Source organism: Rhinatrema bivittatum, chromosome 6, assembly GCF_901001135.1.
Source record: "Rhinatrema bivittatum chromosome 6, aRhiBiv1.1, whole genome shotgun sequence".
In the NCBI taxonomy this organism is placed as follows: Eukaryota; Metazoa; Chordata; class Amphibia; order Gymnophiona; family Rhinatrematidae; genus Rhinatrema; species Rhinatrema bivittatum.
Genome location: NC_042620.1, coordinates 246,342,248 through 247,165,994, shown reverse-complemented (window position 1 = coordinate 247,165,994; position 823,747 = coordinate 246,342,248). Strand labels below are relative to the sequence as shown.

General features: G+C 44.5%; 5 protein-coding genes and 1 pseudogene across 14 annotated transcripts in view; 2 read left to right on the top strand and 4 right to left on the bottom strand.

The window, feature by feature from the left end:
* Nucleotides 1-59,116: 59,116 nt before the first annotated feature.
* Nucleotides 59,117-272,578, bottom strand: LSS (lanosterol synthase). Of its 3 annotated transcripts, none has more exons than XM_029606733.1 (23): nt 272,356-272,577; nt 253,514-253,679; nt 240,539-240,599; nt 238,289-238,427; nt 236,771-236,879; nt 227,181-227,302; nt 203,131-203,227; nt 186,349-186,484; nt 180,726-180,834; nt 168,071-168,189; nt 167,735-167,832; nt 153,257-153,284; nt 152,269-152,325; nt 148,518-148,589; nt 146,755-146,805; nt 142,944-143,093; nt 120,763-120,859; nt 111,613-111,718; nt 107,780-107,845; nt 91,284-91,364; nt 81,539-81,709; nt 78,785-78,863; nt 59,117-60,261 (listed from the first exon to the last, which is right to left on the bottom strand). In XM_029606733.1, exons 2-23 carry the CDS (start codon nt 253,606-253,608, stop codon nt 60,124-60,126), a joined length of 2,181 nt encoding a protein of 726 aa, XP_029462593.1. In that variant the 5' UTR covers nt 253,609-253,679; nt 272,356-272,577; the 3' UTR covers nt 59,117-60,123. The 3 variants fall into 3 exon arrangements, 2 of the variants coding, with proteins under 2 accessions (XP_029462593.1, XP_029462592.1); XR_003857491.1 differs by lacking the exon at nt 240,539-240,599 and adding an exon at nt 75,327-75,419 and having other exon boundaries at nt 60,147-60,261; nt 272,356-272,578; XM_029606732.1 differs by lacking the exon at nt 240,539-240,599.
* Nucleotides 272,579-285,060: 12,482 nt separating this feature from the next.
* Nucleotides 285,061-533,212, bottom strand: MCM3AP (minichromosome maintenance complex component 3 associated protein). Of its 3 annotated transcripts, none has more exons than XM_029606724.1 (29): nt 533,096-533,212; nt 517,171-518,386; nt 499,084-499,307; nt 483,701-483,779; nt 480,726-480,867; nt 468,926-469,125; nt 467,510-467,649; nt 457,945-458,142; nt 445,009-445,277; nt 428,563-428,725; nt 428,200-428,360; nt 414,712-414,953; nt 414,022-414,317; nt 394,957-395,057; nt 394,471-394,602; nt 387,293-387,406; nt 376,296-376,448; nt 369,172-369,369; nt 368,890-368,958; nt 367,683-367,817; nt 358,336-358,489; nt 346,432-346,693; nt 314,063-314,160; nt 312,480-312,870; nt 311,897-312,154; nt 301,910-302,039; nt 299,066-299,275; nt 291,620-291,770; nt 285,061-287,897 (listed from the first exon to the last, which is right to left on the bottom strand). In XM_029606724.1, the coding sequence occupies exons 2-29, from the start codon at nt 518,381-518,383 to the stop codon at nt 287,739-287,741; spliced, it is 6,042 nt and encodes a 2,013-aa protein (XP_029462584.1). In that variant the 5' UTR covers nt 518,384-518,386; nt 533,096-533,212; the 3' UTR covers nt 285,061-287,738. The 3 variants fall into 3 exon arrangements, with proteins under 3 accessions (XP_029462584.1, XP_029462588.1, XP_029462587.1); XM_029606728.1 differs by having other exon boundaries at nt 291,665-291,770; XM_029606727.1 differs by having other exon boundaries at nt 517,171-518,383; nt 533,096-533,147.
* On the top strand, nt 533,152-597,819 carry YBEY (ybeY metalloendoribonuclease). Of its 3 annotated transcripts, none has more exons than XM_029606729.1 (6): nt 533,152-533,269; nt 557,724-557,965; nt 564,922-565,053; nt 579,930-579,998; nt 594,419-594,621; nt 597,684-597,819. In XM_029606729.1, the coding sequence occupies exons 2-5, from the start codon at nt 557,756-557,758 to the stop codon at nt 594,503-594,505; spliced, it is 498 nt and encodes a 165-aa protein (XP_029462589.1). In that variant the 5' UTR covers nt 533,152-533,269; nt 557,724-557,755; the 3' UTR covers nt 594,506-594,621; nt 597,684-597,819. The 3 variants fall into 3 exon arrangements, with proteins under 3 accessions (XP_029462589.1, XP_029462591.1, XP_029462590.1); XM_029606730.1 differs by lacking the exon at nt 533,152-533,269 and adding an exon at nt 553,457-553,493; XM_029606731.1 differs by lacking the exon at nt 597,684-597,819 and having other exon boundaries at nt 594,419-594,955.
* A 46,402-nt stretch (nt 597,820-644,221) lies between these two features.
* On the bottom strand, nt 644,222-655,234 carry LOC115094685 (annotated as a pseudogene).
* A 46,619-nt stretch (nt 655,235-701,853) lies between these two features.
* On the top strand, nt 701,854-707,011 carry LOC115094061 (type-2 angiotensin II receptor-like). The gene is made up of 2 exons (XM_029606723.1): nt 701,854-701,951; nt 704,138-707,011. Exon 2 carries the CDS (start codon nt 704,206-704,208, stop codon nt 705,325-705,327), a length of 1,122 nt encoding a protein of 373 aa, XP_029462583.1. The 5' UTR covers nt 701,854-701,951; nt 704,138-704,205; the 3' UTR covers nt 705,328-707,011.
* Nucleotides 707,012-754,978: 47,967 nt separating this feature from the next.
* LOC115094058 (sodium- and chloride-dependent neutral and basic amino acid transporter B(0+)-like) overlaps nt 754,979-823,747 on the bottom strand; it is a 271,756-nt gene continuing 202,987 nt past the window's right edge. For all 4 annotated transcript variants that reach the window (XM_029606716.1, XM_029606718.1, XM_029606719.1 and 1 more), the window contains 4 exons: nt 813,768-813,867; nt 799,584-799,693; nt 760,189-760,356; nt 754,979-755,314 (listed from right to left, as the gene is read on the bottom strand). In XM_029606716.1, coding sequence (XP_029462576.1) covers nt 755,072-755,314; nt 760,189-760,356; nt 799,584-799,693; nt 813,768-813,867 — 621 coding nt within the window. In that variant the 3' untranslated portion in view covers nt 754,979-755,071. The remainder of the gene's footprint in view (nt 755,315-760,188; nt 760,357-799,583; nt 799,694-813,767; nt 813,868-823,747) is intronic.

Genomic DNA, 823,747 nt, shown 5'->3' with positions numbered 1-823,747 from the left:
CACCCATTTAACACCCGTGACCAAAATAAACACGCTACAACTGTTATTTGGAATAAACAAAAAGGCCGCAGCTTTATTCCTTATACATTTGAATAAACTTTCTGGTATACCCGAGCCGATGTACTTCCCCCAACTGCCCGCCGTACCTAGCCAGGCGTTTTCTAGCCAGGGCCGCCAGGGTCCCGCCATGTGCTCTTTACGGCGCCAACGCCTTTTCCGCGCCTCCCCTGGCGCTGTCGGCTATCGCGCCGTCCGATGATGCCTCCGGCATCCCTTACCAAATATTCAACCGGCCCGGGTAACCGCCTACTTCAAACTGCGACAATAACCCTGCCCTTGTGTTCCTTGATTATGAATTTAGCTACACCTAATTTATTGATTTAAACTTCTTGTAGGGTGGGTGGGTGGGCTTTCGCCTTGCTCTGTCTCTCCTCTGAAAAAGGGCGGTCGCTGTTCGGCGATGCCCCTTTAAGGAGGCCATTGCGTCATCATCGGGCGCTATGGTCGCCCTCTGATGACGCCCTGTGCTCGCCCCCCATTCGCCCCGCCCTCTTGCTCCTTCGGACCGCCGCCCGCCTTGGGGTGGCGCGTCCGTTATTGTCGTGGGCTCGGCGATTCCGCCTGGGCCCACCTATTAACGTTAGCAGCCACCACTTCCTCGTTTTGCCTTGGCGTTCCTTTTCCGCCAACCCTCTTTTCCCGTTTTGTTTTCACCCATTTAACACCCGTGACCAAAATAAACACGCTACAACTGTTATTTGGAATAAACAAAAAGGCCGCAGCTTTATTCCTTATACATTTGAATAAACTTTCTGGTATACCCGAGCCGATGTACTTCCCCCAACTGCCCGCCGTACCTAGCCAGGCGTTTTCTAGCCAGGGCCGCCAGGGTCCCGCCATGTGCTCTTTACGGCGCCAACGCCTTTTCCGCGCCTCCCCTGGCGCTGTCGGCTATCGCGCCGTCCGATGATGCCTCCGGCATCCCTTACCAAATATTCAACCGGCCCGGGTAACCGCCATAACGTGAGGTAGGTGTAACCTTGCCTCGCGTTCCCCATTTAATTACTTAGCTGCGGCCTTTCCTAACTGTAAACCCACTACTTCTATGGCCTCTTGTAACATATTATTAAATATGTCATATCCTATGTCGGACAGGTGTATCCCGTCCTTTCTGTACAAACCCAGACACCCGTCTTCTGCCCATTGATGCCTAATCTGATGCCAACCTTTCGTATGTGCCCATGTTTCCATCTGCTTGTTAACTTTCTTTCTGCCTCTGTTCCATAATTTAGAGTCCTTCCATCTGGGCCTTGGAATGATTTCTGACCATACCAATGCGGTGTTCGGGAATATTTCCGATATTAAGACTAAGTCTCTCTGTATCGTTTGTATTAAACTTTTGCATGTCATTGAATTCAGGTCATTGCCCCCCAGGTGCAGGATTATCACCTCCGGAGCCGCCTTGTCTTCCTTCAGGCGCCGTAACCCGGGCAATAATTGCTTCCAATGCATGCCCGATTTTCCTTGCCAAGTGATGCTCCACCCTTGCGTTGCCAAACCGAGATGTTGCCCATACGGTCGTTCTAACGCTCTCTTAGCCGCCCATCTTACATATGAGTGGCCAATGATCCATGCTGACCGCTGTGCCCTCTGTTGTTCTGTAAAATAGAATCAATATTTTGGTTAATTCAGTGGGATGTGACCTTGTCCAGTCGTACGTATGTTTCTACTGCGTTCGATCTCCATCTTCCAATCCTTTTAATTGTTTCTTTGTCTAATCCCGCCTGCGCTGCACTTGTTGCAGCGCCGATTCGGAACGAATGGGAGCTAAACTTCCTGGTGTCCCACTCCAATTTGCTTGCCGCTGATTTTAATACTGCTATCAACTGAAATCTTGTTAGTGGCGATCCGTCGTGATGAATGAGTAAGTGTTTACCTCCTTCCGGGCGGGCGGTTAGAAATTCTTGTGCGTTAAAGATTGGGCATGTCTTACAGCCCGCTATTCTGTTGAGGTTTACTATCACGCCTTTCCCTTGCTGATCGGTCTTTGATCTGTTTATGGTAATGCTGAGGGTCTCCGATGTGCACTGGACATTCTTCTTCAGCAACCCATTCTCTCCCTCGTCTTTCTTGTTGCGGGCCACTAATTCGCTTATTCTGAACGCTCCGAAGAATGCCAACGAGAAAGCAAGCCTGAATAACTTGGTCTCGAAGTTAGATGCGCAGATTTCCGCTAGCGCTACCCATAGCGCTTTCAGCATGTTGTGTGTGATGGGGTGCCTCCCGTCCCTGCTTGGGCCGATCTTCCTTGCCCATCCCGTCAACATTTTTTTTATCAGGAATGATTTCGTGGGGTCGCCCCATCCGAAGGCTTTGAAAAAGAATGCTGTTCCGGCAAGACGCTTGATTATTGTGTTCCTGGATACGCCGTTGTCTTTTTCCGAGGCGATGAATTTAATGAGCAGCTCGTCTTTTGCCGGTCCATGTCTCCAGCCGTTTGTCCAAAGGAAACTGGATACTGCTTCGTAGCTCTTGCAATACGAGGTCCATGTCGCTGTTGCTATTGATCTTCGGAGCAGGTCTTTTGTTGTGGCAGACCAATTTGCCATAACCAATCCGGCATTGCTGTTGGAGATTCGTCTGCTGTAGGGACCTGCTTGTGAAATGAATTCCATTTAGCGCGGGATAACGCATCAGCCGCGCCGTTTAACACCCCTGGCACATGCCTAGCTCTTATGGTTATGTTGTGTTTCAGTGCCTGCAACACTATTTCCCTCAGTAAGTTAACCACTAGCGCGCATTTTGCTGATTGTGTATTCAGGACGTGAACGACCGCCTGGTTGTCACACCAGAATATAATGTGTCGGTTGCTTAGCTTCCTGCTCCACAGCACCAGCGTTACCCATATTGGGAAAAGCTCTAAGAATGTGATGTTTCTTGTTATGCCCTTCTCTTTCCATTCTTCCGGCCAAGGTTCTGCACACCATTCCCCCTGACACAGGGCACCGAAACCCCAGCCGCCCGACGCGTCTGTTTGTATGCTCAGGTCCCGATTGGATAGAGGAGCGTCTTGGACGACTGACACCCCGTTGTAGCTGTCCAGGAATGAGTTCCAAATTCTGAAGTCATCTCTAATTTCTTTTGAAACCCTCAGGTAATGATGCGGCTTCTTTATCCCTACGGTTGCTGCCGCTAGCCTTCTCATAAATGCTCTTCCCATGGGGATCACCCGGCATGCGAAGTTCAGGGTTCCCAAAATGGCTTGCGCATCCCTCAGCGTTATTTTCTTTGCGGATCCCGATTGCCGTATCAAGTCGCGCAGCTTCGCTACTTTATCTGCGGGTAGTTTCGCTATCATTCTGTTGGAATCTAATTCTATTCCTAAAAATGATATGGTTGTAGTCGGGCCTTCTGTCTTGTTATTGGCTAATGGCACTCCTAATTCGGCTGTGATTGACTGAAAGTGCGCTAGTAGGCTTCCGCATGATTTGGAATCTTGAGGGCCGACAAATAGAAAGTCGTCGAGGTAATGAATGATATTGCTTGATTCAGTTTTCTTTGCTACGACCCAATGTAGGAATGTGCTGAAAAGCTCGAAGTAAGCACATGATATGGAGCACCCCATGGGCATACATTTATCGAAATAGAAGTGATTGTTAAAGGTGAAACCGAGCAGTGGGAAGCTATCTGGGTGAACTGGAAGCAGCCTGAAGGCGGACTCTATGTCTGCCTTCGCCATCAGTGCTCCTTTTCCGCATGTCCGCAGCAGGGCCAGTGCCGAATCGAAGGATGCATATTGCACCGAACAATCCTCTTGCCGTAGGTGGTCGTTGACAGACCTTCCTGGAGGGAATGATAAATTTAATATGAGTCGATACTTTCCTTTTTCCTTCTTCGGGATAACGGCTAATGGCGATAGGAACATGAGCTGGAATGGTTGCCGCTTAAATGGACCTGCGATTCTCCCTAATTCCACTTCCGTTTGTAGCTTCTCCATTACGATGTCCTTGTGTCTCGTTGCCGATGGAGAGTTATTGGCGTTTTCTCCCTGTATTTGTCCTTGGAATGGAATAGCGAATCCTTCTTTGAATCCTTGCCAGATTTTATTTGCCTTGTCCTGGTTTGGGTACAACTGGAGCCAAGGTTTCAATGCCTCCAGTTGTATTGGTGAAGGTGCTTTCTCGAATTGTATCTTCTCATGCATTGGCCTTACTCCCCGGCGGTGCTTTTTTGTTGCATTTTATCATCGGGTGTGGGGCGGCGCAAATTGAGCACACGTGCTTGAATTTGCATTCCTGAAATGTACATACCGCTTTGTTGTACTTCCAACATGTGTTGTCTTGGGCGTGTGGCGGCTTCGTTGCGAATCTGTACGGGGAAGTTCTTCTAGAGTTCCTCGGTCTCGCTCCTGACTCTGCGGTTTTGCACGTCATATGCTGAATCCAAAGGCTAACATCTTGAGTTCCCCAAGTCATGTATCTGTTCTCCTCCATCTTGTCCCGAAACTGTTCATCGTAATTTAGCCACGACCATCCGCCGTGCTGCTGATATGCTCTGGAGATATTGACTGCGTAAGCCAGCATCGGTCCATATTGCGATGGGTCCTTTCTGCCGACTACGCTGGCCATGTATAGGAATGACGTGAGCCAATTAACTATTGTCTTCGGTACTCTCCTCTCCGTTTCTTTGTTGTGCATTGTTTTTGACTTTTTGCGCCCTTCGGCTTTCCGTCTCCCTAACAGTATGCTAAAGATATCAATGTATTTCTTCCTCTGTATCCTCTTTCTTAGACGCTTGGGCACATCCTCCCATAGCTCAGATAACGTCGTCAGCGCGGGTGGGCCTCTTGAGTCTTTGTTGTTCCATTTCTTGAGTTCTCGCTGAACGCTGCTCGCCTCGGAGGAGGATGAGCTAGAAGAGCTGGAGGAGCTGCTTGAGCTGGTGCTGTCCCTACGCTTGCGCTTTATTTTGTGGCTCTTCTTCCCTGAGCTGGAGCTATTCTGTGACCCTGTGCGCTCTACCCCGTCTATCGGAGCATTGAGCCCTGTGTCCCCTTCTTTACTCAAACACTTACCCTCTGTTCCTTCCTGTATTTGCGGTTGCCTTGCTCGACTAGTGGATGGTTCTTCGTCTTGGTCGCATTCGCTGCCCTGCGACCCTCCTCGTTCACCTTGCGGCGTTAGACCTCCGCCTCTAATGTAAGTCGCAGTCCTCGGGATCCTGTCGAGCCCTCCCGGGGCTGCGCTGTCCATCTTTGGTCCTGCTCGCAAGTCCTGTAAAGCAGGCCGTGAGTACTGCCGATATGTGCTTGGACCCCAATCTGAGTCCTTGTGCTGTGGTAATCGTCGTGGGGTTTGTGCCCGATCCCACTCGTCTGTGCGGACTTGTTGTTCGTACGTGTTTCCTTGAAGTTGCTCGTAGGGTGGTCTCGTCGTGAGGTTCCTACTTGGGTAAATAGCTTGATTTGTCCATGTTTGCCTCTCTCTTCCCTTGCTCCAGTTTGTCGCTCCTCCACGGATTTCTCTTAAACCGCCTTGGTACGTCCGGGGATAATCATCCTGATAGTGGCGCTCGTAATGGCTGAGGGAATCGCTCTCTTGGTAGTAATTATATTCTGGCGTGGTACTCTGCCAGTCTTCGCCTGTCCATCTGTCGTAGTTCGGGGAGCGGTCTCTATAACGTGGCTGAGTGATGTCCGGCTGTCTCATCAAATCCTGCTCCGTGTTGTGAGCGTTTGTGTTTGCGGATTCTTTCTCCACTGCCTCCACCGCTATCCCTTCGGTATTTACGTCTATATCTGGTTCTACCGTTGGGGGTGTCTCGATGACCGGGTCTCTGCCGTCCACTCTTCCGCTCCTTCCGCGCTCACCTCTTGTTCTCTTCCTGCCCCGGGTCTTCTGTTTCGTTGGCGGCTTGGGGGTCTTCGTTCCTCCTTCGCTGACTCCCTTTTTTGCCGCCTTGGATCGCGTCACTCTTTGAGATTGGGCCGAATTCTTGGGCCTCGATGACCGACCTGCATTTTTGCGGGGTGACATTCTTTGTCTATGAATGCTGCAAGAAATTGTGCTATTGTTAATATTGCTCCCGTAACCCTTCATACCTGAGCCCGGCTCTCCTTAATATATAACGAATAGCTCCCCTTGCCCCTTTTTTTTTTTTTTTTTTTTTTATATGCCGGAGTTGACCCTTAACCTTCTGGTCTCCTTGTTCGTAGCCCTCTGCTTGTTATCCCATCGAGCCGAACATGCTGACTCTTATGCTCCGTTGAATACCAAAGCGCGGCCTCTGCTTGCGCCTGGTACCATAGCTCTCTATTCCGAGCGCGGCCTCACCCCTCCGCTCTCCGCCCCCCTCAGCTCTTGTATTTGCTACCTCCCTCCTTCACTCTCCTAACGCCTCCCATCCCCCTCTTTGCACCGTGCCCCTCTTCCCCGGCGCAAGCATGCGGCACTTACCTTCGCCCCCCTCATTCAACCCGCAGGTCCACCAGGTCCGTCTCGCGGGGGGGGGGGGGGGGGGTGATGGGGCCCCCTGGGCTGTGATGGCATGATATACAAGGTGCCCACAACAATGCAATGTAAAAACATCCTGTATTTATTTCTTTATTTCTTTATTTTTTTTTTGCATAAAAGTATATACATTATTATTATTATATATATATATATATATATTTTTTTTTTTTGTCAACTTGCCTGCATTCACGTTGCTCGCGGGCGCGCGGGTGGGAGGTTGCCGGTGCGACCGCGGCCGCATTGTTGCTGGTAAGCACCGGCGGCCAGGACGACTGGGGGGCGGGGACCCGGGGAGCTCGGAATCTGGGACCCGAGTGGGGGTCGGGGCTGGCCGTCCTGCTGCCGTAGTCGGCGCGGCGAAGGGGCGGTAGCGCCTCGGCGGAGCGTGCCGGCAGATGGGGTAGGAAGTCGGCTTGAGGGCCTGGCTGTGCCGGCCACGCGGGGCCATCGCTTGCCCGGGGGTTGGCTGGTGGGTAGCAGGGGCGCGGGTTCCCCACGCGGCCGTGTTGGGGGGTTGCCGACCACGTGTAGTTACTCGTGCGGCGGGGTAGGGGGGGGGGGCGGGCGGGGCGGCAAGGTACCGTGCCGTTGGTGCAGCGGCAAGTTCCGGAGCAAGGTATTGCGGTCGGGAGAAGGTGGCTGGGCCGGCGAGGGGGGCTTGGTGGTGAAGCGTGCTTGGTGGGGTAGTGCCGCCATCATGGCCAACCTTCGCGTCTCGTTTGTGGATTGTAGGGCCGGGGAGGGGAAATCGACGGGGCGGCAACGGTAACGGCGCCTTCTGTTTGCAGCCTCATTCGTGCGGAATTGGCTGCGGGCTGGCAAGGAGTGCTAGGCGGTGCGGCGCGCTCCGGGTGGGGGCGGCAGCCATCGCGGCCCACTTCGGAGAGCCAGCCGGCCGGATTTCCAGCCATGCAGGAATTGGGGAGTGCAAATCGGTTATTTTCGGGAGGCATGCCGGCCTCGCGTAGCTGCCGGGGCTTACCCTTGCCTTCTGCCTTCCGCTCTTGATGTATGCTCCGTAATTCTGCTTTCGCCTTGCTCTGTCTCTCCTCTGAAAAAGGGCGGTCGCTGTTCGGCGATGCCCCTTTAAGGAGGCCATTGCGTCATCATCGGGCGCTATGGTCGCCCTCTGATGACGCCCTGTGCTCGCCCCCCATTCGCCCCGCCCTCTTGCTCCTTCGGACCGCCGCCCGCCTTGGGGTGGCGCGTCCGTTATTGTCGTGGGCTCGGCGATTCCGCCTGGGCCCACCTATTTAAAGGCCTGAGTGCATAAATCCCCGGGTTTATGCGCTGGCCGGGCCTTGCACGTGCTGCACGAATTTTCAAAGGGACCCAGCCACGCAATTGTACACTGTCCCGAGGAAACACCCTCCGGCAGCCAGCTGGTGCGCGTAAATTGCTTCTGCTCCCAAGGAGCAGTAAGTTAAAAAAATAAAAAATTAGGGGTAGCTATATAGATAGACATTAGGAGTCAGGGTGGAGAGGAGAAAGGGAAGGAAGGTTAGATAAGGGGGTAGGGAAGCGGACTGGGAAGGAACTCGGAGAGGCCCGATTGTTTCGCCACGCTTACTCTTACAAAATTCAGCCCCCCCCCCCCCCCCCACTGTGTGCGTCACTCGCACATGTGTGCATGGATTATAAAATCCGGTGCCTGTGCGTGCAGCCTATGAATTTTATAACATGCACGAGCCGGCGCGTGCATGTTATAAAATCGGCACATCCATGGGCATGCGCCCAGAACTGCTCAGACATGGACACGCATGCATGTTATAAAATATACCCCATGGGGCGGATTTTAAAATGTTTGTGCGTAAATCCAGGGGTTTCCGCGTGTGGCCAGGCCTTGCATGCACCGGGCGAATTTTCAAAGGGCCCTGCACACACATAAACTCCGGTACGCACACAAGTGCTGGGCCTTTTCAAAGAGGCAGAGCAGGGGGGTGGAGTCTCGGCGGGGAGGAGAGGGGCGGATTTGGCTCGGAGGCTGGCCAGGACAGTGGCCAGTAGCCGCTATCCCAGGAAAGTGCACCTACACAGAAACATAGAAATGACGGCAGAAGAAGACCAAACGGTCCATCCAGTCTGCCCAGCAAGCTTTCACACTTTTTTTTTTTCTCATACTTATCTGTTACTCTTGGCCCTTATTAGTAACTTTTTGGTTCTAGTTACCTTCCACCCCCACCATTGATGTAGAGAGCAGTGCTGGAGCTACATCTGTGCAGAGGTGCCATCGACGACAGGTGTTCCGCCTATCTTTAGCTGGTAGGTGTCTTGATAACGCTATATGGATGAGAAGCGCCATCGCTCTTCTCAGTGTCGACCAGCTTGAAAAGCGCAGGAAACGGTGAGCTCCCAGACTGCTCCTGGGAACAATACCGGTGAGGAGAGTAGTTGTGACTGGGCGAATCTCCGAATCGTCGTCGGGGTCTACGAAATTGAATAAGCATTCGGGAGACCTGTGTTCTGGTTTCCAGAGAAATTCTGGTCCCGTCAGCCACATCGTTTCCATTAAATGGGATGCTGGCACACTTCTTGTCGCGTGATCTGCTGGATTCTGATCGGTGGGCACATAATGCCATTGTTCTGGGTGCGTTGATTTGCGTATACGTTCAACTCTGTTGCTAACATACACGTGGAACCTTCTTGTCTGGTTGTAAATGTAACCTAGTACTACTTTGCTATCCGTGTAGAAGTGAATAGCGTCAATTTGCGTGTCTATCTTGGCTGTTATCAGCTCCATTATTTCCACTGCTAGCACTGCTCCACACAATTCTAGGTGTGGTATGGTGTGGTCGGGTTGTGGTGCTAATTTTGCCTTTATTAACTTAATCATTTCCTTTGCGGTAGGTAAGGACTTTAATCCGTCATCTACATAGAAGTCCTTCTCCACAAAGCGTCTGGCCTCTGTACCATACTCTTTTTCTCCTTCTTGGGCTGTCCTCCTGAGCCCGTATGTGGCTACTGCAGGCGATGGACTATTCTCTACCGAAAGGGTAGGTTTATCGTCATCCCTGGCAACTTGAAGCACTGGGTCCCCTAGATGTTCCTCTGCATCTGATGGGGGGGGGGGGGGGGGGGGGTGATCCGGCTGGTAGCTGAATTGAGATTTGGTCCTTCACAGCTTAGGATCTCCTTGGTGCTTAGGTGGTTAGGACACAGTTCTAATAGGGTAGGATTTCCATCCTCTGAGATATTCGTGGTGTATGTCTGAACGCTTGGTCCTTTTGTTCTCTTCAAGCCGACTTCGCCAACTATTACCCATCCCAAGGCGAGTCGGTATGCGTAGGGACCGGCTGTTGGGCCATCACGCGTCTCTAAGACCTTGGTCAGTGCTGGTGCGTCTCTGCCCAATAGCAGCAGGATCTCTGCTTCCGGGTCTAGTGGTGGGATCTGGTGCATTATGGACTTTAGATAAGGAAGGTGCCGAGTGGCTTCTGGTGTGGGAATCTCATCCCTGTTGTCAGGCATCTGGTTGCACTCGATGAGCGTAGGCAAGTTTGACTTGTAGCTGCCGTCCATCGCTTCTACCACGTATCCGCCTGCCCTCCTCCCTGTTACACGGGTGACTCCTGAGCAGGTTTTGAGGTTGTACGGAGTATAGTGGTGACGGATGTCAAACAAGTCGAAGAATTTCGGCCTTGCCAGGGATCTGTTGCTTTGCTCATCTATAATGACGTATATTTTGACTGCCTTCTCAGGTGACTCTTCGGGATACACTCTGGCCAAGCATATTTTTGTGCAGGGTTTCCCATCACTGTTCCTCCCACACACCTGTGTACATTTTGGGACCACTTCAGGTTCTGGCGTTTGTTCATCCTTCTCCTCCCCGCCGTGGTTTGAACTGGGGTGTGAAGTTCTTGAAGGATGAGGTTTTGCTTTATCAGGGTGCAGAGCGCTATTATGTCGGTCGCTCCCACACTCTGAACACTTGATGATTGTGTTACAGTCTTTAGCCATGTGGCTAGACGAAGAGCAGCACCTATAGCAAATTCTGTACTTTTTCAACAGTTCTTTGAGTTCTTTCAAGGGTTTCCCTTTGAACCCTCAGCACTTTCTGAGCAGGTGAGGTTTTTTGTGTATGGGGCACTGCCGTTCCGGATCCTCCACCTCACTCATTTCAGGAAGTTCATCTTGTGTAGATGTCTTGGGTGACACTTCCATTTTGTGCACCAAAATGGGCCTCCTGTTGCTGCCATACTTTTTGGCTGGCTTTTCATCCACTCGGTAGCTGATTCAGTGTGTCTCACGTGTGCTGAACTGGAAACTAGGGTCGTTCCTGTGCTTTTCCAATTCACGTACGAATTTTGTGAGGACATGGAACGGTGGGTGCCTGTTGTTGTCCTCTTTGTACTGTGCACCGTGAGATGCACATTTGTCTTGTATATCGCTTGGCAGTTTATTTATAATGGTGTTCATGCCCCGTGGTGTGTCTAAGATGCTGAGACTCGGGTAAATTAGTTCGGCTTTCACTGTCTCCACCTCTTGGAGAAGATCTCCCAATTCTAATAGCTTTCAGTTGTCTTTTCTGGATATTTCTGGAAAGTTTTCCAGTTCGTCGAACCATGCATTTTCTATGGTGACTGGGTTTCCATAGTATTACTCGAGTCTCTCCCACATTTCCTTTAATGCTGCAGAGAGATTCTTTAGGTGGGTGGTTCTCAATCTGCTCACATGTTCGGCCGATTCACTTCCTAACCATTTCATCATCAGGTTCACCTCTTCTGACGATCCCAACTTCATATCCTTCACAACATTTTGGAAACCAGCTTTCCATGTCCTGTAATCCTTGGGCTGATCGTTGAACACATAGAGGCTGGTGGTTATGAGTTCTCGGCAAGACATGTACCTTGATAAGTCTTCTCTTTCTGAAGGCTCCTCCTGAAAGGTGACGGGCCTCGCTGGATTGATATCCTGTGGTTGACTATGCACATCTCTCCTGCTGTGCGTTGGCTCGGGGTGTTCGGCTGGAACGTTTCCTGTGTGTGGCTGCCTTACATTTGCATGATTTAGAACCAGTGGACTGCTGCCATGAGGTTTGGTACTCATGGCCATTTGTGCTTCAGGTTTGATTTCTCTGTTTGAGGTCTCTATTTGTGAAGAGAGGTGTGCTCCTTCCCACTGCGGGGGTTGCTCCGGAGGAGGTGATGCATGGCGTGAGTTAGAGGGTGAGTTATGACGTACTCTAGCGTCCGTTGGACTGGTTCTTGTTGGGCCGTGCATTTGAGTAGGTCCTCCCCATTGTCCTGATCCGGGGGAGCATCCAGTACTTTAATTTGAACTTCAAGGGCTGCTGCTTCTCCCTTTTGCTGCAACAGGTCTAAGGCGATCTCTAGCTCAGCCTTTCTGCACTCCTCGGCGGCAGCTATGGCAGTAGCTGTGGCGGCAGCTGCTGTGGCGGCGGCTTACTGTTGTTCTTCTATTTTGAGCCCTTCTATCTTGGGGGCTGCTGCTTGTCCAGCATACTGTATGCGCGCTATAGCTGTTTGGGACTCTGCTCTCTTTTGGAGGATGATAGAGCTGAGTTGAGAGTGGCTTGAGTATCTTGACCCTTGTGACCTAACAGATCTTGATGTACACCTAGAGGTGTGAGAGTGCTGAGAGTTGGTCTCATCTATTATGTCACCTGCTTCTGCACTGTTAATAGTGTCTGTTACCATTCTCTGGCGTATTTGGTGTAAACTCTGTTGGCGGCCCTTTTCTTCAAGGCTTTCTGCAGTATTAATCCGTGTTAAGAACCCTAGATACTCTTCTGTGTTGAGCTGATACGTTTGAACATAAAGCCTCAGCTGCTCTATGTGATACTTAAGATTGGTGGGGTTTTCTAAAATCTTTTCTTTTTTCTTAGTAATGGTATGCCATTCCCTTTCTAGCTTATCTTCATACTTCAGCTTCTTTTCCTCATATCTCTGTGCAGCTCTCTCTGTAAGCGCACACAATCTCTTTGATTCCCTGCTTTCATCTTTCTCTTCCCTGCCTTCTTTCCCCTCTTGTGTGTCACTTTGTACTGTGATGGCTTTGACCAGCTGTTCTGCAGTTTCACCCATAATGCTCCCTGTAATTATGTCTGTTCCGGCTGATTTTCTCTTAATTGACACTACAAAAGTTTGTCTTGCTAGCCTGTCAGAGTGTAGTGAAGAGGGTGAGAAGTTTTAGCAGCGAAGTGTAACACAGGGATGTTTGGAAGGTTGGAATAACTTCTATCTTCCCTGCCTTCCTGCCGTTGCTTCTGTTCTCTCTAGTCCCTGTAACAGAAGGACTCGTGCTTTGGTTTCTATGGCAACTGACTGCTCTCTGCTTGTAGCAATTGCAAGGGGGAGGGGTGAGTTCCTCAGCTTAGAAACTTCCCACCTCGTCTCTGCTCACACAAAGCCAACGTTTCTTTACTGCTCCTATTCAATGTATACCTTCTGTGGCAGGCTGAAATCCCTTTTTCCTTCTACTGCACACAGGTTTTTGAAAGGCTTTCAGTTCAAAGTTTCACAGATTATACAAGTGAATTTAACTGAGTTCCTTCTTTGCTCTTCTTCAGGCAGCTTTTCTTTTGTTACCTTCTGTGTGATCTGTGCTTTATTTATAGATCACTGGCTGCCTTTCTCTGCAGCTCCCAATAATATGCTCCACTAAGGCAGACTAGCTTCCGCTTGTAACCCTCTTCAGAGAAACCAGCTTTTTACTGGTAACCCTTTGTAGAGAGCAGCTTTTTACTGGTAATCTTTTGTAGAGACCAGCTTTTTACTGTACAGTTCTCAACTGTACAGCATTTCACTGTACAGCTTTTCTACTGTTTTGTTTCACAGAAACTTTCCAAGTTCCCTCATTCAAAGTAGCTAACGTTCCACCCAATCAGTCCTCAAACAAAGATCTTTAAGTTTGAAATCTTTATTGTAAAGCTAATTTATAACTACTTACAAGGGTTGGTTTCAAACATCTGTGCCACTGGCAGAGATCCTTGTAGCTGGATGAAGGCAGGGGAAGGAAGGTGAAGATTCTTGGGGCACAGGGAAAGAAAACGTGGGGTTGAGGCTGATTAGTCTTATAAATAAGCGGTAAAAGGAACGTAAAAAGCTGTTCTGTAACAACGGTTACAGGCACGTAAGTCTGCTGCTGGCTTGGCTGGGACTAACCCACCATCATGGCAATGAATACCGGAGAGACTCTCCTAAGGCTGAGGTAAGGGAGAGAACCAATAGCAGAGAGCCCAGGACCCAGTGACTAAGGAGGGAACATGAAGGGAGGGGGCTTTTGTTAAAGGCATACTCCCTTTTAAAGGCAGGGCTTTCAGACTTCTCTGCTGGGTTACTGAAAGTGTCACATTACTAGGAAGGAGGGGCTGTGGTAAACACAGGTGAGCTGCACTATTTACAAACACAGACATGTACCCATTAATGGGGACAGAACACTGGGAATTATCAATCTGTTATTAGAGCTCTGTTGTTAAAGCTGAGAGATAGCAATCTGTTATTAACGGAGTTGCTGGATACAGCAAACTGTTATTATTTAGAATAGTTGTGGGTGGATCTCCTCTCGGGGGAGATCGGGAGAGGGAGAGGGACCACTGGTCAGGCTTAGTGTAGGAGACAGACACACACTAGTTCTTTTATTAGACAATATATTAAACCACCAGAGATGGCAGTAGTGAGCTGGAAGCACCCGGCTGGGCTGTAGCCCCTCAGGTACTGGAAGAGCGATCCCAAGGTGGCTGAGCTGTAGAGAAACTAAGAAAGTGAGTAGATAGGATATTCAGAGTTCTGGAACAAGTCCTTGATGCTAACACTCACACCATAGTCTCTTGAGGCAGCCCAAGAGTTGGAATGCAGTAGGCCCTCGAGGAGCGGGTACATGGTCCCAGGGAAAGCTCTGAGAGATAGATGGAAACTCACTAATGTTGTAAGCAGCGTTGACTTCATAGCAGAAGTGGTATTCAGGAGCGGGTCCGGGATGTGGGTCTTCGAGGAGCGAGTACCGGTTCCGGACTGCAACCTGAAAAGAAAGAGAGAGCAAGGTCCTCGAGGAGAGGGTACCTCTAGTGAAGTCTGAGGAGGCAGAGTAGCTAGGTTTGCGGAGAGCGAGTCCCATCCACAACGATACCAAGAGGTAGCAAATCCCATACCTTGCTAATTCGTCCTGTTAGCGAAAACTGAGACCTTAAATATCTGGAGCTGATGAAGTCATCTCAGGGGGATGCCCCTGAGGTTCGCGGCAATGCTGGTACATCAGTTGGGCCGCGCGCCCTTAAACATCTGGTCAACATGGTGGCTTGCAGCGTCGAGCAGATCTGGGGAAGCCGGAGGAGGATGGCCTGGAGATGCCGTAGCAGCTAGCCTTCCATCAACTCCGAAGGGAGTCGCCAACGAGGTAAGGTGGGCGGAGCAGAGACGTCGGACAGCGACGGACACAACATCTAGTAAGTGCCTTCTCAATAGCAGAGACCTTTGGGGATAAGAAAAATACTTATTGCACCTGAATGTAACTCACCTTGAGCTACCAATGGAAAGATGTTTAATAAATACACAACAAATAAAATAAAAAACTATGGGGATAATAGACTGGGTCTCCATGGTTCTTGAGCTTCTACATTATTCCTGTGTGAAACTGGGGATTATCTCAAAACTTGGACTTCTGCAAATGGGGAAAAACTTGGAAGCAACAAAGATCTCTTTTTCTCTCCTCCTACAGCACTGGTTTGCAGGAGGATGAATGTGTGCCACTAACCAAAGAGAAAAGAAGGAAAGGGGAAGAAAAATAGAGGGTGAGAAAGATAACAACTAACTCTGTATTCTGCATCAGCCTGGCATGCTTCAGAAGAAGTAAGGGGAGGGTAAACAACGGAAAAAAACTGATCTGACTTCTGTGGTCAGCCAGGCAATTTTTCAAGGGAGGGGAAAACAAACTGTTAGGAGTTAAGGGTGAATAAACTGTAGGGCAGAAGAAGGGCAAGGTCAAGCACACAAACACACAGTGAGTGCACACACACAACCTCTTCCAACAATCATGAAAGAAATAAAAATCAAGTGAACCTGATTTACAAAGGCTTCTCTTTCATTCTATGTCTATGGGGAAAATGTTTAGTAAATAAGGCCCTAAGAGTTAAAAAAAAAAAGGAGTGAGGTACTAAAACAGCAAAACACATATAAAACAAGGAGGGGAGAGTGTAAAGGAGCTTCCAAGGAAAGAAGACAAGAGAAACATCGTAAAATTTCCCTGCTTCCCTTATTCAAAAGGGGGAAGACATAGGGAAAGCAAAGGCACATTTCCAATGAAATTAACTAAGAAGGGGAATGGACCATAATCCACTGTCTCCCAGGGGAGGAGGGTGATCTGAAAATGTCTATGCTATTCCCAAAAAGGAGAAGAAAAAGTTAACCTTTGGCCTTACAGGTTTTGAGCGGAAATCGACCTAGCTATGAGCATTAACAGAGTTTTGAATGTATCTTTGTGTTGGGATTCTTCTTCATTGATTGATGTTCTCATTATCTTAATTGTGCATTTTTAAAAATTATTATTCCTCACCTCAAACTCTTGCTATGAGTGCAGGTAAGAAATTATTTTAAATAAATAAAACCAGTTATTGACCCAGGAGAAGCAGTGAAGATCAGCAGGGCAGGAAAAGCGGAATGGGAGGGGGAAGGGAAAATCAAAGACAGCCGATGAAATCTGAAAGATTTCTCTGCTATTTAGTTCCAAAAAGAGAGAAAGGCTGGAGGTATGGAGGGGAGGGGTTAGAGAAAGGACTCCTCTCCCCAGTAAAGTGGCTAAAGCCTGGACCAGTGAAGGAGCAGCAGGAAGAGCTCAACAACCTGCAAACTTTCTGGGGGGACATTGCACCAGATTCTGAATGTAGTTAAGGCTAGAACAAAGTGGGGAAGGCAGCCTTTGCCATCCATCAACATTTAGAAGTCCCCAAATCCTGTGGAGTGCCAACTGTAGGGTTGGGCAACTTCTTGTTCAACAGTACAGGTGGCACCTCACAGTCTAAAATGAATCCCTGTTAAAGGAGAAGACATATCCCACTCAAAGGATATGACAAGGAAAAGGAGAAAGACAAGTAACACAGATGGGGGCGGAATATTCATAATACAAAATCAAAAACAAGGGACAAAAAAAGGGGGCAGCAGGATGAGGAGGAGCCATAACCCTGGCAAAGTGAGGTTTCAGGGTTGCTCCTTCTTCCTCCTGTTGTAACCCTATGACTTGTGGCGCTAGGGCAGGGAGGTCTCATTATCCACATCAAGCATTCCCAGTGACCAAACAAAAAGGCCTCTGGGCCATTCCATACCAAGTGGACCAGGGGTCCACACTCAGCCTCCTCCAAATCGAACAAAAATGTGCACGGATGTTCTCTAGGGTCTCCCTTATTATGGGCCAGCAAAGTATGTGAAAAATGTTTAAAAAGAAATATAAGGCCTACTTTGACTCCTCTTTGCTGCTGACCTATATTTTGATTCAGGCTCTGACTGGACCAGTAGTTATGGGCCATGGCATATATGTATATGGGAGCAAAGATATAATTACTTAAAGACACAATTCACTTTTTAATGCAAATGTTTGCCAATTTTCAGGTGCAAATATCTTTTCTTTTTTATAACATTTGAAAGAGCATTTTTTTCTACAAAAGTCGCCCTGTTTCATTTTGGACTCAGTCTTGCTTTGATCAGAATTAAGACCCCAATGATATGCATTATTTGCATGCATGGGCACGGTATATTAAAAAGAGACATCTTTGGTGCCCTGCTGTGTAACATGCAAATGAGCTAGAGATGTGAAATTTTAAAGTGCGATGACTTTTTTTTTTTTAATTTATTTAACTCTTTTCTATACCGACATTCATGAAACATATCATATCGGTTTACATGGAACAGGGGTATTATAACATTAACATTAAGGAAGGAGATAAGTTACAATAAACAGGGGTTGTGGAACTTGGGTAACTGAATGGGCAGATGACAAAGGTTTAGCAAAATAAATTTAACAAGGTAACTATTAGTTGATCCCTGGATCACATATAGAGCACTCTATAAATATAGAAATTATATACACAGGAATAAGAGTGGCTATGATGCAATGCAATGGCAATACAGGAAGGGGATTAACAAATGGAAACGGTTGTGAGCGGCGCTGCAGAGAAAAAGTATAAAGTATAAGATAAAAGTATAAGATAAGAACTTACCAAAAGTGAGAGGGACTGATGAGGAGTACCTGTTATAGCCATAGATAATGGCAGCATTGAGAATTTGTGGGCATACATTTGTCACATATATGACAAAGAGTTGGTAGTGATCCCACAATCCATCCAAATGGCAGAAGGAAAAAAAAGACACCAGCAGGGGCTAGTAGGGTCTACATAGAGGAATCTCTACAAGGTCTGCAGGCTGAAGATGTTTTCCTGAGTTCTCAGGCATACAAATCCTATCTATTCTTTCCCAGTAGGAGTCTCAGTACCCCAGCAGAGACCTATTGCTTCCCCTGGTCTAGAAAAAGTCCAAGGTGGGCTGAGTGCAGTCAGCCTGTGCCACAGCTTGATAAACACCAACACCCTACCCCAGTAGGACACCAGACATATCTGCATTGGAAAGGTGGATACACAGATATTTCAGGGTCTCTGGAGTCCACAAAAAAATTACTAAACCTGCTTGTGAGCTCATCCACTAGCTGTGGGCCTACCAAAAGCCTAGCACATATGACCTAGTTTATTTTGACTGAAAGCATAGCTTAAAAGACCTGCTGGCAGGCCAGCACCCTCTCCAGATCAAGAGTCCTAAGCAATGAGGAGCAAATCATCTGCATAAGACAACGGGATGACACATAGTGGAAGTGTAGCTTAGTAGTTACAGCAGCAGGCTGCAAGCCAGGGTTCAAATCGTGTTCACATGTCTTGTGAACTTGGGTAAATCACTTCATTTACAATTATTTTATATTTCATATTTATTACTGAGGATTACATAAATACAAACCAATTCAAATAACATATTATACATATAAAAATAACATCAATTAAAAGCTTCCATAAACAATGTTTTTACCTTTTTCCTAAAACTCCAATAATCACTGTCACTCGGTATCTCACATGGTTAAGAGTTCCAAAGTTCTGGACCCAAAATTGAAAATGCCCTAGACCTCGTAATGGCCATGTGAACATCAGATAATGAAGGAACATTGAACAAATTCTGCAAAGCAGAACACTATACATTTCTTGTGCTCCCTTTGGAATGCGAACTCTGTCTCCAAGATGCTTGCCTTTATTCATGAACTATTTTATCTCTCGTTCTCTTCATCTCCTTGCCTTAACTGAAACCTGGCTTTCCCCTGAGGACACTGCTTCAGTTGCTGCTCTCTGTCATGTTGGTTATCTTTTCTACCACACACATTGCCCAGTAGGCCATTGTGATGGGGTTGGACTCCTGCTCACCCTCTCCGACTTATTAACTCCTCCTATTTATTAACTCCTTCTCTCACCTTCCTTTGAAGCCCATTCCATCCACTATACACACCACTACCTCTCTGGGTAGCAATCATCTATCGACCCCCCCCCCCCCCCCCCCCCCCCCGATAAATCTCCTTCCTCTTTCTCACTGATTTCAATTCCTGGCTTTCATTCTTCATTGACCCATCTTCCCCTTCCCTTATCCTTAGTGACTTCAACCTCTATTTTGATGACCCCACTAACTCTTATGCCTCATAACTCATTTTTTAGAACTTCTTCATTTGATCTCCAACTCTGCTCTATCACCCCTATTCTCCTGTATGGCTGCTGCCTTGACCTAGTCTTTTCTTTCAACTGCTGATGTGACATCCGAGAGACCCCCAGTGGAGTCTTCACCTGGAACCTCAGGTACTGTTGGGGAGGAGAACCCACTAAGGATACCCCCACTCACCTGGGACAGTTATCTTTCCAAACGCTGGAGGGTAAGCAAATATCAGGACCCAATGCTGATGGACACTTTCACAGAAAGAGAAAAAAAATTTATGGAAATAAACTAGTCTGGACTGGATGTAACTGGGAACAGCTTTGATGATGCAAATTGATTATTTTGAACTTGTTCCATCCATTTGCATCTGCTCTTAAGTAACATGAAACACATATGGAAGAGGTTCCACCAATACATAGAAACATAGAAATGACGGCAGAAAAGGACCAATCGGACCATCCAGTCTGCCCAGCAAGCTCCCACACTTATTTTCCCATACGTATCTGTTTCACCGACCACCGACCACCAATTTCCTCAGGATCCAGCATCGGATCCCCCAGACCCAGCATGGGATCCTGCACAGTACCCACAGAATCTGTCTGGATCCACTGGACGCCCCTGCATCTGCTCAGGATCATCTGTCCCATCTGAGGACATATCTTCCAACGTGGCTCATCCAAGATTCAACGAGCACAGGATCCCATCTGTATCCACAGGCTCCCAATCCCTATCCTTCTTGGTTGCCTGGGGCTTCATGGATAGTGGCCGCTTGGACCCTAACCCCTTTCTGGTTAAATAAGACTTATGAAGGAGTAGACCAAATCTGCGGGAAACCTTTACGGTCTGGGGAAACAAGTATGGGGGTAACTTGTTGATGCATCGGTTATAACCCTTAACCAATAAGCCTGTTACTTTGATGCAACGCCAACATTGCTTTCTGCTTCAACGGCAAAGTGTAATGGGGAATTGGATTCAAACATCAACCAATGAGGGCCCTGATTTTTACAGTGTTGGAAACGGTTAAGCATGGCAGTAATGGGAAACTGGATTCAAGCAGCAATCAGAGGGAAGGGCCACCTATGCAGAAGTAAAAACTGCAATCCATAAAAGAACAGGGTATGCTTCAGAAACCTACAGGCAACAGTTCCAAAGGGACATTCTACAGCCCACAGAAAGTCCCCAAAGCCTGTTCCAGTGATTGAAAGATGCTGGATATAAATGGCTGCAGCCAGAGATAAAGATCAGTCTTGGAGTAACCAACCAGGTGCTTCTGGGCTCAATTGGCCCATGCAAAATTGGGTCTTTTGGCATCCAGGACTCACTTTGGAAACATCATTAGAAGTGGCAGATGCCTTCCACCAGGCCCAATTAATGCCTGATGTAATCTGGAGGCTAGAAAGGCAACACCCCCACAGGCGACCTGGTGCAGAAATGAGAGAGGAGGTCCCCAGCAACTGACCTCAGAAATGGACAACCTGGGGCTTGGGCCCAGCCCACAGACCACAACCTCTCCCATTTGCTTTAACTGTGGAAGGAGAGGTCGCTTGGCCAGAGAGTGTCGATATGATTGAAGTGAAGTAATGGACATCAACATGATGACACAGCTGATGCTAGAGGCTATCGTGCACATGGACAAAGGAAAGTCTTCAAAGCAAGAATGATCTTCAAGTCAGAAAAAAACAAAAAAAGCAGTCTTGAAGGGACTCATTAAACCCATTAATAAAGGTTCAGATACTTTCTCCTTCTGTGCCCTTTATGTGAGGAATGGACATGATGAAGATCGCTGCCCGAATGGAAAAGCAGAAAGTGAAGAGCCCTTGGGAGGAATGGGTAAAGTTATTCAGGAATCCCCCTCACGGGCATGCTCTTTTTTGTAAGACAGAGGACCATATAGACAAAGAGTACATATGGCTTGAAGATATGGCATGGGAACACAAGCTGGCAGAACAGCGTAAGAAAGAGTAGAGCAGAGCCCTAGAATGAGAATGAAAAGTAGGAACAGGAATGGGTGAACACTTTCACAAAACTTCAAAACTGTAACTTGGTGGATATCCCACATCGGGAACTTAAGGAATTTGTGATCTATGTAGAGCTAGATGAAGATCCCGCTCAAGCTCTGGTAGTTTCAGGGTGTTGTAAAACACTTGTTTGTAAGGTCTCAATCAAAAGAGCGGAGATCAAGGAGAAGGCGGCAGCGAGGTTGATCTGTGTACGTGGCAAAAGATAGTAATACCCCACCACTCAATATCTAGGTTTAAACTCACTAAATGAAGAGTATTCTATTTATAAATAAATTGTTGTTCTTTTTATACTAATATTCTAGAGCAGTGGTTTTCAACCTTTTTTCTGTCAGGACACACCTGACAGATGTTTCTCACATGCGTGACATACCGAAAACATGACCGTCACAGAGCTAAATGTAAACATAAACTCTATATCCACAGGAACCCCCCTGACCCCCAACAATGGGAGCAGAGCAGAATTAGGGCATTCCCTGTACAACTCACCATACAAAAGAGATATTCTGACTCTGGTTTCATCTCAATAACAGCAACACTTCTGTCTACTGCCAGGCGCAATAGCCCTACATCTGAAAAGTCAGTAGTTTACCACCAATGCATGTCCTATTGACAAAACACAACAAATAAGTCTGATACAATACCTCACCCTCAGTCACACACACAGACCTGACTTTTACCAAATACAAAGAGTCTACAAATTACAAATATGGAGACAGAAAGTAAAAAGGAAACTCAAAAAAGCCACTCTGCATGCAGTGCAAAACTGGTGAAATGGAAACAGAAATATAGCACCTAACATAATCCCAGGATCTGCAATAACGCACACAAACTAATCTGCACAAAGTTACACCTGCTTTATGGCATGCAATCAAACAGTAACAACCCTATCTATGAAAAGGTAATACTACAAATATTTAACCAGGCCCTAAACACTAATACACTTGCTATTAGGAAACAGAACAAGCTAAGCAGTTATACATCCCTAAACAGAAACTACAAGCTTGCAGAGTGCCCTTACTTTGGTCACACATGCAAAACACAGACAGACCTTCACCAAATACAAAATGACCATAAAGTTAATGTTTTTGTTTTTTCATTGTTGCACCGCATACACTCAGAGTACGGCTTGTTGCTGTTTCCAATTCAGTTTTTGTCTGCACATTTTTATTGATACATTCCTCATGCATCATAAAACAATAAAATCAAGAAATATAAAATAATTGCAAAACTATATTAATAAACAGAATAAATGTTTTAAAACTCTAAAATTATTAAAAATTCTCCAAACACCAATAAATATTTCAAAACAGTAGACACATCACATAATTCCCAATAATTAAAATGGCCATCAATTAAGAAAAATAAAAGCCACTTTTACTTACCCTCACCAGCAATTCTCATATTTCCCTTGCCGGCCAATAGCACAGACCAGAAGCAGCAGGGGCTGCTGAAGCTCTGTCCTCATGGTCCTCTTCCTTAGGGCCCATGACCATCTCTCTCACATACACACCCACACTTGCACACCAATTAGATCCCCTGACCAGTCTCTCTCTCTCTCACACCAGTCACCTCCTGACCAGTTTCTCTCTCTCACTCACACACACACACACACACCAGTCACTTTTATCCAGTCTCTCTCTTTCTCTCACACACATACACACAACAGTCACATCTCTGACCAACCTCTCTCCCTCATCATACACACATCATCAGTCACCTTCTTGACCAGTCTCTCTCCCTCTCACATGCCAGTCATCTTTCTAACTAGTCTGTTTCTCTCACATACACCAGTCACCTCCCCAACCAGTTTCTCTCTTATGCATATATGCAGTCTTTCCACTACCATGCTGACTCACACACAGGCTTCTCACTCTCACATACACACCTGTTACATTCCCCAACCAATCTCTCAAATACATCACTTCCCTGACCAGACTCTCTCTCTCACACACACACATATGCTCTCTCTTACACTTACACACATGCACTCAGTCTCACACATGTGCTCTCACATACTCTCTCAATCACACACATGCTCTGTCTCTCATTTAGACACATACTCTCAATCATACTTGCACACACACATACACTCTCTCTTACTTACATATATATTCTCAATCACACACACATGCACTCTCTCATATGTACACACACACACACACACACAATGTTTGGCTCACACTCACTCATGATTCCTTCCCCTCCAGCATAAATGACAGCTGTAGCAGCCTCTTCCTTTAGCCCCAGCATCCATCAGCCGCAGGTGGCTAATGCTGCTCTGTCACCCATCACTGATCACCGGCTGTGCCGCATTTTGGTCTGAGCCCACGTTGCTGCTGCTACTTTATGTAGCATGGTCATCTCTTCTTCCTGCGTGCCCCACTACACATCACTTCCTCTTCCAGGCCATGATGGTGGGAAGAAGAAAGGACAATGCCACCATGTTGCCAACTTCCATTAACAGTGCTGCCATTCCTGCCCGTGCAGAACAGCAGCAGTGTTAGTAGAAGCATATCTGCGTCTTGCTGCAAAGGAGGAGAGGGAGGGAAGCGCAACTGGGGCAGAAGAACACTGGGAAGCCACAACACACCTGCTGGTGCTTGGCGACACACCGGTTGAGAATCTTTGTTGTAGAGATATCGCTACCACGTTATAATGTGACTTGACAAATAACAAAAAACTTTACACATGATAAGCACTCCTCCAATGTTCAACCCAGGGTGCATTCACTTTTTCAGTGTGGATGTGATTGGATAGATTGGCCGGCAAGGGAAATAGATTGGATGTAGCTTAAATGTTCCAATATATGCATGCAGACCAAGCGCTTTCTCTGGTCTATATATACCTTATTACAGGAACATGTAATAGTATAAAACTTATGACGTAAAACAATCAAAGCAACCAGGTAATTTGTGCTCTCGTCTCAAAGACGGAGCTTCAAACTGAGTGATTTCCAAAACATGTGAACAAATAGAAGAAGAACCACATTTATATTAGCCCCATGCCTCACAAAACACCCGTGGAGTCTGTGGTACTGCAGATGTCAACTGGTCCCTTAATGATCATTTTCTTTTAAAGCAAAAATTGGCAATTCTTTAAACACATGGTCACCTACTAATACTGTCCAATGTTCATGTATTATAGATCTTATTCTACCAGCATACCTAGAAAATGAGATGGCACATACAAAATGGGAAATTGATAGAAGTACACAATTCACCCCCTGCTTTATACAACATCAAATCCAAAAATGATACTGAATACTATTTAGAATGAAAATTAAATTTCAAGTTAATATCAACCTCATTGATGCATTCAACAAACTGATGTAAATGTTCAATAAATCCAGGCTATATACAAAATATATCATCAATAAATCTCTTCCAAACTACTATCTAATTCCAGAAGCTGACATTTATAAATATTGACATTGTAAGGGAAGTGGACCCTTGCTGCTATGGGGAGGTTGACGCAGTCTATGAAGTTAGCTTCATAGGCCTTACCTGACAGCTGGCGGGAGTTCTCTGGCAGAATACTGATCAATGGATTCACCTTTACCAGCCCCTTTCCCCATAGGCTGAGCCCTTGGGTTCCAGAGGCCTGCAGGACTTAGGTGAGAGTCTCTCAGAGAACAGGATAGGCAGTAATCCAGGACCAGGCAAGGGTCAAAAGCAAGCAAAGAGCAAGCAAGGTCAATGTCCAGGCAGGAGTTCAGAGGCAGCAACAGTCCAGAATAGTCAGTGTCCAGGCAGAAGGTAGGTGGCAGGCGGAAAAAAAAAGTAGTCCATGTCCAGGCAGGAGTCAGATCCAGAAATCAGTCTGTAGAGGAAGCAGGGACAAGCGAGAGGGCTGACACAGCAGGGCAGGCTGGAAGAGCAAGGCAAGACTGGGTAAGATGGGGCTGGACAGGAAATGGCAAGGTGTTATAATTAGTGAGGTTTTGGGTGGACCCTTGGACACTGTGGCAGCTGACCATGCCCACGGGGGGAAGTCCCGTGAGGGGCCACAGGTCAGACTCAGCTTAGGACACACAAACACAGCGATTGATCTTTTATTAGACAATGTGATGAAGCCACCAGGGGTGGCAGTAATGAGCAGCAGAAGTAGCCCGGCTGGGCTAGTATCCCTCAGGCACTGGAACAGCAACTCCTCCGGTAGCAGTGCTGTAGTGGAAAGAACTGAGAATAATGAGTACAGTGGAATATGCACAAAGCCCCAGTATGGAGAACCCCAGATAGGGAGAGCAGGCCCTCGAGGAGCAAGTACCTGATCCCTGAGAGTTGAGAGGCTTGAAGGTAATGTTCTCTCACAGCGGTTCCACGTAGGAGATGGCACTAGGGCTGGAACAGCGGCAGGCCCTCGAGGAACGAGTACCTGGTTCCAGGGAACAGCTTTGAGGTGAAGATGGTAGTACTCACTGATGTTGAAGATAGCAAATCCTTCCAGGCAGAAGAGAAGGTAGGAGCAGACAGCGAGTCAGGGAACATGGGCCATCAAGGAGTGAGCACCGATTTCCTGATAGCGACCTGAAAGCAAGTGAGGCCCCCGAGGAGCGGGTACCCCGTTAGCATTAAGAGTCCAATGGAAAATTGGAGAGGCAGAGTAGCTGGGTACGGAGAGTGAATCCCATCCGTAAGATTCCCCTTGCTAACTCAAAGGCTAGCAAACATCGTAGGCTTTAAATATCTGGGCAGCGTGACATCATCACAGGGGGACGCCCCTGAGGTTCGCGCCAAGTAGGAAATAAGAGTGAGAGCCACGTGGCGCGCGTGCCCTAAGGTACCAGCAGAGCATGGCAGGAGGCAGCGCCCAAGCCGGTCCGGGGATGCCGGAGAGGACGGCAGGCAGGCAGACGCCGCGGCAGCCAGACGTCAATCCATAGTGAGAGGAGGTGCAAAGAAAGAAAGGAAGGCGGAGTGAAGCCGTCAGGAAGGGACGGTTGCAACACAAGGCAAAGCTGGGCTGGGTGAGGGTGGCTGGAAAGGCAAGGCTGGATTGGACGAGGCAGGCTGGAGAGGCAAGCAAAAACAAGCAACACACACTACACAAGGTTGCAGGACCTGTTGCTGAGCTGAGGTACGCAAGTCTGCTGTGCCCTTTTATAGGTCTGCGAAGAATGGAGTCACTTTTGGATGCTGAGGCTTTTCCCACATGGGCCCTTTAAGGATAGTCGCATCTGGCACATGTGAACCTAAAGTGGTCTGAGGATGATGGCTCCAGTGGTGTCCTGCCGCACATGACAGGTCGGTGGCATGTGCAGCAAGACATAAGTAATACCGGTGGTCATCATGATCTTATAGATCTGTATAGACGTTTTTTGTTAACCGTCTTGATTTCTTTTTTGATGAAAGTCGGTATATAAAAACATGTAAATAAAAATAAATAAAATAAATAAAGAGTAAACCACAACAGTAATATAAATATGGTATGTAAAACCACACAAAATAAAAGATATACCAGACAATATTAAATTCATATTAAATAAATAAATACAACTAAATTTGCATTAATACACAATATTCCACAAAATATATTTTTGTATTTTATCATTATCAGTTTTTACAATCAAATTCAATAAAATACCAATACATTCATACACTATCCACACATTCACTACATTCATACATACCAGACATTGGGCCCTTGTTTCACTGAAAAATCAGCTTCTTCAGAGGACATTTAATACATGTTTAAATAATCCTCAATGAACCCAATTCAACAGGGTAAAACTGGGGGGGGGGGGGGGGGGGGGGGTGGCATAACCGGAGGGGCGGGGCGGTGTGACAGGGGGTGTCCGCACATGGCAGAAGGATTGCCTAAGGCATTGTAATACCTTTGCATGGCCCTGCATGCCATAGTTCAAGGACGGTGAGTCTGAGTCAGGGACTGGTACTGGGTATGGCAGAGGGAATTGCTGACTCATTCTTAATGGAAAAATGTAATATGCTACATGAGATTTACATGCAGATTATTATGGCTAATTGTCAGATGCATAAGATTAGAGTCTGGGTTTATACACTTGTTATTTTGTGCCTTTAAATAAGTAGTTATAAATATTGTGGTCTGACCAGGGTACCTATTTTCAAAGAACATGCAAAAAGCCTTGCTGCTGTGTTTTGCTTAGAGATGCTTGTAGCTGGCTATAAAATATGGTAGTATAGGGAATCGCAATAATCAATATGGCTGCTGATCAGGGAGTGAATGATAGTGACTAGATCATGGTTTGTTTTTTTTTAATGAAGTTGCATACATAGAGATATGAGGATAGGGAACCAAATTTTAGGTGACCCAATGTTTAGTAGCAGTATTATATGCACTGCCACATGGGAGATATAAGTTGTTTCCATCTGCCTCCTAGAACAGGTAGGGCTGGGGAGGTAGTGTTCACAGTCCTGGTGTGGTGAGATGGGCGGGAGGGTGTCTCAGCCATTGAACAGTGGAATGTCTAGTGCTAGAGTCAGGTTACACTAGTACACTACAGAGTGCCAGAAAATGCCACAGTCTGTTACTGCTTTGGCTGCACTAAATAGAAGGGTTATAAAATGGTGGTTGCAAATGAAAACTCATGCCAGTACAGAAAAGTTCTGAATTAAAAGCAGAAGTAGAAGCAAACTGTTAGACCAAAAACGAAAAAGTGACATCTTTGCAGTAATTAGGGGATGTCTACAGAAAAATCTGTGATCTTACAGAAATAACTAGGTGAATAAATATGAGAGGCTGAAGTAACTGGCAGAACTATGTGAACATCAGGAGAAATAATCTATGAAATGTATTCATAGATTAATTGGAGTATTTATCTGGTTAATACAGTATACATGAGACAAATTTCGAGTAGTAATATAAGTGCTTTACTAAGAAGAAAAACTAAAATTCTAGTATATTCAAAGCCTCTTACCCCTTTCAAATTGTGTTTTACCATGTATTGTTACCTCTAATGGTCTGTCATTAGACTCATAGATATTTAAAGGATATAGTTGATGAGGTTCTTGGATTTAAGTGATGATCTCTGTCTACAGAGAATGATATCCGGTTTGTTTTGGCCATCGAAAGCTAGAACCTGCTGGACAGTGATTGTTGTTTCCAGGTACAGTCTTGGGATGCAATTGATGGTCATGAGATGCTGTGATTGATGACCTTAAGACACAATGATAGTCTCCAGGAGCTGGTGCTGGGTTGAGATTAGCAATCTTGAGGTATAAGTGCTGGTTTCTTAGTGAAACAGTTCTAGCTGCTAACAAGAAAATAAACAAAACTAAGATCTTTTTGAGAGGTCCCTGGTTCCAAACTCTGGTCTTTTATTATTATTAGTTTCTTCAGATTTGTTTCTTTTCCATTACCACTTCTAGAAAACTAACCTTATTGCAGTTTCCCCCCCTTATTTTGAACTTCGGCTTACTGTCTCTGGTTCAACGAAGCCAATGCCTTTTCTCCTGGATTACTTTGTTTCTCTCTCTGTTCTTTCAGTTTCAGCTACTTCTCATTGTGTAAAGAGGGCACTCGATCCAATCCTTGCTCTCACTGCCTCAAAGCACTGGAGAAAACACAATGCTGCCTTCAAGAGCCGTATTCGATGCTTGATTGGCTGACAGAGGCATTTCAAGCCACCTCTACCAATCAGTGCCAAGTCAACAACCGGAAACATTCTGAGAGAACCCAACAGTCAAATCAGCGCAGCTTTACTGGCTGCTTGGCAGCGAGACTTCAGGAGGCGAGCCAGCCCTCAGAGCAGGAGAAGCAGTTTCTTGCCTCTTGCTAACAAACAGGGTTACAGGGCAGGAGAGATGTTTTCTTCCTCCTGACAGGTAGGCCCTTCTACATCGCCTCACAGTACCCTTGCAAAACAGAAAATTGTACTTTTTCACTCCCTGCTGACAGGCAATATTTGTACAGCCTTTTAGAGCAGCTTTTCAATGCAGGTTAGGCAATTTCATACTGTTTTCTGATAGACAGTCCCTCTACAGCCCTCATAGGCTGTTTTCTAGCCCAGCTTACAGGAAACCCTTCTACAGCCCTTAATGCAGTCTACATTTGTGATATTGACTTCAGGGAGATGGAGTGATGAAAAAAAAGGATAACATCAGTAAACCCCATTTGCAACCCTTCCAAATATTTGCTGAGAACAGTGAGAGCAATTTTCAAAATAATGCATTTTAATGCAAAGTTCTTGAAGCTTCACATTAATGTTTAATGGAAACATACACACATACTTTCCCTTTGAAAATTGCCAAAGGAAAAACTACCTGCACATTTTGACACCTCCTTTTTCTGTAATTACTTTTTCCAGCCAAAACAATCCTTGCCGTTTTGAAAATGCAAGGATTGTTATGGCTGGAAAACACTCACTGTTACCTCACCAGACCTAACCTCTCTCCAGGAATACATGAGTCTAAGAGCTGGCATAGAGGAAGGGAAATTTATGGACAGCATATTTTCCTGGGTACATAGCTTTTGAAAACTGCCCTCAGTATTTGCAACATAAATGCACCAAATACTACCAATGAGATAATTGAAAATATAATTAATGCTACAAGTTATTACATAATTTTTTTAAATTTATATTCCTCCTTTCATGAAACTTTAAAGTGGATCACATTGAGGTACTGTAGACATTTATCTATTCCTAGAATGATTATAATCTAATGGGGTCATTTATTAAACCACAACAGGCAGTTACTGCACGGTAAACCTCGTTTACCGTGCAGTAAATGCCTTGCAGTAGCGATAAAATACAGAATTCTCAATATCACACATTATTTTCCCCCAAATATCACTGAAATGGTAGAGCTGCTAAAGCAGCAAGCAATCCACCCTCTTCCACATTCCCAGATCAATAAGGACTACTATTCCCAATATTTCCTCATTCCCAAGAAGTCAGGAGGCCTTAGTCCCATTCTGGACTTGCATTCTCTTAACAAGTTTATCAAGAGACAAAAGTTCAAAATGACCTCTTTGAAATCAATCCTCCCTTTTCTGCAACCCAATGATTGGATGTGCTCTCTGGACCTGAAAGATGCATACACTCACATTCCCATCCACATGGCCTACTGGCAATACTTTTGTTTTGAGTTTGGGAATCAACACTACCAACATTTGGTCTGTCATCTGCCCCAAGAGTCTTCACAAAATGTCTTCCAGTAGTTGTAACTCACTTACGAAAATGGGGAATCAGAATTTTCCTGTTTCTCTACGACTGGCTCATTGTCTCTCCAAGCGCACAAACATTGCAGAATCAATTGATGGAGACAATTCAATGTTTAGAAGAACTGAGATTGGTCATAAACTATGAAAAATCCCATCTATATCCTTCCCAGACTCTTTTCATTGGAACAAGGATACACACCTCCAATGCAGGGTGCTCCTGCCAGACAACAGAGCTCAGACTCTATGTTTTCAGTACCTATTTTCTCAACAACAAACCTTTACTACAGTACGCCAAGTACTAGTCTTATTGGGACACATGGCAGCAATGATACATGTGGTCCCTCATACCCGTCTTCACATGAGGTGATTACAATAGGGCTTAAAGTCTCAATGGAATCAGCGCAAACAACCCATGTCAAAGAGGATTCACATAACAACCTCAATGAAAAGAGACATTTTGTGGTGACTAAAGCCTTCAGTGTTAACAAGAGGAGCGCTATTCAGGAACCCTCCTCGTCAATTGATAGTCACAACAGCTACTTCAACAAAAGGTTGGGGAGCCCATCTTCTTCATCTAAAGACACAAGGCTTATGGTCCCCAACAGAATGCCAGTTCCAGATAAACTTATTAGAATTGAAAGCAATAAAAAAATGTGATGTATACGTTCCAACCAACGCTTCACAGGAAGTCTGTAATGTCCACAAGGATAACCAAGTGGCCATGTTCTACATAAACAAAGAAGGAGGGTCAGGTTCCAGGATTCTCTGCAAGGAGGCAGTACAGATCTGCGAATGGGCAGAAGAGAATGGAATGATCCTTCAGGCATCTTATCTGCCAGGATTGGCAAATACAAAAGCAGAAAGATTCAGCAGAATCTTCCACCCACACAAGTAGTCCCTAAACCAAGTGATAGCAGAAGATCTTTTCAATCGCTGGGGAACTCTATGCATAGATCTTTTCACATCAGAAGACAACACAAACGATATATTTTTGCTCAATTCTTCCCAGCAAACAAAGAATATCCCATGATGCGTTCTAGATTCCCTGGTCAAGGGGACTATTGTATGCCTATCACCCAATTCCACTAATATCACGCACAATACAGACATGCATATCAGACAAGGCAGACATGATAGTTATTACTCCAATGTGGCCGAGGCAGCCATGGTATGCTTATCTAGTACATTTCTCCATTCAGCCACCAGTGTTTCTGGGAAACAGAGCCCAATTACTGACACAGGAGAACAGAAGTCTCATTCACCCAATGCACTCCTCCCTCCAACTAACAGCATGGAGATTGAGCGGGAAGTCCTAGGACATTTCTAGCTGCCACCCCATATCAATGACGTGTTAATAACATCTAGAAAACCATCCATCAGGAAGAATTACTCCTTCAAGTGGAAAAGATATTTCAATTGGTGCTGCCAGCAGGGAATTGACCCTTTCACTTGCTCCCCAAAGGATTTACTAGTGTACCTACACTCACTTTCCACCTCAGGCTTAGCAGCGACATCCATATGGATTCATCTAAGTGCTATAGCGGCTTATCACACCACAGAAGGAATTCCTCAATCTCTTCTAATCCTCTGATTTTATGATTTATGAGGGGTTTACAACACATTCACCCACCAGTACATAAACCTTCTGTACTGTGGGACATAAACATTGTTCTGGAAAGACTAATGAGGGCTCCCTTTGAACCCATGGAGTCCATATCCTTGAAACACCTCACTTGGAAGGTACTTTTCCTCATTGCGGCCACATCACCTAGGCAAGTAAGCGAAATTCAAGCCCTAGTGATCAATTATATGTACCTGCAGTTCCACCACCACAAGGTCTTATTGTGTATATACCCGTCCTTTTTACCAAAAGTGGTTTCAGCCTTCCATTTAAACAAGTCAATTTCATTACCCACATTCTTCCCTAAACCTCATGCAAATAAAAGACAAAAGACACTTCATACATACAAAAGAGCACTGGCATATTAAAAAAAAAGAACTCAATTAATTAGACGTACATCCCAACCTTTCTTCTCTTTTAATCCAAATGTCCCTGGGAAAGCAGTAAGGAGGAGGACACTATCAAATTGGATAACTCAATGCATCTGGTTCTGTTACTCATCACATTCAATGGTGCGCCACAATCCAGTTAAAGCACATCAGGTCAGAGCTACAGTGACTTCATTAGCACATTTGCATGATGTAACAATTCAAAAAATTTGCAAAGCAGTGACATAGTCATCAATTCATACTTTCAAATCCCATTAGTGTCTCCGTCAACAGTCAGCAGCTGACAGAGCATTGGGGTCAGCAGTATTACATCAGGTCCAACAGTAGTAATGGCTGTCCACAAATGACAGGTTGCTAATTATGACTAAAGTTGATAGACTAACACAAGCAACCTTCAGCTTGGGACTCCCAGACTGCATGGCTAAATAAATCTAATTATTGATGGAAAAAAAGCAAGTTTGCTTACCGTAAATGGTGTTTTCCATAGATAGCAAGATGATTTAGCCATGCATCCCTTCCCACCTCCCTGGACAGTCATAAGAACATGCTATACTGGGTCAGACCAAGGGTCCAACAGTGGCCAATTCAGAAACATAGAAACATAGAAATGACGGCAGAAGAAGACCAATCGGCCCATCCAGTCTGCCCAGCAAGCCTCACACTTCTTTCATAAGAACATAAGAAAATGCCATACTGGGTCAGACCAAGGGTCCATCAAGCCCAGCATCCTGTTTCCAACAGTGGCCAATCCAGGCCATAAGAACCTGGCAAGTACCCAAAAACTAAGTCTATTCCATGTAACCATTGCTAATGGCAGTGGCTATTCTCTAACTGTTTCTCTTGGCCCCTAGTAACCTTTGGTTCTATTTCCCTTTCACACCCACCATTAATGCAGAGAGCAGTGATGGAGCTGCATCCAAGTGAAATATCAAGCTTGATTAGTTAGGGGTAGTAGGGGTAGTAACCGCCGCAATAAGCAAGCTACACACCCATGCTTATTTGTTTTACCCAGACTATGTTATTCAGCCCTTATTGGTTGTTTTTCTTCTCCCCTGCCGTTGAAGCAGAGAGCTATGCTGGATAAGCGTGAAGTATTAGTTTTACTTCTCCCCTGCCATTGAAGCAGAGAGCTATGCTGGATATGCGTGAAGTATTAGTTTTACTTCTCCCCTGCCATTGTAGCAGAGAGCTATGCTGGATAAGCGTGAAGTATTAGTTTTACTTCTCCCCTGCCATTGAAGCAGAGAGCTATGCTGGATATGCGTGAAGTATTAGTTTTACTTCTCCCCTGCCGTTGAAGCAGGGAGCTATGCTGGATAGGGATGTGAATCGTTTTAGGACGATTAAAATTATCGTCCGATAATTTTAATATCGTCTTAAACCGTTATGGAACACAATACAATACAGATTCTAACGATTTATCGTTATAAATCGTTAGAATCGTGAGCCGGCACACTAAAACCCCCTAAAACCCACCCCCGACCCTTTAAATTAAATCCCCCACCCTCCCGAACCCCCCCCCCCAATAACTTAAATAACCTGCGGGTCCAGCGGCGGTCCGGAACGGCAGCGGTCCGGAACGGGCTCCTGCTCCTGAATCTTGTCGTCTTCAGCCGGCGCCATTTTCCAAAATGGCGCCGAAAAATGGCGGCGGCCATAGACGAAAAAGATTGGACGGCAGGAGGTCCTTCCGGACCCCCGCTGGACTTTTGGCAAGTCTCGTGGGGGTCAGGAGGCCCCCCACAAGCTGGCCAAAAGTTCCTGGAGGTCCAGCGGGGGTCAGGGAGCGATTTCCCGCCGCGAATCGTTTTCGTACGGAAAATGGCGCCGGCAGGAGATCGACTGCAGGAGGTCGTTCAGCGAGGGTTCCGGCGCCTCGCTGAACGACCTCCTGCAGTCGATCTCCTGCCGGCGCCATTTTCCGTACGAAAACGATTTGCGGCGGGAAATCGCTCCCTGACCCCCGCTGGACCTCCAGGAACTTTTGGCCAGCTTGTGGGGGGCCTCCTGACCCCCACGAGACTTGCCAAAAGTCCAGCGGGGGTCCGGAAGGACCTCCTGCCATCCAATCTTTTTCGTCTATGGCCGCCGCCATTTTTCGGCGCCATTTTGGAAAATGGCGCCGGCTGTAGACGACAAGATTCAGGAGCAGGAGCCCGTTCCGGACCGCTGCCGTTCCGGACCGCCACTGGACCCGCAGGTTATTTAAGTTATTTGGGGGGGGGTTCGGGAGGGTGGGGGATTTAATTTAAAGGGTCGGGGGTGGGTTTTAGGGGGTTTTAATGTGCCGATTTTTCGATTTTTCGATTTTTAACGATTTTTAACGATTTTTCACGATATTTTACCCCCCCAAACGGCAACAATACGATTCCCTCCCCCTCCCAGCCGAAATCGATCGTTAAGACGATCGAGGACACGATTCACATCCCTAATGCTGGATATGCGTGAACTATTAGTTTTACTTCTCCCTGCCGTTGAATCAGAGAGCTATGCTGTATATGCGTGAAGTATTGGTTTTTTCTTCTCCCCTGCTGTTGAAGCAGAGAGCTATGTTGGATATGTATTGAAAGTGAAGTATGCATTGAAAGCCACATTATCTATCAACAAATATTGAATAAGCCTACTTGAATAAGGTAGTACCTATAGCTTATGAACTCTTCGTTAATTTTACATACTCTTGCCCGCCCCTGTTTTTTTTTTTGTTTTTTGTTTTTTTAAATATGGAGATGGCAGGCCTCTATCCTTCCGCTCCGTGAAGGTGGAACACCAACCACTGGCCACTGGCATCCCGCTCCATGAATGCCTCTGTGGCTACTGCCGCTCCGTGCAGTATTTTGCTGCCTCCTCTTTATACACTTCCTCTAGACCTGATGGATCCACAATGTTTATCCCACGCCCCTTTGAAGACCTTCACAGTTTTGGACTTCACCACTTCCTCCGGAATCCTATAAGTACCTGGCAAGTACCCAAAAACTAAGTCTATCCTATGCTACTGATGCTAGTAATAGCAGTGGCTATTTTCTAAGTCAACTTGATAAATAGCAGGTAATGGACTTCTCCACCAAGAACTTATCCAAACCTTTTTTAAAGCCAGCTACACTAACTGCACTAACCACATCCCCTGGCAACAAATTCCAGCGTTTAATTGTGCATTGAGTAAAAAAGAACTTACTCTGATTAGTTTTAAATGTGCTACATGTTAACTTCATAGAGTGCCCACTAGTCCTTCTGTTGGAAAAGTAGACCCTTGAGCCAAGATGAGGTTGTTGCTACCTCCAGAGGACAGCCTCTGGAAGTCCTTGTCATCGGTGCGGCTTACTAGCAAAACAGGCATGATGTCAGGGACATATCTGAGAAATATAAGTGTTCTTGGTTGAACCAGGATTTTTATGGTATTTTAATTATTAATGTGGATGTATTGTGTGCATGAGCATCTGTATTATTGAGCCATTTAATCAATCTAATCATTGTTTTTAATTATTGCTTGATTATTTTTGTAATATAACTCAGTATGTATTTGTTTACAATAAAATGTAACATGTTGATAAATTGAATTTCATTTAACATATGATTTCTTTCTGTATACATATTTATATTTGGTGTTTGAAAAACACATCAAATAACATCCAATAATTAAAAAGAAGGATAAAAAATATTGTGCTCTCCATACCTGGGAATGTTCAATTTCCAGTCATCCTAAGATTGCCATAGAGACAGTGGATGCACAAACCTTCTCCTCCCTCCGTCCCACCCATATACACCTTGACAGAAGTAATCTTCTTTACTCACACACACAAAAACAGAAGCACGCTCGCTCTCTCTTTCTCACAGCCACAGACAGCCAGAAACATGCTCCATCTCTCCCTCACACACACAGACAGAAGCATGCTCACACACACACACACACACATAGAAGTACCCTCCCTTTCGCATATTGTTGCGATACCACTTGTGGGGCCATCCGTGAGCAGCTTCTCACCTCACTGGCCCAGCACCGCCTCTGCCACTCTTCATGATGTGCAGTGCCACCGATGCTTCCCATGGCATGGAAGCCACTGTCACCTTCCCTTTGTGGTTCTTGCCGCCGGAGTTCTTCCTGGCTGGGAGCCATAGCTGCTGCTTGTCTTCGTGGCCCAAGTGCCACCGATGCTGCTCCTATGCAGTTGAGTGCTGCCTCGCCGATGCTGTCTCTCTCCGCAGCAGAACCATCTCTCTTATTCTTGCAGCAGGGAGCCCCTGCCAACATCTTCTTTGCAGCAGGGACGCCGCTGATGCCGCCACTCCTGCCTTGTCATTGGCTTCTGCATAGGTGCATGCGCGCCTCTCTTTCAGATTTAAAGGACCCATAGCGGGAAAAGCCCCATAGCCCTTACAGATGATGTCATCACCTTGTCCTGCCTTCAGCCCTATAAAAAGGATTCTCTGTCAGTTCCTCTGGACTTTCACAAGGAGCGTACATGGTTGTCCATGGTGTATCTTTCTTCAAGGCCTTCCGTGGTCTTCTTCTGTCTAGATGGTCTCCATGTTCTTTGTTGGATGTCCTGGTCCCCTTGTTCCTGTTCCAAGTTTGGTTTCATGTTCTTGGTCTCCTTGTTGGAGCTCCTTCATGTTGCCTGTTTTATGGTCCTGGTCTCTCATCAGTGCTTCGTTCAGATCTCCTGAATCTTCACCTCATACCAGTCTTCAATCAAGTTCCTGATGTCCTGTCTCTGTTCCATGGTCATCTTTCCAGTGCCTTCCTCGTCCTTCCTCCAGGTGTGCCAGAGTCGTGGTCTGTGACCATTGTCCAGGGGGGCTGTGTAGGATGTTACCTGGCACAGGGCCTATTTCCAAGTCCATCTTTGCTGGATCAAGTCCTCAGAGTCCACCCTTGTTTTTAGAGTCCCAAGTTCCAAGTCAAGTCTCAAGTTCCTAGTCTTGTTCCGAGTTCTGGGCTCATGGAGCTTGTCCAGCCAGCGGATCTCTGTGCTCCTGGTTCCAAGTGATGTCCTGGTTCCTGTTCCCCTCCGAGTCTCTGTCCTGAGCCTGGCCTGCTCCCAGCATGGTCTGCGACCAACCTATGGCAGGTTGTGTAGGGCACGCAGTGGGACAGCGTGGTCCGCGACCGGCCCACGGAGCTGTGTAGGGCATGCTGTGGTGCAGTGCCTCGGGAAGCTGAACTTTTCCTGTACCTGAGCCTCCGTCCCAAGTTCCAAGTCTCCAGAGTCTCCGTCTCTAGTTCCAAGTCTCCAGAGTCTTTCAAGTCTTCGTCCGAGTTCCTTGTCAGCCATATCCCATCCTCAGCCTTCATCTGTCCTGATGCACAAGCCGTTCCCAAGCAGCAGATCTGAAAGGGCTATCAAGTGGCCGGAGGGCTACCCCAGAGACCAGCATTGCGTTGTTGGGTCTTTGTGCGTTCAGGCTCAGCGGAGGCCTGAGCGTGCCTTATTGCTGTTTCCAAGCTTCGTTCCAAGTTCCAAGCCCAGCCCGTGCCTGAATCGCTCATCTTTCACGGTGCCTTCCTTGAGCCTCGCCCTGAGGTTGTGCCGTGGTTCAAGGGCTCACTCTCTCGAGCAAGTGACCGCATTCCCCGTGCTCACAACACATGTAGACATCACATACACACAGAAGCACCCTCCCCCTCTCACATACACACCACACACAAGCACCTTCCCTCATTCACATATACACCACACATAAGCACCCTCCCCCTCTCACATAGACACCACACACACACACACACACCCTTTTTCTCTCATATACATACATATACACACACACACAGAGCACCCTCCCAATCTCAAATATGTAAACACACACTGGCCTCAGCCGAGCAGCTCCAATCATCAGCCCCGCTGGCCTGGTCTCTGGCAGTGGCCAGTGGCTCAGTCTGATATTGGCTGATGTTGGACACAGTGACTCCACGGGCATGGGCCACTGTGACCAACACCAACCACGTAATTGAGCCTACTGAAACCACCGGGGCATGACCAAAGCCCTAATAGGCCAATCCGCCCCTGCCCACATCCCTTGCATTTCAATTGCTTGGACATAAAGCACTACTCCTCCCCCTTTCCTGTCCTCTCTGTCCTTCCTTAAGTTATAGCCTGAGGTGGCTGTATCCCAGTCATGTGACTCTGTGAATTATGTTTCTGTAACAGCAACAATGTCCAAGTCCGTTTCCACCATTAAAGCCTGCAGGTCTGGGATTTTATTACCAGGACTACGAGCATTTGTGCTCATAGCTTTCCAGCTTCTCTCCTTCAGGTTACTACTTTCTCGGACTTCTTTTCTGCCTTATTTAGCTGACTTTTGTTATTTTCTTCACCCATTCCTTGGAGATGTCGAAGGTTACATTCCAATTTCCTTATGCCATCGCCATCCTGTAGTTTAAATGCCTTATGGCAGAGGATTTGACTTTATCACTTAGGATCTTTTTTCCTGCCACAGACAGATATAATGGAGTCAACAAAAGAGATAGATGTTGAATGTAAGCCATCTTTGATATAGAGCCTTTTACTATTCCATACATGGCCCCAGCCCCCAATATATCCAAAACTTTCTTCCTTACACCAAGTTGGAGCCATGCATTGACGTTATCTATATGACATAGATTCTTTTTCCCTTTTCCAAGAACAGGTAACACCTCTGAAAAGGCAATAGTCTTCCCCATGTGACTAATCTCCTACACCAGAGTCTGGAAATATCCCTGTACCACTTGGATATTGCTTTTAGCAAGGTTGTTGGTTCCCAGATGGATGATAATATCAAATTCAGAGTCCTTACTTTCTTCTTTGATTGTATTGACTATCTGATTAGCATTTCAAACCAGCCAATGATCCCGGAAGGTTTTTAAATATAGTGTTCCCCTCGAAAAGAGTTCCCAAATTAATGCCTCTGATGACAGTCACCTGGCACAATGAGCTTTTTCTTATGATTTTTGGTTATATTGTGGAATTTCTGTGTGCATTGAGTTTCTTCTTTCCTTTCAGATACCCTTCAATCTCCATTACTAGAGCTTCCTCTAGTAATGGAGAAGGTATTTTGTACTTGTGTCACTCACCTCCTCCGGCCCCTCTGAATTTTTCAGGCAATGATTTACTCTGTAAGCTTGGCTGCACCATTTTTGTACCCTGGATGGGTTTTCCTACAGCTTACTAAGGGAATGTTTTAGCTGCACAGGCCTGCTTGGGTCCTCCTCCTTCTCAGTTCTCCTGTCTTTCCGTAACTGAAATCTCAAGTCTTCCTAGATTGAATTTATCCCTTGTTCCTGAAACATCATAGGTCTTCCAAACTACTCACTTCCCTTTTTCTTTATATTGTCATGAGTGCGATGGTATTGCATCTGGGGTTCTTACTCAAAGCCATGGGGATTGACAATGACATGTGGCCTATTTTTCTCATCGTCTTGACCCTGAAGCACGGGCCTTTCCTGCCTGTCTGAAGGCTGTTGCAGCTGCAGCTAACCTTGTGAAGCGCTCACAACATTTTGTTTCTCATGCAGTTTCCTCTCTCCTGACCCATTAAAACAAAAAAAAGCCAAATATTTTCTCAAGTTCACCTCACAAGATACAAATTGCTCCTGACTGGCCAAGATAATTTGACTGTTCATCATTCACCCCCTTTGAACCTGGCCTCCCTTATTTCTCTATCAGAAGAGGGAGAGCCCCATGACTATGAGGTGGTTATTCACATTGATGCATGATTTCACCCTGACTTATGGGATATTCCCCAGACTAACAACTTGATTTTTTTTTAATTGATGGCTCCTGCTTCAGAGGCCCTAGCAGATCTTCACAGGTTGGGTATGTGGTGTGCTCTCCCTCTGAAGTCATCAAGGCAACCGGACTCCTATCACATTAGGTCTCAGCCCAGGTGGCAGAGCTGTTAACCTTAACTATGTATTTATTTTATTTAGAGCTTTTATATACCGGCATTCATGATACAATCATATCATGCCGGTTTACAGGTAACGGAAGTGTAGTAACCTTGAACATTTAACAAGTGGAGAGGAGCAAAAGTTACAATAAAACAGGGTTGCAGAACTGGGGGAGGAAGGACTTGTCTAGGGCTTGTCTGTGTGCTGCCTCCCAATCAGTAATTGTTTACACAGATTCACAGTATACTTTTAGCGTAGTTCACCATTTTGGAGCTATTTGGAAAAGTAGAGGATTCCTCACTTCCTCTGGCTCCCCCATCGAAGAAAAAGGTTTTTTTTTAATTCATACAAACACTGTTAGATTTCTTCTTTTTTCCTTTACAGACTGCAGTGGTGAAGTGTGCAACCCATTCCTCTGCAGATTCCTTTGAAGCTCGTGGATATGCTTTCACAGATGCTGTTGCTCGCCAAGTGGCCATCCAGGAGGCAGTCATACTAGCAAGCTTGGCCCCTGTTATATTCACACTCTGTTTCCTTTACAGATCTTAACACTGACCCAGATTTCATTAACAATCTCCTTGCTTTACCTGGGATGTGGTCCTGATGGAAAGCCAGTGGCCCCTGCATCTCTCTTGCCTTGTCTTGCTTGTGTTGTGCATGAGGGCAAGGGGGAGGCGATGCGAGAGATATCCCATTGAAGGATACCAGGCTTGGGGCGCATAGCGCTGTAAATTGTGCAAAGATGTAGTACGTGCACAATCCATAACACTAGTAAAAGCCTTTAGGTTGCCAACGCATCTGAATGTCCCTTGGGGAACTTTTGATAAGTTGCAGATGGATTTTTTTGGAGATACATTTTGCATGTTGTTTGTATTTTTACTGGTGGACTGAGAAGTTTCTTGTTGCTAAGAAACTGTTAACTGAAGTCATACCTTGTTTTGGGATCCCAGAGACATAGGAAAATGACAGGGATATGCATTGTGCAGGAAAGGTGATGCAAGAAATGGGAAAGGTTTTACGATAAAATTACATTTTCACACCAAACGCCCAGTCTTATTGAATGGTTAAAATTAAGTCCTGCAGAATAAGTTGGCCAAACTCCTCATCTCATTCATGAGACCTCCTTGAATTGGCCCTCTACTCTCCCACTTGTTGTCATGAGTCTGAGAAACATGTCATATCAAAAACATGGCTTTTTTGCCCCAAAAGATATTCATGGGCCGAACTATGCTTGTGCCTCTTATGCTCAGTTTAGTCTCCCAGTTGACATGGACTTTGCTCAAGATGAGCTAACATTTTTTTTCCTACTATAAAGAATTCCAGAAAAGAAAAACTGTTTACAGCCAGATAGGGTAGCTGTCAAACCGGTGCATGTGTGCACATTTGCATGCATACATCAGCCCACACAGGGACGTGGCCATTTTATAACATATGCATGCATGTTATAAAATAGCCTGCATATGTGCGCCGAATTTTAATTGGGTGCACACATGTGCGTGGAAATCCCACGCCTATTGCTTAAGTCGGGGGATTTTAAAAGGGGCACTTGCCGATGCCGTTCCCAGTTTTACCAGTTCATCCCCAGATTGCCCAGTGAAGGGACAGGTCCTCCAATCCCCCTGGTTTGATAACCTTTACTTCCCCCAATTAGCCCCGACCCTTAAAATCCGGCAGATCTATATAGTTTTTAAAGTTTTTTTTACTTGCACATCATCCATAGCAGAAGTAAATTTACTCAGCAGGAGACCTTGGCACATGCCAGATCATGTCAGTATTTACATGCACATCTCTGGTTCATGCCCCAAAACGTCCCTTTTTAAAAACGTTTGAGATGTGCATGCTGCTGGAGATACACATGTATCTCGGTGGCTTTTAAAATTCGCTTGGTGCATGCAACCCCGACTTCTTCCTACATCAACTAATTAATGCACGCAGCAGACTTTTAAAATTTGCCTCTATATAATTATTTATCCTAGCATGCTCTAGCATTATGTCATCTTTGGTTCACTTGCCTTATGTGAGTAAATGAGGAAGTTTCTTTTTCTAACTGCATATCCAGGGCCTTGTCAACCACAATGCCTCATCCCAGGTAGAATTTTAACCAGACAATCCCTCTAGATTACTGGTGTATATTTGCTTACTCTTTAGCTTACTTTGTCACAGGTCCTGCCTTAAGCTATATTGCCCAACTAAACAGAGCAGTCTCAAACCTTCTAACAACTGTCCTCATTACTAATAAAGGAATTCAAAGCTGGAATTCCTGAAATTTATGACACTGTCTTCAGAAAACATAGAGATATTACTATCAAAGCTCGATGCAAAAACAACAGACATTAGTGGCATCTTGTAGACTAAGATGGACGTTGCACTCTGTGTACATGTATGACATTGTCAAGGGCCGTGTTTTCTCTCAGCCAATAGGAGAGCACTAGTGCTTCCCTTGATTCAGGCTCGAACCAGTCTAGAGTGGTCGCATTAAGGGGGGGTCATTTATCAATGTGCTATATGGCATTTTTGCAGGCGAAAACACCTTTATCACATGCAAAAACACCATAACGCATGCTGCAATGCAAATTAGGAAAAGGGGAGAAGTTTGGGTTGGGATTTCTGGCCAAGTGGGCTGGCTTCACAATTTGTGAAGCCATATCGCACAGCTTTAATGTGGATTTTAACTACACCATTTTCATTTGCGTTAAGCCATGCGATGCTTTGATGGGCTCTCTACCTGGGTAACATCAATTTAGGTTGAGAGAACATTGAACAAATCTCATCTTTGGGTGAATTTCCTCACTCCGAAGGTCATCAAATCTTCACAAGAGACCACTGTTCTGTTCGTACGTCACACTCTGAATGTCAAAGTGGTCCCTAACCCCTACACTAATACCTAAACTTCACTTCGAGTAACTAGGGGGCCTCCTATAGAGGTATAAATACCTACCTAGTATGAGGGCCTTATAGCTAGGCTCTCTCTCTCTTGCTCTCTCCCCCCCACCGAAGGTAGCGCACTTTGCGATAAACAGCCTATTACCATAAAACACACCCCTTTTCCTATCGCATGTGATATTTAGTGCATTTTGATAAATCCAGGCCTAAGATAGGCTGAAGAGAATAAACTTGATGTGATAGAAGAAAACAAACTGCAGTTTTGAAATCAGCATGCCTATTTAAGTCTAAACAGCTGAAAAATCGAACTCAACAGGAATTGTGTTAAAAATTGTTCCCCAGTGTTGTTCAAGGAAATGTGTTAAGTTAAAGTCACCAGATGGAACATCAGGAATTACAGAGACATTATTTGATTTAGGAACATAAGACAAATAGTACATTTTAGAAAAATAAGGCAAGTGTTCATCGGCAATGCCTACATTTTCTTTCATAAATTTTACATGGCATCCATAGCAGAAGTAAAGTTACGTGGCAAGGGACTTTGGCACTTGCTGGGTTGCGTAAGTATTTATACGCACATCTCAGGATCATGCCGCAAACCACCCATGTGCTGCCCAGACCACACCCACACCCCACCTCTTTTTGAAAACTTTCATGAGTGAGCTGCAGCATTTATGCGTATATCTAGGTGTTTTATAAAATATGATTGGCACGCACAAGCCCAACTTATTTGTGCATCCCCCAGATTGATGCACACATCAGGCTTTTAAAATTCCCCCCTATCTGATTTATTGAGGTGTGAGCTTTTGAGGACAAGATTCAATATCATCAGACGCTTGTCCTTGAAAGTTCATACCTAATAAATCAGTTAATCTATAAAATGCCACCAGCCTCTTTCTTGCTACAGGTTTATTAGATTTGCTAGCAAAACGTTCCCAGCATTGCTCAGGTAGTCTGGTCTATAATAGCCTCTGGGTGTGAGTACCTCTGCCTGTGTGTGTGTGTGTGGGGGGGGGGGGGGGGGGGGCATGTGGCTCTGTGTGTGTCTGCAGGTGTGATCATGTGCCTGTGTGTATTTGGGAGATCCTTGAATGTGTAAGACTGTGTGTACGCCGGTGCCTGTGCCTGGGCATGTGACTCTACCTGTGCCTTATGTCTGTCCATGTGTATCTGCTTGCGCCTGCCTTTTTATGTGCCTATGCCTCTGTGTATGTGCCTGTGTGTGTGTCTGCACATGTGTGTGTAAGTGCCTGTGAAAGTGTCTTTGGGAGCTTGTGTGTATGCATGTGGGGAGCTGCCTCTGTGTATGTGTTTGTGCCTTTTTGGTATTTGTGTACCTGTGTGTGTGCCTGCGCCTGTATAAGTGTATTTGGGAGGCTATGTGTGTGCATGTGTGAGTATTTGGGAGCCTGTGTGCCTACCTATCTGCCTGTGCTTGTGTGTGTGAGCCTTTATGTGTATGCTCACACACACAAGCACAGTATTTGTGCACCTGTATGTGTGTGTGTGTGTTTCTGCCTGTGTATGTATGCTTTTTCCTGTGTGCGTATGTGTGTGCACTTGTGTGTGTGTGAGGAAGCCTGACAGAAAGGACTTTGTAAATGGAGCAGATTGTCTTTGCAAAATGCTTCTTCCACTGTTCCAAGTGCCAGCTGGTGGCCAAACACAGAAACAATAGTGTGACTAACTAACCAACATGACAAGTCTATTATATATATATATATATATATATATATAGATAGATAGATAGATAGATAGATAGATAGATATATCACCCTTTCACATAAGACTTTGGGTAGGTTTACAAAAAGCATTACAATTACATAATAAATTATCCATAGCATAAAGAAAAAACATAAGAACATAAAATTAAATACTAAAAAACAAAATAACAGAATCAAATCCATCTCAATCAGCTAACAGCAGCCAACTACTAAAGAAATTAAAAACAAATCCCAATTATAAAGCTTTTACTATCAAAAAAATATATCTACCTTGCTATTTAAAAACTAGAGTAAAAAAAAACAAACCAAGCTTTGCTATGTTTATGAAAACAAGTAATCTGTGATCACATGAATCTCATTGGGAATCAAATCCCACAGAACTGGTCCTCTAAATGAAAATGCCTTCTTCCAAGTTTCAACCAGCTTAATCTCTTTAAGTGAGGGAACATACCGTACAGTTTATTTTCTTGTGAAGATCATAAATTCCATTGGGGCTTTTATACTATGAGTCCAATATTCAGTGCCAGTTAGCCGGATAAGTCACCACTTATCCGGCTAAGTGGCAGTGGCTGAATATCCAGCTCCATTTAGCAATCAGTACTTAGCTGGATAAGTACTTAAAAGGCTAAGTACTTACCGGCTAAATGGTGGGTAAGAAATAGGCATTTTGGGGGGGAGTTACCTATCCACTTAACTTAGGGCTGGATTCATCATTCTTCGCAGAATGATGAATCCAGTGAAAACGGGGGGCGGGCCTGCGAAAGCCCGCAGCCTTCACTCCATGGTGGTGCGCTGGCTGCTGGCTTTTGCACCAAATAACGCCACCGGTGCAAAGGTGATGCTATTCGGCGCGTTACTATCGATGATAATGTTAGTTAGCCACCGCCGACTCCGCCCCTCCCCCTAATTTGCATTATATTGCATGCGATATGGCCTTATTGCGTGCATTAGGGCCCTAACGCACGCGATAAAGCTTTAGAAAATAACCCCCTTAATCAGATAAATGCCAATATTCAAACTTATCCAGTTAAGTTAACCAGATAAACTAGGCCTTCTCAATAAGATAAATAAGATGTATTCAGCTAAATAGCAATTTTTCCTAAGATACTTAGCAGCATAGCATAAATCTTATCCAGCTAACGTACTTATCCAGAGTTTTGTGAATATTGAGCCCTACAAGCCTAAAAAATACTTTGGGGCCCAACCATGCAATGCTTTAAAAACTAAACTAAGAATTTTAAAATCAATCCTCAGAGATAGCTTACATAGTGAACTCAATATTGGGGTGATATGTTCCCTAGATCTTAGCCAAAAAAGATGCATGCACAGCAGTGTTTTGGATGAGTTTAAGTCTATGGAGTTGGATCTTAGTCACACCAGTGTATTCAGCATTGAAATAATCAACTGGTAGCCAAGAGTAGTCAAATTGTCTTGGGGCAGAAAAAATTGAAGATTACAAATCTTTAAGAAATATACTCCTGGGGGAATTCTGCGCACAAAAATATAAAATTCTGCAAAATGTTGCATATTTTATATTGGTCAAAATAATAAATTAAAAATATAGGGGCAGATTTTATAAATCTGCGCATACGCGTACTTTTGTTCGCTCACCAGGCACATACCCCTTTGAAAATAATGCAGAAAAGTTATTACTCAAAGATGCAGAGTTTTAAATATTTTGAGCAGAATTCCCCTGAAAGTACACTGCAAGAGTGTCCCTTTCAACTCTCTCTTTACTCCACTGTAAGACTATCCCTTCTGACTTACTCCTTACTCTCCTTTCACTCTGCCCTCACAGGGCTCAACTACTTTGCTCTCCACTCTCTCCTATTCCCTTCTACATTCAACCCCTTCCACTCTATCTCCACCCACAGCCCTTCAATATGAGAGTTTCACCCCCTCTCATACAGCCCCTCACACAGGCTTCCTTTCTTTCTCACACACACACACACACAAACACACTCTTTCTCTCTGCCCCTCTCACACAGGCTCCCTGCCCACCCACACACACAGGCTCCCTCTCTCTCTCTTGTGCATATACTCACTTTCCCACAGGCTTCTTCTCTCTCCCACATACACATCCTCCCTCTCTTGTACACACACTTACCCACCCTCATACAGGCTACCTCTCTCTCTCTCACACACACACCCTCACATAGGCTCCCACCCTCACACACACACATTAACACACACCCAATCCCTCTCTCATACATACAGGCTTCTAATCTCTCACTCACATGCACACTCCCTCTCTCTCTATGGTACACACAAACACACTCAGCACACAGTATCACACTTCTCTCTCTCACAGGCTTTCTTGCCTCTCCTGTCTTCTTTGGCCATGAGAGGGATGGACCCTGCTCACAGCCCAGCAGCCTTCCTGTTCTAATGCCATGAGCAGGATGAACTCCACTCGCTGCCCGACGGCCTCATTCTTCTTCTGCCACGAGCGGGAAGGGCTCTGCTCATGGCCTGGCAGCTTCCTGTTTTTCTGCCGCTTATGGAATGGGCTCCAGATATGGTCGCGGACTTCCCTGGGCTTCTGCAGTGAGCAGGATGAGCTCCACTTACAGCCTACAGGCCTTTCTACATAACCTGCTCAAAAAATAAAAATATTGTGCAAATTCTGAACTCTGTAGTAGTGCAGAATTCCCCCAGGAGTAGAAATAAAAAACAGAACAATACCACCTTTGAAATTTAAGCTTGAAAGTCCAGCTCAGAATCTAACACCACTCCTAAAATCTGAATCTCTTGCTGTGAGTGGATTTTACTATCACACACTAGAATTAATGAAAATTTAGAGACTTCCTAATCTGTTTTAGATAGATTTACTTTTAATTTATTAATCTTTAACCATGATACAGCCTCTCACAATACCTGGTGTAATCTACCAACAGCATCCAGATAAAAAGATCCTAACACAATATAACAGAGGGTCATCTGCATTCATTTTAAGTTGTAAATAATTTCCTAATCAGTTTATATAAAGAGAGCATATAAACATTAAACAAAAAGAGGTGATAAAATTGAACCTTAAGATAACCTCTAATGCAATTTCCAAGGCTCTAAAAATGACGAACATGGTTATTTCCTTTGGAAGTTTTTGAATACAAGTACACTTAACATTTTATTAAGAATTCACAACAGTGTAGATTCTTTCATCCACTCAGCAATGGTCCTGCTACACCTTCAGATTTCAGGTCTAAGCATCAAATTGTCCATATATAGCCCAATTTTATAACATAGCACTTAAGGCTGAAGTCTAAATGTGCTAAATACAAGCGGGCTTCAGTCATAATATTCAAAGAGGTAGATTTTAAAAACATGCGCGCGTGTACTTTTGTTCTCGCACCAGGCGCGAACAAAAGTACGCTGGATTTTATAAGATACGCGCGTATCTTATAAAATCCGGGGTCAACGCGCGTATCTTATAAAATCCGGGGTCGGCGCGCGCAAGGGGGTGCACATTTGTGCAACTTGCACGCGCCGTTCCCTCCGAGGCCGCTCCGAAATCGGAGCGGCCTCGGAGGGAACTTTTTTCTACCCCGCGCACCTTCCCTTCCCTTCCCCTACCTAACCCACCCCCCCAGCCCTACCTAGACCCCCCCTACCTTTATCGGAGAAGTTACTACTGCCTCTGGGCAGTAGTAACTTACGCGCGCCGGCGCAGCAGCCTCTGACACAGGCCGCTGTGTCAGGGCACTCTGCCACTCCCCGGACCGCCCACACGCCCCTGATCCCTAACCGCACCCCCTGGCCACGCCCCCGACAGCCCCTTTTTGCAAGCCCCGGGGCTTGCACGCGCCGGCCATACGGCAAAACGATTCAACTGCAGGAGGTCGTTCCCGGACCCCCGCTGGACTTTTGGCAAGTCTTGTGGGGGTCAGGAGGCCCCACCAAGCTGGCCAAAAGTCCCTGGGGGTCCAGCGGGGGTCCGGGAACGACCTCCTGCAGTCGAATCGTGTTGCCATACGGCCGGCACCATTTTGCGCAAAATGGCACCGGCCATACGGCAAAACGATTCGAGTGCAGGAGGTCGCTCCCGGACCCCCGCTGGACTTTTGGCAAGTCTTGTGGGAGTCAGGAGGCCCCCCCAAGCTGGCCAAAAGTCCCTGGGGGTCCAGCGGGGTTCCGGGAGCGATCTCCTACGCTCCTGACGTCGGGGGACAAAAAACAAAATGGCGCCGGCGCTACCTTTGCCCTGTCATATGACAGGGCAAAGGTAGCGCCGGCGCCATTTCTACAACACACCGCAGGCCCGAGAGTAAAAGATCACACCGGGACCCCCGCTCTGGACCCCAGGTAATTTAAGGCATTTTGGGGGGGTTCGGGAGGGTGGGGGATTTATTTTAAAGGGTCGGGGTGGGTTTTAGGGTTGTTTTAGTGTGCCGGTTTTTCCGCCCTCCCCCTTCCCCTCCCTCCGATTTACGATTTTGACGATAAATCAGGGGAATTCCTATTGTATCGCGCTTCTAACGATTTTTGACGATTTAAAATATATCGGACGATATTTTAAATCGTCAAAAAACGATTCACATCCCTAATATGCAGTGCTGTTCAAAAATATATAGGGCAGTACCTTCTCAGTAGAGCTTATAGTCTAATCAAGACAAACATTCAGGGCCAAAGAGACTGGGAATTCCATTTATTAAGGGAATGGTTAATATCAGTAAGGCTGTGAGTGGTATAATCAGGATTAAGATTTAAAAACATCCTAAAAAATGTGAGAATTTAGACTAGATTTGAATAGGGTGAGAGGAAGAATGATGCACCAACTCAGGAAGTCTTTTCCAAGCATATGGTACAGTAAAGTAGAAAGCATGGAGTTGGGAGTTGGCAGTGGAGAAGGGCATAGCTAAGAGTGACTTGCCCATTGAGCAAAATTCATGAGGAGGTTTTAGATGGACAATAAATATTTTAATAAATAAATACAGATTTTAATTTATAGATTGATGCCAACTTGTGGTTGATTGTTATAGTTCCCTGTCTTTGTTATTATTTTAACCTGGGTGTCAGAAGTATCTGAATAAAGAGACACAAACTGTGAAATCAGATTAATTCATATACTACAATACTGTAAGATGGACTCAGGGGTGACATGAAAAGATAAGGTTACTCAAAAAAAAAAAAAAAAAAGATAAGGTTGGCATCTAAGGCACAACTACTACCAAGTGTCACCAGATTCTCATATCTTTGGAACGTTTTTGATATGCAGTGCAGCACCCATGGATGTACTCATGAGCTCGTTTGAGATAGTGAAAGCCAATCAGAAACCACTGCTCTCTGGTTCGACATATGAACACTTTGGGCTGGTCTAGTTCACCATTTCTACAGAGTTAACTCACATAAGAAATGCCATGCTAGTCGACCAACGTCCATCGAGCCTAGCATCCTGTCATTGACAGTGTACAGTCTAGGTAAAAAGTTCTCAGCAGATCCCATAAAGTAGATATCGTTCTTATTATTTACTCTCAAGGATCATGATGGCTTTCCCTTGTCTAATTTGTTAATAATATTATCCTCCAGGAACTTGTACAAACCTTTCAAATCCTGCTATGCTTGTCACCTTGACCATGTCGTCTGACAACAAATTCCACAGCTTAATTGTGCATTGAGTGAAAAAGTAATTTCTACAATATTTTTTAAATCTGCTGATTGTTAGTTTCATGGAGTGTCCCCTTATTTTAGTAGTAATTCAAAGGCTAATTAACCATCTTTTATTTATTTCAGCCCCTTATGATTTTAAATACTTCTATCATTGCTCTTCTCAGACATCTCTTCTTAAGGGAGCCATTCCATCTCATTTATCATTTTTATTGCTGTTCTCTACATCTTTTCAAGTTCTGCTATGTTGGTGGAGGAGAGTTTGATAGATTTGATAGATTGAGTACGGAGGGTTCCTTGTAGGGCTGGGCGGGTAGGTCTATTGGAAGTGCGGGGGAGGAGAGGGGGGTTGATCCATCATAAAGCCGAGTCCTAGGTTGCTGTTAGGGATATAAAAATCCCTAACAGCATTCGAGTAACAATTCAAATAGCTGACCTGTTACCTCCTCCTTCGAATTTGACTAAGAACGCTTTAAGAACGCTGGCTCCTGTACATTGTTGTTATTATATTATAGTTTTCGTATTTATACTTATTTATTTATTGTTATGCCTTTCAGTATTACCTATAGTTCCTGTTACGAAAAATGCATATGATACCCCTTTATTTTAGCCCCTTCCTTAAATCATTTCTAATTGTTATCACACCTTTCCCCTTTATTCTTCTCTTGTTACTTGTTTTCGATTGTTACTTGTAAGGGCCCTGCCCAAAAGTTGCGTGTTTAATTGTAAACCGATACGATGTGCGAACGGCTATCGGTATAGAAGAGACTTTAAATAAATAAAATAAATAAATGTTTTCATTGATATTTTCTGCTTTCCACATTTGAGGTTTTTTGCAAATGTGGGATTGACTATATAACATTCATTTGCCCTATTTATTTTTAGTTAGTAGGGGCCCAATATTCAGAGCTGGCCAGTTAAGTAATTTAGGGTCTGATTCACTAAGGCATTTCTTCCATTCTGTGTCTATGGGAAAATGCCAAAATGCCTTGATGAATCAGGCCCTTAGCTGGATACAACTTACCAGCTAATTTGCAAGGGATGTTCAGTGGCACACCTATGCTACTGAATATCTGCTTAAAATTCGCTACTTAACTAGATAAGTTATATCCGGCTAAATTAGACCTGCTCTACGGCAGGTCTAACTTATCCGGTTAACTTAACCAGCTAACAGCAAATATCGCTATTATCTGGATAAGCAGTGCTGCTCCAATCTGCCCACTGTCTGCTCACTAAGCCCTACTTATCTGGCTATTTTCTGTTTGAATATGGGGCCCAGGCACATTTAAAACAAATCAGAGAAAATATTGTCTCACTCAATTCACATTTAATTTCTGGAATTAATTGCTGGAAGATAAAGGTAGTTAGAATAGCTAGATTTAAAAAAAAAAAAAAAGGTTTGACCGAATTCCTGGAGGAAAAGTCCATAAATCAGGTAGACTTGGGGAAAACCACTGCTTATCCTTGGTTGTATGCAGCAAGTAAACTATCTATTAAATGGGATCCTGCCAGGTTTTTGTGACTTGGTTTGGCCATGTTGGAACCAGGAAACTTGGGCCTAGATTCATTTTGTGATAAATATAGCAAACATAGTGCCTGCGATAAAAAAAGGAGCATGGTTAGGGAAATTTTTCTGGTACCGCTTTGTATAGCTATTTCATCTCACCCGCAATATTTTCATATCACAAGCTGAGAAGTGCCCTGACAGGCTTTTATCGCATTTTGGGCTCCTGCTAGTGAGAGAGAGATGCTCACAAAAATGTGAACTATTTACCATATCACTGTAAGAGGGGGCACTAGTAACTTGGAGTGAGGTTTGTGGGGTGAGGTGGGTTCTGGGGGGCAATTTTACATGCACAGTCACGAACAACACAGTAATCATCAGGGAAGATTTAATCAGGCCAATACTGTAAAGTGCCCTCAGCTGAGCACACTGTTTTACCCGCAGTTAGACGCGCATTTTCTACGTGTGTCAACTACCCCTTATATAGTAAGGGGTTTAGCACGTCAAAAACGCATGTCTAACCCCCCACCACACACACACACACACTAATAACGCTCATCACATGCAAATGCAAGTTGATGAGACTATTAGTAATTCACCCAGGATACTGAAAAAAAATGTGTGGCTGATCCGCACATTTTATGCTTAGAATGCCTGCTCAAGGGCAGGCGTAAATTTCTGAGCTACCGAAAAAGTTTACAGAAAAGCAGAAAATACTGGCAAAGGGTGAATGTAGAGTTGAACCATATCTCAATTCACCCTTTGCCAATGGTCCAGGTTTTCAGACACCCTGAGTCAGCAGTCGTCATACCCAAGCACCCTGACCGCCCAGAAGAGGGCACTTTCCCAGAGCCTGAGCTCCCAAAAGAGAGCACTCTCTGAGAGCCTGACCACCCAGAAGAGGATGCTCTCTGAGAGCCCAATGGCCCAGAAGAGGGCATTGTCCCAGAGTTTGATCACCCAGAAGGGGGTGATGTTTCTGCTTCTAAGTGCCCAGTGGGAGGCACTACTGTTCCAACCTTAAAATGTCCTGAAAAGGGCACCATTCCAGATATCCAGTTTTCTAGCCAAGCCTCGCCGTGTCCATCCAGCCCAGCTTTGTCCTGCCATGTGCAAACTTGGAAATACTCTGGCCTTTCTTCCTGGCTCCGAGAAGACATTAACCATGTACCCCTAAAGCAAGTATCAGCTACTCATAGCCCCTGTGGAAATGGGAAACCCTGGAGGAGGGGATCTTAAAGGGGGGTATACTGTTAGGATGGGGCCTGCTATGCAGGCTGCTACCTTGCTGTCTCCTGCTAAGACACCCCCCTCACCAACAGAGGACTCTTATGAACACTGCTTCCAGCCATCAGAACCAGCTTCTCAGTGACAAACCTGAATCAGCTTGTGGTGCAGCTTTATTCCCAATAGGGAGCCTCAGCACGCTTGACTTCTACAAATTGCCAGGCTCCTCCTTCCTGCTTGCACCACATCTAGACCCAGCTCTATTTAGTCTTGCTTTGCCAGAACTTCCTCGCTGGTTCATTGTTTTAATCTTAGCTTTGTCCTGGCCTCTGTTCCTGTATCCTACAGGCCTTCCTACCTTGCCTTGTGGCCTTAGGGACTTCTTCCTCTCATCCTTACCCTGTGGTCTTCAGGCTTTCCTGCCTTGCCTTTGGCCTTAGGACCATCTTACTCTCAAACCTTGCCCTATGGCCTATGGGCCTTACTGCCATGCCTTGTATAAACCCTGTGGTATTTTGACCTCCTATCTAACTCTGAGACCTTCAGGCCTTCTGTGATATGTGTTGTCCAGTCCTTGTCTTGTCTGTGTTTTGTTCTCTCCTGGCTACATCTGGCCTTCATATCCAGCCCTGGCCTTCAGCCATGTATTACCTTGTATCCAGCCCTTGCCTCCAGTCCTGTACTTCTCTGGTATTCAGTCCTGTCTGTCCTTACCTCAGCCTCTAGTCCAGCCTTATCTGTTCTAGCTAAGTTCTATTGGCCCCCAGAATCTAAGGGCTCAATCTGCGGGAGAGGGGGCTGGCTAGGTAGAATACAGACCCAACTCAGGACTCCAAGATGGCTGCCGAGTGAGAAACGCTGTCTGAAGGCTTCCAATTCTTTTACCTTTTTCCTTTGTTTCTTCATACCAAAATGCCTCATGCCAAAAGGAAGGCAAGACTAAGAGGGATTACTTCAAGTTCTCCCTCTTTGGAGTCTTTTCAACCTTGTATTGAGGGCTTTCTCACAGCAAATCCAATAACTAGAAGTATTGGTTGCAACGGGGCCGATAGGGAGCAAACACTATCCCCTTTGACCCCTGACATCACATTGAGCCCGGCGCTCTGAACAAGCCTACCCCACCATACTATGAGAATATGGTAAACCCGCTGACTGCAACAACCTCCCCCGAGATGTATCGGGGAGATACAGAAGCAGAAATGCAGGGAGATTTTACAGTGAGGATCCTGGGGATTCAAGTTACCGATGGGGATGTACACAGGAGCGGTGAAGAAGGTGTGGGCCAAGACCTCCTCAGAGCAGCAGGCCCCATGGAAGTTTTTCCACCAACAAAAGGTATGGAGACTGGAGTAGGCACAACTTTGGGTGCAGGTGGAGCCCAGCCAAACGCTCTGGATATTGTAATTAATTTACAGTGTCCTACAGTAATGACACTTGACAGAATATGGACTGCCATAACATCTATAGAATCCTCTATTGTTTCATTATCTCAAGTTACTCTCGACACCAAGAATCAGGTATTAGCAAATGCAAATTTGATTTCTTCTTTTAATCTTAAAAGTAGATACTATGGAGCTGCATGTATCTGCTACTGAAAAAATACAACAAAACCTGGTTTAATCTGACCTAATTAATAATAAAAAACTGGAAAATATTTTGAGATCTCATAATCTAAGAATATTCAATTTTCCAGTAATAAATTTGATTTCCCCATTGGATCTCTTCAAAACATGTTTCCCAGGTGTTAAAGATACCAGAAACAGCAATGCCAGTGATTACGAAAGTTTACTATTTACCTCAAGCTGCTGAGAGTGGCAAGGATGCATCAAGGCAATTACTTTCGCTGGATGTTTCGGAGATCCTCGAAATGTCTCAAGAAATTGAGATTATAAGAAGAAGAGCACTTCTGGTCTCCTTCGCTTTTCTTATGGGGACTGGAATAATATCTTCAGGTTCTTTTTTCGTAACAGACAGTCTTTATTCTATAGACATAAGGTCTGGATTTATCCAGACCTTGCTAAAATTACCCAAACTTGGAGAAAACATTTTCTATCCATGTGTCTGGATGTACTCCAAAGAGGGGCACAATTTACTCTCCGATATCCATGCAAGTGTTGTGTAAGGTACCAAAATGTGAAATATGTCTTTTTTGAGCCTTTGCAACTCAGAGCATTTTTGGATACGCACACCTAAAGGCACCTTTAGCTTATTCAGTATAAGAGGGTGTTTGTCGTGAATCTCACTCAGCGTTCCTGTGTTTTTCTGCAAATTTTTGTTTCCTGACTGATATTCGCTCTTATTACGGAGTCCTCTCTTTTTCCTTTACTTTTGGTGCATGTGTACCTCGTAGCAGTATATTGTACTGTATTGCCTTAATTGTATTACCTGTTGTTGTACTGATATTTCTGTACAAGATGTTCTCTTGTGTTAACTTGAAAATTTTTGAAAATAAAAAATTAAAAAAAAAAAAAAAGACCCAGCTCTTGCCTTGTGGTCCTGGCCTGCTCCTGAGAAGGCATCCCTAAATTCCACTTGCTAGAACAGCAAGGCCAGAAGCTTTCCTCACTCACTCGCTTCTCCCTCCCTCTAAACCCAATCCTACTTCCTTCAGTCTTTCTTCACCCCCTCCTATCACTTCACTCACAGAGTGCCCACCTTTTTCATCTCACTCACATGTCATAGTCCCTCTGATTCCCTCACTCACACCCCGTGATATCTTTATGCCCCTTACTCTTTCCCCCTCTTCCTCCCACAACCTCTCTGATCTCTTCACTCACTTTTTTGCCTTCTCACATCTCAGTCATTCTCTTTTTCCCTCCTTCTAATCCCTTCACTGCCCCCCTATTCCCTCTCTTGGCCCTTTTCACCCTCACCAATGTGGTCACCAGCAGCAGAGGTGGCAGGGCTTGAGATTATAGCGTGATAAGCAGGAAGCCAACGCACCCAGGAATGGCAGAAGCAATAGGGCTGAATTAAGGAGCAGAGTGGATGTTCTCTTCTCTGTGTGCTCAAGGTTCACACCCCTCTCCTTCTCTTCCCTGTAGGCTGCCTGGAGGGGAGGAGAAGAACATCCCTGCTGCTCTGCCTCTTAAGCCTGAAAAGAAGTGCCGGAACTGAATTCCTGCTTGTTCCCCCACAAATTAAATCCTGATCTTATTACAGATAATACTGGCAGACCAAGGTCAGCATGGATACATATCAAGAGGGAGGTCAGTGAACCTCTTGATTTTTGGCTCCGTCTACTGGTCTGTGCAAACCCATTCACCTGGACTGGTCTAGCTGAACTCAAAGAAAGGAAATGATCAGATAACTATTTTCTCATTTTATTTTATTTTTTGCATCGAAAATGTTTTATCAGTTAAAAACTAAAAACAGAAGCCCTAATTATACAGCATATTATGGTTCACATTTTATTCAGGAAACTTGTGACTTCACAGATTTTGCAAACTCCCATCTCACTCACTTATACAAGTGTTTCTGAATTTTGCAAAATTCAAATTGGGTAATCACTGGAAATTGAACTCCAGTCTATATCATTACAAAATTTTCTATACATTTCTTAGGCAGGCTTGGCAGGCTTATGAACGAGATAACAGTGAGCTGAAGTCAATAGCGCAATTTTTGGGAAGCAGCAAAAACAGTTTTAAGAGGTCAGATTATCTCTTACAGGAAAAAAATGTCTGAGATTTTACAGTTTACATCATTATTACAACAGGCAAGGAGATAACATTATGCAGATGTCAGGGGAGTCTAAAATACTAATAATGGGGCTAAGAAAGAGACTTACTGATTTGATATACCAAAAACTACTACAAATGTTCATGTCCATAATTTTAAATTGTACAGCTGGGATATCAAAACTGGATGTCATGGTTTCACCTGCCATGCACCCTCACTGTGCTTTGTTCAGTCTGCTGTGACACCTCCCCACCAGCAGAGGTCACCAGTGAGCTCTGGCCCCAGCTGCCTGAGCAGTCTCCTCGCTGGCTGCCTGTAGTGTATCATCCTCTCCACTGGGGGGCCTCAGTGATCTTCAACCCCAGTGCCGCCAAAGCTCTTCCTCACTGCTCAACCCACACCCAGCTCTAGACCCATTTATCCCAGCCTTGCCAGAAACACCTTGTTGTTTCATAGAGTCACTATTGGCTCCTTGCCCTGGCCTCTGTCTCTGTTTCTAAGCCTTGTGGCCTCCAGTTCTCCTGTTCCTACCTCTGTGGCCTATCAAGTTCTTTCCGTGTCTAGTGGCCTTTGGGTTTCAGTGTTCCTTGTTCAGTGTTGTCTTGTCCAGCCCTTGTCCCACCTTGCCCAGTCTTGTTATTGTCTGGTCCTGTCCTAGTCCCTGTCTTGCCATTGTCTTGTCTGGACCTTGTTTTAATCTTTGTCCTGGGTTTGTCCCAAGAAGCAGCCTTGCTTCATATCAGCCCAGCCTATTTCCAGCCTTCAGCCTTCTACAGTTCAGTCCAGCCTTGCTCCTGCTTACCCAGCCATGCTCCAGACCAGCCCAGCCTGGTTCCAGCCTCCAACCTTGTACGATTCAGCACAGCCTTGCTCCTGCTTACCCAGCCATGTTCCAGACCAGCCCAGCCTAGCCTATTTCAAACTTCCAGCCTTGTACCAGTCTAGACAAGCCTTCTCCAGCTTCCAGTATGCACATCCACCAAAGCCAAGACCTGCCAGTCCCCAGAGTCCAAGGGCTCAACCTGAGGAGGAAGGGACTGGCTAGGCAGAAGATAATCCAAGCTCCAACCAGGCAGTCCTGCACTGCTCCTGAGGGGGTATTCCCTGTTCTCAGCTCAGCCCCCTATGACAATGGGAGGTTATTAGCAAAACTTGTTAAATCTGATACCTCAAAAAAAAACTCAAATTAGGGGAAAAAACAGGTAAAGTGAGTTAAACTCTGGCAGTTATAGCTAAGGCTTTTGTGGAGTATTAGAAAGAATTGTACTTGAAGAGTTCCTCAGATGTTTATGCCAGAGACTATTATTTTTAGGGATGTGAATAGTTTGACGATTTAAAATATCGTCTGCTATATTTTAAATAGTCAAAAATCGTTAGAGGCGATATACAATAGGAATTCCCCCGATTTATCGTCAAAAATCATAAATCGGGGGAAGGGGGAGGGCGGGAAAACCGGCACACTAAAACAACCCTAAAACCCACCCCGACCCTTTAAAATAAATCCCCCACCCTCCCGAACCCCCCCAAAATGTCTTAAATTACCTGGGGTCCAGTTGGGGGGTCCCGGTGTGATCTTCCACTCTCGGGCCACGGGTGCGTTAATAGAAATGGCGCCGGCACTACCTTTGCCCTGTCATATCACAGGGCAAAGGTAGCGCCGGCGCCATTTTGGTTCCTGTCCCCCGACGTCACGAGTGCAGGAGATCGCTCCCAGACCTCCGCTAGACCCCCAGGGACTTTTGGCCAGCTTGGGGGGGCCTCCTGACCCCCACAAGACTTGCCAAAAGTCCAGCGGGGGTCCAGAAGCGACCTCCTGCACTCGAATCGTATTGCCGTATTGCAAAATGGCCATATGACAGGGCAAAGGTAGTGCCGGCGCCATTTCTATTAACACCGCCGGCACCATTTCTATTAACACCGCCGGCACCATTTTGTTTTTTGTCCCCCGACGTCAGGAGCAGGGGTCCGGGAGCGATCTCCTACGCTCCTGACGTCGGGGGACAAAAAACAAAATGGCGCCGGCGCTACAGGGCAAAGGTAGCGCCAGCGCCATTTCTACAACGCACCGCAGGCCCGAGAGTAAAAGATCACACCGGGACCCCCGCTCTGGACCCCAGGTAATTTAAGGCATTTTGGGGGGGGTTCGGGAGGGTGGGGGATTTATTTTAAAGGGTCGGGGTGGGTTTTAGGGATATTTTAGTGTGCCGGTTTTCCCGCCCTCCCCTGATTTACGATTTACACGATATTTACAAAAACAAAACCGCGACGATCCGATTCCCTCCCCCCCCAGCCGAAATCGATCGTTAAGACGATCGATCACACGATTCACATCTCTACTGCATATGTTGAGCAGCCCTACAGAAGTGAAAAATAGTAGTAATATATCATTGCAGTGAAAGAAGGAATAACTGGGCAACATCTTCTCTAGTTTACATGGTAGCTTAGACTATAACAATATTTGTATGTAAACATGGAAGGGAGATTGTTGGTTGTATGGGATCCTGAATGCTCATTTAACCAGGGATAGGAAGAGGAAATAACTGGACAGCCTGGACAGGCCATGAACTACGATATTACTATGAGTAATACCAGTGTTGGTTCAGCCTGTTCCTTTTGAGGCAGAGCTACCTGGTCATCTTAGTTATCTAGTGAGTTTGCCTTTAGGAAGTGACGACAGGCGTTGTTTCTAGAATTCCAGATTTATATTGAAATGCGCTTGTGTAGAAACTGGTCCCAAAAGCACCAGCATCTATCTAACAGGAGAGGGGGCACAAGCCATGAAGTCCAGTCTTTCTCCTCTCTGCTCTGGGTATATATAAGAAAAAAACACATTTCAGTAGCATAAGAGATCATCTGTCCCTATCAGCCTAGAACGTCCCATTACTGCAGTGTCTATAAATTAGTATGATCATATTTGTTGTACTTTCTCAAGACATTTTAATGTTTTAAAAAATATTGATTTTGCTGCTCTGTTTTTAAGAGCCCACCCTCATTTACAAATATATTAAGGATCTTGATTGGTACAAGATTAACTTATAGTTCGTTTTTTTTAAGAGTATAGTATACCAGCACTGTACAGCTTCACACTTCTTATATTCTCGAAGATACCCATCAGAAGTACTCCTCCTTTCCAGCCTTGTTAATATGAAATGAAATGTGTGCTGACAGGATTAATGAAAATCAATAGTTTAATCTGTGGTATCTAGCATTCTGATGGAGGGATGGCATTTGAATTAACATCCATCCTATGCAGTCACTTGCAATTAACAGAAATGTCAGTTCTTCAGCTTGCAAGCAAGAGGGTTCTCAGCATGAAGGCGGGAGAAACGCCCTAGCACCCAGATGGGGAAGACATTTCGGTAGGACGCATAATTGATTGCACAACTCTTGTTAAACACGCCAGAAATGTTTTCCTAAGAGAGAAGAAAAAAGACAAGGAAAGAGAAACTTAAGACATGAGTTCAAACATGTGGTGCATGCAAAGCTTTCAACGATTCTACAACAGGAACTCAACCCTCTGGCAGAGTCTGCTGCCCCATGGTGGTTATATCCCTTATACTAAAAGCTCAAGCCTAGATTATCCTGAATGGCTTCCTGAGAGTTAATAGTTTCCCCTTCGTGACTAAGAGGCAAATTCTATTAATTTTATACTATGCTCTTGCCTAAACAGGAAGATCGCTGTCTCCTGTGTAACTGTGAAAAAAGAATCCTTCAACTTAAGGTGAACTTACTGCTTACCTTATAATGTCCTTTCTTTGAATACAGTCAGACCAGTCCAGATAAGTAGGTTATGCATGCCAACCAGTAGATGGAAAAAGAGAACAAAAGGCTCGCTGGTGTTACTCCTTACAATCCTTTGTACTGACATGAGCCTACCAGTATTCCTCTAACAATGTTAATATAACCATAACAGTGGTTATTATAATTTCATTTATCATTATCATGATTATCTTTAAATTAGTGCACTTCAGAAAAAATTAAGGAAGAAACAATGAATAAAGAATGTCCAATAGTAGCATAAGAAACCACTCACCTGTGGCAAAGCATAAGAAGCCATAACACTTTCCAATCCTGCTTATTTACCTACAAAAACATTTGCTGCAAAACAGAGTGAACAAAGATACTGAAGATAGCAGTAGCACAGGGAGAGTCCTGGACTGGTCTGACTGTATTCAAGGAAAAGAAATTATCAGGTAAGTAGTAATTTTACCTTCCTCTTCATCCAGTCACACCAGTGCACACAAGAGGGATATATCCAAGCTATTCCCTAATAGGGTGGGATGCTGCCCAAGACTGCCACAAAACTGCCAAAGAGACCTGATGTTACCCCTGCAACCTTGACAGCCAGGGATGCAGATTTCAAAGAAGAGACCAATTACAACTCTGCTCACAAAGAAACTTAAGCCCCTCATGGAACGACCCTGAATCTAGTTGAGCAATGGAGTACTAGAGGCCACATAAACTTCTGTAAACACCTCAAACAAAAGCACCACCATAACTCTAGTGCGCACCACACTTCTCCGCACTCCATTATACAGAATAAAAATTAGATCAGATCTCCCGAATAAAGCTAGAGATCCTGATATTTTGTAAAGGATGTCCTGTTACATTCAAGGATCAAAGCAGCATGCATTCTTCTGAAAGGGTTGACCTACTAAAGAAATTGTAGAAACTTGACTGGTTAAACAGGATTCTAAAACTGCTGTCGGTAGAAAGGAAGGAGCCATACAAAGTTGGACCCAATCCTTGAAAACCATAAGAAAGCATGTATTAGTAGGAGGAGTATCTTCAGATTATCCAGTTTAGTGGAAATAGCCTTAAAATGAGCTAACTGTGATTCCACCAAGAAGGACAAAACTAAATTTCTGGTCAAAGGCACAACTGGAATCCACAGTGGAAATCTAATATGCTTAGCACCTTACAAAATTCGAGAAACATCCAGATAGGAAGACAAGCCTGTCTTGCATATGCTGTCTATGTCAATACAGGGTTGCCCCAGCATCACCTTCATAGCCAATCCTCAAGAAAGGCATTCTTGCAAATATCCAGAATCAAGGGACCGATGCGTTTCCAGGAGCATCACACGCTCAGCACATCAATCCTCAAAAAACTCAATATGCACAGTGGCAAAGGAAATTTTTCTAATCTTCAGGAGTGTAGCCACCACAGCTTGAGAATCACCATTCCTCACTAAAGTGTTCCCTTTAAAGGGCCAAACCATAAAACAAAACAATCTGGGTACTAGCAAAACATTAGATCCTGGATTAGGAACACGTTATGAGGCAGAAACCCACAATTCCCTGGAAAACCAGTGTGGGAGAGGACTGAAAGTTGGTTTTGGAAAGAAAATGGCAATCCATCCCAAACCCAGCAACAAATGGACCACTCACTGAAGTGAAAAGCTCTCCTGAAATGACTTTACACTAATCAGTCAATCATTCAAAGAAGGATACAGCAAAAACCTTTCTTTGTGCAGTATTGTGGAGTGGAAGAGTGGCCTAGTGGTTAGAGAAGCAGGCTATGAACCAGGGAAATGAGAGTTCAAATCATAGTGCCACTGCTTGTGACCTTGGGCAAGTCACTTTACTTTCCATTGCCTCAGGTACAAATTTACTGGGAGATTTATAAAGCCGTGACAGGTCTATAACACGCAGTATAAGCTGGAAATCATGCGATATAGCCTTATCGTAATGATATTGCATGATAATTTGCATATTTGGGCCTAGATTCCCTCCCCTATTCCAATGAGCTGATTTGCATGCATGAAATTTGTATATCCATGCCAAGAAGCTCATGCGTAGGTAATTTTATGTAAATAAAATAATGTGGCTGTCTTAGAAATGAGTCAGCCAATGTATTTTAACTACAGCTTTCTGAAAAACATTAATCTAACGTGGGAGCATCGAGACCCTGATGCTCCCGTGTTAGATTTAAAGGGCCCATCTTCCTAAAAAATCAAAATTAGCCAAAAGTAAAAAGAAGTGAGTGGGGGGTCAAACTTGATCCCCTTCCTCAGCCCGGAGCTACAACTCGAGGCAGCCTCAACAACCTAAGAATAAAAATATAAGTAAATGTTCACGTGAGGATGGAGCCCCCCTAAATCCAATCACTATATATAACAATGCAGCCATAGGGTCCCCCTAACCCGCTTTTCAATAAAAAAAAATGGCTGATCGGTCTCTCCCCAGTACTTCAACTCCCCGATTTAAAAAAAATAGCCATGTTGGTTTATTGTGTGGACCCCCTTCCACCCCCAGACCTTCCACATGCACTAAAAAAATCGTTGGTGTATAGCAAGGACCTCCCCTCACATCTTATGGAAACATATAGAAATGACAGCAGAAGAAGACCAAACGGCCCATTCAGTCTGCCCAGCAAGTTTCGCACTTTTTTTTTCCTCATACTTATCTGTTACTCTTGGCTCTTAGTAACCTTTTGGTTCTATTTCCCTTCCACCCCCACCATTAATGTAGAGAGCAGTGTTGGAACTGCATCTAAGTGAAATATCTAGCTTAATTAGTTAGGGGTAGTAACCGCCGCAATAAGCAAGCTACACCCATGCTTATTTGTTTACCCAGACTATGTAATTCAGTCCTTGTTGGTTGTTGTCTCCATATAGATCCACTTTTCTTCATTTCCCCTGCCGTTGAAGCAGAGAGTTATGCTGGATATGCATGAAGTATCAGAGTTTCTTTCCCTGCCGTTGAAGCAGAGAGCTATGCTGGATATGTGTGAAGTATCAGTCTTTCTCCCCTGCCGTTGGAGCAGAGAGTTATGCTGGATATGCGTGAAGTATCAGTCTTTCTCCCCTGCCGTTGGAGCAGAGAGTTATGCTGGATATGCGTGAAGTATCAGTCTTTCTCCCCTGCCGTTGAAGCAGAGAGCTATGCTGGATATGTATTAAAAGTGAAGTATCTGGCTTATTTGGTTTGTGGTAGTAACCTCCGTAACAAGCAAGATACTCCCCGCTTTTCTGTGAATGCAAATCCTTATTTCCACATTTCCTCTTGCCGTTGAAGCTTAGAGCAAAGTTGGAGTCGCATTAACCGTGTGTTTATTTATTGAATAAGGGTATTATCTCCAGGAAGTAGCCGTCATTCCCGCGAGCCACCCACTTCATTTACGTCCTCTAGACTTTATGGATCCACAATGTTTATCCCACGCCCCTTTGAAGTCCTTCACAGTTCTGGTCTTCACCACTTCCTCCGGAAGGGCAATCCAGGCATCCACCACCCTCTCCATGAAGAAATACTTCCTGACATAAGTCTTCCTCCCTGGAGCTTCAAATCGTGACCCCTGGTTCTGCTGATTTTTTTCTGACGGAAAAGGTTTGCCATAGTCTTTGGATCATTAAAACCTTTCAAGTATCTGAAAGCCTGTATCATATCACCTCTGCTCCTCCTTTCCTCCAGGGTGTACATATTTAGATTCTTCAATCTCTCCTCATAAGTCATGAGTCATATTACCTCCAAAAGAAGAACGCCAGCAAGCAGAAGGTGCTGGGTGCCCTAGGCCCAAACGGCACCAGTCTCCAAAATGGCACTGATCTGACCTTGCCCCAGGTACATAACTGGGTCAGGGTCTAGGCACCGAACCTTGACCACATGGCTGTCATTTGGTGCCCAGCCTTTGCCCCAGTTATGTGACTGTGATAAAATCAGGTTGGCACCATTTTGAAAAATGGCACTAATTTGGCCTGGGGCTAGGGGGTGCCCAGGGCCCTTCCACTTGCTGGTATTCTTCTTTTGGAGGTAATGAGGAGGGGGAGGGTCCACACTATACACCAACAATTCTTTAGTGCACTCAGAAGGTCTGGAGGGGGGGGTCACACTATATACCATTGAGGTTATTTTGTGAAATAGGGGGAAGATGGCAGGGACCTGTCTGCTATATTATTTTATTGTAAGGGGTGGGGAGACCCTGTGGCCCCATTTTTATGCATGGTGATTGGGTTGGGGGGGGGGTTTGGAGCCACTTCAAGTGGTGGCTCTGGCTGAGGACGAGATCATGTTTGAAACCCCCACCCCCCCCCCCCCACTATTTCTTTTTACCTTTAACTACTTTTGGTTTCTTAGGAAGGTTGGCCCTTGCACCAGTAAAGTGCACGGTAAAGTGCAAGGCCGGGTTGTTTTGCCTTGTGGAATTTTACTCTGAGATAAAACAACGCGGTGATACAGCTGCAATTTTTTGGGAGAAGGGGCCCACTATAATGGTTACATCCCTTTGTGAGAGTTGGGCACCTCCTATGAAATATATATCAAGGCATACAGGTAGATTTTAAAAGCATTGTTCACGCAAAAACGGCCCCATACTTGCATATGTGGGCAGTGCGTGAGCAACCCAAATTTTACCAAGCCGGGAAGTACATGCATCAAGAATAAGGAGGCAGAAAAGGGGCGGGGAATGGGTGTTCCGGGATGGAATTTTGCAAAGGCTGAACATGGCAACGCGTGCCATGTTACCTGCATAACTGGTCCTGATGAGAGATAGAAAGCACCTCAGTTAGAGAGACAATCTCCCACTGTAAGAGGGGCACTTTCATTTCAGGGTGTTACAAAGGTCTTTAGACCCTTGTGCCCTGGGTAGACAGTGTATCACTGCTACCCTCCCCAAAAACCACCCTGCATTGAAAGTGCCCCTCTAACAGTGGTAGATATATAGAGTGTCAGATTGTCTCTCTAACAGAGGCACTCTCTCTCTCTCTTCCCCCTCCCAATATGGTCACTTGTGTGCATAAAGGTTGCACACATACGCATGGCAGGGATATTTTAAATGATACATGTCTACTTGCACGCACGATATAAAATTAAGTGTATCTTTGCTCATGTGCCCAATGTGCGCATTTATGGATGCACGCGTGCTCCTTTTAAAATTTACCTGTTAGTTAATCTAGATATTAAATTGTAAGACCTCTGGGGATAGGGAAATATCTACCATACATGAATAAAATATGCTTTGAAGTGCCGAAAAGCAGAATATAAATCAAAATCAATCAATAAAAAAATATTGTAGCCGATATCACCATCACCTTGGAGAAAGTTCTTGGTCTGTTGCTAGCCCAAAGGGTAACAGCTGAAACTGAAAATGGAAACCTAACATCACAAATCTGAGGAAATGCCAGTGATCCTTCCAGATTGGAAAATGAAAATAAATACCCGTTAGATCCAAAAAAGTCAGATTCTCCCTTTTGTGAACTGCACTGAGTACTGATCTTAAGGTTTCCATCATGAAGTGGGCTACCTTCAAGAAATCGGGAACCGCATCAGCTATAGGATGGGACAAAAGGAACCCCCCCCCCCCCCCCTTTAGGAACACCAAGGAAATAAAATAAATGGAGGAAATCTAGTAACGTCCTCATCCTTCCTGTAGAATTCGTGGACCCTTGGACCGATCGGAACCAGATGGTGAGCCGCTGAGTAGGGTGATAGCGGAGGTCCCGATCGGAAGGCGGCAAGGACGGAGCTGTGGGTGGCTGGAAGACGATCCTGGAAGGCCCTATGCGACCAAGGGCCGTGGCAAGGAAAGAAGGAACTGTGGAGCTGGTACAGTGGTGAGGTGGTCTTCGCCCTGGAAGCCGAGCCTCCCCCGAGAGGAGCTCGTAGGAGTTCGGCCGCTGGGACTTAGGAGATTCACCCTGGAAGCCGGCGCCCCCCCAGGAGGAGCCCGTAGGGACCCGGCCGCTGGGACTTAGGAGAGCCCACGGGGCGGAGTCAGACGGAGTCCAAGATTGTTGCTCACCAGGCCGGAGTCGTGTACCAGGGGATCGTCGCTTGCCAGTCCGGGATCAGAAGCCAAAGGATCGTTGTCAGCCAAACCGGGGTCCGAGAGCCAGGAGACGTCGTAAGCCAGTCCGAGGTCCAGAGCCAGAGGGAACACCGAAAGCCGTACCAGGGTCAGAAGCCAGGAGTAGTCGTAAGCCGGTCCAGAGTCAGAAGCCGAGAATCGTCGTATGCCAGATCAGGGTCAGGAAACACAGGAGATCAGAAGAACCAGGAAAATAGCAACTGAAGGCAGGGAACACCTGGGAACCTCGTTGCAAGGCAGGGAATGGCTGCAGCTGCAGGGCTTAAGTAGCCCTGCAGCGTCTGACGTCATCCAGGGCTGATTCGGCCTATTCGCGCGCTGGGCCCTTTAAGAGTAGGGCAGAGACGCGCGTGCGGGCCTAGGGGGGCGGAGCCAACCGCGGGGAACGCCGGCAGCGAGGGAGAGGCCGAGACGCGGTGCCTGAGGGCCCTGCAGGCCCGGGAGAGCTGGCCACACGTTGGGGACGCTGCAGTCGGGGTCCCTGCAGCCCCGGGGCATGGGGAACCGGATCGGGGCCGCGGCGAAGTAAGTGCCGATCCCGGGGCCGTCCCGGGATCGCAACACTTCCTGGCCTCCTGGAACGGGAAGCATAGCCTTCCATTCAAGGAGTTAATGAGAAACAATTCTACCGCCTATCTTTTCACAGTTGAACGATAAGGGAAGCCACAAAGGTGGCAGAATTAGAAGGGAATATAAGCATTTTTTTAATAATTTAAACGTTTATTATCTATCAGTAAGAATAATCCAAAAGAATTACACATCTAATATTCAGTTAGTGTTAAAAGTATGAACTACTCCAAATATATTGTTTTGCCCCCATGTACAAGGTTACTCTCCTCTCCCCTTATCCCTTTATGTTGCTAACACCTGACGATCTCTCCATGTCTCAAATGGTTGCCAGATTTTGTTAAAGAGCAGCAGTCTGTCCTTCTTGTTTGCTGTAAGCCTTTCCATATTGTATAGTTCACACAGATGTCAAAAACTATCTATGAAATCTGTAACCAACAGCTTCTTCCAATGTGCAGCTATAGCACACCTAGCTGCAATTATAACTTCTCATATCAACTGGTTCATCCCTGTTGATATAACGTCCATTGAAAAATTAAACAGATCTTCGGGGCCTAGTCTACTGTGACAGCTACCATTTGTTGAATTATTAGCTGAACTGCTTTCCAAAACTCAAGTTCATATATACATTTCCACTATATATGTCCCATGGATCCAACCCCACCCACACACACAGAACTCTTCTAACATTGATGCATAGAATTTGTGCAATCTAGATGGGGTGAGGTACCATCTGTAATAGACTTTGTAAACATTCTCTGTCAAATACACCAAACTAGAGGTACGAGCTAGCAACTTGAATGTCCTCCCAATCCTTTTTTCCATAAAGCAGTTGAAATCCCACTCCCAGGCCTCCTCATATTTAAGTTAGCTCTTAGGATAGGCCACCAAAGATTATACACTTTAAAGATAAATCATTTAAGCCCTGCCAGTTTTATACTAGGGATCTCAAAATTTGTTTTAGGAATTTTCAATTTATCTTTGCCCACCTCCCTTTCCATAAAATGCTTAACCTGGTAATAGGAAAAAAAATGTGTATCCCTGAGAGAAAATGTTTCTTTGAGAGCCATAAAACTAAACAACCCCCTTTCTGTAAAAAATACACCAAACAATACAATCCCTTTTTTGCCCATATTTGGAACGTCATTTCTATCAGCCTTGGAGGAAATCCTTATTATACCGAAGGGGAGTTACAGGTGATTATGCTCTCCATGACACCATTAATTTATATTGTGCATCCCATATCTTTAGTGAATGTCTAGTAAATGGATTTAAGGGAACACTCAAAGTTCTCATCCTTTTTGCAACTCAAGGAACAAAGGAAACTGAGGTTTCTCCCAGAAATACCTGTTCAATCCGCTCCCATTATTTTTTCTGACTTTTATATTGCCATTCTATTATCACTCACAACTGAGAAGCTAGAATTAGCGTAATTCCCAGCTTCCCCATTCCTTTAAGCCAGAAGAGAGTCAATCTGTGGACTCTAGGAGGCCTCTGTCTCCAAATAAACAGCAAGAACTTCTTCTGAACCAAATGTAATATCTGTCTGGGAACTTCTATGGGCAAAGACTGGAACAAGTAACACAACCGGGTTAAAATATTCATTTTAATCACTGTAATTCTCCTAAATCATGAAATGCTCTCTTTCATCCAATTTTGGAAATTCTCGAATATTTTGCTCAATAATGAAGGGAAATTCACCTTCTGTCTGCAACTACCTTCACCCCAAGATATTGAATGCTTTCACTTGCCCATCTGAATGGAAACGTATCCTTTAAAGCTTATAGCCTCTGCCCAGGTATATTAATATTCAAAATTATGATTTTAAAGCCAGAAACTCTGCCATATTGTTCAAACTCTAACATCAATGTCTTTAATGAGGTTTTAGGCTGTGAAATCAAGAATATCATACCATCCACATAGCGAGATATCTTAAACATCTCTCCACCCACTTTAATACCCATCACACCCTCGAGACTACAAATCCAGGCTGCAAAAGGAAAATTAGTTCTTACCTGATAATTTTCGTTCCTGTAGTACCAGGGATCAGTCCAGACACCTGGGTTGTGACTCCGCACCAGCAGATGGAGACAGAGCAAAACTCGTCGGGCTCCCTACATATAGTAAGGTGCCACCCACAGCCCCTCAGTCTTACATAATGTCAAAGCAAGAACTGCCCGACTCACTAATAAAAACGACCCTCAATTCAGGCCAATTCAACTACCCCCAGCTGGAACAGAACTGCCAGACCCAGAGGAGAACGGTATTACTCCAACGTGAGTAAATGAGAAACAAACTTGAATCCAACCGAGCGGACTCTGTGTCTTCAGCGCAAAATCAGAAACGTAAGGGCGGAAGCCTGGACTGATCCGTGATACTACAGGAACGAAAATTATCAGGTAAGAACTAATTTTCCTTTCCCTGTACGTACCCGGATCAGTCTAGACACCTGGGATGTACCAGAGCCAATTACCTAGGGTGGGAAGCAGAGAGTCCCGCTCGGATCACTCTCCCTCCAAACCCCCCAGAATCAGTCGCCTGGACATCAAGCCGATAATGTCTAGTAAACGTATGTAACGACTTCCAAGTCGCTGCCCTGCAGATCTCCTGCGGGGACACCTGAGAAACCTCTGCCCAAGAAGTGGCGTGTGACCGAGTAGAATGAGCCCTGAGGCCCTTCGGGGCCGTCTTGCCCCTCAACAGATACGCTGAACCAATAGCCTCCTTAAGCCACCTCGCTATCGTGGTTCGAGAAGCCGCAGCGCCCCTTCGGGAACCAGAATATAAAACAAAGAGGTGGTCGGAGACCCGAAAAGGATTCGTGACCTCCAGATAACGGAGAAGAACCCTACGAACGTCAAGCTTCCTCAGGTCTTTTGACTCCTCGTCCACACCCAAAAAGGCGGGGAGCTCAATAGACTGATTCAGGTGAAACGCCGAAACCACCTTCGGCAAAAAAGACGGGACCGTTCTCAACGACACCCCCGAATCGGAGATCCGCAAGAACGGTTCTCTGCACGACAAAGCTTGCAACTCCGAAACTCGCCGCGCCGACGCGATCGCAATCAGAAAAATTGTCTTCAAGGTTAGGTCCTTGACGGTCGCCTGCTTTAAAGGTTCAAACGGCGCTGCACATAGAGCTGAAAGAACCCAATTTAGATTCCAGGATGGACAAGGATTCCGTATCGGCGGGCGCAAATGCTTAGCTCCTCGCAGGAAGCGAGCCACATCCGGGTGGAGCGCTAACGACACCCCCTGAATCTTACCTCTGAGACAACCCAGAGCAGCCACCTAGACTCTAAGGGTACTATAGGACAACCTTTCGAGAGACCGTCCTGGAGAAAGGCAAGGACCTCAGGTACGGAGAACACGATCGGATTCACCTTGCGAGCAATGCACCAGTCCTCAAAAACTGTCAAAACCCGAACGTAAGCTAAGGACGTGGACTGTTTCCTAGCTCTCAGCAACGTGGCTACCACCGTATCAGAGTACCCCTTCGACTTCAGGCGTTTTCTCTCAAAAGCCAAGCCGCGAGACAAAAGTGATCCGCATCCTCCAAACAGACGGGACCTTGACAAAGAAGGATCGCCTCATCGCGGAACCGGAGGGGCGGCTCCACTGCCAGCTGTAGAAGATCCGCGAACCACGGGCGCTGTGGCCACTCCGGCGCCACCAAGATCACCGCCGACGGGTGCAGCTCTATCCGCCGAAGCACCTTGCCTATCAAGGGCCAAGGAGGGAACACATACAGCAACACGTCTGTGGGCCAGGGCAGTACAAGCGTATCGACGCCTTCTGCCCCTCGTTCCCTTCTCCGACTGAAGAACTGCGGAGCCTTCGCGTTCCGCGCAGTGGCCATCAGATCCATGTGTGGCCGTCCCCATCTGGAGCAGATGAGACTGTAAGCTACGTCCGGTAATTCCCATTCTCCTGGATCCAGACGATGTCGGCTGAGAAAATCCGTTTGGACGTTGTTGATTCCTGCTATGTGTGATGCCGCCAGGCTGCTGAGATTGCGTTCCACCCAGCGCATCAACCGGCTGGCCTCCTCCGCCACCTGTCGGCTCCTGGTTCCGCCCTGGTGATTGATATAGGCTACCGTAGTCGCATTGTCCAAGAGCACTCTGACCGCCCGCCCTTGAATCAGCGAGCAGAAGGCTTGCAACGCCAGCGACACCGCCCTGGTCTCCAAGCGATTGATGGACCATTGCAATTGCTCCCTGGACCACTGTCCTTGAACAGAGCACCCCCGACAGACCGCTCCCCAGCCAGAAAGACTGGCGTCCATTGTGACTACCGTCCAGTTGGGAATGAGCAGAGACACCCCGCCGGTCAGATGGTCGGACCGCAGCCACCACTGCAGGCTGGCCCTGGCCCGGTCCGTGAGGGGAAGGGGAAGATGAAATTCCTCCGATACCGGTTTCCAACGGGAGAGTAAAGCTGACTGCAATGGTCGTAGATGAGCAAAAGCCCAGGGGACTAAGGCCAGCGTGGATGCCATGGATCCCAGGACCATCAGATAATCGCAGACCAGCGGGCACCATAGCGACAGCAGGCGCCTCACCTGTCCCTGCAGCTTGGTTACTCTCTCTTGGGACAGGGAGACCCTGCTCCTCTCCGTGTCTAACAGCGCCCCCAGGTACTCCAACCTCTGGGTAGGCTCCAAACGACTCTTGGCGAGATTGATCACCCATCCGAGAGAACGCAAAAGCTGTAACACTCTGGCCACCGCCTGCCGACACGTGACCTCCGATTTGGCTCGGATAAGCCAATCGTCCAAGTAAGGGTGTACTAGTAGGCCCTCCCGTCTGAGTTGAGCCGCCACCACCACCATGACTTTGGTGAAAGTGCGCGGAGCCGTGGCGAGTCCGAAGGGAAGGGCTCTGAACTGATAGTGTCTGCCCATGATGCAGAACCGCAGGAATTTGTGATAGGACGGCTGAATTCCAATGTGCAAGTACGCCTCCGTCAGGTCCAGGGAGGCCAAAAACTCGCCCGGTCGTACCGCGGCCACCACCGAGCGAATTGTTTCCATCTTGAAGCGTGGCACGCGAAGACACCAGTTGACCCCTTTTAAATCTAAAATTGGTCGAAACGTTCCCTCCTTTTTTGGTACCACGAAGTAGATGGAGTACCTCCCCTTGCAACATTGCTTTGGGGGTACGGGAGTGATGGCGCCCAGGTCTTCCAGACGGCGCAAGGTCACTCTCACCGCCGAGCGCTTGTCGAACCCCTTGCAGGGTGAAACGAGGAACTTGTCCGCCGGCAGACATACAAAATCTAAGGTGTAGCCGTGACTTATCACGTTGAGGACCCACTGGTCCGATGTTATCTTGGTCCATTCCTTTACAAACAACGCCAGCCTTGCTCCCACGTTTGGCACGAGTTCCTGAGGCTGCCGCAAGGAATGGACCTTCCTCGTTTCATTGGGCCGCCTTGGCCCCCGAACCAGAAGAGGAACCACCTTGTCTTCCGAACTTCTTCCCACGAAAGGACTGAGACCACGAGGAAGACCTGGAGGACCCGGATCGATAGGAGGACCCGGATTCTTGACGACCTCTGCGGACGCTGACGTCTGTTCATCCGAAAACGAGACCTGGCGGAGAAGGAGACCCGGGGCCTGGGTCTGTCCTCAGGCAACTTAAACGCCCTGTTCTCCCCGAGGGACTGCATCAGGTCATCCAGCTGTTTTCCAAACAGCAACTTCCCCTTAAATGGCAACGAACCAAGGTGAGCCTTGGAGGATCCATCAGCCGCCCAGTTCCTAAGCCAGAGGAGACGGCGTGCGGATACCGCTGACACCATGGCCCTGGCCGACGTCCGTAACATATCATGCATCGCATCCGCGCCATATGCAATTACAGCTTCCAGGTGATCCGCCTGCTCTGACTCCCCTTCGGAGAGTCCTGTGTTTGCCTGGAGGTTCTGGGCCCAACGCAGCCCAGCTCGCAGCGCAAAGTTACCGCAAATGGCCGCCCGAACCCCCAGGGCGGAGACCTCAAAAACCTTCTTTAGCTGCACCGCCAGCTTCCTATCTTGAATATCCTTGAGCGCCGTGGCGCCTGTGACGGGAATCGTAGATATCTTCGTCACCGCCGACACTGCCGCATCCACCCTTGGGAGGCGAAGAAGTTCCAAGACCTCCTCTGGCAGTGGATACAGCTTGTCCATGGCTTTACTCAGCTTAAGGCCTAGCTCAGGGGTATCCTATTCTCTAAATAGGATATCAGACGCTGAGAAGTGAAAAGGGAAAGCCACCGGTGGCCCCGCAAGACCCAATAACACCGGGTCCATATTGGCCCCCTGCCGCGATTCCACCAGCGGGGCCTCCACTCCCAGCTCCCTGAGGATAGCCAGAATGAGGGGCGATAGCTCATCTCTCCTGAACAGACGGACCACCTTCGGGTCATCGCCATCTGCCGCCTGTGTCCCCTTGCTGGCGCCCGGCGGGACCGGCCCCTCCTCCTCGTGTCCCTCAGCCCCTCCTGGGGCCCCTGAGGATACCTCCCCTTCCTCTGAGGAGGTGGACTCTGTGTCCGAGTCCTGCGTAGCCCCCCGCAGCCGTTGCTTTTCCCTTGGTGGTTCCGTTTGAGACCGATCCCGAGCTGTCCTCTTCCGGGGCTGCGAGCAACTCGCTGAGCCTCCCGAAACCTGGGACTTCCCGGACTTCCTTGTTGCGGCGAAAGCGGGGGAGGCTGGCCGCCATTTTCGGCAGCCTTCCTCGTGGCGGCCCTGACTGATTCCAAAATGGCCGCCGTTCCCGCGCTCAGCGGGAACGGATCAGCCAGACTACCTTCGGCTTGCCCGGCGCGCGGCAGCGATCGTGGCGCCCTAGGGCGGCCCCTTCGACCCCCCTCCGAAGGTCCCTTGCCTCCGGAGACACAGTTCGCGCAAACGCCGTCACGCGCGGCGTGCAGTCCCCCTCGGCATCCCCGGCGGTATCCGGCAGAAGGAGAAGCCCAAAAATAAAGAAAACAAGCGCCCCCCCCCCGCCGCGAAGCCCCGAGCGAAACCGAGGGAGAGAGAGAGAGAGAAAAAAACCGGCGCCGCTGAAGAAAACAAAGTCCCCGGCCTTTTTTTTTTTTAAACTTTACCGCTGTCCCGGGTCCTGATCTTCTGCTCCAGCAGGGGTGAGTGAACCGGGCTCCCCAGTGTCACCCCCGACGCTGCTGCCTACCTTGGCCGGGTCCTCAACCCTCAGCAGCGGTCTCAACCAGGGGGGGATGGTCCTCTCAGAACCTTCCCAAACCCCCTGGGAGACTGGCACCAAGGGAGACTTTCTTCTTCTTTTTTTTTTTTTTTTTTAAACTACCCCTGACTAACTAAAAACCCGAACCAGGGATCCCAGAGACTGTGGGTGGACCTGCCCCATCTGCTGGAGACAGAGAAAGACTGAGGGGCTGTGGGTGGCACCTTACTATATGTAGGGAGCCAGACGAGTTTTGCTCTGTCTCCATCTGCTGGTGCGGAGTCACAACCCAGGTGTCTGGACTGATCCGGGTACGTACAGGGAAATGTACCATTGTCAGCACAAATAATAGCAGAAAGATACGGCACCCTTGCCTTTTATCTCTCCCCAGTTGAAAGCTAGCCATGTGCTCCCTGTTTACCCGCACTCGAGCCTCCAGTGCCTCAAACATCTTCCTTACCTGAGTACAGAAATTACTTCCCAGATCCACCTTCTGCAGTACACCAAATAAAAAGAATCAATGGAAATGATCAAACGCTTTTTCAGCATCAACCACTAAAAGCAGCAAGGGTTCTTTTGCCTTTTGTGCCAGCCATATCAAATTGAAGACCCATCTGATATTAGCTGTGTATCTACTCGGGATAAATCCAGTCTGGTCTTCGTGCACCAGTTCCGTGATCACCCTTACCAAATGAACAGCTAAAAATTTTGCTAACAATTTGATATCCACATTTAGCAGTGAGATCAGCTTATAAGAGGCACAGACAGTCTTATCCTTTCCCTTTTAAGGGAGGACCGCTACACCCATCGAATGTCATTAAAGGTGCCAAACCATCTCCTTCTCAATAAAGCATTAAACATGGCCCTTAAGGGGGCCGCTAGCAGACTTTAAGATGTTTAAAAATGTGCGCCATTTACCCATCTAATCGAGGCGCCTTGTCTGCCCTTCAGGCTTTTGATTGCTTGCAACACCTCCACTTCAGATATATCAAAGTCCAATCTCTATTGCTGCTGTAAAGAGAGTACAGGTAGGCTGATTTTTGCAACTAAGAAATGATATCTTCCTCCTTTATTTTATTCTCAGCAGTATATACTGTAGATCCTGGAAAAATTGGTGGAATTGTTCTCGAATTCCAATAGGATCAAGAATTCCCATCCCATCCCTCCATTTGATAACCACAATTTCAGTGTGTCTTATTTTTCTTTTTAGCTTATTCGCTAGCAGTTTGGAATTTATTCCCATGTTCAAAAAATATTTATTGCATTTGTTGCAACTGATAATATACAGAAACAGTGTACAAATTCTCAATGGACTTCACCTCACTCGTACCCCTTTCCAGATCATTTATAAATATATTAAAAAGCACAGGTCCAAGTACAGTTCCGTGAGGCACTCCACTGGTTATTTATTTTTATTTATACAGTTTTTATAAACTGTTGCACAGAAATGAGTTCTATCTCCACAGTTTACAATAATCACATTTTAAGAACATGATAAAAAGAGAAAAAAATACCAATATATCTTCAAATATCCAAGGAATAAAATTCTATGAACAACTTTCTAAAATAGGACTAAGATTAATATTAAAATAGATAAGAACAGATTAAAAGGGAAAGGGTAAATCATGTAAAAAACCTGGATTATGCTTCAGTGACCATTTCAAAAGTTTGTTTAAAAAGCCATGTTTTTAGATTTTTCCTGAATCTCTTTAAATTATCTTGTAGCCGTAGTTCTTGAGGCAACTTGTCCAGAGGGCCGGCCCGGCAATGGAAATTGCACGGGCCCTTACTTCGCTTAAATGTGCAGACCTTACTGTTAGGTTCTATCTTAGAAGTTACCACCCAGGAAAGGGATCTAGGTGTCATAGTGGCTAATACATTGAAATCTTCGGCCCAGTGTGCTATTCTGATCAAAAAAGCAAACAGAATGTTAGGAATTATTAAGATGGGAAAGGAAAATAAAACAGAGGATGTCATAATACCTCTGTATCGCTCTATGGTGAGAATGCACTTTGAATATTGTATGCAGGTCTGGTCACCGCATCTCAAAAAGAATATAGCTGCACTGTAGAAGGGCGACCAAAATTATAAGGGGCATGGAACAGCTGCCCTATGAGGAAAGCCTAAAGAAGTTAAGGCTGTTCAGTTTGATGAAGAGATGACTGAGGGGGGATATGACAGAAGTCTACAAAATCATGAAAGGATTTGAACAAGTTAATGTAAATTGGTTATTTACTCTCTCAGATAATAAAAGGACCAGGGGGCACTCCATGAAAGTAGCAAGTAGATCATTTATAACAAATCGAAGAAAATTCTCTCTCACTCAGCAATTAGTTAAGCTCTAGAATTCATTGCCAGAGGAATTGATTACAGCAGCTACTGTAACTGGGTTTAAAAAAGGTTTGGATACGTTTCTAGAGGATAAATCCATAAACTGCTATGATGGTAATTAATAAGCAATAGTTGCATGTGATCTACCTAATGTTTGGGTACTTGTCACTTGGATTGGCCACTGTTGGAAAAAGGATACTGGGCTTGATGGACTCTTGGTCTGACCCAGTATGGCCATATCTTATGTCCTTATGTAAATCTGAATACCTCCCTTGCTCCAACATCTCATCCACGCATTGAGCCTCTGGATCTCTGTCTGCCTCTAGGGTCTTGCTCGTAGAACAGGGAGCATTTCAGAAAATGCTACCTTGGAGGTTCTGAATTTCAGCTTTCTATCTAACAGCCTAAATTTAGCTTCCAGAACCTCTCTCCCACATTTTCCTATGTCATTGGTGCCCACATGTACCATGAAAGCTGCCTCCTCCACAGCACTGTTTATATTCCCATCTAGGTGAAGTGTGAGGACCACCACCTTTGCACCAGGTGCATGTTACCAGGTGATCCTCATGCCCACCAGCCACCCAGCTGTCTATATTCCTAATCACTGAATCATGAACTATGACAGCCGACCTTGCCCTTCCCCTCCTGGGCAATAGCCCTGGGCAATACATCCTCAGTGTGAGAGTACAATGTTCCACCTGGAGAGCAGGTCCTTGCTAAAGGATCATTTCCTGCTGTACCAGGTTGATGCTTTCCAGATCAGAGCCATTCCTCCTCCAAGGCAGCACCAGGGCTGCCAGACTGGAGTTGGGACTTGGCTACTATGTCCCTGAAGGTCTCATCTATATACCTCTCTGTCTTAGTTCCTCCAGGTCTGGCACTCTAGCATCCAGAAATTAGACTTGTTCTCCAAGAGACAGGAGCTCTTTGCACCGGGTGCACACATACAACCTCTCACCGGTGGGTAAAAAATCATACATACGACACTCGATGCAAAAGACTGGGAGGCCCTCCTCATGCTGCTGGACTGCTGCCTTCATCTTACATTTGTTCAGCTCCTAGTTAAGTTTTAGGTTGCTATGGGAGTAGGAATGCGTACAATTAGGTTCCTATAAATGCATTAGTGCATTCACTATTTATTTGGTAGTGATCTTAATAAGGCATGGAAAATTTCTGAATTTAAGTTATAAAGCTGATTATTATTATTTTTAAGTGTGAAAGTGTCAAAGGATGAGCTGGGGTGGGTGGGAGAGGGGTGGGAAAGTCAAACACAAAAAACCTCCTGATTTTTGCCTGCCCTCTGACTAGCTATTTAATACAGATATACAAACACACTAAAGAATATACCCCAATAGTTTACAACCCCCAAAACTTTTAAGTTCTAAAATTTCTGCAAGAAGTATTTACTGATTCTTTTCACTCACCAGCAAGGTGGTGATAAAATTTTAAGTGTGGTGGGACAGGTAAATAGGGAACAATTATTTACCCTATCAAATAGTAGTAAGACCAGGGGAAACTCCATGAAACTAACAGGTAGAATATTTTAAATAAATTGAACAAAATATTTTTTCACTCAGCGTACAATAAAGCTGTGGAATCTTTTGCTGGAAGATGTGGTGAAGGCATAACTAGGCTTAAAAGAGATTTGGACATGTTCCTTGAGAAAAAGGCCATAAACAATAATTAGCCAGGTGGATTCAAGGAAACCCACCACTTTTCCCTGGGAGTGACAATGAGGAATTGGATCTGCTCTATGCAATCTGCTCAGTTCTGCCTAATGACCTGGACTGGCCACTGACAGAGACAGGATGCTAGGCTTAATGGATTTTTGATCTGACCCAGCATGGCACATTTTTTATTGTTATTTCTCGTGGGGCAGGATTTGAGCGGCTAAGTAGCTGGAATTTTTTTTAGCAAGTGATGTCTGTAGTGAGAGTCCTGTGTACAGAGAAACCCTGAAGAGGTGTCTGGGATTCTAACAGCATTCAATGATCAATCTGTGAATAAGTTCCCTTAGGACATATCACCGATACCAGATCCTGTACCTGAGGCCAGTCTCCATTTGGTAGCTGCCTGTCAATCAGAACCCGAATTCCTCTTTCCAGCACATGAATATTGGGGAACCTGCAAAGAGATGGAAATGAAAATAATTCAAGACTTAAAATTAATTTCCCACTGCCTAGGAAACATGTTGAGAGAGTATCTTCTGAGGTCCGAGTTCTGGTACATTCAGTGCATATGACAAGAAATGGAGGATTCTGTAGGCAAAAAGTCCAAGACCAAGCTGTAGAACAGCAAGGATAATACTTTCCTGCTGCAATTCTGATGTGAGGTAAATATACAAGCATGCCCACATCATAAAAATTCCATTCTAGAAACACACCAGTACATCCACAGATACATACATTAACACAACCAGGACATCCCTTACATACATTATAATAACTCAGATATAAAGAAACCATAACAGTCCCACACACTGATATATTTCTGCTCACAGATACACTCACCATGGCATGCATCAACATCAAAGCACTCCCATAGTCACACAAATCATGACAATCTCATACAAATGGTGACACTTAATGATCACAATTAAGAATGCCAATGTGCCAGGTTCCTGAAGGAGCTGTAGTCTGTGGTCCCTGGCCAAGGATAGTAGCTACAATAGCTGAGCTAGGCAGGAGATGGGGAGGGGGAAAAATAAAAATGGGAAATAACACCTTTTCCATAGCGGGTCCTACATTATGGAACTCAATGCCCCCCGAACTACGCCAAGAACAATGTACAATAACCTTCAAAAGAAAACTAAAAACTTGGCTATTTAAACTGGCATATACATAACACCCCTTGCCACCCTTTCCCAAAAACATCCACTCTTCTCCCCCACCTCCAAAGAAACCCTGGACCCTAATCTATTTTAACTTTCAATTAAATTTTTTTAGAATATAGTTTCTATACAGAATCTTGTAAATAGTTATTTTTTCAATCATTTATCTAATCGCCCTACTTAAGGTCTATGGACTCTTTCTCTTCCTCTATTCTCCCATCTTGTTCCTTCTCCTCCCTGTTACATTGTAACTTTAATTTCCACTTTCCAAATTATGTTTATTAACCCTGTTATCTGTAAACCGATGTGATATGCAAATCATCAGCTCAGTGTGCTGCAGCAGTCAAAAAAGCAAACAGAATGTTAGGAATTATTAGGAAGGGAATGGTTAATAAAACAGAAAATGTCATAATGCCTCTATATCGCTCCATGGTGAGACCACACCTTGAATACTGTGTACAATTCTGGTCGCCGCATCTCAAAAAAGATATGGTTGCGATGGAGAAGGTACAGAGAAGGGCAACCAAAATGATAAAGGGGATGGCTTCCCTATGAGGATAGGCTGAAGAGATTAGGGCTGTTTAGCTTGGAGAAGAGACGGCTGAGGGGGGATATGATAGAAGTCTTTAAGATCATGAGAGGTCTTGAACGAGTAGATGTGACTCGGTTATTTTCACTTTCGAATAATAGAAGGACTAGGGGGCATTCCATGAAGTTAGCAAGTAGCACATTTAAGACTAATCGGAGAAAATTCTTTTTCACTCAGCGCACAATAAAGCTCTGGAATTTGTTGCCAGAGTATGTGGTTAGTGCAGTTAGTGTAGCTGGGTTCAAAAAAGGTTTGGATAAGTTCTTGGAGGAGAAGTCCATTAATGGCTATTAATCAATTTTACTTAGGGAATGGCCACTGCTATTAATTGCATCAGTAGCATGGGATCTTCTTAGTGTTTGGGTACTTGCCAGGTTCTTGTGGCCTGTTTTGGCCTCTGTTGGAAACAGGATGCTGGGCTTGATGGACCCTTGGTCTGACCCAGCATGGCAATTTCTTATGTTCTTATGCAAATGAATGTCGGTATATAAAAGGTCTTAAATAAAAATAAATAAATAACGCCAGTTAAGGTGGAGGCCATCCCATCAAAATAAGCTCCCCTTTAGCTCAGACTATTTCCTTATTTCTAACAAATCTAAAGCCCTCTTCCCTGCACCTTTGTCTCAGCCACATTTTTAGACTCGACCTCAGTTTGTCTCTGAGTTCCTGCATGTGTAACCAGGAATATTTCTGAGAATGCAATTCTGAATATTCTGGTTTTCAATTTCTTACCCAAGAGCCTAAATTTATTCTCTAGAAGCTCCCTTCTGCACATTCCTAAGTCTTTAGTACCCACATGTACCTTGACAGCCAGCTCCTCCCTAGCACTCTCTAAAATCGTATCTAGGTGGTGTGCGAGATCCACTACCTTTGCATCAGGCAGGCAAGTAACTAAATGATTCTCATGCCCACCAGTCTCTCAGTTATCTAATGATTTATCGCCATCTACAATGGCCGAACTAACCTTCCCTCCTGGGCACAGACTCCTAGAGACACATCTTCAGTGAAAGTATTAAGTATCACCAGGAGGGCAGTCCTAGCTATAGGATCACTTACTTCCACGTCAAGGTGATGGCCTCCTGCTCGTCCAATCCATAATCCTTTAACCAGTGACTACAGGATGGAATCTTAGGGTTTCAAAGGGCCTGTGCTGATGCAGATTATTTGTCTGGGTATGTTCCATTAAACTTCCAGATGCTTCCATCCATGATGGTATCTTCCCTTTTTCAGAGCTTGTATGGACTTTCCATACAATTATCTGCTAGGTTTACAGCTGGAATCATCCCTTGACTAATGGAAGGTTCCGAAGTTCTTAAGATGACTATGCAGCAAGCAACAGTATGGGAGCAATGTCTGAAATGTTTAAATTGTTTCACTTACCGTACAGCCATGAGACCCAGCAATGCCCAGCAGGTATTGTGTATTTGTGATGTCTTGCTCTGGACATATCTCCGCTGCTCACAGGATTCAAAGTTCTCACCCCATCCTCCATCCTTCATTTGTTTGGACAAAAGGAACTGACATGCTTTCACCACTTCCCCACATGCCACCCTGGAGAACAAACAATAAGAAAATACAAAGCATACTACTGACACAACTCGAAGTAACCACTGACTCCAGTGTATGCAAATCTATCTCATGCGTATTCATTGTGGATATCCTGAAAACAGACATGTTTGTGGCACTCAAGATCTGGAGTTGTCTACCTTTGGATTACATAATAGAAATCAACTATTGCTTTGGACAAACAGGTGCAAAATAAGCCCTCATTTAAATTTAAAAAGAAATAATAATCAATTACAGTATTCTTGATTACAAAATGGCCCATATATTTAGACATTATCCAGCTAAGAAAGTTAGCTGGATAAACATTTCTGGCTAAATTATCTGAGATGTTCAGTGGCACCGCTGCACAAACCCAGATAACTTATCTTGCTAATTTCTAAGTTAGACCTGCTTAATAGAAGGTCTAACTTATTTGGCTAACTTAGCCGGATAAGTCTGAATATCGTCACTTATCCAGGTAACCCCTAGATTCAACATTCTGCTATATTTATAGCAGAATGAAAAAGTGCTATAAAAAAAAGGGATGGAGCGATAGTGGGCAGCTGGCTGAATTGCAGCAGGGTGGTTTCACCCACCATAGTGTGGTCGCACCGCATACTATTGCCCCCATAGCACCTGGGAAAAGGTGTAGTTATTTCCCATGGTGCTGCTAGCGACAAATGTGAAAAACATTATCGCCCACAGTGCTGCTGGGAGATAACGCACCCAAACCCCACCCACATTCCTCCCCTTCCCTTAATTAGAACAACACTGCCGTGATGCGGCCAGTATCGCGTGCAGTAGGGCCTTATCATGTACGATAAGGATGTACCACACATGATACCAACACATCCCAGAATAAAGAATGATCCTGTAAGTTAGTCAGATTAGCAACCATGCCTCAGAACACCCTTGATCTATCTACCAGATAAATAGTTAGATGGATAACTATTTAGTTGGATAAATAGTTATCCGGCTAATTAGCAGCTGCTGAATGAGGCCCATTATTCAAATGCTGCCACTTAGCCAGAAAAGTCTGAATTGTGGCATTGAATATCATGCCCAAAGTATACAAAAAAAGTCAAGTAAATTTAAGAAATAATTGTTCTGACAACTTAAAAAAAAGGATGCAAATAGCAGTCCAGTAGTGACAATTGGTCTTTTGCACCAATTGCAATATGGAAAATGTTGGTCTTAACTGCTAATTTTCTTTCCTTGTGTCCTACCAGACCAGTCCAGATGCATGGGTTTTGTCCTCTGAACAGCAGATGGAGAAAGAGAATAACTAGAACAAAGCCTCAGCTCTCCGGTATTCCTGTATCAAAGCAACTAAGCATCTTTATCTTCCTTACTATGAGCGGAAGGGAATTGAATGCCAAAACCTTAGCCAACTCCTGATGAAGGAAATCCAACACCTGGGGAACATCTGTTGATAAAAGATCCAAGGAACACTGAAGGCACCACGCCTCAAAAAGCTTCCAGACTAACATAGGCCATAGAAGTAGCCGGTCGTCGCGCCTGAAGAAGAGTGGAAATGACCTGTTCTGAATATCCCCTCAATTGCAATCTTTGCCTCTCAAAAGCCAAGTCACGAGAGAGAAGGGATCCTCCCGATCCGAAAATATTGGCCCCTGCCGGAGCAGTCGCAGGACATGAGCCAGCTGTAGGGGACCTTCCAGAGTGATTCAAACCAGGTCCGCGAACCACAGGCGACGCGGCCACTCTGGAGCCACCAGCACTGCGCTGCCTGGATTTCGCTCTATAAGACGGAGAAGCCGACCAGAGGCCAGGGGGGGAAGGCATAGAGAAGAATTCCTGTGGGCCAAGGGCATCTAATCCTACCGAGCCCCACCTCTCGTCGGCGGCTGAAGAAGCACTCTGTCTTCGCATTGACCCGAGTAGCCATCAGATCCAACTGAGGCACGCCCCACCTGACACAAATGAGGTTCCAAGCTTCGGGAGACAGCTCCCACTCCCCCGGATTGAGTTGTTGCCTGCTGAGGAAATCCGCTTGAATATTTTCCACCCCGTGACATGCGACACGGCGATTCCTTTGAGGTGGTGCTCTGCCCAGGCAAACAAAAGCCTTGCTTCCAGCGCTACTGTGAGACTCCTTGTCCTGCCTTGTCGGTTGATGTAAGCCACCGTCGTCGCGTTGTCTGAGAACACTCAAACCATTCTGTTTTCGACTAGGGGCAGGAATGCTTGCAGGGCAAATCAGACCTCCCTCATCTCGAGGCAGTTGATGGACCAGGATCTCTCCATTGGGAGCCAGAGGCCTTGAGCAGACTTGTTTAAGCAAACCACTTCCCAGCCTGACAGGCTGGCGTCTGTGGAGATTACCACTCAGTTTGGCAGATCCAGATCCACCCCCTGCTCAAGGTTGCTACGTAAGAGCCACCACAACAGACTGACTCTGGATTCTGGGAGCAATGGCAACAGTAGGTGGAACTGTTCAGAGACCGGGCTCCACCTCGACAACAGCGCACCCTGCAACGGCCGCAAGTGAGCAAATGCCCACGGGACCAATTCAAAGATGGAGGCCATGGAACCCAGGACTTGTGATGCCAGACTGTAGGAGCCTCCCTCTGAAGGAGAGCCCTGACCTGATCCTGCAACTTCGTCACACAGTCCGATGCCAGGAAAACCTTGCCTCGAGAGGTATCGAAAAGCGCTCCCAAGTAAACCAGCGACTGAGTGGGCTCCAAGTGGCTTTTCTGCACATTTATGATCCTGCTGAGCGACTGTAAGGAGAACATCACCCTCTGGACTGAACTCACAGTCCTCCTTTGACTTCGCTCGAATCAACCAGTCGTCCAGGTACGGGTGAACTAGGACCCCTCCTTGCAAAGGAATGCCGCCATGACCACCATGACCTTGGTGAAAGTGTGTGGAGCCATCACCAGGCCAAAAGAAATGGCTTGAAACTGGAAATTTTGACCCAGGACCTTGAATCGCAGATAACGTTGGTAATGCTGCTGGATCGGGATGTGCAGATATGCCTCGGTGAGATCTAGTGATGCGAGGAACTCCTCTTTGTGCTCAGCGGCCACCACTGTCCTCAAGGCTTCCATGAGAAAATGGGGGATCCGAAAGCATGGGTTCAACTTCTGCAGATATAGAATGGGACGAAACGTGTCCTCATCCTTGGGAACCACGAAGTACACAGAGTACCAGCCCTGGCTCTGTTCTGCCAAGGGATCTAGGACAATGGCCCTTAGATCAAGAAGCCATTGCAGGATCCCCTGCACTGCCTCGCGCTTACTGCGTGATGCCACTCGGGACTCCACAAATGCCTCTCGAACCAGGCAGGAAAACGTGAGAGCGTAACTGTCCCTGACCATTTCCAAGACCCAGCGGTCCGAGGTAATCCTTACCCACTCCGCGTAAAAACTCAACAATCTGCCTCCTACAGTTTTGACGGCGGAATGGGAACCCGTGGCCTCATTGGGAGGGCTTTCCACTCCCTGCTCTGAGGCTTGCAGGGTCTCTTCCTGGACGGCATCCACTGCGAAAGGACTGCGTATGTCCCGAAGTCTGCTTGGGTGCACATGGAGACAAGTATCTGCTCGCCCGGAATCTGCATGAATCCCGAAAGCGAGCCTGAGGGGGAAACACTTTCCTTGAAGATCTTTTATCCTCTGGTAACCTGTTGCCTTTGGATTCTCCCAGTAGCTTGACTAATTGGTCCAGATCTTCTCCGAAAAGGAGCTTGCCTTTAAAGGGAAGGTTACAAAGCTGGGACTTGGAAGACAAATCCGCTGACCAATTCTGCAACGAAAGGAGGCACTATGCCGCCACCACGGTCACCATGCTATGGGCAGAGGTATGCACCAAATCATACAAGGCGTCTGCCACATATGCGATGCCCGCTTCCAGATGCGCAGCCTGCGCCAGGCCCGGTACTGGGAACGGCCTCCTGAACCCAACAGAGGCAAAGCCGCTGCATAAGGCTAGTGCAAACCACCGCCCGAAGACTCAGAGCGGTGACCTCAAAGACCCGTTTCAACTGGATCTCCAGCTTGCCGTCCTGTATGTTCTTCAAGGCGGCAGCCCCGGCCACGAGAATTGTGGTCTTAGTCACGGCAGAGACAGCCGTGTCTACCTTCGGGACCTTAAGGAGATTCAAGACATCCTGTGAAAAAGGATAGATCTTCACCATAGCTCTGCCCACATTTAAACCCACATCTGGGGCTTCCCACTCCCGGTTTACCAACTTGCAGATCTTCTTGGTAAAGGAAGGATATAGTCGGCCCTTGAAACCCATCCAGGACCGGGTTAACACCTTCGCTGTCAGACTCCTCTTGAGAGACCTTAAGCCCCAGATCCTCCAATACCTGGGAAATAAGGGGGCATAGCTCATCACACTTAAATGCACCACGCTGGGATCATCCCCAACCGAAGGACATTCGTCTGCATCTGGGTCGTCTTGTGGCTCATCACCCTGATCAACACCTGGTGCCAGGTCTGGCTGAACCCAAGAATCCGGGAGTCCACCCTGTGAGGTTAGCAGTCTAGCATCCACTGCCGGCCTATGCTGGTCCCCATGATGCTGCTGAGGTTCTGTGAGACCCACTAACACCCGCTTGGGAGGAAGCTCCGATGGGACCCCCTGATGAGCCGGTCTCTTAAAGGCCAAATGCTTCCTAGACAGGAAAGCCTGATGCAAAAGGAGGATAAACTCAGGGGAAAACTCCCCCGGGATCTCCTATCCCTCCGAAGGATGGTCTGGATCGGCGCACCCTCACCAAAAGAGCAATCCTGCTCCACAGGGGCTAAAACTGAGGGGGGAGGGGGGCCTCCTCCTCCAGCGACCCCCGCTGTGGAGGAGCCCCCCCCCCTTGCAGGAGGGGGCACAGGCCCCGCCAACCGAAAACCTGATTTTCCCGGCCTAAGGCCCGAGGAGGAACCCTCCTGGCCTGAACTGCAGCCCGGGAAAAGGGAAGCCGCATCCAATGCCTGCCCCAGCGTGCCACCCGGGCAGCAGGCTGACATTTTGGAGCGGGGCACCATTAGCGGTGCCCGCCCAGTCACGCAGACCGGGCATGAAAAAATCAGGCGCGTCGGGCCTAAAGCGCAGCTCCTAGAAGCAGAGAGGCGCAGAAAAAACAACCATCAAGGAGAAAACAGACTGCGCGCTGCGGCTGCCAACCCGCGCCAACAATTCCTTCTCCTTTCCCCGCCAAAGCGTCTGGAGTCCCGGGTTCCGAGAAATCTGCGCGGGAAGACCAGCTGCTGAAATCCCACTGGCCTGCCGGCAAGTGGACAAGTCCTGTCCCCAGTTTGAAGAAAACAATTTTTTTTTTTTTTTTTTTTAACTTTAAGGAGTCAGCCTTAGAGAAGCAGGGATCTGAAGGAGCAGCTTCGGTGTGTGAGGGAGCCAGGAACCCCTGGCTATCAAGCACACCGGCCTGTTGTGGACAAAGCCTCAGTCCAACCCCCTGGTCGCCCGGCTTCCGCTGAGGGATGGCCCACGACGGCGCTTAACACCTCAGGGAGCTAGCCTACCAACTATCTAAAATTCTACCTTTTTTTTAAACTAACAGACTGCAGGAGTGCACCTCTACCATCTGCTGGAGTCAGAGAAATACTGAGGGACTGGAGGTGGCACTCTCGTATATGTAGCAGTGCCCAAAGTTTTGCTCTCTGACTCCATCTGCTGGTAGGGATGCACAACCCACTGGTCTGGACTGATCTGGGTATGTTCAGGAACTGGGTTTTACACATGTAAATACACTTTACCTTGTAAGTGGGCTTTTGAAAATTGCTCCAATATATGCCATTGAATTGTCCATAGGATATTCACACGTAAGGATAAGGTGATACATGGTAGGGTGGGGTGCCACTATATGTTAAGGATGACTAAGTCAAGTAGGATACAAATTCAACAGGAAATAAACCGTGTTCTGGAATCTCTATGGATAGAAATTCCATGTGAAATGGGAAAGACTATAATTTCATCTGTCTGAGCAAGAGGATGGAATGGACCTTGAAATGCTAACAGAGATTATACAGGATAAAAATGTTGTCAACACAATATTAATGGGGGATTTCAATAACCTAGTTAGCAAAAATATGGTGGCAAAACAATAAAGGTACTATCCCCAAAGGATCATAATCTGTTAAATATTAGGGGTAAGTATATAGTCAATTTTCAAATGAATTTTAACCCATTAAAATATAAACATTTTTATTCAAACAATTTAATCATTAATTTCAATGTAAATATAATTACACACACATTTTATATAAACATTAAACACAGACCAATCTGCATCAAAATCACACAACAAATCCACATAATATATATTCAGAAATATTTTCAATGTTTTTACAAAAATCTCACAAAGAAATGAATCACACAGCCTACATACTCAAGCATACACTCACATATATCCACACACAGTCAACCATAAAAACACTTATTACAAATAAAAAAAAAATTAAATCCAAAATTTTTCAATCATGCAAAAAATCTCTATAGAGAACAATACTTTTGATTCGAAATGGTGCCACAGAGTCCTCATAGGTAACCAATATATCTCAAGAGGCAAATATATTTCCAATCTCTTGAAAATGAAGAATTAGCATTCTCTGAAATGCTCCCTGTTCTACGCACAGGTTCCTAAAGGCAAGCAGTGACAGTCCTATTGTATTCCTCCTGCAAAGATACTTAGCTGAATCTTACTTCCTGTGAACAAATCCTCTCCAAGATCCCAAATGAATACAAGTATCTAGACTTTTGTATAAATATACACTATAATCTGATAGATATTGTATTTGCAATAATAATAATAATAAAATATTAATCTAATTGGATGACTTTCTCATCCCCCAAGATTTGGTTTTATGATTTATTGTTGGCATTATTATTGAAAATTACTATAACAAAACTGGAATCAGAAGAATAAAAGAAAAAAGAAGGGGAGAGATAAAAAGGACAGAGACAAGAAGAGAAGATGAAGGGAGGAGAGGTAGAAAAACACTAAAGAAGAGAAAGATTAACATCAGAAAAACATATGGAAAGGGAAGTAGAGCTGTAGGAAGGAGCCTCAAGCGATGGATGAGATGATGGTGCAAGGAAGAGGGATTCAGGTCTGTAAGGAACTGGGGAACGTTTTGGGGAAGGGGGGAGTCTCTTCCGAAGGGATGGGCTCCACCTTAACCAGGGTGGAACCAGACTGCTGGCGCTAACCTTTAAAAGGAGCTAGAGCAGCTTTTAAACTAGAACAAAGGGGAAAGCCGACAGTCGATCAGCAGCGCATGGTTCAGAGGGGGTATCTTTGAAGGACGCTAATGAAGCAGGAGAGTTAGGGCATCCCGACAGAGAGGTTACAATAAAAGCAAAACTAGTCCATGTGCTGATAAATAATTACCTGAGCTAAGAGATTCCAAATTATCCCTGCAAACTAAAAAGCAGGCTTTTAATACAAACAAAAAACAGACTTTGAAATGTTTGTATGCCAATGCCAGAAGTCTAAGACGTAAGATGGGAGAGTTAGAGTGTATAGCAGTAGATGATGAGCTAGACTTAATTGGCATCTCAGAGGCATGACGCAAGGAGGACAACCAATGGGATAGTGCCTTACCAGGGTACAAAGTATATTGCAATGATAGGGAAGAACAACTCATGGTGATGGTGGGGAGGGGCAATTTATATTCAAGATGGCATAGAGTAACAAAATAAGGATCCTGCAAGAGACTAAATGCACAATCAAATCTTTATGGATAGAAATTCCATGTATGTCACAAGACTATGGTGATAGGAGTATACTACCATACAACTGGCCAAAATGGTGAGACAGATGATAAAATGTTAAGAGAAATTAGGGAAGATAACGAAATTGTAATGCAGTAAGAATAGGGAGATTTCAATAACCCCAATATTGACTGGGTAAATGTAACATCAGGACATGGTAGAGATAAAGATTCTGGATGGAATAAATGACAGCTTTATGGAGCAATTGATTCAGGAACCAACAAGAGAGGGAGTTATTCTAGATCTAATTCTTATTCTTAGTGGAGTGTAGGATTTGGAGAGAGAGGTACTGTGGTGGGGCCACTTGGCAACAGTGATCATAACATAATAAAATTTGAATTAATGACTGGAAGATGGACCATAAGTAAATCGACAGCCAATGAAACCCATATATTTAAAAAGGGTTCCAGGGGTGATCCAGGAAACTATAGACCAGTGAGCCTGACTTCAGTGCCGGGAAAAATAGTGGAAATTATTCTAAAGATCAAAATCACAGAGATTGTATTTGGATTTTTAGAAGGCATTTGACAAAGCTCCTCATGAGAGGCTTCTAAGGAAATTAAAAAGTCATGGGATAGGCGGTGTCCTTTTGTGGATTACCAACTGGTTGAAAGATAAGAAATAGAAAGCAGGATTAAATGGTCAAATTTCCCAGTGGATAAGGGTAAACAGTGGAGTGCCTCAAGGATCTGTACTTGGACCAGTGCTTTTCAATATATTTATAAATGATCTGTAAAGGAATACAAGTGAGGTAATCAAATTTGCAATTGATACTAAATTATTCAGAGTAGTTAAATCACAAGTCGATTGTGATAAATTGCAGGAGGACCTTGCAAGACTGGAAGACTGAGCATCCAAATGGCAGATGAAATTTAATGTGGACAAGTGCAAATGATGCATATAGGGAAAAATAACTCATGTTGTAGTTACAAGATGTTAGGTTCCATTTTAGGAGTTACCACCCAGGAAAAAGATCTGTATGTCATAACTGATTTTACATTAAAATCATCTGCTCAGTGTGCTGTGGTGGTCAAACAAGCAAACAGAATGTTAGGAATCATAAGGAAGGGAATAGCAAATAAAATGGAGGATGTCATAATGCCTCTATATCACTCAATGGTTAGACCACACCATGAATACTGTGTGCAATTCTGGTTGCTGCAACAAAAAAGATATAGTTGCACTGGAGAAAGTACAGAGAAGGGTGACCAAAATGATAAAGGGGATGGAATGGCTCCTCTGAGGGAAGGCTAAAGAGGTTAGGTCTGTTTAGCTTAGAAAAGAGATGGCTGAGGGAGATATGGTAGAGATCTACAAAATCATGAAAGGACTTGAAAGGGTAAATGTGAAACGATTATTTACTCTTTTGGATAATACAAGGACTAGGGGCACTCTATGAAGTTAGCAAGTAGCACATTTAAAACAAATCAGAGAAAATTATTTTTCACTCAATGGAATTTGTTGCCAGAAGATGTGGTTAAAGCAACTAGTGTAGCTGGGTTTAAAAAATAAGTTCCTGGAGAAGTCCATAAACTTCTATTAATCAATAGGAAATAGCCACTGCTTTTTGCCAGCATTCGTAGCAGGGGATCTGTTTAATGTTTGGATATTTGCCAGGTACTTGTGACTTGGATTGGTCACAGTTGGAGACAGGATATTTGACTTGATCAACCCTTGGCCTGATCCAGTATGGTATATCTGATGTTCTTAATTTCAGTGTTCCTGTGCCCTTTGCTGCTGACAAAATTTGGGTTGACAATTACTGATCTTGGGTTGCACTTGACTCTGTTTTTGGGCTTTGATTTACTCACTAAACCTTACCCATTTTGGTAGATGTGCCCCATACAGGCAAAAGCTTCCAGTCCAAACCATGTTCCATATGTGAAGCAAACACCCCAGCTCCTGAGGAAAAAAGGCAGAATAAGAAGTTATCAGGCAGGATTTAATAGCCTTTGATTCACAATCACTTTCAAATACATCACCCAGGAAACTGAACAACCCAGACTTGCACTCACTGTCCAGCAAAAGCAAATAAAGAAACAGAAATGACGGCAGAAAAGGATCAAATGATCCATCCAGTCTGCCCAGCAAGCTTATGCCAGTATCTGCTGCACTGTACAAGTTACCCTCATGCTTATCAGTTTCCTAGACTTAAACACTCAGGGGTAGTTATATCTATCTAACTGGCTTTGTAAGTTAGCTGGATAAAACTTGTATGGCTAACTTATACGGAATATTCAGCGACACAGATATGCCACTGAATATACACGGATAAATATTAACATTAGCCATATAAGCTTCTCTGGTTAACATTAGACCTGCTATGGGCAATGTCTAAATTATCCGATTAACTTAACTGGATAAGTGGATAACTGGATAAGCCAGATATTAAACGGCAGCCACTTAGCTGGATAAGTCAGACTTATCTGGCTAAGAGGCATTTGAATATGGACCCCACATTCTCTAAGATGGACACAGAGGGGTCCATATTCAAAGGGATACCATCCCTGAGCCAAGTGCTAAGCACACAAACAATGATTTATATGCGCACTGCGAGTGTGCTGCGTGTGTAGCTGCAATTCCATACTGCAAATGTTCTGTGTTAGGCTTCAATCCATTCTAGCTGCCACATTTAGTGTCCTGTTGTCAACACAAACTCTCCTCGACAAAGGACCTCTGTTTTGCCAAAGCTTGGCTTCATCAGGAGGAAGAAATGCAAAAAATTGTTCTCATACTTCCAACATACCTTCAGTGTTCAAACTATTATGGACTTCCTCATACCACAGCCAGATCACAGATATCAAAGATATTCTTCTAGAAGAAGACTCAGGTTGTTTGGGGTTTTTGTTTTTTTTTGGCTCACACACAGTGGACAGCTCTGGCCAGGAAGGCTGGGACATTTATTATTTTCTGTTTAAATTTATTTATTAAGAGGTATTTAACACAGTTGCTTTATACAGAATGATGGAAACATTCAATCAGTTTGACCCAATATCAGAATACCGAAACCTCTTGGGTATAATTAGATAGGAAGGAGAAGAAAGGGGGAAAAGAAGAAAAAAGGGAAATATAGAGAGGTAAAGAACAGAAGAAATAATAATACAAGAAAAGAAGGAGAAGAGAGAGGAGATATTAAGAGAGAGAATAGTGCAGCCGTAATAAGTATTAGGAAAACAAGCAATGTATGCTAGCCAATATATCAGAGAATGCCACCCAACTCGTGGATAAAGAGATAACAGTCATCAAGCGGCTTCCACACCCGGCTCCAGGAAGACATCCTACAAAATTTAAGGGCCATGGCTTTCTCATATTTGCTAAACAAGGAGACAGAGTTCCACCAGAGATGTTCAGAGAGCATATCACTGCATTTCCAGTTGGCGAGGATGTTGCGCAATGCCACAAGTAGAAGGAAGTCACGGAGCTTACAGGGAGCCAAAGGTAGGTCTATTGCCGGTTCCCCACCCCTTAAAATAATCAGAGAGTAGGTAAGAGGCTGGGAGAGTCACAGTATCTTAGAAGTAGTGGCCCAGATTTGAATCCAAAAATTCTGCACAAAGGGACAAAAATATAACATATGTGATAGGGTCCCTTTGTCTAAGTGGCATGACCAACAATCAAAAGATGTAAGTAGCCCAGCACAATGTAATTTCCATGGTGTCCATACTGCACGATGCAGGACAAAAAAGGATGTCTGGGTGAGACTGGAAGAAAGTGATATGCGGACTGATACTGTCCATAAGTGAGTCCAATTGAAAGACACATTTGCTATATTGAGATCCATGGACCAAATAGTGTGTAAGCCAAAAGCTGATTTAGTTGATATAGATAGTTTAAGGAGTTTATAAAAACGGGACGCTAGATGATCTTCACTTCCATAAGTGTGATATAATGAGAATACAAAAGGTATTTCGGGGGCAGTTAAGTCTGTCTCACATATAGTGCACAGTAAACTGCGTAGTTGTAGCCAGGCATAATATTGAGAGGTGGGCAGTGTGAAATGTTGCTGAAGTTGGTCAAAAGAAAGCAGCTTAGTAGTATGTAAAATTGAGGAGAGAAGCCAGATACCTTATCGCTGCCAAATAGGCCAGTTGAGTGGTTGACCCTTAATCCTAATCTGGGGATTGCGCCATGGGGGGGAAATTTTGATAGCAACCAAGGACGTCTAGTGGACGGGTGAAAGATATCGAATTCCGCAAAAGCTCTGGGTAAAGAGCGCAGAATTGGATTTGTGGCTGGGTGTGATGATAACGGGGCACCAGGAAAGTATTCTACTGGGGTCAGTTGTAGTAAAAAGCGCTCTATAAAATGCCATCTAGGGGGATCATAAGTAGGGAGAGGAGGTGCATAATAGTGGTAACCTTGTTGCAGTATAAAGGCTAAGTGGTATGAGTAAAAATCGGGGAAATTGACCCCACCGTGCTGGTTAACCCTTTTTAATTTAGACAGAGCGATACGAGGGGCTTTATTAAGCCATAGAAATCTAGTCAAGAGTTGGTCTATGTGTTTGTAAAAGTCCTTAGAGAAGAATATAGGGATCATGGCTAGTATGTTTGTGATCCTGGGTGCCAGTACCATTTTGATAGTATCTAGGCGTCCCAACCAGGAAAGGTGTGAGGGAGACCATTTTAATACTACATCTCTGATTTGTTGAAGTACATGAGATTCACATTGCCCTAAAGTATCGGAGGTATTCATTAGGAAGCGGATACCTAAATATTTGAGGCCTTCAGCAACTTTTCGTAGCGGGAATCGGGACAAATCAGTCAGGGAGCCTAAGGAGTTTAATGGGAGCATCTCAGTTTTGTGCCAGTTAATCTTATATCCAGACACCAAGGAGTAGGAAGAAATGACATTGAACAACGAGGAGAGGGAATGGTCAGGATTGAGCAAGAAGAGGACAACATCTGCGTATGCTGAGAGTTTGAAGGGCTCATTATTAATAGGTAACCCTATAATCGTATCCAGTTTGTCCGATAGCGAGCAATAGTGGTTCTAAGGCCAGGTTAAAAAGAAGAGGGGACAGCGGACACCCTTGCCACGTACCCCTCTGCAATTGAAATGGTGGAGAGGTACAATTGTTTACATACAGAAATGCTGTGGGAGAGGAATAAAGGAGCCGGATCCATGTGAGAAAAGTAGGACCGATACCAAACCATTTAAGTGCAGCTAAAAGGAAAGACCATTCGATGCAGTCGAAAACCTTTTCTGCATCTGGAGAGATAGCCACAGCTGGGGATTATAGAGTGGCTGCGTGTTCCATGACATGTAGGAAAAGGCGGGTATTATATGCAACCAATCGTCCTTTAATAAATCCAGATTGGTCGGAGTGGATAAGGGAGCATAATACATTAGAAAGTCTAGTGGCTAGAATTTTTGCAAGGATCTTATAATCAGTATTTAATAGAGAAATTGGTCTATAGTTAGAAATTTGGGTGGGGTCCCTTCCTGGTTTCACTATGCACGCCTCAGTGAAACTGGATGACCCAGAGGGGGAGGAAATAAGAAAAGAAAAATAGCCATGTAAATGTGGGAGTAAGTCCAACTTAAAAGCTTGATAGAAGTCAGAGGTGAATCCATCTGGACCTGGAGCCTTTCCGCCAGCCAGAGAAGAAATGGCTGAGGTGATCTCCGCCTTTGAAATAGGTTCGTCCAGAGCCGATGACTGGACATCATTGAGAGTAGGGTGGGCAAGCTGGGACAAAAATTGATGGATCTTATCCGAAGATTGATCTGACTCATACAGAGTTTCATAAAAAGAGTGAAAGGCTAGAAGAATGTCCATGTTCGTAACCAATGGAGACTAAATAGGTGACATCACCATAGCTATGCGCTTTTTTTCTTGCCCGTTTTTGAGGTATGTGGCTAGCAGATGACCACACTTATTGTTTTCAGCATAATATGCTTTTTTTTTTTTTTTAATTATTTGTTTATTAATTTTCACTTCAATATACAGCAGATCACGGAAAGAAAAAACAATCTTATACATTGCTATATAGATATAAAGGGGCGGATTTTCAGAGCCCTGCTAGCCTAAATCCGCCCGGATTTAGGCGAGCAGGGCCCTGCGCGCCGGTGCGCCTATGTTCAATAGGCCTACCGGCGCGCGCAGACCCCGGGACTCGCGTAAGTCCCGGGGTTTTCCGAGGGGGGGCGTGTCAAGGGGGCGGGCCCGATCCGCACGGCGTTTTCGGGGCGGGAAGTAGCGTTTCAGGGGCGGGCCTGGGGGCGTCGTTACGGCCCGGGGCAGTCCGGGGGCGTGGACGCGCCCTCCGGACCCGCCCCCAGGTCGCGTCCCGGCACGCTCGCGGCCCGCTGGCGCGCGGGGATTTACGTCTCCCTCCGGAGGCGTAAATCCCCCGACAAAGGTAAGGGGGGGGTTTAGACAGGGCCGGGCGGGTAGGTTAGGTAGGGGAAGGGAGGGGAAGGTGAAGGGAGGGCAAAGAAAGTTCCCTCCGAGGCCGCTCCGATTTCGGAGCGGCCTCGGAGGGAACTTTTGTTTGGTGCCTGATGCGCCAACAAAAGTACGCCAAATCGCGCTATTTGAAAATCTACCCCAAAGAGAACATACCAGGTTCCGTTATAAATTCGAAAAATAATAAGAAATATAAACAGGTAAATCAAGAATATGGAGAGACTTAGAAACCTCCAGAGAGCAGTATCATTTAAAGAAAATATAATATTCAATTTTTGTCCTGTCTCCCTCCCTTCTCTTTTCCAGTCCCAATAGAGGCTTATTAGGCTAGGGAGTCCAAATAGGATTTCAACTGAGCTGGTTAATTAAAAATATATTTCCTGGGTGGAGCCAAGATGGCGGCGGGACCCTAACACTGTGCTGCTCGGCATTTTTTGTTTTTTTGATAATTTCCTCTAAATAATCGAAATGCCGGCGAAAAGGAAGGGGAAAACAAAGACCTATCCCTCCGAATCCCCTACCTTAACCGGGCAGCCGACCATCAAGCAGTGTTTGGAGACAGCTATTAAGCAGGGGCCAGGAGGTCCGGCTGTCGAAGGTAACGGAGGAGAGTTACCTTCAACCTCGGAAGATGTTTCCCTGAGCCCAGACGTCAGACCTCCGCCGCAAGAGCGAGAATCCCAGCAGAAGTCAGCCAGCCAAAGCCCTGAAATGGTGACCTTGGATTTGGTTTTGGAGGGAGCAACTGCTGAGACTGATCCCGCTCTAAGAATGCTGGAATCCTCAACCGGAGAGAGAGATGGGTGTCCGGCGGAGGAAACATTAACATCTGCGAGCGGAGGAGAAGGTGAGACGCTGAAAATTCAGCCAGCCTTTGTTATGATTCCAAAACCAGCAAATGTTACCCTTGATTCTATTTGGGACGTGTTGAAGAACATGGGTAATGCTGTAAATGATTGTTCAATGAAAATAACAACTCTGTCTCAACAAATGGAAATAATTTCTAACAAAAATAATGTTCAAATAAAAGAAAATCAGGAAAAATTTGTGAAAATGGAGGAAGATATAAAGGTAATAAAAGAAGTGCAAAGTTCCCTTATTCAAGATGGAGACATCCTGAGTAAAAGGGTGGAATTCATAGAGAACAGACTGAGACATTTAAACCTGCGTTTCTTAAACTTTCCCAAAGTGGTGGGGGAATTACCCCGTGTTACGTTGAGGAGATATCTCCTAGAAAATTTAGAATTTGCCTCTGAACAAACCCCACCTATGGACAAGGTTTATTTTTTGCCAACTAACGCAAAGTCTCAAGTACAAATACAACCGATGGACCTTGAGAATCTCACAGATTACCTCGAATCATCCCATTACGAAATCATTGAAAGAGCTACACTGTTGGTTACTTTTCTGACTGAATTTGATCTTAGCTCAGTCATGAAGAAATACTTCAAAAAAGCGAATATCCCATTTATGGGACAGCCAATAAGAATATTCCCTGACTTATGTAAAATCACTCAACAGAGAAGGAAAGGCTTCTTAGCCCTGAGACAAGAAACCCTAAATATTGGGGCTTCCTTTTATTTAAGATATCCAGCTAAATGTTTAGTTAAAATAAGAGGAGATAATTTTGTCTTTACAGCCCCAGAACAGTTAAAAAAACTCATAGAATCAAGGAAACAGGGAACAGCAATTGGAATCAGTGAAAAGACATAAATAATTGGAATATAGCTATGTAACCCGCTAGGTTTTTTTTCCTATAATTGTTTCTTGTTTTATCTCCTTAAAAATTTCTCCACCCCCAAATGTTTTGGGGTCTAATGGATACTAAGATAAAAGTTATATGGTTTCTTTTTGAAATATGTTTTAGTTTCTTGTTAACATGTATATGTATCACGTTTCTCAAGCAAAGTTGTATCTTTGTGAAATTATTTGAAATTAATAAAATATATAAATTAAAAAATATATATATATATTTCCTCTCTTGATGTGAGGCAATGCAGCGACAGGGAAATCGTAATATAAATTTAACCCCTTTTTGTTGAGACAACCCTTTCATTGTTAAAAATTCCTCTCTCCTGAACTGTGTCTCCCTTGAGATATCGGGGAAAATTCTTATGTTCTGTCCATAGAACTTACTATTCTGTTTTCTAAAGTAAAATCTCATTAAAGATTCTTTTTCAGATAGGAAGGAAAGTTGTACAATAAGGGTGGCTCTGAGATTTATATTCATTTCGAAAGATTTCTCCAACAAGTCAGATAGGTTTAAATTTTCCTGAACGACATTTTCCTGATTCAATTTATCAATTTTCTGATTCTGCAATATATAATAGATCTTATCAATTACAGGTAGAGTTTCATTACTATAACCTAATATATTTACCAGATAACCTTTAAACAAGTCTTGTGCAGAAATTAAATGAGTTCTGGGAAAATTGAGTATCCTTAAATTATTCTGCCTTTTTTGATTTTCTATCATTTCCAATTTATTACTATGAATTTTCTCCGACTTGATTAAGTTAAGTTGAACCTTATCCAGTTCCTTCACCCTTTCCTCTACCTTTTCGATTTTAGTCTGAAATATCGTGTTCTTATTTAATACTTCTTTCAAAGTATTAGCAATATTATTTACTGATTTCTGTAATGTCACTAGCATTGTCCCAATCTCTTCAAGTGAAAATCCTCTTGGTGTAATTACTGTAACTTCAGTTATTCCTCCTCTTTGGGTATCCCCAATTCCTTCCTCTATTGGTGCCAATCCAGCAGCAATTTGATGAATTGGAGTACCATTCCCTTCCTTAAAGTCCATTTCTGGAACATTCAAGGAGGTACTTGTATTCCCATCAAAATCTTGCACTAAGGCAGATGAAAAATCTAATTTTATTTTGGGATCTTCTGAATAGGAGATCCCACCTTTATTGCCAGATGGTGGCTCTGGTGTTTCTGGCGCTCCAGGGGTTAATGATAGATCTTGGGTCAGATGGATCGCTCCCTGCTCTTGGTCAGTTCCATCAGCGATGCCTCCTGGAGTTTCTATGGGAGTTTTTGTGAAGCAGTCCTTAATTTTAGGTTGGTTGTCTAACAGTGGCGTTGAGGACAAATCCCGCAGCCTAGCCTTCCTCTTTGTGTGTGGCATAACAAAGAGGAAAGTTTGACCGCGGGCAAAATACAATCCTAAATATAGAAGAAATAAAGTTATTGACTCAAGTCTTGAAGAAACTTAACTTAGGGTCTTCACCACGGACAAATTCTTTAGTTTCGTCTCTCTCATAAACTTGTGGCTGCAGTGGAAACAGCAATCAGTCAAAGCTCCTAGCAAGGCCAAGCACGCCGAGCTAAGCCGAGCAAAGCCATGCACGCCCCTTAGGTGCGCGCGGCTTTGGCGGCGCGCCGGCGGCTGCAGTGCGCCGGTACAACGCCGATCTTATGGGCGTGAGCCCGGCTCTACCCCCGACGTCCTGACCTCACGAACAGTGTGTTATCAGGAAATTCTCCTCCGGTAAGAAAGAAAATGAGGCTGCTGCGGCTCAGGGCTCCAAAACGCCGATCTTGTGGGCATGAGCAAAGCAACAAAGTTAAAGGAAATTCTCCTCCTGTCTCCTCCGGTACGGAAAGGAAATGGCACTGCAGCCTAATATGCTTTAGTGTGATGAAGACCTAGATGAACTTGCACACTCAACTGTTGATTATATCTATACCGGGCTTTCAGAAGAAGAGTAAGAGAGGATGGTGTCAGTGAGGAAATATGAGCTTGTTTGAGTGTGTTGACTTCCTTCTGCAGTTCAAGTAGAGTAGCAGCCTGAGGCTTTTTGAGCTTGATGGTGTGGCTAATAATCACTCCCCTGATCGTGGCTTTGAAAGCATTCCAGACAGTGGCCGTAGAGACATCAAGAGTATCATTAAGCTGAAAATATTCTGTGAGGTGGGCCTGGAGATCTTTGATAAAGGAGGGATCAGCCAGAAGAGTAGGATTAAAATGCCATCTGTAATCAGACCAAACTGGAGAGAGGAGATGAAAAGAGAGTGTCACAGCTGCATTATCGGAAACCAGGATAGGGCAAATAGATGCTGACCGCACCGAGGGAACCGATTGTCTAGAGATGAGGAAATAGTCGATCCTGGAATATGATGAATGCAGGAAAGAATAAAAGGTGTAGTCCTTGTCCGTAGGATGGAGTAATCGCCAAGGATCTGAGAGTCCAAAGGAGTGGATCAGGTGTTGTAAGGCCTTACAGGAGTTAGAGATGTGAGGTCGTAGTGTAGTTCTTTTGTCCAAAAAGGGATCTAATGGTTGATTGAAGTCCCCACCAATAATGGTCGGAGAAGAGTCCAAAGCCAGCAAATGGGCAAACGTGGCGTGAAAAAAATCTGGATTTTCTGCATTAGGAGCGTATATATTAAGGAAAGTATATGGATGTTGAGCAATCTTAATTTGAGTCATGATTCATCGGCCATCCACATCAGCGACTTGATGCAAGATTTGAGCGTCTAAATGTTTATGAAGAAGTATAGCAACGCTGCGCTTCTTTTGCACCGCTGGGCTTTAAAGAACTTGTCCTACCCACTGCTGTTTTAATTTGAGCGATTCGGATGAAGAAAGGTGTGTCTCCTGTAAAAAAGCAACGTCCGTATGTAAGGAATGTAGATAGATCAGAATTTTCTTCCTCTTAATAGGGGTGTGAGAAGCCGTTGATGTTTAAGGATACGGTGGTAATGGTAGTGATAGAGGATGCCATGATAGAGATGAACTTCTGATTCAAGGGTGGCAGGTGATGGAGTCAGTACGAAGATAATACTTGGCTGCAGTAAAAAAAAAAAAGATGTGCACATTGCTGAAGATCTCGGTGGTGGCGAAGGAAAGAACAGGAGGAGAAAATAATAGTAAAAAGTTTATAAGCTCGGATGGAAAAAAAAACCAATTGCCATATCGGCTGTTAATACAGAAATGAGCCTCTTGTCTGGCCAGAGGCTACCATTCCCAATCCGCCTGACAGACTGTAGCAGGGATGATCATGTAAACCCTATATACAGTGAATACCAAATAGAAAAAGCAAACATCTGTCCAACTGGGATCCGCCTGTTGAGACCACCTCCCTTGCAATAACCTGCTGCAGGGAGGGATCAGGGGAATTAAGCAAAAAAGATACTAGTAAACAATACAACCATGCTAGGTGTAAATCGGAGTCTAGCCATCTGTTGACAGAATTTCTAGGGATTAGTACCTCTAGTAGTAAACGTCCAAGTCTATGAAACGGCTTCAGGTGACCATATTAGAAGCAGCTTCCTGGGTCTGCAGAAATTCCTCAAACGCCACAGGCTGATGAAAAATCTTAGTATGATTATGATACGTGATCTTTATTTGCGCCGGGTAGAGGAGGCCATATTGAATTCCCAGGAATAGCAAACGTGGACGCAAAGCCAAGAAACGTTTCTGTTTTGCGGCTGTGGTTTTAGCGAAATCCGGAACCAGAAGAATATTATGGCCCTGGAATTGTAATGGCGATTGGCTCTTAGCGGCAGCCAAAAGAAGGAGAACTTGAGGGTATCGGAGTTTTTGAAAATGAGAGACCATGGGTGGGGAGAGTCGCGTAGAGGCCTGGTCTGTACTCTATGCACTCTTTCAAGTTCGAAGGGACAATCGAATTTCCGGTATGCCTAAAAGACAGAGGTTGTTACGACAATTCCTGTTGGACAGGTCTTCGAGTTCCGATTGCAGATTTTCTAACTCACGACTAATTCGTGGCAGTGGTGCAGTCGCCAGCAGTAACGAGGAGGTTTGTGCCTCTACGTCATCCAGTCGGATCTGATAACTGGCCATTTGTTGTGTTATCGATTGCAGGTCACTCCGAATCACCAAAGTCGCATCTATATTCAGTTGGAGCATATCTTTAAGCTGTTTCAGCTCTAGGAGAACCAGATCTACCAACGCCATTGCTTTAGACGTAGAGGATTTCTCTGGGGTGGGTGGATCTTGCTTGGCCCATTTAGAGCCCGATGCATTTCCAGGATATTTGGGAAAAGTTTCAGGCAAATCGCAGCCAAAAACAGAGCGGGTTTCGGTGTTATTTCAGTGAGGTCTGGCAGAGCTCTCAGGTTAGGCAGCCATCTTGGTCGCTGCTCAAGAGCACCCCCCTCCCCGGGGCATTTATTATTTAATAAAATGCCAATAAGCTGTGCAAACATTGGCTGAACAGTATTTGTATGATTTTAAACGCCAAGGGGAGTGGGGAACCAGCTTGTTGTAAGTGAACACAGTACCTCTGGCAAAGTGATGTAGAATGTTGTATTGTATATGGTTTGGGAGTTAGTAATATGGGGGGGAGGGGTTGGAGTAAGAAGTGGGGTGATAGAGGTTGGGGAAAGGGACTAGGAAAAGTGGGGGCAAGTGGGAAACTACCATTACACTCTTTAAGGGCAGGAGGGGATGGGCTTCTCCCAGGACAAGCAGGATGGTAGTCCTCACATGTAGGTGACGTCAGCAGACTGAGCCCTATCACGGAAAACTTTTCTGTCAAAGTTTCTAGAACTTTTAACTGGCACATTGAGCATGCCATAATCCCTGTAGCCACAGGTGTCTCCTTTTTTCTGCGCTGCAGTTTGCCTCGTGGTTAGGAGCTCTGCGAGAATTTTCTCACCACTTTTCCTCACGGAAAAACTTAGTTTTCTTCACAAAAGGTTCCCTTAATAGGGGTCTCCCATCGCGACACCATTTTCTTGACGCTCGGTGAGAAATTTCCACCGTCTTTGGATGGTTCCTGCTACCTTCTCCTCGGTTCCCACAGGCCACCGACCGTTTTCGCGGCCCTCTTTTTCCGCCATGCTTCAGTTTTTTGTAAACCGGTGTGATGTGTGTCCACGAATATCGGTATAGTAAAAGTTCATAAATAAATAAATAAAATACCCAGAGTGTCCCAGCCTCTCTCCTTCTCCTGCTGCATACGGCTAAATTTCTGAGTCCAGCTCTATGGTGTTATAATCCATTGTTGGCTTCCTTTGCTGCACCACTTCTTCCCCGCTTCGGGTTTCTCCCACCGGGGCTGCGGTCCTCCAATCTCCAGAATCTCTCTCATGGCATGGCAGTGCCGGCCTGACTGGACATCCGAGGCTTAGTGATGTCTCTGGGGTCAGAGGGGATAGCGCACGCTCAGCTACTATCCCTTCAGCGACCAGCTCTCTCGGCATCGGGTGAGGAATTGCCGTGAAAAAACTACCAATGCGAGGTTGGTTGTTCTCTTTTGGAGTGGAGGTAAGATCCACTTCTCTCAACTTTGCCTTTCTCTTCGTATGTGGCATGGTTCTATGGGGAAAATAGGCGAATTGAACAATAATTTCAGGAACTTTTCACAGCATGTCTGTTCCGGCGGCTATCTTGTGGGCTCTCCATCCGTCACTTTCTGTGGTGTCATAAGAAGCCACGTGTAGCCATTGCAATTTTAATGAAGTAATGGGGAAGGTGGGATATGGACTTTCCAGTTTAAAAACTTATAATACGGCTCATTTACTTCATCATATGGGAGATTGGATCATGGCCTGAGATATAGTCTCCATGCTACTAGGTTGCCTGGGTCAGCCCAATACAGCAGAATGTTTTAATCATTCCCATAGTGCAGGCATGGAAATTGTTGTGCACAAAATTGAATATTAATAGTAAAGTGACACAGTTCTTGCCAATAATTGGGTATAGAGATTTTCCCCCAGGAAAAAGATCATATATCTTCTCTGAGTGGGAGGCTAAAAGGGTACAAACTATTTCAGATGTACGAGGCCCAGGTATAGCAATGTTGCCATTTACAGAGTTTCAAAAGCAATTTTCTAACTCCTCAAAACATTTTTTTTTGTCTACTTACAAATGAGGCACTATAACTCATCTTTGGATAAGAGGGAATTGCAAAAAGAGGGCAGAGAATTTTTATCAGATCTCTGACTTGGAAGATCCACCAAAAAGAAGTATTTCTTATTTATATAGGAATATGAAGAAAAAGGCAAGACAATTAGAGAGATGTCAGGTGGAGCTGGGGGTATCCGTGATAACTAGATTATCAAAAGTGCTTCTCGAGAATACATTCTCTAGCCATGAGTGTTGCTCTACGAGAAGTGTAATACAAATTTCATATGCGTTGTTTTTACTCTTAAAAATGTACTCACCGCACGAAATTGACCCCGATCAAATATTTGTAATAAGTGTCAGCAGATGGAGGGTACATTGGAGCATCAGTTTTGGACATGAGGAGTAGTCTAGTGGTTAGATCAGTGGGCTATGAATCAGGGAGACCAGGGTTCAAATCCCATTGCTGTTCCTTGTGATCTTGGACGTCACTTTACCCTCCATTGCCTCAGGTACAAACAGATTGTGAGCCCTCCGGGGACAGGGAATAATTACAATATCTCAATATAATCCACTTTGAAGTGCTAAAAAACAGAATATAAAAATCAGATAAAATAAATATCCAGCGCTGCAAATTTTTTGGAAGGCAAAATAAGCCTATATCCAACTGATCACAAAGGTAAAATAACCTTTGGAGGCCCGATTTTTCATTTTGACAACTGGGGGGAGGGAGGGGCACCGCACCATTCCTAGATCCATACATAAACTTTGGGGAAGGGGTTAGCCTGCAGATTGCAAGAGTACCCATCTCTTAAGTCCCCCTCCTGAGGCTTTATATTAGTGGGGGTACTAGCAACGAAAGTCCCTTTTCTTTATCTTGCACTGAGATGCTGAGCCCCTTTGTCCATCTGCAGGTTTCTTGATTCGGGTGGCAGCTTCCACCACCAACAATTGGTTTTTTCCCCATAGTTCATGCAATTCCTGGAACAAAAGCTGAGTCGCAGGTGAGGGAATGGTATCTTCTGGACTGTTTTGGTGGAGGACATTCCCTACCCATGAGGGTAGAGACGTCTGTCTTCTTTTTAGACTCTTGGCTGGCATAACTAGATGGGACTGTTGGATTCCTTTTATCTCTTCGTGTTTGCCTTGGATAAGTGATTCAAGTTTTTTCTTAGTGAGATTGATTTCTTTTCTCAATTTTTTTCGTTCGGCTCTCTCTTGTTCCAACTATTCTTGTAATTGTTTGTAGACAACTTTAAAGGTATTCTCCTGGAGGCAGTGTGGAGCAGTTTGAGTTCCTCTGGATTCCCTACAGAGAGTTGTAAGTGTTGGCAGAGTGGCGGCCACAGTTGCCGGGTGAGACAAACCTTCAGACGCCATGCAGAATCCAGAGGGTCCGGGTCCCCAATGGGTGGATTCCGATATGGACCACTTAAACTGTGGCTGATATTGCCGAAGCCAAGCCTAATATAATTGGGCTCACGGCTCTGGACAATACGTGGAAGCTAATGACCTCTGTGTGTGCGGGCTCAATACATAGTATGAGTGGTTTGGTGGACTGGTTCACCAGTCCTGGAAGAGGGTCTTCTTGTATGGATGAGAGTACCAGAGATGGAGTCAAAGGGACCATAGGAATTAGGAATCAACCAGCTCTTGCTGTATAAAGTCCCCCCCCCCCCCCATAGCTGGAGTCCACTAGGAACTGGATGGAGAAGCATAAGGAGGACTGTTCCAACATGACTGGCATGAGAAGCTGGGAAGGGGGGGTGTTGAGGTAGGCAGGTCTAGGGTCATCCACTCAGGCGCCTTCAGACATAGTAAAGTTCTCATTCTCCCCAGGCATTGAGACAAGAGGTGGCCTTGAGCCACACAACATAAGCAAAGGCCGCATTGTCTGCATCAATTCCTTTCTTTGGGATTCAGATGACATTGACTCAATTGCATGGGCTCTTCCTATGGAAGGGGCACTGGTGTATCAGGGTCAGGCATGAGTGAGGGTTGGAAGGGGGGCGTGCAGGGAATATTTTTACATGTCAGGTGGCTCTCTTGGGCTCTATTTTCCCTGTGAGGTCAATGAACACTTCCAGTGAGGGAGGCATGTCCGTAATGTTTGGTAATAGGCTTTGCAAGAATATGACAAGCAAGCTATCTCCCCACCAATTCAGCTCTTTTGCTAGGGTTCTAAATTCTATGGCAAACTCTGCCAAGGGTTCTGGAATCTTATCGGAGGTGGAGTAAGTCAAAGCCCACAGTAGTTGCATGACCAGGCGCTTCAAAGATTGTTTTAAACTGGTCTGTGAATTGCTGCAGATTGTGCAGTAAGGGATCTGCATGCTCCCAGTGTGGAGAGGCCCATGCAAGGGCTGATCCGTCCAATAACAAGAGCATATACATTGTCTTGGTCACATCAACAGGGAATAACGGGGCTTGTAGCGTGAAATGCATACAGCACTGATTTAGAAACCCCTTGCATTTCTTGGGGTCCCTGGCATACCAGGGCAGAGCCAGTAGCTGTTGCATGGGCAGTTGATTACTGGGGTTGGCGCTGGTACTGCTACTGGCAATGGCGAGGCAGCAGGTGCAGCCAGAGTGTCCAATTTTGCAGCAAGATGATTCATGCTTGTGACTACAAGCTCCAAAGCCACCTGTAGTGACTGTAATTTCTGGGCTAAGTCAGGAATAACCTATCATGTGGATAAGTCCACGCAATCCATGTCCTCGGCAATCTGTTCCAAGCATGGACCCTTAGGCTGAGGCAGGGTTGACACAACCTGCAGTGAGCAGCTCTGCAGATCTCTACCATCTGCAGGTGGACCCAGACGAGGCAGGCAGCAAACAAGAATATCCAGGAGCCGGGTAGTGGTCGGTGGCAGGCAGCAAACGAGAATGTCCAGGAATCAGGTCAAGGACAACACCAGGTATCCATCTGTAGGGTAGGAAGGATGGATAGGCAGGACAGGAAAGAAAGAAGCAGAACAAGCAGGCAAGGAACTCATGGAAGTACTGAAAATGAAGACAAAGACCATAGGAACTGGAAACAAAGGAACTGGGGAATCAAGACACAGGAACTGGAGAACGCTGAAGCAACTCACACTACTGGGCAGTAGAGAGACTTGTTACCAAGGTAAATTGTAGCTGCAGTGCTGCCCTCTTAGGACCTTAGATTGATATCATGAATAAGGTTCGCGATGTGTGTGTTGGGAGGGGGTGTTTCCATTGTGGTCTCTTTAGATTCTGGGCTGAGGCATGCGTACACCTAAGGAGCCCTGAGTTTTTCAGAAGTCAGCGTCAGCATCAGCCATGAAGAAATCAGTGGCAGCGTCCTGCCACATACATCAAGTGACTATCTCAAGTATGGCAGACTGGGCCGATGGCCTTCTGTGTGTGGAGGGAGACAGTGGCGGCGGCAACCGAAGACAGTGGGGGTCCAGCCAATAGGTGAGAGCAGTGGTTCATGGGGTTAGCCCACGGACTGCTGATTGTAACAGTTATATGGCGGTGTGAAGAACACACATCACCGGAGTGTTGCATTTTTGTATTATGTGATCAAAGGGTTAAAAATCAATAAAAAAGATTTGCACATAAAAAGAAGAGATGTTACTACAAACCTGTTAATCACATATTCAGTTTCCAAGGTCTCTCATTGTTCCAGCACATTCTATATTCGTGTTATTAGCATTACAAGTCAGAGTTCTCACATGTATCTTCTCTCAGCCTATAAGCTAGAGGTCCCCAAAGTTTTCAAGGGAAGGACCACACAATGCATTTCAAATTGCCAAGAGGGTCAGGGGAGAGGGTCCCACTCAGAGTTTGATGAGTGGGGGCTTAGGGGAGGAGAGTTGGAGTCAAGAATTATTTGTTTATTGTGGGAGTGATTTTATAATTTTGTTTATGTTGTGATGGAATCAGTATGGGGAAAGTGAATTTAATTTTATATGCAACATGCTTGATGTCGCTGATGTGAAGTGTGAGATCACATTTTATTAAATAAAATAAATACATTTCTCCTCTTATCATCAACATGCCTCAGCATATGTTGTTCCTTTATCAAGATCTACCATGCATCAATACAATAAAACTCACCCTTCCCATGATCCATCATTACGCTGTACCCTGCGGCAGTAATCAAGGCCCTTCTGTAGTGTTTCTCTAGACATGAAAGGAAATTCAGACAGTGATATTAGTGTGGCCTGTAGTGTGTGAATGGAAAATCTGAACAGTATATCACAAAATGAAACTAGTAAACTTAACATTCTGAAGACATCTGAAAGGTGGGAAAGAAAGGCAAAGTGTTACTAGCTGGGGATTTTAATCTGCTGGATGTGGATTGGAGTATCCCTATTGTGGAATCCTCAAGAAGTAGAGAGATAGTAGATGCCCTTCAAGGGGCTCAGCTAAAACAAATGATGATGGAAACCATGAGGAAGGGAGTGACACTCATCCTAGTACTTACCAATGGGGATAATATTTCTAATGTCCAAGTAGGTGCTCACTTGAGCACTAGTGAGCATCACCCAGTATGGTTCAATATCACAGTCAGGATAAAGAAAAGTCACACAAAGGTCCTAGTTTTGAATTTGAAAAGTACAGACTTTGGTAAAATGAGAGAGTACCTTGAAGAGGAACTAGAAACCTGGGAGATGGGTAAAGTGAAATGTGTGCCAAATTAAAAGGCACTATTTTAAAGGCAACAAATCTCTATGTAAGAAAAGTAAACAAGAGTAAAAGAAAAAAGAAATCTATCTGGTTCTCAAAGGAGTTGACTAAAAAAATAAAGGCAAAAGGAACAGCATTCAAGAAATACAACATTCCTAAAAAGAGGAACACAGAGAATACTTGGTGAAACTGAGGTAGACGAGGAAAGAAATTAGGAAAGCAAAAGGTCAAGTGGAAGAAAGAATTGTGAAAGAGGTAAAGTGTGGTGACAAAATATTTTTCATGTATATTAATGAAAGGAGGAAGACCCAAGGTGATATAATAAAACTGAAAGGAGACAAGGAGCAATGTGTTGAGAAAAATGATGAAATAGCAGAAATATTAAACAAATACTTCAGTAAAGACCCTGGAGAAGGACCATTGCTGGTTGACAAGAGCATGAATGGAAGTGGGGTAGCAATCCCATTTACAGAAGAGAAGGTATGAGAAGAGCTAGGAAAACAAAGTGGACAAGGCCATAGGGCCAGATGGGGTACATCCCAGGATGCTAAGGAAGCTCAGAGATGTGCTGGCGGATCCACTGAAAGACCTGTTCAATAGATCCCTGGAAATGGGAGTGATGCCACCAGTTTGGAGAAGAGCGGCTGTGGACCCGCTTCGCAAGGATGGTAGCAGAGAGGAGGCTGGAAACTACAGACCAGTTAGTCTCACCTTGGTAGTGAGAAAGTGAATGAAGACTCAGCTGAAGGAGAGGATAGTGAACTATCTACAATCAGGTGGGTTTCTGCACCCAATGCAGCATGGATTCACTAGGGGAAGATCCTTTCAGATAAATCTGATTGATTTTTTTGATTGGGTGACTAAGAGAACTGGATCAAGGAAGAACACCTGGATTTTAGCAAAGCTTTTGATACGGTCCCACATAGGAGGCTCATGAATAAAATGAGAAGCTTGGGTGTGGACGCCATGGTAGTGGAGTGGATTACTAATTGGTTGATTGACAGGCAATGTGTAATGGTAAATGGAACTCTCTCTGATAAGACAACAGTGTTACATGGAGTGCCTCAAGGATAGGTTTTGGGTCCAGTTCTGTTCAATATCTCCATGAGCAACACTGCAGAGAGATTAGAAGGAAAAAAGTTTGCCTTTTTGCAGATGATATTACGATCTGCAACAGAGAAGACACGCCTGGAGTAGTAGAGAGAATGAAAAGTGATTTAAGAAAGCTTGAGTGGTCGAAGATTTGGCAGCTGAGATTCAATGCCAAGAAGTGCAGAATTGTGCACCTGGAGTGCAGTAATCAAAAGAGCTGTATGTGATTGGGGGAGGTGGAAATTAAAGACTTAACGTGCACTGACCAGGAGAGGGACCTTAGGGTGACTGTCTAGCGATTTGAAGGCAGTGAAGCAATGTGACAAGATGGTACTAAAGCCAGAGAGAAGTATAACAAGCAAGATAAGAGAAGTGATAATGCCCTTGAACAAGTCCTTAGGGCTTAACCTGAGTACTGTGCTCACTTCTGGAGACCACATCTCAAAAAGGATAGAGACAGGATGGAAATGCTCCAGAGGAAGGGGACCAAAATGGTGTGGAGTCTATTTCAGAAGACCTAAGAGGAGAGAGGCTGAAGGATCGAAATATGTATATTGTGGAAGAGAGGGAGATATGATACGGACCTTCAGATACCTGACAGGTATTAACAATGCACAACCTTCAAACCTTTTCTGTTGGAAAGGAAACTGAAGAACTAGGGGGTCAAAAATGAAACGGGGGGGGGGGGGGGGGGGGGAGGAATGACTCTGAACCAATATTAGGAAATATTTCTTCTCAGAAAGGGCTGTGGATGCCTGGAATGCCCTCCCTGAAGAGGTGGTGAAGAAGAATGAATTCAAAAGGGCATGGGACAAACACTGCAGATCCCTAAAGGCTTGAGGATGAAAAAGAAGAAAGTGGTGGTGCAACATTTCTGCACGGGAGTAACTTGCACGGAGCAGCAGTTACTACCCTTAACAGAAAGCATTGAGGTAGCAGAGCGGAAATTCTACCATAAACAAATTTCTGGGAAGACTGGATGGCCCATATGATCTTCATCTGCCATCATTACTATGCTATTATGAATGTGGATGATATGGTGGAGTTCTCTTGAAGTTAGAACACAAGAAAGCTTGGTGTTGTCTAAAGTTCACCCAGTGGGGGAATCCTCTACATTTTCAAATGCATACAGCTTTTATTGTGAAGAACTCCTGTTGCCAAATATTAAGAGTATTTAAAGACTTATGCATCCCCTGACACGGTTCCGTGTTTGCCTGTAGGCTGAGTCGGGAGGGATGAAGACCAGCACAGTTGAAATTCTGTAAAAAGGGACAGGAGAATACAAAATAGTGAGACACTGAGGGCATTCCAAAAGTACAGCAAGAAAGGCGCATAAAACCTATATACCAGAAAACTCTCATGGCAGCAAATCAGGAGCATTTACAGAAGTGACTCTGAGATGTGCCTTATATCAACAAACAAATCCGGCTTTTTGTCCCTCTTTGAGAGGGACAAAGAGCAACACAGTGCTCTTTGTCCCTCTTTGAGAGGGACAAAGAGCACTGTGTTGCTCTTTGTCCCTCTCAACACAGCCTACGGGTGAAACATGGAACGTGTCGAGGAATGCACTAGTCTTTAAACACTTAATATTTGGCAACAAGAGTTCTTCACAATAAAAGCTGTATGCATTTGAAAATTTAGAGGATTCCCTACTCACTGTGTGGACTTTAAACAACCCCATGCTTTCTTGTATTCTACCTTGATATTCTCAAATGTGGTTTGATACTCTCTGTTTTAAGATGGAGTTTTCTTGAAAACATCTATACCAGCAAACTCTACATGAATGGCAGGCACATGTAACCATTACCAAAGTTCTTCAACATTAATATATCACAGCTCTCGACAACACACATATGCAAACATCCTCTTTTATTTGTGGCAGAGGAACAAGATGTTTTTAAAAGAACTGTGGTATATTAATAAATTAAACTAAACTGCTGTACACAGCAAGCTGCCACTCACTATCCAGCACTTTCAATGGAAAGCAGTCAGTACCTGTCTCCTGCTGTCCTCACATGCCAAATATGAGAAAAGCACTGTGTGAAATAAGCACTCGCTGCTGTCTCCTATCATCTTCATGTTTGATAAATAGGAGAAGAGATATATGAAGATAGTGGAGACAGTCCCTCAGTTCCTTGCACTCTCCCTGCATAGCAGATGAGTTTTACCTGATCTCCTGGGGTCTGTGCTCTGGGAAGCGGTCCTGGAAGTGCTTTAGCGCCTGCATCACTGCTGAAGTGCACTCCACGTATGTATAGTCAATCATTATATCTCCTGCAACAGAGAACATGGAACATTCACTAACAGTGCAGATATGCAGTTTAGTTTACACAAGGCTGGCATTGGCCCATTCCCATCCTTTCTATTATACCATTGCACTATGAGGGTAATTTTCAACCGTGTGTATGTCAGTATATAGGCACGCAGGTCAGGGGTATCTAAATTTGCACTTGTATTTCATAAACTGTGTGATGGCAGTCGCACAGTATTTAAAATATACGTTATCTCCATTTCCAAGCTTACAAGCATATGCTCAAACACACACACATGGGTTTTTCTCTACATGACAAAAAGAATGCATGCAGTTTCCACATTTACTGTTTTTGAACTGAAGGTGAGGGGACATTAATGGCAGCTGGGGCCCCAAAGCCTGACTTTATAGATGGAAACATGAACTGGCTTATTGTAGCCAAGGGGTAACCTATGCCAAAGAATTGCCCTGGACAGATAGGCCCAACAGGAGAGGTTCTAACCACCAAACTTCCTACTTCTGTGAGATAAATGGCTAGAGGGAAGTTTATGCAGAATCTACTCTGTAGGGACAGGAAAGGTGAATGGTAAAAAGAAAATTAGGTCTTACCTTCGATAATTTTCGTTCCTGTAGTACCAAGGATCAGTCCAGACTCCTGGGTTATGCCTCCGCACCAGCAGGTGGAAACAGAGCAAACCTTGACAAGCTCCGCTATATATATACCGGGGTGCCACCCACAGCCTGTCAGTATTACGCAATGTCAAAGCAGTGGAGATCCCCCATGTAAACTAACTATGTACAAGAAAATTAACCGGGGAACCCTCGGGTCACTTCTCCCAACAAGAACAGGACCCAAGCAACACGAACGGGAAAACGAACTGACAAGAAATGTCAAACAGCAAAAACTTTTCATCCGACACAGCGGACTCTCCGAACGTACTGCAGAAATGAAGCGGGACACTGGACTGATCCTTGGTACTACAGGAACGAAAATTATCGAAGGTAAGACCTAATTTTCTTTTCCCTGTACGTACCGGATCAGTCCAGACTCCTGGGATGTACCAGAGCTCACTACTTAGGGTGGGAAACGGAGAGGCCCGCTCTCAAGACGCCTGCCCCAAAATTTCCCTCTCTGGAATCCTGCACGTCCAAGCGATAATGGCGCGCAAAAGTGTGCAACGATTTCTAAGTTGCTGCCCTGCAGATCTCTAGCGGTGAGTTCCTATTATTGATTGTTCTCTGTAAAGTTACCATCCCCACATTCCCTACCTCTTTTTTCCCCCTGCTATTGATTGTTTATAGTTCTCTGTAAAACAAAGTCCATATTATCGCTTGTTCTCTTTTAAACTAGTTTACTGTTTAATGATTGTTCATTGTTCTCTGTAAAGCTTGTTAGCTGCATTTTGTTTACTGTGAACCGATGAGATGTTCCCAACGTTCGTCGGTATATAAAAGAATATAAATAATAATAATAATAATCTGTTGACACTCCGCCCAGGATGCCGCCTGTGAACGCGTGGAGTGTGCCTTGAGGCCCAAAAGGTGGAGGACGACCTCCCAAAAGATATGCAGAATTTATAGTTTCCTTCAACCAGCGCGATATGGACGTTTTAGACACCATATTGCCCCTTTTTGGGCCGTTCCAAAGAACGAAGAGATGATCCGACGTACGGAAAGCATTCGTGACCTCAAGGTAGCGTAAAAGAACCCTTCGCACGTCCAACTTCTTCAAGTCCCTGGAAGACTTATCCGATCGATTGAGATGAGAAAAAGCTGGAAGTTCTACCGACTGATTCAGATGAAAAGCCGAAACCACTTTGGGAAGGAAAGAAGGGACAGTCCTGAGAGAAACTCCAGGCTCAGAGATCCGTAGAAAAGGTTCCCTACAGGATAGAGCCTGAAGCTCCGAAACCCTTCTGGCGGAGGTGATCGCCACCAGGAATTCTGTTTTCAACGTGAGATCCTTCAAGGTGGCTCTCTTCAAAGGTTCAAAGGGGGGTTCACACAGGGCCCTGAGCACCAGATTTAAGTTCCAGGAAGGGCAAGGCGACACAATTGGAGGGCGCAAGTGCATCACTTCCTTCAGGAATTGAACCAGATCAGGAAGGGAAGCCAAAGACCCCCCGTCCACGGACCCCCGAAGGCAACCAAGAGCAGCTACTTGGACCCTCAGGGAACTACAGCACAGCCCCTTTGTCAGACCGTCCTGAAGAAATGCCAAGATATCAGGAATGGTAGCCCGGGTAGGTCGTACCGCCCGAGAGACACACCAGTATTCAAAGACCTTCCACACGCGCATATAGGACAGAGAAGTCGATACCTTGCGGGACCGTAAGAGGGTGCCTACCACCGCATCCAAATAACCTTTGCCTTTCAGACGGCACCTTTCAAAAGCCATGTCGTTAGACAAAAGCGATCTGCCTGCTCGAAACAGACTGGACCCTGATGCAGAAGATCCAGTATCGGCGGTAGACTGAGTGGCGCTTGCAAAGACAGATTGACCAGATCCGCAAACCACGGCCTTCGAGGCCACTCTGGAGCCACCAGGACAACCTCCGCGGGATGACTTTCCATGCGACGCAGAACTTTCCCAATGAGGGGCCACAGGGGAAAGACATACAGGAGTATTGACGTCGGCCAGGGAAGCGCCAAGGCGTCCACCCCTTCTGCCCCTGGTTCTTTGCGACGTGCGAAGAAGCGCGGCGCCTTGGCATTCCGAAAGGTCGCCATCAAGTCCATGGCCGGTCGCCCCCATCTGTCGCAGATGAGCTGAAACGCGTAGTGCACCAGTTCCCACTCTCCTGGATCGAGTTGGTGACGACTCAGAAAATCTGCCTGAATGTTGTCTACCCCTGTGATGTGAGATGCTGTGATGTGGAGAAGATGTCTCTCCGCCCACTGGATTAGTAGTCGAGCCTCTAAGGCCACTGGACGGCTCAGAGTCCCCCGCCAACGATTGATATAGGCCACGGTAGTCACGTTGTCTGACAAGATCCTGACCGATTTCCCTTAGACCAGGAGTAGGAAAGCCCGTAAGGCCAGATGTACCGCTCTGGTCTCCAAGCGATTTATCGACCAACGCGACTGTGTCGTGGACCAGCACCCCTGCACTGAGTGTTGCAAACAGACCGCCCCCCAGCCGGAGAGACTCGTGTCTGTGGGGACCACTGTCCATTCCGGGGCCACAAGTGAAACTCCCTGTAAGAGCTTGTCCATTCACAACCACCAACGCAGACTGGAACGCACTACCGCCGTCAGGAGTAACGGAAGCTGAAACTGTTCGGAGACCGGGCTCCAGCAGGAGAGCAACGCCGACTGCAAGGGATGCATGTGCGCAAAAGCCCACGGAACCAATCAACTGTAGGTAGTCCCAGGCCGTCGGCAGTTGCATCCGCAGAAGCACCTTGACCTGTCCTTGCAATTTGTGACAGCGGCCCAAGGAGAGAAAAACCCTGCCTTGCCAAGTGTCGAATAACGCTCCCAAAAATTCCAGTGATTGTGAGGGTTGGAGATGACTCTTGGTCGTATTGACCACCCAGCCGAGTGAGTTTAAGAGCTGTAGGATTCGCCGAACTACGGACCGGCAAGCTCCTCTGACTTGGCACGAATCAACCAGTCGTCCAGGTATGGATGGACTAAGAGACCCTCCCGGCGCAAGTGAGCAGCTACCACCACTAGAATCTTGGTGAAAGTTCTGGGAGCCGTCGCGAGGCTGAACGGCAACCTTGAAACTGATAGTGCTTCTCCAGCACAAAGAATCAGAGATATTTCTGATGCTCCTTCCAGATCCCGATGTGCAGATATGCCTCCGTGAGATCCAGAGAAGCCAGGAACTCCCCCGGCCGAACGGATGCGACCACGGATCTCAGGGTCTCCATGCGAAAACGTGGATTCCAGAGACAACGATTGACCTCCTTCAGATTGAGAACGGGACGGGATGAGCCTTCTTTCTTTGGCACGACGAAGTATATGGAGTAGTGTCCTCTTCGTTGTTCCAAGACGGGAACTGGGACGATAGCCCCCAGCTCCTCCAACCGGATCAATGTCTGACGAATCGCTTGCTGCATGTCCGCACGGGGAGGGAAAAAAACCTCGGGTGGGGAAGGCAAGCAAAATCTAAAGTGTAGCCATGTTTTATCACGGAAAGAACCCACTGATCTGTTGTGATTGCGGTCCAAGCCTCGTAAAAGAGGGACAGTCTGCCCCCTATCTTCGGGACCGAGGGATGGACCGGCCGGACATCATTGAGTCGACTTGCCACTCGGGGCGGTAGAGGAGGAGACAGGTCTGCCGAAGTGCCTTCCCCGAAAGGACGGAGACTGCAGTCTACCTCCACCCGAACGAAAAGAAGGGGAAGCAGAAGAGCTAGGATGAGAAGACTGGGACTTCCGGCTACTCCGATACCGGGAGCGAGAGGAGAAGGATCCCTTAGTCTGCGCCCTGTCCTCGGGGAGTCGATACCCCTTATTCTCGCCCAGCAGCTGTATCATGTCATCCAGTTCCTTACCAAAGAGTAGCTTGCCCTTGAAGGGGAGGGAGCCCAGACGAGACTTGGAGGCTCCGTCCGCTGACCAGTTCCTCAACCACAGGAGATGTCTGGCCGAGACGGCGGACACCATGGAACAAGACGAGGTTCTGAGAAGATCATGCAGGGCGTCCGCACTATAGGCTACCACAGCCTCCAGACGCCTCGCCTGCCTGGCTTCCTCTTCGGAGAGGCCCTCCAATGGAGACCAGCCCGTAAGGCAAAGTTACTACAGATCGCTGCCCGGGCCCCAAGAGCCCAGACTTCAAAAATCTTCTTCAACTGGATTTCTAACTTCCGATCCTGAAGATCCTTCAGCGCCGTGGTACCCGTAACCGGAATGGTCGTCCGCTTAGTCACCGCCAAAACTGCCGCATCCACCTTCGGTACCCTCAGGACCTCCAGCACTTCTTTCGGCAAGGGATACAGTTTATCCATAGCCTTCGTGACTTTCAAGCCCAGATCTGGGGTATCCCATTCTCTGAAGAGCAGATCAGTGGAGGAAAAATGAAAAGGAAAAGTCGTGGGGGGGACCACTCAGGCCCAACAACACTGGATCCATGGAACCGAGTCGAGACTCTTATTTATTTATTTATTTATAGTTTTTTTTTCTATACCGGGGTACGTAAATAACATCACCTCGGTTTACATTCAAACAGTAATTCAGCATTGCGCTTTACAATATAACAAGGTAACTAAACGAAAAAACAATACAGTATATAACTTTATATTAATAGAATATCAGCAATATATGAGAGATTGTGGCAGTTAGGAAGAGTAGTTGAGGATTCAGATCATTGATAGTAGGCTTTTTTAAATAGCCAGGTTTTAAGGTTTTGTTTAAATTTTTTGTGACAGAGTTCCTGGCGGAATTCAGAGGGCATGTGTTCCATATTGTTGATCCAGCAATGATGAAAGATCGTTCTTTTGTACTAGAGAGTTTAGTCAGATTGGGTGCTGGGATATTTAGCTTGGCTAAATTCTGGAATCTCGAAGACGTTTTGAATTGTAGTTGATCTGTAAACCAGAGCATTTCTCTGTTTTGAATGGCTTTGTGTATCAGCGACATAGATTTATAAATTATCCTGTAAGCCACAGGTAGCCAGTGCAAAGACTGAAGAGCTGGAGTGATGTGATCATGGCGGCTTGTGTCGGTGATAATGCGGGCAGCTGCATTTTGCAGCATTTGCAAAGGTTGAATGGTGGCTTTGGGTAAACCCAGTAACAGAGCATTGCAGTAATCAATCTTTGATAAAATAGTTGCTTGTAAAACTGTGCGGTATAATAGAGATTTAATCTGTTTAAGCGTAAATAGCTTAAAGAAACCATTTTTTACCGTATCCGCGATGAATTTTTTAAACGTGAGATTGCTGTCAATGATGATACCAAGGCTGCGTACTTGTTGTGAAATAGTGGAGTTGTTTTGAGCAATATCAGAGTTGATTAGTATTGTATTTTTTGGAGGTGAAATTATGATAAGTTCAGTTTTATTGGTATTTATAGCCAATTGGTTGTCTGTGAGGACTGTTTTAATTTCTAATAAAGCTACCTTCCAGGTACTCAGTGCATTTGTGATTGTGCTGGTTATAGGTATGAGTATTTGATCATCATCTGCGTAGATGAAGTGTTGAAGACCCAATTTAGAGAGTAGCCGGCATAGCGGTGTAAGGTAAACATTGAACAATGTGGAGGAGAGAGAAGATCCTTGGGGGACTCCTTGAGAGAGGTTTCTTGGCTTGGATTCACTTCGTCCACATCTAACGCTGTATGTTCTATTGCTCAGGAATGACTGAAACCATAGTAAAGCCGATCCCGAGATACCTATTTCAGATAGACGGGTAAATAAGAGTGTTGTGGTTTACCGTGTCGAAAGCAGCTGATATATCAAGAAGAGCGATGAGGTATGATTTGCCAGCATCTAAAGCTTTTAGTAGCACCTCAGAAAGTGATATCAAAAGTGTTTCCGTGCTGTGGTACTTTCTGAACCCATATTGAGACGGAAAGAGTATTTGATGATCATCTAAATAATCAGTTAGTTGTTTGTTGATGACTCTTTCCATAATCTTTGAGAGGAAGGGAAGGTTTGATACTGGACGAAAGTTTGCTAGATCAGATGAATCTAGGTTAGATTTTTTTATCATTGGAGTAATGATAGCATGTTTAAGTATAGAAGGAACTATGCCTGTGGTGATGGATTTGTTAAGAATCTTTGCAATAGGTTTTGCTATTGTAGAACGTATTGTAAGAAGAGTCTTAGTAGGTAATATGTCGGTGGGGTGGAAAGCTGGTTTCATTTTCTTTAGAATTGACTCAACTTCAATACCAGTAGTAATCTCAAGATTAGATAGCTTTGTTTCAAATTTATCTTGAGTGGCTGATGTAGCTTGGTTGGTGTGTAAAGGAGCAGGAAATGAATTAAATCGCGTTAAAATAGAATGTATTTTGTTATAAAAGAATGTAGCTAGTTCCTCACATTTTGAATCATCATTGTTGTTTAGATTGTTGTGAGTTGGAGCAGCAACAAGGCTTTTGACATAATTCTCTCTTCCGGAGACTCCGCTGAAAACGAGTTGCCGGAACGTACCGAATCTGTGCCGGTGTCCTGTCCTGTCCCCCGCCCCGAGGGCACTGCAGGGGAAGCCGATCTGGAAAATGGACGCTGAGGGGAAAGGGGGGGGGGGGAAATGGCGGCAAAATGGCCTGCGCTCCTTCTAGCTGACTTGGTACTCTGTGAGGATCGCGTTCCCACCGCGATTGACAAGGACGTCCTTCGCACCAAAACTCCCTGAATCGCCCCCGATGGTCCCTCGCCTCTCGCGGGATGGGCTGTGCTCAGCCTGCCTCCCAGGGGGCGAGTGCTCCCGGAACCGCAGGCCGCGCCACGTGGCATGCCTGCCCCTGCAAGAAGCGAAAAAAAAAGACTCAAAAACCCGCGAAAATGCTCACTGGGGGGGGGGGGGGGGGAAAGAGAAGTAAAAAATACACGCCGCTGCAGAGTCGGAGAATCGCCGCGAGGAAGAAAACTTTTTTTTTTTTTAACTTAATTGAATCAGGAAAAAGAAAACAGCCAGAACAAGAAGCCTATCTATCCTCTCACTAATCTAAACCTCTTTCCTTTAATATTATTCTATCCAGGCTGTGAGCTATGCACCCATACCACCTGCTGGAAACAGAGAAATACTGACAGGCTGTGGGTGGCACCCTGGCATATATAGCGGAGCTTGTCAAGTTTTGCTCTATTTCCACCTGCTGGTGCGGAGGCATAACCCAGGAGTCTGGACTGATCCGGTACATACAGGGAATGACCTGTTCTTCTATATTGCCAACTTGGCCGCTTCTCTCTGTTTATCCCCACCCCTTACCCTGTTTTATATACTTTCCATCTTTTTGTTGAATGTGAACCGGCATTATGTACCCACTAATGCTGGTATAGAAAAGTTCCTAAATAAATAAATAAAATGAATAATGGTGGCAAACTAAGTGGATTCTCTTCCATTCAACATGCTGTAGTACATAGAAGGTTCATCTCCGCTGAGATGCCATACTGGATAGCTATATTCACAGCAACTGCATGAGGTTCTTCTGTAAGAGCCTCCCCTTGATTTTGTCCAAACAGTAAAAGCTACTTTTCAAGATGCCAAAGGTGTGCTCATCAATGTACCTCCTCTCTGCTGGTGTGTTAGGGAGAGTGACAGGAATGAGAAGCCTTGACCAGCAGCCACACTCAGCATCACCTATATCACAGAGTCCACATCAGTCACACTGACACCTGCCATTCTCACCTATCACAATGGTAATAGCAGTGATGTTGGTTTTCGCCATGCAATACCATTAAGAACAGTTTTGCATCACACAACCAACCCAACTACATCATCTTAAACCATATAGCAAATGATATCAATGCTGTGCATCCACAGAACAGCAGCAACATCTAACATCTGTCTCAGAAATGTTGCTATGGTCACACGACCACCCACCCAAACAACTATCCTTTTTTTGGCTATGTAACTCTGTGCATGCTGGTTTATGTGTACAATATAAATAGTCATTTTGATAAGACCAAAAAACATGATCATGTAATAGAAGCCTTTCTCTAAAGATCATCTCCTTGTACTATATACAGAGCCATGAAAATACTATTTGCTAGCCAGTAGTCATTTTACTATTCCCTATCCCCATCATAGCAAGTCCTGTATAAACTGAGTAGGGACATTAAAATTCCCTTGTAGTGAATGACTACAGATAAGCAGTTTGTTTCTTCCTGACTGCAGCTCTTAACATAGACTTTACTATATGTACTTACATGCAATGTGTGAAATGCTAAAGAGAAGCAGCATTGGCAAAAACATCTATAGTGGTCAGTCACATGCACTGCAGCTAGCATACAAAGCCTTACATATAAGTGTAGGTGAACGGAACACTAGCTAACATGTGGTAATGCCACTAAGCAAGGTGAGCCTGACCTGTTTCAAGGCACTCAGAGTTTTAATCCCAATAGCATGGTGTGAGGGCCTATGGGAAAGAGGTGTTGCATATCCTTACCAAACACCTCTGAAGGGTTCAGGAGTTCTAGCAGGCGGCCTCCACGCTTGGTCTCGTATGTAGCAAATCCCCCATCAGAGTTCTTCATACTCAGTAACTGCAGGAAAGGAAAAAACAGGGGAGTCAGAGAGATGGCAAGTGGGACAAAGATACACGAGTTGAAGGTCTTAGTCTCTACCAGCTAAACTCCAGTAGTCTAGATTAGAGTCAAATGGCATTCCAATTACAGGGTAAGTTTACTTTACATCTCAGCAGCTTGTTTTCTGTACCTATGTGTTTCCTGTAGAGTTAGAGTTTTCTCAACATCCCTTGGAAAAAGTGATATATGGGATTCCATCCCATTCACCAGCGTCAATTAACCCTTCCCTGGAAGGGAATTTGTTTTTACTCTCAGATGCATCCCTTACCACATTAACAAAATCATACAGGTCCCCCCTTGGACACATCTCTTACCATATTAAGGGTAAATTTTCAGTAGCATACCTAATTGTAAACTTACATGTGTAATTTCAAACTCACAAAACAACCCTATTTTCATATACAAGATACACACATAAATTGAGTCTAAAAATCAAAATGCTAGTTGGTAGGGGTGGGCAACTCTGGTCCTTAACTGCCACAAGCAAGCCTGGATTTCAAGATATTCATAATAAATATGCATGAGATATATATATATATATATACACAATGGAAGGCAGTGCAGAAATCTAGCTCAGGCACATTTGTTGTGGATATGCCAAAAATCAGATCTGTTTGTGACTCGAGGACCATAGTTGGCCACCTATGGCAAAATATACATGAGTAAGAGTATCCATTAATGAAGTTGCTGGGCTTGGAGATAGCAACTCTGCTTTCTCCAAGGCTAAGCAGAATAACAATCCTCACACATGGGTGAATCCCTAGTTAAAGGCGGCCCTCCCCCAGCAAAAAAGGGGGAACAACATGATTGTCCTTCTGGATTAACACAATTTTGTTGGACATCCAATCTCTGAAAGCCCATAGTGCATACCGCATCATCCGGAGCTCGAGGAAATTGATTTGAGGCTGATGTTCCCTAGCAGACCAAAGTCCATGGGTGTTCAAGCCCATCTACATGCCCTTCCCATCCCAGGGTGGATGCATTCATTTTCAGAACAATTTGCCCTGAAGGAATTTGGAAGGAAACCACATGCACCAAATTAGAAATTTCTTGCCACCAGGACGATGATTTGTGGAGTAATGGAGTGACTTAGATGCAGTCCCAAAGATTCCGAGTGGCTGAAGCCACTGGGAACTCAGGGACCATTGGGTTCTTCTCATGAACAGGCGAGCCATAGGAGTAACATGCACAGTTGTGATCATGTGGCCCAACAACCTCAACATGTTCCAAGCTGATGTCCTGCTGGCTTGCTAGGGTCTCTACCATAATGGCCATCAGGGAGATAGTTCTCTGAGGTAGGAGGGCCTAGGCCGTGTCTAGCAGAGTTCAAATGAATTCCAATGGACGTGATTGGCTGAGATGGGATTTGGGGTAGTTAATAATGAACCCTAGTGACTCCAGCATCCAGATGCTAGAGCGTATAGACTCTTCGGCCCTTGCTTTGGGGGGGGGGGGGGGGTCTTGATTAGCCAATCATCAAGATAAGGAAACACTCCCAGTCTGTGAAGATGTGCTGCAACTACAGCCAAGCATTTTGTGAAGACCTGCGGAGCAGAAACTAGCCCAAACAGCATGATGTAGTACTAGAAGTGCTGGTTTCCCCCTACAAATCTGAGATACTTCAGGTGAAGAAGGAAGATCTTGATGAGAGTATAAGAATCTTTTAGACAGAGAGCATACCCAATCCCCCTTTTGTAGAAAATGGATCAAGGTGCCCAGGGAAATCATCTTGAACTTTTCTTTAAGAAACCTGTTCAAAGACTCTTAGGTCTAGGATGGGGTCCCCAGTTTTCTTTGAATCAGGACGTAATGGGAGAAGAATTCCCACCCTCTTTGCCCTGGTGCAATGGGCTCGACTGCCCTAGACATTAAGAGGGAGGAGAGCTCCTTGAGAAGTACCTCCTGGTGTGCTACGAGTCTCCAAAATGGAGGGTGATTTGAAGGGACAGCCAATAGGTTCAATCTGTATCCCTTCTCTAACTGTCAAGGACCTACATGTCAGAGGTTTCACTGAGCAGCTGCCTCATGTAGAACCATAGCCTGCCCCCAACAGGAGGGTCTCCCAACACAGGTACAGGGACAGTGGCTATGTTCTCTCTGGACAAGTCAAAATCCTGTTTCTGGAGTTGAAAGACGTCATCTGGGGTCTAGGGACCCTGTGTTGATTGGGGCAGCTACAAGGGGCTTGCTGTGATTGGGTCTGAGAAGGTGGAGAATAGTGTCTCTTCAGGCAGAAGAAAGATTTTCTCGGGCCTGATTTTAAAGTCCTCCTCGACAAGGAGGCTGAGTTCTGAAGGCTTGCAAAGAGCTGCTGAAGAGTCACACGGTAAATCGCACATCTGTGCCACCATATCCTTCACATGACCTCTGAAGAGATTCTCGCCTATGAACAGCACATCAGCAAGTTGTTTTTGCACTTCAGAGGCCTGCAACCAAGCGAGTCTGCGGGCACCTATCCCTGTAGCAGACTCTTAATGCCACTTCTAAAATATCATAGGTCAAATGGATCCCGTGTATTCCACACTCCAACCCTTATTTACCAGTGACTGGAGGATGTCTTGTTGCTGCTGAGGCAGCTGCTTGGCCACTTCTTGCACTCGCTTCAGAATGTCCCATATGTACTGGCTTATGAAGCGCTAGTGGGACGCTATGTGGGTAATGAGCATAGCTCCCTGAAAAACTTCCTCCCAAGAGTATCCAGGATCCTCAGATCCCTCCCCAGGAACACTGAGGAGTGGGGGTCTGAGGGACCTTGGCCTTCTTGAGAGTGGATTCAACTACTACTGATTGATCTGGTAGTTGTTGAATCTGGAGCCTTTTGGACAAAGTAAAATGGATCCTCATTTTTATTATTGGGAGCCACTGATATGGGGATTTCTCCCTCATCCTCATCGGTAATTCCATAAGGACCTTGTGCACGGAGACTACCACAATCTCCTTAGGAGGCTCCATGTACTGAAAGATATCCAGCATCTTGTGCCAGGAATCCTCCTCTGTCTGCAAATTAAATGGGATGGCTTCAGTCATCAATCTGAAAAACTCTGCAAAGGAGATTCTTCTGGATGAGACTTCCTTCTGCCAGTGAGAGGAGAGGGGAGGCCTTCCAATGCATCATCTTCTGAAGCTTCTGACAAGCCTCCTCCCTAGGTGTAAAGGGGTCCTCTTCACAGTCATCTACAGGGGACAGATCTCATGGCACTTGGTCCTCAGCCAGAAATCAGGTACCAGAGCAACTGGCTGGGTCGACCTGGACACCAAGGCATCCCCTGTCTTCAGAGGAGCTTCCTCCGAGAAACGGTGGATGACCACAGGACCAGTAGGTAGTTGCGCCGATGTCCTGCCGGGCATTGATGCCACAAAGCACACAGATGAGCGCTTGTAGGGAGCCAAGCAGAGGCTAGAGGAGTGATGGTGATGGTCCCAGTGATGGTGCCATCAGTCGTCCAACACTGAGACCCTGAGGCGCTTTCTCCATGGTGAGATGCACTTGTTTCTCCAGCTCCTCTTCAGAGTTCACCAATGCCAACACTGACTGAGAGACAGGAGGCATGGCCAGATCCTCTTTGGAACTGAAAAGATGATCGGTGGCTGACATCTGGACCAATGGAGGCCATAACAAATTCCTGGGAATTGTGGAGGATGAGCTGTCCTCACCACAGGATCACTTCAGGGTTTTCTTGGCAAGAGCTGGAGTATCCACATGCCTGGCACTGTGCATCGACAGGGACCGAGGATGATGCTTCTTCGGCTTCCCTTGGCACAATAAAGCTCTGGAATTTGTTGCCAGAGGATGTAGTTAGTGCAGTTAGTGTAGCTGGATTCAAAAAAGGTTTGGATAAGTTCTTGGAGGAGAAGTCCATTAACGGCTATTAATCAAGTTTACTTAGGGAATAGCCACTGCTATTAATTGCATCAGTAGCATGGGATCTTCTTCGTGTTTGGGTAATTGCCAGGTTCGGCCTCTGTTGGAAACAGGATGCTGGGCTTGATGGACCCTTTGTCTGACCCAGCATGGCAATTTCTTATGTTCTTATGAAGAATAGGACCCAATCCTGTTTTCGATCTGGAGGAATCAAGCAATGGCCCATCTCCAGAGTCCCTGAAGGCCATAATATTGATGACAATAGCAATCAGTGTGGCTCCAAGGTCCGTCAATGTCTCCAATGCCCATGGGCAGGTCTTCCAGTTTCCAAAGAGTTGTTCCATCTTCTCCAGACAGGCTCGGTGTCCTTTAGGGGTCATCTTGGCATATTTGTAGCAATTCTGGATGTTATGCGAGGCCACTAAGCAGAGGATATAAATATATCATGTGGATCTTTGATAGATATTGTCTTTGCATATTGAGGACAACCCTAGAACCTTGTGGATGTCACAAAAAAAGAAAAAAAAGGGACTCAAGATCAAAATTGATGGCAACGGCCATTATTGGGCCGCAGGCACCGAACGCACTGCCACCCCAGGGGTCTGAATGTGAAAAGAAACATTGAAAAAATGCCAAAAAACCTAGAGATAAATCAAAGGGAAAACTGAGGGATCCCGCATCAACAAAATGCGAATCCCATTGGTGGAAACTCTGAAAAAATGAGAACGAGAAAAAGATTTTAAAAAGTTTGAAAGACTCACAAACCACCGGGCTCTGCGGAAAAAGTAAGACTGAAGGGACCCTACGTGGATGCGTAGTAAAATGCATGCTTGGACATGCTCAGAGAGGCTCAGTCAAAGTTCTAGAAACTTTGATATAAGTTTTCTATGCTGAGATACATCGGGTGATGTCATCCATGTATGACGCCTGTCATCTTGTTTGCCCTCGGAAAATAGCTACTTTACTGCAAGGGTTCTCTATCCACAGAACTACTTTAAATTAGTTAGAACCTGATTTTAGAGCACATGTGGCTCTGTTGAGGTCTACACAACTTGCTGCTGGCCTTGCTGCTCAGATAAGTTAATAAATTCCAGAAACGTAGACAAATATTACTTTAACTTTTTGCTTTCAAATTCAGCCTATTCAATCTATACTGACTAATGTGTTAACTCTTTTTCTTGCAAATATCACCTAGGAATCTCTTGCTAGTCTTTTATTAACTTTGACAACATATTGCTTTCAAATTCTGCTGATTCAATTTGTGCTGGCCTGTGTGTTCATTTTTTTTTTTTTGTAAATATCTGTTTAGAATCTCTTGCTACTGTTTTATTATTAATTTGCTGAGATTTGAAAAGGATTTTGAAACTGAATTGAAACTGAGGGAGTTTCTTATCCCTCCCTTCCTACCCTCACACACTTGACTCTAGGGTCTACTCTTTCTAAATAAGTCTTACAAGATCATAGGTCTAAGATTGTCCACTCAAATTTAAGAATTAATTTAACAGATAGCAAATTAGTCACAATAATACAAGTGATCTTCATAGACATGTACACAATGATTTTTATTCAGTGTAACAACTAGAGGCTTAAGGCTTGTCCAATTTGCTTTCAGCTATCTGCAATAAAAAAAAAGAAGCTGATTCACTTGAAAAAGAAATTGTTTATGTTAAAAAAAACAAAACCAAAAAACCCTTAACTGTGCTGCATCCAGAATATCTTCCCTAACTCCCACAGAAGGTTAGAAAGCCATGGAGAAGTATTTACCTTCCATGAATCCTGCTACACCAGTCTATTCTTGTCCATACATGTGGGTTATGTCCTTCTACCAGTAGATGGAGGCAGAGCACAGTTTTCCTCTGTGATATCATCACCACTAGATAGAGGTGGTACAGCACAGAAAACAATCAGTATTCCTATGATAAAGCACTGAAACAAACTATATCATTTAAATTGAAAATAAACTTCAAATGTTTAGGATAGAAAATTGTCTTATACCAACCAGAACTGTGAAAAAAAAACCAGAACAACAAAGAGAAAGAAGGGAGACAACAGGCTGAAAACTAAAACCTTTTATTCTGAAATGTATATACATGCAGATGATAAAAGGTTCTCTGGTCTCATTTCTACCACTCAAAAGGCCCAACTTCCTGGGAGGGTCCTGACTAGTGTAGCAGGATTTATAGAAGAAAAACAGCAGGTAAAAATTTCTCATTCCATTCATCCTGCTACACCACTGTAATCCAGTCCATTCAGGAGAAAGTGCCAAACCCCCACTAACTACGGAAGAAGGAAGTAAGGTCGCTTTGAGAGCCTGAGTTCCATAAACTGCTTCCTCTTTAACAAGAGCATTCAGTCTGTAATGCTTTGGAAATAAATGTAAGGGTGATCATGAAGCCGCCTTGCAAATGTTCACCGGTGCAATAGCAACCACTTCCACTAGTAGAACGAGCTCAAATAATTTCAGGAGCCTGCTAGCCCTTAAGAAAATATGCTAAAGCAATTGTTTCCTTGATCCAACTACCTAGAGTAGGTTTAGAGGCCACCTCATCCTTATGCAGCCCTCCAAACAAGACAAACAATCTGTCTTACAAAAAGAATTAGTAACATCTAAACAGCTGATGAGCACCCGATAAATGTCCAGCAATCTCAAAGACTTATTACCTTTTTGATACTCTTCCTTCAAAAAAGCTGGCAGAGAATAAGGTATTTGAAAACAAACATCACTTTTGATAAAAATGAAGGTACAAGCTGAAAAGAGACAGAATTGGGCACTATGATTAAAAAGGGGTCCCTTGAAGACACAGCTTGATTCTCCTAAATACAGTGTGTTTCAGAGGCTCAAAGGGAAGCAAACCTAACACCTTAAGAACCAGACAGAGGTTCCACTAAGGACCCAAAGGCCTAAAGGAGGCCACAATTGTTTTTTACTCCCCGAGAAGAACTGGGTACATGTCCGGACAGGCTACCACTGAAATTCCATGAATCCTGTCCCTGTAACAAGAGACAGCCATGTCTTGAATTTTCAGAGTTCTTCAAGGCCAAGCCCTTTTCTAAACCTCTCTGAAGAAGGTTAAAATGAAAAGGATATCTGAATGCCAGGGAAAAACCAATCAATCCTTGAAGAACACTTCAGAAATGTGCCACACCTGAACAGAAGCCAGGGAATTTGAAGACTTACAGGTCTTTAGCTTCTTTTCCTCATGTGATCTTTCAAGAGACAAGCTGTAAGATAAAATGGTAGATGCAGGGGGTGGTTGATTTGGAGCCTTACTAGATCTGCTTACCATGGCCTCCTAGGCCAATCTAAAGCTATCAGAATAATACGATTGCTCTTCATCTCAGTTCTGTATAGGGTTTTGCAATCAGTGGCCAAAGAGGGAAGGCATAAAGAAGCTTGCCTTTTGGCCAAGGCTGAACTAGAGGGCCTATTCCTTTGGTGCAGGGCTCCCTGCAATGGCTAAAGAACTGAAAAACTGGCATTCCTGCGCGTTGCCATTAGATCAATGAAAGTTAAGTCCCACCTGAGTACTATCAATGAAAAGTCTCTTTGCTTAGATGCCATTCAGCTGGATCCAGAAGGTTCATGCTCAGATAACTGGCTTAAACATTCTTCTACTTGCAATATGAGCTACTGACAAGAACTGAAGATTTTGTTCTGCTCAAGGAAAGAAGATTCCTTCCCCTTCAACATTCTTAGACTTCTTGTGCTGTCTGTCTGTTCACATACGTCACTACTGTAGCATTGTTGCACTGACTGCTTTTCCCCTGATTAAGAGAAGAAAATGACACAGGGCTAGTCTTACTGCCCTGGTTCTAGTCTGTTGATGGACCAGGCTGCCTCTTCCAGAGACCAGAGCCCCTGGACCACCTGGTCCAGGACAATGAGTTCCCCAACCAGACAGACTTGCATCTTGAATCATTAGACTCATACACTGCAGATTACGAGGGACCATCCACCAAAGAAGTCGTCCATTCAACCTATTACCGGAAAAAGAAAGATGATCTTGCAATCCTGAGAATAGGGTGACCATTGAGATAGGAGAGAGAATTAAAGGGCTTCATATGAGCCCTGGCCCATGAAACTAGATCCGCGTGGCCTCCATGAAACTGAGTAGATGAAGAATCTCAAATTCTTAGCGCTTACAGAGCAGCAGACCTCCGCACCTACCAGATCAACTTATTCACTATGTCCGTTGTAAGGTATACCTGACCTAACTCTGTGTTGAAGTACATTCCCAAGTTTTCCAAGATTAATAAGGAATAAGTCTGATCTTTGCAAAACTGATCACCCCAGCTCAAACTTTCTAAAACTTGATTACCCTGACAGCATCTGAATACCTTTTTTGGAAAGACTTACCTCTGCTGAACCATAACACCCTCTCATCTTAAAATTGCTGCCAACCATTATCATGACTTTGTAAAATGTTGTGGAGTTTTATCAAATTAAATGGAAGAGCTATGACTGAAAATACTTCGTAGGAGCAAAATAGAGAACTTCTGCTCTTCTCACCTGATATGAAATTAGAATCTGACAGTCTAGAGGAAATAGATATATGTCCTATCATACTGTCACTAGAAAAGAGTGAGGAGTCTCCATCCTGAAATGAGAGATTCAGAGATTGCTTTTTACCCCCTTTAGAGCAGGATAGGTCTGTTGGCCTTTTTGGAGTACTACAAAATAAACTGAATACTGACCAAGACCTCCTCTGAATGGAGAACCGGAACTACAGCCTGCAACAGTTGAAGACATACCAGTGTATCACGGATCACCCTTTGGTGACTAAAGCACAGGGAGATACTATAAAAGTGTCGGACATGGGAGTGACTAGTTCCAAGGCGTAACTGAGGTGGAACCCAGTATTTGGGTCACTCTTGGTAAAACAATTGTAGGTGGGACCTCCTACCAGAAGAACCAAGGAATAACTTTGCCATGATCATTGAGAAGTCCAATTAGTCCCCAAAGAGGCAAGCTGAGTTAGGTCTCAACTTTCCAACACCACCCGAAAGAGCTGCCCTTTATCATAAGAACATATATTGCCATGCTGGGTCAGACCAAGGGTCCATCAAGCCCAGCATCCTGTTTCCAATAGAGGCCAAACCAAGCCACAAGAACCTGGCAAATACCCAAACACAAAGAAGATCCCATGCTACTGATGCATTAATAGCAGTGGCTATTCCCTAAGTCAAATTGATTAATAGCAGTTAATGGACTTCTCCTCCAAGAACTTAATCCAAACTTCTTTTTTTTTTTTAACCCAGCTACACTAACGGCACTAAGCACATCCTCGAGCAACAAATTCCAGAGCTTATTGTGCATTAGTGAAAAAAAGACTTTTCTTCTCCGATTAGTCCTTAATGTGCTACTTGCTAACTTCATAGAAATGGCCCCTAGTCCTTCTATTATTCAAAAGGTAAATAACCACTTCACACTACTCATTCAAGACCTCTATCCATATCCCCCCCTCAGCCGTCTCTTCCTCCAGTTGAAACAGCCTACCTTTTCAGCCTTTCTTCATAGGGGAGCTGTTTCATCCCTTTATCATTTTGGTTGTCCTTTCTCTATACCTTCTCCATCAGCACTATATCTTTTTTGAGATGCGGCGACCAGAATTGTACACAGTATTCAAGATGCGGACTCAACCATGGAGCGATACAGAGGCATTATGACATTTCCATTTATTAACCATTCCCTTCCTATAATTCCTAACATTCTGTTTGCTTTTTTGACTGCTGCAGCACACTGAGCTGACAATTTCAAAGTATTACCCACTATAATGCCTGAGGGACCTTCAGCAACTCCAAGGAGTCCTGCGGAAGCGGATATAGTTTTTCCATGGCCCTACTAACCCTCAGGCTGGCCTCTGGCATGTCCCATTCCTGAGTAAGCAGCTGCCGAAGCTTTGGATGAAAGGGAAAGGCTTTAGGTGGAGCCCTGAGCCCCACAAGAACCGGATCCCCTGGGGAAGGATCCGCCACGGGCTGCGGTGCCGGAATATCAAGCTCTTCCAGAACATGAGGTATTAGAGGGTCCAGCTCCTCCCTGCGAAACAATCGGAGCACCTGTGAGTCATCCCCTTCCACGAAAGAAGAATCTTCGACATCATCGTCCACAGTGTGGAAGGGTCTTGGGGCGCAGGATCCTGGGGAATAGCTGGTGGCGGAACCACCTGAACAGGAGCTAGACGGAGTACAGGTCCTTCTGCAGGCCTAGGGACCTTAGCCAGTGGGGACTGCTGGCCATCTAAATCTGCCTCCAAATAAGCTTTGTGTAGCAGTAAAATAAACTGCGAAGAGAAAGGATGCTGCCTCTTTAAGACCCCCCCCCCTGGGGGCAAGGCAGAAGGAGGCAGGGCTTCAGATTCCACTAGTACTGGTTTTTCGGGGCTTAAATTAGGAGGGGAAAGGGGCGGAGGAGGATCCCCTCCCCCCAGACATTGTGCAGCATCGGCGCCCGAGGAATTCAAAATGGCCGCCGTTCCCGCACTTAGCGGGGACAGGGCAGGCCGATGGAGAGGAGCTGTTTGAGCCCTGCCTGAGCCGCACGCACGCAGCAGAGATGCTCTTCTTCCTGAAACAGGCAGATCAGAAGGCCCTTCGCCCCCGAGGAGGCAACGATAACAGAGGCTGTCTCGGGAGAGCCACGCTGCTGGCTCTCCACACGCCGAACACTGCGATCCCCGCGGCATGGCAGACAAAAGGAGAGAGAGAGAAAAAAAAAAAATCAGTAAGTTTCTCTGGTGCCGGGTAGTGAGAACAGGCATTTTTTATTTTTTTTTTTTTACAAAAAATGGAGCCACTGCATCAGGGGAATGTACCTCCCTGGAATGTTACCAAAAATTAGCTCCCTTTAGAGGAATTAAGCATCTCTGGAATCGTAGGGGGGAGGGACCGGCCCACCGGTAAATCCCCCCTACCTGGGTATTAACAACTTCCTCTGGGTATCAAGGCTTGTGGGCACAGAGCCCACTGTTCTCATGTAATGGAAATAAAAAAAAAAAAAAGGATTTGTAAGTACTTACTAAGGTTGATCTAGTCAATGATCATCACGGATTAAGGAACCCCCTTGTTCTTAATAGAAACACACACTCAATTTTAGAAAGGATCAGGACCGCAGGGTACGTCTTCCTTCACCTGCTGGAGTCAGAGAAATACTGGGGGATCGCAGGTGGCACACTGCGTTTATCATAGGGTGACTTGAACTTTTTTTCTCTGACTCCACCTGCTGGAAGGGAGACACAACCCAGCAGTCTGGACTGATCCTGGTATGTACAGGGAACTGTGGTTGGGCCATAGAGGTGTCCTAAAGTTAGCCAGTTAGACATAACCGGATAACTTTAATATAGCCAGGTATATTCAGCGATGGAATATACCCTAATTAGCTGGAAATGTTTATTTGGCTAACTAGCCGAGCTGCATAAGAGCTGAAAATGGACCCCATAATGTCCAGGTAAGTGCCCACCTGAGCACCAGTGATCATCAGGCGGTATAGTTTGATATAACAGCCAAGAGGGAGAGAAATCACACAAAGATCGAGTCATGGATTTCAAAAACAGTCTGGTGGTAAAATGGCAACATACCTTGGGGAGGAGCTAGAAAATTAGACGGGTGAGTTGGAACAACAGTGTGCCAAATTAAAAGGAGCTATAATAAAGGCAACAAACCCCTCCCTCCTCCTCCTCTTCCTTCCCTCCATCTTTAGACGCCTTTATTTTATGTATATTTTGCTAGATTTAGTGTGGTAAGTCCGCTCTGTTAGAGAGGCTGCAGCTTTCCAGAATCTTACCTACACACATAGTGGGATTGCATGATTGTTGAAGCTTTCTAGGACCAGATTCAAAGTACTGTGTGGACTATTCCTAAATCAAATGCACAGCTTACTGCTGGTTTTATGCTTATTGGGAAAATGGGGTGATCAGAATTTTAACAAGCAAAGTTTCTTGTTTCACATTTGCTTCATGTAGAAACAAATTATTATAGCATATTATTGGAAATCCACCCCATTATTTATTCATTGGGAGACAGTTGTGGCAGATCATGAAAGAGGTAAAGCGAGGTGACAAAGCTTTTTCAGATATATCCTAGAAAGGAGGAAGGCCAGAGACAGCATTTGAAAAATTGAAAGGAGGCAAGGAGCAAGGTGTGAAGAAAGATGAGGAAACAGCAGGAATATTAAATACTTTGGCTCAGGGTTCACTAAAGAAGACCATGAAGGAGGACCATTCCTGATTGGCAAGAGTACAAATGATAGTGGGGAAGATACATCCCATTTAAAGAAAAGAGTGTTTGCTTTGCTAGCTCCACCTAAAGTCTACAAGGCTATGGGACTGGATGAGATATATCCCAGGATATTAAGGTAGCTCCGAGAAGTGCTAGCAAGTCCGCTAAAGGACCTATTTAATAGTACCTTGGAGACTGGAGTAGTGCCGCAGGATTGAAGAAGGGCATTTATAGAACCACTTCACAAAAGTGGTAGCAAAGAGGAGGCTGGGAAAATTAATGTGGAAATTGCTGAAGGAAAGGATAATGAATTTTCTACAATCCAATAGGCTGCAAAATCCAAGGCAACATGATTTTACCATAAGAAGGTGTGTCAAATGAATCTGATTTTTTTGATCAGGTTGACAAGATAATTAAACCAAGGAAGAGCACTTGATATGATTTACTTGGATTTCAGCAAGGCTTTTGATATGATCCCATATAGCAGGCTCATTAATAAAATGAGAAGTCTGGGAGTGGGTCCCTAAAGTGGTGAATGAATTACAAATTTTCTGACTGACAGACATCAGCAAGCAGGTAGTGGTAAATGGAACCTACTCTGATGAGAGAAGAGTGATAAGTGGCGCTCTTCAAGAATCAATACTGTTCAATATCTTTGTATTGTGGCAGGATTACATAGTAACGATGCCAGAAAAAGACGAAATGGTCCCCTTCTAGTCTGCCCAGCAGGTTTTATATGGTAGTAATTGCTGGTTCCATGTGTCTATTAAGGGTAGTAAATGTCTCTCCGGGCTGGTTAATCTCATGCTTTATGTTAAGGGTAGGAAATTTTACTATCAGACAATGCTGGTTGAATCTGCCTTGCTTTTGGACTTGGCCTTTAGAGCAGTCCTGTACTTTTTTCCCTGATCTCTGCATATCAGTGTCCCTGCCCATAAAAGTCAGGGTCCAGTATTGGCTCTTGTCTAAATCCAATTCTCCCTTTTCCCTCCACCATTGAACAGACAGCAATATTACAGTTACACCAAAAGTATCAGGCTAATCAGTTAATGGAGTAATCCTTATGACTTCCGATTAAGGTTAAGTAACTGCTGCTCCATGCAGGTTATTCCCATATACCCTTTTCTTCATTTCAAAAAAAAAAAAAAAAAAACCAGCCAGGAAGCAAAGAACACCAGAAATCTCACCCAGCACAAAGAAAAGAAGGATTTTGAGGTTTTTTCCCTCTCTTCTCCACTTCCTGAATCGCCAGGGCTAAGCTAAGCGCCCCCTTCAAACTTTACAAGGGGAGGCAAAGGAAATAAATTTAAAAGAATAACTTCTCCCTGGCGCCACGTGCCAAGTGGTAGCACTGCCTAAAGGAGCGCACCAAAGGAAGCAGGCCCCTTGACGCGCCCCTTAAGCAACACCTCATTCATTAAACATCAGGCTAACTTAACAATTTCACAATGCCACTTGGTGAACCAAATTTAAAAAATACCCATTGTATCTCACAATTATAACACGAAAACAGAGATAAAAATATAGATCACAAAATCTCAAAATCCCACCTATCCTATTTCTTATATAGCAAAATCTCACACTCATAACACTAATCCTAGAATGCACAATCCATTTTTTAAAAATTACCAATTCTCCCATGATCTCCTCATTGACTATCGCCCAGAAATTTGCTCCATCACAGAATACTGGCTCAAAGATTCTGATATAGTCCTGATAAATCAACTACCCCAAAACACTATATGACACCCACTCGCTACCCAGAAAAAAAAAAAAGAAAGGAGGCGGTCTTCTCTTCTTGCTCTAAAGAAATATAAATTCATTTTCATAATATCAAATCAATCCCCTTCACTCGAAATAGCCCTTTATAAATCAAAATACCTACAAATTATTCTACTATGCACCCCACCTGGCCTATTAGAACACAACCCATCACCGCTCATTGAAGCTATTACAAACATTAATATGAATAACCCAACAATAATTTTAGGAGACTTTAATTTACATGTTGATAAATCCACCCCCCCCCCCCATTCCAATTCTTGCCAACTTATTCTCATACTTTATTGGCTTCAAGCAAATAGTTAAATTACCAACACAAAAATCAGGACATACACTAGACCTTATCTTCATAAATGACAAGGTTGAAATAAAAAAACTACCTTCAGCAACAAATCTCCCATGGTCTGACCACAAACTTATCAAAACCAAACTTTTTTTAAGCACCTCACATCTTGAACATCACAACCAAGTCAAATGCATTGAATTTAATAAACCATGCTCCAGTGATGACTTAATTGAAATATTACCCAAATATTTAAATTTATTGGACAAATCTGATGTCAACTCTGCTGTGAATTCTTGGCTCACCATTACTACGGAAATAGCAAAGAACAAATGCCCAATTATGAAAAAATTAGTTAAACAATCATCTAAATACAAAGCACCATGGTACACAAGAACTTGAAAAAAAAATCAAGAAAATACTTAGATCAACTGAAAAAAAAATGGAGAAAAACCCAACAGATCAACTAAAAGGATAGATACAAAACCATTCTCTACATTTACAAAACAGATATCAACAAAGCCAAAAAAGATTTCTATGCTGAAAGAATACACAACTACCAATTTAATTCCAGAGAACTCTTCACTTACATCAAAGAACTTACTCAACATAACAAACCCCCTTTACCTAAAGACCAGCAATTAATTACATCTGATGATTTTGCCACTTTCTTCAGAGAGAAAATACTCAAATCTCATCATGAATATACCAACAGTTAATGAAGATACTACATCCCTTCCAAACATACCCAATACAAAATGGTCAGTTTTTGATACTACATCTTCTACTGAAGTTTAAAATATCATCCAAAAAATGAATCCCGCATCACATCCAATTGATGCCATCCCAATAAAAATACTCAAACTAACCTCCAACATCATCGCTAGGCCAACTGCAAATATAATAAATCTTTCATTAAATGAAGGTATTTTCCCTGACAAATTGAAATGTGCTGTGATTAAGCCAACGTCCAAGAAATCTCACCTGGATCAATCTGACATCACCAACTACAGACCTATTTCCAATCTCCCTTTCATAGCTAAAATACTTGAAAAAATTGTCAATCAACAACTTTCAGAACATTTAGAAAAACATAACGTACTTTTCCCGGCACAGCATGGATTTAGAAACACTCTTAGCACAGAAACTCTTAATATCTCTCTCCAACGAAATCTTAAGATGACTAGATAATGGCCAAAAATTCATCCTCATACTCCTTGATATATCGGCAGCATTTGATACCATAAACCTCAAGATCCTACTGAAAAGATTAAAGGAAATCGGTCTACGTGACATCACCATCAATTGGTTTTCTTCATACCTATCCAACAGGTCATACATGGTAAGAACTAATTACAAAGAATCTAGACCGATATCACTTCCACATGGAGTTCCCTCAAGGATCTTCACTATCATCTACGCTTTTCAACATTTATCTACTCTCAGATCTTGAATTATCTCATAGATTTATGCTGATGATGTTCAAATTCTTACCCCATTTAATGATAACCTAACAAGTACACTAAACCTTTGGAACACTCACCTCACTGCAACCCAACCCTTATTAGTACAAATGGCTCTCACTCTAAACCCCAATAAAACAGAAATTCTCTATAAATGCAACAAATCCTCACCTGTATTTGACCTCCAGCTTAACAATTACATAACTGACAAAATAATTATTCTCAATGTAAGAGACCTAGGAATTAATTTAGATTCTGAACTAAACTTTAAGAAACACATTAACAACAAATAAGAGAGGAATTCTATAAACTTCAAGTACTAAAAAGGATCAAACCTCTCCTTCACCATCAAGATTATTGTACACCCTTACAATCCCTTTTATTCTCCAAACTAGATTATTGCAATGCAATTCTCATTGGCTTACCCGCTTCTACAATCAAACCTCTTCAACTTCTCCAAAATGCTGCAGCAAGATCGATCAGCAACAGCAAGAGATCAGATCATATCACCCCAGTTCTCAAAGAACTGCACTGGCTCCCAATTATGTATAGAATTCAGTATAAAACTTTATCTCTTATTAATAAGGCCTTATACAACAATGAGATGAAATGGATGGATATGATACTTCATTTCAAAGTCCCAAAGAGAAATCTGCGCGCCACTAATACTGGACTCCTTGCAACCATCTCCCCAAAATTAACCCGCCTCAACTCAACAAGAGAACATGCTTTCTCATTGACTGGGCCTCTTTTATGGAACACCCTTCCCACTGAACTAAGAACTGAGCCATCATCACAAACATGGTTCTTTGAGAAAGCATACCCATCATAAGAAGGATCATCATCATCACCACCACTCTATTTAATGTTTTCAAATCATACTTTATTTCCCCTCCTCTTTAATTAATTCTCCCTCTATTTTTTTAATTTATCAACTTTCTACTATTTATCACAATATAACTTTTTCTTTTTTAATTTGTTATATGTAAACTGATGTGATAAGTTGAATGTCTGTATATAAAAATAAATAAATAAATAGATAAATAAATAAATAACTGCTAGGGATCTACAGTGGTTATCACATGCCTTCTTGAATTCATTTACTGTATTCATCCTCATCTCCTCCTTCGGAAGGGCATTCCAAGCATCTACCACCTTCTCCATGAAGAAATATTTCATGACATTGGATTTGAGTTGTCTCCTCTTGAGTTTCATTTTGTGATCTCTAGTTCTACTATTTCCTTTCCAACAGAAAAGGTTTGAAATTCTTGCATCATTAAAACATTTCCAGTATCTGAAGGACTGTATCATCATCTCCCCTGTACCTCCTCTCCTCCAGGATATACATAGTCAGATCCTTCAGCCTCTCTAGATAAGTCTAACGATAGAAACCCCACACCATTTTGGTCATCCTCCTCTGGACTGCCTCCATCCTGCCTCTATCCTTTTTGAGATATGGACTCCAGAACTGAACACCAAAGACTTGTACAAGGGCATTATCACCTCCTTTTCTTGCTGATTATTCCTCTCTCTATGCAGCCAGTATCCTTCTGGCTTTAGCTATCGCCTTGTCACATTGCTTTGCCGCCTTCAGATCTCCAGACACTATCCCATTCCATGCACATTAGTCTTTCACCCCTCCATCACAAACAGCTCTTTTAGATTACTGCAGTTCAGATGCATCACTCTGCACTTCTTGGCATTGAATCCCAGTTGCCAAATCATCAACTACTCTTCAAGCTTTCTTAAATCACTTTTTAATCTCTCTACTCCTTTGGACATGTCCACTCTGTTGCAGATCTAAGTATCATCCGCAAACAGACAAACTTTACCTTCTATCCCTTCTGCAATGTTGCTCAAAATATATTGAACAGAACCAGAACCAAAACCCATCCCTGGGGCACTTCACTTAACACTGTTCTCTCTTCAGAGAACATTTCATTTACCATGCCACACTGTCTCATGTCAGGCAAACATTTTGTAGTTCACTCCACTACCTTGACCATAATCAAAAGCTTTGCTGAAATCCAACCAAATCACATTGTGTGCTCTTCCTTGATCCAATTCTCTAGAAAGTAGTTTGTCTTTTTGCAGATGATACTAAAATCTGCAACAGAGCGGACACACCTGAAGGACTAAAGAAAATGAGAAGCAATCTAAATAAGCCAAGAAATGAAGAGTCATGCATTTGGGATGTGGCAAGCAAAGGAGCTATACGTGATGGGGTTTGAAAGACTGATGTCCCACGAACCAGAAGAGAGATGTCAGTGTTGATAGTGTTCCGATGATCTGAAGGTAGTAAGTGGTAAGGTGGTAGCTAAGGCCAGAGGGATGCTAGGCTGTATAAACAGAGGCATAACCAGCCAGAAAAAGGAGGTGATAATGCCCTGTACAGATCATTGGTGAGGCCTCACCAGGTGTATTATGTTCAGCTCTGTCACCAGGGTAGCAGCAATTCAGAGAAATACAATCAAAATGGTGTGAGATCTGCACCAGAAGACTTATGAAAGGAGATCAGAGGACTTATATTTGTATTTATTAACATTTCTTAACAGCTTCACGCATAAGCCCTGAGCAATATACAAAATGAACATACGTAATAAAACACCATAAATAAAACACAACATTACTTGACAGACAAAATATGAGACAACTAAATGCCCAGGATCCAACTTGAGAACCATATCTTAAAATTAGGACATGATTTTTTTTTTTTTTTTAATTCTTTATTTATGACTTTTCTAATACAATTTGTATCATAAAGTGAACAGGAAACATGTTGCATACTTTAGGAGAAAACAACATTAAGTAAAGCTTTCTAATACAATAGAATATTTTTACCTAAGTAGCAACCAATTCTCAAATAATAAACCAGTGAGAGGCAAACTTTCAAGGAGAATATAGGAAATTAATATTAGTTCAAGGCATTTACCTGAAATTAAAGAGCAGAATAATTACTTTATTCCCCTGAAAATACGGTATGCTCTGGGGAGCTATGAGTATCTATATAAAGCTTTAATTGCTCTGGGGAAAAAAATATAAACGTATCTGCATCCTTTTTAATAATGCATTTACACGGATATCTAAGGACAAAAGTTGCACCGAGAGAAATCACATTTTGTCTCATGCTCAGAAAGCCTTTCCGTCTTTCCTGAGTTATTTTAGAGACATCAGGGAACATACGAACCTTACTACCATGGAACAGCGTGTTTAAATTTTTGAAATACGCTACCATAAGCCTACTAACATCTTGTTCAACTATCAGTGATACATGCAATGTGGAAAAATCAATTATCTCAATAGCCGAAGATTCTAAAAAGTTTGTCAAATTTTGAAAATCCATAGAAGGAGATGCCTGTTCGTTTAAACGATTCTGACCCAAAAGGAAATAAACTTTATTTATTAATGGAAATTGCGATTCAGGCAGTAGAAGAACTTCGGCAAAATATCTTTTTAGTGTTATAATAGGCATCTCTCCCATTATTCTAGGAAACTTGATTAGTCTTAGATTCAAACGGCGGTTCCAGTTTTCCAATAATTCGAGTCTTCTAGAAAGAGCGGCTCTGTCTTGTAGGAGTAGCCAAATTAAAATCTTTGAGGTGATTTATTTCAGATTCGACCTTCACAACTGATGTTTGGAGTTGGGAAAGAGTGTCGTTCTGAGCATGAATTTTATTATTAACTTGGGAGGCAAAAGAGTCTAATTTTAGATTGCAATCTCGAACGGCAAGCGTTAGCCCCGCAGAGAGTTCCCATAGTGATTCAAGGGTGACGACCGCGGGCCTTACCAGAGGTTCAGGTCGTTCACCCGATGTCGAGGGGGGTCACTTCAGTGGAGTCTGATGGAATTACCGGTTCAGCGAGGTTCGGTAGCCCTTCCCGCGGTGAATCCTCTCCACTGCCTTCTTCCTCTAAACCAGCCGTCGCTTCTCCCAGCAACCCCGTCGCTGTGACCTCATCGGTCCGCGCTGGTTGCTGTGCTTCCGGGGTCGAGGCTCCTCTGGCTGCCGGCGGGCGAACTTCGGGGGGGCTGAGGGAAACCTCCGTCCCTGGTGAAAGCGCCTCTCCTCCCGGCGCTTTCGCAATGGGATTCACCCCCTCGAGATGTGCTGCTCCCTGGGCAAGGAACGTTGTTATTAAGGCCTGCTCCGATAGCTGGGAAGGTATAGAGGGGAACACCCTCACCCTCCCTTTTCTCTTCGGCGGCATTTGTTAAATTTTCCAAGTAAAACTGGAGCGGCTCAGTTCCGTGCACCCTTCAGGACGCCATCTTGCCTCCAGGACATGATTTTAATGAACGTTTGGTTCATCAGACAATATCTTAATGCTGATTTGAATGTTTGGAACAGTCCATATGTCTCAAGGTTGCAGGTATGGTATTCCACATCCTGAAAAGGCACAATCTCTAGCAGCTGACTGTCTCACTGCTCATTCTGTAGGCACTTCAAGACAACCCCTTTCTTGGGATCTGAGGTTTCTAGATGGTTGTTATATTCATAACAGAAAATTGATCCAAGGCAAAGAAGAAATGCTAGGGAGTTTATGGATAAGAATCAGTATCTTGGATTGAAACCTAAAGTGAACAGGTTGCCATTGAAGATGGAGGGTCTGGTTAGTGCGTGTAATACCACTGACCAGCCAAACTATAGAATTAAGAAGAAATTGAAGAGATTTTAAGGCTGAATCAGGGAGCCCAAGGTAGATCGCATTACAATAATCCAAGATGGATAGCACTGATGCTTGAACAACTAGTTTAAAATCATCTGGTTCTAAAAGCTTCTTCAGGCTATGGAGAACTAAGTTTGAAGAAGCCACTTCTAGTCATAGTCTTTATGTGATGGGTAAACGACAGCTTGGAGTCAAACCACACACCAAGGCGTTTGGCATAGGATGAGATGGGACAATTAAAGTTGTTCAAGACTATGTTGGAGGGAACATTAATACTATTGGAGCACTAGATAACTAGAAATTCTGATTTTGAGATATTTAAAGAAAGTTTGCTATGCTGCAGCCATTGTTTGATGGCTGTCAAACAGATACCAATAGTGTTCACTGTATCAGTCCAGATGGGGCTCATTTTGATGAAGAATTAAATATCGCCTGCAAAAGTTCTAAGTTCTATATCCTTCACAAAGGCTTGTCAGGATCTTACAAATTGAAGCCAGATAGATGTTAAACAGTGAGGATAGGGCGAGAATACAGCAGAGACTTATAAGAGGAGAAATAGAGGAGATATGATACAGACTTTCAAATACCTGAAAGGAATTAATGATACACAAAAATCAAATCTTTTCTGATGGAAAGGAAGCTGTAAAACTAGGGGTCATGATATGAAACTCCAAGGGTGAAGGCTCAGGAACAATCTCAGGAAATATTTCTTCACAGAAAAGACGGTGGGATGCATGGTATGCCCTTGTAGAAAAGGTAGTGAAGACAAGAATGGTAATGAATTCTAAAGGGCGTGGAACAACACAGAGGATCCCTAGAGGCTAGAGAATGGAAATGATTTGGGATACCTCTTACAAACCTAAAGTTTACATTTCTGCATGGGAGTACCTACATGGAGCAGCAGATACTACCCCTTAGCAGAAAGCATGGGGGTAGCCTGCTTTGAGCAGCAGTTACTACCCTTAACAGAAGGCAAAGGGTAGTAACTGCCTCCTGACCCCTCCTGACCCCCCTCCTGACCCCCCCAAGCTGGCCAAAAGTTGGGGTTTTTGGTCAACTTTTGGTCAGCTTGGGGGGCCTCCTGACCCCCCCAAGCTGGCCAAAAGTTCCGGTTGGGTCCAACGGGGGTCCCCGGAGCGACCTCCTGCCACATGACCTACCTGTCACATGGTAGGAGCACAAGATGGCGCCGGTGACCATGTGACAGGGGCTGACCAATGGCACCGGCAGCCCCTGTGACACAGGTTATCGGCGCCGTGAGGAAATCGCAAACGAGTGCAGGGATGGCTTCCTGACTCCCTGCTGGACCACCAGGGAGTTTTGGTAAGTCTTGGGGGGGGGATTAAGGAGGGTGGGGGGGTTTCAATTTTTATTTAGGGAACCGGGAAACGTATGGAATTCTCCATACTTCCATATTCAACGGAATTGACCCTCAATGACAACGTATCACAAACGCAACGAAAACTTTTTGTCTGCACATCCCTACTATTTACATGCATGGTTCTTGAAATCTGAATTTATGCATGTAAATCCTTAGCACATGCTCTGGAACATTTTTTTTGTGTGCACCCAGATATGTGTTATGAACTTCTGCATGTATTTTTAGTTGGATGAATATCCAATTAAACACGAACTCCTTATTTTACACACACAAGTCAAGACTAAGCTTTTGAAAATTCACCCCTAAAATCATCACATAACTGCTATGGGAAACATCTCTTAGCATTTTAAGAATGTCACATAGCCACATCTGAGGGTCTATCTTACCACATTAACAGCATCAAACAGTCGTTCCTTCGGAACAAGCTCTGTAATGAAAGAACATTTTTCCTGCAGCAGCATCAGAGACTTGAGTCCTTCAGCAGTGCAATCTGCCACAATCCAGCCACAGTCCCTGGTACTGAAAGGGAATCCACCCTAGGTGAGAAAGAGAGTGTCCCGGTTAATAGGGGAACACAAGTATTTGACCATGCCTATATTTCCCATGAAAATTAAAATAATGATTATTGTAAATTGTATGGGATCCAAGAAGTTGGATGATTGAAAAATAGAATAAATACATTTGTGAGATTTCTGATTTTTTAATTTTATTTTAAAATATTTCTATCCCATATTCTGTATTTTTTTACACCAGGTGATTTACAAAGTTGAAAACATTCTTAAGTTTGAATTTAAAACAAACTAAACAAAATAAATCAAACAGAGGTGTAAGGAGCTACACTATGCTAATCAGTGCTGACAAGAGGTAAATGTCTAGGTGGTTAGGTTGTATGCCTTTGTAAACAACTTGTTTTTAAAGCCTTTTTAAACATTTTTATACACGTCATGGAGGGCATCGAAAATAAAATTCTACAAAAGTGGACCTCAGACAGAGAAAGCTCTTTTTTGAGTAACGTCTAGCCTAGCAAAATTTTCATGGTTAGAAATTCTAGATTTTTTTGGTCGAAAACCTTAACTGTCTAGCAGGTTTGTAAAAGCGAAATGTCACATTGAGCCATACTGATGATTCTTTGTGAATAAAATTGTGAATGATGGCTAAAATTTTATACTGGATTCTATATGAAATTGGCAACCAATGAAGATCAAGTATGGCAGGAGTGACTCTATCCCTAAGTTTTGTTCCGGTGAGAATTCTTGCAGCCACATTCTAAATCATCTATAGAGGGCAAAGAGTTATTGCTGGAAGGCCAAGATACACAGAGTTGCAGTAATCCAATTGATTTCATATAAGGAACTATAGGACTAAACAAAAGTCTTTATGCTTGCGAAGGGGTTTTCATTTTTTTTTTTTTATCAGATGCAGTTTGTACATGGTTGAGGAAACTACTTTTGAGATGTGCTATTGCACTGATAAATTTGAATCAAACAAGACCCTAGGTTTCTTGATTGGTAAACAATTGGGATAGAGGTGCCCTGGAAAGTAATAGAAGTTAGGATATTAGTAAAAGGAGTTTTACTCTAGATAGTAACAACATTCACTTTTACTGATGTTAAGCTTGAGTTGGTTGTGTGCAAGCCAACGACTTACTGAATTCATGTACTGTGAGACAAAACCTAGGGTATTTATCCACTTAAGACTGTATGGGATGAAAAATTGTATATCATCTGAATACAATCTATAATTTACCCCCAGGAATGTCATATCTTATAAAATGGAATCATGTAGATGTTGAACAGAGCAGAAAACAAAGTGGATTTCTGCAGAATGCCTGATGAAATCTCTATCCAATTAAGGTTGTGCAGCCAATCCTAAACTGCTGAGATCAACTCGAAAAATATGAGGAAAACCATTTTAGTACCACATCATGTAAACTATTGATTTTAGTCTGGACAACGGAAATGAATAATCTAGGGTGTCAAATGCTGATATGTCGATCATTACCATGGTGTAATAAGTATTGTTGCCAAAGCCATGCACTATGGAGTCAAGTGAAGAGATAAGCAGAGCTTCAGTACTAAAGCCCTTTCTGAAGCTAAGCTAATGTTGATTGATTATTGTATTATCATCCAAGAAATCATATAGCTGATGCAACACTAATGATTCTAGTATTTTGGCCAAGGAAGGTAGGGATGATATCGGCTTAAAATTTGAGAAATCAGAAATATAGGAGTTGATTTTTTTTAGATATTGGCCTAACTGATGCTTGTTTCTGTTTGGCAGGTAGAGTACAGGTTAAGACAGATAAATTTACCATTTTTGCTAATTGTGAGGAAACGTCTTGTTTTAATAACGCAGTTGGACATGGATTTAGAGGAGGCTAAGAACTGTTCATCCTGGTAATGACCTGTTCTATAGTTTGTGCTGAGATGGGACTAAAGATGACCCACTGTGTGTCAAAACACTATTTCAATGGGAGCTGGGAGGTGTGAAAAAGTATTATTGATTTTTGTAGTTTATGAAAAATAAACCGCTATTTGGTTGCAATATTCAGTAGTGATAGTCGGATCGTTCCAAGTTTTCTGGATAGTAAGTGATTTCACAATATAAAATAATTCTGATGAATTATTTCCAGCAGCTGCAATTTGAGAAAGTAATGTCTTTTTTTTTTTTTGCAGTATCTATTTGCTTTCTGAAATTGTGAACATGTCAAGAAAGCGGTTTTTCTTTTTAAAATGTTTTTTTTCTGCCAGTGACGCTCTAAACGCCATAGTTTTTGTTTCATGGATCGCAAATGTGAGTTATACCAAGGCGTGTAATGTTTTCTGGTAATTCAGATAGAGTTTTTCTGGAGCTACTTGATTTAGTGCAGTACTTAATAAATTGTTCCATTCATTAACTGCTTGGCTAATGTAATTGGGAAACGATTTAAAAGCTGTAGTGTCTATATGACCTCTCTTCTAAATTTCAATTGGGGACTGTTTTGTCAGATATCTTGGTTCATTTTATAAACAATTTAGTGAAATCAAATAGTGATCTGACCAGGGAATAACTCGAATGTTTATGTCAACATTAGATTCAGACAGCAATAAGGGATTCATGAAACAAATTTAGGATGTAACCATGTTTGTGCATTGAAGCCTCAATATATTGTTGTCATCCTAAGCTTTCACAGAGCATAAAAAAGTAGTAGCTGAAGCAGAGAGGTTAAACGCAGGTTAAAATCGCCTGCATCAAGTCTTTCTTAAATTTACTGGTAAAGTTGAGAGAATTTCAATGAAGGGATAAGATCAGTTGATAAGAATCCAGGGGGCAATATATTAGGCAGAAATTGATAAGTTTCATAGTCATTAGTACTTCCTAATGAGAGGGTGTTTCAAGCTGGACTTTCCTGGGGTTTAGAGAATTTTTTGTGATTACTAATAATCCTCCCCCACGACTATTAAGACAAGATTGTGAGAAGGCATAGTAACCTTCTGGACATAATAGGTTTGCTAAGACTAGTGTCGGTTTCCAAAACCCATGACTCAGTGAAGTGCATCGACCCCTGATTTTATAACATGTGCCTGCACATATGTTTTCAAATCTGCCCCTATATGTCTCAATAAGGTGTGGGTAATTCATGATGTGAAAAAGATGATTTTTTATTTTTTTGTTAAAGTGGCACCTGCCTATAAATTAAAGGATGATCTAGGGGTGGGTGGGAGAGGGGTAGAAGGGTTGGGAAATACAAACACACTAACCTCTGCTCATTAGCTGCCTTACTATTAAAAGTACAAACACACTACATAATATACCACAATGGTTTAATTCTCCCAAATACTTAAAAAAAAAAATTTCCCAACCAAAAGCTACTGGCCCTTTTCTCTTTTAGGGGGTATTAAGACAAAAAAATGTATTAAGGCAAAATCAAACAATTTGATTTTAACAAAAATTGACTAATACCACATGGAAAAACTACAACTGAAGGGGCCCAGCACAACATCCATGATGTAGGATGGCACATATATGCTCAGTAGACTATGCCAAAAGCTTCTAGAAACTTTGAAGTAATCTTCATCTGTTAGGCTCTGTCTCACAGGTGATTGATTGACATCAATCACCTGTGAGAACTACATATCCTTCTTGTCCTTGGATAACCCCGCCCTCATGGTCATTAGTGAAGGACTCAATTCCCCCCCCCCCCCCCCACAGTTGTACCTTATTCATCTGACGATAATACTTCTTGTAGTCCATGGGGTTATCCAGAATCTGAAGAAGAGATAAAAGTAGGAAAAGTCAAAGTGGAAAGTTTGCAAAGAGAGCAAAAATACTCATCCTGTGAATTAGGTCAGAGAGCATAGGGAAACAGCTTGCCTACCTTGGGTGAAATCCCAGAGAGGGGTGAGGAAGACAGAGAAGGAATGAAAGAGAGTGAGGGTGGGGTAAGTGTGAGGAAGGTCTATATCAGAATGAATAGAGGGTGCAAGGTTTACGCTAGGATTGGAATGGTGAGTGGAAAAGAAGAAAGATAGGGCTGCATAGTGTTGAGCTGGGTGAAAGCAGAGTTGCTTACCTGTAACAGGTTTCCTCCTACGACAGCAGGATGCTAGTCCTCACAGATGAGTGACATCATCAGATGGAGCCCGGCACAGAAAACTTGTCAAAATTTCTAGAACTTTGACTGGCACACTGAGCATGCCCAGCATGCCACTATCCATGCGTTCACGCGGGGCCCCGTTTAGTCTCGTTACATAGAATTCACGAGTGAAGAAAAAATAAAATAAAGCACAGGAGAACCCAACTCCATGGGGTGGTGGGTGGATTTCCTGAGGACTAACATTCTGCTGTCCTAGGAGAACACCTGTTACAGGTAAGCAACTCAGTTTTCTCCTAAGACAAGCAGGATGGTAGTCCTCACAGATGTGTGAATACCAAGCTACAGGCTGTTCCCAGAAACATATATGACCAACCTGCACCGAAAACAGGTGCTAACGGGCACCAAACAACTGCAGTTAAAAAATGTTAAATTACCTGGTGGTCCAGTGGGGGGGGTCCCGGTGCGATCTCCCGCTCTCGGGCCATTGGCGCCATTTTGGTTGCCACTAATTAAAATGGCGCCGATGGCCCGATAAAAAAAAAACCACCTGACCATCTAAATCGACCCCCCTTAGCCTCCCCCACCCTCCCGACCCTTTTTTTTAGGGAGGCCCGCGCCGCTAAAAAAAACCAACCCACCTGACCCTTTAAATCGACCCCACCCTCCCGACCCCCTCAAAACCTTTTAAAGTTTACCTGGTGGTCCAGGGGGGCCTCGGGGAGAGATTTCCCATTCCCAGGCATCACCTGTTCTAAACAAAAATTGTGCCGATGCCCCTTTGACCTTACCATGTGACAGGGTATCCGTGCCATTGGCTGGCCCCGTCACATGGTAGGAGCACTGGATGGCCGGCGCCATCTTTACTCATCAGCCATAGGGGCTAATGAGTAAAGATGGCCGGCTCCTACCATGTGACAGGGGCCGGCCAATGGCACGGATACCCTGTCACATGGTAAGGGCAAAGGGGCATCGGCGGCATTTTTTTTTAGAACAGGTGATGCCTGGGAACGGGAAATCTCTCCCTGAGGCCCCCCTAGATCTCTCCTCTCCCCGAGGCCCGCCTGGACCACCAGGTAAATTTTAAAAGGTTTGGGGGGGGGGGGGGGGGCGGAGGTGGGGGTCGATTTAAAGGGGGGGGGGGGTTTTTTTTTTTTAGCGGCGCGGGCCCCCCCAAAAAAAAAAAAAAAAATTTGCGATGTGAATTGGAATCAGAAACGATTCCAATTCACATATCTTAACGATCAGATTCTCCCCCCCCCCCCCCACCAGCCGAATCTGATCGTTAAGACGATCTGGCACACGATTCACATCTCTATCAGAATTAGAAAAAAAGGGAATACAAGAGACAGCAATCCCATTTCTTACCCACTGTTTTGATTCTCACCTGTGTAATTCTTAAGAATGTGTGTGCACGTCTTAGACAGGGAACAAACTCCATGCAGCCCTGGGCTTCAGCCTGAGAAGAATATGGGAGGGAAAGAGAGGGAAAGAAAAAAAAAAAGCAGAAGAACATGGGAGGAAAGGCAATAGGGCAAAGAAAGGAGCAGAGAGAGAATGGAGGAATAGCAAGAGAGAGTACAGACAAAATTTAGGAAAGAGCAAGGTGAGGGGAAAAGGAAGGGAAGAGTGAGGAAGCATGGGATAGATGGGGCAGGGTAGGATAACAGAGAACAGAACAGGGCAGCAAGAGGAGAGAAGGAAGGATATGGAAGAGGAAGGACAAATTACTGAAATGCACATCATGTTTACTTCTAAGAAGTTACAATGTAACCAAACATATTTTTAAAAACCACAAAGATAATTAAATCTTAACCTCCTATTATCACATTGAAAGGGGGGGGGGGGGGGAAGAGCCTGCAGAGGTGCATAGTAAAGGCAGGGACTGGTGGGGATGTGCAGAGTAAGAGTAACATTGGAGCTTGCAGAGATTTTTGCCTTAACAGCATGAGTGTGAGGTATGGAGTCTGGAGACATCACAATCAGTACAGTACTGCTCTTAAAATGAAACCTAGTGACTACAACTAAGTTGTTTTCTAAAATCAGCCACTAGAGGGTAGAAACCAGAAGCAGGCAAAGGGATTACAAGAAACAACAATGAAGTCCTCATATAGTAAAATTCTTTGCTTCAGTCTTTACAAAGAAGGAGGATGAGGATATACTGAAATCTAAACCATTTTTTAGGTGATGACTCAGAGGAACTGCATGAAATCTGTATGAATCTGGAAAACATGCTAGAGCAAACTGACCAATTAAATAGTAGCAAATCGCTGCGATCTGATGGTATTCACCCAGAGTTCTAAAGGAACTCAAATATGAAAAAACAGACCCATTACTTGTCTGCAAACTACCTCCCAAATCTGCCTCTATATCTGAGCACTGCAGGAAGCAACATTTAACATCAGTTTTCAAAAATAGCTCCAGATGATACCCAAGCAACTACATATTAGTGAAGCTTGATATGTGTGCCTGGTAAAATAACGAAGGCTATAATAGGAACAAAATTACTGGTCATATGCATAAATATGACTTAATGGGAAAGAGCCAGTATGGATTTAAAAAAAGGGAAGTTGTGCTTTCCTAACCTATTCGCATTCTTTGAAGGAGTAAACAAGTGTGTGTGTGTGATGGGTGTGAGCCCTTTGTGTTGCGGCGTACTTGCCACAGCTCATAGGTGAACCTATGAGGCCTATACCGGCAGCTGGCAAACATGCCCTGTAGAGAGATAGTCTGGAGTTTCCCTATACCAGCCTTCTCCCCTGCAGGCTGAGCCCTTGGGTTCAGACTTAGATGGGTCCCTAGGGCGGAGAATAGAGCAAAAGTCTAATGGCATGCTGGGGATCAGGGCAGGCAGCAGATTAATGGAATAGGAGACAGACCAAGGTCAAGGTAGGCAATAGTGGTCAGTTCAAGGCAAGAGGTCAGCTTCAGGAGGCTGGCAATCATAGTCAGGTCCAGCTAAGAGGTCATGTCCAGAGGTCAGGCCACGGGTGGACACAGAAGACACCGAATGAAACAAACAGGACAAGGCAAGGCTGGACGAAGAAGTCTACACAAGGCGAGGCAAAGCTGGATGACAGGAATCAGGGATGCAGGATAACAGGAGCCAGGAGCTCAAAGCAATATACACTGCTAAGGCAGGAAACCAATTTCTGAAGCACTGCTGATAGTCTGCAGGCCCTTAATTATGGAGGAACAGGCGACACCATTGGAAGGTGCTAGATTTGGGTTTCCCACGCTGGGCCCTATAACTATAGGCGCACAGACGCCTAGAATGAGGCCAAGGAGGAGCAGGAACACGGTGGGCCTGGACACTGCATTGACGTGCACGTCACATTCCTAGTAGATTGGAGTGGTGTTCCTATTGCAGGCAGCTTTAAGTGGCATCGGGGATAAGTGAGAAAGCTCACAGGCCCTCCTTTGAGCCACACATCATAACAACGTGGATAAAGGAAAGCAAAATGATATGGTGCATCTGGATTTCCAGAAGGCGTTTGATAAACTCCCTCTTGAGCAGGATCGACAGGACCATTAGGCAGACTAGACGGCCGCCTAGGGCACTGGAAGTGGGCGGGGTACCGCAGGTCAATGCGAGGGCACTATTCTTTAAAATGGAAGGAGGCTGTAGAGGCAGGCGCTGCGGAGATGTGGATAAGATTGCATATGCAAACTGAGCGCTCGAGGCACGGTCTGTGCGATTTGGGGGGGTAGGTGAGAGACAGAGCGCGAGAGAGAGAAAATGTTACCGCCTAGAGCAGCTGGATACCCTTCCACTGGCACTGCTCATGAGACACTCCTTAGAAAATGAAAAAGCCATGGGATACAAGTATTGTCTAACTATGAAATGGTAACTGGTTAAAAGACAGGAAACAAAAACTTAATGATCATTTTTTCAAGAAGAGAAAAGTGAATAGTGGCATGACCCCATGAACTGGGACCAGTGTTTAACTTTTTCATTAACAAGCCAGAAAGGGGAGAGATGAATGAAATGATCAAATCTGCAGATGACAAAAATATTCAAGATATTTAAAACACAGGCAAATTAAGCGGAACTATCGAAGTACCTTGCAAGACTGGAAAACTGGGCATCTAAATGGCAGATTAAATTTAACATGGCCAAGTGCAAAGTGAAGTACATGGGGAAAAATAACCCTAATTTTATATACACCTTGATGGGTTCTGCTTCAGGAGTAGTCACCCAGGAACATGACCTTGGAGTCCTTGTGGACATTGCCATGAAATCCTCAACTCAGTGTGCAGCAGAGGTCAAAAAAGAAAACCGAATGCTAGGAATTATTAGGAAAGGAATGGTGAATACAATGGAGATCATCATAATTCCTCTGTACAGATCAATGGTACAGCTTCATTTTGAGTACTGTGTGCAATTCTGGTCACCCCATCTCAAAAATATAATAGAATTTAAAAAGGTACAGAGAAGGAGAACAAAAATTGTCAAGGGATTGGAATAGCTACCTTATAAATAAAGGCTAAACAGGTTAAGGGCTCTTCATCTTGGAGAAGAGATGATCACGGACAGATATGAATGAGGTCTTCAAAATCATGAGTAGCATGGAACAGCTACGTAGGGAATGGCTATTTACCCTTTTAAATTACTGTATGACTAGGGGACACTCCTCATAGCTAACAGGTAGCAGATTTAAAACAAATTGGATAAAGTATGTTTTCACTCAATGCACAATCAAGCTGTGGAATTTGTTGCTTGAGAATATGGTCAAGACAATTAGCATAGATAGATTTAAATAGGTTTTTGGAAAAATTCCTGGAAAACAAAAGTCTATAACTAGTTATTAATCAGGTGACTCAGGGAGATCCACTGCTTATCATAGGGAATGAGCAGCAAGAAATTGCATCAACTTTTTGGGACTGGCCACAGTTGGAGACAGGATACTGTGCCTGATGGAACTTGGCCTGAACCCGCATGGCACTTCTTATGTTCTTAAACACAGAGGGAATGTGAGCGATTCACATCAAGTTGTGTATGACAGCTCCATGATGACAGCCAATTAAGGAGGGGTTAGGACTGAGGCCATTCTCTGATAAGTGTCAGATAGTAAAAAATAAGGAGAAAAGATCTGTATAAAGATAGGCAGACAACAGAAGATAAGAAGGAAAAGTACCTCCAGAAAGGCTTGGACAGCAAATACTGTATCCCAGAGTTGTGATCCATTGGTGCCCTAAAAGAAATGAGCAAACAATTATCAGTAAATCTCTGCACTGCAAGCATACCCAATGACAATACACACAGTCAGACTTAATTAGATTTATCTTCATAACCAAGTGTAGTCACAGGAAGGTGGTATTGCAGATCAGGATTTAAGATTATGGTGACCATAGGCAGAATAGTAGGGGTGGGGGATTTACCCTTGGAAATTAAAGAGTAGTGGGTCAGTCCCAACAATACTCCATTGTCCAAAATCCACAGAAAAGGATCCTTGCACAATAAAGCCTGCAACTTCGAAATCAACTAAGCCAAACAAATTGCCACCAAAAAGTCCGTCTTCAAGGTAAGATCTTTCACCGATGCCCTCCTTAACAGCTAAAAAGGAGATTCACATAGAACCCGAAGTAATAAAGTTCCAGGAAGGACAGATCTGACAAACTGGCGGACATAAATACTGTGGTAAGATCACATTCTTCTCCCTTTGTTCAATATACATTTTTACTCCCCCAGCAATACAGAATGCCACTTGGCTGAGAACATCAATTTCTAGTATAGTGCTATCTATTTATTCCTATTCTGGATGGTGGCAGAAAGCACTGACCCATTCAGTGTGTGTTCTGCTCAACTTTATGGCTTAAGAGCATCACTATGTTTTTCTCCAAACTAAATGCCATCCTTCCCCCATCCCTCTAAGACATCTCAATTCCTGTGAGGAAAATTGTATCCTAAGCAGTGTTTAAAGCCCCAAATAGTGATATTCTCACTATTCTCACCTGGTTATTAATCTTCCTTTGACTTGTAGTTCAATGTTCTAATTCAGAAGCACTCCTCCTCACTAATCAAAGATATTTTTTAGAAATGTTTGCAAATTAAAATTAAGCAGAAGTTACTTCTCGTTCACTTGTACAACAGTGCCAACAAGAATAAGAGAAAACAAATAGTACCTGCATCTTCATGCCATCAAGGCCCATCCTGAAACAAAAGAAAAAAAAATGTTAAATTCAGGGACATAGAAGCATTAAGCAAAGAAACACAAATGCTGAACAGCAGAGCCACTGTAGCATTACTGCAGTTTGGTTGAGAGATCTCATCTGCTACTCTTATTGAGCAATTATATCAACAAAAGAGAACTCACAAATTCACAAAATACAATCTCAAATATATAATTTATTAATGAAACATATAAAATAGATCCTTTCTAGACAATAATTACTATCTAACAGTCATTCATCCATACCACAATCATATCACAATTACAACCATACCACACCTATAAAAACATCACGTTCATAATGTAAAAATCCCAACACCAATGTGTAACACTCATTTTTAAAGCACAATATCAAATATCTATTACAGTAACATCTGTTATAATTCTAATAACGTTTCACAATGTATAACAATGGCGATGTGATATATCTCTGTGTATGTTAGAACCTGATATTCTCAGGTTCCAGCATTACACACTATACTTTTCTGAATATTGCAACCAAAAACGGTGACATCGTCCGCTGGACCTGCCCGACAAGGACTCCTTGTTTCGCCCGATTCATCCGGGCTTCATCAGGGATATTTTCGTCACTGTCGTCTCAAATACAACCTATATTAAATACATCCATCAATATAGATAATAACCCACCATTGATACCTTTAAAACCCCCTTCTCTCCAAAATTTAAATATAGAAAGGATCTACCTTTACAAAGCCTTTTAAATTTTTTAGCGTTTAAGATGTGCAACCTCCGTTGCTGGATTAAAGTGCTTTATACTTCATTCGATTTTCCAAGTATAGGCAAAACGTTTCACAATTCAACATCATTTCGCTAATTCCAGGGACCAACCCTGTAACCAAAACATAGCGAAAAATACAATTTAATCCCAACTCCAAAATATCTGACTAAGGCGTTTTACCGACTGCATACTCACATTTCCTCCGGAACTGATGACATCACGTATAACGGCATGATGTAAAGCCATGAACCTAAACGTAAGTTTTATAATGCCACTCATTAAATCCTTAACTGAACTTATAATTAAACAATATTCTTGCACCAATCATGTGCTCACAAAAAAGCTTGCCATTCAATTGGACCATTAAGTCCATGGGGCACACTTGTCTGCCAATCAAAGATAAATCTTTGCTCTACCCTTCTCAGAACAGCAGCTAAATCACCTCCCCGCTGCAGCGTTACTCTTTTGATAACAAAAAATCGTAATTCATCAATCTCATGTTTAACATCTAACCAGTGTTTAACAAAAGGAGCATTTATTTTCTCCATTCTAATCCTGCTCTTATGTTCAATAATACGAAATTTTATGGAACGAATCGTTTGTCCTATATAAATTAAAGAGCAAGGACACAGAATTGCATATACCACGCCTGCTGAGTCACAAGTAAACTTATCTGGAAGAATGTATGGCCGTTTTAAATTAGGATGACAAAACTGTTGTATCTGTAAAACATGAGAACAAACTGAGCAACTTCCACACCTCAATTGACCCATCATATTTTCATCACTATCAGGAACATTAATAGGTGTCCTAAGATTGTCCCATAAATTCTTTCGTTTTTTAACAGCAAAAATTGGACTCTCTTCAAAAACTTTTAAAGGGGACAACACCTTCCAATGTTTTTTAATTACATCTCTAATTTTAGAAGACTTAGAGGAGAATGGAATAGAGCAAATAGTTCTGAATGGAGATTCTTTATGTGCTTTAATTAATAAATTATCTCTATTCGAGTACAGTGCTCTTTTATAAGCTTTTCTAATAACTGATTTGGAATATCCTCGAGCCGTAAATTTATCACTCAAAATTAAAGATTGTTGTTTGAAATCTTCTACAGAAGAACAAAGTCGTCTGTATCTCAAAAATTGTCCCGTAGGTATGTTATTCTTTAATTGTCTGGAATGAAAGCTGTCAGAATGCAACAGATTATTTTTATCTGTGGGTTTTCTAAATATTGTGGTTGCTAATTTATTTCCCACAATATATACCTTCATATCTAGAAAGCACTTTAATCCAGCAACGGAGGTTGCACATCTTAAACGCTAAAAAATTTAAAAGGCTTTGTAAAGGTAGATCCTTTCTATATTTAAATTTTGGAGAGAAGGGGGTTTTAAAGGTAACAATGGTGGGTTATTATCTATATTGATGGATGTATTTAATATAGGTTGTATTTGAGACGACAGTGACGAAAATATCCCTGATGAAACCCAGATGAATCGGGCGAAACAAGGAGTCCTTGTCGGGCAGGTCCAGCGGACGATGTCACCGTTTTTGGTTGCAATATTCAGAAAAGTATAGTGTGTAATGCTGGAACCTGAGAATATCAGGTTCTAACATACACAGAGATATATCACATCGCCATTGTTATACATTGTGAAACGTCATTAGAATTATAACAGATGTTACTGTAATAGATATTTGATATTGTGCTTTAAAAATGAGTGTTACACATTGGTGTTGGGATTTTTACATTATGAACGTGATGTTTTTATAGGTGTGGTATGGTTGTAATTGTGATATGATTGTGGTATGGATGAATGACTGTGTTAGATAGTAATTATTGTCTAGATAGGATCTATTTTATATGTTTCATTAATAAATTATATATTTGAGATTGTATTTTGTGAATTTGTGAGTTCTCTTTTGTTGATATAATTACTTGGTATAAGAGAACCATAGTATAAAATCACCCTCAGTGTAGTATACCTTACGGTTTCCAGGATTTGAGGGATCATGGATGATATGTATGCATATTCAGAACAGGCGGCATCAGAAATACTGGCGAGTTTTCATTTATTTGATTCCGGAACACATACTCCATCAAAAAGTAGCTGGGATAGCTACATTAACAATAAGCGTAAAGCCATTAGAATGGAGTTACATGCGGCAACGTTGGCGGAATACTGCCATATTAAACGCATACCACGTGGTCTGAGGTTAAACAAGGAACCTTCTCTATTTTCAGACAATGAACAATTTATTCATAGATGGAACGCCATCTTGAATAAGTGTTCCCACGACTTGATGGTGTTAATCGTGGAGACTACAACACAGCAAATAGAGATTCTTAATAAAGATATTGAGGCAGAATTATCTAAGTTACAGGAAGATGTCACTAATGGTATGATGGAAAGTCAGTTAAAGAATATCCAAGAACAACTGGATGAATATAGAAAAGAGACCAGAGAATTAAAAATTGAGAAATTTACTAGAGACGAGAAGGATTACACAGTGGGATACGTTTATCCGTGGATGAACGCAAATAGAAAACGTAGAGTTAAAAAACACGGAGATTTTTCTTCATCATCTGAAGATTCCACTGAAGAAAGGAGTGAGAATGTAAACAAAAAGAAAAAGGACAATAGACGGGTTGGTTTTCAGGCACCAGTGACAGATCAATTTGAAGGGGATCACACTTCTGTGACAGCTCCTTTAACATCTTCTTTTTTAGGATCCTGGGCTCGGGGAGGCAAAAATTTCAGGGGGTCAAGACCCCAAGTATTTCATCAAACCCCCTCCAATTACAATCTGCGCAGGTGACATTAAATAACTCGATTGTGTTTAATCTTTCCACCAAATTTTTGACAGACCCCATGATCTCTTTATTAAATAAAGGGTTTTCATTTGCTCCTTATGCTGTTTATGATGCGTTTCAGACTAGGGTAGAACTCCAAAAGTTCTTTAGAAGGTTACAAATCAGGGAGTTTTTTGGAGACACACAGTTTGATACAGGGGGGAATAAATTGTATAAACCATCATGGTGGATACCCCCGACACCCCCCAGTGCTTTGTTGCAAGCCTTCCAAACTTTGGTTTTGAGCGATCTTTCTATGTTAGAGCAATCTATTGAATTTCCCTCGTATAATCTTACTAAAGAGGAATGGCAGGCTTTAAAGATGTTACGTGATGATGATTCTATTATCATCACGTCTGCAGATAAGGGAGGCGGGGTGGTAGTCATGGATGAAGCTGACTACCACTCCGAGATTATGAGACAATTAAGAGATGAACAGTTCTACAGGGAATTGACTAATGATCCTACATCACAAATACATGAAAAAGTGGATAATCTTTTACAGGAAGCTTTTGATGGGAAACTTATTTCAAAGAAGGAATTTAACTTCTTGACGGTAACTCATCCAGTTATCCCACATTTTTTTATTCTTCCTAAGATACACAAGTCCCTTACGGTTCCCCCAGGAAGACCCATAGTGTCTGGCATCGGTTCAATTTTGGAACCGTTGGCCAAATACTTGGACAAAATATTACAACCCAAATTGCAATCCATACCTGCATACATTAGAGATTCAATAGATTTTCTTAATCATATAGACCAGCTTCCATCTTTTTCAGAGAATATTTTGTTGTCAACAGCAGATATCACAGCTCTCTATACAAATGTGCCACAGGATGCAGCATTAGAAATGATAAAGACAGTGTTGTCTACCATGGAGTTTTCAGACAGAAAATTACTATTTTTGATCAATATAACAGAACTGGTGTTAACTTGTAATTATTTTTCTTATAAACACCATTTTTTTCTACAGATATCAGGTATCCCCATGGGGTCTCCCATTGCACCTACGGTGGCTTGCTTATACGTCGCTGATTTTGAGAGTAAAATGGTTTACATGTCTTTTTGGTGGGAGAAAGTAGTGTGGTGGGCTAGATACATCGACGATGTTTTTCTGATTTGGAGGGGAACAATAGATGAGTTAAAGATTTTTTGGCAGGAGATCAATGGAGCGAATCCTCACTTGAAATTTACTTTCGATATTAATCCAAAATTGTTACCCTTTCTAGATATGAAGGTATATATTGTGGGAAATAAATTAGCAACCACAATATATAGAAAACCCACAGATAAAAATAATCTGTTGCATTCTGACAGCTTTCATTCCAGACAATTAAAGAATAACATACCTACGGGACAATTTTTGAGATACAGACGACTTTGTTCTTCTGTAGAAGATTTCAAACAACAATCTTTAATTTTGAGTGATAAATTTACGGCTCGAGGATATTCCAAATCAGTTATTAGAAAAGCTTATAAAAGAGCACTGTACTCGAATAGAGATAATTTATTAAAGCACATAAAGAATCTCCATTCAGAACTATTTGCTCTATTCCATTCTCCTCTAAGTCTTCTAAAATTAGAGATGTAATTAAAAAACATTGGAAGGTGTTGTCCCCTTTAAAAGTTTTTGAAGAGAGTCCAATTTTTGCTGTTAAAAAACGAAAGAATTTATGGGACAATCTTAGGACACCTATTAATGTTCCTGATAGTGATGAAAATATGATGGGTCAATTGAGGTGTGGAAGTTGCTCAGTTTGTTCTCATGTTTTACAGATACAACAGTTTTGTCATCCTAATTTAAAACGGCCATACATTCTTCCAGATAAGTTTACTTGTGACTCAGCAGGCGTGGTATATGCAATTCTGTGTCCTTGCTCTTTAATTTATATAGGACAAACGATTCGTTCCATAAAATTTCGTATTATTGAACATAAGAGCAGGATTAGAATGGAGAAAATAAATGCTCCTTTGGTTAAACACTGGTTAGATGTTAAACATGAGATTGATGAATTACGATTTTTTGTTATCAAAAGAGTAACGCTGCAGCGGGGAGGTGATTTAGCTGCTGTTCTGAGAAGGGTAGAGCAAAGATTTATCTTTGATTGGCAGACAAGTGTGCCCCATGGACTTAATGGTCCAATTGAATGGCAAGCTTTTTTGTGAGCACATGATTGGTGCAAGAATATTGTTTAATTATAAGTTCAGTTAAGGATTTAATGAGTGGCATTATAAAACTTACGTTTAGGTTCATGGCTTTACATCATGCCGTTATACGTGATGTCATCAGTTCCGGAGGAAATGTGAGTATGCAGTCGGTAAAACGCCTTAGTCAGATATTTTGGAGCTGGGATTAAATTGTATTTTTCGCTATGTTTTGGTTACAGGGTTGGTCCCTGGAATTAGCGAAATGATGTTGAATTGTGAAACGTTTTGCCTATACTTGGAAAATCGAATGAAGTATAAAGCACTTTAATCCAGCAACGGAGGTTGCACATCTTAAACACTAAAAAATTTAAAAGGCTTTGTAAAGGTAGATCCTTTCTATATTTAAATTTTGGAGAGAAGGGGGTTTTAAAGGTAACAATGGTGGGTTATTATCTATATTGATGGATGTATTTAATATAGGTTGTATTTGAGACGACAGTGACGAAAATATCCCTGATGAAGCCCGGATGAATCGGGCGAAACAAGGAGTCCTTGTCAGGCAGGTCCAGCGGACGATGTCACCGTTTTTGGTTGCAATATTCAGAAAAGTATAGTGTGTAATGCTGGAACCTGAGAATATCAGGTTCTAACATACACAGAGATATATCACATCGCCATTGTTATACATTGTGAAACGTTATTAGAATTATAACAGATGTTACTGTAATAGATATTTGATATTGTGCTTTAAAAATGAGTGTTACACATTGGTGTTGGGATTTTTACATTATGAACGTGATGTTTTTATAGGTGTGGTATGGTTGTAATTGTGATATGATTGTGGTATGGATGAATGACTGTGTTAGATAGTAATTATTGTCTAGATAGGATCTATTTTATATGTTTCATTAATAAATTATATATTTGAGATTGTATTTTGTGAATTTGTGAGTTCTCTTTTGTTGATATAATTACTTGGTATAAGAGAACCATAGTATAAAATCACCCTCAGTGTAGTATAACTCTTATTGAGCAAGCATTCGAGCATCTCCTCCAAAACCCATACCCTCCTTAACATCCTTCCCAGTTAATCCAGCCAGCAAGGGATAATCTGGCCAATATCCTCAAACCCCTCCCAGGTAATCTGGTGGCTCCCACCATCTAATTAGTAACCGAGGTTCTTGTTCTGCCTCCTGACAGTTATTGCTAGAGACTTCCACACATACACTAATCACATTGAGATCGATATTGAAAAGCCACTTAGATGAATAAAAGAAAATTATTCCTTACCTGCTAATTTTCATTCCTGTAGTACCAAGGATCAGTCCAGACAGTGGGTTATGTCCTCCGTCCAGCAGATGGAGTCAGAACAGACTTTGAAGGGTGTTAGCATATAAGCCAGTACACCTTCTGCAGCAGCTCAGTATAAAGTATATCAAAGCTCAACCACAACGCACTGAAGCAGCAGAATGGATCAAGTGTACTTAACCATAACAGGCACTAACCAACAATTCAAAAAGTAAGCCAACGAGTGGCAACAAGTGCAACTTGCAAAGAGCTGTGGACATAGAAGTGAAGAACGAAAAGGCACATCATTCTTCAGAAGAGCAAACCGAGCAGGGAAAGCCTAGAACCCAGAGAACCAAAGAGGTGGGCGTCTGGACTGATCCTTGGTACTACAGGAACGAAAATTAGCAGGTAAGGAATAATTTTCTTTTCCCTGTACGTACCAGGATCAGTCCAGATGGTGGGATGTACCCAAGCTTCCCTACTCTGGGTGGGCCCCTGAAAGCCCTGCTTGGAGAACCTGGTCGCCAAAGTGTCCAGAGGCTGGCGACGCCAGGTGTAGACGATAATGCCTCGTGAAAGTGTGCAGCGATTTCCAAGTCGCCGCTCGACAGATCTCCTGAGAGGATGCCCAGGATGCTGCTTGTGAACGAAGAGAATGAGCTATGACGCCTCGAGGGGGAATCCGCCACGCTCCTATGTAGGAGGACGAGATGGCGTCCTTTAGCCATCTCGCAATAGTCATCTTCAAGGCCTGGGAGCCTTTCCTCGGGCCCAACCAGAGAACAAACAAATGATCGGAGACCCGGAAATCGTTAGTGACCTCCAAGTAGCGGAGCAACGTGCGCTTGACATCTAGAAGATGGAGAGACCTTGGCTCGTTGGGTGAGAAGGACGGAAGCTCGACTGTTTGGTTCAAGTGGAAGGCCGATACTACCTTGGGCAAGAAGGAAGGAACAGTGCGGAGGGAGACCCCCGAGTCCGTGAATCGGAGATAGGGTCCCCTACAGGATAACGCTTGAAGTTCCGAAATGCGACGAGCGGAGCAGATGGCCACGAGAAAGACTGCCTTGAAGGTGAGATCCTTGATAGTTGAGTTGCGCTGAGGCTCGAAAGGAGGCCCTGACAGGTTTCGAAGCACCAAGTTGAGGTTCCAGGAGGGGCACGGATCCCTCACCGGAGGCCGCAAGGGCTTCACCCCCTTGAGGAACTGGACGATGTCCGGCTGAAGCAGAAGAGAAGGATGATCTCCATACTGTATGAGCGAACCAAGGGCAGCCACTTGGACTCGCAGAGAATTATAGGCAAGCCCCTTATCCAGGCCGTCCTGGAGAAACTGCAGGATATGAGGAACTGATGCCTTTGTGGGACGAGTGCCATGAGTGGAGCACCACAACTCAAAAACCTTCCAGACTCGCACATAAGCGACTGAAGTAGAAGTCTTCCGAGCCTTCAGCAGAGTCGAAACTACTGCCTCAGGGTATCCTCTGCGCCTGAGGCGGCACCGCTCAAAAGCCAAGCCGCAAGACAAAAGCGTTCTGCCTGCTCAAAAAATACCGGTCCCTGGTGGAGCAGATGAGGAAGATGTTCCAGCCGAAGCAGGCAGTCGATCGCTAGCTGTAGAAGATCCACAAACCAGGGTCGACGGGGCCACTCTGGAACCACCAGAAGAACCGGCCCCTGATGATGCTCTATTCTCCGTAGGATCCTGCCCACCAGCGGCCAGGGAGGGAAGACTTAGAGAAGAAGGTGGTGCGGCCACGGCAGGACTAGAGCATCTACCCCTTCCACGCCGCGCTCTCTTCTGTGGCTGAAGAAGCAGGGGGGCCTTTGTGTTGAGAGACGTTGCCATCAGGTCCAAGTGAGGCGACCCCCACTGATGGACGAGAAGCTGCATTGCTTCGTCGGAGAGAGACCATTCTCCTGGGTCTAGCTGTTGTAGACTCAGGTAGTCCGCCTGAATGTTGTCTACCCCCGCGATGTGTGAAGCCGCGAGGCGCGCTAGATGGATCTCTGCCCACTCCATCAGACGCGCTGTCTCGAGTGATACGTGTCGACTCCTCGTGCCTCCTTGGCGGTTGATGTACGCTACAGTGGTGGCATTGTCCGAGAGTATCCTTACCTCCCGATTCCGCACCAGAGGAAGGAAATATAGGAGCGCTAAGCGCACTGCTCTGGTTTCCAGGCGATTGATCGGCCACGACGCTTGTGTCTTCGTCCACGTCCCCTGCACCGCGCTCCGCTCGCATACTGCCCCCCATCCGGAGAGACTGGCATCGGTGGTGACCACCACCCAGTTGGGGACCTCGAAGGAGATGCCTCGGGCTAGATGCCTCGGGTCCAACCACCACTGCAGGCTTTCCTGGCAACCTGTGGGAGAGGGAGCACAATCTGATAATCCTGTGAGACTGGCTTCCAGTGAGATAGAGCCACCTGAAGAGGCCGGAGGTGTGCGAAAGCCCAGGGAACGAGGTCGATGGTGGAGGCCATGATGCCCAGGAGCTGGGTGCTGGTAATGCAGTAAAATGTCGTATTTGGTCCCATAAGGACTGGGCCTTGTCTGGACGTAAGAAGACCTTGCCCTAACGCGTATCGAACTGCGCTCCCAAGAAATTCAAGTGTTGGGAAGGAACGAGGGAGCTCTTGGCGAAATTCACGACCCAGCCCAGGAAACGGAGGAGTTGAACCACCCTGGAGACCGCCGACTGTCCTTGGGCAAACGACTTTGCACGTATCAGCCAGTCGTCTAAGTAGGGATGGACGAAAATGCTCTCTCTCCTCAGGGCTGCCGCCACTACCACCATGACCTTCGTGAACGTTCAAGGAGCGGTCGCCAGCCTGAAAGGGAGAGCCTGGAACTGGAAGTGTTGATCCAGGATATTGAAACGGAGAAACCGCCGGTGAGCCAGGAGAATGGGTATGTGGAGATAGGCCTCTGTCAAGTCCAGAGAGGTGAGGAACTCCCCCTGATGCACTGCCACGATGACTGAGCATAGTGTATCCATGCGGAACCGGAGGACCCGGAGAGACTTGTTGACCTTGAGATCCAGAATTGGGCGATAGGAGCCGTCCTTTTTGGGCACGACGAAGTAGATGGAATAATGGCCCAAGCCCACCTCGCCGAAGGGGACGTGAGCTATGGCCCCTATATTCTGCAACTGATCCAGAGTCTGTTGTACCGCCCGTTTCTTGAGGTCCAACCCGCAGGGGGAGAAGAGGAACCTATCCCTCGGAAGGGCGGCGGACAAACTCCAAGGCGTAGCCGTTCCTTAGAATATCGAGGACCCACTGGTCTGAGGTGATGTGAACCCACTCATCGTAGAAGTGCGAGAGTCATCCCCTGATCCTGGGGGTGGAGGAGTGGGTGAGCCTGGCATCATTGAGTGGGTTTGGGGGGGGTTTACCCTGACCTGACCCCTCCTGAGCGGGCCTGCGGCCATGAAAGGACCGGGTCCAGGACTGCGATCTGGAAGAGGGCGTCTGTGGTCCCATCTGCCTGTAACTCCGGTAGCGCCGCTGGGCCCTGGCCCGTGTCTGGGAAGAAGTAAAGGACCGGAAGGGACGCTGTCTATCCTCAGGCAAGCGGTGGACCGCGTTCTCCCCCAAGGACTTGATGATCTGGTCTAGATCCTCACCAAAAAGAAACTTGCCCTTAAAGAGGAGAGAGCCCAGGCTGGACTTGGAAGAAGCATCCGCCGCCCAGTTGCGGAGCCACAGGAGACGTCTCGCCGCAACTACCGAAACTATGGACCTTGCCAGTACTCTGAACAGGTCGTACAAGGCATCCACCCCGTACGCTATGGTGGACTCCAAACGATCAGCTTGGGTGGCTTCCTCGGGCGGCAGGTCTTGTGAAGTAAGAAGTTGCTGAACCCAGCGAAAACTTGCCCTCTGCGCGAGAGAGCTACACATGGCCGCGCGCATCCCTAGAGACGAGACTTCAAAAACTCTCGAGGAAGATTTCCAACTTGCGGTCCTGGATGTCCCGCAGCGCAGTGCCATCCGTAACGGGGATAGTTGTCCTCTTGGTGACTGCCGACACCGCCGAATCCACCTTCGGGACCTTAACTCCAGGAAATCCTCCGGGAGAGGATACAGCTTTTCCATCGCCCTGCTGACCTTCAAAGAGAATTCAGGGGTGTCCCATTCCCTAGCCCCAGGAGCTGTAAAAAGGTGGAATGCGTAGGAAACACCCGGGACAGAGGATGCAGGGCGGCCAGGACTGGATCCCCTTTCTTGGAGGATGAAAAGACGACCGGAGCAACAGGCACCGATGGATCTGGGGGAGGGTCCAGGTCCAGTTCCTCAAGGATCTGGGGGATCAGGTAGTCTAGTTCCTCCCTCCGGAAGATGCGGAGCGCTCGCGGGTCATCCCCATCCAGCTGAGCGTCTGAAATAGCAGTGTCCGGAAGGACCGGGGGATCACCCCCCTGGTCCAGGGAGGCGCCCGCCCCTCCAGGGGCAAAATGGACCCTGGAGGCCCCTCTGGGGGGCCCCGGTACCGCACTCGCTAAGTCAGGGTTTCCCTGCGGTGCAGCCATGAAGCACGGTGTTTTTGCGAGGGGTGGACCCGGAGGCGTCGCACTGGGGGCCTCCAGCCACTGTAAATAAAATAAATATGCGTTGTGCATAAGCACAATGAAGTCCGGCAAAAAAAAATCGGCATACCCACAGGGGGGGCCGAAAACGGGGGCAGCTGAGGGAACCTGGCTAGGGAGGGACTTTACCGGCGACAAAATCGGGGGAGAGGCACCGCGAGAATCCCTTCCCTCCTCCTCTGACACCGGAGAATCGATGTGCTGCGAATCCAAAATGGCCGCCATTCCCGCCAAAGGCTGGGAAGGCGGCCATTTTGGATCCGCGCCGGATGTGCGCGGATTTGCTCCTCAGCATGCACATCCGCGCCGCGCTGAGGAGCAAAAAGAAAATGTGCTTAAAGGCTCTGAGGTACCTTCCCCACCGGGGAGGCACCTTGCACAAATGCCCTCGCGCAAAATCCTCGACCCCGGCTCGCCACAGGCCAAACACCAGGACGGCTGTGGCATGATGGCCGCCGGGGGAGGAGATGAAAGGCCGCGGGGGGGCCCCGAGAGAACAGAGCAGTGCCACGGGGGGGGGGGGGCCCGAAAACAAGCCTGCACTGCCAGCAAGCGCCCTGGAACGGCAGCAGGGGAATCTCCCCTCCCTGCTGCAGCGGCCCCGGGGAAAATTTCGTCTTGGGGCCGCGGGGCAGACGTCGGCACCATGGGGAGAGGCTGGCACCACCAGCTTTCACCTATCCCACTAGAGAAAACAGGCGCTGCCTGAAGAACAAAAACTAAAAAATGAGACCAGAACAGAAGAAAATTAACAAACTTATCTCCAGAGGACAGATAAGGAGAAGGGAGGAGAGAGAGGCAGGTCAGCCTGCAAGCCACACCTCCCAATAATTGAACACTTTTTTTTTTTTTTTAAACTAACTTGATACAAACTGCAATAGAAGTAAAAGGAAAGAGAAGAAAAGAAAGAACTTAATCCTTCAACACACTGGGGAAGCAATGGGTTCCCCTACTCTCATCTGCTGGAGTCAGAAAGATACTGGCTTATATGCTAACACCCTTCGAAGTCTGTTCTGACTCCATCTGCTGGATGGGGGACATAATCCACCGTCTGGACTGATCCTGGTTCGTACAGGGAACTGAAAATTTATCCATCTAGAGGTTGATATTCAAAGTTGGCCGTTTAAGTAATTTAGCCAGAAATAACTTATCCAGCTAAGTTACAAGATAAATTGAGCAGCATGGCTAAGAAGCTATATATATATATATATATGTGGATATATAGAGATGTGCTTCGTTTTTTTCTACCGGGTCGTTTTTTTGACTTGGATACTTCGTGGTAAAATTCGGGTTTTCTCGTTTAGTTTTTCTGAAAAACGAAACGAGGAAACTCGAAACCGGGCCAAAAAACGAAGCGGGAAACGAAGCTTAAAAAAAAACCCACCCCAAGCATTTAAAATCATTTTCGTACATACATACAAACTCCCCCCACCATCCCGATCCCTCCCCAAGACTTACGAACATCCCTGATGGTCCAGCGGGGTCCCGGGTGCCATTTGTTCCTCCATGCCCATGTGCGCCATTGCCAGCCTTGCTCAAAATGGTGCCGAATAGCCTCTGAACTACCATGTCACAGGGGCTACCGGCGCCATTGGTCAGCCCCTGTCACATGGCCATCTGCGCCATCTTGTGCTCCTACCATGTGACAGGAGCTGACCAATGGCGCCGGTAGCCCCTGTGACATAGTATGTGCAAAGGCTTTCGGCGCCATTTTGATTACTGGCAGCCGACAACGAAATTGCTCCCGGACCCCCGCTGGACCCCCAGGGATTATTGGCAAGCCTTGGGGGGGGGGGGGGGTCAGGAGGGGGTCAGCGGGGGTCCGGGAGCGATTTCGTTGTCGGCTGCCAGTAATCAAAATGGCGCCGATAGCCTTTGCCCATACTATGTCACAGGGGCTTTCGGCGCCATTGGTCGGTTCTCCTACCATGTGACAGGGGCTGACCAATGGCGCTGGTAGCCCCTGTGACATAGTAGTTCAGAGGCTATTCGGCACCATTTTGAGCAAGGCTGGCAATGGCGCACATGGGCACGGAGGAACAAATGGCACCCGGGACCCCGCTGGACCACCAGGGATGTTCGTAAGTCTTGGGAGGGATCGGGATGGGGGGGGGGGGGGTTGTATTATAGTTAATCTAAATGTTTGGGGTGGTTTGGGGTGGTTTTTAATTTAAAAAAAAAAAAAAAAAAAAGTGCCCCTCTCCCCATGCAAACCCGAAAAACTAAATTTCCCCGAAGTTCGGAGAAAATCCTTTTTGGGTTTCGGGGCCCCCGAACCACTATGAATTAGGCAATTTCGTTGTAATTGCCTAATTCGTGATAAACGACTGCACATCTCTAATATATATATATCCACATAAAGCTGTAGAAATTATAACCAGCTAAGTTTAGACCTGCTCTATGGCTTGTCTAACTTAGCCGCATAACTTAATGTGGCTAAGACTAAATATCAGTAGTCACATAACATACGGCTAACTCGCTCCTCCCCAATCTGCCCACTACATGCCCACAAGTTATGCGGTAAACCTTTCTGTTGCAAAAGTGACTTATGTGGCTAAGCGGCAGCTGCTGAACGTATGTGCATATTCAACGGTCACTACTTAGTTGCATAAATTACACTTATCCAGCTAAATAGTGCTGAATGTACTTTGAATATTGACCTTCTAAATAGCAAACACAACATATTGAGAGACATTCTAGATAGAAAACTAGTTAAGTTTATCCGGCTAACTAGTTAAGCTGCTCAGCAGCTGAATATTGACCCTTAGATATCCAATAAAAACACTCCTTCTCTTCCCTCAAACTTACCAGAGGTAATCAGGGATTCTGGACACATGCTCCTGAAAAGCCAAGGAATCCGGTCCTTCCACATACCAGCGCACTAGCATGTTAATCGTTTTAGAAATCTGCACCAAAATAAGATACCATGCTGAACCTCTCAATTAAATATACCCAGCATGCAATGTTTGTGGTCTATCTCACCCCAAATCCTTCTACAAACCACATCCAGCTGGCACTATGCTCAGCCTGACCTCATTCCTTCTGTGAATCTTCCCCAACATGCACTACTCTGTCTTCACCCATTCCTCTGCATATCCTATTGAGTTTAGGTTCACTAGAAATGGTTGCAGGGAGCTGCCTTACTGGGCCAATGCTGATGCACTTTGTGAACCTGTCATCCGCCTTGATATGATCATACAGCTCATCCACAGCTCGTCGGCGCAGGCTGCCACTGTGACACTTCTCATACAGATTAAGCATTGCTGAAAATAAACACATACAATATCATTAAGATATATGTGAATGGCGATCCCAGTAACTGCCCTCCCCCACCTCCAGTGATAACTTGTAAATTGCCTCCCTGCTCCCCCTGCCCTGTACCTTAAGGGTTACCAACTATAACATAGTATATGATGGCAGAAATCAGTTGACCAGTTTGCCCATTTATTCCTGCCCATACTACCAAGGGTACAGTATATTCTCTCAGCACAGAACATAACCACTTGTAGGATATCACTCTTTAACCAAGACAGGTTTTTTTTTTAATCTTCCTCCCTTGTAACTCCACAGTCCTAAGTATCTAATCATGCAAAATCCCCTATTGATTTGCATCCAGTACCCTTCCTAAGTCTAACCACAAGTCCCACAATAATTGGTCACCAAAACCAGAATGTGTTTTGAATGAACATACAGCCTCCTAGGAACCTGTGTCCTATCCGAATAGCACTATCACCAAATGAAATCAAGGAGCACATAGAATGAAAAATAAATGGCTACATGAGAACCTGTAGTTTCACAAGAGCTAATTATTTCTGCACTGTTAATTAATTCTGTCATCACAGCCTGCCAGACAGACCAAGTTACATGAGCACTTGTTTTTTCACTAGGAAACACTAGTTGTTAATGAATTTGCAGTCTGACAGATATGCAGAGCCAACTGCTAATTAATACCTTTGCTTGCTCTTCACTTTTTTCAAATAAGGTTCACTGTGATTATCCTGTCCTCTCCTGAAATCCATTCCTGTTTTAGCAGCCAGTATCCTCTCTGGAAGGGCATTACATGCGTCTATTACCCTTTCCATGAAAAATATATTTCTCAATATTTGTCCTGAGTCTACCCCATTGGAAGCTCATATATCATGACTCTCTATTCTAGAACTTCCTTTCCATCGAAAAATGTTTGCTTCTTGTGCATTAATACATTTCAAATATTTGAATGTGTCTATCATATCTCCCCTTTCTCACTTCTCCTCTAGGGCAGTGGTTCTCAACCTTTTTTCGATCAGGACACACTGCTCATTACAATCTACGACAGAAATTAAAAAAAAAAAAAAAAAGGCCCTGTATTACTTTTATTGTTAAGAATGACATAAATGAAAAATAAGAATACTCTCTCTGAAAATAAATTATATAAACAATAAACCTCCCATACCAGAACAGCTCCAACCTCCAGCATTTAAACAGTAACCACCTTATCTAAAAAAATGCAACACTGAAAATATTACACTAGGCCTTAAAACTCCAATACTTCTGTTAGGAAAATGGAACAAGCCAGGCTACTACATGCAGCAGAATACCTCACCTCAATCACATATGGAGACCCTCACCTAACAAAGAATAAAGAGACCATAAAGCATAAACAGAAACATGCAGATAAAAACTGAACTGGAAACCACAACAAGCCAGAGTCTCTGGATGCAGTGCAACAAAGGAAAAAGAGAAATCGCCATTCCTCATAAAATAAAGCAAGAAATATAAAATCAATAGCAGTAAAACCCATTCTAATAAAGAACAGGTTATTTCGAAACAGCTGGTGAATGGAATATCCAAAAATTAAAAACTCATAAAAAATGTCTAGACACCAATAAAATATTTCAAAATAGCAGACACAAAGACCCAATAATTAAAAATAAGGATAAGAAAATGCTCTGCTCTCCATACCTGGAAACATTCGATTTCCAGGTACCCCGAGATTGTTGTGAATTTGGAGGGGGTTGCTTGCAACTTTCTCCTCTCTCTCAGTCACACACAAGCTCTCTCTCTCTGACACGGGCTCTCAATCACACAATTATACACATGCTCTCCCTTACACTTACATGGGCTCTCAATCAAACAATTAAAACATGCTCTCTCTCTCTTATATACACAGGCTCTTAATTATATATACACATGCTCTCTCTCACTTACACATACAGGTTCTCAATCATACTTACATACCGTATATACTCTCAATCATACAAACAGGCTCTCAATCACACACCATGCTGTCTCACACATACGATCTCAAACACATATGTTCGCTCATTCACTCACTCTCTCCCCACCAAACTAGCAGCACAAAAGCCTCCTCCTCTTCCAGCCCTTGCGGCCTCGAGAAAGGAGTCCCATTGGCCACAGGGGTCTGACGTTGCTCCTCGTTTTCCTCCGGGCCAACGCTGCTGATCTTCTTCAGGCCAACCCTGCACGCACTTTACCCAACATGGTCTCTTCTTCCACATGCGTGGCCGCTGCACTCCATTTCCTCTTCCGGGCCACAAGGGCGGGAAGAAGAGCCCATGATGGTGCCATTGACTCCAATTTTCCTGCCGCGTTCCATCCAGGCTATCAGCATTCTAAGCCTGGGCGGAGGGAGAGCTCCATTTCCTAGGGTAAGGGAAGCAGCTGGGCCAGCGGGGGACCGGGAAGTGTGGCAACACACCAGCATGTGCTTGGTGACACACTGGTTGAGAACCGCTGCTCTAGGGTATACCTATTTAGATCCCCAGATCTCGTCTCATAGGATTTCTAATGCAGACTAGGCAGCATTTTGATAGCCTTTGTCTGGACCACCACCACTATTGTCTATATCCTTGCAAAACTACAGCCTCCACGACTGAACACAATACCCCAAGTGTGGTCTCACCAGTAACCTGTACAATAGCATTATCTTCCTTTGTCTCCTGTTTTTCTCTCTCTTTATGCACCCTAGCATCCTGCCAGCTCTAGCCACTGCCTTGTCAAATGCTTTCACTACCTTGAAATAATCAGATATCACCCAAGATGGCTTTCCTGCTTTGTGGACATATCATGTACCACTTCCATGGATTATTTAGGAAGGATAACTTTATAAAAACATGGGGCATGGAGGCAGTGACATCGCACCAAATGGCAGCCTGATTTCTGAGCTCCCTGCCCGACTCATCTAAATCCCCACCATCTGCTGTGCTAATCTCTTATTTTCACATTTCTAAGAGTGATTAGTGTTGCACAAATCTTTAAGATGTCAAGCAAGAAGAAATCTGTTTACCTAAAACAATTTTCTTACTATGAAATCAGCATGGTGCCAGAGGGGATTCTGGAGGACACTTCAGAGCCTGACTGCAAAACATTCAATGCAGGCTGCAGGGTGGCTGATGATGCAGCACAAATGAATAGCATATACACTCTAATGCATACTGACTTTCAGGTATGGTTTTGGGACCTTAAAGCAGCTATGATCACTATTCAAAAGGAGATGTTGGACATGGTTTCTGAGCTACAGGGAGACTTGATGGAAATAGGCCTAAGAGTAGAGAAAAATGAAACATGGTTAGAAGACCATACAGCCTCTCTCAAGCAGTGTCACAAATCAATCACTGAGCTGGAGGAAGACAATTTTGAGATAAATCAGAAAATTGAGAACTTGAAGAATAGGTCCCAATGGTGTAATCTCAGATTTAGGGGAGTACTGCAGGGGCCCAAGTTCACAGACTGCAAATACATGGTGAAAAGTATCTTCAAAATAATCTTGTCTAATGCAGAAGAGGAGCCACAGGAGAATGAGACTATTATCGAAAAAGCTCATCGGTTGCTAGACAAAACATGGAGAAACATCCCATACGACATAATGACCTGCTTTCACAATTTTGCCATGAAAGACTAAGTATTCATTCTTTCTAGCATGCTTGGAACCATTCAATGGCAGGGCCACTCCTTGGAGATTTGCAATGACCTATTCTCAGCCACACTCCTTAGAAGGAGGGAACTAAAGGATATTGAGGCTGTTCTAAGGAAGGAAAATATCATTTGCCAGTGACTCTTTCCATTCAGATTGCTATCTACTAAAAGCGGCGTTTCCTCTAGAGTCAAGACTACAGCAGAAGCAGCAACAATGCTACGAGCTGCAGGTCTGGTGGTCAAATTGTCGGAGGGCATAGTTACTGCTGCTGCTAGTGCTCATAGCAAAGATGACCAACGGGTCTCCAATAAAGGTCTGAGGCTGAGGAGGCACTAGCAGCTCAGCATCTTTGAGGGATACAGCATCATGATTGAAAAAAAGTATTAGAGGGCAACAGTCAAGGCTTTAGATGATATAGCAATCTCTCAAGCGGTGTGAAATAACTTTTTTCTATATCTGCTGCAAATGTTACTGATGTCAGCTTTGGAGAAAGTTGGGGATTTATGTATGTTAAACCCTTGTGGCAATACATTTTTGTTCAGTATCTGGCAGGGTGGGCTTCAGTGTGATGACACCATTCCTCATGGAGAATGTGATATGGTATTTGGTTGGGCAGACCTGGATTGGACAGGGGGTAGAGAATTGGGGGGGGGGGGGGGGGGGAGGAAATGGATGGATAGAGTTCTGTTGCTGAAGGAGGCAAAGTGTGTCAAGTTAGGAAGGGGCGCCAGGTGGCTGGGTACACTGTAGGGCAGATTTTAAAAGGGTTTCGCGCGTAATATACACACATAACCCTTTTAAACCTGCTCCTGCGCGCGCTGAGCCTATTTTGCATAGGCCTGGCGACACGTGCAAGCCCTGGGAAGTGCGTATGTCCCGGGGCGGGACCGAGGCCTCCGGCACACTGGCCTGAGGGGGGGGGGGGGGGGGGGGGGGGGTGGGGGGGGGAGGTTTAGGTAGGGGTGGGGGGGGGGGGGCGAAAGGAAAGTTCCCTCAGGCTGCTCCGATTCGGAGCAGCCTGAGGGAACAGGGAAAGCCATCGGGGCTCCCCTAGGGCTCGGCGCATGCAAGGTGCACAAGTGTGCACCCCCTTGCGCACGCTGATCCCAGATTTTATAACATGCGCGTGGCTGCACGCCTATGTTATAAAATCAGGTGTACCTACTAAAATCTGGCCCTATGGGTTTGCCAGAGTGGAGCATTCATATGACTGTAATGGCTGTTTTTTCCACATTCTTTTAAAATGTCATGATGGGGAGGTTTAGAATTGTAGCCCTAAATGTTAAGGGATTGAATTCTCCTTTTAAGCAGCAATTAATGCTAAGAACATAAGAAGTTGCCATACTGGGTCAGACCAAGGGTTCATCAAGCCTAACATCCTGCTTTCAGCAGTGACCAATTCATGCCAGAAGCACCTGGCAAGTACCCAAACATTAAAACATATCCCATGCTACTAATGCCAGTCATAGCAGTGGCTATTCCCTAAGTCAATTTGATATATAGCAGTTTATGGACTTTTCCTCCAGGAACTTATCCTAACCTTTCTTAAACCCAGCTACACTAACTGTCCTAACCACATCTTCTAGCAATGAATTCCAGAACTTAATTGTAAACTGAGTGAAAAATAATTTTCTCCTATTTGTTTTAAATGTGCTACATTCTAACTTCATGGAGTGTCCCCTAGTCCTATTATCTGAAAGAGTATACAACTGATTCACATTTACCTATTTTAGTCCTCTCCTTTCTACACAAATGTTTTGCTTCCTATATGACTAAGAATAAATACTCCAGGATGGGCATTGTATTTTCTAAAGATATGAATGTGGACCTGAAAGTGGTGAGATGTGATGTGGAAGGCAGATTTTTCATTTGAATATGGGAATGAGATATACACTTTGGTTAATGTCTATGCTCCCATTACAGGTCAAGGATTCTTTTTGGATATGCTATCAGATGTACAGATGGCTATCTAATCGTAGTGTGGGGAATTTTAACATTATAAAAGATTCTTTTGTTGATAATTCCACTGGGAGAGAAGAGAGATCTAAATTTCATAGGACCCATCTTAAAAATGTTAGCAGCAATTGGAGTCTTGTAAATATCTGGAGGTTAATGAACTCCTCTTGTCGAGATTATGCCTTCTATTCAAAACCTCACAATTTATATTCATAAATTGATTACTTTTTGATAGATAAATCCCAGATTTCCAAAACTAAAGAGTGGGGAATTAACGAATTGACTTGGTCTGACCATGGACCTGTGTGGTTAGATCTTACTTGCTTAATAAATGATGGGGGTAGAAGATTTTGGAGATTGAGTGAGTTTGCAATAAGTTCTGCGACTTCCTGGTTTTGGAAATTCAGGAATACTTGTGAATCAATGAAACGAGAGAAATCTCACCCTAACACTTTGGGAGTGTTTGAAAGTTGCAGCGAGGGGCAAATTGATTTCTCAGGCTGTTTTCAAGAAAAGGGAAAGGAAAACCTCACACAGAGCTACTTCTAACTTTTGCCAAATTAGAAACATAACATAAGAGAGGGAGAATCCCAAAATACTAGCAGACTTAGAAAAAGCAAGACATAATTTGAAAGCTCTAGATTCAGATCAAGTTAACTTTTATTTGGATTTGGTAAAGTAAAAATTATTTGAATATGGAAGTAAGGCTAGGAAATTATTGGCAAGAAGATTAAAGAATAAATTTCTGCAGAATCAAATGCTTAAGGTGAAGGATTATGAGGGAAAAGTTTTCTGATAACTTGAATAGCAGGGCAAAATTTGCCCAATTTTATCAAGAGCTGTAGTCCCAGGACACTGCAATTAGTGATTATCTTGAGGGTGTATCCCTTCTCTCCTTACCTCCTGAAGGATAGGAGTGGTTAGAGAAATCACAGAAAGTGAGGGCCTCCAAGTTATTAAGGACTTGAAGGTTAGTAAATCACCTGGTTTAGATGGATTCTCTGCAAAGTTCTACAAGTTGTTTGCAGCACACTAGTTAGACCGTTTACTGTGATGTTTAATTTGCTTATCAAGGATGGTAAATTGGCCAAGCATTCTAACCTAGCTAGGATCAATCTCATTACTAAATATACTGTAGATTTAAAAATATTGGCCAATGTACTACCAATGTGGTTGAATTCTGTGTATATTTTAGTGCAAAAGGACCAGGCAGGTTTCGTACCTGGGCACTTAGCATATGATAATGGTCATAAGATCCTAAATTTGACTTGGTGGGTGAGGGTTAAGTTATTCATTTCGTGTTATTAACAGTGGATGCTGAAAAAGCCTTTGATAGAGTTAATTGGCAGTTTCTATTTAAAACTCTGGAAAAGATGCAGACTGGAGTGAAATTTCTTCAGTGGATCCACAAATTATATAGTAACCCTCTAGCATGCAGCAAGGTTAATGGGAAATATTCTCATAATTTTCAGATCAGTATGGGCACCAGACAGGGTTCCCTCTTATTTTCGCCCTAGTGTAACAACCACTAGCGGAACGGATATGTAGTCTACTGGAGATCAAGGGGTTAACAGTGGGGGTGGAGGAGTATAAGCTTTCATTATTTGCAGACAATCTGATGCAAATGCTATCTGACCCTGTTGGCTATTTAGGTGCTCTGCTGGTAGAGCTAAGGAAATATGGTTAAGTGTCAGATTTCAAAATGAACAAAGCTAAATCAGAAATTTTGAACCTCGCCCTATTAACAGAACAGGAAGCTCCTTCAAGAGATCAGTTTCACTTCAAATGGGACAAAAACTAGGTGAAGTATCTAGGTATGAACATTGGCTATTTTCATGAGCACTTGTATCAACTTAGCTATGATAAGATAAGCTATAGAGGAAAATAGATAAATAAATAAATGAGACAGCTACCCTCCGCGAGCAGCCCTCTCACCTCTACTGATCGCAGCGCTGCTTTTCCGCGGCAGGGAGCCGCTGAGACTGCCGCTCCCCCGGCCCGACTGCCAGCACTGCTGTTGCGCCTGACACCATCTTCATTGCGGCCTGTGCCACCGCAGTACCATTCTTGTGGCATGGTGCTGCCGCCGAGATCCTCTTTGAACGGCGGGGGAAGCCGCTGCCATTCCGATGTCTTCTTGCAGCCTGGAGGCTGCTCCTGACGCCTGTTTCTTTCCTGCGTGGCTGGGTGCCACTGAGGTCCTGCTCCTCTTCTGGCCTTCTTAGGCGCGTGCCTCTTCAGAGTATTTAAAGGGCCAGTAGCAGGAAGTATTCCTGGCCCCACCGGAATCCAGCTGGTCTTCATTTCCTGCTTCAGCCCTTAATATGGGCGCTGTCTGCCTTCATCCAGGGCCTTCGGATCGGATTCCACAGTTGTCTGTGCTCCGGGCCTGGTCCATATCCTCCGTGGTCTTCTTTTGTTTAGATGGCTTCGTGTTCAGTGTTTTCTTGTCCCTGGTTTCTGCCTCTGTTGGAGCTCCTTCGCTGCTTCCTGATGTCACATGCCTTGATGTTCTAGTTCCTGATTTTTCAAGGTCCCGCTCCTTCGTCGCCTGTTCCAAGTCGTCGTCTGAGTCTTCCTAGTGCTCAGAGTTCCTCCAAGCCCTCGTCTAAGTCTTCCAAGCGCTCAGAGTTCCTCCAAATCTCTTGACCTTCCAGCTCCTCGTGTCCTCCAGATGACCATCCCAAAGGTAGTTCCGTTCCGTCCAGTTCCTGGTCATTGGAGCCTCATCTGGCTGGGTTCCCTTCCTGTGCTTGTCCTGCTCTCCACGTGGTCCACGACCAGCCTTTCAGGTTGTGTAGGGTGCGCAGTGGGACAGCGTGATCTGTGTTGGTGGGCTGTGTAGGGCGCCCTGAGAGACAGTGCCAATGTCTGAACCTTCCCAGCTCCTTGTCTATGTCCAGAGTCTTCCAAGTTCTATGTCTGCATCCAGAGTCTTCCATGTTCCAAGGCCTCCGTCTGCCCTCGTCCTCTGTCCAGCCTGCCGCCTATTTCTGTTACCCAGTGGCAGGTCCGAAAGGGCTTGGAATGGTCGGAGGACTGTTCATTGATCAACATTGCATTGTTGGTCATCCTGGGGCATGCAGGTCCGATAGAGGGGTCAGACTTTCCGTCTCCTTGTCTTCGTTCCAGCCTTGTCCTGCTCCTTGTTACCCATGCTCACACCAGCTCACCTCCTGTGGTGTGTCTTGGCGCTCCTCCCTGAGTCGTGTCGTGGTCCAAGGGCTCACATCTCCCGTTCCAAAAATGACTGTGCCTCCGTGCTCACATCAGCATCCGAAGGCCACGCTCATAACAGAATCCGAAGGCCATGGTCACAACAACAGGTATAGATTATTATGGCTGTCAAGATGAACATTCTTCTCTGTTTATGCTACTTTTTTCAGACGCTTATTCCTAAAAAACAAGTGTTAAATCTGTGACAATGAAACATTTTCAGTTTTATTTTGAGGCAGTAGCTACCTCAGGTAGTTTGGCTGTTTTGTATCAAACAAAAAGTAGAGGGGTTTCAGGTTCTCTCTAATGTTCTATAGCTCCCAAATCAGAGATATAGCTGATTGGCACAGAGCACATGAGAAAAAAGTGGGCTCACATTGAACAAGAATGTGATACATGTGGGCACCAATGACATTGGAAAATGTGGGAGGAAGGTTCTGGAAGCCAAATTTAGGCTTTTAGATAGAAATCTGAAATCTTGAACCTCCAGGGTAGCGTTCTCTGAAATGCTCCCTGTTTCATATGCAGGGCCCCAGAGGCAGGCAGAGCTCCAGTCTCAATGCGTGGCTGAGACAATGGTGAAGGGAAGAGGGATTCAGTTTTGTAAGGAGATGGGCAACCTTTTGGGCAACAAGAGAATATTTTCTGAAAGGACAGGATCCAAATCTTACCTCATTTGTTTGGCTGTCCCACAGACACTGGTGGACTGGGGTGCATAAGTCACCTTATATAGATCTTACATTTTCTCTTTGGAGGAAGTGGAAAGCAGTCATGGTGGGTATATGTGATTTTCATCATAGGTCACCCTTTCAGTATAAAGCAGAGTCGCTTACCTATAATAGGTGTTCTTCGAGGACAGCAGGATGTCAGTCCTCATGATTTCCCTCCCACCACCCCTAGGAATTGGTTTCTCTTTGTATTACCTATATCATGGACTGAAGGGAAGGGCTCTGCCTAGGGGGCAGGGAAATGACTACAGCTGCACATGCTCAGTAGAGCATGTTGAAAACTCTAGAATCTTTGAGATCAAAGTTCCGTGACAGGCTGTGTGTGAGGCCTGATGTCCTGATTGTCCTCAGAGAACAAGGGCTTCCCCCTGGGAGCTTATTCCCAGGACTTTATTGGCTGGCATTACATGTTTGGACAGATTTGTGAAGGCAGAAGTGTGATTTCTTTTAATGCCTTGAAGAGGAGATTTTCTTTGGGTGGGAGGAATTGGTTCCTATATGTTCAAGGGTTGTCAATCGACCTTTGCAACGGAGAAGATTATGTTTCAAAGCTATTGTGATAAGGCTGACAAATTTACTGGAATCATTTCTAAAATATACACAAGGCTTAAATAAAGAGGTGAAGTAAAGCCTAGGCATATACTAGCTTGGAAGAAAGATTTGGGGGAGGTTATGGATGAGACATCTGGGACCATTGTTTGCAAGTAGATACTCTAGCTCCATGTGTTTGATAGAAAATGGGTGTAAAATGTTTTTCAGGTGGTACCTTACTCCTGAACGACAGCACAAATTGTATCCTGTTATTGATGATACAAGTGTAGATGTGGGGGAATAGGGTCATTTTTTCATACATGGTGGAGCTGCCCTGAGGAGTGCAAATTTTGGGAGGGAGTGAAGGATTGGGCCTCCACTATTCTTGGGGTCAATATTCAAAAAGAACCTAAATCATTTTTATTGAATTTCCCAGCTCACAATCTTGGTCTCTTGAGCAAAAACTATTTGACAGATAATGCTTGCTGCCCGATGTGAATTGGCTTTTGGTGGAAGAAGCAGGACACTCCTCCTTTGATGTCAGTTTGCTCCTGTAGAGGGTGAGTATATTATATGGGGAAGTTTACAGCTTATACAGAGGGATACAGTCCAGAGTTTCAGCATAATATGGCATTTCTATGTACAATGGATGACTAAAATGACAGATCCAGCACCTCAGAAGTAATCTATGGGAATGGGGGAGGGATGGGGCAAGTGGTGGGTTGAGGGGGGAGAGTGATGTATTATTGTAAATTGGGGTTAAAGTTCTGATCATTCCCTTTTGACTTTTGCATAATGTCATATGCTGGTTATACAGGCCAGAATTTGTTATATGTCGCCCAATAAAAATTTAGAATTATTAAAAAAAAAAAAAAAAAAAAAAAAGCATAGGGCATAGGGCATACATCCGCTTTGAAAATTAGCAGGACTATAAATATCTTAGCACAGCATAGTGTAACATCTCGGCTAGTCATGGGAAGGCCCCGCAACTGACCACAGCTACTATTGCCGCTGGGCCAGTCACAATGCATCTCCCCCTTAGACATGTGCACCCCTCCATTTTTAAAAGCCCCACAGCAGGAAAGTCTGGTTGGCACTCTCCGATGACATTTAAGCACCAACCATGCTCCAGCCCGGTGCCTCAACAGATTCTCCTGTCTTGCAATATGTGTTGCTACTTCCTGTGCCTTGTCTTGCTGTCCCTGTGCCTGCCTTGTTATCCTACTGTTTTGCCTTGTCCATGCCCTTGCCCTGCCTCCATTGTCTTGCTCTATTCACCTTGCCTTGTCCCTCAATGTCTTGCCTCTGTTTGTCTTGTCTGTCTGGCCTGATACTCTAGTTCTGACCTCTGAATTCTGACTTAATCTGCTCACTGTTTGCCCTAGCCTTTGGCCTGGACATGGATATTGTCTGCTCGCTGCCTGCCTAGAGCCTTGGCATGTACCCGGGTATCGATTGTTTGCTTCCTGCCCTGACGATTGCCCGTACCTGGCCTTTCTCTGACTGCTCCTTAAGGGACACTCGCCTAAGCCCTGCCAGCCCCCGGAACCCAAAGGCTCAACCTGCAGGGAAAAGGGCTGGTACAGGTGAAGTTCCAGCATGGGCTGCCAGTTGTCAGTGTGGGGCCTAGGAGGTTCATGTACTGGGCGGTGTCAATCACACCAAAACCAAGGGCTCACAACCGTGACACCATAGGTATGCACATTTACATCTGCTAGAGAGTATAACAATCCATGCAAACATTTATGTGCATATTTTTGAAAATTGAAAGTACATACATACATGATTTCCCGCCTTAACTCTGCCCCTTGGAATTGCCTATTTGCAATAAACATAAAGTACCCAGGAAATCCTTCCACGAGTTACTTTGACATGTTCAAACCCCCTGGAGTAATTTTAAAAAGCCCTTTTACGCACATAATTGCTTTTGAAAATTACCCCCAAAATGCATCTCTCTATATTTTTTAGTATTGAAATTTAGCTGCCAGTCGACTACTCCTCGAGTTTTATTAGGCTGCTTCTATGCCATCTATTTCCTCAGGCATGTCCTCCATGTTGCAGATCTAGCATCTCCATGAAAAGACAAAAAAAAAAAATGTTCTTCCTAACCTCTCTGCAAAACTTGCTCACAAAAAAAACTGAAACCCAACTGGCACTAGGATCAGCCCTGAGGAACTGCGTTGTCACCTTGCTTTCTTCAGAGTGCAATCAATTTACCACTAAGCTCTGTTGCCTGTCTCTCAACCTATTTTGGATCCAATCCACTGACTTGTTTTTCTGATAAAGCTGGGCCAGGCCTGGATTTACCCCCATTGAATGCATGACTGCAGCCTTGTTTTCCATAAAATAGCAGGACTAGAATTCTAGGCATTGAGTCAGCTGAACTCAGGACTGAGACTAGTTGGTATCCATAGTCCTACCCTGGCTCTTCATCCTCAGTATGACTCCTTACCATATGCCAGTGTCAGCAGCCAGCTGTGTGGTGTGTATATATCGCAGGCAGCAACATTATTCCTCTGAGCTGCCCAATCAATGGTGGAATAGTCTTGCACATACAGCTCCTGGACAGAGAAATAATAATTACACACGTCACAGACCAAAATGCATGACAGCAGTCATACACACTCAGCATGAAAAGCACCAAAATATGCAAGAAATATAGTGTGCAGCACATGAACAAAATATGGGATACACAGACACAAGCAGGAATTATGCAAAAGAACAACATATACATAAAACACAGGATACACAAACTATAAAAATGCAAAAGTGAATGAGGTTTATCATGAATGTGTTTAAAAGGAATAGAACAGGGGAATTTTTAAAAAAAATATTTATTTAATCTTATAAAGTTAAGCATAAGGTGGAAAAGTGGATAACTATAAAATCAACATAAGATTACAATCTGGGTGGTGAGGTGACCAGCCTCCACAATCTCCCCTAGGCTTCCATATCCACAGCCCCCAGTTTCCTGTGGCAGCTCAGGGAAGATTCTGGACCAAGAGCTCAGCATTCTACAACAAAGTTTCTCATATTCTGTGGCATTTATGTGATATATTTGCATATAGTAACATCTTTATAGTGATGCACATTTTTTTCATTCTAAAAGTAAGCAAGTTTTCAACCTTAATTGTGTATCTGTAAAATTTATTTTTGGATGGAGAGAAAAGAATATACGGTATCAGTGAGTGGTGGGGAAGTGGTAGTGGGGATCTTGGGGATGCAGGAGGAAGATCTCAAGATGGAAATAAGAATCGAGGACTAGATGTTGGGAGAGGAGAAAGAGGGATTAGGGATGAGAAAATGGAAAGGGAAAGAGAAGTAGAAGGATTGAGGATGGAGTATAGGGGGAAGAGTAGGCAGGAAAGTAATGCAATTGGATGGGGAAAAAGGAGGAGGAAGAGGAAGAGGAAGTTCTGGGATTGGTGGGAGGAGGAAGGATGTGGGAGGTAGAAGGACAGAGAAGAGATAGATAGGGTATAGGGGGTTATTCTAAGTATGAGGAGAGTAGGAAGCATCCGGATTTGGGGTTTCGTAACTCCTTGAGGACCTACATAAGAAGAGGTCACAACTCCTCTTTCTGGAACAAATCAGACAATTCTCGAGTCATCCCCTTCTGTGATCTGAATCTCCCCCAGGTCTGGCAAGCCCTTGACTGCATGTGGATCACCACCTGCCCCAGCATCCATAGGATCATCCCCAGTACCATCCCAAGGGTCAGGACCCAGATCCTCCTGTGGGACTTCCAAATCCTCCGAATCCCTGAGGTCCCCTCGTCCTCTCCCGAAGACATACATGACCTAGGCATTGGAGAAGGCCTCTAGCTCCTCCTCATGGAGCTGCCTTAACCCTCTTAGCGGGAGGTTGCAACTAGTGGGCTAGGGGGCTGCTTCTCTCCTGCTCCCCTCTTGGGCAAAAAGGCTTTATGAAGGAGCAGAACAAGCTCCAGTGAAAAACCGTCCATATCCATGGCTTTCTCATCCACTGCGTCCTCCTCAGACTCCCTCCCACTACCTTGATACTCTGATTTAGTCTGAACCATGGGAGCCAGCGGAGAGGAGTCCCTGGGCTCTCTGGATGCTGCCTGCTTCTTGCTATGTGAAACAGAAATGAATGCTGCCTCCTCGGCCCCACCGGAAGCCTCTGTAATGGACCCAGCTAGATTTAGTGACTCTTTGTGCTAGCTGCCTCAGTGGAGGTTCCTTCCCCTCCCAAGGCATAGGCAGTACAAAGTGCGGCTGCGTTGGGACAGCCACGTCCAATCCATAGGCCCAGCGGGCTCTCCCCCTTGCTCCTCAGCTGGTGCCATTACTGGTGTGCACGTGGCGCGATCAACTCAACTGCCATGATCCAAGAAGGCCTGCCGACAACGCAGGTCACTCACACTGAACTGTCCCAGTCCCCGGCGCTGACGAGGCCCCGGCGATTCCTTTTCCCATGGCACTAGCCACTCCGACCATAGACATACACCACCCGTTCTCACTTGTGCCTGCTTTCTCTTATTTTTCTTTTAAAGGCACAGCGCTCTAAAGAAAGGCACCACAGACACCAAACTACAGAAGAGCATATACTTCCCTGTTCCTGTGCTTGGCCAGTGGTGAGGGGGAGAAGACCTCGAAGGGAAAGAGGGAGCAGATCCCCTGGCTTTCAGTCCCTCCAGATGCTGAAGGCTAAGACAGTCCAGGGATAAGCAACCCCCCACTTGCCCAGCTCCACCTGAGGGATGGCCCATGAAGGTACCTAACACCTGGATTACACATGCAACTGAAGTTCTGCCTCTCTCGAAATATTCAATCTCTCTTTTTTTTTAAAAACTGTCACAGACTGCAGGGATAACACCCTCTACCATCTGCTGGAGACAAAGAAATACTGAGGGACTGCAAGTGGCACTCTCGGTTATGTAGCAGTGCCTGAAAAGTTTTATTCTCTGCCTCCATCTGCTGGCAGGGATGTAAAATCCACTTGTCTGGACTGATCTGGGGTATGAACAGGAAGACAGAATTGAAGAGGGAAGGATGGTGGGCTGGGCAAAAAGAAGGAATCAGAGGAGAAAGGCTCAAGAAAGAGAGGGGGAATGTGGAGAGAACTGAATGATGAAAACAGGCATTCGCATAAGCAGCAGTAATATAGATGTAAAACAGTAGTAAGACAGGCCAAGAGAAAATTTTAGTGGAGGAGTAACCTAGTGGTTAGAGCAGTGGGCTATGAACCAGGAGACCAGGGTTCAAGTCCCCCTGTCGCTCCTTGTGACCTTGGGCAAATCACTTTACCCTCCACTGCCTCAGGTACAATCTTAGGGGCCGATGCAATAAAAAGCACAGAAGGGGGGCACCATGCAATACCCAAATTGGGGGGTCGTGATCCCGCCGGGGTTACCGGCGTCTGTCTTCATAACTCGGCGGTCTGCCAAGATTTTTTTTTTTTTTTTTTACTTAAAAAAAAAGTACAGAAAAGCAGAAAAAACTGTCGCACTGTATTGCATCGGCCCCTTAGATTGTAAGCCCTCTGGGGATAGGGAAATACCTAAAGTACCTGAATGTAATCTGCTTTGAAGTGTTGAAAAAAATGTGAAAAGCAGAATATAAAAATATAAAATTTGAATCTAAATTTGAGAAGAATATTGCCAGAGAATCAAAAACTAACAATAAAATATTTGAAGCAAAAAGCCTGCGAGGGAGTCAGTTAGGCCACTAGATGACCAAGGGGCAGAAGGGGTGTTTAGGGAGGACAAGGACATAGCAGAAAAACTGAATAAATTCTTTGTCTTGATCTTTATTGAAGAGGATGCTGGGAATAAACCCATAACTGAAATATCATTTAATGGAGGAGATTCTGAGTAACTAAAACAAATATCTGATAATTAAGGTTGTAATCCTTACTGTACCTATATGTAATTTGCTTTGAGCATCAATGAAAAGGCATGAGCTAAATACATTTTTTAATTGTTTTATTGTGTAATATATCAGATTTACAGACTAAAGAACAACAAATCACCAGGACTCCATCTACCCCAAAATTCTAAAAGAACTAAAAAGGAAAATTAGTTTCTTACCTGATAATTTTTGTTCCTGTAGTACCAAGGATCAGTCCAGACTGCTGGGTTATGCCTCCCCTCCAGCAGTTGGAGTCAGAGAAAAGCTGAAAAGCACCCCCTAGATATACCGGTGTGCCACCTGCAATCCCTCAGTATAATCGATATCAAAGCAGAAGGAAGTAATCAAACACCTCCGCTGAATAAGCAACCTATTTAACTCAACCACTGACCAGATCAAATAGCAACATTGCTCTAAGGACTTAAAGAAGCCTGTCCCCCTATATAATATAATTTTTTTTTAATTTTATGATTTTATTAGATATTTTTGTTTATCATTGTTATTGACTCATGCGTTTATTATGTATGTTACTTATGTTAACCCGCATAGAAAGTTTGATATGCGGTATAAAGTACACAAAAAAAAAAATACTGAAATAAAAGAAAGCCGTTAAAACAGAATACTAGCACATAGCTCAACAAGCCACAAGACACACACCCCAATCTTATAGACTTCAGCTGCTCCACGGGTTCTAACCCAGCCCTGGAAGTACTCCACAATTTATTAGCATCTGATTTAGTAAAACGCTTCTCATCGGTTGATTCATATATAATCATGACATCATTAGTCACTATGGAACAGAGAAAAACATTGCATAATCAACCGATGAGAAGCGTTTTCCCCAAATCAGATGCTAATAAATTGTGGAGTACTTCCGGGGCTGAGTTAGAACCCGTGGAGCAGCTGACGTCTTTAAGGTTGGAGTGTGAGCTATGTGCTAGTATTCTGTTTTAACGGCTTTCTTTTATTTCAGTATTTGGTATCGTGCAAGAGTATCCCTTGACGCAGAGTTTTCATCTTGAAACACGGCGCATGTCAGGACTGTTGGGATTTGTTACACCAGATACATAAAGAAAAGCTAAGAAAAAAGAAAGGCCCAAAGATAAGTATTTGTTCTATTTAATTTTATTTGCAAAAGAAATACCAAAAAATATTCTTGAACTTCTGGACTGGTGATTATTGATAAAGCAATGAAGGCCTTTGTTGCCAGTAGTGCTTAGTATGATGGTCCTTTATTATACTTAAAGCGGGTACTCTTTTGTACTAATACAAACATTTTTGTGACTGTATTATTTTCGGTAAAAATCACTGTGTACGTTTTATGAATTGAAGATCCTGTAATCCCCAATAAATCTAATGGAAATAGAGGTATGTCTGTCCTACCTTGCTGCTGGTTCCCATGATTCCGTGGGTCACCCAGCAATTCCAAAGAGAGGACCAATATTCCCTCATTTTCCATGGGCAGTGGGCACAAAAAAAAGTTCTTGTGTGCAACAGTATAGAAATCTACATGCAGTGTTCTTTGAAACACCATTCGAGTTTCTTTTTCCTGTGCATGCTATGCTTTTCTATGTGCACAGGTATCTTACAGGGAACATTGGTGAGGGCCCAATTTTGCAGCCTTTACTGCAGCATAGGAAAATTGGTTCTTACCTGCTAATTTTCGTTCCTGTAGTACCACGGATCAGTCCAGACTGCTGGGTTTTGCCTCCCTTCCAGCAGATGGAGACAGAGAAAAAGCTTCAAGAGCACTCCCGTCTTAAGCCAGAGTGCTACCTGTGTCTCTTCAGTATTTCCCGTCTCCAGCAGATGAAGGTGGTGCAAAACCTGCGGTCCTGAACCAGTTTGGGTTAAAAAAAAAACAAAACCCAAAAGAAGCAGCTTTTCCTTCCTCCCAGGTGTCCTGCTGCTCTAAGACTGTTTTGGCTTTTTTTTAAACCCAATTGGTTCAGGACCGCAGGTTTTGCACCCCCTCCATCTGCTGGAGACAGAGAACTCTGGCTTAAGAGGGAGTGCTCTCGAAGTTTTTTTCTCTGTCTCCATCTGCTGGAAGGGAGGCAAAACCCAGCAGTCTGGACTGATCCAGGTACTTTCAGGAACACAGGAGACTGGGGACCCTGCTTATGTCTTTTCTTGGGGCATCAGGCCTTGGTGGCGTGTTTACCCTGCATTCCCCCAGGTTTGCCACTGAGAATTCCTCACCTGTCGGAGGCTACGAATAAGACTGTCTTCATCAGCTCTCAGTCGCGTAGCATAGCAGTAACTCATTGGCAAGTAAACCTGACGACAGTGACACCACAATGTAGAAGGGTGAGCAGGCATCCAGGCAGGAAAGAGCCTAGAAAGAACAACACTTCAAGTTATAAACATTAGTGCAATTAAGGACACATCCAGAAACAGAGATAGGGCAACAGCCAAAACTTATTTCATACACTGCTGCCAACATAATATAGGTAATTTTCAAAGAAACAGAGGGACCATGCACAAATAAGCATATATGCTAATTTATAAACTGACGGTATGCGCATATTTGCAGTATCCTGTTTAAACAAGAAAAAAAAGGGGCATTTAAGGGCTTTCTGGGGTGGGGGTTCAGAAGTACCCACAAAATTTGCTATTTTGTAAGTAGTAAATGTGCATACATTACCGAAAACATCTGAATACTTTTACATCTACTAATTCATCATTTATTTCTAAAATGTCTTTCCAGTCGAAGGAGTGTTACATAGAGAGTTGTAAACATAGTTATAAGAGACGTGGTCATTGTTAAAAAATACCATTCTAGAAGCACAGTCTAGATGTATTCCACACATTAAGAAAGGTGGAAAGAAGGCAAAACGATTCCTGGCATGGTTAAAAGGGGAGGTGAAAGAAGCTATTTTAGCCAAAAGATCTTCATTCAAAAATTGGAAGAAGGATCCAACAGAAGAAAATAGGATAAAACAAATGATGGCAAGTTAAATGTAAGACATTGATAAGTCAGGCTAAGAGAGAATTTGAAAAGAAGTTGGCTGTAGAGGCAAAAACTCACAGTAAAAACTTTTTAAAATATATCCAAAGCAGAAAGTCTGTGAGGGAGTCAGTTGGACCGTTAGATGATCGAGGGGTTAAAGGGGCACTTAGAGAAGATAAGGCCATCGCGGAAAGATTAAATGATTTCTTTGCTTCGGTGTTTACTGAAGAGGATGTTGGGGAGGTACCCGTAATGGAGAAGGTTTTCATGGGTAATGATTCAGATGGACTGAATCAAATCACGGTGAACCTAGAAGATGTGGTAGGCCTGATTGACAAACTGAAGAGTAGTAAATCACCTGGACCGGATGGTATACACCCCAGAGTTCTGAAGGAACTAAAAAATGAAATTTCAGACCTATTAGTAAAAATTTGTAACCTATCATTAAAATCAGCCATTGTACCTGAAGACTGGGGGATAGCAAATGTAACCCTAATATTTAAAAAGGGCTCCAGGGGCGATCCGGGAAACTACAGACCGGTTAGCCTGACTTCAGTGCCAGGAAAAATAATGGAAAGTGTTCTACACATCAAAATCACAGAACATATAGAAAGACATGGTTTAATGGAACAAAGTCAGCATGGCTTTACCCAGGGCAACTCTTGCCTCACAATCTGCTTCACTTTTTTGAAGGGGTTAATAAACATGTGGATAAAGGTGAACCGGTAGTTGTAGTATACTTGGATTTTCAGAAGGCGTTTGACAAATTTCCTCATGAGAGACTTCTAGGAAAAGTAAAAAGTCATGGGATAGGTGGTGATGTCCTTTCGTGGATTGCAAACTGGCTAAAAGAAAGGAAACAGAGTAGGATTAAATGGACAATTTTCTCAGTGGAAGGTAGTGGACAGTGGAGTGCCTCAGGGATCTGTATTGGGACCCTTCTTTTCAATATATTTATAAATGATCTGGAAAGAAATAAGACGAGTGAGATAATCAAATTTCAGATGACACAAAATTGTTCAGAGTAGTTAAATCCCAAGCAGATTGTGATAAATTGCAGGAAGACCTTGTGAGACTGGAAAATTGGGCATCCAAATGGCAGATGAAATTTAATGTGGATAAGTGCAAGGTGATGCATATAGAGAAAAATAACCTATGCTATAATTACACAATGTTGGGTTCCATATTAGGTGCTACAACTCAAGAAAGAGATCTAGGCGTCATAGTGGATAACACATTGAAATAGTCGGTTCAGTGTGCTGCGGCAGTCAAAAAAGCAAACAGAATGTTGGGAATTATTAGAAAGGAATGGTGAATAAAACGGAAAATGTCATAATACCTCTGTATCGCTCCATGGTGAGACTGCACCTAAATTTGTATACCCTGGAGGAGAAGAGGTGCAGGGGAGATATGATACAGATCTTCAGATACCTGAAAGGTTTTAATGAGGCACAACCGACAAACCTTCTCTGTTGGAAAGAAATCAGTAGAACTAGGGATCATGTAATGACACTCCAGGGAGGAAGACTCAAACCAACATCAGGAAATATTTCTTCACGGAGAGGGTGGTGAATGCCTGGAATGCCCTTCTGGAGGAGGTGGTGAAGGCAAAAACTGTGAAAGATTTCAAAGGGGCTTGGGATAAACACTGTGGATCCCTAAAGGCTAGAGGATGTAAATGAAAAAAAAAAAAAGTGCATGGGGGTAACACATACAACTTCTCCTAACTCAATTAGAAGAAATTAGTCTCTAAATTGATACTTAATGACCTAAACAATTACATTCTCAAATAAATTCCCACTTAGATATACTCAACCTAAAGTGAAGAACTATTGTTTATGCATACTCTTTGTAGTAAACTATGACTTTTACTCACCATGTCATCTACTATTCCTCTTTTAAGTACTGACTGAGTTATGAATGTATTGAACTGACCCATGAATGTATAGATCCATATTATGAATGTCTTATCAAACTATCGAATAACCATGATCTATGAATGTCTCTTTATTTAATTTATTTAAATGTTTTATATACTGTCATTCCATGTGAGAATCACTAGTTCATAACAGTTTACAGGTAAAACATTCATAAATTATAATGAATGTTACAAGGTGGTCAAACATTCATAATAAACAGAAGTAATACAATGGTTGACATATAACATGAAAACAAAGCTAGATTATAGGGGTTTGTGAGGGGGGTGTTATTGTTCAAAACTTATTTTGGTTGTCTGAATAATGGGGAACTGGGTGTTTCTGTCAAGTAGAAGGCATTTTTGAAAAGCCAAGTTTTTAAGTCACTCTTGAATTTCTTTTTGTCTGTTAATGTTCGAAGTTCCTCTGGCATGGAATTTCATAGTTTTGGGCCAGCAATTGATATCACTCTCTCTCTAATTTGTGAGAATTTCTTAAGTTCGGGATTTCTAGGAGGCCTTTGTTCTGTGATCTGAGAGTTTGCATGGGATTGTCTGGTTTAAATGTTATTCCCAGCAGATCGTTATTGTTAGTGTTAATGTTATTGAATATTATTGTTAGAACTTTATAATGTATTCTTGACACTACAGGACGCCAATGCAGAGCCATCTGTGTTGGGGTGATGTGGTCAAATTTCCTTCCTCCAGACAATAGTCTAGTTGTGGTTTTTTGCAGTAGTTGCAGAGGTTTTAAGTGACTAGCCGAAAGACCTAGAAGTAAGGAATTACAGAAATCCAGGTTTGAGAATAGAGAGATTGTAAAAAAACTGTTCTGAAACTTCTACTAAGCACAACAGATTTCAATCATCTCGATGTCCGCAGCTTATGGAAACCAGATCTAATCAGTTTATTTATGTGGGCTTTCACTGTCAAATTTTTATCGATTTGGACCCCTAGGTCTCTCACTTGTGTTTTTGGGGTTACTTGGCAACTTTCGAGATCTATCCCTGGGAGTATACATTTTGGTGGGTTGTGGCTCAACCAAATTATTTCAGTTTTTTGGGGGTTCATCAAGAGTTTCCACTGACCTAGTTTTTCTTTTATTTTAATCATATATTCAGAAATTAGTGGTGTTGTTTTTTCAAATGATTTTGTTAGAGGGATAAAGAATTGTAGATCATCCGCATATAGGAAGAAGTTTAATCCCAGGTCTGTTAGTAATTTGTATATGAGCAGCATGTAGATATGAAATAAAGTTGCTGATAGCAGTGATCCTTGCGGTATGCCTGTTGTGTTTTGGAAGGTGTCAGAGAAGTGATTGTCGAGTTTTACTTGAAATGATCTATCTGCGAGGAAAGAGGTAAACCATTTTAGCACATTGCCATCAATCCCGATGTTTTTCAACTGTTGGCATAGCAGGTTATGGTCAACAGTGTCGAAGGCAGCTGTTAAATCAAATCATGACCAGGCAGTATGATTCGTTTGAGTCAAAACCCGTAAAATAGGATCAGTTAAGGATTGAAGAAGTGTTTCTGTTGAGTGTTTTTTCCGGAATCCAAATTGGTTAGGATAAAGTGTCTTTTTGTCTTCAAGATGATTTTCTAATTGGTTAAGGACTACTTTTTCTAGTACTTTCGCAATGAAGGTTAAGTTGGAGATTGGTCGATAGTTATCCCAATCAGGTCTTCCAGATTTTTTTTTTTTAATTGGTTTTATAACTGCCTGTTTTAGAACTTGGGGCATATAACCTTCCGCAAGGGCGAGGTTGACTAGCACTGTGATTGTAGGGGTTATTGTCTGGTTTACTTGTTTCAGCAAGGTGGCTGGTATCGGGTCAAGGGGATGTGTAGCAGATTTAGTCTGGGTATAATTTTGCTTATCTTCAGTTTCAATACTCTATAAAATGATGGCCATTTATCTTCTGCAGACAGGTCTTCTGTTGCTATCAAAGGGTAGGAATAAGTGATTTGTTGTTTCAGCAACTTGATTTTTTCTGTTAGTGCTGTTGCGTAATCATTACATGATTTTGTAAAGTTAATGTTCATTGTAAAGAAGGGTCTTTAATTAGATTCTTAACTGTCTCAAATGAGTTTTAAGTTGAATATTACTCCATTTACCTGTTTTGAGTAATATTCTTTTTTTGATTTGTTCGTTTGTGTTTGGTATTGGGATAGGTATGATTTGTATCTTCTTAGTGATTCATCTGTAGGCTTTTTATCACCATCTTTTTTCTAGTTTTCTTAGTAGTTTTTTTTTTTTTTTGACTCCTTCAGTATTTCATTATACCAGGAGTTCATTTTTCTGATTTTCTTTACTTTTGTTTGTACTTTTTGTTTGGACTGGGCTATGTTCATCTGCAATTTCTTTGATTATATTTTCCCACAAATCAAATGCATAACAGCTGTTTAGGTTTAAATCATTAATTTTGATCTCTAATGCATTTGCTGGTGTTTCCATTTTTATTTTCTTTTTGAATGTTTGGGTGTTTTTCATTTCAGAGCTTTTCTTTATTTGTTTTTTGTATGATAGATCAGCTTTGATTAGATGGTGATTGGACTATGGGATTGTCTTGTGTTTAGTACTTATTTATTTATAAGCTTTTATATACCGATGTTCATGAAAAATCATATTGCATCGGTTTACATATAACTGAAGTTAGGATTACAAAAAACAGGGAGATTTTAACCGGGATAAACAACTACAGAGCGAGTCGACAAGCGGTGAGAGAAAAGGAGGAATAGCGGTGAAATATAAGTACAACATAACCAAAATATGAGTACAGAATGTAAATACATGAAGAGAATGAATAGTGATAAAAATATATGTATAAGTACAGCATAACCAAATAGAAATAAAGGTCCTTTAAACTGTATTAAGTGGGGCTGTGAGGTGTAAAGAGTCTGATAGCATACAGCAGGTCTTCAGGGAAACGCTTGGCTGAAGAGCCATGTCTTAAGTTTTTTTTCTGAACGTCCTTTGGCAGGTTTCTTGGTGAAGATCAGGTGGTAGAGCATTCCATTGGGTGGGCCCCGCCATGGAGAGGGCACGTTTTCTGAGAGAGGACTTGGCAGGGGGAGCATAGAGTGAACCTTTGTATACTGATCTTATAGGTCTGGCAGATGTATGATGCCGAAGAGGGATGATTAAATCAAGAGAGGTTTGCATGTGAATGGACTTGTGAATCAGCATTAGAGTTTTGTGAAGGATTCTGAATTTGATGGGGAGCCAGTGTAAATTTTTTAGAACAGGAGATATATGTTCTTCACTTTTGGGATTCGTCAGGATCCTTGCGGTAGAGTTCTGAAGCATCTGTAAGGGTTTGGTGGAAGAAGCAGGAAGGCCGAGTAGGAGGGAATTGCAATAGTCAATTTTTGAGAATATGATGGCTTGCAGAACCGAGTGGAAGTCATGTAGGTGCAGGAGGGGTTTAAGCTTTTTTAGGATTTGAAGTTTGTAAAAGCCTTCCTTTGTAGTATTGCTGATAAATGTTTTAGATGTAGCCTATTGTCAAGAGTGACTCAGAGGTCCCTCACATGGGTGATGGAGGATGGAAGTGGAGCAAGTAGGTTGCTGCAAGCTAGTTTATTATCGTTCTGTGAGATGATCAAGAGTTCGGTTTTTGATGTGTTGAACACTAGATTAAGGCTGGTTAATAGGAGGTTGATGGACTTTAGGTAACTGTTCCAGAAGTCGAGGGCTTTTGAAAGAGATGATTCGGTGACTGGAATGAGAATCTGGACGTCGTCCACGTAAATAAAGTGGGTTACCTTTAGATTTGAGAGGAATTGGCAGAGGGGGAGGAGATAAATGTTGAAAAGTGTAAGGGAGAGTGATGACCCTTGTGGGACTCCAAGTGTTGAACTAACTGGGTGAGATTCCTTGTTGCTTATTCTGACCTTGAATTTCCTATTGCAGAGAAAGGACTTAAACCAATTGAGGACAGATCCTGAGATGCCGATGTCAGAAAGATGATTGATTAGGATGGAGTGATTCACGGTGTCGAACGCCGCTGAGATATCAAGCAGTGCCAGGAGAAACATTTTTTTTTATCGAGGCCCAAGAGGATGTTATCTGTGAGAGAGATTAGAAGGGACTCAGTGTTCAGTGATTTAGGGAAACCGAATTGAGCTGGGGTGAGGATTTTGTGATCCTCAAGGTATTCAGAAAGCTGTTTGTTGATGATTCTCTCCATGAGTTTGGCAATGAAAGGGAGGTTGGCAATGGGTCGAAAGTTTGCCGGGTCAGTTGGATTCAGGTTGGGTTTCTTTAGCAGTGGTTTAATGGAGGCGAGTTTGAGAGAATCTGGAACTGAACCTTGAGATAGAGAACAATTGATAATCTCTGCGAGCGGCTTAGCAATTATATTAGGGATTTTGAGCAGTAGTTTGGAGGGAATAGAATCCGTTGGGTGATAGGCAGGTTTCATCTTTTTTAGTATGTTTTCTATTTTGAGGGGAGAAGTGGGATTGAAAGCATTGAAGTTGGCTTTCTGGGTAGAGGAATAAGGAGGAAGTGGTTGTGTCTTTAGGTGGCGAGCGGGGCTAAGAGGTTTAAGATTTTATTCTTGAAGAAGATAACCAGTTCTGAAGATTTGGATTGGGCTAGGTTGTCTGGGATGGTGGAAGAGGCTGGCTGAGTAAGATCCTTGACATAGGAGAACAGGGCCTTGGCGTCAAAGAAGAAGTGATGGATTTTGCGGGCGTAGAAGTCTCTCTTTGTACGGAGGATTGTATTTCTGTAATTGTGCATGGCTGCTTTATAGGTTGATAAAGAGGCTGTGGAGGGGTTCTTGCGCCATAGGTGTTCTTAAGAACATAAGAAAATGCCATACTGGGTCAGACCAAGGGTCCATCAAGCCCAGCATCCTGTTTCCAACAGTGGCCAATCCAGGCCATAAGAACCTGGCAAGTACCCATTCCATGTAACCATTGCTAATGGCAGTGGCTATTCTCTAAGGGGTAGATTTTCAGAGCCCTGCTCGCCTAAATCCGCCCAAAACCGGGCGGATTTAGGCGAGCAGGGCCCTGCGCGCCGGGAAGCCTATTTTACATAGGCCTCCCGGCGCGCGCAGAGCCCCGGGACTCGCGTAAGTCCCGGGGTTCTCGGAGGGGGGCGTGTCGGGGGCGGGCCCGGTCGTCGCGGCGTTCCGGGGGCGTGTCGGCAGCGTTTTGGGGGCGGGTACGGGGCGTGGCTACGGCCCGGGGGCGTGGCCGCGCCCTCCGTACCCGCCCCCAGGTCGCGGCCCGGCGCGCAGCAGGCCCGCTGGCGCGCGGGGATTTACGTCTCCCTCCGGGAGGCGTAAATCCCCCGACAAAGGTAAGGGGGGGGTGTAGACAGGGCCGGGCGGGTGGGTTAGGTAGGGGAAGGGAGGGGAAGGTGAGGGGAGGGCAAAGGAAAGTTCCCTCCAAGGCCGCTCCGATTTCGGAGCGGCCTTGGAGGGAACGGGGGGAGGCAGCGCGGCTCGGCGCGCGCAGGCTATACAAAATCGATAGCCTTGCGCGCGCCGATCCAGGATTTTAGTAGATACGCGCGACTACGCGCGTATCTACTAAAATCCAGCGTACTTTTGTTTGCGCCTGGAGCGCAAACAAAAGTAGGCTGTTCGCGCTCGTCTGAAAATCTACCCCTGTGTGAACTTAATAGCAGGTAATGGACTTCTCCACCAAGAACTTATCCAATCCTTTTTTAAACACAGCTATACTAACTGCACGAACCACATTCTCTGGCAACAAATTCCAGAGTTTAATTGTGCGTTGAGTAAAAAAGAACTTTCTCCGATTAGTTTTAAATGTGCCCCATGCTAACTTCATGGAGTGCCCCCTAGTCTTTCTACTATCCGAAAGAGTAAATAACCGATTCACATGTACCCGTTCTAGACCTCTCATGATTTTAAACACCTCTATCATATCCCCCCCCTCAGTCGTCTCTTCTCCAAGCTGAAAAGTCCTAACCTCTTTAGTCTTTCCTCATAGGGGAGTTGTTCCATTCCCCTTATCATTTTGGTAGCCCTTCTCTGTACCTTCTCCATCGCAATTATATCTTTTTTGAGATGCGGCGACCAGAATTGTACACAGTATTCAAGGTGCGGTCTCACCATGGAGCGATACAGAGGCATTATGACATTTTCCGTTTTATTCATCATTCCTTTTCTAATAATTCCCAACATTTTGTTTGCTTTTTTGACTGCCGCAGCACACTGCACCGACAATTTCAATGTGTTATCCACTATGACACCTAGATCTCTTTCTTGGGTTGTAGCACCTAATATGGAACCCAACATTGTGTAATTATAGCATGGGTTATTTTTTCCCTATATGCATCACCTTGCACTTATCCACATTAAATTTCATCTGCCATTTGGATGCCCAATTTTCCAGTCTCACAAGGTCTTCCTGCAATTTATCACAATCTGCTTGTGATTTAACTACTCTGAACAATTTTGTGTCATCTGCAAATTTGATTATCTCACTCGTCGTATTTCTTTCCAGATCATTTATAAATATATTGAACAGTAAGGGTCCCAATACAGATCCCTGAGGCACTCCACTGTCCACTCCCTTCCACTGAGAAAATTGCCCATTCAATCCTACTCTCTGTTTCCTGTCTTTTAGCCAGTTTGCAATCCACGAAAGGACATCGCCACCTATCCCATGACTTTTTACTTTTCCTAGAAGCCTCTCATGAGGAACTTTGTCAAACGCCTTCTGAAAATCCAAGTATACTATATCTACCGGTTCACCTTTATCCACATGTTTATTAACTCCTTCAAAAAAGTGAAGCAGATTTGTGAGGCAAGACTTGCCCTGGGTAAAGCCATGCTGACTTTGTTCCATTAAACCATGTCTTTCTATATGTTCTGTGATTTTGATGTTTAGAACACTTTCCACTATTTTTCCTGGCACTGAAGTCAGGCTAACCGGTCTGTAGTTTCCCGGATCGCCCCTGGAGCCCTTTTTAAATATTGGGGTTACATTTGCTATCCTCCAGTCTTCAGGTACAATGGATGATTTTAATGATAAGTTACAAATTTTTACTAATAGGTCTGAAATTTCATTTTTTAGTTCCTTCAGAACTCTGGGGTGTATACCATCCGGTTCAGGTGATTTACTACTCTTCAGTTTGTCAGTCAATCAGTTTGTCATAGTTCCTGTTTGAAATGTTTTAGTTCTGGTGTGAACCAAGTTTTTTATTCTTGATGGAGAGATTTAACTCTTTTTCCTTCAGAGGGCATAAATTATCTGCCACCTTTACTTATATTGTAGCAGTTGGGATTTGCAAATATGAGATCAAGTTTATTGCCAGCTTTGAGGGTGGCTTCAGAGACGTTTCTTGTGAGCCGTTGTGATCTTTATTAGGAATGACGGTATATAAAACGCTTAAATAAATGATTAAATAACCTTGCTGGTGTGGTGGTTACTACCCTTAACTGTTGATGGAACTCCATTATTGCTGTTTTTCCGGCAGGGGAGCAGAGAGGAAAAGGGGAATGAGATTCAGACAGCAACCAACAAGGACATTGGATTTTATGGTCTGGGAAAACAAATAAGCATGAGGGTAACTTGTTGGTGTGGCAGTTACTACCCTTAACCAATATGCCTGATACTTTGAATGCAATTCCAACATTGTTCTCTGCTTCAACAGCAAGAGATAAAGAAAAATTGGTTCTTACCAGCTAATTTTTGTTCCTGGAATACCACAGATCAGTCCAGACAAGTGGGTTTATACATCACTACCAGCAGATGGAGGCAGAGAACAAAACTTTGAGGCACTGCTACTTAACTGAAAGTGCCACCTGCAGTCCCTCAGTATTGACCTGAACCAAAGCCAAGATGAATAACTCCAAAACACCAGAATCTCCTCCCTTAAAAAATCTGGGTAATAAATTGGAACTCCCAATGAAGCTGACCCTTGAATTTCGAATCTCAAACAAAATGAGAACTATATTCAATTATCTTCTGCAGAACAAAATTAAACTCTACATAACCAGCAGCAGTCAGAATCAGGAAAGGTCTTTCGAAAAATAATTATAATCAGAATGGGCCAGGAGTCTGGACTGATCTGTGGTATTCCAGGAATGAAAATTAGCAGGTAAGAACCAATTTTCCTTTCCTGTTCATACCCCAGATCAGTCCAGACAAGTGGGATGTACCCAAGCCCTTTACCCTGGGTGGGATCCCAAAAGACCTGCATGCAGCACACTTTCCCCAAAAGTGCCCTCCTCCAGGGTCCTGACATCCAAATGGTAATGTTTGGTGAAAGTGTGCAAAGTGGACCACATTGCTGCCCAACAAATCTCCTGTGGTGACACCAACTGACGCTCCGCCCAGAAGGCTGCCTGTGCCCTAGTGGAATGTGCTTGCAATCCCTCAAGAATCGGCCAACCTTTACAAATATAGGCCGAACAATAGTCTCCTTCAACCTATGAGAAATTGCACTCTTAGATGCCTTGCCACCTTTCTTTGGTCCATTGCATAACAAAAAGATGGTCATAGGTCCAAAATTCATTAGTGACCTTGAGATATCTTAGCAGAACCAGAAGCACATCCAAAAGATAAAATTCATTCACACTGGGAGAATTGGACATTAGATGAGAAAATCCCAGCAACACAACTGTATGGCTAAGATGAAAGGCGGACACCACCTTGGGCAAAAAGGAAGGAACCACTCACAACGAGACTCCCTCATCGGAAATCCGCAAAAAGGGCTCCCTGCATGATAAGGCTTGGAGCTCAGAAATCCATCTACCCGAGCAAATTGCCACCCGAAAAACTGTCTTCAGAGTAAGATCCTTCAGTGAAGCTCTGCGTAATGGTTCAAAAGGAGAACCACATAGAACCCGCAGAACCAAATTAAGATTCAAGGATGAACAAAGTCTTCGGACTGGAGGACGCAAATGCTTTGCTCCCTTTAAAAAATGCAGTACATCCAGATGCGAAGCTAAGGGTCTTCCCTGCAACCTTCCTCTGAAACAGCCCAAGGCTGCAACTTGGGCTTGGAGCGAATTATAGGCCAAACATTTAAACAAGTCCTGTAAGAATGCCAAGACTTGGGCCGCACTAGCCTGTAAGAGCTCAGCATTATGGACTCCACACCAGGCCTCAAAAACTCTCCAAACTCTGATATAAGCCAAAGAAGTGAAGGATTTTCTAGCATGAAGCAGAATAGAAATCACCGGCTTGGAATATCCCTTCAAGCAAAAACATCGCTTTTCAAAAGCAAGCCGCTAGACAAAAGTGCCTGCAACAGGGGAACCACAAGATGGGTCCCCTGTTGCAGGCAGACCCTCCATGTGGCTTAATCGAATGGGCCCATCTATCGCCAGCTGTACCAGAACCACAAACCATGGACGACGCAGCCACTCTGGTGCTACCAGGATCACTCGGCCGTGATGTTGTTCAATGCGTCGTAGCATGGAGGGAAGACACACAGTAGAAGCATCTCTGGGAGTTCGATCCCTATGGAGTCGAACTCCCTTCGGCGACTGAAAACTTGGTTGCCTTGGCATTCTTTTTTGTTGCTATGAAGTAGAACTGGGGCTCTCCCCACCTACACCAAAGAAGGGTAAAGGTCTCCGCCGACAATTCCCATTCTCCTGGGTCCAGCCACTGCCTGCTGAGATAATCTGCCTGCACATTATCCACCCCTGCTACATGAGACGCTGTGAGAGCCATTAGATGAATTTCTGCCCAGGCAAAGCGCTCATGAACTTCTTGGGTCACCAGGCGACTCTTCGTTCCATCCAGTTGATTGATATAGGCCATCGTTGTTGCATTGTCCAAGAACACATGTAATGTCCATCCCTGAATCTGAGGGAGAAAGAACAGTGCTCTCTGAACCATCAAAGTTTCCAGATGGTTGATTGACCAGGATGCTTCCACCGGGGACCATTGCCCTTGGGTCGCTGAACCCCGACACACCGCTCCCCAACTGCTGAGACTGGCATCTGTGATGACTACCACCCAGTCCGGAACTTCCATATCCATTCCCTTCTCCAAACTGGACCTTAGATAGCCACCATGAGAGACTGGACCTGGCTTCCTCCTGAAGCAGTAACAGAAGCTAAAATTCCTCTGACACCGGATTCCAACGGGACAGGATAGCTTTCTGTAGTGGACACAAGTGTGCAAAAGCCCTTGGGACCAGATACAGCGTATAAGCTATGGACCCTAGAACCTGCAAATAATCCGAGACCTTGGGGACCCATATGTCCCGCAATCGCAGTACTTGCAACTGCAACTTCAGGATCCTCTCCGGGGTGAGAAACACCCTGCCTATCCGGGTGTCGAATCGTGCCCCCAGATAATACAAGGACTGGGATGGGATCATCTGGCCCTTCGCCACGTTTATCACCCAGCCCAGGGACTCCAGGAACTCCATCACTCACTGAATGGAGGCGAGACACTTCACCTCTGACTCCGCCTGTATTAGCAAATTGTCAAGATACAGGTGGACTAGTATCCCCTCCATTCTGAGAGTTGCCGCGACTACTACCATCACCTTTGTGAGCATCCTCGGTGCTGTAGCAAGCCTAAAAGGCAGAATTCGAAACTGAAAATGCTCTCCTAGTAGAGTGAAGCGCAGGAACGTCTGATGATCCACTCTGATAGGAATGTGGAGATATGCCTCCGTCAAATCGAGAGAGGTCAGAACTCTCCCTTGCATACCGCCACAATCACTAGCCGCAATGTTTCCATTCGAAAATGGACCCGCAATGCTGCATTGCCCTTTTGCAGATCCAGGATGGGGGCCGAAACGAGTCCTCCTTCTTGGGAACCACAAAGTACACGGAATACCTTCCCTGACCGTGTTCCCCTTGCAGTACCAGAAGAATGGCTTCCAATTGCTGCAGCCGAAACAGAGTGTCCCGCACTGCTGCCCATCTGGCGGGCGAGGCGCAATGGGACACCACGAAAGCATCCTTGAGAAAATTCTAATGCATAGTTATCTCATATTACTTCCAGCACCCACTGATCCGAAGTAATTCTGGTCCACTCTTCGTAGAAGCGGGATAACCTTCCTCCGACCGTCATGAGGGAAGTGTGGACCAGCCTGCCTTCATTGGGTGGACCTGACAGCTCTGGACCTGTCTGGAGCTGTCTCTGGCTGGCCTGTGGGTCCCCCGAAAGGACTGCTGCCATTCTGATACTTGCTTTTGTAAAGAACTGGACAAATTTCTGCTGGCACAAAATCTCCTCATCTCACAGAAGCAAGACCGTGGTGGAAAGACCTTCTTAGTGCACTTCTTATCCTCTGGCAACCTATTTCCCTTAGAGTCTGCCAGGTGCTTCATTAGCTTCTCCAGGTCTTCGCCAAACAATAACTGGCCCTTAAAAGGGAGATTAGCCAGCTGTGCCTTTGACCAAACATCCACCAACCAATTGCACAGCCACAGAAGTCTTCTTGCAGCTACTGCAGAGACCATATTCCTAGCCGAAGTACGGAGGATATCATACAGGGCATCCGCCACATAAGCCACACCCACTTCCAAGTGAGCATCCTGATCCGCCGCATGGACAGCTCCGGTCATTTCCTGTGCCTTCTGCACCCAGCACCGACAAGCCCTCTGCATAAGGCTAGCAAAGACTTCAGCCTTAAGGCTCAGAGCTGAGACCTCAAACAGCCTCTTCAACAGGATCTCCAGCTTTCAATGTTGAACATCCTTTAAAAGCCACTGACCTGTCACTAAAATGATTGTCTTCTTGGTCACTGCCAACACCGCTGTGTCCACCTTCAGCAATTTCCACTGCTCCAAAATGTTCTACGGCAGGGGGTATAATCTGGCCATAGCCCTGGCCATCCTCAATCCAGCCTCTGAGGAATCCCACTCCTGGTCAATCAACTTCTGCATCTGCTTCGGCAAGGGGGAATGTCCTCTGTGGTCCTCACAGTCTCTCCAACATCGGGTTTACCCCCCTCCTCCGTATCAAAGTCTTCTTGAGCCACCTTAATCCCCATTTCTTCCAGAACTTGAGGGATGAGAAGCTGCAATTTGTCATCCCCTTCTGCCAGAGGAACCTTGTCCGCATCCGGGTCCCCCAGCGGTCCAGTCCCTGAGTCTGTGCCTTGACCTGCAGCCTGGTCCATGGGCGGATCCTGCGGAGGCTTCTTAAGCCTGCCTTGGGCCGGCTGAGAGGCTGGATGCTTAGCCGCCAGCTCTTGCCTGGTGAGATAAGCCTCATACATAGCAAATTACAGTCTGAGGAAAATCCACCATGGTCCCCCTGATCCATGGCGCTGAACTCCTTTCCGTGCCCATTGGCACTTCATCACGCCCCCCTCCCTCCCCCCCAATGCCTGCAGCACAGGAGAACGTGGGGAAGGGGAGTCCCTGACTTCCCCATTCAATGTAGGGCTCCTGCCACATGGAGCTAAAATGGCTGCCGACTCCTAGCCCTCCCCCCCCCCCCCCCCGGGGCCTGCAGCACAAGTGCATGGCCTGCTCCTGGTTACCTGTGTGGAGGTTCCCACCCCTCTAGACACAGGGCTGGCAGAGAAGGGCCGCGCTGAGGCGAAGGCGCCTCCCCCTGCAGACCCGACAGGATTTCCCGTGCTCAGTTGTCATCAGCATGATGCGCACATGTGGCCTAGCCTGCAGCTAAAAATAAACCGGAAAGCAGGAGAAAAACAAAACACTGCAGTTGCACCGTTGTCCGGCTCTGGGTGCTGAACAGACAGCATGAGCCACACAAGCCTCTCCTTCCACCGATGAAGGGCCAACACAGCTGAGGGAGGGAAAAAACAGACACTGAAGGCCCAGACAGTCACCCAGGCTCCCCAGCCCCAAATAGGGTAAACAAAAGGATACTCTCCTGCTTCTGGGGCTCCAGGAAGCTGCAGCAGGCCAATTTAGGAAGACGACTCTCAGGGGGAGTGAGGGAACCTGGCTTTCCCTCCCCTTGGAATCAAGGGTTGAGCCTAGCCAGGGATATCCAATCCCCCGGTCACCCTGCTCGACCAGAGGGACGTCAACGAAGGCGCCTAACACCTCTGGGAGCTCCAGTCTTAACTACACTAATCTAAGTTTACTTTTTTTTTTTTTTTATCTAACAGACTGCAAGTTTGTACCTCTACCATCTGCTAGAGGCAGAGAAATACTGAGGGACTGCAGGTGGCACTCTCAGTTAAGTAGCAGTGCCTCAAAGCTTTGTTCTCTGTCTCCATCTGCTGGTAGGAATGCATAAACCCACTTGTCTGGTCGGATCTGGGGTATGAACAGGAACAGGGAATTGGACTCAGACAGCAACCAACAAGGGCCCAGACTTTGATGGTTTGGGAAACTAAATAAGGGGGCGACTTGTTTAACTTGCTGGACAGTCTGGATGGACCGCTTGGTCCTTTTCTGCCATCATTTTCTATGACTACATCTCCCAGAGGGCTAAGAGGCTGAGAAACCAAGAAGTTTCACAAGATTAGAGAGCAACCCAATATACAAAGCTGGTGGGAGAACCAGGAGGAGGACAGCAACAGAGGAAGCAGCTGGTAATGGATGGTAGAGCAAGATCCCCTTGGATTGCAGGGGGTGGAGTTGGAAAACACAGATATGTGAGTGGAAACATGAGTTTTTGGCTTTCCTCCAGAAAGAGAGGTGGCAATCCCCCTCAGCTCTGGAGAAGCACTGAGCTAGGGGAAGGGAATTTCAGAGTGTTTGTGATGGAGGTTGAACTCTGAAGTTAGGCACAGCCTAATTGAACTATATTGTGGAGGAAGCATTGTGCCAGCAAAGCTTTAGGGAACTGAGTTTAAAGCCTTTGCTGTTATAGCTGTAGTGCCGGGACGGGCACCGCCTCACTGGATTCTATTTGGGAAGTAGCTGTGCTGGGGTAAAACACAGCCTTACTGAACAGTTTTGCATTTAACCCATGTGTGTCAGGACTCATCTCTGCTTCAAGCCATATCCAGGTTTTGTGGGGTGCAGAGGAAGTGCAAGTAGCAGAATTCCACCCGGCGGGCACTTACACTATATTTTACATCACCCTTAACTCGTCTTGACATCTTGAAAGCTATTCACAGTCTTATTGAGATAGGCCAATAAAATATATCTTACTTGCAGCTATTTACTAGCATTTATTTATACTTCATCATGGGGGAGGGAAGGAGAAAAAAAGCTTCTACCTACCACATCTCCGGGAAAAGGGTGTTCATGCCCTCCCAGCTATAAACATTCAGAACTGCCAACCAAAATTTACCCCAGGATGGGATGCCAAGTGCGCCACCTAAGGAGAAAAGAAGGACATAGGGAATAAAACACCAGTGTTGGATCTACCCTAAAGGTAGTCTCCTGTCATGAGAATACTGCTGCATACATCACAATCAGATTTAATTCCTGGACCCCAGTTTCTGCTCCTCAGGCTGGTAGAAACTGGGAATATTGCAGAGGCAGTTCCTAGTGAAGAAGGCATCTCAAGCATCATACAACAGCAAATTCTACTCATGTGCTGCAGGTTGCATGTGCACCAAGTTACCAGAAGTGGACTGTGGTCCCCTGCAGAGGACAGTCATGGTGATGATAGGGAGAAAGTTGAGGCATAACTACAGAAAACCCTTTGTGGTTACAAATTAAGACCTTTGGCACTCCAGACTCTCCCCCTATTAAGCAGTAGTAAGCAGGGCTGGGCAGGTTCTGATTTTGCATCAACCTTAAGTGTGGAGGAATGAGATTAAGGCCAGAGAGCGATACAGAGCAGACCACAACATGGTGGTCTGAGTTCTCACAGCCAAATTAAGAGGGGATATTTTTCCTTAAAACAACCCAAAACTAATTATCAGATAGAGAAGGCTGACTACGCATACGTTTTATGCATGGACTTTGCACAAATTTTCAAAGAGAAAGTAGGCACATACTTTAACATTGAAAATTGCTGAGGTTACAAAGCACTAAGCACTTGCACCTGCTTTTTGTGCGGGTAGAATTTTGCTTAAAAAGTACACGGAATGATTTTAAAAAACAATTTAAGCACATATTTTTCATCAACTGATTAACCTACACCCCAGGGAACACTGCCTTTCAATGTGGTTTAAAATTTGCATTGTAGATATGGACTTCAATTTCAGTTTTTAGTTTATTTTTCCAAGGAATTTAACAATGTTTTAAACAAGAACAAATATTTACCTGGAAAAATGATGTCATGTTTTTCCATTGAATTCGCCTGTCATTGTTCTTGTTTTAATAAACTCTGATAAATTCCTGTGTAAAATAAAATAAAAATTGAAATCCAAGGTCCCTAACTGTAGAACATATGTACCTTTCACCACAAAGAGGATGAGCATTTTTCAGACAGTCGATTTTAACAGGTAAATCATTTTTGCTCAAGATAATGACTTCCAAAATTGCTCTCTCAATTCTATGTATCAATACAGACTCAAAGAAGAAAATCTTTATATCCTGTGACAATAATAACAGTCATACTGCGAGTGCCTTCGGGCAGAGCTAAACTGCTTCAGATGGCCTTGATACAAGTAGAATTGATCTCATAAATAAAATCTGTACTGAAGCAGGGCCAATAGTTAAGCTAGTAGAGAACAAAATTACATTTTCTGCTGCTTCCTAACACCATACACTCTATTATCTTGTTTACTTAGATTATCAGCCTGGCCTAGTTTTCTCTGAAACAGGGGTTCTTTTCAGCTTCAAAGTTTCACAGACCCCTAGACACTTATCTTTAATTTTGGCATGCCATGACAAAAGAAATAATGATGTGCACTCCAGAATCATTCCTAATTCCTAAATCTTTGATCTAAAATGAATACGTAAGGAGGACAATTTCCAAAGCTATTTAAAAATTACCCTCATAATTGAAGGTTGAAGCCATTATACCTTCCACTACAGCTGCAATGGGGAAAAGGAAGCAAATTCAAAAAAGTTAACAGGTTTGGCAACTCAGTGTGACCTGGCAGAAAATCTGTTTGCAGCATTCATAAAGAAATGTTCCATCTTCTTATTTTTCTTCCTCTTCTCTGTATATTTTCTAGTTCCGCTATATCTTTCTTGAGATGAGTTGATCAGAACTGCACATAGGGGCATGGTGATATTCACTTTTATTCTCCATTCCATTCCAAAAATTAACAACATTTTATTTACTTTTCTGATAGTTGCAGGACACTGAGTTGAGGATTTCAATGTATTGCCCACAATAACTCCAAGATCCTTTTCCTGTATGGTTCCTCCTAATACAGAGCCCAACATTGCATCTGCTATTTAGATGCCCAATTCCCAAGGTCCTTTTGCAGTTCGTGAAAGTCTGTATGTTTTAACTGCTTGAATATTTTTGGTTACTTCTTGTTCCCTCTTCCAGATTGTGAAACACTGGTCTCTGTACAGATCTCTGGGTACTCCACTATTTATATTTCTCCATTGGTAACTGTGAGGCAGTGCCCCTAGTATTCCCCTATTTACCTGTGCAGGACCGGGCTAGATGCCTGGTGCACCTTAAATGACTTAAGGAGAGTATGCTCTGTGGGTGGGACCCTGCGGGGCAGGTGGAGCTCACAGGGCATAACCAGAGACTGGAGAATAAGAGCTGGAATCTAGGAGGGGATAACAAGACTAGGCCAAGTTTCCAGGAGGAAGGAAGTTCCTGTCAGCACTGTCCAAAGACTGAGCTGAGATGAAGCAATACAATGTAAGTAAAGAATGTACATTGTCTGAGGAGAAGACAGTCTATGGATGGGCATATGTGAGGTTATAATGAAGAGATACTGTTTTAAGAAGGCTGGAATCAATCTAATTTGTCTCCAGGCTTGTGGAAATCACTGTTCATTCCCACAGTAAAATTAACCATTTAGTTCTATTCTTTGCTTATCTTTTAACTAATGTACAGTAAAACATTGCCTTTTATCAATAACTTTTTAGCTTGAGAAGTTTCTCATAAGGAACTTTATTAAACATCTTCTGAAAAAGCAAATAGCAAGTTTGCTTACTATAAATGGGGTTCTCCATAGACAGGAGGATTAATTAACCTTGAAATGCGGGTGACAACATCCGACCATGCCAAACAGACCCATCTAACTCAGTAAAGTTTACAACTGAGTATGCATGGGTGTTCCTGCATATGCACTGTCTCCTGAGCTCCTCAGTCAGGTGCAGAGCATAGCTTTAGCTAGGAAATTGACTCTTAGTGAGGTGAGTGGGTATTAAGCATAACTAATTCATGCTACTGTTTACGGTAAGCAAACTTGCTTTCTCTGTCAGCAAGCAGGACTGAATTAACCATGACATGTGGGGGAGACTCAAGCTGAGGGCTGCAGTGGAACACATACTGAAAAAGCAACCCGGACTCCCTGTGAAGAATGGACTACTGGCTGAACAAGCTGCTTACCAAAGTTAATGTCACTTCTGAAAAGATTGTTTACACAGTAATGACATGAAGGTATGAGCTGACAAACAAGTTAGAGTTTTGCAGATATCTTCAATGTACACGACTCTTTCGTAAATCACTAAAGTAGCCATGGCTTTTTCTTGATGAGCCTTGACAGTTCAGAATCTGGAGGTTGGCCAGAACATAGCAATATGTGATACAGTCTGTATCCAGTTGGTCAGTGTGCACTTGGCAACAGCTATTCCCAGCCTGTTAGGATCATAAGAGACAAAACTGAGAAGCTGACAATGTGACTGAGCTCTCCTTAGATAACAGGTCAAGACCCTTTTAAGCCTGGTTAATGGAGAGCCATCTTTCCTTTATGGAAAGAATGTGGTCAAAACAATGGCTTTACTCAAATGGAAAGCCAAAACCACTTTTGACAGAAACTTGGAGTAAGTGCAGAGCACCACTCTGTTGTGGAAAAGCTGTAGGTATGGGAGAGTAATGAACCAATGCTTGCAATATGCTGACTCTTCTAGCCGAAGTGATGGCAACACTAATTTCCAGATAAGAAACTTTAAGGAAGCTGACTCCAGCAGTTCAGAAGGCAACTTCATCAGTTGCACCAAGTCATTAAGATTCCATCAGGGCGGTTCTATCATTAGGTAGAATGAGACAGCTACTTTAGGCAGCAAGATTTTGAGGAGGCAAAACATGCCCCCCCCTCCCCCCCAAAACTCTTCTCTGGCATCTGCCTCACCTGGCTGCCAGACATATAGTTAAAGAGCCCCATGGCAGCACAAAGATGACATGACCGCAAGGTTCCCACTCCACCTCCCGCACCCCTGCCGTGCAGTCCAGAAGAGGACTCTTAGTGGTGCAAAAATGACATATCAAAGGAGTGGAAGGAAAGAAGAGACCCAATCCACCAGCAGAATATAATGGGAGGACCCACCTGAGGGTCGAAGAAGAGGCCCAGTGGCTGCCAGTAGTCCCAACTCGCCAGCAGCCAAAGAATAGCAAAGGCCCCCCACAGGCTGGTGGTGAAGCCCGCCCTGCTGACGGCCGAAGAATAGCAAAGTCCCTACAGGCCACTAGCGGAGCCCAACCTACTGGCAGTCAAAGAACAGGAAAAGCTCCACCAGCAGAATCCAACCCGCTGGCAGCCAACTGGCGGAGCCCAATGCCGGCTGCTTTATAATAGGAAAGGCCCTGCCAACAGCTGAAGAAGAGTTGAGGCATAAGAACATAAGTTGCCATACCGGGTCAGACCAAGGGTCCATCAAGCCCAGCATCCTGTTTCCAACATTGGCCAATCCAGGCTACATACCTGGCAAGTACCCAAAAACTAAGTCTATTCCATGTTACTAATACCAGTAATAGCAGTGGCTATTGCAGCCATCACCCTGAAGACTTGCAAATAGCCTCACTTAGTGGGAACCAGAAGATCCAACATCTGAAACTGCAGGAACAACTTGATTACTCTCTCATTCATAAGAAATGCCTGGCCACTCCATGTGTTATAGCGTGCCCCTAAGTATTCCAGGGACTTCATGGGCTGAAGTTTGCTTTTAGCAAGATTAATCATCCAGCCCAAGCCTTCTTATATAGTAACATAGTAATCACAGCAGAAAAGGATCAAATGGTTCATCCAGTCTGCCCAACAAGCTTCTTAATGGTAGTATCTGCCGGGCTGTTCAAATTACCCGATGTTTCTCTTAAAGGTAGTAACTGCTGCTGCTCCATGCAGTTACCCCCAAGACTTATGATAAGGGTAGAAATATTTACTTATTACTGGACACTCGAACCACTTTCTGATAAGACTTTGCCCAAATCAGCCAGTCATCCAGAGATGAGTGGACCATAATGCCTTCGTGCCTCTGCCACCACCACCATTTCCTGACAGGTATCAATGATGCACAAATTTCAAACCTTTTTCACTAGAAAGGAAAGAGTAGAACTAGGGGTCGTGATATGAAACTCTAGGGGGATGTCTAAGATCCCCCTAGAGTTTCCCACTCAGTTGTAAACTTTACTGAGTTAGATGGGTCTGTTTGGCATGGTCGGATGTTGTCACCCGCATTTCAAGGTTAATTAATCCTCCTGTCTATGGAGAACCCCATTTATAGTAAGCAAACTTGCTATTTGCTTTTTCAGAAGATGTTTAATAAAGTTCCTTATGAGAAACTTCTCAAGCTAAAAAGTTATTGATAAAAGGCAATGTTTTACTGTACATTAGTTAAAAGATAAGCAAAGAATAGAACTAAATGGTTAATTTTACTGTGGGAATGAACAGTGATTTCCACAAGCCTGGAGACAAATTAGATTGATTCCAGCCTTCTTAAAACAGTATCTCTTCATTATAACCTGAATGCCTGGAAAGCCCTCCCACAAGAGGTGGTGAAGACAAGAATAGTTAATGAATTAAAGAGAGCATGGGACAAATACTACAGATCCCTAAAGACTTAAAGAAAGGGATGGTATAACGTTTCTGCATGGGGGTAACTTGCATGGACCAGCAGTTCCTACTCTTAAAAGAATGTATGGCAGTAATCTGCACAGAGGAGCAGTTACTACAATAAGCAAATTGCTAGACAAACTAGATGGACCATTTGGACTTTTTCTGCTGTCATTATTATATTATGTTATAGGGATGTGCAGACAAAAAGTTTTCGTTGAATCGTTGATACGTTTTCATGGGGTGTCGATTTCGTTCAATATGAACTTATGGAGAATTCCATAAGTTGAGGATCTGTCCATATGTTGCCCGGTTCCCATTAAAGTCAATGGGGCAAGGATTTCCAGCCTATTTTTGGCTGCAGAATTGTGGTTTTCTTATCAATTGTCAAGAAACTTCTGGGGAGCAATCATCACAACAACAAAAGAGCTCCAAGGTACTTAGACTGTGGCAAAGTGGCACCTAAGTGGCATGAATAGCCTAAGGCACTGGAAAGGTGCAAAGGGGTACCAGAAGTTGCAAGAGTGCTTTAACAGAGGCACAAAGCAGCAGTGAGAATGTCAAAAACACACCACAGCTTCAAAACAGAGCACCGATAGCAGATGCATGAACCATCAAAGGCAGCACCACAGGCAAAGCGGCAAGACAAGTGGCATTGACATCCAACAGCACAATGAAGGGGGAACATAGCAAGCAGATAGACTAGCACCAACACACTGAGGAACCATGAGAGTGGCAAGAACACCACAAGGAGTTAAGTGAGTCATCTGGTGTAATGCAGCAAAGCAGAGTGGCAGAAAGCTGATAGGGGCAAGACAGGCTGGCAGAGTGGAGGTAGTCTGGTCTGGTCCCTGTGGTTTTGATAGGGGGAAAGACAGGCTGGCCCAGGAGAGAGTTCCCTTTCCTTTGTGCAGGGAAGGACTCCCTGGAACGGGTCCACCCCTAGAGTTGGGTGTACCCGTTGTTTACATTGGCGTCCAGTGAATATCGTTGGCGTCTAGTGAATTTCGACTGTACTTACGCACTTCAGCTGATGACAAAGGAAATGGAAGATCGCTCAGAAATAAGAATACTGCTACTCAAGTCAAAATCTGCAATATCAACCTATGTTGACTTTGTACCGTAGAGGTCAAACACTTCTAGGAACACAAGGCCTGGATGAACAGGCACAGCAGTCGAGGTCAAAGACTTTTAGGAACACAAGGCCTGGATGAACAGGCGCAGCAGTCGATGACAGAGGTCAATCCCACCTAGGGACACAGGCCTGGATGAACAGGCACATCATTCGAGGACAGAGGTCAATCCCACCTAGGGACACAAGGCCTGGATTAACAGGCGCAGCAATTGAGTTAAAACACTTTTAGGAACACAAGGCCTGGATGAACAGGCACATCATTCGAGGACAGAGGTCAATCCCACCTAGGGACACAGGGCCTGGATGAACAGGCACATCATTCGAGGACAGAGGTCAATCCCACCTAGGGACACAAGGCCTGGATGAACAGGCGCAGCAACTGAGTTAAAACACTTTTAAGAACACAAGGCCTGAACGAACAGGCACAGCGGTCAATCCCACCTAGGGACACAAGGCCTGGATGAACAGGCACATCATTCGAGGACAGAGGTCAATTCCACCTAGGGACACAAGGCCTGGATGAACAGGCACATCATTCGAGGACAGAGGTCAATCCCAGAGGCAGGACAGGGAGGAAGGGTTGGGGGGACAGGAGGAGGAGAGCAGCAAACCTTCCTCTCAGCAAAAAGGGAACCTTTTTTTTTTTTTAATGCCTGCTCTCCTGCTTGAACTCTACCAAATCCCTATTGGGTCTGGAAGCATGCCATCAGACTCATTACTGATTGTGACCAATGGCCTGGCCCATGGTCTGATTCATAGATCTACCGATCTGTTGTACCACCAGGTCCTACCATCTGCTAGAGGTAAAAAATACTGGATTCCTGCTGCACTGCAACACTACTAAGTAGTGGAGATGATGTCACGTGAAGAAAACAGTATTCTCTGCATCCATTTGAGTGGAGGCAGAGAAGTAGCCTAGGGAATGGAGGCGTAGCCTAGTGGTTAGAGCAGTGGGCTATAATCTGGGGAAGAGAGAGAGAGAGAGAGAGAAATTGTGTGTTGAGTGAAAAGGAAATTTATCTGATTAGTTTTAAATGTGCCACATGCTAACTTCATGGAGTGCCCCCTAGTCTTTCTACTATCCGAAAGAGTAAATAACTGATTCACATCTACCCGTTCTAGACCTCTCATGATTTTAAACACCTCTATCATATCCCCTCTCAGACGTCTCTTCTCCAAGCTGAAAAATCCTAACCTCTTTAGTCTTTCCTCATAGGGGAGCTGTTCCATTCCCTTTATCCTTTTGGTTGCTCTTCTCTGTACCTTCTCCATTGCAACTATATCATTTTTGAGATGCAGCAACCAGAATTGTAAACAGTATTCAAGGTGCGGTCTCACCACAGAGTGATACAGAGGCATTATGACATTTTCCGTTTTATTCATCATTCCCTTTCTAATAATTCCCAACATTGGTTGCTTTTTTGACTGCCGAGCACACTGAACCGATGATTTCAATGTCAGTTCAGTGACACCTAGATCTCTTCAATGACGATTTCAATGATGCCTAGATCTCTTTCTTGGGTGCTATCTCCTAACATGGAACCTAACATTGTGTAACTACAGCATGGGTTATTTTTCCCTATATGCATCACCTTGCACTTATGCACATTAAATTTCATCTGCCATTTTGATGCCCAATTTTCCAGTCTCACAAGGTCTTCCTGCAATTTAACACAATCTGCTTGAGATTTAACTACTCTGAACAATTTTGTATCATCTGCAAATTTGATTACCTCACTCGTCGTATTTCTTTCCAGATCATTTATAAATATATTGAAAAGTATGAGTCCCAATATAGATCCCTGAGGCACTCCACTGCCCACACTCCCTTCCATTGAGAAAATTGTCCATTTAATCCTACTCTCTGTTTCCTGTCTTTTAGCCAGTTTATAATCCTTGAAAGGACATCACCACCTATCCCATGACTTTTTACTTTTCCTAGAAGCCTCCCATGAGGAACTTTGTCAAACGCCTTCTGAAAATCCAAATACACTACATCTACCAGTTCACCTTTATCTACATGTTTATTAACTCCTTCAAAAAAGTAAAGCAGATTTGTGAGGCAAGACTTGCCTTGGGTAAAGCCATGCTGACTTTGTTCCATTAAACCATGTCTTTCTATATGTTCTGTGATTTTGATATTTATAACACTTTCCACTATTTTTTCTGGCACTGAAGTCAGGCTAACCAGTCTCTAGTTTCCAGATGTCCCCTGGAGCCCTTTTTAAATATTGGGGTTATTTTGGCTACTCTCCAGTCTTCAGGTACAATGGATGATTTTAATGATAGGTTACAAATTTTTACTAATAGGTCTGAAATTTCATTTTTTAGTTCCTTCAGAACCCTGGGGTGTATACCATCCGGTCCAGGTGATTTACTACTCTTCGGTTTGTCAATCAGGCCTACCACATCTTCTAGGTTCACCGTGATTTGGTTCAGTCCATCTGAATCATTACCCATGAAAACCTTCTCCACCTCCCCAACATCCTCTTCAATAAACACCGAAGCAAAGAAATCATGTAATCTTTCCTTGATGGCCTTATCTTCTCTAAGTGCCCCTTTAACCCCTCGATCATCTAACGGTCCAAGTGACTACCTCACATGCTTTCTGCTTTGGATATATTTAAAAATGTTTTTACTGTTAGTTTTTGCCTCTACGGCCAACTTCTTTTCAAATTCTCTCTTAGCCTGTCTTATCAATGTCTTACATTTAACTTGCCAACGCTTATTCATTATCCTAATTTCTTCTTTTGGATCCTTCTTCCAATTTTTGAATGAAGTTCTTTTGGCTAAAATAGCTTCTTTCACCTCCCCTTTTAACCATGCCGGTAATCATTATGCCTTCTTTCCACCTTTCTTAATGTGTGGATACAGCTAGACTGTGCTTCTAGGATGATTTTTTTTTTTTTTTTTAGCTGCTCCTTTCCGTATTTTTCTGTTTCTCATTTTATCAAAAAGTTTCCCTTTTGAAAGTTTAGTACGAGAGCCGTGGATTCGCTTATTGTCCCCCTTCCAGTCATTAATTCAAATGTGATCATATTATGATCACTATTGCCAAGCAGCCCCAGCACCATTACCTCTCTCACCAAATCCTGTGGTCCACTGAGAATTAGATCTAAAATTGCTCCCTCTCTTGTCGGTTCCTGAACCAATTGCTCCATAAAACTGTCATTTATTCCATCCAGGAACATTATCTCTGTAGCATGTACCAATGATACATTTACCCAGTCAATATTGGGGTAATTGAAATCTCCCATTATTACCACACTACCAATTTGGTTAGCTTCCCTAATTTCTCTTAGCATTTCACTGTCCGTCTCACCATCTTGACCAGGTGGACGGTAGTAAACTCCTATCACTATAGTCTTCTCCAACACACAAAGGATTTCTAGCCATAAAGATTCAATTGTGCATTTAGTCTCATGCAGGATGTTTATCCTGTTGGAGACTATGCCATCCCGGACATAAAGCGCTACGTTGCCTCCTGGGTGCTCCTCTCTGTCATTGCGATATAATTTGTACCCTGGTATAGCACTGTCCCATTGATTGTCTTCCTTCCACCATGTCTCTGAGATGCCAATTAAGTCTATGTCATCATTCACTGCTATACACTCTAGTTCTCCCATCTTACTTCTTAGACTTCTGGCATTAGCATACAAACATGTCACAGTTTGTTTTTTGTTTGTATTTTCATTCTGCTTTTTAATTGATAGGGATAAGTTAGAATTTTTTAGCTCAGGTGAGTTTTTAGTTACAAGCACTTGGACTACGTTTCTTATTATTGGAACCTCACTGTCGGGATGCCCTAATTCTAATGCATCATTAGTATCCTTTGAAGATACCTCCCGCCGAACCATGCGCTGCTGAGAGACTGTCGGCTTTCCCCTTTGTTCTAATTTAAAAGCTGCTCTCCTTTTTAAAGGTTAGTGCCTGAAAGTAATCAGCTTTGAAGTGCTGAAAAGCTGAATATAAAAATCTAAATTAAAAAAAAATATATTTGGTGATAGGGGAAAACCTGTATTGATATAGCAGGACAAGATGGAAACTTTTTTTTATTAGTGACAAGCAACAAACAAAAAATAAAAGCTACATAGTGTTACAACTTACAGTTCCCAGCAGTGTTCTCTTTCTTTAGGCTTCCTTTTCTACCTTGGGCCTCCTGTCCCCTCCTTAGCCTTCCTAAGGAACCTCCACCGAGGATCAGGATTCCCTGTGGTATTAGGTTTAATCTGGACTGGGCTAGTTCTCTGGATTCAGTCCTTTAAGGTGTTCCGGGGTTTTCTTCTTTATACTCCTTCACAGCCATATATATAAATAGAATTTCTTGCCCACAATACTTCAGTGAAACTAGTTGCATAAAATCACACTGAATAAAGTCAGAGCATAGAATCACTCTCCTAATGTAAATAAGTAATTAAGGCAGGGTGAGAAGATCTGTAATCTGGGAACAGCTTTAATTGTTTAGGTAATGCATTCCTTATTACTGGTATGTCATAGGAGAACATCTTCCACTTTGATCTAGTCAATCTTGTTTCCTTAACTAATTTAACTATTAATAGTACATTATTTGTTGATCTCAAGGCACAGTTGTGTTAATATCTTAATAAATAATATCCAAAGTAGGAATAAATTGCATTAGAAAAAGACTTAAATGCTATGTAGTTATAGCTTTAAAAATAATCTTATTTATTTATTGATCATTTTTGTATACCGACCTTCCTCACAAGATATCAGGTCGGTTAACAGAACAATAAATATTTATCAGTATCTAAAATACATCTAAATTTGTTAACAATAAAAATAAAATAAGGTAAAATAATATTAAAATCATGGCTAACAAAAAAATAAAACCAATTAACAGATAAAAACTAATCCAAATTAATACCTCATCCCCATTATTCATTTCTGTACATTATTACTTCAGCTAGTTCTATCATTGTGTATCCTTATTTCAACCTGTTTCCCCGGCTCTAAAAAAAACCCAAAAAACAATTGACCCTATCCTTCGTAATCCCCATAGTAGTTGGCTTATACCCTCTTCTTAATATCACTAGTACTCAAATGAAGTCAAACAACTTAATGGTATAAGACCAAGCTTAACTACTGACTCCGGGTACTTCATTGAATGCCTGTTCAAATAACCAGGTCTTTATAAGTTTTTTAAACTTCTGAATGCAAGATTCTGTTCTGATATCAAGCGGTAATGCTTTCCAGATTTTTGGGCCAGCCAGGGAGAGAGTCCTCTCTCTGACTGAGCTCAAATGAGCTAATTTAGGTGAGGGGATTGTAAGTAATGCTTTCCCCGAGGATCTTAGATTATGTGCCGGAGTATGTATGCGTAGGGATGCGTTTAACCATTCAGTATTACTACCATATACTGTTTTATGTGTTAACATTAGGCATTTATATTGAATCCTTGCATGTATTGGTAACCAATGCCGCTCTCTTAAGACGGGTGAAATATGATCATATTTTCTCTTATTGGTCAATAGCCGTGCTGCTGCATTCTGCAATAACTGTAAGGGTCGTAAAGTTGAATTTGGAACCCCCAACAGGAGAGCATTGCAATAATCCAATTTGGGTGAGTTAATTGCCTGTAGCACTGTACGGAAGTCTCCTGTGTGTAATAGGGGTCTTAATTTTTTTAGGATTTGCAATTTGTAAAAGCCATCTCTATTTATGGCTTTTATTGAAGCTTTCATATTTAATTCAGCGTCGAGGATGGGGCCTAGGTCTCTTACTTCGTACTTAATCTTATAGGATGGTTGCAGTGACTTAATTTCTATTTCTATTTTCTCAGTTACTTTATTGCTCATGTATAACATTTCTGTTTTTGAGCTATTTAATGACAGTGACATATGAGTCAAAAGTTGTTTTATTGATGTGAAATATACTTCCCATAACTTCAAAGTAGATTGAAGTGAATCGTTTATGGGTAGTAATATTTGTACATCATCCGCAAATAGATAGTGAACCAGTCCAGCTAAAAATCTACATAATGGAGCCATATATTAAAAAGAGTGGGAGACAGTGAGGAACCCTGAAAAACCCCGGTCTGAGTCTCCACAGTTTCCGATTCAATTATACCCAATTTTACTTTGAAAGATCTCTTGGTTAAAAATGATCTAATCCAGGCTAGTATTTTATCCTTCAATCCAATTTCTTGTAGTCTAACTATCAGGGCATCATGATTAATGGTATCAAACGCCGCTGATATATCCAGTAAAATTAATAAATATGATTTGTTCTGATCAAATCCTCTTTGGCTTGTATCAGTCAGAAAAATTAACAAAGTCTCTGTATTGTAGGATTTCCGAAATCCGAACTGTGAAGGGAAAAGCAATTGGTTTTCCTCAAGGTACTCCATCAACTGTCGATTTACCACTTTCTCCAAATAATTTGGCCACAAAAGGAAGTATTGAAATGGGACGATAATTTGCCATGACTTCAGGGTCAAGTTGCTTTTTCTTCAATATGGGCTTTACTATAGCGCATTTCAACAGATCTGGAAAAGTTCCCTCTTCTAGCGATATATTGATAATATCAGCCAGCAGTTTAGCTATGACATCTGGGACTGTTTTCAGAGCCTTTGTTGGAATGACATCCAGTGGGTGGTTGGCTGGATTAATCTTCTTTATCAAGTTACATATTTCTAAAGAGGATACCGTTTCAAAGGAAGACCAGACAGCTGATGGGTTACAAGGGAGCGATATATTTTAATTAGAATGATTTTTTTTTTTAATTCTTTTACTGTCTTCTGGACTTTATTTATGAAAAAGGATGCAAATTCATTAGCTTTATCTTTAGGATTTTCTAAAGAATACATATTACCTTTCGGTTTGGTAAGATCAGAGACATATGAAAATAATATCTTTGGATTGAATTGAAATTTGTGTATTTTTTCAGAATAAAAATTTCGTTTGGCAGTATTAATCTCCTTTCTATACTCATAAAGAACAGTTCTATAGTTTGATAATATATTAATGTTTTGCTTTTTTCACCAGATTCTAATTTTCGCAATCCTTGCTTCAAGGTTTTTAAATGAGGCGAAAACCATGGAGCTTTATATGTTTATTGGCAGGAGCTATCCATTTCTTTATAGTGGGACAGATTTTGTTGGCTACCTCTGGTGTGGATTCTATCCATGAACTAATTGCTAATGAAGTATTAGAGCAATCTAATTTTGCCATTGCTTCTGGCAAATTACTTAAAGGTTCCTCTGACGTACAAAGTTTTTTATATTCTATTTCTATTTTGTTAGTACCTTCTATTTTGGTCAGAGGGGTTTTGAAAATAATAGAAGCTGTAATAAGATAATGGTCTGACCATGGCACCGGTACACTCAATGGTTGGGCTTCGCTCTGAAGTGCATTATTTAAAAATAGCAAATCCAATGTGTGTCCTGCTTTATGTGTTGGAGTTTTTATAACTTGCGTGAATCCTAAGGCTTCCACTGAGTTTAAAAATAGCTACAGCTGGATGATAGTGATAGCTTGTCAATATGTAGGTTAAAATCCCCTATTAGAATAGTAGGGATTGCTTGATCAACTGAAGTGGCTAAAAATTAAATTATAGGAGAGCAATCAATGTATCTGTTTCAACCCAGACTCCGATAGCAGGCTGTTTGTATATAGGTTGAAACTAAGTGCATGATTAAAATGAAGTAGGAGATGCCTTGTTTCTACTATAGGCAAGAGAGTTCCAACTGCTCATCTGATAATACATGCTGGATCAAAATGATTGAGATAGGACAAAAAGAGAGGGTCTTAATTTTCACCAAATCTCAGCTCCACCTTTGACCTATACCCCTATTTCTGATTTTATTTCATCAATTTTTGAAAAACCAACGGTGGTAAAGTTAAATCTCACTTCACGGTATTGATGAGATTTCATTTTTTTACAATTCAATGTTTACCATTGTTTCTTTACTATGGACTACGTGCTCAGGCTGCAGCTGAAACAAGATGGCACCAATTCTTCTCAAAGGCTTTGTGTCAGGCTGCTGGGAGTGTTTTTGAAATTTCTGCAGTACAAACGTATGACCCATCTCTGCAAGTACCTCACTAGCACAACAAATCATATGAAGCTTTTCTAGCAGGCATGTTGAAATTTGCTCCCATGCTGAATCAGGATTTTACCATGTGAATCTGCTCAACACAGCAGCATCACAGGACTTTTGCTAGCTTTCTTAATCGGGGCGGTTCAAGGCAATCTGCTGCTTGAGACTAGGGATGAGTTGGTGCCCCCCCCCCCTTGCTCCACCCCCTTCCCTTTTCCACACATACACGCAAATACACTCATTCACTTCTCTCCCTTTTCCATACACACACACGCACCCATTCTCTCTTTCATAGAGACCCCTGCACACACTCACTCCCATACACCCTCTCAGACACTCCCACCCTCCCTATCTCTCTCTCACACACACATACACACACACCCTCTCATACACACTCACAAGCTGCAACCCTGCCCCTTAAGCTAGCTGCCACACAAACACGCACAAACTGTATTTCTCGGGATAGATTTTCAAAGGGGTACGCGCGTAGGATACACACGTACCCCCCGAAAACCTACCCCAAACCCCCCCTGCGCGCGCTGAGCCTATTTTGCATGGGCTCGGCGGCACGCACAAGCCCCGGGACGTGCGCAAGTCCCGGGGCTTGCATGGAGAGGCGTGCCGGGGGACATGTCGGGGGGCGTGGCAGTCGTGATGCGGCGTTTCGTGGGCGTGGCGCGGGTGATGCGACGTTTCAGGGGCGGTGCTGCGGGCGTGGTTTCGGCACGGGGGCGTGGCTGCACCCTCCAGAACAGCCCCTGGGTCGGGTGATGGCGCGCCAGCCGGCAGACGTAAATCTGGCAATAAAGGTAGGGGGGGTGGGTTAGGTAGGGGAAGGGAGGGGAGGGTGAAAGAAAGTTCCCTCCGAGGCCGCTCTGATTTTGGAGCGGCCTCGGAGGGAACGTAGGTAGGCTGCGCAGCTTGGCGCGTGCAGTCTGCCCAAAATCGGCAGCCTTGCGCGCGCCGATCCCGGATTTTAATGGATACGTGCGCTACGCACGTATCTATTGAAATCCCGCGCACTCTTGTTCGTGCCTGGTGCACGAACAAAAGTACGCGCTCGCACAAAATTATAAAATCTACCCCTTCTTGTTCTTCACCACCACCAGCTAGGGATACAGCGGCAGCCCGCAGATTTTTATATATTTATTTTTTTTTAATTTCTTCGATGCTTCCTCTCTCTTTCTTTGGTTGCTGCTTGCTTGGGCTACGGCAGCAGCCCGCAATATCTGAGATAGTTGCTTGTATGTTGTCTACTAGGGGTGTGCATTCGTTTTGAACTTAAATGTAAAACGCAACTTTTTTTTTTTTTTTTTAACTTAAAAAAAGTGATGAGGCGTATACAATCGGATTTCCAACTTATTCAACATAGCTATGTTGAATACGTTGGAAATCGCGATTGTTGATCTAAATAAAAATTTAAACCCCTCACCCTCCTTAATCCCCCCCCCCCAAGTCTTACCAAAACTCCCCAAGCTGGCCAAAAGTTCCATGACGTTATCAAATTTGCAGATGATACAAAATTATTCAGAGTAGTTAAATCACAAGCAGACTGTGATACATTACAGGAGGACCTTGCAAGACTGGAAGATTGGGCATCCAAATGGCAGATGAAATTTAATGTGGACAAGTGCAAGGTGTTGCATATAGGGAAAAATAACCCTAGCTGTAGTTACACGATGTTAGGTTCCATATTAGGAGCTACCACCCAAGAAAGAGATCTAGGCGTCATAGTAGATAATACATTGAAATCGTCAGCTCAGTGTGCTGCAGCAGTCAAAAAAGCAATAAAATGTTAGGAATTATTAGGAAGGGAATGGTTAATAAAACGGAAAATGTCATAATGCCTCTATATCGCTCCATGGTGAGACCACACCTTGAATACTGTGTACAATTCTGGTCGCCGTATCTCAAAAAAGATATAGTTGCAATGGAGAAGGTACAGAGAAGGGCAACCAAAATGATAAAGGGGATGGAACAGCTCCCCTATGAGGAAAGGCTGAAGAGGTTAGGGCTGTTCAGCTTGGAGAAGAGACGGCTGAGGGGGGATATCATAGAGGTCTTTAAGATCATGAGAGGTCTTGAACGAGTAGATGTGACTCGGTTATTTACACTTTCGAATAATAGAAGGACTAGGGGGCATTCCATGAAGTTAGCAAGTAGCACATTTAAGACTAATCGGAGAAAATTCTTTTTCACTCAACGCACAATAAATCTCTGGAATTTGTTGCCAGAGGATGTGGTTAGTGCAGTTAGTGTAGCTGGGTTCAAAAAAGGTTTGGATAAGTTCTTGGAAGAGAAGTCCATTAACTGCTATTAATCAAGTTTACTTAGGGAATAGTCACTGCTATTAATTGCATCAGTAGCATGGGATCTTCTAGGTGTTTGGGTAATTGCCAGGTTCTTGTGGCCTGGTTTGGCCTCTGTTGGAAACAGGATGCTGGGCTTGATGGACCCTTGGTCTGACCCAGCATGGCAATTTCTTATGTTCTTATGTTCTTATGAGGGTCCGGGAGCGGACGCGCAGGGAATCACGTGACGTCCGCGTCACTCCGACGTGACGCTGACGTCACGTGGTCCATCGCGGTTCCGCTCCCGGACCCCTCGTTGGACCCAAACGGCACTTTTGGCCAGCTTGGGGGGGGGCCTCCTGACCCCCCCAAGCTGGCCAAAAGTGCCTTTTGGGCCCAACGAGGGGTCCGGTAGCGGACCCGCGGGGAATCACGTGACGCCGCGTCACTCCGACGTGACGCCGACCTCACGTGCTCCTTGCAAAGGAGTTCAGAAATGGCGTCCTGACCCCGCTGGACCACCAGGGAGTTTTGGTAAGTCTTGGGGGGGGGGGGGGGGATTAAGGGGGGTGAGGGGTTTAAATTTTTATTTGCACATATGGACATAGACTCAACTTATGGAATTCTCCATATGTCCATATTGACCGCAAATGACCCCCCCTTTCGACTTATGAACTTAAACTTTTGGTCTGCACATCCCTATTGTCTACTCCTATGACTTGAGAGGCCATGATGCTCTGGAGATGAAGCTCCACCTTCACAAACGAGAGCTGGGCCTTTTGAGCCACAGAGGGACTCTTGGTTCCTCTTTGGTGGTTGATGTATGCTACCGTTGTTGCATTGTCCGAAAACCCTCACCATCTGACTGTAGACCAAAGGTAGAAATACCTGGAGAGCCCTGCACAACGCCCGTGTCTCCAACTGATTGATGTACCAGGTCTGCTCCAACACCGACCAAAGGCCCTGAGCCAACCTGCGTAGACACATCGCTCCCGAGACCCTGAGACTGACGTCCGTGGTGACCACCACCCACCCTGGGACTTCGAGGGGCATTCCTTTCTCCAAATAGCTCCTGACATCCACCACACTAGGCTGGACCTGCCTATCTCAGAAGAGGTAAGGGAAGAGAGTACTGTTCCAACAATGTGTTCCATTGGGATAATACCACCTTCTGCAGTGGGCACATAAGAGCGAACGCCCAAGGAACTAACTCCAACGTCGAGGCCATTGAGCCCAGGACCTGCAAGTAATCCCAGACCTTCAGTACAGGGAGGTGGAGCAAGCAAGATTTTTGATCCTGAAGCTTGACCACCCTGGCGGTTGTGAGGAACACTCTGCCCTGCTGAGAATCAAATCGGGCCCACAAAAACCCCAGGGACTGAGAAGGCACCAGGTGACTCTTTGCCAGATTGATGACCTGTTGTGAACCTGCTTCTCGCGGCAAGTCGGGCCACTGACGCCTTTCCCTCCGCAGCAGTCGTGCCACTGGGTTCGGGTTTCTCCCCAGCTGTCTCCTGCCCTGCGCAGCAGGGCCAAGCCGTCGGGAGCTCTCCTTCGCGGCTGGGATCGCCGCTGCTGCTCTTGCTCTCCCTGATGCGGCTGGAGCAACTCCTGGGGTCCTCACAGGCAAGGAAGCCATCCTTGCTGCTGCCGGGGTCCTCAGCCGGCAGGGAAGCCGTCCCTGCCAGTGCCTGCAGCCATCCTGCTTCAGTCTTCGCGGCATGGAGCCGCTCCTGCAGCCTGCCTTCCTCCAGTTACACGGCAGGGCAGCTCCACTACCTGCCTTACTCCATTCTGGGCCTTCCATGTGGCTAGGACACCACCAGAGGATCTTGCTCTCTTCTCCTAGATCTCCTAGGGCGCAAGCGCGTGCCTCTCTTCTCCTCTTCAAGGGCCAGCCAGGTGTGGGCCCCTGATGGCTCCTCCCTGGGCGTTGTCCCATTCAGCCCTACAAAAGGGCCCAGCGTTCATTCCAGAATTGCCTTCGCAAGGAGTTAGTTGCTCCTGGATGTTCCTGTCCTTCGCTCCAGGAGTCTCGCTGTTCCACCTCTTCTTCAACATCCTGTGTTCTTCGTTTCCTGTCGAAGCTCCATGTCTCGTCTTGAAGTCCGTGATCCAGTCCCAATGTCCGTCTCCTGATCCTGATGTCCTGAACCCCAGGTTCTTCATCACCACCTTTCCTGGCATGCCATGTCATGGTCCGTGACCAGACCCACGGGTGGGCTAAGTAGGGCGCTTCGTGGTACAATGCCTTCTTCACTACCGCAGCTCAAGCCTCTGGAGGGAAGCCCTTGCTTGAATCCAAGCTGTGTCTTGAACTTTGCTCACCCTCTGATACCTTGTGCTTGCACCATTCATGCCTAAGACTCTGTTTGAACCTGCTCCGTTGCAGCGTGGTCCACGACCAGCCACTGATGGCTGTGTAGGGCACTCCTCTGTGCAGGCCTCTCTAGTATCTTTGTCATGTTCCAGTATCACCTTCCATCTTCTCGCCTAGAGGCTAGAGTCCAGTGTGGTCTGCGACCAGTCCCGCGGGTAGACTGTGTAGGGCACGCTGTGTCGCAGTCTCAACCCAGTACTTTAACTTGACTCTCCTGAATACCTTGAACTTTGCTTGATTCTCCCGAATGCCTTGAACCTATCTCCGAGTACCTTGTTCCCGAGTCTTCGTCTGTGCATCCCAGTACCTAGTTCCTGAGTCTTCGTCTGAATCTCCATTTTCCGGTCTTCACCTCCCTGGCCTCCATCCAGCCTGCCGCTTCTTTCCATTACCCAGCGGCAGGTCCGAAAGGGCTTGGAACGGTCGGAGGACTGTTCAATAGACCACCATTGCATTGATGGTCTTCCTGAGGCGTGAAGGTCCGGAGGAGGGTCAGTATCTTCAGTCATCCTTGTTTTCGCTCCAGTCTTGTTTCTGCTCCAGATTCCATCAGTCTAACCCATGCTCGGGCATGCCTTGCCTGCCACGGCACCTCTTCAGAGTTCCTCTGGGGTCGAGTCATGGTCCAAGAACACACAATCCCCTGGAAAGCGGAACCGCTCTCCTAGTGCTTCCCAACAGATGTGAAGCCCTCTGAGCCTTCCCATGCTCAAGGCCTCCATATTCCTAACATGACCCAGCCCAGCGATTCCAGCAGAAACCTCACTCTGTGCACTGAATGCAAGCACTCCTCCTGCATCTTCGCCTAGATGAACCAGTCGTCTAGACAGGGGTGCACCAACACTCCCTCCCTTCTCAGGGCTACCGCTACCACCACCATCACCTTCGTGAAGGTTCAAGGAGCAGTGGCTAGCCCGAAGGGAGGGGCCTAAAATTGAAAATACCGATCCAGCACCTTGAACCCAAGAAACCTCTGGTGATCCTGCCGAATGGGGATGTGCAGGTAGGCCTTGGCGAGATCCAGAGATACCAAAAACGCTCCTTTTTGGACCACCAAAATCACGGTATGCAACGTCTTCATCTGGAAGTGCGGAACCCTTAAACTCGGATTCACCTTTTGCAGGTCCAATATGGGGCAAAAGGTGCCCTCCTTTTTTGGAACTACAAAATAAATGGAGTACCTTCCCTGCCGTTGTTTGGACAGCGAAACCGGGATTATAGCTTCTAGGCTTATCAATCTTTGGAGCGACTCCTCTATCGCCACATGCTTGTTTCGGGAAAGACAGTGAGATTCCAGAAAGATCTGCCTGAGCGGGCGAGAAAACTAAGGCATAACCCTCCCTGACTACCTCCAGAAACCACTGATTGGAGATTATCTTGGGCCACTTCTCATAAACGCAAGTCACCCTGCCTCCGATCGCTGTGAGGAATGGACCGGCCTGACTTCATTGGGAAGATTTGCTTACACCAGCTCCCTGAGCAGTCCCACCTCTAGAGGGCTTCCCTGAACTGACTGCCATCTATCCAAGAACTGCCTCAAAACTGAGGTCCCGGGGCCCCTCTGGAACGAAACCTCATCACGTGAAAACCCGGGCCGAGAGGAAAAGGACTTCTTCGCCGCTTTCTTATCCTCCAGTAGCCTGTCTTCTTTTGTTTTCCCCAGGGATTTCATAAGCTGATTGAGGTCCTCCCCAAACAGAAGTTTTCCTTTAAAAGGCAGGTTACATAACTGCGATTTGGACAACATATCTGCCGAGCAATTACGCAGCCACAAAAGCTGTCTCGCTGCCACCAATGAAACCATGCTCCACGCTGTGGTGTGTACTAGATCATACAAGGCATCCACCACATACGCGACTCCCGCCTTAAGACGAGCTGCTTGGGAAGGGGTTATCATTGCCGAGGACGTCTGCTCCTATGGCTTCTGGATCCAACATAAACAAGTGCACTGAATCAGGCTGGCGCAGACCGCCATGTGGAGACATAGTGCTGACACCTCAAACATCCACTTGAGTTGAACCTCAAATTTGTGGTCCTAAACATCTTTCAGAACAGCAGTGCTTGCTACTGGGATTGAGGTCTTTTTTTTGACTGCTGACTCTGTGGCATCCACCTTCGGTATTTTAAGGCAATCCAAATGCTCCTGCAGCAAGGGTTAAAGCTTCGCCATCGCTCTCTTCAAGCCAGTTTCCGGGGAGTCTCACTCCTGGTTAATCAGCTTCTGGAGCTTCTTCGGGTTGGGAAAGGCACTGGGTGGCCCCCGCAGATCATCTAAAACCAGAATGACACCCTCGCTATCCAATTCCTCCAGAGAGAGCTTCACACCCAATTCCTCCAAAACTTGGGGAATAAGAAGCCACAATTCTTCCCTCTTGAAAAAGTGGACCACCCTAGGTTCATCAGGTGCCTCAGTCATGACCTGATCTTCTCTAGGCCCATCGGGATCTGGGGGCTGAGTCTCTTCAGGGTCTGCATCCAGATCTGCCATCGGCAAGGAATCACCCTCATCCTGAGGGTCATCAGAGTCCTCAAGATCTTGTTGGTCAGGGTTAACGCACGCAGGGCAAAATCCCCAAGGCTGCACACCTGATCCTGAGGAACCTGCCAGGTTCTCCAGAGGCCTCTTGGCGGATCCAGAGGGTCAGTCCCTGAACCTCCGCTTTCAGACTTCCTGAGCCAGGAAAGCCTCGTGCATAAGGAAGATGAATTATAGAGAAAACCCCCTCGGGCCCCCCTCGGCCCTCTCCGGACTACTGGGGCCCGACTCAGCCTCCTCCTTCTCGCGCCACTGAGGAGCTGGGGAAGGTCCCCGGATCCCCAAGAAGACTGTGCTCCCTTACTCAGGCCCCCCTCCAGTGAAGGACCGGAGCCCTAGGGCTCCCCCGATGACAGAAAAGCCTTCCGAGGCTTAGGATTTTTTGCGGAGGAACCCTTCCCCCCCCCACTCCAAAATGCACAAACTGTGCAGAGGGAGAGGGAGTTTGACAAGCAGACCAAACGTCGAAGGCCCGAAAGGCCTCTACATGCGGCTTGACTGCCATCAGGTCGGTCTATTCCCGACTTCGAGGAGAGACAAGGGAATTCACTGGGGAAGGGGCCCACCAAGTGGCTGCCGCCGCAAGGCTGAGGGAGAGAGCGCACCTCAGCGAAGGTCCTGCTGGCGCACGAAAAAAATGGCCGTGGTGGGAAACACGCATGCGGACTGCCGCACTGAACAGGGCACCCCAAGAGATAAGTTCCCCCCGGCGACTCTCTTGCGCTTTGACTCCAGTCATCCTCCCCCTACACACCCTGGATATCTCCGAATCCAACCGCTGTCGGCACTGCCATGCAGGCCGCTTGTCAGGCTGCTCAGCACTAGCCTGCGAGAGGCTGCTCAAATTACTCAACTTTTTTTTTTTTTTTTAAACTTAACTACAAAAAGAACAAGGAGCAAAGAAAATCCCAGAGTGGAATACTTCTCTGAAGCCAGCCAAAGTGGACAGGAGAGGACTTCGGGAACCACTGAGGGAGACTGTTCCCTGATTATCAATGACCCCGGGGGTCTTGGGCTAAAACTGCCAGGGGTATTCACCCCCCCCCCCCCCCTCCCCGTTCACCCGGCTCAACCCGCGGGATGGCCCTCAACAGGAACCTGGCACCTCGGGAAGCACCAAATCTCCAGATCACTCAGGGCTGCAGGTTTACACCTCTACCAACTGCTGGAGGCAGAGAAATACTGAGGGCTTGCAGGTGACACTCTCAGATAAGTAGCAGTGTCCCAGTCCTCTGGCTCCATCTGCTGGTAGGGATGAATAAACCCACTTGCCTGGACTGATCTGGGTATGTTCAGGAACAAAGGGTGAGGCAGCTGTGGCAGGAAGATTTCAGGGGGCAATTTTGCCATCTCAAAATCTTGCCACTTGAAGTGGCCACCTCACCCTGCCTCATTTTAGAACCACCTCTGTTCCTAATACAAAAAACAGGTGATGCTGGTATTTTGGCAATTTCACCCACTTCTACCAGTGGAAGTAAAGGGCAGCTTTTCCTGTCAGTTGTGTAGAGCAAGGCATATGCAGAAACTAAATTAAAAATGGATGGGGAAACTCTACAGCATGACATTATCTAGCTGAATTCAAGCCCCAATATGGGAGGAATTTTTCATCTGAATTCACCATGACCTGTGCAAGCATGAAAGTGTCAGTTTTAATTTTCATTATTCATAAATACATTCCCTAAGTAATAAGACCCTGGAAGCATGGAAGAGAAGTTGTTTATTCCAGTGCTAACAGTCCACAAAATATAGAGAAACTGTGGAAAGGAAACTAAATCATTAAATTCCTGAGTAATATTTATTATTTCATGGAGGGGGGAGAAGGAGGTACTTCCTATGCTAACAATGAGTAAATACCTGCTTAGAGGGAAGACTTTACTTCAGTGCTTACAATCTGTGCAACACTGATACTCTAGTGGGGAAAAGATACCTCCAGTACAAAAACGTGATTGTATAATAATGAAGGGTTATCCTCCTGTATATTGCAGCCTTGTCCCTCTTCACTCCACTAACCTTTGTTATGAAGGTTATTTCGTGCTCGTACCAAGTCAGGGTCATCTGGATTCACTCCTAGGATCCGCATGGTAGTGTAATTAAGGGCTGTGCCAAATACCGTTGACTTGTCCTCAATATGCCTAAACACCAGAAAAAAACAAAAGCAGAGTGATGCATAAACAGTCAAGCAATACGAAGAGTGGAATAATAAAGCCATCAACCCCTGCCAGTCAACACCAAGAATGGAATGAGTGCCATCAATTTCAGCTGCCAGCACCAAGAGCAAAACAGTCTCCAGTTAATGCCAAGAGAGGAGGAAGAGAGCCAATGTCCACTGCCAACTATAAAAACATTATTTCACAGTGATCAATGCAGCATCTCTATTTTTACAAATACAAAGTCTCATAAAAGTAATGCTAACACACTACTACCATAATTGTTTTTGCACTCAGACTGCAATTTCCACTAGTGCTAAAAGAGAAATTTTTAAATTTTGTTTCAATGAATCCTGCTATACCAGTCCAGTCTAGATAAGTGGGTTATGTTCTCCTATGAGCAGATGGATACAGAGCACACAGTTTTCCTTTGTGATATCGTTGTCACTTCTTAGGGGTGCGTGGTACTGAGCGGTGATCCTCCAGGCCTGGAGACAAACTAGTCCGATTCCAGCCTTGCTTAAAACAGAATATCTTTATTACAGCTTCACACATGCACAACAGTAGACACTCTTCCCTTCAGAGCAGTGTATTCTCAGTCTTACAGTTCAGTACTGCTTCCCTCAGTACTCACAGCTCAGATGTGTCTCAGCTTAGTGTTTGGACAGTGTTATGTTACAGGAGCTGCCTTCCTCCTGGAGACCTGGGCCTGGTCTGGTTATCCCCACCTGGATCCCAGCTCTTATTCCCCAGTCACTGATTACACCCTCTGAGCCCCATCTGCCCTGCAGGATCCTACCTATAAAGCATACTCTCCTTAAGGAATTTAAGGTGGTCCAGGCCGGGCGTCATGGCTGCCAGCAGTGACAGGTTGTGACCCGGGCTGGGCCGACGGTTGCGGCAATGACACTCACCCTAGCGTCGGGCCTTACTGAAGCTCCTGCTGTGGCAGGCAACCTTCCTTCTGCCTTCCTCAGGGCTGCTGACACTGCCAAGCCCAGCCGCATGGTTCCTCTCGGCCGGGCTGGCTCTTCCCCCTCTGCCTTCACTAAGAGCCGTGCGTGCAGCTGAAGAAGATATTTAAAGGGCCATGACAGGAAATAGTCATGGCCCCTCCTGGAACTCCGCCTCCTGGTTCCTGTATTTAAGGCAAGGTCTAACACTCAGATCTTGCCTTGGTATTCAGATCCTGTACTCAATTCCGGTGTTCCGTGCTCCTGGATCTTCTCCTCGTTGGATCGACTCTTTGGCTCCTGACCCTTGGACCGGTGGTGGTGATCTCCTGGCTTGGACCTGGACTGGCTTTGGACCCTTCTCCCGTCTGCTCCTGGACCGGCTTTCAACCTCTCTCTGGACTTCGACCCTTGGAACGATTTTGGACTATCCCTCGACGTATACTCCCGAACTGTAGGGACGTGCAGCCAAAACGTTTTCGTTGCATTCGTGATACGTATTCGTGAGGGGTCAATTCCGTTTCATGCGGAAGTATGGAGAATTCCATAAGTTGTCGATCTGTAAATATGTTACTACGGCGAGTTAAATTAGTGTCCCAGCTAAAATTAAAATTAACTACAACCCCCCACCCTCCTGACCCCCCCAAGACTTACCAAAACTCCCTGGTGGTCCAGCGGGGAGTCAGGAAGCCATCCCTGCACTCGTTTGCCAGTTTCATCACGGCGTGTCACAGGGGCTACCGATGCCATTGGTCAGCCCCTGTCACATGGTCACCGGCGCCATCTTGTGCTCCTACCATGTGACAGGGGCTGACCAATGGCACCGGTAGCCCCTGTGACATAGTAAGGGCAAAGGCTATCGGCGCCATTTTGAGTCCTGGCATCGGATGGCAGGTCGCTCCGGGACCCCCGTTGGACCCACAGGGACGTTTGGCCAGCTTGGGGGGCCTCCTGACCCCCACAAGACTTGCCAAAAGTCCAGCGGGGGTCCGGGAGTGACCTCCTTCACGCTGGCCGTCTGATGCCAATACTCAAAATGGCGCCGATCGCCTTCAGTGAGGGCAAAGGCGATCGGCGCCATTTTGAGACTCAAAAATCGCCGTCCGATGCCAATACTCAAAATGGCGCCGATCGCCGTCATAGTGAGGGCAAAGGCGATCGGCGCCATTTTGAGTATTGGCAACGGACAGCCGGCATGAAGGAGGTCGCTCCCGGACCCCCGCTGGACTTTTGGCAAGTCTTGTGGGGGTCAGGAGGCCCCCCCAAGCTGGCCAAAAGTCCCTGTGGGTCCAACGGGGGTCCCGGAGCGACCTGCCGTCCGATGCCAGGACTCAAAATGGCGCCGATAGCCTTTGCCCATACTATGTCACAGGGGCTACCAGTGCCATTGGTCAGCCCTTGTCACATGGTAGGAACACAAGATGGCGCTGGTGACCATGTGACAGGGGCTGACCAATAGCACCGGTAGCCCCTGTGACATAGGCTATCGGTGCCGTGATGAAACCGGCTAACGAGTGCATCGATGGCTTCTAGTTTTGGTAAGTCTTGGGGGGTCAGGAGGGTAGGGGGTTTAAATTTTATTTAGGAGGCCGAATAAAACAGATATCTGTTAAATACGTGGGGGGTCGCGATGCGTTTCGCCTCCCCACGTATTTAACAGATAGGACAAAATAAGTTGCAGATTACAAATACGTGGAAAACGGATGCACATCCCTACCGAACTGTTCACGACCTGCTGGAGGCGCCAGCCATCTGGAACCCACAACCTGCAGGAGGCGCCTGCATCCAGACTATCTTCACTCTTCAGGGAGTCCTTTAAGTCCCAGCAGCCGTGTCCATACAGGCCCCTCCTTGGGGGATCACGCGCTTCCAGGGTGAAGTCTTCTTTGAAACACCTTCATCATCAGGCCTTGCCATCTGACAGTAGAGACCGAAGAGGGTTGACTTCCTTTTTGGTAGCGCTGACTCTACCTCTGAACAAGGGTCCACGTTCTAATTCATAACATCTAGTCTGATCCTGCACAGGTAAACAGGGGAACACTAGAGGCACTGACTCACAGGGTGTTGCAGCACAGAGGAAAAAACAGTATTCCTATGACAAAGCATGAAACAGATCATAAACATTGAAACTGATAAACTTCAAAAGTGTCAAAATGTTTATTCTGAAGCGAAGATCCTCTTACATCACACTACCTGTTTGCACCCTATGGAAAACAGGAACACATAACAGAAGGGAAGGCAGGAGTAAACAACTAAAGGCTAAGAAGAAAGATCTACCCCTCAGAAATACATATGTGCATATCAAATCACCTGACAACATGACTTTCTCCTTAATATGACCTGAGGAGGGTACTGGACTGGTGTAGTAGAATTCATGGAAAGAAAATTAACAGGTAACAATTTCTCCATCCATTTCATCCAGCTACAGCAATCCAATCTAGATAAGTGGGAAGTATGAATGCCCAACTAGCTTGGGAGAAAGGAAATAAGGGCCACCTTGAGAATGCTAGGTCTAAAGATGCATCCTCCTTAGCAAGCTCATCCAATCTGTAATTCTTAGCAAAAGATTACAAGGACAACTAAGTAGCCACCTTACAAATGTCCACTGGCACTGTAGAAATTGATTCCACCCAGAAAAAAAGATTGAGCCCTATTAAAATGGGAAGAATAATCTCGGAGGCCTGATAGCCTTAAAGCAAATATGCTGAAGATATTGTGCCCTTGATCCATCTTGCTAGAGTAACTTTAGAGATATCACTTCACTCGTATTCAGTCCTTCAAACAAAACAAATAGTCTGTCCACATTATGGAAAGAATTAGTAACTTCCAAATACATAATAGACATACATAAATCTCAAGGATTTGTTGCTGCCTAACACTCTTCTTTAAAGAAACCTGGCAAAGAAATAGACTGAGACAGAACACTGACATTACCTTCAGTAGGAAGGAAGGTACATAACAAAGAGATACTGAATCTGATGCAATGAAGGGATCCCTACAGGAAACAGCCTGTATCTCAGAAATATACCAAGTTGAACAGATTGAAGGCAGTTTTCCTGGTAGCAAAGATAGATATTTAACTGAAGCATGTTTCAAAGCCTGAAAGGAAAGGGATGCTAACACTTTCAGAAAGAAACTGAAATTCCAGTGAGGGACCATTGGCCTAAAATGAGGCTGCAGCCTCCTTACTCTGTGAAGAAAAAAAAGGGACATAACTGGATAGGAGGCTACCAAAATCTTGAATTCTGCCCCTGAAACAGGGGATAACGGCAATCTGAACTTTCAAGGAGTTCAAGGCCAGACTCTTCTCTAAGTCCTGCTAGGAGAAGGCTAAATACAAGGGATAACCAAATGTCAAGACACTGACCATTCTTTGTTTACAGCGCTTCTCAACCGGTGTGTCACCATACACTAGTGTGTCGCGTCTCCCGGTGTCCCACTACCCCGTTCTACTTTCCTTTTGCCAGCCCCCGCGGGCCAATTGGAAGCCTTCTTTCTTCCTACCCCCACTGCCCAATGGGAAGCCTCCTTCATTCTGCCTGCCCCCGCGCAGGCCAATCGGAAGCCTCCTCCCTACCAGTGGGAGTAGGAAGAAGGGAGGAAGCCTTTGATTGGCCAGTGAGGCAGGCATCAGAATGCCTGGGGGTGGGGTGGAATAGACTTTTTTGAACTCCGACAAAGCAAGGCTGCGTGGTGAAGAGGAAACCTGACCCCCGACGAAGCAAAGATGGATAACCATCTTTAAAGATGGCGCCGGCCATCCAGTGCTCCTACCATGTGACAGGGGCCGGCCAATGGCACGGATACCCTGTCACATGGTAAGGGCAAAGGGCCATCTGCGCCATCTTTATGAGTGGCAGCCGATGGCCCGAGAGTGGGAGATCGCTCCCCGTGCCCCCCCTGGACCACCAGGTAATTTTAAAAGGTTTTGGGGGGGCGGGGGGAGGTCGAGTGGGTGGGGAGACTGAGGGGGGGTCGGTTTAAAGGGTGGGGTGGTTTTTTGTTTTTTTTTTTTTTTTTTTTTTTTTTTTAATCGGGCCATCGGCGCCATTTATATTAGTGGCAGCCAAAATGGCGCCGATGGCCCTAGAGTGGGAGATTGCGCTGGGACACCCCCCCTCACTGGACCACCAGGTAATTTAACATTTTGGGGGGTTCGGGAGGGTAAGGGATTGGTTTTAAAGGGTCGGGGTGGGTTTAGGGGTTGTTTTGGTGTGCTGGTTTTCCCGCCCTCCCCCCAAATAATTCCCGTGCCCGATTTAACGATTTTTGACGATAAATCGGGGGAATTTGTATTGTATCGCCACTAATGATTTTTGACGATTTAAAAAATCTCTGACAATTTTTTTTAAATCGTCAAAAAACGATTCACATCCCTAGTATTCACACATCTAGTCATTAGGAGTTTAAAAGCTAAATGTTTATGAGATTATAACATTTCTTTACTTATGCACTGAAGCTAGAAATATGTAATCAAGTGCTCTTCTGCTAATAAAATAGATTAATGCTTCTAATTCTAATGATATATTTAATTAGTTTAATAATGGTTAAAGCAAAACAGAACACTCAGCTTGACTAAGCATATATGATGCAAATTATTTCTGAGGTCAATGAATTTTTATAGCTAAATTCTCCTGGCCATGTAACCTGACATATACACTGAATATTGGAAATGAGATTTTTAGTAAAAAAAAAATATGAGGCCATGTATCTGAGATAATATGATGACCTATATAGGAATAAAATCAGTACTTAAATCCTTAGATCACGAGTCCATGAATTGTCAATAAGAAAAAAGGTATATATACAATGAAGTGTAAGAGCTCAAGGCTGCTATACTATCCAAAGTATGTTATGCCTGAGATCCTGGCAACATTAACTCTATAGTAAGAAACTATCTTTTATTTTTTAATTATTTCTGTAACTATGACATAAATTGATCAATTAAATACTTTCATGTAAAATAAAAATCACTTTAAGAATATATCTCGGACTTCAGTTATTGAGTGGCTCTGATCTCATAAATATTTAACTCAGCTCAATATGATGCATCAACTCGAGCGCTGATGTGTTAAACCTATGTGACATGGTATTCTACGATAAAGCGAAAAATCTTTAAGAAAACTCCTTAAAGTTTCTCTTACTTAGAACTACCTATCAGATCAGAACCTAGACAATTTATTTAAATTTTTATTAGTCACCTGGTTCACAACACCATGACAATAAAACAATACAGAAAATTAATCAGCAAAACCAGTGAGGGCAAATGAACAGAATGTCATCACTACATCCAAAAAGCCTGCTGGAAGAGATGTCTTCAGCAAGGATTTGAATGTTTTAGTGCATGATGTGAGGCGAAGGTTCTTAGAAAGAGTATTCCAGAAGACTGTTGCAGCTACAGAAAAGGCCCATTCACGGGTTTCACCCAAATGCACCAAACAGACCGAGGGCACATCCAAAAGACCTCTCTGAAAAGACTGAAAATAAGGTGGTGGATTGTAAATCCTTACCATAGAGTTAGCCCAAGATAAAGAAACTAGGCCCAGAAACTTGCACATTAGTAAGGCCGTCATGTATTTGACCCGCCAGACAACTGGAAGCCAGTGTAAATCTGCAAGAACCGTAGTGATATTCCCAGATAGAATGGTCTGATATCAAATGGGCTGCAGTGATCTGTAATATCTGAAATTTTCATAAAGCATACTGTGTGGCAAATCAATATTCACCAAATTGCAGTAATCAAGCAACAGTAAAATAAGTGCCTGTATGATCGATCAAAAAACTCAGGTGCACCAAACAGTGATTTAAGACCGCGCAATATACATAACAAAGAAATTGGACTTAATCACAGATTTAATATGAGATCTGAAAGACAATTTAGCATTTACAATTACCTTAAACTTCTTAAATGAGTAGTCAACTTGAGCATGGTATTATTAATAAATATATTCATAGAAGAAGAGATAGACATTCTCCAAGAGAGGTGTTGGTGCTATTTTTGCAAGGTTTGAGGCTAAGTGGTTACATGCAAGCTATTGACTGCAGAAATACTGTCAGACTGAATCACTTCAGACCAAGATGATGTCAGAATAAAAAACTGTATGTCACTGGCATACATTCTATACCCAGCACATAAAGACTTGGCCAATCTGGAGCCACTAGGACTATGCACAGAATCCTTCCTGTCAATAGCCAAGGTAGGAATACATATAGTAACTATCTTCCTAAGAACATAAGACGTTGCTGATTAGGTGAGTCAGAGGGTCTATCATGCCCAGCATCCTGTTTCCAACAGGGGCCAATCCAGGTTACAATTACCTGCCAATTACCTATACATAGAAATAGATCCCATGCTATTAATACCAGTAATAGTAGTGGCTATTCCCTAAGTCAACTTGATCAATAATATGCTGAAATAGCCAAGGCTAAAACAGAACATCTATTCTTCTGATTCCACACTTCCTGTGATGACTGAAAAACAGACCAGAGTTGCAATCAGATTCATGTGAGGCATGTCCCACTGGAATACTATCTACTGAAAGGCATTTTGGCTGAGTTCTCATTTGCCTGGATGCAGGAGATTCCTATTCAGGAAAATTGACCTATACATTCTCCTAAACTGCAATATGAGCTGCTGTCAAGTGTTGCAGATTTTCCTCTCCAATATCCCTAGGCTTCTGTTACCTTCTTATCTGATTGCATATGCCACCACAATAGCATTGTTGGAGAGCATCCTGATCACCTTTATCCTGATTAAGGGAAGAAAATGACAAAGCTAGTCTTATTGTCCTGATGTCCAGTCTGTTGAGCACATTGCCCTGAAACTCCACCAGTGCTGAGAACAATGCCTCAACAATCCGGCAGTTGCAAACACTTAGCCTTTTCCCCCCTGAAGGCCAGCTATGTACCTGCCAGCCCAACAGCCAGCTGCTAAATCCTCTCTTCTTTTTTTTTTTTTTAAAGACACAGCAGCCAAAGTATAAACCCCCGCCAGAATAAATAAATACTTCCCTGCTGCTGGAGAAAACATTGGGGAAAAAGCCTTCAGAAGGAAAGAGGGAACCTAGACCTCTGGCTTTCAGACCCCTGAATGCTGCTGGCTAAAGCTGCTCAGCGATGGCCAACCTCCCACTTGCCTGGCTCAACCTGAGGGATGGTCCACAAAGCTACCTAACCCCTCAGGGAATGTCTCCTCAAACCTCCTTTGCTTCTCTCTAAATCTAATCTAAAACATTCTCTTTCTTTCTTTTTTTTTTTTTCAAACTCAGACTGCAGGTTTGCACCTTTACCATCTGCTGGAGACAGAGAAATACTGAGGGACTGCAGGTGGCACTCTTGGTTATGCAGCCGTAATTGAAAAGGTTTTATTCTCTGCCTCCATCTGCTGGTAGGGGTGAAAAACCCACTTGTCTGGATTGACCTGTGGCATGAACAGGAACTGATAGGGAGTCAATTTAGTGACTTGAGAAGAGGGGTTATATGGGTGCAGTGACTTTGGCAAAAGATAAGTCGCCCAGCTGAATTTTGGATAGATTGTAGTGGAGAGAGATGGTTCAACAGGAGACTTGAGAGGAGCAGGTTGAAATAGTCTAAACTGGAAGTTATGAGAAAGTAAATATGGGTTCTAATAGTGTATTCAGAGTGGAAGAGACAGATTGTGGTAATGTTAAGAAATGGCACAGTTTGCAGTGTTTGGATTTGTGTAGTGAAAGATAGGAGTTGAAGATGACTAAGATTACAGGTTGAGGAGACTGGGAGGACTACAATGTTGTCCACAGAAATAGAGAACAGAGCAAGAGGGTAAGAGGGCTTGAGGGAAAGATAAGGAACGGTCTTAGCCATGTTTAGTTTTAAGGTAGCGGTGGGACATCCAGGCATCAATGTCAGACAAGCAGACTGAGATCTGGGATCAGATTCCTAATGACATTTCTGGTATAGAGATAAATCTGGAAATTATTAGCATAAAGATGGTATTGAAAGCCATGAGAGGAAATAAGAGCACCAAGTGAATTAGTATACAGAAAGGAGATAAGAGGGCTCACAGCAAAACTCTGAGGCACACCAATTGATAGTGGAATGGCGGTAGGGGAAGATCTGCTAGAAGAAACACAAAGTGTGATGGGAGATGTAAGAAGAGAACCAAGATAAAACAGAGTCCTGAAATTCGACTGTAGACAGAGTATCAAGAAGCAAGTGAGGATGAAATGTATCAAAAGCAGCAGATAAATCAAGGAGTTTAAGGACAAAGTAAAGGCCTTTGGTTTTAGCTATAAACAGGTCATTGGAGACTGACAAGGGCTGTTTCCATGGGATATAGAGAGAGGGTGAAACCCCAATTGGAATGGATCAAGAATGGCTTGAGATGAAAGACCGCTAAGACAGCAGCAGTAAATGGCACATTCAAGTAGTTTGGAAGCAAAATAGAGGAGAGAGATGGGCTTGCTTTTGCTGACAAGGGATTAGAATGCATTGTTAATAGTCATCCTGTATCCATACTCACAATCCCCAGCCACCATCACTCAGCTGCACAGAGCGTAGGTAACGGATCATCTCCTTTTTGTAAGTCTCAGGTAGTGCGATCTTGGCAACATGACAGGTAATAAGGAGACCTGGGATACAAATAAGGTCCTCTTAATACAGACACAATACAGTACTTCAGTAATACCAATGTAACATCGGGTGTTGAGGTGGGAGTTGATCAGCAATCACAATATTATTCTGTTCTTGATGTCATGAAGCTAGAGAACAGATTGGGTTTCACAAGTTACTGGCACACAGCAATGAACAGGGCTTGTAAAACCCATTCACCTGGGGTAAGTGAATTTTATATGCTGCTGAGGGAGCAGTCAGAGCTCCATAAGGAAATGGTCACATCTTTCTTGGGATCCCATAGGGAGAAGCTCACATCTTCTGGGGCTTGGGAGGGGTTGAGTTGGGGGGGGGGGGGGGGGGGGAGATTGCAGAGCGATAGACAATTGCAGCTGGGTGAGGTGGAGAGTAGAGGAAGAGAGAAAGATGTACTCACCAGGGATAAAATGTACTCAGAGGTAGATTTTCCACTTTGCGCGCGTGTCTCCATGTGTGCACGCTTACTGGCGCGCACACACAGATGCGCAGATTTTTTCTACCATGCACGCATCGCCGCGCATGGTAGAAAATCCGTGGGCCACGCACACATGCTTGCCGGATTTTATAATCCACGCACATACGTGAGGGCGGCGCACGCGCAAGGAGGGGGAGGGACTTTAGCAATTTCCATGCAGTGATGCATTCCGGCCTTCCCCAGTTCCCTTCCAGTCCACTCCAATTAAGAAGCGGACTGGGAGGGAACTTCCCTACCCCCCTACCCATACTCCCGCCCCTCTTCCCCTCTCCTCCCCACCCCCTAAACCCTACCTTTTTTGGGTATTTTTGTTTTGAAACTTACTTCAGCTCCCGAGCTGAAGTAAGTTGTGCACGCCAGAGTCTCGAGGACAGTGAACAATAGCGCTGTCCCAGCCCACCCCCTGCCTTGAACCTGCCCCCCCAGCCCACCCCTTCGAAGAAGCCCGGCACTTGTGCGCATACCGGGTTTAACGCGCGTGGCCGGGCCCCTTCGAAAATTGCCACAGCCCGCGCAAGCCCCAGCCATGTGCATAAAGCCCAGATTTTACACGTGCAGGGCATTTAAAATCCGGGCTATATTGTACTCTTCTTCCCCCTCCAAAAACAAAACCCTAACAAATGTAGTTTTGTTGTTTTTAATTTGGTGGCCAGCAGCAGGGGTACATGGCACATACATTTCATCCTCTGAGAAATTTTTCAAACCCTGGCCATGAGCGTGTAACACAAATAGCATTCAACAGGGACTGAAAATACCAGAGAATGCAAGGGGCTGAATATATAAATAAGGCTAAGGGCCTAATTTTAAAGACTTTCCCCAAATCTTTACATTTTTGGTTGTGGAAAACCATTGCTGTTGAATAAGGACTTGAGGTCTACACAAGCTTCCTTTTATAGAGCCGAAAGTCTGATGTACCTGGCAGAAGAAAGAGAGGTCCTCCATAATCTCCAGCCCAGTGTCCATCCTCCGCCTGCAAGGCCGAATAAAACCTCATCCCCTTCAGTGCACACTCATGAGCTGTCAGTACAGAAGGACTGTCTGACAATATGGAACTCTGAGGAAGAAGCAATGCATGAAAAGCATGACAAGCAGCAAAGGCAAGCTAACGAATGCTACCCTCCATTAACCCCTTTCATGACCACATCCTATTCCCTGAATTCTCTTACGTGCTCCATACTTATTCTTCAGGGACTCCAAGAAATGCAGCTATCACAGTGCAGGGAATGAATGCATACCCTTCTTTGTACATATAAATGAAATCCTATATATTGCTAACCACAGAAGGGAGAGAGAATACAACATTTTCAGTTGTCATGGGAAACAAACTATGCAGGAACTTTAAACAAGGATGCCACAAGACTTTATGCCTTCCATCTTCCCCAGTTCAGGGATTATTCTGCAGTAGTGACAAATCTAAGATACCCCTTCAGTCTTGAGAGATCAGTGCATATGTAATCATGAAAGAAGAGGAAAAAAAAAAAGTATACGTTAAAAAAAATAACTTTATATACAAGCAATTCAATTCTATTGCATATTCTTCTATACCATATTTGTAACTGACTCTTCCTTTCAGAAGTTGCTTAATTCTATGCAATCCAGCATTACATAAGGTGCATGCCATTGATATCTGAAATTTGTGCAAAATATTATATTAGTCTTCCTGTTTTATTTGGATTTACAGTTATCTGTGGTTCACAGGAATTCTAAAGTGTTATAAATGAACAATGTTAGAAATGCATTCAACTATAGAATAGGTTAAAAATTACATAGAAAAATAGAAAATGAAGGCAGCTAAACCTCCCATTCCTGGTGCAACATCACAGGGTCTACTCAACCTCAGGCTTTACCTTCATATCCTCTCATCTACAAATCCTTTATTTTCATATTAAGAGAAAAAAAATAGATGTGTATCTTGAAACACAAAGTACCAGTAATAGTAATCACAGTCAGTCATCTTTCTTCTGGGAACGTAAAAGGCCTTTTAAAATTTACCTGGGGAGTGGGGGAAATGTGCACAAAGTATGCCCACTATAAAGAAGCATGTCAGGGAGATCTGGGGACAGGGACATGATTTATGGGCATGCTTTCAATTACCAAAAGTATGCACAGAAAAAGTTACTCCTGTACAGGTATAACTTTCTGCATGTATTTTGGCACCAGTTCCCATGGACATAAATCCACGTTGACATATCAGGCTAAAGTCTACAAATAAAAAGTATCGGCAGACTTTAGCCTGTGTGAGCTGTTTTGAAAACTAGCCTCTAAATTGTCTTGTTAAATTCTTCATGTTGGCTTTAGATGATTAAGTTAAATTATTTCTTATACTGTTTAAATTATATTTTCCCTTGTTTATGTGAACTTCTTTCCCTCTCAGGATATTCTTGATATTGTATTAAAATGCATATAAATAAACAAAAAAACTCAGCTAAGGGCATTAGATAGCTACAAAATAAATTACAGTGTAAAATAAAAAATGTCACTGACCAAAGACTCTTCCACTTGAAATAATCAAAAAGAAAAAACAAAAGATAAAAAGTATATTATTTAAAGGACCCAATTTAACTTGAATAATCTGTCACTGAACAATGCCTTTGCTCAAGCAATATTAAGCAAGGTGAAAAAAAAGAACAAGACCAGATACGAAAGATGTTACTGGTGTCTATACAGGTGCATATGTATGTGTGCTTTTAGAGATCCTTCTCTGGCAGTTCATGATAATTCAAAAATCCTGAAATAGGGATGTTTAGCTTTCATCACCTTGCCTTTATTGCTCACATAATTAAGAACCTTCACTCTTATAAATAAGAATCAAGCTTCTTCTCTTTTCCTGTCTCTATGGATGATACTCTCACCCTGTTCCCTTGGTCCATTAGCCTTGGGGTCATCTTTGATGCCTCTCTCCTCAATGTGTATCCAAAACACCTCTAAAACTATGTACCGGTAATTTCTTCCTCTTTAACACTGCTAAAACCCATCCCTTCCTTTCTGAATAAAACACTTTTCCATTCTCTTGTCATCTCCTATTTAGATAACTGCAATTAGCTTTTTGTGAGGCTCCCAGCGATACAGCTTTCTCCACTGTAATGTATTCAACATTCAGTTGCCCAAGTTCTCTTCCTTTAATGTCGTGATCATGTAAAGCAAGTTTGTTTAATAAAAACTTACATTTTGTTCAATAGGTGTCATATAGAGTGACAATAAGATGTTCGGAGCATCATATGCAAATCTGTAATAATCATACACTTTGAAAATCAGTCTATTTTCTTTATTCAAAAAATATAAAATGTTTACGTAAAGTCAATTAATCTTATTGAAATCAAATTACTCTTTAAAACTCAAAAGATATATATATATATATATATATATATATATATATATATATATATTTATATTTATATATATATATATATATTTTTTTTTTTTTCTGACCCAATAACTGAAGAAATGCCCAAAAGGTTTCATTCAATAGGCTAGAAAAAAGCCCCAGGTTGTCTAGCCTCTCCTCTCTGTGCTCCAATCCAGTGGGAGCACTGAGAGGAGAGAGGATCACTTTGCTGGTGGCTGAAAAGAATCAGTAAGTTTTGCTTTGGAAATTGTTTTTAAAATATTGGGGAGAAGTAAACTATTGGGGTATATTATTTAGTGTGTTTGTGCTTTTAATAGTCAGTAAGGCAGCTAATAAACAGAGGTTAGTGTGTTTATTTTTAAATAGTCAGACAGTTAGGCAGTTAATAAGCAGAAGTTTGTTTGTATTTCCCAGCCCACCCACCCCTAGCTCATCCTTTAATTTATAGGGAGGTGCTACTTTCACACTAAAAAACAAACTAAAAAAAAAATCTGCCCTTTTAACTTCACGAATTCCCCCCACCTTTTTGAGAGTTTGATCATTCCCCTGTAGGCCACTACCAGACAAATTAGGGTAGATTTTAAGACCTGTGCATGGGTGTACATGTGCGCGCGCTACCCGCATGTTATAAAATCAGGGGTTGGCGCGCACAAAGGGGTGCACACTAGTGCAGCTTGCGTACGCCGACATCCGCGGGCATCCCCCGTTCCCTTCCCTCTATACTAACTTTCCCACCCCTTCCCCTAACCTTTTCTCCCCTAGCCCTACTCTAACTCCCCCAAATTTTTATCAAACCTTTTGCGCCTGCCTGGAGGCAGGCACAGGTTGCGCGCACCGGCAGCCTGCCGGCATATGATCCTCAGACACAGCAGCAAATGGCCGCTGTGTCAGAGGTCTCTGAAACCTCTGAGACCTGAAACCTGAAAGTTGTGATTAGGCTGAGGGTGGGGGATGCTTCTCCCACTCCTGAGCTGCAGCTATTTTGGGTATATCACAGAAATGATTAAAAATGGTCAGAACTGTCAGAGATCAGATCTCTTCAAGCAACAGACTTCCCAAAGTGGCAGAGCCAAACAAATCCTTAGGCCCTTATCAACCATCATAAGGAATGTATGCTTTGCTTGACATACAATTGTATTAATTATTGTGACTGTTCTCTTTGTCAATTATAGCAATCAACCATTTTGTGTTATTTGAAACAACTCCCATTGTCTAATTAATTCTCATAAAAGCAAGTTTTCTTACCGTAAACAGTGTTTTCCTTAGATAGCAGGATGAATTAGCCATGCTTTCTGGGACATCCATTAGGCGTGGCCTTGAAGGAGCTTCCAAAAGATCATAGAGCTTTGTTCTGTGCGGCTGCACTGTCTTTCCCGCACGGTACCATTTTCTCTCAGTACATAAAGCCGACAGCATGAAAAAGGTGGTTTTTCTTTCTTTCTTTATTTTTTTACAAGGCTATCCAGGGAGGTTGGCAGGCTAGCATGGCTAATTCATCCTGCTATCTACGGAAAACACTGTTTACGGTAAGCAAATTGTTTTTTTTTCCCCCATCGATAAGCAGGCTGAATTAGCCATGTTTTCTGGAGTCCCCAGGTAATGATATATACAGTTGCAGACCAATGGTAGGGTCGGTGATGAGTCCGCAAGTTCAGCTTCTGCAGTGTTATGGTGTGGGAAGCCTTCAAAGCTTAATAAAGGAGTGGAAAACTGCCTTGCCCAGGGCTGCATCTGTAGAAGCCTGTTGATCCAGGCAGTAGAGCGATGTGAAGGTATGCAATGAAGACCAAGTGGTGGCTCTGCAAATGTCCGGTAATGGAACACCTTGAAGATGGGCTATCGATGTAACTAACTCTCACTTGGTGGGCCTTTGGATTACCTGTGAGGGCATCTGATCGTAAGGAGTAGCAGAAAACTATGCACTGAGATATCCAGTTAGACAAGGTCCATTTTGCCATGGGACAGCCTGGAGCGCTCGGGTTGAAGGACACAAAGAACTGTGACACTCTGTTGTCACATTGTGTGAGATGCTTGTAATAAGCTAGCGCATGTTTGCAGTCTAGTGTATGGAGAAATCTCTGTCGTTGGCATGCAGCTTCGGGAAAAAATGTTGGCAGGGTTATAGTTTGGTTGATGTGGAACGCAGAAACCACCTTTGGCAGGAAGGTGGGATGCATCCTTAGCATCACTTTGTCATGATGAAATTGCAGGTAGGACGAATAGTGAACTAAGACTTGTAGCTCACTAACCCGCTTGGCAGAGGTTATCGCCACCAGGAAAAGTACCTTCCATGAGAGGTATTTTATATGGCAGCTCTGTAAGGGCACTACCAGTTGGCCTAAGGCTTGAATCTCATTCATACACTTAAAAAAAAAACCAAACTCAAGACATGGCTTTTTGAACAGGCATTTTTACAATGAAGTCACTGCCCTTCCCCCTACCCTTCCCTCCCCCCCAATTTTAATTGTTAATTTTATTTCAGATAAGCTAGAACTTTGTTTGAAATTTTAGTGATCGTATTATTTAAAGTATCTTTTTTTTTTTTTTTTTTTTAAGTTGAAATATTTTTATTAAAGAATTATAGACAGTGCGTACAAATATACAGTCCCATGACATCAGATGTTAACATATACAGCACGTCAATTAAGAACAGCAACAAAGAAGAACATAAGAACAAAATTACAACATAATGAATCGCTGAGCGAAAAAAATCAAGAAGTAATGCAGGACACTAGGACTTATAAGTAACAGGGAGAGCGATAGAAAGAGGAGGAAAATAGAAGAGGGTAGGGAAAAAAAAATAGAAAAGAAAAGAAAAGAGAGAGTTTCGACCATCCTGAATTCCAACATTGACAGTGTGTGAACCAGATAAGCATATGAAAGAAGCATGAAAAGATTAGGAGGTGTAATTGTCAAGGGGTTTCCACATTCGATCCCAGGCAGCCAAGCGATTATATTTTAGAGCCATAGCCCTCTCATATTTGCTGTATATACAAACGGTGTTCCACCACAAAGCTTCCGATAGGAAGTCACTGCGTTTCCAGTTAGAGGTAATGGTGTGTAATCCTACAAGAAGGAGGAAATCAAGGAGCTTCCGATGCGGAAGTGGAAGGTCAATGTCTGGATGAGCCCCCCTTAGGATTACGAAATCATAAGTGATCACACAAGATATTGGAAGTATGGACGTTATTCTAGTCCAAACTTGTACCCAAAAGGTGTAGACAAACGGGCAAGTAAAAAGCATATGTTTTAAAGAGGCCTTCACAGTGGTGCATGACCAACATTTGTGGGAGGGTAGGAGTGATGCCCTATGGAGTTTCCAAGGAGTCCAGAGGGCTCTATGTATAATAAAAAAGGCTGACTGGGATAAACTGGTGGATAAGGAGATGCGTATGGATGTGGTCCAAACATGTTTCCATCCTGTAACGGAGGGTTGGACAGCTAACTCATCGGACCATGTGCGCTGAAGAGCTAAGGCAGGATTGGGGAGTGAGAGAGTACAGAGCAGTTTATACAGTTTAGAAGCCAGATGTCGATGAGTACCTACTTGAGCAAAGAAAGAAAGCAAATAAGGTAGTTGGTCCAGATACATGATGGATAAGTCAAGCTCTTTTAGGGCATCCCTAAGTTGTAACCAAGCATAATATTGACTAGAAGGAAGGTGAAATAGCGTTTGCAAGGAAGAAAAAGAAAGCACTCTACCATGGGAAACGATAGAGGAGAGGTACCAGATTCCTTTATCATACCAAACAGGCCAATTTACTGGCCGGCCAGCAACACGAATTCTATGTGTGTTCCAAATAGGAAGAAAGGTAGAATTCAACCAAGTGGGTTTATCTTTAGGGCATAACTGATCAAATTCCTTTAGGGCTTGATGTAGAGAAAGCAATATCCTGTTGTGGATACTGTGGGAAGAAAAATGCACACCAGGGAAGGCAAGAGTCGGAGTTGGACAAATAAGTGAGCGCTCAATAGCTAACCAGCGGGGCGTGTCAAATGGAGGATCCTCTGAGTTGAAGAAGTGGGAGCTTTGCTGCAAAATGAAAGCCAAGTGGTATTTGCGGAAGTCTGGAAAATTAACCCCTCCTCTATCTTTGGGAGCTTTTAATTTTCTAAGCGCAATCCTAGGAACTTTGTTCTGCCAAAGGAACTGGAGCAAAATACGGTCAATCTGCCTATAAAAATCCGTGGAAAAAAAAATAGGGAGCATGGCCAATTGAAAGGTAATTTGCGGGGCCAAGATCATTTTGATAGTGTCTAGGCGACCCCACCAGGATAGATGAAGGGGGGACCAACGGAGAGTTACATCTTTAAGATGTTGCAGGGTGGATTGCTCACAGGTACGGAGGGTTTCTTGAGGATCAGGAAAAAACCGGACGCCCAGATATTTCAAGCCTGACTTCGCCTGTTGTATGGAAAAAGAGGAGAAGTCCAGCGTGCGGGAAAGATTGTTCAAAGGCAGAAATTCCGTTTTGCTCCAGTTCACTTTGTAGCCAGATAAGGCAGAGTAAGAATCAATAAGCGAAAAGAGTTGAGGCAAGGAAGTCTCCGGATGAGTCAAAAAAAGTAACACATCATCTGCATACGCAGAAAGCTTGTATTCCCCATCACCAATAATAACACCAGAAATAAGAGAAGACTGACGAATAGCGATAAGTAATGGTTCCAAAGCCAGGTCAAATAAAAGGGGAGAAATAGGGCATCCCTGGCGAGTTCCTCTATGTAATAAGAACGATGGAGAAATTTGACTATTAACAAAGAGGGAAGCGAGAGGGGAATGATAAATTGAGCGAATCCACTTAGTGAAAACAGTACCAAAGCCGAATCTAGACATAGTTTCAAAGAGAAAAGGCCATTCAATACGATCGAATGCCTTTTCAGCGTCTAGTGAGACCGCAATGGCCGGGTCATGCGTGTCGTATAGGGATTCTTGGATGTGAAGCAGCATCCGGGTGTTATTAGCAATGAGCCGACCTTTAAGAAAACCTGATTGGTCCACATGGATAAGGGAACCAAGAACCTTAGAAAGACGGGTAGCTAGTAGTTTAGTGAAAATTTTGTAATCCACATTTAAAAGTGAAATGGGTCTATAATTAGCTGGGGAGGAAGGGTCTCGACCTGGCTTTGGAATTACCACAACCCTAGCATCAGTAAAAGACGAGGAGGCAAAGTTAACAGAGGAGAAAGACGAGTAAAAAGTTAACAGGTGCGGAGACAAAGTGTGTTGAAAAGCATGATAAAAGTCAGTGTTAAAGCCATCCGGGCCCGGAGCTTTTCCTAACGGTAAAGACATGATGGCAGCCGAGATTTCCTCCTTGCTGATCGGCGAGTCTAAAAGTTGGCGCTGTGCGTCAGTAAGTTTGGGGTGATCCAAGGCAGCAAAGAAAGAATCAAAGGCTTCTGGAGATGGATTCATTTCAGACTGGTAGAGCTGCGCATAAAAGTCTCGAAAAGACTGTAAAATCCCCTCATCAGTAGTGACGGCATCACCTGTAGGAGTAATAATCTTGGCCACTCGCGATCTTTCAGATTTCTTTTTTAGATATGAGGCCAGCATTCTACCACATTTATTGTTCTCTGCATAATACTGCGTCTTAGAATGAAAAAGATGGAGATGTATCTGCGAGCTGAGTCGCTTGTTGTAGTCATAGCGTGCCTTCAATAACTGTGTCAAAGAAGAAGCTGAAGGAGATTGTAAATGCAGATGCTCCAAGTGAGCGACAGTAGTTTGTAACTGTTGAAGAGCCTGTCTCTGGATACGTTTCTTGTAGGAAGAGTAGCTGATGATGTCGCCACGGATAGTAGCTTTATAGGCGTCCCAAAGTACGGTAGGTGAGGGAGCAGAGGCAGAGTTGGCCGCAAAGTATTGAGAAGTCTTTTCCTTAAGAAAGGTGAGAAATTCGGAGTCCGAAAGAAGAGAGGTATTAAACCTCCATTGTCGATCCATACGCAGTGGGGAGACAAGGCGGAGTTGAAGGGTAACCGCTGCATGGTCCGAAACGAGGATGGAGCATATTCCAGGATTACTAATATGTGGTAGAAGGGAGCTGGATGTGAGAAAGAAGTCCAGTCTAGAATAAGACGAATGCGGGGCAGAGTAAAACGTGAAGTCTTTATCAGTAGGGTGAGCAAGGCGCCAGGGGTCAAGAAGGCCGAGTTGCGAAATGAGACAGTTCAAAGTCAAAGTAGCCTTAGACTTCGTGTATCGGACCTCAGTCTTTTTATCCAGGAGAGGATCCAAGGGCTGGTTGAAGTCTCCTCCAATGATCAAGGGATACTGCTCTAAAGACAAAAGTCTCGCAAAAACATCCTGAAAAAAACCTGGATCATCCCCATTTGGAGCGTAGAGATTAAGGATAGTATAAAAACCATTTTGCAGCGTAAATTGTAATATATTCCATCGTCCTTCCACGTCCATTTCCTGATGCAAAGCAGATATGTCTAAGCGTTTATGAACCAAAATAGCAGTACCACGTTTCTTCTTATAAGCCGGGCTGAAGAAGACCTGACCAACCCATTGTTGTTTGAGCTTAAGAGATTCTGTGTTCGTTAAATGAGTTTCTTGTAATAAGGCAACGTCAGTGTTCAAGGTTTGTAGATAAGTTAAGATTTTCTTGCGTTTGATCGGGTGATTAAACCCATTGACATTCAGCGACACCATCGTGATGGAATTTATAGAGGATGCCATCGAGTAAGTTGAAGAGTAAAAAGTAGACGTAGGTAGTTGAACTGACATCTTGAAAGCTGACAATACGTTGAAATCCAAGGAGGTACAAGGAAAAAAGGAGAAAAAAGATAAGCTTGAAAAGAAGATGAGGAATAGTCCAGTGTCCTGGCGCCAGCAGTCCGCATATCAGCAAAAAGTGCAAAACAAGAGCACCAGACAGACACTAATAATAAGTGGCTGTCACTCATAGCAAGATTGGGGCCTCAAGGGGCCAGGGGCCGCCTAGAGCCACTCGGGAGTAAATGAACAGGTTACGTCCACGGGAATTTGCAGAGAAAAAATCAAAAATCAGAGGTTAACCCAAAGTTTTCAGGTAACCATGTCTTGTAAACCCTCCATAGATTGTAAGTATGCACCCAGATCATCCGGTGTGTGAAAAAGCTGTATATTGTTCCGGTGGGTAACTCGCATCATGGCAGGATATAGGAGCCCAAATTTAGCCCCAAGGGCATGAAGACGAGGCCTCAACGCCAGAAAAGCTTTGCGCTTGGCAGCGGTTGTCTTCGCCAAGTCCGGCACAAATAAAATATTTGATCCCTGCAACTGGAGGGGAGACTTGGATTTAGCCGCAGAGAAGATCTGAAGGACCTGCGGGTAGCGCAAAAGTTTGAAAATGATGGGTCGCGGGAGGGCCGAGGACCGGAGGGGACGCGATGGTACACGATGCGCCCTCTCAAATTCCAGTGGAGGAGTGAAGGTGAGTTGCAAAACCTCCGGGATTAGGTGAGACAGAAAGGCAAAAATATCTGTACCTTCCATTCCCTCGGGAACACCCAGGATACGGACGTTATTCCTCCTATTGCGATTGGAAAGGTCTTCAAAGTCGTGACGCAGGACTTCCAATTCCTTCTCCATTTTAGGTATGGACGCCGCGGTGACTAATAGTGAAGACACCTGAGTTTCAGCATCGTCTAGGCGGTGTGCAAGCTGGTCGAAACGGTTAGTAAGAGTCTGCAAGTCCGCTCTGATCGCGATGGTATTATCAGTATTGGTTTGCAGCATAGCCTTTAAAGTTTTAAGTTCCGCCAAGACGAGATCTGCAGACGCCATTTGCTTCGCAGGGACGGCCTTGTCTGGCGAGAGTGGATCGGACTTAGATCGTTTTGTACCCGCACCGGCCGCAAACGCCGCTTCAATTTTGCCTGGCTTGATTGTAGACATTGTTAGGACAGAGGCCAATAGACCAGGAAGGAAGGAGGGTGATTATAGTCGCAAAATTCCCTTCAATGAAGAGCTAAGTCTCCCGGAGCTCAGCGTTAGGCGGCCATCTTGGATTCCGCTCAAGAGCGCCCCCCCTATTTAAAGTATCTTAATATAATTTTAGAAATTGTTTTATTTGAATAATGTTTTATATTTGGGTTTGAATGTTTCATGATGTAAACCGATATGAAGTTTTTTTATGAATACTGGTATAAAAAAAAAAAAGAGTGTGTAAATAAATAAATAGGATTCAAACAGGGGTAGCATAGCTGTTCCAGGACTATATCTAGGTCCCACACCACCGGGGACTTAGCAACCGGAGAACATAATCTGAGGAGTCCTCTCATGAAACAAGCAACCAAGGGATGGTGAGAGACTGGTAGGCCATTGTGTGGAAGATAATAGGCTACAAATGCACTGTGATGGACTGAGGGATATCATCGCTAGTCCCGACTGAGAAAGCAAGTGAAGATATTGCAATAGCAACTGTGGTGAGCAGGAAAAGGGGTAGATGTCCCACCCTCTGCACCAGGTCCCATATCCAGTCCATTTGTTCTTATAGTACTTTCTGGTAGACAGCTTTTGAGAATTTCCCTTGGGATTTGCTAGTTATTCAATACCACCCTTTCAACTTCCAGGCAGTGAGGTATAGGGAAGTCTGTATAGGATGGAGAAGGGAGCCATCATCCTGGGTCAAAAGGTCCACTCTGTCTGGAAGAAGGAGGGGAGGTGCCACTGAAAGTCATATTAGGTATGCGTACCAGGGTTGTCTGGGCCACGCCGGGGCGATGAGAATAAGGTCCACCACATCCTCCACGCACTTCTGAATCGTCCTTGACAGAAGAGGAATCGGGGGATAAGTGTAAAATAGAACTCCTGTCCATGGAATGAGAAAGGCATCTGGAGCGAAGCTCTCTCTGCTTGGGTAGACAGAGCAGACGTTGTTCACCTTTCTGTTGACTACTGTCACGAAGAGGTCCATGCAGGGCACCCCCCACTCCTGGAATAGGCTGTAAGCTACTTCCTGGCGAAGAGCCCATTCATGAGGGTGAAAAACTCTGCTACTCCGAGTAGGTGAGTGGCTTGCAGGGAGATGGCTCGCCTCTCCACCCATTCCAAGATTGCCACAGCTTCTCGACAGAGGTTCAAGGAACCGGACCCTCCTTTGTTGATGTAGAACAACTGGATGCCCTTCTTCCTTAAGCGGGTGACTGCTATCGCCAGACACTTCGTCTGGGCACAGATGAAAGTCCAAAGGGTAGGATTTTGTATTGTAACGCCAGGACCCAGGATGCATCGGGATGTAGAAGTAAGCATTCTTTAGGTCCAGCGAGCACATCCAATCGTTGGGCTAAAGGAAAGGCAGGCTAGACCTGAGACACGGCATTTTGAATTTTTCTCTGTAAAAACTTGTTGAGGGACTGCAAGTCCAGGATAGGACAGAGTCCCCCATTTTTCTTGGGAATAAAACCCCTTGTTCCGCTCATGGATGGGCAACTTCTGGATGGAACAGTGTTGGAGGAGATTCCGAACTTCGGCCTGGAGCAGTCTAGTCTGGTGTTTGAACTCTGGACATCCCACCAGGTACGGAAGAGAAAGTTTGCTTTTGAAGTTGAGGGAGTAGTCTTCTTTGACAATGTGGAGCACCCAATGGTCGGAGCTGATCGCCACCCAAGAGCTATAGTAAAAGGATATTCTTCCCCCCATTGGTAGATGTGGCGGCAGCCCCGGCACACTCAAAAACCCTGCTGCCTTTTCGGCTTGGTGGGCTGAGGCAGGCATTGTTGTCACGGCGCCCGCAGCCTGCCCTGATTTGAAGACTGCTGTGGCGGATGTCTACTGGGCTGGTAGATGAGTGGGTAGTAGGTAGGGTACGGCCTGAACTGGCACCCATATGGATATGACTGCCAGTAACTGGACGGGTACCATCTGCTTGTACCTGTAGATGTGAGAGAAAGGACTGCCACGTTCTGCTCCTTCAACAAGGAGACCGTCTCCTGCAGCTTCTCCCCAAACAAGTTGTTTCCTTTGCATGAAAGGTCTGCAAGCTTTTCGTGGACATCGTTGAATATGGTACTGGCTCTCAGCCAAGCCAGTCATCGTGCTGCGATTCCTCCTGCCGACGTCCAGGCCGACGTGTCAAAGGCTTCGTAAATTGATCAAAGCAAACGTCTTAGGCCTTTCTCAAGATCAGTGAATGGCTACGGGGGAGTTTTGTCCGAGGCAGTGGGGATGATGTGGGGCTTTAAGGATTGTAGGCACTCATACAGATACTGAGTGATATAAAACTGGTGCTGCTGTATCTTCGCATTCAGCATGCTTGCCTGGTATGTCCTCTTCCCAAAGTCATCTAGATATTTACAGTCCTTGCCCGCTGGGGTGTTGGAGTGGAAGAGAGTCTTTTTGAAGCGCTTCATTGTGGCCTCCACAACCACCGAGGCACGGGGGAGCTGCACTGTATTTTAATAAGGGGACTGTCTCATTGGGAACTTCAGGTCGGTCTTTCTCGAGATGGGCTGAACAGAGAATGGGGGAATCCCAAGCCTTCGCCATTACTGCATCAAAAACCACATGGGACGGCAAGAGGAGGGCTCCGGCTGCCCCTCAGGTAGGGTCTGAGGGGATCCCTGTGGAGTAATCTGGGGAGGAAGGAGGGAAATCCTCTGGTGCAGAGTCTGGTTGAGGCATCGTAGGGGGATGCTAGTCGTGGTGCTCCCCGAGAGATGGTGAAAGAGAATTACTTGGTCTCAGAGGGTGGTCCGGAGGAGAGCCCGACAGACCCCCATCTGCCACCTCCCATGTGTGAAAAACCTGGGAGAGGATCTGGGATATCTAAGTCATGGCTTGTGACGCTAGTAAAGCTCTATCCAATTCCATATGTTTTCCCCTACCCTTGGTGGAAATTGCTGCCAAAAGGATGTCCGAAGGCAGACCATGGGCATAGTGCCCTGTGTGCTCTTTCAAGTTAAGAAGATTTGTGCCACTTTTGCAAGGGTTCTTGTAATTGAGGGGAAGCCCTCCTGCATGTGGAGATGGAGAATAGGTCTGAGAAAACTTGCTTGGATGAGCTCAAAGATAAATGCTCCGACAATGGCTCAACATCCAACATCTCCATCTCTAAACTTGGTGGAAGAACGTGTCGGTCTTCCAGTGGGTACCTTTTGTGGTGGCGAGACTCTAAGGCTTGGGGCGTCGGGAGCTTTGATGTTTGTGCGTCGAGTGCTGCTGGTTGCATCAAGCATTCCTCTTGAGTTGACTGCATCATGGTGTCATGCGTAGGGTGGGAAGAATGGCGTTGATGCGCAGACGTGTTGATAGCGCCCGACGCCTCCTTGCATCGATCATCCTTAGGCCTATGAAATTGCCTAATTTGTTGTGGTTCGGGGGACCCGAACCCCGAAACGGATTTTCCCCGAATTTCGGGGAAAATTCATTTTTCAGGTTAGGGTGGGGGGAGGGACACACTTATTAAAAAAAACAAACAAAAAAACAAAACAAAACACCTCAACCCTTCAATTTTAATTTATTACAACCCCCCTCCCCACCATCCCGATCCCTCCTCAATACTTACTAAAAGCGGTACCCCGCTGGTGGTCCAGCGGGGTACCACGAGTGATGTCTCCCTCTCGGGCCGTCAGGCCTACCACAAATCAAAATGGTGCCAGTGCCCTTTGCCCTTACTATGTCACAGGGGCTACCGGTGCCATGGGTCAGCCCCTGTCACATGGTAGAATCAATGGATGGCTGGTGCCATCTTGTGCTCCTACCATGTGACAGGGGCCGACCCATGGCACCAGTAGCCCCTGTCACATAGTAAGGGCAAAGGCTATCGACTCCATTTTGAATACTGGCAGCCGATGGCTCGAGTGCAGATCGCTCCAGGACCCCCGCTGGACAACCAGGGATTTTAGTAAGTCTTGGGGAGGGATTGTAATAAAGTAAAACTGAAGGGTTGGGGTGGTTTTTTTCCCAATTCGTTTTTCACGATCCGTGGGAAAACAAAATTTTTCAATGAAGCGCCCGAACCGAAATCCGACCCGACACGGAAACACTAAGCTCATCTCTATGATCCACAGTTTGGGAACCACTGAGTTATTCTTTTTCTTATTATTTATGTTCCACACTTCAAAGAAGATTACATTCAGGTACTATAGATATTTCCCTATCCCCAGAGGGCTTGCAATCTAAAGCAATGGAGGATGAAGTGACTTGCCTAAGAAGTGGAAGTGAGTTAGACTTAGGTACATGAGCAAAAAAAGGAATAATACAGAGAACATGCAACACCACCAAGAAAGACAAGAAATACAACTTGACAGATAAATCTGCAAGGCTAAAAACAGCAGGTGCATTCATTTACACGTGTATATATGTTGACTGCTTTCTGTGTTAAGGCACAGATTATATTCAAATATCTTCTTGAAAGTTTGACAACATAAATAGCAGAGAGATTTGGCTAAATATCTACTGTCATTTTGAGTTGTTAAATTAACTTATGGTTTGTATTGTTCTAAAGTTAATTTATAAGCATCTTAGATGTACTCTGCCTAGAACTTGAAATAGTGTGGATTATACATTTTTTTAATAAATAAAGATGTTCAGATTTCAGTTAAACCTGTTGTTTGGCTATTAATTGCCAAGAGGTGGTCAAAACCTCTGGACAAGCACTGACCCCTATATTAGTAGTGGTCAGAATCATTTTGCTTGCATCTATTATCAGCAAAAATAAAAAAAATGGTCCATGTGACCTCCTATGGAAGGGCTGAAATTGCTAACTGCTTAATATTCACAATGTCATCACAGGAGTGCTTCAGAGCAGAAAGTATAATATTTTGTTGCATGCAAGATTAATTTAAGGCCCATCACTTACAGTGTCCAACCCCAAGGAATGAACCTCCAGCACATTCTGGAACCGTGAAGCATCCTCATTCTCTTCATACTTCCAGGTCTGCCGCCCTTCATCATTGGTCAGTCGCCAGTGGGATAAATTGGTAGCAGGCTTTGTTTTATAAGGTCCACCTCTTCTCCGCAGATACCTGAGAGGTTGCAAGCACATGTTTTAAAAGGATTCACGCCTCCTCCTGGACCTCTTCCTATTTTTGACCCTTCTTCTCAGAACATGCTGGGGTTTCTAGTCATAAGAACATAAGAAATTGCCATGCTGGGTCAGACCAAGGGTCCATCAAGCCCAGCATCCTTTTTCGAACAGAGGCCAAACCAGGCTCAAGAACCTGGCAATGAATAGGACTACAAGCCCAAGAATTTCACTGGATGAAAGCAGTCTGTGAGCCAAGCATAGTCAGGTCAGCAGGTGGCACACTACTGAAAGGTACCTGGTAGCAAAGAGTTGCCAGAGAAACATACTGGCAGAACCCTTACAATCCTATAGAGTAATACTATCTTCTGTACCTGATAAAATAATCCAAACTGTTTAAGCCAAAATCAAGGTCACCTTCCCATAGGACAACAAAGCTCAGGGATACACTCTTTCTACAGCTGAAATCTTGAAACAGTGCCAGTATCATACACCATAGAGACATGAATCGCTGACAGGAAATAAAGACCAATTGGCCTAATCAGCCTACAGAGTTTTTCTGGCTCATACTACTAAGGATATCCCACCTGTGTGTCATAGACGTTTGCCCACTTTAGGATAGCAATTCTCCAGGTGATACAATGTCCTCTTGCACAGAAGTTGTCTCTCCCAGGGCTATGGCCCAAGAGGAAAGGATTAAGTCGACTAACATAGTTAGTAATTCAATTATTAGGAATGCAGATAACTGGGTGGCTGGTGGGCGCGATGATCGCCTAGTAACATGCCTGCCTGGCGCGAAGGTGGTGGAGCTCACACATCACTTATATATTAGCCAGTGCTGGGGAGAAGCCAACTGTCATGGTATGTGTGTACATCAATGACATAGGAAAATATGGGAGGGAAGTTCTGGAAGCCAAAATTAGGGTGTTAGGTAGAAAGCTGAAATCCAGAACCTCCAGGGTAGCATTCTCTGAAACGCTCCCTGTTCTACATGGAGGCCCCAAAGGAAGGCAGAATGGGAGGGCTGGCAGGTCTTGTACCTGACTGCCCTAAGTAATATGATCCCAGGCCTGCTTCGTCAGCAGGCCTGGTTGGTTGGGGGGGGGGGGGGGGGAGAATTTCTATGTTCTAACAGACTGGTTTTCCAGTCTGTTAGAACATGGTGTGGTTTGAATTCAAACCACTGGGGCTTTGGGAATTGATTGTTTCCCAGGGGGCCAGGTCGGTCGGGAGTGGGTGGAGTTTGGATAACTTTGGAGCTGTACGTGGCTGGGCGAGTTTCACTTACCTGTTGTCACGACCGGCTGCTGCATCAGCGGTGTCTTGTGCAGTGATTGAAGTTTCCGGTGTTGATGGATTCTGAGGAGGCTGCCATGGCATCAGAGGAGGTTCCAGAGGCGAGTGCCGGCAGGCAAGTGATTCCGGTGTTGGCTCCCGGGGCGGTCGTAAGGTGTCAGCAGATGTGGAGTCCAGCAGTGGTGTATATTCTCCCTCGGGCCTGAGCAGCTTGCCTGTGGTGAGCGTGCCGGGTGCAGAATTCTGTGCAGAGGGTGCGAGGCACAAGCTGAGCCTGCTCGAGCCACCTGCGGTGGAAGCTGGTCATATTTGGGGTGCCTTGGGAGGTCACGCTGCTTAGTCGCGGGCCACCGGTGCGGGAGAGTTTGTGCGATGCTGTTAGGGGGGCCTATTTCGAGCTCCATCATGCATTCCCTTTGCGTTTCCGGGCCTGTTCTCGTTTCTTCTCGCGATGCTCCCGTGTCTCCACTGCCTGCTTCAGCAGCCAAAGCTGTAAGTCAGCAAGAGCTGTCTGGTGCTGAAGCATCGGAGGCTGCTGTGGGCAGAGCGGGGGTTGCGAGCTTTGGCCTCAGAGGTGTATCAGCTCCTGGGGGCCTGGGTAGTGTCAGGCCTGAGTGGGGCGGGCTTAATCCACACCTAGAGTGGGGTGTGCCTGGCACCATTGGGGTTCAGCATCCCGGGGGGAGGCCTCTGCAGGTGATGAAAGGACTGGACCCTCCATGGGGCCTGGTTTTCCTGGTGGTTGGGGATGCAGCTGGGGGGGAATCCCCGCTAATTTTCAAGCTTCTTGGGATAACTGGGGGCCATTCTCTTCTGCTGGGGGGGGGGGGGGGTTACTCCTGCACCATGGCTGGGGCCTGGCCCACAAAGAGGTTTTTCTTCTCTGTGCATGGGAGGTTGGGGCAATTCACCAGGTTTCTGGCCTCCTTGCCTTGAGTTTAGCGGAGCTGCTTCCGGTTCTCCGGTGCAGAGTCCGTGGCAGTCTGGTGTGAGCTACCTGGTGTGTTGGGGACCTGGCTTGGATTTTCCTTGGAGTCTTGCTGGTTTACATGGGATGGCGGGGTCCTTTGGGACTGTTCCGGCTGCTCCTTTTCTTTCACAAGCACAACTGTCCCGAGAGCCCTTTGACAGTCCTGGTCCTTCTCAATATGAGGGAAGGCGGAAAGACCCAGCATCTCCAGCATCTAATGCGCCCCATCTGTTGACCTCACCTTCCGTCCTTTGTCTACGGTTGGTGGTTCATCTACCGGCAAGGGTGTGGTAGGGGTTGCTGCAGACGTAGGATATAAGTTGGTTGGTGCTTCAGAGGTGAAGAGCAGAGATAAGTCGAGAGGGAAAAAGGAAAGGGCTATGGCCAGCTCTTCTGATTCTTCCTCTTCTCTAGTACCTTCAGCAGGGGCGGTAGGAAAGGGACAGAGGGGCTCTGGCATATCTAACTTTTCCCGAATTGTAGGAAGATGCACCTAGGTCCCTCCAGAAGAAAATTAGGCAGCATAATATAATCGATATTTTTCAGCTGCTGGAGGGCCGTAGGGGGAAATAGAGGGAGAAAAGGAAGAAAGGGTGCATGGAGTGCTTTCCCAGTACTCGAAGGTTGTGCGCAATGTACTTAATTTGATTAGATCACTTTTGCGTTTGGCTAGTTTGGTCAGGCATCATTATCCATCATAGTATGGGCCCCTACTGGCTTATGCTGACACCATATTGGCCGCTAGTAAGGTGTATGAGGGGTGGTCGTGGCTTAATTACGATGAGTATTTCCAGAACCGTATAGAGGAGAACAAATTTATGTCATGGGGCACACAGGATGTGGGGCTGTGGTTGACCCAGATGAACTCCAAGGTCTCTTTTGCTTCTGGGAATAGCATAATCAGTGAACCAAGAGGATGGCCATTTCGTATAGCATTCACGCCAGGTGGTGCAGGATGAGCCGGGACTGTACTCCATGATATGTACTGGCAGTTCAATCATTCCACCCGCAACTTTCCAGACTGCAAATTCCGGCACGTATGCTCGGGTTGCGGAGCCGGTCATCCTGTCACCAAATACCCTAAGTGGTCTGGGGAGGCAGCCAGCAGAGGGACAGCCACTAAGGGTGCCTCTAAGTGAATCCTTTGGTCTGGTTCCTACACCTATTAGAGTTGTTGCTTTATTACCATGGCTGATGGTGTAGCTGAAGGCTGATATTGCTTTAATTTTGGTTCGTGGATTCAAGTTTGGTTTTCTGATTCCTTTTTTGGGGCTGGTCAGGGTTGGATGAGGGCGGAATTGTCCCTCCACTAAGAAGCTGATGCATGTTGTTAGGGACAAGCTGCATGTGGAGATTGAGCTAGGAAGGATCACCAGTCCTTTTGCGGAACCTCCATTTGATGGGATGGTCTTGACTCTCTTGTCAGTGGTGCCTAAGAAAAGTTTGCTTGACTCACAACCTTTCATTCCATGAAAGGTTGTGTGGCCCTATACTAAAATCCCTAGACTTTACATCCACTTCGGAAATAGAGTCTATCCTAAAAAAGATAAAACCAGCTTCTCACATAGCAGACACAATCCCCACCAAAACCCTTCTCTCCATCCCCACCTCCATTGGTAAATCCCTAGCTGACATAATAAATTGCTCGTTGTCATCTGGCAAAGTCCCAGACCCACTCAAATTAGCAGTCGTCAAACCCCTCCTCAAAAGACCCACCCTCAACCCTTCTGACCCAGCAAACTATCGGCCTATTTCCAACCTGCCTCTTATTGCCAAAGTACTCGAGAAGGTAGTCAATTCTCAAGTATCTGACTTCCTCGAAGACCACCACATTTTACATCCATCCCAATTTGGATTCCGTAAGGAGCGCAACACTGAAAATCTTCTGTTAGCAATCACCAACACCATCCTCATAGGCATGGACCAAGGGACCTCTTTTCTCCTCGCCATTCTTGATATTTCAGCTGCATTTGACACAGTCAATCACCAAATCCTTCTTTCCCTTCTAGCCGAAATAGGTATCACAGGCACTGCATTATCTTGGTTCTCCTCCTACCTCTCCCACAGAGAATACATAGTAAAAATTGACAAAGCTGAATCCTCCCGCATCTCTCTCACACAAGGAGTTCCCCAGGGGTCCTCACTCTCTTCTATCCTTTTCAATATTTATATACTGCCCCTGTGCCACCTGCTCTCCAACCTAGGATTGAACTTTTTCCTATACGCCGACGACGTTCAAATCCTCATACCCATACAAAATACACTAAAAGAAACCTTACAACTCTGGGACTCCTATCTTACATCTATCAATTCACTACTTTCCAACCTCCACCTTGCCCTTAATGCTTCTAAAACTGAGATACTCATAACTAATCAACCTGAACTCTCACCCCCTAATAACATATCCTCACCCCCCGATTCATCTCTGACTGTTAGAGACCTCGGTATCAAACTAGATCAGCGCCTCAGTTTCAAAGCTCATATTAAATCCCTTCTAAAGGGGGGCTTTTACAAACTCCACATCATGAAAAAGCTTAAACCACTTCTCCACACACAAGATTTCTGTCTAGTCTTGCAGACCACCATCCTCTCCAAAGTGGATTACTGCAATTCCCTCCTCCTTGGCCTTCCAGAGTCGACCATCAAACCCCTACAAATCCTACAAAACGCCATGGCGAGAATTTTAACGAACACCCGAAAAAGAGACCACATCACCCCTATACTTAAAGACCTCCACTGGCTACCTATCTCCTTCCGTATACAGTATAAAACCCTTACCATCCTTCACAATCTGCTCCACAAAACCAACCCTTGGCTCAAGGACCCGCCGCATTTCCGTAAAACTAACCGTCCCACCAGATCCTCCCACACAGGTACCCTACATACTCCCTCCCTTAAAATCGCTCATCTCACCTCCACGAGAGAAAGGGCATTTACCATAGCGGGCCCTACACTCTGGAACTCCCTCCCCACCTTTCTCCGCCTTGAACCCTGCCTGGCCACCTTCAAAAAAGGCATAAAAACTTGGCTTTTCAGAAAGGCCTATCCTGAAACCAATCAAACCTAGACACACCAACCTAGTCCCTCTCTCCTAGCCATAGTCTCCCCTCTCCCCCCCTGCCTACCCTCCCCTATCCTAAGGCAATACCTCATTGCCATCCCCCGCTTTCCCTTATAGTATCGTTCTGCAATTTCACAAATTTGTTCAGTTAAACAGAGATTATCAAAATTATTTTAGTTGCAACTATTGTATATAGATTTTTTGTAAATAAGTTCCTTTCTATTTTGACGGCTGTTTTTTCATGCTACCTATCATTTCTCTCTCTTCTCCTGTCTCCCTTCAGCCCTCTCCTTCTTCTGGCCTGCTCCCATCCCTTACCCCCTGTTCATTGTAATTTCCTCCTTTACTTGAGTTACTTGTAAACCGGCGTGATGTGCCATACGAACGTCGGTATATTAAAAAGTTGTTAAATAAATAAATAAATAAATAAAATTCCCAGAAGGCAATTCAGTTAATGATTTTATTCCATGTGACCTGTGTAATGTCAGATATGCTTCCTTTGATTCGGCAGTACAGAAGGTTCGGCGCTGTGGCAGGGGAGCTTTAATGGCTAAGGTGGACATCGAGTCTGCCTTCTGGCTATTGCCTGTTCACCCAGAGTTTTCCGTTGTTGGGTTTCTGTTTCGATGATGAATTTTATTTCGACAAATGTTTGCCTATGGGGTGTTCTATATTGCCTGTGCGTACTTGAGGCATTTAGTACATTTGTCCATTGGGTAGTTTCTGAGAAGGCGGGAACACAGAATGTTGTCCACTACTTGGACAACTTTCTGTTTGTTGGGAAGGAGTCTTAACAGGCCTGCGCTGAGGCATTAAAGTGCTTTCATGATATTGCCACTGAGTTTGGCATTCCTATTGCAGAAGGCAAGACGGAAGGGCCTTGCACTTGTTTAGAATTTCTGGAAATTGAGATAGAGTCAGTGGAAATGATCTCATATTTGCCTATTGAGAAGGTTGAGAGCTTGAGGGTTATGGTATGTAGGGCACTACTTTGCAGAAAATTGACCTTGCACCAATGCACTCCTTAATGGGTAGCCTGAATTTTGCATGTCATGTGATTTCAATGGGTTGGGCTTTCCTACGCAGGCTGTCCTTCGCTATGGCTGGTGTCAAAGAGGAGCAATCATCGCATACGGATTATGCAGCGGATGCGAGAGGATTTGTGAGTTTGAGTGGTTTATGTCTGACTGCAATGGTTGTCAGTTATGGCAATTGGAATCCCGATCCAACCATGAACTGGAGCTATTAACTGATGCTGCAGGCTTGACAGGTTTTGGGGCATACTCTCAGGGAGCCTGGTGCCTGCCTCAGTGGCCAGAGGATTGGAAATAGTCTGGAGTTACCAAAAACATCACCTTCTTGGAATTGTTCCCAATCGTAATTTCGGTCTTTATGTGGGGATCACATCTACGCGACAGGAAAGCAGTATTTTGGTACGACAACCTAGATGTTGTGGAGGTCATTAATAAGTGGTCTTCGAAATGTATGTTGGCTTCTGATTTGTTGCGAGAATTTTTGCTGCATTGTCTGGTACTGAATATTACTGTTTGGGCTCATCATGTGCCTGGGAGTATCTAATGTTTTGGCTGATTCTCTCTCTCATTGCAAGTGGGCCTTGTTTTGGAAGCTTGCTCTGGAGACGGATCAGGGCAGAGCATCAGTACTGCCTTTCCTATGGAATTTTGGTTCCCGGAAGCATGGAAGCTGCTCGGGACATCCCTAGCTCCTTCCACTTGAACCAACTATGTGAAGGGAGCAGACAAGGTGGTGTCATTCCTTGCTACCTTGGGGTGGCGGTGGGGCCTGTTCTGGACTTATATCTTTTGCAGTTTATCGAGCAAGCAAAGATGAACAGGATGTTGAAGGCTGCGGTTTCCCAGCAATTGTCTGGTTTCTCCTTTTTTATGCGGACCATTGAATGGGGTTTCCCATGGGTAGATTTTTGGTTCATCGCCTGTTATTGGGTTGGTCCCGGGAAGTAGTGCGGGAATCAGATGGATGGTTAACCATTATCCGTGACATTTTGCTTCAGTTATGGGATGTGTTATCAAGTATTTATGATTCTGAATATGAGCGTTGCCTGTTCCGCCTGGCATTTGTACTCACTTTTTTCGGTGCTTTCCGTATTATAGTGAGCTTGTTGCCAAGGCGACTAAAGGAGATTAGTCTTCTGGCCTGTTATCACAGCACGTTACTCTGATTCGTGATGCCATGATTATCTTCATTCCTAGATCGAAAACGGATCAGGAGGGTAGGGGCGCATTGGTGGTCCTCAGAGCAGGTCCCAGTTTGCGGACGTGTCCGGTGGATAATTCCATTGCGTTTAGGTGAGTTCGCTCTGTGGTGGTGGGGGGTGGGGGGGATCTTGTTTTTTTTGGTTCGCTGTGATTTACGGCACTAGACCAAGTACCAATTTACGTTCAGGATTGACTGCACTCGGGCTGGACGTCAGTCAGTTCGGGACTCATTCTTTTTGCATTGGAGCCGCAATGGCTGCGGCTTCCTTGGGTTTATTAGGGGGTATAATACAAAGAATTGGGTGGTGGAAATCTGATATCTTCGTGGGAGTATGTTCGTCCTGGGCCTGCCCACATGGAACACAGTTGAATTTGGGGTGGTATGGGGTTACTGTTTTTTGGATGGGTCATATGGGTATACACTGGGACGAGCTGATTCCTTGTTTGCCTCATGGATTTGTCAGTTTTGGACAACCACATGTTGTAATTATTCATCTTGGGGGTAACCACTGGGGTAAGATGTCTGGCCGTAAGTTTATCATTATGGTCAGAAAGGATTATCATTATGGTCAGAAAGGATTTGATTTGTTACCAGGTGCATCAATTTGTTTGCCTGATATAGTTCCAAGGCCTGCTGAGTTCAGTAAGAAAATATGGCGTAGATGCCAAGTTAAGGCCAATCAACAGATTGGTTCTTGGCTGGTCGCCATGGGGGGCTACCACATTAGGCATGACTGGTCCTGGGACCTAGGTGAGAGTTTATTTCGGGCCGATGGAGTCCATTTGTCCTTCATTGGACTGGACTTTTTTTTTTTTTTTTTTAATTTCCTTTCAGGAGGCTTTGGAAACTATCATTCATAGTGATCCTGGCCACATCTTTGGGGTCACAGGTAGTGGGTACCTGTGCCTGTGGCGGATAGCCCAAGCCGACTGGGGCTTCAGCCTGAAGTTTAACGGCTGACTGACTTGATGGTGGTCATGTCAGGAATTCCTGTGGGAACAACTGGGTGCAGTTGTACCACATTCGGCTCATTGCTGGTTAGTGGAGGGGGTCTACTTGCATGACTCCTTGCTGGAATGTGGCGGAGGTCATGGGTATCTTTATTGTCAGTGATGCCAATCAACAGGTTCGTGGGCTAGAGGTGCCCTTCTTGCTGGTCTGTGCCAGATGGTCATGCTTAGTTGGTTGTTTCTGGTGCGTGGCTCGGGCTCCTGGTTGTTCTTTGTAATAAAATTGCGGCCTGTTTGATCGCACTCTGTGTTCATTGCAATGCTTTGTGAAAGGGTGGGCGTGGGAGAAGCGGATGTCCTGGGTGTCTATATTACTCCAGAGTCTCAATGCATGGTTGAAATGATAGTGCAGGGAACAGGGACTCAGTTTTGTAAGGAACTGGGGAACCTTTTAGGGGAAGAGAAAGTATTTTCTAAAGGGACAGGTTCCACCTTAACCAGGATGGAACCAGGCTGCTGCACTAACCTTTAGAAAGGACACAGAACAATGGGGAAAGCAGACAGTCACTCAGCAGCACATGGTTCGGAAGGAGGTATCTTCAAAAGATACTTAATAAAACAGGTGAGTTAGGGCATTTCAACAGTGGAGGTCCAATAAAAGCAAAAGTAGTCCATGTGCCTATAAGTAAAATATTCTCTTAATTTTGTGGCTTTAGCAAAGTCTGGGGTGATATATGTTCCTTGTAAAGGCATTGCCTATTTGACAGCTAGGCTGTCACTGTTTAAAGTTATCTGTAAACCGATATGATGTCGGTATATAAAAATGTCTAAATAAATAAATAAAATTGTATTCCCTTGATATTGTATCAGCGATTTATGTTTCGCTGCTGTTAGGATGACGAGAGCTTGGGGATAACGCAGCACTTTAAAAATAAGAGGTTGAGGGTATTTCGAGTTGCATAGAGGCCTAGATGGAACACTGTGAGTTCTCTCTCGAAAGGGTGGTCAAATTTTACCTGCAGACACGTTGGGATCATGTTGACTAAGAATGTGATCGCATCAGAGCCCTCTGCCCCCTCAGGTATCCCAAGTACTCACAAATTGTTCTGACGACTGCGGTTAAAGAGGTCTTCCACCTCTTGTTGTAGCTGTTCCATGTCCCAGTTGATCCACGGCAATGTCGCAGTAGATAAAAGAAGGGACGAGGTCTGCGATTCCATGTCTTAGAGCCAACTTTGGAAACTTGTTATTTGTTGAGCCATGGTTTGTAGATCTCCATGAATCGCCGTTGTAATCTCAATATTATGTTGTATCATGTCTTTTAATTGTTTCAGCTTAATAAGAACTAGGTCCGCCGATGCCATATTTTTTATGAAGAAATTTTCACCCAGTGTGGGCGGATCTTGCTTTGCCCATTTTGAGTCTGATGCCGCCACGAAAGTGGCTTCTATCTTCCCCGCTTTAGGAGTAGACATCATCCAGAATAATTAATTTATGTCCTACACGAAGATTAGCAGAAATCAGAGTGGGTTTTCAGTTGCTATGAGTGGAATCTGACAGAGCCTCGGGATTAGGCAGCCATCTTTGTCACTGCGCAAGAGCACCCCCAGACGACAAATCTGATTGACTTTTTTGATTGGGTGACTAGGGAATTGGATCAAGAGAGCTCAATGTCATCTACTTGGATTTCAGCAACGCTTATGATATAGTCCCGCACAGGATGCTTGTGAATAAAATGAGAAGCTTAGGAGTGAGTGCCAAGGTGGTGTCCTGGATTGCAAAATGGTTGACGGATAGAAGACAATGTGTGATGGTAAATGGAACTTACTCTGAAGAGAAAGCAGTGTTAAGTGGAGTGCCGCAAGGATTGGTGTTGGGACCGGTCCTGTTCAATATCTTTGTGAACATTGCGGACGGGATAGAAGGTAAGGTTTGTCTTTTTGTGGATGATACTAAGATCTGCAACAGAGTGGACATGCCAGAAGGAGTGGAGAGAATGAGATGGGATTTAAGGAAGCTGGAAGAGTGGTCAAAGATATGACAGCTAAGATTCAATGCCAAGAAGTACAGAGTCATGCATATGGGGTGTGAAAATTTGAAAGAAATGTATTCGATGGGGGGTGAAGGGCTGGTGTGCTGGAGCAGGAGAGAGACCTTGGGGTGATAGTGTCTAATGATCTGAAGCTGGTGAATCAACGTGACAAGACGATAGCTAAAGCCAGAAGAATGCTGGGCTGCATAGAGAGAGGAATATCTAGTACGAGAAAGGAAGTGATGATCCTCTTGTACAGGCCTTGGTGAGGCCTCACCTGGAGTACTGTGTTCAGTTCTGGAGACCATATCTCCAAAGGGACAGAGACAGGATGGAGGTGGTCCAGAGAAGGGAGACCAAAAAAGTGGAGGGTCTACATAAAATGACTTATGAGGAGAGATTGAAGAACTTAAATATGTATACCCTGGAGGAGAGAAGGAGCAGGGGTGATATGATACAGACTTTGATACTTGAAAGGTTTTAATGATCCATGGTCAACACAAACATTTTCCGTTGGAAAAAAAAAAAAAATCAGTAGAACTAGGGGTCACGATTTGAAACTCCAGGGAGGAAGAACCAATATCAGGAAGTATTTCTTCATGGAGAGGGTGGTAGATGCCTAGAATGCCCTTCCGGAGGAAGTGGTGAAGACTAAAACTGAAGGAATTCAAAGGGGCATAGGATAAACACTGTGGATCCACAAAGGCTAGAGGATGGGAATGAAGAGAAGAGTCAAGGGGGTGCCTTGCTGAAATGGTGATGGCTACTACCTGTTGATTACTACCCTTACTCAATAAGCCTTCCCACGGTTAGTGCAACTCCAACATTGCTCTCTGTATCAACGACAAGGGGAAATGAGGAAAAGAGGATTTGCATTCAGACAGCAACCAACAAGGACTGAACTACACAGTCTGGGTAAACAAATAAGCGTGAGGGTAGCTTGCTTATTGTGGCTGTTACTACCCTAAACCAATTAAGCCTGATACTTCACTTTGAATGCATATACAGCATTGCTCTCTGTATCAACGGCAAGGGGAATTTTATTTATTTTATTTATTTGTTTTTCTATACCAATGTTCATCGGACATATCACACCGGTTTACAGTGTAACAGAGGAGTCTATTAGCATAAGTTTCTTGTTTTACAATGGAACATTGTGACATTTAAGATTAAACTTTACAACATATTGCATTGAGACTTTGTAGCATGCATAACAGTTGGTCTGTGGGGAGACATTCTGATACATATTAGAGATAGAGAAAATTGTTAAAACTTTCTCAAACAAGCAGTAGTGAAACCGCTACTCAAAAAACCCAATCTTGACCCCGCCACCTTGTCTAATTACAGACCGGTCTCCAACCTACCTCTCTTAGCTAAAGTCCTTGAAAAACTAGTTAACTCACGCCTCTCCGATCACCTTGAACAAAACAATATTCTTCCTGCCACCCAACATGGTTTCAGGAAGCATTTAAGTACTGAAACGTTGCTGCTCTCCCTACACGACACACTCAGAGGAACCGACTCGGGATCCTCTTATCTGATCGCCATGCTTGACATCTGGGCTGCGTTCGACACAGTCAATCATGATGTCCTCCTCAACATCCTCAGGAGTATTGGGATCACTGGCAATGCCCTCGCCTGGATACAATCGTAACTCCAAAATCGCTTTTTTACCGTCTTAGTGGATAATAATGAATCTGATCCCATCAGTCTTCCCCAAGGTGTGCCCCAAGGTTCTTCCCTCTCCTCTACCCTCTTTAATATATACATGATTCCCCTTACCACGCTTCTCACTAACCTTCACATCAAGCATTTCATTTATGCTGATGTTGTACAACTCATTTTCCCTTTCTCTGACTCTATCCAAACTGCTCTACAAAACTGGGAATCCTGCCTTTCCTCCATCAACCAACTCCTAAATGACATGTACCTAGCTCTAAATCCTAACAAGACCGAACTATTAATCATATCTAATAGGCAACCGCTCCCAGACATCCCACTTGCATACTCATCCACCACCTTCCCCTCGCACACTCGCAACTTAGGTGTCCTTATTGATAATCATCTCACCTTTAAACCTTTCATTAAATCCATCATAAAGGAGTGCTATTTTAAGCTACAAATGATAAAAAAAACTCAGACCTCTGCTACACTTCTCTGATTTCCGTACAGTTCTCCAGTCTATTATTTTGTCTAAAATAGACTACTGTAACGCGCTCTTTCTTGGCATCCCCACAACACACACCAAGCCTTTACAACTATTACAAAATGCCGCCACTCGGATACTGTCAAATACAAAAAAAAGAGACCATATCACTCCCACACTTATCGAACTACACTGGCTCCCAATACACTCACAAATTCTTTATAAAGCACTCTCCATCATACACAAAAGTCTGCTAAACTCCAACCTCAATTGGATCAACCCCCCCCTCCTCCCCCGCACCTCCAATAGACCCACCCGCCCAGCCCTCCAAGGAACCCTACGTGCCCAACCCATCAAATCTTTTAAACTCTCCTCCACTATAAGCAGAGCTTTTTCTCTCGCCGGCCCCACCATATGGAACTCCCTGCCTCATGATATACGCCTAGAGACATATACACCCACATTCAAAAAAAAACTGAAAACCTGGCTCTTTCAACAAGCCTACCCCATGTCACCCCCCACTACATAAAACTCCTCTGTAATTTATCCATCGATATATGACTAAAAATGCCTTATGTCCGCTGATTTTGTACTGTGCACATGGACATCTATGTTTATAGTTATAGTTTTTGTTGTATCTCATTGATTTATGGCTATTTGTGTGGCCTAGTCCACTCCCCCTGTTTAATGTATCTTATCTCGGTTATATGTAAGGGCTCCGCCCAAAAGTTAATTGTATTTTTTCTCTAATTTTTTCTATTTATATGTTATATGTAAGGGCCCCGCCCAAAAATTCTTGTTTATTGTGAACCGATGCGATGTGCGAACGGATATCGGTATAGAAGAGACGTTAAATAAATAAAATAAATATCGAGTGTAGTAAGACAGCATGGGTTTTTGGGGTTGATCGTAATGTGTGGTTATGCGGATCTGTTGTGGGTGTTGAGGAAGGAGGGTGGGAGGTGTGTGGGGGAGAGACTGTGTTCATGTGTTGGGTAGTGAGTGGTAGTTGGGTATGCTTTTTGGAAGAGCCATGTTTTTAGGTTCTTTTTGAATGATTGGGTTGTGGGGTTGAGCCTGAGTTGAGGTGGTAGGCTGTTCCAGAGTGTTCGACCTGCTACTGTTAGGGATCATTCCCTTGTTGAGGTCAGGTGGGCCATTCTTGGTGATGGAGTAGGAATGAGTCCAGTGTTAGTGAATCGGAGTGTTCTCTGGGTGGATTGAAAGTGAAAGGCAGGGCCTCAGCCAGTCAAAATTTTCAGTGTATAGTGCTTTGTGTATGAGTGTTAGCATTTGTATTGAATTCTTTGTGGGATGGGTAGCCAGTGCAGGTTTTTGAGGATTGGTGAGATGTGGTCAGATTTTTTGGTGTTTGAGAGTGATCTTGCTGCTGAATTTTGGATCAGTTGTAGTGGCCTGAGAAATTTGGATGGGAGGTCCAGGAGTAGGGCATTACAATAGTCGAGTTTGGAGAATAGCAGTGCTTGGAGTACTGTTCTGTAGTCTTGGGCGTAGAGAAGTGGTTTGATTTTTTGAGGATTTGCAGTTTGAAGAATCCGTCCTTTATTATTGAGCTTATATGATTCTTCATGTTGAGTTCACTGTCAAGGAGTACACAGAGATCTCTGGCTGAGGAGGATATTCTGTCATCTATTGCAGGTGCTGAGTTGCTGTCTTTTGTCTTGTTGTTAATGTGAAGTATTTCGGTTTTGTTGTGGTTGAGGGACATTTGAGGAAATGAGGATTTACATTCAGACAGGATTTACATTCAGACAACATCCAACAAGGCATTGATCTGTGCAGTCTGGGTAAACAAGCATCGGGGTAACTTGCTTGATGCGGCAGTTACTACCCTTAATCATTAAGCCTTATGATTTACCTTTGATGCAACTCCAATATTACTCTCTGCATCAATGGCAGGGGGTGGCAGGAAATTCAAATCAAACAGTAACCAACAAGGGCCCTGAACTTGGTGGTCGGTGAAACAGATAAGTATGGGAATATAAGTGTAGGAGCTTGCTAGGGAGACTGGATGGGCTGTTTGGTCTTTTTCTGCCGTCATTTCTATGTTTCTATGATAATATCCCTCATGTGAGGCTTCTAAGGAAATTAGAAAGTCATGGGATAGGAAGTAGTGTCCTTTTGTGGTTTGCAAACTGGCTAAAAGACAGGAATCAGAGTAGGATTAAATGGTCTGTTTTCACAGTAGAAAAAAGGTAAACAGTGAAGTGCCTCAGGGATCTGTACTTTGAATGGTGCTTTTTCATATATTTATAAATGAGCTGGAAAGCAGAATGAGTGAGGTGATCAAATGTGCAGATTACACAAAATTATGCAGAGTGGTTAAATCACAAGTGGATTGTTATCCAATACAGGAGGACCTTGCGAGACTGGAAGATTGGGCATCCATATAGTAGATTAAATTTAAATGTGAACAAGTGCAAGGTGATGCATACAGGGAAAAATAACCCATGCTACAGTTACACAATGTTAGGTTCCATATCAGAAGGTATCACCCAGGAAAAAGATCTGGGCATCATAGTTATTACACTGAAATTGTCACCTCAGTGTGCTGTGGAGATTAAAAATTCAAATAGAATGTTAGGAATTATTAGGAAGGGAATGGCGAATAAAACTGAGATGTATTTATTTTATTTAACATTTTTATATACTGACCTTCATGAAAAACATTCATATCAGATCGGTTTACATGTAACAAGGGGTATAACATAATCAACCATTTAACAAGAGGCGAAAGTTACATATAACAAGGATGTTTTAACTTGGAGGACCAGGTTAGCCGGAGATATAGGAAGCATAACTGAATAAAGTAGATAATGCAATAATATAAAGAAGAGAGGCATAAATATAATGCCAAAACTTGGAGGGGCGTTTAGTTAGATTGTCATAAAGCCGCTGTATCATTCCTTGGTAAGACTGCATCTTGAATAGTGTGTGCAATTCTGGTCCCTGCATCTCAAAAAAGATATAATTGCACTGGAGAAAGTACAGAGAAGGGCAATCAAAATGATAAATGACATGGAACGACTCCCCTATGAGGAAAGGCTAAAGAGGTTAGGGCTGTTCAGCTTGGAGAAGAGACAGCTGAGAGGGAATAAGATAAAGGTCTACAAAATAAGAACATACCATACTGGGTCAGACCAAGGATTCATCAAGCCCACCATCCTGTTTCCAACAGTAGCCAATCCAGGCCATAAGAACCTGGTAAGTACCCAAAAACTATTCCCGGCTACTGTTGCTAGTAATAGCAGTGGTTATTTTCTAAGTCAACTTAATTAATAGCAGGTAATGGACTTCTCCTCCAAGAACTTATCCAATCCTTTTTTAAACCCAGCTACACTAACCACATCCTTTGGCAACAAATTCCAGAGTTTAATTGTACATTGAGGGAAAAAAAGCTTTCTCCGATTAGTTTTAAATGTGCCACATGCTAACTTCATGGAGTGCCCCCAGTCTATTATCATTCACATTAACCCGTTCTAGACCTCTCATGATTTTAAATCATGAAAGGACTTGAATAGGTAAATGTGAATTGACGCCGATGGCCCTTTGCCCTACCATGTGACAGGGGCCGACCAATGGCACCGGTAGCCCCTGTGACATAGTAAGGGCAAAGGGCCATCGGCACCATTTGGATTACTGGCAGCCAACAGCCCAAGTGCAGGAGATTGCTCCCGGACCCCCGCTGGACCACCAGGGACTTTTGGCAGGTCTTTTGGGGGGGGGGGGGGGGGGGGGGTCAGGAGGGTTTAAATTTAAAGGGTTGGGATTTTATTTTTTTTCCCACAGAAAGAGAATGATTAAAGTTTTCTGATCTGGGGAGTGGACCGAAATGGCCTCCCCAGACCCAAAAACGAAATGGGAAAAAAAAAAAAATTATGCACTCCCCTAATTTGCTCCATAAGATGAACAGAGCCGGTTTAGCACACCATTTTTTTTTAAATTTCCCCCCTCTGAATCCTAGGTGCATCTTATGGTCAGGTGCGTCTTATGGAGCGAAAAATACAGTAGTTCCGATGGAGAAGGTACAGAGAAAGGTGACCAAAATGATAAAGGGGATGGAACTGCTCCCCTATGAGGAAAGACTGAAGAGGTTAGGCTGTTCAGCTTGGAGAAGAGACGGCTGAGGCAAGATATGATAGAGGTCTATAAAATGATGAGTGGAAAGAAATGAGTAAAAATGAATTAGTTGTTTACTCTTTCGAAAAGTGCAAAGACTAGGGAACACCCAATGAAATTATTAGGTAATACATTTAAAACTAATATGAGAAAAATTATTTTTTTGCTCAAGCTCTGGAATTTGTTGCCAGAGAATGTGGTGAAAGCTATTAGTGTAGCTGTGTTTAGAACAGGTTTGGACAAGTTCCTGAAGGAAAAGTCCATTAACCATTATTAAGGTAGAGTTGCAGAAATCCACTGCTTATTCTTGGATAAGCAGTTTGGGATCTATCTGCCCACTGGGATCCTGCCTGATACTTGTGACTTAAATTGGCCACTATTGAAAACAGGATACTGGACTTGATGGACCCTTGATCTGGCCCAGTATAGCATATCTTATATTCTTATGTTTGTGATTCAAGAAAGTCAAGACAATGAAGGTAGACAGCACAGTCAAGTAGTTTAGATGTAAATGGCAGGAGAGAAAGGATGATAGCATAACATATAGGGGTTATGCTATCATTTTTAACTCAAAAGAACAGTCTCAGTGGAAAGTCAGTGAGAATATGAGTCAAAAAAGTCAAATTGTGAAAAAGAAAATGTTTTCACTATGTTGCAGAATTGGCTACAGTTGTCTAGTGGAGCAGGCAGGAGACTACATCTTGAAACAAGCAAAAATAACATACCGGTCAGTTTATTAATCAAAGGTGAGACTTGAGGGGACAATCTGCTGTTCTTTCAGTCTAATAAGCTATATGATTTTTAAGCCACAGAACAGTACATACACACGTCCCCACACATTTCCACACACCCACACCCAATTAACATCAGAGGAACACTTTTACTCATAGACACACAGGGTATTGTGAAATACAGACTAAATAAAAGAAAATAAAGATAGAGATTGCCAGACCAATACAATCTGTCATTACACCACACTTGATCTCCAGTTTTACCTTTGCTAAGGATCTTCTGTGTTTGGCCCATGAATTCTAATAATGGTTTTACTCCTAACACCTTTTTTGGAAGGCAGTTCCATACATCTATCAACGTTTCCCTTCATTACAACAAGTCTACTTTTCAAACTTTGTACCAGGAGATATTTGAATATTTGTATTGTCCTCTCTTTTCTATCACACACCTGGAGACTTTCCCTACTGCGATTGAGAACCACATGTCCCAAAGAACAAGCCTAAAGGTACAAACAGGTGCATCGAAGCAGAGCCTAAGAGCAGCACATAGAGCTGCATACAATTGAGGCAGTATGGAAAGTTACCATATGGATATTCATTAAAGATTTCCTGACAACCTGAGCTGACAGATGTCCATGAGAACTGGAAGTTGCCTACCCTTGGACTTGCTCAGTCTCTACTTACAGATATGGCATTGCTATATGGTGGTGGCTTTTAACCCTATTTTGAAGGCATATAGGTTTTAGCCTATACATATGAATGATAAGCTTGCATATATTAAACAACCAATATATACTACATTCTCATGAATGTTTATTGTAGATATCCTGAAAACAGGACTGTATTAGAGGTCACCTGGAGAGGTTTGAGAACTGTCCTACATGGTGCAACACAACAAAGTAAAACAGATGCCAGCGAACAATGAAATGTGCAGTAGGGACTACATGTAATAGGGTGCATTATAACTGAGTAATGGAACACAGGTTTAAAGGTTCAATAAGACAACGAGGACTGTTAGCTCAAGTAGGTGACAGCTCTAATGCAAGAGACAGAAAGACATCACATTTCCCATTCACAGCTCGCACAATGGGGTTAGAGCAGCGGAGTACTCACGTTCCCTCTGCCATATCTTGGGTGCAAATATCCTCAGAGTGACGTGCAACACAACTAAACACGGTAACATCCGCCTACAATTCTTTTTAAATCCTTCCCTCCCAGAAGAGGTACAACCTCCCACGCACTGGATTCTGGAATTGGTAGTTCCTCTCCGGACCCACTTCTGTGCATAAAAAGAACGTAACTCCGTACGACGAAGTCATCCCAAACAGCAGCTGGCAATCATGCGATCTCTACGTCACAGTGGGCAGACATCAATATCCAATGAGCACACAAAGAGGCGGAGTCGACGTCTTTGCTGCGCTTAACCGAAAAGCAGGAAGAAATTTTTACAGTGTTGCCAACCTAGCTTATTTACCGCGAGATTGGGCTTCTTTTCCTAGTCATTCGCGTTTATTTTTCCGATTCGCTAGTTGCTTTTAATTGGGCTATTTTTTCTGCCAGTCGCGGTTTTTTTGGGCTTGTTGGGCGGGACTTGTGCTCTGATGTTACAGTGATTGGCTGCTGCTGCGATGAAGCCTGTCCATAGCAGGCACACCCTATCCCTATATTGCAGCAGTAAGCCAATCAGAGCAGGATTCAAATAGTGAGCTGCAAGCCTTGTTGATGGATACCTCAGGAGCACATTTTTGTTGGCAGACCTGGAACGGGAAGGCCAGCAGCAGGGCATTGGAGGGCAACAGCAAAGGAATCTTCAGACTATGCAGCTACAGCCAGTATCAGGAGGGGAGGAATTAGTATGTTGGGAGGGGGGAATGAGAGTGTGGGGGGCCAGAGATGTGCTGAGAGGGGAATGAATGAGAGTGTGGGGGGCCAGAGATGTGCTTGGAGGGGAGGGGGTGGGGCGAGGGGAATGAATGAGAGTGTGGGGGGCCAGAGATGTGCTTGGAGGGGAGGGGAGGGGAGGGGAGGGGAGGGGAGGGGGGAATGAATGAAAGTGTGGGGACCAGAGATGTGCTTGGAGGGGGTGGGGAGAGGGGAATGAGTGAGTGTGTGGGGGCCAGAGATGTGCTCTGAGGTGGGTGGGGAGAGGGGAGTGAGTGTGTGGGGGCCAGGGATGTGCTTGGGGGGGGGGGGGGGGAGAGGGGAATGAGTGAGTGTGTGGGGGCCAGGGATGTGCTCCGAGGGGGGTGGGGAGAGGGAAATGAGTGAGTGTGTGGGGGCCAGGGATGTGCTCGGAGGGGGGAATGAGTGTGAGGGGCTGGTATCTTTTATTTCTTAGTGCAGAGCTTTCCAAACTTTTCATGTTGGTGACACACTTTTTAGACAAACATAATTTCGGGACACAGTAATTCAGTCTACTAGCAAACCAGAGGTTAAAGGTTAAATGAACAAAATGTATTTCGACAATCTATGTATGTTTCCTTAAATATATACATAATAAAATGATTCACGACACAACCTATCTTGTGAAAACCTTTCATTTATATTAAAAATATATAATATTCCAAGATTAATGTTATTGTTATAATTTATGAATAACAATAATAAAACAAAGTTATTGTGTTATTCAATTTACCTCTTTAATGAGATATATGAGCTTGATGGGATGATCACAGCTTTTGAATATTTGGTGTTCATAAGAAAGTCCAAAGGGTCTTCTGCGTAATTTTAAAAAGCTGGCCAGTTTCACACTATAAAATTATTTGATAGCGTCATTCAACAAATTCTATATGGCTATGAGAGTGAAGTCTGGAATTTATAGGAAGGGACAGAATGTCAATATAAATCCTGCACCTCCAGTTCTGTAACTCTGTGCATCCACTGAAATTCCCCCAAACAATGGAGCTTGGATGTTTCCCTTACAGCTCATCATACTAAAAGATATTTTCAAATTCTGGTGTCACCTCACAGTAACAGCAGCACAAACAACTTCCACTGCCAGGCATATTGTGAACTAATACAAAACCTCGCAAAAAAGACACTCAAAATCTAAACTGCAATCCCATTGTAACACAACAGAAATAACACCAAGGACTCAAACAACAATAACCCTACCTGTGAAAAAGCAAGGGTAAATATTACACTGGGTCCTAGAATACCAATACACCACCTACTGAGGAAACAAAACAAACCAGATTGCCATAGATCCCTATTGCTAGCAGAATCTCTCACCATGGTCACACACACAAGGAGCAGAGACAGACCCTCACCAAATACAGAATACAAAATAAAGGAGCACAAATTAGACAAAAACTAACCAGACTCTGTGTATTACCAATGGAAAACCAGAACCACCATTCCTCATAAGACAAATAAAATCAAGAAACATAAAGCATCAGTTATAATAGTAAAACCATACTAATAAAAGAATATTTTAAAACTACTGATAAATAGAATTTCTATTAATTAAAATCATATACATTTTTTACAATTTCCCAAACACCAATAAAATATTTCAAAACAGCACATATATCAAATAACACCCAATAATTAAAACTAATAAGGATTTTAAAAAGCCCCTGCTGTCCATACGTGGGAGCTCTTGATTTCCAGTCACCCTGATATTGTCGAGGATTAAGAGGTTATCCTCTCTCTCTCACACATACTCACATGTCCATTCTCTCTCACGCATACACTGTCACATACATACACATTCATGCTCTTATACCCACCATAACCTCTCGCTCTCACAGACACTGACACACTCTCAGGCTCTAAGACACTCTCTCCCCCTCCACACACCCCCCCCACACAAACTCTTACTCCCCTGGATTTTCTCATACACACTCATGCTCTCACACTCTCTGGCTCCCTCACATACACACAAACACACACACCCAGGCAAGTTCCCAATCATTCTCACACAAACACACACACCCAGGCAAGCTCCCAGTCATTCGCACACACTGAAACTGACCCCCAGGCAGGCTCCCATTCATTTTCACACCACTCACTCACTATCCCCCAGGCATGCACACATTCATTCTCACACACACAGACCCCAGGCAGGCACCAATTCATTCTCACACACACACATACACCACACACAGGCAGGTACCTATTCTCACACATACAAACCCCAGGAAGACACCCATACATTCTCATACACAGACACACCCTCAGGCAGGCAACCATGCATTCACACACATACACCCCCAGGCAGACTCCCATTCATACAACTTGCACACACGAAAGGCAGACCCCTCTCTTTCTTTTGCCAGCAACCTCGGAGCCTCTCTCATTCCTCTGCTGCCACTGTCACTGCTGCCGCGGGGCTATTGGGGAGGCGCTGATTGCTGCTATTGGCACTGAAGCCCATTCTGCTGCCTCCTCTGTGCAGGCCCCGTGGGTTTCCACTTCCTCCATGTTGATCTCGTACATTGTAAGATCCGCATAGAGAAAGTGCTACTCTTGCACATTACCAAAGATTACATGTGCCAATCGGTAAAAAGTATTTTTTTTTTCTTTTACCTTTGCTGTCTGATCTTAGTTTTCTAATTGGTTGGTCACAGGCTTTTTTGTTCAACCTCCCCTTTCTTATTTTTTTGCCAATTCCTTTCATATTGTCTTTTTTTTTCTATTTCTTTTCTCTCCATCTATCTTCTTCCCTCATACAGTCAGGTTCTCATTCTCACATGCTTTCTCTCTCTCTCTCTCTCACACAGGCTCTCACTCACACATGCTCTCTCTCATACAATCATTCATACAGTCTCTCTCTTGCACATGCTGTCTGACTCTCACACACCCAGGCTCTCTCTCACTCCCACATGCTGTCTTGCTCAAGCACAGGCTCTCACTGTCACATGCTCTCTCTCATAAAATCATTCATACACACAGGCTCTCACTGTCACATGCTGTCTCTCTCACAGACACACAGGCTCTCACATGCTGTCTCTGCAAACATTCAGGTCCTCACTCCCATACACAATCTCTCAACTCATCTCATACACGCACAGACACACAATCTCTCAACTCATCTCATACAAGCACACAATCTCTCAACTCATCTCATACACGCACAGACACACAATCTCTCAACTCATCTCATACCCACATTCTACGGGCCCTCAGTCTCTCTCTTACCTCTGGGCCTCCTCTTCACGGGTCGCTGCAGGATGGGCTCTGCAGCGGCTCTGATCTTCACGAGCCGATCCGTGGCAGCGGCGGCCCTGATCTTCGCGTGCCAATCCACGGTGGGGACCCTGCGACCGGGCCTCCTCCTCCTCTTCTCAGTCCGCTGCTCCTCTTCTGCAAGCGGCAGATGCTCCACTTCCTTCCTGCCCGTGCGGCTCCGGCAACATTTGTCTTCCGGGGCCGCGTGGGCAGGAAGGAGGAGGAGCACCTGCACGTTTAGACGTGACTTTTTCTTCGGGCCGTGGTGACGTGAGCTTCACCAGGCCCTTCCGATCTTCCTGCTGTGCGTCCTCGGCACAGCCCAGCCCAGCCGAGCAAAACTTCACTGCTCAGCCGCCAGTGGGATGAGGTCCACCGGCGGCCGCATTGGCTCCCACTTGCCGGTGTGTCACGTGCACCGGGCTTGCGCGACACACCGGCACACTGCAGGCGACACACACTTTGGAAAGCTCTGTCCTAGTGTGTAGCAGATGGACTCAGGACCAATGGGTATAGTGTACTCCTGGTAGCAGTTGGAGACGGATCAGATTTCAATCTGACGTCAGCCCCTAGTACATATACCCCTGCAGGAAGTGCAGCTCCTCAGTATTTTCTGTCTCCAAAGCAGTTAGGGACTATCTGCATGCTCTCTGAGCGTTAGAACCAAAATTCAAGGAAAAACCCAAATTTAAGAAGAAAAGTTTACCTGAAGACTAGCCCCGCTCTCCTGCGGTGATACCCTCGGGTCCCTCCCTCAGTTGAGATTCCCGAGGTGATTTTCGTGGTCCCTTAGAGGTGAGCCTCGATCCGGTGGCCGAATCTCAGCAGGGACTTAGCCCCCGATTTCGGGCACGGCTGAGAGGCAGCGGGTGCATTCCTCGAGCGCGGTGGTGAAGGTATTTGCCCCTGCAGGCAGAGACCGCCCGGGACGAAACCGGGAAGCGCCGAAGACAAGGTAAGGTAGAAATCTTCTATGTAAACGGTCTCTGAGGATCGAAGAGGAGCACAGGCCGCCAATCGGAGCCAGTGCCGCCGGGTTGATCCGCCCTAGCAGGGCTAGGCCCCGGCTGTTCCCGAGGGTCTACCCACGTGGAGACCCTCCGATGAGGTCGCCATATTGCCCGCATGTTCGCCGTCGCCATCTTGACCCGACTCGCCTCGCCGTTCAACTCGAGCGCACAAATTGAGCTAGGTGCACAAGTCCCTTGTGTGCATAAACGTAGGCGCACATAATACCTCACGCGCATAAGTTGCGCGCACGGAACAAGGCGCATATCTGCGGCTAGGCGCACATCTCCACGCATATGAGGCGCACTGAAGCGCACAAGAGCTCACGCGGCCACAGTCATGGCACCTCCAGAGTCGGGCATAAAAGCGCAAGGCCTCTGCCAAGCATGCCACGTCAGAGCCGCACAGAGCGAGGAGGCAGACGCCCTGTGCGCACAGTTGGAGGAGGCCCTGGGAGATCGTCAGGGCCGTTCCCAGCCAGGGCCCAATGCTAGCTCTTCAGGGGGCACCCCGGACCTAGCAGGCCCCAGGGAGTCCACCCCGCACTCGGGGACCCCCAGAGAACCGGCGCCCCTCAACTTAGACCCAGCTTCGATATCCTGGGTGGAGCTGTTCAAGGGGATTCACGCCTTTGTCAGGATGCAAACTGAACCCCGGGAGGTCCAGCCTCCGGAGGACCCTCATGCCCAAGGACCCTTGAGGCCTAGTCACAGGTCCACACCGTCCAGAAGTTCCGCCTACGGGGACCCAGACCACTCTGAAGAGGAAATTGAGCCCCTGGAAGAAGGGGAACTCCCCCCAGGGACAGAGCTACACCGAACCATGAGACGCTTCTTCACAAAGGATGAGCTCCCGGACCTAGTATCCCAATGTCTAACGGAACTCGCTATCCCGGGCAAAGGGCCCTCACGGGAACATAGAATGAACCCCCTGCTGGAGGGCCTTCGTCAGACATCTCGCCATTTTCCTCTCTTAGAGGTGGCACAACAGCTAATTGACCTAGAGTGGAATGCTCTAGAGTCCTCATTCAAAGGGGGTCGAGCACTGTCGGCCATGTATCCCCTGGACCCAGTGACCAAAGAACTCCTGGCGTGCCCTAGCGCGGACGCCATGGTCTGCGCGGTCGCTAAGCGCACTACCATCCCAGTGGAGGGAGGAGCGGCGCCTAGAAGCCTTGCTAAAGCAGTCATTCAAGATTGCAGCTCTGTCCCTTCAGATTGCGGCCTGCTGCACCGTGGTGACGTGTGCCTGCCTATCTCAAGCCAGGAACAGCACCCCGGGAGAGGACATGGAATTAACTCTGTCCTTTCTCACCGATGCGGCTTCCGATCTAGTGCGTACAACAGCCAGAGGAGTCTCGTCCACTGTGGTAGCCAGAAGACAGCTCTGGCTCCGAAATTGGTCAGCGGACGCCTCTTCCAAGACGAGTCTAACAAAGATGCCCTTCAAAGGATCCCTCCTCTTCGGCAGCGAAATAGAGAAACTGGCCAACAAATGGGGTGACTCCCATTACCGCGCCTGCCGGAAGACAAGACGAAGAGAAACCAGCGTCCCTTCCACAGATCCGCCAGAGGCAGAAGCTCACAGCGCTTCAACCCTTTGAAAAGCAACTATCGAGCAGCCCGCCCTACGGGCAGGAACCAGTCCTTTTGGAACAAGCACACCAAGAGAGGAACCAGTGCGGGTGCAGGCTCCGGCCGCACCCCGCAATGAGAATCAGCCGACCCATCCAAGGGAAGATGCTATAGGGGCAGATTAGCCTTATTCTACCGCAGATGGGTCAAGATAACTACGGACAAATGGGTCCTGGCCATCATCCGGGAGGGGTACTACCTGGACTTCATTCGAACTCCCCCCGACAAATTCGTGGAATATCCCTGCCATGACCCCCTCAAGAGGGCGGCAGTGGAAGCTACACTGAACAGGATTCTGACCCTCGAGGCCATAACCCCGGTGCTTATATGGGAAATGAATACTGGACATTACTCCATTTACTTCATCGTACCCAAGAAAGAGGGCACATTCAGGTCCATCCTGGACCTCAAGTCTGTCAACTGCCACCTAAGGGTTCCCCGCTTCCACATGTAAACCTTACGATCCGTCATACGGGCAATACAACCAGGAGAGTTCCTCACATCCCTGGATCTGTCGGAGGCCTACTTACACATCGCAATGCATCAGGAACACCAGCGCTTCCTACGCTTCAAGGTCCTGAATCGTCACTATCAGTTCCGGGCACTACCCTTCGGGTTAGCCATAGCACTCCGGACGTTCACCAAGGTAATAGTAATAGTGGCGGCAACACTCAGGAAGGAGGGAATCCTCGTTCATCCCTACCTGGACGATTAGCTGATCAGGGCGAAGTCACCGGAGGAAAGCCACCAAGCAACCAGCAGAGTCATAGCACTACTGGAAAGCCTAGGATGGGTGGTCAACATAAACAAAAGCTCCCTGCAGCCCGCACAGTCGCTGGAATACCTAGGAGTCCAATTCGACACCAAGGAAGACAAGGTCAGCCTCACCCCTGTAAGGAGGTCAAAGCTGCGGGGCCGGCTTCAGACCTTGCTGAGCATTCCTCGTCCGACAGCATGGGATTACCTGCAAGTCCTCGGACTGATGGCGTCCATGCTGGAAGTAGTGCCATGGGCGCGAGCACACATGAGACCTCTACAGCACTCAGTTCTAACGCGGTGGAGTCCACGGTCCCAGAACTACACTGTACGCCTTCCACTCCCGGGCAGCGTCCGGACCCAGCTACGGTGGTGGTTGCAGAACAGCCACCTGAGCCGGGGATCAAGCCTATCCTCCCCAACCTGGACCCTGCTCACCACAGATGCCAGCTTACACTGATGGGAAGCACACTGCGAAGAGCTGACCGCCCAAGGGCAGTGGAACGCAGAAGAGGCGGGATGGAACATCAACCACCTAGAAGCGTGGGCAGCCAGATTAGCCTGCCTGCGGTTTGCCCACAGACTTCGAGGCAAAGCGGTCAGAGTGATGTCAGACAATGCCACGACGGTGGCCTACATCAACCGACAGGGCGGAACCAGAAGCCAACAGGTGTCCCTAGAAATAGACCTCCTGATGGCGTGGGCGGAAGCAAATCTCCAGGAGATCTCGGCCGTCCACATTGCTGGGAAAGACAACATCGCGGCAGACTTCCTCAGCAGAGAAAGTCTAAATCCAGGAGAATGGAAACTGTCATCCACAGCCTTCCAAATGATAGTGAATCGGTGGGGGATCCCAAACATGGACCTTCTGGCAAGCAGATCCAACGCTCAAGTACCCAGATACTTCAGCCGCAGACGGGACCCGCAGTCCCAGGGGATCGATGCCCTGGCCTCTGGGGACCCTTCTATACGCCTTCCCACCGTGGCCCTCGCTGGGTGCAATCATTCACAAGATACAGCGACACAGGGGACTAGTTCTCCTGGTGGCCCCGGATTGGCCAAGAAGACCCTGGTACGCAGACATGAGAAGACTGCTGGCAGGGAACCCACTACCCCTGCCGCTGCACAGAGACCTGCTCCAACAAGGTCCGATCCTTCACGAGGGCCCGACTCAATTCTCGCTTACGGTCTGGCCATTGAGAGGGCTCGACTGAGGAAGAGCGGATACTCGGGGGCAGTAATAGATACTCTCCTCCGGGCACGCAAGTTCTCCACATCTCTAACGTACATAAGGATTTGGAGAGTCTTCAAGGCCTGGTGCGAAGACCACAACGTCAAGCCACGCCCCTCCAGAGTTCCCGTGATCCTGGAATTCTTACAGAATGGGCTACAGAAGGGTCTATCCCTCAATTCCATCAAGGTACAGATAGCAGCATTGTCATGCTATGGCTCCAGGAGCGAGGGCAACAGCATAGCCTCGCACCCGGATGTATCACGCTTCCTGAAAGGAGTCAAACACATTCGCCGACCTCTAAGGTGGACGGTACCTCTGTGGAACATCAACCTCGTCTTGGAGTTCCTAGCAGGATCCACCTTCAGACCCCTCCGAGGCCTACCTCTCCGTCTGTTAACCTTAAAGACAGTGTTCTTGCTGGCCGTGTGTTCGGCCCGCCGCATCTCGGAGCTACAAGCACTGTCCTGCCATGAACCGTTCTTCAGATTCACCCCGGGGTCCATCCAACTACGCACAGTTCCCTCCTTCCTCCCCAAAGTGGTCTCACACTTCCACCTCAACCAAACTATCGCACTACCAACGATGGACGGCGTGAAGAACTCTAGAAAAGACCGTAGCCTACGTCACCTCGACATCGGCAGACTCCTAGCCAGATATTTGGAAAGGTCGGAACCGGTACGAAAGACAGACCACCTTTTCATCCTTCACAGCGGAAAGAGGCAAGGGGAAGCGGCCTCGCGGGCAACCATTGCCCGCTGGATCAAAGAAGTCATTAAGGCGGCCTACGTAGAAGCAGGAAAACCACCACCTCTACAAGTCAAGGCCCATTCAACCAGAGCCCAGGCGGTGTCCTGGGCAGAGACTAGAATGCTGTCACCTGCGGACATCTGCAGAGCGGCAACGTGATCCTCTATCCACACTTCTCCAGATTCTACCGTCTGGACATACAGGCTCAGGAGGACACGGCATTTGCAAGGACAATTCTAAGTGGACCACGGGCAGCCTCCCACCCGATTCGGGAGTAGCTTTTATAATTCCATTGGTCCTGAGTCCATCTGCTACACGCTAGGAAATGGAGAAATTACTTACCTGATAATTTCGTTTTCCTTAGTGTAGACAGATGGACTCAGCATCCCACCCTGGGCTGCCCTGAGGCATTGTGCCAATGAGTTACGGGTAAGCCATGTCTTTATTTACCTAAGATGTCCACCCTGCCTGGTGTCGACGCTTTCCGGTTGAGTACACTGGCGGTCTCCAGCTATAGTCAACCAATCAGTTCAAGTTAATCAAGTTTAATCGAGTTTAAACGTTCTAACAAGTTAGTTAAGTTAACCATAATATGAAGTTAATCAATCAGTCAGTCACATATATATATACACAACGCTTTTCAAGGAAGAATACTGAGGAGCTGCACTTCCTGCAGGGGTATGTGTTCTAGGGCAGTGATGGCTAACCTATGACACGCGTGTCGGAGGTGACACGCCGAGACTTTTTGCTGACACGCGCAGCGTTTCGTGGACTATCGGGAATTTTTTTTTTTTTTTAAATCGGCTGTGCCGACCCTTTAAAACTAGTTTTTTAGTATCCCCCCACCCTCCGGACCCCTCCACCCACCCCCAATGCCCCCGGGCGCAGCGACAGGCAGATAGGCAGGGCCGCGGCCCGAAGAAAAAGATCACATTTAAACGCGCTGATGCTCCTCCTCCTTCCTGCCTGTGCGGCCCCGGAAGTAAACGTTGCCGGAGCCACGTGGGCTGGAAGGAGGTGAAGCATCGGCGCATGCAGAAGAGGAGCAGTGCTTGCGTTTACGGGCAGCCGCGAATCCCAAGTCGCAGCGGCCCGAGAAGAGGAAGAAGCCTGGTAGCAGGGCTGCCGCAGAGCCCATCCTGCGGCGACCCGCGAAGAGGAGGCCCAGAGGTGAGAGAGAGGCTGAGGGTCTGTATAGGGTGTGTGTGTGCGTGTATGAGATGAGTTGAGAGATTGTGAGTGAGGACTTGAATGTTTGCAGAGACAGCATGTGAGAGTGAGAGCCTGTGCTTGAGCAAGACAGAGCCTGTGTGTATGAATAATTGTATGAGAGAGAGCCTGTGTGTGAGAGAGAAGAGCACGTGAGAATGAGAACCTGTGTGTTTGAGGGAAGAAGATGGAGAGAAAAGAAACAAAAAAGACAATATAAAAGGAATTGGCAAAAAAAATAAGAAAGGGAAGGTGGGGAAAGAAAGGAAAGGTGGGGAAAAAAGCCTGTGACCAACTAATTAGAAAATGAAGATCAGACAGCAAAGGTAAAAAACAAAATAAATTACTTTTTAGTGATTGGCACATGTAATCTTTGGGAATGTGCAAGAATAGCACTTTCTCTATGCAGATCTCAATGTACAAGATCAGCATGGAGAAAGTGGAAGCCCACGGGGCCTGCACAGAGGAGGCAGCAGGATGGGCTTCAGTGTCAGTAGCAGCAATCAGCACCTCCCCAATAGCCATGCGGCAGCAGAGGAATGAGAGAGGCTCCGAGGTTGCTGGCAAAAGAGAGGGGGGTCTGCCTTTAGTGTGTGCATGTGAATGAATGGGACTCTGCATGGGGGTGTATGTGTGCGAATGCATGGGTGCCTGCCTGGAGGATGGAGCGGGAGTGGTGTGCAAATGAATGGGAGCCTGCCTGGGGTTCAGTGTGTGTGTGTGTGAGGGAACCAGTGAGTGTGAGAGCATGAGTGTGTATGAGAAAATCCAGGGGAGTGAGAGTTTGGGGGGGGGGGGGGTGGAGGGGGAGAGAGTGTTTTAATTGAAGATTTAGCCAATGAAATTCAGCAAAAAAAAATTCACTAAGCAGGTATGGTAAATAATTGTTTTTGCTTTATTAATAAATACAGAACATTAAAATTATAACTTTGCTATTAATATTAGAGCTACAAATATCACAAAATTATGGATTTTTCTAGAAGTGACACACCACCCGAGTTATGCTCGGTTTTTTTATGAATTTTGACACAGAGCGCAAAAGGTTGGCCATCACTGTACTAGTGGCTGACGTCGGATTGAAATCTGATCCGTCTCCAGCTGCTAGCACTATACCCATTGGTCCTGAGTCCATCTGTCTACACTAAGGAAAACAAAATTATCAGGTAAGTAATTTCTCCAATTTGTTCTATTCCACTTGATTTCATCTATTTTTTTTTCTCATTTCTTCCCTGTAGCTGATCACCTTTTTTATCACTCAACGCACAATAAAGCTCTGGAATTTGTTGCCAGAGGAGGTGGTTAGTGCAGTTAGTGCACCTGGGATCAAAAAAGGATTGGATAAGTTCTTGGAGGAGAAGTCCATTAACGGCTATTAATCGAGTTTACTTAGGGAATAGCCACTGCTATTAATTGCATCAGTAGCATGGGTTCTTCTTAGTGTTTGGGTAATTGCCAGGTTCTTGTGGCCTGGTTTTTGGCCTCTGTTAGAAACAGGATGTTGGGCTTGATGGACTCTTGGTCTGACCCAGCATGGCAATTTCTTATGTTCTTATAAAAAAAACAAAAAACCCTTATTTTGACAAAAAGAAAGCTTGTCCATACCTGCTGACTACAGGTAAAAAAATGTGACATGGAAACTTGTAATGCTATTTTTCTACACTAATTTTGCTTTTTTTTTTTCTTTCCTTTCTTCTCCCTGTAGAAGATCACCTCTGTAAGAAAGCCAGTCTATACCTACTGTTTCCGTCCTTGGCTGCTACACTACTAAATGGTTTTGATCTACTATGGCTACAGTAAAGAACTGGGCTAAATACAGTAAAAAGTACTGCAAAGCATGGGAAGAGGAACGTGAACTAAAAGCATGGATTCAGCCTGTTTTCAGCAATGAGAATAAGGCTACGTGCAAATTTTGTAAGTGTGACATTGTGCACATCATGCAGACCTTCTGCAACATGCTAAAACAGAGAAACATGCAAAAAGCTAAGCTCCTTTGTCATCTATGCGACTCACAGACATTGGTGTTTCAATTTCACCTGTTTTGGGCTTTTTTTGGGCTTGTTTTTTTGGAAAAAAGTGCTTGTTCTTTCATGAAAACCTGGCAGCCCTGGAAGAAAATCAGGAACGCAGAGGTACGGAAAGTAACAGAGAAGAGGGGGCGTCAGAAGCGGAGTGCTAAGCGAGAACTCCCTAGCTGCGTCCTGTCGCTACCGAAGCCAGTCATTGGAGAGGGAACTGGGGCCGGTGGCAGAAATATCGGGAAGCCCGCCCCCATGGAACGATGAGACAGTGGAGGGAGAGGTGGATGGGGATCTCCCTGGATCGCTTAAACTGTCGCATGCCCCCTTATTCCCAACCCTTGTACATTCTTGTCCTTCCTATCAACTATGGTACAGATAACCTTTCAATGCCTCCAAAATTAAGAGAAGTACAATTTTTTCTATTTTATTACCAAAACACAGAGGCTGCATCCAGCCACCACAGAAAACCTCGATTATGCCTGTTCATAGCACATACAATCCATCTCGTTTCTCTTATCACTGCAGTTCCTAGAATCCTGATTCCAACTGCACCACCTCACTCAATTCTACTGCAAGTAGCCCCTTTCTTTCCCTCCACCACAGTGGAAATGACGCTGACGACCCCGAAGGCAAGATGGCGACACCCCCCCCCCCCCCCCCCCCCCGTAGGGTCTCCACATGTGTGGACCCTCACACCGAATCGGGGCCTGCCCCAAGGGAGGGCTGCCCAACCCGATTTAAACCTCGTCGGAGGAAGGATGGTACGACTGTTCGAGCCTTGGAGACCGGAGACTTAGAAGTAAAGGTTTCTACCTTACCTGGTCTCAGCACTTACCGCTCGTCTGCCGGGCAGTCTCCAGCTGCGGGGGGAGAGGGAAATACCTTCAACTGCTGCGCTCGAATCTGCATCCGCTGCCTTTCAGCCACCCTGGGAGCTAAGTCCATGCCGGGATTTGGCCGTCGAACCAAGGCCCGCCTCTGAGGGATATCGAGAATTGACCTCAGGAAAGTCTCAACTGGGGGAGGGACCATTAGGTTTCACCGCAGGAGAAGCGGGGCTCTCTTCTTAAGGTAAATTTTCTTTCTTCTTTCTTGCTGTAAATATAACACTATTCTTGCTTGGGATAGTGTCCGCATTTGCTATGGAGACGGAGAAATACTGAAGAGCAAAGCACGCGGCACGGGTATATGTAGGCTGACGTCAGCTTTGAAATCTGACCCCGTCTCCCATCTGCTATCAGGCGAGCACAATACATATTGGTCCTGAGTCCATCTGGCTACACGCTAGGAAACTGAAACTACAGGCTCAGTGGTGTCACTGAAGAGGTCACAAATTCTCGAACTCTTTGCTGTTTCGTCTAGTCAGCTAGGGAAGCATTTCTGCCTTTGACAGTACAAGAGACCTCAGAGGAACTAGATTATCACTATCTGTTTCCCTGAAGATGAGATCTTTATTTTACAGCTGAAAATGAAATAAAGCTTACCAGACACTTCCCTTCTATTCTAAATAACAAAAATTCAATTCTTCGTGTTCAAACATTTTATTGATAAAGAAACATCAGTATCTTCCTCTGATGTACACAGGGTAGAGTACTAAAATTGGTAAAGGTCTGTACAATTTAATTTCATAGACTCATAACGTTAGATAAGGAGAGACAAACATCTCCATACCTGAGAATATGAGGTATCCCATTTGTGGCCTAAAGGACACTTCCAAACTTAAGACAGCAATGATGATTGACACTACAGAACAAGGAACTGGAAACATGCTGGCATGGAGCTAAATGTGGCTAATAACAAACTTGTGTCAAGCCTTCTAGGTTCTAAGAATAGGAAGGTAGCAAGTCTTGCTTTAAATGAAATGAATTGTATTAAAATTTTAAGCATATGGTTCTGAGCTCAGAATCCAACTGTACTTTAATTTCACAGAGCTGTTTTGTTTTGTTTTAATTCTGATCCAATCTGAAACTAAATGGCACCAGACAATCATCCATGGTACCATCAGACCGGGGGGGGGGGGGGGGGGGAGAGGAGGAATTGTTAAGATAAAAAGAATTTATGATGATGCAAAGGTAAAAAGTAAAATACCACCATATCACAAAGCTCAGGGGTAAAAATAAATGCCATTATCAGAAAAAAAAACATTACACATTATAGGTTAAAAAATAAAATGCAGGGCGAAAGAGCAGCAGAAATTGTTTTTTGATAAATTATCTGTGCTTTGGTTTGTTCCAAGTCTATGATCACTGAAAAGCTACCCACTATTCAAAAACCTCACCAGCACAATTCTGTTTCATCATTCAACCTTAGTGATGCTATTTCTCATCATACACTATTCACATGCTCAATTAGATAGTTGGAAAATGTCAAGGAAGATCCCACTAGAAGAGAAATTCTAGTGCCTCACACTAGGTGGGTCAGCTATAGCAATGGTGCTCAAAGCAATACTTGGACTCTCCTAGCCAGTCTTGTTTTCAGGATATCCCTAATGAATATGCATGAAAAAGTTGCAGACTGAATTAATCTCATGTATATTCATTAAGGATATCCTGAAAATTAGATGAGATCACCTCTTGGGTATAGCTGAAATACCCACATGGACAGAGAGCTTCTGGTCATAATTTATAAACAGTTATAGCCAGCGAAAGAGAACAGATCAGTTTAAAAATACACACATTGTGTCATGTAATGGAGACTCCCCCACAGTACAAATCGTCATCAGACATCCACAATATCAAGCAGGGTGGACAGATGGAGTTCACAGGCCATTTCCTCTTCCTTGCTGGCTTTAATCAGTTCCTTTAGTTGCTGAAGTCGCTGAGACAGGGAAGTGCTTGGCTCCTCTGTAGGTGCTCCATGTTCTACTGCTGCTCCAGACTGTGCCAAGAAAACAGAAATATTCAAAAGTTCCATCTTAGAATACAGTCCTGAAACGCTCATGGACAGTTCATAAACTGTTCTACGGCTGAAAATACTAAAAAAAATGCATCCACAATTTACAATTTCTTTCATCTGTTTACTTTGCACCTAAAAGATCAGCTTAAATGTTCAGGCAGGCAAGAGATGGTAGTGCAGCTTTCCAAGTCGTCTGCTTACGTAGTCCTAGTATTTCTGACTTAAGGTAAAATACCACGTGATAATATTTTAGGACTGCTGCCATTTTATGTAAGTTCTGTGCTGAGCATAAAGGGGAACAGTTCTCCAATCAGAGAGCAACAGTTTTTCTAGACTTGGGGAGGGGAGGGAGAAAATAGACAGGCTAATCTTTCAGATAGTGGAGCCACTCCTCCTGTATTCTGTACTATTATTTGAAATAGGATCTTGGACAACCCAGCAAATCTGCCCAATTAGAAATGCCAAATGTGTTTTTGAAAATCCTACTTTATCTCTGGTCATCTGAAAAAGTATATACAGTATATATTTATTTATTTTATGATTCCCTGCTGAAAATTGGCAGAGTAAGGGGAGAGGCATTATGATTCCCTAATAAGAACTAGTGGTATGGAACATTAGAAGAGGCTATATAATGGTTGTTGGAAGAGATCTGGTGGGAAGAAGTAGGAGTAAACACTGTCTGTGATGGCTCCCTGATGACAGCTGATGAAGTGGTCATATCTGATAGCTCTCTAATGAAAGCTGATGGAATGTAGTAAGGGCTGTGCAATTGTTTCTTCACAACAGCTGGACAGGAGGAGTAAGGAATGCTGTATATGATGGCTCTCTTATGAAACCAGGTACTAAGTTATAAGAAGAAAATAACGTGCACAGTATTAGTTGGTAGTAAGGACATCTTAAACTTCTCAGCTGTTAAACCGATCCATCTAATGTATTATTCCAGATCCTACTTGATCTATGGTCATCATCTTCTGTTGTCCTTACCATCACTCTCTTTATCTACCCCAAGCATTTGGCACCTACCATATTATGGCTCCAAGATGGGAGCTGATGAGAAGGAAATATGGGAAAGGTTGGAGGTGATGGCTTCCTGATAATTGCTAGTGGGATGGAGTCAGGAGCTGCTTCTTTAGCATCGGGAGTAGTTCGGGAGGACTGGAGAGGGGCAGATGTGGTCCCTATTCATAAATGTGGAATAAGGAGAGACTGGGAAATATAGGCCAGTTAGTCTGACTTCTATGGTGAGCATCATGCCAAAATAGAGAATACTACAGTTTCTGGAATCTGATGGATTGCAAGATCTGAGGCAGCATGGTTTTACTAATGGTAAATCTTGTCAGATGAATTCTGATCAATTTCTTTGCTTGGGTGATCAGAGTTGGATCAAGAGAGAGTGCTAGACATAGTATATTTGGATTTCAGTAAGGCCTTTGACACGGTTCCACATAGGAGACTTGTAAATAAATTGACTGCCCTTGGTATGGAACCTAGAGTGACTGTCTAGTTAGAAACTGGTTGAGTGGGAAGTGACAGAGTAGTGAAAATGGAGGGAGGCGATACTAATGGTGTGACTCAGGAATCAGTCCTGAGACTGGCTCTATTCAATATTTTCATGAGTGACATAGCAGAAGGATTGCCAGGAAATGTTTGTTTTTTTGCCAAAGATACCAAAATCTTCAACAGGGTAACAAGTGTTTCCCAACCCTCTCCTTCAGACATACTTAAAGGTTATCAAGATTTCCACAATGAATATGCATGAGACAGATTTGCATACCCTAGGACTCCAAAGTATGCATATCTATTTCATCCATATCCTGAAAACCTGATTGGTTAGGTGTACTCCAGGAGAGGGTTGGAAAGCACTGGGGTAGGCAGCCAGGAAGGTCTGGAAAACATGAGGAGGGATCTGGCAAAGCTCAAGGGATGGTCTAGAGCAGTGGTTCTCAACAGGTGTGTCGGGACACACTAGTGTGTCACGAAGTCTTGGGAGGTGTGTCGTAGAGCCAGCAGAGGACTGATCTTTCCTCATTAGTCTGGGCAGGAGTTGGCTGACTTCTCTTTTATTGGATATGACAGGAAGCTGCTCTTCCTTTCTTCTTCTCTTCCTGGTCAGTGAGAGGCTGTTCCCTCCTTCTTCACTCTCATCAGAGCATGATATCACCAACTCCTGTTCATATGGGCAAGGCAGGAAACCAACTTTATCTTCCTCTGCCTGGCCTGGCAGTGAGGCTGCTGATACTGTCTTTACCCCATGGAGCCTGGATATGAAAGCAGGAGCATAAGGGAGAAAGGTGCGTGCTCTTGCTGCTACCTCATCTTATTTATTTATTTAAAATCTTTTCTATACCATTATTAAGTTATTTACCATCATAACGGTTTACAGGCTGGCACAAATAGGCAAAACAAATGTTAGTACTTTAACAGAGGTGCCAATAGATAACCGGTAACATATAATTTCATATAATATCTATTTGAATCATGTCATATAATGTCCATTGAATACATGTCTCGTAGTTAGCTTACATGTAATTCGTTCTTGTACTTTCAGGTTAAATCTTCTTTTATCAGTGAGAGTTTAAAAATAGTTCCCCATCACCGCTAGCCACGGCCGACGCCAACCGCCACTGTTGCAGCATGCCCTTGTGGCTCGGCACGCTGCTGTCCCGGCCTCTGTGCACGCTCGTGGCGGGAAAGTTCCCTGCGGCCCGTGAAGATGACGTCAGGTAGGGTGGGTATATATACCTGGCCTTGCCTCCAGCACTTTGCCTCAGCAACGGGTCCTGCTCTGCTTCAGAGTACGAGTTCTGTGTTGTCTCCTGATCCTGCGTTCCAGCCTTGATTCCTGATCCTGTGTTTCTGCCTTGCTCCTTGTCTCCTGTTCTGTGCCCTCCTGCTCCTCACCCCTCCGGACTGACTTCCTGGTTTTGAACCCACCTGGTAACCCAACTCTGCTTGACCTCTGCCTGTCCTGACCTCCAGCCTGTTCTCTGCCTGTCCTTTCCTCAATGCTTCTTGCCCTCAGCTGCTGCTGAGAAAGAGGGAGGGAGACTATGGAATGGACTGAAATCTTTTCTGCTAGCTGGGAACCAGGAAGAGAAGGAGATGTACTGGGCAGGAAGGTATGGGAAGACAGGAGTTAAAGTCTGCTGGGCAGGAAGGCATAGGGAAATAGGGAGTCAGGAGTTTGCTGCTGGTTCTTTAGTTATCTTTGTGCTCCTTGATCAGTTTGCCACTTTGGATTGTATTCTTCTTACCAAAATGACATCAATGTATACATTATATATGACTTAACCTTTAAGTGGTTTTCCCCCATCCTGTTGGCTACTGTTTTTGGGTTGTAGTCAATAGTCCTCTCTCAGGCTTTTAATGATCAACTGTTGGTGGTACTCAAAGTTTGGTATTAGTTCTCTCATTTCTTTTCACAGGTGCTCATATTACTAGTGCACAGATGACAACTATTTTTTCCTTCACTTCCCAATTCTCTCATGTTATAACCTCTCTCTGTCTATCCTTGATTACCTCTTAGTTACTTTCACAGCGTCTAATGTATGTCAGCAGTAACATCTCTCTTACCCTGCTTCAGTTTCCCTAGGGCTGAACATCTGCCTGGATCTTATGCCTCAGTGATACAGAGGTGTGTATAAACCAGGTAACTGGCCTCTGGCTGGATTCTGTGACTTACGTATCTTGTCTGTGAGTTTTACCTGTCTTTCTATTAATGTTGATGGTTGCAGCATTGGGTGAATCACCTCAGGTGCAGAAAGGAAAATCCATGGGAGGTAGAGAGGGAGCCCAAAGCTCTCAGACTTATCGATGGTGCTTCCCAATAACCATTGATGCAACTTATTTTCAAATCTAGGAGCAGAAACAGAATTTCATTTTAACACCAATCATATCATCAACTGAAGAACACCAAGACTGAAGTAACTGGAGAATCAAAACAGCACATTACTACTAAAAAGGAACCTAGATATCACAGCAAGTCATCTATGCTGATGGAACTTGAGCACAACGCATGTATTGTAACAATCAGGATCAAGGCATGTGGAAAAAGCCAGAGCAAAATAATGTGAGATAAAGAGGAAACAAATCGACAAGAGTGTATGTTTTCTGGATATTTTGAATAATTACTTCCTCTCTCTGCAGATAAACTTCAGCTTTAAATTCTGGGCAAAAATAGGTCTAAAAATAAGTATTAAAAACTTACAAATCAGTTTTCTTGCAAGATTTTAAAACTGTATACCCTTTGCTCAGGGATTTAATTTTTTATATCTTCCAAAAAGGGTATAAGCAAAATAGTTAGAAGGACTTCTGCCCAAATGTACTAAATTTCAACAATCAGGCAAAAGTTCAACACTTTTTGCTTGCACTTTCTTTCCCTTGTCATCTCTTTTGAGAAGAGAATGCTCTAAAGAGGCAGCTCCTTGGAGTTGGAAGCTATAGAGGATTCCAGTGGAAAAAAAGCCACCGAGAATGCATGCTAGTACCACTCCATGCATCTATATGAAAAAGCATGCTGAGGAAAACCTATACTGTGAAAATCTGTGGTGCGTTAGCAAAGTAAACTAACGTTTTCTAGTTTATCTATTGAATAATTTCAGGCTTTTGTTTAAGGGAAATGAAGCTAGCTTCCCTCTAGTAGGAAGCTTACCAAAATTCCAATTTTGATTCCCACAGGTCTAAATAAAGTCACAACTCAAAAAGGAATTAATGGAAGAGCAATTAAAAAATATAAATGCAGTGCTCAGATTGTTCTATTTAGCAAAGATGAAAGTCATTGAGAATAAGACCACCAACATTATTTGAGATTCTGAGGAATTAAAAGGTTATATTGATTCTCTTTCATAAAATAAAATAGAGACTCGATTCATATGTGCAGGAGGAGGAAGAGGAAGATACAGAGAATAGCAGCATAGTAGATAATGGCAGAAAAAGACAAACTGGCCCATTCAATCTGCAGAGAATGAGAAGTGATCTAAGAAAGCTCAAGGAATCATGAGCACTTATTTGTTAATTTAAAATCTTGCATTCCGCATCTTTCATAGAATTTGTCCAGTGTGGATTCCATAAAACAGATAAAATACATAAAAAATATATAAAATATATAAAGACATAGATCTATAACCAGCATTAAGACATAGTCATTACTCAATATGCCTGCTTGAATATAATGCCTTGACCCCTTTCCTTATCAGTTTGACATCCCTCTCAGCTCCCACTTCCAGTGGTAAGATTCAATGCAAAGAAGTGCAATCTCATGCATCTGAGAAGAAGAAATTTAAAAGAAACTTTACATAGTAGGAGATAAGATACTGATATGCAACAACTAGGAGAGACCTCAGGTTATTTGTGTCTTATGATATCAAAGTAGCAAGGCAGTATTGTAAAATGATAGCAATGGGCAAAGGGATGCTAGGGTGCATATGGAAGAGCATTGCTAGCCGAAGAAAGTGACAATGCCTCTGTAAATGTCCTTGATAAGAACTCCAGGGACAATAATAGTGTTTGGGACAAAACTTGAAAGATCCACAAGAACTCAAAAAGCTGTTCAAAAAAATGTTTTATTCAATGTAGGGAAACTAACATCTTAATGGACTGTGAACATGATCCATTAAGATATTAATTTTCCATAAATGAATAAAACATTTTTTGAACAGCTTTTTGAGTTCTTGTGGATCTTTCAAGTTTTGTCCCAATCACTATTATTGTCTCTGAAGTATATCAGTGATTTGGGGTTCCCAAAATAAAAACTCATCTACAATACTGTGTCCAGTTCTGGAGGTCACACCTCTGAAAGGATATAGGAAAATTGATTTTTACCTGCAAATGTTTGTTCTTATAGTACCACAGATCAGTCCAGACTCCTGGGTTTTGCCTCCCTTCCAGCAGATGGAGACAGAGAAAGTTTTACTGACACTATCACTTAACCTGGTGTGCCACCTGCAGTCCCATCAGTACTGACCTGTACCTAAGCCAAGATGGAAAATATTCCAAAATCTCAATGTAACCTATCAAACATCTCCTGCCAAACGAGAAGGAGAAAACACTAAATCTGAACGAGCCTTACAACCAAATAAGACAGCATGTACATCCATCACCTGAGCCAGAAATTCTAATGGAAATACTTCAGATTATATATAAAATCCACAGTTCGAGCAGACTCTCCAAACTCGGGCAGGACTCTGGATTGATCTGTGGCATTACAGGAACGAAAATTAGCAGGTAAGAACCAATTTTCCTTTCCCTGTATGTACCCAGATCAGTTCAGACTCCTGGGATGTACCAAAGCTTCCCTAAACTGGGTGGGACTGTGACAGTCCAGCTTGAAATACACTTTGCCCAAAGCCCATGGCATCTGGAGCCTGAATATCCAGACGATAATGCCTGGAGAAAGTGTGCAATGATTTCCAAATAGCCACCCTGCAAATCTCTTGTGACGACACTGACATTTAGCCCAGGATGCCGCTTGCGACCTGTGAGACCCTGAGGCACCGACTGCCCCAATCAAATGTACGATGACATTATGGCCTCCTTCAGCCACCGAGTTATAGTTGCTTTCAAAGCTTTCTGTCCTTTCTTCGCACTACTGAAAAGATGATCGAATACTCTGAAACTATTAGTGACCTCTAGATAGCATAACAGTGTTCGCTTCACCTCAATTCCTTGTCCAAAGTCACCGACTTATCCAAATTTGTAAAGGCTGGCAACTCCATTGACTGATTCAAGTGAAAGGAGGAAATAATCTTCGGAAGAAAGGAAGGTACCGTTCATAACGAGACTCCCGTATCCAAAAACCTCAGGAAAGGCTCTCTACATGAAAGGGCTTGTAACTCCGAAATCTGCCTGTCCGATCAAATTGCCACCAGAAAAACAACTTTTAAAGTAAGATCTTTCAAAGTCGCCCTGCATAGTGGCTCAAACAGTGCCTTAGGAACCAAGTTTAAACGCCATGGAGGACATGCTTTCTGCACCGGGGGACACAAATGCTTGACCCCTTGTAAAAAAATATGTACCACATCCAGATGCACAGCCAGAGACACCCCATGTCTCTTGCCCCTAGGCACCCCCAGGCGGCCACCTGGACTCTCAAAGAGTTGAAAGCCAAACCTTTTACCAAACCTTGCTGCAAAAAGGACAAAATGTGGACTACCAATGCCCTAAAGGGATCCACGTTATGTTCCTTGCACCAAACCTCGAACAACTTCCACACCCGAACATATGCTAGGGAGATGGATTTCTTTTGTGCTTGCAACAGAGTAGCAACAACGTCCTCCAGATACCCCTTCTCTCTTAGGCATCTCCTCTCAAAAAGCCAAGCTGCGAGTGAGAAGTGAGCCACCTGATCCAAAAATATAGGACCCTGTCAGAGCAGGTTGGGAAGATGAGAGATGTAGCGGGCCGTCCACAGTGAGATTTACCAAATCCGTGAACCACGGCCAGCGAGGCCATTCCAGTGCCACTAGAACTACCTGCCCCGGATGTAGATCTATCCTTCACAAGACTTTGCCCACCAGCGGCCACAGTGGGAAGACATACAGAAGAATCCTATGGCCACAGGAGGACCAAGGCATCGGCTCCATGCCCTCTCCTTCGATTGAAGAATCTCAGAGCCTTGGCATTGTTGCACGTTGCCATGAGGTCCATACATGGTACTCCCAACCTGCGATGAATAGGGAGCAGGGCCTCATCTAACAACTTCCACTCTCTGAGATTCAACTGTTGGCGACTGAGGAAATATGCCTGGACATTGTCCAACCCCGCTATATGGGAAGCTGCCACTCTGCCCAGAGATTCAACTCTTGGGCCTCCAGCACCACTGCTCAGCTCTTGGTACCATCCTGTCAGGTGATGTAAGCCACCATCGTCGCATTGTCTGATAAAACTCTCCCTGGCCTGCCCTGGACAAGAGGCAAGAAATCCTACAATGCTAGCCATACTGCTCTCGTCTCTAGATGGTTGATAGACCATGATGTCTCCTCTGTACCACTTGAGTGAAACACAGCCCCCCCAACTGGATAGGCTAGCGTTGGTGGGGACCACTATCCAGTTCAGAATCTCCAAGGCCATCCCATGGCTCAAATTTTCCGGCACAACCACCAATCTAGACTTGACCTGGCGCATTCCATAAGAGGCAGCGGTAGATGAAATTGCTCCAAGACTGGATTCCACCAGGAGAGCAAGGCCGATTGAAGAGGCCGCATATGAGCGAATGCCCAAGGAACCAATTCCAAGGTGGAAGTCACAGACCCAAGATCCTGCAGATAATCCCAGACCCTGGGAATCACACTGTTTAGCAATCTGTCAACTTGTTGTTGCATCAGATGTGGACCCTTGGGCAGAGGTGGGGTTGACGCAACCGGTAGGTAAGGACCTACGGGTCCTCACTGTCAGCAGGTGGAGTGGGCTGAAGCTAGAGGCAGCCGGAGCTTCACCTATACCAACCCTCGTTCCTCTCGGGTTGAGCCTTTGGGTGCCAGGGCCGGCAGGACCTAGATGGGCCTCGAGGTTAGTTAGTAACGAGAAGTGGTTCAGCCCAGAGACAGCAGCCGGTAGATGGCGTAGTCCTACCCCGGACTGGATTAGAAACAGGAACTCAGGCGCCAGAGGAAATCAAGTAACTGGAAGTGCTCTAGCAAAGAAAGGCCTAAGCCTTGTAAGTCCACGTCCAGAGGATAGGCGAAAGGAGGCGTCACTGACAAGCTAGGATCAGAGCCGGCGGCAAGTGGAAGTCATGGTAAGCAACGTAGAACTCTGGACACAGACAGGTCAGTTGTGTAGTCGAGCAAGGCAATAATCAGGGCACAGAGAAGGCAGGCGTAGTCAAGCGTAGCTGAGGTCCGGGATTGGAGATAAGCTGAAGAGTAGTCAGGCGTGGCAAAGGTCCGGGGCTGGAGATAGGCTGAAGAGTAGTCAGGTGTAGCGGAGGTCCGGGGTTGGAGATAGGCTGAAGAGTAGTCAGGCATAGCAGAGGTACAGGGCTGGAGACAAGCTGAAGAGTAGTCAAACAAAGCCGAGTCAAAATCCAAAGAGTCAGTTCAACACATAAATGAGACAGGAATGAGGAAGAGAGGAACCGGGAACCACAGGAATCAGGAACACGGAGTAGAGAGGACTCTCTATCAGCATCGACTACTCGGAGTACGAGAAAACCTGTTGCAAAGGCAACGCTATGGAATGAGGCCTGAGCTTTTATACGCTGAAGAGTCTGACATCAGCATTCGGGGCTGCGGCCAGGTTCCCGCCGTGGGCCCTTTAAAAGAACTAGTGATGCGCGCGTGCCTAGGGAGAGGTGTTGCGCCGATGGCAATGTCTCTCCAGGGGCCATGCGGAGAGGCCCGATGAGCAAGGACATCTTGGCTGGCAACACTGGGGACTATGGCAGAGCCGGAGGCACCGGGGGTGACCCGAGGTCGGAGTTGGCAGCCCACCGCTGCCAGCGAAGAGGAACCAGGAGCTAGAGTCCGCATGAGAAAGTGAGAGGGCCGCGCTGCGGGTCTGCCGCAGGCGGCACGCATAACACTTGTTCCTGGATCTTGACAATTCGCTCCTTGGTGAGAAAAACTCTCTCAATCCTGGGATCAAAGCATGCTCCGAGGAACTCCAGGACTTGAGACCGCACCAGCTGACTCTTGGGAAAATTCACAACCCAGCCCAGGAATTGTAATCGTTGCAGCACGCTTGCCACCGACCGATGACAAAGGTCCTCTGAATTTGTGCGAATCAACCAGTCATCCAGATACAGGTGGACTAGAATGCCCTCCTGCTGAAGAGCTGCTGCGACCACCACCATCACCCTTTGTAAAGGTCCTCGGAGCAGTTGCCAACCTGAACGGCAGGGTGCAAAACTGAAAATGATTCCCAAGAATCATGAACCTGAGAAACCTTTGATGGTCCGGACGAATAGGAATGTGGAGATAAGCCTCGGTCAAATTTAGAGATTCCAAAAGCTCCCCTTTGCGCTCTGTAGAAATCACGGACCTCAACATTTCCATCTGAAAACGAGAAACCCTAAATTCAGAATCAGATGAAAAGTGCCATCTTTCTTTGGGACCACAAAATAGATGGAATACCTTCCTGACATGATCCTCGACCGGCACTGGAACTATGGCCCCCAACAGACGAAGATGATCAATGGTCTCTTGAACCACCCGCTTGTTTTGCTCGTACGTGCAAGGGAACCTTATGAACAAATCTTTTAATAGCGGAGAAAATTCTAACGCGTAACCTTGTTCTATCACACTTAGGACCCACTCATCCGACGTGATCTTTGCCCACTCCTTGAGAAAGGATGTTAACTGACCTCCAATGGTAGAACAGAGGAGTGGGATGGCCTAGCTTCATTGGGAGGACTTGGTGCCAGGGGGCTCCCTGACCAGAACCATTTCTGACTGGCCTCTGGCCTCGAAACACCTACCTTCCTACCACAAAATTCTCTCTCTTTTTTTTTTTACACCTAAAACATAGGCCCTAAACAGACTGTAGGTTTTGCACCCTCTCCACCTGCTAGGAGACAGAAGAATACTGCCAGACTGTAGGTGGCACCAGCCTATATATAGGCGGAGTTTTTTGTTTATAAACTTCTGTCTCCATCTGCTAGAGGGGGGGCAAAACCCAGGAGTCTGGACTGATCCTGGTACGTACAGGGAAAAAGCATTTTGTTCTGTGAGGTTTTTCCATCATAAGCTAATGGCACATTTTGTTTTGTTTTAATTATGATTTTATTAATTTTATTTTGCTATGACTGTTTTTGACATTTTAATTGCTGTACTTTGCCTAACATGAATGTGTCACTATAGGCGAAACAAAAATTTCTAAATAAAAATAAGTATGTGGAAAGTAAATTGGCATGAAGTTGGAAAACAAAAATAAGAGGATATTATGATGTAATCAACCTCTAAGGTAAAGTGCAGATCCAGGAACTTGATGTTTCAAGAATAATTCTTTTTTCACTGTGCAGTTGAATTGGATAAAGATAAAAGTTGTTCCTTTTGGATTATTGCAAAAATAATCATACATAATTAGAAGAAGGTTGGACTTCATGGTGGAAGACAACATGGATCTCATGGTGTTGTAACACTGCAAAAAGTTGAATTGGGCAGCACAGATTATGGCCATGTTTGGAATTCAGGGCCACTTCCTTTGCTTCTTACCTCTTATTCTCCTCTTTCTCTGCCTGGAGACTGTGTGACAGACATCCTGGAAGCAGCTCTTCATGGGAAGGATTCTGAGTCAAATCCAGAGCACCATTATGCCTCTGTTCTTTAGAGTGATCAGCATTCAAACTGATTTCCTGAACTATGTACTGGGAAACCTGCTGCTGCAGATACTTTGCTGAAGTCAGGGAACGCTTCTGTTGAAAACTGGAAGAAAAGGTCAAAATTGTCACTAAAAAATAAGGAATCAGTCCAACATACATATACCACACAATTTCTTTAAGGGGCCAATATTAAAAAAAAAGCCAAGCTCCTAAACTTAAGCTTCTAAGTTGGGTGACTAAATTTCAGTCAAAGTTAAGAGCCAAGGAAGACAACATTAAAAGAAATAAGCAGTAGCCTATATTTGTGTGCATACGGGCTTATGGTCACATGCATGCATTTTATATTGTGAATGCGCAATTGCATGATATATAATATGCATCATTTTAATGTGTATGTTGTGTGTGAAAGTTATGCATACATTTGGACATAGTTTCCTCGTTTGGTGCAACTTTGCACATGTATCATACATCTGTATGCTTCTGTGACAATTTCTGGTTCTTCCGGAACGGGCTCATTCAGCCATGCTGCCGCCTGCAAGACAGCCAAACTTCATGTCACCCGCCTGGCGTCCCTGATGGTGGACAATGAAAGGTTGCACTTCCCCATGCAGGGAAGTAAGAAGGAATCTGAGGGAGAACAAGCAGGCCTGGAAAGTCCTACAGCACTGTTGCAAAAGGGGAGCTTCATACCCACATGGGGTAAATAAATAGTGGCTATTAGGGGTGGGGGTCAGGTTACGATGTGCATGGGAGGGTCACAAGGGGAGCCCCAATGTGACCTTCAGATAAGGCAAGAGTCAATTGGTAGGTATGGATACAGAAACAGATGTACATTCCATAAATAGCATGATCAATGTACATTTGTTGTCACTATAATATAATGAAAAAATGAAATCATAGGCAGGGAGAACAAGCGATGACTTTAACCAATAATCACAAGCATATTAAAAGTGCAATTACAAGCTATAACATCCTCTGGGGACATTTAATAGATTTAATGGTGGCCCCAAAAGCAAAGTAAACCAATCTTTCAGAAGGGAGAGATTTGTCCTAGGGTTCCTGTTACTCCCTAAAGATGTGTGCTCTCTGGAAAGCGATATTCCCACTGGCTGTTCCCACCAGATCCAAGTGTCCTCCCTCTTCTGGGGGACTTTTGGATCTAGTGGAAATACACCACTTCTAGGTTAATTAAGGGAATACAAAAAGCCATGCTACTCATTCCAGATGACAGTAGAAAACTTAAATACATACATACGTATATAGACATTTTCATACAAGTAAGCCTTTGAAAATTCACTTTTAAGTTTTCATTTGAAAAGTCACAAATTTAGGGCCTCAATTTTAGGCTCCTAAATTTAGGTCTGCTATTCATTTTCATAGATTTAGGCTCCTAAATTAGGTGTTTAGTTCTGAAAATCAGCGCTAAACTCCTAACTTTGTTTCCCCACTCTAACCCCTTCCCTGTAATTGGCCACATTTTAGGGTCCTAAATTTAGAAATCTAATGAAACTGGGAGCCTACATTTAGGGACTCTGCCCTAGTAAATTTTCAAAAGGGCCAGTTTAGGAGCCTATACCATTTGAAAATTTGCCCCTATATTTACAGCAAACCTTACGTACCCATACATATTATATATACAATGTATTTTTCATACGTTTTGTAAATAAATCACATCTTACTCACTCAGATGCCTTAACTACAAAGCACCCATCACATGCACATGTGGTTAGCTGTGACAAATCTTTAAGATATTCTGTAATCACATATGTATCCACAACCACTTTGGAAAATAATCTGTTTTATATTATACTCTAATTAACAAACCTAACAGAATGAAAAGGACACAATCATTTTAAAAAGGAGTTTAGGCAGCATTGGCTGCTTCATAATGTGTAATCATCTTGAGCCAAAAAAACACTGAAATATTAAATTAATTAAATTGTGAAACAGTCCAAAAGGTAAATACAAATAGCAGCTTAATAAGTGGAGCATGAAAAACAGCACATCAACAATACATTGCAACAAACCCTCACCAGCTACATATACAGTGCACTTTACACACTCCTATGTAACATACACACCTTACTGGCTATATGTACAATATATCCAGGGGTGCACTTTTTATTTTTTGAAGATTTAAGTGCCTGTCAAAATATTTAGGAGCCAGGGGAAAATATTTAGCATTTTTTTTGGCTTATCATCATCTTACATTTTTTGCTGTTTTAATTTTGATTTGATATGTTTTGTTCTCTCTTTCATCCTTAATCCTCCTTTCCTTCCCATTCCTATCTCTCTCCTTTTGTGGCACAACAACTCGCCCAGACTAGGCCTGACTCCCAGTGGCAGTTTCTCTGCCTGGCCCATGACCATTCCAACATTTTGCCTTCCCTGGTGGCCGATGCTGAATTTTAAGCACCTGGAAGTCTAGGCATGTGAGGATTTTTTTCCAGCCCTGAGTGCATCTTACACAGACGCATATCCAATACACGGAGACCTGCCATACATAGACATTCTACACCCTATCTACATACACACACAACATAATTATAATAAACATATAATTTATATAATTTAAACTGTACAGAGTATAACTGCATACACCTCCCACTAGCAGACCCCATTTAGGCACATGGCACCTATACATATCCACCACACCTTATATATGATCACAGAATGCCTACACCAAATCAGTCCAGCATACCCATACATACGCTGAATGGTACATATGCATACAAACCTTCCAGAAACCAACTGCTTCTCTCTTTGAGTGCGACATTGGGCCTCTTCCCATGATAATGGCTGCTGAAAATTCTTTATATGTTCTTTGAAGAAATACACATATAGCTGCTTGTCGCTAGTCACTGTGCCTGAAAGGAATAGTAATTTATTTATTTCATGCTTCTCAAAATGCTCAAGGAATGTAACAATTTAAAATATAATATGCAATGGAGAAAGAGAGAAGATCAGGGAGTAAGAACTATGGTCTTCAGCTGCCCTATCAGTAACAGTGCCTGTAAATGAACAGAAAGAAAACTGGAGTGTTAGAGATGTACTGACCCAGCAATAGTCTGTTGGAAATGATCATTGAGATAATAAGAAGTGTACTGGGAAATTATATCCCGATTATCTCCAGTATAATTTAACTCCTGTCAAGGATATATAAACAGTTATTTAGGGAAGCAGCATAAAACCTCTGTCTGTTCCAGTGTTTCCCAACCAGTGTGCCATGGAACGGTAGTGTCTCTTCAGAACTGGACAAGTGTGCCATGGAAAAATGACCGCTGCCCGATACTTATATCTAGGCCAGTATTTGGGCTCTGCTCTCAACACCTCGCACCAACAAGAGGCACCAGTAGTGGCTCTTAAAAGTATAAGAGCTTCCCTTATCCCACCCCCAGCCATTTGGTTGGAGTTGGGAATGGGGGCACCGGGCAGAGTGGGGGGGGGGGGTAACAGTAAAAGGGGGAAAAGCAAAAATGCTTGGGGAGTACCGGTACGCCTTTTTAGGGAACCATTGTTGTTCTGTATTAGCTCTCATGTTGTTGTTTCTCTATTGGACTGTTCATTTTGTTTTATTATATACGGTCCCTGTGCGTGTAAAGTGTTCTCCCTGCAATAAAAATTATTCTGGTAAAAAAAAAAAAAAAAAGTATATGAGCTCATTTCTGAGAACATGAGTGTGGTAATTAATGAGCAGCCCACAGGCCATGGATAGCTGGGACCCATTTTGTTCAGCACACGTTGCATGCAGTACTTCTTCATCTTTGAAGTCTTCTAATCTGTCTTATCCCTATGCTGAGTAAGCACACGCACTGAGCACTAGATGTGGCTCACTTTACTGGGAACAGTAGCAGTAAAGGAGCACTGGAAGCCAGCCGTATGTGATAGCCAAGTTAACTAACCGAGCTGTCTACCTGCACCAAATGGACTTCTCCCTTCTCTTGCACTTTTATGGTCCTTTGTCACGGTTTATATTTCTTCACTCCCTTTGTATTTCATTGCTTTTCTAGCTCTTCTTTTTGCCATACAAGTCATCTAAATGTCTGCACTGCCTGCTCTGTGGAGGCTGGTGTGCTACACAACATTTTTGTTAATGTAGATATGACTTGGACATGAAAAAGTTGTGAAACACCACTCTTATTATCTAAACTCAGGCATAATCCAGCATTTGCCTTAGATCTAAGGTCAAAAGATTTTCAGGATTAAATTGAGAAAAAATCTGTGCTGTAGAATACTTATTTGTATATGATGGGAACTACATTATTCTTTGAGGAAATAAAAGATTAAATTTTAATGGAGTAGAATTGTTTAAACCATCACAGTTTAGGCCCTTTATCTGTGCCTTTGGAGGTAAAGGAAAATGATGTAGAAGACTAATAGAACCAACAAGTTTATCTGGTCAAATTTATGACAAAGTTTAACCTGCAATATTTACAATTGTCATTTTACTAAAGATAGGGGGCGTGCTCACCAAGGTTTGGAAAACTGATTTGGAGCTATAGATTCTTATGAAAGACAGATCTTATACATAGATGAGACCTGCTACATTTACCTGTACTTGAACAATGGGGAACTTTTTTAAGGTTGCATAACAGGTGATATTTTCACTCCACAGAAAGTAATAACTTATTTCAATTGTACTAATCCTTCCTGGAAGGATGTGACAAGAGTTGGAACAATGATTTGTTCTATTACATCTTCCATGGATGACATCATCTGATAGAGCCCAGCATGGAAAACGTATGTCAAATTTTTACAACCTTGACTGTGCCTTACTGGGCATACCCTTGAATGTCATTATATCAAATGTCCACACAAGATCCTTTCAGTCTTATATTTTAGTTTTAAAGAAAATCAGAGAAGTCAATTCCAAGGGGAGTGGGTGGGTTTCGTGAGGACTGCCATTCTGTTTGTCCTTGGAGAGCATTTGTTATGAGTAAGTAACTTTGCTTTCTCCGAGGATAAGCAGAATGGCAGCCTCACACATGAGGAATCCCTAGCTACAGGCTGCCCCCAAATGAAAAAGGGGAGACAACAAAAGTGCCAACGGGTACAACAATATTTTTGTTGGCAACAAATGTTTTTTTTCTATTTTTTATACAACTTATGAGGGCAGCCTAGAACAAAAAGAACAAATCCTAGGAGAGAGAAGAGTTGGGTTCTACACCTCAAACAAATTCCAAAGAACAGACTGGCCAAACCTACTGTTACACTGATCATCCGTGTCCAAACAGTAGTGGGATGTGAATATGTGGAGACAATTCCACATTGCAGCCTTGCAGATCGTCCTCATGGGGAGTGATCGCAGGTGAGTCACTGATGTTGCCATGGCTGGAACAGAGAGAGCCTTGACAAGGCCAACCAGATTCAGTCCTGCTTGAGCATAACAGAAGGAGATTTAATCTTCTAGCCAATTAGATATAGTCTGTTTGGCAATGGTTATCCCCAACTTGTTTGTGTCCATTGAAAAAAAAGTTGAATGGTCTTTCTATAAGCTTCGGTCCACTCCAAGTACAAGACCAAGGTTTTCTTGCAGTCCAAATGGTGCAGTGCTTGTTCACCTTGGTGGGCATATGGCTTATAAAAATTTTGGATGGACGACTGACTGGTTAAGATGGAATTCCAACACCACCTTAGACATAAACTTAGCGTGATTGCATAACACCACTCTGTCGTGATAAGTTACTAGAGTCTGGAGCTCACTGACCCCGTGTGCCAAAATCACTTCCACCATAAACATGACTTTCCAAGTCAGGTACTTCAGGGCACACAAGTACAGTGGCTCAATGGGAGCATTCATTAGCTGAGATAGAACCACAAGACACAACAGAAGGCATGATGGGAGACGTCAAGTGAAGCAGACCCCACATAAACCAGACAATTAAAGGTCATAGGGAGGTAGGTTTACCCTTCTAAATATGATGGTAGGCGCCAACTGCATTCAGGTGAACTCTGAGTTGGGCTTGAGAACAGACTTAGAGAAATGTAGAAGGTGCTGAAGCAGTTTTTGTGTGGGGCAGGAGAAAGTATCTAGGGTCTTCTGCTCACACCACACATGAACTAATTCATTTTTTAAAGTGTAAATTAACTATTCCTCCCATCTAGTTGTATGGATAGAGATATTGCATGTGATACCAAACCATATGAGAATTTTACTCTGTTTTTTAAGAATAAAATTTGTAAAAAAAAACAACCAGCTGCCCTGCCTTAACAGATTCTAGCTTGCTGACTCCTTTGTGATTCCTTCTCCATTGTTTCCAGTAAGGAAATTCAGCAAGTTATTTCTAAGCGCGACCCTTCTTTCTGTTCATTCAATCATTATTCTACAGTTATGCTCAAAGTTTTACATGATGATCTAAGTATTCCCATAGCTAAGGATGTCAATCTCTCTTTAACGGAAGGGTGTGTTCTATCATCACCGAAGGAGGCTTCTGTTCAACCTTTATTTTAAAAAAGTCCTAACTGGACCCTTGAAGTTACAATTATTCTCAAATTTCAACTCTGCCTTTTTTAGCAAAGATTTTAGAGTCTGTTGTTTTATCTCAGTTAAATGATTTAATTGATAGATAAAAACACAGTTCTAGACCAATTTCAATGTGGGTTTTGTAAACCTTTTAATATAGAAACCCTGCTTTTATCTAGTATCGATATATAAGATGTAGTTTTGACAGAGGGACAATCTTTGTGATAGTATTAATAGATATATTAGCTATATTGGACACTCAAATATGATTTTTCAGACTTGTCTTTTAGACATTGGTATTTCCGGTGTCATTTTTCTGTGATTTTTTTTTTTTAAATCATCTATAACAGGCTGTGAACAACAGGTTACCATTTTCTAATTTATTTTCTAGTTGGTGGAATTTGACAACAGGAGTTCTCCAGGGTTCTGCATTATCTGCAGTATTATTTAACATGTATATGGCACCTTTATGTAGGTTGTTGGCTGGCTTGGGAGTTCATTTTAAATTATACACAGATGATATTAATTTTTTTATACTTAAACTTTCATGGTCTACAACTAAGTAAGTTACTTAATATTTGTTTTTCTACTATTCTGGCATGATTGACTCACAATCTTGCATTCAATCCTGAGTAAACCAAAATTTTGATTCTGAGTGGATGTCCTCTAGACAATGTTCCTATAGCTTTCAATGTAGCTGGCATCAACAGTAAAGTGTTACCATGTGACTGTACAGTACCTGAATGTAATCCACTTTGAAGAGTCAAAAAGGTGGAATATAAATCAAAAGAAGGAAAGAAAGAAATCTTTGCATTATTTTGGACTCCATTCTGTCCATGAAGCCTCAGATTAAAGCTATGATCAGACCGTTTGCCAAATTAAGGATGCTAAAACAATTTAAGCCATTGTTATCTGAGAATGATTTTCGTACTGTCTTTCCGGCACTAGTTTTTACAGGATTAGATTATTATAACTCACTCCTTGTTGAACTCCGACCCAGTAGGTTATATGCCTTGCAGACAGTTCAGAACTCTGTGCTAAGAATTTTAATGGGTCTTAATTTTTGCGATCATGTTTCTCCAGTTTTTCAGTCACTTCATTGGCTCCTTGTATCATGGTGCATTACATATAAAATTGAGATGCTAGTCCATAAATTCTGATTAGTAATATAAAGTGCAATGAATTAATTCCATTCTTAGGATTGGATTTACAAACCTCCTTATGTCATTTGCTCACCTAAGAAGTCTCTGATGGAAGTGCCTTCATTTCGCTTGGTTCATCTCTATGGAATAAACTTCCTGAAGCTATAGAGCCTGATTGATACATCTACTTAAAAAAAAAAAATGCAGTGAAAACTTTTTATTTTTAAAGAAACACTTGGTAAGACTAACTTGGTCTAGAATCTCTTCTAACAATATTGTGCAATGTAGGGTCTTTATAGTTTTCTTGCTGGTATCTCTTCCAGTAACTCACAAAGCAGGATTTGTTTTAGCAATGCTTTTTAATCAGTGTAGTTCTTTTATGTTCTGTTTTATTTTGATTTTAGTAATTTACATTGTGTTGGTTTTATTTGTTCTTTATATTTGCCTATTTTATATGTGTGTTGTGGATTTTAGATATTCATTTATTTATTTAAAACCTCTTCTACTTAAATCCATAGGATTTTCTAGTCAAATCCTATCTTGAAGCTAAAAGAACTCAAGACATATCGTCAGATAACTCAAGGGGTTGCAAAGTCAACCTTTTAACATCCAAGCAGTGAAGGATAAGGACTTGATGTCTGGATGGTGCAATATGACTTTAATCTGAGTGATAAGATCTGGGAAAGTCCCCAATCTGATCGATTCCCTGATGAACAGTGGGAAAATGATCTATCTCAGCCAAAAGGGAGCTATGAGAATCATCATCTCCCTATCCTCCTTGAGCTTCAACAGAGTCTTTGCTGCTAAAGGGATTGGAAGATACATGTACAATCTAGGGCAAAGGCACCTGAGGCTAGTTTGTGTGTGCCTGCAGCCTGGAACAGAAGAACGGGACCTTCACATTCTGAGGAGATGCAAACAGATCCACTATTGCTATATCCCAGCGGTAGAAGATCTGATCTGTCCACCCCCCATCACCTCACCCCCAATTGAGGGACTACTCATGGGGCTGAAAAACTGAATCAGTTTGTCTGCAAGAATATTTTCCACTCCTGCTAGGTACATGGCCCTGAGCCCCGTCCGCTGAGAGATAGCTCAATCCTGTAGCTGGACAGCCTCCCGACACAGGAGATATGAACATGTACCTCCCTGCTTGTTGATATAGTACACCACCACTTGGTTATCCATTTAAAAAAAGGATAACTTTGTTGGACAATTGATCTCTGAAAGCCTTTAGAGCATAACAAAATGCCTGGGGCTCCAGGAAGTTTATTAGATGAAACCTGGACCATGAGCCTTGAGTGCAGTGCCCATCTACATGAGCTCCCCAACCTAGGTTAGATACATCTATTATGAGGATAATTTGTATAGGAGAAATCTGGGATTCCTTTGAGTAGACAGGAACTGTCCTGCCACTAGGACAAGGAATCCCTGAGTGGAGAAATGCCTTGGGATTCACATGCATTGTTGATACCATGAGGCCCAACAACCTCAACAAGACCCATGCTGATGTTTGGAGACACATTTGTCTTTTCTGCTGTGGACATCACAGTGGTGAGCCTTTGTTGTGAAAGGTAGGCTTTTGCCTGACTCATATCTAACAGAGCTCCAATAAATTCCAATTGAGGTGACAGGCTAGGATGAGACTTGGGGTAACTGACAAAGAACTCTAGTAACTACAACATCTGGATGGTCATATACATTGATTCCTTGGCTCCTGCCCAAGATGGACTCTTTTAGCTGCGCTTTTTAATATATATCTCACTCCTCTCTGTCACCTTCTTGGGCATCTCAGTTTCCCATATAAATTGCCTGCAGATGATATACAATTTTTCTTTCCTCTCTACTCCACATGAGCTGCTGCTATTCATTTTGCTTCTGTCTCCAATCTATTTGGTCTCGGCTCACTGCCAATCATCTTGCTTTAAATGTTAAAAAAAACCCCTAATATCTGAGTTATAATTTTAAAATAGATGTACAATGCAATTGCTGATATGCATAATATGTATACATAAAAAAAGGAATTCCTAATTTGAACCAAAAAAAAGTATTTTAGGTGAACACCATCCTTACACAATTCCACAGTCTGCAATTTTTGAGCTACACTATTTCTATTTTGCCTATTGTCTGTAATCTCGGCATCATTCTCTATCCCATGATACCTAATATAAGAAATATAGTTAAGAACTCCTTCCACAAGTAAAGGATGTTATGACACCTGAAGTCCATGCTATTGCCAAATAATTTTCATACTGTTCTTCAAGCTCTCCTTTTTCCATCCCTTGATTATTATAATTCTCTTTATGCCTACCTCCCAGAAAATTACATCCGAGCTCTATAAATCATTCAGAATGCAGCCACATGTTTAATCACTAACACCCCAATTCATCACCACATTACTCCAGTCTTAAGTGGCTTACATTGGCTTCCCATATCTTTTCGAATTAAGTATAAAATTGCCATCTCCATTCACAGCCTTTTATATAACTTGAAATCCTCATGGATCAGCCATATCCAAAGAATTCACACTCCCATCCAAACGCTTAGGTCCTCCAGGCAGTTTTTACTGGATTTTCCTTCACCTAAGGTAGCCAGACTAGCTTCCACGCGCAAGTGTTCCCAGTCAATGTTTGGGGCAATTCTTTGGAATTCTCTTCCCCTTTCTTTGTGTTTCACTCAGGATACAAAGATATTTAAAAATGCATTAAAGAATAATTTATTTAAGGAAGCCTTCCAATAGTCTTTTGAACACCAACTTTGTTCCATCTAGCTGTTTGTTTATTGTCATGATTTTTATTATGAATGTTTTTACTGTACCCTGCCCCGAATGTTGGAGGGGGCAGGTAACAAATGCTTTCAAATAAATAAATAAATAAATGTAAGCATCCTTTAGATCGAGAGAGCATATCTAGTTCCCTTTTTGAATAAAGGGTTTAAGATGCCCAGGGAAATCATCTTGCACTTCTCTTTTGATAAATCTGTTCAAAGCCCTTAGGTCTAGAATGGAACAGAATCTCCGTTTCCTATGGAATCAGGAAACACTTGGAGTAAAATCCTCATCCTTTCTGTCTTGGTGGAACAGGCTTGACCATTTTGCCCATTAAGAGGGAGAAGAGCTCTGTTAGAAGCAGTTCCTGATAAGACAAGTGACTGCAACTGGGGCCTGGAGGCAGATTTTTCAGGAGATCCAATAGATTTAATCAGTACCCTCTTCTGATGATGCTGAAGATCCACACATCTGAGGTTATATAGAGCCACTGGTTTATGTAAAACCGCAGCCTCCTCCCCTAAGCGGAAAGTCCTCCAGCATGGGTACTGGAATCCTGACTATGTTCTCTGTGATCCAGTCAAAACCCCATCCTCTGTGTTGACATGGTTGCTAACAGGGGCTTAGGCACACTCTGTTGTCTCGGTTGTTCATGATGGGCCTGCTTTGTATGGGACTGAGAGAGCGGAAGATAGCGCCTCCTTAGGTAGAAGGGCTTTCATTGTCCCAGCCTCTGATATCTCCTGAAGGAGAACGATAGGTCTTAGGTGATAACAGAATTGTTGGAGCATTGCACAGTGATTATCTCTGAAGAGAATCTCCCCTGTATATGGCATGCCAATGGGTCTTTTCTGCAACTCTGCACAGAGATTCAAGGCCCACAGCCAAACAAGTCTGCAAGCCCCTATCCCTATGGCAGAGAGGGGTGACCACATCTTCTTTGGAACTGAAGCACAGATCAAGGGCAGACATCAGGACAAGAATAGACTGTTGTGAGCCCCTGACATGTAGAGGATGAGCTCTCCTCACCTTGGGACCACTTAAGGTGTTTCTCAGCATGTGCCAGACTGTTCCCACTCCTGGCATCAGGCACTGATGGAGACCGATGCCTATGCTTTTTCAGCTTCCCTTAATACTCAGGATGAGATCTTCCTCAATTCTGGAGTTAAAGAGGTGGAATCCAATGCCTTCTTTGACAGGGAAGAATAAAATGGTGGTCTGTCTCCAGGTTCCCTATTGGCCGACAACATCAAGGGAACTGATAGTTCCCCCCCCCCCCATGTCAAACCATAAGTTCCAGTTGGGACCAGCATCCTTTTAGGGTCATGGTCACAATTTTGTGGCACTCCTGGACATTATGAGATGCCCTCAGGCAAAAGACACATTTATCATGGGTGTTCATGATACACATAGTCCTTCTGCAACAGAGATACTGCTGGAACCAACTAGACATGTTTGGCCAAAACAAAAAGGGATGGAAAACTGAACTTGATGGTGGCGGTAGGTTGATGGCTGGTGGGCATAGATGGCACACCAAAACGGAGGGTAAACGACAGTGAAAGAAAACATAGAAAACAGACCAAAAATCATTACCTAGAGAAATTGAGAAAAGACCATGGGACCCTAAGATATACAATCCTGTGAACTGGGGAAAAAATCAAAAAGGCTAGGAACAAGAGAGAAAGGCACCAAACCCCAACCGAAGGGTTCTGCAGAAAAGAAAGACTGAAGGGACCCTGTGTGAAATAATGGCATTGTGGGCATGTCCAGTGAAGACACTGTCAAAGTTATAGAAACTTTGACAAATTTTCTGTGTCGGGTTTTATCGGATGATGTTCCTCATGTGTGAGGACTGTCATCCTGTTTGTCCTTGGAGAGTGTTACCTGTGTATTACTTGGGCAATTTTATCAGAGGCTCTGTTTTACCCACATAAATCAGAGGCTCTGTTTTACCCACATAAATGTCTTCTAAAATTACCCTCTCTATAAGGGTGGATATGGGAATGAACTGAAATAGGTGCACAATGGCTCTCTAATTAAAGATATACAGGAAGAAATAAGCAGAAAGTTTTTGTGCAGCAATTCCCCAATGAGAGATGGATATGGAATAATGAGAGAGAGAGAGACTATGAATGATAGATCACTAATGAGATTCTGTAGTAAGAAATGCTGTGCATAATGAAATGTAGACAAGCAGCAATAAGAAGAGGATTGTGTATAGTGACCCCCTGATAATACACAAACAGGAAAAGGTAAGGGATGGGGTTGTTGAAGATATAGATGTAAAAGACAGTCTAGGAAAAGAGGAGGGATCTGGATGTCAGGGAATTGCTGTGCCGAAGGATATGGTACCTTGGATCAGTGGCAGTCTGGGTGGTTTCCAATCCTGCATCTTGTGGTTAATGCAGAGTAAGCAGACATCGTCCCAGGGGAGTTCCTGCACAGGAAGACTACCCTCCCTGGAACACAGGACCTGCCGCTCCTGCCAGAGTGCACAGCTTCTGCTCAAGAGATTCTCCACCTGAGACTGCAGGAGAGGTAGTGTCTGTGGGGAGCTGGGGATCTGCGACACGTACTGAAAAATCATGGAGCAGACAAGATGCCAAGGAGCTGCAAGAGAATGGGCTGTAGGTTATGACTAGAAAATATTACATTATAGAGAAAAAGATGGAGAAAAAAAGATTTTACAAAACTATATATGCATGACAAAGTTAATATAGGAGGAATGTAAATATTTTAAATACATAAATAAATATGTAGCAAGAAGTCCTGCAACACTGCTCAATTTATATATATACAAAAGCTACAAAAAACTAAAAAAGTGCTCCAAAGAACATAGAGGATTCTGTGGTACCTTCAAACAAAAAAAAACTGCTGCTAAAATAGATTTCTCCCCATTCCCCATGATTCTCCCCATTCCCTCCAGGTTACGCACCTCCTTGTGGGGGAAGGTCCAGTTGAGGAATTTGGAAGGAGAGAACAGCTTTCTTCAGCCACATAAGGTGCTCTGGAGTGTTCCACTGGAGATGGGGCAGAAATTGACTTCCCCCAGGTCCTGCCAACTCAGTAACTGGCCAAGATAGGTCACAGAGTTTCTCAGAGGACACCACTTCAGCCAGGAATGTCACCACACTATTGTAGAGATCAATTATAGCACTTGGGTCCTGAGCAGGCAGGCCTGCTTGACGTCTCTCCGCCTGGTCATGGTAGAAGGGCTTACTGAACTCCTGATAGACACCATCCTCAATGTACTGAAGCAGAGTGTAACAGCAGAGCTCTAGTGGTCCTGGACTACGAGATACCAGCCACTTCACTGCTTCTGAAACCTATTAAGACAAATACTGCAGTGAAGATGACTGTGTGACAGCAAAGTTCCAGGAAGCTGATTCTGAGAGATACCTCTGAATGAATAGTCAGGACATCAATTTTGACTGAAGACTCAAAATTTGTGATGGGTTGATTTTCTGGATTGTAGTCAACACTTATTTTTAACTTTACAGATAAAACAAAATAGATGAAGGTTTAACTCCTCAAAAGTTGGCAAGCTAACTACCTACCCCCCAACCCCCCCAAAAAAACATCCAGATTGGGCGCTCCTATGATTCATAATATCCTATCCATCTCTACTTAAAATGCTGGTGAATTTGAACTTACTGGACCAGCCTGCAGGAGTGACTGTGATTCCATACTACACAATCTATTCTAAAATAGCTATAATCCTGCAGTATTTCAGATTAATTGCCATATTTGAGGACAATCTTCAAAAACCATATTCCTGGGTAAATTTCAATTTGCTTGAGTAAACAAGTCTTCCATTTACACAGCTAAAAGTACAGATGTTGTTCTATAAGGCACAGGCTTTTACTCACCTAGAGAAGTGTTTTTGGAGAAGTGTTCAGGTCAGTGGAGGAAGATAAAATAAACATTGCAAATGTCTGCTGGTACATTTTTCTCTAGGGTAATTTTTAAAGGGAAAGTATGTTTGCACTTTCCGTTTGATAATTGGTGTAAAGTTTGTGGGTAAAATGTACCTGTGGACTTTGTGTCAATGTGAGTTGCATGAGGCCAAAGTTTGCAGTACTTTTTACCCGCAGACCTTAGCCTCAATTTTCAAAGCGGATTTATGCACATAAATCTGCTTTGAAAAATCGGTGTCCGAGGAACCTGGTGCAGCTTACCCATGCAAAATTATACCTTCTCATGTGGTGGTAATTTTGTATATGTGGACTTACATGTATAGTGTCAAAAATCCAAAATACTGTATGCAATGTCTACTTACTATGCATGTAAAATACATATGAAATTACCTTCCTCGCATACTTTTATGCCCATAGACCCCAAACTGATTTTCCTATGGTAATTTACATGTAGAAACCAGGGTTTCTGTATATAAATAATTTGGAAAATCAGGCCCTTTGTGCATAAATCTGAGTTGTCAACACAAAATCAGTTCCATAGTATGGAAATTGTGTCTGCCTGAATGGAGGTGAGGGCATGAGGCCTATGCTGTGTTCTTACCTTGTTGGTTCCTTGCATGTCATTGATAGAATCTGGGATCATAACAATAACATAGTCCAAGATGAGTTTGGCCGATATCAAATCCTGCAGCATCAGACCTTAAAATCAAGCAGAAAAAAAAAATGAAACCCCTAAATTTTACACACTGATGTTACAGGGAAGATTTATGTACAAGGATGTGAAAAGAAAGGTTTGTGTGTGAAGTAGGCAAATGCACACAGATATGAAAGGGAGGTTTTATACACTATATGAGACAGGTTGATGCATTCAATTGAAACCACACACTTCTTCCAGACCCATCAGAAGTGCATACAAAGGCACACTGCATGCCCCCCCAGTGAAAACAGCACTAAGGAAGCGGGCCCTATCTACAGCAGGTCCCCATCACTGGAACTCGCTCCCCCCGGACCTACGACTTGAACCAAGCCCCTCGGCTTTCAGAAAAAACCTAAAAACTTGGCTTTTCATCCAAGCTTTCCCGGACACCTAACCTTGGCCTGGGTTTAATTTCAATCTTGTGGCCTGGGCTTAATATCAGTCTTGCCCTGTCCGTATTTTACTCACACTTATCTTTGGACCTTGTTTTAACAAAAGTCTTATTCAGTTCCTCATGTACACTCACCCATTGTAATTGTGCATACTATAATCCAATTTACGTAACCTTTACCAGTACACGATATCCTCTTCCTTCAATTGTATAAACTCTCCTATCAAGTTCCCTGTCCCAGTCCCCTGGACCGTATCATACCATAGACTGTTCAGTTTAAGTTCCTTGTACCAGTTCTTGCATTCACTTGTTTTTATGTGCTAGCTGTATCAGTTCTTGTATTCACTTGTTTCATGTACTGCCTTTGAGCGAAGTTGTAGTTTCTTGTAAACCGGGATGATCTGTATCCCATACAGGAACTTCGGTATATAAAAGTTAAAAATAAATAAATATAGATATTGAAGGACAATTCTGCATCAAAACATAGGATCTGACTGCCACAGTCAGGTGAAAGGGCCTACCTAAATGGATAATGAATTTGGTCTCCCTAGATTCTCAAGAAACCTCATCTTATGCATTAGGTAACCTGTTTTGTGTCAGCAGCTGTACAACTGTCTCAGCTCTAGCTCAGAAGCACTAGCAGCACTCTGAGTTTCAGAACAAAACAGAAGTGGCAGCAGAGAAGTAACCCTGCATACGCTGACACACTGCAGCCCTCTTCCTCTCTCTAAGATGCACATTCTATTTAACATGCATTAAGGGATGGATTTTAAATGCCCTGCGCACGTAAATCCGTCTGGATTTATGCGCGCCAGCACGCCTATTTTGCCTAGGCCGCCGGCGCGCGCAGAGCCCCAGGACGCACGTAAGTCCCGGGGCTTTGTAAAAGGGGCATGTCCAAAATGACGCGGCGTTTCGGGGGCGTGATGCGGCGTTGCGGGGGCGGGCCAAGGGGTGTGGCGCCAGCCCGGGGGCGTGTTCGAGGCCTCCGGACCAGCCCCCGGGTCGGGTGATGGCGCGCCAGCAGCCCGCTGGCGCACGTAGATTTATGTCTGCTTTTAGCAGGCGTAAATCATGAAACAAAAGTAAGGGGGGGGGGTTTAGATAGGGCCGGGAGGTGGGTTAGGGAGGGGAAGGTGAGGGGAGGGCGAAAGAAAGTTCCCTCCGAGGCCGCTCCGATTTCGGAGCGGCCTCGGAGGGAACGGAGGCAGGCTGCGCGGCTCGGCGCATGCAGGCTGCCCAAAATCGGCAGCCTTGCGCGCGCTGATCCCGGATTTTATAAGATACGCGTGGCTACGCGCGTATCTTATAAAATCCAGCATACTTTTGTTCGCGCTTGGTGCGCGAACAAAAGTACGCGATCGCGCAAATTTTTAAAATCTACCCCTAAGGGAACAGGAGAAATACTGGTCAAGTGGCAAAACAAAATGGCACTATTACTGTCAGCAGCTGCTTGTTATTAATGTCAATGCAGCCAAAAGGACCAATATAAAGGATTATCCCACTTTATGTCTATGGGAAAAATGCTTAGTACATAGGACCCCATAGATAGGTATGAACAGGGTTTCCCCTCCCCTACACACATCTATTTCTTACCTCTGCCTCAGCCCCTGGGAAATGACAGAATTAGGGAACAGAATAGTTCTTCTCTGCCTTATTTTGTTAGCTCTAGTCTCACCCCTTTCCCTCTTGATCTCTTCAGGCCTAGGAAGGGAGGGGCTGAACAGATCAAGAAGCAGAAGGCTGTTCTCTTCAGGGCACTGGCCAACAGAATTGGGGCACCAGCCCTGTATGCCATGAACAGGGACAATACAAAACAGCACCAGATCCTGGTAACTGCCATATTATTAACCATTCTGTAAACTGTAATTTTACAATTAACAATTTTTATTGTATCAAACAACTACATTCATTGGCCAAAAAAAAAAAAAAGCCATATATATACATCCTCCTTGATACATGTTTTCTTTCCATCCTGTTAACAGTATCAATAATTGCTTATAGTCAAAAGCGACTACCTTCTATAGTTCCTGCTTCTTCTACCAATTCCAGGAAAAGCAGCAGCCATATTAATCTAACTAGATAAATGAAGCTTGACCGACGTGCCCGCAAATGCGCAGTAGAGAGCAGCTCTACTGCGCATGTGCGGGCGAGCACGTCAGTCTTAGGCAGCGTCAAAAAAAACCAAAAAACATGGCGGCAGCGGTGGTAGCAGCGGCAGCGGGCGGCAGCGGTAGCGGGCGGTAGCGGGCGGCAGCGGCGGCGGTAGCGGCAGCGGTGGTGGGCGGTGGCGGTAGCGGGCGGCGGCGGTAGCGGCAGCGGGGGCGGGCGGCGGCGGCGGTAGCGGGCGGCAGCGGCGGCGGTAGCGGCCGGCGGTGGCGGGCGGCGGCGGTAGCGGCCAGTAGCGAGGGAGGGAGGAGAGGGAGGGACGGACTAAGTGGGAGGGACGAAGAGAGAGAGTGGGAGGGAGTGACTGAGTGAGAGGGAGGGACTGAGTGAGGGGGAGGGACTGAGTGAGGGGGAGTGAGCGGGACTGAGGGAGAGGGAGGGAGTGAGTGGGACTGAGGGAGAGGGAGGGAGGGAGTGGGACTGAGGGAGAGTGAGTGGGACTGAGTGTGAGTGAGAGGGAGAGAGGGGGAGGGAGTGAGTGAGACTGAGTGGGAGGGAGGGACTGAGTGAGAGGAGAGGGAGGCTGGGGAGGAGTGGGTGAGTGGGTGGGAGGGAGGTAGGGGAGAGAGAATGAGGGAAGTAGGGGAGAGAGAATGAGGGGGAGGTGAGAGACAGAGGGATGTAGCCCGTTTTAACGGGCTTAACGGCTTGTGATAACATAAACAGAGGATACAGCCTGTGAGTGCCACTACAGCTTTTTCAGTTTGTTGTTCCATTTATCAAAAAGACCCCAAATGTGTTCGAATTTATTTTTCTGTCTTTTAATTGCCATTAGCTTATTCACTGTATAAACCTGACCTTTTGCACTAGGGATGTTATGGAAAGGACATTAGATTGTTTCTAGCAATATGCTACTGCACATCATGCCACTAGAAAAATGTGATTTAGGAATAGCTGAGAATAATTATCACGTCTTCTGTCTGGAATGCTCAGTAGAATACTTTTGGGACTTACAGATACGGTCTCTCCTACTATATCTTAACACAATAGGGCAATGTCCTTCTAATATGCAATAATTTTACTGCATTTCCATCATATATGATAAAATGTCCCATTTTGAGAAAAAACCCTCCAACACACATCTTGCACTACAGAATAAAACCTATGAAGTTTAACCAGTGTGAGATACCACTGAAAGATAACTTTATAGCGATTCTCCATCAACAACGTTGAAATGGAAGACTTGCTTGCATTTAGATATCCCTTTCCTCATCAGAGAGAACTTCTCCCAAATCATTTTCCCAGGCCACCACATGTGGGGGGCTTTGCAGTGTTCTGATTTAAAACTCCATAAAGTTTAGAGATCTCTCCTTTTGCCCTCATCGCATTCTGGCATAAATACTCTATAAAGGATTTTCCCAGAGTAAGGTCAATATGAGCTTCAGTGGATCTCAAATAATGAATAATTTGTAAATAGGTCAAATATTCTGCTTTCGGGAGCTTATACTTTTCCTGTAAACCTTCAAAACTTTGCCATTTCCCCATTTGCCACATCTGTTCCAGATTTGTAATTCCACAATCCTTCCAAACCCTAAAAGGTCACAAAGAGAGGCAAGGAAGGAATTGTTTGTTGTGAAATATGTCTGAAGAGAAAAAATACTCCCTCTTCCCACAAAATTTCACCTCCATTTCTTCCAAACTTTGGAGGCATAATTACAAGCTCTTGCCAACTGTATCTTGGTTGCCACACCATTGCTCTTAAAGGTACAGCACCAACCCAATGTTGTTCAGTTAATACCCATTGCTTCCCTTCTTGAGTTTTATGCCAGTCAACAATAACTAAATTGAGCTGCCACATAGTACCAGGAAGATTGGGAACTCTAAGACCTCCTTTTAATTTAGTGCGGTATAAAACACTTCTCTCCACCCTTATGGGCCTTCTCCACATGTAATCAAATAATTTTTCTGCCATAATTTAAGCATAGAGCCTGGTATCCTTATTGGCAATGTCTGAAACATGTAACCCAATCTGAGAAAGATATTCATTTTAAGGACCGCAATCTGATCCAACCACGAAAAAGATGAGTTTTCTCACCTCTCCAGACCTTTCATTATTTTATTCATCAGCACAAGATAAATAGGATATCATCAAAGAGTAATAATTTATATTCGCCATCTCTTATTTTGGTGGCAAATGGTTTTAAAAACAATGTGAATAAAAGAGAAGAAAATGGGCATCCATGCCTAGTCCTCCTCCCAACTGGAAAATGATTAGTATATAACCCATTTACCTTAATGCATACAGTTGGTAAGATATAAAATTTGTTAAGCCATTTCAAGGAACTCTCTCCAAATCCCATTTTTTCCAGTATGTTAAATAAAAAGGGCCAATGCACCATCTCAAAAGCCTTCTCTGTATCAATTGTCAAAAAAAAGGGAAGCTATTCCATCTTTGTGTGCCCACTACATTATGTCCACAATTTTCTGGACATTGTTCATAGCTAATCTGCCTGGGATAAACCCCGCTTGGTATCTATGTACCAGTCCCCCAATTAGTTTATTCACATACTCAGCTAACACCCTGGAGAAAAATTTCAAGTCTAAATTAATTAGGGAAATCGGTGATAAGATCCACAATTCACAGGATCCCTCCCCAGTTTAGCTAAGACAGTTATCCCAGCCATATTAGAATCTGGGAGAACGAAACCATTGCCTCTTAAGGAGTTAAACATTTTAATCAATGGGCCTGCCAAATTTGCCACAAACTGTCTATAGAATCTGGCTGTGAAACAGTCTAATCCAGGGGGACTTGCTGACCTTAAGAGTCTTAATAACTGTGGAAACCTCTAAAACAGATTTCTCTATCCAGCCAAGCTCAATCTTTGTCTGACAAATGTGGCAATAAGACTTCTGATAAATATTTTGCGATCGCTTCAAATGATATAGAGCGCTCTGATAAAACCAGAGGAATCATTCCTGAATATCACTATTAGTGGTCAATATATCACCCATTTTTACTTTTTATTTTAGAACAGTATCTTGGGTGGATAATTGTTTTACATGGCGAGCAAGTAAACACCCTGCTTTGTTTTCTCTCTCTCAAAATACTTTCACTTGCCATATCCAATTGATAAGCTATTTTATGTGTCTCTAGCAAATGCAATTCTGCTCTAGCTGAAGATAAATTGTTGCAAAATATTATTAGACCCACAGAGTTTATGCTGACTCTCAAGTTCTTATATCTTGTCCCTAAGCATTCTTCTCTTTCTTTTTTCAGAAATGAAGCTCTCGAAATTAAATGGCCTTGCAAATAGGCTTGCAGACATTCCCAAACAATCATGGTGATGACTCTCCCTTATTGTTAATCTCCATAGAATCTTGCATCAAGTCCAATATTTTAATGTAATATTATGTATTATAAAGTATCATTTAATTTCCAAAACCTATGCCCCGAGTCTCAATTCATAAGAGCTATCTCCATCTATACTAGCACATGGTCCAACATGTAATTGGTTCTATTTCCATTTGAAGCACCCTATTTGTTAACTATCTATTAGGAAATAGTCTATTCTAGAATATGAGTTACGAGGGGATGAGTAAAAGGTATAGTTTTTGGACTGTGGAAAGTTGGATCACCAAATGTCTATTAAATTAAAAGACTCTATGAGATGTTTTTATCTAGAACGATGTGCCGCTGAGCTCTCCATCACCGATACCCTTATCAAGTTAAATTCCCCACCTAGAATAAGAAGTCCCTTTACCTTTCCTTTCATTATTTTTTGAAGTTGGTCAAAGAAAGGCCCTTGTTCTTTATTAGGTGCATATGGGTTTAGGAAGGTAGCTACCTCACCTTCCATCTGTATCTGTAATAAAATATATCTTCCCAAAGGATCCCTCAAACATAATTTAGTTTTAAAAATAAGATCTCTGGATGAAAGAATCCCTCCTCCCATATATCTACTCCTTTTATCACATGCAGCAAAATAACGGTGTGTATATGGAGCAGAACACATCAACCGTTCATACCAAGCCTACAAACAAGTCTCCTTCAAGAATACAATTGAAGCTTTAAAACCTTCCATGTCTCTGTACAGGAGCTTTATTTTGTGAAAAGTATTTAACCCTCTTACAATGAGAGAAACAATATGAATGTTAGCCATTTCCTATATGTATAGATGAGTAATTCATCCAGAGAAACAAGACCTTCACCATAGCTGCTATGTATCTGCTCCCCATTCCAATATGAACGAGCATAAATCACCTCTCCCCCAGCTTCCCAATGCACTCTCTCATCCCTGTTTTCTCTCCTCTCTAACAAAACCTCAGTGCTCATGTGCATAATCCAACCCCTTTGGCTGTTTCTCCCCTTCCCCAAGCTCTCCTTCTCCCCTCCCTCAACAAATCTGCCTATTCCTTTAGGCAGATAACCACTCCTAAGGGAAGAACCCACTTCAGGGGGTAACAGAAGCCCCCCCCCCCCCCCCCCCCCAGACCCAACCTCACTATTAACAAAATGCAACATATAATTGTGGTCAGAGCATATGCCACAATACCAGGAACAACAGCGAAGCTTAACAGTCATCTGCCTCAATTATGCAATCCTTCATTCACTGACACTAGCAAAAATATTGGCTCAATTCAGAAAGTCCACATCCAGACCAGAGAGATGAATACGTGTATCTTCTCTAGCATCAGACAGTAAACTCCTCCTCCAGCTGAGACTTTTCAGGCTGGTTCATGATAATATTTCCACTTGCCTGACTTCAGAGCCTATTTCTCCCAGCCCCACTCTCTGCCATCTCGGAAGGTTGCCTTTTAACGGAGTTGCTTTAACTGCTACTTGCTGCTTGTTAATCACCTTGAAACCCTTTGGGCCCAATATTTCCTGAGTATCTCCTGATGATTTGATGCCAAAAGGATGCAGCCATCTATATCAAATTCCCTCTTCTCAAAAATGAAGCAGCCTCTCTCAGCTCTCGTCTGTTTTGTAAAGCAGCTTGGGACAAATCAGTGAAGACGGCTTTGTTTTGCCCTTCCCAATGCCATGCCGTGCTGCATTAAATATTTTTTCTCCAATCTGAAAGTCATGGAAGCACACTATTATGTCCTGTGGCCTATTTACTCTCGAGCCGAGGGACCTATGCACTCTATCCAGTTTTATCTCTCTGCTACGAGACGGATCCATCTCACCGTGAGCCATGATGAATTTACAAAAACACTAAATGGTTACTTTGCAGTCTCTGTAGTTATTATTTTTCGGCGATACCCTTAAATTTCAAGTTATTCCCATGGGATCTGCTTTCCCTATCCGCCAGTTTTTCCTTCATGACTAGGTTATCTGCTGATGACATTTCATATTGTGATTTCAGTCTATATTCCCTCTGCCTGAGAATCAATTCTGTTATTGAGTTCATCCACCAGATGCCCAAAGTCCACCTTATCATCTCTTATTTCTGACATTAAGCACATTAACTCTGCTTTGTTATCTGTAATGTCCTTTCTGAGCTCACAGAACCATTCTCTGCACTTGGCTCTGGTAGGTAATTCCTGATCATGGCTATTTTCTGCATCGCTAAGGCTTTCTTCTGGTTGCGCGGTATCTTGCATCATGGCTTCACTCCGCTCCCCGAGAGTGCTCTCATCAAGTTTAGTATATGAAAAATGTTTAAAATTCATTTTTTTCTTCAATGCCATCTTTGACACTGCCTTCATTTCTGAGGACTTAGCAATTCCTCTAGTGATGGAAGACCGCAATTTAATAAGGACTGAGTCTAGAGAGGTGAGAAGCTCCCATTCTAGACTGCCATCGGGCCCACTGATGTCACTTCCTCCTGTACACTAATTTTAATTATTGTTATTAGCACTTTTTCTCTTTTAGCCACTTTATATATTACTTTGACAACACATGAATTTTGTCATGACAAAGCAGAATTAATTACTTGTAACAGGTGTTTTACGACAGCAGGATGTCAGACCTTAGAAGTGGGTGACATCATCCAATGGGAGGGCAGCCCAGAACTATTATGTCAAAATTTCTAAAACTTTGACTGCACCATTCTGGGCATGTGCAGGCTAGGTAAGCAGACATGTGCATGCACGGCCAAAAAGGGGCCCCTCAATCTACCCTTTTTTTTTGTTTTTTTAAACTGAAACTTGGGGAATCTAGTTCCAAGGCAAGACAGGTGGGTATCGCGAGGACTGATATCTTGCTGTCTTTGGATAGCACCTGTTACTGGTAAGCAACTTAGCTTTCTCAGAGGACAAGAAGGATGGCAGTACCTACACATAGGAAATCCCTAGCTAGAGAATCTCTTGATGGTAAAAGGAAAACAAAACAGTGCCAACAGACAACTGTGTTTGTTAACAACAGGCCTTTTTTCTTTTTTATATTTCATATCAAGTGGAATTGATTAAAAAAAAACAGGGCCCAGGAGGGACAGAGTTGGGTTCTGCACCTCAAAGAGATTCTGCCGGCAGACTGGCTGAAAAGAAAATTGGTTCTTACCTGATAATTTTCGTCCCTTTAGTAACACGGATCAATCCAGACTCCTGGGTTTTGCCTCCCCACCAGCAGATGGAGACAGAGAAAGTTGTGACAGACTCTGCCATATATACCTGGGTGCCACCCACAGTCTGCCAGTAATACTCAGTATCAAAGCAGTATGGCTCAACAAACTAACTATATACAGGAACCATAAACAGAACCGGATCACTAACCCTAATTGTGACTCTAACCCCCTAAAACTGGGTAACCAAGATCGATCTGCAGACCAGAATAAATCAACAGTAAACGAGCGGACTCTCCATTATGTCTATGCATTAACTGATGCAGTATCCACAGAGGGCAGGATTCTGGACTGATCCGTGGTACTACAGGAACGAAAATTATCAGGTAAGAACCAATTTTCTTTTCCCTGTACGTATCCGGATCAGTTCAGACTCCTGGGATGTACCAGAGCTTACCTACTGGGGATGGGATCTGGAGAGGCCTGCTCTCAGCATGCCTGCACCGAAACCGTCCACATCCGGAGCCTGAACATCCAGATGGTAATGTCTTGCAAAGGTATGCAATGTTGTCCATGTGGCCGCTCTGCAAATCTCCTGTGGAGAAATCTGCTGGCATTCCGCCCAGGAAGCTGCCTGCGCTCTTGTTGAATGTGCCTGAATTCCCACAGGCAAGGGCTTACCATGCAGTAAATACGCAGAGTGTATCGCCTACTTCACCACCGGGCAATCGTGGTCTCGGATGCCATGTTACCTCTCTTTGGACTGTATATAGGCCTTGAGCCTGAATGTGTATTTCCTGATTCTGCTGGCAACATATTTCACAACCATGTGCTTTGGCAAGCTCAATACCGGAAGATGGCAACACCCCAGAGACGGTACCTGATTGGACAATAAAGCTACGTTCATAATTGGATATTGACTGAAATTAATACACCCAGGATGTGCATCAATGTATTTCTATTGGACAGTGCAAAAAGTTTAAAAACTGCAGCCGAAGAGCTCCGCATCTGAGAAGCAAGCTGATGCCCAGTTGCCACTGACCTGCGCCTCCAGAGAAACAACGACTTCCTCTTTCCTTGTTCCTCTTTCTGAATTGTCTATATTGTCTTTGTATTGCTATCAATAAATTTGCCTTTTAGATCATAAAGCTGTCTGAAGGTGCTTCCTGAATACCAGCAGAAAACATATGGTCCTTCGAGCCGGAAAACGGAAAAGAAAGCCTAACGCCTGATGCGGGTATCGCAGGCTAGCACACCTTCAGGGATACCTCATTGCCAGCATCGAAGGAAGTGAGGGTGCCATTGATCGGGAGTGGAAAACCGCCCTGAAGCATCCTGAATCTACTTTGAGATTTTTGAGACCTGAAGCACTTCAGTTACCACTTTGAGGAAGTAAGTCTTACTCTCAAAGAAAAGAAAAAAAAACTGTTCATTAACTTTTATTATCTCTCCACCAATATCTCCTAGACCTTAGCGCGCACTGCTATCTGGCAGATCTTGTACAGTACCAATCAATAAGTCCAAGTTGAATATTGCGACATAACCACCTGGGACTTTTGCCTTGAACCCCCGAGGGAACACGTACAGGGACGGAGTGTCAGGTGGACCCCGAAGCGGAATCACGTACCGCACAACACAAAGAAGCCCTCAGATCAAGCATTCTACGGTGGATATACGTGGAGCTGACTGGAGAGGTAAGTAAAAACTTGTCTTATACGAGTGAGTCATAGGTTTTTCCGTTAGTGTACTAATAAGTTCGAAAACAATTGGCAGACTTGACGCTGCCTTTTGGCCCTATCCCGGTTGTTTCGGCGGTAACGCACTGGAGCCCAAGTAATTTAAGTAGGAACAGGTAACCAGTCGAACGGAACGGAAAGGAGTAGATAGTTCTTCAGTGCCGTTGTCTGCAGGCTGTCTCCCCCTACCCCGCTGTGAATACCTTCGTGTTTGAAGAAGTACAGCACACTGGAAGCGTGAATTCACGATACGGTGAAAACTACAATTAAGGTAAGGTTGAACCACTCTTTCTCATAAGGGAGTGGCTACACAAAATTTATTATTAATACTTGTGTCGTAGTTTGGTCTGCAATATTGAGAGATCCCAAGATGGTAGGAGAGGTTAGTGAGTCATGTCCCCTGAACAAAGTCATTGCCCTGCTTAAACCCAATGAGAAGTTGATTCGTAAATACCATTCTAAGTGGGTAGCGTGGGCAGAGAAGGATGCTTCCCTTGCATGGCCAGCAGGAGGCTCCTTTGACACGCCCTTGCTCGTACAGCTTATGACATTTCTGGAAAACAAGTATTGTAAATCTAATGGGCAAGATGTAAGAACACTGGCAAACCATGTCCAAATTTATAGGTGGTTTGTCATGACAAAGGCCTTTTTAGAAAAAGAGGAAGAAATTAGTAAGAAATTCACATCACCGCCCCTTTATAGGACTGCTGACACTGCCTCCAGATGTCTAGTGCAGAGTACAGGACCCTCTCCACCTTTGGAGAAGGCGATGACCGCAGTAGGATACTTCCATTTAATTCCTACAGCATCTCCTGAGGAGACACCACACCCTGATTGGCCCACACCACAACGTCGTCTGTCCAAAAATTGTTATGAGTGTGGAAAACCTGGCCATTACAGTAAAGATTGTCATTATCATCTTGGCATACAGTGCTATCAGTGTGGACAATATGGTCATTATAGTAGGGATTGCCACTATCGGTCTAACAATCACTCTTCATTTCCCAGAGGGAATATTAGAGGCAGATATGCTGCAAGGGGGGGACCGAGCAGACCACCACCACCACCACAATTTGACCCTAATCACTGGAGGAGCAGTGGCAGTCGAAGCCAATACGTCCCTCCATCTCAATGACGCCAGGCTTTAATAGCCAACATACATGTCCCCAGATAAAGTGAGTTCACACCTATCAGAGAAGGTATCTGCGTATGTAGGACCTTACATTGCCACCTTAGTGAAGCTTGGACAGAACACAGTGTGAACTTAATATGAAACACAGTTTTAAATGGAACCACATTTAGTAAGACCATCCTTTAGGATGATCTCTTTATTCTGAGCCTTATTTTTATAGCTATTGCTTGCTTTACTGCAATATTCATTTCAGGACAAAGAAACTAAGATAAGAATTCGCTTACCTAGGATATTTGTGTACATAAGACTAGTAAATCCTTGCCAGCCTTCCCGATGTCTGTCATGTAAGCCGGAGTGACACGCGTTGCATACAGGAACCCCCGGTATATAAAACCCTCCGGTATATAAAATCCAAAAATAAATAGATATGTCTCTATAGACTTTGTCTGACTAATTACGTGCTGTCCCTACTACTGAAAACAGCAGCCGTGCACTGGGATCAGATGCATGTGGTCAGTCAGTTGTTATCTGATTGAGAACTTTTGTAGTGCCATCACAGATGTTTAACGCTCTAAAAGTAATAAGCTTGTGGACAGATATAACGAGTTGCTAAGCTTCCCGTGTTAATTTATTTACTGGTCTTATTGTTCAAGCTATTAAGATTTATTTGTGTTACCATTTGCAGGTATATTTTAGTATAAGCATTTTTAATATAAGTAAGTTAATTTTTAAATGGTACCATATAGTTTTAAGTTATAAGCTTAAGTTCCTCTTTTCAATGCATTCACATTGCAATTTATTTTTATTAAGGTGATCACTTTGCGCATGCGATACCTTCCTCTTACAACATGTTATTTCCTTTCTGCTCTGAACTGTACATTTGTGGTAAAAGAGGGATCAAGGGGGGGAGCGAGATACACCTCCCACCAATTTAAATCCCTTTTGCTCTTAACTTTACATACTGATTCTTTATTATGTTACTGACTTCACATTCCTTTAATACTGAACTTGAGTACTGACAAGAACATATACTAGTGTTAGAATTTAGAGTCTGAGCTGCTGAATTATGATTCTGAGAGGAGAATTATGAATTTGAAAGGACATTTTAACTAAAGAGTCAAACTGTATCTTAACAGAAAAAAAAAGGGAAGTTGTCTCTTGCAAACCTGCAGAGTACAGCTTATCTGTTCTGCCAGCACTGGCTGTGCTGCGAACGGAAGAAAAAAAAAAGGAGAAATAGTTTCTAGTTTAAAATGTAGCATATTTAAGTATTAGTTATTTGATATTTGAGTTCTAATTATTATAATTATTTGATATGATACATTGACTATAAGCTCAGAACATTATTGATTAAATTTATTTAATATTATTGGTTGGAAATCTATATGTACAATATTTGTTAATTTGATATTTCAATTGTATGCTAGTATTTACTTTTCAGGTCTTCAAGGACTTCTACCTTTTCGATAGGACTTCTACCTTTTTGACAGAATTCTGAACTTTTATTTTTCATACACATTTTTGAATTTTTGATTTTTGATCCACTTTTCTTTTGATACATTTTTTGATATGACTTTTGAGCTCAAATTATATGTTATCTGTTGTTCGTCCTCTGTGATGAAGACAAGGAATGTATATTTGTTGGATGGATGAATATGTGTCAGTCCAGTGTGACATATGTTTAATGTCATGTCTGAAATACGTGTTATTTGTGGTTTAGCTTACCACAGATGACCTTTTTTAAATGCTTAATTTGCTTTTATGCTACTTTACCATATTAGGTATCTGAAACTATTAAAGAAGCACATATTCTCACTAGGCCGTGATGAATGAAAAGCTGTTACACCTTACTGAAAGCTTGAAAACAACATTTATGGGACTCACTCCATTCTTCCCATCCCTTCTATGGAAGTCTCGGCCTTAACACAGAATTCATCTTCCACTCATCATTGAACTTTACTACTCTTGCTTGATTATATTTTGCCTTTATGTTGTTGTACTCTACATTAATGCAGTTCTCATGATTGTGTGAATCTTATTGCCCTGATCAGATTAGATCCATTCCCAATTATTGTCAGCTCTTTACACAAAGACTAATTGTTATGCATTACACCACACTATGCTTTGTCGAATGCCAGTGATAATTGATTGCCATATACTCCAAGCCCATATGCCATTCTGCAAATGCCATGATTTGGATATCTGCATACATCTACGTACACCTACATGTTACACACCACATTAATTTAAAATACTAAAGTTTTGCTGCTATTCCCAGTTCTCTCATATCCATTATATGATTAATTAAGATGATCATTCATCCCTAGGTCCCATAGATAACTGGTTTGACTTACCATCTATGATTTCATTATTGCTTTCCACGTTATATTCATCTCCAGTTGATATACTCTGCCCTTTTTAGTCCAGACTTGTTCAGACATCTGCGTGTCAGTGAAAGACCGGCGCAATGTGCTGCAGCATAGTTTGTCAGTTCAGCCTTCACACCGTTCTTGGGCAGCTCATGTGAATAGGCTGCACAGACCAGCTATAGCTATGCCCAAATTGAAGAGAACATGCATGGCTAGTGATTCTAGAGGTTTAATGTAGTCCCAAATGTTTATATAGTTATTCTTGGTGATTGAAGACAGAATTATGACATTCATTTGATCTCCCTATTCTTAAACATCACATTTAGTAGAGTTTGCAGATACCATCCCATTGGTTACAGAGATTTCTTATCCCTCATCCATATTGATGTCTCCTTCGACATCCTACTCCTAATTTAGATTTGAAGCATTTGTTTATATTCCCAAAATGTTCAAATGCATGGTAGGCTAAGACATAAGCAATAGTACTCCCAAGCATGGTTTTGCTTCTATTAATTAATTCCAACTATTGCTTCTGCTATGTCTCAAATACTCTCAAGTTACTCTCAAGTTGCTGCAGTCCGTCAACATCTAATGATGAGCATGATTGAATCCCCTTCTGAAACTAATTAATGAGATTTTCCAAGGGAAAAGATTGCATTTCCATAGAATTTGGTTTAATTGACGGGAAACACAGTTTAAAGTGGCTTACATTTCTAAAGTGAGTTTGCAATGGTTAATTGTGAGAATGAATGAAGTTTGTTATTTTAATGGCCTAAGACATCATCCTGCATTACTGTGAAGACAACTATGAACTCCTATACCATATTAAAGGAAGCCTTTCATTTACCAGCAGCAATGTTACCTCCTCAGGCTGTTATGCTTAACGATGACGGGTAAGCACCAGGTAGCAAATCATTAGGATTGCGTACCGTGGGCAACCTAAGACAGTGGCATTAACCCTGAGTAGAATGATGGATTATTGCTTCAACCATTCTAACCATTCATTGACGATCAATAATCAATCATTAAGTGGATTAATTGATTTATATGCTGCTAATAGGACCACATTACAGAATCTTGGACCAACTGGAAGAAGGCCAGAACAATACCTGAATGAAGAATGAATGTGAGATTGAATGACAATAAAACAAAGTACAAAATGAGTATGCCTGAACAATTGTGATTGTGAGTGTGAGTTGTATAAAAAGAATGATTCAACACCATAAAGAATATGGAAGCCATTTTTAACAGTACAAAAAGGTGGGTCATACTAAATTGATGCTATGACCATTTCAATCCAGGAAATGCAATCTCAGCCTTTCATTTGTGAATCGTTTCCCAACGATTCAAGGGGGGGAATGTATATAGGCCTTGAGCCTGAATGTGTATTTCCTGATTCTGCTGGCAACATATTTCACAACCATGTGCTTTGGCAAGCTCAATACCGGAAGATGGCAACACCCCAGAGACGGTACCTGATTGGACAATAAAGCTACGTTCATAATTGGATATTGACTGAAATTAATACACCCAGGATGTGCATCAATGTATTTCTATTGGACAGTGCAAAAAGTTTAAAAACTGCAGCCGAAGAGCTCCGCATCTGAGAAGCAAGCTGATGCCCAGTTGCCACTGACCTGCGCCTCCAGAGAAACAACGACTTCCTCTTTCCTTGTTCCTCTTTCTGAATTGTCTATATTGTCTTTGTATTGCTATCAATAAATTTGCCTTTTAGATCATAAAGCTGTCTGAAGGTGCTTCCTGAATACCAGCAGAAAACAGGACCTCTTCAAAGAACAAAGAGATAATCAGAGACCTGAAAGCTATTAGTTACTTCAAGATAACACAGTAACACCCGGTGAACATCCAACTTCTGTAAATCCTTGGAAAATGGATCCGACCTATCCAGATTAGAGAAGGACGGAAGCTCCACAGACTGATTCAAATGAAAAGCGGAAACCACTTTCGACAGAAAAGAAGGAACCGTTCGCAGGAACACACCAGAGTCCGAAATCCGCAAGAACGGCTCTCTGGAAGACAAGGCTTTCAGCTCGGACACCCTCCAAGTGGAGGAAATCACCACCAAAAACACCACTTTCAACGTGAGGTCTTTTAATGTTGCTTTTCGCAAAGGCTCAAAAGGCGCCGAACACAAAGCCCTAAGGACCAAGTTGAGCTTCCAGGAAGGACATGGTGAACTCACCGGCGGCCGCAAATGCTTCATACCCCGTAAGAAACGAGAGACATCAGGATGTGCCGCTAATGCTGTCCCTTGAATGGAACCACGCAGAGATCCAAGAGCTGCCACCTGTACCTTTAAGGAACTACAGGACAGTCCTTTAGCTAAACCTGCTTGCAGGAAAGCCAAGATGTCAGGAATGGACATATGCATGGGCATAATCCCCCAGTCTACACACCATGACTCAAATACCTTCCACACACGAACATAGGAGAGAGAGGTGGAAGTCTTCTGTGAACACAACAGAGGGGTTACCACCGCATCGAATAACTTTTGTCTTTTAGACGCCGCCTCTCAAAAGCCAAGCCGCTAGATAGAAGTGATCGGCCTGGTCGAAACAGACGGGTCCCTGATGAAGAAGGTTTGGAAGATATGGAAACCTCAGAGGACCTTCCACCATCAGATTGACTAGATCCGCAAACCACGCCGAACCGGCCGCTACTTAGATCACGTCAGCCGGATGACTCTCTATCCTTCTGAGCACTTTGCCTATTAGAGGCCAAGGGGGAAACACATACAGCAGAACAGTGATCGGCCAGGGCAGAACCAGAGCATCTACGCCCTCTGCCCCCGTTTCTCTGCGACAGACAAAGAAACGTGAAGCCTTGGTGTTTTTGAACGTCGCCATCAGATCCATGCACGGAGTGCCCCATCTGTTGCAGATGATCTGAAAGGCCTTGTCCGCCAACTCCCACTCTCCGGGATCAAGAAGATGCCGACTTAGAAAATCCGCGTGAACGTTGTCGACTTCGGCAATGTGGGATGCTGCTATGCTGAGGAGATTCTGCTCCGCCCACGCAATTAACCATTGAGCTTCCAGCGCTACTGGCTGACTCCTCCTACCTCCTTGGCGATTGATGAATGTGACTGTGGTTGGATTGTTGGTCAGCACCCTGACCGCCTTCCCCCTGACAAGCGGGGAGAATGCCAACAACGCCAGTTGAACCGCTCTGGTTTCCAAATGATTGATGGACCACAGAGATTCTTCTGGGGACCAGCAGCCCTGTACTGACTGCCGGAAACAAACTGCTCCCTAGCCGGAAAGACTGGCATCCGTAGTTACCACCGTCCAATCCGGTAAAACCAAGGGAACTCCCCGACTCAAATTGTCTGAAATGAGCCACCAATCCAGACTGGAGTAAGCGGCCTCCGTCAGAGGCAATTGCAGGTGGAACTGTTCGGAAACCGGATTCCAGCGGGAAAGTAAGGCTGACTGTAAAGGGCACATGTGAGCGAAGGCCCATGGAACCAGTTCTAGAGTGGAAGTCATGGAACCCAGGACTTGCAAGTAGTTCCAGACTATCGGAGAGCGCTTGTACAGTAAAACTCGCACCTGATCTTGCAACTTGGTAAAGCGGTAGGGCGTTAAGAAAACTCTCCCCTGTTGGGTGTTGAACGCACCCAAAAACGCCAACGACTGGGAAGGTGTTAGATGACTTTTTGAGAAGTTGACCACCCATCCTAGGCTATGGCTCTAATTAACGGGGATTTTTCTGAAGAAATTAATTTCCATACAGGTACCAGGCAGAACTGTCTATTGTCTTCTTTGCTATTCATTGTAGAAATTACTTACCTGATAATTTTGTTTTCCTTAGTGTAGACAGATGGACTCAGGACCAAAGGGTATAGTGTACTCCTATTAGCAGATGGGAGACAGAGTCAGATTTCAAGCTGACATCAGCCTACATATACCCATGCAGGAAGCTTAGCTCTTCAGTATTCTCGAAAAGCAATTGTGGATATATGTGTGTTTTAATAACTTCATTAACTTGGCTAACTTGATTATCTAGGACTGGTTGAACTGATTTCAAAATTGGAGACCGCCAGTGTACTCAACTGTAAAACGCTGACACCCGGCAACTATGGGTGTCTTGAACTAGGGGTAATACCTGGCTTACCCGTTCTTGTCTTGCTCTCAGGGATTGTCCCCGAGGTTTCCTGATTTTGGGGCAGCCATGGGCGGGATGCTGAGTCCATCTGTATACACTAAGGAAAACAAAATTATCAGGTAAGTAATTTCTCCATTTCTTAGCGTGTAGCAGATGGACTCAGGACCAATGGGATGTACAAAAGCTACTCCCGAACCGGGTGCAAATGATGCAAATGATGTGTCCTCCCGGCCTGGACATCCAGACGGTAGAACCTGGAGAAGGTAGGTATGGAGGACCACGTCACCGTCCAACAGATCTCGGTGGGTGACAGCATCTTGGTTTCTGCCCAGGACGCTGCCTGGGCCCTTGTAGAATGGGCCTTGACTTGTAGAGGCGGAGGCTTCCCTACCTCTACGTAGGCCACTTTGATTACTTCTTTGATCCAGCGGGCTATGGTTGCCCGCGAGGCCACTTCCCCTTGTTTCTTCCCGCTGTGAAGGATGAATAGGTGGTCCATCTTTCGTACGGATTCCGATCTTTCCAGGTATTGGACTAGGAGTCTGCTGATGTTTAGGTGGTGAAGACGGCATGAGTCTTTTGAGTCCTTATGTTCATCTGGAGATGGTAGAGATATGGTTTGGTTTAGATGAAAAAGAGGGGACTGTGCATAGTTGTATGGATCCCAGTGGGAACCTGAGGAACAGAGAAGGGCGACCAAAATAAGGGGAATGGAACAGCTCCCCTATGAGGAAAGTCTAAAGAGGTTAGGACTTTTCAGCTTGGAGAAGAGGCGGCTGAGGGGGAATATGATAGAGGTGTTTAAAATCATGAGAGATCTAGAATGGGTAGATGTGAATCGGTTATTTACTCTTTCAGATAATAGAAAGACTAGGGGGCACTCCATGAAGTTAGCATGTGGCACATTTAAAACTAATCAGAGAAAGTTCTTTTTCACTCAACACACAATTAAACTCTGGAATTTGTTGCCAGAGGATGTGGTTAGTGCAGTTAGCATAGCTGTGTTTAAAAAAGGATTGGATAAGTTCTTGGAGGAGAAGTCCATTACCTGCTATTAATTAAGTTGACTTAGAAAATAGCCACTGCTATTACTAGCAATGGTAACATGGAATAGACTTAGTTTTTGGGTACTTGCCAGGTTCGTATGGCCTGGATTGGTCACTGTTGGAAACAGGATGCTGGGCTTGATGGACCCTTGGTCTGACCCAGCATGGCATGTTATTATGTTCTTAGGATAGGGCTTGAAGCTCGGAGATGCGACGGGCTGAATATATTGCCACTAGGAATGAAGTCTTCAAGGTCAGTAGCCATAGTGACAGACCGCGAGTAGGTCTGAAGGAAGCTCCCGCTAAGAAGTCTAGTACTAGGATTGAGATTCCATAGGGGCACAGGCCACTTTAAGGGTGGTCGGATTTGTTTGACCCCTCTCAGGAAGTGGGAAACATCTGGATGGATTGATAGACTGATGCCGTCTACTTTGGCTCTGAAGCAGGCCAGCACGGCCACCTGAACCTTGAGGGAGTTGAGAGACAACCCCTTCTTCAAGCCGTCCTGCAGAAATTCCAGGATCATGGGAATTTTGACTGTCCGCGGAAGTATCTCACAGTCCTCACACCTGGCTTCGAATAGTCTCCATATTCATACGTAAGCTAGAGACGTGGAAAACTTGCGTGCTCGGAGCAAGGTGTCAATCACTGCCTTAGAGTATCAGCTCTTTTTCAGGCGAATCCTCTCAACAGCCAGACCGTAAGAGAGAATCAGGTTGGGTCTTCGTGGAGGATCGGTCCTTGCCGGAGAAGGTCCCTGTGTGGAGGTAGGCACAGAGGGTTCCCTGCAAGAAGTCTTCGCATGTCTGCGTACCATTGCCTTCTTGGCCAGTCCGGGGCCACTAGAAGTTCTAGCCCCCTGTGGTGTTCTATCTTGCGGATGATCCCAACCAGTAGTGGCCATGGAGGAAAGGCGTACAGCAGGACTTCCTGTGGCCAGGTCTGGATGAGGGCGTCGATTCTCTGGGATTGTGGTGGTCGCCTGGTAACTTTCCTCTGGAGATTTTGCCCTGATCAGCCAATCGTCCAGATACGGATGTACGAGGATTCCTTTCCTCAGTGTCGCCGCCTCTACCACCATAATTTTGGTGAACGTCCGAGGAGCAGTAGCTAGTCCAAAGGGAAGTGCCCGGAACTGGTAATGATGGTCCAGTATCGCGAAGCGTAGGACACACTGATGGTCGTGGTGGACCGGAATGTGGAGATAGGCTTCGGATAGATCCGGTTGTACTGCCTTTTGTTATGCTCTGGTGGTTTTTAGTGTGCCCATGGGCCTCAGCCCGGACCCAGACCTTCAGGGCCGAGCCAAGGGTTGACGGTGGCTCCGCATGGTTGACGGTCTTACCCTCTGCCAGGCCGGCAAGCTCCCAAGGCCAACATCCGAGGATGTTGGAAGCTGAATGGTCCTCCGACCATTCCGAGCCCTTTCGGACCTGCTGCAAACAGCATGGAGCAGCAGGCCTGACCTGAGGTTGAGGGCAGACGGCCTTGACATGAAGACAGGACAACGATTGATGCGATGGCATCTAGACGAAGACACTGGGATGATGCAACGGCATCCTTGGACGAAGACACGGGGTTGATGCAACGGCATCCTTGGACGAAGACAGAGGGTTGATGCAACGGCATCCATGACGAAGACACATGGCTGATGCAACGGCATCCATGACAAGGAACTTGACATCCACATAGGCAAACACAAGGCATGGACATTGGCACTGTCTCTCGGGGCACCCTACTCAGGCCACCCGCGGGACTGAGTCATGGACCACCCTGTCCCACTGCGCGCCCTACACAGCCCTTGCAGGCTGGTCACGGACCACGAGGAGAACGGGACAGTGCAGGAAAGATCCAGGACAAGATGGCTCAAGAGCGCAGGACACCAGTCCACCTGCAGGCCACTCCAACCCGGGAAAGACGTCGTCCGAGGGAGTCTGACCCACAGGACCAGAAGGCTCAGGAGCGTAGAAGACGAGACGCAGGAAAACACATCAGGACGTGGAGGAACATAGCAAGACATCAAAACATGGACCGGGACCTCAGGCAGAACATCAAGACATGAAGACATGGAAGAAGGCAGACGAGACAAGGAGCTCCACGAAGACAGAAGACCTTACAAGGTTCTGGCAGGCAGGGGCCTCCAGAGGGAAGTCATCACGATGCAAGGCCAAGAACAGACTGATGGAGCAGCCCTTTATAGGGCTGAAGCAGGAAGTCCAATAACAGGTGGGGCCAGCACACTTCCTGTGCCTGGCCCTTTAAATCTTGAAGAGAGGCGCGCGCCAGCGCCAGCGCCGGCGCCTAAGGGAAGCAGGAGAAGCTGTGCAGGACCGCAGACAGCGGCCTGCACCGACGCACAGCATCAGAAGTGGCAGGGCTGGGCCTGGACGCAGGCTCCAACTTTGGCAGCGGCTCCAGCCGCTGCAGGAGGCCCCAGGGGCAGCTCCAGCCACTACTCCAGCCCGGGGCTGCGGCCTTAGCGCCGCGAAGATGAAGTCAGCGTTGGGGGCGGTCCCGGGCCCTGAAGAAGATGAAACAAGGCCGCGGCTCCGACCGGGGAGCACAGGAGACTCCAGGGCGGCCTCCGGGCCGCGTGGGCAGCAACGACCGGGGCTCCAGCTGCATGGAAGGCCCGACGGCGGCGTCCTGCCACATCAGGTGAAGAAACACAGCATGGGGTGAGTGTCTGCTCGCAGGGAGACCCGCGGGCAGCGAAGTCATAACACCTTTATGACTGAGCATAGGGTTTCCATGCGGAAATGCGGCACCCTCAGGTAGCGATGGACGGTCTTGAGGTCCAGGATGGGCCGGAACGTTCCCTCCTTCTTGGGGAATGATAAAATAGATAGAATAGTGACCAGTACTTTGTTGGTACGTGGGCACCGAGGTTATCGCCTTTAGGCTGAGTAGTTTTGTCAGTGTGGTTTCCACTGCCGTCCTCTTGGAGAGGGAGTGGCACGGTGATCTCACAAATTTGTCTGGAGGGATGCTGTGAAAGTCCAGATAGTATCCCTCTCGAATGATGGTTAGGACCCATTTATCCGACTTTATCTCGACCCATCTTTGGTAGAAGAGGGTAAGTCTGCCCCCTATGGCTTCTTCCTGTGGATGGTTCTGTTGATTATCATTGTGGGGTGTGGCCGGGTCCTGTACCTGAGCTGGCTCCCCTCTTGTTGTGTCTGTTCCGAAAGGACTGGGCCCTGCCTGCGGGGCGAGGTGCTTGGTATGTGTTTTTGTACGGTCTAAAATGCTGGGCTCCTCTGCCCTTGGTTCTCCGGGGAGAGGTGCGCTGGTTCTTTTGTTCCTGTCCTCCGGTAACTGGGGTACTGGGGATTCGCCCCATTTGTTGGCTTACTTCTCCAGTTCGCTTCCGAACAGGAGGGATCCTTTAAAACGCATTCTCGTGAGTTTCATCTTGGAGGTCGTGTCGGCTGAGCAATTTCGGAGCCATAGTTGCCTTCTGGCTGCCACTATGGATGAGACGCCCCTGGCTGAGGTGCGCACCAGGTCAGAGGTTGCATCCGTGAGGAAAGATATCGCCGGTTCTAATGTTTCGGCGGAAGTGGTTGCGTCCCTGGAGAGGAGCAAGCAGGCACGTGTCATAACGGCTCAGCAGGAAGCGATCTGCAGGGTCATTGCTGCAACATCAAATAACTGTTTAAGGATGGATTCCTGACATCTGTCCTGGGCATCCTTGAGTGCAGCTCCTCCTTCGACTGGGATGGTAGTGCGCTTTGATATAGCGCAGACCATGGTGTCCACTTTTGGGAATCCTAGGAGTTCTTTGGCAGTGGGTTGGTTCCAGGGGGTACAGGGCTTCTAGGGCCCGTCCTCCTTTGAAACTGGGCTCCGTGGCATTCCATTCCAGGTCAATCAGTTGTTGTACGGCCTGCAGCATTGGGAAATAGCATGAGGCCTGACGGAGACCGACCAAAACTAGGTTTGTCTTTGGCTCCGCTCTGGTACTTGCCCCAGGAATGGCCAGCGTCTTCAGGCTCAGAGACACGAGATCTGGTAACTTGTCTTTGGAGAAGAATCGCATCATGGTTCGGTATGGTTCCATCCCTGGAGGGATTTCCCCTTCCTTCAGGGATTCAGGCTCTTCCCCCGAGGTGTCTGTGTCCCCTAGGGGGAGGCTTTTGCCCGGCTGGAGCACGTCTCGGGGGGTCCGAGAAGGGCCTGGAAGGTCCTGCGCTTCTGGAGGAGACTGTGGCTGTGTCTCAGGCAGTACCGATTGCGCCTGGACAAAGGTTTGCAGCCCTTTGAAGAATTCCACACAGGAAAAGGTCCCTGGGTCCATATTGAATCCAGTGGAGTTCCCCGAGGTGCCCATCTGAGGGGCCGAGTTGGAGATACAGAGGTCCGGGGCACTATCATTGGTGGAGCCGGATTCCTCTACTGGCTGAGGCGGGGCTTGCTTCGGTTCCCCGAGTCTCTTCGCATTGCAGGCATAGGGCAGAGGCCACTTCAGTTTGTGCAGCTCTCAGATGGCAGGCTGGGCAGAGGGCTTGTCCCTTGGCTGGCGGTGCCATGATTTGTGCGCGTGGAGTGGCTCAAAACCTGTCTGTGTGCGTAGGTGCGTGCGCCGGGAGACTTAGTTGTGCGCTCCGGGTGCACCGACAATGTGCGTGCAGAATGCGGAAGATGTGTGTGCAGGCTGCTATTTGTGCGTTTAGCGGGGATGCACGCGCTGCTGTGCGCATAGTCCTATCTGTGCGCCCGGCACCGTTGTGTGTGCCGCTGTGCGCACGGCCCAGTTGTGCAGACAATACGGTGACCAAGGGGGGGAAATGGCACCGACAACCACGCGGGCAAGATGGCGACCCCCCTAGAGGGTCTCCACGTGAAGACCCTCGCACCGGATCGGGGTCTAGCCCGGATGGGACTGCTCAACCCAATTAAAAAGATGCCGGAAGGACGATCTGTGAGGCTAACCGAGCCTCGGAGACTGGAGACTTTAAGAAAGTTTTCCACCTTACCTTGTCTCGGCGCTTCCTGGTCTCGTGCCAGGCGGTCTCCGGCTGCGGGAGGGAGAGGGAAAATACCTTCACCACCGCGCTCAGTATCGCACCCGCTGCCTCTCAGCCACTCTGGGGGCTAAGTCCACATCGGGAACCGGTTACCGGACCGAGGCTTGCTCTGAGGGATCTCGGAAATCACCTCAGGAATTCTCGACTGGGGGAGGGACCCTTAGGTATCACCGTAGGAGAGCGGGGCTCATCTTCTAGAAGTAAGATTTCTTTCTTCTTTGGTTTGGATTTTCTAACACTGCCAGTGTGTGTAGTGTTCCTAATTGCTTAGGAGATGGAGAAATACTGAAGAGCTAAGCTTCCTGCACCGGTATATGTAGGGTGATGTCAGCTTGAAATCTGACTCTGTCTCCCAAATGCTATCAGTACATTATACTCATTGGTCCTGAGTCCATCTGCTATACGCTAGGAAATAAATGTTACAAAACAGCTGATGAACAGAATATCATCCAACAATTAAAAACTCATAAAAATTATTAAAAATTGTCCAAATGTCAATAAAATATCTCAAAATAGCAGACATATCACATAATACCCAATAATTAAAATGGCAGTCAATCAAGAAAAATAAACTTAAAAGGCTGCCTTTACTTACCCTCTCCAGCAACTCCCCTACTCCTATCCCTTGCAGGCCAATAGCACTCACCAGAAGCAGAAGTGGCTGCTGAAGCTCTGTCCTCACAGTCCTCTTCCTTAGGGCCCACAACCAGTCGCAACCAGTCTCTGTCGTACACAGACAAGTATCTCCCCAACTAGTATCTCTTCCTCACACACACACTAGTCACCTCCCTGATCAGTCTCTGCCTCTCTCACACACACACCAGTCATCTTCCTGACCAGTCTGTCTCTCTCTCACAGAAACATATCACCTCTGACCAGTCTCTCAATCACACATGCTCTGTCACTTACATACAAGCCCTCAATCACACACAAATGCTCTTGCTCCCATTCTACCACAACCCACAAAGCTACCACTCACACACCCATTCTTCCACTCACACACAAAGCTGCCACTCACGCATCCAGGATTCCATTCTACCACACACACAAAGCTGCCACTCACACACACAGGCACCCATTCTACCACACACACACAAGCTCACATAGAGCCTCTTCTCATTGTTTGGACCAATAAGCCTGGCCTCTGCTTATCAGCCGCCGCTGGCCTGACCTCTGGTGGTGCGCAAGGTCTCTCCGCTCTTTGGTCCCGCCGGCCTGGCCTCCAGCGGCGGCACGCAGCATCTCTTCATTCTTCAGCCCTGCCAGCGGCGCACAGCTTCTCTCCATTCTTCGGCCCTGCTGGCCTGGCCTCCAGCAGCGGCACACAGATCTCTCCATTCTTCGGCGGCGATACACAGGTCTCTCCATTCTTTGGCCCCGCCAGCCTGGCCTCCGGCGGTGGCGCACATTGTCTCTTCATTCTTCGGCCCCGCCAGCCTGCCCTCCGGCGGCGGCGCACAGATCTCTTCACTCTTCAGCCCCGTCCCTGGGGAAAAGGGAAGCACAAGCGGGGCAGTGGGATGCCGGGACACACCTGCCAGTGCTTGGTGACACAACAGTTGAGAACTGCTGGTCTATGAAATGAAATACCTATTTGACCCTTATATGTGTATATTGCACATTCTTCTACACCATTAATGAGAAGGAGAAATTACTACTTACCTGATAATTTCCTTTTCTTTAGTACAGACAGGTAAATCCAGAACCAGTGGGTTATGCACCTCTACTAGCAGATGGAGACAGTGACATCAGCCTATCAGTATTCTCTACTAAAGCCAAATGTGGACAAACAAAACTTGATTATTAACCATTCCGGCATTCAGCCAACAGAAAAACACTGAGTTCAGTCAAAGACTGTAATAACACTAGTCAAGGGACTGGATTGATACTTACTAGTACTCCCTGGAATACACAGCCACGCAGGAGGACCATAGCACAACCATTTGGCAACCAAGGATGGGAAGATGGATTCACCTGACTATACTAAAGAAAAGGAATTATCTGGTAAGCAGTAATTTCTCCTTTCTTAGTGTTCAGACAGGAGAATCCAGAACCAGTGGGATGCACCAAAGCTACTTCCAAACAGGTGGGAGGCTGCCCCCTGAACAGTCAAAACTGCACATGCAAAGGCTGCATCCTCCCAGGCCTGCACATCCAGACAATAATGCCTGGAAAAGGTTTGTAAGGAGGACCACATCGCAGCTCGGCAAATGTCGATGAGAGACAACAATCTAACCTCTGCCCATGACACTGCCTGAGCCCTAGTGGAATGAGCCCTAACCTGACTAGGCAATGGCTGCTAAGCATCCACATACACGGCCGTGACCACCTCCTTAATCCAGCGGGTTATTGTAGCCCATGCCTTTCGTCCTGTTTACTTCCACCGTGAGGTTCAAACAGGCAATCCGTCTTCCTGAGAGGTTTAGAAACCTCCAAATACCTCAAGATATGCCTCTTGACATGAGAGGCCCTTAACAGGCGATGTTCCTCCACATCCCTTTCCCTGTCCAGAGACGGCAAGGAAATGAACTGAATCAGGTGAAAATTGAGACTACTTTTGGAAAAAAGGAAGGAAGAGTATGCAGCTGTATCACCCCCAGAGTCACTCGCAGAAATGGCTCCTGACAAGACAAGGCCTACAGTTCGGATACCCTACGCGCCAAACAAATCACCACAAGAAACACCGTTTTCAGAGTCAGTAACCTCAAAGAAAGGTTATGCATTGGTCAAAAAGTTGGGCCCAATAGAAAATCCAAAACTAGATTAAGGCTCCACAAAGGCACTTGGCAACCACAGGGAGGATGAAGATGCTTCACTCCTTTCAAGAAACAGGCCACATCTGGATAAGCAGACAAGATTTCACCATTCACCTGACCTCAGAAACAAGCAAGAGCCACCAACTGTACCTTTAAGGAATTAAGGGACAACCCTTTACTCAATCCATTCTGCAAAAATTCCAAAATGAGCAGGATCTTAACAGAACAAGAAAGAAATCCTCAGTCTTCACATCAAGCCTCAAACACTCACCAAACCTGCACAAAGGCTAAGTAAGTGGAGCACTTTCTCGTAGCAAGGTGACAATCACTGCACTAGAATATCCACATTTTAGCAACTAAGCCCTCTCAAGGGCCATACCATAAGACAAAATAGTCAGATCTTCATGAAGAACAGGCCCCTGCCTTAGCAGATCCCTGTACGCCAGAAATCAGAAGAGAGAGTCATCAGGAGACTTCGTAGATCTTCATACCACGATCTTCTGGGCCAATCTGGAGCCACCAGAAACACCATCCCCCTGTGACTCTCAATCTTCTGAATCATTCTGCCCAACATGGTCCATGAGGAAAAGAATACAGCAGCTTGCCCTCTGGCCACTCCTGCCCAAAGGCATCGATGCCCAAGGACTGGGATCTCTCCCACGACTGAAGAATCGAGGAAACCGCATTATGAGAAGTTGCCAGCAGATCCAGAAACGGGAGACCCCAGCGAACTACTATTAACTGAAATGCCTCGTTTGACAATTCCCATTCTCCTGAATCCAAACCCTGTCTGGTGGAAAAGTTTGCTCTTACATTGTCTTTTCTTGCAATGTACAAGGCTGAAATCTTCTGAAGATGCACTTCCACCCATTCCATAATCTGGACTATTTCCTGTGACACTTGCTGGCTCTTGGTCCCTCCATGTCGATTGATGTAGGCCACTGTCATTACATTGTCCGACATTATCTGACCGTTCAACCCTGCAATCAGTCGCAGAACCACAAGAATGACAACCGGATGGCACGGGCTTCCAGCCGATTGATGCTCCAGGGAGACTTTTCTGTTCTCCAGCGTCCTTGCGCTGTCAGCTTCTGACAGTGAACTCCCCAACCCTAGAGGCTTGCATCTGTCGTGAGTACTAGCCAGTCTGGTGATCTTAGGGATAACCCTTTTTAGATGATCTGCTTGCAACTACCACTGGAGTTCTGCACTCACCTGCATCGGTAGGTGAAGCTGAATCGAATAGTCCTGAGACTGCAGGCTCCAACGAGACAGCAGAGAACACTGAAGAGGAGGCATAAGCGCCTCGCCCACGGCATCACTTCTAGGTTCACCTCCATCAAACTGAGTACCTGTAAATAAGACCACACTGTTGGACATATCGTGTATGTCAGACATTCCTGCGCCATCAGCTTCTGAATGTGGCTCTCTGGCAGGAACACCCTGCCCTGCTTCATGTTGAACCGAACACTGAGATCCTCTAGAGACTGAGATGGCTGAAGATTGCTCTTGTCCAGGTTTACCACCCAATCTAGTTCCTGCAACAAGGAAATCACCTTGCACGATACCCAGGGGCTCTCACCCAGAATCTTGGCCCGAATCAGCCAGTCCTCCAAATACATCCCATCCTTGATACTCTAGCTGAATTGAATATGCAAGTATTCCTCGGACAAATCCAGAGACATCAAACTTCCCCGACTGGACTGCCATTATTACCGATCGCAAGGTTTCCATGTAAAAATGAGTCACATGCAAATGACGGTTGACCCCCTTGAGATCCAGGATGGGGCGAAAAGTGCCTTCCTTCTTGGGCACAACGAAATAAATGGAATATCAGCCCATATTTTCTTGAGACGTGGGCAATAGAACCACAGCCCGCAGATTGAGGAGCCTTAAAGTACACTCCACTGCCTATCTTTTCTGCAGAGAGTTGCAGAGAGACACCATGAATACGTCCCGAGAAACACTGCGAAACTCCAGCGCATAGCCATCTCTTATCACCTCCAGAACCTACTGGTCTGAAGTGATTTCGACCCACCTCTGAAAGAAAAGAGGCGACTCCCTATTTCCTGTTCCCCACCTTCATTGGGATGCTCGGTGGGGGGGGGGGGGGGCTCTACTACCCAAGCCTATTCCCTGCCTGGGCCGAAAGGACTGAGACCCACCCAAAGGTCAAGCCCTCTGAAAGGCTACTTCCTCTATAGATCAAAAATGTACAACCTCTCATGCTGAAGGAGGGCAGCATTTGTTTCTTATCCTCTGGTAACCAAGAAACCTGGAACTTACCCCACTTACTGGCCATTTTCTCCAGCTCGCTCACAAACAAGAGCGAGCCTTTAAAGGGCAGCTTCATAAGGTTAGATTTGGAGGTTGCATCGACCATCCAATTTCTCAGCCATAACTGATGCCTGGCTGCTATTACCAAAGCAACCCCTCTGGCTGAAATGTGGACCAAATCGCAGCCCACATCTGCCAAAAAGTCAGCTGCTGGTTCCATCACTGCCCTGGCATTCACACCAATTCATCCACCTCCTGAGAGAGAAACAAACAAGAGAGAGAGCTACTAAGAAACAACAAGAAGTTATCTGTTAATTCATTACCATTGCTTCAAAGGCATGCTTAAGGATGGCCTCAATTCTCCTATCCTGAACATCCTTCAAGGCTGTTCCCCCTTCTATGGGAATAGTTGTCTACTTGGTAACAGCACACACAAGCGCATCCACTTTCGGAAAGTGCAATTGCTCTCACGCAGCTGGGTCCAGGGAGTACAGACCTTCCAAGACTCATCCCCTTTGAAATTAGCTTCTGAGGTGCCCCACTCAAGATCAATTAATTCTTGATCGGTCTCCATAATAGCAAAGAAACATGAGGCTTTACACAAAGAAATCAAAATAGGATCTTTCTTTGGCTCAGGCATGGATTCAGCCCCAGATACTCCCAGCATCTTCAATGTCTGGGAAATCAGAGCCAGTACTCACCTCTATGAGAGAACCGCAACACAGTTCTTTACGGCTACAATCCTGGAGGAATTTCCCCATTCTCCAGGGAGCAAGGATCGGCTTCATCATCTGTGTTATTTGGGTCCCTACTGGGAAGATCGGCAACTGATCTAGGCGTACCCAACGCTTACCGCAGCACCATGTGTGCGGGATTTCACCGCTTGTGACCCTGACCTGTTAAGAATTGGCTGGGGGCTGAAGACTGTGCCTGAAGAAAAGACTGCAGTCCTTGAAATAAATTCTACCCAAGAAAAGGCCGAAGGATCCATGCCAAAACCAGGTGGCACCTGTCCTGTGCCCACTGAACTATCTTCCCCCGCTGATGAACCAGTTAGGGAAGCTCCAAAGTCAGGCAACCTTTCTGTCAGCTCTTTTTCCATTCCCGCACCAGGCTGGGAAGAACTGAGCTTAGTAAAATCAGATGGAGGCAATTCTTCCTAAGCCTCCAAACAGTGCTGACACAAGTAACGTCAAGCTGGGATGCACAATATGACAAGCAACATGTAGGACAAGGCGCTTAGGATAATTTGCTGTGGTTTCCATCAGTTCTGCCAATACACCCCAACAGCTGTCTGACAATAGTGCGCCCAAATGAAGGCGCTCAACACTGTGCCTTGATAAGCGCACAAACAGAGCTCACCCAAGAAGCTCAGATAATACATGCAAAAGAGGTGCGTGCATGTATGCTCGCACAATCAGGTGCCCTGGTAAGTGCTCCTATGCACCTAACTAGGCATCCAACTGGACGCCCAACTAGGCGCACAACTAAGCGTACAATGGAATGCACAGCTATGGGCACAAAATCATGAACCAACGGAACTGAAGGGGGCAGTCTTGGGCATACAAAAACGTGCAAAAATGCCACCATGACTTATCATGCAGCGAACAAAACGAGCCTGAGAGTGGGGCCTAGCCAAAAAGACTGCTCAACCCGCCAGGATGCCCACATTCCCTGAGCTCCCCCGGAGGTGGGAACAACTGTCAGAATATGCACCGAGCATGGAGACCTGGGGGAGGCGAAATCTCTTCTTAACTCCCCTTTTCTCTTTCTCTCTCTCTTTTTTTTTTTACATTATCCTTTATCTGAGCTCAGCCTGTCCCAGATGAGTACAAGGTTGGTCTTCAGCTGTGGGGGGAGAGGGAACCTGACCTCCTGCACCTGCTTGCCTTTCAGATTTTTTTTTTTTTTACAGCTAAGACCACGCCAGTTGAAAAACCAACTACCGGACCAAGGCACTCATCCAAGGGACCACGGAATCTCCTCCAGAAATCTCAACTGAAGGAGGAACCATAAGGTATCACCACAGGAGAGCGGGGCAAATAATCCTTGTCTTCTCCTTTGAAAAATGCCTTTTTTTAATTTTTTTTTAAGCAATCCCCAGTAGGGAGATGCACATCCACCATCTGTTGGAGACAGAGAATACTGGCGGGCTGATGTCACTGCAGGAGTTATACATACCATGGTGTCAGCTTCGCCCTGTCTCCATCTGCTGGTAGAGGTACATAACCCACTGGTTCTGGATTCACCTGTGTGAACGCTAAGAAAGTACAAGATTTGATTACTGCCTTTAACCCTGCAGGTAAAAGATATCTGCAATATTTGCACTAATGCAGGTCATTTGATTATTGCCCCCATAACATAACTTATTACTGCCCCCTTATACTGTAACTATGGTAAATTTAGCTCACAAAAGGTCTTAAGTCTCTGAAAAAGACTCCAACTGTATTGTGTAACTAAGATGCTTGTACATTCATAATATCCAACCAATATTGTTTTGCTGAGTTGGCATGATTGTCAAAGAGGAACTAAGTTCCAATTACACTACCTCAAACTGCATTCAAGTACAATAATGCTTTTCTAATACATTTCTAAAAGGCAGCACACAAATATTCAGACTGCTAAACTTTTATCGCTCAAGGAATATTGCAGATATGAGACAGTTTATAAACAAGAAATAATTAAGAACTAGAACCTATAAAATGATGAAGCAAGCAAAAAAGCATTTAAAACAGCCTTCTGTTTTAAATGTATCTAAGAGCTAATTCTCTTTAATTTTCAACATTATCATACCTTCCTCCACTTCTTCTGCCTCCTCTGCATTCTCTCTCAGGCTTGGGAGAAATATCACCAGAGGAAGTATGGGCTGGAAAGGCTTGGCCTGAAGGAGCTGCTTCAGCTGCAGCAGAGCAGAGAGCCAGTAGACATCATCTTCCCCTAGGTCCTGGTTTTTCTCTCTAGGAGGCAGAAGCAAAATAAGGGCACTGGTTCCAAGCATTTCCTTCTGTGTTTCAGCTGCATCCAACTCCGAATCACTCAGGGCACCATAAGTCACCTGTATAGACAAAAAGTGACTGCAGCATTAATGCTAGGACATAGCCTACCCACACTTACATATATCTGAGAATTTCAGCAGCACAATCAATCATTATGTTACATTCTAGTACCTGCAGTCTCTAAACCACTCACATCCTCATTATTCTAATTAAAATAAAGCAGTTGCTTACCACTAAAAGATATCTTCTGAGGACAGTTCATTAGTCACACAAGAGGGTCATGTAACTGCAAAATAGAGATCTCTTCCAGAAGTTACTAGAATGACTTAAAATGTGTTTACTGTGCTGCTATGGTCCCACTGCTTTCCTCAACTCTGATAAAGCTTTGGCTGAGGAAGAACAACTCTAAAGTGGAAGTGGGAGGGTCTGTGTGACTCGAATGCCTGTCTTCAGAGAATACCAGTTATGGGTAAACAACTTTGCTTTCTCTGAAGGCAAGCAAAGTCACACAAATGGGATTCTCTAGCTAAGAGTTGTTTTCAACAGAAAAGAGGAAAACATCACTAACAAAATCACCAAGGGTGATAAAAAAAAAAAGTATGCCACTGTGCTTTATCCTTCAAAGAGGCTGTGGAGAATGCACAGTTCAAGCTTACTATCTCTTTAAGAGGCCTTGTTTATGTAATGGTATCGATTAGCAGGAGTCTAACAACTTTTGACTAAGGATGTTCAGAAGCTAGGCATTAGCGGACTCAGTGTTTTCACACTGACTCCCATCACATGACTCAAATGCGAGAACAGAAGGAGTAAACACCAAATGTGCAAGCTCAGTGGTGAGGGAATCAGAATTGCAAGATAAAGTCAGTATGTTTGGGAAAATCATATGTCTCTCCTCAAAACCTACTTCCGATGCACAGAACACAGGATATAACTAACAGAGAAGCAAGGGAGGGATACGGCAAAGGGACAGGCATTAAGACAGAATCCTCACCAAAAGACTCTACTCAGCTGCACCAATTGTAAGAAAAGTTTTTGTACTACATTATCACTGCAACTATTGTCTTTGCTATATTTGTGCATTCTGCACTGCTTTTTGGAGCAGAATGCAAAATTGATAATCTGAGTGTTTTCACTCAGTGTGTGAGCATGCCATTGTATTTTCCTAAATGGAAGATCCTGTCAGGAAGGGATCCTGCAGGGTACTGGCTTCATGTGTGTTCAAGACAGCAGGTCTCAACAAGGGGGATCGTGCTTGGGGGATACTGGCCCTGCTTGAGTTTCAGAGTAGGGAATTTTTCCAGGGAAGGGGCCTGGGGGTTTGTATCCTTGTGTTTTACCATATTCACACAGTGAACTTGCAACGGTCTAAGAATCAGGAATGGCAGTCCTCGAACTTATGACCCCCAGAGCTCAGTGCACGGACCATCAGGATTAGCCATAAGACTTGCTTACCTTAGAACACTTTAGAGCAATTATCTAGTCTACTTGGCAGGGGCAGTCCACGCTCCTTGAAACTCATGACTGGACCAGCCTTGCGTATGTTCCCAGATTGGAAGCTGGTTATAAGGGGTACTTGCCTGACATACCTTTACTTGTCTGAACAGTATCCAGAGGAAACATTGTTTGACTAGCCCTGATTCCTGATGCACACTGCTGTCCAGACATGCAAAGCCCCCTGAAGCACTTGGCTACCTAGACTTTCAGGTATTTACTTAGACCACCAACTCCTAACTACAGTCTGCACTTTTGGGCTCAACCTGCAGTGAAAGGCCATGGCGTCAGGTGAAGAACCCACCCGGATGTCTTGCATAGTAGGCTGTCTTTCTTACCATGACTCCCATTCCTAATTGCTAACTACTAGTGTTCCTGATCTCCAGACTGCTTCCTTGCACTCTCTGGAGGGAAACCCCTATCACAAGTAGTAGTAGTAGTGAGATCTAGACAATGCAGCCTTGTAAATCTCTTCAGTGGAAATAGACCATATGTGGACCCCAAACATTGTCATACCCTAATATTATGGATCCTGACATGTCTTTTAAGGCCAAGCCTTCTACAGAATTAAAAAGAAAATTCAATCTGCTATTCAATGTAAAATGGAATCTTTTCTCAAGTCTATTTAGGATCCATGAACCAGAAAGATGAGTGGATTTTCTATGGGCTTTTGTCCACTCCAGATAGAGGAGTCAGAGCTCTCTCAGTGCAAAAAGCGAAGGGTTTTTTCACCTTTATGGAGATATAGCCTGGGAAGGAGACTGACAGCTAAGTTGGAAATCCAATACCACCTTACAAAAGTACTTGAGATGTGTGCACAGCACCATGTTCTTGTGATATCTGGTATAATGTGGGTATGCAACTAGAATCTGGAGCTCACTAGCTCTGAGAGCCATAATGTCCACCATAAAATGTGACCTTCCAAGTCAGATTCTTGAGATCACAAGAGTTCAGAGGCTCAAAAGCAGACTTTTTCAGCTGAGTAAGAACCACACTAATGTACCAGTACACTGCAGGTTAGTCGATAGGAGACTAACTGAAGTAAGCCCCACATCAATCTGACAACCAAAGGGTGTAGAAAGACAGCATGTTCCTCTGTATGCTGGTGATAAGCATCTATTACAAGGAGGTGAATCATAAAAAAGCTTAATTTTAGGTTCTTGCTTTCATACCAGACTGTAAACCACCTCCATTTAAAACCACAGGACCTTCTGGTAGATTGCTTTCTGGACGACAAAAGGATATAAGACACTTTTTCAGACAGAACAAGGAATATTATGCTCTCCATAACATCTTGATATGAGGACTAGAGATTAGATTTTGGCATGCAGCAATGTGCCCTTTTCCTGAGTGCTTATAATTAAATGCCCTAACATGATTGGTTTCTTCAGGATTATGTCCAATAGAAGCAAAAAAACAGATCTTCATGAAAAATGAAATATGAGTATCATACTTCCCTGGTCTCTTCTGAGTTTTACTAAGGTTTTTATCCACCAAAGGATAAAGAAAGATACACAAACACAAGACCTGGTTCCCAATGATAAGAAATATCTGCCACTAACCTGCTTTCTGATCTCTTCCTGGAGCAGAAAATGTATACCTTCCAGCCCAGGGCTGCTGTAAACAGATTTATCTTGGGTGTTCCCTACACAAAAAAATACTGTTTGCCATATCCTTGTCCAGAGATCACCCATAGTAACACAGTGGATGACAGCAGATAAAGACCAAGATGAACCATCTAGTCTGTCCATTTGATTTTCATGCATACGAGTTTGCATATACAATCCCAAATCAAATCCTCACATCTTTTAACTGACCTCCCCACCATTTTCCTCTCATTCCATACCCTCCCAAGTTCACCCTAAATCTGTACATCTCTTCTTGTAGGCCCATTCCATGTTAAAATATGGGCTCACCATGCTCATTAAAGTTTGGGTTTTTCCACTGACCTCCATAAAGGTCCACCAACCTTCCCCAAGGCCCAATTAAATTTTACCCATGAAACTGCTGCTCCATGTCTTCTAGGAAGCACAAGCCATTACCAAGGTGAAATTTAATCTTCCCCTGGTAATTTCCTTTCCTTGAGTACAGCCAGACTATTCCCGATACAAGATTAAGCCCCGAAGTCAGCAGATGGAGACAGAGAACAAAAGGCTCAATGACAGCCATTATAGGGTCCCCTGCTGCACTCAGTTTGCCAATATTCTGTATAACAAGCTAAACAAGGTACAAAATGAACTCCCGTGCCCTAAAAGCCAACAGGATACCTGAGAATAAACATGTAAGAAGAAAATACTCTAAACAAACAAGAAAACTATGAGGCATACTTACCTGTATCGATCAAACCAAAAATATAGTTACACCTAGAATGTAATCAAGGTCAACTCTTACAGTGCATGTCCTAACCAAAGAACACTTGAAAACATACAGGAGAAAGGCTTTGGCAAATAGAGGGAGTCCTGGACTGGTCAGGCTGGATTCAAGGAAATGGAAATTATCAGATGAGAAATTTTATCCATCTCTTTATCCATCCAGATGCATGAGACATAACTCAACTGGGCAGGACCCATCCAAACCCCTCCAAAACCGGAGCCCCCAAAGGGAAGAAGCAAGATGGTGGTGTGAACCAGACGCGCTCATTCACTCCTTGTTTCCTCTGTTAAATTACCTTTAAGATGCCCTCTAAACACAAGGGGAAGGTCTGAGTCTTTCCCCTGGATTCTCCTCTTCCTCACGGCCAGCGATTGATTACCGTATTTGGATCGGCTACACTTGAGGGGGTGCCTGGCCCCACTGCGAAATCCAGTTTTGCCAGGGGAAGTTTTTTTGAGCCCTCTGGATCTTCGGCTACCGCTGGCCTCTGGGTTTGCAGCTGTTTCAGCTCTGACTACGACGCATCCTGTGCGACCGCGGGGAGGGGGGGTGGGAGAGAGTGGAGTTCAGCTGCCTGCATCTCTGCAGTCCCCGTCAACACCAGCAACGTTGGATATTGTTCAGGAGGTGTTGTTTCCAGCTACCTCCTCCCTGGCCAAGTCTGAAGGAGAGCTCAGAGAGGCTTTTGCAGAGCCGGTAAGAAGCGCTCCAGAGACGGTTCTCGCCGGAACTTTGGGGAAGACTTTTCATCTTATTTATTTATTTATTTATTTATTTTATTTAAAGTTTTTATATACCGACATTCATCCATGATATCACATCGGTTCACAGTGTAACACAAACAGACGCCTGGGGTGGCGCTTTACATCGAACAAATATAACATGTTAACAAGAAAGTAATTGAGGGGGGGGAGATATAAAAGGGGAGTACAGCGTTAAAATATTATAAAAAGATTTGCAAGTATATACATTATGTACAATAATGGGAGATAACATAAAATATAAAATTTGGGCAGAATATGAAGTGAGAGGGGGGGTGAAGCCAGCAGTAGCCACTCTAGAAGCCCTTTGGGACCTTGTAGCTGGGTTTGGCTGCTCTTTACAGGATTGCCAGTTGAAGATCAAGAACCTTACTATGAAGGTGGGCACTTCTGAGGTGAAGTGGGATGAGAAATTTAGGGAATTACAGTCACAGATGAAGGCCCTGGAGGTGGTGACCTCTGAGACACAATCTTGTAACATAAAATTGACTAAAGACTTTGGCAAATGCTCTAGAAGGCTGGAATATTTAGAAAATTAGACTCGGCATTTAAATCCCCGAATACTGAATTTTCCAAAGGTTATACCGGACCCTGGTGGGACTCTATTCTCCGGAGCACCTTGCCCATCAGAGGCCAAGGGGGAAACACGTAGAGGAGAACGTGACGGGGCCAGGGGAGGACTAAGGCATCCACTCCCTCTGTGCCGTACTCTCTTCTGCGACTGAAGAACCGAGCTGCCTTGGCATTCCGGGAGGTTGCCATTAGATCCAGATAGGGGGGTCCCCCATCTGTGGAACAGGAGATTCACCGCCTCCTCAGAGTTCCCACACTCTGGGATCTAGATGTTGACGACTGAGAAAGTTGGCTTGAACGTTGTCTATGCCTGCGATGTGGGAAGCCGCTAGGCGGGAGAGATGAGTCTCCGCCCATGCCATCAACCTGTCTGTCTCTCGAGAGACATGACGGCTCCTCGTGCCCCCTTGGCAATTGATGTAGGCCACGGTGGTCACATTGTCTGAGAGTATTCGGACTGCGCGATGATGTACGAGAGGTAGGAAGCGTTTCAATACCAGACGCACTGCTCTGGTCTCCAAGCGATTGATTGGTCAAGTTGCTTGGGACGGCATCCACTTCCCTTGCGCAGAAGAGACTGGCGTCCGTCGTGATGATTACCCATTTCGGGATGTCCAAAGGAACACCCTGGAGAAGATGAGACAGGTTGAACCACCACGAGAGACTGTCCTTGGCTCCCTGCGGGAGAGGAAGGATGGCTTGGAAGTCCTGAGACATCAGCTTCCAGCAGGAGAGCAAGGCGCGCTGTAAGGGACGCATATGTGCAAACGCCCAGGGGACCAGATCGATGGTGGAAGCCATGGATTCCAGGACCTGGAGGTAATCCCACGCCGTTGGAAGCGAGAGACCCATGAATCGCTGTATCTGAGCTATGAGTGTATGAGCCCTGTCCAGGGGCAGAGACACCTTGCCCAGCGCTATGTCGAAATGCGCCCCCAGGAAGTCCAGAGACTGAGATGGAGAAAGGCTGCTCTTGGCGAAGTTGACCACCAACCGAGGGAGTGAAGAAGCGTCAACACCTTGTCGACTGCCCGGTGGCACTGGGCTGAGGACTTTGCCCGAATGAGCCAGTCGTCCAGGTATGGGTGCATCAAGACTCCCTCCCTCCAGAGAGCGGCAGCTACTACTATCATCACCTTCGTGAAGATTCGAGGAGCAGTCGCAAGACCAAAGGGTAGAGCCTGGAACTGGAAATGCTGTCCCAGAATCTTGAATCGCAGAAACCGCTGATGCGCTTGGAGGATGGGAATGTATAGATAAGCTTCCATCAGATCCAGGGAGGCCAAAAATTCTCCGGGGTGTACCACCGCTATCACGGAGAACAAGGTTTCCATCTGAAAGTGGGGAATCTTGAGGGCCCTGTTGACCATCTTGAGATCGGGCGGAAGGAACCTTCCTTCTTGGGGACTACGAAGTATACCGAATAATATCCCCGGCCTACTTCCAGGGGGGGGGGGGGGGGGGCCAGACGAATCGCTCCGAGCGCCAGAAGCCTGTTGACTGTCTGCCGGACAGTCAACAGTTGTTTCTGGACTGGGCCACATGGAGAGAAGAGGAACCTGTCTCTTAGCATAGAAAAGGGAGAGACATCCCCCTATCCTGGGGATCGGGGAGTGGGCCGGCATAGCTTCATTATGAAGACTTGGAGGACGTCCCCTGGGCCAGACCAGAGCGGGGCTGTCTTCGGGCACGAAAGGACTGAGAGGACGGCTGACGAGGAGTTGCAGTCCTTGCCTGGCGGAAACGACGTTGATTCCTGAATCGGCTTCTAGTGGAATTAAAAGACCTAGAAGAACGAGGGTGATCCGCTGGCAGTTTGTGTACCTTATTCTCTCCGAGGGACTTGATAATCTGGTCCAGATCCTCCCCAAATAGTAACTTGCCCTTGAAGGGTAGGGATCCCAGCTGCAACTTGGAGGAAGAATCCACCGACCAGTTGCGAATGCAGAGGCGTCGTCTAGCCGAGACTGCAGAAACCATAGATCTGGCCAATACTCTCAGAATGTCATATAGAGCATCTGCTCCATATGCTATGACGGCCTCCAGGGGTCTGCCTGAAGTGCTTCCTCAGGAGGCAAACTGTTGAAGCCAGCGGAGGCCTGCACGCTGAGCAAAGGAACTACAAATGGCCACCCGGACCCCCAGGGCGGACACCTTGAAAACTCTCTTAAGATAAACTTCCAGCTTTCGATCTTGAAGATCTCGCAAGGCTGCACCACCCGTTACTGGAATGGTAGTTCTTTTCGTCACCGCTGAGACTGCAGAATCTACTTTGGGAGCCTTAAGAAGCTCCAGGAAATCATCAGGGAGAGGATATAGCTTATCCATGGCTCTGCCAACCTTAAGGGAGGTCTCTGGAGAATCACATTCCCTGGATAACAGTTGAGGGAACGTGGGATGGGAAGGAAAGGACCTACACGGTGGACGTAGACCAGAAGGAGGCTCAGGCGAGTCCTGAGGGGCCTCAATGTTCATTTCCTGTCAGATATGTGGAATGAGGGGGTCCAGCTCATCCCTCTGGAAGATCTGCAGGACTCTAGGATCATCCCCTTCCAATTGAGCCGTAGTTGAAGGTTCATCCAGATCCGGGTCCTGCTGAGGAACAGATCCTCTCGCAGAGGGGTGTACCAAACGGACCCTCGGAGCGCTTGAGGTGGTCGGAGGTACCCCATGTCCTGGGACCGCTGACCCTTGGGCACTCCCCACGGTCTGGGCATTTCCCAAGATCTCAGTGGAATCAGCCATTCTGGGTACCTTAGGAGGAGGTCGACCCGCCAAAAATTCCTGGTGCTGGCCCATTCTGCCCAGGTAAGCATTGTGAAGCAGGAGAATAAAATCTGTGGTAAATGGAGGTGGCCCCGATGGAGGAAGAGTGGGAAGATCCCCTGACTGAGGAAAAGGCTCCAGAGGTGGAACGGGTGTCAAAACCGGCGGCTGAGATGAAAAAGGAGCGTCCTGCTCTTCTCCTGTTAGCACCGGAGCAGCCGAGTCTGGAGACAAAATGGCCACCGTTTCTGCGGTCAGCGGGATCGGGGCCGGCCCCTGAGCATCGAGGCGCACCAGAAGACGAGAACCAGAGCGGCCCGGTGGTTGAAAGGGTCCCTCCCCACCAGGGAGGCAAGCTGTGCAAATCCCCTTGCGGGAGAGCCTCGACCTGGGCTCTCCACAAGCGCAGCACCTGGACGAACGAGGCTTGGGGAACCCCGACGGAGCCACGAGGGAACCAGCTGTTCTTAACGCGAGAAACAGGCAAGGTTTAAAGCTGCGGGAAGCGGGAAAAACTTCCGCTTCAGCCTGTTCTTCCTCACGCTCACCAGGTTCGTGGCTGTAAGAAGCGGGTAATAGCCTCCGCTTAGTCCTACTCTCTCTTTCTCTATCCCTCAGTGACCCACAGATAGAGGCACAGAGGAATAACACCTCTCTGTGCCGGCTGCCCCGAGGAAAACGGTGTCTCAGGGGCAGCGGGTCAGATAGCAGCCACAGGGGGAGAGGTCGGCACCACTGATTTGCACCCTGGAGAGAGGAAGAGAGGAAATTACTTGTCAAAAGGAAATAAAAACAAACTTAACCCGACAACAGAGATGGGAGGGGTGGGGAGAGCTGCAAATAGTACTGTCTGCAAGCAATAGAATGCTCCCACTAAAACAGGAACGGAGGCTACAGGAAAGCTCTCCAAATAATTCCCTCAGAAAATTCAAAATTCAAAGATTTTTTTTTTTTTAATTAGACTTGATCCATCCAAAAGAAAGGAAAGCTGAGGAAAATAGAGAAAATTCCTAAAATAGTTTTCTAGTCATCTCAGTGGGAACGAAAGCCACCAATGTCATCTGCTGGAGTCAAGAGAATACTGAGGATTAGTAGAGGGTGCACTACCTTATAAGGAAGCATCCTTCAAAGTTCTAATTGACTCCATTTGCTGGAAGGGGGGGATAACCCACTGTCTGGAATGATCCTGGTACATACAGAGAAAAAAGGATCTTCACAAGTTTTGCCTTTACCTTCTGAAACTCGATACCCCTGTATATCAAATCTGTCCCAGACTCCTTACTTGCAGGAAAACTGAGAAAACCCTGACTGTTCGAGACAGCATTTGGCACTAGCCAACCCTAAACTCACTACAATTACATACAGACCGCCAATATGTTGATCTAAGGTGGGCAAACTCCCACTCCCTACCACTCCTCACAAGATACCAATCCAACCACTCCTCCCTAAGTCACCTCCTACAAAAGATACTTGAACCTCCACTTAACCTCACAAATAGGAAGCTGCAATATGTTTTCTTGCAAAATACTCATGAAATTCCGACATATTTTCAACTTTATAATGGTCTTGTCAGTACTGTAGGCTTGCATAGCATAACTTATTTATTTATTTGGTCAATTACCATTTCTTACAAAGTAGGCCCAATGATTTTCTGAATAATATTGTACTATAATTGACCCTTATTTAGGCTCAGTGATGCCAAGTACTTCTTTGTGTTTCAAAGAGATAAGTTATTTCTTCCATCTTGGGAGTCACACCTACATGTGAGAAGCAAAAGGTACATTATCAATGACTTGAGCAGAGACTCAGACTTTCTCATCTCATTCACAAACCACTTCCCCCTTCTCTCTCTCAGACTTGTACTAGTCATTCACATAGTTTCTTTGTAATATATAAATATTCTTACTACATGAATAGTTGCCTTTGTTTCTATCTTCTGATGTACCCACTGCCCTGCGAAAGTGAACTCAGGATCTTGCATCTACATTACTATTATTATAGCGCTCTGTATCCAAATTGTGTTCATTCTGAATCTCTGATAACCTGATGCAACTCGCTTTGAATTCTTTTTGTTCGAAAAGCATATCATAAAAAAAACAATGACTTGATATTTTACCAGACACCAATGTCAGGCTCACTGGTGTGTAGTTTCCTTAGTACCCCTGTAGCCCTTTATAAAAATAAGCATTACATTGGCCACCCTCCAGTCTTCAGATACTGCAGTTGGTTTGAAAGAGATTAGTAGTAATAAGTATGCAACTTCATTTCTGGTGTTCTTTCCACTCAGTCCTGGTGAATTTTTACTCTATTTTGTCAATTTGCTCTATTATATCTTCCTGGTTCACTGAGATATGATTTAATTCCTCTGAATCATCACTCTCACATAGGTTATCTTCCAAACATCTGCCTGAGTGAAGACCAAAGCAAAGAATTCATTTAATTTTTTAAATTTAATTAATTCAATTTTTCTGCTATGGCCTTGTCTTCACTAAGTTCCTGTTTTATCCCTTGGTCATCTAGCAGTCCAATTGACTCTCCCTCGCAGGTTTCTTGCTTCAAATATACTTTAAAAAGTTTTAGCCAGATTTGTTTTGGCTACTTGGCCAATACTCAAAATCAAAGAGCTAAAGAAGCCTTGGCAAGTACTCAGTATGGCACACTATTCTATGCATCAAGTTTTCATTATCAGCTTTGTGGAGTTGGATTTTTCAAGAGAGAAACCTGACTTTCCAGGCTCGAACTGCTCAGGGCACCATACTGAAGCATTGTGGCCTTGCCACAAACATTTGTGACAAACTGCATGATGGTCAGTAATGGATATTGTTTGTTTTCATTTGGTGGCAGAACTTGAAGCCTCTGGGCTGCTTCTCTGACATGATGAGAAAAATAGATGCAATGAAATCTATGAAGAAATCTTAGATTGGGGAAAAACTAGAAAAATGGCCAAAACAGACTGCTTAGAGCCTGCAACAAGGAAAAATAATCTCTCTTATGCTGGCAAGCAGTGAATCAAAGACATGCCAAAATACCTGCCTGAGAAAGTAGGAAGGGGCTTATGGTGATAATTTAGAATGAAACACAAAGAAGTTGTATGGAAGTGGGGTTGCTGAAGCTCACACAACTGATATTTCTGACACCTAAAATGAGCTGAAGGGAGTAGCAGCTTGGGACTCCTCCTATGCAGCATGTGTTGAAAAACCATCAGACATTTCCAGAAAGCTCAGGAAAAGATATCAGTTTGGCATGAAACAAGGTCACATGACCCACCTGCATGGTTACAATCAACTGCTTTCTTCAAAGAAACAATACATATAGGAGGGTTGATATTCAAAGATTTTGTCTAGCTAACTTTGGGCAATAGCCACATAAAACTTGCTGTTTGAAATTCCCAATTCCCCCAGTGAATGGCTAAATTTTGATTTGTCTAATTGTAGCTCACACAAAATTTAGCTGGACAAAAAGCAGCAGCACTGGGGTGTTCCAAGGATACAGTCTGGTTGGTCAGTGATGTTATTTAGCACTTGCTGGCGAAAATTACCCACGCAAGTCTGGTGAGCGAAATAGCAGGCCTAAAGTCAACTGGACAACTTTGACTGGTTAACTTTAGACCAAATATTCAGCCCAAACTTATTTGTGTTGAATATCTAGATAAAGTAAGTCATTTGCACATAGCCAAATGAATATTGGCCTCTATACTTTTAAGCTAAAATCAGTCATAGTAGTAAGATGCAGAATACCTTTACACAGATATTAACAGGTACAAGCCGTTCTTCGTGTATGCTCAGAGACTTGTATAATGCCAGAGTTTGGATTCTGTCTTCAGTGTTAGGAATTACATCTTTGGGTCTTTCAGGTCCCATGAACTTCGCTTTAAGCCAATCTGCCAGCACCCTACAGACAATAAAATGAGATTAATTCATTAGTGCAAGGAAGTTCTTATCCTTTCTAAGATATGAACATAGAGAAGCAGTAGGGTTTTGGTGCTTTCGGGTATAATTTATTGAATTTATTTTAGCATTTATATAGCACTCTAAAATCATGGCAGGAGGGGAAAGCCAGGGTTCAAAACCCACTGGTACTCCTTATGACCTTGGTCAAGTCACATTACCCTCTCCTGCCTACTAACTTTAGATTGTAAGCCCTCTGGGAAAAGAAAAATATCTACTGTACCTAAATATAACTTGCCTTGAGCTACAAATGAATGGCATGAGTTAAATCTGAATAAAGTAAAAAATAAATAAATAAATAAATAAAGACCTTTTACAACATAAGAGCATAAGAAGTTGTTGCTATATTGGGTCAGACAGAGTCCATGAAGCCCAGCATCCTGTCTCCAACAGTGGTCAAATCAGGATACGAGTACCTAGCAAGCACCCAAACATTTAATAAATCCCATACTTCTAATGTGCGCAAATAGCAGTAGCTATTCCCCAAGTCATCTTGATTAATAGCAGTTTATGGACTCCAGGAACGTGTCTAAAACTTTTTAAAACCCAGCTACACTAAAAGAAAATTGGTTCTTACCTGATAATTTTCGTTCCTGTAGTACCACGGATCAGTCCAGACTTCTGGGTTTGGCCCCCCTCTAGCAGATGGAGACAGAAGTTTACAAACAAAAACTCCGCCTATATCTAGGCTGGTGCCACCTACAGTCTGGCAGTATTATTTAATGTCAAAGCAGAATAACGCAAACAAAACTCTCCAACTAACTATATAACAAGGAACAACGATACCGGTTCACAACCCCCAACTAGGAACAGAACCCAAGATACCGATAACGGACAGATACAGCATCATATTCAAAGGACATCAGCACTCTTATACTGAAACACAACCACACATACAGCATTGCCTCTCCCGGCATCAACACACAACCGGGCGGGACTCTGGACTGATCCGTGGTACTACAGGAACAAAAATTATCAGGTAAGAACCAATTTTCTTTTCCCTGTACGTACCCGGATCAGTCCAGACTCCTGGGATGTACCAGAGCTTACCTCACTTGGGATGGGATCCGGAGAGGCCCGCTCTGAGCACTCCTTCTCCAAATCCTCCCGAGCCTGGAGCCTTGACATCCAGACGATAGTGCCTGGCAAAGGTATGTAAAGATTTCCAGGTGACTGCCCTACAAATCTCTTCCGTAGGGATATGGTGACATTCCGCCCAGGAAGTGGCCTGGGAGCGAGTAGAATGGGCTCGAAGCCCCAATGGCAGAGACCGACCCTGCAGCAGATATGCCGAACTGATGGCCTCCTTCAACCAACGAGCAATGGTAGTATTAGATGCCGCATTACCCCGCCTAGGGCCACTCCAGAGAACAAACAGATGGTCGGAAACCCGGAACACATTGGTCACCTCCAGATAGCGCATGAATTCCTAACGCCAAGACCTCGAAGATCTTCTTGAGCTGTATCTCCAGCTTCCTGTCCTGTAAGTCTGCCGAGTCTATCTTAGGCATGCGCAACATCTCTAGCGCATCTTCCAGTAAAGGATAAAGCTTATCCATTGCCTTCGCCACCTTTAGCCCCAAATCAGGAGTATCTCACTCCTTAAAAAGTAAATCAGAGGCAGAAAAATGCAAGGGAAAAGCTGAAGGGGGACCTCGGAGGCCCAAGACGACCGGGTCCGTTACCCCGAGTCGCGACTCCTCCTGCGGTACCTGAATCCCTAATTCTCCCAGAATTTCCAGGATAAGGGGCCCCAGCTCATCCTTTCTAAATAACCGAATCACCTTCGGGTCATCTACAGGCTGATACAGTAAAGTCCGCGCGATTCAGTATTCAAATTAGGGTCAGTGGTAAAAAGAGGCGCTAGGGACACTAGCGCGTCCCTAGCGCCTCTTTTTGGACAGGAGTGGCGGCTGTCAGCGGGTTTGACAGCCGACGCTCAATTTTGCCGGCGTCGGTTCTCAAACCCGCTGACAGCCACGGGTTCGGAAACCAGACGCCGGCAAAATTGAGCGTCCGGTTTTCAACCCAACTTAATATTGCCATGATATTAAGTCAGAGGTTGCACAGAAAAGCAGTTTTTACTGCTTTTCTGTGCACTTTCCCGGTGCCCGGAGAAATTAGCGCCTACCTTTGGGTAGGCGCTAATTTCTGAAAGTAAAATGTGCGGCTTGGCTGCACATTTTCCTTTCTGAATCGCGTGGGAATACCTAATAGGGCCATCAACATGCATTTGCATGTTGCGGGCGCTATTAGGTTCGGGGGGGTTGGACGCGCATTTTCAACCCCTTACTGAATAAGGGGTAACACTAGCGCGTCGAAAACGCGTGTCCAATTGCAGGTGAACAGTGTGCTCCGCCGGAGCGCACTGTACTGTATTGGCCTGTTAGTTAGTTGAAACTATGTGAGAAAACTCATCGGACTTAGATGAAGCCAAGAGCAGAATTTCAGATCTTGAGGACTCACTTAAATGCAGGCAAAAGTTGACAAAATAGAGCACCAGTATGCTTCAACTGCTAGCAAAATTGAAGATCTAGAGAATTACCTGCGACTAAACATTTTAAGAATCATTAACTACGTGATGGTTTCCCCAGCTCTTTGATTTAATCTGCAAAGATGGCACCCTTAAAATTATTCGAGCGCACAGGATCACAGCTCCAGGTTTGCCTCTCGATCTGATAAATCCACCTCCAAAACTTTACCAATAAACAAAGAATTCTAAACTCTGTGCAACTGGCTGGATCACTTACCTATCAAGGGGCAAAGATAATGATTTTTCTGACTTTTCACCCAAACTGCAGAAGCAGAGGCAGACCTTTGGAGCACTGGAGCGGAAATTTCATAATCTAGGCTTTCACTGTGCCATGCTTTACCCATTCAAGCTCTGGGTGAGTGTTGATAAAGTGGAGGTCTGCTCCACCCTGCAAGATGCAGAGAAGCTCCTCAATGAGGTTAAAAAATGTACTTGCTCATCAGATTCGACTTAACGGCCCGACACATTCATATGTATATTTTTATTATGGCTTTTGCGTTTCTTCAGACCTAGTGGGAGTCCGTGAGACTATCAGAAGTCCTATGTCTGTTCGATAAACTTAGTATATTCGATGTACCATTATGCATCTCCTGGTAAGTTATCTTTCTAAGATTGGCTTTACTGCTACGAGTTTGCTGGACTTGCATGTGTTCCCCTGCATCTGCTGTCCTATCAGCTGTCTTGGTCTTCAACTGTTGATTTAGCAGTTAACAGGGGACAAGTGGCATTGCTACAAACATGCTGCAGTACCTTGTTCTTTCATTTGGGAATCAAGTTATGCTTAAGATGGCTGCAAAGGCACAAGGACATTCTAACCATTTTGTGCAACAGTGCAGCTGCTTCTTGTGCAAAGGGCTCCTGGTGCTACCAATTGCTCCTCCTGTTATTTTTGGTTTTACTTTTATTTTTATTTGCGGTTGCAATGCAGGACTTCAGATGTGTGGACATGAGGCACATTCTCTTCCTATGGCAGCCTCATTTTTTTTAAGACTAGCAAGTCTCTAGATGCTAATTTTATATGAATGGGCATATTTACTCGCACCGGCAGAGATGATGCAGCATCCCACTAGTATAAGCCTCAGGGAAAGAATGTAGTGGACTTGGCAGGCTAGAGAATTGCAAGATGTTATGTGTGGTTGTTCTGGGTGGGAGAGTGTTTTGGGTTTTTAGAGGGGCTGTTCTGGTTTTGTTTAGTCCGGTCCCCTGGTTCTGATTTTTGTCCCACTGGGGGGATTCTGGTTCTACTCTCCTTGGAGTGAACATGATATAATGATGAAAGGGAGGGGGAGGAAAAGGTGGGTTCTGAGATGGTTGCTCACAAAGCTTTATCATCATAAGGCAAGTATGGTACAGAGGAAAGATATGGTTGTGGGAGATAAGGTTTAGGGGTGGGTTGTAGCTTATGTAAAGTTGGTTGGGATTTTGGAATGGGTGAGAGCTAGGTAATTGGCATACTAATGTCTCTTTTTGTTACTATAAACCTTGGGAGAGAAAAATAGTTCTTTCATTTTTAATTTGCTCAGACCATTTCCTCAATACAACTGTTCATATATTCAGTATAAAGGTGCAATTGATAAGTTTACAACTCCTAACACTACATTCGAATTTATATTTCTTGATCTGGGTTTGAGATAATTACCCTGGCTAATTGTATTAAATGTATGTCGCTGAATGTGCGAGGGACATCCTCTCCTAATAAGCATAGATATATATTGCAATTTGCATGGAGAAAAAAAATGCAAATTTTACTTTTGTAGGAGATGTACTTTAATATAGAACATAAAAAACTGAAAGGAGGCTGGGTGGGGAGCTTATAACTCGAGGAGTTGAGATGGATGAGTCGTAGTGGATAATAATTTACCTCTTATTGTGCCCAGTTCGTTAAAGACATTGAAGGGAGATTATATTATTCTTGAGTGATCCTTGCATTCTGATAAATTTACCTTGAAAAATGTTTATGGTCCTAATCTGGGCCAAGCAGATTTCTATAAAAGGCTGCTCAATGGAGAAATTATTTACCTAATAATTTTGTTTTCCTTAGTGTCGACAGATGAACTCAGGACCAATGGGTTTATGCTCCCCTGCCAGCAGATGGAGATGGAGCAAGTTGACGTCACAGTATATATAGCCCTGCAGTGTCCCCAGCCTGCCAGTATTCTCTTCAAAATCAACTGTGGATAAACTAGCAAAACATTTGATTAAAAAAAGTGATTAAAAATAGGTAACCAGAACTGTACTCAACCAACCATAAACACTGAACTCACATAAGATACTAGGTACCCCAAGCTAGGGACAGGAAGAACACTTACCAGTAATCCCTTGGGACCCAGAACCCCATAGGAGGACTATTGATACATTCATGTGGCAGCTGAGGGCAAGAAGCTGAGACCATCTGTCTACACTAAGGAAAACGAAATTATCAGGTAAGTAATTTCTCCATTTCCTAGTGTGGAGACAGATGGACTCAGGACCAGTGGGATGTACCAAAGCTACTCCCCAACAAGGTGGGAGGCTGCCCGCGATCCAGTCAACACCCCACATGCAAAGGCTGCATCCTCCCGGGTCTGCACATTCAAATAATAAAACCTGGAAAAAAAGTGTGTAAAGAGGACCATGTTGCAGCTCGGCAGATATCAACAGGACACAACAGACTAACTTCCACCCATGACAATGCCTGAGCCCTAGTAGAATGGGCCCTAACCTGAGAAGTCAATGGCTTTCCAGCATCCATATACGCGACAGTGACCACCTCCTTAATCCAACGAGCTATGGTAGCCCGCGAAGCTGAAGCACCCTGCTTACTCCCACCGTGGAGAACAAACAGGCAATCCATCTTTCGAAAAGATTCAGAGACCTCCAGATACCGCATGACAAGACACTTAACATCCAAGGAGCGCAAAAGGTAAAAATCCTCCACATCCCTGACCTTATCCAGGGATGGCAAGAAGAAGAACCGATTCAAATGAAAGTCCGAGGTTACACTGGGCAAGAAGGATTGAACAGCACGCAGCTGAAATGCATCCAGAGTCACCTAAAGGAATGGTTCCTGGCAAGACAAGGCCTACAGCTCATATAGCCACCAGGAACACAGTCTTCAAGGTCAACAAACATAAGGAAAGGCTATGCAGTGGGCTGAATCCACAATGGAACTGGTAACCTCAAGGGAGGCCTAAGATGCTTCACTCCCTTCAAAAAACAGGCCACATCAGGATGAGATAACAAATAAACACCTTCCACCAGGCCTCTGAAACAGGCAAGAGTCACAACCTGCACCTTCAAAGAATTAAGGGCCAAGCCTTTATTCAATCCATTCTGCAAAAAATCCAGAATGAGAGGAATCTTAACTGACTGAGGAAGAACACCCCATTCCTTACACAAGGCCTCAAAAATTCTCCAAACCCGCAAGCACGGAGTAAAGTGGCAATCACCGCAGAGGAATAGCCACGATTTAACAAGCGAGCCATCTCAAGGATGAAACCGTAAGACAGAATCGAGTCGGATCCTCATGAAGAACCGGTCCCTGCTGTAGCAGATCCATGTGCGCAGAAACCGAAGGGGGGGGGGGGGGCCTCCACCAGGAGATGTTGCCAATCTGCATACCACAGACACCTGGGCCAGTCCAGTACTACCCCCTGTGGCCTTCGATATTGCAATTATCCTGCTCAGCAAGGGCCACGGAGGAAAGGCATAAAGCAATCTGTCTTCTGGCCAGACCTGTATGAGAGCATTTATTCCCAGGGACCACAGATCTCTCCTGCAACTGTAGAATCGAGCAACCTTTGCATTTCGAGAAGTCGCCAGCAGGTCTAGGAACGGAAGGCCCCAGCAATCCACAATCAGCTGAAATGCTTCAGCTGACAACACTCACTCTCCTGGGTCCAGACTCTCCCTGCTGAGAAAGTCTGCTCTTACTTTGTCTTTTCCTGCAATGTGAGAGACCAAGATCATCTGCAGATGACTTTCTGCCCATTCCATCAGCTGGTCTATTTCCTGCGACACTTGCTGGCTCTTGGTTTCTCCCTGGCGATTGATATAGGCCACCATCGTTGCATTGTTCAACATCACGTAAACCTCTTGATTCCGCAGCATGTGGCTGAACTGCAAACATGCCAGCTGTACTGCCCGGGCCTCCAATCGATTGATGTTCCAGAGGGACTCTTCAGCATTCCAGCACCCCTAGCCCATTAACTCCAGACAGTGAGCCCCCCCAACCGTGGAGACTCGCATCTGTTGTACCAACCAGGCTGGAGAACACAAGGGAACTCCCTTTCTCAGATGATCCTCCTACAACCACCACTGGAGGTGGGAGCAGACTTCCATTGGCAAGTGGAGTCGATCTGCATAATCCTGAGACTGCACGTTCCAATGAGATAGCAGAGAGTGCTGAAGAGGACGCATATGCATCTTTGCCCATGGTACCATTTCCAGGGTAGCTGCCATCAAGCTGAGTATCTGTAGGTAGGACTATACCATCGGGTGCATGGTGTTTATCGACTGATGCACTTGAGACATCAATTTCTGGGTCTGAACTTCCAGTAGGAAAACTCTGCCCTATCCCATGTCAAACAGGACCCCCAGATACTCCAATGACTGGGATGGCTGAAGATTGCTCTTGGTCAGGTACACCATCCAAATGAGCTCCTGCAATAAGAAGATCACCTTGTTTGTCTCCAGGCGGTTCTCTTCTTGAGACTTGGCTCGAATAAGCCAGTTGTCCAAATACGGATGCACTAGGATTCCTTCTTTTCGCAAGGCTGCCGTTACTACCACCATAATCTTGTAAAATGTTCTGGAAGCAGTGGCTAGACCAAAAGGCAGTGCCTGAAACTGATAATGGCGCCCCAATACCACAAAGCATAGAAAGCATTGGTGTTCCAATCGGATGGGAATATGAAGTTAAGCCTCTGACAGATGCAAGGAGGTCAGAAATTCCCCCCGACTGCACCGCCATTATCATAGAGCGTAAGGTTTCCATTCGAAAATGAGTCACTTTCAAGTGATGGTTGACCCTCTTGAGATCCAGAATGGGACGAAAAGAGCCCTCCTTCTTGGGCACAACAAAATAAATGGAATATCGCCTCATATTTTCTTGAGACGAGGGTACCAGAACCACAGCCCTCAATCAGAATTGCAGGTTTTACACCATCTACCATCTGCTGGAGACAGTTTACCGGAGGATAAAAAGAGCAATAAGAAGGTTTTTTTCTTCCAGCTCCCGGTTGTGAGATTCGCAGAGATTTCGTTCTGGCAAAGGGGCTTCTGGTTCAGGAGCAAAACAGTCATCGGGACACCAGTGGGCCACCTGCAGTCCCTCAGTCTTTTATTTGTATTTGTGGAAGCACTTAAAAGTGCATTCGAGGGGCTGCCGAAGCAATGAATTAAAATTGAAGCTGCAACGAAGTAGAAAAAAGATTTTACAAAAAATAAAAAACAAAAGGGTCACATGTCTATGCGGAAGCTTGGACAAAATCAGACTGAAGGGCTCATATGGCTCTGTGCATGCTCGATAAGACTATTTACTGATCTTTAGAGTTGGGACCGTTCGGTGCCATCAGATGACTTCACCCACGTGTCATGGTTAATTCGGCCCTGTTGTCTACGGAGAAAACTTATTCTGAATAGATATCTTCATAATAAATAGAATTTCAATACAAAACACATATTTAGGAAGAAATTTATAATTGTAAGGGTCATCAAGCACTAGAACAAGTTGTCCAGTGACATGGGAAAGAAAAATACAAAAGTGATTTACATGACTAATGCGTATTTTATTCCCATTAAACCAGCTATATAAATATTTCCTTCACTCCATGCAGCTAAAAGTATGCCCATAGTTCCATATTTTAGCTGCTTTGAGAGGCATTCCTGGGGGTATTTAGATTGATGGAGAAAAAAAGTATAAGCATAGATAGTATCTTCAAATCTTAATGCATACTTTTCCTGCAAAAATAGGTCCGGAAAAAGAGCAGATGTAAATGACTGCACATAATTTGTACTTGCATCAAGTTTCAAAGTAAAAATGTGTGCTTTCATTTTGAAAATTGGTACAAAGTGCATGTAGCTTTTGACCCAATGTAGAGAGTCTGAAAACTGTTCTCTAAAGGTTTTAAGGGCAGGTTACAACAACTGCCTGGGATGATACAGGTACAGGGAACGGACTAGATGACCTTTTAAGATTATTCCGCAATCTTATTTTTAATGATTCTATGAAGGCTTATAGTGACCGAAACTATTCACAAACCGCACTCTCACTGAGTCTACTTCCTCAAAGTACAACTGCAATGTAAAATTATTCAGGAACTGCTCTACATAACAATGGAAATTGCAGAGAGTATACCAGATCATCAAATGTCTGCATCACTTTGTGAAGATCATCCCCCACTCCTGCCAAGGGTGGAGGCTGCATACAATCAACACAAAGTTTTCTGTTTCCTCTCACAAGTGAGAGCATTGGCATGAGTCTCAGAGACATAAATCTGAGTCTCAAAGACAGCAACTGGATGGATGACACGAGCCCCTCACAAGTGGTATAATAAGGTGGGTGGTAACATGCCTCTCGTATATGAACAGAAGTAGCCCCTTTCAAATAGCCCAGTTTATTAACCTGCTGGAATCGTCCATCTGATTCTCATCATAGTCAGGCAGTATCAGCACCACCTTCCAGAAGACCTGTTCTTGCCACACAGGAAGATTTTCTGTAATAAGTGAGGGTAAGTCCAATGGCATCCAGGCGGCATTACTACAAAACACAGAGATGTGCAGAGAAAGATTAATATAAAACTACAGTGTTATCTCTCCAGGATCATTTTTGAGTGCACTAACCCACCAGCCCCATGTGGAATGAAAAGAGAGAAGCTGCTGCCATCATCTGCTGAGAAAAAAAAATGGGCAGGTGAATGCTGGAAAATAGAAGTGGGAATCAGAGAAAGATGGCAAAGTGAAAAAAGGGGAGAATGAATTTAGAAAGAAGGAAGGGAGAAAGAAAGAAGAAATGGCCAGAAGAATAAGAAAAAATAAAAGGAGAGGGGTGGGAGAGAATGAGAGAAGATGCAGAAACAAAAAGCAAGGAGGCAAAAATGGGAGAAAAAAGGAGAGGAACAGAGCGAGAGAATGAGAAAAGGGATGGATGGAGGCAGGAAAAAGTAGGGAGGTACAAGCTTCAGGCTCGTGATAAAGAAAAGTAGAGACTATGTGGAAAGGAAAAAGGATGAATGTAAGAAACTGCTAGGTATGTTGAAATTATCTACACACATGAATTTTATCGGGGAGTGAGAGAATTAATGTTGAAAATTTCTTAGTATTCACTACTCTGGGGCTGAAGGTAAAACCTGAAAATGAGCCGCAAATATTGCACAACCTCTTCAGGATTAATTGCATGTTTTTGAACTCTCTGATTTTCCAGTAATTAAGACAACACAAAGGTTGTTTCATTCATAGATGCAATCCATTAAAATTCAATAGCCCATGGGGAAAGCTGGCACTATTAGTAGAGTGCAAACAACTTTATGGAGGGGCACAAAAATCACCAGCTGGCTCATGTACAAAAATTGTGTTCTCATAGACTGAAGAACTCACATGATCTGACCCCTAATAACCCCATAAGTGAGACATGCTTTATTCAAATTGACACTGTCTGTCATCTGAAAGGAACAAGTTTCATAAGCATAACCTATTTTAATAACATGTATCGCTTTACTAATTAAAAATCATCCAAAGCAATGTACAGAAATTTAGTACATACATTATAATTTTCAACAGTATGATATACAAAACCACGTCACGCACATACAGAAAAACACAACTTGGCATACCATACTAACTGCTGATAGAAATGCTGAACCTTCATCTGATGAACTGTCTGTTCTCTCAGCCAGCTTAACCTGAAACCAAAGATGTGACATTTTAATCTCCTTGGTTGCATGTTGTATGTGGTTCAAAGATCACACATTCAAATTATATTTTAATGATATATATTTTACTTCTACATTGTGCATGACGAACAAAGAGAACCAAGCAGAAGAAACATGTGCTACAAGATTACTTGACACATGATACAGTCTCAAATAGGCACAAAACATGTGTTGCATAAATACCTGCTACAGGACACATTTACATTTCCTGCATGCCCCAGGTGCAGGATCCCCTTGGCGAAGCGTTCTCTGTCTAAAGGATGCGCTGCACTGGGCAACAAAGCTTTCAGTTTCTCTCTTCGATCTACACAACAAGGGGCAGCTGGAAAAGCCCTCATTTGACGCTTCAGCTTTTTTCGGGCTGCTACCATTTCTCTCCATCTGCAATGGGAGAATGCATGCATATTATTAAAAGGTGTGAATTCTAGAATTGCACGTCTTGGCATTCTTCTTATTTTATTTTTACCACATTTGATTACCCATATTTATTCAAAAGGCATCATAGTGGAGAACAATCTTTAAAAATTCAACAAAATTTTTTTTTTTTTAAATCTATACAGTCAATATATAACAAACATACATAAGCCAAAGCCTGGAAAGAATCCAACAATCAGGAAGGGTTCAGTCTGCAGAGTAATGTATAGGAATGAGTGGGGTGGGTCAGAAGAGGATGACCACCAGCTATTCCCCATCTTTAAATGACAAAAAGCAAGTAGAAATGGACTTGTAAGGTAGCAAAAAGATTTAGGTTAGACATTAGGAAGAATTCTCAAAAATAAAAGTAGTCAAACACTGGAACATTTTACTTTGGGAGGTGCAGCAGATGGGTGGATGAAATCTTATCATTAGAGGTTTTTAAGAGCAGGTTAAATAAACGCTTGTCTGGGATAAAATTACATCAAAAGATCCAGCCTGGATGAAAGGGAACAGACTAGTAAATCTCTTGAGGTTTCTTCCATATATTATTTTATGCCTTTGTGATTCATTCTAAGCTTTTGATCTGTGACATTTCTTTATCGTTTTGAGGCTCATTCAACCAAACTTGTTTTGGATACTAACACTTTCATTGTTCTCTTTCCTTATGCTCTAGTACCAGGATGCATTCTCCATCCATAGCAATGCCAAATTGCCCTTTTTCTTTGGGTTTGAATATAATAGTGCCATTTATCTTGGGTAGCAAGGTTGTAAAATCATGTTGCTCTTTTTTCTTATGTACTAATAGTATCATGTTGCCAATTAGAATACATTGCTCTTTCTCCATGGGTACAGCAGAGTTGCTTACCTTTAAACGGTGTTCTCCGAGGACAGCAGGATGTTAGTCCTCACTCATGGGTGACATCATCAGATGAAGCCCAGATGTGGAAAACGTATGTCAAAGTTTCTAGAACTTTGATTAGGCACACCGAGCTTGCCCAGCATGCTCTACACCATGCGTCCACGCGGAGTCCCTCTTCAGTCTCATAACAGAATTACAATTAAAAATAAAAAGAAGAAACCCAACTCCGCGGGGTGGCAGGCGGGTTTCATGAGGACTAACATCCTGCCATCCTCAGAGAACACCTGTTACAGGTAAGCAACTCTGCTTTCTCCGCGATGGTAGTCCTCACAAATGAGTGAATCCCTAGCTATAGGCTGTTCCCTAACACAAAAAGGGGACCAACAGACACCTAACCAGGTGCCAAAGGGCACAACAAAACTGGTGCTGCTGATAACAGAACCTAAACAACAGACCTTAGGTTGGGAGAGTTGGGTTCCACACTTCAAACAGGGTCCCGAAGGACAGACTGGCCAAACCTACTATCGCGTTGGCCATCCCTATCCAAGCAATAGTGATATGTGAATGTGTGGAGAGAACTCCAAGTCGCAGCCTTGCAGATCTCCTCCAAGGGAACTGCATGAAAGTGGGCCACTGATGCTGCCATGGCTCTCACAGAATAAGCCTTGACATGGCCCCCAAGATGCAGTCCCGCCTGAGCATAACAGAAGGAGATACAATCTGCTAGCCAATTGGATATTGCCTGTCTGGCAAAGGCAATGCCCAACCTATTCTTATGAAAAGAAACAAAAGTTTGGGTGGGCTGTCTATGGGATACTATCTGTTCCAGATATAAGTCTAAGGCTTCCTTGCAGTCCCAAACTGTGCAATGCTCGGTCGCCTTGGTGCTAATGGGGCTTGGGAAAGAAAATTAGCAGGACGACTGACTGGTTAAGATGGAAATCCGTCACCACCTTAGGCATGAACGTCACCCTGTCATGATAAAAATTAGTATAAGGTGAATAAGGTGAATAAGTCACTAAGGCCTGGACTCGCTGACCCTATGCTGACTCCCAAAAATATGACCTCAGGTCGGGTACTTCAGGTCACAGGTACACAGCGGCTCAAAAGGAGCTTTCAAAAATTGGGAGAAGGATCCAACAGAAGAAAACAGGATAATGCATAAGCTTTGGCAAGTTAAATGTAAGACATTGATAAGACAGGCCACGTTATTTAACATCTATCTCCTCCCCCTCTGCCACCTACTTGCTGGTCTCGGCTTAACTCATTTTCTTTACGCTGATGACATACAAATATTAATTCTGATTCAAAATACCCTAGACTCAACCTACAAGCAAACCTCTATGTATCTATCCATAATCAAACAACTACTAACTCATATGAGACTTATACTCAACATTGACAAAACAGAAATCATACCATTACAGAGAAAAACCAACCTAACGATCCCCACCCCTAAACTTGAAGACCAAGAGCCTGAAATTTTCCCGGTAATACATGCATGTACCTGGGTATCATTATTGATAGTGAACTAAACTTCAAATCACACATCAAGGCAAAAATAAAAGACGGTTTTCACAAATTATTAATACTTCGACGACTCAAACCCTTCCTAAACACGACTGATTTCAGGACTGTACTACAACTCCTCATATTCGCCAACATTGATTATTGCAATTCTCTCCTACTCTGCCAACCTCTTTCTACCATCCGCCCTTTACAAATACTCCAGAACTCGGCAGCAAGAATTCTAACCGGCACCAAAAAATATGAACATATCACACCTATTTTAATATCATTACACTGGCTTCCAATAAAATCCCGAATAGAATATAAGATCTTTACCATAGTACCACTATGGAGAACAAACAGACTGGTTGAATGCAGCAATTAAACTTCACATTCCACAAAGAAATCTCTGCTCAGCTAATAAAGGTCTATTTACAATCCTTTAAGTTCCATCAGCTCAACTCTCACAAGTAAGTGAGCACGCAATTTCACTCGTAAGCCCCAAACTATGGAACACACTTCCCTCCAATCTAAGATTACAAATGAATCTCAAAACTTTCAAAAAAGAACTAAAGACCTGGCTCTTCACAATAGCATACCAAGATACCTAACAAACTACTCACACTATTTTAAATACCCCTAGAAGCCTCAGTAATTTTAACTTTTAATTCTGCTTTTTACTCATATTTATGCTCTTGTAATTTTTTACTGATATTTATGCTCTTGTAATTTTAAGATGCCGCTTTTATGATTGATAATTGTATCTGATATTAAGATTCAAATGTATTTCTTATTCCAATGTGCAATTTTTTAATGTTTTAATATGTAACTTTTTTTACTAGTTATTTAATTTAATGAATCTATATTGATTGTTGCACTACTTTGTCCACCGTTGTGATGGCTACGCTGAACAACGGTATATAAAAACCAATAAATAAATAAATAAATAAAAGTTGGCCATAAAGGCAAAAACTTACAGTAAAAATTTTTTTAAATATATTCGAAGCAGAAAGCCTGTGAGGGAGTCAGTTGGACTGTTAGATGATCAAGGGGTCAAAGGGGCACTTAGAGAAGACAAGGCCACCGCGGAAAGATTAAATGATTTCTTTGCTTTGGTGTTTACTGAAGAGGATATTGGGGAGATACCCGTACCGGAGAAGGTTTTTATGGGTAAGATTTAGATGGGTTGAACCAAATCACGGTGAACCTAGAAGATGTGGTAGGCCTGATTGACAAACTGAAGAGTAGTAAATCACCTGGTCTGGATGGTATACACCCCAGGGTTCTGAAGGAACTCAAAAATGAAATTTCAGACCTATTAGTAAAAATTTATAACCTATCATTAAAATCATCCATTGTACCTGAAGACTGGAGGATGGCTAATGTAAACCCAATATTTAAAAAGGGCTCCAGGGGCGATCCAGGAAACTACAGACCAGTTAGCCTGACTTCAGTGCCAGGAAAATAGTGGAAAGTGTTCTAAATATCAAAATCACAGAACATATAGAAAGACATGGTTTAATGGAACAAAGTCAGCATGGCTTTTCTCAAGGCAAGTCTTGCCTCACAAATCTGCTTCACTTTTTTGAAGGAGTTAATAAACATGTAGCTAAAGGTGAACTGGTAGATGTAGTGTATTTGGATTTTCAGAAGGCGTTTGACAAAGTTCCTCATGAGAGGCTTCTAGGAAAAGTAAAAAGTCATGGGATAAGTGGCGATGTCCTTTCGTGGATTATAAACTGGCTAAAAAGACAGGAAACAGAGAGTAGGATTAAATGGACAATTTTCTCAGTGGAAGGGAGTGGGCAGTGGAGTGCCTCAGGGATCTGTATTGGAACTTGTACTTTTCAATATATTTATAAATGATCTGGAAAGGAATACGAGTGAGGTTATCAAATTTGCGGATGATACAAAATTATTCAGAGTAGTTAAATCACAAACAGACTGTGATACATTACAGGAGGACCTTGCAAGACTTGAAGATTGGGCATCCAAATGGCAGATGAAATTTAATGTGGACAAGTGCAAGGTGTTGCATATAGGGAAAAAAAACCATTGCTGTAGTTACACGATGTTAGCTTCCATATTAGGAGCTACCACCCAGGAAAAAGATCTAGGCATCATAGTGGATAATACTTTAAAATCGTAGTTAAATCACAAGCAGATTGTGATAAATTGCAGGAGGACCTTGTGAGACTGGAAAATTGAGCATCCAAATGGCAGATGAAATTTAATGTGGATAAGTGCAAGGTGATGCATATAGGGAAAAATAACCCATGCAATGTTAGGTTCCATATTAGGAGCTACCACCCAAGAAAGAGATCTAGGCGTCATAGTGGATATCACATTGAAATCATCGGTTCGGTGTGCTGTGGCAGTCAAAAAACCAAACAGAATGTTGGGAATTATTAGAAAGGGAATGGTGAATAAAACGGAAAATGTAATAATGCCTCTGTATCGCTCCATGGTGAGACCACACCTTGCATATTGTGTATAATTCTGGTCGCCGCATCTCAAAAAAAGATATAGTTGCGAAGGAGTAGGTACAGAGAAGGGCGACCAAACTGATAAAGGGGATGGAACAGCTCCCCCATGAGGAAAGACTAACTATGTTAGGACTTTTCATCTTGGAGAAGAGATGTCTAAGGGGGGATATGATAGAGGTGTTTAAAACCATGAGAGGTCTAGAACGGGTAAATGTGAATCGGTTATTTACTCTTTCGGATAATAGAAAGACTAGGGAGCACTCCATGAAAATTAATCGGAGAAAGTTCTTTTTCACTCAACGCACAATTAAACTCTGGAATTTGTTGCCAGAGGATGTGGTTAGTGCAGTTAGTGTAGCTGTGTTTAAAAAAGGATTGGATAAGTTCTTGGAGGAGAAGTCCATTCCTTGCTATTAATTAATCTGACTCAGAAAATAGTCACTGCTATTACTAGCAACAGTAAAACAGTAACATGGAATAGACTTAGTTTTTGGGTACTTGCCAGATTCTTATGGCCTGGATTGGCCACTGTTGGAAACAGGATGCTGGGCTTGATGGACCTTTTGTCTGACCCAGTATGGCATGTTCTTATGTTCTTATCAGCTGAGCTACACCATGTTGAGGCCCCAAGACACAGCAACATGGTTTAATGGAACAAAGTCAGCATGGCTTTACCCAAGGCAAGTCTTGCCTCACAAATCTGCTTCACTTTTTTGAAGGAGTTAATAAACATGTGGATAAAGGTGAACCGGTAGATGTAGTATACTTGGATTTTCAGAAGGCGTTTGACAAAGTTCCTCATGAGAGGCTTCTAGGAAAAGTAAAAAGTCATGGGATAGGTACTTACGTGCACCAAGCTGCATGCTACCTGCTTAAATTTTTTCTGTCTGCAGCTGACAGCTTTGCCGCTTTGAAAATGCCGTTTTTAATGGAAATCCATCGGCTCTGCAATTGACAGCAGGAAGTGACGTACACGGGGGAAAGACCAAATATGGAGTGTGCCATAAAAGGAAAATGACATCAGCAAACCTGTGGCCATTTGTTGAAAGGTCATATATGGGAAATGACATGGGGAAGCCTACAACCATTTTTAAAGGTTCGCTTCTTAGAAAAGGCTTTTTTTCACATGGTTTCGAGACACCTTATTTATCATTCTTGTTGCAGTGTGTATAACTTTCCTGACCAGCACATACAGCTGACCACGCAAGAGTAACTCTGTTAGTCTTTGTTTCCAATTGATGGCCATGTATTGAATTGAAAGCTTACATGCATTAACAAAGGCTTGATTCCACTCCCTTTGACACAGAATTCACAGGCAGCAAGATTCTCCTGAAGCTCCCTAAGGAGTCTCGTGCTCCGAAACACCACAGTGTCTGAGGACAGACTTCAGGACCACATGAGAGACTGCCATTTCCAGAGATAAGTGCACATCACGTTTTCATAAGCAGTGCACCTCTCTGATGCATTTATAGCTCCAGTCAGGAGAATACATGAACTCAGTATAAGCGACCTATGATTAGAAAGTCCTTGTGCCTCATAGGCTTCATATATAAGCCATTTGCACAGAGCGACACTATATGATGGTCGTCTTGTACTTTCATCAAGAGATGGGACAAGAGCTTTATGTTATAGCAGAATATATATTTACTTTTTAACCCAAAGCATGGACCAATCTGAAAGCAGCTCTGAGTTTATGCTCCTCTTTGAACTAATGGGCTATCTGTGAGAGCAATTGTGGGAGATCAGGCATGACAGTTCTGGGCCCCACAGCAGGAGCAAGCTAAAGATTAAGTCAGGATTCATACTTTTCTAGGAAAGACAGCAGATACAGATTAGACAGCAATACATAAGGAATCCTGACTATGATTCTGCGTCATCTATAAGTCACCCTGTGTATGGAGCAGAATTGATGAGTCACAATTTTTTTTTGAAGCACAGAGATTAACAAGGACATAGGTTAGAACATGTGATGGATATTGCTGGAATTAGAAACCTTAGCCTTAAATAATAGTGTCTATGTAATTTGTCTTACTTACTGTTGCAGGTATTTACAATAATACTGAAGTTCCTGTAAAGTTTCCTTTGCAGTCTTGCATATCTCCTCCTCAAGGAAGACTCCCATCAGATGAGTAGACACTTCTTGAGAACATCGAACAATGCGGGCTCTATGGTCATCATCTACAGCATGTCTGGATATCACCAACACAAAAGGAAAACATTACCAAAGGAAACAGAAAAAGAAAATGGAAAAATAATAACATGAACAGTTCATCTCTATTTTCAGACAAGGCATCTATGGTCACAATTCAAATTTATCCTCTGAAAGCTATAAATCAAATTTTTTCAAGATATCTCTTTCATCATTCCTTACATTTCAATAAGCCATCTTTAAATATTTATCATTTTAACTTTAATATTTTTCTCTTCTGTTTATCCTGTAGTATATGGATGCATTATTCATAGAAATGTGAAATATAACAAAGATTGTAAGGCCCACCTAGTTTGCTCATTCAACCTTCCTTCTGCAATACTGTCACAGCCACAGTTGATTTCCTACTTCACCCACAATTATTTATACATACATACATCTTATATTTCACAGCTTCCCAACAGAGCTATTAGTCCAGTGCAGATTATAAACAACATTCATAAAACTTGTACATATATAAACATATTTAAAACAATGAAACACATAGTCATATGGTACCAAATATAAAACAGTTTATCCATAAGCCTCTTTAAAAAAAAATAATCCCTTTAGGGGGCACTAGTGAGCTGCTAAAGGATGTCAGCCTGAATTACTCTCTCCGAGGGATCTCGAGATAATTTGCTGCAAAATTGGTAGCATTCGTGGCATTTTGCTCTACTTTCTTTTGACTAAGCTTTCAGAATGTCTATCCCTAAAACTGGAAAGATCAAAGCTGCTTTTGCATTAGCCTCAGGAAAATACAGAGTAATGCATTTAGGATACAAAAACCCAAGGGAGACATACAGTATTCAGGTAAAATTCTTTCAAGTACAAAGGAAGAACAAGATCAGGGGGTGATTGTATCTGATGATCTTAAGGTGGCCAAACAGGTAGATAAAGTAACAACAAAAGCCAGAAAGATGCTTGGCTATATAGGGATAGGAATGGTCAGGAGAAAAAGGGAGGTGATATTGTACACCTTAGAGCAGTGATGGTGAATTCCAGTCCTCAAGTGCCCCAATTAGGTCAGGTTTTCAGGAAATCTACAATGAATATGGATGAGAAAGATTTGCATGCACACTGTATGCAAATCTATCTCATGCATATTCACTGTGGATATCCTGAAAACCTGGCCTGTTTGTGGCATTCAAGGTCTGGAGTTTGCCATCACTGCCCTAGAGGAAAGGCGAGATATAATAGAGACATTTAAATATCTCAAAGGTTTCCATGCACAGGAGTCAAGCCTCTTTCAATCGAAAGGAGGCTCTAGAATGAGGGGACCTGGGATAAAAAGGGCTAGACTCAGGAGTAATCTCAGAAAACATTTCTTTACAGAGAGGATAGTGGGTACATGGAATAGCCTCCCAGTAAGGTGGTAGAAACAAAAACAGAATCTGAATTCAAGAAAACATGGAATAAATATAGGGGATCGCTAAGGAAGTGATGGGAATTATAAAGCTAAATTAATTGGATGGATGCGCAGTCTAGATGGGCCATCGGGTCTTTTTCTAACATCATGTTTCTATTAATAAACTGCTTTTTTGGATTTAAAGGGATGGACACAGAATTATAACAAAACAAACATGAAAACCAACTCATCTCTACTAAAATAACCAACAGAGTTAAAAACAACCAACTTCATTACATTTCCTCGCAAATACAGACTAGACAAACTCCATTGATAGTTCTTAGACCACTATTTAAAGCTAGCCCTGTCCATAATTTATTCAAGTACTCCTTTCATCTGATGGAAATAGATTTTAGTTTTTCCTGAACAGAAGGTAGATGGTTTCTGCTGTAATTGCCTTAATAAATTTGTTCCATAACAAGTGCGCTATCACTGAAAATGCCCTTTTCCTTATCCCTGGATCATTGCCCACCAATAAGAATCATTTGTACTTGGTCCCATATATTGCAATTTGTTACCATTTTTATCACAATCACATTTCTTGAGAATCTATTCCATATATCAATTTTACTACTAATTATACCAGCCTCCAAGCCTCATATTCTGACTCTTTGTTTTAGAACTTCCTTTCCACTAAAAATGTTTGCCTTTTGTGCCGAGCATATCGCCACCAAGAATACAGTCTTCAGCGTTAATAGGCGTAGAGACAGAATGTGCAGTGGCCAAAAGGAAGGCCCTGCTAAGAAGTCCAATACTAGATTGAGGGTCCATAGGGGGACCAGCTACTTTAAGGGTGGGTGGAGGTGTTTACCTCCCTTTAGGAAATGTGCCAAGTCCGGATGTATCAACAGGCGGGCTCCATTCACCTCGTCTCTGAAACAGGAGAGAACCGCCACCTGGACCTTCACGGAGTTCAGGGACAGTCTTTTGTTCAGGCCGTCCTGTAAGAATTCCAGAATCATGGGGATCTTGGTCATCCAAGGAGGCACCCGGCGTTCCTCGTACCAGATCTCAAATATTCTCCAGATCTGCACGTATGCCAGGGATGTCAAGAACTTACGCACACAGAGCAAGGTGGTGATTACAGCCACCGAATATCCATGCTTCATCAGGCGAGCCCTCTCAAGGGCCAGACCATAAGACAAAAATGAGTTTGGTCCTCATGAAGGATTGTTGGAGAAAGTCCCTGTGTGAGGGGAGGCATAGGAGGCTCTCCACCAGAAGCCCCTGCATATCTGCATACCACAGGTGTCTGGGCCAATCTGGTGCCACCAGAAGGACTAATCCTCTATGGTGTTCGATCTTGCGAATGACCTTGCCCAGCAAAGGCCACAGACGGAAGGCGTGGAGTAAGTCCTCCTCTAGCCAGGTCTGGACAAGGGCATCGATCCCTTGGGAGTGCTGATCTCTTCTGTGACTGAAGAATCGGGGGACCTTCACATTGTAGATGTGTCCAGTAGGTCGATGGATGGGGTGCCCCAGCGATCTACTATGAGCTGGAAGACTCTGGTCGACAACGCCCATTCCTCTGGATCCAGACTCTCTCTGCTGAGGAAGTCTGCTCTGAGGTTGTCTTTTCCCACGATATGAGAGGCCGAGATCCCTTATAGATTTAACTCCGCCCATTCCATGGGGGGGGGGGGGTGTCAATCTCCAGAGACACTTGGTGGCTTTTGGATCCACTCTGGTGGTTGATGTAGGCTACCGTTGTTGCGTTATCCGACATCACGTGGATTGCTTATCCCTGAAGCCTGTGGTTGAATTGCAGACATGCTAATCTGACAGCTCGGGCTTCCAGGCAGTTTATGTTCCAGTGCACTTCTTCCTTGGTTCATCACCCCTGGGTTGTCAATTCCTGACAGTGGGCTCCCCCATCTTCAGAGGCTCGCATCCGTTGTGAGGACTAGCCAGTTCGGTGGGGACAAGCTTACATCCTGGCTTAAATGCACTTCCTGTAGCCACCACTGGAGCCAAGAACATACTTCCATCGGTAGGTGAAGGCAAATCAAGTAGTCTTGAGACAGTAGGTTCCAATGTGATAGCAGGGAGCGCTGGAATGGCTGCATGTGTGCCCTTGGCCATGGTACTACCTCTAGAGTTGACATCATCAGGCAGAGGACCTGGAGATAGCTCCACACCCTGGGGCGCATTGTGTTCGTTGACTGACGCACTTGGCACATCAGTTTCCTTATCCTCGAGGGAGGGAGGAAGACCTTGTCCTGCTTGGTGTCGAACCAGACTCCCAGTTACTCTAAGGACTGGGAGAGCTTGAGACTGCTCTTGTACATGTTCATGACAAGAGTTCCTGAAGAAGGGACTTGAACTTGCTGCTCATCTGGAGGCTCTCTTCCAACGACTTCGCCCATATCAGCCAGTCATTTATTTATTTATTTATTAAAGGCTTTTATATACCGACTTTCTTGATACAAATCAAATCAACTCGGTTTACATCGAACTAAGCAGTAACTATAACCAACCAGTCAACCAAAAACAATTTAGAGGAGCATAAAGTTACATTATAACAAGGATGCCTTAACTGGGAGAAGGAAAAAAAGAGAGGGAGAACGAAAATAAATTACTATATACAATGGAATATGAGAGGGAGGCGGAGAGCAGACCTCATGATGACTTGAGAATACAGTTAGAATTTGTTTATTTACATGAGTGATGGAATAGATGTAAATCAGGCTGTTGGGCTATTGGCGGGGAAGGCTCGGGAGAACAGCCAAGTCTTTAGTTTCTTTTTGAAAGTTTGTAGGCAAGTTTCCTGCCTGAGGTCCGGCGGCATGGCGTTCCAGATGGAGGGACCTGTGATAGAGAATGTCCTGTCTCTGATATTTGAGTGGTGTACAATTTTGATTGGAGGAACATGTAAAGATCCCTTGTAGGCATCCCTTAAGGGTCTGGCCGTCGAGTGCAATTTGAGAGGGTGCAAAAGATCAAGTGGGGTTTGATGGTGAATATTTTTGTGGATAATTGTTAGTGATTTATGGAGAATCCTGAAGTTCACTGGGAGCCAGTGAAGATCTTTTAGAATGGGGGAGATATGAGCTCTCCGATTAGTATTTGTTAAAATTCTCGCCGCAGCATTTTGGAGCAGCTGGAGTGGTTTTATTGTAGAAGCTGGTAGACCTTGCAAGATGGAATTGCAGTAGTCAATCTAAGTAAGGGTGCACCAGGATCCCTTCTTTCCTCAGTGCCGCCGCTACGACCACCATAATTTTGGATAATGTTCTGGGAGCAGTCGCCAGGCTGAAGGGCAATGCCCAGAACTGATAATGGCGGCCCAATACCGCAAAGTGCACGAAACGCTGGTGGTCTTGAGGGATTGGGATATGAAGATAGGTCCCCAAGAGGTCCAGGAATGTTAAGAACTTTCCCAGTTATACGGCCATTATGAAGGAGTGAAGAGTTTCCATGCAGAAATGAATTACCTGCAGATGACGACTGATGCTCTTGAGATCCAGGATGGGGCAAAATGAACCTCTTTCTTGGGTATGATGGAATAACGCCCTGTATTTTCCTGGAGTGTAGGTACTGGGGTTATAGCCCTCAAACTGAGGAGCCTTATCAATGTGGATTCCACTGCCAGATGTTTGTGCTGGGAGTGGCAAGGTGATATCATGAACATGTCCCTCGGGATGCTGCGAAATTCTAGAGCGTATCCTTCTCATATGATGTCCAGTACCCATTTGTCTGATGTGATCTCGACCCACCTCTGATAGAAGAGGGATAGTTGGCCCCTTATCTCCTCATCCCGTGGATGGATTGACCAAACTTCATTGGGACATTCGGGCCGAACCTGAGACTGAACCAGTTCTTCCTTTTGGCTGTCAGCTCCGAAAGGACCAAGACCTTTCTGAGGGCTGAGATGTCTGAAATGATGAGTTTCTGTAGGGCTGGAAGAGCAGGGAGCCCCTGGCCTGACAACTCATGGGCGAGGGGCGCTGTAACCTCTTTTTCTTATCTTCCAGTAGCCGAGGCACTGGAGATTCACCCCACTTACTGGCTAGCTTTTCCAATTCGCTTCCAAATAGAAGTGATCCCTTAAAGGGCATCTTTGTGAGGTTTACCTTAGAGGTCACATCCGCTGACCAATTTCGCAGCCATAGCTGACTTCTGGCTGCCACCACTGAGGCTACTCCTCTGGCTAAGATACGCACTAGGTCAGAGCTTGCATCTGCTAGGAAGGCCGCGGCAGGCTCCACTGTCTCTCTGGGATGCGCCCCTGGGCTATCTGCCTCTCTCGAGAAAAGCAGACACGAATGAGCCACCAGGGCACAACAGGAAGTGATTTATTTATTTATTTATTTATTGTTTTTGTTATACCGCAGTGTCATTGCTGTTGCGTCAAAGGCTTGCTTAAAGATGGACTCCAACCGTCTATCATGTGCATCCTTCAAGGCTGCTCCTCCCTCTACTGGGATAGTTGTTCGCTTTGAGACAGCACAGACCAGGACATCCACTTCTGGGAAGCACAAGCATTCTTTGGCCTCTAGGTCCAGAGGGTACTGTTATGGTTCTGAGGTGTTGGAGTGGATTCTTGGGTACTTGCGGTGATGGCCACTCCCATGGGGAGGAGACGCATGAGGAACCGCAGTACTAGGCTAGACTCGAGACATGCAAACACAGAAGATTTGTCTTTTATTGTACAGCAGAATGAGACCACCAGAGGTGGCAGTAATGAGGTGATCCAGTAATAGCAGTCCAGGGGTCCTCGGCAGAAGAGACCCATCTCAGAATGATAGATGTTAGCAGCACACGGTAGTATAGGGAGTTCCGGATGCAGGTTCCCAGTGCTGAGCTGTAGATGAGACAGACTGATAAAGGTTAGATTACTCACTAACGGGCCAATTCAGTAAAGTCCGCGGGAGAGTGAACTCTGTACATAAAAGATACACCAAGACTTTGCCCCAAAAAGCCCAGTTGTAAAATTACCTGCTATATGTCAAAATGCAAAGTAACTATCAAACTAACAAGAATTGATGGTGGCAAAAATGAGGAAGATAAGCAGCTGTAGTAAAGTGCAAGTGATTATAGCTTCTGAATATCAAAGAGATTATATAATACTATATGGATAACATATGAAAATATATCCTAGAGAAAACAATGGATGACATGAAATACAATGGATGACATGAAAAACAATGGATGACATGAAAAACAAACTGTGAGCCAAAAGTTGGTGTTAAGAATTTGGCTCAAAGTTGGTGTTAAAAATCTGGTCCTCTAGCAGCACGTTGTGAAAAAAGGTTTTTAAAAAAATGGACAAAAAAAATTAAAAATTTAGAGGAAGGTTGTTGTAATAAAAAGTAAAGATGACCCTATACCAAATTAGAGTCTGTAGTCTATCACAGACCCTTAGAGTAAGGGGCCTACATATGAAATTTCAAGTTGGCTTTGGCATTGTAAGAAACTGATATTTACCAGTTGAACCACTGTTTTTTGGAGTTGTGGATATACATTTGTGGGCAACATGCCACATTGGAAATATGGAACTAATGAAGAAACCACCAAATCCTGCAGATCTACTTCAACCACATGTCCTTCGCCCAGTGTGAGTCAATATTCTGATGATGTACCATGTCTTGTATGTACTAAAATCAGAACAACTGAGGGGGAGGAGTTAGGATAAGAACTAAGTTCAGAATCTCTAAAGAATAATGAGCAAATAAAGTCTGAGTTGCAGCGATGTAGTTCTGCACAGCAAAAAGTGATTCAGAGGACGACACAAAGGAACTTATGGCAGAGCTCCACCAGTAGCAAAGAAGAAGAGACCAGAGAACACAACCACTGCATCTCAGTAAATAGGTCTACCCCAAATACAGGAGTAGGTCCACAATATGTAGCAGCCAGTTTATCTTCTAATTCTGCTGAGACTAGCCCAGAAGCGAGGGATCATTTATCAAGCTCATACTATCTGCCTTTAAAGCACTGACAGAAAAAAACCCAGGCAGAGAAAGATTTAAAAGGAACGAAAACAAGGGGGATGTAGGCTAAGGGTGGAAAAATGGTGCTCATTGCTGCTACCCCAAGAAGTATCTCGAGTCAGGAGGGGAATTGTAGGGAGAGTCAAAAAAAAGGGGGGGGGGGGAAAGGTTGGATGACCCCCATCTACTTGTTCAACTCCTTGGAGACTTTTGCCCCTGAAAAATAATTTTCAAAATCTGGTGAAGGGAGTATATAGATAGTTCACCTTGTAGGATACTGGGCAAGATGATGCATCTGTAGCATCAAAAGAAAAGGGAAAAGAGAATGAAGAGAAGTTAAAGAAACCAATTATGCACAAGAATTTCAAAAGAACAGCACATTATATTTTGGCCAACGACACCTGAGTCAGAATATGTACCTCATCAAGTATGTTGAAATAGCAACTAGGGCTCATAGGCAATATGGGGGCTTGGCAAGGATGAATTAGGATATGAAATTCCAAAAGAAGACAACCAGTGATATATTCTTAGAAACACAGATATTGCTTTGTAGTACAAGCAAATAACACCAATGAGATAAAATGTCTTCCCATAGTCCTCCAAGTTAGGGAAATCCTTTGCTAAAGACTGCAACACATACCAGGGAAGTGTGTTTGCAGGTCCTACAACTCAGGCTATTGTATTTTGGACATAAAATACAGATTCCACAACATATGCTCCAGTTGCAAGGTCCAACATGCCCTTGCCTCCTGCACCAAGCAGATAGAAGAGCACAATTGGTTCTTCCACCTTGTCCCGAAGGCTGGCAATTGCCTAGATCCCATGACTAATTATAGTGGCCGCAAATTCACTGTGGTAAGAAAACTGTATTCAGTGCCCCTAAAATTATATAACTATTTTCAATCACTTGAGATTGGTTATTTTAAATTTTTATTGGATACCTCCCTTTTCTGATTTGTTTAGCATTACAGAGCTTCTAGAGCAGCGCTTCTCAACTGGTGTGTCGCGACAAACCAGTGTGTTGCGTGCTCCCGGTCTCTCCCGCTGCTCTTCCTTCCCTGCTGTCGTTGCCGCCGGGCTATCAGCACGTTCAAGCCCAGTGGGAACGGCAGCGGTGCTAGAAGAAGCTGTGGCACCTGCGGCTGGCCTTTCCTTCTTCCCATGCCTGCCCCCCCCCGCCCCCCAGTGACCCGGAACAGGAAGTGATACACAGTGCGGTGCGCGGGAAGGAGAAAGAGCAGTGCCGCGTGTAAAAGTAGTAGCGGCGGCAGCAGCATCAGCCCCCGAGCAATCAAAGCAGCCGGTAATCGGGAAAGGAGACAGCAGCATGAGTCTCCCGCGGCCGATGGGATTCTTCTTTCTTGGCCTGCGGGGGCTGGAGGAGGAGGCTGCTGCAGCTACCATTTGTGCTCGGGGGGGGGGGGGGAGGAAGAGGAAGTGAGTAGGAGAAAGAGAGAGAAGCAGCCAGCCAGCCTGTGTGTAGGTGAGAAAATGTATGTGTGATTGAGAGCCTGTGTGTAAGTGAGAGAATGTATTTGATTGAGAGCATGTGTGTGATTGAGAGAAATTGGTCAGAGAGCTGATGTGCGTGTATATGTAAGAGACAATGAAAGTGACTGCTCAAGGAGATGACTGATGTGTACGTGAGAATTTGAGACATTGGTAAGGGAGGTGACTGATATGTGTGTGTGAGAGAGAAAAAGCATGGAAGTGAGAAATCTGGGTATGTGAGAAAGCATGGGAGTAAGAAGCCTGGTGTTGTGGGGGTGTGTGTGAAAGAAAGCATGGCAGTGAGAAGCCTGATTATGTGAGATAGAGCATGGGAGTGGGAAGCCTGTGTGTGTGTGTGAGCATGCATGAGAGAGAGACTGGTTGGTAAGGTGACTGTGTGTTTGAGAGAAAGAGACTGGTATGTGTGAATGTGAGAGAAAGAATGTGATTCAGGGAATGAGAAGCCTTTGCACGTGGAGAGCAAGCATGGCAATGAGAGAGAGACTGGGGGTGTGTGACAGAGAGAAAGTGATTATGGGAATGAGAAGCTTGTGCATGTGACGAGAGTGAGCATGGGAGTGAGAAACCTGTGTGTGTGTGAGAGACAGCATGGGAGTGAGAAGCCTGTATATCTGTGTGTGTGTGTGAGATAGAGAGAGAGAAAGAAAGTGATTATGAGAATGAGAAGCCTGTGCATGTGGAGAGAACAAGCATGGGAGTGAGAGACTGGTGAGAGTGTGTGTGTGTGTGAGACAGAGAAAGTGATTATGAGAGTGAGAAGCCCGTATATGGAAGTAGAACACGGGAGTGGGAAGCCTGTGTGTGTGTATGACATGAGAGAAACTGTTCAGGAAGGTGACTGGTGTGTGTGTGTCAAAGACTGTTTGGGAGATGATTGGTGTGTGTGAGAGACAGAAACTGGTCATGGGAGCATGACTGGTATGGTGTGTGTGAGAGACATGGGCCCTAAGGAAGAGGAGGACCATGAGTATAGAGCTTAGCCACTACTGCTGCTTCTGGTGTGTGCTACAGCCTGCATGGAAGAGGAGTAGGAGAGCTGCTGGAGGGGGTAAGTAAAGGTGGCTTTTTAAGTTTATTTTTCTTGATTGACTGCCATTTTAATTATTTAATATTATGTGATGTGTCTGCTTTTTTGAAATATTTTATTGGTGTTTGAATAATTTTTAATAGTTTTTATGAGTTTTTAATTGTTGGATGTTATTCTGTTCATAGCTGTTTTGAAAAATGTATTCTGCTTATTAGTATAGTTTTACAATTATTTCTGTGTGGGGATCTATAGCTGCTTGCTAGTTCTGTTTTCCTAATAAGAGGTTTTTAGGGCCTGATTTAATATGTGTAGTGTTGCCTTTTCATAGATAGGGTTGCTCCTGTTTAGAGTATATTCCATAATACAGGTGTAACTGTGTGCGGATTAGTTTATGTGCATTACTACAGATCCTGGGAGTATGTTAGGTCAGTTCTGTGTCTGTTACCGAGATGAGATATTTTACTAGTATGTAAGCATTTGTATCAGTCTTATTTGTTGTGTGTTCTCAAGGGGACATGCTTTGGTGGTAAACTGCTGTCTTTTCATAAGTAAGGCTATTGAGCCTGGAAGTAGAAGGAGTTTGAGTTGCTGTTACTGAGATGACACCAGAATCAGAATATCTTTTTTGAAGGGTGAGTTGTATGGGGAATGTCATAATTCTGCTTTACATCCATTATTGTGGGTCAGGAGGGTTCCTGTGGATGCAAACTGTACTTTTACATCTAGCCCCATGATGATTATGGGTCAGTGTGTCATGCATGTGAGAACCATCTGTCAGGTGTGTCCAGACAGAAAAAAGGTTGAGAACCACTGCTCTAGAGCAAGAGATCAGGCTGGAACTGGAACCCTTATCTTCTGCTTTGCACACAGGAAGCCCAAGTTAATCAGTTTACTTCTATTACTGACTATAGCACTGAGCAGAAGCTCTCTCCACTATCAACAGATACAAAGATTTAACATGAACATACTTCAATTCCTTTACTGATGTTGCTTTCACATTTTCTCCCAGCACTTCCTCTGTCAGTTCGCTGCAGAGTACCTCACTGAGCTGTGTAATTAGCAACTCTCTCTCTTTCCTCAGTCTAAGGGCAAGATGTAAAGAGAAGAAAAGATCATGGTCTGTAGTTTTATGTGATTCTGCACAATGATATAAAACATGATCAATGCTACACAATGTCTTTCTTAACATGTTCATATTTTTAAAAAATGATAAATATCCAAGCAAACAGATTAGTAATCAAACTATTGTATATTATTCTTCAGATAAATGTCAGCACTTATGTTGCCTCTAAGTATTTAGCACAGACATTAAACTGATCATGCAGTGCTGAGTACATTAATGAGACAAAATGTTTTGGTCTTCTAGGAAAGAACTATTAATTCACCATATTAGTGCATTTTGATACCTGTATAAATAAGGAAGAGTGGCAATTTTGGCTTATCTCTGATAATTCTTTTTCTGTTAGTTCTCCCAACCTGTATAGATGAAGAGTTTAATCTCCTATTTATGCTTGCAAAAACCAGTATCATCATTCTTACCTCAAGAGATTTCAAGACCTATACTGAAGACTGCATGATATCCTTAAGAGTAAATACTGAATAGAAGGCACAGTCACAGCAGTTATCCAAGATGTTATTTTTACTCCTCAGCTTCCAAAGCATCTCAGGCTTGAGTAAATACTTGGAGAAATAAAAAATCATTGTTTTCTTCAACAATAGTGGAGTTGTCTAGGGCAGGGGTGCTCAAACCAGTCCTACGGCCCCCCCAAGCCAATCGGGTTTTCAAGATACCCCTAATGAAAATGCACAAATTAATCTGCATGCGCTGCTTCCTGTGTATGCAAATATTTCTCATGCATATTCATTAGGAATATCCTGAAAACCCAAATGGCTGGGGGACCCATAGGACCGGTTTGAGCACCTCTGGTCTAATGGTTAGAAAAGCAGTCTGTGAGCCAGGGAAGCCAGGATTCAAATCCTGCTACTCACGTCACCCTCCATTGCCTCAGGTACAAACTTAGGGGCATATTTACTAAAGTTTTTCTCCCATTCTGTGTCTATGGAAAAAATGCTTAGTAAATAGGATCCTTAGATTGTAAGTCCTCTGAGGAAAAAAAATAACGAAAACAGGAAGAGCAAAAGAAAATTATTATTTACCTGCTAATTTTCGTTCCTGTAGTACCATGGATCAGTCCAGACAGTGGGTTATGTCCCCAATCCAGCAGATGGAGTCAGCACAAGCTTTGAGGGGGCGTATCCATATATACTACTACCCCCTCTGCAGGAGTTCAGTATCGAGTATATCAAAGCCCGAGTAGAAACCCCCGAAGGATCAAGTTTGTGGAAACAGATAATGAAAACAACTGTAACCGCAACAAGTAACTGCAAACATCCTACCAACTTGTAGGTAGCTGTGAAAAACAGCGAAAAGAAACAACTGTGAAGACACAGAACACTGCGAGCAAGAAGTAGCGCAGAGCTGAGCAGGATCAAGAACCCAAACGCGGTGGGCGTCTGGACTGATCCATGGTACTACAGGAACGAAAATTAGCAGGTAAATAATAATTTTCTTTTCCCTGTACGTACCTGGATCAGTCCAGACAGTGGGATGTACCCAAGCTTCCCTAAATCGGGTGGGGTCCTGCGAGGCCTGCTCGGAGAACCTGCTCGCCAAAGTGTCCAGAGACCGAAGAGGCGAGGTGCAGACGATAGTGCCTCGAGAACGTGTGTAACGATTTCCAGGTGGCTGCCCTACAAATTTCCTGCGAGGATACCGAGCGAACCTCCGCCCAGGAAGCCGCCTGAGAACGTGTAGAATGCGCTACGATTCCGGGTGGCGGAGTCCGACCCGCCCCAATGTAAGAAGCAGCAATGCCGGCCTTCAGCCATCTGGCAATGGTAGTCTTCGAGGCCTGAGACCCCTTCTTAGGACCGGCCCAGAGTACAAAGAGATGGTCAGAGGTTCGGAACTCATTTGTAGCCTCCAGATAGAGGCGCAGAGTGCGCTTGACATTCAAGAGACGGAGAGACTTCGGCTCTGAGGAAAAGAAGGACAGCAACTCCACCGTCTGGTTCACATGGAATGCAGAAAACCACCTTCGGAAGGAAGGAGGGAACGGTGCGAAGCGAAACTCCAGAATCGGAGAAACGGAGATAGGGCTCTCTACACAACAGAGCCTGCATCTCCGAGATGCGTCGAGCGGAACAGATGGTCACAAGAAATACAGTCTTGAGAGTGAGATCTTTTATCGTTGCGCTGCGCAGCGGCTCGAACGGTGGTCCCGACAGGGAGCAAAGCACAAGGTTAAGACTCCAGGAGGGACAAGGGTCCCATAACGGAGGACGCATATGCTTGACACCCTTGAGAAAACGAGCAATGTCAGGATGCTGTAGAAGAGAGCCCCCATCGCTCAACAGCGAACCAAGGGCGGCCACCTGAACCCGTAGTGAATTATAGGTGAGCCCTTTTTCCACCCCCGCCTGTAGAAACTGAAGGATCTGAGGTACAGAAGCCTTAGCGGGTCTCGTGGCCTGGGTGGTACACCACAGCTCGAACACCTTCCAGACTCGAACATAGGCCGATGTCTTTCGTGCCCGCAATAGCGTGGATCCTACCGCCTCCAGGTAGCCCCGACGCCGGAGGCGGCGCCTCTCAAAAGCCAGGCTGCAAGACAGAAGAATTCTGCCTGCTCGAAAAATACCGGGCCCCTGATGTAGGAGCTGGGGGAGGTGCCCCAGCCTGATTGGCCTGTCGATCACCAGCTGTAGCAGGTCCGCAAACCAGGGTCGCCTGGGCCATTCTGGGGTGACGAAAACCACGGTCCCCTGATGGCTTTCTATTCTGCGGAGCATCCTGCCCACCAGGGGCCATGGTGGAAAAGAAAGATATGGCGGCCACGGGAGGACCAGGGCATCCACTCCCTCCGCGCTCTCTCCGGCGACTGAAGAAGTGTGGAGCCTTGGCGTTGAGAGCGGACGCCATCAGATCCAAGTGGGGGGCCCCCCACCGATGGACGAGAAGTTGCATTGCTTTGTCGGAGAGAGACCACTCTCCGGGTCCAGCAGTTGACGACTGAGGAAGTCCGCCTGGACGTTGTCCACACCGGCGACGTGCGAGGCCGCTAGCCGGACGAGATGACGCTCCGCCCATTGCATCAGCAGCGCCGCCTCGAGCGCGACCTGCGGGCTGCACGTGCCTCCTTGTCGGTTGATGTAGACCAGGGTGGTAGCGTTGTCCGATAGGATTCTGACTTCTCGGTTCCGAAGAAGCGGGAGGAAATGTCGCAGAGCTAGCCGGACCGCTCTGGTTTCCAGACGGTTGATTGACCACTTCGCCTCCACCGTGGACCACGTCCCCTGCGTGGCGCTTCGATCGCAGACTGCACCCCAGCCTGCTAGACTGGCATAGGTGGTCACCACCACCCAATTTGGCAGATCGAGGGACATGCCACGGGCCAGGTTCGGCGGATCCAACCACCAGCCCAGACTGTCCCTGGCATTCTGTGGGAGCGGGAGAATCATCTGATAGTCCTGCAATACTGGTTTCCAACGGGAGAAGAGCGCCCACTGTAAGATCCTGAGGTGCGCGAAAGCCCAAGGTACAAGGTCGATGGTGGACCCCATCACTCCCAGGAGTTGCAGGTAGTCCCAGGAGGTGGGCTCTGGTAACGCAGAGAACCGTCGTGTGTGATCCCGCAAGGATTGAGCTTTGTCCTGGCGCAGAAAAACTTTGCCCAGTAGGGTGTCGAAAGTTGCCCCCAAAAAAAAAACCCAAGCGTTGCGAGGGCATGAGGGAGCTCTTGGAGAAGTTCACTACCCATCCCAGGGAATGTAGAAACCGTACTACTCGAGTCACCGCTGAGCGTCCATGATCGAATGACTTCGCCCGGAGGAGCCAATCGTCCAGATAAGGATGAACCAGGATGCCCTCCTTCCGGAGAGCTGCCGCCACAACTACCATGATCTTGGTGAAGGTGTGCAGCGCCGGCGCCAATCCAAACGCGAGAGCCGTGAACTGAAAATGCTGGTCCAGAATTTTGAAACGAAGGAAACTGTGGTGGTCCGGGCGGATGGGAATGTGCAGGTAGGCCTCCGTTAAGTCCAGGGAGGCGAGGAACTCCCCCCGATGCACCGCCGCAATCACTGACCGGAGCGTTTCCATGCGGAACCGAACGACTCGAAGGGATTTGTTGACTTCCTTGAGGACTAGGATAGGCCGGAAGGAACCGTCCTTCTTTGGTACGACGAAATAGATGGAATAGTGGCCCGAGCCCACCTCTCCAAAGGGCACGGGCGCAGTAGCGCCTATCTCCCGGAGTCTGTCCAGAGTCAGCTGCACCGCTCCTCTCTTGAGGTCCGAGCCACAGGGGGAAAAGATGAACCTTCCCTGCGGGGGGCGGACAAATTCCAATGCGTAGCCGTGTTTTATGGTATCCAGGACCCACTGGTCCGAGGTGATCCGTGCCCACTCCGCTTAGAAATACGTTAGTCGGTCCCCAATCCTGGGGACAGGGGAGTGGGCGAGACTGGCATCATTGTGAAGACTTGGTATAGGGGTTCCGGGAGTAGTGCGTGCGGGCCGATGCCCGCGGAAGGCGCGCAACCAGGGCTGAGACCTGGGGGCGGATGGCCGGGAGCCCGTCTGTCTGTAGCCCCTGTAGCGCCGTTGCGCTCTGGCTCTGGTCCGAGAAGAAGAAAACGCTCTGGATGGTCGAAACCTATCCTCCGGCAGCCGATGAACAGCGTTCTCCCCCAGGGACTTGATGATCTGGTCCAAATCCTCCCCGAAGAGGAACTTGCCCCTGAAGGGAAGAGAGCCCAGACTGGACTTAGAGGACGTATCAGACGCCCAATTGCGTAGCCACAGTAGTCGTCGTGCTGCCACTACCGAAACCATGGATCTTGTGAGGACCCGAAAAAGGTCGTACGAGGCATCCGCCCCATACGCCACTGCGGCTTCTAGCCGATCTGCCTGGGCAGCCTCATCGGACGGCAGGTTCTGAGACGTGAGGAGTTGTTGCACCCAAAGGAGACTAGCCCGCTGGGCAAGCGAACTGCACATCACCGCCCGCATACCCAGAGCGGAGACCTCGAAAACCCGCTTAAGGAAAACTTCCAACTTACGATCCTGTGTGTCCCGCAACGCCGCACCTCCCGTCACTGGGATAGTCGTCCTCTTCGTGACCGCCGACACTGCGGAGTCCACCTTTGGGACCTTGATGAGGTCCAGAAAATCTTCGGGGAGCGGGTACAGCTTTTCCATAGCCCGGCTGCTCTTCAGGGAGGCCTCCGGGGTGTCCCATTCCCTGGTGAGAAGTTGTAAAAACGAGTCATGAATGGGAAAAGCCCGAGCCCTCAGCCGGAGTGCCACCAGGACAGGATCTCCCTTCCTTGAAGAAGTGATGACAGCGGGGAGCTACTGGGGCAGGCGGGGTCTGGTGGCGGATCCAAATCTAATTCTTGGATGATCTGCGGGATGAGGTCGTCCAGCTCTTCCCTCTGGAAGAGGCGTAGGGTACGCGGATCATCCCCCTCCTGTGTGCCGTCCCCTTGTCCCCCGTCCGGGAGGTCAAGTCCATGTCCCGCTGGGTCTGGCACCGCCCCCACTGTCGCGGGCGTGGATCGGACCCGGGTAGGAAGGCGGGAGGTCCCCACTCCCGGAGGGTCGGGGGGGCCGGCGTCGAGGGCGACATCCGAGGGATCTTAGGAGGGGGGGGGGGGTCCCACAGGTGCTTCCAGCCCCTGCAGATAAGCGGTATGCATGAGCAGGATAAACTCCGGAGAGAACCCCGGCCTGCTCGGGTGCGCTTCGGGGGCGGCGTGGTTCCTGCTCCCTGGCTCTGGGTGCTTGGTTCCTGCACCAAAATCGGGGGAACACCCCCGCTGGTAGAGTCCTCCAGGGATCCGTTCTCCCTCGTGGCCTCCAGGGATCCGTTCCCCCTCGTGGCCTGCGCCTCAGGGCGCTCAGAATGTAAAATGGCCGCCGTTCCCGCCAAAAATGGCGGAGTGGCCGGCCCGCACCGCCCGGGCAAAAAAGAGAAATCAGTCAGGGACTGTGAGGTACCTTCCCCCCCGGGAAGGCATCGTGCACAGATGCCCTCCCGGGAAATCCGGGACCCCGGGTCTCCGCAGGCCGCACAGCGGGACGGCCGCGGCATCGGGATCGCTGCAGGAGAAAAGAAAAAGCCACGGGGGGGGCCACGCGCACAAAGGCGCCGCTGCGGGGGGGCCCGGTCGGCCCGCACTGCCCGCTGTCTGAAAATAGAGGAGGGTGCCGCGGGGGGGCCTTCCTGGCCACACGACCCGCCCCAGACATCTTTCCCTAAATGACTCAGCAGCCCATGAGGAGCTGTAAAATGGCCGCGGGTGAGGGAGTAAAGAGCGAAGAGGCCGGCTCCACCGGCTTTCGCGGGCACCGGGGGCTGAGCTGTAAAGGAAAAAACTACAAAGGAAAAACAAACTTACCCCTGGCTGCAACGAGAAATAAACAGCAAGGCCGCAGAGAAGAGACAAGGAAGATAAGCCACTCCCCAGAAGTTGAAAGAACTCTGCCTTTTTTTTTTTTTTTTAAACTTAATACAAACTTGATACAAACTTGATCCACAGAAAAAGACAACAACAAGCCATAATCAAGCAAGAAAGTGAAGGAAAAGGAGGGGAAGCCTGATTCCCCTACTCGCATCTGCTGGAGTCAGAAGATACTGAACTCCTGCAGAGGGGGTAGTAGTATATATGGATACGCCCCCTCAAAGCTTGTGCTGACTCCATCTGCTGGATTGGGGACATAACCCACTGTCTGGACTGATCCAGGTACGTACAGGGAAAAAAAAATTTCCACAAGACTAAAACAAAGTGAGCTCAGTTACACCATGAGGCTTACAGCTCTGCGGAAAAGAAGAGGCTGTGGAGGGACCCCTTGTGGACCATGATATAGGGCATGCTAGGAATGCTCAGTGTGCCTAGTAAACGTTCTAGAAACTTTGATATAAGTTTTTCGCATCGGGGCTTCATCTGATGTCATTCCAGTGTGAGGACTACTATGCTGCTTGTCCTAGGAGAAATATATGTAGCATTCACTATTTTGTTTATCATACTTATTTTCAGTTTATTTTGAAGAACATGATATGCGATGCCTGGGAATTATTACCTGGCTTCTTCAATCTTGCACCTCTCCTCTTCTAGCCTTCTCCTTTCCTCAACTGCCTGTTCCGTGACCAAATGACCCAGAATTTCTTCTATAATTGAGGCTAGAAGTTCTTCCGATAAAGTGATCGAAACACTACAAAAATCAGAAATGTTAGCTTCTCCCAAGAGATCTCCTTGATTTATGAAACATATCCACATGTTGCTGTGATTTGATGAAAATTCTATAATCAAGGCCCTGTCCTCCTTCCAGAGGATTCTAAACATTGCGGCCATTTCCTCAATCCAGTCAAAATCCTAGCATCATAATTCTGTTTTCATTTTGCAGGAAATAACAGCATTAGAGCCATGGCCTCATTTTAAGTGAGATCCCAGCCTCTGGGCCTTGTTCTCATTCAGGAACTAAGTCATATGTGATTGATGCACTTATAATGAGATCACATCTCTGGCAAGCACTAAGAAGCAAAGCCTTGCTCACATCCAGTTGTACCTTTTAGCAGCTAAGATGTAAGCTGCTCCAGTTCTGCTGATCTCTCCATATTGCTCCTTCAGTGTCTCCTGCATGATCTCTTCCACCAATGCATCGATATCCTACAATAATAATAGTATTAGAATAAGGAAGAGAGGAGAGTTGTTGTAAGGGAAAAAAAGACTAATACTACAAGCAACATCATTGTTGCTGCAGACACCATATCTCTAAACTTGGGGTATGCCCTGTTCCTGTTTTATTGCACCCAGTCCTGGGATGAAATCTATTCATAGAAAGCATCCTAAGTACCAGTCTTCTCCCTGCAGGCCACAACTACATTTGGGGAAGGCAATTTTCAAAAGCCATTTACCTGTCCAACGGGCCAATACAGTAAAGCGCGACCGTGGTTACCCGGTTTTTAACCCGCTTTGGACGCACGTTTTGGACGCGTAAGGCGTACCCGCGATTCAGTATTGGCTTTTACACGTCCTTACCGCTTGCCGAAAAGGACGCATATCCCTTTCCACCCGCCGCACGCATATGACATGTTAATGATCGGATTAGGTATTCCCTCCGATACAGTAACGTGCGCCCAAATTATCGCCCTGTTAGCCACCTTATTTACCACGTCTTTAACCTGAATATTTACCGCCTACCCTGTCCCTGGCGTTAGTGTGGTGGTCAGTCAGCTTCGTACCGGACAGCGCCATGGACAACATGTATATACTGGCTCTGGCGTTATTTTTCATTCGGTTGAGAAGCAGAATGAGAAATGCTCGAAATGCTTGGCAGATTGGAGAGGCGAACAGGGGAGCCCAGCAGCAAGGAGAACCCATCCGACCGGAGAACCAAGCAGCAAGAACGGAGAACCCAGCAGCAAGACCGGAGGAGGTATGTGTTCTGTTTTGGTTCAACTGTACCATCCATCTCTGGGCGTGTCTGAGGCTCTGGACATGGACGCCTCTACGGACACCGGAGAGATGGGCGTCCGCTAGGTGTCCTGAGGCTCCGGGGTCCAGCGGAGACATGGACGCCCATATGGACGCCCTATATGGACGCCCATATGGACGCCCTATATGGACGCCCATATGGACGCCCTATATGGACGCCCATATGGACGCCCTATATGGACGCCCATACTGACGCCCTATATGGATGCCCATACTGACGCCCTATATGGATGCCCATACTGACGCCCATACGCGGTGTCCGTTAATGGACCTTCCCGCCTGTATCTGGGCGTCCATGATCGGAGGCCCCGCTGCCTTAAGCGCCTGGCCGGACGTCCAAGCCGCAACCTTGGACTTCCGGCCGGGCTCTCAAGGCAGAGGGGTCTGTAGAAAAGAACCATCCACTTACCTGGTGGAATGACATTTCAAATGACATTTGTAATGACATTTGAAATGATAGGTACCAGCGCACCCTGGATACTGTATAGGCGCTGCATACTGCTCTATACAGTAAAATGGATTGCGAACGCCTACCGCTTCATTGACATGCTTTGGACGCCACTTGGATTTGAGTCTAATTTGAATACTGAATCAAGCGGTATGTGAACCAAAATATGCGCGCGGCAAACGAGCAGGCGCCCGGCACTGCCACACTGTTTCTTACGCGTCCTTACTGTATCGGCCCGTAAATTTTCTATTTAAAATCTATCGACCCCCTTACCAGGGTAATTGCACATCATTACTTATACCCCAATTAAGTGAAGGCATATTCGGGAGAAGGGTTAGGTAATCATGTGCATAGTTTTGCATTTTCCAAACTATATGTGGTTCTCCTCAGAATAAGTACCTGCATAAAAAGCAAGTGCAAATGGCTGTAGGTATTTTTTCCCATAACAAAGTATGCTCTGATTTTCTCTTTGAAAACTAATGCAAAACCCACAGGTAAAATTATAAAATTACCCCCAATTTTCAAAACAGAGTTAATGACTAGTTTACTTCTATAGTGAGTTTATCATTAACTACTCAGTGCATAACTATTGGTTCTTTTGCATCATTTTCATTTTCCAGTAATGCAGAGGCCACAGGGTTGCTGTGCAATAAATGTCTCTGGCAACTACAAGAGGCATCTCCCCAACCCAGTGGTGGCCAACCTGTGATGAGCACTATCTCATTCACTCCGCGTGGGACGTGCATTAAATAAGCACTAATCTCCCTATTGCATTAGGGGGTGGATTAGTGCCTATTTAACCCGCGTCCGACTGCAGGTTTTACAGTGCGCTCGGCTGAGCGCACTGTATTGCATCGGCCCCTTTGTGATTTGAAATGCTAGGGAAGGGAGGAAAGCAGGGATCAGGGTTCCCAGAGGAATGACAGATAAACGTGTCAGTGATAGTATTTCTACAGAATTGGTAAACCTACCACACTCCTGGAAACCCTACCAACTGCCACTCTCTCAGGACAGGTGCAAGGGTATTAGTGCCCTATGTGGACCTTATAACCCTGCACCTCCTTCTCCACACGCAGTTAAAAATTATGCATTTATTTTAAAATGTCTTATTAACCACTTCCCAAACCAAAAAGGAGATTTTACATGAAAAAGGGCAAAGTAAGTCTTATGAGATACAAATATCACTTATAACATATATATTATATTTTCATGCACTGCCATGGAGCCCAACTGGAAAACCCTGCAAAACAAATACAAGAACCCATAAGTATTAGACCTACTGTAAAGCATTCTGGGCGTAGGCTAGGTCGTCAGATAACCAGGAGAACACTGAATTAAGATTACAATGTAGTAAGCTTCCCATACCAAAACAGCACTAAATGCCAGTATCAACCCCACCTATGAAAAGTCAACAGTGCAAATATTACAACAGGTCCTATAACATCAATACATCTCCTATTAAGAAAACGAAACAAGCCTGGCTGCTACAGATCTCTACAGAGAAACTACATGCTAGCAGAATACATCACTTCAGTCACACATTGAGAACACAGGTAAACATTAGCTAAATAGAACAGACTATAAAGTGTAAACAGAAACAGGCAGACAAAAACTGAACTGAAAACTGCAACAAGCCAGGCTCTGTATGCAGTACAATAATGGAAAAACAATTACCACCATTCCTGGTTAAACATAAAAATATAATCAAGAAATATAAAATATCAACCATACCAATATAAAGAATAATGTTAAATCAGATGATGAATAATGTCCAATAATTAAAAATGCATACAAAAATTTAAAAAATTTACCAAACACCAATAAAATATTTCAAAACTGCAGACACATCAAATACTGTAACATCCAATTATTTAAAACTAATAGGGATTTAAAAAAATCCTCCACTCTCCATACCTGGGAAAGGAAAATTGGTTCTTACCTGCTAATTTTCGTTCCTGTAGTACCAAGAATCAGTCCAGACCGCTGGGGTTGTGTCTCCCTTCCAGCAGAGAGAGTCAGAGAAAAAAAACTGAAAAGGCACCCCCTTAACCTGGTGTGCCACCTGCGATCCCTCAGTATAAACGATATCAAAGCAGAATAACCAATAAAGGAGAACAAATCCCCAAAAATAACAACCAGTGGCTACAATAATACGCGCGGTAAAATAAACAAACCGTACAGCCGCATAACATATCAATCAAGAAGATTCCTTCCCCTGCCTGTAAAGAACACTGCCGAGGTAAGAAGGAAGAAAACAAAAAAAAAAATCAGACTCTCCAAAAATCCCAAGGGCGGGCATCTGGACTGATCCTTGGTACTACAGGAATGAAAATTAGCAGGTAAGAACCAATTTTCCTTTCCCTGTACGTACCAGGATCAGTCCAGACCGCTGGGATGTACCAGAGCTGCCCTAATTGGGGTGGGATCTGGAGAGTCCCGCACGAAGAACACTGCTGCCAAAACAGTCGACCTCTGGATCCCGGACATCCACACGATAATGTTTCGCAAAAGTATGCAAAGATTTCCAAATGGCTGCTCTACAAATCTCCTGCGGCGAGACCGACTGGCTCTCTGTCCAAGAGGCCGCTTGAGATCTGGTAGAGTACGCTTTCAAGCCTTCTGGTATGGCACGCCCTGCGCAAAGATAAGTGGAGGAAATTGGCCTCCTTCAACCACCTAGCAACCGTAGCTTTGGATGCCTTGTGTCCCCGTCTAGGACCAGTCAATAAGACAAACAAATGATCCGATAATCGAAAAGCATTGGTCACCTCTAGATAGCGAAGGAGTACCCGGCGCACATCCAGCTTATGCAGATCCTTATCCGTCGCAGAAGTCGGATCCAAATTCGGGAAGGCCGGTAACTCTATTGTCTGATTGACATGAAAAACAGATACCACCTTGGGCAAGGAGGGAACGGTCCGCAGCAAAACTCCAGAATCCGAAATACGAAGATACGGATCCCGACACGACAAAGCTTGAAGCTCTGAAATTCGCCATGCGGGGGTAATGGCTACCAAAAAAACCAGTCTTGAGTGTCAAATCCTTCAATGTAGCCCGCCGGAGGGGCTCAAAAGGAAGACCACATAAGCCCTTGAGAACTAAATTCAAGCTCCAGGCAAGACAAATTTGTTGTACCGGCGGGCGCAAATGCTTGGCCCCCTTCAAAAAACAGGACACATCTGGATGAGCTGCCAGTGAAAAGCCATCAATCTTGCCCCGCAGGCAACCCAGTGCCGCGACCTGCACCCAGAGAGAACTGCAAGCTAGACCTTTCTTCAGTCCCTCCTGCAGGAAGGATAGGATGTGTGCCACCGAAGCTAGACGCGGGGGACGTTCAAACCTTGGCACCAAGAGTCGAAAACTCTCCAAAGATGAATATAGGCCAACTCATGGATGATTTCCGTGCTTGCAAGAGGGTAGAAATAACCGAATCTGAATATCCCCTCTTCCTCAATTGCCTCCTCTCATAAGCCAGGCCGCTAGACAAAAGCAATCCGCTCGATTGAAAAATACTGGACCTTGTCGAAGGAGATTCGGAAGGTGGGTGAGACGCACCGGACCGTCGATCACCAACAAGATCAGATCCGCAAACCACGGCCTTCGGGGCCACTCTGGGGCTACAAGAATGACAGACTCCACGTGGTTCTCTATCCGACGCACGATCTTGCCCACTAGTGGCCAAGGTGGAAACACATACAGCAGTACGCTGCGAGGCCACGGAAGGACGAGAGCATCCACTCCTTCCGACCCGTGGTCTCTCCGACTGAAAAACTGGGGTGCCTTTACATTTGTCCAAGTTGCCATCAGATCGAGGTGTGGAACCCCCCAACGACAAGTGATTAGCCGGAAAGCTGCGGACAATTCCCACTCGCCGGGATCTAGATGCTGGCGGCTGAGAAAGTGTGCCTGCACATTGTCCACCCCGGCTATATGCAAGGCTGCCAACCGGACCAGATGTCGCTCTGTCCATGTCATGAGCCTTTCGGCCTCCCAGGCCACCGACCGGCTCCTGGTTTTCCCTTAGCGGTTGATGTAGGCTACCGTTGTCGCGTTGTCTGACAAGACTCGCACCGCACACTGAGCTACCAGAGGGAGAAAAACACGTAACGCCAGGTGTACCACCCTGGTTTCCAATCGATTGATTGACCACATCGCCTGATAACTTGTCCAACCACCCTGAGTGGATTGTGACTGGCAAACCGCTCCCCAACCAGTGAGGCTGGCATCCGTCGGGGCTATTACCCACTGCAGGTATCTCCAGGTCCATCCCCTGTAACAAGTGGGCCGGAATCAACCATCAATCAAGACTGGACCTGGTTGGTTCCATCAGTGGCAAAGGAAGGCGAAACTCCTCCGATTTCGGATCCCACCGAGAAAGCAATGCGCGTTGTAATGGTCTCATATGCGCCCACGCCCAGGGAACCACTTCCAGAGTAGACGCCATGGAACCAAATACCTGCAAATAATCCCATACTATGGGCAGGGGTAAGGACATGAGCCGACGGATCTGCACCACTAACTTGAGCCTCCTCTCCTGAGTGAGGAAGACCTTGCCTACCAAGATGTCGAAGCGTGCTCCCAGGAAGTTGAGAACCTGAGATGGTACCAACTGGCTCTTGGCAAAGTTGACCACCCAACCAAGGGACTGCTGGAGTAGAACCTTGCTCCCTGCTTCCCGACAGAGGCTCTCCGATTTGGCCCGGATGAGCCAATCGTCCAGGTATGGGTGAACCAAGATCCCCTCCTGCCGAAGGGACGCTGCTACGACTACCATTACCTTGGTGAAGACCCGAGGCGCTGTCGCTAAGCCGAACGGAAGAGTTTGGAACTGATAATGCTCCCCCAGGACCATGAACTGGAGAAACCGCTGATGGCGCTCGCGTATCCCGATGTGAAGATACGCCTCGGTCAGATCCAAAGAGGCCAAATATTCTCCTGAGTGGACGGCCGCAATGACCGACCGTAGAGTCTCCAGGTGAAATCGGGGAACCCGAAGTGCTCGGCTGACTGCCTTGAGATCCAATATTGGCCGGAAGGACCCCTCCTTCTTCGGGACTACGAAATAGATGGAGTACCTGCCGGCCCTGCGCTCTTATGGAGGGACCAGAACAATAGCCGCCAGGGATTTCAAGCGACTCAGGGTTTGCCCGACTACCTCTTGCTTGGTCAGAGAGCCAGCGGGAGAAATCAGAAAAAGATCCCTTAACGGGCGGGCAAAATCCAACTCGTATCCGTGGGCGATGATATTGAGGACCCATTGGTTCGACGTGATCCTGACCCACTCCTTGAGAAACAGGGAGAGATGACCTCCCACCACTGGAACCGGGGAGAGGGTCGGAACACCTTCATTGGGACTGCTTACCTCCGATGGCCCCTTGAGAACCTCCCCCCCCGAAATGGCCTCCGACCACGAAAGGAAGTAGGCCAAGACTGAGCTCTCTGAGTCTGTTGTCGGGCGGGAAAAGCAGGTGGCCGCAACTGCCGAAATCTGCGCTGTCCTCGGAAACGGTAATGCGCTGCCCCAAAGGGCCTGGAAGACTTAGGCTTGTTTTCTGGCAATTTATACACCTTATTCTCCCCAAGAGACTTAATAAGGGCGTCAAGTTCCTCCCCAAACAACAATTTTCCCTTAAAAAGAAGATTGCCCAACTGAGTTTTGGAAGAAACGTCCGCGGACCACTTCCGGAGCCAGAGAAGCCATCTAGCCGAAACTGCAGTGACCATGTTGCATGAAGATGCCCGCAACAGATCATATAATGCATCCGCTGTGTAAGCTACCACGGACTCCATCCTATTTGCCTAATCTGCTTCCTCTGGCAGCAACACCTGTGATGTGAGCATTTGCTGGACCCACCCGAGGGTCTCTCGCTGCATGAGGCTACTGCAGACCGCCGCTCTAACACAGAGCGCTGACACCTCAAAAATGCGCTTGAGGAGGACTTCTAGCCGCCTATCCTGTAGGTCCTTAAGAGCCGTCGCTCCCGTAACAGGAATGGTGGTCCGCATGGTGACTGCAGTAACCGATGTGTCCACCTTGGGCATCCTGAGGATATCCAAGGCTTCCTCGGGTATCTCCCGTCCCACCCGCAGGGTCGCGTCCGGAGATTCCCACTCCCGAATGACCAACTGCTTAAGCACTGGGTGGAAAGGAAAAGTTTGGACAGGGCACGCAGCCCCGAGAGTACTGGTTTCCCCTTAACTGGCTCCGAACTGGGGACTGGTGCCACCACTTCCAGTTCCTCCAGGACATAGGGGATCAAGGGATCCAACTCCTCCTGGCGAAACAGCCGAGAAACCCGGGGGTTATCCCCCTCTACTAGAGCAGACTCATCAACACCCCCATCTAGGTTTTGGAGGAGAGGATCCAGAAAAGATCCCAAGGGAGCAGGATCCGGAGCCCCTCCAGGGGCCAAAAGGGCATCCAGAGATGTGTCCCACCGCGCAATCTTCGCAGGAGGGGGCTGCTCATCCTGCTGATAAGCTTCCGCCTCCAAAAAAGCCTTAAGCATAAGTAAAATAAATTTTGAAGAAAAAACTGACTGGCCCTTTAAGGGATCCGATAGGTGAGGAGGAGGACCGGGCTCCCCGAGGAGGTGGGCCCCGGATCGCGCGGTCGAACGGGACTCAGACTGGGAGGAGAAATCGGAGAATCCTCTCCCCCAGTCGGCAGGCAGGGCTCCGACAAAACGGCAACCGTTCCCACGCACGCCGGTGACGGACGCCGTTCCGCGCCGCGTGGTAAAATGGGCCCAAACTCTCCCCCGGACGAGCCCTCCCTCTTGGGGAGGCAGCGGGTGCAAACCCCATCCCGCGAGAGGCGCAACCCCGCCTCCCACATGCTGAGCACGATAGCCCTCGTGGCATCCCCGGGGGGGGAGGTTTCCAAACAGCGCGGTAGGAAAGAAAAAGGAAGAACTTAAAACACCCTGCCAATTTGCGGCCTTCCGGAGCTTTGGGAACGCTGCAGCACCCAAGGAAACTCGTCTCGGGGTCCGAGGGGAGGGACCGGCCCACCAGTTAATCCCTCTCCAGAGAGAGACAGCCCTCCGGGAACAAGGCTTTTAGAGCTGCCAGCCCTTGCCTTACCTCCACCTGCTGAGTGAAAAGCCTGGGAAAATAAAATCGCAATGAGGTTTTTTTTTTTTTTTTTTTGGTGAAGCCAAAGGTGTTAACTAAAGCATCCAGAGCCTTAGAACTCTGTGTAAAAAAAAAAAAAAAAAAAAGGATGACAAATCAGGACCGCAGGTTCTGTCAACCCTTCTGCTGAGAGTCAGAGAAAATACTGAGGGATCGCAGGTGGCACACCAGGTTTAAACCTCATCACAGTATTTTTTCGCTATGTTTAAAAACAATACGTTACATCACCCATCTATTCTTTTTAAAATCTCTACTTAACCACTTATAGGGCTCCAAATTACTTACAATTTCACTTGTAATTTCCGTTTCAAATGAATGGCGCCTTCATTCTGTCATCCGGCGTCTTTTCTCTTTCCTGGCTTTTAAACTCCCCCGGGCCTGTCACACTTTTCCTAATCAAAGCGAGGCTGCCAGCACCCTTGGATGCTACCAAAATTTGCGTTTGTCTTCACCGATCGTCTGTTTGTATGATTCACTTTACTTGACGGTCATATCACCATATTCTCTTAACTGAACTGTTTATTTGATCAACCTATGTGAATATTCTGTTCTCATAGACGAAATCCCATTTCAAATAATGTAAATTTTCTTTTTTGTTTGTGCGGACCTGATGGAGGCCTACTTAATGATTTGCTGTATCCCAGATAGCTACTGCCCTATCTATGCGGGACCTGACAGACAACCGGTCCCGAGCGGCACAAAACAACGCATGCAGAAGGTGCTCCTGGGATTTCCATTCCAGTTTTGTTTCCACATTTGTAATTTGTGGTCTTTTATTCTATATTTGATTAAGGCAGGTCTGTCTGTATTCTGTGTGTATGTGACTGAGATGAGATACTTTACTAGAGGTTTGTATCAGCCTTATTTGTTGTATTTTCTCAATATTATATTGCACTGGTGGTGAACTGTTGCCTTTTCATAGGTAGGGCTATTGCTGTTTCATTTCTTAGAGTTAGTGCTGCTGAGGTATGGGGGGGGGGGGGAGGTTTGATAGGCAGGTACAGAAAGGGGTTTGTTTGTAATATTTTACAATGCACCTGGTAGTAGAGGGAGTTTGTGATGCTGTTACTATGATGACTCCAGAATCAGAATATCTTTTTTGTATGGTGACTTGACGGGGAAATGTCTTAGTTCTTCTCTGCACCCATTGTTAGGAAGCAGAGGACTCCTGCGGATGCAGAGCATATGCTTATGCTAAGTCCCATGATGGTCATGTGTTCAGCGTGTCATGCATGTGAGCATCACCTCTCAGTTGTGAACTGATAGAATAAAAGCTGAGAAGCACTGGTCTAAAATATATACCACATTTTCATCAAAGTTGATTTTGTGGCCCCGAAACACATCCAAGATCTCTGCCTCTGTGGGAACAGGGTTTGGTTCCAGATCAGATAAGGACACTCTCCCCTACAGTGACTATAAGAACATAAGACTTGCCATACTGGGTCAAACTAAAGGTCCATCAAGCCCAGTATCCTGTTTCCAACAGTGGCTAAGCCAGGTCAGAAGTACCTGGCAGGATCCCTAGGAGTAGATAGATTCCAAGCTGCTTATTCCAAGAATAAGCAGTGAATTTCTGCAACTTTTACCTTAATAATGGTTAATAGACTTTTCCCTCCAGGAATTTGTCCAAACCTTTTTTTTAAATGCAGCTACATTAATAGCTTTCACCACATCCTCTGGCAACAAATTTCAGAGCTTAATTATGCGTTGATTAAAAAAATATATTTTCTCTTATTGGTTTTCAATATATTACCTAGCAACTTCATTGTGTGTCCTCTAGAGTTTGTACTGTTTGAAAGCGTAAACAACTGATTATTTATTCATTCCATTCCACTCATTTTATAGACCTCTATCATATCTCCCCTCAACAGTCTCTTCTCCAAGCTGAAGAGGCCTAACCTCATTATATGGGAATTATTCCACCCCCTTTATCATTTTGATCGCCCTTCTCTGTACCTTTTCTAATTCTGCTATATAGTTTTTGAAATGTGATGACCAGAACAGCACACAATACTCAAGATGAAGTCACACTATGGAGGGATACGGAAGCATTATAATATTATTCTCCATTCCTTTCCTAATAATCCCTAGCATTCTATTTGCTATCTTGGCTGCTGCTGGACACTGAGCAGAAGATTTCAATGTATTATCCACTATGATGCCTAGATCTCTTTCTTGGGTTGTAGCACCTAATATGGAACCTAACATTGTGTAACTATAGCATGGGTTATTTTTCCCTATATGCATCACCTTGCACTTATCCACATTAAATTTCATCTGCCATTTGGATGCCCAATTTTCCAGTCTCACAAGGTCTTCCTGCAATTTATCACAATCTGCTTGTGATTTAACTACTCTGAACAATTTTGTGTCATCTGTAAATTTGATTATCTCACTCATCGTATTTCTTTCCAGATCATTTATAAATATATTGAAAAGTAAGGGTCCCAATACAGATCCCTGAGGCACTCCACTGTCCACTCTCTTCCACTGAGAAAATTGTCCATTTAATCCTACTCTCTGTTTCCTGTCTTTTAGCCAGTTTGCAATCCACGAAAGGACATCGCCACCTATCCCATGACTTTTTACTTTTCCTAGAAGCCTCTCATGAGGAACTTTGTCAAATGCCTTCTGAAAATCCAAGTATACTACATCTACTGGTTCACCTTTATCCACGTGTTTATTAACTCCTTCAAAAAAGTGAAGCAGATTTGTGAGGCAAGATTTGCCCTGGGTAAAGCCATGATGACTTTTTTCCATTAAACCATGTCTTTCTATATGTTCTGTGTTTTTGATGTTTGGAACACTTTCCACTATTTTTCCTGACACTGAATTCAGGCTAACAGGTCTGTAGTTTCCCGGATCGCCCCTGGAGCCCTTTTTAAATATTGGGGTTACATTTGCTATCCTCCAGTCTTCAGGTACAATGGATGATTTTAATGATAGGTTACAAATTTTTACTAATAGGTCTGAAATTTCTTTTGTTAGTTCCTTCAGAACTCTGGGGTGTATACCATCCGGTCCAGGTGATTTACTACTCTTCAGTTTGTCAATCAGGCCTACCACATCTTCTTGGTTCACCGTGATTTGATTCAGTCCATCTGAATCATTACCCATGAAAACCTTCTCCATTACGGGTACCTCCCCAACATCCTCTTCAGTAAACACCGAAGCAAAGAAATCATTTAATCTTTCTGCGATGGCCTTATCTTCTCTAAGTGCCCCTTTAACCCCTCGATCATCTAACGGACCAACTGACTCCCTCACAGGCTTTCTGCTTCGGATATATTTTAAAAAGTTTTAACTGTGAGGTTTTGCCTCTACAGCCAACTTCATTTCAAATTCTCTCTTAGCCTGTTGTATCAATGTCTTAAATTTAACTTGCCAACGTTTATGCTTTATCCTATTTTCTTCTGTTGGATCCTTCTTCCAGTTTTTGAGTGAAGATCTTTTGGTTAAAATAGCTTCTTTCACCTCCCCTTTTAACCATGCCGGTAATCGTTTTGCCTTCTTTCCACCTTTCTTAATGTGTGGAATACATCTAGACTGTGATTCTAGAATGGTATTTTTTAACAATGACCACGCCTCTTGGATATTTTTTTACTTTTGTAGCTGCTCCTTTCAATTTTTTTCTAACAATTTTTCTCATTTTATCAAAGTTTCCCTTTTGAAAGTTTAGCACGAGAGCCTTGGATTTGCACACTGTTCCTCTTCCAGTCATTAAATCAAATTTGATCATATTATGATCACTATTGCCAAGCGGCCCCACCACCATTAGTTTTCTCAGAAGCCTCACATTTATTTATTTGTTTTTTTATATACCGATATTCAACAAAAGTCATCACGTCGGTGTACATAAAACAAAATTTAGAAATGTTACATTGCAATAAGCTTAATAGTGAGAAGAATAAATGTAAAAAGGAAATGAAAATAAAAAATAGGTGAAAAAAGAAATAGTGAGAAATAGTTAAAATGAGATTAGAAGATAAATTGATTTTATCATGTTGAATATGCTTTTTGAAAAAGCCATGTTTTTAGTTCTTTTTTAAAAGATTGTAAAAAGGCTCAAGTCTTAGATCAATTGGAAGGGTATTCCACAGTAGTGGGCCGGCAATTGAGAAGGCAAGTTGTCTTGTTGAGATAAGACGATATCTTTTTGGAGAGGAAATTTCGAGGAGGCCAGTGTTTGTGGAGCGTAAAGTTCTTTTTGAGGATTGAAAAGTGAGTGTTGTATCCATCCAATTAGACTTATTATTGTACAAAGCTTTATGAATAAGAGATAAAGTTTTGCATTGTATTCTATAAAATACTGGTAACCAGTGAAGAAATTTGAGAACTGGGGAAATGTGATCTGATCTTTTGTGATTACTGAGCAATCTTGCAGCCGCACTTCGTAAAAGTTGAAGAGGAGTAATGGTAGAAGCAGGTAATTCAAGGAGTAATGCATTACAATAGTCTATTTTGGTAAATAGTAGAGCTTGCAGAACAATACGAAAGTCATAATGGTAAAGGAGGGGTTTAATCCTTTTCAAAATTTGAAGTTTGAAAAAGCCAATTTTTATAATGTTGTTAATGTGCCTCTTAAAAGATATTTCAGAGTCTACATTAATTCCAAGGTCTCTTACATTGAGCAAAATTGTTTTGTTAGATAAATAATTATTAAGATGTAGGTCAAGTTCCGGTGAGGATTTGTTACAAATATACGGTATTTCAGTTTTATTATGATTGAGTGTGAGGGACATTTGTATTAATAGATTTTGGATTGTAGTAAGATATGAATTCCAAAGATTTAGTGTATTAATAATATTAGTAATTATCGGGAGGAGAATTTGAACATCATCTGCATAAATATAATAAGTTAATTTAAGATCTGATAGGAGTTTACATAATGGAAGCAAATAAATACTAAATAGTGTAGAGGATAGAGAAGATCCTTGAGGGACTCCATGTGGAAGAGGTATTGTTTTAGATTCATTGTAGTTAGTTTTAACAGTATATGATCTATTGTGCAAGTATGATGTGAACCAGTTGATAGTGGTATCACATAAGCCAATTTCTGTTAGTCTTTTCAAAAGAATAATATGATTTATGGTGTCAAAAGCTGCTGAAATATCGAGGAATATCAAGATAAATTTTTGGCTGTTATGTAAACCTTTTAGAATTAAGTCAGAGAGTGAAATTAATAGGGTTTCTGTGCTAAGAGAACTTCTAAAGCCATGTTGAGCTGGGAAAAGAATTTTATTGTTCTAAATGTTCCTGAAGTTGATGATTAACGATTTTTTCAAGTATTTTAGCTATGAAGGGGAGGTTAGAAATAGGTCTAAAGTTGGTTATAGTATATTAATCGAGGTGAGATTTTTTTAAGAGTAGGTTTGATTACAGCACATTTTAATGTCAGGGAAAATGACTTCATTAAGTGAGAGATTTATAATATCTGTGATTGGTTTAGCAATAGTATTAGAGATTAATTTAAGTAATTTTATAGGTATAGCATCTATTGGATGAGAGGCGGGAATCATTTTTTGGATAATAGTTTGAACTTCAGTAGAAGCTATAGTTTCAAATAATGACCATTTTAAGTTTAAATTAATAGGAGGGGATATCGAGTCTTCATTAATTATTGGCGAATTTATGATAAGATTAAGAATTTTGTCTCTAAAAAAGATAGCAAATTCATCACATGTTATTAATTGTTGGGTTTTAGGTAATGGGGATTTGCATTGAGTGAGTTCTTTAATGTAATTTAAAAGTTCTTTAGGATTAAATTGATATTTATATATTTTATCTGAACAGAAATCTTATTTGGCTTTATTAAAGTCAATATTGTAAATATAAAGAATAGTTTATATCTGTCTTTCAATTGATCGGTTGGATTTCTTCTCCATTTTTTTCAGCTAATCTAAGTAGTTTTTTGATTTTGGAAAGTACTTGAGTGTACCATGGTGATTTGTTTTTGGGAGCATGTTTGATTATTTTTTTGATAATTGGGCATTTGTATTTTGCTATTTCTGAAGTGATGGTTAGCCAAGAATCTACAGCAGCATTGATATTAGATTTGTTTATAGATTTTAAATATTTGGGCATGATTTCAATTAGTTCATCACTGGGGCATGCTTTGTTAAACTCAATATATTTAATTTGATTAGGATGTTCAAGATGAATAGAGTTTAAGCAAAATTTAGTTTCAATGGGTCAGATCTTAAAATCTACGCCCGATTTTATAACATGAAAATAAGATCTAAAGTATGTCCAGATTTTTGAGTTGATGAATTAACTATTTGTTTTAAGCCAATTGCAGATAAAGTGTCTAGAATGAGATGGCAGGGTTTGGAGGGTCCAAGGAAACAAACCGGTAACCGATCCAAGGTGGCTAGCAGCAAACAAACAACAAGGTGGAATCGGTAAAATGGACTTTATTGAATCTTGCCAGACTCTGGCCGAGTTTCGCTCAACGAGCTGCCTCAGGGGCTTTAGAGCCACTTAAATTGGCTCAGATTAGCACGGACTTCACATACACTGTGATTCCAGAAGCATTAATCAGCAGACTGACGTTAGTAGACCGGCACTCACGTACTCTCCACTTTATCTTAACATCAGTAAAACGGCACTCGCATACTATCCACACGAACAAATGCTGTTTGGAGGGTGGAACTTTATCGACATGTAAATTAAAATCCCCTAAAATTATCACTGGATTGTTAATATTAATGTTATTAGAAATAGTTTCAATGAGTGGTGAGGGATTACATTCTAGGAAACCAGGTGGAGCATAAAGAAGTATAATTTGTAAATATTTAGATTTAAATAGAGCAATTTCTAATGAGGGGATGGATTTGATATTGTAATACATAAAATTATATTTTTTAGAGCTATAAAGAGGAGACCAGGACTTTGTTACTCACCTCTTCCCCCTCAGGTTGAGCCACTGGGTTCTGAGGCTGGCAGGACTTAACAAGGGTCCTGTGGAGAATGGTTAGACGGCATCGGTATCCAGGCAATGGTCAAGATCCAAGAGGCAGTTCAAGAAGGAAGGAAGGGAGGCAGAGAACTAGGCTGCTCCCAAGTATTCTCCTCTGGTTCAAATCCTTTCCAGGAGATGAGGTAGAAAATTTTACCTTTGACACACCTGGCATCCAAGATGGTCTGTATTTCATATTTGGGGTTCTCCAAAATCACATTGGTAGGTTGAAGTATGGAATGAGATGTCCAAAACAAGAGCAGAGGCTTCAGCAAAGAGAAATGGAAGACATTATGGACCCTAAGGGTAGGAGGCAGCCAGTGTTGGTAGATGACAGGCCCAACTTGGTGGATGACTGGGAAGGGGCCGATAAAGCGTGGCGAGAACTTCATGGATGGGGTTTTCTATCTAAGGTTTTTAGTGTTAAGTCATACCTTGTCATCTGTTTTGAATAGTGGTGCTGACAGGCGTTTCTTATCGGCCTATTTCTTGGATTTTTTCAACGGCCGTGACAAGGAGTCACTGTGTCTTCTGCCAAAGTTCTCTGAGATCCTGGGCTAGAGTATTAGCTGTGGGACACTGAGCTGGCAGGGGAATAGGAAATGAAAGCTGAGGATGCTTGCTGTAGACTATATAGAAGGGCAAGGAACCCGCGGATTCTCCAGTGTGTTTGTTGTGATAGAATTTTGATCATGGTAGGGAAGTTCAGTCATCTTGCTGGTCATTTACATATGCCATCAGGAAAGCCCTGAAAATCTGTTTGTCTGCTCCAGCTATAGGTCTGCGAATGGTAAGCAGATGAGAGATCCAAAGAAACTTTACATTTTTTGCAGAGGTTCTTCCAGAATTTTGCAGTGAACTGGTCTCTTCTAACTGAGAGAACGTGTTCAGGTAGACAGTTGAGGTGGAATATGTATTGAAAGAAGAGGCTGGCCAGCTCCAGGGCAGACAGCAACCCAGGAAGAGGTACGAAGTGGACCATTTTTGAGAAATAATCTACTATCACTGAAATTATTGGAGAGCTCTCACTAAATCCTGCATTCCACTAAGAATTAAATCTAAAATAGCTCCCTCTCTCGTTGGTTCCTAAACCAATTGCTCCATGAAGCAGTCATTTATTACATCCAGGAACATTATGTCTCTAGCAAGTCCTGATGTTTTCCTTATAACCGGTACTCATGCTCCTGGTCTTAGCAGGTTGAATAATGTAGTGAACACATTACTATTCCCGCTAAATGTGAATATTTTCCTAGTAACCAATACTTAACCTCCCGCTGTCAGCAGGTTGAATAAGGTGGCGAGGGAAATTATGTTGAGTGGAACAGTTAAAACAGAAGCTGGAAAACTCCTGTTCCTGACTCTAGCAGGAGCGAGTATATCAGACCTCTGTAGGTTTCTTTTTTTAATTTTTATCAATAAAAATGATGCTGCTAGATCTATATCGCTCACTTCCAGCATTACAGGTTGAGTAGAATGAGCCAAATGCCAGCTTTTAGGTCCTCCCATGCTCAGCCCCCTAGTCTCCAGTGGCGATCAACACTTCCCTACTCGAACACACCGCCAAGAAACCAACTCTTTGGCTGGAGAGGCTGCCTCCATATTCCCCGGTTCCAACCAATCCCTTTTATTTATAATAAAGGAAAAAAAAAAACTTCCCTATCAATAGTCTTTGCTTCAGGAGTCACCACAGGGAGCACAGCCAAGCGGGGAGGAAGAAAGAGGCATGAGGGATCTGGCACCACCAGATTTCGGTGCTCTCAAAGGGCAGAAGCACATCAAGAGTCATCAACCCCCTGAGCACTCACCTCAACCAGGAGGGATGGCCCCACCAGGTCCTAACAACCTTCTGGGAAGGCTCTTCCAAAATTCTGTCTTCATCTTACTCTTATTTATTTATTTAAGTGTATTCCAGACTGCAGGTTTTGCATCATCTACCATCTGCTGGAGACACAGAAATACTGAGAGACTGCAGGTGGCACACTAGGTTATATGCAGTGTCAGTAAAACTTTCTCTGTCTCCATCTGCTGGCAGGGAGACAAAATCCAGGAGTCTGGACTGATCTGTGAATTGATTATTTACTCTTTCAGATAATAGAAGAACTAGGGGGCACTCCATGAAGTTAGAAAGTAGCACATTTAAAACTAATCAGAGAAAATTATTTTTCACTCAATGTACAGTTAAGCTCTGGAATTTGTTGCCAGAGGATGTGGTTAGTGCAGTTAGTGTAGCTGAGTTTAAAAAATGTTTGGATAAGTTCTTGGAGGAGAAGTCCATTAACAGCTATTAATCAAGTTGACTTAGGGTATAGCTGTTATCGACCTTGCTAGGTAGTTAGCAATCTGTTACGCTCACCTCCTCCACAGGAGAGAAGTCAGAAATCTGCTGTCATTCACTCCGCCAGGAGGGCGGAGTTGGCAAGCTGTTCTGCTGTGCTCCTGAAAGGGGAAGGAGTAGCGATATGACATGACCTGCTCCTCCAGAGGGGAGGAGTTAGCTATCTGTAATTCTAGGAGTTTACTATTCAGCAGGAGTGGATGTTTCTATGATTCATTCTGCTTTGATATTCTTTAAACTGAGGGATCGCAGGTGGCCCACCAGTATATCTAGGGGGTGCTTTTCAGCTTTTCTCTGACTCCATCTGCTGGACAGGAGGCAAACCCAGCAGTCTGGACTGATCCTAGGTACTACAGGTAAGAAACTAATTTTCCTTTTCCAACAGTGGCCAAATCAGGCTACAAGTATCTGGCAAGTACCCAAACACTAAGTAGATCCCATGCTAATAATGCCAGTAATAGCAGTGGCTATGGGAGTAGGAATGCAAACAATTAGGGTCCTTTAAATGTATTAGTGTATTCACTATATATCTGGTAATGACCTAAAAGAGAATGATTAAACTCTTGATAAGGTGTGAGGAATTTCTGAAGTTAAAAAGCTAATTTTTTTTTTTTGTACGAAAGTGTCACCTGCCTATAAATTAAAGGATGAGCTAGGGGTGGGGGAAATATAATCATACAAACTTCTGGTTTTTGCCTGTTTTTCTGACTACCTATTTTATATCAAACACACTATTCAATACAGACACCAATCACACTAAATAATATACCCCAACAGTTTACATCTTCCCAATACTTTTAAGTTTGAAAAATTTCCCCAAGCAGTATTTACATATTCTTTTCAGCCACCATGGTGATCCTAGGTGCTCCCAATTTAGATTCCAATTAAGAATATGGGCTGAGATAGGGTTTGGGAAACTTTACTATAACTCCTAGTGAATATAACACATGCCTGAAGCTTAACTGGCAAAACTAAAAAGCAGCAGGTCCAGCAGTGCACAGGAGAACTCTCCCTTGTTTTCAGAAGCTTTCTAAGAAAGTTATTGAAAAACTACTCTGCACTGACACACAACAGATTCAAATCACCAATCTAGGTGGCTTACTACACCTGCTTATCATCAAAGAACAGTACTAACATACAAAAAATTCACGATTAGTTGCATTTCTTCTACATGTAAACAGATTAAGGAAAATGTCCTGACAATACGCCACCATGGATACTAAAGGAATGAAGGCCAAAAAGGACATTCATTTCTTACCTCATTGTTATATGCAGGTACAGGTTTAGGTGGTGGTAGTTGCAGTTGTACCATTCCTGAGACTGCTGGAATCTCTATTGCAATAGAAGGTACTCCTGGAGGTGCTGGGGCTGCATAATCTGCTATTAGTGGTGAAGATGTTGAAGGAAGTTCTTTTGTTACTGGATGTGCTGCCTCTGGCAGTACTTGAGAAATCAATGGTTGTGGAATAAAAATGGAACCAAGAGCTGTAGACTGCGGTAGTGCCTTAACCACCGACTTATCTAAACCAAAATCTCTCTCTTCAATGCTTTCTCCTATATTTGAGAAAAAAAAAGTAATTATGAATACCAGAGAGAACAAAGAAGAAAAGTGAAACAAAGAGAAGGGAAGAGAAACAGAAAAGTGTTGGGAGATAGAAACAGGAAGGTTGGGAGATAGAAATCATAGGATAGTCAAAGTCTAATCCCACCATCTCACCAACTAGAAGAAAAATACATCCTAAGTTTTTTTTAATGCATTTTCTTGCATTAAAAAGGGAATTAAAACTATGCTAGTGAGTGGCTGTGTGCTGGAAGTGGGGGGCAGGCTAAGAATCTCATATTTATAGAATGACTTTTCTCATCACAGGACAATTTAATGCTATTGGATAATAGAACTGAACTTTCCTATTGAAGGACTTTGTAATGGCACTGGGTACATGGTATTTACCTGACATCTCTAGGTTGATTTTTGTGTAGGCATGGCTGGATTCTACTGCAGGGTTATCCCCAATATATTTGTTTTGACTGTTGAAGCTGCAAACAGGGATGTGCTGAGGCACTTGTGGCAAAGGGCCTCCATTTATAACCTCTCCAATGGAGATAGTTCGCTTCTGCTCAATCAGAAGAGATTTTCTTGGCTTGCAGAATCCCTCAGGTTCCAGGAAAGATGTGCGATTCAGCTCAACATAGCTTTGCCAAAAAACAAATCAAAACAGGAATAAGCAAAGAATAGAGGAAATGAAGCAAAATGGTATATGGAAGCAGAATAGTTTACAGGGGTTCAGGACATCAGAAACAGTTGTATGGATGGAGGGTGCAGGAACTAAGAGCAGAATAGATTTAAACATATAGAGAAATGAGAAAAAAGGCAACATCTGGAAAACTATCTAATTACGTAGCATGGGAAATACAGTCCAGATCTATAGGCAATCATGAAAGAGGCTGACTTGCTTATAGTGGCAGTCAGAGAGACATGATACATAGAGAATCATGACTGGGATATAGTTATACCAGGTTACAAGAACTTAAGTGCCATGATGGGTTAAGACCATAGTGCAACAAGCTCAGCATCCTGTCTCTGACAGTGACCAGTCCAAATCACAAATGCCCATCTGATTCCACTTTATCTATTACTTATATCTTGCTCCCAGGGATAAGCACTGACTTTCCCAAGTTTGCCTGGCTAATAACTGTTTATGGACTTTTCATTCAGGAACTTGTCCAATCCTCTGTTGAGCCCCACTATGTTAGTTGCCTTGACCACATCCTCTGGCAACAGATTCATAACTTGTTTGTGTGTAGAGTGAAAAAATATTCCTACAATTTGTTTTAAATCTGTCAGTTGTTAGCTTCATGAGAGTACCCTAATCCTTTTAAAGGACAAAAACATTCCTATTTACCCATTCCACCCCACTCAGTTTATTAATCTCAATCATGTCTCTTCTCCAAAATAAAGACCCTTTATTTAAATTTTCTCCATAAGGCAGCTTTTCTAGCCCCTTTATCATTTTTGTCACTCTTTTCTGTACCTTTTCTATGTCCACTGTGTCTTTTTAAAAATGGGAGAACCAGAACTAAACACAAATCACAAGGTGCAGTTGCCCCATGGATCTATACAAAGGCATTATGATATTCTCATTCCTGTTTTTAAATAATTCCCAACATTCCATTTGCTTGTTCGACCACCATACACTGAGCCGAAGATTTCAACGTATTGCCCACAATGACTCCAAGGTCCTTTTCCTGGATAGTGACTCCTAATATGATACCCAGCATCAGGTACCTGTATAGTTGGGATTATTTTCCCTATGTGTATTACTTTGTACCTGTCCACATTAAATTGCATCTGCCATTTAGATGTCCAGTCTCCTAGTCTCACAAGTTCCTTCTGCAATTCCTCACAATCTGCTGCTATTTAACTACTCAAAACGATTTTGTCATCTGCAGATTTGGTCATCGCACTCATTGTTCCTGTCTCCAGATCATATATGAATATAATAAATAGCAGAGGTCCCAGTGCAGACCCCTGCAATAATCTACTCATAATTAACAGGGTAGGAAGAAAGGGAAAAGGGGCAGCAATATATGTTTATATATAAAAATAATATTAAAGCAACAGGAGGGCCTACGATGTAAGGAGGTGGCACTGTGGGTTAATCTGCAGAGGGGGAATGGAACATCCATTTATACTGGTGTTATATACAGACCTCTTCCGCAAGCAGAAGAAATGGATAGTTTTAATTTAAGGAGAAATGTATTCTTACCTGATAATTTCCTATCCTTAAATCCTGCTACACCAACCTTGATATGAGTTTATCTCTCCCTACCAGTAGATAAAGAGAAGATAACTTCTTCAGTGACTTCACCTGTACTTATATGGGGAGCAGTCCAGAACAAAGCCAGCATTCCATGATAAACTCTAAAGCTCAGAACACTATATTTCAAAGTCATTAACAATAGTTTGAAAACCAAAAAGGATCCTCTTAGAATAACTACCCCTCCACTATTTGAGTAAGTCAGGGATGGAACAATAGAATAAGTAAAGTAGAGAGAGGTGTCTGTCAATGTTTACTTAAACTGTCTTTTCAAATAGCACCTAAAATGCCTTATTCTGATCCCAAAAATACTTTCATTTTCAAGGCCCAAACCTCCCGGGAGGGTCCTGGACTGGTAAAACAGGATTCAAAGAAAGGAAATCATTAGATAAGAATACATTTCTCCTTCCTTATCATCCAGCTACACCAGTCTAGACATATGCCTAATAAATCTAGGAAGGAAGCAATTTGGGCTACTCTGGGAATACTTATTCCAAAGTACATATCCTCCTTTGCGTGAATATCCAGCCTATAATGCTTAGTAAAAGAATGCAAAGACAACTAAGTAGCCACCTTGCAAATATATTCCAGAACGACATAAATAGTCTCTACCCAAAATTAAGATTATGCTCTTGTTGAGTGGGCCCAAAGAATCTCTGGGACCTGATGACCTTTTAGCATATATACTGAAGCAATTACCCCTTAATCCATCTCGCTAAGCTTGCTTTAGAAGCTGCTTCACCCTTGCATGGTCCTCCAAACAGCACAGACAACCTATCTTACCTTCAGAAGAAATTAATGACCTCTAAGTATCTGATTAGAACCTAACGGAAATCCAAGAATCTTAAAGACTTGTTCCTGCCATGACCGATTTTGCTGGAAAAAGCTGACAGTGTAACTATCTGATTTAAATGAAATGCAAAGACCATGTTAGGCAAATGGGAGGAAACTGGCCATATAGAAACAAAATCTGAGGAAAAATACTGAGAAAAATCCCAACAAAACAAGGCCTGGAGTTCAGAAATATCCCTAGATGAACAAACAGCTACCAGAAAACAATTTGAGAGACACATCCTTCAGAGAAACATGTTTGAAAGGTTCACATGGAGGACCCACCAGAGCTTTAAGAACCAAATAAGGTCTCAATGGAGAACCACCAGTTTAAAGGGGAGCACATATTTGTTTTATCCCGAAGGAACTGAAAGACATCCAGATGAGAAGTGACCAAGGCTCCTTGGATTCTACTTCTCTAACAGGATATCATAGCCATTTGAACTTTCAGAGAATTTAAGACCAGACCTTTAACCAGATATCATTGAATATTAGAAATATCCGCTTTCCACAGAGATATGGTCACTCCCTCTAGTATGCCTAGAATAGGCTCCAGACTCGAATATAAGCTAGCAAAGTGGACCTTCAAAAGAGTAGATATTACTGAAAAGCAATATCCTTTCTTACACAGATGCAATATCTCAAGACTCAGGCCGTAAGATAAAATGAAGACAGGTCTTCCATGAGAATTGAATTCTGAACCAGAAGACATTGAGTTCCCTAAAATCATAATGGAAGATCAATCTGCAACCTTATCAGAACCACATACCAAGTCTTCACTGCCAATCCAAAGTTATTAGAATGACCTGTAACCACCCCTCCTCTATCTTTCTCAAGATCCTTCTAACAGAAGCCAGAAAGGACACACATACAAGAGTTATTCCTTTGGCCTTGGTTGGATTATGTATCTATGCCTTTGGAACAGAACTCCTTATACTGGCTGAAGAACTGGAACACCTTGGCATTCTTACAATTGCCATGAGATCTTTTTGAGGAGTGCCGCATTGATCTAATATCTGTTAAAAGGCATTCTGACCAAGTTCCTACTCCTCTGGATCCAAAATGTTTCTGCTGAGAAAGTCAGATTGTACTTTCTCCAGTTCTTAAATATGAGCCACAGACATCTGAATATTTCCTTTCGCCCAACAAAACAGGAGGTTCTCCTCCTTGGATGCTCTCTGGCTCCAAGTAAGCCCATGTCTGTTCATGTAAGCCACTGCTGTTTTATTGTCAGTCAGAACCTGGACTGCCTTTCCATTAACCAAAGGTAGGAAATGCAAAAGGACTAATATGACTACTCCAATTTTCAATCTGTTGACAGATCAAAAGGTTTCTCTTGAAGCGATGGTCCCTGAACAACTCCATGTTGACAGTGCTCTCTCCATTTCATCAAAGTTGCATTTGTATTGATAAGAACCCTTGAGGGTGGCTCTAGACGTTCCTTTCATCAAATTTTATGGTGTTAACCACCAATAGCAGCTCTCCCTCACTGGTTCTTGAAGGGGAAGATGAAGCTCATAATCCTGAGATAGAGGAAACCATTCAGAGAGAGAGAAGACTGTAGGAAATGCATGTGGTTTCTGGCCCATAGTACAAGATCCAAGGAAGCTGCCATGGAACCAAGCATTGGTAGATAATCCCAAGATATGGGAGCCTTCTGAGCCCTAAAGTTTTCCACCTGATCTATAATCTTGGATACTCTCTCTCCAGGGTTAGAAAACAGAGCTCCCAGATACTTCTGTGACTAGGAAGGAAGAAGTAAAATTGATACCCAGCTCAAGCTTCCCACAACCTGTATTATACTGTCACCGAGATTATGCCCTGATGTGACTTAATTCTGATCAAACAGTCAGCAAGATATGAGTGAACCATAATTCCTTCCTTACTCAAGAAAGTTGCTACCATTACCAGTACTTTGGTAAAGATTCTTGGAGCAGTGCCGGGACTGAAAGGGAGCACTCTTAATTGATAATGTTTCCCCTAAGACACAAAAAACAAGAAACCTCTCATGATCTTCTCTGATGGAAATATGAAAATATGTTTCCAAAAGATCCAGACACAAGAGGAAGTTGCCCTTTTTCATCACCAATAATATGGACTGGACAGTGTCCACTAGGAAGCAAGAAACACGAAGACTGGCATTATTTATTTGGAGCTTTTTCTATACCGGCATTCGTGATACAATCATATCATGCCGGTTTACAGGTAACGGGGGGTGAATTAACCTTGAACATTTAACATGTGGAGAGAAGCAAAAAATTACAATAAAACAAGGGTGTTGGAATTGGGGGAAGAAGAAGACAGAGCAAGAGTAACTCAACAGGAAGAGGATCAAATTATTTACATTGTGCTGAAAGGTATCTTAATGGTTGTTGCAGTGAGTCAGTTAGACTCGGGAAAGGCTTGTTTAAATAACCAAGTCTTAAGCCTTTTTCTAAATGTTAATAAGCATGGTTTCTGTCTGAGATCAGGTGGAATGGCATTCCATATAGATGGTCCCGCTGTAGAGAAGGCCCATTCTCTGAAAGCTAGATGGTGTGTAGATTTGGTTGGGGGAGATCTCCATCAGACTGATAATATATCTGTAAGATCCATCATTCTTTGGGAAAGTAAAAACAGCAAGCTTGTGCTTCATGTGGAACCGGAAACACATCATGCATCTATTCAAGCTTTTGCAGAATAACATGAATGGCCAGTTTCCTGTTAAGTGAAACATGGGGAGAAATCAAAGGTTTAGAAATCAGAGCAAAGAGCCCCAGGGTAAAGTTATTGTATGACATCCAGAAACCACCAGTCTGATGTTATATGAGTCCTAAACTGAAAAATCTGTTGAAGGTGATGCCTACAGAAACAACCAAGGAGGGGACCCACCATTCATCATCAGAGGCATGAGTGGTCCCTGCAGGACCACTAGTCTCAGTTCTCATCTTTTTAGCCTCCACAAAAGAATTTATTTTTTCCCTCAATCTGAAACACAGGGAAGCATACTGTTTCCTGGCTTTTACTTTCTAGAGCAATGTTTTCCAACCAATATACCATACATAGCACATTGGTGTGCCTTCAGACCTGATCAATGTGCCTCAAAAAAGTCACTGCTATTTGATGTTCAAAACCAGACCAATCAATTTCCAAATACCATCACTAAAAACACGGCAAGATTTACTGTAGCCTTAATTATAGACAAAGAGACCTCATACAAATGTGGCTAGAATACCATATGCAGTGCAGTGCACAGGACGCCACTCAGGTAATACGGTGATAACTGTAATCGAAGTGCACCGTTATAATTGTTCAAATCATCGGTCTCTTTGCCCAAAAGATCAAGTAAGGACAGCTTGTGTCCGTTTACTAGCAATTTATGAGGCAGTATAACGTTTTACTTATCGTGGTGTAGGTAGCATTATATAGCGGGAGTATGCAGTCAGGGTTTAAGACACGGCTCGTGTTTCTTGCACCAGCTTCCTCAGGGGCCTCACAATGCCACAAAATTCCCAGTACTGCTGCTCAGCGTCTGCTACTCGGCTGCAGGTCCTGTCAGGCTGCCTGACAGGACCTGCAGCCGAGTAGCAGACGCTGAGCGGCAGTACTGGGAATTTTGTGGCATTGTGAGGCCCCTGAGGAAGCTGGTGCAAGAAACACGAGCCGTGTCTTAAACCCTGACTGCATACTCCCGCTATATAATGCTACCTACACCACGATAAGTAAAACGTTATACTGCCTCATAAATTGCTAGTAAACGGACACAAGCTGTCCTTACTTGATCTTTTGGGCAAAGAGACCGATGATTTGAACAATTATAACGGTGCACTTCGATTACAGTTATCACCGTATTACCTGAGTGGCGTCCTGTGCACTGCACTGCATATGGTATTCTAGCCACATTTGTATGAGGTCTCTTTGTCTATAATTAAGGCTACAGTAAATCTTGCCGTGTTTTTAGTGATGGTATTTGGAAATTGATAGTTTAAGATTCCATCCCTTCGGACAGTTGGTTTTATAAGTGCAAAACCAGACCAAAACATGAGTTCTGCTCACACCAGCTCACAGCAACAAGAGGTGGCTTTAAACATATAGGAGCTCTTCTCAGAGAACATGTCTAATCATGCATGCTTCTTCTTTCTAGCTGCAGCCCCAGAGTATGGAAATTAATGGGCAGAATACAAAGCATAGATAGTTGGGCCCTCTTTGTGCAGCACACACAAACCATACAGCACTTTCTCATCTTTCCCTTCCTGACCACCCCCTTACTTATCCACAGGGTAAGTGAAATGGAATGTGTGTACAATGAACACTGGATGTGACTCTGAGTGTTGGGAGTAACAGCAGTGAAGGAACTCTGGCAGCCACAAGTGGAAGTCAAGGTAAATACTCCTTTGCCAGCATGTCAGGTGGCAGGGGAGTCGATAAGGCACCAATGAGCGTATCAAGGTGCTCGAGGAGCGGTGCCAACATCGAGGGAGCCGGTTCCGGGGCCACTATGGGGGCCGGTGGCGATTGGAAGCCTCGTAAGGCTTTAAACACTGCCTCTTGGACCATGCAGTCCAATACCTCCTGGGAAGCCAGCATGAGTGGCACGGCGATTGGGGTAGGAGGCAGGCTAGATGTCACAGGAGCCTCCACAGGGGCCTGTGGAGGCTCGGTGCCCGGCACCGGTATTGGTGGGGAACGCCTAGGGGTCCTGGGTCCAGAGGAGTATGAAGGCTCCTCTCCCCGGGCCCTCTTTGCAGGCGGCTCGATGGAAGTCTATGCCGCTGCGGTATCAGTGCCAGTACCGGTCAGGGACGCACGTCTGTGCCGGTGTTGATGTTTCCCTCGGTGCTCGGTCCTGTCTTTCCCCGGCACCAGCACCGAGGATGATGACGCCGATGTCCTCGATGGAGTCGGTGACGGACGGTCACTCTGTCCACGGTGCTCCTGGCGAATCGTCTCCAAGGTCAATGGACCCTCCACAGTCGGTGGCGCTTGAACTGGCATCAATGGAGCAGTCTGTTTTGAAGCAAATAACTGTTCCATTTTTGTCCAGGCGAGTGTGACGGCCTTTGGGGGTCATTTGTGCACAACTAGGGCTTCGACGAACATCGTGCAAGGGGCCTAAGCATAAAACACATACTTCAAGCGGGTCCGTTATGGACATAGTCCTCGGACACTGGGGCATACCTGTGGTCGCCATGTTAAAATTTGGCAGGCGTGCAGTCAGTGACCGTCAGGCACCGAAGCGGTAAGCCATCGGGAACAGACGCAAGTACCGGAAAAAACACTTACTGAGCGTCGGCGGGAACGGAGTGCGATGGGGGACCCCGCTAAGGGATTTTTGAGAAGATAAACTTCAAATAGTTCCGTGAGGAAAGTTGTGAGAAATTTCTCACAGAGCTCCTAAACCATGAGGCAACTGCTGCACGGAAATAACTGCTGCGCGGAAATAACTGCTGCACGGAAATAAAAGAGACTGAAGGGGGACCCCTGCTGACTGCAGGGTTAGTGGCATGCTGAGCATGCTCAGTGTGCCAGTCAAAGTCCTAGAAACTTTGACAAAAGTGTTCCGTGATAGGGCTCCATCGATGATGTCACCCATATGTGAGGACTACCATCCTGCTTGTCCTGAGAGAAAGAGTTTCTCAGTATTCCAGGCAGTGAGTATATGAGTATGGGAACAAGACTGGATCCATGCTTGCTCGGCTGCTGCGATGCAAGACACAGAGGATGTTAATCTCCAGTACATGGAAGGCTGATTCCTCCCTAGTGTACTCTAATACGGAGATTAATGACAGATTTAAATAATTTTTTCAACAGCTATACTCTGTGGACGGTTCTGTTTCAGAAGCAGCAATCGCTGGTTACTTGGCAGGAGTACAGATGCCAGAACTGTCAGACCTCCAGAAGGAGAGACTGATGGCGCCTCTCTCAGCACTGGAAATCTAAACTGCTATCTCTTGCCTTCTTGGGAAGAAAAGCCCAGGTCCTGATGGATATCCTGTAGAATTTTACAAGCAGTTTCTGATAAGAGTTGGTAGGTCTGCTAAAAGCCCTCTTTGATTGCAGGTACACCTAGATTATAATGGCAATTTATTTGTTGCTATTATTGTATTGTTATATAAACCAGAATGGGATGCATACAAGCCGTAAGCATATTGTCTGATATCATTATTGAATGTGGACATGAAAAATTTAGCCAAGGCCTTGCAGATCTGGCTCACCAGTTGTATGGGATCCCTGGTAGTTACTGACCAATCGGGCTTTATCAATGGGCATTCGTCAGTGAATAACATCCACCAGCTATTTGATATCTTGGCTCTGCCGAACAGGGATAAGACTTCTGAGTTGGTAATACGTCTAAAATGTGGAGAAGACCTTTGACCGGCTTCACTGGTTGTTTCTTTTTGCGGTGTTAGAGAAAATTGGCCTTCCTGCCCAGTTTCAGGGGTAGATTCGGGTCTTATAAATGGCCACGTATCTAGTTGTTTTTCCATCAAGAAAGGCACCTGGCAGGAGTGCGCACTCGATCTGCTGATCAAGCCACTTGCAGGAACAACCTGACTTTTTGGGATGCCAGATGGGTTATCAGCGGCATCTGATCTTGCTTTATGCCGATGATGTTCTTTTATTTTTATCAATCCAGACAAAAAGGGTCCGGTGTTGCTGGCTGAGTTGGCAGCCTTCAGGATAGTCGCGAATTACAAAGTTAATTATCATAAATCTGTGGTCTTTCCAAATGGTAGTAGTAAGCCTAGAGATATCCCGGGCTGTTTTGCTTCCTTCAAATGCTCGGTGACATCTATTAAATACTTGGGTATCTATGTCCCTGGTAATTTGGGCGATCTTTACAGGTTAAACTATGCTCCAGTGATCACCAAAATAAAGCAGGAATGGAGGGGTCTTAAAATGAATATTTTGCCCACAATTATCTTATCTTTTCCAATATGTTCCCTGTTTTCTCTCATAGGGCTTCTTCACCTCTCTAAATAGCGCCTTACTGGACTTTTTGTAGGAAGGGAAGGTGGCAGGGGTTAGTTTCCGCACCTTGTGCAGATACAGGGAGTCAGGTGGGATCGCTGTCCCGGACCTGCAGACATATTTTTGGGCAGCTCGTCTCTCTGGCATATTTACATGGTTATACAGGGATCACACTGCACCACGGCTTGTCCTTGAGACACACTTGGCGGAGGGCACAGATCTCATAGCCCTGCTCGCTCAGGCCCCCCATGACATCAGGGGGTAGAAGAGCTTGTCACAATTGTCCCCTTATAGCTTCCACTGTTAAGACATGGCAGGCACTATGCAAGGGGTTACATATCACCGGGCAGGGGCCCTTTGTTTTTTCTCCTCTCTTTCAGATGGGCAGCTAAACAATGGTGGGAAGCGGATTTACAATGCTTGGGGCAGCTTGTACGACAGGGATCGGCTATCTTTTTCTGATCTCCAAGAAGAATTCGAAATTCCCAATTTCACCCAGTCTTATTATGAATGGCTAAAACAGGAATTACACCAAACAGAGGGAAGTGTAGGTAATTCAATAAGTCCCCTCAACTTCAGATTCTTTTCAGGATAGAGTATGGAAGTTGGCAATGGTCTTCCCCTACACCCCTAGTATTGGCATTTGCTAAGGTCTTGGCTAGGAGAAAAACTTGCTCGATTCTGTACCAGGCAATTTGTCAGACAGGTCTGGATAAGCAACCAGTTCTGAAGGTGGAAAGACAGTGGGAAACAGATCTGCAGCTCCATATCAGCTCAAAGGAGTGAAAAGGAATCTGGCACAGAGTGCATAAATCCTCTCTGTGTGCCAAAAGGGCAGATCTTATGGGCTGCCAGATTTTGCGCACTTATAGGTGTTTCTCTACATTTTCAACCACATCCTCTCCTCTGTGCTGGCAAGGCTGTGGCCAGCCTGGTTCTTATTTGCATGTATGGTGGGGGTGTCCCTTGATATCTGCTTTTGGCAGAGAATCAGACGGCTTATTGGGCAAATCACTGGTTGCTCTCTTTCACTTTCTCCGGAACTTTGTCTTTTGGGGCTGTAGAGGGCTCATGGAGTGAGTAAACAACAAAGATTGCTGATACAGCAAATGCTATATGCTGCCTGTTTTGTTATATAAGTATACACAAGAAGAAGAAACGGTTTACAGTACTTTTTTTTACATTTATTTGTATTCGCACATATTAGACACCCAACACTTAAAATCTCTCTAACACACACATAACACATAAAATCATATACTTCACTTATTTGTAATCTCAAAAGTATTTTAAACAATATCAATCACTAATTCATAAAGTATGAGAGAATAATCATATCAGTCCATAAATCCTTCAAAGATCTTTGTTTCACCCCCTTTTTCTGGAGGGCTTCCTCAGGGACGGAGTCAACGTACCAAATTCATCGAAAATATCTTGAATAGAGAGAAGAAATTCCAATGGAATAAAATTGATCACACAATTCCTCTCAGCAATATGACTTGTTTTGTTATAGCATGGAAATGGAAATCAGTACAAACTCTGGGCGAGTGGAAATCCCAGATGTACTCTGTGGCCTTACTTGAGAAGTTAACCTTTATGTTATATGATAATGTCAAACTGTACGATAAGATTTGGGACCCAAATTGGAAATTTTATAATTCCGAATAGCAGCTTTTGCTCATTATCATTATGTTATATTTTACTATTTGTATGCGGAGGTATTCTATTGCATTTCATGCTGCCCACTGTTGAATCACTGCTAATCCAGCATGTCCTGACGAGCAAACTAAATCAGAAGCACCACATGGGGAGATTGCAACTGCAATGCTGGAATGTTAGAAGAAGGAATAGGAGAGCTACTCCCGGACCTTGTATTTAAGAGGTCTAGGACATCACCAGGCCAACTCCACCAACCCAGTTTGTCAACATCACCTTGCATGACTGGCATCCCCAGGTGATGTCATCGGCATGCCAAACCATAGTGTACAGATAGGACTAAGACAGCAGCGGAGGTCAGCAATAGGACCATGGTGATGTCGGGTGGAAGAAGGTAAGGTAATCCAGATGCGGTGCCAGGTTACGCTTGGGCTCCAGCCCATTTGGCATGGGCCCACACATTACTGGCTTATGTAGAGCTGGTAGGTATTTATGCAGGTAATGAGCATGACGCCTTGAAACACCTTTCTCCAAAGATCATTCATGGCCACAAGGAATGGGTCCGAGAGCACCTGGCCTTCTTGAGAGTGGATTCAATGACCACAGACTGGAGCAATAACTGACGCCTGTTGAATATGAGAGTTTTTTGGATGAGTTAAACTATGCCCACCTTCCTGTTGACATAAGGAACTGAGAAGGGGTGTTCCAGAACTTCAGCAGCAACTCCACATGATCTCATGTACTGGGACTGCCACGATATTTTGGGAGGCTCCACAAACTGGAGGATGTCCAGTATTTTGTGCCACGTATCCTCTTCCGTTTGCAACTGAAACAGGATGGCCTCCGCCATCTACCTGACAAATCCTGCAAATTAGACTTTCTAATGTTCCCGGGAAGAGATGATTTCCAAGTGAGATCCCTCCCCCAAATGCATAGTTTGGGACATCAGAGGTATCATTGCTCCAGGGTCATAGAGGCCCTCGTATTCACTGCACGATGGTGGGGACAGGGCCTTAGGTACTCTACCTTCGGCCAGTGGTATGGATACTGGCTCTGCTGGCTGTGGGGGTTCAGGCCCCAGTGCGGTCTCCGGACGAGCTTCTTCCTCCAAGGAGCCATGGAACAGCACTGAATAGGTTGGTGGTGTTCCTGATCCCCCACTGGGCATTGGTGCTACCCCGGAAACAGACATCAGCTGTGTTGATAAGGCACCGAGAAACACGTGCAGGGATTCCAACAATTATAAAATACAGTAGTAAATTTGCATGTGCCCATATATACACACAACTAGGCGCATGCAAGCATTTTTGAAAGTTATCCTCCAAGGAAGCAGTATAGTATAAGGGGTGAAGTTCTTCTGTGCACAAAATAGAAGCGGGATAATACCTGATGATCTTCAGGTTGCCAAACAAATAAAGCAAAACGAAAACTCAGAAGCATCTTTGTGTGTACTAGCAAAGGAACAGCCAGCAGGAAAAGGGAGGTGATATTGCCTCTGTGATATTGTCTCTAATGAGACATTTTGTTAAGTGCTTTGATTTTTTATGTAAGATAAGCAATCAATCAAGACAAACTAAACTAAACTTTATTTGGAGTATTGTGTACAATCATGGAGGCCATACTTTCAAAAACATATAAACTTAATAGATACGGTCCAGAGGGCCGCTACTAAAATGATCAATGTCTTCATAATAAAGCATATGAGGACAGACTTAAATATCTAAATATGCATACCATGGAGGAAAGGAGAGTCATGAAAGAGACATTTAAATATCTCTAAGAAATAAATGCACAGATAGCGAGCCACTTTCAATGGAAAGGTAGCTCTGAAAAAAGGGGTCATGAGATGAAACTGAAAGGGAGTAGACTTGGGAGTAATCTAAGGAAATATTTCTTTACAGAAAGGGTAGTAGAGGCATGGATCAGCCTCCCTGTGGTGGTAGTAGAGACAAGGACAACATCCAAATTCAAGAGGTCATGGGTCATGCACAAAGGATTTCTGAGAGAGAAGAAGGGACTATAAAGCTAAGTAAGAGATATGGATGGGAAAACTGGATGGGTCATATGATCTTTATCTGCTGTCATGTTCCATGTTTCCAAGGTGAACAGGACAGGGCAGGTGGTTATGGATAGGCAAATGAGAGATATGGGAGGCAGCATATGGGAAAGAGAATGCTTCTTACCCTTCTGAGATGCTAAGCCCATAAGACATGATAAAATCTGTGGCTTCCTCCAAGTCTTGAAAGAGTAACATACGTTCCAGGCTCTCCAGGGGAAAAGCTGTTGACCTCTGGTTGCTGATAGTGTATGCAAAATTCAGGGCTTTCAGTGCATCTCGACGAACCTTGATAGGAAAGAGTCAAAACAAAGGTGTTTACCTGAAGAATGTTTCCTTTAAAAAAGGGAAATATTAAAACAGACATAACACACAGTGCTCAAACTGGTAGCATAAATTACAGGGAAAGCTATGCACCAGTTTATATTTAGATTGTGAAGGACTGGTAATATGTTCTAGCAGTAACAACCCATTGCTCAGGTCTTCTCACCTGGTTGAAATAGCAATGTAAGATGCAGGCACTGAGGTATGATGCGGCCTTCACCAGTCGAAAAAAATGCACAAAGTTGTTGCTGTTGAGTGCAGCGAAGGCCTGAACTGCAAATCTGACCTCAGGAGAGTTTCGGATGGTTGAGTGGAACTGTTGTACTTCTCTATTGATACAATAAAAATGCAAGATGTGAACAATATTTAGATAAGATCAGAAAAGGAATGTACAGAGATGAGTTACATCAAGCACTAATGAGGTAGCTAAAATCCAAAAAGCAGGACAAACAAATGCAATAAACGCTCAGAAAAGTTATTACATTTCTTACACAAACCAATTGTTTCTATTGCAATATATGCATTAATTAAAATACTTTAATAATAAAATGCAAGGTAATCATGGCAGCTAGTATATGTTTGCTATGTTCAAGATGAATTCTTTGCAAATTGAAATCTTTCATTGGGTCAACATCAAGGAGGAGATACGTTATTACTCCTAGACAGAGATAAGTTGTGAAGGTAGAGATTCTCTGTAGGCAGCAGAATGAATTAGTCATTATGTGTGTGCAAAGTTATCCAATAAATAAACCAAACAAATAAACCAGACATTCCAAGACTCATAAGAATGCCATCATCTGAGAGACCTTCATAACAAGTGAACGGGCTTAACAATAAATCATTTACATATGATTAGAGAAATATTAATTTACTCTCTTAACCACAAAGGTGATAAATGGCCAACGTTTTTAATCATTGGTCTCATATGTATATTTTAACCATTTTCTTACTTTTGCATTTAAATACTTTGAAATATAAATTGCCATAGACACTTATCTCAAAGGATTGCATTGTACATTTCTTTGTGGTAAAGAGACTTTTTATGAAGGTCTCTCAGATAATGGCATTCTTATGAGCCTTGGAACATGTGGTTATCGGTTTATTTATTATAGTTATATCCACATTTAAATCAGTTTTTTGATTCTTTTATAAAGTTATCCAACAATATCAACACAGATCAAGCTCTCAAAGCTCAATAAATGTTTTACTGGACATGTGCGAGAGTTTCTGTGCATGCACACTGCCCTGTGAACCCCTTAGTCTCTTCCAGAGCTTAAGCTTTAGTGAGGTAGTTGACTCTCCAGGAATGCAGGTGGGTTTTAAGAATGGCTAATTCATTATAGTGTCAATGGAGAAAGCAGAGATGCTTACCAGTCACAGGTGTCCTCCAAAGACAGCAGGGTGCGAGTCCTCACACATGGGTGACATCATCAGATAAAACCGCTATCTGGAACTTTATTATCAAATATTTTAGAACTTTCAAACATGCCCTACTGTGCATGTGCAGCTGTAGTTATCACCCTGCTCCATAGGCAGAGTCCCTCAGTCCATGATATGGCTAATAAATAGAGAAACCAACTCCCAGGAGAGGGGGGGAGGGGTTGTGAGGACTAACCTCCTGCTGATCTCAGAGAACACCTGTTACAGGTCAGCAACTCTTTCTCCAAGGACGAGCAGGATAGTAGTCCTCACACATGGGTGCTTCCCAAGCTATAGGCTGTTCGAGCAGGACAAAGCGGGAAACAGCACTGTTCTGAAAGCACTACCTCTCTCCCTTTTGCCTGTGAGGCAGCCAACCCATGATATGTGTGCCTGAGCTGGAGACCAACATGGAGAAGGGAACTGAACCAGAATCCTCTGCTATCTTAGCCTTCCTGGCTATGTGAACTTCAAATGCCTTACTGAGCCTGACCTGGAGGAATTCCAAGGACATCTGGACAGCAGTTGAAGCTGGCGACATTTTGTGATGCCTAATTATAGGGTCACAAAAGCAGAAGGAAACGGTTGGAACTTCAGGCTAGACTGTCAGTACAGGGGCACCATTAAATGGGGCATCTATAAACACAGCCTAAGATGTGTTAATTGCCCTGACCAGCAAGATTTTAACAGAACAAAAGACTATCTAAAGAGTGATGGTAAATGGGCTCCACCTTGGAGAAATAATCAGGGTAGCTTAGGGATAATCAATCATGCTGTTGACATGACAATCAATGTAAATTATTCTCTGTGTAGTTACAGACTTTTAGAATTTCTAACCTAGTACTATATTGTATTTTACCTATAAAAGAAGGATCAGTTCATGTGTACAAGGAGATGCTGGTAGTCAGTTTGTCAGAGAAAGGGCATCCAGCATCTCCCAAGAATACTTATATTGATCAATAAAAAATTATACTTTCTACAAAATCTAAGTGTTCTTGTATCCCTGGATAAGCGTCATAAAGCTTAATTTGGCGCTTGACGCCCACAAGGGGTCTAGGTGGGAAAAGAGTTGGGTTCTACAAAAAGAAAACCATAGAACAGACAGACACAAAACCCTTATGGGTAGCAGAGGTGCCGAAGGCAGGGGAATAATGCAAGTGCCAGCAAGAAACATAGTCCGCATCACGGAAAACATAACAAGCAGGGTTTTGGATCAGTAAACCCCCGACAACAACTGTAGGTCTAGAATCTCTTGGATACAGGAAAAAGTCTAGAGATGCAAACAAGAGAACTCTTGGACAAAGACCACATAGTTTCCTTCGGTGTTGCAAGACAACCAAAAACCCAACTGGGGCTTAAGAGCTCCCCAGAAAAAACTGCGGTCCACTAGCATCTGAAGGAATTATGCATCTGCAGAAGTGCACCTATGTTTGGCTGATAGGCACAATGGGCAGAAAAACCTAAGCAATGCTTAGAAGAAAAATCAGCAACAACGGTAGGGTCTGTGACAGACCCTATGTGCCAAAGTACCAAACATAGCTGACCATGTATGACAGCATCAAGTTTCAGGAGATGAAAGGCAATCCCTGAAAGGGATCCCTAGCCCAAACCCCCAAGCAGGGAGATAAGTTAGGTCTGAAGCTCACCCACAATACACCCTATCAAGGGCAGGGCTATTCATCCTGTCTACAGGATAGTTCAGGTGAGAAGGAAGGCACTTTGGGCAACCTAGTGAAATGAGAAAATCTAAAGGTAGTACTGGTCAGAACTTGGCAAAAATAAGGGGAAAAGTGGTGTATCTTTCCCTGTAAACATACATTAAGATATAGCACGAATGCCCTAGCTTTTCTATTCCTTCCCCTTGACATTCCAACTGGAAGCCAGAAGGAGCGAAGAACAAAAGGAGGCAGACCGCTGGACTGCAGGGGTAAGAACAAGTTGCTAGGTTGTATGTCTCAACCTCCAGTGAATAACTCACTGCCAATTCCAGGAGGGGCCCACCAAGATAGAGCCCTCAGCCTGCTTGGAACAGCTGAAACTGAGGGCGAATCTCCCAGGGAAAAAATCCAGAGACACTCCACCAAGAGACAGGAAGCCAGCGTGCCGCAAGTGCAAACTCCTGTCAAACAGGATTTCTTCACCAACCTGGAAACCCTAAGGGTACCAGGGCAGGGTCAGCGTGATCTCAGAACAGCTGCCCATGAACCTGGCTTAGGTATTAATACCTCCGCCATGATTACAAATACTTCCCCCAAATGGAGTCCAGTAAATGGAGCAATAGTTGCATGAACCAGGACTCCCCTGACTGCAGACAGGGTTATCCCTAAAATAGGGACATATAGCTTGCAAGACACTGCAACCAAAGAGTAACACCTCTGTTGTGGGGTCCTTCTTCCCCAACTCCCTCAGCCATGGATATGGCGATAGGTTGAAAGGCAATTAGATGGACTAGAACCCTCCTCACTGAGTTGGGAAGACGAGAATGACTGGCAATAGTGGTCTTCCACAAAAAAAGCCCATTAAGCTCAGCAGGTATCAAAAGTGACTCCTGGACAGGAGAAACCGCTAATCTTCACCAAGGAGCTACCCCGAATAGAAGATTCCTAGTACGATGGGGAGTTCGAATCTGGAATGGCTCCCTCGTGAACTAGACCTGCTGTGTTCTAGGACAATGTAAGGAGAGTGCTACCACCCAACCGGCTCTCGGATCCCATAAGGAACCGAGAGCAACTGCCAGTCAGAAGCAGTAACATCCCTTCTCCGGAAACGAGAAATGTGGGACACTCTTTGTAGGGGTGGACAGGTATCACCCTGGAAACCCAATCATATCTCCCCTTCCTGAAGGGACATGGAAGCAACAGGAATCGGGTCTCATGATCCCGAAAAAACTTTTAACTCTCCAGGTGAGAGCTGAGTTACAGTCAGTGATCGCTGAGGTTCAGAAGCGACCAATCTGTCACTTGCAGCCACCCTCAGATGGAGTAGGCCACCACAGTAATCAATGGAGAAACCCCAGCAAAAACAGTCAAATGGCCATTGCTGCCGTCCCCAGTCCTGGTCTACAAGGAGATGCACAGATTCAAAAGAAGCAAGGTTCCAGTTCAGTCATAAACTTGCAAGGGATGGAGCCCAGGGATTCCCCACAAAGGGAATTTCTAACAAGGAAGGGGTCAAAAGGCATTCCTCTTCTGAAGAAGGAGATGACGACAACACTACCTTCCTGGTATCCACTCCCATAGGAGTTTGACCAGGGACATATTCTTACGTCAGTCCTGTAGCTGTGGCGCACAACCTGTTGTCCCTCGCACAAGGGAAATACACACACACACACCCATACAGTAGACGGCAACTGGAAGAACAGTGCCCTCTGCTGTAAAATCACGCTGACTAGCACTCATATAGTATCATTCCATCCTATGGAGGGCGGCACACCTATATATCCACTTGCCGTTTTTGTGGGTAGAATCCCACGGCAAAGCAAGGACCAAGAACCACCTGTTAGAGTCAGTTGCAGCATACTGCCAAAAGGCAATCGTACTGTGTGTGATGGTTCATTCTTCGCCAATTACAGAATGGACAAGGGGCTGATACCTTGAAGCAATGATGGCAGAACCCTTGCACAGCTGTGTACTGCATAGACAGGGAGAATGTTGCCTGCCAGCACCAAGGCCTGCCCTACCCAACCACGCATGCTACTCTCCATTGTCACACTAACTCCCAATGGATTGGATAGGAACAGTGCGACGACGGCTCTCCAGGACCACTGGGGCTCCGATTGTGGCATGGTGGTGGATGGCGTTCTATGGTGTCACCCTATGGTACCCCCAGTACCTGATAGCGCTTATTCTATCCCCTCTAGATTACTGCAACTCTTTTTTAGGATTGCCAGAATTTTTCCTGAGAGCTACAACACAGCTGGTTTCTGGAGCTTTCATACCGAAGCATCTCTCTTCTGTAATAGCCAACCTGCAATGATACCGGTTGTCTGGTGGATACGCTTTAAGATCCTGTTTATAATTTTTAAGGCTCTTCATGATCTCCTCCTGCTTGCCTTTCCTAAGCAGTAAAGAGATACCAGCCAGTATGTTCCCTTTGTTCTGATTCTGCCCAAGCACAATCAGCAACATCTGTGTTGGAATTAGACAGATTCAATGTTGAAATTGTTTTTCAAACATCATTCTGAGTCTTTTTTTGCATTTCCAAGTCTTTCCAGATGTTTCCAAGCAGACCCAGAAGAAGAGGAAACAATTTATTTTTTTTTACTTAGGCCTAGGGTACTACAGATTAGTGCCTACTTCTTACTAAAATGTCCTTGTAAGTGTTATATCAAATATAAAGATGTGTCTTATATGTTCCTGGTACCTTCCCAGTTAACAGTTTCTGAGTGACAAAGTTGTACCCTCTGAAAAGTCTTAATTGTTGCCTTCACTAACAGTCTCCTGATAAGGCAGCGATATTTCTCTTTATTTTGACCCTTGCTTGATTTGTGCTTTTTTTTCTTTACTTATTTTAAGTATCCTGGAATTGTGTTCTTGGATCTCTCATTATTGAGGACTTAATAAAGTAGAGTTGCTTACCTGTAACAGGTGTTCTCCCAGGACAGCAGGATGTAGTCCTCACATATGTGTGAAGACACTAGACGGAGCCCTATCACAGAAAACTTTCTGTCAAAGTTTCTAGAAAGCTTTGACTGGCACACTGAGTGCACTGAGCATGCCCAGCATGCCATTATCCCTGTGTCCACAGGGGTTTTCCTTCAGTCTCGTTTGTAGCAAAAAGCGCGAGCGAAAAATAAAATAAAACATGTTAGCGGACCCAATTCCGTGGGGTGGCAGGTGAGTTTTGGAGGAGTACATCCTGCTGTCCTGGGAGAACACCTGTTACAGGTAAGCAACTTTGCTTTCTCCCAGGACAAGCAGGATGGTAGTCCTCACATATGGGTGATTAGCAAGCTACAGGCTGACTCGTATTACAACAGGCCAATAGCAGACAATGTTGAGAACGGTGTTTTCATGTGCCCATGGGCCTCAGCCCGACCCCGACCTTCGGAACCGAGCCAAGGGTTGACTGTGGCCCCGCATGGCTGACGGTCTACCCTCCGCCAGGCCGGCAAGCTCCCATGGCCAAACATCTGAGGATGTTGGAAGGTGAATGGTCCTCCGACCATTCCGGGCCCTTTCAGACCTGCTGCGAGCAGCATGGAGCAGCAGGCCTGGCCTGAGGTTGAGGGCAGTCGGGCCTTGACATGAAGACATGACTGTGGATTGATGCGACGGCATCCAGACGAAGACAGAGGGCTGATGCAACGGCATCCTTGGACGACACTTGGGCTGAAGACATGACACCAGGGCTATGAATACGTGACACCAGGATCGATGCAGACGGCATCGCAGTCGAGACACTTGGGATCCACATGGCAACACAAGGCATAGACATTGGCACTGTCTCTCAGGGCGCCCTACTCAGGCCACCCGCAGGACTGAGTCACGGACCACCCTGTCAGTTATGCGCCCTACACAGCCCTTGCAGATTGGTCACGGACCACGACGGGAGCGGGACAGCACAGGAACACCCATCAGGACTTGACTGCTCAAGAGCGCAGGACAACCGTCCACCGGCAGGCTAGTCCTCCCAGGAGTACTGCGTCTGAGGGACCCCCGGCCTACCGGTACCAGAAGGCTCGAGAGCGAAAGCGAGGCATGGTGTAGGAAGGAACATCAGGGTCGGCAGGAACACCAGGACTTGGAGGATGAAGACACCTGGACATGGACCTCAGGCACGAAGACTTGGACATGGCATGGCAAGCATGACGAGACAAGACGACATCACGGTGAGGAGCTCCACAAGATGAGAAGACCTTACAACGGGCTCTGCCAGGCCGGAGCCTCCAGAGCGAAGAGACGACGACGATGCAAGGCCCTGGAGAACTGATGGAGCAGCCCTTTATAGGGCTGATACAGGAAACAGTCCTCAAGGTGGGGCCCAGACACTTCCTGTGTCTGGCCCTTTAAATATAGAGAGAAGACGCGGCCGCGCGCCTAGTATTTATTTATTTATTTATTTATTTATTTAACATTTTTCTATACCGACATTCGCACGAGACATCACATCGGTTTCCAGACAACAGAAAATTCAGCCAACTGGGCTTTACATTGCAACTGATATAATAACTAGAGGGGGGGAGGGAGGGGGTGGGGCAGGGAGGCAACTTGGAAATTTATGTGTATACAAGGAACAAAGGGGGGATTGAAGGTGGTTTATTTACAAGATGGTGGATTTATGTAAATTCTATATACATTCTATACATTCTTTTAAGTACATTCTATATACAAGGTGAGGGGGTGGAGGGGAAGAGCTAGGGGGAAGAGGAGGGGCTAGATTAGAGAGAGATGGGAGGTTGGAGGGGAAGGGGAGGAGGGTGGAGGGGGGTAGAGAAGGAGGAATGGATGTAGGTGGGTGGGTGGATTAGGAATGGGATAGTGGGGGGGAATGGAACTGGGTGGGTGGATTAGGAGTAGGCATGCATGAAAAGCCATGTTTTAAGTTTCTGTCTGAATTTCTTTGGACAGATCTCGAGGCGTAGACTGGTGGGCATTGAGTTCCACAGCTTGGGACCAGCTAAGGAGATGGAGCGTTGTTTAGTGGAAGCGAGGTGGGATAGTTGCAAGGTATGGTGATCTGGTTGGTCTTGAGGTAGTACGAAGGTGGAGGGAGTCGGAGAACCAGAGCATGTTTGGATTGTGGATGGCTTTATGTATGAGAGTTAGAGTCAAAGAGAATTCTTGAGGATATGGGGAGCCAATGTAGTTGTTTGAGGATGGGGGTGATATGTTCGTTTCTGTGTGTGCCTGTTAGTATGTGCGCAGCTGCGTTTAGTAGGAGCTGCAGGGGGGTTGTGGCCTTTTTGGGAAGGCCTAGTAGGATGGCATTTGAGTAATCTATTTTGGATAGGATGAGTGCCTGAAGCACAGTTCTGAAGTCGCTAGGATGCAGAAGTGGTTTTAGTTTTTTGAGTGTGTGTAGTTTGAAGTAGCATTCCTTAAGGGTGGTGGTGATGAATTTTTGCAGGTTGAATTGGGTGTCAAGAATTACACCAAGATCTCTTACATATTGTGCAAAGTCGGGAGGGGGTGCAGAGCGCTGACGTGGGTGGGTAAGGGATTGAGGTGTTGGGGGGCAATGCTCATTAGTTCAGTTTTATTAGTGTTTAGCGCTAGATTGAGTTGTGTGAGAAGGCTGTTGATGGCGGAGAGGGCACTTTCCCATTTTAGTAGGGCATTGGATAGTGAGTCTGTGATGGGAATGAGGACTTGTACGTCGTCGGCGTAAACAAAATGTGGAAGACCAAGGTTCAGAAGGAGGTGGCAGAGGGGTAGGAGGTATATGTTAAATAGGGTGGAAGATAGGGAAGAGCCTTGGGGTACTCCACACGAAATATTGATGGGTTTGGATTCATGCTTTCCGATTTTGACTTTGAAGTTTCTGTCATTAATGAAGGATTTGAACCATAGGAGGGGGATTCCTGAGATGCCAATTTCAGTCAGCCTGTCGTTTAGTATGGAGTGATTGATGGTGTCGAAGGCTGCTGATATATCTAATAGGGCTAAGATGTATGTGTGACCCATGTCTAGTCCTCTGATGACGTAGTCAGAGAGTGAGGTCAGGAGGGTTTCGGTACTAAATTGTTTGCGAAAGCCATACTGTGAAGGTAGAAGAATTTGGTGCTGGTCTAAATAATTGGATAATTGCTTGTTGACAGTTTTTTCAAGGACTTTCGCAAGAAACGGTAGATTGGAAATGGGGCGAAAGTTGGTTAGGTCAGTGGGATCTAGTTTAGGCTTTTTTAAAATGGGTTTTACGATGGTTAGTTTAAGTTGGTTGGGAACATTGCCAGAGGTCAGGGATGTGTTAATGAGGTCGGCTAGGGGTTGGGCTATGCAATCTGGGATAGATAATAGTGCTTTGGTGGGGATTGAGTCTGAAGGGTGGGAGGACGGTTTCATTTTACTTGTATAGATCTGATTTCAGACGTGGATGTGGTCTCGAAGGCATCCATTTGGTGATTGGGGGCTTTCAGGGAGGTTTTGATGGGTGAGGGAGGGGTGATAAAGCGTGATGTGATGTTAATTATTTTGTTGTGGAAATATTGTGCGAGCTCGCTGCATTTGTTGTCATTTTCTTCATCTGGTGTGGACTTAAGTGACGTTTTTGTTAGGCCTGAGACGAAGGAGAATAAGGCTTTAGGATTGAACTGATAGTTGTGTATTCTGGTAGCGTAGAAGTCTCGTTTGGTTTTGAGCGTGTTTGATCTGTATGTGTGTAGCAAGGATTTATATTTGTTGAGATTGGAGGTGGATGGGTCTTTGCGCCATGTTTTCTCTAGGCTTCTTAGTTTGTGTTTTAATAGCTTTAATTCGGGGGTGTTCCAAGGTTGTCTAGATTTTGCATCGGCGGGGATTTCTTTTGTTATTAGGGGGCATAGTTTGTTGGCTGTGTCACTAGTGATGTGGCTCCATGAAGTGACAGCGGTTTCAGTGTCCTTGAGGTCTAATTTATTGAACTTATCTGTAAGGGTGTCTATGAGATCGTCTCTGGGACATGCTTTTCTGAATTGTATGGTAGTTTTGTTGTTGGAGCGTTGTGGGAGGTTTTTTAAGGAGCAGATTGCTTTGATGAGATAGTGGTCGGAGCAAGGTAGGTTGGAGGATTAGGAAGGAGAAGGGAGTTCATGAAAATAAGATCGAGTGAATGTCCAGCTTTGTGGGTGGGTTTGGATATGATTTGATGGAGATCCATTGCTAGGAGGGAGGTTAGTAGTAGAGGCTATGCAGGACCATGGTCAGCATCAGACGCTGAGCAGGGCCTGGGGAGCAGGCCCTGACATCGGCAGCGGCTCCAGCCACCACTCCCAGCCCTGAGGGAGACCGCGGCTCCAGCCGCGGAGGACAAAGACAGCGCAGGCGGCCTCCGGGCCGCATAAGGATCTTCAGGCCGCGGCTCCGGCCGCGTGGGCAGGTCGACGGCGACGTCCTGCCGCATCGGGGGAGACAGCATGGTGAGTCAGAGAGCCTGCTCGCGGGGGAAACCCGCGGGCAGCTCAATTCATAACAGACAACTTGTGCGGAGGCACAATAATTGGGGTGCTATTGGCAATGATTCCTAACATTCTGTTTGCTTTTTTGACTGCCACAGCGCACTGAGTAGACTATTTCAATGTAATTATCAATTATGATGCCCAGAACTCTTTCCTGGGTGATAACTACTAAGATAGAACGAACATTGTGTAACTACAGCAAGGGTTATTTTTTTCCTATATGCAACACCTTGCAGTTGTCCACATTAAATTTCATCTGCCATTTGGAAGCCCAATCTTCCAGTCTCACAAGATCCTCCTGCAATTTATCACAATCCACTAGAGATTGAGCTACTCTGCATAACTTTGTGTCATCTGCAAATCTGTGATAACTCATTCCCAACTCAAAGCTCTCAAGAGAAGGCATGCACTAACTTGGGACTTTGGATGGCTCCACTATATGGGAAGATCTTGCACAGGACAGGTTCTAATTTCCCTCTGATCTCCAAGACTTAATGAGACAAGACATTTTTCATTAATTAAGACAGCTGGTCCTTCCATTGGTTGTGGATCCTTCTGACAAAAGCCATCTTCTTCAAAACCCAGATCACTGAGGGTGACTCGCACCATAATGAAGAAACTCTGCACCATAGCCGCCAACCACTGGCCAGAGCCATAGCCATCCTCAAGGCACTCTGTGTTGTTTGCAATGGCACTGCCCATTCAACAGCGCTTTGGATCATGGCTGGCACCAGTTGAGTCTCCTGACTTGATCTGGTCTTAATGGCTGGAATGCTGGGCTTATGTGCTAGCTTGCTCCACTCTGATCTCCCCAATGCTGCCCTGGTCTGCCGTGCCAAGTGGGTTGACAGCATCTTCAAGTGTGCGCTCCACACCAAAGACATTAATTGCACTCTGGATGGGGCCAGATCCAAAAAGAACAAGTGACTTGGCACCAAGGGAATCTTCCAAGCCATGAAGGATAATGAAATCTGCATCAAAGAAGCTTTGTCCTGTCTCAGAATCAATGAGAAGTCCACTCAAACAGATCCCTGCACCAACCATGCCAAATGCCTCTTCTGCTCCCAGGGGGTTGGCCACAACATTGGTAACCCTGGTAACATTTTGGTACTTTTCTCTGCACCTTATCTGGTGCCATCAACTTTTGCGCCAAGCTCAAGTCCTAACATGAGGCAGATTCAGGAACTGGCGTCACAGAGTGGCAGGGGCAGCTCTCCCATGCTTGAGGGATCGAGAGGGGGAAAAGTCCCATTTCCTACAATAAGAACTTGATGATGCTTTGCTTTTGGATGCAGAGCAGCTATGCTTATTATCTCTGGCTGAGGCTTTGGGTTCTTACCTGTCAGCATCTTCTTTAAAACCTCCATCTTCCAGCCGTGGTATTGCTGCAACCTGGGGGACCTAAGACCATAATTGTAGCAGTTGAAGGAATCATGTTCTGGGCCTAGGTATCGATAGCAAAATGCAAAGGTATACCTGATGGACTTTCGGTGCCCACAGATGCAGGCTCCGAAACCACCAGCAGGCTTGATGGCCTTAGGCCATGTCTGAGAAGTAGCTCAGAACAAAGAAAGATGGAGGGGCTTACAAGGCAGTGTGAGAGAGCAGAAACTTCCGCACATGTTCAGTAATACCTTTACTGAGCTCTGAAAGCTGGGTCTGCAATGCGCTGTCAGGTGACATTGCCCACACATAATGGCTAATTCATAGCTGCTTGTTGACAGAGAATGAGTGGTTGATGCCATCCAACAGTGCAGACATGGACCCAGCTGAGCTCAGAAGCCTTTCTGCACATACACAGACATTTCAGCACATGGTCGCACCTCATGAGCCCCTCCATTCTCCTCCAGAACATTAAGCTTAAGCCAAGAAATCAAACTCTCTAGGGAGGATTGTGGCTAATAAATGTATGGATAATATATCCTGCTGTCTACAGAGAACCTCTATTACAGGTAAGCAATTTTACTTTGTCCATCAACAGGCAAGATTATATCAGCCATAATGAGTGGGCATTCCAAACAGGAAATTACCTTGCAGTGCAACTACTAGCAGACAATGAGGACCCAAGCAAGTGGAGAGTGGACTACTGGGTGAATAATCTGTACAGAATTGCTTGAACAAAAGTACTTTCACTTTGGGACTTGCTGTTCAGAAAGTAGTAAGACATAAGGGTATGAATAGATGACCAAGTAGCAGCTTTGTAGATGTCTTCAATAAAAGTGGCCTTGGATGAGATTTTAAAAAGTTCATGATCTGTAAGCCAGGAAGCATAAAGCAGTGCACTATACAGTCCGCTACTCAATTAGAAAGTTTCTTTCAGCAACTGCCCTTCCCAAATTGTTGGGATCAAATAACACAAACAGTGGAGAGACTTGCCAATGAAGCTGATTCCTCTTGAGTTAATAGGACTCTCAAAGTCTAAGGAGTTGTTAGTGTTCATGGTAGTTGTGGGTGGATCCTTGGGCCGGTGGCAGATGACCACGCCCCCCCGGGGGAAGATCCCGAGAGGGATCACCGATTAGGCTCAGAGTATGGAGACAGACACACACTAGTTCTTTTATTAAACAGTATATTGAACCACCAGATGTGGCAGTAGTGAGCTGGTTATACCCGGCTGGGATGTAGTCCCTCAGATACTGGAACAGTGATCCCAGATAACTGAGCTGTAGAGAAACTGAAGATAGTGAGTAGACAGGGTATACAGAGTTCAGGAACAGAACCTTGATGGTAACACTCACACAATGGTCTCATGAAGCAGCCCAGGAGCTGGAATGGATTAGGCCTCAAGGAGCAAGTACCTGGTTCCAGGGAAGGCTCTGAGAGAGAGATGGTAACTCACTGGTGTTGTAGGCAGCGATGACTTCCTGGCAGAAGTGGTATTCAGAAGCGAGTCAGAGAAAGAGGGCCCTCGAGGAGCAAGTACCGGTTCCAGACTGTGATCTGAAAAGCAAAGAGAAAGTGAGGCCCCCGAGGAGCGGATACCCGTGGTAAGTCCGAGGAGGCAGAGTAGCTTGGAGAGGACCCGAAGTCCTAGAACTCCTTGTACGTATCCAACTCGTTGCTAACTCGATATGTTAGCATTTTCAGAGACCTTAAGTATTCGGTGAAGATGACGTCACCTCAGGGGGACGCCCCTGAGGTTCGCGCCATTGCTGGTACTTCAGTTGGGGCCGTGCGGCACGCGTGCCCTTAGGCTGCTGGGAAACATGGCGGTGTGCAGCGTCGAGCCATTCCGGGACGCCAGAGGGAGTAGGCAGAAGACGCCGCGGCAGTTAACCTTCCACTTGAGCAAGAGGGAGTCGCCGAGGAGGTAAGGAGGGCGGAGTAGCAACATCGGGCAGCAACGGTCGCAACAGGAGTGAAGAACCTACTCTCTTTTGTGTGCGAGTAGTCTTAGAAAGAATGTAGACAGCACAATGGACTGGCTAACATGGAACATGGATACCACTTTTGGAAGGAAAAGGTGAGCGTGTACAACTCTTTTGTGAAAAAAACTGAAGGTATGGCAAATAAGAGATCAACTCCTGTAATTCCTTCATGCTTTGAGATGAGGTGATGGCCACAAGGACCACCACCTTCCAGGGAAGAAACTTCAGATCCTCCAATTCAAGAAATGTGAAGGAAGGCTTCAAAAACTGAGCCAGCACCACACTGAGGTTCCACAGTATTGGTGGGTTTATGGATTAGAGACTTGGAATGCCACAGTCCCTTATTTAGCTTTGACACTAAAAAGTGGAGAGAGATACAGTAAGAGCTCCTTCCACCTGTTGGTGATAAGCTGCAATGACACTGAGATGAACCTTGACTAAAGACATGCTGAGGCCTGATGAAAAGAAAAAAGATATTGAACAAGGTCCATGAGACCACAAGAGAAAGAATCCAGATGACTGGTTTCACAAAATGTAGAGAAACTCTTCCACTTGAAATTGAATGAGTTCCTCATGGAAGGCTTTCTAGTTGAGATAAGTTTTGAGAAGGAGCAAGGAGGATATTATAGTGTGATCAACATCCATGCTGTGAGAGCCAAGAATGGAAGATTCAGGCAGCATAGTTTTATGTCCTCTTGGATGATTCAAAGTGGATTGAAGTCTGAACTTACAGAAAGAAAAGATAATACCATACTTGACAAGCCAAACTGGGGCTATGAGAATAATCCTTACCCTATCCTGTAGAACCTTCGGGACAGTCCTGGTGATAAGAGGAATTGGAACTTACCTTCCCTACTTGTTGGGATCAAAGAACACAAACAGTTGAGAGACTTGCCAATGAGGCTGAATCCTCTTGAGGTAATAATATGTCAGGACACGAACAGGTCGATCACCAGGTATTCCCAATGAAGGCACCAGCAGCGCCAAGGAGGTGCTCAGTGGAACAGGCGTTGGAGCCTGGGACTTTTTAAGGCCAACATACTCCACTGGCTAGAGAACAGCGGAACAAGTGGTGCTGGGTACTGCTTCTCTTTGCTCCAAGGCTCTGCTTTCCAATAAGGAAGGTAATAAGGCTGTTTGCTTTTCAGCTTTCCTCACAAATAAAACTGATGGCAATATGGGCTGCGCTGGGACACTCTGTACCTATATAACTGAAGGCACCAGAACTGGAGCATCCAAAAAAAAAATAATCCAGTAAATGCTATGGAAGATAACACTATCAGCACTTAAGTGATCCTCATCAAAGAGATCGAAGGTGCTCCTGTTGGCATCCAGCTGAGGTTGTCCCAGTGGTACTCTGTACTGACTTCTTTGGCAATGAGAGAGATGGCCCCAGAGGGGATACTTTGCACCACTTAGGGGCTCTTCTTGGCACCTTCTATAGTGCTTTAGGCTGCTGTGCCAAGCTCAGATCTTGACCTAAGACAGATAAGAGGGTTAGAGGAGGACCTTCCCAGCTGATTTGGGGGAAGAAGGTGCTAGCCTCAGCACTACCTCCAATGCTTCTTATAGTACAGGGAATCCAAAAAAGCCTCATTTCATAAGTCTCACTCACAGCCTTACCCAAGGTCAGTTTTGCAGGTCCTCCAGGCATAGGACTGAAGCACCCTCAGAAACATTCTTCTGCAATTAGTGCAATTCAAGGCAATTTGAGGCACAGTGGAATAAAAACAGTACTGTTTATAAACTTCTGACACCATACATTTCTAGGGATATAGTTGAAAATACCATCTACACAGGGATGAAGGCACATGTACAGTATTTCTGGGACAATTTTCATGTTAGAAACATAACATAGAAATGACGGCAGAAGAAGACCAAACGGCCCATCCAGTCTGCCCAGCAAGCTTTCACAGTTATTTTTCTCATACTTAACTGTTACTTTGACCGTTGAGGTCAGGGCCCTTATTAGTAACTTTTTTGGTTCTATTTTCCTTCCACCCTTGCCATTGATGTAGAGAGCAGTGCTGGAGCTGCATAAAAGTGAAGTATCAAGCCTAATTGGTTAGGGGTAGTAACCGCCGCAATAAGCAAGTTACTCCCACGCTTATTTGTTTACCCAGACTGTGGGATTCAGTCCTTGTTGGTAGTTGTCTGAATGTACATCCTCTTATCTTCATTCCCCCCTGCAGTTGAAGAAGTATTCAAAGTGAAGTATCAGGCTTAATTGGTTTGGGGTAGTAACCACCGCAACAAGCAAGCTACTCCCACGCTTATTTGTGAATGCAAATCCTTTGGCCCACATTTCCTCTTGCCGTTGAAGCATAGAGCAATATTGGAGTCGCATTAACCGTGTGTATGTTTATTGAATAAGGGTATTAATCACCAGGTAGTAGCCATCATTCCCGCAAGCCACCCCCATGCCTCTTCTCTTCATTCATATCCACAAGACTTTATGGATCCACAGTGTTTATCCCACGCCCCTTTGAAATGTTGGTCTAATAAAATATTACAATCTGCAAAGAACCTATATTTTTGCGGAACTAATGTGTATACTTGAAATATGCACTACAAACTAGTGCTGTGAGCAGTAAATCTGGCCAGCAACATTTCAACTATGAATACTGAATACTTTACAATGCTGAAGGCAAGTGAGAAAAGGCTAGACCTAGAAACAAATCAGTGGGAAAGGAAGTGATAATATGCTTAGTGGAAAAAGCTGAAATCTCACCTGAGAATATCACCATTGTTGAGGTTGAGCAGGACACTGTAACCTCGGAACTCAGCTTCACTGGGGCAGTAAATGTCCTTGTTTGCAAGGTCCTGGTACATTTCCTTCAGGCTTTGCAAACACTTGGTCATGTTCTCATTGTTGATTTTGGCTTCAAAAGAAGAGATGGGCTCCTCACACAAATGGTGGGCACAGTGGATATGAAAGCGTGTACATTTTTCAATCATGGACACAGTAACAGGATCACAGAGGTGCTGCTGGGTGATATCCTAGTCAAATTCAAACCAAAACATCATTTGTGTCCAGTCACATGAATCCACTGACTAGGTATGTATGGATAAAAGTTCCCAATTTCCTGATTATCTAATATACTAATTCTCACTGAAGTCCTACCACTCTATTTCCTTTATTTATTTAATAGGTCCTTAAATAGAAGTCCCATTTTCTTAAAGTAGGGTTTGACAAATCCCACATGCCAAGCTGCCATGGAACCTAGAAATTTTGCTGTTGTGCCTGCCCCAAATGATGTTCTTTACTGCTGTCAAAGCAGGCTCTTTTCTTTCAGTCGGGCACCACACAGCTCTCAGTTAGTTTGAGCAGTACAGTGCCTTAACACCTGAATTTATTTAACAATACTTGGCAGTACAAGATCTGTGAGAGAGTTTGGGCACCATGCAGCTCAAATACACTGGCAGCTGCGCTGTATCTGGTCAGAAGAGAACAGCTGTTCTGCTGTAGTGGCAGCAACAACAGCAGCAGCCACCAGCCAGAAAGGACAGCGAGAAAGATGGTAGGTTGGAGTCTAAGAATATAGTGGATCAAGTCAGTTGAAAAGGGTTGGGGAGGGGGTGGGTGGCTGCCTGGGGCTGACTGAAGCTAGAGAGATGGGTGGATGACTGGAGCTGGATAGCTTAAAGAGAGTACTTTGGGATGGATGGTGCTGGCTTGCTTTAAGGGGCATGGTAGTTGGCTGGCTGCCTGATTGAGAGATGGACAGAGGCTGGCAGGGTGAGGGAAGCTGGCAAGGGGAGGGTGAAAGCTAAAAGGGGAAGAAGTGGGGGTTGATACTCCTGGGGACAAGGTGCAGATGAAAGAATGGGGAAGAGGTACTTTGGTGGGATTTAAGGTGGAATTGAGAAACAAAGAAACATAGAAATGTGATGGCAGAAAAAAAACATTGTATGACCTATATAGTCTGCCTATCCAAATCACCAAGCAATTTAGTTTACAATTCCTATCAGTGTCTCAGTAATCTCCTGTGTTTATCCCATGCTTTCTTAAAATTACATACTTTGTCTTCACTACCTACATGGGGAGGTTGTTCCATGCATCCACCACCCTACTCTGTAAAGACAAATTTCCTTAGATTACTCTTAAGTCTACCCCGTTTTACTCTCATCCCATGTCCGTTTCTAGAGCCCCTCCTTTCCTTTGAAAGAGGCTCAACTGTGCATGGAAACCATGGAGGTATTTAAATCTCTATCATATTTCTACTAGGGTATATATGTTTAGATTTTTAAATCTGTCCTTATATGCCACTCTCTGGACCAACTTCAACCGATTTATCTCCTTTTGAAGGTGTGGTCTCCAGAACTGTATACTATATTCCAAATGAGGTCTCACCAGCGACTTATATAAGGGCAATATTACCTTCCTTATGTAGCCAAGCATCTTTCTGGCTTTTGCAGTCACTTTATCCCCCTTACGTTCATCAGATATGGTGATCCCCAGATCCTGTACTTCTTTTGTACTTAGAATTCCACCTCCTTTACTGTACCTATCCCTTAAGTTTTTGCAGCCTAAGTGCATGTGTGCATTTTCTTTTTTTGTTTGCATTAAATCTTAGCTGACATCCCTGAGACCATTCCTCAAGCTTTGCTAGATAATTTTTCATACCTTCCTGACTTTCTACCTTATTGCAGATTTTGGTATCATTAACATAAATACAAACCTTTCCCAACAATACTTCCAAAATGTTGATTAAGAAAACGTTGAAAAGAAGCATTCCAAAGACTGCTAGTAACGTTCCCCCCTCCTCAGAGTGAACATTTATCACTACTCCTTGTCACCGCCCAAGTTTCTAATCCTATCAGTCACTCTAGGGCCCATACCAAGGGTGCTCAATTTATTTATAAGTTACCTATGCAAAACTGTGTCAAAGGCCTTACTGAAATCCAAGTATACTACATCTAGTGCACAGACCTGATACAACTCTTTAGTCACTCAATCAAAGACATTGATCAGATTTGTCTTACAAGACTTATGTCAAGTAAAACCATATTGCCTCTAATCTTGCAATCCACTGACTTCCAAAAACTGTATTATCTTCTATTTCAGCTGTGATTTCATTAATTTGCTCACCACAGCAGACAGACTTACTGGCTTGTAGTTCCCATCCTCTTCCTTACTTCCACTTTTGTGAACCGGAACCATATCTGCCTGTCTCCAAGTCTTCTGGAAGCACTGATAAGGTCAGCCAGGGGAGTTGCCAGAACTTCTCTAAGTTCCCTTAATACCCTCAGATGTATCCCATCTAGTTCCATCGCTTTATCTATCTAACTTTATTTATCTATCTTTATTTATCTATCGTTCAATGTTTAATTGTTAATTGTTATTGTTCAATGTTCGATGTAAACAACCCCGGTCTGACCTCCCAGACCGGGGAAATCTTTTCGTTTATTGTAAACCGGACTGATTTGTATTGTATACAGGAATTCCGGTATATAAAAATTAAAAATAATAATAATAATAATAATAATCTACTCTAAGTTTAGTTAGCGCCTCACGAACACACTTTTCTGAAAATCGTTTAAGGTTTACCTCACTTCCAATTTTATATTGTGTTTATTTTATGTGTTCCTGCTCATGGAACAGAAATATTTGTTAAGCAATTTCTCTTTTTCCCTATAAGCCTCTACATGCTCTTTTCCTTCACCTCGCTCTTCCCCTACTCCTGCCATAGAAATGATATACAAGCCCCTACAGCAGTTGTGCTAATCCAAAAAACCTACAACTGCTCTACCAATTAGTTCCTAAGTCTCCGTCTGTATTTTATAATACTTCAAACTCACAAAACATTGCTATTCAATAGTAATGATGTTGGTTGATGTTCAAAGATGTTGAATATATTGCTCCCATACAGCAAGAAACATTCTTCGGCAAAGGAAATCACCATGAGACTACTCGTTCTCCATTTGCACCAATTTTCGTAAAAGGTTGCACTAGTGCCAAAACGCAGGTGGCACCACGTTTTTCCACTTTACCCAATAAATAAACTTTTCTCACAAACATTCTCTTGCCTCCGTCTGTAATATTTAACAATGAAACTTTATCAAATTAGTATAGCCAAGAATGCCAGCAATATCACACTAAAATTGCTGGATCAAGGGGCAGGACCATAAAAGATGAAATAATGAACCACAATGACATTTACCACAAAGATCTGAATCTGTTAACTTGGCTTTGTGTGCATTGATGTGCTGCATGTATGCCCATCTCAAAAATTTATAGTGCATCTCCCTCAAATATACATTGCTAGTAAGTTAATTCTCCCAAAATATCTCAGAAGATACTCTACAGAAAGAGATATATTCCATTCTTTTTGCCAACTAACAGTAACTCACAGGAGTTAATAACTACCAGTTTACAAATACCCTTGGAGAGAGTGAAATTGCCACCCACTCCAATTCCTCAAGTTTAGTTAGCAGACTTATCTTGAAGTGATCTCTATTTATGGACACAGTGCTTCAGTTGAAGACAAGCAAAAAAAAAAAACCTTAGCATCTAGGGTATAATGGCCTATCAACTGCTGAAAGGTTCTCACTTCACCATTCTGTTCCAACATGTTGGATTTGTGTAATTCCTAAACCGACCCAATGATAAAACATTTTCCCTTGCATTCCCACAATAAAGTCCTCATTACCCCTAATTGTGAGAAATGGGGAAACCTCCAAATTGCTCCCAAGATAGGAGCCATTTCCAAGTCTACCTCAATGGAGATACCAAAATGCTACTTTGTATTTGTGGGGATAATTTAGGGTCGCAGGGAACTCCACACTTGTCTCCATGCCCAGACTGACAATCAGAGGTACAAAATACCCAGCTTCTCACTATTCTTAGCAAACATGATCATTATAAAGTTTTAAATTCAATAATCCTAAACCAACCTGGGACCAGTCTACTTTCAACCAACATAGTGGAATTCTAGGTTTCAATCCTTTCCAAAGAAACTTCAAAAGTAGTCTAACCATTAATAGAACATCTTTCCTCAACTAATGAAGAGGAGGGGTCTGAAGAATAGACAACAATTTTAGAAACAGAACTATTTTATACCAATTTTATCCAACCCACCAGAAAAAGAGGCAACAAATGCCATTGTTGGAATTTAATTTTTGAAAAAGACAAAAAGGAACAGATGTTAGCTTTATCTAAACTTACCCAAGTACGCAAAATCATTACTTGAGCACTTCAATGTAAAATTCTCACCCCACCAACTTTTAACAATACTAGGAAAGGCCAAAGCTTCTGGCTTGGAAATATTTAGTTTAAATCCCAAGAAGGATCCAAATTATTCAAAAATTTCCAAGAGAATATTCAGGGAGATTTTAGGATTGGTAAGAAAAATCAAAAGATAATCTGTGAAGGCCACCATTTTAAAGCAGCTCGAGCCTAACTGCATAACCTTTTTTCTCTTCCCCTTGAATATATGTTATCAGGGTGTCCAAAAAGAGCAGAAACAAAAAGGGTGATTAAGGGCATCCTTGGGGCATACCTCTGGACAAAGAAATCTGCTCAAAAAACTCATCATTAGTGTGACCACCGCTATGGGATCTACATACAACAGTTGCATTATATTAAGAAAACTCCCCTCTAATCCCCTCTTTTAACTTAGTCTGCTCTTTAGTTAAAGGCACTGGGGCTCCCTTTTCCTGTATTGGAAACTAACGGGATGCTTTAACATCCCTGTTTTGTTAGTATCCTTTAAATATATCTTCCTCCCAACCATGAGCTGCAAATCAACTATCGGCTTCTCCCATATTCTAGTTTAAAAAGCTACTCGTTATCCTTTGTAAATGTTAATGACAGCAGCTTCTTTCCTCCTTGGTTAAGGTGGTGCCCATCCCTTTTCCCCAAAATGTTCCCCAGTTTCTAACATCTTTTCTCTGCACCACTGTGTTATCCACGCATTGAGAATCTGGAGCTCTGTCTGCCTCTGGGGTCCTGCACGTGGAATGGGAAGCATTTCCAAAAATGTTACCCTAGACATTCTGGATTTCAGTTTTCTATTTGCAGCTGGGTCCGGTTTGAAGTTAGGATTAGGATGATAAACTGGTATAAAATAATTGCCTTGAAGCTGGGGTTCTAATGGGTTCCCAAAATAAGCTTCAAAGGTAGGTACAGTAATCTCCTTTGGGTCCCCAAACCTTCATAGCAAGGCTATGAAATATCTCTGAAAGATGAGTAAAGTCAGGAAGTCTTAATGGCCACCACCATTGTAAAGTTTTCCCTGTGAGCAAGAAACTCACAGACTTTACTTTGGTAGTCTTGTTTCTGAAATAATGAGGGGTTTGTTGTATCCAGACATGGCACTGATTTAGATGTGACTGCAGTGTTAACCTCTGGCACCATCAAAAGGCTCAAGATATATGGGTACAGTCTGGGTATTCCTTGTAATGGGTGCCAATTCCCTTGTAGGAGCTGCAGTAGAAGCTAGTTTAGGTCTAATTTTCGGTTCTCTAAATCTCTGCTGTAGTGCTTCAGGAAAACCCTGAGATCCCCTTCTGGGTTTGTCCGGAACCTGTACTGGGTAAACTCCTCTGCTTCTCCCCGGAGTTTCAGGCGAATACCGGCTCTTTTGGTTTCCTCAGTAAAAATCAGCACAGCAATGGGGTTTTCACAACACCAGCAGCAGCACCTCTCAATAAAGGCCGGTCATTTCCTGGGATTGCCCCCAAACCTTTGGGGCTGCAGGAAAATTACCATCTTCTGATCCCATGATCTCACTGGGGGAGTAGTGACAATATAAGAATTTTTGAACACAAATTGTAAATCTCAGTTTGTAGCAGGTGAAAAGTCAGAGTTTTTATTTTAGCACAAAAACCTAAGCTGGAATGGAATCAGGATTAGCACAGTTTGTACACAGCTCAGCTTGCAGGTGTGGCAGGTTGCCTTAGGCAGTATTTGAGAGCACTCTGCCTGCAGCCTAATTAACTCACACTAGTTTCTCTCCAGCACTGTATACAAACAAACAAACAAAATTATAAAATAAAATCCTCTCTCTGTTAAGAGTACTAATTTAACTTAACTAACCCAGACCAGGGCTAACTCCCTTTAGGTCTGATAATAAAAACAGCAGAAGCACAAAGACTGCAGCTTACAAAAGGTAGGGAAATAAAAGCATTCAGAGCTTATCTGCTTTTGTCTTCTAAACAGTTTGCTGCAAAAACTGGAGCTGCGTAGCTGTTCCTAGCATGTTGTCAAGCCCAAGAGACCCTGCAGCGCACAGATATAGGATCTGGGTTGAAAGGGGTTTATTTAAAGACATAACACAAATAGTAATGGTAAGTAATGTTAAGGATTAGACTTGTATTTCTGTCACGATGTACAGTCCAACATCTTTACACGGTAAGAAAAAGACAAAATTTATAGACAAGACCTCACAACAGTTCAGTAAATAATCTCGCATAAGTACACACTGGCTTGGTAACTCATAGGTCTCCTGCAGGATCCCACACTTTTCTGTGGTCACTGTGCCGTCTAAATGCTGGGAACACCTGAGAAGTGTCCCAGCAGTCCTTCTGATTTCCCTGAGGACCAATCCAGATCCTCAGGAGCGGGGCCATATAGGAGGCTGAAAGCGCCTTTCCTTAAGCTCTCCTATACACAGCACACCAACCCTGAATCAGGCAGACCCCAGTTCAAAACCGGGAAATACACCCCTTCCTCTGATATACTCGCTGATGACTGTCACTCAGCCAGTTTATAATCTATTCCACCAACTTGGCACAAACTACTAGGTTTCTCATTTTATTCAAAAGCCTGCTGTGCAGGACCATATCAAAAGCCTCGGTGAAATAAAAAAAAACAAAACCCACATTGAGTGCTCTTCCTTGATCTAATTCTCTAATCACCAAATCAAAAAAATCTGATTCATTTCACATGACATTCTTTTGGTGAAACCATGTTGCCTTAGATCCTGAAACTTACCAGTTGTAGATAGCTCATTTTTTCCTGCAACAGTCTCCATTAATTGTCCCCACTACGGAGGTAAGGCCAACCAGCCTGTAGGTTTCCAGCCTCCTCCCTGCCACCACTTTTGAGAAGCAGGACCACAACTGCCCATCAGCAGAACTGTAGCATTTCTCTGAGCTCCAGGGATGTACCTCATCCGACCCCATGGCCTTGTCCCTTTCAGTTTGGTTAGTTTCACCCAAACACTCTCCACTATAAATGAGGCTGTATCTATCAAACTTCCATCCGTATTCTTGCCAATCAGCAATGGCCCTTTTACATCGTCAACTTTAGTGAACAGCTGAATGAAATATTTGTTTAATATTTCTATTTCCTCATCTTTCTCCACATTTTGCTCCTTGTCCCCTTTCAATCTTACAAGGCGACCTCTGGCCCTCTTCCTTTCTGAAGAATGCTTTGTTACCTCACTTTCTCTCTTTGCCTTTATTATAGCTTCTTTTAATTTGGTCCACTGTTGTTCCACTTCAGCCAGCCATGTAGTTCCTCCTCAAGGTATTTCCCCATTTTAACAAAATCTGTATTTTTGAAATACAAAATGTTGTTCTCGGTCTTCTCTCTATCATGGCTGCTATGTCAAACAATATTGTCTGATTATCACTGTTGTGCAGGTGGACAATTACTTGGACATTAGAGAAACTACCTCCATTTGAGAATACTAAGTCCAGTATAGCTCCTCCATGTGTTCCACCACTATTCGTTTGAGCAGAGCCCTTTGAAGGGCATCCACAATCTCTCTACGTTTTGCAGATTCTACAGCAGGGATACACCAATCCACATCTGGCAGAATAAAGTCTCTAACAAAAGCAGCACCTCCCCCTTCCTTTCTACCTTTTAGATGTCTTCAGTCAGGTCTCTTTCCAGCAATTCTGTTTAATTTGGAGGCCTGTAGACCACACTAGTCTAAATGGAAGTACCATCTTTTTATAAGACAGCCCACACTGCTTCTTCCTTTCTCTCCAACCCCTGCATTTCAATGGCTTGGATATTGTTTTTTGACAAAGAGCCGCTACTCTCCCATTTCAGCCCTCTCTATCCTTCCCTCAACAGATTATAGCCCAGTATGGCCACATCCCATTTATGAGACTCTCTGAGCCATATTGCCATAATAGCAACAATATCCAAGTCCACCTCCATCATTAGGGTCTGCAGATCAGAAATTTTACTGCCCAGACTATAAGCATTTCTGCTTATAACTTTCCAGCTTTTCTCACATGGCTTATTGCTCTTCCTGGTTGCCCTTTTGTTTAAAAATGGACTCGTGGGCTCATTATTTTTGTTCATTTCTCCACCCACTCCCTGTATTTGCCAGGGGAGACATTCCAAATTCTTCTCTTTATATGCCTTATGACATATGATTTGAATTTCGCCATCAACAGATATATGTATATGTATATATACATATATATATATATATACAAAAACCACACTAATATTTCTTAATAAAAACACCATGTGTCATAAGATCAATAATTTGGAGCGAGCGGAATACAATTTCACTGCTTGTTTTTCTTGAAAAAGAAAATTATTTTCATGCAAGAAAAATTCAATTTATAAAAAAAATTAAAAAAGAAAAAGGAGGTTTTTTAGACTAATGATTAAATATCACCAAAAAGACTATTTGGTTAGCCATCTTGGCATCTGAACTCTTTTCCTCCTAAACAATAAATAATAAAACATTAATAAAAATTCTTTATGCATAAAAACGAAAAATTATTGATCTTATGACACATGGTGTATTTATTAAGAAATATTTTTGTATATCTATATTGAACACACTTGATAAGCCCTATCACATATTGAGTAATCTTTAACATATAACTTTTTACTATTCTGTACATGGCCCCAGCCCCCAAAAAATCCAAAACCACCCTTCTTTACATCACGTTTTGAACCACATATTGAAGTTGCCTATATGGATTAGGCTTTCCTTCCCCTTTCTATGAATAGGTAACACTTCTGAAAAGGAACGTTTGTCATGTTCTCAATCTGCTTCCCCAGAATCTTGAAATCTCTCTCTACTGTTTGGATTGTGTTTCTACAGAGGTCATTGGTTCCCAGTTGAATGATAATATATATTTTAGAGCCCTTATTTTCTTCTTTAATTGCATTGACTATCTGATTTGCATTTCTACCAGCTGAGGATCTGGAAGACATTTAACTATTGCACCTCCTTCAAAATGAGTTTCTAAACTAGTGCCTCTGATGACCAAGTCATAAGAACATAAGAAATTGCCATGCTGGGTCAGACCAAGGGTCCATCAAACCCAGCATCCTGTTTCCAACAGAGGCCAAACCAGGCCCAAGAACCAGGCAAGTACCCAGCATAAAGTGCTTTCTAAGTCTCTTGATAGTGTAATGGGGTTTCTGTGTGCACTGGGTGTCCTTTTCTTTCAGTTACCACTTCATTATCCATTGCTGGAATATCTTCATTTTTTAATCCCGAAAAAGGTATTTGATAAGGGTAGCATTGGGGAGAGTGGGTATTTCTGCCACAGGTCTTACTCTTCCAGAGCCCAGAGTAATCCATTTATATTTACATTTTTGACTCCTCTGTGGGAGTGGGGGCAGACAGCCTGGATGCTGTACAGTTGGCAAGAGTTGGTGTCTCCGGTCCTGTGGTCTAATCCTACCAGAACTCACACTAAACCATTTCTTTTTTTTTTTCCAACTTTATTTAAATATTATGAGTACATCCATCCACCAAGTAACATATGATTATCATTGCCAAACTTACAATAGAAGAGCATTCACAACACGAATCTATTTCTTTCTGGACGTCCTAACCTTCTGTGAGAGTTGACACATATTCTGCAGCACAGGTTTGTTTTAAAACATAGGAAAATCCTTGTTCAGATAAATCAGTTCCTTTTTTTTTATACTGCAGATAGCTGAATGCAAATTGGATAAGTCTTAAGCCTCCAGATAGTACGCCGTAAGACTAAAGAACGCCAGCTGGGGCTCAAGAAAAAAAAAGCCATCCTGTCTTGCATGACATTGAGAAGATGAGGTTCCCATAAAGAGGGTATATGCATCTATCAAGAAGGGGAATGTATGTAATGGATTATTTGTACCCTGTGACAGAGCACAGCAATAAGAAAGGAACAGCAGCAACTGAGAAGATAAGGATAGCCCAAGGATGAAAGATGGCAAAAAAAAGTTAGGAAGATTAAAAAAAAAACTGGAAGTAGACAAAGAGTGCCCTGGGTGGAGTTCTCAGAGCAGGAGGGACCAGACTTCAACTACAGCTAGGGAAGGCCTTGGGAAAAGGGCACAGGAAGAAAGCAGAGGCAGATAATTCATAGGGAATAGGAAGCTGGGACTACACAGAGAGGAAATCCCAGAAGACAGAAACAATTGGTTTAAGGCACAGCTCTAACTGAGCAAGACGGGAACCTAGATGGTGATGGTAGGGAGATCTCAAGTAAATGCCAGGGCAGTATATCTGTTAGATAACTGGTTTGTTTGGAGGAAAGTAGGGACTGCTGTCAAGAGTATAAGACAGAGTTGGGTGGTTGTTTTTTTCCATTTTGTACCTGCCCTCGTATGCCCTGGCTCTAGCTGGGCAGAAATAAAGGGGCACTGAATGCTGGAAACATGTTTTCCTAAAAGTAGCTTAGAGAGAGAAAAAAAGAAAGAAAAAGGGGAGAGGGAGAGAGAAACTGCATGACCTAAGATCTACTGACACCTGCTGTTCTTCTTCATATTTGTGTATCAAAACAAGGTATTCACTGTTTTGCTACGCAGTACCAGACAAAATATTTTAAGCTTATCAATTCAACTATGTTACACCATCAAATCCAACAAAATCACAAAGTATTCAAATAGTGTGGCTGCTTACAATGAATAGAATAAAGAGCCTTAACAGGTGTTTTGCTTCCCTCTGGGCATCCACAAAGGAAATGAAAGTGAAATATTTGACATGGATATTTGCTGTACTGCATTATAAAGTGACACACCACCTGAGACTGCTGCCTAATGATGAACATTTGTAAATGTGTGACTAAGGAGGACTGCCCTCAAGATTTATTTGTATTTGCGAATGACAATGAGTTCTGTGTCAGCAAAGAGATGACCAACTGCTTCTATTTGGTTGCTCATTTTACCCAGTGTAATAGTATTGTGGGACTGAACCACATATTCTTCCTACAAGTATTTCTAAACACAATCTGTGCCTTGAGATGTGTGTGGCTACCCAACTAGCTCCTTTGGCCCCCTGTGGACCTATGTGTTCCTTTAATTACATAAGGCCCCCGATTTCTTTTGCACATGAACTGTGCATATTCCATAGTGTATATATATATATATATATATATTAGGGATGTGAATCGTTTTAGGACGATTAAAATTATCGTCCGATAATTTTAATATCGTCTTAAACCGTTATGGAACACAATACAATACAGATTCTAACGATTTATCGTTATAAATCGTTAGAATCGTGAGCCGGCACACTAAAACCCCCTAAAACCCACCCCCGACCCTTTAAATTAAATCCCCCACCCTCCCGAACCCCCCCCCAAATAACTTAAATAACCTGAGGGTCCAGCGGCGGTCCGGAACGGCAGCGGTCCGGAACGGGCTCCTGCTCCTGAATCTTGTCGTCTTCAGCCGGCGCCATTTTCCAAAATGGCGCCGAAAAATGGCGGCGGCCATAGACGAAAAAGATTGGACGGCAGGAGGTCCTTCCGGACCCCCGCTGGACTTTTGGCAAGTCTCGTGGGGGTCAGGAGGCCCCCCACAAGCTGGCCAAAAGTTCCTGGAGGTCCAGCGGGGGTCAGGGAGCGATTTCCCGCCGCGAATCGTTTTCGTACGGAAAATGGCGCCGGCAGGAGATCGACTGCAGGAGGTTGTTCAGCGAGGGTTCCGGCGCCTCGCTGAACGACCTCCTGCAGTCGATCTCCTGCCGGCGCCATTTTCCGTACGAAAACGATTCGCGGCGGGAAATCGCTCCCTGACCCCCGCTGGACCTCCAGGAACTTTTGGCCAGCTTGTGGGGGGCCTCCTGACCCCCACGAGACTTGCCAAAAGTCCAGCGGGGGTCCGGAAGGACCTCCTGCCGTCCAATCTTTTTCGTCTATGGCCGCCGCCATTTTTCGGCGCCATTTTGGAAAATGGCGCCGGCTGAAGACGACAAGATTGAGGAGCAGGAGCCCGTTCCGGACCGCCGCTGGACCCGCAGGTTATTTAAGTTATTTGGGGGGGGTTTCGGGAGGGTGGGGGATTTAATTTAAAGGGTCGGGGGGTGGGTTTTAGGGGGTTTTAGTGTGCCGGTTTTTCGATTTTTCGATTTTTCGATTTTTAACGATGTTCCGGCGAGGGATGGGGTTCGGGAGGGTGGGGGATTTAATTTAAAGGGTCGGGGGTGGGTTTTAGGGGGTTTTAATGTGCCGGTTTTTCGATTTTTCGATTTTTAACGATTTTTAACGATTTTTCACGATATTTTACCCCCCCAAACGGCAACAATACGATTCCCTCCCCCTCCCAGCCGAAATCGATCGTTAAGACGATCGAGGACACGATTCACATCCCTAATATATATATAGATAGATATATATAGAGAGAGAGAGAGAGAGACTCCTACATGTTTACTGTTATGTATGTAGGTTGTGTTCCTGCAAAAGTATATAGACCCCTTAATGTTATATGCAAAGACTCTAAACTCAGTAAATTGATAGGGTCTCTTACCTTTCTTATTCCACGAGTACGATTCCATACAAAATCATACCATTCACGGTAATTTCCTTCCCCTTGATCTAGGATCTTGGTTGCTAAATAATCCATGGTCATGCTCAGCACAGCTGAAGGCCGAAGTTCATGGGGCAAAGGTTCCTCCTGGTCTGCTGAGGATCTACTGTATTCTTTTATTGCAGCTGCATGATCTACCTGAGGAAGAAATAGCTTAAAATCAACTATGAGGTGAAGAAACCAACACAAATGCAGAAATTGAGCAGAAAATACAAAAACAGCCAAATACAAGAAGATATGTTAAACAAATGCTTAAGGAAAAGAGACTGAATGTTAAAAATGCCACCAATTTAATTCATTTCTGAAATGAACATTCATTAGGATACTCTACACCTACATTGTGTAATCAATATTTATCATTTCAAACTCTGCAGTGATTCCTCCAATACGGAATCAGTCCAGAATGGTAATGTTTATTTGATTTATATTCTGCTTTTCAGGCACTTCAAAGCAGGTAACATTCAGGTACTATAGGTATTTTTTTGTCCCCAGAAGGTTTACTGAGGATACAATTCAGACTGTGTGAATTGCTGCTACCTATCCCCCAGGGCTTGCTGAGGCACTACATGCACGTTACAAGAAAGATTTTGCTCATGTTGACATCGTTGGCGACCCGAGCCGCTCAGCACGGAAAGTCACGTGACTGTGACGTCATCGGGGAGAGACGCCAGAGTGCTGGGTTAAAAAGAGGCACGGCTGGAATTCAGACTGTGAGAACTGATGCTACCTATCCCCCAGGGCTTGCTGAGGCACTAGCTGCACTTTACAAGAAAGATTTTGCTCCTGTTGACATCGTTGGAGACCCGAGCCGCTGACTTCATTGGGGAGATACGCCAGCGTGCCGGGTTAAGAAGAGGCAAGCGAGGCGGGTACCCGCTTGGCGGGCGCTTGCCACTTGGTGTGCCCTGGGACTGTGGATTTGGTTTTATTATTTCTCGAGCTATTATTAAGTAAGCCATGTCTCTCTTTTATTGGATGTTGTGTTTTTATTTGGGTTTTAATATGATCCCTGTAGTATCAGGAAAGGGCCGTTATTCAGTTTTAAATAAAAAAGCAAGGATTGAGACAAATAGGGTGATTTCTTATCTAAAGCCCCATAATCAGGTTTCACATTTAATTTTTAGCTCTCAGGTCTTAGGATATATTAATGCTAGAGCAATTCGAAAGAAATGTGACATTATAAGAGATTGTTTGGGGTCTATGCAACTTGACATTCTGTGTCTCGTTGAAACATGGCATTACAAGTACGTTATGGTTTCGTTGAATAGTATTTATCCTAAGATATATATTTTATAGAACAATCAAGAGAGAATGGTAAAAGTGGTGGAATTGCAATATTCTTTAAAGCTTCATTTGGCCTTCGACACTCTGGATCACACCACTCTACCGTCCAGATTATAATTAATTGGTATTTCAGACATAGTTCATAACTGGTTCAATTCCTTTCTTACCAACCGACAATGTCAAATTCACCTAGGAACTTCCTCCTCCTCACTTTATTCCATTCCCTCCGGTGTCCCACAAGGTTCTTGACTTTCCCCAATTCTTTTCAACATCTACCTTCTACTGCTATGCTACTTACTGGATAGCTTAAACATTCAATTTAAATACACGCAGATGATATACAGTTCTATATCCCATACTAAGCCTCATGGTCCTACACTCTTTCACTAGTTTCTCTATACATAAATACAATAAAAGTTTGGCTTTCACATAACCGCCTAAAACTCCATACCTCCAAAACTGAAATTATCCATCTGTCATCCATCCCTAACTCTAACTACGGTCCTCCTCCCACTCTTGATCTAAATGCCACTTCCCTTCCAATCATCAAATAAGCAGGAAATCTTGGGGGCAGATTTTAAAAGCCCTACGCGCGTAAATTCAGCTGGGGTTACACGCACCGAGCCTATTTTGCATAGGCCCAGCGACGCGCGTATGTCCCGGGGCTTGAAAAAAGGGACGGGGCAGGGCGTGGCCTCTGAAGGGCCTCTAGGCCAGCGTGTTCAACCTACGCCTGTCCGGAGGCAGGCGCAACTTACAAAACAAAGATATAGGGGGGTTTTAGGTAGGGCTGGGGGGCAGGTGGAACAGGGAAAACCATTGGGGCTCCCCTAGGGCTCGGCGCGCGCAAGGTGCACAAGTGTGCACCCCCTTGCGCGCGCCGACTCCGGATTTTATAACATGCGCGCGGCTGCTCACGCATGTTATAAAATCAGGCGTATATTTGAGCGCGCCGGGTTGCGTGCACAAATCTATGCCCACGCGTAGGTATTAAAATCTGCCCCTTGGTGTCTTAATCGACTCCTGTCTTTCCATGAACAATCACATATCAAACTACACATGTTGAAAAGACTGTGTCCATGCCTACATTTCAATTACTTCAGAACAATTATTCAATCCTTAATATTCAGCGGGCTGGATTACTGCAACGCATTACTTATCGGTCTCCAACAAAATGCCCTCCACCCATATATAACTGATCCAGAACACCTTGGTCTGCGTTCTCACAGGAACCTCTCTTACATATCTCCCCAATTCTCTACACCCTACACTGGTTACCAATAGGCTTTAGAATAAAATACAAAGTACTTACTATGATCTATAACCTACTGAACGACGACACCTCCTCATGGCTCAGCTCGCAGCTTTGTATTTACAAACCATCTAGAAGCCTCCGCTCCGCCCAAAAAAAACCTTCTAGAAGTCCCAACCATTAAGATTGCACAATTAGCTTTTTCTGTAGTGGGACCTTTACTCTGGAACTCGATCCCAGACTCTCTTAGAAACTCTTCCAGTAAGAAAGAATTTAAAAAGAACTTGAAAACTTATCTTTTTGAAAAAGCATTTCCCAGAAACATTTAGCCCTCAGTTCCAACCACTTTTCTTGACCAGTTCCCCTGGCTGGAGAACTTCCTTTCTGTTTTTGCGATGTGTAATAGAGTCCCACCTTCAGACACGTCTGCAGGAATATAGTTATCACTCCCTGCTGTTTGAATTTCTCCTTTTTACTTACTCATGTAACTTATTTTAACTTCTTACTTTCTTCCCTTTTAATTATGCATTTTGTCTGTAAATTGTATTTATTTTGTTTTTATTATGTAAACCGTTTTGACTACTTTCTAGTAAAAAAAAAAAACCCAAAAAAAAACTGTATATAAAAAATGTTTAAACAAACAAACAAACAAACAAATAAATAAATAGTCTTTGGAGTACTATCCGCCATTTGAAGCAGTATTGTTAAAGGTTTTTGAGTGGTTTATCTGTATAAAAGAAAATTACTTCCTTACCTGCTAATTTTCGTTCCTGTAGTACCAAGGATCAGTCCAGATGGTGGGTTATGTCCCCCGTCCAGCAGATGGAGTCAGACAAAGCTTCGGAGGGTGCTGACATATCAACCAGTGCACCCTCCCTAGATCCTCAGTATAGAGAATATCAAAACCAGAATAACAAACTAGAAAGGATTGGATCAAGTGTATCTGAAAGTAGATCAAATGATACTAACAACTGCAACTTGCAAAGAGAACTGTCGAACAGCCTCGAGGAATGGAGGCAAAAGACCAACAGAAAACCAAAAATAGCAATGTAATGGCAGATCGAGCAGGCAAACCGCAGTATCCCAGCAGTAACCGGGAGGGCGTCTGGACTGATCCTTGGTACTACAGGAACGAAAATTAGCAGGTAAGGAAGTAATTTTCTTTTCCCTGTACGTACCAGGATCAGTCCAGACGGTGGGATGTACCAAAGCTTCCCTAAATTGGGTGGGCCCCTGAAAGCCCTGCTCGAATGACCCGGTCGCCAAAGTATCCGGAGGTTGGCGACTGTTGATGCAGACGGTAATGTCTTGCGAAGGTATGCAGTGTCTTCCAAGTTGCAGCCCGACAAATTTCCTGAGATGAGACGGACTGGGATTCCACCCAGGAGGTTGCCTGTGAACAGAGTGAATGGACCTTGACCCCCATTGGAGGAGTCCGACCCGCACCGACATATGCGGTCACTATTGCTTCCTTGAGCCATCTCGCGATCGTGGTCTTTGTGGCCTGCGACCCTTTTCGTGGCCCCGACCAGAGGACGAACAAGCAGTCGGAAGTCCTGAAGTCGTTAGTAACTTCCAAGTATCGGATTAGGCTGCGCTTGACGTCCAAATGTCGTAGAGATCTTGGCTCGCCGGCTGCGAAGGAAGGGAGCTCTATCATCTGATTCACATGGAAAGTTGAGACAACCTTGGGAAAGAAGGAAGGGCACTGTACGTAAGGATTCCCCGGTGTCCGTAAAACGGAGGAATGGTTCCTTGCACAAGAGTGCTTGGAGTTCCGAGATGGGGCATGCGGAGCTAATGGCCACCAGGAAGACTGTCTTCAGGGTGAGGTCCTTGATGGTGGTGTGGTGAAGGGGCTCAAAAGGAGGACCTGCGAGAATCCTGGGGACCAGGTTAAGACTGCAAGAGGGGCAAGGGTCCCGGACCGGAGGCCGTAGATGTTTCGCCCCCTTGAGGAAACGGGTGATATCCAGATGAGACAAGAGAGAAGGGTGGTCGGTTGACTGAATGAACAAACCTAACGCGGAAACTTGTACTCGCAGAAAATTGTAGGCGAGTCCTTTGTCCAGGTCGTCCTGTAGGAATGCGAGGACCTGGGGTATTGAAACCCTGCTAGTGTGAGTGTCGTGGTCAGTGCACCATGACTCAAAGACCTTCCAGACCCTCACATAGGCGACCGAAGTGGAGGTCCTCCTAGCTTGTAGAAGGGTTGAGACTACCGCGTCAGGGTAACCTTCAGGTCGCAAGACAGAAGCGTTCTGCATGGTTGAAAAATACCAGCCCTTGATGGAGTAGAAGAGGAAGATGTCCAAAGCGCAGCGGGCCGTCCTCTGCGAGGTTGAGCAAGTCCGCAAACCACGGTCGTCGCGACCACTCTGGGGCTATCAGGATGACGGGCCCCCGATGTATCTCTATTCTTCGTAGCACCTTGCCCACTAGAGGCCAGGGCGGGAATACATAGAGGAGGAGATGACCCGGCCAGGGGAGGACCAGTGCGTCTACGCCCTCCGCCCCATGTTCCCGCCTGTGACTGAAGAATCGTGGCGCCTTGGCGTTTTGAGGCATCGCCATGAGGTCCAGGCAGGGTGTCCCCCAGTGACTGATGAGGAGCTGCATTGCCTTGTCGGAGAGAGACCACTCCCCGGGATCCAGAGTCTGTCGGCTCAAGTAGTCAGCCTGAATGTTGTCTACGCCTGCGATGTGGGAAGCTGCCAGGCGTGTGAGGAACCGCTCTGCCCATGCCATCAGGTGGGCTGCTTCGAGAGCCACATGTCGGCTCCTCGTTCCACCTTGGCGGTTGATGTAGGCTACAGTGGTCACGTTGTCCGACAGGATCCGCACTGCTCGATTTCTCACAAGAGGCAGGAAATGAATAAGCGCCAAACGCACCGCCCTCGTTTCCAGGTGATTGATTGGCCAGACGGCTTGCGCCTTTGTCCACTGCCCCTGGGCGGAGCTCCATTGACACACTGCTCCCCAACCCGTCAGGCTGGCATCGGTGGTGACCACCACCCAATCAGGCATTTCGAGCGAGATGCCTTGTGCAAGATGCAGTGGATCCAACCACCAAAGGAGGCTGGATCTGGCAATCGAGGGGAGAGGGAGGATGAGCTGGTAGTCCTGCGATACCGGTTTCCAGCGCAAGAGTAGTGCTGATTGTAAGGGACGCAGATGCACGAATGCCCATGGTACTAGATCGATGGTGGAGGCCATGGATCCCAGGATCTGCAGATAATCCCAAGAGGTGGGCTCCAGAAGCGTGGCGAAGCATTGGATCTGGTCTCGGAGAGATTGCGCCTTGTCCGGGCATAGGAAACCTTGCCCTGAACTGTGTCGAAGTACGCGCCCAAGAAATCCAAATGCTGCGAAGGCCTAAGACTGCTCTTGGCAAAGTTCACCACCCAGCCGAGAGATTGAAGGAGTTGAACGACCCGAGAGACTGCCCGCGGTCCCTGGGAGAAGGTCTTCGCTAGGATGAGCCAATCGTCCAGGTAGGGATGGACTAGTATTCCTTCCCGTCGGAGAGCCGCTGCCACTACAATCATGATCTTTGTGAACGTCCGTGGTGCGGTTGCCAATCCGAAGGGGAGAGCCTGGAATTGAGCGTGCTGGTTGAGAATCTTGAAACGCAGAAATCTCTGATGAGTCTTGTGGATTGGAATGTGGAGATAGGCCTCTGTCAGGTCCAGAGAGGCGAGGAACTCTCCCTGATGTACCGCCGTGATCACGGAGCGCAGGGTCTCCATTCGGAAGCGAAGGACCCAGAGGGACTTGTTGACCTCCTTGAGATCCAAGATTGGGCGGAAGGCTCAGTCCTTTTTGGGTATGATGAAGTAGATTGAATAATGGCCCGAACCTACCTCTCCGGAGGGGATGGGCGAGATGGCCCCAAGAATGGTTTCAGACATTTTCCTGACAAAACTGGTAAAGGAGAGGTCTTCTGGAGGATATCGTCGCCTTTCTTCCGGGGGTGAAGGCTCTGAAAGCAGGTCCTTGGAAGTGTGTGAGGATTCATCGGTGGAATCATCTTTCCAGGGATCATAGGGATTTTCCCCTTGTCCTTGTGGATCTCCTGAGGAAGGAAGCACATCAAACTCGAGAGGGTGAGAAGGCCTCGACCGGTGATGGGATGGCTTCGATGGAGGTTGCAGCTGCATCGGTGGACCCGGTGCCGGGAACGATGGTTTGGAAACGGACGAGATACGTTTAGGCATCGATATTCCCGATGTTCCAGATATTGGCTCCAGCCTCGGTTGCTTCCATGGAGTGGTATGGCCGGGTACTGTTTCATCGTCCTCAGAGGAACCCGGTATGGGAATCGGGACTTACGGAGGCATGGATGGATGAATCGATGCCAACAGACCCGATGGCATAGAAAGAGTCGACATGGCATCTAGGCGCTCGAAAAATGGTGCAAACATCGAGTGCTCCGATTGCGGTGTTGGTATGGGGGCTGGCACCAATGGTGAATGGAAGCCCTGGAAGGCTTTAAACACTGCCTACTGGACCATTATGTCCAATTTCCCCTTTGAGGCTGGCATTGAAAGCAATGTGCCTGGGGTAGGAGGCAGGCTAGGCGTTACTGATGTTTTCACAGTGATCTGTGGAGATTCAGTACCCAGCACCGATATCAGTGGGGAACGCCTTGGTGACCCAGGTCCAAAGGAGGATGGGGGCTCCTCTCCCCGGGTCTTCTTTGCAGGCGGCTCGATGGCCATCGATGCCGCTGAGGTATCGGTGCCGGCACCAGGCGTGGAATCGTGACGGGTGCCGGTGACTGTGTTTCCCCCAGTGCTCGGCTCAGTCCTTCCCCGCTGCCGAGGATGATGAAGCTGATGCTTGCAAGGGGTCGGTGACGGCTGATCGCCCGCTCCAATAAGGTGTTTGCTCGGTGCCTTCGATGTCGAAGGACCCTCTTTGTGCCCGTGTTGGAGACTATGAAGCAGCACCTTTGTGACTAAAGAGCTGCTGCATTTTCTCCAAACGAGCACGCCTTCCCTTAGGGGTCATTTGTGCACATTTTGGGCACCGATGGACGTCGTGTGAGGGTCCTAAACACAACTCACAAATATCGTGCGGGTCCGTTATGGACATTGTCCTCAGATACTTGGGGCATTTTCTAAAACCAATTGCCATGGAAAAAATTTGGCGCGCGTGCGGTCCATTACCGTCGGTAACCAAAAGACTGCCGCTGGGAATCGACCGCGGAACACGGGAATACACTTACCGGGCGTCGACGGGGACATAACCCACCGTCTGGACTGATCCTGGTACGTACAGGGAACATATTCGATGGGGGACTCCGGTGAGGTTGATTTTAATAAAGATAATCTTCAAAGGTTCCGTGAGGAAACGTTGTGAGGTTAAATCTCACAGAGCACCTAACTGCGAGACAACTGCTGTGTGGAAAAAAAAGAGACTGAAGGGGGACCCCTGGTGGCTGCAGGGTTGTGCTATGCTGGGCATGCTCAGTAGACCAGTCAAAGTTTCTAGAAACTTTGACAAAAGTGTTCCGTAACAGGGCTCCATCTGATGATGTCACCCACATGTGAGGACTACCATCCTGCTGTCCTGAGAGAACTGCTTTTTATAAACTAAATCTTGTTCGACCATTGCAAATGTTATTGCCATCTAATTATTTTAGAATTATAGTACAATCATTGGTGCTTAGTCACTTAAGACTATTGCAGTACATTGTTATTGGTCTGCCAAAATCATTGCTGAGAGTGTTACAGTTGGTGCAGATTGCAGCCACATGGGTAATAAATGGAATACCAAAAAGAGATCATGTCTCTCCGGTTCTTAAGGAATTACATTGGTTGCCAGTCGAATGGAGATGCAGATTTCGACTTATGACATTTGTTTTTACATTACGTGTTCTTTGAACTCATGCATTACTCATGTTTTTGCCCATCAACACAGTTTTCTGTTAACTGTATATCCCAAGTTACACTACCCCTTTTTTAGCCATTCCCTATATTTATTCACATTATTTTGACGAGTTATTGTTGTCTATGTAATATTTATTTATGTTCTTATGTTCAGAAACTCTGTTTATTGTAACGCCTTAACCGCGACAGTTTTGTTCTATGGAAACCGACCTGATTTGATACTTGTATTGAGAAGGTCGGTATATAAAAATCCTAAATAAATAAATAAATACTATATAATCCAAGTCGATCTTTAAGGTGGGAAGGAACCCAATTATTAGTGGTTCCCCCGGTCAAACAGTATAAGAAGGTTTTAACTAGACAGCAAGTGTTTCCTTACTTAGCTCCTAATGAATGGAACAAACTCCCAGTTGATCTGAGGTTGCAGCAAGACTTATAAGGTATTTAGGAAACATTTAAAGATAGTTTATTTTTTTGGAAGCTTTCAGGGGTAGTGAGCAGATTCAATAGTTAAGGGAATAAAGAATGGGATGATAAAAAAAAAAAAAGTTTTTATTTTTATCTTATTAATGTGTGCTCTATGGCATTGATTATACAAACTATACAAATAATACAAACTAAACATTTTACATGTTTAGTTTGTATTATTTTATGAATGTATTTATTGTAATCCACACCAAACTGATCTCTGGAGGTAGCGGAATGTAAGGAATTTTAAATAAAATAAATAAAAATAGAAACATTGAGCATATATCCTACACGATTTGCATATATACCAGCTGCATCTAACCAAATATCTGAATTCAGGAAGATGCATACTACTACTGTGATCCTGAGAATATCAGGTGACATCATAATGTGATAGAGAAATTTACAGCACAGATACTCTAAGCAGGGTGAAACTCTAAGATTTATAACAAAGAGACTCCAGATTTACAGTAGGAAGATTCCTGTCAATGTTAGGTTGAGAGATTAATAGTAAGGAAATTGCATAAAATATGAATCTGTGAGAAGGGGAAAAAAAAGGAAGGAACAGAGACATCAATATCATGAGATATTCTTTTATCCTGTGTACCATATTAGTTCCTGGAAGGAGTTCGAAAAGACTAAGCTGGTTCCTGATCTCTCTCATGAAGCGTTCCTTTTCAGGGCACATATCAGGACATGTGCCTACAAACACCTTGGCTCTGCCCAATTCTGTTCTTTTCACTCGAGCTAAACATAAAAAAAGATACAAAGAATAAAAGTATAAGAACTTCTGCTCGCTCAGAAATTAGAATCAGCTCATACATTTACATAACACCTGTCACACACTCCTTAAAAAGGAATAATAAAATGCAAGCTGGGAAACCCTTTAATTATACTACAAACAATTGAAGTTAACATTATTCTTTTTTTCTGCCTGGAAGGCTGTTTTCTGCTTCTTTGAGCTTTCGGCTCACTGAAACCAGGGTTAAATTGCCAGAAGCCTTAATTTGTAATTCTCCCTCCTCTATAACTGTGTTTCAGTCCTTGGTCAAGAGCCCCAGAACAAGGCTCACTTCAGAACACAGTACACATGCAACCTGGATCCCATCCATAGGTGTCACTGTTGTGAGAAGGATGGAATTCCTTCCTGCAGAGATCTGTAAACAGTGCCTCTGCAGCATCCACAACCCATTGGTCCAAAGAGCAGAAGCAAAGTCTAGAAATTGAACTTAGGTCTCCTGCCTGGTAATGCGCAAAGGAATATACAATATAAGATGTGCCAGACTGAGTCAGACTAATGCTTCATCGAGTCCAGAGTCCTATTTCTGACAATGGCCAATCCAAGTCATTTGAATGTACTTAGAAGATCCAAATGGAAGGTCCATTCCATATCACTCGATAACTACAAGGTGCCAAATCCAAGTCTACCTACTACTACTATCATTTCTAAAGCGCTACTAGACACATGCAGCACTGAATAGATACACATAAGATACAGCTCATCCCAGAAGCTTACAATATAGTCAAGCCAAACATACATGATATACAAGAGTCATGGAAAGTATTTATAGTAGAGAAGTGATTAAGATTTAAAAGCATCCTAAAAATGGTATTTTAGACTGGATTTGAATACGGCCAGAAAGAGTATGATGCAAGGATTCAGAAAGTCTATTCCGGAGTAGGCAACTCCAGTCCTTGGGTGCTGCAAATAGTCTTGGTTTCAGAATATCCACCATGAACATGCATGAGATAGATTTACATACAAATGAGGCAATACAAGTAAATATATCTCAAATATTCATGGTGAAAATCCTGAAAACCTGACCTGTTTTTGACCCTAGCCCGGGTCTATCCATACATATGGCACAGCAGAGTGGAAAGCGCAGAGCCGGGAGTTGGCAATGAAGGTTAAGGGCACAGAGAAGAATGACTTGCCTTCTGTCCTACATATATGGCATTCAAATTCTAATTACTTGAAGCTAGGACACACCTCTTTGCAAGAAGTGTCGCACTGTTTCTTTACCTTGCCGCATTATTTTATCCCGTTGATCCAGCAAGCGGTACTTCTCCTCTGCAGTTTCTGCCAGCATACCAATCAGATTATTAAGGGAGGAAGGTACAGCCTGTCCCAGAGTGTCTGAGCTCAGTCCTTCTAACCCAGAATCAAAGGGGTCAGTCACTACCTGGAACAACTTGGTAATCCCAGGCTTCTTATGAGGAGACCTGATAAGACACACAATCATTTATTATAGCTTCACATGTTAAAGAACAAAATCCATAATGTAATGGACTGATGCAGTTACTTTGTAATGTCATGCTCATGTGATAATGGTCAACTATAAGCAGTGGTGTGGCATAACAAATTTTCAGAATTAAGACAGATCACAAAAATGAATGAATGCTGTCTGATATAACACCACTAAGATACTTTATGTTGTTTTTCACCTAAATGCTTCATCCCTTCTCAGGGACTCAAGTTATTTCCCTTAAAACCCCAAGGATTATGCTATAGCACAGGTAAAGCAGATTCTATCATATACTAATACTGCAGTCCAGCAGGGGAAATTTGGATGTGTTTAATATCAGAAATTTTATACCCTTCCTACGTGAGCCATTCCATTGGGTTGTTTTTTTCTTTTTGTTTGTTTTAGTAACAAGGGAAAGAGGAGATTAAAAGGGATATTTTCTAACTGTACCAAAGAGCATTACACAAATGCACAAGTCATAATTTAATAAATAATCTGAAAAGTAGCAGTAGGAAAGTATAAAGGTTAATTATTGACCTGTAAACAATGTCCTACATTTTACTTCTTATTTGCTTTTTCCCAGGAATGTATAAGCTGTGCCTCTAGACTCCTGTGAATGTGCAGCCATGGGAGAAACCACATAATTAGCTTGCTGCTACTTTAATTGACAATCTGGGTACACTGATTGGAGGGAAGGAAAAATAAGGCTGAACTACCTTGGCCAGGTCTGGCCAGACCACAGACTTGTGTGCACAATATGCAAATGGATCTGTGGCCATGTCCTCAGTGGGCTCTCTTAGATAGGAGATCACAGAAATTTCTGTAGGGGTCTCCTCAAGACAGCTCATCACCCAGTAAAAAATGTTGCTAGCTGAAATTTTTATGGGTTATCATAAAGCTTGAGATAACTGCATGGAGTGGTAGTTATTACCCTTTTGAGAAACATGGAGTGGCAGTTGCTACCTAGAGAAGCCTCCTGGGCAAAGTGGATGGACCATTTTGTCTTTTTCTGCCATAATTATTGTTGGGCCGATACAGTACAGTGTGCTCCTGTTAGCCCGGGTTTGGCCACGCGTTTTCGACGCTCTAGCTTTACCCCTTATACAGTAAGGGGTAATAGCGCGTCGAAAACGCATGGCCAACCCCCCCCCCCCCCCCCCGAAACTAATAGTGCCAGCAACATGCAAATGCATGTTGATGGCCCTATTAGTTATTCCCGCGTGATCTAGAAAGCAGAAATGTGCGGCTTTGCCGCACATTTTACTTTAAAAAATTAATGCCTACCCAAAGGCTGGCGTTAATTTCTGCCGGCGCCAGGGAAGTGCACAGAAAAGAAGAAAAAACTGCTTTTCTGTATACCCTCCGACTTAATATCATAGCAATATTAAGTCGGAGGCCCCAAAATTAAAAAAAAAAAATTTTAATTAAAAAAAAAAAATTTTAAATCAGCCCGTGGGTCGGAAGACAGACGCTCAATTATGCCGGCATCCGTTTTCCGAACCCATGGCTGTTAGCGGGTTTGGGAACCGACACCGGCAAAATTGAGCGTCAGCTGTCAAACCCGCTGACAGCCACCGCTCCTGTCAAAAAGGAGGCGCTAGGGACGCACTAGTGTCCCTAGCACCTCTTTTTACCACGGGCCCTAATTTGCATAGTCCACGCTCCTGAAACGCGCACTCAGGAGAGTGGCCTGTGTGCGCGCCGGGAGAGCAAGCGATCGCCGGCTCTCCCGCGCGTTTTTCTGTATCGGCCTGTATGTTATTATGTTCACACACCCTAGTCGGCAGTATTTCCTTCATGTAAATGAGATGCTGGGAGCAGATGGCGAGACTCCCTTTTATCCATGCATCACAAACCATCACAAGCATGTAAGTATTGTTTTCTGTCAGAGGTTTCAGTCTCTCTTGCATCTGCTGCTGCAAGGAATCCACAAATTGCAACACCTCTGTTTTCATTCCCTCTTGCTCACAGAAATCCTCTTAACTTTTTCATCACAATATTTGCTCTGGGGATGAGCCCACCAAGGAAAGTACTTCTCAAAATCAGTGTCTCTGTGGCATTCTTGAAAGGCTTCAGAATTTCTATCAACTACCTTATCAGTACCTAATCATGATTCCCTAGAGGGCTGATCCATATCTCTTTCCATTTTCAGAGTCAGGTCTAAGGGATGTCTGCTGCTCTACTAATCTCTGTAATATCAGATAGGGAGAATTCCACTGAGTGCCAAAATCTTGAATCAGACACTTATAAGGCATCCCAAATTTCTCCTACTTCTCATAGAGAAGCTGCACACCTTTAACTCTATGATTAAAATGCCCTTATTCCTGTAGCTGCACCTCTCCTCGAGGAATGGAATCCTATGGCATTTTATTGATACTGTTCCAGCACTCACTAATCAGTCACATACACACAATCAAGTCCACACACTGAGCTCAGTTCAGTGCTTAGCAAGCATGACGACAACTTGCCAAGCAGAGTTTGCAGCTTGCTAGTAGCAAAAACTTAGTCCCTCCCTTTCTAGGGTTATCCCCTCACAGTGTGTGAAAAAGTGTGTGCACTGCTGACTGAATAATTTTGCACACACAAAAACTGTTCGAAAGAGAATTAACCGAGAAGACTGTCAAGGCTGTGCTTCTCTTCACTTCAGTCTGTCTGCAGATAACCAGTGCAGTGAACCTTACAAACAGGCCGATACAGTACAGTGCGCTCCAGCGGAGTGCACTTTTAACCCGTGATTGGACGCGCGTTTTTGACGCGCTAGCTTTACCCCTTTTCAGTAAGGGGTAATAGCGTGTCGAAAACGGGTGTCCACCCCCCCCCCCCCCCCCCCGAACCTAATAGCGCCCTATTAGGTATTCCCGTGCGATTCAGAAAGCAAAATGTGCAGCCAAGCCGCACATTTTACTTTCGGAAATTAGCGCCTAATTTCCGAAAGTAAATTAGGCGCTAATTTCCGAGCCTGCAGGCTCAACCCCTCCTTGGGTTGAGCCTGCAGATTCTGGTGGCCAGCAGGACTTAGCTAGCAGTGTACCTGGAGCAAGGATTCATGCAGAAGATGAAGCAGGCTATGGTCAGGGATGGAAGAGTACAAGAAGAGACAGAAGAAGGCAATGACAAGGCTAGCAGAGTACAGACTATGTCAAAAATGAGGCCAGGTCAGGGACCAGGAGTCAAAAAGGAAGTAAGGAAGGCAGGAGCAATAAAGGCAAGATTTGGAACACATTGATGGGGAAAAAGGTTAAAGCACACAGGCAGGAATGAGGTAAACAAGGGCAAAACTGGAACAAGGGTAGAAGGCAGGGTCCATATAGACAGGATAGGCCACTGGGAGGAGAAAGACAAGGAATTGGACAGGCTAGATAGGCCTCTGGAAGGCCTGGACAAGACAATGGAGGCAAGACATACATAAGACAAGGAGAGCCACTAGGAGGCACAGGCAGGATAGAAACAAGACACTGTATACTAAAGCATGAAGGGCCACCTGGAGACCCACAGGGAACACGAGGGCCACTGGGAGACTAACAGGTAATAAGAGGGCCACAGGGAAGCACATAGGAACTAGGGAAATAAACAGGGACAAGACACGTCCAGACAAGAAGGCCTAAACAGGCCACACAGGGAACAAGGCAAGGGCTCTAACAGACCATAAAGGAATAAGGCAAGGCAAGGCTGACCACAGCAAGGAGCCAAGGTGACTGAGACACCAAGCAAACTGTGAGGGAGGTTTTTATAGAGCTGACCTTGCAGCACCATGCATCCTTCAAGGCAGAGGCTAGAACAAGATTGAGTGCGGCCCACTGAGGGTCCCTGCTGGCAGAGGAGTTGCCTAGCAGCCACTATTGTGACACTTTCACTCTAAGAGAGCTTCTAAAAACACATGCTTTCTCCGTGAAATCTAACCGAGAAAATGGAGTTTCTTTGTAAATGCCCAGACCTTTCAGTGGGATGACATAAGGACCCATGGAGTTTCAACTGTTGACACTGGGAAGTTGTAGGCTGAAGCCCTCCAAGGTGAACTATGATGGATAGCTGGAGAAGCAGTAGTGATATCTTCAAGGTATTGTGGGCTGGGTTATGCCCAGTCAGAGGCAAAGAGTCCAGAGGTCCAGAGAATTTTCTGCTGGCACATTTTCCCCATCCTTATGGCTGGGTCTAAAGGACTGCACTGAACTCTATCAAGCTGTTTGGACCTCCTTCTTGCTTGCCTGGTAAGCTATATGGCTACTTTGTTTATTCTCTTGCATTAACACAGGAAGAACAAGTTATGTTTCATTTATGTTCATGTTCCTTTCAATAAAACTGATAAGGAAGTGAGCCTATTGTGCCTGTGTCTTAATTAGACTCTGATAGACGTTAGCATTACTAGGTCCCAACTGCAGCTATAGACTATTAAAAAAAAATATATATGCTTCACCTTGATTGGTCCTCTGTTCTATTTGCCTACTTTCCCCAACTTGGATCCGGCACAATTGCTATCTCACATAGGCAATTGTTGGTTGCTACCAGTTAGTCCCTGCAGCTTTCTTACTACAGCCCCTTTCAATGTGCCATATATTTGAATGGGAAACAAACAAATCAAACAAACATTTTCATTTCCTGTTCATAAGAACATAAGAAATTGCCATACTGGGTCAGACCAAGGGTCCATCAAGCCCAGCATCCTGTTTCCAACAGTAGCAAAACCAGGCTACAAGTATTTGCAAGTACCCAAATACTAAGTAGATCCCATGCTAATAATGCCAGTAATAGCAGTGGCTATGCCCTAAGTCAACTTGATTAATAGCTGTTAATGGACTTCTCCTCCAAGAACTTATCCAAACCTTTTTTAAATTCAGCTACACTAACTGCACCAACCACATCCTCTGGCAACAAATTCCAGAGCTTAATTGTGCGTTGAGTGAAAAATAATTTTCTCCGATTAGTTTTAAATGTGCTACTTTCTAACTTCATGGAGTGCCCCCTAGTCCTTTTATTATCCGAAAGAGTAAATAATCAATTCACAGATCAGTCCAGATTCCTGGATTTTGTCTCACTGCCAACAGATGGAGACAGAGAAAGTTTTAATGACACTGCATATAACCTAGTGTGCCACCTGCAGTCTCTCAGTATTTCTATGTCTCCAGCAGATGGTGCAAAACCTGCAGTCTGGAGTACACTTAAGCAAGCAAGCAAGTAAGTAAGTAAGTAAGTAAGTAAGTAAGTAAGTAAATAAATAAATAAATAAATAAATAAATAAGAGTAAGATGAAGACAGAATTTTGGAAGAGCCTTCCCAGAAGGTTGTTAGGTCCTGGTGGGGCCATCCCTCCTGGTTGAGGCGGGCACTCAGGGGGTTGATGACTCTTGATGTGCTTCTGCCCTGTGAGAGCACCGAAATCTGGTTGTGCCAGATCCCTCATGCCTCTTTCTTCCTCCCCGCTTGGCTGTGCTCCCTGTGGTGAGTCCTGAAGCAAAGACTATTGATAGGGAAGTATTTTTTTTTCCTTTATTAGAAATAAAAGGGATTGGTTGGAGCCGGGAATATGGAGGCAGCCTCTCCAGCCAAACAGCTGGTTTCTTGGCAGTGTGTTCGAGCAGGGAAGTGTTGATCGCCACTGGAGACTAGGGGGCTGAGCATGGAAGGACCTAAAAGCTGGCAGTTGGCTCATTCTACTCAACCTGTAAAACTAGGAGTGAATGATATAGATCCAGCAGCATCATGGCAAGTGGGCTCACTCAAGGACAACTACTTATTTTTATTGATTAAAAAAAAAAAAAGGGGTACAGAGGTCTGATATACTCGCTCCTGCTAGTCAGGAACAGGAGTTTTCCAGCTTCTGTCTTAACTGATCCACTCAGCATAATTTCCCTCGCAACATTATTCAACCTGCTGACAGCGGGAGGTTGAGTATTGGTTACAAGGAAAACATTCACACTTAGCGGAAATAGTAGTGTGTTCGCCAAATTATTCAACCCGCTAAGACCGGGAGCATGAGTACCGGTTGCAAGGAAAACATCAAGACTTGCTAGAGACATAAAGTTCCTGGATGTAATAAATGACTGCTTCATGGAGCAATTGGTTTAGGAACCAACAAGAGAGGGAGCTATTTTAGATTTAATTCTTAGTGGAACGCAGGATTTGGTGAGAGCTCTCCAATAATTTCAGTGATAGTAGATTATTTCTCAAAAATGGTCCACTTTGTACCTCTTCCTGGGTTGCTGTCTGCCCTGGAGCTGGCCAGCCTCTTCTTTCAACACATATTCCACCTCAACTGCCTACCTGAACACATTCTCTCAGTTAAGAGGAGATCAGTTCACTGCAAAATTCTGGAAGAACCTCTGCAAAAAATGTAAAGTTCTTTGGATCTCTCATCTGCTTACCATTCGCAGACCTATAGCCAGACGGAGCAGACTAACCAGATTTTCAGGGCTTTCCTGAGAGCATACGTAAATGACCAGCAAGATGACTGAACTTCCCTACCATGATCAAAGTTCTACCACAACAAACACGCTGGAGAATCCACGGGTTCCTTGCCGCTCTATATAGTCTATAGCAAGCATCCTCAGCTTTCATTTCCTATTCCCCTGCCAGCTCCGTGTCCCACAGCTAATACTCTAGCCCAGGATCTCAGAGAACTTTGGCAGAAGACTCAGTGACTCCTTGTCACGGCCACTGAAAAAAATACAAGAAATAGGCCGATAAGAGACGCCGGTCGGCACCACTGTACAAAACAAATGACAAGGTGTGACTTAACACTAAAAACCTTAGATAGAAAACCCCATCCATGAAGTTCTCGCCACGCTTCATCGGTCCCCTTCCCAGCCATCCACCAGGTTGGGCCTGTCATCTACCAACACTAGCTGCCTCCTACCCTTAGGATCCATAATGTCTTCCATTTCTCTTTGCTGAAGCCTCTGCTCTTGTTTTGGTCATCTCATTCCATACTTCAACCTACCAATGTGATTTTGGAGAACACCGAATATGAAATACAGACCATCTTGGATGCCAGGTGTGTCAAAGGTAAAATTTACTACCTCATCTCCTGGAAAGGATTTGAACCAGAGGAGAATACTTGGGAGCAGGCCTCTAAATGTGCAAGCTCGTCTTACTGGAGAATTCCATCACCTCTTTCCCCATAATCCAAAGTCAAAGGGTTGGGCGGGAGCGCTTAGGAAGGGGGGGGGAGGGAATACTGTAATGTTTGGCCACTCGTGGGACAGTCCTACAACAAGCCACACTCATCCAGATGCCACAAAGCCAGGCCTGCGACAGTGTTGATGCCACTGCTTCTTTGCAATGCCAAATGCCACTTCCTTAGGCATGCGCTGGCACAAATAGACCCTGTGGCAGGAACAGCAGCGACTTTGCTCCCTGATGCCAGTGCAGCTGGGTATTTAAATCCCAGCTGTGGTCCCAGTCAGTGCCTCAATAGTTCTCTCCGCCGATCCTAGCTGCCTCCAGTGCATGTTGCTCTCATTCCTGTTCCAGCCTGCCTTGCCTATGTTCCAGTTCTGCTTCTTCCTGCCCTGTTCCAGTCCTGCCTTGCTCCTGCCCTTCACCACCTCTCCCTGTCCTCCCCCAGCCTAGTTCTCTGCCTCCCTTCCTTCCTTCTTGAACTGCCTCTTGGATCTTTACCATTGCCTGGATACCGACGCCATCTAACCATTCTCCACAGGACCCTTGTTAAGTCCTGCCAGCCTCAGAACCCAAGGGCTCAACCTGAGGGAGAAGAGGCTGGTAAAGGTGAAGCTTAGCTCCTCTCCCAGTCTGAGCAAGTCTGCCTACTATCGGTGGGGGCCTAACTGGTTCGCTAGTTGGGCAGCACCAATCCAGCCACAGCTAAAGGGCTCACACTCCATGACACCCAAAAGGGATTTTTAATGGTACAGAAGTCACAATGGGACTTCTGGTCCAAAGTCCCTCCCATGGATGAAGCTGCAGTTTGGAGTGACCCACTTCTTCAAGAGGTTCACAAGAAGATCTAGACCTTCTTCTGTCTGGCTGAGCCAGTTTGTAGTCTGCAGGACCTACTTTTTCAGTGACCTCATAAGAGCCTTGCCAGGGAGCTAGGCAGCCACTGAACAAAGACAGAAAATACTAGGACACAATCTTTTTGGAAGACCCATCAGTTTTAATTGTTCTTGCATTCAGATTACATAATCAACCAGGTTCTGCCCATGACTCAGTTCTTCCTGCCGGGTCACATCCAGGATTCTCTAGGGTTTTCTCCTATAGAGCAATTCAATAGCAAATATGAATGCAGTAAATGAACTTCCTCATCATCTGCTTGAGGATCTTATTAAAGTTTCAGCGAGTTCATCTGTTTGTGGGTGGTACATTGAAGTGTATAAGGTTCTCATGTCCAATAGGGCGAAGATCTACAGTATTACTTGATCACAGTTTCCCAGGTTGGTCGATACTTCTCTAGGAACAACTTGTGAAAAAATGTATATCAGGGGTTCACCACTGCCATGGTCTTCATATTCTTTAATGGTGTGGGGCCTCTAGATACCAGGTAGCATAATCAAGGTGACTCTGGTCACTCTTTCAAAGAGATCTTTATGTTGGGCATCACCATTAAAGGAGCCACATGGACCCCAGCAGGCTTAGTTAACTGGCATATGGGGCAGAACAGACAATCCTGAATTTGTCTAAACAGGCCTGACCAAAAGAACTTGGCCAGTATTTGCTCCCAAGTCTTTTCTTCTCCTAAGTGGCCCTCTACAGTGCTAGCTGAAGCACTTGTCAGTGATATGGCCAAGATACTAGTTGTCATTTATATGCTTTCCCTTCTAAATTCCTCTTCACCACAAATATACTACATCCTTTCTTCTTTTGAAGATCCAGATATCTAGGCCAGGAACTGATATGCCATCTATCATTTGTGCATTTTCCAAGGCAAACTTAAAGCACATTATCTTTATTTTGGGCCCTCCAAAAGTTCCCAGAGCTACCCTCCCAGCCTATTTGGGTGGAATAACTAAGGGTTCTTGGGACACTCAGGGTTCCTCGATTTTCCCATGGCAGCCCCCAAGTATCTGGGTACCTGGCCTGCTCCTGATGACTTTGCCATCAGGGTTTGGGTGTCTTGGATCTCTGACATATAAATCTGGATCCTCTACAGGGAAGGTCTCAGAGAATGACAATCCCTCTGTTACAGAGTTACCTGGTTCAATACTAAACCAGACCCATACAGTCACTAAGTCGGGGACATCATGATAAAGTATGATGGGACGCCCACATCAAGATTGATTTGTTCAGCTGTTATCTTCAGTGAAACATTGGTGATGGGGTATTGCCACTGGTCACTATGTATGCAGGCCAGAGTCACCATCTGTCCATATTTGATTTGTTTTCTATTGACTAATTTACTATGGATGAGGGTCTTTACACTTCCGGAATCTATCACAGCTTGAGTGGAGGACCCATCCAGCTCAACTGGGACCAAAAAGAGCAGAGCACGTCAATAAAACTACAAACGTAGGTTTGTCATTAGGTTGATCCTATGGCTTTTTTGTCGGGCCAGAAATATTCACTGGCAAAATGGCCTCTCTCTTTGCAACAAACTCAGCAGTGGTTCTGGCTCCCATAACACATGTAGGTTTTTGGCTGTTGTCCTTGCCTCCTTGATTTCTCAAACCTGAAGGTAGGGTGGCATCCACAAACTTGGTCTGTCTTACAGATCTAGTCATCTCATGTGGATTGTTCAGGGTTGAGGACCCTCTCCTGTCCGTCCCATAGCTCCCTTCCATTTTGTGTGGGAAGCCTCTCTCTTTTGGTGACCGAACTACCTCCGAAACCTTATTTCTGATTCTCCTCTGAGCCCTCCCCCCCCCCCCCCCCCCAATCTTCTTTAGCATCTAACATGTTTTCACTAATGGCTTCCTGTATAGTGGTGTGTTCTTACTTGGTGACCCAACTCTTCATTCTGTGGAATTAAGATACTCAAATATCTTTGGATCATCATTTTCAACATCTACTGATCGGTTCACCTATCCGATTCCAGCCACTGGGTGGCGATACTTAAAAGCAGTTGGAATATTGTTTGGGGTCTCATTTTCCTCATATCACATTCTTCTAAAATTTCCTTCAGTACACCTCCCTGATTAAGCCAAATAACTGCTTTAACTTGAGAACAGTCTCAACACGTGGGTCCCATCTAAGGTCTTATAGGTGACTTGTGCCTCTTCAGTCAGTTATGAGGCTAACTGGACAGCTCAAAATTCATAGGACCATCTCACAGCTTCAGTCATTCGCTCAAACATGGTTAGAAAGGCTTCAAGATCATCATCTGGCCCCAACTTAGTCAATGACAACCTCTGACTGCAGGGTAGACCAGCAGTCCGTCAAGCAGTGTTTTATCCATCCTGCCAATCTTTCCTTGGAGTTGATTTTGATAAGTTAACGAGGGTCCCTGATGTGATTCTTGGATAGTTTTAACAAAGGTTAGATCTGAAGGCTTAGCGCCTGTTGCAGCAGTTACTTATTGATCCCTGTTGCTGTGCAACCGCTCGACAACCCATTTGACAAATTCCTCTGATGCCATTGTACTCCTCTTTCCCCTGATGGGAAAGTTGGGAGGAATACTGCCCAGTCCTGGCACTTTCAAGACTGCTTCTTGCAGGGTATTTTTTCTCCTTATTTGCTGGATATACCTGTTACTTCAAGCACCTTTCTGTCCTCAGGGAACACAGTAGTTTCCTCACATAGCCTTACAACAATAAATAAATAAATAAATACAATTTAAAACCTTTTTTTTTCCAAACCAACAACTAGCCTCTCTACTCTAAATAGCTTAAAACTTCCCTCTCTCTCTCTCTCTCTCTGGCAGGGCTAGGCCTTTTAGTATGAAGAATCCAGCTGATTAATACTGCCTCTACAACCAGGCTCAGAAGCCCAAAAGCAGTACCATAGGTCCCTTAGTTTTAGCAGGACAAACACTATCACTGTATGTAATAATATGGAGTGTGATTTTGGGCTTCAGTAGCAGGGAGGATCTAGACAGAAGGAAACAGCCTAGACTCTGGCTTTACAAAACTAAAATGCACAGAATCACCTTACCTCAGCTGATAAAACAACAAAAAGTCAGGTTTAATCACTTATCCAGGATCTTAGTGTATTCCCTGGGCTTCATCCTCCCAGTCTGGGCATAATTCTCCTTCTTGGCCCTGAACATTTATTTCCCTCTACAGGGAACCATCCTCTGACCTGGTTTCCCATCCTGAATATCTCTTAAAGGGAGAAGATGGACCATGCTAGATAGCTAGACCCAGTCCTTTAAGTTGTTCTGAGGTCTGACCTGTACAACCTATCAAACTTTCATAAGTTTTCCCTCTGGTTTCCATACAAATATAAACATCCACAGACAAGCAGACCCAAGAACACATAAATAAGTACAAATTTACAAACAAGTTGGCCTGCGCATGACAGAACTACACATACGTGTACTGACAGATATGCAAACACAAGCTAAGACAAAGACAGATATGCATGCCAGTTTCTGAACAGAACTATGCAGACACACAGGCAAGCCGAGTCATAGATGCATACAGAGAAGTTAAAGTTCAAGTCACGGCTACTGATGAATAATGGACTCACCCTTTGGTAATCAAATTGCTGCTAGTGCTTGCAGCATGTCGAATTAAAGGTTTGCACAGAGGGGAACGTTGGTAGCTCTGCCCCTCACTGATCTGATTTCCTTCCCTTTTCTCCTCCATCCTCTCCCCCTTTTTGTCAGAACCTGAGGGATACACAAAGCAAAATCACTGGCAGTTAGGCACAGAGGTTCCCAAATCCCACAGAAAGTTTAGGGATACAATTCTGCATTGTGACCAAGAAACCACAAAATGTGTGTGACTATTTTAACATGAGATATATCAGGAGTGAGATGTAGCCAGATAGCACTATGCTGTAACCAGGTGAATTAAGACCAAGGGTCAATCCCCATATGGGCCACTCTCCTCTTCTTCATAGGGGGCAGCAACTAAAATGATCAGTGGTCTCTGTTCTAAAGTATGTAGGGATTTAAAGATCCAAACATGTATACTTTAGAGGAAAAAGACAAAATAGCAGAAATATGACAGAGACATTTAAATACCTTCAAGGTATCAATGCACAAGAGACAGGCCTCTTTCAACAGAAAGGAGGCTCTAGAACAAGGGGTGATGGGAGATATTGCCTTAGAATCCTCGAGTCTATTTCTTTATAGAGACGATGGTGGATGCATCGAAGAGACTGTTGCGACCGTCGCTGCTCGACGTCTTCACTACGCCCACCTTACCTCTTTGGCGACGCCCTCTTTGCTTGATGAAAGTTTGGCCACCATGGCATCATCTTGCCGACCTCTTCCGGCGTCCCCGGACTGGCTAGACGCTGCACTCCACCATGTTTCCCAGAAGCCTAAGGGCGCGCGCAGCACGGCCCCGACTCAAGTACCAGCAATGGCGCGAACCTCAGGAGCGTCCCCCTGAGATGACGTCATCCTCACCGGATACTTAAGGTCTCTGAAATCGCTAACTAATCGAGTTAGCAATGGAAAGGATTCCTAGCGTCCTCCAGGTATCGCTGCGGATGGGATTCGCTCTCCGCATACCTTGCTACTCTGCCTCCTTGGACTTTACCAGAGGTACCCGCTCCTCGGGGTCCTCGCTCTTTCTCTTGTTTTTCAGGTCGCAGTCTGGAACTGGTACTTGCTCCTCAAGGGTCCACGTTCCCGGACTTGCTACTGAATGCCACTTCTGCCAGGAAGTCTTCACTGCCTACAACACCAATGAGTTACCATCTCTCTCAGAGCTTTCCCTGGAACCAGGTACTCACTCCTCGAGGGCCTAATTCATTTCCAGCTTCTGGGCTGCTTCTAAGAGTCTATTGTGTGAGTGTTACCATCAAGGTTCTATTCCTGAACTCTGCATACTCTGCCTACTCACTATATTCAGTTTCTCTACAGCTCAGTTATCCAGGATCGCTGTTCCAGTATCTGAGGGACTACAGCCCAGCCGGGCGCTTCCAGCTCACTACTGCCACCTCTGGTGGTTCAGTATACTGTTTAATAAAAGAACTAGTGTGTGTCTGTCTCCAAACTCTGAGCCTGACCAGTGGTTCCTCTCAGGATCTTCCCCCGGGGGCATGGTCATCTGCCACCGGCCCAAGGATCCACCCACAACTATCTCAAACACTAACAGAGTCTTCTAGTGGAAGCGTTACAAAGTGGTGTTAGCACCATGCTGTAACCAGCTGACTTCAAGAAAGCATGGGATAAGCACAGGGGATCTCCAAGAGAGTGGTAGAGATTGTAGAACCGAGTAATTGGTGTGAATGGGCAAACTAGATAGGCCATATGGTATTTCTGTCATCACATTTCTATGTTTCTATTACCTGATGCATAACTAATATAAGAGCCCAAACCTTTCAATGAGAATCCAAGTACTGTCAAGATATAATCTCAAGTGATGAGGAAAATTTGTGCATCTCTCCAAAAGGCATATTTGGAGGAGCTGCAAAGCTTCAGCTGTCATACTTTCACTGCAGTGCCTCTTACTCAGACTGAGAAGCTTTGGGCATTACTGTGATCAACACTCAATGTGCAACTATTCAAATGCTGGTTATATATATTAGAAAACATAGATACACACATTGGGTGATATTTCACTACCCTCTCAACAAAAGCGTAATCTACACACAAATGTAAGAGAGGTCACAAATTTCTATTAGCAAAAATTCTCACTGAGTCACATTACAAGTGTGTCAAACACTAAACACTCACTCATTCACACATTAACACATTTAAAACTTAAACACAACAGTGACAGGACAGGCTCAAAGTAAATTTTCATAACACTACTGAGCACATGTGTTTTATCATCCCTGTGGCTTATAATACCACTTACAACCCTAGAAATACTATTTTCTAGCTCTCTATCTAACAGTATTTATCTTCTTTCACCATACTCTTTTATAACAACTTCAAAATTCACTTTGAGCCTGTCCTATCACTGTTGTGTTTAAGTTTTAAATGTGTTAATGTGTGAATGAGTGAGTGTTTAGTGTTTGACACACTTTTAATGTGATTCAGTGAGAATTTTTGCTAATAAAAATTTGTGACCTCTCTTACATTTGTGTGTAGATTAGAAAACATAGAAACATGACAGCAGAAAGAGACCATATAGCTCACATTGCCCATTCATATCAAATATTCATTTTTACAATCCCTACCACTCCAATAGAGATTCACTGTTTTTATTCCATTCTTTTTTTAAATCATTACTGCTTTGCATTATTTTGGCAACACTAATTAGTCTTGCCATGCTAATAAAGTAAATCAAATTATATAGGGAGAAATAAAGAAAGACAAGAAAACATAAGATAAAAAAAATAAAAATGGAAAGCAAGAAAGAAGAGCTCTCACACACATGCTTTAGTGACCTAATAAATATCACTTAGCTTGGAGCAGGCCAGAGATCAGTGACTAACTCTGCACATGAAGATATGAAAATCAGATCCACCCCTTTGTTCTGATTAAAATGGCAGAACTCAAACCAGTCCTCAGATCCTGAGGTCAGGAAACGGAGGCTTACTTGTTTTCTTCTTCTGGAAAAAGATAGTGATGTTTTTGTCAAACCCCTTCCCTTTCTTCTTGGCCTGGACAGCAGACTCCTGGAAAAAAATGTGAAGTACAAAAGCATTAAATGACAAATCTGGGCTAGGGAGTAGAAGGCTAATGATTTTCTCCTATAAAACCCAAAGAGGTTGAACAGGCATGTGGGAACTTTTAAGTTTATTAAATTGATTAACCTGCAAACTAAGGGCCTCATTTTCCAAGCACTGTACCGCATGCGATAAATTCGCAAATCACGCGATTTGCGAATGCAAATTAGTCATTTGGTATGCAGGGGGCGGAGCATATGTAAAGCGGGAACCTGTGTATCGTGTGCGGCGAAACAGCCGCAGTGTTAGCGCGGCCGCTATCACGGCTAATAACTACAACTCCAACCTCGCGTTATGGACTGCGCTACGGGCCAGAAAAGGATTATCGCCATCCACGATAGTTCCGGACAGCCTGTTTCAGGCTGAGAGAGAGAGAGAGAGAGAGAGCGCCTTACTATAGTGCCTATGCCCTACATAGGTATTTCAATCCCTATGGGAGGGCTACCTACTAACTCGGGGTGGGGATTAGGTATGAGCGTCGGGGGTTGGGGGCCACTTTCGCATTCCACATGAGACCTACGGACAGAACAGTGGTCTCTAGTGCAGATTTGCTGGCCGTCAGAGTGAGGACGCTCACTCCAAGCGGAGATTTGGCCAACATTCTCTCCACCTAGCATGTTGTTGCCCAGGTAGAGTGTCCATCAAGCTAGGTAGAGAGAACGTTGCCCAAACCACTTCTTGGAGTGAGCGTCCTCACTCCGACGGCCAGCAAATCTGTACTAGAGACCACTGTTCTGTCCGTAGGTCTCTTGTGGAATGCGAAAGTGGCCCCCAACCCCCGACGCTCATACCTAATCCCCACCCCGAGTTAGTAGGTAGCCCTCCCATAGGGATTCAAATACCTATGTAGGGCATAGGCACTATAGTAAGGCTCTCGCTCTCTCTCTCTCTCTCTCCCCCCACCCCCCCCCGGAGCCTGAAACAGGCTGTCTGGGACTATTGACGTCCAAAGGCAAATATCGTGCACCGCGATAACAGAAACCGGCTCCAAAGACAAATATCGTGCACTGCGATAAAAGACTGAAAGAATCATCGTGCACTGGGAAAACAGCACGTGCGGCGCTAATGTTTTTGCGAATGGCGAAAACATCGCCGCACGCGATGTTTCCCCACTGCACGAAAGAAGCCTCATTTGTATTGGTAACGCCCCCTAATGCGTTACCAATGCGATATTGGAAAATAAGGCCCTAAGTTCATAAAAATGATATTTTCTGTTAGCAACCATACGAACCTTTTTGGAAACACTGTTAAACATCGAAACATTGCAAACCATTGTGATGGCGAAACCGAACGACGGTATATAAAACTCGATAAATAAATACATTAATTAATTAATTAATGCTAGCGAGATCTCCCCTTTCTTGCTTTGTAGAACATTCAAAACTGAACTCCATAACTTAGAATTTGGATATGAAGTGAAAGAGAAAAACTCCCAAAATTAAAACATCAGAAATAAAATGATTAGATATCAAAGAAACATGAAAAAAAGATTTATTATGTTAAAAGAAATTTTTAAGAATTCAGAAATAAAGCCAATAAGCTTTTGATCTCACAGGTATTTAAACAATAACACAAAAAAGTTCTCTCTCTACTATTAATCTTTTGAATGGTAAAATCTCCAAAACAAAAAATTGAAGAAACCATCAAATTTTATAACACTTTCTATACTTCTCAACTATGTCAGATTGACATAAAAGATTTCTTGGATACAATATTTCTTCCTTCATTAGCTGCATGCAGCTAAAGAGAATAAGTTTCAAGAGTATATATAACTCTGCACATACATGCATAAGTCAGTTTAAAATTATGCTTGCATTTTATAAACTATGCAGCAGGAGCTGCATAGTTTATAAAATACATGTATCTTTGCCCCAAAAGTATGCATATACTTTGTAATGGAGAGTTGTGTTTAGTTTTTGCAAATAGTTTAAAGTATGCTTTAAATAACCAATGCGTGCAATAACCTTCACTTTTAAGAAGCAGGCTCATGTACTACAATATCTCACTTATGAAAATATTTACTTATGCATATACTTCCAAGCATCAGTTCATCTAGCCTTCTACCAACTCCCACACTCCGTCCACCACTTGCTCCAGATCCAGATAAAAGTCAGATTTAAAATCTGTGGGAACGTTTGATAATGTATATTCGTACTCTAATTATATAATACACAAATGTGTGTGTACTTCCAAACCCCACCCCGGAATACCTTCAAAGTACCCTTTTTGTACACACATATTTTTCTGTGGGGAAGCAATAGTATGCACGTACTTCCACTTCAAGACTCTCTCTATGCCTTTTAGTATAAGTGATTTAATTCCCAATATAGTTAGTGATCCAATTTGCACTATGGTTTAAGAAATATATAAAGAAGTATCAATGCAAAACTGATTTAAATCATGGTGATCTCTTGGTGATTTAAATAATTCATTTAAGTCAAGTTTTCCAGTGATATGATTGATGTTTCATTATGTATGTTAATGTTGTAAATCGCCTAGGCCTCTCTGTGGTAGGCAATCAATAAATTTTAATAAATGAAAAATGAAAATGAAATGTGTGGTGTGGAATGAGTTAACAGGGAAGGTACAATTAGATTTTACCTGCTAATTGGCTTTCCTCAAGCCCTGACAGACCTGTAATCTGTGGGGATTCTCCCTCCCACCAGCAGATGGGGGCTGAGCGTGAAAACTTCCTCCTCTGTCACTACCATAAAGGCTGGCCCAGCAGAGGGAAAGTCAGTAATCTTTTGCCAAAACATGGTTTGTTGCTTGTACCTTTATATCCTTTGTCTCTCTCTCTCCCTTTTTTTGTTTTTTCATTTTAAAGAGATTTATCAATTCATCCCCTGGCCTGCTCCCTTGTCTGTTCATCCTCCCCAGGATGAAAATTCCTCTGGTATTATAGAACACTGGTTCTTTACTTTTTGCAGTAATGGAATCCAGAAAAAAACAAAACGTAATGAAAATGGTAAGGAAAAAGCAGAGAACAGCCTGCCTTCACATTCAGCTGTGCTCCCTTTCACCTTCTATTCTCATTTAATTATCTGGCTACATATTACTCTCTTTATGTATAAATCTATTTTCATATATATAGATATATCTATATATAAATCTATATGTAAATCTCTCTCTCTCTCTCTATATATATATATATATACACATACACACACATAACTATATCTATATATATAGATATATGTATAAAAATAAAGAAATTGGGCAAAAGTCAAAAGTATAAAGTGTTTAATTATTAAATAAAGAAAAAACAAAAAAAGAAGCACTGTTGAGCATATCTAAAAAACTTTATTTTATTTAACTATGGAACTATTTTATTTAAATATACGAAAGTTAAAATAAAAGAGCAGCACCGCCTATATTGAATGTAATATATCAAAAATTGTACAAAAACAATACACAGATTGTTTTAAAACAAAATCAAGTATACAATTGCAAAGTATATGAAAAAAAACGTATAGAGACATATTAAGTGGCGTGAAATACAAAAATTCCTACATGCACACACTCTCATATCCCACCTTACATTATCATACAACCATCTGCCACACAGTCCTCATACAATAATGTATAGTGTTCTGAATGAATACATGTAAAGCTCCGACATGCTCCTTGTTTCACTGCTAAGGGCTTCTTCAGGGGGAACCCTGAAAAATCTCAGATACATTTCCTAAAATATAAGCAGATACGGCAGGAGCTGCTCCATGGTGTGTGAACATACTACTATGTGTGATCTGGCAATATAGTATGTTGGAATTACAACTATCTTGTTGCTTGAGGAAGCTCTCCACCGTTCAAATCATAGAGCTTTTATAATAAATCAAAGATGAAAAAGAAGTCCTGCTCAACGGGGAACGGTTCCAAAACCGGTCCCGTTAACATGGTATTCTCTATGCTTTATATATAGGAGGAAAAAAAAATGAGGCACCTGTATTTACTACCAGAATTGTTTTTAAGTCACGGATGGGCTGTGCTGGCTTCAAGCTATGCTCCAGCTTAACTGATTGAGAAACTGTCAGCTCACACTATTTCGGGACTTGACCACCTTAAATTTCAACTGCGATTTGGATGCCCAATCTTCCAGTCTCACAGGACTCACAGGTCCAATTTATCACAATCTGCTTGAGATTTAACTACTTTGAATAATTTTGTATCATCTGCAAATTTGATTACCTCACTTGTTGTATTCCTTTCCAGATCATTTATAAATATATTGAAAAGCACCAGTCCAATTACAGATCCCTGACGCACTCCAGTTTATACTTTTCCACTGAGAAAATTGACCATTTAATCCTACTCTCCCATTTCCTGTCATTCAACCAGTTTGTAATCCACAAAAGGACATCTCCTATCCCATGAATTTTTAGTTTCCTTAGAAGTTTCTCATGAGGGACTTTGTCAAACGCCTTCTGAAAATCCAAATACACTACATCTACTGGCTCACCTTTATCCACATGTTTATTAACCCCTTCAAAAAATGAAGCAGATTTGTGAGGCAAGATTTCCCTTGGGTAAATCCATGTTGACTGTGTTCCATTAAACATTTTCTTTCTATATGCTCTGTGATTTTTGATCTTTAGGATAGTTTTCACTATTTTTCCCGGCACTGAAGTCAGGCTCACTGGTCTATAGTTTCCCGGATCAGCCCTGGAGCCCTTTTTAAATATTGGGGTTAAATTGGCCACCCTCTAGTCTTCAGGTACAATGGATGATTTTAATGATAGGTTACAAATTTTAACTAATAGATCAGAAATTTCATTTTTTAGTTCCTTACCCTGGGATGCTTTCCGTCCAGTCCAGATGATTTACTACTCTTTAGTTTGTCAATCTGGCCTACTACATCTTCCAGGTTCACAGTGATTTGGTTCAGTTCATCTGACTCATCACCCTTGAAAACCATCTCCAGAACCGGTATCTCCCCCCAAAATCCTCATTAGTAAACACAAACAAAAGAATTTGTTTGATCTTTCTGCAATGGCCTTATCTTCTCTAATAGCCCCTTTAACCCCTTGGTCATCTAAAAGGTTCAACCAACTCTCTCACAGGTTTCTTGCTTCAGATATATTTTAAAAAGGTTTTATTATGAGTTTTTGCCTCTATGGCCAACTTCATTTCAAATTCTCTCTTAGTCTGCCTTATCAGTGTTTTACACTTAACTTGACAATTCTTATGCTTTTTCCTATTTTCTTTAGATGGATCCTTCTTCCAATTTCATTTCAAATTCAACATACAATTAAACAATGGAATTTATTTGCCAGAGAATGTTATCAACATTTGCATACATTTCTGAAGGATGTGCTAAAAAATTATTATTAGCTGTATAATTTGGTGCCTCCACTGTTTACATCTAGGAGTGAGTAATATGGAATAGATTTTGCTATTGGGATCTGCCAGGTGCTTTCAAGGGACCTGGACTGGCCACTATTGAAGAGAAGATTCTGGACTCAATAGAACTTTGGTTTCACCTAGCATGGCATTCCTTTATGTTCAAGCTGTTTTGGTATTAGAACTTCTGGGGTTTTTCTTGTTTTTATCAGACTTAAATGCTAATTTTTAAAGGATTCCCTCACACATATTTTTGTTTTTTGTAGGAGGCATGCAATTCATATTAAAGTTAAAAATATTAGAAAAAGAAGATTCTACCTCCCTTGCAGTTGTTCAAGTGAAATACAATTTTCCCAAATGACAAAGTAGCTCCCTGAAGACTCTCAGTAGGGTGTACTGTTTGAACAGGTAGCTCAGAGAAATTCAATTTGCAATATTTTATCTTGAATTTATATCAGATCAAAATAACAGTTGGTGAAAAGAGTAAACAGAAAGCTCTGTTATCCTCGGAAATAGTATTAAATTATTTAAGTCTACTCACTAAGATGGAGCTGCACTAAATCACACCATTGACAAGATAAGGGTCTAACAATCCAGCACACCAGGGCTTTTACTTCTCAAATCCAACTATTTAGTTTAAAATTTGATAATTGATGTCCAAACCCTGTTCTCCGTAGGCAGTGTGCAATATAGTCCGTAAACTTATTTTTACCATCGACAAGAGGAACTGAATTAGCCATAACACATGGGGAGTCAAAAGCTGAAGTTTGCACAGACTGCACAAAGTTACTCTCATTTCTGACAGAACTGAGATGTGAAGGTGTGCACAGATGACTAAACCAGAGCTTTTCTAATTTCCTCTGTGGAAGCAGCCCTGTGGTGAGCTGCTGAAGACATCATGGTTCTCATCTGATGAGTCTTGACAGAGTCTGAATCTGTAAGCCAGCCAGTGCATAACAGTGTGCAATACAGTCCACAAGCCAACTGGATATTTTTTTTGGCTATTGTCACTATCTATTAGGATCAAAGGATATAAATAGTTGAAAAGCTTGATGAGGAAGAGTCACTCTCAAATAATACACTAGGGCTCTCAAAGTCTAAGGAGTGAAAAGCCTTTTCTCCTTTGTGTACATGTTGTCTCAGAAAGAAAGCAAAATTTGCTAATTTATAACTGATGGATAGTAGGACAAAACCACACAAGAATGAGTAACGTCATACATTGGCACCAGTGCAGAATATGCTCTTTCCTAACTCAGAAAGACTAAAAGAAAAAAGGTGTTTCCAAGAATGTGTCTGAGTTCCCATGCAGCTGCTGCAACACAAGCCTCTTCAGTTACTTCCACAGAGAGGAGGGTGGGATTGTGTGGCTGGTTTGTCCAACTGTCCATAAAGAACACCTGTTACAGGTAAGCAATTTAGTTTTATCTGTGGACAAGCAAGACAATGCAGCGATACAAGTAGGGATTCCCATGCTGAGGATTGCAATAACAGTTTGATATGTAATCCTTTTTGGTTTTTTGCAACACAGAGAAGAGGAAGGTGGAGGAGTTGAATCTTCTAGTTAAACAAGTGTTTTAGAAATACCTGTCCAAAACATGTATTGCTGTAAGGTATTCTTCAAGGCAGAAGCGCTTTGTGAATATATGTATAGAAGACAATGTAGCTGCTTCACATATATCTTGTATTGAAGCGGATTGTATATGTGCCACTAAAGTTGATGTGGCCCTTACTAGAGGTACTTGGAGTGGAGGAATAGCCTAGTGGTTAGAGCAATGGGCTATGAACCAGGAGTCCCACTGTTGCTCTTTGTGACCTTGGTCAAGTCACTTTACCCTCCATTGCCTCAGGTACAAATTTAGATTGTAAGCTCTCTGGGAATAGGGAAATACCTCCAGTACCTGAATGTAATCCGCTTTGAAGCGCTGAAAAAAAGTGCAAAAAGCAGAACTTAAATCTAAATAAATAAATACAAAATACTTGGCTTTTTTTTACTGAATTTGTGTAACAAAATGCAGAGACAGCAGAACACTTTTTTGGATGGAAGGGGACGGGGGCCATACAAGCTCTGCCCCAATTCTATCCCCAGCTCCCACTGCTAATTTCTTATTTTATGTTTACAGTTAATGTAACCTGCATGGAGTGGCAGTTACTACATTAACAAAATAAAAATATATATATATTTGTAAATTTTGCTCATAAGTTTCGTTTGATTAGTTCCCTCCTTTGTTCCCCCCTCCTCATTTGTTCATATGTTAATTCGTTATATCTGTTCGATGTAAACCGCCATCCCAGGCGCCTGTTTCAGTTACACTGTAAACCGATGTGATATCCCGGATGAACGTCGGTATATAAAAATTTTAAATAAATAAATAAATTAAATAAATAAATAAAAAAATAAAAAATAAATACATTAAAAGAATAAAACTTGAGGGTGTAATGGTGTTCTTGGGTCTTTTTCTGCCATCATTTACTATATTACTTTGCTTTCAACATGCTTACTGTAAATGCCCAAGACTGTAAGTTCGGGGGAAAAAGCTGGCCATTGTCTTGAGTTATCAATGTTGGAAATATTTGTAAACATATTGGAGGAGCAACGGCTCTGGGAACCAGAGCTGCTGTGGCCCAGTATGGAGCAATGAGTATCATTCTCGCCCAGGCTTTTCTTAACTTAAAGATTACTTTGGGTATTAATGGCGGAGAAGAAAATGCATATAGACGTTGCAAGGTCCAGGAAATTACAAAAGGTATTCTTTTCTATAGCATCAAAAACTGGTCTCTGAGCAATAAACTGGAAATCAGCAATTTGATGGACCTGCAAAAAAGGTCTATTTATGGTATTCTCCAGTTATTGAATAAACTGTGCTGTGTTGGAAGACCACTCATGAGGTCAAACTCAGCAACTGAGGGAGTCTGCTATCATGTTGATTTTTCCTGTAAGGTATACTGTATTTAGGTTTATTATCCTTAATATTCAGTTCCACATTCTTATTGCTTCTGCACAGAGATGCAGAACCCATTCCTCACTGTTTATAAAGTGCAAAACAACTTGATTTTCTGTCTGGACTTTTATTTATCTATTTATACAACACTTAAGCCCTAACCGGTGAACAATAGAAAAATACAAAAGAAAACATACAAAAACATAAAGCTAACCCATAAAACAAATCTTGTACAATGTACATGGAGGCCAATCTTAGATAGGCTACCAATTCTGTCATGGCTCTGACACTCTGAGCCTTGACATGACTCACCAGATTCAGGCCTGCCTAGTCATAACAGAAGGAGATGCAAACTACTAGCCAACTGGAAAGAATGTGTTTGGCAACAGCAATCCCCAGCTTGTTGGTGTCAAATGAAACAAAAAACTTAGTGGACTTTCTTGGGCTGCAGTCTACTCCAAGTAGAAGGCCAAGGCTCTTTTGCAGTCCAAATTGTACAGTTCTCGTTTACCCTAGAAGACCTGTGGCCTGGGAAAGAATAGTGGAAGGCTAATCGACTGGTTGAAGTGGAGTTCTGACACCACCTTAGGCAGAAACTTAGAATATGTTCGGCGTACCTTTCAGATAAAACTTGGTATATGGCGGATAAGTCACTAGAGCCTGAAGCTCACTGACTGCGCTGAAGTCATCATCACCAAAAATATGATCTTCCAGGTCAAGCACATCAGGTCACAAGAGTTCAGCAACTCAAGGTGAGCTTTTATCAGCTGGGTCAGTACCATGTTGAAGTCCCAAGACACAGCAGGAGCCTGATGGAAGGCTTTAAATGAAGCAAGCCTCGCATAAATCAGACAACAAAAGACTGTATAGAGATGGGGCCACCTTCTACATGGCAATGATAGGCACTAATTGCACTGAGATGAACTCATACAAGTTGGTCTTGAGACCCAACTTGGAGATATGTAGACTGTAATTAACCAGATTTTGTGTCCAGCAGAAGAATAGTATGTTGATATCGAAGTGTTTGGTGGATTCTCAGGGGCAACAGTGATGGTATCTCCTACGGGGAGGAGCCCCATAGGGAAATGAAGCACTGGGCTAGACTCAGATGCACAAACACAGAGAATATCTCTTTTATTATACAGCTAGTGTGGTCCACCAGAGGTGGCAGTAGAGAGTAGATTAGATAGCAACAGTCTGTGATCCTTGGCGTAGGAGACCCGTCCCACAATGGTGGTATAAGGCCCCAATGCAGATGTCCAATAAGGCACTGTAGGAGAGACAGACTGGCAGATGTTATAACACACTCCCTGGTAGCTGAGTAGATAGAGTTCCCAATGAGCAGTAGAGAGAGGATAGGTGTTAACAGTCTGTAACCTTCGGCAGAGGAGTCCTGTTCCACAATGGTGGTGTAGGGCCCGATGGACAGACTGGGAGAAGTTGTACTCACTCTCTGTAGCTGATAGGTAGTGTTCCAGCAGGTTGAAGAATTGGTAGCAGGCACCAGGATAGACACACAGGCCCTCGAGGAGCGAGTACCTGTATTTAGGATAGGCATCTGGAAATAAGCAAAAGGCCCCCGAGGAGCGGGTACCCAGGTTAGTTAAACCCGGAGGGTGAAGGTGGCTTCCAGCAGTGTAGAAGCGGCAGAGCAGCTTCAGACCGGAGCAAATCCAATCTGTTGCTAACTCGGCGAGAGTCAGCAAATGGAAGCAGTGACGTCACTCGAGGGGGACGCCCCCGGGTTCGCGTCCCCCTCGCGTCCCCCTTAGTGGACTTTCTTGGACTGCAGTCTACTCCAAGTAGAAGGCCAAGGCTCTTTTGCAGTCCAAACTGTACCTCAGGACAACATGGCAGGACACCGCGCCAGAGTCGCTCCGGGGAAGCTGGAGGGAGCGGCAAGGAGACGCTACGGACGCCATTCTCCCGAGGCTGGTGGAGAAAGCTGAAATAGAGGTGAGGCATGTCGGGCGAAGCCGTCTGAGACCGACAGACGCAACAAAAGTTCTAAAGCATTTTGTCTGCAAACTTCTTCCATTTTAATCCATAGGACTTTTTTCATGGAGACCTTTCTTGAGGCCAAAAAAATATGACATCCTCAGAAATCCAGGGATTGATTCCAGAGTCCAGCATGACTGTACAATTTGTGGTCATCATCTTGTTTGTGTTTTATAAATTATTTTTGCATACATTTTGTTCATTATTTGTATAAACCACCTTGAACTACGGTGATACGTGAGGGTTAGAAATCTTTTAAATAAATTGCAAGTTTACCCTTCAATATCCAGGCTTTGAGAGCCAGGGACCTGAAGTTAGATTGGTACAACGTCTCTCAATCCAAACTGATGACAACTGGGCAATTTCTCAATCTGATAAGATCCTAATGGACATCTCACTCAGAAGTGGGAACCAAAAGGCAGCTATGAGAATCATGGTCCCCCATCTTCTTTTTGCTTCAACAAAGTCTTTGCAATGAGTGGAATCAGAGAATACACATACAGAGATGCAAACAGATCTACCACGGGTGTGCTCCACTTGTGGAAAATCTGGTTTATTACTCCCTAGTTTAGGGACCATTCATGGGGTTCCAGGACCTGAAAATCTATCCACAAGAACATTTTCCTTGTCTATCAGTCACATGACTCTAGGGACCATCCCTTGAGAGAAGGCCCAGTCTCACTTCCGGATAGTCGTCTAACACAGGAGATACAATCCTGTTTCTCCATACTTGTTGCTGTAAAACATTGCTACTTGATTGTCTGTACCAAGTCAAATTTGTTGGCCAACCAATCTCTGAAAGCATACTGAATTGCCTTTAGCTTCAGGAAGCAGTGTAGAGACACTGGTGCAGACCCTTCTACATGGGCTGGCCACCCCAGATTAGAAGGATCCGTAGTCAGGACAATTTGGACTGAAGGAATTAGAAAAAGTGTATGACTCTGGTCATATTGGAATTGTTCCACCAGAAGGCCAGGGAGTCCTTGATAAGCTTCTTGATGCGAATGCTGTCTCAAAGATCTTGAATGGCCTAAATCTACTGTGATCCAAGAGTCCATTAGGCTCTCCACATATAGAGACAAGCCAAGGGAGTAACACGCATTGTTAATGCCAAGAGTTCTAACAACTTCAACATGTCCCATGTTGACATCTGTTGTCTCACTTGAATCCCTTCCAATGCATGTATCAAATTGATAGTTCATTGCTGTGGAAGGAAGGCTTTTGCCCGAGTCAGATCTAGCAGCACTCCGATAAACTCCAATTGAGATAACAGACTCAATTGGAAGTTTGAGTAGTTGATGATGAACACTAGTAACTTAAACAACCAGATGGTTCTGCACATTGCTTCTATAGTATCTGCCTGAGATGTGTTCATCCAGCCAATCTTCCAGATAGGGGAACACATGCACCCCAAGCTTGTGTAGATGCCACCACGACTGGAAATTTTATGAAAACATATAGGATTGACACTAGGCTGAAAGAAAACATGCAATAACTGGAGGTGCCAATCCCCACTACAAATCTGAGCTGTCTTCTATGACCTGTGAGTGTAAGCTTCCTAGCAATAAAGAGATTATAGCCAGTCCCTGTTTTGCAAAAAGGGAATTATTGATGCCATTGGAAACTTTTCACTTTCAGAAACTAGTTCAAGGCCCTTAAGTCTAGGATAGATTGAAGTCCTCCTGTTTTCTTTGGAATTAAGAAGTACTCAGGAGTAGAATCTCTGTCTTCATTCCCTTGGTGGACAGGCTCAACCATATTAGACTTTAAGAGGCAAGAGAGCTGCTCCTGTAGCAATTCCTGATGCTAGGTCCCCCAAGCAGGTTCTTGAGGCTGATTTGGAGGTTCACTAAATAGATGTAATCTGTACCCAGTAAGAGTGCTTTGAAAAGGTTTTCCTATGAAGACAGACTAGTTTGGTGGCAGTGAAGAAATAAAATATAATTACAGCACTATGATTGCACTGATCAGACTTGTAACAATTATGCAAGGCTGCTGAAATGCTAGAATGTATGCTAAAAGTTAAAAAGTTTGTTAAAGGTCAGCAATGAGTTTCATTTTTGTCTTCTGGGCTCAATTCACAAGAAATTACATGATTTATAAGAATTCAATCTCATTAGATTATATGAGAGAAAATTATAATACCAACCAATTAGGAAAATGTTATGTTAATTAAGTAGCTAACTCTTTGGTGTGCAAATTAGAGATGGTAACCTATCACTAATGTTCTCAGAGACTGCTCCTGAATTGCCTTTGATGATAATTGCATTCTCCATGGATATCCTATTTCCTTGAATAAAGATAAGAACATGCTATATTAGGTCAGACTGAGGGTCCATCAAGCCCAGTATTCTGTTCCCATCAGGGATTAATCCAGGTCACAAGTACTTAATATCCCAAACAGTAAATAGAAACAGTGGTTGTTTATTAAGTCAACTTGGCTAATAGTTTTTGACTTCTCCAGGGACGTGTCCAAATCTTTTTTAAACCCAGCTATACTAACTGTCTTAACCACATTCTCCAGCAATGAATTCCAGAACTTAATTGTGCATTGAGTGAAAAAGAGTTCTCAGATTTGTTTTGAATATGCTACTTACGAACTTCAAGGAGTGTCCCCTAGACTTTATATGTTTTTGAAAGAGTAAATAACTGATTTACATCTACCCATTTTATTTCACTCATGATTTTATAGACCTCGATTCCCCCTCAGCTATCTCTTCTCCAAGCTGAACAGCCCTAACCTCTTTACTTTCTTCACAGGCAAGACTGGTGGAAGCATTAGGCAGACCAGGCAATTGAATTTTCCATTACTACTGTGTTGCCTAATTTGTTAGCATTCTATTTTCTGTCCCTGGATAGGTGGAGTGTAGTATACCACTATACTCTTTCCTATCATACATGTAATGTCCATCTATAAAGATTCCATATTACATTTTATCTCCTTAAAGACTTTTATCCTGTTTGACACTGTGCCACCATTAACATGGAGCGCAACCCCTCCACCAATTTTACCTAAACTATCATTTCAATATAATGTATACCCTGGTATTACAGCGTCTCATTTATCCTCCTTCTATCAGGTCTCAGATGCCTATTATATCTATATCAATTTTCTCAATGTTATTTTTCGAACCTGTTTTCCATGTTTTCCAAGTTCTATAACCTTGTTATATGTACCGCCTCTTGGCGTAATTTTTATGTTTCAATGTAAACCGATGTGATCTGTATTTTAATACAGGAACACCGGTATATAAAAATCTAAAAATAAATAAATAAATAAATATCTTCATTCAATGCCATTCATTTAATTCTCCAAATTTTTTTTTTTAAATAGACTTCTGGTATTTGCATACAGATAATTCAAAGTACCGTATTTTTCGCACTATAAGACGCACCTAGGATTTAGAGAAAAATAAGAAAAAAAAAATTCTGTCCCCATGACAGGCTCTGTACGGAGCTCCCCCCTGGTCGCCGTCTGTGGGATATTTTTTTTGTTTTGTTTTTTATAGTAAGGCAGAGAACATCCACACAGGTACTCACACTCACTGGTTTTCTCTCCCTCACATACATACATACATAGGCTCTTTCACACTCACAAGCTCTCTCCCCCACTCAACTCACTGGCTCTCCCTCACATATACACATACCCACAGACAATCACACACTCAGATTCTCTCTCTCATACACACAGCTCTCTCACACCAGTTATTTTAAACTTCCATGACTGCTCCAAAGTTCAATAACAAATAATCAGGGCTATATTACATTGATTAGGAGAGAAATTTGCTCCTAATATTTCAACAGGTAGCCACTTAATTAGCACAGGCAGTAATTCTATTTGCTTTTCATTAATTTCAGCTGTCAAAAACTGCTAATCAGTTCTGAAAAGCCACATTGCTTCATATGCAAGAAACATTTTATCACAAATCACTGAACCACACCAAGAACCAAAAAAGCAAAGGTCTGTGTCATGTGTCCTCCATCCCAGGCAGTATACCACCCCCATGACCTTCCAATACATCCAAACAAATGAGAAGGAAATGACCTGCACCAGCCACAAATCCTGATGCCATGTATCGTCCTCCGCCGGCAGAGCCAGAGCTCCCTGCCGGTCCGCCATTCCCAGGGTGCATCTCACTGCGAAGATCAGCGTGGCGCAGGTCAAACGTCAGCTGTTTGAACCGTGTGGGCTACGGAGGCCCCTCCAGTTCAAACAGCTCCCTGCTGGTCTGCTGTTCCCGGGGTTCATCCCACTGCGAAGGCCGGCGCGGCGCAGGTGAAATGCCAGCCGTCTGAACTGGAGGGGCCTCTGTAGCCCACGGGGTTCAAACAGCTGATGTCTGACCTGCGCCACGCCGACCCTCGCAGCAAAATGCACCCTGGGAACAGCAGACCAGCAGGGAGCTCAAGTTCCGCCGCCAGAAGGCGACACACGGCATCAAAGCCCATGGTCAGCACAGGCCATCTCCCTCTCATCTGTCCAGACACACCAGAAAATCATGAGGGCAACATACCGCCTGGGATAGAGGACACACGACACAAACCTCCACCCTTCCAGCTCATGGCACAGTTCAGTGATTCATGACAAAATGTTTCCTGCATTTGACCTGCGCCACCATGCTGTTTGGGCTGAGTTGAGAGTAGGAGGGGGATGGCACGCGAGAGGGAGAGACGCTACATTCGCTCCATAAGACGCAGAGACATTTTCCCCCCACTTTTGGGGGAAAAAAAAGTGCGTCTTATGGAGGGAAAAATATGGTATGTTTTTTAATTGCACTTAAATCCTGCTTAGTAGTCGAAATAGGTAGTTTGGAATCATCTCTCTCTGTCTGCTCTAGATTTAAATGCACGTCTGCCTCTATCACAATCTACCAGAATATTCTAACTTCTTTGTTATGCCAGTATCCCTTGAAGATAACTCGCTCCAAACCATGCGCTCCTGAGTGGCCATCAGCCTTCCTCCGTGATTTACTCACATGATTGCAGAAGTGAATGATCGCCAGATTCTTTTTCTCCCTGTGAAATATACGCCTCACTTTCCCAAAACGACTGAAATATTTCTCTACTTTGCTGCACTGGTTGAGTTGCTCTGGGATGTCTTTCACCTGGATTGTAGTGATTTTTTTGGGTACGGAACCTTCCAGGTTATTCATACTCTCACGACGCTGTCTTTGACGCAAAGAGATTTTGCCAGGTAAATCTGTGAAGAGAGATCAGAGCAAAGTAATGTTAAATTACATCTTACCTGATAATTTTCTTTCCTTGACTACTGTTAGACCAATGACTCTTGGGTATATGCTCCTTCCACTTCCAGCAGAGATAGAGACCTCTTAAGATTTTTCATGTTATGTCTGGTCCATCATAAGAGAGGTATGGTTGCAGATGGCCTCCAATAGACTACTGCCGGAGCTGAAACATGCCCGGCCGCTCTGAAGACCGCAAACCAGAATAAATGCCTCAGATAAAGAGAAAAATCTTGTGGTGACAGGACTTAAATGACTCTTCAAATGTTGCCTCCTGGATGAGTCTGATAAAGACTTTGAAGTAAAAAACATAATTACAACATCTTACCATTCCCACCCCCCTTTTTTTTTTTTTTTTTTAATTCCCAACATGCTAAGGGTCCTGCCTTCCCTCTAGGATGGGACGGGTAACTATGGGATACTTCATATTTAGGAACACTCGCTCAGTAAGTCTGGAGGGAACTAGACTGGTATAGCAATAGTCAAGGAAAGAAAATTATCAAGTAAGATATAATTTAAAATTCCTTATCCTACTACTAGACCAGCGACTCTTGGGATGTAACAAAACCATTAGACTGATGGGTGAGAGGCTGTGAGTGCAGCCTTCAAAACCCTGGTACCAAAAGTTGAGTCTGCGTTACCCAATATATCCGTTCTATAATGTTTACTAAACAAATGTAGGGATGACCAAGTGGCCGCCTAGCAAATTTCATCTGGAAATACCCTGGAGACCTCTGCCCAGGAGGCTACTTGAGCTCTAGTTGAGTGCACCTGTAGCCCTAATAGAATTGATTTACCTTCCAGCAGGTATGCTGAACTAATGGCCTCCTTAATCCATCTGGTGAGGGTAGCTTTGGAAGCTGCATCTCCTTTCCACAGACCCGTGAACAGTATGAAGAATCTTTCTGACTTCCTGAAGGCATTCGTAATTTTCAGATATCTTAGTAAGGTTCATCTGACATCCAGGTAGTGTAGTTCTCTCCCCTCTTTCCCTGTCTCAACTTTCTGAAAAGGCAGGTAAGGAGATAGTTTGGTTCAAATGAAACCCGGACACCATCTTCGGGAGAAAAGAAAGGACTGGTTTGAGTTTCACTGATATCTCTGAATGATCAAAAAAGGTTCTCTAAAGGAGAGAACCTGTAGTTTGTAAATTCTTCTAGATGAGTACACAGCCACCAGGAAGGCCATTTGAGGGACAGATCCTTAAGGGAGGTTTGCTTTAGCAGTTTAAAAGGAAACCTAGTTAGTGCTCTAAGGATCAAACTTAAGTCCCATGAGGGAACCAAAGGACAAAAGGGTGGCCTGATTTGCTTTACTCCTTTCAAGACGTGACCTACATCTGGATGCACTGCTGCAGACTTACCTTTTATTGGCCTCAAACAGGAGATGGCCATGATCTGGGCTTTTAGGGAATTGGGGGCTATGCCCTTATCTGGACCTCACTGGATGAGTTATATCTGATTTCCAGGGAGAAACACTCTGTTGACGACAGAAGCTTTCAAAGGGGCTCCATACTCTGATATATGCCAGGGACATAGAAGTCTTTCGGGCCCTCAGCATAGTAGATATTACTACTGGAGAGTAAACTTTGTGGCTTAGATGTGCCCTTTCAAGAGCCATACTGTAAGACAGAATGGAATTAGGTTCTCTAGAGCTATTTGACCTTGGTGTAAGAGACCCCGTTCTGATGGAAGATGTAGTGGAGAGTCCACCAGTAATCTCTGTACCATGGTCTTCTTGGCCGGTCTGGAGCAACCGTAATTGTCAGAGCTGGATGTTTTTCTATCTTCTTTAGGGTTCTCCCAATCAGAAGCCATGGTGGAAACCCATACAGTAGATCTTCTGTTGGCCAGGGATTGATCAATTCGCCTATGCCGCAGGAGCCCTGCTCCTTCCTTCGCCTGAAGAACCTGCTTGTTTTTGCATTGGTTCGAGTTGCCATCAGGTCCATGGTTGGGAGACCCCATTTGGTTGTGATTTTGAAAAATGCTCCCTGAGTTCCCACTCTCCTGGGTTTAACTTGTGCCTGGTTAAGAAGTGCACCTGTATGTTGCTTGATCCCTTGATATGGTCTGCCGACAGGAGACAAGTTTCATTCCACCTAGTTGCAGATTTCTGCTGCTTCCTAGGCTATTGTCCTGCAGTGGGTTCCTCCCAGGCGGTTCACGTATGCCATTACAATGTCTGACAGTATCCTGACTGGTTTCCCTCTTATCAGGGGAAGGAAAGCTATAAGGGTTGGTCTGATGGCCCTTAGTTCTAGCCTGTTTGCTGACCAGGCTGTTTCCTGTACTATTAACTGTCCCTGAGCTGACTGGTCCAAGCAATGGGTTCCCCATCCAAAACTGCTGGCATCAGTAGTGATGACCAACCATGGAGGCGGGTCCATATTCATCCCTCTTAGAAGGTTGGAAGGGTCTGTCTACCACCTCAGACTGCGCCTTACTGAAGGCAATAAGGCAAGCCAATGAGTGTAAGCCATTGATGTGGAGGGCCATTTGGACTGGGGGGCTCTGCTGTAAAAGGGCACATATGTGCCTTGGCACAGGGAACCAGATCTATAGTTGCTGCCATGAGGCCTAACTGATGTAGATAATCCCAAATTTTGGGGTATCTTTGAATCCTGAAGTCCTGATCATGGGAAACTAACTTCTCCACTCTCTTTTGGGGTAACTATAAATCTTTCCCACTATTGCATCAAACCTTGCTCCTAGAAACTCCAGAGACTGGGTAGTGACAGGTGACATTCTGGAAAATTCACCACCCAACCCAACTGTTGCATTAGATGCAAAACTGTTCCTATGGCCTGTTCGCTTTCGTGTAGCAATTTGGCTCGGATCAGCCAATCGTCCAGGTAAGGGTGAACCAGTATCCCTTGTTTGTACAGAGCCACCGCTATTACCACCATGATATTGGTGAAGGACTTTGCAATGGTTACCTTTCAGAAGGGAAGAGCTTGAAACTGAAAATATTGCCCCAGAATAAGGAAACGCAGCAGCTTCTGACGAGTAACCCTTAGAGTTGTGGAAATAGGCTTCTGTTAGACCAATAGAGGCAAGGAACTCTCTTTTTCTTACTGAGGCCACTTCTGAGCAAAGAGACTCCAAATGGAAGTGTGGAATCTTGAGGCATCGGTTAATGCCTTTGAGGTCTAGTATGGGCCAACAAGAGCTGTGCTTCTTGGGAACCACAAAGTAGATGGAATACATTCCTGTGCACTGTTCTTGAACCGGAACTAGTACCACTGCTTGTAAAGCCTGGAGTTTGCTTAAGGTGGACACTATTGCTTCTCATTTTGCTGGCAAGCATGGGGAGACTATAAAGGTTTGAAGAATTGCTTCTATTAGCTAGGGGGCATAACCTTCTCGAATGACTTCTAGGATCCACTGATCTGAGGTAATTGAGTCCACTCTGAGTAAAACTGATGTAGGCGACCACCTACTAGAATTATCTGCAGATGGACCTTTTGATTGTCACCTTTACCCATCTGGGAACTTCCGTCCCGGGAAACCCGTTCCTAGATCTCTTGATTCCTTGAAAGGGCTGAGATCTGGATTTCCTGGAGCGTTAAGATACACGGTTATTGGGCCTGTATCTTCGATAGTCCCAAATTCTTTGGCACCTCAGGTTTGTAAGGTTGCCCCGTGGCCTATCTTCCATTAGTCTCTGAGGTTTTCCCCAAACTATTTACAAATTTGTCTAATTCTTCTCCAAATAACAGGCTTCCCCAGAAAGGTACATTCCCTAGATGAGATTTTGATGTCTAGTCAGCTGCTCAACTTCGGAGCCATAGAAGCCTCCTTGCTGCCACATCTGAAGCAGCCACCCAAGCAGATATTCTGAGGAGATCATAAAAGGTATCTGCCAAAAAACGCTACCCCAAACTCTACATGAGCCACATCAGTAGAATCAGGTAGCTGCTGTACCCATTTTAGAACTGCACGGGCCACAAAGCCTTCGCATATAGAGGCCTGTAGGGCCATTGCGTTTGTGGAGAAAGCCTGCTTTAGAATGGATTCAAACTTTCTACCTTGGTGATCTTTCAGGGATGCTTCCCCTTCCACTGGGATAGTGGTCTTACGAACTACAGCCGACACCGAAGCATCCACCTTAGGGATTTTCATAAGAGACTCCTTTGTCTCTAGAGGTAAGGGATATGATTTCCCTAGGGATCTGGTACCTTTTAGAATTCTCAGTGGGTTATCCCATTCGACCATCACCATTTCTTTGAGAGCAGGGTGGAGGGGAAAAATTTTGGAATGTTTCCATAAGCCATAAGAACATAAGAAAATGCCATACTGGGTCAGACCAAGGGTCCATCAAGCCCAGCATCCTGTTTCCAACAGTGGCCAATCCAGGCCATAAGAACCTGGCAAGTACCCAAAAACTAAGTCTATTCCATGTTACCATTGCTAATGGCAGTGGCTATTCTCTAAGTGAACTTAATAGCAGGTAATGGACTTCTCTTCCAAGAACTTATCCAATCCTTTTTTAAACACAGCTATACTAACTGCACTAACCACATCCTCTGGCAACAAATCCCAGAGTTTAATTGTGCGTTGAGTAAAAAAGAACTTTCTCCGATTAGTTTTAAATGTGCCCCATGCTAACTTCATGGAGTGCCCCCTAGTCTTTCTACTATCCGAAAGAGTAAATAACCGATTCACATCTACCCGTTCTAGACCTCTCATGATTTTAAACATCTCTATCATATCCCCCCTCAGTCGTCTCTTCTCCAAGCTGAAAAGTCCTAACTTCTTTAGTCTTTCCTCATAGGGGAGCCTTGCAAAGTAAGCCTTCAATTTGATCTCTACCTTTGCCTCGGAAATTTTGATTTCTGTTAAGAGTACTGGAAATTAGAGCGGATAACTCTGCCTTTCAAAAAAGATGCACCAGAGCTGTCTCTTCTTCATCTTCTGAATGCCATTCCTCCATATCAGAGGGAGCTGAATCGGATAATCCCAGAAAATCCCCTAAGAGCTCCAGGGTAGGAGACTTGAAAGAATCTAAAATCCCGAGGGTGTTCTGAGCCTCTTAGGTGGGGGTCCCCTCCCAGAAACTGAGGAACTTGCAGGTTCCTGGCTGAATTGCATGGCTTCAAAAGCCTGGTGCATTAAAAAGAATCCTGTAGAAAACCTTTGATGGGACGGACCAGCAAGTTCCTCTGCCTTGACAAGCTGCCTTGCTCCAGAAGAGCTCTTAAAGGTGGGCTTGAACCTATAAGGTCCCTAGGAAAGCTCCCTGGCTATAATTCAACCTCTTGATCTGAAGTTTACAGCCTCTCCATCCAGGGAACTGGGTGCTCCTAATAGCTCCTCCGTGGGGAAAGGGGACTGTAGAACGGAATCTTGTCTTCCTGGGTAGGCGTCGCAGATAGAACAAATAGACCCAGCTACCGTTGGGATCCCCTTGGACCCACAATCCAGGCACCTTCTACCTAGCATGACTTTAATGGAAAACAAACGCAGGGAGAAACTGCGCTTTTTTTTTTTTTTTTTTTTAAACTTACCATGTGGCTGTGTAGCAGAGCATGCAATCCTGGCTATCGCTTTCCCTAATGCTTCTGCCTCAGATGCTTCCCTCCACTTGATAGAGCAGACTATCCTCATGCTGCTCAGGAACCTCCTACCTCACTCTACATTCCACAGAGGAAGGGAGGAGGTGGGGGGAGGACTGCCCCTGGTTCTAGTCTCCCCTTGGGGAGAGGGGAAACCCCTACCAGGGCTGCTGTGCCAGAAACCCCACAGGGAACTCTGAGCACTGCCCAAGGGACTCAGCAAGGAGGACCACTTTTTTTTTTTTGGAGCAGGTCTGCAATTTCAGGCGCAGGGCAAAAACATAAGTAGGGGAAAACATTCCGTCAATCCACCTCTGTCAGAGACAGAAAATTACTGAAAACCACATACAACCACACCTCTCTTATGGTGGACCAGACATCACATGTACATCTTAGAAGATGAGGTATCTGTCTCCATCGGAAGCAGATGGGGAATATACCCAAGAGTCACACGTATAGCAAAAGGATAAGGAATTAAGTTGTGCTATTTTACTGATAGCTTACAACTTCTCATTGAATTAAAAGTCTCAGACCTTTCATAGCTCTTGTAGGAGAAACCACAGACAATGTTTAACTAATGTAAAGTTATCAGAGTCCGTGTATTAACTTTATCAGTCAAACCATTCTAGGAAGCATGTTTCTGTCAACAGAAAAAGCAGAATCATGAGAAATTACTACTTACCTGATAATTTCCTTTTCTTTAGGACAGTCAGATGAATCCAGAACAAGTAGATTATGCATCTCTACCAGCTGATGGAGACAGAGCAAGCTAACGTCACAGTATATATACACCTGCAGTGACATTAGCCTGGCAGTATTGTCTTCAAAAGCAACTGTGGACAGACTTGCAAAAAAATAGATTAAAAACAGATAACCATTTCAATATTCAGCCAACAGGCAACACTGAGCTCAGGCAAGATTGCTATAACACTAGTCTAGGGACTGGAGTAACACTTACCAGTAATCCCTGTAACACATAGGCACACAAGAGGATCAAATATGCAATCATTCGGTAGCCAAGGGAGGAAAGCTGGATTCATCTGACTGGATGGAAAAGGAAATTATCAGGTAAGTAGTAATTTTTCATTTCTTAGCATCCAGACAGATGAATCTTGAACAAGTGGGATATACTCAAGCTACTCCTGAATAGGGCGGGAAGCTGATCGCTGTCCAAGTTAAAACCGCACGCGTAAAGGCCACATCCTCCAAGGTCTGAACATCCAGACGATAATACCTGGAAAAGGTGTGTAAGAAGGACCACATTGCAGCTCGACAAATGTTGACATGAGACAGCAATCTAACTTCTGCCCATGACAATGCCTGAGCCCAAACCTGACTAGGTAATGGCTTCCCAGCATCTACGTATGCAGCCGTGACTACCTCCTTAATCCAGCAAGCTATTGCAGCCCACAAGGCTGGCTCTCCCGATCTAGAACATGCCTTGAAGGACAAACAGCCTGTTCCGCAAAGATTTGGTAACCTCCAGATACCTGACAATATGTCTCTTGACATCCAAAGATCGCAACAGATGATACCCCTCTACAACTCTCTATCCAGAGAGGGCAGGGAGATGGACTGATTTGAGTGAAACTCAATGACCACCTTCAGTAAAAAGGAACAGTTCACAGCTGTACCACCCCTGGAGTCACCTGGGGAAATGGCTCCCGCAAGATAAGGCCTGCAGTTCAGAAACCCTACGTACCGAACAAATTGCCACAAGGAACACTGTTTTCAAGGTCAGCAACTACAAGGACAGAGTATGTAGCGGTCTAAATGTAGGGCCTGCCAAAAAATCCAAAACCAAATTAAGATTCCATAGGTGCACCAGAAACCACAAAGGAGGACGAAGATGTTTCACTCCTTTCAGAAAATGGGCCACATCAGGATGAGCCGACAAGGATCCACCATTTACCTGACCCACGAAACAGGCAACAGCCACTACTTGTACCTTTAGAATTGAGAGCCAAGCCTTTATTAAGACATAATGCAAAATTTCCAAAATAAGCAGAATCTTTACCAAGGAAGGAAGAATACCTCAATCCTCAAAGCAGGCCTCACTCTCCAAACCTGCACATAGGCCAAGGAAGTGAAGAACTTTCTAGCTCCTAGCAAGGTGAAAATTACTGCTGCAGAGTATCCATGTTTTAGCAAGCGAGCCTTTTCAAGGGCCATACCATAAGACAAAATCGAGTCGGATCTTCATGAAGAACAGATCCCTGCTGCAACAGGTTCCTGTGTGCTGGTAGCCGAAGAGGTGAATCCACCATGAGCCTCCACAGATCTGCATACCACTGTTTCCTGGGTCAATCTGGAGATACCAAGAGCACTATCCCTCTATGGCGTTCGATTCTTCAAATCAATTTGTCCAACATGGGCCATGGAGGAAAGGCATACAGCAACTTGTCTTCCAGCCACTCCTGCACTAGGAATTCGATCCCCAATGACGTCGGATCTCTTCTGCGGCTCAAGAATCATGGAACCTTTGCACTGTGCAAAGTCTCCAACAGGTCTAGGAACAGGAAACCCCAGCAATCACAAATCAGATGAAATGCCTCGCCTGACAACACCCACTCTCCTGGGTCCAGGCTCTCCCTGCTAAGAAAGTCTTCTCTTATGTTGTCTTTGCCAGCCATGCGCAAAGCTGAGATCATCTGGAGATGCACATCTGCCCATTCCATAAGTTGATCTATTTCCTGTGACACTTGTTGGCTCATGGTATCTCCCTACGACTGATGTAAGTCACAGCTGTTGCATTGTCTGACATTATTCGGACCGATCAACCCTGCAGCCTGTCGCAAACTCTAAACACACCACATGACCACCCTGGTTTCCAGCTGATTGATGTTCCAGAGAGACTCTTCTGCACTCCAGCGCCCTTGCGCTGTCAGCTCCTGACACTGAACTCCCCAACCAAAGAAACTTGCATCCGTTGTCAGTACTAGCCAGTTCGGTGGGGATAGGGAAACTCCCTTCCGTAGATGATCTGCCTGCAGCCACCACTGCAGTTGGGAGAAGACCTCCATCAGCAGGTGGAGCCGAATCGAAAGGTCCTGAGACTGCGGATTCCACTGAAACAGCAGGGAACAATGAAGAGGACGCACATTCGCCCTCGCCTACGGTACCACTTCCAGGTCGCCACCATTAATCCAAGGACCTGCAAGTAAGAACATAAAGTCGGGCACAGAATGTTCAACAACAGATGGAGTTGAGCTAGCAACATCTGAATTCGAGATTCCAGTAGGAACACCTTGCCCTGTCTCGTGTCGAACCAAACCCCCAGGTATTCCAGAGACTAAGCAAGCTGAAAACTGCTCATGGCTAGGTTCACCACTCAGTCGAGCTCCCGCAACAGGGAAATCACCTTGCGAGTCATCCGGGGGCTCTTGTCCAGCGATTTGGTGTGAATCAGCCAGTCATTCAAATATGGGTTTACTAGGATTCCATCCTTTCTCAAGTCTGCTGCAACTTCCACCAATACCTTGGAAAAGGTTCTGGGAGCAGTGGCCAGATCAAAGGGCAGCAGCCGAAACTGAAAGTGGTGTCCCAGAACTGCGAACCTCAGGAAGCATTGATGCTCTAGTTCGATGGGAATGTGGAGATATACCTCGGACAGATCCAAAGAAGACAGAAATTCCCCGACTGCACGGCCATTACCACCGAGTGCAATGTTTCCATATGAAAATGCTTCACTCACAGATGATGGTTGATGCCCTTGAGGTCCAGGATGGGACGAAGAGTCTTCCTTCTTTGGGTACAATGAAGTAAATGGAATATCTCCCCATATTTTTTGAGACATGGACACTGGGACCACAGTCCTTGATAATTTACCTCCACTGCCTACATCTTCTATAGGGAATGGCAGGGAGACTCCATGAACACGTCCAGAGGAACACTGCGAAACTCCATCACATACCTTTCTCGTATCACCTCCAGGACCCACTGATCAGATATGATTTCAACCCACTTCTGATAAAAGAGAGAGAGAAGTATCCACATATCTCCTATTCCTGGGAGTGGGTCGGCAAACCTTCATTGGGAGGCTCGAGAGGTTCCATTACCCGAGCCTGTGCCTCTTCTGGGTTGTCGTGGATGAAAGGCCGAGACCTACTGAAGGGTCGAGTCCTCTGAAAGGTCGCTGTTCTATAGGGCCAAAAACGCTTGGTCCTCTAGAATGACCATTCATGTTAAAGGAGCGCTGTGCCTGCTTCTTATCCTACAACAAACAAGGAACCAGAGATTCACTCACTTACTGGCCAAACAAAAGCAAGCCGTTAAAGGGCAATTTGGTGAGCTTAGCATTAGAGGTTACCTCAGCCGACCAATTTCTCAACCATAACTGACGCCTTACCGCTACTATTGAAGCCACATTTCTGGCTAAAGTGTGGATCAAATCACAGTCTGCACCTGCCAAGAAGGCAGCAGCTGGTTCCATAACTGCCCTGGAGTTTACCCCAGAGTCATCAACCTCCTGGGAGAGAAGCAAAAGAGCAAGCCACCAAGGAACAACAAGAAGTGATCTACAAGATCACTGCCACTGCTTCAAATGCTTGTTTAGGGATAGTCTCAATCTTTTTATCATGAGCATCCTTCAAGGCCGCTCCTCCTTCCACGAGAATAGTGGCCCGCTTGGAAACTGCACACACAAGTGCATCTACATTCAGAAAACATAAGCACTCTCTTACCACTGGTTCCAGAAGGTACAAGCCTTCCAAAAACCAACCCCCTTTGAAATTAGCCTCTGGGGCACCCCACTCAAGATCAATCAATTATTGAATGGCCTCCATCACAGAGAAAAAACAAGAGGCTTTACACAAGGAAACCAAATGGGATTTCTCTTTGGCTCAGACACTGAATCTGTCCCAGGAACGCCAAGAATTTTCACGGTCTGGGAAATCAGAGCTGTCAATTCATCCCTATGAAAGAACCGTAACAGAGTTCTATATTGTTCTAATCCAGTGGGAATTTCACTGTCCTCAAGAGAGGCAGGATCATCCATGCCATCTGGATCTCTATCCAGAGGTCCCGCTACCCTGCTCTAGGAGCATTGAACAGGGCTGAGGACTGCACCTGAAGAAAGGATTGCAACCCTTGGAAAAATATACCAATGAAAAAGTAGAAGTATCCAGAACAGGAAGTTCCTGAGGACTACTCACTGAGCTACCTTACCCTGCTGAGGAACCAGTTAGGGGAGTCCCAAAATCAGGCGCCCTACCTGAGTCATCTTTACCCAGACCCACATCCGGCTGGGAAATCCAGGCTCAGTGAAATCAAAGGAAGACAATTCCTCCTGAGCCTCCAAAAAGTGCTGGCACAAGTTAACAGACTCTCTTGGCTGAGATGCCCAAATATAACAAGCAGTACAAAGAGACAAATGCTTAGGCTTCTTAGGTACAGGTCCATTATGTCCGACAGTGTGCTCAGCAGCGGCCGGAGGCGTGTATCTAGCTGTTGTACTTTATTTTATGCGCACTCAACTTAGGCGCACATACCCAGGAGTCTAACTAAGCGCCCAAAAAATACATGCTCAAAAGACTTAATTGCACAGTACCACTTGTGCGCAGAGGTAAGCACATGGCCCCCTACGGCGCACAGCTAGACACACATGCCAGACCAACAATCCTGTAGAAGGAAGCCTTAGAAAGCATACGAAATGCCGTTGCGGCCTACCATGCAGTGTGCAGCCAAAAGCCTCGGAGCGGGGCCTAGCCTCAGGAGGCTGCTCAACACACCAGACTACCCAGGTCCCTCGACCTCCCACGGAACGTGACAAATGTTGGACCAGCATGCCGAGCACGGAGATCAGGGGAGAAGGAAGCCCTGCACATCAAAAACCTCCTAAGTCTCTGTATAATCTTTTTTTTTTGTTGTTTTTTTCAAACTTACCTACTTGGCTGAGTACAAAGGTGGTCTCTGGCTGTGGGGGGGGGGGGGGGGAAGAGGGCATGTGTTGTCAACACACTGTGCTCAGCTTCCTGCACCTGCTGCCTTTCAGCTGCTCAACCAGCTAAGTCCACGGCAGCTGAAAAACCAGCTACTGGACCAAAGTACTCATCTGAGAGATCTCAGAAATCATCCCAGGAATTCTGAACTGTAGAAGAGACCATGTGTTATCACTGCAGGACAGCGGGGCAAATTTATTTCCTTATTTCTCCTTTTCTTTAAAATGAAGCAATCTCCAGTGGGGAGATGCATGTCCACCATCTGCTGGAGACGGAGAATAATGGCAGGGTAATGTCACTGCATGGGTATATATACTGTGACAACAGCTTGCTCCGTCTCCATCTGCTGTTAGAGGTGAATAACCCACTTGTTCTGGATTCTTCTAACTGGATGCTAAGAAAACAGGTGTTAGGGCAAGATGCTGATGGAGGCTTGAACTGTTATCAGCCTCAGCATTCAGGCCAGGCACCCTAAACTTTAGACCTGCTGGGAACCTGAAGCAAGTAGAAATAGTAGGAAAGAAGACTGGTTCAGAGAGCCCTTTAGGATACACCTCTGGGCAACAGGGATTGGCTGGGACTCAGCTAAAAGGGGTTTCTGAAAAGCAGGACGCTATTCACAGCAACCCAAAGGCTACCCTGTCGCATGCTCCTAAACCTCCTGTCTCAAATTTGTGATCTGCTCTTTGACTCCAGCTTACTATTCAAGCCTGCTTCAGTATACAGTTTGTTCCCAACTAGATACCATCTTGCAACCACTATTCAAACCTGCTTCAGTGTTAAACTTGCTCTGATTCCAGCTTCTGGCTTGCACTGCTTCAGTGTGCATCTTGTTCCTGACTACAGGTCCCGGCCTACAACTCCAGCATACTACTCTAACCTGCTTCAGTATGCAACTTTTTCCAGGCTTTGGTTCCTAGCCTGCAACTCCAGCTCACTACAACTCAGCAGATTCCTAAACTGTTCTTGGCTTGGACCAAGCATCCATGCCTAGGGCTCAGCCCCGCTTGGAGCTTGAAAGTATCTGAAGGGCAGACCCTGACAATAGGATGCAAAGGGTTGGTAGTTTGAGGACCAGGACTGGCTCCACACGTCTCTGTTGGCTTGGAGTCAGTTGGGAGGTCCAAACAAAAACAATGCTCCAATAAGCAGGATGTGCTTATAATAGCACTTCTACAGAAATGTTTATCTAATAAGAGTTATAATGCATAGATTACAAATAAGACATCATAAGATAGAGGATTCAATTTTTACCTGTTAATTCTAATTCTGAAAACCTTCATTCTGACTGTCAAAGTTCTTCTAACAGCAGGGGTAGACAGAGTTCTGTGGACCACAGTGGAATGAGTCCCTCCATGACTCTCTCCTAATTATCTTCTGCTAATCAAAATAAGCTCTTCTCCAGCATTAATAATTAATGTAATGTCTGATATAGGACAGCTCACAAAGATGTATGAAAACTCAAAGAATCTCAGCTATCAAGTAAAAAAATTGTATCTTTATGGTTTCTCTTCATATCTTTTCTGGACTGTTAAACTTAGCAGTAAGGAAGATTTCTTTAATATTTTTCTGATATTTAAATATACCTGAATGTTTTCAAAACTCATGATGTTTCTGTACAAAGGTATTTTTCTCTTTGTATTATTGAAATGTTATAAATAAATAAATAAATAAATAAATAAAAAGCTTAGCGGCAATATCAAAACAACAAATCCACTTTGCTTGCAGAATTCTTCTCAAAGAGGCATTAAAGGAGGCATCATCAGCCTACAGTACTTAACAAAAGAACATAGAAAAGACAGAGATGTACCTCTGGATTTGGATATAATTACTCATCTTTCCAAACCCATGCCAAGATACAATTCAGATACAATAAGCAGGTAGATCTCGTCCCCTGAGGACTTACAATCTAGGTTGATACCTGATGCAATGGTAAGTGAAGTAACTAGCCAAAGGTCAAAAGAAACAGCAGTAGGAGAAGTGGGATTTTGACCTTAGCTTCCCTGGTTTTCAGCTTGATTTGTCAGACGAATTATGCTATAAACTGACAGGGAAAAACCTAGTTTTATCAGGAGTCATTGAGAATTTCATTTTATTTATTTATTTAGGTTTTATATACCGTCACTAAGACAAGCCATCGTAACAGCTATAAACTGCTCTATCAGTGGTACCTTTTTCCCCTAAGACTATGCAAGATGTTCCCCGACATTGACGGGCGATACGGGCACCAATGTGGGAAGGAGGGACACTTCTTCCATATAGGGTGGGAATGCCCCAAAGTAGTGGAATATTGGAAAATGGTCCTTTTATTTTAGACGTCACGGGCTGTAAAATAGAAAGAAATCCTAGATTCCTTTCACTATTCATAGAGATATGCACCTGTTGGTGTCTTGATCTACCTGGCCTGAAGTAAAATGGAGATGTAAGGCATCACTACTGCTGCTGCTACTCAGGAGAGGGCAGCCTGACATTGCCATCACTACCACAAAAGCAGCATGATGGGCAGTTGGCTGCGGAATTGCAGCGGATACGGTGGGTATTATGGAGGTGCTGTGCTTCTGCACAGTTTATTCCTATCTCCCTATCACATGGATTCCCAGTATGGAAATGAAGCTTACCCTTGGACAGGAGGAAAAGGAAGTAACTATGAAGACTGAGTGTATATAGCTCTTTCACTGTCCATCACAGTGCCTTCTGTCTCTGCTTTGGTCCTGTAGCCGTTTTTTTTCCAGAGTCCACTACCCCTGGTGCTTGCAGTAGCTGCTCTGAGATGGCGAGCAAAGAGTAGAGATATAAGCTGGAAAACAGACTGAGAGAGATGGAGGGAGATCAAGAGAAGAAAGGGAAGTGGAAGGCTGGGAGATACAGGGGAAAAGGAAGGGAGAAAGAGGAGAGGATTGGGAAATGAGGAGGAAAGAATCAGAGGACGATTGAGGGCTGGGATGTAGCGTAAGCCAGAGAGAAGATATGAGGGCTGAAAAGTTTGGGGGAAAGGGTCGGAGAGCATTAGATGGGAGAGGGGGAGTGAGAGCCACCAAAAAAGAAGGGGGAATCAATAGGGGAAGAGACAGGGAAGTGAAAAGACAGGAAATTAGATAAAGGGTGAGAAATGGGAGGGGGCAAGGTGAAGAAAAAATATAGTTGAAAAAAGAGAAATGAGATTAAAGAAGGATCTGAAAGAAGTCAGAGGGATGAAAAAGAAGTATAGAAGTAAAGAAAATGGAAAACCAAGAAATAAAGGTGGAAGACAGACTATTCTCTAAATATTCTCGGTCACAGCGTGCACATTACCTTTAAGAGAATAGGGAGCCATGGGGAGCGCCCGCTGTCGCCACCGGCTGTCCCCGGGAGGAGGGGAGAGAGGACTGGGGCTGCTCCGGAGCTGTCAGCGCGGGAGATGGACGCGGCCAGGGCAGGTGAGCGGGGCTGGCGGAAAGTTTGCCCGATTCACTTTGGTCTTGTCCCGGGGGAGTGAGGGGGTCAGGCAGTGAAGCGGGGCTGGCTGGGGGCTGCTCCGGAGCTGTCAGCGCGGGAGATGGACGCGGCCAGGGCAGGTGAGCGGGGGCTGGCGGAAAGTTTGGGGGGAGTTAGGTGGGTCAGTCAGCCCTTCTCCTGTATCCACTTCCTGGTACCCGTCATTTCAAATGTCATTTGAAATGACGGGTACCAGCGCACTCAGGATACTGTATAGGCGCTGTACAGCGCTTATACAGTAAAATGGATTGCGCTTCATGGACGCGGCTTGCATTTGCATGCCATTTAATTACAGTATCGAGCGGTATGTGATCCAGAGTGTGCGTGCGGCAGACGTGGGTGCGCCCGGCACTAACGCACCTCTTTCTTTTGTCTTTCAAGAAAGCTTGTTTATAAAGCCATGCCGAGGGTCCTGAGACTGCTACATCCAGACTACCTCACTACTGCCACCTCTGGTGGTCCACTACAAGCTGTTTAATAAAAGAACTAAATCAGGGAGACCGTGGGGAGTCAGGGGCTGGTGGAAGGACTTAGGTGCTTTGTGCTTCCAGTAGCCTTGTTTAAGACGCTAACCCGCAGTCAACAATGGGCTCCTAGGGTAGCAAGAGCATGGCAACTGTGCACTGAGCAGCAGCTAATACCATGAGCAATGCTGCTCAGGCTGAATGGACTGTTTGGCCTTTATCTGCCGTCATTTACTATGTTACTACATTTCGATGCCCAGTCTTGTAAGGGCCTCCTGCAATTTCTCGCAATACTCTTGAGGGTGTTCATGTTCTCCGGTGCGCGCACATGGATGCGCACGTTATAAAATCCAGGCCGGCACGCAAAGGAGGGGCAAAATTGCCTATTTACGCGAAGCGACGAGATCGGGCCTCAGCCAGTTACCGCCCAGTCCGCTCCAATTAAGGAGCGGATTGGGAGGGAACTTTCCTACCCCCAACCTACCCTCCCCCTCCCTCTTCCCCGACCCTTTGAAGGCCCTACCTTTTTTTATTTTATTTCTGAACTTACGCCAGCTCCTGAGCTGATGTAAGTTGCGTGCGCCGGCAGGCTGCCAGCATGCGATACCCCGGCACAGCGGCAAAATGGCCGCTCTACCAATGGCCTCCTGCTCTTCCCCACCCCCTGGACCGCCCCTTGATAGAGGCCTGGCTCTTGTGCGCATAACCCCGTTTTCACCGTGCTCAGAGGATTTAAAATTTAGCTGTTGGGATTTAACAAATTGGAATAATTTGTCTGCAAATCTGATTATCTAGAAAAGGGAACAATGAGTGAAGTAATTTATAATTAAGCATTTAGTCCTAATCTGTTTCCTTTATTTTAACCAATTCGGAATCCAGAATAGGACACTACCTCCTATCCCGTAATTTTTTAATATTCTCAGGAGTCTCTCATTAGGGACTTTGTCAAATGCCTTCTGAAAATTCAAATATACCATATCCACAGGCTACCCATTATCTATTATCCTTCAAAAAAAAGACATAGCAGACTAGTAAGGTAAGACTTCGCTTGGAGAAATCCATGTTGGCTATGTCCCATTAAACCATGTATATCTATACGTTCAGTAATGTTGTTCTTTAAAATATAGTTTCTACAAGTTTTCCCGGCACTGATGCCAGATTCACCAGTTTATAGTTTCTCAGATCATCCCCAGAACCCTTTTCAAGAAGTGGTGTTACATTGGCCATTCTCCAATCTTCAGGTACAACCAATGTTTTTAATGATAGGTTACAAATTACTAATGAAAGGTCTGCAATTTTATTTTTTAGTTTTTCAGAACTCTGAGGTATATACCATCTGCTCTAGATGATTTCCTACTCTTTAGTTTGTAAATTTTCTCTATTACATCTTCCGGGTTCACCATGATTTATTTCAGTTTTTCTGAATCACCATTAAAATACTGTTTCTGAAACAGTTACCTCCCTAACATCTTCTGTAAATATTGAAGGAAATGAGTCCTTTAGTCTTTTCGCTATGGTCTTGTCTTCCCTTTTACCCCTCAATCACCTAACAGTCCAAACAACTCACATCCAAACCAGAATGCCTGAGAAGATTTGAAAAAAAGTTATCATCAGTTTTTGCCTCTATGGCAAGCTTCTATTCAAATTTTCTTTTTGCATGCTTTATCTATCATATCTAACTTGCCCATACTTATGCTTTTTCCTATTTTCTTCATTTAGATCCTTTTTCCATTTTTTAAAGTTCTTTTGTCTCTTTTACCTCATCTTTTAACTATACCAGCAGTTATTTGGCCTTCCTTCTGCTTTTAATGTGTGAAGTACATCTGGTCTGGGCTTCCAAGATGGTATTTTTAAAGTGTTCACACCTGAGGTCTAATCATCAATAGGCTCCATATATAGCCCTTGGTAACACCTCAAATGCATTATTAATAGTTTGGGAGCACAAGATTTACCTTCTAATTTCCAAATCTGCCCATGTGCCCATCAGTTGATGAGCCTGCAAGCAACCTAGAAGGCATCCTCAAAATTAAAATAATAATTTCTAATTTTTTTGGGGGGGCAGTGACACCTAGCAGTGTGACTCTGCAAGCATGCCTGCTCAGCTCTGGCAAATGCTGCTGAGTTACTGGGGGGAGAGAGAGTTCCTATGATAATTTGACTTCTTTGCAAAACAAATTACTCATCTTCCATACCCTCCCCTCTTGCCCCATGATGTTATTTCTCCTTTTCTGAGATACTATATACCCTCATTTCATCCTATATAACTGAAAAACAAAGCTGAGGCATGACAGATAGCTTAGAGCACTGCAGAAGCCCAGAAGCTACTAGATAGGAGAAGAAACAGGATGGCATTGACAGACACATAAGTTCCTACAATAAGCATTACCTCTCTTTGGGTTTTTTTGAGCCTCTTCCTCTCTCACCATTACAGCTCGTAATGTAGGAGCAGTGAGTTGATTTGGGCCTAGCATTGTGGGCTCTGGTTCCCCAGACTCACAGGAGACTTCTTGTTTCCATCTCTCCCTTTTTTCAAAGCGCCCTCCTTCTATGTTGCTCTTCAACACATCTTTCAGTGTTCGGCCAAACAGACCCCCGCCCCGAATAGGTCTGCTCAGTCGAACAGAACGCTTCACAGGCTGGTAGTTACTTCTGGATACTGAATCAGATTCCACAATACAGCGCTCCTTTCTGCTGGTGGCAGGACTTAGTTTCTCCTTTCTCTTTGTTCCTTTAGCAAGATTCTGTGATGGTTCATTAGAAGCTCCTCCAGCAGCTGTTTCTTCATTTCCCCAGTGGCTTGTCTTACTAGCCTGAAGGGACTCTCTGAAAGACAAGGGTCCAGAGGAGGAAAAGTTAGTGAAACTGCTGCTGGTACTGGCGAAGAATGGCTTGGAGTCTTGTTTTTCCTCTTCACCTTTTTCAGTTGGTAATGTAAAGACAAAAGTGCCTGACTGGCTGCCACACGGAGCTGGTTTTGAAAAACTAAAACTTGTACTTGTGCTTGAATTGCTGGTAAACTGGGAAAAACTTACTGGTGCTAGTCCTCCAGATCCACTGCTAACAGGTTTCGAGAAGTTGAAAGAGACTTGGTTTGTCTGGCTAAATGGTTTCTCTGCTTCTGAACAAGCACCAAAGATTGGCTTAAATATTGCTCTTTCAAGAGGTTCGAAGTTCACGTTGGAGCCCAGTTGAGTTTCTCCAGATCTCACCCCCAAGTTAGATGCAGCAGGAATGTTTCCAAGGATAGAAGATTTAAAGCTGTAACCTTGATTTCCAGTACTTAGAGAGTCAACTGGTGGAGAACTGGCCACATACAGAGTACCCTGACCCAATTCAGAGTGTTGTGTAAATACAGAAGACTGTCCAAAGTTGGTGGACTCTTCAAAATCCAAGTTTTGTCCAGATGGTGTCTGACTTAATCCTGAATGCTGAGCTAAGACAGGGAACTGCCCAGTTCCTCTGCTACTCTGTCCAAAGGGAAGGCTCTGGCCAGTTCCCCTGCTTCTCTGTCCAAAGGGAAGGGGCTGAGCTGAATTACAACTAGAAGATACTGGGAAGAATTCCGACTGCTGTCCACTGAAAGGATTGTTTGTTCCCATCTTCTGAAACAAATCACACAAAATAAAGTTTCAAGAACATGCAAAATGACAACTTTTTCCCAGCCTCCTCCCCACTATTGCCACCCGTGCCTCAAATCTACCCTTAAACTACTGCCAAATTAGGGGGGCAGGGAGAACATTTATATTATCAGTGCTATGGACAAATAAAAACAAAAACAAATCCTCACTCAAAACTTGGAATACAGACTACTGTCCATTTAGGCGGTTGGAGAAAAAATTATACATAAAAGCAAACTGATTGTAACCTCACACAAACAAGTGCAAAATGAATCCTAACGAATTAAAAGAGCAGGTTCAGTCTTATTGCCAAACACATAATTGTAAGTAATTGGATCTCTATGGATCCTCCAAGCTTATTGCACTGGAACAGGAAGCTTTTACAGATAGGCACTTTTGAGCATATGACAGCGCAAACCCTGAATGTCCAGAAACAGAAGGTTACCTTGGATATATGGTCTGCCTATCTGCAGAGTCAACCTAAGGAGGTAGTCCAACATCTCAGTACTTTGCAATCCCATATTCCATAGTCTTAAGCGATGGGTGGTTACTCGATGAAGGCATAAACTGGCATAACATTATATACCTCTATTTCATCTTCTGTACTTACATTTATTTTTAATTTATGGGAAGAGATGACATTTATAGGATGTTGTATGTAGTAATGGTAGACTATAAAGATAACTTCGGGGGGTGGGGGGGGGCTAAGGGGGGGAGGGAACTGGAAATAAAGGGAGAGGACTCAAGTGCGATATATGTCGATCTAGCGGATTTCATTATCCAATTCATCCACCTTTATTGTATCATTGTACTGTATTTCCCCCTATTTTGGCATTACTTCTTTCATTAGCTAATGTTCACTGGTGGTTTTACGGAGAATATCTGATGTCTACGGATGTGTTTAAATGACAACTGTTAAATATTACTGGTTGTGTACATTTGAGTTTTCTGCAAAATCAATAAAAATGTTATAAAAAAAAAAAAAGAGCAGGTTCATTATTTATACCATATATATAAAGCTTCTGATTAGTTATTTATAATTTAATCAACAAATGTTTATTTTCTAGTTAATTAGGAGTTATTTGGGGATACTAAATATCAGTGTTTTCACAGAACAGGTGGATAACTTTTCTAGTTGAATCAAATATATATATATGTTTGTGCAACTGAGGAGTCATTAGCATGGAAAAGGCACAAAAAGAAAGCAGAGATTTCAGGGTAGGCAAAAAAAGAGCAAGAGAGCACTAAGGGAAGGGATGATTTTCTGGTGTTTTCCTAACATACACCTATAGGAAAATTGGTTCTTGCCTGTTAAAGTTTTGCTCCTCAAGTCCCACAGATCAGTCCAGACACATGGGGTTTTCTCCTCAACCAGCAAATGGTGGCAGAGAAGAAAAGCTATTGTACCAATGATACTTAATATAGTGTGCCATCTGCAGTCAATCAGTATAAATTGAATCCAAGCCAAAATACAAAACTTACGCAACTTACAAGAATCCCCTCTATAACACGACCAAGAGGAGGGGTAAACACAAACTTGAAACATCCTCTCAAAGAGGCATCTGAATTCCAAACCAAGGCAAGAACCTGAGTAACACATGCACAGAGTAGAGCAATCTTTGGAAAACAGAGGGTGAATCTGTGGATTGATCTGTGGGACTCGAAGAACAAAAATTAGCAGGAAGAACCAATTTTCTTTTCTTTATCATCCCCCAGATCAGTCCAGACACATGGGATGTACTCAATCTTCTCTATACTGAACAGGCACCCAAAACACCAGCTTGCAACACAACCTCTCCTAATCCAGCAGAGTTTGAAGTCCTATCATCCAGCCAGTAATGTCTGTTAAAAGGTGTGCAATGAAGGCCAAGCAGCCACGCAACAGGTCTCCTGCAGAGAAACCAACTTGCACTCAGCCCAGTACACTGCCTGCACTCTAGTGGAATGAGTCCATGTTCCCCCCAGAAGCGGCATTCCTTTGCACATGTAAGTGGAAACAATTGCCTCTTTAATCCACCTGGAAATGGATGCCTTCGACACCTTTTCCCTTTTGTTTTGTCCGCTGAAAATAACAAACAGATGATCCGTTCTGTGAAAAATGTTGGTGACCTTCAAATACCGCAAGAGTAGTCTGCACACATCCAATACATGAAGCTCTCGGGCATGTGGAGAAGACTACAATGACCTACTTCTGAATGTAAGCAACTCAATCGACTGACTCAAATAAAAAGAGGAAACTACTTCTTCTGAAAACTGGAGAAAAAGATCCCTACAAGACAATGACTGCAGCTCAGAGATATGCCTCACTGAATACATAGCCACTTTAGAGTGAAAGCCTTCAATGTCGCTCTCTTCAACGGGCAACGTGCATAAGGCTCTGAGGACCAAATTAAGTTTCCATGAAGAGACCACTTGTCTCAGAAATCTGACACTGTCTGGATAAGATGACACTGTCTGGATAAGTTGCCGGGAGAGCGACTTTTACTGTATCAGCCCGTTTATCAGAATACCCTCACTGCCTTAACAGTTTCCGCTCAAAAGCCAGACCACAAGACAGAAGCGATCGCCTAATCTGCTCCCTGATGGAGCAACCTTGGAAGATGCTCTAATCTTAAAAACCCGTCCATCACCAGATTTACTAAGTCCACAAACTAGAGCCACCAAGGTCACTCTGGGGCCACTAAGATCACCTTTCCACAATTAATCTCTACCCATCTGAGAACTCTGCCTATCAGTGGCTATGATGGGTACAACAGAAATGTCAGGTAGCCATGGCTGACAGAGAGCATCAAGACTCTCTGATCCCATCTCCCTTCTTTGACTGAAGAACTGAGGAGTCTTGGAGTTTGCCCTGGTTGCCATCAAATCCAGCTGAGGAACCCCTCCCACCTCTTCTGAATCAGGACCATCATTCCATCCAACAACTCCCATTCCTCAGGAATGGGAGCTGTCGGGAATGTCCCTACTAAGAAAATCTGCCTGCACATTCTCCACACTGGCCACAAGAGACATGGATAGGGCCAAAAGTTGACGCTCCACCTAATGGAATTATTTCAAGATCTCCAAGGAAACTGCTTGACTCCTGGTACCACCTTGCTGGTTAATATAAGCCACTAATCAAAAATTAAAAGAAAGGGGAACAGCAAAGAAAAATACCAAGTCTGAATAGCCTTTACTAAAGGTGTCGGCAAGCCTGTCAGTGTATCTGATAAAAAAAACATCAGTCAAGAGGCTGTTGGTGAGACTATTTCGCTACTTTCTGGCAACAGAAAATTCGGAGGATTACCTGCTTTTTTCAGCCCTTTGCGTGTCAGCCCTGACGTCAGTCGCAGCACCGGAAGAACTCTACTAAAGGGCACTTGCTGCCACGCTTCAGCAGCGGCTGTTGGTGAGACTATTTCGCTACTTTCTGGCAACAGAAAATTCGGAGGATTACCTGCTTTTTTCAGCCCTTTGCGTGTCAGCCCTGACGTCAGTCGCAGCACCAGAAGAACTCTACTAAAGGGCACTTGCTGCCACGCTTCAGCAGAGGCTGTTGGTGAGACTATTTCGCTACTTTCTGGCAACAGAAAATTCGGAGGATTACCTGCTTTTTTCAGCCCTTTGCGTGTCAGCCCTGACGTCAGTCGCAGCACCGGAAGAACTCTACTAAAGGGCACTTGCTGCCACGCTTCAGCAGAGGCTGTTGGTGAGACTATTTTGCTACTTTCTGGCAACAGAAAATTCGGAGGATTACCTGCTTTTTTCAGCCCTTTGCGTGTCAGCCCTGACGTCAGTCGCAGCACCGGAAGTACTCTACTAAAAGGCACTTTTTCCGGCGCGTAGCCGCCGCCGGCGCATCACCAAAGCCGCGCCGAATTGGCCAGGTCACTAACTTTGTTTTATTTCAACGTCACCTATTAGAATCAGCGCCATAGATTCAAAGATCGAAATAATCTCGCAATGCCAGCAAAGAGGAAGGGAAAGATTAGGGTGTTTCCCTCAACGCCCGTATCCTCTGCCCTGACTCAACCTGAGATTATTAAATTTTTGACTCAGCTGGAAAATCAAGGAGGAGCTGATGATTCCGTTGGGGCACATAATGGAGAACTGTGTGGCTCCCGTGAAGAGGCGTCCCTCAGTCCGGACACGCGTTTACCCCCGATACAACGCAGCGAGGAGGATGGAGTGGCTCCGTCGCCACCCAATGAAAGGAGTGTTGAGATGGAACCAGAGGGCCCATCTGTCCCAAGGACTGTTGAAACTTTAACACAACAACCCCCCTTGGAGGGGCAGGTAACATTAGATAAGATACTGGAGGCAGTAAATAGTTTAAGACTGGTGGTATCTAGGTTAGAGAGGAAAATAGACAATGTGACATCTGACTTTCAAGGTCAATTATCAAATGCTCAAACTCAGAATACCCAAATGTTGCAAAAAATAAATGAAAACGAAAAGAACATAGTGTCATTACAAAAGTGAATGTTTCCCTAATCAAAGATCAAATTGCAAGTTCTAGGCGTCTAGAGATATTGGAAAACCGAGTGCGTCATCTAAATATACGGATTGTAAATTTTCCACAGGTCCTTGGTGAAATTCCCTATATCTCTCTAAAACGTTACTTTAGAGAGGTATTACTATATAAGGAAGATGATCTTCCCTCTATTAATTCTTGTTATTTCTTGACTAAAAAATCCCAAGTTCCTGTAAATTTTACAAACTTCCTCGAAGAATCAACTTTAGATGTTGTTCACCGTAATACACTTGTAGTATCCTTTATCACATCTCAAGATATAAACGGTGTAATGAGGAAATATTTTAAAAAGTTTCCAACGATGTTTTACGGGGAGGCAGTCAAATTATACCCAGACTTGGCTCCAATAACTAGAACAAGGAGAAGGGAATTTCTGGCAATGCGCCAACAAATTATATCCTTAGGGTTTTTGTTCTTTTTGAGATATCCTTGTAGATGCGAGATAAAGAAGGGGGTAAATTCTTATATTTTTTATCAAATAGAACACTTGAAACAATTTGTTGAGTCCCAAATACCTAGTGCAGAAACAGACTTGCCTATAGCTGAGTCCTCCCCTGTCAATGTGCCATCTAGTGGGGTACAGCAATAATCTGGTCAAATATAAATATAATTCCAGCTGTCTATGTGATACGCTTTTGTTATTTTAAATGATATTGTTAAAAATTTCTCCAATTATTCTTCCTAATCAGATTCTAAATAATATTCAGCCTCATTTTTCCTAAAGAATTGATTCACCAATTTTCAGTTTAAGATTTATTTCATTTTATTTTATTTTATAGGATAAGTAATAATTTATTACTTCTCCAATTTCATGGTGTTGAAAAACTGTAAACTAATACTTATATATTTTCATTTCATACTTATTTGAGTGGTATGACTCAAGATGTTCATTTATTCATTTATTATATAAATGTATTAAGCAATTGTATCTTAAAATATTTTCTTTATATGTAAATTTGAAAATATCAATAAATAAAGAATTAAAAAAAAAAAACCATCAGTCTTAAGACTGTTACTTTTATTTGCATTTAAAATTCTTGAGATGTCCGGGTGATCTGACAGGCTTGCTGTTGAAGAGGTTCTGAGAGCTGGGAACTCCGGTAGAGAATAGAATTGCTGGATGCGTTGTGTAATAATGACGTTTTGACTTATGCTCGAGATTAAGATGCCCTGATGAAGCCTGTTGGCGAAACACTGGCCAATGTCAGCATTCTATTTAGAAGAACTGAGATGGATATCGAATCGGTTCATTGATATGAACATCGACTCAGCTAAGTGATATTTCAACCAGAGATTCATTTGATTTAAAAAACTTTAAGTCAAATGACATTTTTTGCTGTTACCCATTGTGTAGAACATTGAAGTATTTTTTTCAAGATTCAGCAATCTATACTGCTTGAGGTTCCATTGAAGGTTTTTTTTATATAAAGTAAAAAAGCACATATATAAAAAATATTTATATAAAAGAGCTATCAGAAGTGATTGTGAATAAAATGTGGTTGGAGGTTTTTTGACCAATAATTAAAGTAGAGTAAGCTTTCAAAGTGGATTGTGCTTGCTATTATTCTGAGGTCTTTTCCTCCATTTTTGAAATATATATTTTTTTAAATCTAGTCATAGATGTCTACAATAGGTAGTAAATTTGAAAATAAAATTTTGGGTGAGAGCACTTTGGTGTTTTTGTGATTTTTTTTATTACTCTCATTTGCTTGTTGTGTATTGAATTGTAGACATGCCAATCTGACTGCTCGGGTTTCCAGGCGGTTGATGTTCCAGAGGGCCTCTTGTTCTGTCCACATTCCTGGGCCAACAGGTGGTCACCCTGTTGGTCACCCACAGACTCTCTTCCAAGGATTTGACCTGGATCAACCAGTCGTCCAAGTATAAGTGCACCAGGATCCATTCTTTTCTCAATGCTGCCGCAATGACCACCATAATCTTGGAAAATGTTCTAGGGGCAACGGCTAGGACAAAGGGCTGTGCCCAGAAATGATAATGGTGACCCAGTACCACAAAAGTTGGTGTTCCTGACGGATTGGAATATGTAGATAACCTCCCTGGACCGATCCGAGGCCTAAGAACTCTCCCAATTGTACGGTCATTATCATGGAGCATAAGGTTTCCATGCAGAAATGATTCACTCATAGATGGTTGTTGACACTCTTGAGGTCCAGGATGGGGCAAAAGGGAACTTCCTACTTGGGTACGATGAAATAGACAGAATAATGCCTCAAAGTTTCCTGGGGTGCAGGTACTGGGAGAATAGCCCTCATCCTGAGGAGCCTTAAAAGAGTAATCTCCACTGCCTGCTTCTTGTGCTGGGAGTGGCAAGGAGACATAATGAATATGTCCTGAGGAGTGCTGTGAAATTCCAGCGCATATCCTTCTTGTATGACCTCCAGTACCCATTTGTCCGGTAATCTCGACCCACCGCTGGGTCAACCTCCCTATATCCTCGTTCTGAGGGTGGGTTGATTCATTGGGAGGTTTGGGACGAACCTGAACCCAAGCCTGCCCCCTCTCTTGGGCTGTCAACCATGAAAGGACTGCGACCTTCCAAAGGGCCGAGACCTCTGAAATGTCGAGTTTCTGAGGGACTAAAACATCGGGAGCCCCTGGATTGGCCCCTCATAGGCGAGGGGAGCCATAACTGCTTCCTCTTATCTTCCGGTAGCCGGGGGACTGGAAACTCATTCCATTTACTGGCCAGCTTTTCCAATTAGCTTCCGAAAAGGAGTGATCCTTTAAAGGGTATCTTTGTAAGATTGGCCTTGGAGGATGCGTCTGCTAACCAATTCCGCAGCCATAGCTGTCTTCTGGCTGCCACCACTGAGGCCACTCCTCTGGCCAAAATTACGGACTAGATCCAAGCCTTTGTTTGCTAAAAAGGTGGCAGCAGGTTCCATAACTGCTCTGGAATTCACCTCCTGAAAGAGTAGGCACGAATGAGCTACCAGGGCACAACAAGAAGCAATATGCAAGGTCATTACTACTGCGTCAAAGACTCGATAGACGGATGGACTCCATCCATCATGTGCATCCTTTAAGGCTGCCCCTCCCTCCACAGGGATAGTTGCTCGCTTAGAGATGGCACAGACCAGCACATCCACTTTAGAGAAATGCTAATGCTCTCTCACTTCCGGATCCAGTGGGTATAGAGCTTCTAACGCTCGCTCCCCCTTTACAACTTGCTTCTGGGGCATCCCATTCAAGGTCAATCCACTCTTGGATGGCTTCCAGTACCAGAAATTAAAAAGATGCTTTCCGTAGGGAAATCAAAATGGGATTCATCTTTGGTTCCATCATAGAATCGATCCCAAGGACTCCCAGCATCTTCAAGGTCTGGGAAACCAAGGCCAGCAATTCGTCTCTATGAAAAAAAGACACAAACATGGTTCGATATGGTTAAGAACATAAGAAATTGCCATGCTGGGTTAGACCAAGGGTTCATCAAGCCCAGCATCCTGTTTCCAACAGAGGCCAAAACCAGGCCACAAGAACCTGGCAATTACCCAAATACTAAGAAGATCCCATGCTACTGATGCAATTAATAGCAGTGGCTATTCCCTAAGTAAAATTGATTAATAGCCATTAATGGACTTCTCCTCCAAGAACTTATCCAAACCTTTTTTGAACCCAGCTACACTAACTGCACTAACCACATCCTCTGGCAACAAATTCCAGAGCTTTATTGTGCTTTGAGTGAAAAAGATTTTCTCCGATTAGTCTTAAATGTGCTACTTGCTAACTTCATGGAATGCCCCCTAGTCCTTCTATTATTCGAAAGTGAAAATAACCGAGTCACATCTACTCGTTCAAGACCTCTCATGATCTTAAAGACCTCTATCATATCCCCCCTCAGCCGTCTCCTCTCCAAGCTGAACAGCCCTAATCTCTTCAGCCTATCCTCATAGGGAAGCTGTTCCATCCACTTTATCATTTTGGTTGCCCTTCTCTGTACCTTCTCCATTGCAACTATATCTTTTTTGAGATGTGGCGACCAACCTAGGAGGAATTTCCCCTTCTTCCAAGGTGTCCAGATTGTCCTCTTCATCTGAGCCATCTGGGTCCCTACCAGGGATGCACCTGGTAAGGGCGAGGCAATCCTTGAGGTCTGCCGATAGGACTGGGAGAGGGAGGGCTTACCGGCTGAGGGTCCATCCGGACAGGGGCAATCGAGGTAGTAGACTGCACCTGTACGAAGGCTTGAAGGCCCTGGAAAAATTCCACCCAAGAGAAAGGAACCGGGTCCATGCCTAGCCCAGGATGTACTGGGGTAGGTGCCGCTGTATTTCCCTCTCCCATGGATGACCCAGTCAAGGAAGTACTCAGATCCGGGGTACTTCCAGTTAAGGCTCTGGCTAACCCATCTTCTGAATGGGAGGAGCCGGTCTTAAGGTCAAGGGATACCAACTTTCCTTGGGCCTCCTCACAGTGCTGACATAAGTTGGAATCCAGGTCAGACTGCAAAGCCCTGATAAGACAAGCAGCGCAGAGAGAAAGGTGCATGTTTCTTGGTTCCCGGCACCACTGGCGGCAGTAACTGTGTGTTTTATCAGCTCATGCTTAAAATTTTTTATGCCCACAGATTTTGAGCGCCTAGGCAGGGTGCGGCGAGGCGCATGCACAGCCTATGTGCCCAGCTTTTCCTGTGTTCTGCACTTATTAAGTTGTGCGCATATGTATACGTGTGACATTATGCGCGCAGAGCCAATGCATTGCGCGTACCGACGTTCTACGGAGGGCAATATGGCACGCACAAAGATGCACACAAGATGGCACCGCCATGGCCTACCAAATGGTGTGCCAACCAAGCCTAAAGTGGAGCCTAGTCCACCAGGGGCTGCTCAACCCACTCCAAAGACCACTTCCTCTTACTCCAATGGGATTGGGAATGACGTCGGTTCGGCGCACCGAGCAAGGAGACCAAAGGATGTCTTACCGAAACCCCTCCAAACTTCTCTGAATCAGGAGGTAATTTTTTTTTTTTTTTTTTTAACAACTTACCTGGGCTTAGCACTTACGGCTGAGTACAGAGACAGTCTCTGGCTGCAGGGGAGAGGGCTTTGACCGTCACCACCGCGGTCGGTTTACTGCACCCGCTGCCTTTCAGCTGCTTCAGCAGCAAAGTCCAAGCCGGGAACCGCCTATCGGACCAATGCACACCTCTGAGGGATTTCGGAAATCGCCTCAGGAATTCTCAATGGGGGGGGGGCGGAACCTTTAGGTATCACCGCAGGAGAGCAGGGCTCAAGTTTCCTTCAATTTATAAAGTAGAATTTCTCCTTCCAAAAAGTACAGCAGTCTCCTAGGGAGAGGTACATCCACCATCTGCTGGAGATGGAGAATACTGAGGGGCTGACGTCAGCTTTGAAATCTGACTCCGTCCCCATCTGCTGCTAGGGGAGCATAACCCATTGGTCCTGAGTGCATCTGGCTACACGCTAAGAAAACCATATCAAAACATTCACACTAGTTCACTCAAACTCACTACATTCACCATTCCATACGTATTACAATAAAAATAGTAGGTTTACAAAGATGTACAATATCAGTTGCTCCTGAACAGTATGTGGTTAAATTGCAGCATTTCCTCCGTGAAATATTAAATCTTCAGTATCTATTAATCCACTGTGATCTCTTCTTTCTCAAAGCAGCTTCTTTCTACAAATCCCGACAAAGCATTTTTCGTTTCGCCCTACAAGCCGAGGGCTTCCTCAGGGGGAATTTGTAAAAGGTATAATCATGCCTATAATTAATAAAATGTACGTGGATCAATAAGGCTGTCATTAAATCTAAAAAATGCCAAAATTTGATGTACCTACTAATTAGATTGAATCCAAAATTCTGATAATATATTTCAAGATGTACCACTAACCCTCTCTTGGACACGTCTCAGCGGAAATACTTGCATTCACTTCAATAAAGCAATGGTTGCAAAATCCAGAGATGTGACCACAAAATTATAATCTAAATCACACACAGATAATTAAATGTAAACAAATTGTATAAATACAAAACTGTTACAATCATATAACCTTACAGCATACCTATGGACAGTATGCCATACAAACAAACTGCTTACTATCAGAACCGGCAGTGAAAAGTCCAATATCAACAGTTCAATGTAGAATGATGTGAGCAAGTACAAGAGCCCAATTACCCAATCTAATAAATAAAAAAAACCAGAACCCAATTAATGTACTTAATCAGGCTAATGATTTTACATGAAAGCAGACCATTCAATCTGATTATTCAAGCCCTTCAGGGTAACTGAATTCTAAGAGAAAATAAAGCACTGTTCCAAGCATACCAATGCCTGAAATAAATCTCCTCCGTTCTTAAAATGAACTCTACAAATTACAAAAAAATCTGAGATCTTCCACAGAGTGTGACATCTGTACCCAATGATCAACCAACTTTCTCTGATCGAATGCAGCTTTTATGTTCGGTAATTCTCTCTTTAACTCTGCGTTTAGTCTGACCAATATAAATTAAGATTGCATGGACAAATAATGGCATAAATAACACCTTCAGATTCACAAGAAAAATGCTCAGGTAGGACATAAGGATATTTTTAGCTAGAATGAACAAATGTTTGTAAAGTAAGAACATGTTCATAGGTATGCTGTAAGGTTATATGACTAACAGTTCTGAATTTATACAATTTGTGTTTAAATTTAATTATCGGTATGTGTTTGATTTAAATTATAATTATATGGTCACATCACTGGATTTTACAACCATTGCTTTATTAAGGTATATGCAAGTATTTCTGCTGAGATGCATCCGGGAGAGGATTAGTGGTGCATATTGAAATATATTATCTAAATTTTGGAAACAACCTAATTACCGGTAGTAGGTACATTGAATTTTGTCATATGAAAGGTTGTGGCATTTTTTTAGATTTTTTGACAGCCTTATTGACACATACATTTTATTAATTACTGTAAAGGCATGATTATACCTTTAAAAATCCCCCCCGAGGAAGCTTTCAGCTTGTAGGTCAAAACACATAATTCTTTGCTGGGATTTGTATAAAGAAGCAGCTTTGAAAAAGAAGAGGAGATCATATTAGTGGATTAAAAGATACTGAAGATTTAATATTCCACGAAGGAAATACTGCAGTTTATTAACTATATACTGTTCAGAAGCAACCAATATTGTACATCTTTGTAAACCTTCTATTTTTATTGTAATAAGTATGATAGGGTATGGAATGGTGAACGTGAATGTGGTGAATTTGAGTGAGCTAGTGCGAATGTTTTGATATGATTTTTATGGGTTAAGTGATGCATCTAGAAATGTTAAGAATTTAAGAGTTTTCTATTGACATTTTGTGAATGATATATATTTTTGTAATTTTGTACATTAGACAAATTCACTTTTAGGTAAATTGATAATGGATTAAAAATAATTTGATATGTTTGATTACACATGTTCTCTATTGTACTTTCTATTTGATTGTGAGAGAAGATATTTTGAATCCTTAATTGTTTTTCTCACCTATTTGATATCCTTAATTCTCCCTGAGCCTCTAAGCAGCACTGACATAAATTAGAGGGCCCTCCAGGCTTGAGATGCCCTACTATGCCAGGCAGCACAAAGAGAAAGTCGCTTAGATTTCTTAGCCACAGGTGAAATTAATCAGTCAGTAAGCTTAACAGACGACTGAAGATGTGTATCCCGTTTAAACCCCACTGAAACAAAATTTATGGACACAAATTTTACACACACAAAATGTAAGCGTCCCAAGTCTGTGCGCCAAAAGTCTAAGCGCACTGTCACCGTTCCAAACCTTGGCGCACAACCGATATGAGTAAGAATGCGCACACAGGCCGCGCACACAATTCGAATGCATAGGACGCACTTGCACTCACAGAGAATCCTGTAGAGGCCAACCGACCATGCAGAAAAAAAAGTGCAAAACGCCGCCAGAGCCTACCATGTGGCACACAAAAAACCGCCTAACAGCAAGGCCTAACCCAACCGGGCCACTCAACCCGTCAAGCTGCCCAGTTCCCCTAACCCTCACGGGAGCGGGAAGACAAGTCTGGACAGCGTGCTTTGCACGGAGAACGGAGGAACTCCTAAACTAACCCCTCCACGCTGTCTCTTGTCCCGTCCCTCCCAAAAAATGTACCTGAGCTCAGCTCTCTGGCTGTGGGGGAAAGAGGGCATATACCTTCACCACCATGCTCTGCTTCCTGCACCCACTGTCTTTCAGCTGATTAATCAGCTAAGTCCATGCCGACCTATAACCAGCTACCGAACCAAGGCACTCAGCTGAGGGATCACGGAAATCACCTCAGGAATTCTCAACTGAAGGAAGGGCCATTAGGTATCACCACAGGGGAGCGGGGCAATCCAAACCTCCAATTAATTCTTCTCTAAATTTGAAGCAATCTCCAGTAGGGAAATGCACGTCCACCATCTGCTGGAGTCGGAGAATATTGGCAGGCTGATGTCACTGCAGGAGTAAAGATACTGTGACATCAGTTTGCACCATCTCCATCTGCTGGTAGAGGTGCATAAACACTGGTTCTGGATTCATCTGTCTGGATGCTAAGAAATAGGGAGATTGTGATAGAACAATGGAGGTCACAGAGGTAGGTTGCAGTGGGATGAGGAAGAGTGCAAGACATGGAGAATTGGTAAGGAGCAAGAGATAAAGAAATGTGGATGGCAGAATTTGAAAAAGGATTGGTTGAAGACAAAGTCAGCTTGGGGATGGTGGAGGATGAGAAATCGGGAAGCAGTTGGAAGGTATGGGCAAGGGAACCAGATATCTGGAGATAAGCAAGGGGAAGATGGAGGGGTCAGAGTAGAAGAAGAGTATGAGGTGAAAAGATGAAGCAGTGAGAACTGATGTAAAGAAGGAAGGGTGAAATCTAGCTATAAGTGAATAAAGAGGCAGAGGAACAAGATGAAAGGAAAACATTGTCAAAGACAGATGTAGGGGAGGAAGTGAAGCAACAGGAGAAAAAGAAAGAAAACAGAAAGGAAACCCTCAGAAAGTAAAACAGATGAGGAAAGCACTGAAAGCAAGAAAAATAAACCAGGACCAATGTGATTAGAAAAAATAAAATACCTAGACAACAAAAGCAGACATTTTTAATTTAGTGATTGGAATATGTCAACTTTGGAACTATGCATCTATGGTGCCCTTATATTTTGTACAGTACAGGAGGAAGTGCATTTCTGTTTCTTTCTCCAGTTTTCCACTGCATTCAGAGTCTGGCTTCAAGTTCAGTTTTTCTCTACGTATTTCTAATTTGTGGTTCCTTATGCTATATTAGGTGAAGGTCTATCTATGTTCTGCATGTGACTGATGTGAGAGATTTTACTAGTGTTTAGTTTCCGTGTGGGATCTCTAGCAGTCTGACTTATTCTGTTTTCCCATTAGGATGTGCATTTGAGTCCAGTGTAATATTTGCAGTGCTGCCTTTTTTTTATAGGTAGAATTTGTGTATTTCTGCTGTATATATTTTACAAATTAAAAAAATTAAAAATCATAGTTGGGTGATGTATTTGAAGTCCATATTAATATAAATTGGTATATATTAATTTGTTATGCAATGTTTGTGAAATAAGTCATAGATGGGACAGTGGTTGGGTGTGGATAACAGAGTGCATGAGGAGGAGGAGGAGAATGCCTGGAGAAAAGGGAAAGAAAATGCCGGGAGGGAGGGCAGGTAGAGAAAATATTGGAAAACAGGACGATAGGCGAGAGAATTAATGGAGAAAGGAAGGGGAGAATGCTCGGAAAGAGAGGAGAAAATATTTTGGAGGGAGGGGGGAAGGGGAAAAATGGGGCACCATAAAGAATTAACGCTCAAGGCGCTATTTACCCTAGTGTGCCGGGCTTGCAATGACATTTATATCTATGGCCAAAGCCTCTGTATTCGTGAACAATAGAAAGAGACGCCACTTAGTAAACAACGACCCGCCAAAACAAAAGGACCTGGTTCGGGAAGACCTCTCGCTACTCTCTAACACTCCCAGCGAAGCAGAAAAAAATGAGTTTGCACCGCTAATTAGTTCAGTTTCTGGGCTCGATTCTGTGATTTTTTTCCCTCGACTTTGATAAAGACCCCCCAAACGCTAGCACTCCCGCTGTCAGAATCTCCTAACCAGTTCAACAAAACAAACGCTCTCAGGCACCTCCACCTTATACTTACCGAACCTACGCTCTGAGTGTCACAAGCTGAGAAGCCCAGGGACTACTTCCGGTTACAGGCTACGGAGAAACACGCAGCTTCCGGTTATGAGAAACAACCGTTGCTAGGACTTTGTGAGCCGGGCGGCTTTTGATGTGGCGCCGCAGTGAGGTTGGGGACTCGGAGGTTGTAAAGGTGAGACTTACACTCATACACGCGTGTTATTTTGAATATGAGCGTGAGAAAGAAAGACGGATTCAGACAACGTTATTGGCACGATAATCTGTGTATGTGTTGTCAAAGTAATATCTATGGTGCTTTAGAAATAAGAGAGAGAAAATATACTAATACCATTACAATAAAATTACAAAGGACCATACCAACGACAGATTCAGAGTTATGATAATCAGTATTGTCTGGTCAGATTACGTTTTTGGTTTAGTGGTAGGATTCATATCATAAATGTTTGTTTAAAAAGGTGTTAGCCCGTGTAATCCATCTAGCCACATGTTGTTGCTATAGCAGCTGATTCTCGTTTGCCCCAGTATTATACTGAATTTTCGTGCTTTTTTTTGGGTGGTGGGGGGGGGGGGGGCTATCTTATTATTTTATGTCTGTTTTGGGACACACAAAGTTTGTGTAAATGGTCTGACATTTTCTCTCTTGTGCGAAGCACGGAAAACAGCATGACTAGTGCCTGGTAGCGCTGCTGTTGGGGAAAGTAGCAGCAAGAAGGGAATTAGGGAGTGGTGTATGTACCTGGCCAGGCAGAAGGGGCAAGAGAGCCAGAGCCACATGCTGACTCGCCTGCTAGAGATAGGGGAATAGCCAAAACGTAATATTTTTGTGAGGCGTTAGGGGTGACCCAAGGATGAGTGGACACTGGCCTCTAACCTGTTCATCCCCATCCCATACCTCATCCTATGTGGGTCTTCCCTGCAGTATCTATAAAACTCTTTTTATTTCTGCCAACATTCTGTATCTCTTCATGCACTCCCTCTCTGTCTCTGCTGTTTCTCACTCTCCCTCTGCCTTTAAAGCAGCTACTTTATACAAGGGTTAATCTGTTCATCTGCTGAAGAGCAATTATATAAATAAGCTTCCCCGCAACACAGGCATTACTGAACTTTAAGGGTTTGAGAGTAAGGGGGATAAAATATCATCTGCCAAAGTAAATAGAAGGACTTTAATGGCCCCAGACGTTTACTTATCTAGCCCAAGGGCAGTGGTGTTTCCAATTCAAATTAGCCTTCTAAAAGGCCCAGGGGATCATGAACTAGCAGTGATTCTAATGCATCTAGACCCTCTAACTCTTGCACCTTTAAAGGGCTAACTCAAAACATGACCATGTTGCAAGGTGGCATGAGCCAATAATGAGGGGCTAAAGGCCTCTGAGTAAGGTCATCCATGGCAGTGGAGAGGGTGAATAAGGGTGACTACCCTGGGCCTCCACCACCTTTGTAACCCTATCCCCAACACTACAATTTCGGCATTCCAGGGCTCTGCTGTGGTAGATCAGCCCTGGGTCCTGCACTTTTTTTAAGCTCCGTGCAATGAGGAAAGGAAATTCAGATCAGAGCTGCCACTTCTGTCTCCCATCCAGGACTGAGAGATCAAGCTGCAGATGTTTGAGGAGACAAAAGCATACAGTGTGTACTCTTGGGGAAATTCTGCGCACAAAAACTTAAAAGTCTGCAAACTTTATATTGGTCAAAATAACACAATTTACATGACAGTCTTTTTAAGTAATTACATTTTAAATTAATACAGAAAAAAAGTTATTACTTAGAGATACAGAATTTCCCTAGAAATTCACTGTTAGTGTCCCTTCCACTCGCTCTCCCTACTCCGCTAGCCACTTTTCCCTCTCAGGCCCCAACTCTTCCACCTGCCAGTCTCTCTCCCCTCCACCTCTAGGCTCAACCCCTTTCACTCTATCGCCAATCCCATTCTCAGTACTGCCCCTCACACAGGCTCCCTCTCTCTCACCCACATGCTCCCTCTTTCTAGTACACATACAGGCGCCCTCACTCTCACACACACACATCCCCTCATACAGGGTCCATCTCTCTTGCATACACACCCACACCAGCTCCCTTTACTCTCTCACATAATCATCCTCACACAGGCTACCTGTGTCTCTTCTCACGCACCCCTTCACACAGGCTAGCACGCTCACATACACACAATTCCTTTTTCATACACACCAGCTCCCAATCTCTCACACACATACACACTCCTTCACAATCTCACATAGGCTCCCTCTCTCTGGCACCCACATTCAAGCATCCCCCCCTCCCATGCTCTCTCTCACCCCTCCTGCTCGCTTCCCTTCTCTCTCACACCCCCCTCCCCTTTTCACACACACACACTCGCTCTCACTGGGACCTTCATCTTTGCTGCGAGTGGAGCACACTACATTTGTGGCACACAGGGGGCCTTCATTTTCGCGGCGAACAGCACACGTCCCGTGGCACCGGGGGCCTTCATTTTTGCCGCAAACGGCATGCCGGGGCCTTCATCTTCACGTGCTCCGTTCGCAGCATGCTAGTGTCTCCTCTGCCATTTTCTGTGCAGAATTGCCAAATTCTGTGAAGAATATGGCAATTCTGTGCAGGGAGGCAATTCTGCGCTCTGCGGCAGTGCAGAATTCCCCCAGGACTAAGTGTGCTAGAAGCTTGGGACCATGCATGCACAGTGGCATCTTGGATTCTGTGGAGTCTGACCCAGATTTGTGTTTTATTTTCCTTTGTATGATATAAAGAATTTTTAACAAACAATGAGTGAATAAAGCGGCTAATAAAAATAAAAAAATAGAGCAAGCAATTAGTGGCAATCAAAATTGAAAAGTTAATTAAATATAGAAAAATCCTATACATGCCACAAAAAATGAATATATGGAACAATTTTTTAAAGTTCATGAAATGACCAAAAAAATTCTAAGCTAAAACTTAAATTATAAGTGAAAAATTGTAAGTACAAAAGTTAATTATTGATACAATTAATTATTTTAAATATATTTATGGCATGGTTATATCAGATAAATAGCAACTATTGTGTCCAGTTCTGGAAACTGTATCTCCAAAAGGATTGAAAGAAGGATTAGAAGTGGTTCAGAAAAAGGCAAAATGGTCAGGGGTCTACACCAATAGACTTGTACCCTAGAGCAGAAGAGAGACAGTGGGTATACAGTAAAGTGGAAAGGAAGTTGTAGAACTAGAGGTCATGACAATAAAACTCCAAGGGGGTAGACTCCGGAACAATGTCAGGAAATATTTTTTCACAGAAAGGGTGGTGGATGCTTGGAATGCCATCCAGTAGGAAGGAGTGAAGACAGAAAGTATAAGGGCATGGAATAAACACAGAGGACCTCTTGTAATAAGAGAAAAAAAAATGAAGAACTGAGGTAACGTGTACATTTTATGAATGTGGATAACATGCACAGAATGGCAGTTACAAACCCAAACATCTTGCCACACATGTCTTTATCTGTTATCATTTACAATGTTACTTTCAGGCCGATGCAATATCGGTGCACATGAGCGCCCACTCTCCTGCGCGCTGATCCACCTTTCCCAGGAGTGTGATTTAATATTAAAACAAGCTGCTGCGGTAAAAAGAAGACGCTAGGGGAAATTGTGCGTTCATAGCATCTCCTCATCATTGGGCACCCAGGAAAGGTGGCTGTCAGTAGCAGGCTAGGAAACAGACACTCAATATAGCATCCATTTTCTCCCACTACCAACCTGGGCCATATATATTGTGGGTGTATATTGGACGCTCAGAATTATTATTACCGTATTTTCCGGCGTATAAGACGACCCCCAACTTTTCCAGTTAAAATATAGAGTTTGGGATATACTCGCCGTATAAGACTACCCTTCAGTGTCACTACATAACCATACTGTATGTGGTACCCAGTATACAACAACCAGCCAATCACGGCAAGCGATGTACCTTACCGGCGATTGGCTGGTTGTTGTATACAAATCCTGCTTGGATTGGTCAGCTCTCCCTGCCTGCCCAGCCCTCCCTGTCTCCAAGACTATCAGAGCGGTAACGCATCCCTCTGGCCCGCCCTTGTATCCTATTACAGGTCCCTCCTTCTCTGCCTCTCAGATCTCACTCCTGAGGACTGCAGTGAGGCGGCGCAGACGTGCATGTGCGAGATCTGAGAGGCAGAGAAGGAGGTACCGGTAATAGAGATGTGAATCGGAACCGGAATCGATTCTGATTCCGATTCACATCGTGTTTTTTTTTTCATCCGGCTCGATCGGGGTTTTTTTTTATCGGCTGCGCCCGAGCCGATAAACAAAAAACCCACCCCGACCCTTTAAAACTAATCCCTCAGCTTCCCCCACCCTCCTGACCCCCCCCCCAAGACCTGCCAAATTAATTAAATACAACCCCCACCCTCCTGACCCCTCCAAGACCTGCCAAATTAATTAAATACAACCCCTCACCCTCCTGACCCCTCCAAGACCTGCCAAAAGTCCCTGGTGGTCCAGCGGGGGTCCAGGAGTGGTCCGGGAGCGATCTCCTGGACTTGGGCCATCGACTGCCAGCAATCAAAATGGTGCCGACGGCCCTTTGCCCTTACTATGTCACTGGGGTCGACCAATGGCAGTGGTAGCCCCTGTGACATAGTAAGGGCAAAGGGCCGTCGGCGCCATTTTGATTACTGGCAGCCAACGGCCCTTTGCCCTTACTATGTCACAGGTGCTAGCGCTGCCATTGGTCGACCCCAGTGACACAGTAAGGGCAAAAGGCCGTCGGCGCCATTTTGATTGCTGGCAGCTGACGGCCCAAGTCCAGGAGATCGCTCCCGGACCCCCACTGGACCACCAGGGACTTTTGGCAGGTCTTGGGGGGTCAGGAGGGTGAGGGGTTGCAGTAAATTAATTTGGCAGGTCAGGAGGGTGGGGGGTTTTGTTAGACATTTATTTTTTTTTATATTCGCTCCATAAGACGCAGACATTCCCCCCCCCCCCCCCCCCACACTTTTGGGGGAAAAAAGTGCGTCTTATGGAATGAAAAATACGGTAATTATTCGCCCTATAAGACGACCCCCGGCGTATAAGACGACCCCCGACTTTTGAGAAGATTTTCAGGGGTTAAAAACTCGTCTTATATGCCAGAAAATACGGTTTTTGTTTTTTTTTTACATGATTCTGCTTTCTCTGGTTCTTTCTACTTAGAATCACAACGATACTAGCAGGAGGAATCACAGAAATCAGGAATTTGTATGTTTTTCAATGTGCCCTTGAGTGGGGCAGACCTTACGGCAGCCCCAGGCTGGCATAAAATTTGCTGCATTGCATTTGGCATTTGCTGCATTCAATTGGCTGTGCAGGAAATTTTTGGCATTTGCTGCATTTTTGGCATTTGCTGCATTCAATTGGCTGTGCAGGAAATTTTTGGAATCGCAGGGATTAGCTAATAGCCACATCTGCATGTACTTTACATGTGATCACTACTAGCTTTGCACTCGATTGGACTCATGTTTGGAACGTGCGCGGCTAATCCCTGTATTGCTTCAGGGGTTATGGACGCGCATCCAATTGCGTATTAAGCTATGCGCTGGCCCCTTCGCATGTTACTATGCTTATGTGGAATTTTTATAATGCAGCACGACAATTCGTAACTGGGATAAATTTACTTTTGAAAGTTAGGATTGAGTTTCTTAGGAGTGGGGGTAGGCAGAGTTAAGAACCTATAATTTCTATCAAGATATCAAAAATACTATCAAGATATCAAAAATACTATCAAGACAGAATCCAAATTAGAATTGGGTCTAGTCAAATCTAAACAACTACAAATTCTGTTAGTCTACGCTCCCCCGGGAGTTCTAGAAACGGACCCATCACCCCTCGTAGAATCCATCGTGAAACATATTAATGCAGACATACCAACAATAATTATGGGGGACTTCAACCTTCACACAAATGCAATACCTCGCTCTACCAACTGTGAAGTTCTCCTCACCACCCTCGGCGCGATGGGATTCACTCAGACAATCAACAGCCCCACACATAAAGCTGGTCACACCCTGGATCAAATATTCATCAATTCTAATTTCACTTGCACAATAGAACCTTCCTGTACACCAATCCCTTGGTCAGATCATTTCCTAATAGAATCTTCCTTTTCCACACACAAACAGACACACACCTCTCCACACAATTCTACCATTCAATTCAGGAAAACATGTCCTTCTGACATACTCGGCGATCAGCTATCCAAAGAACTCGCCAACCTTGACCTAGCTAATCCGGACTCAGCACTATCCTCTTGGCAAAAGATTACAGAAACAGTCGCAAACAAATGGTGTCCAATAATCTCCAAATCACTCAACCCAATAAAAAAGGGAAACCAACCTTGGTTCTGCTCGGAACTGAAACAAATGAAACAAGACTTACGCCAGAAAGAAAATAGATGGCGAAAAACCCCAAATAAAACAACTCTCTCATCTTACAAGGGACTCTTAAATCACTACAGGACCGCCATTCTACAGAAAAAGAAGGAATACTACGCAAACAAAATACACCATTTTCAATATGATGCCCAGGCCCTTTTCGCTTACGTATCACAAATCACTACATCAACCTCACCACCTATTCCAGATGAACAAGCTCTCTCAAAAGCTATAGAACTCGCTTCTTACTTCCAACAGAAGATCTTAAATACCCTCGCCCTCCTTCCCACAAATACAACTCCCATCAAGTCAGGTGAGAATTCCAATTCTCTAAATAGACCCAAATTTGACTGTTTCGAATCAATCTCCTCCAAAGAGATTGAATCCATTCTAAAAAAACTGAAACCTGCTAGCCATCCAGCTGACAATATCCCATCGAGACTCCTGCTTCTAATCCCTAACTTGATCTCAGGACCCCTGACCAGCATAATAAACAGCCTCCTATCCCAAGGAAGCTACCCAGACATCCTAAAAACCGCTTCACTCAAGCCTCTCCTCAAGAAACACAATTTAGACCCTAATGTACCAGCAAATTTCAGACCCACCTCTAACCTCCCTTTCGTCGCTAAACTTACAGAGAAACTGGTAAACACACAGCTTTCTGACTACCTGGAAGTCCACAAGATCTTACACCCTTCGCAATATGGTTTCCGTAAATCACGCAACACGGAAACCCTCCTCATCTCACTAACAGACCATATTATTATGGGGTTAGATAAAGGTCATTCCTTTTTACTAGTCTTGTTAGACATTTCGGCGGCTTTCGACACCGTCAATCACACCATCCTATTGGATCGCCTAGCAGATATCGGCATCTCGGGATCTGCGTACAACTGGTTCAAGTCCTTCCTCAGTAATAGGACTTACAAAGTCAAAATCAATAATAAAGAGTCTCCCCTAACAAAATCGAATCTTGGCGTACCACAAGGATCTTCTTTATCCCCTACCCTCTTCAACATATACCTCCTCCCCCTCTGCCAAATGTTAACAGATCTCAATCTAATTCATTATCTGTACGCAGACGACGTACAGATTCTAATCCCCATAACAGAATCAATATCAAAAGCGCTCACCCATTGGAATAACTGCCTACTTTCCATCACCAGTCTACTCAACAGCTTAAACCTGGTCCTCAACGCTTCTAAGACAGAGCTTCTCCTCATCTCCTCAAATGATAACAATATCCACCAACCAACACCATTCAACGCTCACATCACATGTAAGCAGGTTAGAGATCTTGGGGTGATTCTAGACAACCGACTAAACCTCAGGAAAATGGTCAATACAACAACGAAAGATTGCTTTTACAGATTACAGGTCCTAAAACGACTTAAACCTCTCTTATTCTTCCACGACTTCAGGACAGTCCTCCAAGCGTTACTGTTCGCCAAAATAGACTACTGCAGTGCCCTTCTACTAGGACTTCCCAAATCTTCTACTAAAACGCTGCAGATGATTCAAAATGCGGCAGCAAGATTGTTAACCAGTACCAGCCGCCACGATCACATATCACCAATTCTCAGGAACCTACATTGGTTACCAGTAAATTACAGAATTCTATACAAATCAATCACCTTAATCCATAAAACTCTATCCATCATCAACTTCAACTTGACCTGGAAATACCTCTCAAACTCTACTCTTCTATCAGACCAACTAGAGACATTTACAAAGGCACTCTGAATGTTCCCCCCACTAAAGCCTCACGCCTCGCTACGACCAAAGACAGAGCCTTTTCGATAGCTGGCCCATCGATCTGGAACAGTATCCCATCAAACCTCAGACTGGAGCCATGCCTTTTAACTTTCAGAAAAGGTCTTAAGACCTGGCTCTTTCAACAAGCCTTCCCTGAACCAGACATTCAATAGTTGGCCTTCATTCCTACTCGGTCTGGCACTCCATTTCTCAAAGAAAAAATAAATGGACTCAGAGACATTAAGGTTAAAACACCGTCCTTAAGTTTTAACTTGTACACTCTATGGTAATATTATTTTACCGGCCTATCTTCCTTCCAGCTTGTTGCAAGCTTCCAAGTTCTCTCCCCTTGTTGATTGTAACTTTTTGACTTATTCCTACTTATTGTTATCTTTCGTTTACGTGAATTTGTTACTCTTGTTTTTCCCTTTGTTAAATTGTAAACCGATCTGATATGGTAAATTTACTATGAAGGTCGGTATAAAAAACTGTTAAATAAATAAATAAATAATTTCATTTTGAGAAAATGACATAGGATGAAGTTTGCGGGTAAGAAGGGACGGAGTGGGGAAGAGAATCTAGGATGAAGCTGGGGTCATGGGGAGGAGAGAAGAGAACCTAGAATGGAGCTGGAGAGGATGGGAGGAAAGTACCTAGGATTTCCCGTCGAAAGCAGGGCTGAATTAGCCATGCTGCCTGGGAGCGTGCTCGTGATCACGAGTAGGCGGAGTTTCTCTTAGTTAGTGACAGAGCTTTTAACTCTGTATGGCTGCGTGGTCGTCTTCCCGTGCAAATCCGTTTGTTCTCCTCAGTCTCTCTTTTTTTTTTTTTCCGCGAGCCGATAGCATGGTGGGTTTTTCTCTCTCCTCGTCTCAATTTTTTTGCGAATTTTTTCGAACGTTGTTTTTGGCAGTGATGGCTCCTAAGCTGTCAGGTTTTAAATACTGCCAGTGCAGGAAAATTATGTCTATAACAGATGGACATAATTACAGTTATTTATGCCTGGGCCTGGATCACGACCAAGCCTCTTTTCGAGACTTTGGTCGTATGTCCCTCCTGGCCCAGAGGCAACGCGCGGAGAAAATAACGAGTTTGCGGGTGCCTTCCACACAATCTTTGCCAGGACCGGCGAAAAAACACAAAAACGCCGTCCACGAGAGCTGCTTCATTGGAGCCGGGGGATCATCTTAGCACCGGTCAGAGCGCCATGGCCAGGTTTGATAAACCGCCAGAGCTGGAAAAAAGGGTTGAGGCCTCGACTCGCAAACCCTCTCATGAGCCGATCGGGACACAAGGACCTATTCCCGTTTACCCCCGCTCATCGGCGTCAAAGACGTCTGATCATGCGAAGCCAAAGCGTTGAAAAATCATGACGCACCGGAGCATTCGGAGTGCCATAAACATCCGCAGCACAGCGCATTGACGCACAACAAGCTTTTTGGCACTTCAGAGCAGATTACATTCAGATACTATAGGTATTTCCCTATCCCCAGAGTGCTTACAATCTAATTTTGTACCTGAGGCAATGGAGGGTAAAGTAACTTGCCTAAGATCACAAGGAGCAACAGTGAGATTCGATCTCTGGTGTCCCTGGTTCATAGCACTCCACTCTAACCACTAAACTACTCCTTAAGATACTTCCCCATTCTACCAAAGTCTATATTTTTGAACTCCAAGACTTTCATCTTCCTATGATTTCTCTCTGTCTCGGCTTCTATTTCAAACCATACCATCTGATGATCACTAGTGCTCAAGTTGGCACCTACCCGGATATTAAGAGACACTGTCTCCATCTGCGAGAGCAAGGTCCAGTATTGCTCCTCCCTTTGTGGGTTCCATCACTATTTGTTTGAGCAGAACCCCTTTAACAGCATCCACGATCTTTCTACTTCTTGCAGATTCTGCACATTCAGCAGATTATCACTTGACTCTTCTTTCCCACCTTGTGGATGTCTTCATCCAGATCTCTGTTCACATCAGTGTACATGGATGCTTCCTCTTTTCCCCTTGTTCCCTGCATTTCAGTTCTTTGGATATTTTTTTTATATAAAGAGCTATTAATCCCCCTTTCTATCCTTTCTGAACAGGTTATTGCCCAGTATGGCTATTTCCCATTCATGAGCTTCCTGAATCATGTAATAGCAACAATATCCAAGTCTCTCTTTACTGTTAGAGCCTGCAGATCTGGTACTTTATTGCTCAGGCTATGAGCATTTGTGCTGCTGGCTTTCCAGCTTTTTTCCTTTAGCTTGTTGCTGCAAGCTGTTGTCATATTCCTCGTCAAATTCATTGCATCTCTTCATGTATGTCCTGCTATCCTTCTGACTCGCTGATGTCGTGGAGCTCCTGACTTGCAATAAATTCAATTTGCTCTCCTATCTGTGGAGCAATAAGTGTAATCTGCTCTTCCATTTATGGTGGGGGGCGGTGCTGCTTTTGCTAGGTAATCTTAGGACTCAGAGCCTCCACCCCCTCCCTGGCAACTACACTGGTGCCTATTGTTACTGATACATGCTGGGTGTCTGGCATGGATGTGTCTATCCATGAGAAGAAATCAAAATCTGTCATCTTCAGTCTCACTTATCAGCTCCTGACTGTCAGTGGGGAGGAGAGTAATATTCCCCTCAGATACAGGCCAGGTCTCTTCAACCTTGCCCACTGTAGATGGTTGATCTGCCTCTATCTGCTGATGCTCACCTGCAAAACGATAAAAGGAAAGAGAAACAAAAACATATTGGTACTGAGTTTTAACAGCCTGCCCCTCCACCCCACTGCATCCTACAGAGACTGTCTTCCCCCCAACTCACAAGCTTCTGTTACAACAGGCACATCATCTATGTCAGTGCCCATACAGACACCAACAACAGAATCTGGCTAAAGAGTTGCCTGGACAGCTACTCTAGCAGTGTCAGGTTTTGATTGCAGGGTGGGCCAACTTCTGTCTTGCATTTGGACTTCTCTATCAGTTTCACCTTGATAGCAGCCTGGTGTCCTGCCATCAATGCTTCAGTTGATCTCTGGTTCTGGTTGTCTCTTCCAGGCTGCTGATGTCCTTGCTGATGCCATCCCAGATTTTCCTTTTGTTCTATGATGATGTCTTCACAGACTTGGACCTAAAGAACATGTTATGGTTCTTGCAAACCCACCAAATGAGAAGGTTCTTCTCCTTTGGAGAAGCGCACATCACATAGGCACCACTTCTTCTCCTGCTGTTGGTTGCTGGTCCCACCTGCTTGTCAGTTCTGGATGGCTAGTGTGGCCTGTTACTTCCTTGAGCTCTACTCCACCTGCCCCCTCCCCACCATCTGACACCTCCATCCTCTTTTCTTTCCCCTAACTGTCCCCTTAGCCTACTCCTCTCTCTCTGCCCACTTGCCTGCTCTTTCTTCTCATTGGCCCTCCTTGCCTGCTTCTTCTCTTCTTGCTGCACACCCCTCTTCTTGCACCCCATTTCCCCTCCCTGACTATGCTCCACTGACTTGCCCACCATTCTCCTCCTATCGTCTCTTGCAAACTTTCTCACTCTTTCACTCGAATCTCCTCTGTCATGCTCCACGAACAACTACTCCACTCTTTTTGGAACCTAAAAAACACAAAAGTGGACAATATCAGAGACTGACAGATATCGATCAGCAATCACCTATGATGTTTTCAAAGTGGCATCGAGAGTGTCAGCCGCAGGGATTGGAGCCTGCAGACACGCCTGGCTACAGGCCTCTGATCTCCATCCAAAGGTGCAGGAATGACTTGATGCTGTGCTGTGCACAGGAGAGAATCTTTGGAGATCATGTGAAGGATGCAGTGGAACAGATATGTGATCACTGAAGCTCTCCGCAAGCACTCATGACCTAGTCTCCTCATCTAGGAGGACTGTGAAATATTTTCTTTAAGATTGTTATATAGAACTGCAATGCCATAAAACATCAGAGCCAAAGAAAAAATTATGGAACATCCGATCATTGGTGCTAAATATAATTCATAGAAATAACAGTGATCTTATTACTGAACAAGTGTGGTGGAATTTGGTATGTGTACCATATCAGGTGGTGGCAGCTGATAAACACAGTAGAATTATTCACTTTGTCAGTGCATGGAGATGTATGAGTGAATGCATTTATAATTAATAGTTTGAATTCAAACCTTAGTTTATATAGATGTAGAATTGTTAACTTTTGGTTGATTGTTTATCTGTGTGAAATAATCCATTAATGTTTCTTTTTGCACTTGAATTGTCATTGTTTTCTTTTTTCTGATGAATTTATTTCAAATTTTACCCAAAAAATTAATACAAATTTGTGAACTTAAATTAAATACTTATATACCACCATATTCAAAACAATTGATTCATAGCAGTTTACAAATTCTAAAATTTAAAAACCAATATAATACAAACAATCCCAAAACAAAACAACTAAATCTGCATGGTACCTTCAAACCAGATAGCAATCTAACAAACAAGCAATCTAACAATCTAGGTTTCAGTTTATAAAGGCCTGAGAAAATAATGCACTTTATCCTGTTTACAAAAGATCTTATGATCCAGTAATTCCTTTAAATAAAGAGGTAAAGAGTTTTACAGGAAAGACCCAATGACTGCAAAAGCACGCTTATGGCTTTTTTGTAACCCAGTGTTTTTAAATGACGGAACGTCAAACAAATTATTAGCAAAATGAAATCTAAGGAATGATTATCAGTGTAATAATTCAGTTAAACAGTTTAATAATGCTTTAAAATGCAAGCATTAATATTTTAAAATGTATCTTTTAGGCAATAGGCAGCTAATGCTTTTCCTTAAGATAAGGCATGATATGTTTCTGAACCAAACAACCTGTAAGAAGGCGAGCCACAGAGTTTGTCACCAGCTGTAAAGCTCAAATAAACTATTTTGACAACCAAAGTTACAATGCATTACAATAATTGAGCAAAGCCAGTACAAAACTCTACAGCACTGCCTGAAAGCCTCTTTAAACAGAATATACTTCAGTCAGTGCAAAGATCAACCTGATCTGTGCTGAAATAGTCTAGAGGTAACAAGCACACCCAAATCATGTATGTTTTTAAGAATAAGAAATAATTGCCTATTAATACAAATTGAAGCATAATTAGATGAAGAATAACCACAATTAGTCCAACAAACCTCAGTCTTAGTCATATTAAGGTTTAATACCAGCTTATTACTAAATAAACAATTCTGAATTGCTTCCACACAAGCTATAAACTTAAATACAGAAGGGATATAATAAGTCTAACTGTGGAATAAAAAGCTGAATGTCATTCATGTAAATATGGTAATGAACATCAAAGGAATATATCAGAGCCGAATAACATGGCCGATAGTGCCAACCCTTGAGGAACTCTTGAATGTGGCAAATGCCAGTTTCAAATGGAGTCAGCTAACCTTACTTTTTGAAACCTATTGGTTAAGAATAATTTAAAACCATCACTTCAAAGAGTCCCACACCATCGATTCCAAGAGGGGGGTACCGCAAGGATCATCCCTCTCTCCGACTCTTTTCAATATTTATCTGCTCCCATTATGTCAACTACTCACTAACCTTAAGCTAAGACATTACCTATACGCGGATGATATTCAAATCCTCATCCCTATAGAAGACTCCCTACACAAAGCCATATCATATTGGAATAAATGTCTGTCTGCTATCAACAATCTACTTACCAGCCTCAACTTGGTCCTAAACAAAAACAAAACCGAAATCCTCATTATAGCACCGGAAAACTATACCCCCCCTTCACATTCTAACACTAATCAACATCCGGACACCACCGGGCACTTCATCACGCAACAAGTTAAAGATCTGGGAGTCATCATAGACAGCAGACTCAATCTCAACAAATTTGTCAACAACACAACAAAAGAATGTTTCTTTAAACTTCAAACATTAAAGAAACTTAAACCACTCCTCCTATACAGGGACTTCCGTATGGTTTTACAAGCCATCATACTCCCAAAATTAGACTACTGCAACTCTCTCCTCCTAGGCCTACCAGCATGCACCACCAAACCACTTCAGATGGTCCTGAACGCCTCAGCAAGAATTCTTTCAAATGCCAAGAAAAGAGATCATATCACCCCAATCCTCCACTACCTCCACTGGCTCCCAATCAAATACAAGATCCAATTCAAGTCTCTAGCGATGATACATAAGGCCTTATACAACATCGCGCCTCTCAACTTAACATTTCAAATTCAACTACACACATCCGTAAAACCTACCAGAAGCGCTTATCAGAACAGACTAATCACACAACCGGCGAAATCCGCTCTAAGGAAACGTGCACTGTCGACAGCGGGCCCTTCACTTTGGAACTCGCTCCCTCCAGACCTGCATCTGGAACCATGCCACATTACATTTAAAAAGAAACTTAAGACTTGGTTATTCAAACTAGCCTTCCCCTAGAACCAAGAACAAAAAAAAAAAAAAAAAGTCTTTTCACTCCCACAATGATATTTTTTCAGATCTTTTTTAATCTTCATTATTCAATTAGAGATTCACACATTCATGCTGTCTACATACAGTCTACATACACATTCATGTGGACTTACATATCTCCATGTTATTTTTGGATTTATTAACCGCATGTCTATTAATGGTTTAATAGTATTTACTATTTGCCTACTTCTATTAAGTTGTTTCAAAGTAAAAACTTTACTTCGTTTGTTTCAATGTTAAAACTTGTTTACTTCTTTTTGCTCAATGTAAAACTTCGTTGTTTAATACTGTTCTATGTAAACCGCAAAATGTAGCGATTGTTACTGTTATATGTAAACCGGGGTGATATGTATATTATACAGGAACCTCCGGTATATAAATTATTTAAATAAATAAATATATAGAAGAAAGGTAATGTATGCAAGTCCAATAATCTAATTACCTTGAACTATATTTTAATCACCACTGAAGTAATCTATGAAGAATAATGGAATGAAAAAATCTATCAGAAGCTAAGGAAATATTGAACAAGACAAAAAACTCTGCATTGCCCAATTCCAATTACATAAGAACTGTGTTTTGCAAAGCAACCAACAATATCTCTTTGCTGAAACCTTGGTAAAATCCACTCTGAAACCTATCTAATTATTTTTTCCTAGCATGTAGACAGATGGACTCAGGACTAGTGGGTTTATGCTCCCCTGCCAGCAGATGGAGAAGGAGCAAGCTGACGTCACAGTATATATAGTTCTGCAGTGACCCCAGCCTGCCAGTATTCTCTGTCTCCAGCAGATGGTGGACATGCATCTCTCTATGGGGATTGCTTCGAGCTTTTTGGAAGGAGAAATTTGAAATTCTAAAGGTCCTTTCCCAGTTAAGAATTCCTGATGTGATTTCCATGGTCCCTCAAAAGTGTGTCTTGGGTCCAGTAGCTGGGTTTCCCAGCATGGACTTAGCTGCTAGTTCACCTGAAATGCAGCGGGTGCAGGATGCCCAGCTCAGCGGTGTCGACAGATGCCCTCTCCCCCTACAGCCAGATACCATCTCTGTACTCAGCTAGTAAGCACTGAGCCTCAGGTAAGGTTTAAAAAAAAAAAAGAAAAAGTTTTACCTTTTGATTCAGAGACAGAGGGGTTTCAGGGCTTCCTCCGGTTTCCATGCTCAGATCATATTACCGACGTTTGTCCTGCTCCCGTTGGGGTTGGAGACCTCTGCAGCCTGGTGGGTTGAGCGGCCCCCAGTGGACTAGGCCCCACATTTAGGCTTGTTTCTTGCATGCCGCATGGTAGGCCATGGCAGCCGTTTTCATAGGCTCCTATGCGTGTTCTACTGCCATTGACAGGCCACCAGTGTGCGCAGTGTGTCACTCTGCACACATGTGCGCTCAGTTTTTGGGCACACTTTTTACGTGCACAAATTTTTCACTGTTCCGCGCTTGGTTTGGTTCACAAGGTGTGCATGCGCCTTGCCACGCTTTTTTCTAGGTGCTTATTTTTTTGTGCGCATTTCCCTTTTGTGCGCGAGCCGTTCCGATGCTATGGTGCCAGTAAGCAAGAAGCTTAAGCATCTTCCTATTTGTGTTGCCTGTCAAATTAGGGCTTCTCAGACTGACCTGGCTTCTAACCTGTGTCAGCGCTGCTCAGACACTTAGGGAGAGTTGTCTTCCTCGGGTTTTGCTAAGCCTGGCTCTTCCCATTCTGATGATGGGTTGGTCTCTGCCTTAACTGGGGAGACGCCAGATCTTTGTTCTCCCTTCACTGGCTCCTCCACTGGCAAGGGCAGTTCTGTGGAACCAGCTCCAGTTTCTTCTAGGCTTGGTCTGGACCCAGCTGCTTTTTCTTGGGTAGTATTTTTTCAAGGCTTACAAGCCTTTCTTCAGGCACAGTCCTCTGCCTCCCTCATTCCTGTCCGGTCGGACCCTTAGCCATTGGCTCCTCCCTCTTCCAGCCCTATGCTTAAGCGCCGGAGCTTGTCTCGGCACCCTGCGGGGGGTGTACCCAACAGGAATCAGGACGGCACTGATGATGAGGTTGATTCTGATTCCCTGGAAGATAGGGAAATTCCTCCAGGGCTGGAACCGTATTGAATCATATTGCAGTTCTTTCATAGAGATGAACTGCCGGCTGTGATTTCCCAGACCTTGAAACAGCTGGGTGTCTCTGGTTCGGATGCTATGTCGGGGCCAAAGAAGAATCTCATTTTTGTTTCTACGCTTTGCGGGGCTGGATACCATTATCCATTTCGAACGCTACCCTTTGGTCTAGCCACCACTCCCAGAACATTTTCCAAGGTTATGGTGGTAGTAGCAGCGGCCTTGTGGCAAGAAGGAATCCCGGTGCACCTGCATCTGGACAACTGGCTGATTCGAGCCAAGTCTCAGGAAGAGAACCTCCTGCTGAAACACAAGGTGATCTCTTTTTATTGCAGGAGCTCGGTTGGGTGGTGAACCTGACTAAGATCAGTCTTCAGCCATCCCATTTGTTGGGGTATCTGGGGGTCCAGTTTGATATGGGACAGGACAGAGTTTTGCTACCTGAAGTTCGGATTCAGAAATTGATGTCTCAAGTGCATCAGTTGGTGAACACCATATGCCCAATTGTGTGGTTCTACCTACAAGTGCTCGGCTTGATGGCAGCTACCCTAGAAGTGGTGCTGTGGGCAAGGTTGAATATGCATCATCTTCAGCACTCTCTTTTATCTCGTTGGAACCCACAGTCTCAGGACTATGCTGTTCTGCTCCACTCGCTAAAGGAAATCTGCTCCCATCTCCAGTGGTGGTTGTAGGAGGATCATCTGAGAAAGGGAGTTCCCCTGTCCTCTCCGACCTGGTTGATACTCACGACAGATGCGAGTCTCCACAGTTGGGGGGACTAACTGGCTGGAGTTAACTGCCCAAAGGCGTTGGAATGCCAAAGAGTCCCACTGGAACATCAATCGCCTGGAAGCCCAGGCAGTACAGCTGGCATGCTTGCAGTTCAATCTGGCACAATAACTCAAGGAGAACTTATAGATCCCCTCTATCAATATACAACCCAACACACATAGGGAATCCTAAAATTAACACAGTTATTAAATGTGACCTTCTATTATCAATAAATTTTCATCAAGTTTATTGTTCCATTCCCACAAATGCACACATTTTATTATATTATATTAAACATTAAATACACACAATGTTTTAAATACACAATTGTATAGCAATATTACATATTACCCATCATCATGAACATATATCGTCACACCATATATTACAGTAGATTTAACAGTAAATTTAATACACACATAGTCCGGACATGCTTGCAGTTCAGCCACAGGCTGCGGGATCAAACGGTTCATGTGATGTTGGACAACAAGACAACTGTGGCCTATATCAATCACCAGGGAGAAACCAAGGGCCAGCAAGTGTCGCAGGAATTACACCAGCTTGTAGAATGGGCGGAAGGTCATCTGCTGATGATCTCGGCCTCTCACATTGCAGGAAAAAGCGCAAGAGCAGACTTTCTCAGCAAGGAGAGTCTAGACACGGGAGAGTGGGTGTTGTCAGCCAAAGCGTTTCAACTGATAGTGGATCACTGGGGCCTTCCATTCCTAGACCTTTTGGCGACTTCTCGCAATGTGAAGGTTCCTAGATTCTTCAGTCACAGGAGAGATCCATGGTCCCTGGGAATAGACTGTCTCATACAAGTCTGGCTGGAAGACAGATTGCTTTATGCCTTTCTTCCGTGGCCCTTGCTGGCAGGATAATTCGCAAGATTGAAGGCCACAAGGGGATAGTACTCCTGGTGGCGCCAGACTGGCCCAGACTTCAGTGGTATGCAGATTGGCGAAGACTCCTGGTGGAGGCCCCCATTCATCTTCCGCTGTACATGGATCTGTTGCAGCAGTGACCGGTTCTTCACGAGAATCCAACTCAGTTCTATCTTGCGGTTTGGCCCTTGAGAGGACTCTCTGGTTGTTAGGTTCAGCTCCTGAAGTGGGAGGAGTTAGCAATCTATTGTAATCTGCTGCTGGATACTCCTGTAGTGGGAGGAGTTAGCAATCTGATATGAGTCACCGTGCGGAGTTGCAATCTGGCTCCCGTGGAAGTAGGAGTTTAGCAATCTGATATGCTCCATAGGCAGAACTAGCAATCTTGTTATGATATAGACTGCTGAGTTGTACCAGCGGAGTGCTAGAGAGGGTACTCAGCTGGAAAGGAATGTAAATAGGTGAATCCTTGGGCCGATGGCAGATGACAGCGCCCCCAGGAGGATATCCTGAGAGGGACCACCGGCTAGGCTTGGGTTTGGAGACAGACACAGATAGTTCTTTTATTAAACAGGATAGTAGAACCCTCAGAGGTGGTAGTAGTGAGCTGATAGGCCCGGTAGGGCTGAAGACCCTCAGATACTGGAACTGCGATCCCAGGGTTGCTGAGCTGTAGAAAGACTATAGATAGTGAATAGACAGGGTATGCTATATTCATAGCCAGTAATAGATGACAATCTCACATAGGTTCTTAAGGAGGCTCAGTAGCTGGAAAAATTTAGACCCTCGGAGCGAGTACCTGGCTCCAGGGAAAGCTCTGAGAAGAGCGGTGGTATCTCATGAATGTCTGTATCTGCGATAGCTTCCAGGCAGTAGAGAATCTTCACAGTATTCAGGAACATGGGCCCTCGAGGAGCGAGTACCGGTTCCTATCTGCAATCTGAAATAGAGAAAAGAGAGCGAGGCCCCCGAAGAGCGGGTTCCTCTGGTAAGTCTGAGGAGGCAGAGTAGCTTGGACAATTTGTATCAGATTCGTAGTCCGTCCGTCCTTGCTAACTCAAATCGTAAGCGAAAGTGAAGACCTTTTATGTTGGAAGCAGATGACATCAATACAGGGGGACATCCCTGGGAATTCCATCTCCCCAGTCTGTAGGCAGAAGAAACCCGGAGCACCAAAGTTGTTCCTTCTTCAGCACTCTCATTCTTCCCCACAGTCTATCCTAGAGACCTCCCGGATTCCAGAAAGAATTAAGATCGAGACTCGAGAGCATTCGGCAGCCGTACTTCACCAGATTTCAGCAAATCTTCCAATTGCAGTTTCTCAGTGACTCCCACAATGTGCAAGTTGTTTTGCCTGCTTCTATTTTCCAAACCATCAAATTTGTCAGCAGTGGCTTTATTTTGTGCCCTGAGGTCTGCAATCATGTTAGCAATGGAATCAAGCTTCATTTAATGTTTCTCCACTTTTTCTGATGTAGACATTCTGTAGCTCTCAAACTGCTCTCAGAGATCGCCCATTGAGGCCTGAAGTTTTATTAGTTGAACTGAAATTGTCTCATAAACTGCTTTAGTTATATCTCGAATCGCAGCCTCAGTCAGCCCCTCCCACTGATTGTGACAACTCTGGCACCATATTTTTTTTCTTTGGCCAAAGGCCCAGGTTTTTCCACTCCAGTTCTCTTTGGTCAGGTCAACATTTCGTCCATCAAACAATAAACAAAATTATCCATAAATATTGTAGTGTACCTTTTTGAACTTTTCAGAGGTTGTTGCATGGGTTTGGCTTGATTAATTTGAGATTCTTCGTGGAATCCAAGGGAGCAACCAACGTCATCACTGGAAGCCGCCCCCCTCTGGTTACCTGGTTTTTTTTTTAATCAAGTTTTTTGCTAAAACAGTTGCTTTTGAGGAGAATACTGGCAGGCTGGGGTCACTGCAGGGCTATATATACTGTGACATTAGCTTGCTCAGTCTCCATCTGCTGGCAGGGGAGCATAAACCCACTGGTCCTGAGTCCATCTGTCTACACTAAGGAAAACAAAATTATCAGGTAAGTAATTTCTCCATTTTTTAACAAATTCAGTAAATTGGATTAGCACACATTTTTTTGCAGAAGGTTATTCAAATAAGTCAGATTGGAAATTGGATGATAATTGACTGGTTCAGTAACTATAAGGGTAGGCTTCTTAAGCACTGGTCTAACTACAACCTTGTTTAATATCTAATGATCTAGGAAGGGCATGGATCAGTAGGACAAAAGGAAAGTTTCACCTTATATAATACCCTAAACATTTCAGTTTGGGAGATTGCATGAAAAGTTTGCCACATACTGCTAGTGACCCACTGACATGTTTAGCAAGAGATAGGAATCAAAGTCAGAGCATATAGGGAAAGAAAATTGAGTTGCTGCAATTTTATTATCACAATAATCCGCAAATACATCATAGTTCATAATAGTATTCAAATCATTATAGACTACTTTCTAAACTAACTGTTGCGGGCATGAAGCCTTGGACCAAGGTAGGGTTGGTGCATCCCACAGGGTGGAGCCCTGCAGGTCCCCACCATCAGCTGGAAGGACCGGATGAGGTGGAAGCCCAGCTGGAGCTTCACCTATACCAGCCCTCGTTCCCCTTGATTGAACCCTCAGGTGCCGGTGCCAGCAGGTCTTAGGCAGGGGCCTCCGCTGATGAATTGGAAATCCGAAGAGATGATCGGTTAACAGGTTAGAGTCCGGGGCAGGCAGAGTTCAATCGTAGTTGAAGATCAGGTAGTGGTCAGTGGCAGGTGGAGGTTAAGCAGACTCCAAAGCAAACCAAAGTCAGAACTGGAGATCCATCCAAGGAAAGGTTAGATGGGTAGGGAGGCAAGGAGACAGAAGAACTGAAGACTAACCACAACGAAGGAGAAGACCAGAACTCGGGCAGGAACACTGAGGCAACTCATTCTACTAGCAGTAGTTGATCTATTGCCGCGGCACTGGAGCAGTGTCATTAGAGGCCTTTTAAAGGCCGAAGTGGTGATGCAATCAATGGGCTGAGATGAATTTTCCTGCCACGGTCTCTTTAACTAGAGGCAAGAGGCACGGTTCTCAAAGGTGGCGGCATCCAGCCGCATATGCAGACAGCTTCATGGCTGGTCGGGTCAGTGGCCTTCTGCCACCTTGAAGGGTGATGTCTGCAGCTTCAAGGCCTGGTCAAGCGGTGAGGACAGCGGTTCGTGGGGTTAGCCCGCAGACTACTGGATGTAACACTAACCGATCAGTCAAGCCAAATAACTCACATGGTCTATTCAGGGAATTACTGATATGAAAAGCAAAATATTCCCTTTTTGCCACATTAAAAGCAGCTTTATACTATTGTAGTGCAGCATTGTAATCAATTTTTACCTGAAGCTCTAACCACTATAGATCTAACATTCTAATTAATGAGCAACTTTTATGAACACCATGGCACCCAATGTGCACTTGAGTGAGAAACACTCTTCTTTAATGATGCAACTATGTTTATGGTCCAAGCTAGTGTCTCAGTCAAGGATTCTGTAAAATTAGTACATCAAGAAGCCACATGCTCTTCATTCGCAATCAATCCAAACTTCTTCACATTGTTTTCACCACAGTATGATTTCAAGGTCATAAATGATCTAGTATTAACAGCAGGAAAAAATATTAACCATTAACCCTCCAACCCACAGGATCAATGGTTAAGTCAATAACCCTTTTATTTATTTAAAGTCTTTTTTATACCGAAGTATAGCAAAAAATGCCTTCACTCCGGTTTACAGAATAACAACTTGATACATACAACGAGTTTGATACATATAACTAACAATATGAAAGAGAATCCAATTAAAACAAACAATGAACAATATAAATGGGTAGCATGTAAACAAGATGTTACAGGAACTATTAAGTAATTATTTTAGGTTGAACAAGTCTAACTATGTATAAATATTGCTTTTAGAAGAATCAGGAAGAGAAAGCAAATCAATAATATGGCCAGCTTTATGAGTTCGGGTACTAATAAGCTGAACCACTCCTAAGATTGATAAGCACATAAGAAAAGAACATAAGAAATTGCCATGCTGGGTCAGACCAAGGGTCCATCAAGCCCAGCATCCTGTTTCCAATAGAGGCCAAACCAGGCCACAAGAACCTGGCAATTACCCAAACACTAAGACGATCCCATGCTACTGATGCAATTAATAGCAGTGGCTATTCCCTAAGTAAACTTGATTAATAGCCATTAATGGACTTCTCCTCCAAGAACTTGTCCAAACCTTTTTTGAACCCAGCTACACTAACTGCACTAACCACATCCTCTGGCAACAAATTCCAGAGCATTATTGTGCGTTGAGTGTAAAAGAATTTTCTCTGATTAGTCTTAAATATGCTACTTGCTAACTTCATGGAATGCCCCCTAGTCCTTCTATTATTCGAAAGTGTAAATAACTGATTCACATCTACTCTTTCAAGACATCTCATGATCTTAAAGACCTCTATCATATCCCCCCTCAGCCATCTCTTCTCCAAGCTGAACAGCCCTAACCTCTTCAGCCTTTCCTCATAGGGGAGCTGTTCCATCCCCTTTATCATTTTGGTTGCCCTTCTCTGTACCTTCTCCATCGCAACTATTCTTTTTTGAGACGCGGCTACCAGAATTGTACACAGTATTCAAGGTGCGGTCTCACCATGGAGCGATATAGAGGCATTATGACATTTTCCGTTTTATTAACCATTCTCTTCCTAATAATTCCTAACATTCTGTTTGCTTTTTTGACTGCTGCAGCATACTGAGCCCACAATTTTAAAGTATTATCCACTATAATGCCTAGATCTTTTTCTTGGGTGGTAGCTCCTAATATGGAACCTAACATCGTGTAACTACAGCAAGGGCTTATTTTTCTCTATATGCAACATCTTGCACTTGTCCACATTAAATTTCATCTGCCATTTGGATTTCCAATCTTCCAGTCTTGCAAGGTCCTCCTGTAATGTATCACAATCCACTTGTGATTTAACTACTCTGAATAATTTTGTATCATCCGCAGATTTGATTACCTCACTCGTCGTATTCCTTTCCAGATCATTTATATATATATTGAAAAGTACTGGTCCAAGTAAGATCCCTGAGGCACTCCACTGTTTACCCTTTTCCATGAGAAAATTGACCATTTAATCCTACTCTCTATTTCCTGTCTTTTAACCAGTTTGTAATCCACGAAAGGACATTGCCTCCTATCCCATGACTTTTTAGTTTTCTTAGACGCCTCTCATGAGGGACTTTGTCAAACGCCTTCTGAAAATCCAAATACACTACATCTACCGGTTCACCTCTATCCACATGTTTATTAACCCCTTCACAAAATGAAGCAGATTTGTTAGGCAAGACTTCCCTTGGGTAAATCCATGTTGACTGTGTTCCATTAAACCATGTCTTTCTATATGCTGTGTGATTTTGATCTTGAGAATAGTTTCCACTATTTTTCCCGGCACTGAAGTCAGGCTCACTGGTCTATAGTTACCCAGATCGCCCCTGGAGCATTTAGAAACTTCTTTAGGCATAGACAGTGCATCAGCATGGTTATTAAAATTGCCAGTCGCTAAGAGATTCTCATGCAACAGGTGAATAGCTGCTAAGGTTTCAGTATTAGTCATTACTTTAGTGTGATCAGTACCAGGTCGAGACTAAACCAGACATTAATCCTACCCTAAGTACTAATACCTCACATTATGGGGGAAAAGAACAGGTCACTTTAAGTGGATACAAGTTCTGCTTGAAAATAATAAAATCGGCTCAGCCTCATCTTTTTGGGGCTTATGCTCCAAATAATATCCTGTTGAACAAAGCCAAATTGCATTGTTCCTTATATTCCATCCTTGTATTTTTTTTTTTTATTACTTAATGTACAAATTGTGATAGCACTTAAGATAATTTGAAAGGAGAAAAATGGTGAACCAAAAGAAAAGGCACATTTTGAGAATTCAGTCAGCAAAGGCAGCAGTAAGAAAAGAGGTCAATGGTTATCCATGTAGTATCATTCTGTGAGAAGCAAGGGTTGGGTGGGGTTTTTTTTATTGCCTGTGGTAGAATACTGGAAGATAAGTTAAGAATGCTTCAGAGAGAAAAACTATTTAAAGTTTTAGAGTAACTGTCATATTTGCCAATAAATATGGAGAAGAGCCAGATGAAAAGAAGTTGATAACTACAGCAAATCATCACATATCTCTAACTGCTTGTTAACTTCGGTCCATAGAGCTTTGTTTTGTTTTGTTTTGCAGACTTTCTTCATAGTAACCTGTTTTCTGCTGGAATGAGTTTAGTTCTTCGGAATCTGCAGAATGTGATCCCTCTAAGACGATCCCTTCTCCGCAGAAACCTGGAGGCCCTGCGCCAGATTGTAGGACTGAAGCAGTATGATCTGGGAGTCATCTGTGTGGACAATGAAAGAATTCAGCGCATTAATCATTGGTACAGGCAGAGGGACCACCCCACAGACGTACTTTCCTTTCCCTATCAGGAGGTAATGTGATACTTCCAGCGAGCTGTCATTAGTCAAAGCAGTAGCGCTAGAAATAATGGAGTCAATATTTTTGACTGGCTAAGGTAAACTTTAGCTGGGTAAGGCCATTACCCAGCTAAATCTTACCCAGATTAAAAAAAAAAAAAAAAAAAAAAGGCGGGTTCCAGGTCAGATAATCGCCCCAAAGACATCAATTTTTGTTTCCACGGTTATACGCAAAAGAATTTGATCTATGAAACATCGAGGAAAGAGCGAGTGGATATGGGAGGGGCATACATTGGCTATTTTTAACGACCTAGCCCTATCTATGCTGCGCAAACGCTATGAGCTGAAGGAGGTGACTAGTTCTTTAAGAGCAGAGGGTATTCGCTATCGCTGGACTTTCCCTTTTGGTCTGCAATCTGTTTCTAAAGGCTCAACTTACCAGATAAAGTCGATATCCAAAGCAGCAGAGGCTTTAAAAAAGCAGAGCTTAACATCAATTTTGCGGTTCCCAAGATGGCACCACCATGCCGAAGGCGGATGTTTATCCACGCTGGCATCGGGCAGGAAAGGGTGGCAGGATGCTTTGCCGACAGTCTGAGGACTCTTGTTTGGCATTATCAGACCAGGGTTGATCGACCTCCTAGCCTATTCTCTTTTCAGATTCATTGGAGCATGCTCTTAGAATCTGTGACTTGTTCTAATTTGCCACTTTCAGGTTATTTGATTTATGCAGTTCTAATAATGAGGGTCGTTTCTACATATTTTGCGGGGGACATTTTTTTGTTTTCTTCTAGATACATAGCGGAAGGAGTTTGGTTGGGAGCTTTCCTTGGTTTGATGGATTCGCCTCCTGAGAATGGTGTGACCCGCCAGTTGGGTAAGGTGGTTTTGGGACATGTTAGGAGAGATGTTTCCTAGTGTGTCGCAGATGGACTCAGGACGAATGGGTATAGTGTACTCCTGATAGCAGATGGGAGACAGAGTCAGATTTCAAAGTTGACGTCAGCCTACATATACCCGTGCAGCATGCTCAGCTCTTCAGTATTTCTCCGTCTCCTAAAGCAGATAGGGACACATCCACACACTAGAATAGTGTTAGCAATTCTAAAACAAAGAGAGAAAATTTACCTCAAGAAGACGAGCCCCGCTCTCCTGCAGTGATCCCTAAGGGTCCCTCCCCCAGTCGAGAATTCCTGAGGTGATTTCCAAGATCCATCAGAGGTAAGCCTCGGTCCGGTAGCCGGCTCCCGTGGACTTAGCCCCCAGGGTGGCTTAGAGGCAGCGAGTGTTGATCGAGCGCGGCGGTGAAAGTATTTCCCTCTCCCCCCACAGCCAGAGACCGCCTGGCATGAGACCGAGAAACGCCGAGACCAGGTAAGGTAGAAACCTTCTTTTAAGTCTCCAGTCTCCGAGGCTTGATTTGCCGCACAGATCATCCCTTCCAGCATCTGTTATATCGGGTTGAGCAGCTCCGTCCAAGCTAGACCCCGATCCGATGCGAGGGTCCACACACGTGGAGACCCTCCGGGGGGGGGGTCGCCATTTTGCCTGCATGGTCGTCAGTGCCATTTCCCCTCCTTGACCACACAACTGAGCCATGCGCACGCGGCGAGCCGTGCAAACAACTGACTTGTGCGCACAGCGACGCGCACTACAGTGCCGGGCACATAGCGGCCCGCATAAACGGCCCGAGTGCACAAATAGGCCCGTGAGCACAGCGGCGAGCACATCTCGCCCAGGCGCACACATCCCGCACGCACATCTTTGGCGCACCCGGAGCGCACAGCTAAGCCTCCCGGCGCGCATACCAACGCGCACAAACAAGTTTTTGAATCACTCCACATGCACAAGTCATGGCACCGCCAGCCAAGAAGATCAAGGGAGATGCCCTCTGCCCAGCCTGCCACCTAAGAGCTGCACAACCTGAAGTGGCCTCCGCATTATGCCAGCAGTGCAAAGAGGCTCAGGGGGAACCTAAGCAAGGCCCCCCATAGCCAGTAGAGGGTTCCGGATCCACTAACGATAGTACCCCGGACCTCTGTATCTTCAATTCGGCGCCTACACAGGAAGGCACCTTGGGGGCTTACACCCTAAACCTGCCGGGATTCAACATGGACCCAGGGACCTTCTCCTGGGTGGAATTCTTCAAAGGACTACAAACTTTCATCCAAGCGCAATCGGTACCGCCGGCGACACAGTCCCAGTCTTCACCAGAAGCACAAGATCTTCCAAGCACCTCTCGGACCGCTCGAGACGTGCCCCACCTAGGCAAGAGTTTCCCTACAGGCGATACAGACACTTCTGAGGACGAGACTGACTCCCTGGAGGAAGGGGAAATCCCCCCAGGGATGGAACCATACCGAACCATGCTACGATTCTTCTCCAAAGACAAGTTACCAGCTCTCGTGTCTGACCCTGAAGACGCTGGCCATTCTAGTCACGGGTACCACAGCGGAGCCAAAGATAAACCCCATCCTGGTGTCCCTTCGTCAGGCCTCATGCTATTTTCCAAAGTTGCAGGTCATACTGGTTGACCTGGAATGGAATGCCCCGGAGGCCAGCTCAAAGGAGGACGGGCCATAGAAGCCCTATAGGCCCTGGAACCCACAGCCAAGGAACTCCTACGGTTCCCAAAAGTGGACGTCATGGTCTGCGCCCTCTAAGCAAAACCTTAAAACTCATCAGCAAGACCATCAACAAACCCATAACCGACATCATCAACCTATCACTCAAGCAAGGAATATTCCCTGACAAACTCAAAAACGCCATAGTCAAACCAATCATCAAAAAACCTCAACTCGACAAATCCAATCCAGCCAACTACAGACCAGTATCCAACCTCCCGTTCATAGCGAAAATCCTTGAAAAAACAGTCAACAATCAATTCACAGAATGCCTCGAAGCCCATAACATCCTTCAACCTGCTCAGCATGGCTTCAGAAAACTTTTCAGCACTGAAACCCTCTTTCTTACACTCACCGAAACCATCCTCAGAGGACTCGACCATGGACAATCATACCTCTTGATACTCCTCGACATATCCGCCGCCTTCGACACCTTCAACCACAGAACACTCCTCATCAGACTCAAAGAAATCGGACTTCGAGATACTACAATCAAATGTTCCTGTACGTACCCGGATCAGTCCAGACAGCGGGTTGAGCCTCCTTTCCAGCAGGTGGAGACAGACTAAAACTTGAAGGATGCCCTATATCAGGACAGAGCCTATCCTCTACCCCTTCAGTATTCGTCTGTCTCCAGCAGGTGCAGCATCTCCCCTTCGGTTCTCTGCTGTAGGCTAGTCAGCCTCTTCTTCTTTCTTTTTCGGCTCAAGCAAGTAGTTCTTTGATTCCCGCTTGTTTTAGAAACAAAGGAAAAAAATCTATGAAGGAAATTTTGCCGCCTTTTAGTGCTTTTACTGTTTTTGTGTGGGAGACGTCAGTCTCCCAGCTCTTGCCCGGCTCAGGGGGGCTTTGCCCCTTTTGCAGGAGGGGGTTCCCTGCATAGTCCTGAGTCCGTGGATTCTTCCAGGTGTGGGGACCGACGCTCTCTGGGCCTCGTTCCCCCTCTGGCTGCCGAGAGGGTTTTTAACTTGCTGCTGCGCTCAGTAAAAAAAAAAAAAAAAAAAGGAGTTTAAAAGTTTTAAACTTTCAATAAGTTGCAGGTACTCACCTACCTCTAACTTATTTGCAGCAGTTGATCAGCTTTTTTATTTTTTTCTGGTCAGAGTAGGACTAGAACCGGCAGCCAGAGAAGCAGAAGGCAGCAGGTTTCCCGCCTGCTCTCTCCTGCTGTGCAGGCTGTCAATCAAACTTATTTTTTCAGCTCAATAAACGCATTGCCGCTCACCAGTTTATATGGTGCAGATTGCATTCAAAACACAAAGCCCCTGCTAGACCCGAAGACCCAGGCCCTCTGAATATACACCTGTTCTGGATGAGGAAGAATGTGTATACCACCTTTTTCGGTTGGTATACGAATCATTCAACACTATAACCGGGTCATTGTCGGCAGCCATTGGAGCTTGCCAAATTACTTGGCTAAATGCCAGCAGTCTGCGCAACAATGTGTTCAAATCAAGGAGCAACATGTGGTGGTCTCTTCTCTCTCAACGGACTCTGAGCAGCAGTCAGCATCAAGGTGTCCCTACTTCACTTCTAAGTGCTCCTATTTCCAAAGATGCACTTTCCGCCAATTACAGTGATGTGATATGCTCCATGTGTGCTTCCACAGCAACAACTTCTGGCTCGAGGATGTTGGCATAAGAGGCAAAAGCCGAAAACAAAGCATCAGGCCTTGTCCAAACTTGGGCCCATTTTTTGACCAGCCTTGACATCCAGAACTTAGCCCCTCCAGTAGAGGGTAGGATCTTGCACCACTGGGAGGAGTGGCATAAGATCACCAACGACCGCTGGGTACATACGATTATTGAATCTGGTTAATGCTTGCACTTCTCCCGGCTTGCAGTGCTATTTCATTGTTTAGTCTTCCATCTGTATCTGTCTCAACTCTGCCTGGAGGTGAAATTTCTTCTCCTACAATGGGCAATAAAAACTGTCTTTCCTGACCAATATTCATAGGTGTTTCTACTTCCACTATTCCCTTACTCCCAAGAAATGGGGAGAGGCGGGATTGAGGCCCATTCTGGATTTATGAAGCTTGAACAAGTGTCTGTTATGGGAGAAATTCAAAATGAATTGCCTTTAATTGTTGGGATATTGAATGTGTGCCCTGAATCTAAAGGATGCATATGCTCACATATGTATCCACATCTATGTTTTATGGTAAATTCATCTCACTACCAGTACAAAGTGCTCCCTTTTGAGCTCAGTGGCACTGAGAGTCTTCACCAAATCCCTGGCAGTAGTAGCAGTACATCTTTATTGTTAATGTATCTGTATTTTACCTGGACAACTGGCTAGTAACTGGAGCTTCAGAGGTTGGGGTCTTGAACTCTCTGAAGAAAACAATCCAGCTTCTTCAGTCACTGGGTTTCATTATAAATTTTGAGAATTCAAACCTGATTCCATCCCAGAAGATCAGGTTCATAGGGGCATGGATAGACTCTTTAGAAGAGAGAGCGTTTCTCCTAATGGAATGAGCGTCCTGCCTCCGATCCCTTTTTCAGTGACTGATATAAATGGATCAGGCACCAACCAGGGAAGTATTAGTTGTCCTTGCCAACATGGTGGCAGCTGCAGTTTATGTGGTTCCTCTAACCAGCCTCCATATGTGCATCCTCCAATGGAACCTTTGCACCCAGTAGAACTAGTTTAACTCGGCTTCGATTAAAGCCATATCTGGAGACTAATGATTTTCGGTTAGTTATGCAGTGGTGGTACTAAATAATATTGACTATTGTAACTCACTTCTTTTAGGATTACCAAAAAACGTGATTAAATCAATACAGTTCTTACAAAATTATGCGGCCAGAGTACTTTATGGATTGGGGAGTTATGAACATATCATGCCTGTACTTAAGGATCTTCATTGGTTGCCAGTGGCTTTTAGAATCCGGTTTAAAGTGTTAGTAATAATACTTAAGGTACTCTATAAGTTGTAAAATGAATGGTTGAGATCCAGATTATAGTGCCGCAAAGGGAACTACAGTCTGTGAATAAAGGCCTTGACTACTTCAGTGAAGCAAGCTTGCTTGAACATGATGCATGAACGAGCGATTACAGTGGCAGGACCAGCACTCTGGAATTCAATGCTGGAGGAGTTACTGCTAATGAGAGAACATAAGCTATTCAGGAAAGCACTAAAAACCTCGCTTTTTAAGGAGGCTTATAATGATATCTAAAGGTAAAGAGACATGGCTGAAGAGTTAAGTAGCAAAAAGATTTAGAGGGGAAGGTCAAGAGTCATTTTTTCATGTTGTATGTTTTATATCATTTTGTACTGGTATTATATTTTATTTTAAAATTTTATATATATGAAAAAATTGTAAACCGCCTGGATTGATGATAGGTATTATAGAAAAAAAGTGAAAATAAATAGATAAATATTGGGGCGTGAAGTCACTTCCCTGGATGAGATCCAGGGTGATTGAAGATGCTTGCCCCAATGGTCCTTAAACCCCATAGAGGGAGAGATCTCTGTGGCCAGGACCCCGCTGTACAGGATAAGAGGCAGAGCCCAGCTGAGGACAGGAGGTGTCCCGTTCCCCCCCCCCCCCCCCCCCCGAGTCTCCAGAAGAAGGCAGCTCTTGAATCCTCTCTGGTATAAGGTAATGCTAGAAGTACACTGCTGGAAGTAAGCTGGTTATATGCTGATGAATAAAGGCCTTGAAGAAAGCTGGAGTCCTGTGTGGTCCATCTCTCCAGTTTAGAAAGTTTGCTCAGCAATCCCAGAGGGTCCCAACCCACAATTTGGAAAGCTCTATCATAAATGATGTTTTCTGTAGACAGCAGGATGAATTAGCCTTGGTTAATACCCACCTGCTTCCCTGGAAAGTAGACTACTCAGCTAAAGCTCAGCTGTACAATCAACTGAGGTGCTCATGAGGCAGCTTTCACGTGCGAGAGAGAGGTCCATTCAGTGCTAATTCATCCTGCTGTCCATGGAGAACACTTGCTGTTTTTAGTTAATACATGTTATTTTTATTGCACGCTGGGGAGGCTTTTTATAAATGTAACATAAATAAATAAATATAGACAATACCAAATCTTCTGTTACATAGTTCATAATAATGGCGATGCATTCAGACAACTCAAGCATTAGTTCATATTGTTACCAAACTGTGGAACAGCTGCAGGGTTACTTTTGCAGTAACTAAATATATAAGAAGATAGAATAGGGCAAAATTTACCCACATTCCTGAACCATCTCTATCTATTCCCTGCCCCGGCCTTCCACACATCTTTCACCATGTTCCGGATAGGCATCCCAATCAGCATAGCATGTGTTTGGAGTATCTTTGTTCTATGTTCATAACTGAATCATTGTGGATCTTGTTCTGACTTTTTCAGAATATAAAAGCTGGAGAGATTCTGCAACCCTCCTTCCATGATGATTATAATCTAGGAGACATTTTTCTAGGAGTGGAATATATTTATCAACAGTGCCAAGAAGAAAAAGATGATTTCTACAGTGTCCTAACTGTAAGTAGAGCATGACCTGTCACTTCTTTACTGCTTTTTTATTCATAGAGGGGTCAGAATAGACATTGGAAGCATCAACATCAGTGGACCTAGTAGCAGCACTGGATGTTGGTGATGCATCGGCATCGAGAGGACATTGAGCATCCTCGACATCAAACACCTGGAAAAACCACAGAGGCAGATCGTCTGTCCTCTTCCATCCAAAGAAGTTGACGGGATCAGCCTCTTTAGTTCTGGAATCAAGCGAAGGCCAAAAAGCATCAGTCTCCATTGATATGCAATGCTGGGAGCAGGGACATTCTGTCTGCGGCCCTGAATCCCCCAAAGCATTCCTGTGGAGAAGAGAGCTCATCCTCAATTCATTCCTGTGAATTACAACAACCTCTAGAATTCCAGGTGTCTGCCATCGATGCACCTCAGGTTTCCAAAGAAGATGTGACCACCTCCCTACCTCCCAACCTATGTTGGTATCTGTAATGAGGAGGAGTTGGAAAGGAAGAGTCAGCAGTCCTTGGACAAGGTGATTCAGGACATCGGTGCACCAGCATTGAGAGCATTAGTGTTATGTTTGCCAGTCGCGGCAGCTTACAGCGATCAGCTGTTCTCACCTTTGGCTTCCCTCAATGCCGCCGAAGCTTCCAAGTCACGGACCATGTGGCTTCCTTAGATGCACATGATGCACAGTACCTTTTGAAGGCCCTACCACGGGAATCCCCTCAGCGGGCTCTTCTGATGACGTCATGCGACTGGGTATTTAAACTCATCCGCAACTGCTTCTCCTTGCCTCAGCAATGGGTTCCTTCAGTTCATCCTGCCTGCCAGCCCAGCCAGGCTTCGTCCTGCCTTGCCTCACCTCGCCTTGTCTTGTTCCTGCTCCTGCCCTGTCTTTGTTGCCACTTGTCTCCCTGTGTTGTCCTTGTCCTTATCCTTGTCCTTGGAGTCTTGTCGTATCTTGCCATGTCCATCTTGTCCTGTCTTGTTTCCTCATATCTTGTCTGTCTGGGCTTGTCTTTCCAATTTGGATCTCAGTATGGACTTAGACCTAGCCTTTGTTTGCTGCCTGGATCTGACCTTAGCCTTAAACCTTGACTACGTCTTGTCTGTCAACATCCCCAAGTTTTGCACTGTCTCTGTACTCTGTCTTAATTCCCTCGAGCCACCTAAGTCCTGCCAGCCAAGGAGGAGGTGGCTAGTACAAGTGAAGCTCTAGCCTGGCCCATATCAAAGTGTGTGCTCCAGTTGTTAGCATAGGCCTTGTTGACTCACCCGTGAGGTGGCTCAACTACACTGCAGTATGAAGGGCTCATGCTCACTCCGCTTCTTACAATCAGTGTCAATGCAGATTGATGTCTAATTGGTGATGGTGACTTTACAGCTGCCCATCAACTTCGTACTGATATCAGTTCATGTAAGGGAATCAACATCGATATCTGCTGCACCGAAGGTAATCTCCAGCCCATTGGGGTGAGGTTGGAAGGGAAGCTTACCCAAAGATACCAGAGTTCCTCGAGGTCCAGGCCTCAAAAGCAAATGCTGCCCTCTCTGAGGCCTTATCTGCAGGTCGGTCAAGATCTGAGTCCTTGTCCTTGACATATCAATTGGGCTCAAAATCTGAATGTTAATGGAGGTATGAAGATTTATCTAAGGAAGAGAATCACCTCTTCCACAGGAAAGAAAAGTCCCCACCTAAGGACCTCTCTTTCACTGGCTTCATCCAGAGAATGGCCAAGGCTATTTCATTTATTTTGCAGACATTGAAAGATGCTAGACATCCTTCAATTTATGAAGGCTCATAAGGTTGCAACATTCCCAGCATATGAGGCCTTTCAGAGGAACAGATGAGAATATGGGAATAGTCCTTCTTTGTGGTTCCCGAAAACAAGAAGGCAGATGTGAGTTATTGTGTCAAAAAGGCTCCTGGATTGGAAAAGAGATAGTAGCCACACTAATCTGTGGTAGTTGAATCTACTCTCAAGAGAACCAAGAGGAACAAAACCCTTTCCTTCCCTTTATATACCCAGATCAGTCCAGACCGTGGGTTGAGCCTCCTGTCCAGCAGATGGAGACAGACCAAAACTGAAAAGGGTATCCTTTATCAGGACAGAGCCTACGCTGCAGCCCTTCAGTATTTGTCTGTCTCCAGCAGATGGATCAGCTCAACCTGCGGTTTCCTGATCTTGGCTAGTTTAGCCATATTCCCAGTTTGGGTGGTTACCCTAGCGGATCAAGCAAGTACTTTTCTTGGTTCTGGTAAAAAAAAAAAAAGAAATTGGCTCTGTTTTTATTCCATGGAGACAGCACTGTCTCCATGCTCTTGAGGGGCTTAGGGGGGCTTGGCCCCTTGTGTTTTCATTCCACATAGCCTAAGCCCCTGTTCCCGATGCTCCTATTGTGGGGGTGAAACTGGTGGTCCAGTCACTCCCCCCTCACCTGGCTGCCCTTAAGTGTTCTCTCCTGTCAGTGCCTTTAGGGCAAACACTTTTGCCTGCATTCTGTGTGTGTATATATATATTTATATATCTATATTTATATATATATTTATATATCTATATTTATATATATATTTATATATATATATATATATCTATATTTATATATATATATATATATATATATATATTTTTTATTATTATTATTTATATATATATTTATTAAGTCTCCCCACAAGCCCATTACTTTTACCTCGGGGGCGCAGTATTTCTTTGTTGCCAGGTGCTCAGAGAGGAGCATGCAGGGTTCAGTCCTCTGCCTCTGCTCCTCCCGGCAGCCCTATCAAGAGTCTTATCAGCTGTTCTCCTTTGTGATTGCGGCTCCTCTTCATTGAGAATGCCGCGATCACACTGCTGCCTAGCCTGTGGGGAGCCCTCGACACAATTTTCGCGTGATGGGCTATGTTCTGCATGCCTGCCGGGTGGAGAAAGCCCCTCCCAGGCAGCGCAGTCAAATCCAGCCCGGGGTCGATCTTCAAGGCGTGAGGCCAGGCCATTCCCGGGTCGGCAAACTGCGGGAACAGCAGCCATTTTGGGAGTTTTAGCAGCTCCCGATTCGGGGCTGCTCGATGCAGGGGATGAAGATTTTTTTGGGACCTCCCCCCCCCTGCAAGTCTAGGCCTTGTTTTTCATCGGAATTTGTGCTCCTAATGCACAAATCCTACCTGGCCAGCTTGCAGGAGGAGGAAGACCCCTCCCCAGGTCCCCTGCCAGCCAAGCTCCCACGGTTGGACCCTCTGCTCGCCCCTGTGTCTCTGGATCCGCAGGGGGCTGTCAGAGTGTGGGTGGTCCCAGGGGGTCCCTCCACCGTCCGGACCCTCCGACGCCTTTGGGGACCCCTGATCCAGATCCGAATGTGGATTTAGCGGGGATGCTCCCTCCTCTCGAAGGGGATGATCCCAGGGTTCTCCGTTTTGTTTCAGAAGGAGGAGTTGGAACCCATCATTCCTTTTTTCCTCCAGGAGCTAGGAATTGAGGGACCTCCAGCGGATACTCTTACAGCAGCGCTGCCTAAGCACATGGACCCGGTCCTGGCAGGACTCCGGGCCCAGGCTTCTGCCTTTCCATTTCACCCTATGCTCAAATTGTTACTCCTCCAGGAATGGGAAGCTCCCGAGGTGGGGTTCCGCGTAGGGAGAGCCATGGACAAGCTTTATCCACTCCGGAGGACTGCCTGGAACTGCTGAAAATTCCCACGGTGGATTCTTCAGTCTCCGCTGTGACCAAGCACACCACTATTCCGGTGGTGGGGGCTACGGCCTTGAAGGATGCACAGGATCACAAACTAGAATTCCACCTTAAGCGTATCTTCGAGGTACTGGCATTGGGAGTTCGGGCGACTATTTGCAGCAGTCTCATGCAGCAGGCAGGCCTTAGGTGGGTTCAGCAATTACTCAGCACCCAGGTCCTCCCCCCTCCGGAGGCGGAGCAGGCTGAAAGGTTGGAAGGTGTTATTGCTTATGGGGCGGACGCTCTGTACGATTTTCTCTGCGTCTAGGCGAAAGCAATGGCCTCGGCAGTTTCAGCCAGACGGCTCCTCTGGTTAAGCAATTGGTCAGAGGACCCGGCGTCAAAGGCGCGATTGGGCACTTTGCCTTTTAAGGGTAAGTTGCTTTTTGGCGACGACTTTGAGCAGCTCATTAATTCCTTGGGTGAGAACAAGGTTCATAAGTTGCCGGAGGACCGACCGAAACAGTCCTGAGCTTTTGTGCCTTCCCGGTCCCGTTTTCGGGGCCAACGTCTATATGCGGCTCGGGGCGTGGTGCTTCTTCTCGGGGTTATCCTTCGCGGTCTCAGTCTTGGTCTCAGCCCTTTCATGGTCGTCGGTCCTTCCGTGAAGGGGCACCTCAGCATACCACCCCGAAGCCCGCTTCCCAATGAGATTCAGTCGACTCATTCCTCCGTCCCCAATCTAGGGGTTCGTCTCTCCCTATTCTTCGAGGAATGGGTCAAGATCACGTCGGACCAGTGGGTCCTCGAGATTATCCAAGACGGTTACGCTTTAGAGTTTTCTCGAGATCTGCCGGACCTCTATGTAGTCTGTCCATGCAGACGTCTGAAGCGGGAGGCGGTGGCTCAAACCCTTGCCAGGCTTCAACAGCTGGGAGCCATTGTCCCGGTCCCAGAGGCGGAGCTTGGCACCAGCCAGTATTCCATCTACTTCGTCGTCCCAAAGAAGGAAGGTTCCTTCCGCCCGATCTTGGACCTCAAGAGGGTCAACCGGGCCCTCAAGGTACCTCTTTTTTGTATGGAGACCCTGAGGGTGGTCATAGCAGCTGTTCATCCCGGCAAATACCTGGCCTCTCTCAACTTAACGGAGGCGTATTTACACATCCCAATTCGCCCCGCACACCAGAAGTATCTCCGCTTCCACATTCTGGGACAGCATTTTCAGTTCCGGGCGCTTCCCTTTGGTCTAGCCACCGCGCCGCGCACCTTCACCAAAGTCGTGGTGGTGGTGGCAGCGGCTCTCCGGGAAGGAGTCTTAGTCCATCCTTATCTGGGCGACTGGCTCGTGTGGGCCAAATCGGAAGTCCTCTGCAGACAGGCGGTCAACCGGATTTTAGCTCTTCTAACCTCTCTCAGGTGGATAGTAAACTTTCCCAAGAGCCATCTCCAGCCTTCCCAGGTGTTGGAATTTCTTGGGGCGCGCTTCGATACTTGGGTCAGAAAAGTGTTTCTGACCTGTGCTCGAGCATTCAAGCTCGTCGACCAAATGCGCAACCTTATCTCGCTCCCACTCCTGACGGCGTGGGGGACTACCTCCAGGTCCTGGGGACTATGGCCTCAACCAGCGACCTTCTCCCCTGGGCTTTTGCGCATATGCGTCCGTTACAGAGAGCTTTGCTATCCCGATGGCAACCGGTGTCAGAACAGTTTCAAACTGTTCTCCCGCTTTTGGCCTCTACCATCGCCGACATACAGTGGTAGCTGTCACTTTCGCATCTTCTGAAGGGAATGCGTCTTCAGACTGCACAGTGGATCATAGTCACCACGGATGCCAGTCTCTCCAGCTGGGGGGCAGTCTGCCAGTCTCAGACCACTCAGGGTTATTGGTCCCAGGTCCAAGCCCGTTGGCACATCAATCAGCTGGAAGCCTGGGCAGTACGGCTAGCTCCACAGGTGCTTTTACCTCTGCTCCGAGGCAAGGCGGTGAGGGTCCTCTCAGACAGCTCCACGACGGTAGCTTATATCAACCGGCAGGGGGGCACGCGGAGTCGCTTAGTGGCTCTGGAAGCCAGCCGACTCTTTGCCTGGGCGGAGCGACATCTGGATTGTCTAGCGGCCTCCCACATAGCGGGCAAGGAGAATGTGCAGGCCGATTTTCTGAGTCACCAGCGTCTCGATCCAGGAAAGTGGGAGCTCTCGGGCGAAGCCATGACCTTGATCACCAACAGGTGGGGCCCTCCGCACCTGGACCTTATGGCGACTTTGAGCAACTCCAAAACCAACAGGTTCTTCAGCTGTTGGAGGGAGTACTGTTCAGAGGGAGTGGATGCCCTCGCTCTCCCTTGGCCATCGGATGTCCTCCTTTATATGTTTCCTCTGTGGCCTCTCGTAGGAAAAGTTCTCCAAAGAATAGAACTCCACGAGGGGCCGCTCATCCTGGTAGCTTCTGAATGGCCCCGCAGGCCGTGGTTCACGGATCTGGTCAATCTGGCGTCGGACGGCCCTCTTCATCTCGGCCATCTTCCTCGTCTACTACGGCAGGGTCCCGTATTTTTCGACCAGGCGGATCGCTTTTGTCTAGCAGCCTGGCTTTTGAACGGCGACGGCTGAGGCGTAAAGGCTATAAGGAAGAGATGATTACCACCCTCCTGCGAGCACATAAGCCATCTACTTCGTTAGCTTATGTCCGCATTTGGAAAGTCTTTGAGAATGTCTGTGCTGACTCGGGTGTCTCGGCGCGTTCGGCGCAGGTCTCAGTGGTTCTTTCCTTCCTTCAAAAGGGCCTCTCCAAGGGTCTGTCCTTCAAGTCGTTGTGCATCCAAGTGTCTGCTCTCGGTTCTCTTCTCAGTCTGGTAGAAGGGCACCCCTTGGCATCTCACCTGGATGTTGCTCAGTTCTTGAAGGGTGCCAAACACTTGAGACCCCCATCAGACCCACATGTCCGTCCTGGAATCTCAATTTAGTTCTCCGGGCTCTCTGTGTGGCTCCATTCGAACCTCTCCGTCAGGCTGCGCTAAAGGACCTTACACTTAAGTGGTTTTCTTAGTTTCTATTTGTTCCGCTCGTCGGGTTTCGGAGATTCAGGCGCTGTCCTGTCGGGAGCCTTTTCTGCGTTTTTCGGATTCGGGAGTCTCTCTTAAAACGGTTCCTTCCTTTTTGCTGAAGGTCGTTTCTTCATTACATGTTAATCAGTCGGTGGAGCTTCCGGCATTCTCTGCGGAGGATGTCGTGGGTCCCGATGGGGGTGATCTTCACCGGCTTGATGTGAAACGTGTGTTACTCCATTATCTTCAAGTCACCAATGAGTTTCGACTCTCCGATCATCTTTTTGTCCTTTGGAGTGGTCCGAATAGGGGAAAACAGGCTTCTCGGACTACTATTGCTCGGTGGCTGAAGGAAGCGATTGACTTGGCTTATATTTGCCGAGGCCAGTCAGTTCCTGAGGGCTTGAAGACTCACTCCTTGCGTTCTCAGGCTACTTCGTGGGCGGAGAGTCAGTCTGTCTCTCCGCAAGAAATCTGCAGGGCCGCTACATGGACATCGCTGCATACTTTTGCTCGGCATTATCGTCTAGACCTGCATGCCCCGGTTTTTGGTTCGTTTGGGCGGCAGGCGCTTCGAGCGGGACTGTCTCGGTCCCACCTGGTTTAGGGAAGGTTTGGTACATCCCACGGTCTGGACTGATCCGGGTACGTACAGGGAAAGGAAAATTAGTTCTTACCTGTTAATTTTTGTTCCTGTAGTACCATGGATCAGTCCAGACACCCTTCCCTGGTTTTCTTCCTTTTCTGCCGTCCGCTCGAAGCTCTTCCTACAGGTCTCTGGATGACTATCACCTATCATTATCTTAAGGACACCGGAAGCATCTATATGATGTCCAAGCATATGCAAGAGCGCTATTTTACAGAGTCCGTTCCTTGTTGATAATTGTTTTGTCTGTTACTCTTTTGAGTCGTGTTTACTTGCTTGATCTCTTTCCTGGGTTATATTAATTCTTTTCTGCTTTGACAATGGTTATACTGAAGGGCTAAAGGGTAGGCTCTGTCCTGATATAGGATACCCTTTTCAGTTTTGGTCTGTCTCCCGTCTGCTGGACAGGAGGCTCAACCCATGGTCTGGACTGATCCGTGGTACTACAGGAATGAAAATTAACAGGTAAGAACTAATTTTCCTTTGGTGCCCCCAGGGAACGATTCCAGAACTTTGGATAGTCTTCAGAGGAAGGCTTTTCAGGGAGCTATGCTTAATGCCTGCATAGACTCTTATCAGCATTTCATAAGAATAGAAGAAATGCCATATTCTGTCAGATCAAGAAGTCCCATTAAGCCCAGGATCCTATTGCCAATCCAGGTCACAGATACCTTGCAGGATCCCAAGTAGTGGCTTTCCTCACATCTACCTGATAAATAACGGTTTATAGATTTTCCTCCAGGAACTCGTTAATTTTTTAATCCAGCTATACTAACTGCCTTTAGTACATCAGGCAATGAATGCTAGTGCTTAATTGTGCATTGAGTGAAAAATATTTTCTCTGATTTGTTTTAAATGTGCTACTTTATAACATCAAGGAGTGTCACCTAGTGTTTTTATTTTTCTTGAAAGATTAAACTGATTTGCATTTACGTGTTCCACTCCACTCATGATTTTATAGACTTCTATCATATATCCCCCTCCGCCAACTCTTCTCCAAGCTGAAGAGCCCTAATTTTAGCCTTTCCTCATAGAGGAGCCATTTCATGCCCTATATCATTTTGTTCGCCCTTCTGTGTAGCTTTCTAATTCCACTATTTTCCGTCGATAAGCAGGGCATTTAGCCATGCATAGTGGGTGGCGTCGTCCTCGACGTCACGGAGGCGGAGCTTTCTCTCTAAGCTCGAAGAGCTTTGAAGTGTGCATGAGCACCACTTTCCGCGCTCCTCGAGCCTGCCTCAGTTTTTGTTTTCTGCGACTCTACATGGACGTGTGTGATCTCTCTCTTGCCTCAGAAAACGACTACTTCAATAAAAAACAGAAGAAAAGTGCCATGAAAAGTCCTCTTCTCCGGTGGACTTCGAGGGATCGGCTGCTCGGGCCTGTGCGATCGGCGCTGTAAGCCCATCGGGGTAAGGCCTTTGAGATCACCCTTCCCCCCCAACGGGCTCCATGCCGACCACGAGGCTCCTTTCTTCGGCCCTCTGACCCTCCAGGCCCAACTTACCAGCGCGACCTCAGTGTAGCAGTCAGCCAACCACCATCCAGTCGCAGCGGTGACATCATCTCCCGGCGTCCTCTTCAAGGCTTTAATCCTCGGCTCCTCTCCCGGCGTCACGTGCCGAAAGAGCGCGACAAAGGGGCCCGCCCCTTTGTGCGCCCCCAAAGCGCCCACTACCCCGGTGAATGCAATTTTAAATTCTGCTTGTGCTATTACCCCGCAAGTACCCGCATAGTGCATTCATTAGACCGTTCTTCAACCTCTCTTATCTCTGTCCATCACAGTTTCTCCTCACTTTCTCTCCCCCCTTAAATTCCCTTCTCACAGGAAACCGTCACTGGTTCCCCCACCGCCAATCCTCTCACGCCCTACCCTTTCAAAATGCCACCATTTGTATGCAACTGTCCTTTCCCCCTCCAGCAGAAATACCCTCGAAACTTCTCACACTCTAAACCCCTTTCTCATTCACAAATGCAAAGGAGACTTACTCCCATTTTGATTTCCCCCCTCACTCAATTCCTTGGCCTCTCTCTAATTTCAATACTACTCTTTAATGCACAATCCCTCCAAAGGAAAACCCACTTACTACCCGACCTCTTAACCGACCACAACCCCGAAATCTGCGCTATAACTGAAACATGGTTTAAGGCACACGATACCCCCCTCATCAACCAGCTCCCTACAGACTCCTACGACTTTTTCTCCATTCCCCGCAGAAAGAAGAGAGGTGGTGGCCTTCTCCTCACCGCCAAGAAGGAATTTAATCTCTCATCCCAAAAATGCAATCTACCCAGCCAATACGAAATTGGCTTCTTTAAATCCAAAGCTATCTACACCCCCTCTGGCTTGCTAGAAAATGACTCCTCCCCTCTCATTGAATTCTTTGCCAACAATCTCTCTCTAGACCTTCCTACCTTCCTCCTTGGTGATTTTAACCTACATGTAGATACCACCCCTCAAGCCCCTGCCTGTGAAGCATTCATCTCCTCACTAGAAGCCATGGGTTTCACACAGATCATACACTTCCCCACCCACAAGGCCGGACACACGTTAGACCTCATTTTTACTAACTCTGCTGACCGAGTACCTTGGTCCGACCACTCCATCATTCAAACCACCCTGCCTGCTCCTACCCAAGCACATTCCTTCAAATACCGTAAATCATGCCTACTAGACACCCTCACAATAGCATGCTCAGACATCTCTAACCAACTCGACCTATCCTCGGCTGACAATGCCTTCACCTCCTGGTTTGATAGCACCCTTAATATAGCAAACACACACTGCCCTATCACTGTGAAAACTATCAAACCTGCTCATCCAAATAGGAAACCTTGGTACTCAACTGAACTCAAGAAGCTCAAAACCCTCCTCAGAACATCAGAAAGACACTGGCGTAAACATCCCTCCCCAGCATCTAAAACAGCCTACTACCAACTCATGCACGAATACAGGAAAGCTACTCTCGCGTCCAAACGAGAATACTACGCCACAAAGATCCATAGATTCCAATACAACCCCAAGGCGCTCTCCAGCCTCACCAACTCCTCCCATACACTAACACAATCCTCCTCCACAAAAAATCGATGCAATGAACTTGCACACTTTTTCCAAAACAAAGTCTCATCCCTCACTGCATGTTTCTCCTCTAACCCAAACAACGTGACGCTGCCCACCTTCAACATCTCAGCCACTCTATCTTCCTTTGATGCATCCTCTTCCCTGGAAATAGAAAATATCCTGCGAAAGATGAGACCCTCCTCCCATCCCTCCGAAACTATTCCACCCAAACTTCTCCTATCTATCCCCAAAGTCATTGCCAAACCGCTCTCCTCCATCTGCAACCTTTCATTAGAACAGGGCACTGTTCCCAACCTCCTAAAACAAGCGGTGGTCAAACCCATCCTTAAAAAAACCCAATCTTGATCCCTCCACTCTAGCCAATTTTAGACCCATCTCCAATCTCCCTTTCCTGTCCAAAATCCTAGAAAAAATAGTCAACTCTCGCCTCTCCTCTCCCCTCCCCCGCCCCTCCTGCTGTAATTATGCATGACCACAATAAATGTTTGTAAATATATTTTATTCTCCCATTCCCCTTCCCCCTCGCTTTACCTTTCAGGCTCCATCTAGAGCCTCTACGCTCTCACTCATAATCTCCCTGTTCTCCCCTCCCCTTTTCCATGTAATTTCAACCTTTTGTTACAATGTAAACCGATATGATGTGTATTTTAATGTCGGTATAAAAAAGATGTTAGATAAATAAATAAATAAATATGACTACCTTGAACAAAACAACGTTCTTCCTTCCACACAATACGGTTTCCGGAAAAATCTGAGCACCGAAAAACTACTGCTTTCCCTGACTGACACTGTCATCAAAGGCTTCGACACAAGGAGTTCATTTCTTATTGCCATGCTAGACATCTCTGCTGCTTTTGATACTGTAAATCATACTATCCTAATCAACATCCTCAGCAATATTGGAATCTCCGGCACTGCCCTCTCCTGGATCAAATCATACTTACAAAATCGTCACTACACAGTCTCCACTGATAACAATGAATCCAACCCTATTAGCCTTAACCAAGGTGTGCCCCAGAGCTCCTCTCTCTCATCCACTCTTTTCAACATTTACATGCTTCCCCTCACTACCCTCCTCACCAAACTTGGCTTCGAACACTTCATCTACGCAGATGATGTTCAAATTCTATTCCCCTTTGCCAACTCACTGCAAACTGCTCTTCAAAACTGGGAATCATGCCTGACTGCCATCAACCAACTACTCACTGATATGCACCTTGCACTCAACCCCCAAAAAACTGTACTCCTCATCCTCTCCAACAAACGTCCACTACTCTCCATTCCCCTCGCCTATTCCGCCACGACATTCTCCGCTCACACCCGTAGTCTGGGTGTCCTCATTGACAATCAACTCTCTTTCAAACCCTTCATCAAATCTATCCTAAGTGACTGCTATTTCAAACTACAAACTATAAAAAAAAACTCAGACCTCTTCTCTACTTCACTGACTTTCGCACAGTACTACAATCTATTATATTCTCCAAAATTGACTACTGTAACGCTCTCTTCCTTGGCCTCCCTGCCACATACACCAAACCTCTACAACTCCTACAGAATGCCTCAGCACGCATCCTTACTAATTCTAAAAAATGTGACCACATTACACCAACTCTTATCGATCTCCACTGGCTACCTATACAATCTCGAATCCTTTTCAAAGCTCTTTCACTCATCCACAAAAGTATCACTAATGAAAACTCCAGCTGGATCAACCCTCCCCTACTTCCTCGCACCTCCACCCGTCCAACCCGTGCTGCACTCCAAGGAACTCTCCGTACCCCTTCCATCAAATTCACTAAACTCAGCTCCACAATGAACAGAGCCTTCTCCCTGGCCGGTCCCACCCTATGGAATTCCATGCCCCCCCCGACCTACGCACTGAAACCTCTACAGCTAAATTCAAGAAAAAACTAAAAATCTGGTTGTTCGTACAGGCCTATCCTTCTAACATGAACCGCCTTCCTGAAACCACCTAACCATATTTAGTACAACTCCTTGATCAACCTGTACATATTGCTGCTACTTCCTTTTAGTGGCAACACTATCCTTTTTCTTCCTGTCCCCCTCTTTGTCCCCCCTCTCCTACTCTCTGATTTTAACTCTTTTGCTACCTAACGCTTGTCAAATACTTTGTAAATTTCCGTCTCTGTTTTTCCAGTTACCGAATCGCATATCTTGTACGATTTGCCTCCTTGCCTTCCTAGTTTTCCAATCTGTATTTCGACAATTTGTCTCTGACCATTGTAAATATTATTAATCTGTTTATTCAGAAGTTTGCTGTTCCTTAGTTCACAGTTACCGTTCCATGTAAAGGCAATGCCTAAAAGTTTTTGTTATCTGTAAACCAATACGATGTGCAAACGGTTGTCGGTATATAAAAGTTTCTAAATAAATAAATGAATGAATAAATGAATGAAAAGCCCCGGATTCAAATACTGCTCATGCGGTAAGATCATGTCTGTGTCAGACAGGCATAATTACTGCTATTTATGCCTCGGTCCTGATCATGATCAAACCGCATGCAGGGACTGCGGACGGATGTCCCCGCAGGCTAGGAGACAAAGAGCAGAAAAAATGGAGAAGCTCAGACAACCTTCTGCCCCCTCTCCACCATCTGCCAGATTGACGAAGTCCTCCCCAGGTAAGCCAAAACCCTGGCAGGAGACCAAACGACGCACGCATTCGGCTTCGAAGAGCCGTGCGCTGCAATCTGTGTCGTCCATCGCGCAGAAGGCGTCGAGCTTCACGTCAGATATGATGCACACACAGGGAAAAAACTGCGTCCAGTCGATCACATTCGACGCACGCGTCGACAACATTGACAGCGTCGAAGGCCTTGAAGCTTCATGACGCACCCAATTCTTCTACGACGCAAACCATAAATCAATGACGCATCATGATGCACCTCGAAAGCCTACGACGCATTCACCATCTAGTCATCGGAGAAGTTCCTCAGAGCTCCAAAAAACAAGCCTGGAGATGCCTGACAAACAACAGAAGTCAATTTCAAAGACAAAACACGTTCTTAAGCCTTCTAAGCAGCATTCAACATCCCTGCTAGAAGGGGCACACACTCCTTCCTCAGTATCCTCTGACATCATAATTGATAAGCCAACTGGAGACTGGAACTCTTCACCGGAGATAACTTTTTCTCAGTCTCCAGATCCAAAAAAGAGACCTCCATCTCAATCTCTGTTGTCAAGGACACCAGCCAAGCGACTTAAAAAGTCAATAAGGCCATCTGACTTCTCTTCTTGCCCAACGGCTGAAGAAATTGCCATGTCTATCAGTGCCCATGTATTTTTCTTGCCTTCTCTGCGGTCCCATAGCTTTTGTGTTTGGTGCATAGCCACACAAAATTTTCATTGTATGTCAGGGGCTAAAGCGGGATCTTAACAGATGTTTTATTTTAGAATCTACATATATTCATCAATGCACATCTTCCTCCTGCAGTGACTTTTGCTTGTACAGAAGCAGCATGGCTCCTATGTGTGATTGTGCTCAGCACCTTTTGATCCTAGTGACTCTTCTTTCTGATACTGGCTCTTTTTTTATATTTATGTAGCCTCCATTTTACAAAGGACCACACTACAGATAGTACAGAGCACTCTCCAACTTGGTTCAGATCTGGAAATTGGATTATGTTGTGGGGGACAGGCTAACGTATATGACCCAAGGGGATTAAATTAGTATCTTGAAAGAACAGTCCACCCACCACGTGTTGTTTCAAAATAAAATTTGTTTTACTGAAGGCAAAAATAAGTAGTCCAACCGTACAAAGTACAAAAAAAACATGACTAGTACTTCCAAATATAGCGTGCACACAAATAAAAAAGTACAGTTCTTAAACAGTCCTCAAGCTCAAACTATAATGTTCATGCACCTTGAGTAAAGTTTAGCAGGAAAATTGGGACTTCCTTGGGCTTCTGAAAGGTCTCCTTTCTCTCTGATATCAAGAGTCCTCACTTGAATAGAAATTCTCAAATATCTTGTTGATGAAATACTGCTTTCTGTATAAGCTTCTTATTCTACTGTCCTAGGAATTCCCTCCTGGAACAGTTCCCAATATCTCTCCTGGATCCCACTTCCAACAGGTGACAGGAAAGAGCACCTCTCCTCACCTGATGGACAAGAAAAGGTACCTGTCCTTTTCCTCCCTGGAGCCCTGAAGAGCAAAGCCCCTGTGCTCCCTGGAAGACCTCTTCATTCCAGCTTCTCTCAGTGACTTACTGAGTCACCTATATGACCTTTCCCTACTGACCGACCTTTTAAGGGATGGGCCCTTGCTGTGACTCAGAATGATCCCTCTACGCAAGGAACCTCCAGTTGATGAAAGCTTCCTCCTGTGAACGTATGGTGAAACCTAGTGGGCTTTTTTATATCTCTTTCACAGAACATGACTCCGCAACTTTCCTTTCTTTTAATTTCCTCTTTTTTTTTTTCAGGTGACTGCTGTGCATGGGTTGTGTCATTTGCTTGGATACCAACATGGAACAGAAGCAGAATGGAGACAGGTATGATTCTGGAAAAAAGTGAGGAACAGATATCATTTACATTGTCTACACTGGGCTTATACCAGGCATTGTTGCAAAGTGGATGAAAGAAGTAAATGAATCAAATTGTTAGTGAAATGTGGTTATTATAAATTGACTTGAACGGCCCTTGAGACCTTTACTTTTTTATCTGACTTTCAATCAGTTGTTCAATCTCTTTTACTACTAACTATTGATTACTGTAATGCCCTGTTGCTAGGACTTCCAAAGTATGTCTTAAGAGCTGAACAAATCCTTTTGAATTCAGGGCTAGACTTATTTCTGACCCAAATAAGAGAGAGCATATTTCTCCCATTCTTAAAGAACTTCATTAGCTTCCAATGAGAATGCAGTATAAAACTGCATTCTTAATTCATAAGATGCTTAAACTGGACTCCTGTCCCTGGAATAACCAGCTTCTCCATGTTTTTAATCTCAGCCGAAAACTGAGATCCTCACAGAGAAGTTTATTGGACGTCCTCTCAATCCAGCAGGTCCATCTTGCTGAATTGTGTGAGAAACATTTCTTTGTTGCTGGATCTGTGTTCTGGAACTCCTTGCCATTCTAGTTGAGAACTACTGATTGTACTAAAACTTTTAAAAGTTTGTTAAAAACTTTTGTTTCAGCAAGCATCTGACTGTTAAATTTTATGAGGGCATGACCTGTGTTTTATGCTATTCTGTTTGTTTAAATATATTTTATGTATGTTTTATTTGTAAACCGCCTCGAACTGTGTATAGGTGGCATATAAATTTCTCGTAAATAAATAAATGACCAACTTGCCTATTTAAATTGCCCAGTTATTATTTAAAGAGGACCATGTATGCAAGGTCCTCTTTAAAGTTCATACTCAGCACTTCCCCCTCCTATTTCCAACTACAAGGTCCCACATTAATCCAAACAGCCACCAACACCAGCGCGGTTATTACCCAAACATTCAGCATCTTTGGTCAGTGTTTTCCAACACACTCCTGGAGGCGCTCCTAGCAAGTTAGATTTTCAGGATATCCGCAATGATGTACATGAGATAGATGTGCATACGTTGGATAGCCAGTGTATGCGAATCTACCTCATGCATATTCATTGTGGCAATCCTGTGTGCTACCAGGAGAGAGTGGGGAAACAGTCTTAGGTCCCAGTAGCCTTTCTGGACAACACCCTGCCATAGTGATCCAGTCAACACAAAGAAGTTGTAGTATGCCACACAGACCTAGGTACTTGATTGTCTGCTTTTCTCTAGGACTTCTAGTTTTTACTATACATGCCACCTGCCATACAGAACCAGTTAATTCTGTCGTTTGTCTGACAGACAGATCCAGCTGTCTGCATTTCCAGCAGGATTTCTAGTTCTAGTTATTTCTGTATTTGCAACCTAATAAACCGACATAATTAATTCTTCCACTGTCTCTTCACTTTTGTTGCAATTGAGGATCATTTGTGCTTATCCTATGCCTCTTTAAAGGTTTTTTTTTTGCCATATTAGCATCCAACAGCCAATATGGGAAGGCATTCCCCTCACTTTTCATTCTTTCCATAAAAAAAATATTTCCTCCTGTTGTTCTTGAGTCTACCTCCTTGAAGCTTGTTCTAAAACTTCATTTCCAATGAAAAAGGTTTGCCTCTTGTGCACTATTAATACATAGAAACATAGAACATGACAGCAGATGATAACCATATGGCCCATTCAATTTGCCCATCTACATCTCCTGTACAGCTTTGAAGGCCCTTCCTCTACCTCAGAGATCCTGTGTGTGTTTCTCATGCTTTCTTGAATTTAAATAATGTCCTTGTCTCCACCATCTCTACAGGGAAGCTGTTAAATATGTCTACTACCCTTTCTGTAAAACAATGTTTCCTTAGATTACTCCTGAGCCTATCCCCCTTCACCCTCATCCCATGACCTCTTGTTCTACAGCCTCCTTTCCATTTTATTCCTTAGATGTAATTAAATGTCTCATATTTCCTCCTTACTTCCTTTCTTCCAAGGTGTATCTGTTTGTCTCCTTATGCTTTTTGATAAAGGCAAGTGAACATTTTAGTAGCTGCCCTCTGAATCAACTCTATTCGGTTAGTGATAGGAAGAAGTGCAGAAGTAGCATTTTGAGACTCAGAGGTGAGGGAGAGGAATATGTGGAGGCTGACGAGGAAAAAGGGAAATTTCCTAGCCTGTAGACAGATGGTCTCAGGGCCGGTGGGTTTATGCTCCCCTGCCACAGATGGAGACAGAGCAAGCTGATGTCACAGTATATATAGCCCTGCAATGACCCCAGCCTGCCAGTATTCTCTGTCTCCAGCAGATGATGGACATGCATCTCCCTATGGGGATTGCTTCAAGCTTTTTGGAAGCAGAAATTTGAAATTCTAAATTTGGGGGAAAAAAGCCCCGCTCTCCTGCGGTGGTATCTAAAGGTCCCTCCCCCAGTTGAGAATTCCTAAGGTGATTTCTGTGGTCCCTCAGAAATGTTCCTTGGTCCGGTAGCTGGGTTTCCCAGCATAGACTTAGTTACTAGTTCAGCTCAAAGGCAGCGGGTGCAGGAGGCTAAGCGTGGTGGTGATGGCAGATGCCCTCTCCACCCGCAGCCAGAGACCGTCTCTGTACTCAGCCAGTAAGTGCTGAGCTCAGGTAAGATTTTTTTTAAAAAGTTTTAACCTGAATCAGAAACAGTTAGAGGGGTTTCAGGACTTCCTCCGGTCTCTGTTCTTGGCGCACCAAACTGACCGTCGTTCTCGCTGCTGTTGGGATTGGGGAACTGGACAGCCGGGTGGGTTGAGAGGCCCCTCACTTAAGCCCCTCACTTAAGCTTTGCTCTTGCATGCTGTGTGGTAGGTTGCGACAGATATTTTCGTACACTCTTGTGCATGTGCTACTGCCCTCTAGGGGCCGTCGGTGTGCGCAGTGCGTTGGCTCTGCACATGCGTTATTCGCTCATTTTTTGGGTGTGCTTTTTATGCGCACAAACTTTTTTTATGCATTTAACTTGGTGTGCAGGTTGTGTGCGTCTTGCCGCGCCTTCTCAGTGCATATTTTTTGGACACATTTCTTTTTTGAACACGAGCCATTCCGATACATACTTACCGGTGCGATGGCACCGGTAAGCAAGAAGCCTAAGCATCTTCCTATTTGTGTTGCTTGTCATATTAGGGCATCTCAGCCTGACCTGGCTTCTAACCTATCAGCGAGGCTCAGACGTTCAGGGAGAGTTGTCTTCCTCGGATTTTGCTAAGCCTTCAGATTCTGATGATGATTGGTCACGGCCTTCTGGGGGGACACCAGATCTTGGTTCTCCCTTGACTGGCTACTCCGCTGGTGATGGCAGTTCTGTGGGACCAGCTCCAGTTCCTTCTGGACTTGGTCTGGACCCTGCTGCTTTTTCTTGGGTGGAATTTTTTCAAGGCTTACATCCTTTTCTTCAGGTGCAGTCTTCCGCTTCCCCCATTTGACCCTCAGCCTGTGGTTCCTCCCTCCTTTACCTCTGTTTCCTACGGATGTTCCCAACAGGAATCCGGATAGCACTGATGATGAGGTTGATCCTGATTCCTGGAAGATGGAGAAATTCCTCCAGGACTGGAACCGTATCAAACCATGTTGCGATTCTTTCATAGAGAGGAACTGCCGGCCCTGATTTCCCAGATCTTGAAACAGCTGGGTGTACCTGCTTCGGATGCTATGTCGGAGCCGAAGAAGAATCATATTTTGGTTTCCTTACGTAAAGCCTCTTATTTTTTTCCCTGTGATGGATGCCATTCAGGAATTGATTGATCTGGAATGGAATGCCCCAGAGGCAAATTTTAAAGGGGAAAACCTTGGAAGGCCTGTACCCCCTGGATCTGGCTGTGAGAGAGCGTTTTCGTTTTCCCGAAGTGGATGCTCTGGTATGAGCAGTTTCTTAGTAGATAACTATTCCTGTAGAGGGAGGAGTAGCCTTGAGGGATGTACATGATAAACGAATTGAGGCTGTTCTTAAGCAAGCCTTTGAGGCAGTGGCGATGAATTTACAGATTGCTTCCTGTTGCGCCCTAGTGGCGAAAGCTTGTCTGCTTCTCTCTCAGGAGGTTGATGAGTCTGCAGGGAATTTCAGAGCGGTTATGGAACCTGCTGCTGCCTTTATAGCAGATGCAGGCTGTATTTTGGTCTGGGTCTCAGCAAAGGAATGGTTTCAGTGATAGCGGCCAGGCATCAACTCTGGTTCCGAAATCGGTTGGCTGATGCAGCCTCTAAAACCAATCTTACTAAGATGCCCTTTAAAGGTTCGCTCTTGTTTGGGAGCGAGTTGGAGAAACTAGCCAGTAAGTGGAGCGAGTCTCCGGTTCCTCGGTTGCCAGAGGATAAGAAGCATATACAGTACCCGTTTGGTATGAGGGGTTGAGTCCGGGGTTCCAGGCATCCCTACAGAGGGATGACCTTTCAGCAGACTCTGCCTTTTATCGAAGGCGGGTTGAGATCATGCCCCTCTCACATAGCACCTTGCGCTCCCCCGCCACCCTACCCCATTTCTGCACTCGCAGTAATCTTCTCCGATGCTGTTTATTAGTCATCCCCACCCACCAAATACTACTTTCTGGTACTCCTCCCCCAGAAGATAAATTATGGTCCTTCCAGCTATTTGTCTGTAATCATTATGCTACTCTGATTTTTGCTATACTGTATAAATATGTAATGAATATGCTATACTGTAATATGTAATTACTATGCTTTGCTGTCAAAATCTGTAACTACTATACTATACCGTCTTATGCTATTCTGTATAAATATGTTAGGACCTAATTTTTCAATAGGCTGTTTACCACTCTAATATTTATTACTAGATGTAAAGCCCTTGTTCCTTTCCCCTGTTCCTCTGTTCTATCTTAGATCTAACCTGTTGCTATGGTATAAGCTGCTGATGTTTCCACTCTCTTCCTGGCAACCCTCCCCTTTCCCCATTCATCAGCATGTTCTAAGCTATGCATAATCCAGTTCATGGTTCCCTGTAAAGCCTGTTTGCTATATTTTAGTTTTATGTAAACCGATGTGATGTTCCCCTACTTATGTCGGTATATAAAAATCTTCAAATAAATATCAGACCAGGAGGTCCTGGAGATGATACGAGAAGGGTTTGCGCTGGCATTTTGCAGTATTCCTTGGGACGTGTTCATAGTGTCCCCTTGCCACTCCCTGCATAAGAAGCAGGCAGTGGAGTTTACACTTCAAAGGCTCCTCAGATTGAGGGCTGTGGTTCCAGTGCCCACGTCTCAAGAAAGTATGGGGCGATATTCCATTTATTTTGTTGTGCCTAAGAAGGAGGGCTCCTTTCGTCCCATCCTGGATCTAAAGAGGGTCAACTGTCACTTGAAGGTGACTCATTTTCGTATGGAAACCTTACGCTCTGTGATAATGGCGGTGCAGTCGGGGGAATTTCTGACCTCCTTGGATTTATCAGAGGCTTACCTTTATATTCCCATTCAATTAGATCACCAAGCTTTCTACGCTTTGCGATGTTGGGGCACTATTATCAGTTTTGGGCGCTGCCTTTTGGTCTAACCACCACTCCCAGAACATTTTTCAAGGTTATGGTGGTAGTAGCGGTAGCCTTGCGAAAAGAAGGAATCCTGGTGCACCCATATTTGGACGACTGGCTAATTCGAGCCAAGTCTCAGGAAGAGATCTACCTGGTGTCACACAAGGTGATCTCCTTATTGCAGGAGCTCGGTTGGGTGATGAACTGGTCCAACAGCAATTTCAGCTATCCCAGTCATTGGAGTATCTGGGGGTCTGGTTCAACACGGGACAGGACAGAATTTTTCTACCGGAAGTTCAGATCCAAAAATTGATGTCTCAAGTGTGTCAGTTGATCAACACCATACGCCCGATGGTGTGGTTCTGCCTACAGGTGCTCAGTTTGATGGTGGCTACCCTGGAAGTGGTACCCTAGGCAAGGGCATATATGCGTCCTCTTCACTGCTCTCTATCTCGTTGGAACCCGCAGTCTCAGACTATGTGGTTTGGCTCCACTTGCCGATGGAAATCTGCTCCCACCTCCAGTGGGGGTTGTAGGAGGATCATCTGAGAAAGGGAGTTCCCTTGCCTTCTCTGACCTGGTTGGCAGTCATGACAGATACGAGTCTCCACGTTTTGGGGGGCTCACTGTCTGGAGTTAACGGTCCAGGGGCGTTGGAATGCTGAAGAGTCCCACTGGAACAGCAATCACCTGGAGGCCCGGGCAGTACAGCTGGCATGCTTGCAGTTCAACCACAGGTTGCGGGATCAAGCGGTTCGCAAGATGTCAAACAACGCGACAACAGTGGCCTATATCAGTGGCCAGAGAGGACCCAAGAGCCAGCAAGTGTCGCAGGAAATAGACCAGCTGATGGAATGGGCGGAAGGTCATCTGCAGATGATCTCAGCTTCTCACATTGCAGGAAAAAAACATCCTAAGAGCGGACTTTCTCAGCAGGGAGAGTCTGGACCCAGGAGAGTGGATGTTTTCAGCCAAGGCATTTCAGTTGATTGAAGATCGCTGGAGCCTTCTGTTCTTAGACATGCTGGCGAGTTCTTGAAATGGAAAGGTTCCTCACTTCTACAGTCACAGGAGAAATCCGTGGTCCCTGGGAATAGATGCTCTCATACAGGTCTGGCCGGAAGCCAGATTGCTTTATGCCTTTTCTCTGTGGCCCTTGCTGGGCAGGATAATTTGCAAGATCCAAAGGCCCAGGCATCCGTGGTATGCAGATTTGCAATGACTCTTGGTGGAGGCTCCCCTTCGTCTTCTGCCGCACATGGATCTATATTCCAGGGTCCAGTTCTTCATGAGGATCAGACTCAATTCTGTCTTATGCTTTGTCCCTTGAGAGGGCTTGCCTGTTAAAGCGTGTATATTCCTCTGCGTGATTGCCTCTTTATCCCAGGACAAGCAGGATGCTAGTCCTCACATATGGGTGACGTCACCGACGGAGCCCAGCGCGGGAAATCTTTCTGCCAAAGTTTCTAGAAACTTTTGACTGGCCGTGTGAGGCCACTGAGCATGCCCAGCATGCTATGATATTCTCTGCCTCACGCATCGCGGGACTGGAGCCGTTGCATTCTTCACGAAGTCTTTTGTGACTGAAAAAGTCATAATTCTCGATATCCTTGATATTCTCTCTCATAGAATTCTCTCACGGGTTATTCTCGCCGGCTGGTGAGTACCATTTACTTGATTTCTCATTTTTCAAGAAATCCCTTCTCACGAATTCACATCCATCGACGGCCGTCGATCCCAAAATGGCGATGGGCTTCAAAAAGTGCCCTGTTTGCAATAGAAATATGTCGATAACCGATCCACATTTGGAGTGTGTACTCTGCCTCGGAGAAAAACACGACGTGAGTACACGCCCCAAATGTGGGGAAATGACAGCAAAGGGACTTCATTTCCTCTCTCATTCCAAGTTATTGTTTTCCTTGTTATATGTAACTGCTTTTCTGCACTATTGTTTAAATGGTAAAGTTTATTATAATTTCACCCCTGTTTCTTGTGAACCAGCATGATGGGACCACCGTCTTGAATGTTGGTATATAAAAAACTTAAATAAATAAATAAATAAATAAGGCCAGACAGGAGAAGATGGAATATTTGTTCCAACTCCATTTAATTCCCTCTCCTTCCAAATCATCGAGGTCGTCTCCGGCTGGAGTGACCAAACAAGCACCAGATAAAAAGCCGCATCCGGACGGATCCGGTGATCGCCCGTCCTCACCATCGTCGGTGCTATCGACAAAGTCGGCAGACCATCTCAAATCCAAGCATAGACATAGACGTCCATCATCCTCCACATCGATGACCCAAGACAAATCGATGGCGAAGCGGCCCCGAGAACAGGAAATACCGGCACCTTCGGCGCCTGGGCCGTTGTCTCCACCGATTCCACACACGCCTCACACTTCGTCGCAGGATGTCTCCTTACCGCCACCGCTTACAACTGCAATGACTACATCTGTTGTACAGCCGGAACTGTCTATTTTAATAAGACAAGCGGTCATCCAGGCTCTTCAAGAGCAAGCTGTTCCGGCGATTATGCCGATGCCTCCAGCATCGATGCCGGTAGTAGTACCAATGCCGGTGGGCCCACCGATGCTGGCGCCTTCATTGGCACCGAGGACATCGATTGATTCCATCACTACTACCCCGAGGCTTTTGACATCATCGACATCGATTTTCGCCCATATTCTATCGGGCCCTTCGATGACGTTCTCTATTCCATCGACGTCGATGACTTTGGTGACACTTCCACCGATGACAACGTCGAGGACAACCTCAATACCATCGAGGCAACCTTTATACGAGCCTTCAGAAGTTCAGGATCAGGCTTTCTATCGACGCCTTTTGCAAAGGTACCAGGATGTAATCGATACTCTATCATCTATGAAGCCACAAGACACTTCTACAATATTTTCCACCGATGATCCACAGCCAGGCCCTTCAGGCCTTCACTTCCCTCCTAAATCAACACCAAAATCTCCTTACAGAGAAGATTCTGAGGATTCTTGGGATGAGCAACACTCTCTAATTTCTTCAGAGGAGTTCATGTCTGACCCTTCTTCTCCAGATCAGAGAAAGAAGTCACCCCCAGAGGATCTGTCATTCTCCTCATTCATCCAAGGCATGGCTGACTCTATCCCATTCAAACTCACAGCTGAGGAAGATACCAGGGCACAAACCCTTGAAGCTTTACAGTTTGTTGACCCACCCAAACAAGTACTGGCAGTGCCAGTCCATGAGGTCCTATTGGATCTTCAACAACGAATTTGGGAACATCCATCTTCTGTTCCTGCAGTAAACAAGCATGTGGACACTACTTACATAGTCCAGCCAGCTCCAGGCTACCAGAAACAGCAATTACCACACCAGTCTGTGGTAGTGGAGTCGGCACAGAAAAAATCCAAACGTCTGCGCCCACGCTCATCGACCCCCACCTGGTAAGGACCATAGATTCCTAGACTCATTAGGAAAAAAGGTCTATCAGAGTTCCATGTTAAACACTAAAATTTCTGCCTACCAGCTGTACATTACTCAATACCAGAGGAACCACTGGAAACAAATGGAAGAATTTGTTACCTCCTTACCCACACAATTCCAGGAACCAGCACAAGCTGTGATCAACAAAGGACTAGAGGCGGGTAAACATGAGGTGAGAGCAGTCTACGACAATTTTGAGACTGCTTCCAGAGCAGCAGCAGCTGGAATCACTGCCCGTAGATGGGCCTGGCTCAAGGCATCTGACTTCAGGACTGAGGTGCAAGAAAAACTTGTGGATCTGCCCTGTCTTGGTGACAAACTTTTCGGGGACAAGATTCAGGAAGCCGTACAACAGCTTAAGGACCACACTGAGACTCTACGTCAGCTGTCTCAAACCCCACAAGAACCTGCTACTCAGTCTTCTCGTCGTCCTCCACGAAGAGAAACCCAACGTTCTTATTACAGGCCACGCAGATACTACCCCCAGACTTCTAGGGATAGGTCTACCAGACCACAACAACACTCCCAGGCCAGGCAATCTAGGCCTGCTCGTCCACAACCCCTGCACAGACAGGCCTTGCGGCAGGCTTTTGAAACACAGGCCAGAGAACAAACCCAATCTTTCAATCCCAAGTCAAACCTACCAGTGGGCGGAAGAGTGTCTCACTTTCACACATATTGGCAAAATATAACATCAGACCAATGGGTACTCTCCATAGTGTCTCGAGGCTACAAACTAAATTTCATCTCAATTCCTCCAGAATTTCCACCAACTTCCTGCCCACAACAAACTTCTCAACTTCATCAACTTAAAATAGAATTATCTACCCTTCTGAGAGCCAGAGCCATACAACCAGTGCCTCAGTCTCAGCAGGGCAGAGGATTCTACTCCTGATATTTCCTCATTCCAAAGAAAACCGGAGGCCTACGTCCCATCCTAGACCTCAGAAATCTCAACAAATTTCGGAAAAAAGAGAAGTTCAGGATGGTTTCTCTAGGCACCATGCTTCCACTTCTACAAACAGGAGATTGGCTTTGTTCTCTGGATCTTCAAGACGCTTATGCTCACATTCCAATATTCCCTCCTCATCGCAAATACTTGCGCTTCATGGTAGGCTGTCAACATTTCCAATACAGAGTTCTACCTTTTGGACTGGCATCTGCTCCAAGAGTTTTCACCAAATGTCTAGCAGTAATAGCAGGTCACTTACACAAAGAAGGTGTCCATGTTTTCCCATACCTAGACGACTGGCTCATAAGGAGTCAGTCTCAACAAGGAGCTCTCACTTCTGTGACACGAACAATTGCTCTACTTCACTCCATGGGATTTCTCATCAATTATCAAAAATCCCATCTCACTCCGTCTCACCTGCTTCAATTCATAGAAGTAGAATTAAACACAGATCTAGCAAAGGCCATTCTACCTGTAGATCGTGCAGATGCTCTCATTCTACTAGCGAACTCCATTTCCTTACAGACGCAAGCCACAGCTCATCAGTTTCTGATATTGCTAGGTCATATGGCCTCCACAGTTCATGTTACACCTATGGCAAGACTTGCCATGAGGGTTAGCCAATGGACTTTAAGGTCACAATGGATACAAGCCATTCAACCACTACATTATCCAATTCGCTTGACCCAACAACTAAGATCATCTCTACGTTGGTGGACAAAAACACTGACAAACAAGGACAACTTGTGCAAAGGCCTACCTTTTCAGCAACCAGTCCCACAGATAACTTTTAACTACAGATGCATCCACCTTGGGGTGGGGAGCTCATGTAGACAATCTCCACACTCAAGGGACTTGGACAAAACTCGAAGCAACATTTCAAATCAATTTCCTGGAGCTTCGAGCTATACGTTATGCGTTGCATGCGTTCAAGGACTGCCTTTCACACAAGACTGTTCTGATCCAAACAGACAACACAGTTGCCATGTGGTACATCAACAAACAGGGAGGTACGGGCTCATATCTCCTTTGTCAAGAAGCTGCACAGATTTGGGGCTGGGCCCTGAACCATTCAATGTTCCTATGAGCCACTTATCTCGCAGGCATTCACAATGTAGTAGCGGATCGACTCAGTCGTCAATTCCAACCACACGAATGGTGCCTGGATCCTGCAGTAGTGGCCAGGATATTTCAACGTTGGGGTCAACCAACAATAGACCTCTTTGCGTCACATCTGAATCACAAAGTGGACAAGTTCTGTTCTCTACACAAACAGAAGAATCAGCCAGCCAAGGACGCCTTCGCTCGCCCTTGGAACTCAGGCCTACTATACGCGTATCCTCCAATACCGCTCATAACCAAAACTCTAGTGAAACTACAACAGGACAAGGGGTCCATGATACTCATAGCCCCATATTGGCCTCGACAAGTATGGTTCCCCACACTGCTAGACCTCTCAGTCAGGGATCCAATTCGTCTGGGAGTAGATCCCACTCTCATAACTCAGGATCAGGGCCGGTTGCGCCATCCCAACCTTCAATCCCTATCCCTGACAGCATGGATGTTGAAAGCTTGATATTACAACCACTCAATCTTTCATCCAATATATCTCAATGTTTTTATTGTTTTTCTGGCTCTAAGTCCAGAGTAGCTTATATTATTCACTGTTAATGGGGAAGTTCTGACAGCCTCTCCACTCTAGGAAAGAGAAAATCCCCTGATTTTTTTATCCTGACACTTTTGTATGAACGGAGGAACTGCAAGACCATTGAGACGCCAGTCCAGATGAAAATGGTGCGATAAAGTATCTGTTTGAATGCCCCTGAAAAAGCACTGCTTGTGTGAAACATGGCCGTGTTGGGTGCTTAGAAAATTCCTGGACTGTGGTTATATTTCAAATTTTAACTTAAAAAATTCCTCAGAAGTATATGAAATAAAATACTGCTGAAGGTGGATGATAGAGAAGACTGGTTGGTTTCGGTAGAAAACGACAGGCTTGCTGACACTTTCATCTAGGCTATTTAAAATTTTATTTTATTTTATTTTTGTGTTCCCACTCATTTTGATTGGTAATTGAATCACCCATTATTGGTAATTGAATCACCCATTATTATTATTGCACTGCCAAATCGGTTAGCTTCCCTGATTTCTCTTAGTATATCATCATCTGTCTGACCATTTTGTCCAGGTGGACGGTAATATACTCCTATCACTATACTCTTACCCAACACACATGGGATTTCTACCCATATAGATTCTACTGAGCATTTAGTCTCTTGTATGATCTTTATCCTGTTGGACTCTATACCCTCCTGGACATAAAGTGCCACACCCCCACCAAATTGATCCTCCCTATCATTGCGATATAATTTGTACCCTGATATAGCACTGCCCATTGGTTATCCTCCTTCCACCACATCTCTGTGATGCCAATTATGTCAATCTTATCATTTACTGCTATACACTCTAACTCTTCCATCTTACTTCTTAGACTTCTGGCATTGGCATACAGACATTTCAAAGAGTGTTTTTTGTTTGTATTAACAACCTGCTTTTCAGTTGTTAGGGATAATTTGGAAATCATTAGCTTCAGTGATTTTTTACATATTGGCACATGGACTACGTTTGCTTTTATTGAAACCTCTGTTGGGATGCCCTAACTCTTCTGTTTCATTAGTATCCTTCAAGGATACATTTCTCCGAACCATGCACTGCTGAGTGACTGTCTGCTTTCCCCCTTGTTCTAGTTTAAAAGCTGGTCTATCTCCTTTTTGAAAGTTAGTGCCAGCAGCTTGGTTCCATTCTGGTTAAGGTGGAGCCCATCCTTTTGGAAAAGTCTCCCCCCTTCCCCAAACGTTTCCCCAGTTCCTTACAAAACTGAATCCCTCTTCCCTGCACCATCGTCTCATCCACACATTGAAACTCTGGAGCTCTGCCTTCTTCTGGGGACCTGCACGTGGAATAGGAAGCATTTCAGAGAATGCCACCCTGGAGGTTCTGGATTTCAGCTTCCTACCTAAAATCCTAAATTTGGCTTCTAGAACCTCTCTCCCACATTTTCCTATGTCATTGGTGCCCACATGTACCACGACAGCCGGCTCCTCCCCAGCACTGTTTATAATCCTATCTAGGTGACGCATGAGGTCTGCCACCTTCGCACCAGGTAGGCAAGTTGCCAGGCGGACCTCACGTCCACCAGCCACCATGCTATCTACATTTCTAATAATTGAATCACCAACTATGATGGCCGGCCTAACCCTTCCCTCCTGGGCAGTAGCCCTGGGAGATTCCTCTTCTGTGTGAGAGGACAATACATCACCTGGAGAGCAGGTCCTTGCTACAGGATCACTTCCTGCTACACCAGGGTGATGTTCTCCTATTGGGAGATCTTTCTGAACCAAGGCAGCACTGGGGCTGCCAGACTGGATTTGGGACTTGGCTACTATGTCCCTGAAGGTCTCATTAATGTACTTCTCTGTCTGCCTCAGCTCCTTCAAGTCTTCTACTCTAGCCTCCTGAGATCACTCGTTCCCTGAGAGCCAGGAGCTCTTTGCACCGAGTGCACACATACAATCTCTCACTGGCAGGTAAAAAATTATACATGTGACACTCAATGCAAACGGCTGGAAAGCCCCCCTCTTGCTGCTGGACTGCTGCCTTCATCTTAGTTTTATTGAGTTCCTAGTTAAGTTTAGGATACTAAAGGGAGTTGGAATGAGCGTTCTTTAAATTTACAGGTGAATTTACTAATTAATCAGCTAGTGTCCAGAAGGGGATGATTAAACATTCAATAAGGGCTGGTACAATAGTATGATTTAGATAAGACCCTGTTTGATTTTTAATGAGAGTGTCTCGTGCCTAAAAAATCAAGGGTTGAGTGGGTGGGAAAGACCGACACTAGAATTAACTATCTCTGGCTTGCTTATTACCTCAGACACACACAAACTCTAAAGAATATATCCCTCAGTTTCACTTTTCACCAAACTTTTATAAATCCAAAAATTTCTGAAAGCTATACTTACCAATCCTCTTTAACCACCATTAAATTAATCTTCACTCAGTTAATTGAAGGGTTTGAGATTCGCGCGCAATTAGGCGCGCGCTTCTGTTCCTCCTCTACTGCAAAGGGTGCGGGGCCTCTGGAAGCTGGGGCTGTGGAAGTCAATCCCTGGATCGCTTGCGATGACCTCTGGACTCCTCTCCCAGGGAATGCTGGGAGCAGTATGCAGATGAGCCTTCTGGTCCTCCTCTACTTGATATAGGGTCAACAGGCTAGTTTTGGGAACCATGGTTGAGGAGAGTGTTAAAAATTATTTTTATATTTTCTGAAGTGCTTGACATATGTAAGACAGTGGAAGATGCATTCCATCTTTTCTGATGTTTGCACCTGCTTACTATCTCACGTCTTCTGAGATAGAACACATTTTCTTAGTCAAGGACACATAAATTAAATTGTGCTTTGTCTTCTTTCTCTTAGATGAATGAAAAAGAAAAACAAATTCTTGAGGCACTGAATAGCTTCACAGGAACAAACCTTCAACCACTGACTGAGAACTGTTTCTAACAGTTCTTGCCCCACACCTGTCCTCCAGCTATTGACAGAAAACTCCCAACATCTGAACTCCGGAAATGAACAAAGTTAACCATCAAGCCCCTGGACAGGGTGGATTGCCCTATCAGGTGATCAAGCATCCTCTGGTAGTAAAACTACTATCAAAATTATTTGATAATATCATTCAATTAATCCTCTTGTAAGGAAGATAGATTTATAGTTTATTTGAAATTACTTGCACCTCAAATAAACACAACCCAAGTTCATTAGAGACCAGAATTCTTTACATCTTTTATTGTTCAAGGGATTTTTATAGTGGCAGGTGAAGCTTACCATAGTTCAAGTTACATTAGACATTGTTTTTGTTCATTTTCAAACATAGGACGTCTTTCACTAAGCCGCATTAGGCTACTTATTGTGTACAAAACGCTGTGTTTTTTTTTTGCACAGTAAATGGCATAACACAAGATATATTGGAAACACCTAATGTTATTTGAGCCCCTACACTGTTTATATTTAAATTGGCTCAGTAGCTTGCAAATGTATGCTATGGCGTTATTTGATTAGAAATTAGCTACAGCTCTTTGAGTTGTAGTTAGATTTCCTAAGTAGCCTGGAGACATTAACACATGTCCTGGGGCACTGTTTTAATGTGACTGCTTGGCCCCGAGTTGCTCCTCACCCCCCAAAGTAGTAAAATTCCCCAGGGGTGTTGCATAGACCCCATGTTCCACCTGCCTCCCTTGCAGGTGGCCCATTGTTGCAAATAGAAACAAATGCACTGTACTTGAAAAGTGTATAGTAAGTCCCACCCTTTCTCAACAAGAAAAAAAAAAATCTGGCCCCAGGCGGCTGGGACCTCCACCCATTTTGGAAAATGGCTACTATCAGGCTCAGAGACTAGAGGACACTTGAAACCCCCACTGGATCACGATGGTGACTTTTTTTAGGTAAAGAAGGAATTGGGGAGTATGGGTGGGGGTCTCCCAGACCACCATGGATATTTTTATGTGTAAGGGAGGGTCCACTAGACCACAAGGACCATTTTTTTTTTTTTTTAAACGGAGGAGTTTGGGTGGGGGTTCTGGTCTCCGGCAGCCAGATTTTCTTAGTGAAGGGGTGGGGTTAGGGGTGGGGGCTTGGCTTGCACCATAATCGAAAAATGTTTTGTTTTTTTTTCATTTACAACAGGCTACCTGCAAGGGGGGTGGGAAGTGGAACAGTGGAGTCTAAGCAGGCAGGGGCATACTTGGGGCCATTGATCCCTGTAAGCGATGGCAGCCCCACAGTCCTGCATTTTTTAGGGGCTTTCACTGTTGCGGTATGAAAAATACTGTGTGAGTCACAAAGCCACAAGATCATTTACCATGGCTTTCTGACTCCCACAGTTTTTTCCCTTGGGGAAAATACCATAGTTTGCTTAATGACCCCCATAGAGAGGTAAATATTAAGAGCCACTTAGCCATATAAGTTTCGATTTTATAGATAGATAGATAGATAGATATAGTTATATAGGTATATATAGCTGGGAGAGATCTAATATATAATATCTCAAAACACAACAAACCACCTCCCACAATAAATAGAAAAAAGCTTAAAGAACAAATTTCTCAAAGCTATAAATAATTCATCCTGCCAATAAGGGGGGGGGGGGGTGGGTGGAGTGGTGATATTGGACAAAACAATATGACAAAGAGGCTCTTTGATAACTCAGTGATTCACAATTCTGTAAACCTCGTAAATCTGATGCAACGGAAGAGTTAATTTGGGAGATAAGGGAAATACTTGATAGAGGAAAAAGGCTCAGATAATATCAGATAAAGAATATGAATTTTTATTTGAGAAATATTCTATTATGCTGAAGTTTTACCTGGTGTCCAAAATTCAGAAATTCTTAGAAATCCCACCAGGTAGACCTATCATGCCAGGGATAGGATCACTATTAGAACCGTTATTAAAATATGTAGATTTACGCATTAAACCTTTGATCCCTCAGATAAAGTCATATATTAGAGACTCTACTAATTTTCTCCAAGATTTACAGTCTTCAGTATCTCATTTGGATGAAGAATGGCTATTAGTCACTGCTGATATCACCTCATTTTATACCAGCAGTCCCAAGGAATTAGCGTTGGGGGTTATCAATAAGGCTTTAAAATCTGCAGGTTCTTTTAAATTACAAAGGGAGTTCATTTATGATTTAGCACATTTGGCCCTTACAAAAAACTTCTTTAGTTTTCAAGGTAGAATAGGCCATCAGATATAAGGCACCACCATGGAGTCCACTATGGCTCCCTCGCTTGCATATTTGTATGTTTCATCTTTTGAAGAACAACATGGGTACCGTTCATCTTTTTGGAGTTACATTAAAATTTGTGTCCATTTTACAGATGATATTTGTTTCATCTGATCAGATACTCAAACTATACCCTAGATTTATCAAAATGCTGTAAATATAATGGAAAATAGTGCCCATGATAAAAAAAAAAATAAAAATAAAGGGGGGGGTGGTCAGGTTAATTACCCTGCTCCCAGTTTCTGAGAGAGAGAGTGCTTCTGTATAGAGTCATTCTGAGACTCTATATAGATGCACCACTGTAGAGGGGCACTTTGAATCGGGGTGGGTTTCGGAAGGTGGGGTGGTGTTACAGAAACAATCTGAGGTATTCATAGTAAAATTGACGTCATTATGGATGAAAAGTATAACTAGAGGAGTTGATTTGTACAACTATCCCACCCCACCTTCCGATACCCACCCCGATTCAAAGTGCCGTTCTAGAGTGGTACATATATAGAGAGTGTCAGACTGACTCTATAGAGAGTCTCTCTCTCTCTCTCTCTCTCTCTCTCTCTCTCTCGTATAGTTATTTCCGGTGCTAAATCCTGCACTGCTGTTTCACATTGGAATACTCAGTGTTGAATTTGCATATGTATTTGTGTTGCATTATTTATCACGAGTTAGGGCATTCTCATGTGCGTTAAGGCCCTAATGCAAATTGATAAACGACCCGGTATGTTTGAAAAATTTGCAGTATGGTTAAACTCCAGAAACATCAATCTGCAATTCACATTTCAGCATAATATGGGAAAATCTTATTTTTAGATATACTGGTGTATTTTAAGGTGGGACTTTTAATGCTACAATTTATTATAAAGTTACTAATAGAAATTTCCTGCTATCTTTTTCCAGCCAACATCCAAGTAAGCTTAGAGAGAATATTCCAGAAGGACAGTTTCTACGGCTGCACTGGTTGTGCTCCAGTGTAGAGGAATTTTAAACATCAAGCCATCCATATGCAAGCATGGTTTATGCAGAAAGGATACCCTAGTAAAATTATTAAGAGCATTATTTGCTAACAGGGAACTCATGTTAACCTCGTCTAAGAAAACCTCTATTGATCGGATGATATGTACTATACCATACTCTAGTAAAACTAAAGAGATACAAAACATTTCAAAACATTGGAATGTGTTATCAGTGCATGAACCTTTTCACCAACCACCTATTTTTGCAAAAACTCGAGGATGGAGCCTTGATTATTTAGGATGTTGCAATCCATCCTAGTCCAAATGCATTGGGAAGGTATAAATGTGGTAAATGTGTGGTCTGTCCAAACATATTACTGATTCAAGAACTTCAGTATCCCCACTTATCTGTAAAACATACTCTCCGTGGATATTACACATGTGAAAATGTACAAGTTATCTATACAGTAATATGCCCATGCTATAAATTAAATATTGGACTTACCAAGTGACATATCAAAACACGTATTAAAGAACATACAAGTTGTATAAGGACACAAAAGTTGGAGGTACCAATGGTTCAATACTGGTTACAACATAAGCATACTGTTGACCAGTTGCACTTCTTTATAGTTCAACAAGTCCCTATGGCAAGGGGTGATGATATCTCATTATGATTACAGTGGAAGGAGCAAGCCTATATTTTTAAATGGCAGACTGCCCTTCCTACTGGATTAATTCAGGCTGTGGAGTGGGAATCGTTTTATTGAGATTTCAATACAGCTATGGCATTCAGCAATTAATGGTTATAGTGCAGCATTTCCTGCCGGTGTTAGATGGGCTTTATGTGGCCATTATGCTACAGTTCTCTGACTGATAAGATGGATCATTTACGTGACAAGGTAATATGAGGGGATATAAAGCCTTATGGCCTGATTTTTAAATGGTCCGCGCACGTAAAAAACAAGGGTAATGTGTGTGGCCGGGCTTGCATGCACTGCTTGCATTTTAAAAGGGGCCCGGCCGCTTGCGTAACCTCTTACATGCACAAGAGCCAGGCCTCGGCAAAGGGGCGATCCAAGGAGTGGACTGGGAGAGCCCCGATCTTGTCACTGGGCGAATTAGCTAAATTCTACCCCCCCTTGCACGTGCTGCCTGGGATTTTATAACATGCGCGCGCTGGAGCGCACACGTTATAAAATCGCACGTCCATGTGTGCGCACCGGGTAGCGCTCGCACATGGACGCATGCGTATTTTTTAAAAATCTACCCCTTAGTGTTATGATATTTAGTAAGAAGTGTCCAAAGTTTTGGTCTGTATGTATTTATTTTATTTATTTAAGGTTTTTATATACCGGCAATCATGAAAACATATCTTGCTGGTTTACATAAAACAGGAGTGCAATATATACATCAAACTGGAACTGTGGTGACAGAAGGTGCAGTTACATTTAACAGGGGTAGCAGAACTGGGAGAAGGAGGAAGAGAAAGGATAGAATAGTAACGGTTAAACAATATACAAATTAAGTGCTATATACAAAAGCATGGTTGAGGGCTGAATGTTTTGAGAAAGAGATAGTGGAGTCATTAGGTTGTGTCCGGGAACGCTTGCTTGAACAGCCAAGTCTTAAGTTTATTTCTAAAAGTTAGGAGGCAGGGCTCCTGTCTGAGATCTGTAGGAATGGAGTTCCAAATGAGAGGACCAGCTGTGGAGGTGGCACGATCTCTTAGGGTGGCGTGTCTGGTAGTTTTCGCAGGAGGTACTTGGAGTGAGCCTTTATAAGCATCTCTTGTTGGTCTTGACGAATTGTAAATTTGGAGAGGGATTTGCAGATCAAGGGTGGTGAGTTGATGTATTGTTTTGTAGATGACGGATATGGCTTTGTACAAGATTCGGAAGTGTACAGGTAGCCAGTGAAGCTCTTTCAGTATGGGAGATATATGATCTCTTTTCCTGGTGCCTGTCAGTAGTCGGGCTGCTGAATTTTGTACCATCTGGAGAGGTTTAGAATAGGATGAAGGAAGACCTAGCAATAGAGAATTGCAATAGTCTAATTTCGAGAAAATGATTGCTTGGATGATCGTTCTGAAATCTTGAGCATGGAAAAGGGGTCTTATTCTTTTTAGTACCTGGAGTTTGTAGAAACAGTCTTTGGTTGTTTTGTTGATGTAAGCCTTGAAGTTAAGCCGATTGTCTATGATCACTCCTAAGTCTCTAACTTGTGTGGTGGGTAGGTTGGTAGGCAGAGTATTGTTAGGAATGCTGTTCTCAGGAGAGATGAATAGGATTTCTGTCTTGGAGGAATTTAAGACGAGGTTTAGGTTGTTGAGTAGGTGTTTGATTTTTTGATGGCACGATTTCCAGAATTCGAGAGTTTTAGAGTATGTGTCCTTGATGGGGATGATAATTTGAATATCATCTGCGTATAGAAAATACTTTAGGTTGAGGTTGGTGAGAAGTTGGCAAAGAGGAAGAAGGTAAATATTGAAAAGAGTTGGGGATAATGATGAACCTTGTGGGACTCCTATGGTAGAGTCATATCTTGAAGATTCCTTGTTTTGTGGTTTAACTTTATAACCTCTGTTGTTGAGAGAGGTTTTGAACCATGATAGGACGGTGCCGCTGATTCCTATGGACGACAGCTGGTTTAGGAGGATGGCGTGGTTGACCGTGTCGAACGCTGCGGATAGGTCTAACAGGATCAGAAGGAATGAGTTACCTTTGTCGAGACCCAATAAGATGTAGTCTGTCAAAGAGGTAAGGAGGGATTCTGTACCTCGGATTTTACGGAAACCGTGTTGTGGAGTGCAGAGAAGATTGTTGTCTTCAATGAAGTCTGACAGTTGAGAGTTCACTAGTTTTTCCATGATCTTGGCGATGAACGGGAGGTTAGCTATGGGACGGAAGTTGTTGGGGTCCTTCGGGTCAAGGTTAGGTTTCTTTAGGAGAGCTGTGATTGAGGCCACTTTAAGATCGTCTGGGAAGGTCCCTTGGGTTAGAGAGCAGTTGATGATGTCTGTCAATGATGTGGCTATGGTATCTGGGATAGATAGAAGCAGTTTGGTGGGGATGTGGTCCGCAGGATGAGAAGTAGGTTTCATTCTTCTCAGGATGGCTTGTATCTCAGTGGAGGAGACGGGATCAAAGGTGTTTAGGCTGATATTTTTGTAGTGAGGTTGCTGATATGTCGGGAGGGCGGCGGAATTGGAAGGCAGTTGGGTTAGAAGGTTGGTGATTTTGTTTTGAAAAAACAGTGCGAGTTCTTCAGTTTTGGGTTGTGCTAGGTTATTAGGGATTTCTTGGGGTATGGTTTGAGTGAGGCTGGAGACATAAGTGAAGAGGGCTTTTGCGTCTGAGACCAGGTTGTGGATCTTAGATGTGTAGTAATCCTTTTTTGCTTTAGAGGTAAGAGACTTGTACTGGTGTAGTGTGGATTTGTATGAAGAGATGGTGTTGGCACAAGGGGTTTTACGCCATATCGCTTCTTTCTTTCATAAGCTTTGTTTTAGTTTTCTAAGTTCTCACAGGTCTCACAGCCCCAGCTGCTCACACAAATGGCCCCGCACAGCTGCCCCCTCCCCCCCCCCCTCCAGTCGGGAGAGCCGTGACGCCTCAGTGGTAGGGGTAGCGCAGGGAGGGCCGTCGCTGCCTGGAGCTGCGCCTGGGCACGAGATGCACGCCCGCAGACGCGGAGGTGCAATTCCCGCTGCGCCGTGCTCGGATGGGTCCTGGGCTCGACCTCGCCGCCGAGGCACTTAGGGGAACCTCCTGCTGGGGAGCGTCCATGGGAGGAGGGGGAGGAGGAGCAGCCGGGATGGGGGCATCTACAGGTACAGCGGGGCAGGGGGCCACCGTTTCTCCCCCCATCTCCGTGCACAGGGACTCCAGCTGTGCCTCAGTCTCCTCCCACATCTGCTGCAGTGGCTCCAAGATGTCGGCGCTCAGGGGGATCATGCGCTGAGGCTGCCGGAGGACAGGCAAGAACTGCTTCAAGTGCTCACACGCCACTCCTGCTGACTGGGGCTCCTGCTCTCCTGATGGGCCAGGCCCGTCACCCTCGTTTTCTTCTTCAGCTGCTGGCAAGCTGGCACCCACATCGTGCTCCTCTTGGAGGCGCTCACCGGCACCAATCGACGAAGCGGCTTCCAGCTGCGCGGAAACGGCAGCACCTGCTGACTGGGGCTCCTGCTCTCCTGATGGGCCAGGCCCGTCACCCTCGTTTTCTTCTTCAGCTGCTGGCAAGCTGGCACCCCCCTCGTGCTCCTCTTGGAGGCGCTCACCGGCACCAGTCGACGAAGCGGCTTCCAGCTGCGCGGAAACGGCAGCACCTGCTGACTGGGGCTCCTGCTCTCCTGATGGGCCTGGCCCGTCACCCTCGTTTTCTTCTTCAGCTGCTGGCAAGCTGGCACCCCCCCTCGTGCTCCTCTTGGAGGCGCTCACCGGCACCAATCGACGAAGCGGCTTCCAGCTGCGCGGAAACGGCAGCACCTGCTGACTGGGGCTCCTGCTCTCCTGATGGGCCAGGCCCGTCACCCTCGTTTTCTTCTTCAGCTGCTGGCAAGCTGGCACCCCCATCGTGCTCCTCTTGGAGGCGCTCACCGGCACCAATCGACGAAGCGGCTTCCAGCTGCGCGGAAACGGCAGCACCTGCTGACTGGGGCTCCTGCTCTCCTGATGGGCCAGGCCCATCACCTTCGTTTTCTTCTTCAGCTGCTGCCAAGCTGGCACCCCCCTAGTGCTCCTCTTGGAGGCGCTCACCGGCACCAATCGATGAAGCGGCTTCCAGCTGCGCGGAAACGGCAGCACCTGCTGACTGGGGCTCCTGCTCTCCTGATGGGCCAGGCCCGTCACCCTCGTTTTCTTCTTCAGCTGCTGGCAAGCTGGCACCCCCCTCGTGCTCCTCTTGGAGGCGCTCATCGGCACCAATCGACGAAGCGGCTTCCAGCTGCGCGGAAACGGCAGCACCTGCTGACTGGGGCTCCTGCTCTCCTGATGGGCCTGGCCCGTCACCCTCGTTTTCTTCTTCAGCTGCTGGCAAGCTGGCACCCCCCTCGTGCTCCTCTTGGAGGCGCTCATCGGCACCAATCGACGAAGCGGCTTCCAGCTGCGCGGAAACGGCAGCACCTGCTGACTGGGGTTCCTGCTCTCCTGATGGGCCAGGCCCGTCACCCTCGTTTTCTTCTTCAGCTGCTGGCAAGCTGGCACCCCCCTCGTGCTCCTCTTGGAGGCGCTCACCGGCACCAGTCGACGAAGCGGCTTCCAGCTGCGCGGAAACGGCAGCACCTGCTGACTGGGGCTCCTGCTCTCCTGATGGGCCTGGCCCGTCACCCTCGTTTTCTTCTTCAGCTGCTGGCAAGCTGGCACCCCCCTCGTGCTCCTCTTGGAGGCGCTCACCGGCACCAGTCGACGAAGCGGCTTCCAGCTGCGCGGAAACGGCAGCACCTGCTGACTGGGGCTCCTGCTCTCCTGATGGGCCAGGCCCGTCACCCTCGTTTTCTTCTTCAGCTGCTGGCAAGCTGGCACCCCCCTCGTGCTCCTCTTGGAGGCGCTCACCGGCACCAATCGACGAAGCGGCTTCCAGCTGCGCGGAAACGGCAGCACCTGCTGACTGGGGCTCCTGCTCTCCTGATGGGCCAGGCCCGTCACCCTCGTTTTCTTCTTCAGCTGCTGGCAAGCTGGCACCCCCCATCGTGCTCCTCTTGGAGGCGCTCACCGGCACCAATCGACGAAGCGGCTTCCAGCTGCGCGGAAACGGCAGCACCTGCTGACTGGGGCTCCTGCTCTCCTGATGGGCCAGGCCCATCACCTTCGTTTTCTTCTTCAGCTGCTGCCAAGCTGGCACCCCCCTAGTGCTCCTCTTGGAGGCGCTCACCGGCACCAATCGATGAAGCGGCTTCCAGCTGCGCGGAAACGGCAGCACCTGCTGACTGGGGCTCCTGCTCTCCTGATGGGCCAGGCCCGTCACCCTCGTTTTCTTCTTCAGCTGCTGGCAAGCTGGCACCCCCCTCGTGCTCCTCTTGGAGGCGCTCATCGGCACCAATCGACGAAGCGGCTTCCAGCTGCGCGGAAACGGCAGCACCTGCTGACTGGGGCTCCTGCTCTCCTGATGGGCCTGGCCCGTCACCCTCGTTTTCTTCTTCAGCTGCTGGCAAGCTGGCACCCCCCTCGTGCTCCTCTTGGAGGCGCTCATCGGCACCAATCGACGAAGCGGCTTCCAGCTGCGCGGAAACGGCAGCACCTGCTGACTGGGGTTCCTGCTCTCCTGATGGGCCAGGCCCGTCACCCTCGTTTTCTTCTTCAGCTGCTGGCAAGCTGGCACCCCCCTCGTGCTCCTCTTGGAGGCGCTCATCGGCACCAATCGACGAAGCGGCTTCCAGCTGCGCGGAAACGGCAGCACCTGCTGACTGGGGCTCCTGCTCTCCTGATGGGCCTGGCCCGTCACCCTCGTTTTCTTCTTCAGCTGCTGGCAAGCTGGCACCCCCCTCGTGCTCCTCTTGGAGGCGCTCACCGGCACCAATCGTTTTGTCTTGACTTGTGTGTTTTGTGGAAGGGAGGGGGTTAAATAGCTACACGAATGCTTTGGGACATATTAGCCTGCTATTCTTGGTGAAAAGCAAGGTGGAAGGAGCTTCTGCTCCTCCTTGCCATACAGCGCTAATTACTGTGCTCATTAAGGGTGGAGTGGGTTGTTGCTGTAATACTTGTGAAAGGAAGGGATGGAAAAGCAGTACTGATTCACTGTGGGGAAAAACCCAAGGATTGCATCTTTACTGATAGCTAGATCGGCTCTGTGCTAGAATTCATTGAATCGCAACCTTGGATGTAGTCACCTTTTGTCTGTCTAATCTGTGAAGGGGCAGTGTGCTCAGGGGTCATCTTTACTGGGGGAGGAGTTATTATCTGGCCTGCCTTGACAAAGCTTTATATTCTAGATGTAATAACGCTGTGCAATGCAACCCTGCTAAATATAACGGATGGAGCCCATGGAATTCATGCTACTTTCTGGCCTTACTAACTTTATCAAAAATATGGTCCTGGAAGGGCAACCAGGCTTGAGTTGCAGGCTGCAAGAGGGGATGCAGAGGAGAATACTGTACTTACTGTATATAAGGTATATAAATAGTTGTGGAGCTATAATACTGCTTAAACAATAGTTTGAGTGTTTAAATCAATAGCGGGATATTATATATGACGTTTAGGACAAATTTTAGATAATTTTAATGTGGGCAGAGTATACAAAGACAAGTTTTGAGTTTAGTTTTTCATTGGTTTATAGTGACAGTGCACATCCTAATTATTAATTGGCTGAGAACACCTGATCTGGGGTGAAGCCGGAGACTGGACCCGGTTTGGGTGAAACACAGTTGAAAATATATCTCCATTAAGTTGGCTGAGTCATAGCTGTTGGCTGTTCTTCTCACCCTGAGGAAACCTGTGTTAGGGCAAAATGAAGGCTTTACTAGGGGTCTCTTTAACATCTAACAACAGCTAGAAGGAAATCAAAGACTCATTCGATATTTTGGTAATAGGTGTTGAAGCACCAGTCCAGGGCTTCAGGAATGTTCATAAAAGTGTGAGAGAAATCAATGTGGATCTCTTCCGATCTCACATATTGACATGAGATATCGTGTGTGGATGAAGTAATATATTCATCAGGAAATGGAGTGAGACAGTTACTGCACATCAGTATGGAGTAAGATTCCCTGGTAGAATGGAACTGATGAAAAACTGAAAACGTAAAATAATATAGCATGCAAAGGCATGAGATACTTGATTGTACGATATGAATATTTTAATATATTTTGTTGCTTGCCACTTGATTTGTCATAAAAGTGATAAATAGGGACATTTTTTAATATGTTTTTATAATATGGTGTAAGTGAGAGTGTGATTGGTTTGATAAATTTATAGTTTTGTATATATTTACCTTATATAATTTGCCTTGTGAAATTTGGTATGTTTAAACTTTAAAAAGTTACGTATTTTATGAATATTCATTCTAGTAAAATAAAAATGATTTGTAGCTTTGAGAAATTAGTTGTTTAAGCTTCTTTCCATTTATTGTGGGAGGTGGTTTGTTGTGTGTGTGTGTGTGTACATATATATATATATATATATAATATAAACAAGATAAGGAACAATATCATACTTCTAAAAGTGCATTAAAATGTTATTTACCCATATATAAACAATATTTATATTTAAAATATTTGATATAAAACCAGTTGTATCAGATAGAAACTAATTTTCTACTAAGATTGGAAATGTTAATGAAATATTAGATGTATTTGAGCCTTTATTCTTCTATCTCAGGGGTCTAGAACCAATGGCTCGCGAGCCAGATGTGGCTCTTTTAATGGCTGCATCTGGCTCGCAGACAAATCAACCTTATGGGCTTATGGCGGCGAGGAACAGTAGCGGCGCGAGGGAGGGAGGGGGGGGAACACCCTTCCCTCCCCCCCCCCCCCCCCGAGATCTTCTGTCTGCTCCATCTGGGCTCTGACCGGCCCGCAAATGCGCAGTAGAGAGCAGCTCTACCGCGCATGAGTGGGCGAGCACGTCGGTCAGAGCAGAGCGTGCCTGCAAAAATAAATGGCGCTGGGAGGAGCAGTAGCGGCGGTGGGGAGTGACTGAGGGGGAGGGGGGGAGGAGGAGAGAGTGACTGAGGGGGAGGGAGGGAGGAGAGAGGGACTGAGGGGAGGGGGAGGGACTGAGGGGAGGGGGGAGTGACTGAGGGGAAGGGGGGGGGGGGAGTGACTGAGGGAGGGGGAGGCAGGGAGGAGAGAGTGACTGAGGGGGAGGCAGGGAGGAGAGAGTGAGGGGGAGGGAGCAGTAGCGGCAGCGAGGGGCGGTGGCGAGGAGCAGTAGCGGCGTCAAGGAGTGACTGAGGGGAGTGGGGGGAGGGAGGAGAGAGTGAGGGGAAGGGGGGAGGTGAGAGGGAGTGGGAGGGAGACTAGAGGGGGGAGGTGAGGGAGTGGGAGGGAGTAGTCAGCTAGCTAATTGCAGAAACCCTTTTATGGAAGAAGATGGCTAAAAGAAAAAAAGATGAGGAGTATCCTACTTTTCAGCAGGAATGGACAGAGGAATTCGCCTTTGTGGAGAGAACAGGTTCTGCAGTGTGTCTAATATGCAATGATAAAATTGCATCGATGAAACGGTCAAATATAAAGCGGCACTTCGACACACGCTATACTACATTTGCATCGAAATATCCTGCGGGGGACAGCAGGAAGAAAGCATGTCAAGAGCTACTGTGCAGAGTGCAAGCTAGTCAGCAGCAACTCCGTGTTTGGACTCAACAAAGTGACTGGAATTCAGCTAGCTTTGCTGGTGCTTTAGCAATTTTGAGAAACGGAAAGCCATTCACAGATGGGGAGTATGCCAAAACATTCATGCTTGATGTTGCCAATGAACTTTTTGATGACTTTTCGGATAAAGACAAGATAATCAAACGAATAAAAGACATGCCTCTGTTGGCAAGAACTGTTCACAATCGTACCATCATGATGGCAAATCAAATTGAGGCAACACAAGTGAAGGACATAAATGCAGCACCATTCTTTTCTCTCGCTTTGGATGCGTCAACAGACGTAAGCCATTTATCCCAGTTCAGCGTGATTGCAAGGTATGCTGTTGGTGACACACTACGTGAGGAAAGTCTTGCTGTTTTGCCTATGAAAGGGACAACAAGAGGGGAGGATTTATTCAAGTCTTTCACTGAGCTCGCTAAAGAAAAAAATCTATCAATGGATAAACTTATTTCGGTGTGTACTGATGGTGCTCCGTGCATGGTGGGGAAAAACAGAGGATTCGTAGCGCTTCTTCGTGAACATGAAAAGACACCCATCCTAAGTTTTCACTGCATCCTACATCAGGAGGCGCTTTGTGCTCAGATGTGTGGCGAGCAGCTTGGTGAGGTGATGTCGCTGGTCATTCAGGTGGTCAACTTTATTGTTGCCCGAGCTTTAAATGATCGCCAATTTAAAACACTGCTGGATGAAGTTGGGAATAATTATCCTGGTCTGCTTCTGCACAGCAATGTGCGTTGGTTGTCAAGAGGGAAGGTGCTCAGCCGTTTCGCGGCTTGTCTGAGCAAAATCCGGACTTTTCTTGAAATGAAAAACGTCGAGCATCCTGAGTTAGCTAACACTGAGTGGCTCCTGAAGTTCTACTATCTCATGGACATGACTGAACATCTGAACCAGCTCAATGTGAAAATGCAAGGCGTTGGAAATACAATCTTATCACTTCAACAAGTAGTGTTTGCATTTAAAAACAAGCTAGAACTCTTCATCGCCGACATTGAAACAGGTCGTTTACTATACTTTGAAAAACTGGGAGAGTTTAAATATGCATGCACAGCAAGTGACCCTGCTCAACATCTTGATCTTCAGCAGCTAGCGGGCTTCAAATCTAATCTCCTGCAGTCATTCAAAGCGCACTTTGGAGAATTTCATGAGCGCACTCGTCTTTTTAAATTCATCACCATCCACGCGAGTGTACAGTGGACAGCGCCGACCTGAGTTACATCCCTGGTGCCTCCGTCAGAGATTTTGAGCTACAAGCTGCTGATCTGAAGGCCTCAGACATGTGGGTGAATAAGTTCAAGTCACTGAATGAAGATTTGGAAACACTTGCACGACAGCAAGCAGAGTTGGCGAGCAAACACAAGTGGGGAAAAATGAAAAAACTTCAACCCACGGACCAGCTGATTGTCAAAACTTGGAACGCACTTCTCGTCACATACCACACACTGCAGTGTGTGAGTATTGCTGTACTGACAATGTTTGGCTCTACGTATGCATATGAGCAGTCTTTCTCACATCTAAAGAACATTAAGACCAACCTACGATCACGTTTAACGGATGGAAGTCTCAACGCCTGCATGAAGCTTAACCTCACCACGTATCAACCAGACTACAAAGCCATCAGCAAAACCATGCAGCACCAGAAGTCACATTAATGGTAAGAAGTACTTTATTCATCATTGGTTAGCAACAGCATAACAACGTTATTAAAAAGAATTCAGAGACTTATTGTACTTTAAAAGTGTTGGTCTTACATAAAATGCACATATTTACTTGTATTTAGTTTTAAACATATTGTATGGCTCTCACGGAATTACATTTTAAAATATGTGGTGTTCATGGCTCTCTCAGCCAAAAAGGTTCCTGACCCCTGTTCTACCTGATACAATGGGTTTTATATCTGTGGTATAATAAGAAAGAATGCTCCACTGAGGAAGCTGATAGAAGCAAAACAATCGGGCCATTGTTGGGACGGGATTGAGAACTGTTAGGTTCTGCTATTTAAGAAGAAATTACTACTTCATTTGATTTGCCACTTTCTTGGACCTGTTGTTTCAAGCATTTAATAATTAACCACTCTTTATGGGATCACATTAATATGTAAGTGTGTATATGCAAGTAAGAACATTTGAGAAATCACGTTGCAGTATTCAACGCAGTAAGAAGATTCATGGTGTTTTCTTTATCGAATGGACACTTCTTGTGTACTTTGGGTGTATTACTGAATTGTGCTGTGGTGTAAACCTTTTTTATCCCTACTTAAATTTAAAAATGCTTTCAAATATTTTAAATATATATATTGTTTATATATGGGTAAATTAAAATTTTGTATGTACTTTTAGAAATATGATATTGTTCCTTATTTTGTGTTATATTTGTATAATTTTTAGGAACAAAAAATTGGTTATCTGCTATTTTGTTGAGATTTATATTTATATATATATATATATATTTATATATTTATATATAAAACAAATCTCACAATTAATTAGGCAGAACATCTGTGGCTATGGGAAAAAATGTCTAGATTGTAAACCCTCTGGGGACAGGAATATATCTATAATACCTGAATGTTATCTGCTTTGAAGTGCCTGAAAAATCAGAATGGAAAATAAAATAAATAAATAAAATAATGTCCAGTTTATTCCACAATAGGTTTAATCTCAATACAGTTTTTCAGCATTGATTTTTTTTTTTGTGTTCAGCTTCCATTTTGTTTGGTACAACTCACATACATCATTTTTTTAGGGTGACCAGGCTAATCTCTACGTTCTTATATGAGAGTGAAATCTGGGGTTTGTCATTAATTCCAAACTATACAGAATAAGGCAGAAGAACCCTGACAGAAATCCTATACCTCCAGTTCTACAGCCACTGTAACTACAGAAACATATTTAATAACGGATATAGAGCTGAATTAGGATGTAACCCCTTAGTATTCAGCTAGAAGATCAACTCTATATTCATGAGGAGCAAAGAGAATAACATAGAGAGCTCAAACTATTGCACCTCAACAGCCAAAATGCTTCGGGGAAATACTGTCATCATCGGTCTCTATTCAAAGTCTGCAAATATTTTTTCAAATTTTCAGTCTTTTGCACATAAAAATGTTTATATTATAGTGAAACATATGAAACTTAACTTAATCTTTAGATTTCAGTTCAAGGATACTGCGAGCCACGTTAAAACTGGTCACCCAACGCCCGTCAGTGTTTTGAGAATGATAACCCTTCAGCTCTGCATCAGGCAAATTTGCTGCCATCAGAGAAGGTATCCTTCTTTTTGCAACGGAAAGCAAACTCTTATTCACGATAGATAACTCAAGTACCAATTAAAGCAATGTAGTTAGCGTAGCTGGGTTTAAAAAAATTTGGATAAGTTCTTGGAGGAGAAATCCATTAACTGCTATTAATCAAGTTGACTTAGAGAAAAGCCACTGCTATGACAGGCATTAGTAGCATGGGATCTACTTTGTTTTGGTACTTGCCAGCTACCTGTAGTCTGGATTGGCCACTGTTGAAACAAGATCCTGGGCTTGTTGGATCTTTGGTCTGACCCAGTATGGGTCAGACCAATTCTTATGAATTTCTGATCATGTGATCAAAATCAACACCACTCAATTGATTCATTTAAACCATTTGGAGCTACTGAATTGAATGTAAAAATCCACTTCTGCTCTTTCCAAGCTAACCTCAAATGATCACCTCCCCTAATCTGTATGGGTATTTGATCAATGATAGTCCATTTGATTTGATGAAAAAAATGTTTTGCTTCCAAAAAATGGGCAACCAAAGGCACTGAAACTTTTCCTGTGTTAAAACAACTTCTATGTTCTATCAGCTGTTTTGTTTTGTTTTTTTTTAACCATACAAGTAGTATGGTCAATACAGTAAATATTTATTTAGCTCACACCTTTTCATTGTAGCACAGGTGAATTATATTCAAGCACTATAGTTATTTTCTCTGTCCCCAGAGGGCTCACAATCTACATTGGTATCTGAAGCACTGGAGGGTGAAGTGATTTACCCAAGATCAGAAAGAGTAGCAGTGGCCTCCCTGGTTTTTAGCCTGCTGCTCTAACTACTAGGATGCTCCTCCACTCCTATGGGGATATGAGCCTAGTACTGCACTTCACTTTGAAGAAAATATGTTTTAGAAATGTCAGGAACTATTAGTTAATTACAAACAGGCCGATACAGTACTTAATATCATGGCGATATTAAGTCGGAGGTCCCAAAAGTAAAAAATAATTAAAAAAAAAAATTTTTTAATTAGCCTGCGGCTCACAGGTTGAAAACCGGACGCTCAATTTTGCCGGTGTCCGGTTTCTGAACCCGTGGCTGTCAGCGGGTTTGAGAACCGACGCCGGCAAAATTGGGCGTCGGCTGTCAAACTCGCTGACAGCCGCCGCTCCTGTCAAAAAAGAGGCGCTAGGGACACACTAGTGTCCCTAGCGCCTCTTTTTGCCGCGGGCCCTTATTTGAATACTAAATTGTGCGAACAGGAGAGCGGGCACTCGCCCGCTCTCCCGCGACTTTTACTGTATCGGCCTGAAAGTGAGCTTAATATTCTCTCTGCAGACACAGCCAAGCAAGGCACATAATTCGAACTGTACAGCCCTGAAATTTCAGAATGTTTTTGTACATGGGTACAGTTGTCCTGCAGTTTTTGTGCTTGGGGACTTTATGCTGAAACCCCATTCCAGTTTTCACACATTGAAAGAGGAACAGTTTTCCTCCGTGGATAATGGTGCAAGAGAAGTGAGAAGGGAGGTAGCACCTAAGATGAACAAACTAACAATCATCTTCATTGCTATTATATTTCTGATGCTGTTCTTTATTTTTGGCATTGTGGCTTGGATTCTTTTATTTAAATCCCAGTAAAGACTTCTATTTGAACACCATTCTTGGACTCCAGACAGACTTATTCCTACCCTTGTTGCTCTTATTGCCTTCAATGCTCCTTCTCTGAACGGCTTGGCACCTGGTGGAGATCCTCTCTACCTTCAGTGTGAGCATTAAGAGTAAAGAGTGGATAGACACACCAGAAAGCCCTGGAAGATTATTCTTCCTCCCCATCTGGACTGCACCTGGACCCGTACCACCCCAAAGTGAAGGATAAAGCACCCAGCTTGGGACCAGTTACACATGGAACACAGCATTGCGTACTTGCAGTTGAGATTATTTTGTCCCTACGTGCATTACTTTAAACTTGTCCACATCAAATTGCTTCTGCCATTTAGATGCCTAGTCTCCTAGTTTCACAAGGTCCTTCGGCAGTTCCTCACAATCTGCGGCTGTTTAAACGACTTGGAACAATTTTGTGAAACAATAGTTGTGTTTTCTTTTTAAATAGTTCATACTATGTTTGCAGAAGTTTGCTGGTCCTTCAATGTATCGCAAAAGCATCATTATTTGGCATGCATGGGTATTAGTCCATGCCAGTTAACTGACTCTGCAGAATATCTGAGAGTGTGCTTCCTTCTCCCAGTACTCTTCCTTTACCTTTTTAAATGTTGATTAGTATTCTGTTTAAAGCTTCTTGGCAGTAGTTCCAGCGATCTGCCTTTCTCACTCACTATGGTGCTGCCACTGCTGCGGAGTCAGAAAGGAGAATGTGTGTATTTGCTCCCTTCCCTGCGGAAGCAGTAAAAAATAAAAATAAATCTGCACTGCTAGATCCTGGTTGGTTGAGTGCTGGATAATGGGGCTTTTACTGTATTAAATTTACAAAGGACCCTGATGACTTTCTTTCTTTCCAACTAGGTTCTTAAAAGGACAACAGAGGGGGGGAAAAAACTAATTTGGAAATATATATAAAGGAGTTAAAACAGTAAGTACTTCTTAAGGGATTTTAGTGTGATTTTGTGATACTTCCTTTGTTCTTCCCAGATCCGAATTATTATTAATTTATTTGAAACTTTGGGACTACATCACTTTTGTGATTTTGGCACTGCTGGGGCACCACGTATTCAGTTTAAGATGGCAGTGGAGCCTTTAAAATAAATTATTTGCTTATGCTTAACACTTTTACCGCCTTAATTCTGGATATTTTTCTTGCACAAAGGAAGCATTACAATTTTATTGCACATCCGCAGAAGGAAAATTATGGCCTAGGGAAATGCATAAAGGAAAACTTGATACCTCCCTCCTATTGATGAGCCTCTGTGACATGTTCAAGGAAATGATAGGACAAGAATCCAAATTTATCAGAAACCTAGGACTGGAGCAGAAATTAAGGTGGGTTAGCAAAGTTTTGTTGTGAAAGTTTAGAAATACCCTATCAACACAATGCTTAACTTTTAACCATTGATACTAGTTCCTCAAATCCATTACTACTTAACCTCACGTTTTAATGGAGTTTGAAATTTATACATAATTTTGTGCTGCAGTATTTTTGCAAATTGTAGTGCTAATGATAGGACACTAGATGGTACTGTTTCCTTAAGATATCTACAAGAATCCTTGCAATGTCTATTGGCATTTTGTCATTGAAAGGAAATTCTTTAAAAAAGAACTGAAAAATATAATGTATGCATTTATGAAGTGCTTTTACTCAAATTACTCTTGGGCTCATGTGCTAAAGGATGTTGGCATTAATGCAGGCATTAGCTAATGTCCATGTACACTGCATGGTATTCTTATGTGCATTAGTGTTACCACTGGCTCCCTGTCAGAAATGCTATATGCATGCAAATGAAAAAAATGCAGATGGCCTCATTAGCTATTAATTCAGATATACTATACAGCATTAATACCTATGAGGCTTAAAGTGGCCCGTCTAATACTGCAAAGTAAACTACATCTTAGAAGACATACTTAAGTTTAGCACCCTTTGTAGGCTTATGTTCTTATGTATTGATTTGAGTTTTCAGGACCTGAAAGCTCACTTTTTGCCCAGAACCCTACTGTGATACATAAAAGGACCTACTGGGCTCTTACCCCCGTTGTAACATCAGAGGACCTCAACTTAGCCCTCCAAAATGTCTTCTGAATGTTCACTGACAGGAAGGTGCTGGTTTCCCTTATGCCAGCTGTGGTGCCAAAGTAAAAATGGCACCACTGACACTGTCACCCGAGTCCCTTCACACCATAGAAACATAGAAATGACGACAGAAAAAGACCAAACGGCCCATCCAGTCTGCCCAGCAAGCTCCCACACTTATTTTCCCATACTTATCTGTTTCACCGACCACCAAGTTCAGGGCCCTTGTTGGTAACGGTTTGATTCAAATTTCCTGCCACCCCCTGCCATTGATGTAGAGTGTAATGGTGGAACTGCATCAAAGATGAATCATAAGGCTTAATGCTTAAGGGTAGTAATCGCCGCATCAAGCAATTTACCCCGATGCTTGTTTACCCAGACTGCACAGATCCGTGCCTTGTTGGATGTTGTCTGAATGTAAATCCACTTTTCCCCCTGCCGTTGAAGCAGAGAGAAATGCTGTATATACATTTAATGTGATGTATCAGGCTTAATTGGTTTAGGGTATTAACCGCCGCAATAAGCAAGCTACCTCCATGCTTATTTGTTTACCCAGACTGTGTAGTTCAGTCCTTGTTGGTTGTTGTCTGAATGCAAATCCTCTTTTCCACATTTCTCCTTGCCTTTGAAGCAGAGAGCAATGTTGGAGTTGCATTAACCATGTGAAGGCTTATTGAGTAAGGGTAGTAATCACCATTCCAAAACGTTTGCTGCTACTTTCATGAATACTTAACATTTTTTTTTAATTCTGCAGATTCAGGTACTGTAGGTATTTCCCAATCCCCAGCAGGTTTACAGTCTAATTTTGTACCTGAGGCAATAGAAGGGAGAGTGACTTACCCATGGTCACAAGGAGCAACAGTGGGATTTGAACCATGCTCTAGCCCTCAGCTCTAACCACTAGGCTACTCCTCCTGCACCAGCTTACTTTAACTGACTGCATTTCTCAGGTTTAGTTAACATGGGTTGCTGAGGACAAGGCAGAATGTGACAGCATTAATGAGGGCATTTAATGCTGATGCGTTCTGCATATCACTAATTTAGCACATCAGCCATTGAAACCTGTAGCAAACTCACATAACCATGCTGGATTTAGCACAGTTACTACATAGTTCCCTTGTTTAAGTGAATATCCTAGATAAGATGGCATACAAAACATGTTTTTAACTTTTCAAATATTGGGGGATTCAAATACTTATATTTAACATTTGAATTAAATTAGCAGTTCAAGATAAATGCTAAGAAAAAATTCCTCGTTCATTTGACATACATTCCTGATATTTTTAGATACTTCTATGGAGCATTTTTCATTCAATTATTTAATAAAATGGAGTTGCTCATAACTGAATGTAAAGGTGCAGGAAGCACCTGTTTTCACCACTTACCCTGGTGATAGTCTTGGTGTTTTCATGCTGTGCTCATGCTTTAGGGCCTTCTGATTACAACAGAAAAAGAAGAAAATCACCCATAAGAATGGCAGCAAGTAGGCATAACAGGTACCATTGTATACATGGATATCTCTGGCATTACTTGATAGGAATATGGAAACAGATTTCAACATTATTATCTTTTGTAGAGAACGTAAATAATCACTAACCTCCCCAAACGGAAGAAAGGACATCAGCTAATAAGGATATATATAAATTCTAACTGGATTCTAGACCTCACAGTAGTCTAGTTAGTTGAAATCATAAGAAAAGGAAAACAATAAACATCCCCAAAATGTTTGAGTTTAGGTTTGAATTGCAACTCCATAGAATGAAAAGTTTGAGAGCAAGCTGAAGGGCGGGGTGGCAATCTGAAAACAGAATGTGAGAAGATATGTTTTCAGTGGACCCCTGAAACAGGCTTCTTACGCAGGTTCCAAGAGCATGATTCAAGAATGCATGGGATAGACGCAAACAGTCTTTAGTAGCAGAGGGAGGGAGATGACCATGGATTGAGTGACTTATGACAGCACAGTATTCAGACACAAATGGGCGGATTGGTGATTCTTTTCTGCCACCACCTTCTTTGTTTCCGTAGGGCTAATTTGTACATGGTGAACTTTTTTTTTTAGTAGGATCTTGATACAGAATCAAAAATAATATTTTCAGCTGCTTAGTTGATACTGGCAAAGGCTCAAGTGGAGGATTATATTGCCCGCAACAGTAAAGACTAAGGATCTCGCTTTCTTTAGAGATAAGTGAAAAGAGGCAGGCTGAAAAGGAATTATTAAAGGGAATAACTGATGAAGCAAGGAGGTGAATCTAAAGAAAGCAGATATTTGGACCAAAAAATGTTACTCAATATTCATTCTAGAAAGAGAGGTTGATAGCACATGTGTTTCTGTCTTAGGTTGTCTAGATTAAAGGAGGGAAAGAGAAGATGTGATACCCAGATTCACATATCTAGCTGATTTCAATAAGGTACCAAACCAGTATTTTTCATAGCATGAGAAGCTATAAGATAAGGGATCATCAAATGAAATTGAAGGGAGTGAACTTTGAAAGGAACATGCGATTAGAGGATGGTGAACAACTGGAGCAGACTTCCAGCAGAGAGGTGGCAGAAGCAAAACAGCCTCAGAATTGAATCATGCTTGCGACAGACACAAAGAGATCTTAACGTACAGGGAAGAACAGGAGGATATCAGTGATCAAGTAGGATTTGTGACTGCACAGATGGGTACAAATGGACAGACCAATTGGCTCTTTTCTGCTGACATCTTCTGACTCTGTGTTGGAAAGAAGATGTGAGAGAGGTTTTTGGTGATGAAAAACACACCAGAACCTCTGATAATAAAAATGGTGTTTTGGCAAAGTGAATATTTTAAAAAGCACATATCCCTTCTTGAGAATGTAGAAATAATGATCAACAAACAAGTTAAGTGCAACCTTTTTTATTGGACAAGCTTCTGTGACTAGCTTTTGAAAACAATGCTGCTTTCATCAGGTCCGTGAAGAAACAGGAGAGTTCTATTGAGTTTAAATGGTAGAGTCAGCTAGTCAACCTCATGCCTTGTTGACCCTGTCCTGTTGAAACCCAATGTGACTGCACTATCTCGTTAGTGACCTGATGAAGGAAGCATTGTTCTTAAAAGCTAGTTGCAGATGTATTGAGTTAGTCCAATAGAAAGGTATCACCTGCAACTTATATGTTGATCCTTATTTCTACATATTCAAGCGGATCAAAATGGCAATTGCAATACTTTGCTTCTTGAAAATGAAATTTAAATAAAAAGTTTACAAAAAAAAGAAAGTGTGTGTGATATGGTGAGGTTAACTCCACATTGAAATACCCATTGAATTCTATTGAGTATATGAATCAAGTTGACAAAAAGATTTATTTTTCACTTGGAATGAATCATATTAATCAGCTCTCTCTGTTTTTCTCTATAACAGTAGCAGTAAATACCATACTGCTATATAGAAAAGGAAAGCTATGTTTATTTGTTTTAATATTAGACTTCAGGGACATCAGGAAGAGAAACAACCTGAAAATATGATGATTAACTCACTAAGGCCTATATTTTCTAAAACACAGCGGCGGCGTGAATCGCGCAGTGCAGGGGGGCGAGGGGCGAAGTGGGGGGCGGGCCTGCGATAGCCAGCAGCGGTCACACCTCTGCTGTGCAATCGCTGCTGGCTTTTGCACCCAATAGCGCCATCGCTAAATTGGAAGTGAAAAGGCTCCTTACCTTTTCGCTGTCCACACTGTCTTCGCAGCGTCTGCTCCGACTCCTCCTCTTCCGGGCCAAATGCTTCCCCGACTCCGCCCCTTTTTAGCTATCTCACGCGAAAAGGGACTTTTCACATGCGAAACATCCCTTTTCGCGTGCGCTAGCTTTAGAAAATGACCCCTTAAATCTTATGAGCTTGATGAGATACCTAAAGATGAAATAATAACACATACCACTGAATGACAAACTCTTCAGTCTTTTATTTTTGGTGGGTTAATTTATTCTTTTATCTAATCTTTGAACTTATCAGCTTGTCAACGGCGTTTAAAAAATTACTACATAACTACATATTTTCTTAGTTCACATCCTCGGGGCTTTTGATAAAAATAAAGAACATTTCTTTGTGTATGTTTTTTAGATTATAAACTGCCTCAGTCTATATATAGTTGGTTATATTAAGCTTGAATAAACATAAACATTGACAGAAGCTTCCTTAGTTGGAAATAAGATTGTTGTCTTTGAGGAAATTGATATTTGGGGGGGGGGGGGGGGGGGGGAGCTGTTGGGAGGGTGTAGTGTGTGTTCTAGCTTAGCAGATTCCTTCTGCTCAACTGGAAATGACCTCTGCTGGGTCATGGGCCTTTTTTCACAAGTATCTGAGTTCTCTACCTGCCCTCTACCACCACCATTTTAAGGCCTCTCCCTTCCATCTAGTCCAGTACTATCTTTGACCAGGGGCCATAAAGCACTGAGTCTGTCCACTAATGCTGCTGCTGTGTGATGACAGAGTCTACCTTGACTAGGGTGAACACAGACTCTGAAGCAACTCCAGCCCCAGCTAGCCCAGGAAACAGAAACTAGGCTTGGGAATTTGAATCTGCTTTCTGTAAAATAGTTGTTAAATCTAATTTTTTTTCAGTAGTTACTATAAAGAAGTTAGTAATATGGCTATATTTTTTTTCTAACTTTTCACACATCCCCATGCAGTTACATTCCTAGAGTTGTGCAGCCATTGTTGTTAAATCTGTACAATAGCTCTTAAAAATTGCATATAGATTATTTTATTTCCTGATTAGTTCATGCATGATTGAAATAATAAGTTTAGACTTATACCATAATGGACTAGATCCTGACTTATGTGATCACAAGATACTTAAGGTTTGACAAAGAAATGAGAGAGAGATTCAGATAAATTGACGGCTTTCAGGACATATGGGTTATGTTTATTTATTGGTTTCTACAGTGGTATATATATCAGGAATGAACCTAACCATTAATGAGGAACTAATTGGATTAAGAGGTGGATGTCCTTTCAAACACTATATTACAAGTAAATCAAAATATGCTTTAGAAGTATTGCTGTTCTATGATGTTGTGACATATTCTCTGAAGTGATGTTTACCTGGACAGGCAGTCTGAGTTCACATAACATACCCACTGACCATAATAAGCTTTAAACAAAAAAATAAAAGGCTTATACCCAGCTTGTCAGGAGGATGATAACACAATGGTGATATAGAAAACTCTTCACAAACCAAAAAGTGAACCTTCAAGTTCATTCTCAGCAATAACATATTGTAATTCCTGGTAGCAGTTCAAGATCATCTTCCAGCTGAACTGGACTTCAAACGGGAGGAGAATCCAAAAATAAAATCAAACAATCCAAGCTACATGAAGGAATGGCATTGGAGAAAGAAACCCTTGCTGTAACATTCAAGCAAATCAAATCCAAAACTGAAACAACTGCTAAATAATCTTGAACCTTTAGAAGCCCACAAATATTTGACCAGTATCCATTAACAATACTGCAGGAGGGGGGGAAAAGGAGGGCCGATTGCTAGCAACAGATTTTTCTAGTTCAACAAATAGCAGTAATATGCTGTAAAATCAAATAGAAAATTGTATTCATCATTAAGTTGCACTACCTCCGGTGAAAAGAGAAGCAAAGTAAATCCGATCAAGCCAGATCGTATGAAGCTGTACATAAGAACATAAACTATGCCATACTGGGTCAGACCAAGGGTCCATCGAGTCCTGTATCCTGTTTCCAAAAGTGGCCAATCCAAGTCACAAGTACCTGTGGATTAGATGCATTTTTTCCAGCTGCTTTTCAAAGTCAGAAGTTTTATCATTTGTGATGCAGATGAGAAAAGCATTGCTAGAATGTTTGAACAGATCAAATCTATTAGATGCCATAGCTTTGCCTTCCAGCTCAGGGATGTAACTTTCCAAATCCTGCAGTATATCAAATTAGTAGAATTATGATAAGTGATCTTTATCTGTGCAGGAACAAACAGCCTATAACGAGTACACAGCCTTGGACTTAAAACCAGAAACTTTTTCCTGCAATTCACCATGGATATTGCAAAATCAGCAGCAGTCATAACTTTGCTACTGTCTCAAAGTAGCGGCAAGGCCTGTTTAGTTTTAGCTAATATTTCTGCAACTGGAGGGAATCACAGAACTTTAACCACGGTTGGCCTGAGGTATGTTTTATTAGAAAAGAGAAATGACAGTACTTGGTGTGCTCTTTCCACATCAAATGGAGAAAGTTAATGTCTAACAGCTGAAGTAAGAACCTCTCAATAAAATTTGCAGGTTTCTGACCTTCACTGCCCTCAGGCACATCCAGGATTCAAATATTATTTCTGTGATTCCTCTCATGCCATTTGGTAGATCCGCCACCATTATAAGCTTTTTGTTCATGGTGGTAGTTAACTCCTTCAAGTCACCAATGCGATTCTCTAATTTTTCCAGCTGCTTTTCAAAGTCAGAGTTTTTAACATTTGTAAAATTACCTTGGGTTTAGTCTCTTGTGTAGCAGCATGATTTTCAGCAGCCATTTGTTTTAAAGTGTTTTTGTAGCTCACTCAGAATTGAGGAAATGGCGGCCTCCATATTTTTTCCTCATTGACTACTTCTCTGCTGAGGTAGGATCCTGCTTTGGAAGTTTAGCAGCAGCACCAGTCATGAATATGGACACAATTTTACCAGCATTTCTTGTAGACATTATTGGAACTCTAAGAGGACCAAAGAATACTGTGAACTGCTTAAATAAATATAATATAAAAAAGAGGCTTGACCCCAGAGAACCTCCCCCAGCAAGCTTCCATCTTCCCTGGAGTTCACGAGCATCCCCCATTGCACATAATTTTTATGCACACAAAAGATAGGCGTTGCGGGGCTTGGATTTCCAAGCATATTTATGATTTTAAATTAAAAGAGCAGATGTAACTTTTTGCGAGTTAGTTTGCCTGCGTTTTGTTAGATATAACTTAGGCATTTTGAAATGCATTAGTTAGGTGGGGTTTATAAAATGACCCTCTTTAAATAAAATCATCATTCTCAAAACATAAAATTGATGGACATAACTCTGGTTTCATTTACATATGTTTCAGCGGATGTGAGAGAAAGATTATTATACCTTCTTTGGCATAGTGTTTTTGAATTTGTATTTATTAATATTTCTATACCACCTATGCAATAGCCCAAGGCAATGAACAAGCAAATACACACAATAACATTTATATAAATAAAACAACAAATAATAATACACAACAAATGCTAGCACTAGAAGTAGGAAATAGGAATCAAAGTAAAGCTTTGAGTACTACCTGCATCTGCAATGACTTTTTCATTGGCTCTGGCTCGCACTCTGAATTGTGTTGTGCTGCTTCAGAGGTTTTATTTGGCTGTAACTAGCATGCATTGTGAGCCTCCATAGAGTGATATGAAATGGTGATATTCCCAGAGCTTTGTCTATAGCAGAGTCAGGATTATTTAATAATAAGGAGATGAATAATGCATCTCCCTACTTCCCTTCCTGCTTATTATGTTTTATCTTTTCAGCTCATTAGTGGAATCAGGTCTTCAGCATTTTTTTCCCAATATTCAGCCCTCAGAATCCTGAATGCTGAATTTCCTGGTGATATGTGGCGGGTGGACTAAGGACTGCCTTTCAGATTCCAGGCTCATGCTCCGAGTTCCCTGATGGATTGATCACACTAGGTAGTTCTTCTAGAAATCTAGATGGTTTGTTCGCCTTCCTAGGGAGGGATTCCTACAGTCAACTGTTGTTTTCATATCTTTGAACTTTTGAAACTCATTCCACCAGCGTATTCCCAAAAGTCCAGTTAGCTGAGATCGAACTTCTTATAGAACTGTGCCAAGCTCTCAGTAACTCATATTATGGAGTGTGCTAGCTTTTTGAAAAAAAAATGTTTTTCTCTTATGTTTTGTCACTGCTGTGGGATTCTTTAGAATTCACACATCCTGAAGTGCAAGCAAATCTCTAGGAAAGTCATAAAGCTCGGTTACGTAGAATACAAAGAATTATACAGATGCATATTCAAATAACAGCTCCAGAAAAATTAAATAAGGACCTAGTGATTTTGACCTAAAATTACTGTATTGAATATACGGGCCTGAGAGCACCAACTCTCCCCCATCAGTTAATTTCAGCTCTGCCACTCACCTCCCAGACTCAACAGATGCTCTTGTTTTAATGACTATAACTGAAGAATCCTCTCCGGAGTGTGGTTACAAGCACATCTTTTCCTTTGATTTTAGGATGAAAAGTATTCTTTAGGATGGTAACTTTCAAACTGGTGCGCGCCCAGAGACATGGCCATTTTCTATGCACTCATGTTATAAAATAGCCTAGGCACCTAATTTAAAGCCTGTGCACGCCCAACAGCTTAAGTTGGCTTACATACCCTCAACTGCCTGTATTTTTTTTTTTTTAACACAGATGCGCGTCCCTCCGAACACCAGTTTCAACATTTCATCTGCCAGTTTGCCCAGTGTTCTCCTAGGTCCTCCCAAACCCCCTGGTTATTCAACCTGCATGCCCCTCCCAGTTACCCCAGACCCCTCAAACCCCTCACAGATATCTGTTTTTTGGGGGTTTTTAACTTACATCTCCTCCATAGCAGACGTAAAGTTATGTGGCACTGGACCTGGGCGCGTGCTTCTGCACACATCTCTTGGGCCTGCTCTTGCACGCCCACACCACCCCCTTTTTTCTTCTGCTGCAAGATGTGTGCGCAACGGCACTCGTGCACGCATCTGCCCACTTTATAAAATAGGGTGGATGTGCGCTTGTGCTGGATGTGCACCCATCTCCCGATTTTGGCACACCTGAGGCCTCACCTGGAGTACTGTGTTCAGATCTGGAGACCGTATCTCCAAAGGGACAGAGACAGGATGGAGGCAGGCCAGAAAAAGGCGACCAAAAAGGTGGAAGGTCTTCATAAAATGACTTATGAGGAGAGATTGAAGAACCTAAATATGTACACCCTGGAGGAAAGGAGGAGCAGAGGTGATATGATACAGACTTTCAGATATCTGAAAGGTTTTAATGATCCATGGTCAACATCAAACCTTTCATAAAAAAAAAAAATCAGAACTAGGGGTCATGATTTGAAGCTCCAGGGAGGAAGACTCAGAACCAATGTCAGGAAGTATTTCTTCACAGAGAGGGTGGTGGATGCCTGGAATGCCTTTCCGGAGGAAGTAGTGAAGACTAAAACTGAAAGATTTCAAAGCGGCGTGGGATAAACACTGTGGATCCATAAAGGCTATAGGATGGGAATGAAGAGTAGAGCAATGGGGTGGCTTGCTGGAATGTTTACTACCTGGTGATTACTACCCTTACTCAAAAAATCCCTTGCACGGTTATTGCAACCCCAACATTGCTCTCTGCTTCAACGGCAAAGGGAAATGTGGAAAAGAGGATTTGCATTCAGATAACAACCAAAAAAGACTGTACTACACAATCTGGGTAAATAAATAAACGTGGGGGTAGCTTGCTTATTACAGCAGTTACTACTCTAAACCAATTAAGCCTGATACATCACTTTGAATACATATACAGTGCTGCTCTCTGCTTCTACGGCAGGGGAAAATGTGGAAAAGAGGATTAGCATTCAGACACCAACCAACAAGGACTAAACTTCATAATCTGGGTAAACAAATAAGCGTGGGGGTAGCTTGCTTATTACAGCAGTTACTACCCTAAACCAATTAAGCCTGATACATCACTTTGAATACATATACACTGCTGCTCTCTGCTTCTATGGCAGGGGGGAAAAAGTAGAAAACAGGATTTACATTCAGGCAACAACCAACAAGACATCGATCTGTGCAGTCTGGGTGAACAAGCATCGGGGTAGCTTGCTTGATGCGGCGGTTACAACCAGTGGCGTAGCCACGGGTGGGCCTGGGTGGGCAGGTGCCCACCCAACTTAGACCCAGGCCCACCCAACTGGCACCGGAACTGCAAGGCTATCGCGGGATCCCATCCCCGCGACAGCGAACAAGAGAACCCACGCCTCGCGCGCCATCACGGCACACATGGGGAAGCGCTGCTGTGGCCGTATGGCCAACCGGTCTTCCTGTTCGGGGGGGGGTGGAAGCGCCGCGCGCAGCTTCCGCTTCCTCCCCCCAATGCAGGAAGATCAGCTGCCTCTCCTGCTGCCACCCGTTCTCCTGCTATCTTCGGACCAAACGGCCCGCCGAACTTCCTGTTTGGGGGAGCGGAAGCGCCGCGCACAGCTTCTGCTTTCTCCCCCAAAGCAGGAAGATCAGCTGCCTCTCCTGCTGCCACCGGCCTCCTGCTATCTTCTTCGGGCGTCGGGCCCTATGGCCCGCCGATCTTCCTGCTTGGGGGGGGGGGAGGGAGGAAGCGGACGTTGTGCGCTGCGCTTCCGCTACCCCCCCCCCCCCCGACAGGAAGTTCGGACGCCCGAAGATAGCAGGAGTCCGGTGGCAGCAGGAGAGGCAGCTGATCTTCCTGCTCTGGGGGAGAAAGCGGAAGCTGTGCACGTGCTTGAATGTGTATGTGTGGATGAGAATGGGAATGTGTGTGGGTGAAAACTGGAGCCTGGGTGTGTATGTGGGTGAGAATGGAAGCTTGAATATGTGGGTGAATGGGAGCTCGAATGTGTGTATGTGTGGTTGAGAATGGGAGCCTGGGTTTGTAGGTGGGTGAGAATGGGAGCTTGAATGTGTGTATATATGGGTGAGAATGAGAGCCTGGGTTTGTGAGGGTGGGTGAGAATGGAAGCTTGAATATGTGGATAAGAATGGGTGCTTGAATGTGTGTATGTGTGGGTGAGAATAGGACCTTAAATGTGTATATGTATGGATGAGAATGGGAGCTTGAATATGTGTGGGTGAGACTGGGAGCATGGGTGTGTGGGTGAGACTGGGAGCATGGGTGTGTGGGTGAGAATGGGTGCCTGGATGTGCGTCTGTGTGTGCATAAGAATATAAGCCTGGGGAGGGGTGAGAACTTGTATGTGTGTCTGCAGAGAATGTGAGCTGGGGGGGGGGGGGGGGAGAGCAAGTGAGAGTGACAGCTTGAGTGTGTGAGAGGGAGTCTGTGAGAGAAAGCGTGTATGTGTGTGTGTGTGGAAGGGAAGAAGACAGTAATAGAAGAAAGACACTGAAAAGGAATTAGGAAATGAGCTATAAGGGAAAAAATGGGAAAAAGAGACCAGGACCAACTGATTAGAAAAATACAAAGATCAGACAACAAAGGTAAAAATATATATCTATATTTTGAGATGTTAGCAATTTAAATATAAGCAACACAACCTCTCTCTCAAAATTTATGGACAGGTAGGAGCCGTGTATAAAATCGTAATAATAAGAAGGCTAAAGTACCACAAATCACCGTGAATTATGTTTGTATCATTAAGTAAACCTCATACTTACACGTAGATGTGAATGCTATGCTGCATAATTTGGCATTATTTATCAGTAAAAAAACAACTAGTAGACCTGCATGCCTACAGCCCACCCATGTTAACCTTGTGCCCACCCAAAAAATCAATTCTGGCTACGCCACTGGTTACAACCCTTAACCATTAAGCCTTATGTTCACCTTTGATGCAACTCCAACATTACTCTCTGCATCAATGACAGGAGATGGCAGGAAATTTGAATCAAACAGTTACCAACAAGAGCCCTGAAGTTGTTGGTTGGTGAAACAGATAAGCATTGGAAAATAAGAGTCGAAGCTTGCTGGGCAGACTGAATGGGCCGATTGGTCTTTTTCTGCTGTCATTTCTATGTTTCTATGCTTACGTCCAGCTTTTAAAATCCACCTCTAAGTGTCTGCTTGTTATTTTTTACTCTGTAAAATTTGATGCAAATGCCTCAGAAACTCTTTTCTAACCTTTCAGTTTGAGTCTAGTTTTTTTTTTTTTCTTCTCTAAATATTAAATTGTTTGTTTCTGTGGGTCAAATCTTATAACACAACTTACAAAAGCCCATAAATAAAAATAAAAAAATAATGTCACTTTAATTTTGGGCTTCCAGCTTAATTTGATCTCCTGCCATCAACCTTCATTCACAACCAGACAGGACATTTTCTTCCCCTGTTTTACCTCCCCTTCCGACTCGCTTACCCCAGTCATTGCAGCGACGGTCCCTTTGCCAGGGGCCATGCGCCAGGACTCATTCTGGAGCCCTGCAGTCATGGAGCCCAGGTCCATCCATTGGGCATCGCCGTTGACTGCGACTCCCTCCCACTCAGGGCTGTGAACGCTGCCTCTGCAGTATCCTCCACCCTGGTCAAGCCTAGCCTCCTATGGAAACTGTTGAGGTGGTTCATTTGACTCAATAACCACAGCTCTCAAGTAATAAACTGAAAACACAAACAAGGAACACATGCAGTCCTTCTCACAGTATTTAGTACACTTTATTTTTAAAAGGGCGATAAAACTGTCCTTTGTTTTTGCCACCTACAAGGTATGGCTTGGGGAGCTCTTACCTTTTGCTGCTGGTGGTTTTGTAAGGTATCTTTTTCATTTTAATTTAATAACGAAAGACACAGTTTTGCACAACAATTCAGTGCATGGTGACAAGTTCTTAATTTGCAGGTGGTGGTGTCTCTTGACGATTTAAAGGTGAATTTTAAATGCCTGACGCATGCCGAAATTAGGGGATGTGCGAATATGTCGGGTTCGCACGTGGCAAGCGAATTTTAAAAGCTGCCTGGATATGCGCTTAAATGCCACTGCACGCACATCTCAGAATTTCTGAAAAAGGGGTGGGGAGAGGGCTGGGCAATGGAATTTTGAGACTTAAACCAGAGATTTGCGTGTAAATATTTACATTATCTGACACGTGCCGAGGTCCTCTCTACCAATGCTATGGATGGCATGTAAATTAAAAAAAAAAAAATTACTAGCCATTTCGGAGGGATGTAAAGGGTCTGAGGTAATGAGGTAGTGTGCAGGCTATCAAACCAGGGGGTCTGGAGGACCTATCTGGTAACTGGGCAAACTGGGGAGGAACTGGTAAAACAGGCAATGGCGTTGGCGCTCGTCCCTTTTAAAATTTCCCCAGTTATGTGGTAGAAGAGGCTTTTGTGCGCACAGGTGCACTCCGTTTAAAACTGGGCGCACTTGTGCATGCAGCCAGGCTATTTTATAACATGCATGCGTATATGCACGTATGTAATATAAAATAGCTGCATCCCTAGCTGTGAGCTGATGAATGTGCGTACATGTGCACCTGCATGCCACTTTAAACATTACCGTCCTTGTGCATCGGGAGTCCTGGATGACTGCTTGGACATATGTTCCTGCAGTAGTTCAGTCATGTTGGCAAATCAGCAGACACAAGCTTCTGAAAAAGAATTTTCACGTTGGCAAAAGTTGCCTCTCACTTACTTCTGCATATATTTTTGGCCCGAATATGATGACCTCAAATATAAGATGACCCCCCCATATTTAAGCCAGTATGGTAGAGGCATCTTTGGTGCAGCCTATAACTTCTCTCTCCCCTTCTGCCTCCATCACAGAGTGCCCACTCCTTCGTCCCTATTCCTCCTTCCCTCTCTTTTCTCTACTTCCACCCCCTCACAAGTCCTGCCTAGCCCAACCCAGTCAGCATGACAGTGAAGCTGGCAGACGGGGGTTCTCTAACCTGCATCTCCTGCTGCTGTTGCTCCCTCCTGTGCAGTTCAAATAGTCGGCTGTTTGAACTGCATAGGGCTCTTTACATTTCTTTTTTTTTTTTTTTTTTTTAATTTTTCATGCTTACAAACAAATATATCTTTGCTTAGAAATCATATGAAAGTTTACAAAAAAGCAATATATTTTCCCCCTCATTGAACAACAACTGGAAATACAAAGACTTTCAAATTTTCAAAGTAATTATTGGTGGGAGAGGAATGAAAACAGCAGGTGTTCAATTAAGAAATAATTAAGAAAAAGGATAAAGCCTCCCTGAATACCATATCTTAATTTATGCACAAGAATATCTTTTAATTTGCGGGGGTGACCACCCTTGCGTTTAAGAATTCCCATAGATGCTCTGGGTTGTAGAAAACATAAACATTACCAGAGTATTTTACCACGCATCTTAGGATATCTTAGAAGAAATTCAGCCCCAAGAGCACAAACCTCTGGGCACATTGTTAAGAAAACTTTCCTGCGTGATTGCGTTACTCTGGATAAATCCCGAAATATACGGATTAAACCTCCCATATAATTAACATTTATTGCCTTGAAGTAATATTTCATTATTAATGCCTTATCAAATTCAGAAAACAGTGAAACAAACAAGACAGATCTTTCAACCACTTCATAACCCGAGCTTTCTAAATACTCAGATAGATTTTCCAAATCTCCAATATTCCCTATGGGAGATATCTGAATCTGGCTCTGTCTTTGTTTCAGGTAGAGAATTTTCTTCACTGCAGTTATTTGCTCTTCCGGGATCTTTAAAATCTCCTTTAAATACCTTTTAAATGTTATTAATAGTAATTCACCCATTATTTTAGGAAAATTCAATACCCTTATATTTAATTGTCTTAGATAATTCTCCACAGTTTCTAACCTCCGAGTTGAAACTGCTTGTTCTTTCATACAGCCAGCATTTAAGTCAGAAAGCTGTTTTAGATCATTTTTAACTTGTAGCAATTCACTTGTTTGCCCTTCATTCTTTATCTTTACTTGATTTTCCAAGGCATCTGTTTTTGGGTGTATTCATTAACCACACTGGTCATTCCCACTATTATGTCCCAAAGGGACTCCATTGTTATTACAGTCGGTCTTATTACCTCCAGGGAGCATTTCAAACCTCCACTTGCCTCAATCTCTCCTCTTCCTGCCGGTGGTATCTGCAGTTCTCTCCCAGCTGGGTTCTCTGGAGTCATGAGGGAAGGAGAAGAACGATCCCAATCCGCTGAAACACCGAACCATCCACCATGTTGAGTCACTCCTGTGTCGTCATCCGCCGGTGACTCAACCTGCTCGGCAGATCTTGGAAGGGTTATTCTTGGCTGATCTCACGGTTCCGGTGGGGTCAATGATATCTCCCCTGGTGGCGACAGAGCTCCTGCTCCTGACCCGCCTGCAGGGTTCAGAACCCCGACTTGAGATATGGGTGTCACAAACTGCGAAATCACTCGCTAGCCGGCTGGAAGTGAGGGCACAGATGGATACACCCTCACTTTGCCTTTTCTTTTATGAGGCATGAAAACTATCCAGGTAATATTTTAAAAATCCAAAGAAATACGGGAGTGTCCGGGTCTGCGACCGTTCAGGGAGCTATCTTGTTTCCTCCCCCAGCTCTTTACATTTCTACCTTCTGGTTTAAACGCTGATCTATGAACTGTGCAGTAGGGAGAGGCACTGGCAACTGAAAAAGCAGGATAAAGATGTAAGGGGTTGCTGGAATCACTTTCCTGCCAGCCAGGTCAGGCTAGGTTGAGTTGCAGGATATGCATGTCAGTGAGGAGGAGTCAGGCCAGGTCATCAGCTTCATTCTCCTTCCAGCTGGGCCTGGTTGGGTCAGACTGGGATGTGTAGGAATAGTGTGGTGATGGGTTAGATCAAAGAGAGAGCAAGAGAGCGACACTAGCATTGGTGGGCTTGGGCCATGATTATAGAACAAAGTGGGTTTTTGTATATGCAAAATGTAAAAAAAAATGTTTAAAAATAAAAATTTATATTAGAGCCAATACAATAAATAGAATTTATTTATTTCTTTACTTTTTTATGTTTCATTCTTTGTTCCATTAAACAGGTTTGTGTGAAGAAAACTGTGATAGTGACTGCTTCTTCACTTTTAAAGAAGGACACAACAAAGAATCTAATTTTGACCTTTCCAGAATGTGAATTTGTTTTGTGTGCTACTAGAAGATTGTGTGCTACTAGAAGATGTGGTAGGCCTGATTGACAAACTGAAGAGTAGTAAATCACCTGGACCGGATGGTATACACCCCAGAGTTCTGAAGGAACTAAAAAATGAAATTTCAGACCTATTAGTAAAAATTTGTAACTTATCATTAAAATCATCCATTGTACCTGAAGACTGGAGGATAGCAAATATAACCCCAATATTTAAAAATGGCTCCAGGGGCGATCCAGGAAACTACAGACCGGTTAGCCTGACTTCAGTGCCAGGAAAAATAGTGGAAAGTGTTCTAAACATCAAAATCACAGAACATATAGAAAGACATGGTTTAATGGAACAAAGTCAGCATGCCTTTACCCAGGGCAAGTCTTGCCTCACAAATCTGCTTCACTTTTTTGAAGGAGTTAATAAACATGTGGATAAAGGTGAACCGGTAGATATAGTATACTTGGATTTTTAAAAGGCGTTTGACAAAGTTCCTTATGAGTGGCTTCTAGGAAAAGTAAAAAGTCATGGGATAGGTGGTGATGTCCTTTCGTGGATTGCAAACTGGCTAAAAGACAGGAAACAGAGAGTAGGATTAAATGGACAATTTTCTCAGTGGAAGGAAGTGGACAGTGGAGTGCCTCAGGGATCTGTATTGGGACTCTTACTTTTCAATATATTTATAAATGATTTGGAAAGAAATATGACGAGTGAGATAATCAAATTTGCAGATGACACAAAATTGTTCAGAGTAGTTAAATCACAAGCAGATTGTGATAAATTGCAGGAAGACCTTGTGAGACTGGAAAATTGGGCATCCAAATGGCAGATGAAATTTAATGTGGATAAGTGCAAGGTGATACATATAGGGAAAAATAACCCATGCTATAATTACACAATGTTGGGTTCCATATTAGGTGCTACAACTCAAGAAAGAGATCTAGGTGTCATAGTGGATAGCACATTGAAATCGTCGGTTCAGTGTGCTGCGGCAGTCAAAAAAGCAAACAGAATGTTGGGAATTATTAGAAAGGGAATGGTGAATAAAACGGAAAATGTCATAATGCCTCTGTATTGCTCCATGGTGAGACCGCACCTTGAATACTGTGTACAATTCTGGTCGCCACATCTCAAAAAAGATATAATTGCAATGGAGAAGGTACAGAGAAGGGCTACCAAAATGATAAGGGGAATGGAACAACTTCCCTATGAGGAAAGACTAAAGAGGTTAGGTCTTTTCAGCTTGGAGAATAGACGACTGAGGGGGGATATGATAGAGATGTTTAAAATCATGAGAGGTCTAGAACGGGTAGATGTGAATCTGTTATTTACTCTTTCGGATAGTAGAAAGACTAGGGGGCACTCCATGAAGTTAGCATGGGACACATTTAAAACTAATCGAAGAAAGTTCTTTTTTACTCAACGCACAATTAAACTCTGGAATTTGTTGCCAGAGGATGTGGTTAGTGCAGTTAGTATAGCTGTGTTTAAAAAAGGATTGGATAAGTTCTTGGAGGAGAAGTCCATTACCTGCTATTAAATTCACTTAGGGGCGGATTTTAAAAGCCCTGCTCGCGTAAATCTGCCCGGATTTATGCGAGCAGGGCCTTGCGCGCCGGCGCGCCTATTTTCCATAGGCCTGCCGGCGCGTGCAGAGCCCCGGGACTCGTGTAAGTCCCGGGGTTTTTTGTCGGGGGCGTGTCGGGGGTGGGGCCGATCGACACGCGTTTTAGGGGTGGGACGCAGTGTTTCGGGGGCAGGCCCGGGGGCGTGGTTTCGGCCCGGGGCGGTCCGGGGGCGTGGTCGCGCCCTCCGGAACCGCCCCGGGTCACGTCTCGGCGCGCGTGGATTTACATCTCCCTCCGGGAGGCGTAAATCCGTGGACAAAGGTGGGGGGGGGGGGGTTAGATAGGGCCGGGAGGGTGGGTTAGGTAGAGGAAGGGAGGGAAGGTGAGGGGAGGGCGAAAGAGAGTTCCCTCCGCCTGGTGCGCCAACAAAAGTACGCAAACGCGCATTTTTTAAAAATCTACCCCTTAGAGAATAGCCACTGCCATTAGCAATGGTAACATGGAATAGACTTAGTTTTTGGGTACTTGCCAGGTTCTTATGGCCTGGATTGGCCACTGTTGGAAACAGGATGCTGGGCTTGATGGATCCTTGGTCTGACCCAGTATGGCATTTTCTTATGTTCTTACATAAGCTCAAAAATGTATTACTTTGGATTCTACAGCGTAGTGATTATATGTTTGTTTAAGTCTTGTATATTGCTAAGTATTAGTGATTTTTTTTCCCAAAGTTTTTCTACAGTCCATAGCTGAGGATGTGCTGGATATCTAGGTTGAATGTGATGATTATTTGTGGGTGGTTGCATTAGTGATGCTAAGGAGGTTGCACATGATATTGTGTCATATAAAATATATTTTATTTATGAACAATTCCTTATTAGATTGGTGCAAGAAATTAAGATACCTAATTGCTTTATTATGTAGTGCTGAAGTTAAGGTCTTTATTCATTATCTCTCATCTTGTATACATTTACTATGGGTGAGTAGCAAAATGTTTTTCAGTAGCATGACTGGTCTCTCTGTTCTCTTCAAAATGTAATAATTGGAGATACTATTACCTGGGTCAGTCAAGATTTGAGAGTTTTGTGGAGACAATGCACATAGAAACACTGGGTGAGCTACAGGATAGTTGAGTCATTCCCTCTCAACGCCAAGTGGTTACTAATAATTTTATATAAAGAACTGGAAACAGACAATTGTGATAAAATGTTAGGAGGCATGCACAAAGCCGATTCCTCTCTCTGGAAGTGCAGTTCAGATAGGTCTGGGAGAAGCTGCTCTATGATGACCCAGAGCAGGGAGGAGTGGCTGAACATGAGACTGTTATGGGAAGTTTGATTAGGGTAGGGGGAATGGGAAGCATTGAATATAGCCAGCTAACTTTAGGGCAGCTCTGTGGCCTGACCAGACTTAGGGCCTCATTTTCCACGCCGCTCGCACGCGAAAAGTCCCTTATCGCGTGCGATACCAGGATGGGGGCGGAGTCGGCTCCGGAAGAGGAGGAGTTGGGGCATCACCGGGGCTGACTCTGCGCCGACGCCATGGACAGCGAAAAGGTAAGTGCCTTTTCACGGCAGCTTTCGCTCCCAATAGCTACACCTCCTATGGTGGCGCTATTGGGTGCGAAACCGGCAGCAATCGCACCGCGACGGTGCGAACGCTGCCGGCTAGAGCAGGCCCTCCCCCCATTTCGGCCCCCTGCCCCTCATCTTCTAAAGTATCGCAGGCCTGCGATACTTTAGAAAATGAGGCCCTTAGCCGGCTAAGTCATCCGGCTACCTCCAAAAATCTGAGTTAACCAGTTAGCTTAGCCGGCTAACTCAGCTCCTCTTAGTTACGCCCCTGGAATGCCCCTAACGTATCTGATTAAGTTCTAGCCACTTAATTTATTAGCTGGCTAGAATTTAGCTGGATAAGTGTCCAAATATTCATTTAGCAAGCTAACTTCTGAGTTAGCCATCTAAATGCTTTTGAGTACGGACCTCATGGTGTTTTGAAGTAGACATACGCTGGAGATCTTACATTGGCCACAGCTATTGAACTATCAGGAAACAATTTTGTAAAGCTTTATTTAATGGCCAAATGCATGAAGTTACTTTTTATAAGTGAAAGTATTTTCTTCATATTGCAGCATCATTATGTTGTTCCATCTGTTAAATCATTCTGGAGCAGAATATAGCAAAGCATTATTAATAAAACGCATGGAAAGGACAATGTGGTTATGGGTAAGAAGAGTAATATGCTTATTTTAATCTCTGAGGAGTCATTATTCAAGGCTGGCGGGATATAACTTATTTGGCTAAGTTACAAGGTATATTCAGCAGCACGGCTAAGCCACTGAATATATACCTATATATCCGCACTTAGCCATATAAGTTATAACCGGCTAAATTTAGACCTGCTCTATGGCTCGTCTAACTTATTGACATAACTTATGCGGCTAAGACTGAATAGCGCTAGCTAGCCCTAAAACTTGTATGGCTAACTCGTTCCATTCTGATCAACCCACAACATGCCCACAAGTTATGCAGCTAACTTTTTAACTGTATAAGTGACTTGTGTGGCTTATCAGTGGCTGCTGAACATCAGTGCATATTTAGCGGCCACTACTTAACGCATATCCTATACTTATGTGGCTAAATAGCCCCGAACGCACTTTGAATATTGACCTCTGATTGTTGGAAATGATGTTTCCATGTTATGTCATTTGCACACAATTGTGTAAAGAAAGGATTTAATGTTTAAAAAGGGGTGGACACATGGACAGCCCAGGACACACTCCACAATACTGATGGATTCTGACACCAAAGAAATTGCAGCTCTTGAAGTAATTGAGAAGGAGATGCATCTGAAGTCACCCACAATGGAGTAAGCTTTCCAAAAAGCTATTCAAAACTACTAACTGAAGGTAAAAGAACTGGTGACAGAGAGCCATGCTCAGACTGCTGCCTGGATAGCTTTCATAGCTGTTTCTCAGACTGTGAGACTTGAGTTCTACCATCTGTTGCCGCTATTCATATTTGAAATTCACTAATGATGGAACTTTCTGAAAGCACTAATAGTTATTTATTTAAAAACAAATTATACCATACAAATCAGCAAAAGCTACCAAGGCAATTTCTAATAATAAACATACACAATAATAAATATAACAAAGTTTTAAAATGCTAATCAGTGTAAAAATACTCTTTACACACACATTTACATACATTTGAAACCCATGCCAACCAAGCACCTCACAACATAGGTTACAGACTAGAGCTTATTTAAAAAGTATAATCAATTTTCAGCAGACTATCAATATCTGGGAATAAAAGCAAACCTTCATCAGTTTACAAAGCTTTTGTAAGTTCAGTTCTGCTCTTATGGAAACCGGCAACTTATTCCAGTAAAAGTTTTTTTCTTTTTGATTGCAGTGCCAGTTCACCGACTTTGAATCACATTCACAATTTCTAATCAATGACCCTGGTAGGACCATAATTCTCGCCCTGGCATGTACCACTTTAACTTTTTGAGTAAATATTCTGGACCCTTACCCTGCACACATTTAAACACTGTTACCAATAATTTAAAATGTATACGTTCAACTACCGGCAGACAATGTAACGCAATCAGCAAAGACGTAGGCCTCTCATAGCCACTCTTTCCATAAATCTACCTTGCTGCACTATTCTGTAGCACCTGTAACTTCTGAACTGTCGCTTCAGGAGCTCCCAATAGGAACATGTTACAGGAATCCAATGAGCTCATAAACATAGAGGACGCCACCATACACAACGCTGCAAAATCCCAAAAAGGTTTCAATTGGCGAAGTGTTTTTAACTGCAAAAATGCATGCCTTAAAACCTGAGAACTATAAGTTTCTACTGAGAAACTGGTTTCAAAATCAACCCCTTAGCTCCTTATTTTCATACAGACTGGAACAGAACCATCCATTTCTATCTGATATTGATATATGCTGCAGAAACAGAGGGATGGTAATGTTAAATTGGCACATGGGCATACGTGTGCGTTAGCCCGCACCAGGGACGCGGCTACTTTATAACATGCACACGTATATGCGTGCATGTTATAAAATAGTCTGGCCACATGCACAGGTGTGCCAAATTTTAAGTGGTTGTGCACATGTGCGTGTAAATGCCGCTTCTATCGCATACATCGGAGGATTTCAAAAGGGGTGTGCGCCAATGCTATTTCCAGTAGAGATGTGAATCGTGTCCTCGATCGTCTTAACGATCGATTTCGGCTGAGAGGGGGAGGGAATCGTATTGTTGCCGTTTGGGGGGGTAAAATATCGTGATATATCGTTAAAATCATTAAAACCCGCTAAAACCCACCCCCGACCCTTTAAATTAAATCCCCCACCCTCCCGAACCCCCCCCAAATGACTTAAATTACCTGGTGGTCCAGCGGCGGTCCGGAACGGCAGCGGTCCGGAACGGGCTCCTGCTACTGAATCTTGTTGTCTTCGGCCGGCGCCATTTTCCAAAATGGCGCCAAAAAATGGCGGCGGCCATAGACCAACAGGATTCGACGGCAGGAGGTCCTTCCGGACCCCCGCTGGACTTTTGGCAAGTCTTGTGGGGGTCAGGAGGCCCCCCCCAAGCTGGCCAAAAGTTCCTGGAGGTCCAGCGGGGGTCAGGGAGCGATTTCCCGCCGCGAATCGTTTTCCGTACGGAAAATGGCGCCGGCAGGAGATCGACTGCAGGAGGTCGTTCAGCGAGGCGCCGGAACCCTCGCTGAACGACCTCCTGCAGTCGATCTCCTGCCGGCGCCATTTTCCGTACGGAAAACGATTCGCGGCGGGAAATCGCTCCCTGACCCCCGCTGGACCTCCAGGAACTTTTGGCCAGCTTGGGGGGGGCCTCCTGACCCCCACAAGACTTGCCAAAAGTACAGCGGGGGTCCGGAAGGACCTCCTGCCGTCGAATCCTGTTGGTCTATGGCCGCCGCCATTTTTCGGCGCCATTTTGGAAAATGGCGCCGGCCGAAGACAACAAGATTCAGTAGCAGGAGCCCGTTCCGGACCGCTGCCGTTCCGGACCCCCAGGTAATTTAAGTCATTTGGGGGGGGGGGTTCGGGAGGGTGGGGGATTGAAGGAGGTAGGATTTGGCAAGGAAATGTTTAAGTTATTTGGGGGGGGTTCGGGAGGGTGGGGGATTTAATTTAAAGGGTCGGGGGTGGGTTTTAGCGGGTTTTAGTGTGCCGGCTCACGATTCTAACGATTTATAACGATAAATCGTTAGAATCTCTATTGTATTGTGTTCCATAACGGTTTAAGACGATATTAAAATTATCGGACGATAATTTTAATCGTCCTAAAACGATTCACATCCCTAATTTCCAGTTTTACCAGTTCATCCGCAGTTTGCCCAGTCAAGAGAAAGGTCTTCCAAACCCCCCAGTTTAATAGCCTTCACTCCCCCCCAGTTATCCCTGACCCCTAAAACCCCACAGATCTGCCTATTTCTCTTTATTTAATTAACTTACACGTCATCCCTAACAGAAGTGAAGTTACATAGCAGGGGGCCTCGGCTCACACTGGATCGCGTAAGTATTTACACGCACATCTCAGGTTCATGTCCCAAAACACCTGTGCCCCACCTAGACCATGCCCACACCCTGCCCCTTTTTGAAAAATTCAGAGATGTGTGCGCTCCGGGAGATATGCACGTATCTCAGCAGTGTTATAGATCTTGCTCCAATCTGTTGTAGATCTACTCCTCCAAGGGGAGGAGTTAGCAATCTGTTAGTAATCTGGCTGCTGGATACTCCCATTGAAGGAGGAGTTAGCAATCTGTTGTGGAGCACCTCGCCAGGGGGCGGAGTTGCAACCTGTTATGGATCTTGCTAGGAGTTAGCTATCTGTTCAATGCTGTTCCCCCAGGGGGATGAGCTAACAATATGTAATACTCCGTAAGCAGAGTTAATGATCTGTTGTGGTTTGGCTCCCACAGAGTGGCAGTCTGTATGATACCGCTCTAGTAGTGTAAGGAATAAACACTTATGGAAATTAGTGAATCCCTGGGCCGATGGTAGATGATAGCGCCCCCAGGAGGATATCCTGAGAGGGACCACCAGCTAGGCTGGAGTATGAAGACAAACACAGTTAGTTCTTTATTAGACAGGAAGTAGAACCACCAGAGGTGGCAGTAGTGAGCTGATGTGCCCGGCAGGGCTGAAGTCCTTCAGATACTGGAACTGTGATCTCTGGGTTGTTGAGCTGTAGAGAGAGACTATAGGTAGTGAGTAGACAGTGTATGCTGGATACATAACCAGTAGTAGATGGTACACTCACAATTGTAGATATCTGTAATGGTTCCTTATGCAACAGAGAGTCTTCAGTATATTCAGGAACAGGAGCCGTAGGTAAGTACTGATTCCTATATGCAGTCTGGAATAAGAACTCACAATATCTGTGTATGAGATGGCTTCTGGAAGAGAAGAGAGTCTTTGGAGGGTTTTAGGAACATGGGCTCTCGTGGAGCGAGTACCGGTTCCTATCTGTAATCTATAATAGTAATGTACCAGATATAGGTATGCGATAGCTTCTGAGATAGAAGAGAGTCTGCGAAGGGTTTTAGAAACATGGGCCCTCATGGAGCGAGTACCGGTTCCTATCTGCAACCTGCAATAACAACTCACGATCTCCGTACCTGCGATAATGTCTTAGACAGAAGGGATCTTCAAGGATTAGGAACATAGCCCTTCGTGGAGCGAGTACCAGTTCCTATCGGTAATAGAACTCACAGTGGCGGATTTTAAAAGGGTTACGCGCATAAGTTACGTGCGTAACCCTTAAAATAAAAACCCTGCATATGCCGAGCCTATTTTGCATAGACTTGGCGGCGCAAGCAAGCCCCGGGCCACGCGTAAGTCCCGGGGCTTTGCTAGGGGGGCGTGTTGGGGGTGGTGCGACATTCGGGGTGTTCCAGAGGGTGTTCCGGGGTGGCGTGGTGCTGGCCCGGGGGCGTTCCGGGGGGGGGGGCGTGGCTGAGGCCTCTGGACCAGCCCCCGGGTTGGATGATGGCGCGCCAGTGGGCCACCGGTGCGCGCAAGTTACGCCTGCCTTGAGCAGGCATAACTTTTGAGATAAAGGTAGGGGGTTTGGATAGGGATGGGGGTGGGGAAGGGAGGGGAAGGAGGGGGGAGGCGGATGGAAAGTTCCCTCGAGGCTGCTCTGATTTCGGAGCGGCCTCGGAGGGAACGGGCAGCGCGCGCAAGGTGCACAAATGCGCACCCCCTTGCACGTGCCGACCCCGGATTTTAAAAGATACGCGTGGCTACGGGCGTATGTATTGACATCCGGCGTACTTTTGTTTGCGCCTGGTGTGCGAACAAAAGTATGCACTCGTGCTTTTTTTTTTAAATGTACCCCACAGTGTTCACGTCTGCGATTGCTTCCAGGCAGGCAGTAAGGAGTCTTCTGAGCATTCAGGGACGTAGGCCCTCGAAGAGCGAGTACCGGATCCCATCTTAGTAATCTGAAATCAAGAAGAGAGACCGGGGTCCCCGAGGAGCGGGTACCCCTAGGTAAGTTTGTGGAGGCAGAGCAGCGGAGAAAGAATTCCCCTTGCTAACTCGATTCATAGTTGCAAGCAAAGACATTTTAAGTTGGAAGCGGATGACGTTACTACGGGGGCACGCCCCCGAGGTTCGCGTCCTTGCCGGTACAAACTCTGGAGCACGCGCCCTTACATCATCAGGAACATGGCGGATCCGCAGCGTCAGGCCAGCCCAGGGTTTCCGGGGAGAAGTGGCGAGGAGAAGCCGTGGCAGCATCTGTCCGTCATACCCGAAGGGAGTCACCACAAAGGTAGAGAGGGTGGAGCGAGGGCGAGAACAGGCACGAACACAACAAGCAGGCTTTAAAAATCTGCTTGGTGCACGCGAGCCCAACATATTTGTGCATTTCCTAATTAATGCAAGCGTCTGGCCTTTAAAATTCACCTTCAATGTGGTATTTGTTGGTGGACCAGGTATGTCTTGACTTTCAATTTTAAATGAAACTCAGGAAACACTTATGGTGATGGAAGCAAAGGAGGTATGTGGTTCATCATTGGTTATCCTTGGTAGTGATTGATAAGTAAACTTTGAACCTAAAGCAACTGGTTTACTATCTTTTACATATTGAAATGTTTAGCACTATGATGCTGTCTTTTATTATCCTTTCTTAATTAATTCCAGCCTCCCTGAGAAAAAGAAGAGATTGCTGTTAGTCCAGCAGTGGAATCACCAAAATTGATTCCTTACAGATGTTTTCAGTCCTGCTTAAAAGTCCCTTTTCTTTCATAATAAATGTTAACTAAGCACCCTGCATATACACAAAGCTTTAATTCTTTAGCTGGTATTCTTGTAAGCAACTAGAAAGCTTCCTTAGGAAATTAAAAAATCATGGGATAGGAAGCAGTGTCCTAATATAGCTTAGTAACTAGTTAAAAGATGAGAAACGGAGGATAGGACTATAGGGCCGATGCAATATCGTACGCAGTAAAATGGGCACTCATATTGATCACTGTTTTTTCTGAAGTGCGCACAACCCCCTCTCCTGGGCGCCCGATGCTATATTATAATGAGCTGCCATGCTAAAAAGGATGCGCTACGGAGAAATTGTGCATCCCTAACGCTCAAAACATCAGGTGCCCAGGAGATGTGGCTATGCACCCACAACAGCATCAGGTGCCTAGAGCAAAGCTCCCTCCCATCCCCAAGGTCTGGCCTGATGGGCCAAGTTGTCCGGGTTGGACCTGGGGGTCCTCTACCTGAAATGGTGCATTCTGAGGTCCATGTCTTAAAACAGCACTTGTTAGGCCCGCAAATCCCCCCTCTAGGCCAGGAACCCCTACTGGAGACCCGTCTCCTGCAGGACTGTTCCCAATTGGGTCCTTTTCACTGACACTTGTCAATGAAAGGACCAATCTCCTTTTAGGACAACATTCTGAAAGGGGATTGGTCCTTTTATTGACATGTGACAGTGAAATGATCAATCAGCAGTAAGTAAAGGAGTGAATAAATTAATATTAAGTGCCTGACACTTAAAACCACCAAGTCAGCCATGCTGCAAGTGTGGCAATTAAAAAGAATACATAGACTAGTTTTTTCTCCATTCATTTAAGCTCATGTGATTAATACAGCTGCTTGTTCGATGTGTTCATTAGCAAATGCTACAGTATGTCAAAATTTATAGGACCTCATGGTAACACAAAAATTTTGGTCTGAGGTTTTAAAATACCTAGTGGGAATACTAGGAACATCTATTCCTGCAGATCCACGGTTGTATATATATTGAGATATATAATTGATATACCCAGATGAAATAAATTTGATGTGTTGTGTTTGTTGAAAAGTATGCTAACTGCTAGATGTTGTATCTTGGCTAAATGGATATATGTGGAAGGTCCACTCCTTCAATGTTTGACAATGGTGTTAATGGAAATACTATGTTTCGACTACAAGACGTGGAAGATCAAATCACAAAATAAGTCTGGTATCTTTCAGAAGATATAGGGTGCCTACATAAAATCACTTCTGAATGAGTTACAATTGAAATTTATAGGCAACTGATAGATATGAAGTCTATTGCGTTACAAATGGACCAAGTTAAGTTAAATTCAATAATGGATGTAGGAGGTGTTTGTCAGAAAGGGGGGGAGGGGGAATTGTTAGTTTGTGCACGGTGGTTGTGTGGAGGTATATTTTCTATTATGTCAGAGAACACGCAAAAACAAATATTGCAAAACAAAACTTAGTTTACTAAATGTGAATATATGGATAATAAATCAGCAAAGTAATATCACATTAAATACAATATCACAGTAAGCTGTACATAAAGCGATTCAAGTAAATAGGAGACAGACAGAAATAAAGATAGAACATTAATAAAGAATAATAAAGAACAAAAGATATGAACACCTCCCTTATATGCCCTCCTCACATATATATAAGCCAGTGTTCATAGGAAATATGGAGGACTCTGATCCGGGGACTCTGAAGAAGACCCCTCTGGTCTGTTCAGCTCATCCAACTAAAATAAGCAAATGCAATGCTTTATAAATATCTCTCTCTGCAAGTTAGGTGGTTCAATTTGCACTTTTACCCAGGAAGGCATTTCAGTACCAGTCTTTTGATCTCCCATTTGGTAAAAGACACCAAGGGCCGGATTTCAAAAGGGTTATGCGCGCCGAGCCTATTTTAAAAAGGCCCGGTGATGCGCATAAAGCCCCGGGACGCGTGTAAGTCCCAGGGCTTTACAAAAGGGGCAGTCCGGGGCGGGGTGATCCGGGGGGCAGGGCCAGAGGCCTCCGACAGAGCAGCCATTGCCACTGTGTCGGAGGATCGCATGCCAGCAAGCTACCGGCGTGCGCAAATTGCGCCTGCCCAGAAGCAGGCGCCAAAGGTAAGATAATTTTGGGGGGGTTAGAGTAGGGCTAGGGGAGGGAAGATTAGGGGAAGGGGTGGGAAGGTTAGGATAGGGAGAAGGGAACGGGGAAAGGCAGCACGGCTCGGCACACACAAGTTATAAAATCGGGCATACGTGTGTGCGCCGGGTAGTGGGCGCACATGTAGGCTGCGCGCACTTCTTTTAAAATCTACCCCCAGCTGTTTAACTTATTATCAGCTCATTGGTATGGGTACTAGTTTTTTAGCATTTGATCTTCCCAGGTGATAAGAAACACCAAATGTCTTAGTCTTTGATGTCCCCAGAGATACCAGATGTTCCCTGGGGCCATCCCAGCTCTTTATCAGCTCATTGTTGCCAGAATGTCTGAGGAATATGGGAACAAATGGTAACAGTGTCATGCCTTTGTACAAACCTGAACTCAAATCACCTGCAATATATTGATTCATACTCATCAATCATTGGAGCCTGTTCTGATCCATAGCTGTCTATTCATGATACAAAGTCTTCCGGAGATCTAGCTAACTTGCCTAAAATTATCTTTCCACAGAGTTTCATTGTATATTATCAGTTTGGAAGAGATTATAAAATGTTAATAATTGAATTCAGATATTATTAAAAAAAAAAAAAAAAAGTAAAAATGTATAAAGAGATAGGGAGTTATATATAGTAGAGAGAATCATAATGCTGACAATGTTTTCTTAACAGATACCATAGAATGTAATATGGCATCTGGGCAGAGGCCAGCAGTTTCAAAGAAAGGAAAGAGGAAATATTTATGTATGGAAGATAAAATCAAAGAGGTTTCTCAGCAGTGTGTTCAGATGCATAGTACTATTAAGAAAGAAAAGTCTCTTCTACCACCAGCTGCAATGAATGTTTCAATAACGGTAGATCTTAATCAACCACCTTTTACCAAAGAAATTGTTAAAAAACATGGTGTTAGTTTTTCTCACAAGACGTTTGGTTGAGAATCTCTAGTGTGAAACTATGGAGACTTATAAAAGAATACCTAGTTGGTTAAAAACATACAGGTCGATACAGTAAAGTGTGCTCCGTCGGAGCGCACTGTCAGCCTGCTCTGGACACGTGTTTTCCCTTACCCCTTATTCAGTAAGGGGAGGAAAACACGCGGTCCACCCGCGGCACCTAATAGCGCCCTCAACATGCAAATGCATGTTGATGGCCCTATTAGGTATGCGCGCGGGATCCAGTAAGTAAAATGTGCAGCCAAGCTGCACATTTTACTCTAAGAAATTAGCGCCGACCCAAAGGTCGGCACTAATTTCTTCCGGCGCAAGGAAAGTGCACAGAAAATCAGTAAAAACTGCTTTTCTGTGCACCCTCTGTCTTAATATCATAGCGATATTAAGTCGGAGGTCCCCAAAAGTAAAAAAAAGTAAAAAAAAAAAAAAATAAATAAATTTGAATTCGGCCCGCGGCTGTCGGGCCGAAAACCGGACGCTCAATTTTGCCGGCGTCCGGTTTCCGAGCCCGTGGCTGTCAGCGGGCTCGAGAACTGACGCCGGCAAAATTGAGTGTCGGCTGTCAAACCCGCTGACAGCCGCCGCTCCAGGCCAAAAGGAGGCGCTAGGGACGCGCTGGTGTCCCTAGCGCCTCCTTTCCCTCGTTTGCACCGCGTCGCCTAATTTGCATACTGGATAGCTCGCACCGGCAAAGGGCCGGTGCGTGCGCCGGGAGAGCGGGCGTTCGTTCGCTCTCCCGCGGTTTTACAGTATCGGGCTGATAATTAGAATTCATGAAGTGGATCTGTGTTTGTTTCCTGAGCCAGGACTCTGTTCCCTGAGCTGACTGGGAATGCTGTGGCAGCAGTGTTCACAGACCCTTTTAGGACGTTATCCCGGTCATTGTACAGTAGCAAACCTTGGGCCCACAATTGCAGGATGCTGGAATGAGCCCGTATGCATCGCCCTGTTCAAGGTCTGTCATTGCAGTGTCTGGGCTAAGTGAATTGAGAGGAGCTGTAAAAATATTTTTTATTTTTATTTATTTATTTTTTTTTATATACTGACATTCAATCTGAGATATCACATTGGTTTACATTCAGATATTGTAGGTATTTCCCTGTCCCCAGAGGGCTTACAATCTAAGGGGGTCATTTATCAAAATGCGATAAGGCGTTTTCGCATGCGTTAAGGGCTCATCGCATGTGAAAACGGATACCCCTAATGAATATGCATGAAATAGATTTGCATACAACTGAGGCAGTGTGTATTTATTTATTTATTTATTTTTTGGTTTTTATATACCGGTGTTCCTGTATGAAATACAGATCACATCGGTTTACATTGAAACAGAACATGAAAAACACCAATAAAGGCATTACATAGAACAAGGTTATGAAACTTGGAATAGGGTACATTAGTTCAAAACTTAACAATAATGTTGTAACATTAATGACTAAAAGAAAAGAGAAGAGAAACCTAAAAAAAAAACAAAAAAAAAACAAAAAACTTAGTTAATAGGTCTTATTAAACATAAAAATAAAAATCATAAAAGTATAATTGAGAGAATCTCATATGTCCTGCAATTAGATAACGAGTCAGGTAGTAGTAAAGAGCATGGAGTTTGTGATGAAGAGACGCTCTTGCTAGCTGGAGGGAAAAAATGTTCATGGTTCAGAAAAAGCTTAGCTAAAAAGCCATGTTTTAAGTTTTTTTTTGAATGAAGAGTGGCAAAGTTCTAGCCGAATATCTGGTGGGAGGGCATTCCATTGAATGGGGCCTGCTGTAGATATGGCACGTTTATATTGTGAAGATTTTGTTGAGGGTACATCGAGTGTGCCTTTATATGCTCCTCTGATGGGTCTAGAAGAAAAATGAAGACGTAGTTGGGTACTTAGTTGAAGAGGGGAGATATTGTGAATGGATTTATGAATTACAGTGTATACTTTATATAGGATCCTTTGCTTTATTGGCAGCCAGTGGAGGAGTTTGAGAATGGGGGTGATGTGATCTCTTTTATTCGTATTGGTAAGGATTCTGGCTGCAGAATTTTGTACCATTTGGAGGGGTTTGATTGATGAAGTAGGAAGGCCAAGAAGAAGCGAATTGCAATAGTCGATTTTTGATAGAATAATTGCTTGTAGAACCATCCGAAAATCATTGAAATAAAGAAGAGGTTTCAACTTTCTCAAGACTTGTAACTTATAGAAACAGTCTTTGGTGGTAGTGCTTATAAATTTTTTAAGATTGAGCTGATTGTCTAGCATGACACCAAGATCTCGAACATGTGGTGAGTGATTTAATATGGGAATGGATGAACTAAGTAGGTCAGCTGGGTTTAGGAGTTTGTAGTTGATGTCTTGATTGATGATTAGAATCTCAGTTTTGTTGTTGTTAAGAATGAGGCAAAGGCTAGAGAGAAGCTGGTTGATCTGTTGCAGACAATTGTTCCAGTGATTCAAGGTTTTTTGTAAGGATTCTGTGATTGGGATGAGTATCTGGATGTCATCCGCGTAGAGATAGTGAGTTAGATTTAGTTTAGTAAGTAGACGACATAGAGGTAGGAGGTAAATGTTGAAGAGGGTAGGGGAAAGGGAGGAACCCTGAGGGACTCCCTGGTTGGAAGGGATCGATTGTGATTCTTTGTTGTTAATCTTTACCTTGAATTGTCTATTTGCTAGGAAGGACTTGAACCAACTGAAGACTGTTCCTTTAATGCCTATATCTGCCAGACATTTTAATAGAGATGAATGGTTGACAGTGTCAAAGGCCGCAGAGAGAGCTAATAGAATCAAAAGATGTGGTTGTTTTTTGTCCATATTAGCTAGAATAGCATCGGTAAGAGAAATAAGGAGAGATTCCTTACTTAACGATTTCCGAAAGCCGTACTGGGATGATACAAGAATGTTATTTTCTTCCAGATACTCAGATAGTTGTTTATTGACTATCTTTTCCATGAGTTTGGCGATCAATGGCAGATTGGCTATTGGGCGGAAATTAGCTGGATCAGTGGTAGGGAGGTTCGGTTTTTTAAGTAGAGGTTTAAGAATAGCTAGTTTAAGTTGGTCGGGAACTAGACCCTGGGAAAGAGAGCAATTAATGATGTCTGCAATTGGTTTTGATATGGAGTTCCTTATTGCGATGAGTAGGTTAGTAGGAATTGTGTCTAAGGGATGAGGGGATGGTTTCATTTTTTTGAGTATGTTTTCTATCTCAAGTGCTGATGTGGTCTCGAAAGTTTCCATCGTTGTATTTAGTTGAGGTGGGGTAATGTGAGGGAGTGGGGGTGATGAGATAGATGATGAGAGAGAGATAGTCAATTTATCAATTTGTATGCAGGTCTCTCTCATGCATATTCATTAAGGATATCCTGAAAGCCTGACTGGTTTGCAGCCCTCGAGGACCAGAATTGCCCACCCCTGGTGTAGGGGGTTAGGGGCCACTTTGACATTCTACGTGACACCTACGAACAGAACAGTGGTGTCATGAAGATTTGATGACCTTTGGAGTGAGGAAACTCACTCCAAGATGAGATTTGGGCAAGGTTCACCTTGCCCAAATCTCATCTTGGAGTGGATATGATGAAATGTTTGTTAGAGGAAGACATGATGAAATATCTGTTGAGAACCCAGTGGAAAGATATATGACACACAGATAAATAATATGGCTTTCAGAGGAAAGAAGCAGGTTCTGATGAAATAGACAATCATTTAAGGGAAAGTTACAAGTGAGGATTGGAAAATAGGTTTCCTGTTATGCTGTGAGTTGGGCAGTGAATTTGGAATAAGCGTGCTAAACTCAAGAAGAGGTTAAATGAAAATCAGTGTGTGAACAAAATCCCCTGAAGAAACCAACGGGTGAAACAGGAGCTTCCTGTCGGGATGTTATAAAAGAAATATTGATTTACAAACAGCAATGTAATAAGGAGCATTAATTTCAAATGATCGTTTAGAAGAAGCATGCTATTATAACAGTGAAAAGAAATCTTGTGCCAAATGTAATAGGGATACTTAGTAAATGAGGAGTATGTTTACATTGTAACTTAGGGAGTGTTGCAATATTGTTGTATTGTTAAAGTGTAACAAGTTTGTATTGTCAAATTTTTAATACTTTATTGTTGTGTATGAATGAGAGTGGTATAAATGGTTGATGTAATAGATGATGTTTTATGTTTATTTAAAGGATTGTTAATGAATAAAAATTGAAAATATTTAACTGTAATATACGGGTATATTGTTTGTGATACTTATCAGTGATAATACCTGTGGTAGACCCAGGATAGTCTTACTAAATATTCAAAGCTAGCCATTTAAGTAACTTTGCTGGATATATGCATATATATATATATATATATATTCACGCTTAGCTGTTTAAGTTATAACTGGTTAAGTTTAGACCTGTTCCATGGCATGTCTAGTAGGGATGTGAATTGTTTTTTGACGATTTAAAAAAATTGTCGATATTTTTTAAATCGTCAAAAATCGTTAGAGTGCGCGATACAATACAAATTCCCCCGATTTATCATCAAAAATCGTTAAATCGGGCACAGGAATTATTTGGGGGGAGGGCGGGAAAACCGGCACACCAAAACAACCCCTAAACCCACCCCGACCCTTTAAAACCAATCCCTTACCCACCCCCACCCTCCCGAACCCCCCCAAAATGTTAAATTACCTGGTGGGGGGGGGGGGGGGTGTCCCGGCACGATATCCCGCTCTCGGGCCATCGGCGCCATTTTGGCTGCCACTAATATAAATGGCGCCGATGGCCCGATAAAAAAAAAACCCACCCGACCCTTTAAACCGACCCCCTTAGCCTCCCCCACCCTCCCGACCTCCCCAAAACCTTTTAAAATTACCTGGTGGTCCGGGGGGGGGGGGGGGCGCGGGGAGTGATCTCCCGCTTTCGGGCCATCGGCTGCCACTCATAAAGATGGCGCCGATGGCCCTTTGCCCTTACCATGTGACAGGGGCCGGCCAATGGCACGGATACCCTGTCACATGGTAAGGGCAAAGGGCCATCGGTGCCATTTTTTTTAGCGCAGCTGATGGCCTGGGAACGGGAGATCGCTCCCCATGGCCCCCCTGGACCACCAGGTATGTGTAAAAAGTTTGGGGGGGGGGTCGGGAGAGTGGGGGAGGCTAAGGGGGTAATTTTAAAGGGTCGGGGTTTTTTTTTTTTTTTTATCGGCGCAGGCCTCACTAAAAAAAATTAGTGATGTGAATTGGAATCGGAACCGATCCCAATTCACATCTCTAACGATCAGATTTCCTCCCCCCCCCTCCCCAGCCAAACCCGATCGTTAAAACGATCGGGCACACGATTCACATCCCTAATGTCTAGCTTAGGTGAATATCACTAGTTAGCCGCATAACAGGGTCATGTATCAATTTGTGTTTATGGCGTTTTCTCATGCAAAAAATGCCTTAATGCATGCGATAAGCACCATAACGCATGGTACGATACAAATTTTTAAAAGGGGAGGGATTGGGGGTCGGATTTCGGCAAAAATGGGCTGGCTTTGCAAAGTGCAAAGCCATAACGCATGATATCGCACAGTTTTAATGCTGAAAATAACTATACCTTTTTCAATTGCCTTAAACTGTGCAATCTCATGTGTTGTGCCCATAATGGAATTTGTGATTTTGGGTGGGAGAAAGGGATAGGGAGAGAGCCTCTGGGGGTGGCACCATAGTAAGGGGCTATTTATGCTACTATAGGAGGCTCACCTAGTAACTCGAGATGAGGTTTAGGTAGTAGTGTAGGGGTTAGGGGCCACTTTTACATGCAGAGTGAGTTGAATGAACAGAACAGTACAGTCTTGTGAAGATTTGATGACCTTCTCTCAACCTAGCTTGATATTACCCAGGTAGAGAGTTCATTAAGCTAGGTTGAGAGAACACTGTACAGATCTCATATTTGTGTGAGTTTCCTCACTCTGAAGGACATCAAATCTTCATAAGAATGTACTGTTCTGTTTGTACAGCTCACTCTGCATGTAAAAGTGACCCCTAACCCCTACACTACTACCTAAACCTCACCTCCAGTTACTAGGTGGGCCTACTATAGAGATATAAATTGATCTGCCCGATTCACCCATAACTTATGCAGCTAACTTTTTACCCATATAATAAAACCTGGAATAAGGACATTAAAGAATGATGGGGAATATGCAGATCACACTCTAGAATTACCGATGGCTTTAGTTTTTTGAAATGTAAAGTCAATTATCTTGAAGCCGTGATGTGGAATAAGATCTTGGGTTGGATCCAGCATATTTGATGAACAGGCTTGTATGTTGTATTCCCATGTGCTTTTTGTAGTTCCAAGAGTTAAAACTCCTGAAGGTTTCTGTAACTTAAGAAGATGATTTTGGCTACTACTCAGGATTGCGCTTTTCCTGTGCAATCCCTTGGGGTGGAATAAGTTGTCATAATCAGTGTGTTGGGTTTTTTTTTAATCAGAGCTATTATCTTTTAGAAGGGTTTAGGAACAATTTTGAGGTAATTATTTTTCTTAGTTAATTTTTTTTGTTATTTTACTATGTATTACATTACTGTTATTTGTTTGTATAATTTTATTTTATGTTTTATTTGCTGTGTCTTCGCTGCAGTGTTTGTGTTTCTATTGAAATCTGCCCTGAGCGGTTTCTTAAAATTGACTTAAATAAATTCATAGGATCAAAGCAGAGCCTAAAGCAAATCTGAAAGAAGAAACTTATTATAGATAAGAAAGGACTATACATAATTAAGGAATATAAGTGGCATCTTGACTTTGCAAATTAAGAAAGTTAGCTAACAGGAAGAATGAAGATTGTGTATACATTCTTACTGTAGAAAAATATTCAGTATTATGAAGGATGCATTCCCTAGATAAAACAAGAATTGTGTATGTGTGTGTATGTTGGGGGGGGGGGAGAAGGATTAATAATTTGTTGCCAGATACAACATAAAGCACATACTGTATATTGTTTTCAGAGATGATTGTAACTATTTGAAGTAAAGTATGAACTTTAAATGGATATATTTTTCACCTACAGACTACATATTTGCAAGTATTCTTAATATTCTAGTAGTGGTAAGGAATTAAAAATACCTGCACCCTCTCGCATGGTGCAAAAATAATCTCAGTCACTTTTGTAGGATAAAATATCCCTACCATCTCCATGTATAAACACTTACTGAAAAAACCCCATAAACTAGCTGCAGATTAATGTAACTCCACAATATCTATATGTGAGCACCTGCACTCGAGACTATTTACTGATTTCCATAAAACTATAATTTTGTCTTGGTAGAATTTGTGCATCAACACAAATTTGTAGCTTTCATATGTAATTGTGGTCCAGAATTAGAAAATTCACGTCCCTGCTCAACTGGGGCGAGTGGATTTTTATGTAAATGGGGATGAAACAAGGCCAGGGAGGAGATAGTTGTGTCTTCAGCCTGATCATGTCTCAGAAGTACAATTTCAGCCTCAGTGGGAGCCTGAAAGGTAGCAGCAGTATAGGGAGGAGTGAGGTAGGGGGTGGAAGAGAACAGTGAGATTTCTGCATGGGCAGTGGAAGAGAGTGAGAAGGCTGCATGTGGTGGAAGGGAGAGATTATATTTTGTTTTTTGGGGTGAGGGGGAGTGGGCGGTTGCATATGGCAAGTGTATTTCCTTCCTGGGAAGTAATTTCTGGAGGAACTTTTACATCTCTGATCATAATAAAAGTCCTAACTGTTCAGAGATTATGTTTATTATCAAAGAACATATTTTTTTTAATACTTTGTTCACAGCCTCTTTAAAATCTCTGAATAATGATTCATATAAAATAATAGCATATTTACAAATTAATATCATTATACCAGGCAAGATGCAAAAAAGTAAGGAATCATCTTGAAGTAAACAAATTTAGGAATCATTTACTAAGGGGGTAATTTTCAAAAGGAGTTACGCACATAAATGTAACTACTATTTAGGAATTTTCCAAAGCCATTTACTCAAGTAAATCCTATGGACAATTCAATGGCATATTGTAGCAATTTCAAAAGCCCACCTACCTGAGTAAAACTCAGTTTTAATTGAGTAAATGCTTTTTAAATGCTTTTTAAAATCAGGCCCATTACATAAACTTTCAAAAGAGAAACTTTGAAAACATGAGAAAAATAGTTAGAAAAAAACTGAAAGGTGCAGCTACAAAGGTAAATAGTGTGCAACAGGCATGGACATTGTTAAAAAAATACCATCCTAGAAGCACAGTCCAGATGTATTCCACACATTAAGAAAGGTGGAAGGAAGGCAAAATGATTACCAGCATAGTTAAAAGGGGAGGTGAAAGAGGCTATTTTAGCCAATTGATTTTCATTCAAAAATTGGAAGAAGAAACCATCAGAAGAAAATAAGATAAAGCATAAGCATTGGCAAATTAAATGTAAGACATTGATAAGACAGGCTAAGAGCGAATTTGAAAGGAAGTTGGCCGTAAAGGCAAAAACTCACAGTAAAAACTTTTTAAAATATATCCGAATATATATATATCCATCATGAAAAGATAAAACAATTTCTTTGCTTCGGTGTTTACTGAAGAAGATGTTGGAGAGATACCCATTCCAGAGAAAGTTTTCATGGATGATGATTCAGATCAACTGAACCAAATCACAGTGAACCTGGAAGATGTGCTAGGCCTGATTGACAAACTGAAGAGAAGTAAATCACCTGGACAGGATGGTATGTACCCCAGGGTTCTGAAAGAACTAAAAAATGAAATTTCAGATTTATTTCAATTAATTTGTAACCTATCATTAAAATCATCAGATGTACTTGAAGACTGGAAGATGACCAATGTAACCCCTATATTTAAAAAGGGATCCAGGGATGATCTAGGAAACTATAGACCAGTGAGCCTGGAAAAATTGTGGAAACTGTTATAAATATTAAAATCACAAAACATTTACATAGACATGGTTTGATGGGACACAGCCAACATGGATTTACCCAAGGGAAGTCTTGCCTCACAAATCTCCATTTTTTTGAAGGGGTGAATAAACATGTGGACAAAGGTGAACTGTTAGATCTCTTGTATTTGCATTTTCAGAAGGCGTTCGACAAAGTCCTGCATGAGAGGCTTCTAAGAAAACTAAAAAGTCATGCGATAGTAGATGATGTCCTTTTGTGGATTGCAAGCTGATTAAAAGTCAGGAAATAGAGAGTAGGATTAAATGGTCAGTTTTCACAGTGGAAAAAGGTAAATAGTGGTGTGCCTCAAGGATCTGTACTTGGACCGGTGCTTTTTAATATATTTATAAATGATCTGGAAAGGGGTATGATGAGTGAGGTGATCAAATCTGCGGATGACACAAAATTATGCAGAGTAGTTAAATCTCAAGCGGATTGTGATGAATTGCAGGAAGACCTTGCGAGATTGGAAGATTGGGCTTCCAAATGGCAGATGAAATTTAACGTGGACAACTGCAAAGTGATGCATATAGGGAAAAATAACCCTTGCTGTAGTTACACAATTTTAGGTTCTACCTTAGGAGTTACCACCCAGGAAAGAGATCTAGGCATCTTAGTAGATAATACATTGAAATCGGCTCAGTGTGCTATGGTGATCAAAAAAGCAAACAGAATGTTAGGAATTATTAGGAAGGGAATGGCAACTAAAACGGAGGTTGTCATAATGCCTCTGTATCTCTCCATGGAGAGACCACACCTTGAATACTGTCTGCAATTCTGGTCACCGCACTAGTCACTGGAGAAAGTGCAGAGAAGGGCTACCAAAATGATAAGGACCCTATGAGGAAAGGCTAAGGAAGTTAGGGCTGTTCAGTTTGGAGAAGAGACGAGTGAGGGGGGATATGATAGAAGTCTACAAAATTATGAAAGGAAATTATGAAAGTTAATGTAAATCGGTTATTTATTCTCTCAGATAATAGAAGGATCAGGGAGCACTCTATGAAGTTAGCAAGTAGCTCATTTAAAACAAATAGAAGAAAATTCTTTTTCACTCCGCGAATAGTTAAGCTTGGAATTCATTGCGAGAGGATGTGGTTAAAGCAGTTAGTGTAACTGGGTTTAAAAAAGGTTTGGATAAGTTCCTAGAGGATAAATCTATAAACTTCTATGACTGTAATTTATAAACAGGTAATTCGTAAGCAATAGTAGCTTGTAATCTATCTAATGTTTGGGTACTTGCCAGATACTTGTGACTTGGATTTGCTACTGTTGGAAACAGGATATTGGTCTTGATGGACCCTTGGTCTGACCCAGTAAGGCATATCTTATGTTATTTTTTCCATAGACACAGAATGGGAAAAAGCCTTTAGTAAATAGGCCCCTTAGCTAGTTAAGAGTGCATTAATATTCATGGTCAAACATTTTTCAATTTCTTCCTATATTTGAAATAGATTCAAATATGTCTTCTTAAATGTCACAATTAATTGTTTAAAATGAACATAATAAATATAAGATACAAGAAGCAGAATGCAAATTTTGAGCAGCATTAGTGTTGGTCTCCTCACATTTATCTTCATTTTTCCTCTCTTGTGGCATTAAGCAACTGCTTGTCTCAGGCCTAGAATATTCCAACATTGTGAACATGGGACAATTCAGCCCTTCAACTGTCCTTTTATAGGTTGCAATCCATTTAGGTAACCAAGCCATTTTCCAGTCACAGCTCTGTGGATTATAGGAAAAAAACACATACCTCAGTTTAGATAAGGGTGAAAACAATGAATTGGGTACAGAAGTCAAAATGAAGAAACTCCAGTTTGTTTAAAGAAGCAAAAGCATAAGATTATTATTGAGCTGCAGTTTTTTTAAAATCACACAGGCTGTTACAGGAGCAGTTAATTTTAGTAATTCTGTTATCTTCAAGGTGCAGGGATTTGAGCTCAATCAAATTTTTGAAAAGCTGATTAGGAAGATGAGCTATATGGTTATGTCCTAAGTTTAGCACATTCAGTTTCTTTAATTGGCTAAAAGTATCATTTTGAATCACCCAGATCTAGTTCCTTCCAAGGTTAAACTCATGTAGTTTTCTTAGATACTTGAGAGAATTTCTTTCTATAGGTTCTATGTGATTATTTTCCAAAGATAATTTTGTGATGTTGGGTAGTTTCCTGAAGGCTTGTGTGGAACTTAATGAAGAACTTAATGAAGCTTAAATGAAGAACTTCTAAAGAAAGCAGCTGTAAGAATACCAGAAAGTGAATTTCAAAGATGTTACACTAAGACAAATCCAAGGAGATAAAGTTTTAGAGTCCTCGAAAGGTGTAAGCATGAAGGTAGGTCATCTTTGCATTCTTGCTGAAATTTAAAACTTTTAGGAACCACTTCACTAAGGTCCTGTTTTTAAAAAACATTTACATGCTTAAAATTGCGTTTTACACGTGAAAATGCACTTTAGCTGTGTAAGTGGGCTTTTGAAAATTGCTACAATATGTGCACTGAATTATCTATAGGATACTCACGTGTAAGTGCACATTATAGGCCGGGGGACGTTTTCTGGGCGGGGTGGGATGGTCCGGGGGGGCGGGGCTAGAGGCACCTGGTATAGTAGCCATTTGCTGCTGTGCTGGTACATGCAACTTACTCCTACTCCTTGGCAGGAGGAAAAGGTAAAATAAAACAATTAGGGGTAACTAGGATAGTGATAGAGGGAGGGCAGGATAGGGGAAGGGGAAGGGAGGTTAGGGTAGGGGGTTGGGAAGTTCCCTCCCAGTCTGCTCCTTAATTGGAGCAGACTGGGAGGGAACTGGGAAAGGTCCCGATGCGTCGCCGCGCGTATTTGCAAAATTAGACACCCCCTTGTGTGCGCCGATCTGGAATTTTATAGCATGCGTGTGCTGGTGCGCACATGTTATAAGATCACACATCCATGTGCACGCACCGGGTAGCGTGCGCGCGTAGTTTTTGAAAATCTACCCCATGAGTGTAAATGGCTTTTTAAAATGACTACAATAGTATGTTACATTTACATATTTAACTCCTTTTAAAATTTCCTCCTAAGGGTAAATGCTATGGACATTTCAATGGTATATATTGTAGCAATTTTCAAAAGCTCACTTACATGGGTAAAGTGCATTTTCATGTGTAAAACACATTTTTAAGAATGTAAATGCTTTTGAAAATCTGGCCCTAAGCAATTTTCCCATAGACACAGAATGGGAGAAGAGCCTTAGTAAATCAAGGCTTTGGTCTGCACAGAGCAATAAAAGCCCAAAACAAGAATTATGATCTAACTGAAGGCTTTTAAGAAAAGGAACATGTCTGAAAGAGTTGAAAGGAAGAATCCTTAAAAGACTGTCAGATAACTGTAAAGAAATGGCAGATGCCGGTATTTCTGTAGCAAGATGTTTTAATCCAACTCTGATAAGGTGAATGACATTTCTTGGAGAGCAAGTGTTCTCTTTGGAGCATGCAACCGCATTCAAATCCAGTCCTCTTGGCACCACCAGGATAAGCACAAAAACAAGGAATAACATGGTTGATCAGTTAGCTTGTTTTTCTAATATTGATGAAATTACCGGTAGGTATTTTTATTGCATCCTCATATATGGTTAAGGTTCTTTGTCTAAGATAAGCTGAGTGCTATGGTGGAAGGTGAACTGGCCCCTCCTTTTTTTTCTGCATTTTCCAGCTTTCATGTTAAAATTCCAAGCAATATAGTAGTTTCGATACCTGTTCTATAGAGGGGTTTACAATATATTGATAACATTTTAGGATCATGTTATTAAGAAGGCATCTATGAGTGAAATGCAGCTTCCAAGATAAACAGAGGTTATATGTGTACACTTGCTGTCGAAAGTCTACACCCTTGAAACATATTTTACATTTTGTTCTATCAATGTGTCAGACCTGTGATTATTTAAAAGAGGAGATTTTTTTTTCTTCATCAACAGACTACACCTTTCAGGGACAAAAATGTTTTGTTAGAAGACAAAGTATTCCCATATACAAAAAACATAACAGAAATTCAACAACTGAATAAGTCTTCATCCCCATGAGTCCATAAGGCCCGAGTTTAAAAAGCCGGTGCTTTAAAACTGGGAGATACATACTAGGCCAGGTTGTGTGCACGCCGCTGGGATTTTCAAAGGCCTGTGGCCACGCGCATATATTCCAGTACACGCCAAAGAACGGGTTAGAGAAAAAGGGGGCAGGGTCGGAGGGCGTGGACGGGGCATGGGTGGGCCGGGACAGCACCATTAGGCATTGTCCTGCTGAAGCACACGCTGGCAGCCGGCTGGCCCGTGCAACCTGCTACTGCTCCGGAGAGCTCCTTTATTAGAATAGATTCGGAGGGAACTGGGGAAAGGGCCCATCGCATCGCCACACCCATCTTATAAAAAAAATTTCCTACTCTTACACACGCAATTCAGCACTCGCACACACATGCGTGCGCCAATATAAAATCGGGCATGCGTGTGCGTGTGGGTAGCGGATTTTATAACATGCACGTCGGCGTGTGCATGTTATAAAATCGGCGAGTCCATGTGTGTGTGCCAGGAAACGCACACACATGGACGCCCATGAGCGGGTTTTAAAATTTACCTTCTCCTTGGTGGAAGTCCTTTGGCAGCAGTTACAGCTGTGTCTCTGTTGGGATTGGTCTCTACCAACTTTGCACACCTAGATTTGTCAATACTTAACCATTCTTCTTCACAAAATTGTATTTAAGCTGTGTCAAGCTCCTGGGAAGCATTGATGGACCTCATTCTTCAAGTCATGCCACAGATATTCATTTGGATTGAGGTTGGAGCTCTGACTGGGCTACTTCAGGACAATTTTTTTTTTGTTCCTTAGCCACTCTGTTGTAGCTTTGGCTGTATTCTTCAGGTCATCATGCTGACAGATGAACTTCTGTCATGGTTTCACCTTTCTTCAGAGGGCAGCAGCTTTCCTCAAGGACCTTGCTCTACTTTTCTCCATTCATTGTCCCTTCTAAATGGACAAGTGCCCCAGTCCCTGCCAATGAGAAACATTCCTATAATTCCTATAACATGATGCTGCTACCACCATGGTTCATAGTAGAGATGGTGTTCTCTGGATGATGTGCTGCATTAGGTTTGAGTCAAATGTTACACTTTGCATTCAGGCCTAAAAGTTCTATTTTAGTTTTACCAAAACACACAATATTTTGTCACAAGGCTACAGTATCCCCTGAGTGTTCATTTGGATGCTTCAAATAGGATTCAAGGTGGGCTTTCTTGCCACCCTACCGTATAGGTTAGATTTTTAGAGTGTTTGTAATATTGTTATCACATGCACCCTTTGACCAGTCGTGGCCGTAACAGCTTATAGCTCTTTCAAATTTGCCATTGGCCTCTTGATTTCCTCCCTGATCAGTCTCCTTGCTTAGTCATCCAGTTTGGAGGCCATGTGATCAAGGTAGGATCTTGGTGGTGCCATATATCTTCCTCTTCTTTATAATCATCTTTATTTTGCTTTGAGAAATATTCAAGGACTTTGCAATTCTTTTGTAGCATCCATAAGTCTTTCCACAACTTTGTCTTGGAGTTGTTTTGGCAATTCCTTGGTGCTCATGGTTGGGTCTTTGCTTTGAATATAATTACCAGGCAGGAACTGCTGAATTTATCCTGCTGTCATGTGAATCCATACAGTTTAACACAGGTAGGGTCATTTCACTTGGTGTGTGCTTTTGAAGGCAATAGGTTACACCAGAGCTTTAAGTATTTAGGATTGCTACATAAGAACAACAGGGTGACACTTATCCAGCCAAGCTATTCCATGTTTTTATTTCTACTTAATTTTCTAAGAAATTCTGAAATATATTTTTCACTTGGCACTTGGTAGGATATTTGGAACAAACACTATTTTAATGCATTTTATTTCCAAGCTATAAAGCAACAAAAGGTGAACATTTTTTAAGGTGGTGTAGACTTTATATAGTCACTGGTGTGTGTGTGTGTGTGTGTGTATAATACCTTTCTCTAGGTCTCTCTTTGGTAAAGTACAGTATATAGTCATCTTGTAGACTGTGCAAAACCCATTTTCCTCGCACTGTGCTATGAGCATATTTGGTTTGCATCACCAATGGGGGTTTTCTTCAGAAACAGCTATGGCAGCTGTATGCTTGGCAACTATTTTACATTAAAAGAGTGACATTGCCAGCTACAGTATCTTAAGATAGAACTCTGCTAGAGTATCACTTGCTTGAAGGATTTGTTACACATATCACATAAAACTTGTACAAAAACATGAACCTGCATAAAAGTAACAAAGATGGATCTAATTACAGCTTCTACCAAACAATTATTAATCATGATCAGACATGATCCAGCCTTAGGAATTAGAAAACGTCACAAGATGTAAAGAATATGCGTATCCCCCATTAGACTAGAGAGAAATCTGGATAGAAACCCATAGGTTAGAAATGGTATTATATACTAAATATTGCACCTTTTTGAACTACTGAATCTTGTAAATAAACATGGGAAAGGTGAGTTGCTAGGTGTGAACTAAGTAGTAGATCTTGCAAGCTGATCTGCCTAAGATGGTGGAATTCAAATGAGGAAAACATCAAAACATACCCTGGATAAGGAGAGATCTTATAAGCATTCCTATTATACAGCTGGTGACCAGGATGTATCTTGAGTGTGTGGAGAGGAATAACTGGCCTGATTGGATGGGCCAGCTGCTCTTTTTCTGCCTTCTACTACTATAGCATGCTGTAGTTAATTTCAGTTAGAACACTACTAAATAAGGACAGCAATATAAGTTCAGCTGATTGATGGATCAACCCACGGCAAGGCACACATTAGATCTATTAATTCCTGAATCCTAGCAGACTGAGGCTTGAGTGTCACATTTAGCTATTAGTCTTGTGTTATTGTCCAATAATGACTTTGAGTTTGATTTTAAGCCAAAGACATTGTATTGTTTTAAGCTGGATCCTAAATCTAATAAACTGCTCCAAGGGGCTATAGACTCATCACAGCTTGGTAAACAGTGAGGAAAAACTAAAAGGCAATCTTGATTTTTACCAGTGTTACATTGCTGGCCAAGTCTTTCAACACTAATATGGAAAGGGATTGTACATTGTTGCACTATTAAAAGCCTGATGCGATACCGTGAGGGCAAAGTGTGCTCCCTAATTCTCTTTCTCTTTTATTTTATTAAAAAGGAAAGTTGCCAGGCAGAGTGATAGTGGCACAAGGGTGGTTCCTTAGATCAAGAAACATTATTTAAAGACACTCAGCTTGCTTGCAAAGAGGCTTTTGTTGTTGCTAAAAAGGCCTATTTTTCTTCCCAGCTGTAGGCTGCATTGAATCATCAAGAGAGCTATATGATAGTAGCCTGCATTGTGAGGCATATGAGAGTTATTGTTCCAGCAAGCTAGATGATTTACAAAAATTAACTAAGAGCTGATTATCAGAATATTTGCAATCTGGTAACAATTTGTTCTTCCACTGCTGTGTGTGTGATAACTTTATTCAAGTGTCCCTTACTGAAGTAGAGAAAATAATGGGTAAATAGGTCCTTTTTGTTATGCTCAGGCTTGTGAACCCTTGGGCCGATGGGAGGATGGAATACCTTGTGATGATGGTCCGTAGGTTCTCCCGTTGGGTGGCGAGGCAGAAACAGAAGACGTGACCAGCTGATCCTCGGCACAGGAGACAGAGGCGACTGTGAAGGCAGACGAAGAGTCGTGAGGTGAAGAAAGGAAGTGTGTCTTCACCACTGGAAGTCCGCGGTCCCCCCAGGAGGAGCCCGTAGGGACCAGGACCGCTGGGACTTAGCTGGACCTTTGAGAGGTCAAGAAGTTCGGTGCAAGGGCTGACTGGAGCTTCACCCCTGGAAACCCGCGGTCCCCCCCGGGAGGAGCCCGTAGGGACCCGGGCCGCTGGGACAGACGGGCCCTTGGAGACGATGGTCAAGAAGGAGTCCGAGGTCAAGTGCCAGAGGGTGGTCGCTTACCAGTCCGAGATCACACACCGAGGGATCACCACTTGCCAGTCCGAAGTCACACACCAGAGAATCACCGCTTGCCAATCCGAAGTCAATGCCAGGAATCACCGCTAGCTGATCCGAAGTCAATACCAGGAATCATCGCTAGTCGATCCGAAGTCAGGAACCAGGAACTCCAAGACAAGACAGGAATGAGGATCCAAAGCACAGGAAGACTCACCGAAGCAAGCAGACCTGATGAACGAAGGACGTTGCCAAGTCGAGGAATGAGCAGAGGAAGTCTCCTTTTATACTTCCTCTGCTCTGGCTCACAGGGAACAGCTGAACCTGGTTAAAGGGATCATGTCCCTTTAAAGCTAATGAGGAGGCGCGGCCTCGCGCCTAAAGATGGTGGTGGCCATCTTGGATTTCCTCCGCAGAGGAAATGCAGCCGGACGCCGCGAGGGAGGAGCAGGGACGGCTCCCCACCTGGCGGCCAGGGCGGGAGCCCGCACCAAAGCTGCAGGCATCGGGTCAGGGGTTTCCCCCACAGTTCCCGCAGCGGGTTGCTGTAGTGGGTGAGGTAGGGGGCCGCGCTCGTGGCCTTCCACGAGCTCGGAACACAACACTTTTCAGGCCATTGGATGCCTGCCCATTTTGAATATTGTGGGTACTTGATATGCAAGATTGTTAACTTATCATTGCTATGAGGATATATTAAAAAACAGTGGTTAGACTAGTTTTAAAAAATCGAACCTTCCATTTGCAGAGCCTGCTAGCTATAGACCTATTTCTAATTTACCAACAATTGCAAAAATTGTTCTAGTGCAGTAGAGGACTTCTTGGAAGACAATAATATAATACACCTAGAGCAGTTTGGGTTCCAAAAGGGCCATTCTGCTGAGACCTTGTTGGTTTCTTTGACTGACTCATTATTGAGTGCACTTGATAACAGGGATACTGTTATTTTGGTCTTATTAGACACATCTGGTGCCTTATTTGTTTATATAAAAAAAATATATCTGCCACCTTTGAGTCTATCAATCACTGTTATTACAGTGGTTGGTATTGGTGACATGGTACTGTGTTGGTTCCAAACTTTTTTTTTTTTTAATCTGGCCGCAAGCAACAGGTCAGGAATGATGTGCAATGTTCAGTATGGAAGGCGATTTCTATCAGTTAATTTTTCCAATAAGGCGCACAATTTGGGAGTCATCTTAGACTAAAACCCCAAATACAGAAGCTGATTATAAACTTTGATCAGGCACCCTAAGGACATCCTCTTTAAATATGATTTTTGTACTCTGGTCCAGGCATTCCTGTTGACTGTATTAGATTATTGTTATTTAGTCAACCTGCTTGCAAAGTATGTTCTTGTATGCTCGCTGCATTCCGTAAGTGAGCATTTCTTACTTCTTATCTTCCCAATCTGAAGGATGTCCACCTATGTAGTATTCGTAGACTGGCATTTTGGATCATTGGGCCTATACTCTTTGCCTAGTCAGCTTTAGCAAATTGCAGATTTTAAAATATTTAGAAAAAACTTACATGGTCATTCACTATACCATGATATTTTATCACATGGTGTGCAATTTATTTTGTGGGGGGACTCCCATGATAGTTTGCCCTTCCCCAACAAAATATCATCGCATTCGCATGGCATGATTTTTTATCATGGGAGAAACCAGTGATAAAATATCAAGCTGCAACACTGGAACAAAATTATGGCTCACTTTTGCTGGGGTCTCCTTTGCTTAAAGTGCCTGAGGCCCAAAAATCCCCCCCCCCCAAATATACTAAACAGCTTCCAGGGGTCATTGGCAACTCCTACCCACCCCCACCACCTGTAGAGGTGGCGGTGACCTTCACAAGTTAAAAAAAAATGTGAAGATGCCCTCCACCTTTCTTAAACCCTTCCCCATGCATACAACATAACCTCCTGCCCGAGGTAAAGAGCCCTCCTCTAGCATCAACCCACCTCGATCCCCTTCCCTAGTCCAAATATATTTATATCCCTGTGGTCTAGTGGTCCCCCCCAGCTCTTCCCCCCTCCCCCCCCAACCTGAAAAAAGGCTCTGGTGATCTAGAGGGGCAGCCAGGCCCCCACCCCCACTCCGAATCCCCCATACCTCCAAAATTCATCATTGGGGTTCAGTGGGGGCCTAGAGCACCCCCTAGCTCCAAGGCCTGGTCAGCACCATATTTCAAAATGATGCTGACCGGCCATTTTCCCTATCACATGGTGTCCGGTGGGTCATTTGCTCTATAAAGTGACCCACTTCTTTCCTAAGAAACTGAAGAAAACTATAAAGCACAAAAATCCAGCACTCCTATTTTATTTGGCTCTGATTTTCATTAGTATCAATAGCAGTATTACATCAACGTTTCCTAAGTGCTATCAGGCAGTTCCCGGTTTGTCCAGTAACCATGAAGAAGACACCAGTGCACTCAACTCTTGGCTGAACTAAAACAGATTTCCTCATATGATGTCAACAGTATCAGTTTCCAGCTGATGTCCCAAGAGCTTTGGACATACTGGTAGCAGGATAGGCTTAACAAGCCAAAATTATATCATCTGTCAGCTGGAATGTGAAACTCCGTTCTTTGCTTTTCTGCTTTACAGGGTGGGGCTCTTTCTCTTCAGCATCTAAAGATGAACACTCCATGAAGACACCAATGCACTCACAGACGCCCAAGTGTGAAAAACTACAAAAAGGGCATTTATTATGGACTCCTCAAATATGAAAATCAGCAGATGCAAAACATGAAACAAAGCAGCACAACCAAGAACACCTCCAAAAGTAACCATGTTTCCACTGCCAGTGCAAACCCCTAGTTAATCAGATATCTGAATCTTCTAATTATCCAAAGTACCTCAGGTGCCATGGGGGTCAGATAAGAGATGGGTGACTGTAATTTATGGATGAACCATGGTTAATGCCCAAACTTCATAGAAAGTCTGGATTTTGAGGACAACTGTCTCACTAATTTTAGTGGCTGTGGAGAAATATTACTAAACTTGGCAATAAGACATGCAATGGAGCATGGGTGTTGTATTAATTAATGGTTGATCATGTATGACTCAAATTTGAAGATGACAAAGGCTTGAAATGGCCTACCAGTGAAAGTAGTTGAAGCCAATATTTTAAAAAGATTTTGGGCATGCTTGGGTCAGATATAGAGGGCAGTGGTGGGTAAATGGTTGAGATATCAGGTAAAAGACAACCTGAGGGAAAGTGGAGCGTTAATATTGGTATTGGCATTATATGCTCATCTACCGAAAATGTAAAAATCTCAACTGGCCATGTCTTTACCTGCTGACATCTACTATGTTATGATGAAGCTAACTATGAGCCTGAGCTCCTTTAATAAATTCCCCAAATCTAAAAGACAGAAGAGAGCCAGGATATTTGATACCTAGATGGATCAAGCTGTTTCCTTTCGATATGGGTGCCATCTCTCTGTGACCATGACACAGAGGGTAAATAACTAATATTGCTGTATTAAATGTAACCCCATTTTAGAATAGCACCCAAGTACCAAGGGGTCGTAAAAGAATTTATCTTGGGCTGGCTCAATTTCCAACAACTCTTTCACAGTCTCTTGGACCCCCAGGGCTGGCTTCTTTTACTGGTAGAGGGAAAGAATTTCTCCTTCAAGGCCCTGATGGCAGAGATGACATTGTAATCCTTTTACCTGGAACAAGTGTAACTTCTTTGCCACTGTGCATGATGTAGATGCCAATAAAATACAGGAGACTCGGATAGACTGATATGTGGTTGTTCACCATTCTGGTCAGAATTTGCTGGGTGTATGATATATAAAAACTGGCAATAAATAAATAAACTTTGCTGAAGGTATCTCTGGATAGTTTAAAGGCACAATACACATCAGTTCTTATCACCTCATGTGGCTCTTACAGTTTTCCTGTCTGTACAAGGGTCTCTTTCTACCAGAGCAAGGGAAACTCTCACCCTGCAGGGCATGGATAAATGAGGTTCCCAAGTGGGCAGAGGTATTTTTTAGTGGGCAAAACCCCTCCTCTATGCTGGCCAAAAAAAAAAAAAAAATGAATAACACAGTCTCTGCACAGAGCCCCAATTTTCTCTTTCTTCCCAGGGGTTAAAGATTCCAAGTGGGTTGTCTTTACATAAAGTTTTTGGACTCCCTAATTCACTGAGATAACAGATAAGCACGTTCTTTTTATATACCTAATGGTGCAGTCTGCCTTGAAGGAACCCATTTTCTAAGTTAATTTTTCTTTAATAAAGCACGCCAGGTAAAGCTTAAACTCTGTTTTACACAGCACACTTGGGCAAGAAATAAAGGATGTTTAGACTGTAAGCCCTTTGAGGACCGGAACATACCTAATGTCCCTGAATGGGATGCCCCTTGAACTACCTTTGAAAAGGCATGAGCTAAGCCTAAATAAATAAATAAATAAATAAATAAATAAATAAATACAGGATGTCTACAATGTTAAGGAAAGTTGCCCTCAAATTTCCAGTGACCCTTACCTTAATTTGGAAGTTCCATGGGAGCTAGGAGTATTGAAAGAAATGGACACACTTTGTTCTATACTGCAAAAATATATTAATGCATTGATGGGGATTTTTAAATAGATGCTAAACAAAATTAAAAAATTGGTACACGGTGGACTTAAAGATGCTGTCACGGAAAGATGAAATAAATTTTCTTCCTTTCAAAGAAAAAATTATGAATGTGGAAGACATAAGAACTGCGCAAATGCTAGGAGTACATCTTTTATCATTTAAGAAGGAAAGCAATAAAACATTAGACTGGTTTAATTGCAAGAGCACATATTTACAATTACACTGCTGTGGTTTATCAAATTTAATCCAAATAAAACTCCCAGAGCATATTAACAAGCATTAAGATGCAGAATAAGCTAAGCTAGGAGTGAATAACATGTATGCTAAGAGAGGTTTGGAAAGTTATATTGCATACTAATTTATATAACAGAGAATCGATTATAAAAATGGTCATTGGATTTATATCTTATAGTATTGCTTAAGTGGAGATTCTCTAAAGACAAAAAGAGGGTCATATGGGTAATATGACAAGCATGGCGCTGAGTGGAATGACATGTCAGAGCCTTCTGGAAAAATCTAGAATTGTTTTTTGCATGTGTGGGACTTCCCTTACTATGGCAGTCCTGTAGCTTCTCTGTTTCTTTTATTCTGTCGGCCAAGTTGGATGTATTCCAGCAGGCTCAGTAATTTTTTTTCTTCAGCATATGTGCTTTTTCTCCTGGACTCAGTCAAAAATTTTATCTTTGTGTTTCCTAATCAGGTTTTCAATCCTTTGACACTCAGCCTCCCTTGTTTCTCTCTCTCCCCCCCCCCCCCCCCTCCCCATTCGTCCAATTTTTAGTGGGAAACGAGGTGTCGGGCAGACCACCAAACTATTTCTCACAAGCATCCTAAGAAAAAAATGTTCTTCATTTGGTTTTGTGTCTGCTGTTTTTCTCACCATGCCAGAGAATCAGACTATCAGATTCAGATTCTTTGCCAATGTGCACAGAAGATGTCTCTCACTGACCGTCAAAAAATGTACTGCATCTGTTGTGGGAAGGATCATAACCCTGTGAAATCTGCTGCAGGATGTCAGATACAGATAATTTTATTGGCATTACAATTTTACATCAGCTTAAAATCTAATGATTACAGAAAGAAAGAGGTCAATTTCTACAGGGTTTGCCCATGTAAAATGGGCTTTTGAAAATTACTGAACTTAACTGGGAGTAAAAATATGCACATGCTGTTCCACAGCATATCCTGTATATATTTACTCATGGGAAAAAGCTTTCAGGGGTGAAGAGTTAAAGAACACAGGGGCTGATGCAATACAGTGCGCTCAGCCCAGCGCACCGTATAACCCGCAGTTGGATGCGGGTTGTATAGGCGCTAATTAATCCCCTTATGCAATAAGGGGATTAGCGCCTCTACAACCAGCATCCAATGCAGAGTGAATGTAATAGCGCTCATCACATGCAAATGCATGCGATTGAGGCTATTAGTCATTCACGCCCGATGCAACAAAAAAAAAATGTGCGTGTAGGGCGCACATTTAGTGATCAGAAATTAACACCTGCCTGGAGCCGGCGTTAATAGCTGAGCGCTCTTAAAACTAGTACAGAAACACAGAAAAAACTGCTTTTCTGTACTGAACCCCCTGGCTGTGCGGTGTTTAGGAAAACCGATATACTCGGCGTCGGTTTTCCTAACCGGTGGACGGCCGATGCCAATCGAGTTCTCTTTAACAAGGAGGCCTCCTTGCTAACGTGACCCCCACTAATTTAAATATTGCATTGGGGGGCACTTTAAGAAAGCAGGCGCTGACTGTTCAGCACCCGCTTTCTGCGCATATTTATTGCATCGGCCCCATGGGGAGACTGGATTTTCAGATCTTCATGTGACTTCATGTGTACCTGCAGATAGCAGGTACAAAATCCATGGATACTTTTACTCCATTTTCAAAGCGAAGCACCAGAGGAATTTTAAGAATTGCCTCCGTAAGGTCTTGAAATTCTCTGCTATGAATTAGGAAAATGGCTTTTCTAAATGAGCACTGGAATTTTCTTTTCGTACTCTGTAAATTAGCAAGCCTTGTTGGATTACTGTCTTGTTAGATGCAATTTTAAGGTCCATTTTCTACAAAATTTGTACTTTTGGGGGACTTTCAGTGTGATCTGTAACAGCTATTGTCTGGAGATTTGGTATTTGTGCAAGGCATTCATCATTCCTCGTAGTTCAGGAAATGTAAGTAGGGCTGACAAGCAGGATAAAAATTTACAGTCTTAACTCATTCTTTTTTAAGTTGGTTTTTCTAAGGGGAGGCAAGTTCTCAACCCTTTACTCAATTCTGCTACCGTAGCATCTACTGTCTTTTCAGTTAGCAAGCGTAAATCTTTTGGATCAGCAGCAGTGAAAAGACTAAATACCTGTGAGCAGAAAAATAATTAAAGTCGATCTCATCTTTTAGATGAAACGGTATCTTACAATTATAATGAAATATCATAGTTCTGATATTAATGGGACTTTGTGATTATTCATACAAGTTAAAATGCATAATTCAGACAAAAATTATTTCAAGATTAATGGGGGATTTTATGTGTGTGTGTGTGTGTGTGTGTGTTTGGGGAGGGAGTTCAGGAAGAAAGATAAAATGAAATAAATGATATTCTCATGACATAGTTATAATTACATTTTGATATAGTATACATAAAGTATTGCCAGCTCCCTGTCAGATACAAAAATACAATGCAACTCATTGCCATAAAGTTCAATGACATTATTATTCCCAGCTATGTGTCATTTCACATGCTTGCCTAATTGGTAATATCTTTGCAATCTGTCTCAGTTTGTAGATCATATATTATCATATTACTGACCTTGTGTTTTTGGGACTGGTTTCTCTCATCAGGTTAATGACTTTAATCAGATATCACTCTAAAATTAATTATGAGCAATGAGAGTTTCCTCATCCATTCTACACTGAGAAAAAGGCAGATAGCCAGAGAAAAAGGCCCATACGGTTTATTGGATGATGCAACTGAAACAGATTCAACTGAGAAAATAAAAATGAAATATGACTGAAGTCCAGTACAATTTGTTTCCATGCCACACATAGCAACATAACATAGTAACATAGTAATAAAGGCAGAAAAAGACCATCTGCTCTAGCCAGTCTGCCCAGCAAGTTTCTTATGGTAGTAACCCTCCACACTGTGCAGGCTATCCCCCATGTTTCTGTTAAGGGTAGTAACTACTGCCGCTCCATGTAGGTTGCCCCCAAGCCTTATGTTAAGGGTAGTAATGTTAACAATCAAAACCAAGCAACTGTCAAACCCATAACAAAATTACTGCTAGCAACATTTTTGCAGGGTGAACAGCAAGGCCGGTGCAAGGGGATTGGGCGCCCTAGGCACCTTCAGCCTTGCACCGCCCCCAGCCGCAGCCCCGACTCCTCCCCCCCCCCAAAAGAAAACTTACAAAATACCTGGTGGTCCAGGTGGGGGCCCGGGAGCGATCTGCCGCTCCCAGGGCCTCGGCTGCCACTAACCAAAATGGCGCCGGTGGCCTTTAGCCCCTACCATGTGACAGGGGCTACCGGTGCCATTGGTTGGCCCCTGTCACATGGTAGGGGCTAAAGGCCACGGCACCATTTTGCTTAGTGGAAGGCAAGGCCCCGGGAGCGTCAGATCGCTCCCGGGCCCTCCGCTGGACCACAAGGGGGGCTTCGGGAGGGTGGCACGGTGAGGCGGGGGCTGGCAGAATTTTGAAAGGGCACTTTTGCCCTTTCAAAATTTTGCCACCTGTCGCGGCGCCCCCTAAATCGCAGTACCCTAGGCACAGGCCTAGCTCGCCTAGTGGTTCCTCCGGACCTGGTGAGCAGTCTTCTTCATAATTCAGACAATGCTGCTTGAATGTGCTTTGCTTTTGGACTTGACAGTAGAAGCAGCCCTGAGCTTTTTCCCTAATGTCTGTGTATCAGTACTCTAGACTGAAAAAGTCAGGGCCCAGCATTGGTTGTCGTCTAAGTCCAATTCCCCTTTCCCTCTTCCCCCGCCATTAAAGCAGAGAATGATGTTGTAGTTGCATCAACATCATGTAAGCTAATTGGTTAAGGGTAGTAATCCCCATGCCCTCTGTTAGGGGTAGTAGCTGCAGCTCCTTGCAGGTTACCCCTATGACCCCTTTCTTCACTCCACCTTCAGCCTTTAGGGATCCACAGTGTTTATTCCATCAACTGTGTGCCCGCAAAAAGTAATTCAAAGCATAAACAGCCTCTCTAATGAGAAAAGAGCAGAAAATATTGTTCTTTGACCTAGGGGTGTACAGGAGTTTTTCTTTTCTTTTAAAGCACACGCTTTGCCAATAGTGTGAACTACAATGTTTTCATGCAGACTACTGGCAGTATGTCCTAAAAGCCCCTCCCCATGATTAAAAATGTATCGTGAAATGTTTTAAAATACCCACCTCCCAGGCTTCCCAAACATCCCTCCCCGCCCCATGGACCCCCCCCCCCTTCTAAACTTGCCTCAAAGCCGAAGGTGCAAATGGGTCAGGGACAGTCTCTTGCCACTCCTGATCTGCTGGTGCTGTGCTTAGATTTACAATCATGAAATGAAAAATAATTGACATTTTGTGGTTTTTTTTTCTTTCATTTCATTTCCAAAATGAAATAGGCCATGCCATTTTCAATGAAAAGGAGTAGTGTGCAATCTTTCACTATATGATGTGCATTGAAACAGAGAGATTTTGGAGTTTTAAAGTTATGATCATGCAAAAGACCTGTCTAGCTATGGGCAGGGTTTGGGGAGGGGGGATGGAATGGCTCTGCTTTGAATAAATGTACACTGCGGGATGTTATGCTGCTAGGTGATTTTAATGCATATAATCTTGCCTTGAGCAAAGCACATAAAATAAATAAGCTTTTTCAGCCGCAGAAGAGAGCACGGCGCGGAAGGGGTAGACGCGCTAGTTCTGCCATGGCCGCGTCACATTCTACTCTATGTGTTCCCTCCCTGACCTCTGGTGGGCAAGATCCTCCGGAGAATAGAGCGCCATCAGGGACCTGTTGTTCTGGTGGCGCCAGAGTGGCCCTGTCGCCCCTGGTTTGCAGATCTACTACAGCTGGCGGTCGATGGTCCGCTTCGGCTGGGACATCTTCCTCGTCTGCTCCATCAGGGCCCGGTATTTTTCGAGCAGGCAGAACGCTTCTGTCTTGCAGCTTGGCTTTTGAGCGGCGCCGCCTCAGGCACAGAGGATACCCTGAGGCAATAGTTTGCTAAAGGCTCGGAAGACCTCTACTTCAGTCGCATATGTGCGAGTTTTGGAAGGTCTGGATAAAGAGTTTTGGATGGTCTGGATAAAGGGCTCACCTACAATTCTCTGCGAGTTCAAGTGGCCGCCCTTGGTTCGCCCATACAGGATGTTGGTCATCCCTCTCTTCAGCTCCAGCCAGACATCGCTTGGTTCCTCAAGGGGGCGAAGCACTTGCGACCTCCGGTGAGGGATCCGTGTCTCAACTTGGTCCTTCGGGTGCTGGCAGGGCCTCCTTTCGAACTGCAGCGCAACTCAACTATCAAGGACCTCACCCTCAAGGCAGTCTTCCTTGTGGCCATCTGCTCCACTCGTCGCATCTCGGAACTTCAAGCGTTGTCCTGTAGGGAACCCTACCTCCGTTTCACTGACTCGGGTGTTTCCCTCTGCACCGTTCCTTCCTTCTTGCCCAAGGTGGTATCGGCTTTCCATTTGAACCAGACGGTCGAGCTTCCATCCTTCTCATCCGACGAGCCAAGGTCTCTCCGTCTCCTAGATTTCAAGCGCACTTTGCTCCGCTACTTGGAGGTCACCAATGACTTCCGGGTCTCCGATCATTTGTTTGTACTCTGGTCGGGGCCGAGGAAAGGGTCCCAGGCCTTGAAGACGTCGATTGCAAGATGGCTAAAGGATGCCATCTCGTCTGCCTACATAGGAGCGGGGCGGATTCCTCCACGGGGCATCATAGCTCACTCCCTTCGTTTGCAAGCAGCCTCCTGGGCCAAGGTGCGATCTGTTTCCTCTCAGGAGATCTGTCGAGCGGCGACTTGGAAATCGCTTCACACTTTCACGAGGCATTATCGTTTACACCTGGCATCGTCAGCCTCTGGACATTTTGGCGACCAGGTTCTCCGAGCAGGGCTTTCAGGGGTCCACCCGGAGTAGGGAAGCTTGGGTACATCCCACTGTCTGGACTGATCCTGGTACATACAGGGAAAAGAAAATTATTCCTTACCTGCTAATTTTCGTTCCTGTAGTACCAAGGATCAGTCCAGATGCCCACCTCTTTGGTTCTCTGGGTTCTAGGCTTTTTCCTGCTCGGACTGCTCTCTTCCTTCTGAGGAATGTTGGCTGTTTTCATTCTTGACTCTGTGGTCACAGCTCTTTTGCAAGTTGTACTTGTTGCCACATGTTGGCTTACATTTTGAATTGTTGGTTAGAGCCTGTTATGGCTACGTATACTTGATCCATTCTTATTCTTCTTCAGTGCTTTAGTTGGGCTTTGATATACTTTATACTGAGCTCCTGCAGAGGGTGCACTGGCTTATATGCTAACACCCTTCGAAGTTTGTTCTGACTCCATCTGCTGGATGGGGGACATAACCCACTGTCTGGACTGATCCTTGGTACTACAGGAACGAAACTTAGCAGGTAAGGAATAATTTTCTTTTATGCGAGGGGAAATGATTATTTATATCTCAACTTCCTCTTTCAACTCACTATTTAACCAAATTGGCAGTCATTTGGTCTTCCTTTGACCTTTTTTAATTGCATGGAATACATTTTATCTGTGCTTCCAGTTGCAAACTTTTAACCATTGCAACTCCTTCTTTTAGGTTTTTTTCCAACCAATTTTCTCCTTTTATTGAATTTTATTTCTCCTTTTATTGAATTTTATTGAATTTCAGTCCTTTTTAGAAACTAAATGGTGAGAATATGCAATAAATAATGCACAACATCAAGAGACTACTGTTTTATACTGGGAAACGGCAAAAGATGTTATGCGAGGGGAAATGATTAGTTATATCTCATCCAAGAGGAAAGCCCTAAACTGTAATATTATAGCTGTTACTAAACATCTGAATCAATGTAAACACCGCTTCACTGAGACAGGACAAGCAAAGTGGTGGGAAGATTTTTTTCTCTGCTCAGAAGCTGCTCAATGATATTCTTCACCGACGGGCCATAAACTCTTTATTTGCATTGAAGCTTAAATCAGGCAATAAATCAGGCAAGCTACTTAGAAATCTGGTCCAGGCTCAGAGGGGTTTGGTGCATGTTAAAGGTATACAGGATGCAACGGGAGGGCATCATTCTGATAATAAGGGAACAGGAAATGTTTTTAGAAATTTCTATTGTGATCTCTAATCTGCGGAGCTGGAGGATCTGGTGTTGAGGGGAGATTTTCTGTCTAAAGCAGTATTGCAAAAGTGGGAGAAGTGGGTTTGCAGAGGTTAAATCAGTCAATTTCTGCAGGGCAGATAGCAACAGTTATTGGGGAGTTTAAATCTTTTAAATCCCCAGGGCTGAAAGGCCTACATGCTCAGTTTTACAAAGTGCAGTTGGAACAAATACAAGAGGCACTCGCCGACCTATTAACACCATGATTTGGGTTGGGAGGATGCCGGAGTCCTCTAGGGCGACTGTGGTAATTGTTTTGCCCAAGCCGGGGAAGGATCGAGTGCCCTTCTTTGTACCGCCCAATCTCATTGCTTAATTTAGACATAAAAATATACACTAAACTTTTGGCCAACCACCTGAAATATAGTTTACCTTCCTTAATATCCTTGGAAAAGTCAGGTTTTGTGGCTGGAAGGCAGTCTAATGCTAACATTAGGAAGCTGCTACTGGCTATGAAGAAAAAAATGTTTACTAACCTCCATAATCCGTTGATAATTAGTTTTGATGTGGAAAAGGCCTTCAACAGGGTCTCTGGGTCCTTTTTGCAATGTGTTTTAGAAGCCTTTGGTTTTCAAGGCTTTATTTTAGATGTGATGTGGGTTTTATATTCCAGCCCCCTGGCTTACATTCAAGTGAATGGGACCCTGTCAGAGGCATTTTCTTTATATCATGGTAGAGGGCAGGGGTGCCCCTTGTCCCCTTTATTGTTTATTTTAATGCTTGAACCAATAATCAGGAGAATCAAGCAAGAAGAGGTTATTAAGGTTATAGCTTTTGGTCCAATAGAATCTAAAATTATGTTGGTGCAAATGATATATTAATGACTTTATCTGCGGCAAATCATCTCTTTTGCACGCCTTGAGATTGATTTCAGATTTTGGGAAATTTTGGGGATTAAAACTGAATTTAAATAAATCTGAGGGGCCAAATTTGATGGGGTGTTTATAGAAAGGTTGGCCTGATTTCCTTTACACTGGGCAGAGGAGAAAATTAAATATTTAGGGGTTATGATTCACCGTGACCCTAAGCAGTGTGTAATGTACCTCTTTTGATTCAAGAGCTTCGGCAGAAAATGGAGGCATGGATGGATCTCCCAATATCTACCTTGGGGCATGTAGCCCTATTGCAGATGATTCTAATCCCTAAATTGCTGTATATCCTTCAGATGATTCCCATTATTTTGAGATGCCTGTATATCAAGATGTTAAACTTAGTCTGTGCTCGTTTTATTTGGCGGTCCAAAAAGGTGAGATTTTCTATGACCAAATTTAGTTACCCTAAAGTAGAGGGAGGCACGAGTTTTTCTCATATTAAATACTATAATATGGCATATCACATGGGCATTCTTGCTGATTGGTTAAGAGGACATAGTAATTCTAGTACTTTCGACATAGAGGCGAATTATGTTTCCTTGCTTCACTTAAAATATATATTACATGCACCTGCTGCTTCCCTTCCAGATCCCATTTCTCCATTCTTATATTTGGAACAATTAGGAGGACTTGGAGATTTCTTAGGTCACTGCTTGCTTTCCTAGGATGTTTCTCCTTGTATTCCACTAACTGGAAACCCAAAATTTGTAGCTCGGGACACTGATGTCATACTTAAGCAGTTGGAGGTTGAAGGTCTTAACACTGTACATTCTTTTTATGATTTACAGTCTGGAAAGATGCACCCAAAGTCCTATTGTATAGAACATTTGGGATTCCACTCTAAAGATTTTTTCCCCTATCTTCAAGTGCAAAATTATATTACTAGTCTTCTGAAGAATAAGTCTAGTGAATACACCTCAGGAGCAAGTCAGCGATTTTTGCATCTAGGAAAAGCGAGGAAAATAACTATGTCTGTGGTGTACAAATATCTCCATTCTATAACCTCATATAATTTGTTAGACACTATGGCAGTGGTATGGGGGAGAGATATGAAGACTCTATCACAGAGAAGGAGCTACTGGCGGGTATTTGGCTGATTAATAAATCTACGGAGAGCATGTCACTTAAAGAAATGCAATTTAAACTCATTCACAAATTATAATTCTGGCCTGTGAAAGCATATAAGGCTCATGTTACTGCTTTTGATCATTGTCTAAAATACAAAGCAGCGAAGGCCACTTTTATGCATTGTTTGAGGGAGAGTGCCCTGATTCAGCATTTCTGGGATAGAGTTCTGCTATTTCTACATTCACTATTGCAATGCCAATTGGAGTGGTCTGTTGCATTTTGTCTTTTAGGTGTAAAAGGAGAAAGGATTAGCGTCAATAAAGCTTGGAAAATATTGCTGTTTAAATCTAGTTTAATAGCGAAAAAAAAAGTATCTTATCCACTTGGATGGCTAAGACTGGGCCCTCCGTATCATTGTAGAAGAGTAATATGATGGAATTGTTGATGTTGGAGTATAAATCTATTGATCCATTAGAAGAAAAATCCAAACAGCATTTCTCACAAACTTGAAACCCATTTTTTGCACTAGTACCCAAGGAGCTGCAAAACTCTATGTTATTACTATCTGAAGCAAGAGATTAATTAAGTGTGGTCCAAGGGGTATTATAACCTTATGAAATGAGAGGTATGCTAATATAGGGTACTAGGGATATGGTCACGTTTTAAAATGAAAATTAATGAGTACTCCAGTGACAAATTGGTATGGGAGGCCATGATGGTCTTGATATTGAAGGTAGTAGAGTTGGGGATGGCTTTGTGGGAAGGGAGGGGGAAGGGATACAATCTGCAGAGGTATTATGTCCAGTTATTGTATGACTATGATCTTTGTCTATGAAGTTGCAGTGTTTGACACTGTTGTTATTCATTGTTGCGCAATATGACAAAAACCCAATAAAGATATTGGGGGAAAAAACCCCCAATCAGAATTACTTTATAAGTTGGTTTGCTTTGACTTATATGATGGTTAACCTTTTTAGGTCTAACATATGAGGATTCAGACAATCCAGTGGGAGCACTGAGAGGAGAGGATCACCTTGCTGGTGGTTGAAAGGAATCAGTAAGTTTTTTGCTTGGGACATTGTCTTTTTTAAAAGTATTGGGGCAAAGTTAACTATTTGGGAATATTATTTAGTGTGTTTGTGCTTATAATAGTCAGTAAGGCAGCGGATAAACAGAAGTTAGACAGTTTATACTTTTAAAAGGTCAGTCAGTAAGGCAGCTAGTAAGCAGTAGTTAGTGTGTTTGTATATTTAAAAAAAAAAAAAAAAAGTAGCCAGAAGCTAGAAATAAGCTAGGAGCAGTGTATATCTATGTAAAAAGATTGAAAAGTTCAGTTCACTTACTCACCTTGGAAAGGTGTTGAGGTAGTGTGATTTGGTTTGATTAGGTACCAACATTTGTTAATCAAGAGAGCAGTGAGTCACTCTGGCTGACTAACTGAAGTTAGACTGTTTGTATTTCCCAACCCTCCCACCCACCCCTAGCTCATCCTTTAATTTATAGGCAGGTGCCACTTACCAAAAACAAACAAACAAACAAAAAACCTTATTGAGAGTTTGATCATTCCCCTGTAGGCCACTACTAGACATATACGGCCGGATTTTCAAAGCCCTGCTCACGTAAATCCGCCCGGATTTATGAGAGCAGGGCCTTGCGCGCCGGCGCGCCTATTTTCCATAGGCCGCCGGCGCGCGCAGAACCCCGGGACACGCGTAGGTCCCAGGGTTTTTGGAAGGGGGCGTGTCGGGGGCGGGGCCGGTCGACGTGGCGTTTCGGGGGCGGGGCGAGGCGTTTCAGGGGCGGGACCTGGGGCGTGGCGCCGGCCCGGGGGCGTGGTCCAGGCCTTCGGACCAGCCCCCTGGTCGGAGCACGGCGCGCCAGCAGTCCGCTGGCGCGCGTAGATTTACGTCTCTTCTCGCAGGCGTAAATCTACGGACAAAGGTAAGGGGGGGTTTAGATAGGGCCGGGGGGGTGGGTTAGGTAGAGGAAGGGAGGGGAAGGTGAGGGGAGGGCGAAAGAGAGTTCCCTCCGAGGCCGCTCCGATTTCGGAGCGGCCTCGGAGGGAACTGTGACAGGCTGCGCGGCCTGTCATTTGCAAAATGGCGCCAGCCATATGGCCATATTGCCGTACTGCAAAATGGCGCCGGCCGTACGGCAACACGATTCGAGTGCAGGAGGTCGTTCCCGGACCCCTGCTGGACTTTTGGCAAGTCTTGTGGGGGTCAGGAGGCCCCCCCAAGCTGGCCAAAAGTCCCTGGGGGTCCAGCGGGGGTCCGGGAGCGATCTCCTACGCTCGTGACGTCGGGGGACAGGAACCAAAATGGCGCCGGCGCTACCTTAGCCCTGTCATATGACAGGGCAAAGGTAGCGCGGCGCCATTTCCATCAACGCACCCGTGGCCCGAGAGTGGACGATCACAATGGGACCCCCCCACTGGACCCCAGGTAATTTAAGACATTTTGGGGGGGTTCGGGAGGGTGGGGGATTTATTTTAATGGGTCAGGGTGGGTTTTAGGGATGTTTTAGTGTGCCGGTTTTCCCGCCCTCCCCCTTCCCCCGATTTACGATTTTTGACGATAAATCGGGGGAATTCCTATTAAATATCGCCTCTAATGATTTTTGATGATTTAAAATATATCGGACGATATTTTAAATAGTCAAAAAACGATTCACATCCCTATTTCTCTGTATCTTTTCTAGTTCTGCTATATCTTTTTTGAGATGAAGAGACCAGAACTAACACAATATTCAAGGTGCAGTCACACAGAGGCATTAATAATATTCATTATCATTTGTCATGTATTTATATTGTGCTTTTCCAATAAAAGAGCTCAAAGCATGTTACAACAGGTTAAGATCTACAACAGATAAATAGTGACAGAGTATAAGCAGTTAAGTACAGTGCATAAATATTGCAGTGCAGAATGTACTGTTGTAACAGATTGGAATCAAGCATAATAAAATAAATAGAGTAAGAACAGTTAAGTATAATATAAATAGTGGTACAGTACAGAGCATACTACTATAACAGGTTGAGAATCTGCTATAGCAATAGCAATAATGAGCAAATAACATAAGGACAGTATTCCTTAATACAGTTTTAGAGGTGTGCGTCCCAGCCCCATGAGTGCTGCAACCGGGCCTGCTCACCTGGCATTGCCATCCACAAGCGCAGGCTTACCCGCTGCTCCTAACTCCCGGCGTTCCTGTCGCTCTCTGTGGCCTCCTTCTGCGTCCCCGGCTCCTCAGGCCTCACAGCAGAGCTCCCATCGGGGCTTTGCGTCCTTGGCCGGCTCGGCCCCACCCTTAGGCACGTGCGCGGCCAACCTCATCCTACTTAAAGGACCCAGCGCGGGAAACCTTGAGGAGGTGCACCCTGATGACATCATCGGCTTTCCGTATATAAGGCAGGGCTCAAACCCCTGATCCCTGCCTTGGCAATCGGGTCGACACAGTTTGTGTAGTAAGTTTGCCTGCGTATTCCAAGTGTCTCCTGTTCCAGCGTCTCCTGCTTCGTGTCCTTATCAGGTAGTACCTATCCGGACTGACTTCTTAGTACTGAGCTCTGCCTGCCTGACCATTCTTCTGCCTGCCGCCTGGAACTGACCACTGCCTGCCTGACCATTCTTCTGTCTGCCACCTGGAACCGACCCTCGCTTGTCATGATTACGTACGGACTGACTCTGGTATTGACCCCCGCTTTAGCTGACATCTCTTGGACTGACATTTTGGTATTGACCCTTGCGCTTCACTCAGACACTCTCTTCCGGCCCCAAATGACCTCCGGGCCTACGCACTTGGATAACATCCGCGGCCTCCACGTGGCTGGACCTGCAGGCACTGCCTGCCTCATCCGGAGGACCTCTCTGAACTGTTGCCTTCTCGAGGTCTCCAAAGCTTCCGGTTCTAGTCTTGTCCACTCGCTCTGCATAGGCCGCACACCCTTGCTCGTGGTGGGCACACCTCTTCGATTCCACTTTGGGAGACCACAGGAGGCCCAGCTAAGTCCAGGTGGTCCGAGTACCCAAGGGCTCAACCTGCGGAACCCCAGACTGTATTGTTGAATCTCCAACTAGCCTCTGTCTCCTTGTGTGCTCCACCTCCTGGTGGCAGGTGCTCTCTGGGTCCGACCAGAGGGCCGTATCAATCCTGCACCAGGCCAAGGGTCCACCTCCAGCGCAATAGGTTGCCAAGGCCATGGACTCAGCGGAGTCTCATGCCTTGCAGGCCATTCCTGGCCTGGCTAACCGTGTCCGAGAACAAAAACGGATCTTAGAAGCCTTGACTTCTTCTGTAGAGAAGATGCATACAAAATTAGAGGAATCTGTCATGGCCAACTCAGGGGGTCTTGCTCAACCCTTACCCGCATGGCTACCAGTGGACCTGCCAGCTCCACCCCACCCCATTTTAATGGGGTCCACGCCTTTGTCGAGGCTTCATAAACTAATGCTATATACAATTTTCATTACAACCCTTGCTGTTTCCTGATGAAGCAATAAAGATCACCTTTATCCTGTCACGCCTGGAAGGAAAGGCCCTGGCATGGGCATCTCCACTATGGGAGCGTTCTGACACCATCCTTCATCAGCTTCCCCAGTTCATCTCCGTCTTCCGAAGGACCTTTGAGGACCCCGGCCAACAAGAAGTCACGGGACACCACCTACTCTACCTTCGTCAATGCTCACACCTCCTTGCTGAGTATACAGTAGAATTCAGAACACTCGCTACTGAACTTGGTTGGCAGGAGGACTGCTTAAGGGCGCTCTACCTCGAAGGAATATCTCCAGTCCTTAAGGACGAACTGGCCGCTCATGAAATCCCTCTCTCTCTCTGGAAGAATTAATCTCCCTGGTCAGTAGAATTGACTACCGTCTCCGCCAACGTCATCAAGAGGTGAGGGCTCTCCGAGCTCCTATTCCACATCCTAGTACAGCGAGCCCACTGAAAGCCTTGCCAGCTCCTCAGCCGCCTGAGGAGCCCATGCAAATCAATTGTGGTCATTTGACCCCCTGAAGAGTGTCTCCGACGCAGAAAGGCAGGCCTCTTTATATTGCGGTGGTTCCGGACACCTTCTTCAAACCTGCCCCATGCATCGGGAAACTCGAAAGCCTGATCCCGGCGGGGGTCCTGAGCTTGGGCACTACTGTTTCTGGCCCTCAACTATTACTCCCTATCTCCCTCCTAGGGGAGACATGGTCCTTTGCTACCACCACCCTTATTGACACTTCATCATTGAAGATATCATAAAAATCCTTCAGATACAGACCCAACCACTAGTTTTTTCTGCCAGGTCGGGCTACGGGTTGGGTGACCTTCGAAAACTTTGTTTTCCAACGGGTTGTTTTTTTTTCTCTGCAATTTTCGCTGAAAAAAAAACACCCCACCCCAACCCTTCAAATTTAGTTAATTAAAATCCCTCTCCCTCCCGCCCCCCCCCCCCCCCGAAACTTGCCTAAAGTCCCTGGTGGTCCAGCGGGGGTCCCGGGAGCAATCTCCCGCTTTCTGGCAATCGGCTGCCAGTAAACAAAATGGTGCCTGTGGCCCATTGCACTTACCATGTGACAGGGGCTACCGGGGCCATTGGTTGGCCCCTGTCACATGGAAGGAGCAATGGATGGGGTTGTAATTAATAAATGTGAAGGGTTGGGGTGGGTTTGTTTTGGGTTTTTTAAAAATAAATGTGCCCCTCCCCCAGTGCTAACTCGAACAACACATTTTCCCCGAAGTTCGGGGAAAATCCATTTAAGGGATTCGGGTCCTCTGACCCATGCCGAATTGGACTATTTCTTTGAAATTTTCCAATTTGGCAAAAACGATTGTACATCCCTAGTAATAATGGGAGGTTTCAATTTCCTCAATATTGACTGAGTAGATGAAACATCAGGGCATGCTAGAGAGATAAAGTTCCTGGATGGAATAAAAGATAGGTACAGGAACCAACAAGAGAGGGAGCAATTTTAGATCTAATTCTTAGTGGAACGCAGGATTTAGTGAGTGAGAGAATGGTGGTGGGGCCACTTTGCAATAGTGATCATAATATGATCAAATTTGAATTAATGACTAGAAGGGGGACAGTAAGTAAATCCTCGGCTCTAGCGCTAAACTTTCCAAAGGGAAACTTTGATAGAATGAGAAAAATAGTTAGAAAAAAACTGAAAGGTGCAGCTACAAAGGTAAAAAGTGTGCAACAGGCATGGAAATTGTTAAAAAATACCAACCTAGAAGCACAGACCAGATGTATTCCATGCAGTAAGAAAGGTGGAAGGAAGGAAAAATGATTACCGGCACGGTTAAAAGGTGAGGTGAATGAGGCTATTTTAGCCAAAAGATCTTCATTCAAAAATTGGAAGAAGGATCCAGCAGAAGAAAATAGGATAAAGCATAAGCATTGGCAATTTAAATGTAAGATATTGATAAGACAGGCTAAGAGAGAATTTGAAAAGAAGTTGGCCATAGAGGCAAAACTCACAATAAAAACTTTGTTAAATATATCGGAAGCAGAAAGCCTGCGAGGGAGTCGGTTGGATCGTTGGATGATCAAGGGGTTAAAGGGGCACTTAGAGAAGATAAGGTAATCGCAGAAAGATTAAATTATTTCTTTGCTTCAGTTTATACTGAAGAGGATGATGGAGTGATACCTATTCTGGAGAAGGTTTTCACTGGTGATGATTCAGATCAACTGAACCAAATCACGGTGAACCTGGAAGATGTGGTAGTCTGATTGACAAACTGAAGAGTAGTAAATCACCTGGACTGGATGGAATATACCCCAGGGTTCTGAAAGAAATAAAAAAATTAAATTTCAGATCTATTTCAATTAATTTGTAACCTATCATCCAATGTACCTGAAGATGGGAAGATGGCCAATGTAACCCCTATATTTAAAAAGGGTTCCAGGGATGATTTGGGAAACTGTAGACCAGTGATCCTGACTTTAGTGCTGGGAAAAATTGTAGAAACTGTTATTAAGAATAAAATAACAAAACATTTAGATAGACTTGGTTTGATGGGACACACCCAACATGGATTTACCCAATGGAAGTCTTGCATCACAAATCTCTTACATTTTTTTTGAAGGAGTGAATAAATATATGGACAAAGGTGAACTGTTAGATGTGGTGTATTTGGATTTTCAAAAGGCATTCGATAAAGTCCCGCATGAGAGGCTTCTAAGAAAATTAAAAAGTCGAGGAGCCAAGATGGTGGACGATTGAGGAGCTGGATTAGAACGCTCTCTTTACTTCATTACCTGAGCTTTACCACTGTTACCTTTTTTTGATTCTTCTAATGACGCATACAAAACGGAAAGCTATGCTTCATGAGAGCTTGGCAGTTTCGGATGCCTTGGATCAAAGTCAGCCGTGGATAGAGAGCTTCTTTTCCTCAACATCGAATATGCCGAGGGCGAGGGCTGCAGAGGGAGGAGATGTGGAGCAAACACCTCTCCTCAGGGCCGAGGAGATCTCACTTAGTCCCGGAGCGTCAGAGACGCTGTCCCCTCCCCAACTGCTGAGTGCAGTCAGAGCTGCCACATTCGCAGTTCCCCATCTTGTTTTACCGGGGGACTTTCTAAGCAGGAGAATGATCTGGGAGCCTTGGGAGAAGGTTCCAAGAAAAATATTGCTGCAGGAGAGGTTTTGGATGGCCATTCCATGGCTTGTATATCTTCTTTTCCTTTGGAACAGACTCCTGTAGCTGCTTCAACGTTGGACCTAAAACTAATCGGAGAAAGTTCTTTTTTTACTCAATGCACAATTAAACTCTGGAATTTGTTGCCAGAGAATGTGGTTCGTGCAGTTAGTATAGCTGTGTTTAAAAAAGGATTGGATAAGTTCTTGGAGGAGAAGTCCATTACCTGCTATTAAGTTCACTTAGAGAATAGCCACTGCCATTAGCAATGGTTACATGGAATAGACTTAGTTTTTGGGTACTTGCCAGGTTCTTATGGCCTGGATTGGCCACTGTTGGAAACAGGATGCTGGGCTTGATGGACCCTTGGTCTGACCCAGTATGGCATTTTCTTATGTTCTTATGTTCTTAGGACACTGACACTGAAATCACTGGACGTGGTGAGCATGTGGTTCTACCAGGCCCATTTCTCTCAAAACCGCCTGTTATAACTTTAGATTCGGTCTGGGAAATGCTAGTCTCAATAGTCAGCAATTGCTACACTAACTCAAACTTACCTGGATACCAATAGATGTAGTATAAATACTGAAAAAAGGGTCTCAGAACAAGAAATAAGATTAAATGCCCTTGAAAAAAGATTAGTCTCTGCTGAAAAACTTCAACAGAACTAGGTACAATCTGAAAATGTACAGGTCAAAAAGATAGAAAATATAGAAAATTCTTTAAGACGCCTTAACATCAGGGTTCTTAATTTTCCTGTTATCAGGTTACTACTACCTACAGTGGATATATTCAAGAACTATTTGGCTAATAATCTCAAGATGCCAGCTAAAACTATGCCTTTAATTATCAAGGCTTATTACTTGACTCAGAAATCTACTGAGAATTCGCAAAATGACTTGAATGGTCAACAGCCAATGAATCTTACGGAGGCCTTGGAACTTTCACAGGATGATAAAGTTACTCAAAGGAGGACTTTGTTAGTGAGCTTTGCTTTTTTAAGTGATAAAAACACAGACCTTAGGTTTTTCTTGTGAAATAGGAACTCACTATTCCACGCACAGAAACTTTGGATTTATCCAGACATCATGCGCTCTACTCAGGAGAGGAGAAGAAAGTTTCTATCTATGAGATCTGAAGTCCTAATAAGTTGTTCTAAGTTTATACTACACTATCCTTGCAACTGTATAGTAAAATTTCAGAATTCGTTATATTTTTTTCGAACCGTCGCAATTGCAGTTTTTCTTGGATTCTCACTCTAAGTGATAATTGTAATCATTGCAATAAGGCAATTTTATAACAGCATTGAGTCCTCTGTTTTCTTTATTTCTTTGATATTTTGCTTTTGGGTATTTCCTGGGCTACCTCCCTGATTTCCTAAGTATTGAGGGTTATACTTATTTCCTTGTGATTTCAATGAATGATTATATTGAAATTATTATACCCCTATTTTCTCCCATAGGTGTTATTGTGTTAAATTTGAAATGCAATAAAAAGAAAATTAAAAAAAAAAAAGAAAACTAAAAAGTCATGGGATAGGAGGCGATGTCCTTTTGTGGATTGCAAGTTGGTTAAAAGACAGGAAACAGAAAGTAGGATTAAATGGTCAGTTTTCACACTAGAAAAAGGTAAAGAGTGGAGTGCTTGGACCGGTGCTTTTTAAAATATTTATAAATGATCTGGAAAGGGGTACAATGAGTGACATAATCAAATTTGCGGATGACGCTAAATTATGCAGAGCAATTAAATCTCAAGTGGATTGTGATGAATTGCAGGAGGACCTTGCGAGACTGGAAGATTGGGCTTCCAAATGGCAGATTAAATTTAATATGGACTAGTGCAAAGTGATGCATATAGGAAAAAATAACACTTGCTGTAGTTACATGATTTTAGGTTCTATCTTAGGAGTTACCACCCAGGAAAGAGATCTATATTCCATCTCCTCAACGCGAGGTTCCTTGTTTTTGTTTATCCTGTCTTTTCTTGCTGTCTATCGTTACCCCCCTCCCAGTTTGAACTTCCCTGGTAAAATGTAATTTTCCAAACTTAACTTGTTGATTGTAAACCGGCATGATGTCCACAACGAATGCCGGTATATAAAATGTTCTAAATAAATAAATAAAAATAAATAGCGAATAATACATTGAAACTGTCAGCTCAGTATGCTGTGGCAATCAAAAAGGCAAACAGAATGTTAGGAATTATTAGGAAAGGAATGGCAAATAAAATGATGGATGTCATAATGCCTCTGTATCGCTCCATGGTGAGACCGCACCTTGAATACTGTGTGCAGTTTTGGTCACCGCATCTCAAAAAGGATATAGCTGCACTGGAGGAAGTACAGAGAAGGGCGATGAAAATGATAAGGGGCATGGAATGGGTGCCCTATGAGGAGAGGCTAAAGAAGTTAGGGCTGTTCAGTTTGGAGAAAAGACAACTGATGGGTGATATGATAGAAGTCTACAAAATCATGAAAAGACTTGAACACAGTATTCAAGGTGTGGACTCACCATGAAGTGATACAGAGGCATTATGACAGTTATTTACTCTCTCAGATAACAGAAGGACCAGGGGGCACTCCATGAAGTTAGCAAGTAGCTCATTTAAAACAAATCAAAGAAAATTCTTTTTCACTCAGCACATTGTTAAGTTCTGGAATTCATTGCCAGAGGATGTGGTTACAGCAGTTAGTGTAACTGGGTTTTAAAAAGGTTTGGATAAGTTCCTAGAGGAAATATCCATAAACTGCTATGATGGTAATTAATAAGCAATAGTAGCTTGTGATTTATCTAATGTTTAGATACTTGCCAGATATTTGTGACTTGGTTTGGCCACTGTTGGAAACAGGATACTGGGCTTGATGGACCCTTGGTCTGACCCAGTATAGTATATCTTATGTTCTTATGGTCATGCTGAGAACTTGCCCAACCTGACCCAAAGCTTCTGAGTTTAGGGAAACGTTAAGCCTGCCTTGTTATTTTCAATTCAGATTACTGACTGAAGAAAACACTTTGCACACTCAGTTACTGTACAGAGGGAAAGCAAATAAGGGGCTCAGATTGTTTTATTTTTCTGTAGATGATGTCATTAAACAGCAAACTATTTATTTTTTCTATTATATTAGCTTAGACAACATCAGTATATTAATAAAATAATTATAGTCGTGAAAGGGTTTGTGGATTTTAGTAGGCTGTGGTGAGGAAAATTCCAAATAACACAATGTTTCAAAATGTTCTAGCAGATTGCCTTATGGTACTCTTGAGTTTTAAAACAGGTCAGCCTGCCAAATGCTTTAATATGTCATCCAAATGCAAATGTCATCCAGACACAAAAGGTATTTCTATAACTAGTTTCCTCTACTGTAAAGTACAAGAAACACTCAGATACAAACTCCCCCCCCCAAAAAAACGTTTGCTATATGTCAGTCCGGATGAGAGAAGATGGTTAAGTGTATGATTGCAGGAATACAGAAACTCTCAATTCTAGGCTCTCATTCAAATCTAGCTCTGGTTCATTTTGAAGGAAAGTAATTTGTTATCTGAAACTTATCCCAATGTTGAAAGCGCGATCTCCATTCAGATCCTACTTTATAGATAGCTGTCACTAAATCCACCATCTCAGTTGCCAACCTTGCAGGTGGACTCAACAAAAGTGGGCATGGATTAAAAGGTCTAGTAAAATGAGTTGCTTTCACACCTTCTAGATTAGGATGAAAGCAAAGTAGCAAAGCTCCCAGAGCCATGGTTGGTGTTTTACTTAGCAAGTGGATTAATGGAGGTTGTTTTGGTTTTTTTTTTAAAAGAACCAGGAGCCTGACTTGAATTTGATCTCTGTGTATCTTCAGTATAGTGATCAGATGCTTGTTGGAGAAAGATGAATCTAGGGCAGCTAAGTCATTTCCTGAAAGTTAGGTTTGTTTCATGTAGAAGATGCATGTAATCTGCAATGTGAACGTAGCCATAAGCATTGACCAGCAAAACAAAAACAAATAACTTTGTCTATTTTGTACATTATTATGGTTCATCATTTTCCAGGCAAAAATGTTATTGCAAGGTATCTCAACATAAAGGAAATGATTAACATCTTATTTGCATCTCATTAACATCAGCCATTATTATACCCATAGACATATTTACATATGTTAACGGCCAATGCTAACACATTTTGTACACTGTCCCTTAAGTATATCGGACCCATAATGTGGAAATCTTTTGTGAATCACTGAGAGGGTTCCTTTGGAAAATGTTCATACTAGCTGCTATTAAATTGTTAACAGGACACTTCATGTTGAGTTGACCCCTTTTAAGAAGAAATACAATGGGTTATGTTATTACAAATTATGGTATTGTTGTACAGCTATGTACTACTCAATATTAATTCTACAATTAGTTGAAAATAGTTATTATATATAAAAAAAATTGTCATGTGATAACTAAAGGATCTGAGTAACTGTCAAATACATACTGTTACGACTGTCGCTGCCCGACGTCTCCACTCTGCCCTCCTTACCTCTCTGGCGACTCCTCCCGCGGTTGATGGATGTCTGGCTGCCGTGGCATCTGCCTGCTGCCTTCTCCGGCATCCCCGGTCCGGCTTGGGTGCTGCCTCCTGCCATGCTGTCCAGCTGCCTTAGGGTGCGCGCGGCCCTGCTTCAAATACTTTCTTTGGCGTGAACCTCAGGGGTGTCCCCATGTGATGACTTAAGAAAGCAGCAAGGAAGGCTATCTAACAAAGCCGTGGGGGCAACAAGATGAGGATTAGAAGCCAAGATGTCGAAATTTCAATCCTTTATTGGAGAGTTAAAATCTTAAAAAAAGCCCGACTCAGGCCGAGTTTCGCCCTCTCTCAAAGGGGCTGCATCAGGGGCTCTGTTACATCAAGTTAAAATTCATATTTGCACAGATGGAGTGTAAAAAGATGCATCGTATGGTCTCTGAACAGGATTGTCATTAAACATATGACTGTGTTCAATGTATTACGGTCAAATGTCATTCATTGGTAGACGCATGAACTGCATACCATTCGTGGAATTACAGCAAGTCTCGTGTCTTCACTGTGCGCATTTGAATGCATCTTTTTACACTCCATCTGTGCAACCGTCTGGAACCGGTACTCGCTCCTCGAGGGCCCATGTTCCTGGACTCACTGCCTGGACTTCACTTCTGTCTGGAAGATACTGCTGCCTACACCATCAGTGAGTTACTATCTACTTCTCTCAGAGCTGTTCCCTGGAACCAGGTACTCGCTCCTCGAGGGCCTGCCTCTACTCCAGCTCCTGTGATTCCTACCGAGAGAAACCGCTGCGTGAGTACTCAACCAACGAGGCTCTATTCCAGAACCCTGCATATACTTAATTGTACTCATTATCTCAGTTTCTCTTCACTAAAGCACGGCCATTGTGGGATCGCTGTTCCAGAGCCCTGAGGGACTACAAGCCTAGCCGGCTCCATCTCTGATCACTACTGCCACCTCTGGTGGCTCCTCAATACTGTTAATAAAAGATCTATCTGTGTTGTGTGTCCTAAAGCTGAGCCTGACCTGGGCTCACGGTACTTCCCCCCGTGGGCATGGTCAGCAGTCACAGTGTCCAAGGGTCCACCCAAAACCTTACAAACAATAACACATACTACTTAGCTGGCCCCAGCTGCCAGCATCAGTTGCCTACTTTTAATTTCATCCAGTGCTGATAGGACAGTGCTAGAGGGCAACAGGAAATAGGCAAATGGAGGCTGATTAAGGCTGTGCTTTTTTTTTTTTTTTTTTTTAAATAACACGTTTCAGGTAATTTAAGAATTTTTGTTGGGTAGCTCCTAACTGCACAATAGGCATTTGTAGAGATGGCATTACCAAATATTTTTTAAATGAAGGAATTATTTAACATGAAGTGTCATTAACATTCAGGTCTCATGTAGTAGTAACAAAGTAAATGACGCGGCCGATAAATCTTCTTGGACGTCACCCTACCTCGCAGCCAGGGACCGCCCCTCGATGACACCATCCAACGCGCCAAAGGCCCTTTAAATTCAACACGCGCCTTCACTTCCTTCTCTCTTCGCTCCGAGGCCAGCACCGAAGGCTCTGCGCTATCGGCGCTGACCCGCCGGGGTCAAAGAGCCTCACGCGGCCAATAAATCTTCTTGGACATCACCCTACCTCGCAGCTAGGGACCGCCCCTTGATGACATCATCCAACACGCCGAAGGCCCTTTAAATTCAAAGCGGGCCTTCCGGCGCCGTGCGCCGGACGTCGTGCACCAAAGGAGCACAACCAAAGGGGCCTGCTCCTTGTTGCAGCCCTGAGGTGCATACTCTTTCAACCAAAGGCCAACACTATAAATAATTCTGCAACTGAAACCACCACAAGCGACGTGACTAAAGCAACCAAAACTCCAACCCTCGCCGACAAAAACAGTGAGTCTAACCCTCTCGACTTTGCAACCATTGCCTTTCATCATAATAAACGCAACCTGTACAAACTTCCTGCGACACAACAGTATAACCCCACCTTAGAAGTCACATTTAGCAAGATTAACTGTTCCAGACTTCACAAATTCCGTCAATATTCTACCCTCATACCATCCACAGACAACCCACATAACCAACCACCACCACCCCTACAAATCAAAGCATTTGATATACATTCCAACCAAAGACACCTTAACAAAATTGACGTTCTTCATCTTCCTACTCATTAATGCTCAATCCCTAACAAAAAAATTTATGTTGATCTCTGACTTACTACATGATCAAAAACCAGACTTCATAGCCAAAACCAAAACCTGGTTCAAAAAAACTGATGCTGTAATAACCAACCAAATACCCAACAACCATCTTGATCTCTTCTCCATACCCAGAACACTGCAACGAGGACGAGGAATTATGCTGATTATAAAAAAGAAATCTGCTATGAAACTAATCCCTCAATCACTACCACCCCAATATGAAGTAGCCCTCTTCGACTCTCCTGACCTACAGATCTGTCTAGTGTACTGTCACCCTGATTTACTCTAAAACAATATTTCCCCATTAACTGAGTTTTTCTTAGCAAACCTCAATCATAAGAAACCCACTATAATACTTGGAGACTTCAATCTCCACACTGATGAGTCACAACTATCACACTCATGCCAAACACTCATTGACGCCCTATCCGCCATGAACTTTTCACTCGCAGTTAATGAACCAACCCACAGAGCTGACCACACACTAGACCTTGTCTTCACCAATGATATCCACTTATGCAACACATTAGTATCATGCTCTCCAGTCCCCTGGTCTGATCACTACCTCCTAAACTGCCAAACGGAAATACATACCAAAAACAAGACAAATGATCTCAATAACACCAGATTCAAATATAGACCACCTTTCACCATCGATATACTACAACAAGAACTTGAAAAAACATCTCACCAACATAAACCTATCAAATTCCGTCAACGCAACCCAATCATGGACCCAAATTACATCTGAAGTTGCCAACAACATCAACTCAGAAAAAACTAAAAGTCTCAATAACTGTTGTGAGTGAAGTGTTTAGTGGACCCTTTGGCCGACCTGTGAGAGACTGGGGAGAGGTGCACTATAGTCTCTGGAGAGTGACAGGTCGGGAGGCGGATACCAGGCAGGAGCAGAAGGTGAGGTTCACCCTGGAAGCCAGTACTCCCCAGGGAGGAGCCCATAGGAGTCCAGCCGCTGGGACTTAGGTGATTCACCCTGGAAGCCGGTGCTCCCCCGGGAGTAGCCCGTAGGAGCCCGACCGCTGGGACTTAGGCGATCACTGAAGCTGGAGCTGAAGCAGGCAGGCAGGGCTCTGGTGACAGGCAGAAACTGAAGCAGGCTAGGACTGAAGCAAGCAGGAACTGAAGCAGAACTGGCTACTGGAACCAGACAGGAACTGAAGCAGGACTGGCTACTGGAACCAGACAGGAGCTGAAGCAGGACTGGCTACTGGAACCAGACAGGAACCGGAGCAGGACTAGCTACTGGAACCAGACAGGAACTGAAGCAGGACTGGCTACTGGAACCAGACAGGAGCTGAAGCAGAACTGGCTACTGGAACCAGACAGGAGCTGAAGCAGAACTGGCTACTGGAACCTGTAACCAAGCTGGAACTGAAGCAGAACAGGTTACTGTAAGCAAGCCAGACAAAAGCAAGACTTGAGCACGGAGAGAACACAAGTCTCAGGCAGGAACGGAGTCGCTAACACAATAGTGCACTCCGGGGCATGGAGCAACTGAGAACCGCAAGGAACCCCGTTGCAAGGCAAAGTCCTGGGCTCCGCGGCGGCCTTACATAGGCCGCGGCGTCTGACGTCATTGGTGGGGCGGAGCTTCCAGTGGTGGGAAACGGCCTTCATAAGCACGGACTGCGCGCGCGCCTAGGGAGAAGGCATCCAGGCAGGGCTTCTCGGCGGCGTCCCCCCCGCGGGGATGCCGCAAAACAGGCCACAGACCCTTGGAGATGGACCGGGGCCAAGGAGGTAAGGGCCCAGTCGCGGCTGCCACGACTGGGACCGCAACAGTACTCCCCCTCTTACGCCCCCTCTTAGCAGGCCCAGGTTTACCTGGGTGGTCCTGATGGAAGGTTTTCAATAAGTCCTTATCAAGGATGTTGCGGGCTGGCTCCCATGTGTTGTTCTCGGATCCATAACCTTCCCGGCGATGAGGTACTCCCAGCGATGTTGATGGAATCTGACATCTAGAACCTCCCGGACTTGGTAGGTGGTGTCTCCTGGCACGGAAGGATTTGCAGATTCGGGAGCTCGGGGATGGTACCTGGAGAGTATGAGAGGCTTCAAAAGCGACACATGGAAGACATTGTGCACATGCATCGAGGAGGGTAAGCGCAAGCGGTAGGAAATGGCTCCTATGCGCTCGGCAATGCGGAATGGTCCACAGAATATGGGGGCGAGTCAGAGGGAAGGAATCCGAAGTTGTAGATTCTTTGTGCTCAGCCAAACACGGTCTCCAGGGAGGTAGACTGGTGCTGGCTGACGATGGCTGTCTGCCCATCTTTTGGCAGCAAGAGCAGCCCTTTGCATCTTCTTTTGGATAGACGTCCAGAGGGCAAGTAGCTGGCAGGCAGAGAGTTGCACTGCTGGCAGTGCGCTGGGTTCAGGCGAGGGCAAGGGCGGCCGAAGTTGCTTCCCATAGACAGCTAAGAAGGGAGAACTTCCAGTAGCGGAGTGTGTATGATTGTTGTAAGAAAATTCCGCCAATGGGAGAAGTTTGGCCCAATCATCTTGTCTTTCATTGACAAAGGCGCGCAGGAAGGTTTTTAGAGTCCGGTTCGTACGTTCACTCTGCCCATTACTCTGAGGGTGGAAGGCTGATGAGAGACTCAACTGGACCTTGAAGCATTTACATAATGCCTTCCAGTAGCGGGCGGTAAATTGTGGTCCTCGGTCTGATACGATGTCCTGGGGAAGCCCATGAAGTCGGAACACATGTTGAACAAATAAATTAGCCAAGTCAGGCGCTGAAGGCAATTTTGACAGGGGAACAAAAATGTGCCATTTTGGAGAACCGGTCCACAACAACCCAGATGACCGGGTTCCCGTCTGATTCTGGGAGATCCACCACAAAGTCTGTGGAGATGTGCGTCCAGGGCGCCACTGGGATAGGCAAGGGGTGTAACAACCCTCTAGGCTTCCCGCCAAGCGGTTTTTGCAATGCACAAGTGGGGCAGGAGTCGACAGAGAGACGAACATCTTGTCTTACCGTTGGCCACCAATAAATGCGATTGAGGAGGTCTAGCATACCGGTACGGCCCGCATGCCCTCCAGTGAGGGATTCGTGGGCCCATGCCAACACGTCCCTACGAGAGCGGCGTGGGACTACGGTCTTTTCTTCGGAAGACACGGAGGTGGTGGCGAGACACACTTTCTTGGGATCCAAAATGTACTGGGGCGTCTCAGGGGTTTCCTTAATCTCGGTGGACCGTGACAGTGTGTCTGCTCGCACATTCTTTGAGCCAGGGCGATAGAGTAGCGTGAAGTCAAATCGGTCAAAAAACAAAGACCACCGGGCCTATCTCGGGTTCAGGTGCTGGGCTTGGCGGAGAAAAGAAAGATTTTTATGATCCGTGTAAATGGTGAAGGGGTGGTTGGCTCCCTCCAACCACTGCCTCCATTCTTCCAAGGCGAGTTTCATGGTGAGCAGTTCTTTGTCGCCGACTCCGTAATTACTCTCAGCCGGAGAGAACCTCCTAGAGTAAAAGGAACATGGGAGAAGCTGTCCATTGTCGGAGTGCTGGCTCAGCACCGCTCCGACAGCTACATTCGAGGCATCGACCTCAATCATGAATGGCCGACTGGGATCAGGATGGCGGAGGCATGTGTCTTGTAAGAAGGATTTTTTCAAATCCTCGAAGGCTTGGCAGGCTTGGGCAGGCCAGTCCACCGCATTGGCTCCCTTCCGGGTGAGCGCAGTCAGAGGAGCCACTATGCGAGAATAGCCGGGAATAAAATACTGATAAAAGTTAGCAAAGCCGAGAAAGTGTTGCAACGCCTTGAGACCCCTCGGCTGCGGCCAGTTCCTAATTGCAGCGACTTTCTCCGGAACGGAAAGGAAGTCTTTTCAAAGCTGCATTTCTCAAGCTTAGCGTAAAGGCTATGCTCTCTGAGAATTTGGAGCACCTGGCGAACATGCTGGCGGTGCGTAGGCAGGTCATGGGACTAAAACTACTGTAACTCTCTCCTCCTTGGCCTACCAGCTTGCACCACAAAACCACTTCAGATGGTCCTGAATGCCTCGGCAAGAATTCTCTCAAATGCCAAAAAAAGAGACCATATCACCCCAATCCTGCATCATCTACACTGGCTCCCGATAAAATACAGGATCCAATTCAAGTCCTTAATGATGATACATAAGGCCTTACATAATATCGCTCCACTCAATTTAACATTTCAAATTCAGCTACACACATCAGTGAAACCAACTAGAAGCGCATATCAGTACAGACTAACCACACAACAGGCGAAATCCTCCCTGAGGAAACGTGCTCTATCCACAGCGGGCCCTTCTCTCTGGAACTCGCTCCCTCCGGACCTTCGCCTTGAACCGTGCCACGCTACATTTAAAAAGAAACTTAAGACTTGGTTGTTCGAACAAGCTTTCCCATAGAACTAATGAGCAAGAAAAAAGGCATTTCATATCCTCCGTATCTTCCCCAGCTTATATTATATACCTTTTCTCAAATTAACTATTTTATGTTTATTTATGTTTATTTATGTTTTCTCAAATTAACTATGTTCAATGTAAACCGCTAAATGTTCAATGTAAACCGCTAAATGAAGCGATAGTTACGGTTCCTTAGCGATAGTTTTGGTTCCTTGTAAACCGGGGTGATATGTATACTATACAGGAACCCCGGTATATAAATTCTTTAAATAAAATAAATAAATCAGGACATCGTCGAGATAGACGATCACACAGATATTGAGCAAATCCCGTAGCACCTCGTTCATCAGGTGTTGGAAGACCGCTGGGGCATTACAAAGGCCAAAGGGCATTACGAGGTATTCGTAATGCCCATCCCGGGTATTGAACGCGGTCTTCCATTCATCCCCGGGACGGATTCTTACTAAATTGTAGGCCCCACGTAGATCCAACTTAGTAAAAACTCTTGCGCCTTGGAGCCAATCAAGTAGTTCTGGAATCAACGGAAGAGGGTAGCGGTCCCGTTTGGTAATTGCATTGGGCCCTCGGTAGTCGATACAGGGCCTCAAGGAGCCATCTTTTTTGCTGACGAAAAAGAATCCCGCCCCGGTGGGCGACTTTGACGGGCGAATGAATCCTTTCGCCAAATTCTCAGTGATGTACTCAGACATGGCCCGTGTCTCGGGCAGGGACAAGGGGTACACCGTACCCCGAGGTGGCATAGATCCGGGCAATAAGTCAATAGCGCAGTCATATGGATGATGCTGCGGAAGAATCTCTGCTTTAGTCTTCGAAAAGACATCCGTAAAGTCCTCGTATGGCGCTGGAGGTCCAAGGGCAGAGTGCAAAAGCAGAAGTGCTGGAGGCTTGGGAACCTTCATACAATGAGAGAGGCAATAGGGACTCCACTTAGTGATTTGCAGAGTATCCCACTGGATCACAGGTGAGTGCTTTTGGAGCCATGGCAGCCCTAGCACCACGGGGTGGACAGCCTTTTCGAGAATCAAGAAGGCTATCTCCTCCGAGTGGATTGCCCCGGTGCGGACTGTGATGGGAGCCGTGGCGGTCAATATGCAACCTGGAAGGAGCGTTCCCTGAATGGATGTAATCTGGAGTGGAACTTCTCGTCTCTGCATAGGAATCTGTAGTTGAGAGACCAAGTCTTGCTGGATAAAATTACCTCCGGCTCCGGAATCCAGGAAAGCGAGGGTTTCCAAGGACCCTCCGGGGGTATTCCAAGGTAATGGGTATCATACTCTGAGGAGCTGTGGCACAACCTAGGAGGAGTTCCTCCCGACCTCCTAGGTTCTGGAGTTTTCCGCACGCTGCTGACAGCGTGCCAAGAAATGGCCCTTCTGACCATAGTAAAGGCACAAGCCCAACGAGCGGCGGAGTTGTCTCTCCTCAAGGGAGAGCAGGGCACGTCCCAACTGCATGGGTTCAGAGGCAGAAACATCAGGATGGACAGGCCTGGGTGAAGGCAGCGGGCATGGAGAACTGCGGACAGGGCTGTGCTTTGTCGTGCGTAACTCTTGTGCTTGCTGTTGCAGGCGGCGATCGATGCAGGCAGCCAAGACAATGAGGGCATTAAGATCTTCCGGGAGATCCCGGGCGGCAATCTCGTCCTTGATGCGCCCTGACAACCCTTCCAAGAAGATGGCTTTAAGGCTATCGTCCTGCCAACCTACTTCCTGAGTGAGAGTTCTGAAATCCATTGCATAGTCCGCCAGGGAACGGGATCCTTGGCGAAGCTGTAGCAATTCTGACATGGCTGAGGCCTGGCGGGCGGGTTCGTCAAAGGCTTGGCAGAAGTTGGTGACGAACTGCTGTAAGTCATCCCAGGAGGAGTCGTTACGCTCCCACAGGGGGGAGGCCCACACCAGGGCCTTTCCGTCGAGCAGTGAGAGAATGTACGCTACCTTGACGGAGTCTGTGGGAAACTGCCGGGGCAAAAGCGAGAAGCGCACGAAACACTGGTTCAAGAACCCACGGCAGACCCTAGCATCTCCAGTGTAGCGAGCAGGCGGCGGCAGCTGAGTCACGGGTGAGGCTGCATCCTCAGGTCTCGAACCCACAGCAGGCAAAGAACGGGTATCATGGGCATCCATTCGGGCAGACAATTGCCCAACGGATCCGGCCAGGACATCCAGGTATTGTTGTTGTTGTTGTAGCTGCAGAGCCAACCCAGGATGATCCTGGGATCCTGGTACCTCGGCCGAGTCCATGGCCTTGCAATCTGTTGTGAGTGAAGTGTTTAGTGGACCCTTTGGCTGACCTGTGAGAGACTGGGGAGAGGTGTACTATAGTCTCTGGAGAGTGACAGGTCGGGAGGCGGATACCAGGCAGGAGCAGAAGGTGAGGTTCACCCTGGAAGCCGGTACTCCCCTGGGAGGAGCCCGTAGGAGTCCAGCCGCTGGGACTTAGGTGATTCACCCTGGAAGCCGGTGCTCCCCCGGGAGGAGCCCGTAGGAGCCCGGCCGCTGGGACTTAGGTGATCACTGAAGCTGGAGCTGAAGCAGGCAGGGCTCTGGTGACAGGCAGAAACTGAAGCAGGCTAGGACTGAAGCAAGCAGGAACTGAAGCAGAACTGGCTACTGGAACCAGACAGGAACTGAAGCAGAACTGGCAACTGGAACCAGACAGGAACTGAAGCAGGACTGGCTACTGGAACCAGACAGGAGCTGAGGCAGGACTGGCTACTGGAACCAGACAGGAGTTGAAGCAGGACTGGCTACTGGAACCAGACAGGAACTGGAGCAGGACTGGCTACTGGAACCAGACAGGAGCTGAAGCAGAACTGGCTACTGGAACCTGTAACCAAGCTGGAACTGAAGCAGAACAGGTTACTGTAAGCAAGCCAGACAAAAGCAAGACTTGAGCACGGAGAGAACACAAGTCTCAGGCAGGAACGGATTCGCTAACACAATAGCGCACTCCGGGGCACGGAGCAACTGAGAACCGCAAGGAACCCCGTTGCAAGGCAAAGTCCTGGGCTCCGCGGCGGCCTTACATAAGCTGCGGCGTCTGACGTCATCGGTGGGGGCGGAGCTTCCAGTGGCGGGAAATGGCCTTCATAAGCGCGGACTGCGCGCGCGCGTGCCTAAGGAGAAGGCGTCCAGGCAGGGCTTCTCGGCGGCGTCCCCCCCGCGGGGATGCCGCAAAACAGGCCGCAGACTCTCGGAGACGGACCGGGGCCAAGGAGGTAAGGGCCCAGTCGCGGATGCAGCGACTGGGAACGCAACAATAACAACTGAATTAATTCCAACCCTTGGTATAACAAACAACTAAAAGATCACCCTAAGAAAAAAAGAAAAAGAATGGTGCAAAAAAAAACAAATGCCAAGCAACCCTCGCCAACTACCGCATATACCTAGCGCACTATAAAAACATACTAAACAAAACAAAGCGAGAATACTTTAGCAAAAAAATTCAAAAATTCTCTCACAATGCAAAAACACTATTTGACTTTGTAAACAAACTAATCTCTGACAATAACCCTACATCTACCTTAACAAGCACTAACCTGAGCCAAGACCTAGCCATCTTCTTCAAGCAAAAAATCAGCAAAATAACTACGAACTTAAACACCATACCACAACAAAACATCACTTGTATCAGTAAAAACACTACACCATGGGCTACATTCCAGCATATCACTTGCACAGAAGTGGAGAACTTAGTTAAAACCTTAAAACCTGCCAACCACGAACTTGACAATATACCTACCCACACTCTAAAAGAAATAGCACAAACCATCTCCCCAGTATTAACTAAGATCATCAACAAATCCTTGGAAGAAGGAACACTACCTGACACCCTAAAACTAGCCATTATAAAACCCATCCTAAAAAAAAAAGAATCTAGATCCTACTGATCTTAACTACCGACCTATCTCCAATCTATCTTTTCTTGCCAAACTAACAGAAAAAGCAGTTCTCAAACAACTGAACCAACACCTAGAAATGAATAACATACTATAGTTGTTTTAAGGTCACGGGTTCGATCCCCGTACGGACCACCAGGGACTAAAATCCCCTTTCTGTAGAAAGCGACACATGTCTCCATAACCGTAACTCCCCCTCAGTCTAAGTATAACTTCCAAACTGACCCACTGTTTCTATGTACACATACAAACAACTTTGAAATTTACTCTATACCCAACACAACACGGATTCCATAAAAACCTCAGTACAGAGACACTACTTCTTTCCCTATCTGATACAATTATAAGGTGCTTTGACAAAGGTCAACGCTTCCTACTTATCCTTCTTGACTTGTCAGGAGCCTTTGACAGGGTCGACCATAAAAGCTTAATAAGTAGATTATCTGAAATTGGACTCACCGATACAACTCTAAACTGGTTCTCTTCTTTCCTAAGCAATAGATCTTTTCAGGTAAACATCAACACCAAATCTGAACCAACCATCCTCGAAACAGGAGTCCCTCAAGGATCAGCCTTGTCAGCCACACTGTTCAACATCTATCTTCTACCTCTATGCCAATTACTTTCGAGTCTCAGCATCACCTACTTCATGTATGCTGATGACATACAACTTCTAATTCCAGTCTCCAACTCATTAGAAAATACCCTCAATCATTCAACAAAATACCTAAACTCCATTAAACAACTACTAAACAATATAAAACTCTCGCTAAACATGGATAAGATGGAATACATTCTTCTTGAAAGGAAATATTCAATAAATAACAACTCAAATACCAATTCCATCAACAAATTATCCCCCAAACTTAACAATTTAGTAAAAGACCTTGGGATCTGGATTGATCCAGAACTAAATTTCAAAAAACACATTTCCATAAAAATAAAAGAAGGTTTCTGCAAACTACTAACTCTAAAATGTCTCAAACCCCTCCTAAATCCACAAGACTTTAGAACCATCCTTCAATCACTCATCTTCACGAGTTTTGATTACTGTAACTCACTTCTACTGGGCCTCCCCAAAACAACCACTCGACCACTCCAAATACTATAGAATGCTGCTGCAAGAATTCTAACCGGACAGAGAAAATCAGAACACATCACCCAGTACTAATAGCCCTCCACTGCCCACCCATCGAAAAAAGAATGGAGTTCAAAGTGCTCTCATTAATATACAAGTCAGTTTATGGAAAAGAAATTTATTTATTTATTTATTTATTTATTTAAACACTTTTATATACCAACAACCGTTTGCACATCGTGTCGGTTTACATATAACTTAAAACCATGGTATATATAGGCATAACCTTTACATAGAACAATGAACAATTAAATAAAGTAGTAAAACAAAAAACTAAATAAATTGGAGGAGGGAATCAACAGGGAGCAACATAGGTTGGGATGGGGTGGGAACAACAATGAGGGGGTGGGGTTATATACAAGGATTCATAAATATGTACAATGATGTTTCAGGCAATTGTTCGAGGGAGAGAAGACGGGAAAAACAGGGGTGGGAACAACAATGAGGAGGTGGGGTTATATAAATTGAGTGGCTAAATGATGTAATACATGTATACACCCCACAATGCAACACAAGATCAACCAATAAAGCACTCCTAGCAATACCCACAATATCCTCCACCAGACTCACATCAGTATGGGACAGAGTTTCTCGTTAGCAGGACCTCACCTTTGCAATACCCTACCAGAAAATTTACTAAAACAAAACAACATTAAAGCCTTTAGGAAACTTTTAAAAACTTGGCTCTTCGAACAAGCATATAGAGATGGCATAGGATAATTGGATAATATACATCTCCACTACTCAGCACCATGTCCCAGATTCCCTCCACCAAACACGGGCTTCCTCATTTGTTTACCGCAATACAAAGCAAAAATAACAAGCATCAAATCTATTAGAACATACATCGACTCTTACATCCTCCTCTGCTTAGCAATTCACCTATCTACTCTCCCCCTCCCCCTAAATAATCTCCCCTCTCCTCCTCCTGTTAGTCTGTTGTCTCTTCACTCTCCCCTTACTCCCTCGTTCTACTCGTAACACCCTCCTACCCCACCATCCCGAATCTTCTCGATACATTGTTCCTTTTACATTGTAATCAGTTATACAGGTGTTATATTTTTATCCAGTTGTTAATACTCTCGATCTACCCTTAACACCCTCCTACCCCACCATCCCGAAACTTCTCGAATCACTGTTCCTTTTACATTGTAATCAGTTAAACAGTTGTTATATTTATATCTAGTTGTTAATACCCATTCAATTTCCTCCCCCCTGTTTCTTGTTATACTGTATTCAGTCAATATGCTCTGTTAAATGTAAATTGTTGTTAATTATGTAAACTGTTGTGAAGGCTTGCTCCAAACAACGGTATATGAAAACCGACACATAAATAAATCAATAAATAAATAAAAACTTACATGGTCCATTCAGTCTACCTAGCAAGTTGTGGTAGTAACTGCTGCTGTGTGCAGGTTACCCCATGCCTTCTGTTAAGGTAGTAACTGCTGTTCATGTAAGTAAACCCCATTCAGAAATGTTACATCTAAAGCTAGCCAAAGGTTATCCCTTTTCTTCATTTTCATCCTCTAGCCATTAGGGATCCTCTGTGTTTATCCCTTGTCCTTTTGAATTCCATTACCATTCTTGTCTTTAACGCTTCTTCTGGGAGGACATTCCTTGCATCCACCGCCCTTTCCATAACCCCTTGTTCTACAGCTTCCTTTCCATCGGAAATGATTTTGTTTATATGCATCATTTATACCTTTCAGGTATTTGAAAGTCTGTATTATATATCCCCTGTCTTTCATTTTCTCCAGGGTATACATATTTAGGTCCTCCAGTCTTATCTCATAAGTCTTCCGATGCAGACTCCACACCATTTTGGTTGCCTTTCTCTGGACCGCCTCCATCCTGCCTCTATCCCTTTTGAGATATGGTCTCCAGAAATGAACACAATTCTCCAGGTGAGGCCTCACCAGGGACCTGTACAAGGCATCATCACCCTTTTCCTGCTGGTTATTCCTCTCTCTATGCAGCCCAGCATTCCTCTGGCCTTTAGTCACCACCTTGCCATGTTGCTTTGCTACCTTCTGTTGCGTCCATCGCTGCTCGACGCCCTCACTCCACCCTCTTTACCTCTGTGGCGACTCCCTCCGGGTCTGATGGACGGCTGGCTACCACGGTGTCTCCATGCCATCTCTTTACGGCGTACCCGGACCGGCTCGATGCTGCAACTCCGCCATCTTGTCCTGATGCCTAGGGTGCGCGTCCTGACTCTTGTACCAGCAAGGGCGCGAACCTCAGGGGCGTCCCCCTGAGATGACATCATCTGCTTCCAATATTTAAAGGTCTTTGAAAACGCTAACAAATCGAGTTAGCAAGGGGATTGCTTCAGCTTTTCTCCCAAGCTACTCTGCCTCCTCAGACTTACCAGAGGTACCCACTCCTAGGGGGCCTCGTTCTTTTCTCTATTTTCAGATTACAGATAGGAACCGGTACTCACTCCTCGAGGGCCCATGTTCCTGAACACTCTGAAGATTCTCTACTGCCTGGAAGCTATCATTGCTACAAACAAATGTGAGTTACCATCGTTCTCTCAGAGCTTTCCCTGGAACCAGGTACTCACTCCTCGAGGGCCTAATCCTTTTCAGCTCCTGAGCTTACTTGAGACCTTACATGAGTTTTGTCATCTAGGTCTATCTATGAACTCTGCCTACTCACTTTCTACAGTTTCTCAACAGCTCAGCCTTCCTGGGATCGTTGTTCCAGTACCTGAGGGACTACAGCCCTGTCGGGCATATCAGCTCACTACTGCCACCTCTGGTGGTTTCTAAATACCCGTCTAATAAAAGAACTAATGTGTGTCTGTCTCCACTCCAGCCTAGCCGGTGGTCCCTCTTGGGGTATCCTCCCGAGAGCGTGGTCATCTGCCATCGGCCCAGGGATCCACCACAACTATATCAGATTCATTACAGATTGCTACACCTTAGCAAGACAATATCTGAGATACTACAAGATTGCTTACTCCTCCCTCTTCAGGAGCCCGCTACACAGAGCCTTCTCTATAAATTGCTACTCCTATCTGACTGCTCCTCCCACCAAGCATCTTCTCCATACAGATTGCTACTTGAGCAGTCAGTCACTAACAGATTGCTAACTCCTGCATTCGCTTCATAACACCTTCACACACTATCACCCAGAGGTCTCTCTCCTGGTCTGTGCACATCAGCCTCTTGCCCACCATTAAATTTAGTTCCTTTGGATTATTGCATCCCAAATGCATGACTGCAGTTTTTGGCAATGAGTTCCAACTGCCAGACCTTCCACCACTCCTCAGACTTTCTTAGATCACTTCTCATTCTCTCTATTTCCACAATGAGTCCACTCTGTTGCAGATCTTGGTGGCATCTGCAAAAAGACAAACTTTATATTGTATCCCCTCCACAACATCATTCACAAAGAAGTTGAACAGAACCAGTCCCAGAACCAACCCTTGAGGCACTCCATTTTTCACTGTTCTTTATTCAGAGTAAGCTACGTTTACCATTACACTCTATCATCTGTACAGTCAACCAATTTGTAATCCATTCTATCATTTTAGGACTCAACACAGGCTTCTCATTTTATTCAAGAGCCTCCTATGCAGGAGAGTATCAAAACTTTGCTGAAATCCAAGTAAACCACATCAAGCTCTCTTTTTTGATCCAATTCAGTAGTCTTTTCATTCTCTATTTAAGATCTAGCATAGCCAGTCAAAAAATATTGGTGTAGATTTTAAAAGGTTGCGAGCACACGTACATGTGCGCGCGCTACCCATCAGACGCACATGTATGCCCGATTTTATAACATGTGCGCGCATGTTATAAAATCCAGGGTCAGCAGGCTCAAGCGGGTGCACAATTGTGCACCTTGCGCACGCCGAGCCCACTCCGAGCCGCGCTGCCTTCCCCCGTTCCCTATCTCCCACCCCACCTTCCCTGCCCTTTTCCCCCTACCTTTTTTGAGTTCTTTTTTTTGTTGCTAAACTTACTTCAGCCCTGGGGATTTACTAACGTCATCTTTTTAAAATCCGGCCTATTTGTTTCAAATATATTCTATTACAAATTTTCTTTCAGAAATAGTTCATAATGTTTAATTGAAATGTGCTATGTTTCACATAACCTGTAATACCTGAAGATATGCTGAGCAATTTTTCTCAAACCTTATCTATATGTATAGGCTGAAAATTCCTTATGCCTCTGCTCTTGTGCCTGTTTATAATTAATTATGCCTGAATAAAAAACAGTGTGTGCTAGAAAACATTATGGTTTGTTTCTGTGAATTTTTGAGTTGGTTTTTTTTTTTTTAAATCTATATATACATATTCACTTCTGATTTATTGCAATAAGTTACACAATGTGGGTCAAAGACGATTCTTAAAGGTATGCTTTCCTGCCAAAAAAGAGTCTTGGCAGTGTTTAGCTGTTCTTCTCCTGGAGTTATGTAGGCTAAAGGCTCCCAGGGGAATAAACACAATGTTCTGTATAAGAGAGAAACCAGCGATCGGGAGCTTCTCCAGACTGGACACAGAGCACAGCGCAGACCAATACTTCAGTTCCTTTCCAAGCGCAAATCTATACTTCTTTAGGTAAGTTCTTCTTATGTCATATGTTACAGATCCTCAGAGCTTTAATGAGTCCAAATGATCAAATTTCTCACTACGACTTCAACAGTAAAACCTGGTCTAGAATTTAACATTTGCTTTTGAAGACACCAGAGATTTAAATTAATTCATCATTGCAACCATATAGTGCTCCCTTTCAGTACAGAAACAAACTCCTGCTGTGAACAGATGGGAAGAAGGAAGCCTTCATTGGATTTTTTAAATGATATCATAGCATCTCACCCTAACTCTTGTGCAGCTAAGATCAAGAAGATAGAGAGAGTCTAGAAAAAAAAAATCTAGCGATTCCTTAAAAACTTTTAAAATTGGAGGACCATTTGATTTAACAAACAGTAACTTCTGTAAGACTGGACTATTTAAATATTTTTTTAGATATGTTTTTTTATGCAATAAGTAATATGAAAATGTATTTTTTCATATTACTCTCTTCTAATTTTAGTACTGATATTTTGAAAACAAATTATATGTACAGATACAGGGAGTACAAGAGGTACAAGGGTCAGAGAGGACTAGGAACTGGCATGGTCTGGGCACTCAGTGCTGTGCCTTCTGTTTCATAGATTCATTGCAGATTTATTGTGGGTTTCTATGCTGCTTTACTTATTGTTTGGAATCTACCTTTGTAATTTTTTGTAAAGTTTAATTTGTCTGTGTCCTGTTCTTTTAGATATCTTGTTGATTGCATTTTGTTGATTTTATTATTTATTTATTTAGCATTTTTTTTATATACCGAGGTTCTGGTAACAATGTTACTAATCACTTCAGTTATGTGTGCTTATTTCTATTCGCTAAGATTTTCTGATTAGTGGACTACAACTTTTTTGAATAAATAAATAAAAATTGAGTAATGAGCAGACTCATTTACAATATAGATATTTTTATTATACTATTCTTAAAAGTGCTTGCTTTAAATGGAATGGCTTCATAAAATATAATAAACTAGGCATCATGCTTTTTGTCTAGAATAATATAAGTTTCCTGACTTTTCCAGGCAATATTGATATTAAAAGGTTATAATTTTTGGACTACTTCAGAATTCTTTCTACTATTTTTATCAGTTGATTCTATGTTTGCTTAGGAATATACTCAAAAGTTGAATGCCATTTAGCACTGTTAAATGGTCTAGCCTCATGAGAGAACATATACACAGGATCCAGATGTGGACTCTGGACATACATGCAAAGAGAGAACAGCCATTATCTTAACAAGAAAATATATCTAGGCATGACATCATATGCCAGAGTATAAGGGTGGAAAAAATGAGCCAATCTCACAAATGATAAATAGGAAGTTGACAAACAAGATAGCATGCAAATTAAAGCCCACAATTGGGGGTATGGGGGGGGGGGGGGGGAGACTTATAGCTTTATGAATCTATCTCCTTTAAAACTCATTAATCAGAATGATACATTTGATGAAATAAACATTGTTGACCCTACATTTATGTGAATTTTCAGCTGAAAACTGAGACAACTAATTTAGAAGTTTTTTTGGAATATGAGCTCTACAATGTTTTATGTATAGTACAGTATTTCGCTTCTAGGTGGCTTTTAACTATTATTATTTAGTTGTTAATTATTTCTGTATAGGAATTTATTTTATCAAGAGCTACAAGAATTTAAGAGATCCATCTTCAGTTGCTGTGCGGCTCGGCTAGTTGGCTGGATAAACTTATCTGGCTAACACAGTCTATATATTTGTTGGCAGAGCCACCCTGCTGAATATATCTGGCCACCTTAAAGTTAGCTGGATGTGTTTATCTGGCTAAGTTTAGGATAGGTGTTCAGGCTAACCAGAGTTAGTTGGATAAGTTATCTGGCTAACTCTGCATATTGGATAACTTATCTAGCTACCTCAACTTCTCCCAGTTATGCCCCCCCAGGACATCCCTAATTTATCGGGCTAAATTCTAGCCACCTAACTTATTATCTGGCTAGAATTTAGCCAGTTAAGTGCCCAAATCTTAATTTAGCTGGATAACTTCTGAGTATCTAGCTAAATGCTTTTGAATATGGACTCTTAGTTTATAAACATCCCTTGCATTGTTCTAACTGATATAATGCTATAACAGATTTTTGACTACTGCTATGTATTTATTTATTTATTCTTGTCATAATGGTATCTAAAAATGATTTCAATTGTCATTTTAGGAAAGAAATATGATGCAGAAGTCAAAATCATAGGGACTTCCAAGGGTTCATCTCATCAACCCCTAAATATGCACAACAGCAGCTTCTCTTTCTACACCTTCGCAGAAGAAACCTTCCAGGATCCATATTCCATACCTGCAAATGCATCACCTGAGCAAACAGCCACTGCTTGTCAGAATACTTCCTCAGATTACCAATCCGAGCTCATCCCGGCACTCTGTGGTATTATCTTTATAACTGGAATCGTTGGCAATGGTTTGGTAATTACAGTACTTTGTCTTCATAATGGTCGAAAAACAGTTGCCAGTATTTATATATTTAATTTAGTTATAGCTGACTTGCTGTTTTTAGCTACACTTCCCCTTTGGGCAACCTATTATGCTTTTGACTTCAACTGGCTCTTTGGATTAGTGATGTGCAAGATTTCCAGTTCACTTTTATGCGTGAACTTATTTGCCAGTATATTTTTTATTACCTGTATGAGCATAGACAGGTACTTGGCTATTGTCCACCCTTTTCAGTCTCAAAGGAGAACCCGGCAAAAAGCTTGTTTCATTGCATTCATTATATGGGGACTGGCCTGTTTGTTCTCTTTGCCTACTTTCTACTTCCGTGATATGCAATATATTGAAAGCTTGGGAGTCAACGCTTGCATTATGGCTTTTCCCCTTGAGCAATATTCAAAATGGTGTGCTGGAATGGCCTTAATTAAAAATGTGCTTGGCTTCTTCATTCCTCTAATTGTGATAGTCTACTGTTATCTCAGGATTGGGCTACATTTGTGGAAATCGCAAGGACTTTGGAAAATCAAGCAAAAAAGAGACAAAAGTCTGAAAATGGTTGCCGCTGTTGTTCTGGCGTTCATAATATGCTGGCTGCCATTCCACGTCCTAACATTTCTGGATGCCCTGACATGGTTGAACATTGTTAACGACTGCAACGTTCCGGCAATCATTGATGCCGTAATGCCTTTTGTTTTCTGTATAGGATTTGCTAACAGCTGTGTTAATCCTTTGCTGTACTGCTTTGTTGGAAACCAGTTCAGAGAGAAATTCAAACATTTATTTAAACTTATGTCTGCTCAGTTCATCAGCAGCCGACAAAGCTCCTCTTCAGGAAAGGGAAGAGACCCTAGAGAACCCATTACAGCTGGTGGCTTTGAAGAGGGAAGGGCAAAGTTGATAAACTAACTAATATTGTTCCCAGATGCAGAGAAAAGAATTCTATTTTATGGACTTCCTGGTTAAGGTTTACTGACATTAAAATGTTCCTTGCTGATCCCATTCTTTTAAATATTTCTATTACACAACTGGCACTAAAGTGTCTAAATAAATAAATGTATGTACTGTAAATAATAAGTGATTTGACTATCAAGTGTTCTATTGGTTTTTTTTTTAACAGAAACATATATGTTGAAAAAAAACATATTTAGAACATTATATGCTATTGCTAGTGATGTCATTGTGCCAGTTAAAATGTTTATGTAAAGAGATGCATGTGTATAGATATTATATGTAACCTTTGAGTTTGCAAAAAAAAAATAAATATATATATATATAAAAGATTTTAACTGATCATAACATGAAAGACCAGAATATTTTTACCAGTCAAAAAGATTTTATTGTACTTGTTTGCACCAGAGTATACCATTTTTTGTTTCATAAAAGTATAGCCAGTAAATATATATTTTTTCACTTTCTCAAAGACCATTTTTATTGTTTATAACTACATTTTCCTTCAATTGTGCAGTGGCTCTTCTATAGTCGGATATATTGTAATAATATTGTATGAACCTAGGAATTATTTTTGAACTGTTATTGAATAGTTACTGAAGTTACTGATTCTGTTCACAGATGGAATATTAAGGTATAACAAGTGACAGCATGGTAATGCAGTCTCTCTTAAAAAAAAAAAATAGCCACATTGGGAATTACCTTGTAGATATGCTGTGATTCAAGTTACAAATGAGCTTCTCTGTATTTCACAATCAAATGCACACAGTCTCTGCCAGTAAACGTACTCACTCTGTTCATCCAAAGTAAAATTTGACTAAAGGAACATGCCATCTACATTGATCTAGCAACAGTATGGTAAAATATTCTCTATTAAGAATATCTGCTGTACATAGGGGATCACCTAGGAGATGTGCTGTTTTAGCCCAAAGAGAAAAGATAATTCTCTGCCTGAAAATAACTACCATATACTGTATGCGTGTCCATTACCTGATCCATGTATAAGCTGATCCTCGTTTCTAAACCCTAAAACTCTGAAAAATCACACCAGCTGCACATAAGTCGATGTTCAAATTTTGGTTAAAGAATTAATTTTATTTACAACTACAAGAAATGATTTTTATTGAATTTGTAATACGAAATTACTAAAATCCTTTGACATTCTTTTTGGCAAATCTGATAATGAAAATGATAATTTAGAAGTCTTTGTCGTTTACATTATTGTCATATGCATCATTGTCACTTTGATCAACATCTTTACTATCATTATCATCATCATCACGTTCATACAACATGCTATCTTCTCTACCATCTATAGCATAGTACCATACTGATACCATACTTCAAGAAAGCGTGGCATGTTCCAAAGATTAGCCAAATCCTGCTTTTCAGGCATATTTTGGATCATTAAATTCTCTGCTTGTATGCAAGTATACATGGTATTTGGCATACAATTCATAAAACAGAGTCAATGGACATAGCTTTCATTGCTACAGATAATAAAGTGTACAACAGCTCTTAAAATTACAAATCCATGTATCTAAATCAGGGTCCCCAAACTCAGTCCTCAACCTGCAACCTAGAGCCACAATATGGTTAGGTTTTTAGGGTTGCCACAATGAATATGCATTTATTTATTTTATTTATTTAAAAACTTTTCTATACCGTCGCTAAGTTATATACCATCGCAACGGTTTACAAATAGGCACATAGACTAAGGTTAGTAAATCTAGGATATCGTACATTCTAACAGGTACCAATAAAGTTCGGTTACAATTTCATAAATAAAATCATTATTTGAGTAATGTTGGTCAAGTCCAGGTATATTACTGAGTTACTATCTCTTTGAGATATTACTTCTTAAATGTAGGATTGAGTAAATTCATTCTCATCTGCATTACTCTGTACTTTCAATCTCTACCCTCCACACTCTTTATAATTTAAGGATCCCTGATCTAAATAAATGATGACTTCTGTTCTGCCAGTCATCAAATCTTCACAAGAGACCAGTGAGGAAACTCACTCCAAGACGATATTTGTGCAATGTTCTCTCCACCTAGCTTGATGTTACTCAGGTAGAGTGTCCATCAAGCTAGGTTGAGAGAACCTTGCAAAAATTTCATCTTGGAGTGAGTTTCCTCACTCCAAAGGTCATCAAATCTTCACAAGAGACCAATGTTCTGTTCGTATGTCTCACGTTGAATGTCAGAGTGGCCCCTAACCCCCTACACTAATACCAAAACCTCACCTCGAGTTACTAGGTGGGCCTCCCATAGGGATACAAATGCCTATCTAGGGAGAGGACATTATGGCTAGTCTCTCTCTCTCCCCCCAGTGGTTGTATGCAGGAAATACAACAGGTCTGGAACTTATCACAAAGTCTGAAAATGTTATCATAATTTGTGCTAACTTAGCTTTTCACATAGGTAATTAGCACAAATTGCGATAAACTGTCTATTAGCATAAACCATGCCCCTTTTGCTATCGCATGCGATACTTATCGCATTTTGATAAATCCAGGCCCAAGTCAATTAACTAAAGAAAATTCAGTACATTATGTCCTACCCTGGGCGTCAACAACACAACTTGGCTATGTCTTGGCATGAAGTCAATAATTCTTTGTTTACTTCAGACCAGATTTCTCTACATCATCTCTTGATTAGGCTACCGCTCTCTTAAAGATGTAGGCATGGGCTCAAGGTGCTTAAGAAAGAAGTTCACTCCATGGAGAAGGATGTGCCCTTTTCATTGCAGCATTTCTAGACATGAGCCTACATGCCCTAGTGGGAAATTTGGACCTGTCTATAACTGGTTTATTGGCACAGCCTCATACTATTTGAATATGTTTGTATCTTTTTAGCAAAACTCTCCACCCTTTTCTATCGTCTCTAAAATAAGCTGAAAGCATATTTAAGCCCCTGCCTTTCTTGCTAGGCATTAGATTTTGGATTGTAATTTTTAATAGCATATCAGAAGTTATTGTCATACATCATGCGCTTAGACAAATACCACATGCTTAAATCTCAGCTTGATTAAGTTTCAACAATTGTGGAAGACTCAGTATCAGTAGCATCTATAGATAGAAATTATTAAGTAGACAAACGATTGGGGTGAAGGACAAATGTAGCACAGAAAGAGCAAGTCAGATCAACATTTCCATGCCTAGCCTACAGCATTATCTGCTGCTTCTCCTGCAGGTAGCCTAGGCACTTGACATTGTGTATCAATGGCTGCCAGGGCTGTAGCAAGTAATTTTGAAACCCATGAAACATTTTTGGCTTCATCCCTTTCATCATCCCTTCCTTGTATACCTTCTTGACCATAACAGCTTTTTGAATCTCCCCCTACAACAGAAGAGCCAGGGTGTTAGTTTCCTCACTCAGCAGAGGTTGGACCACATATTTATTTATTTTTCCAATTTCTTGACCACCATCTTCACCGAGTCCTTAGCGGCTTACAAATATAATAAAACTTCAATCGATACCATCACAAAATTCAATACAGAATCACAATCCTAAAATCATCATCCTGCCTATCCCACCAATTAAAAGTAGCCATCCCTCTCTTGTTACAACATCCTTCAAATCTTGAACCATACTTGCTCAATCAACTAAACAGTAAGATGGTAATTTTTAAACAGGCATGGGAGCGCATATGTGCACATGTTTGCCGGCTTGCGCCAAGGGTCATGGCCATATGATAACATATGCGCATATATACGCTTGGTATAAAATAGGCTGAACATGCACACATTTATGTAGACGCACATCTATGTGCACAAATGTTGCTTCTACTGTGTAAGAGGGAGGATTCTATTAGAAACATGCACCCATGCAATTACCAGATTTCCCAGTTCGTTCCTAGTTCGCTTAGGTAAGGGATAGGACTTCCTAGCCCCCCCCCCCCCTGTATTTAAATTGCCTCTCTTTTATCCTGCTAACCCCATTCACCTCTTTACTTTTTTTTGTTTTCTGACTTACACGCCATCCATAGCAGAAGTAAGATTGTGCGGCAGGGGACCCCGGCGCGTGCTTGTGCACCCAAGTGTCTATGTGCTGGTTTCATTGAAAAATCCAGGAATGCCCACACCACGTCCTTTTTTGAGAAAGATTTTTGTGCACATAGCAGGAGATATGCGCATATGTGGGTGCCTTTTAAAATCTGTGCGATGTACGCCAGTCCAACTTGTGCACCTATCTTCTACTTTTGGCATGCATCAGGCTTTTAAAATTCACCTTTAACAATACACTTGCTGGAACAACCATCCTCCTCTTCTTTCCACATAGACTGACCCTATTTACTCCCTCTTACCATTACCTCTCTCTTTCTCCTTCATTCTCCCCCTTTCCTCCCCCCTGGCACCACCTATCTTAGCATCCTTAATAATATCAGTGAAAAGAATGGATCTTTATCTTGTGAGGTATGTGCACTGTCTAAGGGGTCAATGCAATAAATTTTGCGGAAAGCGGGCACTGACTTGCTGCATGCAGATGGCTGGTTATGAAAACCGACGCTGAGTGTACCGTCGTTGGTCTGCAATAACTCTGTGGTCTGCCGAGGTTTTTTGTTTTTTTTTATTGAAGTACCGAAAAGCAGTTTTTTCTCTTTTCTGTACTTCTACGTGCACTCACACAATAGTCTCTTAAGGCAGCCCAGAAGTTGGTATGCATTAGGCCCTCGAGGATCGAGTACCTGGTTCCAGGGAACGCTCTGAGAGATAGATTCAGACTCACTGATGTTAAGCAACAAAGACTTCTTAGAAGCAATATATTAAACCACCAAAGGTGGCAGTAGTGAGCTGGAAGTGCCCAGCTGGGCTGTAGTCCCTCAGGTATTGGAACAGCGATCCCAGGGTGACTGAGCTGTAGAGAAACTAAGAAAGTGAGTAGGCAGTATATGCAGAGTTCTGGAACAAGTCATTGATGGTAACACTCACACAATAGTCTCTTAAGGCAGCCCAGGAGATGGTATACATTAGGCCCTCGAGGAGCGAGTACCTGGACCCAGGGAAAGCTCTGAGAGATAGATGGAAACTCACAATGTTGTAAGCAGCGATGACTTTTTAGCAGAAGTGGTATTCAGGAGCAAGTCCGGGACGTGTCCCTCGAGGAGCGAGTACCAGTTCCGGACTGTGACCTGAAAAGAAAAAGAGAGAGCGAGGCCCCCGAGGCGCGGGTACCTCTAATGAAGTCCGAGGAGGCAGAGTAGCTGGGTTTGCAGAGAGTGAATCCCATCTGCAGTGACCAGGAGGAAATGAACCCTTGCTAACCCGTCTTGTTAGCGAAAACTGAGACCTTAAATATCTGGAGCTGGTGATGTCATCTCAGGGGGACGCCCCTGAGGTTCACGCCAATGCTGGTACATCAGTTGGGCCACGCGTGCCCTTAGGCATCTGGTCAATATGGCGGCTTGCAGCGTCGAGCCAGTCCAGGAACGCCGGAGGAGGATGGCCTGGAGACGCCGCAGCAGCTACCCTTCCATCAACCCCGGAGGGAGTCGCTAAAGAGGTAAGGTAGGCGGAGCAGACGTCAGACAGCGACGGACACAACACCTGCATGACTTGTGTAGTCCCCCCCCCCCTCTGAGGTAATTTAGCTTACTTGGAGACAAGGGATGGTGTTTATCATAGAAGACAATGTCCCAAGAACCCACAATACCACACTCAGGTCTTCCCACATAGCTTTTTCCTGGGCAGTAATATTCCCCTCCCTTTCCCCAGATTTTAATACAGGGTCAGCCAGGTCAAGAGTTTGCAAATGTTTACTAGTAAACTCTCAGATAGTACAATTTTGAGAAAACAATTCTTGTAAAGTGGAACAGCATGTAAGAACATAAGAACATAAGAAATTGCCATGCTGGGTTAGACCAAGGGTCCATCAAGCCCAGCATCCTGTTTCCAACAGAGGCCAAACCAGGCCACAAGAACCTGGTGATAACCTGGTAGCAAAACCTACCAAACAGTTAGCTAGGCCGGTATTTTGTAACCCTTCCCTGGAGGAACACCTACCTAGCCAGTCAGATTTTCAGGCTTCCCACAACGAATATGCATGAGATAGATTTTCATATACGAGGTCTCCAAAGTATGCAAATGTAGCTTATGCATATTCATTATGGATATCCTGAAAACCAGACTGGTTAGGTGTGCTTCTAGCAGAGGGTTAGGAAACACCGAACTAGGCAATAGTTTCAATCATGTCTATGTGTAATCCCATTTTGGAATAGCAGCTAACTACCAATGGAGCCATATAACCTGTATAGTTCTTAGGGCTGGATCCATTTGTACTAGCTCTCTTACAAGTTTCTTTCCACAGGCCAGAGGTCCTTTACTGGCAGGGGGAAGGAATTTTTCCTTGAAGACCCTGAGTGACAGGGGTGACACAGTAGCTCTTTCCCCTGGAAGAGATATAAATTCTTCACCACACAGTAGGTGCCAGTAGGACACAGGAGACTCGGACTTGAGTGTCCAATTTACTGAAGGCGAATCAGATAGTAAATGCACAGTATGACAGATGATCTTTACAGTTCACAGTCCTTCCTCTGTCAGTGCAAGGGTCTCCTGCTACCAGGGCAAGGGACAACATTCCCCCTCCAGGACATGTAGAAATGAGGTTCCTAAGTGGATAAGGTATCCTTCTGTGGGCAGGAAAACTAGTAAAAATGGTAAATAATCTATGCACAAAGTTCCAATTTCCTTTCTTGCCAGGGGTGAAGACTCCATGTAGGCTCCTTAGGAGTAGTTTACTATTGTTCTTAGTCACAGTTTTCCAAAGGTCTCTCACACTATCTCTTCAAATCTGGATCCCAAGATTGAAGGGATCTTCACAGGAACACACGGATATCTGATGCTCCTCTTTCAGGGAAGGAAGGGGGAAGAAAACTCTTCCTCCTGATTCTTCTAACTAAAAGGTATTTTCTCAAAAGACTGAGTCCAAAACTCCTGAAGTTCTCTGCAGCAGGTTACCATCATTCCTCTGTCATCCAGGAGGGTGCATAGGAGCAGGTCTTCCCTATCCTGGGCCCTCCAAGGAAAGGTTTCCCCATGATCTCTCTCCAGGCAACACCTAGAGGTCCCACAGGCTTCTTACAGAAAAAACAGGAAAATCCCAAAGTAAACCAACTACCAGCCCCAACCAGCCAGAAAGTGGACTGGAAGGCGGCTTCCTGACCTTTCTCAGTTACGCCAGGCAGGGTTTGCCTGAATCCTTCAACTTGGCCCAAAGATTCAACGAAGGAAAACCCTCCTGCACTTCCTCCAAACTCTCAACTCAAACTGCACTGCGCCCAAACTGTTGTAAAGACCTGCTTTTCTTTCCTCAGCAGGGGGGGGGACAGGACATGGCTATCTCAGCACCATCAAAGGGAGGGGCTGTAATAAACGGTGCCTCCCCTAAATCTCTACACACTGTACTGCTCCTAGCTAAAAGGAGTTAGCTAGGGGCTCATTACATATGTACTATATAAATACTTAATCAAACATTTATCACAGTAACCATATTCATAAACAGGCAAGGCTAGGTACCCAAAAAGGAAAAACAAAACAAAAAAAGAATTGTCTGACAACAATATACAGTATGTGCACACAACCCCCCACAGTTGGGGCCCAGTGCTGGAGTGGCTTATTAGCAAGCCGGGGTTTTAGTTTCCTCTGATGCACACTCCTCACCCAGCACGTAAGGCTCTGGCTCTGACTCCCTGTGGGCTCTGTTCCCAGCTGGCTCATAGCTTATTAATGCAGTTCCTTGCATAGCACAAGCCTGCTGCAGAAATACAGTAAAGTCAGAATTTCTGAGGAAACCAGGCAGAACTAGGGAGGGTTATTTTTCCTTCCTTCTAAAGCTGTCCTTCTGCTTGCACAGGCAGGGAAAGACTCAAGGCTCCCCTGCAGTGCGTATCCCTTCTGAAAAAATACTCTGATCATTTAGTTGTTGGGTTTCCCTTTGGCAAGGTGCCAGGCAGATACCCACTACATGTGAGTAGTTTCAGATATTGCCCTCTGGTCTCTGAGTTACTTGAATAGCTGGTGAGCAGCTCCTCCAACTCTCTCCACAGCAGGAGAAGGCTCTCCTGGTCTTTCTCAGCGGGGCTTATCCTCAGTCTCTGCCCGGGAGAGCCAAACTCTATTCTGCTTCTTTTTTTTGCCATTTCTCATTGGCTCCTGGGGTCAGCTGACTCCTTGTTTCTCTGTGCAACCTTCCCCTCCCTTCCAGCTAGCTTCTTTTGCTTGTTAACCTTTAGTGGTAGGTTTTGTAGACTAGAAGCTCAAAAATATAAAACAACTACCAGTATTTTAACTCCACTTTCTTCCAGTCAGAGCAAGCTTCAGGAGGAAGACTGCAAAATACTCGTTTTTACCCACAATAACTCCTTGATTTTCCTTTCTTGGTGCCAGAGCAGTAGGAAGCTGAACACCCATGCTCAGCAGAACAAGTTTGAAGCACTAACAGAAATACTGTTTGGCTTTCTCTCCAAGTTCCTAGTCCCGGTATAGTGTAAGCTGGGGGGGGGGGGGGGGCAGGGAGGCAGCTTTTGAGAACCTGGTCACACCTGCCTGAATTATTGGCCACAATATTCAGAGATTGTGCCCAGTCCTCCTCTGAATAAAACTGTCAAAGGATTTTAGGGGTAATTTTCAAAGACTTTCATGGGGGTTGTGTGCATAAAATCAGCATGTGCACATGTAGGTAGCTTCTGCGCATGCTAAACAAATTTCCTGAAGAGCAGGAGTACCACGTACCGGCGCTGCTGCATTGAAAATGATGTGCATACATAGAGGCATTTCGGGGGCATTCCAGGGAGTGGATATTAAACCTGACTTCCCTTTTGTCTGCAGCTCTTGGGTGGGGGTAGGGGGTTTCGAGCAGGAGGTGAAGAGTGCGAGCAAACTGGTAAAGGTCTGGGTTAACTGGTAGTGGCCTCTGTGAATTTGTGTTCGATCATGTGCACACAAATATGTATTTTTAAAATCAAATGTTCGTTTACATCAGCCAATTTTATAAAATACCTGGCTTCTCACCTAAACTGAAGGTTATTATGCACACATTACAACTATTTAATGTGCAAAATATATGCTTGCACTTTTATAAAATAGTTTATACATCTCTGTGGTTCTTTACATTAAAAAAATGTGCTTGCACTTTCAGGGTGGTGATACATGGTATTTTATAAAGTGCAGCTCCCGCAGCACAGTTTGTAAAATGCAGATGCAACTTTAGATGGAATTAAACGAATTCTCCTCACTCAGCAGACGGACGCTCACTCAACACTCATCCTTCACCTAGCTCTCCAGGACTCTCACTCGAACTCCAGCCACTCCCCAACTCTCCAACAGATGGACGCTCACTCATCACTCATCCTCATCCTCATCCAGCTCTCCAGGACCCGGACTCTCTTTCAGACTCCAGCCATACCCCAACTCTCCAACAGACAGATGCTCAATCAACATTCATCCTCCTCACTCAGCAGACTGACGCTCTCTCAACACTCATCCTCCTCACTCAGCAGACAGATGCTCACTCAACACTCATCCTCACCTAGCTCTCCAGGACTCTCACTCGAACTCCAGCCACTCCCCAACTCTCCAACAGACGGACGCTCACTCAAAGCTTTCCCAGCCCCTCAACATAAGAAAAACATGACACAAGGCTACCCAATCCCTATACTACACTACAGCGCTCTTACCAAGGAAAAATCATCCACGCAACTCCGGACTCGCGCTACTAGAACTCTCATCCCAATCATGATCTCCCCCTTTACTCAACTTCTGGGTCTTGCACTATTCTCATTGACTCTATTCAATGCACAATCTCTCACAAAGAAATCGCATATTCTAAATGATTATCTCCTCGACTCAAAACCAGACATCTGCGCTATAACAGAAACCTGGCTTAAACCTACAGACATAACCCTGATAAACCAACTACCTACACATCTTTATGACTTCTTTTCTCTTCCAAAACAAAAAAAAAGAGGCGGTGGCCTGCTCCTAGCAGCCAAAAAAGAACTTAGGCTAACTCTACAACCAGCCAAGTCTGCATCTAAATTAGAATTAGGCCTGTTTAAATCGGACCAGCTTCAAATCCTCCTCATTTATGCTCTGCCAGGTCTCCTAGACACCGATGCCTTCCCCATTGTAGAAATCATAGCCAAATATATTAACCTAGACGCCCCTGCTATGATCTTAGGTGACGTCAACCTCCACGTTGATTCAATCCCTCTTTCTACCAACTGCGAAGCATTCCTCACCTCCCTCAAGGCTAGGGACTTCAAACAAATTATCAACAAGCCCACCCATAAAGCAGGTCATACTCTAGACCTCATCTTCATAAACTCCGGCTTATCACTTTCTACCCCCCCTGAATGCATACCAGTCCCCTGGTCAGACCATTCATTGATTTCCACCATCCTCATGAGAAAGGAAAATCCCAACTCTCATCCCACTCAATCTACATTTCACTACAGGAGATCATGCTCCCCTGAGGTCCTCAGTGAGCACCTAACAAAGGAACTTCTCAACCTAGATGTCTCAAACCCCAACTCGGCTCTTCTCTCATGGCACAGTATCACAGAATCAGTAGCGAACAAAGTATGCCTTCTTGTAGCCAAATAAAATCAGTCAGACATCTAACAGGAAACAACCGTGGTTGTCTGATGAACTTAGAAAACTTAAACAAAACCTCAGACAGAAAGAAAACAAATGGCATAAGACCCCATGTCCGAGCACACTAGCCGCCTACAAATCAGCCCTCCACTTCTACAGAAACTCCACTCTTCCAGTAAAAAAAGATTTCTACGCTCACAGAATCCATGACCTTGTTTTTTATGCTAAGGCCCTATTCTCCTATGTATCGGATCTCACAAAAACCACCACCCCGTCCATCCCGGATGATCAGGCACAATCAAAGGCAAACGAACTTGCAATCTTCTTCCAGAGCAAAATATCCAACCTATTAACACTCCTGCCCCCCAACTCTACCTCTACTCCCATCTCCATCTCTCCCTCCTCAAACACCGGAACATTACTGGAATCATTTGAACCTACATCCACTCTAGTGATAGAATCCTTAATAAAGAAAATGAAACCCTCATACCAACCCTCGACCTAATCCCAACTAAACTACTCCAATCGGTGCCAGACACCATTTCCAAACGTCTAGCGGATATCATAAACTGCTCACTATCACAAGGAATCTTCCCTGATGTCCTAAAACTCGCCACTCTCAAACCCCTTCTCAAGAAACTAAACCTAGACCCTAGGGAACCCAACAATTTCCACCCCATCTTCAACCTGCCTTTTGTTGCTAAGATTATGGAAAAACTAGTCAATACCCAACTATCAGACTACCTGGAAGACCACAACATACTCCACCCAACGCAATATGGATTCCGCTAATCACTAAGCACAAAAACCCTTCTCATCTCCCTCACAGATCACCTCATCATGGGGCTGGACACTGGACACTCCTTCCTTCTAGTACTTCTTGACATCTCGGCTGCATTTGACATGGTGAATCACTCCATTCTCCTTAAACGACTTTCAGACATCGGGATAACAGGTATAACCTTCAGATGGTTCGACTCCTTTCTCAGTGACAGAGGCTACAAAGTAAAAATCAATAACAAAGTGTCTCCACGCATCAACTCCACAAGAGGAGTACCACAGGGCTCCTCCCTGCCCCCACACTCTTCAACATACACCATCTTCCCATCTGCCAGTTGCTTACGAATCTAAAACTTAAACACTATCTCTACGCCAACGACGTACAAATCCTGATCCCGATAACCAAATCCCTCTCAAAAACACTTAAGTTCTGGGACAACTGTCTCCAAGATATCAACAACCTCCTCACTAACCTAAACCTGGTTCTGAACACGTCTAAGACAGAAATGCTCCTTATATCTCCCAACCACAGCGATAACCTTCATTCGACCCACACCAACACCCTGGTCAGCCAAGCAAGAGATCTCGGAGTTATAGAAACATAGAAACATAGAAACATAGAAATGACGGCAGAAGAAGACCAAATGGCCCATCCAGTCTGCCCAGCAAGCTTCCCTCTTTCTTCTCCCATACTTATCTGTTTCTCTTAGCTCTTGGTTCTAATTCCCTTCCACCCCCGCCATTAATGTAGAGAGCGGTGGAGGAGCTGCATCCAAGTGAAATATCTAGCTTGATTAGTTAGAGGTAGTAGGGGTAGTAACCGCCGCAATAAGCAAGCTACACCCATGCTTATTTGTTTTTACCCAGATTATGTTATACAACCCTTATTGGTTGTTTATCTTCTCCCCTGCCGTTGAAGCAGGGAGCTATGCTGGATATGCGTGAGGTATCAGTTTTTTTCTTCTCCCCTGCCGTTGAAGCAGAGAGCTATGCTGGATATGCATCGAAAGTGAAGTATCAGGCACATTTGGTTTGGGGTAGTAACCGCCGTGACAAGCCAGCTACTCCCCGCTTTGTGAGTGTGAATCCTTTTTTCTTCTCCCCTGCCGTTGAAGTTATGCTGGATATGCGTGAAGTATCAGTTTTTCTTTTCCCCTGCCGTTGAAGCAGAGAGCTATGCTGGATATGCGTCGAGAGTGAAGTATCAGGTACATTTGGTTTGGGGTAGTAACCGCCGTAACAAGCCAGCTACTCCCCGCTTTGTGAGTGCGAACCCTTTTTTCTTCTCCCCTGCCGTTTAAGCAGAGAGCTCTGCTGGATGTGTGAAGTAACAGTTTTTCTTTTCCCCTGCTGTTGAAGCAGAGAACTATGCTGGATATGCATTGAAAGTGAAGTATAAGAATGGAGTGATCAAGCTAGTTGAAAGGCATCAGGAATAGAGGAAGGTGGAGGTAGTAATTTGGATATTTGGTTTGGGGTAGTAACCGCCGTAACAAGCCAGCTACTCCCGTCTTTGTGAGTGCAAATCCTTTTTTTCCACATTTCCTCTTGCTGTTGAATCTTAGAGTGATGTTGGAGTCACAGTAACCATGTGTATGTTTATTGACTAAGGGTATTGTCTCCAGGCAGTAGCCATCATTCTGGCGAGTCACCCACTCTTCATTGGCGGCCTCTTGACTTTATGGATCCACAGTGTTTATCCCACGCCCCTTTGAAGTCCTTCACAGTTCTGGTCTTCACCACTTCCTCCGGAAGGGCATTCCAGGCATCCACCACCCTCTCCGTGAAGAAATACTTCCTGACATTGGTTCTGAATCTTCCTCCCTGGAGCTTCAAATCGTGACCCCTGGTTCTGCTGATTTTTTTCTTATGGTAAAGGTTTGTCGTTGCCTTTGGATCATTAAAACCTTTCAAGTATCTGAAAGTCTGTATCATATCACCTCTGCTCCTCCTTTCCTCCAGGGTGTACATATTTAGATTCTTCAATCTCTCCTCGTACGTCATGCGATGAAGATCCTCCACCTTCCTGGTCGCCCTTCTCTGTACCGCTTCCATCTTGTCTTTGTCTTTTTGTAGATACGGTCTCCAGAACTGAACACAGTACTCCAGGTGAGGCCTCACCAAGGACCTGTACAAGGGAATAATCACTTCCCTTTTCTTACTCGATATTCCTCTCTCTATGCAGCCCAGCATTCTTCTGGCTTTTGCTATCGCCTTGTCGCATTGTTTCGCAGACTTCATATCATTAGACACTATCACCCCAAGGTCCCTCTCCTGCTCCGTGCACGTCAGCCTTTCCCCCCCCATCGAATACAGTTCATTCGGATTTCCACTCCCCATATGCATGACTTTGCACTTCTTGGCATTGAATCTCAGCTGCCATATCTTCGACCACTCTTCCAGTTTCCTTAGATCCCGTCTCATTCTCTCCACTCCTTCCGGCGTGTCCACTCTGTTGCAGATCTTAGTGTCATCCGCAAAAAGACAAACCTTACCTTCTATCCCGTCCGCAATGTCGCTCACAAAGATATTGAACAGGACCGGTCCCAACACCGATCCTTGCGGTACACCACTTAAAACCGCTCTCTCTTCAGAGAAGGTTCCGTTTACCATCACACATTGTCTTCTGTCCGTCAACCAATTTGCAATCCAGGTCACCACCTTGTCACTCACTCCCAAGCTTCTCGTTTTATTCACCAGTCTCCTGTGCGGAACCGTATCAAGAGCTTTGCTGAAATCCAAGTATATGACATCGAGCGCTCTTCCTTGGTCCAATTCCTTGGTTACCCAGTCAAAAAAGTCAATCAGATTTGTCTGACAGGATCTTCCCCTGGTGAATCCATGTTGCCTCTGGTCCATCAATTCTCCGGACTGTAGATAGTTCACTATTCTCTCTTTCAGCAGAGACTCCATTACTTTTCCCACCACCGAAGTGAGGCTAACCGGCCTGTAGTTGCCAGCCTCCTCCCTGTTCCCACTCTTGTGAAGCGGGACCACCACCGCTCTTCTCCAGTCTCTCCAGTTAAATCTAAAGAAGTTCATCAACAACACAACCAAAGACTGCTTCTTCAAGCTTCAGTACAGCGCTAGAAAGTGTGAGGATCCTTGAAAGTTCAAAGAAAAAGTTCAATCAATGAGATCGTCGTCAAGCAATTCCATCTTTTATTTAAGGGTGCAGCAGGTTTCGGTCCCCCTGACGCGGACCGTGTTTCGCCACTCTTGCTGCGCCGGGAGGGAAAAGAAGCTCCAACCAATTAATGGCACTGTGCCAGTACAGCGCTACAAAGCACGGCATCTCGCGATCTCTGTTTACACAGGGAGGCGGGGGGGAGATTTTACACGGCCTTGAAGCCCTCCTGATATCTCTCAGCGGGCTCGCCCAAATCTCGAGTGTCTGACGCCATCCTGTTAGGCTTCTCTTTTGCAACCGACTCTAAAATAGATCCTGATGCCTGCCTCTTTCTCCAGTATTCATCTGTTGCATGTTTGAAGACACCATGCTTTGCAGATGCTGTTTCTGGTACTTTATCCCGTCCCTCCTTTTGTCAAAACCTGGGGATTTTGAATGTTATATAGCTTTTCCGAGTTTGGAGATGCCGTGCTTTGTAGCGCTGTACTGGCACAGCGCCATTAATTGGTTGAGGCTTCTGTCCCCTTCCGATGCAGCTGAAGTGGCGAAACAGGGTCCGTTTTGGGGGGACTGAAATCTGCTGCACCCTTAAATAAAAGATGGAATTGCTTGACGACAATCTCATTGATTTAACTTTTGCTTTGAACTTTCAAGGATCCTTACATTTTCTAGCGCTGTACTGTGTGTATGTGGTTTTCCACACTTGTGTGAATGAAACATAGAATTGTAGCAATTTTTGAAAGCCATTTTCTCGCATAAACTGCACTTATGTGAGTAAATCCAATGGAGAATTCAATGGCGTATATTGCAGCAAGTTTCAAAAGTCCACTTGCTCAATGTAAAATTAATTTACACATGTAAAACCCAATTTTATGAATGTAAATGCATTTTTAAATCATGCCCTAAGGGCCTGATTTACTAAGCTTTTCCCCCATAGAATGGGAAAAAATAATCTTAGTAAATCTGACTCTAAAATTCTGAAAACCTAGGTACTGATCTAGCTAGAAAGCCCTTCCTCTTATTTTAGTTTTTGACCAAATCAAAACAGCATGAGATGCAATGCCAAATACTGGTATTTATTCTGAAAACAAAGTTATGCATTCTCAAGTGATCCAAACATAACTCTGTCCCTAGGTAATATCTAGAAGACATAACAGAACTTTTGAAATTCTGCTCATGATTTATTTATTAGCTTTGGGACACACTGTTCTTTTCTGAAGTGATTTTCCCAGAAGTCATTGCCTTAATATCCAATGTGGTTCTTTATAACTTACTATGCATGTGATCCAGTACTAATGGACTATGTGTGTGCTTAGAACTGATGAAGAGTGATCCCTGGTTACTGCAATCAAAGGAGAGGCCACTTGCTGTAACACTTAATCTACTACAACGTGTGCAGCTAACTTTGTAAATAAGGATTCACAACAGTGCAGATTCTTGTTATCCAGCAGGTTGCTGTCCTGCATTCTCTTCAATAATTTTCAGATCAAAGTATTAACTTGCGCATATGGAGACAACAACGTCCCGCGGCATAGAACACTGCTTAAAGGTGAAGGGGTTACCAAAGAAGGCAGAGGTTGAAAGGCAGAGAGAAAGAAAGCTGCTACTGTTGGGCAGGAGGTTGGGGGAGAGGGTGCTGCTGCTGCTGGCAGAGGGTTGGGGAGAAGGTGCTGGTGCTGCAGATGGCAGAGGGTTGGGGAAAGGGTGCTGCTGCTGTTGGTAGAAGATTGGGGAGTGGATACTGCTGCTGCTTTTGGCAGAGGGTTGGGAGAGGGGGACCTGCTGCTGCTGGCAGAGGGTTGGGGGAGAGGGTGCTTTTGCTGCTGGCAGAAGGTTGGGGACAGGGTACCGCTGCTGCTGGGCAGAGGATTGGGGGAGAGGGTGCTTTTGCTGTGGGCAGAGGGTTGGGGGAGAGGGTGCTGATGCTGCTGGCAGAGGATTGGGGAGAGGGTTCTGCTGCTGCAGCTGGCAGAGAGTTGGGGAGAGAGTGCTGCTGCTGGCAGAGGGTTGGGGAGAGGATACTGCTGCTGCTGGAGGTTGGGGGAGAGGGTGCTGATGCTGCTGGCAGAGGGTCAGGGGAGAGGGTGCTGCTGTTGCTGGCAGAGGATTGGAGAGAGCGAGCTGCTGCTGCTGCTGGCAAAGAGTTGGGGGAGAGATTGCTGCTGCTGGGCAGGAGGTTGGGGGAGAAGATACTGCTGCTGCTGCTGGCAGAGGATTGGAGAGAATGAGCTGCTGCTGGCAAAGGGTTGGGGAGAGGGTATTGCTGCTGCTGGGCAGCAGGTTGGGGGAGAGGGTGCTTTTGCTGCGGGCAGAGGGTTGGGAGAGAGGGTGCTGCTGCTGGCAGAGGGTTGGGGACAGGGTTCTGCTGCTGCAGCTGGCAGAGGGTTGCGGAGAGGGTGCTGCTGCTGCTGCTGGCAGAGGGTTGGGGGAGAGGGTTGGGGAGAGGGTGCTGCTGCTGCGGACAGCAGATTGGGGAGAGGGCACTGCTGCTGCTGGCAGAGGGTTGGGGGAGTGGGCACTGCTGCTGCTGGATGAAGGTTGGGGAGAGAGTGCTGCTGCTAGCAGAGGGTTGGGGAATGTGCTGCTGCTGCTGGCAGAGGGTTGGGGGAGAGGGTACTGCTGCTGCTGAGAAGATTGGGGAGAGTGTGCTGCTGCTGCTGCTGGCAGAGAGTTAGGGGGAGAGGGTGCTGATGCTGCTGGCAGACGGTTGGGGAGAGGGTGCTGTTGCTGCGGGCAGAGGGTTGGGGGAGAGGGTGCTGCTGCTGCTGCTGGCTGCAGAGGGTTGGGGGAGAGGGTGCTGCTGCTGCTGGCAGATGGTTGGGGGAGAGGGTGCTGCTGCTGCTGCTGGCAGAGGGTTGGGAGAGAGGGTGCTGCTGCAGTTGGGCAGAGGGTTGTGGGGAAGAGGGGTCTGTTGCTGAGCAGATGATTGGGAGAAATGGGCTGCTGGGCAATGGGTGGGGATAGTGCTGCTGTTGGGCAGAGGGAGGAGGAGGATGTAGGGCAGATGGGTGAAGAAGGAGAAAGCTGCTAGGCAAAAGATTGGTAATAGAGAGGAGAGTGCTGTTGAGCAAGAGGTGGGTGGGTGATAGAAAATGGATTCTGCTGGACAGAGAGTAGAGGGAAAGAGGAGGATGCAAAGAAAGGAGTGGGTAGGGGAGATGAAAAGGAATGCAGGTTAAAAAGTGTTTGGAGGTGAAGGAGTTACAGGAAAAGTAATGGGGGGGGGGGGGGGGGGCTATTTTCTAAGTCAACTTAATTAAAAGCAGGTAATGGACTTCTCCTCCAACTACTTATCCAATCCTTTTTTAAACACAGCAACACTAACTGCAGTAACCACATCCTCTGGCAACAAATTCCAGAGTTTAATTGTGCATTGAGTAAAAAAGAACTTCCTCCGATTAGTTTTAAATATGCCACATGCTAACTTCATGGAGTACCCCCTAGTCTTTCTATTATCCAAAAGAGTAAATAAATGATTCACATTGACCCGTTCTAGACCTCTCATGATTTTAAACACCTCTATCATATCCCCCCTCAGCCGTCTCTTCTCCAAGCTGAAAAGTCCTAACCTTTTTAGTCTTTCCTCATAGGGGAGCTATTCCATTCCCTTTATCATTTTGGTCGCCCTTCTCTGTACCTTCTCCATCGCAATTATATCTTTTCTGAGATGCAGGCGACCAGAATTGTACACAGTATTCAAGGTGCGGTCTCACCATGGAGCGATACAGAGGTATTATGAAATTTTCTTTTTATTAACCATGCCCTTCCTAATAATTCCTAACATTCTGCTTTTTTGACTGCTGCAGCACACTGAGCCGATGATTTTAAAGTATTATCCACTATGATGCCTAGATCTTTTTCCTGGGTGGTAGCTCCTAATATGGAACCTAACATCGTTTAACTACAGCAAGGGTTATTTTTCCCTATATGCAACACCTTGCACTTGTCCACATTAAATTTCATCTGCCATTTTGATGCCCAATCTTCCAGTCTTGCAAGGTCCTCTTGTAATGTATCACAGTCCGCTTGTGATTTAACTTCTCTGAATAATTTTGTATCATCCACAAATTTGATAACCTCACTCATCGTATTCCTTTCCAGATCATTTATATATATATATATATTGAAAAGCACTGGTCCAAGTACAGATCCCTGAGGCACTCCACTGTTTACCCTGTTCCACTGAGAAAATTGACCATTTAATCCTACTTTCTGTTTCCTGTCTTTTAACCAGTTTGTAATCCACGAAAGGACATCGCCTCCTATCCCATGACTTTTTAGTTTTCGTAGAAGCCTCTCATGAGGGACTTTGTCAAATGCCTTCTGAAAATCCAAATACACTACATCTACCGGTTCACCTTTATCCACAATTTTATTAACTTCTTCAAAAAAATGAAGCAGATTTGTTAGGCAAGACTTCCCTTGGGTAAATCCATGTTGACTGTGTTCCATTAAACCATGTCTTTCTATTTGCTCTATGATTTTGATCTTGAGAATACTTTCCACTATTTTTCCCAGCACTGAAGTCAGGCTCACTGCTCTATAGTTACCCGGATCGCCCCTGGAGCCTTTTTTAAATTTTGGGGTTACATTGGCCACCCTCCAGACTTCAGGTACAATGGATGATTTTAATGATAGATTACAAATTTTAACTAATAGATCAGAAATTTCATTTTTGAGTTCCTTCAGTACCCTAGGATGCATACCATCCAGTCCAGGTGATTTGCTACTCTTTAGTTTATCAATCTGGCCTACTACATCTTCCAGGTTCACAGTAATTTCGTTCAGTTCTTCTGACTCATCAACCCTGAAAACCATCTCCGGAACTGGTATCTCCCCAACATCCTCATTAGTAAACACTGAAGCAAATAATTCATTTAGTCTTTCTGCAATGGCCTTATCTTCCCTAAGAGCCCCTTTAACCCCTCGGTCATCTAATGGTCCAACCGACTCCCTCACAGGTTTCTTGCTTCGGATATATTTAAAAAAGTTTTTATTATGAGTTTTTGCCTCTATGGCCAACTTCATTTCAAATTCTTTCTTCGCCTGTCTTATCAATATTTTACACTTAACTTGACAATGCTTATGTTTTATCCTATTTTCTTCAGATGGATCCTTCTTCCAATTTTTGAAGGATGTTTTTTTGGCTAAAATAGCCTCTTTCACCTCACCTTTTAACCATGACGGTAATCGTTTTGCCTTCTTTCCACCTTTCTTAATGTGTGGAATACATATGGACTGCGCCTCTAGGATTGTATTTTTAAACAATGTCCAAGTCCTGTTGAACACTTTTAACCTTTGCAGTTGCACCTTTCAGTTTTTTTTCTAACTATTTTCCTCATTTTATCAAAGTTTCCCTTTTGAAAGTTTAGTGTTAGAGCTGCAGATTTACTTATTGTCCTCCTTCCAGTTATTAGTTTAAATTTGATCATGTTATGATCAGTTGCCAAATGGCCCCACCACCATTACCTCTCTCACCAAATCCTGCATTCCACTAAGAATTAAATCTAAAATAGCTCCATCTCTTGTTGGTTCCTGAACCAATTGCTCCATGAAGAAATCATTTATTACATCCAGGAGCTTTTCGTCTCTAGCAAGTCCTGATGATACATTTACCTAGTCAATATTGGGGTAATTGAAATCTAAGACCGAAAGTACATAATGAGCAAAAGCTGCACTTAAAGCGATATCGCAGAATACACAAGTGCAGACAAGAGGTTCAATCCTGACAGAACACTCGCAGACGGTGTATAAATACTTGTTTTTTTAATTCTTCAGTATGGCAACTCCTCTGATTTGTACAGGCAAAAGCTTAATGGCATCCCCCGACACGGTACCCGTGTTTCGCCGCGGGCTGCATCGGGAGGGCTCGCCAATAGGGATTCATAGAAAAGCTGTAAAACATAGATATACATCAAGACAACAAAGCAGGACTTATAACCGAACATAACATCCAACAGTGCATAGCATCATAACATACCTGACAGCATGAATACTTAGAAGTGACAGGGAGCGCACTACCCTTAAACACTGACAGGTATTTAAAGCTGATTAAGGCGCCAAAACAGGAGAGCAAACCACGTGGGACCGCACAGCCCCATTCATTGGTTGCCGTTCCTGTGATGCACCACAGCAGGAATGTAGACCCATCTATCCTAATGAATGACTAGCTGTAAATGAGAAGGACTCTAAGTGAACAGAAACCATTCAATGTCCCGGTTTAAACCCTTAGGGGATACTGAATCTAAGGTAAAAATCCAGTGTTGTTCAATCCGACCCAGCTGTTCGGCATAGTTACCCCACCGGGGTGGCCGCAGGAATACCTCAAGCACACTGTATATAAGATCTGACAGAGTATGTGATTTTTTTACCCAATGATCCACGAGGGGTTCATTTTCTCGCGAGTGGCAAATATTGGAGCAATGCTCTATGATTCGGGTTTTCACCATGCGAGAGGTTTTCCCTACGTAAATCAGAGGGCAGGGACAAGTGATAACATAAATCACATCGGATGTGGTACAATCAGAATAAGAACGTAACTCAAAAATTGTTTTGGAGACTGGATGGATAAAACTAGTAGAGGGTGACGTATGGGAGCATACGGTGCATCGTCCACACGGGTAGTGACCAATCACACTATCGGGATTCCTTGGCACGGGAATGTCAGTGTGAATCAGTTTATCAAGCAGATTTTTTCCCCTCCGGAAAGTGAATCTGAGGGGACCAGGAAACAAAGTGTGTAAAGATAAAGCCTCCCAGTGTCTACGGATCATTGCAGTGATCTGACGGCTAAGGGTAGAAAACGGCAAAATGCAATTTGTAGCTATCTGATCATCACGAGATGATGGTAGAAATAATAAATCACGGTTTGTGTACAAAGCCCGTTTCATCGCTCTTTTAACAACGTGCCTTGGATACCCCCGGGATATGAAACGAGAGGACATGATTTGAGCTTGTTTAACGAACTCGCACCTGGTGGTACAAAGTCTGCGAAGCCTAAAAAATTGGCCAGTGGGAATATTCCTCCGTAGTGTGCTAGGGTGACAGCTTTGAAAGGCAAGTAAGGTGTTTCTATCAGTTTCCTTACGGTGGATGGTGGTCGAGAAGCGGCCATCATCCACCGAGACAAGTACATCTAAAAAAGCTATCTGATCCCGATGTAAACAAAAATTAAACTGAAGATTAGAATCACACGCATTGAGCCAATCAATGAACTTAAAGAATTGTATCTCCGTACCCTGCCAAAGTAGGAAGATATCATCAATGTAACGGAGCCACACTGCTATATGTTGAAAGCCTTCACCTGGGTACACAAAGGAGTCCTCAAACTCCGCCACAAACAAACAGGCTAGACTAGGGGCCATTGTTGAGCCCATAGCAGTGCCCTTTACCTGGAGATAAAAAGTGTCACTGAATCGAAAGAAATTCTTTGTAAGTGCCAATGTGGCTAACGTGACTAACAAAGAGGTAGGGACACGCTGTGGGCCAGTTCAAGAGTTCAGAATTTTTTCTATAACTTGTAAAGCAGCAGTTTGGGGAATACTCGTGTATAGAGAGACAATATCCAGTGTAACAAATAGAAATGGCTCACTGGGAACGGGTGTCATGTCCAAAATGGTGATGAAATGTGCAGAGTCCCTTATATATGACCGAATGCGGGGAACAAATGGTTTAAGAAAAAGGTCCACGAATTGGGACAGGGGTTCTAAAAGTGAACCAATGCCGGCCACAATTGGTCGACCAGGGGGATCCTGTAAACTTTTATGGACCTTCGGCAAAGTGTAAAACACCGGGGTAATAGAATGCTCTGGTGTGAGGAATTTAGCCTCACGGGGAGTCAAAATATGGCGATCTAATGCTTCTTCAACCACTTGTTTAATCTGCTGAAATAACTGAGGAGTAGGGTCCTCTGTTAAGGGGAGGTAAAAGGAGGTGTCATTTAATTGTCTAAAAGCTTCAGACATATATTGATTTTTATCCTGAATAACAATACCTCCTCCCTTGTCAGCAGGTTTAATGATGATAGAGCAATCTTTACAGAGTGACAGAACAGCCTGATGTTCGGACTTAGATAAATTAAACTGTGTATAGTAATGACTTGAAACAAGCTCAGTCATACCCTGGTCTACCAGCCGCTCAAAGGCCACAATAAGCGGATCTGTGTGTGTTTGTGTATGTGAGAAAGGAATGGTGCTTGTGTGTGTGTGTGTGTGTGTAAGAAAGGAATGGTGCTTCTGTGTGTGTGTGTGTGTGTGTGAGACAGGAATGGTGCTTCTGTGTGTGTTTGTGTGTGTTTGAAAGTAAGGGTGGTTCTGTGTGAGAGAGAAAGGAGGGTGCTTCTGTGTGGGTGGTGAATATGTGAGTCAGGGATGGTGCTTCTGTGTGTGTGTGAGAGAGAAAGGAAAGGTGCTTCTGTGTGTGTGAGAAAAAGAATGGTGCTTCTGTGTGTGTGGTGTGTGAGAGAAAGGAAGGGTGCTTCTGTGTGTGTGGTGTGTGTGAGAAAGGGAAGGTGCTTCTGTGTGTGTGGTGTGTGTGAGAAAGGGAGGGTGCTTCTGTGTGTGTGAGAAAGGAGGGTGCTTCTGTGTGGGTGGTGTATATGTGAGTCAGGGAGGGTGCTTGTGTGAGTCAATGCGTGTGCGAGAGAGAGATGAAGCATGTTTTTGGCTGGCTTGTGGCTGTGAGAGAGAGGGCATGTGTGTGATTGAGCCTGTATGTAAGTGAGATAGAACATATGTGTGAGAGCTTGTGTGTAAGTGAAATAGAGAGAGCATATGTGTGTGATTGAAATCCTGTGTGTAAGTAAGGGGAGCGAGAGCATTGTGTGATTGAGAGAGATTGGCCAGAGAGGTGACGTGTGTATGTGTGAGACTGATCAGGGAGATGACTGGTGGTATGTGTGTGCTTGTGTATGTGAGAGAGAGATACTGGTTGGGGAGATGATTGGTGTGTGAGAGACAGAAACTGGTATTGAGGGTGTGACTGGTGTGTGTGTGAGAGAGAGAGAGAGAGAAGAGACTGGTTGTGGTCCCTAAGGAAGAGGACCATGAGGACAGCTTCAGCAGCTACAGCTGCTTCTGGTGTGGCCTGCAAGGGAAAGAAGTAGGAGAACTGCTGGAGAGGGTAAGTAAAAGTGGCTTTTTAAGTTCATTTTTCTTGACTGACTACCATTTTAATTATTGGGTAATATGTGATGTGTCTGCTCTTTGAAATATTTTATTGGTTTGGCAAAGGTTTCAAAATTTGCTTGAGTCTTTAATTATTGGATATTCTATTCATCAGCTGTTTTGAAATTATTTTATTAGTATGATTTTATAATTATGATTCATGATTTATATATCTTGATTTTATTGATTGTTTCATGAAGAATGGTGACATTTTTGTTTTTCCATTGTTGCACTGTATAGAGTCTGATGTGATACATTTTATAGTTTAGTTTTTGTCTGCGCATTTCTATTTATACTTTATGTGGCTTTATTCTGTATTTGGTGAGAGTTTGTGTTCTGCTTGCAAAGACTGAGATGAAGCATTCTTTTAGCATGTGGTTTCTCTGTAGGGATCTGTAGTAGCTTAGCCTGTTCTGTTTTCTTGATAGGAGGTGTATTGATATTTTAGATTCTGGTGTAATATTTGTGGTATTATTTTTCATAGGTGAGGTTGTTATTCTTTGAGTTTTGACAAATAGTACTGTGTTGATACGGGAGGACCATGCTGAAACATAGGGGTGTGTACATATATGTGTAAATTATATATGTAAATTATATTGTATATGTAATTGGGTCCCCATGGGCCAGTATGTAGAAAAATCCCCCAGACCACTATTTTCCCTCAATCCGCCCCTGCCGATATCCTTCAGTTCTTCTCCATTGGTAGAGGGTTTTTCCTGGCTTGGGTTTATAGCTCTACTAGGCTCATGACTTGTTTAGCATTCAGTGAATCAGGCCCTCCACAGTCTCAGGTCTCAGTGATTTTAGCTCTGCTAAGCTCATGGCCAGTCATTCACTGTTACCCAACCTAGATGGGGCATTTTCTCTCAGTGAAAAGGCCAAGACCCAGGCAGGATCATGGAAAGAGAATATGTACTCACCATTCCATCCTGCCTAGACTTTTTTTTGTGTTGTCTGAGAATTGGGTACTCAAGGGTCTGACTCCCCTTTTTAGTCAGGGTGAGAATCTGTTTGCTTCCTAGGACTGTTTTTAGTACATTTTTCTCATAAATCCCTCTTTCATTCAGAATTCTCCAATGTAGGACTTTTCCAGTAATAGTTCTGTAATTTAGGATTTGGATATCCTTTGATTTAAAGTGATATTTCACTACAAGTTATGAACAGTAGACCAAGAGGCTGTGACATGCAAATCACCTACCTGAATCTCGGACCCATCTCACAATGGCATTTAAGCATCTTCACAGTAAGAGGTCTGCAACCTTTTTAATCTCATTCTGGGTTTCCTGGGCTGGCGGCTCATGTTACATAGCTGCATTGTCCTCTTTTTCTCTGCTGCAGTTCACTTAAATGGTAGCATACTCTTTATCCTTTCTCCCTTGGGAGGGATTCTTTCATAAAAAAACAGGCTATTGCTCCACCCTGTGTGAGTGCTACTTTGTTTGTGTCTATGATTGGGTTTGCCTATGTGCCTCTGAATGTGAGTGACCCTGTAGGAGTCCATGTGTGTCTTTTTGTGAGTGTTCCTGTTATGAGGCTGTGTGTATGATGCTAGGGGCCTATGTTAGTGTGCACGCTAAGACTGTTTAGTGTCACCTAAAACTAGAGTGTTTTGCAGTACTACTACTATTACTATTTATCATTTCTAAAGTGCTACTAAATATATGCAGCACTGTACAGATACAGTACCTATAAGAAACAATCCCTGCTCCATTGAGCTTACAATCTAGTCAAGACAAATATATATGACAAAAAAAAAAAAAAGAGTACAGTTTATCATGCATATTAAACCAGTCTGAAAAGATGTTAGCATTAGTGTCCATACAACATGTAAATGAAGGAACATCACATACAGATGAGGCTTTAGTGTATGCATCATAAATAGCTTGTTGTGTTCTAAGGCTTAAAATTAAACTCCTACCTTGGACCAGATCTTAACTTTTGCTCACTTTTGAAACAGCTTAGCAACCAGCAAATATTGTACACTTCACAATGTAGAAAGCAAGTTACTATCAATTGGTATGATTATGATAATTTTATTTATTTTATTTATTTATTTATTTGCGTTTTTTCTATACCGGCATTCATGGTTAGAAACCATATCATGCCGGTTTACATGTAACAAGGGGTGAGAACAGAAAACGGAAAACAAACAAGTGGAAGGAGATCAAAAGTTACATTACAACAAGGGTCTAAAACTTGGAGGCGAGATAAGAATAAGAGAGCCGAACAGTAAGGATTACATTATTTACATTATATACATTATATGAGGCTAAAAGTATACATGCTGTGGAACAGAGTACATATTCTTAGCCAAATCCAGGGAGGGCAATTTTCAGTCAGTCAATTTATGCATGTAAAGCACTATTTTCCCATATAAATTAATTTGAAAATTGTCTTCTACATGTTTATATAACACACTTCTCCTCCTGCAATGACTCATTAAATCTTACCAGTCTATCAGGTAGATATCTGGTGTAAGACAATATGCCTTGAAGTGGAGAAACAGTTTAGTGAGATTTTCTTCAAAGAATATTTCAAATGTTGCAAAATATTTCAACATCATGCTGTGATTCACACGGAAGAAAGCCAACTGGCATGGCTTATTCAGGAGATTAGCAAAGGCAATGAAAGCATCAGCTTCTTCCAGGTTGAGGATAAGTACTGCAGCAATGAAGGACATTTCATTTCATTTTCATTTCATTTCATTTCAGTCCTTGATGGCCTTTTGGCCAAGATCATAGTATATTCAAGCACTAGGGATGTTCATTCATTTTTAATGAATGCTGCAAATGCAATGAATGAAGCCATTTTCAGTTTGTTTTGAATGGAATAAACCGAAAATAGTCTTCTGCAGAAATATGCACAAATTTTTAGGCATTTTCATATTTGTGACATTAAAAAAGGGAGGCCTCAAGTGGCCCTGGCTGGGCCTCCTAGTCAAAAACTCCATGGGGCCAGTGCCGAGGCCTAGCCTGTGAGTGGGGCTAAAGCCAGGTCCCACCCCCTCTGTGAAGTTGCTGGGACTGTGGAGCTTTACCCTGGCTCCCACTTACTCTCTTCCCGGATCCTGCTGTAAACAGACAGGAGCAAGGCCCAGCCTCTCTTGGCCAGGTCCCAGCACTTTAATAATGGCACTGGCTGCACTGAAGGAAAGCGCAGAAGTGATGTCACTTTGGTGCCATCCTCTAGGCAGACAGTGCCATTTTTAAAGTACTGGAACCCAGGCTGGAGCTTTTGGACCTGCCTCTTTACAGCAGGATCTGGGAAGGGGGTAAGTGTGGACTTGGGTGGAAGCTCTCTGGCCCCCACAGTTTTACAGAGGAGAAGAGCCCTGGCCCTGGCCCCAGCCTTGGTCTTATCTCCAACCTCGGCCTCAGGCAGTATTTTGGCCTGGGAAGACCCAGTCAGGGCCATCAGAAGCCTGTTATTTTTTTTTTTTTATCAGTTTGGTATTTTTGGCTTTTCTTTTCTTGTTTAATGTATTTTTTTTTTGGTTTGGCAAATGAATCAAACTGAAAACAACATTAAACAAACTGAATAAAAACAACACCCCTCCCGGAAATATAAGAGCAAACCAAACCAAAAATTTTGGGACTGTACATTCCTATCAGGCACAGGGTTTCAGCTATGAACTGAGGATAGTCACTTCCTGGCCTTACAGCTGAAATTGAAAAACGGAATACAGGAATCAGTACCCTATCTGATCCTATTGGGGGCATGATGATGCAACAACTATTGCCAAAGGAAAGGAATTAGACCTCTTGTTTAAAAAAAGACCTCCTTAAGTTGTTTGGGTTAAGATATTATACAACAACCATAGGTTAGGGCTATTTCAAATGAGATTGGGCAAAGGTAAAGAGATGCATGACCACATAAATGCCATCCTAGAATTGGTGGCACAGCTACATGGAATTGGAAAAGATAGAGAAGACAATCACATAGCAGTCTTACTCGTTTGAAGCCTGCCAGAATCATATGGATTCTTATTAACCCACTTTCCTTCTTTTTCTTTCTTTTTATATTTAGCAACTTATATTCTGCTATCTCCAGAAATTGATCGACGTGGATCACAATCAACAAACACTTGAGACAAGGCCTGAGGCAGAACTGATGTTAGAATTTGTGAAAGGTAGATTCATGGATGAATTCCTATACAGAAAGGAAACTATGCAGGAAATCAAGGACTAGGACAGTGAAATTGCACTGAAAACTATAGATATAATGGTGTGCATGATGCTTCTGGTGCAAGAAAGAAGGACACTTGAGGAATGACTACTCCATATGAATAACAGAATGATGAAAACAAACTACCACAAGTACCAGGCAAAATGCTAAGCCTATAACTGATGACATAGCCACCGAACAGTGAAGTGGATGTTTTAAAGTGATGCAAGGTAACAGCACAAGGTTGGTACACTGACGCCAGAATCAAATGACCAATGACTAGCGGTGTAGTCATTTTTAACGAATTAGAAAACAACAACAAAATTGTCTATTTTGTCCTGTTTCGGTAATGCAGCAAAGCAAAAAAAAGACAAAATTTCATAAAAATTGGTATTTTCAGTTAGTGCATAGAAACAGGACTTAGTGTGTGCTAACTGAAAAAGTGTCAATTTTGGGAGCAGTTCATTAGTTTGAGGTATGATTCTGCATTCCCATTGGCTGTCTCCTTAGTTACTTGTTTTTTTTTGCCAAAGTTGCAAGGTGGTGTTTGTGGGGGGGATGGCCAGTGCCTGGTAACAAATGTAAACAAACAAGTGATATAATAATACCATCAAGCTCTAGTCAGCAAAAGCATGTAATGCAAACACATATTTTGAATTTTCTAATCACTTTGTATTTTGGAAAGGGGCCCTGGCATTGTGGGATATGCATATTTTTAATTTCCCTGGTGTGTGTGTGTGTGTGTGTGGGGGGGGGGGGGGTGGTGACTGGTGAGAGGGTGAGTATCTGGGGTGACTGCATAGGGTGATAGGTTGGTGAGAGACCAGTTAGAGTGGTGAGTGGTGACTGGTGAGAGAGAGGCAGCATTGTGAATGTAGAGGCGATGGTGAGTGGGGGGTGACGGTATGGGGTGACAGGTGGGAGAGTGGTTGGGGTGGTGACAAGTGAAAGAGAGGCAGCCTGGTGTGTGTGTGGTGATTGGTGAGAGGGGGAGTGACTAGGGTAATTGTATGGGGTGACAGATGGGAGAGAGACCGGTTGGAGTGATGAGTGATGACTGGTGAGAGAGAAGAAGCCTGGTATATAGGGGGTGAATGGTGAGAGGGGGGAATAATTATATGGGGTGACAGGTGGGAGAGAGACTGGTTGGAGTAGTGACTGGTGAGAGAGAGGCAGCCTGGTATGTGAGGGATGACTAGTGAGAAGGGGAGTGATTGGGTGACTGTATGGGGTGACAGATGGGAGAGAAACTGGTTGGGGTAGTGACTATTGAGAGACAGGCAGCCTGGTATGTTTGGGGCTGACTGGTGAGAGGGGGAATGACTGGGGTGACTGTATGGAGTGACAGGAGGGAAAGACTGTTTGGAGTGGTGACTGGTGAGAGGCAACCTAGTGTGTGTGGTGGTGACTGGTGAGAGAGGGAGTGACTAGGATGACTGATGGGGTGACAGGTGGGAGAGAGCCTGGTTGAAATAGTAACTGGTGAGACAGACAACCTGGTATGTGGGGGATGACTGGTGACAGGGGTGTCACTGGGATGACTATGAGGAGATAGGTGGGAGAGAGACTGGTTGGGGTAGAGACTAGTGAGAGAAGCAGTCTGTTATGTGTGGGGAGTGACTGGTGAGAGGGGACGTGACCGGGGTGATTCTATGGGGTGACAGGTAGGAGAGTGACTGGTTGGGGTGATGACTGGTGAGAGAAAGGCAGCCTGGTATATGTGAAGGGTGACTGGTGAGAGAAGGGGTTATGAGTGGGGTGACTGTATGGGTGACAGGTGGGTCTGAGAGGCAGCCTGGTGTTTGTGGGAGCTGACCTGTCACCCCATACAGACACCCCACACAAACACCAGGCTGCCTCTCTCTCACACCAATCACCACCCCAATCAGTCTCTCTCCCCCAGTCACTCCAGTCACTTCCCCTCTCACCAGTTACCCCACCCCCAAACACACAGATACACACCAGGAGAATTAAAAATATGCATATCCCAAAATGCCAGGGCTCCTTTTCTAAAATACAAAGGGATTGGCGACTTCAAAATATGTATTTGCATAACATGATTTTGTTTTTGCTGACTAGAATTTGCTGCTATTATTTCATAGCTTGTTTGTTTACACTTGTTACCAGGCACTGGCTATCCCCCCACAAGCACCACCTTGCAACCTTGGCAACACAATAAGTAACTAAGAATATATCCAATGGGAATGCAGAACCATAACTTTAGCTAATGAATTCCTCCCCCAATTGACACTTTTTAACATATTGGTAACATTTTCAGTTAGTGAATGCAACATCCAGTTCGCGCACAGTAAGTCCTGTTAGTGCACACTAACTCCAAAATTAGGGAAATCCAAAATAAACTCTCCCTGAACTATTTAAAAACAAAATCAAACAGATAATGACCCAAAACGAAAATGACACGGAAAATAAACCAATCAATGCACACCCGGTTAGATCAAGAATGAAATTCCGAATATTGACAACAACACAAACTGTTATATACTGCAATTCCCTGTGCTGTGCAACAAAGCTTGAGATGGTACCACCCAGCACGGTCATTATTGCATGAGATAGAATAGAAATTCACAAATCTTTGTAAACCGACATGATGTGAACGATTTCATGAATGCCGGTATAAAAAAACCTTAAATAAATAAATAAAAAATAAATAAAATCTTCTATAAAGACAAAAAAATTAATATTCAAAAAAATCCTTATTCTGAAAAAATATTTTAATGATGGACAGAGGTTGTTTCATAAACCTCAAAGAGTACCATCCAGTTTCCCTCATTTTTGCTTTTAATCATAAACAAACCATTGACCACCTTAGTTTTCTTTATAATTTATTCACTCCAAAAAATAAAAAAAATTTATTATGAATTTTTTGTCTAAAAAATAGGAACAGTTCACCGCTTGACTCTTTTAGAAAGCAATGATCCTCATTTAATCTTGATAACTTCCCAATTATATGTTCTCCACAGCGCACAAAATCTTAAGCTGAATCAAATGTTGTTTATAATTTTAGAATCTGTCGATTATACCCGGGTTCAATCCCCGGCCTTTCCACCATTGCTGAACATACTGCTGGTATGGAAAAATACCAGCAGGTCCCAGAACACAAACCTGGGACCTTGAATGCCAGATGCCAGAGAAGAAAGCTGTAAAACTGTTTTTGCAGGAACTCACAGACACCGGAGAACAACAAAGTAAGCCACAGGATGGGGCAGGAGATATCGCAGAGGGTACGCAGCAAGTAGTCTGTGGAAAAGAATGCAAGGGGGAGATAAGGGGAGACAAATAACAGCTGCCTGTAGGCAGACAGCGTAACAAGTTAGTGGTGTGAAGCATGCAAGCAGAAATCAGATGATTAGCTGACTTTGTATTTTTAACCTATATAAGCAAAGCTGGTATGTAGTAGGGTTGGCAGGGATTCTGTATCTGTTGCAGAGCCAGCGCTGAGCTCTTTACTATAATGTAAGTATATATTTACTTCCTGTGTACTTTTTGCTTCCTGTGTATTGATCTGTTTGTGTATGCATAGTATATGATTTACAATAAAGATTATTAATTAGAAGTAGAATCAGAGTTGTTCTTTTAAACTATTTTACCTCTGAGGTGGTCTTTTAAACAATTGGTGGAGATGCCGGGGAAAAAACTTCCGCATATGTTTGTGGGAGCAACACTGATTGTTTCTAGTGAAGAGCAGAAGATTCACGTTCTTTGGTGATTCCCAAGGGCTCGGAATGATCAGCCGTGGCCCGGGAGTAATCAGTTTAAAGCCAAGTCCTGTGTGAATCTTGTTGAAAGGTGCACCTGAGAGGTTTAGATTCACGTTCTCGGCAGAGGCTGCGTCCTGTGTGAATCGTGCTGATAGTTTTAAATTCACGTTCTCGGCTGAGGCTGGGTCCTGTGTGACTTGTGGTGATAGTTTTGTGAAAAAGGCGCCAAAGGTTTTAACGCTGCAGCACTTGTTGTTCTTCTCGTATTTATTGTCTGGTTTGCTATTAGCGTGTATATATTTTTTGTGTCTATTTTGCATTTGTTACTATATCCAGTTACTAGTGCGTAGAAAACGTAGGCAGGATTCTGTTATGTCAGACCGGGTTTCAGAAGACCAAATAGGTCAATCTAGCACGCTACATACCTTATATGTCGATAGTGCTGATGCATGCACGGCTGTCCAACATGTTATTAATTTATTTCCATTCGATAAAGATTTGATAAATAAGATTAATGAAAAATGGCTGAAATATTCATTGAAAGACTCCTTTCTCTCATGGCCGAGGGAAGGGTCATTGGAAGTAACTCAGTTAGCTCCATTACTTAAATTTCTAAATGATAGAAAAAAGAGGGACAGTCTGAAAAAACACTTACATGTGTGGAATCTGTTCTCTGTTACTGGAGATCTTTACCATGCAGATGTGGAAATAAAAGCACGAAATAAAATTATTACTGAGATTAAAAGTGACCATAAGCCAGGAGGTCAGACAATAATTGGGGAACCTCCTCCATATGCAACTACGTGTGTTGTATTTAAAAAGCCAACTGTAGAGAAACATCCACCAAAAGCTGCACCTGAGCCCCAGATACCAGTCCCTGCGGGGTATGGGCCTTTGCGGGGAGCACTCGAAGAGGCAGCAGAGAATACCATTTACCCTAGTATAAGTGAGTTGAAACAAAGGATCAAACGCTTTGAAAGTGGGGGAGCTGATGTGTTCCTGGCGGGAAATGATTTCGCCATTAAAGGGGTAGTACAATTATCTGAAGCGTTGGCTGATAGTGAATATTGTAAGGTGATTCGTTCAGCAGAACTACCGAGTAAGGAACTCACAGACAGTAAGGGTGAAGGTGTGGTGACGCAATGGATATATAGCAGGTTAATAGAAAATAAGGAAGAACGATTTGGTGTCCCATGGTGGGACAAGGTGGTGAAAGCATTGATAGACGCAGAGGTGGAAGAGATTCCTTGCCCTGAGAAAGGTCCACAGTCCGAGAGAGAACTTGAAGAGCTGTGTGCACTGATAGAATTACATTGTGAGAAAACGCAGGATTATGACTACATGATAGAAGGCTGTAAAGTTTGGCGACAGTATTTTAAAGCTTATCATAGAAAGCCCGGTTTTGGCACTAGGGCGGCAAGCCACCAGTTCCCGGTTTTCCTATGATCTGATGCTCAGAATCAGCCTGTGGCTACATACAAACCATATACTCCTACTGATGTTAGTGCAATTGTTCAAAAACTGCCCAGTATACATAAAGGAGCCCGGTTGTGGCTAGAGGCGCTTGATACAAACACAGCCGGAACACAATTAGCAATAGGGGATTTTAAAGCATTATGCGCAGCCTGTGGGATTAGTTTACAACAATTAGCGGTTGTAAGCGCCCGACCCAGATTAACGACTCACACTGCTGATGGTCTTCCCTTCCAAGGGCAAGACAGAATTGACTTAGCTAACGCTTTAAATGTCCTATATCCCACAACAATTGACTTTACTGCTATTACGACATTTAAATGGGATGTGTCCAAAGATTTCTCCGGACATTTAACTAAATGTATGGATATGTATAAGGCACAGACTGGACAGGATGCTGATATACAGCCAAATATCCCTGTGTTTCTGCATTTATTTTATGCTACTTTACCAACTAATATGCAGAATAATTTGAATACTGTGGTAGCATTATCAACTAAACCGTGGCCAGAGGTCAGGGCCACGCTCTTACATTTTTCCTCAGTACATTTGAAAATGATTGGAGCTTCTAATAAAGAGCAATTAAAGATGTCCAATAAGCTAATGACATTACAGATAGCAGATTTAGAGAAGAAAAATTCTAAAGCCCAGATAACTCAGGTTAGAGACGGTCCACAAGGCACTAATATCCAGGATTGTTATATCATGCAAGGTCCACCACAGTTTATGCCTTCCGGAACGTATCGAGGGGGTTATCCCTTATATATTCCCCGTGGCAGAGGGATGAGAAGGGGAAGAAGGGGCGGCGGAGGTTTCGCACGAGGGACTATGAATAGACCGTCTCCTGATAGAAGAGCTCATGTGCAGTGCTGGAACTGTCAGTCCTTTGGTCATTATGCAACCGAATGTAGGTTTCCAGGAGCTCAGGGTACCGCACAACAGTCAGTGCAGACATTGCCACCTCCGCCGCCGCCCCCGGCGCCAGACCAGATGCAATCTGGCCAACAGCCCTCACAATTCCCTGTGTGGGACCAAGGTAATTACTGACAAATTGTAGGGAATGAAGAGATTATACAGGGAGATACTGTGTTTTTACAAACCTCAGAACCATTTGTTCAATTGTTAGTAGGTCCTCAACAGATTCCAATGCAATTTTTAATTGATACGGGTGCCACGTCATCTGTTATCTGCGTAAAGCCACATGCTGTGAAAAGATCCCTAGAAACCAATACGACTATTGGCTTTGATGGAAAGCCTAGTGAAAAACATTTAACTGAATTAACCCCAGTGGTAATCGAAACTACATTAGGTAAACGGAAGGCAGCTGTTAAATTTTTAATTGCTGAACATTGTCCTGTAAATTTACTAGGACGAGACTTACTGACCCAATTCGGATTGACTTTAACATTTAAAATTCCAGCATCTAAAAGCCTTCCTTCATTAGTTACGGCAATGGGAAGTGGAGGGGAGAGTGAAATCCCGGATGAGTGGAAATGGGATCAGTTACCTTTAAGTTTGTGGAGCACGGACGAGGCTCCTTATGGTAGGGCAAAGTCAGCTCCGGCTTATCGTATTAAGACAATGCATGGGACTATGGTGGCTATAATTTTCATTGAATATTAAACTCACAACATTAATTAGCTCAATCCAAGAATGAAAAATACTTAGCTTAGCCTAGTTATATTTGTAGTTCTCAACCAGGTTGCAAGATCTTCAATCCACGCTGTTAACTGAGCCGCTGAGAAAATAGTCCATGGTAGCATTTTAACCTGACATGGCCAGGTTTCGAGACATCTTATTCAGGGGAAACCTCTTACCCACACCTCTTCTCAGCTCACCAATATGTTATTCCATCACATTTATTTTCATTTTTCTTTTTGCTCGCAATGTCATTTTCGAAGAAGGTCGATGCAGCGCGTTGCGAGCTCTGAGCCAGAAAGGATTGCAACCAGCCACCCACACCGTCGAGACCCATCGGGGTCTGTGCCTAAAGCCCGACTCCACCATGACTGGCAGAGGCCGCGACCAACTCCACCATAACTGGCAGAGGCCCGACTGACTCCACCGTGACCGACAGAGGCCCACCCCCAATGCCTAAGGCCTACCCTTTCACTGCTTGGATGCCGAGGACAACGAGGACCGCCGAGGACCGCCGAGGACCGCCCCCACCTGACATCAGAGGAGGCGCCGAGTGAGTGCTTTAAATGCCGCCTCACTCCAGGCGCCTTTCTCTGAGCCAGAAAGGATCGCAACCGGCCACCCATGCCGCCAAGACCCATCGAGGTCTGCGCCTAAAGCCCGACTCCACCTCGACCGGTAGAGGTCATGACCAACTCCACTGCGACTGGCAGAGGCTGCGACTGACACCTCCGCATCTGACAGAGGTCCACCCCCAACGCCTGAGGCCTACCCTTTCGTTTCTTGGATGCCGAGGACAACAAGGACTGCCCCCATCTGATGTCAGAGGAGGCGCCGAGTGAGTGCTTTAAATCCCCCCTCACTCCAGATGCTGCGCGCCGTGCATCGTGCACTGAAGGAGCGCGTCCAAAGGAGCAAGCCCCTTTGCGTGCCCCTTCATGCTGCCTCTTCCGCATTGCCACCACACTCTTCAACCAGACAATCGATACCTACAACCTACACTCAACCACTCAACAACCGAAACAGCTTATTCATCCGTGAATATCCCTAGCACTCTCAAACAGAAAGCAAAGCCACTCAACCTCCCCAAACATGCATTCAACTTACACCATCCCAATCCTACCATATAACAGGAACAACACAAGAAAAGAAAATCACAACATCATCAGATCACGCTCTCTGACCACAATCCCAACCAACAACCCATACCTCACAGCTCTAACCATCCTCACACTGACCCTAATCAATGCACAATCAATCACAAAAAAAATACCACTGATACACAACTTCCTAATGGATAATCACCCCGATCTCCTCTGCATCACCGAATCATGGCTCAAAGGCTCTGACACAGTGCTTATCAATCAACTACCCAGAAAAACCTACAACTTATTCTCTCTTCCCAGACCCAAAAAAAAGGAGGTGGCCTGCTTTTCATAGCATCAAAGAAACTCAAATTCAAACTTCACCCCACCAACCTTTCACCACCACTTGAATTAGGGCTCTTCAAATCAAAGAACCTCCAAATCTTCCTCGTCTACTCTCCACCAGGAATCCTTAAACACAATCTATCCCCGCTAATAGAAACCATTGCCAACAATATTGACATGGACATCCCTGCAATAATACTGGGCAACTTCAACATACATATGGACCAATCCCCCCCCATAGCCACCTGCTAACTCCTCACTGACTCCATGAATGCAATCGGATTCAAACAAATAATAAAAAAAAACCCACCCACAAAGCGGGCCATACACTCGACCTCATCTTCACCTATGAAAAAAAATCTCAAAATACACACCGCCAACAGCAACCGCAATTCCCTGGTCAGACCACAAATAATCCAAACAACTTACAATTTGAAAACCCCACCCTGGAACCAAAGAAGCGCAATAAACTAATCGAGTTCAACAAATCATGCACCAGTGAAGACCTAATTGAAATACTTCCAAACTCCCTGAAATACCTAAACACAATGGTCACAAACTCTGCCAGAGACTCATGGTTCAACATCAACACGGAAGTCACCAGAATCAAATGCCCACTCATCAAGAAAGAACTCAAACCATCTACCAAACAGAAAGCACCATGGTACACCCCCAAACTGAAGAAGACCAAACTCCTTCTAAGGCAAGCAGTAAAGAAATGGAGACGAAACCCCACTCCCCAGCTGAAAGACAGCCTCAGGATCGTACTGTATATCTACAAAACTGACATAGATAAAGCCAAACGCGATTACCAAGCTGTGAAAATACATAACCACCAATTCAACCCCAGAACCCTCTTCGCATATGTCAACAACCTCACCCAACCAATCCAAAACTCACTCAGAACATCCAATCAGACAAACACCAGAGACGAACTAACCCAGTTCTTCAACAACAAAATACTAAATCTAATCGCAAAAAACCCCAACGCAAACATCGAGGTTACCACAGCACCACACTCAATCAATGACAAATGGACACATTTTGATTACGTCGCATCAACTGAAATTGAAACAATCATACAAAACATCAACCCTGCATCTCATCCCATTGACCCAATTCCTTAAACAAATACCGACTCACATAGCCAAACCAATAGCAACTATAATCAACCTTCCACTCGACCAAGGCACTTTTCCCGATAATCTAAAATGCGCCAGCATCAAACCAATTCTCAAAAAACCTCATCTCGATGAAAATGATCTAGCAACCTTCAGACCAATCTCAAACCTACCCTTCATAGCCAAGATCCTGGAGAAAATTGTAAATCGTCAACTCTCTGAACACCTGGACACCCACAATATACTCTTCCCTGCTTAACACATTTTCAGAACTTCTCTCAGCACCGAAACACTACTACTCTCCCTCTCAGACACAATTCTCAGAGGACTGGACTGTGACACTTCCTATTTACTCATCCTCCTTGACATATCGGCGGCATTTGATACCGTCAATCACAAAACGTTAATACACAGACTAAAAGAAATCGGACTTCAAGGCACAACGCTCAGCTGGTTTAAATCCTACCTATCCAACAGGTCATACAAGGTCAACTTCAATGACACTGAATCCAAGCAAATCCCCCTCCCCCACAGAGTACCATAAGGCTCATCCCTATCCTCCACATTATTCAACATTTACAAGACCCCACTGTGCAAACTCCTAAACGAAACAGGACTGCTGCACTATGTATATGCCGATGATGTGTAAATCTTACTCCCAATCAAAGACTCCATTGAACACATACTATAGCTATGGAAGTCTCACCTAACTTCAATAAAACACCTACTCTCACAACTATCCCTCACTCTCAATCACACCAAAACAGAAAGCCTTTACATATCTAACAAACCCCCCCATCCCCCTTCACCGACCCCTCCACACACCTACTTAGAAACCAAACACACTCCACAGTAAAGAATCTTGGCTTCGTGCTAGACAACCAATTAAACTTCAAGAAACACATCAACAACTTGCTAAAAGACGGATTCCACAAACTCTAAATCCTTAAAAAACTCAAGCCACTTCTATACCCACAAGACTTTCAAACAGTTCTAAAGGCTCTTCTCTTTTCTAAACTCGACTACTGCAATGCTCTACTACTAGGTCTCCCAGCCTCCACCCTTAAACCTATCCAACTACTCCAAAACGCCATGTGGCCAGAGCTCTCACAAACAGCAGAAGATGAGACCACATCACACCCATCCTCAAAGATTTACACTGGCTACCCATCCCTCAGAGAATACAGTACAAAACTCTAACCATCATTCACAAAATTCTCCACAACGACAAAACCAACTGGCTGACCACCCCCCTTCACCTCCACACTCCCACACGGAATCTTCGCTCCTCAAATTCTTGCCTTCTACAAACACTCAGCCCGATCCAGTAAAGTCCGTGGGAGAGCGGACTAACGCCCGCTCTCCCGGCGCGCGCACCGGCCCCTCGCCGGTGCGAGCGATCCAGTATTTAAATTAGGCGACGCGGTGCAAACGAGGAAAAGGAGGCGCTAGGGACACTAGCGCGTCCCTAGCGCCTCCTTTTGGCCTGGAGCGGCGGCTGTCAGCGGGTTTGACAGCCGACGCTCAATTTTGCCGGCGTCGGTTCTCGAGCCCGCTGACAGCCACGGGCTCGGAAACCGGACGCCGGCAAAATTGAGCGTCCGGTTTTCGGCCCGACAGCTGCGGGCCGAATTCAAAAATTTTTTTTTTTTTTTTTACTTTTTTTTACTTTTGGGGACCTCCGACTTAATATCGCTATGATATTAAGTCGGAGGGTGCACAGAAAAGCAGTTTTTACTGCTTTTCTGTGCACTTCCCTGGTGCCGGAAGAAATTAGCGCCGACCTTTGGGCGGCGCTAATTTCTTAGAGTAAAATGTGCGGCTTGGCTGCACATTTTACTTACTGGATCGCTCGGGAATACCTAATAGGGCCCTCAACATGCATTTGCATGTTGAGGGCGCTATTAGGTGCCGCGGGTGGGCCGCGTGTTTTCCTCCCCTTACTGAATAAGGGGTAAGGGAAAACACGCGTCCAGAGCAGGGTGACAGTGCGCTCCGACGGAGCACACTTTACTGGATCGACCTGACTGTCCCCAAAAGCTTCCCCATGGATATCAACAAGGGAATGAACACTATCAATTGCCGGTCCCCCCCCCATGGAACAAACTCCCCACAGAACTAAGAACAGATCCAGCCACCCAATCGTTCAAGAAAAATCTTAAAACATGGCTATTCCGCAAAGCCTTCCCAACAACAAACACGAACTAACCCCATACCAGGCCCTAATCCCTGCAGACAGGGAAAACACCACCTACAACTACCACACCTGTAAATAACTATCTATCCATTCAATAACCATGATGCTCTCCTTAATACATAATATCCACTCCATCATGATCCGTGTAAACATATTACCCATGTTACTGTTACAGAGTCACCCTATAACAAATGTTATTTATTGTTCATTACTATTATTACTGTTTTTATTCATGTTACTGTTATTCCTTCACATTACTGTTTCTAGTCGTTCCCTGTACCAAACAAAAGGAAATGCTTGACTTCCTGCACCATTAAGTTATGTGTAAACCGATGTGATATGTAAATCGAACACTGGTACATAAAAATAAATAAATAAATAAACAAACAAACAAACAAATAAATAAATAAATAGCTGGAGCTTCGCCAATAGTAATCTGGGGTTTCCGCAGATTGAGCCCTTGGGTACCCGGACCGCCTGGACTTAGGTGGGCCTCGCAGGGTCTCCTGGAGAGGTAGCGGAGAGGTGTGCCCACCACTAGCAAAGATGCGTGGTTGGTGAAGAATGGATGAACTAGACCTGGATCTGGATCACTGGAGACTTCCGGAAGGAAACAGGAAGTGAAGGTCCTCCGGGCAAGATAGGCAGCGCCTAAGGGTCTAGTCAGAGATAGGCTGCTGGTAGAGTCCGAGCAGGCTGATCTGGTTGTCACAGGAGCAAATAGAGTATCCGAGTGTAGTGCAAGGGTCAAAGCCATGGTATCAGTCCGAGAATGGTCAGCCAAAGCAAGGATCAGTTCCAAGATCAGTCCGTACATGGTCAAGAGAAGCAGGGGTCAGTTCCAGGCAGCAGTCTAAGTAGTCAGGAGGCAGGCAGTGGTCGGTTCCAGGCAGCGGACAGACGTGGTCAGTAGGCAGGCAGTGGTTGGTTCCAGGCAGTGGTCAAACGTGGTCAGTAGGCAGGCAGTGGTCAGTTCCAGGCAGTGGTCAAACATAGTCAAGCAAGCAGAGGTCAGTACCGTGAATCAGTCCGAGGAGGTATGACAGGGGAGAACGAAGAGCAGGAATCAGGAGAGATGCTGGAACACACGAAGGACCATGGGAACACAGGAGAACTGGAATAGGACTGGAACATAGGAACACAGGAATGTGACAGGAATGCAGAAACACTTGAACGAGACTAGATCAGGCACAGGAACAAGGAACAGCAAACTATCTACACCAAAGTGTCGACCCGATTGCCAAGGTGAGGTACTGGGGACGGGGCCTCGCCTTTTATACAGGAGTTATGTGAGGTTATCTTCGGGTGCTGCGGACCAGGTTCCCGTGCTGGGCCCTTTAAAGGGAAGCGCAGTCCGCGCGCGCCTAGCGGTGAGGCAGATGCTGTGGAGGACACCGAGCTCAGGCGTGAGGAGTGTTGGGATTCAGAAGGCCTCGACGGGCCTGGGGACGCCTGGGAGCGCCACGGGCGATGGGAGCTGGCCGCGGCTGCCAGGGACGTGGAGCCGGAGCTGGTGGAAGGGAGCGCGAGGTGAGCAGGCCCGGTAGCGGCACCAGTGTGGCCGGGACGCGCAACATTACCGACATAAAATTGTTTAGGAAGTACATTAAAACCTTGCTATTCCAGGAGGCATTGGGGATAAAGTTTGCATTTTAAAGTGTTAATATCATTGTTTATATTTCTAGTTTGTTTTAATTTTTTATATTTCTGATATTATGGATGTTATTTGTAAGCTGCACTGGATACAGTTTTTGTATGGAAGTATGTGGCTAACTAGATTTGTAAATAAAGAAATAAATACTAATGACAGAATCTTCTTCATGCAGCTGGACCTAAGCAATAGAGATGTGAATCATGTGCCCGATCGTTTTAACGATCAGGTTTGGATGGAGGGAGAAAAAAATTGGATCGTTAGAGATGTGAATTGGAATCGGTTCCGATTCCAATTCACATCGTTAATTTTTTAGTGAGGCCTGAGCAGATAAAAAAAACCCCACCCCGACCCTTTACAAATGACCCCTTTGCTCTCCCTCCCTCCCGAGCCCCCCTCCCAAAATGTTAAATTACCTGGTGGTCCAGTGGGGGGGGGGGGGGGGGGTGTCCCGGCGCGATCTCCCGCTCTCGGGCCATCGGCGCCATTTTGGCTACCACTGATAAAAATGGCGCCGATGGCCCGATAAAAAAAAAACCCACCCCGACCCTTTACAAATTACCCCTTTGCTTCTCCCACCCTCCCGACCCCCCAAAAAACCTTTTACATGTACCTGGTGGTCTAGCAGGGGATCCGGGAGCCATCCCTTCAATCATACTCTCGGTGCCGGTGCTGGACTGGTTTTAAAATGGCGCCGATCGCCTTTGCCCTCACTTTGTCACAGGGAGCGACGGTCGCTCCCTGTGACAAAGTGAGGGCAAAGGCGATCGGCGCCATTTTAAAACCAGTCCAGCACCGGCACCGAGAGTATGATTGAAGGGATGGCTCCCGGATCCCCCGCTAGACCACCAGGTACATGTAAAAGGTTTTTTGGGGGGGCCTTATACAGTAAAGGGTAATAGCGCGTGGAAAACGCGTGTCCACTCTCCCTGCGCATTTTACTGAATCGGCCCGTTTGAATGGTATTGACTCTCATATAGCATCCCTCTGGGTCTCACATTGGCAGTATTTTTCCATCCCCAAACTTTTGGCACTCTTGTCCAGTATTTCCCAGCTCTCTGCTAGAGGCACACCTAGCCAGTCAGGTTTTCGGGATTTCCACAATGAATATACCGAGTCTACAATGTATTCAAATTTATCTCATAGAAACATACATAGAAATGACGGCAGAAGAAGACCAAATGGCCCATCTAGTCTGCCCAGCAAGCTTCACACATATTTTCTCTCATACTTATCTGTTTCTCTTAGCTCTTGGTTCTATTTCCCTTCCACCCCCACCTTTAATGTAGAGAGCAGTGATGGAGCTGCATCCAAGTGAAATATCTAGCTTGATTCGTTAGAGGTAGTAGCCGCCGCAATAAGCAAGCTGCACCCATGCTTATTTGTTTTACCCAGACTATGTTATTAGCCCTTATTGGTTGTTTTTCTTCTCCCCTGCCGTTGAAGCAGGGAGCTATGCTGGATATGCGTGACGTATAAGTCTTCTCCCATGCCGTTGAAGCAGAGAGCCATGCTGGATGTGCATCGAAAGTGAAGTATCAGGCACATTTGGTTTGGGGTAGTAACCGCCGTAAGAAGCCAGCTACTCCCCGCTTTGTGAGTGTGAACCCTCTTTTCTTCTCCCCTGCCGTTGAAGCAGAGAGCTCTGCTGGATGTGTGAAGTATCAGTTTTTCTTCTCCCCTGCCGTTGAATCAGAGAACTTTGCTGTATATGCATTGAAAGTGAAGTATCAGGCTTATTTGATTTGGGGTAGTAACCGCCGTAACAAGCCAGCTACTCCCCTCTTTGTGAGTGTGAATCCTTTTTTCCACATTTCCTCTTGCTGTTGAAGCTTAGAGCGATGTTGGAGTCACCGTAAGCCTGTGTATGTTTATTTAATAAGGGTATTGACTCCAGGCAGTAGCCGTCATTCTGGCGAGTCACCCACTCTTCATTGGCAGCCTCTTGACTTTATGGATCCACAGTGTTTATCCCACGCCCCTTTGAAGTCCTTCACAGTTCTGGTCATCCTCCGGAAGGGCATTCCAGGCATCCACCACCCTCTCCGTGAAGAAATACTTCCTGACATTGGTTCTGAATCTTCCTCCCTGGAGCTTCAAATCGTGACCCCTGGTTCTGCTGATTTTTTTCCTTCGGAAAAGGTTTGTCGTTGTCTTTTGATCATTAACACCTTTCAAGTATCTGAAAGTCTGTATCATATCACCTCTGCTCCTCCTTTCCTCCAGGGTGTACATATTTAGATTCTTCAATCTCTCCTCATACGTCATCCGATGAAGATCCTCCACCTTCCTGGTCGCCCTTCTCTGTACCGCCTCCATCTTGTCTTTGTCTTTTTGAAGGTACGGTCTCCAGAACTGAACACAGTACTCCAGGTGAGGCCTCACCAAGGACCTGTACAAGGGAATAATCACTTCCCTTTTCTTACTTGATATTCCTCTCTCTATGCAGCCCAGCATTCTTCTGGCTTTAGCTATCGCCTTGTCGCATTGTTTCGCCGACTTCAGATCATTAGACACCATCACCCCAAGGTCCCTCTCCTGCTCCGTGCACATCAGCCTTTCCCCCCCCATCGAATACAGTTCATTCGGATTTCCACTCCCCATATGCATGACTTTGCACTTCTTGGCATTGAATCTCAGCTGCCATATCTTCGACCACTCTTCCAGTTTCCTTAGATCCCGTCTCATTCTCTCCACTCCTTCTGGCGTGTCCACTCTGTTGCAGATCTTAGTGTCATCCGCAAAAAGACAAACCTTACCTTCTATCCCGTCCGCAATGTCGCTCACAAAGATATTGAACAGGACCGGTCCCAACACCGATCCTTGCGGTACACCACTTAAAACCGCTCTCTCTTCAGAGAAGGTTCCATTTACCATCACACGTTGTCTTCTGTCCGTCAACCAATTTGCAATCCAGGTCACCACCTCGGCACTCACTCCCAAGCTTCTCGTTTTATTCACCAGTCTCCTGTGCGGAACCGTATCAAAAGCTTTGCTGAAATCCAAGTATATGATATTGAGTGCTCTTCCTCTATCCAATTCCTTGGTTACCCAGTCAAAAAAGTCAATCAGATTTGTCTGACAGGATCTTCCTCTGGTGAATCCATGCTGCCTCTGGTCCATCAATTCTCCGGACTGTAGATAGTTCACTATTCTCTCTTTCAACAGTGACTCCATTACTTTTCCCACCACTGAAGTGAGGCTAACTGGTCTGTAGTTACCAGCCTCCTCTCTGTTCCCACTCTTGTGAAGAGGGACCACCACCGCTCTTCTCCAATCACTCGGCACCACTCCCGTTTCTAGGGATCTATTGAACAGGTCGCACAGCGGTCCCGCCAGCACATCTCTGAGCTCCCTCAGTATCCTTGGATGAATCCCATCAGGCCCCATGGCTTTGTCCACTTTCAGATTCTTTAGCTCTTCCCATACATTATCTACTGTAAATGGATTTTCCTCTGTTCCGCTTCCCTCCAGTTTCTTGTTGTGTAGAGATGGTCCTTCTCCAGGGTCTTCTTTAGTGAACACAGAGCTGAAGTATTCGTTTAATATTTCTGCCATTTCTTCGTCTCCCTCCACACATTGATCATTTCCACCTTTCAATTTCACTATACCACTTTGGACTTTTCTCTTTTCGCTGATGTATCTGAAAAATGTTTTGTCACCATATTTTATCTCCTTGGCAATCCTCTCTTCTGCTTGACTTTTTGCCAACTTGATTAATTTCTTAGTCTCCCTCAGTTGAATCAGATATTCTTCTTTGTGCTCCTCCCTTTGGGATCTTTTGTATTTCTTGTATGCAGTTCTTTTAGCTTTAATTTTGTCAGCCACCTCCTTTGAGAACCATATAGGTTTCATTTTTCTTTTGCTTTTCTTTACATTTCTAACATATAGAGCAGTTGCCTTGGCGATTGCTCCTTTTAGATTGGTCCACTGTTGATCCACATCTCTCTCATTTTCCCATCCATTTAGTTCTTCCTCTAGGTACTTCCCCATTTCCTCAAAGTCTGTGTTTTTGAACTGTAAAACTCGGGTCTTTGTGGTTCTTTTCCCTATTCTTTTAGTGATATTAAACCATACCGTTTGATGATCACTGGTGCTGAGGTGGGCACCCACCTTGACATCAGAGACGATTTCTCCATTATTGAGCACTAAGTCGAGAATAGTTCCTTCTCTCGTGGGTTTCAATACCATTTGTTTGAACAAAGATACTTGCATGGCATCCAGTATTGCTCTACTGTTTTTAGATTCTGCAGATGGGATTTTCCAGTCTACATCTGGCATATTAAAGTCACCAATGATCACCACTTCCCCTTTCTTACCTATCTTATGGATGTCTTCAACCAGATCTCTGTCCAGCTCTTCCTTTTGGTTTGGAGGCCTGTAAACCACTCCAATATAAATGGATGCTCCATCATCTGTTTTTAGGTCGACCCATAGTGCTTCTTCCTTGCCCCAACTACCTTGCAGCTCAGATGCTTGGATATTATTTCTGACATAAAGAGCCACACCTCCCCCTTTTCTATCCACTCTGTCCTTCCTTAACAAGTTATAGCCTGGTATTGCTGTGTCCCAATCATGAGATTCTGTGAACCATGTCTCTGTGATAGCAACGATGTCCAATTCTGCCTCTGTCATTAGGGCCTGCAGATCTGGGATTTTATTTCCCAAACTATGAGCATTTGTAGTCATAGCTTTCCAGGTACTCTCTTTACGGTTATTGCTTTTCCTGTACTCCTTATGAGACTTTAGTTGAGATTTGTTATTCACTTTACTCGTTCCTTTTGCAGTTGTGCCATTGATGACAGAGTTATCCATCTCAATGTTTTTCTCTAGAATTTCTTCAGTTAATATAGGGAGGGCTTTATGTTCTTGTTGCATATGATACTGTGTGTGTCTCCTTGTTGTGTCTCATGCATATTCATTAGGGATATCCTGAAAACCTGATTGGTTAGGTGTGCCTCCAGGACATGGTTGGGAAACACAGTTCTGGACAACAGCCCTGATCACCACTCAGAACTCTAGATCAGTGATGGCGAACTCCAGTCCTCGAGTGCCACAAACAGGCCAGGTTTTCAGGATATCCACAATGAATATGCATGAGAAAGATTTGCATGCACTGCCTCTATTCTATCTCATGCATATTCATTGTGGATATCCTGAAAACCTGGCCTGTTTATGGCACTCAAGGACTGGAGTTCGCCATCACTGCTCTAGATGGTAGAGAGTAGACATTCTATCATTTCTACTCTATCAAGGAGCACTACTGGACTATAATACCTCACCCCATTTGGGTAAAGCATTAGTAATAATAACAATAATAAAGAACACACATTTTAATCTCTTGTTCCATTTTCTCCTTTCCTCTTTGGTCCCTGATCTAGGTTTCTATTATTTAAGATCCCAGTTTTGTCTTCATTTTACAAGCATTAAGGATAAGTCTTTTTTTTTTTTTTTTTTTAAATCACCTTAAATGGAGCCTGGAGCCTCTTCTGTCCTGTGTGTGCTGAATCAGATGTTTGCTGAATAATGATGGTTATGAACATGCTCCTAAGGTGAACAAGAAGAAGGTGCAGGCGGGGCAAATTTAAAATGTATGAATTTATGTTTTAAATTAACATTTACTAAACTGGTACAGAGAAGATCCTCCTCAGTCAGTGCCATCTTTAGTCTGTTTGGGGTGGAGGAAATCGAGGCAATTCTCCTGCCCTGTGCTTTGGCTAGTCCCATGCTGCCATGTTAGCCCTGACCCTGCAATAGATTTCACATGCCACCTGACATCGCTTCCTCTTCCTCCCCTAGTGCTACTAGTAGGAGGGGTGAACCAGAGTGATAGTGACCTCTGCAGTGGAGAGATATATTGCATTTTGACTGTGGAAACAGTTGTACTGGGGATGAAGGATTCCTGCCCCATGGCAGAACTAAAGAATGAACCAACCTGGATAATTGATGTGGCTCCCTGCTTGGCCACTAGATGGTGCTAGAATGTAATCTGTGCTGAAGCATGCGGCATCTTTCAGGCTGAAGGGTTCAATAAAAGGGTTTCTGGAGGATGTCCTATCCCCTATAATGTAGAAGCTTCTATTTCCAAGAGTTTAGTAAAAGGACAGAGGTGTGTGAAAAGTGTGTGCTATCTCTTAAAATGGGGGACTTCCTGGGAAAGAAGGTCCCGGAGACGTGCAGTGGGTATGCGTGTACTTAACTGGGGTGGCAAGGTAGTTCATATCCCCAAAGGAGAAGGGATTATAGGGAGCATAAAATAGGTCTCCCGCGAGGTATAGGAGAAGTATTCTGAGCAGCCTTAAGTTGGTCTCTTGAGGAGTTCTGTGAGTCTTGAATTCTGGTGAAGTACTAAAAGAAGGCTTCCTGACCTGCCTCTTCAGTCCTTGTGGAGTGTCTCTGGAAAATAGGAGAACCCTTTGTTTCGGATATCTCAGCATCTGTCGACCTGATACAAGGGGAGGGTTCTTCTGGGTCAGCAGAGTCATGAGTACTGGAAGCATGGAGAGAGACTTGGTCAACATTCTGTAAACAATAGAGAACCAACCTAGAGAAGATTCCTACAGCCTGTAAGATCTGCATGGTGAAGAATAGTTCTGCAGAGTTTTAGGACTGCGTATTTTTGTATCCAAAATTGTTTTTTTCTTTTGCTCTTTTTGACTGTTTCAGCTGGGGACTTTATTCTTGCTGAAACTGAAATTGTATTATTATTTATTTTTTTTTAGTACACCTATATCTGTTTGGAACACCAATTTTTATGGTGGACATTGTGCTATTTCAACGTAACTCTGCCTAGTTGGTTTTGCAGGTGAGCCTGCCCCCAATCCATGGGACCCAGAGTGTGAATCCCCCACTTCAGTTCAGCAAAGTCACAACTCTCCAGGGCTGGGGACTCACAGACAAAGTGGGGGTTATATTGCGCTGGGATAATTGAGATACTGGAGTAACATTCACCAGCCAGTTACATTGCTGGGATTTTTACAGTTAACAATAACATCACATAAAATGTATCATGGCACAAGGTGCACCAGTGCAAGCTGTTTGATACTTATTAACTCTTGCTGGATATAATCTGATGATGAGAAAACGCCCTGGGAACAGTTTTCTCAGGGGAGAACTTCCATTGTTATGAAGCAGTTATTACTATGCTAACTGCTACCTCCTATGCCATGTGGCTAGCATATTTTCTACTGTGAAATTCGGAGTTTTTATCGCTTTAACTTCTTTTTCTTTTCTTTTTATCCATTGTCTTGCTTTATGAAATACCACAAGTCTCTTGTCCTGTCTGTTTGTCTTATTAGAGTGTAAGCTCTATTGAGCAGGGACTGTCTTTTTGTGTGTTTGTACAGTGCTGCGTATGTCATGCAACGCTACAGAAATGTTCAGTAGTAGTACTTTTATTAACAAAAAAAAAAAGAAAAACTCGTGTTTTGCTTTATCTGTCTATCTGTGTTCACATTATTTCCCGAACCATTCACCCTAGAGCAACCACATTTTCAGGAAAGGTAGAGCTAAATAAAAGCTGGAAACTGGAATAGTGTTTTCCAGTAAAACATAGCCATCTGGAAATTGGGAATTAAACAGATGGCTCCGGCCCAATATTTCCAAAAATATTCAACCTACAGCAATCAAATTTTTAGGAGAATTAGATTTATATTAGGGGTGTGCAATCATTTTTAAATTAATGCATTATTCATTATGAAAAAGTCTATTTTTGATGCATATCAAAAAAGTATAAATGAAAAAAAAAAAAGACAGCTTCTCTGAGTCACTCCGCAGCAACCCAACATCACCAGGGCCTACTTGACCGCTCTTGAGTCTCTCCCACACCTTGCAAATAAGCTGAGGCCTGCCAGGACCTTCCCGAATCCCTCTATGCCCCACAAATAAGTTAGGGTCTGGGTCTATCCAGCCCTGACCCCTTCTATGGGCTCATTGGAAGATGAAAGGGGAAAGGACAAGAGAGATCACCAGATATTTCTGCCCTACCAGCAACCTTTTAAAAATGGCACTCTCTTCAGGGGTATGGAGGGGCCCAGTTTGGTTCCAGCTTATTTGCAGGGGTTGTGGGGGCCTAGGGAGGGTTCGGTGATGTTAGGTAGCAGCATTTAGGGGCAGGGATGGAGAGGCCCTGTTTTGGGTTTTTTTTTCTTGTTTTTGAAAGTTTAATGTTTATTTTGGTTTGGCATATGAACTGAACTAAAATAAACATTAAATCAACCAAAATAGAATTTACAATGAAAAAATGAAAAAAACCAAACAAAACAACAACATTTTTTTGCCTGCACATCCCTAATCTATATAAAAGCCGAACACTAGAATACCATTTAACTAGAAAATTTATGGGATAAGCCAGCAGATGGGGAAAAATGCATTTGTCCTATTAAAAGGTTGGATGTAACCGAAAATTGAAAAAAAAAAAGTGCATTAAAGAACTGCTCTGCCATTCTTCTCTTAATGTTCCATTTGCTCTCAGCTGAGTAAGGTAAAGGAAGAACTGGCCATCCTTTCCAGTTTAGGGTGACATCCATCCCATGCCACAGGTAAGTGACAGTCACTCTGTGTTTTTTTAATTTAATCTTTAAATGGTAGTCTATTGATTTCCATACTGCAAGCAAGTCTGTCATGCATTGCTGGGACTCTAAATGGTGGGTCTTAATGTTACATCTTGCGAAGACTCCTCATCATCATCCTCCTCCTCCTCGTTGTCTTCCTCATCACTTGGCTCATACGAGGCTCTAAATATGCCCTGCAGGGCAGGCTTTACTTTATCAATTGCTTCATCGCTATCTTTGAACACTGACAAATGTTTGTATCTTTCTCCCCAGTTCTGAGTCAAGGCTGGGCCCCAGTTGGGGGCTGATGAACAACTCTTTACAATCCTCTGTAAAGAAAAAAGCATTGATTTAATTTATAGCTTTGGAAAGTCTGTTTTAAATGTAATTGTTGCTTATTGGTAGCACTAAACATGGGCCAAAAGATTTTTAGCATGAAAATGCCATGCAAAAGGGTTAAGTTACAACCGGTTCTCATGGTATCAAATGTGGAATAATCTTTCTGACATCTCAGTTAAAGCTGATTTTTGACATCAGCCTCTTTGGTCTTTCTGTCTTCCTCTGCCTTTGGAAGTTTTCATGATTTTGGCAACTGACTGGATATATTTGAGTGGACTTTTAAAGGTATCCCCTTCTAATCAAAACCTAATTCATATTCTTTTTCTGCCAGTTCTTCGTGATTTCCTGTTTCACACTTGTTGTGAATTTCAGTTGGGCACTGATTTAAGAGTCTCAGGTATTCAGCAATTAGCGCGTTAAGAAATCAGGAGTGTATGCAAAGGTGGAGCACTCAGGCCCCAGGAGGGAGGGAAGGCGGCAGCTGCCACAGTGGTGGGACCCAGCTGAGCAAAGAGCAACACTGAGGGGGCTCCTTGGCCAGCAGGGGTCCCGCAGGACTGCCTAAGGAAGCCATCTGAGGAGGGGAGTTCAAAGAGGGAAGAGAAAAAGGAGCATGGGCTAAAAATTATTTAAAAAAAAAAAAAATCATTGCCCTTCAAATTTACTTTATGAGTAAAGGGTGAGGGGGACAAAGATACATCCTTGACATTCAGAGCCCTCATTGCTAATGATAGCCTCTGCTCTCCTCAATTCTTCACCTCTACACCCCTTCACAAACCCTTTGATCCCAAAACCAATTCCTCTTTCAGATCCCATCCCCCAAAGCAATGAGACTCAACATAAGAAGAGAGTGGGCCTTTTCCATTGCTGGTCCCATTTTAGAGAACTCTGTACCCAACTCCATAAGAATTCTAAATAACAAGCGAAATTTTAAGAAAGCCCTAAACATCACCTATTTAAACAGGCTTTCAAAGAACTTTTATGATCTCACCTGACTGACTATGACCTTGTATATGACCTTGCACCTGAATCCGTCTGTAGTTTCCCATTTCCCTGTTGATATCTACCCATTTTTTTATGTTATTTTAATGTAACTTTATTTTATATGTATATAATGATCCATAAGCTAATTTATTATGCTTGTTTTATTATAAACTGCCCCGAACCTTGGAGAGCGCAGTCAACAAATTTTCAAAAAATAAAATAAATAAAGGGGTGCTCTTGTAATCCTGAGGAAAAAAAAAAGGATAGACTGGTTTAATTAAGAAACTGAACTATGACTTTGAGCTATGAAAAAAAAAAATTGATATTTGAGCCTGAGTCATCCCTTTATTTAGCCCAATCTCCATGTGACCCGAGGCAAGTCACATGCCCTAGTTTACCCACCCACATGGTTCCTTCTACTCTTTTAGCTTCAGAATCTTACATGTAGCCCAAGATCATAAATGTGCTTTCTGGTCATATAACTTAGGGCAGCGATTCTCAACCGGTGTGTCGCGACTCACCAATGTGGTGCCAAGCACTGGCAGGTGGGTCGCGGCTTCCACAGTGTCCCCAGTGCACTTCCCTCCCTCTTCTCCATCGCAGTGAGATGCAGGACATTCTTCCATTAACACTGCTACCATTCCACCTGGGCAGGAATGGCAGCAGTGTTAGCAGAAGTTAGCAACATGGCCCTTTCTTCTTCTTGCCCCCATGGCCCGGAAAAGAAAATGATGTACAGTGGGACGCGCAGGGAGAAGAGAGGACCATGCTGCATAAAGTAGTAGCAGCAGTGTGGGCCCAGACCAAAATGAAGGACAGCTGGCGAATAGCAACGAGAGACAGAGCGGCATTAGCTCCCACAGCCGATGGGAAACTTTGTTCTTGGGCCACAGGGGGCTGGAGGAAGAGGTTGCTGCAGCTGCCACTTGTGCTGGGGAAAAGGGGGAGTCATGAATGAGAATAAGCCAGAGGAAGAAAGAGCATATGTGTGTGATTGAGAGCATGTATGTAAGTAAGAGAGAGCGTGTTTATGCAAGTGTGATTGACAGTATATGTCTAAGTGAGAGAGCATATGTGTGACTGAGAGACAGACTAGTCAGGGATGTGACTGGCGTGTGTGTGTGAGAGAGAGATAGTGACTGGTCAGGGAGGTGACTGATATGTGTGAGGGAGAGAGACAGACTGGTTAAGGAGGTGACTGATGTATGTGAGTGACAAAGACTGGACAGGGAGGTGACAGATGTGTGTGAGGGAGAGAGACTGGTCAAGGAGGTGATGTGTGTGTGAGGGAGCGTGAGAAACTGGTCAGGGAGGTGATTGATGTGAGAGAGAGAGAGAGAGACTGGCCGTGGAGGTCACTAGTGTGTGAGAGTCAGAGACTGGTTGTGGGGTGTAATTGGTATGTATGTGTGAGAGTGAGAGACTGCTCATGGGCCCTAAGGAAATGGACCATAAGGACAGAGCTTCAGCAGCCACTGATGCTTCTGGTGTGTGTTATTATCCTGCTAGGGAAAGGAGTAGGACAGTTGCTGGAGAGGGTAAGTAAAGGTGGGCTTTTAGGTTTATTTTTCTTGATTGACAGCTATTTTAATTATTGGGTATTATGTTATTTATTTATTTATTTATTTATTTATTTATTTATTTAAGGATTTTTATATACCGCGGTTCGTTAGCAAACATCACCTCGGTTTACAGAGAACATTAAATTAGCAACAAGCTTTACAATCAATATTAAATTATAGCGAAACAAGTTTGTAAACAATAATAATGTAACTTATACATTAGGTTAATACACGATAAAACTCAACAATACATCCAAGGAGGTGTAGGGTACTGGAGGATCAAAAATATCAGTATAGAAATAGCAGTTCAATTAAGACAAAAGTGGGGTAACTCATACTAGTTAGTGATTTCTTGAAAATTCACGATTAAAAGACTGATTATTACTAATATAGTCAGTATAATTTGAAATAAATGTTACCAAAATGAGTGTTAAGTGTTGTTGGCAAATAAACTGAATGAAGGAATGGGAACTTATTCTATACAATGTCAGGAAATGATATAAGAAACAACATGGAGAGAGTTCACAACTTGTATGCTTTTTTGAAGAGCCATGTTTTAAAATTCTGTTTAAATTTCTTGTGGCATGGTTCTTGGCGTAGATCAGTAGGTAGTTTATTCCAGTGATTAATTCCTGCAATCGAAAATGCTCGTTCTCTCGTTGCGACATGTTTTATTTGTTTATGTTTAGGTGTAGTTAGTTTCGCCAGGTGCATTTTTCTAATAGGTCGGACTGAAGTATGGAATATAAAACATTCAGAGAACCAATTCATGTCTGGATTGTATAATGATTTATGAATAAGGGTGAGGACTTTGAAGATTATTCTAAATCCGATTGGAAGCCAGTGTAGGAATTGAAGAGCTGGAGTAATGTGTTCGTGGTGGTGTGTATTCGTGAGGAGTAGCGCAGCTGCATTCTGTAGCATCTGCAGTGGCTGTATTGCATTTTTCGGTAGACCTAGTAAAATAGAGTTACAGTAGTCTAGTTTAGCTAATATAGTAGCTTGTAATACAGTTCGGAAGTCATTTGGGTGTAGAAGTGGTTTTATCCTTTTCAGTGTATGAAACTTATAGAAACCATTTTTTATGGTGGAGGTGATACATTTTTTTTTTCAGTGTAAAATTATTGTCAATTATAACACCAAGGCTGCGTACTTGTTGTATAGAGTGTGTGTCAGATAGGGGTTGTTGCGTAGGGTTAGTAAAGTTGTTGTTTTGTGGCGATATGATGAGAAGTTCAGTTTTGATGTGTCTGCTGTTTTGAAATATTTTATTATTATTTGGAGAATTTTTAATAATTTTTATGAGTTTTTAATTGTTGGATGTTATTCTTTTCATCAACTGTTTTGAAACATTTATTAGTATAGTTTTACAATTTTTCTGTGTGGGGATCTATAGCAGCTTGGCTTGTTCTGTTTTCCTAATAGAAGGTGTTTAGGGCTTGGTTTAGTATTTGTAGTGTTGCCTTTTCATAGAGAGGGTTGTTACTGTTTGAGTGTGTTCCATAATGCAGGTGTAACTTTATGCAGATTAGTTTGTGTGCATTATTGCAGATCCTGGGAGTGTGTTAGGTGCTATATTTCTCTTTCCATTTCTCCTATTTTGTACTGCATGCAGTGTAGCTTTTTTGGGTTTCCATTCCAGTTTCTGTCTCCATATTTATAATTTGTGGTCTTTCTGTTCTTGAAGGTTGGCTCTGTGTGTGAGACTGAGGTGAGGTATTTTACTAGCATGTAGGCATTTGTATCAGTCTTATTTATTGTGTTTTATCAATGGGACATACATTGGTGGTAAACTACTGTCTTTTCATAAGTAGGGCTATTGCTGCTGGTAGTAGAGGGAGTTCCTTTTACTATTGCTGAGATGTCATCAGAATATCTTTTTTGAATGGTCAGTTGTACGGGAAATGTTCTAGCTCTGTTCTGCACCCATTGTTGGGGGTTGGGGGGTTCCTATGGATGCAGAGTGTATGTTTACATTTAGACCTGTGATGCTCATGTGTACAGTGTGTCATGCATGTGAAAACCATCTGTCAGGTGTGTCCTGACCAAAAAAAAGGTTGAGAACCACTGCCCTAGGGATGGGTAATACAGGTTTCCAATATATACAATTGTAAAGTTTAATGGGATATTATTTGACTGAAATATTTTATATGATATAAATCTAACTTAGTACAAACTATTTTTTGTATAAAAAATACTAAATAATGCAGAAATACAAAGCATAATATAAGGTTATAAAGCATTTTAGATTGCAGTACTGTGACAGAGTTCATGTGAAAGAATTCACTGAATTTTGAAACATCCTCTTAGGTACTTGCCTGCCACAGATTTCCTCGAGCTTTATATATTTTTTCTAGGGCAAGGATAGGAATCCAGATGAGGCAGAAAGCCAACATTAGCCAGCCCAGCACTGTTGCCCAAGTAGGGTACTCTTGCTCATCAAATGTGACTGGACTCATTGTTGCTACTGACCAGATAAGAATGATCTGTTAAAAAGATATAAAGTTGACAAAATCAGTCCAATCCAGTCTAATGTTTTCAAAGCCATTTCTCTGGGTACAATAGTATTTTACATGCAGAAATGGGATTTTGTAATATTGCCCACACACTATCTATGGCTAAAATAATGTGTGTTGTGTTGCACAATGCATATTTAGTTGCAGAAATTGGAGGCATTCCTGGGGGGGTGGAATGTGGGTGGGGTTAGTACTTCCTGGCATACTTTCTGATCTTAAAAAGTCCTTGTGCATATTTCAAGGAAAAAATATCTGCACCAATAGCAGGAACATGTCTATGCATGTACTTTTTCCAACTCAATTTTCAAAAGAAAACGTATTCCCTTTGAAAACTGTCATAAATTCTATGAGTATAAAGTTACTGCAGACTTTACACTTTAAGTTTGAAAGTTACCCTCTACATGACTGTGGCTCAGTTTATTTCATAAGTCAAATTCAAGGATAATTACTATCAGTCATTAATACAAGAATATATTGATCGGTTCGCTAGCTGAAAGAGACTTAAGATATTAGTTTCCTTCTGTTAATAATTTCCAACCTGCATCAAAAGATGACCATAGGCAGAGCCCCCAGTTTCCTGAGGCAATTATTTACCACATTTGCATAAGTTTGCATATATTTACATTTTTATGCATGATATATATATATATATATATATATATATATATATTAATTATACTTTATTAAATAAAATTATTTTCTGACATTTCAGTTTTCAGTTAATTTACTTGGTTCTTTATTAGAGGAAGGGGAAGGAATCTAGGGATGGGATGAGAGAGAATCTCAGAATAGGAAATTAAAAAGGGCTTGCTGGCAGGAGGTGTAGAGGGATAAGGGATGGAGGAGGACAGAGAAAGAGAGAAAGGAGAGGATGAGGGAATCATAGAGGAGAGAGAAAAGAAATGAGAGGAGGGGAAGGAAAAAAGATCAGGAAAGGGGGTCTAGGGTCAGGAGAGGAAAGAAATTGATCCTGTCTGTCTCACTCACGCTCCACACTCCATTCAATCCCCTCACTCACACCCCACACCTCTTCCAGTCTGTTATGACTCGTAGTTGTGTGGGCCCTGGGCCGAGGTGAGAGATGGTACCACCCACAGGCAGGAGCCCTGTGAGCCTCACCGTCGGTAGGCGTGGTCTCAGCGGATGTCAGACACAGCTGTGGAATAGAGTCTGTAGAGAGGTAGAAAGGCACAGCCCGCAGAGCGGGGAGTACAGTAAAAGTAACATTGTCTGAACAGAGGGGTATGCCCAGAGGGAATAACTCAGACGTAGAGATACGGTAGTGGGGCACAGAGCGGGGTACACCGAAGACGTTTCTCCGTAGTGATGATGCAGTAGTGGCCTGCAGCACAGGGTACACTGAGGGATTCCTCACACAGAGATGGAATGATGATGGCCTGAGGTACGGGAACACTGGTGAGAGTCCTGTAGTGATGGTGCGGTAATGACCTGCAGCGCAGGGTATACCGGAGAGGTTCTTTACTTGGAGACGAAACGGTAGTGGCCCGAGGCACAGGAACACGGGTGAGGATCCTGTAATGATGGATCGGTAATAGCCTGTAGCGCAGGATATACTGGCGTGGTTCCTCACTTAGAGATGATACGGTAGTGGCCCGAGGCATGGGGTACACCGGAGAGAATCCCACAATGAGGCTGGTACAGTAGTGGTTCGTAGAATCAAGGTACTCACAGAGTGGTAGTTCCAGGAAAGGTCCCGGGGAACGGGAACAGACAGGAGTCCTAGGCAGAAGGTCCTCCGAGGAGCGGATAGCCAGAGCGTCTCACACCGAAGTGCAGTGACTAGAACAGGAAGTCTGTAAGGGTGAAGCGGATTCAGCAATGAGGGAACTCCTTGCTAACTCGTCAGTATGCAGGGCCAGCCAGCTTAAGTACAGCAGAGTGAAGACATCAACAGGAGGGATGCCCCCGAGGTTCCCGCCATGACGTATAGAAGACTGGCCCGTGCGCCCGCCTAAGTGATCCCAGGGGCAAGATGGCTGTGGGCAGCGCCCATGCTATCCCAGGAACACCAGGCAGGTCGGTGGTAGCTGGCGGAGGCCGCCACTCTCCCCGCCACTCTCCCCAAAGAAGACAAGGCAGCAAAGAAAGGGGTGAGCATTAGTGGTCGCAGCCATCTGCGACCGATGGGCATAATAGTACCCCCCTTCTTAGGGCCCCTCCCCGGGGGTTTTGGTTTCCGAGGATGAGAAGTGTGGAATTGTCTGATCAAATCCTTGTCGATGATGTTGGCTGCGGGCTCCCAATTATTCTCCTCGAGACCAAATCCTTCCCATGAGATAAGATACTCCCAACGCTTTCCGCGTTTTCTTACATCCAAGATGTCCTCAGCCTCTTAGGTGATGTCCTCTTCTGCTGTGAGAGGTTAGGGTTTAGGTGTTTTCCTTGAGAACTCAGACAGGATAAGCAGCTTTAAGAGAGAGATATGGAAGGCGTTGTGAATTTTAAGTGAAGAGGGTAACTGAAGGCTGTAAATAACTGGACCCAGGCGGCGAAGTACTGCAAAAGGCCCGAGGTATCTGGGCACAAATCGAGCGGAAGGCAGTTTTAGGTGGATGAAGCGGGTACTGACTCACACTTTGTCTCCGGGGTGCAACTGAGGGGCTGCCCAGTGATGATCATCATAGAACTTCTTAGCCTTTTGAGCAGCTTGTTGGAGGAGTTGTTTGGTGTGCTCCCAGAGTTGGTGAAGTTCTTGCACCGATGCCTGTGCTGCAGGAGATGACACCAACAGAGGCACTAGAAGAGGAGGCAGCAGTTGACGTCCATAGACAATTTGGAAGGTGAAGACCCAGTAGAAGCAGACTGATGGGAGTTTAAAGCAAACTTGTCTCAGGGGAGTAAATCGGACCCATCACTCTGCCTAGAGTTTATGTAAGCCCGGAGAAACTGTTTTAAAGTATGGTCGTCATCTCTGTCCATTAGCCTGCAGATGGTAGGCTGATGTGAGGTCCAGGGAGATGTCAAATTTTTTGCATAGCGACTTCCTGAATTTTGCTGTAAATTGGACCTCTTGATCAGAGAGGATATGTTTTGGTAGGCTATGGAGGTGAAAGACGTGGCAGATGAATAGTTTCGCTAATTCTGGGGCTGAGGGTAGACCAGGTAGCACCACGAAATTAGCCATCTTTGAAAAGCGGTCCACGGTGATCCAAATGATGTTGTTGCCACAGGTTAGGGGTAAATCGACAATGAAATCCGTGCCTATATGTGTCCATGGCTTGCTAGGTGTGGGAAGTTGTTGAAGAAGCCCCCCAAAGGCGACCCGCCGGCGGTTTTTGACGGGCGAAGGTAGGACATGACTCTACGTATGCCTAGATGTCTTTCTTCTTGGTTGGCCACCAGTAGAACCTTTGTAGAGTAGAAAGCGTTCTGGCGTGCCCAGGATGGCCTGCGAGCAGAGAGTCATGCACCCATCTGAGAATCTTCTTTCTGAGTGGTTGAGGAACCACCAAATTCCCAGCTGGAACCGTGTGTGTAGCGGAGAGGAGCACTCTTGTAGGGTCGAGAATGTGATGTGGAGTATTTGGAACATCTTCCGTGGTACATGAACGGGAGAGTGCATTGGCTCAGGTGTTTTTATCAGCTGGCTGGTATCGCAAGAGGAAGTTGAAATGGGTAAAAAATAGAGACCAACGGGCCTGCCTGTGATTCAGGCATTGAGCATGATGTATGTACTCGTGGTTCTTGTGGTCGGTGTAAACCATGATTTGATGTTGTGCTCCTTTGAGCCATGGACGCCACTCCTCAAAGGCCAACTTAATTGCCAGTAGTTCCTTGTCCCCTATTCCATAATTTTGCATTGCAGGGGAGAAGCGTCGGGAGAAAAATGAGCATTGGTACAAGGTGTGATTGGCTGAGTGTTGGCTGAGGACTGCACCAACCCCGATGTCAGAAGCGTCCACCTCAACGATGATGGGTCATCGGGGATCTGGGTGACATAAGCATGGTTCCTGAAGAAACGCCTCCTTGAGTTCTTGGAAAGTGGTCACAGTTTCAGGAGACCACTGAGAGGGGTTGGCTCCCTTTCGAGTCATGGCTAAGTGGAGCGGTCAATGTAGAATAATGGTCGATGAACGATCTGTAGTAGTTAGTGAAACCTAAGAATATTCACAGAGCCTTAAGACCAGTGGGTTGTGGTCAATCTCGAATACTCTTGGTCTTTTGTGGATCCACCTGGAAACCCTGGCTGGAGACCACATAGCCTAAAAAGGGAACAGACTCCTGGTAAAAGAAGCATTTTTCCATTTTGGCATATAACCTGTTGTCCCTTAATCTTTGTAAGATGTTGGCAATGTCTGAATGATGGCTCTGAAGGACCTGCGAGAAAACCAGAATGTCATCCAGGTATACCACTACACAGTTGTAAAGCATGTCCCCGAAGATTTCGTTCATCATATTTTGAAATACTGCCGGGGCGTAGCAGAGGCCAAATGGCATGACTAAATATTCAAAATGGTCATCGTGGGTGTTAAATGCGCTTTTCCATTCATCGTCCCGGCGTATCCTGACCAAGTTATATGCTCCTCTGAGGTCCAATTTAGTGAATATTTTGGCCCCTTGGAGCCTATCAAAAAGTTGATGGATCAATGGCAATGGGTAGCTGTCCTTCAGGGTGATCTCATTTAAGCTGCAGTAATCTATGCACAGGCGAAGGACATCGTCCTTCTTTCCCACAAAAACGAACCCGGCTCCAGCAGAAGACTTAGAAGGCCGGATGAAACATTTTGCTAAATTCTCTTGAATATATTTGGACATGGCCTTAGTTTCCCTTCCTCTGGGAGGTTCAGAATTGGGTAGCAAGTTTATGGCGCAATCAAACGAGTGGTGAGGCGGTAGAGTGTCCGCAGCTTTCTTGGAAAATACATCTCGAAAAGAGGAGTACTGCAGGGGAAGACCTGGAAGGGATGTGGTAGTGATCAGGCAAGGCATAGGAGTCACCACCTCTAAGCACTTTCCATGGCAGGATTTGCCCCATTGGGACAGTTGTAAGGTGCTTCAATCGAATTGTGGTGTGTGCATTTGTAACCATGGCAGTCCAAGTACCACAGGATGTTTGGCCTTATCTAAGACCAAAAAGGAAATGGTCTTTGTGTGCAATGATCTGGTGCAAAGTTGGATTGGCGTGGTGGAGTAGGTAACTTTGCCTTGTAACGGCTCGCCGTGAATTGAAGACAGTAGCAGTGGTGTAGATGCCTGGATGGTGGGGATTCGTAGGTGCTTCACGAGTTGTCTGAGTATGAAGTTCCCACTGGCCCCAGAATCCACCAAGGCTAGAGTTTGGAATTCAAGGGTGTCTGAGTTAATGGAGACAGGAAGTGTCAGTGGAGGAGATGGCACGGTCAGGCCTAGGAGGAGTCCTCTGGCGGATCTTAGGCCTGGGAGTTTCCCGGACAGAGTGGACAGGAGGGTATCACATGACCTGGCTGGCCACAATACTTGCAAAGACCTGATCTTTGCTGATGACATCTTTTCTTAGCAGATAGATGACTGTGACCCATTTGCATACATTCCTCTTCCTCCATACTGGGTGCAGGAGCGGTCTGTGTGGTAGGTGTTGGGCGAGTGCGTGGAACCCCCGATGACATCTTCTTGGATCCCCTAGTCTTGTGCGACTGCTCACGCAGATGACCATCAATGCGACCGGCCAGGTCGATAAGGGAGTCCAGGGCGTTAGGAAGTCCATGTGCTGCTAATTTGTCTTTGATGCACGCAGGCAGCCCAGGTCCAAATGTAATTATGAGGAAAGTGTCCTGAGCTCAACAACATATTCAGTCAGGGATCTGGCATCTTGTTGTAGATGCAGGAGTGCGATCCAGCGATGGTCTTGCAAGCAGGGTTGTCAAATACAGAGTGAAATAGGGCAAGGAAGCCTGTCAAGGCATTGAGAATTGGATCCATTTGCTTCCAAAGAAGTGATGCCCAGGCCAAGGCTTTCCCATCCAGGAGGGATAAGATGTACGTAGTTTTTGACATTACGTCAGGAAAATTTGCAGGTTGCAAAGAAAAGTGCATGCTGCACTGGTTCAAAAAGCCCCTGCATAGCAAGGGGTCACCGGTAAAGCGAGGGGATGCCTGCAAGGGCACAGAAGGCTGGGTTGGCAATGCGTTTGAAGCAGAACTTGGCTTGGCAGGCGTCAAGGCAGAGTCCAGTTGAGACCTTAATTGATTGATGACATTAGCCAAAGTCTCTAATACTTTTCGCTGCTCTGAAATCCGTTGGGCCAGGCCAGGGATGGCCTGGATGACTGAGATCTGTGACGGGTCCATGGAGTTAGCAATCTGTTATAACTTGTAGGTGTGTGGGCCCTGGGCCAAGGTGAGAGATGGTACCACCCACAGGGAGGAGCCTTGTGAGCTTTACCGTCGGTAGGTGCAGTCTCAGCGGATGTCAGACACAGCTGTGGAATAGAGTCTTTATTAGAGAGATAGAAGGGCACAGCCCGCGGAGCTGGAGGTGCAGTGAAAGTAACCTCAGATATGGAGATACGGTAGTGGCCTGCGGAGCGAGGTATGCCGAAGATGTCTCTCCATAGTGATGATGCAGTAGTGGCCTGCAGCGCAGGGTACATCGAGGGATTCCTCACACAGAGATGGAATGATGATGGCCCGAGGTACGGGAACACCGGTGAGAGTCCTGTAGCGATGGTGTGGTAATGACCTGCAGCGCAGGGTATACCGGAGAGGTTCCTTACTTGAAGATGAAATGGTAGTGGCCCGAGGCACGTGAACTCAGGTGAGGGTCCTGTAACGATGTGCGGTAATAGCCTGCAACGCAGGATATACTGGAGTGGTTCCTCATTTAGAGATGATACGGTAGTGGCCCGAGGCATGAGGTACACTGGAGAGAATCCCACAATGAGGCTGGTACAGTAGTGGTCCGTAGAATCAAGGTACTCAAAGAGTGGTAGTTCCAGGAGGGGTCTCGGGGAACGGGAACAGACAGCAGTCCAAGGCAGAAGGCCCTCCAAGGAGCAGATAGCCAGAGGTGAGGAAGGGCCCCTGAGGAGCGGGTACCCAGAACATCTCACGCCGAAGTGAAGTGACTGGAACAGGAAGTCCGTAAGGGTGAAGGAGGAAACTCCTTGCTAACTCGTCAGTATGCAGGGCCAGCCAGCTTAAGTACAGCAGAGTGACGACGTTATCCGGAGGGGACGCCCCCGAGGTTCCCGCCATTGTGTTTACAAGACTGGACCGTGTGTGTGCATGCCTAATTGATCCCAGGGAAGCCTAGTCTAGGGGAGCCGCCCGATCTCCCTCCGGGGGGCTCCCAACTGATTCACTGGTGCCCTTACTCGCCAGCTGTGTCATGAAGCGGTTGATCTCTAATTGCAAAAGCGGGGGCAAGGGCTCTGAAGGGAAGACCCTTCCCTTCCCTTTCAGCTGGCATAATCCACTTGAAGATAAAACTCTTAGTAACCAGGAAAAGCTGAAGACTCGAACGCTCCAGATATGTGCTATCTTCTTAAATAAGCCTCAGTAATTGGGGCCGATACACAGAAGTTCCTCCATCAGTCTGTCTAAGTCCGGACTAAGCTGGACCAAGCCGCGTGTGCCCCTGCGGCGCGCCAGCAGCAGTGGCGCGCCACTCCCGAGCCACTTTTATGGCTCGTTGGGCTCCTCCCACTCACGCCGGGGCTTCCAAGGGTGAGTTGTTGTTCCGGCCCTGGTCCAGGAATTTCAAAAGTCCGGTCCCGCAGTGACACGCCGCTCCCGAGCCGCTTTTATGGCTCGTTGGGCTCCTCCCACTCACGCCGGGGCTTCCGAGGGTGAGTTGTTGTTCCGGCCCTGGTCCAGGAATTTCAAAAGTCCGGTCCCGTAGTGACATGCCGCTCCTGAGCCGCTTTTATGGCTCGTTTGGCTCCTCCCACTCACGCCGGGGCTTCCGAGGGTGAGTTGTTGTTCCGGCCCTGGTCCAGGAATTTCAGAAGTCCTGTCGCGCAGTGACACACCGCTCCTGAGCCTCTTTTATGGCTCATTGGGCTCCTCCCACTCACGCCGGGGCTTCCGAGGGTGAGTTGTGTTCCGGCCCTGGTCCAGGAATTTCAAAAGTCCGGTCCCGCCAGGTCATCCGTCACTTTAAAGTGGCTCCAGATCACAGATTTCTTTCATGATCCTTTCTCTATACCCTTCGGGGTGGATGCTGGCACTGGAGCTGAAGTAGTGGGTGCATCCTGAGAAGCAATGCCAGGGGCATCAGTCACATTCTGTGCCTGCGATGACTGCTCTTCCTCCTCATCATCATCAGTTTCATCTCTCCCCTGCAGCACTGAAGTGGACGCTAAGACAGGACTTAGCCTTCTTCAGCTATTACTTCAGCTATTACTTAGCTAAGACAGGACCTAAACCTTCTTCAGCTATTACTTCTTCCATTTCTGATGATGAGTATCCCACACAAAATGATTCTTCATCGGAATCAGAAGCAACAGTGCCTGTGCTACATTTTCAACACTAAGATGAGTCTGTTGTCGCACTGCTGCTTTTGGGTCTCGCCCTTTTGTCGTGCATGACTCAGCCTCCCCTTCCCTCAACTTCAAAACTACAATGTCAGAAACAGGTGGTGGCGATGCATCATCTTTAAATTTCAGTTTTTTCTGGATAGAAGTGCCTGCTCCTCCAGAGATTTTAGATTGGAACAGGTCCCTTTTTAAATTTAATGGGGACTGGCACTGCCTTTTGAAGTGCCTCCTCTGCCAGTCCCAATCACTCGACCATGTCTAGCTTTCCCTGACATCATGGATTTAATGTCACTGCTTACTAGGGATTTCAATTAAAAGAATTATTTCCAGGCAGCGATTTCGGTGGAGGAAAAGCACCCGGAGAGCTTCTATTACCATTTCCTGGTTTACTGGCAGCTACCCCAACGTCACCGGGAGGGGCCAAGAGACGCTATAAGAGCGGCGTCGCAGAGGTACCTGAGCTGCAGCGATTTCGGTGGAGGAAAAGCACCCAGAGAGCTTCTATTACCATTTCCTGGTTTACTGGCAGCTACCCCAACGTCACCGGGAGGGGCCGAGAGACGCTATAAGAACAGTGTCTCTAGGCGCGCCACCGTCGCCGGCGCGCCACCAAAGCCGCGCGCTCCTAAGGGGCGCGCGGCTTTGTTCGGCTTATTTCGGTGTTGAGAGATTTGGAGGTGAAGCCCTGCCGGAGTATCTGCTGCCACAGAGGCAAGTAATGTTTTTGACATTGTTGCAAAGAACGAACTTTTTGTTGTAAAAGTAATTTAAGATTCTTTAAGATGCCGCCAAAACGGAAGGGGAGAATAAGGGTGTTCCCCTCCCTACCCCCTCCGTCACCAATTCAACAAGAAATTGTTCGTTTTCTGTCAGCACCTGCATTAACCCCAGTGACCAAGGATACCGCTGGCTCAGGTACTTTGGGAGGAGTATCAGAGTCCATGGAGGAGGCATCACTGAGCCCAAACCTGGATAGACCACCTTTGTGTAGGGTAACAAAGGATCTCAGAATGGACTCACCTGAGGAGCTCAATATAATTGAGTCACAATCCCATATTGAGAACATCATAGGAGGGACTGGAAATGAGATACAAGATCAAGTCTCAGTCGGTGGCCCCATAGAGACTCCTGAACGCCCTGCTGTGGTAACATTGGAACTGCTTTGGGACATTATGACTAAAATGTCTACAGATATAAAAGGGTTAGACAGGAAAGTGGACACAATGGCAGGGAAAGGTCAGCAGGATATTATGGAAATCCGTGATATAGTTAAAAAATCTGAGGGAAGAATCTCATTATTAGAAGACAGGGAGAAAAAGAATTTGGAATTCCAAGCTTTGGTAGCAAAAGACAGAGATTCACTATCTAGAAGAATTGAAATTTTCTAAAATATTAGCAAACGATTAAATCTTCGTCTGCTCAACTTCCCTAGGGTGGTTGGGCAGACATTGATGGAAACGTTAAGGAGGTTTTTGATAGAAGCAGTGAATTTTCTAGAAAATGAAATCCCAGTTATCAGTCATTGCTTTTTTCTTCCCAAGAAAAATCCAAACTTAATAACAGAGGAAATGCCTTTTCAAGGCAACCTCACAAACTTTCTTGAAAGCACTAATAATTTGATAATTGATAGGGGAACACTAGTTGTATCTTTTCTTAATTTAACTGATCTTAATAATGTTATGAAACAGTACTTTGGCAAGTACCCTATCACGTTCCATGAAAGTTTGGTAAAAATGTTTCCTGATTTATCAATTACAACACAGGCAAGAAGAAGAGAGTTTTTGTTATATAGACAAGAATTGATTGCGATGGGATTTACTTTTACCCTGCGATATCCCTGCAAATGTGTGATCAAGAAACAACTAGATGTATACATCTTTTTTGTCCCCGATCACCTAAAAACATTTGTTGAACAAAAGAGAGTAGAAGTAATTCCCTTACAGCCCAATGGTGAAGTATAAATTATATGCAGGAATACAATGTTAAATTTAAGATAATGTTTACTTTATATCTCCCAATTTTTTTCATTATGCCTCTGGTTAATAAGGTAATGATTGAAAAGTTTCTGTTTGATTATATCATAATTAGACTATAAATATTAATGGAATTTTGATTTGTGATGAGATAATCTTATGGTTATAGTTTAATAATTATGTTTTTTACATGTCTAATATGAAAAATCAATAAACATATAATTCAAAAGAATTATTTCCAAAAGAGGCTTACAGGGGATTTGGCTTCAAAGAGTACCGCTGTCTCAATATGAGTCTGCAAAACTGCCCACAGGCCCACGATGCAGTGTCTGAATGCACACTACAACTGGGACTGCTGTGTGTGCAAACACCAAACTTGTAACTACAAAAGAGTCTTACTGGGGATTTGGCTTCAAAGAGCACAGCTGTCCCAATGTATGTGAGTCTGCAAAACTGCCCACAGATGCAGTGCCTGGATCTATACTACAACTGGGACTGCTGTATGTGCACACACCAAACTTGTAACTAAAAAAAGAGGCCTACTGGGGATTTGGCTTCAAAGAGCACCGCTGTCCCAATATATTTGAGTCTGCAAAACTGCCCACATACCCAAGATGCAGTGCCTGGATGTATACTACAACTGGGACCGCTGTATGTGCACACAGCAAACTTGTAACTACAAAAGAGGCCTACTGGGGATTTGGCTTCAAAGAGCACTGCTGTACCAATATATGTGAGTCTGCAAAACTGCCCACAGATGCAGTGCCTTGATGTACACTACAAATGGGACCGCTGTATGTGCACACACCAAACTTGTAACTACAAAAGAGGCCTACTGGGGATTTGGCTTCAAAGAGCACCGCTGTCCCAATATATGTGAGTCTGCAAAACTGCCCACTGACGCCCAGTGCACCGCCTTGTTGGCTTAAAAGAGCACTGCTGTACCAATATATGTGAGTTTGAAAAACTGCCCATTGTCGCCCAGTGCACTTCCTTGTTGGCTTAAAAGAGCACTTCAGTACCAATATATGTGAGTCTGGAAAACTGCCCACTGTCGCCCAGTGCACTGCCTTGTTGGCTTAAAAGAGCACTGCTGAACCAACATATGTGAGTCTGGAAAACTGCCCACTAATGCCCAGTGCACTGCCTTAAGAACATAAGAACATGCCATACTGAGTCAGACCAAGGGTCCATCAAGCCCAGCATCCTGTTTCCAACAGTGGCCAATCCAGGCCATAAGAATCTGGCAAGTACCCAAAAACTAAGTCTATTCCATGTTACCGTTGCTAGTAATAGCAGTGGCTATTTTCTAAGTCAACTTAATTAATAGCAGGTAATGGACTTCTCCTCCAAGAACTTATCCCGATCCTTTTTTAAACACAGCTATACTTGTTACGAATGGGCTCCGGTCAGGAGTCGTGAACACCACCCAGAAGGGTGGCTCCAGGTGGAGAGAGACAGGAATGGCTAGAAACAGTGTCTGGGTCCAGGCTGGGTCAGGGCAGGCGGCAAGTAGCAGTGTCTGGGTCCAGGCTGGGTCAGGGCAGGCGGCACGTAGCAGTGTCTGGGTCCAGGCTGGGTCAGGGCAGGCGGCAAGTAGCAGTGTCTGGGTCCAGGCTGTGTCAGGGCAGGCGGCAAGTAGCAGTGTCTGGGTCCAGGCTGGGTCAGGGCAGGCGGCAGATAGCAGTGTCTGGGTTCAGGCTGGGTCAGGGCAGGCGGCAGAGCAAGGCAGGTCAGAAGGCCCGTAGGCCACACACATACAGACGGCCCGTAGGCCACACACACAGCAAGCAGGGCAAGGCAGGTCAGAAAGCCCATAGGCCACACACACACAGAAGGCCCGTAGGCCACACACAGTAAGCAGGGCAAGGCAGGTCAGAAGGCCCATAGGCCACACACACACAGAAGCCCCATAGGCCACACACAGTAAGCAGGGCAAGGGAGGTCAGAAGGCCCGTAGGCCACACACAGCACAAGGTAGCAGGCCCAAAGGCACACACAGTGCAAGGCAAGGTAGAAGGCCTGAAGGCCGCGCAAGGCAAGGCAAGGAATAAGGCCCGAAGGCCGCGCAAGGCAAGGCAAGGAATAAGGCCCGAAGGCCGCGCAAGGCAAGGCAAAGCAAGGCAAGGAATAAGGCCCGAAGGCCGCGCAAGGCAAGGTCCAGGGACCAACGCACAGCAAGCAAGGAAGGAAGGCTAGAGCAGGGAGCCCAGGCGAGCTCGATGCCGAAGCACCGAGGGAACTGTCAGGCAGGGTTATAAGGGCAAACCCAGAACATAGAGTGGATAGGGGAGATGGACTGGGCCTGTCAGGAGAGCCAGCACTAGAGGGACACCTGGTGGTGAGGCGGTTGCACAGCAGCCATAGCCGTAACAGTACCCCCTCCTCAAGGCCTCCCCCTCCTCCTGGGTCCCATCTTAGCAGGGGGTACTCAATAATGAAGTCAGACCCCTCCTGGGGCGATGCGGCAGGTTCAACTCCTTCCCGAGGCAGCAAGGCAGTCCATAACCCCTCCTGGAGTAATAAGGCAGACACAACCCCAACCTGGGGCTGCAACATAGTCCATAACCCCTCCTGGGACAAGGCGGCAGAGTTAGACCCCTCCTGGGGTAGCAGAGGCGGTGCAGATTTCCATAACCCCTCCTGGGGTGACAAGGGGAACATAAACCCCACCTGGGGCAGCGAAATAGTCCGTAATCCCTCCTGAGACGACAGCAGGACTGGTCTGGACCCCTCCAGGGTCGGCATCAGGACCGGCACAGACCCCTCCAGGGTCGGCGACAGCAGGACCAATACGGACCCCTCCAGGGTCGGCAGCTGGACCGGTACAGCAGGCTCAGATGGTTGAGTAACAAAGTCTGTTGGCAGGCCCGGTTCGGACCCCTCCGGGGACTGCAGCAGGACTGGTTTGGACCCCTCCGGGGACGGCAGCAGGCTCAGATGGCTGAGTCAGAAAGTCTGTCAGTAGGACCGGTTTGGACCCCTCCGGGGACAGCAGCAGAACCGGTTCGGACCCCTCCGGGGACGGTAGCAGGACCGGTTCAGCAGGCTCCGATGGCTGAGTCAGAAAGTCTGTCAGTAGGACCGGTTTGGACCCCTCCGGGGACGACAGCAGGACCGGTTCGGACCCCTCCGAGGATGGCAGCAGGACCGGTTTGAGCCCCTCCGGGGGCGGCAGCAGGACCGGTTCAGTAGACTCAGATGGCTGAGTCAGAAAGTCTGTCAGTAGGACCGGTTCGGACCCCTCCGGGGACGACAGCAGGACCGGTTCGGACCCCTCCGAGGACGGCAGCAGGACCGGTTCGAGCCCCTCTGGGGGTGGCAGCAGGACCGGTTCGAGCCCCTCCGGGGGCGGCAGCAGGACCGGTTCAGTAGACTCAGATGGCTGAGTCAGAAAGTCTGTCAGTAGGACCGGTTCGGACCCCTCCGGGGACAACAGCAGGACCGGTTCGGACCCCTCTGAGGATGGCAGCAGGACCGGTTCGAGCCCCTCCGGGGGTGGCAGCAGGACCGGTTCAGTAGACTCAGATGGTTGAGTCAGAAAGTCTGTCAGTAGGACCGGTTTGGACCCCTCTGGGGACGGCAGCGGGACCGGTTCGGATTCCTCCGGGGACGGCAGCAGGACCGGTTCGGACCCCTCCGGGGACGACACAGCAGACTCAGGTTCTTCTCGGGGTAGTGCAGCAGGCTCGGACCCCTCTCGGGGCGAAGCAGCAGACTTGGGCCCCTCTTGGGGTGATGCAGCAGACTCGGACCCCTCTCGGGGTAGTGCAGCAGGCTCGGACCCCTCTCGGGGCGATGTAGCAGTCTTGGACCCCTCTCGGGGTGAATCAGCAGGCTTGGACCCCTCTCGGGGTGAAACAGCAGGCTCGGGCCCCTCTCGGGGCGAAGCAGCAGGCTCGGACTCCTCTCGGGGTGATGCAGCAGGCTCGGACCCCTCTCGGGGGGATGTAGCAGGCTCGGGCCCCTCTCGGGGTGAAACAGCAGGCTTGGACCCCTCTCGGGGTGAAACAGCAGGCTCAGACTCTTCTCGAGGTAATGCAGCAGGCTCGGACCCCTCTCGAGGCGATGTAGCAGGCTCGGACCCCTCTCGGGGTGATGTAGCAGGCTCGGACCCCTCTCGGGGCGATGTAGCAGGCTCGGACCCCTCTCGGGGAGAAACAGCAGACTTGGACCCCTCTCGGGGTGATGCAGCAGGCTTGTGCCCCTCTCGTGGTGATGCAGCAGACTCGGACCCGTCTCGGGGTGGAGCAGCAGGGTTAGAAGTAGTGCGCATGGAAGACACAGATTGGACTGCCGTGGGCTTGATACCTGGAGCCAAAGTCTGAAGCTCAAGATTTTGTTTCTGGAGGAGCAGTTTAGAGAAGGCACAGGCAGTTCTAGGACGTCTAGGGAAGGTGCTCGTTAGTGTCTCAACAGCAGCTGTGGGAAGCAGAGCCCTGCTAGTGTTAATCAACTTTCTCCGTTTTAGAGAAACCTGTACCCGAGGCTCTAGCACTGGTGTCACAGAAGCCTTCTTGGCCAGGTAAGTCCTGGGTTTTTCTATCCACAAACTGCCAGCTAAAATGTCTGTTTTAGTGGAGCCAGAAGCAGAATACCGGTTAGGAGAGCTGATTGTCTTTTCTAATGGAACAGCTGATCCTAGAGCAGAACAACGGGGGCAGGGTTTGCCTGGTGGTAACAGACACGGAAGACAGGAGCATTTCCACCACCCTGGTTTAGGAGTTAGACAATTTAAACATTCCTGATAGACTGAGACGTTCCTCTTATGACAAATACTGCATACCCAGTGTTCTTGGTCTGAGAGTTGACAGGCAAGACAGTTCTTGTAACTGGGATAATTCAAAGTCTGGCAACAAGCACAGACATAAAAACTTGGAGGCTGAGGCATAATGTGAGTAGAAGGAAAAAGAAAAAATTGGCTCACCGGTAGTACCAAGACCTATCTCTTCCCCTGGAAATTGGTGGCTTCAGCATACTGTTACGAATGGGCTCCGGTCAGGAGTCATGAACACCACCCAGAAGGGTGGCTCCAGGTGGAGAGAGACAGGAATGCCTAGAAACAGTGTCTGGGTCCAGGCTGGGTCAGGGCAGGCGGCAAGTAGCAGTGTCTGGGTCCAGGCTGGGTCAGGGCTGGCAGCACGTAGCAGTGTCTGGGTCCAGGCTGGGTCAGGGCAGGCGGCAAGTAGCAGTGTCTGGGTCCAGGCTGGGTCAGGGCAGGCGGCAGAAAGCAGTGTCTGGGTTCAGGCTGGGTCAGGGCAGGCAGCAGAGCAAAGCAGGTCAGAAGGCCCATAGGCCACACACACAGCAAGCAGGGCAAGGCAGGTCAGAAAGCCCGTAGGCCACACACACACAGAAGGCCCGTAGGCCACACACTGTAAGCAGGGCAAGGCAGGTCAGAAGGCCCGTAGGCCACACACACACAGAAGGCCCGTAGGCCACACACAGTAAGCAGGGCAAGGCAGGTCAGAAGGCCCGTAGGCCACACACACACAGAAGGCCCGTAGGCCACACACAGTAAGCAGGGCAAGGGAGGTCAGAAGGCCCGTAGGCCACACACAGCAGAAGGTAGCAGGCCCAAAGGCACACACAGTGCAAGGCAAGGTAGAAGGCCTGAAGGCCGCGCAAGGCAAGGCAAGGCAAGGAATAAGGCCCGAAGGCCGCGCAAGGCAAGGTCCAGGGACCAACGCACAGCAAGCAAGGAAGGAAGGCTAGAGCAGGGAGCCCAGGCGAGCTCGATGCCGAAGCACTGAGGGAACTGTCAGGCAGGGTTATAAGGGCAAACCCAGAACATAGAGTGGATAGGGGAGATGGACTGGGCCTGTCAGGAGAGCCAGCACTAGAGGGACCCCTGGTGGTGAGGCGTTTGCACAGCAGCCATAGCCGTAACAATACTAACTGCACTAACCACATCCTCTGGCAACAAATTCCAGAGTTTAATTGTGCGTTGAGTAAAATAGAACTTTCTCCGATTAGTTTTAAATGTGCCACATGCTAACTTCATGGAGTGCCCCCTAGTCTTTCTATTATCCGAAAGAGTAAATAACCGATTCACATCTACCCGTTCTAGACCTCTCATGATTTTAAACACCTCTATCATATCCCCCCCTCAGCTGTCTCTTCTCCAAGCTGAAAAGTCCTAACCTCTTTAGTCTTTCCTCATAGGGGAGCTGTTCCATTCTCCTTATCATTTTGGTCGCCCTTCTCTGTAACTTCTCCATCGCAATTATATCTTTTTTGAGATGCGGCGACCAGAATTGTACACAGTATTCAAGGTGCGGTCTCACCATGGAGCGATACAGAGGCATTATGACATTTTCCGTTTTATTTACCATTCCCTTTCTAATAATTCCCAACATTCTGTTTGCTTTTTTGACTGCCGCAGCATACTGAACCGACGATTTCAATGTGTTATCCACTATGACACCTAGATCTCTTTCTTGGGTTGTAGCACCTAATATGGAACTTAACATTGTGTAACTATAGCATGGGTTATTTTTCCCTATATGCATCACCTTGCACTTATCCACATTAAATTTCATCTGCCATTTGGATGCCCAAATTTTCCAGTCTTACAAGGTCTTCCTGCAATTTATCACAATCTGCTTGTGATTTAACTACTCTGAACAATTTTGTATCATCTGCAAATTTGATTATCTCACTCATCGTATTTCTTTCTAGATCATTTATAAATATATTGAAAAGTAAGGGTCCCAATTCAGATCCCTGAGACACTTCCACTGAGAAAATAGTCCATTTAATCCTACTCCCTGTTTCCTGTCTTTTAGCCAGTTTGCAATCCACGAAAGGACATCGCCACCTATCCCATGACTTTTTACTTTTCCTAGAAGCCTCTCATGAGGAACTTTGTCAAACGCCTTCTGAAAATCCAAGTATACTATATCTACCGGTTCACCTTTATCCACATGTTTATTAACTCCTTCAAAAAAGTGAAGCAGATTTGTGAGGCAAGACTTGCCTTGGGTAAAGCCATGCTGACTTTGTTCTATTAAACCATGTCTTTCTATATGTTCTGTGATTTTGATGTTTAGAACACTTTCCACTATTTTTTCTGGCACTGAAGTCAGGCTAACCGGTCTGTAGTTTCCCGGATCACCCCTGGAGCTCTTTTTAAATATTGGCGTTACATTAGCTATCCTCCAGTCTTCAGGTACAATGGATGATTTTAATGATAGGTTACACATTTTTACTAATAGGTCTGAAATTTTATTTTTTAGTTCCTTCAGAATTCTGGGGTGCAAACCATCCAGTTCAGGTGATTTACTACTTTTCAGTTTGTCAATCAGGTCTACCACATCTTCTAGGTTCACCATGATTTGATTCAATCCATCTGAATCATTACCCATGAAAACCTTCTCCAGTACGGGTACCTCCCCAACATCCTCTTCAGTAAACACTGAATAAAAGAAGCCTTGTTGGCTTAAAAGAGCACAGAGAGACAGTCTGAGTTCAATAAAAAAACAAACCTGCAGTTAAAAAAGAAGCCTGGCTGGCACAGCAGCAAAAACAAAGAAATATTTTTTTCAATGGAAAATTCTATAAAGAAGCAATTGAATATATCTCCCACCCACAACACCCAAATCCTGCTTGCAACCTACCCCAGGTGGGTAAAATAAGCAGTAAAATGCCACTGCTAGCAGCTTGTCTCAGTGGGAGAGACAGTCTGAGTTCAATAAAAAAAAAGTGCAGCTAAAAAAAAGCCTGGCTGACACAGCAGCAAAAACGAAGAAATATCTTTTTAAATGGAAAATTCTATCAAAGTAGCTAGCAACTGAATACAGATTTGAGACACTCAGCCTAGCTCTGAGTAAAGCCACCTCCTCGTACCACCCCCACAAAGAAAGAGCGTGGCATGCCACGTGCTTAATTATAAATAGTATAGCATCATCAGGAACAGCATCACAGAGCACCGAGAGTGGCAATTGGCTGTATTAGAAAAATGCTTAGCTCTGATAGCTTGTATTCTCGTCTCCTTGCCAACCTGTCTGACCTACTCTATGACAGGGCTGTGAGGTCACTTATGACTCACAGGAAAGGGCTGGTTTTTGCTATGGATACTCCCTCATGGCCTTCTCCTATTTCACACGGCCGCTAAGAAATCACTGCGAACCAAAAGAATGAAACTAATATAATATGTTTTATTCGGGGGGGATCGCCATGCATTTTGCGAACCCACGAATACAACGAATAAGAACTTATGAGTTGCGGATTGCACATTTGTTGAAAAACGAATGCACATCCCTATGAGTTCTTGGGAGAGAAAAGATATGTTCAACAGCCAGAATGCATGTATGAGTATGAGAGCTTGCAAGCATGTGTGAGAACCTGTATGCATTAGTGTGTGTGAAAGAGCCTGTATGCGTATGTAAGTACATGTGAGAGAAAAGGTGTGCAAGATAGCTTGTATGCATGTGTGAGTATGTGAGCGAACCTATATTATATGTGAGTGTATGTGAGAAAAACATGCATGAGAGCCTATGTGCATGAGCATGTGTCTGTATGAGGGGAAGAGAGCCTGTGTATGTGAGAGAGAGAGAGGGTATAAGGGAATTGGTGTGTGTATGAGAAAGGGAGTGTGTGCTTGTATGTGTGTGTGAGTGAGAGAGAAAGGAAAAGGTTTGTGTGCCCCCCCCCCCCTCCTGCACAACAATCTCAGGGTACCTGGAAATCAAAAAATTCCAAGTATGGATTGCAATTTTATTATACATATTAGTTTTAATTGCTGGGTGTTATTTTGATGTCTGTTTTGAAATATTTTATTGGTCTTTAAGACCTTTTAGAAATTTTTTGAGTTCAATTATTACTGGTGTTTTGTTTGTCAGGTGCTTTGAAATATTTATTCTATTACTATAGTTTTACTCTTATGATTGATGTGCTATATTTCTTGATTTTATTATTGTTTTATGAGAAGTGATTGTGTTTCTGTTGCACTGCATACAGAATCTGGCTGTTTGCGATTTCCAGTTCAGTTATATGTTTAAATCTTTTTTACTGAGTTGTCAATTACAATCAGAAAAAAACAAAATAACTATACAGTGGGGGATGGTTTCTGCCCATACCATATGAAAGACAAAGCCAGGAACTTGCTAGGACCACAACAAATGTTTTATGAACAGTATCTCTAAACTAGTCCCTCTCCTCTCCCACTTCCCACAAATTATAAAATAAAGATTTTGGAGAAGAAACAGCAATTCTTTTTGCACTGCTATTTAACATTCTGGTAAATAAGTTTAAGTGAGATTATTCATTATCAGACTTCATGCCTTGTGTGGTTAGTTTTGCAAAGAAAGCATCCCAAATCTGAAGAAACACTTTCTTCTTGATTGTTACATCAACTAACTCAATATAATTTTCCATGAGGCACATCTGGTTTAAAGCATTTCTCCACTGCAACATCTTTGGGGCTTCAGGCAGCAACCATTTTTTTTTAATTTATCACATTAGCCAATGGTATCGCTTTTCTTCCCCATAATCTAGTATGTGGATCCCAAAACGATTTTCCTCCAAGATCATCAAAAAGAAATCTTGAGGATCTAAATGGAGTCTGACTTTTGTGACTTGATAAATATAACCCTGTATTGCTTGCCAGAAGCTTTATAACACTAGACTATTTCCAAAATTGGTGCCCTAACATACCCACCTCCCTTCGGCATTCAATACATAAATTAGATTGGGTCAGCTTTATGGTACAGGCATGTTGCTGAGAGTAAAAAAAACCTCATAAGAAATTTATATTGGGCCTCCCCTAAAGAAAGGCTCGATGTAAAATTACCGACCCTAGAAAAACACTTCAAATATTGAGTTGCTGGGAGGAATTCGAGCGGAGAAACCTCTCCGATGAGAGGAGAGGAGAGGCCAGAAGGGCTTTAGTCGCTGCGCTTGTTGTAACATCAAAAGCTGGTAACACCGGACTACCCAAGGCCATGCCCCTCTAGTGACGTCATCCAGGGGAGCCAGAACGCAGGATAAATTGGGGACAGTTGTGACCCTGAATCGGAGGAATTCGAGCGGAGAAACCTCTCCGTTGAGAGGAGAGGAGAGGCCAGAAGGGCTTTAGTCGCTGCGCTTGTTGTAACATCAAAAGCTGGTAACACCGGACTATCCCAAGGCCACGCCCCTCTAGTGACGTCATCCAGGGGAGCCGGAACGCAGGATAAATTCGGGACAGGTGTGACCCTGAATCGGAGGAATTTGAGCGGAGAAACCTCTCCGTTGAGAGGAGAGGAGAGGCCAGAAGGGCTTTAGTCGCTGCGCTTGTTGTAACATCAAAAGCTGGTAACACCGGACTATCCCAAGGCCACGCCCCTCTAGTGACGTCATCCAGGGGAGCCGGAACGCAGGATAAATTCGGGACAGGTGTGACCCTGAATCGGAGGAATTCGAGCAGAGAAACCTCTCCGTTGAGAGGAGAGGAGAGGCCAGAAGGGCTTTAGTCGCTGCGCTTGTTGTAACATCAAAAGCTGGTAACACCGGACTATCCCAAGGCCATGCCCCTCTGGTGACGTCATCCAGGGGAGCCGGAACGCAGGATAAAGTCGGGACAGGAGCGGCGCGCAGCCGCCGGCGCGCTGCCGAAGCCGCGCGCCAAAGGGGCGCGCCCCTTGGTAAGAATTTTTGTTTGGCATGTAATTTTGTTTCTATATGGGTAAGAAAAGAAAGGCTAAACTGTGGACTTCTTCGCCTGCTGTATAAGTGGCAAGGGGTCCCATAGACTCTCATGTAATAAGATGAGTGAGTCAATCTGCTCGTGAATCTATCCCTGATATATCTTTCTCTTCAGGTGCATCAGACAGCCCTGGCCAAGAGCAGCAACCTCAATCTTTGATGGATTTTCCTATCCAACCAGTCCCAAATGTTTCACAAGCAGTTATTAATCCAACTGCGAGTGATATTTCCAACCCCATTCGGGGTAGTGAGGTAGAATTAGATGGGGATATGGTGAATTCTGGACTACATAGTGTAGTTACAGAATCCATAGACCCACAAAATATTACATTGGGAGATATTTGGAGAGCAATTACTGAACTTCAGAAGATAGTTTCTAATGCTATTAGTCAGAATAATAAAACTTCTGTGGAAATTAAAAATACTTTAGAAATACATGATTGTCATTTAAAACAATTAGAGGAGATGGGGAAAAAAACATCAGCGCAAGTTTCATCTTTACAGGCTATTAATAATTCTCATATTAAGGATAGTTTGGTAACCCACAAGCAGATGGAGAATCTGGAAAATGAATTAAGAATTAGGAACTTAAGATTCCTGAATTTTCCTGTTACCAGACTCTTATCTGCGACTGAGTTATTTAAAAAATACCTAACGGAAGTTTTGTCAATTTCGACAATAGACGATAAAAGTATATCAAAAATATATTATGTTTTGAATACCAGATTAAGGAGCCAGGTGGAAGAGGAAGGTATGGACCTTGTCCAGCAGCAGTCACCTAATTTAACATCCTTTTTGGAATCATCAATGGATGATATTCCACTAAGATCTACACTTTTGGTAACTCTGTGTAGAGAAAATGATAAGAACTTAATAATGCAAAAATATTTTAGGAATAAGGATTTCTTATTCTGCGGACAAAGGGTCCAGATATTTCCTGATGTGTCACGGCACACACAACTAAGGAGGAAACAATTTCTGAACATGAAGCCCAGAGTATTGACTCTGGGAGCCACGTTCTTTTTAAAATTTCCCTGTAAATGTGTGGTTGTCCTTCATAAGAATATGTTTATTTTTCAAGACCCCACCCACCTGGAAACCTTTCTGGAAGATAAAGAAAAAGATTGAGATATAGGCTGTTTAAAAAAAATATATTCTCCTGTATGTAACGAGTATGTTGCAGAAATTTGTGGTTATTATTTTTTTCCTTTTAAATTCCTCCCATGTTGTGGACTAGGAGTTTTGATGCTAATAAGGATGTTAAGAGATTGTGGAAATATTGTTTCTTTGCATACAAAATTTGTTCTTTTGGTTTTACAACTGTAATGTTTAAAATCTTTAATAAAGTATAAATTAAAAAAAAAAAAAATTGAGTTGCTGTCAAATTTAGACCTAATTCCGAACTCCAACTCCAGGCTCAAGGGCATCTCTCTCTTCTTAAGGACTCGATACATAGAAGAGACTGATCTTTTAACTGGCTCCTCCATATCAAAGAGTTCCAGCAGAAACTCTCTATTTTTGTCTTGCAATTCACGCTCATCCAAAGACAAGAAGTAATGCCTCACTTGTAGATATGCAAAGAAATGTTTTTGAAGGATAGAGAATTGTCGCTAAGGAACACCATAAGTCACCATTATCTCATCTTCCCCCATCAGATTGAAAATAGTTTGAATTCCCTTTCCCCTCTATAAGAGAAAAGAGGGGAGTGCAGGCCCAGGGTAAAGCCTTTATTTCCTTCAATAGACAGTGTGAGATTTTATAGCTTAGTTTCAATACTACATAGAGCCACTTCCAAGCCTGAGCAACAGGGGTCAACAATACACTCCGCTGTAGATGAATTGGCCTTGAAAATATAGGAGTATGGAGAATAGGAATGTGCATTCGTTTTCAACGCACGGGCAATCTGCAACGCATAAGTCCCTATTCGTTGTATTCGTGGGTTCGCGAAACGCATTGCGATCCCTCACGAATACAACATATTAGTTTCATTCTTTTGGCTCACAGTGATTTCTTAGCACCCGTTTGAAACAGGAGATAGCAAAAACCAGCCCTTTCCTGTGAGTCATAAGTGACCTCACAGCCCTGTGTTAGAATGGGTCAGACAGATTGGCAAGGAGACCAGAATGCAACCTATCAGAGCTAAGCATTTTTCTAATGCAGCCAATCGCCGCTCTCACTCAGTGCTCTGTGATGCTATTCCTGATGATGCAGCGCTATTTATACGTTAAGCATGCGGCATGCCATGCACTTTTTTTGCGGGGGTGGTCTGGGGAGGTGGTTCGGGGATGGTGGCTTTACTCAGAGCTAGTCTGAGTGTCTCAAATCTGTATTCAATTGCTAGCTACTTTGATAGAATGTTTCATTGAAAAAGATATTTGTTCGATTTGGCTGCAGTGTCAGCTAACCATGTTTTTTTTTACCGCACTTTTTTTTATTGATCTGAGACGGTCTCTCCGTCTGTGCCACTGAGAGAAGCTGCTAGCAGTGGCATTTTCTGCTTATCTTACCCCCTGGGGTAGGTTGCAAGCAGGATTTGAGTGTTGTGGGTGGGAGATATATTCAATTGCTAGCTACTTTGATAGAATTTTCCATTGGAAAAGATATTTCTTTGTTTTTGCTGCTGTGCCAAGCAAGCCATCCTTTTATTTAACTGCAATTTTTGTTTTTTTTTATTGAACTCAAGCTGTCTCTTTGTGCTCTTTAAAGCCAAGAAGACAGTGCACTCACTGGGCATCAGTGGGTACTGGGCAGTTTTGCAGACTCACACATATTGGGACAGCAGTGCTCTCTGAAGCCAAATCCCCAGTGGGCCTCTTTTGTAGTTACAAGCTTGGGGCCAGATTTTGTAACCTATGTGCAGGCGTAGATTTGTGCGCGCACCCGCGCATTTGTTATAAAATCCGGGGTCGGCACATGCAAGGGGGTGCACACTTGTGCACCTTGCGCGTGCTAAGTCCTAGGGGAGCCGCAATTGCTCTCCCCGTTCCCTCCAAGGCCACTTTGAAATCGGAGCGGCCTCAAAGGGAACTTTCCTTCCGTTCCCCCCACCTTCCCCTCCCTTCCCTTATCTAACCCGCCCCAGCCCTATCTAAATCCCCCCTTTGTTTTATTATTTATGCTTGCCTCTGGGAAGGCATAGGTTGCGCACGCCGGCCAAGTGCTGGCACGCGATCCCCGGGCCCAGCAGCAGTGGCGAGGCCTCTGGCCATGCCCATGCCCTGCCCACATCCCGCCCATTTTTTCAAGCCCCGGGATATAAGCGCGTCCCGGGACTTGCATGCGTCGCCGAGCCTTTGTATATAGGCTCGGCGCGCGCAGAAGGGCTTTTAAATGGTTACGTGCGTATATTACACATGTAACCCTTTAAAAATCTGTCCCTTGGTGTGTGTGCATACAGTGGTCCCAGTTTTAGTGTACATCCAGGCACAGCCTCGTGGGCCTGGGGGCGCTTTTTTTGGGTCAGCGGTGCTCTCTGAAGCCAAATCCTCAGTGGGCCTCTTTGTAGTTACAAGCTTAGTGGGTGCACATACAGCGTACACTTTTGCACTTTTGCAGACTCACATATATTGGGTCAACGGTGCTCTCTGAAGCCAAATCCCCAGTGGTCCCCATTTGCAATTACAAGCTTGATGTGTGCACATACAGTGGTCCCATTTTTAGTGTATATCCAGGCACAGCCTAGTGGGCCTGTGGGCACTATTGCAAACTCACATATATTGGGTCAGCGTTGCTCTCTGAAGCCAAATCCCCAGTGGGCCTCTTTTGGAAATAATTCTTTTAATTGAAATCCCTAGTAAGCAGTGACATTAAATCCATAATGTCAGGGAAATTTAGACATGGTCGAGTGATTGGGACTGGCAGAGGAGGCACTTCAAAAGGCAGTGCCAGTCCCCCATTAAAGTTAAAAAGGGACCTGTTCCAATATAAAATTTCTGGAGGGGCAGGCAGTTCCAACCGGGAAGAAATGAAATCTAAAGATGATGCATCGCCACCACCTGTTTCTGACCCTGTAGTTTTGGAAGTGAGGGAAGGGGAGGCTGAGCCATGCAAGACTAAAGGGCGACACCCAAAAATAGCAGTGCGACAGCAGACTCAACTTAGCATTGACAATGTAGTGCAGGCACTGTTTGCTTCTGATTCCGATGAAGACTTATCTTGTGTGGGATTCTCATCATTAGAAATGGAAGAAGTAATAGCTGGAGAAGGTTTAAGAGGAATAGTTAGTACTGTCTAGTGCTGCAGGGGAGAGATGAAACTGATGATGATGAGGAGGAAGAACAGTCAGTGCAGGCACAGAGTGTGACTGATGCCCCTGGCATTGCATCTCAGTTGCACCCACTATTTCAGCTCCAGTGCCAGCATACACCCTGAAGGCTATAGAGAAGGGATCATGAAAGAAATCTGCGATCTGGAGCCTCTTTAAAGTGACGGAGGACCCGCGTTTTGCTTAGTGCAATTACTGTGCCAGGGCTATTAGCAGAGGCAAGCAAATGGGAAATCTAACTAATTTTGGCATGATGCATCATATGAAGAGGCAACACCCAACAACACTTCTGCCATCTGGAGATGGTGGCAGTACCAGTCAGGGGACTCCTTTTTCCAGGCAGCATAAAGTGATTGAAAAGGAGCAGAGTCACCCCATGCCCTCAGCCCTTTCTAGCAGTTAGGTGACAGGCCAGCAGCCCTCTGCCATGTGGCAGAAGCGACAACCCACCATGGAGGAAATGGGGTGGTGTTCGGTAACGCTATCCCAGGGAAGGAGGCAGGCAGCCTCAAAGGTTGTAACCAGGAGCATTGGGAAAATGATTGCCCTTGATGACCAGCCCTTGCAGATAGTGGAGAATGTGGGTTTCAAGCATTTGCTGAAGGTCTTAGTTCCAAATTACAAAGTCCCCTCCAGAACCACATTTAGCAGAAAGGTCACCTCCAGCTTGTACAACCAGTGTTGCAGTCGCATCCAAGCACTGCTAGCTAAGGAACAGGGGAGTGTGCATTTTACCTGTGATATCTGGACTGCCTGGATGGACACTCTTACTTCTCCCTGACAGCACACTGGTGAGACCTGGCTGAGGCAGGGGCAGGCAGCAGCTCTATTAGTGAACAAGTATCAGGATGGTTGTGGGCTTTACTGCACACCCACCTGATGGACGAGGGCCATACCTCAGCCAATATTTTAGGATGCATCAGACATATGCTAGCGGGCTGACCTCTAATGCTGTGCTGTCCGTCCAGGCCTTACGTCCCTAAAAGGGTTTGACCTGTAACGCTGTGCCTGTCCATCCAGGCCTTACATCCCTAAAAAGGCTTGACCTCTAATGCTGTGCCTGCCTGTCCATGCCTTACGTCCATAAAAGGGCTTGACCTCTAATGCTGTGCCTATCCGTCCAGGCCTTACGTCCCTACAACGGCTTGACCTCTAATGCTGTGCCTGTCCATCCAGGATGTACGTTCCTACAAGGGCTTGAACTCTAATGTTGTGCCTGTCCATCCAGGCTTTACATCCCTACGAGGACTTGACCTCTAATGCTGTGCCTGTCCATCAAGGCCTTATGTCCCTAAAAGGGCTTCACCTCTAATGCTGTGCCTGTCTATTCAGGCTTTACATCTATATGAGGGCTTGACCACTAATGCTGGGAATTGTCCGTCCAGGCTTTACATCCCTACAAGGGCTTGAACTCTAATGTTGTGCCTGTCCATCCAGGATTTACATCCCTACGAGGGCTTGACCTCTAATGCTGTGCTGTCTGTCCAGGACTTACGTCCCTAAAAGAGTTTGACCACTAATGCTGTGCCTGTACATCCAGGCCTTACGTCCCTACAAGGGCTTGACCTCTCGTGTTGCGCCTGTACGTGCAGGCTTTACGTCCCTACAAGAGCTTGACCTCTATCCTTGAAAGATGTGTCTGTCCGTCCAGGATTTATGTCCCTAGAGGGCCTGACGTCTAATGCTGCATCTGTCTGTCCAGGACTTATGTATCTACAAGGGCTAGACCTCTAATGCTGTGCCAGTCTGTACAGGTTTTACATCCCTACAAGGGCTTGAATTCTAATGCTGTGCCTGCCCATCCCGGGTTTAAGTCCCTATGAGGGCTTGACCTCTAATGCTGTGCCTGTCCGTCCAGGCCTTACGTCCCTAAAAGATCTTGACCTCTAATGCTGTGCCTGTCCATCCAGGATTTATGTCCCTAGAGGACCTGACCTCTAATGCTGTATCTGTCCATCCAGGCCTTATGTCTCTACAAGGGCTTGACCTCTAATGCTGTGCCTGACTGTCCAGGTTTGATGTCCCTGAAAGTGCTTGATATCTAAAGCTGTGCGTGTCCATCCAGGCTTTACGTTCATACGAGGGCTTGACCTCTAAAGCTGTGGCAGTCCATCCAGGCCTTACATCCCTAAAAGGGCTTGATCAATAATGCTGCCCCTGTCTGTCCAGGCCTTATGTCCCTACAAGCGCTTGACCTCTAATGCGGTTCCTGTCCATCCAGGCTTTATATCCATATGAGGGCTTGACCTCTATTGCTGTGCCTGTCCTGCATGGCCTTACGTCCCTAAAAGGACTTGACTTCTAATGCTTTGCCTCTCCATCCAGGCCTTATGGCCCTACAAGGGCTTGACCTCTAATGCTGTGCCTGTCCATCCAGGCTGTACATCCCTACAAGGGCTTGAAATCTAATGCTGTGCCTGTCCATCCAGGCTTTACATCCCTAAGAGGGCTTGACCTCTAATGATGTGCCTGTCCATCAAGGCCTTATGTCCCTCAAAGGGCTTGACCTCTAAGGCTGTGCCTGTCTGTCCAGGCTTTACGTCCATATGAGTGCTTGACCTCTATTGCTGGGACTGTCCATCCAGGCATGACATCCCTAAAATGGCTTGATCTCTAATGCTGTGCCTGCCCATCCAGGCCTTAAATCCCTATGAGGGCTTGATGTCTAATGCTGTGCCTGTCCGTCCAGGCCTTATGTCCCTAAAAGGGCTTGACCTCTAATGCTGTGCCTGTCTTTCCAGGCTTTATGTCCATATGAGGGCTTGACCTCTAATGCTGGGACTGACATCCAGGCCTTATGTCCCTAAAAGGGCTTGACATGTAATGCTGTGCCTGTCCACCCAGTCCTTACGTCGCTACTAGGGCTTGACCTCAAATGCTGTGTCTGTTCAACCAGGCTTTACATCCCTATGAGGGCTTGACCACTAATACTGTGCTTGTCCGTCCAGGCCTTATGTCCCTAAAAGGGCTTGACCTCTAATCCTGTGCCTGTCTGTCCAGGCCTTATGTCCCTAAAAGGGCTTGACCTCTAATGATGTGACTGTCCGTCCAGGCCTTATGTCCCTAAAAGGTCTTGTCCTCTAATGCTGTGCCTGCCCATCTAGGCTTTACATCCGTATCAGGGCTTGACCTCTAATGCTGTGCTGTCCGTCCAGGCCTTATGTCCCTAAAAGGGTTTGACTTTTAATGCTGTGCCTGTACATCCAGGCCTTACATCCCTACAAGTGCTTGACCTCCCATGTTGTGCCTGTCCGTGCAGGCTTTACGTCCCTACAAGGGCTTGACCTCTATCATTGAAAGCTGTGCCTGTCCATCCAGGCTTTATGTCCCTAGAGGGCCTGATGTCTAATGCTGTATCTGTCCATCCAGGACAAGGGCTTGACCTCTAATGCAGTGCCAGTCCGTACAGGTTTTATGTCCCTACAAGGGCTTGAATTCTAATGCTGTGCCTGTCCGTCCAGGATTTACGTCCCTATGAGTGCTTGACCTCTAATGCTGTGCCTGTACCTACTGGCCTTAAGTCCCTAAGAGGGCTTGACATCTAACGCTGTGCCTGTCCGTCCAGGCCTTATGTCCCTAAAAAGTATTAACCATAAAATGCTGTGCTTGTCCATCCAGGCCTTACGTCCCTATAAGGGCTTGACCTTTAATGCTGTGCCTCTCCGTCCAGGCCTTACATCCCTACAAGGGCTTGACCTCTAATGCTGTGCTTTTCCACCCAGGCTTTATGTCCTTATGAGGGCTTGACCTCTAATGCTGTGCCTGTGCATGCAGGCCTTATGTCCCTAAGAGGGCTTGACCTCTAATGCTGTGCCTGTCCGTCAAGGCCTTATGTCCCTAATAGGGTTTGACCTCTAATGATGTGCCTGTCCATCCAGGCTTTATGTCCCTATGAGGGCTTGACCTCTAATGCTGTGCCTGTGCATGCAGGCCTTACGTCCCTACAAGGCTTGACCTCTAACACTGTGCCTGTCCATCCAGGCTTTGCATCACTATGAGGACCTGACCTCTAATGATGCGCCCATCCGTCCAGGCCTTATGTCCTTAAAACTGCTTGACCGCTAATGCTGTGCTTGTCCATCCAGGATTTACGTCCCTACAAGAGCTTGACCTCCAATGCTGTGCCTGTCCAACCAGGCTTTACATCCCTACAAAGGGTTGACCTCTAATGCTGTGCTGTCCGTCCAGGCCTTATGTCCCTAAAAGGGTTTGACCACTAATACTGTGCCTATACATCCAGGCCTTATGTCCCTACAAGGGCTTGACCTCTCATGTTGTGCCTGTACGTGCAGGATTTACATCCCTACAAGGGCTTGACCTCTATCCTTGAAAGCTGTGCCTGTCCGTCCAGGATTTATGTCACTAGAGGGCTTGACGTCTAATGCTGCATCTGTCTGTCCAGGACTTATGTATCTACAAGGGCTTGACCTCTAATGCTGTGCCAGTCCGTACAGGTTTTACGTCCCTACAAGGGCTTGAATTTTAATGCTGTGCCTGCCCGTCCCGGGTTTACATCCCTATGAGGGCTTGACCTCCAATGCTGTGCCTGTACCTACAGGCCTTAAGTCCCTAAGAGGGCTTGACCTCTAATGCTGTGCCTGTCCGTCCAGGCCTTATGTCCCTAAAAAGTATTAACCTCTAATGCTGTGCTTGTCCAGCCAGGCCTTATGTCCCTATAAGGGCTTGACCTTTAATGCTATGCCTCTCTGTCCAGGCCTTCCATCCCTACAAGGGCTTTACCTGTAATGCTGTGCTTTTCCGCCCAGGCTTTATGTCCCTATGAGGGCTTCACCTCTAATGCTGTGCCTGTGCATGCAGGCCTTATGTCCCTAAAAGGGATTGACCTCTAAAACTGTGCCTGTCCATCCAGTCTTTACATCCCTAAAAGGGCTTGACCTCTAATGCTGTGCCTGTCCGTCCAGGCCTAATGTCCCTAAAAGGGCTTGACCTCTAATGCTGTGCCTGTCCATTCAGGCTTCATGTCTGTATGAGGGCTTGACCTCTAATGCTGTTCCTATCCATCCAGGCCTTATGTCCCTCAATGGGCTTGACCTCTAATGCTGTGCCTGTCTGTCCATGCCTTACGTCCCTACAAGGGCTTGACCTCTAATGCTGTGCCTGCCTGTCCAGACCTTATGTCCCTAAAATGGCTTGACCTCTAATGCTGTGCCTGTCCTTTCAGGCTTAATGTCTCTAAAAGGGCTTGACCTCTAATATTGTGCCTGTCCATCCAGGCCTATGTAGCTACAAGGGCTTGAACTCTAATGCTGTGCCTGTCCATCCAGGCGTTACGTCCCTCTGAGGGCTTGACCTCTAATGCTGTGCCTGTCCGTCCAGGCCTTACATCCCTATGAGGGCTTGATCTCTAATGCTGTGCCTGTCCATCCAGGTATATGTCCCTAAACGGGCTTGACCTCTAAAGCTGTGCCTGTCCATCCAGGCTTTACATTCGTATGAGGGCTTGACCTCTAATGCTGTGGCTATCTATCCAGGCCTTACATACCTAAAAGGGCTTGACCAATAATGCTGGGCCTGTCCGTCCATGCCTTATGTCCCTACAAGGGCTTGACCTCTAATGCTGTGTCTGTCCGTCCAGGCTTTACATCCCTACAAGGGCTTGACCTCTATCCTCGAATGCTGTGCCTGTCCATTCAGGATTTGCGTCCCTACGAGGGCCTGACCTCTAATGCTGCACCTGTCTGTCCAGGCCTTATGTCCCTAAAAGTGCTTGACCTCTAATGATGTGCCTGTCTGTCCAGGCTTTACGTCCCTACAAGCGCTTGACCCCTAATGCTGTGCCAGTCCATCCAGGTTTTACATCCGTATGAGGGCTTGACCTCTAATGCTGTGCCTGTCCTGCCCGGCCTTACATCCCTAAAAGGACTTGACCTGTAATGCTGGGACTGTCCATCCAGGCATTAAATCCCTATGAGGGCATGATCTCTAATGCTGTGCCTGTCCATCCAGGCCTTACAACCCTAAAAGGGCTTGATCTCTAATGCTGTGCCTGGCCATCCAGGCCTTAAATCCCTACAAGTTCTTGACCTCGAATGCTGTGCCTGTCTGTCCAGACTTTACGTCCATATGTGGGCTAGATTTCTAATGCTGGGACTGTCTTCCCAGGCCTTATGTCCCTAAAAGGGCTTGACCTCTAATGCTGTGCCTGTCCACCCAGTCCTTACATCCCTACAAGGGCTTGACCTCTAATGTTGTGCCTTTCCAACCAGGCCTTAAATCCCTATGAGGGCTTGCTCTCTAATGCTGTGCCTGTCCGTCCAGGCCTTATGTCCCTAAAACGGCTTGATCTCTATTGCTGAGCCTGGCCGTCCAGGCCATAAATCCCTACAAGGTCTTGATCTCTAATGCTGGCACTGTCCGTCCAGGCCTTATGTCCCTAAAAGGGCTTGCTCTCTGATGATGTGCCTGTCCATCCAGGCCTTACGTCCCTAAAAGGGCTTGACCTATAATGTTGGGCCTGTCCGTCCAGGCCTTATGTCCCTAAAAGGGCTTGACCTCTAATCCTGTGCCTGTCCATCCAGACCTTTATTCCCTAAAAGGGCTTTATCTCTAATGCTGTGCCTGTCCATCCAGGATTTATGTCCCTAGAGGACCTGACCACTAATGCTGTATCTGTCCGTCCAGGCCTTATGTCTCTACAAGGGCTTGATCTCTAATGCTGTGCCTGACTGTCCAGGTTTGATGTCCCTGAAAGGGCTTGATCTCTAAAGCTGTGCGTGTCCATCCAGGCTTTACATTCGTATGAGGGCTTGACCTCTAATGCTGTGGCTATCTATCCAGGCCTTACATACCTAAAAGGCCTTGACCAATAATGCTGGGCCTGTCCATCCATGCCTTATGTCCCTACAAGGGCTTGACCTCTAATGCTGTGTCTGTCCATCCAGGCTTTACATCCCTACAAGGGCTTGACCTCTATCCTCGAATGCTGTGCCTGTCCATTCAGGATTTGCGTCCCTACGAGGGCCTGACCTCTAATGCTGCACCTGTCTGTCCAGGCCTTATGTCCCTAAAAGTGCTTGACCTCTAATGATGTGCCTGTCTGTCCAGGCTTTACGTCCCTACAAGCGCTTGACCCCTAATGCTGTGCCAGTCCATCCAGGCTTTACATCCGTATGAGGGCTTGACCTCTAATGCTGTGCCTGTCCTGCCCGGCCTTACATCCCTAAAAGGACTTTACCTGTAATGCTGGGACTGTCCATCCAGGCATTAAATCCCTATGAGGGCATGATCTCTAATGCTGTGCCTGTCCATCCAGACCTTACAACCCTAAAAGGGCTTGATCTCTAATGCTGTGCCTGGCCATCCAGGCCTGAAATCCCTACAAGTTCTTGACCTTGAATGCTGTGCCTGTCTGTCCAGACTTTACGTCCATATGTGGGCTAGATTTCTAATGCTGGGACTGTCTTCCCAGGCCTTATGTCCCTAAAAGGGCTTGACCTCTAATGCTGTGCCTGTCCACCCAGTCCTTACATCCCTACAAGGGCTTGACCTCTAATGTTGTGCCTTTCCAACCAGGCCTTAAATCCCTATGAGGGCTTGCTCTCTAATGCTGTGCCTGTCCGTCCAGGCCTTATGTCCCTAAAATGGCTTGATCTCTATTGCTGAGCCTGGCCGTCCAGGCCATAAATCCCTACAAGGTCTTGATCTCTAATGCTGGCACTGTCCGTCCAGGCCTTATGTCCCTAAAAGGGCTTGCTCTCTGATGATATGCCTGTCCATCCAGGCCTTACGTCCCTAAAAGGGTTTGACCTATAATGTTGGGCCTGTCCGTCCAGGCCTTATGTCCCTAAAAGGGCTTGACCTCTAATCCTGTGCCTGTCCATCCAGACCTTTATTCCCTAAAAGGGCTTTATCTCTAATGCTGTGCCTGTCCATCCAGGATTTATGTCCCTAGAGGACCTGACCTCTAATGCTGTATCTGTCCGTCCAGGCATTATGTCTCTACAAGGGCTTGATCTCTAATGCTGTGCCTGACTGTCCAGGTTTGATGTCCCTGAAAGGGCTTGATCTCTAAAGCTGTGCGTGTCCATCCAGGCTTTATGTTCATACGAAAGCTTGACCTCTAATGCTGTGGCTGTCCATCCAGGCCTTAAATTCCTAAAAGGGCTTGACCAATAATGCTGCCCCTGTCTGTCCAGGCCTTATGTCCCTACAAGGGCTTGACCTCTAATGCTGTACCTGTCCTGCCTGGCCTGACGTCCCTAAAAGGACTTGACTTCTAATGCTTTGCCTTTCCATCCAGGCCTTATGCCCCTACAAGGGCTTGAAATCTAATGCTGTGCCTGTCCATCCAGGCTTTACATCCCTACGAGGGCTTGACCTCTAATGCTGTGCCTGTCCATTAATGACTTATGTCCCTAAAAGAGCTTGATGCTGTGCCTATCTGTCCAGGCTTTACGTCCATATGAGGGCTTGACCTCTAATGCTGGGACTGTCCGTCCAAGCCTTATGTCCCTAAAAGGGCTTGACCTCTAATGATGTGCCTGTCCATCCAGGCCTTAAGTCCCTATGAGGGCTTGACCTCTAATGCTATACCTGTCCGTACAGGCCTTACGTCCCTACAAAGGCCTGACATCTAACGCTGTACCTGTCTGTCCAGTTTGGAGCTTGGGTATTTCATATGCTCAATATTTTTCATGACCTTCATAACACGGGTTATTTTCCCTAGATGTTTCTTAGGTGCCAACATTAATATTTCTAGTGCTATAGAAAACTGGTGGTAGTTGCACTCTAGTTTATCCTCTGTGTTTCCATAGTTTATAGTCATTGTGTAAACTACAAAGTCAACATAAGTTTATATTGCAGATTTGGATTTGAGTAGCAGTTTTCTTATTTCTGAGAGCTCTTCAAGTTCCTTTGTCATCAGCTGAAGTGTATAAGTACAGTTAATAGCTTCTGGGTATTCATTAGACGCCAAACGAACTACCACACTCTAGTGGCCAATAGGGATGTGAATCGTTTTAGGACGATTAAAATTATCGTCCGATAATTTTAATATCGTCTTAAACCGTTATGGAACACAATACAATACAGATTCTAACGATTTATCGTTATAAATCGTTAGAATCGTGAGCCGGCACACTAAAACCCCCTAAAACCCACCCCCGACCCTTTAAATTAAATCCCCCACCCTCCCGAACCCCCCCCAAATAACTTAAATAACCTGCGGGTCCAGCGGTGGTCCGGAACGGCAGCGGTCCGGAACGGGCTCCTGCTCTGAATCTTGTCGTCTTCAGCCGGCGCCATTTTCCAAAATGGCGCCGAAAATGGCGGCGGCCATAGACGAAAAAGATTGGACGGCAGGAGGTCCTTCCGGACCCCCGCTGGACTTTTGGCAAGTCTCGTGGGGGTCAGGAGGCCCCCCACAAGCTGGCCAAAAGTTCCTGGAGGTCCAGCGGGGGTCAGGGAGCGATTTCCCGCCGCGAATCGTTTTCGTACGGAAAATGGCGCCGGCAGGAGATCGACTGCAGGAGGTCGTTCAGCGAGGCGCCGGAACCCTCGCTGAACGACCTCCTGCAGTCGATCTCCTGCCGGCGCCATTTTCCGTACGAAAACGATTCGCGGCGGGAAATCGCTCCCTGACCCCCGCTGGACCTCCAGGAACTTTTGGCCAGCTTGTGGGGGGCCTCCTGACCCCCACGAGACTTGCCAAAAGTCCAGCGGGGGTCCGGAAGGACCTCCTGCCGTCCAATCTTTTTCATCTATGGCCGCCGCCATTTTCGGCGCCATTTTGGAAAATGGCGCCGGCTGAAGACGACAAGATTCAGAGCAGGAGCCCGTTCCGGACCGCTGCCGTTCCGGACCGCCGCTGGACCCGCAGGTTATTTAAGTTATTTGGTGGGGGATTTAATTTAAAGGGTCGGGGGTGGGTTTTAGGGGGTTTTAATGTGCCGGTTTTTCGATTTTTTCGATTTTTCGATTTTTAACGATTTTTCACGATATTTTACCCCCCCAAACGGCAAACAATACGATTCCCTCCCCCTCCCAGCCGAAATCGATCGTTAAGACGATCGAGGACACGATTCACATCCCTAGTGGCCAACTCATTCCAGGGAGCCCTTTCCTGTGCAAAGGAAAGGGAACTCTCCCCGGGTGCAGCCAGCCTATCTGTTAGCACCCTCTGACCCATGTTGAACCGCTGTTCACATGGAAACCTCCTCCAGGTTGTCTTGCCACACTTGACGGCTCGTGCTCCACTCTATGGGCCAACCCATTCCAGGGAGACCTTCCCTGCGCAAAGGAAATCGAACTCTCCCCGGGTGCAGCCAGCCTATCTGTTAGCACCCTCTGACCCATGTTGAACCGCTGTTCACATGGAAACCTCCTCCACGTCAACTCGCCACGCTTGAAGGTTCTTGTTCCACTCTAGGGGCCAACCCATTCCAGGGAGCCCTTTCCTGTGCAAAGGAAAGGGAACTGTCCCCAGGTGCAGCCAGCCTATTTCTTAACACCCGCTGACCCATGTTGAAATGCTCTTCACATGGAAACATGCTCTACCTTGAATATTCTCGTTTGTATATCTGCTACATCCACCAGATTTTAAAAGACCAGTGAGAGCTCACTAGACGCCAATGGAAACACCCCACTCTAGAGGCGAACCCATTCTAGGGAGCCCTTTCCTGCGAAAAGGAAAGGGAACTCTCCCCGGGGCAAGCCTGTCTTGCCCCTGTTAAAACCACAGTGACCTGACTACCTCAGCTCTGCCAGCCTGTCTTACCCCTATCAAAACCACAGGGACCAGACTACCTCCGCTCTGCCAGCCTGTCTTTCCCCTATCAACTGGCTTCCTGCCGCTCTGCCTTGCAGCCATACACCAGATGACTCACTCAACTCCTTGTGGTCTTCTTGCCACTTTCATGGTTCCTCAGTGTGTTGGTGCTAGTCTTTCTGCTTGCTATGTTCCCCCTCTTTATTGTGCTGTAGGATGTTGATGCCACTTGTTTTGCCACTTTGCCTGTCATGCTGCCTTCGAGGGTTCATGCATCTGTTATTGGTGCTCTCTTTTGAAGCTGTGGTGTGTTTTTGACACTCTTGCTGCTGCTTTGCTCCTCTGTTAAAGTACTCTTGCCAGTCCTGGTACCCCTTTGCCTCTTTAAAGTGCCTTAGGCTATTCCTGCCACTTTGGTGCCACTTTGCCACAGTCTAAGTACTTTGGAGCTCTTTTCTCGTTCTGATGATTGCTCCCCAGGATTTTCATCAGAATTGATAAGAAAACTCCGATTCTGCAGCCAAAAACAGGTTGCAAATACTTCCCCCATTGACTTTAATGGGAAAACAGACAACGAATAAAACTAATCAACAAATTGGTTTTCCCCCCTATGAAACTTAGTGCAACAAATTTGGTCCCGGCAAAACGAAAACCGAATCGAAATGAATTTTTTCCTTCTGCACATCCCTAATGGAGAATATACTTCAGATTCAAAAGATACACCATAGAAACATAGAAACATAGAAATGACGGCAGAAGAAGACTGAATGGCCCATCCAGTCTGCCCAGCAAGCCTCACACATTTTTTCTCTCATACTTATCTGTTTCTCTTAGCTCTTTGTTCTATTCCCCTTCCACCCCCACCATTAATGTAGAGAGCAGTGATGGAGCTGCATCCAAGTGAAATATCTAGCTTGATTAGTTAGGGGTAGTAGGGGCAGTAACCGCCGCGATAAGCAAGCTACACCTATGCTTATTTGTTTTACCTAGACTATGTTGTACAGCCCTTGTTGGTTTTTTTTCTTCTCCCCTGCCGTTGAAGCAGGGAGCTATGCTGGACATGCGTGAAGTATCAGTTTTTTTCTCCCCTGCCGTTGAAGCAGAGAGCCATGCTGGATATGCATTGAAAGTGAAGTATCAGGCACATTTGGTTTGGGGTAGTAACCGCCGTAACAAGCCAGCTACTCCTCGCTTTGTGATTGCGAATCCTTTTTTTCTTCACCCCTGTCGTTGAAGCTATGCAGGATATGCGTGAAGCATCAGTTTTTTGTTTTTGTTTTTGTTTTTTTTTTTCCCATTGTCCATTCCAGTGCAAGTGTTGTATAGAAATTAGTGCTCAATAACCAATCACCCATATGCCGAGGTAAACTAACCATGTTGTAAAATTTTAGATCTGGAAAACCTATACCCCCATTTTCCTATGACTTTTACAATGTTGGGAGGGCTATGCGGGATTTCTTATGCCACCAAATAAATTGATGGGTGAGATGTTCGTTCTTCACCTACTCTGCTTTTTTTTTTAAACATATGGGTAACAGTTAGAACAAGTATAGCCATTTCGGGAAATGTACCATCCAAAGATTATTCACTCTTCTTGCAAGTGATAAGTTAAAATCCATTGAGGTTTGGACAATAAGGTTAGCTTTTTCTATGATGGTCTGGAAATTGAGAAGGATCCCTATGCAGGTAAATAGTGAGGTATTTAAAAGACTCGTAGGCCGGGTCTTCCATGAGGATCCATCTATGTGTGACTGAGATGAGACATTCTGCTGCCGTGTAATTTCTGTTTATTGATCTGTAGCAGCCTGGCTTGTTATGTTTTCCTAATAGGAGGTGCATTGGTGTTTTAAGACCTGGTGTAATATTTGCAGTATTTCCTTTTCATAGGTAAGAATGTTACTGTTTAAGTGCTAGCAATTAGTGCTGTTTTGGTGTGGGAGGTTTACTATATTATAATTGTAATTCAGTTTATTCGTGGCTTTCTGAGTGCCAAGTTCACATCAAACACACTTTACAATAGGCCTAATACCATAGGGGTTCCAAGTATCTTTAGGCAGGGTTTTCTAGTCAGCATCACAGCAGTGCATGTAAAAATAATATACATGTTATTGTGATAGATTTTAAATGACAAAGGACATTCATAGTCTTGGGAGGTAAAAATGTTATTTTAAATGCATCATTTTATTGTGTGTAGTGGGGGCCGGGAGGGAAGGAGTACAAAGCTCTAAGTGTCACCAAGGCTGCTTAATACTCTTGCACCAACTTGGAGAATATGTGCCGCACAGAGACCCCCACAATTCACCTATTTCCCATTTCTCCAGGAGGCAAATGCTGGAGACAGGTGGGAGGCAGGTGGTAGGGTTCGTGGGAGTGTGACAGGGTTGCCAGCTTCCTAGAAAATATCACCGGCACACTATCTGCCACTCCTCTGGGAACTCTGACCCCTGCTTTTCCCTTTCTGCAGTTGGTCAAATCACCAAAAGGGCCAGACTCCAAGGGGACCCTCCGTTGACCCACTAGATGATCTGACCTGCGCCATGCCTTGGAGGAAGGAAGGAAGGAAGCACCATCACATCCCTCACCTCAGGCAGCAGATTCTCTTGAGCTGTCCCTGCACTTGATGACCAGTGCCATTTTGTTTTACAGTCATATGCTTACAGCCCTAAAAGCAAAATGGTTCCAGCCTCAGGGTCCCCAGGCTGATACCATTAAGTAGTATGGTTATACAACTGAATGGTGCTGGCCTTAGGACCTGCTGGTGCTAGTTTGAAATTGTCTCCCTTTAATGTGACCAAAAGAATGCAATATTGTTTCACGGTCTGCGGACTCTGGCTGAACTGGAAAGGGGCTGGGGGGAGGGTTAGGGTGTGGAAGAGAAAATGCCATCCCACTGGCCCATATTTTAAAAGGGAAACTCTAAGGGGAGTTTCTCTTTCAAAATGAGCCTCCAGATCATCTGGTCCTCCCCCAGCCACTTTAAAAATTGCTCATTTGAACGTCTTTGAGACCAAACTTATACATATTTTTTTCACTAAATGTATTTTATTATATCCATAATGCTAATAACTTACTATTAAAAACACTGGTGTAATATAAAACCAGCAGGCTCTCCAATATAACCAGAACATAAAGCTCTTCTTGCCAAGCATCATTTCTATATCCTCTATGAATCGGTTTCCACCTGTTGACAAATAGTTAAAGTTGGGTATTGTACATACATGTCATGTTTTTCTTAGCATCAATTACACTGAAATCTGCATTTAATTGCTATCTGATTACTAAAACCTACTTTAAGATGGGTCACATGCATGCCTGAGTTTTAACTGAGCAAAATAAGACCTTTTCAGCGATTTTATTTAATATATTGTTTTCTATTCTGCCACTTTAAAACAGATTACAATTAGAATAAAGTGAGGTTTTGCATACTAGGTCAATTTACAAGTTCAATTCAACACAAAATATAAGGTCAATACAACAGATATGGACAAGGCCAAGGCAGTTCAATACTATTGATAAAATCAAAATCATAAAAAGCAACCTCAGCCGTGCCAAGGAGAAGACCGATGTTATAACCTCTTGTAGTGTTATTGAGGGCATTTTAGATCATTGTTGTTAAATATATTGCCATGACCTTTATAGTTTATCTGTGAGTTTTATCCATTAATAATAAATTCCTCTTTTTAGAAATTCTTTAGAATTTACTTTTGAACACTTATAGTGGAGATATGTTTCAATTTAGTTCTGAAGATTTGTAGTACAGTTTTCTCATTAAAAGTTGGGAGGAGATGGTTATATTTAAGCCAGTACCATGAGAGCTGGTCTTTGGGGCTGGGCAAGCTTGGTGATCGCCTAGGGTGTCATGAGCTGAGGGTTGCCCTGGACACCACCAGTATCACCCAACCTGTGGTGATGGAGGATAGGTCCGGAGGCAACGGGGCCGTGACGGTCCCCATCCTGCTGCAGCCCAAAGAGAAGCATTGCGGCAGCAGGGCCGCAATGGACCCCATCCCACCATGTACTGAAGAGAGGCCCAACAGAGGGCCAAAGCTGATTCTATTCTGCTGCTACCCAAAGAGAAGGGGAGGCCCTGAGAAAGTGTGGGTGTGAAAGAGAGTAAGCGCCTGTGTGTGTATGCGGGTGTGAGCCTGTATGCGAGAGAGAGAGCCTGTGTGTGTGTGTATATGTCTGTGTGAGGGAGAGAGAGCCTGTATATATGAGAGAGGGGGATTGTATGTAAGAGCATGGATGTGTGTACTAGAGAGGGAGTATGCAAGAGAATGTGCATGTGTGTGTATGAGACAGCCTGTGTGTATATGAGAGAGGGAATATGTGAGAGAATGAACATGTGTATGTGCATGCATGAGATGAGAAAGAGAGCCTGTGTGACTGAGAGCCTATATATGGCACATAGGCTCTCATATATACAGTACACACACACACACATACTTATACAGCTGGTGGTGGGAGGGGGAAGGATGTCATCAACCATTTTTACCCAGGCACCATTTGTCTTAGAGCCAGTGCTGAGTACTGCACAGTGTTGTAGCCAGCTCTGATTTCATCCTCATCACAATTAGAAATTGATGCATTCAAATTTTGCTTCCCCAGGCATATGTGGATTTTGTAATGGTTGAGTGGTGTTTGTGTTCTGATTTGTTTGTATCATTGGAAATGAACAGAAAATTTTCATGACATTATCTATTTGGTTTCTTTTTGCTTTTAAAACAAAACAAAATACAAAGACCATTTTGTTTGTTTTCATTTTTCTTTTGTTTAATAAATATATTTCTCATAAGTCCTCCTGTATAGCCCTGCACCTACCTTCTCAGACTCTACAGGGGCAAGAATGGCATCATTTTGCTGTACAGAAAGCAGCCAGCAACCATATGAGAAACAGCACCGGCAGGGCTGGAGTAACTGGGAATGAATCTTGCCCCTAGGGGTAGTTATTAGCTTAAGGTAAGCAAAGGGGGAGTTTCACAAAGTCTGGGAGGGGTCCATGTATGTGTGTGGGGGACTTTTAAAAATGAATTTTGTTTTGCAGCAGCAGCACCAAACAAAACAAAAGAAAAATATACAAAGGAAAATTGGTTCTTACGTGATAATTTTCATTCCTGTAGTACCACGGATCAGTCCAGACTCCCAAGTTTGGCCCCCCCCTCTAGCAGATGGAGACAGAAGTTTATCAAACAAAAACTCCGCCTCATATAGGCTGGTGCCACCTACAGACTGGCAGTATTACGCAATGTCAAAGCAGAATGGATAAAACAAAACCCAAACTAACTATATACAGTAACTTAACAACCGCAAACCGGCACAACACCCCCCAAATGGATGCAGAACCCATGCCATGTCAAAATAACAAGGTCGAATCAAGATGTCAGAAAATAGCAGTAAAGAGTAGAGATGTGAATCGTGTCCTCGATCGTCTTAACGATCGATTTCGGCTGGGAGGGGGAGGGAATCGTATTGTTGCCGTTTGGGGGGGTAAAATATCGTGAAAAATCGTGAAAAATCGTAAAAAATCGAAAAAACGTAAAATCGCAAAACCGGCACATTAAAACCCCCTAAAACCCACCCCCGACCCTTTAAATTAAATCCCCCACCCTCCCGAACCCCCCCCCAAATGACTTAAATAACCTGCGGGTCCAGCGGCGGTCCGGAACGGCAGCGGTCCGGAACGGGCTCCTGCTACTGAATCTTGTTGTCTTCAGCCGGCGCCATTTTCCAAAATGGCGCCGAAAAATGGCGGCGGCCATAGACGAACACGATTGGACGGCAGGAGGTCCTTCCGGACCCCCGCTGGACTTTTGGCAAGTCTTGTGGGGGTCAGGAGGCCCCCTCCAAGCTGGCCAAAAGTTTCTGGAGGTCCAGCGGGGGTCAGGGAGCGATTTCCCGCCGCGAATCGTTTTCGTACGGAAAATGGCGCCGGCAGGAGATCGACTGCAGGAGGTCGTTCAGCGAGGCGCCGGAACCCTCGCTGAACGACCTCCTGCAGTCGATCTCCTGCCGGCGCCTTTTTCCGTATGAAAACGATTCACGGCGGGAAATCGCTCCCTGACCCCCGCTGGACCTCCAGGAACTTTTGGCCAGCTTGGGGGGGGGCCTCCTGACCCCCACAAGACTTGCCAAAAGTCCAGCGGGGGTCCGGAAGGACCTCCTGCCGTCCAATCGTGTTCGTCTATGGCCGCCGCCATTTTTCGGCGCCATTTTGGAAAATGGCGCCGGCTGAAGACAACAAGATTCAGTAGCAGGAGCCCGTTCCGGATCGCTGCCGTTCCGGACCGCCGCTGGACCCGCAGGTTATTTAAGTCATTTGGGGGGGGGGGTTCGGGAGGGTGGGAGATTTAATTTAAAGGGTCAGGGGTGGGTTTTAGGGGGTTTTAGTGTGCCGGCTCACGATTCTAACGATTTATAACGATAAATCGTTAGAATCTCTATTGTATTGTGTTCCATAACGGTTTAAGACGATATTAAAATTATCGGACGATAATTTTAATCGTCCTAAAACGATTCACATCCCTAGTAAAGAGCGTGGACTCTCCATTCCCTTACAAGGAAAAAAATGGGTGGGGCTCTGGACTGATCCGTGGTACTACAGGAACGAAAATTATAAGGTAAGAACCAATGTTCCTTTCCCTGTACGTACCCGGATCAGTCCAGACTCCTGGGATGTACCAGAGCTTACCTTAATTGGGATGGGATCCAGAGAGGCCCACTCTAAGCACTCCCTCTCCGAAGTCACCTGCTCCTGGTGCCCGCACATTAAAGCGATAATGTCTAGCGAAAGTATGGAAAGACTTCCACGTAGCCACCCGGCAAATCTCCTCCGGGAAAATCTGTTGACATTCCGCCCAGGATGAGGCCTGAGCCCGAGTAGAATGAGCTCGTAGCCCTACTGGTGAAGATCTCCATCCAACAAATAGGCAGAATTGATGGACTCCTTTAGCCAACGAGCGATGGTAGTCTTGGAAGCCATATTGCCTCTTCGGGGACCACTCCACAACACAAAAAGGTGATCCAAAACCCGGAAAGCATTGGTCACCTCCAGGTATCGCAGTAATGCTCTACGAACATTGAGTTTCCAAAGATCTGTAGACATGGGATCCGACCGATCCAGATCTGAAAATGACGGCATCTCGACCGACTGATTTAAATGGAAGGAAGACACCACCTTAGATAGGAACGAGGGAACCGTATGCAGAGAAACCCCAAAGTCATTAATGCACAAAAAGGGCTCCCTACGGGAGAAAGCCTGAAGCTCAGACAGCCGACATGCCGATGTAATAGCTACCAAGAACACTACCTTCAAAGTAAAGTCATTCAAGGTTGCTTTACGCAATGGTTCAAACGGTGACCTACACAAAGCCTTAAGAACTTGATTCAAATTCCAAGATGGGCAGGGCTGGCGTACTGGAGGACGCAAATGCTTCACCCCCGAAGGAAACGAGAGACATCAGGGTGACTCGCCAAGGACGCTCCCTATATGGTACCGTGTAAGGAACCGAGCGCCGCCACCTGTACACGCAAGGAACTGCACGACAATCCCTTCGCTAAACCATCCTGAAGAAAGCTTAAAATTTCTGGAACGGTCGCTCGAGTAGGAACAATCTCCTTATCAATACACCAGGCCTCAAAGACTTTCCAGACCCTTACATAAAATAGTGAAGTAGAGACTTTATGGGAGCGCAACAGAACCCTGCCTATGAGAGGCCAAGGCGGGAACACATAAAGCAGAACATCTGTCGGCCAGGGAAGGACCAGGGCATCCACACACTCTGCCGTGTCTCTGCGATGAGCAAAGAACCGAGGAGCCTTGGCATTCTTGAACGTTGCCAAGAGTTCCATCCCGGGAATGCCCCACTGGGTACAAATGAATTGAAAGGCATCGTCCATCAATTCCCACTCGCCTGGTTCGAGAAAATGATGCCTGAGGAAATCCGCCTGAACATTCTCCACCCCGGCAATGTGAGAAGCCGCTATGCAGACCATGTTCCGCTCTGCCCACGCAATCAAGAGACGGGCCTCCAACGCTACTGGTCGAATTCTGGTTCCGCCTTGACAGTTGATATAAGCCACTGTGGTTGCATTGTCGGAAAGCACTCTGACCGCCTTACCCTGGATAAGCAGAAAGAATGCCTGTAGTGCCAATCGGACTGCCCTGGTCTCCAGATGATAGATGGACCAACGAGTTTCCTCCAGAGGCCACAGTCCCTGTACCGATTTTCTCAAACACAACGCTCCCCAGCTGGACAAGCTGGCATCCATCGTGATCACTGTCTAGATCGTAACTACCAACGGAACACCCCGCCTCAAGTTGACCGGGGATAGCCACCAAACCAGGCTGGACTGAGCGTTCTCCGTCAGAGGCAGAAGGAGGTGGAACTGCTCCAAAACTGTGATCCATCGGGACAGCAATGCTGATTGTAAAGGTCGCATATGAGCAAAAGCCTACGGAACCAAATCCAGCGTCGAAGTCATGGAGCCCAGGACCTGAAGGTAATCCCAGACCGTCGGAAGATGGTTGGATAGTAAGGCTCGTATTTGGCCATGGAGCTCGAACATACGCTCCTCCGTGAGGGACACTGTCCCTTGACTCATGTCGAACAAAGCTCCCAAAAATTCCAGAGACTGAGAGAGTACCAAATGACTCTTGGCCTCATTGACTACCCATCCGAGCGATCTCAACAACTGCAGAACTCGAGAAACCACCTCCTGGAAGAGTATTTTCGACTTCGCTGAATCAGCTAATCGTCCAGGTACAGATGTACTAACAATCCTTCCCTGCGCAACTGAGCAGCTACCACCACCATAATCTTGGTGAATGTCTGGGGAGCCGTGGCTAGGCCAAAGGGTAGCGCCTGAAACTGATAATGCTGTCCCAGCATGGAAAACCTTAGAAACCTTTGATGATCTGCCCGGATCCCAATGTGTAAGTAGGCTTCGGTGAGATCTAGGGAAGCCCGGAACTCTCCCGGCTGAACGGACGCAATGACTGAGCATAACATCTTCATACGGAACCGAGGAATCCCTCCCTCCCTCCTCATGACATTGTCTTTCTCTCTCTCTTCTCTCTAGCTCTTGCCCTACCAATGCCATTGTCTTTCTCTCCCTCTGATCTCTAGCTCCCTCCCTCCTCATGCCATTGTCTTTTAGCTCCCTCCCTCCTCATGCAATTGTCTTTATCTCCCTCTTATCTCTAGCTCCTTCCCTCCCCATGCCATAAGAACATAAAAACATAAGAAAATGCCATACTGGGTCAGACCAAGGGTCCATCAAGCCCAGCATCCTGTTTCCAACAGTGGCCAATCCAGGCCATAAGAACCTGGCAAGTACCCAAAAACTAAGTCTATTCCATGTAACCATTGCAAATGGCAGTGGCTATTCTCTAAGTGAACTTAATAGCAGGTAATGGACTTCTCCTCCAAGAACTTATCCAATCCTTTTTTAAACACAGCTATACTAATTGCACGAACCACATTCTCTGGCAACAAATTCCAGAGTTTAATTGTGCGTTGAGTAAAAAAGAACTTTCTCCGATTAGTTTTAAATGTGCCCCATGCTAACTTCATGGAGTGTCCCCTAGTCCTTCTACTATCCGAAAGAGTAAATAACCGATTCACATCTACCCGTTCTAGACCTCTCATGATTTTAAACACCTCTATCATATCCCCCCTCAGTCGTCTCTTCTCCAAGCTGAAAAGTCCTAACCTCTTTAGTCTTTCCTCATAGGGGAGTTGTTCCATTCCCCTTATCATTTTGGTAGCCCTTCTCTGTACCTTCTCCATCGCAATTATATCTTTTTTGAGATGCGGCGACCAGAATTGTACACAGTATTCAAGGTGCGGTCTCACCATGGAGCGATACAGAGGCATTATGACATTTTCCGTTTTATTCATCATTCCTTTTCTAATAATTCCCAACATTCTGTTTGCTTTTTTGACTGCCGCAGCACACTGAACCGACGATTTCAATGTGTTATCCACTATGACACCTAGATCTCTTTCTTGGGTTGTAGCACCTAATATGGAACCCAACATCGTGTAATTATAGCATGGGTTATTTTTCCCTATATGCATCACCTTGCACTTATCCACATTAAATTTCATCTGCCATTTGGATGCCCAATTTTCCAGCCTCACAAGGTCTTCCTGCAATTTATCACAATCTGCTTGTGATTTAACTACTCTGCACAATTTTGTGTCATCTGCAAATTTGATTATCTCACTCGTCGTATTTCTTTCCAGATCATTTATAAATATATTGAACAGTAAGGGTCCCAATACAGATCCCTGAGGCACTCCACTGTCTACTCCCTTCCACTGAGAAAATTGCCCATTTAATCCTACTCTCTGTTGCCATTATCTTACTCTCCCTCTTATCTCTAGCTCCCTCCCTCCTCATGCCATTGTCTTTTAGCTCCCTCCCTCCTCATGCCATTGTCTTTATCGCCCTCTTATCTCTAGCTCCTTCCCTCCCCATGCCCTTGTTCTCTCCCTCTGACTTCTAGCCCCCTCCCTCCTCATGCCATTGTCTTTCTGTCCCTCTTATCTGTAGCTCCCTTCCTCCTCATGCCATTGCCTTTCTCTCCCTCTGATCTCTAGCTCCCTCCCTCCTCATGCCATTGTCTTTCTCTCCCTCTTATCTGTAGCTCCCTCCCTCCTCATGCCATAGTCTTTCTCTCCCTCTTATGTCTAGCTCCCTCCCTCCCCATGCCATTGTCTTTCTCTCCCTCTTCTCTCTAGCTCCTGCCCTCCCCATGCCATTGTCTTTCTCTCCCTCTGATCTCTAGCTCCCTCCCTACTCATGCCATGGTCTTTTTCTCCCTCTTATCTCTAGCTCCATCCCTCTCCATGCCATTGTCTTAATCTCTCTCTTATTTCTAGCTCCCTCCCTCCCCATGCCATTGTTTTCTCTCCCTCTTATCTCTAGCTCCATCCCTCTCCATGCCATTGTCTTGCTCTCCCTCTTATCTGTAGCTCCCTCCCTCCTCATGCCATTGTCTTTCTCTCCCTCTTATCTCTAGCTCCTTCCCTCCTCATCCCATTGTCTTGCTCTCCCTCTTATCTGTAGCTCCCTCCCTCCCCATGCCATTGTTTTCTCTCCCTCTTATCTCAAGCTCCATCCCTCTTCATGCCATTGTCTTTCTCTCCCTTTTAATTTTACGTAGAAGTAAGATGTAATTAATCTAACATTTTAGTAATAACAATGTATGATGTATAATGATAAGTTGGCTATATCTGTTTTTTGAATTTTGCTACTGCAAATTCTATTATTGTAAACTGCCTTGAAATTAAGTTGAAAGTCGGTATATAGAGTTGAATAAATAAATAAATAAATAGTCTTTCTCTCCCTCTTATCTCTAGCTCCCGTACTGCCCATGCTATAGTCTTTCTCTCCCTGTGATCTCTAGCTCCCTCCTTCCCCGTGCAATTGTATTCTTTCCCTCATCGATGGCTCCCTCCCTTCCATGCCATTGTCTTTCTCTCCCTCTTATGTCTAGCTCCCTGCCTCCCCATGCCATTGTCTTTCTCTCCCTCTTATGTCTAGCTCCCTCCCTCCTCATGCCATTGTCTTTCTCTCCCTCTTATGTCTAGCTCCCTCCCTCCTCATGCCATTGTCTTTCTCTCCCTCTTATGTCTAGCTCCCTCCCTCCTCATGCCATTGTCTTTCTCTCCCTCTTATGTCTAGCTCCCTCCCTCCTCATGCCATTGTCTTTCTGTCCCGCTTATGTCTAGCTCCCTCCCTCCTCATGCCATTGTCTTTCTCTCCCTCTTATGTCTAGCTCCCTCCCTCCTCATGCCATTGTCTTAATGTCTTTATCTCCCTCTTATCTCTAGCTCCCTCCCTCCCCATGCCATTGTTTTCTCTTCCTCTTATCTCTAGCTCCCTCCCTCCTCATGCCATTGTCTTTCTCTCCATCTTATCTCTAGCTCCTTCCCTCCTCATGACATTGTCTTTCTCTCCCTCTTATGTCTAGCTCCTTCCCTCCTCATGACATTGTCTTTCTCTCCCTCTTATGTCTAGCTCCCTCCCTCCTCATGCCATAGTCTTTCTCACCCTCTTATCTCTAGTTCCCTCCCTCCTCATGCCATTGTCTTTCTCTCCCTCTTCCCTCTAGCTCCCTCCCTCCTCATGCCATTGTCTTTCTCTCCCTCTTATGTCTAGCTCCCTCCCTCCTCATGCCATTGTCTTTCTCTCCCTCTTCCCTCTAGCTCCTTCCCTCCTCATGCCATTGTCTTTATCTCCCTCATATCTCTAGCTCCTTCCCTCTTCATGCCATTGTCTTTCTCTCTCTCGTATCTATAGGTCCCTCCCTCTTCATGCCATTGTCTTTCTCTCCCTCTGATCTCTAGCTCCCTCCTTCCTGATGCCATTGTCTTTCTCTCCCTCTTATATGTAGCTCCCTCCCTCTTCATGCCATTGTCTTTCTCTCTCTCGTATCTGTAGCTCCCTCCCTCTTCATGCCATTGTCTTTCTCTCTCTCGTATCTGTAGGTCCCTCCCTCTTCATGCCATTGCCTTTCTGTCCCTCTGATCTCTAGCTCCCTCCTTCCTCATGCCATTTTCTTTCTCTCCCTCTTATATGTAGCTCCCTCCCTCTTCATGCCATTGTCTTTCTCTTTCTTGTATCTGTAGCTCCCTTCCTCTTCATGCCATTGTCTTTCTCTCCCTCTAATCTCTAGCTCCCTCCCTCCTCATGCCACTGTCTTTCTCGCCCTCCGATCTCTAGCTCCCTCCCTCCTCATGCCATTGTCTTTCTCTCCCTCTTATCTGTAGCTCCATCCCTCTCCATGCCATTGTCTTGCTCTCCCTCTTATCTGTAGCTCCCTCCCTCCTCATGCCATTGTCTTTCTCTCCCTCTTATCTCTAGCTCCTTCCCTCCTCATCCCATTGTCTTGCTCTCCCTCTTATCTGTAGCTCCCTCCCTCCCCATGCCATTGTTTTCTCTCCCTCTTATCTCTAGCTCCCTCCCTCCTCATGCCATTGTCTTTCTCACCCTCTTATCTCTAGTTCCCTCCCTCCTCATGCCATTGTCTTTCTCTCCCTCTTCCCTCTAGCTCCTTCCCTCCTCATGCCATTGTCTTTATCTCCCTCATATCTCTAGCTCCTTCCCTCCTCATGCCATTGTCTTTCTCTCTCTCGTATCTATAGGTCCCTCCCTCTTCATGCCATTGTCTTTCTCTCCCTCTGATCTCTAGCTCCCTCCTTCCTGATGCCATTGTCTTTCTCTCCCTCTTATATGTAGCTCCCTCCCTCTTCATGCCATTGTCTTTCTCTCTCTCGTATCTGTAGCTCCCTCCCTCTTCATGCCATTGTCTTTCTCTCTCTCGTATCTGTAGCTCCCTCCCTCCTCATGCCATTGCCTTTCTCTCCCTCTGATCTCTAGCTCCCTCCTTCCTCATGCCATTTTCTTTCTCTCCCTCTTATATGTAGCTCCCTCCCTCTTCATGCCATTGTCTTTCTCTTTCTTGTATCTGTAGCTCCCTTCCTCTTCATGCCATTGTCTTTCTCTCCCTCTAATCTCTAGCTCCCTCCCTCCTCATGCCACTGTCTTTCTCGCCCTCCGATCTCTAGCTCCCTCCCTCCTCATGCCATTGTCTTTCTCTCCCTCTTATCTGTAGCTCCCTCCCTCCTCATGCCATTGTCTTTCTCTCCCTCTTCTCTCTAGCTCCTGCCCTACCAATGCCATTGTCTTTCTCTCCCTCTGATCTCTAGCTCCCTCCCTCTTCATGCCATTGTCTTTCTCTCCCTCTGATCTCTAGCTCCCTCCCTCCTCCTGCCATTGTCTTTCTCTCCCTCTTATGTCTAGCTCCCTCCCTCCTCCTGCCATTATCTTACTCCCCCTCTTATCTCAAGCTCCTTCCCTCCCCATGCCCTTGTTGTCTCCCTCTGATCTCTAGCCCCTCCCTCCTCATGCCACTGTCTTTCTCTCTCTCTGATCTCTAGCTCCCTCCCTCCTCATGCCATTGTCTTTCTCCCCCTCTTATCTCTAGCTCCCCTCCCTCTCCATGCCATTGTCTCTCTCCATCTTATTTCTTGCTCCTGCCCTCCCTATGCCATTGTCTTTCTCTCCCTCTTATCTCTAGCTCCATCCCTCTCCATGCCATTGTCTTTATGTCTCTATTATTTCTAGCTCCCTCCCTCCCCATGCCATTGTGTTTCTCTCCCTCTTCTCTGTAGCTCCCTTCTTCCCCATGCCATTGTCTTTCTCTCCCTCTGATCTCTAGCTCCCTCCCTCCTCATGCCATTGTCTTTATGTCTCTATTATTTCTAGCTCCCTCCCTCCCCATGCCATTGTGTTTCTCTCCCTCTTCTCTGTAGCTCCCTCCCTCCCCATGCCATTGTGTTTCTCTCCCTCTTCTCTGTAGCTCCCTCCTTCCCCATGCCATTGTTTTTCTCTCACTCTAATCTCTAGCTCCCTCCCTCCTCATGCCATTGTCTTTCTCTCCCTCTTATCTCTAGCTCCCTCCCTCCTCATGCCACTGTCTTCTCTCCCTCTTCCCTCTAGCTCCCTCCCTCCTCATGCCATTGTCTTTCTCTCCCTCTGATCTCTAGCTCCCTCCCTCCTCATGCCATTGTCTTTCTCTCCCTCTTATCTGTAGCTCCCTCCCTCGTCATGCCATTGTCTTTCTCTCCCTCTTATCTCTAGCTCCTTCCCTCCTCATCCCATTGTCTTTCTCTCCCTCTTATCTGTAGCTCCTTCCCTCCTCATGCCATTGTCTTTCTCTCCCTCTTATCTCTAGCTCCCTCCCTCCTCATGCCATTGTCTTTCTCTTCCTCTTATCTGTAGCTCCCTCCCTCATGCCATTGTCTTTCTCTCCCTCTTATCTGTAGCTCCCTCCCTCCTCATGCCATTGTCTTTCTCTCCCTCTTATCTGTAGCTCCCTCCCTCCTCATGCCATTGTCTTTCTCTCCCTCTTATCTGTAGCTCCCTCCCTCCTCATGCCATTGTCTTTCTCTCCTTGTTATCTTTAGCTCCCTCCCTCCACATGGCTTTGTCTTTCTCTCCTTCTTATCTGTAGCTCCCTCCCTCCCCATGCCATTGTCTTTCTCTCCCTCTTATCTATAGCTCCCTCCCTCCCCATGCCATTGTTTTTCTCTCCCTCTTGTTTCTAGCTCCCTCACTCCCCATGCCATTGTCTCTCTCCCTCTTATCTCTAGCTCCCTCCCTCTCCATGCCATTGTCTCTCTCCATCTTATTTCTTGCTCCTGCCCTCCCTATGCCATTGTCTTTCTCTCCCTCTTATCTCTAGCTCCATCCCTCTCCATGCCATTGTCTTTATGTCTCTATTATTTCTAGCTCCCTCCCTCCCCATGCCATTGTGTTTCTCTCCCTCTTCTCTGTAGCTCCCTCCTTCCCCATGCCATTGTCTTTCTCTCCATCTGATCTCTAGCTCCCTCCCTCCTCATGCCATTGTCTTTATGTCTCTATTATTTCTAGCTCCCTCCCTCCCCATGCCATTGTGTTTCTCTCCCTCTTCTCTGTAGCTCCCTCCCTCCCCATGCCATTGTGTTTCTCTCCCTCTTCTCTGTAGCTCCCTCCCTCCCCATGCCATTGTCTTTCTCTCCCTCTTATCTGTAGCTCCCTCCCTCCTCATGCCATTGTCTTTCTCTCCCTCTTATCTGTAGCTCCCTCCCTCCTCATGCCATTGTCTTTCTCTCCCTCTTATCTGTAGCTCCCTCCCTCCTCATGCCATTGTCTTTCTCTCCTTGTTATCTTTAGCTCCCTCCCTCCCTATGGCTTTGTCTTTCTCTCCTTCTTAGCTGTAGCTCCCTCCCTCCCCATGCCATTGTTTTTCTCTCCCTCTTGTTTCTAGCTCCCTCACTCCCCATGACATTGTCTCTCTCCCTCTTATCTCTAGCTCCTTCCCTCCCCATGCCGTTATCTTACTCTCCCTTGTTTCTAGTTCCCTCCCTTCCCATGCCATTGTCTTTCTTTCCCTTTTCTCTTTAGTTCCCTTCCTCCCCATGCTTTTGTTTTTCTTTCCTCCCTGTCTCTAGCTCACTCCCTCCCTATACCATTAATTTTCTCTCCCTCTTCTTTAGCTTCCTCGCTCCCCATGCCATTGTCTTTCTCTCTCTCGTTTCTACCTCCCTCCCTCCCTCCCCACCCCATTGTTTCCCCCTTGTCTTTGGCTCCCTCCCTCCTCATACCGTTGTCTTTCTCTCCCTCTTTTTTCTAGTTCCCTCCCTCCCCATGCCATTGTCTTTCTTTCCCTGTCTTTAGTTCCCTTCTTCCCCATGTTGATGTATTTCTTTCCCTTGTCTCTGGCTCCCTCCCTATCCATGCCGTTGTCTCTATCCTCAGCATTCCATATGTCTCCATCTTTTTCTATTTTCTCCCCTTCACTCTTCTTTCTCATTCCCCACTCCCTCTCCCTCACTTGCACACCTTTGTCTTCTCTGCTCTGTGGCCCCTTGGCTTCTTTTTCTTTCATGATTTCCTCTTTAATTTTCCCTTCCCTTTTCCACTCTTTGTGCCTTTCCCTCCCTCTCTATCCTTTTGTCTCTCAGCCCTCTCGCTCCCGTATACCTTCTTTCTCTTGCTCCCCTCCTCCACTGTAGCATCTTGTCTCTCTCTCTCTCTCCTCTCCCTACCCTATACCCTCCCTGTTTGTCTTTCCTCTTCCCTATACTCTTCTGTATATCTCCCCTCCTCCACTGTGTCTCCCTTTTGTGTCATCCTTCTTCAGTACCTCTTCATATCTCTCAGCTCCATGTCCTCTTCTGCATATCTTCTTTACCGCCCCTTACCCCTCTGTGTATCTCTCTCTTCTCCCTACTCTATACCTTTCCTATCCTGTATCCTATCCTTTCCTCTATCTGAGTCTTCCCTCCTCCTCTATGCTTGCCTCCTTGCCATGGCTCAGCAGTACCATGGATCCAGCACACTGAGAGGGCTGTTGTCACTTGGGATCTGCGGGAGGCATGGAGAGCCATTATCGGAGAGCTTTACCATGCCCATCCACCTCTCCCCATGACATGAAATCACAGCAGAAAAAGAATGCAGGGGGCAGAGATGAAGCACAGCTGTTTGTTGAGAAGTAGCAGCTCACTTCTTCCTTCCTGTAATCAGGAAGCACTGCTGGGGAGAGGAGCGTGATACAGCCAGCCTGCTGCACAAACCATATTTATAGTGTCCAGTCAGTACTTCTGGCCAGACACTGCACAGCATATTTAAAAACCAAACTCTACATTCCAAAACCAGGCCGTCTGTAACCCTACACTTATATTATATTTAAAAAGCCTTACCATACATCCAACAGATTCCGATAATCTCCAATATTGCTGAAATCAGTATTACCCATCCACCACAGAAATAATCCATCAGATTGACCCAATATATTCCTGCCTTTAGAAGAAAGAATAGTTAGATCCAACATAGTACCGTATTTTCCGGCGTATAAGACGACTGGGCGTATAAGACGACCCCCAACTTTTCCAGTTAAAATATAGAGTTTGGGATATACTCGCCGTATAAGACTACCCTTCAGTGTCACTACATAACCATACTGTATGTGGTACCCAGTATACAACAACCAGCCAATCACGGCAAGCAATGTACCTTACCGGTGATTGGCTGGTTGTTGTATACAAATCCTGCTTGGATTGGTCAGCTCTCCCTGCTTGCCCAGCCCTCCCTGTCTCCAAGACTATCAGAGCGGTAACGCATCCCTCTGGCCCACCCTTGTATCCTATTACAGGTCCCTCCTTCTCTGCCTCTCAGATCTCGCTCCTGAGGACTGCAGTGAAGCGGCGCAGACGTGCATGTGCGAGATCTGAGAGGCAGAGAAGGAGGTACCAGTGATAGAGATGTGAATCGGAACCAGAATCGGTTCTGATTCCGGTTCCAATTCACATCATGTTTTTTTTTTTGTTCGGCCCTATCGGGTTTTTTTTTTATCGGCTGCGCCCGAGCTGATAAACAAAAAACCCACCCCGACCCTTTAAAATTAATCCCTCAGCTTCCCCACCCTCCTGACCCCCCCAAGACCTGCCAAATTAATTAAATACAACTCCCACACCCTCCTGACCCCTCCAAGACCTGCCAAATTAATTAAATAACCCCCCCACCCTCCTGACCCCACCAAAATCTGCCAAATTAATTAAATACAACCCCCACCCTCCTGACCCCTCCAAAACCTGCCAAATTAATTAAATACAACCCCCCACCCTCCTGACCCCTCCAAAACCTGCCAAATTAATTAAATACAACCCCCCACCCTCCTGACCCCTCCAGAAGATCTGCCAAATTAGTTTTCTACAACTCCCCACCCTCTTGACCCCTCCAAGACATTCCAAATTAATTAAATACAACCCCCCCACCCTCCTGACCCCTCCACAAGATCTGCCAAATTAGTTTTCTACAACCCCCCACCCTCCTGACCCCTCCAAGACCTGCCAAAAGTCCCTGGTGGTCCAGCGGGGGTCCAGGAGCGGTCCGGGAGCGATCTCCTGGATTTGGGCCGTCGACTGCCAGCAATCAAAATGGCGCCGATGGCCCTTTGCCCTTACTATGTCACTGGGGTCGACCAATGGCAGTGGTAGCTCCTGTGACATAGTAAGGGTAAAGGGCCGTAGGCGCCATTTTGATTGCTGGCAGCCGACAGCCCAAGTCCAGGAGATCGCTCCCGGACCCCCGCTGGACCACCAGGGACTTTTGGCAGGTCTTGGGGGGGGAGTCAGGAGGGTGGGGGTTTTTAGTAAATTAATTTGGCAGGTCTGGGGGGGGGGTGTCAGGAGGGTGGGGGGTTTGGTTAGATTTTTATTTTTTTTTATATTCGCTCCTTAAGACGCAGACATTTTCCCCCCACTTTTGGGGGAAAAAAGTGCGCCTTATGGAGCGAAAAATACGGTAATTATTCGCCCTATAAGACGACACCCGGCGTATAAGACGACCCCCGACTTTTGAGAAGATTTTCAGGGGTTAAAAACTCGTCTTATACGCCGGAAAATACGGTATATATCAATTTCTAACACTTTAAAACTCAAAATAACTGCCAATTGCATTAGAGTCACATCTCCAGGGTCAGATATATTATGGAAAAAAAAAAAAGAACTCACATTTTTGGGGAAATGCTTAGTATATTTGGCGTTAAATGTTCAAAGAGCATACCAGCCCACAAGTTTTGAGATTGGCTTGCATTATTAAGTTTTGCTTCTGTCTTGTGTGTGACTGAATAATTTTCAAAAAAATAAAACACAATTTTCTCCAACAGAGTTCTTAGTTCTGCAGGCTCTTATTCTGTCTTGTGTGTTGTGATATTATCTTGCTAATTATTATTTTTAAATTCCCTGTGCGTTTTTAAGGAAGAAACTCAAAGCTCTATCTACCAGACTTTCTGGATGAGGTGTGTAATCAATTGCACAGCAAGGGGAATCCAACCAAGGGCTACTAAATTCTAGTTACAAATACATTTCCAGCATATGTGGTCTGGCTGAGGGCTACACAGCTTACCTGGTTTCTGCTTGGCAAGTTTAAAAGTCTAATTTAATATAACTTTATTCTTTATTTTTCCCAATTTATTTTGCTTTATCTCATAATTGGGACACAGCCATCCCAGACTATAACTTGTAAAGGAAGGATAAAGAGGACAGAAAAGTGGGAGTAGCAGCTCTTTATGTCAAAAATAACATCCATTTGAGAAAACAACCATACATACGAGGAACACCTTTACTGGAAAGGACCTCATAAATGAAGGATCACAAATTCTTAATTTTTCACTTATTGTGGTTAAACTCATCAAACATTTAGGCCTGGATTTATGCATGTAGGAGGGCTAATGTGCGCTGGGCCTATTTTAAAATGGCCCGGCCACGTGTGTACAGCCTCAGGATGTGCGTATGTCCCGGGGCTTCGAAAAAGGGGCGGGGAGGGGGTGGGGCGGGGTCAGAGGCTCCCGGCACAGAGGCCATTTGCTGCTGTGCTGGGGTATTGCATGCCGACAGGCTGCCAGCGTACGCAACCTGCACCTGCCCAGAGGTAGGCGCAAAAGTAAGATAAAGGTCGGGGGGAGGGGTTTAGGATAGGGCTAGGGGACAGGAAGGTTAGGGGAAGGGGTAGGAAGGTTAGATGAGGGGGTTGGGAATGGGGGAAGGCTGCAGGCATCGGCACACGCAAGTTGCACTAATGTGCACCCCCTTGTGCGCCGACACCCGACTTTATAACATGCGCTCACTGGTGCATGAATGTTATAAAATTGGACTTCCATGTCTGCGCGCCGGGTAGTGCACGCACATGGACGCCCGCACGTACCTTTTAAAATCTACCCCTTAATGTATAACTTTGGATGTGAGATATCACATTCGTGATATTGTGGCCATAAACCATAGGTCCTCCAATTTCTATTTTTAAATTGTCTTTTCTTTAGTAAAACATTATAATATATTGAACTATTATTGAAAAAAACGAAGAACACTTATCTGAAGATCTGTTGCCCGTTTACTAATAAACTTTCATGTGCCCGACACGACCCGTGTTTCGGAAGATTTCCTTCCTCAGGGGCTTGAAGGGCAATTTTATTTACCTAAAATGCAAAAAAACTTCAAAATAGTATTCTTATTTCAGTATGATTTACTATTAATCACCATCTAATAAAAATTTTTAAAATGCTTAGTTGTCTTGGTTGACTAAGAGGCAACAAACCAACTTCAACTAACATATTGGCATTTCCAAGTGGAATCTGCCATTTTGTAAACCGCTATTTATTCATATTTGGATAAATATTTGGTTAAATTTATTATGATCATAAGAAGACTTTGGATGACTTTCAATCTTCGTTAAAACAGATGAAAATTAAAAAATTGAAAAGAGACGAACAGGATTCCAACTCCAATAATGTATTATCGATGGTTTAATAAACAAGAACAAACACGATCCACACATCATCGGGTAATGTTTGAGGATTCTGATGGAGATAATTCAAGTGGTTCAGATGATTCTGATTCTAATCGAACAAAATCTTATGGAAGAGGTTCAAATATCCTTTTTTTTCCCAGGGGAAGGTGGCAGCAGCCCTATCGTAAACCATTGTTATGAAAGTGGACCCTTGTTTCGAGGTAGCAGCTACCGTCGAAGGGCAAGGCCTTTTGGACCGTAGAGACTTGCTAGAAGACTTCACCCTGGAAGCACGTGACCCCCCCAGGAGGAGCCCGTAGAGGTCCGGCCGCTGGGACTTCGGTGACTCCTCTGAAGACTGTAAGAGGTCTAGATGCAGGTGCCTCCTGCAGTTCGTGGGTTCCAGACGGCTGGCGCCTCTAGCAGGTCGTGACAGTCTGGGGAGTCTGGGAGAATGGGTTTTCAGACCCTCAGGAAGCGGACGACCTTGACAAAGATATGCTGAGGAAATGGCTTCCTTCAACCACCGCGCAATCGTAGTCTTAGAAGCCTGTTTACCCCGGTTGGGACCACTTCAAAGGATGAAGAGATGGTCCGATACGCGGAAGTCCGGGTTGATGTGATTCATAAACCGGGTTGATGTGATTCATATCATGAAACTCGGTATAATAAAATAATAAATAAATAAGTCATTGTGACTTGAAGATAATGAAGCAAGACTCGCTTGACATCCAGCCAACGGAGGTCGCTCCCAGCCGTACCCGCAATCTCCTCCGGAGAGAACGCAGGGAGTTCTACCGACTGGTTGACATGAAAAGCGGATACAACCTTAAGCAAGTACTGAGAGAGACCCCGGAATCAGAAAAACGCAAGAAGGGCTCCCGACAGGACAGCGCCTGAAGCTCGGAAATACGACGAGCAGAGGAAATAGAGACTAGAAAGACAGTCTTAAGATCCTTGAGCGTAGCGTGGCGAAGAGGCTCAAAGGGAGACGCACAGAGGGGTAGATTTTCAAACCGCGCGATTTGGCCTACTTTTGCTGGCGCATCAGGCGCAAGCAAAAGTACGCTGGATTTTAGTAGATACGCGCGGAGCCGCGCGTATCCGCTAAAATCCGGGATTGGCGCGCGCAAGGCTATGGATTCTGTATAGCCGGCGTACGCCGAGCCGCGCAGCCTACCTCCGTTCCCTCCGAGGCCGCTCCGAAATCGGAGCGGCCTCAGAGGGAACTTTCTTTTGCCCTCCCCTCACCTTCCCCTCCCTTCCCCTACCTAACCCACCCGCCCGGCCCTGTCTAAACCCCATCCTTACCTTTGTTGGGGGATTTACGCCTCCCTCTGGGAGGCGTAAATCCCCGCGCACCAGCGGGCCGCTAGCGTGCCGGGACGCGACCTGGGGGCGGGTACGGAGGGCGCGGCCACGCCCCCGGACCGCCCCGGGCCGTAACCACGCCCCCGGGCCCGCCCCCAAAACGCTGCCGACACGCCCTGAAAACGGCGTGGCGCTCGGCCCCGCCCCCAACACCCCCGACACGCCCCGACACACCCCCGACATGCCCCCCCTCCGAAAACCCCGGGACTTACGCGAGTCCCGGGGCTCTACGCGCGCCGGTAGGCCTATGTAAAATAGGCTCACTGGCGCGCAGGGCCCTGCTTGCCTAAATCCGCCCGGATTTGGGCGGATTTAGGCGAGCAGGGCTCTTAAAATCCTCCCCAGAGAGCACGAAGGAGCAGGTTGAGACTCCAAGATGGACACGTGGCCTGAGAGGGGGGGCGGAGGTGTCTAACCCATTCAGGCTTACTAACTTCCTATCTCCTTCCGGCTTGTCCGGTGCTCATCCATCCCCCTAACAACCTCCATTCTTCTTTCTTTCATACCTCCCATCCAGTCCACCACACTTGCCGGCTCAACAATCCAGAATGCATCCAGTTTTCCCAATCCTGATTCTTCAATATTGTCTATACTCAACAGGAAAATCAACCAGGCAAGCCCAATACCGCATCTTAAAAACCCTCACCCCCATCCTGATTGCACCGATCACCCAACTCCTTGGCCTCACTCTATTTTCCCTAACTAATGTATTTGACAAAGGTAACGCATAAGTTCCTGCAAATTTTGTTTAAATGTAAACCGATGTGATATGTAAAATTGAACACCGGTATATAAAAGTAACTAAATAAAAAAATAAAATAACTCTATTTAATGCTCAATCCCTAACCAAGGAATCACTGATCCTCAATGATTACCTCATTGACACTAAGCCGGACATTTGCGCAATAACCGAAACATGGCTTAAACCTACTGATACAGCAGTAATAAACCAACTACCAACACTGTCCTACGACATCTTTTCTCTCCCCTGTCAGAAAAAAGGGGAGGGGGCATCCTACTAGCAACTAAAAAAGGCCTCATATTCACTCAACACCCAATTAAATCAGATCCTAAACTAGAAGTCGGCCTTTTCACATCAGACTAACTTCAAATCCTACTCGTCTACGCCCCTCTGGGCCTCCTGGAAACAGACGCTTCCCCTATTGTTGAAATAACCACAACTCACATCAACCTGGATGCTCCAGCAATAATCCTTGTAGATTTCAACCTGCACGTAGACAACCCCACACTCTCAACCAGCTATGAAGCTTTTCTGACTGCCCTCTCAGCTATGGGATTCAAGCAGATAGTTAACAAACCTACGCACAAAGCCAGTCACATGCTGGACCTTATCTTCGTTAACCCAGGCATCAAGCATACATCATACCTCAATTACAAGAAGGTCCCCTGGTCAGATCACACACTAATTTCAACCACTTTCACGCTGATAGAAACCAACACTACCCACGCACCTCAACCCTCTTTTACTTACAGAAGATCCTGCTCCTCTGAAGACCTCAGTAAACATCTGGCCTCACAACTTCCTCTTATAGACGTCACCAATCCCAACTCTGCTCTCCTTTCCTGGAACAACATTACAGAATCAATAGCCAACAAACTATGCCCAATAGCAACAAAAAAATTCAACAAAAACTCTTCCAAAAGATAACCGTGGTTCACCAATGAACTTAGAAAGCTAAAACAAAGTTTAAGACAGAAAGAGAGTAAATGGTGCAAAGCCCCTTGTGCCAGCGCACTCTCCGCCTACAAACTTGCCCTACACCAGTACAAGACCTCTACCTTTACAGCTAAAAGGGACTTCTTTTTTTATTTTATTTTTATTGCATTTTCAAACAATTTTTGATAGCAATACATGCATATCAATACACGGGTCTTTAGGAATAACATAGGAAACAACAAAACCCAGCAATTTTCCACAGGTATATCCATAACTTATTCAAAAAACTTAGGCACATATTACAACCTTAAATCCAACCCATTATAAGGAAATTAGGGGAGAATCATTAAAAAATGGGATTATATTTGTAGAATATATTTAGGAAATCAAGAGAGGGATGGCAATTATACATTTTAATCCCAAAACCGAGTTTCAGGTAGAGCTTTGATTACCTAAAGAATGTGTATCTAGGAATATTCTCAACTGTGAGGGATCGAAGAAGATATATCTCACATTATTTAATCTAAGAATGCATTTACAGGGGTATCGTATGGTGATCTGCGCACCTATATCCCTGGCCTCCTGACACATAGCCAAAAATATTTTTCTTCTCTGCTGCGTTGTTTTCATCAAGTCTGGAAACATCCATAACTTATACCCCAAATGCTTTTTTTCTCTGTTTCTCAAAAAAGGTTTCAAAATCAGGTCTCTCTCAGAGACTAATGAAAAACTTACTAATAAAGTCTCACAATACTCTATCTGTTCTTCCGAGGGCTGTTCAAGAAATTCTGTTAAATTTCCAGCTTCAAAGTTAGGAGGTCAATTACATTGTCCTTCCTTTCTCTCTGTTTTAATGAAATACATTTTTGTAATAGTTGGTATTACTTCTTTTGATATCATCAGAGTTTCCAATAGATACTTCTTAAATTGCTCTAATAGTGAAATTAGAGCAATATGTGGGAAATTTAAAATCCTTAAATTTCTTGCTCTCAGTTCGTTTTCCAGATTTTCGATTTTCCTGTTATTAATCAATTCACCTTGTATTAGGGTATTCTGTGTTGTTTGTATCTGTACTACTTGCTTTTCCACTTCTTGTATCTTATTTGAATGTGTTGTTAATAATAGGGATGTGAATCGTTTTTGAACGATTAAAATTATTGTCAGATAATTTTAAAATCGTCCTAAATCGTCAGAGTGCACGATACAATACAAATGCCCCCGTTTTATTGTCCTAAATTGTTAAATAGGGCACGGGAATTATTTGGGGGAGGGCGGGAAAACCAGCACACCAAAACAACCCCTAAACCCACCCCGACCCTTTAAAACCAATTCCTTATCCTCCCCCACCCTCCCAAACCCCCCCAAAATGTTAAATTACCTGGTGGTCCAATGGGGGGGGGGGGTCCCGGCGCGATCTCCCGCTCTCGGGCCATCGGCGCCATTTTGGCTGCCACTAATTAAAATGGCGCCGATGGCCCGATAAAAAAAAAACCCACCCGACCCTTTAAATCGACCCCCCTTAGCCTCCCCCACCCTCCCGACCCCCCGAAAACCTTTTAAAATTACCTGGTGGTCCAGGGGGGCCTCGGGGAATGATTTCCCGTTCCCAGGCATCAGCTGTGCTAAAAAAAAATGGCGCCGATGCCCCTTTGCCCTTACCATGTACCATCTTTACTCAAGTGCAAAGAGAGACCGGGAACTGTACCTGACAGCTTCTTTACATCAGGAGGTGGAAGGACTTTCGGCGAACCCAGTTTTGGGGAAGGAATGCCGGAATGAAAGTGGGGTAAGAGCTGTTTCTTTCATTCCAACTGAGAAAAATTTTCAAAATGTGACCCTAGAAACTGTATGGAGGACGTTCACGTCCTTGGAATCCGCTATTGGAAATTTAACAAAGATCATGATAGACACTCAACAACATGTTTGCCAAATAGAACCTTTATTAACTAGAGATGTGAATCGTGTGCCAGATCGTCTTAACGATCAGGTTTGGCTGGGGGGGGGGGGGGGGAATCTGATCGTTAAGATATGTGAATTGGAATCGTTTCCGATTCCAATTCACATCGCTAATTTTTTTTTTTTAGGGAGGCCCGCGCCGCTAATAAAACCCCACCCGACCCTTTAAATTGACCCCCCACCCTCCCAACCCCCCCAAAACATTTTAAAATTACCTGGTGGTTCAGGGGGGCCTCGGGGAGCGATTTCACGTTCCCAGGCATCAGCTGCGCTAAAATAAAATGGCACCGATGCCCCTTTGCCCTTACCATGTGACAGGGTATCCGTGCCATTGGCCGGCCCCTGTCACATGGTAGGAGCACTGGATGGCCGGCACCATCTTTAAAGATGGCCCCTAGGGCCCCTAGGGCACTCGATACCAGCAAGAGCTGTTCCGTGTGCTGCGGTGAACTTTCTCCCCCGACTGCATTAGCGAGCCGTTCCTCCTCTGAAGGTTCCCTCCCGAGGGGCTGAGAAACACTCGGCATCTTTGGTCGGGTGTCCAGTCCCGGATCCTGCATCGGGTCAGCTCGGGGAGGTGAAGGTGTTTTGGGAGCCCCAGGGCTCAAGGATGTCATTATGTCCAGCGGCATCAGCCCGAGCTCCCCGGCCGATGCTGCAGCGGATCTCCCCTCCGGAGTCGAATTTGCCGTCGGCGCGAAAAAATTCTCTATATTCATTTGAGAAAGGGTTTGAGTCGGGGTTGTCGGGGTTTCCACCCGGAGCTTGCCCTTTCGCTTTGTATGGGGCATATCTTTGAAGAAATCCAAACAAAGAGAGTTCCTCAACGCGCAACCTCTCTGACCGCGGCCATTTTGATTCTCCCCCTAAAAGGGACTTCTACGTGCATAAGATCCATGACCTTGCCTTCGATGCTAAAGCCCTCTTTGCTTATGTATCTAATCTAACACAAATCAACACGCCCGAGATTCCTAGCAACCAAGCACAATCTAAAGCTGAAGAATTAGCTCAGTTCTACAGAAACAAAATCATCAGCCTCCTATCACAGCTGCCCTCTAACACCCCCGATCACTCAAGCTCACTTCAGCTCCACAACAAAAACATTTGTCTTGAATCATTCGAACCCACTACCGCCACCGAGATCCAAGCAGTTTTAAGGAGAATGAAAGCTTCCTCTCATCCCTTAGACCATATCCCCACCAAACTACTCCTGATAATTCCTGACTCCATCTCCAAAACGCTGGCAGACATCATAAACTGTTCTCTATCTCAAGGATCCTATCCAGACAACCTCAAATTGGCTTCCCTCAATCCACTCCTAAAAAAAACCAAATTTGGATCCCAAAGACCCAAATAACTTCCGCCAGATTGCCAACCTGCCCTTCATAG

Excerpts from the sequence above, each read along its gene's own strand:
- YBEY (XM_029606729.1), top strand. The coding sequence starts at position 557,756 with ATGAGTTTAGTTCTTCGGAATCTGCAGAATGTGATCCCTCTAAGACGA. Across the intron at positions 565,054-579,929 it reads ATTTCTACAGTGTCCTAACT|GTGACTGCTGTGCATGGGTT; the intron begins GTAAGTAGAGCA and ends TTTTTTTTTCAG. Across the intron at positions 579,999-594,418 it reads CAGAAGCAGAATGGAGACAG|ATGAATGAAAAAGAAAAACA; the intron begins GTATGATTCTGG and ends TCTTTCTCTTAG.
- LSS (XM_029606732.1), bottom strand. Across the intron at positions 236,880-238,288 it reads ACCTCTCTTTCTTCTGCCAG|GTCTCCTTATTACCTGTCAT; the intron begins GTACATCAGACT and ends TTTGTATCCCAG. Across the intron at positions 60,262-78,784 it reads CAAATGGAGACTGGCCTCAG|GAAAACATTTCTGGCGTGTT; the intron begins GTACAGGATCTG and ends CTTCTCTCTTAG.
- LOC115094061 (XM_029606723.1), top strand. The coding sequence starts at position 704,206 with ATGCACAACAGCAGCTTCTCTTTCTACACCTTCGCAGAAGAAACCTTC.
- MCM3AP (XM_029606724.1), bottom strand. The coding sequence starts at position 518,383 with ATGGGAACAAACAATCCTTTCAGTGGACAGCAGTCGGAATTCTTCCCA. Across the intron at positions 467,650-468,925 it reads GGATAAAATAATGCGGCAAG|CTCGAGTGAAAAGAACAGAA; the intron begins GTAAAGAAACAG and ends TTTTATGTTTAG. Across the intron at positions 445,278-457,944 it reads GTACTCGTGGAATAAGAAAG|GATATCACCCAGCAGCACCT; the intron begins GTAAGAGACCCT and ends GAATTTGACTAG.